The 1153433-nt window shown below is 34.8% G+C and overlaps 1 protein-coding gene, 2 long non-coding RNA genes, 1 other non-coding gene and 3 pseudogenes across 12 annotated transcripts; 1 reads left to right on the top strand and 6 right to left on the bottom strand.

Moving 5' to 3' along the window:
- Positions 1-226440: 226440 nt before the first annotated feature.
- On the bottom strand, positions 226441-783092 carry NCAM2 (neural cell adhesion molecule 2). 2 transcript variants are annotated; one of them, XM_077118759.1, is made up of 18 exons: positions 782774-783092; positions 484988-485062; positions 481351-481557; positions 478568-478711; positions 472512-472649; positions 426791-426908; positions 419942-420102; positions 417073-417218; positions 375470-375620; positions 348815-349002; positions 346019-346115; positions 315942-316115; positions 289314-289433; positions 286464-286585; positions 275394-275574; positions 247971-248175; positions 228307-228426; positions 226441-227342 (listed from the first exon to the last, which is right to left on the bottom strand). In XM_077118759.1, the coding sequence occupies exons 1-18, from the start codon at positions 782826-782828 to the stop codon at positions 227231-227233; spliced, it is 2514 nt and encodes an 837-aa protein (XP_076974874.1). In that variant the 5' UTR covers positions 782829-783092; the 3' UTR covers positions 226441-227230. The 2 variants fall into 2 exon arrangements, with proteins under 2 accessions (XP_076974874.1, XP_076974875.1); XM_077118760.1 differs by lacking the exons at positions 226441-227342; positions 228307-228426; positions 247971-248175 and adding an exon at positions 268288-268893.
- On the top strand, positions 227266-286658 carry LOC143648555 (uncharacterized). 5 transcript variants are annotated; one of them, XR_013158626.1, is made up of 11 exons: positions 227266-227382; positions 237362-237532; positions 240763-240929; positions 242001-242221; positions 242659-242773; positions 258073-258163; positions 279551-279675; positions 280619-280693; positions 282152-282213; positions 285710-285862; positions 286496-286658. It is a non-coding gene; the product is annotated as an uncharacterized LOC143648555 (long non-coding RNA). The 5 variants fall into 5 exon arrangements; XR_013158625.1 differs by lacking the exon at positions 279551-279675 and having other exon boundaries at positions 227269-227382; XR_013158627.1 differs by lacking the exon at positions 279551-279675 and having other exon boundaries at positions 227270-227382; positions 242001-242120.
- LOC143648005 (10 kDa heat shock protein, mitochondrial-like) lies at positions 247315-247732 on the bottom strand (annotated as a pseudogene).
- Positions 593265-593885, bottom strand: LOC143648004 (Fanconi anemia core complex-associated protein 24 pseudogene; annotated as a pseudogene).
- Positions 783093-849678: 66586 nt separating the features above from the next.
- Positions 849679-972526, bottom strand: LOC143648003 (uncharacterized). Of its 4 annotated transcripts, XR_013158307.1 has the most exons (5): positions 972212-972526; positions 934953-935037; positions 885253-885358; positions 885015-885123; positions 849679-849849 (listed from the first exon to the last, which is right to left on the bottom strand). It is a non-coding gene; the product is annotated as an uncharacterized LOC143648003 (long non-coding RNA). The 4 variants fall into 4 exon arrangements; XR_013158308.1 differs by lacking the exon at positions 849679-849849 and having other exon boundaries at positions 884859-885123; positions 972212-972525; XR_013158305.1 differs by lacking the exons at positions 849679-849849; positions 885015-885123; positions 885253-885358 and adding exons at positions 903983-904173; positions 929788-929881 and having other exon boundaries at positions 972212-972525.
- Positions 972527-1085773: 113247 nt separating this feature from the next.
- On the bottom strand, positions 1085774-1111663 carry LOC143647705 (ornithine aminotransferase, mitochondrial-like; annotated as a pseudogene).
- Positions 1111664-1118979: 7316 nt separating this feature from the next.
- On the bottom strand, positions 1118980-1119170 carry LOC143649015 (U2 spliceosomal RNA). Its single transcript, XR_013158897.1, has one exon. It is a non-coding gene; the product is annotated as a U2 spliceosomal RNA (small nuclear RNA).
- Positions 1119171-1153433: the final 34263 nt, after the last annotated feature.

The raw sequence follows: 1153433 nt of genomic DNA, 5'->3' as shown, positions 1-1153433 counted from the left end.
TATTTATTCCTTCTAGCCTCCTATGTTCTGCAGCAGCTAGATGGAAAAATCTGTGATGATAGTATGGTAATCGCTTGTTGAAGAGTGCTTTGAAGCAATTGCTTTTTCTTTCTCTGCTTTGTATATATGTTACATTATACATTTTTAAAAGTTTAAAAATGATATTAACAGATTTAAATAGAATATTATTTGCATCAGGCATTGGATTAAATATTTTATTTCTATTATCATATACTACTCATAACACTCCCTACAATGGGTGATATTACAAGTGTTCTTTTACAAATGAGAAAACCTAGGTTCAGAAATTTAAGACACATAGCTATCCTCACAAAAAAGTTCTTGACAATACTGGGATTCAGATCCAGGACTGTCTAACTTTGGATCCTTTAGTCCTAATTACTATACAAAATAACTATATCAATGTATTAAGATCCTCAGGCTTGACTTTTAAGTATTAAATAATAGTATGGATTTTACTTACTGTCAGAATTAAAAATAATATAATTTTGGCTAATATTTTTCTTCATTTGCAGAAATGTCTACAGCCTATGTTTTTCTACCTGCTATATTACTGCCAATAAAAAGTATAAATATGAATTAAATAGGTCAAGTTTTAATTCACCTTATATATTGTATTAGTTACAGTTCTCTAGAGAAACAGAACAGGTAATATTCATAAATATAAAATATATAAAAGTGTCTCACATAATCGTGGGAATAGAGAGTTCAAAATCTATTGGGCAGGCTGTGAAGCTCACGATTCCGATGGGGAGTCTAGACAAGCTCCACAGGACAGGCTCGTCAGCTGAAGCAGGAAGAGAGCCTGTCTCTTCTGAATCCTCCTTAAAAGGCTTCCAGTGGTTAGATTAAGCATCACTCATTAAAGAAGACACTCTCCTTGGCTGATTACAAATGGAATAAGCTGTGGGGATGTAGCTGACGTGATCATGACTTAATTCTATGAAATGTCCTCATAGCAAAAGACTGGCCAGCATTTGCCCAATCAGACAAACAGGTACCACCACTTGGCAAAGTTGACACATGAACCTGAACATGACATATATTTTTTCCTACTTTCAAATTAACGCTTTCCTAGCTGATTTTCATATTCTCTCTCTATTTTTTCTGTTTTATATGAAAAGTGACCAGAACGATCAAAGAGTTGATCATATTATTGATTTATTAATGTTTTCTCACATACATGCTAGCTGAGGGATAACCATAGAATAATTTAAATGTCCGTAAACAACAAGGAGCATTTAAATATGCATATATTAGATCCTAGTTAGAGAACTGAAGATACACTGTTTTGAAAGTATTAGAGAAATAAATCTTTTAAGATAGTTATATGCTTTGAAGACCTTTGAGTTTTTCAAGACAATGTAGATATTCACAGTAATATAGAATATTCTTAGTATGTACCATAAAGTTTTTGGGCATTTATTCTAAAGAAAATAACTGAGCCATATAAAAACTCAAAAAAAAAAAAAAAAAAAAGAAAAGAAAAGAAAAAAACAACAAACAAACCACTGCACATAAATTAGCATTTCTAAGAATTTGCATTCTTGTCACCTTTATTCCCCAAAGTTCTTTCTCATAAAAATACTTCATAATTTTGCTATCATTTATGAGAGTAAAAGCTGTTCAAATCTTGATTTTCCTTTAGGTCCTGTGTTCATGTGCACATATCGACCCCACAAGTAATACAGAGCATCAAATTTTGAACAGAACAAGAAATATGGTGTGATTCACACAGATAATGATCTAATAAATGCAAGTTCATGATAATGCAGGTATAGAACTGAATGAGTTTTACCACAAAATTATCTGATTTCTTACCATGTTAACTATTCATATGTGCATTATATCAAAGATATGCTGTGTTTTAGTTTCCTAGGCTACTTAAAGTAAACACCATGAAATGGGTCAGGTTTAAACAATGGGAACTTATTAACTTACAATTTTGAGGCTGAAAAAATGTCCAAATCAAGGTTCATGAAATCAGTGTCTTCTCCTGGAAGACTGGCTGCTGGAGTCCTTGATTCCTCTGCCACATTGCAGGGTAAAGTGGCATCTGCTGCTGGTCTCTGCCTCCTCTTCTGGTTTTGGTGCTTTCAGCATCTTACTTATGGGCTTTTTCTCTCTTGGAAAGAATTTCATTCTCTTAGAAATAACTGCAGTAAGAGGGTTACGGCCCATCCTGCAAGAGGTGGGCCTCATCCAAAGAGCCTACTTAAAATAGGTTTACATCAACTTGAACAGACTACAATTAAAAACATGATTTTCTGGGATACATATAACTTCAAAGCACCAAAGGCTGTTACAAGAAAAAAAAAAAGGAAATAGTTTATAAGAAATTGCTTATACGCTATAACATCACTAAGGGTTCCAAAATATTATTAATAAGAAAACACAGGTTAGCATTTTCTGCAATTGGAATTCTATAAATGTTCTTTATCAGTTCACCATCACAGAGCAAACATTTTCACTTATTTAGAAAAATGAATCCTAATGATTGCTCCAAACCTTTGGTCTTAAGGCTATTTCAGAATAACTAGTCAACTGAGCTTCCTTTATTTTCTTTCTTATGTCACAAATCCTATAAAAGGGCATATGATCACAGACTGTTTCTGAGCACAAAGTGTACCAAATTTCAGTTTTGATTTCTACTTCCACCTGCTAGAATTGCAGCAGAACATTAAATCAAAGTTTTGATATGCCTCAGAGAGATTCAGTACACCACAGTTAGGATTTTCTTTAATTTTACAAGAAAAGAGTGATTTAATACACTTGTGCGCCTTTTTCCTATTGAAAGCCTGGTTACACGATTTTGTTTAAAAGACCCATGGATTTATTTCTTTAGCCAAATTTTAAACAACTCAAGAAAAACTGTTCAAGTTATGTATTTTTAATTTTCATTGTCCATTCATGGCTTACTTCACTTGATGATTTTACTTTTTATTATCCTTTACAGAGCTCCATAAATACTTTGCAAGTACTATTTTCTATTCTTAGAAATAGTGGTTTTATTAATATATATTAAGATGACTATATTGATCATATTTTCTAATACGTTTTCATGAAAACTAATTTTAAATCATCCAGTATATAATTGGTGCAAGCTCAACCTAAACTGTGATTTAAAACTGTGTAGTGGACCAGTGGGGATGTACCACCAGAATTCTATTTAAAGGCTGAGGAAACTCCCAGGACAGAATTCAAATTAAAGAATAAAGAAGTCATACAGGATAAACGTGATCAAACTAAGCCTTTCTCATTGGAAGAAAAGGGTCATCAGAGCCTTCTTTAGCCACCTCGGGCAAATTTAACTAAATTCAGAGTTAATTCGCTAAAACTATTGTAAGATACTGAGACGGAAGCAGCAATACTTCAGGGTATTTAAAACCAGAATAAATAGTCTCCTCTGCCAAAAGAGAACTTAGATTTCTAATAAAATAAACACTAAGAAGCACCCTTTGGATGTAGTGCCCAGAGAGTTTATTTTTGACCATGGCATAAGCCCCAATATGTATAGAAAGTAAATGGAGACAACTCTCTGAAGATTTTTTTTTTTTTAATAGATTCCCCTTTTATTTATTTATTTATTTTTTTTACATGGGCAGGCACCGGGAATCGAACCCCGGTCCTCAGGCTTGGCAGGCAAGCATTCTTACCTGCTGAGCCACCGTGGCCTGCCCTCTGAAGATTTTTTTAATGAAACATGTGCAATTGTATCCACATGGATATGGAATGAGTGCACTGAATACAGAAAAGCTTTTGCTTTGTTTTGTTGAATGTGTGCCTATTTATTTAAACAATGGGAGAAAATGAAGCCATGTTATGCGAATTGAAAATGAAATAGTAGAAAAATAAAAACTGAAGATATTAGAAAAAAAGAATTTAGGTGACATGAGACAGATCTCAAAAAGGAAGAGGGATAAAATTTGTAGCAGATATTCTGGGTTTATCCTTTGTTAAGAGCATCTCCTTCTCCAATTGTGATAGCAGATAAAAAGAAACAGATGAGTGCAGATGCAGAAATCCTTTTAGAACTGGTGGTGAAAATCTGTGGTTGTTTCCATATTATGGCTTCAATTTCCTCTGTAAAATAAGAAATGAGAGCATTTGTCAGGTAAGGAAGAAAGCAGGGTTGAGATTCAGAATTTGATATCACAGTGAATGGGTGACAGATTGTATTTTCCAAAGACAGACACAACTCTATCTACCATCAGACATGCTCTTAGACATTGTGGCATTATCACGTTCCCATCACAAACCCAAGTCTGTATCTCAACTCTCCTTAATTTAAGCTAGCCCAGTGAAAATGACAAGGAAAATAAAATACGGCCACATTGACTCTGTGATGCTACCAGCCTTTCACTGGACATTCAGGTTTGATGCTTTCCTCTTGAAAGCCAGCTACTCTGAGACTATCATGTTATGCAGAGCTAAAGCCATGTGGAGAGTGCATGAGAAATGAGATGCCATAGACAGAGAGACAGGGAAGGAGCACTGAGGTACCAAACATTTGAGTAACAAAGCCATTTGAGGTGTCCAACACTCTCAAGATAACAAATGCCTCTATCCGCAGACACTGTTTCCCTGCCACACAAAGAAATAATCCTCAGCTAAAACAAGGCAACAACCATGAGAGAAAATAATCATGAATTATCTATTTAAACTACTAAGTTTGGGGTGGTTTGTTAGATAGCAAAAGATGACTGAGAAATAATGTTGAATCTGTTTGTTACCAAGGGTGCTAAAGTGATCTAAACAGAGAAATATATTAGAATATATGAGGCAGTGTTGAGTGCCTACATAAGGTGTTTAAGTTATTTTGGCCACTTAGATGTACAGCTGAGTATCCACCCAATTCTCATCATCAGCTAAGTATGAGCACTGAGTTGCAAGCAAATAGCTGGACTTAATCTGAAGTGAAAATGTAGTCAGGATAAAAAAAAAAAGATGTAGTCAGGATATTTACTAAAAAGTGAAAAACAGTTAAGAAAGTAAAGATTGTTGCAAAGAACTATTTAAATTATTTCACTCTAAAAGGAAGTTTTTTTTTTTTTACCATCTTTACTCAAACTGTTATGAGGTGCTCTGACGTCATCATTGTCATCTTCATCATCAGGATCATCACAATTCATCCTAAACTTTCCCTGTCATTGGTTCTAATCACATCCTCTCTACATCAAAATAATGAGTGGAAATCACGACACTTCTTTGGGATGATTTATATCATTTCTACTATCTCTCAAATGATTGGCATTAATTGTAGAACATCATTCTTGAGAGAATGTGTGCTTTTCAGCTGTCTGATTTGGCACTAAAGTTTCTCTTGATTCCTCCTCGAGTTGATGCTTTTAATTTAAAATCTAGAATATTGTATTCAATCTTGAAATAGCAGGTGGCTCACCTTTGCAACATTTTCCTCTAAATAAAATTGTTTTGTTTAATGTTTCATTTTTATAAGAACCAAGTCTTGTATGCTGTTGCTTAGATTATATCTGAAGATTTATTCTGGGAAGAAAATATTCAGAACAAGAAATAATGCCGAGCTTTTCTTTTTTTCTCCCCAAGACAGTCTTGAATGCATCAGATTGTTGATGATCTCAGGCAAGCAACTTCACAATGATATGTCACACATATGTCACACCCATATTTTCACCACTTTCCTGAACTGTGAATCACAGTTAAAATTGCCAAGAAAAAAGAACACTTTAAATTTTAAAGATTTTTTTTTCTGTTTTTCTGGCTGTCAGAGAGGAAGTGCTAGTTCTCTTGTATACCAATGGAAACAGAAATAGAATAAGAATCGTCTACGCTGATTATGCCAAGGGGAAAGGTGTGAGCAGCTGATATAAATGAAGTTGACGTGTGTTCTTCCTAGTTTTAGTTCTTCTTAGGAAAGGTATTTTCCTAAGAAAATGTAAGAGTCTACTAACAGTGATTCATTTTTGAATTCATTTAAAAATGAATTAAAAATTGAAAGGGGTATAAATATATTCCCTGTGTTCCTCAACAACGTACTGAGGTAACAACTTCATGGAAAAAAAAATGTAACACAGCCATCCAATGACTATCAAAAGGTAATTTAGTTGTTTATAGAATAATAAATAACTACTCATTAGACAATAAAGATATCACCCCTCTTTTTCTCTTTGGTAATGCAGTCTAATTACAACTCCCTAGTTCAGCCATTCTATTAAGTAATACAGTCATATCCAAGAAAGAATAAAATAGAAGGGAGACAATTTATCTTCTCTAGTAGTTTAGCCAATAACATTTATCCTTTCTAGTTTTATGACATGGTCCCCACAGATATTCAAAATTACTTTTATATACATATTTGGGGATTAGAGAAGGCCACAATTATATTTTCTTTCATTCTGTAAGTATCCTATTCAGTCATTTGGCATTGTGTGATATTTTTTCAGAAAACAAGGATTCCACACGTAATTACTGTGTGATTTCAATATTATCGTACATCCTGTATCCTGAAAAGCCTACATCCACAGAGAGAAAACGAGATCCATCTTTATGTGTATAAACTAAGAGGTGCCTACGATTGCACTCCTTTGTGTGCTAGGAAACTTAGTTTGAAAAACTTTAGACAGAGAGGTGAGCATGCACGCTAGTATTGGTGATATTCACGAAGGCAAATTTGACACCACACTGGCCAACACGCTTTCATTACGACTTTGGGTTATTTTCTACTGGTCATTGTTTCAGTTTGCTGAAGCCACAGGAATGCAATGTACCAGAAATGGCTTGGCTTTTACAAAGAGGATTTATTAGATACAAATTTACAGTTCTAAGTCCATGAAAATGTCCGAATTAAGGCATCAAGAGGAAGATATTTTCTCTCAGAAAAGGCTGCTGGCATCCAAGTTTCCTCTGTCATATTGGAAGGCACATGACAATGTCTGCTGGTCCTTCTCTCCAAAATGTTTCTGGGTGTTACTCTCTTGGCTTCTCTCGAGATGTTTACTTTCTAAGCTTTCTTCCTGCATGACTCTCTTGAAAGACTCCCCTTAAAGGCTTAAGACTCACCTTGAAAGGGCTGGGTCACATCTTCATGGAAACAACCTAAGCAGAAGATCCAACCCACAATAGGTCTACACCTACACGGGTGGATTAAAAGAACATAGGCTTTTTGGGGGTACATAACAGATTCAAACTAGCACAGTCGCTTTAGAAGTTCTATTTGATTAGTAAACTCTAACTGGTACATTTGGTTTATTGCTCAAGTAGAGGATCTCAAACTCAGATAGTTAAAAGCCAGTTTCATTTCTCACCTGCAATTATTTCCTACACCATAACCCAAAGAGAGTAGGGCTATATGAAGCTGTCACTGTGAATTCGTTACATTTTGTTCTCTTGTAACTTCAAATGATTTCACTATGACCTGTTACAATATTTTAGGATCCTGCTCTCTTCTATTCTTTATACAAGAGCATTTCCTCATTGTTGCATGAGCACAGTTGTATTAACTTGTTAAGCTGCCTGAATGCAATATGCCAGAAAAGGAATAATTTTTAAATTGGGAATTTAGTAAATTACAAGTTTACAGTTCTAAACTCATGGAAATGCCCAAACTAAAGCATCCAGGGAAAGATACCTTAATTCAAGAAAGGCCTATGGGTCTGAAATGCCTCTGTCAGCTTGGAAGTCACATGACTGGCATCTGCTGGCTCCTTGTTCATGGGTTCCATTGCTTTCAGCCTCTGTTCCTGTGGGGGTTCCTCACTTTGCTTCTCCAAGACTGGCTTTTATCTCTTGGCTTCCCTTCACTCCCTCCAGTTTCTGGATTGCTTAACACCTCATGGGTACATAGCAATGTCTGCCAGACTCCAAGCATCTCCAAACATCAGTGTCTATGCTCTGTGAAGCAACTTTTCTCCAAGTATCTACATTTGCTTTCTCTGCAGACTTTGACCATCTCCAAAATGTTTCCTCTTTTAAAGGATTCCAGTAAACTAATCAAGACCTACTTAGAATGAGTGGAGTCATATCTCCATCTAACCAAAAGGTCAAATCCCTAATTGGGCATGCCATGTCTCCATGGAGATAATCTAGTCAAAATTTCTGTCCTACAGTGTTGAATTAGGATTAAAGTAAATGGCTGCTCCTGCAAGATTGGATCAGGATTAAAGCACGGCTTTTATGAGTTATGTAAATAACTTCAAACCGGCACAAAGTCCATCTTGTGGCATAGTTGCTGTTCTAGTTTGCTAGCTGCCAGAATGCAATATACCAGAAACAGAGTAGCTTTTAAAAAGGGGAATTTAATGAGTTGCTAGTTTACAGTTCTAAGGCTGAGAAAATGTCCCAATTAAAGCAAGTCTATAGAAATGTCCAATCAAAGGCATCCAGGGAAAATACCTTTTCAATTCTAAGGCTGATGAAGTTCAGGGTTTCTTTCTCAAGTGAGAAGGCACATGGTGAACACAGTCAGGGTTCCTCTCTCATCTGGAAGGGCACATGGCAAGCATGGTGTCATCTGCTAGCTTCTTCTCCTGGCTCCCTGTTACATGAGGCTCTCCAGGAGGCATTTTCCTTCTTCATCTCCAAAGATCGCTGGCTGTGGACTCTCTGCTTCATGGTGCTGCAGCATACTCTGTTCTCTCTGAATCTCCTTCTTTCTCCAAAATGTTTCCTCTTTATAGGACTTCAGAAACTAATCAAGACCCACCCAAATGGGTGGAGACATGCCTCTACCTAATGCAGTTTAACAACCACTCTTGATTAAATCATATCTCCGGGGAGATGATCCAATTACAGTTTCAAACATACAGTACTGAATGGAATTTAAGAAACAGCTGCCTCTACAAAATGGGATTAGGATTAAAACATGGTTTTTTCTAGGGGACATGCATCCTTTCAAACCAGCACAGTTGCTAAAGTGTCAGGATCTTTTATCAGTGGTCTTTGCCTCCATTGAAGTGTAAGGCTGAGGTAAAGATCTGATGTTTTGAAAGAATTGGTTACATAGTAGCTCTGTCTTAAAGACTTCAGTTTTGTATGGAATTTGGTAAAATATTCTATGTCTCAGATTCATGTATCTCCATTAACCTAGTAGAAATGTTAATATCCTAGTGCTCTGCTGTTATTCAGAAACTAGGCCCAGTGCAACTTTCATTGAGCAGATAAAAAATGAAGCTAGCATTCAGACCCAGTCAAGACTTCATCCAATGTAGCCTCCATGTGTAGAGAAGTAAAAAATGAGAAAGAGTATAACAAAAAGTAAGATGAATTTTATCTTTTATGGGGAAAAGGAATAAAAATTTCTGGTTTAAAATGCAGCTAGATACATGAAATGATCCATGACTAAATAGGAAATGCTAAGCTTTTGTCAATTCAAGGAAATATTTTTAATATATTAATTATCCTTAGTAATAGCTTCTGAAAGTTCCTTTCTTTAGAATAATAAAAATTAATCTCCATGGCATTGTTTTTGCCTAAAACTATAAGTGTTGCTTATAGTCAAACTGGCTTTGAAATTTATGAGAATAAAATTTGCTGATTAACAAAGTCTTTATTTTAAATGAGGCAATAGTTCTGTCAGACAAAATTTACGGTATTTACCACAGAGTGAAAGTTTTTTCCCATGACTCAATGTGAAATATTTAAACATAACCTTGTAGCATTTGGATATTATAATTCTCTTAATGATACTCTAAAATGTATTAAACTTTTCTCAAAGTTGCAATTATGCATGATAACTGTCAATCATTCTATAATAATGTTTAACAAAAATAGTTTTTTTTATCATTCTACAATTTCTCAATCCAATAACAAAATTTTGTTGATCTACATTTTCCAGAGAATATACTATTTTGGAATTTGGGATTTATTATTTACCTCTCTATTGTGTATCCTGCTATCTGAATAAGTAATTTGCTGCTTGTTATTGATGATTTTCTTCATGGTACAGATGCCTTGCCCAGTTATAATCATCTGCATATATAAATCAATTATATTTCTAAGTTAGAACTAATTTTTAAGGTCCCCTAATAACATAATTTAACTTGCCTTCCTAGAATTATCTAGAAGAGCACTAACCAAATAGAAATATAATATAAGCAATATATGTAATTTTAAGCTTTCTAGAAATCATAGCAGGAAAGCAAAAAGGAAAGGAAAATTGATTTAGTAATATATTTTATGTGAACCAATATATTTAAATTATCATTTTGACATGTAATCATTATAAAATTATTAATGAGATATTCTGTTTTTATTCTGCAAATGACATTCAGTGTGCATTCAAACTGTTTTATATTTCAATTCAGACTAGCCATATTGCAAGTGCTCAATTTCACATGCGGCTAGTGGAACCCATATTGGACTAAAAAGCAGTTCAATTATTATTATTATTTTATTATTTTTTTACATGAGCAGGCACCAAGGAACAAACCTGGGTCCCTGGCATGGCAGGTGAGAATTCTGCCATTGAGCCACCATCATTCCAGTTAACTTTTATAACAGAAAAATTTGAAATAATTCAAAAATAGACAATAATATAATGGACCCAATATGTTCCTCATTGTGCTTCCAGAATCAGCAAGTCATGGCAGCATTTCATCCCTCTAGTCACTCTTCTACTTACATTTTATTTTGAAACAATTTCCAGATATAATAACTTTTCACCCAGACAGTAGCTAGCATGCATCTCTAAGCAATAGATGTTTTATTATCATACCTACTGTACCATTAATACACCAAAAGTATTCAAATATTGTCAACTGCTGTATTCAAATGTCCAATAATTTCTCAAATGTCCAGATATTTCTTAAATACCTCAATTTTTAATAGTATACTAAAAGATATTTCAAGTGGCTGATATATTTTTTAAGATTCTTTCTCTATACATGCTTTCTCTTTCTCTGGTTCCATCTCTCTCTCTCTTCCTCCCTTCTTTTTCTCACTTTCAATGTATTTTATTTATTCATTTTAAATATTTTTTATTGATTAAACAACACACAAACACAAACGTTCTTAACGTACAAACATTCCATACATCGTGTACAATCAATGGCCCACAATCTCATCACACAGTTAATATTCATCACCATAGTGATTTTTTAGAACATCTCCCTCACTCCAGAAAAAGAAATAAAAAGAAAAAACTCATATATACCATACCCCTTACACCTTCCTCTCATTAACCAGTAGCATTTCCTTCTACCCAATATATTTTAACCTTTCTTCTCCCTATTATTTGTTGTTTTTTTATCCATATTTTTTACTCATCTGCCCATACCCTAGATAAAGGGAGCCATCAGACACAAGGTTCTCATCATCACAAATATTGCCTCCCATTGTGTAGGCTGCCTTTTTACTTTCTTGAGGAAGTTCTTTGAAGTGCAAAAGTATTAAATTTTGAGGAGATTCTGTTTATCTATTTCTTTCTTCAATGCTCATGCCTTGTATGTAAGATATAGGGAATCACCTCGTATTACAAGTTTTATATTTCCCTACATTTTCTTTTGAAAGTTCTATGGTCTTATATCCACTTTGAGTTAATTTTTGTATAGGGTGTGAGATGCAGATCCTTTTTCATTTGTCTGCATATGGAATCCAGTTCTCCGGACACCAATTATTGAAGAGGCTGCTGTGTCCCAGGTGAATGGGCTTGACTGCTTTATCAAAGACTTGCTGTCCATAGATGAGAGGGTCTACATCTGAACACTCCATTTGATTCCATTGGTCAGTATATCTATCTTTATGCCAGTACCATGCTGTTTTGACCACCATAGCTTCATAAGATGCTTTAAAGTCAGGTAGTGTGAGACCTCTCATTTCATTTTTCTTTCTCAAGATATTTTTAGCTATTTGGGGTACCCTGTCCTTCCAAGTAAATTTGGTTATTTGTTTTTCTATTTCTGCAAAGTAAGGTTTTTGGATTCTAAGTGGTATTGCATTGAATCTATAAATCAATTTGGGTAGAACTGACATCTTAACTATATTTAATCTTCCAATCCATGAACACAGTATGCCCATCCATCTAATTAGGTCTTCCTTGATGTTTTTTAGCAATTTCTTATAGTTTTCTGTGTATAGGGCCTTTGTATCCTTGTTTAAATTTATTCTTAAATATTTTATTCTTTTGGTTGCTATTGTAAATGGGATTTTTCTCCCTTGATTTCCTTCTCAGATTGCTCATTACTATTGTATAGAATCATTACTGATTTTTATGTGTTGATCTTGTACACTACCATTTTGCTGTTTTCATTTAGTAGCTGTAGTAGCTTTGCTGTAGATTTTTTGGTATTTTTAACATATAGTATGATATCATCTGCAAACAGTGATAGTTTTACTTCTTCCTTTCCATGTGGATGCCTTTTGCTTCTTTTTCTTGCCTGCTTGCTCTGGCTAGAACTTCCAGCACAATAGTTGAATAATAATGGTGATAGTGGACATCCTTGTCTTGTTCCTGATCATAGGGATAAAGCTTTCAGTCTTTCCACATTGAAGACGATGTTAGCTGTGGGTTTTTCTTATATTTCCTGTATTATGTTGAGTAAGTTCTTTTCTGTTCCTATGCTTTGAATGAAAACACTTCAAAGAGTGTTTGAGCACTGCCTTTGGTGCATCCCATAAATTTTGATATGTTGTGTTTTCATTTTCATTTGCCTCAAGATATTTACTGATTTCTCATGCAATTTCTTCCTTGATCCACTGGTTGTTTAAGAGTGTATTGTTTAGCCTCCATCTATTGTGAATTTTCTGGCCCTCTACCTGTTATTGTTTCCAATTTCATTCCTTTATGATTCAGTAAGTGTTTTCTATTATTTTTAAATGTATTGAGACTTGCTTTGTGACCCAGCATATGGAGTACCCTAGAGAATGATCCATGAGCACTTGAGAAAAAGGTGTATCCTGCTGTTGTGGGGTGTAGTGTTCTGTAAATGTCTGTTAAGTGTAGTTCATTTATTGTATTGTTCAAATTCTCTGTATCTTTTTTAATCCTCTCTGTAGATTTCATATCCATTGATGAAAGCAGGGAATTGAAGTCCCCAACTATTATAGTAGAGGTGCCTATTTCTCCCTTCAGTTTTTTCAGTGTTTGTCTCATATATTTTGGAGCACTCTGGTTCAGTGCATAAATACTTATGATGGTCATGTCTTGTTGAAATGTTCCTTTTATTAATAGTGTCCTTCTTTGTCTCTTTCAATTGTTTTACATTTGAAGTCTAATTAGTGAAACATTAGTATAGCTACTCCTGCACTTTTGTGATTGTGGTTTACATGAAATACCTTTTCCCAACCTTTAACTTTCAGCCTATTGTTATCCTTGGGTCTAAAATAGGTCTTCTATAGACAACATATAGATGGGTCCTGTTTTTTAATCCATTCTGCCAGTCTATGTCTTTTGAATGGGTAGTTTAATCTATCAACATTTAATGTTATTATTGTAAAAGCAATACTTTCTTCTACCATTTTGCCTTTTGGATTTTATAGTTTTGTTTCTTTTTTTCTCTCTCTCTCTTTTTACCTTTACTGATACTGATACTCTTCATTTCTACACTCTTCCCTACACCTCTCTCTCCTGCCTTTTCCTATTTGCCTGTAGTGCTCCCTTTAATATTTCTTGCATAGCTGATCTCTTGGCCACAAATTCTTTCAGTGATTGTCTGAAAATGCTGTAATTTCCCCCTCATTTTTTAAGGGAAATTTTGCTGGTATAGAATTATTGGTTGGCTGTTTTCCTCTTTTAGAATCTGAAATATATCATACTACTGCCTTCTTATACTCCATGTTTTCTGCTGAGAAAACCACACACAGTCTTATTGGGCTTCCCTTGTATGTGATGGATTGCTTGTCTCTTGCTGCTTTCAAAATTCTGTCTTTGTCTTTGACATCTGACAGTCTAGTTAGTATGTGTCTTGGAGTATGCCTATTTGGATCTATTTTGTTTAGGGTATGTTGCACTTTTTGGATCAGTAATTTTATGTCTTTCATAAGAGATGGAAATTTTTCAGTTATTATTTCCTCCATTAATCTTTCTCCTTTTCCTTTCTCTTGTCTTCTGGGTCACCCACAACATGTACATTCATGTGTTTCCTCTTGTCATTTATTTCCTTGAGGCCTGCTCATATTTTTACATTCTTTTCCCTATATTTTCTTTTGCTTATCAGAGTTCAGATGTCCAGTCTTCCAGTTCACTAATTCTTTCTTCTGCCTCTTCAAATCTATAATTGTAGGTTTCCATTGTTTTTTTTTTTTTGTTTCCATTTCTTCTACTGTGCCTTTCATTCCCATAATTTCTGTAATTTGTTGTTTAAAACTTTTGATTTCTTATTTTTCTTCACCAAAAGCCTTCTTTATATCCTCCCTCAACCCATTGATTTGATTTTTGATGAGATTTTCCATGTCTTTTTGAACATCCTGAATTAGTTGTTTCAACAACTGTATCCCATTTGAATTGTTGATTTGTTCCTCTGACTGGGTGATATCTGATTTTCCAAGTGTGATTCATTATTAATTAGTTTATGCTGGAGGTTTTCACTTTTTCCTAGGATTTTCTTGCTGAATGGCTTTATTCTTTATCTGTTCTTTTGCATTCAACTGATTTTAGACCTCTAGCATAGGTTCTGTTTAACTGATTGGAAGTTTTCAATTCCTGTTTTTCTGTTTCTTGCCCTGCCTATATGGAGCACCCCACCCCGTTTTTTTTTTTTTTTTTGAAGAGGGTCTTCTCAGATATTTTAGACCCTAAACAGATTTTCCCAGACTGGACTGGCCTCCTCTCAGGAGGAATGAGTCACCTACATCAGATTTTCCTGAAGGTGAGACCCAGTAGGCTGACAGACTTTCTTATGATGCCTCTATACTCTGTGTTTTTCCTATCCTGCCTAGTATGTGGCACTTGTTTGCCAGCAGCTTCCCACCAGCATAAAGTGGTGTGGTACTTATGACTTCAATAGACTCTTCCTCCTGATGCAGGTTGAGACAGAGATAAAGTTGGGGGTTGGCATAAGCTGCTTCAGTTTTCCAGTTCCTGGGGTCTGAATTCCTTGAGGGAGGGGTTCCATTTGAGCTGGTACTCCCCTCCCCCCTTTTTCTTGGAGAAGGTACAGCCATTAGTGATTTAACTCCTTTCAACTGATTAGTTACTTTGTCTCTCAGACAAGTTTATTCCAACCTTGCCTGGGGGAGTAATGGAGACTGAGAAGACCTGCAGTTGTATCTAGTGAGCTGCTAAATAGTAGAGACAAAGCAGGAAAAAAAGCAAAAGAAAAGTTGGTATGTAGCTCTATGTATTTCCAGGTTCTCTGTGCCCCCTTTTTCTAGGGTCCAGCCCTTTTCAAACATTTTGTGCTGTCCAACTCAAAAAGCCTCTTTTTTCTTTTTTTTCCAACAACCCACCCCCTCTTTTCTGGGGCAAAAACTTCTAGTACCTTTATGTCATAGTCCAGATTTATCTGAATGGGGACCTATTTTTTTTTTTTTTTGAATGGGGGACCTATTTTCAATAGTTAGAATTTTAAAATTAATTCTGCAATTGGAGCTTGTCTGAGGTAAACCTTTCCTGCTACTAAAGTTTGTTTCCTTTCCCCTCAGGGAACCAGGCCACCATGCCTGTGGAGGAGGCAAATCAGCCTCCTGAGTTTGGGGTACTTACAGTTCTGTGTGGGATCACAGCTGATCCAGATTGTTCAGACTGGTGTATGCTGTGTGTGTGTGTGTGTGTGTGGTCACTGACATGGCCCCAGCAGTTGTTCTGTACTGTTCCTGGCTATTAACTAGCTGCTCTGGAGGATGAGCTAAATCCCACACCTCACTAAGCCACCATATTGCCCTCCTCCCCAATTTATTTTTTAATAAAACTACTTTTTTTTTGTTTAATTTGTGTTTTTTGTTGTTTGCTTGTTTTGGTGCCAAAATCTTGAACGAACCATTGCTTTGTTTTATTTTGTTTTTATTTTTCTTCTTGTAGTTTCCCTCAGTCAAGATTTTGCTGATTTTTTTCTCTGTGGAGTAATGAAACAGCTTTGTTTGTTTCATGTTTTCCCAATAAATAGGTCGATGGATCTAGATTCAGCTTACTCAGTTTGATTTTTTGGGAAAGACTATTTTAGGGGTACTGTTAATATTTTTTTTTCAATAGGAGAAACACATTTTCCACAAGAAACATATTGTCTTTCCTTTTTATGTTATGCTTTCAGCTGTTGATCAATGTTTACATCCATTAATTCATTGAGATAACAAAATGGCAATGTTCCATTTCAATTGTTCATTCTTCATGTAGTATCTGGAAATGTCCCATCATTTCCTGCTTAATTATGCAGTGGTATAGATCTTAGAAGAAAAACAGCATAAATACTTGCTTCTTTCTTTTAATTTGTCAACTTTCAACATAGTTATTCTTTCTACAAGCTTCCAAACAATGATTGGGGGGGGGGCATGGGTAAAGTTCCAGGAATCCAACCCAGGTGTCCTGCATGAAAGGCAGGCATTCCAGCTGCTGAACTACCCGTGCACCCACAATGAATTATTTTTAAAAATATAATTAACTTATGGGATAAATGTATCAGAGAGATTTATTTTTATGGTATGCTTGCTTCACTTTGGCCAGAAGGAGCCTGTTCAATTAGATTCCTATGATTTCTTAACATGAATTTAGCAGTCTTTGAGACCTTCTACACCTTTTGATAGATTAAGATGTCCCAGGCTCTTCCTATGTATAACTAGAATAAGCCATTTCTCCTGGCAACCTTGACTCATTTTGGTGAAAAATGTTTATTTCAAGTCTATGGTCTGGGCACCAGATGAGGTGTTTATTACTATGGAATTGGCCTTTGTTTCTTAGTTCTTTCAATAGAAAATTTTAGTAAATATTTTGCTGCTATTGATGCTTGTTTGCTGGCTTTCAAGACAAAATACATTGTGAATTTACCATGATGTTTTTAATTTAAAAGGCAGATTAAAGATTTATATTTGGTCTGTTCCATCTTATACATGTGTCTCCTTTATCAATGCTGAGAATCTCAGTTCTCTGTAGAATGGCTATGATAGAATTAAAATATTACATACTTACTTGATTTGTTTACTTTATTACACACGCAACCACTTCAAAATTTAATTACCAATACACTGCAAGCAATATGATTATTGAAAAAGTTTAAAAGTTTAATATCTTTTCAATACTTTTTCCCACATTATAAATTTATAGTCAAATTACTGTGTTTTAAAGTCATGTTGATTAATTCTCACCTATATGCATATGAGCAACTGTTTGCATATTTATATTCATTTGTTACAATTTATTTTATTTTTTGGTATTGTCTTAGTTAAGTTTAATAATTATATGAAATATTTTCATGGTTCTAAAGTGACATTTACAAAAGAAGGAATATTTTAAAAAGCTATTTTCATCTAAGAAATTCTTATTTCTTCCATTGTAAATAACATTTTTAAATGTCATTCTCATTCTTTCATGTTTTGTTTATTATAAGAAGATGTAATTATATTCTTCATGCTTCTTATATAAAATTATCATACTATAATGTTTCTTCTACCTTGCTTTTGTTTTAATTAATCCTGGAAATCACTTCATAATAATGTATAGACATGAAATGTTAAGATATTTAACAATGGAAACATTTTTAACAATTTAACTATTTTTTGTAGAATGAAGTGGTAAAAGACTGTCTTTAGTATTTTGCTTTGATATGGTAATCTTTCTGAATTGAGAACTTCATGGATACCTAACAAAATAAGATAAGAACTTTATTGCCTCTATATAAAGCAAAGGCTACATATGTCTTTTATATATTGTGCACTTTTTATTGGGATATATGTTGGAACTTGGCATAATCTTTCATGGTACTCCTGGAAGGGCAGGGGTATAGATCTGTGAGACTTAGTTGTCACTTAGAATTATAAAAATGGCCATTGGGTGTGCTTAATATTGGAAATTAGAGGATACTTTATAAAGTATTTTATTCTTCTGGGTTTGAGAATGCATCTTAGGCAATAAAACATACCCTCAGAAATATGTACGTATCTTCTATAACTATTGCATTCAATTAAATTATGCTTTTTAAAATAGTACTTATTAATATGCCTCATTCAATGGATGATAGATCTGAGAAGATTTTGCTTTAAGTAATGTAAACCAATTCAGAATTGCAGTTAAATTGTGGTTTTGAATTGCTCCAGTCATGGCTAATTACCAAAGAACTAGTTTTAAATCCTTTCCATTTGTCTTCTCTTCTAAATTTAGAAAAAGAGAAAAGATGTTGATGGCTTAGGTAGCATGTGATTTGCTCCAATCAGCGAATTTTTGTCAGGTGCTTATACTTACCCTCTCCGTCAAAAGTTTACATGTCTGAAATGCCTGAAAACAAACTTAGTAGGAATCATAATTGTTACTTTGCCTTGAATACACATCTGGAAATTTTCAATGTGTTTACTTTAACCATAAAAAGAATTTTACATTTTAAAATCATATATAGAATTTCTATAATAACTCATTATGAGATGATCCATAACAAAGATAGTCCGTAATATATATGCAATATATATGAGTTAAAAATAAGATATTCCGTCAACCAGATGACAGATTTTTAAACTAAACACTTAGAAAATTAATTCACTCTGAACTTTATCTTCTTCCATTCCAAATTTCAGTAGTCAGGGAGGTGAACAAAGACTTAGTTAAAAATAAAGGAAATTACCCAGCTGCTATGGTGCTTATCAGTAAAAGTATACCTGAGCAAAGGAAACTAAAATTTGGGAGAGGGAAACCTTCTGGAAGAGAAATTAACAGTGTAAGGAAAGTATATTTCCTTTTAATATAACAATAGTGATTATTAATGAATATATCATCTGATTACAGAATCATATATTTTATTAAGGAAGCTTTCTCTGCATGGCCTTAACATACTCAGATGATGTCCAAAGGATGCTCCAGATGATGATGATAAATATTGTTTTGGAAAATTGAGATCATTATTTCCATAAGTTTATATTGCCTCTGAGGCATGTCCAACTATAGCCAGTATAAATTACAAACTGGTTTTCAAGGTACTTGATTTTCAGGAATCAAATCAAAGAAATAAGGTAAAAGGCAGTTGGGAGCAAATTACAAAAGCAAAGCAGTGATTAGCTGGTACTGTGTGCATGAATTGGCAATTGTGTGTTGGGCAGAAACTCTGTATCCAACTGTACTGCAAAAAAAATAAATATTGTCATATTAAAATTCTTAAATTGTCTGTGACTATTTTCCTCCATTAGCATGGATAACTTAGAGCTGAATCTAATTTATTTCATTTTTATAGGCCCCATCAAATGAATAATTAAAGATTTTATGATATGGGTAGAAAAACATCTCAAGGCTTAAGGATAATCATGACAAAAGAAATCTTTTGAAATTGGGCAAAAAAGCATAAGTATCTTATTCCTTTCTGTTCCCTCCCCCATATTGCCCTTCTAACAATTAAGCTCCTTTTCATTCAGGTCTTGCAGATATTGAATCCTAAATATTGAAGGAACCACATTTCACTGAAAAACGCAACACTTTCATTTTGGGATTAAAGATTTATCTCCTAAGAGATGAGACTCTAATCTGAATTTCCCACTTGAGAATATTGCATTTTGTTATCTGTAAGCCCTATATATAAGTGAGGCTGATCGATTACTTCTTCCAAATTCAGGATGCTTAGAGAATCCTTAAAAAATGTTAATTTGATTTCTAAATATGGAGATTTGGATTCTGAATAGATGGACTGCTATTCTAAGGCTGAAATTTGTGTATTATTCAACCTAAAATTCCTCTCTCATATTCAAGTGGACCAACCCAGTCTTTCTTAGCTATTATTTCCAGATGTGTAGCAGGTGGTCATATTCCTGTTTATGGGAACTTTGACTCATGCAGAAAGCATGGGAACATTGACACTTGTTTTCATTTTATCTGCCCCAGATTTATCTACTGAAGTAAACTGGCATTGCATGGAGTTCACTGGTGACTCTGTTAACCTCTCTACACTGTCTTAATATTTCCAAGGTCTGGGGAAAGGTAATTCAAATAAAATTACCCCATAAAATCTATATTTGTCTAATACTTGATAAACCTGACTTGAAAATTACTGTTACTGTAGTACAGGAAGTTATTCTTATTTTCACACTACAATTAAGGAAACTCAATCCAAGAGAGGTTATAAATAATGCTCAAAAAGAAGGAGGTGCAAGGCAGAAGAAAGGGCTTTAATCTACAACATTTGGCCCCAATTCAGGGTTCTTTTTGTCTTAGGCTATTTGCACAAGAAGCAAGGGTCAAGTTTAATAAAACATGGACACCCTATAAGACATATGCATACTTGGTTCATCCCTTTTTTGTCTCCTAATATTGACATCCTAAGATTAACTGATGTCATTTTTGCCTTGCCTTTTTACATTCACTCCATAAAGCACTTCATCCTATCAATGATTTCAACATTGGTCTTTAAGTTCATTACTACCAAATCCGTACCTCAGTCCTGCCTTCTCATCTGTTTTTTTTTAATGCCATGTGTCCGCTCTCTCATATATCTCCTTACATATGTCCCCAAAGTATCTCAGAAATAGTCTTCATTCTTCTTTTCTCTCCACATCTTCTATAATGCCCAGTCATTCCACATTTTCCAACAAACCTCTGTGATTGATCCTTTTCCTGAACTTCACACCATTTGCTAGTTTCCTAGGTTATAGGAATTATTAAACTCTTCCAAGTCCCTGCCTAGCACCTCTATCACAATCACAAGGCTAGAACTTGAAGAAACATGTGAAACAGGAAGTAGACCTGTTATCACAGATTGGTATATTTATACACATGTTCAAAATAACATTAAAAATTAAATTGAATGAGGAAATCTGTATGTGCATGGGGGTGGGATATATAGGCTTTCTCTTTACTTTGTGTCATTTTTATACATACCTGAAACTGTTTATCTTTAAAAAACAAATAAATTGTATTTTTCACGCAAAATTTATGTAAAAAAATTCATAAAAAATTAACTTATACTGCCAAATTAAGAAAACATCTGTGAGTGCCTAACAGAACATCTTGCCAAAGCAAGTGTACTTCTTAAGAGGTCATTGTCTGGAATATATTATCTCTACATTTTCCAGATTCTGCAGATGGCTCCATCACATATGGATCTTCTTCAGCTGAGATATTAACTTCTAAGGACTCTTACAAAACAACTATATAAACCATGGGGAAAAAAAGGATTTTTTTCTGCTATAACATATTGCATTTCTGGTGTCTCGCCCATTTTCATCCCTCACTTGGGGTTTTATTATTTTAAATACAATCACTTCTTGTCATCATCACTGTCTTCCTCCTGTTTTGCAATCAGTCTTTCAATATCAGTTTTGAAACTCTTTTGTATCTCTATGTAACAGTTTGAAAGTATTATGTACCCTAGAAAAGCTATGTTTTAATCTTGATCTAATCTGGTAGGATCAACTATTTCTTTTAAACTTAATTCAACAATGTACATTGGAATCATTTGATTATATTATCTCCAGAGATGTGGTGTACCCAATTGTGGGAGTGAATTTAAGTAGATGGAGCTGTAACTCCATCCATTCCGGGTGGGTCTTGATTAGCTTACTGGAATCCTTTAAGAGAGGAAACATTTTGGAGAGAGCCAGAAATGACAGAAGCAACAGAGCCAACAGGGAGAAAGCTGACAGACACTTCAGAGCAGAGCTGACACAGATGTGGACACATGGAGAATCGAGACACGGATGTTTGGAGATGCCTGAAGCCCAGCATACGCTGCCAGGAGATGTTAAGCAAGCCAAAATCTGAAGAGAGTCAAGAAAAGACAAGTGATGAAAGTGAACCCTGGAGAAGCAAAGTGAGGAGTGTCCACAGGAGCAGAAACTGCAAGCACGGAGCCCAGGAGCAATGTACCAGCAAGGGACCAGCGTGACTTCCCAACTGACAGAGGTATTCCAGATGTATCAGCCTTTCTTGAATTAAGGTATCTGTCATGGTCAGCTTCATGTGTCAACTTGGCCAAGTGGTGGTACCTGTTTGTCTGGTTGGGCAAGTGCTGGCCTGTCTGCTGCAATGAGGACATCTCATAGAATTAGATCATGATCACGTCAGCTGCATCCACAGCTGATTCCATCTGTAATCAGCCAAGGGGAGTGTCTTCTGCAATGAGTGTTGCTCAGTCTAATCACTGGAAGCCTTTTAAGAAGGATTCAGAAGAGACAGAGGCTCTTCCTCCTTTGGCTGGCAAGCCTCTCCTGTGGAGTTCGTCCAGACCCTCCATTGGAATCGTCGCCTTTACAGCCTACCCTTCAGATTTTGGTCTATGTATTCCTGCAGTCATGTGAGACACTTTTATAAATATTATATTTGCAAGTGGTCCGTGTTGATTCTGTCTCTCTAGAGAACCCTAATAAACACATCTTGGTACCAGGAATGGTTCTTAAGAAACAGAATCTTAAAAATGGGCTTTTATGAATGGTTTTCTACTTTGTCTGGACTCAAAGGCATGAAGGACTCTGATTCCCATAATTAGAATGACACTCCCAATCCATGGAGTGAATTGGAAAAGAGATAGTCAAAATATCACCATTCGATTCTCCTAATGCTTCACTTATATGAAGCCAGGCTCTGGGGGATAATGTTTTTGACACCTTTACAGAGTTTTGTGGAAATAAAAAGTATAGAGATGCTGGCTGGTTGTTGTTAGATATACTGGCTACATTAAGGAGTGAAAGGGATAGGCTTAATGCTTCAAACAAGAAGCTTAAGTACTGTTTGACAGCTGTAGACATTTCTATGAGTATACTGAAGGAAAATCTTATTTCCTGTAGCTGTAGACTTGAGATCTCTGAAAATCAGACTCAGAATCTTATTGTTAGAGTAGCAAGTTTACAATATAAACTGAAATCTCATTGTTACATGGTGTCTGCCGTTAAATTAAGGGCATTAATTGGAAAGGAGTGGGACCCTGAAAAATGGGATGGTGACATATGGATTGATAATGATGGCGGGGGTGAAGTTGAAATGCTAGGTCATGCTGAGTCATCTCTAGATAACCCTGTAATAGTCCACCCAGGGGACATAGTTGCCCGACCTGCAGCCTACCTTGAGGAGTTGAACGCCCAACTGCCTCAGGAAGGGATTAGCCCTAGAGTGATTAATCCTGTTTCACCAGATGAAACTGCAAATGAAGGTCCTGAAGCAAATGGCTTAGCAGATGTTTCTAATTCTTTTCATGACCTACCCCCACCAGCCCTCATTTCTTCCAGACCTATAACTAGACTAAAATCCCAACAGGCTTCTAAAGGTGAGGTACAAAGTATAACACATGAGGAGGTACATTATACTCCAAAAGGATTGTGTGAGTTTTCCAATTTCTATAACAGAAATCAGGAGAATATGTGTGGCAATGGATTTTAAGGGTGTGAGATAATGGTGGGAGGAATATAAGGCTGGATCAAGCTGAATTTATTGATACAGGCCCACTCAGCAGATTCTGGATTCAATGTTATAGCTCGAAGGGTTAGAAAAGGTATTAAAAGTTTGCTTGAGTGGTTGGTTGAAATATGGATCAAAAGGTGGCCAACATAACCTGAGGTTAAAATGCCAGAACTTCCCTGGTACAATGTAGATGAGGGAATTCAGAGGCTTAGAGAGATTGGAATGTTAAGACAGGCTTTATCATGCAAAGCCTGATCTTACCCCACAGGAATGTCCGGAGGATGCACCTTTTACCAGAACAATGAGAAATAAATTTGTGAGACTAGCACCATCATCCCTGAAGAGTTCTGTGGTTGCACTTCTCTGTAGGTTAGATATTACTGTAGGAACTGCTGTCACTGAGATGGAATCCTTAAGCACAATGGGGATGTCAGGATCCCGGGTTGGCAGAAGCCAGGTGGCAGCACTCAATCACCAAAGACAGGGTAGACACAATTATTATAATAGACAGCAAACTCAAAACAGGCATCAAAATTATATGACTTGCAGAGATTTGTGGCATTGGCTAGTAAATCATAGGCTACCTAGAAATACAATAGAAGGGCAGTCTACTAGATTCTTGTTTGAGCTGTGTAAACAAAAGAGTTCAAGAGCAAGTAACAGAAGTCTAACTGGAATTACAAAAACACAGAGTCATGGCTTTTTAATCAGTTTCCAGACCTGAGACAGTTAACATACCTAGAACTCTTGAATGAAGGGAAGGCCAGGTCTCTTTTGGGGAGAACCCTGTTACACTGCCACAAATTTATACTGTTGATCTTCCTCCAAGTTTTCCCCAAGGAGACTGACGGCCTTTTTCCAGGGTAGCTGTGCATTGGGAAAAAGGAAATGATCAGATATTTTGGGGATTATTAGACACTGGTTCAGAAGTGACATTAATTCCAGGGGACACAAAACATCACTCTGTCCCACCAGTCAGAGTGTGGGCTTATTGAGGCAGGGTGATCAATGGAGTTTTAGCTCAGGTCTGTCTCACAGTGGGTACAATGGGCCCCCAGACCCATTCTGTAGTTATTTCCCTAGTTCCAGAAAGTATAATTGGTATTGACATACTGAGCAATTGGCAGAATCCCCACATTGGCTCTTTAACTCATGCGTTGAGGGCTATTATGGTGAGAAAGGCCAAGTGGAAGCCACTAGAACTGCTCCTACCTAGCAAAATAATAAATCAGAAGCAATACCGGATTCCTGGAGGGATTGCAGAGATTACTGCCACTCTTAAGGACTTGAAGTATGCAGGGGTGGTGATTCCTACCACATCCCCATTCACCCTCTTAGCTGGCCTGTGCAGAAAACATAAGTCTTGGAGGATGACAATGGATTACCATAAGCTCATCCAGGGGGTAACTCCAATTATCATTGCATGAGCAAAGTTGCTGCATCTGGCCCCTCCTACGACCAAAAAAGAAGCACATTGCCTAGTTGGTCTCTATGGATTTGGCGACAACATGTTCCTTATTTGAGTGTGCCTCTCTAAACTATTTATCGCATGATCAGAAAAGCTGCTAATTTTGAGTGGGGGCCTGAACAAGAGGAGGCTCAGTGATAGGTCCAGGCTTCTGTACAAGCTGCCTGGCCATTTGGACCATATGATCCAATTTTGCTGGAAGATTTCTATTTGTGGCAAATAGAAATGCTATCTGGAGCCTTTGGCAGGCCCCTATAGGAGAATCACAATGCAGACCCTTGGGATTTTGGAGCAAAGCCTTACCGTCTGTAGCAGATAACTACTCTCCTTTTGAGAAACAGCTTAGGGCATAATACTGGGCCTTAGTAGAGACTGAACACTTAACCATGGGCCACCAAGTTACCATGAGACCTGAGTTGCCTATCATGAGCTGCATGTTGTTTGACCCACCAAGCCATAAAGTTGGGAGTGGGCAGCAGCACTCTATTTTAAAATGGAAAAAGTATATACGAGATAGGGCCAGAACAGGTCCTGAAGCCACAAATAAAGTTACATGAAGAAGTGGCCCAAATGCCCATGGTCTCCACTCTTGTCACATTAGCTTCTCTTTCTGAGACCAGAGCTATGGCCTCATGGGGAGTTCCTTACAGTGAATTGACTGAGGAAGAGAAAACTTGGGCCTGGTTTACAGATGGTTCAACATGATATGCAGGTACCACCTGAAAATGGACAGCTGCAGCACTACAACCCCTTTCTGGGGTGTTCTTGAAGGACAGGGGTGAGGGGAAATCCTCCTAGTGTGCAGAACTTTGAGCAGTTCACCTGGTTGTTCATTTTGCTTGGAAGGAAACTGGCCAGAGGTGCATTTGTATACTGACTCATAGGCTGTTGCTAATGGCTTGGCTAAATGGTCAGGGATTTGGAAAGACCACAATTGGAAAATTGGTGACAAAGAGTTCTGGGGAAGCAGTATGTGGATAGACCTTTCCGAGTGGGCTAAAAACATGAACATATTTGTGTCCCATGTGAAATCACACCAGAGGGTGACTTCAGTAGAGGAAAGTTTTAATAATCAAGTGGATAAGATGACCTGTTCTGTGGATACCAGTCGGCCTCTTTCCAGAGTAACTCCTGTCATTGCCCAATGGGCTCATGAACAAAGTGGTCATGGTGGTAGGATGGAGGTTATGCATGGGATCAGAAATATGGACTTCCACTCACCAATGCTGACCTGGTTACAGCCACTGCTCAGTGCCCAATCTGCCAGCAGCAGAGACCAACACTCAGCCCCCAATATGGCACCATTCCCCAAGGTGACCAGCCAGCTACATGGTGGCAGGTTGATTATATTGGACCACTCCCTTCATGAAAGAGGCAGCGATTTTTTATAACTGGAATAGATACGTACTCTGGATATGGGTTTGCTTTCCCTGCATGCAATGCTTCTGCAAAAACATCATCCATGGGCTTACAGAATGCCTTATACATTGTCAAGGTATTCCACATAGTATTGCTTCTGATCAAGGAACACACTTCACAGCAAATGAAGTGCAGGAATGGACACATGCTCATGGAATTCTCTGGTCTTAGCATGTTCCCCATCATCCAGAAGCAGCTGGATTGATAGAATGGTGGAATGGCCTTTTGGACTCAATTATGGTGTCAACTAGGTGGCAATACCTTGAAAGGCTGGGGTAATGTTCTCCAGGAAGCTGTATGTGCTCTGAATCAGCATCTGCTGCATGGTGCTATTTCTCCCATAGCCAGGGTCCATGGGTCCAGGAACCAAAGCATGGAAATGGGAGTGGCACCACTCACTATTACCCCTAGTGATCCACTAGAAAAAATTTGCTTCCTGTCCATTCAACCCTGAGCTCTGCTGGTCTATAAGTTTTAGTTCCAAAAGGGCGAGTACTTCCACCAGGAGAAACAACAATGATCATTGAACTGGAATCTAAGACTGTCACTTGGCCACTTTGGGTTACTCATGCCCCTGGATCAACAAGCCAAGAGGAGGATTGCATTATTGTCTGGGGTGATTGACCCTATCAGGGGGAAATAGGACTGCAACTATATAATGGAGGTAAAGAAGAGTTTTCTTGGAATATAGGAGATCCCCTAGGGCATCTTTTAGTACTACCATGTCCTGTGATTAAAATCAATGGAAAACTGAAACAACCGAATTCAGGCAGGACTACCAATGGGTCTGAAACTTCAGGAATGAAGGTTTGGGTCACTCCACCAGGCAAAGAGCCACAGCCAGCTGAAGTGCTTGCTGAGGGTAAAGGGCACATGGACTGGGTAGTGGAAGAAGGTAGTGATAAATATGAACTATGACCTCATGATCAGTTACAGAAACGAGGTCTTTAATGGTGTTTTGTTCATGTTAAACAATTTAAGTTGTAAGGCATCAAGTTTAAGAATCAATATTACCCAAGGACTTGCACCCTATTCTGTAGAGAGTTACTGTGTTTCCAGTTATATGCAGGACAATTGAGTATTGTTAGGAGAAAGAAAAAAAAGCATGTTTTAATGTTTTTTTTTAGAAATGAGGTATGGTATAAGGTGATATATATAGCTGCCAAGTTGACAAGGGGTGGCCTGTCATGATCAGCTTCATGTATCAACTTGGTCAAGTGTTGGTACGTGTTTGGTTGGGCAAGTGCTGGCCTGTCTGTTGCAATGAGGACATTTCATAGAATTAGATCATGATCATGTAGGCTGCATCTACAGCTGATTCCATTTGTAATCAGCCAAGGGGACTGTCTTCTGCAATGAGTGATGCACAGTCTAATCACTGTAAGCCTTTTAAGGAGGACTCAGAAGAATCAGGTGCTCTTCCTGCTTCAGCCAGCAATCCTCTCCTACGGAATTTGTTCAGACCCTCCATTGGAATCGTTGGCTTCACAGCCTGCCTTACAGGTTTTGGACTCTGTGTTCCCACAGTCACAGTCACACAAAATATTTAAAAAAATTATATTTGCGAGTGTTCCCTGTTGATTCTGTTTCTCTAGAGAACCCTAATATGGTATCTTTTCCTGGATGTCACAGTTTGAAAATTTCCATAGGGTTACGATTGTAAACTTGTAACTTATTAAATTCCCCTTTATAAAGGCCATGCAGTTCTGGTATACTGATTTCTGGCAGCTTGCAAACTAACACACCCTATATTGTACAAATTTTTCTGAGCTTTTGTATCTCAGACTGAGTGAAAATTTCCTCAGTTTCATGCTATATCATCTATTTTACTTGTTATATTATTTTGCTAATTTTTGTTTCATTTTCCTTTCCTTCTTCCCCATATTTTCATTCTCTTAGTCATTTATTCTTTGCCTCCCATGATTCACAAATAAATGGCTATTCTTAGTATTGCGCAATCCTTTCAGGGGAAGCTGAAAAGTTAGTTAATGTCTTTTATTAATCACTCTATCTCTTATGGAGGCTAATACATAAACCATGTAGAAAATTATTCCTCTATAGACAACATTGGCAATAGCCTATTTTCTATGACATTGATATTAAACACACTCCTTTTTTCCATTGCTCTATTTTTCTTTTAGCAAAACATTGTGTAGAAAAGCAAAAACTGGATGTGGAGTCATAAAAACTGATTTTAATCCCAGTTCTGCCACTGAAAAGATCTGTGTCTACCCTTAGGCAAGTCATTTAAACTCTCTGGGCTTTAGTTTTTACAATCATAAAATAATAACATAGAGTTGGTAATATTTAATTTATTTTCCAGTTCTAAAACTTACTAAAATATCTTTTAACCATATATCACATTATCTCAAGACTACAATAAATCAGTCAAAAAACAGAAACACATCTCATACTACTGCTCTCTGTGTTAATTTCAGTTCATGGAAGAAGACAAAACTTTGCATAATCATTAAATGTTTGGATGATTGAAAATTTAAAGAAAATCTGCCCCTTTGCTGGTTCTATTTACTGTTTCTAAAATCTGAGAACTTGTGCATATCAATAGATTTAATAGCTTAATCGTTTGACAAATTATCAAGTTCAAAGTATTAAAATTTCTTATCATAATATTAGTTTGTATAAATTGAACAAGTATTTTGATAATATACTTACTAGTGTCTATTCTATCATCTTACACATAGTCTGTGCTCATTAAATAATTGAATGCTTAAAGAAAATCTGACAGTTTGCTATTCCTTGTACAGATTTTCTTTGGTTGTATTATTTTTCTTCAAATTATATTTTATCTGTATGAAGAATATAAATAGATTTTGCCTAAGCAGGTCAAAGGATTTGACTAATTAGGAATATCAGAATGTTAAAAATGTCTTATTATAGTAATAGTTTCTGGGAATGGTCACATTTGTCTGTATGGTTTTCTATTCTTTTTTTCCTCAACAAAACAAAGCAACAAAGCGTTTTTATTGAGCTATTTATAAAGTTAAGCTATTTTAAAGTTACTGAAGGACAAAATCAATATGTGACCTTCCTCATTCTATTTATGTTCATATTTTGCATAATTACTACCAATTTTTGAAAATGTATTAGATTTAAATATATTTTATAACTTTTAACCAGTCCCAACCTAGTAATTCTATTTAGTAAATTCAAATAGAAATAAAATCTTTAGGATTTAATTCAGTGAAAATGGTTTACAATCTATTTCCTGAGAAAGAGCCTGTGTCAGTTTGAAACAGTATATACCCTTAAAAAACCATATTTGGTACCACAGAAGTGGGATGCTACAGTATACAAATACCAAACATGTTGGAATGGCTTCTTAAATTAGATGAGGGGAAGATTCTGGAAGAATTGTGATATGCTTGATAGAACAGGCCTGAATTGCTTTGAACAGACTGTTGGTAGAAATGTGGACTCTAAAGATACCTCCGATGAGGCTTTAGATGTGAATGATGAATGTGGCATTGCTAACTGAAGAGAGGTAATCTTTGTTTTAAAGGGCAGAGAATTGGGCAAAACTGAGTCCTGGTATTAGATGTAAGGCAGATTTTGAAATTGATGAGCTTGTATATTTAACTAAGGAAATTTCCAAACTAAATGAGGAAAATGCAGTGTGGCTTCTCCTTGCTGCTTCTAGTAAAATGTGAGAGGAAAGAGATAAGCTGAGAATGAAATTCTTGGGTACAAAGAATCCAGAAATTGATTGTAGGGAAAGTTCTGAGCTCCAGAAAGTGAGACCCCAGAGAACAGTGTTCCAGACGAGGATTTAACCAAACGTGGAACCAGTCAGCCATTTCAGGATTGGAGGTGGAGTTATACAGAAAGGATTTACGGAAATACCTATTGTAAAATGGTTTTAACCCCTTTATTTGGCATGTGACATCAACACATGTTTTTAGAGATCTGTATAAATGGAACCACTGCCTGTCTAGACTAAAATGTACAGAACAGGGACAGATGGAAAAAATCCTTCAAAGGTGAAGCCAGGAAAGCCAAGATCCAGAATCAGGAAATCTCTGGCCAAAAGGGCAGAACCACCCACGCACATAGAAAGGTTGTATTTTCCCGGGAAGCAGAAGACAAGCCTTCCTCTTCAGTGCTCAAGAAGAACTTTGCCACCTCAAGCCTCAGAGATGGTAGAACACATTCCATGGAGTTTGGAGTGGAAGGGTTGGCCCCCACTCTACTGTTCTGAAGGGGTTGAGCATGTGCTTAGAGATGGCAAAGAGTCCAGGTTATGCCCAGATATTGAAGAGGGTGGAGCCAAGGATAAGGCGGTCTCCCCAATGCTTGAATATGTTAGAGCCCTCACCCTTAAATTTGAAAAGAGAAAGGCTGCTATGTAGACCCTTGGAGAATATAGGACTGTCATTTTCTCAAGCCCTGAGAAGCAAATGTCATTCTATAAATTACTCTCAGACTTTGAAATCTAATAGAGTGTGCCCTACAGGTTTTCAGAATTGTTTGGGTTCAGGGACCCCTGTTTCCCTTTCACTTTTTCTCTTTGGAAATTGGAATATTTATCCTATGACTGTCCTTCCTTTGTATATTGGAAGCAGATAACTTTTTCTGAGTTTTACAGGTCCAGAGGACAATTTTCCGTTAAGATAGACCTCTCCTGTAACTTATTTTGATGAGATGTCGTACTGTTTTTGACTTTGTATTTTACATGTATTGTTACTAAAATAGTTTAAGGCTTTGTGATATTGTAATGGAATGAATATACTTTGCATATGGAGGAAGTATGTCTTTTTTGGGGTCCAGAGGGTGGAATGTGCTTATTTAAAACTGTTATGTTCTCCAGAAATTTATACTTTTAATCCAATCTTGTGGATGGGACCTTTTAACTGGATTGTTTCCATGGAGATGTGACCCTGCCCATTCAAGGTGGGTCTTAATCCATTCGATGGAATAATCTAAGGAAGCTGACCAAGAACAGCCAGACTGAAATGCCTCAGGTGCTGAGTAAAGACTTACAGAAATAGCCAGACTTGGAAAGAGCCAAAGAAAGTTAAGAGACGAAATCCAGAGTTAGCCCCAGTGAAGCTAATGTGGGCCTGCAGATACCTAGAGAGAAAGCCACTGGAATCAGTAGTTGGAAGCAATGAGCCAAGGATTCAGACACCAGCTACAAGCCTTTCCACCTGACAGAGGTATCCCAGCTACTGGCTGTCTTTCCTCTGAGAAGGCATTCTCTTTTATTTTTTGCATGGACAGGCATCAGATATTGAACCCGGGTCTCAGGCACGGTAGGTGAGAACTCTGCCTGATGAACCACTGTGGCCTGCCCAGAGAAGGTATTCTCTTGATGGTGCCTAATTTGGACATTTTCATGGCCTTAGAATTGTGACTTGTAGCTTAGTAAATGCCCTTTATAAAAGACAATCCATTTCTGTGTATTGCATTCTAGCAGCATTAGCAAATCAAAACAGAACCTATTGAAATAAACCTGAATTTTAAATGAAGCTGTAACTTTTCCTGGTATGCTACCAGAGACCCAGGCATTCCTGTGAAAATGTCAATTCACCTAGGTTTTAATTGCTTTGCGGAGCAAAATTAAGGTTTTATCTGATTATATACATGTGAATCTTCTTCATTCATGTAATACATAAACCCAGCTACTCTGCCACCAAAGTATATGTTGAAAAAGTTAAAAATATAGCTCTCATTCATCTCTAGAATTAAAATACCAAATATTTATTTGAATTTTTGTTTATTTACTATGATAGTGAAGCTGCTTCCAAGAACACTGGAATTCCCTTTGCTTGTCATATTTTTGAGAGCTCTTTTTTACCTAATTCCCCCCAACACACACTTTTTGAATCTCTGGATTCAATAACTGGAAATGTGGAGTAATTTTGAATTGCACCCATAAGAATGGTATCTTAGAAGTGAGTCTGATAATTCCTTGTTTCTGGCTAGTAGTCAACCTTTCTTATTTATTCCATATCAAATTTTTATTAAACAACAAAATACACATTTCAAGCTTTTCTGAGCCTGTATTTTATTTCTTTAAAACCAGGCTCTGTTGGAGAATTTTAAGCATCACGAATTCCTTCAACACAAAATAGAATTCAGAAAACTCAAGATTTCAGCCTCTGTTGGAGTTACAATTCAGACTTTGCCAATCAAATGAACTCACAAGAGGCTTCAATTCAGAATGGACAAGTTGAAGAAAAGAAGCATATGTTCAGCTTTCAGAAATGGAAGCAGTTGTAAGATCGCGCTCCATTCTGTATCAGCTTCTGTGATTTTAGACATTCTCTGCAGAGCTTAGTGGGGGCATCAGGAGCTGCTTTTCCTAAGAGCTCATTCTGAACTTTGGGAAGCTTTGTTTCAAGCCTGGTTCTTCAATCCTCTCAGGAACTTCAAAGACAAGTAAAACTAAAACAAACAAACAATAAAGCATAATCTCCTTTTCAATTTAATAAATAAAAGTTACACTTGTTCCTTTAAAAAATTGATTAAAATGCCCTTGAAATGGTTAAACCAAAAGACCCTGTGATATAGTGTTCTAGTTTGCTAGTTAACAGAATGCAATAGACCAGAAATGGGATGGCTTTTTAAAAAAGGGGAATTTAATAATTTACAGTTTACAGTTCAAAGGCTGAGAAAATGTCCCAATTACAACAAGTCTATAGAAATGTCCAATCAAAGGCACCCAGAGAAAGATACCTTGGTTCAAGGAGGCTGATGAATTTCAGGGTTTGTCTCTCAAGTGAGAAGGCACATGGCAAACACGGTCAGTTTCTCTCTTGGATGGAAGGACACATGTTGAGCAAGACATCATTTGCTAACTTTCTCTCTTGGCTTCCTGTTTCATGAAGCTCCTCTGGGGGCATTTTTCTTCTTCATCTCCAAAGGTCCCTGGCTAGTGGGCTCTCTGCTTCTCGCGGCTATGTCATTCTTTTCTGGTTCTCTCTGAATCTCTTTCATTCTCCAAATGTTTCCTCCTTTATGGAACTCCAGAAACTTATCAAGACCCACCCAAATGGGTGGAGACACATCTCCCCTAATCCAGTTTAACAACCACTCTTGATTGGGAGATATCTCCAGGGAAATGATCTAATTACAGATTCAAAGGTATTATTCTGCCATTTTACGATATGGGATTTTGATTAGAACATGGCTTTCCTAGGGCCCTTACATCCTTTATACCAGCACATATAGCAAGCTTGTTTTTTATATCATCATTATACTCAGAGAAGTATCAGATTGAGGGGAAGCAGAGGCGATCACAAAAGAAAGACACCTAATTGACTGATTATGTATTAGTTACTAATTGTGGCCTAAAAAAAATAACTTCAAAATTCACTGTTAAAATAACACATATGTATCAAATCACAGTTTCAGTGAGTCAAAAAAATCCAGGCTTGATATCATTAGATCTTCTACTTTATACTTTCCCATGTGGTTACGGTTAGGTATAGGACCAGGTTTTTGATCTTAATCAAAGACTCAACTTGGAAAGAATCTGCTCACAGTGAGCTTGTTGCAGGATTCAGTTCCTTGTGGGGTGTTTGACTGAGGGCCTCAGTTCATTGCTGGGTGTCAGTCAAAAGGCACGCTACTTCCCTTACCCAGTTCCTTGCCACATGGGCCTCTTTCACATGGCAGTTTGTTTCATGAAAGGTATCAGTTAAGAAACCAATTGAGAGAGTTTCCTAGAAAGACAGCAATTACAATCTTTTCTAACTCAGTCTCAGAATTGACATCTCAATGTTGCCTTGCTCTGTTGGTTAGAAGCAAACTGTTCAGGGGGAAGAGATTCCACTAGGCCAGTAGTACCAGGAAGCACGGTTGATTGGGGGCTTCGTAGAAGCTGCCTAATACAATTAGACATTAACTAACCAACAAATGTTCTATTTTTATGCATGCTGCCCAAAAGACCTTAACAAAAAATCCAGATGTCAAAAGCGATAGACAGTATTAGCAGATAGCTGTAACAATTATATTTGTAGAAAGTATTAACATAGCATTAACTTGGGCGGAGACTTGAACTTCAACTATTTGTATGGATTGTGCAATTAAAAATTAAAAGCCTCAGAGCATTTATTGCATGGCAGAAAACTTTTAAAAAATCCTTCTTGTAGAGAGAAAAGATTGTGAAATGAAATTTGAGATACTTCAGAAGACATTTGTAGACGAACTTCTATAATTACTGTTTCATCACCGATACAAAGAAATTACTATTCAGTTGAGGACTGTTGTGAATAATAATGTGCTAGAAAATAGTTTTCATTGTAACAATGAGATCAAAAGAAAAAATTCCAAATAAGAATAAGGAAATATCATAGACTTGCAAAGTATTTTAATATATGGAAATTTATATAAATTTATATCTGCTCATTATTTGACTCAAACACATTATATTTTTAAATATTTATGCTAATTCTATGACATAAGAAAAATAGGTTTTGACTTCCAAAAAATAATCAAAATAGCTTGTTGATCAGCCAGATCTGAATTTATTACATTTCTGTAAAAGAGAGAACATCAAAACTGCAGTTATAGTATCGCCTGAGAAAAGAAAGGGTAGCGCCAAATTGGTAATAAGGTACATTTGTAGCAAGGATAAAAGTTAAAAAATGATAGAATGGAATAAAAGGATTGCTAGAAAGTTTTCTCATTCCTAGGAGAGAAAATAAACATTTGAGAGATCAATAAAAGGAGATTAGAATTCAACTCAATGAGAGATTTACTTAAGTAACCATTGCATTTAGAAGTATCCTTATGTGGGATTTCTGACGGTCCTTAGAAGAGCAAAGCCATTTCTGAGATGGGAATATTGAATCACAGTGAAGTGGGGTTTCAATTGGACCTTGGTGGAACATAAGGACTGTTGACTGTAGATTTTCAAAAGATCACCAGAAAACACTTGACCATTCAAGACTGAATTTATAACCCACTACCATAAGTTACTGTAAGGTACCAGCTTGTTAGTCTTACTAGTATCTGAAAACATTAAGGCCAGGGACAGACATTATAGGTTTTGGGTATCTGAGCTTGAGGAGTTTAATGTGGACCTCTCAAAGTAGAATATGATTGGAATGGATAAAGTTTATGATATAATTGTTTAGGGCCGTGGGCCACAGTTAGTATTTGAAATGAGTGCAAATAAAGTAACAAGAGTTTCAAAAATGAGTGATTTGCGAGTCAAACTATATATCATCCCAAAAAGGGGTTGTTGGCTAAGATAAGCAAACTACTGTCCTGAGAAGAGGGCTATATAAGTAGTTTATTATTCAGATAACATTGATTTCTGGTAAATTCTTCAAACAAGCAAAGAAATAATTTACTGTTTTATAGGATTGTTTTCCTGGACAAGAATTTCCTGGGAAAAGTACTAAAAATGTAAGCAGCCTTCATTTTTAGTCCTATAGTCATGCTGTGTGTCTGCAGGCACTGTCAGTTTTCAGTAGTAGTATTTTCCACACTTTTAACGTAAGAAAATTAAAATTTAAAGAGGTTTAATAAGCTCCTATTAAGGGCTCTAAAGTAAGATGAAAGGAAAACAGATGGGAAAAAAGAAGCATTAATTACTGTTAGCAGAAAGATCAGTCTCCAAGTGAGACTGTGCTAACCTTCTGGCTGTGAGCAGGCATCCTATGTATTACAGCCGTTTAGATTAGTTATAAGAAAAGGTACAGAAAAACAAGAATTTGAATTGATAGGGGAGGGTGGTGTGACAGAGATTAATGAACAATCCTCAGTTCTTAGTAGTAAATGTCTTAAGGGTAAACAAGTCAAGAGTAAATACATTCTGGGGTCTGTGTTTATCAATGAAATGTGTGGTTTAGGCTGGATGATTACAAATTTTTTGGAACAAATTTTGAAGCAAACATCTTAATTGTTTGTATAGTCCAAAACTACAAATCAGAAAGTGGCAGAATGCCTATTAGAATTCATTTAATTTCTTATTTAAAAATAGATGCTTTCAAGCATTCTGAAATACACGTTCAAGCTGTCCTATATATTGTATATTACATTTAGCAGTTCTAGATTTCTCATAGGTGTTTGTATTTCCTTGGTGAATGAATGCATCTGCTGTATTGTCTCGGCTTTATACATCGATGATTTGTCACTATTTAGTTTTTTTATCTATCTATTATGTACATGCGTGTGTATGTATGAAGGGGTAAATATCTTGCTTCTTATTTAATATCTTACAATATTAAAAGGCAGTGTGCTAGTTTGAAAGGATTATGTACCCTAGAAAAGACCAAATCTTGTGGATGCAACTGTTTTTTTTAATCCTTATTCAGTACTATAGGCTGGAAACTTGATTAGGTTATCTCCATGGAGATGTGACTCACCTAGTTGTGAGTATTAACCTTGCATTAAAGGGATATGTGACTCCACTCATTCCAGGTGGGTCTTGAGTAGTTTACTGGTATCCTTTAAGAGGAAGCAATTTGGAAAAAGTCCTTTTCAGAATGACAGGAGAGCAACAGAGCAGAATGACAAGAACCAGGAGAGCCCACACAGCCGGAGACTTTTGGAGATGAAAAAGAAAAACGTCCCTGGAGGAGCTTCATGAAACAAGAAGCCTAGAGAGAAAGCTTGCAGTCCGGTCGCTTTGTTTGCCATGTGCCTCTCCAGTTGAGAGAGAAACCTTAAACTTCATCAGCTTTTCTTGAGTGAAGGTAACCTCTTGTGGGTGCTTTAATTTGGATATTTTTATAGACTTGCTTTATTTGGAACATTTTTGCTGTCTTAGAACTGCAAACTTGCAACTTATTTAATTCCCCTTTTTAAAAGCCATTCCATTTCTGGTGTATCACATTCCAGCAGCTAGCAAACTAGAATAAGCAGTGTGACCACAGATGGATATTCTGATGCTATGCAATTATTTCCTATTTTCACTACCTTTTCTAACAAGTTAAAATCAGAGATTATTATTTTCTTCAAAAAGAACATCTAATCCAATTAACATTTAAAATGTTGGTGCTTATATTCATAAATTTGTGTACTATATACATGAATACAAATGAAGTACTACAAGATTCAAGGAACTGATTGACATAAGACTTTCATTTATTGGTTTATTTGTTCAATATATAACTATTGAACTTTTACTATGTTATGTACACAGTTATAAGTTCTGGGTAAATTGTGTTAAAAACAACAAAGTTCTGATTCTAGGACCTTTATATACACAAAATGTCAATGTTGTATTGTCAGAAAAACAATTGTAGAAAAATCATACATAAATATGCAAGGTATGGGGCAGTGCAGTGGTGGTTTAGTGGCAGAATTCTCACCTGCCATGCCAGAGACCTGGGTTTGAGTCCTGGAGCCTGCCCATGCCAAAAGAAGAAGAAAGAAAAAAATATGCAAGGTATGATTTAATATAAACAAATATATGTTTATACAGATATCTACATTATGTAAACATTATATATATATATATGTATACACACACACACATATATAACCTGGAAAATATCCCTTATATGAAAGCATTTGAAGTTGGGGAAGGTATTCATTTTATATTTTCTTTTGATTGTAGAATCTTTAGATTATTTGTAATTTTTTAATAAGCTTAAATTACTTCATAATTAAAAATAAAATTCAATGTTATCACTAAGCAAAGTTCTTAATTAGCAAGAACAGCCTGAAAAAAGTGTATTAGGAATAATCTAAAATAAATATCAGTAGATCCATATCTAATACCAAACCTAATGCAAACTAAGTTTTAATTACATCACCTTAAATAAGTTGATAAGACATTATTATTAGTAGTAGTAATAGTAGTAGTAGTAGTATTGGAAAAAGTCCTTTACTTCTCTCCAGCCTGGTTCCTCATAAGTAAATTGAAAGCATTTATTTTGCACCTTATAAACCATTCCTTCAAGTTCTAACATTCTCTGATTCTAAATAGTAAAAAGTCTTAATATCCAGAGTAAAATATAAAGAGTAGGAAGGATGACAAAATGATTGTGTAATATTTATTCATTAACATTTACATAAAAATACATGAATCCTCAGGTTTAGAAACATGCCATCAGAGTACATGGGTGGTTAAGTGGTAGAACGCTCAGCTTCCATGCTGGAGACTCAGGTTGGATTCCTGAACCATACACCCTCCCAAAAAAACACATGCCATTATTTTCTCCATGATTTTTATAAGTGTTGCTGTATTATGTCTGATAATTACAATTTACATGAAATATAGGGAATGAGACAATCTCTCAGATGAGGGATTGCTGGGAAAGTCATGGACATACTCAGCAGCCATCTCCCAACCCTGGCTTATGCTCTCTTTTGTTTTGTGTGCAGATGTTTCAATGTTTCCATGTTTTGGCCCAGGAGAGACATTAGGTCTAATGGAATGGCCTGACTATACCTTGAATACCAAACGGAGAATAATTACCTCCAGTCATTTTCAGGGAAGGATTCTGCACAAAGTTTGTTTGATAAATGCTTTTTTGCTCAGTGTTAGGACCCCTTCCCCACTGGGGTATGTATATATCCTACCCTTCTCTCAGACACAAAGCAGGGACTGTAGACCTGCCATCCACCAATGCCGACCCAAGCATTTGGCCTCCCAGGGGGAACAGCCATGATGAGATCTCTTTCCTACTCTTCTGGACCCTTCATGTTGTGTAAGTAACAAAGTGGTTATTTGCTGAGAGTCCTTGCTAGGCCTGAGTCGGTGTTTCCATGATGCACCAGGTAACAACCTGCTTCTCAAGGGTCCAACTTAAATTCTCAGTTTTTCTCAAACCAGGTCCTCAGAATACCAAAAGCAAGATCAGTAGGGGGAAGTTTATTAAACAAGTGGATCCTCAGGCTTCTCCCCAGATCTATTAAATTAGAAACTTTAAGTGTATCACGATAAATGTTATATATTAAATTATTCTGAGAGCTAATATTTTGAGAAAGACATGCAATTAGATTTAGGGGGAAAATGACAGCCAAAAAAGGATTACAAAATAGACGTAGCAGGTTAATTGCACAAGTCATCGTATCTGCTTATTTTATTTTTACCAAAATCACCAAGAAATATTCATTCTGTGTCTGGAATACCCCTGGTTCTAATTTAGGGAAGTATGAAATGATAACCTTAGAAAGGATTCAGCACTACCAATGTCAGTGAAGTTATGACAGTGATAGTATAGTAAAGTTACTGAGAGAAGATTTTTTTGGGAATAAAGAGCTACGTTTTCAAGAATAGTAGCAAACAAATGAAGAAACGGTAGCAGGGCAGTGTGTTCAAGCAATTAAATAGAAACCTAAGGAAACTTCATTAGTTACAATCACTCTCACAGCAACCTGATTAAAAACTTCCAAGCCGCTGCAAGTCTACTGCCCTTCTGGGTATTAACTCTGAGGAAAATGCCTGCCCCGTTGCAATTTGGGAAAAGTTGTTCTGGATAAAGAGTGTATCTCCATGTGCCCCACAGTGAACCTGATGAGTGACTAATCATCTCTTTAAACAAAATGGCTGAAGTACAATACAAAACTCAAATTTTATTATATTTTGTTCTGCAGCTCGTTTATATCCATTTCCAAGTATTCTACATCAATATATGCTTTTCTTTCTTTCTTTTTTGGTGGAGGTGCATGGGCTAGGAAACAGAACTATTCCCTATTAATAAACTATTTTAAGAGAGCAAAGTGAGTTAGGCAATAGTGTTTGGGGGGAGAAAATCTAAGGTAAATATTCCTCCTAGATTCTTTCATTGGAGCAAGATCATTGCAATTTTTTAGTAAGTCACTTTGCTATTTGTTTTACAGATGTTTTAGACATCCTGTAAAGTAGTGGCCTTAGTAGGGTCCCAAACATAATTGAAAATCTGATGAGCATTTTGAGTAGCTCTCAAAGTGCATGTGTACAGGAAATTTGCAAGTTTTCCAGAATCTTTTAGAATCTCACTCATGGATCCTAAATTTTTACTTTAAAGGATTTATGAAAATAATATAATAAATGTAACAAATAATCACTGATCTTATTAAAATTTAGCTTTTCAAATTGGCAAAGTTAAAGGTGCTTTGTGATATTTTAACTGTCAATCACACCAAAGATTTAGGTAGGTTGTTCTACATATTAGTCATTTAATTTTATCTGTCAAAATGGAAAATATGTGGGAAGTCACATGAAAGTTCAAGCAAATTTAAATGAATTAAAGGTTCAAATAAGTAGTTAGTGTCATTGGATAAAAGGTTATTTAGGACTAATTCTGACCACTCCATCTATTTTATAGTCTCCAGCCAAAGTTAGGAGGCTGTATATCATTGCCACACTTTTATAAAAGCTGACACGGCATTAGTATGCTGACTTTGAAACTAATTTTACAAGATATTTTGAATGTAACTAAGCATGAGACCTGAGATCTAAAGATATCCTGCTCTTCTTTAATTCAAAGGACAAATCACTGACAGGCTAAGTGCTGTAAATCTTTAACAGATGCTGTCATGAGTGCCTTCAAATGCCACTCAATGTTCCCAATGCTATAAGGAAAGAAAGATCAATTATGGTTAAACATAAAGGGACAGTGGCAAGAAAATCTAATTACAAATAATTGTAATGCAAATTGTAATTTCATAAAGTTAGTCAAAATGTGAGAAAAAATTAATTAATGGTAGCTGAGGAAGTCAATTATAAAGCCTAAAACTTTGAGAACAATATTAAAAATGAGAATAATACCCCAAACAAGAACAGAGGAGGTGGAGTTTAAAGACAGTTCTTCCTCAGGACAGGGGATATTAGCTGAAGGGCTGCATTTTCTGGGAAGTCTAGGAACACTCAGCTTTGGGGTGCCATCAGAGAAGATTTTGGTGCCCTTTCTGAATCCATCCCCAGGACACTTTGTAGCCAGTCTGTGCCCTCTTCATAGTTCCCGGGCTCTATGTTGGCTGGGAAAAGCTAACTTGAGAAAGTCTTCTCTGGGGTGACCCTCTGCCCATATTTTCCCCTCTAGATTAAAGAAGGGGAATGAGATAAAAAAGGAGTGCAAAACATTTAGAGGTAGATACTATAGACAACAGCTAGCCTGTTTCAAATACCTGGGAGAAAGAGATCTGTCACCAAGGAAGGAGAGAGAACAATCAAAGTCTTGCAATCAGGGGACCTCCAGAACAACTAATAAACCAAAGCCCAGGGTGAGGTACAGGTACAAAAAGACAGGGAAAACACTGCACACTGCATTTGCCTTGGGAAGACCTTCTTGATAGGGGGACTGAAGATCAAAAAAAAAAAAATCTCTGTCTCATCACCAGCTAGTTACAAAATCAAGAAACAGACATTCCAGAGAGTAAATCCCAGAGTTAACATTTTAAAGTATGAAGATATACAGTGTGCAACAAAAGAGAACAAGATAAACAGAGGAACAGGAAGTGATGGTCTATCCAAAGGAAAAGGAAAAAGATACAGCAAACACCAATAAAGAAGATGAGAAGGTAGATATACTGAAGAAAGTCCTTATAAAAATTATTTTTAAATGCTCAAAAAGGTGAAGGAAAAAACAGGGAAATTTAGTTAAGAGATGGAAATTTTTAAAAGGAATAAAATAGAACTATTGGAGTTGAAAACCACAGTAACTAAAATGAAAAACCTCAAAAGGGTTTCAAGAGCAGATTGGAGCTGGCAGGAGAAAGAATCAGTTGATTAGAAGACAAGACACTTGAAATGAGTCAGACTGGCATACAAAGGAAAAGAAATATTAAATGAGAAAGTCGCCTATAACAGCTATGGCACACTATCAAGTGTACCAATTATTCACATTTTGGGAATCCAAGAATTAGAAGAAGTAGAGAAGTGGCAGAAAGAGAAGTCAAAGAAGAATTACACAGAACTTCTTAAACTTAGCAAAAGATGTGCATATGCACATCCAGGAAGCTCAAAGAACACCAAACAGGATAAACAAATAAAAATGCACATCATCATATATTGATTACACTATAAAATGCAAAAAACAAGAAGAGAGTTCTGAAGGCTGCAAGAAAAAAGCAACATATTACATATAAGGGAGTCCCAATTAGACTGAATGTCAATCTTCCATAGGAGACCATGAAGGCAAAAAGGCAGTGGGTTGAAATACTTTAAGTGTTGAAGGAAAACAACTGCCAGCCAAGAATTTTACATTCAGCTAGACTTTTTGTTTTTTCAAAAAGGGGGAAATTAAGCCATTCTCAGATAAACAAAAGCTGAGGGAGTTCATCACCACTAGACCTGCTCCACAAGCAATAATAGAGGACGTTCTTCAACTGAAAAGAAAGGACACTAGACAGCAGTTCAAAGCAGCATAAAAACATAACATATTGTTGTAAACGCAATCATTTGGGGAATTATAAATGTCAATTTATTGTATTGTGTTGTTGGTGTGTATACTCCACTTCTTATTTTGTGCAGATGCTAAAATGTGAATGCAAAAACAAATAATAAATCTAGGTTTGTTGACATATGATGTACAAATATGTAAGTGGCAGCAATGCAAAAAGAAATGGTGTACATGCTATTGAAGTTCAGTTCATATCAACCCAAATACGATCATTATATATTTAGTAGTATCCTGGTGTTTGCCATGTAGCAACAACCAAAACAGATGAAAAATATATCCACATAGAAGTGAGAAGGCACTCAATATGATGCAGCACAAAAAAGCAACTAAACATAAAAGTAGGCATTAAGAGAAGTGAGGGACAAAAAAGTTACAAGACTTACAAAGCCTAAGTAACAAAATGGCAGAAGGAAGTCCAGTATTGTTGGTAGTTAATTTAAATACAAATGGATTAAATTCTGTCAAAAGGCAAAGATTGGCAAAATGGATAAATAGCATGACCAAAATATATTCAGTCTGCAAAAGACTCACATTAAACTTAAAGATACAAGTAGAATAAAGGTGAAAGGACAGGAAAAAATATACCATGTAAATAGTAACCAAAAGAAATGTGGAGTATCTGTACCAAAATTAGAAAAAATAGACTTTAAGTCAAAAACAGTTACAAGGAACAAAAATGTTTATTATACACTGATAAAGGGGAAAATTCAACAGGAAGATGTAACAATATAAACACCTATGCACATAACAGCAGAGCCCCAAAATATGTGAAGTGCAAATACTGATATGAAGGGAGAAATTGATGACTCTGCATTAATAGTATGTTATCATTAGGTTCATGTGTCAACTTGGTCCATTTGTCCGGTCTAGCAAGGACTGGCCTAAAGTGTTACTACAAAGACATTTTGTGGCTGGTTACAGAAACAGAAGACTGGTTTATTAAATCATTAGCACACTGATTACATCTATAGACTGTTATATCTGCAGTCAGTTAAGGGGAGTGCCTTTGCAAAGAGTGATGTTTAAGCTAATCAGTTGAAAGCTTTATAGGAGAAGTCAGGAGAGATAATTTCTCTCTGCTTCAGACAGCCAGTCTTTCCTGGAAAATTAATCAAAAAACTTCATTGAAGTTGCCAGCTACTGGCCTGCCCTATAGAATTTGGACTTGTGCATCCCCACAGTTGTGTGAGACACTTTTATAAAGTCTCATATTTATAGGTTCTATTTCCCTAGAGAACCCTGACTAATATATAGTAGGAGACTTTAACACCCCACTCTCAATAATAGATAGAATATATGAGAAGATCAATAATGATGTACAGGAATTGAGTGATACACTAAATGAACTAGACCTAACAGACATATATAGACTGTACCCCAACAAAAACAGAATACACATTCTTCTCAAATGCATATGGATCATTCTCCAGGATAGATTCTATGTTAGGTAACAAAACAAGTCTAAATACATTAAAACATATTAACATCATTCAATGTATATCCACTGACAGCAAAGGAATGAAGGTAGAAATAACTGAGGATTAAAATGGAAAATTCAAAAATATGTGGAAATTGAATAACATACTCCTAAAGAACCAATGGGTTTAAGAGGAAATCAGATGTAAAATTAGGAAATATCTTGAGACAAGTGAAAATGGCATTATAACAGAACAAAACTTATGGGATGCTGAAGGTAAATTTACAGTTTTAAATGCTTACATCAAAAGAGAAGTCTTCAAATGAGAGACCTAACCTCAAACTTGAAAGAATTATAAAAAGAAGAGCAACCTGAACCCAAGTGAGCATAAGGAAGGAAATAACAAAAATTAGAGTGGAAGTAAAAGAAACAGTAAACAAAGACATAAACAAAACAAAAGAGTAAACCAAATAAAAATTGATTCTTTGAAAAGCTCAATAAAATTGACAAACCTTTAGAACTATTGAAAAAGAAATAAAGAAAAAAGTTTTATTTACAAATAAAAAACAGAAATTAAAAAGGGGGACCTACTGATACCACTGAAATAAAAAGAACTACAAGAGGTTATTATGATAAATAGTATAATAACCTCTTATAGTCCTTTTTATTTCAGTGGTATATGAATAAACTAGATAACCCAGATGGACAAATTCTTAGAAACGTAGAAACTACCCACATTAACTCAAGAAGAAATAGAAAAATTCACAAACTGATTGCCAGGAAAGCGATAGATTGAAATGGTAATAAAGAATTTCCCAATAAAATTAAGCCCAGGACCAGTTGGCTTAACAGGGAAATTCTATCAAACAGTTTAAGAGGACTTAACTGCAACTCTGCACAAACTCTCCCAAAAAAATTGGAAGAGGAACAAACACTTCTTAACTCATTTCATAAGGCAAATCTCACCCTCAGACCAAAGCCAGATAAAGTTAACACCGGAAAAGAAAGATACGGAACAAAAATCTCTTATGAATATAGATGCAAAAATCCTCAACAAAATGCTAGAAAACTGTATACAAAAGCATATTAAAAGAATTATAAACCAAGACCTAGTGGAATTTATCTCTGATATGCAAGGTTAGTTCAACATAAGAAATCCATAAATGCAATACATCACATTAACAGAACGAAGAGAAGAAAACCCATAAATATCTCAGTTAATGCAAAAAAGAATCTGATTAAATATAGCACCATTTATTGATAAAATACTTCAAACTCTAGGAACACAAAGAAATTTCCTCATTATGATTGAAAACAAATCTGAAAAGCCCACAGCTACCATAATAGTCAATGGTGAAAGACTGAAAGCTGTCCCTTTAAGATCAGGAACAAAATAAGAATGTCTACTGAAACCACTGTTCAAAATTGTGCTGGAAGTTTTTGTCTAAACAGTTAGGAAAGAAAAGGAAATAAAAGGCATACAAACTGGAATGGAAGAAGTAAAACTTTCCCTATATGCAGATGATATGATCCTATATACATAAAATCCTGAAAATACTACAACAAAACTCCTAGAGCTAATAAATGAATTCAGCAAAGTGGCAGGGTGCAAGAACACTTGTACCCAAAGTTATCAACACCCAAAGATTAATACCCCAAAATTGGTGTATACTGTGTGTATTTCTATACACAAGCAATGAGCAATCAGAAGAGGAAATTAAAAAAAAAACCTCAAAATAGCAACTAAAAAATCAAATATCCAGGAATAAATCTAACCAAGGATATAAAGGATTTGTACACAGAAAACTACAAAAAATTTCTAAAAAAAATCAGAGAAGGCCTAAGTAAATGAATGTTCATTCTGTGTGCATGGACTGCATGACTAAAAATCTTTAAGATGGCATTCTATCCAAAACAATTTATGGAGTCAATCTAATCTCAATCTAAATTCCAACAAACTTCTTTGCAAAAATGTATAAACTCATTATCAAATTTAAATGGAAGATAAGTGGTCCTGAATAGGTAAAGGCACTTTGACAAAGAAGAATGAATTTGAAGGACTCATACTTGCTGAGCTTAAAACTTATTATACAGCCACATGCTGTGACTTTATAATAAACAACCTGGTAATGGTATAGGGACAGACACGTAGACAAATGAGCTAAAATTAAGAGTTCAGAAATCAGTCCTTACATTTATGGCCAACTGATTTGATAAGGTGGCAAAGACCCCTCGATTGGGAAAAAATGGTCTCTTTAACAAATAGTGCAGGGAAAACTGTATCTCCATTTGCAAAAAAGAAAAAAAAAAAAGGAGGAAACCTACATCACACCATATGTAAAAATCAGCTCAAAATGGATCAGACATTAATATAAGAGCTAGAACTATCAAACTCCTAGAGGAAAGCATAGAGTAGCATATTCAGGCCTCTGGATTAGGTAATGGTTTCTTTTACTTTATACCAAAAGCACAAGCCACAAAAGAAAGAATAGATAAATGGGACCTCATCAAAATTAAAAATTTTTGTTCCTGAAAGGACTTTATCATGAAAGTAAAATGACAACCTACGTTATGGCGGAAAATATTTAGAAATTGATAAAGGGTTAATACCCAGAATATATAAAGAAATCCTTCAACTTAACAACAAAAAGGTAAACAACCGAATTAAAAAAAAAAGAGCAAAGGACTTGAACAGACATCTCTTCAAAGGAGATATAAAAATGGCCAGAGCACAGTAATAGAAGCTTGACATTATTAGTCATCAGAGGAATGCAAATGAAACCACAGATACCATTTCACACCCATTAGAATGGCTTCTATTAAAACAACTAAACAGATAACAAAAAAAAAACAGGTGTTGGAGAGGATGCAGAGAAACAGGAACACTCATTCACTGCTGATGGCAGTGTAAGATGGTAAACCACTTACAGGACAGTTGGGCAGTTCCTCAGAAAGCTCAGTACAGAATGGCCATAAAACCCAGCAATCCCACTACTAGATATACACCTGAAAGAATTGAAAGTAGGGACTTGAACGGTATCTGCACACCAGTGTTCGCAATGGCATTATTTACAATTGCCAAGAGATGGCAAGTGTCCATCAACAAGTGAATGGATAAATGAAATGTTTTATATTCATAAAATGGAATATTTTTCAGCCATAGAAAGGAATGAAGTTCTGATTCATGCCACAACATGGATGAACCTTGAAGACATCACCTTGAGTGAAATAGGCCAGACACAAAAGGTGAAATATTGCATGAGCTCACTCATTTGAGACAAACAATATTCTTATAGAGTCTGAATCTAGAATATAGTTTACCAAGGGATAGGGTAAGAATTGGGAATGGGAAGTTAAGGCTTAAAATGTACAGGGTTCCTATTTAAAATGATGGAAATGTTTTAGTAATGTATAGGGGTGATGATAGCACAGCAGTGTGAAAACAATAGCACAGAGATATATATCTAAATATAATGAAAAGGGAAAATATTAGATTGTATTTATGGAAACAATATAAAATTTTTAAAATCCATGGAACTACACTACCCAAACAATGGACCAAAAATTAAATCAGGAACTTTAATTAATAGTACAATGTGCTATCATCAATTTTAACAAATAATCCACATCGATGCTAGGGATTAATTGTGTGGTGGTATATGGGAATCTGTATTTTTTGCATGATTATCCTGTAATCCCACAACTTCCCTAATGTAAATAAATGGAGTAATAATGTAAAATTATAAGGAAAATGTCAATAAATTTTATCTAAACCTAAATAAAGACATGTAATGAATAAAAATAAGAGTTGGATGAGCATCTACTATGTTGTCAGTACTTTATTCATCAAGTTTAATCATCTCTCAAATTTCACAAGGCTATGCTCCCATTTTTTTACTGCAGCCAAATTGATGTGCAGCAAAATCAAATAAGAGAGTAAGGCCAGAAGTGACATGGTCAAGATTCAAAGCCAGTCTCTCTGGCTCCAAGGCATTTGCATTTCTTTAATCAAATGGAGATTTGGTAATCATTCAATTATATCATCTATACTGCTAACTAAACAATTAATCTAATTGGAATGTATATATAGCTTTTGCTGCATCATAAGGTGTCCCTTTCCCTTAACAAATTGGTGGCTTAAACCATTTTCCTCCTTAATTCTGTTTCTAGGCCAGGTAGTTCATCTGGCTTGGGCTGGGGTGGTCTAGATTGGTCTCGCTGTCATGTTTGTAGCATCAGCTATGACACTGAGCCTCTCTCAGTATAGTCACTCTCTCATTCTCTATAAGGCTGGCCTGGGTTTGCTTACACAATGAAAATATGGCTACCAGTGATGAGAAAGAGCCAGTCCTGCTGGCTGAGCAATTTTCAAGCCTTGAGTTTCTTCACTTTTGCTAATACCCCACTCACCAAAGCAAGTCACGTAGCCAAACCTTGATGCAAAGGGTGAAATAGCCTCTACTTCTTGATGAGAAGTGCTGCAGAATATTGAAGACTTTTCTTTTTTGATCTACCATGGTTTTATTTATTTATTTTATCACCTGTATATATTGCCCCCAAAAAATAAATAAATGATTATCAACCAACCTTCTACTCTGCCTGAGTTGATTCAAATTTCACATTTGTTTAAGCTAGAAAAATTTGTTTAGTATCAGGAACATCATCATATTTCTTATAAGTTTGAATTTCATGATTTTAAATTAACTTGTAAGTATAATATGTCATTAACTACTCAAAATAATCATATGATAAAGCAGGGAAGGTAGAGAATTATTTTTCTCACTGAAAAGAAGTAAAACTATAATACATTAAGCTTTAATGACCTACCTAAAGTAACAGATTTTTTTTTTAGCAGGTCAGAGACTGAATTTGGGTTTGGGCTTTCTTCTTGTGCATTGAAATGATAACCAAAAAAGTCTTCTAAACATGTTGACCACAATTAGAATGTAAAAAAAAATGAGAAAAAAATGATTTTGCAATGAGTAATAACCAGACTTCTGTGTGATAATATGATATGGACTGACTTGAGGCCTGCCAAAAGAGCACTTCTGATAAAAACCCAGGAAGACACTACATGATGCCTGATGAATGCAGGTGACTGAAGGATGCACTGACAGAGAAGTAGATTGGTGAACAGTGGTGTATACTTATGAACAAAGGTTGTGCTGCTATGAAAAGGAACAAAGTCATGAGGCATGCAACGATGTGAACGAACATGTGGCACATTTGGTGAGACAAAATAAACTGAAACAAAATAACAGCAATGGTATGGTCACCTTTAGAAAATGCTTATCAGATAACAGGGGCCTAGACTGTAAGCTTTTAGTGCAGACATATGAAGTCCGGGATGGTGATTATTATTTCTGGATTTCGAGAAGCTGTTTTATATGTATATAACCTGATATTTAGAGATAAGAATGAAGCTGAACAAGTGGGGTTAAAGTAGTTCAGAACATAGGGGTAAGGAAGACAGTGCCTATATTTTACAACCACACATACTCTTTGAGACCATTGGAAGAAAGATTTATTTGGTATGGAACTGAAATTTTCTGTAGTGCATAATCTAATTCAACCTATCTGTATAGCTCATTTGAACAATTGAAACATAGGAGCACAGAATAAGAAAGAGGTCCTTTCATCTTGTATAGATTATTGTAATGCTTGGATACTGTATTAGTTAGGGCTCTCTAGAGAAACAGAATCAACAGGGAACACTTGCAAATATAAAATTTATGAAAGTGTCTCACGTGACCATAGGAACGCAGAGTCCAAAATCCACAGGCTGCGAAGCCGATGACTCCAATGGATGGCCTGGATGAACTCCACAGAGGCTCACCAGCCAAAGCAGAAATGGAACCTGTCTCCTCTGAGTCCTCCTTAAAAGGCTTCCTATGATTAGATTTAGCATCACTAATTGCAGAAGACACTCCCCTTTGGCTGATTACAAATGGAATCAGCTGTGGATGTAGCTGACGTGATCATGACCTAATCCTATGAAATGTCCTCATTGCAACAGACAGGCCAGTGCTTGCCCAATCAGATGAACAGGTACCACAACTTGGCCAAGTTGACACCTGTCCCTAACCATGACAGATACGCCCTATAGTAAATTAAGCAGATAATCAAAAAGTATTGGCAAAGTCCCCTGAGTGATGGGAGAAAGAATATGGAACTAGTAAACCTTACCATCAGGGAATCCCTTGATACTGTGTCAAACTTTAGGGACACCTAAATCAATAGGCCATGCCCTCGATCATGAGGCTTACTTTTGTGAAGCTTGTGTACGTAGCAGAGAAGCTTAGATTATGTATAGGTATGCCTAAGAGCTACTTCTGGAGAACCTCTTTGCTGCTCAGATGTGGCCTCAGTCTCTCTAAGCCTAACTCTGCAAGTGAAATCATTGCCTTCCCTCCTGTGTGGGACATAAATCCAGGGGTGAAAGTCTCCCTGGCAACATGGGAGATAATTCCCAGGGATGAATCCAGACCTGGCACCATGGGATCAACAATTCCATAATGACCAAGAGGGGGAAAAGAAGTGTAATTAATAAAGTATCAATGGTAGAGAGAGTTTAAATAGAGTCGAGAGGCTACTCTGGAGGTAATTCTTATGCAAGCTTCAATTAGAACTTGCTACCTATCATAACCTGCCAACCCCCAACCAGGATCATTCCAGCCAATCCTAAAGAGCATCTAGGGCAATATATAAAATTCCACAAAGGTTCCATGCATTAGAGCAACTTTCCAGAAACTTAAAATCTCCAGATGGGTCCCTGGTCCAGATAAGTCCTGAAACCTAGCCCAACCTCTCCAAAACATCAGATAGTCATCCCCCTACCCCACCCCATAGTAGTGACAGACCCTTCCAATATGAAAAATTTAGATTTTCCGTAGCCCAAACACCCCTAAAGATAGGGATGGAAAGATGGAAGGTGATGATGGAGTTATTCAGAGAAGATAGGATTTAACAAATGAATATGAATGCTGAATCACTAAATTAATATCTGTTTTAGTCTCCAATATTTTAGAGCAGCTAGAAGTAACCACCTAAAATTGTGAAATTGTAACCCAAGTTAAACTCTGAAGTATGTTCTACAACTAATTGTGGTGCTGTGCTTTGAAATTTATAGCTTTTTTGTATATATACTGTTTTTCACAAAAAAAGGAGGAAAAATGTCAATTATGATGTTAAAGAAATATTTAACCTTCTAGCCTCCTATATTCTGGAGCAGCTAGAAGGAAAAATATGAGAGGATTGTATGGTAGCCCATGACAAACTCTGGGATCAGTCCTTAACTACGTGTTGAAGAGTGCTTTGAAAACTATCACTTCTTTGTTTCTTTGCTTTATGTATATACTATACTATACAATAAAAAAGTTAAAAATCAGAAACAAAACAAAACAAAAAAGCAGGGAGAACACCACTTTGTTGAGCATCTGGTTGAGGCCAATTGGCAACTGGTCACTCTAACTCCAGCTTGAGTGTCTTTGCTGTGCTGTGAAGAAGTTTGCTGTCGCTCCTGCAACTGCACCATGACTAGACCTTCCTGCCAGCAGGAAGGCATCTCCTTGGAGGCAGTTAGAACTGACTCCCAAGACTAGCTGTTAAAGGTAATGTCTGCTTTGTTTTTCCTTCAGGCTGATGGTTTTTAAAGATTCTGGTATCCTGCACCTTTAAAAGTGTTGTGTGGTTGCCTTGTTATTGCACAGTGGTTGTATTGACAGCCTGTGTTAATCAAGCAAATAAATTCTCTGAGCATTCAAACTCTAGTTGTGTTGAATTTTTCTTCAAATGCTGAATTTACTTTTTATTTTGATCTGTTTTCAGTTTGACTACAGTTACAATAGTCAGCAGGAGCCCAGTACCCATGCAAATACCTTATTAAGACACTATGGCTGCAGCATTTGACTTAAATTCTAAATTATTTTAAAAAAAGAAAAACCTTATGGGTGTTGTCCTCAGCTCATGATGTGATGTTTGAGCCTGGGATTTCTAGATTCAATACCTTTTGTTTTTACTTCTTTAATCACCTATAACAGAAGATTGAAACAGTCTTCACTTATTCATTCAACAAATATCTATCAAGTTTCCACTACATGGTAGGCACTATTCCAAGTGTTGAGTGTACACTAGGTAGATCAAGTCCATGCTTACATTCAAATAAGATGGCACAGACTATAACTTCATAGTAAATTTAAAGAAAGTTCAATGGTAATAGTTTTGTAAAGAACACAAATGAAATGGCACAAAGAGAATATAAGAATGAGATGGAGGTGGCACTATTACTATTTTATGAGTTGTCATAAAACGCTTCTCTAGTAAGAACACATTTGAAAAGAAACAGGACCTCAATATGATGTGTGTGGAATTACATTCCATGAAGACGACAGTGCAGGTGCAAAGATTCTGAGGTAGGAAAAACTTCGGTATGTTTGAGCAAAAGCAGAGTGACCTTTGAAGCAACAAGGAAGTCACAAGAGAGAAGGCTGGTCTGCTTCTAAAATTTTGGGGCATGGAGCAAGAGCTCAGGAATCAAATGGGGCTCAGGAATCAATGTTATTTACATTGATAAATATATTTTCCTAACAAGCTAGAAGTCCACATTTGAATTTGGAATTTTTAGACTCACAGAAACTTGGTGACACAGAAAGAGCTATGTAGACAAGTTAGGATCTATTGTAATAATCCACATGAGATGATGGTAGTATAAGTCAGGGTTGTACTGATGAGTGGGAAGAAATGATCAGTTTACATATTGAAGGTAAAGCTGAAACTGCTGCCTATGAACCCACTATTATCCTAAAACACCCCCTCCCTCCTTAACTTGAGGAAGTTTCTATTTCCTTTTATTTATTTATTTATTTTTTGAGCTCCCACCTCCTCATATTTACTTATAAGAAGCCTGCTATACTGCAAGATAGTTTCTTCTTTTCATCTCCCTTGACAGCACCTGGTAAAGGATTCTGACCTGTTTCAGCCACAAGGGCATGTACAGTCAGGAGACATTTTGATCTAAAGTCACCATTGCCTAATTATAATGATTATAATTGTAAAAGTCACACTGCTCACGCTAAGTTACCATTTTGAACATATAATACATAAAGTAGCATGATTTGGGACTATACATTGCTCCACTTAAGTCTATCTCAATCCATGTCACCTCATTTTATCTTAAATCACTCCTTTAGACCCACAAATTGCATAAATATCTAAAAACTTTTCAGCTCAAGGAGACATATCTGATGCTTGCCTCCTGCCTCCTTGCTAGTCAGCCTCATATTAGAAATCTTTTCTCGAAATCCTGGTGACAGGACATTGACTTCAATGCACATTGGGCAACAAGTCCACTTGGGCAGATTCAGAGTAGATAAAGTTTGCCAAAAGATGTGATATGCAGCCTGAGACTAAAAAAGGAGTCATAAATCAATCCAAGATTTATGATATGAGCAATTGAAAGAATAAACTTGCTATTTATTGTGAGGGGAGATTCCACAACAGAAATAATTTGTGTTTGCTTTGACAGTGAAGAATTAGAAGGTTCTGAATTTGATAATATTTAGATGTCTATTAAGCATCTGCATGGATATCTTAGGTAGGTTTCTCGATACGGGAGACAGGAATTTAGGAGAAAGTGCAATGCTAGAGTTAAGAACTTGGAAGTGCTTAGTGAGCAGGGGGTGTTTAAAGCCAGGACATTTGTCTTGCAAGCAGGTGGGTAACTTGGTGGTCAGAGTCTCTGAAAGTTCTCAGAGTGTAAAGAGATTCTCCCAATGAAATAAGAAGCAAGGTCATTGTCAGTGACTGAGGATGCTGGAGGACTTTTGGGAAGTCTGAGAAAAGAGGAGAAAGTGTAAAATCAGTCAAGTGAGTGGGAAAGGAATGGAATAGGGAAATAAGAATTCCCTTATAGTGCTATATCTTATATCTAAAATAAATTCATCTCATTGAAAGCATAGGTTACATACCCACAATATTAGCTGTGTATCAGGCATATAATACTTACTACATATTTTGGAGGAGGTGGGAATTGAATCATATCCCCCACTAAAGACATGTTCAAGTCTTATCCCTCAGTCCTGTGGGTGTGAATCCGTCTGTAAATAGGATTTTGACAGTCCTGTCAAGATAAGACCAAATTGAATCACAGTGGGGCTTAATCCACTGGTACTTGAGTATTCCTAGGAGAGGAAATCTACACAAAGTCCCATGTGACTGCTTGGGCAGAGTAGAATGCAGAGTTGGAGACAAAAGGAGACAGATCACTATGTGATAACCACAAAGACTGGGCCACCATGAGAATGCTACAGACTTTAGAGGACATATGGCCTGCCAATATCTTCATTTTTACTTCTGGGATCCAAAGCTGTGAGGCAATAAATTCTTGTTTTTTTAAAGGCAACCAATTTATTGTTTTGTTATAGCAGCCCTGACAAACTAAGACAGCATTCATCGAATTAAAATAAATTAAAGTGAATGCTGCATGTTTTATTCCTGAACTAATATATGGCTTCTCATGTTTATCTATGATTTTGTTACAGAAAGAAAAGCATTTACATTTGCTTCTTTGCTTCACCTTTTCCTTCCCTGCTGGGATTTAAATTAGAAGCTCTGGTGTTTGAAAACATTGAGCTCCCTCTCTCCCTCTCGCCTTCTCATACACGATTTTCGTTAAAACTGTCACTGTCCATTCTCAGTGAGGGATTTATTTGTACCTTTAGAATAATGGAGGTTGTCTTTATTTGGATCATCTTTACTGACATAGGTGATTTTAGGAAAAAAATTCAGTGATTTATCAAGTTTATTTTCAGAGGCTCCTTCCTGCCACTGCAGAATTATCTCAACCCCTCCAGCCCCTTCCATCATTGTGCTTTCCCTTCCTTCTTTAAAATCTGCTTCCCCTCCAAGCCTACTTGAAATTTGAAATGTCTCTCTTCAATAGGTTATTCCAGTTGAGAGAAAGCAAAGTAAATAAATAGGAACATGAGAGCTCCTAGTGTTTTGTCCCCCCTCCCCCACCTCCCTGATATCACCTCAGGGGCTCATTGTGTCATAACAAAAGCCACTGATCAGCTTGCTTCAGAGTCAGAGTAGAGTAATTATCCTTTATGTGTACCCCTGTTGTTTTTTTTTCTGAGCACCCCCTGTGATGCTAGCTCATGACCACTGAATCAAATTGAATTTTAATTTCAAATGTCATACGGAAACTAATTTAATGTGGTAATTAAAATGGCTTACAGTTCTTTCATTTCCCACTTTTCAATAGAGATACCCTCTTTTGTTCTCCCTTTTACTGAGTATCCAATGCACTATATTGTACTTGGCAAAAAAGGACAATATTGAGAAGTATCAAATGCAATCCTTTTCCTGAGGACATTTACAGTATTAATGGGGAGACAAGAAATGTATGCATAAAACTTTTTAAAATGACTGTCAAATTTCAGTGCAATAAAGAAGTTCAGAGAATTACATTTTTGTGTAGATGGGTTCTGCTTAAATTGTGTCAGATAAATGGTGTCAGATGATGGAAATTCATTCAAGTGGAAAAGTCCTGAAGGCAGTTGAATATGCAGAACTGAAGTTCAGAGAATGGTGAGAGTTGGAGATAAAGATGAATTATTCTATTGCACATAAGGGGATGTGTTTGTATTAGCAGTGCATGTAAATGGAGAAAAACAAAGAATAAAGGACCGAGGTGGCTGAGTGCAAACTTTGTATCAAACTGTGGATTACATTCTGGCTCTAAATTTTTCACCTGTGCTCTATGGTGCACATAATTTATCTTCTCCGATACTCTACTCCCTTATTAAGTGGCATAATGAAATGTTAATACATTTACAGTGTATAAAATAAGTGAACGTTTTCAAGCTGTAAAACAAGTGTTGACTGCTGAACATTCTCAAAAGATCAACAGAATAATATATTGATCAAGTAAGAGTAGTTTATTGCTCCTACTGCAATAAAAGAATCTTGACAGAGTCTTTCCCATTTCTTAAAGGGGTAAGGTCAGAAGAGAATATTCATATGACTTTGGAGTCTGGGCTCAAGTGGATTATTGTAGCTCTTTCACAGAGTGAAACTAAAAGGTTCTAGACAAAAAAATGTGATAAAATAATTTTAGACTAACGGACATAGAGATAAATTAAACTGTTGCTCAATACACAAGTATTTGCCCAGATTAACAATACATTATCTGATGGTATCCTAGTTTGCCCAGATGTGCTAACTCTTTACCTAGAAAGAAATCATTTGCAAGAATTTCCTGAAAACAAAAGTAATTTTTTTTTTAATTAATTCACAGCCTTATTTTCATGGGTAAGAATTTCTGGAACAACTAGTTAAATCCTGCTGACACTGGCAATTTTATTTCTCAGTTCTCAGACTATACAGATGCAGGGAGTCTCAATTTAAACAGTTGCACAAAAGAGTTATTTAATGCAACTATTTTTCTATAAGAGATTTATATTGTAAGCCACCCATTCTGCCAAGGGTGGAAAAGTTATTCTTGAAATTTTGGATAAATTATACCGCTTTATGGATTTTTAAAACACAATCATCATAAACTTTCAGTTTAGTAATTCCTCATTGTATTTCTTTTTTGACAGTGACCATTTAGAAAAAGTAATAGATTTGATGGTGCACAATTGGTTTGTAAGAAAAGACAATAATGTTAGAGTGTCAGTTTGGCCATAGACTACAAAGATGGAAAGATTTGCTCTATTAAGCAAGTCGTTATGAGTTAGTTATATTATCTATAAAGCGGATTTAATAATAGTCCATGGCATATTGAATTATTGTTAGAATGTTGTCATAAATTAATATGGTCAAAATACATGCAGCAGTACTTGGTCCATAGAAATAATTTTATGAATGTCAGTTATCATAAAAAATAATAATAATTATTATTAGTAGTAACTTGTCCTGTGTGCCTTCCACTGATGTGTAGATTTATACCTTGACTTTGGGTTTGATCATTCATTCATATGAGTCTCTACTACCATTGACATTTATACCTACTCTTAAGTCATATAATTCATGCAATTTTCCATGATAACAATTCCCTCATTCAAACATGAAGCTTTAAATCTTTTTTCCCCTAGCTTTATTCTCTTTTTTCCACATAACCTGGGACGCTAAGAAACATGGTCCGACTACCTCAGATGCTCTCAGTCTCTGCTCCTCTCAGTCTTCATCTATTCATGCCATGAAAAATTTATATTGGAGATTTAAGAGAGACTCCCATCTACAGGGTTTCCAAATGTGACAAGACCAAGCCTTCTACTTTTCAGATACTTAAATTATGTGGCGTTTCTATCTGCCTCCTCCAATTTTAGAGCCAAACTTTATGCGCATGTTGTATTTACCATCTAGTGTACTTGAACCATTTGCTTTTCCTTAAACATCTTTGCCTCCTTAGGCCAGAGAGATTATTATTGTTATTTTTTTGTTCATTTTCAGAATTGTTTTAGATTTACAGAATTTTAGAAAAATTTCCAGGATGTTCTGAAGACAGTACAGAGGATTCCCATGTATATCACACCCAATTTCCTCTATTATTAACATCTTATATTAAAGTGCTGATTTCCATGGTCAATTAATATTGATACTTTAGTTAGATTCCCTTAGCTTTTACATAATATACTTTTCCAATTCCAGGGTTTCATCCAGATTACCAAATTGCATTTAATAGTCATATCTTCTTAGTTTCCTCTTGGATGCAAGAGTTTCTTAGACTCTCCTTGTTTTGCATGACCTTGGCAGTTTTGAGAATAATTATCATGAAATTTTGTAGAACATTTCTCACCTGGGATTCACTCATTTTTTTCCTTATGTTAAACTTAAATACTGTGTTTCGGGAAGTGAGTTTCCATTTAGATAGTATTAAATCCATGCTACACAATCAACATGACTTGTCAATGTTGATGAAAGACTAATGAATAGGATGAGATGGTGTTTGCCACTGTAAAGTTACTTTTATATCCACTTATTCCTAATGTATATTTTGGAAGTTACTATGCACAGCCTGCCCTTAAGAAGTGGGGATATGCCCCATCTCCTTTATGAAATAATATCTACATAAAAAATTTGGAATTCCTTTGCAAGGGAGACATATATTATTTCCCATTTATTTGTTCCATGATTTATTTATGTCAACATGTATTTTGGATATTTATTTCATGTTTTAGATTACAATTCAAAACTACTTTATTAAATTTTAGGTCATATTCTTCCAACTTTGGCCATTGAGACCTCTTTCAGTTGGCTCGCATTTTCCCTTGACATACCAACTCCATTGTCTTGTTTGTTTCTCATTCACTTCTTTAATTTTGAGAACTACAAAGATGCTTCAAATTTACCTTGTGGATTTCCTGCTCTGGTCCTAGAATCATCCATTTTCCAAGGATCCATGGTTTCTTTTAATGAAGAATGGTATTAGAAATCAAGATCTGCTTTCACAATGACTTATGATTCCAAAACAAGTGTTAAAGATTTTGCCTTTCCAAAATAGAAATTTTGTTTCCCAAAATCAAATCATAGATAATGTCTTCTTGGTTTCCAACTGCCTTTTGAAAATCACAAAGAGCTTGTTCTTTCACCTTGCAAAAAGAGAAGTGTTAAAAATAATTAGTTTCTTTTAGTATGCTATAAGTTGCATGAGAAGTGTGTCAAATTTAAAAAAGATGCTTAACCTTCTATTTTTATATTTTTGTGGGAAAAATTTATTAATATAATTATTTCAGGTATTACATAAAGCTCTAGAAATTTGTCAATGTCTTCACTGTTCATAATTTCCTGATACTCATTGCTTGATATTAGACCATAACAAAGTATAGGTTTATCAGTTGTAATTTATGTTTTAAAATATTACACACCACACACAACAAAATTTCTTTGTTGCATATATTTTGTAATAAACTCTCATCAAATCTTTCACCTTTGTAAGACAAAACCACAGTTATCTTAAATCTTTTGTCCCTACAGATATTTCTTTATTTTTCTCTAAAGCTTCCCTAAAAGTGATTGCAATCAGTTACAGGCCGGAGTGATTTGTCTTCAACAAAAAAGAAAATGTCTCAAAGACACATGGAAAGAACTATGCCAGGTACTCTTTAATATCATTCACTTTAGATATTGTTTAAATAACATTGAGCTATACCACTTAACTGCATCAGAATTTGCAGAATTCTAGTGGAGAAGCTGATAGATTCAGGAGACTGCTAACACAAGATCAAGCAAAAAAAGAAAAGAAGAATCATATAGAACTGAATGATCTAATGAAGGATGATTATGAAGTTTGTATAGAATATTACTGATGCTTTAATGTTCTGTTCTTGGAATATAAAAAGCCCTTTTTGCTTTCCCTTGAGCAGTCTATAACTTTTAATAATTCAGTAGACTATGCTAATATTGACAAAATGAAAGTTATTTTTTTCTCCTTGCCTGATCCCTCCAGAATTCAGAAATGCTTATTGAATATCCTTATTTTCATGGCAATATAATTATTGGCATAGCTCAATAAGATTCTGTCCTCCTCATTAACAGGAAATGATTAAAAACATTGGCTAAATAACCAAAGCTACTATTGGAATGTCGTATTTGAGAATGATATCTTTAATCAGATATAACCAGATGCTTTTAAGGAACTAAGGTAGACTTTATGGAGGCAATGCTTAAAAATTCCTCTTGGAAAAACCGATCTAGTACCTGGTTTACAGAGTTCCCAGCTTTACAGATGAGAAAGGAAGGTCACTTCCTGGCAGGTCCAGAAACTATGCAATGTTTGGGGGACATCAAGAAAAAGAAGAATTCAAACCAAATTTACAAGTGCTGCAGAAGAACTGGCTAGCTCTTGACTTGGCTTCCTGGTTTTAAAAGGTTTCTAAAAGTCCAGTCTAAGATTCCTTAAGGAAAACTGTCAGCAAAGCAAACTTATAAAGGCCTGTATGGTAAATTACCATTTTTGCTGCACCTATGTAAATAATAAGGCCAAATTTAATAATTCCAGCTTTATTTTATGATCAAGAATAATCTTTCTTTGAGATAATCTTCAGCCAAAAGGAGGGTGAATATAGAAGCAAATTTTGAATTTCAATAGAAAACTGTAGCACACACCTATGGAGTATCAGATTCTGTTCATTATCTTACACCTCTACACCTTGAAACTACACATAAGATTTTGCTAAATACCTTTCATTGAATTCGATCCTGTCATCTTGTAAATATTGTCACCCTTTACTTTTTAAATTATTCTTTCAGTTTTTTTCAATATCTGACTAAAACTTTCCAAAATACTGCTTTCAAATTTTCATCCTACCCTCCTGATTTGACATCACAGAAAGTTGAAATCTGTCAGCCCAGATCCTCATTGAGATTCTAGTTTCCTTGTCGCTGGCCTTTTTCCCAGGATCTAAAGAAATATTATGAGCTAATAATCTGTGACTTAATATACACCATGAAAAACTCACTGCCTCAGCAGACCATGCATGGGCTAGATTTTTCTCTGGACAAGCCACTTTCTGACTCACTAAAATGGCCACACACGCCCTTATATAAGAGCTAACCATGATTGCTGAAAACATCAACAAGACCATTTACATCTTAGCTTCAAAAATCTCAAGGAGCATTGCTTCATAACAAATAAGATTTTCATCCGCTGGGAAAAAAAGAAATCATTGTGAAATGTTTACCCTGTCTTCGCAGACAATAATCATTTGTCTGTTAAGCTTTACCCCTGTATCTTTGAACATTTTCATGTAGGTGGCTGGAGCCTATTTGAAATGGGCACCTAACATCTGTTTCTTCTTTGCAGAAAGCCCTTCCGTATCATTTGGACACTTTTTAGCAGTAGAATTGGCCAGAATACTTGTGCTGGGCGGTTGTACACACCACATCTCAATTAAACTAAGAAGTTATAGTCATTCATATTGCATTAAATATCTACTCATAAGTTTATGATTTATTTTTACCTTTTCTGAAAGATATCCAACATTAAGCCTTTGGTATATGTATATGTATTATTTATACATTGTAATGTGAAAATTTTATATCTTCTTCCTTTTAGGCTAACTGAACACTTTTTATTTACCTTATATGTAAATAACAATGAATGAGTACTTATTCATTGGTATTAAAACAGTTGATTTCCAAAAATTTATTTTCTGTAATGAAAGCAAAATATCATAAAAGTCATTATTTCCAGCTACCTATTACATAAATAGTCCCCTCAGTGGTCATATATTCTTATTTTCTATTCAAACTTTCCTAGTAATCTATATTCAAAGAGGCAAAAAATTTACATAACAGCTTCAATGTAGATTTTTTAGGAGAACATATACATGCACTCACACACAAACACACCTAAGGATTGTAAGGCAAAATAACTTGATATTTTTAAATGTATATTTAGCACGAAAATGACAAATACATTGATTTAACCACTTTCCATGTTTATATACTGGAATAAAATTCAGGAAAAAATTGCAAATCAGAATAACGTATATATCAGATTGACAAATTGAAGATATATAGTATAAACAAAGCAAACATAAAATTAAGCTCTGCAAGTATATGCTGAAATGATTTTTTCTTTTATCAATGAAAATAAACTAAATAAGACACAATTAGGAAGTCAAGTTGTCTTTGCAAAATTAAATAAATAAAACTTTGATTAGAGAAACTATAAGTACTTGAATTAATACACCAATCCCTTATTTCTATTTGAAAATATGTTAATTAACCTGCTTATTCAACTTCAATCATCAGGCCATCTGAGTACCAGGAAGAGACCTGAGTCACAGTAGGAATTATTTTGTATTTTAAACACAAAAAAATCCTTAAGGCAGAATATCCTCATCAAATTTTATGTTTCATATTAACTATTATCTTTTCAAACTTTATCTTCTATTTGTATATTTCATGTTCACTCTCTGAGAATGTGAAACGAGATTATAAATTGTATTTGTTTATGTCATAACTTTATTCACATATAAACATAATCATTTTGGCTAAAATGATTTTAGCTCAAAGAAATATGAATATCCTGTATTATTTTAACCAAGTATCTCTGTAGTGTCAAGTTAGATTGATTGAATCTTGTCTTTTTTTTTAAACTAATTCCAGAAATACTTTGACCTTCCTTTGTTAGGAGGATATTATTTATATCCAGATCAAGTGTTTATTTCACCTTAGAGAGAATCAAGTAAAGTTAACATCAATTGAACAAGATAGTCCACACTTGATGCCATGCTCTACATTTAGTAATTTTATATCAAGTTGGAATCCCCATACCTTTCCACAATATGTTCAATTGAACTGAAAATGTTTAATTTGTTCCTTGTGACTGACTTGGTCAAATCAATGTGAGACTGAATATAATATGAATAAATTGGACTTAGTTCCAATGTATTTACCTTAAAAGCAGAGCTGGTGAGAAGTTGAAATAAGGGATTAAAGAGTAACCCACGGTGATGTAGGCAAGGTTACACCTTATGTGTCATATCCTTGAAAAACGCCCTCTCTTTGAGTGCGGGTAGAACCTTGGACTTGCTTCTAGCCAATAGAATATGGAAAAGGTGGATAGTCACTGGTATACTAGCAGGCTTGAGACAGAGAGTATTCTATTAGCCTTAAAGAAGGAAGCTGCCATGTTGTGAGGAACTAGGAGAGTCAGACTGGCAAGAAACTGCAGGATCTCTCAGAACTAAGAGAAACTACCAGCTGACAGCAAGAAACTGTCACTCTCCCACAGTTGCAAGATGAATTTCCATCACCCATCACATGAGCCTGGAAGAGGATGGTAAACTCCAGAAAGGAATGCAGCCTTATTGACACTTGGATTGCAGCCTTGTGAGACCCTAAGCACAGATCCAGTTAGACTAAGGCTAACTGGTATTTCCTAATAAACAGAAAGTACTAGTTAATAGAAGCATGTTGTTTGAAGCCCCTACACTAGTGGTACATCTGTTACACAGCAATAGATAGCCAATATACCCATGCATGATTTGGTACATAAAAACTTTGTACATTGTTTAGCAATATCTTAGAACTAATTTGTTTTATATAGAAGAGAGTTTTTTGCAAAATGGGAATTTAAATGTTTCATTGCTTTTTTCTATATTATAAAAATACTTATTGTCAAGCAATCTATCAGCTTTAAAGATAGTGATAGAGTTCTAAATTAAAAGGAACATAACTCATTAATAAAAGTAAGTATAGCAATAAGCTAATTTACTTCATATAGTATTTCTACATTTTCTTTTAAAGTAATTTCATACAATATTTTAGTGGCTGTGCATGTAGCTCACAATCAAGTTTTGACTGTAAGTAAGTCCTCCACAGAAAAAATGAAAGAAGTATATTATCTTTAGTGAAAACCACATAACTAGCCCTTATACATAGAGAATGGAGTAGGGTTGGAGAATTAAGCACTGTAAACATTGGGAAGTGGTAATAGCTGAGGCTGGCATCTATAGTGAGTACTGCCCAACCAATAGCAGCCCCAAATAATTTTGACTGCTCTAAAATATATCCATTGAGTCATCCCCTACAATTAGAGGGGAGGACAGTGATAATGGGGTACACTACCTTAACACAGGGAAGCAAAACTTATCTCCATTCGATAGATAAATGAGATTGTAATCCAGGAAGTTTGGGTGGACCAAACTAAACTTTAGATTTTTCATAAAGTAATGTGATAACACCTATTAAAGTATGTGGTAGTTAGATTCAGTTGTCAACTTGGCCAGGTGAAGATACCTAGTTCTGTTGCTGTGGACTTGAGCCAATGGTACATGAACCTCATCTGTTGCTAATTACATCTGCAGTCAGCTAGGAGGTGTGCCTGTTGCAATGAATGATGTTTGATTTAATTGGCTGGTGCTTAAATGAGAGAGCGCAAGGTAGTACAGCCCAAGCAGCTCAGCATTCATCATCTCAGCATTCGCAGCTCAGCCCAGGCCTTTGGAGATGGAGAAAGAAATCACCCCGGGGAAAGTTGTTGGAACCCAGAGGCCTGGAGAAAAGGCCAGCAGGGACCATCCTGTGCCTTCCCATGTAAGCAAGAACCTCAGATGAAAGTTAGCTGCCTTTCCTCTGAAGAACTAACAAAATAAATCCCCTTTTATTAAAAGCCAATCTGGGGCAGGCCACAGTGGCAGGGTAGGCCGCGGTGGCTCAGCAGGCAAGAATGCTTGCCTGCCATGCCAGAGGACCTGAGTTCAATTCCCCGTGCCTGCCCATGTTAAAAAAAAAAAAAAATGCCAATCTGTCTCTGGTGTGTCGCATTCCAGCAGCTAGCAAACTAGAACAGATTCATTCAGGGTGGTGTGACACTGGCTCAGTAGGAGAATTCTTGCCTGTCGTGCTGGAGACCTGGGTTTGATTCATGCTGCCGGCCCATGCAAAAAAAAAAAAGATTCAGTTTATTTCTTGAAATAAATTCAGGAAGTTTACTTTCGTCCATCATTTATATATATTATACATTTTATCTAATTGTTTGCTTTCTTACTATAAAATCACATGCACTTTTAAAAATAAAAGACAAACAGCCTAAGAACATAGAAGAAAATGAAAGTAAGTAAGAGTCATGGTAAAGTTTGGTATCTTTTTGAGATATATATATATTTCAAACTGGAATTTGCGATATCTATTTTGTAAACTCAGTTCTTGTTTTTGAAATACCGCCAGCACATGGTAAAAATATGTATAATATTAAAGGTGAATCCATCCCCCTTTCTTAGGGATTATTAGGTCATATTGCATTTTTTTAGTCTTTGGAATGTTAATAAGTTGCACATTCTGATTCATATAAGCCTTTTTATTTTGATGTCGTTCTGTATTTTTTTTTTCCCAAAGAGAAGTTTGAAATTTGAAGTTGAGAAGTTCCTTTATTGATTCTGGGTGTAGAAGAAGTATTTGCTTTACTCTAAATTAATGTAGATCTTTTCCTGTTTCCTTATTTTTTTTATATTTTACTCTTAAGTAATTTAAATCATTGATCAATCTAGAATTTTAGTGTATGGATTGAGATTGTCAAAATTTACTGTGGCTGTTAATTCGCCTTGGTATATTTATTTTAATATACTCTTTCTCTAATTTTTTCTTAAATTCATAGATATTTAGGTCAACTTAAATGTTCTGTGTTGCAATGAATGCTATTATGTGACTTCATATAATTGTATTAATTTCTCTACCTTAAAAAGTTTTGATATGGTTTTTGAAAATTACTAGTGCTCATACATTCAAATGTGCCTGGCTAGTCTCAAATGGTTGTTTTTTTTAGAAATCATTCCATTCTACATATGCAATCAGTAATTCTTAACATCACCACATAGATGCATGATCATCATTTGCATCTATTTAGGAAAAGAACTAGCAAAACAACAGGAAAAGATATAGAATGTTAATATAGAGAAAAAATAAAAATAATAATAATAGTAAAAAAAAGACACAAACAAACAAACAAACAGACAAAAAAAAAACTATAGCTCAGATGCAACTTCATTCAGTGTTTTAACATGATTACTTTACAATTAGGTATTACTGAGCTGTCCATTTTTGAGTTTTTGTATCTAGTCCTGTTGCACAGTCTGTATCCCTTCAGTTCCAGTTACCCATTATCTTACCCTGTTTCTAAGTCCTGTTGGTCTCTGTTACCAATGACATATTCCAAGTTTATTCTCAAATGTCGGTTCACATCAGTGGGACCATACACTATTTGTCCTTTAGTTTTTGACTAGATTCACTCAGCATAATGTTCTCTAGGTCCATCCATGTTATTACATGCTTCATAAGTTTATTCTGTCTTAAAGCTGCATAATATTCCATCGTATGTATATACCACAGTTTGTTTAGCCACTCGTCTGTTGATGGACATTTGGGCTGTTTCCATCTCTTTGCAATTGTACATAACACTGCTATAAACATTGGTGTGCAAATGTCCGTTTGTGTCTTTGCCCTTAAGTCCTTTGAGTAGATACCTAGCAATGGTATTGCTGGGTCGTATGGCAATTCTATATTCAGTTTTTTGAGAAACCGCCAAACTGCCTTCCACAGTGGTTGCACCATTTGACATTCCCACCAACAGTGGATAAGTGTACCTCTTTCTCCGCATCCTCTCCAGCACTTGTCATTTTCTGTTTTGTTGATAATGGCCATTCTGGTGGGTGTGAGATGATATCTCATTGTGGTTTTGATTTGCATTTCTCTAATGGCCAGGGACATTGAGCATCTTTTCATGTGCCTTTTGGCCATGTGTATTTCCTCTTCTGAGAGGTGTCTGTTCAAGTCTTTTTCCCATTTTGTAATGGATTGGCTGTCTTTTTGTTGTTGAGTTGGACAATCTGTTTATAAATTCTGGATACTAGACCTTTATCTGATATGTCGTTTCCAAATATTGTCTCCCATTGTGTAGGCTGTCTTTCTACTTTCTTGATGAAGTTCTTTGATGCACAAAAGTGTTTAATTTTGAGGAGCTCTCATTTATTTATTTCTTTCTTCAGTGCTCTTGCTTTAGGTTTAAGGTCCATAAAACCGCCTCCAATTGTAAGTTTCATAAGATATCTCCCTACATTTTCCTCTAACTGTTTTATGGTCTTAGACCTAATGTTTAGATCTTTGATCCATTTTGAGTTAATTTTTGTATAGGGTGTGAGATACGGGTATTCTTTCATTCTTTTGCATATGGATATCCAGTTCTCTAGGCACCATTTATTGAAGAGACTGTTCTGTCCCTGGTGAGTTGGCTTGACTGCCTCATCAAAGATCAAATGTCCATAGATGAGAGGGTCTATATCTGAGCACTCTATTTGATTCCATTGGTCGATATATCTATCTTTATGCCAATACCATGCTGTTTTGACCACTGTGGCTTCATAATATGCCTTAAAGTCCAGCAGCGTGAGACCTCCAACTTCGTTTTTTTTCCCTCAAGATACTTTTAGCAATTCGGGGCACCCTGCCCTTCCAGATAAATTTGCTGATTGGTATTTCTATTTCTGAAAAATAAGTTGTTGGGATTTTGATTGGTATTGCATTGAATCTGTAAATCAATTTAGGTAGGATTGACATCTTAACTATATTTAGTCTTCCAATCCATGAACACAGTATGCCCTTCCATCTATTTAGGTCTTCTGTGATTTCTTTTAACAGTTTTTTGTAGCTTTCTTTGTATAGGTTTTTTGTCTCTTTAGTTAAATTTATTCCTAGGTATTTTATTCTTTTAGTTGCAATTGTAAATGGGATTCGTTTCTTGATTTCCCCCTCAGCTTGTTCATTACTAGTGTATAGAAATGCTACAGATTTTTGAATGTTGATCTTGTAACCTGCTACTTTGCTGTACTCATTTATTAGCTCTAGTAGTTTTGTTGTGGATTTTTCTGGGTTTTTGACGTATAGCATCATATTGTGTGCAAACAGTGATACTTTTACTTCTTCCTTTCCAATTTTGATGCCTTGTATTTCTTTTTCTTGTCTAATTGCTCTGGCTAGAACCTCCAACACGATGTTGAATAATAGCGGTGATAATGGACATCCTTGTCTTGTTCCTGATCTTAGGGGGAAAGTTTTCAATTTTTCTCCATTGAGGATGATATTAGCTGTGGGTTTTTCATATATTCCCTCTATCATTTTAAGGAAGTTCCCTTGTATTCCTATCTTTTGAAGTGTTTTCAACAGGAAAGGATGTTGAATCTTGTCAAATGCCTTCTCTGCATCAATTGAGATGATCATGTGATTTTTCTGCTTTGATTTGTTGATATGGTGTATTACATTAATTGATTTTCTTATGTTGAACCATCCTTGCATACCTGGGATGAATCCTACTTGATCATGATGTATAATTCTTTTAATGTGTTGTTGGATTCGATTTGCTAGAATTTTGTTGAGAAGTTTTGCATCTATATTCATTAGAGAAATTGGTCTGTAGTTTTCTTTTTTTGTAATATCTTTGCCTGGTTTTGGTATGAGGGTGATGTTGGCTTCATAGAATGAATTAGGTAGCTTTCCCTCCACTTCTATTTTTTTGAAGAATTTGAGGAGAGTTGGTACTAACTCTTTCTGGAATGTTTGATAAAATTCACATGTGAAGCCGTCTGGTCCTGAACTTTTTTTTTAGGAAGCTTTTGAATGACTAATTCAATTTCTTTACTTGTGATTGGTTTGTTGAGGTCATCTATGTCTTCTTGAGTCAAAGTTGGTTGTTCATGTCTTTCCAGGAACCTGTCCATTTCATCTAAATTGTTGTATTTATTAGCGTAAAGTTGTTCATAGTATCCTGTTATTGCCTCCTTTATTTCTGTGAGGTCAGTGGTTATGTCTCCTCTTCCATTTCTGACCTTATTTATTTGCATCCTCTCTCTTCTTCTTTTTGTCAATCTTGCTAAGGGCCCATCAATCTTATTGATTTTCTCATAGAACCAACTTCTGTTCTGATTGATTTTCTCTATTGTTTTCATGTTTTCAATTTCATTTAATTCTGCTCTAATCTTTGTTATTTCTTTCCTTTTGCTTGCTTTGGGGTTAGTTTGCTGTTCTTTCTCCAGTTCTTCCAAGTGGACAGTTAATTCCTGAGTTTTTGCCTTTTCTTCTTTTCTGATATAGGCATTTAGGGCAATAAATATCCCTCTTAGCACTGCCTTTACTGCGTCCCATAGGTTTTGATATGTTGTGTTTTCGTTTTCATTCGCCTCGAGGTATTTACTAATTTCTCTTGCAATTTCTTCTTTGACCCACTCGTTGTTTAAGAGTGTGTTGTTGAGCCTCCACATATTTGTGAATTTTCTGGCACTCTGCCTAATATTGATTTCCAACTTCATTCCTTTATGATCCGAGAAAGTGTTGTGTATGATTTCAATCTTTTTAAATTTGTTAAGACTTGCTTTGTGACCCAGCATATGGTCTATCTTTGAGAATGATCCATGAGCACTTGAGAAAAAGGTGTATCCTGCTGTTGTGGGGTGTAATGTCCTATAAATGTCTGTTAAGTCTAGCTCATTTGTAGTAATATTCAGACTCTATTTCTTTATTGATCCTCTGTCTAGATGTTCTGTCCATTGATGAGAGTGGTGAATTGAAGTCTCCAACTATTATGGTATATGTGTCTATTTCCCTTTTCAGTGTTTACAGTGTATTCCTCACGTATTTTGGGGCATTCTGGTTCGGTGCATAAATATTTATGATTGTTATGTCTTCTTGTTTAATTGTTCCTTTTATTAGTAGATAGTGTCCTTCTTTGTCTCTTTTAACTGCTTTACATTTGAAGTCTAATTTGTTGGATATTAGTATAGCTACTCCTGCTCTTTTCTGGTTGTTATTTGCATGAAATATCTTTTCCCAACCTTTCACTTTCAACCTATGTTTATCTTTGGGTCTAAGATGTGTTTCCTGTAGACAACATATAGAAGGATCCTGTTTTTTAATCCATTCTGCCAGTCTATGTCTTTTGATTGGGGAATTCAGTCCATTAACATTTAGTGTTATTACTGTTTGGATAATATTTTCCTCTACCATTTTGCCTTTTGTATTATATATATCATATCTGATTTTCCTTCTTTCTACACTCTTCTCCATACCTCTCTCTTCTGTCTTTTCATTTCTGACTCTAGTACTCCCTTTAGTATTTCTTGCAGAGCTGCTCTCTTGGTCACAAATTCTCTCAGTGACTTTTTGTCTGAGAACGTTTTAATTTCTCCCTCATTTTTGAAGGATAATTTTGCTGGATATATGAATCTTGGTTGGCAGTTTTTCTCTTTTAGTAATTTAAATATATCATCCCACTGTCTTCTAGCTTCCATGGTTTCTCCTGAGAAATCTACACATAGTCTTATTGGGTTTCCCTTGTATGTGATAGATTGTTTTTCTCTTGCTGCTTTCAAGATCCTCTCTTTCTCTTTGACCTCTGACATTCTAACTAGTAAGTGTCTTGGAGAATGCCTATTTGGGTCTAATCTCTTTGGGGTGCGCTGCACTTCTTGGATCTGTAATTTTAGGTCTTTCATAAGAGTTGGGAAATTTTCAGTGATAATTTCTTCCACTAGTTTTTCTCCTCCTTTTCCCTTCTGTTCTCCTTCTGGGACACCCACAACACGTATATTTGTGTGCTTCATATTGTCATTCAGTTCCCTGATCCCCTGTTCAAATTTTTCCATCCTTTTCCCTATAGTTTCTGTTTCTTTTTGGAATTCAGATGTTCCATCCTCCAATTCACTAATTCTAGCTTCTGTCTCTTTAAATGTACCATTGTAGGTATCTATTGTTTTTTCCATCTTTTCTACTTTGTCCTTCACTCCCATAAGTTCTGTGATTTGTTTTTTCAGTTTTTCTATTTCTTCTTTTTGTTAAGCCCATGTCTTCTTCATGTTCTCCCTCAATTTATCGATTTGGTTTTTGAAGAGCTTTTCCATTTCTGTTCGTATATTCAGCATTAGTTGTCTCAGCTCCTGTATCTCATTTGAACTATTGGTTTGTTCCTTTGACTGGGCCATATTTTCAATTTTCTGAGCATGATCTGTTATCTTCTGCTGGCGTCTGGGCATTTAATCAGATTTCCCTGGGTGTAAGACCCCACAGGTTGAAAGATTTTTCTGTGAAATCTCTGGGCTCTGTTTTTCTTACCCTGTCCAGTAGGTGGCGCTTGTGGCGCTCATCTGTCTGCGGGTCCCACCAGTAAAAGATGCTGTGGCTCCTTTAACTTTGGAAAACTCTCACTGAAGGGGGGGATCGCCCACTGAAGCGGCTTGGGGGAGTGCCAATCCGAATCTCCCAGCTGGCCCGGAGATCCACGCGCGGGGAGGGTCGCTGGCCTCCGCAGCTTGGGGGAGCGCCTGTCCAAATTTCCCAGCCGGCCCAGGGCACCAAGCATGGTGGGGGGCGCCAGCCGTTGCAGCTTGGCGCAGTGTCTCTCCACCATTCCCAGCCGGACCGGGAAGCCACGTGTTTGGAAGGGACCCTGGTCGCCGTTCTCTGCGGCTTGGGGATCTCCGATCCAATTCTCCCAGCTGGTCCGGGGGGCCGCGCGTGGAGGGGGCGCCAGTCGCGCGGCTTGAGGGCACCACCTGTCCAATTCTCCCAGCCGGCCTGGGAAGGAGGGAGGGAGGGACTCCGCCTGCCTGCCGCTCCAGCCCAGGGAAGCCCGCGCCCCTCGGCGATCTCACCAGAGCGGGTTCTCCCAGCCACTCAGCCGTTCCAGAATGGGGTACGCTGTCTTCTTGGTCTCTGTCATGCCTCCGGGAGCTGTTCTGTATCGTTTCCACTTCTCTAGTAGCTGTTCTGGAGGAGGAATTTCTTGAACTGCTTGGAAAGAACTGTTGCCATCAACAAATGTCACCAAAAATGTGATTTTCTCAGTTTGTAAGATCTCTTCTTTCTGACTGAGGTCACCAAATGCTGTGTGAAACTGTTTCAAATGCTTGTTTTTTAATACCAAGATCAACATCCAGTTTCCAAGGTAATTCCCATATTCTCTCTGCTGTCTTGGGCATGCACCACATGCACACATCTTATTTGAATTGTATTAAATTTCCACATTTATTATAAAAACTTTTTTATATTAGAGTGTCTGTCAGGAGCAAAGGAGAGCTGCTGTTTAATCCATTCCCTTTTCATATTCTATAGCATTTCAATATTTTCTTCAGCTCCTTTTTTTTTCCATTTGGTTTTCTAAGGGTATTTTGCTTATTTCTAAAAGTTTACGTTGTTATTGAAAACAGGCTATTTTTCTTCTTGCAATTTCTAATTGGTTGTGGTTTAGAAATAGGAGGACTATTGATTTTGATATATTAATTTTGCTACTGGATATCAGAATTACCTAATTCTTTCTAATTGTATTTTTAAAACATATTTGACAGTTAATTCCTTGTATATCCAAGGTTTACTAACTTCAAAAAGGTTAAAAGGTCTTTTTTTACCCTCATTTAAATTTTTTCTACTCTTTATTTAGTTTTCTTTTATAATAGCATTGTCTATACTTCCAGAAATATATGAACTCTAATGCTGTCAAAGAGGCATTGTGATTTTATTTCTTCTGTATTCCATTAAATACCACATTGACTTGTTTTATAATATTTAGGCATTGTTTAGGTGATTTATATAATAAATCATATTATGAGAGTTTCCAGAAAGCTTCAAAGTAATGAGCATATCTCTAGGATGTTGATTAGTAGATAAATCCATAAACATCTACTGAAAACTGAATGAATGGAAAATTGATGTTAATTTTTTTTCCAAAAGAATTTTGGTGGTTTATGTTATTTGGCTTATTACTATGGTGAGAATTTTCTAATTCTGGACCATGCTTACTGTTCTAAGTAGTTAGTCAACTTATATTTCTAGTTATTTTGTTTATGGATTCAGTTGGCTAACATTTTACTTTAAATTTTAGGTACTATATCCAGAAATGAAATTTATTGCCCTCATCAGATTACATACCAAGATAATTCTAATTAAAATAGTTTGGACATTTTTCTTTTCTCTATTTATTCTGCAGAACTTCAAATTCTTTGAAATTAATGGATATCTGAGGTTTGGCGTTTTTTACCTAAATATTTTTTGTGTTGTGTGAGGGGTGGGTTTAGGGGTGTTTGAGAATTTACTGATTTTTCTTCACAATGATTGTTCTAAAGCAAAAGCAAACTTTTTTGAAGCTGATTTTATATTATCTAAATTCATAAATTAAGATTTCATGGGGTTGAGCAATACATACATTTCTAATACTTTTTAAATTGTTTTGTATTTGCTCATTCTTCTTCCTCATTTCCAATGTTGTGTGCTCATTGTCTTCATTTGTCAGAACTGCTATGACAAATACCATCCATTGCGTTGGTTTAAATAACAGGAATTTTTTGGCTCACACTTTAGGGGCTTGAATTCCAAAATCAAGGTGTCAGCAAAGCAGTGTTTCCTCCTAGAATTGGCAGCATTCTCGTGCTGGTGTACCACAATCTTTTGGGTTCCTCAGCTTGTATCTCTGCCTCTGTCACATGGTTTCTCCTTCTGGCTATCAGTTCTCCTGCTCAGTTGTCTGAATTTCCTCTTTTGATGAGGTCTCCAGATAAAGGCCCCTCGTGACTCAGTTTGGCCACACTTCAAAGATCCTCTTCACAAATGATTCCACATCTTAACCAAGAGTATCATCTTCAAAGGTCCTATTTATAAATGGGTTCACACTCACAGGAACATGGAATAAGATTTGAACAAGAATTTTTGTGTGGTACATAATTCCATCCCCAATGCTCACTATAATAAGGTTAGTATTTTGTCTAATTTTTTTTTCAAAATTTCCAGCCTTTCAAATTATTAATTCTATCTGTATATAATAATAGAATTAATAATTATATGTTATACAAATATGTAGTTATATACTTATTTATTCTATTAATAATAGAATTATGAATACTGTATTCTATTTTTAATTATTTTACTTATTTATTTCTGTTAAGTAATTACTTTCTGCTTTATAATTTATTTACCCTCTCTTTTCTTTCAGAATTGATTTATGTTCTTCTGCTAACCTCTTGAGCATAGAATTAGCTCCTTCATTTTCATTGTTCTTGTAACAGTTGTGACTTATTAAATTCCTCCAGGTACTGGTTTAGTCTCAGATATACTTCCTAATTTTAGTTTCCTTCCTTTTATGTACAAATAATTTTGTATTTAGGTGGAATATTTTTATGTTCATTGGCAATTTACATTTGATCTTTTATTAATGATTCATTGTGTTGCATTCATATTTTTTTAATCAATCTGTATTATTTTTTTACCTAGTAAGAGCACTGATTCATTTTCTCTCTTATATGTTGAATATGTGTACTCTAATTACTGGATCTTAGTTTTGTTCTTTTTTATGTTTTCAAACTAATTATAACTTGTGGTTCATTAATAGTAGCTGTATTTTCTTAGGTTCATATAAATGGAAGGTATGGTTTTTAATGACAGGAATCAAACAAGCAAACTGAAAAGAAATATATATAATTATAGTCATATAATACTGAATGAACTCTTAGCATACTTTTAAAAATCACGAATATTTGCTGACCTTCTTACTTTAGAAAACATATATAAATTACTTCGAGTTCTCTGCTGGAAAGCAGCAGAAGCCAAAATTGAGTGCATTAAACAAGGAAAAAAATAGTCTTACATACATGGGCTGACTTGTAGTTATTACAAAAACGCTAAAAAAATGCCATATTTAGAACAGAAACTGAACCAACTCCAAGGATATGACTAACTGAGACAAATAGACAGTCAATTAGTGGTATCCCTCTTGGGATTAATCAATTTTACCTGGTAAAATACCTGTGTCATTCCATTCAAGACACAGGAGAGGGTAGGGAAACAACCCTTCCATCAGGACGCTGCCAAGTATGCTTGTGAGTGGATGGGAGATGCAGCATACAACAGATGTCCACTACATCTGCAAAGTCATTTTAATGATTTACCAGTATCTCACAATATAAATTACTTAATCCATCACTTAATACTTGACTTTGCTTTCTAATTTTTTATCATTTACAGCACCGTGATTATCATACTACTTGCCAAGGTTTTACAGACATCTTCAATGGGCTGCTTCAAAATCATGTAAAAATTTTTTAGCTAATTTCCCATCAGAAAGTTTGTGGGAATGTAAACTTGAACCATTACACTAAAGAATAGCTACTGCTAAACCTATGAGGCATTTATTTTGTTTTATTTCCTTGCCATTTTGTTTGCATTTTGTTTATCTCCAATTAGATAAAACATTTGTATATGCCTATTATCTATGAGTTGTTCATGTTTGTGTGTGAATTGCCCAGCTTAATCATAGTTCAGTTCTTCCATTAGAAGTTTTGGTTTTTGCCTTACTGATTTATAAGAGATCTTATATGTATTTTTGTTAACTCTTTGTCTCTCATATGTACTGAAATTATTTTAAGGAATCCCACATATATTTTAACATCACTTATATTTCATTATATAAAAGTTTTAGATTTATATATAGTAAAATTATCATCTTTGCTTTTATGATTTCTGCCTCTTTTTTCTTCTTTGTAAGGTTTCTGGCATGAAGTATTGTTTTCCTTAATTTTGTTGTTCATGGTTAATCAGCAGTTATACCTATATGATGTAATGATTACCCCTTCCTTATACTATTGTCACTCTTTTTTATTTTATCTTTTTTTTAGTGCATATATTTGGTTATAGTTACAACTTACCACACTGAGATGTCTGGGACAGCTCAGGTTTCACAACCTCCTTAGCATGGTACTTAAAACACAGCCATTCTCCCTTGGTTATTTAATTTTAATTTAAAATCAAATGTTCCAAGAAAAACCCTAGATTAACCATATCAATTTTTCTCCCAAGTTTTCTCCCCTAACTCAAAAAATACTTATTGAAGATCTACTATGAGCCAAACTATTCAATGGCAAAAGAAAACGTTCAGAAATTTGATAAATTTTTATCTTTTAGTGAGGGAAACCAATGTTTGTAGACAAGGAGACAAAACTCTAGCAGGTTGTAGTATTGTTCCCAGTTTTTGCTGCATTACCCCATTCTGATTTTTTACATCGAAGCCCATATGATGGACTTTCGCAAACTGTAACATGCCACTTCTGAGCAGACTCTGAGGAAGTGTTATTTCTGCCATTTCTCTTAACTTGTATACTTGTTTGTTAAATGCTGCCAGAATGCAATATGCCAGAAATAGAATGGCTTTTTAAAAAGGAATTAATTAAGTTACAAGTTTACAGTTCTAAGGCCATAGAAAAACCCACACTAAAGCATCAAGGAAGGATGATGTCTGTCATACGGGAAGGCATGTGGCTGGCATCTGCTGGTCCTTATTCCCAGTTCTGTTGCTTCCAGCTTCTGATGCCAGAGTTTCATCTCTAAGTGTCTGAGGACCTTCACACAGCTCCTCCAGGAAACGGTTCTGGGTTCTGGGTTCTGGCTTGCTTAGCATCTCATGGGAAAGCACATGGAAATGTCTGCAGGGCTCTGCATATCTAAACATCTGCTTATGGGAATATGCTCTTTTTGTCAGCACTTCAAGTATCTCCAAATGTCTGTGTTTCTTGTGGCTCTGAAGCAACTGTTCTCCAAGTGTCTCTGTTGGCTTTGAGCTTTCTCAAAAATGTTTTCTCTTTTGAAGGACTCTAGTAAACCAATGAAGACACACTTTGACTTGGTGGGGCCACATCTCCAGCTAATCAAAAAGCCACGTCCACAATTGGTCCTGCCTCATCTCCATGGAGGTGTTCTAATCACAAGGTCACACCCACAATTGGGCGTGTCAAGTTTCATGGAAACACGCTAATCACAGTTTCCATCCCACAATATTGAATTAGGATTAAAAAAAAAAAACTCGGCTGCCCCCACGAGATTGCATCAGGAAAAGGACATGACTTTTCTGGAGTACATGACAGCTTCAAATCAGCACACCTTCCTTCTGTCAGATGGGCGGGTCATGAATGGTGACTCATTCTTCAGCCTGGGTCCTAATAAAGAAGATGTAGGAAAGTGCTGCCAGCCAGCAAAGGACCTAAATTATGAGAAATAGTTGATACTGTTGTTACTCATTGAGATTTTGGAATTGTTTTAGCACAACATAACATAGCAGAAGCTGACTTGTTCAAGCCCCATGATATATTTCTTTCCTCATTTTATCATCATTGAAGGGGAGATTTGAGATCTGTTCATACTTGATACTTATCTACAGACAAGATCATCAAGTATTCACCATTACCTGGTTTTAGCCCATCTTTCTGGTGGTCAAATACTTTCCTCATAGTTACAGTTTAAGAGCAGTTTATACAGCTCATAGACAAATTTAAGTTTCTTATGCAATTTAAACTAAATCTTAAGCTCTGCAAGGTTAACTTTTTCCCATAATTTTCTGCCTAGTTATCTGAGCATGTAAACTAGACATGAGATTGTATTTTGCTTCTCACCATGGGGTTCTTAAATTTTCCTACAAAAACATTCTTTCCTTAGGTCTTCCTAGTCAAAATGGGTTTCAAACTTAGATAATAATGATAATAATAATAATAATAGATTCGTACAGTCTATGCCAAATTCAGACTGCACTTTTTTTTACAATTTTCCTTGAAACTTTTTTTTTTTGCTATAAAAACAGGGCTTCCTACTTTTTAAAAAGTGTCCATAGAATTAAAATTTTGTAGGATAAATATTAAGTAACAAGAACTTTCACTTTCTCCCTCTGATGTTTGTTATTATATATCCAAAGATAGACTAGAGCACAATTTTATTTTATTTTATTTTTTGTCATGGGCAGGCATCAGAAATCGAACCTGGGACTCAAGCATGGCAGGTGAGAACTCTACCTGTTGAGCCATAGTGGCTTGCCCTAGAGCACAAATTTAAAATGACAACTGCAGGTATTTATTTTGTAATGTTTAGTATGATAAAAACAACTATGCTTTGGATTGTGTCCCCATAAACCCTTATCTGAATATAGATATGCACAAAGGAAGTTCTGAAAAACTGCGTATCTATTACCCGCAGGTAAGATTCTAACAGGGTACTATTTGCAAGGCAATTGCATTTAGAAACTGATTTACAGACATGTAAAAGTACTTGAAGAACAACAGTCACAGACAAACTCCTTTGAATGGCATTTATTTTTAAAAATATGTAGTAATAGTCATTGTTGAAATAAAATAGACATTCTGACATGTATATGTTTGTGGAGTGTTCTGATAGAGTTTGGGCACAACTATGCAATGCCAAGTATCACAGAATGAAAGATTCTATTTTAAAAACATTTTTCTTAATATTTTAATGAGGAAATAATAGGCAGTGTTTTTAAAAATTTTTCCTCTAAAAGATCATTTTAAAATAGTAAAATTGGGAATTATTAACAAAACGTACTTCAAAGTATTGAAAAAATATATTAATCACAAATAAGAGAAAATTAATCCACTACAGAAGTTTATGCAAAACACAAGCATACCTCATTTTGTTGTGTATTGTTTATTGTGCCTCACAGATAATGCATTTTACAAATTGAAGATTTGCACCAAGCAACCCTGCACCAAGCAAGTGTATCAGCACCATTTCACCATCAGTATATTCTTGGTTCGTGTGTCTGTGTCACATTTTACTTAAGGTATGTTCATTGTTGTTTTAGACATAATGCTATTGCTTACTTAACAGACTACAATGCGTTGTAAATTTAACATTTTTACACATTGGGACACAAAACATTCATGTGACATGCTTGGTTGCAATATTCGCTTTACTGTGGTGGTCTCAAACCAAAAACACACAATATTTCTGAGGTATACCTGTATATTTTTCATACAGTTTTTGGTAAGGACATGAAGGTATGAGAAGGTATGATTTTGTCTCACAAATCACATTAATGCCACATATATCCTTAAAAGGCAATATTTCCTCTTATTTCTTTCTCTGGACCAATCTAATAGCTCTATTGTCCTAAAGCATGGGAAATTAATTATATAGGCCAAGGATTCAATGTAGTTCATGGCTGGCTTTGGCTTTTGTGATTTCAGTTCTAACAGCAGTGGCTTTGTTCAGTCTACCCTGGAGAGTGTCGATAGCAAAAATGGACTCTCTCTCTCTCTCTTTCTCTCTCGGGCCTTGATTGCATTGTCTTTTTCTTCTTTTGCTGTCAACTAGTACAACACATCAGTGGTTGAATCAGAGTGGAAACTACAAAGCAGGCTGTGAACCAGTTCTGGAATCAGAAGGCCTTGATTTATGCACCCACAACCCACAATTTTTACTAATAATGTGTCCTCCATTGAATGGAGGAAGGTAAAATGGAATGAGCATGAGCTTTAGAAGCCTTAGATCTGCGCTCAAACCACAGTCACATCCTTTGATTGCTGTATAAACTTGGCAGGTTACTTAATCTCCACAAAACTTGGTTAAGCATCAGCAACGTTTCCTGTGCATTAATGCTCTGCATTTTAACTAGAACAATATTTTAAAGCATCTAGCCCAAACACCTCCAAACACGTGAGGTGTTTCCCATTTCCCTTACTTTCTGCACCTCAGTTTAATCACTTATATGTAGCTCTTCTTCATGTCTCTAAGTTTGTATTACTGCACCTGACTGTCCCATTAGAGCCCCTGTTCAAATTCCGAATCTTTTCCCTTCAGTCACAAGTAGTAACTCTTGAATTCACATTTTCCAAAAAGTAGGCATTTGCGTTCCTGCCTGCCTCGCCCACTGTCTTCCCCCAATTACAGCTTACTACTCAGGTGACTGTACTTTCATTTTTATCCCAAGTTGGTAAGATTTAATTGTGAATTTAATAATTATGTATTTAATAGTTAGGTTGGCTAGAATTTGTCTGTGAAATGACCCTAAAAGACACACACCCACAGATCACATGCCCATGATTGCACTGTTAATGATTTTTAGAGCTGAGCAGAGGGTGGGTGAGGATTTTACTCGTTATGCTTTAGTTCCAATGTCATAGTGCCTGGGCCACTCATGGAAAATGTTGGCAATGCCAAGTTTAAGTTATGTCTCCACTTTGTATGCCCCACAAATATCCACAACTTTTTCTGGGTACTCGGACACTATCACTTCCATCCATGCCTGTTTTCACTAAGAGACATAGACCCTGAGCAACAATTGTCATCTAGGAATTTTATAGCTCTACTTCTGCAGTTTCTCTTCTTTTTTTTGGACTAATTACATCTATTTTCTTCATCAAATGTTCAGTCCTATTATATTAATTTTTTCTACCCTCATACTTGATTGGTCATTTGAGGAATGTAATTATTTTTCCAGGGATCTTTAAAAGCTTTGCTTCACACTCTTTAGCTTCCCATGTTACTGATGAAATACCTAACACCAATTTTATCATTGTCATTATTTGCAGTATCCTCCTTTTACTCTTTGGTTACTGTGAGAATCTTCATTTGGTCTTCAATAGTTGAACATTTTGTGATATTATGTTTTGATTAGATCTTTTTTCCTGTTAATATTTCGGACCATCAGTAATTCATTCTAATCAGAGGACATATGTCCTTCTTCAACAATAGAACTTATTCTACTAATTCTTGATATTTTACTGTCCTCCATTATCTAATTCTCTGTTTTGGAACTCCATTAAGTCTGGTATTGAATCTCTTTATTGATCCCTATGTCTATGATCTTTATTTCTTATTTCCCATCACTGTTGTTCTTTGTTCTGGATTTTAGATTTTCTTGGCTTTTTCTTCTAACTCTTCTATTATTGTTAGTTTGGTGATTTCAAAGAAGTCTTTTTGTTATTGTTCTTCAAATGCTTCATTTTTAATGACTTCCTATTTTTATTTCATGGATGCAATTACTCCTCCAACATTTCTCATGGTAGAATTAAGCTGCCATTTTCCCTTCTTTTACTAGAACAGTTGTAGGCTTACAGAAAAACTATGCGTGAAATGCAGAGACCCATATACCCCCCATTATTAACACCTTACATCAGTGTGCTACATTTGTTACAATTCATGAAAGAACGCTTTTTATAATTGTACTATTAACTATAGTCCATTGTTTATAATAGGGTTAATTGTTTGTGTTGTACAAACAATTACATTTAAATTTAAATGTATTTTTGAATTTTATTTTAGTAACATATATACAACCTAAACTTTCCCCTTTTAATGATATTCAAATAAATAACTCAGTACTCAATTGCACTCATATTGTTGTGCTTCTATCACCACCACCCATTACTAAAACTTCCCCATCAAACCAAATAGAAACTGCACAATTTAAGCATTAACTTCCCATTTCCTAACCCCTACCCCTACACTCCCTGGTAAACTTCTTCCTGCTCCTCTGTATGGAATTCAGTTGCCAACTTACATTTTAAGATAAGAATATAGAAGTTCTGATCATTAGAGTTGTTTTGTGGGTTGGACAGATGAATGGATAGAGAGTTAGTCAATTTTCTGAGCACCCCTATTTATTTCTTCTGGAAGATAGGTGGGAAATTAAGTAGAAGGAGATAATCTATTTACAGACTTCCATTAATTCCTATGTTTTTGCACAATTATGATTATTGCCATATTTCCTTTTAATTCATCAGAAATGTCTCCAAAATTTTATTTGCAATATTGTCTCACTCGTGCACCCATATCCTCCTGGTCCCTAACATATTTGGGCTATGTTTCATTTTCTCTGGGAAGACTGCCAACATTCTTCAACACTTTCTTAATTTTTCTCAATTGTTCAAAATCTCTCATGTTCTCATGGCCCCTATACCATACATCAGTTTCATAGCTCTGTTTTACTTATTCCTCTCCTATCATTTTAATAAATCTTAAGTGATAAGTGAATATTTTCAATACAACATTCTCAGCTACAACAAAATTCTAACTAAAGATCTAAGACTAAATTGAAAACTGGCTGAAATTTTATTTTATATACAGAATATCACAATTTGATACTGTGCAATGATTCTTAGTGAAAGATATGGTCCCATGTCAACTGCCTGGGGAGCTTCTCCAGTAGATATTTGCCGAGCTTCTCCTCTCTGCTTCTAGTCTGACATTTGTCAACAATCATATCACAATTTCCAGGGAGAACACCCTAAGCAAGTAATTAATTTGAGAATATGTTCTCCAGGAACTTCAAAAAACACTTCTAAAACTTGAAAATCACCGAAACCAAAGGTTCCTTTTATCATATGTTTTCCAGACAAATTGTACCTAAATATACATGAATTTAGCCTTCACTTGCTTTTCCCACAATTGTGCTTATTGGCACATTTTCAAAGTTCTAATATTGAAGCCAAATTGAAGAAACTGTGCTGAAAAGTTGGGCTTTTAATATTCTTGCTGTCTCACTTTAATAGTCCCCTAATCGGACACCTGTTGAGGAATAAGCCTACTTACTGCCTCTAGTCAAGAACCTTAAAACGCTAATATAATCGATCTTATACTTTGCTTCCTTTGATTATACTTTAAGAAATCTATATGAGTTACTACTTGTGATCATCTTACTATGTAAAGATAGTAATTTCCTTTTGGAAAAGTTTTAATTCTTTGTAAAAGAAAGTGTGTTATTAAAATAGAACGCCTCCTTGCACTTCTAGTTGGTGTTGCTATTTAAAATTTGATATTTACAAATCACTGTTTTATTTCAGAAATAATCAAAGAACACTTTTACTAACTCTCTAATATAAACACAGCTGGTGGAGAGTTTTCCTATTCACACCCATGGGAATTCACAAGATGGCAACTCATTGCTGCCATCTTACTGTTTCAGAAACACTGGAGATTATTCATGAGCTGAGATTTTGAAGACAAAGCAGTGATATGAAAACCTGAAGTCCAGGTTAAATTAAAATGCTAAAACTTGAATGATAAGCAAAATTGGAGGTCAAAAGTAAGAGAGAGAAGATTAAATTTATGAATAATAATAGGGAAAGATGTGAATGTAAAATACGGCCCAGGGATGCCAGGCTCTAGTCTTCTCTCACAGTATTTCAGTGCATGACATATGACCCTTTGATCTAATCATATGCTCATCCCCAACTCTGAATCTTTGCTCGTAACATTGCATCTTCCCATCTCTATTATAACCTCCTTTTATAAACTCGAATCTTCATTTTAATTCTCATTTTTTCTATAGAGCCTCCCTCAAGTATTCCAATATCCAATTAAATGTCTGTCCTATAATTCTTAAGTTTTCAAATTCTAATTCCTACTTTATTACATTAATATATCTTTTGCTACTATCCATTGAGTTCCCTACTTTTGATGAATTAGAATTTCCCCTAACCCAACACACACATACACACGTATTAAATACTTTCTGCATATGTTTCCCCTATAATATTGTAAAACAATAAAAGGGGAAAATTATTGGAACTATTGAAAAAATTTAAAAAAAAAACAAAAAACAATAAGACGAAAGTAAAGAGTGTGCCTTTTACTTCCCATCTAGGTGTCTTTAAAGGCAGCAGGTCTCCCAAATAGATCCTTATCCTTCCACTGCAACATGAGAAGGTTAACTTCACAAGGTGGCTGACAATTAGGCTAAATGCAACCACAAGGCCATCCCTATAGGTTGTGACAGATCCAAGAAGAAGCCAAAGATTCATGTGACATTGAAAGCCAGTATAGCTATCATTGTCAGTCATTATTATTTTTTTATTTTATTATTTGGCCAGACGCTATCTGTTCATTTTCTTATTGTGTCATTTCTATCAGCTATGTTCCTTTTTTTTTATTTGGATAAGACATTCAGAAAGGTTGCATAACTCTTCCATGTCCTGATAAATAGCAGTACCTATATTAGTTTCTTAAAAATGCTTTGAAAAGTTACAATTGTACACACAGGGTACAATTGCACAATGAAAAAAGTTAAGATATTTGAAGATATCATAGATTTATTAAAATTGAACATATGGTTTATATTTTTATATTAAAATTTACTTAAAAACATACTTATATAGTAAAGGAAAAACCCAAGATTTCTTGTGGTGGAAATATAAGAAAGTCCCAGAAGGCAGACCTTAAGGATCATAATTTACCATCTCTGTTGAATGGAACAGACTTGATTCAGAGGACATATAAACAAAACTGTCCTTCCTGGTTCTTTTCCATTTCTAATTTTGTGCAGAGCAGAAAATTACAGTTGAAGCAGAACTGTAGAAGTCATTTGTAACCAAAAGGAAGAATAAGGGTTTTGATAAAAAGTAAGGAAAGGGGGCCAGATGGTGGAATAGTGAGGAATGAAATTTAGCTCACCCTCCAGAGAAGCTAGTAAATAGCCAGAAATGGTACAGAACACCTTCTGGGGGAACACCAGTGACCAGACACACAGACTATACCAGTCTGGACCACCTAGAACAGCTGAGATCCCACACAGAACTCTAAGTCCCCAAGACATAGAAACCAGTGCCTCTTCCCCACAGGCATGGTAAGCTGCTTCTCTGAGGGGAAAGGAAATAGACTTTAGTAGTAACAAGGTCAAAGTCTAATCAAGTTCCAATTGCAGAATTAATTAACAAATTCTGATTACTGAAAACAGGCCACCAGCACAGATAAACATGGAATAAGCACTAAAGGAACTAGGAGTTTTTTTGCTCGGGGGTGGGGGGGTGATGGAAAAAAAAAACAAAATGGAAGCATTTTGAGTTGGACAGCACAAGATACTGGAAAAGGGCTGGACCCCAAGAAAAGAGGACATGTAGAGCATGAAAATATGCAGAGCCACATACAAACTCTAGTTCTTGATCGGCAAACCTGAGGAGTGGTTCTGGCCCTGAAAAGGCTTTTTTGTTTTCTTTAACTTCTTAAACAGCTCATTACCTAGAATTTCAAGCACACTCAGGCTCCAGTACTGCCCTACACAAGGGTAGAATTAAGGTATCTCTGAGAGACAAAGTAATTTGTCAGGTAAAAGGGATTAACTCCTAAAGGGTTTATCTTCCCCAAGAAAAGGGGCAGTGGCCAGCTCAAGTGGAACTCTTCCTTCAAGCGGTTGAAGGAAGACCCTTGATACTGGAAAACAGAAGCAATCAAAGACGATCTACTTCCTCACCTCTGTCTCAACCACACTTCTGGCAGGGAGAATCTGTGAAATTAAAGGCACCAAATCACTTTAAGCTAGTGGGAAGCCATGGGCAAACAAGCACTACAAGTTGGGCAGGATAGGAAAAGTACAGAATCTAGAGGCCTCATAGGATGGTCTGACATCCTGCTTGAACTTACCGTCAGGAAAAACTGTTGCGGGCTATTATCGCTACCTGAGATGGAGGGCTGTTCAGTCTAGAAAAATCTGACTGTGGTCTATGATATCTGAGGAGATCAACATCACAGAAAAAAAAAAAGGCTCCATATAGTCAGGGCAAGAAACAGAAAAAAAGAATAGAAAAATTATGATCATTTAAACAGAACCTATGCTAGAATTCTAGAATAAGTCTCATGAGTGTCAGAGAACAGGTAGAAAACAAAGCCTTCCAGCAAGAAAACCCTAGATAAAAGAGTGAAAACAAGCTCCAGAATGAACAAATTAAGGAAAATAGATTCCTAGATGCCAGGAGAAAATTCCTAGATGCTAGGAAAATCGAAGATATGGCCCAATCAAAGCAACAAACCAAAACTTTAAATGAGTTATAGGACTTGAAACAACCAATTAAAGATGTTTGAATACACATGCAAAATCTCATCAAAAGTCAAATCAGTGTGTTGAGGAAGGATATAAAGAAGATATTGGGCAAACATAAAGTGGAAGGTGGGTCTTGATGGTTTTACTTGAATCTTATAAAAGAAGAAGCACTTTGGAAAAAGCTAGAGAACAACAAATGAGAAAGCCACAAGATTCTGAAAGAGCAGAGAATGCTACAGAACCTTGAAGAGAGAGTCCACCAGCCACTGACTTTTGGAGATAAAGAAGGAAAACACCTCCTGGGGAGCTTCATGAGACAAGAAGCCAGAAGAGAAAGCTAACATGTGTCCTTCCAGTTGAGAGAGAAACCCTGGATATCATTGGTTTTCTTGAACTTAGTTATCTCCCTGGATGCCTTAGATTGGCCATCTCTATAGACTTGTTTTAACTGGAACTTTTTATTGGCCTTAGAACTGTAAACTAGCAACTTATTAAGCTAGAAGCCAATCTGTTTCTGGTATATCACATTCTGGAAGCTAGCAAACTAGAAGAGAGGAGAACAACTAATGGGTGATATAATCACTGAAAAGTTTCCATCTCTTATGAAAGACGTAAAATTATGGATTCAAGAAGTACAGCATACCCCAAACAGAATTGATGCAAATAGATATACACAAAGACATGTCCTAATCAGATTGTCAAAAGTCATAGACAAAGAATTTTGAAAGCAACAAGAGAAATGTGATCCAACACATAAAAGGGAAGCTCAGTAAGACAATGTGTGGACTTCTCAGCAGAAACTATGGAGGTGAGAAGACAGTGGTGTGAAATATTTAGGATACTGAAAGATAAAAACTGTCAAACAAGAATTCTGTTTTGCAAAACTGTCCTTCAAAAATGAGGGGAAGATTAAATATTTTCAGACAAACAATCACTGAGATAATTTGTAACTAAGAGATTGGTTCTATAAGAAATATTAAAAAGAGCACTATAGGCAAATAGAAAAAGGCAGGAGAGAGAGATCTGGAGAAGAGTGTAGAGATGAAGACAATTAGTAATGGTAAAAGTAGAAAAAAAAATGATATGACATTGTTGTAGTTTGCTAGCGGCTGGAATGCAACACACCAGAGATTGATTGGCTTTCAATAAAAGGGGATTTATTAGTTAAAGTATAGTCCTTCAGAGGAAAGACAGCTTTCAACTGAGGTTCTTTCTTATGTGGGAAGGCACAGGGTGATCTCTCTGCTGGTCTTCTCCACAGGTCTCTGGGTTCCAACAACTTTCCCCAGGGTGATTCCTTTCTGCATCTCCAAAGGCCTGGGCTGAGCTGCAAGGGCTGAAATGAGGTATGCTGAGCTTCTTGGGCTGTGCTACATTGAGCTCTCTCATTTAATCATCCAGCCAATTAAATCAAGCATCATGCATTGCAGCAGTCATGCCTCCTAGCTGACTGCAGACGTAATCAACAACAGATGAGGTTTTGGCTTATGTCCACAGCAATAGAACTAGGCAACTTCACCTAGCCAAGTTGACACCTGAATCTAACTACCACAGACATATAAAATCCAAAAGACAAAATGGTAGAAGAAGGTACTCCCTTCAAAGTAATAATATTAAACATAAATTGATTAAACTCCCCAATCAAAAAGCACAAACTGGCAGAATGAATAAAAAACAGGACCTGTCTATATGCTCCCTATAGGAGACTCACTTTTGACACAAAAATAAAATAGATTGAAAGTGAAAGGTTGGGAAAAGATATTTCATTCAAACAACAACCAGAAAAGAGCAGCGGTCATGTTCTAGTTTGCTAGCTGCAAGAATGCAACATACCAGAGATGGATCAGCTTTTAATAAAAGGGGATTTATTAGTTAAGGTATAGTCCTTCAGAGGAAAGACAGCTTTCAACTGAGGTTCTTTCTTATGTGGGAAGGCACAGGGTGATCTCTTTGCTGGTCTTCTCCACAGGTCTCTGGGTTCCAACAACTTTCCCCAGGGTGATTCCTTTCTGCATCTCCAAAGGCCTGGGCTGAGCTGCAAGGGCTGAAATGAGGTATGCTGAGCTTCTTGGGCTGTGCTACATTGAGCTCTCTCATTTAATCATCCAGCCAATTAAATCAAGCATCATGCATTGCAGCAGTCATGCCCCCTAGCTGACTGCAGACGTAATCAACAACAGATGAGGTTTTGGCTTATGTCCACAGCAATAGAACTAGGCAACTTCACCTAGCCAAGTTGACACCTGAATCTAACTACCACAGACATATAAAATCCAAAAGACAAAATGGTAGAAGAAGGTACTCCCTTCAAAGTAATAATATTAAACATAAATTGATTAAACTCCCCAATCAAAAAGCACAAACTGGCAGAATGAATAAAAAACAGGACCTGTCTATATGCTCCCTATAGGAGACTCACTTTTGACACAAAAATAAAATAGATTGAAAGTGAAAGGTTGGGAAAAGATATTTCATTCAAACAACAACCAGAAAAGAGCAGCGGTCATGTTCTAGTTTGCTAGCTGCAAGAATGCAACATACCAGAGATGGATCAGCTTTTAATAAAAGGGGATTTATTAGTTAAGGTATAGTCCTTCAGAGGAAAGACAGCTTTCAACTGAGGTTCTTTCTTATGTGGGAAGGCACAGGGTGATCTCTCTGCTGGTCTTCTCCACAGGTCTCTGGGTTCCAACAACTTTCCCCAGGGTGATTCCTTTCTGCATCTCCAAAGGCCTGGGATGAGCTGCAAGTGCTGAAATAATGTATGCTGAGCTGCTTGGGCTGTGCTGCATTGAGCTCTCTCATTTAAGCACCAGCCAATTAGATCAAACATCATTCATTGCAGAAGGCATGCATCCTAGCCAACTGCAGATGTAATCAGTGACAGATGAGCTTCACATGCCATTGGCTCATGTCCACAGCAATAGAACTAGGCACCTTCACCTGGCCAAGTTGACACCTGAACCTAACTACCACAGGTCACTATACAAATATAAAAAAAATTCAACTTCAAGTGTAAAACAATTAACAAAGATAAAGTAGGACAGTACTTATTAATAAAGGGAACAATTCAACAAGAAAACATATCATAAATATTTATGCACTAAGCCAGAGTGCTCCAAAATACATGAGGCAAACACTGACAACACTAAAAGGAGAAGTAGACACCTCTACCAGAATAGTTGGAGACTTCAGTTTCCTGCTCTCATCAATGGATAGAATATCTAAACAGAGGATCAATAAGGAAACAGAGATTTAGAATACTATGATAAATGAACTAGATTTAACAGACATTTACAAAGCATTATACCCCACAACAACAGAATATACACTTTTCTCAAGTGCTCATGGATCATTCTCAAGGATAGACCATATGTTGGATCACAAAGCAAGTCTCAATAAATTGAAAAAGTTTGAAATTATATAAAACACTTTCTCATCTCATAATGGAATGAAGTTTGAAATCAATAACAGGCAGAGAGCCTGAAAAAAAATTAAAATATGGAGGTTTTTAACATCACATTATTAAAGAACCAGTGGGTCAAGGAAGAAATTGCAAGAGAAATCAATAAATATCTCAAGGATATGTTGTGAAAATGCAGCAAGGACAATTCTCAGAGTGAAATTTATCAACTTAAATGCCTACATTAAATAGAAGAAAGAACAAAAATCAAGGAATTAACTGTTCACTTGGAAGTACTAGAGAAAGAACAGCAAACTAACCCCAAAGCAAACAAAAGTAAAAAAAAATTGCAAAGAGCTAAGCAGAGATAAATGAAATTTATAACATGAAACTTGAGAAAATCATCAAAACCAGAAGCTGGTTCCTTGAGAAAATCAATAAAATCGACAGACCCTTAGCTAGGCTGACAAAAAAGATAGAGGATGAAAATAAATAAAGTAAGTCAGAAATTTGAGAGGGGGCATAACCACTGACACTGAAGAAATAAAGGAGATAATGAGAGTTACTATGAGTAACTATATGCTAATAAGTCAGACAATGTAGAAAAAATGGACAATATCCTAGAAAGACATGAATATTCAATATTGACTCAAGAAGAAATCAATGACCTCAGCAAACCAATCAGAAGTAAAGAGAATGAATCATTTATCAAGAAGCTCCAAAAAAGAAAAGGGCAGAACCAGATGGCTTCACATGTGAATACATGTGAATTTGGTACCAATACTGCTCAAACTCTTAAAAAAATTGAAGAGGAGGGAAAGCTACCTAGCTTATTCTATGAAGCTAATATAATCCTAATACCAATGCCAGACAAGGATACTACAAGAAAAGAAAATTGCAGACCAATCTCTTTAATGAATATAGATGAAAAAAATCTCAATAAAATACTTGCAAATTGAGTTCAGCAGCACATTAAAAGTATTATACACCATGATCAAATGCAGTTTATTTCAGGAATGCAAGGCAGGTTCAACACAAGACAATCAGTTAATGTAATACACCATACCAAAAAAGCAAAGCAGAAAAACCACATTATCATCTCAATTGATGCAGAAAAGGCATTTAACAAAATTCAATATCCTTTCTTGATGAAAACCCTTTAAAGACAGGAATAGAATGGAACATTCTCAGCATGATAAAGGTAATAGATGAAAAACCTACAACTATCAGATTAACTAAAGATTGAAAGCTTTCCCTCTAAGATCAGGAAAAAGACAAGGACATCCATTGTCACCATTGTTATTCAACATTGTGCTGGAAGTTCTAGCTAGAGTAATTAGACAAGAAAAAGAAATAGAAGACATCCAAATTGGAAAGGAAGATGTAAAACTGTCATTGTTTGCAGATGAAATGATACTTATACATCGAAAATCCTGAAAAACTCTACAGCAAAGCTACTAGAGCTAATAAATGAGTACAACAAAATTCCAGGGCACAAGATCAATATCCCAAAATCAATAATGTTTCTATACACTAGTGGTGAGCAATCTGAGGAGGAAATCAAGGGAAAAAAATCCATTTACAATAGCAACTGTGCCTGTTTGAATCTGCGGTGGCCCCAGAAAAGCCATGTCATTTAATCCTCATTTACTATTGCTGGCTGGGACATTTTGATTGTTCCCATGAAGTTGTGTCCTACCCAATTGTGGGTGGTAGCTTTTGATCAGATAGCTTCCATGGAGATGTGACTCTACCCATTAATCCTTTAAAAGAGGGAACATTTTGGAGAGAGTCCCTTTTTTTGAGCCATGAGAAAACCACAGCAGAATGCAGCAGAACCAAAAGCAGTGACTTTTGGAGATGAAGGAGGAAAATGTTTCATGGATTAGAAGACTAAATATAGTTAAGATGTCAATTCTACTGTGATGGTTAGGTTCTGGTGTCAACTTGGCCAAATGATTATGTCCACTTGTCTGGTCAGAAAAGCACTGGCCTGACCATTGTTGCAAGGTTATTTTGTGACTGGTTGATAAACTTTAAGGCTGGTGTATTAAATCATCACTCAGTTTATTGCATCTGTGGCTAATTACATCTGCGACCAACTAAGGCCTGCCTCTTACAAGTAGATGATCTAAGCAGTTGAAGACATTTAAGGAAGAAGCAATACTTTTTCACTGCTTCTTCAGCCTGTGAGCCTCTCTTGTAGAGTTCATCTAGACCTTTTATCAGAGCTGCCAGCTTCACAACCGTCCCTAGGGATTTTGGAATCTTCCATTCCCATGGTTGTGCGAGACACATTTATAAACCTCATGTTTACAGATCTCTCTTGTTGGTTTTGTTTCTCTAGAGAATCCCAACACAGCTTGGTACCAGGAGTGGTTTTTGAGAAACAGAACTTTGAAAATGAGTTTTTATAATGGATTTTCTACCCTCACTAGACTGAGAGGCACTAATGACTGTTTACAATAATCAAGATGGCACTGGAAGTACATGGGGTGTGTTAGCAAAAGAGAAACTCAAAATATCACCATTAGATTCTGCTAATTTTACACTTACACAAGGCCAGGCCCTGGGTGATAATGTTTTTGACACCTTTATGCAGTTTCGTGAAATTAAGAGGTATAATGATTTTTCCTGGTTGTTGTGAGACATGCTGGATATAATGATGAGGGAAAGGGATGAGCAGAAGTCTTCAAATTTGAATCTTAAGCACTGTATGAATGATGCAAAAGTTCCCAAGAGTGCCTTGAAAAACCATCTTATTTCTTGTGGTCACAGATTGAGATCTCTGAAAACCAGACACGCAGGCTGATTGTGTGAATAGCAGATTTGCAACATAAAACAAAACCTCAACCTTACGTGGATTCTACTGTTAAAGTAAGGGCTTTGATTGGAAAGAATGGCATCCTGAAATGTGGGATGGTGATATATGGCTTAATAATGATGGTGATGGGGAGATAGGATCCCTGGAATCTGCTGTGCCTTCGCTAGATAGATGTGTAATGGACTGGCCTGAGGATATATCTTCCTGACCTCTTGTGTGCCATGAGGCAATAGCTTCTTGTCCTCCAGTCTCAGAGGAGTCTGCCATCCAACCTAAACCTAATGAGATCAACCATTCATTGCCTGAGATCCTGTAATTACCTCCCCTAGGAAAACTGCCCTCACTCTTTGGTCTGGAACAACTAATTCTTCTCACCAGATGATACTGCAGTGGAATTCCCCAAGGTAATTGGCTTGAAAGACATTTTAATTTTTTTTCATGACCCTCTGTCACCACCCCTCTTTTTATCAAGACCTATAACTAGACAAAAGTCCCAAAACGTCTCAAGTGTGAGGTATAAAGTGCGATTCATGAGAAGATACATTATATTCCATAGGAATTGCATGAGTTTTCCAATTTTTATAGACAGAAATCAGAGGAATATATGTGGAAATGGATATTAAGTGTGTGGAATAATGACAGAATATAAAGTTGGATAAAGCTGAATTTATTGATATGCACCCACTAAGCAGAAACTCTGCATTCAATGTTGTAGCTCAAGGTGTTAAAAAGGGCATTAATAGCGTGTTTGGATGGTTGTCTGAAAAATGGACCAAAATGTGGCTGACATTACTTGAGGTCAAAATGCCTCTATACTATACTGGTATAATGTAGATTAGGAGACCAGAGGTTTACAGCGATGAAAATGTTAGAGTGGATTTATCATGGAAGACATGCTCACATACCCCAGGAATGTCTGGCAGACACATCTTTAACCAGAAGCTTAAGGACTTGAAGCATGCAAGTGTGGTGATTCCCAACATATCCCCATTCAATTCTCTTATTTGGCCTATGCAGAAAACAGGTGGGACTTGGAGGATGACAGTGGATTATTGTAAACTTAGTGAGGTGATGACTCCAATTACAGTTGCTGTTTCAAATGTGATATCACGGCGTGAGAAAATCAACACATCATCTGGTGCCTGGTATGCAGCTATTGAACTGACAAATGTTTTTCTTTTTTTTTTTTTTTCTCTTCAATAGCTGCCAATAAGGACCATCAGAAACAATTTTCATTCAGCTGGCAAAGCCAGAAATATACCTTCACTGTCCTACTTCATGGGTATGTCAACTCATCAGAGGGTGACTTCAACAGAGGTTTTAATCATCAAGTGAATAAGATGACCTCCCTTGTGTATACAAGTCACCCTCTTTCTTCATCCACTCCTGCCATTTCTCAATGGGCACATGAAAAAAAAAAAGTGGACATGGTGGTAGGGATAGTGGTTATGCATAGGCTCAGCAAAATGGACTTCTACTCATCAAATCTGACCTGGCTATGGCCACTGATGAGTTCCCAGTCTGCCAGCAGCAGAGATCCACACTCAGTTCCTGATATGACACTATTTCCTGAGAGGATCAGCCTCCTACCTGGTGACAGGCTGAGTACATTGGACCACTTCCATCATGGAAGGGTCAATGATCTGTTCTAAATAGGATAGACTGGTACTCTGGATATAGGTTTGCATTCCTGGCATGCAATGCTTCTGCAAAAACTATAATATGTGGACTTACAGAATGCCTTATCCACCATCATGGTATTCCACACAGCATTGCTTCTGATCAAGAAAACCATTTCAGAGCAAATTGTGGGACTGGGCACATACTCATGGAATTCTCTGTTCTTACCATAATCCCCATATCCAGAGGCAGCTGGGTTGATAGAACAGTGGAATGGCCTTTTGAAAACACAATTATGGTGCCAACTAGGTGGCAATACCTTGCAAGACTGGGGCAGTGTTCTCCAGGAGGCTGTGTATGCTCTGAATCAGCATCCACTTTGTGGTTTTGTTTCTCCCATAGCCAGGATTGATGGGTCCAAGAATCAAAGGGTGAAAATGGGAGTGGCACTACTCACTATCACCTCTAGCAATTCACTAGGAAAAATTTTTGCTTCCTGTTCCTGAAAACTCAAGCTCTTCTGAGCAATGGGACTTAGTTCCAAAAGGAAGAATGCTCCTTCTAGGAGACACAACAAAAGTTTAAGAGTGAATTTTACCTAAGGTCTTGCACCCTATTCTGGAAAGCTGTAGTGCATTTCTGGTTGTATGCTAGACAGTTGAGTAATGTTAGGTGAAACATATGTCTGTTCCATTTGGAAAATAAGCATGTTTCAAAGTGATGTGTATAGCTGCTAAGTTGACAAGGGGTGCACTGTGATGGTTAGGTCAGCTAAATGATTATGCTCAGTTGTCTGGTCAGGCACACACTGGCCTGCCTATTGATGCAAGGATGTTTTGTGGCTGGTTGATAAACCAGAAGGATGGTGTATTAAGTCCTCAGTCAGTTGATTGCAGCCATGGTTGATTACATCTGTGCTCAACTAAGGCATGTCTCCCTACAAGAAGATAATCCAATCAATAGAAGGCTTTTACATAAGAAGAGTATTTCACTGATTCTTCAGCCAGGGAGCCTATCCTGTGGAGTTCATCTAGGTCCTTCACTGGAGCTGCCAGCTTCACATCCTGCCCTATGGATTTTGGACTCTTGCATTCCCATGGTTACACGAGATATCTTTATAAATCTTGTATTTACAGATCTCTCTTGTTAGTTCTGTTTTTCTAGAGAAGCTTGACTAACACATTTACCCAAATTGAGTAATAGTTTCAATGCAATGCCAACTAAAATCCCAATAACTTATTTTGCAGAAATAGAAAAACCAATAACCAAATGCATTTGGAAGGGCAAGGTGCCTCGAACAGCTAAAATTATCTTGAGAAAGAAAAATGAAGTAAAAGATCTCCCACTACCTGATTTAAAGCATATTATAAAGCAACGGTGGTCTAAACAGCATGGTACTGGCAGAAAGTTATATAGACCAACAGAATTGAATTGATGTTCAGAAATAGACCCTCTCATCTATGGATACTTGATCTTTGATAAAGTGGTCAAGTCAACCCACCTGCAACAGAGCAGCCTCTTCAATAAATGGTGTTTGGAGAACTGGATATCCATATGCAAAGGAATGAAAGAGGATCCATATGTCACAACTTGTACAAAGATTAATTCAAAATGGATCAAAGACCTAAACATTAGTATTAAGACCATTAAAATGTTAGAAGAAAATGTAAGTGACTATCTTATAGATCTTGTTATAAGAGGTGGTTTCCTAGACCTAACACCCAAAGCACAGCATTGAAAAAAGAGATAAATGGAAGCTCCTCAAAATTAAACACTTTTTCATATCAAAGAACTTTGTCAGGAAAGTAAAAAGGCAGGCTACACAATGGGAGACAATAATTGGAAACCTCACATCAGGTAAGAGTTTAGTGTCCATTATATATAAAGAGATTCTTCAACTCAATCACCAAAAGACAAACAGCTCAGTTAAAAAAAATGGACAAAAGACATGCACAGACACTTTTCAGAAGAAGAAATACAAAGGGCTAAAAGGCACATGAAAAGATGCTCAATTTTACTGGCTATGAGAAAAATGCAAATCAAAACCATGAGATATCATCTCACATTTACTAGAATGGTCATTATCAAAAAAAAAAAAGAAAGAAAGAAAGAAATAAAATGACAAGTGCTGGAGAGGATATGGGAAAAATCACCACAGGATTGTCCACTGTGGCGAGAATGTAAAATGGCACAACTGTCCTGGAAGGCAGTTTGGCGGTTCCTCAGGGAGATAAGTATAGAATTGCCAAATGATCCAAAAATCTCATTACTAAGTATATATTCATAGAAATTGAAAGTAAGGACACAAATGAACATCTGCACACCAGTGTTTATAGCAGCATTATTTACAATTTCCAACAGATGGAAACAGCACAAATGTCCATCAGCGGATGAGTGGCAAAACAAGATGTAGCATATACATACGATGGAATGTTATGCAGCTATAAGACAGAATAAAAGTCATGAAGCATTTAACAACACGATGGACCTTAAGAACATTATGTTGAGTTAAATTAGCCAGAAACAAAAGGACAAATTCTGTATGGACTTACAGATATGAACTAACATTAATGAGTGAACTTGGAGAATTTAAGTTAAGAACACAGGTTATCAAAAGATAGAAATAAGGTAGATATGGGGCAATTGGTGTTGAAGGAATACAGATTGTGCAACAAAACTGAATGTAAAAATTCAGATATGGATAGCACAATAATACCTGATTGTAGCATAATAATATAAGTACACTGAAAGAAGCTGAATGTGAGTATGGTTGAAGGCGAAGTGTTGGGGGCATATAGGAAACCAGAAGGAAAGATAGAAGATAAGGAGCAAGATGGTACAACTTAGGAATTCCTAGAGTGTACAATGGTGAGTAAATGTACAAATGTAAAAATGTTTTTGCGCTAGGAGAACAAATGAATGTCAACATTGCAAGGGGTTGAAAATGGATGGAATACAGGAAAGGGTATAATAAATGCAAGTTAGGCGCTATAATCGACAGTAACATTGTAATATGCTTCCACTGAATGTTATGCCAAAACTAAATGTCAACAAGTGGGGGGAATGAGGAGGGGTATGAATTCTAGGCAGAAGAAAAGAAAATGTCTTCATATAGATTATTGTGGCAAAGATATGTCTTATTCCGCTAGGTTGGATTGTATAATGCATGAATAAAATTGTTTAAAAATGAACATAGAGAAACAAGTGCCAGAGAAAATGTGGAGAGATATACCTGTTCACTGTTGGTGGGGAGGCTAAGAGGTGTAGCCCCTCTAGGGGGCAGTGTGGTGGTTCCACAGGAGGTTAGGGTAGGATTGGTATATGGTCTTGCAACCCAACGCTACCTATATACATGGAGGAACTGAGATGCAGACAGGAACGGACATTGCACACTGTTGTTTATGGTGATAGTGTTCACAATTTGCAGTGGGTGGAGGTGGCATAAGGGTAAAATGTCTTTTAGACAATTAACAAAGGCTTTATAAGGCACCTATGTTTAGAATTTTTTCACAGAAAAATTCATAACACCCTTTATTTAATTACATATATATTTAAGCCCAGCAATTTGAAAATTAGGAAGAAATCAAAATGAGTCTGTTCAGACGAAATTATAAACTCATAGTACTTCTCCCTTGCTGGTATAATCTGTAAATTCATAGCAACCGTGTTCTGCTCTGTAACCTTCCTCCTTTGAATCACTCATAGCAGTTAGTGTAGCAGAAAGGATTTTGTTGATCTTTATAGTGTAGTTCCCTGCTGCTCTCAGGTCCCGTTTAATTTCTTCACAGCACTGTTTGAAGTCAGCTTCTGACTTCGAGATTTGAAGAACAACCTTGAGGGATTCTGTTTACTTTGCAGGATATATGTCATGTTTAGTTTTCAGAGTCCTACAAGTTCAAGATGACAATGGAATTTAAAACAAAAGGTATTTAGGCCTTAAGTATGTCAGAAAAACAAAATCCTTCTTTTTCTTAATGACATCAAATATTTTTCAAAATAAGATTTTGTTATTTTTATTAGCTGGTGAGGCTTTGCGACATAGAATTTCTAGACCAAATTGAACTTATAGTTTATTCTCTTTTTTCAGAGGCAACTTACTGAAAAAAAGAAAAAAAACACTTTCCTTCTAAGTCAGTTCCACATAATTGGAGACAAGTGATGTATATAATTTGCCCTGCATAAGTAAAACTAAAAGTCAGCATGTTAAATCTTTTTAGTTCCAATTACTAGCAACATGGCTATTGCACTATTGAACTTAAGGTTTCTGGAATAAATTTAGATTTATACCTGTTATGCAATATTGTTTTTGAAATGTGAAATCTAACTCATTATTTTGCCAAAATGGGAGTTTGGTGATTGAGCATATATATGAACAATTTCTTGCTCTGGCTGAACTTCAACCTTCTGAGAACTGTGGTTTTGGATCATTTAGGGTGAGGATTTAGGCTAAAATTCATAATCATCCTAATATTTAACTTCTCCACAGAGCCATCTATCTCATCTGTGCACGAAGCACCCCTTAATTTCAAGGGATATTCAGTGTCCAGCAATCATATGGGTGTACAGAAAAGGATTACCTTGTACATAATGGCGTTCTGTACATAATGTAGCATTCTGATTTAAAATAACTTTTCTTTTTCCTTTTCAATAAGATCTTAAAATATTCATTAGCATGAAACAAATTTGAAAGGTGAGGTAAATTGATACATGCATATTTTATACGAAAGTTGATGAAACTATTTGGCATAAAAATCAGGTAATATCAACGTACTTGGATACATATTATTATCTATCAGTATACAGAAAGCATCTCTGTATAATAATATTTCCAATATCACATATTTATCTATTAACCATGAATGAGTAGGACAGTAAATTACGGTTCACGTTACAGGAATGGGTGCTGAAATCAAACAAATCTTGCTTTAATTCCTGGATTCATCATGTTTTGTTGTTGTTGTTGTTGTTGTTTTGTATGCTGTATGGCAGGGTCACATTTCATTCTTTTTCCATGTGAGTATCTCGTTATTGCAGCACCATTTGTTGAATTTTTGTTTGGTTGGGTTTTTTGGTTTGTTTGTCTGCTTGTGAATGGGCGAGGAATCGAACCTGCGTCTCCCACATAGCAGTCGAGAATTCTACTACTGTACTACCCTTGTACCCCCCAGATTCATCATGTTTCATATAACCTTTTAAGTACCTGGAAATTTAACTATTAAAGATGGAGCCAAAACATACCTTGCATAGGTCTTGTACTACACGGTAAGTTTTCAATATAACCTGTGTTTCTTTCCTGATAAAAATCAGTTGATAACCAACAATTTTTTATTGCCAGTAAAGCAGGTAAGATAATAATTAATTCAAAATCAGAGTCTTTTTGGGTATCTGGTCTTAAGTTACATATGCATACAAACTGACCCTGGGCATCAGAAGTCTTTCTTGTGTGTCTGGCTATGCATTAAATGTGACTATGTCCTGATCTTTGGGACCAGAAGTTCACATTAAAACAACCATAATATTTTATTATCAGATCACTTTTGAAATGGGGATGATGAACTAAGAGCAAGGTGCTTGCGAAAAAAATATTGGTAATCCTTTACTAGATAACCTTATCTCATAACTTATATAAAATATTATTACACAGAAAATTTCATTTTAAAGATTCTGAAGGATAATAAAATAACATATGTAAAATGAAAGTCCTTGTTAATAGAGTCTCTGCCCCAGATCATATGTCATGAGGGCAGGTCCATTGTTTATATCTTAGCTTTTAAAAGATTAAATATCACAATCATACAAATGCTGATTGTGTGATTGGCTGTCCTAGTTCAAAAACTAAATGAGAGATGTTTTTGATGAAGGGACTCTGACAGAAGGCTTTGCTGATTGTGCTTCCATGTTGATGAATTTCCACAGGGTCTGTCTCTCTTAGTCTTCTTTATCATTATCAGGGGTAGCACATGCATTAAAAATCTTACAAAAGCCTCATCCCTGCATCTGGGGCTCCTCTCAGATGCATGTAGAGTCCCAACCTTGAAGCCCTGATCATTCTACGGATCCACCAACTTTATCAGAAGTGGAGAAAATTTTATCTCTTAGTATATAAGAGAAGCTGTCTCAGACCCTAACTTAAATAAGCAGATGGACCTGGTAATGACTGACATTAAAAAATATATGTATAAAAGAATTGCCATGGCCTACTAATAAGCAAATTAAAGGGGGTAAGTCTGGTTCTTAAGGAATAAATGTGATTAAACATTTATTTTCTATTGTTACTTTGTTTTCAGAGGTATGCATTTTTTTTTTTTTGCCATTCATCATGGCTAATCAAAACTTTAAAAAGCATATTTAATTGAAACACCACAAAATTGAATTTGTGATGAAAGAGCTACTCCCTTGAACTCTGTATCCCTGCAGTAGCCAAGTTAGTAACAGGAAAGAAACTGTTGTCCTTAACAAAGAAAACTTGGGAAGGAAAAAGAAGCATGCTCACTGTTTCTGTTTGTTAATGCTGCTAGAATGTGATATACCAGAAATGGGTTGGTTTTTACAATAGGGATTTATTAGTTCACAAATATTCTGTTCAAAGTCTATGGAAAATGTCCCAGTTAAGGCATGGACAGGTCAATATCTTTTCTGAAGAAAGGCTGCTGGCATCCAGGGTTCCTCTGTCAAATAGCAAAGCACATGGCCAGCCTATTTTTGGTCCTTTGTTCCCAGGATTCAATAATTTCAACCCCTGGTTCCAGTGGCGTCCTCTCTGACCTCCTGTGGGTTCTCTCTTTGCATGCCTGAGGTTTTTCTTTTTTTTTCTCTTAACAGGGGCTTTTTTTTCTAAATTCTCTCTAAATGTCTTTGGGTGTTTATCTCTGTGCTCTGGGTTTTTTGTTTTGTTTTGTTTGTATTTTGTCCTCACAAAGGACTCCAGTAAAAGGATCACAACCCACCTTGAATTGGGTGGGCACATCTCAACTGAAACAGCCTAATCAAAAGGCCCCACCAACAAGTGTTTGCACCCACAAGAACGGATTAAAAGAACATGACTCTTTCTGAGGACATAACAGGTTCAAACCAGCACACTCACTTTAATTACATCTGCCATTTTACCCTTCACCCTTTCTATTTATCTCCTATTTGAATATCAGAGGATCTAAAAGAATAAACAGTATTGCTCTGTCAAGCACAGACCTCATATTCATCTATGTCAGGGCTTCAATCCTGGATTTATCTGTATCTTTCAAGTCTCAGTTTCTGCTTCTGTGAAATAGCAATAAAAAAGGCATGCCTCATGAGTTTTTGATGATTAACTAAATCATGTGGGTAAAGTCCTTAGCCCAAAGGATGGGACAAAAAAGTGCTGTGTACATTTTACTTATGTTAATTACTATTTCACAATACAAATGAAAATTAAAAAGTCAGTTATTGCTATTGCCACTGATATGGTAATTTTCTTTATGATATCATTTGAAGATTTTATGATAATTATATCATGATTTTTATAAACACTGCCTATGCAAAGCATCAGAATCTATTCTGCACATCAGTTAAGGAATTATTTTCCATTTTATTTTTAGGAGAGGTCTTGAACTTGTGGTGCTTCAGTTACTCCCTGCCTCTTTTGATGAACGATCCCCATTTGAATGGGGAACTACATAATATGGTTAATACTGCGGGCAGGTCACAGAACAAAGAGAATTTACCTCTTTCGAAAAGAGTTGGACTATGTGTATCTGTCTTTGCTTTATCAGTTCCATGCAACTATCACCTGATGTCAAAAATTGCAGCTGATGTTTAAAAATTATCCTAGATGAAAGGTAGATAGGTTGGGCAAGGTGAAAATCAAGAGCTAGTGAATACATTACAGTCAAAAAGAGTTTTTGGAGACTATTTCCAAGTATGTGTAACACACAATTTCTAAAATGAATAAAAGTTTGCAATAAGCTTTAAATAAGATGTTGAAAAGATGTAAGTGCAGTTACTTTAATCTTAATCAATGTAACTTGTGATGAGGTAATGAAGAGCAGGCAATCAGTCAGAACCCAATCTAGCCAAATGAAATCTCAAACAACAACAGAGGATATATATATATTTTTTGCTTTAGTTCGTGTTAGGAGAAATGGGCAATGTAAGTGCTATGCAGATTTAATGTGCTAATGAAATCAATTCATCCACTTTTAAATGATTAAGAAATTAAAATAAGGCACTGTACTGTACACAAAGAGATTGTGCCCCAAAAGAATATCCAGCCTTGATAACGAATAACCTTAACACATTTTAATTAAGATTTGAACTTCTTTTTTTTTTTTTTTAAGTACCCAATTGAGGCTCCACAATTTCTATTTAGGAAGTATCTTAGGAATGGAAACCTGGAAGGGGCAGCCAAGAGAACCATTGTGTAGCTCTCCACCCAGTTGGCAATTTTCTGTGCCTTAGATCATTGAGCCATCACCTGATTTTGGGTGGAAGCAAGCAAGTTTACAGGAGCACAGATAGTTTAAAGAAATTTATTTCCAAGTGTGCTGGTTTGAATCTATGTTGGACACCAGAAAGGCCATGTCCTTTTATCCTGATTCAATATTGTTGTCTGGGAGCATTTTGATTGTTCTGATGGAGATATGACCCACTCAATCATGAGTGGTAGCTTTTGATTAGATGGGTTCCAAGGAGATGTGTCTACATCCATTCAAGGTGGGATTGCTTACTGGAGCCCTTTAAAAGAGAACCATTTTGGAAAAAATGACAAAGCCACAAGAACCATGAAAACTCAGGCAGCCATAGACCATTGGAGTAAGAAAATGCCCCTAGGGAGCTTCATGAAACAAGAAGCCTGGAGAGAAAGCTAACAGACATCTCCATTCACCATATGCCTTTCCAATTCAGAGAGAAACCCTGAACTTCATCGGCCTTTCTTGAGTGAAGGTAACCTCTTGTTGGTGCCTTAATTTGGACATTTCTATAGACTTGCTTAATTTGGACATTTTCACTACTTTAGAACTGTAAACTTGCAACTTAATAAATTCCCCTTTTTAAAAGTGTTCTGTTTCTCATATACCACATTCTTCAGCTAGCAAATTAGAACACCAAGTAAAGAATTTCATCTTCTATGCAAAAGGCTTCCTAAATTTGGTCTGTCTGACTAAGAGCCTTTGATGGAGTTTCAGTTTCTAAACACTTTCCATCCTGTAATAAATCAGTTCAACTTTTAAAAGTAAAATATCTCTCACACATTACTTAACTTACAGTGGTAATGCCACAGGGTGTCATCTATCTCCAGAGTACTACCAAAGGCACCAATCAAAATATTGTTATTGGTTTGAGAGAGTGAAGAATTTTGGTAACAGGACAAGAAATAAATTTGAAACTCAAGTGGTTTTCAATTCTCAGTTTCCAACAAAACTAAAGGAAAACCTATTTGAACCGTCAAACTAATAGGTCATTTAAAAACAATTTTTGTTCAGTAATTAGTATGGGGCTTTTGGACACATCATGAAAGAACGTGAAAGAATCAAATGATATTGTTAGAGTAAAAAGCTTATTCCAAATTATCTATTTGTGTGAGCAAGGTATTTCAACACCCTTTAAAAACTTTTTTTATTGTACAATATAATGTATATTCAAAGAAAAGAAAGAAAAAAAGCAATAGTTTTCAAAGCACTCTTCAGCAAGTAGTTGTAGGACAGATCCCTGAGTTTGTTTTGAGCTATCATACCATCCTCTCAGATATTTCCTTCTAGCTACTGCAGAACATTGGAGGCTAGAAGGAATAAATATTATTTTATCATCAAAGCAGACTTTTTTCTTCTTTTTTTGTGAAAATCAACATATATACAAGAAGCAATAAATTTCAAAGCGTATCACAACAATTAGTTGTAGAAGAAATTTCAAACTTTGGTATGGGTTACAATTCCACAATTTTAGGTTGTTACTTCTAGCTGCTTTAAAATATTGGAGACTAAAAGAAATATCAATATAATGATTCAGCAATCATGCTCATTTGTTAAACCCTACTTTCCCTGTATAACTTCACCATCACCTTTGGTCTTTCTCCCACTCTTTATGTATGTTTGGGCTATGGCCATTCTAACATTTTCATGTTGGAAGGGGCTGTCAATAATATGGGGTAGGGAGATGGAATTAGCTGATATTCTGAGATGGAACAGCTAAAACTAGCCGAGGTTTAGGACTTATTTGGTCTCGAGACACATCTGGAGGTTGTAGGTTTCTGTAAAGTTATCTTAGTGCATGGAAACTTTGTAGAATCTTATATATTGCCCTAGGTGTTCTTTATGATTGGCTGGAATGGTTTTGGTTGGGGTTTGGCAAGTTATGACAGGTAACAAGGTCTAGTTAAAGCTTGCATAAGAGTGACCTCCAGAGTAGCCTCTTGACTCTGAACTCTCTGTCACTGATACCTTATTTGTTAAACTTCTTTTCCCCTTTTGGTCAGGTTCAGCATCCTTTTAAACATCTATAAATATCAACAACAACAATAAAAATATTAGAATTTCTGGTAAAATCTCATTTTGAGAATAAGCAATTCATTAATATATATTCATAAATTCATGAAACTATGTAATAAATCCATTGTCTTAATTAATTTGATACTATGATAGTTAATTTTATGTGTGTTAGCTTGGCTGGGTTACAATGTCCAGTCATTTGTTCAAACACTGACTAGTCATTACTGTGGAGGTATTTCTTAAATGAGATCAGCATATTCAATCAGTTGACCTTAAGTAAGGGGATTATCCTCCATAATATGGGTGGACCTCATCCAATCAGTTAAAAGTCTTCAATCAGAAAGAATTCTGCCTCAATACTATACCCTCCACTTCTTTCTTAGTTTCCAGCCTGAGGAATTTGGACTTAAACATTCAATATTACTCTCACCTGAATTTTCAGCTTCTGGCCTGCTTAGAAATTCAGACTTGCCAGCCCCCCCACAATCATATGAGCTAATTCCTTAAAATAAATTTCTTATTATATATACTTATATCTGTTGGTTCTGTTTCTCTTGAAAACACTCACTGACACAGATACAAATAATTATTGTAAAATAAAGTCTTATTCTAGAAGCGGCTTTTCACCATTAGAGAGAATGATGGACACAGAAAATAAATGAAGTCAATTAAAATCTTTCTATCTTAAAATACGTTGCTTTATGAAAAAAATTAAATTTGGGGAGTTGAATGAAATAGGCTCAAGAAGAAAAAAGAAATGTAAACTATTCTATTCTTTAATGATAACTTATTAAAGTATTTCTTTAGAGAAAATAATGGGCATCAAATTTTTATAGTATTTTTATACATTGGACTCATTTAAATGAGTGATATAACAGGCTTATGTGAGAATGCTAATATGAGACATTCTGGAAATTAAAACCTTTGCAATGATTAAAACTTCGAAAAAATATTATCATGGCCTGCTTAAAAGTGTACATGGTGTAAATAATTTATATAAACTCTTATGTAATTAAAACTTTTAATTAATAAGATAAATAAGCAAAGAAGTTTGAAAATCATTAGTATTAAATTAAATATTGTTTAAAATTATTTGGAGCTACAATTTTAAAGATAATGTACTGAGTGCCAGATATTTTGCATGGATTGCCTCAGTTAAACTCACAATAGTTCCATGATAGACCTCTACTCATCTCTGATATAGAGGTGGAGACACTAATATTGAGAATGGATAAGGAAATTTCCCATGATCCTAGATCTACTAAGTGGACGGATTGAGGTTCAAATCTAAGAAATCTGTCTCCATGGAATGGCTTCTTTTCCATTGCACTTTTGTGCCTTGATATTTGTCAGATTTCTGAGATCTGAGAGAGGGACATGAAAAAAAATCTACTAATCCTATTTGGAATGGTTTCCATCTGTTTCCCAGTAATATGTAATAGAATGGCTATACAAATAAAAGTCAGAGCTGGTCATCTTTCCATTATGCAGTTTAAAGAAAAGTTACATTCCAAAAAAAGTATGCACAATCATTTTGTACTGTGTTAATTAGGAAAATATCTTTCCTAAATATAAATATATAAATATAACTTATAACACATAAAAATATATATAAATGTAATATGGATATAAAATATATGATGCCCTTAGATTAAATATGTTTCTAGTCAGTAGGGACAATATTAAAAAAAAAAAAGATTTAGAGTAGGAAAACCAGTGAAACGTGGCATTTGAAAAAAATAAACTTTTTGTTAGTGTTTTTTTTCCTTCTATTTACTTAGATTTCTCTTAAGAAGAACATGCAAAAAAATTGGAAAGAAGAAGTATACATACCTACAAAGATTTTATTCTTAATGAAATATGTACAATTCTAAGATATTATTTACACAAATTTATTTTCCTAAAGATAAACACTAATACAATTAAATAAGTAAATTAGATTACTTAAATTTATGCCTAATCCTGTTAAGAAATGATAGTAGATTAAATGGGTTCACACAAATTTTAACAAGTTTGGGATATTGTAAATGGTCACAATATAAAAATAGAGGTAGCTGAAGCATCAAAATGGTTGTGATTTTCAGTTTCCAATTTAACAATGACTATGTCATTGAAATTAAGTTTGTTCTCATTTCATTTATTAATGTCAGATATCCAAACAATATTTTAAAGATATGGCTATTCAATGAGCTAATTTAGGCCAAGTCATTATTAAGGGTGACATGGCAATTTCTGAGCTTGGAAAACAAATTAAAAGCACAATTTCTAAATTTAGAGTCTGTTACTTCAGCTATCATCAGACACACAAAAAATGAAGAAATTAATAAACTTGGTTTGAATGTAACAGTTCATAGCCTCTTAAGGTCATTTCCAGATAATGGTGTTTGAATTGGTATGAAATTGTAGGCCAGTTAGTCTCTAAACTACATTTCTCCAATGCAATATATTCCTAGGAAGCACTCGATCACTGAAGAAGACAAAAAGAAACAAATTATTCTGTCAATATCTAATATATAGGTTATGTATATGGATGGTTTATACATATGTATACAAATATAGGTACGTGAATATATGTGTGTTTGAAACCAGAAGCTCAGAGAGGACGGTAGACATCACCATGTGCTTTCCCATGTGACAGAAAATCCAGACTCAATCAATCTTTCTTGAGTGAAGGTATCCTCTTATTGGTGCCTTGATTTGGACATTTTCATGCCCTTAGGAATGCAAGTAGCAACTTAATAAATCCCCTTTATAAAAGCCAACCCATTACTGGTATATTACGTTCTGGCAGCTTTAGCAAACTGAAACACCCTCTAAAGATTTTAACAACAAGAGGAGATAGAAAAGATGAAAAAGACCAAGGAGTATATAAGTATCAGTTGTGAAAATCTGGTTAAGATGAATAAGTTGATGAGAACCTCATGATCAAAACTGAAAAAATCAAGTAGGTGACTAAACTTTCAGGTTACTTTCTCTATCTTTTACTTTTTTCTAGTCTGACCTTTTTGATTTAGGTAAAATTTATGGATACCTCTGCATGTCTTTACATTGAGTAGAGGGACTTTAAGTTTCATCATATAAGAAAGAAAAGGCAATATAATGTATTGATGACTAAATAAAGATATTACAAGGCAAATAGAAGGTAGTAGCAATGAAATAGTTGGAAATTTACTGAATCATTTCTGTAGTATTGTGGTCAAGTAGTGTTAACACGGGTAAATAATTAACTGTTGTTCTCCTTTTCATTAATTGCACACACACAGACACAATGCATGCATGCCTGCTTCTGGAGCAAACAGTAAAACAATGAAAGTGATGCATAAGCATATTATAAAACAGGCTTCAGTAATTCCTGACATTTATATTCAAACTTTCATTCTAAATGATTGGTATGTGTTTTACATAATGTATGCATAGCAGGTGTTTCAACCTCCTAAAAGAAGCTCCACTGAGGTGAAAATAGAGTAATTGTTCAGCTTCAGTAATGGGGAAGAACTTTAAAAAAAAAAAAATTGCAACCAAAATAGAAATGAGAGAGACAAGGCAGTTTCAACCTCATCTTAATTCTTAATACTGGATCTGAGAGGTTAACTTTCAAAAGATTTAATCCTAATCACATTTTGTAAAGGCAACCAAAAAAGTAGACTCTGATCTGGTTTCATCCAAGCATATAAATATTTAACATTGAACATAAAAATTCCAGATGACTGACTAATTTATTAACTTATCATTCACATATTAGCCCATAGTTTATTTTGCAGAAGTTGTTATTCTCAGTGAGAAAAAAAATCAAAGCTTGGCATAATAATTTGAAATATTTAATTATAGTATATTTTAGATTAAGTGAAAGTATCCCATGAAAATTCCTGTTGAAATATGATAATAAACTGCATTCAGGATTATGAAGACATAGTCAATTAATAATATTGTATTTGGAAGTAACATTTAATACTTGATTATTAGCATTTAAAACTAAGAATTTGGGGGTGCAAGGGTAGTTCAGTGGTAGAATTCTCACCTGCCATGTGGGAAACCCGGGTTCAATTTCTGGCTCATGCACTTTCCAAACAAACAAATGAAAAAACAAGCAAACAAACAAAAATTCAACAAATAGTGCTGCAATAAGGGAATACTCACCTGGAAAAAGAAGGAAATGTGACCCCCACCTTACAGCATACAAAAAAGCCCTAAGAATTTAAAATTTTTCAAGTAAAAGTCATGTTACAAATTAAGATTTCAGTTAGTTATAAAAATTGAATTGATTTTCCCAAATGAGTAGCTCATTGTGGTAATTTGAAGCTGTATGTACTGTGAGAGAAACATGTTCTTCAATCCATCCATTCCTGTGGGTGTAAATCCATTGTAAGAAAGATCTTTTGATGAAGTTACCTCAGTTAATGTGTAGCCCACTTCAGATAGGATGGGTCTTAATCCTATTACTGGAGTCTCTTATAAGTGAAAGAAATTTTAGAAAGGAAAAGAAAAGGCCACAGAAGGAGCGATGAGAAGAAGAAATCAGTGAACCCAGGAAGAGAAATGAAAGACCAGGAAATGCCAACATGTGTCTTGTCATGTGACAAACTGAAGGTCAAGGGTCACTGTCAGCCAATTCCAGAATCCTTCAGTTTTCAGGGAAGAAAGACTTATTTTGATAATGTCTTGATCTGAACATTTTCCCAACCTCAATCTGTGAGTAAATTCATTCCCTTTGTTTAAGTCAAACCATTGCATGGTATTTGACTGAGCAGCATAGGAAACTAAAATACTTATAACCCTCATTAAAAGAGATAAAGAATATATTTTTTGTGGTTTATATAAAAGATATTGCTATAATTAATAATATCAAGAAACAGGAGAAGCAGTTTAAAGTAGATTAAAAAGATGCTTTGAAAATTATATAAACATTAATACTGCAAAGAAGAATAAAACACATCTTCATTTTAACATAAAATCTTGGTTTATTCACTCTTGTCTTCTAGTCCATTGAAGTGACCAAATAGAAATGAAAATAAAACAATTATCTTGAATATTAGGATAAAGATAAAATTTAGCTGAGAGCAATCCATTGATAAAATCTTTACTTGAAATTGTGGGTATTCATAATAATCTATATCCCAAGATTTTCAAATTAAACCAGCATCCATGGAGTTAATATGTAATTCTCTCTCCCTCCATGTCTGCAGCCCTTAATGATAAAGCTCCAATGGGTATGGCTAGCTAGAATATGTCTAATTGTCAAAATTACTTGCAAGACCTCAAAATAAAATACATACAAGTTTCAAGAAAATGAGTTCTCTATCACTTAATAAACACAAGAGAAACCATAGTTAGCCACTAACATAAGCTACATACCTATAAACTTTTCCTCTAGACAAAAGTTAAGTTAGGTATAAGTTTTTCTTATAAGGGGCAAAGAAGTTTTGAAAAGGAGTTTGGGGAAATATATGAAAGGATTATTCCTAAATTTGCAATTCTATCCCAAAGTAGGTTTATGGCTAAAATAAATGCCTATAATATCCAGTCTGGGCTGCCATCTATAGTTGACTGGCAATGGACCTATCTGGTTGAATGGGAGCATTAAGGAGACTGCTAAATACTTTGGAACCTGTGCCAGTTTGAAAGGATGTATGTACCCTAGAAAAGCCATATTTTAATCCTAATCACATTTTGTAAAGGCAGCCATTTCTTCCTATCCTTATCCAGTACTGTATGTTTGAAACTTTAATTCAATTTTCTCACTGGAGATGTGACTCAATCAAGAATCGTTGTCAGACTTGGTTAGATAGAGATGCGGTTCCGAGCATTTGGGTGGGTCTTGATTGGTTTACTGGAATCCCATAAAAAAGAAACATTTTGGAGAAAATGGGAGATTCAGAGAGAGCAGAGAAGAATGACAGAGCCATGAGAATGCCACAACAGAGAACAGCAAGAGAGAAAGCCACGAGAATCTGAGAGAGCAGAGAATGCTACAGCCCCATGAAGCAGAGAGTCCATCAGCCAGCAACTTTTGGAGATGAAGAAGGAAAATGCCTCCTGGGGAGCTGGAGACGAAGCTAGCAGATGACACTGCATTAGCCATGTGCTCTTTCAGCTAAGAGAGAAACTCTGACCGTGTTTGTCATGTGCCTTTCCACTTGAGAGAGAAACCCTGAATTTCAATGACCTTCTTGAATTAAGGTATCTTTCCCTGGATGCCTTAGATTGGACATTTCCATAGACTTGCTTTAATTGGGAAATTTCCATGGCCTAAAAACTGTTAATTTGCAACTTATTAAATCCCCCCTTTTAAAAGCCTTCCATTTCTGGTACATTGCATTCCGGCAGCTAGCAAACTAGAACAGAACTCATTATTCCTCAAGCTTTCATGTTTCAAAGTGCTAGCAGTTAAAGTTACAATATGTCAGAGTCATCTAGGGTAGATGTTTCTTAAGAACCAATGATGATTTACTTATCAAAACATCCGTGAATTTTGCAGTCTACAGATTTTAAGGAGATTCTTAAAGTATAGATATCATTCTAAAATCAGTTTTCAGGGGGATTTATGTATTCTTATAAATGACTAAAGCAACTCAGAAGTGTTACTAAAATCTTTTAACAGAAACTTGGGATTTAAAAATCATTTCTGATTTATTTATATGCCTTAATAAAAATTGAGGAAATGCAAGGTCTTCTGGAAAATGTGAATGGTAAATAGGAGAGACAAAAATGATTCCAGTGGAGGACAATACTAAATACCAAGTAGTGACTTATTAGCAAAGAAGATATGAGATATCAACTTCAGAGATACTGTTGTAGGAACAAAAAAAGACTAAAGTGAATAAGGAAAATTTGCCAATCATCAAGATAATTTGACCACATGTAGTTATCCTCTCTCCTACTTAAAACTTAAATATAGAAAAGAAGTTTAAAAGGAAAAGAAACAGAGCAAAAGTCAATGTATTTGAAGCCCAATGAGACTTCAACATGTTTCTGGAAAATCAGCAGATGGAGGTGGAAATGCTAACTAGTAGGAAATAGAAGGAATAATCTGAGTGAATTGGCCCCATCAAAGCACAGAAAGACATGGCACTTGGGGACAAAGAGGTAACTTGAAAACAGGCTTAAAGACAGGGAATTTGAAGAACAAGCAGTTAAAATTGAAAATAGAAGATGGAAGGCTTCAGAAAGGAGATCAGAAAGACATGTACAATAGTTAGGTTATTTGATGTATTTGAGTATCTGGAAAATCATATTTCTAAAAATAGTGAGATATTTGATAGAGCAGATGAGTAAAATATATTTGATTTAAAAAATTGTTTATCTTAACCCTATTGAGTCAAATAGGGTGAAAAATATTGGCATAGCCTAAGTATTTCTATTGTCAAAGTAAATACTGGCTCATAATCTGACCAAAAATCAAGATACAATTATATTTGAGAGGAAGTGGAAGCGGTCAATAAGGAGTTATCTTCAACTAATTTGACAGGAAGATAATAGCTAATGTCGAAAACAGAAAATTTAAAATAGAACGAATGAATATATTATCTCAAAATATAGACATAGTATATGAAGAAAGAGTTGAAAAAAATTGAAGTATTTTTTCATAGTGCTGAAGGTCTAGGTTTGAGAGAAGCAAAAGGGGAACACCAGAGGAAAGCTAATTTTCACTCTGAGACAGTAATGTTTAATTTGTAAAAAGTTCACCTGAATGTATTACTTTTGCCAAAATATGTATGAAAACAGTACCAACAACAATAAAAGAACATTAGGAATAGGATATGGAAAATGGTCTTTAAGCAGTATGACAGAAACCCATACTCTTGAAATTGATTTTGACATATCAGATTTTCTAAAGTTATTTAGGGAACCATATCATTGTCCTCCAGTATTTGTTACTTAACATCTTCTTTATAGGTTCTTTCATTGATTTCAATTTTGTTTTCCATTGTTTAAATATGGATATTGTCCTGGTTTGAAATGATTATGTACCCTAGAAAAGCCATGTTTTAATCCTGACAAACTTGTGGGTGCAACCTTTTCTTTTAATCCCTATTCAATAATGAAGATTGGAATCTTTTGATTAGGTTATCTCCACAGAGCTGTGATTCACCCAATTGTGAGTATCAACCTTGAATTAGAAGGGGATGTGAGTTCACCCATTCCAGGTGGATCATGATAAGTTTACTGAAATCCTTTAAAAGAGGAAACATTTTTGAGCGGGGAGGAGGGGAGCAACAGACAGAGTCAAGAGAACTATGATAGCCCACACAGCCAGAGACCTTTGGAGATGAAGAAGGTGTTTTCCTGGGGGAGCTTCATGAAACAAGAAGCCTGGAGAGAAAGCTAGCAGATTTGTCATGTGCCTTTCCAGTTGAGAGAGAAACCCTGAACTTCATTGCCTTTCTTGAGTGAAGGTAACCTCTAGTTGGTGTCTTAATTTGAACATTTTTATAGACCTGCTTTAATTGGGACATTTTCATGGCCTTAGAACTGTAAACTAGCAACTTAATAAATCCCCCCTTTTAAAAACCATTCCATTTCTGGTATATTGCATTCCTGCAGATAGCAAACTAAAACAGGTATCTATAAAGTCATCTACCAACTGTCAGCTTTGCAAAATTCTGTCTTATCCTTTTGTGAAATTGTTAAATCCATTTCCTTAGGTAAACCCTGTATACATTAGGCTTTAATTCCCACTACAGATTATTTTTCTTTCCTCTGCTTTTGGTCTGTCTTGAATATCTTCTTTCATCCTTCTCTCTTAAATGAGTCCTACAGAGTACTCAGCATTCTGCCCAAATCTTCCCAAGAATTTTTTTTTTTTTAACTACTGGTTCTTCATGAATTGAAACCCTTTGGCAGGTTCCAGTCACCCAATTCAAGCTGGCTAAAGAATAAAATATTTATCATTAACCTTGGAAAGTCCAACCATGGAAAAGCTTTTAATGCATGGTTGGATCCAAGAATACATCTCTGTTCTAGCTTGCTAGCTGCCAAAATGCAATATACCAGACATGGAATGGCTTTTAAAAGGAGAAATTAAATAAGCTGGAAGTTTACAGTTTTTAGGCCGTGGAAATGTCCAAATTAAAGCGAGTCTATAGAAATGTCCGATTTAAGGCATCCAGGTAAAGATACCTTGATTCAAGAAGATCAATGAAGTTCAGAGTTTCTCTCTCAGCTGGAAGGGCACATGGTGAAGATTGCTAGCTTTCTCTACCAGTTTCTTGTTTCTTGAAGCTCCCCCAGGGTTGATCTCCTTCTTCATTGGTTGATGGACTCTCTGCTTCTCATGGCTATGTCATTCTGAAGCTTTCTCCAAAATGCTTCTTCTTTTAAAGGATTCCAGTAAGACCAATGAAGACTCACCTGGAATGGGTAGAGATAATCAAATTTAATATGCACACTTGATTGAGCCATATCTCCATGGAGATAAGCTAATTAAAGTTTGAATGTATCGTACTGAATAGGGGTTAGAAGAAACCATTGCTCCCACAAGGTTGACTACATTAAAACATGTTTTTTTAAGGTACATAAACCTTTTCAAACTGGCACAATTTCTCTGCATCCCTCAATCCTACTCTTTAGTTTCAGCTTTATTCTCAGAATAGCTATTCCAAAAGAGTGGCAAAGATGATCATGATGAGTTCCATTTCTTCTTACCAGCCTACAACTGATACTGATCAAAACTGGGGGTTTCTCTGCCTGATGCACTCAAATGATAATTCCTGAGAAATCGGGATTTTAAAGAGAGAAAGAGTTTATTGCTTAGCATAAAGCAGGAGATCAGCTGGCCTTATCTGCCGAAAAATCTCCCTGAACTGAATTAACTCTGATAGTTTTATAGTATCCAAAGATGGGCAGGTTTTAGGATAATGAGCAGAATAACTCATTGATTGTAATTAGAGATTATCTAATTATTAATAGCATGCATGAATTGATTACATGTTTATTTACAGAAGGTAAGTAAGAAAGTGGAGGCCTTAATATGATGATGAGTGTGATTTCTAGTATTATAACTAGGTGTAGGTCACTTATAGGTTAAAGTTTAAGCTACTGCACATATAAGGTGGGCCAATTTTTGGTTAGAACAACCTTCAACTATAAGATATTTTAAGAATTGGGGTGGATTATTTTTGTGCTGATCCAAGGCCCTTCATTAATAACTGTTAGGGTCTGTTCTTTCTGATCATAAAACTCTGAAGTCAAAAAAATTGGAAAAGGGGTACAAGTGGGTCCTGTCACAAGATTTTCACAATCGTAAGATAACCATAGTTATATAATCATTATCAAAGATCAAGGCAGCTGGGCCACAGTTCAGTAATTTGAGGTACTTCCTTCTGGCTATCCTAATATATTTAGAAAGTAAGAAAAGCATCTATATAATGATTCTGTAATCATAAATATTTGTTAATTCATAACTCTCAGTTGCACAACCGTCCCAGATCTAGTTCCTTCAACATTGCTCAGAAGCAGATTTTCATTGGTTTAGCCAGGGATAACAATATGCTAATTACATGGACACGAGTCAAGTACACACTAGCGGATTTGGGATTGGTTTTACTCTAATAAATCACATGGTTTGAGGAGGGAAGGATACAACATCCTGCAGGAAACTGAGCTGATATAAAATAAATTTTCACCTCCTCCAGCCTCCTATGTTTTTCATCTATATTACCTGACATTTAACATTTACCTTATATTGCTATAGCTACAGTATCTCTTCCTGTGAGTGTTTATGAGTGCATATGCATTTTCTCATGTTATAGTTATTGTTTTACACTCAATAACTATATCCAGTGATCTGAATATAATAGGAATTCAATAAACAGTTGTTAATCATGCAGAATTATAGCGAAGAATGCCTAGTAATTAATCAGCATATCCTATACCAACTTGTTTGTGAAAGGCTAAGAAAGGGAGATGTTTTAATAAATATCACATCAGTCAGTATAAGGATCATTAGGAAGAAATGTTATGTACAGTAAAGTCTACCCTATTAGCTGTAGCTTTGTTCTCCTAAAGACCAAAAATTGATTTAGTTTGTCAAACTGGATATAAGCAGGAAGAAAATAATTCTGACCTTATGCAACAATAGAGCATGGTATTTGTGAAACCAAAAATTTTCAAGAAACACATCATCTAATAAACTGGAAATAGTGGTGGCATTTTATAGCTTAAATGTGAAATGAAAGGGCATTTCATTGACATTTGTGATGTTCTAAAAACAAAAGAAATTGCATTAAATACACTGCATTAAGTAGCCAACCACTCTTTCTATACATTGTTCATTATTCATGAAGTGTCTGGATGGGTCTCAGCTGGCTCAAACCCTTCCCTGACCAGCTCAACTCTACAACCTGCTCTGTGGCCTCCATTCACTCACTGGCATTCAAAGCAGCCACCTCAACCTTTATCTTGGCCTGGGACACCTCTGTGGCTTCTGAAGCTGGCTCCTAGGTAGCTCAGGGTTCTCTGGCTCTGCTTCCAGCTGAATCCTGAGCTACTTCTCATTGCAGTCCCTGCTGCACATGAATTGAGAGCAGAGTTTGATACAGGAGGCTCTAAACTTCTATGGCCTGTTCTCTCCCATTTAAATCTAAAGGATACGCCTGCAGGAAATGTATCAATAACCATGGAGGACACAGACTCAGAAGTCGTTCACTGTAAAATCAGTGCTTAAACTGAAAGACAATTGGAACAGTGTGGATAAGCACTTGCTAAAGGACAAGGAGACAGTGAGTTAGCAGAGCAGCTATCTATTAAGTGGTCTCAAAACATATGGTAGGTTGCAGTTCTTCTTTAAGCATAGTCTGGGGAACCCTGAATGTCCCAAGACCCTTTCAAGGTCTCTGAAAGGTCAAACCTTCCTATTTTCACAATTACATTAAAATGTTACTTGCCATTTTCACTTACATTCTCTCAGAATTGTACAATGTAGTTTTCCAGAGACTGTATGATATAACGTCATCTTTGAAGTTTAATAGAATGTCTGTTTGTGTGTGTGTTTTAAAAATTCCTCAGTTTAAATATATAATTCAGTAAACTCCATAGACATAAGGCACATAAACAGAAGCTCTTTGAATTCATCAATATAGGTGTACTTTGTTTTGCATAATCTTGAAAGGGCATGTGTTTCAGTTAATATGGTACCATGCAAAGGCAGCCTGAAATTTTTAAGAGTGTGTGGGAGTCCTTAGACAAAAGGTATAATGGAAAAAAGATTAGTCTAGGAGTCAGAAGACCTATTTCCAGTTCTGACTTTATGATCCTACAGATGTCATTTGAATGCTTACCCTTTATTTCCTAATGTAAAAAGGTACTAATGATTTCTTCTCATTCTACCCCACAGACTGATCATTGGTCCCTGCTGCTCATTAGGATCATAGGAAAGGAAAAAACTTTAATAACTGTAAATCTTAATCGTATACTATCACTGTGAAACAGCTATCATGTGGGTACTTATTAGTGAAAAGCATTCTTCTAAGAAAATGACATCTGCCAACTGACTTATGCTTTCAACTTCTTTATGAGATAGATGTTATTCACAATTTTTATTTGAGGAAATAGGCAGAAGTATAAAATGTGTTTCTGTTGCTGATTGAGGAAACAGATAATACATTTCCCCTACGTCTGCCCCTACCCTCCAAATGAACATAGAAAATGATATTTGGAGGACTTTCTGGTAATTGATTCAATATATTATAGTTGTAAAGTCTAATGGCCTTTTCCAGTATGTACTGCAAGACAATTGAATTCCATGCAGTCCATTCCTTACAGGAATTGGGAGGTGAAGGAAATCCTTCATACCACCCCCACAACCTCCACACCCACTCCAACTGTCTTCAATCCTAGATGGTTTGCCAGGGGCACTTCTGTTTTACACCTTTTCTCTTAGTATTTGTCTTGGATTTTTCACTTTTTATTTAATATTACTTATGGTTCGATAACATAAGCCACGAAGGTGTTGGTAGAATCTCCACTAGCTTTCACCAAGTTATTTAGTGATATATAAGGTGCATACACAGTGAACAGGCTTCAAGAATGGCTACATCTCTGCATAGTTAACAATAACGTATCATTTTTGCCAGCAGTTTCCTATGGTAGCATAAGTAGGGCCACCCTTTCAAGGTGGCAAACAATGCATCACTTATAAATTGAGGTTCACTGAAACATAAGTGGGTAGGAATAGTTAACACCTTTGATCTCTGGTGATGGAGGAAGAAGTATGCATTGCTGCTTCCCTAGCTAGGCAATTGATGAAGTACCTAGCTGTGTGGTGGCTCCTGCCCATGGATTGTGAGACACACCAAACTCTCAGGTCACCAATCAGTAAGGTTGGGAGAAACATGAGAAATTATAGGCTAGGTATTGGCATAACATATGAAGAAAGTAGAGTCTGGAACAATCTTTCCCTAGAGCATATAGGGACTAATTAAGACAATCTTTGCACAGCAATTTTCTCACTTGTTTGAGGATAAAAAAATCTGTATTTGGGCAGGCCACGGTGGCTCAGCAGGCAAGAATGCTCACCTGCCATGCCAGAGGACCCGGGTTCGATTCCCGGTGCCTGCCCATGTGAAAAAAAAAAATCTGTATTTATTGAGTTGTTTAGTAGTGCTAATTTTTAATTTTTCTAAAAACCTTAGCATTCCCTAGCTAGAAAACAAACAAAAATACCTGCAAAATTAAAGTTTAGTGAAAATTTGCATTCTGAATTCTCATGTTTCAAAAAATGCTGATGAATTTGTAATTTGCACAAAATATCTGTCAGTTTTCTATCCACCATAGGCAGGTAAAGATATCTTTGACCATACAAAAATAAGATGCAAATTTGCTGAAGTATCATCAACATATTTTCAAAGGTTAGTATGTATTGTGAAAAGATAAGCCTGAAAATGAATGATTACTACAGATCAACAATTTACATATTATTTTGTGAAACATGAATTTTTGTTTGAATTAAATACCTATTATTGTAAATAATTCCATTCATGTCCAATTCCAAATATTCTCAGACATGTATGAATAGTGAAGGTGGAGTTTCCATTTTTAATTTGGTAAATTTATATTCACTTCTGCAATGGTATACATTTGAGAAGACATAGTTTTTTATAACATAATTTAACAAAAAATAGAAAAGAATAGTAAGTAAAAACAAATAGTGCATCAAGCTTTGAACTGTAACTTATATTTGTCAAATAAAAGTACTTTAAACCAAGAAAAACAACATATTTGTGAAAATATTTGGGCTGAAATAGTTATACCTTTTTATAAAAAAAGGGGAAAATATGCTCCTTTTTTATAGAATTTGCTCTGAACTTGTCTATTGCATCAGCACCTATAGATGTAGTTTTTCTCAATTAGAAACATTGAACATTATGGAGAATAGAGGAGACATGTAACAATTTGCTTTTTGGGCGGGGGGGGGGGCACACACCAGGAATTGGACCCAAGTCTCCGACATGGCAGGTGAGAACTCTGTCTACTGAGCCACTCTGGCCCACCCTGTATCAATTTGCTTTTGTTGCCTAATAGTACCCATTCCTGTTTCCAAAATCATAGTCAGGACTCTCTAGAGGAAAAAGACTGACAGTCGCACATACACACATATGTGCTTTATTATAGGAATTGACTCATATGATCATTTGACCATAGAGATTGGCTAGTCCAAATTCCAAGAGCAGTCTGCAAGTTGGAAACTCAATAAGGGTGACAATGAATTCTCTAGGACAAGCTAGTTGGTTGAAGTCAGGGATAAAAATAATTCTTTCTGATTCCTGAAATAATCAGTTCTCACTTTAAGGCATCCAACAGATTGGATGAGAAGACCTCTCCATTGCTGAAGGCAATCTACTTTGCGAGTTATAAATGCAATCAGCCATAGGTGCCATCAACTGACAAATGATTTAAATCCATGAAATACCCTCACAGTAACAATCAGGCTAGTGTTTGCTTAACGAAACCACCGGCTCCTATAGCTTAACCAAGTGACACATGAAATTGACTTCCAAGTCCACCTTTTATTCAATTTTGTACCCATATACATCTCTTAAACTATACTTAACCTCTAAATAAAGGATAACATAGTCATATTTTTGCCGTACATAATTCATCTGTCCTATGTACAAGCAGATACCCTGTAACCTTGTCTAATATTTCATCTTAAACTTGATATCCTGTAACTTAAATGCAAGACCTTGTGTAATACTCAATCTTTAACTTGATATCTTGTAACTTAAATGCTTTGGCATAAAATTAATACAGCCTATATTATATGATGAGGGGATAAGAGAGGGAAAAAACCAAATGTATTAGCTTTATGTATTTATATAATCACATATATATAAAACATTTATCTATATATAAAAATAATCATAAAAAGCAAGGTTGAAATGTTTGTAATCATTACAGTCATTTCTACGACTAGACATATTATTGCAGCTCATATTTATAACAAACATCTTCAACTACCAATTGCATGTTGTCTTTACCCTCAGCAAGCACCTTAGCATGTTGTGCTTCTTTGCCTGGTGAGGTGATCCCAGCATTCATTCCTGAAGGTTCTGGGCCATTAGTAGGCCTAATTGCATTGTATTGTTGCACTTTTCCATTAACTTTAATCACAGGGCATGATAACACTAAGATACTGTTTTAGTTTCCTAGATGAGTGGTTTGGCTTAAACAACAGGAATTTATTGGCATATGGTTCTGAAGCTAGAAGGAGCCCAAAATCAAGGTGTCAACAAAGTAAAACTTTCCTCTGGAAGATTTTGGCATTCTGGGGCTACCTGTAGGCAGTTGTTGGTCCTTGGACTTTTTGTCATGTGGCAATGTACATGATGGCATCTTCTCCTTTCTCTTCCAGTCTCCATTCCCTCCAGTTCTGGCTGTTCCCTGTGGCTTCTTTCTCCTTCTCATTTTCACTCTGCTTATAAAGGATTCCAGTAATCCAGATTAAAATGCAACTTGGTTTGGTTGAGCCACACTTTAACTGAACTAATTTCTTGAAGAGGTCTTATTTATAATGGGTCCACACCCTCCAGAATGCTATTAAGACCAGGAACATGTCCATGCTGGTGTATCGTTCAATCCATCATAGATACCCTATGGTATCTCCTATATTCCAGGCACACTCTTCTTTACCTCCCTTGTGAGGATGCAGACATATTGAAAATCAGGATTATCCATCCAGTAGAGTAAATCTCTTCTTTGCCTGTTGATTCAAAGGCTGGAGAAAGTCAAAGAGACAGCACTTAATTGCTAAACGCAAGGTGGGTGTGGCTACTGCAATAAACAGGTCAAATCTGTAATCAAAATAGTTTGTGTTGCAGAAACCTGTGGCTTTAGCTAGTTGATCATGGGATGCCTAAAAGTGAAATAGATGGGAAATTGCAAAATTCTTACTTGATCTGTATAAATGAAAGAGTTCTAGGTCAAGGGTACAGCATACCAACTCTAGAATATAGATGTTTAAACAACAATTATTTTAATTAAACAGTTATTTTAATTAGCTTGAGGTTCAGCTAAACTCTTCTAGTCTTGCTTATAGGTTAACTTGTTAGTGGTAACAAGCTAAGGCTAGCAGTTGGCTTAGTGTCTGCTGGAGAAATGAGGATGATGGGCCCATGTGTCTCTCATCACTCAACAGGCTAGCTTGGGCTCATTCATATGATCTATATTCTAACTTTCCTCATACATGGTCAGTGTCTTCAGGAAGATTCCATTCTTCCTTCAGCAGTAGGAATGCAGAAGTGCCCAAAATCTGTGTTTCTTGAAAGATTCTTTGAAAAACACATATCCATGCTTCCCTACTGGCTCCACCCTACCCTACTTCCTCTCCTTTCTCTCAGCATCGATACCTTTATCTTCCTTGCTAACATCAAGAATGATGTCAAGATGCCTTTATCCCTGTCCATGTCAGTTTCTTCATGTAGCCCAGGTTTCCCAGTTCACCCTTCATTCAAAATCAGTTCTTTATATCACCTTAGAAGACATTATTTTCCAACCTTACACAAATTGTGACCTCATTTATGTACCCCCTAACTTAAGATGCCCAGTGTTCTAAAAATAGTTCTGGTTCTGACATAATTGAAACCTGGCTCTCCCTTTACAACAAGAATTCTACATCCTTCTCGAAGGTGTTTTAATTTCTCTTCCAAACATTTGTAGCAATGAACTTGAAGGTGGTTAAGTACGCTATTTTCTTCTCGTTGTTTCAGGTCCAGTCCATCTGTTAAAAAAAGGAAAAAAAAAATTAAGTTTCATGTCTTCAGACTATTCAATCCATCTCCCCATCCTTTTTACACTTATCTCCCTGCTCACCACTGTTTCCTTCAAGACAATTCCTGTCAAATTCTAGGTAATTTCAGTTACATTCCGTGATACTTCTAAGATCCCTTGCCATTCCGTGATACTTCCTGGACCTCCCCCCTTCAATGAACTTGATTTTGCACCCTCCATTCTCATGAACATGACCTTGATTTTATCATTACCTATAAATTCCAATTACATATAATCTGATTGCGAGCTCTCACTTATGCATTCCATCAACTTCCTTGCCCTTCTTTTGTTTTGCTGTGTTTTCTAAAGTATATCTTTGATGAAATCTAATCTTTTTGCTCTTTGTACTTGATGCCGTGAAGGTGAGGGGCTTGGGAAACTAGACTTGTTGACTAGTCTTGGGTTAAAATCTTGATTAATTTCTTCATGTAGGGCATAGGCACAAATATTTTCCTTAATTTCCTTAATACAATATCTGAGACAAGGATACATGTCTAGAAAACCTTTCTGAAGGCTTATGTTTTTATTTACTGATGGTCTTAACCTTTTTTGCAACAGCTTTCTTGAGATATAACTCGTATATCATACAATTCACGCATGCAAAGTGTATAATTCTATATTTAGTATATTCAGAGTTGTGCAACCTTGGCTACAATAAACTATATAACATTTTCATCATATCAAAAAGAAACCTCATATCTTTTTTTTTTTACTAATTAAAAAAAGAATTAACAAAACAACTAGAAATCATTCCAATCTACATGTACAATCAGTAATTCTTAATAACATCACATAGTTGCATATTCATCATTTCTTAGTACATTTGCATCGATTTAGAAAAAGAAATAAAAAGACAACAGAATAAGAATTAAAACAATAATAGAAAGAAAAAAAAAAACAAAAACAAAAACAAAAAACCTATACCTCACATGCAGCTTCATTCAGTGTTTAACATAGTTGCATTACAATTGGGTAGTATTGTGCTGTCCATTTCTGAGTTTTTATATCCAGTCCCGTTGTACAGTCTGTATCCCTTCAGCTCCAATTATCCCTTCTCTTTTTTTTTTTTAATTAACGGAAAAAAAGAAATTAACCCACCATTTAGAGATCATACCATTCTACATATGCAATCATTAATTCTTAACATCATCACATAGATGCATGATCATCATTTCTTAGTACATATGCATTGGTTTAGAAGAACTAGCAACATAACCGAAAAAGATATAGAATGTTAATATAGAGAAAAAAATAAAAGTAATAATAGTAAAATCAAAACAAAACAAAACAAAACAAAACAAAAACCTATAGCTCAGATGCAGCTTCATTCAGTGTTTTAACATGATTGCTTTACAATTAGGTATTATTGTGCTGTCCATTTTTGAGTTTTTGTATCTAGTCCTGTGACACTGTCTGTATCCCTTCAACTCCAACTGGCCATTATCTTACCCTGTTTCTACCTCCTGCTGGACTCTGTTATCAAGGACATATTCCAAATTTATTCTCGAATGTCTGTTCACATCAGTGGGACCATACAGTATTTGTCCTTTAGTTTTTGGCTAGACTCACTCAGCATAATGTTTTCTAGGTCCATCAATGTTATTACATGCTTCATAAGTTTATCCTGTCTTAAAGCTGCATAGTATTCCATTGTATGTATATACCACAGTTTGTTTAGCCACTCTTCTGTTGATAGAGATTTCGGCTGTTTCCATCTCTTTGCAATTGTAAATAACGCTGCTATAAACATTGGTGTGCAAATGTCCGTTTGTGTCTTTGCCCTTAAATCCTTTGAGTAGATTCCCAGCAATGGTATTGCTGGGTCGTATGGCAATTCTATATTCAGCTTTTTGAGGAACCGCCAAACTGCCTTCCACAGTGGTTGCACCCTTTGACATTCCCACCAACAGTGGATAAGTGTGCTTCTTTTTCCGCATCCTCTCCAGCACTTGTCATTTTCTGTTTTGTTGATAATGGCCATTCTGGTGGGTGTGAGATGATATCTCATTGTGGTTTTGATTTGCATTTCTCTAATGGCCAGGGACATTGAGCATCTCTTCATGTGCCTTTTGGCCATTTGTATTTCCTCTTCTGATAGGTGTCTGTTCAAGTCTTTTTCCCATTTTGTAATTGGGTTGGCTGTCTTTTTGTTGTTGAGATGAACAATCTCTTTATAAATTCTGGATACTAGACCTTTATCTGATATATCATTTCCAAATATTGTCTCCCATTGTGAAGGCTGTCTTTCTACTTTCTTGATGAAGTTCTTTGATGCACAAAAGTGTTTAATTTTGAGGAGTTCCCATTTATTTATTTCCTTCTTCAGTGCTCTTGCTTTAGGTTTAAGGTCCATAAAACCACCTCCAGTTGTAAGATCCATAAGATATCTCCCAACATTTTCCTCTAACTGTTTTATGGTCTTAGACCTAATGTTTAGATCTTTGATCCATTTTGAGTTAACTTTTGTATAGGGTGTGAGAGATGGGTCTTCTTTCATTCTTTTGCATATGGATATCCAGTTCTCTAGGCACCATTTATTGAAGAGACTGCTCTGTCCCAGGTGAGTTGGCTTGACTGCCTTATCAAAGATCAAATGTCCATAGATGAGAGGGTCTATATCTGAGCACTCTATTCGATTCCATTGGTCGATATATCTATCTTTATGCCAATACCATGCTGTTTTGACCACTGTGGCTTCATAATATGCCTTAAAGTCCGGCATTGCTAGACCTCCAGCTTCGTTTTTTTTCCTCAAGATGTTTTTAGCAATTCGGGGCACCCTGCCCTTCCAGATAAATTTGCTTATTGGTTTTTCTATTTCTGAAAAATAAGTTGTAGGGATTTTGATTGGTATTGCATTGAATCTGTAAATCAATTTAGGTAGGATTGACATCTTAACTATATTTAGTCTTCCAATCCATGAACACGGTATGCCCTTCCATCTATTTAGGTTTTCTGTGATTTCTTTTAGCAGTTTTTTGTAGTTTTCTTTATATAGGTTTTTTGTCTCTTTAGTTAAATTTATTCCTAGGTATTTTATTCTTTTAGTTGCAATTGTAAATGGGATTCGTTTCTTGATTTCCCCCTCAGCTTGTTCATTACTAGTGTATAGAAATGCTACAGATTTTTGAATGTTGATCTTGTAACCTGCTACTTTGCTGTACTCATTTATTAGCTCTAGTAGTTTTGTTGTGGATTTTTCCGGGTTTTCGACGTATAGTATCATATCGTCTGCAAACAGTGATAGTTTTACTTCTTCCTTTCCAATTTTGATGCGTTGTATTTCTTTTTCTTGTCTAATTGCTCTGGCTAGAACCTCCAACACGATGTTGAATAATAGTGGTGATAGTGGACATCCTTGTCTTGTTCCTGATCTTAGGGGGAAAGTTTTCAATTTTTCCCCATTGAGGATGATATTAGCTGTGGGTTTTTCATATATTCCCTCTATCATTTTAAGGAAGTTCCCTTGTATTCCTATCTTTTGAAGTGTTTTCAACAGGAAAGGATGTTGAATCTTGTCAAATGCCTTCTCTGCATCAATTGAGATGATCATGTGATTTTTCTGCTTTGATTTGTTGATATGGTGTATTACATTAATTGATTTTCTTATGTTGAACCATCCTTGCATACCTGGGATGAATCCTACTTGGTCATGATGTATAATTCTTTTAATGTGCTGTTGGATACGATTTGCTAGAAATTATTGAGGATTTTTGCATCTGTATTCATTAGAGAGATTGGTCTGTAGTTTTCTTTTTTTGTAATATCTTTGCCTGGTTTTGGTATGAGGGTGATGTTGGCTTCATAGAATGAATTAGGCAGTTTTCCCTCCACTTCGATTTTTTTGAAGAGTTTGAGGAGAATTGGTACTAATTCTTTCTGGAACGTTTGGTAGAATTCACATGTGAAGCCATCTGGTCCTGGACTTTTCTTTTTAGGAAGCTTTTGAATGACTAATTCAATTTCTTTACTTGTGATTGGTTTGTTGAGGTCATCTATGTCTTCTTGAGTCAAAGTTGGTTGTTCATGTCTTTCCAGGAACCCGTCCATTTCATCTAAATTGTTGTATTTATTAGCGTAAAGTTGTTCATAGTATCCTGTTATTACCTCCTTTATTTCTGTGAGGTCAGTAGTTATGTCTCCTCTTCCATTTCTGATCTTATTTATTTGCATCCTCTCTCTTCTTCTTTTTGTCAATCTTGATAGGGGCCCATCAATCTTATTGATTTTCTCATAGAACCAACTTCTGGTCTTATTGATTTTCTCTATTGTTTTCATGTTTTCAATTTCATTTAATTCTGCTCTAATCTTTGTTATTTCTTTCCTTTTGCTTGCTTTGGGGTTAGTTTGCTGTTCTTTCTCCAGTTCTTCCAAGTGGACAGTTAATTCCTGAGTTTTTGCCTTTTCTTCTTTTCTGATATAGGCATTTAGGGCAATAAATTTCCCTCTTAGCACTGCCTTTGCTGCATCCCATAAGTTTTGATATGTTGTGTTTTCATTTTCATTTGCCTCGAGGTATTTACTAATTTCTCTTGCAATTTCTTCTTTGACCCACTCGTTGTTTAAGAGTGTGTTGTTGAGCCTCCAGGTGTTTGTGAATTTTCTGGCATTCCGCCTATTTTTGATTTCCAACTTCATTCCTTTATGATCCGAGAAAGTGTTGTGTATGATTTCAATCTTTTTAAATTTGTTAAGACTTGCTTTGTGACCCAGCCTATGGTCTATCTTTGAGAATGATCCATGAGCACTTGAGAAAAAGGTGTATCCTGCTGTTGTGGGATGTAATGTCCTATAAATGTCTGTTAAGTCTAGCTCCTTTATAGTAATATTCAGATTCTCTATTTCTTTATTGATCCTCTGTCTAGATGTTCTGTCCATTGATGAGAGTGGGGAATTGAAGTCTCCAACTATTATGGTATTTGTGTCTATTTCCCTTTTCAGTGTTTGCAGTGTATTCCTCACGTATTTTGGGGAATTCTGGTTCGGTGCATAAATATTTATGATTGTTATGTCTTCTTGTTTAATTGTTCCTTTTATTAGTATATAGTGTCCTTCTTTGTCTCTTTTAACTGTTTTACATTTGAAGTCTAACGTGTTGGATATTAGTATAGCTACTCCTGCTCTTTTCTGGTTGTTATTTGCATGAAATATCTTTTCCCAACCTTTCACTTTCAACCTATGTTTATCTTTGGGTCTAAGATGTGTTTCCTGTAGACAGCATATAGAAGGATCCTGTTTTTTAATCCATTCTGCCAATCTATGTCTTTTGATTGGGGAATTCAGTCCATTAACATTTAGTGTTATTACTGTTTGGATAATATTTTCCTCTGCCATTTTGCCTTTTGTATTATATATATCATATCTGACTTTCCTTCTTTCTACACTCTTCTCCATACCTCTCTCTTCTGTCTTTTCGGTTCTGACTCTAGTGCTCCCTTTAGTATTTCTTGCAGAGCTGCTCTCTTGGTCACAAATTCTCTCAGTGACTTTTTGTCTGAGAATGTTTTAATTTCTCCCTCATTTTTGAAGGACAATTTTGCTGGATATAGGAGTCTTGGTTGGCAGTTTTTCTCTTTTAGTAATTTAAATATATCATCCCACTGTCTTCTAGCCTCCATGGTTTCTGCTGAGACATCTACACCTAGTCTTATTGGGTTTCCCTTGTATGTGATGGATTGTTTTTCTCTTGCTGCTTTCAAGATCCTCTCTTTCTCTTTGACCTCTGACATTCTAACTAGTAAGTGTCTTGGAGAACGCCTATTTGGGTCTAATCTCTTTGGGGTGCGCTGCACTTCTTGGATCTGTAATTTTAGGTCTTTCATAAGAGTTGGGAAATTTTCAGTGAAAATTTCTTCCATTAGTTTTTCTCCTCCTTTTCCCTTCTCTTCTCCTTCTGGGACACCCACAACACGTATATTTGTGCGGTTCATATTGTCCTTGAGTTCCCTGATACCCTGTTCAAATTTTTCCATTCTTTTCCCGATAGTTTCTGTTTGTTTTTGGAATTCAGATGTTCCATCCTCCAAATCACTAATTCTATCTTCTGTCTCTTTGAATCTATCATTGTAGGTATCCATTGTTTTTTCTATCTTTTCTACTTTGTCCTTCACTTCCATAAGTTCTGTGATTTGTTTTTTCAGTTTTTCTATTTCTTCTTTATGTTCAGCCCATGTCCTCTTCATGTCCTCCCTCAATTTATCGATTTCGTTTTTGAAGAGGTTTTCCATTTCTGTTCGTATATTTAGCATTAGTTGTCTCAGCTCCTGTATCTCATTTGAACTATTGGTTTGTTCCTTTGACTGGGCCATATTTTCAATTATTTGAGCGTGATCCATTATCTTCTGTTGGCATCTGTGCATTTAGACAGATTTCCCTGAGTATTGGATCCAAAAGTTTGGAAGATTTTTCTGTGAAATCTCTGGGTTCTGCTTTTCTTATCCTGCCCAGTAGGTGGCGCTCGTGGCACACGTTTGTCTGTGGGTCCCACCAGTAAAGGGTGCTGTGGGACCTTAAACTTTGGAAAACTCTCGCCGTCCGGGGGGTTCGCTAGTCGAAGCGGCTTGAGCCGGCCCGGGGTCCGAACGCAGGGAGGGTTGCTGGTCGCCGCAGCCCGGGAAAGAGCCCGTCCGAATTTCCTAGTCGGCCCTGGGCGGCAAGCGTGGTGGGAGGGTGCCAGCGGCAGTGGCCCGCCTGAGAGAGTGCACGTTCCCCGGGAGTCACGGGTTTGGAAGGGGCCTCCCCCACCCATCACCGTTCTCCCCGGCCTGGGGATTTCCGATCCAATTCTCTCAGTTGGTCCGGGGGGCTGCGTGTGGTGTGGGCGCCAGCCGCCTTGGTTTCAGGGGACCGCCTCTCCAATTCTCCCAGCTGGCCCGGGAAGGGGGAAGGGAGTGACTCCGGCCGCTTGCCGCCCCTCCCGGTGAGGCCCGTGCGCCTCGGCTGTCTCACCCGAGCTGCTTCTCTCAGCCAGCCAGCCGTTCCAGGATGGGGTACGCTGTCTTTTTTTATCTCTGTTGTGGCTTTGGGCGCTTTCTGTATCGTTTCTACTCCCCTAGTAGCTGTCCTGGAGAAGAAACTAAGATCCGCGCGTCTTACTAAGCCGCCATCTTCCAGGAAGAATGAAACCTCATATCTTTTTGCTATCATATCTTCTACCCCAAATTGATACAATTCAGAGTGGTGGGTTTTCTACCCAATGTACTCAAATGATTAATTTCCAAGACACTGAGAGAGTTTATTACTAAGCACAAAGCAAATCAGATGACCTATCAGCCTATAAATCTGTCTCCCTGCAGTGATTCCAATAATTATATAGTATCAACAGAGACAGATTTTAGGGTAAATGATTACAACAGCTAGAGATGAACAAGTTAGAGATGATCTATTATTGAGCATGCACAGATTGAATACACATTTCATAACAGAACATATATAAGAAAATAGAGGCCTTAATATGATGATGGGTATATTAGTTAGTGGTCTGAGGGAAACAGAGTCAATAGTAGAGAATGGTGAGTATGAGATTTATAAAATCTCATGCAACTGTGGGTATGCAAGAGTCCAGAATCTTTAGGACAGGCCATGAGCTGGAAGATCTGATGACAGTCCCCAGTGAACTCCCCAGGAGAGGCTAGCTGACCAGAAAGGAGAGAAAGATTCTCATCTCTGAACTCAGTTGACTAGACTGTGTCACTCATTGCATAAGACACTTACCTTGACTAATGGCAGATATAATTCAGCCTTAGATGCAATTAACATGCTGATGATTCAAGTTCACGAATTGTCCTCACAGCAACAGATAGGCCAGTGCTTGCTTGACCTGGCAACCAGGCACCATCACCTGACCAAATTGACACATGATCCTAACCATCAGAATGAGTGTGATTTTATTATTTTAATGAGTTATAGGTCACATATATGTCAAAGGTTAAGCTAGTGCATGTCAGGTGGGCCAATTTTGGCTAGATACAGCTTCATCTAGCAAAATAGTTTAGGAATTGGGAATTGGATTGGGTTAGTTCTGAGCCAATACAAGTTCTATCATTAATAAACATTAGAGGCTGTTTTTTTGTGATCACAAGACTTTAAAATTGAAAAGCAGGATTAGGAGGTACAAATGGAATGAGTCACAAGAGTTTTACAATCACAGGAAAAAGGTTATATCATTATAAAATAATCAAAGATCAAAGCAGCTGGGTTACAATTTAGTAATTTCAGGTGTTTTCCTCTGACTATTATAATATAGTAGAGAGTAAAAAGAAATATCTATGTAATAATTCAGTAATCATAATTATTTGTTAATTTCTAACTTCTCAGTTAAAAAAAAATCACTAAAATTCTGCAGTCCTAGGCAGCTACTAATCTACTTTCTATCTTTCACTATTTACCTATTGTGAATATCTCATCTAAGTGGAATAATGTAATATTGGTTTATTATTTTTTATTAATATATTTTTAGATACAATGACACTCCACAACTGGCCACCTCTTCCACCACCAATTTATGCTACCTGTTATACCACTGAAAGCATTTGTCTTTGGGTTTCCTTGGAGGAAAGACAAGATGCTTTATATTTATTTAAAGCTATGCAGTTATTTTTAATTCTATCCTGATCAGGGTATGTTACTTAACCTCTTTCTGCCTGAAATCTCTCTTCTCTGAAGAACAGTTAACAATTAGTAACAATTATAACTTACACAATAATTTCTATAGTTGTGTAATTAATAATATAATAAATTAATAACGAATACTATATAATGATAAATTATATAATAATTACATAACAATATATATATTCAGAGTATAAGTTATTTAACCTCTTTCTGTCTCTAATTTCCCCTTTGGAGATTTATTGGTAATATATAACTCATATAATTTCCTATATCTAGTAAATGAAAGAAAAAGTGATACATAATGAACATACCACATAAAACCTGAAAGCTTCAAAAGAAAGTTTTTTTTCTCCAAATCTGTTTTCATCGGCATGAATTTTTAAGAGTCTTCATTAGATTGTTCTCTATTCAGGTAATAAAGGAAAATTCAAAGTGTCTATAAGGACATTATTTCTGAATTCTATTTCTTCCTGATATAGTATAATAAGTTGATTTTCTCTGTGAATGGCAAAAAAAAAAAAAAAAATTTGCTCATATTGGGAGGAAAAAAAAGATCCCATACTGACTTGGGTATTGTGGAAATGGTTATTGACCTGGGAATACTGAGCCATGGCTTTGTGTAACCCAGAAAAGAGATGTATGTGGACCACTCTGGGCACTACAATTGTTATACCTCAATTCCTACAGGTTCTCTGTGACACATCCTCTTTCATCCCCCATACATATGCAGGCATTTCAAAGAAAAGAGATGCTCTAAATTCAGGATATGCATTTGAAGAGTGTTTCAAGTACACATTTAAAACAAATAGGAGGAGATGATAGATGAGGCTAAATATACATTAGAAAAAAGACTGAAATATGCATTTTGTAAACAAAGACAGTCAACACAGTAGCATTTACATCTGAAAAGAGATTTTGATATTGTTATTTGAAAGGCAAGTACAGTATACCTTCAGAAAACCAAAAGGGCCATAAGGTTTGTCAGGGTGATAAAACAACATATTTTTAATTGAATTTTTAACATTTATAATTCATGACATAATGTTGTGTTGGTAGTGGAGTGAGTGGTTTTGTTATCATAGGGAACTTAGCCAAAAATTTGCTTTTTATTATTTGAATCTGAGGATATCATCAAGACAGCAGTAGGCCAAAATACAGAGAAAAACTGAGACTAAACAGTAAGGGATTCTTACTAACAAGTATAGATGAACACTGTTCACAAAAATTTAAAAATGTATATGTGTATATATATATATGTAGTTTATATATACAAACACACATATATGGATATATAAACATAAAAATTACATACAGGCAGAATGAGACTAATTGATTTTGCAGCTTTATAGAACAAATATATCTAAAATATTTGCCTTATGAATAAATAAATAATATAAAAACATATTTGTCTATTCATATTTATATACAATTGAAAATATGTTTGTAAACATTTCCTATATGTTTATATACAAATGCAAACTATATAAATAAAAATATACATATATGTGTATTTATAATGACTCCAGGAAACAATGTGTTTTCTGATTTTAAAATCTAATAATATTAATTTTGATACCAATCAAAAGCAGTGGATTATTTGCCTGATGCAATCAAATGCCCAATTCCTGAGACACCGGGGTTTCAAAGAGAGAAATAGTTTATTGGTAGGCACGAAAGCAGGAGATCAGGTGGCGTGCTGGCCCAAAGTTCTGTTTCCTGGAACTGCAGTAATTCTGATAGTTTTATAGTATCAAATGGTGGGCAGATTTTAGCATAATGAGCACAATGGCTCTAGATGATGCAATTAGAGGTAATCTAATTTTTGAGTATGCACTCTAGACGTTGTAATTAGAGGTAATCTAATTTTTGGACATGCTTAGTCATAGAACGCAGTAAGAAAATGGTGACTTAAATATAATTATTGGAGTGATTTTTAATATTATAAAGAGGTATAGGTGACTTATAGGAAGCTACTATGTATGTCTGGTGGGTCCGTTTTGGTTAGATCCAGGGTTGGTATCAAGTTGACTATGTCATTGGGATGGATTGGTTCTGGGCTGACCCAAGACCTTTCATTAATAAACATTAGGGGCTGTCTTTAGTGATCATGAGTTTAAAGTGTAACAAACATATAAAATGTGCACAAGTGAAGATCAGTCACAAGGTTTTTACAATCACAAGGGCAAAAGATAAAGGCTATAAAATCATTATCAGAGATCACGGCAACTGGATTATAGTTCAGAGACTTCAGGTATTTCCTTCAGTCTACTTTAATATACAAGAAAATATAAAGGGATTATATATAATGATTCAGTAATCATGATCATCCCTTAAATCCTAACTTCTTAGCTGCCATTCTGAAATTAATTTTAATATTCAGAGCCATCATCACAACACTGACAGTGTAGGAAATGAATTTACAAAAATTTTCCTAATAATTTTTAATGCTGCAAATTTTGTATAAAAATGTATATAGCAGTGGTTATAAAATTAAATGTAGTTGAATATCTCAAAATATCACCAAAAACAGGGCAGGCCACAGTGGCTTAGCAGGCAGAATTCTCGCCTGCCAAGCCGGAAACCTGGGTTCGATTTCCAGTGCCTGCCCATGTGGAAAAAAAAAAGAAAAATCACCAGAAAACATTTCTTAGAAAATTTATGGCTTACCTTCACATAGCACTTGCTATATGGCAAGTACTATTATAAATTATTTAAACATTAAGACATTTAGTCTTCACAACAATCATAGAATTAGAGCTCTAATATCAACCACATATGAAGAAACTGAAGATATAGAAAAAATAAGCAATTTGTCCAAGGTCACACAGCTAAGTAGAGCCAAGATTTGAACTCCATCAGAGAAAGACCAGAGTCCATGCCCTTACTCACTATACTAAAATGTTCTCATGAAAGGCAAGAAAAGAAACCAGCTTTTCTTACACATATTTGATAAAGTAAGCTGATGATAAAAATATTTCTGAAGAACGTTCTCAGTAACAACAAAATTTAAGGATAGTTATTTATTAAGCTTTGGGGAATTTTTTTCCTTGATAAAACTAAAATTTAGGAAAAATTACCATATATCTTTCCTGAACCAGAAACCTTAACTAAACTATGTAAGTTCGTCTCCATCTAAATTGTCTATGAAGTTGGCATCATCCTCTCATTACAAATGAGTAAAGTGAAACTAAGCAGTATGCAGTGCTTTGTCCATAAGCTCTGTATAAATGGCAGGTTGATGAATGTAACCCAGGTTGTTGCTTTTAAACTTTATTTCTGTCTCTTCGATAAACATTTAAGACCAAACTCTGCCCCCTGGTGGTCCTCATTTTAGTGTTGAATGTATGTGGAAATTTCTGTCTTCCCTATTTTTCTTTCAGATATTCAAATTAAGGTTACTGGCTCACCCTTCCATTTTAAGTGTCCAGATATTCTTTCATTTCCAATACTTATTTATTTAAAGAAAGAAAAGACAATTAAATATCAAACTTTAATATTAAACATATTGTGAGTATAACTCCAGAATGAATAGTTTGCTTTCAAAGGAAAAACGAATATTCTATCATTTTTAGAGCAAGATACTAACATTTATTGCCTCATTAAGTGTCAAAGAATATTTTATTAAATGCTTCTGTCAGGTACAATCTTCATGTGGAAGGAGATATTTCATTGGTCAATAATTGCTCCCACAATCAAAGATGCGGCACATCTCAAAATCTGGAAATGGAATTGTCTCCTGTCTGCATCTTCAAAATTCTAGAAATGGACTTTTAGAGAAACTGATGCAATCTGTATCACTTCTATAACTCAAAAAATCCCAGCCAATTGGCCTAGGTGTGCCTGAGGCAATCGGACACATCACCTTTTAAAATAGCAGTGGGTCTCCTGGGAAACAGATTTGAGGCATCATCAAAATGTCATATCTCTAGTTAGTAAATCATCAGCTGTGAAGTGTGTCCTTGAATCTACTTTAGATTCTTTTGAAGATGATTTTTTCCACATAAAAATGCATATCCAAACATTTGTATTCAAGTACAAATTTAATGAGCACAGGAAATGTTAAAATATGACTTTGATAGTCAAGCTGATAGACATATTGGAAAAGGATCATTATGGTCTGTGTTTTCCTAAAACTGTGAATTTAGAATATTAATCAGTGACAAGAATCAAAATTGCACACTTCTTGTCTCCTGTCCGCAAACAATAATGGGAGTTTCTAAGAGATCTGTGTGTTCCTTCTCTGTACCTTTTTCAATTTAAAAGTGCTTAACATGGCTTCAGCACATAAAAGTCATGACTTGTGTATATGTAATGAGATAGTGAGTCTACAGCTCAATTTGCATGCAGAAAGATATTTTCCAATATTCTAAGACTGTTCATCATGGAAGAGTTCATGGAGTGTCTGTCAATAGTATTTGGTCAGAGCCAATAAACTTAACTTTATTCCAATAAAGTAAAATAGGTCTACCTTCTATACCCAGTTCTAATCAAACATTTTATGCAACCGTGCTATGACGTCATAGCAATGGCCTGAAAGCTGAAATTAAGATATGTGTCACATTTCTTTAATGAATTCAAAACTGCCATGGCAATGTTTTAGAGTCTACATCACATAATTGTGTACTTTACAATCTGTTCTACTCTATATTCAGATGTAGAGATAAAGGTTACCTGAGATTTAACATTTAACACTCATTAGATTGTAAGATTTTGGAAAGTATGCAATGTTTTATGTTTTTATATTGAGCAAGTGAGAACAGTATAATTCATAAGCCCCATTCAATTAAGGTGTTTCTTTTGTCCTTTAGATGAAATATTTTGGTCCTGAATATTAATGAGCTTGCACAACCCACAGTTACTTAAATGGATCCAGTCATCATTATGGTGCTTACACTGTGTTTTGGGTGGAATAAGGGTCCTTTAATGTTGTCTCACTATTCCTCAACCACCCTCCCCATCTCTATTTTCAGGGGAAAACTGAGTTTCAAACCCTCTCAACCCACATTTAAACCAGAGCAGTCTACTATAAACAGTTCCAAAGGTAGAGCTTTTGCACAGCATTTAACTTGTAAGGGTAGAGGAGGTGGACTCATTTTAAAAGGTGATGTGTCTTATTGCCTCAGGCACACCTGGACCAACTAGCTGGACTTTTTTGAGTTCTAGAAGGGATACAGATTGCACCTAAAAATAAAATGTCTTTTTTTTTTCTGTTGTTAAATAAAAGAGTTTGCAATGCAATTTTCTCAAGCAAAGTATGTAAACTGCTAATTCAGGGTATTAGAAATGTAGACGCGTTTACCTAATTGATTCATATGTGTCACCTCAGAATCCAAAACGTTTTTACTCGTTCCAAACCATCGAACCATAAGCAGTGCAAAACGAAAATGTGGGCCCCCCTGTTCAAAAATTATTAAGAATTTCAAGATGGTGACAGTGGAACATTTAAACCTTTGCAGAGCGCCCTTTTAAGCACGGGGTGCTGTACGACTGCACAGTATACAAAACGATAAACCCCACCCTGACCAAAAGAAGAAAGTCTGTGCATTGTTATTCTAAATTATAATTATTTGAGAATATTTAAATATATTTAAAAGTTCAAAATATTTCTTACATGGACGAATGGAAAAAGAGCCAGTCTTTAGTAAACAAATAAGATCAACCATTCAAGCATAATTCCTTCCTGAGAGCTGTGCCCCTAAAACTTTTGCGCAAATACATGAACCACATCACACATCTTGGAGTGCCAGCACAGCACTGTGTGGACAATAAACCTGAAGGAGAATGAAGTCATTTATCAGGTAGCTTTGGCAAATTGCCTCTTTGAAAGTCTTACTTCCTTAACTGCAGTAAATATCCATGTTTCCAATCTCTAGACCTGAAAAAGAGAGTTGTAGCACACGGGAGATGATTTCTTTGTTAAAAGTGAAGGGAATAGTAGATAGCTCTACCAGGAAAAAATTCCAGCCACTAATATAGTTAGGATGGCCACTACTTGTTCCACAAGGATCATTCTATACATGGAAAGCAATTGCATTGATAGGGACTTTAATTAAACTAAAGGTGTTTCTGCTTCAGTTGATGTCCTGCTGGAGAGATGATTACCACAGGAAGATTCTGACTGTATTTCATATCAAGGGAAAGAAATCTGCAGAGGTGTGTAAGAAAGCTCTTCCTTCTTTTCTGCCTAGATAGTTTCTATGCATTTATTTTTCTTTGTGCTTGTAATTAATATAGTAGTCATAATAAGTAAGAAAGTTCATATTCATATATACATAGTTTTAGGAATAAAATGAAAAATATAATATGTTTAATATAATAGTTTTTGTTTCTTAATTGGCTTTCTTTTTAAAATTGTTGGTGCTAATATCAAAGTGCAGTAATAAGCTGAGCTCAGATTATGAAAGTTTTGAAATCTAAATACATGCCAGCTTCTCTGAGAAATAGATATTCTCCTGGAAGTATTATGGAACATTACATTCAGTTAAACCAACAATTTCAGATGCTTCCTAAGTTTGAAGTATATACTTTTTTTAATTTTCAAGGAGATAAAAATTTATGAAATTCATGGTCTCTGACCACAAGGAGATCACATTTTATTGGGATAAGGAAGAATATATACAGTGACTATATGAGGGTTATACTGGCAAATGTAACCAATGTAATGCATTTCAGTATCGATATGTATGTAATAGCACTATAAATAAAGTGCTGTGCATGAGCACATATGGATGTAATAAATTATTTAATCATGAATAGAAGAATCAGAAGAGGTTTCACAGTGTCGGTGACCTTAGAGTTAGACGTTGCAAAGTAAATAGAATTTAGATAGAGAACGTGGGAAGCAAATTCTAGACATAGAGAATTATTGAGCAAAGGCATAGACACAAAGAAGTGTTTGAGATGTATGGAAAAAATATGTACAATGTCAAGTACCCAGTTAGTTTTGTAACAGGCATGTATGGTTTATTGCAATAATCCTCAATCACTTCTTTCTTAATTTCTCATTGTCATTATATGAATCATTCTGTGTGCAAAGACATAAAGAACTATAAAAAGGAAGAAAAAAAGTGACCTGTTCATAAAATGGATGGCCTTGTGATGAGCATATGAATCTCTAATTCACCTCATATTGCTTAAAGCTGAACCTCTTTATCTGATGCCCAAGGAGTAAAGGTCTTTTAACGTGAAGTACTTAGCTACAATGAAATTTTTAATTATTCATTAATCAAGCCATTTAAGATGTTTTAAAATATCTTCTTTGGCAGTTATATAGTTTCATAAATGCTTCCACTTTTATAAAGTCTTATTGTTTCCATTTATCCATTCTCTAGTGTCATTTTAAAACCATATAATGGGACCTCAGGAAGAATCACTTCAAAATTGGTTCTAGAAGTTCAAATAATACATTGCCTTTGAATAGATAGTTTTCAGGGGTTTTTTTTTTGCTTTTTTTTCTTTCTTCAGTTTGTTCTACTTAATTAAACTAACATGATCTATAAGACTTCCAAATAAGAATATTTGAAATGCTTACTGAAACTCCTGGACACCAATCAACCTCTAATTATTTAAGTGTGAGTTTTTAACTCAAACTATACACATCCTTATTAACATTCTCATGATTCAGCTTGATTGTGCTTTAATAATCCAAATTTTTTTTGTATTTGTTTATACTAAGTCATTATCTATAAAAAAAAATGCATTTCTTCCTAATTTTTTTTCTTTAAAAAGAGAGGTTAATTATGAATGAAATTTCCTGAAATGTAGGTTGGGCTATATCAACACTGATCGGATTTAGGATGGGCAGGAAAGGGAAAAATTCAGGATTTTACTTTGGGCAACACACTATATGAAGATATAGGTAATATAATTAAAGAAAACTGAAAGGGAGATGGAATTGAAGACACAGAGAATGAGGTTACATGGGCATGTTGACTCTAGTTTTGGAGTGAAAACAGAATGGAAATACTGAAAAAAAAGCAGTTGAATTGAATGCTTGTTGAATATTTTTAAAAGAGTTTATAAAAGTTAGTGAATGAACAAATGAATAACTGCAATGTTAGAGCTCAGAAAAAACTTCATAATCTGCATTATGAAGGACATGGTTGAAATTATGGGAATAGATCACTAGGCAAATCATGAAAAGGGAGATAAGAGAATTAAGAGATAGACATGAAAAATACCAACAAATTCTAGTTTGTGAAAGGAGTTAGCAATCAGTCCTGAGGAAGAGTAGCCAGGAAGAAAGAAGGGGAATCAAAGTAAAGGGATATTCAGAAACCACTGGATGTCAAATGAGATGATAATATAAACAAGGCCACTGACATAAGCCATTATAAGCTCTATGATTGATATCAGTCTGTCATGGTCAGGTTCATGTGTCAACTTGGCCAGGTGGTGGTGGCCGGTTGTCAGTTAGGCAAGTGCTGGACTGTATGTTGCTATGAAAACATTCCATGGACTTAAATCATGACCATGTTGGTGGCATCCACAGCAGATTGCATTTGCAATCAGTTAAGGGGAGTGTTTTCTGCAACGAGTAACAGTTAATCTAATCACCAGAGGGCTTTTAAGGAGGACTCAGAAGAGACAATCATGCTTTCTGCTTCAGCCAGGCAGCCTCTCCTGAGAGTTTGTTGAGGACCTCCATGCAAGGTTGGGATTTCAGTTTGCATTATATAGTTGCTACCCTAACAATGAGACTCTGAGTCTGATTTTCAGAGATCTCAAGTCTGCAGCTATAGGAAATAAGAGTTTCCTTCAGGGCACTCATAGAAACCTTTACATCTGTCAAAGGGTGCATAAGCTTCTCATTTGAAGACTTCAGCTCATTCCTTTCCCTCATCAATGTATATAGCATATCTAACAGCAACCAGCCAACATTTCTATACCTCCTAATTCCACAAAACTCTATAAAGGTGCCAAAAACATTATTCCCAGAGTTTGGCTTCATATAAGCGAAGCACTAGCAGAATTCAAAGGTGATATTTTGACTATCTCTTTTGCCAGCTCACCCCATGGATTGGCAGTGTCATTCTGATTACAAGAAACAGAGTCTTTAGTGCCTTTGAGTCCAGTCAGAGTAGAAAACCAATCATAAAAACACATTTTAAGATTCTGTTTCTTGAGAACCACTCCCGGTACCAAGCTGTATTAGCTAGAGCTCTCTAGAGATCTGGACATCAGACTCAAGGCAGGAGTCAAAATATGACTCACTGAGACTTGTGACATTGGCTAGAAGTACAATAGATAGGCAGTCTACTAAATTCTTGTTTGAGTTATATAAGCAGAAGAGTTCTACGTCAAGTGAGCAGAAGTGTGATTTGAATTACAAACAGAAAATCATGGCCTCTTACTCAATTTTTAGACTTGAAACAGTTTACAGACCCAGAGCTCCTTGAATGAGGGGGAGGCCAGGTCCCTTTCTGGGAGGATGCTGTTACACTGCCACAAATTTACAAATTGATACTGTTATTCTTCCTTCAAGCCTTCCCCAAGGAGATCTATGGCCTTTTATCAGGGTAACTGTGCATTGGGGAACACAAAATGATCGGATATTGTGGAGGTTATTAGACACTGGTTCAGAAGCGACATTAATTCCAGGGGACCCAAAACATCACTCTGCTCCACCAGTCAGAGTGCGGACTTACGGAGATCAGGTGATCAATAGAGTTTTAGCTCAGGTCCGTCTCACAGAGGGTCCAGTGGGTCCCCAGACCCATTCTGTAGTTGTTTTCCCAGTTCCAGAATGCATAATTAGAATAGACATATTGAACAACAGACAGAATCCCCACATTGGCTCTCTGACTTTGGAGTAAGGGCTGTTAGAGTTGGAAAGACTAAGTGGAAATGAGTAGAACTGCCCCTATTTAGCAAAATAGTAAATGTGAAGCAATACCAGATTCCTGAAGGGACTACAGAGATTAGTGCCACTCTTAAGAACTTGAAGGATGCAGGGGTGGTGATTGCCCCCATATCCCCATTCCACTCTTCTATTTGGCCTGCTACCAGGCCATAGTAGAGAGCAAATGCTTGGCCATGTGCCAGCAGGTTACCATGAGGCCTGAGTTGCCTATCATGAGCTGGGTATTGTCTGACCCCTCAACCCATAAAGTTGGATGTGAGCAGCAGCACTCCATCATAAAATGGAGATGGTATATATAAGATAGGGCCAGAGCTGGTCCTGAAGACACAGGTTAGTTACATGAGGAAGTGGCCCAAATGCCCATAGTCTGCACTCCTGTCACATTACTTTCTCCTCTCCAGACTGAAGCTATGGCCTCTTGGGAAGTGAATTGACTGAAGAAGATAAAACTCAGGCTTGGTTTACAGATAGTTCTGTAAAATATACAGGTACCAGCAGAAAGTGTAAAGCTGCAGTACTACAACCCCTTTCTGGGATGTCTCTGAAGGACAGTGGTGAGGAGAAATCTTCTCAGTGGGCAGAACTTTGAGCAGTGGACTTGAGTTGTTCATTTTGCCTGGAAGGAAAATTGGGCAGAGGTCTGTTTGTATACTGACTCATGCACTGTTGCTAATGGTTTGGCTGAATGGTCAGAGACTTGGAAAGAGCATGATTAGAAAATTGGTGACAGAGAGTTTTGGGGAAGAGGTATGTGGATAGACTTTCTGCTAAAAGTATTAAGATATTTGTGTCTCCTGTGAATGTGCACCAGAGGGTGACTTCAGCAGAGGAAAGTTTGAATAATTAAGTTGATAAGATGATGTGTTCTGTGGATACCAGTCAGCCTCTTTACCCAGCAACCCCTGTCATTACCCAATGGGCTCATGAACAAAGTGGTCATGGTGGTAGGGATGGAGGTTATGCATGGGCTCAGCAACATGGACTCCCACTCACCAAAGCTGACTCATTTAGCTGCAGCCACTGCTGAGTGCCCAATCTCGGCAGTACAGTCCCATGTTCAGCCCCTGATATGGTACCATTCCCTAGGTGATCAGCTGGCTACATGGTAGCAGGTTGCATGTAATGCTTCTATAAAAACTGCCATCTGTGGACTTACAGAATGCTTTATCCATCATCACGGTATTCCACACAGCATTGCTTCTGATGAAGGAACCCACTTCACAGTAAATGAAGTGGGAATGGGCACATGCTCATGGAATTTTCTGGTCTTACCATGTTCCCCATCATCCAGAGGCAGCTGAATTGATAGAACAGTGGAATGACCTTTTGAAAACTCATTTAGGTGCCACCTGAGTGACAATTTCTTGTATGGTTAGGGTTATGTTCTCCAGGAGGCTGAGTGTGCTCTGAATCAGCACAAACCACATGGTGCTGCTTCTCTCATATCCAGGACAAATAGGTCCAGAAACCAAGAGGTGAAAATGGGAGTGGCACCTCTCACTAGTACTCCTACTGATACACTAGGAAAATTTTTGCTTCCTATCCCTGCAACCTTGGGCTCTGCTAGTCTACAGGTTTTAGTTCCAAAAGGGGGAGGGCTTCCACCAGGAGAAACAACAATTATTCTGAACTGGAATCTAAGACTGTCACCTGGTCATTTTGGATTACTCGTGCCACTGGATCAACAAACCAGGAAGGGGATTACTCTTCTGCAATGAGTGACACTTAATCTAATCACTGGAGGGCTTTTAAGGAGGGCTCAGGAGAAGCAATCATGCTCCCTGCTTCAGCCAGCCAACCTCTCCTGAGAGTTCATAGAGGACCTTCATCCAAGCTGTCAGCGTGTGACCTGCCCTACAGACCTTGAACTCTACTTCCCCACAGTTATGTCAGACACTTTTATAAATTTTATATTTACAAATATCTCCTACTGATTCTGTTTCTCTAGCGAACGCTAGCTAATACACAGTCTTAGAAAATTTGAAGTAAAAATTAGATTATATTTTGTGGCATAAATAAGGAGCAAAAAATTGACATGCTAAGTAAAGCTATGTAATTGAACTTAAGTTTGGTCTAGTTATCTTCTGTCCCATCCTCAATCACCTTATCACTAGTCCAGCCTAACCCACTGATTCCAACCATTTGTTGTTCAGACCTTGGTTCAAACCTCAATGTTGGCTGGTAGTTTGAAAAGAGACATAGAGAATTTATAGTGCTATGTTTGAGTATATGTAGATAACCGGAACTTAATTTGAAATGACCTGACACCAATAACTGTGCATCCATAACTTATTAAGGGCTAAGGAGGGCCTGGAAGATTAAATATAAACAATCATGATTATATCCTATGACTGTGTTGTGAGAGTTGCCACAAAAGTTTTAGCTGAAATGTTTGAGTCTGTAAATTCAGATAGACACACCCAATTAAAGAAATTTACTGGAAAAATGTGCTGGGAAGAAATCTTACTCAGGTACTCAAATTTTCAATTTACTGTATGCAAGTTATATAGATCACTTTTAATCACCAAGTCTAAATTTCCTTATATTTGAGGCAGTGATAATGGTACCTTCCCTACCTACCTTACACAATTGCTAAAAAGAAAAAAAAGTGGCATAATTTCCGCAGGTTCAGAACTTTTCTGGGATATGGGGAGTATGTTAATTCCATGTATGTGTTCCAGGAACACCTGACTTATCATAAAAATTCACTAAAATGCAAGATAAATGAACTTTCATATCACAATTTTACAAACTCAATTTTTAGGCCAAATAAAACGGTAAGACAAAGCTGGATAAAAGTCTCTCTTCCACAACTTGTTTCTGTTAAAATGTGAGCGCTCCCTCAAAGTAGAGTAGGGGTTATTCATGCAACTCTGTTAAAAACTGGAAAAAAATCAATAATCTCTCTGAATCCATTGGGTAGATATTCCTTATTTCTGCTGAAAAGAAGTTCACCAACTCTAATTATATTCTGTTAGAAAAAATAAAAGCATAGGAGTGTGTAAATGTGCTTTTCTTTTGTTTTTAACATCTTTCAGAGTAGTTTCAGGTATAGAAAATACTACTCAGGTGTTGATCTTCAGATTTATAAATTAATTTTAACTAAATTTACAAACACAGGCATGTAGTTCATTCCCAAAAGTTTAAGTTCAATGTAAAAATATTATGTTTATTTATAATCCTGACACATTTTAACCTTTTGACCACCTTCATATTCGTAATTGATTTTCTTCACAATGGAAATGCAATTCTTGATATAAACACAAATAATTGTTGTATAAAATAGTGGCAAATCATCCTAATTGAAAAAAATTCAATTTTTTTTTTTTTTTTACATGGGCAGGCACCGGGAATCGAACCCGGGTCCTCTGGCATGGCAGGTAAGCATTCTTGCCTGCTGAGCCACCGTGGCCTGCCCAAATTCAAATATTTTAATGCAACTTTTTTTTATATGCTGTATGGTGAGGTCACATTTCACTATTTTTCCATGCGAGTATCCTATAAATGAGCACCATTTATTGACTTTTGTTTGTTTGTTTTGTTTGTTGTTTTTTTATTGGGGGGGGAGTGCATGGACTGGGAATTGAACCCTGGTCTCCCGCATGGCAGCCGAGCATTCTACCCTTGCACCACCTTTAATGTAATTTTTAAGAGTTAATACATGCCCATATAGGAATTGTAAGGTATCACATGCTAACATATAATTTTTAAAGATAATAATTAATAAACTAAGAAGTTATTGGTGTTTAAAATTTTGCATTGACGTAAGTTGCTCAGAAATTATTTAAACAAATTTTGATGATTAAGAAAATTAATTTCAATTTAAAAAAAACATGTTTTTGAGAAAATCACTTAGAGCTGAAAGTAGTACCTAAAATGTTACGAAGATATTGCCATAAAATAGAATGGACATAATTGACTAAAAAGTGCGTTTTAAAAATTTTAAATGACATGCTCAAGTATATTATAAAATGGCTTTAAAACAAGCAAATTAAGCACATTTATACCCTCTTTCAATTAAGTGCACCATTACATGAAATCACTCATATATTGTGAGTATAATATTTTGATCAATTCATTGTTTTGATAAATTTATTCTCAGTCAAATTCCTTTGTGCAAATTTAATTTCCACCTGTTATGGGTTGCAGTATGTGCCCCCCCAAAATATGTTCAACTCCTGAACCTGCAAATGTAACTTTATTTGGAAATAATGTCTTTGAAGATACTTAAGATAAGGTCAAACTGGATTAAGGTAGACTCTAATCCAGTATGTCCAGTGTTTTCATAAGAAGGAGAATGGAACTATAGATAAGGACACAAGTTAGAATACATTGTGAATTTGGAGATAAGAAAGAAAGGCGTGTAGAGATGGGGGCAGAGATGAATCTATAAGAAAGGGAGCATCAAGGATGCCTCTTCCAGAAGCTAAAAGAGGCAAGGAGATATTCTCCCCTACAGGTTTCAGATGGAGTATCACCTTTTAGATACTTTGATTTCAGAACACCAGCTTCCATCATTGTGAAACAGTAAATTTTTGCTATCCTCTGCTTTGTGGAACATTTTTTTAATGACAGTGCTAGCAAATTAAAAAAAAAATGTCTTTGAAATGGGAAGTAGGGGGCTGTACTGACACATACCTAAAAACGTGGGAGTGGCTTTGTAATTGGGTAAGAATAGAAGCTAGAAAACTGTTGAGGCATTTGATAGGAAAAGTTGAGGTTGTCTTCAGGAGACTATTGTTAGAAATACGGAGATTAAACGTTCTTCTGTTGTGAGATCCATATAAGGAAATGACATTGAGGAGAGTGATCTTTCAAACGTGGCAGAAAACTTGGTAGAATTGTGTTTTTATGTAGATGGAAAGCAGAACTTGTAAGTTCTGGATTTTAGCTGAGGTGAATTCCAAGCAATTTATGGAAGGTTCAGCCTGGTTCTCCTTACTACTTAAAATGAAATGTGAGTAGGAGAGGAGAGAGATAAATTGAGGAATGAAATTCTAAGCAAAAAGGAACCCACTCTTGATAATTTGGAAATTTCTCAGTCTATCCTGGTAGCATACTCTAGAGACAGGGCCAAAAGTGGGGCTGGACAAACATTTACTAAAGAGATTAGTCATGTGACTTATGGATCCAAACATCTATCTCAGAAGAAGTCCATAAAAGAGAGTTGGTTATCCAGGAAAGATCTGTGGAGGACCCCAGGAGCTGAGAGAGACACTTTAAAACCAAGGCAGAGGGGCCAGCAGATGTCGCCATGTACCTTCCCTTGTAACATAGGAATCCAGAAGCTTCCTTCCTTAGAGAAGGTATTGGTACCGTAATCTGGACATTTCCTCAGTCTTAGAATTGTAACTTGTATTTTAATAAATCTCTTATATAAAAGCTGATGTATTTCCAGTATATTGCATTCTGATAGCTTTAGCAAACTGGAACAGGCCTTAAAATCTAATGGAATTTGCTTTGCTGGGTTTCAGACTTGCTTGGGACCCATAAAAACCTTTTTCCTTCCATTTCATTCCTTTAGAATGGGAATGTCTATTCTATGTTCACCATTGCATTTTGGAAGAAGATATCTTGCTTTTTAGGTTTCACAGGTCCACAGATGGAGAGGAATTTCCCCTAGGATGGACAATAATTGATTCTGGAGTTGCTTAAGACTTTTGGAATACTGGGATGGGGTAAATGTATTTTACATGTGGGAAGGGCATGATATTTGGGCGACTAGAGATTGGACTGCTATAGAGTAATTGCTCCCACCCCAAAGACATGAGCAAATCCTAATACTTGGTTCTGTGGATTTGACTTTATTTGGAAATAGGGCCTTTTGAAGATGTTATTCATTAAGATGAAGCCAAACTGAACTAGTCTGGTCCCTAATCCAATATATCTAATGTCCTTTAAGAGGGAGATAATTGGACTCAACAGACATAGAAGAGGATGCCATGGGACAACTGAGGCAGAGATTAAAGCCCAAAGATGGTTGTCAAATCACCAGAAGCTAAGAAGAAGCAAGGAAGGTTATCCCCTATAGACTTCCTTTTTCCAGTCTCTAGACCCTTGAGATAAATTACTATTGTTTTAAACCATCTAGTGTGTGATACTGTGTCCCAGCAGCTCTGAAAAACAGCAACATCAGCAATTCTTTGATAACCAAAGAGTGCAGAGGAGGCTAGATGTATTATCAGCTGGCAGTGATAAAGGTGGTTGGAGATAAAGTATTTCATAACTCAGAGCCTCTACTTCTTAGTAGAGTTGCCTCTAGTTGTATTTGATGTGTAGGACTAAGAGTGGCATAAAAGCTTTATGAGGTCTAAAAATATTTAAAACCGCTTTCATAGATGTTAGAACAGAACAGAAGCAAAAGGAAATGGTAGGATTTATTAAATAGGGGTTTGAAATCATAATTTTGTCCACGGCATATTTATACAATATTGTTTACATTTTTTTATGATTCTTCAATCTAAACCCATGACTCAAATGACACCGTTTATGACTCTCTTCTTCCTTCTCTCCTACTCCGGAGGTTTTGATCGTAGGTTTAATGAATACATCTACTTTGTGCCAATTCGAAGGAAACCTGTTGCTTTTCTGCTATTAATTTCTAGGTCTAGGTTTTGTTTCAAGCCCATGCTGACTTCCCTTCCCTTCCCTTCCCTCTCTTCCCATAGTTCCCTCCCCTTCCTTCCTTTCCTCTTTTCTTCCTTTCCTCTTTCCTCTCCTCTCCTTTTCCTCTTCCTCCTTTCTCTCTCCTATTGCTTTTCTGTCCAATCTCCAAAGACAATGAAGAGAAGGATTTAACCTGTTCATCTTTCTACTTGGCTTTAAAAATAAAAGTTTATATTGCAAAGCTTGATAGCAAAATAGAATACAGATAACAAGCAAACTTGGGAAAGTTATAAGTATAGAGCTCTTGGAAGTTATAGAGATTATTATAGATGTTCCCCAGCATAGAGTATTATAAACTGCAAATATCCTTTTGAGATGGCACCTATTCTGTTGACTCTTGTCTTTTCTCTGAGAGTGATGGTCACTGTGTTATTTTGCCCTTGATCCCACCCTCTTTTTGTACATATGCTTGCCCCTCACAGTCTTGCCTTCACTTTCACACTGGAGAGAAAAACAGCCGCCTTTTTTTTTTCAATGAGTACTTTGCGTCACTAAATTATCTTAAGGATTCCAATTCATGATGACTTAGGGCCTAATTAGTTGTTTCTATGTGGTAAGAAGTAACTTTCTACTATTTCCTCAAAACAATCGTCATTTAAGAGTTCCTTAGTAATTAAGGTTATTCATTTCTACATGTTTCTACCCTCCCAGAGTTTCGTGTATTTATTTCCCAAAATTTACCAAGAAGCAATTTGTGCCAAGCAATGTGTGTAATAAATGCTTAGTGTTAGAACTAAATGCTCTTTCCAGGCAACTGTGGCCCCACTTAAAGTGCTGAAAGTGAAGATTACCAAAATTTGTAATTTTAGACTCCTATTTTTAACTTCTATGTTAAAAAGAGTATGGCTTCATTTAGTATTATTGCTTTATAAATGTTTTTGAACTACTTATTCACTGAAATTAAATTGTTATTTACATTTGAACCAAGAATATAGGTTGTTATTTTATTCATTAAGAAAGTTCATTTTGAGATAAAGGGAAAACCATGAACCAATTTCTCAACAACTCTCTCTGTCTTTTTGCACAAATCTCAGTGGAGACTCAAAAATAACTTCACAATCAGCTGATGACTTGATTTAGAGAATTATGAAGCATAAAAAGATAGCCAAACTGGGATAATAAGATTAGGAAAACTCAACCTTCGAAACAACCAGAAGAATGTTAGATAAAATTTTTCAGGAAACATAAACCGGCAAAAAAGATTACTAGCATTATTTCTCTGGATTTTTTAGCAATGTCTTGTGGACGTTCAAGAGTTATCTGATTTATGGGTATTTTCACTTTTGATTGTTTATTGACAAGACTATTTTACAACTCTGTAGGGGCAAAAGTTAAATTGTTGAAAACTCATAGTAATGATATGATCCTTATCCATAGCAATGCAAATTATTTTTGTCTTGTTGAGATACAACTGATTACAGGCCTGCAGAAAATATAATCCCAATGTTGTATTTCATTTCTTTATTAGCTCTTGAATAATGTGGCCTCTTTCAGCAAATTCATTTCAACATTCCTGATTGTTTACATGTGTGTCTGTTTTCCACATTCTCCTTTGAATTGGCTTTCTTATCTCATTGGTCTCCTCATTCATTAATAAGTTAAAATGTTTGACATATGCTCATTTCATATTTGTAATTTAAACATACTTCTAACTTTTTAAAATTGTAATTTAGTAGGACTAAGTCACAAACAAGTCACAGCTAAGAGAAGTGGGAGGGGGGAATTAGCTCCCTTTTGTTACCATGGCTCATTGATCAGGATGAGCCTTCACTTAGGGACAGTAAGAGTCTGGTGTCCAGGTCATTCATTAAAACCCAATGGTCCTTTATAAGCTTCAGCTGTTTATTATCAGATATAATGAAATAGAGAATCCAATTCTGATCTCTCTTAGGCAACTTTTGCTTTCAATGGAAATGTTCCCTTTTACATCTCTAAAAAAAATCCATCTGAAGTAAAGATTCATATTGAAAATTTAAAACTGTCTTCTTCTTAAGATACAAAAATTTTTCAAATTAGAAACTTTGTGTGTCCTTATATGTCAACAATTAAATGTATTTTGCCCATACTTCTTATTTTGTCTTTTGCAAAACAATAGAGCTAGATAAGGCTAAATTTATTTTCCTCCTGTTTATAATTACTACCGATATTATCTTCTTTGTATTCTGAAAGTGTACCTTTGAAGTTCAAAAATCAGAGTTGATTTTGTTCAGTTCTTGATAAATTTTTTGAGTACTTGATATATTGAATGATTCATTTTCTGTATAATTAGTTTCCCACAATCATCAAAATGTTTCTTAACCTTTTACAACACAGTATAAAGTGTTTTTTGTTATGCTCCATGTTCTACTGAATTAGATTCATTTTTAACAGACTCTTAGAATTTATCATTTCCTGAAACAGTGACATTCAGAAATTGATAATAGTAAATACATAGAAGTATGTATTATTAGAACTGAAAAATAAGCACAAAATATGAATGAAAAACATATTGGCTTCCCTGGAAATTTTATTAATCCAAAACAATTGAACAATGTAACCACTCAATTTTATTTACTTCAGCTAAAGTACTGAAGAACCAAGATCGAAATTAAGAATATAGAAAAGCATGGGCCTTCAAATACACATGGATTGTTTAAATAGTGAAGAAAATGCCTTCATTGAGAGAGATTCAGTAATAATAGGTTGTTAAAATATATTAGTCATTCATTCATTTATTCAACAAACATGCAATTAGTAAGCCAATACATTTCCACATGCATTTATTTAGTTGAAGAATAGATATTGCTTGTAGCACTTTAGCATTTCTCAGATATGTATTCAATTTAATAGCCTTTCAAAATAATTATAATTATAAAGGATTAAATAATTTCAAAATAATTATAAAGGATTAAGTTCTCAATGATATGAACAATAATGATAACAACAATAGTAATGAAAATTTATTTTATAACAAGATGGAATTGAATGTAGGGGTTATAAGAAATAGGATTTTAGAGACCATGAATAATAGGCTTAGTAACTAGATCAGGACTCCTTTTGTTGATATACAAATCACCAGTGAAGATGTGAGTTAAGCCTGCAACATACTGTTAAATTATCACATGCATTTGAATTGAGCTGGGACAAAAATCTTTATGTTGACCCTGTAATTTCCACAAAATTCTATATTGTCTGCCAGTTCTAGTTACCTTTCTGGAGATAATGACACTTCTGTGTCTTTCATGAACTCGAGGCTACTTTAAAACACGTGCTGAAATCGCCCAGGGGCCATAGCTTCACGATTGAGTTAGGAGCCGAATTACCCAGAATAGCTCTTCCCACTGGCTTCCCACTCAGATGTATGCTCTGTCCAGGCTCTGCCCAGGCTCTACATATTTTATTATGCACAAAAAAAATGGGGAGGGGAGTGAATTATCTTTTCCATCTGTTTAAAATTACAATAATAATATCAGGAATATGAATTAGGTCTAAGGATAAATTCCTAGGACAGGACAACAAGGTATTAGCCTTAACATCCAAGTCATGGATTTTTTTCTAAATTTTTGTACTCCTGCAATTTTCTGTGGTGTTGCCATTGCAGGCCCCTCACCTGTAATTCTGAAATCTAGAAAGCTCTGAAACCTAGAATATTTTTCATAACTCAATTAGAAGTGAATCTTATCCAACTGACAGGATTTTTATTTTCCCTATCTCTTACATATGTATATATCTGTTTATTTCTGTTTATTTTGCTTCATGTTAATATGTTTTTATTATGAAATATTAACCCAGGACCTACCAATGCATGCTACAAAATATATTGTATATGCATTCAAATTACTTTACAATGTCTGGAGAATTCTATATTCCAAAACATGTCTGGCCCTAAAAATTTTGACTAATACCTGATGGAACTATTTTGGTCTATCTGGAACTTTTATCTTCACAGTTGCTTTAGATAACTCTCCATCATCCTGTATCTCTTTTTTCTCTGATTATTCTCTTCGTATTCCCCTAATAGCACCCTCTTCTGAGTCAGTCAGCTCTTTTTTTTTTTTTTTAATCTGTCCTCCTTCCCCTGTATATATTAGCTTTGCTGCGTAATAATATACACTCAATGACTTAAACAGTGGTCATTTTTTAATTTGCATTATTTTTATCCTGTCAAACTTTTATGTATGTTTAAAAGCAATGGAAAATGTTTCAAGCATTCAACCTGTGCTGGTTTGAAGCTGTTAGGTACTCCAGAAAAGCCATGTTTTTAATCCTTATCCAATCTTGTCAAGGCAGACCTATTGTTTACCCTTTGATTCGGTGGTTTCCATGAAGATGTGACACACCCAGTTGTGGGTGTGACCTTCTGATTATATGGAGATATAACTCCACCCATTCAAGGTGTGTCTTAATCAGTTTACTGGAGTCCTTTAAAGAGCTGATAGAGACACAGACATTTGGAGATGCATGGATTTTTGACACAGATGCCTGGAGAGCTGTTAGAAACCAAAGCCCAGCAGATGTCGCCATGTGCCTTCCCATGAGATGCTAAGCAAGCCAGAACCTGGAGAAAGCCAATACAGAGAAACTACATGAGGGCACCCAGATTCTTGGAGTGGAAGCTATCGGAATTAGAAGCACAAAACAACAAACCATGAACAAGAACCTCAGACTCCAGCCCCATGTCTTCCCAGCTGACAAATTCTGGACACCCATCTGGCCTTGCTTCAAAGTCAAGGTATCTTTCTCTGGATGCCTTGGTTTGAATATTTTTATGGCCTTAGAGCTATAAACTTGTAACTTAATAAATCCTCTATAAAAGCCAACCCATTTCTGATATATTACATTCCGGCAGCATTTGTAAACTAAAACACTACCTTTATATTATCTTAAAATATTATTCCACAAATATTCTAACCAGCGAACTTCAATATAAAATACAGTCATCTCAAGAATATACAAAATATTTTCAGGGATGTAAATACACACAGATAGTTTTGTAAGACTCAATTCCTAGGTCCTGGATATATGTAATATTTCCCTTTAATTTTTTTATATTTTATATTTTTTAAAATCACTTATTATCATTCACACATCTTCAAGTCAGCTAATTATTCAGCAGACAAACCTTGACTGTTCTCCGTTTCTCACTGCTGCTTTGAGGATTGTCTGGGATAGTGCAAATTGAAGTCACAGCAGATGGGGCAATTAAGTTCCCAAGTCCCTCATTGTACTATTTTCCTCCTGCAACTAGCAGGTTAACCAGGTCATGCTCTTTACATCATGACTCAGACATGCAAAAATGCAAGCCACTTGAGACCTCTTGAGGCCAAGGCTCAGAATGTGTGCACTGTCACTTCTGCCCTTATGCCTATTTTGCTTTAGCCAAAGCAAAGCCCAAATTCAAGGTGAAGGGAAATTGAAAGGAGGGGAAAAGAATCATCCATTTTTCACAACTACCAAATGAGAAAAAAAAATCTGTACTAATTTTCTACCCTATCTTTATTCTCCGGGAAAACGAAGATTTCATTTAAAGGTAGGGATGTGGAAGAAGTAGGGTTAGGGAGGAGAAGAGATTAAGAATAAAGGAAGCAAATGATTGCTTCTAATAGACATTTTTCTGCTATATTTTCTGCTATAATGTTTTCTTTCTTCTATCATTATAGCTTTTTGACTATGGGGAGAATCAAAGTGGCTTGTATGGCCAGTTATGATGGAAATATGAGCACTGAAAAAACTAGAAGATAAGGAAAAACTGAAAATTACCTACTATATTTCACTATTACTACCCTTCAATTTTGGAAATAAAGAAATCATAAAATAAGTTTTTACCACCTAAAATGAATACTTCACAATATGACCCTTGCATGGGTTATTCCCAAGATTACACACTGGAAATGTATTGTTTATTAAAATCCTTCCAAGCGGGAAACAAGTATTGATCATGCTCTGAGAGTCAACTCTGTATTTTATACACTAAATTGCTGTGAGGAAATAGGATTTGAACACATGGAAAATATTCCTCTATTTTTATTGTGCCATTTAAAATTCTCTCTATTCCCATTTAACTGCTCCATTTAAAAATTCCCTTAATTTCATATGTATTTAAAATATTTTATTTTCACAAGTGCTACCTAACAATTAGAACATTTTTACAGGTCTGTGAAGTGCAATAATATATTTGGAAATACAAAGTAATAAAGACTTCACATTATAATAATTTAGAAGCTGCAGTTAACAAAGGTCTTTGATGCAGGAAAAAAACTGGCATAGATTTCAAGTGATAGAAAAATTTCTAACTCAGGTTTTGAAAAGTAAACTTTACATCTCAATTTGCTGGGTTTCAGACTTAATATTTCTCTAGGTGGAATTCCTTAAACCATCAGTGTATTGGTTTCTTAAATGCTGCCAGAATGCAGTATACCAGAACTGGAATGGCTTTTATAATGAGAATTTAATAAGTTACAAGTTTACAGTTCTAAGAAGTAAAAGTGTCCAAATAAAGGCACTGTTCTAGTTTGCTAGCTGTTGGAATGCAATATATCAGAACTGGAATAGCTTTTAAAAAGGGGAAATTAATGAGTTGCTATTTTACAGTTCTAAGGCTGAGAAAGTGTCCCAATTAAAACAAGTCTATAGAAATGTCCAATCAACGGCATCCAGGGAAAGATAACTTAATTCAAGAAGGCCAATGAAGTTCAGGGTTTCTCTCTCAAGTGAGAAGGCACATGGCAATGCAGTCAGGGCTTCTCTCTTGGCTGGAAGGGCACATGGTGAACACAGAGTCATCTGCTAGCTTTCTCTCTTGGCTTCCTGTTTCATGAAGTTTCCCCGGGAGGTGTTTTCCTTTTTCATCTCCAGAGGTCACTGGTGGTGGACTCTGCTTCTCGTGGCTATGTCATTCTGCTCTGCTCACCCTAAATTGCCTTCATTCTCCAAAATGTTTCCTCTTTTATATGACTTCAGAAACTAATCAAGACCCACCCAAATGGTGGAGGCATGCCTCCAGCTAATCCAGCTTAACAATCAATCTTGATTAAGTCACATTTGCAGAGAGATGATTAAGTCACATTTGCAGAGAGATGATCTGATTACAGTTTAAAACCTACAATACTGAATAGGGATTAGAAGAAACAGCTGCCTTTACAAAATGGGATTAAGATTAAAACATGGCTTTTCTAGGGTGCATACATCATTTCAAACCAGCACAGGCACCAACGAGAGGTTACCTTCACTCAAGAAAGGCTGATGGGTCTAGGACACCTCTGTTAGCTGAGAAGTCATGTGCTGGCATCTGCTGGCCCCTTGCTCTTGGGTTTCATTGCTTTCAGCCTCTGTTCTTGTGTGGGATCCTCACTTTGCTTCTCCAGGGCTGGCTTTCATCTCTTGGCTTCCCTTGACTCTCTTAAGTTTCTGGCTTCCTTAAAATCTTATGGTGATGTCTGCTGGGCTCCAAGCATCTCCAAACATCTGTGTCTCTACTCTCTGAAGCAACTGTTCTCCACTTGTCTACATCTGCTCTCTCTGTTGGCTCTATCATTTCTGACTCTCTCTGAAATGTTTCCCTTTTAAAGGATTCCAGTAAACTAATCAAGATCCACTTGGAATGGGTGGAGTCACATCTCTATCTAATCAAAAGGTCATACCCACAACTGGCTTTGTCACATCTCTGGGGAGACAATCTAATCATAAGATTCCAACCTACAGTATTGAATTAGAATGAAAAGAAATGGCTGCTCCCACAAAATTGGATCAGGATTAAAACATGGCTTCTCTGGAGTACATAACACTCTCAAACTGGCACAATCAATTTCGGGCATCTGTTGAAAGTGCAGGTACATAGGTTCTTCTCCAAACTACTCTGAAGTTCTAATGGTAGGGATGGGGGCTGTGCATTTTCTTGAGCACTCTGTTGCTTCTTAGGTGTATGAAGCTAGAGAAATTGTGGCAGCTTCACAATGTACAATGTTTCTGTTTAATTTTGCAAATTTGATGGCTGAAATCAATGACACTGGCTTTCAAAAGGAAATAAACACTGATTAAATCAAGGAAAGAATACGCAATGATTAGTATATTTATGAAAATATTCTTCCTCCAAATATATTTATAGTTGTAAGAGGAACAAAGTAAGATGAAAATTAAGTAACCAACTCTACCATCATAACAACTTACAGCTGTGTCTCCAAAAGTTGTCAGTCATTCAGGAGTAATTCGGTTATGCTGACAACAATTAGTCCTGGTCTGGCAAAATATGAAGATATTCAGAACTGTGTAAGGAACAAATCCTCTTTTTTATCTGGATGTTTTATTATAATTTATAGATCGAACCATCTCTATAGCAATCAAAGGGGGAGAAAACTGACTGATTTTGTATAAAGAAATTGTCACTTCTGAAGGTTGCATTTTTTCTTTTTATGGAAACTTATAATTTTTATTCAGGGCAGCATCAGGTGTTCAACTCTCTGATTTGAAACAGTGGGTAAGATTAAAATTTGGTTAGGTAATAGTGCTGATGCTCTTTCCATTTAGGAAACATAGATTAGTCACTTTCACAATAATGGCAGCATGATTAAGAATAATTCATATGAAGAAAATTTTAAGAAAATGTGTCAAACTTACAGAATAGACTTGCAGGCAACTGTAAATGGTGGTTTCTGCTCTGTTGTTAATCACAGTGAATCATGACCATCAATTCTCTGTTTTCACCATCCTGTCAGAGGAAAATCAAGCAGAAAGCCTTTTATTTGTAATTGCCCTTTTCTTTTCCACTTCAGACAGCAGCAACTGCTATCAGAAAATCTTTGGAAGTTGCCAGATGTGATATCAAAATTTATTAGGAATCCTTTTTTGTTCAATTTTCTCATGGTATTGCAATGTGTGAGTATATGCGTGTGTCTGTGAGTGCCTTTCTATTAGAAATGGCATTTATCTTTATTACTGTCAAATACTCTATATAAAATTAAAAGCAGTGTGCTGATTTGAAGCTGTTGTATACCCCAGAGAAGCCATGTTCTTTAATCTCATTCAATATTAGTGGGTGGGAGTATGTTTCCATGGAGATGTGCCACAACAATTGTGAATAGGGCCTTTTGATTAGGTGGTTTCCATGGAGATGTGTCTCCACCAATTCATGGTGGGTCACTTACTAGAGTCCTTTAAGAGGGAACCATTTTGGAAGAAACAACAGACCTGACAGAGCCAACACAAGACTCAGATGTTTGGAAATGCAGGGGCCAGCAGATGTCGAAATGTGTCTTCTCATGAGATGATAAGCAAGCTGGAACCTGGGGAGAGACAAGGCAAGTCAAGAGATAAAACCCAGCCCTGGAGAAGCCAAGTGAAGAACCCCACAGGAAACAGAGGCTAAAAGCAATGGAACCCAGGAGCGAGGGACTAGCAGATGCAAGCCACATGCCTTCTCAGCTGAGAGAGATGTTCCAGATGGCATCAGCCTTTCTTGAGTGAAGGTAACCTCTTGTGGTGCTTTAATATGGACATTTTCATAGCCTTAGAACTGTAAACTTGCAACTTAATAAATTCCCTTTTTAGAAGCCATTCCATTTCTGGTATATTGTATTCCAGCAGCTTTAGCAAACCAAAACAAGGAGTATGAATCATTTTCAAATGATGGATATGTGATCAACATTTATTCTTTTATCACTCATTAGCTTCCCATTCCCATTTGCTCACATCCTTCTCTCAAGCCTGACCATACTGGAATTCAAGAACAAGATGTGATTGACAGTGAGCTGCAAAAACAAATGCAAAGGAACTCATGGAGTTTGTTTAAAGTTCCAGTACAGCTATGATCATTCAGAAAGGACACAGTGACTTAGAAATTTAGTTTCACTTATATTTTTCTTATTCTACAGAAATGCAATGTAGGAAATAGTGAGGAAAGTTAATTTAAAATGCAGCTATTTTAAAAAAAATTTTTCAAATACCTTCTTCCATTTTGTCTAATTTAATTTTTGTTTAAAGACATCAGAATTCACTCCAATACTTTTATTTGGCTTCCAAGGAGTATTAACAATGAAAAATACATGAAAATTTAGGTAAGTGTTAGGATGAAACAAAAGGTGATTACTTAAAGAAAACTGCAATCTAAAATTCATATCTTCACAGATGCACAATGATAAGAGAGGAAAGGATAATTATTGCCAAGCTTTGGTTCTTCTAGCCATGCTAACTGGGATATGGAGGTAGAGATTTGTGTGTCTCTTTTTTGTGAATACAAGTTTAGGGCAGATTCCTAGACTTTCTAAATTATTTTCTTTAGGATCAAGAGTGGCATTTACAGGATTATAGGCCAGAATATGTGATTCTAAGAAATTTTTAAAATTTCTTATGTTTTGCCTTTTTATCATGTCAATTATTTTTATAACTTCCTATTTTCCCATGGTTATTAACAGAATTAATCCAAGTCAAATCATAGGCTTGCTTTAATGGCAGGAACCAGAGACTGGAAGTCTTGAACCTAACTGAGCACTGAGAACAGCAGTCCTTGAGGGGAGACTCAGAGATCTACTGCAAAGAAAAAGTCAATTTACAGGCAGCGTGTTTGAGCTCAAGACAGGCTTTTTTCCTGAAAGTCCTCTATGAAGTATTTGCACTTGTGAGAGATGAATTTCACATCCTAGGTCTCAGACCCTATTCCTATTTAGAAAACAAATGATGGAAGAATTTTATAGCATAGAAAGTTTTGAAGGACAGAAAGAGAGAGCGGGAGGGAAGAAATGGGAGGGATGGAACAGAGAGAGGGAAGGAAGGAGAAAATAAGCAAAGAGAGAAAGAAGGAGGGGAGGAAAAAACCAAGGAAGAAAACAGGAACAAATAAAAGAAGAAAAGAAAGAATGGATGAAGTGGCCAATGTCATAATTACTGATAAATTACTCATGGCATTGCGACATTTTGGGAATCAGGAATTGCAAACTTCTTGCCCTGAGAGTAAGCCCCATACTTTTACATAACTCAATTTTCTCGGTTTAAAATGAGGCAGACTAGAATACTGCCACCATTTTTTGAATTTTAACATTCTATATGATATTTCCATCTTAGTTCCAACTCCGCCCATACACAGCTAACTAGCTTTGGAAGAGGGATGCCAGTTTCTACCTCTGTAATAATAACTTAAGTTATTATTTCTTAAGCTTGGCAGAATGTCACAATCACTTGAGGTCCTTGATACTATAAGATATCTGAATCAATAGGCAATGAATAGGATCATTGTACTGGGAATCAGGCAGGCTATGTAACCTCAAAATTCTCCTTGTGTAAGTATCTTGATCCCATATACCTACATCAGAATTTTTTGGAAGAGATGCCTATTTCAAAAATGTGTTCATGCTGTTCACCAACATCTATAAATCTCAATCTCTTGAAGTAATACCAGACTTTATATCTTTGATAAGTGTAACGAGAATCCTAAAGTAGTTATGAATGGAAACTATTGGGTGAGATGTGTCCCTAGGCGTAATCACCGAAAAGCATTTTCAAAATACTTACAGAGTAACATTTTGGAGAGGCATTGTTCTTTAGTAAATAAGGGCGAAGCTCTCAGAGATGAATAAGCATTCTCAATGGTTGACCTGGGATAACAATAGATGGTTATTATTTGTCCCCTTTTTCTTTCCTAATATTCACAGAAGACACATTTAAGAAGGATGGAAGAAAATAATGCCCCAGATTAAGTAGTATCATGTGGTCATTATTGCCATCTCGCATATTGCCATACACAGCTAACTAGCTTTGGAAGAGGAATGCCAGTTTCTACCTCTGTAATAATGACTTAAGTTATTAGTTCTCAAGCTTGGCAGAATGTCACAATCACTTGAGGTCCTTGATACTACAAGATATCTGAATCAATAGGCGATGAGTAGGATAAGGTTTTACTTATGGAATATGGTAGGATTGCACTTTCCCTTGAAGTTAAGTAGGACTGTGTGATTTGCTTTAGACAATGACATGTGGTACGTGTGTTTTGTTCTAGGCTAAAGTTTTAGAAGTCAATATTCCTTTTAATTTTGACCAGAAACAAGGTTACCAAGCCATGTGTAATACTTGCTGTTGGGTATAATGACTGAATGTCTCTAAAGTAGCAATTTTCTTTTATAAGTTCAGAATTCTTGGCACGCCTATCTCTAGTACAATGCCTTACGATTTTGCACCATCATATGCATATACATATATTTTTGGCAAATTTAATTACATGAGGTAGGAAAAATACACGAATTTACTCATACAGTTGCAGGTATTTATATAGTGCCACCAGCTCTGCATACCTCTGTTCCATGAATAATTGGCCAGAGTGAATATGAGACAGAATATGTAAATTTCCTATTTTCTCAGTCATTTATTTACCCATTCATTCAACAAATATTAAGTGCCATATATTCTAGCTACTTGGATCATTGCTGAACCACATAAAGATGCATTGCCTCACAGAGCTTAAATGCTAGTAGAGAGATACACACAATAACTATTAGATCCAATAAATAAGTAAATTATGTAGCATGCTAAAATTGACAAGTGCTATTGAAAGAGCAAAAGTAGAGTAGGATGAGGGAATTAGTAGCACAGTAAAGTGTTAGGGGGGCAAGTTATGTCATTAAGTTCAGTGGTTGGGTATATTCCCTTGAGAAAGTGCAATTTTACCAAAAACATGAAGTGAGGGAATTAACTAAGCATATGTCTTTGGAAATAGTGTTGCAAGCAAAATGAGTATAGTGAACAAATGCCCCAAGTTATTTTCTTGCATTCGTGGATCAGTAGATTAGTTTAAGTTCAGAGAATTAACATAGGTCTCATTGCCACTGCATGAAATTTATTTCTTAATCTATTTGTAATAAGGATTGACTGCAAGCTTTTGAACAGAAAAGTGACATGATACGACTTAAATATTTGAGGAACTGAAGGCAGTTTTCAAAATGAAGTAGATTGTGCAAGGGAAGAGCAGAAACAGAAAGACTATTTAGGAGGCAATTGCAGTAATAGGGCGAGTGATTGTGATGGCTCAGACGAGGGTGGTAACAATGAAAGGAGCCTCATTTTCTTTCTTCTGTTTCTTAGAAGAACAAAAAAGAAAAGATCAGAGCAAAAAATAACAATCACCTATTGCAAAATAGAAATCCAGACTTTTTAATAAAAATAGTTTCACATAAATTTTTAATATAAAATTTATAAATATTTATATATTTACAAACTATATAAATTTTATATATTTTATATAAATACTTTTTATAAAAATAAAGCTTTTTTATAAAAAGATTTCTGAGCAAGCCTACAGAGAAAAATAGAACTCCTGTGAACCCATTGAACAAGGACAGACCCCTCCATCCTTCCTAGAATAACCACTTTTCCACTTATAAATGTGTCTATAAATTTACGTAGAGTTGCTTGGTCTAATTTTAATTTTATATCAATGGTTTCTCTTTCTGTCTCTTTCAACTATCCATCCATCTACTCGTTTATCTACCTATATATCCATCCTACTATATCGTTTCATCAGCATTTTAATTTTTAAGATTTATGCATCGGTAATGTAGCTTTAATTCCTTTGTTTTAATTACAATTTAACTGAATTGAACGAAATGAATACAATTTATCCATTCGTATGAACACGGATATTCAGGATATCATTGGCAAATTCAAACACAGTCATACATATGTGGAATGCTTTAGCAATTTAGACATTTTAAAAATTTTAGCAAAAAATAAAATCTACCAAAACAAAGCATTAAGTAACAAGCCCTGCGAAATATCATTACAGTACAACAGAAATACAAATTGAGGCACCAACTTAGGACCAAGTTTGCCATAATTTGCAAAAGTGAGGATTTGTATACAATATGCCTGAGTAATTCCCTGTATATATTTCTAATGAACCTCTTGCAGATACACATATAGAGACACAGACAAGATTGTCCACTGTAGCTTGTTTGTTATACTGAAATATTAGAGAACTGTCCTAAATGTCCACTAACAGGGGTTAGATAACATTTACAATGAACTTGAAGTTGAAACTTCTTGGAATGTAAATAGTATATATCAAAAGGAGAAATATGGTGTAAGGAAAGGCTTAAAGCTAGGAAAATACCAGCATGTCCCGGAAAGAATCCACTTCTGTTAGAATGTGAGATTTGTAAGGGATAGTGTGTGTTATATATCTACATCAGCTGATTAGCATCAAATCATGGAAGGCTTTGCATAACATGGTAAGAAATATATGCTTTAATCTATGGGACAGTGGACAATCCAAACAACAATTCATAGAAAATCACGGACAATGAGAAAGCATATATTCAAGTCTTAAAGCAAGGAAAACTATAAAATAATACTAGTGAGAAAGTATATTTGTAATGTTGAGTCACATTAAGAGCGATGGGTATTATAAAGCTGGGAAGGGCATTAGCACTAAGTAACACCTAAATTATACTGCAAGTTTCATAAAGTGATCTACAAGAGAGATGAAATGAAAAAAAAACAAATAAAGAAGCATATGGGCAACATGGTTGACGAATAGATACAGTCACAAAGTGATGGTTAAAACCCTGGGGCTGCTGACAATCTGACTAGGCATTATTTCTGGTACCGTGAGCTTGTGTCCATGGCTTGATCATCACCTCCCTCTTAGAAAGGAATAAAGTATCTTAAATCAGAGACATCTGCTGAAATCAAATCCAGTAACAGAAAAGGCCTGCTGCAGCTCAGCTGTTCTTTGCACTATTATAATTAGAAAATAATATCTGATTTCATGGAAAATAATATCTGATTTCATGGAAAATCAACAAAACAAGGTCACCATTAAAGACCAAATGGAAAGCCCCAATAATGAGCGATTTCATGCACAATTGTTCTAGTCCATTCTTTTACTCAAATCAAGAACAAAAAGGGAGTAATCAGAGTGGTGGATATAGTTTTTATATTCTGAGGACCAAAATAGTTTAGATCTGACTGAAAATATTGTGCCAACAATAAACTTCACCACAACAATATTAAACATTGGAAAACATCTGCTAAGATATTCCCAAAACATTTTTAAACATTTTCATTGCCATTTGGCCAAATAAGTCTTTCTCTCGTTTGTTGTTTTTTGCAAACTAAATCAGGGGCAATATTCATATAATTGACAAATACATTCCCATATGCTTTCTAAAGAGCCTTGGCTCTTTAGGAGAATATAATGTGAACTAAAAAATATTAACCGTGATTTTAGAAGGCATGAAGCATTATCATGACTATCATTAAAAGCCTTTTATTAAGCTTCCATCTACACAGCTGCTCTCTTGTGAACTGTAGAACATGAATTAGCAGATAATATTCCTTTGGCAGCTGATATTTAACAACGCAAGAATAATAACCTCAAAAATAAACTAAAAAAAGAGACAACTCTTCTTGATGAAAAGATATGTGAAGGCAAGGAAAATAACCTTTACTGAAAGCCTTTATACAATGAATTTAATCTATTCCTCACCATCTTTCTATGAGTTTGGTATCACTGTACATTTTATGTCAAGATGGAGAAACTGTAGCTTGAAATCTTTAGAAATCATTAGCAAGATTGCTAGTGTAGGATTCAAATACAGATCTCTTTGAACCAAAGCTTTATATTTTATATCTTATGCTGGTTTGAAAGGATGTATGTCCTCTAGAAAAGCCATGTTTTAATTAAAATCCCAAATCATAAAGGTAGAATAATCCCTATTCAACACTGCATGCTTGAAAGTGTAATCAGATCATCTCCCTGGATGATGTGATTTAATCAAGAGTGGTTGTTAAACTGGATTAGGGATGACATGTCTCCATCCATTTAGGTGGGTCTTAATTGGTTTACTGGAGTCCTATAAAAGAGGAAACATTTTAGATAATGAGAGATTCAGAGAGAGCAGAGCAGAACGATATAGTCACGACAAGCAGAGTCCACCAGTCAGCGACCTTTGCAGATGAAGAAGGAAAATGCCTCCCGGGGAGCTTCATGAAGTAGGAAGCCAGGAGAAGAAGCTAGCAGATGATGCCATGTTTGCCATGTGCCCATCCAGATGGGAGAGGAACCCTGACCTGGTTCACCATGTGCCTTTCCAGATGAGAGACAAACTCTGACTCTGTTCAACATGTGCCCTTCCACTTGGGAGAGAAACTCTGAACTTCATCAGCCTTCTTAAACCAAGGTGTCATTCCCTGGATGCCTTTGACTGGACATTTCTATAGACTTGTTTTAATTGAGACATTTTCTTGGCCTTAGAACTATAAACTAGTGACTTATTAAATTCCCCTCTTTAAAAGCCATTCCATTTCTGGTATATAGCATTCTGGCAGCTAGCAAGCTAGAACACATCCATTTCAAACAATTTTAGTTTAGAGATGCTTGAAAATAGTTTTTCCTCTGAGTTCTTTGATCTTGAGACACCAGTCATTTAAATACCCCTTTTTACTTCTGGGAATTTGAACAGGCAGTTTCCCAGATTCATTCCATTCGTTTGCCCAACTTATGTTGCTTGGTGTTTCTTCCACATTCAGTTTCCTGGATAAAAATCCAGAAATCTTGTTTCTGTCTCAGTATATAGATAGAAGTATTTGGCATGCTCAAGCACCAACAAGTGACTTTAAGCACAGCAAATGATGTATGACTTACACTTTAAAAAATACTGCTCTTTCTAGGAGCCTCAATGATTCTCCAAGTCTGGCAAAAGATGCATGTCTTAATTTCGTAGGGCTGCTAAAACAAGGTACCGCAAACTTGATGACTTAAAAAAATAGAAATGTATTACCTTCTAGCTCTGTAGGCTAGAACTCTGCAATCAAGGTATTGTAGGGCCTGCCCATCTCTGAAGTCTGTAGGGAAGAATTTGTCCATGCACTCTTACAGCTTCTGGCAGTGGCATGTCAGCAATCTGTGGTATTCTTAGTGCCGGTCTCCATATAGCATTCTCCCCTCGGCCTATATGTGTCCAAATCCTCATCCAGTTTGGCCTCACCTTAACTAAGAACATGTTCAAAGACTCTATTTCCAAATAAGGTCATATTCACAGGATCTGGGTTTAGGACTTGGACATGTGTTTTGTGAAGACACATTTCAATCCACAATAATGTCCCTCTGATATTCTCACATGTCTTTCTCTGTTTCTTCATAACGCTATTTTTTTTACAATCATCTTCAAGAAACATGGCTACTGGAACACAGCTCTACATTTTCAGGCAGTTCCCTCCAGCCCCTCCATTACATCTTGACTCACAACGTGATATCTTTTTAATGCGTAAGAATAACTTTCAGGATAACCTCTTGACTCTGTTTGGAATCTTTCAGCCATTGACACTTAATTTTGTCTCATTTTGCTCTTCCCCCTTTTGGTCCAGAAGGTTTTCTCAGTCCCCTTGATGCTGAGTCCCACTTCATTCTAGGATTTCGGTCCCACGTTGCCAGGAAGGTCTGTACCTCTGGGGGTCATGTCCCATGTAGACTAGGGAGGGCGGTGTGCTTGCTTGCTGTGTTGGCTAGGGAGAGAGGTCACATCTGAGCAACAAAAGAGGTTCTCTTGGGGGTGGCTCTTAGACCTAATTTCAAGTAGGCTTGGCCTATCCTTTGTGAGTTAAGTTTCACATGAACAAAACCCCAACATTGGGGGCTCAGACTATTGCTTTGCTTGTACCAACTGCTTGTGAGAATATTAAGAATTCTCCATTTGGGGAAGTTGAATTTTCCCCCTTTCTCACCATCCCCCAAGGGGACTTTGCAAATACATTTTTACTCACTCCTCAAATCACTCTGGGATTTATTGGAGCATCACTCTGGACAAACATACAAAATCTTATGCCCTGCTCAAGGTTCCATGTACTTATGGTGTTCAGTTAAGCTGTCCACATAAGTTATATTAGGAACTGCAGTAATCAAATATAAAATGCAATAACACCATTATTGCAATTGTCTATTTACTACTCAACTTCCATGACTAGATTTAAATGTCCTCAATTGCAAATGATGCATATCGTTAGTCTTAGTTTACCCTACACCCGACTCAGCTCCTGGTATAAAGTAAAACCTGAATGTTTGTCTGAAAGACTGAGTGACTGAATTCATGATAAATGTCATTTATAAAGCTATTATAAAACTAGCAGTTGACAGTGAATGGTTTATTTTATCAGTCAGGTTCTAGGCTGCAAATAATCAAATATATTCTCATTGGCTGAAGCAGAAATATAATTAATTAAAAAGAAGAGAGATAGCATGTATAGCTATTTTGAGACCTAAAAAAACATGATTGAGGCTCAACTCTAGGAAAAACAGAAGGAATATCACCACTCTCCACCACAAAGTCTAATCAAAACCCCACTGATGTTGCCACTGCTATCACCCAGCAAGGAATGTGACTACACTGAAATCACTCTTGCCCCACACAGATGCTGTTTCTTACTCAAGGAGTTGACCTTCTTACTACTGCTGTTATCCTAAATAAGAAAGATTGACCAATACTTGCTCTGGCAAAAGGCTGGCTGGATGCAGAGTGTGTGTTTTTACTATTCACTTTCAAATCAAAAGTCTCACATCTTACTACGGGAATAGGCCACATGCCCACATCTGTCTGCAAGGAAGGCTACAAATTTGAGTTCTTTCTATGTCAAACTTTATATCAAATAACTTGAGTGTTTAACAAAATATAAAAGGGTTATCAACAGATGGTGGGCAGGTGACACATATCCACTAAACCTGTCAAGCATTTTTTTGCATCTATTATGTGTAAGACATTGTTCCAGGCTGGGATGGGATATGGGGAAGAAGGGAAATTGCCTTTAATCTAAAGAAGTTCTGATTCCATTCAGTTCATTAATTACATTGGTTTTAGTTCAGTCTTCATGGTGCTCAAATTTTAGAACATCTATATGTTATTGAACTGACACATTTGGATAATCATAAGAGAAAATAAATCCTCCAAAACTCTTTCATTAACTTTAGGAAATAAATTTGAGTGGCACATTGGTATATAAGGGTAAAGTTCTTTCTTGTCTCCTGATAGTATTCATAAAAAGGTGAAAATAAAAACTTGGGAAGACTGACAATAAAATTTTATTGCTAGAATGAACTTATTGGTATGGAAATGAAAGTCAAGTGAAAGTTATTTAAAATGAGGAAAAGTGGAATGCCAGCTCTTAAGGACAACGAAATGCCTAAAACCTGATGCACAGAGCATGTGAAACATTCTTAGAACATTTCCAAATGAAATTCAAAATGCTGCCCCAGCAATTATGCACAATTTCTTATGATATCCTTTATTTCACACACATTTTGATGAGTTATATATTAAATTATTATTGACTATATTCCTGAATTTTCAATTTTCATGAATTCATCCAGATAAGATGTTTCTTAGTTTATTGCTGAGTAGAATTCTTGATAAATCATTCTGTCACACTTTTTCTAGGACTCTGTAAATATCTAAAATAAAAAATAAACATTTAGAAATCTGAAACTCATGCTTACCATTTATGTTCTCTGAAATCCCACATGCAATCAATCTCGTTATATCATTCTACAACCAAAATAATTAAAAATTATTGTACTTCATCTCACCTTCAGTGGTTCCACAGTAGTACTAGCCAGTGAAATTTCTTCCCTATGCCTTGCCTGCAATTGCATTCCTACTTTGTTTCGTCCACTTCCTTTCTCCACACTTATCTCCACATAAATTGAATCATCATTCCTTAGCTTAAAATCTGTCTACATGGGTCTCATTCTTAAAGTACAAATAAGCTTCTTGCCTTGGTCTTCAAGCCTCTATGTGTCCTGGATCGTCCTTCCTTTCCCAAATTCACTGCTTGTCACTCTTGGATTTACTCACTACCTTCTAGCAGTCCCTCAGTGCTAAGTCCTCACCCAATCTCTCAACCTTTGCTCTTCAATATACTTGGCCTGCTCATCCTTCCAACATCTCTGGGTTAACACCCCACCCTCACGCTCTTTGTTTCCTCTCCAAGCACCTGGTTCTTTTCCACCATAGCATTTACTGAAGTTTCCAAATTTATGTGTATGTGTTTAATTGTTAAAAACCTGCATCTCCTATTGAAGTATAAGCTCCATGAAGCCAGGCAGAGGGTTAGTCTTGTTTACCACCATGTAGCAAAACCGAGCATAGAGCTTAGAAGATGACAAGTACACAACAAATATTGAATAAATGATGAACAAATTACTTTATATCATGAGTTTTAATAATAATAACTCTCTACTACATTTAGATAACTAGTAGGTAAAATCTCATGCAAGCTACTGAAAATCTGGTTCTGCAAATACCTTTATCTTCCTCATTTGAGAAACCTAGAGATGAATATCCCTAAGGATCTCTGCTTTAAAGTTTACCACAGTCATTAGCAATGATTTCCTTATTGTCCACAACATTGCTACCAATGGAAAACAGAGTTAGAAGTTCCCGTGATGGTCCTTGATGTCGTGAAGTAAAACCAAGGGTCAAATAAGTAACTGGGTATTCAATGGTAGAAGGAAAAAAGAGAGGGGGTAATAAAAAGATTCTTAGTTTTTTAATAAGTCAGGTAAAATCAAATTAGTTTTGTTCAGAAAATGTCATTGATTTTTATGTACCAATTTGGTTCAAGTTCTAATTCTTTACTTTAGGAACTTTTAATACATGAATTCTTTGTGATTCTACTGACTATATTAAAAAAATAAGTAATAATTCCCACTGGAGCTACTTCTCTGGATTGCTGACCTCATTAAAAAATAACATTTGATTTTACACACTTTAAAGTGCTTTGCAAACACATTATGCTAATTAGGTCTGTGTGGATGTGATTCAGTTCTGAGTTTCTATAGGATGGTAACAACTTTAATGTACAATGTACTTAAATTATAAGTGCTTTATGGCTAACAGCTAGGAAACGTAAGGATACACACATTTTCATTTTTAAAAGAGTAACTTTGTAAAATAATGAAATCCTTACAGGTTTGTAAAAGAGATAAATAGGTCAATTCATTGATTTTGCTGTTGAATTATTCCACAGACAGAAGCTGAGAGCAATGGTCACATTCTGCGTGGCATGCTCTATTTCACAACGTAATTCCCAGCTTTCCACTTCTACTGAGAGTTATGCAGTCTGTTTTTATTAAAACCATGGCATATTTTGTTTTTCCACTTTAGTTTGCCCAGGGAGTCTGTCTCTGAGACCAAGTCATTTGTGCTGCATGCCCCTTGAGAAACACCACTATTAATTGCAACAAAAATGTTTGAATAGAAAATGTCACTGAATCTCTCAGGATATTCCAAGCCTCTGCAGCTATGAGAAAATATAAAGCAAGTCATCACTGCATTATCTGGATGAGCTAAGGACACAAGAAGAATCCTAAATTGTACCCACATATACAAATAACCTGAATTCATCATTTAATAGCATGTGTTATGTATCTATTATGTGTCAGGGATTTAACCTAGTTATGAGATTATAAATATAAGCAAGATATGTCCCTTGTCCCTGTGGGATATATGCCCTAAAGATATATGCCCTCAATTGTGTCAGAGAATTATGTGGCAAATCAAGGAATGCAGTGTGTCTTTGGCACACCAGTGGGAATAATTCTGTTTTAGGGAATTAGGACATATGAACTAGTAGTTATTGATATGAAACTAACCATTCCAAAATGTAGTGCCTTAAAATAGCAAAATTTATGAAGCTTTTGAGTTCATAGGAGAGCTAATATATGGCTTTGCTCATGTATCTGTGGATTTGTGAAAATCAGATTGAGTTCTGATTTTCTAGGGCTTTAGCTGAGATGATTGGGGAGAGTTAATCCTGGTTCATGTGTCACTCAATTTAGAGCATGCTAATCCAGGCTTCTCTACATTGCAGGCACAAGGGACAAAGAAGGCATGCAAAAATGTGAAACAACTTCTGAGACCTAGATACAGATCTGGCATGATGTCACTTCTACAACATTATGTTAGTGAAAGCAAGTTTCAGGTCTAGACTAGATTCAAACGATGGTGAAAAAGACGCTGTTTCTTGATGAGAAGAGCTGTTATGTTGCAAAGGGTTTGGAAGCAGGGAAGAAAATATTTATGGCCATGTTCCAAATACTAGACTGTAATAGATGATAAAGGAATATGATTTTGACCTGTATCTTAAAGTTTGTCAAGAAATTTGAAGAGACAGGAGCAATGCTTGATAATACCAAGAATGGGGATGATTACAGATGTAATGTGTATATTTTATAGATTTCATTCTCAAATTAACTCATCCCCTTATTTGTTTATTTGCATGGGGAATCAAACCCAGGTCTCTGGCATGGCAGGCAAGAATTCAGCCTGCTGAACCACTGTGGCCCGCCCACTTCCCCTTAATTTTACAGCTAAGGAAATTGAGATTTAGAGAAAGATAAAGTTTCTCAAAAGAAACTATACAGCTAGTGAATGATGGAGCAGTGAATTAACTTAAGTTTGACTCCAAAGGCTATTTTGGTTTTGTTGCATCCTCAGTTTACAAGCAACAGAACATTAAGTTCTATCGAAGTTTAGTATGGTCCAGTTTGTTTGTTTTGAACCTTCTGGGAATGCTTTCCAACTTCCTTCTTCTTTGTTTTTTAACCATTAAACTATTTGTTATTCATGTATTATTTATGTGTTTATTTTATGTTTTAATGTTTAAACATGACATATATATATATTTTATATTTAAGAATGTTTATTACTTTGAATCATTTTAATTTTTCTTTTTTCCTAAAAGAAACTGTGAATAGTTCATGCACTGTATAAATTAGGGCCTCCATCCTTAGTTGCAGATTGTACCATATCTACTCTGAGACAAGGGCATGTGACCTAAATTGGACAAAACAGGCTGAAAGTAAGAACTTTGGGAACTTGTCTGTTGAGAAGGGACAATTAAATAGTAGGTAAAATTGAGAGAGGTATCCATTTTGTGACCTGAAAGGGAACCTAACACAGATAATTGTTCGCTTATGATGAATAAAGAAATGAAAATAATCTGATCCTTGATGATATCATTAAGCAATTGATCTTACTTCCATTCACTTTTATTTGGAATTTTCAGTTATAAGAATAATGCTTTAAAAATGCTTAGGACAGTTGTTTTTTTAATTGTTGTTGTTTATTTTTTGCTATTTGCAGTGAAAGTAAATTTCTGCTGTGCCAGTTTGAAAGGATGTATGCACCCTAGAAAAGCCGTGTTTTGAGCCTAATCCCATTTTATAAAGGCAGCCGTTTCTTCTAATCCCTACTTAATAACGTATGTTGGAAACTTTAATTAGATTATCTCTGTGGAGATGTGACTCACTCAAGAGCGGATGTTAAATTGGATTAGGTGGAGACATGTCTCACACATTCTAGGTGGGTCTTGATTACTTTACTGGAATACTATAAAAGAGAAAACATTTTGGAGAAAGCTGGAGATTCATAGAGAGCAGAGCAGAATGACATAGCCACGGGAATCAGAGTCCACTAGCCAGCAACCTTTGGAGATGAAGAAGCAAAATGCCTCCGGGGGAGCTTCATGAAACAGGAAGCCAGGAGAGAAAGCTAGCAGATGATGCCATGTTTGCCATGTGCCTTTCCAGATGAAACAGAAACCCTGACTGTGTTCGCCATCTGCCTTTCCACTTGAGAGAGAAACCCTGGACTTCATCGGCCTTCTTGAAGCAAGGTATCTTTCCCTGGGTGACTTAGATTAGACATCTCTATAGACTTGTTTTAATTGGGGCATTTTCTCAGCCTTAGAACTATCACTTATTAAATTCCCCTTTTTAACCACCATTCCATTTCTGGAATATTGCGTTCTGGCAGCTAGCAAACTAGAACATCAACTGATTTAGATTTTTATAATGTTCACTGTGCCATCTCAAACCCACCACATCCATTACTACAAACCCTCCTCTTTTGGTTCTTACTTTATTCCTGTTTGAAAAACTTCCTGTAGACTCTATTACTAAATGCTGTTCATCTGGGGTCACTGATTTTTGTTCATCTTTTTCAAGACTTTAATAATCCACCCAAGCTTTTCCTAGAAATTAATCTACTTACATATCCTAGATTTGATGATTTTTTAAGACACAGTGTGAGGTTCACTATGTCTATAGAGTTAGCATAAGTGGGGTGGTTAGAAAATTTGGATGGGATACTGGGGGAGATTATGTGTGTATAAAAAATTCAAGCTAAGTTGTGAAGGGCCTTGCTTAATATTCTAAGGAGTATTGACTTCTTTCTGGAGGACTTTGGAAACATGACCATATCATTTGAATAAAGAGAGGAAATACGATTTACAATGGAATAAAATGTATGACCTTTGGAAAAATCAGAAATAAAGAAATGTTATGGCATTGAAGAATCATCGGTTTTGTTTTAAACAAATAACTAGAGATGTTGATAGATACCAACTAGAAGTTGAGGATATAGCAGTGTGAGATAAGATGCTTAGGAAGAAAAGTATGAAAGTGAACATGGAAATAAAAGGAAGGGTTAGATAAGTATTTATAATGAATTTCTTGAAACTTGAAAGAACTAGATGAAAATGAAGATATATATCTATATCTATAAATTAATTTTCATGTCTCAAAAGCTGTTATATCAATTCAAAACTTTCCTAGTATTTGTAGTCACATGTAAGATAACAGCAAAAATTACATTATGGGTTTATGCACTTTAAAACGTATTTATCATAAATTGATATTTAAATGAAAGTTCTCCCTGTCATGCCAAAATAATCTCATTAACTGCCTATATTATGTTTCATATATTTGTTTTCTAAATTGTTTACCAAACTACATATTCAATTGCATAAACTTAACAAAGCCACAATTTAATGCTGTAATTTTTCTAAATCCATTTAATCTGCTGCCACGATGCTGACACCATATAATAATTACTCAATATATATTCAATAAATATTCTTATATTAAATGCTTCAAAAGATTGTACTGTCTGTTATTAATAAATGAAAAATATTTTTGCTAAAATTAACATGCATAAAATTATTTCAAGATCACAGAATGTAAATGAATATAATTTTAAAGATTATCACTCATTTTAATTTATATTCATAAAGCAGGTAAGATATTGTTAGGATTTTAATAGGTAATATGATAATTGAAAAAATTAATATTTTATAGTTTAAATGCCCTAGAATTCCATGATTTTTAAAATTTAATGCTATAGGAATATATTAAAACACACTTGGTTTTAACAATAAATAAAGTGATCTGAAAAAAAATGAAAGAATAGACTCCTTGAAATTCAGGATTACAGTGCATAACTAACTCTTCTAATGCATCCAAATGTCAGTGTGGTTTACAAATTTGTTTTGACAAAAACTTATCTAGAATTCTCTACTTTAATTAAACTTGTATGAATTGATAGAGCATATTCCAGCCTACTACATCATTTTAAGAAATAAAACTTTCACTTTGGGACAAAGAAAATAATTAAAAACTGGAAGAATTGATTACAAGTAACTTAAGAAAGGGAAGTATGTTTCAGTGGGAAGAGGAAAAATTAAACAACAAGCATGATCAGCATAAATCAGTGTTTGAATACAGGACTAGCAGAAGAGAACTTCCATAAGACTCATTGAACAAAAAACGACTATAATTCACAATCACTTAGTAATCAATGGTTATTAAATAATTGTTTCTTTTGCATCTTCTATTCCTTTCCATGGACCTATTCTCAGTAGATTTATTGTCTAATTTAAGGGGCAGATGCATTTCACTTTTTTACATAATAAGTAACCCTGAATGAAAAATAAAATCGTAGTTTAATATTAAATAGGACCAGGTATAGGTGACTGTTTTCAGTTTGCTAAGTGCTGCCAGAATGCAGTATACTGGAAATGGATTGGCTATATATCAGAAATGAATTGACTTTTACAAAGAGGATTTATTAGATTACAAAATGTATAGCTCTAAGGCCATGATAAATCCAAATTAAGGCATTGAAGAGAGATACATTCACTCAAGAAAGGCCAATCACTTCTGGGGTTTCTCTATCACATGGGAAGGCACATGTGCCTTCTCTCCTGGGTTGGTTTCCAAAATGGCTCTCTCAGCTTCTGTGCATCCTGGCTTCTTCCTTCTTCTCCTGGGGCATTTTGTTTCTTCAAGCACCTGTGAGACTTCTTTCAGGTTCTCTTGGGAAAGCTCTGGATTTCATCTCTTACCTTAGCATCTCCTGAGGCATTTTAGGTCTGTTTCCAAGTATCTGTGTGCTTTCTCCAAAATGTCTTCCTCTTAAAGGACGCCAGCAAAAGGATTAAGACCCACCCTAAGTGGGTCGGGTCACATCTCTATGGAAACCACTCAACAATAGGTGTGCCCCTACAAGCTTGGATTAAAAGAACATGGCTCTTCTGGGGTATATAATAGTTTTAAATGAACACAGTGACACACATGTACCATCAGAAAGTGAAGTATGTAAAAGTAAATTTGGAGTTATCACAAATTAAATTAATGAAAATAATAAAATAGCTTTGATTTATTAAAATAATTACGTAATAGAATCAACATAATTAGTTGAGAAAACTGAAAGTGACCTCCTCACTGATCCATAAACCAAGAACTCTTGCATGAGCTTACAAAATATTTTAAAATATAAATAGACATAATTTTTGTGCATATTTATATCTGATGAAAATGGCATAATAAAAGGGCAGAGGTAAATTTAGGAATGAGATAAAAAAAGGAAACTTTAATAGCTTAATCGGATGCTCTTTAAAATTAAGCTTGTTATTAATGTGTGACACAACTTTATTTCAATTTACATTGTATGTACAGAAAACACACATTTAAATGTGACCTGTCCGACACTGGGCATTTAGTTTCAGAGGATGGTCGGGATCTAAACCAGCTTTTAGCTTTAAGTTGACAGAGTGTTTATGTCTTAGTTCCCTAGGCTTCTCAACCAACTACCACGAAAATTTTTTGCTTAAACAAACCAAAGCATCGTCAAGGCAAAGCTTTCTTCTGAAAGTCTGTGGCAATGTGAGGGTGGCTGCAAACAATCCTTGGTCCTTATCTTGTCACATGGGAAAGCACATGTTGGTGTCTCTTGGTCTCTTCCTTCTCTTCTTCATTTTAGAGATCATATTGACTGTTTTAGGACCTTTGCCTGTCCATATGAATTTTAGGATCAACTTGTTATAGGATAGCAAAGACACCTAGGATTTTTACGTGGATGTGTTGAATGATACATCAATTTGGAGTGTGTTTGCTATCTTAAAAATTTTGTTGTATGAGTTTGCCAGGCATTGCTCACATAAGTGCAGTTAAGAGAGAGTACGCACTGGAGCCTTGCTCCTGGAAAATTGTGGATGACTGTGGTGGGCCTTTATGATGGGTGCCATAAGCAGTGGTGTCTTTCAAGTTATCAAGGGCATTTGCAATTCTGGAGTGAGAGTAAACCCCAGATTATGAGGGAGTTTGACAGCCATAATAACCAGGGCTCCACAGTTGGGAGGTAGTTTTGCAGTTGGGGAGGTCTGTTTTCAATGATTGACAGCAGAATGGTTCAAGTCAGAAATCAGAGGGAAAGTAGATCCATGAAACACCATCATAAATGTTGCCTTAACAGGAGCCAAATCAGCAGCAAGAAATGAACCATGCCTTTATGCCTACATACTCAGGAATTATCACATTTCCTTTGGCTACAGATAGATAATTTAACTCAATTTTGGTTAGCAGACATACTTTGTATGTTAAATTTCTAGAGGCCTATTTTATGATCTAGTACATGGAGTACCATAGAGATGAATGTGAATTCTGTGTTTTTTGGTTGGATTCCTAGGTAGATAAATTTTAAGTTTAGTTTAATTATACTGTTTTTCATGTTTTTATATGCTTGTTAGTCTACTGCCTATTGTTCCAATCCACTGTTGAAAATGTGATATTGAAATCTCCAATTATTATTGTTGAATTTTCTATTGCTCTTTTCAGTTATGTCAGTTTTTTACTTCATGTACTTTGGGATTTTTAGTTAGGTGAACATATGTTTGTGATTGTTGTATCTTCCTGATGCATTGATCCCTTTAACATTACCCTTTCCTTCTTTGCCTCTACTAACACTTTTGTTCAAAGTTTTTGTTAATTTCATATTAATGTAGCCATTCCACTTATCTTTATGCTTGCTCTTTTTTAATAGTATGCTATTTTTCATTCTTTTACTTTCAAGGTTCTCATATGTTTGAATCTACAGTGTGACTTCTGTAGACAGCAAACAGTTGAATCATGTTTTGTCTTATTTCTCTATCCAGCCATACGTTCCCTTGCCTTTTGATTGGATTGTTTAATCCATTCACAATTAATGTTATTATAGAAAAAGTTTGCATTTTACTTTATGTTTTCTCCTTACCTCATGCCTTTTTTTCTTTTCTTTTTCATTATTTATTGGTCATGTGTGCTTTATTTCTCTCTCCTACCTTTCATGTTTTTTTTTGCAGCAAATGAATATTTTCTAGTATAATTTTTAATGGCTGTAATGATTTTGATTTTAATGGCTGTAATTGATTTCTTGGGGATGTGTAGATACATATTTTCGTCAAATTTGGAAAGTTTTACGTCATTATTTCTTTGAGTATTTTTTCTGCTCCTTTCTCTCTCATCTCATTACTTGTGTTTCATGTATGTTGATGTAATTAATGGTGCCTGCATTTTTCCAAGACACTCTACATATTTCTTTATTGTTTTCTCTATTGTTCTTCATTCTGTTTTTCAGATTGTTTAATCTCTATTGATTTGTCTTCAAGTTCACTGATTCCTCCTTTTAGCAGTAGAAGTCCATTTTTGAGCCTTTTTTTAAGAGGATTTCAATTTCATTTTAATGAGCTTTTCAACTACACTTAAAAATAAATTTATATTTCTTTATTGATATTCTCTATTCAGTTGAGTTCTTTAAACCTTGTTTCCTTTACTTTTTGAATGTATTTATAGTAGCTGATTTGAAGTGCTACTCTGTTAGTCCAATATTTGGGTCAACTCAAAGACAGTTTCTATTGACAGTCCTCTCCCCATCCTTGTACATGAGTCATAATTTCCTGTTTCTTTGCATTTTGTGTAATATTTTATTATTGAAAATTGAATATCTTAGTTAATATGTTGCAGGCAATCTGGATCCTAAACTTATTCTCTGAGGCTTGTTTTGACCCCAACAAGGCTCTTCCAAGCTGTCTCTTCCCTAGTTTTCGTATTAAAATTCTAGCTTATATACCACTTCTCTTATTGCCTCTAAAATCATGGAACCCTTGTCTCCCTCTTAATTTATCATCACCAAGATCCCTATTATTTTCAACAGTTTCCTTAACCATTGGATGAATCTTGGAATTGAACTTTCTCCTGGAGCATTTCATTGGACATAGCTAGAAATATATTATTTTAAATATAATTTAATTCTCTAAAGTCATCATTACAATCCAGTTAACATAGCACTATTCTACTTAAATTCTTTATTTTTTAATTGCATTTCCCTTTAGGGTCATTTGTTTTCCTTTTTCTCGCTCTTTATTTGTTTTGCTGCCACATCAAATTTATACCATTTGTATTCATTTATAAAGATGCCTATTTTCCAAACTATTACATGTGCTGGTTTTATAAGGCATACCAATGTATATCTCACTTTTCTGCATCTTTTTTTTTAAGCATTTTATTAAGATATAGTCACATATAATGCATCCAAAATGTACAATCTAAAGTCATTTTTATAATAGGTGTGGGAAAACAAAGGGCAGCACTTACTTTGGATCTGTTTATTAAGGAAGATCATTTATCATAATTTAGTGATTCAGAAACATTTGACTACTATCCAATATTATTCCAATGAAGAACTGAAAGAGGAGATTAGTCAATTACAGATTCAAGATCAGAATAGTAAATGAGTAAAGGTGGAAAAGTCTGTAATGACAATCATGTCCTTCTCACTATTTCTAAATAACAAAACTTTACATGAATTGAGACCCATGCAGGCCTCCTTAAAGGTTCTTGTCTTTGAAGCTTGACTTCCTCTGGCTTTAACAAATCCAAGGAAGAAGTAATGCAGTATAATACTTAGGGGTCTGAACTCTCATGTCAAACCTCCCAAAGTCAAATTCTGACTTTGCCACCTATTAACTGTGTGATATAGACAAACTAATTTTAAACTGTCTTCCAGAGTTTCCTTCTCTATGAAAGAGGGAAGATGATAATAGTTTCTATATCAGAGGACAGTTATGAGGATAAATAAGCTAATGTTTATAAATTTATAATATTAAAAAGTTAGTATTTATAAAATGCTTACAATACTTCCTGGCACAGATTGTTAGAAAAATCTAAAGAATCTGAATATTTCCTCCACAAAATGAGAGTTATTAAATCACAATTTTTTTCATGCTGAGTTTATAATCTTTTCCTGAAAAACATGACCAAGGCCATTTACAAATATTGCAAAAGAAAATGTGTGCAAAAAATACATGGATAAAGCTTTTGACACAATGTATGTATCAATCTTAAATATTTAAGAATTTTATGTAACAAGTAACATAATTTATGGTTTGTGAGAATAACACTTTAAAAATCAAACATGTCTGCTTTCCCTAAAAAATCATATAAAACATCACTTCACAGGAAGATTTAAAGTAATTCAATAACAGACTGTGAAAGTGACTGCCCTTTCGTCTACTTTTTGTTTATAATAAGAATCTGCCTTAATTGCTGTCCCTGATGGAAGTTGTAGCAGATGTGCTCCCAGTGATTCTTAAACCATATGAGGTTCCAGGAGCTTAATACCTGCTTCCATGGAAACTACCCTGGTGTGTCCTGATTTCAAATGTGTCCTTGTAGGCTGACACCTGGAAGCACCTGCTCAAAGAAACAGATTTCTTAGGACTTGAGCAACACAAAACAAGGAGAAAAGAGTTTCGTGTCAATCTTTCTTTGCCTTAAATATGCCAGTTAACATTTTCAATTCTCAGGAAATTATTTGAAATATCCTTGCTATTATGAAGAAAAGTGTTCATTCAAGTGTTTAGCAGCACTGCTAGTTTAAGAACATCTCTTCTGATATGTAAGAGGTGTGTTTGCCCATTGGTAAAAAAAAATCATCAACAGGTCATTTGTTCATTTATTTATGTATTTGAAAGGAGCTGATTTAATTTACTAACAAGATAAGAAATTATTAAGACATAGATGCTGATACCCAAAATCTAAAAATCTACTTGGAAAACAAACCCACACACACAAAAAGATTGTTCTAAGACAAACTGGAAGGTGCATTGAATACTATGTATAGAGGTCGTTATGCCAATATTTAGAATGCACACATTACTAAGCATGGGGAAGGACAGGTTACAGAGGACTCTTTACAGTAGATTAGGAGTCTAAGGAACAGAACAGTGAGAAGTTATAGCAAGTAAGGCATGGAAAATGGAAGCATGGTATCTGGATATATGCAAGATATGGCAAAGTTATGATATGTTACTTGGGGTTATGGAAACATAAAATGCAAATACGGATGTCACAAATGTACATGAAAATATAAATAAAATGGAGGGACAGATAATGTTTTCTTACATCTCTAAGACCATATATTCTAGGAGAAGGGAAGCCATTGAAAGATTTACAGCAAAGAAGCATGGTTGGTGTGGATTTTTAGATGGGGCTTTCTGGTAGCCATTTCTCAAATGGCTCTGACACAATAAGACTAAAGACAAAGAACATAAGGGAAGGAAGGGTGTCACTGAAGGAATCTAGGTGAGACGAGATGATAGCATAAATTAGCATAGTAAATAGAAGATTATAAAGGAGAAAATATTAAATATTGGCAAGAAACAATTTGAAGAATTGGTAAATGATTGACTACGTAGAAGAATCAACTATGTAATGTTCCTATAGGTCAGGATTGGACATGATGAGTTTGAGATGCCTCTGGGTCACCCAGGTAGAATGGTGAATAGGAAGTTTTGTTTCTGAGCTGGAAGTGTAGGCGAAATCACTGAGCTAGAGACATAGACTCACCTTATAGAAGCAATTACTAAATTCAAGCAATTCGGTCATCCAGCATAAATTAATAGACAAAAATAGCAGAAATATCCATGCAGATTGTCTTTATGGATGGAATCAGTAGAAATTTTTGTTGAAATAAACATGGAATCAGTGAGAGATCTGTGGCAACAGGAAAGGTTAGAGATGATTGGAGTTTATAAATAATACATACTAGATACATGAAATCTAAAAGTCTATCTTCCTCCTATCTTTAATGCACTTTACAGATGTGACCCATGTTAATAGTATTGATTTTTATTAATTCTGATAGAGAGTTTTATATTTATTCTTCTATTTTATAATGTGTAACCTTTAGTCACGATGCATTAACGTCTCGCTATAAGAGATGATGAAATTAGAAACAGTGTCTCAGTTTTGCATCTTTGTTTTCTCTCTGGCTTCAATTTTTTAATATTTAATTTTTAGTAAAAAAGCATTGTGATGGTTAGGTTCCTGTGTCAACTTGGACAGGTTGGTGCTCAGTTGTCTGGTTGCTAGCACTGACCTATTTGTTGCTGTAAGGACATTTCATGGATTAAATCATTAGCATGTTGGTTGCAGCCATGGCTGATTAGGAGATTTGAATTAAGGAGAATTCAAAAAAGAGAATTTCTCACTTCAGTTCAGTCACAGCCTCTCCTAAGGAGTTAGAGTGTCAATTAGGTAGCCTTACCTTGCAGGGCTGGGGTGATGTTCTCCAGGAGACTGTGTATGCTCTGATTCAGCATCCACTCTGTGGTGCTGTTTCTTCCATAGCCAGGATTAATGGGTCCAGGAATAAAGGTGTTAAAAATAGGAGTGGTACCACTCACTATTATCCCTAATGATCCACTAGGAAAAATTTGTGTGCTGTCCCTGCAATCTTGAACTCTGCTAGCCTAAAATTCTTAGTTCCAGAAGAAGGAGTGCATCTACCATGAGAGACACAACAATGATTCCATTGAGCTAGAAGCTAAGACTGCCACCTGATCACTGTGGGCTACTATTGCCCCTGGATCAACAGGCAAAGAATGTGATTACTCCACAGAAGAGGCTCACCTACTGAAGGAGGAAGAGTGACTGTCTGTTCTGAATTCTCCTTAAAAGCCTTCAGATGATTAGATTAAGCATCACTCATTGCAGAAGACACTCCTTTTAGCCAATTGCAACCATAATCAGCTGTGAATGCAGCCAGCATAATCATGATTTAAGCCCATGAAAGTCCTCACAACAATATAGAGGCCAGTGCTTGCCCGACTGGATGACCCAGCACCACCACCTGGCCAAGTTGACACATGAACCTAACCATCACAGTCCACCCCTTGTCAACTTGGCAACTGCACATATCACCTTAAACCATACTCAATCTCTAAATAGAAAACAATAGCAGACACATTTGTTTCCTTGCCTAACTATACTCAACTGTTCCACATTCAACCAGAAATGCATTAAATCTCCCCAGAACAGGATGCAAGTACTTGGGTAATATTCACTCTTAAATTTGATATCTTACAACTAAATACTATAACATTAACAAAACAGTATTATAGTTCTCATTTCTGTAACTGATCATGTGGTCATAGTTCCTATTTATCACTACCTTCTTCCACTACCCATTCTATGTTCCCTTTACCCTCAGCAAGTACTTCAGCTGGCCATGGTTCTTTGCCTCATGTGGTGGCACCGTTTACCTCACCTTTTGGGACCTATTGGGACTTTCGTCTAGTTACAGGTCTGGAAGAAATGAGGGGTGGTGGGGGTGCATCATGAGAAGAAATACAAGTATCTTCCAAGACAGTTGCTCCAGGGACTCATTTGTAGTCACATCTGTTGAAACATGATTAATCACTCTAGGGTTAATCCCTTCAGGTGGTGGTTGGGTGGCCAACTCCGCAGGGCAGGTTGGAGATGGGGCAGCTATAGCCACAAGGGCAGACTATTACAGGATTACCTAGAAAAGACTCAGCATGACCTAGGGTTTCAACCTCTCCACAACCATAATTATCAATCCATATATTGCCATTCCATATTTCAGGGTCCCACTCCTTTCCAATCAATGCCTTCACTTTAATGGCAGACACCATGCAAAACTGAGCTTTCAGTTTATGTTGTGAAGTTGCTACTCTAACAATAAGATTCTGAGACTAATTTTTGGAGATATCAAGTATGAGGCTACAGGAAATAAGAATTTCCTTTAGCACGCACATAGAAACATTTACATTTATCATACAGCCTGTGAACTTCTCATTTGAAAACTTCATCTCATCCCTTTCCCTCATTGATGTATAAGGCATATCTAATAACGACCAGTCTACATCTCTATACCTCCTATTTCCACAAAACTCTAAAAAAGGAGTAAAAAACATTATCCCCATGAGCCTGGCTTCATACAAGTGAAGCATTAGAAGAATCCAATTGTGACATTTTGATTATCTCTTTTTCCAGCACATCCATGAATTGGCAGTCATTCTGATTATGGGAAACAGAGTCCTTAGTGCCTTTGAGGTCAGTCAGAGTACAAAACCAATAATAAAAACCAATTTTTAATAATCCGTTTCTTAAGAACCACTTTGTACCAAGTATGCAGCTATTGATTTGCCAAATGCTTTTTCTCAATAGTGTTTAGTAAGGACCACCAGAAACAGTTTCTTTCAGCTGTCAAGGTCAGCAGTATACTTTTACTGTCCTACCTCAGGGGTATATCAACTCTTCAGTCCTATGTCATAATCTTTTCTACAGGGAACGTGATCCTTTCTCCCTCCCACAAGACATCACACTGGTCCATATGTTGATGGTTTATGTTGATTGGACCTAGTAAGCAAGAAGTAGCAACTACTCTAGACTTACTGGTAAGGCATTTGCATGTCAGAGGATGGGATATAAATCCAATAAAAATGCAAGGGGCTTTGCCCTCAGTGAAATTTCTAGGTGTCCAGTGATGTGGATCATGTCGAGATATTCCTTCTAAGGTGAAGGATAAGTTGCTGCATCTGGCTCCTCCTATGACCAAAAAATGAGGCACAATGCCTAGTTGGTTTCTTTGGATTTTGGTGACAACATTCCTCATTTGGGTGTGCTACTCCAGTCCATTCATTGAGTGACCAGAAAAGCTGCTCTGCCACTTGGACCATATGATCCAGCAGATCCAATGGTGCTGGAAGTGTTAGTGACAAATAGAGATGCTGTCTGGAGCCTTTGGCAGGCCCTCGTAGGAATTTACAGCAAAGCCTGATGCAGATAACTACTTTCCTTTTGAGAATGAGGAGAGAGCTGCAGAACCATGACAGAAGGATGAGAGAACCACAGAGTCCACCAGCCAGCAACCTTTGGAGATGAAGAAGGAAAATCCCTCCTGGGGAGCTTCATGAAGCAAGAGGCCTGGAGAGAAAGCTAACAGTTGCTGCCATGTTCGCCATGTGCCCTTCCAGCTGAGCGAGAAATGCTGAACATCACCAGCCCTTTTGAACCAAAGCATCTTTACCTGGGTGCCTTAGATTGGACATTTCTATAGACTCGTTTTAATTTGGACAATTTCACAGCCTTGGAACTGTAAACTTGTAACTTATTGAATTCCCCTTTTAAAAATCTGCTTCATTTCTGGTATATTGCATTCTAGCAGCTAGCAAACTAGAACAGGCTGCAACTACAAAATGGAGGCCAAAAGAGTTTTCTTAGACTACAGGAGATTCCCTATAGCATTTCTTGGTACTACCATGACTTGTGATTAGAGCCAATGAAAAACTGCAACAACTCTAACCAAGTAGGACTATCAAAGGCCAAGAAAATTCAGAAATGAAATTTGAATCACCTAAACTGGCAAAGAACCATGGCCACGTGAGGGGCTTGCTGAGGTTAAGGGAACATGGAATGGGTATTGGAAGAAGGTAGTGATAAATATGAACCATGACCACATGACCAGTTATAGAAATGAGGACTGTAATGGTATGAATATTTCTTCCTTGCTTTGTAATGAGTATATCTGTATTTTTACATGAAGCAAATATCTTTGTTTTCCTCTCTATTTTATCCCCTTTATGATATAATATAAGTTGTATTGCTCATGTTATAGTATGTAAATTATAGGATACTGAGGGACCTGTTGATTAGATGATTCCATGGAGATGTAACCCCCATCCACTCCAAGTGGATCTTAGTTTACTAGAGTCCTTAAAAGACCTCATGGAGAGAAAGAGAGAGCAGAGCTGATGCAGAAAGCAGACATCCAACACAGATGCTGAGATGCTTGGAGAGCTGACATAGAGAGTCACTGGCATCAAATGCTGAAAGTAGGGCAGTCTTAGGAGCACAAGTCTAGGAGTTGCCAGCCATATATCTTGCTATCTGACAGAGAAACCACAGATGTGATCAGCCTTTGTTGAGTGAAGGCATCCACTTGTTGTTGCCTTAATTCAGACATTTTCATGACCTTAGAACTGTAAATTTATAACCAAATAAATCCCCTTTGTAAGAGACAAAAAAAAAAAAAAAAAGATGAGGGCTTGGCTTATTCAATTGTCCCTGATGCTTAAGAGAAATCAGAAATTTCCCAAGTGGAAAAGTTTGATAGTTATATATTTTCCCCCTGTTTCTCAAGGGGAATTTGAGTTTTTTTAATTTTGTGTCCAAATACTTTGGAATATATCAGGATATTAAATTACCCTGTACAGAATAACAAGATCTCATTTCTTCTTCTCAGTTTCAAGTAATTCGGTTTTTAAATAAATTGATTAGACAGGTTAAAATAGTGTTCTACAGAAAATATAAATTTTGGACCAAATAAACATCTATTCCTTTTGTCACAGACAGAAATTGAGATTTTAAAATAAAGACAATATCATTTTTTACCCTGTATTCTTATTTACCTGAGTCCTAATCAAGTCCGTTTCATTCATTTCTCTAATTAAAGTCTGATCTCTTTTTCAGCTTCTTTAACAGTTGTTATACAGAGTAATGTTGATATTCATAACTGCAGAAGTCTAACTCTGAGTCTCAGATGTCACACAGATACTTAAAGTTCCAGGGAATTCCCAGTTTATACACAAAGAACACAGCATCTTAGAATTTAGAAGTAACAATTAAAGCTCAGTAAAGATGTGGCAGTATAAGAGCTTACAATCTAGGAAACATTACAATGAGCTTTATTGAACATTCTGTACTCCCTAATCATCAATTGCTCAATAACTGCTTGCTTTCTATCCTCTGATAACCTATGCTTCTTAATTCAATTCTGAGAGTTTGCTCATTGTAGTTCATTCATATTAGTGAGACCATACAATGTTTTCATTTTGTCTTTGATATGTTTCACTCAGCATAATGTCCTCAAGGTTCATTCACCTAATTACACACCTCATGATTTCATTCCTTCCTACAGCTGTTCAATATTACATTGTATACACCACAATTTGCCCATCCATTTATCAGTCACTGTACCTTAGGCCAGCTCCATCCATTGCAAATAGTGAATAATGCCACCATAAGCACCAATGTGTAAAAGTCTATTTATATCCCTGACCTCAAGTCTTCCAAGTATATACCAAATAATGAGGTTGCAGGGTCATATGGCAACCCTATACATAGCCTCCCATGGAATCACTACACTGCCTCCAGAGGGACTGCACCATTCTACTTCCCTAACAACAGTGAACATATATTTCTCTCACCACATCTTTTCCAGAACTTGTATCTTTCTGTTCATCTTTTAAAACAGTTTTATTCACAGACCATACAATTCTTCCTAAATGTACAATCAATGACTCCCAGCATAATCACATAGTTATGCATTCACCACTGTAATTTAGAGACCTTTTCCATTTCATCCACAGAGAAAGAAAAGGAGGAAAAAAAAAAGAAACAACACTAAAAAGAATCCCAACACTGTCCCTTGCATCCCCCTATTACTTACATTTGTTTTTTTTTATTTTTTGCATGGGAAGGCATTGGAAATTGAACCCAGGTCTCTGGCATAACAGGCGAGAATTCTGCCTGCTGAACCACCATGGCCCACCTGGTTTATTGCTTTTGTTACAATTAATTAAGGAATATTACAATGTTACTGTTAACCTTAGATCTTAGTTTGCATTAACTGAATTTCTTTCCCTATACCATCCCATTTTTAGTAACTTATAAGGATGACATTCATTTGTTCTCCCTCATCTAAAAACATTCTTTATATTTATATAATGAATCACCATTGTTTTCCACTCTAGGTTTCAGATCTTCTGTGATCTCTCTGGTGTCAAACATACCCCAGTCTTCCCCTTTCAACCATATTCACATTCAGCTTTCTTCATTAAACCTACAATATTGTGAAACCATAACACAATATTGTCCCATCCATCTCTGAATCTTTATAATTAATCCTGTTGAACAAGCTCTACTCCTTCATCATCAAACACCCAACCTTTACCCTTTTTTTATCTCCTGATAACCTGTGTTCTCAACTTTAACTCTCAGAGTTCGCTCATTGTAGTTTGTTCTAATGTGAGACCAGACAGGATTTATCCTTTTGTTTCTTGCATATTTCTGTCAACATGCCCTCAAGATTCATCCACATTGTTGCATGTGTCATGCCTTTATTTCATCTTAGAGCTGTGTAAAATTCCATTGTATGTATATACCACAGTTTGTTTATCCACTCACCCATTGATGGATATTTTGGTTGTTTGCATCACTTAATTTGCATCAATTAATTTGCAAATGTCCATTCATGTTGCTGCTTTCATTTCTTCTAAGTATATACCTAGTAATGGAATTGCTTGATCATATGGCAATTCTCTCCACAGCTTCCTGAGAAACCACAAAACTGCCTTCCAGTATGGCTGCACCATTCTATATTCCCAACAACATGAATAAGTGTAAATATTTCTCCACATCTTCTCTAACACTTGTGAGATTTTTTTTTGAGAATAGCCTTTCTAGTAAGTGTGAGATAATATCTCACTGTGATTTTATTTGCATTTCCCTAATAAGTAGTTAAGTTGAGCATCTTTTCATATGCTTTTGATCCATTTATATTTTCTCTTTAGAAAAGTGTCTATCCATGTCTTTTGCATATTTTTTCTATCTGTGTATTTTTAAAGTATATTTTTATTGAGAAATCTTCACACACTTACAGCCCATCGACAGTGCACAATCAATGGCTCACAATATCATCACATAGTTGTGTATTCATCATCATGAAATTTTTTGGATATTTTTCAAATTTTTAAATAATTTTTCTTTCTGTTTTTGAGTTGTATCTCTTTATATATTCTGGATATTAAACCCTCCTCTGCTATGTGTCTTCCAAATATTTTCTCCCATTGCATAGGCTACATTTTTACTATCCAAAGTCATTTGACATGTAAACATATTCAATTTTTAGGTAAACACATTTATCTATTTCTTTCATTGGTTGAACATTAGATGTAAGGTCTAGGAGACCACTACTGTTTCAGTTTGCTAAAGCTACTAGAAGGCAATATACCAGAAACAGATTGACTTTTACAAATAAATAAAAATTTATTAGGTTAAAAATTCACAGTTCTAAGGCCAAGAAAATGTCCAAATTAAGGTACCCAGGTAAAAATATCTTGACTTTGAAGACAAGGATTGCATCCAGTATTTCTATGTTACATGGGAAGGCACATGGGGATGTCTGTTATATTTCTTTCCCAGCTTCTGGTTTCAAACAACTCTCAGCTTCTGGCATCCCCTGTCACTGGGTGTTTTTGTTTGTTAAGATACTGGAATACAATATACTAGAAATGGAATGGCTTTTAAGAAGATAATTTAATGAGTTACAAGTTTACAGCTCTAAGGTCATAAATATGTCCTAACTGTGGCATCTAGGGATGCTCAAGGAAGGGTGATCTGGGAAGACATGTGGCTGGTGTCTGCAGATCCTTGTTCTTGTTTCCATTTCTTCCAGCTTTTGATGCCAAAGGTTACCTCTCTATATGTCTGTGAGCATTTGTGTAGCTGCTCTGGCACAAAACTCTGGGTATCATCTTTTAGCTTAGCCTCTGCTAGGGCCAGGGATTTCTTCTTTTCAGCTTCCAGTTATTTCTGAGAATACTTGCTTAGCACATGGGATATTTCTGTCTCAATCTCCAAGCATCTGCATCAGCTCTTCCAAATGTCTGTGTCTGCATCTGCATCTGAGGTTTCTTCAAAATGTTTCCCCTTTTAAAGAACTCTAGTAAACTAATCAAGACCCCACTGAATTGGCAGAGTCATATTTCCACTGAACCAAAAGATCACACCCACAATTGGGCATATCTCATCTCTATGGAGATAATCTAATAAAGTTTCTGTCCCACAATACTAAATCAGGATTTAGAGAAAAAACAACTGCTCTCACAAGACTGAATCAGGATTAAAGCATGGCTTTTCTGGAATACATAATAGCTTCAAACCAGCACAAAGGGAAAGGCACATGATGTTACTGTCCTTCTCTTTCAGCTTCTGGCTTCAAATAGCTCCCTCAGCTTCTGAAATTTCCTGGGGCCTCTGGCATTTCAACATCTCCAAATATCTGTGTCTTGTTTCAATTTGCTGTTCTGTGCCAGTTCTGAGTCTTTCTCTCTGCATAAGCTCCTTTAAAAACTCCAGTAAACTAATTAAGACTCATCTTGAATAGGTGGGAGTCACAACTCCATTGAAATAACTTAAAGTCCATGGCCACAGCAAGTTTGCATCCACAAGATTGTACTAAAAGAGCATGGCTTTTCTGGGGTACATAACAGTTTCAAAGCAACATATTCCTCCCTCTGAACCTCAAAAGTGTATGTTCTTTCCATACACAAAATATATTCATTCCACCACAATATCACAAAAGCTTTAAACCATTTCAGAAAAAAATATAAATAGAACACCAAGGCAAAAACAATGCAAATTTCTCATCAAAATCAGTTACAGGCATGACCTGTCCTAAAACAAAAATTGTACTCTTTCTGTGGACCTGTGAAAGATTTCATTTTTATAGGAGAAATTGAAAGGAATTTCAATTATTGGATCACCAGACCGCCAAAATTCCAAAAACCTGAAGGGCATACTCTATTATATTTCAAAGTCTGAGAGTCATTAATAGAATTATGTTTCATTCTCAGGGCTTGAGGAAGTAGCAGTCTCACGTTTCCCAAGGGTTTACACAATAGCCCTTCTCTCTCTAAACACTGGGTTGAGGAATACAACATTGGGAGGCATTGGGAAGACCACTTTGTTCTTGGCCCAATCATCTCCAAGCATCTGGGAAGCACCTGGACACACTCTACCATTTCCAACACACACATTCAGTCCTTTCATAACAGTGCAGTCATGGCCATGCTTCACCCTCCCAGAAGGTATCAAAACTCTTCCTGAACATGAAGAAAGAAGGCCCATCCTCTGCCTCCAGCTAAACTCACTCTTTCCACATGGATAGATGGTCTGCTCTCCTGGACTGAGATTTCTTGGCTCCAGATATTAACTTCCATGGTTCTGCCTTTGAAGTAATTTTTCCATTAATCTGTCATTGTGTGTCCCTTTTAGCCCTGATTGGCAGTGTCTCCATTTACTTAGACCTCTCAACTAACTTGGAGGTTTTTCATGCAACATACAGGGTTAACACCAACCAGACAATAGTACTTTCCACAAATGCTTTCTGGATAACTCCACCTCCAATCCTGGCTTTTTCTGAAATAACTGACTAGTTCTTTGTTTGGTTAAATTTACAGTAAGTCTCCACAGGATTGGATTGAAATAGTATGGCTTTTCTGGAGCACATAACAGTTTCATAACAGCACGACCTCCTACCACAAGATCTTTAGATATTTTCCTACATTTTCTTCTAAAAATTTTATGGTCTTGCTTCATCTTTAGGTATTTGATCCATTTTGAGTTAATTTTTCTACAAAGTGTGATTTAGGGGACATCTTTCATTCTTTTCTATGTGGATATCCATTTCTCCAGGAACTATTTGTTAATGAGGCTATTCTGTCCGAGTTGAGTTGACTGCCTCAACAAAAATCAATTGTCCATAGATGAGAGAGTACATTCCTGAACACTCAATTCCAATCCATTGGTCAGTATATCTATTTATATGTCATACCATGTTATTTTGGCCACTGGAGCTTTGTAATGTGCTTTAAAGTCAAGTAACATGAGACCTCCCACTTTATTTTTCTTTTTCAAGATAGTTTTAGCTATTCAGGACACACTGTCCTTCCAAATAGATTTGATTATTGGTTTTTCTGCTTATGCAAGGTAAGTTGTTGGGATTTTAATGGTTATTACATTAAATGTATAAATCAATTTGGGTAGAATTGACATCTTAACTACATTTAGTCTTCCAATCCATGAACCCAGTATGCCCTACCATTTATGTAAGTCTTCCTTGATTTCTTTTAACAGGGTTTTGTAGTTTTCTGTGTATAGGTCTTATACGTACTTGATTACATTCTTTCCTAAATATTTGATAATTTCGGTTGCTATTGTAAATGAATTTTTTTTTTATTTCCTCCTCCGATTGCTCTTTACTGTTTTATAGAAAGCTACTGATTGCTTGCATGTTGATCTTGTATCATGCAAATTTGCTGTATTCATTTATTAGATCTAGTAGCTTTGCTGTGGACTTGTTGAAATTTTACTACACATAGTATGATATCTGCAAACAGTGAAAAGTTTTACTTCTCCTTTTCCAATTTGAGTGTCTTTTTTTTTTTTTTTTAACATGGGCAGGCACCAGGAATCGAACCTGGGTCCTCGGGCATGGCAGGCAAGCACTCTTACCTGCTGAGCCACCATGGCACACCCTTGAGTGTCTTTTATTTCTTTTTCTTGCCTAATTACTTTAGCAAGAACTACCAACAATATTAAATCCAGTAGTGACAGTGGTTATCCTTGTCGTATTTCTTATCTTAGAGGGAACACTTTCAGTCTTTCCCCACAATGAACAATGGGGTTTCAGGATCATATAGCAAACCCACCCTTGGCCTCCTGTGGAACTACTGCACTCCAAGGGGCTGCACCGCTCATTTCCCTACCAACAATGAACAGGTACGTCTCTTTCTCCACATTATTTCTAGCCCTTCTTTCTCTGTGTTCATTTTTAAAGTTTAATTCACACATCATATAATCCATCCTAGTGTGTAGACATGCTTCTGCCACCATATTCTATCTGAAGACATTTTCTTTTCTTCCACAGAGAATCCATACCCCGTTGTCATTTGGTTTTGGCATAATGCCTTCACTACATGCTGTGGAAGCATATTGCAATGTTACTGTTGACTATACACCTTAGTTTGAGTTGATTGTACTTTTCCCACATATCATCTGTTTTCAACACCCTGAAATAATGACATTGATTTGTTCTCTCTCATGCTGCATACATTTTGATAAATTTTATTCTCATTTTCATTTGCCTTCATATACTTACTTTTTTCTCTTGCAATTTCTTCCTTGAACCCTTGGTTGTTTAACAGTGTGTACTTTATCCTCTGTATAGTTGTGAATTTTCCAGCCTTCCATCTGTTATTAATTTCCAACCCCATTCCCTTTTGTTCTGAGATATATTTTTGTATAATTTTAATCTTCTTAAATTTATAGAGACCTGCCTTGTGACTGAAAATGTGGTCTCTGTGGGTGAGTGATCTATGAGCACTCAAAAAAAATGTGTATCTTGTTGCTGTGGGTGCAATGTTCTGCACATGTTTAGTATAGTTCATTTATCATATTATTGAAGATCTGTGTTTATTGATCCTCTATCTAGATATTGTATCCACTGATGAGAGTGGTGCATTGATTTCTCCTACTATTATTATAGAGGTGTCCACTTTCAGTGTTGTCAGTGTTTCCCTCATATATTTTGGGGCACTCTGACTTAATGCCAGATTATATATATATATATATATATATATATATATATATATATAAATATATATATATATAAATACATATAAATATATATATATAATATATAAATATATATATTATTACTGTTATATCATTTTGATGAATTGTCCCTTGTAATAATAGATAGTGTCCTTCTTTATCTCTTTTATTTGTTTTACATTGGAATTCCAATTTGTCTGATATTCATACAGTTACCCACATTCTTTTCTGGTTGTTGTTTGCATCAAATATCTTTATCTAACCTTTCACTTTCAACCTATTATTTTCCTTGGATCTAAAATGAGTTCCTTGTAAACAGCATATAGATGGATCTTGCTTTTGTTTGTTTTTAATTCATTTTGTCTGTGTCTTTTGATTAGGAATTTTAATCCATTTTTCATTTAATATTATTACCCTAAAGGCAGTATTTTCATCAAATATTGGTGTTTTATGTGTAAGATTTTAGATGTGCTGTCCTCTAGTTTATTAATCCTTTCTTCTGCCTCTTTAAATCTGCTATTCTATATCTTCATTGTATTTTTCATCTCTTTTGTTGTGCTTTTTATTCCACTAAGTTCTGCCATTTGTTTTTACAAGGCTTTGATTTCTTCTATACAGTCACCCAGTGTCTTTTGTATATCCTTAATCTCTGTTGCCACATTTTCCTTCAACGTATTCAACTGATTTAGAAGTTTTGTTTGAATATTGTTAATTGTCTCAACTCCTGTATCTCATTTGAAATATTCGTTGTTTTTCTTTTTCTTTTGACTTGACCATGTCTTCATGCATCCTAGTATGGCTCATGAATTTTGCTGGTGTCTAGTCTTCTGATTTTCTTCTTTTGCCAAGGGTCTTCTTGTTGTTTGGCTTTGTGCTCTATCTGTTCTTTAACATTTGGTTAAACTTAGCCTAGAACTCTAGCATAGATTCTGTCTCACTGATCAGAATTCATCAGCTCTTATTTTTCATTCCCTGCCTACATGAAGTTTTTTAGAGATTGCCCTTTTTGTGTGTGTGCAGTTTTTCACCCCAAGGATAAAGCTCTCTGTTCCCTCTTCCTCCCCAGGAAATGTTGATCTGCTGTTTACTTTGTTTTGTTTGCCTATACAATTTTTAAAAAAATATTTTTATTGATAAAATAATATGTAAACACAAACATTATTAACAGACAAACATTCCATACGTGGTGTACAATTAATGGACACATACATTCTTAACAGGCAAATATTCCATATATGGTGTATGATCAATGGCTCACAATATTATTGCATAACTGTGTATTCATTACCATGATCTTTTTTAGAACATTTGCATCACTCCAGAAAAAGAAATAAAGAAAAAAAAAACACATACATACCATACCCCTTACCTCTCCCTCTAATTGACCACTAGGATTTCCATCTACCCTATTTATTTTACCAATTCTTCCCCTATTATTTGTTTATTTCTTATCCATATTTTTCACTCATCTTTCCATACCCTAGATAAAGGGAGCATCAGACACAAGGTTTTCTCAATCACACAGTCAAAATGTAAAAGCTATATCATTATATAATCATTTTTGAGAAACAAGGCTACAGGATCACAGCTCTACAGTTTCAGGTACTTCCCTTTAGCCACTCAAATACACCATAACTGAAAAGGGATATCTATATAATGCATGGGAATAACCTCCACGATAACCTCTCAACTCTGTTTGAAATCTCTCAGCCACTGACACTTTATTTTCTCTCATTTCTCTCTTCACCTATTTGGTCAAGAAGGATTTCTCAATCCCTTGATACGCTCATCCTGGGATTTCTATCCCATGTTGCCAGAGAGATTTACACCCCTGGGAGCCATGTCCCTACCACTCTAAGTGGTAGGGCAGTGGGTTCACTTGCCATGTTGGCTTAGAGAGAAAGGCCACAAGTTAAATTAGGAAATGCACTACCCAAAATATAAACTTTGCACCAAATGAACATCTCCCCCTTTAGCCTTACACAGAAGTTGAAGTTTTAAGGTATGGACAATATTCTTTACCCAGTCTTTTGATATACTTTAGTCCTATCCAGATCACCTTCGTTAATATTTCTACTCAATATCTGATCAATTTTTCAGCTTTTTAAACAGTTCCTATATGGGTTACTGCTAGCTTTCATAGCTTCAGAGCTCTAACACAAATATCTGAACTTTCTGGTAAAGACCATGCTATATACAAACAGCTCATTATCTTAGAATTTAGAATTAACAGTTACACTTCCTGAATATATGTGACTACCACTAAAGCTTGCAATCTAGGACCCTTTACCATAAACCCCAACCTGATAACCCATGTTCTCAACTTTAGTTCACCAAATTTTTATATTACAGTTAATCCATATGATTGAAACATGATAATATTTATCTTTTTGTTCGTGGCATTTCATTCAACACACAGCTCTTAGGTTGCATTCATATAGTTGCATACCTCACAATTTCACTCCCTCTTCAGGTGGCTCAGTAGTCCATTGTATATATATACCATAATTTCCTCTTCCATTCCTCATTGTACCCTTAGGCCACCTCCACTCACTGTGGATCAGGAATACTGCCACCATAAACACCAGTGTGCAAATGTCCATTGATGTCCTCACACTCAGTTCCTTTAGGAAGTATAACAATTAATTCTAAATTCTAAGATAATGAGCTGTTTGTATATAGCATGCTCTTTACCAGAAAGTTCAGATATCTGTGTTAGAGCTCTGAAGCAGTACTCCACATAGGAACTGTTTAAAAAGTTGAAAAAATGATCAGACATTGAGTAGAGATATTAATGAAGGTGAACTGGATAGGACTACGGTGTATCAAAAGCCCGGGTAAAGAATGTTGTCCACACCTTTCCTCATATGGCAAACCCACTTCTAGCCTTCTGTGGAACTATCACATTGCCCACCAAGGGGCTACAACTCATTATTTCCCTACTGACAATGAATAGGTAAATCTCTTTCTCTGTATTTTCTCTAGAACTTTTTCTCTCTAACCTTCTTTTTTTTGGCACGGGCAGGCACCAGGAATTGAACCTGGGTCTCCAGCATGGCAGGTGAGAATTTTGCCTGCTGAGCCACTGTGGTCCACCTTCTAACCATTTTAAATAGATTTATTTACACATCATACAATCCAGTGTAAGTATATAGACATACCTTTGCCACCATAGTCTATCAGAAGACATTTCTTTTTCTGCAAAGAATCCATACCCCTTTCCCAATCCCTCCACTTTTTGACATCTGTTTTGGCATAATGCCTTTGTTACATTCAGCGGAAGCATATTACAATGTTACTGTTAACTATAAACCCTAAATTACATTGATTACACTTTTTCCCATATGCCATCTATTTCCAATACCCTACAATACTGGCTTTCTTTTGTTCTTCCTCCTGCAGAAATATTTTTTACTTTGTACATTTAATCACCATCATTGTACACAGTAGGCATTCTTAAATTATACCATCTCAGTCTGTATCCTCTATCTTACTTTCTGATTTCAGATGTGCCCCCAGCCTTTCTCCCTCATCCATACTTACATTAAGCTTCTTTCAGTGTACTTACATTATTGTGCTATAATCAGGTAGCATTGTGCCATCCATATCTGATTTTCTATAATCTGCCTTGTTGCACAATCTGTATTCCTTCAGTATCCTTTGCCCAGTCTCTACTCTATTTCTATCTCCTAACAATTTGTATTCTTATTCTCCAAATTCACTCATTAATGTTAGTTCTTATCAGTGAGACCATACAGTATTTGTCTTTTGGTTTCTTATTAATTTCACTGTGCATAATGTCCTCAAGGTCCACCCATATTGTTACACGCTTCATGACTTATTTTGTCTTACAGATATTCCATCATATATATATATATATATATATATATATATATATATATATATATACAGAATATATATATATATATATACACACAGAATATTCCATCATATATATATATATGTGTGTGTGTGTGTATACCACAGGTTGTTTAGCCACTCATCCATTGATGGACATTTGGGCTGTTTTCATCTTTTAGCAATTATAAATAATTCTGCTATAAACATTGGTGTAAAAATGACCATTTGTGTCCTTGCTCCCCTGTCCTTTAAATAGATACCTAGTAATGGGATTCCTGGATTATATGGCAACTTTATACTTAGCTTTCTTAGGACCCACCTTCCACAACAGTTGTATCATTTTACATTCTCACCAACAGTGGATAAGTGTGCTTCTTCCTTCACATCCTCTCCAGTATTTGTTGTTTTCGGTTTTTTTGATAATGGCCATTCTTTCGGATTTGAGATGGTATCTCATTGTGGTTTCAATGTGCATTTCCCTATTAGCCAGTGATGTTGAACATCTTTTTATGTGCCTCTTAACCATCTGTATTTCCTCTTCTGAGAATTGTCTGTGCATGTCTTTTGCCCATTTTGTAATTGGGTTGTTTGTCTTTTTGTTGTTACGCTGAAGAATCTCTTTTTATATTCAGGATACTAAACCCTTATCTGATACATGATTTCCAAATATTGCCTCTCTTTGCATAGGCTGCCCTTTTGCTTTCTTGACAAAGTTCTTTGATGCACAAAAGTGCTTAATTTTTAGGAGTTCCTATTCATCTATTTCTTTTTTCAGTGCTCATGCTTTGAGTGTAAGATCTAAGAAACCACGTCCTATTACAACTCTCATAAGATATTTCCCTAGACTTTCTTCTAAAACCTCTATATGTTTTTACCACTCTTTTGTTACCTCTAACAACTTTAGCTGGAAGTTAGGTTGATTAGGATCAACCCCAATCAGATTTTCCCAGACAAGACAGGCCCATGACTCATGAAGAGAGTGTAATGAGTGTCATGTTTCCCTGGGGATGAGTCCCAGCAAGGTGCCAGTCTTTACTGTGAATCCTTCTAATTCTGTGCTTATTCCACTGTCCAGCAGACTGTTCTTTTCAGCTCTTTGCTGCCCCCTGGCATAATGTTTTGCCTTTAATTCTCAGCAGACCCTGTCCCTACTGGGGTTGTGGTTGAGACAGAAGTTGAAGCTGAAGGCAAATTTAATCTGTTTCTCTTTTCTAACTCCTGGGGTCTGAATTATCTAAAGTACAGTCACCACCTGAGCTGGGCCTTACCATCCTCCTAATTTTGTGGGGGGCTGCTCCTCAGCCTCTTTCCCTGCATGATGGAAAGTTTATTAGTCTCTCCAGAAGTCCCTCTCTCTCCCTTGTCAGAACTGTGTTTGAGACAAGCTGGTTTCTACTTTATGTAGGTTGAAACTCTTGTTCGTTTGAGACAAATTTGTCTCTGCTTTTCTAGGTTGAAGTTGTTCCTGATATCCCAGTCCCTTGGGTCTAAATTATATCTGCTACTTTTGTTGGACCTTGCCCACCCTTATCTTGTGGAAAATATGCCCTTTGTCTCTCAGATATTCCTTAGTTTCACCCTTGCCTGGGGCAGTGCTGAAAACTGAGAATGCCTGCTCCTTTCTTTAATAGGCTGCTAAAAAAGAAAAATGAAGGAGGAGGAGGAGAGAAGGAAAGAAAAGAAAAGAAAAAGAAAGAAAAGAGAAAAGAAGAGAAAAGAAATGCTTTTAGAGCTGCTCCCCAGTCCCCCCAGGATTAGCAATGAAGAGTCAGATTTGGTACTTGCCTCTATGTGCCCCTGCTCTTGGGGCATATTCCTTTTTCAGTATTCTGAGCTTAGTTAACTCCTAAAGCTTCTGCTTTTAAAATCAGCCCCACCTTCTCACTGCTGGGAAGACCTCCAAGTTTCTATTATTTTGTATTATAGTTTAATTGGTGTTCAGTCTTTGTATTTAGCAGTCTAAATTTGTTAAACAAATCTGCAATTGGAGCTTGGTTAAGTTCTTCCTTCCCTTTCACCTAGTAGAGAAGGCTTCTGTTTTCCACCAAGTAAATATGGATTTCTCACTATGAAATCAGCATTAAAATTGTCCTAGAATTTTGCACAGAAGTATTAAGTTCATATACACACTGTCTAGAACTAATGGTTTATGTTGCATTTTAAATTTGACCCTTTCGACTATGAAGAGTCTATGTTTCCATTGTCACTTTGCTTATTATTTTAGTATAGTATCTTGACAGTTGCTGGGGGCAGATACAAGATCTAGAACTGTCTTAATTAAATGTTAATCAGTAATTTTGTCTGGAAACTTATGTCAGAACAGACTGTTCTGAAAGACACACTTTGCTGAAATTGGGTGTTTCAATGCCATTCTTACAAAACCAGTGCCCATTCTGTTGTGAATTTGCTTATGCTCCTTGCTTTTGCAAACAGGATATTCAGGTTTAGAGAAGATAGTTTAACGTGAAGAGTTAAACACCTGGAAAAGAAAAAAAAATAGAGGTCCCTCAGGTTGTCATGACATCACAATAGTAGTGATTTTGCATTAGACATGCAAACATATACTAATAAGCTTTAGAATTAGTAACAAGAAAATTCTGTACATAATAGGTTTTGCAAGAATTTGAAATACAAGCAAATTCACATTAATGGTGATTGCTCATTCTCAGTGTTTCAGAAGCAAAGTTTATTACAATATGATGGGAAAATATATCTGAAATATTAATAAAATACATGCACATGCAGGGAAATGCACAAAATAAAGCGGTAGTGAGGAGGGCCAATTTTCTACTTAAAAGATTAAGTACTTTATTTTAAAATTACATTTGTTAAGTTTTATGAAATTCTTATTTTATATTATATGTTGGGAAAAGTGTGACTTGAAGACTTTACACTCAAAGGGATATAAAATTTATTAGGTGAGGGCATGGTGAAATCTTTGTCAAATAACTAGCAATACATTAAAATTTTTACAGGTTATTGTTTTCTCAAGTTTGAGTATTATAAGAACTATTAATTTGGGGATAGGAGAATTGGAACAGATAATTATTATTGGAAATGGGATTGTTAAAAATGGAATACTTCAATTATAAATTATCATTCTGCATTAGACTTGTTTATCTTTATGCTGCCTCAGTCTCAAGTTGTTTATGAATGAAAGAATGATGACTGAAATCATATAATACTAACATAAACTATATTGGAACATATTCATTTCCAGACCAGGATTGCAACAATACCATCTTAAGAACCACAATCAGAGACATGCAAATAGAAAAGGAAAAAAAAAACAAAAAGAAGTAGATGTGAGTGTGCACGTGCACACATGTAAGGGGATAGTGAATGAGGAGAGAATTGGCAGGTGGTAAAGTGAGGTATATATATCATAATGACTCCACAATCTGATACTGCATTCAAACACTGATCAGAAGACACTGCAACATCCTCCACAGTCAAACTAGTCACAGTTTCCACTGTGCCTGAAATAGTCATAGCATTGATCAGACATTCTTAGTCTCAATGACTAAGATCACCTACAATTTTTTGTCTTTCTAGTATATTCATATGAAGGAACACAACCAGTTTCCTAGTGAATCATTAAAAGGACACTCATCAAGCAACATCATTACATTGAATACTAATGTGAAACTTATTAGAAACAAAAATGCAATGTGACATTTTCTGATCAAAATAGTGAAAATAAGGTGTTTCCAAACTAATGCAAATAGAAAGGTCACATATCTTTTGAAATAAGAATGCATAATTTACATCCACCTGGGAGCAGCTGAAACTTGTCCCTTGCACTATAGAAACATCGTTTCATTCTAATATTTACTCGAGTATACATTATATGCTTAGTCTGTATTTAATTCTCCCCTAAATTGTCTAAACCATTCATGAAAACACTGTATGTTTCTATGTACCAGTGGTTTAGATGTATGGAAAAATTACTACTCAAAGAAAATAAAGAGAAGCTCATATTTGAACAATAAAATATTGAATTTTTGTTTTTAAATGGATGCATGCATTTAAACAGATAACCAAAAGGGGAACATTCGGTGTGAAAAGTGAACAAGGATTTAAATGACAGAGCTAACATTTATTGAGCATTTACTCTGAGCTAGATTCTGTGCTTTGTAATTTACACAAATTTACCCTATTTAATTCCCACAATAACAATATGAGATAAACTTTAATACTAATTATTAAGTATTAATAATTAGGAAAGTATGTAAGAGAATGAAGAAACTGGAAATTGGGAGTCTGATGTGTTCATGACCACACATCTAGTATATATAGAGCAAGAATCATTGCTTGTGCTCACTGCATCAAACTCTCCACCATATCTTGGAATTTGGTAAGATTTACCTTCTTTCCTGGCATTTTGTTGGGGACATGTGGCTCTCCTGGATTATGGAGTTAGAGGGAAAACAGCACGTGGCAGTTTTAGTGTGAGTCAGCTAGGAGTCCATGTGAGCTCTCCCCATCTTCCCTTTCATTGCTGCTACAGCCATTCAAACATGAGATGAGATGGTAGCAATCAAAGATAGAAGCAGCTACAATCTCTGAGTCATAGTAGGAACAGACTGCTGTGGAAATCCACCAAGTACATGGGATTTAGAATGAGAAAGATTTAACATTTTTTTTATGCCATTGGAATATCAGTGTATACTACTCAATTAAAGTCTAGTCTATCTTAACAAAAATATGAAATGGAAAAGAGTACAGTTTTCTCTTGTGTCCATAAAGTAGCAAAGAGAACGTTCATCTTACAGAGGGTATATTTTAAATGAAACATTATATAATGCACTGGACAATATGGTAACAGTTGCTTCCTGTGGCAATTAAAATGCAATTTATATAAAATTACAAAACTAAAATTCCAGTCTCTTAGTTTTATTTGTCACACAAGTGTTAAAAGAGTCACATGTGGCTAATTGCTGCAATTTTCGGCAGCTCAGAACCTTTCTAGCAGATATGTTCTGTTACACAATGTTGAGATGGAATATTACAAGGGGCTAATTTCCTCTTTTCTCTACATATTCCAACTGTTGGCAGTGACTTCAGTATCGAGTGGACATTGAAATAGATGGCTTCTTAAATTCTATTGAGTCATGAAAACCTGTGAGAAAAGCCTGTATACAATCTTAAAATCAATTATCTGGCAAAATGTTAGAGTGATAAGATCACGTTTTTTTTTCTCCAATTATGTCTTTGCCTTTATGAAAATATGACTATTATTAAAATTTTGAATATCCTTATATGATATCTACTTTTCCTGGAAAATGTTAGAATTTAGCCTCATGAGTAAAATAAATCTATTAATGTAATTTTTTTTTATTTTTGTGCACATACACACAAATTTGCACACTCCATTACTCTATCAAGATCCACGAGAAAAGAATTTCACTGCATGTATTAAAAAAAAAGACTATAGCCAGAGAACACATTTTTAGTTAGAAGAAAATCTCAGCTCTCAATAGATTTATTCCTTATTAGTGCTTCTAAATCTTCATGTGACTTTTTATCACGTGAAAGAAAAGTGGAGAATAAATTGAATATGTGCAAAAAGCAAACATAAAGGAGAGTGAGAAATTTTCTGTGACAATGCCAAATCTAACAAAGGGTTAGAGATATAATATTATGGAACCTTGAGAAGCTAATCTCAACAAAGATATTTTGATTTTTCCTTTTAAATTAACTCAATCTCTCCTAGTAACAAATTAAGAAATATGTTCTTAACACCTTAGAAATTTTCTAGAACAAATATTCTCAATGGTCTAGCTTTGACCCTATCCATCCCTGTAAGCAAGAATGGATTATTATGGAATTCATTTTTACTTGGTGAAACACCTGCATCTCTTTCCTCTTCTATTCATGCATATGAAAGTAGACAGGAAAAACAAGTGGCCCCCATACCACTGTTAGGAGCTTTTCTCCCATGATCAAATACACCTCTGGCATGTTCCATGGGAGTCTCTATTATAGACTCTGACCAGTGGCATACCAAGGTAGAGGGGCCATGGGAGAATTCAGTCCTGATGGGGAGGAATGTTTTACCACTGCTATGTCTGGAACTGCTGTTATAAAATGAAAATACAAAGCAGAAAAAAAAATTAGTTGGTTTTCTCATTGTTTTCATTCTCCACAGAAAATGCCTGTACCACAAGTAAATCACCCTCACCAACTGTTCTAGTCTGCTACCTGCCAGAATGCAATACACCAGAAACAGAAATGCTTTCAAAAAGGGAAATTTACTAAGTTGCTAGTTTACAGTTCTAAAGCAGAGAAAATGGCCCCATTAAAGCAAGTCTATAAAAATATCCAAATTAAGGCACCAATAAAAGGTTATCTTCACTCAAGCAAAGCCAATGTATTTCAGGGTTTCTCTCTTAGCTGGAAAGGCACATGGAGGACATGGTGACCACATCTGCTAACTGTGACTCTGGGCTTCTTGTTTCATGAATCTATCCTGGAGACACATTCCTTCTTCATCTCCAGAGGTCTCTGGATGGTAGACTCTCAGCCTCGTGGCTCCACTGTGGTTCTGCGGCTCTCTCCTCATTCTGAAGCTTTCTCCAAAATCTTCCTCTTTTAAAGGATTCCAGTAAACTAATCAAGACCCACCTTGAGTGGACGAAGTCATCTCGGTGGAGATAATCTGATAAATTTTCTAGCACACAGTACCAATAGGGTTTAAAGAAATGGCTGCTCCCACAAAATTGGATTAGGATTAAAACATGGCTTTTTGAGAGTACAGAAATCCTTTTGAACTAGCACACCAACTACCCCTATCTTGGTAGCCTCTAACCTCAGTAGCATGGGCCTGCTGGTGGTATGTGTCTGAGAATGTGCATGATCTAGTGGGGGAGAATATCAAATATTTACTTACCTGCAGCAAATACGAGATCCCATGGAAAACTGACAACTCTCTTTTATTAGTATAGGATTTCTTTTTCTCAAATTAGGTATTTTGGAAAAATCTCTTTCCATTTTTATCTGACTTTTGAATTAGTTGCAAATATCCTATGTGATCTTTTTTTCATTTACTCTGTATATTTAATACTTCCTATGTCCCTTATTTTGTGGCTTTGAATAACCCTAATATTCTTTAGGGCATAGTTGTTATAAACCAGCCTAGCAAAACTACAGATAAATTATTTTATGAGTCAGTGCCAATTAACTTTAAAGGATTGGATTTTCTAACTATAAGAAAAGTGGCTCATGGCAAGTTAAACTAAAATCATAAAATTTACCCTGAGTTTATTCAAAAGCAGTATGTTAGACAAAAGATGGATGTAAGAAAAAAATTAGTAAATAAAATCCACTTTCCAGCAGAATTTCTCCTTTCTGTGATTCAGAAAGGAGAAATTGTACTCAAACTCTGTTCTTTTTTCTATGAGATGAAATGTACTAGAGAAACCAAATGAGAGAAAATATATAACAATAATTTTATTTGAAGTGAAAAGGTCAGAGACAGGAAAGTTTAATTATTTTTCATTAAAATACTAGATATTGAATTGATTTACATTAGCAGTAATAACATCTTATATTGTTTTTAAACTTTCCCATTATATGACAGCTTTCCCATTATATCTAAACCATTTCTAATACAATACAGTACAACACAGTGCAGTAGTTCCCAATCCAATGTTCTAAACACAGTGAAAAATGCAGTCTAAATCTATAGATGTGTGATTGTACAGAATGATTGATTGATAGACTGGCTGAGTACAAGGAATTAACTCAGAGAATATCACATTGCACTCCTTGAACATGAGAAAGATAGGTGCAATAATTAGCCAAAACAAACAAACAAACAAAAAGCAACCAAATGGTGAACTAAATAAGCAAAAGTTCTCAATAAGCAACACTCTTCCCCATTTCAAACTTCAATTTCACTTTCTAATCCCTGTAAGCAATTTACAGTTTTATAAATCATGGCATGTTTATAAAAGGTAGAAATTTCAAAGCCTTCCCATGGACTTCAACTCAAAGGAGTTATAAACCAAATGGCTGACATAAACATCATTGGTTAATTGAGTGAAAAAAAAAAAAAAATTAAGTGCTGGGAAGTTACCAGAAACATAAACAGTAGCATTTGGAAGGATTTTGATCATTTTTACCTTAATGGTTTAATATAATATTGCAAGTGTTTGGTGTTTGTGCATTATGATGCACTGCATTTATTTAAGTATTGAAATAATGTCTTTTTTATCGAAATAATAAATATCTTAATAGATTAAAAGGAGCAACTGATCAGAAAACCATAATGATTAAGAAAATATAGGCATTGGAATCAACAGTGTTAGTGATAGAGATAGACTTTTGAATCCTAACTTTGCACATTATTACTGTGTGGTATTATTATATAATTTAACTTCACTGAATATTGACGTCAACATTTGTAAAGAGAAGATGACATGCATGTTTCAGAGAGTTCAATTGAATAATGAAAACAAAATGTGTCTTACATTTTCCCAAAGTGGTTCAACACATTTATGTTCTAGGATCTGCAAAGTTCTAGCAGATTTTTAGTGATGGGCATAAAATTGTTTCTTGATATCGGTAAAATCAATGTCAGTGACCACTAGATATAGACTTTAATAAGATCATGTGATTGCTTTGTATATAGTTACTGTTATGTATAGAGCCTATCTGTGACAAGTTCTTTAGCAGTAGAAAATAAGATATAATTGTTGGATTTGGAGGGTACATTATTGAGTTGACCAGTCCTTTAAAATAATGAAAAGTGGTTAAAATTAACCAATAGTTTTTTTTTTTTTTTAAGGAAAGAATTTAGGTGAAAGAAGAGAAAACAGTGAGATGGATGATATTTTACAAGTTTTCTACTTTTTAGGAAGCAAGTGAAGATGATGTAAAGGCAAGTAAATTTAAGTATTATAAAAGGTATTATAAAAATCATTCCCTGCAACTTTTATGTTGTTTGGCAAGACCATGCCCAAGAGACTATTGAGTCATGGTTTTCCTGGGTATAAAAAAATGATGTGATAAAAATGCTCCTAAAGAGCTGGTTAGGAAACTCAGGAAAATAAGGTTAAAAATTCTAATAACATGGCATACCATGTCATGTTCATATGCTAAATTTGTGGCATACTGACTAAATTGATAAAATACCATTATTGAGAGATGTTAAGTTCCATTGAGAGAATTGTCTTTGGGGGAAATATTCATATCCACAAATTAAATCTACCAGATTGAATGGCATGAAATGGGCTGGGCATTGATAGTTACCTGAACAAAGAAAGAGGAGAAGGAGGAGGAGAAGGAGCGGGAGCAGGAAGGAGAGTGGAAAGAGAGGAAGAGAAGTTGTGTCTTTAAGCATATAAAATATTTTCAGAGCAAGAATTCTTGTGTTTTAGATACATGTGTTACATTAATAGTTATTTGGAACTTACATTACCAATAATTTAAAAAGATGTATAATAGAAAAATAGTGAAGACATCTCAAATGGGGATACATTATATTCTGAATATTAGGATCAAGAAAATAAATGTAATGCAAAATTGCACTTTATTTTCAAATTCAACAACATTAGAGCTTCTATAAAACAACAGCATCCATCACATTAACATGATGGCAATTTAAATTTTATTGGCATTATGATTTTGTTTGTAATTAATTAATGCTCTGTTTAGTTTTAGAAGAGCCTTAAGCATAAGAAGTTTTTGTTTAGTTTTAATTTGTGCTTATGCAAATAACATTGTACAGAAAATATTAAATATATGATTTTCAAAATTTAGGTGTACAGAAAAATCATTTTCTAATAAACAACAATTGAAGCAACTCTACAAGATCATAATTAATCTTTAGAACACTGGAAAACTATGAAAAGTATGAAAAATCATACAATGCACAGCTCCTAAGTATACATATTTGTCAGATTTTAGTTAGGTAGGTGTGTTTTTTTGAAGCTTCATGTAACCTGGAAAAACATATTCTGAAATCTAAACCTTTTCCGTAGGTTTGAACCCATTTTAAGTAGGACCTTTTGATGTGGTTACTTCAGTTAAAGTGTGACCCTTCTCACTCAGAATGGTCTTAATATCTTCACTGGAACCCTTCAGAGACAGGATGAATACCGAGATATAGATACATAGATAGGTAGATAGATAGATAGATAGAGAGAGAGAGAGAGAGAGAGAGAGAGAGAGAGAGAGAGAGAGAATGCTTCAGAGGCAAGAAGCTGAAAGCAATGAAACCTGGAAGAGAAGGGAGTGACCAACAGATGCCACTGCATGCCTTACCATGTGGTAAAGGAGCCAAACATCTCCAGCAGCCCTTCTTCAGGCTGAAAGCATCACCTTGATGATGCCTCAATATGGTCATTTTGTTAGCCTCAAAACTGTAAGCTAATAGAGTTCCATTATTCAAGCTAAACCATTTCATGGTATTTTCTTTAAGCAGCATAGGAAATTGAAACACTGAATAAGATTTATCTCTCTTTCAGGGATGTTTTTCTCTCATCCTACATTTCTGTGGTATGTAGCCTTTTTTTTTTTTTTTTTTTTGTATGGGCAGTGTGCTGGTTTGAAAGGATGTATGTCCCCTAGAAAAACCATGTTTATACTAATCCCATTTTGTAAAGGTAGCTGTTTCTTCTAATCCCTATTCAGTCTTGTAAATTTGGAACTGTAATTAGATCTCCCTGGAGATGTGATTTAATCAAGAGTGATTGTTAAACTGGATTAGGTGATGACATGTCTCCACCCATTTGGGTGAGTCTTGATTATTTTCTGGAGTCCTATAAAAGAGGAAACATTTTGGAGAAAGAGGCGATTCAGAGAGAGCAGAGAATGCTGCAGCAGCATGAAGCAGAGAGTCCACAATCCGGCGACCCTTAGTGATGAAATAGGAAAACACCTCCCAGGGAACCTCATGAAACTGGAAACTGGGAGAGAAAGCTAGCAGATGATGCCATATTTGCATGTGCCCTTCCAGCTGAGAGAGAAGCCCTGACTGTGTTCGCCATGTGCCTTCTCACTTGAGAGAGGGACCCTAAACTTCATCAGCCTTCTTGAATCAAGGTGTCTTTCCCTGGATGCCTGTGATTGGACATTTCTATAGACCTTTTTAATTGGGACGTTTTCTTGGCCTTAGAATTGTAAACTAGCAACTTATTATCCCCTTTTTAAAAGCCATTCCATTTCTGCTATATTGCATTCCGGCAGCTAGCAAACTAGAACAGACAGGCACCAGGAATCAAACCTGGATTTCTAGCATGGCAGGAGAGAATTCTGCCACTGAGCCACCTAGCACTGCCCATATAGACCATTTTTATATCAAGGATTTCTAGAATCCCAAAATAAAGAATCTAGAGTCAAGTAAAACCAGAATAAAAGCATATTTATGCATTTGTAAGGATAAAATATACAAATGTTAACATTTATCTTTTGCATAATTAGAAAGGTCAAAGATGATATTGAATAACAGAAAAGTAAGATGCATTTATTTCCTACTCCAGATGTAAAAGGAGACAAGGGAAACAGTAGGATCTCTTTTATAGTTGAAATATGAAATACTCATTGTTGGGAGGGCTTCACATTGACATGAAAAAAAGAAGTTCCTGAGGGAGAGAAAAAAAACATTTGGGAAAAAGAGGACAAAAAACAGGAGATAAGTCAAGACATGCAAGGTAAGAAAAATTCAAGAATGGTCTATGGGAAGAAGGAAGTCATGGGGGCCAGAAGGGAAGGGGAAGATGCATTCATTCATCCATCTATCCATTCATTCATTCATATAGCACATCACACGCTCATTCATGTAGTAGGGGATAAAATGGTCACATTGCCGTCTAATGGAAAAAATCATCAACTAAATGTGCAAACATATGAATATGTAATTGATTTTTCTCAATAGATATGGAAACAGAAAAACAGGGGACAGTTACTATCTTGCCACTCTTGCTTTAAAGCAAGAAAAAAGATATAGAAAACTATCCTTTAAAGTTGCTCTGAGTTTATTCTGTAACCATATAAGGACAATAGTTTATTATTCTTTATACTTACCCCCTGAGATTGTCTTCTTCCTCATTATTTTTCTCTTTCAGTTTCATTTCAGTTTGGGGCAGAAACAAGTAGAGTAATCGAAATTAACTGTCTGTCACCTGATGATATTCCCTTGACTCCTTTTGAAATATTGCTTAATTTTAAAACTGAGCTTTATAAAATACAGCATAGAATGACTGCTTTCATCTTAAAGTGTTAAAGTCCACTGCAAATATAGTTTTTCTTTTTAAGTCATTCTCACTACTAATCCATGCCAACATTTATGAGAATCTTAATTGAGACCTTAAGTCTTAGTAATAATCTTAAGTAATAATTTAACTTTTATGGTCATGTTCTTTTCAAATTAAATATAACTTTATAGTTTAGTATTATTTTTGTAGAAATGCCATGTGATAAAAATGTTAAGTATGGTAAGAAGGAGTTCACTACTCTTCCTAGATCTTTGGTTTTCTTTCTTAATTTTTAAGAGCCATGATGGTACTCAACTTCAATTGTGTATTGACCACATTTGAAAATCTGATCAAATGATGGTTCTTCTGTTCTTTTGTGCATATAATGGATATACACAATATTTTGAATAATTTCTTAGGTTTGACAGATATCCTATAATCTAGAAAGAATTTGTTCCTTAGAATGATCTTGAAATCAGTTTTCATTCACTCAATCTTTAAGAAAAATTTCTAGTGAAAAACAAAATAATTGAACAAACAAATCAGAGAAACAAAACTATGCTACTTAAGATGAATAACAACACCTCTTTTTTTGTTCAGTTCTGTTTATTGAAGAATCAAAGCCAGATAAATTAAAGGCTTGTATGGACAGTAGGGAGTAGGGGGCAGTAGCTGAGTCAGGGAAAGGAGCACATAGAACCGAAAATCTGAGCTGGAGCATAAGGAATGGGGAAGAGAAGATGAACACTGTGGCCAGAAGGAACACCAGGCAAGGTCATGAGTGTGCCTGTGATGTAGACAATGGGAGTCTGGATTCCCACATGAATGAAACTTAGAGGGAATGGGACAGTGGATAGAGCCAAGGTTGGGAGGGTTGGTTTTAGAAGATTTGTAAGTATCAGACTGAGGAGTGTTGCACTAATCATGTCAACCACCATGAAATGGGCTGGATGGACAACACTATTGTCCTTGCCATGGAGCTGAATCTCTTCCAAATGAGCTCACTGCTGGCAATAGAGATAATGTACTTGGTTTTCTGTTGAGCACATCTGCAGGATAAACACTATAGAAAATATGAGAGTGAGAATTTACTTCTTCCCTAGAAGAAAAGAATGTCACTGGGTTTGACATTGATCTGGGTGTGTGACAGTGCAGAAACAATGAAGTATGGGAATACATAGGAATTTTGTTAATTGGTGACCTACCTAATAATCTATGATCATTATACATTGAAAATTTTATAATAGTAGCCAGAAAACAGCTACTTGATAGTTTTTTAAAACATTTCTTACTTATTTTAAAATTATAGTTCTGGAAAGGTTAAGAATTTAAACAGCATGATTATCTTTTAAACACTGATTCTGATATAATTTATGTAGTTGTGATAACATTTTTTATGGTTCACAATGGAAGCATATTCCCCATTAACCTCATTCCCATCTTAGAATGTCCTTTATTTAGAATACCATTTTAAATAGGGAAACCGTAATGACTCATCCATGTTCATAATAATTTGTGGTCATTATGGCATAGGTCACTCATAGCTTCTGTCATTATCAGAACATTAAATACCCTTCTAGGACTTCTCATTGTTATTTGCTTGACAGCCATTTATTATTTACAATTGTGAGTATCGCAGATGGCCCAGTTTTTTTCTGATCTTATTTAATATAGAGTGATGGTTAAATTTTCACATGGATATCTATCTGTAAATAAATAGATTATTGAAAAAGAGGTGTTCTATGTGGAGAGGGATTATCAATTGACCTCAGTCTACAACAAAATCTAGGCAGGCTAATTGTACCTGGAATTTTCAAATGTTAATGCAATACGGAAGGTATGGATAAGGATAACAAGTGAAATAAACATGATAACACATTGTAATTTTTGTATTACTTAAGAATTTTCACAATCATGTGATAGAGAAACTCAATCTCATTTAAGCCAGAGAATGTATTGACCTCTATAACTGAAAATTCTAGAGGAAGGAATGACTTCAGGCACACTCTATACTTTATTTTAGAGGTGCAAATAAAATCATGAACTCTGGTTTCTCTCCATCATTTGACTGTAGTGCTTATACTATTTCAGGCAGGACAATTCCATGTGGTTCCAAGATCTCTCTGTCTAGGGTTGGAGACTTTATCCACATTTAGTAGGAAAGGGTATTTGCTCTGACATTCCTTACCAAAATCCCAGTGAATCTCTTTGACTGGGATTGTATCTCAAGCCCAGCGCTAAACAAATCACAGTGTTCTATGTAATGTGAAAATAGATTGCTTTGCCCCTGCCTCAGGCAGTTCATTTATGCTAAAAGAGGAGAAAATAAAGAAAAGACTAGAGTTATGCTAGCTGGCTAAAGCAACAAGTTACCACAAGAATTGTAAAATAAAGTTTAAAAATGCCTTATTTAACTTGATGGATATCAATAATGGATAGCTTAATCATCAAAGTCAGCTAAAGTTAATATCTTTAAAACTCATAACATCGTTTATATATCACTTAAACCTTATAAAAGTACATTTATATTTTCACTGACCTTTTGATATAGGCTAGAGCAAACTATTAAAACATGGTATTCAAGATTGTGTCTCTGCCCTAAAATTCATCCATATATCATATTTTAGAATTTCAGTTCTGCTTTCTTTAAAGTAGAATATAATTTTTAAAATACTTTCAAAACAACCTGATGGGATGGGCCATGGTGACTCAGCAGGTAGAGTTCTCGCCTGCCATGCCGGAGATGCGGGTTCAATTCCCAGTGCCTTCCCACGTAAAAAAAAAAAAAAAACCTAATGGCACAATTCTTGCTTTTAATCATTTGCCTCCACTTTTATCTCTCCCACACTAATTTCAACATTGATTGTTTTAGAAACACACAGCATGCTATTCCAGGTTGTCTTTCTTAAAACATACCCAGAATACGTATTCTTTGATTCATTTTTGCTTCCTATAAAGTACAGTGAGGGGCTTCTAATACAGAAAGTCAAGTATAGACCTATTTCTCTTTGCCTTTCCCTGCTATGCCATACTAAGGACAACACACACCTTGGAAATAACACAGAAGTCACCGATAACAGAACTCTGGAAGGTGGTAAGAAGCAGGTAAAATTGTTACAGATGTTAGGACAGAGGAATAACATAGAAGCAAGATGTTTTGTGGTCTAATCCACTCTCACTCCAACAGAGAAAGGGAACACAGAGCCACTGTTTCCTGGCTTCCAGTCTAGCAATAGAAGCTTACCCAGGTAGGCATTTTCATCACTCAAATCAAGAGTCCCACAGGCAACGTTAGAGGAAGGGAAATCCCTCTGACTACACTGGAGAAACACTATACAAGTTTAGGCCAAAATGTGCATGCTAAACCTAAACAAGATGAGTACCTGCTAGCAGGAAATAAATACATTTACATAGACTCAAAGTTATCTTTGAGGGAATAAAACTTTGCTGGATTTCTCAATATTCTTATAAAAGATCATAGCTTCCTGAGACTCTTTACATCCCATAAGAATTAGATTTGTAGTTATTTATCTAGTTAAACATTCTCATATGAAAGGAGAGTAAAACTTTTATTTCTTTGAGATGGCCAAATGGTTGCAGCACTGCTGGGTTTCCGGTTTAAGCCACCAAATTCCCTAAATACTGGGCTATCTTCCTAGTTCTTTACATTTCAAGGAGGGGCTTGGAGATTTTTCCAGTTGTCATAGCTGAGCCATAGGTGAGCTGACTCCCATCACAGTAGTTATTCACATGCTAAATAGCTGAAATAAGGAGGAGAAACTTTCAGATGGAGGGGGAATATTCTTCCTCTTACAAGTAGGGAAAATAATTTTCCCTTCTTCCTCACCTGTGGCATGCCTACCCACTCCTTTAGGACAAATTTCCTTTCTCTTTCATTGTGTTGCCCTTGAGGTGGGAGTGAAGGGAGATGACCACTTATTTACTGAGATATTTAGTAAGAAATCTTTCTCTGATTCAGAACACCTCAAGTGCATTTTCAGGATAAAGTCAGTAAAGATATGTCCATCAAAACCCAATACTAACATAATAGACAAAATAAACAAAATACACTAAAAAGTCACTTATCATGACAAGAACCAAGAATAATAACCTGAATGAGAAAAGACAATCAACTGATTTCAATACAGAGATGACTCAGATATTGAAATTATCTGAAAAGGATTTGAAAGCAGCAATCATAAAAATGCTTCAACAATCAAGTACAAATGCTCTTAATACAAATGAGAAAAGAAAAAGGAAAAGAAAATTCCAGGAAAGAAAGAAAAGTCACAAAAAACAAATCACTGTTATAGAACTGATATATAGATTAAAAAATAAGCATTAAACTCACTGTGTCTACTCAATGGTTGAGTGGAGATGATAGAGAATAGAATCAATGAACTTGAAGACAGAGAAATAAAATTCCCTAAGTATGAGCAACAGAGGAAAAACAGGCCAAAAAATCAGGTTGTGTGTGGAACAGTAATAGTAGATCTCATATGTGTATCTTCAGAGTTCCAGAGGTAAAGAAAAGAGGGGGGATGAAAGAGTGTTTGAAGAAATAATGGCTCAAAGTTTTACAAATTTGGCAAAAGACACAAATGTAGAGATTCAAGAAGCTGAATGAATCACAATCATTAACAATCTAAAAAAAAACAGGCCAGAGATATCATTAAACTTTGGAAAACTAAAGGGATCTAAATGGAAGAGAAGATATATCCCAAAATGCTATAAATAAAGTAAAAGGTCAACTTCCAGGTACTTTCAAAGTAATCTGATTAAAATATTTTTCCTTATTCTGAACAATTCATACCCACGTTTATAGTTGTTTCTCCACATATTTTTAGCAAAAGATGCATAAACCTCAGAATTCCATGAAGGAGCAAATAAGGTTCATTGTTCATTCACATTTTTTCTTGGTGGTTTGATAAAAAAATTAGGCATAATTAAAGTATTCAGTGGCTCCAATGTTTTCTTTCCCTAATATCCAGTAGAGCTCTCAGCCAATGATTTCATACCTTTCTGTAAATCAACATTATTTTAAGAGTTTTTAATTGGATGGGGCCATTCCTCTTATCAGTTAAATCAGAATTTCTGGGGTTGAGTCTCAGGTGGTACGCAAGCATTATTACCTTAAATTTTTTCCAAGTGATTTTAATGTGAAGCCAACGTTGAGAACCAGTCCTGCCAGTCCTTGAAAACCATCCCTGGTGACCTTGTATGGAAGAATGGATATGCTGATTCAGTTCAGGAAAACTTGGAATTGGAGCAGTGCATGTGTGTAAATATGTAAGAAAAAAAATCCTTGAAAGGATCAAGAAAGCAAGTTATCATTTATTTTAAGAGCAGAACTTTTTTAAAATTTGCAGATTTTACTTCTTATAGCAATCTTTCCCCAAATGCAAATGACTGTTACCTCTGAGCCCTCAGATATTAACCTTGAATTTTAAGAGTTAATCTGTAGCATCAATATAAACCTTAAAAATAAACACCTAAAAAATCATAGTGAATCAGATGTGCTAGTTTTGGACAATGACTTCTTAAATTCTTCAATTTTTGTTTAGTTTTGTCATTTATACTTATGTTTAACAGTAACTGGTACTCATGCTGTATGTCCTTGATAGGAATCTGTTACATGCTGTTTATGATATTTTCCTTACATAGAGGTCTTTCCTTCCTTCTTTACTGCCTACCTATCTGCTCCTTCCTTCCTTCTTTTGCTTTCTTTCCTTTCCTTTCCCTCTTCCTTCCTTCCTTCCTTCTTTCTTTTCTCCCTCTCTCTCCATTTCTTTCTTTCTTTCTTTCCTCCCTCCTTCCCTTCCTTCTTTCCTTCCTTTCTTTCACTCGTTTTATTATTTCTTCATGAAGTGACAAAAAGAGTTCATTTTACTTTTTTCCCACCACCTTTGAGTTTTAACCTCCAGTTTCATAATAATCACTGTTAAATATAATTGTTTAGCTACAATGTATATTTATTTTAATGAAAATTTAATTTTATATCCAAAACACATTAAAATATCCCCAAAACCAAATCAAATATTCCATTTCATTTACAAAGAAATTCACTGATACCACATTAAATTCTCATGGGAAAGAAAAGGCTGTTTTTACAGTTTGTATAAGATAAATATGATAATGATGATGCTTTCATTTCTGTATAACTTATCTTTGGCCCAAGTAGAGGAAATTTTGAATTTAAATCAGGGTTTCATTTATTTTTAAAAATCAACTCAATCTTTAATGACATACATAATTTTCAATATTGTCATTTTTTGTCATATTTTGTAAATATAAAGTCTGCATAATTTATTTTTAAAAATTTCAAAATTTGTAATAAGGTTGTCTTTATTACTAATGCTAATGTATTATTAGAGAATATATGTATTTTAAAGAATATATTAGAAGAAATATTTTAATTGATCTGAATAATAAAATATTTATAAATATAACATATAGTTATATATATTATGTATAAAATATCTATAAAATTTATAATAAAATGAATCTTTTGTGGATGGAATATCAAGGGGGAAGAATTTAAAGACAAAATTATGCAAATATTTTGGAGTGATTTTCATAAATTATGTTCATTTGTTTGGATTTTACCATAAAGAGATAGTTAATAATGCTGGATGAATACAATTTTAATATTACCAAAGTAAAATGCATATTCTTTTTGAAGAAGGTGAGCTTGATTTTATCAATTGTTACGCAGCATGATTTTTACTATATTTTAATGCTAACCATAGGAATGTGAGTGGTATTTTAACAACTTTATTGAAGTATACTTGATAAACACTGTAACTTTTGAAATGTTTAAGTGCACAAGAGGACGAGTTTTGTCAAATGTGTACACATGTGAAAGTATCACAGCAGTCACAGTAATGAATTATCAGTCACTCCAAAAGTTTTCCTATACTAATTTGCAATCTCTGCCTCCTGTCCCACCCCATTATCCCCCATCTCTAGAAAACCATTGATCTTCTTTACTATTGATTAGTTTGCATTTTCTAGAGTTTTATATAAAAGAAATCACAAAATATGATATCTTTGTTATCTGGCTTTTTTTGCTCATCTAAGTAATCATGTGACTTACCAACAACCCACTCTGTCAATAATCCACTCATTTTACTGTTAGATAACGTAGTGAATATATTAATATCAGACAAAGTAGATTTCAGAGCAGAGAATATTACTAAGGAAAATATGATATTTGCAGGATAATTAAAGGACTAGTTAATGAAGGGGATAAAACAATCCTAAATACTTCCATAACTAATAATAATATTCAAAATAAAAGAAACAACACCTCGTAGAACAGGAAGGAGAAAAAGACAAATCCAAAATTACAATTGGAGATTTGAACACCACTCTCTGAGTAATTGGCAGAACTTGAAGGCAGAAAATGAGTATGGATAAAGAACACTTGAATAATATTATTAACATACCTGACATTAGCACACTCTACCCAACAGCGACAGAAAAAACATTTCTTTACGTGCAATATTTCCAGATAGATTCCAAGATAGATGACATTCAGGGCTATAAAATACTTCTCAGTATATCTAAAAGTATTCAAATTATACAAAGTGCATTCTTTGAACACAATTTGTGTATTCAGTCACCTGTTGATGCATACTTGAAAGTTGCAAATAGCACTCAATTTATAAATTATGGGATATTTTAGAATCCAGATGATTGGTAAAATGGCAACTTTGTAACCTCCATGAAACATGTGTTATAAATATGGGTATTTCAATCAATGATCTATGAACAACCTGTTGTTAGTAGAAGGAAATGACAAATTACAAATGAGGCCAGTTTCTCCTTTTAAAAATTACTGATTTTCTATTTAAAAATAATCAGTGTTTCATTGATTTTTTGGCTCAAGAATTAAGTGTAGGAGGTTCTTTACTAGCGAAAACAAAGTAACTTATTATCCAAAACAATTTTATTTGAGATAATGATTTTTCCCCTAAACTATAATAGAAAAACTTTAAAAAATGTTCAATAATATTGTTCCTCATAATTTTAGACTATACACATTATATTTCTTATACTTAAAATATAAATATATTTTTGAAATATATTTCTGATTCTAATAGTGTTGCTTTGTTACAATATTTAAAGTAAAATGCAGTGTGTAACTATAGATCTTGGTTTATTAAAACAGTTAGATCCAGAGATTATACATGTATTAATAGTGTACAAAAATAATTAATTGTTAGCAATCTATAATGATTTATAATCCTTTAATATTTGGTTCTTAATGGTGAAAAAATCTGACTAATAGTTGGGTAACCTGAATTTGATTCCTGCTTCTACCAGTATCCAGATATAAAACACCAAAACGTAAATTCATTTTTGTGCTTATCAGAATTTTAGCCATAAAAATAAGAAAAATGTACTATATGATATCTAATATCTATTCAAGGAAAATAATTTACTCTATTCTGTGGTTTCCTAAGTCTAGAACCTCTGTATATAGCTATTGCAATTTTAATATTTTGAGTCATGTCATTGCTTAGGTAGATATATTTTTATTGGTAGCTGCCAATGAATCACCTTCCTAGTGAAATCCTCTCCTACAGTGACTCAAGGTGACCATAAGATTTATAAGCTGTTGGCACTTTAACAAATGATACAAATAGAGGATTGACAAAGACATGACGCTGGGGCTTACACTTTTGAAAGCCAGTCACTGTATTCTGAATATGTTTGCACTGGACTCCAGAATGATGGAGAAAGACCCAGAGATGTGAGGCTTACCAGTATCTTTTGAGTTTTCACCCACATGCAACTGCATGAGAAGGGCAAGAAAAAAAAAATAAACAAACATCAAATTCAGCCAATGCACCCACAAAATCCGGAGATGAAAGAAAGTATGGTTATTTTAGTCAGTATGTTTGCAGTAGTTTGATACACAGATTTTGGTGGACAGAATAATGGTCCCCAAAGGATGTTCACATCCCAATCCCAGCAACCTGCAATACTCTCTTGCATGAAAAATTAAACCCAGTAAATGTGACTAAATTAACAATTGTGAGAAAGGGAGATCATCCTGTAATATATGGGTGGACCCAACATTATCACAAGGAGGCAGGAAATCTGAGTCAAAGATGTGATGACAGAGTGGAGATTGGACTAATACAGTTGTTGGTTTGCAGATGGAAGGGGGCCACGAGTCAGTGAATGTGAGTAGCCTGAGGATGTCTGGCAAGACAAGGAATTTTTTTTTCCTTCAAGCCTCCAGAATGAATGCAGTGCTGCCAGCACCTTGATTTTTTTTTTTTTTTTTATTAAGAAGGTTTTTATTATTATTATTATTTTTTACATGGGCAGGCACTGGGAATCAAACCCGGGTCCTCTGGCATGGCAGGCAAGCGTTCTTGCCTGCTGAGCCACCGTGGCCCGCCCAGCAGCACCTTGATTTTATCCCCGTGAAATGCATTGTGGATTTCTGACTTCTGGAGCTGTAAGATAATGAATTTGTTTTATTTTAAACAACTGATTATGTGGTAATTTGTTACAGCAGCAATAAGAGACTAATGCAGGTTTTGGTATTTTGTTATTTGGAAGAAGATTGATGATGTAACAAATACCTAAAAATGTGGAAATGGCCTTTGAATTGGGCTGTAAAGCAAGACTGGAAAGCAATATTAAGAGTAGGATAGAAAAAGCTTGATTGCCCTGAATAATTGTTAGGTGTCAAAAACTCTGCTAGTGGAACTCAGAAGGAAGTGAGCATGGTAGAGAAAACATATAGTGCCTTTGTGTATGCTTAAATATTCTTCAATAGAATATTGTTAAAAGTATAGAGATTAAAGACAGGCACTGATCACGAGGGCTCAGAAAGAAATGCAGAACCTATAATTGGAAACTGCAGGTAAGTGGATCTTTGTTATATAATGGCAGGAAGCCTAGTAGAATTGTGTTGTGAAGTTACATGCAAAGCAGAATTTGTAAAGCATGAAACTGGGCATATTAGGGAGGATTTGAAAGCCAAGTATTGAAGGTACACCCCAGTTTCTTCTTGCTGCTTATAGTAAAATATGAGAGGAAAGGTATAGATTTAAGTTAAAACTACTGTTAAACACAAAAAGGAAGCAAGCCCTAATGATTTGGAAAATCCTTAGCCTATCCAGAGCGCAAAAGATGCTAAAATTAGGAGATTTACCCTCAGAAGCGTCTGTTCTGGAGAGAAAGCCAAGGAAGGGTATAGCTGAACAGCATTTTGTCAGTGCCTCAGATTGATCGAAAGTTCACAATATTAAGTCAAACAAAGGGTTTTTGAAGAGATTGATTTCCTCAGGCATCTCAGAAACAGACCAAAAAAAGATGGGATCATCTATGAAAGACGTGTGGAGAACCTGCCAGTCTAATAGTATAAATCTCTGTGAAATACACAGGAGACTACAAAGTTCTTGAGAATTTTATACTAAAATCATTTCCAGGTCAGGTTGGACAAAAGGTTGAGAGAGGATGGAATGAAAGAAAGTTGTTGAATTCCTACAATTCTACAGATAGGAGACAGGATCATGAAAATTCCCAGCTGCAAATATGTGCTTCCATTCATGAAAGTGAATGATTACTCCTAGAGCATTGCTGTAAGCCCAGAGGGTAGAGCCATGAGTCTAGAAAGTATGGCCAAAAACTACTGATGATTATTTCCAGGCCTTAAAACCTGGGTGCACGGTGGTTCAGTGGTAGAATGTTCACCGTCCATGTGGGAGACCCAAGCTTGATTCCCAGATCATGCACCTCCCCAAGCAAACAAACAAAATTAATGTTGTTTGTCCAGCTGAATTTTGAAATTGCTTGAAACTTGTGACTCTGGACTTCTTTTGAATGAGCATGCCTATAATTTTTTTACTGTGCCTTTCCCATCACTGTATTTTAAAGCAATGACTTATTTTCTACCTATACAAATCCACAGGTAGAGAAGAATTTTGCACCAGGATGGATTCTAAGGAGAGCTTCATCCTAACCTAATTTAAGTAGAGTTACATGATGAGATTTAGGGCTTTCAAACTGATGAAATTTATGGGATTTTGAACTTGGATTGAAAATTTGAGGCCTTTGGGTTGGGGTGAATGTATTTTGCATGTGGGATGGATATATGAACCATTGGCAGATAAACAGCAGACTGTGGTAGACAGAAAATTCCCTCATCACCATGAATGCCCTTGTCTTAATCTCTAAAATTTGTGAATATGTTACCTTCCATGGCAATGAGATTTTGCAGAAGTGACTAGGTTAAGGATATTGAGAAAGGGAGATTTCCTTGGTTATCCTGGTGGTTCCAATGTAATAACAATTGTCAATACAGAGGAAAGAGTTAGGCAGGAGAATCAAAGAAGCAGAGGTATGAGTAATGGAATGAATCACTTTGCAAATGGAGAGGTACCTTGAGTGAAGAAACATAGGCAGCTTCCAGAAACCTCCAGCAGTGACACAGTTTTCCTGATAGTTTGATTTTTTAGCCCAGCAATACCCATATCAGAGTTTTTAACCTTCAGAATTGTAAGATAATTATATACATTTGTTTCAAATTAACTGACCTTGTGGTAATTCTTCACACCTGCAATAGGAAATGAATAGAAAGACACAGAAAAGTGAACTATCGATTGGTGACTCCATGTGAGCTACTGTTGTAACCAAAACTTAACATTTTTGTCATTGGCTTGAGACTAGGTGAGCGATGGAAGCCTGAATGGAGGTGAGGAGATTGCTAGTGGATGTGGCTAAAACAGTGAAGAAATTGTTATTTGTGACTGAAGACAAAGGGAACCATGTTTGTACAGGTAGAATAATAAGCTGAATTCTTCCCTGTGACAAATTGGAAAACAGAAAATTTACTTACTGAATTTTTTATTATGACTGAAATTATTTCCAGGCAGCATGTTGAAAGTGTTCTCTTTTTTTTCTTGCTCAGGTAGGATAAGGTGTTGTGAGAGGAAAATGTGAAGAGAAATATGCTCAATTTTCAAACAGAACTCAGAGAAATTATTTCTTACCCAGCATTTTTTTTCAAGCAGTCAAGTTTCTCAAAGCTATAAATGGCATAAGGAGTTAAAAATCAAGTCAAGTGTGCCCTTGTTTGCCCTGCAGAAATGGAAGGAAATGGATTGTAGGCCTTCTTAACCATACAAATGAGCTTCTGAGAATCTTAAGGCCATTATCCAATAGTGTGTTAGTTAGATTCAGTTTTCAACTTGGCCAGGTGAGGATACCTAGTCTTGTTGCTGCGGACATAAGCCAATGGTACGTGAACCTCATCTGTTGCTAATTACATCTGCAGTTGGCTAGGAGGCATGTCTGCTGCAATGAGTGACGTTTGACTTAATTGGGTGGTGCTTAAATGAGAGATCGCAATGTAGCAAAGCTAAGCAGCTCAGCATTCCTCATCTCAGCACTTGCAGCTCAGCCCAGGCCTTTGGAAATGCAGAAAGAAGTAACCCTGGGGAAAGTTGTCAGAACCCAGGGGCCTGGAGAGAAGACCAGCAGAGACCATCTTGTGCCTTCCACGTAAGAAAGAACCTCAGTTGGAAAGTTAGCTGCCTTTCCTCTGAAGAACCAACAAAATAAATCCCCTTTTATTAAAAGCCAGTCCATCTCTGGTGTGTTGCATTCCGGCAGCTAGCAAACCAGAACAAATAGTATCCCATTTTTCACTCCAGTATAGAGAGGCATGATCTTGAAGAGGTATAAAACTCACAACATTTTAAAGGGGTTGTATCAGCTTGAGCTTAAAGGAATGGAGACAGTTTAAATGAACATAAATTTCTAGGAACTAACGGTATCTGGACAGAAATTGGGAAAGAAATTTACTCAGCTACGATCATAGACCACTTCCAGCTGAAAAATAAGTATTACTCTAAAAGAGTTCTTAGGACCATGAGAGCAATGGATTTATGTATGCATTATTTTTTGGGGGGGGTGGGTAGTGCATGGTCTGTGTGTCGAACCCGGGTCTTCGGCATGAAAGGCAAAGATTCTACTACTGAACCACCCGTGCACCCTCTGAGAGCAATGGATTTAATAGCCACTCCCGGGGAGTAGACTCAGACCTTAATGAAGGAATATTTCCTACCCTGGAGGCAATTTTTGCCCGGCTGAATTTCAAAATTGTTATGAACTAGTAACTGTTCCTGTCTTTTTCCTACTCATTTTTTGAATGAGTGTCTATTGTTATCCTGTCCCTGTCTGACCATTGTTTGTAGGGTTATTTACATTATCTTTTTAGTAAACAGGCTTCCACACTGAAGAGCTTCACCAAGGTATAATACCTGAGGAGTATCAACTGCATCTGGAAATGATATTGTTGAATAAATTATCATATCTGAGCCTGATCTTAATAACCTCATCCCAAGGCTGAGAAAGTTTTGCATGTGGAAAAGATGTGAAACATTAGGGGACAAAAGGAAGACTGTGCTACACTGCAAGTCTGGTAGTGTTCTAGTCTACACCCCTTCTATCCACTTGCATACACACACTGACTTGATTTGAACAATGGGACCACACAAGTGTGAGACAAACAGGATTGAGAATCATTTACACCTTAGGGCTACTGCATTTGGAAGGCTCACCCTTAGAAGCCAGTAGGCATTTGAATGGGTTCAGCTATACCATATGAAGCAAGATAATTGTTAAGCTTAGACAAATAAGTACACTGGATCATGAAAAATAACATATTTTAGACTTTTTAAGTTACTACATTTTGGTTTGGTTTGTTATTCAGTGAATAGATAACTGAAACAGAACAGAGGAAATAATAAAATGAAAAGCATTCTTTCAGCTTTTTAAATGACTCAAATTTATCTTAATAAATAAATAATGAATTATGAAACTTTTGTGATTATTTATGATCTATGATAAAGAATACCACACAACTTAAACAACTTATAATCAGTATTATAATATGAATGCTATTTAGATGGTCATAGTTGCTATTTGTTGGTACTTGCTATGTGATGTGCAGTACATGAAAATCTTCATAAACATTATCTAAACGTTCTCAAGAATTATCTCTATAAGTTCTCAGATCAACTACTGGAGATGAGTATTTTCACTTTAGTAACAGTACTTTATTGATGAGTAAAGTAAAGAGGGAAGTTTTATATAAATTGCTCTTGTTCAGAGCTAAAAATAGGTGGTTGAATTGTAATGTGAACTCAAGTCTATTCTAATTCCAAGGTATAGATTCTTTTCTATTTCCCAGTATTACTTCAATGATCCACGTTCTATATCACCATTGCAACTTAATAGGAAATTCTTCCCCCAACATTTCTTAGATGAGTAAATGTATCTATTTGTTTCTGAGTTAGTAAAAATGCCATTTTTTAATGGTAATCTTTGCTGAGAGTGTTTTCATTAAAATTGGTAGGAGAGCCTCACATGATCAAACTTGGTGAGAAATCTTCTCCAAACACCAGTGAATAATCTTGATCATGTGTCTTACCTCCCCTTTACAGGGTTGGGGTTCTATTTGCAAATAATATAATGTTAAAATAAGATAGCTAATTTCTTCAAAGAAACTTGGATCTCCCCTCTTAGAAACCTCCATTTATTAAATGATTCTGCCAAGAGAATTTAGTTGCTCAATCTTCCGATATGATAGTATAAATATGTTTTGGATTGATTTAGGTAATCATTCTTTCTTCTATAGATCTCACCATTCTCAGGTTGGTTTCAGATATTGATGCCAGCTGTGACAGGTAAAAGGAAGATGAAATGATCTCTGTGGGAATGTGCAAATTGGAAATGTAGAAGATGTTAAAATGAAAAAAAAATTATCAAGCTTTCTCCCAATACTAAAATAACTACATACTAGAAATGACCTCATTTATAGCCTGCTGGATTAATTTTTTAAAAAATCAGAGTAAATTAAAATGCAATTGTGACTAAATTTGAGTTTATTCTATTTAGTTGCTTCCTCTTCCCTACTTCTATCTCCATCCAAAATTCTATCTATGGAAAAAAAGATAAGTTATCCAAGGAAAGCTGAAATACACAGATTATGCATTTTGCTATGGTGAGCAAATTTATGTCAAGGATAGGTACATATATACAAGCCCATTCACATAAAATAGTGAAGGTTATTTATATTTTATGGATATTCTCTGTATTGAAAATGCCATTAAAGAAAAAAAAACAGAAATTTAAAATACCTAGCATGAATGTTAGAAGTATAATCTATACCACAAGTAAAGAGCCTTTATATTAGGCAGCGGAATGCTTTTTTTTTTTTTTTTTTTGTAAAAAAGATAGGATAAATTCTCTAGAATATTGAAAGTTTTACCTTGTAAATTTTCCTCACAGGTCAGAGACTTAGCTTTGATCTCTCTCTCATGTCATATTTTGCACTTCATTATAACTGTCCTTTTACTAAATATGGGATACTGAGAAAACAAGCACAATATATATGTACCTTTTTCCCCCTTCAAAGCCAACTGCCAATGTAATTATTATCTTTCTCAATATGTGTAAGTACTTTGTGGAATTTGTAAAGCTTGTGTTGAAAATTGTCCCTTTGTAAAAATATGTCATTCATTAATTCTTCTTTAATTTTAACAAGATATACTTCACGTTGGTTTAAAAGAAATGAAACCATCTTGCAAAAGCATGTGGGGAATATTAACTTTTTCCCCATTGTAACTCCTGAAATTCTGCAAGAAAATAATCTATTGTATGATAAGAAATAAAATGCTAATAGGAAGTGAAGTTAATACAAACTTGAAACTTAAATATGTCTCCGGCCCAGGTGTTCTCAAATTTCAGTGTGAGTCAGAATCACCAGGAAGGCTGGGAACTACTGACCCCTCTCCCAAAGTCTTCTGCCTCAAATGGTCTATGTGGGGGCCCAGAAATTTATGGTTCTAACAAGTTTCCACTCGATAGCTGTGCTGCCACTCTGGAGACCAAATTTTGAGAACTGCAGTTCCAACCTTCTGATTATTCATTAAACTCTCTGACCTGCACACAAGGGTAGAAACAAAAAGACTTCTGACTCAGGATGAGGCAAGATGGCAGGAAGCATTCTCTTCTTTTTATGTGTAGAAATATGTTTGGAAATTCTTTTTGAATGGAAGATTTGTCAAGTCATAGGCTAACTCATCACAGAGATATTATTCAAAATAAACATAAAATGCAACACTTTATTAAAGCAAAAGTATCTTTACTATTAATATACAAATGGTGAAGAGTGACAATTTTGATATACTGTAAGCCATACTTTCAATGTCTCTCATAAATACAAAACTTCAACATTTGCAGTATAATTCTTTACAGTTTAGACATATATATACAGCATTTCATAGGGACATATTATATTGAAACAATAAGAAAACTTTGCGGTAACTAACTTAAGAATATAGAATTTGAGTGGTATATATATAAGTTAAAGAAAATAGAATATTATATGTTTTAATGCATACTGGACACAGCATAGAATCCACAAACCAAAAAAAGAAAATTAACCTTTACTTCTAAATAGTCACCTATTCCTAACAGGCTTTAGAGGCAAATGCTAAACCATGAACATTCCTTTAAGGGTTGTAACCAAATACATTTGCTCTTAACAGTACTGTTTAATTTATATTATGCATGTCATTCTCAAAAAAAAAAAAATCCTAATTGCAAAATTGAATTGTAGGTTCTATTTCTGTAAACTTTCTCCTCTGGATTTCATTGTTTTCTCCTGTTCTCTAATATTTATTCTTGGCCTTAATTATCATCTTAACAATGCTCTAGTCCCTGTCCATAACGTCATATACTCAGCTCCTACATGCATTCCCAATGTAGGACTTCAGTTTGCATTTCTGAATTCTTTCAGTCCTTTTTTCCTCTACTTTTCTATGCCTGGTTGCGATCTGAAATATTCCAACAGTCATCGCTTTGCTTATTTTCTTCCAAGGAAGGCTAAAACCAGTTATCAAAAGATAAGTTTAACTTCGGAAAATATTGAAGCAGCAATAATTAAATTGATACAAATGATTTTTATTCCATGATGAACATTGTGTTGGCTAAATCCTGAAAATTGTAAAAAACATAAAATAAAACAGATGACACCAAGTAATATATTTCAATTTCTGATAAAATAGTATAGCATTAATGGGCTGATTTTCTAACATTAAATGTACTATCAAATAAATATTTTAGCATAATATCTAATATAAATGTATTAACTTTTATATGAAGGAAAATTATCTATGAAGATAGTTTATGATGTTAAATGGCTGTATCTACATGAGTAAATGCAATTTTTTCTAAAAGAAAAGGAGTAAAGTGGGAAAATTTGTTTCTCTTCAGCAACTACTATGCCTTCACCCTTTTATAACTTTCCCATTTATAAGTATAATTGTTTTATTTTGGAACATAATTATAGCCTGTGAGTGGAATATTTCCCTGAATGATTTCCATTTTGCCTATGAGTAGAAAATTTGCCTGAATGATTTCCATTTTAGGATTGAAGTATTTTATTTCTGTGATCTCCCTCAGTTTATTTTTAGTGGTCAATACATCCATTGGTAATCTCAATGAGAAACTATGTAAAAGTACCTCAAAGAGCTAATAGGAAGATGAAAATCTCTTCTCTCAAAGATAAATAATATTAATAATCTCATTTAAAAAAATATTTTCAACCCCTGATAAAGTTTGTGGAATAAGCACTCTGGATATGATAATGGTAAAGAACTCCATGAGAGATTTAAATTGGGCATTTACATTATTATCCATAAAAAGAACATTGCAAATCTTATAAGTAACTAAAATATGTCATGCCAAAATTTCTTATAATAAGAGATGGAGATCATTCTTTCCACTACTTCAATTGTTTATATTTCCATCAGTGATTGGTTTGTCATCAGCAATGAAGGATGATTTATGATCCCGAATCAAATGTATACCAATAGCAGCAATGCGGATTCAGAGGACACCATGATAATTTATACTGTTTGAATGTTCATTGGTTGTCTTTGACTTACAACTGGTAAAATTTAATTTCAGCAATATATAGAATGTATTTATTGTCTAAAACAACAATATAGAAGAAATTAGGTATATTTCACTTCATGAGCATACATCAAAAGAATTATTCTGTCATGAGTGGAAATAAATTACATAGAATAATTTGCTATATTTAGATTTTTTGCATTGAAGATAAATTGGCTTTAATTGAGCTTACTCACTGAATGTAAATGAGATAGTATCATTCACATGTCACAGATATGAGCAAAGTCTATCAATAAGATTACAATTGTTTTTTTTTCTTTTACTAAAACAGTGCCTTGCTAATCCAAAGGCACAAATATATCTTAATTATTTAAAATAAGAAGCATAAAATAAAGGTATGATTATAAAGTTACAATTAGTTGTTGGCACTCAAATAAATAAACTGATTAATAAAACCCTTTTATTTGTATAAATATTTAATTCAAAGACTAAGATTAATGTGAAATTTTCAGGATCAAATAGTCTTTGAAAAATACTTTGATAGATATTAATATTAAAAGAAAATGAAGAAATGTTACATTGGCTTTCCATTAGTATCAAAAAATGGCAATATGTGTTACCCTGCAAAAAAGAATAAGCTTTAGAAATCACAATTCTTAATTAAATTCCTTTTGAAATTATTGCAAAATATGTGGAGTAATTAATTTGTGACAGTTTTAAAAACAAACCATGTTAAATGCTGCTATTATTGTTTCTTTTTCTATGTTGTGGTATATAGATTGTCATTGTCTAATTGCACATAACCTATCAGATCTTGGCTTCTTGGTTTAAAATAACATAGGGTGCAGATTATTTAAACAGTAGTTATGTTCAGTCAACTCTTCTGATATTTTATACTAACACGTAAGAGTACTTTCAGACAGCAAAAATAACATTTATACAGTTATATGTTATGTTTAGTCTAGAATAAGAATGAAAAATAAGAAACAGTTTATTTCATTTCTACTCATATTTTACAATTTACTACAAGCCATCTCTTATTAAGAAACGTATACAAATAGAATAATTTGGAGCATTCCATTGAAATGGTAAAATTAAAAAAAAAAGGCTTATCACAATATTGCCTTGCTTCTGCAAGGCATAGATTTCAAGGACAAGAGGTAAAGACCACTCAGACAATTTAAACAGTGCACTGGAAAGAGTCTGTCTGCAATGAGTTTCAGATCATCTAGTCATCTCAGATCATTACTCCATGAGTGGCAGCCACAAATTTAACAGTTTTATACTGTTAAGAAAAGTATTTAAGAAAGTTGCTTTTCATGGAAAGTCCAACAAAAAGAGAAGGAAATAGAACTTTGAAATTGAGAAAACACCAAAAATAACTTGTTCTTTATTATTCTTTCTGCTTTCGAAGTTTAGCACAACTATGACAACAGTAAACATGCTAAATCGCTTTCTCAGCTTTCCTAACTCATCATCATTAGTTTAAAACCACGTAGCCCTATCCAGGAAAAATTTGGCGTTCATGGCTATTGCTTCATGGACACTTTACTAAGCCCGTTTACACTTTTACAAACTCAAGTATTTTGACTAATTTTAGCACATTGATACAAAAGAAAAAAGAACAGTAACATGAAACAAAACAGTGATCAAACAACAGAATCTAACTAGCAACAGTCAAAATCTGTCAAGAGACCAGCTGAATAATCAAGTTAGTCAAAGTGACCTTAATGGTTTGTTTGTTTAGACGTAACTCATAGTCCTCTGTAGGCACGGGAATTCTTGTCTTTTACTTAGAATATACCAGAAAAGCAAGGAGCGTTTCCGACATTATAAGCCCCTGGCTTATGGCAGCAAGACACTATGGAGATTTAATGCTTTAACATACAGACGGGCACATTCTGTCCTGCTGAGAGCGAACAAAGTGAGGAATGTTCTAAATGAATTATCTCTCCTTGACCAACAGTTTCAACCCCTTTGTAAATGCAACTGCTCGTGACCTGCACTATTATTTCATTCAATATTCATCAAATTATCTCTATATAGAGACATCCCAAAGCAGCTTGCTCTGTACTGTTAAAATCTTCAATGTTCTCTTGGAACACAATCCTCAACCAGTCAAAATCTGAGCTATAATCCCACCTGAAACACTAAAGGTTATGAATGTGATGGGGCCTAAAGAAACCTTTGGTTCTCTAGGAGAAGAAATAGCCTAAAACCTGCTCCCAATTGGTATATATATATAAATACAAATACATTTGTTCACCTTACTTTTAAGTTAAAATCATGTTTCACTCTTTTACCTCTGGGAGCTTGCATAGCTTGGAAGTTCATTATTTTATTCTGGATTAGGCTCTAACAAGTGATATTAGAAAGTTTTGCTGAACAGTTAAGGAATTTCTTCAACCAAAAATTTTTATCAAAATCTCAAAATGACTTCTAGCTACAACATCCAGAATAAAAACGAATAAGTGGGAAATTCAGTAGTTTATCATTGGCATTTCTATAACATGTATGAACGTTAAATAATTTCTCTTTAATTTGATCAAAATAAAGATTTTAATTTCCATTTGGCCAATTACATTTAATGATTGACATATAACACTAGGAAAATAGCATTTTAAACAAGGATTATCTAAAATAATGGGCTAAAAATGTATCTGAGGATGTGATTTGAAATATTTGAACACTAGAGACTTGGTGTTTGATACTATTATTAAAAAATAAAAAATACTCACATATTTATAAAGATATCAAGATGACATATTAATCGTTCTTATTTCAATTTGCTTTATTTGAAGCTAAGGGCAGAAAACGCTATTATTTTCACTTGCATTATATTTAATTTTTGAGTAATCATTGTGAATGGATATGACATATATAAAGAAATAGAGATTTAGGGGTCCTCTTAAACTAGTTTCACACACAACTAATGTTATTTCAAATGGTTAACAATTTTGATCTGGCACTTCACTCTATCAAAAATCAACATTGAAATAGCACTGCAATTGTAATCATAACTTAAGAAAAGTTCTCCAAATTTTCTCTCAATTTTCGGTACCCACTAAGAATATTGGACTCCTTTAAGCCTTGGGTTCCCTGAAATAATCCTTGGTAAAAAATGTAACCATTATTAAGTGCCTTCATGTTAAATTGAAAAGCAACATCGATAATCTAATTGCCCAAGATAAGATTCAAGAACATGCCAGGCATTCTTTGTTTTGCTTTTTCATAAACTTATTTTTTGTAGAGGCTGTGGTATGAAATAAAGTTATTAAGAAATAGAGTACTTTTGCCATATAATGAATTGCAGTACCCAATCAAAGAATCAAATTAATATCCAAGAATTGGCACCAGTCAGGTCTCAATATTGAAATATATAACAAAATAAACAACAATAACAAAAGAAAATGGACTATGAATAAGAGTGTTTGATCATATGTATGTGTGCACAAGCTATTCCAAGCTAGAAGTTTCCCAAGAAATTAAGGTCAATGGAATAGTTTTGGTCATAGGGTCACTGCAATCCAAATGCTTTTGTTAGTGTAGTTCAAACCGTTGCAATCTTGTTATGCTTTGCTGTCATCTTCTTTCGATTGAATGATGTCATTAGAAACTTTAATTTCTATAGTTTCTGGATTTATGACTTCTTTCCCATTTTCTTCTTTTAAAGGTAATTTTCTGGAAGGAAATGGAAAAATAATATACATCATTTGCCAAGGTATTCTTACAGTATTCTTTAAGTAGTATCCCTTAACATCTAAAATATTCTTTTGTAAAAGAAAATATATTCTAATGGCTTGGGAATTTAGAGGACCTTAGAGTAAAAAGAAATGAGTTTGGTTAAAGCTATATCAAATTGATAGAAAATAATCTAAAGGACAATGAAATGATTTAACATCGTTATAATAAAAAATGTGATACAACGCTGAATGTTAAATGAGCCATATACATGGAGGTTTAAATGTACCAGATAATTCATTTTAGGTTAGCTTAGATTTGATAACCCATTGTTCATATAAAAATGTAATTATTTCCTGTTTAGGTCATTTGAAATCCAAATATTTTGCATGTAAACTCGATGATTTACCAGTACTCAACTTTATTTTTATTTTTAAGGCAATCCTTCCAAAATTGCTAACAATATTCTATTAAATATAATTTATAAGATGGGTGAATTAGCAATATTCTTGGCAGGTTTTATCTTCTTTTGACTTCAATGCAAATGGATATTTATGGACAGTCCCCCTTTTTCAGAATTATCACGTTTGGTTTATTTGGTCCCTCTTAATTGTTATTGCGTCTTTTCATTTTGTAAGTCACTTCTGAGCAGTTTTTGAGAATTTTTTAAGTGGTAATCTACACAGCAATGACGTTTTCACAAATCTCGCTACAATGGCAATAAATGCAAATTTCCACATTTTCTATAATTCTGATTTCAATGGTTTACCATTAAATCTTGTTCAAATAGTAGATTTTTTCTGACATTGAATCAGAGTTTTTATGTTAAATGTCTAAATAGAAAATGTGGTTTAGATATTCACATCTGTTCTATTAAAAAACGACATAAACTTTTGCAAAGTATGACGTGCTATCACTTTGCTAATAATTATCAAAAAATAATTATGTATTTCCAACCACATACTCAGGTTCTGTTAGTGGTGTGGTTTCATTTGGCTCATTTACTGGACTCCCATCTTCATGATTAGTAATTCTTTCATCCTCTGTTCTCATTTCCACTATTGGTTCTTTTGATCCATCCTTCCTAGAAAAATAAAGAAAAAAAAATCTTACCTATGTGTTGTAAAATAAATACCTTATAAAACCTAATTGTGAATATCCACTTAATCTCTCCTCTCGTCATGAAACCAACATGGTGGAATTAAGACTGCCATTAAGAATTATATTTTTTACTTAAATTCAACTCACCATATATTTTCATCAAACAAATATAGAAAGAAGAAATTCTATTTTGTCTAGATCTCTTTTTATCATCAAAATTGTGTTCATTATTTTGAAAAAGTAGTTCACGTTTTATAGCTAGAGTACCTTTCCTTTTGAAAATAAATGAAAAATATTTTGTTAAATAAAAATTATAGCAGTAGGTGTTTTTTTCTTATTAGCCATACAATTTTTTTAGACTTTAATCTTTAGAGAAGCTTTACGTTTACAGAAAAATTGTATTGAATGTACAGGGTATTCTCATATACCCTTTCACCTGCACACCGTTCCCCAATTACCAATTTGCATTTGTATTGTATATTTGCTAAACCTGATGAACCAATATTGATACAATTATTAACTAAAATTTGTATTTTATATTATGGTTTACACAATGTTGATAAATGCATAATGTCATGTATCCATTTTAAAGTACCTTAAAGAATAGCTTCATTGTGATAAAAATGTCCCGTACTCCACTTTTTCATCTCTCCCCACCACTTCCTCCCCCTTACAAACAATGATTTTTCTACTACTTCTATAATTCTGCTTTTTACAGAATGTTAGCTACTTAAATCACATGCTAGCTAACCTTTTCAGACTGGCTTCTTTCACTTGTCATTATAACTTTGGGTTCTTCCATTTATTTTCATGGCTTGGTAGTTCATTTCTTTTTCTTACTGAATAATATTCCATTGTACGCATATATCATATATCTATTCACTTGTTGAAGAGCATTTAAAAATATGAATAAAAGTCTTTTCTGAAATAATATATCATCATAAATATTGCCTCCATTTCAAAATTTGAAAGATCACATTTTACACACAAAATGTTTTATTGTTTGAAAATGTCACTACATATGTATATGAAAGAATATAACTGTAAAGTGATCCACTGACTTTTAACATATTTGCATGTTTTCAGGAAAACTGTTTAAATGAACTGACTCCTTGTAATATATACATGCATGGTATTTCATTTATAGGCTCATAGTCAAATGTAACCTTTACTGGATTTCTAAAATACATGAGAGTAATTTTAATAATTCTATAAATAATAAAAGAAGAAAGCTTATTGAAAATTTCCATACTTCAGAAAAGGAACAAAAATAAAGAATGAAAAGGGAGACTCCTGATAATGACTATTTATTTCCATTGTGGGGAATTTCTTGACCTTCCATCCATCTATATTGTAAGGAGAAAGGCTATCAGAAAGAGGGGTTTAGTGTGTGAAAAAGGTGTGTATTTCTGTGAAAAAGCTATACATATATGAATACATGCATATTTAGAAAGTATTTGGTGATAAAGTATGAAGTGATTTGGAATAGATGGACCCATGCAGATTACAAATAAAGCACACACATGCACAAGACAGGGAAAGGGGAATTCTACTACTTGGAGAGTTGCTGGAAGATGGAGTTTATGACTAAGCAGTGAATCCCACCCGTTGTTGATTTCCTCATTAATTGTTCCAACTGTGGAGACATATGAGACAAAGAAAGCAACTACGGGAATTGCTCCTTTGAATTTAATTTTGACCATCAAGAAATAAATGATTAATGATAAAAGAGTGATAAAATCTTGTTATAAAATGTTAAAATTATCTAAGTTAAAAAATAGTGAATGGAATCTCTAGATAAAATAAGATAGTCTTCAGGTATCTTCCCTCCACCACACACACAGACAGATTCAAAGAGCTGGATTATGCAAGGGAATAATAGGATGACAAAAGTTGATGCCACGTTTCTCCTAATTTCAAAGAAAATATTTTGAAGTGATACTCCTTTAGTAAAAAAAAAAAATGTTCCCATAGTCTTGGGATACTTCTAATAGTGTATAGATTTGCCAGATAAAATCAGTTAGTTACTCTAGGTAGAGATGTGCCCAAAGGGTTGAATTTTCCTTGGCAAGAAAGAGGATGACACTTATTATAAAGAATAATACAAAATTGATACTATATTTCTTCAAGTATGAGAGTATGTCTCAGGATTGTTAAGCAGCTGTAATTTATAAACATTTATTCATATAAGCAAACTATGCCAGTGAAAAAGAACCTTATTCAAATAACACCTTATTCAAAATTGTTCAGAATCAAAATCAGTTCTTAAAAAGCATGTAAACTAGAGAGCAAACAAAACAGAACAAAAAAAAGAACCTGACCAACCAACAAACAGTGGCCCAAACATTACACAAGCCTCCCCCACTAGATGCTGAGATTTGAATACAAAAATCCTAAGGGTGATAAAACATTTTTGTCGGAAGCAGATTTGGTATTGCTGCTCTTGTGTAAGTGTGCACAGACCTCACATGAGCATGTACCTAAATGTGAAGAATAGGTGTCAGGATAGAAATGATAGAAAATGGTAAGTCAACAATGAAAAAATCTTTTAACCTTAAAAAATAAATTATCCGTGAAAGCAAGCTCTATATAATAGCAAAGATGGCTGAAAAGCCTTGTACCAATGGGTTTAATTGTTATTTTTCTTTTTCATTTTGTCTGCTTGCTTGTTGTTATTCTTCAATTATTTCTTTAAAGAAATTCTGCTTTATACCAATGTTCTTGATAGCACAGAAGATGAAATCATTTTGGAAAATATGGGTACTGATGATTTTGAGCAGAAAAGTCATTAAGAAATTTGGGTTATAAATGTGAACAAAATTTTGGAAGATAGAGACAATATGTTTTTTCTGATATATATAAGACTGAAACACTTGTTTACAGAAATATAAATTGAACTTCTGAAATATTTAATATAGAACTGGGTGAGCAAAAATAGTGAATTAGAGAAATATGGGGATCATCCGTTTCAATAAACACTGAAAAACTTAAAATCTTTCAGCATCTACTTTATCAGAGCTCTCAAAAATAGTCGTAGCACCATAAGCCTGTTAGAAGAAAACAAGGTTAAATCTTACAATTATGGATTTGGTGATGGATAAGACACCAAAAGCATGAGCAACAAAAGAAAAGTAGATAAATTTGACTTTATCAGAATTAAACCTTTTGGGTGTCAAGGAACATTATCAAAAAAGTAAAAAAAAAATAAAAACAATCTATAAACTGAGGAAATATTTGGAAATTCTACATCTGCTGAGGATCTTAGTGTAAAATAGCAAGTTTGGCAAGGATGAGAAGAAATTGGAACCATTCCACATTGCAAGTGTTAATACAAACTGGTTCAGCCACAGTGGAAAAAGTATGGCAGTCCATCAAAAAGTAAAATATGGAATTACCATATGATCTAGCAATTCCACTCCTTAGTCTATACACAAAGAATTGAAAATACGTATTCAGACATACTTGTACATGAATGTTTATATAAATACTATGCATTGTAAGCGAAGAGTGGAAACAACCCTAGTAATGTTCATCAGTGGATGAATGGAAAGACAAAGTTTGGTGTAATAAACTGTGGAGTATTATTCAGCCATAAAAACGAAGAAGTACTTATGCATGCTGCAATGTGGAGGAATCTCTAAAATATTAAACTAAGTGAAAGAAGCCAGATACAATAAGTCCCATATCATATGTATCCATTTATCTAAAATATATGGATTATTCATAAATTGATGGAAACAGAAAGCAAATCGATAGTCGCCAAGGGCTGCGGGGAGAGCAGAATGGAGAGGAACTGTTTAGTGGGTATGGTTTTTCTTTTGGGGTGGTAAGAATGTCTTGAAACAAGAGAGAGGTGGTGGTTGCAGAAAATTGTGAATATACTCAATGCCACTGGATTGTTCAATTTCAAGGTTAATTTTGTGAATTTCACCTCAACTTTTAAAAATTAAAAAGGTACGAAAAGTTATTAGAAATAATAACTAAGTTATTAGTTATTATTATCTAACTTTTAATTTAATCTAAGTTATTAGAAGGGCCTGTTGGTACTTTTAAATGTAGATTTAGTCTGGGTATTTTTATAAAGTAGCAAATATGTCATATTGGAAAACATATTGGATTTGATGTAAGGGTTAGTATACTGCCATTATAGTAAAAATCAGTACAAAACTATGACAAAAGTAAAAGAAGATGCAGAGAGATGATAGAACTGGTGAATCTGGATTTTGTATGTTCCTTAGTGAAAGCAAACAACTGTAAATTGGAAAGGATGAAATAAACAACACTGAAATGAAAGGGAATGAAGAGAAAATGATGTTTATTATTAACATCTTCATTTTTCTTTCTAACGGTCTTTTAATTTTATTTTGCTCCCTTTTAAGCTTTTTAGCATATTCATATCATGGAGGATATTTCAAAAAGGTAGAGAGGGAAAAGCAAGCCTCTCCCATCCATTGTAGTAGTAGACTTCGTTATCTATCAGAGAGAAAAACACTGTTACAATTATTTTTTCTTCAGTAATTATGCATATATCAACACAAAGGTGTGCAAGTGCTGGATATAGTTATTTTTAGGACAAATGCAAACATAATATTCTGAGTATACTGCCTTTTCAATTGACACTAGGTTTTAGTCTAAGCCTCTATCAGAACATTTAGAGCTGCCTTTTCCTTTTACTTATTGCATATCACCTTATTGTATGTATGTAGCATTATAGATTTTATTACTTTCCTGCTGAACCATATTTAGGTGTTTCCAACCTTTTCTATTATAATAAATACTGTAATGACTACCAAATCTATATTTTACTTATACTTAAGTTACTATATGTGAAGTACAAATACAAACAATTTATGAGTTAAGTTTCCTGTCTTTTATAAATTATATCTAAGTTTCTTTGAAGTGCTTTTTGAACAAGTACCAATACTTTATGTGGAATTACAAAGTATGACTCAAGCATAATTTTGTCAAAATTGGCAGAAATATATTGAAAGATCGATATCAAAATACTAAAAATGTTTATGGATGAGAAGTCACATAGATTCAAGTTGGATGGAGGATTTTCATTTCTACTAATTTATTTGTTTGAGTTTTTAAGAAAATAAATGCATATATTCGTGGACTGTTTTTGTAATTAAATATTTAATTCTTAAAAGAAGTACTAAGGTCATTTTGATCTATATTAACGGAGAGAGACAGTTTCAATTTCCATCTCAAGGGCTATAAAGCTCCAAATGCATTCTCCTTTGTGGTCATTGGTAGGAGGTATTATTCCTTATTTAATGAACAAACACTCTGATAACAGAAGGATCTAAAGCCTTTAAAAAATCATGAAATAAATTTGGGAAGTGTTTAGTTCAGAAAATGGAGGAATAAAAGTATACTTTGCAGCTGTCTGAAAATATGAATGTGGTTATAAAATAAAAAATATTTTGACGCATTCTTTTTTTTAAATTCCAGAAGGTCAAATTAATATTAGATTTATGTGGAACATGAAGAAGAAATTACTTGCAAGGAATTTTGATTAAAAGGAAATAGGAGGGAATGCGAAACAGCAACCAAATTTAAAACATTTAAAGAGAAATTAAATGTTGGAAATTTTATGTTCATGTATCTGCATTTAGCTGGAGGTGAAATAAAGGCTTCACATTCCCTTTAAGTTTTTGGATTTTATGATTGTGCTTGAAGTTTCGGCCAACGTTTATAGCTAAAATTGAGGTACAGGTATTTATGTAATTTAAATTAAAGCAGCTGTTGGATCTTCCATAATGATGCTTCAGAAGGAATTAGTGAGTGAAAGAGAGATTGAATATCCAATAAGGCATCATTCATCTCATGTTTTTATGCTTCAGCTATGAGATTTTCTTTTCAAAAATCATAGACCAGCTGAAAGAATGATTCAAGTATCCCAATTAGATTCTTTTTAATAAACAATTATATCAAAATTGCATGCTTCTTTGGAATCTTCTATGCACTATATGTGCTTCAGGGTTTATAATAACTCATGGAGTATTTAATTTATACCTTTTCTGGAATATTTGAAATTAAATTTCTTATAGATTTAATTCTCTTTTCTTCACTTATCCCCAATGCTAATGATTCTTCTTCCTTCCTTCTTTCTTACTGATTATTCGGATGAGGTTTAACCAATAAAATAGGCACTTATTTTTTCAGATGATAAATGAGTGGTTCTTTTGTAGGCTGTGCTGAGTATTTCCAGACACATATAGGATAATGAACACATTTCCTCTAGAAGGTAATCTTATTTTATTATCCTTCTCTGTTGTTAGGGCTTTTCACTTCACTATCTTCATGTACTAAGTTTTATTACAGAGCTGATAGATAATGACAATTGTGTGGACATCAAGAAAGTTCCTCTGACCCCTAGTTCAACAAACTACAAAGAATAATAATAAAACTAAATCATTTTATTTTTTCCTATCAGTGTTATCCAGAAAATGCATATTTGAGAATTCATTCATTTTTTCCCTCAGTTCTTGGTTCAAGTCATGCTTCTTCATATTACAAGACTTTCACCCATTCTATTCTTTATGCTTGGATAGGCATTTTCCACACTGTCTCTTATGCGCACACACATACACACTCCCTTCAGCTAGTTTAATACCTATGTTTCCTTTATATGTTAGTTCTTTCATGACTCCCTCAGATCAGCTGGCTAGATAATAGTTTAAAAAAATTTTCTTTTGCATAACATTAACCAAAGAACTGTCACAAAAAAACAACTAAAAGATGTGCACTGCCAGAAGATCCATGATGACAGAAACAGAGTCAACTTTTCCTTGCAGTTGTATCTACAGGGATTAGGACAGTGCCTGGTATGTACATGCTCAATAAATATTTCTTGGTGTCGGTGAATGAATGGATAAAGATAAAGTAGAGCTTGGTAAATCTGGAACTCGTTGTCATTTTTTTTTTTTTTTTACATGGCAGGCACCAGGAATCGAACCCGGGTCCTTGGGCATGGCAGGCAAGCACTCTTACCTGCTGAGCCACCGTGGCCCGCTCTTGTTGTCATTTTTATGATAAGTTGTGAGAATGCTAGATAAATGTAACTTGATGAGTCAAGTAATGATGGAATATTCTAGGCTTGTGAACTAACTTCATCCTGTATTTGGATGATCTTAAGGGTTTTTTTTTTTCCTACAATATGCTGTTCTTAAAATAAGAGTGCTCTAAGTGCATAATTTACGAAAGCAGTAGTCCCAGAATTATTGGGATAATATTTAGAAGCTAGTGAAAATATAATTAATCTAATAAATGGTATCCTATTTATCATGGTTATTTCTATCTAGGGACCCATCTTCAAGTGGGTGAACTTTTTTCAATTTTTAAAATTCTTTTCCTGAGATGAAGGAAATTGTGGTCTAAAATGATATAATGGATAATGAATATGGAGTTTACCTTGTTGTTTTCATATTCCCAAGCCTTTAATGTTAATTAAATGTGACAATATGTATAAACAGAAGTACTGTTGGATTAAGTTAGCAGATACTAGAGAAAAAAATGGCAGAACTTTCATGGACCTTGTAGTTTTACACATGGTCACCCCCAACCCATCAGTTAGTCCAGACAGAAACAAAGTCATTTTGATTTCTCCCTTTCTCTCACTCCAAAGGCCAATCAATAAAAAGCAGTTCACTCTGTCTCTCATAGATATCTAAAACTAGGCAATTTTGCATGTCTGTGGTACTGCTGGTTTCGGATGAAAGGACCATCATTTTCAGTTATTATTATTTAAAAACTAAAATTTTTCATTAAAAAATTAAAGATTAATTTATTAATTTACTTAAACATGTTAAAATCACTAATATGAGCAAAGCCTTCCACTAGCCTTCTATTTCAAATATAATTCACAATCCCTACTGTGACTTAGGACTTTTTAATACTTTCACCTATAGATACTTCAACATACGATTTACCTGTTTCTCCCTGCTTCGCACAATTTACATTCATTTGTCCTTGAACATACCAAGCTTATTCCTTCCTTAGAGCCTTTGCATTAAATGTTAGGTTTGCTTAGAATGCTCTTCCCCATGATTATAACACAGCAGTTTGTGGTAGTTTGAAGCTATATTTACCCCAGAAGAACATGTTTTGAAATCTAAACCATTCCTGTGTGTGGATCCATCGTAAGTAGGACCTTTTGATGAGGTTACTTAAGTTAAGAAGTTGTGGTCCACTTCAGTCAGAAAAGGTCTTAGCTCAATTACTGGAGTCCTTTATAAGCATAGTGAAAATCAGACAGACAGAGTCACAGAAGAACATCCAGAAGTTGAAATCAATGGAATCTGGACTAGAAAGGAGAGACTGAAGACACCGCCATGTGACAATCTAAGAACCACAGATTGCTGCCAGCTAGTCCTAGAACACCATCTTCAGGTAGAAAGTATTACCTTCATGACACATTGATTTGAACTTTATTTTACCTTCAAACCTGTAGGCAAATAAATTCCCATTGCTTAAGCCAACCCATTTCATGGTATTTGCTTGAGCAATCAAGGTAACTAAAACAGCAGGTTACTTATCATTTATGCTTCACCTTAAACTTTACTTCCACTGAGAGGTTTTTAGTGGCCTATATAACCATTTATCATTCTGTGTTTTACATTTTTCTTAGCATTTATCACTATTGGACATTTTCATTCTTAGGTGATGTTATCTGTCTTCTATTAGAATGTGAGTTTCATATGAACAAAAACCTTATTTGTTTTGTTCCAAACTTTGTTCCTAGGTCCTAAAACAGTGCTCATTATCTGATATTTACTCTGTAACTATTTCCTCAGTGGATGAGCAGGAAAAAGGATATATAAAATTCAAAGTTGAAATATTACTTGAATTACAAAATACATTGTTTTCTCAATATATTTTATCTTTTGTCTCTTTTTAAAAAATGAAACTAGGTTGGTGATCTATTTATTTTGTTAACAAGACTGTAAAAACACAAGTTATTAGAAGATAGAATATATTCTGATGAAGAAAACAGAAGGCATTGCATCAAGAATTGATTCCATTCTGTGTACTATGGTCTATCATTAACATCTAATTTGAAATTTCCATTGGAGCTAAATTCGGTGGGTTCTTTACCATGTTCTGTATCCAACAAGTAGGAAGATGACATTTTAATTGAGAACAATTAAATATAATTTTGAAATAGAAGATGAATGCAACCTAATTTTGCATTATATGGAATGAAAATATCCTCACCAATAGTATCTATGGAAATTAATCATAGACAAATGGCCTAGAATGATTGAAATAGACCAGGCAGCAAGGCAGACCAGAGTCTCCTATATTCCTAGAAAATAACCGTCATTGGATGCCAGACAATGTAGGGGTTCTCTTGCTTACATTGCATGCATTTCTTTATTTAAACCATGCAATCTGTAAAGTAGAAATGTATATATCATTTTTATGTTATGAATACTTGAAAGTTAAAGAGGTAAATATGGCTTGTCTAAGGATTTTGAATCCTCTGGTTCTTGGATTTTCTTCCAAAGTCTCACACAAAAAAAATACTAAATATGGTGCTTCTCTACAGTGTGGCAAAATAATTGGAAATCAGAACACACACAGGGAAATCAGTACAAATCAGTCCATTAGTTTATGAAAAACAATATGAAACACTGACCTTACTCCTCCTCTATTTCATTGTACGATAGACAGAGAAGGAAGAAACAAGTGTTGTATTAAATGTGATAAAGAGACAAACTTTTCAGTGGATATTAATTTGAATAAAATCAAATATGATAATCAAATAACTGAGAATTTATTTAAAATGACTGAATTTAAAAAAAAATGTGGTAAATAAACTGGTAATTAGATCCAGTTGTCAACTTGGCCAGGTGAAGGCACCTAGTTCCGTTGCTGTGGACATGAGCCAATAGTAAATGAGCCTCATCTGTTGCTGATTACATCTGCAGTTGGCTAGGAGGCATGCTTGCTGCAATGAATGATGTTTGACTTAATTGGCTGGTGCTTAAATGAGAGAGCACAATGTGACACAGCCCAAGCAGCTCAGCATACCTTATCTCAGCACTCACAGCTCAGCCCAGGCCTTTGGAGATGCAGAAAGAAATCACCTCGGGGAAAGTTGTTGGAAGCCTGGAGAGAAGGCAGCAGAGATCACCCTGTGCCTTCCCATGTAAGAAAGAACCTGAGTTGAAAGTTAGCTGCCTTTCCTCTGAAGAACTAACAAAATAAATCCCCTTTTATTAAAAGCCAATCCATTTCTGGTGTGTTGCATTCCGGCAGCTAGCAAACTAGAACATAAACATATCAGAAAGAAAATTTGAAAAAAAGATCAAAGAATATCACATATTATATAAACTGAGAGTTACATAGAAAAGGCCAGATTTTAGCCAAGTTGATGATATGGGAAAGCATGATAGAGCTAGAAACTTTTGAACTGTACTTGTAGTGTAATCTAGTATAATTATGTAATTGATAAAGATGGATATAACACAGAAAGGAGAAAATTTGGGGGAAACAATTCTAAGTTAAAATTATGGGTGCTTTGAGTTTTATTTCCTGGCATTTTGTGTAGGAATGGATCCTGTATAGTTTGTTAAAACTGCCAGAATGCAATATTCAAGAAATGGAATGGCTTTTAAAAAGGAAGGTTATTATGTTGAAAATTTACAGATCTAAATGCCCAAATTGAGGCACCAACAAGAGGTTACCTTCACTCAAGAAAGGCATATGCCATCTGGAATACCTCTTTCAGCTTGGAAGATACGTGGTTAACATCCTCTAGTCCTTGTTCCTGGTTCTATTGCTTCCACCTTCTGATGCCAATGGTTTTCTCTCTAAGCATCTGTGGGCCTTCATTTAGCTCCTTTGGGACACAAGTATGGATTCTGGCTTGCTTAGCATCTCATGGCAAGGTACATGGCTACCTGTGCTGGGCTCTGTGTCTAAGCATCTGCTCTCTCTGTCCACACTCCAAGCATCTCCAAGCATCCGTGCTTCTGTCAGCTCTGAAGCAATTGTTCTCCAAGTGTCTGCATCTGCTCTCAGCTTACTCCACAATGTTCCTTTCTTAAAGTACTCCAGTAAACTAGTTAAGACCTACCCTGAATGGGCAGAGTCACATCTCTATCTAACCAAAAGTCTACATCTACTTTGGGTACGCCACATCTTCCTGGATATAATCTCATCAAAAGATCACACTCAAAACTGGGAGTGCCACATTTCCATGGGGACAATAAAATCAAAAGAGTTTTCACCTTACAATATTGAATCAAGATTAAAGGACATGGCTTCTCTGGGGTTCAGCATTTTAAAACCAGCACAAAACCCCAGCAGACATTTAAAAAATTACACCTGATACTTAGAAGAAAGATTAGGATCAGATATGTACATTTATTTGTCATTCATAAATATAGAGGAGAACTTTTAATTTACAAGATATAGTAGAAAACAAAAAAGAAAATAGAGGAGAGAACACTGGAAGAAAGATGATACCTTGGAAGTGGATGATAGAATTTCAACAAGGGCAATAGAATCAACAATCACAAATGTGCCAAGATGGTTTTGGAATATGAAATGTGAAATAAGACTATTAGATCTGATCAATAGAAATAGCTCAAGACTTAGAGTATTTTAATGAAAGCATAAGCCAGAAATGTAAGGGGTTAGTCAATGGCTAAAAAATATTGAAGATGAACATACATGTAGATGGGACTCAGTTTTAAAAATTGTAATGTACAATATCAGATTTGGGAGAAAAAGGAGGGGAAGAATGTTTATAAAATAAAATGAGGGCAATGCAATGATGGCTCAGTGGCATAATTCTTGCCTGCCATGCCAGAGACCCGGGTTCAATTCCACAAGCCAGCCAATGCAAAAAAAAAATGAAAATAAAAATAAAATGTGACCCTCTAGCACCTTGGAAAAAAAATTGAAAAATCAAGATCCTTGAGTTTTAGACCTTGAGAAATGAAAAGAATGTGGCCATTTAAAAAGGCTTAAAGACACTCCTCCTTATTTTTCTTTCTTTCTTTTTTTTTTTTTTTTTTTTCACATGGGCAAGCACCAGGAATCGAACCCGGGTCTCTGGCATGGCAGGTGAGAGAGTTCTGCCACTGAGCCACCATGGCTCTGCCCACTGTTCCTTATTTTGAAATAAGAATTAGTTGATGTTGGAATTTATTTTAAGAAAAGGAATTTCCATGTCTTTTTTAGAATTGGGAAAATCTTTGTTTTTTCCTTCTAATTGGGTTTAGCTAATTACTAAGCAGTGGTTGCTAACCTGCTCGATTTAGTTTTTCTTTAATTACTGTGAATCGTCTTCTTTTCTCAGCATTGTTGTGAAAAGTCTGTGCAAAGAAAGAAAGGCTTTCTTCTTGATTTCCCAGAGACTGAGGACCTTAGTCACCCTTTTCTGAGTAAAGCATGTTCCCCTACTAGAAGGCATACACAAAAGAGTACAAACTGCAGTTGTGGTTCTTTCAGGAGTTAATTCCAAGGGTAAATAATTCCAATGTTCCTCTTGTTTACTAAAACTCATGTTTCTGCCATTCCTAGTCTCATTCAGTGCAATACTTGTATCTTGGGTATAATTAAGCTTCTGGTTTCCTCAGACTGCTGAGACCTTACTGGCAACCATCAAATTACTGATCGAACAACGCACAATAAGAGTGAACTTATTTTAAATTTGAAAGGAAAGTTAAAGCTTATATACCCTCACTTTAATAAGTAAGAAAAAAAGAAACCCTCTATAATCAACATTGCCTCCTCAGTCATAAAAAGAAAATCCGGTAAGAGGAGTTTAAATTCCCAAACCCATCAGTTAATTACAGCTAATTCTGGTCACTACACAAGACTTCATATCCGTTTATGGTTGCATTGTTTACAGTGTCCAGTCAGTATTCAAGAGTTTATTTTAACCATGTGGATGTCCAGAATATACTGGTTTTGAACATGGTATTCCAGATAAAAAATTAAATGTCTTTTCTTTAATGAATTCCATTAGTCATTTAATTAAATTGCATGAGACTAGGAAAAAGTCAATCTTTTCAAGATTGGAATGTTTAAGTTAGAAAAGAAATCTTTTAAAGTCGGGAAAAGAGTTTGTTTGGGTTCTAGTAAATATCAAGATTGATTACATTTAAAATTTAGAAAATTTTATGATAATTTCAAAAGTTTTAATAATATATACATTAAAAGAATTTACTATAAAAAGAACATTCAACATAAATTATTTAGTTATAATAGCATTCTGATGAATAATTCTTATTTAAATAACGAATTTTGATGAAGTTTATTGTAAATGGTTACTGCACAAATCAAGGAGGCATCACTGACATTGGAGTCCCCATGAGTACATGAGTTGGCCCTATTTGGAGTTTCTCAGGGCACAGTCTGCATGGACATATGCAACAGCTTGATTACCCTGCACATGAATGGATGAGTTGCACTTTGAAATTTACTGTGTCAGTAAACCAGATCCTTTAATAAAGCAAAAATTATTGTCTTCTAAGTTGAAAGATTTTATACTGTAAAGATATCAGTTTTATTTTTCTCCTACTCAATCTACAGATCCATCCTATCTCAATCAAAATCTTAGAATTTTGCTTTTATTTGGGAATTGCAAGGTGATTTGTACGGAAAGGTGAAGATTCAAGAAGAGCCAAGGCAATCTTGGAGAAGAACAAGGACGTATGCTACTACTTAGTAATAACTACTGTTATAAAGTTATAATCATTGATAAAGTATGGTATCATTGAAAGGATAGAGAAAATGAATAATGCAACAGAACAGTGAGTACCTAATCAGACTATTTACGTATGATTATTTGCTAAGTGACACAAAAACACACTGCTGTAGAGGGAAGAAAGGATGATGTTTTTAATAAATGGCGCTACTTATTAAATACATTAAAAAAATACTATCTGAAAAAAAAATGTCTGGACCACTATCTCAGGAAACCCATAGATGAAGATATGAAAAATAAGCTTATATATAACTTTTAATGGGAAATACTGAAGAACATCTTAAATGACCTTGGTATAGGCAAAGGTTTCTAAAACAGGGAAAAAAGGAGAATATTAATAAATTAAATCAATAATTAGACTAATTAAAATGATACACCTCTGTCATCAAAAGACAACATTTCAGGAGTATAAATGTGGGTACAAAGTGATGTGATGTATATATGTATATATCTAACATATCATCTATCTCTTTTTCTCTCCAGCTATTTGTATCATCTATCTTTCTATCTATGATATGTATGATTTCTCTTGATAGTTATCTTGTGACCACAGGAATGTATTAAGAATACAGTGCATATAAAGAAAACTTACAAATCGGTAAGTAAAAGAAAAACAACTTAGTAGAAAAATGGTAAATATTTGAACAGAGACTTCAATTAAAGAGCATATACAAAGGTCAAAACAATACGAAAAAGTTCTCAACTTTACTGTTATTCAGAGAAATGCACATTTATAATACATCGAGGTACCAGTATATATCTAGCAGAATAATAACAATAAAAATATTGAAAATGCTTAGTGTTACCAATACTACGGATCAACCCAAACTCTCAAACACTTCTAGGTGGATTTAAACTGGTGCAATTATTTTAGTAAACTATTTGATGTTATATACAAAAAAAATGAATAATCCCCTACCTCCCATCAATTCCACTCATTTAATCTCAAAATAGAAATCTTGTACCAGAATGTTCACAGCAATACAAAACTAATAGCCCTCAACTAGAAGCTCCCTATAAATACCCACTAACAATGATCAGAGTAAATATTCTATGTCTACAAACAATAATACTGACAAATTTTACAAGCAGAATACAAGAAGAATTGAACCTTGTGGAAGTATATGTATTAAACAGTGATTAGAGTAAATATTCTATGTAATATACAATAATGTGGATGAATTTCACAAGCAAAATACTGAAAGAATTAAACTTTGCAGAAGTGCCTCAAGGATGTGCTCATTCATATACAGTACAAAAACAGATCATTCTAATCTACAGTGTTAGAGATCAGTGTGGGATTTTTAATAAAATTGGGACAGGAATGGAGTCACAAATGCTGGTGAAATATTGTGTCTTTATCTGGGTGCTGAACATAAGTATGTTCTGTTCACGAATAGTCATTAAGCTGTATACTTAGAAAATCTGTACTTTTTAAAAAACTTTTATACTTTTATAAGAATAAAAGAGTTTAAAAAGCAGCAGAAATATAGACATGTTTTAAAGTTTTAAATATGATGTCCATTCACGCCTGCATTTTAAAGGAAAAAAAAACTTAAAAGCAAAACCTTAAAAAAGTGCAATTATAAAATCAAATTTTAAGTGACAGAATGGAACAAAAGCATATTATGAGGCAAAGTAAAATGAAGCTATAAAAATATGACACAATCTATGTCTAATTATATACATAGAAAATGTACAGAAATTACTGAACAATAAAATGTATTGAATGCTGGGTATACAAAATGATATGAATGAAACTTAGAACATTATGTTGAGGGAAAGAAGCCAGGAACAAAAGACTACATGCTGCAAAAATCCATTTATGTACTCTATTACAGGCAAAAGTTACCTATGGTGAAAAAAAATCACCAGGAGTAAGTGCTTTGGGGAATACTGTGGATTGACTTAGGGCATGAGGGAAATTTCTGGGGTGCTGTTAAGGTTGTGAAACTTGATATATGGGTTTGGGTTACGCAGATATTTGTATTTCTCAAAGCTCACTACCTAAAGAAAACATAAACAGAATTTGATGTTTATAAAATGATAATCAGGTTTAACTGTTTAGGAGTTAAGTGTAATTACTTTTTTGAAATACCGGAAACTATTGTAGGTTGGCATATAAAGTGATGGATAACTATGTGACAATATGAAAATGTTAATTCTAGAACTCAAGTGGTTAGTAAATGGGTATTTGCTGTAAAATTCTTTCAAGTCTTTGTATGTTTGAAAATTTTCATATTGATATGTGGGGATAAGCATGAAAAAATCTTAAAACTAAAAATTAAAAAGGAGATAACCTAAACTGTTAGGAATGCTTATTTTTTATTTCAGAATTTAATGCACATATGTGTATGTGTGCATGCTTTTTTGTGCTTTCTGAATTTTTTGCATTGAGCCCATTGTCCTTTCAAAATTTGATAAAATTCTCCCTAAGGATAAGACAAAATACAAGAAAACAGATATCTCAAAACCTCTTAACTACTCTTGTACATATATTTCTGTATATGACAATGAAGGTTTCCAAAAAATTCAGCTCTGCATATTTTCTTGGTATTAATTTTCTGTTTAATTAAATGAGACTCCACGAAGAACTCCAAATTCTAATATGTGGTCATCTCATATTTTGATTAAAATTAATTATAATAAATTCAGAATCTGTAATAATACACTGAACAGCAGAGACATTTTCTATGCAAACAATTTTGAAACCTACATGTAGCCTCTTATTCTAGTATTAGACATAATTTTGTCATGATTTTAATTTAGATTACTGTGGATGCCCTCCTTTTTGTCCATATAAACTGAAAAATGGTAGGCAAAATAATGAATTAATATATTTGCATAATACATACATATTTAGCTATCACTAACATTTTTATGTTAGACATGACATTATTTTTAATGGAGGTTCCATTTCAAGGTTTATTTATTTTTTGGAGCCAAACATGTTTATTTCCTGCAGTGTTTTTTTCAGTCTTTAAATACTTACATACCAACTATAAAAATAATAGTCAATACTTAATGAATACATCAATGTAATACTCATAAGGACTCTATGGGGTGTGTGTGCTATTATTTTTCATATGAAGAATCAAAGCCAGAGAGATAGCAAAACTTGCCAAAATTATACAGCTAGCAAATCAACTTTAAGGGAAGGCTCCACTACACAGAGTTTCAGGATTTTTTTTTTAATTTCTTTTTTTTTTATTAAAGAAGTGTAGATTTACAGAACAACCACGCATAAAACACAGTTCCCATATACCACCCTATTATTCACATCTTGCATTAGTATGGTGCATTGGTTGCAATTGATAAAAGAATATTTTTATAAAAACCACTATAGCTATGGTTCACCTTAGGATTCACTGTGTTGTACAGTACCAGGGATTTCTTTTTTTTAAGTTTTATTCTAGTACCATATATACAATGCAAAATTTCTCTTTAACCATCGTGGAGACCCAGGGCCCAGGCTCCCCCTCTGTATTAAAAATAAGTTGTAGCTGCCTTTGTGATTGGGACAGAAGTTAATGGTCAAATGACTTCCTCAAGGAGAAAATAATATACAGATGGTATTGTAAAAAACTTATCTTGTAGAGCATTAAAACCCCTCTCCCCTGATAGGTTAATAACAAATCCCCAACCCCCTGTGTCATGAGACCCTGCTAGAACTCTGTTCTCATATCTTATAGAATGCCCTTGTCCTAAACCCTTATAAGCTACCCCTTGCACTCCCCGCATTTGCGAAGCTTGACTTCCATTTTCTAGATGTCTGCCACCAAGACAAATCTCCTGTTTGTAAATCCTAATACAATACAAGTCTGAGTTCATGGCTAGTGTGTTCTTTGGTCTTGGGGAAGTGCTGACCCGAGTCCTTCAAGATCTGAGTTGAAACAACCATATTCAAAATATATTTCAGTGCTATTAATTACATTTACAATATTGTGCTACTGTTTTCACCTTCTTATTCCATCACTTTTTTCTTTGGGATATATAATGAAATTAATTTTATATGGGATTGTAGTCTGGGATATGTTGTTGTGGGGGAAACTGTATGGAGGAATGCTGGGAAGAATGCAGCAGAATTGTTTGTAGTTCCTCAGTCATAGGAGACAGGTATTACAGTATCCCCAAGCACAGGAGACTTCTCTCCACTACTCATGGTCAAGATCGTTATTACAGGCCCATGATTCCACAGTCTGGAGAACCTAGTCTTCCCTCCAAGATGATTTACTTCTATTTCTAGTAGGTAAGTCTTTGATATTTAAATAAATTTTGAAGAGAGAGAATACATCCTAACATAGGTTGTGTAAAACATAATTTCTATGTTTAAAACCCTTTTATAAACTTTTCATATGGCCTCAATCACATTAGCTAAGCCTCAATTCTGACCATAATCAGATAACCAAGAATAGCAATAACTTGGCTAAGTTCCTTGTTCATATTATAATTGTATTATTCTTAACAGGTAATGCAGTAAAGAGGAAAAGTAAATGAGCAGCAAACATGTAAAATGTTCAAATTCTCTCATCAACAAATAAATTGAGAGTTATGAAATATTTTCCAACCAATTAAATTGGTAAAATTTAACAAGCTTGACAATGCCAGGGTGGCAAAGGTCATTAAATGAATTTTGGTGACAAAATAAAGTATTGCAACATATGTAGAAGACAATTTGGCATTATCCACCAAATTGACAAATAAAATGTAAATATCCTTGGAATTAATCATGGCTCCTGTATATACTTTCAGGAAGTTCTCCTTTGTTCTTTCTGCATTCTGTCCTGTAAGATGGTGGGTTGTATATTATTTCCAGTTATTCTCTGTCTTTACAATAAGATTACACATGCTCATTCACTGACATGTTTTACAGTGTCTCTTTCAGAGGGAAAGTAACTTCCCATCCCTTTGACACCTTGACAATGTGATTTGTTTTAGACAGAGGAATGTAAATGAGCAGGACACATGCCACAAGTAACAGAAGTTTAAAAGTCTAGGATTGGCTTCATCAATTCCTATTTTCCTTCTGCCAGGAGACAGAGACAGAAGTTGCTCCTTTGGTTTCAGTAATAATGGAAGATTTCAGAACTTCAATGGAATGGACAGATTCACCTGATGCCATTTCATTAGTGGTTTATTTCAGTCTACATACTTCTCAAGAATGTCACCATCTCTAAATAAGAAATACCCTTGTCATCAGGAGCCGTTTTCATTCTTCCATATTATGGGAGAAGAACATTCCAGCCTTCATAGTAACTGGTTGAATCTCTCCACCCATTCCTTTAGATCCTAATCCAAAAGCTATTACTCTTCCTTACAATATTTTTCCTTAAGATTTTTCTGGAAGCATAATGCTTCTTTTGGTTACAGTTTTGGCTGCACCCCTTTAAACCAAGACTTGGTCAAAGAGGGGAAGACACTTTCTTTTTTTTTTTTTTTATGTGGGCAGGCACCAGGAGTTGAACCCGGGTCCTCAGGCATGGCAGGCAAGCATTCTTACCTGCTGAGCCACCGTGGCCCACCTGAGAAGACACTTTCTAAATGCCTGTTCTGCCATGTCTCCAGCTCCCAGTATTCTCAAAGTTTTTTTTTTTAATAAATTGTTTGCAAGCCATTTGGCTCAGCAGAGTGTTGCATTTAAGGTAATATAGATGCATTAAAAAAGCGGGCAATGGAGTATCCAGTGCTTTATGCACAGTGCAACTCTGCTCAGGAAATAAAGACATCCAATAAAGCACTCAAACTTGACTGTAGCACTTTTTAAATGTATTGTGATATGAATGCCTGGTACTCACAGGTATGCAGCTTTTCCTTCTTCAAGTTCTTTACTTTTACCAGTGGAACCACTTTTCTTCCCACACATTCTTCTGGTGATGCACATCAATAACCCACATTGTCGAATAAAGAAGCAGCTGACGTCTGTTACCACAAGGATTAGCAAAAGTGCAGCTACTCCCAGGCCAATGACAGCTCCAAGCCCAAGACCATTAAAAAGTGTGTCTTAAAAATAAAGAAAATAGCTTTATTAAATTTTAAATTAGAAACATTGGAAGATTATTTTAAAAAATAAATCTTATCCAAGAAAAATTCAACTTAAGAGGCAAGAACAAATTAGCAGTCACAAGCGGTCTTCAATTTCACGATTGTTGGGACCCATTCCCTGATGTTCAAGCGATATTTCAAGTTGCTGACAACTTAACAATGATTTGAAATATTTTTTACAAACTTTCTTTTTAAAAAAGTCTAAGTAACTCTTCTTTCCACTATGCTTCATGATTTCCTGTGGGGAAGATAATATTCATTAGCATATCCCTGGTTGTACTTTATCAGATAGTCACAGCCATTAATAGATTATCACATTGTTAAAAGGAAATTGCAATAAAAACATCTTGCAAGGTGTTAAATAAATGTTCTATGTGGAATTTTTTAGTTTTAAGACTTAAACTAGAAGGTTGGCTACAAGCACTTTTCTAACAGAGAATGAATTTTAAAATATTTACCTATGAATTTTTTTTAAAACATCATTTTTTAATGAATGGTATATTTGTATTTTTTCAGCTAAATATTCTTACAAGTCATACCATATCTGAAATAAATTTTTACACAGGTATGGTTCTTATGACCCTACTGAGGTTGTATCAGGAGAAGATAGGACGAGAGGGGTTCCATTTTTCCTTGGCATTTGTTCCAGTGATGCAGAAAATCACAAAAGGCAAACAGAGAGTACCCATGAAAGAGATGACAGGGATTAGGATGGAATATGCAGTCTGACAAAAGTAGAAATGCCAATAGGAGTCAGTGATAATGAAAATTAGTCAAGGCTATGACTCTGGATATGAGGGTATACAATTATAGCAATATAGAAAGGAAAATAAGCATATTGGAGAGAAACTAGTTTAACCAGTTAATGTGCTACCTAGAGGAGAAAAAATAGTATAAAGAGAATTTTATACCACCATTCAAAATGATTCATCATACTTTAATGTTGACTTTGCTTAAATAAAATTTAAATTATAGCTATCCTTTTTAATGATAGAATACCTTTGTTACTCAGCATTATAATCGCATATTTAAATATTCATCTGATATGGAACACAAATGACAAGATACAGATAGATATATAAATCTGGTTTTTGATAAAATTACTCCTGAAAAAAATATGTAAAACATGTCCTAAGGTACATATTTAAAATTAGATCTGTCATTTGCCTCATCATTTGAAGAAAGTAACAATATAACTGATTTCCTCTTCAATCTACCACTACCACTGAATCCTTATTTTTTTCTCAGTGGGAGGCTTATGTCTACATTTATTTGCTTTTTTTCCCCAGAAAATAAGTAGGGTTTTATATTTCTTAAGATCCTCAGAACTTGGAGATAGGTTAATATACAACAACTTGCTTGTGATGTGGTGGCCTACTCACAGAGGCTCCGTGTGGCTCACCAGTGCTAGGACCTGGAGTGCAGCTTCTCCAAGATGCTGATGAACAGTTTCCTTAAACACTGACTAGACAAAGCTTGGAACTCACATGCCCAAGCAATGTACAATTTTGAGCATAATTATTTTCTTTCTAATAGAAATTAATAAGTAATAAAAACACAGGAGTGTTGGAGGTAAAAATTTTTCATGCCTGTAACAGAATCTCCTTTTGTAATGAACTGCAATATTTTACTAGGTTGGAGATAGTTTAGAAACACTGTTTAGCCAGTATCCAGAGAAATGACCAGTTTACATAAGAATTATTTTCATATCACTTAAACCTACTACTAGGAAATATCGAAGTAAGATAAGTATTTCACAGTCATGGCAATTTTGCATCAATTTTTTTAAATTGTACAATCACAATCAACAAACGAAAACTCAGATTCCAAATATTATTTATCAGTTTTCAAAGACTCATCCATATGCTGGATTTGGAAAAGAATTAATACTTCATGCTGTAAAAATGATAGGTCAAATAAACTAATACTCCTGTTAGCATTTAAAAATCATTTTAGACCATTTAGTTCAACTTTGTATTTTCAAATATAAATGATCATCATTTGAATCTATTATTAAAATAGAATTAAATAATTAATTAACCATGAATCATCTTTGATTATATAAAGGTAAAAAATATATATATTTTTAATTCATAGGTAATAGTTTTGGCCATGCTGCACATCTCAAGGCTTAGAGAAGAGAAATGAAATACTCCATGGCCACTTGGCTTTTATCTCTGTGGACGTATCGATTGGTTGAACCTTCTGTTCGAACTGGTCACTCCTGCCCTAATTCATTTAGCATGCTTTGGCATGCAGGCACAGTTCTAGGCAATAAATACAACAGATCAATGATAATAAATCCAGGTCATCGTGTAAATTCCCATTTACCATTTTTAAGTATGAAGAATCTCACTTCACATTTAAATGCATTGGCTCTGGAGTCAAAAAGTCTTGGTTGCATCATTTACTAATGGATGAGTCATTTAACTTCTCTAATCCCGAGATTCCTGATTATTAAAATGGGGAGAATTATGTAGCATAATTATAAACACAAATTTGGTCATGGGCTGCTGTGAAGACTAAATGTGATAACGGACCTAGCACCACTAGTATATTTTGCTGAGCATGTAGTAAAATAAATAATTATATGATATGTGTAAATTATGTCTTCTCATCAGCAATCTGAAAAGGGAGAAATATTGTTATTAAGCAATGATTATTCTCTTGAGAACACAGTCATTTTTAATGAGTTAGGTTTGGCTAGTTAGCTTTTAAGTGATAAATATTTTATTTGTGAACTTTTTAGCATTAAACCAGTATATTGATCTGCTTCATTTTCATGCTTTAGAAAAAGCTCTTAGAAAAATTATATATGCAAATCATCTTATGATGAAGGAATATGGTACTAAAAAATCTATTACTTCTTTTTTCTAGAGAAAAAATTATACATTTTTAGTTTAGATTAAAATTTCTGAAGGTTACAAAAGCTATTTTATGAAAAAAATATACTTCTCATTGCAGAGGCTAGGAGTGGACATCAAATAGGTTTATGTAAGATATATTTATCTTTTTGAAAATAGTATTTTCTGTTTTTTTAATTTCATCTTAAGTACGTATTTAAATGCTTATACTTTTATATATCCCATGAGGTTAAGTTATATAACTATGAAAATTACACCTTTTTTTTTTGCCACTAATTTACTCTGACCTGGAAAGTTTGCTTATGTGTACTTCGGATTTTTCATAACTGAAATTATAACCACATACAAAATTATATCACTGAGATTGGAAGATTAGAAATTATTTATTTTCTCAATAATATATAGAAAATTATTTCTTTATAAATTAATTATGGTTTAATTATTTTTAAATAAGCTGAGCATGTCATCATTTAAAAAATTTTATATTTATCTTTTTTAAAATCCTTCTAGAATCCTTACACATGTGCTTTTCAGTGTCATTGATATAACAACCCTAATATATATGAAAACAACATCAAATCTCTTTAATGGAAAAAAAAACTGATGTTCAGTGAGATTAGTAACCTGTTACACAGTCACTAATCCCTGACATTAGATTTTTATAAATAAAGCACTATTTAACTTCAGATTGTATATATTTCATACTTGTATTAGAGTCAACATTCTATACTGGATAGTCAGCAAATAATCAATTGATAGGAATGAAAGACAGTAAATATGTAAAAACGTGCCGTGTTTTTGAAGAAAATGTCAATATTCGTTTTTCCTATCATACTTAGTGAAATAGTAACTATTTAAATGAGATACAATTACATATTTAAAAAATCTAACCCATATTCTTATTTTAAGCCTCTTTTTTAGTTATCAGTTTGTATTGCTCATTTGAAAAATGTGCTTTTTTATTAAAATTTAATAAGAATAAATAATTTAGGAATCAAAAATTTTAACTTCTGTCTTCTGGAACATGATTTAAAGTTATAGAAAGGGAATATGAGAATCATTCTGCCTGAGTTTCTACAATCTGCTCCCCCTAGCTGCACCAACTCCTCATGTAATTTGGAATTTGGTTAATTAAGTTAATCTATTAGCACAGACCATTGTGCAACTATATTCTCATCATCATCAAAATATAACATGGAAACATTAAAATAAGCAAAACCGAGTTCAATTCAAATTTGTTATTTATATGTCCTTTCGTATTTCTGTTGTAGAAATCCTCTCACTAATAAATTACATTAATTTTCCGAGAACTTACTTACATTTGATAATACTAATTTTTTAAAAAACAGTGCACTAAACAAATTCATAAAACTAGCCTTGTTTTTGACTCATGAATAAACAGTTTAGTATTTATTTAATGCATAGAAATGACATAGTCTATACATGGATAAGTATGGTTTTCTCAAATAGATTTAGAACTAGTTTCAGAACTTAAAAGCAGTGATAAAATGGAGACAAATATTTAAAGAGTCCTAAGATAGGGATTGCTGTTCCCACAATATTTGCAGCTATTCTCATAAGACAAACTGCTGAAAGCAGTAAGCAAGCAGGTATGTTAAGTGTGTATAGGAAAACTAAAGTGCATTAAAACCTTTTTAGTGGGTGTTCATTATGATAGTTTCTACAATCAACTCCCCCACAATAGAGTAGTTCTACTTGTCTTCCGGTTTATGTTCTTCCTTCATCCTGCCTAGGGTGAGATACTTTCAAACGTCACTTGTCCAGTGGAAAATCTAGACTTAAATACATACATATGTGCATATGTATATGCCCTATGTAGAAAGAGATGAAGAGAAAAAATAAGATGAAAAAATTCAGAAACTTATTGAAATGCCCTCTGATGATGTTTAAATATGGTGAATGTTTGCTTGGCTTTGTAGGTAAAAATCAAGGGAAATGAACATATCCATTTAACCAGTAAATGCAGTTGAACAGCCTTATAAAGTAAATTTAAGTTCAGAATCCTTTAAAAAAATTCTATATAAAATAATCTCAGAAACTGAATCATTTAGAGTTAGGCCTGCAATTACATAAATTAGATTCCTTTGACAGAATATTATGAGAATAAAATAACTTTTCTTGAGAATTCCAAAAAATATTTTTAGAAAATATATTTTAGTAAAGGCACAAAAAAAACCTTTTTGTTTTGAGAGGCATGTGTATAATCAAGAGTCTCAAAAAAAATTTTATTTAGTTCAAACTACTTTTAGAAGTACTTATTATAAGGAGTCAAAATGTTGAAAATATAAAGTTCATTTAAAACAAAATAGATGTAACATCTTGGCAAAAGTTTTCTCATCAATATTTCAGGCAATGGAATTGGTGTCTAATTGCTCCCATTTTCTAATTCCAAGGAAATTTATTTTCTATGTTGGATTTCATGGTGATACTGCCTAAAATATTGCAAGTTGTAATTTGTGCAGTTTCGTAAAGCAATGGAAAAAAGCTAACATAAATAAAAAGATCACTTTTGTGATCTGGCGTGTTTGAATTTAATATATTTAAACTTTAAGGAAAATATGTCAAAAATGCCAATAGCTTAGTCAATTAGGCCTATTGATAGGCACATTGGCTATCGGGTGTGAAATAAGGTACAGCAGAAAGCTTTGTGCAGCTGGGTTTCATCAATGTCAAGATAGGCAGCGAATTTGGAATTGGACACCCGGATTATCTAAAGATTTTAGATAAAAAAGAACTAATAATCCATTTATGCTTCACATTCATTGACTGCTTACTAAATTAAAGGACTAGAGAAATTCCCTGATATGTACTACAACAGCATTATTCAAAATTAATATAAATCTTTAAGCTTATAATACATCTATTTAAAACCATATTTACTTATAAAGTATGAGTCACCAAAATGTAATTTAATTCCTTGGATTCCAAGGACACAACAAAGAAACAAAGGGTTAAGATTTTTGTCAACAAGGGCATACTGTTAATAGAAAGAGCTTTCAATAGTAATATGGTAATCTTCTTGTATTACAAAATGTACACTTTAAGGTAATACATGCTATGAAAGAAAAACACATTGTGCTACTTAAAAAAAACAGCTACCATCCCTAAGCATTTTATACAGTTGCTTATCATGTTATGTTAGACAAATATTTTTTCCTGATCACCAGTCAAAAACACACTTGTAGGGCAGACCACGGTGGCTCAGCAGGCAGAATTCTCATCTGCCATGCCAGAGACCCGGGTTCGATTCCCGGTGCCTGCCCATGCAGAAAATAAAAGGAAAAAAAAAAACACTTGAAAATGATTTTTAAAATTAGTATTTCATGGTAGATTCTATAGGATGCTTCCGAATTCATAATAGCAAAGCATAGTAGAAAGAGCCACTGTGTAGCAACAAGAATAGGGACTTAACAGGGTCAGTGAAATAATATTTTGTTTAAAAAGAAAGCAAAAAAGGTTTTAATATTTTTCACAACATTGGAAAAGGGTGGCAGATATTGAGAATAAGAAGTAATCACAATATTTTTCCTGTACAGACCCAACTGTGGTCTTTGCATTCCCTGACAGACTCACTTGTTTGGGGACCTTGCTTTGAAAGAAAATAATATTCTCTGCCCTATGAAGTTTTGTAGGGGGATGTTATATGCATTTACTATACTTTCTGTCCTCACAGGGAAGATTTCTTGTTAATCAGAACCTTAAACAAAATAGTTGAAACAATTTTAAATTTTTCTTTGGCCTTTTATAGCCTTCTCACATTTAAAATAAACCGGAAACTGGCAATTGATACATATTTATCGTCTTTACAAATTTTAGTTACTTAGAAAAGTAGAATTCAAAGCTTATATTTAAATTCAGATCATATAATTACAAATAGAAAAAAGAATAACAAAATTTTGTTTCATGGAAAGAACACAATTAGCTGTTAAAGAGGGAGAGGCTGAAATTACTGATGTTGGCAATATGATAACTATGGAACAATATTTCCAATTTTTAAAAATTTAATTTAATCTAAATTTTTTTTTCTTTTTGCATGGGCAGGCTCTGGGAACCAAACCCAGGTCTCCGGCATGGCAGGCAACAACACTGCCACTGAGTCTCCATTGCCTGCCTTATTTCCAATTTTTAATACCACATTCATCTCTTGTATCATGACAGTGTAGTTATGGTGCCCATGGTACCTCCCTGAGTTTAAGAATCCCTTTGCTTCTCATTTAACTCCCTTAATTTCTACAAATATTTGAATGTCTGACATTTCCAATGTCTAGTTCAATACCCCTTTAATTGTATTAATTGCCAAAAAAAGAAAAAAAGAAAAAGAAAGCCTTACAAGTTCATCAGCAGGGAAGATTCAAAATACCATTTGCCATTATACTGAGTCTTTTCAAAAAATAAAACAGCAATCCTAACCAACAACCACAATTGGATTTTATATTATTTTTCTCTTCTAGGCCACTTTTTAATTGCTTCCCCAAATATCCAGGTAAAACCGTGAACTCTCTCCAGATATATATATTCTTTTAAGTTATAAACAGATAATATTTTATACATTCAAATGTGCAATGCACATTAAGAAACATGCAAATTAAAGAAATTAAAATGTGATTAAAATAAATAGTAATTGAAACTTTTTAATCTCCCCAAGAGTTATGTTTGTATCTATTTTGTGGCCCCTGAATCACATTTGGAATAACTAAAAGATATTTATTCTCATTTGTCATCAATTTCATTACTGATAAAATGTGCATAATGAAATTCACGCATTTTAACTATTTTTTGAGAACCATGAATGAAAGTACTTTGGGAGCTTCAAAGCACTATACAAATATGTCTTTATTTTCTTTGTTATATGTATTACACAATAGTCACGTTGTTTATAGAAAATACTTGTTACTTATTTGTTTAGTAAAATTTTTAAAAAAATTAGATTTCCACTTTACTAATCACTAATTTTTGTGAACTATGATGCATGCCAACAATTGTCATTTGCACTCTGACATTTTAGAATTTTTTAAAAATAGTTTTGCTTCAATAAAACATCTTCATTAAGAACTAAATTTTAAGATTACCTGCATTCTTCCATTGTAGATATGAATTTCATTAATATTGATGACCAGAACTCAATCAAGTTTTAAATTTAAAATGATTTGTTTATATTAACCAGCTTATAATATAGTGACATTTCTTTTTGAACATTCCTTATTCCTAAAAGTCAATTTAAAATCTTTCTTGGCCTTTGTGAGATTTTGATGTTGTAATGAATCAAAGCAAGATAATTATCAATAATACTCTTACTGTCTCTCCCATGTGACACAGAATTTTTCTCAGTTTTAGGACAAAGATATATTGTTTTTGGCTCTCTCTTCTTCTATAATTCATTTTATTCCCCTTTAGTTCATCTTAGTTTTTTGTTGCCAATATCATTATATTAATTGTTGCTATTTTGTTCAATATTTTTAGACACATTCATCTTCACCGAGATAGAAAAGAGATTAAAACTTTCAAAATCATCTCTTTAAAATAAAGACTGTGCTTCTTTTGTGTCCTGACCTTTTTCTATCATGTCTTGGTTTCCTTTTTGACACCTTCTACTATTCATGAGAGACAAAAAGGCATTCTATCTTTCAGCTTCCTGACAAAATACACTCTTTAGAAATTTTAAAGTTCATCCAAGTTCATGCTATCTAGAAATAAAACTGCTCACTGAACTAACTGAATGAAAACTGTGTGGGTATAAGCTCATGCATTTTTTACTGAAAACTTCTTGAAAAGAAGAAAAGTACATAATGCTGAAAATATCTGCAATGGCTGTGAAAAGAGCATTGTTATCAGTGAAGAAAAAACTGCAAAAAGCTTTTTGCAGGGGATTCCATAAATGGAAATCTGTCTCGGAATATTCAAATTAAAAAATACTAAAAACATATTAAAATAAAAATTACATTATAATCATGAGGAACATATCTAAATTGTATGAAATTAACCAGTATACAAATGTATAGTGACCTGATTGAGGAATTTTGAATTTTTAGGCCAATGCAAAAGTAATGTACTCTCTTTTTAAATGAATATATATTGAGTGCATTGGGGCTCTTTATATATCTATAAATAAATTATAAAAATTCATGTTAAAATTATTATACTTACCAAAGTGGAAATGCATATTATATGATTTTTAACTTCTTTCTCCATTAATACTATTTGTAGCATCCAAATATTACTTTGGGAATTTGAAAACCACACGATCAATATTTGCTCAACTTCACCCACATACATGAATAAAGACAACTGTTAATTTGCATGCATCTTAAATCCTCAGACTATTTTGAATACTTTTGTAATAAAGTGATCATGTACTTTCTATGTACCCTTTTATGTGTATTCATCAAACAATCTTTATGTAGATATTTTATTGTTGTTAATACCAAAGTTTCTTTTCACATAACTCTCTTTTCTTGGGGTGAAAATTGTACTTTCCATCACCTATTCTTTGTTATTGTATCTCCTTTCTCCAGTAGTTTTGATTGTTCTGTTACATATATAACTTAAAAAATTGTTTGATGTAAAACTAAATAGCAATCATGTTTTTCCTTCATATTAGGATTCAAGATTGAGAGAAATTACAAGAGAGATAACATTTAGGAGGAAGAGACATAAAGAAACGGCACTGATAACACCAGGGTTTTTACGAAATATCGAATACGGGGCAAGAAAAATTAGCTAACTGGGAATGTTTGGTTTAGTCATGTGGAAGAAATTATTAACATGTAAACTATATTAATTGCATTTATACTTGTATAGCCTTATATCTGATGAGTGAGTCTTTTCCTTAATATGTTTATCAAGTCAAAATTATAAAATTATAAACTAAACAAACTAAATATCTTCTACCCTTGTGATATTATAAAATTGATACTTCTTTCCAGAAAAATATTTTGATTAAAATGTGTGGTTATCCTTTAATTTATTACAGTGTTGTTATTCAACTCTCCTAAGCAATTGTGATGATAAAATGTGAATAATGCAGAAGACTACTTCTGGGAGATCATAGCGTGTTGTTATGGGTGAGTCAGATGTATAATTTAGAAACTGAAATGCAGTGAAGTTGATTACTTTTCTAGTGATAAAAAATAATGCGACCTGAACAGATAGGAGGAAGACGCTGATAAACTGGTGGTTAGTAGGGGCTAAGGTGGGCATGACAGAGAAGGTAACATTTGAGATGATATCAAAGAATAAGAAGCTTTTAGGGGGTGCATGGGTAGTTCAGTGGTAAAATTCTTGTCTGTCTTTTGGGAGACCCGGCTTCAATTCCCCGCTGATGCACTCCCCCCCCCCCCCAAAAAAAAAAATCAACAAATGATATTGCGGTAATGGGATACTCATATGGAAAAAGAATGAAATGTTACCCCACCATACAGCATAAAGAAGGAGAAGGAGAAGGAGAAGCTTTTCATGTGGTGAAGGAGTGTATTTTAATCAGAATATGGAATCAGCAAAGGTGGAATCGTTAAAACTCTACGGCATATTCTGAAATTCGCATGTCTGGCTATTCGAGGTATGATATTGGAGGTGATTGGTGAAGACTGGTGTTGAATAAGTGATGGGAGAAGAGCTTAAAGAGGATGGATTCTGCAAATGAATATACAGACATAAATAAAAACAAAATGGGCAATACTTTTACAACAAAACAGAAGGAAAGAAGCTGCTAGGATGGCTCATAGCAAGCAATGGCGTTGTAGGCTACAGCAGTGGCAGAGAAGTGTGTGCTCAGTCTGCTTCCTCTGGCATTCCCTGACTTTTGCCATAGTTTTACATAGGCATGGCAACAGCCTGGTCCATGCTAGTATTGAAGAGGTGAAGGAATAGTTCCACTTGGCCTCTTACACATCATTACAGGTTGAATTAATATAAAATGTTGAATGCCCATTATTATATTTAAAAATAGATATAGAATAGGATGAATTAATACTATATACTTAAACAATTATGTGCAACTATTCTATAAAATTTTAAATGGGATGATATTTCAAGTATTCCATCACGTTTACTTTACTCTTTATATACCAATTACCCATAAAGTTTTAGTATCTACTTATACTATCTACACTGATATTTCAAGCCATTATTTATGTTGGAACTAAGACAACATTTTTTGCCACAAAATCCTCTTCAAAAACTGGAATGAAGAGCAAATAATATATTTTCTATAAATCATGATGATATACTCAAACTTTTACTTTTAAAGTTTTTTTTCTTAACTCACTATTTTTCCACATCCTGTTTAAATCTGGTGATGTGTACATTTTGCCTTGGTGGAGGTGTTTTATTTACTTCCCATAAGAAAATTAATGTTTTATTGGCTGATAAGAACGGGAGCTTCTTAGAGCGGAGTGAAAATGACCAAGACAGAAACTGGTCAGTGTTAAAGATTGGAATAATTCCCAATTTCAGTTCCTTGGTTCAACCATTAACTTCCAGTTTCATTTTTTATTTAAATGGTAAAATGCAATTCCCTGCACATAAGCCCAAACAGAAAAGAAATGATTTCATTAAAGACTATATTAAAAAAATGAAACACACCTATATAAAATTAAACGTCATTTGATATTTTATAACTCATAATTTGCTTATTGAAATTCAAGAAATTTATCTATTTTAAAATGAAGTTCTTATAAATGCATCAGACTTCTGAATTTCTAAACAAATAAGACAATAAAAGAAAAATGTGAATGAATATATTGATGATATGGATTATTATTTTCTATTATGGAAAACAATTTGAGCAAATACATTGTTTTGCAAAATAACCAGTTTTGAACATCTAGTTATAAACCTTAGATTTTTCAGTTTCTGTGTAAGAATTATACAAAAAATGAAAGTCATCTATATAAGTAAAACTACAAGTTAAAAAAAACTTGCATATAGAGAATATATAATTATATTATGATATAGACACTTGAATTGATTTTTGTTGTTTTTGATATCACTATACCCTGCATGGTAAAGGAAAACATATCTGGATCAAATGAGGATGTGTATACCAACTTATTTATGACCTTTAGCAACTAAAGAAAGAGAAAAATTACTCAGGTGTTACATTTTACAGTCTCTTGCCCTTGTTTGATAGAATCCATTAGTGAACCATATCAGACTCTGGTTTAGAGAAATGTTTCTCTCTACTTAAACATTTCCTTTATTCTTGGTCATTTGATAAAGCAATAAATCACAGGCTAGTAAATGAAAACTCTCATAGAAAGATTTTCTGTGTTTTCGACTAACCACCACTAACAAGCTGAATATTTTTCTTTTCATTTTCCAATAGACTCATGAAATTTTGCATTTAATCTAAGGGTTATAACTAGATGTTGAAAACTGGTTATTTTGCAAAACTTAATGTATTTGCTAAAATTGTTTTCCATAATAGAAAATAATAATCCATATCATCAATATATTCATTCACATTTTTCATTTATTGTCTTATTTTTTTAAATGAAATTTTGCATTTAATCCTCTGCGTAGCATGGAAGGTTGGTTTCAGCCTTGATAATATAGAAACAACAGCAATTGAAGCTTGTTCATGCCAAATGGGTTCTTCAAAACAACAATGTTAATTTGAAGAGACAGGTTTTATTTGATCCATATTAAGCAGAAAAAAAATGTTTATTTCTAAATATTCACCTAAAACATTTTCATATATTTGTTTATATTATTGAGATAAAAGGTAGAAAGGTGAGCATACAGCTACTACAAAAATTATGAGGGTTGAAGACTTTTATTTATGATTCTCAAAAATGTAAAGATGTTGAGGTAGAAATATGTACTTTAGTATTTAGTAGATAGTAATTAAAAATATTTTATATTAATAGAGTTGGACTATTCCTGACAATCTAAATGCATAGTTTAATGAAATTTTCAAATTTTATTTTCAAAAAATACATTTTCAAAAGATGTATAGAAACATTCACAAAAATGAGTAAAATTTAATCCATTTTTTAAATTGAAACTATAAACTTATTGTACATTATTTACATTGATAGTGGGAAAGCATTATATGTAAATATTAGAGTGAGTAATACTAAGTGACTTAATAGAAATGCTGTGATTACTGGAAGAAGCTGTAGGTTGGTTGGTCTATAAATGGCCTTTCCTCAGCCACATAATTTTCTCCACAGCCAGTCAAGAGGAAAGTAGCAGACCAAGCTTGAAAACATAGCTGAAATACCAGAATTTAAATTATCTTGGACTGAATAGATAAGACAAACAAGTGGGAAATCAAGAGACCAGGTTGCTTGACAAAGTCAATTATATAGTAACTAAGTGAGTTACTTGGCTCCTTTGATACTCAGTTTCTTGAAATGAGAAAATAAGGATATTTGACCAGAATACCTCCAGATTTCCTCTAGTTTCTTTTGGTTCTTCACAGTGCCTAATAGAATAGAATGATAAAAAGCATTATGCTGTGGCAAGAACTACAAAAGCGCCCAACAGTTCCAATACTTCCCATTTGATATAATTTCATTGTTGTCAAGAATGTTGTTGTCCAGTTATCACAGCATTTCTACTAAGTCACTTAGTATCACTCACTAATATTTATATATAATGCTTTCCCACTATCAATGTAAATAATGTACAAAAAAAAAGGGAGAGAAATTAGAAAGAAATAGTTGTCAAGAAGCTTCAGGAAAAAAACAAAAACAACCTCAAAGAAAAACAACTTATATCTTTCTCCCAAGGAGAAATATTAAACTTCTCCCACTATTGCATCATCCTAATGAAGTATAACAAAATAAAAACACTGTATGAAAATTTCATTTAGAAAAGCAGTATGCTTGGCATAGTAAATATACTAAGATATACCTTTTGGAGTGATCTGTTCTGGAGTGAGAAAGGAGATGAAGTATGTGCTAAAAAAATCCAATCCTGAAAGTGAACATTTCTTCTTTTGTAATTTCTACACTATTTCACTTTTATCTGGCAATGTAACACTTGATCATTAGTGTAAATGAGATATGCTACATTATTATGCCATAAATAGTTATTTTTCACTTTTAGAAACCTAATTGAATAATTTACAAATTACAGAACTATAATTTCAACCCGGGACCAGTGTGAAAACTAATAAACCAATATGGTGTTATAAACAGCAATCTAGTTTAAACTTTGTACTATGTAAATTATTCAAATTTCCTAGACCTCACTTTTCTCATCTAAAATATGGGCAACATGATATTTCGGAGGGATTTAAAGAGGCAGGAATGAAGTAATCAACATAAGACAATCAGTATAGTGTATGATGTCACAGGTGTTCAAAAAGAGTTGCTCTTGTTTTCATAATTACTATGATTCATAAATTTTTCAAACCGTCATTTATGTTTCATATCTTAACAGTAGATGCACAATGAGCCTTAATAATTTTCTGCAACTTTACTTTCATTGTAACTTAAACTGGAATAAAGTAGAGTACTTCAAGGACTAAAGGAATTGAACAAAAATTGCTTTAAGAATTTACATCTGCTTTTTTGAGCTTTTGTAAGCAATTGAGACTTCTCAACTCTCTTTACATTATTGAGATTAAATATGTTCATGTATTTTATTTAAATAAAATCAAGAACCTAAGTTTCTAAGAATACTCCAGAACTAGAAGAAATTTATTTTAGTAGCACTGTTTGGTATTGTTTAAAAATTATTTTCACAAAATCGTACTTGTTTTGAGTCTGCTGATGATGTATTAGTTATCCCAAAAGAGAAATCACTCAATGATTTTATATTTATTATCAGTTCCTAACTAGGTAAATAGTTTCTGTGATATTGAATTCAATCAAGTTAAAAATGAAAACACACAACAAGGACAAAAGTTTGGATCAGTAATAAAGAAAACACAAATAACAAAGCTGTTCCTCAGTTTTCTTTATTACAACAATGGAGACAAAGAGGTACAGAAAATAAAATGACATTAATATATCATGGAACACATGCATAGGATTACACAATTGGGAATTATATTATGGATATTATGTTGGGAATTTTAAATAAGAGATGATACTGAGGACAATACACTTATAATATGTACATTTTGTTTCAAGAAAAGAACTATGATGGAAACAAATGCAATTAAATGATCAGAAATAATCACTTTGGACAAATACAATTAAAATGTTTAGAAACAGTCACTTTAAGATAGACATGTTGTACATAAAATCAATGTAAGATGTGAAACAAAACTTTTCTTTCAAGAAATTCAAGAATTTGGTTGTTATTCAAAAGAGTCATTTTTAATTATTTGATTTTAGAAAAAAAAAAACGACTAGGTAGATACCTATTTCATACCGCCCGTTGAATGAAGATAAACCTGACAGAATTTTAAAAATGATGCTGTATGTTAATATTATGCAATCATTGCAATGCATAACTTCTTTTTTTATTATCTAAAATGGACTGATGAAGAATAACTGGATTTAACTTAAACACACACAAAAGAAAATTTGCAATACCTAGAGTTAATATAACAAACTTTTCATTGGTTCATATTTAAAGCAAAATTTAATCTTGCTTTGATGAACTTATCTTTAAAAATGAAATAACAGCTTCCCAAGAAATAATTTCAGTTGCAGTTCAGACCATTTCAGAGACACCAATAAAACTCTTAAAGACATAGTTTTGCATTCTCTGGAATTTCTTTTTCAGTTTTCCTGAATAATAATTAAAATTAATGTTATAGAATATATCACTCTATCTGTAACATTTAGGGATGGACATTTTGGCTTTGAAAATATTTAACAGCCATGGGGAGAGGGGAGCATCTATGTGTTTCATAACCGTAAATAAGCTAGCACAAAGGTATTTGGAAAACAGCATTGTTTTTAAACCTCATTTTTGTCATTTCAGAACTATTAAACTAGCTATAAAATTACTGAATCTTTTGCCTTCATAAAAAGTGGGATTGTGATTATGTACTTGTATAGTATTTGTGCAGATAAACATTTTTTAAAAGTGTGGTAAAATACTTTGTATTTTAAAGCTGAAACATTACTGAATTCTAGAATACTATTTAGATGGAAATTGGAAGAGAACATGTAAATAAGATGTTAGTAAGATTTATCATTTATTCAGAAAGTCCTAAAAAGTACTTTGGCAATATCTTCTGAATTGTGAGATTAATTATTAACTATTAATAATGATCAAATAATATATTTATTTTATTTATGACAGTGCTATCTGGCTTGGAATTGGATTTCTGACCAATTTATAATCCCAAAGATTATTTCTCAAATATTTGTATCTTTAATAATTTGAAAAACAGAAATTTAAGCTATCCATTCATTGGCGAAGGTTTTATGACATATTTCTATACCACAAATGCTGGGATTTTAAATTTTATCAAGTGATTAGCACAAAAAGAATATAAGAAATATGACCTATTTATTCATAGCCATAATTTGAGACAGAAGGAGAAAAAAGAAATAGGAAGAAGAGGAAAAGAAAGATGAGAGGAGAAGAGAGAAGGAGAAAAGAGGGAAATACAGAAAGGGGAGAGAAATTAGAAACAGATAATTGAAAGGAAAGAAGGAATAAAACAACATCCTCTCTCAGAACTGAAGAAGGAAGGAAGGGGGGGTAGGGAGAAAGGGAGAGAGGGAAGGAGGGAGGAGGGAGGAAGGAAAGACAGAAGCAAGGAAGGGAGGGAAAAACTCTACTTAACATGGACTTAGCCAAGTGTTGTTTAAAGGATATTACATTACGCTTTACAGACATAAAGCATAATAAATCACCTTTATCATCCTATGTCTTTATTCACTGAGTAGAATCATAATACATAAGGGATAAAATCTTTATAAACGACAGTATTTAATTTAGGTAGAATCATGACAGATTAGTTACTTAAAGCTCTTAATACTGCTAATAACAAAACCCAAAACAAATGAGCTGTACATTTTAAGATAACTTTACATGACTAGAAATAATTATTAATTAACTGCTAAAAACTAACAATACTATTATGCATAATTTTAGCTTACTTATTTTTCAAAACTAGACCCAAATGCACTTAATTATTATATCAGTGGCCTAAATATCATTCTTGAGTTGCTCAAATCATTTGCAATTAGAAAATTTTATTTCTTCCTCTTTAGAGTATATATGCTACATTAATGTTTAAGAATATTTTATGTATCTTTAAGAGCTCATCTAGGTCCAGTATTGCTTATTTCTTATACAATATGTTGTGCTGAATATAACTGAATAACCATAAAACTATCTGCACCTGGTTGAAGCAGCTTTGGATTTTCTCACATTTTAAATGTTTTAATCTTAAATTAAATAAAATAATTGGGCATTGTTATATAGAAAATTTTATAATTAAATTATAATGTCTTCCCAAGTGACACAGATTAAATAACCTTACGCGCTATTATGCAAACTTGCACCTCTAATTTTAATTAAAAAATAATTGCTAAATATATAAAGTTAAAATTATTTTAACAGTTATCTATGTAAGTATTTGTTGTATGTATAAATGATATTATACACACATAAAATGCTAATCCAACATCTAAAATATGTTCAAATAAAAGAAAAATTTTTATATTTTATGCTAAGGAAAAAGAAAGAGTACAAAAAGAGTAAGCCAGTAAAAATTTCAATCTTGTCCATGTCTACCAGTCAAAAATGCATCCATGTGTACTTACTTAATGCCCTTGGAAAGAATTTGAGTGTAGTGTTTATACAAGTATATTTAGTCCTGATGATTAATAATTATAGGGTAGATAAGATTAAAAAAATATCAAGTGACAAAAGACTCTTTCATTAAAATCAGAAATTTCATGAGAAAGAAATTTCTAATGTGCTCCTAAGCACATTCTTTTGACATAACCTAAGCATGGTATTTGTGACCCTTATATTCATCTGATAAATAATCCTAGACTTTGGATGGGAGAAAAAGACCAATGAGACTGAATGATAAAAACGAAAGAAAAACTAGGAAAAGGGTAGGAGGTGAAAAATTATTCAGTGTCTATAAAAATTAATCATGATACTCCACATGCAGATAATGGTGATCTTGCATAAGTAAATCAATTTGGCTTTGTAACTGGTATCACATGATAAAACAAAATTTTGAAAGAGATAAGATATGCACATCAATAGACATGACATGTTAATGGTAATATACAATGATTAACATAAAACTAAACTTAGCATACAAGTAAGCATTTATACATCTTCAGACAGAATTTTATTTTAAAATTCCTATTCTATAATTGGATGATAGTAGGGAGACACAAGATGAATTTTAATTTTTATGTCTTGTTTCCAATAACATTTATTTAGACCTATAGACAGATACTAATTAGACCAAGAAAGTACTGTCAGTTAGACTCTATGGTTCCATATAACAACAGTATATATATCTCAGGCAATAAATCATAACTCATCAACACAGATATTATTGTTTGTAAAAACCCAATGACATAATTTGCAATTTCTAAGATTAAATATAGTTTGATGCAATGATTGTATAAGCGTTTTATGCTTTACAATTTCTTATGAAAGAAGTCAAAGCACGAAGCATTGTTTAGGATCTCTGATAAATTTTTGAAGAATTTATATAAATCTCAAAGGTGAAAATTAGTGTTCATTCCAGTATAAGCATTTGGGCAAATGATAAATTGCTTTAATAATTTCAAGATTAAAAATTTGTTCCATTCTTAAATATTTAAAAGTCCAACTGAACTCCTTAAATGTATATGATTCTCATAAGATATAAAAATTCTACTTTTATTTTCTTTTCTGAGCTCCCCAAATTTCCTACTTAGGTACTGTGTAAATCATACTTTGAGCATTTTATCATTGATGATGCTTGAGTTATATAATGCAAAATATAAAAATAGATCAATTATTTCTTAGCTTATTAAAAACATATTCCATTTTCTATACAAGTGTATTTTGTGATGATGTATTAGGTCAAAACATTTTTTACACTACTTTCTCATGGAAATGTTTATCATTGATTTGAAAGATCCAATCAGGTTACAATGAATGAAAAATAAACATTCTCATGTGATGTTGGAATTATTTTCTTTCCCCAAATTTTCTATATATTAATAATCAATGTATTTTCTCTAAACTCAAACATCAACAAATATATTATGCAATTATAATTAGTTTTTTTGTAAACAGCATCACTGACTATGGCGGTTTAAACATTCTCTATGCTTGGGTAGATATCCATGCTGAGTGAATTGGAAAATCCCCTTGTCTCAGCATGGAAAAAAGGAAGACTGGAGGAGTGTGTTTATTTTCTGAAAGATCGTTTCTGCAGTCCACAAATATGTGGACAGATCAGGAGGAAGAGGGAACTGCAGTGGGTATCAAATAGTTGGGAAAGAAGAATGAAAGCAAACCAAGTACAAAGTGGAGACTAGCTCTTAAATGAAAGGATTCTGTAGATAATTCCTTAAGAAGAGAAAGAAAGAAAACTTTTGGTGCAACATAAGAAATAGCTTTCATAATTGAATTTCAGAGTCCAGAATTCAAAACTTGATTTACCAAGTAAGCGACTGTAGATTATTTGCATAAATATAAACCTGGCTGTTTCCTAATTTCCTTGAAAGATCAGTTAGAACCACTTGCTATGGTTTGGTTGTGAATGAAAAAGACCTTTTTCCACCTCAAAAATGAAATAAAGAAAGTCATTATTCATGCCATGCCCTCATTTCCAGCTTTCTTTGAAACTCAAACTCCAGCAATATCTCCTTTCCTCAATTTCATTCTGCTAGTAGCTAAAGTATTTACTTCCCTTTCTGGCCCTAACAGAAAAGGTGACTATTGTAGAGTGTTCAAGAAAATGCAACAAATATACGTTGTTAGAACATTAGGGCTTCATGTCAACTGAACACAAAATCTGAATCTAGTGAATGAGGTATAATTTTGTAAACATACTCCAATCTAATGTATTATTTGCTCTTGGAGAAATGCAGAGAGATACTTCTGCTTAATGGGGAAAAAAAAGGATCTATATTTTTAAAAATTGTTTACATTTAAATGAAGAAACTCCACTTTACTTTTAATCCTTATGACATTTAAGGTCAACAAAGGGAAAACAGGTAGCACAATAGGGATACACATCTAATGTAATGTAATACAATTTATCACTTTTATGTTTATCTATCTATAAATGGTAAACAAAATAAATTATTATAAATACTTGTAAAATTGGAAACTTACATAAAAAGAACATCATTTGAAAGGCAATGGAAACAATCCACAACTCTACATATTGAAATTACTATTTATACAATGTATAGCCCGGATGTTGAATTATATTTGCAAAATAATCAAATGAAAGTAGATGAAGCACATGCTATGTTCTGACTAAAAGTGACATGATATTAACAAGGACAATTTTAGAAATGAAGGGAAATTTTAGAATGAAATGAGTTATGTAAGGAAATGATAACTGGTGGAAACAATTCTGATTCAATTTCCTTCTATTAGTTTTTGACATTATCCACTTAAAAGATAGACAATTTGGGGAGGGGAAGATGGGTTAGTTGTTCATAGGTGAAGATACATGCATAATTAGTTCAACCTAGAAAACCTCTGATTATAATTTTAGAATAGTCTTGTAATTGCTAAAAATGCTAAATTTATAGGGCAAAAAGGAAATATCATATGACATAACAATGACATTAAAACATGCAAGACAAACTTATGGCTATAACGAAAGAAAACCCAGCAGCATTCAGCTGCCATGACTGGCTTCTGTTTTCACCTTTATTCGCTTCACAGCATTTATCTGCATGATGGAAATTGTTTTTGAAAATAGAATAGGAATAAAATAATTAATGAAAAAAGAGTAAAGTTACAAACATGACATGAAAGGAAAAGAAAAAAGTGACAGTAGGAAAGAAAAAAAGAGAGAAAATAATTAATGCAAGATTTACACAAAACCATTTCAATTATCTTAAAACAATTATTTTGATACAAGACAAATAGCTAAAATTTTGGATGAAATATTCCTAAACAGTTGCCACATTTTAAAAACATAGTAAGACACAATGTAAATAATGTCCATTTTACATTCTTCAGACATTAGTTCTGTCATTGATTATTTAAAGATGGACATTTTGATAATTCTTTAATGTTGATACAACTTAAAAGGAAATGTCATCGACCATTTCGAGGCGCTACTATAAATTCACAGTGCTATTTTAAATATAAGCTTGTTATATTATACAACATTTAGTGATGTTAATTTTTTTTTGCTACCCTAATTTCTCAAATCATATATTTAACAAATATAATTATATCTTTCAATAGTAAATGAACTGCACAGTAATATAAGTGAGAAGTACATGGTTACACAATGAAATTTGCAGTAAGAATAGGATTTAAGAGCATTAACCCAAGTGGCATCAGGGGCATTGAAGACCTATGTACCTCATTTAAAATAATTTTGAGACTAAGGGTTGTTAACACATTTCATATACATACATTTTCATTGTGTGCTAAACCTAGGAAATATTTTTGCAGATGTTGCATTAATATTTACATTTAATTGTGACTTCCAGATGATAGTTAAAATATAGTTCTCACCAATAAACTGAACTTCAATTACCCCATTGTTTTGGAATTACTCTAATTTATATTCTAAAAAGGAGAATAAATTTAAGCTTAATTTCTTATAGTATTTTCCATGTGCTTAAATGTTTTGTTTTATTGAGTTATTAAGTGAAACAGCATACCAGTGTGGTTTAGAACTAGAGAAAATTTTCATCAAAATAATTATGCTCTATAGTCCATTTGAAATACAGCTTAAAAGTTCATGAAAATACAAATTAACCAAAATACTTTATAGTACATTTTTTTGGTGGTGATTCATATCATTGCTTGGTTAGTTTTTTTAAATCTGAAAAACCCTTATGGGTAGATTAAATGTCTTATTGCAGAACACAGAACAATTTTAACATATGATGTTAAGATTCTAAAAATGGAATTGTTTGTCATCAGGTTGTACTGATACCTAAACATTAAAATTAGAAAAGCCATTAATTCATAGTAACCACAGAAGCAAAAGAAAAGCAATTACTAAAAGGATATTAAGATCTTTCTTTGGTTGAATAGTAACAATATCAAACATGTTGTAAGCCAAATTAAATGGTGAAAAATGCCTTGCCAAAAACAAATTTATTTCTAGGAGTTTTTTAAAATGATGGATTGTATCCAGCCCAGTAATCTGTAAGTTTAGCCATAAAAAATAAAATAAACAAAATAAATCAATGCAGGTTATTTTTTCAGCCTTCTTGTTCCAATGATGGTTTGTAATAATATCTCTAAGAATCAATTTGCAATTAAAAAAAATTCCTATTGTTCATAAGATAAAATGAGATCAAATTATGCTGAATGGATATTCAAAATGGGAATGTGGTAGCAATTTTACACACTCTATTTTTATGCATTTTAAAATACACATCCTTCAAAATAAGCTCACTTATTAACAGGTAAAAAAGAAGAATGTAATTACCAAATACCTTTGATAACAACTTATGGATAAATATAGTATCTGGCAAGATATAACACAGAAAATCCCTTATTAACAATAGAATATGTTATATGAATGAAAGGCGAATAAATTGTTAAAAATAGTGCTGCAGTACAACAAATAAAGCAGATTTAGTCTATTGTCTACAAAAAGTTAAAAATCTGCTAATACAAATAATTAGTGTTTTTCTTTAAATTTCAGAAGTCAATAAATCTTATTTGGATAGTGTAGACTACACACTATAAAATAAATTTTAAAAAATTAACTTTCAAGGTCTATATCTTTCTAACTTAAATAAAAAGATTCAAGATTTGCTATCTTATAGATAACTTATTTCAGGTGTGGGTTAGAATTTACAATATTTTTTAACGGACTAGGAAATTATATAATTATAAAGGTAGTTATGATTTAAGTATATGAAGAACATCATTTTTTTCCATATTTTGTACATATGTAATTTTAACTCTGTAGTGTTGTGGGCTTAAGGACCTTCACATTTGATATCATCCCAGCCTTTAAACTCATCTTAAGAATCCCTGTTTATGGAAATGGAACTATTCTTAAACTATAAACTATAATCAAACTAGTTGAAATCGAGATAAAAATCACATCTTTGATATGGCTTTCCATGAAGGCTTAGTAATTGGTGTATTCAATTACAGTAAATTAAACATTTTGTGCTTTTTTTAAAATTGTTTTAAATTTTTTGTTGTTTTAACAACAAAATTGGTCTGGGAATTGAACCCGGGTTTCCCCACATGGAAGACGACTATTCTACCACTGAACGACCAATGCACCCTGCACTTTTTTTTTTTTATGGATACAATAACAGCTCCCCCCTGCCCCACCCCATTCCAAATCCATTAATTTGGGCTTTTGACAGCCACCAAGGAAATTTTAGAGGAGAGGAGGATACATCCTATCCTCTGGAGGTGTTTTCCCAAACTGTTTCCTTATTCCCATTTCTATGTTAGACTTCTCCAGGATACTTAATGTTTTATCAGCTATGAAGCATACTTTGAAGTTTCTCATCATAAAAGTCCTTCTAGTGTGGCTTTTTTCCAACTCTGTTCACTTTCACAGTGATGCCTCATGAAAGAATTACATACCGTATGGAAGCTAAACTGTTCCATTTCACTAACAATCCTCAGACCACTCCTACCTAATTTCTCTGCCAGCAACTTCACCAAAATTGCACGTGAGAAGGTCACTTCCCCACTCTATCTGACATCTCTGCAGCAATTTGACACTACACACACTTTTCCTTCTTGAAATATGAACCTCCATTAACCTTCAAGAAACACACACTTGTGCTTTCTGTCTCTTTGGGGATGATTATGTGATTTACCTTCCAGAGTAATATTACTGAGTTTAAACTCAGTTTTTCAATTTTCTATTCAGTCACCCAAACAGTATTCCTAGAGCCATCTGTGTTGTGCCAGTTACCCTTTCAGGTACTGGGGAAACAGCAATGAGTATGGCAAATTATCACCTCTTCTTAGTGTTTATGCTCTCTCCTTTTCACTCAGGCTTTAAATACAATTTACCTGTTAATGTTAACAACTTCGTGATCCACATCATCAAGCCATGGCTCTCTTCTCATCTCCAAACCCATGAACCCAACTGACAATTTGGCATTTCAAACTTAACAAAAGTTAAACTGATTTTATATCTGATCCTTATTTTCCAAATCTTCTTTCGCTTACAAGATTGTTTATCTTGAGAAGCGACACCAACGATATCCTAGTTGTTCAGGCAAGAAAACTAAAACTAATCATTATGTACCAAGTCCAATCTGTTACCCAGGCAAGGTAAGTCTGCCTCTGCAATGCAGCTAGATCTTATTCATTATACTATTTTTCTATTGCTAACACCTGTCTTTAAGCATTCCTGACTCTCTGTCTCTTGCCCTTACCAACAAATCAGCAAGAACAGTGTGCCTAAAATGTCTGTGCATATACTTTCATGCTTATAATGACTTTTATTGTTTTAGTATTTGTTTTAAAAGTATATCCATGTTTTTTACCAGACCTTGGGTTACCTGGATCCCAATTCCTTCTCTATCTAGACTATCTCTGGTTTCATTATTACTGGTTCTATCCATCCCAGGCTTGCTTTCTCTAGTTCCTAAAGCAGATCAAACTCTTCCTTTTCTAGGGCTTATTTCATATAACTCCTTTTTTCCTGGAAGGTTTCTTCCCTACAAAGTTCCTTTAGAATTCCACTTGCTCAGAGAAAACTTCCTTAACTCTATCACTTTAAGTCCCTTTACCAAACCCACTCAGGGCATATCTTGTACCAATACATCTCTTTGTTGTAATTTTTTTTATGGTTAATCATATTTGTTTAATATCTTTCCCTCTCGGTAGATTGTGGACCCTTTGAGGAAAGTGATCAGTTTTACAATTTTCAAAGATGAATCCTCTGTGCTCATCTCAGTGTTTATCTCCTAGTAAGATTCTAATAAATATCTGAAGAATGAATGAATGAAGAGAATGAATTGTACATTGGAGAACCAGATGAAACTAACATTATAATTGAGGAAATCCATTCAAGTGAGGTTAAGTGAAAAAAGCAGAGCAAGGAATATAAACCAGAATTCTGTCCACTTTACTGCTAGGTCTTCCCTACAAACTGACTCTCAGAAATTGAAAAAAAAAATGCTTTTAGAGTAAATGCATCACAGCATAACTTGGCTATTGTTGTGATTTATCTATATTTTGTCTTGCTAATATTTTTATTATCAACAATTGCTTATAAAAGTAGCAGGGACGCATGTGAGGTATAGGTTTTTTTTTTTTTTTTCTTTCTATTAATGTTTTAATTCTTATTCTGTTGTCTTTTTATTTTTTTATTTCTTTTTCTAAATCGATGCAAATCTACTAAGAAATGATGAATATGCAATTATGTGATGTTATTAAGAATTACTGATTGTACATGTAGAATGGAATGATTTCTAATTGTTTTGTTAATTCTTTTTTTAATTAAAAAAAAAAAAAAGTAGCAGGGACTCTAAGGGTATAGTATTAAGTGACCTGCCTTGAAACCATTTTTTTTTTATATTTTGTTTTTATCCATAAACTGTTTTTCAAATTTTTTCTTTTACTTCAGAGCATATTCATTTTAATCTTAATTTAAAAACATTGGGTTCGTTTCCCAGTGCCTGCCAATGCAGAAAAAACAAAAACAAAACAAAACGTTATTTCCTCGAAATCTATTAACTAAATTAAAGATTTAGGAGGATGGAGTGTACACTGTCGCATAGCCTCTTTGGAGACCTTGACTCACTTTAAGAATCATATTTATTTTATTTTACTGATAATTGTATAAAGTAGAACTGCTGTAAACAAAATACATTATAATTGTAGAGACAGCAATTGATGTTTTAGATAAACAGAAGCAATGGACTCGATAACAGATTGAACCTATCTTCTTACTTAGGTGCCTCATGTCTCAAAACATGAGCTTGAACCATTTAACCTCTTCAAATCTAATCAGGAAAATGAGGACAACTGTTTTTCCTTTCCCAACATAAATATAAAAATAAGATATAGAATATAGAAGTATTTTGTAGCTAAAATCTGCCATTTTAATATAAAGTGTCCATACTATTTTTAGAACTTCCTATTACTAATTTTCAAATTATAGTTTGGTAGCATGCATTGATTACTATTAACAACACAAAGCCTTTTTAGCAACTAATTTTAAATCTTATAAAAGTGACCATTTTTAATGAAATGATTACTCCTAAACACAGATTTTAATTTTTAACCACTAGAGATGTAATAAAACAAAACTATGAAAATAAGTCTAATATCAATTTGAAATTACAAGAGGGTTACATAGTATGATTGAACTGACAAATTGTATTTCTTCTCCAATCTTAAAATATGGTGTATCATTACTTAGACTATAATATAACAGGGCTTAATAAACCATAATGTATATTAAATTCATTTATATGTATAAATTTACATTTTATACATATTTTTTAGTCAATATTTATGCATAACTTTACCAGTAAATATTAAAAGTTGTGATATTAAGAAAAATTAAATGTTAAAATATGACCAACATGAAAATTGAGTTAAATATAATTTTGAACCAGGAAAATTCTTACATCTTAACCTCTGTGGCATGTCACCAAAACATTTGTTAATATCCTTTCTGTGAACTATCATAATGCCATTAACATGTAATGATGTAAGCACTGTTACCAAATAAAGATATTGTGCTGTGAATACCAGTTGAGGTGCTCTGCCATGTTCTAAACCTTCTTGAAACTTAAACTATGGCTTTCTTTATGCAGTTACATTTCTGGCTGATTCTGCCACACAGAATGATTGATTTTATGTTCCCCAAATCAATTTGCTTGGTCAAATATGTATTTGCTCAGCATTATTTTTGGTCACATCCTCCCAGAAAAGGAGGACCAGCTTACTATGAATGAAAGAGAAGCTGTCTTCCTTGCAAAAATTTCTTCTGATCCCACAGAACATGTGCACACTGATTTTTATCAGCTGCATTCTTTCCCCACCTCCTCAAATGCTAAAGCTGTTGAAAAGTATTTACAAATTAACCTAAGCATGAAGCTCAGATAGATTGAGAGACTCTGAGTATGACAAGTCACAACAATGATGATTAGATCATAGAATTTGCATTTCAGTCCATAATATATTTTTCTAATATTATGGAAAGACTTGGAGGGATAATAAAAATATGATATATTTATTAATGCAAATAGTTTCGCTTACCTTTAATAATGTTGGGCTTCGGTGGCATGCTGAACTCATAGACTGTTGGTTCAGAATACCCCAATCTATTGGCAGCTGTTATTTGTACTTCATATCCCATGGTCCACTGTAGATGCTCCAAAATAATGTGGTCTTTATTTCCCTGCACTTTTTTCTCTAGCCACTGATCTTCTTTATCTTTCTGTAAAGGCGATAAAAATATATACTTTAGATATATCCAGACACTAAGAGTTGTTATTTTCAAAAAAGATAACTTCTCTTGGAATGGAATAAATGGTATAACTAGTACTATGAAAAGGCAATTTTCTCATGCACAGACATAAATGAAGTTGCCACATAAATGAAGTCACTATTCTTTTAAACAGTTTTTCTATTAAATTTGTAATACTCATATTAACTACAGTGGTGATTGTATAATTAGTCTGATAATTCAGCTCCATTACTTTTTCATTTCACATGTATCAGCCTGGTTGTTGGTCACTTTGTTGTTTATTAATAGCCACATGAACAGGATAAATGAGACTTGATACATAGAGAGAGCCTGAAATGTTTATTTAAATAATTGCTACAGATTATTGTTCAAGTATTGTTCAGGGGAAAAAGCCTGCGTACTATTTACAGATTTAAATTACTACTGGCATTTGTTTTATTACTGGGGTACTTTACGATTTACAATGAAACAACATTTAAGTAAAAATTATTACCTGCTAAACAAGTCATTAGCATAGGAAAATGTTACCCTATCCAACATTCCACACTTAAATCACATTTGTTCTTTTCCTAAATAAATGGTTTGGAGTGGGTGCAAGGGTATGCAATGCAAGTTCATTGGCAATTTTTTCCCCTGTCATGCAGGAAACTAGGATTTGAGTCCCTGCCCATGTACTTCAACAACCCACCCCCCAAAAATCAACAAATAGTGCTGCAATAATGGGATAGTCATATGGAAAAAGAATAAAATGTGACCCCCACCATACAGCATACAAAATAAATAAACAAACAAATGGATTAGACAATATGATGCTTGAATTATTTTTTATTTGTAAGAAAGCTATGCTTACTACAATTAATGCAGAAAATAAATTGATAGTTTTATGAGTTAAACTATCTGAAACAATATGACCATTCAGCAGCACCATATGGAAACCACGCAAAGACTGGTAAATTCTTTAATCTCCCTGCCTCTTTTCCATCCCCTGCATATCAGGCATGATGGTAGAAGCTGCCTCTGATGGCTATCATGATAAAACAATGAGGAAAATCTAGTAGATTGGGTATACTAAGACCAACGGCATCATGACCATGTATTAAGAGATAGCTGGGCGGGCCCTGGTGGCTCAGCAGGCAGAGCTCCCACTTGCCCTGCCGGAGACCCTGGTTCGATTCCTGGTGTTTGCTCATGCAAAAAAAAAAAAAAAAAAAAGGAGTGATAGCTATTTCCTTAATAAATATATGAAAATGGAATATTTTCTCTGGAATCAAGTATTTATGAGTCTGCTATGGCAATTTCGAATCTTACTTTCCTATAGGTACATTATAGGTATAAATAATTTGAAGCTTGACAATAGACAGAGACAGGTAAATAGAATAGATAGATAAGTAGGTTGATAGATAGATAGATATAGATAACGAAAGGAAGAAAGAGAAAAACAGAGGAAAGTTTTTATTTTATTTTATTTTTTATTATCAAACCGACACAACATACAATCATGAACATTCTTAACATACAAACATTCTGTGCATGTGTACAATCAATGGCTCACAATATCACATAGTAGTATATTCATCACCATGATCATTTTTTAGAATATCTGCATCACTCCAGAAAAAGAGATAAAAAGAAAAAAGAGAAAAGCACATATATGTCATACCCCTTACCCTCCCTCTCACTGACCACTAGTATTTCCATCTACTCAATATGTTTTAACCTTTGTTTCCCCAATTTTTTTCTATACCCCTTACCACTCCCTTTCATTGTTCACTAGTATTTCAATCCACTCGATTTATTTTAGTATTTGTTCCCCCTATTATGTATTTATTTTTAATCTATATTTTTTTACTCATCTGTCGATATCGTAGATAAAAGGAGCATCAGACACAGGTTTCACACTCACATAGTCACACTGTGAAAGCTGTATCATTATGCATTCATAGAAGAAAGTTTTTTTTTTAATTTTGACCTCAGATTTCAGTCCAATATCACTTTATTTTGAGCCAAAATTTCATGTTTCTTTGAATATAAAGAACAAAGGAATGCCATTACTGCAGGGTGCTGAAAATAGATGGTAATTAATATTTTAAAATTTCAACTTATGTGTGATATTAAAGCAAACAATGTTTATTTCGTACAAAATTTATATTTTGACTAGTGCATTTCCTAATATAACTTATGTAGATAGCTTAACTGAACATCGTCAGTACATGGAACCTTGAGTAGGACATGAGATTTTGCTGGTTTGTCCAGAGTGATGCCCTGATAAATCCCAGAGTGATTTGAACAGTGAATAAAAAAGCATTTGCAAAGTCCTCTTTGGGGAATGGTGAGAATGGGGGAAAACTCAACTTCAACTTCCCCAAGTTGAATTCTTGATATTCTCACAAGTAGTGTGGACAACCAAAGCTATAAGCTGAGCCCCCAGTCTTGGTATTTGTTCATATGAAACTTAACCCCACAAAGGATAGGTAGGTCAAGCCTACTTAAAAATAAAAAAAATAATAATAATAAAAAGAAATTAAAATATTTTCAGAATTTTGGCAACAATTCAGCTATTTTATAAAAGCAGACTGTGGATCTTAAATTAGTGAGTACATTGTATAGATGGTACTACAAACAGGAAGCATTCATCAGAAAGAAACAAGAAAATATGTTTTTGATAGCATACTGTTCTTTTGTTCTACTTAGTTATTCATTGGTGATGTGAAACTTTTCTTAAAAAGCAAATTAGTAGGTCTGTTATTTCCTCTAAAATTGAAGATATTAGCATCTGATAAAGCTATGATTTTGGGACAAGCACTTAAGGCAGCATTTTTTTTTTTTAAAAAAGCACTTGCTTTCTGAAACGTATAAACAGATCTGTCAGACTGGCCTATTGCCCAGGACTATTTATGGCAGTTACAAGATGTAGTGGAAAAGCCATAGGGAAAGTGGTAACAACTTGGCTAGACAGTGAAGTTAAATGGAGCTAGGCATGCTATTGCTATGTTGTTGTTTTTTTAACAATAGAAATGCATATTTTAAAATTATTAAATTGTACTTAGAAATAACAAACTGGGTCACATACCTCTTAGCCTTAAAAGTGTTCTCTCAAGCTTATTTTTTTAAAGGAATACAATAAAGTTTCCTTTTTGCACACTACTGTTTTTCAAGCTGCTTCTTTCTCTTGGGCTTATTATTTCCATGTTTAAAAACTGGCTCTACTGAGTACATTTGAATTTTCTGACGTTGACGATTAGATGAGTCTATCATGATTTTTCACTTTAATTTTATCAACTGTCTGGAACACAGTTGTGTATCTATTGCCAAGGAGAGCATTTCCAAATTATCATGTTTCCCCTAACATACCCTTTTTTCATTCACTCGTTCATCAAATTTTCATTCAGCCCCTGCTGGGAGCGGGGTGGAAGCTGTTCTAGTTGCTGTGAACACAATGGTAAACAACACGATGCAATACTCTCATCTTAGATTATATAAACTAGCTCAGAAGAAAGCCATGAGTTCTCTGAACAGCCAGAGGGTGCCAGGAAAGCATATAACAAGAAGACCTTATGGTGTTCGGCATTCAGGTGATGTCACCCTTACTGGAAATAATACCCCCCCAGGCTACTTCTCTTTTCATTTGTTATAGTTCAGTTAATAGAAGGAGAATGTGATTGCTTTAAGGAACTTTAGCTCAAAATAAACAATGACTGAAAACCCCAGAAAAATGCATAACCTTTGGGAAATATAAAAACAGACATTGTAGGCTAATTGTTTTAAACAAATTTAAAAATACTGCATAAGTGTTAATCAATAAAAAGAGGCTCAAAAATGCATTAAAAATAATTGCATATACACACATACTATAAATTTGCTACATATACAACAAATATACACAGAATAAAATGCATACAACCTATAATATTTATATGTTTCATATTGTTTATACACACATATACAGAAGGAGAGGATGAGGAATAGAGCAATCGAAGAGTTGGAAAGGAAAAAGTCTAAATACTGCCGCAAAGAGCTCTTTTTCTGTGGCCCAGATATTCAGTTTGTTCTAAGGATTCCAAAGAGCCTGAGGTAATGGTTATTTTTGTGACGATCCATTAAGGAATTGAGTTTTGCTTTGGATCCGAGTGGAGATGTGGGTGTACAGCCAGAGAATAAGCCAATAGCTGAGCTTTGGATTATTCTAGGGCAAAATTTAGTCTTCAGAGCTATGTATACATTGCATATAATTGAGGGAATCCTCCAAAAATACTATTTCTGGGAGTTGAGCTTTGAGTAAATATTGGACATTTAGGTGAAACTTCCTTACAATCACAGGATATGTAGATACTTTCTTCTGTATTAACATCATTTAACGCTTAATAATTGAAGTGCTTAAACCGATAAATTAAAAGCCTCTCCATCCATTTTATGTAGTTGGGCTGATAGCATAAGGAACCAAGACCAGGTCTAATGTATTCCCCAGGAATCAATTATATTTATCCTTCAACATTAGACAAGGAGGGTTTTTAATCCCCTAATTGCTATTCTTAGGGAATAGGAAAAAAATTAAAGTGGGTGTTACCAAATGCTCCCCTTGGACATCAAAATCTCAATTACGCATTTGTACAGTACCTAATTTAGGGGATTTAACTTCCTAGGGAATGATTTAAGATAATCTACTTACAAAATGTTCCCCTAGGTAACTTATGAGATGATTTTCTGAATAAGTCTATTATTAATAAGCCAATTAAACGCTGAAGGGCAGTCACACACACAAAACCATCATTTTACTTTGGAATACCTTCACTTAAAGCAAATCTTTTTATCAAAAAATAGATAGCAGGTCCACATGATGATTAAGGACACTCAATAGCAATTCTAAAATCATAATATCAGTAAATAGGGGGAAATGAGCTATTTCTATATTGTGAAGAGAGTGAAGAAAATGTACAGAGGTCTTGGTTTTCTTATTTGTAGAGAGTTCCTTGACAGTTTTTATTCTTACTGAGAAGTAGTCTACCTTTTTTTCCAGGTCACATGATTTAAGTCCATTATCATTTTACATGAAAATGAAAATTGGAAATTAAGTATAAAAGAAAGAAAGAAGGTGAGTCTATGATTTAAAATGTTGTGTTCCCATAGAAGGCAGTTCCGGGTTCCTGACGTTTAAGGTGCAGCTATTCACTACTTGTATGGCCTTACAGAAGGAATCAGAATTCTCTAAAGCTCAGTTTGCTTCTCTGAACATAAGGGAGCTGATTTACCAACCTTAATAATTCTTATATACATATAGGAGAGAAACAAGTCTTTACTGAGATTGGGAAATATGTAAGATTTGGATTTTATTCTTAGCAGCATTTTGGATTCTAATCTATTTTTTACCATTATCCTAAAAGCTTTAAATTGCCTTGGTCTTTCATTGTGCAGCTTGGCATAATTTTGTAAAGTGGGTCCACTTAACCCACCCCTGACTGCATTATTCATACTCTTCTTTAGAACAAAGTAACGTTATATTTCCTATTCATCACCCTGTGTGTTTCTCACACCCATAAAAATTTGCATTGTAAGGGTTTTGTTCCCCTCATATTCACTATCTCTCATATTTATTACTCTATTTATAGGACTATATATAATTGCATAATATGAACTAATTAATTTATTTGTTGTGCTTTCGTTCATTCAGCAAAATAGTCTACATTATGCTATTAACAAAAAGATGAATACACTTCATCTTCCCTCACCACAAAGAGAAAAGCTTAGTACTCTTTAATATCCATACCTGTTCCTTGTTTAACATAATTAAATCTGCACAACTAGGAAATAAATTCTGTCAATGACCACAATTCACATTTTCTTATTTATATCCTTTCCAATATTACTTTTTCCCTATAGTCATTGAGATATATAGCTTTTCAAACCCCAAATAATTTAAAGTCAAGTAAGTTTTAGAAATTTAAGCTATAAGCCCTGTGTTAGTTCCTGAAATATTTTCCTCACAGTTGATTCTAAACTCTCAATTTTCTTTAGTTCTTACTTATTTGATGTGTCAACACCGAGCCAAACCCATTGCTATCATCAAATTAGACAGAAATACTGAAGCCTTATGCAAGCATGTAAAAAAAAAAACCCTACTTATTTGACGTAAAATATTCTGTACTTATAAATTCTTGCATTTTTCCTTCCACAATATTACTTTAATTTGCTTGTTTTTATTCTTCAAATACATCATTTAATTGTACTAACTTCTTACTAAAGAAGTTAATTTTCATGAAAAGTCCATAGAGACATCTAATTCTCCTTTTATTACTCTAGTTCAGTGCTAATAAATTCTGTCTTCTTAAAGGGTGAGTGAATAGAGTCATGCACACTATTACAAGATAACACAGAATAATTATATTATGTATGGTTCATATTCCACAGGATATTATAAATCTCTATATTTTAATATGGCTTGTCTTGTCCTTTCCTTCATAATAAGGCTTAAATGTTAAATGCTCAGATTCAACGTCGATTAGAAACCATTACCCATATGAGTAATATATTATTTCAATTTTGTTTTTCCCAGAATGTAAAACAAAGAGCCCTGAACAGAGGGGAGTTGAAAGATGGGGCCAGAAAAGCAATCAGGTGAAAATAATAAGGGCGCTCTTTCTGAAGTCCTCTACGTTTTTTCCATAGAAGTTATACAATTTAAAAATTAATTGCATATGTATAAACCACTCCACAATTTATTCGGTTGAATTATACTCTTCTGTATAATTCCTGTAGCTTTGGAAATTAATAGATAAAATGGTTTAGAATCATACAAAGAGAACAGATGGTCAAGCACCTCTTTGAAATAATTATTTCAGTACAGATGCAATAAACATTTAGTTACCTAATCTCCGTAAAAATGCAAATTTTCAAACGTGAAGAAATAATCTCTTGAGAAAAAAACTGTTGAGAAAATGATTTCATCCTGATGAACTATTGTTTGGCCACAATAGTACACCATTTTTTTAAACCATGGGCTCTCCAACCAGAACTGTAAAGCATGATGTTGGCAGGATGTCAGAGGTAGAAAGGGGAGTGAGTAGAAAAAGAAGATTATGGAGAATACTTTCGTGTATTGGAGTTTAGAAAACTAACCATTAAATTGTACAGTGAAGAAAGAAAAGGCTCAGGAGAGCTGTGTTAGGAAGCATAGGAGCTGGGCAGTTGAAGGGAGAGGGGAGAGAGGCTGAGGGGTTGGTACATTCTCTACCGGCAGTTTCCTGTTCAGTCCCTATAGCCAGGGATGCTAATCATCCTGTAATAGGTGGTAGAGATCTGGATAATCGAATATTGAGACACCCATAAGACACTAGTGTGCCTGATTAGATGCATGATTAATGGCAGGTAGTCATTAAGATAATAAGACTGCAAAGTCTTACATTTTCTCTGACCCCCTCCCTCAAATTGAGTCATCCAAATTCTCTAAGATTCAGTTGACCCCAAAACGGTGAGAAAATATCAGTTTATGTTTGATTAATTATAAAAATTTAAAACATATTCTCCAAGATCCAGTAATGCCTTCTTTCCCTTATACTCCCATACAATACAAATGGCAATGAGGAATTAATTTTACAAATAATGGTTCTTGCCCTAAGTGCCTAAATTCCACTATTAAAACAGTGACCCCTGATAAAATGCCAGCTGCTCTGAGAAGAGTAACACCATTCTTGACTATCGGGCAATTATAGCTTTATTTATATAAATGCAACCAATGATTTCTATTAGGCTATTTAAAGGCAGATCTCCCGGGGGAGGGACTAAAATTTTTGTTGATTGGGAAGGTAAATATAAACACTGGGTAAATAGGAGGAAGCAATAAGGAACTGCTGCCACTTGGCTGAAGGGGAAAGAGAAGAAGGACAAAAATCATGAATTTAAAATGAAAACTCACTGAAGATAAAACTTGCTGGAATGTTTATCTAAGTCTGCAGCTCTCTTTTGAACGACACCATGTGTACCAAAGTATACCATGCATACTTTGCACTATACTATGTGCAAAGGTAAAATTTACTGATGATAACACTAGTTTCATATGCTTATTTATTCATATCCATGTGTCACATGCTACTACTTACTAAAGATTGATTTTAATGCAGATCTTAAGAAACAATAAAGTTAGAAGTTATTTTTAAGTGGTACTTTATAAGCTTTAAAATAAACACTCTATAAATAATCCTTGAGAGTCTAAAATGTTGTCATTACTAATTTGTCACTATAAATGCCTCTCAAGAGATGCAGTACTACTCTAGGGAACAATTTTGGTTTGAACAATGACTGGTGCCTCTACTTGTCGTATATTGAGTGGGAGCCAGGGATGCTAATCATCCTGTAATAGGTGGTAGAGATCTGGATAATCGAATATTGAGACACCCATAAGACACTAGTGTGCCTGATTAGATGCATGATTAATGGCAGGTAGTCATTAAGATAATAAAAATAATTAGATTAGCAATTTAGGGCAGACCCTATTGTTTAGCTGACCCAAATTTATATCTATAATAACCTGTCACTTAGGGAACATCATGATACATATTTCCATCTAAAGAGACATGTTTAATTCTGATTAATGGGGCTTTTAGGAAAGATTTACAGGCTTGCTGAAAAGAAGGCTGATTCAGTTTAAATAGTCCTTTCTCTTATCTCTACTCTTCATATTCTAAATGTGGATGAAAATCCACCATCTCAGGAGTACAAGACGGTCCATGTGAGAAATGCCAATATGTTAAGAATGAAAGAACTTAAAGAAAAATAATTTGGGCAGCTGATGGCACTACTAAACCACTAACTTAGCCCTTGATTGCTTAATTGAAAATGTGTTTATCATGAATGTTTGTTACCTGCAGTCCAAAAGTACTTTCTGCAGTCCAAAGGTATTTTCTAACAGATACATAATCCATTTTGATTTTTATGAGTAAAATATATGTAAACATCATTGATAACTTTGTAGATATAAGATATTAATGGCATTTTCATGAATGTATGTATAACATTACCTCTTGGATTTGTATTACATATTTTAATAAAGATAAATGCTATGGGAAGTCATGTTTTGATTATTTTCTGAATTTCATTTATGGATAACTGGGAAAAGAAACACAGCTGAAAAAAGTGATATTCTAAAATTTACATGTTTTGTTAATAAGCGTCACTAATGTACAAGAGATTAATACAAATATAATATGAAAAATAAATACTTGTTAGTAATTCAAATCAAGCCTTATGATTGAATTGAATATGACATTTGTGTTATTTCCCATACCAGCCCTTTAGAAATGAAATTTTGAGCTCATCTTTCAGCTCTAGGTAAAACTTATAAACTTATAAACTTATAAACAGAGAATATGTTAGCCATTTTATTTTGGTGTTCACCAAAGTATTTTATTGAGGCTCTATACAAACTTTTTACCTTTTACATATATTATTATTATTATTATGCTATAAATTCTTGCAATCTATATGCAAGATGAGTTACCTGTTCTAACCAATTTATTAATTGCGTTCTGGTATATGTTCTTTAGAAAGAACCTTTCTCCTTCCTCAAGTGCCTCTAGATGGGCAAATAAGAATGGCCAAGAAACCTGCCTTGGGTGGCATAGAACTATCAGTTTCTCTGAGAGACTAATAAGTTTCAGATCTATTGTAGGATAGAGACATGAAGATCCTGTAGGAGAGTAGCTAAGGAAACATACAGCTGTTCATAATTGTGAGCCTGAAACCTGGAAGTTAAAAGGGTCTTATAAAGGGGATATTAATCTTAAGTTTAAAAGAATGAACTGAGATCTCAAAGTAACTATTGAAGTATGATATACAACATCAAATTATCTCTACCACTTTTCAGAATATCAATGTTTGAATTTGGAACTATCACTATTATAATTTACAAAACTGTGGTTTTGTGGGGAAATATTTAACTTCATGTATATACTATTGAGGAGAGGCTATGTTAAATAAATCTGATAGCATTAAAAATGTTCAGTCCACACACATGTAAAATTGACACTGCATTATAGGGATGATTACACACTTTAGTATATAAATCTTACAACATTTAATAGAAAACTGCATTTTCTTTTTAAATATATTTTTACAGTAGACACATGTGCTCAGCGGTACTGCAGTAGTGTCATAAGTAAGGCCTCTGCATCCAAGTCAAGATGAAAGCAAAGAAGCAAAGTCCACAGGGCCACTCTTTTGCATCACTCTGCAAGCAGCTGACATTCTTCACCACTAACATATAGCAAAGGTATGCATCTTCTCTTGGTTGTGGAAAGTACCTTACTAACTAGTGCAAATTAAACAAGAAGAAAGTGATTCCTTTTTCCTCCTGTTCAGTGTGACCATTCTTTGTTAAATGTTAATAAAACAAGCTGATTATTAAAGTCATTTATTCTGAGGCATGAATTGCTAATAATCCTGCTAGAAAAGTACAACTGATAAGAGGGCTTAACCTGTTAATGTTAAGTTATTAATATTAATAACTTAATGTTAAGTTATTAACATAAGGGGAATGGGAGTCAAAAATGTCCACAAGATTTGTGAGAGAAACAGAAAAAATAGTATTTTTGATACTGAAAGGTTTCCAAGCTCTATTTCATACTTTGTAATCAAAAGATGAAAAGAAATGGGCTTATTTTGATGATTTCTGATTGGATTTTACCAAAAAAAAATGCAAGCATTTTACAATGTATAATGATGTAATTCAGCAATGAAAAATTGGCATTTGAATTCCTATGGCTATTATTTAATATGCATTTACTCCTGATGTATCCATGAATTCAATGCAAAAAAACCTTAATATGATTTGGAAACATCTAGTACAAAACGATAAAATAGTGGATACTTACACTTCTGTATTTCACAATATACTCCAAAATAGGAGCTCCACCATCATCCTGCTTGGTGATGCTGAGTTTAAAGCTTTTGCCACTGCTGGGCTGTCCATGGATTGACGGAGGACTTGGTTCACCTAAATATGCAACACAAGATCCTTGACATTTACAAACAGTACAGGTACCTACAGAAATTGCATTTCAATAAAAGAATACTGTTATCTCATCAAATGACTGATGTTCTCTCTGGATTTACTATTGCTCTTTGAAATTTGTGTGATATCATCTCAGTTCATCGTTTTCCCCATCCGAAAAAAATCAGCATCCATAAAACTAGAATATCATGGCAAAACTATGAAACCTCAGAACGAAATATACTGTTTATATCGATGTACAATGCTGTGAATATTGTACTGCATTACACAAGCACAAAACTTTAATTCTTTATTATTTATATAGTATGCAATCCAATTGATTTTATTGATAGATTACAAGTATGAAAGTAAACATAATACATCAAATTGCATAGGTTTTATAGCAACAAGGAACGATAATTGCTTAGCAATAGTTATCTGTTCCCATGAGCATATTTTTGACAGAATTTAGATTTTAATAAAGAAATTTGCAGAATTAAATTCTATAGACTTGTTCTCTAAGATCTTATTTTTGCCTTCTAGATTCATTAACATACTTGCCTTTAATGCTATTCTTCAAATAAAGATGGTCTAATAACAAAGATAGCATACTGAATAGAACAGGGATATACTGAAGTGCAAGAAATTTGCTTAGTAGCTTGGAATGAGAGATTCCCGGATGTGTGTCACTGAGGGCTTTGGCATGCCCTGGCATCCCTCTAGCTCTGTTTTCACCAATCTTTTTGGGCATGGAAATGCAATATGAAGGATATCACATAGAAGATGCTATAGTTTGCAAGGTTCCAGAAATCTGTAATACCCACTCTATTTAGAAGGGTGGCAAGCAGAAATCTAAGGAGAAGAGGGTGAAGAACACGGCATGTCTCCAAACCTTTATTTCTAAAACGGTATTTATTGCCTTAAGAGCAAGTGAATAGGTTGTTTGGGAGAGGCAGGTCATTAAAGAAAGATGACAATAAGGCATGTTGGCAGGCTAGTAGGGAATAAGTAACCCCTTATGAATAGCCATATAGAAACAAGAGTAAACAGCAGAATTGTAGAGTGAATGTTTGCCCATTAAAGTTGATAATGTAACATGCAGACATTATGGCATAATATGACATATATTTTAAAAAGAGTATAATAAATTATTAAAAGGATTTAGTAAGAGGTTATAGGGAAATCCAATATTATAAAATGAATTTTACTGTTAATGTGGTTTAGTATCACTTCTAAATCTGAATCTAGATTTACTTGCTGTACACGCATAATTTGCTTAATAACAATCTTATTGTTTTTGACAATGGTACTTTGAGATAACCATAAAGGAAAAAAAAATTCATTTCAGTAGCATTGCTTTTACATATCTATTTAAAATATTTATATATGTGTATATACTTAAACTTTACAACTATGTCATCTCATCTATTAAGGGAAGAGAAGCAAAATTTGAAATATTGAGAAAGGGGTATTTTAATATTGAAATACCTAGAGAGGGTTTTCATGAATGAATGAGGAAGTGTGCCTAAATGTAGGAGGGCATGAAATTGGAGTTAACTAAATTTATATTACAGACAACCTGTATAGATTCTGATTTGAAGTCATCTCTGGGAATTATCAGAATGAAAGGAATAGAGAGAAAATGCAACATTCTCTGGGTAAAGGAAAGAACATTACCAGGCTTTAATTCAGCCTGCTGGTGTAGAGGAGTTGTGAAGAAGGCAGGCAGACAAAGGGGTGTGTGGAGGGAAGTTGGCGAGGTGAAGAGGAGTGGTGTTGAAGATTTTAAGCAAAGAAGAAATAGCTCCATATTTAAATTTCTGTAAAATCACTTTAGCATCATTTTAGAAGATGGATTAAGAGAAGATAGAGTTACACCTAGTACTGTCATTCAGGATTGATTTGTAGTGTTTTTCATGAAAAATGAGGAACTGAAAAATATATTGACACTGTGAATGGAAAACAGGAGCACATCTGACAAGTTTTGGGAGAACAAACACAAGAATTGGTTAAAATGACAGTAAGATAATTTATTGTGGCCAGTTTGGTTGTCTTTAAATGTATATAGAATAGACAGGATTATGCACAGATTTTTTTTTTTTACATTTGTCTAGTGACACTCATTTAAGTTTTCTCTAATTTTTTATAATTCATTCCACATAAAGAAAGGAATGTCTTTATAAATTTAACTTCCTCAAGTAAACTAAATTGATGAACAATGTGCCAAAGCAAGATGGTTATAAAGGCTATCATAGTCACTATTCTCCTGCAGTCACTGTTGTAATGGATTAATTTAGTGGCTCCATTTTCTCATGATGTAGGGCTGTAATATTATTATGTAATAATTTGTAGAATAAAGGCAACAAGTTATGCCCCGTCAAAATAACAGAATATTGGGCATGTTACCTAGACATTTTTCTACTCTCTCACAGATTAAATTATAAACATTACAGACCAATTAATCACACTGAATAAGTAGGACAACATCAGATGAGGACAATTTCCTGAGAGAAATTTTTACTGCATGGCTTTCAGGGCACTTTTTCTTTTTTTCTTGTTCAAGAGCAAAGTTATTTTTATCAATGTGAGATGCCACTCTCTGCAGAAACCACTTTGAAAAAGGTATGTTCATTTCCCCAGAGTATGAAAACCTGTCCTGCATTTTAAATCACTTTTAAATTTACAAGTGAAGAGAATGGTAAGACAGAACACAACAGAGATGATTACTTACGAACTGGTAGTGTTTGGAAGATTTCTATCTTACTGTAGTCTCCTTGCCCTTTTCCATTAACAGCTGCAACCTTGATTTCATAAGTTGTATTTGGTTCCAGGTTGCTCAAAACAACCATTGCTACATGAAGAAGAAGAAAACAATATACCTAGATTTAATGCACTTAACAAGGACAAAAAAAAAAAATCAACTAATTACAACGTCGAGTGAATGATCTCATGAAAAACTTTTCATGAAATACCTGAAAAACTAGTAAATAAATATAAGAAGAGAATGATTTGTGAATAATCCTTTTCTTCAATTCAATTTTAGCTGAAGAAACACCAGGCACCAACTTTCTGAGAAGAGAATTATTAGTTTATTTTATAATACTTATACTCACAAAGCAGAAAGTAAAATATTTTTCACCTTTTTAATTCATAGTAAATAATAATTATCTAAATAAAACATCTTTCCACAAGTAGTTTCAGTCTATTCTGTACGAATGTTTTCTTTAGAATTTAGTGGAAATTCACTAAATAGAAACCGGCCTCCTTTACATGTCAAAGATGTGTTGCAGCTCATGTAGATCATTTATTATATATTCAAATAAAAATGAACTATTTTAATGCCAGCTTGAATGCCGTCATCTTTCTCCTTTTCTCTCTGAATTTATCTTAACTATTTATCACAATAGACCTGGATTCAACGTGACTTAAAGGTTGGAAAATAATCTGAAAAAGTACAGGGAAATGAGGATTATGGGAAACATCTCCTGCCTTATGTTAACCTCTGTGTAATTTGCCAGAGAACTTTGGATACAATTGCAATTTCAAAATATTATATGTTCACAAATTACTCTGTTAGAATTTACCACATCCGTTAGTCACCTCTATTTTAACTGCTTTTGCTAAACAAAGCAAAAACCTAACTACTAGAAATGACAATGCTTTTGATAAGCGATCAAAAGGAAATTATGTTTGGTTTTCATGGTAAACCAAGTCGCATGATAAATTAAACAGAGGTAGGTATAATCAATCATAAAATAAGTGTTAAATCACAGATAACAAGGATCCTATTTGCAGAGTTACCATTGTATATGAACCTTGACTAAAGGTGGTATCATCCAATAAAATTCCAGTTCAATTTATCAGTATACTATTTCCGAGAATTCATTGCATCTTCCATAAATTCACCAGAAAACTTTTTTCTCGCAACACAGTATGAATATACTTAATTTGTTTTGGCACTTCCTTTTGTTCCATTCTCCCTCCAGTATGCATTATCGTTACATTTGTTTAGCTGTTTTGTTTTAATTGTCATTATCCAATTGAAATTGAATTCCTTGTTAAACTCTAGAAAAGAGAAAAAGATTCTGAATATACCATGGAGCTCTTTTTTTCACCCAAAATGTAGTTTAAAAATAGATAAAATAGTTAACCCTGGATACATATTAATGACAAAAATATATTGTTGAAATATCATCCGACTTTACTGAATCCAGTGCAGATGTTCAAAAAGCAGCAGAAAAAATACACTACCACCTGGTAACATTGCCAATCAGTTTAATTCTTTACTTTGTTATTAAACCAAGCTTTCTTTTGAGAGTGTACATTCCTGTCAAAGCATCATGATGTCAGAGCTAAAGGAGATCAACTGGGAAAAGACTCATTGGCAGGAAAAGTAAACCGATTAGAAGTTGTCAGGATAAATGGGAAAACCAAGGCTTAAATTCGAGGATTTCCTATATCCTTGAACAACCTGAGAGCTTTTCCAGGTAGCTCAAAACCAGGTGATGACCTGGAGTCAATGAGTATAATACGTCAGTTGTAGGAAAAGTATATACAGTTAACAATGGAGGGAAGGTGAGTACACGTATGGAACTGGTCATGCAGACTGTAGAAGGAAGGAGGAAAATAGACCAAAAACCTTGTAGCTAAAACTCCAAAGTTAGAATTTTGCCATCCTTAAGAACTGATATGCCATCCTCATAGTCAGCATATCAGGGAATTTAGGAGTTAAAATTAGCATTTTTGATCAATTTAATAAATTAATACATGTAAAAAGTTAAAACCAAATTGAATTAGGTCTAGTAAAATGTGTTTATTTTTCACGTCTTATGGCCAGAATGCTTATGCCATGGGATAATCAATATGATGTCATGAAGCAGTTCAGGGTTGAATTACTCTCTTCTTTACTGCAGTGCAATATGATATGACTTGATGTGATCCTGGGTATATAGTGGTCTTGAACAGCAAAAGGTCTCACTGCAATAACCTTTGTAATAAGGTTCCATAGTGATTAATGTTTTAGACTCATGAAAGAAGTTCTGAGGTTTTGGATTTGGTTTTACTACTCAAGTATCCAACCAAGTATTATTGCAGAATCAGTCTCTCAACTTCTGAATAAATGCAATTATATTAAACACCAAAACTACTGATGTAAGTTTCACAGTTCCTATAGAAGAAGTCAGTCTGTTTTTGAGTTCTATAAAGGGTTTGGTACAATAACTCTTATTATGAAGCTTATTAACAATGTGTGTACATTGAATGGAATAGAAAGGACCCTATGAATTTGAACAAAACTAATGAAAAGGAAAAGGAAAAGATTCTGGGGAGGCAAAGCCTGGTACAGTAATTTGACTTGCCTTTCTGAAATGAGAGGATATATATATATTAAGTCAGCTATAATTTACTGGCATATTACCAAACATAGGGCTTTCAAACACCCAAGGTGAAGCCTGAAAGCAAACCAGTACTTGAAAAATGAAACTGTGCACTCTGTAATAGAGTTGGACCTCAAATTATGGTTAGTTAAAGGAAGATTTTCTTTCCCTAAATGTTTCCATACAATAGAACAATAGCACCACAAACTGAGGTGTGGGATGGCTCCTTTCCCTATACTTTAATAAAAATTTAAGCTGAAAAATTAGGTGCAAGTAGATCTAGATTACAAAGTAGCAAAAGTTCTCTAGGACAAATGGCATAAATGAAGGTATTTTATAGCTATATTCAGTCACCATGATTTGGAATCATAATGAAATTCTCTAGGAAATTTTTTTTAAAAATAAGATTTTTTTTCTTCAACATGTCAAGAGGGATAGGCCATTTAAAAAATCTGGTTTCTCTCATTAATGTAATGTTTCTGCTTGATTTAAATATAATTCAATTTCATAAATGACCTTTGGTCACATGGCTATCAAAACAAAGATTCAATAAAACATTGACGTACATTACAATGATGACATTTAAACTGACAAATGAAAATATGAACATCTTTGCTTTTTTTTTCAAGTATGGAAATAATACTAGAAATAAGAATTGAAATTCAATTTCCCTTTAAGAAAGGAATGAGACATTAACAAAGGGAAATTGAATAAAATTATGTTTTGTTCAGATAATGTATTGTAAATCTTTTCCCTCTGGCTGTCAAGAGAAGCAGAGATTACGAAATATTTATGACCCTTGGAGCAAAATAAATTATATGTTTGCCAAATAATTAGGCTGAGGAAAGTTCTGAAGTTCTAAAGTGAGTTTAAATTTAACCATGCTCTCATTATCATTAACCCTGGATCTCAAAGGAGTTTTCCTGCCACTCAAGATAAGTAGATAAGGACTCCCTAATGTAATGGGCTGTATCACTTCACTCACAGTGAAGTGTTCTTGTTGTCAAGAAGTGTTAGACATGTGAGATTCCTATGAGAAATCACAAAGCTTGGTGGAGGTAGAATAACTGATCATTTAAAATTAAACTTGTTGTTAATCTCACCAGGTAGACAGGAAAATATGATCAAGTACTTGAAGTTTCCAAACTAAATCTCAGCATTTACTCTCTTAACACTTAAAACAAGCCAGAAAACCTTTTTTGCTTTTTTTGAAAAAATTCTGATTTCCTTTCTGCAGCAGTCTGTAAAAGGTTTGAAAAATAATAAAAATGACTTTATTTGCTGAATTTATAATGTAGAACTTTTTCGTACTGGGATGCCAGTTTACACATAAAAGGATAACTTCACGGAAAATTCCATTATTAATGCCATGTACCCTTATAGTTTTAAAATAATTTTTATGTATGAACAATCTTAATTCAATTATATTTTCATTTACAGTTGAAAATTTAAATTTTATTTTTGTACAAATTATATTCTGTTCCAAGTTTATACTAGTTGCTTAAGAATACAATCATAGTATATATTCATATGGATATATACAATGATGAATAGTAGAAAGAAAAATGAAACAATCAAATGATAATGTGTTGTTTTGTGAGGCTTTTACTCAAAATAATATTTTGATGACAGTCTTTTAAGATCACAGAGTATCGCTTCCAAATTTTCATTAATTTTTTCTTTATGTTATTTTTTCATTATGAGTATGTCATGCATTGAAATAAACAAATGATGCAACAATTAAGACTATTAACTGGCATAAGATTTTATATAGGAAATGCATACTGTTCTTCGAAATTGATGGCCGTTTCTTGAAGTCTACTCCCTACATAAAACCTTGATTTAAGAAGCATAAATATTCCATTAAACATTTATTTGACTCATAAACAATTCACACATTTTTCATTTCAAACATAAGATGTGTTAGAATGAAAAAATATTCATCTTAGAAGAGTTCAATTGGTGCACTTTTTTCAGGACCCACAGTTTGTAAAATATGATAGAAATATAATTACCAAAAGTTTCTTACTATACTTTAAATCAACAGTCTCTTTTTTTTTTTAGAAAATACTCATGAAATCTCTTGATTAAAAAATAGCTCAAATTTATTTTTCACTCATAAAATTGCTCCTTCTCTAAGTTTCATACCCACTAATATCCTTTTTCTGATACAAGTTCTTCTTAGGGGAGGAAAGGGAGTGGGAAGGAAGCTTTGGTAATTAAATGATTTCCTGCCTCCTCCATGCTTATAGAAACTCCAAGTTTCATACTAGCTTTATAACCTTTTAATAACTTTTTCTATTCATCATTTCTCTTTCTGTTATTGATCATGCTTCCTATTTTGGTGTTTAACTTTTCTATTGTAAGGATCTTGTCAGCAGGACACATTCATGCATAGTTTCCAGCTTTCTCAAAGTCAATACGTTTTTTTAATGCAAAGCAAGAATCCAGTAATTTATGAATCACCATTCTTTACATATGTCAAAGTGTCACATCTAAAGAATGTGACCCAAAGAGGACTCTGCTACACCTTTATGACCTATTGAATTAGTCTTTGTTGCTGAACATTTACAGTTTATTTTGCTTTTTCAAGTAAAACTTTTTTGTTTATAGGGATAAATGCACTGCTGAAATTTTATCTGATGGCACTTCACTTTAGTCTTAGACTAACACAGTCTGGTTACATTCTTCATTCAAAATTAAGGAAATAGGGGCTCAGGCAGATCAACCAGCCAGTAAGTTTGACAGTCAGTAAGTGACAGTGCCTGATTTTGAACATGATTCTGCATTAAGTTAAAGTTATGTGTCATTGCATAGAACAGTGCTGGCTTATAAAGCAGAATACAAAAAATCTCATGTAAAATAAGGAATCTACAAAAAAAAGGATCCACAAAATCCTCAAACCATTGGAATATAAGGGAAATGCAAATTTATTCTCTCTTTACAAGAATGTTAGTTGTACATAAAAATTAAAATGATAAAGTTTCAAAAATAATATTATATATGCTTTTTAAATTTAGTTCAAACTATTAAAGGGTATAACCTCTTTCTCATAGTATCTTGCTTAATCATGCTTCTTTATACTTATTAGACTAAACAATGTAAATCCGTGCTGATGTCCTTCATGAAGTCCCAGAATTCTAAGATGGATAAAATGCAGTGTTTTTCTTAAGAAACTTAAGTTTCATGGGAGCACATTATAATCATAGTAAAAACGCACTGATGAGAGATTCAGAGCCAAGTCGGTTCAGACTATCCAATTAACAATGATTCTGATTCTAAGGTTCCCCATTGTCAAAGATGGATTTACCACCCACTTTCCCTTATTATGCAAAACTGACCAAACCATTTGTCATTTTTTTAACTATTAAACAACTTCATTTCATGTATTCTTTTCATGATTTTCAACCACATTTCCAAATAGTGAGGAATAAACTGTCCTTGCCCTTTTACTAGGTTCTTTTCTGCTATGCTTTGAATTATGTCATCCAGAAAGACCTGTTCAAGTCCTACTTTCTGGGTCTCATGAATGTGATCCTTTTTGGAAATAAGGATTTTGGAGATGTTACTAGTTAAGAAAAGAACAAACTGAATTAGGACGAACCGTTTTTCAATATGACCAGTGTCTTTATAAGAAGAGAAAATTCTTCTTGTTAATAGGAGGGATACAGGGAGGAAATGGTCATGTAACCAAGACAAAGGTGTCTTATGCCAGAAGCAAATTAGATTATGCCAGAAGCAAAGATCCTTATGGAATTTTAGCATCCACTGCTAGCACCCTACAGACAGCTGAGGAAACATGGCCTTGTTGAGACCTTGATTTTGGATTTCTAGCCAACAGAACTGTGAGACAAAAAGCTTCTGTTGTTTAAGACACCCAGTTTCAAGAACTTTGTTTCAGCAGCCCTAGGAAACTAAGACATATTCAATACACCAAATCACATAGGAAGTCCAGAGATACAGTCAGAATGTGAACAAGATTCAAAATCAATGCATCAAGTGCAATATTGGGCAGGTTGCTTTTTTTTTTTTAACATATTAAAAAATACCTGTTTCTCTAGTTCCAAGGAAGCCATGATATTATTTCTTTGGAAAACTTATAAAGGTAAGTAAAATTTCTCTTAAATAGTTTGTTCACTCCTATAATGAATCCAAATATCTAAATTACTTTTAATCCATTGTTCATTATTTTTAAATAAAATGCAGGACATAAAAGATTCTACTCTCTGTAGATATTTGGGAACAGTTATATACCTGTTGTCTTATTGTTCTGATTAACACTAATTTATTTAATTTTTAATCTCACTTTAAATGTTTCAAATAAATTCACATGCAGTCTTGCCAGGATTTTCACATCTCTAAAAAATTTGGCAAGAGATCTCTTATTAAAAATTTGGGCATTTTATGGAAATATTATATTACATATTATACTGTTATTTTGAAAGGTTATACAATATTTTGACAGAAATAATTTCAAAAAAATTTTTTTAGAGAATTTAAAGTTTGAGGCCAGTAATGTAATGACCAAACATCTACATGCATAATTCATTTTCTTATGAGTTCCTCATGTAAACTGTTAAATCACATTTTATATACATAAATCCACTAGAAGAGCTTTTAAAAAATGATATTGAAAAATATGAATCTTGATATTTTAAATGGAAAAAAATGACTATTTATATATTAAAATTTCAATGGGAATCAAGAACTGCAGATTTGAAAATATGAATATAATGAAATGATTACATTTCAGTATTTTCTGAATTGAGACAGTCTGCCTGAATTAAGCCCTCAAATAGAAAAAATAACATGAATTATTTTTAAAAATAAGGTCAATAGGTTCCTTTTAATCACATACTGATTCAGTTGAAGATTTGGTTGGAATCTTGGGAAAGAAGTCATGTGTTCTACTTTGTTTTGCAAATTTATAATGTTAGAAGTAAAAAAAATTATATTTTATGAGATTCACCTGTGTTTAGTAAAGCTTAATAAAATGCAAAGGAGAATAAATTACTAATCCTAATTGCCATCACTAGAACAATTTGTGATAATTTTCTCATATATCTAGAGAATGAAAATGCATATTAGGCCCATGAAAATGCAAATTGTGGTACTAACTACTTGCTTAATGACAAACGTAAGTGCAACCTGTTTCTTTTATAGAATTCCTTTTTTATATATTAAGAAATATGAATACTTGATATCTGCGACAGAAACTCAGAGCAGGTGTTTTTTCCATAAAGCCCTGAGGATTTTTTTTAAGAGGCTAGGTTTCAGATTATTGAATAAGTAAGCACATATAGTGAATTAGATCTTTTTTTTTTTTTTAACAGATTCATTGAGGCTGTTTTGAATATTTTGTAAATGGAGGATCACAGAAGTTAGCTTTAGTAAAATCACTACTTTAAGATAAGGACAAAGTCAGGGAGATTTTTTTTTTTTTTCATTTCAAAGTGTAATATATGTTTTCAAACTCTATTATAGAGGAGCTATATGAAAGGCAGTGTTCATATTTATTAGCTGCACCAATAAACAGGTTGGAATAATAATACCTTGAACAAATTAAATATCTCAAAGCCACCAGAATGAATTTCAAAGGCAACTGGAGTGAATATTTGATAAAACGTGGGACTCAAAAAGTCGACTGAACTAATTGATTAAGCCCAAATGGCAGAAAAGTTAAGAAAATAAAATCACACTAGGTACACATGCACACACATTTGCGTTAATAAGAAAGATAAAGACAGGGTTATTTTTTGTTATTGTACCCTGACTTTAAACAATACCTGGCGCTTTGTCACAAATTGTTTAATGAATGAAAAGTTAAGTCATTCTATAATTTTGTGATTAACCAAGAAAAAGTATGACTTCTGTGTGGGTGTTTGTGTGTGTGTGTTTTGAAAAGGGAAGATGGCTCGATTTTCATGAGTCAGAACACTAAATTTTCATGAAGTGTTGGCAGGAACCTCATGCATCGGAAGTCAAGTCATAACTTATCTTTAACATATTCTTCAAAATTTTAATAATCTTTGTGTGATCATTTCTTCACTTCATTCGGGGTTCTGCTTAAATGTTACCTCCTCAGAGAGTCCCACCTTGACCATTCTTTCTAAATTTGCTCCCCCATCCCACTCTCATCCTTAGTCACACTCTATCAGCTTGCTCTGCTTTAGCATTCTTCACATGTCATATAACTACTTGATTATTTGTTTTAAAATTTCTTCTTCTCTTACCAGAATGTAAACTCCAAGATGACAAAGACTTTACTGCCTCATTGACTACCATATCTCTAGCATCTGAACTCTATTCAACATGTAGCAGGTCCTCTTAAATTATTGGTTGAGTTAAATGAGTGAACATGGATTGTTATTTCAATGACGATGATCAATTACATGGTCATTTGCATTAGTCAGAATATACATATACATATGTGTGCATACATATATGTTCATTTCACATTGACAAACCATTGAGCAAAAATTCTGCCCAAAATCACAGTTTTAAAGGTTGAAGTCACTAACAAAGTACCTCCTAAGATAAAAGAAGGGAAATATATTAGTTAGCCAGGGGTGCTATAATAAAATATCACAAAACAGATGGCTTAAAATAGCAGAAATGTAAAGTCTTATAGTTCTAAAGGCTGGAAGTCTAAAGACAAGGGCCATGCTCCTTCTGAATGCTGTAGGGAAGAATCTGTTCCACGTTCTTCTGGCTTCTGGAGGTTTCTGCTAGATCTTGGTGTTCCTTGGCATGTACCATAAATCAATCTCTGCCTTCGCTGCTACATGTCCATCTTCCCTCTCTCTGTGTCTGTATGACTTCTCCCCTTTTCATATGGACACCAGTTATATTGTACTAAGGACCCGCCCTACTCTAGTATGAACTCATTTTAACTTGTCTAAATGCAATGGCCCTAATTCCAGGTCACATTCTAAAGTATTGGACATTAGACCTGGTGTGAGTTTGAATATGTTGTGTATCCCAGAAAAGCCAAATTCATTCATCCTTATACCATATTGCTGGGTAGGAGCTTTTCGATTGTTTCCATGGAGTTTTGACCCATCCAACAATGGGTAGTAACTTTTGATCAGATGGTTTCCATGGAGATACATCACCCATTCAAGATGGGGATACATCACCCATTCACATGCCAGAGACTTTTGGAGATGAAGAAGGAAAATGCTTCATCAAACAAGAAGCCAGGAGAGAAAGGTAGCAGAGTTCACTATTTGTCCTTCCAGCTCAGAGAGAAATCTTGAACTTCATTGTCCTTTCTTGAGTGAAGGTAAGCACTTATTGGTGCCTTAATTTGGACATTTTCATGGACTTAGAACTGTAAACTTGCAACTTAATAAATTCGCCTTTTTAAAAGCCATTCTGTTTCTGGTATATCGCATTCCAGCAGTTTTCAAATTAAGAAAGACTTCAACATATCTTTTCTAGAGGATAGAATTAAACCTGTAGCAAAGGTAATTCACTAAAATTGTTCACACAATGAATGCCAAGAAAGAGAGAAACCGGAACAAATACAGGTAGGACAAAGTGAGAAACTGGTCAAGGCAGACAGTTAGATACAGAGGATATGGTTTGAGTATTTATAAGGAATCCCTACCCTGGAAAGAAGGTCTCAGTCCTTGAGCCTCATATCCAAGGTTCTTGCTGCAAATTCTTATGTTGTGTCACAACATAACCAGTTGTGATGGTGAAGGTTTATTAGAAAGGCTTTCCATGTTGAAGCAGCTTCACAGAGCATACTCATTTTTTTGTGATATGAGAAATACTTAAACGATTCACTGTGATGTGTATGTTGCCAGACTGCACAAGAGTGGCCCACAACCAGAGAACTCCTTCTTTAGGTTTAGGAGAGTCAGCAGCAGTAGTGACATGTGTTACACAGTGGTTGAATGCAGTTTTATTTGGTCCGAATGGTGGAGGGAAGAAGTAAGAACAATTGAAATTCCTTCTTAGAGGAAAGGAAACTACTGTCTACAGCCATGCAAGAGTCAATTTCTAGTCATAAAATGAACAAAAAAAATGCTATGATGGAAATGTGGTTTTAAATTTGGTAGATGGAAAATGCTGTATTAATATTCAATAGAACTAGAGAACAGTTCATCTAGAGAACAGTAAAGTATATAACATTCATTTTCAGAAAAGCTTGTAGAATCTCTGGAAGATCTAAAGAAGGAAGAAAAAGGCTAACTTGATTAGAGGGTTTAATTGAATTTGGCCTGGAGACATGGTGATAATCAATGTTTGGAAATAGTTATTAACTATTTAATTTTATTCGAGTATAAGCAAACCTAGTAAAGAGATAAGCATTCATTCATCTCAAGTGATGTTTAAGATTCAAAGATCGAGATCACACTACAAAAAGGCTCTAAGGAAGGCAGTCAAGATAGAGACTCACAAATTATTTTATAGAACTTATGTTACAAGATGAGCAGCTCACAAAAAACACTAGTGTGAACCATTTTTACTATAGGGTTACAAAGGAGGGTAAGTGTATTCATACTTAATCAATTGAACACTCACATAAACATTCAAATTTAGATTGAGACTTGAAGATTGGTAAGAAGAGTAATATTAACTAGGGCATGGTCATAAGAAAGTAGAATGGCATGTCTGCCATGAGGAAGGGACAAGTCTGACTGAGCCAGGCATTTATGTAGAGGGATGATTTGAGATAGGATAGCAAAGAAAGGCATCAATCATTTTCAATTTGATTTGACTCTATTTCATTTATGAGAAAAATGGGAATATTTCCTACTTTTTTCTTTATGCACTCTTACAGATGATTTTTCACACAATCTTCAGTATGTGTATCCTATTTTAGATATCATTGTATAATAGTGTTTTCGACAGGGGTAGTGACAGACATCAAAACAGTGCTTTTAGTGTAAAAGGTTATCTGATATCAGCATACAGAAGGAACATTTGAGAGGGCAACCTTAGAAAATGTGATAACACTGTCACCAGGTTCCACATATGAAGTAATGGAGTGAGGACCCAGTGGTGGCAGTCTCTGAAACTGTTTCTGATCATACCAGTCTGCAATGATCTTTATTCCCCATAGAGAGATACGAAGAAAAGACGATGTTGAAACCTGCCCAATGTATGTAAGCATCTGGAGAGAAACTCTACCTCCATCTTTGAGCATGTCTATATAACACCAATACAGAAAGCAGTTAATGTTTATAACAAGAGATTTTAAAAACCAAAAGTCATATTGTGTTTAATGTTTAAAATAGGGAATAATGTTTGCCATGATTTCAGAATGTTTAGTTGTATGCAATTTAAATGTCTTCTAAAATTCCCTATAGTTAAATCTACTACTATCTAAACAGCCTTGATGGTCAGCCTACAGGGATTCTTCACTAGGCTCAAGAAGAATTTATAAGTCATATTCTTGCAAAAGATATAGTTTCACTGAATCTTAATGTGCCCAGAAGAATGTATGCCATCAGTGAGACAAACTGTTTTTTTTATTTTTATTTTTTTAATTCCTGAGAACTATGAATACTTTCATCCTTCCCTGCATTAAATTCCTATAAAACACTCATGGAAAATTCACAAATATCTTCCCCAAATAATTAATTTTGTTTCTTCAAATCACTTGTTTGTCTGATTCATAAAATTATGTATACATAGAAAAGTTGAGAATTTTTTTGAAAAATTAAAATGGCACATTTGCATAGAATTTCTCTTTATAATATAGTCAGAGAGCAGGCTGAGCACAGAATTATGTATGAATGTATGTCTTCATCTTAAGATATGTGAGGAAGTTTTTGGTAGACAAGTAATTTTATTTAAAACTGCCTTTTAGCTCAATTTTCCCCTTAGCTTAGCTCCCTGTATACTCTGATTTATATGAATCGTTTAAATTCATGAAGATTGCAATTAGATATAACATTCACATTTAGTTCTTCTTTTTTTTTTTTTTTTTTTTTTTATGGGCACAGAGAAAACAGTCCAAGATATGCTTGTTCTGAATTTTAACGTACTGGAAACTTTCCACTGCCTGCAGATTAGACCACATTTTCCCCAACAAAAATATGGAATTAGGCTGGAAATAATTTAATCAGGGAAACAGTCCTGGTAGAGAATTTTTTTTTGTGGAAAAAACATTGAAACTTATTGAAACTTTAAATCTTTAGTAGTTTAGAGCTAAAACTAAACAGCGATTACTTAAAATTGTTTCTAAAATAGTGAAATTGAAGAAAATGACAGAAGGAAACACAGCTTCACTCAGGCAATTGTAAAAAGAGTGAATCAAAGAGACACTGAGGGACAGTAACTTGAAGCACAGCCTGCAATGTTTATTTAGTAACTTTTAGTCCCTGGGAAACTGCAGGAAATCTGCAGGTCCTCTTCCAGAACCATCCCTGCACTAAAAAGAAAAGGGAGATCTCTCAAGGCTTTTAAACCCATCGCCTCACAGCTAGGAGCCAACGTGTAAAATACTATTTGTATTTTCAAAAACCATGCAGCATTTTGTAAAAAAGAAGTTCATTGAGAACTGGTAGGAATTATCAACCATGATGATAACAAAGAAGTAGAAATTATTTTAGGCTCGAGTCTTTGGGCCACATAAATAATTTATTAATTATTTGAAAAAGATGCCTGCTAATATACCATAAAACATAATACATTGTTAGCATATTTTTCAAGAAGAAAGTATACAAACACAAATAGAGAAGTTAAAATGGCCCACCTGTGTAGGAGTGTGAGTATGGGTGTGTTGAGAGACAGACAGTTACAGAGAAAGAGAGAGATAGTGCTAAATGCATTCTCCGTCATTTTGAGACATATTTAAAATAAAAAGATGTTAAGTAACAAAAAGTCATCTCAGTTATTGCCTTTATTACTTTTAATGGCACTATAACAGAAGGTAAAAAATTATCCCCTAATTTAGAAAAGTATAACTTATGTAACATTATTATATGGCAAAATAATTTCAAAGAAATATTCTTTTGGATTAATGCTAATTTCAGTTGAGTTATGATGCTTATTCTCATTGTTTCTGTTCTGTATTTTAAATAATCATTGCCCTTCTTTCAGATACTAAGAAAACCAAACTGTTACATGCTCAACAATGATTATGGATGAACTATTTATAGGAAATAACTTTTATAAAATGTTTCCAAAAGGAGCCCAAAACTGTGCATTTTCATTACAAAACTAATTAGCATTTTAATAGAAAGAAATTTGTCCTAATATATTGTTATATGCTTACTATATATGCAGGAGAACTACAGATACTTCTGCAGAAGTGTATTTCTTCAACTATCATGGAGCATTCAGGAAATGTTGAATAAACTGAAAATTGATTATATCATCAGTGGGTTTTTAACAATAAAGCTTTGAGGTAAATATCAAATACTGTACTTCACAACAAAATGTTGACTGCTTCAAATTATCTCGTGGATTTGCACAGGTATTTTTATGCAATAAAATACTGAATAACCAGGCTATGCCAGATCTTGTACTAGACTTTTGGGAACAAAGGCAGTAAGTGGAGATCCACTAGAAAAATAATTCAGTGGTGGGATTTTATATTCTATATTTCCTAAATGACAATCATCTCTTGGTTATGTAGACAGGATACAGACTGAGATTTGTTGTGAAAATTTATTAGGTTTACCTGAAGATGATGCAAATGGTGATTACTGATAAAACAGAAACACCTACAGAATTGGAAGAACCTGACGGTGAATTATGGTGAGCTGGAAAGAGAAGCATGTTCGACAATTTGATGTGGAGGACTATTGATTATGAAAATTTTCATTAATTTGTATATGAAGCACTTCCAATTCAAACCATGGAAATGTAAGTTTAATTATTAACCGTGAATTTTCATTTCTAGCTAAACATTATTTTAAACAAAAAGAGAAGTATAATTCATTTAAATATTTAAGTTTGCTTAATGCACATGGATTTTGCCTGCTGAGTAGAAATTCTGGTATCTTTAGGCAGTAGAGATTATTATAGGACAAAATTCTTTATGCTTGTATTCTGGTTGATTTAACAATTTTATTTTTAATTGGAGAATACATAATCAGGAAAACTGTTTTGAATATTAATTTATAATATATCTAGTCCATAGTTTAGTTGATGTTATGGTACCAGTGATGACATATTAGTTTGATAAATGTACCAAGCTTATGTAGACATTAGGGAAAGCTGGGTGAAAGGTAAAGGAACACTCTCTGCATTTCCTTTAAAGCTCTTCCGTAAATCTAAAATTATTTCTAACTAGAAAAAAAAATTATGGCATTTTAATGATATTTTAAAATGTCAAACAGGCAAAAATACTCAAACATGCATCTATGACCATTAGTTTGGCCCTGACTAAAACAGTTAGTACATAACTGGCAGAATGAGTATGACAGATTATATTATTCACTGCCTCAAAAAAAGTATTCTTAATATTAATCTACATTCCTGTGGCTTTGAATCCATTGTAAATGTGAGTTTTTGAGGATGTTATTTTTAATTAAGATGTGGCCAACTCAATCAAGGTGGGTCTTAATCTACATTAGTTGAGTCCTTTAAAAACAGAAGAAATTCACATGCAGTAAGTCAGAGAAAGTCACAGGAGAAGCCAGAACTGGGAAGAGATTGCAAACCAGAGGAGCAGACAAAAGGAGAGGGAGACACCTACGTGTCAGGATGCCAGCTAAGAACCTGAAGGACTGGGACAAGCTAGCACCATAGTGCTTCGCTTTGGGGAGAAAGTTCTCCCATGCAACGCTTCGATTTTGGACTTCTACCTTCCAAAACAATGAATGTACTTTGAAAATTATTACTTTTTTGCATATATGTTACATTTTACAATAAAAAAATATTTCAAAACAATAAGCCAACAAATTCCTGCTGTTATGCCAACCTTTTGTATGGTATTTGTCATATAAGCCTGGCCAAAGAAGACAGTGAATTTCAAATATTCCTTTGAGTTTATTTCTGTGTTTAACAGATTTTGGAAGTTTTCTTAGCTCCTTTTTATTTTTCATGGGTCAGGCCAATGATTGAGTACAGGAACCTACACACTTTCAATTTTTTAGTACACTTTATATATTCCCAACTTTTTGATAACATGCAGGTAGTTTTCACTTACACTGTATGACACGAGTATTTTTAAAAAGTTTCTATATTTGCTATTTCAGAAAACAGGAACATTATTCTTTTGAATGGTGACTATCCTTATTTATTTTAGAATTGCACCCAATACTTCAGTATTTCATCTACTAATCTACATTCCATTGCAATCTGGGTTTCTATTCAAAATGTGTTTACAGATGTACGAATATATCTTTTATAAATCCAAATCAATGCTTCAACACAATTTTGGAAAAACAATTAAAAATGAGAAAATGAATAATTATTCATGAGACTGAAAATGACCTCCTCTAACATAGCATTGATTTTTCCCCTCAAATTTTAATTAAAGCAAGAATTTTGCTAAAAGTAGGACTGAAAAAGAGTTTGGAATTGTTAACAATAATGAAACATGTGGTTAACATTAATTAAAGTGTTGATAAAATGCATAGTTTAATATTAAAATTATTATCTATGTATTAAAATGTACATGCATCAATTATACCTTGCAAAGCCACACTGAAGATTTAATGGAGCCATATGATGCAGCAACTGAAAAATCCAACTGTGTTGTTACTTTCAAACTGTAGCCAGTCTTTCTTTCTTTTAATTAGTGAAAATGGTAAGAAATTGAATAACTCAAAATTTACAGTGTGGGTTCCATTTAGAAAATTCTATTATTTTCAAATAAAAATTATCTTCCATATTTGCAGGATCAAAGATAAAGCTACTATAAGCTGAGCCTTGAATAAAGCAGACTAACAATTTTTGTTAAGATTTAAATAACTCCTATATACAATTGGAACTAATCAAGAATTTGCTAAATCAAAAGTTTATGGCATTTGTTTCATGAGAGAATTGTTTTATGCTCTTTTAAACATAAAAATATTTTCAAATATTAATTTTACATTTCTGTTTTGAACACTGAAAAAGAGTACTTGTTTTGCAAGATTTATATTCTTCATTAAGTGCCAAATTAGTTATATAGAACACATTTACAAGGTGTTAAATGATATTACAATGAATACATCATGTAGTCCCACAAATCAAATCTTTCTATACTTGTGTATCTCACACAAAATTAAATGTCACAATGACATTCTATATTAAGAGGCTTCAAGTTGCTGATTATCTGAATCATTTACAATTCATCATATTTTCAAAATCATTTTTATACCAAATCAGTTCCAATTAGATTTGTACCAAAGCTTTAAGGTTCAGTTGAGCACCGAAGGAGAATATAATAATAGGCCAGTCTTCAACTGCACCCTAAACTTAGGACCAGGTGCAGAGCAAGCAGGTGAAATTCAGTGAAAATTAATTAATGAGTTATTTAGAATCAGAATCTTCTAATAGGGACATTTTTATGCCAAAATTTATCCTGCTAAATGACACTGCAATCAGGCAAGAGCTGACATTTATTTCTGAGTAGTGACATAAGCAATTAGAAGTAGATGTGTGAATAATACATAGTGGGTTCCATATATTTAGGAAAAAGGAAAGGTATCTCAACATGAATTAAAATCATATAAATTATACTAATTCAGCATAACACAATTCATATGAATTGTACTAATTCAATATTAAGGGCAACATAATAGTAGTTGTGTATGTGTTTACAACTATATGCACTTGTCTTTTCATAGATATACCTAAATCTACCTTCACAATGGATATAACTGTGTTCACAGGGTTCCCTTCCACTTCAAGTACATGGTGAAAACAAGTCAAAACTTGTAAAATGAAAACAAAACAGAACTATTTCTTCACTATTTAAAAACATATTTGTAGGGCAGTGCGATGGCTGCTCAGCAGGCAAAATTCTTGCCTGCCATGCCAGAGACCTGGGTTTGATTCCTGGTGTCTGTCCATGCAATATATATATTGCATATATATATATACTTGTGCTTTAAAAAATTACTTCAGATTTTTAGCAATATGACCCCTAGATAGGCAGCAAACAAGCCTTCTTGAGGGGACCTGGAAATTACATGTATCTTTTAAAAAAATCTTTTCAAATGCACATATCTCACAAGCAGCTCCTGAAACATCGAAAGTGAAGTGGATGGAGATACCTGAAGCTTAAAATGCAGCCATGTAAGTGATTTTCTATTAGTTGTCCAGTTTTGCTGAAAGCATCACAGATACCTAGACAATTCAGCCTTTTTGCAAAGGTCTTTGACGTAGAAGATTGCGGGGGAAATGAAGATGCAAGAAGGGTTGTTGAAACAGACCGCAGGGAGGCAGAAGGCTCAAAGTTTAATGAAGGAAGTAAAAGGGTGGGCTTCAAAATATCAAGTGCGCATGCACACACACATACACAGAAGCACACACATACTGGCAGCTAAAACTTTTCTGCATTGGCACTGAAGCAAACACATTTGGGAATGGCGAGGAGTATTACTTCCTTGAAAATTAGTTACCACAGAAAGACAAGCTCTCATGCAGACACCCTGGGAGTACAGAAAATCCCAAATTGAGAAATAAACCTAGGTTGCTTTTTTATGCTGTAGGATGGATATGAGAAAGGAAAATAAACAGTATTCTGAAACCCAGACTTGGGTTTGGAAGGATGCAATTGAAACTCAGAACTTGTATGATTTTTAGTTATTAGATAAGTAATACCTGAGATCTCAATTTAAAATCACAAAATATTTTAGAAAGCAAGACACCATGAGTGAGAATCTGCTGGACCAAACAAACCAACCACCTAGCAAGCAAGCCAAATATTCAGAATTCAAACACCAAGAGAATCATAATGTGGACTATTCCAATTCAAAAATAAAATAACTAGGCTCAAAATACTTATAAATAAAAAGAAACAATTAAAATAATAGCAAGTCTTAAAAAGCCAAGCTAACTTGGAAAAAGACCCAAACAGAACTTCTAAAATTAAATTTGTGTTGTCAGATTAAAAATTTAAGGAAATGTTAAGCAGATGAAACACAAGTGAAGAAAGAATGAACTAGGAGATAAGGTGAAGAAATTATTCTAAAAGCAGAACAAACAGATAAATGAATGAAACAAAATAAAATTGTATATTAAGAGATTATGGTATTCTAAATTCTTGAAAAATAAGTTAGCATATATTTACTGGGATTTTCAAAATAAAGAAAACAGGGAATGGGAAGTATATATTCAAAAAAATAATGACATAAAATTATATAAAATTTTCCAGAACTGATGGAAGACATGGCTCTTCATATTTAGAAGTCACAGTGAATTCCAAGTAGAATACTTAATAGCAAATCCACACTAAGATATATAATTAAATCTCAAAATGCCAGGTCAAAGAAGATATCTAAAAAACAGCCAAAGAGAAAAAGAATAACTCAAAGAAATGACAGTTAACTGACAGCAGACTTCGAAACAATAATAATGCAAGCAAGAAGAAAGCAAAAAACTTTTCTGATTACTAATGGAAAGTAACTATCAAAACTGAATTGCAAAATTAACTAAAGTATAATTTGAAGATAAAGTTAAAATAAAGGAATTTTAAAAATAAATTCTTTGGGAATCTAAATGAAAGCTATAGACTACCTCTTCAGAAAAAATACATACAAATATGTACAAAATTGTATATAACTTGAGAGATTCTCTTGTTCCCTAATGCCTGCCCCTTGTTCCAAATGCCATCTAACCCTTCAGGCATCTGAAGTTCAGTCAACCAATCACATTTAGGGTAAAATGAAGAAACACACTAAACATGCATGCCTTGTTCTTATGTTTAAAAGTACAAACTTCCAAAATGTTTTGCAAACCATACCCTATACTTTCTTGTATTCTGCACATTACCTATTTGATTTCCTATACTGTTGACAGTATTTATTTTTTAAGTTTCATAGTTCATTATATAAATGTTCCTCCTTTCCTCATCACCCACCTTCCCTCCATCCTCCCTTCCTTTCTCCCTTTCTGCCTTATTTCCTTCTATCCTTCCTTTCCTCATTCTTCTTGTCTTCCCTTCCCTTTCTTTTTCTTCCTTTCTAATAAAAAACTTTCACATAACAGTGGTACTTCAACTTGCTAATTAACATTTAACTCAGTCAGGCAAATGACCCCATAAATCCTCTGTACAACTACTGCCAATGCCATGTAAAAAATATTGCAATAGGCACATGTACATATTATACATTGTTTGTATCTCTGTGTGTGTGTGTGTGTGTGTGTGTGTATATACAGTAACCTTTGTCCCACTCTTTCAACTCTTAACTGAATAGGAGTTCAACAATGCATACTAGTTAGTAGTATAACATTGGAATCAGACTCCCTGCTAGGCTTGAATTTTTAGTTCACCATTATTAATCTATACGATCTAGGGAGAAGTTGCTAAACTTTGTAGTTTCACTTTTCTGTTTATTAGTCTGATTTGCCTCAGTTTTTCCCTCCATAAAATAGAGGATAATGATGCTGCCAAAGTTTTCAATTTGTGATCAAGGCATTTTACCTCAGCAGGGAAGAACATGGCCATTTTAGAAAATTACCAACATGGCACATGAAATGGAGTGAATACATTTTTGATACTTTAAACAGATAAATTAATCGGTGATTCTTTTCTTCATTTCTGGTTTTTGAAGTAGCTCACAGATGACTTGGAAAATACTCATGAAAAAACTTTCAGGTGAAAAGGTAAAAATATATAAATATGTATTGATTATTTAATAGACTAAATCCTCTGCTATTGAAACACAATAATCACGCTAAGTAAATGAAGATGCTAAATTCTGAGGTCTGTATATACATATATTCATAACTGGACATACAATGTACAATTAATTATATCTACAATTCAAACTTCAATAAGATTTTAAGATTTGTACAATAAGATTGGCTATTTGGATTTTTACTTTAAAAATATGTACTAAAAGTGATATTTTGGTACAAATAGAGATTGCAGCTCAGATATCTCTTGCTTACTGCAGGGAGAGTAGTGAGCAGACAGCTTCAGCTGTCAATTCCTTTAAGGTCTGCTTCAGCTGCAGAGAGTAGCTTTCTCCACAGTTATGTCCTACCCAGAGAATCTTGCATCCTGGCGAATGAGGAAGCCAGAATATAAAGGACTGGCCACGTCAGGTCAGCAGATACTCTGTTGGGCAATATCATCTCTAGGGTTCTCTAACAGGTTGGCTAAAACTTTGTCAGGCCTCCATTTCACTTTCATTTCCCTCCTTAATCCTCTGCCCAGTTTTCCACTATAGGACAACTTGCAGCCCACACTCTACCTCTACTTATGCTTCTGGATAATAAAACCTATGGCAGTTGGATGCCAGAAGTAGGAAGGTCTGAAAAAAATACATGATAGGATGGAGCATATACTAGAGATCGCAGCACATAGGTTTTTGAGAGAGAGATAAAAAAGAGTAGTCCATTTACAAAGTGGTGCAGATTACCTTGCCAGCTTTGAACTAGGATAGGAACAGGAAAGCATGAGGTAGCAGTTCCAAGAAGACCTGCTACTTGGATCATATGATACAGTGAAACTTCATGCAGTTTGATATCAGGGGTAGGAAGAAATGTTACATAGAATTTGTGGGTAGCCTCAGTGGAAGAATTACAATAAAGTCCCATGAATAAGGCAATGCCACATGCATAGAAGCAAGGAAGAATTATGTATCTTTTCATAATAATTTCTAACATACTACTAAGCCCTTCTAAGAAAAGATGATTAAGAGACGTACACCTATATGGCAATGTAACAGGAACTTCACATTACTACTTGTTGCTGACTCACATGATGTCATGCCACCAAATAACAATCCATCAATTTGAAGTGGTACATCCAGGATAGACGCTATTCTTTCCAGAGTTCCTTAAACCAATGGCTGAGACTTCATGGAGTCTGTATTGCAGTTCAGCTACTCCATTTGCCCATCCTTGTTTCTCCTTTTCCTTTTCACAGGTCTTGATCCCAGAAAAACACCTTGAACCTCAGTATCCATTTAAAAGTTGCTTCTGTAGAATAATATGTGGTGTAATAGGCTATACATGGAGTCACATTTAAAAGACCCAAGTGAAAAGGTACTATAAAATAACCCTTTCCATATAGCACCTCTAACAAATTCTGCCATTCTCTCCACTCGATATATACATATATATATATATATATATATAATACTCTCTATATATTTATATATATTTATAAATATATATATAAATATATATATATTTATATATATATAATACTCTCTCTATATATTTATATATATATATATATAATACTCAGTTCTAGGATATCTGTGCCTGACATTTGATGTTCATGTAGTAAAGTAGCACTTTTTTATATTCCTGAATACTTAAATGGCTTATGCTTATAGGAATATGAAACACAGCATATTCATAGCTGTGTTTAAGCTAATATTGACAACAATGACCTAATTTTAGGAACATGTAAGATAGTTTTGACTTAAATTCTCTACCTCAAGTAGACATATATTCATTAGATCATATTTTCATTTCAAATACTATTTTAGCCTTATTCACATCCTTTCCTCCAGATACGCTTAGGTCCTTTTAACATTCTCCAGAATGACTCTCTTTCCCAGAACAACCTGCAAAGTACTTTCACAATCAACCCATCTTTAAAGTTGGGTTGATATATATATATATATATATATATATATATATATATATATATATCGAGTGGAGAGAATGGCAAAATTTGGTAGAGGTGCTATATGAGACCATCTAAAAAAATATATATATATATATATATAAATAAAAAATATATATATATATATTTTTTTTTTTTTGGCATGGGCAAGCACTGGGAATCGAATCCACTCAACATGATTTTGGCACATCAAAGACTGAGATGAACAGGCACACTAGTTCCACTCTGAGAACTTAACAGCCAGTTGAGAAGAGAGATCGCTGAGTTATAATATAAAATACAACTATAATGTAATGCAATATGATATAATGTGATAGTACATATCAATTTAAATATTAAAATATACAACAAAATATATTGTTAGAAATATGTTATTGCTTGCCAGTCACTCATTCTGGGGGTAGGAGATTTTTAGTGTTAGAGAACTTTAAAGATGGGTTGATTGTGAAAGTACTTTGCAGGTTGTTCTGGGAAAGAGAGTCATTCTGGAGAATGTTAAAAGGACCTAAGCGTATCTGGAGGAAAGGATGTGAATAAGGCTAAAATAGTATTTGAAATGAAAATATGATCTAATGAATATATGTCTACTTGAGGTAGAGAATTTAAGTCAAAACTATCTTACATGTTCCTAAAATTAGGTCATTGTTGTCAATATTAGCTTAAACACAGCTATGAATATGCTGTGTTTCATATTCCTATAAGCATAAGCCATTTAAGTATTCAGGAATATAAAAAAGTGCTACTTTACTACATGAACATCAAATGTCAGGCACAGATATCCTAGAATTATATTAGAATGAGATCTTTGAATGATATTCTAGAATGGAATTACCCAGCATGGTTCCCTGACTCTCCAATGTATTTAGGTTTTCCTCTTAGTCAGATATTTACATTCATGTCCATTATCCAAACATGGGACACACTAAAGGACCCTTAACACTTGGAAATAAGATAACAGTTCTATTTGAGAGGTAAGTCATAAATTCAGTATAAATAAATCAGATCACAAATGTGCACTAATCTCAAGAAGAAAGAATAGTACAAGACTAGCAGCACGAAGCTGAGTGGAAAATTGACTGAACACATTCTTGTTGTTTTGAAATGGTCAACTGGGATGGGAAAACTAACAAAAAGAAGAAGGAAACACCAAATACTAAACAGTTGTGAAGAGTCCTGACATCTCCTGCAGGACTGCATATGAACAGATATTGAATGGCCACAAATCTCCAACCCCTTTGCTCACTGCCCTTCAACTTCATATGAGCAGAAAGCTGGAGAGAGAAGACAATAATATCATTGGCATAGTGAGACTTTCACCTAAGATAGGGTGCAGGGACATGATACAAAGTCAGTAGGCTTCAGTAACATTCAAATGACCATGTGGAAGGCAGGTGAGGAGGCTTCTAAAGGAAAAGATTCCTATGAGAGAAACTGTATCTCCAATGAACCTCTGGTGTTCTTGCACCCTACCTCTGCATCCCGAGGGGAGTGTTTCAGCTTCCTTGGCTGCTCATGCAAATATCATGCAATGGTTGAGCTTAAACAATGGGAATTTATTGGCTCACTGTTTCCAGGCTGAGAGAACTTGCAAACCAATGCATCGTCCGGAGGATGCTTTCTTCCCCAAAACTGACGTTTTATGCCAGTGATCCTTGAAACAACTTGTCACAATGTAAGGCACACAGCAGCATCCCCTGGTCTCTTTTTCTTCCTGGTTCTGTTGTTCAGCTTCTTGCTTCCCGTGGCTTTCTTTTTCTGTCTGAAACTCATTCTGCTTATAAGGATTCCATTAAATGTATTAAGGCCCACCCTGATTGAGGTGGGTCACACCTTAACTGAGGTATCTTCTTCAAAAGGTCTTGCTCCCAATGGGTTCATAACACAGTAATGGATTAAGTTTAAGAACATGCTTTTTGTTAGGAGTACACGCAGTTTCAAACCAACAAAGGCAGGTACTTAGATGTCTGTCACATAGAGAGGATAGGTGGCTGAGACAACCCACAGATAACTTCAGCACCAGAAAAATAAGAGGGAGTTGTTTCCTTCCCACTTCCCGGGAGAACATTTAGGTTCATAACCCTCCAAGCTCCCCAGGATAAGTTTCATTTGCCACTGGGATCAAAGAAAATATAGGTGCTAAATTGGACTTCAGAAGCTTTAAACTGTGCAAGGCTGGACTAGAATATTTTATACTTGAAGATGAACAGAATCCTACAGCAGCTGCCAAACATGATATTAAATAACAGAAAAGGAGATTCAAAAATCCTGGGTGAAAGTAGTGACTGGAATACAAATATATTTGCACTATTTTAAATTCAGACTGTATATTAGTTTGGTTACATAATTATAACCTGATATAGAGTACTCATTAACACATGTATGAAAAAGGAATCAGCCACAGAAAGAAACAAAAGAATGGATGCAGATATTGATTTTCTTCATGTGAAACTGGGAAAACCCCAACCACAATACTTTGAGTATTCTGACTCCACTGGTGAGCTTCAGGCTGTGTCTGAGTCCATTACATTTCCTATTCATGTAACTTCCCTTGCTCTGATTCGAGACTCTTGTTTCTAATTCACATTTAGTTTCCTAAATAATAGATCTCCAGGTAAAGGATGTACTTATCATATAGATTCTGAATATCCTAATTGCTGGAACAATGTTTTCTCATTATAAATGAGTGTGTCTGCTTTGTTTCTATATGTCAGCCTTAACAGCACGGGAATCTGCTTCTGAGAGATGGATACACAGGTGATAAAGTCACATTTCTGAACTTAATTAGTTTGGTTAGATCAAGCCATTATTAATTCTTTAAAATGTTTCAACCTTGTAGGAATTCTTGGGAGAATTTCCTCCAGGGAGATGAAGGTGGAGGAGGGCATTACTATACGGCCTTAACATTTCTATGACAGACTTAACATTACTCTTCCTCATGTTTGCACTTGAACATCCATCTTGGGTATCCTACCGTGGTGGAAATAATTCAAGAGAGAAGCCACTTCCTCTTGTTTTCCCTCTCTTGGAAAATAACACACGATTTCTGCAACTAAGATAATGATTTATCTTTCTAGAGTCTCTGATCCCACCCATTCATTCTTTTGGGGCACTAGCTTTATAAATCCTCTCTCCCAAACAATATACTCTGTTAGTATGTGCTCAATGGACAAAACATCTGCAATCTCTCAACATTAGAAGGAATAATTTGAACACACCTATTTGGGCGCATTATTTGAAGTATGTGGTAAATGACTGGTGAATGGTTGATTAATATTTCTGGCATTTCGATAAAAAATCTGTAGTTTCTCGTAGTGAAAATACAATAAGCAGGCATCAATGCAGTTGAGAACATAATGATTTCATTTTTCTGTCTCATCTTCATTTACTAAAATTGGTCCCCTTCTTTCCTTCACAGGAGAGCCCATGCCTTTTACAGAGCCCTGACACCATAAGTGTGAGGGTAAAGGGAAGACCAGCAACAGAGGGAATATGGATCAAGAATTTCTCTATCATTTTACACTACCCTTCTTGATCACTTATGGTTCTCTGTCCTAATAGAGTACAACTCTGGTAATTTATTATTACTTCCTACTTTAGCTTGTTTTCCTTATAATGACTAAACAAACCACGTTTTCACAACATGATTCAATTCAGTACATATGAAAAGAAGTTCTGTAACATGCTTTAACCTCTCAGAATTAGGCAATTCTGCCTTTCAAAATGACATGGTTGGTATTAAAAATTGTATCTTTAAGACACAATTTTGAAGCACACTGTAATAGACAGATGTCTGCAGATCGCTTCTCATGGATACATTTATTGAACATCTACACTCCACAGTGTGAATCTAGTCAGCTAATTACGGAATAGTTATTATTTATGAATGGAAAATAAACACACATTTCAAAATATTCATCAACAAACCAAACATCATAAAATTCATCAAAATCCTAAAAACCAACTTTTTCCCCAGAATCAAATATTGTTAATTCTGTTAAACTTTACCATCTTTAAGTATGGAAAATTTCCGGCTCCTCATTAAAACCTCTGAGAGGTTAAAGCATGTTACAGAACTTCTTTTCATATGTGCTGAATATGAAAGAATAATTCTTAAAACATTCTTTAAACCTTCTTCTCACTTAATCCAAGACAGTGGAATCATCTGCAAATATCTTTCCAACTCTAACTCATGCAAAGAATGTAAGAAAAAAGCATAAAAAAGCCATATGGAAAATCAGCTTGGATTAATCAAGACATTCTGAAATTACCGACTCACTTTGAACTCCATGGGAGCGTACTATTTTCCAGGTTTCTGAGGTCACTTCTTTCACATCCACTTGATAATGGTGAATAGGCACACCTCCGTGGGAGTCCGGTTTGTTAAAAGAAACCTTGGCTGCAGTCTGTGACAGCTCTATGATCTTCACACCATTGGGACTGGAGGGGACATCTATGAAGGAATACACACAATAGAACTATAACTCAGCGAATGCAGATAGCCATTCTTTCCATTTATGATGCTCTGAGAATTAGGAATAAAGGAAAATTGCTGCCTAAAGTACTTAATATATTTGAATTGTAACACTTGCAGAAACCACTAAATGATCTTCTCAAATGGCAAGAAAGTATGCACAAGTCAATCTTTATCAGCACCGCAAATAAACAGTGAAATAGTCAATATCAAATTGCATTTACAGATGGAGTAATTTCACCACTCTCTTTTCTGTACAACTTAACCATTCCAATATTTTATTTGAGTACAAGGAAAACAAGCTCACGTGTGTGTGTGGTTATAATTAAAATGTAAGGGAAAAAATGAAGCTTTTATTGTATTATTAGCATAAAGAGTAATCTCTTCTGAGAATGTGAGGTTTTAATTTTATTTTGGCTCATTAAGAATTTGGTTTAAGTGTTAAATTTATTGCATATGTTATTATTTTCACTTAATAAAAGAGCAAACTACCTTCTCATTTTACTTTTTTGCTACTTAAAGTAATCCATTAGTTATATATTTTTTAATCCTTGTATTTTAAAGGTAACTATAAAAATTGTCTTGTGTATTGTATCACACTACTGGTAACTTTATTTCAAGCTCAATAAAGTATTCCAGGAAGAACTTGTATTTTATTTTCTTATATGCAATCTACTTTAAAAATAATGTGAAAATCAGAACAAAAAAAGAGGAGAAAAATATCTCAATGGGGAAATTAACCTCTATTCTAGAAACATCAAGATATAGAGGTAAGCTAAGCATTAAGACATTTTTTGATATCACAATAGAAATAATCTTAAATTTTGGGAAAAAGCCAAATATGGATATTTTCAGAGAGAAATTTAACAAAGTAAGAAAAAGCAGATACAATAGCTTTCCTATCTTTAGAATTAACTTTACAAAAACAAAAGGGAAAATAAATTTAATTAAACAAAATGAAGTAATGTACATCCCTGTTCTTGTGCCAAACATTTATACAAACTTCTCTAATACTTGTCAAAAGTCAATTGTGGGGTGGGCCATGGTGGCTCAACAGGCAGAGTTCTCGTCAGCCATGCCAGAGACCTGGGTTCGATTCCCGGTGCCGCCCATGCAAAAAAAAAAAACTATTGTGCCTCACTTATTAGAGTTTAAAAAGAGCACTATAATTGATATATCGACCAATGGAATCAAATAGAGTGCTCAGATACAGACCCTCTCATCTATGGACATTTGATCTTTGATAAGGCAGTCAAGCCAACTCACCTGGGACAGAACAGTCTCTTCAATAAATGGTGCCTAGAGAACTGGATATCCATATGCAAAAGAATGAAAGAGGACCCGTATCTCACACCCTATACAAAAGTTAACTCAAAATGAATCAAAGATCTAAACATTAGGTTTAAGAACATAAAACAGTTAGAGGAACATGTAGGGAGATATCTTATGAATCTTACAATTGGAGGCAGTTTTATGGACCTTAAACCTAAAGCAAGAGCACTGAAGAAAGAAAGAAATAAATGGGAGCTCCTCAAAATTAAACACTTTTGTGCATCAAAGAACTTCATCAAGAAAGTAGAAAGACAGCCTACACAATGGGAGACAATATTTGGAAACGACATATCAGATAAAGGTCTAGTATCCAGAATTTATAAAGAGATTGTTCAACTCAACAACAAAAAGACAGCCAACCCAATTACAAAATGGGAAAAAGACTTGAACAGACACCTCTCAGAAGAGGAAATACAAATGGCCAAAAGGCACATGAAGAGATGCTCAATGTCCCTGGCCATTAGAGAAATGCAAATTAAAACCACAGTGAGCTATCATCTCACACCCACCAGAATGGCCATTATCAACAAAACAAAAAATGACAAGTGCTGGAGAGGATGTGGAGAAAGAGGCACACTTATCCACTGTTGGTGGGAATGTCAAATGGCGCAACCACTGTGGAAGGCAGTTTGGCGGTTCCTCAAAAATCTGAATATAGAATTGCCATACGACCCAGCAATACCATTGCTAGGTATCTACTCAAAGGACTTAAGGGCAAAGACGCAAACAGACATTTGCACACCAATGTTTATAGCAGCATTATTTACAATTGCAAAGAGATGGAAACAGCCAAAATGTCCATCAACAGAAGAGTGGCTAAACAAACTGTGGTATATACATACGATGAAATATTTTGCAGCTTTAAGACAGGATAAACTTATGAAGCATGTAATAACATGGATGGACCTAGAGAACATTATGCTGAGTGAGTCTAGCCAAAAACTGAAGGACAAATACTGTATGGTCCCACTGACGTGAACAGACATTCAAGAATAAATTTGGAATATGTCATTGGTAACAGAGTCCAGCAGGAGGTAGAAACAGGGTAAGACAATGGGCAATTGGAGCTGAAGGGATACAGACTGTGCAACAGGACTAGATACAAAAACTCAAAAATGGACAGCACAATACTACCTAATTGTAATGTAATTATGTTAAAACACTGAATGAAGCTGCATCTGAGCTATAGTTTTTTTTTATTTTTTTTGTATTTTGTATTTTTATTTTTTTCTCTATATTATCATTTTATTTCTTTTTCTGTTGTCTTGCTATTTCTTTTTCTAAATCGATGCAAATGTACTAAGAAATGATGATCATACATCTATGTGATGATATTAACAATTACTGATTGCATATGTAGAATGGAATGATTTCTAAATGTTGTGTTAGTTAATTTTTTTTAATTAATAAAAAAAGAGCACTATAGATCATGTAAAACTATGTGTAATTAATGGTATTGGGCAAGCAAAAGGGAGACAGGCTTACAGCCTTTGGATGTGAATATTGTAAAAAAATACAATGGTGTATATTTCATCTCTAATGAGCATCTGTAAATTATTTAGAGATATTATGAAGTGCATCAGATTATGACTCTAAAGTTCAGAAATATATGTGCAGAATACCGATGCTTCCAAAATTTATAGTGCTATTAAAATCCTATCTAGAAATAAACATGTTAAGTTATCTAAATTATCTATATAAATTATTACACACGAACATTATAATAATTTTCACATTTCTTTAATCTCTATATTTAACTATGGCTCTTGTCATCTTTAAGGTTAATTCAAAGTTTGCACAGGAGTGGAAAAAATGTGGATTGCTCTTTAAGAAGCCTCTCAATCCTTTATCCCAGGTGATTATCTATTGTCCACTAGATCTAAGTTGGACTCACAGCAATTACAATCTTTAGTATGGGGACATATTTCAAAAAGGGAAAATGGTGTGAATATGGAGATGAGGGAAAGATGTTCTGCCTCTTGGGCTCCCATCTTTCGCTGATGGCACACACTTGATCTTTTTTGGGGGATGGAGGAGCTCAGTCTGTAAGTCACTGAAAAGTTATGTTTCACTTGCTAAGTTGTGTATGTAACCAACCTACAGATACATCGGAGACTTTTTTTCTTAGCACAAAGTTATCATCACCAAAATATGGCCCGGAGGTATTGCGTTTTTAACTATTTAGCCTAGTTTCAGATGTGCTGACTCCTCTCCTATTTTTCCCTTATTTTTATTTTGTTATTGCTATCTCTTTTTTTTTCTGTGACTTGATTATGCAAAGGCATAATTAGGACTTGCAGCTCTGGTCTCTTTCTAAAATTCTTCCCTTTTTTTACATTCTAATTTTATGCTATTTCCTACCCCACCCTCCTAACTGGATATTAAATTATGAGTTTCTTGAGTTGACACAAAATATTTTATACACATACATATGTATACATATATATTTACAAATATGTACATACATACTTGTATACATTTAACATTGAGCAAGCTTATTTTGGAACTTATTAGGTCCTCAAGAAACATTTGACGAATCAAATTTTTCAATAACTAAAAATAATAAAGACATTAATAACAGAGCATTTCCAAGTGAATAGTGTCTGATATGTCCATAATCAACATCTATAATTTTCTTCTCCGCTATCTCTCTCAATTGTCTTTTAATTATATGTATCCTTGACCCCTATATCTTGTAGGCATCACAATCAGTCACCAAATTATTTTCAGTACCCTAATTCTTGTATTAATCTCTTCCATCCTGTTCCCATTGTTAACTTTCAAACCCAGGCCTTATCTGTCTCTGTCTGCAATGCCATTAGTGGCTCTCAAGATCTTTTTCTATTGTTCCTTTCACCAAACTTCAATCTATATGGCTTGTAAATGCAAAATCAATCTTTCTGAAGCACTACTCTAATCACATCACTTCCTTGAGAAAAGCACTTGGAATTTCATCTTCTTTACAACATCAAGCCTGGGCTTTTCAGTCTGAATCTCAGCACCTAAACTTGCTGGGTGTATGTGAACAGAAACTCATCTATTTAAAAAAAACTACCAAGGGTGGTGCAATGGTGGCTCAGTGGCAGAATTTTCCCGTGCCAGGCCAGGATTCAATTCCTGGAGCCTGCCTATGGCAAAAAATAAAAGACTGTCAAACACAGTGCAACATTTCAAAGAGGCTTGCAAATGTTTTGTTCCACATACAGTATTCCCTTCATTGTTAGCATATTTTTCTAAACCACTTCCTGGCTCCCTATATACCAATAGTTGATGACTACCATCTATCACTCTGAAGGAAGGTAGGAAGGGAAGAATGGAACAATAATTGCACAAACAGAAATTTGTCTTACCTTTTACACTTTTAAGTTTGTTGTGAGTATTAAAAAAATCATGTAGAGAACTGGAACTGCAATATACTGATACTTAGTTTATATTAGTTATTAGTCATTGCAATTATTGCTATCCTTCCAGGAGACCCCTCTTCCTTCTATTTCATTTTTTGGATCTTAAACCATTAAGATTTTATTAAAATGGCAGGTAATGGATACAATATTAAAGTTCTGCTGAGAAAGGTATACTGTTAAGAAGTGCAAAGAGATAGTGCCAAAACTTAGGAGTCAAATAGGCACGCTCTCTGGAGCCATGTTTTGATGGTGGACAAATTAAATTTATGGGTATCAGTTTCCTCATAAGCAAAATAGTGGCAATAATATCGACCTTGAGGTTGCTTTGGGAGAATAAGTTGATGGATATAAAGCACTGGACATTCAGACGTAGTCTCACTTATCCTGTTCTTAAATGCTAGCAGGGAATAAATGATGCTCAAGAACATTTTGATATTGAGACATATACCTGAAGTCATAGCTCGATAAAAATTAAAATGTGAAAACTACTAAAAATCTTGCCTTGGTGATAATTTTACCTCACAAATATAGAGAAACCAATGGGAGGATTTGCTCTTTTAATTTTAATGCTGATACAATAAAACAATAAAACTAAATAAAGAAGAGCCAAAAGTTAAATGGAAGTACATGAGGTCTCCTGATAAAGAAAAAGGACTATAATCAGCTGTGTATATAGATATTAGGAATCAGATATAAAAAAAGCACACATGGGTGCACAGGTGGTTCAGTGGTAGAATGCTCACCTTCCATGCAGGAGACCGAAATGTGATTTCTGGACCATGTGCCCCCCGAAAAAAACAGAGCATGAAATATCAGCCCCCTCTCCCCTGCCTTTTTAACAACAACAAAAAAAGCATCTTAAGAACAAATATGGACTCTATAAAGCAAAATCCTGAAAGTATACTCCAAAGATCCTAGTGTGGAAGAAAAGGGAGGAGCTAATGAATACAATGTGACTTCAAAGGAGATCTTGGATGATTGGAACCTTTTTTTTTTTTTTTTAACATGGGCAGGCACCGGGAATTGAACCCAGGTCTCTGGCACAGCAGGCGAGAATTCTGCCTGCTGAGCCACCATGGCCCACCTTGGGAATGACTGAAATTTTAAAGAGACATTTTCTAAGTGAAGTTAAGACATTTTCTAAGTGAAGTGGAATGAAATAGTATTTCCCCAGGCTTCCAAATGAGCTGAGTCCAGGAAATGCTTATGTCACAGAAAAACAAAAAAGGCATCTGTGTTTTAGCTCTTCAGATGCTCTTCCTTGATTTCATCCTTAAATTCTAAGCATGATTAGAACTCAACACACAAATGAAAATAGAAGTGATCAGCTAAATCCCCTCATATTGGACCCTATCACCTCTGAATTAACCTATAAAGGAAAACTCTCCTCCTTCTCCAAGGCTAGACACTCCATTTCTGGTTGGTCTTTATTTCACTTATAGTCTTCTGCAGAATTGTGATTTAGCAGATAGTTCTGCTCTTAATTTTTCTTCTTTTCTGAATGTTCAATTCCTCTCTTCTCTGGTTTATTACCATGAATTCATAGGGAATGCCCAAATGACAAAATTTGTTCAGACCTACTATTTTCTCAAGCAACAAACTCTTCTTTGATTTCCTGTCACAGTGCTTGAACAGATTGCTCCTCCTTTTTGGCCCAACATCTTTACTTCTTATGAGAATTTGGTTTCCCAGAATTCTGGGCATTTGGAGACTAAGGTATTGTTGAGAGACAATTAACTCAGTTCTTTCCCCACAGACGAGGATATGGTGTTGCTAAGCTCAGATCAACAATCAGAAAGTTTTGATATTGTAAACTTTCCCTTAAATGGAAGCACATAACCATGTTTTTTTCAAGAATAGCACTTTAATCCCTATGCTAGATATTTCCCCTTAACACTAAACACCTGTTTCTCCCTCTAAGCCAGTCCACGTTAGCAGAAGGAATGGAACACTAAACTCTTCATTACTCAGACTCACTTGTTGTTGGGACCTTGGAGTGTCATGTAGGTACTTAGAATAAGATGAACCTACATATGGTTTAGAATGCTGACATCACAGAAAAAAATACACTTGATTCGTCATGTTTGAAATTTTCTTCCTAACTCTGAACATATGTTTTCAATTTAATTTCCTCTTAAATTGCAAGCGCATTGATTAAATTCAATGAGTCCAGAGTGTTAGCCTTGATTATCTCATTTTACATCCAAGATTCCCATGGAAATGTTCATTTACTCTCAAAGCTTCATCAGAAAGGACTCCCTCCAAATACACTCAAGTCTTCAGCCTCCTAATAAGTCATGCAAGCCCATATACCATTATTACTTATTGGGCATTTCAGCTATGCTGCATAAGCGAATCAAATATAACACACTGAATCTTTCATATATTCTACAAATGCATCTAAATCTACCTTGAACCATGCCATCTTCTATGTTCTGAGGTTTTTTAAAAAAAAAAGCCAGCAATCACTCCTCTTAGGGTGGTTCCAGTCTAGTTATATTTAAATAATTGCAATGTATAAAATATTGATTATAAATACTGTGGATAGAACTTGAACAGGGAAAGGAAACTGTTTGTGGGTATGGTGATGAAAATTGTAGCAATATAATTTTAACTTGAGTGACAGGAAAATCTTTGCTAACAATTGGTATTTGAGCAAAGACTAGAAGGAGAAGAAAATATCTTAAATGGAAACTCTGGAGAGAAAGCAGTACCTGCATAGATGAAATGTGCCAAGGAAGAGTGGATGGACAATAGGACAAAAGCAGTAAGATCGGGCTGGGGAGTGAGGATAGAAAATAGAGTTAAGAAAGAAATTTAATTGGTGGAGTGGATGGCAGACCTGGGGAAGCCTGACAGGTTTTTCTAATTACTTGGGCTTCATCTCTGAACAAAAAGGCTTTGAGCAAAAGTGAATTTTGCTGGGAGACTGCTTCTAAGTGGGAGAGTCCAACCATTGTATCTGTGGACTGGGAGTCGGGTTCTTAAACTGGCCCCTAGGTTGAGAGACACCCCCATCATGTGAAGTATAATGGCAGTCTACAAGCAACAGCTGCTAGGGTCTGCAACCTCTATGCTGCTACCGTCTCTGTTTTCACTCTTCCTTCCCTGACACCATGGAATACAGGAGATCAAACAGCTGGCATAAGATGGCTAAGGAAAGATTTTGGGAAAAAAAGGTAGAGAGCTGAACATAAGGGCTAGTATCCTTCTAAAATACCTGAGGAAGTTCTTAAGTTTCTTAGGTAAGACTCCCATACAATGGGACCCTATTCAATGCTGTTGCTTACCTATTCATTGGTGAGCAGCACCAGTGCCATTACCCTGGTCTTGCCCTGAAGGCTATGCCTGATGATCTTGGCTCTATCATGCTAGTGAAAACAAACCTCAGCCCCCATGAAGTCACACTCAAGAAGGTACACACTCAAGAAGGTGACAATTGTTTTTGAGTCTGGTCAGCGGGAACCACAAGTCTTCTGTGGAGGCAACTACAGATTTTCTTGTCACATACTTAAGGTCAAGCAGGTTCCCCAAAGGGAGCCTGAATTGGAAATTAAAGCTCAAAATTCTACTTGGTTAGAGATTTAAACCATATTTAAAGCTTTGGTTCAAAGGGACAAGGACCAAGGATGTGAGTGGTTGCTGATTGTATCCAGATAGTCACTCTCATCCCCCACAAAGAAGACAACTGCCATTTCCTTATTGACTTAAAAAAGAATCCATTCATGGAGAATATGAGAGCAAAGGCAGATGTCCACTGGCAAGTAATTAGTGACTCATAATTTTTCTTTAACAATTTTGAGATGATGCAATAGAGCATTTCTTTGAGCATTCAGAGAAAAGAGACTCAGAGTTTTGTCTACAGCCTGGAAGGCCCTTTGTAAAAGAGTCATGGAAAATGTTCTTGCAGTGAACCTCTTCCCCCCAGTTTACCAGACAGCCTTGCTTAACTCTATTTACAAGGCTCATACTATCCTGGAGACGATGGATGGGATAGACCTGTAGGCAGAATGTTAAGGACTCACAGCAGAATCACAAATCCTGACTTTTTAAATCCAGGCAGCAACCTTACATGGGCCTACACGGCCCCTCCTCTGGAGTGTATACATCTCCTCCTTCTGCATATTAAGTCCCCTACCCCCTAGGGAGCTGTGACTATTAGAATAATTTTTTATTGAACAGCTATCCCTACTGGTGGCATCATTTGCTCTTACTTTTCCCACTTTTAAGTATTGATGTTTTAAAATATGGCCAAGAATAAGATCGTCTTTGGCTCCCTTGGTGGACCATACCAAATGGATCCCTGTGGAACATCCCCTGCCAATCAAGGTGATAAAGGATGTTATATCCATTGAAATAAATTACAGTGAGACTGTGGCCTATAATCCAAGATATAATCGGAGAGGGAGTCATTATACTTGCCATCTCCCCATCAATATCCCTATTTGGCCAGTTCTTAAAACCTCTACAAATGAAGAGTGATTAACCATCAATTTACCGATTTAACGGGTAACTCCTGCCCATCAAAATTCCTATTCCTAACATCATCTCACTAATAAAATCCATAATCAGGAGATTGGGCAATAACTTTACTATGACTGATTTGGCCAACATGTTTTACTTAGTGCCAAAACCTAAAATTAGGATAAGTACATAAATAGGTAAATAAATAAATATTTACAAATCCTTTACCATTGTGGCCAAGGACCCAACAAATGATCTTCAAAGTCCACTTAACCTTGTCACTATATAGCTTACATCTGATTAAGGAGCAACACTAAAGAGTGCCTCCAAAAAGACCTAGCCGTACTTCCACATCATTTATAAAAAAAGACTAGGCAATGGTACGCCATTAAATATAAAGGCCATCAAACTCTGTAAAATTGTAAAATTTCTAGACATTATCTGGTCCTCTAGGGAAGACAGTATTCAGTTACCATCAAATACAAACTGACTTTAAACACTGAGACACCACAACATTGTTAGGATTATCTGTGTTCTGCAGGTAATACATTCCATGTCTCTCACTCTTATTACAACTCATATACAAAATTGCATGTACATCTACTGCTTTTTACTGGGGAAGGTCCCATCAATGCACCTTAGGATTGATACAACAGGTCATTTCCCAAACCATGCTTTTGTCCAATCAGGACTAAATTTTAGATTAGAAGCCATATCTACTTCTAAATACACCTCTTAGAGTCCTTGGACTAAGCATAGCAAATTTTGGCTGCTTACTGGGCTCTTACAAAAATGTAGGTGCTTTATTGGGCTACAACCTGTCTGCTGTGCACATGGATTCCCTAATGCCATGGATGAGAGAGAATCACCAGCAGGTAACTGGTACCCATAGGAGAAGGCTAAACCTGACAAAGAGGGCCTTTACATATTATAGAAGGATGTGGCTTCCTCCCAGCTCAGCCTTTGTCCAAGGATCTTGAGATGCTGGCAATGATGCCTCTTTTATCCCTTCCTCTAGTCAAGTGAGGAGCCTCTTGGGACCAACTGTTTGACAGGAAAAGGAAGTCAGTATTCCTTACCAATAGCAACATTATTGTTGTTTGTAGCACAGCTTATGGAGGGCCATGGCATATCACTTGGTCTCAAACACACCACCTACCCAAGATGGCTGTTTGTTTTCTGCCTAGTTGGCAGAGCTAGAAGTGGTCCAGTTCTCTCTCCAGGATGCTCTGAGCTGCTAGTTGCCCAATCTTCAAATCTTCACCGATTCTTGAACAATGGTCAAAGAGTGGCAGGGGTGTCAGGCCAATGAAAACAAAATAATTTTCTCATACAAGAAACACTCTTGTGGGAGCTCCACATTTGGAAATAGCTCATGGCCTCACCTAGTTTTACACATGCTCAACTCACCTCATCAGAGTCACTGTTCAATTACAATGCTAATAAACTACCTACAATTCCCTCCTATACAGCATATCTGGTGGGTACCTTGGGAGACTGTCCACTCAGGACGCCAAGCTTCTCCTCCCTACTGGTGATCTCGGTTCCTAACATCTCAGGGCTCAGTGGTTCTTCTGCCTCAGTGGAATAAGCTCATAGGGAGGGATTGTTCCTGGGCCAATCACTGGCCCAAATAGTTACTAAAGGTCATGATTTGTGCTCCAAAAACAAATACTGTCATCCCATAGACATCCTTATGTTCCACAGGGTGGAAATAAACTCTTTCTCTATTGCCATATTAATTGCATAGGACCACTTCCTGTCACTGTTGGAGCCAAGAAGAAATGGAGATTACCACTCCCAAGCCAAGCAATGGAACAGTCTATGTCATATTTAGTGGGTGGAGAGGGGAAAGCTATGTCTGGTGGATGCTAATCACATAAAAAATGATTACCTTTTACCCCGCCATGAAGATCCATTTCCCACACAAGGCACAACATCCAGGCTGACAAACAACACATATACCAAGCTGAGAGAGAAGGATTATACAATCTCAGCAAGTGAGAAAAAACACTAAGTCCTGCTGGCATGGTAAAGTAGAGCCCAGAAGCCAGTCCCTAATGACTAGCACAGTGTCAATTTTCATCCTGGCCCTGGGTTTGAGTATTTTTGCTTGCTGCATGGGTCATAGGTTTGCTTACTCACCCAAAAGGCTTTACCATGCAGGCTCAGCTATGCTCAAGCAGTATTCAGCTAATACTAAAAGCACACCCAGGGATGGGATAGAGGAGATTGCTGGCTATGCTCCTAAACCACCTGTGAGCAACATGCCACTGAATCATAACTGATGATGCAAGCCATCCACCCTGCATATCAAGTGGGTCCACTGGCACCAATGCATAAATAATTTTCTACCCAGGTGTAACCCAAATATATTCTCACATAGCAATGTTCTTACAAGTGTAATAAAATCAAATCTGCATGGTTAATTGCCTTATATCCCAACATACTATTCCAAGGAGGGGCTACAAAGCATTAACACACAATTGGCATGTAAGTATAGTCAAAATATACTTCTTATAGAGGGAAGTACTGGGGGGTACATGGAACACACAGCCAAAGCCTTTGATAGGTTCATATTAGAAGATCCCCAGAAAAGTCATGGAAATCTGTGACAACAACCATTTTATACAACCTGCAAAGATATCATGATGAGAGTTACTCAATGGTATTTTAAAATCACTTTGAACTCTGCCACCCATCTATTGGCCTGGTAAACACTGTATCTTTATAATACACAGCAAGGACAACCTTCCATCATGAAGAGGCCCACATGCTTGCCCTCAGTTCTTTGCCTAATCTCCAGTCCCTCTATATGCTGAAAAGGGTTACTACAATAACCAACACATTCACTAACTCACATGGTCTTAAATAACCACCTGGCCTTGGAGTACCTCTTGGTGTCATAGCTTCTGGGGTTTGTATATTAATTAATTCAAAACCAACTTACAAAAGATGGCTCAAGAGATTAGATGTTTTACAATATAAACAAGGTTTTTCAACGAATACCTCGGACCCTAAAAATAATCTTCATCCTCCTTGCTATTCCCTGATGAGTGGGAAATGGCTACACAAAGGCTTCTAGTTCTTGGTTTTACTGTTTACTGACATTTTTATACTAATCAATATCCTCAAGTGCCTTAAACTCTGGCTCGATAATGCTATGCCACTGGTAATACATATATCATCTGTCCAAAGCGCCATAATCCTCCAAATTAATGATGCTGAGGCTTCAAAGGATGTATTATTTTACTATCAAAATTTCTGTGTGCTCCCTCTGTATCCATCTTACTCTGGATGAGCTATTTGCCTCAGCACTGAACTTTGACATAGTTAATAAGTAGCTTTCCCATCTTGGGGCAAAAGCTCCCCTGGAGCCCAAACTCCCATCTGTAACCACTGCACACTTCACCCATACACCTCAACCAAAACCTACAGATGGTCCCAAATGATAAACTAACTATTTCCAGTGCCTTCTGTCACCCAGTTCTTTTCCCTTTTTGGACACATTTGCTTTAAACTAACCACTCTAGGACACTCATGGGAAATCTACTAACCTCTACCCTAGACCACAACAAAGGCACAAACCCACAGGCTCCTTGTGCTCCTCCCCATATGCGGGTTGAGCTGCCTGAGCGGACTGACTGCTTTCCATTCTCCGCTATAGCTCTCTTCTCTCTCTGGGTTCTGTGAGCAGCACTCAATCCTTTCTCATGCACTGTGGCCTCACTTTCCCATTGTGTCATACCTTCCCTCCACCTGGACCCAGATTTCAAGACTAACAACTAATTCAGAGCAGCTACCTTGGTAACTTCAGTTTTTTCCAAATGGTAGAGGTAAAAGCCTGATGGATAGTTTATGAAAAAATGGAAGGAAAGCAAGCAGGTAAAAAATAATTCTACCAATATAATTTTGCAGATTTTATTTATAAAGGTGGGGGGCATAAAATTATGCAGTAGCTGGAGGGGTTTACAAGGTCAAAATGATTATTTTTAAGTGAGAAACATTATAGTCTATTTTATTTATTAAGTGACTGCAATTATCTAATAAATAGTGGGTACATTATATTTTTGACTGTTGGAACAAATACCAGAAGAATTTATTGGCTCATTGATTCAGAAGCTAGAAGGTTAGCCTTTTCCTAAGGTCTGCCATTATATTTTTGGTGGCTGGTAATCTCTGTGGTTCCTTGACTTTTCTCTCACATGGTCATGTATGTGGTGGCACCTTCTTTCTCTTCCAGGTTCCATTGACTTCTAGCTTCTGGCTGCTCCCTGTAGCTTCTCTGTATGAAATTCAATTTCCTTTGTTTATAGGGATTACAGCTCTTTTAGATTAAGGCCCACCCTCACTCATTCAGTTTGGCCACTTGAGCTAATGACATCTTCAAAGGTCTTACTTACAAATGGAATAAAGATTGGGATCTGAACACGCCTTTTGTGAAGGACTTGATTCAATCCTCAGCAGTAGAAAAAATAAGTTTTGATAAAGGGAATAGTAGATAGCATAACTTGGTTGGTAACCTCAAGATGGAGGGAATAGAATCTAGTACACACCTGAAGACACTGGTCTCAGTTAGGGATGGACATCCTTCCACAGTAGTAGAAAAGAGGCTAGATTTTGTGCTTACTGCAAGGTTTGCAGCTTGATGTGGTAGTGGGAAGTGTCATGTTTGTTATGACAGCGTTTTTATTTATGACTGCATTTTTATTTTCTCAGTGAAAGAAAGTTCTCAACTGAGAATGAGAATGATGAAAAAAGTAGAAATGGTTTAGAAACGGGGAGAAGGCCTGAAATTGTCACCAAGGACAATGGAAGAGTGAATGGGATAGGATTGGCCAGGGTCTACTTGAGGGCAATGATATTTAAAATAAATTTGGTATAGCCAGTGTGATTATGTTTCCTCTAAGCATTTTAGGTTGGATGATTACTGGCATGTAATTGACTAAAGATTGGACTTAGTAAGGGTTGTGCTCTTTCCAGATAATTATGATGAATGGAGAGAGAAAATGGGGCATAGAAGTGATGAAAATGAATCATTGAATCTAAGCCGATATGGAAGTAAGGGTCAGAGAAAAAATTGTGGTATTGATGGATTTCAGGTTTAAACATTGTATCATTGAGTTGAAGGATTATAAAAATGTGGGGTGAGTGGTGTAAACAGAGTGAGTCTGAAAGACAGGAGTTGGTACTTATGACTGAATGTTTGAAACTAAGATTATTAAGCAGGTACAATATTGATAGTTCTGTGTTCTGGTAATTGGTGGTTGGTAAGTTATAGGTATGATTGCAGGAATGTTAACTGTGAAAGGATATATTAAAAAAATATTTAAAAAAATATTAAAAAAAATATATTAAAAAAATTATGCAAACCAGCTCCTGCTCTTTGATTGCTAGTCTTTGTTAAATGTTTTACTATCCATAATTAGCCTAGTTAGGAGACTTATGAAGCCAGATTCAACTTCCTCCACTCTATCATTCCATACATTTCACTGGTTCCAGAGCCTACCCATTACCATTATTCCTGCTAAATACCTTCAAAGTGTGACCTCCCCAATTCAGTCTACTAATGTTGCTATATATATGTGTGTGTGTGTATGTGTGTCTGCGTGTATGTATGTACATGTATATGCAGATCTTAATATCCTTTCTTGAAAGTTGCTGCTATATATAGATCAATATTCTGTCTGTCTGTATACAAGTAGCATAAGTAAAAAGTTGGCTGAAAATGAAAGACGTGATAATGATAGAATTCCTCATGAGATGGAGCTCACGAATTTTGTTTCTATATTCCTTTATGGCAGCAATTTCCTTTTTCTTTTCATTGATATCCACAAACCCAAAATGATCAGCAATACCTGTGCCATATATGTGTGTATATGTCTTTCATCCCTTTTTGGAATGATGGACATTACTTTAGGATGTTTGAGTTTACATTTCCACAGTTTGGGCTATTTGTAGAAACCCAATGGTAAATACCCAATGCCAAGTACTATGTTAAAATCTTTCTCTGCATTGTAACTGACATGTTTCTTCCAAAAGAAACTGATCATGTTGCTTTATTACTAAAATCCCAAATTTTTCCTTGCTATGTACCAGGCTGGATCATAAAACCAATCATACAGGAGAAACTTGGCACATATTAAGTTGAAGAAAATGTGCTTCCAAATGAACTAAATTTAACCTGCTTTCAGGCTTTATGGGACAGGGGTTTAGATAAAATATGGTTTGGGCACAAGTACAAGAAGATTGACTATAATACCCTATCTGCGGGGTTCTGTTAAATTGATCCAGGTTAGCCTGTAAGAAGTTCTCTGTTCTCAAAAATGAGCTTCTTAAGTTTATCTCTGACTTCGTTGAAATTTTAGATGGCCACTTCATGGTATTTATGAATTCAATCTATCTTGAAAAGAGAGATAAAACACTGCATTTGACAGGGTCTCAGGAGGTTAAAAGGTGAGCTAAAGTTAACAAGGAGATTTAATATGGATAGGTATAGAGGCCTGAACCGAGATTTAAAAAATTAATTGCAAAGCACAGTATGGGAGACTTCATTAGTAATTTGTGTGAAAAAGAAGTAGGACAGCCAGAAAAAGGAGAAAATAATTCAAATCAAATGAAGATTCATTTTGTATAATAGGATTATCATGTCCAGAATAAGTGGTGCCGTAGTCCCATTTTGCTATGCACTTGCCTATGATGTACAGAACGATGTATTATAACTTAGGAAATATCAACAAACAGGTTTCTATTCAAAGAAAAATGACTATGAAGCATGAACCATAATTTGGCGATAATTATAGATAACATTGTTGACCTCATGCTATGTGCCAGGTTCCTTCAAAGCACTGCATCACTTAATCCTCAGAACAGTCAGGTAGGGACTTGGAGAGGCTGCTTAGGAACCCTGCCTAGACACCCCCTTCAGGACTGATGCCCTAGTCCTCAGCTGACGGCTGTGTTTGTGCCAAGACCTCACAGCCTGACTGACTCCTCCTCGAGAACTGTCCAGGAGAAGGTGACATTATCAGAAAACTGTCAATTAGTAAAGCAAAATTGTGATCACCAGGTTAACATTTGAAATAAAAAATTTACAAAGTTAAGTATAACAACGGCATAATGAATTAAGAAAATTAAGACAAAATATGAATGAAATTATTTGATAATAGAATGCTTAATAGAGAAAAAGTCTTTTTAGAAATAATTCAGAAAAATTCTCATATTACTATAGAGTACCTTTAAAATAATGACTTCGTAGATACAGAAAACCATTGGTTTATGATTACATTTACTCTTAGGTGTACAACATTTTTAATTTGGTCCAAGATATGTATTTAAACTGAAAATGAATCTGTGCCCCCTACCTAAAAAGTACAGGGAAGTGCATTTAAATTTTTTGGTAAATTATTTAATTATATATACATGTATCATATTATATGTATATACAACATGTAATTGCATTTCTATTTGACATTTTAGTAAAAAAAGTTAATATAGTCTCTTTCTCCGCCGGCCCGCCGCAGCACCCGCGCCCCGCAGCAGCCGAGCCGCCCGCCATCCTTCTCCCCCCTCTTTCTCCGCCGGCCCGCCGCGCGGCGCCCGCGCCCCGCAGCAGCCGAGCCGCCCGCCATCCTTCTCCCCCCTCTTTCTCCGCCGGCCCGCCGCGCGGCGCCCGCGCCCCGCAGCAGCCGAGCCGCCCACCATCCTTCTCCCCCCTCTTTCTCCGCCGGCCCGCCACGTGGCACCCGCGCCCCGCAGCAGCTGAGCCGCCCGCCATCCTTCTCCCCCTTCCTCCCCCTCCTGCTCCGGCTGCTCTCCAACCACCACGGTGCCCTCTTCCCCCGCCTTCACCGTGCTCCTCCGCTACCAGCCTCGACAGCCTTGCCGCCCTCACCTTTCCTCCTCCAGAACAGCTACTGGGGGAGTGGAGATAATACAGAGCAGCTCCCGGAGCCACGAGGGAGATTAAAGGGACAGCGTACCCCATCCTGGAATGGCTGACTACCTGGGAGAACCAGCTCCGGTGAGATCACCAAGGGGCACGGGCTTTCCTGGGTGGGACGGCAAGCGACCGGAGTCCCTCCCTTCCACCTTCCTGGGCCAGCTGGTAGAACTGGACAGGCGGTCCCCTTAGGCCGCGGCGGCTGGTGCCCCCACCACACAAGGCCCCCCGGAACAACTGAGATAGTTGGGTCGGAAATCCCCAGACTGCGGAGAACAGTGACCGGGGGATCCCTTCCAAACACGTGACTCCCCCGTCGGCTGGGAACAGTGCACTCTCCCGGGCTGCGACAGCTGGCGCCCTCCCGCCACGCTTGGTGCCCCGGGCCGACTGGCTAATTTGGCCGGACGCTCTCCTGTGCTGCGATGGCCGGCGACCCTCCCCGCGTTTGGAACCCCGGGCCGGCTGGCATTCTTCCAAGACGCTTCGGCTGCCGAACCTCCCCTACGGCGAGAGTTTTCCAGAGTTGAGGGACCCACAGCAACTTTCGCTGGTGGAACCCACAGACAGGCGTGTGCCACGAGCGCCACCTACTGGGCAGGATAGGAAGAACAGAACCCAGAGATTGCACAGAAAAATCTTTCAACCTGTGGGGTCGAACACCCGGGGAAATCTGACTAAATGCCCAGACGCCAGCAGAAGATAACGGATCACGCTCAGAAAATTGAACATATGGCCCAGTCAAACGAAGAAACCAATAGTTCAAATGAGATACAGGAGCTGAAACAACTAATGCTGAATATACGAACAGAAATGGAAAACCTCTTCAAAAACGAAATCGATAAATTGAGGGAGGACATGAAGAAGACATGGGCTGAACATAAAGAAGAAATAGAAAAACTGAAAAAACAAATCACAGAACTTATGGAAGTGAAAGATAAAGTAGAAAAGATGGAAAAAACAATGGATACCTACAATGACAGATTTAAAGAAACAGAAGATAGAATTAGTGATTTGGAGGATGAAACATCTGAATTCCAAAAAGAAACAGAAACTATCCGGAAAAGAATGGAAAAATTTGAACAAGGTATCAGGGAATTCAAGGACAATGTGAACCGTACAAATATACGTGTAGTGGGTATCCCAGAAGGAGAAGAGAAGGGAAAAGGAGGAGAAAAACTAATGGAAGAAATTATCACTGAAAATTTCCCAACTCTTATGAAAGACCTAAAATTACAGATCCAAGAAGTGCAGCGCACCCCAAAGAGATTAGACACAAATAGGCGTTCCCCAAGACACTTACTAGTTAGAATGTCAGAGGTCAAAGAGAAAGAGAGGATCTTGAAGGCAGCAAGAGAAAAACAATCCATCACATACAAGGGAAACCCAATAAGACTATGTGTAGATTTCTCAGCAGAAACCATGGAAGCTAGAAGACAGTGGGATGATATATTTAAGTTACTAAAAGAGAAAAACTGCCAGCCAAGACTCCTATATCCAGCAAAATTGTCCTTCAAAAATGAGGGAGAAATTAAAACATTCTCAGACAAAAAGTCACTAAGAGAATTTGTGACCAAGAGACCAGCTCTGCAAGAAATACTAAAGGAAGCACTAGAGTCAGATACAAAAAGACAGAAGAGAGAGACATGGAGAAAAGTGTAGAAAGAAGGAAAGTCAGATATGATATATATAATACAAAAGGCAAAATGGTAGAGGAAAATATTATCCAAACAGTAATAACTCTAAATGTCAATGGACTGAATTCCCCAATTAAAAGACATAGACTGGCAGAATGGATTAAAGAACAGGATCCTTCCATATGCTGTCTACAGGAAACACATCTTAGACCCAAAGATAAATATAGGTTGAAAGTGAAAGGTTGGGAAAAGATATTTCATGCAAACAACAACCAGAAAAGAGCAGGAGTGGCTATACTAATATCCAACAAATTAGACTTCAAATGTAAAACAGTTAAAAGAGACAAAGAAGGACACTATATACTATTAAAAGGAACAATTAAGCAAGAAGACATAACAATCATAAATATTTACGCACCGAACCAGAATGCCCCAAAATACGTGAGGAATACACTGCAAACATTGAAGAGGGAAATAGACACATATACCATAATAGTTGGAGACTTCAATTCACCACTCTCATCAATGGACAGAACATCTACACAGAGGATCAATAAAGAAATAGAGAACCTGAATATTACTATAAATGAACTTGACTTAACAGACATTTATAGGACATTACATCCCACAACAGCAGGATACACCTTTTTTTCAAGTGCTCATGGATCATTCTCAAAGATAGACCATATGCTGGGTCACAAAGCAAGTCTTAACAAATTTAAAAACATTGAAATCATACACAACACTTTCTCGGATCATAAAGGAATGAAGTTGGAAATCAATAATAGGCAGAGTGCCAGAAAATTCATAAATACATGGAGGCTCAACAACACACTCTTAAACAACAAGTGGGTCAAAGAAGAAATTGCAAGAGAAATTAGTAAATACCTAGAGGCAAATGAAAATGAAGACACAACATATCAAAACTTATGGGACGCAGCAAAGGCAGTGTTAAGAGGGAAATTTATTGCCCTAAATGCCTTTATAAGAAAAGAAGAAAAGGCAAAAATGCAGGAACTAACTGTCCACTTGGAAGAACTGGAGAAAGAACAGCAAACTAATCCCAAAGCAAGCAAAAGGAAAGAAATAACAAAGATTAGAGCAGAAATAAATGAAATTGAAAACATGAAAACAATAGAGAAAATCAGTAAGACCAGAAGTTGGTTCTATGAGAAAATCAACAAGATTGATGGGCCCTTAGCAAGACTGACAAAAAGAAGAAGAGAGAGGATGCAAATAAATAAGATTAGAAATGAAAGAGGAGACATAACTACTGACCTCACAGAAATAAAGGAGGTAATAACAGGATACTATGAACAACTTTACGCTAATAAATACAACAATTTAGAAGAAATGGACAGGTTCTTGGAAAGACATGAACAACCAACTTTGACTCAAGAAGAAATAGATGACCTCAACAAACCAATCACAAGTAAAGAGATTGAATTAGTTATTCAAAAGCTCCCTAAAAAGAAAACTCCAGGACCAGACGGCTTCACATGTGAATTCTATCAAACATTCCAGAAAGAATTAGTACCTACTCTCCTCAAACTCTTCAACATAATCGAAGTGGAGGGAAAACTACCTAATTCATTCTATGAAGCCAACATCACCCTCATACCAAAACCAGGCAAAGATATTACAAAAAAAGAAAACAACAGACCAATCTCTCTAATGAATACAGATGCAAAAATCCTCAATAAAATTCTAGCAAATCGTATCCAACAACACATTAAAAGAATTATACATCATGATCAAGTAGGATTCATCCCAGGTATGCAAGGATGGTTCAACATAAGAAAATCAATTAATGTAATACACCATATCAACAAATCAAAGCAGAAAAATCACATGATCATCTCAATTGATGCAGAGAAGGCATTTGACAAGATTCAACATCCTTTCCTGCTGAAAACACTTCAAAAGATAGGAATACAAGCGAACTTCCTTAAAATGATAGAGGGAATATATGAAAAACCCACAGCTAATATCATCCTCAATGGGGAAAAATTGAAAACTTTCCCCCTAAGATCAGGAACAAGACAAGGATGTCCACTATCACCACTATTATTCAACATTGTGTTGGAAGTTCTAGCCAGAGCAATTAGGCAAGAAAAAGAAATACAAGGCATCAAAATTGGAAAGGAAGAAGTAAAACTATCACTGTTTGCAGACGATATGATACTATATGTAGAAAACCCAGAAAAATCCACAACAAAATTACTAGAGCTAATAAATGAGTACAGCAAAATAGCAGGCTACAAGATCAACATTCAAAAATCTGTAGCTTTTCTATACACTAGTAATGAACAAGCTGAGGCAGAAATCAAGAAACGAATCCCATTTACAATCGCAACTAAAAGAATAAAATACCTAGGAATAAATTTAACCAAAGAGACAAAAAACCTATATAAAGAAAACTACAAAAAACTGTTAAAAGAAATCACAGAAGACCTAAATAGATGGAAGGGCATACCGTGTTCATGGATTGGAAGACTAAATATAGTTAAGATGTCAATCCTACCTAAATTGATTTACAGATTCAATGCAATACCAATCAAAATCCCAACAACTTATTTTTCAGAAATAGAAAAACCAATAAGTAAATTTATCTGGAAGGGCAGGGTACCCCGAATTGCTAAAAACATCTTGAGGAAAAAAAACGAAGCTGGAGGTCTCGCGCTGCCTGACTTTAAGGCATATTATGAAGCCACAGTGGTCAAAACAGCATGGTATTGGCATAAAGATAGATATATCGACCAATGGAATCGAATAGAGTGCTCAGATATAGACCCTCTCATCTATGGACATTTGATCTTTGATAAGGCAGTCAAGCCAACTCACCTGGGACAGAACAGTCTCTTCAATAAATGGTGCCTAGAGAACTGGATATCCATATGCAAAAGAATGAAAGAAGACCCATCTCTCACACCCTATACAAAAATTAACTCAAAATGGATCAAAGATCTAAATATTAGGTCTAAGACCATAAAACAGTTAGAGGAAAATGTTGGGAGATATCTTATGGATCTTACAACTGGAGGCGGTTTTATGGACCTTAAACCTAAAGCAAGAACACTGAAGAAGGAAATAAATAAATGGGAGCTCCTCAAAATTAAACACTTTTGTGCATCAGAGAACTTCATCAAGAAAGTAGAAAGACAGCCTACACAATGGGAGACAATATTTGGAAACGACATATCAGATAAAGGTCTAGTATCCAGAATTTATAAAGAGATTATTCAACTCAACAACAAAAAGACAGCCAACCCAATTACAAAATGGGAAAAAGACTTAAACAGACACCTACCAGAAGAAGAAATACGGATGGCCAAGAGGCACATGAAGAGATGCTCAATGTCCCTGGCCATTAGAGAAATGCAAATCAAAACCACAATGAGATATCATCTCACACCCACCAGAATGGCCATTATCAACAAAACAGAAAATGACAAGTGCTGGAGAGGATGTGGATAAAGAGGCACACTTATCCACTGTTGGTGGGAATGTCAAAGGGTGCAACCACTGTGGAAGGCAGTTTGGTGGTTCCTCAAAAAGCTGAATATAGAATTGCCATACGACCCAGCAATACCATTGCTAGGTATCTACTCAAAGGACTTAAGGGCAAAGACACAAACGGACATTTGCACACCAATGTTTATAGCAGCGTTATTTACAATTGCAAAGAGATGGAAACAGCCAAAATCTCCATCAACAGAAGAGTGGCTAAACAAACTGTGGTATATACATACGATGGAATATTATGCAGCTTTAAGACAAGATAAACTTATGAACCATGTAATAACATGGATGGACCTAGAGAATATTATGCTGAGTGAATCCAGCCAAAAACTAAAGGACAAATACTGTATGGTCCCACTGATGTGAACGGACATTCGAGAATAAACTTGAAATATGTCATTGGTAACAGAGTTCAGCAGGAGTTAGAAACAGGGTAAGACAATGGGTAATTGAAGCTGAAGGGATACAGACTGTCCAACAGGACTAGATACAAAAACTCAAAAATGGACAGCACAATAATACCTAATTGTAAAGTAATCATGTTAAAATACTGAATGAAGCTGCATCTGAGCTATAGGGTTTTTTTTTGTTTTTGTTTGCTTGTTGGTTTGTTTGTTGTTGTTATTTTTTACTATTACTACTACTTTTATTTCTTTTCTTTATATTAACATTTTATATTTTTTTCTGTTGTCTTGCTAGTTCCTCTAAACCGATGCAAATGTACTAAGAAACAATGATCATGCATCTATGTGATGATGTTAAGAATTACTGAGTGCATATGTAGAATGGTATGATTTCTAAATGTTGTGTTAATTTCTTTTTTTTTTCTTTCCGTTAATAAAAAAAAAAAAAGTTAATATAGTAAAGTTGATTATCAAATTTATACCTGAAATATTTCATATTTCCCATCTAAATTATAGAAAATGCACTTAGTTCAATTTTGTGAATATGGGGAATGGGTTTCAGAGGACTGGGCCCATTCCTGCTTATGAACAGGAAGCCACAGTTTAATAGAACAACCTTCTTCAGGGATTTTCTGATTTAAGGAAAACACAATTAATTATATTTGATTAAAAATAAATAATTTAAGAAATTGATCAATTATTACTTTCCTTGAATTGGTTGTGAGAATTTAAAGAAGTGTAGTAAAAAGTGATACAGATCAGGTGTAGAAAACGGTCTGACACAAAAGGATGCTGCCCTTGGGCTCACTTTTTACTCAGAGAAGCATTTCGATTTATACAGTATTTCACCCTCTTAACTTTTTAAGTCATAATAACAGACATAGTAGTAAGAATAATAAACTAGGTCAATATATTTTGTTTCTTAATTTTCCAGCATCTCCTCCTTCTGTAAGTGATATATCATAAACTTCACTGGGCTATCTTGAGAATTAAATGATCTACGTAGAATGTGTGCACAGTATCTGGCCTAAAGGAAGCTAAATTTTCTAATACTCATTGCCCAGGTAATCTTGCTATAACTTTATCAAAGCGTTTTTTTTTTTCTTTACATCAGACATAAAGAGACAAAATGGAGGGCAGTGTATGGCAAGTTAACTGCCCAGTTCATGGGTATATGTCTTCTCTGTGTGCCTTATTTTCATACCCTGTTATTATTAGATTGTTGCTACCTAAGGGTCTCCATTCTTAAGAATGTGACTTATGAGATTTAAAAGAGATGTCTAAGTAAATTAATTGATATACTTTAGAATAAAAATGTAGACTTGCATATTTGGGAGCACTAGTAACCTGTGAAATGGATTAATATGCAAAACTATCCTTTTTAATATTGTAAACTTCTTTATAAGAGCACATACCAAATTATGAATTGCTCCCTAAAAAAAAGATGTAGATGATTTTAATCAGTAATACTACTGATTTTCACAAGATGCTTTGCTTTTCTAAAGCTGCTCCATATTATGTATACTTATTGTCCTTTAATTACTTTTTCCTCTTCATTTTAAAAGATTTCATATTTATAGGAAATTTACAACAATAGTACTCAGAACTTTCTTTTTCATCTAAACCATTTAGAGTAAATTGACATGATGCCAAATCTAGTGTGTATTTACTACAAGCAAAACATTCTTCTATATAAGATCTATACAACCATTAATTTACCAAATAATGCTCAGATGACATTTGAATTATACTGGTCATCTTAATAAGCTCTTTATTGAAGAAAAGATACAGTTCATAATAACTTGTGGGATTCATTTGTTATGTTTCTATAATATCTTTCGGTTTGAAAAATTTCCCAAAAACTGTTCCTTTGTTTTCATGGCTTTTACACTTTGAGGACTTAGTTACTTTGTAGAGGGTATCTCAATTTGGTTTGATTGTTGGCAGGATTATCACAGTAGTAATTCTATGTTTTTCTCATTGCCTCTTTCTGCTAGGACCTGAGTTTGATTTTTCTTTATTACCATTGATGTTGCTTTTGATCACTTGATTAAAGTAGTATCTGTAAGTTTCATTAAGTGCAACTTAATATTTTTACTTTTATGATTAATTCGTATTTTGGCGGTAAGTACTTTAAAACTACTTCAATTTTGTTTTTCAGATCAAACTTTTACACACTTGCTTTAGCAGCCACGGATGTTCCTTAACTGAATTAATTTTCACAATGATGGTTGGGAAAGTGCATTAGTGGATGTTTTCTATGTGCTGCCATCATTTTCTTTTTCTTCTTTTTTAAAAAGAAATTACTTACTTTCTGTTATAACAAGTTGCTTAAAGCCTATCTTATGCTTTGTCTGAGCCCTTGCATCAGCTATTTTTCCAAGTACTCTTTTAGTGGAGAATAGTATTTAGAAACCAAGATCTGGCTGCTAGGTCTGCTTGTTATTATTGGAGTGTTACAGTTCCAAAGTCATCTCCAGGGACAGAACTGCCTCAGAACTTGGTTTTTAAACACAATTTCCTGGATAAAGGAAGCTCCTTATAGAAATGGCCGACCATACTTATGGGCTCAGTGACTGCCTTCCAGCCATGGCTTAGCACCCAACTTTTTCCTTCTTGTTTGTTTGCATGCAGATGTTTCAATATGCTTCCATCTTGCAGCCTATGGAAGACATTAAAAAACAAACAAACAAACAAAAAAAACAGCTACCCAGAAATGGAATGCCATGACCATACCATATAGAAAAATTTGGAATAAGTAGCCCTAGCTGCTTCTCAGGAAAGGACGTCTGCACAAAGGTTATTTGATACAGGCTTTATGTTCAGAGGCAGGTCACCTTCCCCTGGGGTGTATAAAAGCCCAGTACTTAACCAGAAGAAGGTCCTTCATCCTTGATGAAGGGTGTGAGAAGCCACTATCCACTGACCCTGACCCAAGCAATTGGCCTCCCTGGGGGTCCGGCCATGATGGGATCTCCTTCCCTGTTCTTTGATTCTATAGTCTGTGTTAAGTTATAAGGTGGCCATTTGTTGAGAATTTCTATTGTGCCCAAGCCTGTGATATTACAATGCATAATATAGTACCTTGTTCACATACATACACACTCACAAGCATCTTTATTTATTTTCTCTTATATCTAGCTATTTACATACATCTTAAATGCTAATTCACTAGTAGGGAGTCATCCTAGTTTTGCCCTTTCCCTACCAATCTCTTCTCCAAGAGTGAGATAAAATTCTCTTATTATACCCTCCATACTTAATAATTTTTAATCAGTGATATTAATCACCTATCACTACCATTCCATTCATAAGATGACCCCTCTATACCTTGCTTAGCTTCCAATACTCCCCGCTGGACTGCATCTGTTGTCTTGGCATATGGACATCCTTCTCATGCTGTCTGGGCTCCCACATCCCACACTGGGCCACTGATGCCTACACTCCATTCTATTCATCCTTGTAGGGGTTTGAACCATGTCCCCTACAAAAGGAATATTCAGGTTCCAACCCCTTGTCCTGTGGGTATGAACCCATTTGTAAACAGGACCTTTGAAGATGTTAGTAGTTAAAGTGTGCAATCTGAAAGAGGGTGAGCCTTAATCCAATATGAACTCAAGTCCTTATAAACAAAGGGAAAGAATCCTCAGGGAGCAGCCCAAAGCTGGAAGTCACTGGAGTGTAGAAGAGAAAGAAAAAACACCATCACATATATGGCCATGTGGTGGTAAAGCCGAAGAACTGCAAAGACTGCTAGTTAGCCAGAAGATACTGACTCCAGGAAGAAGAAAGTGTTCTAGCATCTGAAATCATGAACCAATAAATTCTCATTGTCATGTCAACCCATTATATGGTCTTTGTGTTAGCTGTCAGGAAACTAAACAGTTTTTGCTAAACTGGGAGTGTGGTACTGCTAGGACAATGTGGAAATGTCTTTGGAATTGGGTGATGGGTAGGAGGTGGAAGAATTGTGAGGTGATTGTTAGAAAAGGCCTAGATTGCTTCAGGGAGATTATCAGTAGAAATGTGGTTATTAAAGGTACTTCCAATAAGGCCCTATAAATAAGTGATAAATGTGTTATTGGAAATTGAAAGAAAATTGATTTTTCTTGTAAAATGCCATAGAACTTGGTAAGAATTGTGTTCTGATGTCAGATTTGGAGTAGAAGTTGCAAGCAACGAACTTAGATATTTAGCAGAAGAGAATTCCAAGCTAAGTATGGAAGGTGCAGCCTGGCTTCTCCTTGAAGTTTATACTAAAAGGTGAGGAGAAAAAGATTAGCTTAGTACTAAATTAGTTAGAAAATTGATGGTTTGGAAAATTCTGACCCTATCTGGATGTGTTCTCTTAGTCTAGAGTCTGAAGTCTTTTTATCAGAGACCTCCCTGAGCTTTTAGTAAGTGAGTTCCCCAGAGGACAGGGCTCCATGTTAGGGTTCAACAGAACAACTCTCTGCTAAAGAGAGTGTAGTCGAATAGCTGAATATAGATCCAATCAGAATCTCAATGGAAGTCAGGATTGGAAATGCAGTTATCCAGGAAGGATCTGTGAACAATTCTGTCTGGTGGTTTGAACCCTCTGAAACTGCATGAAATCCACAGAGATTTTTGCAAATTTCGTATGAACATAAGTAATGCCTGAAAGGGAAAGAGAAGGAAGCAATGAAGGAAGGATGTCTTCAAGGTTAGAACCATGGAATCTGACGTCTAAACCAAAGAAATCTCGGGCCAAGAGAGTGGGCCACTTAAATGTGAAGAACCAGCAAGCCTGCCCCTGTATTTGAAGGAGACAGGACTTGTTCAGGGAGAATGTCACCACTCCAATGCATGGAGATGGTGAGGTCTGTGCCCTGGCATTGTGGAGAGGCAAGCCACCATCCTAATGCTCAGAGGCATTGGAGCCTATACCCCAGTGTCAGGAAAAGCCTGGCTGCTGCACAAATGTTTGGAAAGCATGGAGCTGATGCTCCATCAGGGCTGGAGAACAAAGAATCAAGCCACTGATGACTGTCAGACCTTAACATTTAATGAAGTCTGCCCTGCTGCATTTCAGGCTTATTTGGGACCCATGGCATTTTTTTTTTTCCTTTCAGTTTCTCCCTTCTGGAATGGCGATATCTATCCTATGCCTCACCCACCATTGTCTACTGGAAGAAGCTAACTTGCTTTCTAGGTCTTTCAGATCCTTAAGACAGGAATTCTGTTCTAGGATGGACTACACTCATAATGGATGTTGATGTGACTTTGTTCTTAGCACTCCTCTAAAATGGTTTCAGGCTTTGAAATGTTAATGTTGGAATGGATGTATTTTGCATGCAGGAGAAACATGTCTTTTGGGGATCCAGAGAGTGGACTGGAGCATGAGAGTGAATGGAATCATGCCCTCCACAAAAGATCCCAATCACTCATCTTGTAAGTGCTAAGTTATTTGTGAATAGTATCTTTGGAAATTGTTATTACTTAAGGTGAACCCAAACTGAATGAGAGTAGGCCTTAATCCAATATGTAAGTCCCTATATTCAAAGGAAACAGTGTACACAGCCAGAAGCCACAGGGAACAGCCTGAAGTTGGAAGTCAATGAAACCCGGAAGAGAAAAAAGAAGATGCTGCTATGTGCATTGCATTCAGACAGAAAAGCCAACGAACCCCCCAAATTACCAGCCAACCAGGAGATACTGACACCAGGAGGAAGTAAGCCTTTTACACTCTGAAATCATGAGTCAAAACACTTTAGTTGTTTCTGTTTTAGTTTTCCAGCTGCTAAAACAACCTTTCTCAGGCACTGACTTCCCATGCCTCTATGCCAAGTTGCTGCTATGCCCCCCGTTTTCACCCTCACACAGATATTATTGAATTACGCTGCCTCCCCCCAACACAGGTATTTGTCTTGCTCAATTGTGGCACTTAATTATCAAGGAGGAAAGGGAGAAAGGAACTCAAAAAGGAAGGAAAGTTGGCCAATTCAAATAAGTAAAAGGTCAACATCATTTGGAAAATGCTATTAAACATTCTAACATTTACTCCCAAAGGGCAGTAAATTAAAATACCAAAATTTCGAATGAAATTGTGTGTTATACATTCCATGTAAAATATAGAGGTTTCTTTCTCATCTTCCTAGTTTCTAAGATTTCCCTTCCTTCAGCCCTGCCTTCCTTCTTCTCTCCTATCTTAACTGCCCCTCATTTTAATTTCTTTTCTCCCTGTCTCCACCCTTAAATTTTTCCCACTTAATATTATCTCTCCCTTCTTTCTAGTATAGTAAAACTTGAATTAGAAAGTTACAGATTCCAAGATACATAATAATTTATATATTATGAGGTTAGTGAACTAGTTTTATATTTCCCATTTGGTCTTTAATGTATTTACATAGCAATAAAAATGAATATCTTTCATAAGTTTGTATAAAATTATTTATGTACAACCCTATTTAGAAAAAGTTTTAAATTTGTTCAATAAACTATTTATTTTATTAAAACATTATATTACAGCAACTTTCTGATATTTCCATGCCTTTTATTAGAAGACAATAAATCATATTTTGGCATGTGAATTATATAACCTTTAAAACTTTATATTTTCAGTTTCTTAATCAGCATTTTAAAATACAATGGCAAATTCCAAGCATGCATGTAACTAAAAATATATCGGAATGCCTTGCTAAAATTGAATTTTTTTCTCTACAAGCTTTTGTTTTTTTCTCTTATCTTTAAGCTTTAGGCATAGAACTTGAGGGTTTTTGTATATACATAGGAAATATTTTTCAACAAAAGATATGCAAGTCTAAATTTTATATTTTCTTTCAAAGAAAGCTTATTGTCTGCATTTAAGTCTAGAATTTTAGAATAGATTAATTCAATCCATTGATTATTTCAATATCTTTTTAAATTTTTGTCAGCATTCTTATTTTACTAGAACCATAATTTTATTTCCTAACATTTATGTTTTCCTACTTATTTCAGAAATATCTCACTTACAAGGTTGGGGAAATTAGAATCAGGATTCAAAATCAATCTTGGTTAATATATTCTTCATGTTCACGGTCTGTCAATAAAGATACATTCTCTCAAATAATAGCCTCTATTATGATTTATAATAATGTAAACGTTTTCCTAAAATAGTGAATTTTATGATATCATTTGATGTATTTAAAATACAAAACCATTAAGTTCTACTTACCAGCCAACGCTAGAATATATTCTTGAAATCTTGTTCCTATTCGGTTAGTGGCTGTGCAATTATATCGTCCAAAGTCATTATCGGATGTAGGTGCAATCTAAAATCATTATAATAATAAACATTTTATAATTCTACAACAACATCAAAGGAAATTTAAAATAGGTGCTTACCTATTTAAAGCTCACATCTTTAATCCATTTGCCCTATAACTCCTTGCCAATAATTACTTTTTTTATTTTATCAGGTTAACATAACTAAATAATATAAAGCCTTCTAAGATGTAATCTGAGAACCTATACTATCCATAGAGCTAGGTGAATCATGGGTGATCTATTAACTGTTTAAGTGGATAAATGTCACCATGTTGCTGTATCTATTGGAACGGCAGGATCATTAGATCCACATATAGGTAAGCATCATGAAGCAATAATACACAGTGTGAAATATATATTTTGTAATCACTCTAGACTTGAACTTGAAAACAGGAAGTTGTGCCAAAAGCATTTTTAGTTCTTCATGCTTTATGTTTTAGACTCAGAATATGCTAATTAAAGGTCAAGAAAGGCTCAAAAGAAGTCAGGTTTCTTATCCTCTCTTGACTTTAGTGAGTATAAAATATTAATGAAGGATGAGGGATCATTCCAATAAAAGTCTTCCCAGGAAAGCGTTTTGCAAGAAAATATTACCCTTGTGTAACAATCCCCGTAGACAGGCACTTTTTACTTGATATCTAATAACAGTATTGGGTCTCCATTTTTGCTCAATTTTTATCATTCTCTTTCAGTTTAGGTGGAATCTCAATCCTCACACATTTCAAGTCCATAATTAAGTTAACCTTTTGGGATTCTATTGCTGAACATTGGGGCCAACCCTGTAATTCTAACGCAAAAAAAAATTCTGGGGTATCAAACCAGAAAAGAGATTCGATGACAGTAATATATATAATTTTCAAAGCCAGTAGCTATTATTAAAGAGAAGTATGCTTACAACAAAAGATGCTATTAATTTCAACTCCATTTCAGAAGGGTAAAAATCATTTTGCGGTAATGAGAGGCTATTAACTAAATGTGCAATTTTGAGGTCCATTGAAGATGGTAATTCTGAAGTGTAAGAAAGCTGTGCCTGTCATTTACTTTCTAGTCAGCTGTCCATCTAGGAACAGATTGCAGATATAAGGATTAGAAGTTTTAACAGCTCTTATATCATGTATTCCAAAATGATTCAAATATTCATATTTCTTACATGTTAATTTAATAAACCAGGATAATTTAACTCTAAGGTATTTTTACTAGTCAAAAAGCAATTTGGCAGAGATAATTTCTTTATTCCATAGGCCTCTGAGGAAGTTATTTTGTATATTCCACAGAAAGTAATGTATTTACTGTGTGCAGACAATAAAGAAATAGAATGGTCATGGCAAAAAAAACAAACCATGATTAATGCACAGTTCATTAAGGTTAGCAAAATTACTTATTAATTACCTATTTTGTGACTATATTATAGAACCATAATTATTATTTTTTATTAAAGAGATTGTGGGTTAGAGAAGAATTATGCATAAAATATAGGCTTTTCATATATCACCCTATTATGAACACCTTACATTGGTGTGGTACATTTGTTACACTTGATGAAAACACGTTTTTATAATTAACCAATAGTTAGTTGACATATAGATTTAATAACCTGATTTAAATTGTAATTGATTTAGACAAAGTGGCTTACTATGGCACAATGATTCAAATATCTACGCATGTGACTGCTTGGATCCTTCTATATACTGAACAGTTTACAAAATCCAATTACCGGGGGGGGGGGATTTCATGCCACAAAGGAGAATATATGAAGTTAATGTAGTAGGATACGACAATTATTACAAAACTTGCATATCTTGCATTCATTTAAACTAAATTAGTGGGGGAAAGTAGAGGCTTTTCAATTGAAGAACATCTTGTGAGAAAGATTTTCAATTGTTTAAAACTACTCATAAATTGGACGTGTTGATGATCATTGCCAGAGACTTGTATAAACTTTGGCAATTAACACACACACACATATATACACATGCACATGCACACAGGCATATACACACGTGCAAATTTAAATAAATGAAATATATTCTATTCAAACGGTACTGAAAGTGCCAGATACTTGGCAGCATAAAAACAATAATCTCCAACTTCCATTGGAAAAAATTATATGAGTCACTGAAAAGTAAATATGACTTAGTTAAGAATTTACAGAACTATAAATACATAGCTAGCAGATTTCATTGATATATTCCAGTCTGAGGAGAATAGTTTAATACAGAATCAATGATTAATATCAAGACTGATACTGAAATTTTGGTCTTCAATAAATGCACATTACTAATTTCTTCTACCTATATTTTTTCCTGGCATAATTGCTTTTCCTTCTTTGCCATACACGCATATTTCTATATATGTGAATAGTGGCATTCATCCATAATGGACAATTATCCAAAGGCATAAAGTTTAACTTTATATGAATATGAAATATTTTATATGAAGTATTTTAATAGATTCTGAAGTAGTAGCTAATCACTAAAGTAACATAATGTATTGGTGAGTACATGAAGACTTACCTCTAATATCATCTTTTTTCCTGTACTATATGTGAATAGTGGCATTCATCCATAATGGACAATTATCCAAAGGCATAAAGTTTAACTTTATATGAATATGAAATATTTTATATGAAGTATTTTAATAGATTCTGAAGTAGTAGCTAATCACTAAAGTAACATAATGTATTGGTGAGTACATGAAGACTTACCTCTAATATCATCTTTTTTCCTGTACTATATGTTTTTAAGTTAGTGGTGTTTTTAGCTGGCAAGACTAATTTCTCTCTTCTCCAGTGAATTGATGCAGGTGGATTAGATTTCACATCACAGCTTATATTGATTGGATTTCCTTCCCAAGAATAATAAATGGTTTGGTTTGATATAAACTTGGGAGCATCTGCAAAGAAATACAATAAAACATTCATAGAATTTTATTTAAGAAAAATAATTATGTGGTATAAATATCAGCAATTTTTACTTGACTATAAAAAGAAGCCATAACAGTTCTGATTTCACATATTTAATATGAAATATCAAAATTCTTGTGAAAAAATGTCATTTGTATGTTTCTTCATATAATTTTAATATAATTAATATGAAAATTCAAAGTTGGCCAATTATTAAAATACAAATATTTAACAACAGAGTTAAATTTGTTCTTAATAATCTGTCAAAAGTATGTATGAAGTAAATTAATGGCTGTATATATACATAGAGAATCTGTTTCTCTACAAATCCCAGTACAAAGTGGAATTTTATGATAAAACCTAACAAAATTGGTGGATTTTATGTCATTTTAAAATCAGGTTATAGTCATAATAATTTCTTCCATAAAATATTTTGAAACAGCAGATATGAAGTATAAGTTGAAAAGGCTACATTAACAACCATTATTTTTATATTAAAATAACCAAATGTTTCCATTTTTATTAAACCAGATATATCCTAAAATAATCTATTATAATAATTTGAAAATTAATCAGTACATAAGACTGCATCAATTTTCAGACTCCTCCTCAAGACTTTTTTCATGATAATTAAGTGAAAACAAAGAAAATATATTGTGTAGCCTTATATGAATAACCTAATTGTGAAGATGCAGAAGTACAGGTTTTGTCTTGCCCCACCACAAAACTATTAGGTAAAATATCATTACCTCTTTGAATCACAATTTTATTACTGTATGATTATTTGAGAGGATGAAATGAATTTACTTCTGCAAATGAAAAATCCCATAATACTCAATATTCAATTAGTGATAGCTAAAAGTTTGCTGGTATACATAGTAATTATCATTGTTACTAATATCAACTACTTAGAACTTAATATTCTTTCATATATTTATCAATTCCAATCGTCTAAATTTTAAACTTCTTATTGTGCTACCCATAATTACTTAAAAATTACCGATGACTCATATGAGTACAAAAGTACTCATTTAAAAATCCCTTTTCTATGTATGCTTTATTGTACGCCTCTGCTGTCAATCTCACACAAACATATGAATATTTATTGAGTCTTTTCTAACGACATTGAGTGATCTTATATATTTTATGTAATTTATTATTTTTAATTACCTTGTAAGGAATGTTTTGTGATATTTGTCTTATGGAGGAAGTATAAAGTTGTTTAAGTACTAAGTTGTAGGACTGGAGCTTAATCTAGGGAGATTTTCAATGAAAGGTGATTATATTCCCATTACGCCCAGGAATAAAATGATAATGTCCAAAGCTAGCAATGTGTTGGTGATGTGGACCCTACAATACACTGCTGAGGGCATGTATTAGGTACCATTTGTCTGCAATTTGAAGGGTCTTACAAAGCTTTATAATCTTGTTTCGATAATCCAATTTTAATTAACTACACAGATAAAATAATAAAAATTAACAAAGGTTTATTGAAGACATTTTAATGCATTGTTATTTCAATTACAAAAACTCAAAAACAACTCACTGTACCACAACAGTATATATGGCTAAATAAATGGGAGTGTATACTTTCAGTTAGGGATGCTAAATATTATACAGACATGTTTGCCCATGATCTTTCCTCTGCTTAGAATTTCTCTGCCTTCCCTTCATGTGGATGTTTTCAAAACTAAATTCAGGCCACACTTCCTACACATAGTCTTCGGCATACTTAATTCTGGGTGGGATTCTCTATTTTGTGCTCCCACAGCACTCTATGTTCTTCCTCATTATTGTTATGATGACTTGGAAAGAGTTATTTGCTTTTTTTCCCCTAAACAATCGGCATCTTGTGAATTGGGATATGCCCCACAATTAATTTCCTGGTGTTTTATATAATGCATACATGTTTCTCAAAATGGTGCACTGAATTGACTGGAAGTTAAAGTTGAGTCTGAATAGAAAATACTTTCAAGGACAAAAGGAAAAAAGTATCATTTTCCAAGGGTCACATCATAGAAGGTATAAAATGCTGTGCAGAAAAATATATTTTGTTGATAAAAAAATAAATAATCAAAAAAAACACGAGTGGATGAGCAGTGAGAGAGGAATATAGCATAGGCACAACTGTGAAAGGCCCAACATTTGCTAAAATATATGAAAGAATAAGTACAGGCATGAAAGAATTTCCACCTTGATGCTGCTCTCTGTGCCTACGCTTTCTTCTCTGTATTCCATGCAAGTGGAAATTTCAGTTTTGACTATATGGTATAAAATTATGGAAACTTTTTTAAGGTATTAAGAGTTTCCAAAATCTTATTAAAATTCAAGTTCCACCAGGAAGAATAAAAATATTGTTCTACAAATAACAAAGAACAGAAATAATTTTATTGGGTGAATAAAATTTTATCTGATTACAGTAGAGAAGAAAAATCAGAGAACCTGAGCATGATTAGATGGAAATATGTCATTCACTGGAGTTAGAGTAACTGCACAGTATAGGGAGTGATATCCTTTCAGAAGGCATCTGGTACCAGTGAGAAACAGGGGAAGAGAACATATGTCCCCCCAAAATAAATTTAATGAAACCTTTCTATCTTTTGTTTTAAAAGATAAAGATAGAGACAGATTTGAAGCAAAAATAGTAGCGATAAAATCTTTAAGATTATTTCCTAAAATTTCTGTACATTAAAAATTTATGTCTGTTAAAAACACACACACACACACACACATTAATAAAGCAATTACACACACACACACACAAATTTCCCCTAACTAGAACTTCAGACAAAAGGAAATGAGAGATTTATAGCAAACTGTGGTCACCAAGTCATCATTGCAGGAAGAGGTTGTATTTATATTTATACTATTTCCCTATAGTGACTTAAACTTGCAGACTTTTGTGCACATGGCCTTTGTGACTTCTGCAGAACTGAACAGATCTCATAGCTTGTAGCTAGAAAGAAACTGGGGGTCTCTATCTTCATTCTGCAGTAGAGAAGATGTGGTAATTAGATTCAGTTGTCAGCTCGACCAGGTGAAGGTACCTCGTTCTATGGCTGTGGACAAGCGCCAATGATATATGAACCTCACCTGTTGCTCATTACATCTGCAGTCGGCTAGGAGGCATGCCTGCTGCAATGAATGATGTTTGATTTAATTGGCTGGTGCTTAAATGAGAGACTTAACATAGCACAGCTCAAGCAGTTCAGCATACCTCCTCTCAGCAGCTCAGCACAGGCCTTTGGAGATGCAGAAAGGAATCACCCCGGGGAGAGTTATCGGAACCCAGAGGCCTGGAGAGAAGGCCAGCAGAGATCACCCTGTGCCTTCCCACATAAGAAAGAAACTCAGTTGCAGTTAGCTGCCTTTCCTCTGAAGAACTAATGAAATAAATCCCCTTTTATTAAAAGCTAATCCATCTCTGGTGTGTTGCATTCCAGCAGCTAGCAAACTAGAACAGAAGATACTTGAGCACGTGGTAGCAGAACCAAGACCACACTTCAGGGTCCTTATGTTTATTTCATGAAACCACACTGCTTTACTAATTATACCATTAATAATTTTAGATAAACTTTCACAGAGTCATTTCTACAGATCATTAGCAATGTACTTCACACTGCAATGAATGCTCAAAATGATTACTGCCCTATTGTATTTAAGGCATAACAGATGTGTGGGATGTAGTTCAGAAGAATGTTGGCAAATGAGTGCATTTTTGTAAACTCAATCCCAGATTATTCCAATAAAATGAGATAATATCATCATCATCACCTCTCTTATTTCTATGCTAATATTTAAGTGGGGATATATTCTGGGTCATTTCAGTAATTGAATAAATAATGCCTGGCTAAAAACTGAATGAAATTAAACTTGCATAGGATAAAATAACAAGAACTGGAGAGAGAAAGATAAAAGCAGGAGAATAAAGTGTAGGAGAAAAAAGGAGCAGGTGGAAAAAGGAGAAAGAAGAGGAGGAGGAAGAAAATAGAAAAGAAGGAGAGAAAAAGAAGAAAGGGGGAGAGGGAGGAGAAGAAGAGAAATAAGGAGACAAACAAGAACAAGAACAAAAAGAACCAGAAGACAGCTAAACTGTAGTTTTGCTTGTTGCAGAATTTACATTTAACAGATATTTTCTGAGTGTCTCCTGTATCGCTGTAATTCTCTAATGAGTATTGGGGATTTAATGGTGAACAAGACAAGGTCCTTATATGTCCCCTTAAATTAGTTTATGTTATCATTTTAAGTAAATTGACACAACAGCTCATTTATGCTCTAATCAATTTCAGCATCGATATCTACATAAATTTAAAATAATAAACAATAAGTTTACTTAAGGCTGGGTATAGACAGATAAGTTGAGATAAACTGAGGCAACAGATAAATTGAAAAATTAATGTCAGAGTCAAAGACAATCCTCTATATTTCAGTTTTAGAAATTTAAAATTTCTTAATCTGTCCATTTAACAAGAAATGTAAAACTAGTGTACAAAATGTGATTGTTGTTTATGCACTAGATATGAATTCATTTTCCCACTTTCTAGCCCTCTTGTGATTAAGAAATTATTAACAAACTATCTCAGCTGAGAAACACTTGATCATAACAAATAAATGTTCACATGATATTTTATTTATTTATTTTTGTCTAAAAAATTACTGGAAAATATCTTTCAAAAAAAATGAATTTTGTTTCCAAGTGGGCATATTTTCTAGTGGCTTAAAACAGTTGATTTTTTAAAACAGTTTTTTAATTTCCTTTTTTTTTTAATTAGAGAAAGTGTGAGTTTAGGGGAGTTGTGGGTTAACAGAACAATTATGCATATATTACAGGATACCCACATAGCATCCTATTATTAATACCTTATATTGGTGTGGCACATTTGTGACAATAGAGGAAAGCAGATTTTATAATTGCACTATTTACTGTAGTCAAACTGTTAATAGGGTTCATTGTTTGTGTTGTGTAGTACCACGGTAACATTTTCCTTTTTAACCACACTCAGAAATATATCACAATGCTGTTAATGATGCTCACAATGTTGTTTTATCAACACCACTATCCATTATGAAAATATTTCCATTATTCCAAATAAGAACACTGTGTATTTTAAGCCTTAACTCCTTATTCCCTATTCCCACCCCATCTTATCAATATTCTAGATTCTGACTCCATGAGTTCGTTTATTCTATTTTATATCAGTGAAATAATATAACACTAGTCCTTTTGAGTCTGGTTTATTTCACTCAACATGATGCCTTGAAGGTTCATCTGACAGGTATTTCCCATGTAATATTCTTATTTTATTTTATTTTTTATTTTATTTTATTTTAAGTGTATGGTCTGGGAATCGAATAGGGGTTTCCTGCATGGAACGCGAGCATTCTACCACTAAAGAACCCATGCACCCCTTATGTAATTTTTACATCAGGAAAATTCATGGAATCTCCCAAACTGAGCTCAATATTCAACTTAGGCTATCTATTTTCAAATCACTGTTGAAACATTAATGGTTAAAAATATGTTTCATTGCTTTCCATCGTTGTCATTCTGAACATATGCTAGGCAATCACTATTTCGAGTATCCTATCTTTATATTTTGATTTGATAACCACAATTTATAGAAATTAACTGAATGCTTTTCTTATATATTTTCCTTGAGTATATTTGGCCTCTACTAAAAGAATATGCTGGAATATAATGAAAACTTAGGGGATGTTGTTACTAAAAATAACATGCATAGGGATAGCAAAATTTGCTAAACACAGCTGCAAAAAATAGCCTTCACATACTTTTAAGAATAACAAATATAAATCCTGGTATCTTTCACATTCTCTGCCTTTCTCAACAGTGAAATTCTATTTTTTACTTCTTTTTTTTTTTTGGTTCCCATAAACTTGTAAGCCATTGAAAAGCCTAATTATAAAAAAGAATACTTAAGCAGATATATATGTCTGCATGTATCTTTCTCTGCAGTGAATGTGCATATCTATCTCAGGGAAAAGTTCAAATTATCTGAGTTATTGATTCTGTTTGTTCAGTGACATTATTTGGAATTGTTGCACTTTATATCTTAAACAGTGGTCATTTTAAAAATCTAATTCCCAAATTTATCCCGTGTTCACATCAAAAAAGTAGGAAATCCTATTTCTTCTATGTATTTCACTCCTGCAATAACTTGTTTATGAATTAAGCATACTCTATAACACATTGTGAGGGACTTACTATTTGTTTTTGCCTTGGTTCTATTTGATTAATAGTTTAACTATTTACTAACTATCCATGCAATCCACCAAACATTCCAAAAAAGAGTTAAGGCAGTTTATCTGCTCTACTCCTACCATTGTTTGCCTGCAAAACAAAATATTAAAATCCTCAAAATCGTAACGTCTGAGTTGACTGCACACCTCTGATTCAAATTATTATCGAAGTTCAAATCTACTGACACGCGACATTGAATAAATGTTAGATGTAATTGTTTAGGTATAAAAGTTTCTCCACCTCAACTATTTGCTGACATCATATTGGAGCTTGAGGGAATGAAATTAAATCAGTTGTCTAAGCCCTTCGGTTAAAGATTCTGAATCAGCAGCACTGGGTTCATCACTGAATTTGAGTCCCATTTCTGCTAAGCAGCAATGACATGATTCCGAATTTTCTTTTTTTTTTTTCCTTTATAGAATTAATGACTTGAACTGGAACACAAATTTTCAGATTGGCTTATTTAACCTCTAGGAGTACTTCAAGACATAAAAGACATAAATGTTTGAAACAATTTAATATGACATATCTAGAGATAGAGATATTATATTTGTATTATTATATTATAACTAGCTTATTATATTATAAGGCAGAATTGGCTATTGTCATATAAACCTCAGAGGTAATGCTATTTCATGTGTATAAAACCCTCTGGTTGTTAGTTTACTACACACATACACAAACATTCATGTGCAATGTATGTAAAATAATGAAAATGAACTATCACTCCTCTTTAATATAATGTTAATAAGGCATAACCTTGATCACAGAGATTACATGAGAGAAAATAATGGAAGTTGCCTATGGTGGATGAAATACTTAGAAAGTAAATTACCTTTAGGGTTCTGAGTATTCTAGTTAATCATTATATGATCAATACAAATGTATGTATGACTGCATAGACTGTAAGATGCCATGTACAACAGAACATAGACTGTTACATTTCAAGCAGGACATAAAATGAAAACAGACTTTAAAAATCAAGGAACTATGTTCTGTTAGCTATTACCAAAATGAAAAGATCCCCAAAGAGAAATAATTTTTACTTAATTAAATGGCAGCTATACAGACAGATCTGGGCTAGAACATTGCAACATTTCTTATCTGACCTTGACTGAATCTCTGATTTTTACTTATCAGCATAAAAAGAAATAGCAAAATATTTTATTTCCTTAGAGATGAATCCAGGACAAATTTATGTCAGGCCAATCCTGGTCACATCAGTAAACACCAAAGCCTGCCCTGAGATATGTGTCCAAATTATACCTGTTCTGATAAATGTCCCCCACCTCTTCCTTTTTATAGCTTACTGCTGCAATTTAAAGCTGATCTTGCAACCACTTTTCTTCATTGGCCTCCTGTCACTGTATGTGACTCCTTGACTTGATTATTTGCTTAATACTAGTTTTTCACTTTCTCTTGTCATTTCCTCTCAAGGTCTGAAGTCTGTTTTTTTAAAAATTCAGATCATTGTTTATTTGTAGCCCATGCTTGTGACTTCAGCAAAATCTTACCACTTATTGAGTGCTGGCCTGAATTCCTGAAATCTGCCTGCTTGTGCGCAGATGAAGCTGAGTTCTAAGCACAGCACAAGTTGTGTGGGAACTGAAATATTAAAAATCTTTGACCTGATTTCTACTGTTGCCTACTTCATGAATAATAGAATCCGGCAACTCACTATACAAACTCACTATGAACTATATTTTTGGAATAAAATTAACAAGGCATTTTAGGAAGAGGATTTACAATCAATGAAAAATAAAAGTAAGCCTTTTATAATCATGTTGATTACATAATATCTATTGTCCTTATAAAACAGTAGTGGGCATATAACAAATCTCTCTTGCCCCCTCTACAAATCAATTATATACTGCAGTGAAATATTGCCATCTTGTCTAGTAATCGTATTTCATGGTGTACGATTTTCAAAACTTTCCATTTTCCCCCTTTAAGATTAGATCTGAAGGACAACAAATAACAGCAATGACAGTTTTAATTTGTAATTATCTATGTTAAAGACTTGGCCATTTTTTCCTCAACAATATAACAAAATGTATGTTAAAAAACTCATTCACTTCTCTCTGTTGCCACTATTAACCTCTCTCATCCAGGCCACCATCATTTCTTGACTATCTCTATTTTAAGATTGCTATCATTCTGCTTAAAGTCTTCTAGAGGTTCTCACTATACACAGTAAATTCCTATATTTACGCTGATTTATAAAATTTTACACAAGCGGGTCTATGCCTTTCACTATAACTTTGACACCATTTGAGTTCATTTTATCCTCAAACATTCTTAATCTTTTCCTGCTTTTGGCCCTTTACACTGACTGGCTCTTTCATCCATCTAATCATCTCTCAACATATTTCATTTTAAGGTAATTGTGTATATCCCATCTCTCTTATAAAACTGTAAGTTCCATAAGAGCAGGGAAATACTCACTACTCTGTCTTGCAGTGGAGTTTATATTTGACATTCAACCAATACTCAGTAAATAGTGTAAAATGGATGAATGAAAATGTATGTTATATATGTATTCCATATCATCAATCCATTTACAGAAGAGGTAAGATATGCTCATATTTGTCTTATTTTCTAAAGTCACAGAACTCTGTACTCCGATTCAGTGTTACTTCTCCTGCAATCCATTGTCTTTCATAGATTCTTATTGCCTATTTTTTTTAAGAAACCAGACTCCTAAATTAGTTAAGAATTAGCTGTATGCTGTTATTTTATATCCAAAATGCCTTGACTCCTTTTCTCAGTACTTTGAATTTTCTCATTTGATTTATACTGAAGAGAACTACCAAGGGAGTGAAAAATAATATATCCTTTGGCATATTTAGAGGATAATTCAATTAATGATTTCATTAATTGATTTCATAGATCCAGTTCTAGTGGATTTTCAGTCCTATGCAGAATCAGCTATGGCAATTTACTGGATTCAGCCCACGTGCCATGGGAATTCTAAAGGCTACATGGAGAACTAGATAAAATTTGTGCTTACTGCTAATTAGCTATAACACTAGGTGTGCATTTTCTGTATTAAGTTTGAATAGCCAAGTTATGCATAAATATCAGCATACTTCATGACTCCGGAATCATAAAAGTCATTTATATTAAAGTATATCTATATATGACACTAGATTTAACTCTAATTTGACTCTTATTAATGGCATAATTATTACTGATCATAAGAGTAGTTTGATTATAATTTAGGAGAATTATTCCTCTTTCTACATTATTTTTTTGTCCTAATATCTTTCCTATCCCAAATTAAACATACAAATATTAATAAAAACATTTTACTCTCTATGGTTACTTTTCCTTTATGGTGGTTTTATATAATAACCATTTCCATTTAAAAAGCTACAGTATATTAAAGACTATTATTACTATGCACAATTTCACATGAAAGTTTAGGAAACAACCTTAAATAAATCTTTCATAAAAATGTTTGAGTTATCAAAAAGGGAAGGAGTGATTGATCATATATATACAGCAGTGTTAAAACTGTTTAAAAATAACAGTGTTTTTTTCAGTATCTGATTTAACAGTAGCACATTCTGAATTCTATATAATTTATAGCTCATCGATGTCAGACAACTTTAAACTTAGCGATTACCATTAAAATTGGAAAATAAATCTTTATCAATTATAAGTGATTTTTAAATTTTTTCTCTAGTGTTTAATTTTATATCTAGATCATTAATTTTAGATATAGTAAAATAAAATATTTGGTTCATTTCTTAAACTTCCCAGGAATATCAAACTCTGATAACTTAAAAAAAATTAAAAATAAAAACGCAACACTTGTAGTATGATATCTTAAAATGCATGGTCATTCATTCTAGAATGTTACTTATTATATACCTAATGGATTGTCTGTTTCACAATAATGGTAAATAAGCAAAAAAAAATAACAACAATGCTCTTGGTTTTCTGCTTGCATAATAAAAAAATAATAACAGCAGAAATGTTGGAAATAATAATGGTGATGGTGGCTAACACATATTCGGTACTAAACGATGTGTCAGTCAGTATTCTAGGCATGGTACATAATTAACAAATTTAATTTTCATTACATTGCATTAGGAACTATTATCGCTACTTTATAAATATGCCGATTGAGGTCTAGAGCATTTGAGTGAATAGCCCAAGGCCATACAAGAGTAAATGGCTAAACTGGGATTCAAATTTGGAGTCTGTCATTTTCAAATGTCTTTCTGTGTTTCAAAATGTGAAGTCTTATGAACTGGTGATGCTGTTCATCAGAACTGACTGCAAGGAGCTTATAAATCAGGGCAAATAAGAAAAAATCATTTTATAAATTTATATGTATGTATGTATATATATTTAAATTTTGAGCTAAGCAATGAAGCTGAGAAACAGAGGTATCCAGAAATAATGTAATCCCCACTCTGCAGTTCATGGTAATTAAAGACCAGTACGGTCCCTTCAAATCTCTTGCAAATTTAAATACACTTATTTTTTAATACTCAGTGAAGTTCTTCAGTAGAGGTGTGCTTCTGCCAACAAAGTTTTAAAAATACTATCTTTTGCAAAAGAAAATTTTATAAAACACAGAAATATAACTTAATTGTAAGCAACTGAAAATATAGATAATCATTCATATTTCCTGTGACTTTATTGCTTTTAAATCACAGAATTCCAAGTTCCATTCTACAAATCCTCTAAAGATTTAAAGAGCAGGGCTTTCATTTGAGAGGCTGAAATGCAGGAAATTATGTAACTGCCCGGCCTTCCTATAAAGTCTTTTGAGTGAAAATTGGTAGCAAATTGTCACATTTTTGCAATTTTCAAATAACTGAAGTATTAAGTAACCTCAGGCCACAGTTTCCTTCTTCTTGAATACTGTTTGTTTGCATGCATTTTATGTCTTTAAAATGCATTTGATTAGAACTTTTTTTTAAATCAAGCAGGTTATAAACTATTATGAAAATTGTATCATTATACAGCATAGTAATTTGAGCGAGATGGAATAAAAAAGGAGATTCAAGTGATGATTAGAAATGAATCACATGTGAAACAGTTTTGGCACACTGTATCATTGTAGATGAAAACAACAAAAAAGTACATATTCTCCTAAAATAATAATTTATGACATAAGTCTCCTCTTTAGGACAGCAGTTTTTTAGAGCTAAAAATACATAATGATTCTATTACTCAGCATACTGCAAGAGTTTTATAAATCTTAGTTGAATGAATGACTATGGCATTAACTAAAAAGCACTTGATAGTATACTATTATGCCTAATATTACTATTATAAATAATTGGTTGGTTATAGCAATTGCAATTAGGAGTATATATAATCAAGTACACACTATAAAGCAATCTGATAGAAAATACCCATATATAGGAAAAGAAGCATTTCTTAATAGCCCAGAGTAAAAATAAATGCACTTCAAAAATAAATTTGCCTGTATTCAAATGAAATTACGACATTGATTTATTAGAAAATCGCCTAGAATTATTACATATCCATTACCAAAAACAAAGCACTTTAAAAATAAAATAAAACAGACTTAAAGGAGAAAATTTGATCAGGGTAAGAAAAAAAGGAAAAACAAAACACAGTTGTTCAATATTGAAGATTTGAAAGTGTTTACAACAAATGTAATCATTTTATGATGTCTGCAAAAATCACAGAAAATACAATAAGAACATCCTAATATATTTTTCAAGGTTTTAGAACAAACATATTCATAATTTTCTCCTTTTTTTTTTTTTTTTTTAACATGGGCAGGCTCCAGGAACTGAACCCGCATAATTTGCTCTTATAATATTAGAAGATAATTTAGCAGGCCCAAGAAATCTCAGGTATTGCCTAAACAAACAGGATTACGATACAATAACTAGCAAGTGTTATTTGAAACTCTGCTGAATATATTGAATATGAAGCATTAAGAGATACCAAGAGATGAAAATAATTATTTACGACATGAAACACTCTGATTAAGCCATCAGCTCCACCACACAGGCAGAAACTATTCGTCAATCTTCTCAGCAACACTACAGCAGGAAGAGGTCATTTTACTTTGGGTGAGCTTACAAATTTGAATAATTGGAACCTACGTGAATAAATGGAGTAAGTCAAATTAGTTGTATATATTTTTATAATGCATAGATACAGGTTCAACATTATCTGACTCTTAGGTTCTACTTTACAATACTATGATGACTTTATTTTTAAAGTGTTTTCTTTTTCATGTTTCCTCTGCTCACCTGGATAGTCTCTGTGACACCATTAATTATAAGGGCATTAGACTAGATGCAACTTTATAATTCTTTCTAAAAATTCTATGTAAGTAATTTCTGACTCCTTAGATATACTGTAATATTTGTGTGTGCTTTCTATCATTTGCTTCTTTGGAAAGCACTGTTAATAATCTATTTTTAGTGTTACACAAAAATGTTATTGAACTGAATAATTATAATTCAAGATTCCTAAGTGAAGATATCCAAACACTATTTACTTCTTTAATGTCTTTAAAGCAATTTATTGAAAATTATGTTTATTTTTCTTATTCAATATTTGATGATTTTTCAAGAAAGTCTGAAGGTTCATGGAGAAAATCTGAAATATGCATATTTTCACAAATGTAAGTATTATTTTAAAGCTAAGCAGTTTTAATTTACCATATACTTTTAGAAAAAAAGGATAATTTTACTTTATGGTTCATGAATGTAGCATTTGCCTGTGATTAATAATTTTCTCCTAGCATTTAGAACTGCATGTAATTCTTAAAAATGCAAAGTCAGCAAGTCATTTAATAAAAGTTCATGAAGTATTTTGAAATAAATAAATTACAATTTAATAATAGATACATTTTTTGGTTTACTATAATCCATTCCAATAAGATATGTCATTAATTTTTCTGAAAAAGGATGTTCACTGCTATTTATATAAATGTATATTGAAATTATGTCAAGCAGCAATTTTACTACTGAAATTATAGTAAATTTGGGATTCACTTGCTTTCTCTAACTTATCGCAATTATCTTCTTACTGGTACCTTGAGTCAATCTCTGTGCTCTTTTTAGTGTATTCTCAACATATCATCCAGGGTCATTCTCTTAAAATATACATGACAGTATTTTGCTCCTTGGCTCAAATCTCCCAGTGGCTTCCCATACTTCACAAAGCCCTCATTAAGATGTAAAGGTCTATTTCAGCAGTGTTCAATAGAAATGTAATATTAGCCACCTGTTCAATTTCAAATTTTGTAACAGTCATACTATAAATAAAATATACATGAATTTAAACATATATCTTATTCAACTCAATATGTACAAATTGTATTGTTCAATATTCAGCCAGTATAAAATGTCAACTTGACATTTGACATAGTTTCTTTGTTCTAAGACTTTAATAGGTTGTTCAGTAAATCTTAAATCAGATGCTAAACTCTTACTCGGGATGCTCCATCTGTATTTAATCTTCATACACTGTGCACACGATTAAATAGATTCACATATGAAAGTTATCCCAATAATGTTTAAAAGCTTTCCAGTATTTGAATTGAATATTTTTAAAATTTAAATTAATGAAAATAAGAAAAACTAAAAATTTCAGTTCCTAGCTGCAATAGCTACATTTCAAGTACTGCTTTGCCACATGTGACAAGTTAGCTACCATACTGGAGAATTCTACATGCTGTGGACTCTTGTAACTTCCGTAGCCTCACATTCCATTTCTTGTTCCTTTGCTCACTCAACTTTTGCTAAATTTACCTCGGTATTGCCTCTTAAATTCTCTAGGATTCTTCCCAACTGAAGAACTGGCACTTGGCATTACCTTTGCCTGCAATTCTCTCTCTCTACATTTTCAACAAGTTCTTTTCTAACTACACTAGCAGAAATTTCACCCACAGGCATCTGCTTCTAACTTCTCTTACGTTATTCAGCATACATTGCCTCTAAAAGCCTTCCCAGAAGAAGAGGGGTGCGTTTCCTCCCTTGACGACTTGTTTGGAAGGGACATGAGCAAATGCCTGAGATGCGCCTGTGCTATTGTTCTCTTGTGCGTCTGACATCCACACGAGGTGGTACAGATTGGATTATGACCCCAAGACTGATACGTTGCAGTCCTAATCCTCAGGACCTTAGTATTTGACCTTAGTTGTAAATAGTCATTCAAGATGGAATTAGGCAAGTTAAAATGAGTTCACACTGGAATAATATATTCCAAATGTAATATGACTGTGTCCTCTTAAAAAAGAGGAAACTGAAACACAGACAGACAGAAAGACAGAGGGGAGGGCCCCATAATGACTTGAGGCAGAGAATACCATGAATCGCAAGCAAACCGCTGTCAGAAAACAGGAGAGAGGCATGGGACAGATTGTTCTCTATAGACTTCAGAGGAAGCAGAGTCTGTCTAAAATCTTGATTTTGGATATCTCCAGAATTGTGAGACAGGAAGCTTTGGTTGTATTAAGCCGCCCTGTTTGCGACACTTCCTTACGACAGCCCCAGTAAACTGAAATAGGTGACTTCCTCTCTACAGTTAATGTTTCTATAGCCTTGTTCTAAGTGTTAATGTCGTTATAGCATGAGCCCCTTTCACAGCTTTAAACAGATCTACCTATTTAAGGCCAGCCTGGGTCAGTGAGTGCCAGTGGTGTATAATAATATTAATTGCATACTATTGCATGCCACCAAATATTTTTGGATGGTTTGTTATTCCTTGTCATTGCGGCATAGTTGATTGATACGGATATACTGCATATCATTGTATTATTTCACTTTATTTTTTCTTTCTTTCTCTATCTTCCTTTCTTCCCTTTTTCCTTCCTTCCCTTCTTTCTCTTCTCTCTTCTTTTTTCCCTTCCCTTTTTCCCCTTCTTTCCTTTCTTCCTTCCTTCTTTTCTTTTGCTTGATTCTTTCACTGTTTCACATATTATACATTATGCCACTTTATTTTGTCTGTTTTCTTTTCTGGAATGTAAGATCCATGAAGGCAAGTGTTTTTGTTCACTTTATTTGATGCTATAGACTCAGCACCGGGAAAAGTGCTTGATGTATAGTACATACTGTTGAATGAAAAATATTAAAATACTAACTTAGAATGCCAAGATTTATTAGAACAAAGGAATTTTATTCTAAAATTTTTTAAAAGGATAAAAAAATATATCCTTTTTACATCTCAGGAAATTGAAACCTGGAAAATTTAAATAACTTCACCAATATCTGAGGATTAGACACAGCAGGTTCATTAAAATATAAAGATAGCTGCTAATGTTATGACATTTACATATTATTTTAGTAATGTCAAGTATATTAGAAACATACTATATAGTTTAATCATCACATAATATAAGCAGATTTAAGTCAGTGAAGCAATAACAATAACACGTAGAGATATTATGAGAAACATGTCCTTTGTCTCTGCTTCATTGAAACTGGATAATAGAATGCAGGGGACTTGAGGTTTTATGGACATAGAAGTATGGCTAATTATCAAGTTGTTAGACTCATCTTTTTCAAGAATTAAGTACCTTATTATCTTTTGTTGGCCATGCTATTTGGGACTAAGGTGTGTAAAGACACACCTTAATCCAAGAAGGTAGATCTACTGGCATCACATCCTAGAGAGGAGAAGATGGCAGATGAGGCAATAAGCAGTCTGCACAAGATCTCGGGGAACTTCAGCATCTCCAAGATGACAAAACTCAGCTAAGTCAGTGAAGTGACATCAGAGGGCAGCATCACTGGAGCACCTCTGCGCTAGTTTCATCCTGATGTGGTCTTCTCTCTCAAGGCCTCAGAACTCACTGTGCTTGCGAGAAGTGAGATCAACCGGAGAAGGCTCTCTCTCCAGAAGAAGGGCAGAGGGTTTGGGGAAGTTGAAGGCATTTTTGGCCACTAGAGTTAAGCAAGTGCCAAGAGGCAATGATAATTCCAGTAGTTTCACAAAATGGCTGTTTTTGTTTAATCAATGATGCTTGATTGTTCATTTCTAAAGCGCATCCTCTTGTGTGTTGAATATTTCCGAAAATTCCTTAACAACTTTTCAAAATCTCTGAAGAACACTTTAACGACACAATTTTACCTGAATCAAATATCTGTCAGAGATAGACAAAGATGTCCAAAAACTTGAACAACTGATAGCATGATGTCCATGAGGAATATGATATTTCAACATTTTCCTAGGGGATTCAGTTAAAGTTTGAGGGAAAAAAAGCGCATCTGAACAATAAAAGATTTTTGCCATTCTCTTTTCACGTTCTGTTCTTATGTTCTGTATGAAAAGATATGCTTTAAATTTTTTCTCAGATGCCATCCTTGAAATTACCATACTGGATATAAAATCTAAATAGTTACTGGCATTAGAACTAATTTATTTCTGCAAATGAGATCTCTTCTTTAAAGTTTTAACAGTGTAATTGTACTATGATAAGTACAAAAGTCAAAGCCATAAGACAAGTTTTCAAAGCACAGATAGAAAATTTGTCCATCTATGAACAAGAAGTTTTTTTTTCTAATTTCTAAGTATTTAGTGATGTGATTTGCTTAAAATGTTAAACGATTTTTCACATCTTATCATCACATTCTATTCATGTACCAAAATGCACTATTAGAATCACTGTTATCTTGAAGGAATGTAAAACTTGAATCTTGTGATTAAAACAAACATTAATTATTTGGAATGCATGTTCATAGAGGAATAACATGAATCCATGTTATAATATCCCTAAACTTTAAAATGTGACTGGTATTATAACTACTTCTTTGCTCTCACAGAACATGCATTTACAATATTGCTATTACAAGAAATAAATGCAAGTGTAAAGAGCCAATGAGATAGGAAGCACAGATTAAAAAATTCAGTATTTTTTAACATGCATTGCTAGCATGTAACTGTTAAATTAATCACATAAAGTAATTACTTCTAATTAATAGTTAATATGTAATGACTACCTAGTCACAAAACTTAATGATATTCTAATTGTAATCAAATATGCAGTGCAATCGGTGCTTAATGCATTAAGCCATATCATATGCCTGTTATCTCCTTTGTTTTGTAAGTTAGAACTTTAGTTCAACTTGAGCTTCTTAGTAAAGGTAGCACTTTTGAAATGCTGAAAATGAACGGGCAGAATGCCAAGGAATCAGCTTAAACTGAAACACAAAAGACTTTTGAACTAAAAAAAAATTGGAAAAAAGCTTAATCTCCTAAGCACCTTAATTATGTTTGGCGCTATTTTAGTAAGGAAGTTGGTGTCAAATTTTAAATGGTTTGATTATTTTCCACTCACTCTTAGCAATATTATACTGTAGGTGCTTTGTTCAGTTGTTAAAGACTGTCTTTATATATATTTTTTTATGACTTTGTTTGTAAGCGTTATAATTTCCTTAGTCTCTATATTATTTTGATGTCAATGATACAGAAAAAGAAGTATTTGTAACATATAAATTTCATTTACATCAACAGTTTTATGGCATTATATAAAATGTACTAATAATTTAATTACTAAATGAATGTATATAAATAAAATTTCCCATTTTATTAAAATACCAAAAAATAAGCTTATTAGATGACTCTAGTACTTGTCATGGATATTAATTAGTAGTATCCAACCAAAATGTCTACTAAACTTCCTATTAGTAGAAGATAAGATTTTTTACAAATAATGGTAAACTTGATTTAAAATACTATGCCCCAAATTTTATAGTACAACTACAATAATTTAAAAGGAAGTTAATTAAAAGAAGAGGAACAGGTTAAACTTTAAACTAGATTCAAATTTACATATTCCAAATGATTAAGTAACATAATGCACAAAAATAGTACTAAGTGTAGACAAATGGCGAGTCTGTGGTATTATCTCTATTTTATAAGAATAAAATCTGGACTTTTGCAAGTAATGAAAGTAAGATTAATGATTGCGCTATTATTACATATAAATCCATCTTTATGCATATTTATTTAACTTATTGCACGTGAATTTTCCACCATTATATTCTTCCACTTTAAACATTATTTACATGATTTAATTTTCTAATAAATTACATTAAACACCCAGGAATTAATAATCTCATATGCATAAAATAAAAGAGGTTAAACAAATATGGCAGCAAATTAATAAAATTTGAAAGCTAAAATCTTGTTCTTAAATGCTGAAAAAGTGAGCTAGACTCCCAATACATTTAATATTATCTTGGAACTCACTAGAAAACTTAACCATGAAAAATAGGGAAATTCTGGTTATTTTATACAAAGGAATACTGCAAGCATCTGGATTGATCAAAGAGGAAAATAGGTTTCAAGAGATTTATAATTAATTTGTAAGGGGTGTTTAAAAAAAAATCATCACAGTGGACATGAGAAAAGGAGACTGCTTAAACGTAGCATATATTTGCTAGCGCCACAGGAGAAAACCCCTGTAGTTTGTTATTAAATATATAAATAGAATATATACATACACATATATGTTGTTATCTATCTATATATGTATCAAAGAAATGCTTGAAGAAAGTTTGAGAATGAGTTGAGTAATCTTTATGGAAAAAACTTCCTTTTACTTACACGAAATTCAACATGTATCAATAGAAATGACACTTTCTAGGGAAAGGAGACTCTTTAAAACCTTGAAATCTAATTCTAAACATCAACTATATCTATAAAATTAATCAATTTAAAATTATTTGCACATTTTAGCAGAAAACTCTACTTTCCAGGAGAAATAAGCTTTCGTCTATAGATAAAAATGTCAAGACATAGAATACTAATGAAAATAAATAAATAATAAATAAAATTGACTTTAAAAAGATTTATACAAAAGATGCAAAAGATGAAAGGGGAGGGAAAAAACTCAACTACTTTTTAAGATTTTGCAACTTAAATGATCTTTTAAACAGAGAAGTGATGTCTTTGAGAATATATGACTTAGAGATAAAAAATGTTTTTTAAAAAATGAAATTTGTAATGCAAATGGAAAGAAAGAAACAAACTAAAACATTGCTGAAAACGTAAACTAGACACCCATTTTTGGTTCCAGGAACTAGGCTAGGCAGAAATGTTCATGCCTTAAATTTCCATTAATAATAGATTATATAGTGAGTTCTGTTTTCATAATGGTAGTGTAAGATTGTTACGGTCAATTTCCCTACTGGTAATAATTAAACACTCTAGAAATAATAATAAAAAGTATAAACTGAAGATTTTGAAAAGTAAACAAAAGCAATAAGATTATAGAAGGGAATGAAAACTAGTTTCCCAGTTTTTTTGTTCTATTATTTTTTTTTAAGTCCTTATGGCTTTTTCTAGAGGGTAGACGCCCTTGTTGTGGTGCTTCAAAGAGACTCTGGCAGCAAAAATGTATCCATAAGGACAGGGGAATTAAGAAAAGAAGCCAGTTCAGGTGCAAGAGGGTGGGACACATCCCACATAGGAGTGAGAGAAGAGGATGTCATAAATCAGTGTATAAGCCGACATGTCTCTCCAACATTTGCATGCACAAAGGACAGACACAAACCAGCTTAGGAAAGGCTCTGAGACTTGAAATGAGACTTACATCATTGCACGAAAGTGACAATTTTGGGTCTAAATATTACTGGGATGACTACTTGCTTTAAAAAAAAAACAAAAAAATTTCTTCAGATGATAAATAAAGGATCTAGATTATGCATATAATGTTTACAATATCTAGAACACAATAAAAACTTTTTGACAATCAATGATCCAGAAGAAAGCGAAAAATTCTTAGGGAAAAGGACAATAAACAGATCAAAATTTCAAGATGACTCATATGTGTGGCATCTATCAGTGACAGATTTTAGAGCAGCTATTTTAACTATGTTCTATGAGGTACAGGAAAACAGAAATAAATCAATGAAAAAGTAGGAATTTTCAGCAGATAAACAGATAGCACATAAAAGAACAAAATTGAAATTTAAAAGAAAAAATAAAGAAAACAGGGAACAGAGCCTACGAAACCTGTGGGATACGATTAAGACTATCCTGCTATGCATTTTGGAAGCCCCCAAAGGACAAGAATGAGAGAAAGGTGAAGAAGTAATACTCAAAGAAATACTGGCAGAAAACTTCTGAAATGTAAAGAAAGACATGAATATGCACTATCAAGACACCCAATGAATCCAAAAAGGATAAGCATAAAAAGAACCATGCCCAGACATGTAGTAAACAAAATGTCAGCTATTAAAGGAGAGAATTCTAAAAGCTGCAAAGAAAAGGAATGCCATAGATTTCGTGCTCATTTTTTTCATCAGAAACCATGAAGAAGAAGGCAGTGCGATAAAATATTTAAAGTGCTGAAAGAAAACAACTGCCAGTCAAGAATTTTATATCCAGTGAGCTGCCTTTCAAAAATGAGGGAGAACTCCCACCAAAAAAAAATGAGGTAGAGATTAAAACACTCCCAGACATTCAAAAGTTCAGGGAGTTCATCAGAACTATACCTGCAAGAACAAATTGATCACCACTAGACATGCCAAAGAAAAATGCTAAAGGGAGTTCTTCAAACTGAAAGTAAAGGACACTAGGAGTGGCTTAAAGTGGCATCAATAAATAAAGACCCCTGACAAAGGCAACTATATAGGTAATTAAGAATTCTAGTACTACTGTATAGTATTTTTTGTTTGTAACTACACTTTCTACTTCTCACAACTTCTAAAATGCAAATACATAACAAAGATTTTATAAAATACAATACTTCTGTATTTTATACAAGTTATAAAAATATAGTTTATAAAAAAGAATGGGGGAATAGAAGGGTATAGGAAAAGTATATCTGTATGCTGATGAAGTCAAGTTGGGATCAAATCAAAGGTGATTTTTATAGATTTAATATGTTAAATATTAGCCCCATGTGAAACACAGCAAATGCATGAAAATATGCACAGAAGGAAATAAGAAATTATTCAAAATGGCATACTACAAAATGATATACAAGCAAATATGAAAGTAGGCATTAATAATGCATTAAAGGGCAAAAAGGTATAAGAATTTAAAAGACCAAATTGCAAAATGACAGTGATAAGTCCTGCATCATTGATAGTTACTATATATATAAAAGGATTGCAATCTTCATTCAAAAGGCAGGAACTGGAACAATGGATAAAAAGCATTGCCAAATTGTACTCTGTTTATAAAAGACTAGCCTTAAATTTAAAGACATAAGTAGGTCGAATAACAACAGTCAGTCAATATACGCCATGCAAATAGTAATCAAAAGAGATCTGTGGTAGTTATACTAATATCAGATAAAACCACTATGAGAGACAAAGAAGATCATTATATTCTGATAAAGAGATCAATTTAACAAAGGGAAATAACAATTAAAAATATAATAAATTATATATATTTTTAATATTAAAAAATAGATCGGAGGTCTTAGTAAATTTTGTTCATTTCTCACCTAATTGCTTCCACCCCCATCCAGAATAGTGTGGCCTCAAAACTTTAGAGAGCAGTGGAGTAAAAGCCCTGATAACCAGTGTTTATATTGGAGAAAAAGTGACACTGAATATTGTGACATCAAAGGATGAATGGAAAAACAAAATGCAGCATTACATACAATGGATTATTAGCCAAATGTTTTTTAAAAATGAAGTTCTTATACATGCTGTACTTACACATCTAATGGCAGAGCCCCAAAACATATGAAACCACACTACTGGACAGATTAGAAGGGAGAAATAGACAACTTCAATATACCATTCTGAATATTAAATAGAACAATTAGTCAGAAGGTCAATAAAGAAATAGAATGAGTAATACTTTAAATCAACTAGACCTGATAGAATTATAAAGAACACTTAACCTGACAGTAAACATTCTTTTTTAGTGCACATGGGTTGTTCTCCAGGATAGATCATATATTAACTCACAAAACAAGTCTTAATAAATTAAAAAGAAAACACTGAAATTGTAAAATTTACTCTCTCTGATCATAATGGAATTAGGATATAAATCAGTTAAAGAGTGAGAAATGGAAAATTCACAAATATTTAGATATTAAACAGTGTACTCTTAGACAATTAATGTGTTTTCAAAGACGATACAGTTTAAAAAGGAAATTGAGAGGTACCTTACTGTGAATGGAATGAAAAGTCCAATATATCAAAACTTACGGGATGCAGCAGAGGCTAGTTTCTTCAACAATTGGTGCTGAGAAAACTATATATCCATACATAAAAGAATGAAGGTGAACCTCTACCTCATATCACATACAAACTATAACTCAAAATGTATTAAAGACTTAAACACCAGAACCAAAAATGTAAAACTGCTTGACGAAAACAGGAAAGTATCATCAGACCCTTGCTTTAGGCAATGGTTTCTTAGAGTTTCTACCAAAAGCATAAGCAAAAAAAGCAAAAAGGTAGATAAGGAGACTTAATCAAAATTTAAAATTTGTGCATCAAGGACTTCATTAAGAAAGTAAAAATATAACATACAGAATGAAAACTACATATTAGATGAAAGTTTAAATCCAGAATATACATATTCTGCAACTCAACAACCAAAAGACAAACAGCACAATTAAGAAATGGGCCAGGGTGCATGGGTGGTTCACTTCACCTTTCATGCTAGAGACCTGGGTTCGATTCCCGGACCATGCACACACACACCCCCCCAAAAAAAGGGGCCAAAAACTTGAATAAACATTTGTCCAAAGATGATGTGCAAATGTCCAATAAGCATATAAAAAGATGTTTATCATTATTAACGGTGAAACAGTTTGGGGGTTCCTCAGAGAGTGAAGTATAGAATTACTGTATAGAATGACAGTCCCAATTCTAGATATAGAGCCAAAAATATTATTCTAGGGACTAAAATAGATATTTTAACACTGATTTTTCACAGCAGCATTATTCACAACTGCCAAACAATGCAAACAACTCAAGTATTTATCAAAAGCCGAAGGGATAAACAAAGTGTAATATATACATATAATAGATTATTATACAAACATTAAAAGGAAAGAATTTCCAGTACATGAAATAACAAACACTGAAGACATCACGTTGCATGAAATAAGCTGGACACAAAAGAATAATAGCATGATCATACAATAGTATGATCTCACTGGTATGAAATAATTAGAATAAAACAATTCACTGAGTTAGAAACTAGAATATAGGTTACTGGGGACAGGGGTAGGGTTAGGGAATGGAGAATTATTGTTTAATTGCTTTGATGGAAAAATTTTGGTAATGGAGGGTGGTGATGGAAGTACAGCGTTTGGCATGTAAGTAACTGACTCATATATTTGAATGTGGTTAAAGGGGGACATTTTATGTTGGATATGTGTTACTGGAATCAAATTATAAAAGAAACTATGGGACTGTACAACACAAAGAGTAAATTCTAATTTAAAGTATTGACTATTGTTATTAGTATTGTTTCATCAATTGTAATAAAGTTACATTAATGCAAAATATTATTAATTGGGAAAACTGCACATGTGAGGTGGGTTTATGAACCATCAAGTTCAGTTTAACAATATTTGGGAAAAAATAAAAAAATGTTTAATGAAAAATATATTTATTTTTGAACACTGATTTAATAGTAGGAAAAATATTTATTGTTTTTCAGATATATTTTTCCTAATCAGCCTCCAATGAACGTGGTACTCACAACATTCTTAGGGAATGTTCAGACAATTTTCAAAATATCCTTTTGCAAATCAAGACTTTTTATCCTGTATAAGTAAGAGATATAAAAGATATAATTTGATATTGAGCTTTAGTCTAACATTCAGTCTCAGAAAAATGAACAGGCTGAGCAAACCAATATTTAAAGCCCCAAAGCAAAGCAGAGGAATAAATCTATGACTTAAAATGTCTATTTTGTTAGCAATCTGTTATTAAAAGTAGAGTATTCTAAATGTTTTGTTTTGAACCATGTATTAAAATTATCATGTTATTAAGAAATCACAAGAATAAATAAATTAAACTGTGATATACAATCCTTTGTTTATTTTTACCATTATCACCAAAAAAAAAAAAAACATTTTTACCTAGGTGAAATCCATGGTAACTAAAAATCTTACCATTATATATTAGCATTACATATTATCTTGATGCTTTTCTCCATCTATCTTTTAAATCTGAACGCATATTGAGGTTTCATTTAAATCTCTTGTTAATCCTAGTGTGCCAATAAAGCAGAATCTATGTTTAATTCACTGCTGTGTTGAAGATCACTCAGCACAGAAACTGAAACTTAAGAATTAACGAAGAGACGGTAGGTTTGAGTAAGACTGGCATTTTAAATTCTTTCCAATGAGTTTTTAGAAAATAAGCACCTGGAAATTAGAGATAGTAGTTTAGGTTCTTACTTATTTCATACTGATACATGCATGCAGGTATGATTGGAAAGTAATTCAGAAGTTCTGGGGCATCTTGATCTTGATGAATATGTTTAAGGAAAGGCAATTTTAAATAGCTGAATATGGTGGGTGGGAGGGGCAAGAGTCTCTTTAACACCTTTATAAATAAGGAAATTTATTTATAAATCTCAGGGATCAGAGAGCTCAGGGCTGCATTGGTGCTGGTGTTAGGACAAGCATGTTAACCTCACATGTCCATGTAGGAGCCAATCTGTCTTTGAGCGTTTTGGCAATACCAAAAATGCACATTTCTCTTGATCTCCATTTTCTGTGTATTTCGATCAAAGATTTAGTGATAAGTCTATAATATCCCAAATAAGTTTAAAATTGCAAAATGCAAAAAAAGTATACTTCAATTGAGTAATGAATTACTTTAGGAAATTCGTTTCCTATCATATTTTAGGAGAATTTGAAACTTTCCCTTGGAAATGATGAAGGAGTTGCAGTATAAATCATATCTTGAACCCTTAAGGTTTTGTCTATTTAGGCCCAAAGTAAAGGAAAGAAAAAAAAAGTATCAGAAGGCAAATTTTGGTTTAAATATACAAATATAGAAATATAAACAAACTTGTTGAAAGTTTGAGAATTTGCTTACCATTTACTAAAGATGTTAATCTAAAAAACAAATACATATACAATAGTGGAAGAATAGCAGAACCAGTTTTAGAACAAAACATTTTAAACAAGGTAATCAACCTCACTCCTCTGTGTGTTCTGAATAATATCAGGGTACTTCTTTTTTTCCTGCTAATATGTGGAATGGTAATAAAATAGCTTTCTTGGAAGGTGCCTAACTTTAACAAATGAAATCAGTAACTTGTGAAAGAATCAAATGCCTTCTAATCTACAATATCTTTCATAATCTTTTTCTTAGAAATGTTCAATTTGTCCCTGCTTGTTTTCCTTCACAAATACAGTTTTATGTATGTACATGTGAAACAATGTGGATTTCTTGTCTGCTTTTGAAAAAAAATTTTGCTTTCTCAAAGCATTCTCAATAAGAAAATGCATCTTGTTTCAGTTGCAATCACATTCTCCAACAGAAATATGTTGATAAGAGTATCTTTCACATTACAAATTGGCAACTGTGTGCTTTAAAGATCAGAAAAACGCCAACATTTATTATTACTGAATATTTACTGAGGATGATTTAAATTTTCTTCCTTTTTATTAATGTTTCTACTAAATACTTATGTAGTTCATGCAGTGATCTAAGGTTGACTGTGAACGTTTCATTTACGTTAGCCCTAACACTTTCCAAAGCTCATGTAATTGTGACACCTTATTGGCATCATCTACTCTTCATGTGGAAGTTACCTCTTTGAGGCAATGAACACCATTTTAATGAAATGTAAATGGTGATGCATTTCACTGTATTGAAAATATCAGTTGGTATCTTATGAGTATATAACAATTCAAACTTGAATAAGAAATGAAAATGCTTACCACGTTTGAGACACAAGACCATAAATATTAAAAAGGAACAGGTAAAAGTTTAGGGAGAAATTGACTAATTACTGATAATTAATATAATTCAATTGAAATTATGTTTTGGATTAAATCATGCAAGAAAAGAGAAACAATTTTAAAGATAAGCAATATCAAGACCATTAAATATCTAGCACTGTGAAATGCTCTGCAGCATCCACTAGATGTCTCTAACAACTGACTTTGAATGGCTGCATCCATTCTTAAACCTTGCATCAAATACTGAGACATGAGTTGTATAGGCATTTTTATTTTCCTATAAAAATTCATATTTTTTAAGAAAAAAATGTTTCAATAAAGGTACAAAATAAAAAGAACTTACATTCAATATCAAGGTACATGCTCTTTTGGTGCCCTCCAATTCTACTTGCAGCTTCACAGTCATATCTCCCTGAATCTGACAACTTCACATCTTTTATATGCAGTGATGAGCTTCCATGCTGCCCTTTAACTTCGATACGGCCATCTGGGCTCTGTTTACATCGATTCAGGAAAAAGAAAGATTTTACACTTGTTTTGTAAAAAATCATGACCAAACATACGGCATTTATCTTGCATATAGTAAATGAAAATAAAGTCTTAACCTGCATTATAAAAATACTTAAAAAATTAATAGAGCTATATTTTTGTGAATTATTTAGCAGTTTTACCTCTTCATAATTCCGCTTACATGAAAAATGACATGTATTAACATGTAAACATGTATTATCAAGCTCTCATTTAATATTTTCTTAGCATTTTAGAAAGCTTGCATGTTCTTGGAAAGATTTTGGTAGCTTCCAACTACATTGCTTACAGACATAATAAAACAATGACTAGTCAATACTGGTTAAAATTTACAAATGAAAATAACATTTCTGCTGAACTTATTTCCTTATTTCACCATTTAAAGAAAACTATCTAAATGTATAACAAAGACTTAAAAAAGGCATTTATAGTTTTCAATTTTGCATGAATTCAACAACATTGCTTCTAAGCATAACCCTAATCATATGCATTATAGATAAGTGATTAAACTGTGGTCAACTTTATGTAAGCCACTTTAGGAAAGCCATGGAAATGATATGGAAATGATTAATTCCTTACTCTAGGAATACTGACTCAAGTAAAAAGTCATTGTTTATAATTCAATATTCTACAAATACATTTCAAATGTGAATTCTTATATTCAATATAATTAGCATACCTAGAATTGTTTTCTTAAAATCACATAAAGCCTTTTATAGCATACATAATAAACCAAAAAAAATAGTTGACACATTACATTTTACTTTGTACAATCAGACAATACAATGAACTTTTAACAGTTCATAATTCATTTGAAAACGTAACTTGACTACTAGTGAGTTGGTTCTCTTCAAACTTTCCGACTTGATTGCCACAGTAAAACCTTGCATATGCCATGCATGTATGGTGCAAAATGTGTTATTATTCGAGAAAAAAGTGCTTGTTAATTACTTTTCTATACGACATTCACAAAAATTTCAATACGTTTGTATTATTAGTATTGTTAAAACTTGTGTAATTATTGTTCTAGCTTGCTAGCTGCCAGAATGCAACACACCAGAGATGGATTGGCTTTTAATAAAAGGGGATTTATTTTATTAGTTCTTCAGAGGAAAGGAAGCTAACTTTCAACTAAGGTTCTCTCTTACATAGGAAGGCACAGGGTGATCTCTGCTGGCCTTCTCTCCAGGCCTTTGGGTTCCAACAACTTTCCCTAGGGTGTCTTCTTTCTGCATCTCCAAAGGCCTGGGCTGAGCTGTGAGTGCTGAGATGAGATATGCTGAGCTGCTTTGGCTGTGCTACATTGCACTCTCTCATTTAAGCATCAGCCAGTTAAGTCAAGCATCAGTCATTGCAACAGGCACGCCTCCTAACCGACTGCAGATGTAATCAGCAACAGATGAGGTTCACATACCATTGGCTCATGTCCACAGCAACAGAACTAGGTACCTTCAGCTGGCCAAGTTGACAACTAAATCTAACTACCACAATTATAAAATTGTGAATTATTAATATCAAAAATTATTTCACAACTTTTTAAAAATATGAAGGGGATTAGAATTCAATATGATTTATCTTTTGCTTTTTAATTTCATATAAGCAATTTAATTATTATGTAATTATACCTGGTTACTCAATTTATTGTATGTCAGAAAAATGGTATAAAAAACAAGACAAACATTTAGTTGAGTTGTATTTTGCAGTTAGGTTGGGATTTCTAGGCCAAAATATATATTCCCCATTCCTGCTAAAATAATAGTACGGAGAGGTTTTTCAAGAGGAAGGGTATTCTCTTCTCTAAATTTTTAATATTTTCAGCTGTCAAATTTATTACTTAATTGAGAGAAAAGAAGAAGAAAAACAGCAAAAATTCATAGAAGTGAAAATCAGAATGCTAAAACTCAAAAGCAAGATTACCAGTTGGTTAGGCACAGTAACTTCTTTTCTATAACTAAACAAATATTCTTTCTTCAATACTTTTTGCAATTCTATCTAGATTTTGACCCTATTGAACTGTCCTTCCTTCTTTATATACTGACTTCCCTTGTCTTTCATGACACCCCCAGACTCCTGATTTTTCTCCGAGAGTGGCTGCTCATTACTTTTTTCGGACTCCTCCATCCCTGGAGTCTGACGTGGTACACTCTCTTGAACTCTGTTCTCTTTTCATTCAATGCACTTTGCTCAATTTCATGCCCTCCCACACTGACAATCTGAAATCATTCTGTCTGCAGCGCAGATTTCTCTTTCCCTGGAGCTTTAGATCCAGATATGTTACTTCCAATGCATATTCACTTGATTCGTAGCTGAAACTCAGCCCATGCAGATCTGCACTCAGTCCCTTCTCCAATCTAATCAGCTTCTAGCCAGTGCTGTTTCTTTCCATAAATGATACTAATTCCTTTCCCTGTACAATGTTATACCCTGTCTTCAGTCATATAAATCAGTTTCCGAAACTCTCCCTTCCCCATCCTTCTTTTAATTCCTTTCTTCTATAAATGTTGAGAATTCTCTCTCAACATACCTACCATCATGCTCCACATTATCAATTTCAATTTTCAACAGCTGTATTTCTGCAGAACTATCTGCTGGCTGCCTCACCCATACACAGTCCTTGGCCATGACTGCTATTGACAGGCTTCTATGGATTGCAGAGAGAACAATCTTTCTTAGGCTGCGTGACCGAATAAGACTTCCTGAGTCTGCAAAAAGCCATTGACATTATGTTATTTCTTATGTTTTTCAAGCAAAAAATCATTCCAGCTGCAGAAATGTTTTCTTGTGCAGCTAAGAATAAGTATTTTTTTTTTTAAAGACAAATGTGTAATTCTCTTAACAACTCTCTGAAAGCTTTTCATCTCCCTGGCTCTATAATCATAAATAACATCATATTGTCTCAAAAATAATACCCCCATCCCTCAGCCTGATGTTCAAGGATGTCTGATTTAACATCATCTTTCTCTTCAAGTACACCTTCCAATTTGGATACCATCAATTCCAATTAATTTGAATTACCCTGTACTGTCATGAATAGCCTGTGCTACCCATAAAAATCTTTGCAGCAATGTCTCAAATATTTTTCTCTTTTTCTAGACCACATTTTCATGGAAGCATTCTGCCATATATCCTTTTATTTTTTGTCTAAATACATATTTATATTCAAATGATTCATTGATTATTGTAAATAAATAATTTCTTTTCCTCCCAACTCTAGACATTGTTAAGATTGTAATGCTTTTACTATATTCTTGGTGGAACTTCAGATTTCATCCTAGATGGTATTATAGTTTAATGAATATGAGAGAATATGTATGGTCCCTCATTTAAAAAGTACATGAATAGTACCTGACACTGACACAACAAATTATAGTATTTTTATAAAGCAAATTAAGTTATAGGAAAATGTATATGCTTTTTGGTAAAGAAAATGTAATCATTCAGCTACTACTATATGTTAAATCTAGAATTTAATTAATTTTATTGGAATGTGACAAGATGCCCTAATAAAAATGCAAAGAAGTCTAATTTTTTCATAAGGAAATATATCGTGCATTCACAATATCAAAAAGCAAAATTTAATGACATGATTGTCTTCTTTTGCAAGTATACAGGCTCTTTGTTATAACCTGTTACAAAATTATTTGGGTTTTTCCCTGTGGGGGTAAAAATCGAGTGTATACACATTTAGCGCTATTTAGTGAATATGTTGGTATTTAAAAGTTATTATCACTGCGTCTAAAATGATAAACAGAAATTCCATGAAAAAAGAGAAATTGAAAAAGTTTGTGATCCCCTTAGGAAAGTATAAATCATTTTCAGACTCAGTATTGGCTCTGCAATGGTATGGAATGCACATTGGACTAACTTACACAAAAGACCAAAGTTGGTCCTTCTTATACCTGACATTCTAAAAGGACATTTCTCACTTTGTGCTCCAAAAAAGCATTACTCAGATTTGAAAGAAAATTCATTTATATTTTGGCTTTGATTCAACACTTACTGAAGATTCATTTAAGACATCTGATATTTGATTGAGACAGGCTAATGGGCATATTAGCTATCTCTCTAGTATTCCATGTTCATCACTGCACTGAGTAAGATGATTAGAAAGAAAAGTGTCTGCATATTATTATTCCTATGCTTTGCAGAAATGTACTATCTGAAATTTGATTTAACGTTATATTCCTTTTCTTTTTAGAAGGTCACTTTAAGAACGGCTCATTTGAACAGTACTTCATGTTTTTCATGTAATGATTATTTGTAGAGTTAGTTTACTGTCTTTCCAAGAGTCCCTTAATGATTTCTCTTGAACTGTCCTGTATATCCTGTACGTTCCGTAAAAATCAACATAGGTCACTTCTGAGTTTAGTTGCAACATAAAGAATTATGTCTTTATAAAGAATTTGGCAATTTTAAATGATGAACAATTGAAATTATAACTTGCCACATTTGCATATATTTTTGTGAACTTACCTCCCTAAACATTTATGGTCAAATTTAGAATGTAAATATACTGCATAACACCTCTGAGGTTGGCAGGATCTGATATCTTTCTTCTCTACATTCGTGTCCTTGAAACTCTTCAGTCCTTGACCCTTTTAGTCACTTGAGGAGAGTTGAAGGACATGATGAGTCACCCCACACTGTTTTTTTTTTTGTTGTTGTTTTTTGTTTGTTTGTTTTTTTGGTGCACTTATTCTACAATAAACAGCCCAGACACTGTAGAAACAGGCATGAGTAAAACAAAATAGTTCCTACCCTTAAGGGATTAAATTTTAACAGAGAAGTAACATATTGGTTGAAAAATATCATATAAATGCACCTTGAAAAATACCACGTATGAACACCACAGTTTCATATTGGAGACTAATAAATGAGAGCGAGATAAGGACAGAAAGAGGTTCGCTGAGGAACCAAAGTAAGGATTGAGACCTGAAAATGGCAAAAGAGGAACATTCATGTAGAGATAATTCCAGGTAAAGGCCCCCAGATGCATATAAAAGAACTAAAAGATGCAAGGAAAGTGCAGCCAAAACTGAGTACCCAGCAGCTCTTCTGATATGGAAGAGGTAAAATGGATCTCATGCATGTCACAAGACAAAGGCAGAGACAGTCATGCACCCCTGAGTTATATATTCCCTTTTTCTTATTCCTGATGACCTTATATATTTACTGAATGCAAATTAAACTCCACCTCAAATTTTTAGATGTAGAGGCATGGCTTACCTGATAAATACATAGACAAAAAAGCAGACATTCCCCAAAGGTCTTCATTTACTCCAATTAACTTCTCGAGATTGTGTTACTATCATATTCACTTGCCAAATTTCTTTGGTCCCAGAAATAATTTTAAGCAGAGTGATTTTCTTCCTTCCTTATAAGATTCCTATATTTACTAACAGCATTTATTCTCTTGGCTCTGTGTTTGCTCCCAATTTCCTTACATTCTTCCTAGTTGTATTTCATGAACTGAGCTTTTCGTCAATTACCTTACCTACCACCAGTGTAATTAGATTTAATTAAGAGAAACTGCTTAACTTAGGTAGTCTCTTCACTAGACCCTAGCATGCTTTTCTTCTCTTCCCATAAAGTAGTCAATAATTCATTCAACACATAGGAATTGAATATAATAACAGCAAACACAAACAATAATTACACTTGCTACACACCATTCTAAGTGTTTTATATTTATTAATTCACTTAATTTCCTTAATAACATGCAAGGTTGGGACTATTATCATCTTCATTTTAAAGGTGGGAAAACTGAGGAGCAGAAACATTAAATAACTTGTTCAAGCCCCATAGCTTTTAGAGGACAGCAGGTGAGTGTTCACTGTCTCTGGTCCAGGAGTTCGTGTTCTTATTCAGTCTGCCATGTAGGTCAATGCCTGAATCACAACTATGTGCTTAAACTACAGATTGTACCTCAGCCAGTCAATAGGTACTATGCTGGGCTCTGGGGATGGAAAAATGCATAAGACAAGGAAGGTCCTTGGTATTGCGCTACATATAGCTTAGGAGAAAGAAGGAGAAAGTGCAATGTTGGATATATATTAAGACAGATAAAATTCGGGAGGAACAGTTAATACATTTTATGTAAGCCAGGAACAAATTCCTGTATTTTTGTATAAAGAGAGAGCTGAAAAGTAACTAATAAGCCAGATACAAAACCAGTTGCATAATTTGCAAGGCAGAGTATGAAATCAAACGCTGGGCTCTTGGTTCAAAAATTGTTAAGAATTTCAAAGCAGGGACAGCAGTACATTAAATCAAGTGCATATTGCTAGTGAGAATGTAAAATGATACAGCCACTTTGCAAATAAAAGTCTGGAAGTAAAATCTTTGGAAATAAAAGTCTCCCTCAAAAGGTTAAAATAGAGTTATGATATGACCTAGCAATTCTACTCCTAGGTATGTATCCAAGAGAAAAGAAAATGTATGCCCACACAAAAACACATAAATGTGTGTTCACAGATAGAAACATTAATTATAATAGCTCGACTATGGAAACAACCTGAATATTCATCAACTGAGAAGTGGATAACTAAAATCTGGTATGTTCAGACAATGTAATTTCATTCATCAATAAAAAGGAATGATATACTAATACAAGCTACAATGTGGATGAATCTTGAAAATATTAACTTAAGGCAAAGAGGCTAATAAAGGCATATTGAATGATTCTGTTCACATGAAATGTCCAAAAGAGTCAAATATAGGCAGACAACAAGTAGATTAGTGGTTTCCTAGGGCTTGGGGGAGTGAGAAGATTGGGGTGTAATGGCCAAAGGGTGCAGAGTTTCTATAGGACGAGTAATAAAAATGTTCTAAAAGTGACAGTAGTAATGGTTGCAGGTCTCTGTGACAGAAGCCCAGCAGCAATAAAATACTATTGATCAGGAAGAGGAAGGGAGATATATTATATCTCTCTAAGAAGGATTTATGAAAATAGCTATGAAGTGAGTGGTTGCATAAAACATACTTATCATTTAAAGCTGAATAGTCAAATGTGTCAATTAATTTATCAATACTTAACAGGCGCTAAGCTCTTTGTAACTTTTAACTCATTTAATTTGCATAGCAATCCTATGAAAACTACTCTTATTATACACCTTATACAGAGTGCAAAACTAAAAAACAGCGCAGTTAAGTAACTGTGAATATGCCAAAAACCTTTGTCTTTGTGAATATGTCAAAGATCTTTCATTGTACGTTTTAGTAGATAAATTGTATACGATGTGAATTATATCTCAACACAGCTAAAGACAAATAAAACCTAAGAGCAGGAGATTTATTCTCCTACCAGCAATTGAAAAGATACACAAAAACTTTAAGACAGAGAAGCAGGTGAAGGCATTTGTGATTGAAAAGATCATTCATGTTGGAGAGTAAAGAATAGATCAGAGAAGGGGAAGAAAATTCACTGGAAGACAGCAATAGCAGAGAAAGAGATATGCAGTTGGGTTCCAGAAATATATTGAGGTGAAATCAGCAGTGTTTATTGACTTATTGGATGCAATCTGGTGGGGAAAGAGAGGAGAAAAGGAGTACTTCCAGGTTTCTGTCACACATTCTTGGGTGTGAAAAATCATCTCATTAGTAGGTTGCAGGATGTACATAAAATTATATATACATATGCATATATTCATATTTTAATATAGCAACTACATGTATTATAATAACCTGCATATGCTGTACTCCATATGATAGAATCATACTTTCAAAACTAATATTTAAAATTTAAAAATTTTATCATAAAGCCAAAAGTAGAATAAATATTTCAGTGATTTTTTTTTTATTAAAAATAAATTAGACAGGTGGTTCAGTGGTAGAATGCTTGCCTTTCAGACAGGAGAACCCAGGTTTGATTCCTGGACCATGCACCCAAATAAATAAATACATAAATTAGACTTGGTGGGGTTCTAACTGACAATTACCAAATTGCTGGTTTTCAGAATGTGACCTGAACATTTTATATTACAGCCTGGGTATGTGGTCTACTTTAAGACAAAGCTGTATAACACACTATAAGACCAGCCTGTAGACCCGGACTGCATAAATTTAATCCTGGATCTGCCACTTATCTGTTCTGTGCACAGGATTAGTTACTTAACTGTACTGTTTTTTAGTTTTGCATTCTGTATAAGGTGTATAATAAGAGTAGTTTTCATAGGGTTGCTATGCAAATTAAATGAGTTAAAAGTTACAAAGAGCTTAGCACCTGTTAAGTATTTGATAAATTAATTGACACAAAACATTTGACTATTCAGCTTTAAATGATAAGTATATTTTATACAACCACTCACTTCATAGCTATTTTCATATATCCTTCTTAAAGAGATATAATATACCTCCCTTCCTCTTCTTGATCAGTAGTATTTTATTGCTGCTGGGCTTCTGTCACAATCACATAAACCACATGTCAATTATTTATACTAACTCTTTTGCATATGAATAATATTTAAGATACTTAACAGAGGACTAAACTATAACCAGGACAAAAAACAACTATGAAAAATAAAAATAAAAGCATTGTTGATCAATACTAAACATTTCACATATAAGTGATTATATCATTTAATAATGCAATTTATATAATAAACAATAAAAATTAATATAAAATCCTAGATATTGAATTTGTGTGTAATTGCTGCGACATTTTGTGGATGGCACAGATGTATTCTTGAGTCTTTTGTTGGACAGGATGACCTTCCATGCTTAAATCTCATAACTTTGGTGTCAAAGGCCAGTTTCGAGGGCCTTAATGAGAAATGAGCTCTGAGTTACCATTCAATGGTTTTAAACTTGGGATACTCAAATGATCAGGCATTGCATCCACCAAACTCATGAGCCAAAGCCATAAGAAGTAAACTGCCCCCCATGTCTATGATTTCACTATTACATCATCATTAGATATTACATCTGTAACTTGAAATCTAAGAAAGTAAATTTAGAATTAAGAAAGTGCATGCAGCATGATTTACTATAAGTTTGGCATTATTTTGGCTATTCTCAAAAATATTTATGATTTGTTTTTTTCTTTTTGCAATTTTAATTTAATTGAATGATAATAAAGCAAATTATTTGATATCAATGTTAAGAAATCCTGGCTATGTGTTCAAGCTGTAGGTATTGTGCTAGAGTAGAAAGCCAGGACTTTAGGTTATCGATCCATATAACATTTCATTATTTTCTCCAAGGTTAAGAAACCAGGAATAATAGGATGATCACAGCTAGATTTGAATTTCCAATTTTCTTCACTTTCCTTCAAATTGGAATGAAGAAGATTAAGACCACTTATTTAAAAATCAATAAGGGATAAAGAAGACAAGGAGAAACTCTGATCTAAAAATTACATCCTACCGAGGTAAAATTTAGTCTCAAATCATACAAGAATCAAGGATACTGACCCAATATCTGAAAGAATGAAGCAAATGATATTCTGAAATCTTTCCTCTTCAACATTTATTATAACACTTGGCCAGATGTATTGCAATGATTTATGCCACATAATTGGACTCGCCTTATGAACATTGATATCATGTGATTGAACTATATTGCTCTGGAAATAATACTGGTAGTCATTAAAAATTACTAACTGCATTGTTTTATGAACTTGATAAATACATAGGTAATCTGGTTCAACAATGTTTTAATCCAAGTTTTTTAAAGAAATTCCTGACATAAAGATCAAAATATCCTATTGGAAAATAGGTAGAGGACAATATTAAAAACTGTAAGAATTGGAATGGCAAAATAATGAAAATTGTTGAAGCTGGGCGATAGTTATATAAAGTTTCATTTTACTATTCTCTAGATTTTTTTCTCTGTGGTAGAATTACTTCTCACATTTTATCACGAAAATTTTCAAACACACACCCAAGATAGAAAGTGTTCCTATGGTCCGGATTGTGAATTGAGAGAACATGTGAAGCAGCTCAGAACCAAACTGAAACCTGAAGCATGCCCCTGCAGCCCACTTACTACTCATAATTTTTTGTATTGAAAGCCACTGAGATTTTAGAAGCAACACAAGTTTACTAGTGTGCAGTACCCAGTGATCATTGCTATTACCCACATTTGGTGACGACTGTATGAAATTATTCATGCCCAGAGCGAACAAGATGATACATATTGTTATTATTATCAGTGATATAGTTAATAACCAGATTCTAACACATGTGGAACTCTAGTTCAAATCAGAGACATATTACAGGTTTTTTCATTTAATCAGGAAGTACAATACCTAAAAGGAAGCAGCACAATAATGTTATATGTGGGTTGCTTTCAAAAGTAGCTTATGTACAGAATATATTCAAAACCCATTCTAAACCTTCTTTGACTGATACTTACTTAGGGCATGGAAAAGATACAAAAGTGCTCAAACAATATTTTAGTCTTTATTTTTCCTTACAGTGTTTCATTTGAATGGGTTTTATTGTTATGTCTTTGATTTCACTATTTTTTTCTTTTGAAGTGTCTAAGCTGCCTTAATACCATTCAATATATTTTTTAACCTTAGGCATGTTTTGTTCTATCTTTCAATCTCTAGAACTTTCATTTCATCTATTGGGAGGAAGAGGCTGATGAATTACAGTAAAGAACTGTAAATTGCTCTTTCCACTCTGAGGCTACTGGTGTCCCTTACCTACTCTTGCAACAGGCCACTTGTGGAGTGGGATCCTGTCACTACAAAGGACATAAATATTCTCTTCCCTAGGAACAAGTCTGTAATCAGCAAATCATTGATCATGGTCTTTGATTAGCGAATTCAGAAGGCGAGGGGCCTGGATTGGAGGGCAGTTATTGTTTCAACACACCCCTGAAAAAGGTAGCAGCGACCATTGCTTCAACCCTCCCTTGACTGTGGTGGAAGCAGTAGGGATTCAACAATGCAGCTCCTCCTCAGAGCTCTATGAGACACCGAATGGTAGCTCAACTTTGGGGAGCCATTGGGGAGTTGTTGGTATCCTTCCTGATCCCCTCCCCTGGGCCCTTTCAGGCTGGTCTGTGCCCTTTGTGGGTCTCTAGTCCTGTATTGGTGGGGAAAGACTGACTTGGGAAAATCCTCTTAGGTGCCATTTCCACTAGAATTTGTCTCAATGTGAAAATAGCTTGGGGCAATAAAAGAAAAAACTATAGTGACAAGGAGTCTGGGGCAAAGGCTTATAGGCTGGAAATACCTATAAGCAAACAGGACAAGACAGAGGCCCAGAATGACTGGGAAAATTTCACCAAACTTTTCTATCACTTTGGGCAGAACTAGCTGATAGGAGAGCTGAACTTCAAGGAAATCTCTGTCTTGTCACCATCTGGTTACAAAATCAAGAAAAAGATGGCTTAGGGAATAAAATACATTATTTTAAAATACACAGGGTTCAACAAAAAATTGCAAGCAAAAAAAAAACACAAGAAATGATACAAAAGAAGAGTAAAAAAATTTAGAATAACAGCAAATGAAGAGCACAAGAAGATAGATAGTTCAACAAAGCATTTAAAAATTATCTTAAAATGCTCAAAAAGATGAAAAAAAATTCAGAGAAAGGACTAAAGGATATTGGGGAAACAAGGAATAAGCAATATGAGCCTATGGGAAGAGTTAGAAATTTTGAAAAGGAACCAAACAGAATTATTGGAGTTGACGACCATGAGAACTGAAATGAAAAATGCCCAGAAGGTTTTCAAGAGTAGATCGGAGCTGCCAGAAGAAAGAATCAGTGAAGTTAAAGTCAAGAGACTTGAAATGAGACAGGCTGAGAAGCAGAAAGAAAAAGAAACATTAAAAGCAAAAATATTCTAAGCAACTATGGGACAACATCAAGCATCCAATATACACGTTATGAGAGTCCCAGAATGAGAAGAAAGAGAATAAGGGGCTGAAGGAATAGCGAACGAAATAATCACAGAGAACTTTCCAACTTAGCAAAATACATGGATAAAATAGCATGCACTTACGCATTTCCTATACTTTACTGGTTCCCCTTCTTTTCTTTCTTGTATTTTCTTCCACTGATAACTTTATACATTGTATGACTAAATCTATACATTATTTTCATTAATATTTGTGTATTTGCATTATAGGAAGTAAGCAAATGGGGTTACATGTCAAACAATATACTACAATAATACTGGCAGTTATAATTACCCAATGGTTTCCCTATACTGTAGGTCTTTATTTCTTTATGCTGCTTTGAAACACACTAGTGTTCTTTCCTTTCAGTCTAAAGAATTCCTTTTAGTATTGTGTACAGGGCAGGTCTAGAGGTGATTAACTCCCTCAGCGTCTGTTTATGTGAGAATGACTTAATTTCGCCCTCATTTTTGAAAGACAATGTCACTGGATATACAATTCTTGGCTGGCAGTGGATTTCTTTAAGCACTTTTTGTATTTCATTTCACTGCCTTCTGGTCTCCATGGCTTCTGATGAGAAATCAGCACTCAAACTTATTGTGACTCCCTTTTAGAGTTGAGCTTTTCCCTTGCAGGTTTCAAAATTCTCTCCTTGACCTTTGCCTTCAATAGTGTGATCAATATATGATAAGGTGTATTTTTCTTCTTTATCCTATCTCATGCTGTCTGAGTTCCTTTTATGTGAATATCCATGACTTTTGCTAAATTTGGAAAGATCCCTGTCATTATTTCATTACCTATTCCTTCAGCCCCTTATTCTCTTTGTGTTGATTCTTCTTTATTGCATCACGTAAGACCATATGTTGGGTCACAAAACAAGTCTCAATAAATTAAAAAACATTGAAGTTATATGATGCATATTCTCTACCACAATGGAATGAAACTAAAAATCAATAACAGAGTGAGAAATGGAGAATTCAAAACTATTTAGAAATTAAACAACATATTCTTAAATAACCTATGGGTTAAAGAGGGGATCAGAACTGAAATTAGGAAATATCGTGAGTTGAATGAAAGTGAAAGTACAACATAACAGAACTTATGGAATGCAATGAAGTAATGCTAAGAGAGAAATTTATAACTATAAATTCTTAAATTAAAAAAAGAAGGAGGACTTCAAGTCAGAGACCTAACCTCAATACTGAAGGAATGAGAAAAGGAAGAGGAGACTAAACCCAAATTTAGAATAAGGAAGCGAATAGAGATTAGAGCAGAGATAAATGGAATAGAGAGACTCAACAAAACCAAAAGTTGGTTCTCTGAAAAGATCAATAAAATTGGCAAACTTTTAGCTAGACTGATAAAGAGAAAGTTTACAAATAATGAAATGAGAAATGAAAAGAAAGCATTACTAACAATGCCACAGAGATAAAACTTCTATAAGATACTGTGAACAGTAGAATACCAATAAATTAGACAACCAAAATTAAATGGTGAAATTCTTAGAAACACACAGACAGCCTATATGGATTTAAGAAAAAATGGAAGATCTCAAAACCCAAATTCCAAGTAAAGAGATTGTATCAGTAATCAAAAATCTTCAAATGAAGAAAAGCCCAGGAACAGATGGCTTCACAAGGGGATTCTACCAAACATTCCCCAAAGTTTCATTCTATAAGACCCACATCACCCTCATACCAAAGCCAGATAAAGATACCATAAGAAAAGAAAATTACAGACCAATGTATTTTCTGACTATAGATGCAAAAATCATCAATAATGTATTAGCAAATGGGATCCAACAGCACATTCAAAATCTTATACACAATGATTAAGTGTATAAGATTTATCCCTGGTGTGGAAGTTTACAGCAACATAAGAAAATCAAATTAATGTAATACACCACATTAATGAATAAAGGAGAAAACATGATCATCTCAATTGATGCAGAAAAGGCATTTCATATAATGCAGCATCCTTTTTTGATAATGAAGCATTTAAGACTCTAGTAATAGAAGGGAACTTGCTCAACATGATAAAGGGCATCTATGAAAGTCTACAACTAATATCTGACTTTAATAGTGAAAGACTGAAAGCTTTTCCTTTAAGATCTGGAACAAGACAAGGATGCCCAATGTCATCACTGTTATGCAACACTGTACAAGATATTCTTGCCAGAGTAATTAGTCAAGAAAAAGAAATAAAGACCTCCAGATTGGAAAAGAAGAAATAAAACTTTCCTTATTTTCAGATGATATGATCCTAAATACAGAAAATCCTGAAATATTCCATACAAAGCTCCTAGAGCTAATGAATTCAGCAAAGTGGCAGCATACAAGATCAACACCTCAAAATCAGTAGTGTATCTATACACAAACAATGAACAATTGGAAGAGAAATCATGAAAAGACTCCATTCAAAAGAATGGAAACTAAATTCTTTTAGTTTCTTTTGAACTAAAAGTTCAAAAGAAACTAAAAGAATTAAATATCTAGGAAAAAATGTAACCAAGGATATAAAGTACTTGTACACAGAAATCTAGGAAACAAAGCCAAAATAATTTTTAGAAGACCAAAAGAAATGGAAAGACTTCCATTATCATGGATTAGAAGATTAAACAATGTTAAGCAGTGTTAAGATGCCAATATTACCCAAAATAATTTATAGATTCAATGCAATCCCAATTAAATTATCAGCAATGCCTCTTTGTAGAAATGGAAAGGCAATTCATCAAATTTATATGGAAGGGTAAGGGATCCTGAAAAGCTAAAGCCATCTTGAAAAAAAAGAATGAATTTATAGTCCTCATACTCCCAATCTTAAAACCTACTACAAAGCTGTAGTAATGAAAACAGCATAGTACCGTCACAAGTACCAACATATAAGTCAGTGAAATCAACTGGAGAGCTCAGAAATTAACCCCCACACCTTAAGCCAACTGATTTTCAATAAAGACCATGTAAGTGGCAAAGACCACATAATTGGGAAAGAACAATCTGTTCAAAAAATAGTTCTGGGAAAACTAGATCTCCACTTCCAAAAAAAAAATGTACAACCCTAATCTCATACTAATAAACTCAAAACAGGTTGAAGACCTTAATATAAGAGCTGGAACTACCAAACTGCTAGAAGAGAACCTAGGGAAGCATCTTCAGACCTTGTGTTAGGTAGTGGTTTCTTTGACTCTACACTCAAAGCACATACAACAAAAGAAAAAATAAATAATTGAGAATTCATCAAAACAGTAATAATAATAATTAAAAACAAAACTTTTGAACCTCAACACATTTTGTCATGATAGTCAAATAACAACTTACAAAACTGGGAAAAATATTTGGAAACCACATGTCCAATAAAGGTTTAATAATCAGACCATATAAAAAAATCCGTCAACTTAATAACCAAAAGACAAACAACCCAATTTAAAAATGAGCAAAAGACTTAGACATCTCTTCAAAGAAGATACACACATGGCCAGAAAGCACAAGAAAATATATTCAACATCATTAGCTAGCAAGAGATGCAAATCTAAACCACAATGAGAAGGCTCAAAGGAGAAATAGGAGTTATAACAGAGACGAAAGGATTTAACAAATGAGTATGACTGCTGAATCATTATACTGATGTTTTTTTAGTCTCCAGTGCCTTGGAGCAGCTAGAAGGAAAAATCTGAAATTGTGGAACTGCAACTAATACCAAACTTTGAATTTTGTTCTGTTCCATAACTACTTGTTAAATGTGCTCAGAAATGTATTGCTTTTTTGTATATATGCTATATTTCACAGTAAAAACATTTCAAAAAACCACAGTGAGATACGATTTCACACCCATTAGAATAGCTACTATTAAAAAAGGAAAATAGCCAGTGTTGAACAGGATACAGATTGGAACACTCATCCATGGCTGGTGGCAATATAAAATGGTTCAGCTACTATGGAAGACAGTTTGGTGGTTCTTCAGAAAGCTAAATTCAGAACTACCATATATGACCTGCCAATCCCACTACTAAGTATACACCCAAATGAATAGAGAGCAGGAATTCAAACAGTTATTTGCACACCAATGTTCATAGCAACATTATCAACAATTGCCAAAAGGTGGAAATACCTCATGTGTTCATCAACCGATGAATGGATTAATAAAATGTAGTATATACATGTAAAAGGAGTATGCCCTGATCTATGGAACGACATGGAACAATCTTGGAGACATCATATTAAGTGAAAAAAGCCAGACACAAAAGTATAAATATTGTATGCTTTCATTCATTAGAAACAATGAGAATAAGGAAATTCCTACAGTCGGAACATGGTTACTTGAGGATCTGGGGATAGAGATGGGAGGTTAAGGCTTAAAATGTACAGGCTCCTGTTGGGAATGAAGGTGACAGTGGTGGTAATACAATTGTTTGAACAATTAACACTGAATATTCTGAATATGATTAAAAGTAGAAATGTTAGATTGCATGTATGGTAGTAGAACTGTTTTTTTTTTAAGTACATGTACGCAAACATTGAATCCTACATTAAATAAAATGTGCTATCATCAAATTGTAACAAATGTTCTACACCAAAGCAAGATGTTGATGGTGGGGTGATATACAGAATTGTGTATTTTATGCACAATTATTCTGTAACCCACAAGTTCTCCAGTAAAAACACAAAACTAGATACGTTAATGTCCCTGTCTACCAATAATAGCATCTATGTCATTTATGGATCTGATTCTATTACTTCATTTCTTTTCCATTATTTTGGTCTTATTTACCTGCACCTGTGCATGCTGCCAATTTTTTTATTGGATGTCAAATATTAAAATGCATGTATTTAGTCCTGAATTTTTTGGTAGTCCTTTTAAAAAAAGTTCAGCTTTTCTCTTAGATGCTGTCAAATCACTGGTAAAAACAATTATTACTTTTATGTTTTTTTAAGGTTTCTGAGATGAGTCCAGAGCAGTCTTTAATTTAGGCATGCTTTTGTTATTTTACTAAAGCAATACTCCTAAGTATTCTAGTGGTTCTTTACTTGGTCCTAGATAGTTTCTTCATACATACACTAAGTACTCATCTTAAGACTGCAGAGGAAACTTTGCAGAATGCTCACAGATTTTGCCTCCTATTGCTTTGTTGTTGTTGTTGTGGCTGAAGATCGAAGTATACATTAAATTCCTCTTAATCTCTCATGGCTGGAAGCAGAATCTGTAGAGAGTGTTTTAAATTGTCACTAGTTCTACAGTTAATGTCAGAAAACACAACACATTTATCATCCAGGGACTACATGTGGCAGAGATGTAAGAATTCTTAAATTATTCAACAGAACACTATTAACAACATCATTTTTATCAGACTGATATGACAAAATGGGGAAAAACTGGCAATACACATGTAATATTTCTTATTTTTATCATATTATGCCAAATGCTTGTTTCAATATCCATCATTTGCTATATGAGAAGTTATGAATAACTAATGTGTGTGTGCTATAGCTGTTAGTACATGTGTTGATAGTCACATGCTGTAATAGCAGTACAGCAAATACATGCTTTTTTTTGAATACAGAGCTAAGTATGCTGAGGGCATCATTTGATTTATTCCAGTATTCTCAACTACACCTTAGGTGGCAGGTTCAGAGTGATTAAATAAATAAGACCATGTAGCTGTGCTCTGAGTTCTGCTCTGACTCTCTGGCTGTCTGACTTACATATAATTGATTAATATAATTTTCTAAAACAAAAGCAGACTGTATTTACTGGATATTGTCTGTCATAGAGAATTTGAAACAGAAACACCAGAAACAACTCACCAAACATTGAAATACCAATGCTAGAATTTCATAAAATCATTTTTCTTATTCAGACACAGAAACAACTTACATCAAGGAGACTGCTGAAAATTAAAGCTGTAGATAACGAATGGAAGATGAGTTCAATTGAGGTTTTTTTTTTTTTTTTTTTTGCTTGTGTTCCAGTTTTTGTTTTGGTGTAAATAAATAAACCCTCCATAGAGAAAAGTCAAATTAAATAAAGACTGCATGTATAAGTCAAACATTTACAATATTTAATGACTTAAAAGGGAAGGAAGTCTTAAGAGAAGATCTAATAGAAACTGTTAAAACAACAGCCATGCAGAGAAAAGTCAAATTAAATAAAGACTGCATGCATAAGTCAAACATTTACAATATTTAATGACTTAAAAGGGAAGGAAGTCTTAAGAGAAGATCTAATAGAAACTGTTAAAACAACAGCCATGCAGAGGAGGCCAACTTGTTTCCTCTAGCTTGATACATTCAACAGGAGGAGAGGCAGAAACGTTGCTGTCAGGGTTGGCTAGCTTGTTGAAGTGTTGTCTCCTGAATACCCCCAGGATGGGATAAGTGAATGAATGCTACAAAAGGAGAAGATACAGTGAAGGCTTTGCCAAAAACATCAAGAAAGTATATGACATCTTATATTACCATATTACATCCCTGTTTCTAAAAGAATTAAAGACAATCATAGTCCCCATGGTTTGTGATACATCTTTTTAGTGATGCAGTGATGCATATTAATCCCTAAATAATGGAAAACCATGATCATTGTTATTAAAGGAAGGCCTACTGAAAGGGTTTTTGAGAGGGTATTTTTATTTTTAAAAGTGTACTATTCAGATAGCAATATGCAATCTCATGGAGTGGACCAAAAAATGTTTTTGCTTTGTTAATTTCTTTATTTCGTTTCTTATTTGTAATTTAGGATGAGGAGGATAAAACTACAATAAACCAGCAACATTTTTCCCTCCTTGGAGAAAAGTGCGTAGCTTTTCTGTTTGTTAATTACTGCTTCTACACAAGTTGTATATAGGATCTAGCCCAATGATTACTTTATCTATCATTTGGCCCCAAGAGATGTTTCAATTTATAGATAAATAAATCATTACTCTATTAAGCAATCAAAGGATTTTAACAACTCATTCAAATTGTTTATCATTGTTTATGCTACTATTACCTTAGCATAATGCATACTCTTTTTTATTATTTTTCAATTCCAGCATAATCATAGTCCCTCTCCCCCACTCTGGACTGAATGCAAATGTCCATATAATAAATAAATCCTACTGCTTTTTAGAGAGCCTTAGCTTTATATTCTGTCATTTAATGTGGTCTTTGCCTCATTCTTAGTTTACCTAAAAATCCCAAAATTAAAGACATATTCATAGCCAATGTCTGTTAAAAATCAATGAAAAATAATTTTGTATCAGGAAGTCTTTCATACAGACTTCAGTTTACAAGTTCAAGGGCTCTCTCAGCAAACAAAAATAATTAGAGACTGAAGTACATCGAAATATGTGATAGTTTCTAAGGGCTGAAAGTTACAATATGCGATTAATGTTTTAGATTGAAAAAAAAAATGTCACTGAAAGCATGTAAAACCCAAAATGGATGGAGGAAGTGTGAAATTTAATTTGACCAAAATTAATTGATCTTTATAAAGGCTCAGTTTATAGGGTGCACACAGATTGTGCATTTGGCAGTTTTCTTATTAAAAGGGATAAAAACTGGACAATTCATCAGACAGTGCAACTTTGTCACTGGGCATGAGAATTATATTTAGTATGGTTAGTACATGGTTATTTTGAAAATACCGCCTTCTTACCTCTAGAATACCACTGCTAGAACTATTCTTTACCTTAATAAATATTCAGTAAATATTTATTAAGAACCTACTATGAGTCGAATTGTGTATAGGCATTGATGAACCAACAGTGAAAAATGACATAAAAATGTCTACTTTAAAAAGGTTTCATTCTAGATTTGGAGTAAATAGATTATTAAAATTTTCTTCATAGCAAGATAAGTGCTAAAACAAAAAATAAAGCAGGCAGGGAAGGGCAATGGGGGACTGGTGCATGCATGTGTGCATATGGGTTTGTATTTGATCAAATAGCTAAAGAACAGGAGGGAAAAAACCCTCTGAAATATATTAGGGAAGAAGTTTTGAAACCAGGGGAACAATAAGGAAAAGCAAAAGCCAGTGGAACTGGGATGGAATGAACAAGGTACAGAAAACTAAGCTATAAGGAAAGAGAAGAGGTCCTGGGGATTGGAAGGGCATCCTATCATAAAGAGTAAATGATATGAGAAGTAATTAAAGGCTTTTACACAGGAGAATGATAATATATTACCTGTTTCAAAAGGACCTATTATAATGAAAATAACAGGGCCAAGAGCAGATGCAAGGAGACTCATAAGAAGTATTGTAGGGGCGGGCCGCGGTGGCTCAGCGGGCAAGAGTGCTTCCCTGCCATGCCGGAGGACCCCGGTTCGATTCCCGGCCCCAGCCCATGTAAAAAACAAACAAACAAACAAAAAATAATAAAATAAAGCATGCCATTAAAAAAAAAAAAAAAAAAAAAAAAAAGAAGTACTGTAATACTCTGGGTAAAGATATCGGTGGCTTGGACCAGGACTGTAGCTGTAGGGTGTTGAGAAATGACTGAACTGTAAGTAGAGCCAACTGGATTTACTGAATGATTGAATGATGTATAATAGAGAAGAGTCAAAGATGATTTTAAGATTTTTAGCCTAAACAAAAGTCAGGAGATTGAGGTGATTAAGGGAGAAGGAGATGTACAGGTAAATTATAGTTTTAACTGGTTATGCTAGATTTAAGGTTTTTTCTATTCCTTTTAAAAAAGAAGTTATGCTTTAGGTTTAAGATCCATAAAACCACCACCAATTGTAAGTTTCATAAGATATCTCCCTAAAGAAGGAAATAAATAAATGGGAGTTCCTCAAAATTAAACACTTTTGTGCATCAAAGAACTTCATCAAGAAAGTAGAAAGACAGCCTACACAATGGGAGACAATATTTGGAAACGACATATCAGATAAAGGTCTAGTATCCAGAATTTATAAAGAGATTGTCCAACTCAACAACAAAAAGACAGCCAACCCAATTACAAAATGGGAAAAAGACTTGAACAGACACCTCTCAGAAGAGGAAATACAAATGGCCAAAAGGCACAGGAAGAGATGCTCAATGTCCCTGACCATTAGAGAAATGCAAATCAAAACCACAATGAGATATCATCTCACACCCACCAAAATGGCCATTATCAACAAAACAAAAAATGACAAGTGCTGGAGAGGATGTGGAGAAAGAGGCACACTTATCCACTGTTGGTGGGAATGTCAAATGGTGCAACCACTGTGGAAGGCAGTTTGGCGGTTCCTCAAAAAGCTGAATATAGAATTGCCATATGACCCAGCAATACCATTGCTAGGTATCTACTCAAAGGACTTAAGGGCAAAGACACAAACGGACATTTGCACACCAATGTTTATAGCAGCGTTATTTACAATTGCAAAGAGATGGAAACAGCCAAAATGTCCATCAACAGACGAGTGGCTAAACAAACTGTGGTATATACATACGATGGAATATTATGCAGCTTTAAGACAGAATAAACTTATGAAGCATGTAATAACATGGATGGACCTAGAGAACATTATGCTGAGTGAGTCTAGCCAAAAACTAAAGGACAAATACTGTATGGTCCCACTGATGTGAACCGACATTTGAGAATAAACTTGGAATATGTCATTGGTAACAGAGTCCAGCAAGAGTTAGAAACAGGGTAAGATAATGGGTAATTGGAGCTGAATGGATACAGACTGTGCAACAGAACTAGATACAAAAACTCAAAAATGGACAGCACAATAATACCTAATTGTAAAGTAATCATGTTAAAACACTGAATGAAGCTGCATCTGAGCTATAGGTTTTTTTTTTTTTTTTTGTCAGTTTGTTTGTCTTTTTTTTTCTTTTTACTATTATTATTTTTATTTTTTCTCTATATTAACATTCTATATCTTTTTCTGTTGTTTTGCTAGTTCTTTTCCTAAATCTATGCAAATGTACTAAGAAATGATGATCGTGCATCTATGTGATGATGTTAAGAATTACTGATTGCATATGTAGAATGGAATGATTTCTAAATGTTTTGTTAATTTTTTTTTCTTTAATTAATAAAAAAAAGCAGTTATGTTGAGATATATTCAAATACCATACAATCCATTCAAAGTGTACCATCAATGCCTTTTACTATATTCACAGAGTTGTGAATTGAGCATTCATCACCACAATCAGTTTTACCATTTTCATTTCTCCAAAAAGAAAAATCCCATACCCGTTAGCAGTCACCTTTTACTCCCTCTCTCCTTTCCCAGATTTATATAGTCACTAATTTGTTTTGTCTCTATAGATTTATTTATATATACATTTTATACAAGTCGAATGATACAATAGGTAGTAACTTGTTTCTGGCTTCATGTACTTAGCATAGTTTCTTTTTTTTATTAGAGAAGGTGTAGGTTTACAGAAAAGTTGTGTAAAAATTACAGTGTTCTCATATAAACCACTAATGTTGATGCACTGCTTTAGTATGGAACCTTTGTACAATTGATGAAAGAACATTAAAATAGAACTATTATCTATAGTCTCTAGTTCACATTAGATATTTTCCCATATATCACCCTATTATTCACACCTTGCATCAGTGTCATAAATTTGTTATAAATGATGAAAGAATGTTCTTATACTATGAACCCCAGACCATCTTCCACTATGGGGTTCACTGTTTTATTTAGTCTGATGTTTTATATTCTAGTTTTCATTCTAGTAGCATATACAAAACCTCCCCTTTCAACCACATTCACATACGTAATACAGAACTGCTAATTACACTCACAATAGCCTGCTTCCATCCATTTCCAAACCTTGGTAATTAACCTAACAAGGAATTCTGTGCAAATTAGTTATCATCTCCCTACTCTCTATACCTAATCTGTCCCTTAGTAATCTATGTTTTAGATTCTAACTATATGTTTGCTTAATATAATTAGTTCATATCAATGAGATCATATAGCAATTGTCCTTTTGTGTCTGGCTTATTTTATTCAGCAAAATATCCTCAAGGTTCACCCATGTTGTCACATGCATCAGGACTTCATTCATTTTTACAGCTGAATAATATTCCATCATATGTATATACCACATTTTGTTTATCTATTCATCAGTTGATGAACATTTGGGTGGCTTCCATCATTTGGCAATTGTGAATAATGCTTCTATGAACTATGGTATGCACATATCTGTTCGAGTCCTTGCTTTCAATTCTTCAGGGTATATAGCTAGTAACAGAATTGCTGGGTCATACGGTAATTCTATATTACGTTTTCTACAAATGTGCCAAACTGTCTTCCACAGCAGCTGCACAGTTTTACATTCCCACAAACAATGAATGAGCGCCCCTATTTCTCTATATCCTCTCCATTGGCTGTATTATTCTGTTTTTTTTTTTTAATGCAGCCATTCAAGTGAGTATAAAATGTCATCTCATTGTGGTTTTATTGGTATTTCCCTAACAGTGAGTGATGTTGAGCATCTTCCCATGTGCTTTTTAGCCATTTGTATACTCTCTTTAGACAAATGTCTATTCAAGTTTTTTGCCATATTTTTCATTGGATGTTTGTCTTTTTATTGTTGATTTGTAGGATTTCTTTACATATTTTGGATATTGAAACCATTTTGAATATGTGATTTCTAAATATTTTCTCCCATTAAGTATGATGGCTTTTTTTTTCACTTTCATGACAAAGTCCTTTGATTCACAAAAAGTTTTAAATTTTGTTAGGTCATCCCATTTATATATATTTTTTTCTGTCATTGCTAAGAAACCATTGCCTAACACAAGAACCTGAAGATACTTCCCTACATTTACTTCTAGGAATTTTATATTCCTGGCTCTTATAAGTAGGCCTTTAATAAAAATATAAGCCCAAAGCTAGTTGGGGCTCCCTACCTTTCCAAATAAATTTGAAAATTGACTTTCTCATTTCTTAAAAGTAGGCTGTTGCAATTTTGATCTGGATTGTGTTGAGTCTATACATTATTTTGGATAGAATTGACATTTTAAGGATATTTAGTGTTCCAATCCATGAACACAGAATATTTTTCCAATTATTTAAGTCTGCTTTGATTTTTTTTAGCAAAGCTTTGTAGTTTCCTGGGTACAGATCTTTTGCATTCTCTGTTAAACTTATTCTTTGATATTTCATTCTTTTAGCTGCTATTGTGAATGGAATTTGTTTTCATTATTTCATTCTCAGCTTGTTCATTACTAATGAAAGCATTTCGTTGATAGATGCACTACTGATTTATGCATCTTGACTTGTACCCTGTCACTTTGCTGAATTTGTTTACTTACTCTAATAGCTTTGTTGTAGATTGTTTTGAACTTTCTCTATAAGGTCACGTCACCTGCAAATCTGGAAAGTTGTATTCTTCCTTTCCAATTTGGATGCCTTTTATTTCCTTTCCCTGCACAATTGCTCTAGCTAGAACTCCTGGTACAATATTGAATAATAGCAGTGACAGTGGGCATCTTGTCTTATTACAGATCATAGAGTGAAAGCTTTGAGTCTTTCAAAAGTGAGTATGATGTTAGCTGTGCATTTTTCATAGATTCCCTTTATCATGTTGAGCAAGTTTCCTTTTATTCTTATCTTTCAAAGTGCTTTATCAGGAAAAATTCTGTATTTTGTTAAGTGCCTTTTCTGCATCAATTGTGATAGCCATGCAGTTTCTTCCCTTTATTTTGCTTATGTGGTATATAACATTAATTGATTTTCTTATGTTGAACCTTCCTTGCAAATTTGGTATAAAACCCATTTGATCCTGGTATATAATTATTTTGATGTATTGTTGGATTCAATTTACAAATATTTTGTTTAGAACATTTGCATGTATATTCATAGGAGACATTGCTCTGTAATTTTCTTTCCTTGGAGTCTCTTTATCTGGCTTTGGTATTGTGATGATATTGGCTTCATAGAATGAATTAGGTAGGTCTCCCTCCTCTTCAATTTTTTGAAAGAATTTGAAAAGCACTTGTACAAACTCTTGAAATGCTTGGTAGACTTCACCTTTGAAGACATCTAATCTTGGGCTTTTCATTTTGGGGAGGGCTTTGGTGGCTGATTCAATCTTATTACTTATAATTGGTTTGTTGATGTCTTCTATTTCTTCGATACTTATAGGTTGTTTGTACATTTCTAGGAATTTGCTCATTGCTTCTAGGCTTTTTTGGCACTATTTGTTTATAGTATAATCATGATTCTTTTTATTTCTGTGTGGTCAGTAGTAGTGTTCACACTCACATTTCTGATTTATTTGTGTCTTCTCTCTCTTTTTCTTTGTCAGTCTAGATAAGGGTTGTTATTTTCTTTTCAAAGAAACAACTTTTGGTCTTGTTAATTTTTTCTATTGTTTTTTACTCTCAACTTCATTTATTTCTGTTCTAATCTTTGTTCTTTCTTTCTTTCTGCTTGCTTTGGGCTTAGGTTGCTGTTCTTATTTCAATTCCTCTGGGTGTACAGTGTTTTTTTTTTTTTAATTTGAGTCTTCTTTTTTAATGTAAGTGTTCAATGTTATAAATTTTCCTTTCAGAGCTGTCTGTGGTGTATTGCTTAAGTTTTCATATGTTATATTCTTATTTTTATTCATCTCAAGATATTTACTGATGTCTCTTGCAATTTCTTCTTTGACCCACTGATTGTTTAAAAGAGTTTTTTTTAACTTCCATACACTTTGGATTTTCCACTTCTCTTTCAGTTTTTGATTTACAGTTTCATTCCATTATGATTAAAAATATTTTGTATGATTTGAATCTTTTTTAAATTATTGAGACTTGTTTTCTGTACCAACATATGGTCTATCCTGGAGAATGATCCATGTGTGCTTGAGAAGTGCATATACTTGAGAAGAATGTATATTATCATTGTTTTGGGATGCAAAGTTCTGTATATGTCTGTTAGGTATAGTTTCTCTTTCCTTTTTGATCTTCTGTCACATGTACTACCAATTGATGAGAGTGGTGTATTGAAGTCTCCAAGTTGTATTTTAGAGGCGTCTATTTCTACCTTCAATTATTTATTTCTTTTTAATGCAATTTCATTGAGAATATTCACACATGATACAAACTTTCAGTTCCTCAGTTTTGCCAGAGTTTGCTTCATGTATTTTGGGGCACCGTGGTTAGGTGCATAAATATTTCTGATTGCTATTTCTTCTTGGTGGATTTCACCTTTTATTAATATGTGGTGTCCTTATTTGTCTCTTAGAATGACTTTTGACTTAAAGTCTATTTTGTCTCATATTTGTATAGCTACCCCAGTTCTTTTTTTTTACCATTTAAGGGAATATTTTTCTCTACCCTTTCGCTTTCAACCAATTTTCATCTTTGGGCTTAAGGTGACTCTCCCCTAAACCAGGTAGAGCTCAAGCATGTTTTTTTTTTTTTTTTAATCCATTCTGCAATCCTGCTTCTTTTGATTGAAGTGTTTAAACCATTAACATTTAGTGTTAGTACTGAGAAAGCAGGACTTATTTCACCCATCTTGTCCTCTGTTTTTTATATAGCATATCTTTTCTTTTCATCTCTTTTCCTTTATTGATGCCTCCTTTTCTGAGTAGTCAGTCTTTTTCTACGTGTTCAACTGATCCCCTTTTCATTTCTGTTTCCACATATTTCTACTTTATTTGTGATTATCCTGGAGTTTATATTATACCACCTACATCTATAACCTACTAATTTGAAAGATACCAACTTAGCTTCAATTGTAAACATGTTTTTTGTTCCCAATCCCTCTATTTCCCTCTTTATGTTGTTTATACCCCACTTTAAAGAACTATGCCTTTTGCTTGTTCCATTGTATTCTGATTCTTATAAGAATTAAAGAGTAGAGTTGTATATTGAACATGCAGTATTGTTGGGTTTTGCATTTACCCTTTTAATGAGCCTCACTCATGATATTCATTTCTTCACACTACTCAAAGCCACTTTCTCCTGTCTTTTTTTTCAACCTGCAGAACTCCCTTTAGTAATTCTTGTAGCCCAATTCCTTTGTTAATGAACTATCTGTTTTGGTTTATTTGTGAATAATTTAAACTCTCCCCCATTTTTGAAGGGCAGCTTTCCCAGATAAAGAATTTTTTCCTGGCAGTTTTTCTCTTTCAGCCTTAAATACATCACATTCTGCCTTCTCACCTCCATGGTTTCTGATGATAAATTGGAACTTAGTCCTATTGAGGATCCCTTGTATGTGACAAATTGCTATTGTGGCTTTCAGAATTCTCTCTTTATCTTTGACATTTGGCATTCTGATTAGTACATGTCTCAGAGTAAGTGTATTAGGATTTATTTTGTTTGGAGTATGTTGCACTTCTTGGACATGTATATTTATTCTTTCATACAAGTTGGGAAATTTGGGGACATTATTTACTCAGATATGCCTTCTGTCCTCTTTCCCTTCTTTCCTCCTTTTAGGATATCCATGACGCTAATATGTGCATGCTTTGTGCTGTCCTCAAATCTCCAAGGCCCTTCTAATATTTTTTATGTTATTTTCTCTATTTGTTCTTCTGATTATATGGTATTAATTGTTCTGTCTTCCACTTCCCTGAATCTTACTTCTGTCTGTTCAAATCAGGTGGTGTGTACCTGTAGTATATTTTTACTCTCTACAATTCTGTCTTTCAGCCCACAATTTTTGATAAATTTCTTTTTATACTTTCAAGTTCTTTATGCGCACCCACTGCTAATATCCTTATCTGTTTATGCATATTTTCATTTGTCTCCTTGAACTGATTAAGGAGATTTCTTTGAACATCTTTGATTAGTTTTTCCAGATTCTGAGTCTCCTCAGAAGTTTTACTTTGCTACCTTGACTGAGCCACTTCTTTCTGTCTCTTGGTATTGCTTGTAATTTTATGTTGACTTCTAGGCATATGGTTGTCATGATGAGTTTACTTTGCAGGTATGTTTCACCTTCTTGTCTAGGATTTTTTTATTGATTGGCTTTCTTTTAAGGTTCTTGTTTGATACTTAGCCTGATTTATTCTAGGCTTTTAGAACACCCATGTTTAACTGTTCAGATTTTCTCAGGACTTCTTCATTGAATTCTTGCTTTGGATATGTGGTGCAATTGTTAAGACTACACTCTTTGTGTAATTGGTTCATATCCAAGTGAGAGCTTCTGTTCTTCTATTTCTTCTCCAGGAATTTTGATCTGTTTGTTTTCATGCAGATTTTTCTCCCCAGATTCTATGACTTGTTTAAATTCCCTTCCTCACTGAATAGGTTCAGTACTCCACACTGAATTAGTTTAGTACCCTATTTTCCTTGTAGTTTTCAATTCTGGGACTGTTCTATCTTACAGCAGTTCAGTTTAATCCTTTGCTGTTTTTTGTTTGTTTGTTTGTTTGTTTTCTATATGGCTTTTCTTTCTAGTTTCTTCCCCATTTGGGGAATCCTGCCTAGAAGAATCAGATGGGGTCAATTCAGAAAGGTGGGTCACTTCAGAAAAGTCCATTTTGCCTACAGGTGGTCCAGCCAACTGAAACTGGATTGAGAGCACAGCAGTTCTTGTTAGAATTTCTGTCATGGTCACTCTCCCAGCACACCATGCTTGGATATACATGGAGTTCTAACTCGCTGCTGGGAGTCACTTTAAAGTCTCTTCCCCTAATGGGAGGGACCCAGGCCATGTTGCCACTGTGCAACTCCCAAGCCACAAAGGACAGAATGAGGGCGAGGGATGGGAATGAACTGGTGATCTGGGAAGAAATTTTTCTACCTGGTATTTTTATGTTTCTTTGATGTAGCATTTGTGAAGTCTTTCTCCAGTCTCTACCATCTTCCAGAGCTCTAAGCACATGGGTTTTATCCTTTCAATTGCTAAACCTCCGGGGAGGATTTTTAGGGGCTGTCTTATGTCACCATGTTGATGACATCTCTCCGTGAGTTTGTGTTTGTTCAAATAGCAACAGTGGAATTTTCCACATCATATAATCTTTGACTGCGGGAGCAGAAATGTCCCTCACTACTTCGGCTCAGATAGCCACATTAATAGCTATCAGAATTAAAACAGCCTGGGTCACGACAGCCTACACCACGTGGCATCATGTCTGGAGCTTGAGATTTTTATTTAATATTCAAATAAAGATGTCTGGTGGTCAGGTGGATGCAGAAGAAAGGGTTTAAGTGGAGAGGTCCGTAATTGAAATTTGGAGTTTACATAATTCAGTTGGTAATCAAAGCTATGAAGCTACTAAAGGAGCAAGCATAGTTAGACAAGAAAATTCCAAGAATGAACCTTGAGCTAGGGCCCTGTATTATTAAGAGTTCAGTTGGAAAAGGGGAAAAAAATCAACAAAGGAATTTGACAGGACAGGAAGGATCAGTATGTTAGGAGAAAAACCAGGAGAAGGCATTGGATATCACATGGAAAACATGCTTTAAGCAGAAGAGATTGTTTCAGCTGGGTCAGTCAGTGGTACTGCTAGGCAGAACAAAGTAAGGACTGTAATTTATCATTAAATGTAAGAAAGTGAAGGTCAGTAGTAATCTTGCAAGAGAGTTTCAGGGGAGTGTTATGGTCAAAGACAGAGTATATGCAAGAACAGATTGGAGGCAGAAAATTGGAGCAAGCAAGTTTAAACAAGGTTTTCAAGAACAGAAGAGAGAAATCAGTTAGCATTTGGAATCTGTGTGGCATTGATCTATCAATCAATAGACCTGTATATTTATGCACTCACATGGCTATGTTTATATGTATGCTGTAGAAATAAATATTTTGATATATCCATTAAATAGAAAATATAATATTTTTGCATGTTCATGGGAATGATAAATTGGTAGGAGGAAAAGTTGGGAATAGAGAAATGAATGACTGGATTGCTATCCATGATACACAAGAGCAGATGATATCTAGTGCACTTTAAATGTCAGATCTTTAATTCATGGTAACATGAGGAAAAATATTATATATGTTCAACTATATATATGTGCAGATATAGTAGTGCAAATTTTGTTAATGTTTTCTTTTGATTGTTTATGTTTCCTTAATAAACATGAGAAACAGGATCATCAGCTGAGATCTTTGTGGGGAGAGGAGGTTTGGAAAATTGAGAAAAGAAGAAAATATAGGAAATATTTATCTAAAATTGGTACAACAGACTGGTCCTGAGAAATGATGATGAGTGCCAGGTATCACTAAAAGGGCACTTCATGGCTCACTATTTTAAGAAAAGTCAATTCAGAATGCTTGTGGGTCTTTCTTTGGCTAAATTTAGCTGTGCTAGTAGATGTGTGGAATAGGCATGGCGCTTAATTCAACCATTACTGTTGTTTGCCATGAAATTCCACGAAGCAAAGGAAGATTGAAAAGTACATATGAGGCAGTGAGTACAATAGTATACAATAAAAATTATTTGGGGAATAAAAGGAAGTAAGCAAGTGGAGTGATAAGGGCAATGAAAAGATGGTATGATCCATGAATGTGAGAGTTACATTGTGCCTACATATTTGACCGTGTACAAAATGCATATTTGTTCACAAAAGAAGACACACTTTTAAATATATATCCAAAAGTTATCTGGCACCCAAAGATAAGATGTAGAAAGTAAGATAAGATTTTCTGTGGATCACAAATAGCAGCACTGATGTTACCCCAAGGGACAGAGCAAGGCAACACAGCATCATAACCCAGAAAGATTCTCACCTGAAAGTTGCTTTCCTTTTCCTTAACAAACATGACAAGCTATTGAATACATGGGTTTTCTGAGTTATAACTGAAGTCATTTGTTTAATATGTTTAATTAAATTTGTTATCTCCTAATTCATGAATCAAACAAAAGAGGCATTGTAATACTTTTTTCAAGGTTGTTTTAATTATATTGTATTTAGTTTGATTCTCTTATCCATCGTATAACTAATATTCTTCTATACACTTGATTTATTAAATATTTAAGCTTCACAATGGAATTCGTGATATATATTGTTTTGTGCAATTTTTTCATTAGAATGTTTACTGAAATATTTTCAAAGAAATACAGCATTTACCTATGTATCCATTCAGTGTTTTCACGTGTGTATGTGTATGTGTACATATAAACACAGTTTAAATGTACTAAACTCATGTCCCTATCAGTGTATATAAATCCATTCAAATTTTTTTCTTCTTGTTGTGTGAGTTTAATCAACACTATCACTAAAATGCTACATATATAGTTCAAAGGTGCATTTACCATAAAATTAGTTGTTTTTGTTTTTCTTCAAAAAACACAGGTCTCTTTATATTTCTAATAGCTTTATAACAGAATCTTTTTCAGGATTTTATATTATTTCATGGGCAGAAATAATTATCAACTTAATTTATGACATAGCACATGGTATTTACAAGAAGAAAATACTGTGTTTTCTACTACAAAGCCATATTAAAATCATTTTCAATACATAAATGATAAACATTTTTCTCAAAACAGCTTTAGTAAAATTGTGAGCCACTATCACATCATTTTACAAACTGATGGGATTTTTTAAAACAGAAATTCTTATAATACTTTTAAAAATAAATGCTTATTTATAATTTTTTTCAAAAAATAATATGGCTATCATTTTTAAATATTGTATAGAATTCTCTCTAAAATAGTTTTTATGTGGTCATATTCAACATATGACTAAACTCTTGAAGAAACTTTACTCAAGCTGCGGGGTTAAAAAAATATCAGAAAGTTGTAAATGATTGCAAACCCGCCTCTCAGCAAGCTCAGAAGCATCAAGAAAGATTTCACCACACCTAATTATATTATACCACCTACATCAGATGAGGAATAGAAGTATCCATTTTGCTTATTGCCCAGCAGGGACTTGTAATATTGCTCTCAGAGCACTACTATGAAAAAAAATGCATTAGATAGACCTTTAAAATGTCATTCAAATACAAAATCCTTCAGAAAAGCTCATTATCTCTGGAAAGAATAAAACATACAGGCATTAAAACCTACGGGTTCCAGTATTTGGTATGCTTTTTGGCATTCTTTCTGTAATCAGAAATTGACTTTTTTCATCATTTTAAAATGATATTAGCTTATCTTACTAATTTAGTTACATAGAAAACTAAATAGAAGAAAGAAATTGGAAACATGCTGTTTCACTATTATAAGCTATTAGAAAATCATGATCTTTTGAAAAATTAGTAAATATGTGGATTTCATAAGGACTTAAAATCAGCATAAAAACAGTATTTTAAAACATATGATTATCTACTGTTACATTAAAGAGATTTATAGAAAAAGGAAATATTAGAGCCTGAGGGGGATTTATTTTATAAATGAAGATATTGTTCTCAGAAAATTATGAGACAGCCAAAATCACATAGCAGGTAAACAGCAAATCCAGGATTTGAAACAATAAGTCAGTATTACAATTGCCCCATACTACTGTTTCATTAAGCTCTATTTTCTATGAACTGGGAATGCCAAAGCTATGCTTAGGAAGTCATAGTTTATACACATTAATTCACTTTATATGTCTTATTTGAGGTGTATCTGGATTGGGTATCAAAATCATATTAACTTTTCTCTATAGTAAAGAAACATTTTGCATTTGTGTATGTGAATGTGTGTTTGCATTTGTGTGTGTGTGTATGTGTGTGTGGGGGGGGAGGTTGAAAATATAGCCGTCTAGTCAGATTTAATGGATCAGAAATCCTGGGAGTAAGTCTCAATCAGATATATTGAGCTGTAAATGTTCATACAGCTCCTCATGTGATTCTGATATATAGTCTGGGTTAAGAATCACTGCCCTTAAATATGAATCAAAGTTTTAATTTCATCACAAGATAGAATATTAGGCTGACAAAGACTAATAGAAATATTTTCATGCAACTTCAATCAAAGTGAAAGGACTTGCTTTTAGGCACTGATAATTTTCCAGATTATACCAGAGAAATTAAAAAGAATGGACATTCTCTCATTTGGGATTTCACAGGTTCCATTACGTACAATCATTCACTGTGATACAATCGATGACGATTTGTAACTTCCAGTCCTCGGACACATTACAACCCAATGTAAGAATAAGATTGGCCTGGTTCAACTGAACATATTATTGTCTTTAAAACATTGAACAAACATATCTGTACTGTTCTTTCAATTACTTCCTAAAACACTTAAATTTTAAAATGTTCTCTTCCTCTCCTTGGCTTTTTTTATTTGTTTAATGATCAGTCTTAGAATTGGTTCCTGAGAATGGCACGTTCCCTCATAGAATGCACTTACAGAGTTGGCGAAGAGTTGCAAATAGCATACCTTAGAAAAGTAATAAAAATCCAGCTGTAAAACTTTGCCTGGAAATATAAAAATTTACAAATATGCAAAAATACCTATATATTGTCCTTTGTTCTCAAAGACAATGCTATAAATATGTTATCATACTCTAGTTTTTCATTTCATTGGAGCTTTTTAAAAAGCAAATAGTTGAAACGTAACAGCTTGTCTTTTAAAATTAATAATCGTGGATTTATTGGTATCATTCTCGTGACTTTTGTCTCAAAAGGAATTCAAATATTTTAAACTATACCCTATAATATAAAGATGTTTTCATTTATATCATTCCATATTTTAAGGCATTTTATAGTTTAATTGTTTATTATTGTTATTGCTATTTTGTAAATCAGAACCTGAGCAATTTTTTTCAGCCTGGAGCAAAGTTGGAATGATTATTCTGATGATAGCAGACAGTTTCCAACATGCACCAGGGTTCAGAGGCTTGTCAGAAAAACAAGTTGTATAGCATTTGTCACAGGGCAAAGATATATGCCAAAGCAGTGTGTGTGGCCTTGTGAAAGTCCACTTCCATATTTAAAATCAACGTTTTGAATGTGAAGATGCAATTTAAAATGGTATTGCATTTAAAAATGGAATTTTCATAAAAAAATTCTTATGACATTAAATGTGCTTGATATAACAACAAAAAAATTGTCATGCTTTTGTTGTTCAGTGCTGCATTTCACATGTCTACAACAATTCTTGCAAACGTAGCAGCTTTCCAAATATGTTTGTTGAAAATTGTTAAATGAATTTGGGCAAGTGATGAAGGAAATGTTAATCACATTAATTTCAATCACTTAAACAATTATTTCATTGCTTACATTTTGTTAAATTTATCTTTCAAGGAGTTGTATTTCCATAAAACAAGCTGCAAGTTGGAAACTCAGATGATGGTTTCTGATGAAATTCCCTGGAGAAATGGGCTGGCTGAAATAGAGGTGGAAATCTTTCCTTCTGACCCCTGGAATGATCAATTCTCTTTTAAAGTCTTCAACTGTTTGGACGTGACTTCTCTCATTGTTGAAGGCAATCTTCTTAGTTGATTGGAGATGTAATCAGCCATAGATGCAATCAATTTACTGATGATTTAAGTTCACAAAGTATCCTCACACTAACAATTAGGCCAGTGTTGCTTCACCAAACAACTGGACACCATTGTCTGGCCAAGTTGACACATGAACTTAACCATCAGAAAGGTTTTTTATTTAGTTTTTTATTTTTTTATTTTAGTAGCCAGGCTTTGAGATGATTTATGCTTAGATGACAGGACTAGCACTGAACATTGTACACTTAGAAAAAAGGAAATGAAAAACAGTTTTCGAGGTTGATACTCTTTATTTATTCAGTACACTGGTCTCATTTTAAGAGACTGTTTGGTTTTAGGGGTTTATTTAGTTAAAATTAGGATCTTTTAAAATGGTTTGTGAACTGCGTATCCACTAGTAAATTGAAGGCTTTTTATTTAATAGTAGTTAAAATTAGGATCTTTTAAAATGGAGAATGAGTTTTGTCCTAAACGAAATATCTTTAAATGTGCTCCATTCTCCAAAATGTCATAGCTAAACTTTATAATGTGCTCATTCAAAATATGTTTGATGCAAAAATAGTGTTTCTGAAAGCAGATTCTGTATACTACTGAAGAGTCCCCCAGTCAGTTTAGATTTTACATTGAAAAGCAATATTTAACTTGTATTTATATTAAGTGTATTTAAAAATAAAACTGGCATATACTTCATATCTTTTCATTTCACTGATATAGTTGGTGAGGATAAGAATTTGTGAAATACATAATTTAATGTAGAGAAAACATAATGTTTAACAGTACCATTAGCACATTAATGTAGAAAATACATGAATCCGGTGGTAAAACAAGTTCAGTTTGAGAAATGATGCTTAAAGAAAATTATAATGTATCTTTGCACATTTAAAATATTTCTCATTCAGTATGAAGTGGGGTTCATTTCTAGTTGAAGTATGCATATGTAGTTTTTTCCTACAGAGGTAAAAAACGGGGACCGGGAGGAAATACAACTGAGAGATAGGGAGGAAAAAGAAGAAAATGATTTATTGATAGGACAAGTATAACACAAATAAATATTATAGCTGATCTAAAAGTAGGTAAATGGCATGTGAAATTCCTCCATCAGAGAACATTATAAAGAGTTTACAATTATTGTTAAGTAAAAGAAATGTGGCTGCCTATTTTGGTGTTGCTGGAAAAAATCTCTTTTCCAAGAAGTACTAGGGGATTTCTAAAGGGTGAATAATAAAAGTGGAGGTTTTCCAAATAAAAGGGACCTACCCTTCAAAAGTTGCAGTGTCAGAAACAATTGTAAATAAGCTGGTTTCAGTTCAATCAAGTCTAGGAAAATATACTGTAATAACCAATCTCTGATCATTCCCCACTTTGTAAGACCTCCTTTAAAATAAGAAACCAAAATGTAAAGCAATTATTGCATTTTTGCCTTTGGAAATCCCCTATTGTCTCTATAACTTAATGACACTTGCTAATTCTATTGCTTTTGAGACACTTCTGTTTGAGCTCTCTCTGTTCAAGCAGTTTCTCTTTCAACAAACCCATTATATTGATAATTATTGGTGATTCAGATTTCTTTGATATTATTATATGAAATATTCTATTCAGATACACAGATTTGTTCATTGTTTTGTTTAACATTTTTTACGAATTCTAGAGGCAAAAATCACTTCCTCAGTAGATCTTTTTATTTCTATTTAATACTACAAATGACATTTCTAGAAAGATGTTCAAAAGAAGTCAGTTTTATTGTACGGATATGAACATTTTGAACAATTTCTGAAGAACAAAGCATTCTTAAGCGACCTTATTTTGTAGAGTGTAAAGTTTTATTTTCATCTAGCTATATACATTAATGTTTTGTTCAGGCACTTCTTAGACTGTGAAGAGCTTACTCCAAATTAATATGTATTGCTATGCAATTTGGGAAGTATGAAAGCACTCAAAGTGAGGCAATGGATGATTCACTTCCTACAGAGGTAAAAAACGGGGACCGGGAGGAAATACAACTGAGAGATAGGGAGGAAAAAGAAGAAAATGAACTAAGAAATCCTTGACATTTTGAATTCTACTATTTGTGTTTCACAGGAAGAGATGCTAAACATCATCACTAAAGAGTGACCAGAGAATTTATTCTCATCCAGGATGAGAAACAAGCGCCGAACTATACTTCCCTGCAAAGTTGAAGATTGGAACCTGTTGAGGATTGAATCATGTCCTCATGAGGGGCATTTTCAGGTCACAAAACCTTGGTCCTATGGGTGTGAACCCATTTGTAAATACATCCTTTGAAAATGTTATTAGTTAAGGTGTGCCCAAAATGAATGAGTGTGGCCCTTAATCCAATGTGGCTGAAATTCTTATAAACAAAGGAAACTGGACAGACCAAGAAAAACCACAGACAGAAGCCAGAAGCTGGAGGTCAAAAGAACACAGAAGATAAATAAGAAAATGCCAGTATGTATATTGCCATGTGATGGAAAAGGCAAGTGAACCCAAGGATGGCAGGAAGCCAGTCTGAGAATGCCAGTTTTCAGGAGAGCATCGCTTTCCTGAAACCTTAATTTTGGACTTAGCCCAGCCTCAAAAGTGAGCCAATAAAATTGAGTTGCTTAAGCTATCCCATCATATGGTATTTATTTTACAGCTAGAAAAAGAAAACACTAAACATGATGGTTAAGATGAGACCTTAATGCAGACTCCTGAAGTGATCAACTTCCAATGGAAATGCGCTATATATGACAAGATCTGGAATTTATTGTATATATACAACTTCATATCTGAGCCACTGCGTTAATTGGCTGAAAGTTGCTTTATATTAAACTACTCACGTAGCTATGGCAAGGGAGCACATTCCATGACAACTTAAGGAAGAATATTCTATTGTTCTTATGGATGATACTCTTTTATATATGACCATGCTCACAGAATTCTTTATCAGGTCCCTTTTGAGGAAGCAGAAATTGACACAATGTTATCATGATCATTTGCTCATTTATAAAATAATTTAAGTGCAGTGGAATAATAGGTATAATATTGGATATGACTGGATAACTCCAAATACAAGAGAAAATAACACATTAAGTTGTTCGATTTGTGTTTTGATTATTGTTATGCACCTCTCATATCATTTAAAGAATATTTTTTCAGGTGGAACTTACTTTTACCCTGATATATGTACACAGAGATTGAAATCAGACATCAGAATTAACTTGGCAATGGTCATATCAAAATTGATGAACAGAAGTAAACTAGTTTATGTGACACTTTCCATGACTCTACATGGTAATTCACTAATACTTGTGACTTCATAAATAATAAAATGTATTGGTCAATAAGAAAGATAATAAGGATATGATCTAAAAACACTTCTGTTCAAACTTAGATGACAGGTGTTAACATTAAGTGGAAATATTTAGTGAATGTATTATATGCCAGCGATTAGGTTAAAACACTTTAGACACATACACTCATGTATTCCTCAAATCATCCTTCTGAAAGAAGCATTTTTTTATTAAAGAAATGCTTTTAATGTAAGAAGTAATTAGATTGCTCAGTATGCACATGGCAATTCACAACTTTTTATTATGTTACTGATTTATATTTGGGGGCAACATGGTAGGTTCTACCTTGGGCTTTGTTGCATATATATTATTATGTAACATTTTAATTATTACCTTAAACTCTGTTGCATATATATTAATTATTATACAACATATTAATTTCTATAATTAATTATATAACATCTATTAAATAGAAGAGTCAGGAGTTTCTATCTTTTTATACATATGAGCACCTTAAAAGATTCCAAAGTAAGGTCTTAAGTTTTCAATTTGATGAACTTTTGTATAAACCTACTACCACAATCATATTTCACTGGAAATACCAATAATATTCAATTAATCCTATGATATACTGCATAGAAATTTTGAACAGATACAAGTTAGTGAAAGTGTGAAATTCCCATAAAATCATAATGGAGAACAAAATATAGCCTGAAATAACACTGGACATCAGATACATATTTCTAAAGCAAGTGGATAAATTGTTTATTTATATCTTACAATGCTTCTGAAATTTATCTGAAGAATTTTTAAAGTTACATATATTACTTTAACTGTGTGTAACATGTTTTCAAAAGGATTATAGATAAAATACTCATGATCTTGAAAGATCTCCATGTTTAAGCAATATATATGTGTTTTGTATGTTTATGTATATATATATATGTAAAATATAAGGCATATATTATATATATATGTAGCTTCTGAAGGATATTATCATATTGTGCCAGAATATTTTGTGGTATATTAAAATGCATTGCTTAATTTTGCACACAAAGCAAAAAGGTAATGAGTAGGATATAAGAAATTTCATATGAAAGGTCAAGACATTTTCTCTCAATACCGTTTGCATGAAATTAACATGATTCTATCACTAACTGAAGTTGGCCTAATTTGTAGCATAAAATTGTACCTAAGATTAAGATAGCAATTAGGAGCACTGAGTTACCGGTAAATTACTATCAATCAAAAGTTTAGCCCATATTTCTTGAAGATGACCTCCACAATTATTAATTTACTCTCTGAAGTGAATTCCTTTTTATAATGAGAACTGTGTTAAGATTTTGGATTCTTAGCAAAAGAACAGGTTTGCAGACATTTTTGTTAGCATTCATTATAAAAAGTAGTATTTATGAAATATTTGGTATACGCATGATGGGAAGTTTTGTTTTTTGTTTATTTTATATTGTGTTTCCCAAGCCACTAGCTTATGTCAAGTATCCTACTAAAAGCATCTTTTTCTGTTGAAATAATTGGTTGTTCAATTTCATCTCGATTTACAATTAGAGAATTATTTTTCAAAGTATGGCCTGCAGACCGCCTATATCTCACCAATTGTGAAGTTTATTATATATGCACTCCTAAGCCTTGTGACAGACATAAGGAATCAACCTCAAAGTAGAAGTCTAAAATCTGAATCTTAACAGACTCTCCAAGTGATTCAAATGGCTAATCCAATTTCATGCTACTTTTCCGGACAAGAGTGAGATTGTCTTAACATACTTTGCAATAATTAGTGCTCAATCAAACCCTAAGAACAGACTTCATGGAGCCTATTAGAAACCAGAATTTACTCAGAAATAAGAGAAACAAGGCAAACTGAGGTTTGAAATTCTGTACCATGACAAAGGAAAAGTAGATTTATCCAGTCTTTACAATATGCTAATCACTTTGATAAGCACTTTAAATAATGTATTATTCAACATCCTTAAAATAATAGACGAAGTAAGTAAAATATATACTACACATATTTTAAAGGTAAAAAAAAACTGATGTTAAAATAGTTGAACTAATGCTATTAGCGCTGAAGTTTCATAAATGGCAAAGCTATGATTCAAAGTTCAGATTAATTTCCCTTTCTCATGCAATTTCTGAACTTCAGTTGTTGAAGGAATTAGGAATGCCAGGCGAAAAAAGGCTTATTGGTGTCAAGAAAATGAGAAGGATCTTAAAATATTTGGGGAGAACTGTCACGAGAAAAAGCTATTAGTCTTATTTTCTTTTTCCACAGGGTAAAAGTTGTACAACAAAGCGTATTTTGGTTTCTATGACATTTTCTTTTGTAAAAAACAAGGCCAGAGGCAAAATAAAATGCATTTTTTTTTTTAGCAAATTGAAACCAGATGATTATTTTTCATAGCTACTATAGAAGAAATTTCTATATGTGTGTGGAGTGGTCTGGGGAGTACAGACTATACTATTCTAGTTTTTCTAGTCCTCTAGTTATTTGTTAATTTTTCATTGATAGGATAACTGAAGATAATCTATATCTTATTTTCTACTTTATGCACAAGGGAATATCTATGCAAATGAAGAAAAAGAAATATCTTGGAGAAGAAAACTTTTAAGATTGTATAGCAGACAGGTAAATAATTAGAAAGCATAGAGTTAGGAATATAAAGGTACCATTAATAAGGGCTTAAGCGCATAGAAATAAGTGCTCTAGAGTAATCTAATTAATGGAAATGTATTCATTGAAATATGAAAATAATTTCCCTCAGTATTATCTAATTGCATTTTTAAAAATGTATTACAACTGTGCAATAGTAACCGTATGGTTTTCTGTTAAGTAAATATAAAAACAAACTCTGAAATGTTGCTCTGAGATGCCAAAAGACTATAATTGCCATTCACATGTTGTAGAATTCATTTTCAACTTGAATGTACAAAACAACAATATCAAAATAGTATGACTATTACCAAAATAGATATGTCTCAAAAATGACACTAAGAGGAGAAAATGGGGCAAGGCAGGGTGATGCATATGGGAATACATTCAATAAAAATACAAATCTATGTACAGAGAGACTTTTTTTACCTTATGGGATTAGAATGCTGTTAAAAGTATAACATGAATAATTGGAGGAAAAAAATGTATTTTGCATATAGTTTACTTGAATAAACTGACCTCAAATTTTTCTGCTATCAATGTTGGTAAGTTAAAGATACTCTAGCATGCACATGCATTTTAGAAATCACTGACCTTTGCAAAAATCAGATTTAAATTAATGAAAGACGTTTAAAGTAGGCTGTTCTTTAACACTGAGTAGAGAAAAGCAATCTAAATTTTAACCTTACAGTCTTTGCACATGTAATTGCCAATTCCACCATGTCAACATATTCACTAACTTTTCCCTTTCAGCTTCATTTTTGTTTATACTTGGAGTTATATAGCAGTAATTATGAAAATTGCTCACAGCACACCTTGTTTTAACTATAATGACAATCCATGGGGTGGAGTGAAACATATGGTAATGCTTAATTAATTTCTAATGACTCAAATGCATTTTGGTGAAATTTACACAGGAGGAACATTTGCCAAAATGTCGTATTTTGTTGTGTTTGTCCTTATTCCTCATTATTAGGTCTACATTATGTAAAGGTAGAAACCTAATCTTCTACTACAGAAGGATAGTTCTAGAGAGTAAAGAATTGCGATGACAGATGGATTTTTGTTAATCTGAATTACTTTCATTTGCACAGCCTGGGGGTGGGCTGGTCAAAATTGCGATAACATATTTTATCGTCCCAGTGCATACCTAAAGTCCACTTTAAAAATACTATGCCTTGACTTTTCCTCCTCTGAAGTTATGTTTAGGCTGACCTTGTGGCAGAGTTACCTTTTTAACATTAAACCATTTATTTAATTCCTACAAATTATTTGGTAGGTTGGAGTCCTGTGTGAAATTTAACAGTCGTCAAAACACTGGAAATGTTAACGTTTTTGGAGATCATCATATAAATTAAGATTCTGTTACCTTATCGCCTTCAGAAAACATGATGCCATCCAAGGCTCTTTTCCAAGTGATTTCTGGAATGGGCTCCCCTTCTGCTTCACATAGGAGTGTGACTTGTCCATTCTCGTGCGTAGTCTCATTTCTAAGTTGCATTATGTGAGGCTGTACTGTAAAGAATATATACGTTACTCACTCTGTAATGGAAAATATTCAGATTTAAAGCCATGGTATTTAATGACTACTTTTGTATACATTCTAGCAACTTGCTCTGCTTTTTAAGGATGCTTCAAGAGCTGCAATCCACAGTGAAAACACTTTTTTAAAATAATGCTTATCTATTATTATTATAAAAATAATTTGAAATTGCTTACAAACCAGCATACAAATCATGATTCTTTTAAAAATGTAAAAGTTACCTTCGTATTTTTACCTCTTTTAAAGGCAAAAATTAGGTTAAAAAATATGTATTGCATCCGCTTATTTAATGACTAACTCTTAAATCTTGAAAACAACTTAAGTTTACATATATTATCCCGGGTGATTTATTTTGACTTCAGTTTATCGTAAAAATTAGACAATTCAAATAATTCTTATTATAATTATGACTTCTATAAAAATAAAATTCTATTTACTGATTTAAACTGTCTTAATACTAGAAATTAAGACCCTCCACAAATTTACACAAGACCACAGAAGTAATTATTTTAATTAAAATGCTATCACTTGCTATGTCAATACAAATAACAGTTACTTTTTAATGCAAATAATCATGGACTATAAAAAGACACTATTAATCTCAAATAATAAAATTCTTAGTATTAGAAATGTGACATACGGATATTTTTAACAATGCAATGGTGACTACATTGCTTTAAATGGATGCAATTATATTTTTATTGTATATACTTGCTTTTTTCTTAAAAGCAACACAAATTTGTTCAGGGTTATTATACAAAAGTAATGGTTAGCACAGTGATGTATAATAATAGTGCAATCATTGTTCCCTATTTGAATTTCTGAAAATATAAGGGGCAGTTTTTCTCTTTGTAATCAATTATTGCCACCCTGATTAAAATCAAATTGACATTATTTCATATGAGCCCATTGAAGTTGGGTTATATGTCTTTCATTTTTCTTCTCAGCACTTAATACTGCATAGTATGTTTTGTGTAGTCAAGATATAGTTGATTAAATGGGCCATATTTAAATCAGATATACTAGGTTCTGGCTTGTAAATCCATTATCAATTTATTAAGGCATCTATATAGTTTTTATTTTTCTTCTCAACCTAATATAATAAGGTTCAAAGTACTACATTTTAAATTGCCATAATATTTTTGAAAATGAAATCTACCTCCAACACTATGAACCCACAAAATAAATTGGAAAATAAACCCTACCAAATTTTGTACTTTAAATCAAGAAGGTTATCAATCAGATAGAATATCTTAACAAAGATACCATGATTTGGAGAAACTACAAACCCACCTATGTTACAGGTATAAACCTAAAACATATCCAACATCTTTTTCTACAAAATAAATTCAAAATGTAAATCACCCATTTTTTTTTAATTTCCTCATACATTACCATTTCTAGTAATTTTTTCTAATGAGTCTTACTTATTTAGTATTATGCTTTTTAAAAATTACTTTTGAAACTATTTATATAATAATTTTATACTATTTTAAGTAGGGATTACTGTTGGAACAAGTTAGGCAGTTCTATAATTTCTAGTAGTTTTGTTTCTCTTCCCTTTATGCGGAAAACTCTTCCCCAGATTTTTAACTTTGCTGACTTCTTCTCACAGTTAAAGATTTTTTTTGAACATCATCTAAACAACACTCCCTTGAGTAACATTCCAATACCATGTTGTCCTCCATACTCAACCCTAACCGACATCAACTTTCACTTCCTTATTAGACAACATATTTTCTAATTTTTGAAATTTTAACATATACTCATATCACTGTTTATTGTCTGCTAGAATATAAGTGTTATAAAAATCTTCCTGTTCAGATAATGCATCCATCGTGGCAGCCATAAAATCAACCAGCTGATGGTAACCCCACTCAAGTATTAGCCTTTATCTCTGGTCTGGATGTAATGCCTACACAGCTGCCAGCCACAACACCTGGTCCTTCTCATTCTTACAGAGTCCTCACTCTTTCCTTCCCCTCTTCTTTTCCATGAAAGCATTTTGATAATAATGTTTTCAAAAATGGAAGAAATGTAGTCAATCCTAGTATTGATTATAATATTTAGTGTTATGCTTTCTAAAGAGAATAAGCATACTATAAGGTACCACCAGCAATTGTTTTTTATTCTTACAAACATATGGAAGGCAAGTCAATAATTAAAAACAACTACAGCAACAAATTATCAATTCTGTACTCTCTATAAGTCCCTGTGCCAGCCCCCCCGCCCCCGAAGACTATTAATGGGCACTTCCTTTGAATAAAATAAAATGGGCATATTAGATTATAATTGCAGGCCAGGATTTCCTACTTACAACCTTATAGATATATGTATATATATATTTTTTATTTTTGGTATGTAGAGTAAGTAAAACTGATCCCAACATGTGTCACTTAAACATTTATGAAGATCAGTCCTCATACACATAATAGATTCCAATATGTGCAATTTAAAGAAATTTTCTCCCAGGCTCCATTATGTGTCAGTCAGTATCTTAAAAGATTTTACATGTGTAATTCCATGTAATTCTAAAATAATTCTATCTGGGAGCTGCTATTTAAAAACATATTTTAGAAATGAGGAAATAGATTTAGCTGTGGAAAGCTAAATACTCGTATAAATGGGAGAGTAGAATTTGACTCAGGCTTTTCTGTAGACATCACAGTTCTAATCACTATGCTATAATACTTACCAAAGACTTGGAGGAATGCCTGCTTCTCATCTTCTCCTGCTTTATTTGTGGCTTTGCAGACATAAGGGCCACCATCACTATTAATAATGTTCCTGACAGTGAGTTCTATATTGCTTCCTTTCAATATGTACTTTTCATTTTCTTCAATGAGCTTGCCATTCCTAAAGAAGAAAAAAGAGGTTGATCACAAATCTGACATCATAATTCAGGAGAAAAATCACATTCACATTTCTTATCCACATGCTTCAAGCATTTTAGGTCTACTACCATTGGTGAACAAGGAGATATTCAATGAAAAGCTTATTTTTAGTGGCCCAGTGAAAACTCAGTGCATAAACATTAAAACTGCATTGGAAAATTATTTTGATTGTAGAGACAAGAGTGACATTTTAGCTATGCTGAAATCTTGACACTAACCTTAGGCAAAGAAACACATCATCTAAATTTGTACGTTTATTATTAGTAAAAATAAATTTTGTCTCCTAATTAAATGCCATATATACTTTAAATGCTGTTGGTATATTTTTATAAAACATACTTGTTTACTAGATTATTAGGATAAGTTTGAACAAATATCTATGGAAACTATTTTCTATTTCCTATAAATAAGTGTTAAGGTACAAAAAAATGTACCATCAAAGTAACATATGCCAGTTTGAAAGTGCTGTGTATCCCTGAAAAGCCATATCCTTTAATCCTGAATCAATATTGCAGATGGAAACCCTTCTGATTAGATTGTCTCCATGGAGATGCGTTATGCCCAATTGGGGGTGTGGCCTTTTGGCTGGATGGAGATGTGGCTCTGCCCATTCAAGGTGGGTCTTGATTAGCTAACAGGAGGGAACCATTTTAGAAAAAGCTTCAGAGCTGACACACACAGAAACATCTCAAGAAACAGAAAAAAAAAAAAAAAAAAAAAAAAAAAAGAGGCCCAGGGAAGCTGTTTTTGAAACAAAAGCCAGGAGAGAAAGTTAGCAGACACCACCATGTGCCTTCCCAGCTAACAGAGAAACTCCTGATCTTGAGTCAAGTATCTTTCTCTGGTTGTTTTCTTTTGGACATTTTAATAGCCTTAGAACTGCAAAGTTGTGACTTAATAATTACCTTTATAGAAGCCTACCTATTGGGTACATGGGTGATTCAGTTATGGAATGCTTACTTTCCATGCAGGGGACCCAGTTTGATTCCTGGAAAATGTACCCGCCCCCCCCCCAAAAAAAAAGCCAACATATTCCTGTTATATTTCATTTCTGGAAGCATTAACAAACTAAAACAGAGCATAAAAGAGTAGGATGAAAGAGTGATGTGAAAATACAGTTAATAGATAAATTATGCTGAATATGACATTTCCTTGTTGTGGAGAAGAAACTATTTTATTTTTATAAATTCCCTTTTAGACACAAATCATTTTCAAGACTTTTTGCATTCTTTCTGGGCTAAAGTTGGCTTTATCCTTTTCAAATTACAGTCTTTGTAGTCCTCTAAAACACTGGCCTTCAAACTTCTTTTTATTATAATATACAGTGAAAAGTACTGCAAATACATTAAGATCTGAAATTCTACAATTCACCCTGATATGTGTGAATTATAGCGTAAGAAGATTTCTTATAGTGTAAGAAGATTTTGTTCTTCTCCCTTCCTCTTCCTCTTCTTCTGTTTCAATTCTTTACTTACTTCTTCTATAATTATATTAAGAGTTTGGATGATTGAATCTATTTTAAGACTCATTACTGTAAAAAAACATAAAGGGATCTGTTGTTGTTGGGAGGAGCTGTGTTTAATTGCCCAGGAAGTTTATTTTAAATAAAATGATCTACAAAATTATTATAAAAAATAATTCCTTGGATGAAACAGAACATATCTCTGATATACTGAAAAATATGCAGGGAATTCTGCTTTCCTGAAAGCTCAGGCACATATCCTAATAGAATCCTGTCTTTCTGAGACCTCAGATCATCTGTTTCTTTTCAAAAACAGATGATTTTTTTTCCAGTGACATCTCTAAATATATCTTTAAGCATGTGAAAATTTCAAAAGAGCAGTGGAGCAATGTAGAGTTAAGATTTACAAGATAATAATAGTAAATGATTAGATAGTCCCCTAATATTTTTTAAATATGTATCTTTCTTATTTTAAGCAACACAATCTTCTTAATAACTATATAAGAATGACATTTCAGCCTTCTCATGTACAATTTAATGCATAGGGCTACCACTGCAATTAGTGTTGCAATATCATTTTAATCTATTCAACAGAAAGCATTTATTTCAAAATAACAACAACAGCAGTAATAGTAATGATCCACCAATGGTTTCAGCAATTTATAGTTTACAAAACTTTTCCCCTATATTATTCACTTGATTGCATAGTCATGATTAGTCCATATTCATAGATCAGAAATCACAAGTATGATTAAATTACAAGTATGATAAAATTATAAGTGTGATTCCCCCACCCCTCTATTCACAGAGGAAAGCGCTTAGGTTTGCACTTAGGCTCACAAATATGAGTGGCAAGGTAACTGAGTTCTAATGTATTTTCTAATAAAGAGTGTTATCTCCCTACTTCGTGTGAAATACTGTGTTAAATATTTTAAAAGTAGTAAATTAGTAAGACATGACTATCATGAAAAATTCCTAATCTGGTTTAAAGAAATAAAGGGTGATTTTGATAATTTATTCATATTTTTTGGATATTTGGGAGGGGGCAAAGCCCAATATCATAGGAAATATAAGAAAGGAAGATAATTGTTGGGTGGAATAATCTGGGCAAATTTCATAGAGGCAGGGAGATCCCTGATTTGTACTTTGAATTTGATGGGTAGATCTTGAAGGGATTTAGAGAAAATTGGTGTGTAAAGTTTTTATTCTCCTCAAATGTCAAATTGAAAATATCCTTAAAGAATAATGACAAAGGTAATATTTCTTAATACACCTCTGCCAACAAACCTTTCAGAGACAAGACTCTCATCGCAATTTGCAGTCAATTTCTCTGGCACGTCCTATTATGAAAAAGACTCAAGGGATTCTGATAGCCTCCGAAGAGCCCCTCCTGTGAAACACAAATGTCTTATTTAATTGCCATTTTTCCAGGCACAAGAAAATAGGAGGCAGGGGTAGGGAATTAATGGAGATGATAAAGAAGAGAGAGAAATCCATTTCCAGTTCAAGATGGAAACAGGGACATATTTATCTTTCAACTTTAAACAACTAAACTGCAAAATATATGAAAGCACAATTTTCCAAACTTTTTCAACAGGTAGCATATGAGAGTGGCCCCTGAGATCTGCCAGAGCCTACTATCTGAAGAGAGTTTCCAGCCTGGAACTCAGGGAGAGAAGCCCAAAGATAGGTGAGCATTTTTATCTCTGAGTTGAAGAGACAGATTTAGGAGCTGGGGGCGGGGGGGCAAGATGGCTAGAATGCATAGGTCAGATAATGCTAGAGGGGGAGCTACCCAAAAGAGAATTATAGATATCTGCAAAGGGTTGTCATCAAATCTTCAATAGAGTACTGATCAAATGAGTGTGTACAGGTAAAGCTTTCCCAGGCTAGGGAAAGAACCTTCACAAAAGATCAAGCACAACTATCCTAAAGGGTTACAAATGTCAAGAAATAATTTGCCTTCCAATGATCAAGAGGCAGAAGACCTCCTACAATGTAGGCATCAGGTCAAATCCTAAAGGGAATTGCCTCTGGAATGGAGCCAAGTTAGCTCTAGACTTAAGGTTGTCCTGATTAGTAGATTTGTGGATTGAAACAAAGTTCTCTCTGGTCTTAGCTTCTTGCTGAACAACTACCTTTAACAATTCTTACATGGTGCTGATATGACAATATTAAATATACATGAAACAAAACAATTAAGGCTGAAAACAGAAATAGACAATTTTATAAATGGAAGGAGAATTATAATTAGAAAATCAGTAAGGTTAAGGAAGACCTGAACAAGCTAATGTAATGTACTCTAATGTAATCTATTCTAATTGATGTTTAGTGAGCATGCCTCTCAAAACCAGCAGAATGCACATCCTTTTCAAGCGCTCACAAGATATTTTTGGATAAAGAGAGTAAAGCAAGACTCAATAAATTTAATCAAATTGATATAATAGTTTTCTTTGAGGACTATGGAAATAAATTAGAAATCAAGAGCAGAACTATATATATATGAATTATATCCAAATATTTGGAAACAGAAGAGTTGTAGATAACCCATGAATCAAAAAAAAACAAAGTGAAATTTTTAAAAAAGTTTTGCTGAACAAAATGAACATATGGCTAGTAGTAACTACCTACAAAATTATGTTTACATTAGAGAAGAAGAAATGAATAAAATCACTGACATAAGTACCTACCTGAAGCACCTAAAAACAGAAGAGATTAAACAGAAAGTAAGCAGCAGAAAGACAATAATAAACACCAGAGCAGAATTCAGTGGAATAGAAAACAGAAAAACAAAAGGTAAAACGATTGAAGCCAAAAACCCAAGACAAACTACATTTTGTCCAGATCAATCAGGACAAAAAACGTGGCACAGATAATCAGTATCAGGATTGGAGAAGAAACATAGGTAATACACAAATTAAAAGAATAACACAGGAATATCAACTCTAAGTCAATAATATGACAACTTAAATGAAGTAGACAAATTTCTGGAATGGCATAAATTACCAAAGGTCACTAAAGAAAAAGAGATTATCTAAATAACCCTATACCTATGAAAGAAAATAATTTGTAATTAAAAAATTTCACACGAGAAGAATTCAGTCACTAAATTGGTAGACTGGAGAATTCTTCCGAACATGTATAAAAGAAATAATGAGCCTCCTATATAGATTCTCTCAACATGCTGGCCACCTTCTATGAAGCCAGCATTGCCCTGAACCCAACCAGTCAAATATGAGAAAATGACAAAATAATTTCTTTGACAACAATGAATGCAACAATTCTTAAATTATTAGCATGCTGATTCTAGCAATACATAAAAAAGGAGAATATACTATGATCAAGTGCAGTTTACCCAAGGAATACAAGGTTATTTTATCATTTGTAAATCAATGCAATTCCCCAAATTCATGGGCTAAAAAAGAAAATCCATATGATATTCTCAAAAATGAAGAAGCATTTCACTGGTAATGAAGAACAAGGTGTAAGGAATTAATTGCTACTTTTACTCTGTCTTTGATTTCTATGTCACCAAGTGCCCTGACTTTCTTTTATGAAAATTTCTTATTATTCCGCTATTTTTGATCCTCATCTCTACCAGCTCCAGCCATACAGCTTAGAGAAATTATTTCTATACTTAGGCTGGACCTTTTCCTCTGGGCTGTGGCCCTACAATTTCTTAATATGTGTAGGATGCTTTTTACAAAGATATATTTATATCTACATATCAATATGTCAAAATAAAAAATGTTCCATGTAATATCAGTTTTATCACGTATCTATTTATACCAAGGGCTATTTATGATTTAAATAAATATCTATTTTATCCTACTCAAGGTAGAAAACTAATGTCATCTGAAGTTATGGAGATGAAAAATTATAAAATCAAATTATTCCTCATATTACACTCTGAATCTGGTTGGTTCTAGCCTGTACCATAATTACATTTCCATTTAAATACAAGAAAAGTATTTTGAACAAATGTAAAATTTTAAGGAATTGATTCCAGAAAATGAACCAATTAGAATGAGATTCTTGTACAACATTTATTCATTGAAATGGCTGATCAAAGAGCTTTACTATGCTGCAATTAAATCTTATAATAACTAGGAATGTGAACTTGTAAATTAGGGATCTCAGATAAATAATCATTATCTAAGGTAAGTATGTTAACGTTTTTTGTGTGTAATTCCATTACAAAATAATAATATGATTTCACTAAGAAATTAATGCTTGCAAAGAACACCTACAAAACACCTTTTCTGAAGAAATGTCTTAATCATTACAACTTGTTCTATCAAATGGGAAAAGGTCTGAGATGTGAAAATAATATAATAAATGCTTAGAAAATAATGAAGAATAAGTGTTGGATTTCAATCATCATCATCATATGATCTTTATTTAGGACCCTTTTACCTGTTTGCATGTATTTTGACCAATTTTTAATTGCAATTATTTTTGCAGTATCTCTTTTGTGAATTGCAGCAGTGATTGCATAAATATTTATAGCTAATGTTTGTGTAGTAAACTGCATTAAAACTATAAAGAGTGTCCATTGTTAAACTTGTATTGACTGCCGCATTAGTAGCATATTTTGATATGTTTGACTTTGATTGAAATCAAATCATATCTAAAAAATCTAAAAACAGGGTATGTCAAAGTGAACTGTCAAACTATGTATTTAGAAAAAGGATTTTGTTCATTTGAGAAGATAAACTTTTTAAAGCAGTATATTAAATTGATAGAAATTTAACTCTATATAAGAATCTATTTTCCTGCAATAATAGGGTCATTAGTAAAATTTACAATTAATAAATGATCAATAATATAATTGTGTGATGGTGTTCATATGTGGTAGTGGTACCATTAACACGAGGACTTCTATTCAAAGACACTCATTGTAATAATAATAAAAGGGTTGAATCAGTCACAGGGCTCCTTGGTCCCAGTTCGACCAAAAATACACTTTTGTAGACAGAATGACCAGGGATAGCTTGCAGTGAAAATCATACTTTTGACCTCTTTAGCAACTTAATCTAACCAACTAAACTGATAGCAAAAATACCAACATTTTTAATGAAATTCAAAAACAATCCATTGCTTCTTGTATAAATGATAACATGCCAGAATATTATTCCATTAGCTTGACTGTGAACAGAAGGCCGAGGGATGTGAGCTCATATCATACCTGTACCAGCTGATGGTGGGTTCAGGAGATCCGGTGGCCCTACAGGATAATCTTATCTCTTCTCCTCTCTCTGCAGTGGCATTAAAGGATTTCTGAGGCATTGCAATGGCTGGCGGCACTGAAGGAAAGAGGAGCACAGATTAAATAGAGATATAAAACATTTTCACCATTGCCACTGAAGAATTTTACCACTGCTTTTTCTATGCTATGCTTTAAGACATGACAGTTTCTGCACTTATCTCAATGGGACTGATTTGCTTTCATAGTACAATGACTTTGAGGTTCATTGATCTGTCTTTTAAGGTACAATAATTAATTTTCCATAATTCTATTTTACTGTTGTTTTTTACTAGACTAAAAATAAATTAAACATTATAGCATATATATATATATTTTAAATATGTCTCACAAAAATACAGAAAATATCATCCTGACACATCAATACTAAAATCTACTTTGAGCATAAATGGATTTCCTATTTTGGTTCTCATTGGTTCACGTAATTCCACAAGCAATCATTCACAGCTTCAAGACAGGGCTTTCAAATTAGATGTCAAACCATAATGTTCTTTCTGATTAACTACACTTAATTTCTTCACATAACTATAGAACGTTTTATGAAGAGAAAATGCTTAAGCCATAGAGAGTATGAAAATAGATTTTCACGAACAATTCAATTTTAAAATTAAGCCTCCTCAATTTCTGATTAATTACATTCAAAAACTGTATATGCTGCACATTTTGAACATGCTGAAATTGTTACTGAAATGCACTGTTTGCAATAAACAAATCAGTACCATCCACAAGAGAAGATACATTTCAAAATAACACACAAATTATGATTGAATGCACACTTCTGTGATTTTAAATTGATTATTATAAAATAATATTCCTGAAATTAATTATATTAATAGATTTGTTTTTATGTATCCTCAACATCAAGACAGACAAGCATTTAGAAGTGTGATTTTAATTAAACATCTCTACAATAGCATTCAGTTCAGCAATGATACTTTATTATGTCTATGGGTGGTAGGGATAAGAACTGATAGGTATCCTTGCAATTAACCACAATGAATCAAATTTCTCGCTTTATGAATTGAGATCTAAGAGGCATGATATGACATGCTGTCTTCAAAATAACATCATAATTACTAGCATTAAAATAAAATGATTTTTTCAGAGATTAATTCTGCATTCTAAGCAGCTTTCCATTTGCCTTTATCCCATTTCTCTTCTCTTATAATTATAGAAAATAAGTTCTTAATCAAAATGTATTTTTACTTTGCCATTTATTATTGTTAAATGTAGTTGCAGGACTACTGCAGCTATTTCTTATTGTCACAATAAATATTTTTAAGCCATTAGAGAATTATCATGAAAATGAACACATTCTCTCCATAGTAAAATATGTGTGCAAGTGGAAACACTTCAAAATTGAGAAGCATGTGCTTCAGTTGTTGTCCTGCTACTAGTACTAACTCCAGAACCTAGTTACACCTTGCCAAAATGTCCTTGTTTATAAAATGAGTCATCTATTCTAGATGATCTCAAAAGTTTGGACTTAAATCTTAATGTTTATATGTTCACTCTACTATGTGTTGACTCTATGATTTCTTGCTTATGATTAGGCTAGCAGGCTAGCAGAATGCAGAACAATGTTAATTTTGCATGGTTATACAGCAATTTGAAGAGCAATTACAGAACTGTTCTGAATAAAAATGGTATCAAACCTGAGTTTTCGCTACTTTAAATGCTAAGATATTCAGTGAGCTTGTTAGCCACTGTTTTAGACTACAGGACCCATGTTTAAGTACATTATTTGATCAGTTCTGAATTCCCTCTTGAGCTATTTTGAATAAATCTAAAATAGATTACAAATATATTTCATCCAATGTCTTATTATCTCACACAATCCCACAGCTGCTCTAATTTTTAAAAATATTTTTTTCACATTTGACTATATCTGAGGCATTTAATTTTAATATCCTTATTAAGGTTTATATTCTACATATGTCAAACAGCCACAGTTTTCTAATAGGTTTCTAGTTTAATTTTTTATCAGCAGGGAACATGGAAGTATATAGGGAATTAGTTTTAAAGCTTCCCATTTAGCTGGAAGCATGGATACACCTTCAAGTTACACTTAAAATCATTGATTGCTCAGGCCCCAAAGACAACAGTAATTTGAGAGTTTGATTTCCCTTTCCTCAACAATGGCATCCAGCAATTCCCTGTCTTTTGAGTTCTACATGCAGTCTTCCTCAACCTACTTCTCAAATGTTTCATGGAAGGTGAAGAAAGTGGTCCTAAGCATAGAAGACCTATTCATTTCAAAGCTTGTATGGTGCAGATTAATCATCATTCCATAAATCCAAGTTATTCAGGCTGAGGATAATTAACCTCTTCTACCACATTCAGGCAGGCTACTCTTTTGTAATTTATTTCCTGTTCAGTTCTAGCCTAAATATAAAATATCACAGGAATTTACACTTGGAACCTCTATCTAGCAGAGGATCACTACATTTAAATGTCACAAAATTTTTATCTGTCCTTGATTTCACTCTTAATACTGTGGGGCATTTAGAAAAATCACATGACCTCTCTTAGTCCATGACCAAGAGAATGTACCAGATGCACACATAAATAGCCTGTTTCCTAAAAATTCTGTTATTTCAGTGTATATGGAAAGCCAATTCGTTTCTTTCCTCCGGTCTTTACCTCCATTATTTCTTTAACATATGGTTCTTTCTACTGCTTATACACATATCAAAGACATAGCAAATGAAAGAGAAAACTAGATAACTACATTTGCAAACCTGATTCATATTACTCAGGGATGCTAGAAAATTGTTCATTCTTCCATTTAATTAAAGACTCCTCTTTTGATAAAGAAGAGAGTACCCTCAATTTGCAAGATATCTTTAACAATTTTTCATATGCCTAATTGATTATATCAAGTAGTAGAATGATTGATATTTTACCATTTTGTAAATTCTCCCTATGCAAGAAGATACACAAATTAGGTTGAATGCCTTATCAGTGTGGTTTTGATTATGGGATTGTTACTGTTCAATGGCTATAATCAAGCATCAATGAAATCATATATACACTGATTCTTATTTATTTGTTTTCATTTTGTTTTGCTATTTGTGATAGTTTCAAAAGCTGTGAAATCATCTGATACCTACCCATTTTCATTAATATTAGTTCTGCTTATTTGCAGTAGTATTTCATTTCCTATTTAGGGGGATGATTAAAGTTCTATTTGGTTGAAATGAGATTTTTTTTTGGAATTCAAAAGAGATAAAACAACAAATGCAACCTATTAAATCAGTACAGACAGAAAGAAAAGCTAATTTCTTTTTGAAAGAAAGTCTAATTCACTGGTTGCAAAAAATTAAATGTATATAGTTAGTTCCTGTCTAGTAAATATAGTTTACTATTTTTCAGTCTTGAGTGAAAACATATTTCTGCCTTATTAGAGAATTTAGTTAATATTTTCTTAGATAATTAATTGAGAATCAGTCACAAACTGGTGGGATTTTCTCACATATTTGATTTGAATTTGTGAATACAATAAGAAAGTTATGTAACCGCAATAATCTGTTTAGCGCTGATTATAATTTATCTGAGGGAAAATAACAATAGATGTATTTGATAACATAATTCTATAGGATAGTAAGTATTAAATCAACCCATATCATTTATTAGAAACAACAATAACAACACATCATCAACAACAAAAAAATTCATTTAAAGGAGAAGTGTCTGTTAAAATTTCATATTATTATTATTAGTGAATACTAACATGAAATAATTAATACATTTTGGCAAATAATGTTACTTTCAGTGGACAAATAAATACAAGAAAAATGAGAAAATGTGAACCAATGTTTTATTGTATTTTTATCATTATGATTTTCTACATTTTCCAAATTTTGGCCCCCCAAAATACTTTTACATATTTCTTAAATTGGATTTTTATAAAAATAGATCATATTCATAGGTTCAAAAATAAAATGAAATGAATAAAATTAGTATTCTTGACCTCACCCATTTACTTATAAACCACTTTTATTAATTGCACTTTTATGCAAATAGTAACATTCAATTTTATTTTCCTTCTTCCCTTTTGAAAAATCATTATCTTATGTACTTTGATTCCTTACCCTAATTATTAATACATATAAGAAATACCTCTATAAGAATATAAAGAGAACTTTGCCAATCTTTTTGCAATAGCACAGTATTCCACTATTTCAATACAATACAGTTTAAGTGTTACTTATATATGGTCAAATCTTTATCTATTATAGTCTCTATCTATTACAATCAATGCTGCATTTAATCATCCAGAAATAAGACTGGTATGTCAAAGGAGAAAGTATCTTATTATTTTCTCTTGAAAAAAATAAACCAGACATTTTACAATGACCTTGAGAGAGATTATACGAGTTTCTATACCAACAATTATTTTTAAAATATACATATACTAAATAACAAAATGAAATAAAACTTTATATTTTAGTAAAGCTAATTTATAGTTGAACATCTACAATCATTTAACACAAACATTAAATGCTTATTAAAGAAAATACAAATGAAATTTATAGTTGGAGACTAGAAAACACTACTTTAACTTTCTTTTTTTTTTTTACCCATAATTAAACAAAAAGCTAGCGTTAATATGAAAGATTTTTCAATGGCAAATTTCACCACAAGCATGGCCCTTGCTTTTTATTTTTTCTTTCCAGAGCATATTCTATTATTAACAATAGGCTATAGTAGAAGTTCTCAGTGTTTGTTTTAAGGTCTTCTTAAGTAACGAGGGCCCTTTCAGGGGTTATCTAAAGTCCTCCCTTTTCCAATCCCATATCTGTATGATGTCAGGTTTTCTCCTGCAAAACGTTAGTTACTGGATTTTGCTAATGAAGAAAAAGTCTAACAATCTCCCTATCCAAAACAGTCTTTTCTAAGTTTCAGTAGTGGGCATTGGCATAGTTTGAGAGAACTTCAAAGGAAGTCCCCAAACTAAGGCTCAAGTATGAAAGATAACTCTCAGCAGAAATAGTGGCATTAATGGTGTAGTGTTAAAGCTGAAGTCACTGACAGAGGATTGCTTCTTTAATAAGAGGAGCTGAGATTCCAAGAGCACAAGGCAAACTCCCCTTGATTTTTAAAAAAATCAGTCCTCTAGCTAGGTGGGGCACAGTTGTGGGATGTATGTAGGAGAGAGAGGTCAATAAAACCACAGATTCCTGGCCAGAGGCCTGAAGCATGGAGAAATAAGACAGTGTAAGGGAAATCATGGACTAGGATGATTTTGGAAATGTAAACACATAGTGTTAATTTTGAAATTTTGAGCTGAATTCTTATCTATATACATTTGGATACTATTGAAAAAAGTATCAAAGTCTTAAGAATTGAATTAAGAGACAGACCCCAAAATGTCATCAGTACATGCACAATACAGATCTGAAAAACACTGCTTTTGAAAGTGGACTGCTTTTAAAACCAAAACACACAGATGACTGGTCAAAATATATAGCCTGAGTTCAATCAATTTAATTGTCTGCTAGGAGAAAGATATTGATATTCTTTATTGGATTGACATAAAACTTAGAATCCCATAATGTAATATTAAAAAGATACAAGAAATAACTAAAAATTACCCAGCATGTTAAAGAATCAGGAAAATCTCATATCAGTGTAAAATGCTGATGGAATGTTGACACAGATGCTACTGAAGAAATATTTTTAAAGTAAGTATTATAAACATGCTCCAAGGAGTGATAATATTTTTTAAATAAATGACAAACTGAAACCTCTCTGTAAAAGTGTAAAAGATATAAATAAGAATTACAAAGAAATATTAGGACTAAAAGTATAATAAAAAACATGAACTCACTGTATATACTTAATGAATAAGACAGAGAAAGGCACTACTAAGCATGAAGTTAGATAAATAGATGTTCAAAAACAATGCAAAATAAAAGGAAAAATCACAAAAGAAAAGAGATGCCTCAGGAACTTTTGAGAAAACACCAAAATATCATCAAAATCGAAGAAACAGGGCAATGTAAAAACATGTTGTGCTGGTTTGAAAGGAAGTATGCCTCCTAGAAAAGCCATGTTTTAATCAAAATCCCATTTCATAAAGGTAGAATAATCCCTATTCAATACTGAATGTTTGAAACTGTAATCAGATCATCTCCCTGGATGATGTGATTTAGTCAAGAGTGGTTGTTAAACTGGATTAGGTGACAACATGTCTCCACCCATTTGGGTGGGTCTTGATTGGTTTATTGGAGTCCTATAAAAGAGGAAACATTTTGGAGAAAGAAAGAGTTTCAGAGAGAGCAAAGAATGCTGCAGCACCACGAAGCACAGAGTCCATCAGCCAGAGACCTTTGGAGATGAAGAAGGAAAACGCCTGCTGAGAGCTTCATGAAACTGGAAGCCAGAAGCAGGATGCTAGCAGATGACGCCATGTTTGCCCTGTGCCCTTCCAGATGAGAGAGGAACCCTGACCATATTCACCACATGCCTTTCCAGATGAGAGAGAAACTCTGACTGTGTTCGCCATGTGCCTTCTCACTTGAGAGAGAAACCCTGAACTTCATCGGCCTTCTTGAACCAAGATATCTCTCCCTGGATACCACAGATTGGACATTTCTATAGACTTGTTTTAATTGGGACATTTTCTTGGCTTTAGAACTGTAAACTAGTAACTCATTAAATTCCCCCTTTTAAAAGCCATTCGTTTCTGGTATATTGCATTCCGGCAGCTAGCAAACTAGCACATGTATATACAAGTATATGTATATATATAATATATGTAAGTACACAGAACATGAATGTCTGAAAACTTTACAAATTGGTAAGAGACATCAAAGTATATTAAATGCCAGATGTGATCCTTAATGCCAAATATATTAAACCCAAAAAGTTCAGTCAGGCACAACATAATAAAACTTATAAAAACTTAGACAAAGAAAAAAATCTCATATAAGCAAAAACTCGAAATTATAGCTTATAGAAGAACAATGATTGAAATCACCCTGCATTTCTCATCAAAAGCCATGGAGAAAAAATGGAAGTGAAAGGATAATTTAAAAACGTCAAAAGAACAGAATATCAATACTAAGTTCTACTTTCAGAAAAAAGTTATTCTGAAATGATAAGATAAAGACACACAAAGACAAAAGAAACTAATAAAATTTTTGCCAGTATATCTTATCTAAAAGCCTGGCTAAAGGAAATTTTTCAAACAAAAGGGAAATGTTATCTGAAGGAAAATTTGAATATTAGGAATGATGAAAGAGCAACAGAAATGATAAATATATGTATAAATACATTGGAATATTCTTCTCTTGGATACTTTAAAATGTTTTTAATGATTGTAATAAAGTTTAACACTAATCTGGTTTTTGATGAATGCAGATATAATAAAAAGATAACTAATAGAGAGAGAGGAGAAGGATGCAAGGATCTATATGGTGCTATAGTTTCTACATTACAAATAAAATGAGATACTATTATTCCAAGTTAAATATAAATTAAAGTTAACTATAAATTCTAAATTATATATAAATAACAATAATTAGAGTTGAAGTTTTCAACTACGCCATTAAAAGGGAGGGTGGTGGAAAAAGAGATTTAAATCACAAGATCAAATTACCCACCAAAATTACTATGCAAAAACAGTAAAAAGCAACAGATAAAATAAAATAGGATACTACATAATATTTACATACCTGGGAACACAGCAGGAAAAAGAAAATAGAAGAATGAAAAACAGAAAACAAACTAAAATTAACACAAAGCAGAATCAGCAGATTTAAATTAACAATGAAAGTTCCAAAGACAAAAATAAAAAGACAGAAAATGGACAAAAAAATAGACTTACTACATGTTGTGTATAAGAAACTCACTTCAAAAATAGCAATAGAGATAAATTGTAAGTCAAAAAATGGGAGGTTCCATTTGGCAAAATGGCAATGTAAAATGATTCAGGGTGCCATTGCCCACAGAATCTTTGAATAACTAGCAAAAATTGGCAGCTTCATTCTCCTCAAAAGCCAGAAAACAGTTTACAGTTATAGTGTTCTAGCATTTGGGCAAGTGCTGAATCATAAAATGCAGTCTTATACAGAGTAGAAGTTTGCGAAATGGATTGTGGAAAGATGGCAAAGTTGGAAGCTCCAGGAATCAGTCCATCTATCAAAAAACAAACAAACAAAGTAGTCTGAACCAACTACTTTGAAATTCCAGTGTCTAGTGGAATATGTGCAGAATCAAGGGAGGAGTGGAAGGAAGAGGATGGCAAATTCCAATCAATACTGGTAAGTTTCACCCATTCCACAGCAGCTGCATTCCCCCCAGCCCCAGCTTCATGCCAGGCAATGGTGAGGACTGAAGCTTGTGCTCCTGACTTAGCTTGCTGGTGCTAGGGTGGGTCATAAAGACCCAGGGGTGTTTGGTTTGATTGTAGATTTCTACACGTGATCAGCTACTTCCGATCACTGGAGTCCAGCTCTGAGGGATGCCATTTTTCTAAACCTCCTTGGGCAAAAGTGGCAGAGGAAACCTAGAGACAGCAACCTTCCTCAAAAGTACAGAAAACTGTTAAATGGTTTCATTAACCAGGCAAGTACTCAATAAAGAAAACACACCTATAAAAACCTTAGAAGGGGTGGGCCATGGTGGCTTAGCAGGCAGAGTTCTCCCCTGCCATGCTGGAGACCCAGGTTCGATTCCAGGTGCCTGGCTGCCCATGCAAAAAAACAAAACAAAACAAAACAAAAAAACATAGAAGAAGGTCCTGGAACCATTGTTGGCCCCTCACCAAACCCTCAACAATGCAGGATGGAGCCAGCTTATTTTCCAATCTGGATATATTGTCCTGTTCTTGAAGGAGCAGAGTGACCCTTGTGTGCATATCGGGGTACATGAATGAGAGACTAAGTTGGGAAATGTGTCTCAGGCTCATCTTCCTGTCAACTGAAAATGGGGAATTCCTATGTCTTCTAGTAGCATAAGCCCAGGAACATATGCAAGTCTCACAGTTCTCGGTCCATGAAGACTCACACAAGATAGACAGGATAACCTTAAAGAGAACCACACCTAGATCTGTAGTAATCAAACTTCAATGCCAACGACAGGGAGAAAATTTGAGAACTGCAAGAGAAAAGTAACAAGTTATGGATGCAGGAATCCCAATAAGACAAGGTGCTGATTTCTCATCAGGAACCATGAATGCAAGAAGACAGTAGGTTGAAACATATCAAGTGCTGAAATATCAAACAAGAGTTTTATATAAAGCAAGACTTGTTTTAAAAAAAAAGGAAGAGATAAAGACATTTTCAAATAAACAAAAACCGAGGGAGTTATTTACCAGATTGGCCCTACAAACAATGCTAAAGGGAGTTCTTTCAACAGACAGGAAAGGACACTAAACAGTGGATAAATACAAAATGATTTTCAATAAAGATAATTTATGAATAATTATAAACACCAGTACTGTTGCATTGCATTTTTTATTATTTAATTCCAATACTTACTTTTTTATAAGTTACAAAATGTATAAAAAGTAATGATAAATCATTTTGACTTATACTATACAAAGATAGAACTGGAAGAACTACAAAAAAAGGTCAAGGTTAGGTGGGATACAGAAATGGTATAATTTGTTACTGTTTTAAGATGTTGAAATTTAACCCCAATGTAAGCACAATGAAAACACACAAAAAATATATTCAGAAATAAATGAGAACAGAATCAATTTGGTACAATACAAAAAAATACATAAATATGGAAATAAGCACAAACAGAAAAATTAAGGGTAAAAATAACTATGAGACTTACAAAGACAAAATAGCAGGCACTGCACAAATTCCTAGAAACACACAAACTACCTACACTGAATCAAGAAGAAATAGTTTCAACAAACCAATAACTAGTAAAGAAATTTAATCAGCATTAAAAATCCTACAACAAATAAAAACCCAGGAACAGATGAATTCACAGTAGAATTCTAGCAAACATTCCAAGAAATTACCACCAATCCTGATCAAGTACTCGCACAAAATAAAGTGAATGAACACTCCCTAACTCATTTTATGAGTTCAAAAACACCCTCATACGAAAGCCAAACAAAGACATCAAATTGAAAGATAGCTGCTTATGAATAAAGATGCAAAAATCCTCAACAGAATACTGACAAGTCAAATCCAACACCATATCAGAAGAATTATACACCATGATCAAATGAGAAATATCCCAGATGTGCAAGGTGGTATCAAATTAGGAAAATCAATAAATGATATAACACATTGACAGAACAAAGGAAAAAAATATATATACATGATCATCTCAACTGGTTTGGAAAAGGGATTTGATAAAATTCAGCATGCTTCATGATTTAATAACTTACAATAGTAAAAATAGAAGGCAGCTGCCTCACCATCATATGGGACATCTACAAAAAGCCCACACTACTTTGTTCATAATGGTGAAAGACTGAAGGCTTTCCCTCTAGTACCAGAAACAGCACAAAGATGCACACTGCCATCACTGTCATTCAACACTGTACTGGAAGTTCTAGCTAAAACAATTAGTCAAGAGAAAGAAATAAAAGGCATCTAAATTGCAGAGAAAAAGTGAAACTTTCCATATTTACTACTGACATGATCCTTTATATGGAAAATCCTGAAAAATTTACTAAAAAACTACCGGAATTAACAAATGAGTTCAGCAAAATGACGGGATACAGGATTAATACACAAAAATCAGTACAGATACACCTGTACTGAACAATCTGAAGAACAAATCAAGAGAAAAAATCCATTTCCAATAACAACTAAAAGATTAAAAATTAGGATACATGTAGCCAAAGGTGTAAAGGATTGTACACAGATAAAGAAAACATTGCTAAAAGAAGCCTAAAAACCTACATAAATGGAAGGATATTCATGTTCATGGATTGGAAAACTAAATATTGTTAAGATGTCAATTCTATCTACGAAAAGTGTTTTACAGGCTCAGCACAATCCCAGTCAAAATCCCAACAGCCTTCTTCACTGAAAGGGATAAGCCAATCATCAAATTTATATGGATGGGAGGGGCCAAGATGGTGGCTTAGTAATGTGCGCATTTTAGTTCGTCCTCCAGAACAACTACTAAATAACCAGAAACAGTACAGAACAGCTCCCGGAGCCATGATAGTGACCAGACACACAGCGTACACCAGTCTGGACCAGTTGGACCGGCTGCGAGTCTCTGGAACCGTGATTTCCCCAAGCCGTGGTGCCCGGCGCCCCTCCCCAAGAGGCGGGTTCCCAGAGGGAAAGGAAAGAGACTCTTACAGTAGCAGGGACTGAGTCCAACCAAACACCAATTGTAGCATTAATAAACAAATTCTGACTAATAAAAATAGGCCCCCAGCTCAGGCGAAACTGGTCAAGGCGGAGGTCGCCTACTGGGCTAACTGAAAAAGAGGAAAGGGGATGAAACAGAGGTTTTTGTGGCTGTTTCTACGGAGGCTTGGCTGCCTCTGGATTGAGCGGCGGGATTACACAGGCAGCAACTGCCCCAGGCATACGCAGAAACAGACTGCTTTCAGGGCTGTCTCCCACAAAAGCCTTCGCCAGGGGAGAGGTGAAACGCAACTCAGGTGGAATCCCTCTCTCAAGGAATTCAGACCCCAGGGCTTGGTTATGTGAAGCCATTAAAACCAGCCTACAACCTTTCCTCTGTCTTCACCACGCCCCCAGCAGGGAGAGCCTTCCAAAGTTAAAGGAGCCACAACATCTTTTGCTGGTGGGACCTGCAGGCAGACAAGTGCCGCATACTGGGCAGGATAGGAAAAACAGAGCCCAGAGACTTCACAGGAAAGTCTTTAAACCTGCTGGGTCTCACACTCAGGGAAAACTAACACAGGTGACTCCTTTCCCACAAAAGGAGGCCAGTTTAGTCTGGGAAAATCCGGCTGGAGTCTGTAATACCTATGTAGACCCTCCTAAGGGTGGGGAGGGAAAAGGCACCTTACAAGCAGGACAACAAACAAGAAAATGAGAACTGAAAAATTATCCTCTGTTAAACAAAACTTAAGCTAGAGGCCCATAAAAAGCTGAACTGAAGGTCAAAGGACAGATAGAACACAAACTCATCAAGCAAGAAAACCCTAGGTAAGATAAGTGAAAGCAATCTCCAGAATAAACTAATTAAGGTAATTAAATGTCCAGACACAAGCAAAAAATAACAAATCACACCAGGAAAATTGAAGTTATGGCCCAGCCAAAGGAACAAACCAATAGTTCAAATGAGATACAGGAGCTGAAACAACTAATTCTGAATATACAAACAGAAATGGAAAACATCATCAAAAGCCAAATCAATGAATTGAACGAGGACATGAAGGAGACAAGGAATGAACAAAAAGAAGAAATGGAAAGTCTGAAAAAACAAATCACAGAACTTATGGGAATGAAAGATACAGTAGAAGAGATGAAAAAAACAATGGGAACCTACAATGGTAGATTTCAAGAGACACAGGTTAGAATTAGTGAACTGGAGGATGGAATATCTGAAATCCAAAAAGAAACAGAAACTATAGGGAAAAGAATGGAAAAATATGAGCAAGGGCTCAGGGAATTGAATGATAATATGAAGCGCACAAATATATGTGTTGTGGGTGTCCCAGAAGGAGAAGAGAAGGGAAAAGGAGGAGAAAAACTAATGGAAGAAATTATCACTGAAAATTTCCCAATTCTTATGAAAGACCTAAAATTACAGATCCAAGAAGTGCAGCACACCCCAAAGAGAACAGATACAAATAGGTGTTCTCCAAGACACTTACTAGTCAGAATGTCAGAGGTCAAAGAGAAAGAGAGGATCTTGAAAGCAGCAAGAGAAAAGCAATCCATCACATACAAGGGAAACCCAATAAGACTATGTGTAGATTTCTCAGCAGAAACCATGGAGGCAAGAAGACAGTGGGATGATATATTTAAATTATTAAAAGAGAAAAACTGCCAACCAAGAATTCTATATCCAGCGAAATTGTCCTTCAAAAATGAGGGAGAAATTAAAACATTCTCAGACAAAAAAGTCACTGAGAGAATTTGTGACTAGGAGACCAGCTTTGCAAGAAATACTAAAGGGAGCACTAGAGACAGATACGTAAAGACAGAAGAGAGAGGTGTGGAGAAGAGTGTAGAAAGAAGGAAAATTAGATATGATATATACAATACAAAAGGCAAAATGATAGAGGAAAATACTACCAAAACAGTAATAACACTAAATGTTAATGGACTGAACTCCCCAATCAAAAGACATAGATTGGCAGAATGGATTAAAGAACAGGATCCTTCTATACGCTGTCTACAGGAAACACATCTTAGACCCAAAGATAAACATAGGTTGAAAGTGAAAGGTTGGGAAAAGATATTTCATGCAAATAACAACCAGAAAAGAGCAGGAGTAGCTATACTAATATCCAACAAATTAGACTTCAAATGTAAAACAGTTAAAAGAGACAAAGAAGGATACTATCTACTAATAAAAGGAACAATTCAACAAGAAGACATAACAATCATAAATATTTACGCACCGAATCAGAATACCCCAAAATACGTGAGGAATACACTGCAAACACTGAAAAGGGAAATAGACACATCTACCATAATAGCTGGAGACTTCAATTCCCCACTCTCATCAATGGACAGAACATCTAGACAGAGGATCAACAAAGAAACAGAGAATTTGAGGATTACAATAAATGAGCTAGACTTAACAGACATTTATAGGACACTACACCCCACAACAGCAGGATACACCTTTTTCTCAAGTGCTCATGGATCATTATCAAAGATAGACCATATGCTGGGTCACAAAGCAAGTCTCAGCAAATTTAAAAAGATTGAAATTATACACAACACTTCCTCAGATCATAAAGGAATGAAGTTGGAAATCAATAACAGGCAGAGTGCCAGAAAATTCACAAATACGTGGAGGCTCAAAAACACACTCTTAAACAACCAGTGGGTCAAGGAAGAAATTACAAGAGAAATCAGTAAATATCTTGAGGCGAATGAAAATGAAAACACAACATATCAAAACTTATGGGATGCAGCAAAGGCAGTGCTAAGAGGGAAATTTATTGCCCTAAATGCCTATATCAAAAAAAGAAGAAAGTACAAAAATTTGGGAATTAACTGTCCACTTGGAAGAACTGGAGAAAGAACAGCAAACTAACCCCAAAGCAAGCAAAAGGAAAGAAATAACAAAGATTGGAGCAGAAATAAATGAAATTGAGAAAATGAAAACAATAGAGAAAATCAATAAGTTGGTTCTATGAGAAAATCAATAAGATTGATGGGCCCTTAGCAAGATTGACAAAAAGAAGAAGAGAGAGGAGGCAAATAAATAAGATCAGGAATGGAAGAAGAGACATAATCACTGACCTCACAGAAATAAAGGAGATAATAACAGGATACTATGAACAACTTTATGCCAATAAATTCGTCAATGTAGATGAAATGGACAAGTTCCTAGAAAGGCATGAACAACAAACTTTGACTGAAGAAGAAATAGATGACCTCAACAAACCAATCACAAGTAAAGAAATTGAATCAGTCATTCAAAAGCTTCCCAAAAAGAAAAGTCTAAGACCAGACGACTTCACATGTGAATTCTACCAAATATTCCAGAAAGAATTAGTACCAACTCTCCTCAAACTCTTCAAAAAAATTGAAGTGGAGGGAAAGCTACCTAATTCATTCTATGAAGCCAACATCACCCTCATACAAAACCAGGCAAAGATATTACAAAAAAAGAAAACTACAGACCAATCTCTCTAATGAATATAGATGCAAAAATCCTCAACAAAATTCTAGCAAATCGAATCCAGCAACACATTAAAAGATTTATACATCATGACAAAGTAGGATTCATCCCAGGTATGCAAGGATGGTTCAACATAAGAAAATCAATTAATGTAATACACCATATCAAAAAATCAAAGCAGAAAAATCACATGATCATCTCAATTGATGCAGAGAAGGCATTTGACAAGATTCAACATCCATTCCTGTTGAAAACACTTCAAAGTATAGGAATACAAGGGAACTTCCTTAAAATGATAAAGGTAATTTATGAAAAACCCACAGCTAATATCATCCTCAATGGGGAAAAATTGAAAACTTTCCCCCTAAGATCAGGAACAAGACAAGGATGTCCACTATAACCACTGTTATTCAACATCGTGTTGGAAGTTCTAGCCAGAGCAATTAGACAAGAAAAAGAAATACAAGGCATCAAAATTGGAAAGGAAGAAGTAAAACTATCACTGTTTGCAGATGATATGATACTATACGTTGAAAACCCTGACAAATCCACAGCAAAACTACTAGAGCTAATAAATGAATACAGCAAAGTAGCAGGTTAAAAGATCAACATTCAAAAATCTGTAGTGTTTCTATACACTAGCAATGAACAAGCTGAGGGGGAAATCAAGAAACGAATTACATTTACAATTGCAACTAAAAGAATAAAATACTTAGGAATAAATTTAACTAAAGAGACAAAAGACCTATACAAAGAAAACTACAAGAAATTGTTAAAAGAAATCACAGAAGACCTAAATAGATGGAAAGGTATGTCATGTTAATGGATTGGAAGAATAAATATAGTTACGATGTCAATTCTACCTAAATTGATTTACAGATTTAACACAATACCAATCAAAATCTCAACAACTTACGTTTTAGAAAAAGAAAAACCAATAAGCAAATTTATCTGGAAGGGCAGGATGCCTCGAATTGCTAAAAGTATCTTGAGGAAAAAAAACGAAGCTGGAGGTCTCAGGCTGCCTGACTTTAAGGCATATTATGAAGCCACAGTGGTCAAAACAGCATGGTACTGGCATAAAGATAGACATATTGACCAATGGAATCGAATAGAGTGCTCAGGTATAGACCCTCTCAGCTATGGACATTTGATCTTTGATAAGGCATTCAAGCCAACTCACCTGGGACAGAACAGTTTCTTCAATAAATGGTGCCTAGAGAACTGGATATCCATATGCAAAAGAATGAAAGAGGACCCCTATCTCACACCCTATACAAAAGTTAACTCAAAGTGAATCAAAGATCTAAACATTAGGTCTAAGACCATAAAACAGTTAGAGGAAAATGTAGGGAGATATCTTATGAATCTGATCATTGGAGGTGGGTTTATGGACCTTACACCTAAAGCAAGAGCACAGAATAAATAAATAAATAAATGGGAGCTCCTCAAAATTAAACACTTTTGTGCATCAAAGAACATCATCAAGAAAGCAAAAAGACAGCCTACACAATGGGAGACAATATTTGGAAATGACATATCAGATAAAGGTCTAGTATCCAGAATTTATAAAGAGATTGTTCAACTCAACAACAAAAAGACAGCCAATCCAATTACAAATTGGGAAAAAGACTTGAACAGACACTTCCCAGAAGAGAAATACAAATGGCCAAAGGCACATGAAGAGATGCTCAATGTCCCTGGCCATTAGAGAAATGCAAATCAAAACCACAATGAGATATCATCTCACACCCACCAGAATGGCCATTATCAACAAAACAGAAAATGACAAGTGCTGGAGAGGATGTGGAGAAAGAGGCACACTTATTCACTGTTGGTGGGAATGTCAAATGCTGCAACCACTGTGGAAGGTAGTTTGGCGGTTCCTCAAAATTCTGAATATAGAATTGCCATATGACCCAGAAATACCATTGCTAGGTATCTACTCAGGGGACTTAAGGGCAAAGACACAAATGAACATTTGCACACCAATGTTTATAGCAGCATTATTTACAATTGCAAGGAGATGGAAACAGCCAAAATGTCCATCAACAAATGAGTGGCTAAACAAACTGTGGTATATACATACGATGGAACATTATGCAGCTCTAAGACAGAATAAACTTATGAAGTATGTAACAACATGGATGGACCTAGAGAACATTATGCTGAGTGAGACTAGCCAAAAACTAAAGGACAAATACTGTATGGCCTCACTGATATGAACCAACATTAGTGAATAAACTTGGAATATGTCCTTGGTAACAGAGACCATCAGGAGATAGAAATAGGGTAAGATAGTGGGTAATTGGAGCTGAAGGGATAGAGACTGTGCAACAGGACTGGATCAAAAAATCAGAAATGGACAGCACAATACTACCTATCTGTAATGTATTATGTTAAAACACTGAATGAAGCTGCATGTGAGAATGATAGAGGGAGGAGGGCTAGGGACATAAATGAAATCAGAAAGAAAGATAGATGTTAAAGATCGAGATGGTATAATCGAGGAATGCCTAGATTGTATAATAATAGTGAAATGTACAATGTACAAATTTTAAAAATGTTTTGGCATGAGGAAGAACAAAGGAATGTCAATGCTGCAGGGTGCTGAAAATAGATGATAGTTAATATTTTAAAATGTCACATTATGTGTGAGACTAAAGCAAAAAAAATGTTTGTTACAAAATTTAGATTTTGACTAGAGCATTTCCTAATATAACTCATGTAGATAGTTTGATTGAATGTCATAAGTACTTGGAATCTCAGGTAGCACATGAGATTTTTTTCTTTTTTTTTTTACATGGGCAGGCCCCGAGAATTGAACCCAGGTCCTCGGGCATGGGAGGCAAGCACTCTTACCTGCTGAGCCACCGTGGCCCACCCTTCACACATGAGATTTTGTTAGTTTGTCCAGAGTGATCCCCCAGTGAATCCCAGAATGATTTGATCAGTGACTGGAAAAGTATTTGCAAGCCCCCTTCAGGGAATGGTGAGAGTGGGGAGAAATTCAACATCCCCAAGTTGAATTCTTGATAATCTCACAAGCAGTTTGGACAACCAAAGCTATAGGCTGAGCTCCCAGTCTTGGGGTTTGTTCACATGAAACTTAACCCCACAAAGGATGGGTCAAGCCTACTTAAAATTTAGGCCTAAGTGTCACCCCCAAGAGAGCCTCTTTTGTTGCTCAGATGTGGCCTCTCTCTCCAGCCAATATGATGAGCAGTCTCACCACCCTCCCCCTCTCTGCGTGGGACATGACTCCCAGGGGTGTGGACCTTCCTGGCAATGTGGAACAAAGATCCTGGAATGAGCTGAGACTCAGCATCAAAGGACTGAGAAAAACCCTAGAATGAGCTGAGAATTAACATCAAGGGACTGAGAGAACCTTCTGACCAAAAGGGGGAAGAGTAAAATGAGACAAAGTGTCAATGGCTGAGAGATTCCAAACAGAGTCGAGAGGTTATCCGAGAGGTTATTCTTCCGCATTAAATAGATATCACCTTGTTGTTCAAGATGTAGTGGAGAGGCTGGAGGGAATTGCCTGAAAATGTAGTGCTGTGTTCCAGTAGCCATGTTTCTTGATAATGATTGAACAATGATATAGCTTTCACAATGAGACTCTGTGAATGTGAAAAACTTATGTCTGATGCTTCTTTTAGCTACTATATCAACAGAAGAGTAGAACATATGGAATAAAAATAAATAATAGGGGGAACAAATATTAAAATAAATTCAGTTTGAAATAGTGGTAAATGAAAGCGAGGGGTAAGAGGTATGGTATGTATAGTTTTTTTTTTTCTCTATTATCATTTTATTTCTTTTTCTGTTGTCTTTTTATTTCTTTTTCTAAATTGATGCAAATGTACTAAGAAATGATGAATATGCAACTATGTGATGATATTAAGAATTACTGATTGTATATGTAGGATGGAATGATATTTAAATGTTTTGTTTGTTAATTTTTTTAATTAATAAAAAAGTTTAAAAAAATCATATGGATGGGTAAGGATCCTTGAAAAGCTAAATTATCTTGAATACGAAGAAAGCTATACAACACATGCTTCTTAAAACTTATTATGTAGACACAGTAAATCAAAAGATATAATATTGTCAAAAGACAGACATAGAGACCAATGAAATCAAATTGAGAGTTCAGAATTAACACTCATATTTATGGCAGACTGATATCTTATAAAGGTGTCAAGTCCACTCAATTAGGAAATAATAGTCTCTAATAAATGATGATTGAAGAACTGGATGTCCTCATGCAATAGAATGAAAATGTACCCCCTACTCTGACCACATACAAAAATCAACTAAAATGTATCAGAAACTTAAACATAAGAACCAGAACTATAAAACTCCTAGAAGAAAATCTAGGGAGCGTCTTCAACATCTTGTGTAAGACAATAGTTTCTTAGATCTCACACCATCAGCACAAACAACAAAAGAAAAAACAAAACCAAACAGATAAATGGGCCCTGATCAAAATTAAAAACTTTTGTGCATTAGAGTACTTTATCATGAAAGTAAAAGGACAAACTACTCAATGGGACAAAACATTTGAAAAATCACCCACCTGGTAAAGGCTTACCAGCCAGAATATGTAAATAAATCTTAAATATCAACGATAAAAACAGACAGCCCAATTAAAATCTGGACAAAAGGTATGAATAGACATTGCTCAAAAGACAATATAAAAATGGCCAAAAGCACATAAAAACATGCTCAGTATGATTTACTATTAAGGGAATGCAAATCAATACCACATTGAGTTACCCATTCACATCTTCTAAAATGTCTACTATGAAAAAAAAAAAAAAACAGAAAATTACAAGTACTGGAGAGGATGTGGAATGTCGTGAAATAGGAACACTCACTCATTGTTTTATGTAAAGTATGTGCAGCCTCTATGGAAGACAGTTTAGTGGTTGCTTAGAAAGTTAAATATAGAATCATCTTTGTACCTGACAGTCTCACTTCTAAATACATATTCCCAAGGAATTGAAAGCTGGTACTCAAACACATATCTGTAGATAGATGTTCATAGCGGCATTATTGCCAAAAGATGGAAGCAACCCAAGTGCCAATCAACCAAAGAATGGACAAGTAAAATTTGGAATCTGCACAAAATGTAATATTCATCCCGAAAGTAAAAAGTTCTGATACTTGTGAGAGCATGGGAACATCCTGAGGAAATGCTATTGGGTGAAATAAGCCCGACACAAAATGAAAATTATTGTATTTCTACAATAATCTCATTGATATGAAATAATTAGAATAAGCAAATTCATAGAATCAGGAATTAGAATGCAGATTATTCCTTACCACCAAAGAACGCATACTGCTTACCACCAATCAAGAGGTAATGCTCAATCGGCACAGAGTTTCTGTTTGGGGTGAAGGTAAAGTTTTGGTAATGGATGGTGGTGATAATGACATAGCATTATGAATATAATTAGTGACACCATATTATTTATTTCAATGTGCTCAAAAAGGAAAATTTGGGATTGTATATATTTTACTGGAAGCATTTATTTATATATTTATTTCTTGAATATTAAATGGAATAATATGAAATATTTATTTAAATGTTCTACACAGAAGTGTTATGTACACATTTCCATTATTATTATTAGTTTTGGTCGTATAAATGTAATGCATGAATATCAAAGGTGGAATTGATCATTGGTAGAAATCCAAAAGTTAAGGGTAATTTTTCCAACTTTTCAGTTTTTTTCTTTTAATCAAAGGCAAACCCATGATAATATGTAGTTATGTTCCATAAATCAGGATGATAATAAGGCACTGATTTCACCAAAAATATAAAGGCAAATACTGAATATAAAGGACTTTCACCTGAAGCAATGTGATGTTGCAAAACCAGAGCAAAACACTATAATCTACGGTGAGCCCAAACAGGGTGAAGTCTCACATCAAGATGACAATTTCTGTAAACAATAACTAAAATAAACATTCTACTGTTTTTTATTAATTAAAAAAATTAACAAAACATTTAGAAATCATTCCATTCTACATGTACAATCAGTAATTCTTAATATCATCACATAGTTGCATATTCATCATTTCTTAGTACATTTGCATTGATTTAGAAAAAGAAATAAAAAGACAACAGAATAAGAATTAAAACGATAATAGAGAGAAAAAAAAAAAAACCTATACCTCACATGCAGCTTCATTCAATGTTTTAACATAATTGCATTCCAATTAGGTAGTATTGTGCTGTCCATTTCTGAGTTTTTATATCCAGTCCCGTTGCACAGTCTGTATCCCTTCAGCTCCAATTACCCCTTCTCTTTTTTTATTTTTTTAATTAATGGAAAAAAAGAAATTAACCCAACATTTAGAAATCATACCATTCTACATATGCAATCAGTAATTCTTAACATCATCACATAGATGCATGATCATCGTTTCTTAGTACATTTGCATCGGTTTAGAAGAACTAGCAATGCAACCGAAAAAGATATAGAATGTTAATATAGAGAAAAAAATAAAAGTAATAATAGTAAAAACAAAACAAAACAAAACAAAACAAAAACCTATAGCTCAGATGCAGCTTCATTCAGTGTTTTAACATGATTACTTTACAATTAGGTATTATTGTGCTGTCCATTTTTGAGTTTTTGTATCTAGTCCTGTTGCACAGTCTGTATCCCTTCAGCTCCAATTGCCCATTGTCTTACCCTGTTTCTACCTCCTGCTGGATTCTGTTACCAATGACATATTCCAAATTTATTCTTGAATGTCCGTTCACATCAGTGGGACCATACAGTATTTGTCCTTTAGTTTTTGGCTAGACTCACTCAGCATAATGTTCTCTAGGTCCATCCATGTTATTACATGGTTCATAAGTTCATCCTGTCTTAAAGCTGCATAATATTCCATCGTATGTGTATATACCACAGTTTGTTTAGCCACTCTTCTGTTGATGGAGATTTTGGCTGTTTCCATCTCTTTGCAATTGTAAATAACGCTGCTATAAACATTGGTGTGCAAATGTCCGTTTGTGTCTTTGCCCTTAAGTCCTTTGAGTAGATTCCCAGCAATGGTATTGCTGGGTCGTATGGCAATTCTATATTCAGCTTTTTGAGAAACTGCCAAACTGCCTTCCACAGTGGTTGCACCATTTGACATTCCCACCAACAGTGGATAAGTGTGCTTCTTTCTCCACATCCTCTCCAGCACTTGTCATTTTCTGTTTTGTTGATAATGGCCATTCTGGTGGGTGTGAGATGATATCTCATTGTGGCTTTGATTTGCATTTCTCTAATGGCCAGGGACATTGAGCATCTCTTCATGTGCCTTTTGGCCATTTGTATTTCCTCTTCTGAGAGGTGTCTGTTCAAGTCTTTTTCCCATTTTGAAATTGGGTTGGCTGTGTTTTTGTTGTTGAGTTGAACAATCTCTTTATAAATTCTGGATACTAGACCTTTATCTGATATGTCATTTCCAAATATTGTCTCCCATTGTGTAGGCTGTCTTTTTGCTTTCTTGATGATGTTCTTTGATGCACAAAAGTGTTTAATTTTGAGGAGCTCCCATTTATTTATTTCCTTCTTCAGTGTTCTTGCTTTAGGTTTAAGGTCCATAAAACCGCCTCCAGTTGTAAGATCCATAAGATATCTCCCAACATTTTCCTCTAACTGTTTTATGGTCTTAGACCTAATGTTTAGATCTTTGATTCATTTTGAGTTAACTTTTGTATAGGGTGTGAGACATGGGTCTTCTCTCATTCTTTTGCATATGGATATCCAGTTCTCTAGGCACCAGTCTCTGAAGAGACTGTTTGGTCCCAGGTGAGTTCGCTTGTATGCCTTATCAAAGATCAAATATCCATAGATGAGAGGGTCTATATCTGAGCACTCTATTTGATTCCATTGGTCGATATATCTATCTTTATGCCAATACCATGCTGTTTTGACCACTGTGGCTTCATAATATGCCTTAAAGTCAGGCAGCGCGAGACCTCCAGCCTCGTTTTTTTTTCCTCAAGATGTTTTTAGCAATTCGGGGCACCCTGCCCTTCCAGATAAATTTGCTTATTGGTTTTTCTATTTCTGAAAAATAAGTTGTTGGGATTTTGATTGGTATTGCATTGAATTTGTAAATCAATTTAGGTAGGATTGACATCTTAACTATATTTAGTCTTCCAATCCATGAACACGGTATACCCTTCCATCTATTTAGGTCTTCTGTGATTTCTTTTAGCAGTTTTTTGTAGTTTTCTTTATATAGGTTTTTTGTCTCTTTAGTTAAATTTATTCCTAGGTATTTTATTCTTTTAGTTGCAATTGTAAATGGGATTCGTTTCTTGATTTCCCCCTCAGCTTGTTCATTACTAGTGTATAGAAATGCTACAGATTTTTGAATGTTGATCTTGTAACCTGCTACTTTGCTGTACTCATTTATTAGCTCTAGTAGTTTTGTTGTGGATTTTTCCGGGTTTTCGATGTATAGTATCATATCGTCTGCAAACAGTGATAGTTTTACTTCTTCCTTTCCAATTTTGATGCCTTGTATTTCTTTTTCTTGTCTAATTGCTCTGGCTAGAACCTCCAACACAATGTTGAATAATAGTGGTGAGAGTGGACATCCTTGTCTTGTTCCTGATCTTAGGGGTAAAGATTTCAATTTTTCCCCATTGAGGATGATAGTAGCTGTGGGTTTTTCATATATTCCCTTTATCATTTTAAGGAAGTTCCCTTGTATTCCTATCTTTTGAATTGCTTTCAACATGAAAGGATGTTGAATCTTGTCAAATGCCTTCTCTGCATCAATTGAGATGACCATGTGATTTTTCTGCTTTGATTTGTTGATATGGTGCATTACATTAATTGATTTTCTTATGTTGAACCATCCTTGCATACCTGGGATGAATCCTAATTGGTCATGATGTACAATTCTTTTAATGTGTTGTTGGATACGATTTGCTAGAAGTTTATTGAGGATTTTTGCATCTATATTCATTAGAGAGATTGGTCTGCAGTTTTCTTTTTTTGTAATATCTTTGCCTGGTTTTGGTATGAGGGTGATGTTGGCTTCATAGAATGAGTTAGGTGGTTTTCCCTCCACTTCGATTTTTTTGAAGAGTTTGAGGAGAGTTGGTACTAATTCTTTCTGGAATGTTTGGTAGAATTCACATGTGAAGCCATCTGGTCCTGGACTTTTCTTTTTAGGAAGATTTTGAATGACTAATTCAATTTCTTTACTTGTGATTGGTTTGTTGAGGTCACCTATGTCTTCTTGAGTCAAAGTTGGTTGTTCATGTCTTTCCAGGAACCTGTCCATTTCATCTAAATTGTTGTATTTATTAGCGTAAAGTTGTTCATAGTATCCTGTTATTACCGCCTTTATTTCTGTGAGGTCAGTAGTTATGTCTCCTCTTCCATTTCTGATTTTATTTATTTGCATCCTTTCTCTTCTTCTTTTTGTCAATCTTGATAGGGGCCCATCAATCTTATTGATTTTCTCATAGAACCAACTTCTGCTCTTATTGATTTTCTCTATTGTTTTCATGTTTTCAATTCATTCATTTCTGCTCTGATCTTTGTTATTTCTTTCCTTTTGCTTGCTTTGGGATTCGTTTGCTGTTCTTTCTCCAGTTCTTCCAAGTGAACAGTTAATTCCGGCATTTTTGCTTTTTCTTCTTTTCTGATATAGGCATTTAGGGCAATAAATTTCCTTCTTAGCACTGTCTTTGCTGCATCCCATAAGTTTTGATATGTTGTGTTTTCATTTTCATTCGCCTCGAGGTATTTACTAATTTCTCTTGCAATTTCTTCTTTGACCCACTCATTGTTTAAGAGTGTGTTGTTGAGCCTCCAGGTATTTGTGAATTTTCTGGCACTCCGCCTATTATTGATTTCCAACTTCATTCCTTTATGATCCGAGAAAGTGTTGTGTATGATTTCAAACTTTTTAAATTTGTTAAGACTTGCTTTGTGACCCAGCATATGGTCAATCTTTGAGAATGATTCATGAGCACTTGAGAAACGGTGTATACTGCTGTTGTGGGATGTAATGCCCTATAAATGTCTGTTAAGTCTAGCTCATTTATAGTAATATTCAGAGTCTCTATATTTTTATTAATCCTCTGTCTAGATGTTCTGTCCATTGATGAGAGTGGGGAATTGAAGTCTCCAACTATTATGGTATTTGTGTCTATTTCCCTTTTCAGTGTTTGCAGTGTATTCCTCACGTATTTTGGGGCATTCTGGTTCGGTGCATAAATATTTATGATTGTGATGTCTTCTTGTTTAATTGTTCCTTTTATTAGTATATAGTGTCCTTCTTTGTCTCTTTTAACTGTTTTACATTTGAAGTCTAACTTGTTGGATATTAGTATAGCCATTCCTGCTCTTTTCTGGTTGTTATTTGCATGAAATATCTTTTCCCAACCTTTCAGTTTCAACCTATGTTTATCTTTGGGTCTAAGATGTGTTTCCTGTAGACAGCATATAGAAGTGTCCTGTTTTTTAATCCATTCTGCCAGTCTATGTCTTTTGATTGGGGAATTCAGTCCATTAACATTTAGTGTTATTACTGTTTGGATAATATTTTCCTCTACCATTTTGCCTTTTGTATTATATATATCATATCTGACTTTCCTTCTTTCTACACTCTTCTCCATACCTCTCTCTTCTGTCTTTTTGTATCTGACTCTAGTGCTCCCTTTAGTATTTCTTGCAGAGCTGGTTTCTTGGTCACAAATTCTCTCAGTGACTTTTTTGTTTGAGAATGTTTTAATTTCTCCCTCATTTTTGAAGGACAATTTTGCTGGATATAGGAGTCTTGGTTGGCAAATTTCTCTTTTAGTAATTTAAATATATCATCCCACTGTCTTCTAGCCTCCATGGTTTCTGCTGAGAAATCTACACATAGTCTTATTGGGTTTCCCTTGTATGTGATGGATTGTTTTTCTCTTGCTGCTTTCAAGATCCTCTCTTTCTCTTTGACCTCTGACATTCTAACTAGTAAGTGTCTTGGAGAACGCCTATTTGGGTCTAATTTCTTTGGGGTGTGCTGCACTTCTTGGATCTGTAATTTCAGGTCTTTCATAAGAGTTGGGAAATTTTCAGTGATAATTTCTTCCATTAGTTTTTCTCCTCCTTTTCCCTTCTCTTCTCCTTCTGGGACACCCACAACACGTATATTTGTGCGCTTCATATTGTCCTTGAGTTCCCTGATACCCTGTTCAAATTTTTCCATTCTTTCCCCGATAGTTTCTGTTTGCTTTTGGAATTCAGATGTTCCATCCTCCAAATCACTAATTCTATCTTCTGTCTCTTTGAATCTATCATTGTAGGTATTCATTGTTTTTCCATCTTTTCTACTTTGTCCTTCACTTCCATAAGTTCTGTGATTTGTTTTTTCAGTTTTTCTATTTCTTCTTTATGTTCAGCCCATGTCTTCTTCATGTCCTCCCTCAATTTATCGATTTCATTTTTGAAGAGGTTTTCCATTTCTGTTCGTATATTCAGCATTAGTTGTCTCAGCTCCTGTATCTCATTTGAACTATTGGTTTGTTCCTTTGACTGGGCCATATTTTCAATTTTTTGAGCGTGATCCGTTATCTTCTGCTGGCGTCTGCGCATTTAGACAGATTTCCCTGGTTATTGGATCCAAAACTTTGGAAGATTTTTCTGTGAAATCTCTGGGTTCTGTTTTTCTTATCCTGCCCAGTAGGTGGCGCTCGTGGCACACGTTTGTCTGCGGGTCCCACCAGTAAATGGTGCTGTGGGTCCTTTAACTTTGGAAAACTCTCGCCGTCCAGGAAGTTCGCTAGCCGAAGCGGCTTGGAAGAGTGCCAGCTGGCCCGGGGTCCGAACACGGGGAGGGTCGCTGGCCGCCGCAGCCCGGGATAGCGCCCGTCCGAATTTCCTAGTTGGCCTGGGGCGCCAAGCGTGGCAGGAGGGCGCCAGCCGCAGTGGCCCGTCCGGGAGAGTGCACCGTTCCCTGGGAGTCACAGGTTTGGAAGGGCCCTCCCCCCCACCCCATCACCATTCTCCGTGGCCTGGGGATTTCCGATCCAATTCTCTCAGTTGGTCCGGGGGGCCGCGCGTGGTGTGGGCGCCACCCGCCACGGTTTGAGGGGACCGCCTGTCCAATTCTCCCAGCTGGCCCAGGAAGGGGGAAGGGAGTGACTCCGGCCGCTTGCCGCCCCGCCCGGTGAAGCCCGCGCCCCTCGGCGATCTCACCAGACCGGGTTCTCTCAGCCAGCCAGCAGTTCCAGGATGGGGTATGCTGTCTTTTTTATCTCTGTCTTGGCTTTGGGGGCTGTTCTGTATCGTTTCTACTCCCCTAGTAGCTGTTCTGGAGGAGAAACTAAGATCTGCGCATCTTACTAAGCCGCCATCTTCTCCGGAAGTCAACATCCTACTTTTAATAGATCAAAACCAGGGTATCCATTCAGGAGACTGAATATTATTATGAATGAATAATTATATTAAAATACATACAGACTCCAATTTCTATATATTCTTATGTGGCCACTGTTTTAAGAAAAGCACATTTTAAAATGCTTGGTATAGTAGGAATTTCAGAATCTTTTCCCAATTGCATGTGTGTAAATTAATTGTATTGTTTCTGTGAGCACCAATCAGATACATTTATCCTAGTTCTCATGGCTCAGTGATAGTAGTAACAGGGCCGAGTGAAATCAAATACTAAATAATGCTGTGTTAACCTCCTTGACATCAAAATATCACCTGTAGTAAAAGAGACTATTTCTTAAGTGAACTCAGACTCACTATCAAAAGTTATATGTTTGTTTCATTGACTACATATTGATACAGTAATTCATATTTCTAATGTATATACATTTAACTATGCCTTATAGTGATAGAGACTGTTAATTTTCTCCCCAAATTTCAATTCTCCACCAGCAACGTGGTCAGTTATAATTTTCCATTTCCTATTTATTTATTTTTTAACTTTTTAATTGTATAATATAACATACATACAAAGAAATAAAAAAGCAGATGCCAGATTTCTCATGCTATTCTACATCAGTTGTAGGTATAATTGACTGTAAATGACATTCTTCAATTGAGATTTTCTGCATCTTCAGCTACATATCTCCGAAATTTAGCAGGCAAGAGCTGCACAGTTATTTTTTAAATGTCATAAATAAAGTTAGTCAAGGAATAGGATACCAAAAATTCCAATCTGCTACATTGTGACCATTCTAAGGTGGTCACTACGTATTATGCAATATTACCCTCAAATCCATGTTTTCTTTGTACATTGTTCCAAGACGTTGTACCCAAATCTGGTATGTTGACCCTGTGGGTTAGGACTAGTAAGATTGAGTCTTCTCCAATGGATATAAAGAGATCTATTGGGATCCTTGAGAAAGTATTAGAAGCTCTGTTTTTTTACAATCTTTCAATGTCTTATAAAGTTATATGTTTGTTTCATTGACTACATATTGATACAGTAATTCATATTTCTAATGTATATACATTTAACTATGCCTTATAGTGATAGAGACTGTTAATTTTCTCCCCAAATTTCAATTCTCCACCAGCAACGTGGTCAGTTATAATTTTCCATTTCCTATTTATTTATTTTTTAACTTTTTAATTGTATAATATAACATACATACAAAGAAATAAAAAAGCAGTAGTTTTCAAAGCACTCTAGAAATATTTATTTAAAAAATTTAGGAGTGTAGAATACAAGTAGTGAACCCTAACACAAAATATGAACTCTAGTTAATAGTGTAAGTATAATAATATAGAATCTTCAATTGTAATACATTTTCCACACTTTATTAATAATAGGGGAAATTGCGTGTTAAAAGGATATGTATAGAAATTTGTGTTTTCTGTATGATTTGTCTGTATAACTACAGCCTCTGTATTAAAAATTAATTTAGGGCGGGCCACGGTGGCTCAGCAGGCAAGAACGCTTGCCTGCCATGCCAGAGGACCCGGGTTCGATTCTCAGTGCCTGCCCATGTAAAAAAAAAAAAAAATTAATTTAGTAAAAGTAAAAGTATAGAAAACTACATACCATACATATACTAACAAAGAAATGTGTAGTAGCTTAATTAATATCAGAGAAAGCAGATTTCAGAACAAATAAAATTACAAAAGATAAGATGGAACATTACCTAATGATAAAAGTTCCAATTCACAAAGAAGACAAGATAGTTCTACATGTTTATTAACCACTCAGGAGTGCTTCAAAGCAAACGAAGCAAAAACTGACATTACTGAAAGAACTAGATTGATTAACAAATTTTCTCTCTGACTTCATGCTTCATACATTGGATAGGGAATAGCAAATTAACCAAAAGCATGCAGAAAGAAGGAAATAATATAAATAAGATCAGATATCAATAGAAATAAAAACTAGAGAAAATCAATGAAGCTGTTGAAAGTTTTTTTTAAATCTCAATACAATTAATCTACAGCAAGAATCACAAAGATAAAAGGAGAGAGGACACAGATTACCAATGTCAAGAACAATCAAAGGGATTTCAAGTACAGATTCTACAGACTCTATAAAGATAAAAGAGACTACTCTATGCACATAAATTCACCAGGTTTCAAGAGATGGACCACTTCCATGAAAACCAAGCACCAAAAATAACATTCAAGGTGAAATTAATTGAGTAGTCTTATAACTATTCAAGAAATATCATATATAGTTAAAATCTTGAAAAATAAAATTCTAGGTAAAGATGATTGCTCTGGTGAATTCTACCAAACATTTAAAAAAGAAATAATACCATATCTGCACGATCTCTTCCAGAAAACAACAGAGGAAGGGAAACTTCTTAACTCATTTTATGAGTCCAGTACTATACTGATAATTTAACTAAAGAGTATTAGAAAACGACAGAATGATAACGCCCATCAGAATACGCATAGATATCTACATCAAAATATTAGGGAATGAAATCCAGCAATATATAAAATGAATAATAATACAACAATAGCAAGTGGAGTTCAGCCCATGAATGTATGTACAGTAGAGCATTGACAAATTTATTAGTTAAATTCATATTATTAACAGTATAAAGAAAAATATGAATTGATACTGAAAAAGCATTTGGCTAAATTCAACATCTATTCAGGATAAAACTCATAGCAAAATAGGAATAGAAGGATATATCTTTTTCCTGCAAAAGATATCTGTCAAAAACTTACAGCTAACATCAGACATAAAGAAAAAGAATAAATGCTTTGTAAGACTGGAAGCTAGTTCCCACTCAACAATTCTATCATCCTGGAATTCTAACACGGTAGTAGGACACAAAAAATAAATAGAAGGCATAAAATTGGAAAATAGTAAATGGAATTGTTTCAATTAGTAGATATATTTTGTCTACATTGAAAATCCCAACGAATCTCTCAAAATATGACTAGAACTAATAAATGAGTACAACGTGGTCACAGGACATAAGGAAAACACACAAAACTGATTATATTTCTATGTACATACTAGCAATGAACAACTGGAAATCAAAATATTAAAAATCAATTCACTCAACGTAGCTTGAAAATGTAACACTTAGGTATGAATAAAAATACAGAATCTGAACACTGAGAATATTAAAATGCTAAAATAAATCATTAAAATGGTAAAATAAATCAAAGAAAACCTAAATAGAGAGAAATGTATTCATATACTATTAGACTCAACATGCAAAAATACATCAACTTTCTTAACTTGATTTAAAGACTACCCAATTTTTAAATTTTTTTGAATGGGCAGGCACCAGGAATTGAACCCGGGTCTCTGGCATGGTAGATGAGAACTCTGCCTGCCTAGCCACCATGACCCAGGCTACCCAATTTTAATGAAAACTCCAGCACAATTTTTTTTTTTTTAAGACAGGCTGATTCTATAATTTGAACGAAGGCAAATGTAATAGATTTGCCAACATACTTATGTAAAAGAAGTTGTAGGGATCATATTATCTCATTTTGAGGCTTATTACAAAGCCACAGTAATTATAATAGTGTGATAATGGTGAAGGGATAAACACATAAAACAAAGGAACAGAGTAAAAATCCAGAAATAAACTCACACAGTATTTCTGAAGTTTTCTTACAAATTGCAAGTGCAATTTTATGGAGAAGAAGTTTCTAACAATGATGTTGAAATAATTCAGTATCTACACCCAAATATATGAACTTGAACACAGACTTCATTCCATACAGAAATTGAATTCTGCATGGATCATAGACCTAAATTTAAAGCATAAAACACTTTAAGGGGAAAATATAGGCAATAATCTCTATGGCTCTGGATTGGGTGAAGAGGTCTTAGACGTGAGACCCAAAACTGTGATACACACCAAAAAGCTTGATAATTTGGACTTCATTCAAATTAAAATATTTTACTCTCTATATGACACTGCTAAAAGAATGAAATATCAAGTCCCAGACTGGAAAAAAAAAATATGTGAAATCATGTAACTGAAATCTGAGGCAGGCTATCTACCTACAATCTAAATTCAACAATATGAAAAATTAACGCATCTATAAAATGAGTCAAAGATCTTAACAAACATTTCACCAAAGAGAATGTAGAGAAGGAAAAATAAGCCTGTGAAAAGATATTCCTTATTGTTACCATTTTGGAAATGCAAATTAAAACCACAACAGGATACCATGATACACCAACTATAATGTCTAAAACCAAAGTAAATAAACCAAACCAATAAAAAAAACCTGACAATACCAAGTGCTGGTGAAGATGAAAAAACAACTTGATCTTATGTTACTGATAAGTATACAAATTGTATAGCCAATGTGAAAAACGGTTTAGCAGTTTCTTATAAATTAAAAATATACTTACAATATGATCCTACATTTCCTAGGTATTTACTCTAGCTAAATAAAACTTACGCACATACCATAGATGGTACAAAAACGTTTATAACAGTTATATTTATAATTTTCACAAACCGGATAAACACAAAATTTGGATATTCCTGAAGGTATTATCCTGAGTGAATTAAGCTTATCTAAAAATTTTTCATACATGAGCATTCAATTTATATGTCATTTGTGGAAATAAAACTATAGTGACAGAGAATGATGTGGTGGTTTGCAAGGGTTAGGAGTTGTTGGAGAGTGTGACTACAAAGGAAAAACAGACAGAGTTTTACAGTGATAGAATAATTCTGCATACTGAATGAATATAAAATTAATTATACCCATAGACTCATGTAACCATCATAGTCATAGAACTGTGCACTAAAAACAAGAAATCAACTTTATTTGCTAATTTAAAAACACTCAAACTTGAAATAAAATACCTTGTGAAACATTTTGCTAACATATAAGACAGTCAATGTGCTGATGCACTGAAATATCCTATGTCCCCTAAATTCTTCCTAATTATTCCAAAACAGGAAAAAAATTATATTCTCCATCTTTAAAAGTCTTGACTCACCATCGAGGAGTCCCTCTTTATACTTCCAATCATCAGATTCTTTCTCTCAAGTCATTGCTCTTATATATACAATGTATTTTGGATATACCTTTACTTCATACTACTTTCCTTATTTCACATGAACTTTAGATTCCACAGTTCTATATTTTTCATGTTTCTGAGACATCTAGATTGCCTGTCAAATTTCATTTCATTACCTTACTTACTAAGTATAGAAGACATAAATACATATCCTGCCATTAATAGTCCAGTATTAAATCTGGAGTATATTTAAATAAATAAGGAAATTAAAGCAAAATTCATTGCAAAATAAAATGTGTAAATAAAATAGGCAGAAATTGAAATTTATAGATATAGATATAATCAATTGCAAATTACTTTGAAGTCAATATAAAATGGAAGACTAAAATATTTTGAAGTCAGGATTTAGCTAAATCTGAGAAACACCATATTTAAAGTAAAGCATATTGTTATGATCTATTATTCATATCCTTAAATTACTGTGTAAAGTTTCCTTTACTGCACTAAAATATATATTGATGTGTCAAACTTCTAGCCAGGATGCAGAAACTGGAAACCAATTTATTGTACCTGTGCCTGTTTGAAATTATCATGTACCCCCAGAAAAGCCATGTTCTCTTAGTTCTAATCCAATCTTGAAGGGACCGAAATATTATTGTCCAGGGTTCAACCTTTTGATTAGGTTGTTTCCATTGAGATGTGGCACACCCAAATGTAGATGTGACATGTGACCTTTTGATTAGATGGAGGTGTGACCCCTCCCATTTAAGGTGGGTCTTGATTAGTTTACTGGAGTCCTTAAAAGAGCTTACACAGATGCAGGCATTTGTAGACCCAGAAAGAAAATGCCTGGGTGTTAAGCAAGGACTCACAGAAATAGAACCTGAATAGAAGAAATCTCCTGGCTTGGGAAAGGCTAAACTAAGAGATGAAACCCAGAGTTTTGCCCCAGGGAAGCTAAGTGAAGGGCCCATGGATGCTTAGAGAGGAAGCCACTGGAATCAGAAGCTGGAAGCAACAAAACTGGGAATAAGGACCAGCAGATACCAGGCACATGACTTCCCAAGTGACAGGTGCCAGTCTTTCTTCAGAGTCAAGGTATTTCTCTGGATGCCTTAGTTTGCACATTTTTAAGGGTGCAGAACTATAAACTTCTAACTTAATAAATCCCCTTTATAAAAGCCATTCCATTTCTGGTATATCGCATCCCAGCAGCATTAGCAAACTAAAACGCTACCTGAAACAACTAAAAAATCAGGCATATTTAATTAACAGCCGTATTCATTCAGAACATGGCCTGTCAGCCAACAAAAGTCAACAGAGAATCCTGAAATAAAGGCAAAAATAAGATGATTCTTACTACTGCCTCAGTTTACTGCTTGTAGGGACTTTCTAAACTGAAGAATCAGGAGGGGGCAGCTGTTTGTGCCCAGCTGGAATCTGAAGGTCTCCCTCTATTGGAGCGTAGAGTTGTTGTCTGGGCATCAACCGTAGCTCGAGTTCACAGGCCAGGAAAGGACAGAAGTGCACAGTGAGGACTTCCTGAGATATGCACTGGGTCTTGCGTAGTGATAAGAGCATGCATGAAAGGAAACTTAACTGATGCAAAGAACTACTCAAAAGTATTAGAAGGTACAATTCCAAAAACTCACATAGGAATGGCTCCTATTATCACCTGCTAGGGTGAAAGATCTCATTATTTATGGGGCACCAAATAAAGTATTTGGAAAGGATTAAGCTCAGGAAGAGACAAAATAAGTCCTGGACAAAAGTCTGTTCTGATCTCATCTAACTAAGCTTAAATCTGAGACCAAAAGGGATTAAACTATTTCCAAGAAGCTAATCTGCATTTCAAGAAAAAGATTTAAATCATTAAAAGGAATACAAAAATATTCAGCACATAAGGTAAAATTCACACTATCCGGCATCCAGTAAAAATTACTAATCCTGCACAGAAGCAGAAAATAGACTTAGGAAGAGAAAATACAATCAACTGAAATTAACCCAGTTATGACAGTTAATAGCAGTTATGACTGAATTCTTCACATTCCCCAAGCTACTGGACAGTTTGGACATGTTAATGACAGGCATAGAAAATGTTTTAAAAATTCAAATTTCTGCCAATTAAAATTACAAAACCTGAGAGGAAAGTGTACTCACTAGGGCTAACGCAGGTTAAATACTGATAAAGAAATGATTAGTGAACTTTAACATATAAACGAGAGATTATCCAAAAGAGAGGCTATCCATATTTAGAGATATTTTAAACTATCTCTAAAAATACTTAGAGATAGTGAACCAAAAACTCTGGGGTGCTGTGATGAAAGTTCAGGTCAAATCGTATATGTGAAATTGGAGTATCAAAGATAGTAGGGGAGGGCAGTCCATGGTGGCTCAGCAGGCAAGAATGCTCGCCTGCCACGCCAGAGGACCCAGGTTCAATTCCCGGTGCCTGCCCATGCAAAAAAAAAAAAAAGATAGTAGGGGATAAGAAGCAATATTTGAACACTTAATGGCTAAAAAAATTCCAAATTGACAAAATTGTAATGCACAGCTCCAGGACAGTCACCAAAACCCAAGTACAAGGATAATGAAGAAAACTACACCAAGGTTCATAATATCCAAATTACTTAAGAGAGGTGAAAATCTTAAGAGAGATTGAAAATCAGGGCTGGGGATGGCAGGAGGGAAAAAGGGAAAATTATGCCCAAAGGAGCAAAATAAGGATGAAAGCAGATGTTCATCAGAAACAATGAAGATCTAGGCCACAGATAATGGTTCAGAAGCATTAAAGGAATAGAAAAAAAGATGAAACTAAACACCGTCAATTTAGAATTCCATAGCAGTGAAAATTTATTTTAAAAAAGTTGAAATAAAGACATTCTCAGGCTCAAAATAGGTGCAATGAGTTATCACAAGTTGACCTGTATTAAAAGCAGTCATTCAGGGCTATGGAAACTGACATGAGATAGAAATATGAATATATACAAAGCAATAAAGAACAGCAGAAATATTAATTATGTGGAGAAATATATAGTACTTTTTGTTTCTTATTATTGAATTAACATCAAGAGATGATTGGCAATTAAAAGCAAAAGAAAAACAAAAGGCAGAATAATGGCTTCCCAAAACACCAATGCCTTAACCCCTAACATCCACATTATGTTATGTAACATGGTAAAAGGACTGTGCAGATGAAATTAAAGTTACAGAACTTAAAGAGGAAATTGTCTTAGATTATCCAGGTGAGATAAATCACATGAGTCCTCAAAAGAAAAAAAAAATACTCTTCAGCTGGAAGAATAAAAGCACAGGAAAGGGGAACAAGTTAGAGAGATTTCAATACATGAAAGATTTGAAGCACTGTTGTTGAGTCTAAGATGTAGGGGCCAACAGGTAAGGTCCAGAAAGTGACCTCTCAGAGCAAAGAGGGGATCCTGGTTGATATCCAGCGAGAAAATGGGGACGTTGGTGATACAGGAGCAATGGCTGCTTTCTGTCAACAACCTGAATGATCTTGGAAAAAATTCTGACCAAAAGCCTCCAGAAAGGAACACACCCTACCAACACCTTGATTTTAGCTTTGGGATACTGCAAGAAGATGTCAGCTGAGCTCTCTAGGATTTCTGATATAGAGAAACCATGAAATATAACTTGTTTCTGGTTTTAAGCAACAAAATCTGGGGCAATTAGATACCACAGAGGGAAAAATAATTCAGGATTTATAACTTATGTAGAAGTAAAATATATGGTGACAATAGCACAATGACTGGCAGGTAACAAGAGTAAGCACATGCATGAAGTAGTATAATGTCACTTGAACGAAGACAGTGAAAACTGACTGCTTAAATAACAACAATGAATTCTTGTTCATGAGCCAAGAAAGGAAATAATTGACTCATTAAAAAATTCAATAAATCTAAAGAAGGCAAAATTAAAAGAAAGGGGAACAAAGAACTGATAAGACAAATAGAAAAGAAATAGCAAGATAATAGTTTTAAATGAAATCAAATCGATAATACTTTTAATGGAAGCTGTATAAACAGTCCAACAAAAAGGCAGAGTTTGCCAGAATGGATTTTAAAAAGTAACTACATACTGCTTACAAGAAACTAATTTTGAATATAAAGAAATGCTTAAGTTAAAATTAAAAGAATGGGGAAAATATACCATGTAAACAGCCAATCAAAAGAAAATTGGGGGTGCACAGGTAGCTCTGCAGTAGAATTCCTGCCCACCATGCAGATGACCCAGGTTTGACTCCTGGTCCACGCATTCCACAAGAACAACAATAACAAAAAAGGGTGGTTATGTTGACATCAAAGTAGATTTCAGAACAGAGAATATTACCAGGAACAAACAGAGTAATTGTCTAATGATAAAGAAATCAACTCATCAAGAGGATAGAAAAATCCTGAACTTTTACGCACATAACAAAAAAATCAAAATTCATGGAACACAACCTGATAGAACTGCCAGGAGAAATGGAAAAAATCCACAATATTATTCAGATATTTAATCAGCCCCCTCTCAATGACTGATAGAGAATGTAAGCAGAGGATTATAAAGGATAGAGAAGACATGAAGAACATTAACAATCTTACCTAATTGACAATTACCAAAACTCCAACGAACATTAGCGGACACACATTCTTTGCAAGTGCACAGGGAAAATGCATCAAGATAGACCATAACCTAGGACATAAAATAACTCTCAATGCATTTCTAAAGATCCAAATATTTTCAAAAAGCATGTCCTCTGACCACAATAAAATCAAATTAGATTAAAGACAGAAAATATTTGGCAATCCTCATGCATTTGGAAGCTAAATAACAAAATTCTAAATATCCCATGGGTCAGAAAAGAAATTAAATGGAAAAAAAACTATTTTGAACTGAATAGCAGTATGGTCACAATATGTTAAAAATTATAGACTAGAGATAACCAGTACATACAGCTAATTCTCTAGCACTAAATGCATCTGTTAAGAACAGAAGAGAGGTTTTCAATCAATATTTTCAACTTTAGCCTTAAGAAAATAGGGAGATAAGATCAGATTGAACCCATGCAGAAAATGCAAAAAAGAGAAAATAATTACAATAGACAATAACCAATAAAATAGAAAAAAAGAAAATAAACAGAAAATCAATTAAACCAAAGGTCCTTCCTTGAAAGACCAGTATAGCTGATAAACCTCAAGTAAGACTGATTAGGAGAAAGAGGGACAGAGACAGAGAGAGACTGAGACAGGGAGAGCAAACACAAATTACCAACCCCAAGAATGAGAAACCCAACATGACCACAGATTCTAAAGACATGAACAGAAAAATAAGGCAATAAGGAATATCAAGAACAACTTTATGTCAATAAATTGGTCAACTTTGGACAAATACAAACTACCAAATTTTATCTAGAAGAAATAGATAACCTGATAGCTCTTTATTTATTCAAAATTGAAATAATAGCTCATTTTTTTCACAAGACCAAATTAGTTTTGTTGATTAATCCTATCAAACATTTAATGAAGAAATCATTAAAATGAAGCACAAACTCTCACAGTAAATAAAAGAGGAGGGAACTCTTCCCAATTGATCCTATGAAGTCAGTACTACCTTGATACTAAAATCAGACAAATGTATTGCAAGAGAAGAAAACTGCCGAACAACATCTCTTATGAAAATAGATACAACATTCTTCATAAATTTTTAGAAAATCAATTATAACAATATGTAAAAGAATAGCACATCACGGCTAAGAGAGCTTATTCCAGAAATACAAGGTTGGTTTGATTTAACATTAGAAAATTAAAAATTGTAATTCATCATATTAACAGACTGAAAATACAGCCACATTACCATCTTGGTAGATTCATAAATACAGCATCTGGCACAATGTAAAATCCATTCTAGATAAAATCTCTTAGCAATTCAGCAAAAGAGTACTTTCCCAAGGTGATAAAAAAATCTCTGAAGGAACTACAGCTAATAACCCTTAATAGTGAGATAATGTTTTTCCCACAAAAATATGGAACAAGGAAATGGTAACAACTCATATCCATCCTATTAAAAACTGTACCAGAGGTTCTAGCCAGTGCGACAAAGAAAAAACAACAACATTAGAAGGAAAAGGAAGTGGCAAAACTGTCTTTATTCATAGATGACATGATCATTTATATGAAAATCCTATGGAATCGGCAAAATAAACCACTATAATTGATAAATGAATTTGGTAACATTTCTGAATATGAGATCAACATACAAAAGTATATTAAAAGAGAGCGTGTGTGTGTTTGTGTGTATATATATATATATATATATATACACAAACACACACATACATATATATATACGTCAAAGCATACCAACTTCTACATTTTAAGTTACAATTTACTGCATGCTAATTACATTCCAATAAAGGCATTAAAAATATATGCAATGTACCTGGAAATGGGACTGTGAATTGATGGTACAGTAGGGGAATGTGCTCATGATAATGAGCATATTAGTAAAATAATTAGGATTATTTAACCCAATTTTTAAAAGCTGAACACTTAATTACAGGTCAAATAAATATCATTTGTGATTGCAAAACTCCCATTTTTGTATAAATAATCAAAAACTGAAAAAATCATTCCAAAAACTATTTATTGCCTTCCATATGCAAACTTCTAAAGTATTCCTTGGCTAGTAAAACATAGCCCTGTGTTCTTGAAGCATTAGTGGTCTAGTATGGACAACATTTCACCCTTAAATTGATAATATCATGTCAATGCTGAAGGTACACTGATAGAGAAATTATATAGATTCTGTTGATTTAATGAAGAAACTCTATCTTTATTTTTGTGGATTCCTGGATATGTGTTTTTTTTTTGTTTTGACCCTTTGGCCAGAATTAGGACAGTGGAATTCAACATGGATCTCAAACTCTCCTCGTGACCTCCAAGATCCGTTTTTTACTGATGATTTACAATTGGTCTAACTAATTTTGGTTTAAAAAGCCAAACTTGATTATTTAAAGGGTCCCCACAGAGAACTTCTCTGAGATTCCTCACTTGGTTCACGGTGGTTTAAGTCAGAAACACATCATCATCCTGTATACACATAGATTCCTTGGGACTCTTTCTCTAGAGCTTGCTTCTCAAAATCATCATACCCACTTGCATTTTCTTTCTCTTGCAGCATCACATCCTTTGCTTTTAAATAAAAACCTTATATGAATATTCTTGTAGAGTCCGGTGAGTTCTTTCAGATATCCAAACTGTGAATAACTTTGCAGCCATTAACTTAGTCCTATGAGAACTCACGGGGAAATTTATGTAACAAGACAGGTGAAATTAAGAATAGCTTTGTAGAAAATGATGCTTTGATGTCAAATGGAAATCAGCCCAACAAACATAATTAGAAAATGATGTCTTAGACACAGATTACAAACTCTTCCATCTTCTGAAAACTACGTGCACCTGTATAAAGAGGAAAAACCAGCTATACTGAAAAGATGATTTAGTATAGGAAATTATTTTTACTGACAATTGAAAGCTTACTTAATTTGCAGCTAACTTAAATTGAATGTTCCCTCCTTGATAATTATTGTCTTTGATATAAATATATATGGTATGGATCCCTGTTTTTTTATTAAATGCTATAGGTTATAGGATACAAAAAAAATAAGGCACATATATTGGATATTAGAAACTTGCAGTGGGAATATAATCCTGACTGTTCCATAAGTTATGCTTTAGGGTAGCACATTTTGAAGAACAGATCTCATAAATGGTTCTCCAAAATAATCTGGACATCGGCAGTGCAGTGGTATATAGTTCTTGCCTGCCATGCCAGAGACCTGGTTTCGATTTCCAGGCTTGCCCACTCCCCCCACCCCCAAATAATAATCAGGACATCAGTTTTCCTAAAAGTCATTTATCTCTACAATGTCAGAAGTATCTTGAATGTCCTTTCACCTTACTGACTGATTCTATGAAATGTTAAAAGTTGACATTATTTAGTAACATGTTGTCCCTTATACCTTTCTTGAAGTATTTTTCTTACAAAATGTAGGATTCATTTGTGTACTCAATGACCAAATGCTTGAGAAAAATGCAGAGGTCAACCTACACGACTAGCGAAAGACCTCCATCTGGTGATAAGTGAGTTCACCTTAGGGATCTGATTCCAATCATAAGAAAATTCTGCCTTCTCTTCTAATCAGGCATTGAGAAGGAATACTTTGAGTGAATGCATGCTTTTGCATAGGCTTCGGAATATGACATTATTCCATGCTAAGTGAACTGAGAAAATCCTGGCTAAATGGAAACAGACTTTGGAGAAAAGATTAGGAACTATATTAAACATTCACATCACTTATATGAAGGAGAAAGACATAGCAAGATTTTCCTAGATCTTTGTAGTTGGTCAATATAAGTAGATAGGTGATAGATAGATAGATAGATAGATAGATAGATAGATAGATAGATAGATAGATAGATAGATAGATAGATAGATGATAGATGGATAAAAATAGAAAAATTCAAAGTAGTGGTTAAAAATATGGAGAATTAAGGAGAAAAAAATCTTTCTTCCTTTTATTTCAAGGCTGCCAATATTTGAAATTTAACGGGATCAGGTGTTAAATATATACATATATATGCACTGTGATTAAAAAATATAAAACTATGGTTTTGATGAATGCTTATTTATTGAGACTTGGTACAAGTGACTAATTTCCTGGTAATTTTTCCTCATTAAATTGACTTAAAATACCCGTATGGTTGATTTAATTGTATTATTGGTATACAAGAACACTTCACTGTACTTATGCTTTTATATGTGTTTTACACTATGTAAAACTGTATAAAGCGTAAATGGAAAAATTCTGACATCATGTATCATAAAAAGAAAAGTTTATTTCTCTTCATTTTCTTAACTTTAAGAAAATACTAGAAATAGGTAGGGATAAAGATCACTGTCTGAGGATCACTGCAGTAACACAGTGCACTATATATTCAATACCCATTGCAAAAATCTCTCTGGACATTATTATCCACTGTTGGCTTTAATGCTCAAAAGAAGACTATAGGCACAATTGCTTTAAAAGCATCTTACAAGGTACTTTTCATCCACTCTAAATTGTTCTTGCTTCCATTACACCAAGTTTAACCAGTAGGTAGCAGATCATTTCTTCAAAAATTATAAAAGATTCCAAAAAATAAAGTATCATTATACCTTAAAAGAACACTTTATAAAAATAACCCTTTGCTAGCAATATTTTAAATTTAAAAATTTATTGGCAGGCCTTTCATCTAAATGAACATTGTCTGAACATCTTGAGGATAGCCTTTTATTTAACTAAAGGCTGAGGTTCTTATGATAGGTGCATGGCCATGATTAAGGTAAGAGATATTATTTCAAACCTCTTAAGAAATGTGTCCAAAATTTGTGTACAAGAGGGCAAACAGGTGCATGTGTGTATGCATACATGTGTTTTATATAATTATCTAGTAAAAAGAGCTCAGGAATTTAAAGAAAAGATGGCCAGTCAATTTAGCAATTATCTCTGCTGATCTTTTGGAAGATTTTGTCTCATGTGAGAGCCAATCAGAGTACGATAGGAAAGAATAGTTCGAGAAAGGGAAAGCTTAGACACATTGGAAACCCTATCTGAAGGCCCAATAAAGAGAATACATAAGTACATATATAAAAATAAGGGAAATTTGACAAATATCAGAAAATACATCAGTGTTTGCTAGAAGAAAAGGAAATTCAGGAGAATGGAAATAGAATTTGGAAGATATTTGGCAAGATTTATCAGAAACTATCAAGTAGACCTACCTATGAATTTATCTATATCCTCACTAATTTTTTAGACATTTCCTCCAGGCTCAGCATATACGATATCTCTCATTATATTCTAGGTGACTCTTCCTTAATGATGTCCTAAAATCTAGTCACCTCTTTTAGTTCTAAACTCTATTTTGTAACATATACCACTTAACAGATGATTTCAAAAACTTAAGGTAAAAGCTGTTGTCATCATGTATGTACCCTCATTCTTCCATGAATGTGCACGTACATTCTTTCCATAAGTCACGGCAATCTGAGTTTCACGCAGCCTACTCAAGTGATATTATTCACTCAAATGTCTCCAGCAACTGGCAAAGTCAGCAAATGTATTTCAGTTCACCTTTTGCATCTGATTCCCTGGAGGCCCAGAAAGAAGTCTTGAAATTGTCCCTGATTTCTCTTGCTTCTGCAATATATGCAATATGATGACTTTGCTTCAAACACTGTCTTATTAAATACTTCACTCGTCTCCTTGTCTTTTAGTATGGTCCTAATTATCTCTTCCTTGAACTTAGCAATCTCCTGCCTCCATCCTCAGTAGCAGTTTATTCTGGTCCCACAGAAAAAGTACAGGTTTTTAATGGAGTAGCCCCCTTATCTACAAATGACTGATTTCTGGCTGTATCTCCACCTAATTCCTTAAATAACAGACTGATCCCATGATCAATACACGCAATATATAATATTTCTGTTATAGTTATTGTAATTGTCTGCACATCACACAATTTGTTAGTTTTGTGGATACTATTCTATCTGCCTGTTTCATCTCTCCATAATCTACTAAATAACTCATGATTTAGTAGACTATTCCTCAGTTGACATGCATTAGATGCCTCTTCTTATTATAAAATAGTCTGTGACTCTCTATAAAACTTCACTTATCATATGCTTATGTATTCAGCTGCTCCATAAACAATAAAGGACTATAGTAACTTGATTAAATTTTTGAGATAAAACCGTAAGTACCTTGAGGGAAATGATGCTGTCGTAGATCTATTAGTGCTCCTAGAGCTAACATACCGTGAAACATAGCTGGCATTTCTCAGATACCTGTTGAATAAATGTGTGAATCCAGTATAATAAAGTCATATTGAAACTACAGTCAACAATCTCCAGAATCTAAGTTTTCAATAAAGTGATGAAAAATTCATCATAACTTATTATTGTCAGGGAAATGCTGGAGAATAAGATGACAGAGGGAAACTTAGGGAGATAATTCCAAGTCTGACAGTGCTTCAATTGCTTATATATGTGAGAGAAAATCACTGGCATTGCATTTGCCAGCTTTTCTGCGGCAACAACTTTACTCCTGCTATGAGTCTAGAGCTGCAGATAAGCCATGACACCTCTACTTGTTTTCATCATGGTACTCAGGATAAAGGAGAAGTCTATATTTGGGTCTTGCTATCTTTATGTCAGAAAGAAAGAGCAAGAGATCCAGTGGAGGCTTGCAGTGTTCCTGATGCTTGATTTCAGCTGCAGTGTGTATTATGGTTGCTTGTATGCCACTGGCCTGAGAAAGTCAATGAGCAAAAGACTGGAGAAGTATAATCGTCTCACTGCAAGCAATGCAAGGCATGTAAAAAAAGATGAGGGTGGATAACACTCATGAAGATACAACTGAGAAACCTAGCAAGGTTATATTTAACGGATGGCTAAAACAAAGGGGACTATGAATTGGTAGGTGGAAATGTGGGTGAAACCTTTGCAAAAAGCAAGCAAAACTGGTAAGAGCTGAGGTTCTTATAGAGCCAAGATTTCACAAGGCTGCAATGCATGTAAAGAAATATTTGACTGGAGCATCTAGTCAGGACATCAGTATACTGCAAGGGAAGGAGACACTAAAAGAGGTGCATTATAAAGGGAAAGCCAGTAAGGAAAAAAAAAAATGAGTAGCAAAGAAAGAACCCTTTGCATATGGTTTGTAGAGAAGGCCACAAAACTAGAATCACATTTTGAAACTGAAGTTAGAGAAGGGAATGTGGGTAAGAGTAGTGCTTTTATTTTGTTATTATCTTAGCAGTATTACACTTTTCACTGAAACATCTTCAAGGAGTTTTTGGAAGAGAAAAATAAAGGGAAACTTAGAGGGAGAGACCAAGCTTTAAAAGGAGTCAGTAAGCAGGGCAAAGTCAGTAAGACTGGAGCAGAGTGATTTTTCTGGCTGAAGTAAAGACAAAATGTGATAGATAATGATACCTCCCTGGTTGTATTAGTTAATGTGCCCCTTTGACTAGGTCTAATCCCATTACATTGTCACTAATCTCAAGTAATTACAGACTCAAAGGATGAGGGAAAAAAGAAATTATATTGATTCAATATTTCCTATGTCTTTTAGCATGACATTTGCAGTTAAATTACCTTTGCTTCAAGGAAGGACCAAGTAACCTTATTAGATCTAAATGAAACTTCCAGTGTTTTCCAGTCACTTCAAATTGCTGGGAGGGAGGAAGAATTTTGGGTCAAAAGAGGTAGAAGGAAATGAAAATTTAAAAGGAAGAATTTGGGTGAAGAGATGGAGAAGACAATGATTTATTCTGCCCTGTTTCTGCCTTACCTCCTAAGAAACTCTGGGCTGACTCTTTAATTAAATAATTTATCTATTCTAAAAATAGCAAATCATATTTTGCTTATAGACTCTTGTGTTTATTATAATTTCTACATCATTATTTTATAGCTGAAGAGAAAAAAAAATAAAAGTGCATTGTGTAGGGGTACTACAAGTATTTCCATAAGGCTGAAGCATAGTATGTCCATGACAGAGTGATTATGTAAGGTGCTGAGTCATAAAAAGAGACCGTATGTAATGAAAAGTTGTTCAATTTTGTCCTGAAGAATTTTAAGGTTAAAAAAGTTTGGTGCAGAGAAAGGTGGCTTTGTGAGCATGACTGCAGGGAAGCTAAGTTATAGCAATCCAAGAAAAAAAAAAAAAAGACGGGCAGGGCAGCATTTGCATGGAAGACGTGTTGATAAAGAACATAGCCTGTATTTGAAATAGCTGAAGAGATACCGTTAACATGTCTTGATAACAAATTAGATTACTGACATGGAGGAATCCAGATACTTTAACATTTTATTAATAAATTTAATATTGAATGCCCTCTTAGCACAGGCAAGGCATCTAGTAAGAGAAGCAAGTTTGGAGGAAAGCTTTTGAGTACAGAGATCATCATGCTCTCATAAACATCATCACCAATGTCCTTTAGTACTTGAAAAGGGAACAATATGAATTCAATTATTAAATTTGAGAAAGCAACAAATAACATCAAGTAGAATAACTTGAGAAAAATGAATTCATGTAATTTAAAAGTCAAATCTGGTAGGATATTTTACTTCATTCAATATTCTTTCAATCCCTACAAAACTTTAAAAATTGTAAGAGTAACAGTGTTAAGTAAGCCCCAGCTCCTGTCTGAGGTTGTAATGCAACAAAACGAGATGGGAAGATTTCTGCCTGGTGTAGAAGAGGTTTATTGGGGAAGACTTGAGTGTTGAGAAATTTACAGTATTCTTTGTATAAACATATTGTAAAATGCAGCAGTAAGATATGTACAAAGTATTTAATACTTACCATTAACAATAACAACGATATCTCGAAAGTCAATTTCTCCCCTAGCTTCCACTCTTCCTTCACACCTGTATATACCTTCATCACTTTTATTGATGTTGAGAATCTGCAGATTATTGTTTGCTAACATAGCGAACCGATCTGGAAAATAAGTGAAGGGGAGGAAATGATATCAGTAATTGAAGGTAGAGTCCAGTGTGCTCTAAATTGCTAAGAGTTTAAATATGACATTTGTCTGACACTATTAAAATTTTCATCAACAAACACATTCAAATTTAAAAGTAAAATGTAATTTCATAACTTCATTTTTTTCAACCCACACTGCCTTGTTCCACCTTTTCTCTAAAATATATATGAGACGTTATTTCCACATAAAGTGGTTAAGTTATTATGTTCCCCTTGGTACTTTGAATGCAGAAATGATACACAAAAGAACAATGCAGAAAGATTAGATATTGCAGACATGAAAACGTTTTGACTGCAAATATGTAAAAACTTGGGTACAGAGAAAGGTTAGAAAATTTATTAAACATCCTTCCCCCACACAGTAATTAAACTAATAATTTTGCATGCCCCAAGGAGGCAGCTAAGTGATGTAATAATATTCAAGTCACACAAAAGACATATAAAGTGCTTATATCTTGAAATTTATTTGGACATTTTTTTTTGGCTAAATGCAAGATAATTCGTTTTAGGAATGAAAAGATTTTACTTCATTAAATTTCCTTCACGATTCCATTGTGCGTGTGCACATGCATACATATCCAAATAAGCTATTATAAAGCACTACTCTCTGACTGCTTAAAATAAGCTGGCTAGCCTAGAAGCCTTCATCCTGACATTATTTTCCACAGTGTCCAGCATCAGTTTATCATCATCCCAATTCTGATGCATTAGTAAGGGTTTTCCCTTCTTATCAATTCAAGAATGTTCTCACATCAGGAATGATGAAACCTATTTAGGTAATATCTTGAATTTCATTAATTAATACGCCCATAGATATCATTTAACACCACCTACTTGCTATTTACTGTATTTGGGATATATTGCTGAAAAGACACAGCCTCCCCTCTTTCAAGCCTTTTGATACAATAGAAATGCCATTGTATTAAAGTGCCTAGCCACTGTGATATCTAGAGTTTCAGAGGTTAGCTTTTGGCCTAATGCAGTGTTTACTGCTCTCCTCCTCTTATTTGCTCTCTTGACAAAGAGTCTAGGGCAATCCTGGAAGCCTGGACCACTGATTACATGGTACAGAATCCCACTTCTACTCCTGTTGTCAATTGGAGTTTGCATGCATGAGAAATAAACTGCAATGGATTTAAGTCATTCTGATTCGGGGTCTATCTGCTTGAACAGTTCCTTGATACAAGGGGAGAGGTATGGGCTATAAATACAAACAAAATCATGACCAAAGATGGTCATTGAAACATGCAAACAGGCAAGTAAGTTCTAGTTTTTTTGAGAGAGATACCTAATAAAGAAGTAGAAATGTGATTAAATCAGAGGATACACCAGAAAGAAAATATTAATTACAATTTAATTTATATAATTTAAAAATTTTCCATATGTTTGTAAGTTCTTTTGATTGACCCCAAGAAGAGAGACAACATAGATTATGCAGATGACTTCCCCTGATAAATTAAAGCACACATATGGATTTTTTTCACTAAAGAAATACATTTTTGAAATATAACTTACAAAAAGTTCTTCAGTAAATCAGCACTCCTAAATATTAATACAATTTCAAAGCCAATTAAAAGATACCTTAGTCAATGCCTGTGGCTGTGAATTAGAATGAGAATCAGCAGTAAATTTAAAGATTAGAGAGTGATTATCAAATCATACTTGAATCAATGAAATATTGTATTATCTAGTTTAATAAAATATGTTTCTTCCTTTAAAAGTACAATGTTCTATAATGCTGTATTTCATTTCAATTAAGAAAAATAGTTAAGGAAGCATGATTTTAATGAAGAAGGTAATACTTGATATAAAAAGGAAAGGAAGGAATTAGAACTCATGAGATATATATTTTTAACTAGAATATATCAGTGTTTCTTCTAATTATAGAATTTCAGTTGCAAGGGCCCGTTTCAACGACTTAGTTCTACTGTCTGTGAGAAAACTGTTGAACTTTGCAAAATATTAATTAACTGCTAAATCTAAATACATGTAATGTGCATATATATTTATATTTAGGTATAAATAATAAATTTATAAAAGCAATTATAAGTAAAAATTATAAAAGCAACTTTTTTCCACACAGAAAACAAACCATATTAAAACTGCATACCAAATACTAAATGTATGTGGAAAGTCCACGTACTGATGTCAGCAAACTATCAAATTCAAGCACATCATTAATGCATGTTTTCCAGAAAACGTTTGAAGAAGTCACTTTAATAATTTGTGCTATAATTAGCAATATTACAGAGTTTCCATTTCTCTGTTATACAATAATCCACATCTTAATTATTTTGGTGAGAAAAATAAATGAAATCAGATTTCATTTCACTATACCCAATAAAATGTGTTTTATGCTTCTTTAAGCAAGTTATTTCCTAAATCCTCTTTCTTTTCATTTTACACTCACTCAATGGTTGGTCTCATCTACTCTTATTGCTTTAATGTCATTCCATTTTTGATGACACAATTTTTTTCAGACAGGATCATTCTATTGAGCCCCAGAGTCACCTATTTAACAATCTATCTGATATATCTACTTAAAAAGTTTAAGTACTTCAATCTCAGCATGTCTAAAATTTAGACACTACCTCCATCTGAAATCTCTCAGCTGGCATTTTCTAATTTAGTGAATGCCTTTCCATGGAATTAGTTGCTCAAGACAGATTCTATAAGTCGTCCTTTAATGGTCCATCTCTCTACTGAGGAAGATTGTCCCTAACACACCAACCACTTTTCCCTCTGTCATTACTTTTCCCTATCACTTTTCCCTCTGTCATTACTTAGTCTAAGTAATTATTTCATCAGAATTAGAATTATTTCATTAGAATCATAACTGTTCTCATTGCCTGGAGATGATATATCAGATTATTTCCCTCCCTTAAGTAGAACCCATCAGTGGCTTCCCCTTTGTCTTGACTCAGTCTTCCCCTCCAGTTTCCTGTCTTATTAGTCCCATATTAACAATTCTAGTCACATTTATCAAATAGATGGTGTATTAAAGTTAAACATATACTATGATTTATAGATATCATGTTCTAGTAATCCTGAACACATTTCCATGGGTGGGATGTTCTATTTTGGGCTATGGTACAGATATCCTCTTATCCTGAAATGCACGCAACATTCTTCTCTGACTAATCCCTATTTATATTTAAATGTATCTTTTTCCTCTCCCCTGCCCTAATTAGATTGGGTATTATCATTTTCTGGACTTCCCACTTTCCTTACCATAGTCCTTAAATATTTTGTGTTCGCTGCTTTACCTATTTGCCTTTCACTCTACTAGTAAAACTATTGGTATTTTGATTATTAGTATTACACTAGTCATATTAATGGGTGAAATGCTCATCTCTGAATTGCCAGTATCTCGCACAGCAGCTGGAAGATCCTGTGTTCAATAACTACCGAATGAATCATTTTTACTAGAAGTAGGTTACTTTAAAATCTATAGTACAAGATGATTTTATATATGCTTTTTGATGCAAGAAGGATCCTTCAAATGGTTATGATCAAAGAACAGAGGAAGTTTAAAAGGTAGTTAAAGGTTGAGTGAGCATCTGCAAATAGTGTAACCCTCCATTAGTATGATATTACAAGTAGACTATTCAGTTTTTATAACAAATGCTTGGATTTTATAGTGTATGGATCTCCTTTCAATGAAGAGCATGGAAATATTCCACTTCAATTATGCTCTAAGAATTTTCATTTTGAAACATCTACTACACAGCTGCTACCAAAAGCATAGATAAGAAGATGTAAATTCTAAACTGTCATTTTTTTTTTTCATCCGGACTCTCTAAACTACACTGTAGCAAATTATAGCAACAGAAAGATACCTGGATCCACTGTTTTATTCTAAATCCCCATGCATGTTATTTTCATAGTTATACGTCTAATCTTATTCAATCAGCTTTTAAAAAGGGATCATATAAGATGCGGTCATTTGAGAAACATTATCGCTTCTAACGACTATAAATGTGCAAACAATGATAATAAACTATGTGATAACTTCCTCTAATATTACAGAATTAGAAACATTTACCTTTCCTTACATTTCACTTTCATCCTTTATGTGCTATGATAAAGGTAAAATATTTCTCTTTCTGTTTTGCCTGCTAAACAAGTCAGTGTTACGTTTCATGTTCAGTTCCCATCACTTCCCCCATTTTTGGATTTTATGGTTCAATGTCTTACCTGAATGCATATCATTTTGTATAACTGATTACAAAGTTTTAAAAATTAAATGGGAAATAATGAAAAAAATAAATATGAGAAATGACATGTATTAACTACCTATTACATAGCCAAATACATTATTTATCACTGAACAAATATTAATCTATGCCTAATGTCTTATTTAAAACTGGCAACTACTCTTTAAAGTGGATATAATTTACCATGGTTTACAGAATTAGGTACTGAGCATTAGAAAACACATTCAAAGCTTCAGGGCCAAGAAGAGGATTGGAGGTAAAATGAATTCTAGCTTTACATCATCCCTGCCTTATATGTTGGGAACAAAATGTGTAAGCTGTAACATAAGCTTAAACACACCTTCAGCACTACACTTGACCATGAATCTTTGCTTTGAGGCTTTTGTTTTATCTGTCATTTAAAAAAAAAAAGCTATTTCTAAACCTAATAATTAAGGAATACATTAAGCTAAATGTATATTAGAAGCCTAAGCTTGGGTAATCTTGAAATGTTTAATCATTGTCACTTAACTACGATAAAAAGATTGACTTTTACTTATATTTGAAGGAGACTAAAAGCTGAAAATACGTGGCACAATTATCCATGCAATTTGTTAATAAAATCTAAATCAGTTAAGTTAAAGAAGAAATGATGTGTTCTTTTTGATTAGCTTATTGTAAGAGAAAAAAGAATATTAGTCAATAACTGTCAAGCACTGAATATGCTGACTCTAGAAAAGTTCTTTAAAAATTAAAAAAAAACTATTGAACATGATTATGATAAATTGTACAAATTTAAAAAACAACTACTAATTCTGTACTTTTTCTTTTATGCTGTGGAAGTTTCAGATCTTAGAAACACAAAACAGAATCATCTAAGATGGAAAGTATTCAAAAACATTAAATTATTTTGTACCTCTCCAAAACACAGGTGCATTGAAAAATGTCCTGAATTGAAAATGCTCCCAATGCACAATGGTAAAGTAGCATAATGTAGGCAAATTTTGCTTTCAATTTCAGATGTCATACTATTCTGGAACTTGAGTTCACTTTGAATGAAATCATGAAGACAATTTGGATAAATGCACTCTTCTGTCTATTATCCATACACAACTTACAATAATATTTAGAACATATAGGTGACCTTGAAAGCACAGCCCCAGAATAATAAACAGGACTCATATTTATGTTATTTTAAGTTTCCATATAGTCAGACCATGAGATCATGGTTGAATTATAAATACATAGAATGTGAATGTATCGGGATTGATCCCTTCATTTATTTAGAATCCTTGCACTGTTTGGAACATATTAATCTTACCTTTAGTCTAGACCAGGGTTTAATAAACTTTTACTGTAAAGTACCCTATAGCAAATACTTTAGGATTTGCAAACCAAACCATCTATGCCACAGCTTTTTAACTCTGCACAAAGCAGCCTTTAACAATATGAGATGATTGGGCACAACACTTTACAAAACACAGCACACCAGCTGGATTTGACTCTCAGGCTATAGATTGCCAATCCCTGGTCTTGATCTTTAAGATTCTCAGAATAGTTATTTTACCTTTATGGAAAAAAAATTGAATTTATGTTTTCATCCAGGTAGACAAACTCTTTTTTAAAAATTGCAGTCTTAGTAGAACGTATAACTTAGAGAGTTACCAAAATACTAACTGTCGGAAATAGTGGAGACTTCCTCATTATGATACAACCAGCTGACAACAGGAGCAGGTGAGCTGCTAACTCGACAAACCACTTCTGCATCCTCTCCTTGTTTGAATTCTTGAGGAGATACAACTTCTCTGAAAGTCAGTTTTTCTGTTTCAAGAAAGAAAAAATGAATCATAAAAAATATTATTGCCTATTCCTCCCTCTAATGGATTCCATTCCCTGTTTTTATTTGTTATAATAAAAGAATAATGTAAACAAAGATTTCCTTAAAATAGTTTAAACCAGATCATCTCAATGCTCTCGTCAATAATTTCCCATATCAGTGAGAATAAAATCCAAAGCCCTTTCAATGTTCTACTAGGTCATATATGAACTGGACTCCACTCCATCACTGATCCCAATTTCCATCTCTCTTCCTAGTCACTCCAGGCAAACTGTCTCTTTCTACTTTCTTGGACACTCCAGGCTGGTTCAGACCTTGGGCATTTATACTCTTTAAATAGCCTTACAATTTCTGCCAAACTGTAATTTCATCAGAAAACTTCCTGATCTCCTCATATAAAATAGCAATGCCTTCACATGCTTCAACTTTCTCAATCACCCTTCTCCACTTATTTTCTTGGGTATAGAATGTCATAGAATGCCTACTATGAGAATTTTTCATGAAGGTAAAGTGTTTTTCTTGGGAAAATATTCTTTATCTTTTTAACATTGTAAAAAAAAAACACTAGGATTACTTCCTTTGACATTATTTTAAATAACATAAAATCATTCTATACACTATGCCTATGAATTAACCATTTCAATCTATGTTTTACCATTTGTGAAATACATGTTCTGGGGTCACATGAATAAGAATACATCTTTTTTCAAAGAGTTTAGAAACCAGTAGGGAGAAAAGTCTAAATCAGGAAAAATAGGGGTAATGATGGCAAGTTGTTTGATCATCAAACAAGAGGATCTCTTGTGGGAATATTCTTCTTTCTTTCTTTTTTCTTAATCCTGTTTTTAGAATTAAAAAATATATATGGACAATGCCATTCCTGGGTATCTACTCAAAAGACTTAAGGGCAAAGACACAAATGGACATTTGCACACCAATGTTTATAGCAGCATTATTTACAGTTGCAAAGAGATGGAAACGGCCAAAATGTCCATCAGCAGATGAGTGGCTGAACGGTCTGTGGCATGTACATACGATGGAATATTATGCAGCTTTAAGACAGAATAAACTTATGAAGCATGTAATAACATAGATGGACCTAGGGAACATTATGCTGAGTGAGTCTAGCCAAAAACTAAAGGACAAATACTGTATGGTCCCACTGATGTGAACCGACATTCGAGAATAAACTTGGAATATGTCATTGGTAACAGAGACCAGCAGGAGTTAGAAACAGGGTAAGATAATGGGTAATTGGAGCTGAAGGGATACAGACTGTGCAACAGGACTAGATACAAAAACTCAAAAACGGACAGCACAATAATACCTAATTGTAATGTAATTATGTTAAAACACTGAATGAAGCTGCATCTGAGCTATAGTTTTTTGTTTGTTTGTTTGTTTGTTTGTGTCTTTTTCATTATTATTTTTTTCTGTATATTAACATTCTATATCTTTTTCTGTTGTTTTGCTAGTTCTTTTCCTAAATCGATGCAAATGTACTAAGAAATGATGATCATGCATCTATGTGATGATGTTAAGAATTACTGATTGCATATGTAGAATGGAATGATTTCTAAATGTTGTGTTAATTTCTTTTTTTCTTTAATTAATAAAAAAATAAAAAATAAAAATAAATAATAAAAAAATATATATGGAGATGACAGTGTATGAGCAAGTATTGTAAATGTGCTTAGAAGTTTTCACTGGTAGAAATACTACCTACCACATATTGATTGTAAGGCATTGCTCTGAGTGCTTTGTGTAATATTAATTAATTTAGTCCTCAAAACAACTCCATGAGATAGGTAATTTCATTTCACACATTTTATAGATGAGGTAAATGAAGACAGGAAGTTTAAGCAATTTTCTCATGATATCACAAAACTAAGTGGTAGAATCTGATTTCAAACTCAAAAGTGAGTCGAGATTCACAAGCAGTGTTCCTAAAGTGGTCAATGATTCCTAAAGGTAAAAATGGTGAAATGAAGTTAGGAAACAATCGATCTCAAGTCATAAAATAAAGTGTAAATGTGGGAAACCTTGGAAATGAAAATATCTTTTGGAGAAGTAGCCCTGATAGATGTCACTTTCCTCTAGATAAGCATTATTCTTTCTTTCTTTCTGTCCACTTCTCTTCAGTGACATTTCCCCAATTCTCATTTTCAGTGCTATCAACATATGCATTATTCTTTCTTTCTGTCCACTTCTCTTCAGTGACATTTCCCCAATTCTCATTTTCAGTGCTATCAACATATGCAATTTCGTTTGGTCTAACTATGACCTTTGAATGAGAGGGGAAAAGTAGCTCTAGCAAATTTCATACACTAAATAGACAACTATTTCCTGTTTATTCGACAGTCTTAATTGCATAAGATATTGAAAACATTTCCAGTTATATTTTTATATCAAATGATTTTGTTTCATCTATGTTTATAATCATGTATTTCCTATAATATCTTCAAGATGCTCGATGGTAAACTACAGATAAACTGATAAAGGTCCTAGAACAGTTTAGTTCTCATTGAATGGTAGTTTACATAATTAAATAAATTTTATTTTGGTTGAATTTTCATAAGAAACCAAATTTTAATAAACTAAAACTTATAAATACAGGACTTACGGTAAATTTCCAGAACGACTGTAGCTTCTTGGGTCTGTCCTTTGGCATCTGTTGCTTGACAACGATATATCCCTGCATCTTCTATATTTGCGTTGTATATGGTTAATCGTGATCTAACACCTTCCTTTTGCACCACTACCCTCTGTGTCGAAATTATCTTCTCTCCTTGAGGATTAAACCAATCTATACTCTCAGGTTCACCAATTGCTGTAAAGAGCCATGGCAAAGAACTATTTCAAAACATGTTTCAAGTATTTGTTCTGTCATTGACATTTATGATTATGAAACAAACTTTCACAACTTAGAAACAAATGTAAATAAGAAGAAGACTGGAAATCTTAATCTTACAAAATTGTAAGTAAACACAAATGTTAGCACACATGTTCATTCTTACTTAGCCAACATTGGGGATTCAATCCTGTTTGAGTAAATGAAACCCAAAAGTTCCAAAGCATACTTCTTGCATGGTATTAAACCTATAATAGTTGAGTGAATCTTTTTCTTAAAAATCTATGAATTATTACAATACTTACATAGTGAAATCACATGGATCACATAATAAGACATAAATACTACTTGATAGAAAAATCTGAACAGAAAGTCTGTTACTAACATGTATACTGGCTTAATTCTCTTTGCTAGGGTGAGGTCAGGTAGTAGCATTTTTTTTTTCCTTTGATAAAACACAGACTCACAAAAATGGAAATATTTTGCCAAAATGTTTTGGCCTTTGATGACCCTTAAGATTGAATTAATTTCCCAAGTTGTCAAAATTGTACAGATAAGACCAATAAACAATTAAACAATGGAAACCCATTCCTCCCATTTTTCAGCTGAAATGAATGGTTTTGTCATTTTAATTGAAAATCATTAACTAATCATATGATAATTAGAATTCATTGCAATGATATTATACTGCATGGTAATTACAACAAAATCATTGCAAGATAAACATTTATTTGAGTTTTCCAATTCAGAATTTAGGTTATCATCCTCTTTGTAAATGGAGAAGCTTCCTATGTTTATACCAAAAGAATGTATTTCACCTAATTGGTTGAAGCTTAATGGTGGAAGCAGAACATGATGAACTCAAAACTATTTGGTAAAATACATAAAATTAAGCAACAAGTGCAGGACCTCTTTGAAGAAAATAGTTTCTTCTCATTTTTGTCAAGAGGTGGTTTTAGAAACAAATGCTCCTTTTTTTATAATAAATTAAACATGCTTGAGCAAAAAGTATGAACATTTAGTCAAATTGTAAATGAGTAATAGTTACATTTTCTTCGGTTTTTTTGAGTAGAGCTATAAAACCATAGATTTTGTAGATTAATGCACTTTTCTTGGAAGAAGGGATGAGTTGTTTCTTTTATTTCTCCCTCCATAGAGAAATTACAAATGATAGTTCAAAAGAGAATAGCTTAAATTTGAGCAATACAAAATGTTATAAAGTATCTAAAAAAAGGACATTCAGAGAACTATCTCATTATCATACAGTTCCTTAATGCACAGAGTAGTAATAATTCTCTTTTTCCTTTCATCTCTATTAAATAATTTCAAATGAAATATTCCATATTATTTTATTGATAAGACTGGACTATTGGATCGATTATTAATAAATATCATTACATATTTTATTTTCTAAAAGACAGCTATAAAAATTCATATATGTTATTGTAACACATTGTTACTTAGCTCTAGGTTATGACTACCTTCAGTTTAGATTTAAGAAATTTGTTTTACTGAGTTTTAAATTTCTGTGCTTTAGGGTACCTGGAAATTTTAGATTCACATCTACATATTTATCATTCTGTATTTACTGGAGAAAACACATGCAAACATGATTTGCATAGGTTTTATATATTCATATATTATATATATATATATATATATATATATATATATTTATATATTTTGGCATGGGTAGGCTCTGGGAATCAAACATGGGTCTCCGGCATGGCAGGCAAAACCTATGCCACTGAGCGACCATTGCATCACCTAGATATTTATTTTTAGATGCTTGTTTTAGCTAACATAAACAAAGACACATATGTGAGAATAGTATAGGTCTTCACTATACATTTTTATAAAAAAAGAGAAAAAAAATTAATTATTTGGTCCTTTTATTAAGAACAAAACAGAGTACAACTGAATAATGTTAATACTTTTAGTTTATATCTTACTTGAATTAAGTAACACATACAAAACCAATTACATTATACAACTTATATCATAGTGATATTCAAATACACAAAAAGAATATAATTTCATTTTATTTTAAAAAACAATTTTAAACAGTTTTATTGTTCTGTGATTATGAGATCCAATTGAGCTAGATATATATGTATGTGTGTGGCTGTATATTTATATAAAATATGAATTTAATGAAATTTAGAAACACTATCAAGTGACCTATTATCTTGTGCTGGAGCTGCTGCGAACAGTATAGATGATGTTGAACCAATCTCTCCCTTATTCTTTGCTTTTCCTTTTAGTAATATATGAAAATATTTATCAATGGACCCATCAATTTAGATCTCTAAGAAAGCAAATGTATGAAAATAATGGGCTTTATAAAAGATTATTTTATCACAAGATGTGATAAAAACACATATATGCATATAGTTGTATATATATATATATAACATAATTGTGTATACTATTAATATACTTTTAAAATATGTTATTATAGTGGTGACTTTCTTTATTGGTGGGACTTTCTATTTTAATTAATTTTAACATTATATAAAAACCATGTCATTCACAAGGCAACTTATAAAATGCGCTTCATTTCAGCAATGTCTATTTTAATTTTGATTTGCTCTCATATAATCAGTGATAACAAAACATCTAAAATATTCCCCTCAGCATGTTTGGCTCTAAGTGAATATTTATTTTTTAAAACTCTGGGTAGGAAGGCTTGTATGCATAAAATGAATATGATGAATATAAATAGAAGTAGAATGTATTTATTTGTGAATTATGCAATATGTTGAATTTGAATTTTCTACTTGAGTATTTATGGATTATGTGAAAGAATTCTGCATGTATCTGATTAAACTGAATGAGGCCTACATAATTTTCCATAGGTATCTTGATATATGATACTTTTAATTAAGTCAGGAAAATTGGGCAAAAGTTTTCCTGATTAAATAACTGACTAATTAAAAGAATGAATATTAACTTTTCAAAGGGGTGGATTTGATTTTCTATGCTCTAAAACTTTCATTCAGGTGTAGCTATGAAGCTGTGTTCCATATCTAATTTATTCATTGCATATTTATAAAATGCTTCAGTTATTATCTTTACATTTATCCTAACATTTCAGTTCAGACAGAAAAGATATTTAAATTTATTCTGATGATATTTACATTATATTTGATAATATGTTATTTTCAAAATAAATAATCTAGTTTGGAAGTCAAAATTAATGACTGAATGAACAGAAATGAAATTTACGGTTTTTAATATTCAAAATGCAATTATTAATACTTTTTCAATCATTATAAACCTAATGATAATATAAGATGTTATTTTCGAAAACTAAGCATTCAACTACTTTAAACTTTAGACAACATATTTTATAAGTAATTAAAGAATAAAGGAAATGATCTAAAATTTTTTATCAAAATACACATACCTGTACATGTGAAGAATTTAGATTCGCCCACACTGAGCTCTACTTTGCTAAGTGAAATTGTCACTTGAAGAAGAGCTGAAAAACAAGATAAACATTTGAGTAACAATTAATTGTGATTTCAAACTTGAATTTTTCAAATTCTAAGACCTTAATACATGTTGTGTAAACCATATTATGTAAACCGCAGATTTTTATTCCAAATTTTTATTACCTAAAACAAAACAGAGTTTTAGAAAATACAGTCCAACCACATTATATCCATCACATTAAAATGCATTTCACAATCATACAAAATATAGCACTTGTTCAAGTTGATAAGTTGAAATTCTTTAGTTAACTAATTGAGCAATTCATACTCAGATAAACATTCCACGTTTACAGGTTAAGTCTTATATATGTTAACTGATTGGGCAATAACTAAGGAAAACATTTGCTAAACATTTGTAAATTTGCTTGAAAGAGTAAAACCTACACTACATTCACAACAATAAAAATACGAATAACTATATTTTGACATTTCCATAAATGGAGACACGCACTAGAAAAGAAGTCAGCATGGCGTAAGGAAAGTGAGTGAATATAATTTTTATAAGACAGAAAATTGAAAGGCTAAGACTATGACAATGGGAATTTGGAGATGCTCAATATTTTAAATACACTTGTCAGTAAATTTGAAATAAAACTGCGGAATAGCCTGGGATTTTAGAACATAATTAAAATTATGTTGTAATATAAATTTGTAGGCACATTTCTAACACTATGATGGACAATATACTCTGACCACTCCCTTAACACCAGTCTCACCATCTCTTACTCCCAGAAATGCATAACTGAGCTTTCAGTAAAGCAGAAAGCCTGGAAGGAAAAAAAAAAAAAGGTGGGGAGGTGGGAATCTGTGAATAGAGTACAAGCCTGCATTGGGCATTTGTCAATCATAGTAACAAAAAAGTTTGTTTAAGGAAGCACAGGCTGCACAGACATGAGATCCAAATTTCTACAAAACAAAAGACTACAGGAGAACATCCTATAACAGTGGCTCTAGAATTTGATTCACCATCAGTGTAACAAGGGTATAGAATAAATCCAACTCATGTCAAAGGCAGACGACAAGGAAACTGGTATCTCCTGGCCTAGATTTTGGAAAAAATGTTTCTCCTTAGATATATTAACCACTGTTCTGTCTTATCTTCACTTTAAAATTTTAATTATAAATATATGCTCTTTGGGAAAAGCCAAATTGAGAGATTAAACAAACAAAAAAAAGTCTCATATACAGTTTTTAGCTAAGTGGCAGAAACAAGCATTAGTCCTCTTCAGAAGGCCTATGTCATCATTTCAGGCTGCCCAAGATTTTACTAAATGAAGCTATGTTTCACATAAACTCTCATTCTGACCTTATAAAGTATTTGGTGAAATAAGGCACTATAAGCAAGAGATAGCTGAAAGAATAGATAAGAGAAAAAACTATGTAATTTCAAATCCTGGAGGTTGTAGACTAAGAAGGTATCATAAGTATGTCCAAAATGTCTAAGGAAAGAAAATATGAAGTAAAAAAAAAAAAAAAAAAAAAGTGGGAAAGGAACAAAATATTTATCAGGAAAGACCAGTTAAATATCTTACTTAAATTCTTTAAAATATGTGTCCTTAATTTCATATTCCCCATTTTCTACTAAAAAAAATCCTTTTCATTTTTTTCAGGAAACATTTCTGGGAAACCTAACCTGAGCTACATGAATTTATCCTAATTGTGTTTATTTTATCAATATTCACATAAAACCTGGAATATTGTAGGTGTTCAACAAGTGTAGAATTAAACCTGTCTTTTCAGGAAGAAACAGATAAAGATGAGCATAAGAAGGCAGAAAGAATTAAAAACGAGGCGAACGAAGGGACAAGAGGGTATCTACAAACTATAAACAATGCTTATTCCATAAGGAGAGGAACAGAATAATGTTTCTGTTCAAATGAAAAGACTTTTCATTTTAAGAAGTTACTAATTCCCTTAGCAAATTTAGTTTAAGTAGAACAGGGTCAACAGAAGAAGTTTTTAGAAGCACTAGAGGAATTTGAGATTATCCTTATAATAAATTTAAATCTGAAGAGATAAAGGTGTTACAGGAATGCAAATTTTTGAGCAAGGGCAAAGAGATTTCGAAACCTGAAAAAGCTTAAACATGCCTGTAGATAAAAGGGAAGGAGGCAGAAAAAAGCCTATAAATTTGAAAGAAAAAGAAAATTATAATTCCATTCATTATTCTGTTCCCCTCCTTTATGACATCATCCTATTTCCTGGCATTAACATCCTTTTTTTGTCTTTGTTCTTCAATCTGGTCTTTGCCAAGATTTATTCTGAAATCTTCAACCCTCTGCTAAAATTCTGTTGAATAGCATACTTTAACTTCAAACTTTCTAGGTGCATAATGACTCTGTTTCCCTTCCCCCAAAATCTTTCTATCTTTTGGTTCCCATCATTCAATTTTGAAATCTTGGCAACATAAACTCTGAAATATATCTTGTATCCATTCTTGTTTATTCTGAATGTTGTTTCCTTAATGCATGCATCATTAATTTTAATCAGAGATATTTCATCAGCCTCCAGATTTCTTTTTCTGAATGTGATCTCCTTAATCTGTCTTCCCTCCAACGTGTTTCTCTGGCTGTTACAAGCAAAAATGTCTAAAACTATCTTTAACTTCACACTCCTACTCAGAATTTTTCAGACTAGGTTTTCTGTGCCCAGTTAATCAATTCTTATACTACACAATTATACACTTTAATTGAAAGAACACTTATCTTTTCAAGCTTATTTCCATTTAATTTGCTCCAATGTTTCTGCAGCTATAGACAATTAGCACTAATTACCCCCCTGCCCCACTGACTCAAGCTTTATCATCCCTGTGCATTTGCTCTGTTTCCCTTGCACTCATCTCCCTTTTGCACATCTCCACATGGATGACCGCATTTTACCTTCAAAGCAAAATCAAAATGTCAATAACCTTATAAAACATTCTCAGGTTTATTTGTTTAAACAAATAAATATCTTTGATCAGTGGACATTTTCATTAAACAATGGAAACTTTCATCACTGATTATTCTATTCATTTCTCTTCCTTATTTGAATATAATTTCCTAGAAGCCAGGGCTCTCATTAACTTCACATTTGTTTCCCCTAAACTGATAAAATACGACTAGATGCAGAATAATGGATGAACACTTACCACAAATTAATTGTATACTAGGCACAGAAAATTGACACTACCAATAATATACAATTCTGGAATCGCTCCATAACCTTAAATTGAATTTGGGGATATCTGAGAGTTTGAGCAAAGTCTGTCAATTATTACTTAAATAATTTCCACTTTTGACAATTGGGGTAAATATGCTTTTATAAGGAAGAGTTTACTAAAAAGACAGAACTTAAAAGATGCAGACAATTTAAAAGTCAAATGCATTCCTGGACAATTTTATAATGATTTGCTGATGGGTGTAATAAAAAATATATTTTCATTATATAAAATTAAATTGAGCATGGAATTAACTAGTTAATCTATATTAAAATACTTAGTTAACTTATCATTCAGTACAAACTATCAATTAATTAATCAATCATTTTGTTGGCTGGACACAATGTTATATTTTAGAGGTTTAAAAAATTATGTTGAAAACATAAAAAATCTCCACATTAATATCATTGCCAATGGCCAGAATTGCTGTAAATGACCTCTAAAAATATATTAGAAGTATATTTTAAGAAAGCCTGAAAAACCAAAATTTAAAGCCCGTGACTAACCATTTGTTCAGTAAGTTAACAACAGAGTTTTGGGTGATTGGTCTTGACCTGTAGCTGCCTACAATTGTCCTGTTTTGAACTCAAATATCAGAAGAAAACTAAATAGTTTTCTAATGCCAAAAAGTTATGATTGGATAGGATAATAAAGGTATAGTATATCTAATACCCTATCTATTTAACCATTCCTTCATCTCAGGCTTTTCAAATTAGGCACAAAAATAATTAGATATTAGTATGGGCATTTATTTTAATTAAGAAAAAAATATTAGGCATTCCTAATTTAAAAATTTATGTTTGACCTTGAGATTTGAAAATGAAATGACATTCACTGATGCCAAAAATCTCATTTTGATGTTTTACTCCTCTTAAGTATTTGGAATGAATATAATACCTATGAAGAAAAGCTTTGATGGATGTAATGTTAAAAAGATTCATTGCATATAATGAGTGTTAACGACTCAATGTCCATCTTCCTTATAAATCAGGCAACACATTTTTTAGAGTTGTGGTCGAACAGTCATAAACACTAGTATATACCTTTGCAAGGAGTTCTTACTTAAGTTAAGAAAATGTTTTAAACTTACAGATTCAAAAGCAAAGCCAAAATAAATTTGTCTTCTGCAAACAATTCTAAAAGCAAAGCATGTACCACCAATTTAAAAGTTAGTTGAATGAATTAAAACATTTCCTAAGATCAGTAACCTTTTTTTACTTTATTCAGTATGCAATCACTCTTCTAGATGGTATGGCATGCCCATATATTAAGCCACAGTCCCTAACTTCAAGGGATTTACAAATTATTTGGCAGGAAAAAATCTCAGAAAAAGATAAGTAATACAACAAAGTGGTATGTATCAATTATGACCAAAGGAGACTTATGATTAAGGATGTTTCACAAAGGGCAATACAAACTTGAGAAGACCAAAGAGCTTGGATAGCTTGGAATAAAAGAAAGGGGAGGACATTTTAGGCCAGGTAGGTTAAAATGCTCAAGATTTATTCAAGGGATGATAAATACTTAAATACAGATGAGATTAAACTGGTGCAGAATAGTGATGGGATAATAGCACTGGAGACTAGTTAGAAAATATCTCTGGAGGATCTCAAAAGCTATGGTTAAATATCTGGACTTTAAATTGTGCCTTACTTATTTATAAAAAGAAACTGACATGATAAAATTGGTATTCAGTAAAGATTCCTCAGGAGGTAGGATGACAGAAAAAATTGAATTAAGGGGAAGAAGCACTTATGGTATGTTGTAATGAACTGCTGTATTGGTTGATAAAAAAGGTAAAAATGGATGTAACAAAAAAAATCAAAATGAGTTATACCTGCGGTCAATTACAGCATTACGGATCAAAGGAAAATATCAAAGATGTTAAGATTTTCTACTTCTCTGACGCACATGTCATACATATAAGAAACAATTTAGGGAGGAGGAGTTAATGCAAGGGAAAATATGAAGCCGTAATTTATTTCATAAATGAAATTATTTTCCAGAATGGAACATAGACAACATTATAACAAAGATAATTGCTATCCTGACAAAGCTGCAATTAGAACTTATAGTTTAAGTAAGCATACAAATCAAATAACAGATATTCAAAAGGGACTTCCCTAATTTACAGGAATATAAATATAATGAATTCATTGGCATTTCGAAGTTCCATCAGGGAACCAAGAGCCCTGTGCAACTTGATACAATATTTAACAGTGGCATCTAATATGGCCAATTTATCACCTGCAGAGATTAAAAATAATAAAATAAACTGACAACTTAGTCTTTTGTTTGCCTGACACAAAGAAACATTGGATTTCTTCAGAATTCCAAAAGTTATGCAGAGATAACCAAGGCATTGATTTATCTTGATACAATTACTCCTAACATTTTCCAAGCAAGACCTTTACATGTTGACTTACATAGAGGGAGTCTAAGGCACTTATCTACTAATTATAGCCACTCCCAAAGAGTCTTAGTCATAAAAGGTCCTTATAAATTATTGATTTTCTTAAAGGAGCATGATTTTATAAATTTTTTATTGAAAACATATCTTAAAACTTTTATTACCTGCAAAATAACTATATATATAATTTATTTAAATTTTCACTATGATTTCATTATTGAATTTTCATTTTACAATATTACAACAGCTTAAGCAGGTTACTGGATTTTGGAAATTGTCACAATATCCAAAAACTAAGAACATTAAGAACTTTGCAGGGTATTTAAGGGAGAAACTCTCTATCTTCAACATTTTAGGAAAACAGAACTTAGTAAATGTTTTAACAAACAATTTATATATGTACTTAACCTAGTTATGACAAGGACACAAAGTCAAACTTTTTAATGTAAATCCCCTTCAACTCCACATTTTGTATCTGTCACAAACTTTCCCAGCCTTACCATCTTAGGTTAGAAAGCTAAGTGTCTTTCCTCCTTTCTGAGATTTAATTTTCCTAGTTAAACTCCATAAGCCCAGCCAGGTGCAAGGTCACCTGGATCTTTTTAAGAGCAACTTGTCTGCATCTTTAATGCCTTTTTCCTAATTGGTTCTTTTCTGCCATTCTATAAACGCTGCCTAATTGCTACCATAATAGCTAGCTAGCTAGCTAGAGATAGACAGATAGATGAAAAGAAGAAAGAAAGAAAAAGAAAGGAAGGATGGAAAGAAGAAAATGAAAGGAAGGAATAAAAAAGAAAAGAACAAAGAACAAACAAAGCAAACCAAAATAAATCATATGAAAAGAAAAAAAATACCCTTTTCTCTGCCTCTCTCTCAAGTTATTATGGTACAGTATTATTTTCCAAATATATATATATATATATATATATACACGAATTCTCCAGGTCCCAATCATTCTTTACTCAATTACAATCTACTTCTGTTCTCACCGTTCTACTAATCAATTTGATGTTCATAAGGTCAAAATGGCTTTCCAGTTCTGAAATCCTATAACAACTTTTCAGCATTCATGTAAATAAAGGTTTTGATACTGCCGACTACTTTGTTCTTTAATCTTTCCATTCATTTACTGCTTCATCTTTATCTATCTGTCATTAATAACACATATAGTTATTAATAGCTAGGAAAGAGAATGGCGGGAATGTGTAAGCTGAGATTTGGGTCTCTTAGCAATCTCTTTTTTTGCTTTCTCTTCTTGGGAGTTCTAGAAACCTTCGATCTCAAAAATGATATATGGTATTTACTATGTGCTGGGCATAACTCCAAGAAGTTTAACTACAATAAATAGTTTAGTCCTCAAAAATCCTGTGAAGTAGGTGTTATCATTTTTCCTGGTTTAGAGACAAAAAGGAAGAGGCAAAGGATGATATCATGATTTTCCAAAGGCCACTTAGGCCTTCAGTGTGGTGAAGCAAATTTTGTTCCTCCCATTTGTCCAAGCGTTTGTCTGTACTTCAAACCCGAGCTGTTAGTTTCCAATGTCTTTCTGTGCTTCACTATATGCGACTCACGTATAACACGGGGCCTGTATTATCTGGCTCATTGTAGGCGTTCAGATTTCAGCGTGTGTTCTGTTTGGACTTGGTTTTAATCCCATCCCTAGAAATTCTGATTCGATATATCCAGTGGGGCCTTGGACCACCTTTTTTTAAAAGCTGCCAGGAACTCTCTCTTGCTTCTCAAAAAGCGGCTCCCAGTCTGAACCCGTGGCCTCAAATAGGAGCTTCTTAGTAATACCAAGAAGGCCAGGTCTCTCTCTAGCCTGACTGAAGCAGAATGTATAATTTCACAAGATCCCCAGTAGATCTAAGGCCACAATAATAAAGTGGGATTAGCACTGAGTTTAAATGTGTCAGCAGCTTTGTTTGTTTTCTTTTTTTTTATTGCTCTATTCCTTTTTGTGTTACTTTCCTTATTCAATGGAGCACTTCTTTTCCCCAAATAAGAATATGATATCACTTTTTGCACAGCCACTTATATTTGTCCTGCAGACGATGAACCATTCTCTTGCATTATCATCTACTATGCTGTAGGACTTTCTTTAGAATCCTTACACAGTGCACTGAAACATGTTTATAAGAATTTTATGAATTTCATTAAGTAGAAAAGATTTATAAATATGTTACCTTAAAGGTGATCTCTATTCCCCTTATCCAAGCTCACTAGTGCTGTTTAATTTTAAATTAATCTAAAACTGAAGAAGATTAAGCTTCATAAAATGTTCAAGCAGCAATTAAAATGTGTTCACTGTGGTTCACACACCTGTTTTTTATACTCTTCCAAAATAGTGACTACTTATACTTTATACATGTTAGCCTCTTCCACTTAGCACAGGGTTTGGGAGACGGTCCATACTAAATTATTTGTAAACAAATGAGGTGATACTATAGTAAAGCAATGCAAAACCAAATAAAATGAAAACAAAAGCAAGCTAAAATTTTTCTTATTCATACTCTTATGAATTCTTATTCATATTTTCCATAAATCTTTTTGTTGGCTTTAAGCTTTACTTTACATTTGGGCTATAATAATTTTTAAAAGTTGAATCCAATAAAATCAACTTTAAAGTATTTTCATTATAGGTAGACTAATATATTTTAGATAGATGATGTGTTACTAAACATATAATCAATTGCCTAAATTAAATTAGTTACATACTTGTGGCATTTGATTAAAAAGTATCTACAGGTATGCGGTTTTTGAGTCAGTCACATACACAGACATGGATTTTTCATGTGTACATAAAATGTATAAAAATGTCACCCAAAAGAATGGTAATTCACAATTTAATGGATGTCAAAAGAAGTCAAGCAGATGAAAAAAAGGGCAAGCAAGGGTAAAAAAAAATAAATAAAGGTGAGAAGGTCCACAAGGGAAAGTCAGGAAATGCTGAGTTTGGTCAGATGATGACGATCAGACAACATAATCTGTGATCACCAAGCTCCCATCAGTCATTGAAACAGCACCATGCAAAAATTAATTGACTGTATATTCTGAATCTATATTTCAAACATTTAAAATCTTGGATTATCAATAAATTACAGTGAATGCATCAAACTAAAAAGGAAATAATTCATAATTGAAGTGCATACTGATTTAAATACACATTTCTTGTTTTTAATACAGACAAATATTTTTGTAAAATACATTATACACAATTAAAAACATGCAATATGTTTAAGACATATAGCAATTGCAACTCCAAACATATTTTATTGCCCAGAAGTACCTAGAAAATGGTTTATTACCATAAGTAAAATCATTACATTTGGTACTTTGACATATAAAACAGGAAGCAAAATGACCATCTGCTTTTTTCCTTTTCTTTAGTTTTAAAGCTTATTGTTTCTCTTATATCACTTTATGTAAATAAGAGTTGAACATATCCCTTTATGTCAATTGGCTGGGGAATGTCTGAATGATGAGTGAGGCAATCTGTACTTTACTAGGTAATGAGGCCCTCAGTCCATTAGAAGACCAAGAATACTCACTCATCACTTATTTTGAGTGTGACATTTAATTAAAACTAAAATATTATGAACAGGCTACTAAACCCAAGTTCTACATCCAATCCAAGTTTATTTCAAAAGGCACCACTTAGATATGTAAGTTATTAGTTGCCTTGCTGAAGCCAGCATAAAACATCATGTAAAATTCTGAATTACTGCTAATACCATGTGATTATAAATTAAATTATGGGGAGAATGTTAGCATTTGGCCAAGTTCCTAAGTTTCTAGATGCCTATGTAAGTGCTTCATCTGCCACAACTGTGTGGAGTTTTCTTCCAGATTAAGGTCAGTTTAAACGTTATTTATAAGGCTGACACATCAGAAAGTAAACTGACTAAAAGTTCAGTAACCACTTTTCACCTTTTTATCTACTATGGGTAGTATCACAGTTCCAGCTATTCAAACTTAACAATGCTTACCAGCACTCCTTGAAATACACTGGCATAAAATGCGAAGCACAGCAAAGTATTGCAAATGTTACCGTGAAGTAGTTCAGAAAGAAGGAAAACTCCCTCCTCAGCTTTAGAAATGAACATACCTTGAATTAGTAAATGCTAAAATGAGCTCAAACAAGGGACCAGTAAAAGATATCTTAATGTTAGAGTATATTAATTGCCGGTGTTCAGAAAATTGAAAAATCCTTATGTTCCCCAAATGTGAGATCTATATATTATAGAGTCCAGAATACTTTTATAAGAACAACTTCTTTAATGTATACAATTTTGAAAGAATAGTGTAAGGCATATGCCATATGGTATTAAGGTTTTCAGTGACAAAAGATACTCAGTAGTACAGTTTACTAGATTAAAGTTTCCAATTATAGTTCAAAGACATATCCAATTATTTACTTATTGATAAATTATTTCATTCAATAACCATAGGAAAAATATTTCACCAGATGGGAAATTTTCTTCTATTCATGAAAGGAACAATTTACATGTTTAAAGGTGTAAACAGCTATTCTGTCTCTTAAAGGTCCAAGTCAATTATAGGGGAACTTGTAATGTAGCCTGGGGTACACATTTAATGCCAAGATAAAGCACTACAGAAAGAAAATACATTTTACTAAGGGTTTATTGCAGTGCATCCATAGTAATACAGAAGGAAAGCCAGAGAAATTTAAAAAGGGAAAATTAGTTTGTTTATATAAATAGATAGAATTCTTTTTTTCAGTGAAAGCATTTTAGTTATCTCTGGATTGCAGAGTTTTATAGTCTGAAAGTGCCTACAGGATCTCTAGTCTAGTCTAGCAATCTCAGTTTATACAGGAGGAAATGGTCCATTTGGTTTTCTCTTTTTGAAGATCCAGGATAGGATTGATGCAGATCTGTATCTTGACTACTAATCCCAAGCCTGAGCTAACTCTGAATCTCCAAAATAGTATAATTTACTGATACTGTTCAATAATTTGGATGAAGGAACATATCTGGTGTCTCCTCAGAATGGAAGAACGGTTGACCAGTGGAGAATCCTTCCACAAAGGAAAGAAGATAGCCTACCTCTTTTCCCAGGAGCAGAGTGAAACAAAGGAGACATGGGAACTGTCAAGAGATTGTCAAGACTTTAAAGCTTGGGCCAATGTAACAGAGTCGGGTTTTCCATAAGTTGAGAGGAAAGCTGAAGACAAAGATAAATCAGACCTCACAACTTTGTGTGACTGTGTGTATGTGTGTGTGTGTGTTTGTGTACGTGAGAGAGACAGAGAGAGAGAAAGAGAGAATGGTAAGACCACTCCATAGATGATGAGGCAGCAAAGAAAAATTTCTATGTGGTACATTTAGTACAACAGAGAACCAGAGCTTATTTTATTGAGCTGAGTTTGAGTCCTGTGTGGTGTGAGAAGTTATGCTGTCCCAGAAACCCATACACACCTCACATAGCATACACTAGCAAGGTCGCTGAGCTTGCTAGTATGGATTCTCTGGTGAGAGGTAAGTTACTGTTCTTGAGCCACAGAGCAATCAGGAGTAGGATGGAAAATGCAGTTAAACTCTGAGAAGTCAATGGCACCAACAGGAACTGTGGTAGAAGGAACTGTGGTAGAACTGAGGCAGCATGGAAGGGACCTTGGGATCTTACCAAGCTGTGGGCAAAAATCATATATATATGATTACATGAGCAAGATTTCCATCTCCTTCATAGGCACAGATGTTATCTTGGGAAAATGGTATAAAGACTGAGAGATCACCAAAAAGATACCAAATTAGTGGAAAGAGACTGTGTAGACTGGAATAAACCAAGGATTTGCCTTTGGTACTGTATGAAGAATTTCTTGGCTAGTATGGTATCCAGTTGCTTGGTTCAAGTACTGGCCTGATTGTTACTGTGAGGGTATTTCATAAATGACATTTGTATCTATGATCAGTTGATTGCATCTACTGACAACAAAGGACATTGTCCTCCAAAATATGGAAGCTTCCTTATCCAATAAGTTAGAGGTCTTAAAAGTCAGAAATAAAGATTTCAGAGGGCAGAATAAATTCCATCTAAACTTCAGTATTGGCTCTTGCTGAAATTTCTAATCATACAGCTTCTCCCAGGAAATTCGGGCTAAGGATTTCAGCATCCCCTTTTTCAGAGTTTCCAGCTTTTCAGCCCCAAACCCTAGCTAATTCAGGTTATGTTTTTTTTTTTTTCTTGTATGTTGTATGGCGGGATCATATTTCATTCATTTTCCATGTGAGTATCCCATTACTGAAGCACCATTTGTTAGTTTTGGTTTGTTTGTTTGGGCACCGCATGGGCCAGAAATCGAATCTGGATCTCCCACATGGCAGGCGAGAATTCTACCACTGAACTACCCTCGGACTCCGCAGGTATGTTTTTATATATTATTTGGGTATATACAATATACTCACATTTATATAATAGTATATTTTTATATGTGTGAGAATTAGGCGTAAAGCGTTTTAAACAATGTTTTATAAAGAGCAAATACCTAATATGTTAACTATTGTAATTGCAGCCCCTGTTCTTATTTTAGTTCTAGAAGTGCTCACAGAAACAAATACATTGGTTGTGTCTGTGTATGCGTTTAACAAAAAGAAAAATGCTACATATGGCACACCGACTTAACACTGTCAATCAAAATTATATAAACTAAGAAAATTATTTAATTGATTCAAATTTAAATGATAGTATTTAAGCAAAATATTTTGCTCCTATACAATAATGTTGTTTGACATGCTAAAGAACCCCACTTATTTAGCTAGTAGGTACAACAGAATGTAAAATTTTTGACGTGCGTAAGTAATAAAAAAAATTACATGGTTCACTTACATGCTACTTCTATTACCTTGGTGAGGAGTAGGAAATGGAGGAAAGAATCTGATATTTTATCACTTTGAAAAAGTCATGCTCTAGATTAAACTTTTAGTCTATTCAAATATGGGAGTCTCTTCAACAATCAAGAGTTTATGAAAGTTCACTGTGTTTGCAAAAATCTATTAGCAGTTCATCACCCAAATTTATACCATTCTGGTTCAATAACTGACATCTAATGGAAGAAAACATACTGATTTCATCCTCAGTAACATTTATGGTATTCTAGTTATTTGAAATGCTATTTTTACTTACTCCTTCCTAGCCTACCATAAATAAGGCTACATTATATACATTTTTCCAAGTTCTGTTTTGAAGATGGTTCTTGTAGGGATAGCTTAAAGAGACAATAACCTGAGTGTTTCTTATCTCTGGAGATGGTCATACCTAAGGATCATGTTTGAGGGCATACTTTTCAATAACGAAGCTGATTTGAACACCATAATTTCATGGAAACTTAAATAGGGAATGAAATCTTGCCATTTTGTACAAGTTAGTATGCTGCCTGCCACAAATCATCCCAGAGTAACCTGGGCAGAAGATTAAAATGTATTTGCAAAGTCCCCTTGAGGGTTTGGGGAAAAAGGTGGAAATATTACACTTCTCCACCTGGGGAAGACCTGATATTCTCACAGGCACTGGGGATTGCCAAGTTGATGGGCCAGACCCTCAGTCTTGGGGCTTGCCCTTATAAACTTATTCTTCCAAAGAAGAAGCCGAGTCCAAAATGTTCTTGAAGAATCTAATATACTACTTATGTTAACTATCGCCAGGTAATAGAGTAAGGGTATGCATGTTGGAATGACATGTGTCTCTCTCTAAAAGAGATATTCCAAACCATTCTTGCCACAAATAGATAATATATCTCCTGGGGCAATGTAAACTCACTGGAGGTGATCCATTCATTCTAACCACTCTACAACAAACATTTCATGAATGTTTATCCTGCCTTAGAAGTTTCCTACTTCCACTAAAGCTGTTTACTTCACATGTGGACTAACAACTTGAGATATAAAACTTGCTGCATAGTAGAATAGGGCCAATTTAGCAATGAATGTGGTAAGAAGGTTATGGTGTCAACTGATCACCAGGCCAATTTATAACCCAGCTAGCAGATAAAAAGTCAAGCCACAAATAGTAGTTTCTATTATAGGAAAATGGCTTAGATTTTTGAGGTAAGATTATCAGGATTAGGAGCTCAGGGATGAGATAGCCTGGCTTTGCCAATTCATAGCTGTGTGGTATGTTGAATTATATACCTCAACACCATATGGTTTTAATCTTAATCTGCATTACTCTCAGTATAAATTCATTGTAAGTAGAACCTTTTGAAATTGTTATTTTTAGTTGGTGTTTGGTCAACTAAAGCAGTGCGGACCTTATCCCTGGTTATTGGAGGTTCTCAAAAGAGAAGAAACCAGAAACCAGGAACATAGAAACCCACAGGAAGGAGCCAGAAGCAAGAAGGAGCCAGAGGCAAGAAGGAGCCAGAAGCAAGAGGACTCTCATAAAGGAAAGAACAGATATTGCCATGTGATAGGAAGCAAGAGAAGCAGGCCAAGGAATCCCAAGGATTTTTGTACCCAGCCCAAAACTCTACCAGCCCTGGAAGGAAGCAAGCCATCTAGTTTCTGAAACTCCAAGACAATAAATTCCCATTTGTTTATGCCAACCCATTTTGTGGTATTTGTCATAGCACCTAGAAACCACTAAGATGAGCTGTGCAACAGCTGTCAAGTTTCTTGCAGTTTCAGATTCATCACCTGATAAGTGGTAGTTTAACAGCACTTATATCATACATTCTTTCTGAGTATTAGAAGGAATTAGAAGGAGCAACCCAGAGTTCTGATACTCCAATCAGGATTGGAGAGAAGAGAAACACACCCAAGAACACGGGAAGCATATAATCAAAACACAATAAAGTACAAAAAAATAAAAAGGAGGAAAGGGAGGAATGTTGGATGGGAGGAAGGAGGTGACAGTAAGAAGAGTGGGAAAGAGTGAAAAAGGAAGATAAGTTTGGAGGCTAGACAGAAAAATAATTTCATTATTATTTCAGATGATTTTAGACACTGATTTATCCAGTGTAATTTCTCAAGTGTTTCAGAATATTTTGTGTTTCTGGATGTAGAAAAGATTTCATTTTTGTAATTGCTTGATATAAAATTACGTGATCACCTAAAGCATTAAGCAACTCTGTTTAGGCTACTCTTCTTTTGTTTTATTTTTATTTATTTTTGAAAGGCTTTCCTGAAAAAATACATTGTACTTTGGCATCATAGAAAAGACTTTGTTTAGAAAAAATAAATATTTGGATAGCTTGTAAACCAAAGGTAGTCAGATGTGTAATAGAAAAAACTACCTTGTTTATTTTAAAGAATCACGCACTAGTTTAGTCTATCTCTGCACTTAATAATAATGAGCAATTATAAGCATGTAATGTTAGTATTGCTACACAGAAATTTTAATTGTTGAAGAGTTTTTTATGACAAAAATAAAGCCAGACAAAAAAAGGAATTTATTGAATAGTCACTCAATACATATCTAAGATAATTCCCACATTATCTGGGATGAAATATAATATACTTAATAACATACAATTAAGTGAAAGTTTGGAGTTTAAATTTTCTATCAGCATTTATGACTGCTACCTTATGAATCCATACTGGTCAGTAGAAATATGCTCTTTGGCCCACACCACGACTTAAAAAAGTATTTAAATCCTTCTGATAAGCCATTGACACTCAGATTTGCGTGGGTCTCTACCACTCCTCCTCACCAATGCATGTTACCTGCCCAGTTTCTGGGTATGTATTAGACTTGGGTAACCATCTACTGCATTATATTTGCAATATGCATTCTTGCTTCTTTTTATTTTTTAGACAAAATATGTTACGAAGAAAAAGGCTGATCATAATTTCTATATATTTAAAAAGATCACTATCTCCAACAAATGCAAACTTGGAAGCTCATAGCACACACAGTGACATTTTGTGAGATGTCAACAGGAAATCAGTCCTATTTGCTACAGAGTAATCGGAGTGAAGGTCATAAATAAAGCAAGCAGTATGCATTGGGCAAGATCAAAGGGCTTGTACTGAATTTGATGCATGTATAATTTTTCCTAGCATCCATTTAGAATTTTGGTGGCTCCAAGTGTAGTTTCTCTTATAAGCTTTGTCTTGCCCAATTAGCTTCTAATGGTGCTTGAAATTCCCACTTGAAATACCTTATGTTGACCTGTCCATTTTAATCAAGTTAAATACTACCTGGGAGGAAGATATATTAGCTATCACTTAGGCACAAATTAGTCTATCTGAACCTATTACCACACACTGTCTGCCAGCACAAAAGGGGTGCATAGGGCAATGGGTCTCAAAATCACTCAAACACCAGGCGACAGAGAGGTGTGGTACATTTGATGGAACATTATACAATACTGACCCATTACTCTTAAACCCATTAAATATATTTGATGTGCTAAATCAGAGGTCATTTTAGACTACAGTCTAATCCAGGAGGAGAAATCAAAGATTTAAATAATTCAACAAAAGAAAATGTTCGATTATGAACATTGCATCTATTTAAAATTTTAATAACGCTTGTATTATCTATACGAAACTTCTGGTTTCTTATAGGAATATTGTACTCTCACCCTAAAGAACAGTCAAAAGTGATGTGAATGTTTAAGGAGATGTTGATGGGGAGCTAGAAGAAAATATGCAATTTTCTTCATCCTAAAAAGCCATGCATGGTAAGGCAGGTCATCATCTTAGTAAACATTTAGTAGAAAAAAAAGAATTTACTATTTTACTGTATGTACACATTGGCTGTAAGACACTTCTGAATTTCAGATATATTAAAACATGTTTAACATATAACTGAAGATGTCAGTTTCTAAGGAGGAAGTGCAATAATTTGCCCTGGTGGGGTAAGGAGCGAGGTAGGGTGGGTGGGTTGTGCCTCAATACCTGGGGGATTGAAGCGCCTCTGAACCATAGATCTTCAAAGGAATTAATCTTCAGAGCAGGCATTGTATGAAGTATATTAACTCATATTATATGCATCAATAATTGTATTAGCTACATGATACTCTTGGGAGAATCGAGAAAACAATTACACAAATCATTTTCTATAGATCTTAATTCTCTGGAATTAGGTAGGGGGCTACTGAAGAAAAGATGGGAGGATGCGTCCCAGATATAGGCAAAATATACCTTCTATTATCAGTTTGATTTGTATTTTATCATTATTGTTAATATTATCTTTATTTTTTTTATTTCATCATCAGAAAAGGAAAGGGAGCTGGGAGAGCAGTGCAAAATAAAGATTTCTCAAAAATTATCATTATCTGACCTTTAAAATAGTCCTCTAACTAATACAGTTAACAAACCCTGCAGACACCTGGACATTTATTTTGTTATCTCAAAATTCTTTCTCAAGTAAAATAATAAATGCTACTATTTTAGATGAAGTACACGTTTATTATGTCTTATGTTTCTAATTTGAGAGTAAAGCACTCTAGCAAATGAAGAAAGCCATGAATCACAGTGGACTCTCTAACATGACAGCTCATCCTGTGAGTTAATCAACATTTAGAAGAAGAGCACTGAGTGATTTATAAAGGAAAAAGTAAGGTCACTCAATTGTTTAAAGAAAATCAAAATGAAAGACCTTAAATGTTGAAAGGATATTGACAATTAACTCATTAAATGAACAGAAAACAAAACAAACCAGCTTTGTGATCATAATAGAGAACACCATTATACAACTGGATGGTCTGTAAGATTGCTGTTTTACGAAATGTAGAAGACAAAATCAGAGAAGAACCAAGCATATGGACTAATAGGGTAATTGGCCTCTCTCTTCCTGAAGAGCTGTACCTATAACATGGAAATAGCACTGCCTGTCTTCACCTCAGGGAACTTCATATGCATGAACATATATGTATTTATATATGGATAAACTAATTTTTATTCAATTGACTTGACTACATTTCCAAGATTATATGTATTTATATTTTTATTTGGAGGAAGAATTATATATGTTTAAAGGAAAATAAATTCACACATATGAACTTAAAAAAAGTCTCAAGAAAAATACATGCACTCACAGACATAAATGTCTTTTCTCCCTATTGTTCACCCTTATGTCTATCTCTGACCCCAGCTACAGGAATTTAATGTCAACTGAAGTTCTTACACTAAACATAAAAGAGAGAGAGAGGACAGAGGGAGGGAGGGTGAGAGGGAGGAACAAATACACAATCATGAGCAGTAGCAGAATAAATTTCTCCTCAGGGTTAATAGAAATAATTTTCACATTCTATGACATCATCATAAAGAATATGCACTGTACAGTGAAAGCAAGTAGGTGTGAATAGAAACAAATGTGCATTTTTCATACTTTTATACTTTAATACCATAATTATATAGCAATACGAATAGAATAAGCACTGGCTACAATAAATAATATGATTATATGGTGACTCATTTCATTCAACACACAGTTCCTCAGGGGAGAAAAATAATTCATCATAAATTACAGGGTAGTTACATTTCACTTTCACAGTAATTATTTTAGGAATACCTCGATCGATTTTCATTCATCAAAAGCATAATAAGTGAAATGCAGATGTTCCAAAACAAAATGGATTTTAAACTTTCAAATTAAACCCAAAGATACATTACAAATTTGTACTAGTCTTTAATAGATTTATCTAAAATTGCCCTTTAAACAGAATCTCCCTGTTTATTAATTTTTTTTAACAAGTTGAACTCTGCTATAGAGACAGTGCAATGGAAAGAGGGGTCAGATTTTCACACACTAGACACATACTAGCTATGTGGTCTTAGAATTCTTAGTATCCCCGACTGTAAGTAAAGTTTATATCTGTTGAACTCCCCAAACTTGGATGCTCCGTGGTCACATCCCAGCCCTTGCCTAACCCACTCTTTGTGTGCAGATGTTTCAATCTGTTCCCATTTCACAGACCTGGAAAGACAGTAAGGCTAGTGAATGGCCTTACCGTACCTTAAACCCAAAACCAGGAACAAGCAGCCCCAGATGCTTATCATGGCAGCCACTCTATACAAAGTTTGTTTGCTATGTGCTTTTTTGCTCAGTGGCAGAGTCCCCTAACCTGGGGTATAGATACCCACTCTGGGACAGTGCAGGCTCTCCCTACCCTGACTTGAGTAGTCATTCTCCCCAGGAGACAGGTCATGAAGGGATGTCTCTCCTGGCTCTTTTAGATGTTATGTGCACTGTAAACAGTAAAGTGGTCATTTGCTGAAAGTTTCTGTTATGCCTGAGTCTGTGTTCCCACAACACACCATGCAACAATTCACTCCACAATTTCTGCTTTCTATTCTATGAATTTCTAATGCACATTTTGATATCTAAATTAGTGGCAATAATAAAGTCTATAACAGGCTTGAATTTAGTGTGGAAATTAAAATAGAGGTAGAAGACAATTTAATCACACAAATTCTAACATTAGGGAATACACTGAAATTATTTAAATGGATAACATTAAATAAATAGATAATGCCATTCAATCTATAAGCTACAAGCTATTAGAAATGCTTATAGCATAGCTATAAGCTACTAAAAATGCTTGAAATATCAACCAATATTTGATAGTTTGGCATTTTTTTAAAAAATTATGAAATTAAAAAAATTTGAACCAAATATTCAGAATAAGAAATTTGCATCAGACTAATAATTTTTCACTGATTCAGTTTGATTCTTTTCATTAATTGTTCCTATTCATAGAATGTAGAATGTGTAGTAAATATGAAATAGGTGAGAAAAAGCTTGTAGATTCATGGAAAATTGGTTATTTAAAAAGAAAAAATATCTTAAAAATGAATTAGTAGCACTAATATACATAATTTATTTATGTATTTGTAGACATACTTCTTTAACAACATCTCTCTACATCCAAAGTAATCTCATTCTTTTTTTTTTTTTCTTCTATATATCTAAAAGATATAGAAGACTCTCTCTGATCTATCATCCTTCTTGTTTTTCAGACCAACTCTCCTATCTACTGCTGGATGTCAAATGACCTCAAACTTAGTGGCTTAAAATGATAAATGTTAATCTCCCAGTTTCTATGGCTCAGGAATGCAGGAGTGGGCTGGCCAGGTGGTTCTGGCCAGGGCCGTTCATGTATCTGTATTCAGTATAGAGCTGGCTGACTCACCTACAAGATCGCTTTCTCCAGAGCTGTTGACAGGAAATCTCAGATTTTTTCTGCATGAGCTCCTCCACAGGCTGCTTGAGTGTCCTCATGATATGGCCATGGACTTCCCCCAAAGTGAGGGATCCAAGACAGCAAGTGAGGAGGAAAGCACTGTGTCCTTGACTGCCTGTCTCCAAAGTAGCACAATGTCATTTCTGCTCTACTATATTTGTTAGAAATTTGTCATTAAGTACAATCTACTCTAAAGGGGAAGGGTTTAGGCTCCATATTTTGAAAAGAGAGGTAGCAAAAGATTTGTGGATGTATTCTAAAGCCACCACATCTACCAACCTACCGAATCCTATCTTCCATACCATCTATCTACCTACGACCCATCTTTTCTCCTGTCATTCACGTATCACCTACCGTCCACCTAGCCCCCATATTCTTATCACTCATTTACCATCTACCTAATTTCCTCTTTCTCTGTCTTTCTGATGGGAGAAAAAGAGAAAGGAAGAATGTAACTGAAATTTTCACAGCAAAAGTATCCAAGAAATAAAAGTATAAAATAAGCAAGTAAATGATGGGTTCTGATATTTGAAAAATGATTGTTTTGAGGAATAGCACAATAGAACTTTTAGGTACACATTTAAAGTGGTAACCTATGGTAATTTGAGTTCAAGGACAAAGATGTGTTATCTCACATAATCATGCCTGGTCCTGATAACCCTACTGAAGGGATGGCACATCTGGACAGTTGAGCCCTCTACCATTACATGTCTGGAAGATGAGTTGACTTCTCATGTGCATCCAATAACAGGGAAAAGACTGACTGTTTATGACAATGGAAAAAAAAGGAAACAACCATTCTGGATTATGTGATGATTCGATATCTCTTTGGGAATTAAAGTACTGGTGTTATTCTAGCTCTGGTTAAAAGGAGCCTTCCTTCTGATGCACTTCAACTTACAAATCTGACAACAGTGAATTTCCTGACTTCAAAAATTGAAGGCCCCTCCAGAACGAAATGTCACCTGACTGAGCAGAGGTTCACAATTTTAGCTGCACGGTAGGATTCACAGCACGGCAAGGGGGTGGAAGGATGGGAAGATGAAGGGCGTTAAACTGTCCGGGCCCCAACCCTAATCTCAAAGGATTTTTATTTAATTGATTTGTGTAGGGATCATACATTGTACCTTTTTTTAAAAAGTAAAACTCTAGATGATTCTGAAGTGCATCCAAGTTAACAACTACTGATGTAAAGAGAAACTGCCTGGGGACTCAAATCAGAATCCAGCCAGACTCAGCTTCACAAAGAAAACTGGAAATAGGAATGCCTACACTTCTGTTTCTTTGAGCTCATAGTGTGCACCTTCTAGCAACTTTAGTATTCAATTTCAAAAATTAGTTTCTTCCCTTTTCTCTTACTCAAGTAAAATCTGTATACCTTCAGCAGTAAATGTAATTGGCTACAAATACCAAAAACAAATTCATGACACTTAGAATGGAACAATAATAACATTCTCACATTTTTACTAAAATATTCTACATTTGGCTACAGTGTCAATCACTGTAAGTAGTTCCTGAAACTACTTGTTACCTGAAACAATTTAACACTCCCTATAAATCAGGGCTTATAATTATTTAATTCTGTAAGAGAAGTTTAATAAGACAAATAGGTTTAGAAATTACAGTCTGCTAATGTTTTTCATTTTAGTACACTTAGCATGTACAATAAATTGCAAAAAAATACAGCTAAATGTTAAAAATTCCAGGATTGTATAAAAATTCTATAAAAACAAAGTTAAATATTATAAATATTATAAAATATTATAAATTCTAGGATAATAATTTAAGATTAATTTCAAAATGATTTTATTTTTCCTCATTCATTATACGAAGTTCCTCTGAATGTCTGGAGAACTACCCGAATTGTGCAACAATCCAATTCATCATATCATGTTATCAGACTATCAGGTTCTTTTTGGCTTTTAATCATTCTTCATTAAATCCCTGTTCTCACTGACGTATAATAATTTATATGTGATAGCTACAGAAGATATACAGAAATAATAAATATGAAGCAAGGAAAGAAGAATTTAATTTTAGATTATACATTGTCCACTTAAATACAATGATGGTATTTTAACATATCAAATGGTTATAGCAATAGTTAATCTAACATGGTGAGTATTATAAGCAATATTGGGAGCAAACATTGAAGAGAATGGCCACTTGCTACTTAAGATCTAGGAACCTCTCCCAGAGGTGAGATCCTCTTCTTGAATGAAGGGATGGCTGATTTCAAAGGTTTCCACCAAACAGTTGAATCAAAGTGAAGGAAGCATTATGACCCTTTACAGTTAGTCATCAAGGTGTCTTCTCTGAAAGTTTTAGCAATACTACATTTGGATGAAGAGAGTTGGAGAGTTCATTATCTAGGATGCATGAGGAAAGAAGCGGCCTAGCATGTGTGGTAGTCTATATGTGACCTTCCTGGAAAGTATAATTTTGCTTTACAGTTAAGTATTTGTTTGTCTGCAATATGTTTGTTACTGACTACATGCGCTTTTAGAGTGTTTTCTGTTTAGATAGTTCTAGAGACTAATGCAGTTCTAGATATTAAGATTGTGAGTGACACCAAGGGAGAAAGACCACTATTGGGAAGGGATAACTTGGGAAGAATTAAAGAAGAAATGGCCTCGGATGGGCTAGATGTGGTGGAACTGGATATATAAGAGTGTGCATGCAACATATTCAATCCCACCTCTGATCTCAGGATTAGAGGAAATGGGGTAAGTATGGTGAGGGACCATACTAGTAGGAACAGTGTGAGCACAGATAAGAAAGGTGATACAGAGAGGGAAGAAGGCCACGTGAAAATGGAGGTAGATACTGGAATAACAGGGCTACAAACCGAGGAAAACCAAAGATTTCCAAGAACCACCAGAAGCTAGGAAGAGGCAAGAAAGAGTCTTCTCTACAGCTTGATTGTTAATTAGATCACCTTTAAAGCTTCTAAATGACCTTGGGTACCATCCCAGAACAACTAAATCTGAAAATTGACATTAGTCTTATATGCACCCAGGAATTAGAAACATTATCATTGTTTCCCATGCTTTATTTATTTGCAAAAGAACATCTATTTCCACTTTCCTTGAATAAGATCCATCCCTGGTTCTGTATCTTCATGTCACTACACTTCCAGATCCATGTGTGTGTTTGGCCTTTCTAGTGGATGGGCTCTGTGGTATAAATGTGCCAATCATTTATATTATAACCTTTTGCAGTCTGTGAGTACTTGCCAATAGCATAGATTTCTTGTCAGAAACATGGCCTCAAGTAGTGACTATTGATAGTACTGCGTGATTGTACCACTGTCCCCACCAAAGTCAGGACCAGGTGTGAGTACCAAAGGCAAAGTCAAATGTAATAGGGTAATAGGGTAAGCAGTTTCATTGGCTTCCTTTAAAAATTCCTTAAAATAAAATAAATCCTTATCAACTGGTTAGCCTGAGCATGTCTGTAATTCTCATACTCATAAAAGTCAAATACAACAGTAAACACTTCTCAATCAGCAATGATGGGAACTCTTCGACAATTTGTCTTCAAGGTATAACACTTTCTCAGATGGCTTGGAACATACATATATATACTAAATTAATTCTACCTCTAGTTTTGAGATTTTTTTCTCTTTATTAATAGATTAGACAGGTTCTTTGGTTCTTAAAATCTTGGAAGTATCTGATCTATGGGCTGTCAATTTGTTCGTCAGGAATTCCTATATTATCCCTCAATTACCTCTACAAAACACTAATTTTGTACCACAATTATTTCAATTATCATATTTATATTATTAAGAATAAAATTGGATTTTATTCCTTGAAATAAGAACATCTAAAACCCACTAAGGACAGTTATCTTTATCTATAATTCTCTTTATTCTTTGCTCCAGTTATGCTCATGTCTACTGGATGGGCACTCTGTACTCCCTCACCACATATTTCATTTCCTCCTGGGTGATTGAGCAGCCTCATTTCTTACTTAACCATTAATAAATTAAAATTTCTTAAATGTGAATTTAATTAATATTACTTAGTTATTAATGTATTAAATATTAAGATGTTAGTAAATATTTACAATATATTTCATATATAATATTTACATTCCTACCACCCAATAATGTTCCAGGAACATAATGGTTGCTCAACAATTGTATTTAATAACAATCTAATTTCTATAGTCTTTCGTGATACCAATTATTTTTATAATTTCTGAACTTTATTTGACAACATAATTCTTCAAGCTTTCCACCTAAACTTCTAACGGGAACTTATTTTTATAATTGGCAGAGTTTTTTCTTCCTCCTTGCACCTATATCACCAATTAGTGTGGGAGCTATCCAATAATGAAAACAGTTTTAGAAATTCAGAGGACAGAAGTTTAATGATCACAGGCACAATATTTTTTAAGCAAACAATAATCAGCAATGCATTTAGAAGTGTACCCATTTTTATATCAATAATAGATTATGTTGAAAATAAATAAAAACCTTGGTTTCAGTTCCTTAAATTACCTGAAATAAACCCTTTACAACCTGGCAACCTGGCAAGTGCTTTGCATGAATATAGTTGGAAAAATTTCCCAGACAGCTTATCGTTAGAACACTCTCTGCCATCTGCCCTTATGTAGTACGGTAAATCACACGCAATTCGGACTGAATAAATCTATGTTACAGCTTGAACTCCATTACATGTACTGGGTGAGCAAGGCCAAATTAAACAGCATATCTCAGTTTTAATCCCATAATTTATGAAATATGGAAAATATGGAATTATGTTATATACTTACTAAGAGAACTTAAAAGTTTAATAAAGAGGACCAGCCTATATGAACTGTAAAAACACGATACATCATTTTAAATGATGTAGACAATGCCTTTTCTGGTAAGAAAGCCATCAGTAATTTCCTATTTTCTTAACATCAGAAGAAATTATTTCCAAAAGAAAAAAATATTTTTTTTAAAAAGCCATTTTTATTACTGCTGTAATTGTGATATCGTAACAGTCCTATTAGCTATTAATCCAAGTGGCAGTTAAGACCTCCAAAACGTCTGGAAAAAAAAAAAAAACAACATTTCTGCTTTTGCACATATGCCACTAGTGGATATAGTTTAAAATGCATAAATGGCAAAAAAAAATTGGGGGCGCTTGACATAGCCCCATTTAAAACACTTTCAATTTTAAACTTTTTGTTGCCACTTGTCAATAGAAGAAGTTTACAACATTAAAAATATATATTTAGCCCGAATGCCACTTTTTGTAAAAGAAATGGTAAGTGATAGTGTGTGTGTATGTATATGTGTGTGTGTGTGAGAGAGTGAGAGAGAGAGAGACAGAAATGGGGAACAGAAATATTTAAAATTAGTTGATAATTATTAGCAATTTGGATAGCAGTTTGAAAGAGAATAAAAAGACATGAGATTGTCCAATATAATTAGCTTTTAAACTATATATAGGATTCAGTGTATCTATGACTATACTATTCAAAATGCCATTTCCCTAGGTATATTTAAACAAAATTGCATCTATTCTATTTGTAAGAATAGCTTCATTTAAAGTCTACAAAGTCTTGCACATATCGACATTTGGAGATATAAGAATGGTTCATGAGATAATATGTTTCTGCATCGGGGGAAAGAAAGCACCATTTGGAGGAGCAGTCTCTACATTTTACTCCCAATTCACCACTATCTTTGCGACCATGAATGCACCACTTAAAGATTATAAAGAAGAGTTTAATAATTAGATTGTAAATATCATCCCTTCATATTAAATGCTAAAAAAAGAAAGCTTTTTATTTTACTAATACCACTTTAACACTTAACATTCAAAACTTTGAGCCACCATCAAAAAAAATCTAGCAATGTCTTTAAAAGGAGATCATTTTTATGAATACTTGGCAGGCGCGAAGATTCTTATACTATATATAGATAATTGATAACAGACTGTTTGCCTGGTGTTTCCTGCATCAACCATATTTTTTCTTCTTAAATTTTTCTGCTCCATCTGTCTCCTTGGATGAGCATCACCTAAAGATGCTTGCAGTGGCGCATACTCTCTCCTTTTCTGCATAGAAACACTTTATATTATTTAGAATGGGTTGCAAATGCCTCAGGGAAAATTTCCTCCCCATTTCTTTTAGCATTGAGCTTGCTCAACATCTTATCTTACAGCTTCTATAAATGTTTAATTTAAATAAAAAGCATTATATAAGCAAAGCTAAAGGCAATGAGGGGGCTCTATGTATTTCTCTCTTTTGTATTATGTCAACCTTCTGGTTCCTTGCACAATAAATGCAGACAACATCATTGAATATTTTCATATGAAGAAAACTGGGAATCTAATTTCATTTAGTCCAACTGTATCTGGAGATTACAAATGCCTCCATTATTTACTGTGATGACTCATGGAAAGGAATTGCTCAAAGATTATACCACACGATTGAAGCTTCTTACAGTATTTTAATACATATTTGAGGAGCTGCCACTTTGCAACCTCAAAAAATTGAGATAAACAACTCTTTGAACTTCCGTTGATTATGTCAGGGGAAAATGGTCACCTTATTACAACTCTTTACAAGAAAAAATATCACCATCAAGTTTGCTACTAAAACGACTAAAGATTCAATTTTTACATGTTTTCCATTCATGTTTTAATACAAGCCTAAGTTAACAAACAGCAAAGTTAAGAGGAGAAAAAAAAAAAAAAAGGAAAGCCCACATTTTATTTTATTACTTGCTAAACCATATTTTTAAATTTTAATTTACAACGCAAAACTGAAATGGTCATGAGTATAAATGTTTCCATAATTTTAGTTTGATCTGCTTTCTCTTTTCATATATAATTACATATTTGGTCTATTCCTGCAGTCTTTACATTCAAAACATATTTTCTATTCCATAATTAAAAAGGTCAACTATTGCTGATTACAGGAAACAGTTGCAGAAAACTTTCCCTCAAAAGATGTAATGACACTTTAAAAATGTGAAAACCACAGTGGCAATAGGAACTGATCCTTCGGGGCTCTCTACAGGATTAAGCACTCTACTAAATGGGATTCCTGACTAATGAAAGGATTATGAAATTAGGTAGTCATGCCCATTATAGCTGTATTCTTTTTGTTCATTCTCCTGAAAATACAAACCATATGCTTCCAGGAATAGGATTAAATATCAATCAGTGATTAATGAGCTGAAAGGCAAAATCACCAGGAATGGAAATAGAAATAATGAATTGAATTCTGAGGCTAAGAAGTTTGGCCCTTAAGGAAAAATAACAAAAAGAAAAGAAATGAAGGAAAACAGAAAGAAACACTGAAAACAGACAAATGAGACAGAATTGGCTATTTAAGGCTAGGGTTCTAGCCTAAACTTCTAACTCTGCCAAAGTGCCTGGGCTAAAGATCCTGTGTGTGTGTGTGTGTGTGTGTGTGTGTGTGTGTGTGTGTGTGTGTGTGGTGGTGGTGTTTGCTTTTTAATGATTATATAGGTAATATGGAAAACATGAAGGCCCTAAATTTCATTTGTAAAATGTATACATATGCACTGATCTCTTTGTATACTGCTGGAAACTGAGTGTTTGCTGCTGCTATGTAAGTTTAATAGGTTATCTTGCATGCCATGGAAAACAACAATTCTGATTAAGGAGTTTTATTAATGCTATGGTGTCATAAACTTAAATCCAAGGCCCTCAAGTTTAACAAATTATATTTTGAAAGTGCCCATAAAAGTAGGAAACAATTGTCTCCCAATAGTTTGTATCAATAAATATTTTATCAAAGCACTGTACTCAACCTTTTAATAGTTATATTCAGGTTTATAAATGAAGATAAAATTATTAAGTATAAATATAAGGATATAATATAAATCATTTTGAAAGCAATTTTCTTTCATGCAAGAAAATCAACACTTCTACCTCTTATGGTTGTATCTAGTGTTCAAATACTTAAAACCTCCCACAAAAGTTTTTTAAAAAGACCAGGTTTGAAAGCATAGGAAATCATTTTAATTTTACATTTCATTGGGCCTATTTAGTTAACTACCTATCTTGCATATCTATTATCTAGCTAAACCTTCATTTTTCAGATTTTACATATTTAATGATTTTATTGAGCTTAGATAGCATGAAAAAGAGAACCTGTGAAGTAGCCCAATGAGTAAGCATATCTTTTTGAAATACTAAACATCCTTAAAAAGAATTTAATTTATCTCATTTTGCTTACAAAAGGATATTGGAAAAGCATTATGTAACAAAATTCTATTTGTTATTTATCAGAAGATAGTTATGTTTAAAGCAGGTAGTGTTTATGTGGCTTAATTTGCATGAATTTGGTAAACTACAGTTTCGTTGAACATTAATTGCATGTACCAAGATACAAATCCTTTTCATACTTGCAAAGAGGCATGGATAGCTGCAAAAAGTATGAAATCTCCAAATACGAGAATGAGCACATCTTCTATTTAATTTACTCATTAACTGAAAAATACATATTAATAGCTATAATAACAATGAATTCTCCACAGTGGAGAACTGGATGACAATTCTTGCTTTCCAAGGCGTGTAATTAAGAAGAGAAGATAATAAACATCCTTGAATCCTTGAAAAACTTTGATCAATAACCAAAGAGAGAGATGTTCACATGTGAGGTTTCAAGATATGGGAGAGTTATTATTATTATTATTTTTTTATTATTATTATTCATTTTGTTTGATGGTCAAGAAAGTTTCATGGAGTACAGAATTTTAGATTACAAATACAATGAAAAAATAGACTCAATAAGAGTCAAGATAAAGGAACCATCAGGGCAATTATATTCATGGAACCTCTATGTGTGACCATAGGAATGGTGATAGGTTCTTGACTTCAATCAATAATCCATTAATCCAGTAAATACAGATTCTATGCCTATTATGTACCAAGACCTAATTAAGTAATGAGAAGGAAAGAATGGGTAGAAAGAGCAAATTTCCTGGCCTCTGAAGTTTATTGTCTAATAAGGTAGACAAGTAAATAGTTAATCAAGGAAATAACTGCAAGTTTAATAATAACTATACTGATAATTCTAATAACAATAATATATACAGTTAAGTAATAACATAATTTATAATTAGGACTATAAATTATAACAAGGATAATTGATCTAGTTCAATGAGATAAAAGATTGAGGATTTTTTTTTTTTTTTTTTGCGTGTGGGCAGCCTCCAGGAATCAAACCCAGTCTCCAGTTCAGAAGGCACAAATTCTGCCACTGAGCCACCATTGCAGTGCCTGAGAAAGGTTTTTAAGTGTCACTGATCTTTGAGCTGAGATTTCAATGTAGAGTTGGAATTAACTGTGCAGATAGCAGGGGTTGGGGGGATGGGAGGGATGGATTCTCTCCTGAGTTTAGGATGAAGTTTCACTGATAGCCAGGCAGACCTCTATGCTTTTTACTTAGGTAAGTCAAATTATTTCATTCATTATGTAAATGAGTCTTATTTGAGTTATCTGTTACATATAATACTAAGATTTTAAATTGATTTGGGAGTTCACTCACACCATTTGCACTCTCTAATTTTAGTTATTTCTGAATAATTTCATGATTAATGAACTGAATTTAATCAAATTAATAGTAACAACAGAGTGAGCTAGGTCCAACTACTGATGTATTTAAATTTTTCAATGCTGATCAAGGTCATTTACACATAAAATATAACTAGTAATGTTGATATTGTTCAATCAGAGAAGAAATAAATAAAACTATATATTTAATGTTCTTGCAAAGCTCTTGAAATGTTTCAATCAAAACTACTACTTACTTCCCAAATGTTAAAATATAAAATATGGAAATATGGAAACATATTTCATTAGGTTCTTATAATAAAGTTGAATAAGTACAAAGGCAAAAAGATAAAGCTATTTCTATCTTTTTGTTTACCAAGTATAATAATAATACACTTCACATTAAATCTCCTCTTTGTGCCTGTATCCCTGCCATAAGATTATCTAAGAATAAGGTGTATGAAAAATTGCATTGTATGTCTTATATTGACTTGTGAGACAGATATTTGGAAATTTTGTAAAAACTCTGTTGTTACAATGATTCATTTTTAAAATTGGAAAATATTATAGAGGACATCATGCCATTATTAAAGTGGACACTATAAAAGTAAAAAATGGAGCAAAAATACCATTAGCTGAAATTTACTTATTACTAAATATCTGCTTAAATTGGAAAAGATTCTACTGAGCAATTTATTCATCATTCATTTATATATTTTCAGGACAGTAACAGCTGTAATGACCTGTGGTCAGGCATTTCCTGTAAGGTAATGACTACATGGGTCAAGGTTCTTTCACTCTGCTTAAAAGCTCTACTACTGCAGACGCTCATTAACTACCAGGGAATACCCGGGCTAAGAGGTTATTATCGCTGGGGAAAAAGTGCACATATGGTTCACGCCATGGATAATGTGCAAATGAGAAATGTCATCACTGAATAAAGTTATTATAAAACTGAAAATCAGTATCATATTTTCATGGGTTATTTTAAAGCAGAAAAATGTTTTATTAGGAATGACTCAGTGCTTCAAACACTCTAAGAAAAATCTTTGACTCAAATCCTAAGTTAATGTAGTTCACATACATATATCCATTTTAAATGAATATTAGATATAGTTTTTTACATGTAGTTTTCAATGATACCAGCTCCAAATTCAGTGCTTCTATTATGTGCTCACATAGTGTCCTGTAATTTTTATATCATTGCATGTGTCTGTCCTTTTTTATTGTTTGTCTTCTTGTTAGAACTTTAAGTTTCAGGAGGGCAGGTGTGATATTTTGCTCTTGCACTGATTGTGGTATATCCAGGGCCCAGTGCAGTTTTGATATAAAAGATTTTTAAGAGATGGATGGGCACATTAATGCAGGAATCCCTATTATACTCTCTACTCAAGCAGTTATTGCTAATTTCCCAATATTAATAAATTTTAGACCAATATAAATAAAACTTTAAGAGTATTTTAAAATATACCCACCTTTCTTTACTTAGAGTGCATGACAATTGCACTTTTATAATTAGCATAAAAGTATGTTCTAATGTGAAATGATGAAGAAAGTATAATACTTTAAAATATTAAACCTACCTCTCAATTTAATCACAATAATTTATTTTTCAATGTGTATGTGAAAATTATGACTCTATACAAGCTATAAATACAGTATATACTTATTTATGAATCGACTTTACCTTATAGAGAAATTATAATTTAATTTTAGTAAGTCAGCTATTTATACTGATAATGATATTAAGTATGATCACCAGATTTAACTTCCATTACTAAATTAAAAAAAAAATTGCTGTGAAGTTATTTTATACACTGATTAAATCTATAATCAGTTGACTTTCAAATGAAGGAGATTACCTTGACAATGTGGGTAGGACTCATCCAGTCAGTTGAAGGCCTTAACAGCAAAAATTCTGGTTTCAAGAAAAATAAGAAATTGTGTCTCAAAACTACAAACTTCAATTACTGCTGGATTTCCAACCTGCTGGCCTCTCCTTTGGATTTCAGAGTTGCCAGACCCCAAAACTTCATGAGCAATTCCATAAGAAAAAAAAAAAAAAAAAAACCTTAAATGTCTATGTAAGTCCATATAAGTACTTTGTCTTAGTTTGCCAGAGCTGTTATGACTAATACACCACAATGGGTCAGCTTAAACAACAGGCATATATTGTCTCAGGGTTTTGAAAGCTAGAAGTCCAAAATCAAGTAGTTGTCAAAGCCATGCATACTCCCAGGGTCTGTAGCATTCTGTCTTGGCAGTCCTCCATCAAATGGTCAACTCTCGCTCCTATAGGAATTTTTCTAACTTCTGGCTGCTTCTGATTTCCACATTCCACTGACTGACTCTTTGAATTTTATTAGACCTCCACATATGGAGTAAGGCTCACCCTAATTCATTTATTCACATGCTGCCCAATAATAACCTCTGCAAAAAGTTCTATTTACAAATGGGCCACTCCTAAGAGGAATGTAGATTAAGATTTGAACATGTTTTTTATGGGGTATATGAATTAATCCTCAAAATATGTGTGTATATATAAAGATTGTGGCACTGAGAGCATTTCTAAAGGAAATAAATCTTAAGAATGGGTTTTTTAAATTGGTTCTAAATATTGGGAATTAGTTCTCTAATCTGATTACTTTAAGGTCACTAATAATTCTTTTTCCAGTGGTGTGATGTGACAATAGAGACACACAAAATACTGCCATTGGGTATTCCTAATCAAATACTTATAAATGGCAAAGGTTATGGGTGACCCTGTATTTGCTACGTTACAACATCTGATTCAAACTAATGACTATAATGAGATTAGATGGTTGCTCCTAACTGAGCTGGAGAAAATGGAGAACAGTAAGAGCTTAGGGCTTCAAACTCCCAGCTCAAGTGCTGCATAAATGACCTCAAAGTTTCTATGCCTGCCTTAAAAGAAACCCTTAACTCCCATAGCCACATAGCTAAGATTTCTCAAGCCAAAACCCAGAGTCTCATTATGCCAGTGACTGAATTACAATGCAAACTGAATTACAAAATTTGTAAGATGTCTATTGTTCAAGTGAAGACATTGATTAGAAAGATGGGATGCTGAAAATTTGAATTGGGACATATGGGCAGTTCTTGATTAATCTGGGAACACTGAACCCTAAATTAAATCAAACCTTCTTTTTCAGTAAAAGTAAGTCTTCCTACTCCTATCTAAAGATAGCAGTCCTACATTGTCTAAAACCTTCCAATAGCCTGTCTTGAGGTATTTGCCTTACTACACACTGCTAATTATCCTCAGGATACAAGCCCATTACTCTTCTTTGCTTCTAGATCAATAACTAGTCTCAAGTTCCAGTTTTCCCTGAAAATTGAGATACAAATATTATCCATGAAGAGATACATGCACTTCATAAGAATTTCATGGTTTTTCCAATTCATATAGACAGATTTCTGGGTAATATATGTGGGAAAGAACTATAAGGGTGTTGATAATGGTGGAAGGAACATAAAGTTGTAGCGGTTGAATTTATTGAGTTGGGTCCACTATGAGATTGATTTTGGAATCAAGTCATAGCTCAAGGGGCTCTAACAGTTTGTATAGTTGATGACTGAAACATGGACGAAAAGGTAGCTGCATTAGTTTGTAAGCTGCCAGAACACAACATATCAGAACTGGAATGGCTTTTAAAAAGGGGAATTTAATAAGTTAGAAGTTTACAATTCTAAGCCTTTGGAAATGTCTATATTAAGGGGTTCAGAAAAAGGTAACTTAATTCAAGAAAAGCCAATGGGTCTGGAACACCTCTGTCAGCTGGGAAGGCACACTGGTCTCTTGCTTGTCCCTTGCTCCTAGGCTCCATTGCTTTCAGCCTCTGTTCCTGGGGCATTCCTCACTTAGTTTCTCTGAGGCTGGCTTTCATCTCTCAGTTTCCCTCAGCTCTCTCCAGGTTCCAGCTTGTTTAACATCTCATGGCGGCATCTGCTGGGATCCAAGCATCTCTAAACAATCATGTCTCTGTTCTCCACGTGTCAGCATCTGTGTCAGCTCTGCTCTGGAGTTTCCATTGGCTCTTTGTCTGCTCGCTTTCTTTCAGGTGTCATTTCTGGCCCTCTCCAAAACATTTCCTCTTTTAATAGATTCCAGTAAACTAATCAAGACCCATCTGAAATTGAGTCACATCGCCATCTAATCAATGGTCAGACCCACAATTGGATGCATCACATCTCTGTGGAGATAATCTAATCAAAAGTTTCCAGAGAATCTGTTGCCTCCACAAGACTGAATCAGGATTAAAACATATTTTTTTCTGGAGTACATAATATTTTCAAACCAGTGCAATGGCCTACAATAAATGAAGCTGAAATTATAGATACACATTGATATGCTTTAGAAGAAGGTACCAAAAGTCTTAGAGAGACTGGAATATTGGAATGGATCTATCACAGAAGACCTGCTCCTCCACACCAAGATGGTTCAAAGTGCACATCTTTCACCAAGACTGTGAGATGTAAATTTATAGGTAGAGGCTCAGAATCCTTAAAGAGCTCTGTGGGTCATTCTATGAAGGTCTGAAATTAATGTTGGAACTGTTGCCACTGAACTGGGATCCTCAAATGCAATGGGATACTTCAGTGCTGGCATGGTTGGGTGCAAGTGGTGACATAATTTCCAAAGGCAAATCAATTTCCATTACTGTAATGGATAGCATGGTCAAAGCAGTAATTGGAACACTCTGGCTCACAGAGATCTATAGCATTGGCTAGTTGATTGTGACAACTCTAGAAGAAAGAAAGATGAGCAGTCTACTAAATTCTTACTTGATGTGTGTAAGTAGAAAAGTTCTAAGTCAAGTGAACAGAAATCTAATTTAAATCACCAAAACAGAGAATCATGCCCCCCCAATCAAGACTCAGACTTGAGCCAGAAACCCTTGAATAAAAGAGAGGTTGGGTTCCCTTGAACCAAGCTTCTCCAAATCTTTCTCACAAGCTTTTTCAAAGTGACCTACAGATTTTTACCAGGGAAACTATGCACTGGGTAAAAGGTAATAATCAGTATGTTATAGATTTTGGACTCTTGACTTTGAACACATACTAATTCCAGGTGACCTAAATATCATTGTGTTTCACCTGTGAGATTACGGGTTTATGGAGGTCAGGTGCTCAATGGAGTTTTAACGAAGCACCATCTTGAATGGATCCAGTGGGTTCCTAAATCCAATCTGTGGTTATTTCCCTAGTTCCATAATACATAATTGAAACAGATGCAGCTAACAACTGGTATAATAGTCACACTGGATCTCTGACCTGTGGAGTTAGGACTAATATGGTGGCAAAGCCCAAGTATACGTCACTACAACTGCTTCTATCTAGAAAAAATAGTAAACCAAAAGCAATAATGCATTCTTTGTTCTTGTTTTGTTTTGTTTTTGCATAGGCAGACACCCGAAATCAAACCCAGGTATCCACCATGGCAGGCAAGAAATCTGCCACTTAGCCACCATTGGACCACCTGATAATGCATTCTTGAAGGACTGAACATATTAGCACCAATATCAGGGACCTGAAGGATACAGAGGTAGGTGATCCCACCATACATAAGACAATCCAGTAACACAAACTTAACAGTGATGACTTCAATAGTCAATTGTAGTTATTGTGTCAAATGTGGTTTAATTGCTTGAACAAATCAACATTTCCTGTAGTACCTGGTATCTAGCTACCGAACTAGCAAATCCTTATTTTTCTCAGTACCTATTAGAACAGAACAACAGAAACAGTCCACTTTCAGCTGGCACTGACAGCAATACAACTTCACTGTCATACATCAGGGAGATATATAAACTCACCTGCCCCATATCACAATCTGCTCTGCAGAGATCTCAAGTGCCTTTTCCCTCCACAAGACATCACAATACTCCATTGCATCAATGATATTATTGGACACAATGAGAAAGAATAGCAACTATTCTAGACTTATAGGTAAGATATTAATTTTTCAGAGGGTGGGAAATAACTCCCATGAAAATTCAGTGGCCTTCTACCTCAGTGAAATTTCTAGCAGTTCAGTGATATCTGGGATGTTGAAATAGCCTTTCTAAGGTGAAGGATCAGTTGTTGCATCTGTCTTCTTCACCCTACAACCAAAAAAATGTGTCAACTCTTGTGGACTCTTTTGGACTTTGGAGGAGACATTTCTTATTTAGGTGTACTGGTATGGCCCAGTTACTGAGTGACCCAGAAAGCTGCTAGTGTTGAGTGGAGATCACAACAAAAGATCAGAATCCGCAACAGTCCAGTTGCTGTACAAACTGTTTTTCCACTTGGGCCATATGACAAATGACCCAAGAGATCCAATGATGCTTGAAAGGTCAGTGGCAGTTAGAGATGTTATTTAGAACATTTATCAGTTCCCTCTGTGAATCATAATTCAGACACGTAGAATTTTTGAGTAAAACCCTGACATCTTGCAGATGACTATTCTTTTGAGAAAGTTTTTAGCTTACTACTGGGTCTTATTAGAGACTGATGCTTAATCATGGGCCACAAAGTTCCCATGAGACCTGAACTTCCTTTCATGAACTGAGGGTTGTCTGATCTACCAAGTCATAAATCTGGCATCACACAGCAACACTCCATCATCAAATGGAAGTAGAATATACAATACTGAACTCAAATATGCCCTGAAGGCACGAGCAAGTAACATGTAGAAATGGCCCATATGCCCATGCTTCCAATTCCTGCTTCATTACCTTCTCTCTCCTGGCTGAACCTCAGACCTCCCTGTGAGTTCCCTATGATCAATCGACTGAGGAAGAGGAAATTTCCACCTGGTTTACAGATAGCTCTGTGTGATATGCAAACACCATTCAGAAGCAGACAGCTGAAGCATTAAAGGCCATTTCTGAAACATTCCTGTATGACAGTGGTGAAGGGAAATCTTTCCAGTGGGTAGAAATTTGAGCAGTGCACCTGGTTATTCATTTCACTTGGGAGGAGAAATGCTTTGATGTGCATCTGTTTATTAATCCATGGACTATGTTCAATGGTCTGTCTGCACGGTCAGGGAATTGGAAGAAACAAAACTGAAAAACTAGTGATAAGGAGCTTTGAGACAGGTATGCGGATGGACCTCTCTGAACAGGCAAAAATATGTGAAGATGTTTATATATCATGTGAGTGCTCATCAAAGGGAGCCCTCTGCAGAGGAAGATTTTAATATCAAGGGGATGGAATGACTTGTTTGTGGATACCAGTTAGCCTCTTTTCCCAGTCAATTCTCTCATTACCTACTGGGCTCACAACAAAAGTGGTCATGATGGCAGAGATGGAGCCAAGAAACATGGACTTCCACCAGCATGGCCAACTTGGTATATTCATTGCTAACTGCCTAATCTGCCAGCATCAGGGACCAACACTGAGACCCTGATATCACTCCATTCCTCATAATGATCATTCAGATATCTAGTGGCAGATTAATTATACTGGAGCATTTCCATTATGGAAGGAAATTTTTATTTTATTACTGGAATATACCCTGACTCTCAATATAAATTTGCCTTCCATGCCTGTAATGCTTCTGTCAAACCCAATTTCTATGGATTTATAAAACACTTTATCCACCATCACGATATACCACACAACATTGATTCTAATCAAGATCTCACCTTATAATGAAAGAAGATCAGCAATAGGTTCATGCTCATGGAATTCAATGGTATTACCATGTCTCCCCATCATCCTGAAACAGCTGATTTAACTGAATTATGGAATGGTCTTTTGAAGATTCAATTACAGTGCCAGTAATGTGGTAATATCTTCTTTTTTTACATGGGCAGGCACCGGGAATCGAACCCGGGTCCTCGGGCATGGCAGGCAAGCACTCTTACCTGCTGAGCCACCGTGGCCCGCCCATGTGGTAATATCTTGAAAGGCTGGGAAAACGTTCTCAAGGAGATGTATATGCTGTTAGTCAACGTACAATGTCCCATAGCCAGGACTCATAGGTACAGGAATAAGGGATTGAAATGAGTGGCAACACTACTCTAGTGTTACTGAGGCAAACTGTTAGCTGCCTGTCCCCATGAGTTTATGCTCTGCTTTTCTAGAGGTCTTAGTTTCAATGGGAGGAATGCCTCCATCAAGAGACATGGCAATGATTCAATTGAAATGGAAGTTAAGACTGCCACTGGGCCACTTCTTCATGCTTCTAAATCATAGGCAAAAAACGTTACTGTAGTGGCTTGGGGAATTGCTCCTGAATATCAAGGGAAAACTGGACTGCTGTTACACAGCGGAGATAAGGAAGAGTATATGTGGCATATAGAGCTCCCTTAGGGTGTCTCTTAGTACTACCACTCCCTGTAGTTAAAGTCAATAGGTGACTATAACAACCCAATTCAGACAGGACTACTAAAATTCCAAACACTTTAAGAATGAAAGTTTGGGTCATCCCACCAGGTAAAACCCATAGTCAGGTTATGCACTTGCTGAGGTTGAAGAGAATATGGAATTGATAGTGAAAGGTAATAATAAATGAGCTATAACCCCGTGAACAGTTGCAGGAATGTGGATTATAATTAATTGTTATATTCTCCTCTTATTCTGTTATGAACATGATTGTGCATGTGCATATGCAATCTTTATTTTCCTCACTCTTATTTTTTATCATATAAGATGCATTAGCTTTACATTATTTTTATCATATAAGATGTACTAGCTTTACATCATTCTATTTAAGTTTCAAGATATCAAGGAGAAGAGTGAAATTCACCCAAGGAGTTTGCAGTCTCTTCTGCAGAAAAGATTAGTTCATTTTCTAGTTTTATGTAAGATTTTAAGCAGAAATCTTACAATTGTCTTTAATCAATAAATTGTCTTTATTTGAAACATAAGTATGATTTAAGGTGATATTTATGGATGCCAAATTAACGACGATAGGTTGATTTTATGTTTGAACATGACTGGCCTATCATGCCCAGCATAGGTGTATAAAGGTATTTCCGTGATGTGATTAACATCCACAATCACTTGACTCTAAGTAAAAGAAACCCCATCCAGAATATTGGTAGACCTCATGGAACCAGTTGAACGCTGAAGTTTCCCAGGAAGGAAGAGATTTTTACCCAAAATTGTGATGCCAACTATTGCCATGATTACAGGCTGCCACCCTGCACTACAAATTTTAGACTTGCCAGCCCCCCATAATCATGTAAACCAATTCCATAAAATGAATCTCTCTCTCTCTCTCTCTCTTTCATCTATGTATCTATCAAATTTATCACCTCTGTTGGTTTGTTGGCTCCATTACTTTGGAGAATCTGGCTGTTATATTCCATTCGCAGAAGATAAACCACTCTTTGACACTAAAATCATGACTGCTATAAAATGGCAACTCAAGCAATATTCAAATGTAGTTTTAAAATTTAGGCACAAAGATAATTATTTACTGATTTATCTCACAAGGGATACAAGAATATTTAGTTCAAAGATTTTATAATGAGGGCTGCTAATATTGCTAATATTAACCCAATATGCTAATATAGTTATCATTTTTAAATCTTGAATCTCATTTTGTTTTCTCCTGCTAACTGATATGCAGTCTACATACATTTTAAGTTTAGAATTTTTCAACAATTAGTACATATAATTTGAATAAAATATAAATTTCAAATATGGGTGACTGGTTTACATTTAAGTAATGCCCATATTATCTGGAGGACAGGAATCTAGTGTTCTCAACCATCTGAAAGAATCTTATGCATCTCTCTATGAATCATATATTGTCATAGAGTCTACACTCCATCAAAAGTTAAACAGGATGTTAAGACTTAAAATTATCTTAAAACTTATGCACATATTAAAGGTAAGGTGGATGTGAATAAGAGTAGTCTTGAGTTAGAAGCCAAATAGGTGAGCTCACTGAGAAATTCTAAAGGGAGAATATAATTTCATTAAATATACAAAATTCATTTCATAATGGCAATGCATCAACAGGAAGAGCTAGGTAGAGAATCATTATTATTATCTTTAGTGTATGCTGTTTATGCAGCCAATAAACATACAAATTCATTTAAATATTTATGTAAAATGTTAATTACAAACTCTTCAAATAAGAATTGACTTAAAGAGATAAGCCTCAGTTCTTTGAAAAACTTAGCCTAATGTTTTATCCCCAAGTGGATGACAAAACTGGTTCAATAGTGTAAAATCTTTTTGCTTGGAAATGGTAATAACTACATAATATGAAAAAAGAATACCTGTCTATGATTGTCCCTTCATAAAGAGAAAATACTCTATTAGATTTACTACAATGGGTACATTTTTAAAGTTTTAGATACAAAATAATATGTTAAACACACTTTCTCCTTATTATGGGGTCTTTAATATTTTCTATCAGTGCTTAAACCATTATAAATTATCCATGAAACCTAGTGAACTTGACACAGTTCTTATCCATTAATTGTCCATAATAGTGTGCATTCAGGCTCTAGTATAAAATTGTAGTTATAAGAACTCTAGTCTTTCAGTACTTATATTTAATTTTATAGTCTTTAACTTTCTCCAAAAGCGCATATTTCATACTGTTTTCCTAGGAAGTAGATGATAATGATACATATATTCCTGTAAGTTTTTGTCAGAACTTTGCCTATTAAATTATGAAAGGGAGAACTGTCATATAAATTCTACAGTAGTTCAATTTATTAGGCAATATTTTGGATGTTCCATGCATATCTCTATTTTATGAAAAGTGCTTTTCAATTTACTGCTCCCTTATCTACTAAATCAGCTCAATAGCTGCAAAATTTAGGCACTCAGATACGTTGGGCATTGTATTTTTAAATTTTTCTTAGTGCAAATCAATAACCACTTATAAGTTTTTAGCAATGATTAATTTTCAATCACTAGTTTTACCATCATTCTTAATTGCTTGGCAATTTGGTGAGGTGGTTAAATTTTTAGCATTCACCACACATTGGAGTAATGTCTTCAAAATATTCTGTAACTGCATAACTTATTATTTGATCATTATCATATCTCTTGCTATTCTAAAACCATGGACACGATATTGGTAAATTATGCCCTGTCCATCACTCTAAACCTTCACCAGTATTGTCAGAAGTATTGACACTGGACAGAACCTCAGTATATTGTATGAAACATTTATCTGCTTAAATTATAAATCTCAAAGCAAAATTTACATGAAGGCTGTGTTTTTCTAATTTTTTATTCTAACATTACCTAGGAACATTTTGGAGAGTAACATGATTCAATTTTGACAAAATTCTTTAAAATAGATTACGGATGGCTAAGAACCTTATTAGCAGCAACATAATTTATGATGGATAAATGCAGTCAGAGTGTATATTTTTCATCATGATGGGGTGAGAGTAGAAATAGAAGTGAGAGAGGAAAAGAAGTAATATTATGGGATAGCATGTATTCTTTTAGACTCAAAGGACATTTTGATAAGTAGAGAGTGCTTTAAGATCTTTAGGTCCCAGGATCTCATTTCACAATTCAGTAAAATCACATAATGGATACAAATTACAATATTTTGGGTAGAGGTATAGAGTTGTCAATCTTCGTGTTTTTAAGAAAGGACATTAAAATCTAGCAAACATAAGACTATCATATTCCACCCATAATGTTAGGAAAAAAATGGAGACATTTGTAAAAAAATTTAAAGTAGTATATAGACAACAAAATGAAAGATATTTCTTTCAACTGATTAATTCTACCTTATTATAAAAGAAAAATACTACCTTTTCTTTATTATTTTGCTTTTCGCAAAATGGCATTTGATGACAACAAATACAACCCAATCACACAAATTTGTAAACTCCTTAGATTGAGACCTTGAAAAAATTACTTAAAATCTACTAGCGGGAAGATGGCGGCTTAGTAAGACGCGCGAATCTTAGTTTCTTCTCCAGGACACCTACTAGGGGAGTAGAAACGATACAGAAAGCGCCCAAAGCCACAACAGAGATAAAAAAGACAGCGTACCCCATCCTGGAACGGCTGGCTGGCTGAGAGAAGCAGCTCGGGTGAGATCGCCGAGGCGCGCGGGCCTTACCGGGCGGGGTGGCAAAGTTACTCCCTTCCCCCTTCCCGGGCCGGCTGGGAGAATTGGAGAGGCGGTCCCCTGAAACCAAGGCGACTGGCGCCCACACCACGCGCAGCCCCTGGACCAACTGAGAGAATTGGATCGGAAACCCCCAGGCCGCGGAGAACGGTGACGGGTGGGGGAGGCCCCTTCCAAACCCGTGACTCCCGGGGAACGTGCACTCTCTCGGGCGGGCCGCTGCCGCTGGCGCCCTCCCGCCACGCTTGTTGCCCAGGGCCGACTAGGAAATTCGGACGGGCTCTTTCCCTGGCTGCGGCGACCAGCAACCCTACCTGCGTTCGGACACCGTCCCTGCGTTCGGACCCCGGGCCGGCTCAAGCCGGTTCGGCTAGCGAACCCCCAGGACGGCGAGAGTTTTCCAAAGTTAAAGGTCCCACAGCACCTTTTACTGGTAGGACCCGCAGACAAACGTGTGCCACGAGCGCCACCTACTGGGAAGGATAAGAAAAACAGAACCCAGAGATTTCACAGAAAAATATTACAACCTTGCTGGGTCCAACACCAAGAGAAATCTGAATAAATGCCCAGACGCCAGCAGCAGAAGATAACTGTCCACGCTCAAAAGATTGAGAATATGGCTCAGTCAAAGGAACAAACCAATAGCTCAAATGAGACACAAGAGCTGAGACAACTAATGCTGAATATACGAACAGAAATGGAAAACCTCTTCAAAAATGAAATCGATAAATTGAGGGAGGACATGAAGAGGACATGGGCTGAACATAAAGAAGAAATAGAAAAACTGAAAAAACAAATCGCAGAACTTATGGAAGTGAAGGATAAAGTAGCAAACATAGAAAAAATAATGGATAGCTACAATGATAGATTTAAAGAGACAGAAGATAGAATTAGTGAATTGGAGGATGGAACATCTGAATTCCAAAAAGAAACAGAAACTATAGGGAAAAGAATGGAAAAATTTGAACAGGGTATCAGGGAACTCAAGGACAATATGAACCGCACAAATATACGTGTTGTGGGTGTCCCAGAAGGAGAAGAGAAGGGAAAAGGAGGAGAAAAACTAATGGAAGAAATTATCACTGAAAATTTCCCAACTCTTATGAAAGACCTAAAATTACAGATCCAAGAAGTGCAGCGCACCCCAAAGAGATTAGACCCAAATAGGCGTTCTCCAAGACACTTACTAGTTAGAATGTCAGAGGTCAAAGAGAAAGAGAATATCTTGAAAGCAGCAAGAGAAAAACAATCCATTACATACAAGGGAAACCCAATAAGACTTTGTGTAGATTTCTCAGCAGAAACCATGGAAGCTAGAAGACAGTGGGATGATATATTTAAAATACTAAAAGAGAAAAACTGCCAACCAAGACTCCTATATCCAGCAAAATTATCCTTCAAAAATGAGGGAGAAATTAAAACATCCTCAGACAAAAAGTCACTGAAAGAATTTGTGACCAAGAGACCAGCTCTGCAAGAAATACTAAAGGGAGCACTAGAGTCAGATACAAAAAGACAGAAGAGAGAGATATGGAAAAGAGTGTAGAAAGAAGGAAAATCAGATATGATATATATAATACAAAAGGCAAAATGTTGGAGGAAAATATTATGAAAACAGTAATAACACTAAATGTCAATGGACTGAATTCCCCAATCAAAAGACATAGATTGGCAGAATGGATTAAAAAACAGGATCCTTCGATATGTTGTCTACAGGAAACACATCTTAGACCCAAAGATAAACATAGGTTGAAAGTGAAGGTTGGGAAAAGATATTTCATGCAAATAACAACCAGAAAAGAGCAGGAGTGGCTATACTAATATCCAACAAATTAGACTTCAAATGTAAAACAGTTAAAAGAGACAAAGAAGGACACTATATACTAATAAAAGGAACAATTAAACAAGAAGACATAACAATCATAAATATTTACGCACCGAATCAGAATGCCCCAAAATACGTGAGGAATATACTGCAAACACTGAAAAGGGAAATAGACTCATATACCATAATAGTTGGAGACTTCAACTCACCACTCTCATCAAGGGACAGAACATCTAGACAGAGGATCAACAAAGAAATAGAGAATCTGAATATTACTATAAATGAACTAGACTTAATAGACATTTATAGGACATTACATCCCACAACAGCAGGATACACCTTTTTCTCAAGTGCTCATGGATCATTCTCAAAGATAGACCATATGCTGGGTCACAAAGCAAGTCTTAACAAATTTAAAAAGATTGAAATCTTACACAACACTTTCTCGGACCATAAAGGAATGATGTTGGAAATCAATAATAGGCAGAGTGCCAGAAAATTCACAAATACGTGGAGGCTCAACAACACACTCCTAAACAACGACTGGGTCAAAGAAGAAATTGCAAGAGAAATTAGCAAATACCTCGAGGCAAATGAAAATGAAAACACAACATATCAAAACTTATGGGACGCAGCAAAGGCAGTGCTAAGAGGGAAATTTATTGCTCTAAATGCCTATATCAGAAAAGAAGAAAAGGCAAAAATTCAGGAATTAACTATCCATTTGGAAGAACTGGAGAAAGAACAGCAAGCTAACCCCAAAGCAAGCAAAAGGAAAGAAATAACAAAGATTAGAGCACAAATAAATGAAATTGAAAACATGAAAACAATAGAGAAAATCAATAAGGCCAGAAGTTGGTTCTATGAGAAAATCAATAAGATTGATGGGCCCCTAGCAAGATTGACAAAAAGAAGAAGAGAGAGGATGCAAATAAATAAGATTAGAAATGGAAGAGGAGACATAACTACTGACCTCACAGAAATAAAGGAGGTAATAACAGGATACTATGAACAACTTTACGCTAATAAATACAACAATTTAGAGGAAATGGACGGGTTCCTGGAAAGACATGAACAACCAACTTTGACTCAAGAAGACATAGATGACCTCAACAAACCAATCACAAGTAAAGAAATTGAATTAGTCATTCAAAAGCTTCCTAAAAAGAAAAGTCCAGGACCAGATGGCTTCACATGTGAATTCTACCAAACGTTCCAGAAAGAATTAGTACCAATTCTCTTCAAACTCTTCAAAAAAATCGAAGTGGAGGGAAAACTACCTAATTCATTCTATGAAGCCAACATCACCCTCATACCAAAACCAGGCAAAGATATTACAAAAAAAGAAAACTACAGACCAATCTCTCTAATGAATACAGATGCAAAAATCCTCAATAAAATTCTAGCAAATCGTATCCAACAACACATTAAAAGAATTATACATCATGACCAAGTAGGATTCATCCCAGGTATGCAAGGATGGTTCAACATAAGAAAATCAATTAATGTAATACACCATATCAACAAATCAAAGCAGAAAAATCACATGATCATCTCAATTGATGCAGAGAAGGCATTCGACAAGATTCAACATACTTTCCTGTTGAAAACACTTCAAAAGATAGGAATACAAGGGAACTTCCTTAAAATGATAGAGGGAATATATGAAAAACCCACAGCTAATATCATCCTCAATGGGGAAAAATTGAAAACTTTCCCCCTAAGATCAGGAACAAGACAAGGATGTCCACTATCACCACTATTATTCAACATTGTGTTGGAGGTTCTAGCCAGAGCAATTAGACAAGAAAAAGAAATACAAGGCATCAAAATTGGAAAGGAAGAAGTAAAACTATCACTGTTTGCAGACGATATGATACTATACGTCGAAAACCCGGAAAAATCCACAACAAAACTACTAGAGCTAATAAATGAGTACAGCAAAGTAGCAGGTTACAAGATCAACATTCAAAAATCTGTAGCATTTCTATACACTAGTAATGAACAAGCTGAGGGGGAAATCAAGAAACGAATCCCATTTACAATTGCTACTAAAAGAATAAAATACCTAAAAATTTAACTAAAGAGACAAAAAACCTATATAAAGAAAACTACAAAAAACTGCTAAAAGAAATCACAGAAGACCTAAATAGATGGAAGGGCATACCGTGTTCATGGATTGGAAGACTAAATATAGTTAAGATGTCAATCCTACCTAAATTGATTTACAGATTCAATGCAATACCAATCAAAATCCCAACAACTTATTTTTCAGAAATAGAAAAACCAATAAGCAAATTTATCTGGAAGGGCAGGGTGCCCCGAATTGCTAAAAACATCTTGAGGAAAAAAAACGAAGCTGGAGTTCTCGCGCTGCCTGACTTTAAGGCATATTATGAAGCCACAGTGGTCAAAACAGCATGGTATTGGCATAAAGATAGATATATCGACCAATGGAATCGAATAGAGTGCTCAGATATAGACCCTCTCATCTATGGACATTTGATCTTTGATAAGGCAGTCAAGCCAACTCACCTGGGACAGAGCAGTCTCTTCAATAAATGGTGCCTAGAGAACTGGCTATCCATATGCAAAAGAATGAAGGAAGACCCATCTCTCACACCCTATACAAAAGTTAACTCAAAATGGATCAAAGATCTAAACATTAGGTCTAAGACCATAAAACAGTTAGAGGAAAATGTTGGGAGATATCTTATGGATCTTACAACTGGAGGCGGTTTTATGGACCTTAAACCTAAAGCAAGAGCACTGAAGAAGGAAATAAATAAATGGGAACTCCTCAAAATTAAACACTTTTGTGCATCACAGAACTTCATCAAGAAAGTAGAAAGACAGCCTTCACAATGGGAGACAATATTTGGAAATGATATATCAGATAAAGGTCTAGTATCCAGAATTTATAAAGAGATTGTTCATCTCAACAACAAAAAGACAGCCAACCCAATTACAAAATGGGAAAAAGACTTGAACAGACACCTCTCAGAAGAGGAAATACGGATGGCCAAGAGGCACATGAAGAGATGCTCAATGTCCCTGGCCATTAGAGAAATGCAAATCAAAACCACAATGAGATATCATCTCACACCCACCAGAATGGCCATTATCAACAAAACAGAAAATGACAAGTGCTGGAGAGGATGCGGAGAAAGAGGCACACTTATCCACTGTTGGTGGGAATGTCAAAGGGTGCAACCACTGTGGAAGGCAGTTTGGCGGTTCCTCAAAAAGCTGAATATAGAATTGCCATACGACCCAGCAATACCATTGCTAGGTATCTACTCAAAGGACTTAAGGGCAAAGACACAAACGCACATTTGCACACCAATGTTTATAGCAGCATTATTTACAATTGCAAAGAGATGGAAACAGCCAAAATCTCCATCAACAGAAGAGTGGCTAAACAAACTGTGGTATATACATACGATGGAATATTATGCAGCTTTAAGACAAGATAAACTTATGAACCATGTAATAACATGGATGGACCTAGAGAATATTATGCTGAGTGAATCCAGCCAAAAACTAAAGGACAAATACAGTATGGTCCCACGGATGTGAACGGACATTCGAGAATAAACTTGAAATATGTCATTGGTAACAGAGTTCAGCAGGAGTTAGAAACAGGGTAAGACAATGGGTAATTGAAGCTGAAGGGATACAGACTGTGCAACAGGACTAGATACAAAAACTCAAAAATGGACAGCACAATAATACCTAATTGTAAAGTAATCATGTTAAAACACTGAATGAAGCTGCATCTGAGCTATAGGTTTTTGTTTTGTTTTGTTTTGTTTTGTTTTGATTTTACTATTATTACTTTTATTTTTTTCTCTATATTAACAATCTATTTCTTTTTCGGTTATGTTGCTAGTTCTTCTAAACCAATGCAAATGTACTAAGAAATGATGATCATGCATCTAGGTGATGATGTTAAGAATTAATGATTGCATGTGTAGAATGGTATGATCTCTAAATGTTGGGTTAATTTCTTTTTTTCCGTTAATTAAAAAAAAAAAAAAAAAAGAGAAGGGATAATTGGAGATGAAGGGATACAGACTGTACAACGGGACTGGATATAAAAACTCAGAAATGGACAGCACAATACTACCCAATTGTAATGCAATTATGTTAAAACACTGAATGAAGCTGCATGTGAGGTATAGGTTTTTTGTTTTTGTTTTTTTTTTGTTTTTTTTTCTTTCTATTATTGTTTTAATTCTTATTCTGTTGTCTTTTTATTTCTTTTTCTAAATCGATGCAAATGTACTAAGAAATGATGAATATGCAACTATGTGATGTTATTAAGAATTACTGATTGTACATGTAGATTGGAATGATTTCTAATTCTTTTGTTAATTCTTTTTTTAATTAATAAAAAAAAAATCTCTGGGCCTCAGATTACATATTGACAAATAAAGATATTAATAATTGTCTCATAGGTGTGTGCATCTTTCTAATAAATCTATATACCTAATAATTTTAGAATAGACCCTGGCACATAATATATGCTCGATAATATTAGCTATATCATTATGATTGCTGTTTTACAGGATTTCATACAATCTCCAAAAACCAACCAAGTGATAATTCAGATAAGCTTAATAATAAGAACCTATAGACCCATCTGAGATGGCACGTTTAATTCTTGGAGCACTAAACATCCTTCTCACTTCCATATTCCCCATTCCAAGAGCAATGCCTGAAATAAAATATTCAGCAAATATTTGTTGAACTAATTAGGGGACAGATTCATATACAGAATGAATGAATGTATTCAAATGCAAAATTAATGACAATGAGATAAGAACTTTCTCTGAAGATAGATTATCAGAGTGTAAATGCCTGATCTGCAACTTTCTAGGTATGTGAACTTGAACAAGTTATTTGACTTCCTTGAGCCTCTGTTTTCTCATATGCAAGAACTGTATTATAAGGCTTTATGAAGATTAAATGAATTTATGCATGCAAACTACTTAGAAATACCCATAGGACAGAATATACAATAAAAAATGTATATTATTATTATTATAATACCTAAGAAGTCACCAAGAAATTAAGCCTTTAGTAGAAATCTAGCATAATCATATTTTATTGTATATTGTTATTTCATATTTTATTATTTGTTGTCCATGCCATTTCAGGGAAAAATTTAGACATGGACATAGTCAGCAGTTTATTTGGAAAATATATCTATAATTTTATTCTTATTAAGACTTATACTAAACAACCAAGTAAATCAAACATAGGTTCTTATTACGTAAAAATGTTAAGCAATTTGAAAATGAGGCAAAGGGTTTTATTTATTTATTTTAATTCATGAGATAATTTAGAATCCTGTCTCATACTACACCAACTTCTCTAAATAAATCCAATGCTTTTAGTGGGCAGCAAGAGGCAGGAAATATGACCAAACAAGTAAACATCCACCATTATTATTAACCCAAGCCATTTCACAAGAACATACAAATACTCTGAAGTGCACAAATGATTTAAAGCATATTTTAAGGTTCAAAATACACAAAAATCACTTCAAACTCTCTTTATGATGAGTAAAATTACTTGCTCTAAGTTTAAAAAATAATAACAAAATACTTAAGATATATTAAAGAAAATGATAAAAACCTATAACACACAACTAAGGCACATTAATAAGATATAATATTTTGCCAAATTTTTACTTGATTCTTCCTTCTAAAAAGACAAAAAAATAAAGCATTACAGGTTCAGAGGATATTTAACCCTCATCTCTTCTATTTTTTTTTTTTTTCCTGTCTGGGCAAACACTCTAAGGTGGTTCTCATGAACAATAATGATGGTTCTCATGAACAATGAGAACTGATGGTTCTCATGAACAATAATGAATTTACAAATACAATATAAACACAATCCACATTATATACTGTATGTCTAAAAAATTTTAATGAATTGTATATTATTTTAAATACACTTTCAGAATTTTAGTCCTTACTCAATATTAGGTTTCAAAATTTTTATACAGCATGATTCATGAATAGGTAGTTCATTTCTTTTCACTGGTGTGTATTACTGCACTGAGGGAATAAAACAATTTATTTTATAACTAAAGAATGCTCAAATTTGATTCCACTTTTCTGCTATTACAAACAGGCAATTACACACAATGAATACTTACACTTTCTAAAGTTACTGCAGATTATTCTGGGCTCCCTGTGTTTTTATTGTTTAAGTGATCTATCCAGACAGGTTGACTTAGATAATGTGCTACAGAAAATTTAGGTTCTGGACAAAATAAATATTTCCTCTTTTAGTCTCAGAGTAGATGAGGTTCTAAAATAAAGACAATGTCTTTCTTATTCCTGTATTCTGAATCATCTTATTTTGAATTAGTCCAGAACAAGAATGAGGGCATTTAATTCTGTTTAGCTTAATGTAATGCCTGGATACATCTCAGAGTATATTAAGCAGATAATCAAAAAGTATTGCTGAAATCCCTTAAGAGATGGGAGAAAAAACATGGAACTATTAAACTTTACCATCAAGGAAACCTCTGATACTGTATAAAACATTAGGGCGCCCCAAATCAATAGCTCAAGCCCTTGATTTGTGAGGCAGGCTCGCCCTTGTGAAGCTTATGCATATATGTGGTGGAGAAACTTAGTCTACCTATAACTATGTCTAAGCGTTACTTCTGGAGGATCTCTTCTGTTGCTCAGATTTGGCCTCTCTCTTTCTAAGCCCAACTCTGCAATGGAAATCGTTGTCCTCTCTGCTATGCGGGACATGGCATCCAGGGGTGAAGGTCTCCCTGGTGGTGTGGAAGATGACTCCCAGAGATGAGTCTGGCCCTGGCACTGTGGGATCAGCAGCGCCATCCTGACCAAAAGAGGGAAAAGAAGTGCAACAAACAAAGGATCAGTGGCTCCAAAAGGCTACTCTGGAGGTTACTGATGCAAGCTTCAGTTAGGAATTGCTACCTATCATAACTTGCCAAACCCAACCAAAACCATTCCCTTCAATCTTAAAGAATACCTAGGGCACTGTATAAGGTTCTATAAAGGTACCATGCATTAGTGTAACTTTCCAGAAACCTACAACCTCTAGATGGGTCCCTGAACCAGGTAAGTCCTGAAATGTAGAGGGCCAGTCTCTCCAGAACATCACCTAGTTCCATCCCCTATCCCATATTATCGACAGCACTTCCAACATGAAAAATTCAGAATGGGCATAGCCCAAATACACCTAAAGAGTGGGAGAAAAATCAAAGATGACGGTGGAGTTATGCAGAGAAGGTAGGGTTTAACAAATGAGTATGATTCCTTAATTATTATATTGATATTTCTTTTAGTCTCCAGTATCTCAGAGCAGCTAGAAGTAAAAACCTAAAATGGTGGAATTGTAACCCAGACAAAATAATGAAGTCTGTTCTACAACTAATTATTACACTGTGCTTTGAAATTTACTGCCTTTTATTATATATGTTACTTTTCACAAAATAGAAACAAATATTTATTTCTTCTAGCCTCCAGTGTTTTGGAACAGCTAGAAGGAAAAATCTGAACTAGCAGAATGGTAGCACATCAACTGAAATCTGTTCTGTATCTACTTATTGAAATGTACTTTGAAAATCATAGTTTTTTTTTTTCTTTTCCTTGCATGTATGTTATATTTAACAATAAAATACATTTTAAAATATTTACTGCAGATTAGATATCAACTATCGAAATTCTGATGTTTTGAGAATGTGTCTTCAGTTTCCTAGATTTTGTCAAATTGTCTCTGAAGGGGTTGTATGAATTTATACTCCAATGAGTTATGAATATACATGAATGTATACTCCAATTAGCCATGTATTATAAGTCCTGTTTCCTCATCACCCTAGGCATTTCATGCTATTAGAATTTTTTCCCATCTCACAGTATGAAATGGTTTAAAAATGGTCATGTTTAAAATTTAAATTTATCCATACACTAGGGATACAATAATTGGGCATTCAGTTTTTCTTTTTTTCCATGAATTACTTGTTGATCTTTGGCAATTTTCTATACAATTGTTTCTCCTTTTGTTTGATCTATAGCTTTTATATATTTTTATATCATTACTTCTTAGTGGCATGAATTATGTTTTCCTCTCCCTGTAATTCATTCATTTTTACGTATTGATTTTATAGTTTCTCTAATCTCACAGAAAATGTTAAACAATGAAATCAAATTTTTAAAAAATTACAAAAAATTAAAAATTGTGTACTATTTTTCCATTTATCTTTCCTTTATCTAAATATTATAACAATTCATCTATAATGCTCTGTTTTATAATTTTGCTATTCACATAAAGTCTTTAATTCACTAGGCATTTTTCTTTTTTTTGTTTTTTTTGCATAGAATCATATTTATAAATCCATGTTAAAAAGAATATTAAGTATAGACCAGCGGTAGAATTCTCGCCTGCCATTCAGGAGACCTGGGTTCAATTCTTGGTCCATGCACTTCCCAAAAAACAAACAAGCAAAAACCAAACAAACAAATGAAAAAATTCAACAAATGGTGCTGCAATAATGGGATATGCACATGGAAAAATAATGAAATGTGACCCTGCCATACAGCATACAAAAAAAAGTGAATATTAAGTATAAAGAAACAATTTAAGATACATTCATATACCACACAATTTATCCAAGTTGTACAAACAATGGCTTTTAGTATAATCACAGAGTTTTGCATTCATCACCACAATCAATTTTAGAACATATTCATTATTCCAAAAAGAAAATGCCCATACACCTCAGCAGACACTTTTCAATCCTTCTATACTTCCCCTACCCTACATAACCTCTGATCTAATTCTGTCTCTATAGACTTATTTATATTTAAAGAATATTAAAATATAAAAACTATAGCCCATAGTTTGCACTAGGTGCATTTTTCCCCACATACTCCCTATTATTAACACTTTATAATAAAAGTTGGGGACCTGGCTTTTATATTTAAGTCTTTGATCATTTTGAATTAATTTTTGCATGAAGTGTGAGGTAGGGGTCCTCTTTCATTCTTTTAGATATGCATATCCAGTTCTCCCAGCACAATTTTGAAGGCACTATTCTTCCCCAGTTGGGTGGACTTGGCAGCATTGTCAAATACCAGCTGGCTATAGATGTGCAGATCCATTTCTGCCCTCTCAATTCTATTCTATGTTCAACATAGCTATCTTTATGCAGGTACTATGGTGCTTTGACCACAGTAGTTTTGCAATGTGCTTTAAAGTCAGGACACGTGAGTCCCGCAACTTTGTTTTTGCTTCTAATGTGCATAATGAAGCCGTGATATAACTGTGTCACTTAGAGAACCAATTTTTGTAGCAGTATTAACTGAATTATTTCCTCACAATTTAGAATGCTGTACTGAATCAATAATGCTTTTAATTAATCATAACACCTGGCAAAGTCCCCAACTTTGTTTTCTTTTCCAAAATAATCTTCCTTTTATTGGAGTTTTACATTTTCAAATTAACTTTAGATTCATACGTTCATTTTCACTGAAAAACTTTGCTGGGGTGTTGTTTGCAATTGCACTGAATTTATAAATTATCTATGAGACAATTTGTCATTATAGCACCTTTCTATCAATGAACATATCTCTCCATTATTTAGATCTTTAACATGCTAATTATGTTGAATACATTTCTATAAAGCACTTGCTAATTATTTTTGTAGACATCTTGTATTTAACCTTTTAAATGGTGTCTGTTGATTTAAAGACAATTTTCTCTTAATTTCCTTTCTTTTTCTTTTTTCTTTTTTCTTTTTTTTTTGCGTTAGTTCAATGGTAGCTATGATTTCTGTATGTGAAGTGCATAGCCACTGGTCTAGCTGAAATATTTATATATCACCAATTATACTGTCTGCAATCAATAACATTTTTTAATTTCCTTTCTAGTCCTTTTAACTTTTGTTTACTTTTCTTTACTTATTATGCCAACCAATACATCTAATAGAATGTTCATTACAAACATTTTTGGCAGGAATTTTGTCTTACTTCTTAAAGAGAATATGATTTGTTTATCCATTATATTTCCTATATGCTACTGATAAATACACTTTATTGGATTAATAAATCTGATCAATTTAACTAACACTCCAATTTTTTGTAGTACTGTGTATAAGATGAGAGGATACTCATAGAACCTCTTCTAATTGGCTCATCTCTGTATGTACAGGGTATATGAATGCACATTTTGTGGTTCCTGAGTGGTCTGTATTCACAGGCAGCAACTAACATTCAAGATAAATTACAAATTTAAATTTGTAAAGAAAGAAAAGAAATGGTGCAACTTTCAAGAGAAGAAATTACACTAAGAATTGTCCCATCCTTCCAGCTGGTGAATCCCTGCACCAAGGTCCAAAGTTGGGGAGAAAAGCAAGTACTGGACGATATCTTCCTCTGGCCTCCTTGGACAAGTGATTGGTTAAGAGAAAAACTTGTACCAGTAGAGGCTATGCAGAGAGTTCCTTCAGATACTGGTAGGCTTATGTGATGGTGATATTATTCAACAGTATTCTAATATTTGGGAGTTAAAAGAAAAATACCATAGAATAGTTTACTCCAGGTGGAAACTTTCAAGATTTTTTTTTTTTTAATAGCATCAGTATAAGTGAAAGGTGTTCGGAAAACTAAGTTAATGTGAAAATGTCCAAGCTTATCTAACAAAATGGTACAATTCAGCTACCAGACTATAAGAGCTCTGTTTATAAAGTGATTCAACTATACTTCTGCAGACTTCCAAATGCTCTACTGTTTATTATTATTGGATGATAATCTTGATCACTTCTTTTAAATTTCAGACTGTCCTTTATATTCATAAATAATAGTCACAGGTAACAGACCCAAATGATCTACGTGAATTCACTTTAGCAGGGCATTTCACCATTTTGCCATCCCTACCGGTAGGTGATGCTTTATGCATCTCTATTTCAAGTATTTACACTGTACATACTGTGGCATTAGGTCTAGAAAAACTGCCTGTGCTGATTTCTCACATCACCTTCTCTTCTGATCTTTGCAATTGGAGTTACATCAGAACTTTACTCAAAATTAAGTTTGGGGCAATGTATATTAATATGTGTTATAGAAAGTTCTGTTTCTAAGTTTCTTTTTGCAGGGACTCTTCTGAAAGCTCACCTAAAGTTATTTCAGGTGTTAAACTAAGGATGATAGTAGATAACTACCCCTTTTAATTATTTAATGTAATGATCGCATTTAAAATCAATTTTAGAAACTTGTATATGTTTTGATGTTTGAAAATTCAATTCAATTTTTATTTTCTGTACATTTTATTTTGTAACTTTAATTTTAGATAGCATTTAAGATAAGGAGAGAAGAATTAAACAAAATATGACATGATAGGGGAATTTAAATAAGTTTTAATATCTAGTATGCATGTTAAAATTATGCACACATATTCTGACACCCTTAACTTTAACTAAATTATAGAGTTGACTAATGCACTGGGATAAAAAGGGCTGACTAAGATTTTAGCTAACAATGTGAACTTAAGTAAGTATAAACTTTATATGTGAATTTCTTCACTTGCAAAATAAGCAATGCGTACTGGATAGTTCCAAAGTCCTTTCTACAATTTGTAAATTGATTTATTCTGTGGGGAAAAGGAGTCTTTTCATAGATGTATTCTAGATAAACGAAAATAGATTTATGCTTATATTTCTATTGTAGTTGATAATATATTATTATTTTTACTAAATTATATCATACAAGGGAATTTTCTATTTTAAAATTTTTGACAAATGATTTTTGGATATTTAATTGATGTAAGTTCCATATATAAGGATTAAAGTTATTAATTTTCCAACATGCTTCTCAAGATAATAAATAGTACATGTCCAGGTTCAGTCTTTGCCTGCTAATCATACATTAAAAATAAATTTTTTTCCAAATGCTGACTCTGTGTAAATGTTAATCTCTTTATTCTATTTTTCTTTTCTATTTAATAAAAAATTTTAAGATAGGATGAGGATGTTAACTCTAAAAACATATTTAGCATATGTTTATGTGTTCATTCAATGATGATACGTATTTTTACTAAAAATTAATTATTTAAAACAACTCCTTGGTAATGCACATTTATTTGAGAATAGGATCTATAAATGAAAGAACAGTAACTAAATATTTGTTTGTATTCTACCTTAATTATCTTAAAATGTCCTAAACATCTAGGATACAACTAAGACATTTTAAGGACTATTGAAACCCAGGAACAAATGAGACAAAAGGTAAGGTCCAGTCACAGTAAATAAGATTGCTTTTCCATTTTGGAGAAATTCATTTCCTTTTCACAGAAGACTACAAAAGTGAAAAATCCTCAAATCTTAAAGAATTTGCAGTATTTGATAACACCCATGGGGGGAGAACCATGACTTTCTGTGCAGACTCTGAAATTGCTGCACATTTGTGTGGCTGTATTGAAAATTCTCAGTGCCCAGTGACTTCATAAAGAAAAACAGCAAAGGAGGCCTACTGTGTTAATAAATTCAGTGAGCAGTGAACCCCTCACCGATACAATGCATGCAATAGCATTCAAGTGGTCCCTTTCTCCTTTGAATGGGCTTTACATCACATCTCTCCAGTTGTGTTTGAGATGTGATGTTTGCAAATGCTTTTTTCCACTTTATTTTCTGGTTCTCGATCATTGTATTCATCTCAGGCATGTTACTTTATTTTGTTTACACTGTTCTTAGTTTGGCAGAATTTTGTGATAAAGCATTGGTTTTTGAATTTCATTTATATAACTGAAATATATATTAATATATTCATTAATATATCACATGCTGGTGAGACTTTTCTGAAGGAGCTTTCAAAACAAGACTATTTCTACAATACGGTCAAAATTTGCCACATATCATACAACATTGGACAGATTATGAATTGGTGTTTTATATTATTCAGTTTTGTGTATTCCTAGTGGCACTGCATAGCTCATAAAAGCCTAACACTGTTTTTTCTAGGCTGACGCACACTGATCTAAAGATATGTATGTATGTTCAATTTGAAAGAAAGAAGGGTAATACTTTCTTTCCCAGTTCTTTACCATTTTCTCTATATGCCAATAAATGATGAGTTTTGCGCACAGCTGAGAAAAGAGATATGCTCTTTTGGAGATTATAACTGAATGATCATAATAAAAGAAGCACAGTACCCATCATGCCTACTGGTTCTCAAGGATGTGTGCTGAAGACCAAAAAAAAAAAAAAAAAAAAAACACAAAAATCAGAAATTTAAGAGATATTTTTAAATTACTAAGTACCATGGCCCTATCTTTACTGCCTGATTGTTTTTATAAGTTTAGAAATTTGTCAGTTAAATTTTATCATCATTTATAAAGTCAAAATTCATGCATTCAGATATATGTATATATACGTTTGAAAATAATGTGACTTTTATCCAAGAAAGCTTTGTGAATAATATGGGGTTAATGACACAAATGATCAGGCACATGGTGTGTGTGATATAAGAAAAGGAAGATTAGGATAAATATTCTAGGAAAGTTATAAATGTAGTACGTAAACTTGTAGAAATAGCATGGGGACATACAATTCTATTTAGAAGGATTTCTAATAAAGTTAGCTATGGGGCAACATTTGATTTAGTCCTTGAAGAATGGGCTGGATTTCAGGAAGAATAGACTAATTTTAAAACTACAGAATACAAGAAAATCAGGAATCTGCATAAAATATTTTGGTAAGTAACAAATAATTCAGTTTCTCTGCAGAAGAAATGCATATGGTGCTAAACCAGACTATAATTTACAGAAAGAATTTCAAGTAATTTGAATATCCAGATCAATAATTTTTAGAGTTTCAGATGGCAATGGAGAGCCACTAACCATTTCAGAATTGGTGCGCTTGGTAAAATGTATGCGTTAGGAGGAATGTGTGGGGAATAGTAGAAAAGTTTTAGAAAATGGAAGAAACAGAAGAGATTAATCCACTGGTCAATTAAGTAGTGACGAAAGAGATATACTAGAGCCTGAGAACAAAATAATTATGGGTAATCAAAAGTAGCAAAATAATATTGAGAAACATGAATGTGGATGAAATTTACAATAGAAAAAATTTATGTAGAGGTATAAAAGGATTCATTGAAAACTTTAGGAATCCCATAAAATTTGCAGTCACAATTCCAAACATAAATAAGAGTGAGGTAAACAATAATTTTGAAGTGCGATGTGAACTATATTAGTTGCTTCAAAAATGTCACCCGCTTAGTTGTCACAACATCTCTGCAATATAGGTGTTATTATTACTCTCTGATGAGGAAATAAGGTTCAGACGTATGTAATTTGTACAAGATTATAGGACTGTAATCCATGATTGTGTCATACCATATTCCAATTTCTCCTTTACCACGAAATGCTATATGTTGATGAGAAAATCAGGAAGATAGACGAACCAAGGGAGTATAGGACTGCATAATTAAAAATAAATAAATAAAATGTTAGAAATATTGCCTAATGGCTTTTTTAGGATAAAAATTCATAAAATATATTTGCTGATCTTTTAGATATTGACCACATTTGAATGAATAGGTAGTAGAAGCAAATGCCACTTTGCAGAGGAATAGACAGCTTTCAAATGAAAAATCAAGTATTGTGGATGCTGCAAAAAGGCCTTTATATTCAGCCCTGAATTTGAGTTCTGACTTTATTTAAAGAGCTTGATATTGTAAATTGTGGGTTTACAGAACAATTACCCATAAGATACAGGATTCACATATACCACCCTATTTGCACATACACTGTTCCATATCCCTCAATACCTCCCACCTTTGTTTAACTTGTTACACATTATCTTCACACATTTTCCAAAACTGTAGATTTATCATTACTCTGTATGCATTTGCCTTTTAGCACCTGTAAGAAGTAAGCAATGGCATTACATAACAAAGAATATAATACTATTGTACAGCATTTGTAATCATCAAAATGGTTACCCTAACAGAGGGCTTTAGTTCTTCAAGCTGCTTTGAACCCCTCTCTAGTGTCCTTTCCTTTCAGTCAGAAGAACTCCCATTAGCATTGCCAGTAGGGTAGGTCTGGTTGTGATGAACAACCTGCTTTTGGTTATCTGGAAATGTCTTAACCTCTCTCCCTCATTTTTTGGAAGAAAGTCTCTTTGGATGTAAAATTCTTGGTTGGCCGTTGTTCTCTTTCAGCACTTGAATTAATCTAAACCCTGCCTTCTTGCCTCCATGGTTGCTGATGAGAAATTGATTTTTTGTTTGTTTGTTTACACTGTTCTTAGTTTGGCAGTATTTTGTGATAAAGCATTGGTTTCTGAATTTCACTTATATAACTGAAATATATATTAACGCATTCATTAATACATCACATGCTGGTAAGACTCTTTTCTGAAGGAGCTTTCAAAACAAGACTATTTCTACAATACTGTCAAAATTTCCCATAAATCATACAACATTGGACAGAATATTAATTGATGTCTTATATTATCTGATTTTGTAAATTCTTAGCGGCATGGCATAACTCACAAAAGCCTAACACTGGGTTTTCCTAGGCTTGTAAAAAGCGATTTTATAAAGCTTAACAGTAGCTAATTTTTCCTGCTTAATTTCGCTATTTACATATATTTTAGCTTCTGAAATATCCAGCAAAAGCATTTGTGTCATTTTATATTCATGGCTATGCATTTGGTGTGAGTTAAGAATTATAAAGAAAAGAATTATGGGCCCCATCAGGTTGAAAATAAACAATCCGAGACTTTCCCAGGGCGGTTATCTGTTTCTCACCCTTCCTCCCCATGACTCCTTGCGCCTAAATCACTTGTTGTAAAACTGCAGCTATCTGCAATAGCCACTCCCATGACTCATGCTCAAGAAATGCTCGCTGTGAAACTGTTAAAAGTGCTTGTTGTAAAACTGCTCTTATCTGCTTTTTGCAAAACAGCACCTGTGACCCATGCTCGACCCCCACCCCCCCCATCTTACCCCTTTTAAAAAACTTTTACAAGCTCAAGCGGGGCTCTCTGTTCCTGCGTGTTCAGTGAGCCCCACACATGTGTGGAAAATAAACCCCTTGCGTGTTGCATGAGAGAACGTCTCTTGGAGTCCTCCTTTGCATGGCAAAATTCTCAAATTCTTACATTTGGAGGTTCCACCGAGACCGGCTCTTCGTAGGGGAGGCTCCAACAGCCTTCTCTCTCGGGGTATGTGAGGCCTTTTTGTCTGAGGTGCGATCGCTTAGTCTGTCAGACTGGCAGTGACTGTCGGAGAGTCGCGTGAGCACTCCCCGACTGCAACCGGCAGACGTGTCCAGGGGTTGCAGGTCACTCTCCCGAGGGATGCCTCGGGATTGGGGGACCTCCGGGGACGCCTGGAGGCTTCCTACAGGGCCGACTCTGATTCTGTTTCCCTTCTGATGGGGGAAACTCGATCACAGTCATCAGGCCAGTCTGAGCTGTGTCTCTGAAACCGTGTAAACGTGGTGTGCTGACTCTGTGTGTGTCTGTCTGTATTTGTGTGTTGTGTAAACGTGTTGTGCCGGCTCTGTGTGTGTCTGTCTGTATTTGTGTGTTGGGAATTGTTTTTGTTTTAACAAAGATGGGTCAGGGAGTGTCGACTCCACTTTCTCTGACCTTAAGACACTGGTCTGAGGTCAGGGAAAGAGGTCAGAATCTATCTTTTATTGTAAAGAAAGGCAAATGGCAGACCTTCTGCTCGGCCGAGTGGCCCTCTTTTAACGTGGAATGGCCTCAGGAAGGAGCTTTTCATCTACCCTTGATTCAGGCCGTCAAGTCAGTCATCTTCCGCCCTGACCCATATGGCCACCCGGACCAGCAGCCCTACATCATGGTTTGGCAGGACCTGTGTGAAAATCCACCTCCATGGGTAAAGCCGTTTCTCACTCCTCTTGGTCAACATGACTCTCCCTCTGTACTTCCAATCAAGGTGCCGGGTCCTTCTCAAGCTCCGAAACTCTATCCTTCCTTACCTCCTGCAGTCCTACCGGAATCCCAATCAGATCTATTCCTCTTCGACGCAGGTCCTTCTTCCCCTCCTCCTTACCCTTCAGCTCTGGTACAGGACCCCCCTTCTCTTAGCTCACCTTCTCCCTCCTCTAGTTCCCTCTCTCCACCCTCTTCCATTCCCTCTCCGCAGGTTCACCAACAGACGATCCCAGATGAACCAGGACCGGCACACAGTACACGAAGCAGACGAGCACTAAGCCCATCTGATGTAGCAGTCACTCTCCCCCTCAGACCGTACAGGCCTCCAGTGGATGATGGACACGGGGGAGAAATGCCCGCTCTACAATACTGGCCCTTTTCCTCCTCTGACTTATATAACTGGAAAAATAATAACCCTCCTTTTTCTGAGGCTCCCACTAGGCTGACTGGATTGGTGGAGTCCCTTATGTTCTCTCACCAGCCCACTTGGGATGATTGTCAACAACTCCTGGGGACTCTCTTCACCACGGAGGAGCGAGATCGGATCCTACTGGAAGCCAGGAAGCAAGTTCCTGGACAAGACGGGAGACCCACCCAACTCCAGCATATCATCGATGATCGGTTCCCGCTGCGCCGCCCTAATTGGGACCCAAACACCTCTGAAGGTAGGGAGCATCTGTCCATCTATCGCCAGACTCTAGTAGCGGGTCTCCGAGCAGCCGCACGCCGGCCCACCAATTTGGCCAAGGTAAGAGAGGTTATTCAGGGAGTGGACGAATCGCCCTCAGTCTTTTTAGAAAAACTAATGGAAGCATACCGTAGGTATACTCCCTTTGACCCTCAATCAGAGGATCAAAGAGCCTCAGTGGCCATGGCCTTTATCGGCCAATCAGCTCCAGACATTAGACGCAAGCTGCAGCACTTAGACGAGTTGCAGGACCTAGCCTTGTGAGATTTAGTCAAAGAAGCTGAAAAAGTGTTTTATAAGAGAGAAACAGAAGAGGAAAAAGAACAAAGGAATGAGAGAAAGAAAGAGGAAAAAGAGTTGGTGAGAGAGAAAAGGAGAACGAAAGAATTAACAAAGATCCTGGCCACAGTAGTTGAAAGAAACACTGAAGGTAGAGGACAAGCTGGAGAAAATCCCTTGGGTCGGCGTTATCATACCCCTCTTAGTCCAAACCAGTGCGCCTACTGCAAAGAAACTGGGCACTGGGCCAAAAGCTGTCCGAAAAAACGGAGGGGTACTAGGCCCCCAAATTGGCAACAACCGGCCACGTTGGCTCTAGAAAGTGAAGACTAGGGGAGTCAGGGCTCGGCACCCCTCCCCAAGCTCAGGGTAAAATTTAATGTGGAGGGGGTACCAATTAATTTTGAAGTCGACACAGGAGCAGTAGTGTCGGCCCTCCAAGAACCTATAGGCCCGCTCTCTACAAAAAGGTCCTTGGTGCGGGGAGCAAATGGCAGTCGCTACCGCACCTGGACTACTAAAAGAACCATGGACCTGGGGAAGGGGAGGGTTCAACACTCCTTCCTAGTCATTCCTGAGTGCCCTGCCCCGCTTATGGGAAGAGATTTGTTAACTAAACTAAGGGCGAGAATCACCTTCAATCCTAAGGGGCCAAAGGTGGAATTTTTAAACCCGCTAGTAAGCCAACCTGTAATAACTGCCCTCACCTTGCCAGTCGAAGAAGAATATCAGCTGTATGTAAAATCAGAACAGCTCCACAGTTCTATTCCTCAGGCCTGGCTTGAAGAATTCCCTAATTCCTGGGCAGAAGTTGCTGGGTTAGGGTTGGCAGTCAATCAGCCCCCAGTAGTGGTGACCCTAAAGCCCACCGCCTCTCCAATTTGAGTAAAATAATACTACTTAAGCAAGGAAGCCCAGGAAGGAATCAAGCCCCATATAGAGAAATTCCTTGGCGTGGGAGTACTTAAGCCCTGTCAATCAGCCTGGAACACTCCCTTATTGCCGGTCAAAAAGCCAGGGATTAGAGACTATAGACCGGTGCAAGACTTACGGGAAGTAAATAGCAGAGTGCAGGATATACATCCTACAGTGCCAAATCCCTATAACCTGCTTAGCACTCTCCATCCTGAAAAGACTTGGTATACTGTGCTTGATCTAAAAGATGCTTTCTTCTGCCTGCCCTTGCATAAGGACAGTCAACCCTTGTTTGCTTTCGAGTGGGTCGATCCTGAGACGGGATCCTCGAACCAACTGACTTGGACACGCTTGCCCCAGGGGTTCAAAAACTCCCCCACCATTTTTGACGAAGCTCTTCATAAAGACTTAAGCTCCTTCAGAATTCAGCATCCCAGAGTCACCTTACTACAATATGTGGACGACTTACTGTTGGCAGCAGACACCAAGGAGGACTGTGAGTATGGAACCCGAAAACTGTTAAGTGAGCTAGCCGCACTGGGGTATTGAGCCTTGGCCAAAAAGGCCCAAATCTGTAAAAGGGAAGTAATCTTCCTGGGATATACTCTTAAGAATGGAAAGCGATGGCTCACCGAGGCTAGAAAGAAAACTGTAACACAGATACCCCCGCCCACAACCTGAAAGCAGCTACGAGAGTTCTTAGGGACAGCGGGATTCTGCCGGTTGTGGGTCCCAGGGTTTGCAGCCCTTGCTGCCCCATTATACCCCTTGCTCAAAGGGAGCACTGATTTCCAGTGGGGAATAGAACAGCAAGAAGCCTTCGACAGCATTAAGAAAGCGCTCCTGTAAGCTCCAGCTTTAACCCTCCCAGACGTGAATAAACCTTTCATGCTCTACATAGAAGAAAGGAGAGGTGTGGCTAGAGGGGTCCTAACACAGGCTTTAGGCCCCTGGAAAAGACCGGTGGCCTATCTGTCCAAGCGATTAGATTCAGTTGCCAGCGGATGGCCACGCTGTCTCAAGGCCATCGCAGCAGCTGCCCTCCTGGCAAAAGACGCAGACAAACTCACTCTAGGACAGAAGCTGACCATAATAGCCCCTCACGCCCTGGAGAGCATAATCCGCCAGCCTCCAGATAGATGGATGTCAAATGCCAGAATTACTCACTATCAGAGCATCCTCCTAGACAAAGACAGGGTGACTTTTGGGGCCCCGTCAGCTTTAAACCTGGCTACCCTGCTCCTGGACGAGACCGCGGGACCTGTGCTGCACACTTGCCAAGAGATATTAGCTGAAGAAACCGGAATCCGCAGAGACTTAAAAGACCAACCATTACCTAACTCGGAGGTAACCTGGTTTTCGGACGGAAGCAGCTTTCTCCAACACGGTAAGAGGTGAGCGGGAGCGGCGGTAGTCAGTGGGACAAAAGTTATTTGGTCTTCTAGCCTCCTGGAGGGAACATCTGCCCAAAAGGCTGAACTAATTGCCCTCACAAAAGCTCTAGAATTAGCAAAAGAAAAGCGAGCGACTATCTATACAGATAGCCGTTATGCCTTTGCTACTGCCCACGTACATGGGGCAATTTACCAACAAAGAGGGCTATTAACCTCAGCTGGTAAAGAAATCAAACACAAAGAAGAAATTCTTAAACTCCTGGCAGCAGTCATGCTTCCCAAAGAACTGGCCATTGTCCACTGTGCTAGCCACCAAAGGAGCTCGGACCCAATAACCATGGGTAATAAGCGAGCAGATGAAGAAGCAAAAGCGGCAGCAGCAGTAAGGGACCCTGTAAACTTGGTCCTAGTAACCAAAGAAAACCAGCAACCTCCTGAAACACTATCTGAGGTTACACCCCAAGGAGAATCAGAAGCCCTAGCTTACATACAGCAGGTCCATCAGCTCACTCACCTGGGGACAGGGAAACTACAGCAGCTCCTGCAAGACCAGAGGGAATTGTACCCTCTGGCAGCCTCAAAAAGGAAACAACTGGCAGATCGCGTAGCCAGAGAATGTCAGGCATGTCAAATTGTGAACGCCTACCCCACAAAAACTCCTAACGGAAAAAGACTAAGGGGAACTCGACCTGGGCAGTTCTGGGAAGTCGACTTTACTGAAATTAAACCTGCAAAGTATGGACTTAAATACTTACTAGTTTTTGTAGACACCTTTTCAGGATGGGTTGAAGCCTACCCAACTAAGAGAGAAACGGCCCAGGTCGTAGTCAAAAAGATTATGGAAGAAATTTTTCCCCGGTTCGGTCTACCAAAGGTAATAGGGTCAGATAACGGACCCGCATTTGTAGCCCAGGTAAGTCAGGGTGTGGCCAGGATATTGGGGATTGATTGGAAATTGCATTGCGCATACAGACCCCAAAGCTCAGGACAGGTAGAAAGAATGAACAGGACAATTAAAGAGACCCTAACCAAATTAGCTATAGAGACTGGCTTGAAAGATTGGACCATGCTCCTGCCTTATGCCCTGTTCAGAGCCAGGAATACACCCTCTGCTCTCTTGTGTAATCTAACCCCTTATGAAATCTTATATGGGGCGCCACCTCCAGTCAAGGACATGTCCTCCATTCTAGAGATTAATAGTTCCCTTCATACCCCCTTGCTTGACAGGCTGCGAGCCTCGGAAAAAGCCCAGCGGTTCCTGTGGCGGCAGCTCTCCACCTCCTACCAGCCAGGAGACAACAGAACTCCGCATCAATATCAGGTGGGAGACTTTGTCTACGTCCGCCGCCACCAGGTACAGACTCTTGAACCTCGCTGGAAAGGACCGTATCAAGTACTCTTGACCACCCCCACCGCAGTCAAGGTCGATGGCATCGCATCCTGGATCCATGCGTCTCATCTCAAACCTGCGCCTTCGCCCTCTGAGTCCCAGTGGAAACTGGAAAGGACTGACAATCCTCTCAAGCTGCGGGTTCATAGGGTTACTACTTCTTCTCCTCCCTCCCCCAGGGGAACCCAATTCCAACCCGCATAAGCCTTGGAAATGGACAATATCCAGATGGGAAAATGGGAAGACTATAAAAACTTGGGAGGGAGCAGGGGGGCCTTTGTTCCTGGTACCCCCTTGTAAAGTTACCACTCTGGGGGACGAACCCTGTTGTGACCTGACCCCCATTTATCTATGCCCTGCATCCAATCCGGGTAGAAATTATTGTAACAGCCTAGGACATTATTATTGTGCCTACTGGGGCTGTGAAACCTTAGCAACAAAATGGACAACCTCAGGCGACCCCTTTCTCAAAATAGGATTCCAATGGAACTGTACTAACCGCGGAGGCTGTGGGTCTGAAAGGTGGCTCAGGGAGCATCTCAGGGCCCACGCCACAGGTGCTAGTCTTAAAACAGATTACTCATACAACCCTTGTGATAAAATTTGGCTTAATATCACTAACCCTTCAGACGATAGTTGGATAACTGGAAAGACCTGGGGAACCAGATTCTACGAAGCCGGCACAGACAGGGGGGGGCTGATGTTCATTAAGAAGGAAGAGATTCCCCAAAAAGCTATCCGGATAGGCCCCAACCCTGTTCTGACTATGAAAAACTCAGGGCCTCGTACAGAACCTGCGCCCTCACGAAGGCCTAGCCATACTCCCCGGAACCCCACGAGGTCCATAATTCCCACTTCTCCACCCCTTTTGACTCTCCACAATCCAGGAACTCCCGGTAACCGATTATACAACCTAATTCTAGGAGCCTTTTCTGCCCTCAATCACTCCCGAGCTAATCTCACTCAGTAATGCTGGCTTTGCCTGTCGGCTTCGCCGCCCTATTATGAAGGAATAGCTATAAATAAGTCATATACCATCCTCGCTAATGCCACGTCTTGCGACTGGGACAGCGACCATAAACTCACCTTGTCTGAAGTTACGGGACAAGGAACTTGTATAGGTAACCCTCCTCCCCACGTTAAAATCTTATGTGCCACCATTAACCAAACCCAAGATAATAATAAATTCCTCCAACCTCCCCCAGGTTTAAAGTGGGCATGTGACACCGGAATTACCCCTTGTGTATCTACAAAGGTTTTTAACAACTCTGTCAACTATTGTGTATTAGTTTCTATATACCCCCGAATTCTCTATCATTCAGAGACAGAATTAGAAACTACACTAATAAGCCAAATCAGATACAAAAGAGAACCAATCTCAATAACTCTAGCAGTCCTTATGAGGGTAACTGTCGCTGCCGGTATAGGCACAGGGACTGCTGCCATTGTACATAGCAATCAACAAACCAGTCAATTACAGGCCGCGATAGATCAAGACTTAAAAGAAATAGAAAGATCTGTCTCAGCCCTTCAGAACTCTCTAACCTCCCTTTCAGAAGTAGTTCTGCAGAATAGGCGGGGACTTGACTTACTTTTCCTTAAAGAGGGGGGACTATGTGCAGCTTTAAAAGAACAGTGCTGTTTCTATGCGGATCACTCTGGTTTGTCCATGACAAAACTCAGAGAGCGCCTTCGTGAAAGACAAAAAGAATGAGAGGCACAACAGGGGTGGTTTGAATCTTGGTTTACTAAGTCCCCCTGGTTGACAACGCTATTATCTGCTCTCGCTGGGCCCTTAACTGTGTTACTTTTAATAATAACTATAGGACCATGTATTCTAAATAAAATTATACAGTTTTTACAGGGGCAGATTGGAAATGTCAAACTAATGCTCATCAGACAACAGTACTCAGTGTTAAATAATCCAGAAAATCTCTAAGATTAGAGATATATACGAAAAGGAGTGGGGAATGTAAAAAGGGATTTTATAAAGCTTAACAGTAGCTAATTTTTCCTGCTTAATTTCGCTATTTACATATATTTTAACTTCTGAAATATCCAGCAAAAGCATTTGTGTCATTTTATATTCATGGCTATGCATTTGGTGTGAGTTAAGAATTATAAAGAAAAGAATTATGGGCCCCATCAGGTTGAAAATAAACAATCCGAGACTTTCCCAGGGCGGTTATCTGTTTCTCGCCCTTCCCCCCCATGACTCCTTGCGCCTAAATCACTTGTTGTAAAACTGCAGCTATCTGCAATAGCCACTCCCATGACTCATGCTCAAGAAATGCTCGCTGTGAAACTGTTAAAAGTGCTTGTTGTAAAACTGCTCTTATCTGCTTTTTGCAAAACAGCACCTGTGACCCATGCTCGACCCCCACCCCCCCTCATCTTACCCCTTTTAAAAAACTTTTACAAGCTCAAGCGGGGGGCTCTCTGTTCCTGCGTGTTCAGCGAGCCCCACACATGTGTGGAAAATAAACAAACCCCTTGCGTGTTGCATGAGAGAACGTCTCTTGGAGTCCTCCTTTGCATGGCAAAATTCTCAAATTCTTACAGGCTGACACATACTGATCTAAAGATATGTATGCCCAACTCGTTGCTTTCTCTTGCAGCTTTCAAAACTGTCTCCTTGTCCATTGCTTTCATGGTTTGATTAATATGTAGTAGTGTATATTATTCTGCAAGTTGATTTTGTTTAGTGTTGTCTTGGCTTCTTGGATGTGTGCATTTATGTCTTTTGCTAAGTTTGGGAAGTTTTCTATTATTATTTCTTTAAATATTTCTTCTGCCCCTTCCTGTCTTTCTCCTCCTGGGAGTAGAAATGCATATACTGCAATATACTGGTATATATACCAGTAATGCAATGCATATACTGGTACACTTGGTGGTTACCAGAGGTCTATTAGGCTATTTTGGCTTTTTATAATTCTTTTTTCTCTCTGTTCTTCAGCCTGACTTATTTAAATTATTTTGTCTTTAATTTGTTGATTCTTCTGTCACTTCTAATCTGTTGAATTCTCCTGTAACTTTTCAGTTCAGTTATTGTGGTCTCCATCTCCTAAAGTTCTTTTTGTTCATTTCTTTTTATACATTCCTATCTGTATATTGAGATTTTCCTATTGTTCATTCATTATTTCCCTGAGATCCTTTAGTTCTTTCTCTTATATTTCTTCATCTTTTTGAGCAAATTGAGAAACTTTACTTTCTAAGTCTTTATCTAGCACATCTAAAGTATGATCTTTGGTGTTATCTGGGTTTTTAACGTCTTCCCTTGGATGAACCATCACATCCTTATTGTTTGTCTTTTAATCATTTGTTTCACACTGTACATTTTAATATTTTACAAAGTTAACTCTAGGAGTCATTTCCTGAGATTTCTGTTTCTTGAACTTGAAACCAGTTGGTGATAAGACAGAAATTTTCTTGAGAGCCAGCCCTCCTATCAGGAACATCTGCTCAAGCAAATGCAAAGCACAGGTTCCCCCCAGCTTTGCTTGCTGGACTTTTGCTTGCTACTGGCTTAGTAGGCCCTTGTTTACAGGACTTTGAATGCCAAGTCTATTTCCCAGGAGAAAGACCTTCCAGTTCCTGGGTACTCTACTGTCAGACATAAAGCAGTTAAGCCTTGCCCCAGACCGCCTGCCTAAATGGCTTCCTACACTGTTTTCATAGCCCCAAGCTGCTTTAGTCTACATGGCAATTTATGGGGACACAGGGGGAATGCTGAAGAGGAGTTTCCCAAATCAGTCTTTTCCAGTGGAACAAAGCCAGAGACTCACAAATAGAGCACAAACTGACTCCAACATGTCCTGGAGAGGGGATGAAGGAGAGGCAAGGAAGAGCTCCAGGAACTTGCTCCATGGTTCCCCAATGCTGCATTTTCTTAACGTGCTCAGCAAATGCTGCCCTTCCACTGTCCTCTGCAGCGCTGAGGAAGTGCAGTGTTTTTAAGTCTCCTGTGTGGCTCTTGTCCAGGGTGGTTGAAACTACAGCCATCCTCAAGGCTTGGCCAACTGAGATCGGAAGTTGCTAATCACTGATTTGCTGTGTCCACCCAGATCTTGAAGAAGTAAATATTTATGTCCTCTTCTGACATCAGCATCCTTTTACCAGAGGTAAAACCCCCTATTGCCTACCACGAGACTGGGGATTTAGCACCCATGGGCTCAGGTAGCCATCCAGGAGAGAGCAACTTATGGTCTTTCCTGTAATTTATCAGCCTCCTCCTCCCACTCTTCATTGAATTCTCTATAGTGTTCTGCTAGACACTGGAGTTTTGAAATAGTTGATTCAGACAGTTCCTACCTGTTTAATAGTTGTTTTGGTGGAGGGCATGATTTTCGAGAGTTTTTACTCCATCATCTTCCCACAATCCTTTCATTAGCATCTGAGAACATCAGTTACTTTATAAATAATGGAGAGAATGATGTCAACTTCATCAAAGTTTTTAAGAACGTTAAGTGAGCTAGTGTAAGTAAATTAATCAGTACAGGTGATTACGCAATGGATACTTTTATATTCCAGGAAATAAGGCCTATTCTTTCAAACAGTGGCCTTCTGAGAAAAGAAAGATGTTTAAAAAAATGTATGTGTGCCTGTATTTATTTATGCTTCATTAACAATCCAATACAAATATGTTATTTATATATCTATTAGTGTAGCGAGCCCTGATTGAATATTTATCATATGCTAAGAATTATACAGTAGCGACCTTTAATCCTCATGGCAACCTTATGAAAAATATGCTATTTCCTCTATTTTATAGATTAGCCTTCTTAAATCTCTCTCAAACTGACTGAGACCTCACAATTAGTGACTGTCAGGATTTAAATCCACGTTTGCCAGTCTCTTCTTTTCTTTTTGCTTTCTCAACACTGCGGCAATGAGAATATAGCTCAATCAATGGAAAAGAGCTTATTGCTAAATGCTGACAGGTTGCACTCAAAGGGAGAGAAAAGAGATATTTAAAGTGTCTATAAATCTAAAAGCTGAATACTTCTGTTTTTCATATTGATACACAAATGCATGCAATTATGACTGAATGTGTATGATATGAAGTTTCCTTTAAAAAATTGTGAAGCTGTTACATTTTTAAAACCTTGCACTTCATTTTCACTTTAGAGAAATAGCTATGGGAGGTAGAGGTAAAAGTTGCATGTTAAGAAAGTGTTACAATGATAGTAGGAAGCAGCTCTTTGAAGGAACTGAGATGAATAAATGTTTTAAATTGAGTAGAACTAATTGAATAACATGAACTATCCACTTTTGCATTAGTTTTCTGTTTGATGCAGCTACAAATTACTTCAACACAAATATACTCTCTTATAGTTCTGTGGGCCAGAAGTCTGACACAGGTGTCATTGAGGTGCAATCAAGGTGGTGTAGAACCATATTCCTCTCTCAAGTCCTTATTTTTGTCATTCCCATCTTCTAGAAGATTTTTTTCTTCATCTTCAAAGAAGCAACATTTCATCTCCATGTACCTTTCTTCCATTATCACATCCTTCTCTGAGTCTTTTAAAGACCATTTTTATTACATCTTGATATGTTTAGACCAGTTGATTAGGAACTTTCTTTGGTCTCTGCAACCTTAATCCCCCTGTGTCATGTAATATAACATATTCACAGGTTCTAGGGATTAGTATTGTTTTGCCTACCACAACCTTCCTGTTGCATGATGAAACAGTTGACACCTGCTTTCTCTTAGAAAAGCAGAAGTGGAAGATTGTGTGATCTCTAAGGTCATGGTTTATCTTGATCCCAGGAACTACCAGAAGAAAGTTTCACAAACAAAATCTAGAGATCATCTAAAAGCTCTTAATTCAGAAGCTATTGTGAAAAAAATTCTCTTGCTGCAGTTACTAATTGCAAATAGGCAATTTTTTCTTATGAGCTATTCATGCAAATTTTGTGTGTAATTAGTAAGGATTATGGTAGTATCATAAGAAAGGAAATTCTTACCATGTTGACATTGGCAAATCACTTAAAATTCGGGGGTCTTTGTGAATATTGTAACTGTAACTTGTATCTTAATACCAGGATCTCCAAGGGTTCCCCTGTCCCAAGCTCTAGATGTTTACAGCATAAAGTACCCAAAACAACTTTTTCTCATAACGCTATAGTCTCATTTGCCTTATATGTCATGTGTCTATTGCTTCCAAATGTTTTCATTACTCTTGGCTGCTAACATCATGTTGGGGTATGTCTGGGTGAGGAAAGCAAAAGACAGAGAGCTAACAGAAGCAACACACAATAATTCACAGTTTAGTCCACTGTTTTATGAAAATTTCCTTAATGAACCTCTGGAATAAATTTATTTTCAAAACTATACTAAACATTGAAGGTAGTATTGGGATAATTACTTGACATCCTCTTACAGGGAAATTAAATAGGCTCGTGAATGAAATATCACATCTGAGCCAGCCTAACCTCCAGACACAGATTAAGCCACACATTTGGTTGATTTCTGTCCTATTTCTAACCTCTGAATATACTTTCTAAATGTAGATCTGCAATATAAATTTCTAAGCAGAAATGAACTTGAATTCCAAGAGGGGTTTCTGAAAAGCGTGTTGGTTGCAAAATGGTAATATGAAAAATAATTCTATTATTTTTATTTCAATATATGTTTGATAGAATCTGGGGACTGAGATTTCTGTGCACTGGACTGTGTGGGCAGCTCTTGGCTGAGCATATTGGTCATGATTTCATGCTCAAGTAGAACCTAGCCAAGAGAATATTTTAAATGAATGTGTGTAATGTATTTGTTTTCTATTCATGCATAATAAATTACAAAATGCATAATAAATTACAAAAAGCTTAGTGATTTACATGACACCCGTTTATTATCTCATAGTTTCGGTGGGTCTGAAGTCCAGACACAACATAAAATAGCTTGTTCTCTACACACAACCAAAATCAAGCTGCCGGAGGGCTGTTTTCCTTTGGAAGATTCTAAATCTGTTGTCAGGCTCATTCAAGGTGTTGGCAGAATTCAGTTCTTTGCATTGTAGGACTGAGGCTCCATTTTCTCTCTGGCTTTTGGCTTGGGATTATCGTCATCTTCTAGGGACCACCTGAATTCCCTGACTTGAAGCCTTCTTCTTCCATCTCATTGTCATCAAAGGCAGTTGAATACTTCTACAGCTTTAGTATCTCTGACCTTTCCTTCTGACTCATCTCTCCTCTGCCTCCTTCTGAGAAGTATCCCTCTGTCACTTCCATTTTCCTCTTCTTATTTTAAAGATTCATGTGAATCTTTAAAATAAGATTTTATTTTAAAAATAAAATTTTTTTAAATTTTATTTTTACCAGGTTAATTTAGCATAATTTTCCCATTTTGGGTCAGCTAATGAATAATTTAAATCCATCTGCAAGGCATGTTCACAGCAGTACCTAGATTAGTGTTGGATTAAATAATCAAAGGGCAAGAATCTTTGGGGATCATTTCAAAAAGTCTTCTTATCACATCTAGAAACTACATTTCAGATTTTCTTTCCTTAGAAACTTCCAATTTTGGAATAAAGATTAAATCAGTAAGAAATCAAACTATATATACAAATGTTGATTAATTATCAGTAGCATACAACTCAATAAGGAATTCTTACTTCTTTGGCAAAGGCCAAATAGTTTCTTGCTGCATTTCTGTTTTCAGAATTGAACAACACAAAATTTACCATAGTGCTTATTTTCTCCAAATGAGCTCTCTCAATTACTGGCATGTTATCTTATGATTGTGACTGGATGGAAAATCCAGTTTTCTCCACACCTTTAACTCTTATCTATCTGTATTGGCATCCTCTAACAACAGAAGTTGGGTTTTTACTTGGAAGAAATCTCTGAGCACCCTCATCATTTTCCCCTTTGCTGTGTACAAATGACACTCTACAGCCTCAATTGTCACACTGGTTTAACTTAAACTTCTAAGTTTAAGTTAACAGCTTAATTTCTATGGGGATTTCTGCCTGGCAAAGACCATTTTTTGTTTTGTTTTCAGATAGCACACTTTAGCCAAGGGTCCTTACATTCCTGCTCCCATCACCAGACCCTTGCCAAAGATCGTGGAATTTCTCTTTAATCTAGTATGGTATATGTAGTGCTATAATTATGCTACCCAAGCTCTTACTGACAGCTATCACTAAATACCCATATGCACTTGAGATCTTTATGATTCACTTTAGAGGACAATATCTGAAAATCACTTTCTACCATAAGGTCCATTTGCTACTGCAGTCCCAAACTAAATTCTAAGTGTTGGTTTTATTTTCCATGCTTCTGTGAATGAATTGCACTTACATTAAGAAATGTAGGAAGTGAAGCTCATAGTGCTACATAGGTGTTTATTGTGCTTTCTATTTGTTTTTGTGTAGCTTTCTAATTTTTGAGAATTACAGTCTTTCCAAGTAAAGTATTTTTAAAAACAATCTTGTGAGGTTCAGATTGTTGAGTAAGTATTGCCTTTACTTGGACTTTTGCATTCCTGAGTAGTGTCAGTTTTGATAACAGCCTCGTTAAACTCTAATCCATAGACAAGTGCTGTGATCAGACAGATAAACTATAGAGAAGGAATTGGGCATGTGTACTCAGCCCCAGAATAAGCAGCAAAGGCACTGTGTTGTTTTCCCCAATCAAAGCAAGCCTATAATTTGAAATAGACAAATTCAATGCAAAAAACAAGTGTTAGGAAATCAGACCTTGGCTATATACCTTGGTCATGTCTTCAAACTCAGCTTTGGTGGTAATAAAGTCAAATATGGGTTCCATCTGTCCAACCCTATGTCTATTTCTCAGTTGGTTTGTGACTCACAATGGAAGGAAGAAAAATAACATGATTAATTTTGATCCCACAAAACCCAGCAGCTTATTTTATCTGTTCTTATTTTTTTTATCTATACCCTACTGTCCCACACACACATACTCCATTTCTTTAGTTTGTGCTTTTACTTTGTTATTTTTATGTCCTAGAAGTTACAGACACCTGGTGCCTAATAAAGTGTCTGGCTTTTTGATTACCTGATAGCTTTTTTGTTCTAGAAAATTCCTGGCAAATAGTCAACACCCACCAAATATTTTTCAGCTATCTCTGCTAAAATTTCAAGTTAAAGATTATCTTGTTCTAGTAGGCCTAAGACCCAAAGTGTACAGAGCCTGTTTCATTTTTGAAAGAATGATTTTATCTCATCTCATCATTAAATTCAGCTCTGTCTTTGCCAAATTGCTTAAATGTCTTCCCATCCAAACAGGAAGATACAGGGAAAATAGATAAAACATTATATCATAGTGACTTTCTTTTTTTCTCATGTAAATAATATTTAACTAAAAAATAAAAACAATTAATATACAATTTGTTTCTCTTTTGAAGAGCTTCAACAAATGCAGGAAATTTTTCTCATGCATTTACTAAAGCAACATTTAAGAAAACTGTCTTTTTAAATGACTTGTCCCTGTTAAAAATGATTCTAAGGTGTATCTTCAAACACTTCCCAGCAGTGTTGCTGCTCTAATGTTAGCAAATCTCAAGAGCTCTGTTTTGTATAACAATATCAAAATAATTTTGTACTGAAAATTTTTGAAAAAAGAACGTATTACTCTTTCAAGATAAATTAACACATACACATATAGACAATATTATGCATATAACTTCACAAGATTCATGCAACTTCTTTTAATGTATATCCTTAATATCTGAGATGAATTCCACATAAGTTTCCAAAACTATACATCTTTTGATTCTCACAGCTTTTGTTCTTCCTTTTATTTGGCTTTAATAAGGCTTTACACATTATAAATATAATAATCAGTAAAAGCACAGTACTGTCTTCTTGCTGTCAAAGATTCTATTCCTAAATTTCAAAATATTTCAGAAGACTTCTTAAAATACCATATTTCCAAAATTATTATGCCATTCCTTTTTTCAAGAGTTTATTTTAGGGCTGCTTAAAGTTAAAATTAATTATACCAGAGTTGATATCATTATTATATGTATATAATCATTAATTATATCAGCATTCCTAGTAAGCCAAATCTAATTGTACATTTCCTTTTTCTCAAATATATTTACTTTGTTTGAATCAGGTATGCATTTGTTGATCTTGTTTAATGTTCATTTCCAAATATATTTCACTGTGTAAAAGTTGATTGCAAGTATTTCTTCCTTCCATATAATGCCTTGTGCTAAAGAGCATATCCTGTATCTTATCATGAAGTAATACCTCCTAGGAGTTTTTAAGGACTTGAAGGCTATTATTTCCATTGGGGAGAAGAAACTCAATTCTTAAAGCATTGTACTTAGATAGCCAATGTTATGGCTTACATATTAAATCTGTGACATTACTCATATTGACATTTCACTAAGCTTTGAATAATTTAACAAGTACTTCACAAAAGTTAGATATCATGAAATGAAGTTTTTAAAAGAAATTACTAAACATGTTTCCAGAGTGGTACCATCTATGTCTCCATGTAAAATGTACAGTTGATTCAGTTTCTCTACATCTTCGTATTTGGTGAAAAGCATTGGTACTCAGGGCTGAAAAAGAATTGATGAGGCTCTGTTCTCAGGGGCTTATAATCTAGTCTGGCCAGCATCTTTCAGACAGTAGTTGGCAGCATGTTTGTTCTATGCAAGTTATGGAGCAAAAGAAGTCCGTCTGCATTGAGAGAAGAGGACCATGAAAGAAGCATTGCATACTGGAGATTAAATCATGGCCTCCATAAAAGCTGTGTTGAGTTTCCAATGCCTGGTCCTGATGGTGTGAACCAATTTGTAAATAGATCCGTTGAGGATGTTATTAGTTAAGGTGTCCTCAAATTGAATGAAGGTGGGTCTTAGTCCTATAAAGCTGAAGTTCTCATACCCAAAGGAAATGTGACACAGAAAGGGAAGCCACAGGAGGCAGAAAGAAGCTGGGATTCAACAGAACTGGAAAAGAAAGGGAAAAATACCAACATGATATGTGTTGCCTTGTGACAGGAAAGCCAAGGATACCCAAAGATTGCTGGCAAGACAGAAAATACCAAACCCAGAGAAACAAACCATCCAGCCTTGAAACTGTGAATGTTGTTAAGCAAACTTGTAGTATTTATTTTAGCAGCTGGGAAACTAAAACATGCCATGAGAAGCATAGACTTCAGCATACAGGAAACAAAGCAGTCTCCATTATTGGACCCAGCCATTCTTAAAAACAACATTTACCCCTGCTCTTCTTGCAATATGGATTCCATAAGACATTTTGCTAAATTTTTCTCCCTTAGTCTACCCAGTTCTGTTACTAAAGTAAAACATGCAAATCACCCTTACTAACATACACGGTGGTAAATGGTGTAACTGTGGTATATGGGACCTAAATTAAAGCCATTTTCCAAAATACATTAAGGATCCCAAAGACTCTGGAGTCAGAATAAATTGAATTGAACTTAAGTCCTGACTCTTAATGCACTTAAACTAGCTGTGGCAATTTTAAGTATGAAATGAAGTTTGCTACCAAGGAATTTACTACAATGCCCAGTGAACATGATAGTGCCTTTTTTCTACTAACAAAAATAGTTTGCAGGTGGTGCAACAGTGGCTCAGTGGCAGAATTCTCACCTGCCATGCCAGAGATCCAGGTTCAATTCCCAGAGCCTGCCCATGTCCCACACCCCCAAAAAAATAGTTTCCAAAAAATCAGACCTGTCATTATTACACAAGGAGTTTTCATGCATTTTGGATAAAACTCCCCACTAACTATAATTCTATATTTAGGAGAAGATGGTGTGGCTATTGAAGCTGATCCAAATTGAAGGAATAATTTATTATACATAGTTAAGATATATTTAGTACAAATTTTAATATTAAGATTTTTTAGTGACACCTGGAAGGAGGAAGGGAAAGAACTGCTGGTTTCAGTTACTGATATTAGTAATTCATTGTATGTGTGTGTCGGGAGGGGAAAAGGTATTTAAAAATCCCTGTATTGGGGAAAAATTGACCTATAGAAAGTTCCTTAGCATGGGGAAAAATTGACCTATAGAAAGCTCCTTAGCATCCACATATTTTCAGTAGCTCAATCCCGGTGGTGGTTTCTACCTATTCCCCTCCCCTCCCCCCCCCCCCCCCCCCCCCCCCAGTTCTTCCCTTTCTCTCCTCTACCCCAACACCGCTAATAACTAATCAAAAGATCCCTTTCAACTATAAAGCTTATTCTCCCTGAGGAGAATTGTGGTAAATAAGATGTTCTCCACCTCATTGCTTTTCAGTGACATTTTGACACTCATTATAGATTGTGGCCCTCGGCAACTATCCAATTGACCTATTCCATAATCCGTTTCTAGTTACACTTTTTGAATATAGAACACTTCATTCTGTTCCAGCCAGCAAAGACACCCCGTATGGTGCATTAATAGAGGCAAACATGTCATCATGAATCCAAGTTGACTATTTATAGAACTCTTTAAATAACTTTAGAAGGAAATGAATCTCTTGTCTAGCTCATTTATTCTCCTTCAGTTTTAAAATATTTACACTTCTTGAATGGTTCTTGCAATAAATCAATCATTGAGTGCCCTGATGCTCTTAAATAATTCACTATTTTCAAAAGTGCTAAATAAATTAATTTCTCAGCTTGCGGCATTTAGTTGATTAGAACTTTTTCAAGTGACGACAATAAAATGATAGCAGAACTGAGAATTATCATTATTTGTAAATAAACACTGCATTTTTCCTTTTTACATGCTTCCAAATTACTGCCTAATTTAACTGCAATAAATACAAAAATGGCAAGGTTCAGCAATTGATAAAAATTCTTATCAAAATAGCCCATTGGACTAGTAAAATTTCTCAGTATAAAATGTGTTTGGGTGAGATAAAGGAAAAACATGAATTACATGTTGAAGTATGATCTTCCAAAGCATTTCCACTCTTTCACCACAGAATTATTTTGTATGTCCAGAAATAAGATGCATGATAGTGACATGAGCTCTTGAAATTGTAACTGAATATTAGCCAGCACTCTGAACCCCAGACTACTCCTCAAATATTGTTGAGAAATTCCCCAGAATTCTGTGCTTTGAATAGATTCCTCAGGATCATCTTCTCCGATTGTCCCTTGGAAGTAAAAACAAAACAACATGACGAGCACTGTTTTTTAGAGCATAGCAAGTTGTGCCATTCTTCACAACAGCAGGTTGTGCCTTCATCCTGTGGTGAACGGAAACCATTAAGCCTTTGTCTATTTCATCTCAGATATGGAGCATGCCCTTTTTTACCATAGTCCAAGGCAAGGAATCAGAGTTTCTATGTCATAAGTCTAGTGCAAAATGGAATGTCAATACAGGAACCTCTGCAATGACCCAGACTCCTGTAGATGGATTCATTTCCATGACTGGTTGCAAGACCTGCTGTTCCCCCAGCCTGCCTCATGTGGTCAGACTCTATCACCATCCTTCAAAACTTAAGCTGAACCCATTCTCAACTCCAGAAATGGGAGTCAATTCCTCAGCATAGGGTCCATGGACTATTCCTCCTCATTTCACATTTTCAAATTCATTTCTTAACAGGATGATGACAGTGGAGATGTCATCATGGAAATGGTGACAAAAAAGAAATTGTATGGAAGTTCAACAGCAGTATACTTCCTAAAGTTAGGATTATTTTTACACTAAACCACAATATAGGTGAGAATTTCGAGTGCCAAACCAGGTTGGGTAAAGCTATATTTAAAGAAAAACGAGAAAAGACCTTGTTCAATCACATCTTATTAAGGATAAAGATCTTAAAATATAATCACAACCAGGTTTTCTTTATTAAAGACAAAATATAGAAAAAAGAACATGTTTAAAATTTCAGTAGATAATTTAACATGGAGTATAAAAACTTACTGAACTTGAGATGAAATGACATGAGAAAACTTGCCTGGAAATTTTAAGAACTGGATACTCACTTATCTTTTTGCATTTATCATTGACAAAGCAGGTACAAGGGAGAGAATAATCAAGACTATCGCACCGTAAAATCTCTTTTATAATAATCCCACATAGGTAGTGCCACTTTTTAAAGTGTTAATTATTTTATAATCAGAGTCTGATGCATCATCAAATCTATGCATTGAACAGAGAGCTGGCACACATATAAATTTTACAATAAAGAAGCCAAAATAAAATGATGCTAAGCATTTTACTCAAGGTCATCCTAGCATTTTAAAAGATGGATTAGAAATAAGATTATCGTATTTAGTATATGTCTTCCCACCCAGGATCTTAATAGTACGAAGTCGTCTAATTGGTATTAACATTACTAAAAAGAGATTAGTATTTTACACAAGGTCATCCTAATATTTAAAATATGGACTAGAAATAAAATTATAGTATTTAGTGTATATCTTCCCATCCAGGATCTTAATAGTACAAAGTCAAATTCGTATTAATATTACAACAGAGACGTCAAGTTCATCCTCCCCTGCAGTCTACTACAGATTGCATTTTATTAGTCTGAAGACATTTAAATATTTTAAAGTGATAATTAAAATGTTCATTTAATATGTGCTATTTTATTCATTTTCAATTTATTCAAGGTCACATGCAATTGTCCAGGATTTCATTCAACACATTAAACATTGTTCTACTCCAATTTATACCATGGAAATATTTATGGCATGGTATATTTTCAGTATAACTTGGAAAATTCTATATTGCAACTAATTGTAATTTCCTTCAAAAGGATTATGACCTAACTCAGCCATTTCCATTAATTTGGTTACTCAAGTTCATAGTCACAAAACTTAAGACTGTATTAAACAGAATTATTTCATAATTCATATGCTTAGTTTTGCTAAAAGTGTTTAACTTGGAAAAATTGATAATCCTACCTTTCTTAAAGAACATATTATATAGCACAACTAACATAATTTACTATAGCGTTTGCTGTAATTCTTCTTGACAAGGCATATGCAAAAGAAGAAACTAAAACATTTGTATGTCTTTGATTAAATGCAGTCTACTTTCCATTGTAGCAAGTTAGTAGTTAATTCTATCCAGAACCATTTTCTACACACAATCTTCTCTTTGGAATAGGTACCTGGATAAACTTATGGAATCCGCAGCTCAGGTGTACACTTGAACATCGAAGTTGTTTACAAACCCACTTTGACTTTATTTATTTCCTGCTCTTTATAACCAGATTTTTATTCAGTTCCCTGTGGGCAAACCCAATGACACTCTAGTTCAAATAACCCGGCTCTGTTTTGCTTCCCTGTGCTAGAGTCCCAGCATTGACTGGCATGACTAAGGCAACAGAACAGCTTCAATTCTCTTCAATGACTACACTTACAATATCAACCCTTGTCCTGGTGTCTGGTCATTGGGAAACTTGGCAACGATAGAAACAAATAAATAGTATCTGGAATAGACAACTCTCAGCTTCTTGGCTGCCCGAACTCACTCTTAAATACATTCCTCCCACTTTTGGAATTAAAGCACATATTTGTTGAAGCTTTAGTCAACTAATAAGGCAATTTGGGCTTTGTTTTGATTTTTTTATGCTCTATGGCAAGATCATATTTCATCATTTTTCCATGTGAGTGTCCCATTATTGTAGCACCATTTGTTGAATTTGTTTTGTTTGGTTTTGTTTGTTTGTTTATTTTCCGGGAAGTGCGTGGACTGGGAATCAAACCCTAGTTTCCTGTATGGCAGGTGAGAATTCTACCACTGAACTAATAACAGTGTTGTGATTCACACATGCTACATGCTACATGTAGTCAAACAAATGTGACTATGATCTATACGGGGGCTTGCTAAATTCCCCCTATTTTATATTAATATTCAATAGTGTTATTGTCTATGCTTTCTTTCAGTTTTCTACAGTGATGTTAAAATTTTGAGCAATGTCCATAAATATGATTTTGGTTAAATTAGATATTGATAAATACCTTGCCTATTTTAAAGAAAGAGATTATGGTTATCTCATCCACATGCAATTTATCCCCTCATTTAATATCTCTAGTGATCTGAATACATTGTAAATATTATAATTACCAAACCAAGCTGTAAGCTATATTATTCTATTGGATTCTACTGAATGAATTAGTACTTTCATAATAATTTAATAATCATTTCAAAAATAATTACAATGTGTCCAATGCATGTACTGAAAAACTAAGTCACAATTGTAAGATAACCGGGATTCCAATTGTGACAAAATTTACAATGTTATTAAGCATGCTGTTTTATGTTGCAGATCATAACTTTAACTTTCTGTTGTGAAAATGTATCCTATCAAGGTTTAGTGATGAGGTTAATATTCCATGAGTATGTATGGATTTGATATGGAATTGAATGCATATACTAATTAAAACATTTTAAAAATGAAGCATCATTGTATCCATATATTCCTCTAAACACATCTCATTCATTTAAACAATAGTTGTTAAACTTCTGCTATGTTCTATAAAGCATGTTAACTATTTTAGGACTTATAGCATTGGATAAGTTGCTAAAAGTACTATAAGAAAATGAAGTTTTTAGAAATTCCTTTTGTGGACATAAATATAGACAAATTATAAGGATGATTAGACTTCACATTTTCTATTTTAAATGAAAAAAATATCGATTTTTATAACTGATTATTAGCCAAAAATTTAGTTATTGAAAATTTCTTAAACTACGAAGAAGATTAAAATGAGGTAACTTATATAGAAAGTAATAAATCTTGACAAGCTTAATGCACATCTGAATGACTTGAGAACTTATAAGAATTTATAGGTCCAGGCCATATTCCAGCGGATCCTGATTCAGTCAGTCTGCCCAGACACTAATGTGAATTAAAATATAATTTGAAGGATTCACAGTTCTCACATACACTCAGTTGTGAAACACTTAATAGAATTTTATGGGAAAATTGTGATAAACAATCTGCAAGGTATATACAAAAAATGAACTGTTCTTGTTTATTGATATTGAAATGTTAAATGTTTGTATTGGCAGGTAAAATATTTTAATATTCAGATTATTATTGGAAGATTACGTGAACAGGAAATGGATAAATTTCATCAGTCTTTGGTATGTGTGCATTAGATAAACATACCCAAAATATAAAAAATACATATATACAATTTTTGCAGAAACGTCCATCAAATACTTGCATATATACCATTATAGAGAATGATGTTGGCACCAAGAAGAAGAAAAATAGGAACTTTAAGCAAAGGCGTAATGGAAGGATGGAATGTGGAAATAACTATTATCAGAGGGTAAGTTTCATGTTACTGTAGAAAACCATAGTCATGAGAAATTGTAATTTTTGCCGTGTATAATACTCTGAAAAGCATATAGGACATTTTATTATCAGATGGCTGTATGCAATGATATTTATAAACTGGCAACAGTTCAATTTTCTAAGATTTTTAGTATATATTAGACAGCAGGAGTATCACCAATCCAATAAAGGTTATTTTAAATGAAATGGGACAGTTTTATTTTAGCATATGCAAATATCATGGCAGAATCTAAGGGCTCTGTATTAGCCTGAGTAGAAATATTTAATGCTCCTGTCAGAATTGTTGAATAGGAGTCAGATCTGAATTCCAATTTGGCCTTATTTTCATATTTAAAAATATTTATGGTTTTGGAAATGTTAATTTTGAGAAATATAATAAACACGGGCTTCCAAAGGAATCCATTTGTCCTGGTTTACTTATATAAATTAGACAGCACAAATCTGTATTGTAAGTGTTTACTATCAAGTATGACAAAGCTACTAGAAATTTCAAAACTAAAATATGGTCACTAGGCATAATTTCAGCAATAAATTTCTTAGACACCATAAATATTCACTATATGTTTTTTATTGCCTGGCATGGCTCTCTATGAATGACTGTCATGCCTAGGAATTGGTAGCAGTAGATGTCAAAATCAGAGCCATTGAACTGTAATTCAATAGCCTTGATTCTTGAAAAAGATGATTGGATAACTATAGAGCTTTAAAGTTGTAACGGTGTGATTGTGAAACCTTGTGACCAACATTCTCTTTATTCAGTGTATGGACAGATGTATGAGAAAAATAAGACAGAAAATGAAGAAATAATGGGGGGATGGGGAGGTATGGGATATGTTGAATATTCTTTTTCCCTTTAATTTTTACTCTTTTTGAGTAATGAAAATGTTCAAAAATTAATTGCGATGACAAATGCACAGCTATACGATGATACTATGAATCGCCAAATTACAATTTGGATGATTACATGGACTGTGAATATATAATATATCTCAATGAAATTGCATTATATCAGAGCTATAATTTAGAAATTTTTAAGAACTAAAGAGAAAATGGTAGGATGGCTTTGGGAGGACCATTCTGACTCAATGAGAATACAACTGTCAAAACTGATGATGAGGGATCTGCAGTAGCCAGAGGTCAAAGGAAATAAGTATGTGAAAAGAGGCTTGATACTCAATAGACACTTGCTGAAGGAATCCCTGGTGTTGAATAGAATGTCAAATATTCTGCTACGAAATCAATTCCAAAACTAAAAACACACACAAAACTAATTCGTATAGGTAAATTAATTTCAAATTAGCATAGGCCAAAGGAAGAATTCATATGGAAATCACATATAAAATAAATGCCTAGTGAACTTAATTGCTAAATAAACTCACACAGTAATAAACCAACTGACTTTGAACAATAATAAGAAAAAATGAAACTAATTCCATAAATCTACACATTTTCAAAAGCAATCAGAAAGACCCTTAAATCCTGTTTCAAATACTGAGAAACAATTCAAAATAATGAGTCCAAGCAACAGTCTATTATTGCAAATAATAAGCTCTGTATCAACCATACAACTCTGTGCCCATCTCAGGCCTTTTGCAGCAAAACAGTATTTCTTACAGATTTTTATTATTTCATCCATCAAATATTAATTGAGCCTCTACATTATGCTATGAAACGGGTTAGACTCTGAAGATTCAGGAATGAATAATGTAGAATTTTTATCCCCAAGGTTATCAGACTAGTGTTTAGAGCAATTCTAAGCTTACTTATCCTAAAGTCATTACTGTACATATGAAGTGATACCTCAAAAGATCTTTGAACAGGAAAAATAAATAACACAGAATCCACGTTCGAAAAGTTTGTTCAGTTAACTATGAGCCCTCAGAAGCTATATGTCCTTTTCTCGAGAATAGAGGCTGTTCAGATTTCCTAGGCAAAATATATATGACCAAGTGACTAATATGCAGGCTTAGAGTTGGTTAGTAATAACAGAGAAACAGAAACAATAAAAATTATAGCTAAAAGAACCAACTGATTTAAAAGGCAAATTTCGCTCATACAAGAGACCGTAAACTTTAAAAAAATAATTTGCAAAGGACTCAGCAGTCTAGTGACTGTTTGGAATTTTTATTTGAAATCTATAAAAATTAAATAGATAGAAATCTAAAGAAAATCAATTATATTTAGTTATATCAATGAATAATTTGGCAGTCTTTGACTCCACGTTAAAGGTTCTACACTTCAGTAGCTTCTTTATATGGCGGCAAACAACTGGTGGACATAATTAAATGTTGATCATAGAAACAAACTTAAACAATATTCAATATACAATGATAAAGAAGGTGAGGAAATACATACTTTAGAGAGTCATCTCTTCAAAATGGACACTTTTTTTTTTATTTCAAGATACTGCGTAAATGGAAAAGCCATTAATTTGGGAGATTTCACTCATGCAGATAAAAGTTTGAGAATTTAGTTATTTTTCAAAGTACTTAAAACAATGTAATTGCTTTTGAAAGTATATAAATGATTCATAGATGTTCTCTTTACATTCAAAGCAAGTGATTTTAAATATTTTAACTTATCCATAGTAGTTTCCATTTTTTGAGCATTATGTACTTTTCTAAGTGCTTTGCATTGCTTAATCCATATAATAATCATAACCACACTATAAGGATCATAAAATCATTTCACCTGATTTACATATTAATAAATTGAGGCAGAGTTTTGTAACTCAAAATCACAAAATTGGCAAGTGGCCCTGCATGAATTTCAACCCAGACAATCTGGCTCCATAGCTGAGCTCTTGGCTACTTCTCCCTCATTAAAACTACTATGTTGTACTATTTTCCCTTTCAAAGAAGATTCCATAAGACATGTGGCTCGCAATCCTGATGTACATTAGACTCAAAGGAAACTTTTAAACAGTATTGATGTGTTGGCTCCAGTTGAGATTCCCATTCGTAAACTTAAGCATGCATTAGGATCACCTGCCAAATTTTTTTAAAGCACAGATTTCTGTGACTCACACAAATTTTCTGATTCAGTAAGTCCAAGGTGGGATTGGATTATTTGGATTTCTAACAAGTTCCCAGTGATGATGCTGAAGCTGCTGACCCAGAGTTCATACCTGAGTATTACTCTCCTAGACCAATGGGATCAGAAAACCTGAGGTTGATTTCTTTGTTTCTAAATTTGCTAAGACAAATATCACACAATGCATTGACTTGAGCTATGGAAACTTACTGTCTCATGGTTCTGGGGGCTGAAAGGCTTACTTCCTCCAGAGCAAACCCAGGGTTTCTTGACTTTCCTGTCCCATGGCCATATCTTCTTTTTTGTCTTCTGGGTTCAATTGATCTGCAGCTTCCTGCTACCCCATGAGGCTTTCTCATTATTTATGAATTTCTTCTGTCTATAAAAGACCCCCAAAATCTGGACGGACACAACCTCATGCAGTCAGTACACATCCTAACAAAAACAGCTTGAGGAGACCCTATTTACAATGGGTTCACACCCACAGGAATGCAAATTAATATTAAGAACATGTCTAAATTTGGGGTTCAGAACTGAAGTCACTACAGTCAGATATCCTTAAACAAGGGATTTAAACATGCATCTAGTGTTCTGAAACACTGATGACACTTTCTATTTAATTGTGTTACAGGACAAAGGCCGTGGATCATTTTGCCCAGAGCACTCAATAACCAATTCCTGAGACAGGGGATTCCAAAGAGAGAAAGAATTTATTACTAGGCACGTAATAGTAGAGCAGGTGGCCTAGCAGTGCAAAATCTGTCTCCCCAAGTTTAGGGGGTTCAAGGTTTTTAAGAATTTTAATAAGAGGAGATGAGGTAATTTTGAATAGCAAATTAAAACAGAAAAGGAGACAGTGTTATCATTATCATTTCAATACAGAACATAAGTTGAAAGGAGGGGAGGCAAGTTAGCACTTCAGTTCTAAAGGTGGGAGCCAAAAGGAAGGGAGACAAGTTATCTTTCAATAGAAGAATCTAGATGATACAATTTACAAATATCTGGAGCTGAAGCTAGTTAACGGCAGACTTCAAATTCTTCATTAGCATTAGAGCATTTTCCCTACAAGCAAATGACCTGATAAAGGGAGTAACAGCTCGTAGAATCACAAAGGCACAAGATAAGGGCTTTTACAATAATTTCAGGTATCAGGGCAGCTGAATTATAGTTTAGGAATTTCAGGTATTCCACTCTGTCTACTCCAATATCCCAGAAAGCACAAAGTAATATGATTCTGTAATCAAAATCATCCTTTAAAACCTGATTTCTCGTTTACAACTGCACATGGAGGGAAAGATTAAAATAATGTTTTAAGCAATTGGGGTAAACTACACTGTAAACCCAGGGTAAGGATCACATATACATTTAGTGGATATTTAAAATGCCTGAGTGTCTTAGCTTCTCTCCTTTTCATTTCTTCTAGATAATGTTTTTCTTTACATTAAATCACCAGATAAGAAAAAAACCATACACATACCCATTTTATAAGATTGATTATATTACCCCAAAGATACAACCAAAATTCAAATTCATTAGAAGACTTTTTTAAGAATAATACATTTTGAGTCTGATCACTAATTGTGTGATTGTCCCCTGATAAAGAGAGCACAGAATGATGGAAAGTTAAACAACAAATATATTGTTTTAAAAATGTAATATGCATTTTCTATGTGTCTGATGCAGAGTGACCAGAAAGTTCTACAGTTTTATGAACCGTACCTGACATTTTAATATAACTTTTCTGTACCTCTTTAAACTGGTGGAGGTGGTGGTGGAGGAATAGCTACAAAAACTACTAAAGAAAGGCAATGAAGATTTCAATTTTCTTACTGGTATGGTACTTATTCGGAATTCTCAGAACTCACTCCTGAGTATTTATCTACTACATGAGTCCTGCGAATTCTGAGAATTGAGTGTTTCCTGGTATGAACTAGGTGTTGACAGAAATGCAAATCCATTTCACTGTTATCCAAATAAAGCACCCCTTTTCAAAGTGCGTTATCTATATTTCTTTCCAGACCACCATTTACTCACCATTAAGCCAGAATTTCAATGGGATAATTATTGGATCTTTCAGATGAATTAGCCCAGTCTCTATTTTGCATTGGTTTGTTATTCTTTCTTCTCTCTCTTTAGGTCTATCTCTTTGTGGATACAAATAATTGAGACCTATTCAAGCTTGGAACCTCTCAAATTTTGAGGGTTGTTTTAATGTAATGGTAAAGTAATATATTGTGTTAATATGTACACCCCACAATAATAAACAATTAAATCATCCTAAAGATATAGTCTTTTGTTCAGTGGCATTTACTGCCATGCATAAGCCACTGTGTAAATGCTATGTAGTATTCAAAGGTCCAGACTCTAACTGTGAACTATTTAATCTAAAAGGAGACATAAGATAGGATATAAATAGCTCATATATATAGAACTTTTATGAGAGTGTTAGACAATTATAAAACAAGAAATAAAAGCTTGTTTTATAAAGCTTTCATAATCTATTTACCTGAAATCTTATACTTCATCCTAATACACTGAAAATAATGTCTATGTAGTGGTATGCATATTTCTTGTATGAACATTGGTCTTATTTTATTAGTTTTTTTGTATCCAATTGAGTAAGGCCACCCACAGTTGGGTAGGTCAATACCCTCAACGAGGCCACTGTTCTCAGGGTTAGTCTTATTCAGAGGAAGTGGATATATACTTGGAAATGGAGGCAAGGCTTAGACAATAGGTGTAAGAGATGCTGCTTCTCTTCATATCTCTCTTTTTTGTTTGGATAAAAATTCTAAATATATTTTAATTTTCCTTGGTGGTAGATAGAGGAATATGCATATCAATACATGAAGATTATTTTCAGCATGGTATAATGAAGTATAAGATATCAGAAAATTTGTATCAAGTATCTGTAATGTGTCAAGCCCTGTCATGTGCACTGGGGTATATTGTATATAACATAAAAAAGAACCCAACCAAGTTTATAGTTTCACCGTTTTGGAGCCTTAAAGAACACAATTCCACTATTCAGCTCCCCTATCCTTAAACCAGTACTTATCATTAAAAGAACTTGAAAGGAAAGTGAATCTTGAAGACAAAAGTCAGAGTGGTAGGATTTCTTTTTTCTCCATCAGTTGCCTTTGAGGACCAACATTTGATTTTATTAAGTGATCCAGCAGATTATTTCACAACTTCCAAAGCATTTTAATTCATCTTCCTATAAGATCATTCCTATTTAAAGCAAGAGAGTGTCAATTCAATGCTTCTTTATGATATAGTTTTCATTTCAGTAAAATACATTCTGGCCAACTTGAAAGAAAACATTCTTATTCATTGTATCCTGCATGGTAATTTCAGATCAAAGTAAAATGAAAAGAGAAATTTATACTAACTTTGTTTTAAAATTCAAATGGATAGAATAAAGGCAATTATATTAAATATTGCAAGGGTACAGACTTGCAAAGGGAAATATATATTTACAAAACAAAAGGAAAAAATCTAAGCAGATTATTTTGGGTTAGATGTGAAGCAATGGAAAAATACCTTGAAAACATAAACATATTCAAGAATAAAGCAATCAGAGACAAAGCTATATATAAAGGCAAATTTTAGTTTCCCACTTCTATCAATGCTGTCAAAATCTTAACTTCTCTTTTAACAGACTGGGATGTTTCAGAAAAGAGTAAGAAACATACATAGTATTTGGAAATGTTCTTTGAAATAATAGAGAATTAATTCTTAGCAAGAGCCATGTCTTCAGTTTTCTATTTTAATCTAAGTACACATTCTAAGAAATATGTTTTTGAAAATGAAAGTAAAAGACTTCTTGTTTTAAAACACTCAAATTTAGATGAAAACTTTCAGGAGCTTTATAACTAACAAAGTATTTTCAAATACATTAACTCACATGATCCTCACAAGGATGACTATAACCAGATAAAATGGGCAGAATTAATATTACCATAATTTTAAAAGGAGAAGACTAAGAAATTAGGAGTATCAGTTATGTGCCTAATCATGTTTAGTTACTGGAGGCAACCTTCAAAACTAATCTTTTATAACAGATGTGCCATGCTTTCCATGTAGCTGTGCCTGGTATTTTAGTTCCATGTTAACTTATTGTTTTAGTTCCCCAGCTAAAACAGAAACCATAGATTGGATTGGCTTAAACAAGGGGAATTCACTGGCTTAAAGTTTTGAAACTAGGAGAAGTCCAAAATCAAGGCAATAACAAGGATATGCTTTCAACCTGAAGACTATGGAGTTTTCTGGGGTTGGCTGAGGCAATACTTAGTCTTCCACTCTTCCATCACATGGCAAAATATAGGACAGCATTTTCTCCTTTCTCTTTCTGGTTCTGTTGACTTTCAGCTTCTGGTTGATTGCCATGGCTTTCTCTCTTTCTCTCTGTCTGAATTTCATTCAGTTTGTAAACGACTCCAGTAATTCAGAGTCAAGTCCAACCTGACTAAGTTGAGCTGCATCTTAACGGAAGTAAAACCTTGACGAGAACCCACTAGAATGGGAACCAAGATGAAGAAACTGTCCAAACTGGGGTACATAATTCAGCTCACCACACTGACTACAAGATATATATTTTTCTCTTATTGTCTTTCTAGCAAATTCCTCCACTTCATCTATTGTGAGTTTCTTATAACCCAGTCATTTCCATACTGCCAAATCTTTAGCCATGAAGTTAGAAGGAAGTCAGCAAAACTTATCTCCTATGCAAAACAATGCAGAAAATCATTTACATCAGACCTTGTATAATCACATATTTTTAGATAGAAAATATAACATTTTTTTCTGCTATCAGCAATTTTTTAAAAATTAATTTGGCTGTTTTAGAGAGGGCTTGTTCTCTCAGTTCTTTGCCTCCAGCATACTACCACCACCTTATTACTTCATATTTAGACTGATTCATTCATCCAGCTACCCTCTAGGATCCTGTAGCATTTGATCTAGTGATCTCTCAGCCTAAATGTAAAATCTGTATGAGCTCCATTCATCTTATGTTAGTTTGGACTCTCTAGCATGAAGAATCTAAGACCACATCTGGTGATCAGGAGTGAACCCCTTGAAGGGGGGAAGCAGGACTGAGAAGGCAGGATTGGTCAGTGGGAAAAATTCAGCTGTGTTGCAGAATGAAGGCCCAACACATTCAGCAAATTTCTTGAGGAGCTCTGGAAAAAAAAAAAAAATGGCCCATTGGAGTTATGTGCATTTGGATGGAGTCAGTCAGGTCTTTTATACTTATCCCACCTCCCCAGATCTCATATGAATCAGTCTTTGGAGATAAGTTGCCCTGGGAAGGCATGACGTTGGGTTAAGTGAATGTCCCCAGCTGAGGCAATACTTAAAGGTTGTACTGCTGAAAACTCTCTCCAGACAAAATTCCTAGAAGCAGGAACAGCAAATCCATCCTTGTGGGAGGAGAAGTTGGGGGACAGGGGAATCTGTCCAAATCCACCGCACCATTTGACCTTACTAATGCCAAAGAAGGTTTTGGTTGGAATTTAGATCAACTCAGTTCACACACACAAAAAAACCACACTCGGAGTCAGATTCAGTTGACTGGGAGTGTGATATATATTTTTAGAAACCATTCTATTTCAATAATTTAAACTTGACTATTAATCAACCCTATCTAAATTTATAACAGTCACTCTATTCCCACGATAAGTACATAAGGTCAAGTTTGGATCATACAATTTTATTTCACATTCAGTCAATTCCTTCCTAGGTTTGTCATTTCTGAAGGGATAAAATTGGGTAAATTTTACTGGAGTCAAACTAACATTTCATCCTCACACTTTGAATTCATATTACAGCTACAGCAATAATATCTACAACAATGTACACACTGTCAAACACATGTTGAACAGTTATTTGATCAACACATAACAAAATAATTTTTAGTCCATATCTTTTTTATCAATTCATATGAAACAGAAAATGTTTCCCAGATTTTTTTCTTTACTTCTATAAAAATCTAGTGCTTGCTAATGGTGGTGTATTAATGTCAATCTCATGCCCTTAGGATGATTTCCTACAGACAGAATACTATGTCAAAATTGAAGCAAAGATTTAGTGATTTTGAAAAGAAATGTAGTCACCTAATTCTTCTGCTTTTCCTTTGTCTCTGTTTTTTTACTGAATATTTTATGTTCTAATGCATGTGCTTCTGTATAGATCTTTTAGAACAAGGCAAATAACAAAAGTTTTTTCTGTACAAAAATTATATGCAAAGGCATAAACATGGCAGACTTTTTAATACAGACTTATTTTCTTTCCTTTATTCTATAATGTAAGGTACAAAGTTGAGTGCTATGCTTCCTATAACTTAACAGTTTTCCACATTCACCCACATTTATTTCCTTCTGTTACTATTAGCTTTCTTGCTGAAATATAACAATAAAAGCTAACTGATGTCTGCTGAATTTTTCCATTCCTTTATTGCCTCAAAGTTGCTATAAAACTTATTCCCTCACCCTAAACATGTAATATTACTTCTACCCATTTCGTTATCATCATATATGCTTTGAGCCTCAGTTTTCCTATTTTCAAAATGGACTCAACTCTAGTTAATTGTTTAAATTCTAAAATATTGAGATCTGTTTTATATAAACTTGCATTTCTTATTCTAGTTCATAAATACTCCATATGTAGTTACCTGTAAGATAAACTACCATTAGAGGACTCTGTAGAAACACCAGCATGTGAGGGTGTATATAGGAGAATACTAGTTTTTCTATTCACTAGTTAAATTACTTTGAACAAGTTGAACTCTGGGTCACTTTTTCATCTCAGCTTTCTCATCATTAAGATGAGAGCTATAACTAACTATTATGAAGATTAAATGAACTAATAGTATAAAAACTAAAAATCCTGGCATATAATCAGAACTCTGCAACTCTGATTATAAAAGATGCCATATACATTCACACACACACACACACACACACACACACACACACACACACCCATACCTAAAATTTCTTATAGAGCATTGTATTCTGCAAAGTTCATCTGATAAAAATTAGAGAAATTATCTGCAACATGATAGAGTAAAATATGTATAAAATGTATGCCAATTACAAGATGGTTTTAATAAAAAAGAAATTAGAGCTATTCACTAAGGAAATTATGCAATAGAAAAATATCTCAGGCTATAAAATTAAATGAGTGATGTTTTACTTACATTTTCTTTCTCTTTGTCTTATTTGTTTGATTGTGTTTAGAAAACTGCAGTCTTTTCATATGAAAGTGAAATATGCAACACACACAACCTATAATTCAGTACAAAATGATCGTTAAGATAAAGATGTTTTAGATTCAATACCAAGATTTAATTATAGTATCTGCATTTCACTCTGAATGTGTAATAAAATTCATGAATTATAGGATATTGAGAACTACTACATAGACTTTTGATATTAACTTCTGTGAAAATGGAAAGACACCTATTTATCTTCTCCACTTATTTTCAGCTGTTCTTTGAAGTTTCTCTGTTTTAATTGTCATGACCACATTTTTTCCCCAGGATAGATTGTTCTCCACTTACTCTTTCTGCCAGAAATGAGTAAAAATTTTTAGACATTCTACCCCTAAGCAAGGCTCAAGCAGGACAAACTTTACAGGAACTTTTATTAAATCTTAAGGAAAAAATAAGCTAATCTAATATCCATATTTTAAATCTAAACTCCATTCATTCATTCAACTGAAATTTCAGTGTTCTTTATGAGCCCAGGCAACCCTGACATAAAAGACACAGAAATATTCTTGTTAGCAGAGACTGAATAAAAGAGAGAGCTGGAGAGAGAATTAACATTTTAGTTAACTTGCATAGTAAAAAAAGAAACAGCTGTCTTTTAAAGTCAAAATCTGTATAATTCAAAGTTAAACATTTTAAATAGAAAAACGGTTTTGAAGAAGAAATAGAATTAATATATTGTTCATAAATATATACAACAATTATGGCATCTTTCTTAGGCTATGTACTTTGTCTAAATCTGTCACTCTATATTATTAGTTTCACAACTAATACATATACATACATACATACACAAACCTTAAGGCTAGTGATCCAGTCCATGAAATTTTTTTCCCTTTCAAGTCTTTTCTCTTCAGTAATCATATTTGTATCAGTATTGCTAATCTCAATCTCATGCTCTGGAACTATCTCCTACCCTCTCAAGTGATTCTCACCTGCAGAAAGACAGCCTTCCATGGGTCTTTCTCTGTAGCATGCTTACACACTTGAACATCTTCTGTCTTCATCATGCTCCAGTAATCATCTGAATTCACTACATCTTTTTTCAACCAAACTTTCTATAAGGAATGACTATACATACTCTCTCTACTTTCTTTTTCCCATGCGCTCCTAAATCCTCTTCCATATGCTTTCTAACCCATTCTTGGAATAAACAGACTCTTGTCAATGTTCCCAAGAATCGCCATGTTTCTATATCATGCATGACCCTTTAGTGGCATTTTATGGACTTTGCCACCACCTTCTCCAAACAGTCTCCATTATTCTTTGTTTTAGAACACTAGCATGATTGTCAATCCATATTACTTGATTCCATTTCTCATTCTCCTTATATTCTTTTCTCCTCCTCAGTCTTTAAAGATCAACCCTCCTCTCAATTTCATCCAGCTGATCTATTCCGTGACCTCCACATGTTGAAAAGTCACAAACATAAGTTATTTTCTGTTTCCCACATTAGTTGTAAACACCATGAAGACAGCATCTTTGTACATGATATTTGCATTTGGTTTTTGCCCGCTTACAAAATTTATAATATAGAATGAATTAATTACATAAAATTGAAAAGTGACTGAAAACAAATAAATCACAGTCTCTTATACAGGTGTACCTAAAGTACCTCTGATGCTCAGAGCTTCAAAAACCCTACCAAAGCCAAAGAAATTAGGTAACTCTTAAAACCCATATCCTTACACAGTTTAATAAGTAAAGTAAGAGCATTATAGTAAGGATTTAAGTACAAATAGAAGGATTGATTCAAAATGAAGCATACAGATTTTTCTTAAGGAAAACAACTGATCTATTTAAATGTATAATTATGAACATTTTAGTTGTTTCTGAAAATATGCCCACACACTTGAATATGGAAAGGTCACGACAAGAATTTGAGAACATTAAGAAAAGAAGTCAAAGAAATCCATCATTGAGCTTATAGCCTGTAATCAGAACATCATTACAAGGCAAATGAGCATAATTTGTCATTTTGAAAATACTCAGGTTGAGAATCAGGTCATTTCAAATACCAATTTCCACAGGGCAAATAGGTCATGCAGTCCACCTGTTCTGTTTATTTTTCCCAAATAACATTCAAAGCAGCTGACTCTCTATAAACCATCACTCATTGCTAAAGGGACTTCTTGATGTTTCCCCCTCACACGGCCTCCGTTTATAAGTAGTTTTTCCTTTTCTTTCTCTCTTTTCTTTCTTTCTTTCTCTCTTTCTTTTTTTTAATTTACAGTGAGAATTACTCGGCAAAGGCTTTTTAGACGGCAGTTTGACAGTATCTCATTAATATGAAAATATGTAAATATGTGTGACCTTTGAGCTTGCCAGAATTCTCATTTATGATAATTATAAAGGCAATAATTAATAACTTTCAGACTTCATATATGCTGCAAATTATTTAACTCATTCTTTCATTGCAAATGCCCCAGCAGGTAGATACTACTCTCATACCCATTGTACAGGTGATAAAACTGAGGCACCAAAAGATTACATCAGTTTTCCGAGGTTATACAAATGGTAAATGGTAGAGTTGAAACTCCATCCCAGGCAAGCTTTTTCTAGAATCTGTACTATTTTCTGCTTGACACTGTTCCCAAAACACACAAACATAAGTTATATACAAGGATTTGCAGTGAAGCTCAGTCTGTATTGTCCAGTAAAGAGGGACAAGGGGGGGTTGGAGAGAGTGGAATGGATAGAATATTTTAAAACTATAATGTGGAGTACTGAAATGTCAATGTTTTTTAATGCAGTGGCTTTAAAAAAGACTGAGATGAAACTCTTTCCCAGACAAATTATTAGAAAATAGTATCACAATGAGGAAAAATAGTGGTTAATTTGATTTTATAAAAATTTTAACTGTATACAAATATATTTATGTGCAAACATATATGTTTCGTAAAGATATATGGAATTGTAAAGGTACACATCAGTTAATGGGCACTATTCAGAGGGATAACAATTTAGACTTGTAGATTTAGAGTAGTAATTCTTCACCTTACTTGATGATCAGTCTTATAATATACTCTGTAAAGTGCATTTTTCCTATGTAACTTGAAAGTTCAGAAAACATCTGAACATCATTTATTATGAATTATTTTCAGAAAGTACATTTCAACTGTTTCCTAAATTTACACATTATAGAAAATATTTTATATTTAACCATTGCCAAAATTATTCTGTTGGATATTTTTGTTATAATATGTGGATATTGGCCAGATTATAAGATTCAATACATGAAGAACTAAAGTGAGGAAACTGATGAATGAAACTGAACTCAGTAAGAAGCAGGCCATAAAGATATATAATATAAAACAGCAGTTTAGATTATAGACTCAATCCTGCTCCCAAATACATTGTTCACATAGATGGTAAATTCTTACATAAAATCGGACAATGAAGAAGCAGCACTTAAAGTTTAATTATAAATGCAAATTTATTTTTTCTCCCATTGTCTCATTCCTTTTTTTTTTTTTAATTGAGTAAAGTTCTTTCTTATTTCTAGATTAAACCTTGGGGGTTAGGGTTCGCTGGGTAGAGTAGAGAAAGAAAGCAATTAAAATCTTCTCATTTGATTGGCAATGTCCCAAAATATCCCTGGGGATTTCTGGAATTGGGATAATAGTTAAAGCTAACTTATTCGTTAACAGTGCACTTTTGAAAGTATTTGGAGATCTTTCCTCATGTGGGGATAAATCATTCAACCTTTCACTGCACTGGCACTTAGAAATCGAATGGTCTGTCTTCCACTTCTGACTAGTCAGCTGTCCTCACACAACTGGAAAGCATCTAAATCAACATCACTCCTTCCCAATGCCTTTCTCTTGTATGAAGCCTAACTGGTCAATGTAAACACAAATGTATCCACCTCTTTGATCAAATCAAAGAATGACCATAATTTAGCTGCTCCTCTCCTCTCTTCCTTCACCAATGTAACCAGCTCACCCACATCTTTTCTCATAGCACATTCAGGGTCTAGGTAGATGCCATTTTACTATGTCCTCGAACTGCAGGGGACAGATATCAATATTTTTACGTGCCCTCATTAAAAGATGAACGGAGAAGACAGAAGTACTGACCCAAATCCTTGCCTTTGCATCAGAATGGAACAAATTCCCAGCAAAGGCTTTTCCATTGAAATTTACCTCAAATCTCAGCCCCCAAACTCCAAACTCCGTTGCCTGTATATCCTTGTAGTGGGTAAGGATTCCAGGAGTATTCCAAGAGTATTTAAGTTTATGATAACTGTTTTGAAAGTGTAAATCTTATTTAACTTTGGATCGTAATACCCTTAAAATCTTGGGGACTCAATCATATCTTACAATTTTAATATCCAGCTACCCATCCTCGGCACTCTAGCTCACAAAAGTCTAATTCTTTTCTACAAATAAAGGAATCTTATGTTTTCAGCCATTATTGACTTCAAGATCTCTCTTTAAGAAATGGCCCATTTCTTATTTTATTCCCATATTTTATCATATATTTAAATATGCTTTAAAAATATTATTTGCTGCTAAAATAATGACCAGTTGAAATCTGTGAGAGCTGAGTGGCATTAAAAGCTCTTGTTGGGCTTCAGAAAACATGATTTCTGTCCACTCTCTGTAGGATTAAAGGCAAGCCCTAGAAACTTGATGAATTTTAATATCTCATGTGTAAAATGGAAGAGCAAGACTAGATAATTGCTATAGTGTTATTGTTTCTAACAATGTATAATGTAAAATGCACATGTATTTTCCTGAATGCTAAGGATCCCCAGAGATGTCTCCTAAGATTCTGGGCTAATTTCCAACAAACTTGCCCTATTTTAATCAGCTCTGCTTTTATGCTTTGTGTATGATGCCGTCCCACATAAAATTGCACTTCAAAGAAGGTTCTATAGTTTAAAGCTGTTTTTAATTGTTAAGGCCTTGACTCAGAAAATATCAAATACATCTAGCTCTTTATATGCTTTTGCTTTTTTCATATACAGATCCATTTACACCTCTTGCCACTTTTTTTGTGATTCACAGAACCCAGCTTGGCCCTTTCCTGCAATTCACTGGCATTATTTATTTTGTCATTGGCAATACACACAATTGTGAACATTTGCTTCATGACTTGAAAATTCAAGGGCCCTTGCGAAATAATTTATCAAGCACTCATTTTAATCCAGAGTGTGACTGATTGTTAATTTTAGTCAGAATTATATACTTTTTTTTTGACAAGAGTTTCCTTATAATCACAATGAAATGAGAATACTGTTCTTTATTTTAATTTATTTTAGAGGCTAGGCTAAATCATGAGCTTTTTTCTAATAGGTACAAAGGTAATTTTTTATATGTGATAGGGTAAAAGAGTAGAAAAAAGTCTAGCATCTTCTCAGATAAAGGCATTTGCAAAATTCTCATGATACACTTGTTGAAGTTTACATGTATACTGTTTTGTTTGGATGGAAATAGGAAAAATGAATTATACTCATTATTAAAATAATGTTTGATATATTAGTAGTATTAAATATCATGTTCTTAGGGTTTTTTTTAATTTTATGAAGTTGATATTATTCCTGAAATTATATTTAATGTCATACCTGAATTTTAAACCTTAGAAAGCTATAGAAATTTTCATTATTCTAAATGAAATAAGTTATTAATATATTTTAAAATGTATTTATTAAGGAAATTCTATTGATAGCAATTATATTTAAAGTATACTATCATTGAACACATAGAATTATCTCCAAACTTCGTTCTCATTGCTTATTCTCTAAAACCCACAAGTATTTATTTTCTAAAAACAGATGTACCAGCCAATATTTGAAGAGTTATTTCCTTCAAAATTTTGTTTTTATTTCATTTTCAGTTTAGTGCTCAATTTCCCAGTTCTTTATTGCTTTTTTCTTTATAAGAAATCTGCTCATACTACTTCAAAATTAGGATGTGGATATCTCATTAAAGAAAGGAGGGGGAGGGGTTACTTAAATCACTTGTAAGAAGGTTGTGTAATGTTGACATCACTTCATTTTAACCCTGTAAAGTTCTCTGAATATACAGAGATATCCTCCATTTTTTTGCAAATTGTTAATAAAACAATAAAAATTATCACATACTTAAAGTTCTGATGAAGTTCTCTAAAATATATTTCAATAAAATATGCAGTCTGGAGGTTCAGAAATATTATCTTCTTGACTTTGCTGATGTAATTTTCCCTATAGATTTCAAATCTCAAGACAACTTAATGTGTTATCTTACTAATATGCTAATCCACCAGTGAATTGGTTTTAATGAATACCCATGGCACAACAATTATGTAAAGTCGTATGTTGTAATCCCAAGAAGGGAATACAGTTTTAATAACTAGAACCACTTGTGTCATGACCTTCTATTCCAAGGTTTATATTAGGCTCAAAATCATTCTTTCTTTTAATTAAAGAGAAGCCCACTTTTAAGATTAGGACTGTAAACAGTCATCTCATCTGCATTTTTTGTTTCTGGGCAGGCATTTTCCAGAAAATCATATTTCTTTCTTCCTTTTGCTTTCAACTTTTTTTAGGGGTTACACTAAATCATGAGCCTTTTTCCTAATCATATAAAATTATTTTTTTAAATATATAAAGGGGTAAAATAGCCAAATTTAAAATAGAGCTGCTATGCTGATGAAGCAAGATTAATGCCCAAGTAATAAATCTATCCACATTATAACCATATACTGATAAACGGATATTCAAAAATCTTACAATAAACTTCATTGAAGTTTACATGTGTTGTTGTTTTTTATGGATGGGAAATAGGAAAAAAATGAATTATATCCATTATTAAAATAATTGTTGATACACAGCAATATTAAACAGTAAGAACAGCATGGTCTTAGGTCATCCTACATTTTATGAAGTTGTAGTTATTCCAGAAGTTATAAATTTAATTACATGCCACAAAATAGAGATTTTTTTAAATATTTTTCTTCTGATGTGATTTAATTGGGCTAATTTCAAATATAAATTGGAGACCACTTTTTAAAAACTAACACATTCTGTAAATTCCTGGTCAAGTCTTAGAACCGTTTATAATTAGATTAGAGCGTAGGCAAATATATATATATATATATATATAAAGACACAGATTCTGGCCTTAAACAGTAAAACCTTAGTGACCTTTGGGAAATCATTCAAATCATCTGAGTCATTTATGTTGCCTTTTAATGGGACTGATAATATTTTCTTTTGCCTAATCCTTAAAGCCTCTCCAAAACAGTTCATTTAGAAAAGAAAAAAAAAAAAAAAGGTGAACAAACCAAAAACTGTAAACTGTAATTAGTAAGCTCATGGAAAGCAAATTTACTCTTCGCATAATTGTCTTTAAGGAGTATATTATTGCGGATTTTTATAAATATTTACTCTAACACCCCCAAACACACAAGAACACACTGCATGATAAAATATTAACTACATCTGATAAAAATTGCCCTCATTTTCATACCCCTTCTTCCCCTATTTTACTTAGTTCATCAACCTGATGTGCTCCATGGGATAATGTTAAGGAACACTTATTGAAATGCTGTTCATAAACATTTGCTAATAAACCAAAAATAAGATATCAGTACATTAAAAACTGTGATGGGGGGGCCAAGATGGCGGCTTAGTAATGTGCACGCGTTTTTAGTTTGTCCTCCAGAGCAACTATTAAATAACCAGAAACAGTACAGAACAGCTCCTGGAGCCATGACAGTGACTGGACACACAGTGTACCCCAGTCTGGACCAGCTGGATCGGCTGCGAGTCTGGAACAGTGAGTTCCCCAAGCCGCATGCAGTTCCCCAAGCCATGGCGGCTGGCGCCCGGTGCCCTTCCCCCACAGGCAGCTTCCTGGAGGGAAAGGAAAGAGACTCTAACAGTAGCAGGGACTGAGTCCAACCAAACACCAATTGTGGCATGAATAAACAAATTCTGACTAATAAAAATAGGCCCCCAGCTCAGGCGAAACTGGTCAAGGCAGACGTCGCCTATTAGGCTAACCAAAAAAGAGGAAAGGGGAAGAAACGGTGCCTTCTGAGGCTGTTTCTACGAAGGCTTGGTTGCCTCTGGATTCAGCGGTGGGATTACACAGACTGCAACTGCCCCAAATGCAGAAACAGGCTGCTTTCAGGGCTGTCTCCCACCTGACCCTTCCCCACTGGAGGGGTGAAATGCAACTCAGGTGGAATCCCTCTCTCAAGGAATTCAGACCCCAGGGCTTGGCAATTTGAAGCCAATAAAACCAGACTACAACCTTTGCTCTGTCTCCACCATGCCTCCAGCAGGGAGAGCCTTCCAAAGTTAAAGGAGGCACAATATCTTTTGCTGGTGGGACCTGCAGACAGACAAGCGCCACATACTGGACAAGATAAGAAAAACAGAACCCAGAGACTTCACAGGAAAGTATTTCAACCAGCTGGGTCTCACACTCAGGGAAAACTGATGCAGGTGATTCCTTCACCCCCCACCCCCAAAGGAGGCCAGCTTAGTCTGGGAAAACCCTGCTAGAGTCTGTAATACCTATGTAGACCCTCCTAAGGGTGGGGAGGGAAAAGGCACCTAACAAGCAGGACAAGAAACAAGAAAACAAGAACTTAAAAATACCCACTGTTAAACAAAACTTAAGCTAGAGGCCCAGAAAAAGCTGAACTGAAGGTCAAAGAACAGATAGACAACAAACTCATCTTGCAAGAAAACCCTAGGTAAGATAAGTGAAAGCAATCTCCAGAATAAACTAATTAAGGTAATTAAATGTCCAGACACCTGCAAAAAATAACAAATCACACCAGGAAAATTGAAGATATGGCCCAGTCAAAGGAACAAACCAATAGTTCAAATGAGATACAGGAGCTGAGACAACTAATTCTGAATATACGAACAGAAATGGAAAACCTCTTCAAAAACCAAATCAATCAATTGAGGGAGGACATGAAGAAGGCAAGGAATGAACAAAAAGAAGAAATGGAAAGTCTGAGAAAACAAAGCACAGAACTTATGGGAATGAAAGATACAGTAGAAGAGATGAAAAAACAACGGAAACCTACAATGGTAGATTTCAAGAGACAGAGGTTAGAATTAGTGAACTGGAGGATGGAACATCTGAAATCCAAAAAGAAACAGAAACTATAGGGAAAAGAATGGAAAAATATGAGCAGGGGTTCAGGGAATTGAATGATAATATGAAGTGCACAAATATATGTGTTGTGGGTGTCCCAGAAGTAGAAGAGAAGGGAAAAGGAGGAGAAAAACTAATGGAAGAAATTATCACTGAAAATTTCCCAACTCTTATGAAAGACCTAAAATTACAGATCCAAGAAGTGCAGCACACCCCAAAGAGAATAGATTCAAATAGACGTTCTCCAAGACACTTACTAGTCAGAATGTCAGAGGTCAAAAAGAAAGAGAGGATCTTGAAAGCAGCAAGAGAAAAGCAATCCATCACATACAAGGGAAACCCAATAAGACTATGTGTAGAATTCTCAGCAGAAACCATGGAGGCAAGAAGACAGTGGGATGATGTATTTAAATTACTAAAAGAGAAAAACTGCCAACCAAGAATTCTATATCCAGAAAAATTGTCCTTCAAAAATGAGGGAGAAATTAAAACATTTTCAGACAAAAAGTCACTGAGAGAATTTGTGACCAAGAGACCAGCTCTGCAAGAAATACTAAAGGGAGCACTAGAGACAGATATGAAAAGACGGAAGAGAGAGGTGTGGAGAAGAGTGAAGAAAGTAGGAAAATTAGATATGATATATAAAATACAAAAGGCAAAATGGTAGAGGAAAGTACTACCCAAAAAGTAATAACACTAAATGTTAAAGGACTGAACTCCCCAATCAAAAGACATAGACTGGCAGAATGGATTAAAGAACAGGATCCTTCCATATGCTGTCTACAGGAAACACATCTTAGACACAAAGATAAATATAGGTTGAAAGTGAAAGGTTGGGAAAAGATATTTCATGCAAATAACAACCAGAAAAGAGCAGAAGTAGCTATACTAATATCCAACAAATTAGACTTCAAATGTAAAACAGTTAAAAGAGACAAAGAAGGATACTATCTACTAATAAAAGGAACAATTCAACAAGAAGACATAGCAATCATAAATATTTATGCACTGAACCAGAATGCCCCAAAATACGTGAGGCATACACTGCAAATACTGAAAAGGGAAATAGACACATTTACCGTAATAGTTGGAGACTTCAATTCCCCACTCTCATCAATGGACAGAACATCTAGACAGAGGATCAATAAAGAAACAGAGAATTTGAATATTACAATAAATGAGCTAGACTTAACAGACATTTATAGGACATTGCACCCCACAACAGCAGGATACACCTTTTTCTCAAGTGCTCATGGATCATTCTCAAAGATAGGCCATATGCTGGGTCACAAAGCAAGTCTCAACAAATTTAAAAAGATTGAAATCATACACAACACTTTCTCAGATCATAAAGGAATGAAGTTGGAAATCAATAATAGGCAGAGTGCCAGAAAATTCACAAATACGTGGAGGCTCAACAACACACTCTTAAACAACCAGTGGGGCAAGGAAGAAATTACAAGAGAAATTAGTAAATATCTCGAGGCGAATGAAAATGAAAACACAACATATCAAAACCTATGGGATGCAGCAAAGGCAGTGCTAAGAGGGAAATTTATTGCTCTAAATGCCTATATCAAAAAAGAAGAAAGGGCAAAAATTTGGCCCTTAACTGTCCACTTGGAAGAACTGGAGAAAGAATAGCAAACTAATCCCAAAGAAAGCAAAAGGAAAGAAATAACAAAGATTAGAGCAGAAATAAATGAAATTGAGAACATGAAAACAATAGAGAAAAATCAATAAGACCAGAAGTTGGTTCTACGAAAAAATCAATAAGATTGATGGGCCCTTAGCAAGACTGACAAAAAGAAGAAGAGAGAGGACACTAATAAATAAGATCAGAAATGGAAGAGGAGACATAATCACTGACCTCACAGAAATAAAGGAGGTAATAACAGGATACTATGAACAACTTTATGCTAATAAATACAATAATGTAGATGAAATGGACAAGTTCCTAGAAAGACATGAACAACCAACCTTGACTCAAGAAGAAATAGATGACCTCAACAAACCAATCACAAGTAAAGAAATTGAATCAGTCATTCAAAAGCTTCCCAAAAAGAAAAGTCCAGGATCAGACAGCTTCACATGTGAATTCTACCAAACATTCCAGAAAGAATTAGTACCAACTCTGCTCAAACTCTTCAAAAAAATTGAAGTGGAGGAAAAGCTACCTAACTCATTCTATGAAGCCAACATCACCCTCATACCAAAACCAGGCAAAGATATTACAAAAAAAGAAAACTACAGACCAATCTCTCTAATGAATATAGATGCAAAAATCCTCAACAAACTTCTAGCAAATCGAATCCAGCAACACATTAAAAGATTTATGCATCATGACCAAGTAGGATTCATCCCAGGTATGCAAGGATGGTTCAACATAAGAAAATCAATTAATGTAATACACCATAGCAACAAATCAAAGCAGAAAATCACATGATCATCTCAATTGATGCAGAGAAGGCATTTGACAAGATTCAACATCCTTTCCCATTGAAAATGCTTCAAAGCATAGGAATACAAGGGAACTTCCTTCAAATGATAAAGGGAATATATGAAAAACCCACAGCTAATATCATCCTCAATGGGGAAAAATTGAAAACTTTCCCCCTAAGATCAGGAACGAGACAAGGATGTCCACTATCACCACTGTTATTCAACATCGTGTTGGAAGTTCTAGCCAGAGCAATTAGACAAGAAAAAGAAATACAACGCATCAAAATTGGAAAGGAAGAAGTAAAACTATCACTGTTTGCAGATGATATGATACTATACATCGAAAACCTGCAAAATCCACAGTAAAACTACTAGAGCTAATAAACGAGTACAGCAAAGTAGCAGGTTACAAGATCTACATTCAAAAATCTGTAGTGTTTCTATACACTAGCAATGAACAAGCTGAGGGGGAAATCAAGAAACGAATCCCATTTACAATTGCAACTAAAAGAATAAAATACTTAGGAATAGATTTAACTAAAGAGACAAAAGACCTATACAAAGAAAACTACAAAAAACTGTTAAAAGAAATCACAGAAGACCTAAATAGATGGAAGGGCATACCGTGTTCATGGACCGGAAGACTAAATATAGTTAAGATGTAAATTCTACCTCAACTGATTTACAGATTCAATGCAATACCAATCAAAATCCCAATAACTCACTTTTCAGAAATAGAAAAACCAATAAGCAAATTTATCTGGAAGGGCAGTGTGCCCCGAATGGCTAAAAGTATCTTGAGGAAAAAAAATGAAGCTGGAGGTCTCACGCTGCCAGATGTTAAGGTATATTATGAAGCCACAGTGGTCAAAACAGCATGCTACTGGCATAAAGATAGATATATTGACCAATGGAATCGAATAGAGTGCTCAGATATAGACCCTCTCATCTATTGACATTTGATCTTTGATAAGGCAGTCAAGCCAACTCACCTGGGACAGAACAGTCTCTTCAATAAATGGTGCCTAGAGAACTGGATATCCATATGCAAAAGAATGAAAGAGGATCCGTATCTCACACCCTATACAAAAGTTAACTCAAAATGGATCAAAGATTAAAACATTAGGTCTAAGACCACAAAACAGTTAGAGGAAAATGTAGGGAGATATCTTATTAATCTTATCATTGGAGGTGGGTTTATGGACCTTACACCTAAAGCAAGAGCACAGAAGAAATAAATAAATAAATGGGAGCTCCTCAAAATTAAACACTTTTGTGCATCAAAGAACTTCATCAAGAAATTAGAAAGACAGCCTACACAATGGGAGACAATATTTGGATATGACATATCAGATAAAGGTCTAGTATCCAGAATTTATAAAGAGATTGTTCAACTCAACAACAAAAAGACAGCCATCCAATTACAAAATGGGAAAAAGACTTGAACAGACACTTCTCAGAAGAGGAAATACAAATGGCCAAAAGGCACATGAAGAGATGCTCAATGTCCCTGGCCATTAGAGAAATGCAAATCAAAACCACAATGAGATATCATCTCACACCCACCAGAATGGCCATTATCAACAAAACAGAAAATGACAAGTGCTGGAGAGGATGTGGAGAAAGAGGCACACTTATTCACTGTTGGTGGGAGTGTCAAATGGTGCAACCACTGTGGAAGGCAGTTTGGCAGTTCCTCAAAAATCTGAATATAGAATTGCCATATGACCCAGCAATACCATTGCTAGGTATCTACTCAGGGGACTTAAGGGCAAAGACACAAATGGACATTTGCACACCAATGTTTATAGCAGCATTATTTACAATTGCAAGGAGATGGAAACAGCCAAAATGTCCATCAACAGATGAGTGGCTAAACAAACTGTGGTATATACATACGATGAAATATTATGCAGCTCTAAGACAGAATAAACTTATGAAGTATGTAACAACATGGATGGACCTAGAGAACATTATGCTGAGTGAGACTAGCCAAAAACTAAAGGACAAATACTGTATGACCTCAATGATATGAACCAACTAGTGAATAAACTTGGAATGTGTCCTTGGTAACAGAGACCATCAGGAGATAGAAATAGGGTAAGACAGTGGGTAATTGGAGCTGAAGGGATATGGACTGTGCAACAGGACTGGATACAAAACTCAGAAAAGGACAGCACAATACTACCTAATTGTAATGTAATTATGTTAAAACACTGAATGAAACCGCATGTGAGAATGATAGAGGTAGGAGGGGTGGGGACATAAATGAAATCAGAAAGAAAGATGTTAAAGATCGAGATGGTATAATCTAGAAATGCCTAGAGTGTATAATAATAGTGAAATGTACAATGTACAAATTTTAAAAATGTTTTTGCATGAGGAAGAACAAAGGATTGTCAGTATTGCAGGGTGCTGAAAATAGATGATAACTAATACTTTAAAATTTCATATTACGTGTAAGACTAAAGCAAAAAATGTTTATTTGTTGCAAAATTTAGATTTTGACTAGAGCATTTCCTAATATAACTCATGTAGATAGTTTGATTGAATGTCATAAGTACTTGGAATCTCAGGTAGCACATGAGAATTTGTTGGTTTGTCCAGAGTGATCCCCCGATGATTCCCAGAATGATTTGATCTATGACTGAAAAAGCATTTGCAAGCCCCCTTCAGGGAATGGTGAGAGTGGGGAGAAATTCAACTTCCCCAAGTTGAATTCTTGATATTCTCACAAGCAGTGTGGACAACCAAAGCTATAGGCTGAGCCCCCAGTCTTGGGGTTTGTTCACATGAAGCTTAACCCCACAAAGGTTAGGTCAAGCCTACTTAAAATTTAGGCCTAAGAGTCACCCCCAAGAGAGCCTCTTTTGTTGCTCAGATGTGGCCTCTCTCTCCAGCCAATATGATGAGAAGTCTCATCACCCTCCCCCTCTCTGCGTGGGACATGACTCCCAGGGGTGTGGACCTTCCTGGCAACGTGGGACAAAGATCCTGGAATGAGCTGAGACTCAGCATCAAAGGACTGAGAAAAACCCTAGAATGAGCTGAGAATTAACATCAAGAGACTGAGAGAACCTTCTCGACCAAAAGAGGGAAGAGTAAAGTGAGGCAAAGTGTCAATGGCTGAGAGATTCCAAACAGAGTCGAGAGGTTATCCTGGAGGTTATTCTTACGCATTAAGTAGATATCACCTTGTTGTTCAAGATGTAGTGGAGAGGCTGGAGGGAATTGCCTGAAAATGTAGTGCTGTGCTCCAGTAGCCATGTTTCTTCATGATGATTGAACAATGATATAGCTCTCACAATGAGACTCTGTGAATGTGAAAACCCTTATGTCTGATGCTCCTTTTAGCTACTATATCAACAGAAGAGCAGAACATATGGAATAAAAATAAATAATAGGGGGAACAAATGTTAAAATAAATTCAGTTTGAAATAGTGGTAAATGAAAGCAAGGGGTAAGGGGTATGGTACCTATAGTTTTTTTTTTTTTCTCTATTATCATTTTATTTCTTTTTCTGTTGTCTTTTTATTTCTTTTTCTAAATTGATGCAAATTTACTAAGAAATGATGAAAATGCAACTACGTGATGATATTAAGAATTACTGATTATATATGTAGAATGGAATGATTTCTAAATGTTTTTTTGTTAATTTTTTTAATTAACAAAATTAATAACTGTGACTATTAGAAACAAAGTTCTTATAGTAAATGAGTTCTTCCTAAAGTACACATGTAGAGAAAATTTTCAGGAGTAAGAGCTAAAAGATACTCCATTATTTAACAATATATGTATTGAATACAAAATCTAAGATCATCTTGTAAAACATCTAAACAGCAAAGGGGTGGATGACAAATAGGATGAATTAAAGACAGTAAGAGAAGTATTGGTTGAACTCATGTGTCCCTGCATCATAATGACTTGTAACACTATCACCAAAACTTTCATGCATATTTCAAATGAATAGGTGCATTTTGAATGCACATTTTAAATTTTAAAATGTCATTTAAATTAGTAAGTAATTTATGCATGCACACATACATACAAACACACACACACACACACACACACACACAGACTTTCCTAAGACTGTTATGCTACTAGATATGGATAAAGTTAGCACAGAATCCACTGTGTATGTGAAATAGTAGAAACAGCTGAAATGCCAGAAAAGACTTTGAAATCAGGTTTCTGATCCTTTAATATGTGGTCTAAAGGAGAAAAGCCTGTAAATGTCATAGGAATAGCTGTTACCTGGACTGTGTAAAGAACACATGAATTTGCTGTGCTGTTGTTTGTCCAATTACCTGTTCTAGTTCTTGCATGGAAGCATTACTTAGTTGTTGGAGACTTGGGAATTTGTGAAGCAGAAGGGGAAGATTTCCAACTCCTGGTATCCATTGCACTATTTGAAGGAGCGAAGGCTCAGACAGCAGGGTCTGTTTCTTCCAGAGAAAGGGTTCTTACTGTGCTCCTTGGTTTGTTCCTGGACCGATGGGATAACCAGGCAGGATGCTTCCATCTGGCTGACCACAGGAAACAACACCATCCCAAGGTTCAGGATAGTAAACTGTACTCCTGGGAAATATTGTTCGCTCAACTGCGTTAAACTAGTACATTCCCATTTCTAATTGGGATAAGCCTTTTTCTGTAGCCATTTCCTGCCACTACTAAATCAGCATCTGTGACATAAGTAATGTAGGATCTGTTAGATAAATTAAAATCTACTGGTGTCAAGTCATCCTCAAAAACGAGCTTAAATTCCCCTTGTATCTTCTGCCCCCAGCTGCAACCTGCACCTTTCTCTTGACCACGGTGTACCCCACAGGCACATATATGGGGCCCATGCCAACTGGGGGGCCCCTTTCCATTGGTGGCCTCGATCTCGGTGGCGCAGACCTGTAGGTTCACTCTCTTGTCTCTCTTACAGTCACTATCACAGCACCCTGTTTCCCCACCCAACCTCAGTCCTTGATCACCACTATCTTGTCTTCTAAAATAATATACTACTTTGGCTGCATTTTTGCTATATAATGATAGAATTGTATATTATGTGCTTTTCTGGTCCAATTTCTTTTCCTCCACATTATATACATGATGTTCATAAAACTCACCCATTTGGCTTTGGTAGATATGGCTAAATAATTTTCCAAAGCACTTGTGCTGGCAAAATTTTAAAACTAAAAAATACACACCGACAATTATTGTCTGAAAGGTTTATTCAATATAAAGGATAAAGGTAGTTTTTGACATGCAAAGTAGAAACAGTTCTACAAGGAAGATAGCAATGTCAAGGGTCATTGACATTAAGGATTAAGTGGTTGAGTACCCGAATAGCAAATGAGTCATGACCAAGTGGCACACAAGTTTGAAGGCTACAACATAAGCGTTAGGTAATCAAAAGTAACAAAGCATAGAACCAAAGCACATTTCGAGCATATTAGAGGGAAATGTCTTTTAGTTTCTTATAGATTTATATATAAAACCCCAAGGAAAAAATTCCATTGATGAATCTCTGTATGTTTATGTGTACATGAGATTTTGGCATTTATTTCATTGCTATTCAGGATGAAGCAGTCATTTTAACTTTCTTTGTGGTAATATCAGATTTCTGGAAAGTGCACTGCTAGTTTGAATATGTACCTTACTTTCTTTTTACTAAGAGTATTTTGTCATTTGTCCTTGTAGACTAAATCAGTGTTGACTCCCTTATCATCTTTGAAAAATGTATCTGCAAGGGTTTTCCATTTACAGTTATCCTTCCACTTCAAATCATAAACTTCTGTTGTAAAAACAGGCTACAGAAATGTTAAAATGACAATATTTGGGGAATGTTTTCTACAATAATACATTTCATTTTCTCTTCCTAGTAAATGCTTAAGCTTTTCAACATTGATTCATTTTATTAGAAGTTTCTTGGAAACAGGGACACTTTCTTTAAGGAATAATACTCCAGTTATTTACTAGAATGAAAATTTGATAATAAATCAGGTCACAGGCACACTGTGTCATTTCAATATTAACTCTTCCTCTCCACCCCCAATATGCAGCAATTTCCCAAGTTTGATTTGCTATTGAGCACTGGTTAGTTCTCAAGAATGGTTGTGTATTAGAATCATCTGGGCAGCCTTAACAACAAGGCCCATGCCCAGGCCACATTCAGGACCAAATAAATCTTCATCTGTATAGGGAGTTCATGCTTCAGTATTTTAAAATCCTTTTGGGGTGATTCGAAGAAGCAGTCCATTTTCAGAACCACTGCATGAGGCTTTTAATGTATTAAAATATGTCCCACAGTTAAAGCAGACATTGTTCAAGTGCTTTTTGAAGTTAGGATAATAAGAATCACTTTATTTTATTTCATTTTTAACAAATCCCAACTTTAAAGTGTTCCCTTGACCTATGAAGTCATTAGCATTTCCATGTTCTAGCAGTAACTGATCCATGATTTTAATTCTTTTCTCCAAAAATTCTCTAATCTTAACTGTCAGTTTAGGCAGCAATATGATCTCAACAAACTAAGCTACCTCTCCTAAAATCATATTAAAGAAAATAAAGGCTGTGTAATATTATAAACCTCCAGAAGATGTAAAAATGCCCAAGCATATTCCAACTGTAATATTTATGGGAACATATATAATGGATAGTGAATATTTCCTCTCTCATATTTTACAATCTAGCTGATAAACCTTCAGGTTAAGTTCGGTTATGGCAATGAAATTTAGTTATCAACCCTCAGTTCTGCATCTCTATGTCCACCAACTACTACATCATTAAAATGAAAATATTGGTGTATGAAATGGGTGAAATTTTCTTTGTTGTTGCTTCCAACTTACTCTCATCAGAGTAAACTGGACATTTACACCTAAGTATTCTTGGTTATTAAAAGTTACTAAATTCTTTTAAATAAAGCAAATTGACGATATAATTCATTTTGAAACAGACACTATCAGGCTCATCTACATTCCAACCATGCTGAATTTTTTAAAAAATAAACCCCTATGCTCTCACACTTTGAGATTTCTAAGATTTCTCTTACGTGTCATACCCAATTAATTTATGCAGTGATCAGTATCTGTTTAATACCTTCTCGTGCTAAGCACTGCCATGCCAGGTTAGAGAATACAACAGTGAAATGACAAACAAGGTCTCTCTTTTACTGTTTCAACTCATTTCCTCATCACCCAAAGCTGGATTGGATGGTTCTGCCAATGTGTTCCAAGTCATCCCTTAACTACCGCTTCCATAGAATTCACTACACAGTAAAGATGGTTATTTACTCTGTTACTCATAGTTATTTGGAAGTCAGCATACCACTAGGATTAAGAGGTAGGATTCTGAAGTCAAAGCACAAGCATTTCAATCCTGGCTTCATAATTTATCAGCTGTATGGCCCAGGAAAGTTATTTAACTTTGCTCCTCTTGAGTTCCCTCTTATGTAAAATGGAACTAATAAATTAATGCCTGCCTCATAAGGTTGTATTATGGGCTGCAGAAGATAATTTATATAAAGTACTTAGCGCCTTACCTAAAATATAGTAACTCCTCAGAACTGCTCTCAATTATTATATTCCTTTTTCTACCACCAAATGTGTCATGGAAAATATGTACAGTTAGTGGGGGCTGAATTAATTATCAACTGTGTTAAATTACTTAATACAAACATCATAAAATTAGTTTATAGTAATTTGATATTAATTATCTTACTTTTCCTAGATAGTCTCTTGTATCCCCCAAAACAGCAAATGTTCCATAGGACATTCTGAGCAAGTGCCCAAAAGCATTTGGACAAAGCATGCATGCATCTTAAAAGGAATAATATTTTCCAGCATTTCAAAATGTTAAATGGTACCCTTCATCAAAATCATAACTAAAGTATATTTTTATAAAGATATTGGCTTCACAAGACATTTAGGTATATGATAGCAATTCCATGTGACGTAACATTCTAAATTGCACTTCTGAAATAAAATTGGATTGGTGAAGATGGCTAATACAAATGTTATCAAAGTCAATTTAACTAGAACAGAACAATAATGAATATGATAAAAAAAGACACATGACAAAATTTATAGATGTTATTCAGAGCCATGGAGCACATTAATAACTGGCACAATGGTGATGAATTAAAAATGATCTCTTACAATCCAAGACCATAGTATAACTAGAGGAATTTATGTCATCAGAAAATAGATACTCTGGGCTTACTTTGGAAAGAGCTATCATACCCTATCTTAATAAAGTATTACAACATTTTTATACATTTCTCTGAGATTTCATGTTAAATATATTTACTTCTTACATTTAGTGAGATATGTCAAATGCAAAACGTTATTTATTACTTAATGCAGCTGGTCAGCTTCACCTTTTTTACAAGGTTGCTAATAGTCCTCTACAGCTAAACTATTTAGAGAGATATTTCTCAACGCCAGTTATAGTACATTTTAAAAATATTTTCTTAGTGTTAATGCTGAGTTATTTCATCAATCATGACCCTCTCATAATTTCATCATATTAAGTGGTCACTATGCATTAGTCAGTAATCTAGGTGGTAGGGATACAGCGACGAACAATATTAAAATAAATTTTGTAGTCAAAGAGCTTATATCTAATAGGGAAAGACAAAAAACAGACTAAATTAGAACAGCAGTAAGAAATATTGAGGGCTTGAGAGGTCATCACAGAGAGGGTGACATGCCCTTAAAGACCTAAGGGAGGGGTGAAGAAGAAATGTCATGCAGGTATTTAGACGAAAGCACTTTGATTGATATTACAGGAATTGTAAAAGCCCTAATCTAGCAATGGACCTACTGGCAAGTGGTTCTCCTATAAAGGGTGATTCAGGGATGGGACGGTGGTACCTTCCACAGGTGGCTGCAGCCTTCAACAAATGGCTTCCAGAGAGAATCCATTGGAAGGAAAACAAATACAGAGGACTGTGAAGGGATGTTTTAATAGTTTAAACCCAGAAGTAATGCACCTCACTTCTATTCACACTCTACTATCTGGACCTCAGCCATATGGCCAGCTGCACCCAGCTGCAGAGGGGACTGAGAAAGATAATCTTGCTCTGTCCCCAAGGAGAACAAGAATGGGGTAGAATAAACAGATATTGGTTTCTGAAAGATGTAGGTTTTATTAAATTAGCCATTGCCCATAATATAGCTTTTTAAGTATTTCTTCCTTTTCAAATAAAGGTTAAATGACAGTTTGTGGTATATTTCATCACTGAGGTAAAATCCTATAAATGCTAAAAGCCAAGATACGGTCTCAGCATATGTTCTTTCATTAATGCACTGGGGAACCACTGAACACTGCATAATTCACTCTAGTTTTTATTTCTTCAAATTCTCAGCAATATTATCTATGTTTATTCCAGTAGTACTCGACGATAAGAGATGGATTGTGGTTTGATACACGATACATCGTCTGTGTGGGAAGTGACCTTTACTGTGATAGGAATAGAAAACAGTCTTCTATTGTATGGCTTGGTATTTTTTGCAAAGAAGAAGAGGTATCAAGAGGATTTTAAACCTTAATCTTCAAGTGAAGCGAAATGTATAGTATACTACATAATAATAAACACCAATGAAAAGAATAGAGCTTTGCCTTTATGTTTTGGATGCTTGTTTTTAAATGTTTCACTATGTGAGACTATAATGTCTCACATCCTCATTAGTGCTAGGTATACGAATGGCACAGATACACTTAAGACAAGACTAACGGTCTGGTATTCATATGCCACAGAAAATTGTTCAAAATTTTTGGCTAAGACAGTCAAAAGACTTTGTAAGAAAAGACTTTTTTTATCTCTATTAGAATATTACCTTTGTTCTCATTGAAAATGCAGCAAAGTGCTCTCACCAAGAGAAGTTTGAGGTTGATAAGCAGCGTTAGCTTATATCTGCATTTTAGTTTTGTCTTCTGTTAGTGGTTTCTTACAGAAATTTTAAAGTCATGTGTGTTTTATTTTATTTTGTTTTGAGAATAAGTTACTTAAAACTAGATCACAAAACTAATTATCATAAGCCTATTAACACAGCCATACAAACTTTGGTAAGTCATAGTATGCTGAAGCCAGGCTTATGAATGAGATTGTCACTATCAAACTCTCATTAATTTGGACTATTACTCTGTCCTCAGAAAGACTTCTATTCTATCAGCCATACAGGTATGATGGGACAGTAAGTGTCAATCAAAAAACTAAATATTAGTAAAATTTAATGTTCCCCTTTAGCTATTTTTTTAAACTGAAATTTTAATACTTTCTGCATAAGCTCAAATCATTTTTTCTCCCCTCTAGGTCAAGAGAACTCCTCTCTGGGAAGTGTTCTATAGAATAAGCTCTGAATCCCCTTAACATGTCATGTTTGTCATGGCTCTCCAGAGAAGCAGAACTGACAGGATATATATGTAAATATTAAGAAATTTATTATAGGAATTCACTCATGCTACCTTGAAGACTGGCAAGTCTGAATTCCTTAAGGTAGGCTGCAAGTTGGAAATGTGATGAAGGTGACAGTGAATTCCCCAAGAGATGCCAGCTGGCTGAAGCGGAGCAATAATTCTTTCTGACTGCTGAAATCCTTAGTTCTTGCTTTAAAGTCTCCAACTGATTGGATGAGGATGCTCCCCCAGTTGCTTAAGGTAGTCTCACTTGTTGAATATAGATGCAATCCATCACAGATGCTATCAAGTGACTAATAATTTAAATTCACCTATGAAACACCATCCAGTGATTGTGTAACCAAAAACCTGAACACCAAAACGTACCCAAGTTAAGACAGGTACTTACCTATCACACTTGGAATTTAAGAGTTTTCCTACTCTGATCTCAACCCATCTTTCTAGTTTTGGCCTTCTCACAGAAATCACGCTGCCTATATATGAGGCTCTGCTGTATCATATAACACTAGGCTATGCTCATCCTACTTCCAGACCATGAGACATTGAACTTTCAATGAACAATTCAATTGACAATTCCTCTGGACAGCCTGTTGGTTTACCTGCAGGTTCGTGTTCTTATAAATCCCCCGAGCACGTCAACTGAATTGTTCGTATACCATCTCTAAGAAAGCGTCCCATATTTCTGGGGCTGATTGCACAAATGGAAGATCTTTAGTACAAAGCAGATACAATGATAATCTATGGGAACCTTAGCATAATTATGTTGAAAATATAGCCAGGTGTTGATTTATTGTAACTAAAGCAATCCTGCCATAGGCGGAATGAAATTTACTTAGTATTTGATATGTTTGCTCATTTAGAGATCATTGAAAGTAAATTATGATGCAAGGTCTAAGTAGAGATGTCACATGAAGAATTCTGCTTAACTTACACACTGAAATTCCTTTTTCACTAGGAGAATGAGCAACTGAGGCCCTGGCAAAGTTATATGCAGAGGCCATTAATTAAGAACGTCATGCTAAGTAATGCAAAAGATAAAGGATTATTTTAATGTCTTCTTAAGATGTGAGCCATTAAGCATAGGCAGCATATAGTCAGAAAAAGCATCATGCTATTTTGTATTCATTAATATTCACTAAATTTTTGCCTAACTCCATTATGCAAAATGGAATTCTCTGACTACCTCTAGGAACACACACAAACCCACACTCAGATACACACATATGCTAACAGTATAATTTGCATGTCATAAAACATATAATTGTAAAATGAATAATTATATAGCTTGATGAATTTTATCAAATGTGTACACACTGCCAACAGCACACACCAATCAAAATATGAAATAGCTATTTCTTGGTCAGGTCAATTTTCCTATCCGAGGACAGCGACAATTCTGATTTCTATATTAGATTAATTTCACTGATTATTGAAGTTGATATAAATGGATCTTCCATATATACTCTCTTGCTTTTGGCTGTTTTCATGCGATAACATGCATTTTCTGTTTCTGCCCTGCTGTTTGTATATTCCACAATATATTCTGAAATCACTTTGTTTATCCATTCTCTCTTGGATTGTGTGGTGGTTGGAGCTGTAGGTGCCCCAGAAAAACTTAATCCATTTCTGTGGGTATGAACATACTAGTAGGACCTCTTGATCAGGTTACTTCAGTTAAGGTGTGGCCCTAACCAATCAGGATGAATCTAAATCCTATTATTTGAGACATTTATAAGTGGAAGATAATTCAGACCAGGAGAGAGAAAGTCACAAAGGGAACAGGCAGAAGTTGAGATCAACGATACCTGGACAAGCAGGGAGAAGCCAGGAGAGCCCACCGTGTGCACTGCCATGTGACAGAGAAGCTAAAGACCAAAGATCACTGGCAGCCAGCACCAGAATGCCACCAGAATGCCACAGGAGAAAATGTTGCCTTGAGGATGGCTTAATTTGGACTTTTCTTCTAGCTTCAAGGTTGTGAGCTAATAAATTCCCAGTGTTCAAGTCAACCCATTGCTTGGTATTTGTTTGAGCAGCCAAGGAATACTAAACAGGTTGTTTCCAGATGCTTATGCTGAATGATGTTCCTATAAATGTTTTTTTTTTTTTTGCATGTGCAGGCACCAGGAATCGAACCTGGGTCTTCGACATGGCAGGCGAGAACTCTTCCTGCAAAGCCACTGTGGCCTGCCCTGCTATAAATGTTTTTGTACAAGTCTTTCTGTATACAAATGTGTTCAGTTCTCCGGGGTAAATGCCTAGGGATGGAACTGCAAGACCATGCAGCATGTGTACATTTAACTTTGAGAGAAACTGTCAAACATTTTTCCTAAGCTGTTGTGCCATTTTTGACTAGCAAGCAAGGTATCAGAGTTCCAATTTATGGCATCCTTACTAACATTTGGTATTGCTACCCTTATAAATAAAGTATATAATTTCATTGTAGTTCTAATTTAAATTTCCCTGATGACTAATGATGTTCATTATCTTTCCTTTGCTTATTGACCATTCATGTATCTTTCTTTGTGAAACATTTGTTCAAATATTTTACCCATTTAAAAGAAAAAGGCTTTATTTATTTGTATTTTGATACATTCAGAGTTCAAGTCCTATGTGAGATATAGCTATTAAGAATGGTTTCTCAGTCTGCAGCTTGCCATTTTACTTTCTAATGGTGATTTTAGTGAGCAGAATTTCATAACATTTTATTATTTCCAATTCATCACTTCTCTGTATTTTTAAATTTTCTCTCATATTTAGTATTTTTGTCTTGCTTAGTAAAGCATTGTCAAACTTAAGTGCATGAGGATACTTTCTATTTAATTTTTTATTTCCTTCTATAAGCTTTGCAATTTTAGCTCTCCCATTAAAATATTTTATTCATCTGAACTTAGTTTTCTGTTCAATATGGAGTAAGGGTCAACTTCAATTAGCTTTTCCATAGGGATATCCAGTTGTTCCAGCATCTTGTATTTAAATCTTTCTTCTGACATTGAAATGGTTTGCCCTGTTTATCAAAAGTCAATTGAACGTCTAAGAGTGAGTTTATTTTTGGATATTCTCTTTTGTTTCATTGATTTACCTGTCCATACTTATTACAATACCATATTATGCTATTATATGTACTGTGTAGCATGTCTTTAATGCAGTAATATTAAGTTTAAAAACTTTTTCTTTTTTCTATTTTGAGATTGTTTAATTATTACATGTCCTCTGCATTTCTACATACATTTTAGAAACAGATTTTCAATTTTTACAAAATGTCATCCTGGGATTTGAGTTGGGTTGATATTGTATCCGTAGATCAAATAGGCAACATGAAGCTATTGAGTGTTCCAAACCATTAATATATCTTTATTTATTTAGCTATTCTTTAAAATTTTTCATAATGTTTTTAACCTAAATGTAGACATCATAGACATCATTTGTCAAAATTTGTGTTTTTAAAAGCTATTTCATTTTTCCCAATTGTTTGTTGCAGATGTCTTGAAATTATATAGTTTGTGACTATGATGAGTTCATTCATAAGTACTACTAATTTCATCATAAGTTCATGTAGTTTGTGAATTTTTATAAAACCTTTCTACCTACAAGATCATACCATAAGTAAAGTGTTTCAGTTTGTTAAAGCTGCTGGAATGCAATATACCAGAAATGGATTGGCTTTTAGAAGGGGGATTTATTAGGCTACAAATTTACAGCTCTAAGGCCATGAAAACGTACAAATTGAAGCATCAACAAGAGAATGATGACTCAAGAAAGCCAAAGCCTGGGGTTTCTCTATTACATGGGAAGGCACATGGGGATGTTTGCAGGCCTTTCTCTTCTGGGTTTACTTCAAAATGACTCTCTCAGCATCTCCTGGGACATTCTGGCTCCAAGCTTCTGTTCTGTGTCAGCATGCCAAGCATCTGTGCTTCCTCCAAAATGTCTCCATCTTAAAGGACTCCAGTAGGTGGATCAAGACAAGCTTGAATAGGTAGGGGTTACATTTCCAGGAGAAACAAACTAAGCAAAGGACCCAACTGCAATTGGCCTGCCTCCAAAAGATTGGATCAAAAGAATATGGCTTTTCTGAGGTACGTAACAGTTTTAAATCAGCATATAAGGACTATTTTACTTTGTTTCAATTTCTCATGCTATTTATTTCCTTTCCTGGCATTATTTCATTGCATACAATTTTGCACAATAGAAGGAATAGAAGAGAATTAGGAGAGCAGAATTTGTGCTTTATTTTCACCCATCATTGTTGATATCAATTCTTTCTCCAGCCTCATCATGTCTAATTTTTCCTTTTGTTCTCTTTCTTCCAGTCACACAGCTTTGGTCAGTTTTCTAGGTAAAAGTGCAGATAACTCTGAATTTGAACAATCCCTTCACTGGGGAATATTGTCCTATAATTTCTCCAAAATTTATTTGTCTATACCCTGCTATCATGCCATGTAACTCTTTTCTCCAAAATGCATTACTGCTGCATTTTGGTTTCATTGGTTCATTATTTAAATAATCTTTTGTCACTCAATATACTACATTCTCAATAAAGCAGAAACCATTGTTCTTTTTAAGACATCTTACAGTATCCTCTTAGCACAGTGCCTGTCATACAATAGGCACTCATTCTATGTCATTTAATAAATGCGAGTATTGAATGAATTCAATCAATAAATTCACATGACCTAATAAGAATATGAAGCTGGAAAAAAGTTCAATAATTTAAAAGACACGGATGTTCATTTTGGTTACTATTATAGAGATTGCAATCTTTTTAAAGAAATAAAAAGTAGCAGAGCATTTTAAATGCTCTGCAGGTGTGAGCACCAGACTTATTACCACGTACATTGTGATTCTTATGGATTTTCATTTTTAACCAAAGTAGAAAATCAGATGAAGTATCAGTTATGTGTCAGCCTGAAGAGACATATAGAAATAGAGCACAGGATTATGCAATTGTGTCTAGAAAGAAATTTTCATGTAATAGAATGCAGACATCTGTGTACTGTCACCCTTCTTCTCCAGAATAATGGTATGGAAGGTCATGGGTTCTGCTCATTTGTGTTTATATCTTCTCTCTCCTTAGCCTTGATCATTCTTGATTCAGTAATAAACTAAAGCAAGAACAGTTTCTATTTCATTCTAAGTTTTATTTCATGGCAATTTTCAAAATCAAATAAGTTTGTGGTCTGAGCTAAATGAGTGGATTCCAGCTCTCACCGTTTTGGAAATATTTGCAAACAGAGAGAGAAATGGCATAAAGTTTATAACAAATAGGATAATTGGCAGGAAAACCAAAATGTGTTTCAGAAGCCAAGGAAACTAAGGTTGGAAAACTAAATGGAATTAGAGATACAGTTATATTTCTTAGCAATTTTAATAAAGATTACATGAATGTGAGTAAATACGAGTTCATGAAAAAGTAGAGATCATATTCTGTATTGATTTAATGCATCTTATTTTCATCATCACTTACAACGGTGATCTTGGTCTTAATTTAATCCATTTATTACAATCCCACTTTTCTTCAACTAAAAAGTTACTGATTAATTAAGAAATACATACAATGAATTAATCATGATACTTTCAATATGCTATCAGTCTAAATCAACTTCGATTAATATTACTTAAATAAAATTCATATCTATACATGTTTATGTATAGATATAATTTCAAACGTGGAGCTGTTTGTCATTTGCACTCAGGGTTAACTTAACAGGCACCCTCAATGTTCACAGAAATAATTCCTGATTTAACTCGTCAGAGTTTTATCTGTATTTATACATATTCTTTAATGGATATAATTATGTATTCCTTACATAATTACATATGTCCTGTAGTAAATGCAAATGTGTATGTTCTAAAATATTAAACACATGCTATTTTCTACCAGAAGTCTTCTTGATCATCATGGCAATAAACTTTGCTCCTTTATATATTTCCCAATACCTTCTACAGTCTAGGAGTTCCATAAATTATCTTCCGAATAAATCATTTAAATGTAGCTACTAAATATTATGCCACTATTCTAATATAAACTCAAAAAGAAATAACAGGCAATAAATACACTTTGAATCATAATATCCCATGAATAACTTTAGAGTGGTGTCTTTGTACATATTACTAACAATATTACATGGCTTAAAATAAGAACTTTTTACTTATCTGACACAAATGAGGGAAAGGAATAAATGTTTTTGTTTGTTTATCCTCACATCACTGAAATATGAGATTAACAGACCAATCAGCAGAGAGATCACTGAAGTTCAGTGGGTTTATTTCCTTAGTATACTCACTGGCCATCATTAAAGGCTGCAAGGAAGGAGTGCCAGGGTTCATTTTCCACATGCCTAACAAGACTGTTTAGAAAAGAGAGCACCAGATGTTCATTTCCTCTTATGATTTTGTTACGACTGAACTCCCAAAAAGTTTCTTATAAATCATTAAATGCTACATTTCTCTATATAAATTTAACTTATAAAGAATCAATAAAGTGATTTAAGATTAATTCTAATTAACACATGGCCATCGGCTAAATCAGCAGACTCATAAATGGAGATTTTAAAGAAGAAATACATATTATATTCATTGCAACACACAAAAAAGCACTCAAAATGGTTTAGATGAGTGTGTTAACAATATTGTAGTAAGTTACATACCTATGTGTCAATATTACTTACTCCCCCTACTCATACTAAATAAACCTTGTAAGATGAGAGCGGATTAGGTCTGTACATGCGTAAAATGTTGAGGTTATGTACTACAAAGTGGCTATTCTGTGAAGAGACACATTCAACTACTACTATGTACAGAATAAACTGTATATTTATATCGCATAAAAGACAATTAAAAAAACAACATGAAATTAGAACTCAAATCGATCATTTTTTTTACTTCCATTAGCGTAGTCCCTTATTTCAATAAAACTCAACACTAAGGAAAAATATCTAGGGAAAATTATGTAAAATGGAATTTGCATCTTTACAAAATTCAAGCAAGTGATTTTCTAAGGTGGAACTGTATGAGGCAGTTGGGTTTGAGAATATAGCTAACTTTCAGCAAAACTGAAGTTGTAGTACCCATCAACACAGGAGGACATGAAAATGAAAATTGTCATTTTCACACACTTGACATTATTGCAGAATTTCAGAAGATTCTCTTAACATTCATGCCCCTTCCCTCAAAAGGCATACTATTCCTAAGAAATCTCACATTGAAAACTATGTGATGAAGATATATTTGTTCCTGAGTTTCTTACTGCTTCACTATCGTTTTAGGGTTGAAAACAGCTTGTATGAATTTCTTACATGACCTTCTTCCTGTTTCCTGGGATGATGCCATCCTATCTTGCATAGCTGTGTTTATGATAGTGTTATAGATTCTTTGTTACACACAATAAAAATACAAATATTTTGGAAAAAGGCAAAGAATTAATGAATGAATCAATGATTGAAAAGAACTCATCTATTAACCACTCAAATATCTACTAGAAGATTTTCAGCATGACAGGCAATTAACATTTCTTCAATAAATAAACAGTGTTATTTTATCTTTCTTTGACTATGAGCTTGTCACACAACCTCTATCAACAAATTAAATATTACAGAAATCACACTATATAATTTCTGGGTCCAGGTCTGAGTTCGACAGCTTTTGCTGTCACTCATTGGAACATCCCATATTGGAATCTGCTGCCATTCTATGAGGAAGCCCAAGTAGTCATGAGTAAAAAACAGGGTGGAGGACAAAGTCCTTGCCCAAAAGTTCCAATAGATCTCTCAGATGTCAGTGGCACCAATAGCCACACATGCTAACGAGGACATTCTAAGACTTCCAGGCATCCATGGTGTCTGAGTTTGCAACAAAGGGCAACTCCCAACCAACCAACAGAACTGTAAAAATAAATTGTTTTCATTCCAAGCAAAGACATTTTGGCTGTTTTGCTGCACATCATTAAATAAATGAAACAATAGGTGATACTTCCTCTATGGTAGACACTCCACAGCTTCCTGTAGATACGTCTAGCACTCAAGTTTAAATGGAGTCAATTTGTAATGTTCTACATCTGCATGTGCAAAATTAACTGCAAAACAATTACATATTCCTCCTGAAAATGACATGTATAAATAACCAGAGATATTTATTTCTAAGCTAAGACATTTCCTACTTTGAATAAAACAGTCCAGATACACAGTAATAAACTGAAAATAAAAGGATGGCTTTTGACAAATGTCACACATAAAAGAAGGCAACAGCTGTTGGCTTTAATTATAGTTAACACCAATAGCATGTTGGGAAGATGTCATTTTAGAATTGACTGGAATTTCTGAATAGCATTTTCATGTTAAAAAAAAAAAAAAAAAAACAGTTTCTTAAAGCACGAAGTCCGTAAGGAAAAGAAAAGGGGAAACTGGATCTAAAATTCAGTCTGTCTGAGGTAAATATGATTTCACCCCACCTTCAAAAATATAATTTGAGAAAAATATAAAACGAGCTATCAGAAAAATGTAATAATCCAATCATCAATTGTCAGTGTGCTGTCAAAGTAGCCACATAAAACTGGCAAGCCAAAGTTATTAGTGATTGCTTCTGTTTAAGACATAACAGCTCTTAAATTAATAAGACAGAAGGCATTTAACACTTTAATTTCATGAACATAGTGTGTAAGAGCACAGAGACAGCTTTGAAAAGCACAGGTGATTACCTGGTCCTGAGTGAGGCCATCGGGTATAAAAAAATATTCAAATTTTTAGTCCCTCACCTCTGAATCTTCACTCCCCAGTTCTAGAAACGTTGATAAGTACTTAGAAGGCAGACTTACTTTTGTGGCAAATTTTCACTCTACTCTATGCAAATATCTAACACTGATAAGTAATCAAAATTTGTGTCTGAGATCCATGCATAAGAAATTGATAAGGACACCAGTTAATTCTTTTTTTAAGAAGACTTAAAATATATTTTTTTAAAACATTTTATTGGGAGATGGCAATTCAGGAGCGCAGTTGACCTGTGAGAACCTTCTGCATCACATAGGGAAGGAAGGCATCCTTGCAGAGACTGGAGAACTGAGAGGCAGAGGACTGGGGCCTGCTGTGGGGGCGTGGAGCCCACAGGAGTGCACACTAGGGGAGACAGGGTTTAGGCAGTAAGCCAAGCCACGTTCCTTGAATGCACTACCCTTGAATGCACAGGCAGCCTGTGACACGTGACTCACCACACACCCCATCACCTGAACCCCGTCGCCCGCCCCCATTCCCCATGCTCGTGGCGTCCCAGCTCCCACAACCCCCACCCCAAGTGCAGCCCAAATCACCTTTCCTGCACCCCTCCCGAGCACTGCCTCCCCCTCCCTGCTTCCTGTAGGCTGCTGCCAGCACATAAAGGCAGCAGGCACATACCTCCAAACTATACCCATAACACAGCCTCACCCCAACACCCTGAGCTCTGTGCATCAGTTTATGGCACTCCTAGACTCCTGCTTGCACTCAGCCCCGGTCCCATCCCTTAGCTATGGAAACATTAGTTTAGAGCACTCCTAAACTCACATATGCTCACGGTCCTCAGTCATGCTTCCTAGCTCAGAGAAAGCTCTGACCTGCATAGACAGGTCACATCTGCCCCCAGCCCGTGAAGGTATAACAACCCACGGCCATAGGCCTGTGAATGTACACAACGGGCCTCGCGCTCTAGACCAGTGCAAACCAGGGTCATGCTCCCTTGACCTGTACACTGCTCAGCTCTATCTTCCCTGGCCACTGGGTGCCCATGCTCACAGGCACCAGCATAACATCTCCAACCTGCACCCACACCTGTGCTGCAAAGCATTACCATACTGTTGTGCCCTGCCCTGTACCCTCTATCCTGCTACACATCCACCGAGCAAATACAAGGCTTTAGACCATTGAAGGAAATCAATTCCCAAAGTAAGTCAATCAAGATATTTACATGCAATGAAAGCAACAGAAGATCCCTAAGCATATCACAATGCAGACAGATATAGCCTACCTAATGACCAAACTAAAACACCAGAGGAGACACAGATATTGAAACAACTAATAAAAATGTCTATATAACTCTACTTTATAAAATAAGTGGGTTGGCTAATGACATAAAGGAGATCAAGAAGAGAGTAGAAGAGTATAAAGAAGAATTTAAAAGAATAAATAGAAAAATAGCAGATATCACAGAGATTAAAGACTCTGTTAAACAAATAAAAAACATTCTAGAGACACACACAGATGATTTGAAGAGACTGAAGAATGGATAAGTGATATGGACAACAAGATAAATGATTTTGAACACTCAAAACCGCAAATGGCAAAAAAAGATGGAAAATTTTGAATTGGATCTCAGGGAAATGATAGACAACAAAAAGAGCACAAATAAAAGAATCAATGGTGTCCCAGCAGGAGGAGAGAAGAGTAAAGGGCTAAGAAGAATGGTTGGTGGTATAATGGGGGGAAACTTCCCAACTTTTATAAAGGAGATAAATATCCAAGTCAAAGAAGCCTAACAAATTCCAAACAGATAAATCCAAATAGGTCCTTCCCAAGACACATATTAATCAGTCTCTCAAATGTTGAAGAGACACAGAAAGTTCTGAAAGTGGCAGGAAGAAAGCAATCTACTACATACAAGGAAAACCACAAAAGATTGGGTTCAGACTACTCAACTCACACCATGGAGGTGAGAAGGCAAGGGTATGATATATTTAAGATCCTGAAAGAGAAAGACTTTCAGCCAAGAATTCTGTACCCAGCCAAACCGTCCATCAAAACTGAGGGAGAGCTTGAAATTGTCACAAACAAACACATTCTGAAAGAATTTGTCAACAAGAGAACAGCCGTACAAGAAATATTAAAGGGAGTTTTGCCAGTTGAAAAACAAAAGAAAGGGAGAGGGAGGTCTGGAGGAGGGCACAGAATTGAAGAGTATCAGTAACGGTAACTTAGAGGATAAAAAAAGAGAAATAAAAATAATACATATTTCTGAAAAAATAAATTAAAAAAGATAAGATGGTGGATTCAAGAAACACCTTTTCAGAAATAATTTTGAATGTTAACAGACTAAACTTACCAATTAAAAGATACTGATTGGCAAAATGGATTAAGAAATAAAACCCAGCTATATGTTGCTTATCAGACACTCATCTCAGACACAAGTATACAAATGGAACTGAAAGTGAAAGGATGGAAAAAGATTTTCCATGTAAGTTGTAACCAAAAGAAAGCAGGAGTAGCTATACTAATATTGGACAAAATAGACTTTAAATGTAAAGACATCATAAGAGAAAAAGAAGGACATTATATATTAATTAAAGGAAAAATTCACCAAGAAAATACAACAGTCATAAATGTATAAATTCCCAATCAAGGAGCTCAAAGTACAGAGGCAGACATTGGCAAAACAGAAAGGAGCAACAGCTCTTTCAACAATAATAGTAGGGGACTTCAATATATCACTCTCTTCTATAGACAGAACAACCTGACAGAAGATCAACAAGGAAACAGACAAGCTAAACAACTTGATAAATGAATTAGGCCTAACAGACATGTATGTCATTGCACCCCAAAACACAAGGATACACATTATTCTCTAGTACTCATGGAACATTTTCCAGGATAGATCATATGCTGGGGCACAAAACAGATCTTTATTAATTTAAAAACACTGAAATAATTCAAAGCATCACAATGGAATGAAGCTGGATATCAATAACCACCAAAGTATGAGATCACTCACAAATATATGGAGGTTATGTAGCATTATCTTAAACAATCAGTGGGTTAAAGAAGAAACATATGCCAGAGAAATCAGTAGTTATCTGGAGACAAATGAAAAAAAAAAAAATCTTAGCATGTGTCTTAGGGAAGGCTTAATTTTTATGAACTTACTTGATGGGCCAAAGGCTGTGTTGAGAGAGAAATTTATTGCCCTAAATGGCTACATTAAAAATAAGAAAGAGCAAAAAATGAGGCTTTAACCATTCACCAGGAGGAATTTGAGAAAGAACAGCAAATTAACCCCAAAGCAAATGGAAGAAGAGAAATAACAAAGATTGAAGCAGAGCTTAATGAATGGGAGAACAAAAGAACAAAAGAAAGAATCAATAAAACCAAAAGTTTGTTCTCTGACAAAATCAATAAAATTGATGGGCCACTAGCAAAGTTGACAGAGAAAAAAAGAGAGAGGATGCAAATACACAAAACCAGAAATGAGAAGGGTGCATTATCACAGACCCTGAAGAAGAAAAGAAATCATAAGAAAATACTATGAACAAGTATATGTCAACAAACTAGAAAACTTAGATGAAATGCACAAATTCTTGGAAAAACCCAAACAAGCTGCACTGACTCAGGAAGAAATAGAAGATCTCAACAAACCAATGCCTAGTAAAGAGTTTCAATCAGTCATCAAAAATCTTCCTACAAAGAAAAGCCTAGGGCCAGATGGCTTCACAGGGCAATTTTATCAAATATTACAAAAAAAACTATATACCAATCCTGTTTAAACTTTTCAAAAAAAAATAGAGGGAGAAGGAACTCTACCTAACTAATTTTTTTATGAAGCAAATATCATTTTAATACCAAAACTGGGTAAAGATGCAATAAGAAAGGAAAACTACAGGCTAATCTCCCTAATGAATGCAGATGCAAAAATTCTCACAAAATATTAGCAAATCGAATCCAACAACACATTAAAAGAATTATATACCATGATCAAGTGGGGTTTATATCAGGAAGGCAAGGATGGTTCAACACAAGAAAATCAATTAATGTAATAAAGCACATTAACAAATCAAAAGGGAAAAATCACATGATCATCTCGATTGATGCTGAAAAAGCTTTCAACAAAATTCAACATCCTTTTCTGATAAAGCACTCAAAAAATAGGAATCAAACATAACTACCTCAATATGATAAAGAGAGTATATGAAAAACAGATAGCCAGCATCATACTCAATGGAGAGAGAATGAAAACATCCCCCTAAGATCAGGAATGAGACAAGGATGTCCACTGTCACCCTTATTATTTAACACTGTGCTGGAAGTTCTAGATACAGCAATCAAACAAGACAAAGAAATAAAAGGCATCCAAACTGGAAAGGAAGAAGTAAAACTTTCATTAATTGCAGATGACATGACACTATACTTGAAAGATCCTGAGAAATCTATAGAAAAGTTACTTAAGTAAATAAACAAATTCAGCAAGGTGGCAGGATATAAAATTAATGTGCAAAAATCTTTAATGTTTCTATACACAAGCAATGACCTAACTGAGGTGTCAGTTAAGGAAAAAAATTCCATTCAAAATAGCAATTAAAAGAATTAAACTTAGGAGTGAACTTAACTAGGGACTTAAAGGACTTGTACACAGAAAACTACATAATTTTGTTAAAAGAAATCAAAGATGATTTAAATAGGTGGAAATAGATTCCCTGCTCATGGACAAGAAGGTTAAATGTAGTTACAATGTCAACTCTACCCAAATTGATCTACAATTCCACACAGTATCAATCAAAAATTCCAACAACTTACTTTAAGACTTGGAAAAGCTAGTTACCAAATTCATCTGGAAGGGAAAGAGACCCTGAATAGCTAAAAGCACCATAAAGAAGGAGAACGAAGTGTGGGGATTAACAATCCTTGACTTTAAAAATTATTATAAAGCCACAGTGGTCAAAACAGCAGGGTACTGCACAAAGATAGAGGGATTGAACAATGGATTCGAATTGAGGCTGAAGAAATAGACCACCAAATCTATGGTCAACCGGTTTCTGACGGGGTCCCCAAATCTCCAAACTGGGACAAAAACGTCTTTTCAATAAATGGGCATGGAAGAACTGGATATCAATAGACAAAAGAATGAAAGAAAACTGCTATCTTACACCCTATACAAAAATTACCTCAAAGTGGATCAAACAACTAAATATAAGAACTAGTAACATAAAGCTTCTAGAAGAATATATAGGGAAACATCATCAAGACCTAGTAATAGGAAATATTTGGAAATCACATATTGGACAAATATTTGGAAATCACATATTGGACAATGGTTTGATATCCTGTATACACGAAGAAATCATACAACTCAAAACAACAAAAGAACAAAAAACCCAATTATAAAATGGGCTAAAGATATGAAAAAGCATTTTTCTGAAGAGCAAATGCAGATGGCTCAAAAGCACATAAGAGATATTCATTTTCATTGGCTATAAGGGAAATGCAGATCAAGACTACAATGAGATACCTATAAGAATGGCTGCTATTAAACAAACAGGAAACTAAATGTTGGAGAGGATGTGGAGAAATTGGGACACTTAAGCACTGCTGGTGGGAATGTATAATGGTTCAGCCACTGTGGAACACTGTTTAGTGGTTCATTAGAAAACTAAGTATTGAGTTGCCCTATGACCCAGCAATAGCACTACTTGTTATAAACACAGAAGAGCTGAAAGCAATGACACAAACAGACATTTGCACACTGATGTTCATAGCAGTATTATTCACAATCACCAAAAGATGGAAACAAGCCAAATGCCCATCAACAGACTAGTGGATTAACAAAATGTGGTATATACATACAATAGAATATTATGCAGCAGTAAAAAGAAATGACTTCCTGAAACACATGACAAGATGGATGAGCCTTGAAGAAGTAATGCTGAGTGAACTAAACCAGACACAAAAGGATAGTTACTGTATGATTTCAATATTATGAGCATGAAAAAAGGTAAAATCAGAGGCATATAATACAGAATACAGGGAACGTAGATATACATAGAAGCTAGAGATGGGTGAACGGTTAATTATTGAGGTTGAACTCCAATATAAGGGAATAGATAGAATGAAGGTGGTTCTCTAGTGGGTCTATAAGTAATATTGCCATGTTGAAGATGAACAAGATTGAAAGGGGTTGTATAGACCTACATGCCCCACTGATTAACACTAGCAATTTAAATTAGTTCTTGCAAGAACTACTTCAAAGGTATGATTTGAGTACAAAGAGGGTTAAGTCTAAGGGAGAAACTGTTTTTGCATGCTACAGGCTATGTTTCAAAGGAAACCATCAGCACTACCTCAGCAACAGCAGGGGTAAATAATGCGGGGAGGGACAAGAGTTAAGAGGAGGTTTAGATTTCCTATTTGGCAAGGGTGTGTTTATTGGTTTTTCTTTCTCTTGGGAACAACAAAATTATCTAAAATTGAGAGTGTTGATGGACTGTGGGATTTGGGCACTATACATGATCCCTGATGAATTCACGTGGCTGAAGGATGCACTGACTGAGAAGTAGACTGCACAACGATGGACAACTTATGAATTAAAGTTGTGCCACTACAAAAAAAGGACTGAAGTCATGAGGCAAACAATGATGTGAATGAATGTGTGGGACATTTGGTGAGGTAAAATAAGACAGAAAAAAAAATATATATATATAGTTTTCTATATGATATATGATATATATATAGTTTTATATATGATATATGAGATATATATATATATCAATAACCCGATATTTAGAGATAATAATGAAGCAGATCAGGTTGTGGTTAAAGTAATTCAGAACTTAGGGGTAAGGAAGACAGTGTCTATATTTTAGAACCACACATGCTCTTTGTGACAAAAGGAAGAAAAATGTATTGGTCTGTAACTGAAATTTTCTGTAGGACATAACCTAACTCAACTTACCTGTATAGCTCATTTGAACAATTGAAACACTGGGAGCCCAGAATAAGAAAGAGGTCCTTTAATCCTATATACCCTAATGTAATGCCTGGAAACATCCTTGAGTTTAATAAACAGATAATTAAAAAATATTGGCAAAGGTAGCTCAGTGGTAGAATTCTCGCCTGCTATGCTGTGTTCGATTCCCAGTCCATGCATTTCCCAAAAAACAAACAAACACACAAAAATTCAACAAAATGGTGCTGGGATACCCACATGAAAAAATAATGAAATGTGGCCCTGCCATACAACATATAAAAACAAATAATAATAATAATAATAATAAGCATTGGAAAAGTCCCTTGAGGGATGAGAGAAAAAATACGGAACTATTAAACTTTACCATCAAGAAATCCCCTGATACTATGTCAACCTTTAGGGACACCCAAATCAATCAGCCATGCCCTTGATTTTGAGGCTTACTCTTGTGAAGCATATGTAGGTAGCAGAGAAGTATAGCCTACCTATAGGTATGCCTTAGTGTTATTTCTGGAGGACCTCTTTTGTTGCTCAAATGGGGTCTCACTCTCTCTATGCCCAATTCTACAAGTGAAATCTTTGCCCTCGCCCCTACATGGAACATGACATCCAGGGGTGAACATCTCCTTGGCAACATGGGAGATGACTCCCAGGGATGATTCCAGCCCTGGCACCATGGGATTGACAATTCCATCCTTACCAAAAAGGGGAAAAGAAGTGTAACTAATAAAGTATCAGTGGGAGAGTTCAAATAGAGTCGAGAGGCTACTCTGGAGGTGGCTCTTACACAAGCTTCAATTAGATGTTGCTACCTGTCATAACCTGTCAACCCCCAATTAGGACCATTTCAGCCAAAGAACACCTAGGGCAGTATATAAGATTCCACCAGGGTTCTGTTCACTAGAGTAACTTTCCAGAAACCTACAACGTCCAGATGGGTCCCTGGACCAGATAAATCCTGAAACCTGGAGGGTCCAATCTCTCCAGAACATTAGATTGTTCCATCTCCCTACCCCGTATAAGTGACAGATCCTTTCAACATGTATAAATTAGAATGGCCATAGCCAAAACACCCATAAAGAGAGGGATGGAAAGATCAAGGTGATGGTTGAGTTATACAGAGAAGATGGAATTTAATAAATGAATGTGATTGCTGAATCATTAAATTGACATCTCTTTTAATTGTGGAATTGTAACCCATGTCAAACTCTGAAATATGTCCTACAACTAACTCTGGTGCTGTGCTTTGAAATTTATTGCTTTTTTGTATATATTCTATTTTTCACAAAAAAGAAAGAAATAAAAAAGTCAATTGTGGTGACAAAAAATATATATTTAAGCCTTCTAGCCTCCTATATTCTGGAGCAGCTAGAAGGAAAAATCTGAGAAGATCATATGGTACCCTATGACAAACTCTGGGATCTGTCCTGGAACTACTTGTTGAACTATGCTTTGAAAATTATTCCTTTTTTCATTTCTTTAATTATTTTAAGCGATTTTTATTGCTGAAAAATAACAACATAAGCCGAGGATGATAGCTTAAGCTAACTTTTTAAAATATCATTAAGTATAAAATATGTAATACATAGAGAAAACACCATAAAGCAGTGCATCGGACCCCTAGGTATGCATCACAAGCAACAGATCTCTGCCTGCCCCCCTCATTCTCTCTCCCTTCTCTCTCTCTCCACTTTTCTCCTGCCTCCTCCTCATAAAAAGCAAAATCAGGTGTACAAACAAAATTCAATATTTTAATTGTTCTATCAAAAATGAAAATAAATATGAACTAACTAACCCAGTTTACCTGTTTTGGTGAGGAAATTTACGGGAGATGTTTGTGCATCATAGAAAAGAAAACAGTAATTAATATCATGAGGCAAAAGTGCCTAGGTCATTGTTAAACAAAAGACAGGAAGAAAGAGGTAAAGAGAAAATGAGAAGAAGACACATGAATATGTTACCATTGCATTATTTCTTTAAAAAATAAGTTTTCCTAAAAATCAAAATCATATATATTTCCCTTTTACTTTATTGATTTTAAGTATATATTTAATATGTGCCAAGCAATTCTGATAGAAGAAGAAATTGAAATACAAATAGCATCCCAGTTCATTTATTACTAAGTTTCTGTTGTCACTTGTTTGAAATAGCAAACATTTCAATATTACTAATTAATAAGGATTTCTAAAATTATTTAATATTCCTATGAAGGATATCATAGTAAATTTCTAGACATTATGTAATGTCATTTAGAAACATCATCAATAAATTTGGGTTTTTGAGTCAGAACAATAAGATAGTTAAAAACTTTGAGGAAATATGCAATTGAATAATTGAACAGAGTTATAAAAGATAAAAAGAAAACACAAATAGGGCTTATCACTGATTTATCTGTAGGAATTATATCACTAACACAAAATTAGTATATTTCAGTTGAATAACATACGTACCAAACTTGGTTAAGAAAAATACAAAAATGATTTGATTTAATAAATTTTGTTCCACAGCTTTCCCTCTCTTAGTAGATGCACTGCTATCTCCTCCCATCCAAAATACTAAACCATTCCTTGTTCTTACTTCCCATAGTCCCAGCAGCTAAACCCTCATCAAGTCCAGCCTGCCTTTACCACTCCTTCCAGAACACTTTCAAATATCTCCACTTCTTGCCATCTTTAATGCTACCAACTTAGTTTTCAAGTCTACCATTATCATCTACCTGGGTTCCTGCATTACACATGAACATATTTCCTGGTTCGTACTCTTGCTCTTCTTCAATCTATTCTTTATATGTTAACCTGGCTCATGTTCTAAAAATATAAACCTGAGGAGTCAGGCATTTAGCCAAAATTATATGTGTAATTTTCAACCTGGACATACAAAGAGTTTAGCAGGCTGGGTGGATCTGGGGTGGAGAGCAGCCTTTCCCTCACACAGGGGTTCACAGCCAGGGCATCGGGGTCTCTGGAGGCATTGGTAGAGGTCAGTCAGGTTCTCTGGCATGGCATGCTCTTAACCTTACCTTCACTTCCAACCAGATGCCTTCCTTGGGTGACTCTGCTGAGACCTCCTTATGGAAGCAGGGAGAACTTGAAGATGCTTTTCTCCATCCTACCTTTTCCCCCACCTCCCCACTACTCACTCCAGTCCTGGAGATTCATAAGACTGTGGAAGTCTTTTGTTTGGGGATCCCTTGGCTATGAGAAGTAGTCCCACATCTGCACTGATTCATCCACCTGATCCTTCCGGTGGCGCCACTGTTCCATGGGAGACATCGGAACAGGAAGGGGCTGGCGTTTTTTCTTGGTTAACCTTTTGTTTTTACCAAGCAGTGAGTGATTAAAGGCTTCACTTCATTTCCTTTGGGGCTTGATTGTTATTGATTCAGCTATCTTAGACATCTGGCAGCTTTCTTTGATCAGGTCAGTTCTTGACAAAAGCAAACTGTTTTTTCTACGCTAAGCCAATAGTTTTTCAATAGGAATTTTTAAAATTATATAGAATATCAAATTTCTTACTATGACTTTCAAGGTCCTATATGATTTGTCTATAGACTGTTTACTATATTCCAGAAAGTCTTCTTTATATTCTATATCAAGTCCTTTCTTAATGGAGGCCTTTCTTTACAAAAATCCCCACTTCCTGCAAAGCACTTATCTCAGCTTTTGCACAATTTAGCATAGCTCTTTCTTAATCTTCAGGCCTCAGCTCAGACTTTATACTCTCAGCTAGTATTCCCCTGGTCTGTCTATTTAAAAAATCCCTCTTCTCTCTTACATTGCTCTTCCATTTATTTCATAATATGTTTCTCAATTTATAGTTACATTGTTCATTCATTTTGCTAGCTATTTTTCTCACTGCCTAGCTCCTAGTTGAATTCCTTGTATAGAGTAGGCACTCAATAAATAATTGTTGAATGAACTGAAGCAGAAAATGAAATTCATGCTTATTGCCTTCCACAACTACAGCGTCTGGTAGGAAGTTCATAATCTTTTAAGCAGCGCTAGCTGTGTGAGAGAAATAATATCCATTCTGGTCTTCCCCTAGATGTCTCTGTGTAGGCTTGCCAGATACAATCCAGACACGGTTGAATTTCAGATAAACAAATGGATAATATTTTAGTATAAGGATGTTCCAAATATTGCACATGGGATACTTATCTTATGAAATAATTTTTTATCTGAAATTCAAATTTAAGTGGGTATCCTATATTTTTATTTGTTAAATCTGGCAACCCTATTTACAGAATATTTTTAATACATTTTAAAGCTCTTAAGGAAAAGCTTTATGTATGCTTCTAATTTTCAAAATTGCATGCTGATTTTAGGTCCGGTGATTTTTAAAGCCTTTGGATGTACTATGCCATTCATCAGCCACAAGGACTCCTTAAAAATTGAGTTTGAATATGACCTTCAACATACTCTGCTCAGTGTTTATCAGAAGTCTGGTTGATAAAATGACATACATGACTGATAGTTTGAAGTGTAGCTGGGCCATTTATTCCTCTAAGCACCCAAATTATTATTCCAAGGATGAAGAAAGACCACCAGGGGATTAAAATATCTTCTTCAAATGTTGAAGCCTCTCATGAAAGAGCATTCATTGCATGGCATTTTGGAGTTATGCTCTTGGCTTACTCTAAAGAAATCTAAATAAGCAACTAAATAAACCCAAGTTAGCAGGTTTCATGGGGATATTCTTAAACCCATTCTCTCCTGCATCTCTCAATGTTCACTAAGTGAAGGACTATATTATTTCAGATCTCAATGCCATTGTATACTTTTAACTAGATACAATACTTACTGTCATTTTTACAAATGAACAAAAGTTGTATTAATATGTCTCTTATCACATTGTGCTACTCCGAAATATAATTCTGAAATATAATACTATATATATATATCTTCATTACATTATCTGCCACTTAATTTCATTGAACTTTGCTTCATTTGTTGCCAATGTAAACAAAATAATAGCAATTTAGAGCAAATAATTGCCTTCTCAGATGTATCCTAGATCAAAAGAGAAATGGTCATGTAGGCTACTGAATACAAGCAAAAATGCCATACTTTGGTAATGCATTTATATGGCTTTTGAATACCCTCTGTGCTCTAGGCACTGTGTTCCCTTGATTGTTTTCATTACTACGTACGCTCATATTCCCTTACAAGAAATTGAGATGAAGAAACATTTTACACTGCAGCCACTATTGTTGAGTCTCATAAACAATATTAAAGTTAAACAATGAAGGCAGCAGAGGATAAAATAGTAGAGCGAATTAATGACATATTTTTTTCATCATTCATTTAGTCTGTGGTTTCAACTTTATAAAGTATGCATTTGTAAAATTATCTAACTTGTGAGATATATATGAAAATAAGTTTCAAATGGCTGTACATTTTAAGGAAAATCTCAGCCAATACTATAGTTGATGCAATTTATAAGTCTTCAATTTTCAGTTAGATAAATATTTTAAATGTCATAAATTCATACGCTAAATTATTAATGAATTGCATTCTGCACTGGATGAAATTAATGGTGTCATTTAGTAAGGAAAAGGAGATGCTTTACCCACTTAAATGTTGGAATACTTTTAAACCAATGCACTTGTTTCTCCTATATAATTATGCCAAACTTCAGAAATGGTAACAAAGTGATTATATGTTTGTATATGACTACAAATGTGTAATATACAATGCACATGTGAAGTACATAATAAGAATGAATTAATTTAATGTGTGTTTTTACAAAGGAATTCTTAAAAATTTTCCTGAAGATATAAATTAGGTCACATAAAAATGATATAGATGTGTCTAAATATATAAGTGATTTTCTCCAAATGCTATGCTATTTTTAATAAGTGTGGTATTGATGGGGAAAGATTTTTTTTTTAATTTTTGCCTGAGGCAGTCACATGTGGAATTCTATTATTTTTTCCTTCTAATTTACTAAACTGATGACTATGTCACTATTCTGTCAGACAACAATTAGAAACAAACACAAGTTTGCTTAAATAGGGCACTACATTGGAAAAAACTCATTTACATTTGGTAAAACAAACAAAAAATAATAATAAAAACATGGAAATGTCACTGTAGTGGTTTAGAGCTGTCTGTACTATAGAAAAATAGGTACTTAAACTTAATCTATTCTTGTGGGTATGAACCCATTTGTAAGTAGGAACTTTTGATGTTGTCCTAGCCAATCAAGATAGGTGTTAATCCTATAAGGAGTCATTTCTAAGTGGAATGAAATTCAGACAGAGGGAGAAAAAGCCATGGAAAGCAAGAAGTTGAAAGTCAACAGAACTCAGAGGAGAAGGGAATAGCTATGAGAGGTGAGCTGTGATTGCCTTATGACAGAGAAGCCAAGGAACAACGGATCATAGGCAGCCAGCCCAAGAATTCAGGAAGAAAGCATTACCTTGATGATGCCTTGATTTGGAAGTTTTCCTAGCCTCAAAACCATAAGCTAATGCATTCCTATTGTTTAAATGAACTTACTGCATGTCATTTGCATGTTCAGCCAAGGAAACTAAATCAAATTTTGGAACCACGAGAGTGAGGAGCTGTTATTGCAAATACCAGAAATGTGGAAATAGCTTTGGAATTGGTGTTTCAGTTTAATAAAGCTGCTGAAATGCAATACCCCAGAAATGGGTTGGCTGTTACAAATGGATATTCAGTAACTTATAATTTACAATTCCTTACAACTGAAAATGTCCAACTAAAGGCATCAGCAGGATAATACCTGGACTCTGAAGACAAGCTGCTGGCATCTGGGCATCTCTGTGACGTGGGAAGGCTTCTTGCTAGAGTCTGCTGGTCCTTCACTCTTCCAGGTTTCATTGCTTTCAGATTCTGATTCCAGTGGGTCCTCTCTGAGACTCTGTGGGTCCTCTCCCAGCTTCTCTGGGGCTTTTCTCTATGAGCCTTTCTTAAAATCATCTCTTAGCTTCTCTGAGGGCCTCTCTGAACTCTCTGGGCTTCTTCTGTGTGTCCTTTATCCCTTGATAAAGGACTTCAGTAAGTGGATTAAGACCCATCTTAAATGGGGTGAGTCACATCTCAATTGAAACAGCCTAACCAGAAAGTTCCACCCACAATAGGTCTGCACTCACATGAATGGAGAAAAAGAACATGGTCTTTTCTGAGGTACATAACTTCAAACTAACACAACAGACTAATGGGATGGAGGCTGGAATTAGTTGTGAACTGCTTGACAGAAAAAGCCTAGATTACTTCGGAGAAACCATCGATAGAAATATAGATGCTAAAGGTACCTCTGATGAGCCCTTAGGAGGAGGTGATGAATGTGTTATTGGAGAGTGGAGGAAAGACCATCTTTGTTTTAAGAGGCAGAAATCTTAGCAAAATCGAGCGCTGATATTGGATGGAAGAAAGAACTTGAAAACAATGAACTTGTATATTTAGCTGAGGAGATTTCCAAACTAGATGTGGAAGGTGCAATATAGTTTCTCCTTGCAGCTTAAAGTGAAATGCGAGTATATAGGGATAAGATGAGAGATTAACTCTTAAACACAAATAAATCTGAAATCGATTGTTTGGAAAGCTCTGTTGTATCCACATAGTGTGCTCTGAGACAAGGGTCAGAGATGATTTTATTGGAGACTTCCCTGACCTTCTGGAAAGCGAGTCCCCAACAAATAAGGTTCTATGTATGGGTTTAACTGAACATGAAATCAGTCAGACCTTTCATTGGAAGACAGGATTGCAAATGTAGTTATGCCAAAAGGAGCTATAGAAAGTCCTATTTTCTGATCATCTGATAATTTTCTGATAATCTATCTGAAGCCCTGTAAACTACACCCAAAGCCGGCTAAGTTTTAGTGAAATTTGTATGAACCAAACCACTGCCAGCCTGGACCGAAAGGAACAGAGAAAGGATGAACTGAAGGAAGAATGACTTCAAGGGCAGTACCATGGAAGCTGAGGTCTGGACTGAAGAGATCTCTCCTAGGCCAAGAGAGTAGGTCACCCATGTTTGTGAAAAGGGCATGCTCTTCTTCCCTGTGCTTAGAATGGGCAGTTCACCTACCCAAGTATTTGAAGGGGAGAAACCTTCGACCCCAATGTTCAGGCAGAAGGCTGCCAACTCAGTGTTCAGAAAGAAAGTGACCTATGCCCCAGAGTTTGTGGAGAGGCCGTCCTGATACACGGAGAGGCTGTGGCCTTCACCCAGTGCTTAGGGAGAGTGCAGCTGCCACACAACTGGAAAAGGTGGAGCTGCTTGTCCATCAGGCCTGGAGAACAAAACATGCACACACACATGACTCTCAGACCTTAATATTTAATGGAGCTTGCCTTGATGGGTTTCAGAATTGTTTGGGACCTGTGACCTCTGTTTTCCTTCCCATTTCTCCATTCTGGACTCAAAATGCTTATCCTATGACTATGCCTCCTTTGTATATTGGAAGCAGATAACTTGTACTCTATGTTTTACAGGTTCACAGAAAGAGGGGAAATATGCCCCAGGATAAACCATACCCATAATTGATTTTGATAAGACTTTGCACTAAATGTTGTTTCTCAAATGATTTAAGACTTTGGGGAGGTTGTAATATAATAAATATATTTTGCATATATATGTAACATGTCTTTTGGGGGTCTAGAGGGTGGAGTGTGTTGATTTGGAGCTGCATTTCCCCCAGAAATCATGTTCTTAAACTTAATCCATTCCTATGGGTGTAAATTCATTGTAAGAAGAACTTTTCTGAGGTTACTTCAGTTAATGCATGGCCCAAACCAATTAGGTTGGGTATTAAACCTATTACTGGAGTCTTTATAAGCTGAATGAAATTTAGACAGACAGAGAGAGGAAGGAAGCAAGAAGCTGAAGGTCACGGGAATTGGTCAGAGAAGGTACAGTCCAGGAAAGACCACCATGTGTGCTGCCCTGCAACAGAGGAGCCTAGGACGAAGGATCACAGGCATTCATCCCCAGAATGTCAGTTTTTGGGGAGAAAGCATCACCTTTATTAGGAATTTTTCTTAGTTTCAAAATGATGAGCTAATAAATTTCCATTGTTGAAGCTAACATATTGTATAGTATTTGCTTGAGCAGCCAAGAAAACTAAAACAGCCACATTCTGAATATGTTATACTAATTATTAAGGTTACTTTATAAAGTAAAATTTATATATATATATATATATAAATAAAATTTATAAAAATACATATAAATAGAAATTTATTGATTTCCTTACCATGACTAGGCTTTTGTAAAAATATGACAAACAGAAGTTGTTGCCATTTGGAAATATAAATAGTATATTAACTACGTACTAGAGTAATTAGTACAATTGCTTCCATTTACTCCAGAGCTAAAAAAAAATCCACTTATTTAATATTGACCTTCCTATTCACCCACATTAGTACACTGCAGCAAAATAATTGTTTCGTGCATTTTAATTCAATCCACTTGGTTCTACTCCCCTGAAGCTATGGAAAAATATTTATGAGATTTTCCATGCTTTGTTTTTATTTATTTTTTTGCTAATCAGTCTTCTCAGGTGACTGCTGACCTAGAAAATTATAAAATGAAATATTTTCTTCAGAAATCACTGCTACTGCTATTCCCAGTAATTAGCAGTCAAGAGCGGTGGGCCCAAGGTGCGAGAGAGTATGGGCAAATAGCTCTAAGGCACATACTAGGTGCAAGAAAACTTCCATTTAACACCTGACTGAAACATTTTCTATCCTTGTGATCTTAAGCAATTTACTTTGCTTCTAGACACCTCACAGTTTTCTCAATGGCAAAAAAGTTAAAAAAAAAAAAAAAAACCAACACAAACAACAAAAACAGACTCCACCAAATAGAGATCATTATAGGATTAAGTAAGATTATTCATGCACTGCACACATGGAATGTTCATTAAAGTGCACTTGGTATTATTATTTTCTTGTAAATGCATTTGTCTCATCTTTTACTAGGCATTGTAATACAGGCATTTGTAATCTGAACAAGTTCCTTAAGAAAGTATGCTACAATTCTTTCTCTTTCCCCAAGTTTAGAATCAGTGTAAATCTTAAAGTATCCCATGATCGTTCCCAAGTGTGATTTTCTCATCCAATGTTTAATGCATGGTAATTAATCACATCAGTGGCTGAAAGTGTCACATTATAAATGCATTACCACACCCTGGTCTAATTGACCATGTAATCTCTTGCAATATCAAATTTTAAAGCTGAAATTTGTGTTCAAGTACCCTTAAAATGAAAGGCAAGGATATACAACTCATGTTGTAAGGTTTTTAAGGACAATATATTCTAAATGTGGTGCATTTCTTTTAAATTATTCAAATTATTTTTAAAAACTCAGTTATCTGTATTTAAGTCCTATCTCCAATGGGTTATGACTTTTCTCTTTTTCCAAATCTGTATCTAATTACTATTGAAAATTTTTGGTGATCTGATGATAGACCATAACAGGTTTCAAGAGAACAGTAAAAAAGGGAATGTCACTGATATATTTGCTAAAATGGACAAGCCTTTCTGGAAAATAGAAAAGAACATTCCCTTTTAAGGGAATTCCCACCCAACTCCCTTTCCCCTAAATTTCTCAACCCGGGAAAAAACAAATAAACTTGAAAACACTTTCTATAGAGCTTACCCACATAGGTAGAAGAGAAAGAGACAGAGAAATAGAAACAATGAGACTAGGAACATCAGTTAGAGATGATACAACAGGTAGAGCAGGATACTTAACAGGTTATGGCAAACGGCATAAATATCATTACACAGGTATCAACACAACTTGCCAAAATGGAACTCAGGTTTGGAACTTCACAATTGACCAGAGAGATGGTTTTCTACAAAATAAACCTTTTAGGAAGAAAGGGAGAATGAGGAGGGATAAACAATGGCTCGGACATCTATGAAGCATGAGGAAAAGCATGTTGTAGCATTTTGGACAATGACACAGAATGGCATTTCTGACATTGTTTGGATGAAGTCAACTAGAACGATTACCAGATGAGATGATTGATGTGTTTATGAAACACATCACAAAAAGAAGCAAGTTGGATTTAGGATGAGAGGATCAAATTATCTGGAGAAGTAATGGTTGTCTTTGTCCAAGTGCCGCCTTTCCAATGAGGGTACATAGCCCTCCCCAGCTTCATCTCCCAATCTCTCTTACTCTGCTTTATTTTTCCAACATTGCTTACACTTATACTATATAATTTGCTTATTTATTGCATTTATTGCCTGTCTTTCCAACAAAAAGTAAGCTTCAGGAGGAAGGAGATTTTTATTTCTGCTTTTTACTGATTTATCCTCAGACCTTAAATCCAATCTTTCTCATGTGCTCTAGATTTCACCTCCAAATATATCTAAAGTTTCTCTCTTCTAGTGCTGGTAGCCATCATGTTTACCAAGAATACTGCAAGCTACTTTGATGTATCTTCTCTTCCTCTCCTACCATAATTCAGAATTTTCCAGGAAGATTCATTTTGAAAAGTAAACATGATCATGCCATTCTATAATTCCTTACCCTGGTTTATAAAGCCCTGCATAATCTGGCCCTACTTGTCTCTCTTCAATTCCCTCTCTCACCATTTCCCTGCCATGCTCATGTCTGACTACATTATATCCTCATTTAGCCTTCCATTTCCTTGAATATTCTAGACGTTCCCCTGTCTCAAAGACTTCACCCACGTTACTCCATCCTCTAGGGTGCTCTCTTTGGTAAAATGGGCAAGGCTTTCTGGAAAATAGAAAAGAACATTCACTTCTTTGTATAGTTAATTCCCTTTCAATCGTTAGACTTCAGTTTAGATATCACATCCTCAAAGAGGTCTTCTTTAACCATCATTTTAGAAGTTGTCTCGTTGGAATTGGAGAAGGCTGTTAAACTCATGTCCAAGTTTCTGTAACCGTGAATTGGGGATGCAAAATAATAGGTACCATTCCTGCAAAGGACCTACTCAGGAGGAGTGGGTTGCTCATATCCTCTGCCTTCCAAAAAAAAGGTCATTTTTCCGGACTGGCTCTTGATCAATTCTTGGGAGATAAGCTCTGAGGCCTTGGAATATCTGTTCTATGAAGAATGTTATTGTATACCTGAGGTCTTGAGCCACAAGGATACTGGATTGATCAGGTAATTTATGCTAACAATATGTTTTATGGTGAATGCCTGGTTTCACTCTGGGAAGGGGCTCGAGTCTGAGGTTATGCTTCAGTAGGTACATGCCTAAGTGACTGGCAACCCCCCCTCCAAATAAAATCCCTGGGAACCAATGCTTGAGTGAGCTTTCCTGGTTGGCAACACTTCATATGTGTTGTCACACACTAGTACTGGGAGAAGTATTCCCTGTGCATTCCCCCATGTGCTTTTGCCCTTTGCTGATTTTTCTCTGTATCTTTTTTCCTGACTATGACTGCTTTTCTGAGTCTTCTGAGTCCTTCCAGTGAATTTGATATCTGAGGGGTCTTGCGAACATCTGACATACTACTTAACAATGTTATTATGAAGACTGATGGGTGAAGAATTGTTAAAGCAGTGCCTGGTATGTGATGAGAACTTGATAATTGTACTGTAATTCTTGTTTCTCAAGTCCTTATCTGTTTCCTTCAGAGAGCTTATCAGGATTGCTATCATAATGTTTATTCATCTGTGACTTGTCTTCTCATTAAAATGCAAGCCCCACAAAGGCAGTGATTTTGTCTGATTTTTCTTTTTTTTTGATTCCTAATAATTAGCAAAGTGCCAGACATGGAGTAATCTTTCAATTGTTATGTCCTCAAGAATAAATTTGGAAATTTTATGAATAAGTATAGGTATGAATTACAGGAAGATAAATTGTGATAATTTAACTTGGGAAATAGCTCCCAAAGTGTATCAGAATAGTTTTATTTAAATATTTGACACTTAAATGCAAAAGTCCTCCGTTGGTTTTACAAGATCCCCAAAAATAGAACTAGGACAAGTAACAAAAAGTTATGAAGATACAGATTTTGGTTTAATTTAATAAAGTACTTGGTAACTGTGGTCTAACCAAAAATGGCACAGGTAGGGTTTCCCCTCACTAGAGATGCTTGGGCAGTATCTCTACTTTTTTGGGGGAGATATTGTAAAGAGAATTCAATAATTCTATGTGGTTAGAATGAATGGCTTTTAAGCTTCCATTCAAATCTCAGATTTAATTTCAATAGGCCCAACTAGTATAGTTTTCCATAAAAGTATTTGTAAATATTTATATTTTAATATTTTTCTTTCAATAATTCTGCCTTCAATTTCAAATAAAAATACCAAAGAAAACTCCATCATAAAAAAATAAATGGAAAAAAAACGATAAATGGAGCCCAAAACTTTTTAACAGTGTAAACTACTGAACTGTCAAAATAGTAAAGCTGAGCTTTCCTAGGCAAGGACTATCATTGATGCTAGCTACAGTCATCCACTTCTGATTGTATTTGGTGCCATCTGGTGGCTAGTTTAGACTTAAATATAAATGGGGACTTTTCTGGGTCCTGGGGTGTTTTCTAAGACTTTTAGGATACCCGATGTGATTTCAGGACCCTCACTGTTAGTTTTCAATCATTGCATTGGTTCACTGCACTGGAACAGGAGAAAACTGAGGTCATCAAGACCCAAGCCTGTACCCCTGAAATGATTAAAATCTAGAACACAACATTTTGGGGGCAGAATGTCAGGTTCATCTCCATCTTACCACTTACTCGAGATGAACTCTTTATAAATACCTAAATTTGTTTGGCCTCAATTTGCTTACCTGTAAAATAGGAGTTAAAATATAATTTTTTCAATGAGGTTTTGTAATGATTAAAAAAAAACAGTTATAATTTCTTAGAAGAGTACTTGAGTCAGTAAACCCTGTTGGTGATGCTATAGAAAGCTACTCTAAAAAAACAGTAAACATATTAACATCCATTGCAGATATGCTGTATCAAGAAACATATGCATAACAGAGAAAAATAGAGGATAACAGATGCTCTGAATTATAATAACAAACAATATCCTAAGCAAAAATATATATATATATATATTTGAGGATGCTGGATTTGTGGAATATCTATTGGAATATCTATCTATATATACTCTCTATACACACAAACACACACTGTTATATATTTCTACAAAATTATGTTTGTGAGAGAAATAAATTACACCTGTAAAAATATCACAATTTGAAACAAAATAACTTCAAGTAGGAAGAGTGCTGACAAATAAAAGACATTTAGCATAGTAAAGATGCAAGTGAGGGTGAAAGCAAGAAGACTGTGTTCTTAACAATGATAAAGCTTAATTTTCCTTTCTATCTTCCTGGATCTTTCCGGAGCCTCCTCTCTTTCAGTAAGTTGCTTTTGAAGTACTTCAATCATGCTCTCTTCTACAGGTAATCACTGACCTCTTTTTTGGCTGTCACCACTCAAAGTAATGCATTTATCTTTATTTTTTACTGGAGTGTAAGCTTCTTCAAGGGAATTGCTGAATTTGTTTTTTTAGGCTGTATCCCTGACATCATTAATTCAATGTCATATATCAAGGACAGAAAAACATGATTATATGAATTTCTCTTTTCATGTCAACGTTACTATTTAGGAAAAGAGATGAAAGAACATGCTAATTGAGCACTTTATTATTTTAAGCACAAGAACTGAGTAAGCAATCGGGCCTTCCCTTTTTATCTATTCATAAAGACAGTTTAATCTCCTCACAGGAACTGCCAAATTTCCTCCACGTGACAAACTTCAACTACTTGTTCACAATATTTTTGACGGTTTAAACGTCAGCCTGGTTTCTTCACCAATAAAGGATATATTTCAGATTGGTGTTGACGCTGCTAACGTTAAAAATAAAGATTACTTGCTTCTTAGGGTTTCAGGTAATCCGACATAATATTTTTTTATGGCCCTTTGTCTGTATCAAAGACATGCCAATCATTACCAAGAACTTTCTTCTCCTTTTTCTTGCTGGTAATCATTTAAGTACATGTGTCAACTGTAGGACTGGATTACAGTGTACACAATATGAAGTTTTGCATTTTTTTCACTAAGTGTAAAGAAAGAGAAAGAGGACATTTCTTTTTTCGTATAGCATTTCAGCTAATGTAAATATAGTCCAATCCCTTTAATAGCATATAGGGTAGGTAATTGTGATATTTTATGCTAGCAATTTGCCACATTATTATTTAAACATATTTCTAAGTACAACTGTTCATGAAAATTTACGACCTAGTGAATGAGGTATTTTTCAGACTCATAACCTCTTCCATTCTTATATTTCATAGGAAGAACACTTTTCTTAACCTACATATGACATTGTCATTCACTCTGTAAAATGGTTCTGAACTCACCTACTAGAATTTTCTGTATGGAATTTTATTTTAAATATGGTACAGATGAATTCTTGCATGGGGTGGTGAGTCATACTCTTAATTTATTCCTGCAATTGCACATGAGGTAATGGGATTTTCTAAAAAGTTGTATAAGTGCATCAGGATACGTAAATGCAAACATTGTAATAAGTATCTCTAACAATATAGTCAGATGTTATGTGAGATATACAATAAGACCCTAGTCATAGAATCTCTCCTGCCACAATCCTCACGATTACTGTGAGATATAATACAGAGACCAAATGAGAAAGAGGTGAGAATTCAAACATTTTTACTCCTTTACAATCCATAGTGAACTAACTTATTTAAAAATTATCTACACTGTTCCCCACTACATACTCCTAATCCTCATAGATTTGAATTCAAATTTGATAGCAATGGCAGTGAAGCATTTAAAAATATATATTCTAAATATATGTATGCATAGCTAATTTAAAGTGTTATAAAACCTATAAATACATGTATACCATTCCTAAAGGAAAATAAGATTCTTGTGCACCAAAGCTGTTTAACTCAGTAAAAACTCCTCAAACAGATGTCAAACAGCTATAAAATTTAAAAGAATTGAAAAATGACTTTTTCTAAGTAGAAAACTAATTCAATAAGGCACATCACTGGACAAAGAATGATTTTGTTGAAATTTCTGGGTAGTCACACACACCCAGAATTTTGCTCAATTTGCACTACTGCAAAATTTCTGTTCTTTTGATTTCCCCTTGGCCTAAATACATCAATTAATTACTGAATGCATTTCCAGCTTTTTAAAATTAATCTATTGCCTTTATTTATATTTGTGGGCCTACCATTCAGCAATTCTCAGTTTTGAGAAAGCCACAGTGGGCTATCACTTGAAATTACCATTTTACTGATCATCTAGCTGTAAATTTAATAGAGGTAATCCTAACTCCCAATAAGTTAAAACTGGGTACATAGTAAGTGCTTGATTCATGTTTGTGGAGCAAATGAGTGATAGATAGACAGACAGACAGATAGACAGGTAACTAAATGGATAAATACAGATAGACAGATAGGTAGATTTAGATAGAAAGAATGCAGCAAATGCCTTACAGACATATTATTCCTCCATGTGCTTTTCCTCTGTGTTAAGGTTATTGATACCTTTGTTCTTATAAAATCAACTGCAAATTAAATTCTTACATAATAATGTTGATTTCAATGAACTGGTCATTCCTTGTATAAGCTATTTCATAGGAAAATTTCTTTCTAAGCTTTATAATAGAGGTGCACAAGACAACAACAAAAAATTCAAGTATAGTTCGACAGTCCAATATTCCAAATAAGTATTTCAGGGACCTCTTTATTTGAGTGTGAAGTGATCTTATTCATCTGTGGCCACAATTCTTGGACCCAATAATCAAAACTGAGCTGAAAATCTTTCTAGTATTCTCCAAGGATAAGACAGATACAACAAATATCAAGACTAAACAATTAAAGGAATAACTTAAGCAAAATGTCACTACAAATCAAGACAAAAATCAATGATCTCGAAGTATTTTAACATGCTTCATTTCACAGCGTATGCTCAATCCAGAAATTTCTTATAATAAAGTCATATTGTTATGTGACCTTCAAAATTTTTAGGATTCCAAATAAAGTTCCCTAAGCCAATATTCTCTTGTAAATCTGTTTTGGTTTGCTAAAGCTGCCAAAATACAGTATACCAGACATAGGTTGGCTTTTACAACGGGAAGAACATAAAATTTACAGTTCTTAGGCCATGAAATGTCCAATTAAAGGCATCAACAGGACAACACCCAGACTCTGAAGACAGGCTGCAGGCTCTGGGACCCCCTGTCACATGGCAAGGCACACTGCTGGTCTTGCGCTCCTATGTTTGGGTTTTGTTGTTTTCAGCTTCTGGCTTCAGTGACTCCCTCTCTCAGCTTCTCTGGTTCTCTTCTCTGTGAGTTTCCCTTAATTTCATCTCTCAGCTTCTCTGTGTGTTTTATCTCTTATAAAGGACTACAGTAAGGAATCAAGAACCACCTTAAATAGGGTGGGTCACACCTCAATTGAAATAACCTAATCAAAAGATCCCACCTGCAACAGGTCTGTACCCACGGAATGAATTAAAAGAATATGATACTTTCTGCAGTACATACAGCTCCAAACTACCACAATACCCAATACTAATAATATGGAATTCAAATTTAAAGATTAAAAAAAAAGTGAAGACGTGATTGCAAGGATGAGATTTACCATTTTATTAAAATGAAGTTGTCATATATCCCTAAAATTGTATTCAACCATCTTTACATAGTATTGAGAATTTTATGAAAAAATATGAGAATTTTAGCAAACATTGTAAGATTTTAGAATTTTTTGCTTTGTAAAGAAATACAGTATTTTTTAAAGAAAATAACCAGTATCATATTTAGTTGTTGTGTGACAACAATAACAACATCAAAAATAAACTAAATTTGTTAAAATTATTCCCTGGGATTTGTCCATGCTTTTCTGAAAAGCTATCTTATGCTATGAAAAATTATTTTTTATCAAATTGTATATAATTGAACTACATAAATAAGTACTATCATACAGTAAGTTACTGCTTTGTCTATATTTAATTCAAACTTGCATTCACTATTTTTTCTTTTTATCATGACTCAAAATTATTTACATTGTAAAAATTAAATAAAATATAAAAACCTTTACTCTTCCATTAAAATTATGCTATGTATATGTGGTAGTTAGGTTCAGGTGTAAACTTGGCCAGGTGATGCTGCCTAGATCTGGTGCTGTAGACTTGAACTATTAGCACATGAAATTCTTCCATAGCTGATTACATCTGCAGTCGGCTAAGGGGATTGCCTTCCATAATGAGTGATTTTAACTTAATTAGCTGAGGTTTAAGAAGGAGGGGTCAGAAGAGAGCTCAATACAGCACAGCTCAAGCAGTTCAGCTACTTCATCTCAGCACTCACAGCTCAACCCAGTTTGGAGATGCAGAAAGGAATCATCCCAGGGAAATTTGTTGGAACCCAGAAGCCAGGAGAGAAAGCCAGCAGACAGTGCTCTGTCCCTGTATGAGAGAGAACCAACTGCCTTTCCTCTGAAGAACTACAAGTTTTTAACTAAATAAATCCCCTTTTATTAAAAGTCAATCCATCTCTGATATGTTGCATTCTGGAAGCTTAGGCAGACAAGAACAGTATATATTTGGAGGACTTGTGAATGAAAAATGAATTCAGTATTTTAATTTGGGTCTATGAAGTCACAATTCATGTGGGAATAGGATAAGAGTAAATCGTTTCTTCTCAGTTGCTCCTTACTTCATTAATAATGAATAACTACCTTTAAAGAGATTTTTCTTTCCCAGTATATATCACTCATCTGTTTCCAATTTGGAGCTCAAAAATCATACGTATAAATATATAGATATGCATATGCATATCTATATATTACATGTGTTTGTTCGATATGAAACAACATCAGTAGGTTTTGAATTCTAATTATATATAAACACAAGTGAAGAAAACCTAATTTACATTCAGCACATACCATGTTCCATGCATTTTGTTCAGTGTTCTAAATGAATTATTATATTTAGTTCAACAAGGTAAGTATATTTGTTTCCTAAGGCTGCTGTAACAAATTACAATAAACTTAGTGGCATAAACACAGATACTTATTTTTTCAGTTATTGAGGATAGAAACCCCTGTACACTTTAGAAAAAAAAAAAATCTTCCTTGACACTTTCAATTTCTGGTGGCTGGCAGTATTCCTTGGCTTCTTTGACTTGTGGCCACCCTCTGCCCTCCACCTTCGCATTACCTTCTTCTCTGTATCTACTAGATACCTGTTTGCCTCTTTTTTAAAACATTTTCTATTGTGGAATATAACATACACACAAAAACACAATAAATTTCAAAGTACATTTTAACAAGTAGTTATAGAAGAGATTTCAAAGTTTGGTATGGGTTAGCGTTCCACGATTTCAGGTTTTTTTCTTCTACCTGCCCCAAGACACTGGAGTCTAAAAAATATATGTATATCTATATGTTTTAGTTTGCTAGTTGAATCAGAATCTTCCCCTTATCCATTTAAAAAGCTGTTTCAACATGTTTGGTATTTGCAAACCGCAGCAGCAACACCCTACTCCTCAGTGTACCAAAATCTGTTCTAGTTCGCTAGTTGTTGGAATGCAATATACCAGAAACAGAATGGCTTTTAAAAAGGGGAATTTAATGAGTTGCTACTTAGCAGTTCTAAGGCTGAGAAAATGTCCCAATTAAAGCAAGTCTATAGCAATAGCCAATCAAAGGCATACATCCAGGGGAAGATACCTTGGTTCAAGAAGGCCGATGAAGTTCAGGGTTTCTCTCTCAAGTGAGAAGGCACGTGGCGAACACAGGGCTTCTCTCTAACCTGGAAGGGCACATGGTGAACATGGCCTCATCTGCTAGCTTTCTCTCCTGGCTTCCAGTTTCATGAGGCTCCCCGGGAGGCACTTTCCTTCTTCATCTCCAAAGGTCTCTGGCTTGTGGGCTCTCTGCTTCATGGTACTGCAACATTCTCTGCTCTCTCTGAATCTCCATTCTCCAAAATATTTCCTCTTTTATAGGACTCCAGAAACTAATCAAGACCCACCCAAATGGATGGAAACATATCGTCTTCTAATTCAGTTTAACAACCACTCTTGATTTAATCACATCTCCAGGGAGATGATCTGATTACAGTTTCAAACATACAGAATTGAATAGGGATTACTCTGCCTTTACGAAATGGAATTTAGATTAAAACATGGCTTTTCTAGGGGACATACCTCCTTTCAAACCAGCACACCATATAATGATTCAGAGTTTTATTCATTTGGTAAATCCTAACTTCTCTGTTATAACTCCTCCTTCTTCTTTAATCCTTCTCCCAATCTGTATGAATATTTGGATTATGCCCATTCTAAATTTTTCATGTTGAAAAGGGGGGTCAACAATATGGGATAGGGGGATGGAACTAATTGATGATCTTAAAGAGGCTGGCACCTCTGGGTTTCAGGATTTATCTGTCCTAAGAACCATCTGAAAATTTTAGGTTTGTGAAAAGGAAACTTAGCACCTGCAACTTTTGCAGACTATCAGAGCCCTGAGTGTTCTTTAGGGTTAACAGGAATGATGTTGGTTGGGGTTTGGCAAACACTGTCTGCCTCATTCTTATAAGGATATTTGTCATTGGATTTAGGGCCCACCCTGATAATCCAGGAATAGCTTATCACAAAATTATTAATTTAACTACATCTGCAAAGATTCATTTTTTCCAAATAAATTAACATCCGCAGGTTCTAGGGATTGGGACACAGCATATATTTTTCTGGCTCATCATTCTACAGAGTGTTGTGTTTCTACATATGGCTAGCACAATTGGCAGATAAATGATGCTCAGAAAGTATTTGAGCAAATGTATATGAAAAACTGAGGTTAAATTTCCCAAGATCACATGGCAAATAAATTTTGGACATGAGATTCAAACCCCAGATTCATCCAAATCCAGAGTCTAGAATGTTTTATTTAAATGGCTTCTTTCTATGAAGTGCAAGTATCCTCTTTATCTGAGAGAATGAGGGGCACATGGAGGCTCTACATTCTTGCAGTTGAAGAAAGAATTGCTTAGAAGGATGTTCAATGTGTCTAGGGAACACAAGAACAAATAAAAATAAACAAAAGTACTAAGACTTTACCATTTTGCCTAGAGTGGTTCCTTCTAAACTTCACCTGTTCTGGTACAAATAGAAATTGAGTACAGAAATATTTCTGTCTTGCACCTACAAGTACAGACATCTGTTCTTTGCATGTTTTATGAGCATACTTTTTTTTTAAATGTAGATTTTTCCATATGTAGTCATTTGAAGCTGTATGTGTCCCAGAAAAACACGTTCTTAAATCTTATCCTTTCCTATGGGTGCAAACCCATTGTAAGCAGAATCTTTTGATGATGCGATTTCAGTTAAGGTGTGACCTACCTCATTCAGAACGGATCTTAATCCTATTACTGGAGTCCTTTAAGTGCAATGAAATTTCAGGCAGAGAGAAAGAAAGCAAGAAGTTGAAAGCAACAAAATCTGGAAGAGAAGAAAGACCAACAGATGCTACCATATGTGTTTTGTCATATGGCAGAGGAGCCAAGGATCACCAGGAACTGGTTTTTGGAAAGGAAGCATCACCTTGATGATGCATCAATTTGGACATTTTCATGGCCACACAATTATAAAATTGTAAGCAGATAAATTCCCATTCTTTAAGCTGAAACCATTTTGTGGTATCTGCTTTGAACATACCAGGACATGAAAACATCATATAAAGTTCATATTCTCGCTCTAGAGATTTTATAACAGGGATCACATTATAAAGCACATGATTCTTCCCCTTCATTGACCCAATAATGTATAAATATGTTGATATATTATTACTTTCTAAAAGTTTAAATATAGAATAGCTTTATAATCATAAACCTGGTATCTACAATTACACCTACTATCCTTTGTGAAATTACAAAAACATGATTTTCACCAATTTCCGGAATTAATATAACCTATAATGTTGCATGTAAAATGTATTTAAGATGGAAAGATAAAGTGGAGCAGCCAGAGAAGAATGTTTATTGGTATATCATAGGACATTACAATGCATACACATCTCTACTCAATGTGGAAGCTAATTTTAGCTCAGTTTCAAGTGATGAATTACTCTTCCTGCCAAAATTCAGGGCAAGATGCAATTCCTTTCTAGGAATGCAGAAGAGAATAACACATCGGTTGAATGAGAGATAAAGCCATAAGTCCACAGATGAATAAAGACATTCGGGAATAAGAAATATGTGGTACGCATGCTACAGAGACTATTAGAGCAAATGGGTTAAAATATACAGGACGATGTGAATCCTTTTGCTTTGAGTTGAAAAATTCAAGAAATGCAAGAAAGTGAACATTTCTATCAATAATAATTTGGGTTTTGATATGAGGATGAGAGATCAGGCCTCTATAGGAGATGACGAAGATGTAACTTGGATAATGAATCGAGTGACTTTAAATCTCTTGGCTTTAAGAAAAGGCAGGTAATCTTCTTAGCCAATACTGGATACCCAGTGTGTATGTTAGAGAAACATTGCAACTGCATAATAATCATAGTTTTCTGCACAGTTTTAATTGCAGTTTACAGGTGATATTTCTAATCCCTTAATATAAATTCATTTGTTCTCAACTCATCCTTTTATCACTTCCAGAAAAATTCAATTAAAAAAATCCATCTAGATGATAAAAAGTATATTTATACTGTATCTATAGTCATATTAACAATTATGTATATATATTTTTATCTCTATACACCTAAATCTGATTTCCATAGTTATCACTTTGTTGTTTATTATAGGTCAACCAAAAAGAAAAACTAGCATTCACTTTATTGGATCATCAAAAGATTATTTTTCCTAATTAGTTATAATTACAATTACATTGCCATATATAGTCCATATACCCAGGCTAAATATGTAGAGCAAACATTTATTGTGAAATGGCTGAATGCCAAAATATCACTGTTCTTACCAAATATATGACAATCTAATGAAAGTTAGTTGGGTGTATCCAGAATAAATTTTCTTCTTTGGAATTCAAACACTACTAATGTGGATTTTACCATATGTTTGTTTGTTTATATTACTTTAAGAAAAATAAAAATGCTTCATTATTTATAACAAGAGACTTAACCACTACAGAAAAGCATATAAGGGTAGCAAGGTTTTTTGTTTGTTTGTTTCATTCTGGTGTGTGGGTGCCTGAAAGGATTAATGGAGTTTGAATATGAGTTGAGGTGGTCTCTGATCATTTTTCCAGAAAATGAGTCAGGGGAAGGAAACAGAAAGTACTGATTACCATAAGCTCATTAACAAGGACTTAACCAAAGCAAGAAAGTCCTTCTTTACAGATGAAAATGAAGGTTTTATGAAAATGGTTCAACATGTCATATTAAACTAGACTAATAATGGATTAAATGTTTTGGAACTTGAATAGAGTTGTTTTTCCCAAAGTTTTTCTTAGCATTTCACATATCTTCAGTTGGATGAAAAATGTTTTGGAAGTCATTCTTATGACAATGAAATGTTCCCATGTGTGTTAGGGATATAAACTGATTTAATTTGGAAAGAACAGGGTCTTTCAGATGACATTTTATAAATAAGTACATTGTGCATCTCTTAGTATGATGGCCTTCCTTTTACTAATAAAATTATATTATAGAAGTTCTTTTACATAAAACTCAGGCAGAAAAAAAGTCTTTCCATATAGAACCTCACACATACAATTTCCCTCTTGCTTTAATGGAGTAACTTCATTACAAGTGGTGAAAAAACATTAGGATAACTAAACACTGTAGTCCATAGTTAACATTAGGGTTCACCGTTTGCGTTGTTCAGTCCTATGTTGTTGGTTGTGGTGTTTAATTTTTATTCTAGTAACCTATAGAAAACCTAGAATTTTCCTTTTTAACGACAGTCAAATACATAATTCAGTGGCGTTAATTGCATTCACAATATCACCCAAAATACAAACTCTGCACCAATTAAGCATTAACTGTCCATTCCCTACACTCATGCTGGCTCATGTAACCTGCATTCTAGTTTCTCCACATTTGAATTTGCTTGTTCTGATTATTTCATATCAATGAGATCATATAATATTTGTCCTTTTGTGACTGGTTTATTCCACTCACTATAATTTCTTCAAGTTTCATTCATGCTGCTGCCTGTATTAGAACTTTATTCTCCATATTTTTGCTGAATAATATTCCATTTTATGTGTATACCACAAGGGAGTGGTACTCAGGCTCCCCTGAATCCCTGACTTATGTGCTCCACACTCTCTAATGCTTGGGGTGGCAAAACTCCTTCTAAGCATTGAAGTGGAAGGCTTGCCCTGGGGCAAACTCATCCTCTCCACATATATGCTATGTAGTTTCTGTCAGCTCTGAGGCTTCTGTCATTTCTGTAGACTCTGCTGTTTCTGACTTTCTCCAAAATGTTTCCCCTTTTAAAGGATTCCAGTAGACTTATCAAGATCCGCCTGGAATGAGTGAAGTCACATGCCCACGTAACCACGAGGTCAAACCCACGAATAGGTGCATCACATCTTCTCAGAGATAATCTAATCAAGTGTCCAACCTGCAGCACTGAATAGGGATTAAAAGAAATGGTGACCTGCACAAAATTGGATTAGGATTAACACGTGGCTTTTCTGGGGTACATAATGCTTTCAAACCAGCACAGTTTGAGATTGCACTGAATCTGAAAATCACTTTAGGTAGAACTGACATCTTAACAATATTTAGTCTTCCAATCCATGATCAGAAAATGTCCTTCCACTTATTCAGGACTCCTTTGATCTCTTAGCAATATTTTATAGTTTTTCACATATAAATCTTTTACATCCTTGGTTACATTTATTCCTGATCATTGATCCTTTTAGTTGTTATTGTAAATGGAATTTTTTTCTTGATTTCATCTTCAGATTGATCTGTACTACTGTATAGAATCATGGCTGATTTTTGCACATTGATCTACCATCCTACCAATTTGCTGAATTTGTTTATCAGATCAACTAGATTGTTATCAACTTTTTCAAGATTTTATCTGTTTAGGATCTTGTCATCTACAAGTAGAGAAAGTTTTAGTTCTTACATTACAATTTGATGCTTTTTATTTCTTTTTCTTGCCAAATTGCTCTGGCTAGAATTTCTAGTACAATGTTGAAAACAGTGGTGACAGTGGACATCCTTTGTTTTTTTTTGTTCTTAGATGGAAGGCCTCCATCTGATTTTCATATCAGTGTGATGTTGCCCTCATGGGATGAGTTAGAAAATTTTCCTCAATTTTTTGGAAGAATTTGAACAGTGTTGATACTAATTCTTCTTACAATGTTTGCTAAAATTTTCTAGTGAATTCATATGGTCCTAAGTTTTCTTTTTTGGGAGGTTTTTGGTTACTAATTTATAATCATTATTTGTTATTGGTCCATTGATAACTTCTGTTTCTTCTTGGGTAGTGTAGGTGGTTTGTTTCTGGAAATTTGTTCTTTTCACCCAGGTTATCTAAGTTACTGGCATTCAATGGTTCATATTATAGTCATATAGTCCTTTTTATTTTGTGGGATCAGCAGTAATACCCCTGTCTCATTTATGATTTTACTTATTTGTGTCCTCTTTCTTTTTTTTTTTTTGTCTGTCTAGCTAATAGTTTATTGATTTTATTGATCTTTTCAAAAAACGTACTTCTGATTTTATTGATTCCCCCTATGTTTTCTTATTATTATTGTTATTATTAATCTCAATTTCATTTATCTGCACACTAGTCTTTCTTTTTGCCTTTCTCTTCCTCACTTTTGAGTTTAGTTTGCTCTTCTTTTCTAGATCCTACAGTTTGAGGCTAGGTCTCTGATACAAGATCTTTCTTCTTTTTTATTGAAATCATTTGAAGTAATAAATTTCCTTCTCAGCACTATCTCTGCTGCATCCTATTAATTGAGTATGTTTCATTTTCATTTTGATTCACATGAAAATATTTTCTCATTTTCCTTTTGATGTCTTCTTTGGCACACTGGCTGTTAAAAAGTGCATATTTAGATTTCCACATATTTATGAATTTTCCAGTTCTCTCCCTGTTATTGATTTCTAGCTTCATTTCTTTTGGCCAAAGAAAATACATTCTATTACTTCAACATTTTTAAATTCATTGTAATTTTTTGTATGACCTAACATATACATATATTGCATTGGCAGGCACCGGGAATTGAAGCCGGGTCTCCAGAATGGCAGGCAAGAACTCTGCCTGCTGAGCCAAAGTGACCCACTGAACCTAACATATGTTTTAGCCTATTGAATAGTAGATGTGTAATAGAGAAGATGTGTATTCTCCTGCTGTTGGGTGAAGTGTACCTATATATGTCTGTTAGGTCTACTCAGTTTATAATTTCATTAAAGTCCTATTTCCTAATTGATCCTCTGTACAGATGTCCTATCCTTTATTGAAAGTGGCACATTAAAGTCTCCTACTGTTAATGTTAAGCCATCTATCTATTCCTTCAAATATCTATGTATATTTGCTTCATTTACTTTGGAATTCTGCCATTTTCCTCATATCCCTTAGTTATTTCTTTGTGTTTTCCTTTATGTTCTTGAGCATGTAGAGAATTATTTTTTTAATGTCTTTGGTAAAATTTGGTCTTTTTCATTGATGTTTTTTTTTTAGATTTTTATCTTATTCCTTAGGAGAGGTCAGCATTTTCTGTTTCTCTGTTTGCTTTGTAATCTTTTATGGCATATTTTAAAGTATTTAGTTCTGGGATTCCATTCCCTAGCAGTCTATTCCCTAGGTCTATATGCAGCTAGTAAAATGACAGGGATTTTCCTGAGTGCCAAGAGCTAAAAAAAAAATAACTATCTGATGCAAAACCAGCTGTCAGAGTCTTTGCAAAGTGACTTTCTTTAGGCTGGTGCTGTCCTTCAGAGTTCATCCCTCCCATCCAGAGGATCCACCCTGGCCAGATGTGAAGTGCAGGTCCTCCTCTCCTTTTCTGATTCTCGGTCATTTCCTGGGCTTGTACTTGCTTTTGGCCTTAGAAATTCCTCCATTTACAGGAATTCAAGTGCCCCCTCTACTCCTCATGAAACAGATTTTCTACCCTTCTGAAGTGCTCTGCTGTATGACTTAAAACAGGCAATCCTTTGCCCCAGGCTTCTTTGACTAAATTGTTTCTTACATTGCTTTAGCTGTTTACAAGCTGCTTTATGCCAGCAGGGCAAGTACTGGAGGGCAAGGCAGAGTCGGTTTACAGTCCTGGCTACCACTGGACAGTGTCGACTCACATAAAGGCACCACATAAAGGCACCCAGGGATTACTTTGCTCTCTAGAAAAGTGACAGGGACCCACAATCCTATGGGAGGCTGGCTTCACATAGCATCAGGGAGGAAGTGAGCTGGAGGAAGGGCTAGCAAAGCTGCCTGGAACTTCTACCATTTCTTAAAGCTGCCTTTTCTTTATTTGACACTCATCCAACTATGTAGTCCTATAATTATTTTACAGAGTTCTAAGGAAGAAGGCTCTTACTGTTTTTTTTTTTTTCTTTTTCTAGTCATTCACATATTCTGTTGGGGAATGGCACCCTGGAGCGTCTTACATAATCGTCTTTTTCAACCAGAAGCAGTGGGTATCTTTTTTTTTTTTTTTGTAAGAGAATCACTATGCCGTCCTTAGACCTAATTCACAATAAATACTTCGTTTCTTAATCTTATATAATATCCCATCCATATTCAAGTTCCTTGAGTGTTACAAAATTACATCATAAAATTGGTTTGTTCAACTCATAAGTAAACATGTATGTAACACATTGGTTGTCAAAGCTCCTAAGCCTGTTTTTTATTCAATAATGTGATGGTAAATTGTATGTGTTAACTTGTCTGGGTTATGGTATCTCCTTGTTTTTTCAAATAAGCATTGGCCTGATTGTTAATGTGAAGGTATTTCACAGATTGCTTTGCATTTATAGTCAGTTGATTTCATCTATAGCTGATTGCATCTACAGGGAACAAAGGATATAATCCTCAGCAATTGAGGTGTATCTCCTCATCCATTCAGTTGGAGGTTTTAAAAGAGAGAACTGAGGATTTCAGAAGTCAGAAAGAAGAATTTTTGCCTCTACTTCAGTCAACCAGACTCTCCCAGGGAATTCAGCTTCACCTTCACTGGAATTTTCAATCTGCAGCCTGTCCTAGAGAATTTGGACCTACTAATCTCCATGGTTACATCAGCCAATTTCATCAGTTCTGTTTCTATGGAGAGCCCTGACTAAAACAAAGGACAATCATATTATTTCTTGATTTTCTTCATATAATTAACAAGCTAGATAAAATGTATCATTTGATCTTTAGTAGGTGCCACATTAATTTGCCGAATTGCTTCTAACTCATTCTTCTGTCCTCTATGGTTTTTGTAGATTCTACGTTCAAGTACTTCCAACTTTATATGCTAAAACTGAGATTATCATTTCCCAAAATCATTTTACTCCTCATGCATTCTCTTCTTGGTTAAAAGCATGACATGCATTCAGGCAAGCAAAATAAAAATGAGCAGCTGTCAAATTAATACTGCCTTCTCTACCTTTATACTGCCATTAGAATTATGTGAATCCATCAATCTCTTTTGAATACACTTTTGATGGACTGAACGCAGTATTTCAATCATCACTGTTTCATATGCAATGCTTTCATATTTTGCTCCAAGTTTATTTCCATTCAAACATTCCCTTCTATGTTCTCAAACTTTTGTGCTTTTTTTACATATGGTTCCCTATGTATACTGCGGCTTCCTCCCATTCAAAACTACTTACACTCAGTAATGTCTTCTAAAGGCCATTATGTCTTTCCCCCAAACTTGGAATTGACCTCTTCCTTATCCAAATTCAAATATTATTATTATTTATAAGGTTAAAAAATTAAACTTCTCTATTATAATAATTTTTGCATATTTTACAGTAATACATTTAGGAAAGTCAATGAGAAAAGAAACCTGATGTAGTATAGAAAAGGCTTGGATGGAGAGAACACAGATACTGTGGCAGGAAATAAGGAGGGCTACTGAACACAAAGACCATGAAGCACTTCCTGGAACAAAAATGGCATTTATATTGAATCTGAGAGAACAAGCCAAAATGATAAGCAAATTGTGCTCCAGATGGAAGGAATAAGGTTTTGTAAAGATTTCCAATGGGGAAGATATTTACAAAAAGGGAAAGAGATAGTTGATCTCACACTGCTGGTCATGAAGTTATGATTGTTTCAGAAATGTTTTCTTATATAAACAACTAAAATAGTGGAAAAAAAATGAAAAGTACTTTCAGAATTTGACAGCAGCCAGTGCAGAGCTTTGTTCACTGAAAGAATTTAGATAAGACCTAAAATCATTCCAACGTTCTTTCTGGACACATTTAATAGGCAATGGCATAGTGGGGTACACCACAAAGAGCACAATCTTTTCTATGGCATATGGAAATAGAAAGTCAAACTCAGAGACATTAAAGTGGCTAAAATCTGTGAAACAAACAGTGGAGATAAGGAGGTTACACAGAGAAAGAGCTCCAAAAATCTGCACATGGGTCCTTTTAAATCTTTTGCTGAATACTAACCTATCCTTTTACAGGGAAAAAGCAGTTAGTTACTAAGGAGCTGTTTGGTGACTTAAGAGTTATGTACCTCAGAAAAATATGTTCTTATACTGAATTCATTCCTGTGGTGGTAAACACATTGTAAATAGGACCTTTTGATGAAGTTACTTCAGTTAAGGTATGGCTCAACTGAATTAGGATGGGTCTTAATCCTGTGTTGAGACCCTTTTTTAAGCAGAATGAATTTTAGACACACAGAGAGAGGAAACCGCAGGAGGAAGCTGGAAGTGACTGGAACCCAAAGAAGCGAGGAGAGGCTGCCAAGTGAAAACCATAGAAAACATAAATCAAATGGAACTTTAAACCTTTAAATAGGGTATCTGAACTTAAATATTCACTGGGTAGGCTTAACAGTGATTAGAACGACTACACAAAGAAAGATTATGCAGTGAATTGAATACAGTAATAGAAATATCAAAACTGAATCACATAGCGAAAAATAAAATTAAGGAACAAATCATCAGTGGCTTGTGGGCAATATTGAGCACCCCAACAAAGCTCAACAAACTCAAGTAGGAGACACATTAAGAAAACCACATCAAAGTACATCATTACAAAATTTTTGAAAATCAATGAGAAAGATAAAATTTTAAGAGCAACAACAAAAAATGTCATGTTGTGTGCTTGATTTTTGTTGTAAAAAATAACAAATGTCATAAAATATTACAAAAAATGAAATATTTATGCAAACTTTTAACAAAATATATGAAAAGAATGCACACTTAGAAGTACAAAAAAAAATCCTGAAAGAAATTAAAGGAGGTCTAAATAAATTAAGAGATAGTCTATTATCTTGGATTGACTCAATATTACTAGGATGTTAATTTTCTCCAAATTGATAGATAGCTCAATGCAAATCTAATAAAATTCCAAGCAGGCATTTTTAGGGAGAAATCACCAAGCTGATTCTAAACATATATGAAAAGCAAAGGCCTAAAGATAGCCAAAACAATTTTGGAAAGTGGCCATAGTTGGATGCCATACAATACCTGATTTCAAGATTTATACAAATATTGTAAATACTAATTTATACATACAGATTTAGAATCACATTTTTTATTTCTACTGCAAGAATTATTCACAGATTAGTAAATAAATTTAAGTCAACCTCTATGCAAAGATCAGAATATTGATTGACTGAACATCCTGGGAAATCTAAGGGAAATTCTCAACAATATTAATAACAATGACAATCGGAGCACTAGTAAATACTTCTTAATGCAATTACTAAAAAACATTGTCAAGAAGAAAATTTAATTCCCAGGATTCTCTTCTACTTTTAAAGAGGGTAAAGGAAAGTTATAAAATAAGATGTCTTTTCAGAAAGACTATCTAATCAAACAGGGGTCTATCTACTAAAGGTAATACTAATTGAAAGGCTTCTGTCTCCCAGTGGCAGCTCTTGTATAATCTGCCTTCGTGCCAAACTATCAGTGCTTGTTTCACAGAATATAAAATAGATGGGATCTTAATTTCTCTGATCTGAACATGGAAGCATGAACCTACCAAGTAATTTCAGCCCATATGGAATACTTATGTCACAGAAGATAAATATCTGCTCAGAAATCAGACTAAAATTTGTCAGAAAGAAAACTTACCCTTTATAACATCCCATAATCAGTGTAAAAAAGAAAAAAATGCAAACCAAAACAAAACTCTTGGATATAAGCTAAAGGCTTAGTAAGACTGTGATGATACCTATGGAAATAGCTAATCTTCCTGAATACACCTGCATGAAATATAATATTAAAAAATATTTCATTCCATAGACAACCATGAATATTTAATCATATTCTAATATGATACAGATTTTAACTTTTTATAACAGCACACAGTGATAGAAATTATTCAATTCATATTCTCATTTTATTCATTATTGTGAACACTGTAGAAAATGTGCTTCTCTATGCAAAATTTTAAGGTCAGGAACTGCTATTTAAAGATATTGTAATCTTTGTTGTCCACATGCCAACTTCTCTGACATGTCTTGCTGATCCTCTCTACATCCCTCTTCCCTCAGGCAAATTTAATCGCACTATTCGCCACGTGACCAAGTACCTAAGTACGCTGGTATTGTCAAATGTATCACAGGCTTCCTGAATCATTGCCTATCTCTCCTACTAGACTGTGAAATCCCTGAGTTACAAAATAACAATCTCATTTATTCTTCTTTTTATCTTCAGTGTCTCAAATAGTGTCATGCATTATGGAAATCGTAAACCTTTCTTGATAAGTCTTTAATTTATATATTCTCTTTTGCGGGCTATGTATATAACTACCTGTATTTCCCTCTTGCAATCATCCTTTACCAACTTCTATTTTAGCTTCATCTTATTTGTAGCATATAGCTTTATAAATTACCCTAACCTTTTAGAGAATGCCAAATAAATAAAACTTATTTTTCTTAACAAAGGCATTATACATATGTTCTTCTGTCATGAGTATCTAAAGGTCTTCATTCATATTTAATTCAGCATAAAATATACTTCATAGTCAGATGAAAGGACAACAAAAAAAAACTTTATGGAGTTTATTTTCATCATATATAAATTCAAATCAGTTATTAATTTACACTCCATTTCAAAATTAATTGTTCTATATAAAAATAATTGATCTAGATGGTGAAAAAGAAAAATTTAAATGGTTCACCTGAAGGGAGACATGATAAAGATTCAAAAACAAGTAAGCACATTTTTGAAGAAGTTTTTTGTTGTTTTTCTTGTTAAATTGAATGAATTCATTGTAAAAATAATTTTTAATTCATATTAGCATGAGCTTCAATGATTTTCCATTCTAAGGTTGTCTGTTTTTTTCATATTTGCTGGCCATGATTTATTCAGCTTTTATTTATTTATATATTATTTATTTGTATTCAGCTTTAAAAAACAAACTAACAGTATAATAAAAAATAAGATAGATTTTAGTTAAATAAAATAGATGAGATAAATTTCTAATGGCTGTGATGTCACATGCTACCTTTAACCTAATTTTATTCAGGCTTATCAAAGGTTTTCTTGTTTTTCAATTAAAAAAATTTGAAAAACTTTTGGCATTATGATCATAATTTAAAAAGCATATTTCCCAAACTGTATTGATTATCAACTTGAATTCTGCACTACAAACCCATTCTTGTAGAGATTAATAACACTTGAAGAATATTCATATTACTGGCAATAAAGTTTTTCATTCCTCAGTGATCACTCTTTCTCTCAACTTATAATTTATTGATTTGCTTTTCACATGCTGATCCATGACTTCTCAAAGAAAATTTACACTAATCTGAGTGCTTTCTACTAATGTTTCAATATATCCTACATACTATGAGTATAAGGGGATGATGCATGGTGTTGCGTTGGGCATTTAGAAGCAGGGATGTTTGCTTCAAGTTAGGGAGATTGCCCTTGAGTTTTTTTTTTTTTTTTTTTTTTTTTTTTTTGCATGGGCAGGCACTGGGAATCAAACTTGGGTCTCTGGCATGGCAGGCAAGAAATCTGCCACTGAGCCACCACCATACTACTGCCCTTGAGTTTTATCATTATAAAGCAAAAGGAATTCAAACATGTGTCATGAGTGGAAACTTAAATTGCAAAGTGTATATATATATATGTATATATATATATACACACACACTACAGATTTGGATTGAATGGAATTAATTAAATTAGACCAATTTGGTAAAAACTGACACCTTAACATCATTAAGTCTTCTGATCCAAGAGCATGTGGTATAATTTTATGGTATTGGGTCTCACTTGATTTCTCTCGACAACATTCTTTGGTTTCCATGTACACATCTTGAAGTTATCATTAAATATTTAATTTTTATGCTATATTAAGTGGATTTTTAAAAACATTTGATTTTCCTCTGTGCAATTCCAGCATGTAGAAAAGCAACTGACTTTGGGATACTGACAAAATCATCATAAAAAGACATAAAGGTAGACACACAGAGCAGGAGCCATATCCTTGAATAGAAAAACATCATCATAAATACATGAGTTCTGACACCAAACCAAAGAAATCAGTCTTTTTTTTTTCCTGGAGAATGAGAATATGATTGAATATTTCATTGGAAGGCATAAATGGGTGCAAATAATTACTATACAAGAAAATTCTGAAGAAAAGCTTTTAAAGACTCTACAATTAAAACACTTTTGGCTGGGGTATGTAAATAGATGAAGAAAAAAACGAAATAAAAAGATGGCAATTCAAATCAGTGAGGAAGTAAATGGACTTGCAAGTGAACGGTTTTAGAATAAATGGTGAGCCATATGGATAAAATAAAATATTGGCTCCATTCATTGTATCATGCATCAGGATAATTTCCAAATGATTAGAAATTTAAAAGTAAAAGGTAAAATTACACACATATTAGAAGAAAATGTAATTGCCTTTTCTATAACATGGGAGAGGGAAAACATTTTAAACTATGAATCATAAGGAAACTGTTACATAAATTTGATTACATTGATTACACTTGCATGAAAAAGGCATCATAAATAAAAGTAAAAAAGATAAATGTCAAATTGAGAAAAATATTTGCAACTTAAAAATCTCAAAAAATAAGTTTCTTTAATAAAGAGCTTCAAAAATTAGAGAAAATTTTCAACAAACCTATAAAAATGATCCAGAGAAATATGCATAATTCATAGTGGAAGAAATTGAAATGTTCCAGAAACTGAGATGTCAGGTTCTCATGTTTTATTGGCAAAAATCCAAAAATTCAGCAACATATTCTGCTGACTAAAGGGTGGCTAATTATGAATCTTCTTATGTAGTTGGTTGGATGACAAAATGATAAAATCACTATGAAAAGGAACTTAGAAATACGTAACAAAACTACACAATAATTTGCCCTTTGACCTAGCAACATAACGTCCAAAAATATATACAAAATGTACACTGGCAAACATATTTATTAAAAAATAGAAAGTATGCATGCTGTTGGGTAATTACGGTGCTATATGTGATAGAGGAGGGGAGAAAAACAAGATAAGTAACAGCCGAAATTCCCATCAATGAACATGTGATTTAATAACTATACTATAGCTATAAAGTCAAAAATGTAAAAAAAGGAATGTGACATATCACTATATATTAATGTAAATGATCCATTGTTTTAGTTTCTTAAATGCTGCCAAAAATACTATATACCAGAACTGGAATAGCTTTTATAAAGGAAATTTAATAAGTTACTTATAGTTTTATAAAGGGAATTTATTAAGTTACTTTACTTACTTATAGTTCTAAGCCTACGGAGATGTCCAAACTAAGTTATCCAGGGAAGGATACCTTAATTTAAGAAAGGCTGATAAGTTTGGAACACCTCCGTCAGCTGGAAGTCATGTGGCTGGCATCTTCTGGTTCCCTGCTTCTGGGATCCCTTGCTTTCAGCCTCTATTCCTGTGGGGGTTCCTCACTTTGCTTCTCTGGAGCTAGCTTTCATCTCTTGGCTTCCCTTGGCTCTCCCCAGGTAATGGGCTGCTTAACATCTCATAGCAGCAACAGCTGGGATACAAGCATCTCCAAATATCTGTATCTCTGTTCTCCAAGTGTCAGCATCTGTGTCAGCTCTGCTCTGAAGTTTCCATCGGCTCTGTCATATCCATTGACTCTGAGGCTTCTGTCATTTCTAACTCCCTCGAAAATGGTTCCTCTTTTAAAGGATTCCAATAAACTAATCAAGACCCACCTTGAATGGATGGATTTGCATCTCCATCTAATCAAAGGGTCACGCCTACAATTGGTCGTGTCACATCTCTGTGGAGATAGTCTGATCAAAAGTTTTGCCTTATAATATTGAATTACGATTAAAAGGATCAGCTGCCTCCCCAAGATGGTATCAGGATTACAACACGGCTTTTCAGGGGTACATAACAGATTCAAACTGGCACATCCATGTATATTACAAATGACAAATTCAAGTTGAGAAAATTAGGCATAATATGCATAGTAAATAAATATGTACACTCAAATAGACACACACAATAGCTGCAATCCATATGTCACACACAAATACACACAGTGTGTGTACATATTTAGGGCAAACATCCATTTTTACTGACTGAGAATTTGAGGAATACTTTGGAAGAAACAGAAAATGAAGCTACAGTTCTTTTAAAATAGTCTATTTTTGTATATTTGGTCTTTGAAACCATGCAAAATATTTTTCATGATTACAATAAAAAATAAATAAAATAAAAAGATGAAAAAATGAACCTAAATATATATCTAGTTACTAAATACATATATGCAATGTGCACACACATACACACACACAAACGAACTATTCCAAATGATTTAAAACATATGAATTTGACTATATATTCATAGCAAGATATATTCTAAGGGCAGAAATCGCTATCCGAAAATATTAAACTGTTTACAGTAATAAAATTGTTGCTTGTTGTTTGGTGATGCTGAGTCTGTGGGGTAAAGTACATTGTGAAGTACACTGTGGGAGAAAGTGAATGCCAAGGTATTTCAGTGACTTTCAATGTTGTTGAAAGGCACGAGAAAGGAGATAAACCTGTAAGATTGAGGAGATTATTAAAAAATCTTTAAAAGCTGAATTCTTAAAGGCTGAATTTGATTTGGAACACTCATTATGAACTCTTGATGTATTTTATCTCTATCTATCTATCTATCTATCTATCTATCTATCTATCTATCTATCTATCTATCATCTATCTATCTATCTACTTACCTGCCTATCTGTCTATCACTATGTATCTTGGCCCTTCCTCTGAAACAAGTATCAAACCAACAGTAATGAGCACAGCTAGCACCCAGATTATGGTGGCCAGATACCATTTCCACTAAAGTTATCAAGTCACTTTAAAATAATATCTGTTGCCTGTACTACGATAGGAGATCTACAGGTTAAGCCTCGAACCTCTTCTTACTTAAGATAGCATGGAAGCTAATAAAGACTATTGAGGCTGTGTCAAAATGACTTAGCTAAATTGAAGAGGTTCCCAGATGTCAAAGTTGAGACAATCTGAGCAAGAATGGGGGAATAACTTGAGTGGGTGGAAATCTATCAGATGCATTTATAGCTAGGAGTTAATAATTATGATTTAAAAATCTACTAATTGCTCATTGATGAAGGTATTAGGGAAGAAAAACTTTATTTTGAAAAAAAATCATAATTAAATGGAAAGAATTAAGCATTTATAATGCCTTTTCTGACACCACTCAGAAACCAACCATATAGTTGATTGAGAGGATACTTCTCTTTATAAAAGTATCTGGTAATAAATGAGGAAAGAGTGCTACAATTAAAACAGCACCATTTTAAAATACTCAATAATTAATAGATCTAGCCACAGTTCATCAGTAGCTGCTAATATAATTAAAGAAGACACCATAAAAGATGTGTCTCCTAATGTTAGAACAATTTACAAGAAAGTTATAGGAGCATATTCAACTATATTACCTCATTGTTATGTCTATATCCATATAGCCGCTATACAAAATTTCTAGCAATAAAACTTGAAAAACATCTTTACCTAAGTGTTATACATTTTGAAATTATATGTTATGTTCTTCAAGATTTTTAGGATCATAACAGATTCTAAATTTCAAAAATGTGTAAAACTGGGGATATATTTGCTGTTTAAGATTCAATTTCTCCCTATGGAAAGAATCTTTGCCCCCTCTACAAACAAGAGTGCATTCTGAAAGTTATATAGGTCTACAAAATAAGGAGGACGGTAAATCAGGGTAAGATTAAGAAAGCAGTTTCTCTGTTCTTGCAGTTCAATACCAACCTTCTATCCTGACCTCACTTCAATATGCAGGGTTTTTATCGATGAATTAATTTGCCATATTAAGCTCCATTAGGAATCTTCTATAAAAAGTAATCTGAATTCAGGAATTGTAACAGAAAATATTGAAAATAGGTGACGTGATTTTTCTAGAACTTAGATGATGGACTTAAAATAGACAGAAAAAATAGTAAATTATAACATAAACTCTTCCTTAGCACCTCTGACTAAAATAACAGTTGTAAATCAGTGTACGTGATTTTGGATCCTGGTGACTCCACCAAATGAAAGCAGGGCATGAGATTTAGACTTAATGAAGTCTGTCAATCTCGCGTGATACTTTATATTTTTAAAATTATGATACACCTTGTTCATCAACATCAGTAAGGCAATTTCTTGAAACCCCAAAGAAAATAGTACTAATAGTGGAATGGATAATAATTTTATTGTCACAAGTAATCATTTATTGGAGGTATATATCATGGGATGTATTTCCTATGCCTAGAGGCTCCAATGTAAGTTTACAGATGTTCCAGAAAATATTACTGAGTAAAAACATTTTAGCTTCAATGACAAAAGTATTCAAGAATTTGTCTTCATTTTTTCTTTATATCTCATTAAACTGTATTTATATGTCCAGTACATTTTATTCTCCAAGATTTGTTCCTTAAACTTTTTAATCAATGACTTCTGAAATTAATATAGAGCAATGATATTGTAGTAATTATAAGATTTAAAATAAATTTCAATATTGCTTTGCTCACCTTCTAAATAGTAACTTAGTCTTTAAATAGAAACTATGGATAAAACTTAGAGACTGTCATCATTGTGTTACATCCTAAATTTTTGGCAATGCTACCTTCTATAGTGAGTAAATTACACCATTGCTCATGATGAAAATTTTCTTATCTTAGAAGTTACCAGTATATTTCCAAACAGTAAATCTTTATAACATAAGAACTTGCAACTAATTTTGTATTTATTTTATATTTATTTAGGTTAGATGAGTATATATTTTAAATTAACCACCTCAGCAAACTGAGTTTAATCATCAAAGGACTTTAATATTTTTCACACATCATATACATCATATACACTATATACATATATATGAATATATATGTTACTAGCAAGTATTTGCAAAATTTATATTATGGACTTCTATTCTGTACACATATTTTCAAACAATCTCCTAATTTCTTTGGCATCTAGAAATACAAATGTAAGAATTTTTAAATCTTATGTTTGTTCTGAATAAGAATGAGTATTCTTATTTATTCTGAATATTTATTCTATATCTTATATAAACAAACCAAAAATCAAATAAAATATATAGAGATTTTTGCAACTTGATCTTTCAATGTGTTGTTTACATTAACGTTCTCTTTGAATGTGTTGCTTACATTTATTCTCTTCTAGTATTGAATAAGGAAAACCAAATGGGTGAGAGGAGTTTATGAAAAAAACATGCTAAATCTTCAGGAACAGGTTCCAAGCAGTGGTGATATTAACATATTTAACTATCCTTTATAATTAAACTACCCTAGCATGAACAAAATGATAAATAACTGAGTCAAGAAATTCCTACAATGACCATTTTGGTTATACAGGGGTATTTTATCTCATCTCAGTTAGAAATCACAACGTCAAATAAATGGCCTGTCATACATTGAAATATGAAGAATATTTTTAGCATCAAAATGTATAGTTATAAAATTGTGCTTAATTATAAGGGATATTTTTCAATGCAATCAAAATAAACATAACCCACTTATTTAATATAAATATGCCACTGTTAAGGACAACTACCTATCTCATTTATAATAATATTGATGGAGATTGGAGAGACGATATTAGGTAAAAAAAAAAAAAGTACAGCCTCTTTTCTCCTGTAGTTCACAATCTGGTTGGGGAGACAGCCAATCAATCCATTAATTTTTTCCTCTGAGATAGTAGACACATATCAGTCTGTTACAGGTGGCTATGACAAACACCATTCAATCAGTTGAGTTAAATTTATTTGTTCATGGTTTCAGATGCTAGAATGCTTGCTTTCTTGGGATGAGGAGCATTCTGGCTAGTGAACAAATCCATGGGTTCCTTGGCTTTCCCATCACACTGTGGTGTCCTCTCCTTTCTCTTCTATGTTCTCTTGACTTCTAGATCCTTAGTCCTACCTGGGCCTTTCTCTTCTGTGTTCAGTTTCCTTTGCTTACGAAGACTTAAGCCCTATTGGGTTAGGGCCCACCTTCACTCGGTTTGGATACACCTTAACTAATAATAACATCTTTAAAAGTCTTATTTACAAATGCGTTCCTACCCACAGGACCAGGGTTTAGGACTAGAATGTGCCTTTTGTGGGGAATGTGATTCAATCCCCAATAGACACTAACTGTATGATATGTCTTAAGATTTGAGAATTGTGATTATCATTTTATCTTCAATTTACAGATAATGAACACGGTGCTTAAATGGAGAGTCAAGCACATCTGTCTTTCTCTAATGATCCCTTGTTTTCAAGCACAACAAGGTTTAATAAGTGCTGCAATGGTGATTTTCCAAGAGAATATGAGAAAATGGGAATGCCGGAATCTATTCAAGGCATGCTAGTGGGAGAAACCTTGTCACATTTTTGGTAAAAAATTAATGAAAAAGTTTGTGATTGTTCATTCTCAGGGTACATGAAAAGCAGCTATTTCCTAGATAAATAAGTTGTTAGTATGAGGCAGAACTTGCTAGGGGAGCAGAGCTTAGAAGGGGGATAAAAGACATGTTTCTTGGTTCTGCAGATACAGTCTTAGAGGAGAAGCAAATAAGCTGGTGTCTGAAGTTGAGTTTAAAGAAACACTGTTATAAGTGATCTTGCCAACTATGCCAAGACTTAATCAAGAGTGTTACATCCCTCCCAACCCTACTGACACCCGAGATCCATTAAAGGAAAGAGAGAAGTTATTACACAGAGTGCTGAGAAGAACATAAGCAATGAAAAAAAAGAAATAAATGTGTTTAACAGCTATCCTCTAGGTTTAGAAGCCGCTAAAAGGAACGACCTCTTACTACGTCAACATTTTGGTAACTCTTATTGAATACCGCACAATTATTCTCATGTTACAATATTTCATAGGCATTTGAAAATACTAAAGCTTCAAAATAGTGTACTAAATCATGAAATGTCACAATATACAAATATATGCCTCTTTTAGAAGTTCTAAGTTGTATACAATTTTTTTAGATTAGATGATTATTATGTGATACTCTGGCATTAGCAGGAATTTTTTAACATAGTATCTGTAGTGTATTGTTTTTCTATCTTTTAAATTTTGCAATACAAGTAGTATGCATTAGTCACATTTTAGAATTTATTCACAGAAATTGCTAACTTGTTAATGGCATCTTTCTAATATTGTTATCTGTTTAATTATGTTCTTTTTATGCTATGACTATGTATTTCAGGATTCTTAGTTAATAATGATACTAATTATAGCTATATTTTAGGAAAGTAAATTTTCAATATGCAAGGATGTAGGAAAAAATGACAATGCTATACGGAATATAGAGATAAAGAGGTAAACCATCATTGCCCACATCACTCGCACACTCACACTTTTTCAAGATGCCCAATTAGCACCGCACAGAATACTCAGAAAAGAAACACAGGAGCGAAGACTGAAGAAAAAAAAATTACCCTTTCAGCTACCAATAAATCCTCATATAAAAGAAAAGTTAGATTTTTCTTAGCTTTCGCCAACATATTTTAGAAATTGATATAATGTACAAAAGTACTGAGTCTTCAGATACTACTTTTAAAGCTGATGTTAAGTGACGTGTAAAACCACTGAAGGTCACAAAGAAAATGCTATTTAGTGAGGATGATAACATTTTGCCACATTGCCCTAAGTGCTGCATATCTCCTGAAAATAACTATTGATAGATTATCAGGTACAACTAACGATTATGAGGAAGTAGTAAAGGGCCTGGGTAATTTCGATTCCAATCTTATTTAAGCAGTCCACCGATCACAGAACTATGTAAATACGTTATGATGTCGAGACTCTCAAACTCCTTCTAAATTAAATGTCTCAATATTTTTTAATCTCTAGAAAATGTTACGTTAAAAAGTGATATAGGGTGGGGCCCCAGTGACTCAGCAGGCAGAGTTCTTCCCTGCCATGCCAGAGATGTGGGTTCAATTCCTGGTACCTGCCAATGCAAAAAAAAAAAAAAAGATATATGTGGATGATTATGTTGAACTATCGTGTATTTCTATAAATTACGACTTAAAATTTTCACAACAGGGAAAATTATTTAAGAACATTAAGAAAATACAAAATTTTCCAATGTAATATTTTTGACACAGATGCAATCAGTAATGACTCTCACAGGTATAAAAATGCCTTAGCCTAGGTAGTGCTGTAATAGAAAGGAAATTAATAGAACTGAAGGGGAAATCACTAACCAAATGTTGCATAAAATTGAATCTACAATTAAATTTCATATTATCACCAAAGTCCAAACAGCTCAATGTCAAAAGATGGAATTAAAATTAACATAAAAGAACATTATAATGGTACAGAAACATACATGCAAAATACTTATTTCATGAAATGGCATTTATCACTATTTGTTCTTGTTGATGACAGTGATTCAGATGCTTTTACACACTATGCTTTTATAATCACCACTCTTATCTTTAAACAAATGAAGAAATGCATTACTTTGTACCTATGGACAAAGAAAACTTCATTTGAGCAATGGATGTTTACATTGCTGTCATGGATGGAATAGTGTCTTTCCAAAATCTACAAACATGTGGGCCCCCAGAAAGTGACCTTATTTGGAAATAGAGTCTTTGCAGATGTAAATACGTAAGGATTGAGATAAAATAATACTGGATTAAGGTGACCCAAAATCCAAAAACAGTGTGCTGGTTTGAATCTGTGGTGGACCCCAGAAAAGCCATGTCCTTTAATCCTCATTCAATATTGCTGGGTGGGAGCATTTAGATTGTTCCCATGGAGATGTTACTCACCCAGTTGTGGGAGGTAACTTTTGATTAGATGATTTCCATGGTGATGTGTCTCCACCCATTGAAGGTGGAGTTGCTTACTGGAATCTTTAAAAGAGGAAACATTTTGGAGAGAACCCCCTTTGTAGAGCCACGAGAAAGCCAGCAGATGCCACCATGTTTGCCATGTGTCCTCCCAGCTGAGAGAGAAATGTTGAACATCATCGGCCTTCTTGAACCACGGTATCTTTCCCTGGATGCCTTAAATTGGACATTTCTATAGACTTGTTTTAATTGGGACATTTTCTCAGCTTTAGAACTGTAAACTAGCAACTTACTAAATTCCTCTTTTTTAAAGCCATTCAGTTTCTGGTATATTGCTTTCAGGCAGCTAGCAAACTAGAACAAGGACACATGGACACAAGGCAATCTGAAGATAGAGGCAGAGACTGAAGTGGTATGTCATAAGCCAAGGAATATGAAAGATTTCTGGAAATCACCAAAAGTTAGGAGAAAAGAATGGGATGACTTCTCGCTCAAAGCCTCCAGAAAGTATCAAACCTGTTGACACCTTGATTTCAAACTTCTGGCCTCCTGAAGTGTGAGATAATAAACTTCTGCCTTTTAAAGCCATTAAGCTTGCAGTAATTTGTTATGGGAACCCTAGGAAACTAATAAATTTGCCTTCCTTTGCTAGAAGTTAGTGCCTTTAATAGTAAGAAGGATTTCACTGTAATTCTCCTTTTGCAGAAAGGAAATGGTAAAGACAGAAGAGGAGCAGAGGCAAGTCTGAAGATGAGAATGACACATTTAGATAAGCCATTATCTGATTTCTATCTTATATCCTGTTATTACTCTGGTTTTCTATAATGCGATCCACCAATTATTTCTAGATCCTTCTGGACATATGGTAGGATTCCATTCCTCTCTGCCCTTAGAGTTAGATGTGGATATATGATGTTCTCTAGCTATTAACCTACAAATCACAGTGGCCTATGTTCTAAGAAAAGCTTAAGGGCCAGTGAGGATTCTGGACTCCCTTTATTTTCCTCTGCCGCAACAACCAACATACAAAGTTTGTATGTGACTAACAATATTCCAGAAAGAGTCTGCTTCAACAGCCTGGATGCCAATATAAAGTCAAGTAATAGCCCAGCCAACCCATAATGGGCATGTAGCAAGACCAATAAACATTAATTCATAAGCCACTGACATTTGCTGATATGTGTAACAGCAGCATGATCTAGTCCATTACATTGGAAATTGGTGCCTTGAAGTTGACATAACATAATAACAACAAAAATATTTGGCACTGAGTTAGGGATTATTTGGTGCATAGCAAGCAGATTCTTAAGTGAGACTGGAAAGACCATATCCACAATATATGCCATGAAATATTTGGCACAAGGGTCACCTGTAATAAGTTGAAAGATGATATTATGTATCTAATGAACTTGGCACCCTAGAGGAAAGTGTTCAAAAAAAAGGCACACATTGCTTCCTATTGCTTGAAGTTGGCCAGATTTCACAAGAAAGAGACAAGATTAGAAAACAACTAGCAAATTAGCAGTCAGAAATAAAAAAGAATAGAGTCTAGGCATTTTAAGAACTTGCATGGTTAGAAGAAGTAACTGTGTATCTAGACCAAGCAAAATACGAAACTGAGAAGGATTTTGACTAACAAAGGTCAATTAAAACTCAGACTTGCAATACACATGGAATCAAGGGTATGACTATCACATCCACTGTGAAATCTCCAATGGACTGAAGTGTTTCGGTGTAAAGAACCTGAGCATATATTTGATGCCCAATAAATCCTTCTTACTGGAAAAAATGTCCTAAGGAAAAGGAACTAAAAGTGGTTCTCTCACTAAAGCACAATAGATTCAACATGCTCAAAATTAAATTGACAGAAAACATGAATGGAGGAAAGAAAACCAATAGAAATATAGTAAATCTAAGAACAGTATTTCATCTGCTTTTAGTGCATGAAAAAGGCTGAAATAAAAAATGATAAAAAGGCTATTAAACTTTAGAATGATTTTACTGTTAAAAAATCATTATCCAGGATAAGTGAGCTGGTGAATGATCAAGATTCAAACGATGCTTCTGCTTCATACCTTAAACAGACAACACATTGTCTGGCAAAGCTTCCCCACACCTTTGAAGGGTCTCTTTTCCTACTGCCTATGATCTCCAGATACAATTAAGAAGCACATGGACAGGAAATTTCACCTCCTAGATCCTCAGAGCACCATGAGAGATGAGCAAATCCTAGGAAGCACATGCCGGGCCTAATCAAGGAATATTTTCCCCCTTTAAAGTGTGGAACATTTGTGACATCTGCCCGGGATTGTTTCAGAATTAATGTGTACCAGTAAATTCTTCGAATCTCAAATTCTTCCCTTTATGGCGGATCGTTTTCCCTCCAGTTATTCTGACCCTTTATTGCCACTGAATGTTGGGGAAAGATATGGGGCTAAGATCTTTTGAATTCTCAAGTCTCTGGATCAGGGAGACTGACATCTGATATAACAAAACAAAGACCGTGAATTGTGCAGTGTGGAGGAAATACTGCTTGTCGCCGCAGTATCTTGGTTGTGAAGCATTATGTCATGACTGAAGGGGTCTTATAGTTTGGCTCTATTGGGGGTGGGCTGAGTTTGTTTTGTAGGCAGGTATTTCCTAACTTATACTGCTGTTGCTAGACTGATAGTGCAGTTCACCATATATCTCCATGTCTTCCCCCTCACAGTATGTGTTGTGATTGCACTTCACTGCCTCCTTGAACACAGGTACGTACATGTGACTTGCTCTGACAAATAAATTAGGAGTGAAAATGAACTGTATCATTTCTCAGCAGAAACTTTAAGGGACAGTACAGTTCATCTCATTCACTCATACCCTTTCCTAGGGAAATTGTCAATATTCTATACACAGCTGCTGCTTCAAATTAAGTGTTTGAGTGAAGACCTTGTTAAATAGACCAGTGATGGATGTGCACTGTGACAGAAAAATAAACCTGCATCATCTAAACTCAAGGACTTTGCAGATTGTTACCCCAGAAGCATATTCTAATCAATGCTGACCAATTTCATCATTATCATTATCATTATTATAATTTATTGTTCTTTTATCTTGTCATTTAATTTATGCTTATTAATATACCACTCTCTAAAGGTTTTACATTGTAAATTAAATCAATGGAGTATCATACCACAATTAAAATTTAAAATCCAGCGTTATAGACAAAAAGATGGATAGTTCTTATAAATATAACTTGAGCAAAGACAGCAAGATGCAATATAAATATAGAAGGCGATTCTATTAATATTAAGTTCAAAAACAGGTGTGAATATATTTTTTAAGGATATATGTAAAAGTGGAATAAAGATCACAGAGGTCATTACAAGAAGTCAGGGTGGTGGCAATCTCCAGCTGTTATACACTGGAAGGTGCACATGAGAATTTCTGGAGTAGTACTGGAAGTGTTCTCTTCTTTCCTTGTGCATTGCTTATGTGGGTGTGCATTTTCTTACAAATTTACTATGCTGTAAATTTATGCTTTATGTAATTATCTCTATTTGTATTATATACCATAATAAAATGTTCCCATAATATAAATTGATATTTGTCTGCACATACAACATAAAAACAAAATCTATATTTTCTTTGGAGTATAAAGAAACCTACTTTAAAGTCTCTAGTTAGGTACACGGAATTTAGTAGTAAGTTACGGTAATAGGTTATAAGGACTATGTTAAAATCTGAAATTAGAATAGTCGGGAACTTTTCTCCCATCTGATATGTGCACATTCATCAGTGAATGCAAACTGTTAGAGAAATATAGATATAGCTTCTGTGTAGACAGATTAATAGCCCCCTACAATGTCCAGGCCTAACACCTGGAATTTGTAAATACGTTGCCTTACATGACAAAAGGAACATTGCAAATGTTAGTTAAGAAGGGGATGGGAATAGTATCCTGGATTATCTGGGTAGGTCCCCTGTAATTACAGAATCCTTATAAGGATAAGAGGGGGACAAGAGTCAGAGGAGATATGACAAGATGAGGTCAGAGTCAGCGAGATACTTGAAGATGCTCTGCTGCTTGCTTTTGAAGATGGAGGAAGGGGTCACAAGTCAAGAAAGGCAGGCAGCTTCTAGAAGCTAGAAAAAAGCAAGGAAACTGATTCTTTCCAATGCCCATCAGAGACATCCATGGAGACACTGATTTTGACCCAGTAAGGTTCATTTCAGATTTATGACTCCAGATTTATAATATAATGGGCATGTGTCGTTTTAGGTTATGAAATTTGTGGTGATTTCTTAGAAAATCAACAGGAAACTATTATGCCTATTTACCTACAGTAGGCTGAATTACATACCCCAACAAACACATCCTCTTAATCTCAATCCATGTCCATTTGGGTCAACTGAAAATAGGACCTCTTAAAGATATTACTTTTAGTTAGGGGGTGGTCACCTGAATGAGGGTGGCCTAGATCCAGATTACTGAAGGCCTTATAAAGATAGCTGAGGAGTCACAAAAGCAAAAAAGGGGAGGATATTATCATGTTGCACAAGGCAGAAATACAATCCAGGGAACTCAAAGGTTCTCCAGCAACCAGCACTACATTGCTACAGTCTTAAAGGAGAAAGCAAGTCTTGCTGATATCTTGATTTTGGACTTCTTTTAGCTTCAACACAACAAGCCTGTAAATTTTCATTGTTTAAGCCATCCCCTTGTGTGGCATTTGTGATAGCAGCTACGAAAACTAAGACAGTTTTTGATACTGGAAAAATGGGACACTGCTATTTACAATTATCTAAAAACGTGAAAGTAGTTTTGGAAATGGTTAAGGGGTAGAGGCTGGAAAAATGTTGAGGGGCTTGATAGAAAAAGACCAGATTGCTTTGAAAAGACTATTGGTAGAAATATGGATGGTTAAAGGTACTTCTAGTGTGGTCTTACAAGGAAATGATAAATGTGTTAAAAGAAATTGCCACCTTGATTTAAAGCAGCAAAGAACTTGGGAAAGCGAGTTTTGATGTTGGATGGAAGGTCAAATGTGTATGCCCTCAACTTAGATATTTAGCCGAAGAGATTTCAAGCTAAGTGTGAAAGATGTGTCCTGTTTCCTCCTTGCTGGTTATAGTATAATGTGAGAGGAAAGGGATAAATTGAGAACTTAACTGTTAACATACAGGAACCCAGCAACTGATGAGTTGGACAATTTTCATCTATTCAAATAACCTGCTCTGAGACTGGGGACAGAAGCAGCTCTATTGGGGCTATATCTGAGTTCCCAGGAGATGCATGGGCTGGCTACGTGTTTTTGCTAAAGAGATGTGGTTAAAAATGGATCCAGTCACAATGGAAGCCAGGACTCAAAATGTATTTGTCTATGAAGTATCTGTGGAAAATCCTTTTGTCTGAAGGTCTGGACAACCTTGAACTGCATGAAAAAATGACAAAGATTTTAGAAATTTATATGAGTGGTACCACTGCCAGTCTGGACTGAAAAGGGCAGTGAAGGGAAAAACCTAAAGAAAATGACATAAAAGGAAAGAACCACGGACGCAGTGGTCTGAACTGAAGAGAGCCCCCTAGGCTAAGAGAAAGGGCTCCCTCCTGCCTGTGGAAAAGGTGGACCCACCACTGCACTTGGAGAAGACAGCTTTTGCTCTTGTTTGCTGAGAGTTGGTTGCCACCCCAATGTGCAGGGAGAATAAGGTCTACATCCCAGGTTTTGGGTACAGCAAGTCCACTACTCCAGTGCTCTGAGAAGGTAGAGCCTGTGCCTCAGGATTTAAGGAAAGCATGGCCACTGCTCCATGTTTGGAAAGGGTAAGGATGCAAATCCCTCAGATCTGGAATCACCAATCCTCAGATGATTCTTAGATCTTGAAATCTAATGGAGTTTCCTTGGAGTTTTTTGGACTTGCTTTGGATCTGTTGCTCCTGTTTCCCTTCTAATTTACCCCATCTGATATGGGAATATCTATCCAATGCTCATCTACACTATTTCATTTGCAGGCAGATAACAGAGAGGAATCAAATGTCGCAGAACAAACATCTGATTTTGATGAGACAAGCTGTTATTGAAACAACTTAAGGCTTTTGGGATATTGGTATAGGTGAATGTACTTTGCTTGTGAGAAGAGCATGTTATTTTTGGAGTCCAGAGGGCAGATGGGATAGGTTGAATTATGTACCCCAACAAATACATGCTCTTTATTTTAATCCATGTCCCTGTGGGTATGGAGCCATTGTAAATAGGACCTCTTACAGATGTCATAATTATTAAGGTGTGTCCCAACTGAATGAGGGTTGGTCTTCAACCAGATGACTGGAGACATTGTGAGGAGATCCAGGAAGTCACTGAAGTGAGAAAGGATATTGTCATGTGACAGGAGGCAGAAATGCAAGCCAAGTAACCCCAAGGATTGCTGACTTCCAGACCAGAATGATACAGTCTTCAGGGACAAAGCAAGCCTTGCTGCATCTTGATTTTGAACTTATTTTAGCCTCTAAACCATGATCCAATAAATACCCATTCTTTAAGCCAACCCATTGTGTGGCATTTGTGATGGTAGCTCTGACAAACTAAAACATCATCCATGTACATAAATGCATACTTTATATTATTCACATCTATGTGTGCAGAATCTTGAAGAGTACCTTGGATACAACTGAGATTCAATATATATTGAAAAATAAATGAATGAAGGATAAGAAATGAAATGGCTATCAAGGTAAGAGAGAAAGGGAAAAATGTGTGACGTTACTGGAGGATATATTGCTTATTTAATCACACAATTATATTTAAACAGTGATCTTAATATATCACTTTTATTATTATAAGTTAAAGGTTTTGAATAAAGTTTAAACACAAAGTTAAATAGACATTTATAAGTTCTAATGACATGACATTTTCAAATGAAAATTTCAAACTTATTAAAATAAACTGTCTAATACTATTTTTCTGATGCATCTATGTTTTGCATATAGATATCTGGATTACAAAGGCAAGCAAAAATATCTAAAGAATTTCATGGTACACTGGCTTGTGTTTTTACCTCTATCAAGAGCAACCATTTTATACATGAAGCATGTAGCTCAGCTAAATAAACATCATTGATTTTGCATGGCCAATATATGCAAACATGAATGAAAGTATATTGCTGGTTTATATCTCTGGATATGTCGCTTGCTATACATAACATACTACTAAAAGCAGCTTCATAAATTGGTTTTAATTTAATAAGTTCATATTTAAAAAATATAATAATTTTATCTTTTAAATAGATCATAAGTTAAGGCATAGAATAACCAAATAAAATTAAATACTTCCTCAAATATGGATATTATTTGATGGCAATCATGTTTTTAAAAGTGAAACTATTAATATAATCACATTAACACATCTCTCTGACTATCCCCTGCAGGTTATCAATAGACAATTGAGATTAGCTACAATATATGTTTCATTTAATGACATTATGTCAAGGCTTTCTTCGTAATGAAAATATTTTAAGAACTAAAATTTCACAGTCATTTAAATAAGAGTTGGGACATTGATCCACAGAAAGTGATACATTATTTAAATTATTTCAAGGTTACCAATATTGATTTAAAATCCATTAAGATAAGATGGTATTCCACTAAATATTTTAATATTAATAGTTATCTTTACAAAATCCCTTTGAAAATATTTCCCTTAGATGGACCAAATAATTTCTGCATTAGTTACAAAGCATGGAGTTATAAAATGCTATATGATGGCTGTATTCAGAGTTTTAATAATGTGAATATTACAAGATTTATGATAGGAATTGGCACAAATGACATAGGGATTGGCAACTCTTAATTCCATAGGGCAAGACACAAGTTGAGGATTCAGAAAGTTTTGATGAATTCTCCATGAGAATCTTATTGGCTGAAGTAGAGATAGAAATTTGTCTTTCTGACTGCTGTATCAGTTCTCTCTTAAAGGTTTTTAACAGATTGGATAAGACTTCTCTCATTGCTGAAGGAAATCTCTTTTGTTGATTCTAGATATAATCAGCCATAGAGGTTATTGACTGACTAATGAATTAAAAACTTGAAATACCCTCACAGTAACAAACAGGCCAGTGCTTGCTTGACCAAACCAGAAATTGTAACCTAGCTAAGGTGACATATGAATGTAAACATCACAATGGCAGATTATAATGTTATCACTAATCCAATTGTAATCAATTATCCAAAAATTATATAATGAACAATCCCAAAGACATTTCATAAAAGATTCTCTTATCTAAACTACATCTGGAACATATTAACCTTGCTGTATGTTTCTTTTTTTTAGTTTTACCTATTTCTTTCCTTTCTGATTCTTCCTTATTTAAAATTTTAGAAGTCTGTAACATAACAATATAATACTTTTTAAACAATTCAGAATAAAAAAAGAAAGTCATATCTACCACAGCAGAATCTTTCCACCAAGGACATTGGTTACACTTTTCTGCTTAAAAGAAACAAATTTCTTTTAAGTAATAACTTATATATAGAATCGCTTCTTCTTGTAAAATGACTGTGTTTTTTTAAGTCCAAAACCCACATTCCAGTTACCCACATTACAGTTCTAAAGAAGTTCAAAGTAGCTTCTTGCAAAAATATTCAGATTCTTCACAATGTGATTTTCTCTGTTTAAGATCTTTTACATTGAGCTTTCTAATGCCTACAGAATTTAAGGCAACAAAATAGATGGACAAGCTGCACCATGATCACAATTTTCTCTCATTTAACCTAATTAAATAATAAAAAAAGATGTTTGATGAGGAATGGTGTATGTAGTAACTGAACAAATTTTTATTCTACTGATTTTCAAAGAATTGCAAAAATTATGATAATATAAAGACTAATGTGCAATAAATTTGCCATAAATATTCATGTCAGTTCATATATGTTTTTAAATTAGTATTCCCACAAAATTAATGATGGCTTTCTAATAAACACGCTACATACAATTTTAAAATTGTTATTTATTGTGCTAATTCTAATGATCAACTTGGGGCATTTGGTACACTTGTTTTAAAAACAATTCATTCCTACCCACTGTACTTTTATGGATATTTATTTTTACCTTGGTCTTCCTATGTATTTTCTATTCATTGTTTTTAATCTAAAGATTTTCTTTAGATTTCTTACATAATTTCTTATTTAGTTTTGATTTTGTGCAGCAATAATTCTCATTTACCATCTCAAAAGTAGATTTAATTTAACTGTTGATCTTTTCAATATTATGTTATGCCAAGTCATTTTTATCTCAACACATGCTTTTTAACTCAGATTCTTTCCCTGCCTTATAAAATTCAGCTTATATTTCATTCCAAATGAAACCAAATGATTTATACAAAGGATCTATGAGACAATATCTGACACTATATTTCTTCTGTTTCTACAAGATCTTTAATATTCCAAACAATTTATACAGTAGTATAAAATTATTCCATCTTACTTTTCCTTCATCCTTTATTTTACATTTGCAGTAATTCTTAACTAAGAAGAGATCTTGACCTTTCTCAGTACATTTTGTTTCAAGAGTTCCCCACATCAGACATGCTGTCTGTCTGTTTGTTTTTTGACAAAGATCCCAAGTTGGATGCTGAGTAGGAGGCCAGGGCATATATCTACTTCAAGTCTGAAATAAGGAGAGATTATATCTTACTCTTGCAGCCTCTTCTTTAAAACAGAAGGAAAATATTATTTCTGCACAAATCTTATTCACTTGTGGTATTTCTGCTCTGACCATCAAAGAACAGCCACAAACAAGTAAACCCAATAATAGCCATAGTTCATGACTTGCAGTGTATTTTCTGTCAGATTCTACCTTCCTGGAAGCTCACATCCTAGGTGTAAAATCTAATAGTTTGACTTTTCTACTTTCCTCTTTGCCAGAGAGGTTGGCAAATTGACCATGCTGGTCAACACAAAATGTAGGGCTCTGCAGTGAGGTGGGTACCCACCCAGGTTTCTGGTTGTTACTAACCTTCTGTGTAACCCAGTGAAGGTCAGACAGTTTAGACAGATAAATACAGGTATATATACATATGTCTATTTAAGTACAAGTTTAATAAATGTAATTAATTGTTTCTACTTGCAAATGTTTCATTTGTCATTTATTTGATGATATCTGTTTCCTGATATTTATTCTGTAAGTATTTTTTGAAGTAATCTTTTTTACCCTTGCTTAATTTATTATTATATGATAAATAAGAGCTATTTGCAAAATTACTTATAAATGCAACAAAATTATGCAAATATAATATCATTGATACTTTTATACCAATAATGGCCGATTCTTGTTCTTCTAATAATGGAAAAAATATATAATTAAACACCATAGTAAAGATTAATAGGGTGCACAGGTAGTTCAGTAGTAGAATGCTTACCTGCTATGCAGGAGACCTGAGTTCAATTTCTGGACCATGCATCAAATTCCCCCAAAAAAGATGCATAAACATTCATTTTTTAAAAGTTCTAATGATGGAAGCAATTAAATGAATAAAATTTAGAGGCACGTTTCACATGTTCTTTCTATCATGCTTTAAAGATTTTCTTTGAACTTACCAAAAATGACGATTCTGCTTTAAAATACACGTCACAACCAGTTTTCTGTGAGAGGAACTAAATCTGCAATCAAGGGTGTAACATTGTCAAGGGAGACATGCTAAGCATTTCTTTGGAGAAAACTACATGGTAAGCCCCACACTAAAGTGTCCAGGCAACCACTGACCTGAAACTTCTAAGTCTGATATTCAAAAGATATGTGCAGTAAACATTATACAGAATTTCCACCAAACAGATGCAATAAATGTAAATAAACTAAAGAACACAGATAATAAAGAAATGTAGTAAAATAATTAGAAAGTACTAATTTGCATTTCTAGTCTTTGCTTTTAATATGATGTATTAACTGGCATTTTATATGTAAAAATAAAAATAAATAAATAAATAAAAACGTGTATTTTATACAACTTAATTTTAATAATGAGTATATCTAATAACCAGCTAACAAAATTCTTGAAGATTTAGTAATTGCTTCTTGGAAATTGGTATGAGCAGGTTCCAATACAACACTCTCCTCTAATATTTCCAAGGAGGAAAAAAGAAAAACTTGCACCTCAAATATTATAAATTTTATGATTTTTTTCTGAAGGTAAAAATAGTGACACTATGACTCAATAGGCCATTCATAAAAGAAGCAGAAGCAAACTTTTATTCTTAGTTGTATTAGGATGGCAAAAGCACTGTAGTGGGAACTCACGTAACTGAAAGAATGATGTCATGCCCTAAGGATAGGAACAAGGGAGAAGAAAAAATGTACTTAAATTTATATGGTGTTACATAAGGTTTTTTTTTACTATTTCTTAGGCTTGGTTCATGGTTCAAAAATAGAAGGCAATGTGTTTTGCTTCAGCTTCAAAATTTCCTTCAGCATAACTTTTTACACTGATTCTATCTCTCCAACATTTCCCCCTTTCCATTTGTTGTCAGTTCAATTAACAAAAATTCCTCCAAAACCATTGGTCATTTACTATTTTAGAAACCTATATCACTACTGAAATGTCTAAAGCATTCTGGGTGACTGAATATTGCCACTTGGAATTGCTTTCTTTACATACCAGACAAAATCCAGGTTGTCTGATCACTGAATATATTTGGATCCTAGTAGGTAGTGTCAAACTTTAGATAGTATATTAAATGTCATATAATTTTGCAATAATGATTAAGAGACATTATAGAAAACAGCAAAAGTCTGGGCCAAATGTCAAGGGCTGCCCCCATGCTGAGTAAGCTTTGAAATGGCTCCTACATTTACCAACGATATGTTCAATCAGCTTGAAAATAATTAGAGAGCAATCAGGAGTGGATTTTAGGCGCAATCTCTTCCTTTTCGATGCCTTCACATTATCCATAAAATGGGTTCAATTAGATAATCGATAAATGCCAAAGAAGAGTGAGACCACATGAAAGGGAACAAATAGGTCCAGCTAAAGCCCAGCTACACCAGCCGCTTCCAGTCCACCAACCTACTACATAGAGCAAGCTCAGCCCAGGTTAATGGGAGATTAGCTAAAATCAGAACCACCCAGCAAACTCATATACTCATGAGAAATAATAAAATTTTTTGTTTAATGTCAGTAACTATTGAGATAGATTTCTGCACAGTCTTATCTTGGCAATTCAGAACTAATATAAGGAGAAAGAATGCATTAAGGGAGAAAGTAATAAAAGCATTCTTTCTTCTGCCCATTTCTATAAGGCCTCTAGATTATGTGTTTTATGAAACTCAGGATTTATATAGTAACTGGGTCTTTTTGTCAGATTGAATCATGTGTCATTCTATGTAATCTCTTTACTAGATTATATTACGAAATCAAATTAGTGAACTACACGATGCAGCATCATGCAATAATTTATTACCAAATTATGCACGGATGAACATGAACAAAATTTCTATGGCTCAAAAGCTGACTCTAGTTTTTTTTCCTAACTTAAAAGCATTTGCTGCTTCTGCAACCTTACTCCATGGTTTTTAAGCATAATCAGACCTTGATTGCTAACAGTAAGTCCCTTTAGTTTCCACTTAAAACACAACTAGGACAAATTCTTAGCAGAAGGCAATACTCACTGTCTCACATTTCAGTTTTTCTTGGAAACAGGTAGAACAGCTCTTTCAGATTCAGCTCAATAAATTGTTATTTTCACTTTAACCCTCCCCATCACTATTTGTGAAGGAATGTGAACGTGGAGCCCATAGCTGTGGCACTGGCTTCCCAAATGATCATATACTTGATCATAATAGAGTTAACAGATCCATTGGTGAACCACTAGGAATGAATCTGGGAGGCATGACTGAAAGCTCAGCCTATGTATAGTCTTTTCCATCAGCAGTCCAAATACTTCAGTGAACAAACTGTAATCTGTGATAAACCCTTTCTGTTTAAACTATCTAAAATTGATTCCCTAATCTTCAGCTAACAACTCTGAACTGAAAAGAAGGATCATGATTATTTTATATGTTCAGGTATGTCTAGACACATATTAGTTGCTTAATAAATATAGTGGAATAGACTCTCATAACTTTACCATTCAAATTAAAGCCCAATCACCTAATTCTAATTATTCATTTTTTTTTTTTTACTTTTTACATGCATCTATATGTAAAATGATAACACAAAAATAAGTTCTTCCATGATTAGATGTCAAAACATTAACTGGGAAGGTTCTAGTACTATTTTAAATAAAATTAAAAGAATAATTCTTAATGGTGAAAATAAAGACAAAAAGGAGGAGTCAGAGAAGGTGAAGATTCTGTGATGTTCATTATGTTAATCAGGAGCCGATGAAGTTAATTGTCATTGTCAGAGTGCAATCAGTCATAACACCATGAAAAGAAACTTTTGTGATATTTGAGAGAAACTTCCACAATATTAAAACCCGATAATATACATATTGGTGATAAACAATATCAGTAAACTACAGAGAAATCCAACAGGGATATAAAGATAAACTCACTAAAGCCCTTTAAGTTATAAAACTAAACATTGATTAATTTTGACTTTTAGCACTGTCATTGCCTTTACAAATACCAAAGACCTTTCCCCTTTAATGCTAAACCAAGCTGGACTTTTTCCTGCCCTGACAAGCACAAACTCCTTTTTATTGCAGGGTTTCTGCATAACATACTCCAACTGCCAGTAACACTACCCTAACCGCCACAGACTCTTACCTCATCCTTCAATTATTAGCTTAAAATAATGCCATTAGATATATTTTAAAAAAGGAGTGGATAATACATAGAACTATTTCAATAATCTTTCATCAATTGTGACAAAGATAACTACTGTTAAAATTACAATTATTAAAAAGTTCTATTATCAATAGTGACAAATATTCTACACCAGTGCAAAGTGTTGCAGGTGGGGTGGTGTGCAGGATAGTATATTTAATGCACGATTATTTTGTAAATTCACAACTTCTGTAACAACAGTAACAACACAAATCATGTCCTTTGGGAAATACGGACACACACACACACACACACACACAAACCACACTTAATGACTACAGAAATTTGTTTTCCATCACAAAATTAGTGTTTCATCTTCTTCATTGAAAATCACTTGCATTGTAATGACATAAGAGCCAACAATAAAATAAGAAATTTGAATGCCATTCTTTTCGTTCCCAACTCTCCTTTTCAAATAAAATGCTGAGAACTCTTGAATATTTCTGTGTCCTTATCCTTGCAAGTTAGTGATGTAAGCCCTTAATTCCAACAAACTTGCATATGTTTGGTAAATATATTAACATACCCCTTAACAAACTAATGAAACCTAAGAAAGTAGCTATCTTCTTCTATAGCATATGAGAAACAAGTTTAACAGGTAAAACCTTCTAAGGAAATAAGGGAGCAGATAAAAGCACTGTCAAAAAAAAAAAAAAAAAAAACGATGGAGCCTCAATATAATCATCTCTACTAACTGGGCAACAAGTCAAACAGTGAGGTAATGGAGAAGAATGAGTGCTTGGGGACTAAAGCAGGTTAAGGTTACAATGGGATTTTGAAAAAAATTAAAGTAGAAGGACTATAGTTGAACAAACAATAGAGTTCATTTTAACATTCAACCTTCATTGTTTTGAGATTCAGAATTATGTGGAATAAATATAACGTAAAGAACATTTGGAATTATTTGTTTTTTAAACTTCAGATGCAATTTTAATAAGATATTTACAGATTTTTTTATTTTCTATAAACATATCTTCTTAAGGCTTCTTATGAACTTGCTATATTTTCTTTATTCCTTTATTAAATAAGAGAATAACAAAATAAAACAGCAATTTTAGGAATCGTCTGGTTAGTTTTTATACCTTTTTTGCCATATTATAAAATCTGAATGATTCTAGCAATAACGAAAATATATTAGCTGCAGAGCAATTATTGCTTAATATGCAACTTAAGGCCATGAAACAATAGTACAGCTCTTTTAAAATCAAATATCTAATGGAACAGCAAAAAAATCTTCATTAAAACACTAATTTCTTCATATTGATGGGAACACAGAATAGCTGTATGACTATCATAACTGCCAGACATTTGAGCTTCTAGTCAGCTAATTTAAGAAACAAGATATGAAATTAGTACCCTGGGGCCAGAAACAAGCACTTAGAATTGCGATGTGACATTAATTAAAGTAAGGAAAGTACTATAATATTGCTGTGAAGTAACCATTATGCTAAGAAGAATATATAAAAAGAGAATTAGGACTGAGAAAAAATGCCCAATTATCTTGATTCTGAATGAAGTTCAAATGCAATATCATGATCTCCCAAATGAAAAATTAAAGTTGAACTTTTGTGAAATAATTCACAGTAGGCTTAAAATAAAACAAAAAAAGAAAGAAGCAAAACCCATAAACAATGAAAGGCAAAAACAAAAAGAGGAGGATGTATAAGTGGTACCTTTATATTAGTGTTCACTAGTCCAAAAAGCTAGGAATGGACATAATTAGGAGCCATACATCAAACATAATTTTGTTTTTGACAAGGCAGTTATAGAGTACCATTGGGTAGTCTTAAATTTTTATATTGGAAAATGGGGATTGTATGGAAGAGACCAAGTGCACTAACATAAGAGTCATTAATCACACAATATAAAGGAGGATATTTGTTGGGAGTGCAGGTAGAGAAGGGAATATAAATTGGTGGAAATACTGAAGGGAGAGAGAGAAGGGAAGTATGAGGATGGGTTGTAAGAAGGGGAAAAAAAGAAGAAAGGTAGAAAAGGAGAGAAGAGGGAGATGAAGAAGAGAAGAAGGGTTACTACAATTAGCACGGCTGCTGATCAGTTCAGATTACCTATAGAAAATGAATATGGAGCATAATTCCTATTGATTTTTCTCCATCTACTAGGTCTCTTGTTCCTTCCTCTTAGTTTCTCTGAATTAGTTAAGCTTCCCAGGTCCATTTCAGATCATTTTTCCTTCAGGAAAATCTCAGGGAGAGAGGATGGCACCTCCTATCCATGCACCACTGAGGTACTTGTTCTTCAACTCATTCTCATATTTAATCATATTCTACCTCATTCATATAGAATGTTTGTAATAGATAAGTTCCTAAAACACAATAGGAATGTGATTAAACCCCTACCCTTTTTTCCTTGCTGATGAAGTGATCCAATGAGCCAGTGAAGGTATTGAGCAAGTCAACAGAAGGGGAAGCATTCTCATATTGAAAAACATCCAAGTTACACAGTCTCATCACAAACGCCTATTCTTTATTTGTTGCTGAAAGTCTTGGTAGGCACTTTAACAGGGAAAAATTGGAATTTTCTTCCAATTTAACATACACTGAGAGGAAATCTTTTAATTAAGATTCATTTCTATTTCCATCAGTATCATTAAAAGTCATGAATATCAGGCAACTTAGCTTTATCCATCCATTCATTAGTTCATTCATTAAAAAGAAATGAATTAAGTTCTTAGCATTTGCCTAATACTGAGCCACGTCCTAGTTTAAGTTGGCCATCAAAAGGGACTTCCCTGTCTTCATGGAACTTGGAGTCACATGAGGGAGACCACCACTAAACACGGAGACACACATACACATCCAACGTGGAATCTCAAATTGTGATGCTTGCTTTGAAAGAAAAGACCAGCTTCATTAATCCTCAGCAAGACTTCACAGGTTCAGTAAAATGATGAAACAGCAGAGAACGCAGTACCAAAAAAACAGTATCAGTGACTTTTTTGTTTTTCTTCAGAGACCACTCGTCTTGCAATTTTAACTATTTCTGATTCATTTTTCATTCACGTATTCAAGTCAGTGAGTGAACAAATATATTTAAACACTGACTTTGTTACACAGATCAAGCAAGATAATACATAAGATAGTGAATGTAACTGATATGAAGGTGAAAGTCATCAAAATCAATGCCTAAATGATAGGAAAATGAAGTCAGAGAGACCTGAGGTGTTTGTAAAATCCAGGAAGTCTTCCTTGAAGGCATGATCTTAGACAACCTCGTAAAGAATAAGGTCAAATTAACCAGACTAATAGGAGAGGAAGATAATTAACCAGACTAATCTGAGAGGAAGAAGTGTGCCAAGTGGTAGGTCAATATTGATTTGAAAGGTCTTCGCACCGAAAGGAAGGGAATGAAATACAGTTTGTCTAAACAACTTCATCTGTCCCATCTAGCGGATGTGTATTTTAAATATATTCTTAACTCTCAATAAATTGTAAGATAATGAAGGGCCCATTCATTTTGCGGGTCCATTTCAGATCATTTTTCCTTCAGGGACATCTCAGGGAGAGAGGATGACACCTCCCATCCCTGCACCTGTTTTGCTTTGTATTTATCTTATATCCTCTCCTGCAGGGCCTATTAAGGTGCTAGAATACAATACTGCACTTGTCAAAGTGGTGATCTCCCCAAATGCTTCATCCAAGACACACTGCAATCTGCTTCACTGAGTATGGTTCACCTTTGACCAATGAGATATCGCTATGCTGGAAACAATCAATAAAGAATTATTTGATAGTAAATAATAAATGCAAGAAAACGGTGTCTTCTCTTTCCCTGGACATTACTGTGCATGAATATGAAGCCTGGAAGTGCTTCTTGCATACCTCGTATGGCCTAATGGAGGAGCAAACCAACAAACAGAGGAGGACAAAGAGAATCCCAGAGAAGTTGGGGTTGGAAACCTCTCCTCCAGCCTAATCTATAGCTTATACTTATCCAGGAAAAATACACTGCAGTATGTTTTAATCCAATTTGAACTGGTGATATCATCCCTTTCATGAAAAATACTGCAAGTTACTTTTTTGGAATACCTCCATGGTTCTGAATTTATAATTAAATTTCATGCAGGATAAAACCTATGACAGTTGGGATGATTTTTAGAATCACAAGTTCTTAAAACATGAATGCACTTAAAGTAGAGCATAGAAGTATGTAAAGTAATTGCTGGTAAAGAGAAGTGTAGGAAAGGTTTTAAGAGATTCTAAAAGCAGAACAGAAACATTTCAGGCAGGGACATTCTGTGAGCATATCCACAGATGCTGATAATGAGACTTAGTTATCTGTCAAAACAGCAGTTTTAACTTCTGACCTGGCCATTAGGACCAAATGGATCTAATATTCTGAGAGCCAAGTTGAGATTCAATGCAGTTAGGGATTAAGTTGGAAGTAGAATTGAAAACAAACATGGAGTTTTTAATGTTTTCATTTCAGTTAACTAGTTCGTATAGAACTTGCAACTTGAGCACCCATTTTACGGTAATTAAAAATATGAATTCTAAAGGTGACTGGGCATTCAGGGCTGGGGCTGAAACTGAAGTGCAGTACCACAACAGACGAACTAGGAAATTTCTAATACAATTCACTTTTCATGCTAATTAAATGCAGTAGTGGACTTCTTCCTAAGCAACTGTAAATTGACCTGGTGGACTCATTAGTTGGACTTTCTGTGATTTTTTTCACACTTTTTCTGCAGGGAAATTTTGTCTTCAAAGACAATTAATTGGCAACATGAGTAAATCTAGTATTAAAAAAAAAAAATGTAAGGTTGCATGAGTTGAAGGGGAGGAAGCTCTCCAGGAAGCCCTGAACTCAGTTTGGTCTGCCATTTGGTCTCTCACCCTTGTCCAAGGAAGACACAGCTCATGGACTCAGTGCAACAACTTTAGACAGCTACTGTTTAGTCACCTTGGCATCAGCAAATTAGCCGGACTTCCATCTCCTGCCATACTTTCTAAATTTAAGAAATGGCATTTGGCAAAAAGGACATTCTACCCTTGTTACCAACTTGTTCCTATGACAGAACATTGCCATCGACCATTGTAAACTAAGGGTTATATCCCAGGAGATCCATTAGTACAGGAGTACACTGCACGCCCAATCTTAAAATCACATTCATACAAAGCCAAATGCAATTTACAAATGACATTTTTAAATGCATCATAGGAAAAATGAAATATTGCTTATTAGTTCACATCAAAACTTAAAGAATAGGTTTCTGTATAGAAATAAATTCTTTTTTAATAAAACTGTGAAAACAATAGGATAACAGATGTTATTATGTTGCTTCCAATACGTATACAAGTGGATAGGCTCAAGGGAATATTACACCCTCTTCTCTCAAAACCTTTGGATCTTGGGGAGTTAAGTGTAACCTAAAAAGTTATTCAAAATGTTTCTTATTTTTCTAACAAAATTTCCAGAAAACAATTGGGATATTTTTGGCTAATAGGTATTCATAATCCATATAATAAGCTATATATTACAGAGGCATAGATTAAAAGAGAGAGTACAAGGAAGGGAAAACAGGTCAAAGCAAAATTAGCCAACTTGCTTAATTAATAATAAATCAATGGTAAGTCAGATAGTGATATGCAACTTTAAGACGTCTTAATCCTAAAATAGAGTAATTAGTATGAAGTCAAAGTCATATAACCAAAAGTAAAGGCTAGCAAGCATTATTATTGTCAGTCATAAAAACCAGCATTAATTTTTAGATATGTGAAAGCCTACAAAAGAAAAAAGAGGCATTAATTTAAGTCCCAGAATCTTAGACTAGTAACTTGAGAAAATATTTCACTTTAAATATTCATAATGCTTAATGGTTCCCACTATTTGAGATCAAGCAATTGAAAGCACAAATTTTATCACTGACAAGTAATAGTGTGAGTTGTTTATTTGAAATGACAGGTCTCACTTTGAGCATTTTTGAAAAAATACCTGCTAAATACCCAAATCTGAAAACCATAATTTGTCTGTCAACCTTTCAAGTAAATATAACATTCTATATAAAAAAGCAGCTAGTGTAGCTCACAACTCAAATAAACCACATTTGCTTTTTCCTTGGTATAATTATAGTACTTTTATTTGCAGTAGAACTATTTTATATGGAGTTTCAATTCTGTCACACTGAATATTGAAACAATGTGTAATCAAGGGTTAAGATTGAACAATATTAATATATTTAACTTCTTCTTGAAGAACATGGTTAAATAAAACTGGCATTATTTCTGTGATTGCATGACAAGGAAAAATAAAATGATTACTTGAACAATTCCATGTCACTGACCTTGGCTACGGGCCAGCAGTTTTGTCTCCTATTGCTTTAATATCAACATATTGGTTTGGGGAAAATTGCTGGTCTAGGTCTCAAACTTGTAAAGCTCTGATACCTATAATATAAGGGTGCCTTAGGCTAACTCTTGGAAAAGCCAAGCCTTGTAGAAAAACTGACCATGTGAATGAAAGCAACACATAGAATAGATTCCATTCTTTATAAATCCTACGGATTCTAGATTTAAGTAGTTTAAGGAGGCCTCATGATATACTTTTATTTTACTAATACCTCTTATTGATTCAAGAGTGAAAAGATGAATCCTGCGTAGAATATAGTCCATTCTTTATAAATCCAATGAACTCTAGATTTAAGCAGTTTCAGGAGGCCTCATGATATATTTTTATTTTATTAATACCTCTTATTGATTCAAGAGTGAAAAAGATGAATCCTGTGCAGTTTGATCAATTGCACTGGTCAATCTCCTATAATAATCTGCTTTCGGACATTTTTTATGATGTTCACTGTTCTTTCAGTTATCTCATATGGTTCAACTTTATTTTAAAAAAGTATATCAATACTGTTGCTAGAAGTCATAATAGAAACAGATAAGTAAGAGGGAAAAAATGAGATGGATGGAACCAGGCCATCGTGTATTGGCTTAATAAGAATTTACTGGCTCACAGTTTCAGAGACTAGAAGGCTTGCATTCTCCAAGGGTCAGTACCTTCTGGCTGGCTGGCAATCTTTGGGGTTCCTTGGCTTTTCCATCATATAATGCATACAGTAGTGTCTTCTTTCTCTTCAAAATTCTCTTGACTTCCAATTTCTGTGTACTCCCCCTGGCTTCTCCCTTCGCTGATTTTCATCTGCTTATAAAGGACTCTGATAATCCTCATTAAGCCCACCCTGATTCAACTGGGCCACAGCTTAACTGAACTGACATCATCACAATGTGTCCACACCCTGCAGAATATGGAATCAAGACCAGGAAGGTGTACAAAGGGAGGTATACAATTCAATCCACCACATGATCTTTAAAAAAACTGGTACATCTTTTTCAAGCTGCTTCCTTATTCTCCACAGACTGATTAAATATTTTTAAAGACAAAATACAGAATTAGAGCAGAACATAAGAAAAAATAGTGCAATATATTTTAGGAATAAAAAGGAATGACAGAGAGAGAGATAACAGTAGCAACATTCACAGCAATGAATCACTACAGAATATTATGCTTTTAAAAAATGAAAAAAACAAAAGTATCTTCATATTCAAAAGCTATAGTATTTAGTTTTAGCAAAGAACATAAAGAGGAAATTAAATTTTTGCATAAAAGAAAATCTTGATAAATAAATTGGTAGTGGAATGCCTATATAAAATTAAATTTACGCAACTAATCAAATATTAATAAAAATAGGCTTTAATGTAATTATCATGTGATTCACTAAAAGAACAGATCATTAATTCACACAAGTGATTTTATAGCCAATGATTATAAAACTTTAAATTCAAAGGCCAATGAGAGGCCAGAGGACCTCACAGTCAATATGAGCTCCCAATCTCTTCAAAGGGTAGTCCACACTTTACTCAGGTCTCAAACATCCTCTCTGTTATGGGTTGAATTGCATACCCTCCTCCCCAAAAAACGACAAGTTCAGGTCTTAACCCTCAGTCCTGTGAATGTGATCTTATTTGGAAATAGAATCTTTGAAGATGTTATTAGTTAAGATGGAGACAAACTCGATAAGGGCATGCCCTGATCTAATATTGCAGAGTCTCTATAAGGAAGAAAGGATTGGACACAGACAGATACTGGGAGAGTGCTTTGTGACAACTCACACAGAGTTTAAAGCCCAAGGTTTGCCTGCAGTCCATGAGAAGGTAGCAAGTGGGAAGGAAGATTCTCTCTACAGATTTTGGACTTCAAAACTCCCAAACTGTGAAACAATATATTTTTTGTTGTTTTAAGCTATCCAGTTTCTGGAACTTTGTTATGGCAGCCCAAGGAAGTTATGACACTCTCCCACTTCCTAAGCAGATAAATTTGTTTTCTCCTTTTGTTGGAAAGAAGAAACAGCAAAAATAAGAAGAAAACATTGAACTTCCCATTCTACCAATCTATCAAGCTTCTTGTTTCTCTAACTATCTACTTTGCCTTCCCTCTTCTTTCAATGAATGGGTTATTCTTGTTCCAGTTCTGGAGACAACCGCTGCAAAGTATGAACGTAATCCCATCTGTGCTTTTTTACTAACGGAGAGTTTTTCAGCAAGTCTTCCCTCTCTACTGGTTCTTCCCTATCACCATAAAAATATACCACTGTTTTTCCCACCTTGAAATGAAACCTCACTTGACTTCATCACCTATCTTTAATGAATTAAGGATTTATACTTAAAAAGAACAGTAGTATACAAAGTGTGAAGTAAAATAGAATAATTAAAACTTGTTCAAATACAGTTACTGCAGTTTATTATTTAATTCAGGTTTCAAGTTCTAATGTATCTTTGGAGAAAGACTCATTAGAATGGGAAAAGTGATGGGTTTTGTAATTTCCTTTTTCAGATAAAGGCAGCATAATTTTTTGTTTGAAACACATTCCGTATTCTAGAATTAATGATGTTACCTTTTAAACAAAGGATATTGAAAAACATAATAAACATCGTTGCTGAAATATAACATTTGCATAAAGATTTTCTTTTTATATAGTACTTTGATGTATTCTTTTATGCAAGTATTGTCATTTACCACACACTAAATCCAGGCATTATTTTTCTCTAACATTACATTTTTTATTATCTCACCAATTCCATGATTACTATCTGTCATTAGCAGAATAAGATGTGGCTACTATTCTAAGGGACTAAGTTTGCTCTAACTGGTACAGTCAGCATCAACTCATTTTTTCCCTGCCCACAAGGACCATGTCTAATGGGAGTTTTGGGGAGTGAAAAACATGCAGTTGCAAACACATGTCTTCATAAAATCTAAGAATAGACTGCTTAAAACAAAAAAGAATTCACAGAAGACATTTCCTGGAACTTTTATCACAAGATTCAGACTCGTAATATTCATATGTTTTCATCTGATATACCATGGAGATTAGAAAACAAATTTTTCTTTATATACTTGAATTACAATAATTATTTTGCATGTGCTATTTCATACTTAATTTGAATTACAGACAGGAATATAAACCCCATATCTACTTTACATTAAAAGACTGGCAGTTATGTTTAATATTCTTCTCCTTGAATATCAGATGAGTTGTTACTACATGCAAATACTGTGTTAACAATTGGGGAACATGAAGATGAATAAGATACTGTTCCAGTCCTCAAAAAGTTAAAAATAACGAAAGAGAAAAAATGCTATCATAAGGCAACAGTTTGACTATATATTTATAAAAGCGAGACCAGGTTTAACAAATATTTACAAAGCTCAGCACATTGTCAAAATCTAGAAATGACTAGAAATGTCCTTATACCAATTGTACACAGTGTTCACGACAAATCACACACCAAAAAATCCATCTACTATAGAATTTTCAAATTGCAGCCCACTCTTATAATTGATAATTCAATTCACCTTAAAATCCATGTTTTACATGGAAGCCTTGTCTACACAAGATAAAATTGAGATACTTAAATTCATAGTCAGAAACTTTCAATTAGCATATTCATTTTGACAGCTATTTGGATAGAAGCCTGACAGTTTCAGTGTAACTTCAAAGTTGAAATTGCCATCCATGCCCAAATGTATTCTTGATTGCTGTTTTTCAACTTTTAAAACAGAAATTAAATTGTGAAGGAAATTCAGTTTTCTGAAAATCTGGTCTCATTCTACAGAATTCTTGGATGACACCTAAAGTCTAGTACACAGTACATTTTAATAGCTGTTTATTGAAAAAATCAGGAGTTTATAAAGACAATCATTTAAAAAATATTTGACTATGATGGCATTGAACAATTTTTTTCCAACGTATGCAAATTTTTTCATATTATATCCAAAGCCAGATAAACAAATTGAAATTATAGGATTTAAGTAATCAAACTTATGGTCATGCATAGATTGAGGCTGCTTGTACTTTAGAGAAAATATATTTCTGCTCAACATGTGCAATTTAGGGACTCTAATTTCTACAGTACACACTGGGAACATTTAAATATTTATTAAAATGTTAATTATAGAACAATTAGATTATATCCAAGTGGTATGCTACAAATAAACTTCAAAGGGGCCAGAACTAAAGAAGAAAAAGATAAAAATCTTATACTAAATATATTTTAAACCAAAGCAAAATCATCGAGGTTGAAACAATATCATGACAAGTTGTATCTTATTGTTTAACATTTTCTCTAAAAGGCTTTATATCCAGAATTACCATGGTAAAACTCCTTCAAACTGTAGCTCTCCCTTAAACACTTACATGTATCTTAAAAGTTTAGGCATTTATTTTAAATGCATGTGTTACTGTTATTTTAAAATGTCACTTTTAAATAGAGTGAAATGGTACAATTATACGCAAATAAAAAAATAAAAGTAGAATGTATTACACCTGAGATAGGTACAAAGACCAGGGGACATTGCAGATTGGGAAACTGGGGTGAAAAGACACATTTCAGAAAAATTGCCTTTCCCTGTTTAATAATGAAACCAAATAGGACATTTTGGAAGCTGTGTGAATAAATATACTTGCATGAAAATGTCTGATTTTTGAAGACATTTTTTCATTATGATTCGTGGAGTTAAGGAAATAACTTCACTACTTACTAAATTTGGAATGCTAGGCATGATATTGAGTCCCATGTCTTATTTATAAAGTAGAAGCCATTAAAAAAAACTACCTCAAATTATAATGAGGATCAAATTAAACAATGAGTATGACACACAAAAAGAATAATAATTGCGTAAGTAGCACGCTATTATTTATGGCTGTTATTGCCAGATGTTTTAAGCCTTTCAATAAACTAACCAAGATAGATTAGTATCAAATAATTATGGAAAGCAGAGTTTTCTTACTGATTTTAGATTTTATCCTTGGTCTTTTTAAAGTAGCAAACTATAATGCAGTATTTTATCAGATAAGATTTTTTTCTTAATGTTATATTAAACCGTCTAAAAACCAAAATTCAAGCATGTATAATTTGAGAATTACCTTATATCTAACCCAATTATTTTGTACAGAATGACAGAAAAAGAAGAATAATTTCAGTAATTTCTATGAAACATCTGGGAATGATCCCTGATTTACTTGAAAACCTGGGGATTTGACATCTGTAATAAATCTCTACCTTTATATCAATTTAGACTCATATCAACAATGAATAAGAATGACTAGTTTTCCAGTCTTGACAATGAAGGGTTTTGTCATCCTTTTTTCAATCTTTGCCAATTGTCATTATTATTGACATTTTTTGTCAATATAAAATTACTTGATTTGTTTATTTGAGAAGCTGTAAGTTTACAAAAAAAATCATGCATGAAACACAAACTTCTCATATACCATTCTAGTATAAACACCTTTCATTATTGACATTTTTTGTCAATAATGAGACTAAGTATCTTTTCAAACATATTTTTGTCATTTGTATATCCATTATCCACTTGCTTTTAACTTTTCTATTGATTTTATACATACTTTTATTTTAAGTTTTTTTCCTGTCTTTAGCATGTATTGCCAGCTTTATCTCCAAGTATATCCCAAACTTGTCCTTTTTTCTGTTTAACCTATATCTCACTCACACCTGACAGCCTGATGAATTCTTATATCCTGAAAACTACGATGTACTTAAAAGCCAATTAATTTTATTTAAAACAAAATCAAAGGGGAAATTTTAGGTTATATATATATATATATATATATATATATATATATATATATATACCAGAATAATAATTTTTAAAAAATAGGGATGTGCAAAACAATGAACACTGTTATAAATGATGGACTATAGTTAATAGTACAATTCCAAAATTGTTCTTTCATGAAATGAAACAAATGTACCACACTAATGAAAGGTGTTTATACTAAAATGGTATATGAGAAGTTTGTGTTTCATGCATGATATTTTTTGTAAACCTACAACTTCTCAAATAAACAAATCAAGTAATTTTATATGTGTGCTGGTTTGAAAGGATGGCTGTCCCCTAGAAAATCCATGTTTTAATCAAAATCCATTTCATAAAGGCAGAATAATTCCTATTCAATACTGTATGTTTGGATCTGTAATTAGATCATCTCCCTGAGATGTAAACCAATCAAAAGTGGTTGTTAAACTGGATTAGGTGATGACATGTCTCCGCCCATTTGGGTGGGTCTTGAGAAGTTTCTGGAGTCCTATAAAAGAGGAAACATTTTAGAGAATGAGGGAGATTCAGAGAGTGCAGAGCAGAATGACATAGCCACAAGAAGCAGAGTCCACCAGCCAGCGATCCTTGGAGATGAAGAAGGAAAATGTCTCCCGGGGAGCCAGGAGAAGAAGCTAGCAGATGATGCCGCGTTCGTCATGTGCCCTTCCCGATGAGAGAGGAACCTTGACTGTTTTCACCATGTGCCTTTCCAGATGAGAGAGAAATTCTGAAGGTGTTCACCATGTGCCTTCTCACTTCCAGAGGAGAGAGAAACCCTGAACTTCATCAGCCTTCTTGAACCAAGGTATCTTTCCCTGGATGCCTTTAATTGGACATTTCTATAGACTTGTAATTGGGACATTTTCTTGGCCTTAGAACTGTCAACTAGCAACTTATTAAGTTCCCCTTTTTAAAAGCCATTCTTTTTCTGGTATATTGCATTCTGGCAGCTAGCACACTTGAACAATATGTATCTTTCATAACCTCAAATTACTTTCATTAACTTAAACAAAATCCAAACCCTATCACGGCCATATATAGCACTTCATTTCCAACTCCTCTCCTCTGTATATTCATTATCTATTGCTGAAAAATAAAATACCCCAATATATTGGTACAAAAACAACAAACATTTATTATTTCATACTGTTTCTAAGGGTCAAGGATCTGGGAGAAGCTTAGCTGAGTAGTTCTTGCTCATTGTCTCTACTGAAGTTGCACAAGCTGCATTTCAGTGCTGCAATCTCTGAAGGCTAATTTGTGGCTGGAGGATCCACTTCAAACTCATGTGGCTGGGGAAGTTCAAACTCTTCACATGGGAGCCTCTCCCATGACCTCTCCCACTCCCCCCAGAGAGTGATCAGAGAGAAAATGTGACTAAGATAGAAGTCACAGCATCTGTTATAACTTCATCTCAGAAGTGACATTACATCAGTTCTGCTACATTCTATTGTCCACACAGTGCAGTCTTGACACAAGATCTCTGAAGGCCGAGATCATCAAGGGCACTCTTGGCGGCTGATTACCACACAGTGTCAACTACTCCAGCCACAGAACCTTCTTTTTCTTTCTTACATATTCCAAGCTCATTTCCTTCTTAAGAACTTTACATTAGCTGTTCTCTTTGCATGGAAAAATTTATCCCAGAATACAACATAGATGACTCCACTGTATCACTCAGTTCTCAATTCAAATGTAAATTCCTTGGGGGTAAAAAAAAACACCTTATTTTTGATTATTTATTAACTTTCTCATTTTCACTTTTTCACTAGTTATATGTTCCATGAGAGCAAAGAATATCTGCCCTGTTCACCACCATATGTAAAAAAAAGTGCTTGGCAAGTTTTAAATATCTATATATAAGTATCTATGTAGTAAGTTATCTATCTATTGAGAATAAAAAAAAAGATGATAGAAAAACCTTTTTAGGTAACTTGTAGGGAAAATATTTTTCCTAGATTTATTTTTTCATTTTCTTTATTTTGCATTTTGATATGCAGATAAGCATAATACACTAATGCACTAATAGATATCTTTGTATATATTAGATTAGAGTTACTTCTTGAAAAAAACTTAAGTATCTATGGGAAGGAAAGTGAGGATGGAAGATATTTTCCCAAATCTTAAGCTAGTATCTCATAAAAAGTCTTTCCTAAACCCTTCTAAGGTAAGCGTAATATGTATATTTTACACATGAGGAAACTGAGATTCATAGATGTTAACTTCTCCAAAGTGAAAGAAATAATTTAAAAAAAATAATTTTTGACCTAACGTTTGTGTTCCTGAGCATCAAAGACATTGTCCTTTGTTGTACTCCAGTGTGCCAAGCACAGGTAAACATACTAGAAATTCCACAAGCATGTTTATTTCCTGAGATGCTATTTTTCATTCTCAGAGAAATTATTTCATGGATTTTCTTTTTCATCCTTAAGACAGACATGTTTTATTTTTTCTTTTTTATTTCTTTTTTGGAGTGATAGAAATGTTCTAAAAATGATTATGGTGATAAATACACAACTATGTGATGATACTGTGAGCCATTGACTGTGTACTATGATGGACTGCACTGTGTAAAGATTTCTCAATAAAAACATTTTTTAAAAAGATTAGGGTGTTTCTGTGCACTACTCATTGATCATTAACACATGTGAATAAAATTGCTAACATCAACATCACATCCCATGACAGGAAATAATAACATGTCTATGTTCCATAGCATTATATCAGTATAAAATAGTTTTATATTTCTAAAAACAATATTTCATTACACTGCTCTTAGCACACCAAAGAGAACATAATCAGCAAATTGAACATGTTAGACACCTGAAAAGTATAGAAGCATCATGGAATTTTCTCTTGAGGACAATTTTAGAGTCAAATTCTTAATTTCATGGATAGAAATTGGCTATTTCACATATAGTTAATTAATTTTTACGTTTTATATATTTAACATGTATTTCTCCAGTGTGTTTATACACTTCTCCTAATTAGTTGCTATTATACTGTCTTATTAATTATTCAGTTTGTGCTTACTGAATTTGTATTTTTTTTCCATGTTTGGTGACCATTCTTTTCAAATAAGCAGGCTTTTGTTAGTTTCTTGAGTTTAACTGCAGTTCCACACAGATCGAGTAATGGAAAGCATCCAGAATTGGGATTTGTACCTTTTTTAATTTGAAACAAATATCTAATCAGAAAAACTGTATAAATATTTCTTAGCCTAATTTTTAAAATAAGGTGAGATTTCAGGGAATACTCCCTTGGAAGATTTTATACCCTAATAAGAACTGTTTTGTAAAACTTGGACTCTCTACAGCTACTGAGTTTTTGAGTTTCCTAGGAGACTGCAAACTAGCATTACTTTCTCAAAAACGATGAAAGCTCTCTTTAGTCTCAGTCTATGCCTTGTTGCTTTCAAGAATGAATCCTTTGATAAAAAGACTAGACAAGAATGCTTGAATTAAATGACGGGATTTAAAACTCTTTATGGTTGGTAAAATTACGAAAGTATAATGAGATATTAGGGCATATTGCATAAATATATCTGAGTATTTTAAAGTTTTGCCTTAACACCTTTCAAAAAATAAAAACATAATACTGATTTTCTTTCTTTCCCCTCTTGCTTTCTTTTTACTCTCTCTTTTCCTTCTTCCTCCCTCTCATTTTTTCTTCTCTCTCTCCTTCTTCCCTCTTCCTCTCTCTCTAAATAAATTACAACACCAAAGGCCGATGATTCATAAAAAAGACCTTTTCAAACTCTTTCATAGTATATTAATATTTCCCATTGGACTTTTATAATTCAGTGAAGTTTGTTTGGCATCATCATGATAGAAAAGTGTCATATATGGATATCTCATTTCAAGTATTTTCACCTTTTTCCCCTTGAAAACTTATCACAGTGCTTTTGATACTCAAAAACTATTTCTGAATTTCATTATTTTATTTACTTTTTTTGCACAGGCAGGCGCCAGGAAATGAACCCAGGTCTCTGGCATGGCAGGTGAGTGAATTTCATTAATTTTGATCATAGATTTTTAAATTTACATTTGAGAGTTTTTAATTAAGTGCCAAGGAATCTTATTAAATGTCCAATTCACCTCTCTCTAACATGCTTAAAGCTTACTTTACTACCAAGGAACATAAATAAAAAGATACACCATATATGAAATACCATCTGACCAGCATTAGCTTTGGAAGCATTAAGAAATTAAATAAAATTGTCAAGTTCTCACAATCTTTTTTTTTTTGTTTCTGGAGCAGGGGTTGGTGAAATCGAACCCAGGTCTCTTGCATGTAAGGCGTGCATTCTACCACTGATGCACCCATGCACCCTCTCACAATCTTTTAAATTAAAGATTTCAGGTAAGTAAATATCTCAAAACATTTATATCAATTGTATCATTACATTATTATAGAATTATAATTTTTAAAGTAAAAAGCAGCTTACAAACAGTGACTCAAAATCCAAGTAAATATTGTGTCAGTCAGAATAGTTTAGGCTCTGTTGCAGTTACCTACAACACCAAAGTACCATGTTCTGCTACAAGGATTGGTTTGGCTCTTGCTTCATCTTCACTGAATGTCAGCATGGGAGCTCTCTCATTGTGGTCCCTCAGGAGAAACCTGAACCATGGAGCCTTCATCTCTCCTCGTGTCATCACAATCACCAGAACAGTCCCAAGGGCTTCAGCTCAAAACTGGCACGTGACACTAATGCTCAAGTTTCTTTAACCAAAGTATGTGACATGCCATGCTGCATTCTATAGGCAAGTAAGAACAATTGTAGCACTTTCTCAAGAAGGTGAGTGTTGTAATTGCTTGGTAGGAACCAATAATAAACATTATAGCTATGTTTTCTTATGACAGTCTTTTTTTGAAGTCACAAAATAAAAAACGGTTTGCTAGAGTTAATGGTTTACAATTTATTTCCTTATTTCATTCATTTAATTTTTGTTCATGAGCCTAAATGCACTCTTCATTTTCTTTTACTTTTGTTCTTCTGATTATCTCAAATTCAGAAGAGAAAACACTTCTGGATTTTTGAAATAAGTTTAAATTTAAATACACTGCATATCAGTAGTAATTAGTTAATCACAGATAACTTGCTTCTATCTATCCAACAACTGCGCAATACTGTCTTGTTCTACCAAATCAGAATTATCTATGTGAAACAAAAGAAAGCTTTAACGTTACAATGATAGTCTATAATGAAAATGTAGAAAACTAACAATTATTTAGTGTTTGCTAGGTGTCAAGAATTCTCCTACATGCTTCACATATCTTAACCTGTTTAATTCTTGCAACATTACAAAGTAGATGATGTCATCATCATCATTTTACACTTGAGGCTGGAGAGGTTCAGTGACTCGCCCAAAGTGAAACAACTAGTATATGGTAAAGTAGATAGTCACATCTGGGAAATCTGATTCTGAAGTGAGAAAACCATTTCATTGTATTGACTCTACCCTCTTTCTTCTGAGAGAATACAGGTTTCAGTATATGTGGAAGTGTGCACTGCTTATGCCTCCAAAAACACAGGGGAGTGAAAGTGTATTTTCTCTTGCATCATTAGGTGTGATTATGTGTTTGTTATGTTTTTCCGTACATATTCTCCATGTTCAGTCAACACATATTTATCATGCATTATATGTACAGTGTATTTGCATTGTTTGCCTTTACATACAATAATTTAAGAAAAGCTAACAAACAGGCATTATTTATAATTTATCTGCATAATTCCAAGGCTAAAATAAGGCAATAGGGGAAAACACTTCTTAAAGAGTAATAACTATAAACTCATATAAGTTAACTTTATAATGTCTCACAAAACAACATAGTACGATGCATTTCCTACACTGTCCTCACATCATGTCATTTAGATAATATCAAGGTATACTACTGGAGATATTTAGGGCATAGTCAATAAGTCAATATAATAGATCAAATTGAGAAATGTAAAAATGTCTATTACTAAATTTATCCTGTTTTGTAAAATTACATTCTGCCTGATAACATAAAACTTAATACTGTGAAGCGCAGGTAAACCCAGTTACTTCCAGTTTCCAGCATTCATATTACAATTTTTATTTCTCTCTATTTCTACATGGTATCATGACTTTGGTGTAGCACCTTGATCTTTAGGCTTTGTCTTTCCTTGCTGGCATCCACTGGGAGTTGCCAAGTCTTAGCTCCTGGGGAGTCAATGACATTTATTTTTATGCTTTTATTATTATTTTTATTAGAGAAGTTATGGGTTTATTGAACAACCACACATAAAATACAGAATTACCATATACCTCCCCAACACCATCACTTGTATTGGTGAGGAAAATTTGTTATAGTAGATGATTGTACATTTTGTAATTCTACTTTTTATCAGTAGTTACATTTGTTACAATTGATGAAAGATTAAGTAGTACTATTAACTACTGTCTACAGTTTACATAGGGGTATTTTCCCCGTATTCCCAGACTATTATTATTACTATTTTCCATACAGATAAAGGGGGTGTTAGTTCCAAGGTTTTTATAATCACACAGTCACAAGATGAAAGCCATATAATTATATAATTACTATCAAAGATCAAGGCTATAGGATTGCAGTTCAACAATCTCAGTTATTTTCTTCTGGCTATTCTACCACACTAGGAACTAAAAAGAAATATCTTTATAATGAGCCAGCAGCCATAATCATTTATTAAATTCTAACTTCTCAGTTACAACTCCTCCTTCTCATTTGATCATTCTCTCAATCTTCAGGGATACCTGGGCCATTCTTACTTCTTCATGCTGAAAAGGGGTGTCAACATTATGGGATAAAGAATGAAACTGGTTGATGTTCTTAGAGAGCCTGATACATCTGGGCTTCAGGGCTTATCTGGCATAGGGGCCGTCTGGAGACTTTAAGTTTCTGAAAAAATAAAATTAATAGGTGAAACTTTTATAGAGTCTTATATAGAACCCACATTATTCTTTAGGATTTACAGGAATACTGTTGGATGGGGCTTGGCATACTGCAGCAATTTGATGGCTGAAGCTTGCACATGAGTAACCTCCAGAACGACCTGTCAACTCTATTTGAAATCTCTTAGCCATTGAAACTTTATTTGGTTTCATTTCTCTTCCCTCTTATGCTCAAGAAGGTATCGTCAATACCATGACCCCAGGGCCAGGCTCATCCCTGGCAGAATAACATTTATTTTTGTTAGCACCTACTGACATGCCTTCAGATCCATTATGGTTTCTGGTATTCAGTAAAAAATTCTACAAGCTCTTGATCTCTCTTTATATTATCTCACAAATATTTTATATTTTATATCTCATTATATTATCTTACAAATACAGATTCCGTTGGGGCTTGCGTTTTGTTATTCAAAAGTAAGAGCACACAAACAGGACTAGATACAAAAACTCAAAAATGGACAGTACAATACTACTTAATTGTAATGTAATTATGTTAAAACACTGAATGAAGCTGCATCTGAGCTATAGTTTTTTTGTTTGTTTGTTTTATATATATTTTTTGTATTTTGTATTTTTATTTTTTCTCTATATTATCATTTTATTTCTTTTTCTGTTGTCTTGCTATTTCTTTTTCTAAATCGATGCAAATGTACTAAGAAATGATGATCACACATCTATGTGATGATATTAAGAATTACTGATTGCATATGTAGAATGGAATGATTTCTAAATGTTGTGTTAGTTATTTTTTTTAATTAATAAAAAAAAAAAAATCCAGAGGTTCACACAGTCAATGTGGTAGCCAGGCTCCAAAATATACCCCATGATTCTTGACTCTTGGTATTAATGCACTTGTGTGGTCCTTTCTCACATTGAGTAGTGTGGGTAATTTGACCTATAAAACCAACATTATTGCAGAAATGACAGTGTGATTTCTTAAGCTAGATAATAAAAGTGATTGCAGTTTCAAAAAAAAAATTAAGAAGTAAGAGCACACAAACATTCCCTCTCTAAAAAAAGTGGCCTTGTAAATAAAATATATTCGATTTTGAAACTGTGATCAAACATAAATTATAAAAATTCTATTCAAAAATTGAAAGCAAGCAATTTCATATTGCATTCTTTGAATTTAGCCATATTGCCTTAACCTGAGGCAAACTCTTTTGTTAGTTTTGAAAGGCCGAAAGGTTAAAAGAAATGAATAAAAGGATGAAAGAAAGAAAGCAAGGAAAGAAGAATGACTAAAAATTAAAATAGTATACTAATAAACAATCAAAGTATTGCTTAAGTCCTTCACCTGTGATAGTCACTAGAAGACACACTGTGCTAGAAGAAATGGCAAGACAATGCCAAGGCAAAGGAGGCAAGTTTAATAGATGACTAAATAGAATTAAAAATATATATAAGGTTAAAAATAGTTGGCAAGACAATCAAAGGCATCACGACTAAGCTAAGTAGGTAGTGGAGAAAGAAAGGCGATGAAGTGTAGCGTTAACATTTTAAATGTAATCCTGAAACTGTCAACACACTATGTATTTAAGTTTTAAGCTCATAGAGAAGCAAAATATAGGATGTGCCCCCAGGCACGTACAGACACCAATTACACTATACATTAATCACTATTGCCTGTGTTCTCTCATCTATCACCCCAAACTTGGAGCATCACGCACCATATATCTTAAAGAATGTACTCCAAAAGGATGTAGTAAATAACTGAGTTAAAGGACTAATGAAGTTCTTCAGACACCTGTTACATATTACTCAAGATGATTAACCTTCTTTGTCTCTAACGGGTATAAAAGCCACAAGAAAAATCTACAAGGAGGCAGATTTGGGAATTTACCCTGCCCTCCTGCTGGTGAAAATAAACCCTCCTTTTCCTCCACAGCCCATTTGGTATGTCTGTGCATTAAGCCTTGCTTAGTGATGAACCCTGCTTTAGGGTGTGGGTGGGCCATCTTAAAAGGAAGGTAGGTGAGACAAATTGGGGTAGCTGTTCCAAACATCTGGTTCACAGAATCATGGGAAACAGCTGCACTGCCTATACTGCTGCCAGCACTTGAAAATCATCTAAGGAGAGCAATTCACAGTCATTTTTTAGAGCCCATATCATTGCTCTTACATTGTACCATTTATGATGTTTGTCCAAGCTAGATGATCGAAAAGCAATGAACAATAAAAGCAACATGTAGATATGTCAATGCCTCTCAAGACACCATCATCCACATTGCTATGTTCTAGAATTGCATGTGATTATTGATTCTTGGCTTTGAATGTCTTTCTCACACACTTTGTTTAATTTTGTTTTGTTTCTCCTATATACTTCTTTGGATAATATCTAACATATTGTCTGAAAGACAGTTGTTCATTAATAGCTATCCATTGACACGGAAGTGAATAAATTAATTCATGAATAGTCACATCATTTGGGTCTGCTTTCTCCATCTTTATATTCTTTGCTTTCTGTAAGCACTTTCACCCAAATTCACTCCATAACTCTTCCTGTGTCTGGCTACTCCAGGCAGGAAATTTCCCCATAAGCTTCCAATCCTCTACTAAGTTAATGCCCAAAATGAGTTCATTTTACACCTCTGTCTGAGTAGGACATTAAATTTTTAAAAAGGATAAAACAAAACAAAAAAAGATGCTATTTCAATATTGATGTGTACTTGCAGAGAAAGGTGTTTTCTGTGGTCCATCTTTCCATCCCAGCAATGTACACTAATAAGTATTTAAAGAAAGTTATGAATCACATTCTTTCACATTTCAGTGCACATCATAAAAACCACTTTGTTTTCAAAATTAAATGTAATTAATTGCAAAGCCCAAGCCCATGATCCTAAATTTCCCTATCTGTAAAATGGGGGTAAAAATGCCCCCCTAATAGAGCTAATGTGAACATTAAATATGATAATATATGGAAATGCCTAGCACATTATCTGATGTATAGAAATACACTCAAAAACGATGTGTGCTCTTTCTGTTCTGGTATTTATTTGGGTATTTATAATACAGATAAGAATAATGGTGCTGGTTCTATAAAAAGCATAAAATGCATCAAATTATTAAATCTGTCCTACTGTGAAGATAAACACAGAGCTAATAAGCAATGACAGCTGAAAAGTACAGTGACAAAGACTATTAGAACTATGAAATTATTTATCTTAAAAAACTGGTATTTATCCCAATAGTAACAACACACATCTTCATAAATATTGTCTTTACAATTCTAAACATTTAACTTCAAGGGCGAGCCATGGTGGCTCAGCAGGCAGAGTTCTCACCTGCCATGTCAGAGACCCGGGTTCAATTCCTGGTGCCTGCCCATGCGAAAAAAAAAAAAAAAACTATTGAAGATGAAACTACAGCGGCCAAGGTTAACATCTGCTAGCGAATTATGCTCATGAAATGTATTTAGGGGTCGTGGCAAAAGAACACCTGGTGGGGAATAATTTGATTAATTGCAGTCCACATGACTTCATGGGAGGTCATGCTTAACAAACCTTTTACGATTCTTTGAAGTTCTTACTGCCAAAATACAAACACATTCAATTGGCAAAGAATAGCTAGACTTCAGGAAAACTTTCCATTATATTAGGTTCTATCATCTAATATTAATAGATACATCAAATACCCATTTAATGGGAAGTAAGGCGTCAGGATAGAAGAGTGTCTTTAGAAGAAAAGGCAATAACCTTTCAGACTCAAAATATTTCAAACTGAAAGTCAGTGCTGGGATTAAAAACTGTTTTTAAGCCTCATGTTCTTATTAACCATAGTGAAAAACTAGCATGGGTAACTATGAAAGAATAAATTTTTACGACTGGAGTACAAGCCTTAAAGTTGAGAAAAATTTAAGGATGGAGAAATACTAGGAGGAAGCCTGCGTAAAACAGTGAGGAAGAGCTATTTTGGAGTATGATTATTCAGTTGTAGGAATAATGCACATTTAAAAGCACAAGGAAGAGAAACTAATATTCGGCCCATCCCTTACACTGAAGAATGCAAAATGATATTACAAATACATAAAAGAATTGTTTGGTTTCTCAAGCTATCTACACAACTGAGAAGTACTAGTGTTAAGCAGAAATTAATATAATTAATTATTTACAACATAAGTTTAGCTCATTTAATTTACATTTAGAAATAATTATCCATATTCCTAGCTGTAGTTCAGAAACTGCATCTGAAAGAAATCCACCGTTGAATCAACCAGCAGTGGATTATTGAACACCTACAATATGCTTGGTACTGCTATTGAATAACAGACTTGCATACTTAATTTAAAACCTGATTATTATCTATAAAATTGCATTGATACTTACATAAATTAATATTATACAAAATGCAAAAATTAAATTATTTTTATATTAGATAATAAAAGGGTTTAATCATTTCATAGTTAGCTGAACACAAAGCTCCCGTAATCTGACTAAAACATCAGGGTAAAAAACAACCTTTGACAAACAAAGTGACAATTTAAACACATACACATATGCACATAATGGGTAAGAGTAGCTACTTGTAGACGTAAAAGGAACAGCGATATAGTTTGTAAACATGTTCTCAATGAGATATAAATATGTTGGTGATGAAACAGAGCTGTGTTTCAATTGTCTGTCAACTGTCTTGTGTGCATACTTAGAAAAACATCCCTTGATTAGGCTGATGTAAAGTAAGTGCAAGCTGACCCAATTAACAGTAATATGTCTGGAAAGAATAAATTGTGTTGGTTATAAGGAAAAAAATACAAAAACAAAGTTGAAGAGAAAGAATGTTTATAGCATTCTACATTGATCATGATTGAACAAAGTAACCAATATACAGTGCCAGGCAAATATTTCAGTGTTTAACACTTATTATTAACTGATTTCAATCTAACTTAACACCATGTTCTAGAAACTGTGATTTCCCCCATGTGGTAGTCAGGGAAACTGAGGAACAAAGAGAAAGAGGTTTTGTACCCAGCTTATGGTCACACTTGGCAACACATATAGAACATGAACCACTTTTGCAATTTTAAGGTTTCTAGTAGCCACACTGAAAAAGTAAAAAGAAACAGGTAAAATTCATTTTATAATTTATTTATTTAAATCTACATCTCCAAATAGTATGATTTTAACATGTGATTAGTACCATAAATTAGATTTTACATTCTCTTTTTCATAATCATAGCACATTGAATTGTGTGCCTCCGTTTGGACAAGTTCTTGGTCTTGCTCCATATTCTGGAGAGTGTGGACTCGCTGTAAATAAAAATCTCTTCAAGAAGTTAAGGTGCAGCCCCACTGAATCAGGTTTGAGTTTATTTAGAATTACTGGAGTCCTCTAAAGGCAGAGTAAAGTTACGGGAACAGAGAAGCCAGGAAAGGCTGCCCAGTGCATTGCCATGTGACATTAAAGTCAAGGACCAAGATCAGTGGTATCCAACCTCAACATGCCCAGAATGCCACGATCTTTGGGAAGAAAGCATTGCCTTGCAGACACTTTGACTTTGGCCTTCCAGCCTCAAAACTGAGGGTCAATAAATACCCATTGATTAAGGCTACCCATTGCATGACATTTATTTTAGCAGGTTAGAAACTAAGATAGCAGTCTTCAAAATCCAATATATATTTTAACCATACAACTTAATCTAGATTAGCTACAAGTGCTCAATAGTCCACATTGCTCTGTAATATGTGCTTTTAAAAACATTAGGCAAACTGTCTCTCATGGGGCCCCAGTCAACGAACGTGGAGCCTCTAACCACTGCTTCTGGTTCAAGTCCACCAAGTCTCCAATGCTGAGGCTCCTACCTGGGAAAGACATGCTCTAAGTCACCATGACAATTTTCATTCAATTCACAATTTTCTTCTGATCATCAAAAAACCTGTATTTTGCTTCTCAAATGCTTTCCTGCTATTTTGATTAGAATGGACCAACCTCAGAAGGTCTGGTCAACAATGCGTGTTCTAGCATAACTGGGTTTCCACATCCACAAAATTGTAAGCTTTCTCTTCTTGGCATGCCTGAAATAGATATTTTTCTGTTTCCTTAACCAATACTTAGTATTTGTAAGTTAGTGCAATGTTATCTCCAAAACTGTGAGATAATAAATCCCTACTGTTGGAGCCAAACAGCCTATGTATCTGTCTAATCACCCTGAAAAACTAAGACACTGGACATCTACCTAGTTCATTCGCATACAGCAAAGTCATGGTTGTGATGTCTCTTTCTCTCTTACTGAACAGCTCACTTGGGATTTAACAGAAATGGACTATGAGAAAAGGAATGGATTAAAAATATATAAATGTTCAATATACAAACTCACAGTGATACAAATCAAGGGTAACTGAAGTTACAGAAGAAATAGCTGACCATAGGAATGTTGATTGCCACCTTTTAACAGGCCCCAGATAAGAAGACAAAGGAACTTGGTTAAGGTAGATTTATTGGCATAAATTAGCAAAATAATTGTGATGAAAAGGATATCACAGAGATCAGCAAAAAACTCCACATTAAGGGAACTCAGAGATTTTTCACAACATTGAATGAACAAAGGATAAAAAGCTGGAAAGTGATCCGTCATGGAATAAGATGTGAAAATTTGGCAAGGCATAGAAAAGATGCTCACTTGCGATATTAATCTAAACTATACAAAAAGAAAAAGGCGAACATTGTTCAAACTACCTTTGATAAGTATTTTACGAAGGAGGAAACTATTCTAATTCTCAATATATCTAATGTTTTGAACGGCAGTGTGCTAAATAAATATTATCTTCACTATTTTTTCATTTCCCTATATATTTCTCCCCAAGTTTTTAATGTTTTGTCAAAGCATTTTAAATGTCACAGATCAATCATAATTTTCCATTGATTATTAAAATCATATTTTCAGCTTACACTGTCTTTTTCATGACCCAAAGCTCTGCCTGTGTGCACTTTAAAAGATCATTATCTTTGATTCAGTGAAAATGTAAAAAGAAATTCACATTAAGCACTTGTGGATTTAATTAAAACATTTAAAGGCAACATCATATCTATTCTGTATGACATAAAAGAAAATTGGAACAACCTGATAAGCACCCATGCTAATAAGAATCTGTGTCATTATTATCTGAGGGCATTAATTAAAATTAGCAGCAATAGTTAAGGAGTTTTTGGTAAGACAAAGACATAATGTAAGGGGAAATGAAGAAGAATCTCCATGGATGCTCCCAAAAGATAATTAAGGTCTTTTCTGTTTCTTATAAACAGGTATTCTGCTCTTATTCCGTTTGATATATACTTGCCTCATTAGTCTCTTCTCTCATGTCTTACAGCCAATTCATTTTAAATAGCACATCTGTGAATTAATGATAAGAAAGTGTAACAGTCAACAGCCAGTATGTAATGTCTCAACTACATGTCAGGTACTGGATTAGATTAGCAATATAAAGAAAAGTTAAATATAATCATAACTCTGAAAAATTCTATTGGAAAACTGATAATTGTGAGAAATCTAAAAAAAAAAAAAAGAAAAAAATTAGCTGGATGATTCTCTAAAATATGTAATACTTAAATATTTAACATTTTCTGATTTACTATTTTTCTTTATAATGTTCATATTCCTTCACTTATTTATATTTTCAGGTATGCAATAGCATTATTCTTTATAGAAAGAGATATATTCTAAAAGCTTCTTGTCAGGTTTCGTCCTTTAATGAACTTACTCATTTAGATTTTCTTGTTTATATTTTCTTCCATACTCAGTTTTGGACATGCACTTCTCTTCTATACTTTTCTTAATATTTTTTCCCTTCTCTCTATGTTAAAATTAACTGTGTACTAACATAGATATATTGATCTAAGAAGTGATTTAAAACACTTTAAAAATATTTTATGCACTTAACATAAGTCATCAGTTATACGGGTGCTTGAATTATGTTACAAACAACTTTTTTATTTTTCTTTTTTTTTTTTTTTAACATGGGCAGGCACCAGGAATCAAACCCGGGTCCTCTGGCATGGCAGGCAAGCATTCTTGCCTGCTGAGCCACCGTGGCCTGCCCACAAACAACTTTTTGTGTGTGTGTATGTGTGTGTATGTTTATTTTTGTTACTGTGACTAAGAATTCATTCATGTGATATGCACCAAAAATGTATCCAGGAAAGAAAAGATTAAGCTGAAGTACGCATGTTTTGAAGCAATTAATTTTCTGAAATATATTCTTTCACAATTAAGTTGCACTCTCATTTTAGAACTGGTATAGACTTTGCTGTTGAAAACAAAAACATAAATAACTTGAATTGACTGTGCTTCTCATTGCAAGAAATATTTTAAGATATTGAAAGAAATATTGCAAGAAAACAGTATTTCTACTGGGAAAGTGATAATATTTAACTAATTGACTGTTAATAAATCCACACAGAGTATGCTAACAAACTATTTTCATTTTAATGGTGAATATCAATGTTCAGAGGAACTGAAAACTCTTTCAGAAGTCAACAATATGTCTCGGATATGGACCAGTATTCTTCATTATTTCCTGATTGTGATTATTGTTCCTATGGAAATATTGCCAATTAGAAATGTTTAAGCTGAACTTTCTTAAATCTTTATAGCTAATTGGTCTAGAAACATGACCCAGGTATATCTACACATACATTTTCAAATAATATCATACATAAAATCCTTGTAGAAAACTATTCTACAATATTTATGATTTGTTAGGATTCAGTACAAAATGCAAGATTCGTTCATTCTAAGAACATATTTAGAAACTTTGAAATAAATTCTATTCATAAACCACAATAAATAATTTTTCATCTGAACAAATCTCCAATTCTTAAAATATACTTGTGTTACTAAAGAATAATTTATCTAGAAGAGTTATATTTTATGTCTGAGCATTTCCTAACTTTTTATACAACCAAAAATGCCCTAGGATTAGAATTGTTTAGAGAGCATGTTTTCATCTCATCTCATGAGGGCTTCTTTAGGGCATATCATTTCCAAGTTTTCCTTGTACATATTTTGGGAAACTATCTGGTTGAGGATTAATTCCTTTGTTGTTTGTATGCCTCGAAAATAATTCAATTTCTCTATTACTTAATTTCAAATATATGACTGTGTATATAAATTTAACAATGAACATATGAATTTCATTTTTACCCATCATTAAATTTCAATTTTCAAGTTGTGATGATTGTATTTTTAATATTCAATATACACACCCATTCACAGTCCTAGAGATCAAGTGGCAGAATGAGGCGCTGGACCTCCTCTCAAAGAGTTGACGAGGATAGAAGAAAATATAAGCATTAATCAGGTAACAAAATAAATGCAAATTTGCAACTTTGCTGAGAGATATAAAGGAAAAGTACAGAATGCCACCACAGTTTTAAAGAGGCATTTGAATTTGACTTTTTTCAGAGAAGTTAAAAAATGTTTCCTTAAGGAAATTATACTTTAGATGAGATATAAAGCAAAATAAGATGGTAAGAATATCACTGACTCTGGTAGCATAAATGCTTGATGCACAAAGGACTGAAATTAAGCCACCAATTAGGAGCCCAGAGAATGACAGCAATCACAGGAAAGATGCCACTGGGTTGGAGGCAGAGATGAGGTAATTGTAGAAGCCAGACAATTAAGAAATTATCACTATACAAAGATTTACAATTCATGTCAAGACTAGTAAGCCATTAATTTATTTTTAAAACAGCATAAAAATGGTATAATATCTGCACTTCAGATAAGAATGCCTTTCTGAAAGAGGGACAATAATAGAAGTAGAGAACTATGAGGTCCCCAAAACACACATGGTATCTCGTATGTTAAAAGGTCCAAATGACATGTTATGACATACATATAACAACTAATTGGCACGGGCTACCATGGTAGTTGCGGTGACAGAGAAAAGTGGATGATATGCAAAGATAATTTCATTTGAATAATTTATTAATGACTTGCGTGTGGGGTGAGTGAAAGAATGGGAGATGCCAAGGATAATGTCTGTTTGGACAATAGTTAAAAGGAAATACTATTCATAGACATAAAATATTGTTATATGGGAAGTTTGGGGATTAGGTATTATAACTACCAGACTCAGAGAGAGCATCAAATTAACAACCATGACTGGAGTCACAGGATGGGCACAAATCTAGCTAAGTAGCACTGCCCTTGGACTGACCCAGCCCTTAGAGGACCCCATGCTTCAAGGTGTCACCCATGAAATTTTCAGTTTCTACTGAATGTCCTGGACTGGCCAAGGATAGCAGTGTTCTTCAGATGGAGAAACATGTTTAGATGATTCTTCCCATCTTGGCAATGTCTTCCAGCCTGTAAGAAGAACTAATCAGATGCTCTGAAGAGTTCCAAAACTTGCACCTATAGAGCCTTCTGGGGGCCTAGTGGTGTGGCAGATTCCAGGATGTGATGTAGTGAGCAGATCACTCCCATTTGCCAACGTGAGATTTGTTTTACAGATGTCATATGACATTGGGTCACCAGAATTGTGCTGACTCATTGATTTTGGGAGAATCATATTATTTTATGGCACTGCAAAATATTTACCTGGACCTCCCTGTTTCCTGACCCCTACACAGTCTCAGTGGCAGTCTTGTAGCCAAGACAACTGAGATATTTTATGATCCAGTAAAAGGTCAATAAATGGGTTCCAAAGCAATGTCAAAGGGGTAAGATCATTGAGAAAAGTGTTTGACTGCTAGACTAGAAGGAAGGAGACATATATTTTGTCAGAATATTAAAAAAAATTACTTCCAAGGTCATGGCTAGGACTAAACAAGACCTATATAAGAAAATATGATGGAGTGTGATAGTTTGAGACTGAGGTAGAGAACACAACTTGATCATATAGGTGTCCTTTCAACTTGCTTGCAGACTCCTCCCATACCAAGAGAGAGTTCTGAAAAGGGCAGCCTTCTGTGAAAGTAATGGAATCACTTCTTATGAGCCTCAACATGATGGCTCACTAGTTGATTAAGCTAGGGTATCTCATTGAAAATATGTTGGCATTTTTGTTTCATTATCCATAGTAATAGATTTCTAGTATCTTTTCAGCTTAATATTTTATCCATAGTAAAAGATTTCTAGCATCTTTTTAGCTTAATATTTTAACTGTCCATATTCTGACTTTTTTCCTGCCTCCTCAGTACCTTAAGATGTGAGCTCAGGAGAGCCCACCCTAATATATTAACTGGTTAGAAGATGCATTAATAGAACTCCTGCTGAAAAATTAAAGAATGAATCTAGTTTCACTTCAAGCAAGAATTACTGGCTAAAGTAGCCAATATCATGAGGAGGCAGGAGTGAAGTTTAGGATTAATTGGGCAGGGGCTTGGATGCTTTTAGTTAGGTGGCAGATTTTGCCTTTCAATGAAGGCCTAGAGGCCATGCCAATCAAAATCCCACCCCATAAGCTCTTCTTACAATGGTTATTCACAGTGTTCAACCTAGAGGTGATGTCTCTACTCCTTACTCTTCAACTCGCTTTGGCTTATGCAAGTGTCTTGGCCAACAGAATATGGAAGAAGTGATTTTCCCATTTTCTTCTGATGTTAGACCATAGAAGCATGGTTCTGCTTATCTAACTACCTATCTCTCTCTCAAATGATCATGATTTAACATAACATCGCTCTTAGTATTCTGAGAATAGTCACATATTTGTATGACTTCTACTAGCATCAAAGCAGGTGGTACTATGAGTTGCCATTATTTAAAAAATAAAAAGTATATGTGCTAATGGATATTTCTACAAAAATGAAAGGATAATATAACTAAATTATTGGTACAGTAAATTCTAGCTTAGCCTTAAATTTTAATAAAGAAGATTAAATAAATATTTAAAATTATTTTTATATCCAAAATGAAATTGTATTCAAATGAACTTATAGTAAGAAATATCTCCTATCATTGATATGGATTAAATCATATTTTAGAATTTTTCTCCCTTTAAGGCTTCATGTTCTACCACAATGGAATCATTTGACAATGTTCTATCTGGTATATTTCACTTAACTCTTAATCAAGAGTTTTCCTAACTAATCACCTATTCTTTTTCATAGAGGGAATAAACGAAGAAATTGTTTTCATCGCAGGCAACTTTCTCACATAATGCTGAAAATTCAGTGCAAGGACTTACCCATTGTATACACAAATATATATGCCTAACATAAATTCATTCATTCATTCCTACATCCATTACCAAACATTATATTGAATACTTATTTTGTTAGCCACTCTTTAAGCCCAGAAAAGATAGCTGCCTAAAACCAATACCTTAATTAATTGAAAGCCCATAAGTGGACATTAGCTTCAAGGAACTCCCTATGCACATTGTCAGAGTGTATTTTTAAAAAAAGGAAAAAATTAAATAACAGTCTTTTATTTTAAAGCCATTCTTTTGTGAACACTGACACCTAATTTCAGGATGAACCACATTCTATATTTTAAGATATTCTGTCTAGAGTGACCTATTCGAGTGTCAGATAATTATGAAGCTAACTAGTACAAAGTGTAACATCCAGCTTCAAATCTCTCTCTTAGAATAACTGAGAGTACCCAGAATGACATTTATTATATTTGATATAATGTAATGTCTCAAGAAGTAGTTGTATAAGATAATGTGCACTCTTCTTCTGATTTGGGAAAAAAATGTTTCCTAAGAATAGGTGTGTTTATTCATAAAATTGTGTAAAATTTACTATTTTATTCTAAGTCGCTTTTGGTTCAAACCAAGTAATAAAGAACAGGTCAACTGCTCAGTTTATAATTGACTTGGTTCTTAATAGTTAGCATTCATAATTTAAAAGACTTTTATAAAAAAAGATTTCATATGTACCCCTGATTTAAGGTATTATGTTTTAGGTACCTTTGGAAATAAAATAGCATAGTGGTGAAACTGCCAGGAAGTGGCAGAGGAGTAACTCACTTCTATATAGTGTACCTGAATACCTATAGGATAAAACAAACTCTAATCTTAAGTTAAAGTAAGATCATATACTTACATAATAAAATAATCTTCAACTGTGTACTACTAATACACTCTAGATAAGTTATTGGGACCACAATTTTAAAAGAATGGTGTTATCTGTTCTTGTAGCACCTACTACGGACCAAATTTTGTACTTAAATTAGAAATACATCGTGAAAAAAACCCAAAAGACCAATAGTTCCTTCTTCGATAGAACTGACATTGCAGTGGTGAGAAACAGGAAATAAACAACTTAGAATATCATGGATGATGGTAAACGCTCTGGAGAAAGACTTTTGAGGAGAGGACTGTTGGCGTATCAGGGCTAGGGATTTGCAATATTCAGTAGGTCCTCAGGGAAGACCCCAATGTAAAAATGACATTGGAGAAATAAACTGAAGTATGCAAGAGAGGAAGCCACGCTCATCTCTGGGAAGAGAGCACTGAGACAGAGTTTGCCTAGGAGGATCGAATACAAAGCTCACCAGGGAGACTTCATATGGATTAGGAAGGGAGGAACTGGAAGGAGATGATTCCAAAAACTTAGAGAATGCTGGCTTTTATTCCTGAGTAAAAAAGAAGGCATCAAAGATTCAACTTAGGCTTTAAAAGGACATTCTAGCTGCTCTAAGGCTAAAATACAAGGGATTGAGTGGGAAAAGGGATCAGCATTATAACTACAATAAACTGTTATCTATTAAAAGTGAAATAAGGCTTAGCATGTCTACCAATGACAATACTTTCTTTTTACTATTTGCTTAGATATTTAGATGTCATTATTTCCTGAAAATACAAAAATAAGGCCGTCCATGCTTACCCTTTGCCATTAAATGTTTTAGAATGGAGTTTCCAAACCGGTGATCCCCAGACCTAATGAAATTTTCGCTGTTTTATTGGCACCACAGTATGCAAAAGAAATTTAATTCAGTAAATACTGAATTAGATATTTTTTTCTAAAATAAAGAACTCTCACATTAAGATTCCACATATCTTGAATGTTAAAAAAAAATCAGATCTGACAGTACTTGATAGGAGGAAGCATAGAAAAGACAGAAGAGAGAGAGAGAGGAAAACAATCTGTAAAGCAGTGCTTCCCAACCTTTAATATACATGCACAGCACTTGGGCATTTTGAGGAAGGCAGATTTGTATTTTGCAGTTCTAGGGTGGGAACTAAAATTCTGCATTTACAACAAGCTACCAGTTCTGCTGATGTTGTAGATTCTTGAACCAAATTTCTGAGTAGAGAGGTGCTAGAGATTAAAAGAAGTGATCCCATCAGCACACACACACATATACCCATGTTCTTGCAACCCTATCCGTTTGTTGTTGTGGTTGCTTCCTTTATGTCTGTGTTTTTTTTTGAGTTTGTATTCCCTACTTTAGATTGTGGTCTCTTGGATAAAAGAAGTCAATAGGGTGGTCATTTTTAAACCAGGATTTTTAATGCAACAGGGTATATGCTTATGAACTCAGAAGAAATAATAATAATGCTTTATCTCTTAAATATATTTTAAGGTTTAAAAAGTTGGAGTTGTCATTGCAGAATAATTGGAACAATTTTTCAGTATTTTCACTTGACTTTTAGAAATGCAATGCTGGTGGCCTCAATACACTTTGTAAAAAGGAGTGATAAAATCTCAAAGGAGTAAGAATTGGAGTCCATCACTGAACAGTTTAAACATAGAGAAAAAAGGAAGAGAAAGCGGAGAACAGTTATCTTGAATATCATGAACATCCATATTCCAATCCCAGTTTCAGACATAAAGTCATTCTGACACAGGCATTTTAGTTTCAGTTGGAAATGGATGTTCAGAGAAATATCCAGTCTTGTTGCATCAATATACATAGTGAAAGAAGCTCAGGGAAATAACAGAAAGAAAAGTGGTTTTTAATGTGATTCTTTATTGTAGGTTTTGATTGCCACTAATAGCCAGCAGATGGGATAGATACATTAGGGATAGAAAAAGCTAGCAGAAATCTTCTGGCCAAAATAAACAATTTTACTATAAATTGCATCATAGCTTTGAGAATAGCAACATTCTTAAGGGAGAAAGTATTCAGAAAACAAAATTTTTAAAAGGCAACTCTCTTTTTTAACAGTAATTGTTCCACAAAACTTCTATTTGTGTAAATTTTAAATTATATTTTCAAATAAAGATTCTATCTTCTTGCAAAGCACAACTAGTTCTAAAATCCTTGTGCTGAGTGCAAGGTTCTAAATGCATAGTGTCTGCTAAAAGCACAATGAAACAAAAACAAAAACCACATGAAGAATTTCCACAATACTGCTAAATAACTATTTGTGAACCTATGATCCCCGAAGCTCAAAGAATACTATCAGAGAATGTCTTTAGTTGCGACTACGTGTGCCTCCATAAACAGTTTTGACAAACTGTGTGAATGAATGTTAAAATCCACAAACTTCCAAAGTTGATCCTGAAGAAAAAATAATAATAATTAAAAAAATGAACCTCTTGTATGCAAGAAATATGACATTTTTCAGTATGGAATATAATTAATCATGGTGATAGTTATATATGATTTAATTTTCGTCCCCCGGGTGAAACTTTGAGGTAGCAAAGATGGCACTCTGATTTTAATTCTTTCTCAAAAAATATAAAACTTCCTACACAGAATTTTTTTCCTTGAAAATATATAGTCCACAATGCAATTACATATAACATAAACACAGTACTTTAAGATTTCATTGTTTGATATCATTGACTATTTACCAAGTATATCAAATAATTTTGTATGACTAGAAGTATGACCTAACTTAATACCTAATATTCTGGTTTTGTATTATTTAAATTTTTATTAGCACTTTCTTGGCTAGAAAAGGATAAATTGTGACTACTAAAGTTATCCAACTATTGTACTTTCTTTCTTTTTTTTTTTTTTTTTTTAAAGTTAGAGAGTGAAAGTCCTCCTCTGGGGGACCTGGGAAGGGGCATATGGGGATTTCTATGTTCTTTTTTTTTTTACATGGGCAGGCACCAGGAATCAAACCTGGGTCCTCTGGCATGGCAGGTAAGCATTCTTGCCTGCTGAGCCACCGTGGCCCGCCCATGTACTTTCTTAATATATATAATATGCAATCATATTTAATATTTGAAATCTGTTAATTTTAGACAAATTGAAAGTCTGTTATTATTATTCAATCTGGTATCACATTCTTGCTATATGCAATCATAGTTCCATGTTATTTTATAGAATTTCAACATATAAAACCATGAAGATAGAAGATATAAATTTCAACAAAAATCTCGAGAGTTTACACTATCTGAAGGTGATGTTCAGAGGTGATGTTCATGTCTAATGACGTGACTTATTTCTGATATTTTACTTCAATTAGTTAGAACAATTCCCTCCATGATCACACAATCATTGATCACAAGCAAGATCAGATTTGCCAAAAATAACGCTAAAGCAGACCATCACCTTCTCCGGCCTTCCAAAGATCAAAAAACCAAAGGCAAAGTCAAACAAAAGATTCTCCTTTGAATTTCAAGGCCAGGATTTAAATTGGGTGGGTCCTTAATACCTCATGCAGTCATCTCACAATTTCCTCTCTCACCTATTCCCAGTCCTGTCTGGCCTCCTCAGATTGCAGCATCTCTCAGAGTCCCAACAGGAAATAAATGGAACATTCAAATTAACACAAAGCCAGGATGGTTTATGTACAAAGGGAGTAATTACAAAGTTGTGGGAGATGTATAGGAGAATCATTAGAGAAAATTTAGAGAGATGAGCAATAGAAGTGAAGAGGTTGTTGGAACCCAGAAGGAGAGAGAATTGTGGGAGTAGGCTACTTTGAGGAGACCTGCCTCAAGAAGGGAGTTAGGGGAATTAATATTCTGACGTTTTACTATCCTTCAATTTCTTGAGAGAGTCAATCTCAATAGGCTGAAGTACAACTCTGTTTCCTGGGAAAATATCAGGGTGTAGAAGATTGGAGAGGGGGTAAGGAGTGTAAATGGAGGAAACCAAATGAACCTTCGGAAGAACGCAGAAACTGTGTTTTGTTTCTTTTCACAACCTGCCATTTCCTTTCTAATGTTAGTGATTACCTGAAAAAAATCTTTGGGAAAAAAATAAGCATAATTAAAATCTTAGAAATAACTTAATATCTCATGTAATTTTTGTCACATTTCTGGAAAGATAATGTTACAACATTAGATTGTGTCCACAAAATGGTAAATATTATCCAAAGGATGGACTGACTTTTGTATTTGAAAAAAAAAAATAGATAATAATATTTCAGTTTGAGAAATAAAGTCAGTAGGATATAAATCTGCTGAATGAAATTGAAACAATTAAGATGAGGGAGAAATATGTGTTTGTGTGTGTGTGTGTGTGTGTGTGTGTGTGTGTGTGCGTGCGTGTTAACACAAATAAAATTGTGTCTTTATTCATACATTCTGATTAAATTAATTGTTCACTTTATTTAGCACTCACGTACTAAACACTACACCCATACATCTTGTTTTTGAAAATACTGAAGTGGTTAATTTTATTTCTGACACTATAACATTTGCTACACTGAAGCATTTCTCTTTGATGATCTTGACCTTGCAGCAGCTTAAAAATCAGCACTATGCATCCTAAGTATTGTGCTATTTACAAATGATGCTGGTGTAGGAAAACGATATAAACCTGACCTATCCACGTAAGACATAACATATAGTTTATATAGCTGTGTATTTTAGGCATGTGTGCAGTTCTGCCAGTTAAACATTAACTTAGAAGTATAATGTAAAATGCATAACTTCCTATATTTCCTGTTTCATGAATACACCCTCCTAATCTGCAAACTGAACCGTTGTATCAAAGAATGAAACAGGACTCAGCAAAATTTCTTTCCTTGTTTTCCCTCTGTATCACCAAAACCATCTACTATTTTGCTTTGAGATTCTTTTATAAGTTTTTGTCATGCAAATCTTCCTCTGACATTTTAACAACAGCAATACTACATGCTACTTCAACTTCTATACCTTTATATATGTTTTATCTTATTTACATTAAATACATTGATAGAATACAAAGAACATTCTATGGCATTTTTAAAATGTGCCTTCACATCTTACACTCAGGTCAGATGAGAAAACCTCCAATGTATTCCTATAAGATTACTCTACAAATTAAATATTAAAACCCTCATAATAATTTATTTTATTCTAGGCACATTAAATTGAATCTGAAGGGTTTAGATAGTTTCCATAAACTTCACGATAAAATAATTCCCCACATATATTTCTGTAACACACTGTATATGAAAAGTAACAGATTTGCTCCCAAATTGAAAGCAATGAGATGACATTAACTTTTAAGCAAAAGGGTATTAACAACTAGAAACTAAGCTTTATTCATTGTATCAGGAGTCTTTTTATCTGTCTTCAAATGCCTACAATCCATTATAGAAATAAGACCACACTCATACCTGTATTCTGCATCACTTGACCCCGTCCCCGGAGCTGTGACAGTTGGGCTATTAGTGAAAATTTAGAGAGAAAGAGAATTCATCCACTAGTTGTCTAGAAGACTATGTTATAAAACCAGTTGTAAGTGAGAGAAGTGAGGAAAATGGACATGAGATAGAACCTGGCTTGGAACTGGCATGAGAAGCCAATATATGCTTGGGAATTCAGCCAGTGGAGAGAAAACCAGAGCAGATGTGCAGAGGGAGAAATTCCATGAAAAAAGGGACAGAGAGGAGAGAGTGCCCAGTTCTGAAAGTGCTCAGATAGTAAGATCTTCACTATGACCCAGGGTCTGAGCAAATGTATGTTTCCATTTCATTCACTCCATTCCTTATAAATAAGAGACACTGGGCTAGGACAAGCATAGTAGTTAATAAAATAATAACAATAATAAGTGTTTGGGGGCTGGCTTTAACCTAACAAAGTATACTTCTAGTACAGATATAAAATTTTAGGTTTTCAGAATTCTATGCCAATGGAAGAACTTTAACCCGTGATCAAAGATAATAACTGAAGAGTAGTTGAGAAGGTAGAAGAGTGCATAAGTTAACCTGGTATCTGTAAAATCACACCAGTGCAATAACCATCTCTTCTTGCTCGACATAAAAATATTTTATTTACATGAGTTATGCTTATCAAGTACAAGAAGCTACTATTTACTATAAGCCTAAAGTATAAAGCACTGCAGCAATTTTTATAGTAGTTAAAATTATTCATACTATTAGAAAAATATTTATTAAGTGTCTACTATATTTTCTATACCATGAAAGATAATAGAAATGCCAGAGTTTCCTGCCCTCATAGCAAAGAGAATAATAGTCCAAAAAAGGCAGTCCCTTATTCAATTATTTGTATGGCATGCAAACATGATAGAAAATTATTGTTTTTAATATTATTATTAATATTTTACTAATTAAAAAAATATTTTTAATTGGAAGGAAATCTAGATGGAAAAATATACGCTTTAATCAGATTAATTCTAACAATAATTTGCATAAATAAAGCAAAAATTTCTTAAAAATTAAATGCTAATCTTCTATGTCCTAGGACATATACTAACTTTGGCAAAATGAGATATTCAGTAATATCTCTTCGTATTGAGAAGTACTGGAAAAGGTATGAATCCCTTTACTTTTCAGCATGGTAAAGTGGTAACAAACTAAGCAGAGTTGAGGGACTGGAGAAAGTATTGCAAAAATAACTTCACTTCTGTTTGTTTCATTTCTTGATCTATAAAATTATATTGCTATAAAATAATCTATCGGCTATCTTCCAATTCTATTATTTTTTTGTTTTCATTTCAACCATCATAGCCATCTTCAGATAAAACATTTTAAAAGTATAGATAAAAGAAGATGGCTTCCTAAAGAAATGAGAAAAAGAAACCAATATACACCTAAAGAAAGAAAAGAAAGAACCAAAGAGTGGCAATCAACAAAAATTAAATTTAAAAGATAGGAAAAACTCAATAAAATAAATGCTTATCCTTCAAAAAACTCAACAAAATTGTTAAAACTCTAGCAAATGACAAAAACTAAGAAAAAAGAAGACACAATAATATCAGATATGAAATAAGGGCTATGACTACAGAGTCTGTTGCCATTAAAAGAGTAATAAGTGAATACTATGAAAAAGTTTGCATCCATATATTTGATAACTCAGAATAAATGGAACAGTTCTTTGAAAACCATGTTGATGGTATTATTCATATGTCAACATGGATAGGCTACAGTCTCTGATTATTCATCAAACACTAATGTAGGTGTGACCAGGAAAGTGTTTTGTAGATGTGATTAATGTCCATCATCTGTTGACTTTTCATATTAAAAGAAATTTTCCTAGATAATCTGGACGTGTCAGATTCAATCAGTTGGAAGGCTTTATTAGCAAAGCTGATGCTTCCCTGACAAAGAAGAAATTCTATTTATGGACTGCAGCTTCATCAGGTGCCCAAGAGCTACAGCATATCCATTTCAATGATCTACCCTGTGGCTTTCAGATTCATCTAGCCAGCCCCACAACCCTTAGCCAAATCTTTGCAACAAGTCTCTTCATATATATATATATATTTCATATATATATATGAAACAACAAGTCTCTTCATATATAAATATAAATTTATATATATATAAATATATGAATATATTTATATATATGAATACATATATATAATTTATATATACATAAATTATATTCAAATTATATTCAATTATATATATAGTTATATATATACATAAAATTATATTAAAACAAACACCCGCACACAAATAGCAGCCTTACTTGTTAAAGTTAAAATTTAAAATCCTCCTGGCTGTCACACAACAGGTGAATGGTTAAACAAATTGTGGTACCATCACAGCATGGAATATTACTGAGAAATAAAAAGGAACAAAGTATTGACACATGCAAGACCTTGAATGAAACTCCAGGAAATTATGCTGAATTTGAAAAAGAAAATATTGCATGCTGCATTATTCAATTTAGTTAACATTTTGAAATGACAACATTTTAGTAGTAGAGGGAAAATTAGTGGTTGTGGGGTTTAGGAACAAGGGAGGGGCAGTAGGGATGTGGGGATGGCTATAAAAGGACATCTTATCTTGACTGTGGTGGCTGATAGGGGAACCTAGAAAGGTGATAAAATTGTACAGAACATACCACCACCATCACCATCACCACCAGTACCTCTGTGCATTAATACATACACATAAACTGAGGGAAAGCCAAATAAGAGAGACGCAATTAATCAATGTGAATATTCAGATAGTGATATTATACTATTAGTTTACAAAATATCACCATTGGAGGAAACTAGGCGAAGTGTACAAAGAATTTAACTGTCTCATTTCTTACAATTGCATGTGAATCTAAAATGAGTTCAATAATAATTTCAATTAAATAAAAAGATGACTTTTAGAGTCAAACTGGAGTCTTGATTCCTAACTGTGCCTTATATCATGAGGAAATTATTTCAATTATCTGAAACTCACTTTTCTCCCTGGTGAAATGAAGATAAGTGTCACATAACAAAGGTGCTAGTTGATTCATTTACTCATTCACTCATTCATTCAAACATCAGGCATGTACTGAGTATCTCTTTGATTCCAGATACCATGTTAAGAGGCTGGGAATACAATGTTACTACAATTACTATTATTGCTACAATGGATACTGCTACTGTATTTATAACTATTACTGATGATACTACTACTAATTATAATAAAGATTCTTGTCCCCAAGGAATGCACAAGCCAGTAGGAGAGCCAAGTTAAGAGATGTTATGTTTAACAAATGCCATGGTAAAAAGAAAAGGCTGCAAAGGATCAAAGGTGAGGCATCTTTACTCAGACTTTCAGATGTAGGAGATAGAAAGATTTCTGGACCACATCATGTTTTAATTTCCTAGGCTGCTCAAGCAAATGCCATGAAAGGGTTCAGCTTGAACAGTGGGATTTTATTTGCTTATGGATTTGAGGTCAGGAAAGTGTTCAAATCAATGCTATGCTTTCTCCCTGAAAACTGTGAGATTCTAGGGCGTGATCCTTGGCTCCTCTGTCACATGGCAAGGCACATTGCAGTGTCTCTCGGTCTTTTCCTTCACTTCTGGGTTCCGTTTCAGCTTCTTGCTTCCTGTGACTTTCCCTCTCTTTCTGTCTGAATTTCACTCACTTATAAGTGACACCAGTAATAGGATTAAGACTCATCCTGATTGAGGTGAGTAACATCTGAACTGAAGTAGCCTCACCAAAAGGTCCTACTTAGAATGGGTTCACACCCACAAGAATGGATTAAATTTAAGAACATGTTTTTTCTCGGTATATATACCATTACTACCATATCATGATTAATCTTAACCTTGAAAGCCGCACAGAATCCAGAAGTGGATATGTCTTTCAGGCAACGGAAGCATAAAAGTGTAGTCTCAGAACCTTAAGAGAGATAGTAAATCTGTGAAAATCTAGGTATTAATCACATCTGACACATAGAATAAGGGGGGAAAAAATGCAGTTTTACAACAATGAAACTTTTGACTTAGCCTGACCTTAACAAATCCCTCTAGTAAAGCTTTCACTTGACACCAGAGTCATATAAGAAACCAGAAGAACCCTCTGCAGTTCTTGGCAAATACAGAGTAGTTTAACTTTTATTACTAGTAGTATCATTAGATGTAGGAGTGGCAGTGGTAATAATAGCAGTATTACCAGTAATGCTCAATAACATCAGAAGAGATATGTAAATAAAACCTAATTTATTGAACTTGCTACTTTTCAAACTAAAGTTGATTAATTATCATGGTAGCAGAATTAGATATTCTGTGAAACAGAAGACTTAAAGTTTCATATGATAAATCGAACTTTTAAAAATTACTGAGCAATTATCTGACACAAGAGCAGCTTAAATCCCTATGATTGTTGGTCTTTATTACACTCAACAAGCCTTTTTATTTTTGAGCTTTTACTTATATGTCCATGAACACAATGGCAGTAAGAAGATTGAAATTTTCTAAAGCAACTCTAAAATAATTCAAACATGAATAAATGTCAAGGGTATGGATAAATGTTCTATAATGCTGTTAGCAACTCTGACTTGGAAGTCTGAAATTGCATCAAAAAAAGTAAAATTTTAATGGTTTCTTGAAGATAAGTATTATTTTACCAGGCAAGGGCAACAAGAGAGAGTTGCTCTAAGCACAAGAAGGAAAACAGGTGAAACTGGAAATGGGATGTTTTATTTGGGGGTCTGTTAGTTGTACTGGGTGTCTGAAAAAAATGTGACAGGCACAGTGTGACCAATTGGTGAAACCTGTGTGATAATCTAAGGGATAGCATCTTAAATCCTTACGGATGGGAAACCACCACTATTTTAGAGTACAGATGACAGACTAAATGGATAAACGGTAAAAATAAAGGTAATGTAAAAAATCAAAATGCTGTAAAAGTATATGGAGAGAGAAATGCTAATGGCCTGAATGAGTAGAGAATTCACTGACAGGAAAAACAAGGCAAAAGAAATTCTACCAAAGTAAAATTGATGAGCTTTTCCTCATCAATATCTACAATATTTGAAAAAATCCTCATCTTAGTAAAACTGATAGCATAGGTATTTTGATTTCATTAGTCTTTTTTTCCTCTTCAAATGCAAATTTCTTGAGATCAGAGATGCTGTGTTTTATCTTTAAAAATTTCCAAATTCTGTTGCAGTTCTCACTCATATCAGTGACTTGCTCTTTGTCTACTGAATGAATGAAATTTGCTATTAATAATGGAAAATCTTCTCTAAGATGCAAAAGTAACTCCAAGCAACATCTTTATATGCAATCAGATCCAAAATAGATACCTCTTTTATACATCTGCATTAATTCTACATCCAAAGGAAAATCGCTAATGAACAGCAAGTTATTTGTGAAGTTTAGACTCTTCATATCCTTTGACTACATTTAGAGAAAGTAGGATGACAAATCAATTAATAGTATCAACTAATTAAGCTATTTAATAATAATACTTATTGCATGATTAAAACATATATACACAAACAGTCAAATATATGGTATACACAAGCACTCAAATGCACAGATACACTAGATTTTACCCTAATATAAGCAGTTGGGTCTAGAACTAATGATGAGATTTCGACATTTTAGTTTAAAATATTTTATGTAAGATTTCTTTTAGAATAAGCCCCAGAAAATGAAATCTAATTAAAAGCAAGAAATTCATTATATATGGAAATATAATTACTAAAGTAATTTATTAAAATACTAAAAGCTTCTATTTTTATGGCAAAATTGATCAAAATTAAATATGCTTCCCATACAAATGAGATAACTTCTTTTATATATCATAATGTAATATGAATTAGAACTTTACTGACTGCAATCATAATACCACTATAAGAGAACTCTGCTACTGTTCCAGTTAACTTAAAACCAAAATTTGAATTGTAATATTCTTTAAAAGAAGTAGCTACAAAATACACTTTTACACCTCACTGACACTTTATTTTAAAGAAGCAGGTAGGACCTGGCCTGGAAAAGTCTCATGACATTTTTTCCCCTAATTCAAGTGAATGAATAAAATCTCATACCATAAAAATAACATACCACAAATAGTACAATTTACTTTAAATAATAGTAAAAGTATACTGCAAAACTAAAGAAAATTTTGCAGTGGAGTTGGTGGAAGTTATTTCTTCAAATTCATCTTGACATTTTCAGCTACTGCTTCTTTATTTGTTAGACTTATTTTTATTAATTACTTTTAAAAGAAAGAGGATTTTTATTCTGTATTTCTCTTCAGATTTTACTTATAAAACTTGCATTGTAAACAGGAAGGCAAGGGTGTTGGGCGACTTTTTCAGGCATATAAAATTGTCTTAATATGGACATTATCATTTACAAAATATTATACTCTGAGCCTCATTAACCTGAAATTGGCAAACAGATGTCTATTGTTTATATCTTTGTACAACGAATAGTAGATGATGTTTTCTCAATAATTCTTCAATTATCTTTCAAAGTCAATTGAGGGTCCACCCTATTAAGGGGGGAAAATCAAACCTAAAGTCTACAATATAAGGCAGCATGAATTCTTTTAGGGTTAGATCTTCTTTAATAAATTATTTTTCCCGCATAGAGTAGTGTGAATATATTAGGAAGAAGTAAAATACTAAATCAATTGAATTCACACGCAATCTATACCAACTGTCAGTTACAAAGCACCATATTAGTCACACATTTTTGTGACACATTTTTGTGTGACTAATAGCTAATCTTTGCTAGCCACTTCACCTAAAATATCACATCATAAAGTTTTCTTGAAGGTGCTATTCCCCCTTTTTCATAAACGAAAAAACTCAAACTAAGAGAAAGTGAATAACTTGCTCAAGATCACAGATCAAGGGAGAAAATGTTTCCAACTTTCCTTTTTTTTTTGACCTCTCTACTCTTAGACATACTTCCATCTCTCTTATAAGCAATCTCTGATAATAGTGAAAAAAAATCATCCTCACCTATTTCTGCAAGGTTGCAGTCACCTCTCACTCTATTTTGATGCACTCGTTCTGCAAAAGCGAGGCCACCTTCCATTCGATGACCATCACTAGACTGACAAAAGAGGAAAATTGAGAAAGGGGTCGTGCACCTGAATGTCTTATCGGATTCTGCCCATTTTGCACCATGAACACGGTGAGTTCGAGCAGAATTACATTGCTTTTCAGTAGGCATGAAAAAAAAAAGCAATTAGGATCCTGTGTAGTTTTATGTCTTCAAATAGTTGTGAGAACTTTCAAACTCTTTTTTTGTGAATCTTAAGTAATACTGAAGAACAGGGAGTTTATTTTAGAATCAATAGTCTTTGGAAAGTAAGGGAACTGCGATCAAAGTAGACTGCTCCAGTTTTAAAACGAATGATGATTAGAGGAGAAACAAAGGAAGGAAGAGGGAATTACATCTCTCAAACTTTACTGACAGGGCTTGAAAAGATCTTTAAAAGAAAAAACTAAACAAAGCAATATGCACACAAAAGAAAATAGTAAAAAAAAAAAACAAATTAAATGGCTCTAATTATCTAACAAATCTTTGCAAATATAAGCCTGAAATAATTATCTACCAAAGCATTCAAAGGGATCAGAACAGACACTAAAGACATCCTTTTTGTTTAAGTTTATTTTTTAGTTAATTATAAGGGCCCAAGTTTCATTATGTGATGCATTTAATGCATAGTCAGCTTAAACAAATCTCATAAAAGTACTATAGATGATTGTTTCAGTTCATTTCCCTTGTAATACAAATTATACTTTGATATAACTCCTTCTGGAAATGATGGTTTTCATGACCATATTCTTAAACTAAATAACATCATAAACAATGTTTTTTTTTCCTTAAACTTTCTTTTTAGAGAAGGTTTTCATTTTTAAAAACTTAACATTTCTCTCATTTTATATTACTGCATTGAATTATGTCCAAATGGGATTTAAAGTGAAGTAAACATATATTTAAAAGGTGTCTTTAGGACGAAGCAGAGATTCACCTGAACATTGTGCTGAAGATCTGTGGAATTACTCTGTGGGTCTCTGAATTTCCACATTGTCCTTAAACCTCTGATTTCACAGGTTGAACCAAATCTATCATACTCACCATTGATTATCAATTAACAGAACCTACCCTTGAATCAGATCTCACTTTTGTTACCTTTTGCCAGTATGGTCGCTACAAAATTAGTGTGTCTCCTGGAATGTGAAATACTCATATGACCCTTGCAGAGTGACTATATCTATTATTTGGTATTATCAGGTACTGGGCCCATCAATATACATCTTGCTTTTATTTACCTCAACAAACATTTGTAGATTAAACCCTCAGTTATTATTTGGAGTCTATTTCAGTAAATCATGACTATGTCCCCAGTACTGGCACTAAGGTTTGACATATACAAGGCAGAGAGAGGCTCTGTTTGCAGTAGGCAAAAAGAGAACTCTCTTACCTATGCATAATATTCGCATATATACCAGTTATCACCATTGTCAACATACACATGCCTCTAGGAGATTCCCTGTGTCAAGTCTTTCAAAAACTACTTCTAATCTGATTTTATTGATACCATTGGGGTAAGGGAGAAAGGCACAAAAAATAAGGGTCAGCTGAACTGCACCTAGAGATGGTTCCAGGCTGTCCATATACACATATGCTACTGACCTCCTTTTCTCACCAGGCAATTAGGACATCACTCTTCCATGATGTTTGCAAGGCTTCAGTAAATATTTATTGAACTTGTTCTCCAAATAAAAGCTTTAAATTTTTCCATAAAAGTTTTCTACTGACATGCATGTACCCAGCCCCTGTCCATCCCGGAATACAGGTATAAGAGTGTGGTTCTTAGGACTGGGTTTATTTTCCATTGGTCTTCTCATTACTTCCAAAAGTTCCTTCTTTATCTGGCTAACCCCTAAAGAAGTGAACGGCAATACATGAACTGTGAAAATGAAATTCCCAATACTCAGGGCAAGAAATTAAGAATGTAGAGATTAAACTCTGAATACATTAAATTTTTGCCAAAGAGGACGGTATACAGTGGAGGATTTGGGAACTAATGTTGGAAGCTATAGGGGAAGTTCTTAATCTACAGAACATTAGATACAGGCTAATAAAGTTCAATCAAAATCCCTCAGTGATAAAACAAAATACATTTGATGCAAATGCCCTGAGGCAGGGAAGAGCACAGTGTATCCAAGGAACTATATAAAGATCAGTGTATGTGGACTGTAGCAAGACAAGGCTAGAGAAAAGGACAGGTGACAAGGACCTACGCTCTTTATCTGTTCCACCTCTTTCATGTCATTCTCTTCCTCCTCCTATACTGACATTAAGAAAAAGAAGAAGATTTAGTTTTTGGCTAGACTCACTCAGCATAATGTTCTCTAGGTCCATCCATGTTATTACATGCTTCATAAGTTTATTCTGTCTTAAAGCTGTATAATATTCCATCGTATGTATATACCACAGTTTGTTTAGCCACTCTTCTGTTGATGGAGATTTTGGCTGTTTCCATCTCTTTGCAATTGTAAATAATGCTGCTATAAACATTGGTGTGCAAATGTCCGTTTGTGTCTTTGCCCTTAAGTCCTTTGAGTAGATTCCCAGCAATGGTATTGCTGGGTCGTATGGCAATTCTATATTCAGCTTTTTGAGGAACCGCCAAACTGCCTTCCACAGTGGTTGCACCATTTGACATTCCCACCAACAGTGGATAAGTGTGCTTACTGTATGGTCCCACTGATGTGAACCGACATTCGAGAATAAACTTGGAATATGTCATTGGTAACAGAGTCCAGCAGGAGTTAGAGACAGGGTAAGATAATGGGTAATTGGACCTGAAGGGATACAGACTGTACAACAGGACTAGATACAAAAACTCAAAAATGGACAGCACAATAATACCTAATTGTAAAGTAATCATGTTAAAACACTGAATGAAACTGCATCTGAGCTATAGGTTTTTTTTTTTTTTACTATTATTATTACTTTTATTTTTTTCTCTATATTAACATTCTATATCTTTTTCTGTTGTGTTGCTAGTTCTTCTAAACCGATGCAAATGTACTAAGAAACGATGATCATGCATCTATGTGATGATGTTAAGAATTACTGATTGCATATGTAGAATGGTATGATTTCTAAATGTTGGGTTAATTTCTTTTTTTCCGTTAATTAATAAAAAAAAAAGAAAGAAAAAGAAGAGAAGAAAAAAATCTTTGTTTAACGTTGCTTTCATAATTGCTAATAAACTGGAAAAAAATCTTTTAAATGTCAAATATTTAGAATGTCAAACCACGAAACCTCACAAATGAATATTCATTACTTTCTTCAAATTAGTTCAGATTTATTATTTCAATTTCATGGAATACATACATATTTTACAAATACATACATAGACATTTACATCCATATACATATATCTTCATCTTTGCAAATCTGTATTTAGTCTTCTTTGAACCACATGCAAGTGTAGGCTTTTATTATATGAGCAATTTCATTACAATATAACCACCCTTGTCAAATATATACCATTAGTGCTTATCGACTTATTTTTTGATAACAGAAAATATCTTGAGGCACCCAGTATTTACACACCCACTGTTCCTTTGCAATGCATTACTATGTGAAATAAGCCAATGTGGGTTGTATGGTTTCTGGTATTCCCATTTATATTTATCAGATTAGGCAATCTTTTTTCACTTTTGAAAATATAACAAATATTTGGTTAGTATACTATTTTATTCATTATGTAGCTTACACTTTGCAGTCAAAATGTTACTTTAATCATTTTGCATCAGAGTGGTTTGTATTTTGTCAACCTCCTCAACTTTTGAATAAACTGAAGGAAAATGGAACATTTAGAACTAAGTTGATATTGTAACTGGTGGCAGCAAAATCTTTTTGTTTGTAAATTTATAATGTAATCAATTCCATATCATATAGCTTCATAAACATTTCTAACGCACCTTCCACCCCAGCACTTATATAACATTGCAAATTTAAAGGTCAATTTTATCTTTCAAGTCACAAAATCAAATTGTTCTCTTAGTCATCTTGGCATCCATATTCTTTTTTGTTGCTCCTCCCACAATGCCTTCAATATTTTATTTTGAAAAATTCCAAATGCACAAAGAAGTTGAAATAGTTCAAGAGTCTTCAAAATTTCACTAATTTTTACTATTTTGATTCATGTGCTCTAAACTGATAGGATGATGGACAATTGACCTTGTAAATATTTATAAAGAGAAAGTAAAATATGTTTGTGTGCATCTGTATGATGTTGCACTGCAGTTGTGCATAATTCACCCATAAATACTTCAGCCTGCGTCTCCCAAAAACTAGGAGCATTTCCTCCTAGTTTTTTACTTATATAATATTACTTATATAACACATTGACAATTTAATAGGCATCCATTACTTTTATACAATTCAAATTTCCTAACTGTCCCCTGAAATACCCTTTTTGTAATTCTTCTTTGTTTATTTTGTTCTGATCCAGATTTCAAATATCACACATGGCATTTGGCTGACATTTTCTGTAGTTTATTTTCAACAAGAATGTCCCTCATTTGCAACTTTTTTTTTCTGTCATGACACTGACATTTTGAAGTATGAGGACAGTTGTTTCACAGACTAATCTTGTTTTGCAGATTATCCAACAACATGGATTTTTCTGGTTCTTTCCTTATGGTTAGATTCAGGCTAAACATTTTTGGCTAGATACTACATAGCTGAAGTGTACTTCCCTATTGCATTACAAGAGGAGGCACATAATGTCAGTTTGGTGATGGTATGTTGGATCACTTGAGTAAGGTGGGATCTACCTCTATTTAATAGACCTCTCCTTTTTATTTAAGAGATGCCCTTTATCTATCTAGAATATGGCTATTTTGTTTTGTATTACCTCATTCCTAATATTCCTTCCTTTCGTCTTATACAAGTGTTTCCTAAGGTTGATCTCCATGCATCTGATTTTCACCCATTCCTTCTTGAAGACCACGTTCTCTTTCCTGGATTTATACATCGCCTCTTTGTTGACAATGTTAAATTTCTATCTTTATCAGTGACTGATCACAAGCCTAGAGACTGTATTTGTAATGGACAGTCTTTCATTTCCTCTTTGTCAGTCTCATTTCAATTCATTATGTTTAAAGATGAATTGTCAAAACTGTATCTTAACACTTGGCTTCCTTACTTCTCCTTTAAATGATACTGTCACCCTTACAATTTCCAAAGCTTGAAACATCAGAGGCCGCTCTGATTTTCTAAGTGTTGCTCTTCAGCTTTAATAAATCACTAATTACTTTTCATTTTCGAAACAAAATATCTATTGGATACTATGGTCGGTTGAATGGTGGCCCTGAAGGTGGAGACCACATTAATTAGCATAAATTTCAAGACGCAAATAAAGCCTGGTTTTCAGTCAGCTGACTACCTACTATACATAACTGCATAACTTCTCCAAAATTCTTGCCACCACTTCATCATTCCCTTCCACTATGCAACCCCACTCACATATCGCTCCCGACTACTCTTCCTACAGTAGTAATCTGTAGTATCTATTTGTACATTCAAGTATATGACATTTTGGCAATTCTTTAAAAAGCCTTCTTTTGTTTCACTTAACAATTTACTTTTTATGTATTGCATCTTCATCTGGATTTTGTGAGAATTTAATATGTGCATGTAAGTGTGTGTGTGGCTGTGTTTGCATCTCTAATTCTTATATTTTAGTACAGGACATTGTCATATTTTTATTACTATTACTTGCCAGTAGTGTGGCTATTTTAAAAGACAATTCAAACTCAAAATTAGGGAATCTGGTACTGATGTAAACAGAGGTAAAAAAAATTCATGATAACTAGAATCCGAAGTATAACAGTAGGTAAAATAATTCTTATGCTTCAGCATTGGAAAACTATGTAGCAATCCCTGGGCTTACCTTCACTTAGAGGGAAAAATACCCATGGGTTTTAGGACTTTTCTTTTGCAAACTTTTATAACCAGGTCATTTATTTTCCTTTATGTTGTTTCAAATTTGATGTTCATAAGGATGTCCCTGGAGTTTGATTTATATAAATTGTCACATGAAATTGATAGGCATAAATAGCCTTATACCAGGTAAAGTTACCATTTACCTTGCACACTGTGATTTTTAATTTTCAAAAGATATTATTTATACTCTTTAATGCATACATGCACAAACACACTCAGGCACAGCTGCCTGTGTGTTTGGTTACAAACATACATATCCACACATTAACACACTAAAAAGCGGAGTTCTGCTCAGTGTATGTGAAGGCAATGGCAGGATAGTGTGTTTTAAAAGTACCAATAGAAAGTTGTAAAAGAACAGGATGCCTTAAAAGGGAAAGTGATAAACTCTGTCTTAGAGTGTCAGTGAATGGCCGGATGAGGTGTCTGTGTTTGGAGCTGAAGTTCCAAAGAGCGGAAAATTTTCCACTTAGACATGGAGAGATGCGACGAATAGAAAAAATAAAATACAATCTGAATTTTCTTCTTTTTGCACATTTTCCCTCTGCACCTAGAGAATTTATTTTACCACCTCTCACTTCCTTGTCATCAATACTACCAGCATCCTGGTATCTCCCTAATTCAATATTTTGTTTTCTACATTTCATTTCTACAATCCCCCAAAATATCATTGAATACAGGAATAAGTAGGGAAGTATGTAGGAAAGTAGACAGTTAGATAAAGTTATCACCAGATATTAGATCTTACCTATCATAGATATACCATCACACTTCACTAGTCAAGAATGAAGACATTCTCTTTGCTGTGGAAATGAGAATAACAGCTCTTTTTGGTTTCCAAAAATTATTCTGTGTAAATGTTAAATTAGAAAAATAAATAATGTAGATAGCTAAAACATTTTTTAATATCAAGAGTCCTTCTCTAACTTTCGAGGTTAAAAATATTTTATTAATCTATAATTTATATCCTCTCTGCTCCCAGAAAGTGATCTGGCACAGAAGACAATAAAAGACACATCACTGTTAATTAGGTATTAATAAATCACAGAAATTCCTTTTTGGACATGGTCTGGTGAATGTGACTGGTTTCAAGTTGAAATTTATACTAGGGAGCATAGCACCCAAGGCCTGACCTGAACTCTGCTGATTTTAAGTGTGTTTCTGAATATTCTTCAGGGTGATTCCAATTGCATTGCATTTTAATCATATGCAATCTGTTTAGAGTACATATCATCAGATGGAATCGGTTTGTAAAAGCCAGATAACATTGCATTCCTTTTGAATCATTCTTGGGAAGGTGATGCTAATATAGCACATTTTCCTATGGCAATATCATATTACTCTTACGTTTTATTTTGAGCAACAATTATACACAAGAAATAAAGGAAACAACAATGGTGAATGGTGAGAAAATGAAAATGTTTTAGAAATGCATAAATGCAAACTATTTCTAAAAATGAGTTATTAACCACTTTAAGGAGAATTACTATAATGTTCATCGCCCAGATAATGATACAAAAGGTAAGTGCAATGATATTGTCATAACTTTATTGCATTAAATGCAAAAGCAATGATCATTACAGGATGCTGTTCAGTTATTACTGTGGAAATAAATAATTATTTGACCATTATTTGCACATGTATTATCTTCCCAGGAGGATTATAGACCTTTATTTTTGTGAACTATACCCTACTCATCTTTACTTTCTCCCTTTAGAGCACAACACTGCACCGAGACAGCCAAATGACAAAAGCAACAAATCAATCTCTATGATATCAAGGTGGAAATTTCTCAAATATTCAAAACATTTTGAAAGACAGCTTTAAATCATAGCAAAGTCTATCCGATTTCTTTTATCTTTCTCCACATCTTAGGTTTTAGGATTAGTTCAAACCTTATATTTATCTATGGTAGAACTTAAATTGGATACCTAACCTCTATTATAACTGTTTTTAATTTTATAATTTTATGATAATAAATAATCACATTCTAATATGATAGCAATATATGCTGTTGTTTATAGGGTAGGTTCTAGTTGAAGCTGATAGTCAATTTTGAAAAAAAATGAGTACTTGCCTTATAAATGCAGTCATTTCTAGCGACATAGAAAAAAATGAAATAATTTTAAAAATCTAAAACATTTTTTGAGAACTTTGCTTGGATTTTTTTCTCACCACATTAATGTATGTATGTTGGGGAGAAGGTGTCTGAAAATGTGTAGTATATTTATAGAAACTTTCTTTATCCTGGAAATTTAAAGGAAGACAATATTTACATGATAACCCTCAAAAAAAAAAAAACTGAGATAAGTAAAGTATCTTTAAGAACAAGAAATCAACTTGTTTCCTTAAAAAAAATTTAGACAAAAGTTTTAGAATTTCTCCAGCCCAACGAGGCATATAAATTAATTAATTCACCAAGTTAAACTTAAATACTTCATGAAATGTCATTATCACAATTATATCCACCATTTTAAATTTCATATATTAAACTAATATACTACATATTAAACTATTGATTAAAGATAAATAACACTCATTCACTGTAACAATTCAAACAATTAAGAAATTTCAGAAACTAAATTACATTTCCTGACAGTTCCTCACTCTCTGTCCCAAGAACACATAATCCTAGCACCCTTTTATAACCAATATTAAAAAGTTTGTATGTTACATTCAATAATTCCTCTGATTATACCAATATGAATTCTAAAAATACACAAATCTATATACTGACTTTGTATTAAACTAGAGCTATACTATAATTTCCTCTAACTGGATTATTTATCTCATATATCATGACTATGTTCTAAGACTAATTCATATGTCTACTTCATTATTTCTTCATAATAACTTAATATTTTATAATTAATGTAAATAGGAAAATTATGTTCAATTTATACTAAGATGAACTTAGAGTAAGTTTCTGTAGAGTGTCCTGTAGAAAAGTATGATGTACAATGTATTGGAATGTTTGGGGTATCAATTCACGAAAAATAACAGCAAAGATTCAATTTTCCCCAATTTTTCCATTTTACTGAAATAAACTCAGTGAAATATTGGAAAATGCTAACTCTTATGTTAGTTTTCATCATTCCTGTGCAGATGAATACCCTGTTTTATATTATAAGACATTCTTCTTTGTCTATATGTGACATAAACATTCTGTACAATTTGTACTAATAATATCCACTTAGTTTTCATATTTTATATGCAAATATGGTACAAAGTTCCCCCTTCGAAATACACTGATGAGACTTTATTTTTTTCCATAAAATAATTGCTCAGTAACGTATTTTTAATATGTTATTCTCCCTCTCATAGCAGCTTTAAAAATATCGCTATAAGTTTTACATTTACATGCCTTGCTTAGTAAGATTTGATCATGTGTGATAACTTTGTTGAGCTGATTAATAAATATATCATCAAATATTTTACTAAGAAGTAGTTTAGGCAAACAGTTCCTTTCTACAAATTATACTGCAGGTATATATAAACCTACTTAACTAGATGCACTTTATTTTAGATATCCAATAGTAAGATAACATTAAGGTGACATCTTCAATAGGCTTGACATTTATAATATATTCTACAATTATGTAGTAGTTCTCTTTCATAGCTAAGAGCAAATAAGTGCTTTTAACAAAGTAGATTTGAATTTCCATTGAAACACTAGGAAAACTGAATTCAAATCACCTAAAAATGGGTGGGTACACTAAATTCTTGTCATAGCATTTTAGCTTGCATTTCATACATTTAGGATATAGCTTTAAATATGAGTGTACTTACAATGATTTAAATATATAATTATGATTCTAAAACCACATTAAATTCCATTGGTATCTTTAAGTAAAAGACTCAGAACAACAAAGAAGAGAAAATCCCAAAATACTCCACTTGAAAATTAATTTTACTACTTTATATGTATACAGAATTGTCCTTTACTTGATGGCATCAATAACCTGCCAAAAGGTCAAATATTGGTTTAAGGACACATTTTTATTTATGCTTACAGAAACCTGTAAGGCTAATAATGTTAGCAGAAACAACAACAGCAAAACAATGCCTTGGATTAAATGCCTTGAAAGTATATATATATATATATGATAATGGCAAGATAAGAAATTCATATTCTTGAATACCATATATTAATGACTCAAATCAGGTGTCATTTTGGTCTCCTAGTACACATGACAAATTAATGACTGAACCTGTTTGTGTGAGAAGTGTATTCTATTGCAAAACAATATCAGAGACTAAAATCTGATTATAACATAAAGGATTTATGGACTTTTAAAGAATATGATAAATCCAACCAGAAAACATTAACTTCTTTAATGCTTCAAATTCTGCCAGATTGCACAGAGAAAATCTCGTGAGGAAATAGCGTCCTTGTGTCCCTAATTTGAAATTCATCCACTGATAACTGGGACACTAAAACAAGGACACTCCCTACTCAGTAAATCTGGAGACAGGTCATAGAGGCATCTGTTCTCTATATACCTATTTAACGAGGTCATTTGGTACACATGCCATGCATTGGGGAGCGCTTAATTTTTATTAGGAACATTAATCTAGCTAAGAGTCAGTGAATTAAAATTATCTTGAAAATGAGATAGAACACTCCTTTGTCTAATTTGCTCTAATTTATTGACATAAAACTCATAGGTATAAACCATTTTGTAAGTGGCTGAGAATAAATATATTAGTTGAAGTACACAGTCCCATCAAAAGAGGCAAGTGCTTTTGTGACCTTGAACATTAATTAGACCTCAACAAATTTTAAGCCATGAATATTGAATTGTCTGGTAATAACTATCCTCAATGATTTGGGACTCTGGAAACCTTGCTGCATATTGTTTATAGGAATAACCTTTTATGTCATCATTTCTAATAACAAGAGATATTTACATGAGTAGGAACACTTTATAAAGATGGTTCACCTATTCAACAATGAGGAAAATGAAAACTGTTCATGCAGTTTATAATTTATGGTGTTTTAACTGTGGGATTGTTAATACAATTTTTATCACTGTTGTTTTCGATGACATTGGGGATTCACAGATCAGATACATAGAGAAGCATAAAAGCTTTAGTCCTTTAAGGTTAATGCTCATTTAATCCAATGGATAAAAGAAGGACCATATTTCCTGTGGCTTCAAGTTAATATTTGTATTAAAAACAAATCAAAGAACAGAAGTAATACTGGGCTATAATTTCTACAAGTTTTTATTACATGGAAGTGAGATTCTTAATCCTAGATTCTGAAAGCAGAGAAATCACACAGTCCAAAAAATTTTTATCAGATGTGAAAATAAAGCAATAGCCCCCCACTGCCCCTGGAACTACAAAAAGTTACAAGAAGTTACAGAGTGTTTCTGGAGATGAAAGAGGAAAGATTCTCAGTTTTATGTAACAAGACATACGATTTTATAACCAGAAACAGTTCAGGTGAATTTCTAGCAAAACAAGCAATCAAAATGACAGAAAAACGACACTTCGCTGAGGGTTCTTAACAATGAGTGGCACAGAGGCACTTGGTTCAACAGCAATTCCTTTAAAGAAGAGCATGGTCTGTCAGCAGTTAGAGGTGGGAGGAAAGATGCTTTGGGTAGAGAAAAAGAACATAAATAATATGAAATCTTGATGATATGTATGAACATATCAATAACAGAGAACAATGCAATTTTTAATAAAAACTGAATGCAAAACTTTGGAACATCCCATGAAAGTTCTAAATGAGCCCCTTTTAAGAAAGCCCAGATCTTTGTACTTCAAACCAGCACTGTGTTTCTGTTTCCTTTAATTATATTCCAAGTTTAGACTCAGTGCTCTGTATTGATTAAGGTTATGTACTTGTATTGATGCCATAATTCTCAGCATGTTCTTCAGGGACCTATGTAATCTCACCCCTGTCTACACCTACTTTCTCATTCAGTGCTGCAGTATCCTACAGTGGCTTACTCATTTTCTGAAATGTACGAAATTCCCCCAACTCCAGGCCTTCTCAAGTCCTATTTCTACTCCTGAGATTTGTGTTCCTCCAATTTTTTGCCAGAAATATCCTAGCATTCTTCAGGTCTCACCTGTATGTTAATTTCCTGGTCTCCAAACCCACTTAAATTCTCCTGTAATTATCTCTCATTATATTTTTTAATTCTTCTTTCTTCATCACTGCTATAAAAAAATGTTTATGCAAATATCCCACATCTATATTCAAAACAGAATCCCATTGATACAAATAACTTTTGCATTTTTTATTATTTACCCCCAAAACTTAGTCATGTGCCTCAAAATTAATGAATTCAAAAGAGATACAATGAATAATTGCAAGTATATATTAAAATGAACAATACCAGTAATGGATGCAATAAAAATCACTGATGCTAACTTACTAAACAAAATATTTTTTTGTACTTTTATTGTTTTACTATAACACACTTGTTAAGATGGGTGTACTATTGTCTGAGGAATTTGTTCTTTCCTTTGATATCTAAATTGATATGCGCCTCTTTAAACTTCCCAATTCTACATTTCACTATTTCCATGATGCTAAGACTGCAGACACAAGTAGTTCTCTGCTATGAGTGTCAAGTGTAAAGATTCAGCACTGATTCACAGAGGATTCAAATTTACTTACCTGTACAATAGAAATGGTTTACCCCGAAGCAAGTACAAGAAAATGGACTTATATTTTTTCACATGGGCAGGCACCGGGAATCAAACCCAGGTCTCCAGTACGCAGGCGAGAATTCTGCCACTGAGTCACCGTCGCACCGGCCAAAAATGGACTTTTGACTAAGTAAAAACCACCAAGGTAATTTGTTTTGTTTTAATGTGCATGTTCCTTTTTGGAGCTACTTCCTAGTGTAGATTCCATAATGATAGAATATAAGATTGACACTGCAAAGATAGGAGGGATGTAACTGCTTCATATTTTGAGATCCTTAAACAAACCTTGATACTTCTGTATACATATACATAATTTATGACCTTCTTTCTTGTCGTTTGACACAAAATACACATTTAAAGTACTGATACATTTATGAAGTTTTTTCTCAAATTATTATATCATTATCTTCAGCCTCAGATAAAGGGCCTCCTTTTCCTAACAAGCTACAATTGACCCATCGGTATAAAATTTAAAACATTAGATTTGTGTCTTTCAAAATACTTGCTTATCATTTGGTTTGAGATATCCAGCCACAGTCTGTTTCATTGTAAAGCATCACGTAACTTCACCGGTCATCAACCAGAATGTACAAAGCAAAGAATGACAGATGTTGCAAGTTAGTATTTTATGATGTATGGTTGTATCATTGTCAAAAAGTGTGGGTAAATGTTTCTCAACTAACAGACCCATGTTGTATACTTATTAAAAAAAGAAAAGCGAATACCACTTTACTGGGTAAATATCTATCCCAATAAAATACTTCTTAAAACAATTATGGATAAAAGTAATTACCATTTCCTCTTCTAACTTTATAATAAAATACAACCCATAGTCATAAGATTTGTCTATTACCTACCAGCCATATATGTCTGATATTGTATTCCATTATCTAATGATATTAGAATAATATATTTACAGAAAGTAGCCTATAATTTCCTTTCTCACCATCTTATTTTAACACTATTTCTTAGTCTTATTTAAAATAATAGAAATGAAAATTTTTTCATATATTCAATATATTTAAGGAATAAAAAGAGAAATAAATTTTAAATTTCATATTTAATACATATGTTGCCTGTGGATCATAATAAAATATATTATTTTTAAATGGATGTTGTAACTTAACATAAATTTATCTTTGGCTCCTAAGGTAAACAAACCAAACTTCCCTTAATATGTTAACTATATTTTTCTATTAAAATTAACATGGTGAGTTGTACAAAATTTTTGTTAAGTAAGAAAACACTAGATAGTATATTAACTATAATAAAATAACTACAATGATATAAAATATTAGATATAAAATAAATAAATATATCTGATTTTTGATCTTTAAAACAAAGGATCGAAAGAAAACTGCATTTTACAACAGATAATAATAACAACAACAATAATAAAAACAAGGATAAAAATAACTGTGGTTAATAATGACATACCACTAGATATCAAGCCAAGCTTCAGCAATAACCTGAAATAACACAGAAATTATATTGCCAGAAAAACAAAGGAACTGTTTAATATTCACTATGCCTTTAACTCTCTTTTAGAACACAAATAGCAAAGAAGCTGCAGCTTGTGTAGACTGGTACTATTCTGCAGAACTCTTCAGACTATTGGCTAATGCCCACAGCTTGCTCTTTTGCTGTGAATAGTTACTCTGACCCTACACATCTTTCCAAATCTTGTACTATATTTGTGCCCTTCCCACTACAGACTCATGTCTTAGAGAGAAAAAAAAAGTTGTCAGCTGAGAAGCACCTGCTCCACCCCCATCTACAAACTTAATTTTAGGCCCATCCTCGTTCGGCTTCTTCCCTTCTAGCTCAGCATTTTCTAGACAGAAGCGTATTGTCAAACGGTAATCCCTTTGACTTGGCTCTGGATGACTTACCCTCCATTCATGAACATCCTTCATCAATCAATTTCCCACTGGTTTATGACTCCCACTTCTACCCCTCTATAATCTCTACTGTTCAAGTTTCTCACATTAAAAATAAAGCAACAGGGGAAAATGGTGGAATAGGATACATCAAATTCAGCCTTCCTCCAAGGAGCAATTAGAGAAGGCACGGGAGGGCAACTGTGATGGGGATTCCAGAATGTTTGTGACTTCGGAGGGTCTTCTGCAACACATAGGGCCACCCTAGTTGCAAAAACTGAGGAACTGAGAAGCAGAGAACTGGAGAAATATCCAGCTGGTGCAAACAGCCTAAAGCGGAAGCCCAGAGACTTCAGGAGTGCCCGGATGTGGAGATAGGGACTAGGAAGTAAGCCAAGCCACGTTCCTTGAACATGCTACCTTCACCAGCACAGCCCCATGACCTGCGACTCATGCCAAACACCACACACATGAACCCCTTCGCCCAGCTTCACACCTCGTGCTCCCAGTGCCCCTGCCCTGCCAACCTCCCCACACCCACACTCCAAGGGCATTCTGACCCACCTCTCCTGAGCCCCTCCTGAGCACTACCTTGCCCTCCCTGCTCCCTGCAGGCTCACTAGCGCATAAAGGCTGTCAGCACTTACCTCCATACCCAGACTACACCCACTCCTAGACCACACGAGCCCTACCTCGCCCCCCATGAGTTCTGGGCACAGGTCCATCAGTTTACAGCACTCCTACACCCACACATGTGCACGGGCCCCAGTCACATCCCCAGATCTGGGAAAGTGTTGACCTGTGCAGCCCGGTCACAACTGTACCCAGCCCATGCAGGCATAAGGCTGAGCTGCTGCCATGGCTCTGCAGATGTAAACATAAGGGCCCCATCTCTAGACCAGCACACACCAGGGCCATGCCCCCCAGACCCATGCACAGCCACATAGATTCCCACTGCTGGGCGCCTGTGTTCACAGGCACCAATATAGCATCCCCAACCTGTGTGTGTATACCTGCACTGACAATGGAAGAGGATACAGAATTGAAGAGTACCAGTAAAGATAGCTTAAAGAATAAAAAGAGAAAGAGGAAAAAGAACATACAGATCTGAACAATAAAATCCAAAAGATGAGATGGTGGATTCAATAAACAGCTTTTCAGCAATAACTTTTTTGGTTTTGTTTTTTGTTTTTTGTTTGTTTTGCATGGGTTTCCAGGAATCAAACCCAGGTCTCCAGTTTGGCAGGTGAGAATTCTTGCCTCTGAGTTACCGCTGTACCGCCCTTCAGTAATAACTCTGAATGTTAACAGACTAAATTTACCAATTAAAAGATACAGATTGGCAGAATGGATTAAGAAATATAATCCAGTCATATGCTGCTTACAAAAGTGTCATCTTAGACACAAGGATACAAATAGATTGAGAGTGAAAGGATGGAAAAAGATTGTCCACATAAATTGGGATACAAATAGATTGAAAGTGAAAGGATGGAAAAAGATTTTCCATGTAAATTGTAACCAAAAGAAAGCAGAAGTAGTTATACTAATATTGACAAAATAGATTTAAATAAAAGACAACACAAGAGACAAAGAAGGACACTACATACTAATTAAAGGGATAATTCACCAAGATGAAATAACAATCATAAATGGTTACATTCCTAATCAAGGAGCTCCAAATTACATGAGAGACATTGGAAAAACTGAAGGCAGTAACAGATGTTTCAACAATAATAGTAAAAGACCTCAATACATAACTCTGCTCTATAGATAGAACAACCAGACAGAAGATCAACAAAGAAATAGAGAAGTTAAACAACTTGATAAGTGAATTAGACCTAACAGACATATATAGGTCATAGCACCCCAAAACACCAGGATATACATTCTTCTCTAGTACTCAGGGAACATTCTCCAGGGCAGATCATACGCTGGTGCAGAAAACGTCTTTATTAATTTAAAAACACTGAAATTATTCAAAGTATTTTCTCTGATCACAATGGAATGAAACTGGATCTCAATAACCACGAAAAAAATGAGAACATGTACAAATACATGAAGATTAAAAAACACACTCTTAAACAACCAGTGCGTCAAAGGAGAAATTGCTAGAGAAATCAGTAGCTATCTGGAGATGAATGAAAATGAGAATACAACATATTTGAACTTACAGGATGTGGCAAAGGCTGTGCTGACTGAAGAAATTTATTGCCCTAAATGCCTATATTAAAAAATAAGGAAGAGCAAAAACTGAGGACTTAATTGCCCACCTGGAGGAACTGGATAAAGAACAGCAAACTAAACCCGCAGTAAAGAGAAGAAGAGAAATAACATAAATTAAAGCAGAGTTAAGTGAATGGGAGAACAAAAAACAACAGAAAGAATCAATAAAATCAAAAGGTGGTTCTTTGAGAAAATCAATAAAATTGATGGGCCACTAGCAAGAATGACAAAGAAAAAAAGAGAGAGGATGCAAATAAATAAAATCAGAAATGAAATGGGGCATGTTACCACAGATCCTGAAGAAATAAAAGAAATCATAAGAGGACACTATGAACAACTATATGCCAACAAACTAGACAACTTAGATGAAATGGACAAATTCCTTAAAACACACAAACAAGCTACAGTAACTCAGGAAAAATAGAATATCTCAAGAAACCAATCACAAATAAAGAGATTCAGAATGGTACAATGGTGGCTCAGTGGCAGAATTCTCATCTGCCAATTCCCAGTGCCTGCCTATGTGAGAAAAAAATGGGCGGGGGGGTGGGGGGAAGGAAAGGAAAGAAGCAGATTCAATCAGTTATTAAAAGTCTTCCTACAAAGAAAAGCCCAGGGCCAGATGGCTTCACAGGGGAATTTTATCAAACATTCCAAGAACTATGCCAATCCTGCTCAAACTTTTCCAAAAAACTGAGGAAAAAGGAACTCTACCTAACTCATTTTATGAAGCTAATATCATTTTAATAGCAAAACCAGGTAAAGATGCAATAAGAAAGGAAAACTACAGGCCAATCTCCCTAATGAACATAGATATAAAAATTTTCAACAACGTGTTAGCAAATCAAATTCAACAGCACATTATCAGAATTATACACCACGACCAAGTGGGGTTTATACCAGGAATGCACAGATGGTTCAACACACACACAAAAAATCAATTAATGTAATACAGCATATTAACAAATTAAAACGGAAAAATCACATGATCATCTTGATTGATGCTAAAAAAGCATTTGACAAAATTCAACATCCTTTTCTGATAGAAACACTTTAAAAGATAGGAATCAAAGGCAACTTCTTCAATATGATGAAGGGCATATATGAAAAATCGATAGTCAGCATTGTACTCAATGGAGAGACCAAAAGATTTTCCCCTAAGATCAGGATGAGATAAGGACACTCACTGTCACTACTATTATTCAGCATTGTGCTAGAAGTTCTAGCTAGAGCAATCAGGTGGCAAAAAGAAATAAAAGGCATCAAATTGGAAAGGAAGTAAAATTTCAATATTTGCAGGTGACATGATATCGTACTTGGAAAATCCTGAGAAATCTACAGGAAAGTTGCTTGAGCTAATAAAGAAATTCAGCAGCGTGGCAGGATATAAAATTAATGTGCAAAAATCAGTTAACATTCCTATTCACAAGCAATAAATGACCTAACTGAGGAGTCAGTTAAGGAAAAAGTTCCATTCAAAACAGCAACTAAAAGGATCAAATACTTAGGAATGAACTTAACTAGGGACATGAAGGACTTGTACACAGAAAACCCCATAACATTGCTAAAAGAAATCAAAGAAGACCTAAATAGGTGGAATGACATTCCCTGCTCATTGATACGAAGGATAAATATAGTTAAGACATCAATTCTTCCCAAATTGATCTACAGATTCAAGGCAGTACCAATCAAAATTCCAACAACCTACTCTTAAGATTTGGAAAAGCTAATTACCAAAGTCATCTGGAAGGGAAAGAGATCCTGAACAGCTAAAAGCACCCTAAAAAAGAGGAATGATATTTAGAGATAAAAACGAAACTGATCAGTTCAGCATTAAAGTAATTCAGAACACGGGGTAATGAAGACACTGTCTATATTTTAGAACCACACATACTCTTTGAGACCAAAGGAAGAAAGGTTTATTTTGTCTGGAACCTAAATTTTCTGTAGCACATAATCTAAATGAATCTATTTGTATAGCTCATTTGAACAACTGAAGTGCAGGGAGCCAGAATAAGAAAAAAGGTCTTTTATCCTGCATAGCTGAATGTAATGCCTGGATACATCCTAGAATATATTAAGCAGGTAATCAAAAAGTACTGGCAAAGTCCCTTGAGGGATGGGAGAAACAATATGGAACTATTACATTTTACCAACAGGGAATTCCCTGATACTGTGTCAAATTTTGGGGAAAACCAAATCAATACGCCAAGCCCTTGATCTTGAGGCTCAGTGTTATGAAGCTTATGTAAGCAGTGGAGAAGCTTAGCCTACCTATAAGCATGCATAGGAGTTACTTCTGGAGGACCTCTTTTGTTGCTAAGATGTGGTCTCACTTTCTCTAAGCCCAACTCTGCAAGTGAAATTTTTTGATTCTTAACAATTACACATTTTACATAAATTTGTAAATATCTGGATAGAAAATTAAAATAAATTATTAACATATATCTTCTAATTCATACTCATGCAAAAGTGTATCAAAATCTAGTGGATTTAAACTAAGAAAATACAAAAATGATATTGTTATGTGTCTATAACATAAAACACATATCCCACTGAATTCTAGATTGTGTATTGGAATTGTTTGACTGCCAGTGACCATTTTCACCAACGGAGTGATAATTTTCTTTGTTTTTCATGGTGAATTGAAATGCATAAAATAATACTTTCCATCTGTGCATTTTACCCAACAAATCACATTAAATTTAGTAACAATGGAATAATACACTGTTATTGATGTAGGTATAATAGCCAGTCATTTAGAATATGTGAGACAGGCACAAAAACAACTCTCACCTTATCATAGTAGTTCAGGAAAGTGAATCCACCTTCACATAATAAATTATAATATGCTCAATTAATGGAGTTGAGCATTTAAACAAACTCACCACCAACTATTACTGTTCAGACATTACCTTTTAACTTCTAGAGTAGAATTTCCCAACCTTCTCACTATTTACATTTTGGCCTGGATAATTCCTAATTGATGTGGGGTGCTATGCATATAGAATATTTAGAACCTTTGTCTCTAACCTCTACATTGTACTAGTACACCAACCTCCACAATTTTGACAACCAAAAATGTCTCCAGACATTTACAAACATATCTGGAGGACAAAAGTGTCCACTGAAGATCCTACTTTAGAGAATAAACTAAGTAAAAATCAAGAAAGTCTGTTAATTTAAAATCAAAGACAATATTATGTAATACCATTATTATGTTATCAATAAAATGTGGCTTGTAACAATCATGCTATGTAAAGGATAAAATCTACTATCACAGTAGTAGGTTCTTATATTTTAAATATTAAAATGTTCTTATGTTAAAGTGCTCCATCAACAATCTGATCATTTAATCATTGTTCGTATTTAAAACACAATTGGCACGTACAACTCAGTAGCCACAAAGTCTGGACTAGTAACTTAACCAAAGTAATAGCCTCTGAAACACTGTATCTCTGCCTGCCCTGTTTCTTCTAATGTCCTTTCCATTAATGTCCCAGAATCTCTCACTTAGTTTCAAAATTTAGGTGTAAAGAGTCTCTTCTGGGTCAGGAATATAGTGTAAGTCTCTCTCTCTCTCTCTGGTTTGGACCTAGCATTCCCCTGGAATATATGTCTTCAAATATATGTCTCTTAATTTCAAGTAGTCTATATTGGATTAAAAAATAGACATGTAAACAATAGTTGTCTATTTAAGATCAAGGTGTGTTCACTTCAAGTTTTAAAAGAGTCAAAGTGCCATGGTAGATGAAATACTTAAAAAAAATGAAGTTACTTAAAAAGAATTAATGTCCATCTCACAGAAAATAAGACATAAATATATGCAATGGTTAATGAATATCACTGACATTAAACCCAATTCTGAGTGCCATGTTCTAAGCAACTATTGCAAACTGAAGGCCATGGGCAATTGTTCAAACAAGGAACTAGAAAGTCTGAAAACAGGGACATACCAATTAACATGGAAATAATTGTAGTTGGTAAGCTACACAGTAAGGGATGCAATAAAAAAGAAGCTATAGGCAAACACTGAAGAAAAAGACTACAAGAGAAAAAACTTATTTTTGCCTTGTTTCACATAGAAATATAAGACCTAATGGGCCAATGCAGTATGATAAAAAAATATATTCTGTATGAGCCTTAGATGTAAGGCTGCTTTCAAAAACTTGGTATAAGGCTGACAAAATATAAGTGTTCCAAAATCAATCTAAATCATAGCCTTGAAATAGCATACATTTGACTCTGTGGCCTATTATTCATTCTTCTTTTTATTTTCTTTAACTGTATCAACAAATGTCTGATAGTCTTTAATGTATATTAAAATAAAGTATACTTGTTTTATAAAAGAAATGTATTTAATGTGTTCCCAACATAATAAATGTGTATTTTTCAAAATCCGTGAGTAAATGAAATAAAATTACATACACATAGATATACACACACAGAGAGATCAGTTGGAGTGCGGTATTTCTGAACTTTAAATGAGTGAAAGGGGGAGACCACTGCTCTTTTCAAAATTTTACTTTCTTTTTCTCTTTTTCCTTTGGTTCTAAGTGTGGAAGCTACTTTTTTGTTTGTTTGTTTTTGAGGAAGACACTTTGGCGTTACTTTGGTAAATGAATTTGGTAAATTTTTACTAAGCATATGTAATCAATCTATCCACACTTCTTGGGCACTGATCACTGACACAGAGAGTTTGTGATGATGGTTCAGGCATTATGCTTAGCTGCATAAAAGTAATTTTAATTGGGAGCTGGAAATTCTTTGCAGAAATTTATATTATGTTTTTATATAAAATAAAGCTTCTAGCTCAGAAGTCAGAAGAATGAGATAAAGGATTTCTCGTATTGGGCTAAGGTTATCGTCTGAGCATGAAAAAGGGCAGGTTCTAAGGTAATGACTATTAAAGGACTCTCAGTGAAGGGATGATTCCTGAAGCCTTCAGGAGCAAGGTAATTAAAAATCAGTTGTAGCTATTTTGATGTTGCACTTGCCTTATGTTATTCAATCCTCAAGAAACTCTTAAAAATGACAACTTTAAATATGCTTCGGTTAGGTGTCAGAGTGACAGGTGCATGGAGAAGGTCCCAGGAATACCATATGTGACTGGGAAAAAATCAGGAGCAGAGGTCAGATGATAAACAAAAAGCAACAATGAGCAATGATTTGAAGGCCATGCTTTTTCAGGAGGGAATTACTTATACTTGCGGAGTACATAAAGGTAGGGCATTTTTCTTTAGTGTAGAAACCTTGAGAACAATAGGGTTACATATATACCTTTAAAATGGAATTGCCCTTATATGGGAAACCTCTTAAAATTAAGAATGATTTCAAGTAATGAAAGCAGAATATATAACTAACTGGTTTACCCCTTTACAGATAATTGCAACTCTCATTATATCTCAAAAGTTTCTTTGTGCTTGTTGCAATTGCTCTCTTTTTTCCTCCGATACAGATTCCTACCTCCATGCCACTATTCTTGAAGTCTTTATATTTTCATCACTGCTTACAAGGTGAAGTCTAAAGTGCCCACAAAGGTAGCATTTTAATTCATTCTAGTATTGTGCCTTTAAATATGGTTTTAGACACCCCGGGTCGCTTTCAATTTTACAACAGTTTAGCCTGATCAGCTTTCTTTGGGTATAGAAGTACAACAAAGAATCATTCCTTAAGAGCTTATTTAACAAAGGAATAAAATATAATAAAAATGTTAATAAAAAATACTTCATTTCAATCTGTTTTAAAGAGGCTATTTAATGCCAGAGAAGTAGATGGGGGAAAAGAGACAAAAGTAAGGATGACTACTAGTTTGGTTTCTTTACTGTTACATGATTCCAGTTCTAATTATGTAAAGTTATCCTTCTCAAATCTGCAGGCTGTCCTTAGACTATTCATGATGATATCCTCATCTATCTATTTCTTCTTAAATTCAAAAATATTAAATCAAAACTGCTCTGTGATTTTCTATGAACAACAACATTTTATATGAATTAAGTAATCATGAATAGTGCTAACCCATCTTTGCAAAAAGAATAAGCTTATGACTTCTAGAGAGCTGTGTGATGATTCTGCTTTGTCTTTAGGAGAAATTACAATAGGTCTTTTGTGATTAAAAAAAAAAAAAAACACATCTCATTTCACTTGCTCCCCACTGGCAATAATCCATTTATTTTAGTATCTCTCAGGAGGAATTTTTGCAACTTCATAAAGGAGCCAGATGAACAGGAAACATAATACTACAGACATAAACTAAAGTTACATCGTCAAAATATATTAAAGAAAAAAGGATATCAAATAATGTCAATGCTTTCATGAATTCAAATTTAAACATGCTTCTGCCACTTTTCCTCAAAACTTTACTCAACATTGTTGATCAGGTGTATACTACTTAAAAGTTTCATGAATAAACATGACTCCCTGTCTCAATGTTTAAATCTTAGAAATAAATCCCGTCAGCACTTTGTAGTTTCTAATATATCAATGATATAAATGAAGAGTGGATATTGTACCTAATTATTTCTGTTCTATCTGTAAGGACAGTGCTTGATTCCATGCAAATAAAAATGCTCAAGGCAGAATGTCTATCCTCAGAGAGGAAATGGTTTAGTGACTATAAATATACAGCTAAAAGGAAATAGTTTAAGAACAAATGTACTCTTTTATATTTTATTCAGCTTAATGGATTTCTAGTCCCATAGAAATGTGCAATACACACTTAGGAGTGTTTAAGTATAATAATGATGATAACAGCTAATGATTACTGGGCATGGAATATGCCAGGCATTGAATGTACGTGGATTTTCTCTTTTAATTCCCACATTAGGTCTATAAAGGAGTCTCTGTTATTATTTCCATTTTACCAATGAGGAAATTAAGTCTTAAGATGTGTAAATAACTGCTACTAATTGATGCCACTGAGCCTTCTCCTAATGTATTACCTCTACTTCCACTCCTGTAGTACTTTCCATTTTATTTCGGGGATGTGCTTTTATATTTATATATTACAAAGGACCTATTTGTCCTCCTGACCATTCACTACATGTCAAACAAAATAATGAGAATAAAATAAGAAGATGGTGGTCAAGCAGAACTGCTCTCAAAGTTGGGTTCCTCATAACTACCTTATTTCTAAAAAACAGTATCTTACCTTAAAATTGTCATTATTTTTAGCAAATAAAATGGCCATTGTAGTTTCCTGTTTATGACCTACTAGATAATGTCTTGCACTTGCTCAAGAAAAACGATAAAGTTATTTTTAAAGCATCCTTCTAAAGTGCCTAGTTGGCAAAAATCACACACGCACACACACACGTTATTTGAATGGCTCACAGGATAAATACATAGGCAACATGTAATGTTCTGGCAAATAATGCAGCTGACATTTAGGGGCTTCTCTATTTTAAACTTCTATCTCAGTTTATCCACAATATCAAGTATATACCAACAGGTATGGAATAACATACATGTATTTCTTTCTTGTATCTGATATTTTTATGCTTCATTTTCTTCTAAGGTGTTTGTAACATACATTTTGCCTATGAACCTCAAAATAAAAGAAAATTATCCCAACATTGAGTCTCAAGCAAAAAAAAAAAAAATTCTGCATTTAGGAAATTTTATTGTGAGGAAGTATTTAACTGTAGAGTTTTATGATGCAGAAATAATATCATGGATTCTTTCTTTAGGACTAGGAGAGAAGAATAAAAAGAGGTCAAAGGCTAATTCAAAATATCATACAATTCAAGTTTGATCATGTTTATGCCACAGCTCTCTTCAACACAAATATTCAGAATCTAAATTTAAAAGGTAAATTAATTAATTTTGACAAATTGTATTGTTCAAGTCAAATCTTCCTTTTTTTCTTCTACCAATTTAAAGAAGAGCTCATTATCATTTCTTTCGTAACTCAGTTTCTTGCTTTTTGAGTTAACACTATAGAGTAGCTAGCTAGAGACTTACCTGGAGCCATTACTGTCTCTCATATTTTGAACTTTAATGGCTATATTTATTTCTATTTATGCACATACTAGGAGGTGGAACCTTAAATTATGTCTTAATAATTAACTGTCTAGAAATTATTAACCAGCAAATTGTAAGGTTTTAATGCATATACATTCCATATGCATGTGAGTTAATATTAATACATAAGTGATTATCCATTTGTAGTACATTTTTTAGGTAATATCAAGTCCGTTATTATAACTCATGCCTCTAAATTTTATATTTAAATGATAAATTATTAAATCATTGAATAAAATTATTAAAATAATTTTTAAAAGGAAATCATATGTTTGAATATCTTCAATCTTATACATTATGCACAAAGTATACTCAACAATGAATATATATTTTTGCCTAGACTCTTCCTTTAAAATATATCCTAGTTGCCTTTGTAGGTATTCCTAAACAATTCAATATTCAGTTTTGACTGTTTAAAACATTATAAATGGTGCCTGCCCATGTAAAAATAAATAAATAAATAAAATAAAACCTTATATATGAAATCATATTGTGTTTTCTCTTGTCTTATTTTTTTTAATTAGCGAAGTTGTGGGTTTACAGAATAATCATGCAAAAAATACAGGATTTCCATATATCACCATACTATGTACATTTGTTACTTTGATGAAAAGACATTTTTATGTGCTACTATTAAGTACAGTCCACTTGGGGCTCACTGCGTTGTGCAGTTCCATGGATTTTACTGCCTGTTTTTTTATTTTAGGCTCTTAATATGAAACATTCTTTACAATCTATAATTCAGATTATGTGATAGGACAAAGTAGAAGAAAGATTATGCAGCTCCTAGTGGATGGGACAATATAATAATCTGTTGTTTATAATGTTTACTTCATCAAAATCTAAATTCCTAATTCTGAGGTCAAATTGGTGGAAATGTCAAGTGCTCCTCCATATTTTGCCTTGGAGTATGTAGTTGATGTTTCTAAGGATCATCCTCCCAATCAATGTGGAAATAAAACTTTAGATTCCAAATCATCAAAAAAACAGGGCCAAAAAACAGAATAGTTTACACATAAACTTATGGGAATAATTAAAGCTATTTTCAGATAAATGCTCAAAGAAATAAAACTTTTATTATTAAAAGAAGATAATAAACATATTCTATAGAAAAAGAGAAACAAAGTAAACCAAGAAAAAGTAGGAGAGGAATTAATATGCATAGAGGGTAAATTTAATGTAACAGAAAACAAAACACAGAAAAGGTAGAAAGGGTATGAATAAAAAGAAAAATGAGTTCCCCCCAAAATCATAGTTAAGAAAAATTCAGAGGAAAAAAATATATATAGCATTATAAATTACAAGGGTATATAAACACATATATGGAAAATTAGTGATTTTATAAGATAATACACAAATTAGTGGCAAGATATTTTAAATTTTTGAGAAAGTTATTTTTTATAATACATATTCTAAAAAGTTGACTTTCAGAATCTCAGAAAAACTAAATTGAGAAAATATTTTTAAAATGCAGGATATTTATCAAAGATAATTATTTAAAATTGCCTCCAGCACATTTACTTTGCAGTTGAGTTTCATCAAACTTCATAATGAGACAATTCTTTCATAATTTAAACAAGTACACAACAAGATGCTTTATTCACATAAGTGTACAGATACAAATTTTCAAAATGATATATTATTGGAATTATAAAAAACATGAATATGGAGAAAAAGTTACGAATCCTACTCTGCAATTACCAAAACTACAATGCAAACCCATTTGTCATTTTAACACTTAAATGTATAGCCATCAAAAAAAATTTACTCAGAAGCCAATTTGTAAATGCTAAATACAGATTGTTAATAAATTTTTGTTAATTCTGTAGAATTATAGCTAGCTGTCAGTCTCTTCACAATTGAATTTAATCAATTACAAAGTTTTGGCTGTTTCTGTTGTTGGCAATTTTTCAATGAAGGGGTTTGTCTGATATAAAGAAAAGAAATTATGTACACACCCTCAAGGGTGAATAAAGGTGAGCAATTATAAGGAGAATATTGAAGCAAAGAAAAAAATACACATACTAAAAAAAAAATTTTAATACTTGGATCTGACTGTCTGAAACTTAGGAACACTTTATTTTCTCTCAACTACTTAAGAGGCCAATTATTTTTTTGTTTTTCTTTTGTTTGCTAAGTGGTTTAACATTAGCTACATTTATTTTTAGTTTGGAGGAAAGGACTAAACAGGACACTACATAATCATTTATAGTCTAATTATAGTGGAAGTCCCAGCTGGAGCCTAAATTGGGTTCATTATAGGGTTTCTGACTTGTCTGCACTTGTCTGGTCAGCAGGATTATGGGTGAGCCGTCAGAGTTTCATTTGCCTAAGGGACAGAGATGCCTCATTATTCTAAGGGAGATTGAGTCTACAGGTCTGAGGGAAGAAGTGATTTTAAATGTATAAGGTTGTGTACAATTCCTCAGATATTTGTCCAGCCTAGGTCCTACTGAAGAGTTACATTCTAGGGAGAAAGATCTACAGGAGTACCCAGAGGAATATGGATAAAAACCTCTAAAAGACACAGAGGAAAAGGGCATCTATGTTTGAGTCTCCATTTACCCAAGTTACTAAGAACATGGCAAAAAAGGAATGATCTTCCTTGCCCCTTTGGAATCAAGCCTGAGATCAACAATAACAGGAGAACAGATCTTAGGAGTCTATTCCCTGAGCCACTATTTGTTTTACATCAGAGACCTTGGCCATGGAGAACCACAAAGGAAGAAACTAGTAATTTCTTGCAGTAACTGAGACAATGGCATACATGGACTTCTGTGAGACATTACAAAAGAATCCCAAAAAAATAGAAGACAGAAGATGGACGACAGAAGTTGTGAAATAGAAAATGAGGAAAAAGCTATAGAAATGCTACGCTGGCCCTTTCACACAATGTCTGTCATAAGCCTACTCTGGTGTCAGGCTCTGCTCTTGGTACAGAAGCTACAACATCAAGTTAAAACACCTTATATAACTAGTTTTATCCCTACTCTAATGTGGCCCAAGAAACCTAAGCTTTAAATAATTTAGATTATATACACTCAGTTCTTTTTATTTTGATCTTGAGGTCAATGTGATATCCATGTATTTAGTATCCTCTATTTACTCAAAGCCATAGACACTGAGTGATTATCCAGGGCTGGGTTTCCTGGAAACAGCCTCTGAGGTGGAGTTCAGCATGCAGGATGTTTATTAGAGAGTGCCCCTGGGATCAACACCTGTGAAAGGGAAGAGAAAGAAGTAGTACTGGGCAGAGGGAGAAGTCAAGCTTCCCAGTGACTCTCTCTGTTAATCCCATGGGGACCTCTGGAGATGAAATGGGATTTATGCCTTTTTTATGAGATGGTCAGCTGTATTTAGTATTTAGTATATACTCCAAAATGAGTTGACTTAAAGGTAATTTATTAATCCACTGTTTTGAGGTCAGAGAATGTCCAAATCAAGGTATCATCCAGGCAATGCTTTCTGCCCAAGACTGTGGTTTTCTGGGGTTGGATGCTGGTAATTCTTGGTCCATAACTTATCACGTGGCAAGGTACATGGCAGCCGGTCCTGGGCTCTTCCTTGTATTCTGGGTTCCTTTCAGCTTCTTTCTTCTTTGGCTTTCTCTTTCTGTCTGAATTTCTTATCTTATAAAGGGCTCCAGAAGTAGGTTGAAGACTCATCCTGGGTCATGCCTTAATTGAAGTCGCCTCATCTAAAGGCCCTACTTATGATGGGTTCATACCCACAGAAATGGATTAGATTTAACATTTCAGAACATGTATTTTATCTGGGGTACATGCAGCTTCAAACTACCACAGCAGGACTGGCCAAGACCTTTGGATTCCACTTCTCCTAGTCATTGTCTGAGCGCTGATCAGGTAAGAGTATGATGTAGTACGACCTTAGGCAAGAGACCTCCAATCCCAGAAGAGACTGACAACTAAAATCTGCTGCAGCTGGGAAAACAATCTGCTGCAGCTGGGACACATCTTTCGCTGAAGAGGATTCTACACAGAATGTCACAGTGGTCAGGACAGATCGATTACTCTGCCAGAAGAGAGGTATCTTGGTGAAAATAAGTCGGGATTTTCACAGTTATCAAACAAATATTTAAAAATTTCCTTAACAAACTCATTTTTGAGGTTGCTATCAAGTTCCCTACAACCTCAAGAAAAAAGATACCTGAATTAACTAAGAGAGCTAACATTTTTAGCACCTACATGTGCCAACCACTGATTTAGGTAAAACACAGGTATTAAATGATTTAATCATCACAACCACACTGGGATACAGACACTGCATTTATTTTCATTCCCAGATCAAGAGACTGAGGCACAGAGAAAGTAATACCCACAACACGAAAACATAGTCCATTCATCTTACTAGACCAGTGATAGGCTAGTGACAGGACCTGTGGTGAATGCTAAGATGAATAAGACAGTTTTTGAGATCTTCCATACTAGTAGGAAAAGCACAGACATTAACACATAATATCAAAGTGCTACGCTAAGTAGGATTGCATAACATAAACCTAGAACAACAAAAAAAAATCAAAAGAGTTCAAAGATGAACAAAGAAAGTTATGAATCAATGAATCATCTTTATTTTGGCCAAAAGATGGTATTAGAGCAACTAGGATTTTGTTAACATTCATAAATCCACCCTCCACACCCCAAGTAGTCATGTGATTACACACAATCTCCGATTTAACTCTTGTTAGAAGCTGGTCTGGGTAACAGTTGAACTACATACTTTTTAAAATGACAGTTTCTCCAGTGTGCCCTTCAGGAAATTGATGTCATTTTCTTTTCCATCTATAGGATAAATTTGGAGAGTTTATGAAATGCAAACTAAGCAGTAGGTCAAATTTTAAATGATTTGTGAGGAACAAAATCATTTTAGCATATTACAGTTCTCAGATGTAAATATATTACAATTTTGCAAATTCCAGTTATTTGATCAGTAACTTGATCTGTGATGCACTGCAATAGGATACCTGTGCCTTTACTAATCAAGGGTAATTAATCAGTTTGTCTTCAAATGCTCCAAACCTAATAATTATATCTCCACTTATATAGTATTGACACTTTTTAAAGTCCATTTTTAGGCATCATCTTACTTAATATCCACAACAATATTGAAAAGACACCCAGGACTTGATGTAATTCCTCAAAGAAACATCAAGAGCAAGAAATGACTATGACAGTTAGTAGCTAATTCCAATTCTCCTGCTCTTTCTGTTAAGCAATTCATAAGGGTCCATGACATCAGTTATGAATCCATTAAAAGAGTATCAAGCACATAATTAGAAGCCTAAGATAGTGTTATTTTATGGCCATAAAAGATTACATTAGAATTTTATCATTATAGGGCATTTAATCTGTAGAGGTTAGCTGCATCTACACATACATTAAAGATACAAAGTTCAATGAAGAAATAAAATATAAACCAAATACTGCTCAATTTCCTCAGCACCTATGAAGATAAATTATGGTATTTATTGTGATTAATACGACCCCCCTGCTTTCAAAATTTATTCCATATTTAGAAGGGGGGTGGCAACTAAAATTATTTGGTTTTATCAGTAGAAACAAAGTAAAATTCAGAGAAGGGCTGTGATTTTGCTTTGATAACAACTGTGGGGAGATAAAATAAAATTAAGACTAATCATTAAAAAAAAATAATTGTAGTGCTTAAGGACCCATAAATGGAAAAGATCGCCCCATATAAACCAGTAAAGGAATTTACTGAGGCAGAAGCCTAGCAACTTGTTTTTTTGCGAATTTTTGCTTAGGAGACCAAAATTTAGAGCGCCACATCATAAAATTAGGTTTAAATAATAGACCCTCAAGAAGAAAGAGGAAAAACACCGGCTTCAAATGGAAAAGACAATGAATCTTGGCAACTTCTCTTTATGATACAATATAATATAATATAATGCAAACTTACTTAATAGATATTTTCCAAATGTTTAGAGGTAAATATCTATGTAAAAATTTCTAATTATTTTTTCATTGCTTTGTGATTATGTTATGAGAGATTTAGGGAATATGGAAAATCATGGGTTGATAGAATTGAATGCAAGATTAAAGAAACCACGCATGTGTACAATTTGAAAAACAAAATACCACAAAATTTTACACCCCAGTAAATGAACAGTAAAACGGCCATTAGAAAAGTAATAAGATATAAAATAGGATAAGAAAAAAATACTGCACACATTTAATATTGCTACATTTATTTGATTCAACAACTATTAAAGCTATTTGTACATTAGTTTATCTCTTAAAATTGTATCAGTATTTTTCTCTGGAAATGTAATACAATTTTTCACATCATATTCAATTCTGTTATTAGAACATCCTTCAATAAAGTCCCATCAAATTTAATTCTTTTTAGCTTTTGTTTTGTTTGCTTCATGAACCTCCAGTCACTGTGAAATAAACAAGCAAAAAAACCTTTCTGTTCATTTCTGTTGCTCATTAAACATCTGCTCATTAGCCACCTCCTGGTTAATGAATACTTAGAATCTAAATGAAAACCCATTAGCAAAACTAGTTTTGTTCCAAGCATATTTTTCTATTTTAAAAATAATTACTATTTTAAAAATATGTATTTAGTAAAAATTCCCTTAATTATCACAAAGAAATAACTGAAGAATTACAAGTATTGTCTTAAATACCCTAGTAAAAATTGAAATTTCCTTGGGGCATTTTCAAGTGTAATCTTTATCATTGAAAGCAAACTTTAATGAAACTATTGAATTATTAATTGCATAGCATCTCTTATTTGCACAAACAAACCGATATCACATACCCCTTCCTGAGAAAAGATACAGTAAACTCTTTCATAAAGCATCTCTATATACTTGGGCAGATTCTCTTATCTCTAATAAGAGAAGTAAGTTAGTAAGGAAGTTGTCATATGCCTAGAAGCAACTGTTAACATTTTTTCTTGTAGGCATTTATTTAATAAGGGAATCACAAAGTTAAAGAAGAGAAATTGCACACTCTTTAGGGAAAAGCTTCACATAATTGTTAATTTTTCTTAGATATTCTATTTTTTTATTGGATTTTGCTCGATGATTTTCACTCATATGTTCTTCTTGTCAATGCAGCAGAAAAATAAAGCTCACTTTCTCAACTTTGGTTTATGTCACTGTGGACCATCTCATTAAACTGAAAAACATCAATAGGAAAAAAATTCCCATACTACAGCATATTTTAGTCACCTAGCTGAGAAATGATCTAAAAGAACTTTTGGTGCTTACAAGGCAACATTAAAAACCTAAACCAAGAGGGGTAACAAAACTGTCTAGAAAGGCTCATTCATATAATGCTAGGTTGGAATGTATCAATAAGGGTAAATGGAAAGGGGAAATCATTTATTTTAAAAGTTGCTTTAATGAGGTGCAATGGTGGCTCAGTGGCAGAATTCTCACCTGCCATGCCGGAGACCCAGGTTCGATTTCTGGAGCTTACCGATGCCGGACAAAAAAAAAAGTTGCTTTAAGTAAAATGAACTAGGATCAGGAGATATTGTTATGTATGAAATAGTAAATAGCATCTATTGAGATCTGGACTTTTTGGAGCACTTCACACATTTAGTCTTCACGCTCTTCTGAGAAGTTATGTACCAATACGAACATCCTTCTTTAACAAGCAAGAAAAACTGAGCCCCTGAGAAGTTAAAAATCTTCCCACAAATCAAACAACTAACTGATACCATCAAAATCTGGACCCTGGCAGTGTGGCTCCAGATGTTATAAATATTAAGCTATATCAGATACGTCAGAGGGAATGGTCTAGACAGAAGACAACAATTTTCCAGAAAGATAAGAAAAGAAGGGGGTTAGAGAGAATTTAGCATACGCAAAAGCTAAGAGATGTTTGTGAAGGAAAAAAGTATTAAATATAAAGTGCATGGCTGGACAGGTAAACTGGACCTAACTGAGATAAATTAATAAATCTAGATTAACAAATCTAGGGAGTGGAGTTCTTAGAAGGTAGGTCGGAAGAGGGAATGATGAGACTTATGTTTAGGAAGATTGTCCCACATGATGACATCTGTGATATATGTTATCATGCTAAATTTAAGGAAGTTGTGGGCTCAGATTATTATATCCCTTTTAAAAAGGCCAACTTTGGTTCAATTTTTGATGCATTCATATTGATAACAGAACTACTGATTCATGCATCGTGACTACTGTTTATTTTCTACCTAATATGAGGCAGGTACTTTACATTAATTTTATTCACATCAACTCACTTAATGGATGAGATAATTCCATTAAGGCTGAGTGTCACCACATCATTTTTACAGAAAAGGAACGTTCATATCCTGTGGTATTTCTACTATTCGAGCTCTGTCCATGTTTTACAGGCATACAACTTTTAACAGGAGATTGAAGTGGCATCCACAGTCAAGTGGAGTGGGCTTTCACTTTCCTAATATGGTCGTCAGCTGAAGTTTACAAATCTTAAAGTTAATCCTGAAATATCAATGTGGCAGTAAAGGGAGAGAAACCATCTATTACCCTTTTTGTTTCTTTTCAGGATCTACACTGTTCTTTTATTTCCTCTTTTTAGGATTTTCCACAGGCTTTAAAAGGAAAAGCAACTCCTAGCACAAATCTGCAACAAGATCATATTTTTAAACTGCTTAATAGCTGTGAAATTACCACCAGGAAATCTTGACTATAAAAAAAAATCTTTATTTCAGTAGATAAAATGCTGGGGTATTTTGCAGTGATTTTTCCCACTAATAAGTGTTTCTCTCACTCTGTCTCTCTCTGAATTAAAATATTTGACAAAATATATTCTTTCTGTTGGTAAGATAATAAATATAGCAATGTTCCCAAATACTTGATTTGTGGTGTCTCAGTAAAGCCTACATTGTAATAACCAACATTTGGGGGGGAGGTATTTTCATCTTCTCATGGATTTATATGCATTTCACCTCTTTGATTAAAACACAATTTGACAGCACCACCTAACAAAAAGGCAAATTACTAACATTTCAGCAATATTGTTTCTTCATGAATATTTTGTGCCTTTAAAACAAAAAGCACTTACTAGATGGCAGATGTTATGTAGTAAATTGGTACTATCCAATTTATATACATCGTCTAATTTAATTCTCAAAATTACTCTATGGGATAGATATTACTATAATCACACTCATTTTACAGACAGTTAGATAAATCATCACGAGTTCTACCCTGTGCTACAGGAATTCTATATTAGTTCAACTGATTTCAGAGCACTGCCTCTTAGCAACTGAGCCATATTCCCTATATAAACCCAATTACTATGTTTTTAATGTTGACTTGGACTCTGCAGATGGCATGAGGCAGGGAAGGGAATAATCAGTTCCTCTAAATCCTACTATGGCTTGCTATGGTGTGTTTATAATTCAGCTTTGTAAATAACCTAAAATTTGACACTTTAAAAAAAAATACCTCACGTTTCATTAGTCTAATGATACAAGACACATAAATGCCTAGGTAAATTATGTTTCTGGAGTTTGTTACAATAAAGTTCAATAATGATATTGACATTTGGATTTCAGGCATTTCGTTTTGCTTCTCTTGACTTCTTGTAAAGGTTAAGAAATTGAAGAGATAAAATGCTAATTTTTCTATAAGGAAAAAAGTTATATTGCCACTGAAATGTATTGATCAAGAACAGCTCTTGACAAAATAAGATCTACACAAAGCTTGCATTTCATTTATCTAGCCAGCCCAATTCTGCATTATTGCAGCAACCTTAGTCCATTTTAGATGCTTAAGACAAACTGTGTAAGTCTTGTGACTGGAAATGAAGGGTCTGAAAGAAATAATTCACATCTCATTTAATAGATGACAAAATTCCTTACTTATAGATAGCAAAATTCAAGCTCAGGAGTTTAATCTACGTGGTACAAGAATCTTTAAGATATTTTCTTATGAATGCTTGCATCTAAATTCAGAAAGATGGCTCTTACTCCCCTAATAAATTAATTTCTAAAAATATAAAATGTTCACCTCAGAAAGCAAGTGGAGACCGCAGCCTATTTTCTCATAGAACAGATTACTTTATGAAGAATCAGACTGAACAATTTCTAAGTGCATTCCAAATCTTAGATTCCTAATTCTGTTTGGAAGTATAATTCATGTTTTTTTGAGAGAAAATATGAAAACACATTTAAAACATTACACTATGCTTTAAGTCGATACAGTCATTCAATCTGTAACAAATCAATTACTCTGTCCAGATTTCCCCAAGGGCTCAGATGCTGATGTAACAGTTTTACAGAACTTTTCTACTTTATCAATGTAAGAGCCAAGTGATTCCATGAAGAAAGTCCTTCTAGATCTGAACAGTCACTTCCTCCCTCTCTTCAGGCTAAACTGTTAGTGTGAACATACACTCACACACACACACACACACACACACTACGTGATAAATTCTGGGGGCTTGTCCAGGATGAAAGCAAGGTAACAAACCTCCAGTGTGCTCTATCTACCTTCCCCTTCTTTGTGAAAAACTCAAAAAAAAGTTCACATATTTACAGCAACACCATTCTCTTTTACTCCAAAGATTACAGAATAAAATGTCTCACACAAGTTCAGCTATCACTCTGGGATACAATCCACTGGGATAAGGAAACTGGAAAACACTGGGATCAGGCAATCATTGTCTTAAAGAGACTCCTCAACTAACTTGTCTCTCGGTGCACTTGTACTATTTCCTCTAAAAAAATCATTCCCAAACAAATTACATAGAACAATGTATCCACTTTTTCTCTATAAACGACTAATCATAGAATTGTTTTATTTAAAACCACCTACTAACATAATTTATGAGTGCCATCATCTGTTTACATCACATCGTGGCTTCCCCAAGTGACTTTTTATTGTTCAACATGTTACAAAAGCCTCATCTTATTCCAGGCTCTAATCATTGGGCACTATTTGTACAGAGGAATGGCTTTGTTTTGTGATCTTCGTTGATTCTGTACTTCTCTTCTGTACATGTGAGCCTACCAGACAACTTCTTCAACAGATGCCCGTTTCTTGCTCTTTTTAACATAGATTTTTTTTTAGAGCAGTTTTAGTTTTATAGAAAAATGATACCTCTTTCTTCATTGTTATTGCTGTTGCTTTAATCAGGACAAGTTATATTTATCTTTCTGAGATTCTTATGGCAGACTATCGCACTACTTCTATGGTTGTACATCCATTGCTTTACTACTGTAAGGCAAGGTTACAGTAAGATTGGAATAGTAATATTTAAATTCAATCAGTGGCGCATTCATGAAAAGAGAGAGAGAGAGAGGGAAAGAGACACAGAGACATAAAAGAAACAGAGACAGGGAGAGATAAGTGAATATGATGGCGAGACACAAAACTGGCAAGGAGGAGTCAGCGGAGGAAGCCAGAGAGATGACCACACTTTCTCTAAGCCAATGCATCATGAGAACTCAATAATGAAACAGCCTCAGTTATTGTCAACTGGAAAATGAAGATTCAGATTCATTCTATTGCTGAAGATTCTATAGTTCCTCCCCCACCCTTTCTAAAATTCTATAACTCTATAAAGTGTACATGGCTGGAAGCTGCTAAGTTAGAAAGAGGAGTAAATAACTTTGAGGTATGACAGGAATTGCAATGGAAGACTGTAGAGAGAATTACGACGTGCTAGCTAAGGCTGCCCTTAACAGTAATAACTGGCAACGTGTATCCTCCTCATCTGTGTGAAATATCTGCAGCTACTCATCGCAGAGTCTCCTCTCTGGGAAGCTGTCAGAATAAAAAACACTTCTAGCTGTTGTGAAATATAATAACTCCAGTTAATATGCTTCCCTGATCTGACAAGTGCTGATTTATGATGTTAACCGTGGATTAGGTATCAACAAGCAATCCTAACATTTAATGCTGCACTTGAGAGTGAATCGCCTAAGTGACCCTCTGGCAACTTCAGTGATTTGCATACATCAAAGGCAGAAAGTTGCAGAACTGCTGGGGAGATATTACCATTTTAATTTTTAATGTATTCACACATAAACACTGAAATAATTATTAAAATGTTCAGTTAAAATATTCGTAAATATGAATATAGCCCTGCTTTTCCCCCTTAATTACATTATTTTTCTACAAGATTTGCTTTTTCTCACTGGAAAAGAGATCCCTTATGAATCTATTATTTTCAAAGAATAAGTTGACATGTATGCAACCGTTACAGCTACATTCTTTTCTTAATTCTCAAGTCTCAGAAATTCTAAAGGACAACTGAGGGAAATACCTTCTTTAAGGAGATTATTAACAGAATAAAGAAACCTCATAATTATAGTTCTTAGCTCCTCTGACCAAGAAATCTTTTTATGACACCTTATTTTTTGGAAAAGCGAATGGTCAGGCTAACATTCTAATATGGTAACTAATGAAAGACCCTTTTCCAATAGAAGAAGACATTCGGCCATGTCAGATTCTTCCTATGCTGAGCCATTCAAATTGGAATCTGGTGATCACAAACCTTGCTGTGCATTCAGTCTTTGTCAAAATGGGATTAGATCCGTCACCAAATTTCAGAAATGACAGCCAAATATCAGGATTTAGGTATTCTTAGCAAAAGAGAAACTTACAGTTATTTCTTTCTAAGAACAAAATATTTTAAAAATCTAATAGATCAAAATATGCATATTTTTATGTACAAAAATGCTAGCTGAAACAATATCTATAGACCTGTTTCTATCTTTTGGGGAAAAACAGCTGTATGAAAATAATTCTTACCATGTATAGTAGTCTGCTTCTTCCTGTCCAAGTATTTTCTCAATTAAAATCAATCCTTCCAGCTACTGAAAAGAATGCAGATTTAAATCACGCAAACTAGTAATTTAATAGCAGTAACTAAAAAACTCTCAAGAGAATGGGAGCAGAAGACACAAAATGGAAGCTGAAAATGATGACTAGAAAAGGTGAGATTGTCTCCAACATCTTTTCTTCCAATTTTTAATAATCCCCTAAATGGATAAAGCAAGTATAAGTAATTTAATAATATGTCCCAGGACAAAACAGCTTTATAATCTGCACTAATATATATTTAAAATGGACATTCTTACTTACAAATGAAGAAGTTTCTGCTCTGATGATTCCAACTTTCAAAAGTGTTTAAGACATATCAGAAAATTGAATCATTCTAAAGCTCTGTAGTTTCCAATTTTAATCATAAGTAAACATAAATACGAAATCAACGTGGTATATATGAAACAGGCAATTCAAACCAAGATGATTCTTCTCCACCACCCCACTTGTGGGATTGAATAGTTAACTTAAAAATTATGCTTTCATTTATGATAAACAAATAACCCTGACTATTAGTCTTAGGCTGCAAATTTTCAAATAAATACTTATCAAAATTCTTGTTGAATATGTAGTCTAACATAGAGCTTATATATACAATAAAAGCCTGGCATTCCTTGTTAAGTATTATACTGAACAGAAACAAATTCAAATGAATAATCCAATGTGTACTCCTTCATTTTGAACAGTTTAAATATCATCCATAAGACCATTTGTCTTCTTAGAAATCCTTAACTGGATAAAAAGCTTTTAATGGAACAATATACAACATAACATAAAAAACAAGGATTAATATTGATATGAAATTATATTTTATAACCAATATCATTCCATATGTTAGTATTTGAAAGATAGGTACATTTTTCTCATACTATGACCTTAGCTACACTTATTTATCAACTTATCTCCCTACATGCTTGAAAATGGTGCAGTATACATTATGAATCCTGCGTAATAAACAATAAACTATGTGATGTTAATGAAATTGTTACTACTGGAAATAGAAGAGAATTTTATCAAGGAGTGTGGATAAATTTCTAAATACATATTATGAAAAAAAACATTCAGATCACATAAATGTATTGACGAATTTGTTCCTACCTATCAACAACCCTTAATCTTCTTTACGAAATAAGGTATTAGCTGTGTCCCTGACTACTCTATTGTTTGGATACATTGGTACTTGGACACATTAGTGAAACAACAAATTTTTATAGTTTTATAATGTACTGTAATTATATTCCTTAAAAAACACTGAAAACTAATCCATATTTCAGAACTACAAAATGAAGAATGTAGCTAGGAAATAATGAGCGATTTATTTTGATTTGCTATAGTCAACACATATTTTTCTTTTCAAACTGAGGTAATGTAGACATGAGTATTACTTTGCAGATGGTGCTTATGGCAGTCACAACTTTTGCTGGTGCTAATGCACAGTCACCCCGTAATTTACAGGCTAATGCCAGTGGTTTTCTGGAAGAAGGAATCATAGAGTTTTATTACCCTACACGACAAGGAAAATCTCATGGCAAATTTAAAATATTGCCATTTTACATATTACCTTTAAGTAAATGTAACTTCTAATTTCATTTCTCTACTAAATAATAAATAAAAACATTTTAAATGTTGTAGTTTTATTGTCCTTTTCCATAATCACAGGCTACAATGTGCTGCCACCAGGTGGAGATCATTTCCTAAGGAAAAATTATCTAAAGGGTTATTTACAATGGAACCAGTTTTGTTAAAATAAATCCATTTTAAAAGATCAACCACAGCTGGATATTGTTCCTAACTTGATATATTTACCAGTGCATTGCTATCAAAGAGGGTGACCAACAATCTTTGTTAAGTTTAAATATCTAATCAACAATGAAAGATCTCTAAGCAAATTTTCCTTAATATTCCTCTACGAAGCATGCTCCGTGTTAAGATCTCTGTGTGAAGATTACAAACAAGGGGAGGGAGGGGGAAGCTACCTAGGCCACGAAAAGAGAGACAAGTCTATCAACTCATTTTCTAAAGAATATAAAACAATAAACCTGCACTTTACAATTAAATAAATGTATATGTGAGTGTCTGCTATAGACAACCTGCTGCTATTATAATGATAAAACACACTTTCTGAAATTTTTCTTGGTGGGGAAGGGTGAAGAGAGTGAAAAAGAAAAAAGGAAAATAAATTAATGTTAACAAATGTCAAGGTTAAGAAATGCTCAGTTAACTTAGCAAAGCTTTATTTCAGACTATTAAATAGAACTCCAGTTTGCTTGTCAAATCCAATGAGCATCCCCCACCTACTTGCACATTGAAGGATGTACATGAGAACACTGCAGTTTAGAGTTTTAGAGAGTGCAGAACTCCTCTACTAAAACTAAGATCATCTATGTCACCTCAACAGATGACAGTTTATTGCCAATTACTATATGACTCAAATGAACCCACGTAGGTAGTAAAATAAGAAGGCCATAGAGCTCTTTAAGCTCTGTTTTAGAACCAAATTGGCCCACCCAGCAAGCACTTTTGAATAAGGGTCCAGTGAACAAGGTGGCAACAAGCCTCTGTTGCTAATTAGTTGTGTGACTCTAGGGAATTTAATAAAGCTCTCCATGTCTCAGTTGATAGCCTTTTATTTATTAGGATTAGTAACCTGCTTAGTCTCTAAAATTATTCAGAAGATTATAAAATAACTCAATATCAAATGGCAAATTTGCGATTAAAAATGGTAGAAAAAACAGAGTAAAACTAACAACACACATTTGTTATCTGGCCTCAAGAGAGTTAATTATTTATAAAATAGCTTCAAAAGCATAAGCATTAGTACCTATAAGATTACTGAGGTTATTAAGAGGAAACACTGCTTGGAAAAAATTTCAAAAAGTGTGCTATCCAATCGAATTGTTTCTTAATGGCAGTGTTTTCTCAAATCACAGAAAATGAAACTTCGAAAAGGAAAGATTTTCTATCCACCTTACTTCTTTTTGTCATATATTTTAGATTGTGGAATTCAAATATATATTAATATATTTCAATTAAAAAATTGTATGTATTCCTACTCATAAGATTTGCACATATTTAAGCACCTACTCTATTTCTGGATTACCCAACTTTTAAAAAATGCTAGTTCCTGTGTTTAAATGGTGGTACCAGTTGTCTGACCAGTAAATTAATATTTAACCATCCCTTTTCCGAGTTCTTGAGGAACATTCGCCAATGCATCTCCTGCAACACTACTTATTCTAATGGGAAATATATTACCAAGAGTCAGTTAACTGACTGTAGCTGTGGGAGACAGAATTATGGTCTCCCCAAATATCCATGTCCTAATCTCTAGAACCTGTGGACATGTAACCTTACAGGGGAAAAGGGACTTGGCAGAGGTGACTAAATTAAGAATATTGAAATTGATATCCTGGACATCATTTCTAAAGAACAATCAGTGAACATCTTGGATTATTCAGATGCTCCCAGCACACTCATCATGGACAAAGGATGGCAAGAGAGTCAAAGAAGGAGATGTGAACGTGGAAGAAGAATTCATGTTTACCTCTTTATTTGCTGGCTACAAGGATGAAGGAAGGGGCCATGCAACAAGGAATTGCAGGCAGCCTCTAGGACGTGGAAAATACAAGGACACAGATTCTCTCCTACAAACCTCCAGAAGGAAAGAAGGAACATGGGCCTGCTAGCCCTTTAATTTCAGCCAGTGAGACTTCTAACCTCCATAACTGTAAAATAATAAACTTGCCTTATTTAAACCAATATGTTTGTAGTAATTTGTTACCATAGCAATAGTCAATTCATATAGCAGTGATCAGGAACATGTCCTTTGAAGTCAGGTTATCTTGACTAGAAACTTAGAAAAGTCACTTTCATCATTGGTGTAATGGGTTAGTGACAGTACTTACCTTACAGAGTTATGAGTAGGCTCAAGTGAGATAATTTATGTCTAATGCTTAATGCAATGTTTGTCCCACTATAAATACTTAAGAAAGATGATTATAGTTTCACAGACTTTTTTCCCAAATTTTCAATATCACTCCTCACCACTATCATCATGAAGATAGTATGACATGGGAGTGATAACTACAGACAGTCAGGGCTATGCAGAGTTATGGAACATGAATTTCCACAGTAGGTAGCCGTGCCTTTGAGTTTCAGATCATCACTTATCAGCTAACTAATCTTGGACAACTTTAGTTTAATATCTGAAATTAGATTTGCTCTTAGGGTTCATTCAGTGTCTAACAGTGTCTAGCACTGCTAGTGATACCCAACAAATGTGAATTCACATTTATTACATTTACACATTTATGTGTACATTTATACATTTCATTTATATAAATGAAGATATAAAAGACTATAGAAACTAAGTCAATGACGGATTTCAACCCAAGAATTCTGGTTTGAAACCAAGGATTATTTCTATTAAATCAGGTTTGACAAAAATATTAAACAGTTCTCTAAAGAATTAAGGCAAATCAAGGAATTAGCACCCTTAAATGTCCCTGACTTTTGTCTACAGCTGAAGAGCAGACGGTTATAAACAATGAGATATCCTGAATAATTAATATAATTTTTAATATACTTTATTCAAAGTACAATAATTTTACATGAAATATATTGAAGATCTAGTTTAAATCATGCGACAGTTTAAACAGTAAATATAATGCGAAACAAAGGTTTATTTTACAAAGACGATTATTTTTCAAATTCTAAAAGCTAAAAATCATTGTTAGATATGCACCACATACAAATATACGTTCTAAATTATTTTGCCCCAACGTTTGTTTCAAGCTAGCAACCTCAAAAGTTAATCGCAGACATAGATTTGGCTGGCATCCCAGCACAGAAAAAAGGATGTATGGATTAAAACTACTTTGCATTCTAGTCACAAACAGCACACTAGCAACATGACAACCAAGAATTTCAAATCAGAAAGAATCTATTGTTCCCCGAATTTCATTAAAGGCTCGTGATTAAGTCAAAGCACACCTTGACCACTGTCACAGATTTCATCTGAAAAGTTGAACAATTAAGGTTTGGAATACTGTAGGAAATCATATAGAGGAAAGAAATTATTCATATGTGTGTAAAAGTAAATCTCTGTAAAGAAGCGGTGTTTTCCTTTAAACAAAATCTGTGGATTTGTGTTTATGGATTTTGACATAACCTTTATTTAAGCCACGCTTTACTCATTACACTGTATTTCTAAGTCCACAGTTAAAGATAGCCAAAGAATAGCTGTTTTTTTAATTCAAATGAATACTCTCAGAAATTAGTTTCTTTCATACTGAATTCTAATTTTAAATGCAATTTTAAATATTCCATTGTTTTGAAAAATATGGATTATACATTCCTGATGGTAGTTTACATACTTTCCAAAATTTTATTATAACATTAACCACAAACAACCGTAATACAGACACACTCTCTCGTTTTGTTTCCCTATATACTCCAACAGAATGTTAAGTACTTTCAGGTAGACCCAAGTGAAAACACTGATTGTTATATAAAATATTAGCATACTATAGAGATACTTTACATTATAAATTATGTATTAAAAATAGAAGACAGGCAATGTTATGCAGAAACAATATATTGGTCTTGGATAATTCTGCATATTATATTTCACTGTCTCATTTTAATTCAGTTAAGGCAGTCTATGCTGCAGTTGTCTGTCCCTTATTACATGCAGGCTGCACACCAAAGTTTTCTGGCAATAACGATGAGATGTCGGGAAGATTAAGCACAACGACAATAACAAAGTGACTTCAAATATGACCAAAAACCATTTAGACTGAAAGTCTGTTTGTGAATGTGAATCATTGTGCTTGGTGTTCCTCTCAGAAGAAGTGGTCAGGCCTCATTAAAGAATCTGATAAATAAATATGCTTCACACAACATAAATTTTTGAATTGGATTATGATTTTAACATTATTTGTTCATTAACAAGATGATTAGAATTGGGAGATTTGCTTCATTTCTAATGAGAACCAAACAACAAATTCAGTACTCGTGAAAAAACGTCAAAAATGTCAAAATTGAAATGTAATCAACAAGCTAATGAGTACAAGAGATTAGAAAAGAACTTGCTCACTCATAAGATTTAATAAATTAATATATTTCAGAGAAAAATGCATCACAAGAAAATCATGTATTTCATACTCCTAGCTCACTTTGGTGCATTAAAATTTATCAAATCTTACCGAAGGATTTATTTTTAAGTTATTTTTAGGTTGTCTTTATTAGTATTAAATATATAAATTACTAAAAAAAAAAAAAAAGCAAAGAAATAGGCTTTCAAACCATGAAAAGACATGGAGGAACCTTAAATGCTTATTGTTAAGTGAAATATGTCAGTCTGAAAAGACTACACATTGCATAATTCCAATTATTTGGCATTCTGGAAAAGGCAAAACAGTCAAAATACCAATGGTTGCCAGGGGTTGGTGGATGGAGGGGAGAGAGGAGGGATGAATAGATGAAGCACAGGGTATTTTATGGTGATGAAATTATTCTGAATGATACTATAATTGAAGATTCATGACATTATCATTTGTTAAAGTCTATAGAATAATACAAGTCTGTGTGAAATTTAATGTAAACTATGGACTTAATAATAATGTAGCAATACTAATGTATTGCCAATTGAAACAAATATACCACACTAATGCAAGATGTTAACAATAGGTGAAACTGTGTGCAGGGAAGGAGAGCATATGGGAACTCTATTATCTGCTCAATTTTTTTGTAAATCTAAAACTTATAAAAACTAAATTATATTAATTTTTAAAAAGAAAAAACAAAAATGTATTGAAATACATAGGAACCCAACGCAGATGAGATACAATAGGTCCTCTAATTAATTACATGGAGATATACACAGTTTGTACAATGTGCCCATTCTAAACACCTGTAATGTTAATTCCACTGTGTGTTAAACTAGTAAAATTATTTTTATTCATAGTTCTTCCTTTGAGATAAAGCAATCTTGAAAGTAAACCACATTCTCATATTTTACCATTAAATAAATCATTCTAACTTGAAAGTAGACTAATCAAATAACATGATGAAATAATGTACCCAAATTATTTCATGTTTGCAAATTATTTCCATGTATGAGACTAGTTATATTTAGAATTTCTATTGGAGCATTCTGCTTAAGGGGAATCTCTGAAGGAAACAAAGTTCCTTGAGTTAAAAGACATTGTTTTATTCATCTTTATGAACTTAATATCATAGTGCTTATCATCATGACTGTCAACCAACTGATTCCCAAAAGATGCTGTAAATGAATGAATACTTAAATGAATTTATCTAGCAATGGGAAATATAAAGTAATCCTTACTCCAGACTGTCTGTAGATAACTAAGAAGTTAGAGCTCTAGAAAGAATATGAGAAATTTGTCATGGTAAAATTGGTATATATAGGAATAAATATAAGATTAAGAAACTTGTAAAAAATAAAATAAATAGATATTTTCTCTTCAAAATTTAATAGACGTGCCATAGCGGTAAATTGCATAGAAACAACCATGCAGTTCACACTAATTTCAGGAATTTCTTAAGCATTAGAAAAGTATGTGCTGACCAGAAAAGGAACTGAATTTGAACATTTCAAATACATTTTTCTAAGGAAAATCTTGAATGTCCTTGGCTATCAATAGATTTTCCATTCTGAACATCCCCTCTTAAACTATCTTCTTCCCAAACTTCCCCCTTTTCCAAACAAACCCTGGAAATCTCCACACAACTACTTTTCTGTTGGCATTTAGCACAATGTTAGAAAATGGTCGACCCAGTCCTTGCCTACTACCAATTACCGTGTCAACCCTCATTTAGCCCCAACACTTCAACTTCACTCAAGTATAAATCTGTTAGACACACACTTCTCAAATTCTCAACACTGTCATTAAACTTATTTTTTTTTTTGGCTGTAACCATTTCAATGACCCTAGATAGAACATGGCTTAGGTTATTCTCCATGGCTGGCTCCTGTTAACTTTCACAATTCGATTATAAAAAAAAAATTACCACCCTTGGAACCTTCTCAATTTTATCTTTACACTGGCTGCCTCCAAACCTTACATTTACTCAAAACTCTTCAGCCAAGTCTTAGCATATAGGTGGGAAAAAAAGGACTCAACTAGGATAAAAGTACACTGTTTTGTCATAACATAAATCCAGTTCCACTTTCACTCTTTGATACACAATAATCCATACCTTCAGAATACCCAGCTGTTTGGCGCTATCCTATAAACACTGTATTCTTTGCCCAGGAAGTGCTTCCATTATTTTACCTTAAAATATTCACCTGTTGTAAGAAATAAACATTTCCATAGTAAAATAAATTCCTGGGAAATAAAATATATTGACTTGACACACAAGTTACTTAAGGTATAATAAGAACTCTTATCTTTAATAGCAATATCTCAGCATTTTTATTTCAGTACTTAATAAGGCAGAAACTGAACCAATTAATCACAAAACATTAAAGAAACAGCAGCAGCACACTCAATATCTTGATAATGTCCTCTCTGATACGGACATTCCTGGGGAGATGGAATATCATTTTAAAATCATACCTATTTTAATTATCTCAGCTCTAGCCTAATTTTTGAATCACTTTTCTTTGGAATAAAAGACTATAATTGGTATTTGGATGAAATAATGAATAAGAACCTAGCACATTTTTAAAATGTTTTTAAAGCATGTGAAAACTTCGCCTAAAAAACTTTTTCTTTGAAAAAGTAATTTATCTTGTTTAGGGAGTTTTCTTTCCATTTGTAAAATAAGGTTATTGAATTAAAATAATTTGCAAGCCTTTCTTTTATAAGTATTTCAAACCCTTCTGCTTGTATTTTGTTTTAAACACAGGAAATCTTGGGAAACCCAAAATCTAGCCATTTTCTTTGTTCCAAGGAAGAATTCCATGAAGCAAGGTGTCTGCACCAAGCAATACCAAGATCAGAACGGAATTGATATGTTGTATGTGGCAAAACAAAACGGGTTGATTTTCTACTTCTTGTTGATTCAAAGACTCATTCTGGCTGTGTTGTTTCAATTGAATTCTCAGCACTTCATGCACACCCATATAATCAAATATCATTCGCAGGCTGATATCACATTTTGTCACTTATATAGAAATATAAAATATTCTTTCTATTCCAGCTTTGGGAATAAGTGTATTATTGTTGCTAGTAGATGGATAGTAAATCCCTGGTGAGAATGATCCAGGGCTCATACACTTTTTTTTTTTACCCATAGGGCTCAATTGCTGCCCAAAGAAAGGATTTGATAAATAGAAATAAGTGAAGGAAGTCAAAGCAAAAATCCCTTCCAAAGATACATTTGTGAACTTCTTGTATTATTCGGCACTTCAAATTATGCTTCAACATCTTGCTTTAATGCAATATATCATTTAAATTTCTCAAATATATAAACCAAGTAAGAATAAACTAAACAATACTGCTCATCTCTTTTTGACATACATATATATACATGTACATATATGAATAAGTGATATTTTAGATAAATACAATCTGCTATGCCTTAGGCGCTTTCAAAGGATGGTTATTACAATCAAAAAATTTCTGCATTCTTTCTAAATTAAAGTGAGTGATGAAGACTTACTACAATAAGCTTTTCAAAATCACCTACTTTGAAGAACCACACAATGAATTAATATGAATGTTCCAGCTGGATAACTCACATGGTTTCTTCAGTTGATGATAAAAATTATATGTCTTATCTTTCTCCCTTTTTTTCTCTTTTGTCAGTAGGCTCTGAATCAAACATAACTTTTAATAGAGTAATATAGCTAATTTAGATTTTTATGGCATTGTATTTCTTATTTCCCATGTTTTTAAGAGAATGGTTTTATATATATCTTTTACTATAAAATAGTATTTTTAAAATAGAGTAAATATTTAGGAGTATTTTACTTGAAATCACAGATATTTTAACTTTGCTCTAACTTTCATTATGTTCCCTTATTGTCATTTTATTTGATTATGTAAGGCATTTATAAAAATCACTTTAGAATTCCTAACCATTGTTCTGTTAAATTAATAATTCTTTAAACTCAAAAGAAATGATAGAGGTTTAAAATGTCATTAAAATGAAACATTAAAAAATCAACAACATATATTTCAGTAATTATCACTTTATAATATTGCCTGATAGTATATGAGTACAAACTGATGATTTAAAAGAAATAATGTGAAACAAAATAACTTGCAATTTTTAAAAGACTTTTTATAGTGCATTCTTTAGATCATATTTCCACTTGAAAAGGGATTATGTTTTTCATAACTGAGTTTGATTCTGCTGTTTATAACTAAGAATAAATAATATTAGAACTAGGCAAAATTGAACTTATTTAGATATGCAAGGTGTGCTAATAGCTAATCTAAGCATAAGTGCAAAGATAAGCTTCTGGGTCTTTGACTACATTCACTTGCTGTCTTCCCTGAAAATTTATAAGAAATATTACAGAGAAACAGACTATTATATTTCTTTCTTATTAAGTTGTCAATAAGCTAATGATTCAACACAAATAAAGAAAGAAAAATACAAGGGCTTCATTTTTGAAGGATATACAATTTTCAAGGAACTTGTAGACCCCATTGATTATTTAAATTTTTCATACACCAAACTGCTCTAATCAGAAGTATCTGTTTACCGTTAAAGACTTTAAAAGAGTAAATATCCCTCAACATTTATTATTACGTTTACACAGAACTGAACTCACAACCAGACATTATCTTTTTAAATTGAATTCCTGTTAAAACAAATTTCTTCTTCTATTCTAAACAAATAACAACAATAGAGTACCATTCCTATTTCCATAATCATTTGCCATCTACCATGTGCATCATATAACATAAAATATTTGTCTAGAATAAGCTTAGGATCTAGTTTAGAAGACATGATAGAATGAAATTAAAACACTTAATACAGGATTTTACGCAAAAACTTGTCAATGTGAGTATATTCTAGTTGGTAAGAGAGACAAAAATATGATTTGATATAAGAAAGTCTTCAAAAAAGAAATGGACCTTGAATTTGGCTTTGTAGGATAAGCTGAGGAAAGTGGAGGGAATTAAACATATTAGTATACGAAGGGTCTAACAAGGTGCCTCTAGAAAATTATTCTGAATATTGAGTGGGGGAGTAAATCAAATCAATCGTTTCAGTGTTTGCTAACATAAAAATCACTGTTCAATTTTCCCCTCACATTATAATGTTTACTTTTTTTTTTCCTTAAATGTCTACACATTGAGTTTTATCACTTTGCAGCAGTCTGAACCCTGGCTGTCTGTGACATTCAACTCAGTAAGCCAAGCCATCCATTGCTTAAACAGGACAGAAGATAGAGTCAAAATCCAAGCAGATAGACTTGAGAATCAAGAAGTGATTGTTCAGCTTTGTCTCCCATATTCCACTTTTAAACAGAGCATGGCAGAATGGATAGGCTTGAATGGGGGGACTTCAAAGGCAAAATCTAGGCACTTGATAGACAGGAATGTTTTCTTAATAAGTGATCTTTTATTTACCACTACATAGTGACTGAGAGCAAAGAGTTTATAAAGTGATCCGTAGACAAGGAAGAATTAACTTGCTGTAAAAATAGTTTTTCCTTTCCATAACAGAGAAAAACGCAACCACTTTTGGGAAGGACCAAAACAGGAGTTGCCAATTTTCTCTTAGAGAGTTACATTTTCCCTTTCTGTGTTGAAATTCTTGGTGGGAACCATGAGGCAGTTGCAGATAGCTTCCTCATTCTACCATCCTTGCTGCCATTATTTCTTTTGCTGTCACCATTGGAAGATGAGAACAGAATGGATTAGGACTTTGCTTCTCATCTGCACGCCTGGAATGAACATCAGGAGAATTACCCATAGCAAGTTACAAAGATGGTGAAATCTCGTTGGTTACAGAGGGCCTAAATTGCACACACAAGAATTCCTTATAATCTTCACTAGTTCTACCATGAGAAAGAGATTTTTAAAATGTTCTTATAATTATTTTATTAGTATAAAGATCTTTGGAAACTATAAATTGTCAGTGAACCAGCTAGGATCAGTAAAGCTCAAATCAGGAGCACAGTAGCACATGCTATGGGGGGAAAACACCTCCAGACAGTATCAGGTAGAACTGTCGAGCCTGTGAGCTTGACCAGAGCTAGTGGCAGTCTAGAGGGACCTAAACGGAGGCTTAGAGTGGCAACTACCATCCACTGATCATGTCGAAAAAAAAAGACCATAAGTCACACCAACAGCATGGGCACGGACACTGTCCAAACTCCAGAAGGAACCAAGTATTACACTTGAGTTGAGGATGGAGAAAAGCAAAAAGGATAAAAAGTTTTCACCTAAATCTAGACAATTTTCTGACCAGAGTGAGAAAAAGAAAGCCGGAAAGCCTTCATTTTAGAATGAAGGATAGCCTTGAGAAGGAAATTGAATTGCACATTGAATTCAGGGTATAGACAGTTCTGAATTGATCAAGCAGTAAAAACTGAGTAATTAGCTAAAATTATTTGTTTAAAAAGAAGTTACTTAATTCAAATGTACCTCATTTCCAATCAGGGGCTCCAGGATTCCCTGGTTCCCGGCATATAACTTCTCTGTCAGTCCTTGATGAGCACAATCGGAATTTAAGTATACACAAGGAAGATACATTTATTCTGAAGGAAGAACACCTCGGTTCCTCATTCTACGTTGGCTGTGAAGCTTGGCACAATGACAGCAATGAGAGCCTAAATACCACAAAGTTCCAGAACGCCAACCTTTTCAGCTGTGGTCTGCCTTTATCAAGGTATGAATTAGAAATTAGAAATTAATTAGAATTATAATTAATTAGAATTAGAAAACTAATTAGAATGTAGCCAATGGCAAAGTGATAACATCCCTTTCTAAAAGTAGCAACTACCTCAAAATAACTATTTCAAATTTTAGCAGAGCATTGTCTTTCATAGAGCTAAATTTCCTTTGAAACTCTTTAAAAAAAGCCTGGTTAATAAATTACCAAAATATATTTAAGTATTGGTTGGTTCCATAATAATGTTAACGATGATAGTTACTACTGAGTACTTTTTATTGACTAGCACTAACATTTTCACTTTAAAAATGAGAAAATAAAGGGAAACAGAGTGAGTCAATTGCTTGTGATTTTATATCAAGCAAGGAATTGAATGCCAAGCTGCTGGATTTTTGAATCTGTGCTATTAAGCATCACACAAAGTAAGACATGGAAGAATATCTTGAGGGGTGAATGTGTTTGCAAGCTCATAAACAAAAATAAGAAAAAGAAATAGCAGGGGTAAATTTGAGAATAAAGGGGATAAAAAAACATATTTATTTGGGAAAAGGCAGGGTTGACTGAAGATGGAAGAGTTGGAAATAAAACCTAAGGATTCAATCATTTCTGAAATATATTTGGGCCACAAAATTCAAATTTATTCACAGGAAACCACTATGAAATTGCTCATGGGAAAGAATTTCACCTCAGCACTAAGCAGCACCGGCCTCAATGTCTGGAACCGCCATGTGCTGGCACAAATCCATTTAGTATCCAACCATTCAGTAAGAATGCTTCAATGGACAGCCACGTGATGTGAATTCTGAACACCTGAGAAACAATTTTGACTGGTGTTGCCAAACCATAAGGAGTAAACAAGAGAATCAAAGAAATGTTTAAAAGGGGATCCTTTAAATAGCCAGTTACAGAAAAAGGAGAAGCTCCTCTCTAAATGTTTTTATTTCCATTAAATTAAAAAATGGCCAATGGTAAAGAAAATAGAAACTACCTAATTTGAACATTCTTACTTGACTGAAAATAAATAAACTCAGTTGTCTTTTAATACCTGCAAATAGGAGCAAACAGGAATTGATTTATATGACTGAATTTGTTTTCTGTCTTCAGAAAAACAGGTTATCTACTTCATAATCCTCAAAAAAGATGTACAAATCAGCAATTAAGTTTCAAGACAATTTGAATCGGTAATTTTATGAACCAATTCTTCTTGTGATATTACAGATATGTCAAATAATTTGTTCAGTAGCTTTTCAGCAGGAAATTTCGTAATTTGGTTGTGCAGTGCAGTGTAAAGGGGCGTATAACCCTTTTAGAAACTTAGCAGCCTTCTTCATTTCAATTACAAATTGGAGAAAACAAATTGAAGAATTCAAGTCTATGCAAGCTGTTCGATCAAAGCTCCTTAGCCAGAACCAAAGCAACCCCTGCTTCCAAATTCTGATTTTATCTATACTCAGGGAGTATGTTTTGATGGAAAACATCATCAATTATGAGTACTTGTGTGGGGGGAGCTAGTTAAAAAAATTAGATGGGAGAGATTTTCAACTACATTTTGTACAACAGAGACACAATAGATATTATTTTGGCGTCTTCAGAAATTAAATACTAGTGACTAATTAGTCTTCAGTTATACAGAGTGTAAATAATAAGTCTAATGTTTTAGCATGGAGTATGTTTTCTTCTTAGAAGTAAAAAGCAGCAAAGAAAAACTCATTTAAAATATTCACGACTCTTAGTACTAGCAAAAGTAGGGAAACAAATATTGTAAACATTTTGACACAGGACAGGATGATGGAATATTTTTCAAAGCTTTTATGCACATGTGTGTGCATGTATTTGAATTGAAATGTATTGTATGTATATATAAAATACATACATCTTTTTATATATTTGACCTTTTGGAAATAACACAATGTTGGTGAAGCATATGGCAAAGAAAAAAGAGAACCAGTAACAAATGGCTAGCCAAGAGAAACTGATTGCAAAACAGACACATAGTTTATAAAACTAAGTGTCTCAATCCCCTATTTTCCAGTGCACTGTCTTTTAGTTCACTGAGAAGTCTAAGGAAGAGACCATGCCATGGCAAAGAACTGTGCAGTTCACATCTTGGTCTGGGTATGCATTAGACTAGAACCCTGATCAGTGAGTCAGTGAAATATGATCATTAATCATATTTCAATATTTAATATACTTCAGCAGTCAATTTTCTATCAATATTCCTCTTTTATTTTTGGTTCCCTGGTCCTCATTTCCACTTTTTATCTAACGCATTTTCTTTCAGAAATCAAATTGTTTTTCTTCAGCTTCCCTAAACTAGAGAATGCTATCCTCCTGTCTAGTTTGGAAAATAAAACAAAAGCATTTTCCTCAAAAAAATCAGCTTATTTTATACTATAATTTTCTGAAGGACTAGTCAGGTTTATATCATTTAGTCTACTCCAATCAACACTTTATCACTAGTATATATGTTAACAGTGGCCAAACATTGTATCCTGAGGGGACCTCAAGAGTCAAATCTCAATTGTATTCAAATCCCTACTTGGTCACTTCTAGCTATGCAACCCCAGGCAAGTTATATTCCTACTCTGTGCCTTCATTTTTTCATTTATAAAATGTAGGGGAAAAATAAGGTGTACACAGAGATATTAAAGAAGATCAACTATTTAAGTTTTCTTAGGGGAGTAGTGGTAGAACACAGCTTGATCATAAAGGATATTACTTTCCTTATCTATCATTCTTAAACTTAACAATAGTTAAACTAAGTACAATTTTAATGGTTTCCACTTGTCTTGATATGGTAGGGAATAGACCGACTCTGGTGCCAGATAATCTAAGTTCAAATCCCAACTTGCCTGAGTACATTTGTGAATTTGGCAAATCATTTAACCTCTTCATAAGCTCTTCACTTTCCCATCTATATAAGAGAATCGATCTCATAAGATAGTTTGGAATATTAAATGAGATTTCACATGCAAGGCATGTAAAAATGACAACTTGTAATATTCAAGTGTTTGCTTTTAACATCGATTACATTCCTTGTCAACAAGGACTTTTTAAACATTCCTGTTACAGTCGCATCTGACTCCCTACCCAACACTTCTGACATTCCAAAGTCAGGACTACTGACTTTGACTGACCAGTCCTACCTACACTTCAAGGAACACTGAGCTCTCAGCACTGAGTTATTAGTTAGTCAAGGGAAATCATGGTGATGTCACTGTAGTCACCAGTAATTGGTTTAGAGATGTTCATTTGAAGCTACTGTAACCAATGTGAATTGAAGGAAGCGGGCTGGCACTTCCTTCAAAGTGGACTTTTTTTCCTCCCTGTTATTAAAACAGAACTAGGGAAAGAAATATGTATTTTTTCTTTATAACTTCAAATTCTATTGCATAAGAATGTGATACATGGTACTGCTGGAGCTAACTTTCTATCATGAAATCAAGGAAAAACAGCCGAAACCGTGAGTAAACATGAAAAGTAAATAGATCTTTGATGATGTTGGGCAGCTGATATAACGAAACCTCCAGATTGTCTCTCCCTGCTATAATAAAACCGTGCTTTTAAGCCATGTTGAATTTTTTCTTCTTTTCCTTGCCACAAAAAGCAAACTATTTAATTATGAACATATTCAGTAAGCCAACTACACACTGAATTATTAATAATTATAGTGTTTAAAAATAAGGGAGGCCATTAAAAATACAGCTTATATAAAATATTAATATTATATAGTCCTTAAACATTATACTAATCTAAAAAATAAAGCTGCTCCACCTTGCAGACCATCCCCAAACCCAAATCAGTATCTCTAAACTCTGCTGTTTCTCCATGCACATTAATCTACTAAAAGTTTTACTAACGTGGGAGTGCAAGGGTAGTTCAGTGATAGAATCATTGCCTGCCATACAGGAGATCCAGGTTCGATTCCCAGCCCATGCACCTCCTTAACAAACAAACAAACAAAATAAACAAGAATTCAACAAATGGTACTGTAATAAGGGGATACCCACATGGAAAAAGAATGAAATGTGACCCCTGCCAAACAGCATACAAAAAAAAAAAAGATTTAATAATGTACTAATTGGTAGTTACTCAGCTCAAGTTTGGACACTTAAAGAAATACCCGGAAAGAATGGTAAAACTCTGCAACTAGAGCTTCTACTAGTACTTTCTTTCTCCCTCCAGCAATTCCTTTCTACTTCAGTGGGCTGAGTTTTACTCGGTGAAATGAGGAGAGTTTTAGAACCAAATATTTCTGAATGCAAATTTCATGGCCTTCACTTATTAGATGTTACCTAAATTTTATGAAATTCAAGTCCTTGATCTATAAAATAATACTTAGGAGCTCCAATATAAGTTGTGAATATAAACCATGAGGTGATCCGAATGAAAGCATCCTGTGTGACTGACAGGTTTTCTTTATTCAACTAATTTGCCAAAGATTTATAAACAGACAAGGAAACAACGGAGGCCTGATTTGGCTGGCCTTTTATGCAGGTAACTACATCAGCCCTTAATAAGGTTCTTCAAGCATATGGCACCACCAGCCCACCTCCCCAATGTCTTTTAGATGATGAATTTTCCCCCTGGAAACAAAATGGTATTTGATTAAAATTTGATTTTTACCATTAATGCTTTCCATTCTCACTAGCATCAACTTCCTGCATGTATTTTCTGCTGAGGTTAGAATGTGTTTTAGAGGCATAATTAGCCCTGATAGACATTTTACACTTAAAACAGCTTCTCTTCATCCATCACATACCTACATTCGCATATATCACCTGCGATGTGAAGACTTTTAAATGAATTAAAAGGTATGGGGGTGAGAAGCAGCTAATCTAAGTGACAAGTGAAAGTTAACTAATAAGTAAGTCTCTTTCTCCCCAGAGTTAATATGTTGAATGCTTTGAATTTCCTAGCAAGAGATACATATATACTGTTTAAAAATAGTCAGTGTTCACCAAACTGCTTTTTTAATGCAGAACAGATGAATGAGTATATTTTTAATAAAATGTTTCCTTACAATAGAAACAGAATAAGGACTTGAAAGAAAGAATACATTAGTAACTTTGGGTCTTTCATAATTGCTTAGAATTATATACTGATGAGTATTATTTTTAATAACATGAGAACACTAAGTTTGAACACTTCATATCCATTTTGGATAGGAATGTGCAGGTTTTCAGTAAACCATGAAGGATGACATAATGTCATTTAATAACCTGTGTGGAGTTTTGTTTTTAAATTACAGACCAAATACCACACCCACAGAGGCAGAATGCATTAGCGTGGTGCATATAATGGGGATTTGAAATAAAATGACATGTAGATAACCAATTAAAGTGATTATAAATTATGTGAAAATGGAGGAGTGAAATGAAAGTAAAAAAAAAAATGCATGAATAGAAGTAACATCCTTAGCAAACTGCTTTTCAAATTTCAGGTGGCACCCACAATAATTGTGACATTAGCGGATAAATAGTAAGCCCACAAATCAAAAGGTGATAAAGACATTAACACAGAAAATGCATTATGTCTAACTATCTCAAGTGCCTTTATCAGTGATAAAGTTAGACCTTGGAAACATCATAAAATCAAGACAAAACACAGCTACCACATAAGAGAGAATTTTTTAGTATAAATTTCATTTCACTTAAAAAGATAATTCCAAATGAATGTGGGGGGAAAATACGGTAAAACAATGCTTCTATTACTTGTCTTTCTAACACATACATTTAGAATCAATTTCCAATAAGCATTGCTTGAATAATCAAAACTTTTAATTAACCAGAGGGGGGTACCATTATTGTGAGGACTTCCAATATTTTCTCTATTGATATATCAGACATTTACTATTGACAGTATGTGATCTGCTTAATTTCACTTTATCGACATTAAAGTATATTTCTCTTATTTATTCCTACAATTGAGCTTCTCTGAAACCCCAAATAACAAAGCCAGCTCTGGTGCCTATGTTATAAAAGGCTTCAAAAAGACAAATCTTTAGCAACATTTCCCCCAGCCTAATTTTCAGTGTAAGTGATAAACTCAGATTTAAGGTGGATTATCTAGCTCTTCTTCCCAAGTTAAGTAATCGCTATAATATTTTACCATTTTAGAGGCAATCATACATTTATCAAAGGCCTATTATATGTGCAGTAGTGTTATAAGCAAAATATTTGAAATAAATTCCCAAACCAAAAAATAGTATATCCCCAAATTGCAATTCATTATCCAAAGTCAAAGTAAATGCAGTTTTAAATAATCAGCCAATTTGTTTTACTCTTGTGGGGTAATATTTATATATTCTTTCTGCAAACATTTGCTTAGCATCTACTATATTCCAGGAACACACAAATGAATTTTTTCTGAATTCCATAACCAAGTACCTCAAATTCATGAAGACGCCAGCATGGAAAGATATCTTTGCTCTCATAGAGCTCACGAGGATGGCACAGCAGAGTTTAATAATAGTGGATATGCAGAATGTGTGGATATTATCACCTCTCCCTGGTTCCCTAGTGCCTCATCCAATGACTAGTATTTGTAAGCAAGTAAGATATATTTGTTGCAAGAATGAAAGATGGTTCGGTGATGGGATGCTTGAGCTCATTCTCGAGGAAAAAAAAAACATTTTTCAAGCAAAGGAAGGCAGGAAAAGCATGAAAGGCACAGCACACACAGGATGTAAACTGAGGAATTTCAGGAATGGTGCAAGAGTGAAAGACATTCAGAGTAATGAGCAATGAGGCTAAGAGAACAGAATTGTGGAAATGAATAAAAGGCAATTTATCAAGTTTTAAATCAGGAATACCCAAATCATTTAAATGAAAGGTCAGCAGCATGTGTCATGTAAGCATAGTCCAATGGTAACTTAGAAGAGCATAATGATATTAACCAGTTATGGTGCTGAGAAATTACTTTTTGAGACTATGAGTAAACTGTAGGTTTAAGAGCAAACATATTGGGGGTGCAAGGGTGATTCAGTGGTAGAATTCTCGTCTGTCATGTGGGAGACCCAGGTTTGATTCTTGGCCAGTGCAATTCCCAAAAAACAAACACACAAGCAAAACAAACAAACAAAAAACAAAAATTCAGCAAATGGTGCTGCAATTATGAGATACTCACATGGAAAAATAATGAAATGTGATCCCATCATCCAGTATACAAAAAAAAAAAAAAACAATAAGAGTAAACATATTTAGGTAAAATTAGTGACATCGTAACAGGAAAATTTATTGTATTTAGAATAAAAATACTTAAAACAGGTCCAGCCCTACCATTTTTTATAAGTGTTTCTTCTTGCACAAGTAATTTCACTTCTTTGAGTTTCATTTTCCTCTGTTCTATAACAGGAATAATATCTACATTTTAAGGATAATTGTAAGAATTAAAATTGGCAAATTGATGTAGATTATAAAAATACTTGTTCACTAAATGTCTCAGAGTATAAGATATTTGTATTTTAAAATGTTAAATTTTATAATATAACCATAACCCTTTGGCAATTCAAAAGATTTATCTACTGTAAAATACTATACAATCTGTAGATTAGGTAGGTAAAGCCAGCTATTCTGTGATAAAGGGTCTGCAAAATGGAGTGAATGGGGTTAAAAATGCACTTAACTTCAGTTGGTATTAGAAAGTATTAAGTGGTTTACCTAAGGAAATAAAATAAATAAATCACAAACATTTAAATATCATGAACAATTTATAGAGCAGTACTTTGACAAAGTATACGGCAAATACATTATATTTTAATATTCATAACATTTCTCTTACAGTTGACACTTGCAAAATTACTGCTAGGATGTAAAAATCCAACTGCTCTGCTCAGGCAATACTTTCACTACTTATTGTCAATAGACCATAAAAACAGAATAATTAAAAAAAAAATCCAAGGAACTACACTATACAGACAGTGAACCCTAAAGTTAAACCATGGATAATAGTTGATAGCAACAATTATAAATCTGTGCTATCATCAACTGTGCCAAATGTTCTACACCAGTTCAAGGTATTAACCATAGGGTGGTATATGGGAATCCTGTATATTATGCATGATTGTTCTATAAACCATAACTTCTCTAATAAAAAATTCATAATAATTGGAAAGGCTGACATAAAAACAAGTTGAAAATGGACAAGTTACAACAAGAGAAGAAAATGTTCCCAGGCCCTTTCATTAATACTTTGAACAAAGTACAGAGCTATTTAATTTTTTTAAAATTGGGACCTACTTTATTATATAAACATAGGCCTTAGCCATATTACATTGGCTTATTTTCCTAATAGTGACAGTTCTTCTGCAGTAATATCATATTTACATTCCTGAAAAACTCTGCTGTCTGCAAAACTGTGTAGTAAAACTATCACAGTTTTGGAAAAAAAGACAGGATTATGAGGCAGAACAACAAAAATCTACAGAAATTTGTAACCAAGCCCTAACAAACTCATAACAATCTTAATTAAAATACCACCACAATTAAATCTCTACTGGTATTTGCACCTAGCTTTTGCTTCTTCTTTCCAGATGGAAGGCTTGAAGGGCATTCATTTGAAAATGAAAACCACGATCCAGGTTTCAGCTTTTCAAAAACAGAAACAACAAATAAACAAATATCGCTTGACTTTCCAGCTTCTTTGTCTGCACTCTCAACTTTGCCAGATACATAAAACAGTGTAAAGCCAGACGGTTTCTGTATCTTCTAAATGAAACAATGCTTACATTAAAATAAAGCACTTGTTAATTTTTTTTCTATTTTTCTTAAAGTATTTATATACATATGGCTAAGGCTATCTCTCTAATTCTGAAAAAGCTTGCCCTTGATCACTTAAAAAACTAAGGAGCTGAGAAAAATCATACCCAGGTCAACACAATCTCTGCATTGTAATGCAGCATCCCCTATTTACCAGTCCTATATAAGGTAATATACATCAGAAAACATATACTGTAGCAAAAAAAAAAAGAATGAATTATAATGTATTTATATTTATTTCATGCTTTTTGCTATAACATGGGTATCAGCCTAAAGCACATACATTCGCTCTAGACAAATCAGACACTATCAATCTAAGCAATATTATCTACCAAATGTGATTTTATCAGGATTAAATGAGATAGTGACTGTGAAAATGCCCCCTGGCATACAACGGCACTCAAAATATTAGTTTCTTTCTCTTCCCTTGACCCAAACTTGACAAATTTTCAAAATCTATATATTCATTGTGAAAATTATTTGGGGGGGTGTTTTTAGTTTTGGTTTTTATTGTTTTCTCTAACTATGAAGAAAATAAAACTATGGGTAAAACAGAAAATTATCTAAATGAAAAATATCTAATAAAAAAATTGACTTACTAGCTTCTGAAAATTTACCCCAAATTCCAGGCATATATTACATTAATATTTTTGAGTACCACTGGTGATGGAAGAAGGAGGTAAAGCAGAAGTTAAATAAAAGCAGAGAAAGGAATCCGAGGAAATGACAAACATGACCAACAGATCAAATTTCCAACTTTTTGTTGTTGATATTTTTATCCAGATATCCCAGGGATACAACAGTCTTAACATAAAATTAAAAAATAACATAAAAACAACAATAAAAACTTGGCCTAAAATAGTTACTGTTTATGTGTCTCTATATCTATTAAAATACAGTCATTCTTTCTTTCAATTAGGCTTAAATTCCTAATGCTTCCTTCCTCTCCACGACCCAAAATGAATTTATTACTAAGCCCCATCAATTATTCCATAGAAATATATCTCATACCTCTCACTCCCTTTAAATTTCCCTCTAGTCCATCCTAAACATGGCTACTAGACTTAAAAACAAACAAATCTTTAAGTTATCTTCTTCTTCAAACAATAGCTCCCAAGATCTACTTCCAAAAAACTGTCAAACTCAGCTTAGCCTCAGTGTCTTTCTGCTCCATCCCCACTAGTATTTCCATAATTGAGTCCAATAAATCATCTCTCCAAACCCTTAACCCTATTAAATTAGATTATTTCTGTCCTTTGTTCATTTTTCTCCTTTCCTAGAAGTTGCGGACATTTTTTTTCCTCCCTGTATTATTTTCTCTATTTACTCCCACCATGTTGAAACCCTCTCTGCCTCAGGAAATACTAGCTTGGTGTCTTGGCTAAGGGGCTAGACTTTGGAAATGTCCTGAGCTCAGTTCCTTATTTGCTAGTTGAGCAACCTTAGAAAGTTACTCAAATTCCTCAAGTCTCATAGCACTCAAGTGTAAAAGGGGAGTAATAATAAGATAATAATTAAAGGATCTTTATATGAACTTAGTTAATATGTGAAAATTGCTTATAATAGAGCCTGGTGATTGGTAAACAGAACTATTTTTAGCTCTTTTCTAGGTACTGAAATCCTAAGGAGTTATTTAGACTACCTAATTTTTAATTAATCATATGATATGTTTTGTCATTTATGATCTCTCATATGCCTACTTGGCTTTTAAAATTTATATTTTATTGGTCTTCTCAACTATAAACCTTGAATGTTAAGCACCAACACAGAACCCCTTCAAAACACACACGCAAATTTTCAGGCAAATTGTGTTATGCATTCAAAAGTAGGCATTGAAGTAGCAGTCAGAAAATCTGGGTCCTTTTCTAATTCTACACAAACATTAACTGTAAATGAAATAGGTAAAAAAAATATATAATTCTTCTGTGTCTCAATTTCTTCATCTATAAAATAAATCTAATACCTTGGAGTCAAGATGATTGTAAGTTATAAGGCTGTTGATTGCATTTTGAGCCAGCATTCTCTACTTTTATATGGTTCTGGCATTCTATTCATTTTAGGGCTCATCAAGTGTTTGTTAATTGATTACAGGGCATATGGCACAGGATTTAAATATTGGTTATTTTGAGTTAAAATCATGTAAAACTAATTTTTTGAAATCTAAGCATCAGCTTGGTGTTCAGAGAACTGAATTAAGAGTTGGGAGACCTGAGCATCAATCATTAACCATCTTAATATTATATTGATCTTTGGTAAGTTATTCGTCTTAATTGTGTGCCCATCTTAAACCATGTATCCTGGTGTTGACCCAGAGAAAGGATTTCTGAAACCAAAAAGTCCCCCATTCCTCAATACCCTTTACTGCCATCTGCTGGAACACTTTGAAAACAAATATGAGTGTGCTATCACTATAACTATGAATACTGCCCCCTGGAGTTGTTCATCACACAACCTATGCAATCCATACAGCCATTCCTAGTAATGTTAAGTAATGATGTGTTTAGGACCCAGCAGGATATTGATTAAATATTTGATGAATGAGCAAATGATGATTGAGTCACCTTCAATAATAAATTAGATCATTTCGGGCCTCTCAGTATTTTTTTTTCTAATCTCTGAGCAGCTCATGAGAATTTTAAAAAATTGGCTAAATATCTTAACCCATGGATAGACTTATCTGTTGCATATGATAAAAGTATAAACAATGTCTAGCATTGTAAGGCCGACATTTTACAAAGTATCTACACACATCTATTGTCACAATTGCTCCTCTCAGCAGTGCAGCAAGGTCAACCAGTCAGTTATTTTTATATCAAATTTTCCAATAAGTAAATAATGGTTCCTATCCTAGAGGCTAAGTTGATTCTTCAAGATTAAGAGACCCTTAGTGCCAAGGCAGGAAAGTCAAACCTAGGTTTTTAAAATTCCAAATCCATGTGCACTTTCCTTTTCTGGGCTTGTTCTAATAAATTAAATGCATTCAAGAAATTTTTGATTAATTAACCTGAAGTTCTTCAAACACTCCTCTGATGGTTACTATGCTTATAAATACTCTCAATATTTCTCATCTCTCTTAATTCATTGGCTGCAGCTTTTTTTTTCATTTTGTCACAGTTTTCTATAACGTCATAATAATTTTTCATGTGTTGCTAATGTCATAAGTGAATATGTGAAACTAGGAAAGACACTGATAGCTCCTGGGGGACAGTCTTATTATTATGACAATTTCAAATATTTTAAAGGGTGCCATATAGTAGCACTTTTGTTTGCTGATAATCGAAGAGATTTTGGTTCCAAGAAGCACATGAATACTGCATTTAATAAAAGTATAAAAGCACTGGTTGCATCTTAAAGTGTTCCCATATTATGTAGTACACAAAATTAAAAGTAATTTACAAGAAAAAAGTAAAAAAGTAACTTACAATATTTTAAATAGGTCTATCCTCAGTATAACTGGAATAGTATAAAGGTCACAAGGAATTTGGAGCGTAGGTCAATAAAACTTGAAAAATAATGCTCTTATTTTTAGGAGAGAATAAAATTATTAAACTATTTTTGTTCAAATACCAAAACACAGAGGATTAGTATTGTTTGGTACCAAAAATAAAACAATTCAGACTAGCTCTTCCATTTATCAAGCACTTTTCTTCATGCTCTCAAAAGTTCACTGCTATGAGAGATGACCCTGAAAGAAGATAAATTAAAAATGATTTCCCAAATGTCAAAAGCCAGAGAAGCCAGCAAGACTAGTTCTAGGGCCTTCACATTGCTGAACCTGTCTCTACTTACAAGGAAACGGGCAAAAACAAATTATATCGTTAGGCTTGGTTACTAGCCTCAGTCTCCATAGCCCATTTCTTTTTCCCATCGCAAACTAATTCTATTTTTTTTTTTAAATAACACCCTTTTATTTACAAAATCATATGAAATTTGAATTTCTTCCTGTACTGAATGAGATTCTTTTGTTCCATTAATTGGTTGTCTTGTAGGACATTCCCTTTGGGAGAACATTAGGCCCCCATGTCATTGAAAAGATGCATCACAACCACCAACTTCACTCCTTGCTCTGTGGGCTCTAATCAGCATGAGAAATTAAAGGGAGAAAATGCTCAGCTTCACTCCTATGACATTAAGCAAGGAAGGAAATCCTCTGGGTTATTCATTGAAAATAAGGATATTAATCTGCATAGCCTATGCATAATTTGCAGAGTTTGTGCAAATGAACATACAGTTGACTCATTTGAAATCTTACGAAATGAAGCTGGCATCATAGAGTAGGGTAGAAACAGCCTAGGCAGAAGACAGTCTTGGGGGGGGGGGTTCCCTTGTTGACTTGAAACTAGGGGACTTCCACACATAGAGATATTTAGAAGCTACACTTCTCCAACGAACTATAAACTTACTACCACTTCACCAGAAAGAATAACTAAGCAGATGGTTGTTTTATCTAATTAACTGAGCAGTTCACCCTGCTTCCTCCCATGATTTTTTGGCAAAGGTAAGTGTTCTAGCTATGCTGGGTGGAACTGGATCATAAGAGAAGTGAATACCTCTGTTCCAATCTTACATTTTAGTCCAACATAAGTGAATGTCCAGCAATAGATGCTTATCAATTATACTCTGATACATTTTGAAAAGAAGAAATGTACTTTCAAAATCAAGAAAGCTTCAGAAAAGCAACCCACATGCACTGCAGTTTGGGAGTCTGAATTTGTAAAGAGCAAAACAGAAAATGCCCTGGGAATAAAAGACTCAAGCTATCACTTGAGGATTGTGATGATAGAACCTGTGAGCAAGGTTTGAACACCGAGGAAAAATAATGACAAAAGTTACAGAATTATAGCATCTCCCTTCTATTGGCAATTAAATTCAGACTTCACAATTAAATTCCAACCTCACTTCATCAGATATTGATCTTGCAGTGGAAATGAGAGGCTTTTAGAGAAGTATTTCTGCTACAATATAAAAGACTCTTGCTACAACAGAACAATAGGCTTGTGTTGAAAGTTAGAATCAGTCCTATTAGGCCTTGTTAGCTAATTACAGTATTGGCATCCACTTAAGTTAGTCAGTTTTTCTCTTCTGTCATTTTCTCTTTCTCAGCTGCTACAGTTCAAAACGTTTTGACTACTTAAAAGGGAATACATCATCGTTACCTTTCCACAGTCTAACTGCACACCACTTCCCAAAGCAATAGCTTCAATCATGCCTCATAAAACCCCCATGCAAGTATATTGTTGGAAACATAAATCAGCAAGCTGGGATTTTAGTATTTCTAAGGCAAGCCCAGGGATCCCTGACTGGCGGCTTTTCCATGCCCCCATTTACAAAACAATAAACAAAATTATGAGTTACATGAGACCCATTAAAAAAAAAAAAAAAGCATCTCTCAGTGGTGTGTCTGATCTTTTCTGCTGCATCCTTAATTAGAGAACAAAACACCAGCCTACAGAAATTGGACTACAGGATGGAGATTGCTGTTTCTAAGCACTCTGACTTCACGAGGACACAAGGCACAGAAATACTACATATACCTTTTCACAAAGGCTCAGACTCTCTGATATGCATCTATGACTCTCTGAGTGCCATGCATTATGAAAAGGTACTAGAGAGAAATCTTCCTTAGAGCGATGTTATCCTTCTCCCTGTTCCATTACAATGAATAGGGGCTTCCCTTCCGGCATGCTTCAGTCTCAGAGCCCCTCTTTAGAAGCACCTTACATTCAAAATTATAATGGGTTCTTGACAAATCAACTGAATCACAATTGCAAATATATGTTACATAAGTAGACACAGTATGTGTTTGTACTATTTTAAACCTTAATGATTGAAACAGTCTCAGATTTCCCTCTAATCCCCAAATTCCAATACACTTAACACCTGCAATGGTAAATTATCAGACTCCACAACTGAGACATTTCCCTTTTTCAAGCCAGTCACGATGTAATCATAAGTCCTCATAAACTTGCTTCTTATTATGTTCCCATCTTACGACACACTTTCTACACTTGGTTAATTGCTTGTATTCTAACGGCAATTTTCAGAGACTGGCTCTTAGTATTCAGAAACACTTGTCTCTATTATAAATGAACAGTTAAACACAATCAGCAGTTCTCCAAAAATTAAAGGAGCATATGTGTTGTGCCTACGTGTATGTTGAGCTTTGCTATATTAGCAATTAAATTAACTTATTGGGCTCAAGTTAGGTTAAGATGTACACATCTGCAATTTTGCTAAGACTGAAATATTACATGCCCTATGTTATTAAGGAAAAATAAACAGCACTTCCCCAAGACACTTTACAAACTAAAGCATTATTCCAGTGCTTGCCTTCTGATTTCTGAACATAAAATCTACATCAAATCTCATTTCATTGGCCACTAACACTATAGTTTTGGGGAGGAGAAGGGCAGAGAAAGGAAGGCTTCACATCCAAAATGTCAAGCCCTGCTGAAAAATGATAGGACTCAGTGAAGGTGGACAAGCAGAAACAACCATTTCTGAACTAAACAATGGAGTTCTTCCACCCCCTGCTGGAAGAAACAGACAGCACAGAAGTCGCTAAAAAATTCTTAGAATTGAAAATAGTGGGGATATTTTAACTTCTCTTACAATTATTTTTTTTCTCAAAGAATTCATGCTACACTAATAATATACTATTCTTTTCAATTGCCACATGTCACAAGCGACTGTTATTTTCTTTTCTTTTAAAGACTTCCACCAATGCATGCTTTAGCATTTTGTATCCCCAATTAAATGTCCAAACTTGTCTGGACAGTTGGATATGCTTCAATTTATTATAAAGATATTTTATCTGAATATATACCATCGAAACAAAACAAAGTAAAGTCATAGCTCTCTCTATATAGATCAACAGAGATTGCTTCCACAAAATTTTCTCTCAGGTTATTCTACTAGGGTATTCAAAAAAATAAAAGAGAGAGATAAAAGCTCCCACCATTTCTCCACAAGCCTTCAAAAAACCTTACAGGTGTAATTACAATCTGCTATTATAAAATTCTTCAATCTCGCTCTAGGAAGGGGGGAGATCAAAATGAATGACTGCAACACATCCCTAGTTTTATCCATTTGCTTTCTTACACACAACATCCATGGCCCCTCTCTTAGTTTCCAATAGAAATAAGCCATCACCGTTTACTTCACAGTCAGGAGCTGGGGTCTTAGGAGAAGGTGGGATTAAAAAAAAAGTCTCCAATAATTTCTTCCACACAAAAGAGAGATTTTGCAAACGACTTTAACGCTGATAGTTTCTTTTGCTTCTGTAAAACATCATCGTGCCCTTTTCTACTGCAACCTCAGACATTTAATGCCCACCAATACACTCATCCAATGTTTGATAATGAAAATCAGAGACAGCCAAGATCCCAGAAAAAGAGGCAGTTTGCCTCGACCTCCTGCTCACTGATGCCCAGCTCCAATTCTCTATTATCTCTTTTCTTATTTAAAGGATTCGGGGAAAACGATACAATTTTTACGGGCAGTCAAAAGAGAGGACGAATTTTAAAAATACCAATAATAATAGCAACAACAAATAACTATAACTTTAGTTCTTTCATTTAATTCTTCCGGTGCCTCTCTCCCTGCCTCCGTTGCTTGGTGGAAGGGGGAGGGAAAGTAAATGCAATAAAGCACCACACTCCTACCTTGCCCGCTACAGACAAGCAACCCGAGCAGGTAGAAGGAGAGGAGGAGGCTCATGTTCAGGACGTGACACTGGTGGACAGTTCCAAAGTTATTAAGTCCAGCCCTGGAGAGAGAACCTTCCGCTGCCACGGCCGCCTCTGCTAGAGCCGCCGCCGCTCCCGGGGTGCCCCAGCCGCCCGCAGCCCGCGCGCTCCTCCTCGCAAAGTGACTGCAAGCTCCGCTCCTTGCCGCACTATATCCAGGCAGCGGCGGCGGCGGCGGCGGCAGCAGCAGCAACGGCCGCCGCGGCGGCAGCAGAGCCGAGCGGGGAGGGAGGCGGGGGCGGGGGCGCGGGGAGGGGAGGGGAGGCGCGGCCCAGGCGTATCCCTCCGCGCCGCACGGCGGTTGCTGCTCCGTCAAGCGCGCGGCCCCGGGATTCGTCCGCAGCGGAGCTCTGGGAGGCAGGTTCGGTCCCCGGTGCTTCCCGCTAAAGGCGCCGCCGCTATTGGGCTAGCTCGAAGACGCCCGCGGACGGGGGCCTTACGCTTAGCCTGCCAGCCATCGGGCGCTGATGGAGGGGGCTCCGGGCTGAGGAGGGAGGGCAGCCCCGGGCTCCCGCACAGCCCCCGGCCAGTTCGTGGAAGCGGCCCACTTGAGCTGATGTTGCTGCTGCAGGCGGGGCCTTTCCCAGCGAGCTCGGCCTTAGCGGGAGCCGGGGCGGGAGGGGTGGGAGGTGGGAGGTGGGGGTGGGGGAGGTGGATTCTGCAGCTCTCATTCGGTCAAAGGGATTGGGGAGGGAAGGGATACTACGTCTCTTCCAGGCTCTCGTTCCTGCCCAAACCTTCAGCAGCCCCGCGTCTTCCGCGGCCGGCTAGTTCCCACGGTTCCCACGCTTCCCCCTGTGCAGCGGCAGAGGGGAGGCGATGTCCTCTAGCGTCCACACTGCACGTCGCTCCGGGCGTTGGAGGCTGGACGGCTTTAGAGATGTGCACAGTGTTTGAGAGCGGGTACCTTAAGGAAATGGGGCATGTGGGGAGGAGGCGAGATGTTGGAGGCGCTGCATTAGACTCGGCTGTGTGCGAGCCCGCCGCTTAGCTACGTCCTTAGGACGCTGTAAAGTCTTCCCTCGCCACACTCAGCGGGCCCTGCCCGAGGGCTCCAGCGCAGAGCGATGTCCACGTTCCACCGAGGGGTGCCTAGAAATGTTCAAAAATGAGTTGAGCGAGGATCGTTCACCGCGCCACACTCCACATACATACGCACACACGCACACACCTGTGTTTATGCGCACGTGTAAATTGTGATGGGGCGGTGGCAAGCACCCAGAACCAACTTCCCTCTCCTGAATGGTGGAGTTTATCTTTTTTTTCTGCTCCCTGGAACGATAGGAAAAGGTTCATCAGGGTGTCAAACCTGAGGCAAGAGCGGGCACAAGACACAGTTAAGGGCCCCGGGTCCTTTGTCAGTTTACAGGTCGGAGTGACCGGCTGGGAGATACAATAAACCCTTTTCTCATTGGCCACGTGGCTTCTGGCTGGTCAAAGGTGTGCAATGCTTCACTCCTAGACTCGGTTTCTTTTCAGCCAGGGAGGAAATGAGAGGAGTAGAGCCTGGAATCCAGCGTCTTCCTGGGGTTTTAATGCTGAAATGGAGGTCCCATTGCCTTCGGAAAGGGCAAAGGGTAAACCTGGCACAATCTAATACGGATAGGGGAGAAATTGTTTGCTGTCTTGGCCCCCTGGAAAGATAGTTTTATACCGAATGTTCATTTACTTGGCATCCTGGGACAAGGTTATTAGAAGAACAAAGAGGGCAGGGAGCAGCTATCTGAGCCCACGTCAGTGTTGAACTCCTCAAATCAATTACTTTCTTAGCACTTCACAGCTTGAGAAACTCCTTCTCTCTTGATTTTAGGGCAGATAATTTATTTAGGATGTTCATTTACCAAAACATTCTCCCTTTTACTAGGTTCTGGGTAACTGCAAGTCTACTTAATCAAGGTTAGGATCAGGTTTTTGCAGGAAAGGCTGGGAATAGCACTTTTGTAGGTATGAAAGATAAAAGACTTATTTAAACTGGTGCTTGATTTTTCTAGGGGCTCAACAAAATACCTATATCACACATACAATATCACAAAACAAGTAGAAAAAAAATTCTGCCTGTGTCTAATAGCCACTTCTCTACAAAGCCTGCAGTTTTTCAACCTGACATCAGAAATAGCCAGAGCATGAACACACACACACACACACACACACACACACACACACACACACACACACACACCTGGAAAACAGTCAAATGTACATCAGTGGGTTCTCCTTTCATCATTGGAAGTCAAATTGCATTTGTCCTAGACAAAAGATTGAAGAAAGCCAGGAAAGAACTCGGCTAGTGCCCTGTGGGTTAATTTAGACATTAATTCTTCTTTGGGCAGAGATGGGGGTGGAGAGAGGGTCCCTTGGGTATTAATGAAACTACTGACTAGAGGCATGTATCATAGGACTGGGAGCAAACTACTTTCTCTGTGCCTGTAGAAAAGCAGAATAAACAAAGTATTGGTACCCAGGAATGTATGAAGGAGATATACCTATGAATCCTCTCCTCAATCCCCTACTAGTTCTGTTGAGGAGATAAAATATAAATGTGAAATTTGATCATATAAATCAGGTTGTAAAAATTAGATAAGAAAAGTGGAAAACAACTACTATTGAAATATGTGAGGAAAGGGTAATTTCTGAATAGAGGATTAAGGGAGGGTTCCAGGAGCTTTGGAGACAGGAAAGAAATTAGATAAATAGAAATGTAGGTAGGACAGATAGGAGTGTAATCAAACCTTAGGGTGGCAGATACAGCAGGGGTGAGGAACAGAAGTCTAATATGATTAAAAAAAATAGAATGCAAAATATAAAGGTGGGATAGAGTTGGAAAAGGACTCTAGGACCATGTTTTGCTAAAAAAAATTTCCTGTTTATAACATTTCTATTTGTTATAGGCCAGACAAGCATGGTCAAGAGGAGACGGAAGGGATATATTCCCTCCTAGACTTGGGGCCTGATTGTGAGTCACAGGTCCACAGGAAAATTATGCATCAATGGTTGATGGAATTTATCTCTAGGAAGCCTACATTTATGCTGCTCCAAAGTCTGATTAGCAGCCCACAACTTGCCTCTTACCCAAAAGCAGAAATGCCTTTCCAGCTCCATGAGAAGCATAGCAATTTCCCATTAGAGTGAAGTGATGTACAGCCTGATATTTGCTTGGTCAATTCCTCTTCTTAATATATTGGTGGTATGAGAACAATGTGTAGAAAAATTGTCTTCCTCCCCACTCCAAAGTGCCAGCTTTTCACTGTGCAAGCATCCGGTACTCTCATCAAATGTACCACATCTATGAGCATGACTAAGCCATGTGCATGGTGCAGAATACAAAACATATAGAAATGCATTCCCCCTCCATATGTAACTCATAAAGTTTACATTTAAGGCAGTTCATCATCTTTTCTAGCTACCTGAGGAAGTGTTTCAGAGGCTTTGTTAGGGCTTTAGTTACTTCATTTATAAAAATAAGAGAAAGTTGAACACAGCTGGTAATCTATGCAAAGCTAAGTACTAGGAAATGCCAAAAAGGACTGAATGTATGGTTAAACGAAAGCAGATAAATTTGTTTTAAAAGAATCAATATGATTATGAAGGAGTAGCAGAGAGATGGAAAATAGTAGGGTGTATCATGTGTCTAAAGTCTCTTCCCAAAGATATTCTGTCTTTTACAGCTGCAGTCTGTTTTTCTTGGGAAAGCATGCAGATATGCAATCTACACGTGGAACCCAGGTGTGATGGTATGTTGTAGGCAGGATTTAAACATGATTTTATTTGTGTAATTCTAATGTCATTTTTGTTTAACTTCTTTATTGAAAGAATTCATGTATATTAAGATCATGCTATTAAGAAATGGGACATTCCACATGTTATTTATATTTTTAAAATGTCACCAATCATTATACATATTAATTTACTTGTCTGGAAAATTGCCTGTTTTGACCTTTTTTTATTACCACAATGGAAGATAAATATCTACTGTATTTATAGGCAGATAGCCTGAAACCTCTATAAATAGATGATCCTGAACCGCCTTCCCCTCTCCATTAATGCCACTTTTTCTAATGACCATGTCTTTGAAAATAATTCCGACTTTCTTGGTACAGCACACTTTAGATGTTTAACCAAGCCGTTTGTGAGTATATCACAGTAGCTAATTTACCAGGATAATTTAGATTTTTAACACCTTCCTTTGTAAGTTATTTGCTTTCTTAGCCGTTCTCTAAGGAATTCAGAAACAGAAGGGATAGATTTATCGGACTGAGACACCCTAATTGTCACAGAATCTTACTTTTTAATTTCTTTCAAGATACATGGGGTCATTTTCCTTCATGGCTACTTCGTGTTCCCTCTGGGCAAATAACTGCTCTCTTCACTCTGAAATGATGTAATAACCGCCTATAATTTGCCACTTGCCAGAAGAATATTTTCTTAACTCTGAGGGGATATTATATTTTTCTTCACCAACACATCACTGGCAAATATAATGACAGATAGAGCAGAAAATGTAAGGAACCTGTACACATTGACAAAGCAGTGATTGACATACCTTCAAGAATATACTCAGGACAAACTAAGACAGGAAAAAAAGAATCAAGCCGTGGCTAGCAATGAACCTATTTGGTATGACAAGAATCAAGATGTGAAGTGCAGGTTGCCCAAGTATTGATCACAACACTCAGAAATCATATTTTTGTCCATGGGTCATATTGACTAGCTATGTCTGCACAAATCCTATCACATGAAAGGCAGTTAGTATGCACTAGATGATGACAAATCCTTCATCTCCGGCCAGTGACCCAAACAAGAATAGGGTTGATAGGAAACAGAATGTTAAGCAAATGTATTTTTGTAGGACAATAAAATTGGCCATTCAGTTTGAAATGTTCTTATGGCAAAGGATCACTTGGTTAAAAATAAAATTTTGTAATCCTTAAAGGACTTATGTTTCTGATAATATTTTAACTTAGATGGTCAGTTCCCCAGTAATAGGGAAACTAATGGTTGCCATGGGATTACTTCTTACATAACCATAAACAATTATATTGTACTTAACAAGCAACCATTGTACTTTATTCAAATATATACATATTTAAATTTTAATGGGTATGCTTTATACAATCAAAAATGTTATATTTGACATTAAGATGTGATGATTCTCAGTCATTTTGAGGAAAATAGCATATTTCCTTTGCTAACATTCTTTACTCTTAGTCTTCATATGTAAATAAATGTGCATTTAATATGTTACTGGATCTGCTTCCTTCCCCGCACCAGGGAGCTCAACTCCTATGGACAAAATCAACCTGAAAATAGATAACTCTCTGGTTATTTTCTTTCTTAGCCATTCTTTAAGGAATTAGATAACCAGATCTGGTTATCTGGCAAAAAGTATAGAGAAATGAAACTAAATTGCTGTACATCTTTATTATAAATTAAAATTTAATATTCTAAAACTACTGCATGCTAATTTTTTTAAAGTTAGAAATGGTTATAACACTACCAGTCACATAGCCTATGCCTTGAATATTATGGCACCTTTTATTCCATTCTCTCGACATAGATGTATTTACATAGTTTAAGATAATATTATTTTTGCATCTTTTTACTTTATTTTCTATTGTATATTAAGGTTTAAATTTTGGGGTGGGTTGTGCATGGTTCAGGAATCGGACCTGTGTGTCCCACATAACAGGTGAGTGTTCTCCCACTGAAGCACCCGTACACCCAACCACCTGTGCATCCTAATATTTAATATTAACGTTAAATTTTGCACATTTAATAACCTTGGTTGATTAAAAGGATTACATCCTAAAATAGTTAACAATTATCCTTAATGCTTTAAATATAAAGCATAAAGCATTAAGACATTATATGCTTTTCTGTTATAATCATTGTTCTACTTTGCTAGCTGCCAGAATGCAACACACCAGAGACGGATTGGCTTTTAAATAAAAGGGGATTTATTTTGTTAGTTCTTCAGAGGAAAGGCAGGTGACTTTACACTGAGGTTCTTTCTTACGTGGGAATGCACAGGATGGTCTCTGCTGGCCTTCTCTCCAGGCTTCTGGGTTCCAACGTCTTTCCCCGGGGTGATTCCTTTCTGCATCTCCAAAGGCCTGGGCTGAGCTGCGAGTGCTGAGATGAGGTATGCTGAACTGCTTGAGCTGTTGGGCTCTCTCATTTAAGCACCAGCCAATTAAGTTAAACCTCATTCATTGCACAGCCATGCCTCCTAGCGGACTGCAGATGTAATTAGCAACAGATGAGGTTCACATACCATTGGCTCATGTCCGCAGCAACAAAACTAGGTGCCTTCACCTGGCCAAGTTGACAACTCAATCTACCATAATTGTTATTATGAATCACACTGCAATGTATCTTCACTTAATTTTGGACGTATTATGGATTATATGCTTAGACTACTAGACATTACATCACTCACCAAAAATGTATGACTCTTTGTAGGTACTAGATTAAAATTGCCTAAATTGTTTTCTAAAATATAGTATTTGACCTCTTCTTAGGAAAGTGTGAAACCACTTCATGCATATCAGCATTTACTGTTTATTTTTATTTTATATTTTGTGTCTGAAGTTCCTGAGAATTTCTATTCTATGATTTCTTCCTTCAACTATCTTCAGTTGGAATATCTAATTCTAGATACATTTATATCATCATAATTTCTACAGGAAAAATAAAATCTTAATAATGGAATATGTTTCAAATCTTTACAGATACTATTTTTTTTTTAATATGAGCAAAAAAAAACTGAAACCATCTCCTAACCTGATAATAGTAGTTTCTTCTCCATTTGAGCTTTTTTTGCAGGCTTACATAACCTAAGCCTGCACAGAAATGCAAACTGATATCCATAGATACCTCTGAGACCCCAGGAAATTCTTCCTCAGAACCACAGTTGAGTGAATTGAAAGAGGCATTGGAAACAAGTCCAAAGTGGGAGGTCCTTCAACAAGAAGGAAAATCCGGTGAAAGCCTGCCTTACATTTATGGGCAAATCTATGTCTACCCAAGCAAACCACACCAAAACCCACCTCCCATTCCCATAAAATCTCCCTTACCATCAACTTGAAAAGACAGATCTGAGTCTTGCCTTCTATCTACTTGCTATTCAACTCGCGATGAAACTTTTTCTTTTATCAAAATTCTGGGGTAGGCAACAGTGGCTCCTTGGCAAGAATTCTCGTTTGCCAAGCTGGAGATCCAGGTTCAATTACTGGAGACTACCCATGAAAAAAAAAAAAAATCTGATGTCATAGAATTGTTTCCTGTGCATGTCAGACTGCAAACCCTTGCTCAGTAATTAAACTATTAGGCTTGTAATCATATTTGTCAAATTTAAGATGCACTGAAAGACTGTTCCTTATGTCCCTTCAACTCTACTCCTCTTGGTCAAGATGCCAAAACCCCTGTCTTATGTATCGAACTTTTCAACATCTTATAGTAAAAGCAATAACTCCAGCTCATCAGAGTCAAAGTTCCCATTTCATTTCCACATGAAATTCACATAAATAAACAATAGTCTAAGAATCCTGACCCTTTTGCTACATGGGATATGTGAAAATGTCTAAGGAATGCTGGCATGTTCAACATACAAGGTATGGTATTTGTTTGTCATCACAGCCCTAACGTTTCTACTCCCTGGAGATTACTGCTTGCCATCCTAAGACTGGCTCCCCAAGAATGTATTCTTTCTGGATCACTTCACCTGAAGCTTGAACACCACACCTACCTCAGTTACTCAGAGCTCAAACACAGGTGTTGAATAAAGCCTAGTAAAGGTTTGGAAATACCAGTCATAAGACAAAAAAAAAGGGAAACTCAACAATGAATAAGAGATACTAGCTTTTCTGAAGTTTAGTGGCTGTATCTCCATCTCCTTAGGTAGAATCCCCTTAAAAGATTATCCTTGGGACCTTAGGCAATCATGAATTACCTCCCCAAAGAAGAGCTTCCCTACGTGATACTTCACAACTGGAGGCTTTTTGTCCCAGAGGAACATTTGGCAAAATCTGGAGATATTTTTTGTTTGTCACAAATAGTGGGATGGTGCTATTGAGATCTACAGATGCTGGTAAGCTTCCTACAAGACACAGGATAGCCCTCCAATAGTTATCCAATACCAAATGTCAGTTTGAGAAATTCTGTTCTAAACTGTCTTTATTGAGACTAGTGAGTCTAGGAGCAGCTCCCTCAATCCCTAGAAAGGGAGCAATTTGCTTCTATAAAACCAAAACACCCTGACCCATTTTCTTCTCAGAATATTTTTGGTGGTACAATTCCCTTCCTTAAGAGTGAAATTTGACCTCGCATACTGTGGTGTGATCTCTCATGGGCCCAGCAAAAGTACTAATTTTAGTGGGCAACTAATTTTCCAAATTTTATCAGTTTAAATTATACCATATTGGAGACCCTGAAAGCAAAATGCATGAGTTAGAGCCACCATAAGAGGGTCCCATACTCTTTATATAGAAAATATTTTCTTTAAGTATAAACCTAAGCAACTATGAGAACCTCAGATCTTTGCAGTCCTACTCACCTGACACAGTCCCTCAATCTCTTTATCAACAAATATTTGGGAATGAAGTGGCTTTGGAGCAAGGATGGAGAAGAAAAATCTTATGAACAAACCATAGTTTTAAAAACAAAACAGTCTAAATTCATTAAAATATTTTTTCCTAGATGACCCTACTCTTGACAATCAAACCTTCAATTTATAGGTCAAAATAATATTTTAACATTTAGGGTAGAAACAGCTACATATAGATTACTTTATTCAATCAAGGATATCCTGAAAAAATGGGTGAACATATGGCTTACATCTTTTATTGAAAATAATTCTGTAATGGAATCTCTCCAAGAAAGAAAACAGGTCTGATCCAAGCTCAAAAATGCAGAAATTGCGAACGGTCTCCCAAAATGGCTACTTTTTATATGGATCCAGACTCCAACCAAAAACCTGTTCAGGATACTAAAATAGTTGTATCTATTTATTTTATCCCAATTAGTTAATTGCTGAGGAAATGGTTCACAAAAAAAGAAAGTTCTTATTAAAATGGTATTTTATTGCTAAATAATATGAGTCCTGTTTTGAAACTTAATACTCTGCCACATACTAAATGAAACCTAGTATAATGTCGCTTATATCAAATTACAGCCAACCATGAAATTTTGGCAATATAGGCATCTTATTCTCTAAAAATATACCCAGGTAAACCTGAATGGGGGCATCCATGGCAATCATTGATCCATCTGTGGAAATCCTCCAGAATCACCTAAAGTCTCCTTGCTTTTCTTGGTTTCTCAACTCCATTTCTTGGTTTATTTATCGCCTTTCGGTATCTCAGATTTTTACAAGCCAGCTTTATACTGTCTTTTCCAGCTTCAGTTTGACCCCATCCCTTTCTTTCTTCTTTGTCTCGTCTTACGATACTTCACAATGGCCTCATGCTTACTACCATGAATTACTGCCTCATTCCTGGGCCCCATCACAGCATAGGGCCCATTTATTCCATTACCTCATCGCTGTTGCTATGATACCACTAATGAATAGCCATCAAGAACAGCCCACTAGGGTGGGCCACGGTGGCTCAGCAGGTAAGATTGCTTGCCTGCCATGCCCGAGGACCCGGGTTCGATTCTTGGTGCCTGCCCATGTTAAAAAAACAAACAGACAAACAAAAAAACCAGCCCCCTAGAAATGTGACCATATAAGTGCTCCCATTTAAGCAGCATCACTTGTGCTGAAGGGCTAAGGTCATTCTGAAGTAAATCAAAGAGTTATTAAATTCATCAGAGCTAAAGCAGCATTATCTATTTTTTTCTAGCAGTATTATCATAAAGCTCGTGAGGATCTCTTCTTTAACTTACCCCCGAAATAGAGCAGATGTATTGAAGAATCTCATGGTCTTGAGAAACTGGTGGTAATATTGGTTGCAGCATGGGGGTGGAGAATGCTGTCGGAAGGAACGAGGAATATGACAACTTCAGTGAAGCCTGATACTCACATCTAGTTTTTACTGCTCCCCTTATTAAAAGAATAATTATACCTAATGCACCTTGAAATTAGCAAATGGCAATATTAAAGTGGGGTCATGAAATGTAACTTTGAAATTCATTGTTCATACAAGAAAGAAAACCAATGTTCAGAAAATTTGACCTTTAAGTATATCTTCTTCAAATTTCAGGTTGTGTCTCAAGAAAGTAGCATGAGTAATTCCTAAATACAGTAAAATTAAATTTATTTAATATTAGAGAGGTCAAAGTGATGTCCAATTTAGTGTTTCTGCCTTATCACAACTTACTTGAATACATTATTTTGTAGATTTCCAAGAAGGCAAGTTTCATCTTTGAAATCAAAGGCCTTAAGGTTGTTTTAAATCTCTTATGCATGGATTTTCTTTTCCTAAGAATTAATATATATTGGTAGACTAAGCATTTTTCTCCCTGTACCACCTTCATTTGTATTCCATAGTCAAGTAGTCACAGGTGTAGCATGAGAGATTTTAGATATAACATATGAGTCTGACTCTCTATGAAAAAAAATGGCACAGAGAGAGATTACAAATGTAAAAAACTGACATGGAGAAAGATTAAATGAGCTGCCCGATTTCATAAAGCTCCCAGAGCAAAACTATGACTTGAATTCAGGTTAATGATGTTTCTGCTACAGAATGCTAAAAAATGGAAAAATGCAAGATCAATTTTCTAATCACTGCATAATATAATTCTATAATTTATTTCCTAAATGAAGTGTGAGATTATTTCTTGTTAAGACATTTTTTAAAAGTTAAATTCTATTCTAATTATTTCAGAAGGGCAGTTTTATTTATTGGTTCCCCTGATGGCGTTATTATATATTAATCGATTCCTATCTTCTTAATTCAGCTTTCATCTCTAATTACCAGAGTGACTGTAGCTACCAACGCCAAAAACTGATCTAAAAGTTCAAAACTGAGCCAAATCATCAAAGATTGACATTTAATTGGCTAAAAATTCCAAATAACTGGTTTCTATTTTTTCTAAATGTGTCTGATCAACAAAATTGGTACTCAATAAGTAACATATAATTGAATATAATCAACTCTCTACATATAATGCAGAAGAGAAAATTGAAGTTATGGTCAAGAATAATTCCATTAGGTAGTTCAGAAAACTTTATACTATCGGTACATCCATTATAGGATCCTGTTTTGTGTTTTATTTATAACATACAGCTTTGCTTTATTGATAGTAACTGCTTACTGGATCCTCATTGAAAGATCATGAAACTTTTAATTGCCCATAATTAAAATGACTAACCCCTTCTAATGATGGCTTTAATATAAGTAAAAAAAAAAAAAACACACAATTGGAGTAAAACATAATTATAGAAGGAAATAATCAATAACATAACTCCACATTGTTTTGTATAATATGTAATAGATGTGTCATCTAAAGGTACTATTCACAATCATCCGCAATCCAGCAATTTTATAAATCTTGAGTAACTAATATGTGCTAGGTACTGTTAAGCCTTTTATTCGTCACAGTAACTTTATGTGGGCATGATTTTCCCATTTCTTGGATGAGAACACTAGTGGACCGAAAGCTCCAGCAACTGGATCAGATCACAAAGCTGGGAAGCGTAAGTTCTGTGATTTAGATTTAGGCATCACTAACTGCAAAGGGTTCACTTTCATTCCATTAAAAACATACTTTTAATATAATGCATTGATAACCTAACTAAAAGCTCATCAGAAAACAAAGATATTTTAAAAAGGAAAATTGGAAAGATTTCAGCTTTCCTACATAGTTTACAGTTTTTATGTACTTTCTTTCCTAAATGAGAAAATCACCAATTAATTTATCAGATATTATAAGTGTTGTGTGGATAGCTTCTCATCAACAAAGTGCAAAATGTTAATCTGTTGATCTCTAATGGACAACAAGTTTAGAGACATTAATTATGATTCATACATTATTTATACATAGCCCACAAATTCTTCTGGGGAAATGTAAAATGTCAATTTTTGTTTTAATTCTTTACATATAGCCCTATGAAATCATCGCGATTCTCAAATGATAACTGACATAATGCATAATTTTAGAAACTATTATTTTATTGTTTGTCAAATGTTAGAATGAAAATACCTACAAATAAACAGCAGCAGTTTTATTTTTTTCTATTAAGTATTTGATAGCAATACATCTTTGTCTATGTAGAGATATGATTATTATCATGATGATTTGATTTATTATGCAGGCTGCATATACTTATCACCTATTAGTATCTTAGCATATGTTTAATTGCCCCTACAACGTAATATTTATAATTTGTTTAGTATATGGCACAGTAAGTTGTACACATGAAAAAAAATTACTGGCTCGATCCTTACCAAAAAAGGCACTCTTATGAACAACTTAAAAGCAGAAAAATGCTTAGAGGAATTTTTAAAAAATATTCTAATGGAGAAACAAAGGATGAAAAAGAACACTTATTTATACTTTTTTAAGTCTGAGTGTTTGTAGGAAATCGTCTTTTTGCAACATTTTGAGTAATTTTCTGAAGTGCTCATAAGCCAAATTACTGATCTTCACCAAGATGAATAATTATCCAAACAGAATGCTTCCCTGTGAATACTGCAAACACAATTAAAGAGGCACCAACATAAATTATGCTACAATGTACAACTAGGTGACTTATTTTTTCTCAATTGGTAAAGCAATCTTGAATATTGCCACAGAGCATATTACTGGTGCTATTTTAGTTCTAGCATTGTTAAGAAGCAGTTCCATGTGAGATAAATTGGTTTCGATAATAAACTGACAGAAGCTGTGGTGCTACATTGTATCACCTTAAGGCTTCCTTCACTCTCAGAGATGACCACTGTGTTTGGGAATGCTGTCAGTGTTTGTGTTGGTTTGATTTACCTGCCTAATTTGAATGGTAATTATGCCCAATGGGTGGGGAATGTGACTAACGCCGTGTTCCCACCGCACCTGCTGCACAGTTGGGTTTTCACTAAGTGTTGCATAATTGTCTACAGAAATCAATTTAATAATGGCAAAATGGACCTTTAAGCAGTGTAATTGTTATTTTTATCTCTGGGAATTATTGGGAAATAAACAAGCATTACAAAGAATGTGCCAAACTTGGAGTCAATCTGTCCTTTAACAAAGTTCTATATGTCTCGTGAGTTTATTTTCTATCTATAACAGACAAGAACAAAGCAATGAATTCTGCAGTGAATGAAGTATAAAAAAGAGGGAAAGAGCATGGTTTGATTGCCACACTGTTTTGGTATGTTCTCTGTAAAGGTTGGCATGGAGGCTCACAAAGCAGATGTAGCCTTCTGGACAATTCATGTGCCATATGCTGACTTCTTAAACGATCCAGCCAATGAAAGTACATAAAGAGTATTATCTTGGGATCATAGGATTCTATAGCTGCAAAGCCATTCAGCAGAAGTGAGCTAAGCCCTTAAGCTTCAAATTAAAGCTCAGAGATATGGTGACATGCCCAGAGTCGTGCATATATATTGAGTGGTGTCCTTTTCACTGTGCTGGCCCTTGTCTCACCAAAAGGTATAAAACATAGTTCTACCATTGACATAAGCTCTGAGCTGAAATTGATATGTCACATACAACATATAAAAAGTACAATTTTCTTTCTGTTCATAATTATATTTCATTAAGTAGGTGTGCTTTAGTCTTCATGGAAGCTCAAGCAAATATCAATGCAATTGTTCTACTTAAACAATGGGCACTTTTATTCTTATAGTTTTGAGACTAAAAAAAAGACTAAATCAGGGCATTTTCAAGGCAACTCTTTCTCTACAAAGACTGTGGCATTCTGAGGCTGGCTGCTGGTGATCCTTGCTTACTCTGTCATATGGCAAGGCATATGTGACATGTCCTCATCTCTCCCTTCTTTTTTGGGTATCGTTGGTGTTCAGCTTCTGGCTGCCTCATCTGCCTTCCTCTCATGCTGTATAAATTTCTTCCCACTTATAAGTGAACTCCAGCAATAGGATTATGATCCATCTTGATTGGGCTGGGCACTATTTTAATTGAAGTAACCTAATCAAAAGGTCCTACTTACAAAGGGTTCACACCCACAGGAATGGATTCGATTTAAGAACATGCTTATCTTGGATACATACCACTTCAATCCATCACATTCCACCTTCTGGACCTTAAAATTACATGTTATTTTTTTATTATCATTATTGTTATTTGCATGAGAAGGCTCTGGGAATTGAACCCAGGTCTCCAACATGGCAGCAAGAATTCTGCCACTGAGCCAGTCATACAGCCCAAGACATGTTATTTTTACATGAAAAATGCATTAATTCCATCTCAGTATCCCAAAAGTCTCAAGTCTTTTCATAAACAATGTTAATTCAGAGTCTCATAAACATTGGTTATGGGTAGGGTTGGCCCTGGGCACAGTTTCCTTCTGTCTCTGAACCTGTGAAACCTAGAGAACATGTTATCTGCTTCCAACATACAATGGAGGTACAGGCATAGGATAAGCATTTCCATCCCAAAAAGAGAAATTGGAAGGAAAACAAGGGTCACAGATCCCAAATAGTCCTGAAACCCAGTGGTGAAAACTCCATTAGTTTTCAAAATCTAAGAGTCATCTATGGGACGATATTTTGTCCTCCAGTCCTGATGGAATGGCTGCCTCATCAATTCCAAGTGCTTGCACAGTGGCAATTTTCTTCCCAAACACAGAGCTGAAAGGTTCACCCTCTCCAAGCATAGGGATGGTGGCCAGGCTCTCTGAATACTCCAGGGCACAGGGTCCATCCTATCCTAGAACTGGAGATGGTAGCACTCTTCCTGAATAATAAGGCATAAGACCCACCCAGTCCAAAAGCAAGAGCAGACTTCCCTTTCCACATACATGGGTGACCTGCTTTGCTGGCCTTAGCAGGTGCCTTTGGTTCGGACCAAGATGTCATGGTTCTAACCAGAAAATCGTTTTTCCTTCAAGTTTTCCCTTCTCTGTCTCTTTTAGTTGATTTGTCAGTGGTCCTATTCATACAAGTCTCACCAAAAAAACTTGTTGGCTTTGCATGTAGTTCACAAGTGTCCAAACCATCAGACGGAAGAACTGCCTATAGGTTATTCCCACATAACTGCATTTAAATTCTAATTTCCAGAAAATTGCTGACTGACTCCATGTTAAACCCTCACATGTAGTCCAGCTCTGGGTAAGCTCAGACTTTTCCAAATCTTTAAATTTTGGTTTCTCTGTACCCAGTTCAGTTCTCAGCTGATCTTTTTCCTCTCTCGTTTTACCCTAGGCTACAATGAGAAACCAGTCTGCAATTTCCCTACTTACTTGGAAATATCCTTATTTAAATATCTAAATATATTGCTTTCAAGTTCTGCCTTCCATCAGAACTGAATTTTGCCAAGTTCTCTGACACTTTAAAATGTGGATCTCAGGCAGGCCATGGAGGCTTAGCAGGCAGAATTCTTGCCTGCTATGCCAGAGACCGAGATTCAATTCCTGGTGTCTGCCCATGCAAAAACAAAACAAAACAAACAAACAATATATATATATATATATATATATATATATATATATATATATATATTGTATATATATCCATATATATATATATGGATCTTTTCTTCCAGTTTCCAATTACACATTTGCCATTTCCTTCTAAGGTCTCATCAGAAGTACCTTTAGTGTCCATATCTAGCAACAGTCTCTTCAAAGCAATTTAAGCTTTTTGTATCAAGTATCTCACAGTTCTTCCAGCCTCTTCTCATTTCCCAATTCCAAAGCCATTTCCACAGTTTTTTGTATTTGCAATAGCAGTATCCCATTATCCAGGTACCAAAATCTGCCTTAGTCAGTGTTCTCTAGGGAAATAGAACTGGCAGTTTACACACACACACACACACACACACGTAATGTATTATATATACATATTTATATGTTATATAGAGATAGATTTTTTAATAGGAATTGACTCATGCAACTGTGGGAATGGGTAAGTTCAAATTCCGTATGGCAGACCACAAGCTGGAAACTCCAAAGACAGTTTCGATGAATTCCCAAGGAGAAGTTGGCTGCCTGAAGTAGAGAGGTAAAGTTTCCCTTCTGACTGCCGAAGTCATCGCTTCTCCTTTTAAGGCCTTCAACTGAGCAGATGAGATTTCTTTCATTGTAGAAGGCAAGTTATACATGCTACATTGTAAATGCAATCAGCTATAGATGCTATTAAATTACTGATTATTTAAGTCCATGAAATATCCACATAGTAATGGTCTTGCCAGCACTTGCTTGACCACACTGGACACCCTAACCTGCCAAGTTGATACATGAACTTAATCATAATAAAGTGTAGGTTAAACATATACTATTATACCACTGTTAAGTTCAGAAATTAATGTACTGCTATTATTGGTCACTGGATTCAGCTTTATGTTAGGAAATCTCTTTTCTTATGATCAATGTATTTTTTTAACCATGATGCAAATGAAATAATATAATTTTAAAATTTTGGTTACAATACATTCTGAAAGTTATTCCTTATGTGTTCTTTGCTATGCATGAAAAAGTTATCCTGAAAAAATCTGTGCTGATTTCTAGACTACAGATATTTGCATAGTTATACATGCTTTAATATTGCATGGAGGAAAGATTATTAAATATATGACTTTTAAAGATTACATGGAAGAAAGGTTTTATCTACCTAGGAAAAAATGCATTATGGTTTACCATTCCTTTTCCTTGCACATCTTACTGAACCATTTCATATGCCCCTTTGTAAAAAGAAATAATTAGAATAATTCATAATGTCTATATTTTTCCCTCTGTACTATGTCCACATGCTGTAGATAAGCACGCCCTGCTCTAAATTGGAATGCCTGCACTTGATTAGTACCTGAGGATTTCTTAAACTTAACACTCCTTATTTTATTTTTTGCACTCTTTCTTTTCTTAAGTCAGAGAGAAAATCCACAACATGATTCATATTAAAATGTTTATTTCTACTTTGAAATGTGTTTATGTCTGATAAAAAGCAACATTTTTTGACTAAATAAAATAACATAATACAATACTTTAAACCAGAAATGAAAGGAAATATTCTCATGAAGACAAGAGGTAAAAATGTGACTAATGTTGTGTTTTAACTTCATAATTTTGTGCTTTCTTTGTCTGAGGAGCAAAGAAGAAGCACTATTGAATATAATTGACAAGGGCATGGTCCAACTCTTCACTTCCCATGAGCTCCTCTATGCCCAGCATGTGCTCTTACCCTACCAGTCAGTGAAACATGCTTTTTGCTTCTCATACCTGAGGATTAGAGTAGTACTTTTAGATAGATGTCTTCCACTCTTGTCTTTCCTTTGTTGCGATGACTGGTACTGACTTAGTATGGTAGCCAAGCGTGAAGGCAAACAATCCTGTCCTATCTTACTAGGATCATCTGCATGATGACTGGCTTTTCTTTTCTTACCTTTTCTTACCTGAGGACCTAGTTCCCTAACTTTCTTCTCCAGTTCAAACACATGCAAAACACGCATCCAGGCACATGGAATTGTTAATGGCAGCATCAGGTAGATTTCAAATGACTGGAACAACAATTTAGAATCCTAGCTTACTAAGCTGTATCTAACGGAATGGTTATATATATATATATATATATATATATATATATATATTCATTGCAAGCGTTCTTTTCTACTGTCAAATTTCTCAGTGTGTTCTCCCTGTCTTTCTCCCATCTCTTATGATGTCTTATCAGCTTGACTATTTCAAGTTTCTGTGTGGATGCTAAAAGGAGCTCCTCCATGTGCTCTTTCCCTGTAGAAAGGGAAGTGGTGACTGGAGTCATTGGAAGAGGGAGAATTAAAGTAGACATACAACTCTGGTTTGTCCTCCCCACTAGAGAGGTCTGGAAATTATTTTCTCACTGGTTTACCTAAAAAACAAACACCTCTTACTTAGGAAAACTCTCTCTCTGTCTGTCTGTCTATCTGTCTAAGGAAATACACTGCACTCTCAAAGGAGAAATAGATATTCCTCTTGTTTTTGTAAACAGGGCTCCTTAAAAGCAACAATAAATTATGATATTGTTTGCTAAGGAACTTTAAACTTCCGTCTTGGTTGGGCATATTTTAAGGATTGGCACAAGTTCAGGTACTGTTTTGTTTTGCTTTAGAGTCAAATTTTCCCAAATCTTAATCAAACGCTTTGTGGATTCTTTCAAATACACCAAATCACTTTTGCATATATTTTATTTCTTTAAGGAAGATTTCCTGCATTATCAATATGGCAAATAAATTGTCCATCTTGATGTGACATAATTATGAAATGTTAGTAGAAGGTATCTACTGATTAATATACATATATAACCATATGAATATATTTCTTATCTCCTCCAATTATTTTTCTGTGTATGTGTATGTTTGCAATTTAGTAGAAGGCATTCACTTTATATCTACCAGATATTTGGAAATAAGAAACTGTTTGAAAAATATAATTTTAACCTGGAATTTACTTATTTAAGTTTCTAAGAATCAACATATTGAATGATCTTGAAATCTAACCAGTGTGGTGTTTCACATCTGAAGAACGGAAGAGTAAAAAACAAATTTAAAGGGGTGCCAGGGTAGTTCAGTAGAAGAATTCTTGCCTGCCACGTGGAAGACCACGGTTTGATTCCCAGCCCAGGAGCTTCCCAAACGAACAAAGAAACCAACAAAACAAACAAACAAAATTCAACAAATGGTGCTGCAATAATGGGTCACTCACATGGAAAAAGAATGAAATATGACCCCATCATACAGCATACAAAAAAAAATTTAAAAAAAGAAAATCATTGAGGATAAGATATTTGCATATATGCAAAGGGAAAGTTGTGAACTTTTTTCTTCAAAATAAACATGTAAACAAAAACTAGACTGAAGATTTCTGCAAATTACTTTTCTTCTAGACAGTTTACTGAACTACATTTGTTTACAATACATTGTACCCTAATAATAAGTTGTGCCCTAATAATAAGATTCATATTATTTTACATTTTCATTTTTCTCATAAAAACATTTGTCTTACATCAATAGATTTATACATTTAGTTTAGCAATTATTTTTTCTTTTCTTTTTGTTTTCCAAAAATTCTTGACTTTAATCCATTGTTGATCTTGAAATTGAGAAAATCTTATTTTTTTCACTCTATTAAATAAAGAACATGTTTTTCCTACAAATAAAGGAAAATTTTAAACTTATTATAATATACAAATAGGACAATTAAATATTGTGCTACTTTGAAATGATGTATGGACCCTAGAAAAGCCATGTTTTAATTCTAATCCCATTCTGTAAAGGCAGCCATTTCTTCTAATCCTTATTCAGCACTGTATGTTTGAAACTGTAATCAGATCATCTCCCTGGACATGTGATTTAAATCACGAGTGGTTGTTAAACTGGATTAGGTGACAACATGTCTCCACCCATTCGGGTGGTTCTTGATTAGTTTCTGAAGTCCTATAAAAGAGGAAACATTTTGGAAAAAGAGCGTGATTCAGAGAGAGCCAGAGAAGAATGACATAACCACGAGAGTCCACAAGCCAGAGATCTTTGGGGATGAAGAAGGAAAATACCTCCCTGGGAGTTTCATGAAACAGGAAGCCAGGAGAGAAAGCTAGCAGATGATGCCTTGCTCACTATGTGCCCTTCCAGATGAGAGAGAAACCCTGAATATCATCGGCCTCCTTGAACCAAGGTATTGTTCCCTGGATGTCTTTGATTGGACAGTTCTATAGACTTGTTTTAATTGGACATTTTCTCGGCCTTAGAACTGTAAACTAGCAACTTATTAAATTCCCCTTTTTAAAGCCATTCTGCTTCTGGTATATTGCATTCCGGCAGCTAGCAAACTAGAACAAACATACATACACATATATATGTATATATATGTATATATATATATATATATATATATATATATAATAGCAGAAATAATACAAAAATCAGAAAAATAATTACAATCTATTTGCAAATTTGGTTCTAATCTGCTCAGCACATAAGAAAGAAAGTTAAATGTGCACGTTGTTTTTGTCATTATTACACAGGGCACAATATAAGGGATATTGATGGTGCCAACTTAACATATATATTTAGCGAAGTTAGTATTCTTAAATTCTTGCAAATTATGGCGCTCATGGAACAGGGTTCCAGAACAAAAGCTATTTCATTTAGACCCAGAGGCAAACGTTAGTAGATATTTTCTAATAAATGTCACATAAATTGCTGGGAAAGAATTCTTTTTGTTGGACATCTGTTTGTTAGAAGGAAAAAAGCCCAAATAGATTTCTCTGCTCTGTGCTTATAGAGAGTGATCTGTTTGTTGAAATAATTGAAAGACTGGTAAAGTTGCAAAGAAGTACTATTTTAGTTTATTCTCCTGAATTTAGATGGAATTTATTTTAAACTATCTAAGGTTTATTTGTCTAAACCAGTGGTAGAAATTGATCAATGAGTATATTTTGTACTCATTGTACTATAAATATAGAAATTCACCCCATCATATCTCAATAAAACACTAGGAAACTAAATTCTTGGCCCTAAATTTTGATCTCATGTCTAGGAAATTAATATCTGTGAACCAAAACAAAGAAAGAAGCAAACAAGATTTCTCTAATTACTGTAATATTCACAGGTTTCCTCTGGTTGTTGTTTTGGCTGAAGGCTAATAGGAAGTCTGGGTTTCTTAAATGATCTGTCATCACCCTTTCCCACCTTGCTGGCAGGATACACACCTGTTACTGAACTCTTTGATGTTGACAGGCTGTCACCATTGCCAACTGTTACCTTCCCGTTCTTGCCAGATCTTGAAATGTTCTCAATCTGTGCAGGTCCTGCATTTCTTTTCATATCTGCTCTCACCCAGTGGGAGTTCTCATTTGATCTGTCTTTCCAGCTTTTATTATACCAAAGGAGGTTAAGCCACTGCTCAAACCCCTATACTGACAAATGTGTTTGATTTTTTTCCAAACTATGTCTTTCTTCTGTTTTATTTTCTTACTTGAGAAATAAAGTGAATGTTTCATTCCTTCTTTCCATCACCATGTGATGAATTAGATATATTTTAAAGAACCATTAAGCAACTAATGCCATAGGCATGCAGAACATATTTTTAAAATTTATAGATAAATGAACCATTATTAACTACCTCTGTGGTAGTTTGACTTGCCTCTGGGTCAAGTAACCCAAATGTATTTCCTTGATTGCTTCATTATTAACCTTGTCATTGTCCAATTTTGTTTTCCTGGTTTTATTTTTAACTTTTCCATAAATTTACTTTCCACTGTGGGGTTGGATTAAATGTAGGCCTGATTTTGCAAAATGTACCTAGAGAATTATATTTACTCATTGTAAATTTGTATAATTTTGATGGCATGTTTTCAAAGCAATACTACATGGATGATAATCATATATGAAATAAGATCCCTGGTTAAATACACATATAACACAGAGAGATAATACATATGTATATGTATGAAGAGAGAAAATGTGAGAGACAGAGAAGGGAGGAGAGACTCAACAAAGTGCTCTTGACACTGACAATTATAGATGATCTATATGCATTTCTAGAAAATTAAATGTATAGGAGTATGCTTTATAGAAACAATGAAAGGAATAAAACTTCATATTCTTCTACATGACACTACAGAAATTAACAGAAATAAATATTGAGCAAAATGTATTTCTGTGCATAAGGCTTGTCATAGCAATGCCTGTTGAAATGCTCAGAACTAATTCCACAACATAAATGTAACAAAGCCAAGTTGATTTACAAGTACTCAGTCACACCAGTTTAATGAAGTAAGCAGGGTAAAAATATCAGGAAATTCATTGTCTTCCATACGATTATAAACTTTCAGCTCTCCTCTTTGTTACCCTATCTTAAATCACATAACATACTTAAGTAAGGTTTATAAAATAAGAATTAGGCAGGCAACAGTGGCTCAGTGGCAGAGTTCTCACCTGCCGTGCCCGAGACCTGGGTTGTTCAATTCCCGGTGCCTCTTACCATGTAAAAAAAAAAGAGAGAGAGAAGTAAAAACTTGTGAATTTTATCTAGCATTCTCTGCCTTTTTTTTTTTTTTTAATGTGCAAGTATTATTGTGGTTAAGCATGGTGAATTTTGGGGGGTAAATACTTTTTAATTAAAATATTTGAAATTATACTAAAGAGCTGAACTATCATATACAAATTTAAGCAGTGATTCTTTCAGTAGCAAACATTTTTCTATAGAGGTTACCGATGTGAATGGCGCAATTACTAAGGGCTGTGCCTAAACTGCATTGCCTTAACCTCATTTCCAGTAAACAACATTCTCTGGACAATAAAAGACTAAGTTAAGTGTGTTCATTTCCTTGTTTCAACTTAATTTAAAATTCATACTCACTTCTTCTGGAAGGCAATATAAACATGTAAGATAGTTTTGTTATTTTTTTGATAACATCTTTTATAGAAGTTAACGTTTAAAGCTTTGATCTTTTTTTTTTTCTATACCTTTTAGCAACCGCAAAAGTGACGAGGTAGGCACCAGGGGGCGCTCAAGGTACCTAACCTTTCCTTGGGAGATAAAATGACATCATCAGTCATCTTACTCTTAAGATTTAGGCTAATTTCAGAGAGCGCAGCATACCTAAGAAATGGAAGAACACAACAAAAAGCTTAAATGATTGAAATTTATAAACTGCAGCATACGTTTTCAACAATTAACACTTTAATTTCTTAAAGTACTTTGAATGTTTCTCATAGAATGCAAAGGTAGGTGCAATTTGTAAAACAACATGGAATTTTGAAAGAGAAAGTAAAATATCAGGGATAACATAGAATCCTTTATATTTTAATTTCAATGTGCTTGGGACACGAGTCCCATCCTTCTCTATCCACCCCCCAACTACATAAACATACTAGTTTGTAGTGTTCACAGTCTATCATTTTACTTTATTGTTCTACAAGTGATGAAACACTTCTCTGAGTCCCTTTTACATTCCATCCTCCTCACCACCCAGACCCCCTCAACCCTGAAGTTAATACATGTAAAAATAATACCTAAATAATAATAATACCTAATAAATAACAATATAATATATACATTTTATATAATAATAAATAGCATAATAATACCTTCAAATAAATAATAATAATGATAATACCTAAATTAATACATTTAAAAACAACATCTAAAAGCAAGGGGATTCATTTTATTTATTTATTTATTTATTTTTTTTTTTCACATGGGCAGGCACTGGGGAGTGAATCCAGGTCTCCGGCATCGCAGGCAAGAACTCTGCCACTGAGCCGCTGTTGCCCGCCCGCAATTCAGTTTTTATCTGGGTATTTAGTGATAACAGAATACAGACTCCAACATTTCACCCATTTAGTGAAAGAGGCGGTCTCTTTGAGACAAGTACAACAGAAAAGACGGTGAGAGCTCGTTTTGGGGTTGATGCTTGCTGGCTACCATCCATTCATCTGGAGTCTCAGCCTTTGAACAACAAATAAAATTTCTAAATTCCCTTTTATAGCTTTTCAAAAGTGCTCATGCATTTCTGGTTTTAAAATAATTTTAATGCCTTGCAATATGAAAACGATATGTATTTGCCATTAGTGTTTAATGCTCTTCATTTTTTTCTCCATTTTGGTATTTTCTGTCGGAACAAATGGATTGTGTGTTTCATAGTGGTGGAGGAAAAAAAATAACCCTGGCTCATTTGCCACTAATCCAGATATGAAACTCTCAGAACCTCTTTTTGAAATCATTATTCAGTATTCCTGAATAAGTTTTAATTACTGATGTTAAATCCTCATTTAAAAATAATTTTAGGGGGGTGCAACGGTGGCTCAGCAGCAGAATTCTCAAGTGTCATGCCAGAGACCGGGGTTCAATTTCTGGTGCCTGCCCATGCAAAAAAAAAAAAAAAAATTGCAAGTGATTTTTAAACAATATAATATTATATGAATACATTTTTCAAAAATCAATTTTTTCTACTTTTGTCCTAATTATAATACTTTTATAAAATTACAATGCTCTTACTCTTTTAATAAATTCATTTTAGCTTCTAGTTGCTCTGTCATTGATAAAATTTATGCTAATTACTAACAGCTTTCTTTTACTGTCACCAGTTTTTCCCAGGGGCAAGGTGAATTTCTGCCGATGTCCCCCTTCCTCAGAAGCACTGTCTTTTGTCACTACTGTAAGAGAACCTGCTATCAAGAAAAACTTAGATTTCAATTATTTCACTTAATAGTAGTTTAGATCTTTAGTTTCCCATTTAAGAATATTTTCATTTCTCTCGGTTCACAATTTAGAACTGTTTTGGTCATTATCAATTAGAAAAAGGAGATATTGGGGAGAATGGGATATTCTTTTGTATTTTAGTATTTTATTGTGAAAAATTCACCAACATACAGTCCAATCATATTATACAATCAATGACTCAAAATATCATCACATTATTGTATGTTCTGCACCATGATCATTTTTAAAACATCTGCATCACTCCATATAAAGAATAAAAATAAACAAACAAACAAAAAAACCCTCATACATCTCATACCCTTTTCCCCTCCCTCTCATTGTCCCAATTGACCCACAGTATTTCAATTTACCTAATATTTACCTTTGTCCCCCTATTATTTATTTATCTATCTTTTTTTTTTTAACTCGGCTGTCCATAGCCTGAATAAAAGAGCATATGATACTCCTGCCAGGGAGATTTATACCTCTGGGAGTCATGTTCCGTGTAGGAGGGATGCAGTGAGTTCACCTGCCAAGTTGGCTTAGAGACAGAGGTCATAAGTAAGCAACCAAAGAGGTTCTCTGGGGGTGACTCTTAGGCAAAATTATAAGTAGACTTAACTTCTCCTTTGCAGGTTTAAGTTTCATAGGGGCAAGCCGCAAGATCGAGAGCTTAGCCTATGGATTTGTTTGCCCTCACTGCCTGCCAGAATATCAGGAATTCCCCAGATGGGGAAGTTGAATATTTCCTCTTTTCTCCCCTGTCTGCCAAGGGGACTTGAAAATACTTTTATATTCTCTGCCTAAATTACTCGGGCCTACATCAAGGCATCACACTAACCTTTACAATCCTTCAAGATCTCACACCCTATTCAAGATTCCGTGCATTATGGTGTTCAAGTAAACTGACCACAAAGTTAAATTAGATGTGCTACCCAAAGTATAAATTTTGCACCAAATAAACATCTCTACCTTTGATCTCCACACAGAAATTGAAGTTTGAAAATATGGGCCATGTCATCCTTTGCCCAGTATTCTGATTTACATTAGTCCTATCGAAATCAGCTTCCTTCATATCTCTAGAAGAAGTCTAATCACTTTTCAGCTTTTTAAATAGTTGCTGAGGGGGGTCATGCTGACTTTCATAGCTTTAGTACTCTAACTCTGAGTCTCAGGTGTCATATAAATACCCATAGTTTCAGGGAACAACCAGGATATACACAAATAGCTCAGTACATCAGAATTTAGAAATATCAGTTACAACTTCTGAAAGCATGTAACTGGTGGAAAATCTAACAATATAGGGCTCTCTACAATGGGCCACAATCTAATAACCTATGCCCTCAGCTTCAATTCTCTGAGTTTGTTTATTTTAGTTAGTCAATATGAGTGAAGCATGATATTATTTGTCATTTTTTTTTTGCCATTTCATTCAACATACTGTCCGTAATGTGCAATCACCTAGTTGCATGTCTTACTTCATTCCTTCTTGCGGCCACTCAGTAGTCCATCGTAAGGAAACACCACAGTTCCCCTTTCTGTCCCTCTGTCTTAGGTCATCACCATCCATGGCAAATCACAAACACTCCCACCATAAACATCAGTGTGCAAATGTCCTTTCTTATCCCCACTCAGTTCCTCTAGGTATATAATTAGCAACAGGGTTGCAGGATCATATGACAACCCCACCCATAGCCTCCTGTAGAACCACCACCCGGTCCTCCAGAGGGAATGCACCTTTCAACTTCCCTATCAACAGTAAATAGGTCCATCTGTTTTTCCACATTTTCTTTAGCACTTGTTTCTCTCTGTTCATTTTTAACCAATTTTATGCAAACATTATACGATCCAACTTTCGCCACCATAACCTATATGAAGACATTTCCTTTTCTTCCATATAGAATCCATACCCCACCCACATGCCCCCTGCTTATTGACATTTAGTTTTGCACACAATGCCTCTGTTACACTTAGTGGAAGCATATTACAATGTTATTTATTGACTATAGATCCTAGTTTGCATTGATTGTAGCATTTCCTGTATACCATCCAATTCCAACCCCTTGCAATGTTGACATTCACTTGCTCTCTTTCATGCAAAACTGTTTTTAAACTTGGACATTTAATCATCCTCATTGTCCACTCTAAATCATTTTAGATTATTTTAGGAATTTGCATTCCTAAATTATACAGTCTCATTCTTTATCCTCTGTCTTTCTTTCTGGTTTCATACATACCCCAGCCACACTCACATTCAGCTTGTTTAGACAGTTGTCTGTTAATGGACATTTGGGCTGTTTCCAACTCTTGGCAATCGTAAATTATGCTGCTATAAACATTGCTGTGCAAATGTCAATTTGTGTACTTTCCTTCAGTTCCTCTGGATATACATGTAGTAATGGTGGATCATATAGCAATTCTATACTTAGCATCCCAAGGAATCAGCAAACTCCTTTCCAGAGTGGTTGTACCATTTTACATTTTCTTCAACAGTGGATAAGTGTACTTCTTTTTGTTTTGTATTTTTTTGTTGTTGTTGTTGTTGTTTGATAATGGCCATTCTAGTGGGTGTGAGATGATTTCTTATTGTGTTTTTGATTTGTATTTCCCTAATAGCCAGTGAAATTGAGCATCTTATCATGTGCCTTTTAGCCATTTGTATTTCCTCTTCTGAACAGTGTCTGTTCATGTCTTTTGCCCATTTTTAAATTGGGTTGTTTTTCTTTTTGTTGTTGAGTTGAATAATCTCTTTATATATTCTGGATGCTAAACTGTTATCTTATATCTGGTTTCCAAATATTGTCTCTAATTGCACAGCTGCATTTTTACTCTCCTGACAAAGTTCTATGGTTCATAAAAGTGTTTAATTTTGAGACGATTTCATTGATCTATTTCTTTTTTTAATGCTCATGCTTTGGATGTAAGGTCTAGGAAACCACATGTTATTACAAGATTTATAAGCTATTTCCCTACATTTTCTTCCAAAAGTTTTATGGTCTTAACTCTAATGTTCAGGCCTTTGATCCATTTTGAATTAATTTTTGTACAAGCAGTGAGATATGGATCTTCCTGTTCCATACGGATAGCCTGTTTTCCAAACACCAGTTGTTGAGAAAGCTACTCTGTACCGGGTAGGTAGGCTTGACTGCCTTATCAAAGATCAATTTTCCATAGATGAGAAGGTCTATTTCTGAATGCTCAATTTTTTTATTCCATTGGTCAGTTATATCTATCTTTATGCCAGTACCATGCTGTTTTGTCCGCAATAGCGTCATAATATGCTTTAAAGTCATGCAGTGTGAGACTTCCCACTTCATTTTTTCTTTCTCAAGATATGTTTAGCTATTTGGGACATCTTGCCTGTTCTAGTTTGCTAGATGTTAGAATGCAATATACCAGAAACAGAGCAGCTTTTAAAAGAGAGAATTTATTAAGTTGCAAGTTTACAGTTCTAAAGCTGAAACAATGTCCCAATTAAAGCAAGGTCATATAAATGTCCATTCTAAGGCATCTAGTGAAGGATATCTTGGTTCAAGAAGGCCAATGATATACAGGGTTTCTCTCTCAACAGGAAAGGCACATGGTGAACATGGTGCCTTCTGCTAGCTTTCGCTCCCGGCTTCTTATTTCATGAAGCTCTCCCACGGATGTTTTTCTTCTTCATTTCCAAAGGTCTTTGGCTGTGAAGGCGCTAGCTCTTTCCAAAACGGTTCTCTTTTAAAGGGCTCCAGTAAGCAAACCTACCTTGAATGGGTGGAGGCACACCTTTATGGAAATCATCTACTCTAAAGTTACCACCCACAATTGGGTGGGTCACTCCTCCATAGATAACTAAAAAAACTCCCACCCAGCAATACTGAATGAAGATTAAAGGATATGGCTTTTTTGGGGCCCACAAATTCAAACCAGCACACTGCTCTTCCAAATAAATTTGGTCATTGGTTTTTCAATTTCTGCAAAGTAAGTTGTCAGATTTCAATTGCTATTATATTGAATTTATAAATCAATTTAGGTAGAAATAACATCTTAGCTATATTGGGATGTTATTTCTTAACTGTGCATGTAAAGAAAAATAACAATAGCTGTTGGACTATCCATGTGAAATTTTAATCTGGATAAGTATTTTTCCATCCAGAAGGAGCAATACTTATTTTTTAAAAATGTACACTCTATATCAAGATATCTAGTATATGTAAATATTTTGCTTGCTGCTATCCAATGGAATCAATTTTAAAGTTCAGGAATAACTTCATATCTTTGACCAATTGATTTTTCTCAAGGGTGCCATGTATACTGAATAGGAAAGAATAATCTCTTCAAGTAAAGGTGCTGGGAAAATTGGATGCCTATATGTAAAAAAAAAAAAAAAAAAAAAAAAAAAAATGAAAGTGAAACTTTACTTTACACAATATACAAAATTTAACTCAAAATGGAACAAAGACCTAACTATAAGAAGCAAACTATAAAACTCTTAGTGGAAAATATAGAGAAGTATCTCAAAGACCTTGTGTTAAACAATGGTTTCTTAGACGTTAAATCAAAAACAAAAGACAAAAGAAAAAATAAAGTGGACTTCTCAAAATTAAAAACTTTTGTGGATCAAAGGACTTCATGATGAAAGTAAAAAGACAACTTAGAGAGAGTGAGAGAGAGATTATGTACCCCAGAAAATAGAAATCTTCTCAATCTTAATCTGCATTCCTGTGGATGTGAAAACCCTGTAAATAGGACCTCCTGAAGATTTTTTTTAAGGTGTAACCCTCCTGAATGATGATAGAGCATGATCTGAATTATTGAAGGCATTTTGAAGAGGAAGTTATGAAAGCCAGAGGTCAGTGGAAACCAGAAAGTAAGGAAAAAGGAAAGAACATTTTCACGTGACGGAGGCAGAGCATAAACCGAGGAACCTCAAGGTTTGCAGCGAGCTGGCAAACCAATACCAGAATGATACTGGGACAAAAGGCAATCTTCTAGCCTCTGAAACTATGAAACAATAAAATCCAGTTGTTTAAGCCAACCCATTGTGTCGTATTTGTCATAGCAGCTCTGACAAATGAAGATAAAGGAAAGAGAGAGAGGAGAGATGATAGGTCGAAAAGGGCATGATATTAAGATGGTATTGATAAACTAAAGAAGGGTAGTAGGGACTAGTCAGAAATGTTTTATACATGGCTCTACTTATATCTTTCCTTGTTGGCAAGATAACAGGAAGTAGATTTCTTTGTTGATTATTAGGAATATCAAATCCCTTAATATCCTGCAACGCACATTCTGTGTTAATTTAAATCTTAATGAGTTTCCATTTAGTGTATGTAACTAGAGTCCACTTACCTAGCTCCACCTTCTTATTTTCCTCACCCTTCACAACCCTCTGTGACTCATATGCAATAATTCTGCCAGGTTCATGGAGCGTCTCTCTTTATAATACTGAAGATTTTCTTAAAAAAGAAAAACAAATAGACACCATGCACTCTTCCCAATATATTCATAAGTATTTTTGATTACGTATTTGAGACTTAAATCTACATCCATAAAAATATCAAATTACTGCTTAAAAATAAAGTTATAGATTGTTTAATTTAAATATTTGCTGTATGAATATGTCCTTCAAGCACTGAAAGCATTGAAAATAAAGCTAATATGAAAAAGGTCATCTTCTTAAACAATAACTAGAAAAAAATCCTAAGTTCTTAGTGGGTATGCAATAAATGTAGAAGAACTACTGATAGCAGTTGCAATATATTGAAAACAATTATATTTCATCACCATAACTTGATACCAAGAAGCAGCAATAAAATGTTCAGCTTTCATTTTTTAAAATGTATTAGCTTCTTCTTGGGTTAACTGTTGTACAAAGTAGAAGAAAACATGAAAATAACTTTCAAAAGACTGTGAGCTGCCTTCATCAAGCATAAGGAAATGTCTCTACAGTTCAGACGTTATTTAGATCATTTCTATTTTTAAAATCCTGTTGAAAATTGTGTTTGTGCATTCTACCCATTTTTCAAAATATGCCACAAAATTCCTAGTGAAGACATGTTCCTTAGCCCTCACGACTTTCAGGTGGTATGTTCGCTACATACTGATTTAGAGACATGGCATTCAGTTATCCAATTCCTCATGCACAGGTTTTGTTTGGAAGTTTTCCTTTCATGCTCCCATACTCTTGATCACCCAGACAGAACAGGTGGCTGCCGTGGGCAGCAAAACATTAGGGGAAGTATGACTGTTTAGTGACTGCTGATTGTATGAGCTATGGCTGTTCATGAGGACTTGAGTTTTTGTGATTATGTTCAGAACTGAAATCCTAGAACTATTTATGTCTGGACAAATGGTGAGGGCCTGCTTTAAAAATAGATCTTTTTTTTTTTTTTTCACCTTGAAAAGTTTCGCCAGCTTCTTCCATGTGAAAAAAAAAATCTCATTTAGAAGCTGTTATTAACACTGAATTAGCTGAGGTTCTAGCACTGCAAAGTCATCATATAGAAACTAAAAGTAGTTTTTCTTTTTCTCACTTTCATTTCTTTTGTGTTTTATTAGGCTTCCCAGAAAACCTACATGAAATGGTTTGTCAAGAAATAGCTAATTCGTCTCTTCAATTGTTTCAGCAGAAAAGAATTCACTCCAAAATTCAGTTTTCAGTAAAATTTTGTTTAAAATCTGACAAGGTGCAGTGTAGATAGAAGATGAATAATCCAAAGTAATGAATAATAAAAAAAACTTTATTTCTTCAATTAATATTGCTTCACATTTGCAATTTAAAAACATGAACCTTGAGTAGTTTTTCTTTGCGTCTATACCTTACCAAATAGAGCTATTTTCAATGACTTTAAATTTTCTAAATATAATGAATTTTATACCACATTTTATATTTTAGAGGCAGGTACATGCATACACTTACTATCATAATCTTAAAATATTTTCCTACATCCAAACTTTCTTCAACCATTATATCTCAACTAAACCAACAAGAAAGCCTTAATCTCAGTATTTCTTAAAATGCTCCTGATGTCTCACTAGATAACTTCTCAAATTTAGAAAGAAAACATACATATGTATAAAAATAAAACTAAAGAGGATAATGGACAACCAAGAACAAAATATTCATAGCCAGGGGTACGTTTTAAAATGGCCTCTGAGTGAAAAAGTTTCTGGGTGGGGCTTCCGATAGAAAACAGGATTGCAAATTAAAAGACTCATAGGTTAATTTGTGGCTTTAAGATCCAAGTTGCAAAATTGTGAACAAAACTCTTGTGGGAAACACTACACATATTGGATGATATCTGTTCAACCTGCAGTATGGCATTGGGTACCAAACTTGCTCCCAGTAATATGTGTCTCTCTATCTTAGATCCTCCTCTGGTCACAAACTCTTGTAATCTCCAAGGTACCATGCCTGTGGGCTCTGCAGGAAAATCTACTACAGATTCATACCAGGTCATCATAGAGCTCAGAAATGCCATTAAAATTGATCAATGGTGGTATCCAAGGTCTATCTAGTATTTAGGAAACTGCACACACTAGATAATCTGTGTAATCACCTTTTTACTTCACTCCTTGGCCCTAAGCTTGGGGATCTTTCAGTGCATTAAAGACAGACCCTAAAGCAAATGTCCTATTGACAAAACCTGTATGACTCACTGACAACTGGGTTCTTACTCACTATCTTGTAAAAAGAATAGGTCAAGTTTGGCTTGGATCCACCTGTGATTTAGAGGTTCCCATGATCCATCACTGTCTTGGCATGAAGAATTTAGGATTTAAAAGCCCATCTTAAGGAAGCTAGATGTGAAGGGCTTTCAGAAATGTGTCAGTTCCCTATACCAAAGGGCTTAGTAACAATAGTAACTGACCAATCCTATCCATTACCTTTTGTTTTATTAAAAACATTTCTGCTCTTTATTCCCAAGTGTCTTTTTTAATCACAGTGTACAGTATACCTATGATCACCAAATAACTGTCGAAAAGCTTTTTGAATCTTAATTTTGTCAATCTTCATATCAACTATTCACCAAAGAGTAACAGCATACTATCAAGAGATTTTAAACACAGTACCCTTTGTCTGTCACAGGACTCTGAAATGTCAGCTTCTCCTTAAATCCCTGAAGCTTACGTGCTTTGGGAATCATCTAAGTAAATGAAATGGCACATAATTCAGAGAGCAAATCTTTTTTGTGTGTGTTTTAACTTTGTGTCACTTGTACTTTATGTGTATTACTTATTCATTTTTTTAACAAATCCTACGTGCAGCATTATCTTATCCCTGTTGTACATATGAAAAATCTGAGTTTTATAAATATTAAAGTCTTGCCCAAGATCAAACAGACATTAAATCATAGAATCAAGATTCTATAGACTATTTTTTTCATTACCATTCCATAGTATGTAACAGTAAAAGTAATAGGTTTTCATGGCAACTGGCTGTCCATATTAAACCCCCATTTGACTTAGAGTGAGATACAATAGTTTTAGATGCCAAGTGAATATCAATCAGTCAAGTGATAAAAATCCACATTGACAAGAAACTTTATTTTCACAATATAGAGTAGTTGAATTATATTTACACAGTCTATAGCTTTTCTTTTTTATTAATTAAAAAAAAATTAACTAACAACATTTAGAAATCATTCCATTCTACATATGCAATCAGTAATTCTTAATATCATCACATAAATGTATGATCATCGTTTCTTAGTACATTTGCATCGATTTAGAAAAAGAAATAGCAAGACAACAGAAAAAGAAATAAAATGATAATATAGACAAAAAATAAAAATACAAAATACAAAAAATATTAAAAAAACAAAAAAACTATAGCTCAGATTCAGCTTCATTCAGTGTTTTAACATAATTACATTACAATTAGGCAGTATTGTGCTGTCCATTTTTGAGTTTTTGTATCCAGTCCTGTTGCACAGTCTGTATCCCTTCAGCTCCAACTACCCATTATCTTACCCTATTTCTAACTCCTGATGGTCTCTGTTACGAATGACATATTCCAAGTTTATTCTCTAATGTTGGTTCACATCAGTGGGACCATACAGTATTTGTCCTTTAGTTTTTGGCTAGTCTCACTCAGCATAGTGTTCTCTAGGTCCATCCATGTTATTACATGCTTCATAAGTTTATTCTGTCTTAAAGCTGCATAATATTCCATCGTATGTATATACCACTGTTTGTTTAGCCACTCTTCTGTTGATGGACATTTTGGCTGTTTCCATCTCTTTGCAATTGTAAATAATGCTGCTATAAACCTTGGTGTGCAAATGTCCATTTGTGTCTTTGCCCTTAAGTCCTTTGAGTAGATACCTAGCAATGGTATGGCTGGGTCGTATGGCAATTCTATATTCAGCTTTTTGAGGAACCGCCAAACTGCCTTCCACAGTCGTTGCACCATTTGACATTCCCACCAACAGTGAATAAGTGTGCCTCTTTCTCCACATCCTCTCCAGCACTTGTCATTTTTTGTTTTGTTGATAATGGCCATTCTGGTGGGTGTGAGATGATATCTCATTGTGGTTTTCATTTGCATTTCTCTAATGGCCAGGGACATTGAGCATCTCTTCATGTGCCTTTTGGCCATTTGTATTTCCTCTTCTGAGAGGTATCTGTTCAAGTCTTTTTCCCATTTTGTAATTGGATTGGCTGTCTTTTTGTTGTTGAGTTGGACAATCTCTTTATAAATTCTGGATACTAGACCTTTATCTGATATGTCGTTTCCAAATATTGTCTCCCATTGTGTAAGCTGTCTTTCTACTTTCTTGATGAAGTTCTTTGATGCACAAAAGTGTTTAATTTTGAGGAACTCCCATTTATTTATTTATTTCTTCAGTGCTCTTGCTTTAGGTTTAAGGTCCATAAAACCACCTCCAATTGTAAGATTCATAAGATATCTCCCTACATTTTCCTCTAACTGTTTTATTGTCTTAGACCTAATGTTTAGATCTTTGATCCATTTTGAGTTAACTTTTGTATAGGGTGTGAGATATGGGTCCTCTTTCATTCTTTTGCATATGGATATCCAGTTCTCTAGGCACCATTTATTGAAGAGACTGTTCTGTCCCAGGTGAGTTGGCTTGACTGCCTTATCAAAGATCAAATGTCCATAGATGAGAGGGTCTATATCTGAGCACTCTATTCGATTCCATTGGTCGATATATCTATCTTTATGCCAGTACCATGCTGTTTTGACCACTGTGGCTTCATAATATTCCTTAAAGTCCAGCAGCGTGAGACCTCCATCTTCGTTTTTTTTCCTCAAGACACTTTTAGCAATTCGGGGCACCCTACCCTGCCAGATAAATTTGCTTATTGGTTTTTCTATTTCTGAAAAATAAGTTTCTGAGATTTTGATTTGTTTGTTTTTCAAAAAAAAAATGGTATAGCTTTTCTTTTTATACACAAAGGACATGTTGAATTTTTTTATGATAATGTGAATGTTTTTTGAATCAAATCAATTTTTCACAAATCCAAGATTTAAAATTAATGGGGAGTAACATCTATGCCATATTAAAGAAGTCAGCATGAGGCTCAATTGGATGCCATGTAAAAGTATCCTAACTACACAGAAAGAGAAATATTCCATATCCATAGCCACAGATTTGGAGTCTCCACTGACTTTCTTCTCGCCATAGTTCCCACTTCCTTTCCCAACACTCCCTACACTTTGAGTTACTCACTGTTCTTCTTGGGAATCTCGAACCCAGGTCTTCCCACAGTTCCTCAGTCCTCTTGTTTATAAAACATAGTGGCCAGTATAGTAGCTGGCTTCTGAAAAAGCTGCCAGGATTGAGCAAATTCTTAGCCACAGTTGATCATAATAGCAAGTTTTTATTTCTCCTACTGCAAACATCCCCTGCTGTCTGTGTGGTACAACCTCAGATTTGGCTCCTTTGGGTCATTCTTTGAAGAATTCTAGATGAGATTGCTTGTGACTAGAAGTGACCCGCCCATTGTCCCTAGCTGTCTCTGACTCCATCCAGATGCCATGGGAACAAAGAGGGCCAATTACTCATGCTCTACCTGTTACCCATTCGGCACACATTATGCCTTAGCATAACATTTAGGGAGTTCTACCCTTGGAAACATTGTCAATCTGACTTCTATTCTGTGAATGTAAAATTAACACATTAAAAAAATACAGGCTACTGCATCCAGGATTGGCCCTAAATCTTAGGATAAAATTTAGTTTATGATATATTAGCCATCGTTTTGATTAACACCAATATGCATGCAAGTAGAAGTTATTATTATAAAACATTTCTATTTCATTTATGAAATCTGTAGAAAGAACTTTTGAACTGCAGTGGAAAACTGTGTTTTCTACCGCACACACTTTAAAGTATCTGATTCTGTCTTTCACAGGCTTTCAGTTCAGTTACCTAATTTTAAAAGGGTAAATTGTAGGTAACTGATAGGCATTCAGATTCTGTCCTCTCTACTAAGGATTCAGTTAACTTTTCTCCTAGACCCTGTGGCAAAATCCACTTTGGCTCAATGTACATCTTCATTTCAATATTTCTTATTTATTTATTTATTTTGGGTGCATGGTCTGGGAATCAAACCCAGGTCTCCTGCATGGAAGGCAAGTTTTCTACCACTGAATCACCCGTGTACCCTCTACTTTATTTTTGTGTTCACTCAGATTGGTGTTATTCCCTTCCTGGACTCTTCATTAAACGATTATACACAAATGTTAACAAGTGCTCATTTGTATATATTTCTCTGAAAATTATTTTACATTTTCCTGAAAATTATTTTAACAAAACTGACTAAAGGTCTTCCTTATCTTTCTATCTTATAACCCATGTAAAAAGCATAGGTTTAAATGAGATAGTATGTGTGAAAATGTTCTACCTACCTTTAATCACCTTACAAACATACGATAGAGCTAAGTAAAATAAAAAATAAAGTGATACGATATATTCATTGTTGGAGAAATAGCTAGCATTTTCACTAGGAAGAGAATTTTCTCCTGTCACAGTGACTTCAGGCATAGAAATAACAGGAAATGCTGATCAGAGTTGAGAAAACAGCACTCAGAGAGTGATGAGTTGTTTAAAGAAAATCAGCCTGGATCACAGGAAGACAACCACACCTGACAAAACTGATAGCATTTTGCTTGATAAAATAATACAGTTGTCAGAGAAAATTGGGTCCATTTTCCTACAATACAAATCGTTCCTTAAATGGCCAGATAGAAAACTAAATCTACAAGGTCAACCATCATGGAGAGACGTGGAAGACAGCTGCTTAGATAAAGAACTGTCTTGAAGAACGAAGACAAATGATAACAAGGGATGAAAAACCTGAGTGGATAGTGTTGACAAGTAGCATGTTACAATGACCCACATTAGTTTCAATTGTAGAAAGTTAGACATTAGTGATGTGAAAGATAAATGAAATGATGATGAGAAAGATAAACATGATAACCAAATGTTCACACGAAAAAAACTTTGATTCTGCAGTCATAAATTAATTCAAGGATTTAAGATTATAAACCTTTCAAAGGTTTGGCAAAACTATGTTGGACAATGATTTCAACAGACTCGTTTTCTTAAACTATATTCATTGTAATGGCACTAAGACAATTAAGCCACTGGTGAAGAAAATAATAGAAAAGAAAATGTCAAATTTGGCAATGTTGTAACATATTAAAAATGAAAAACTGAAATATCTTGTGAGTGTAGTATGAATGCACCACACATAAAAGAGAATAATTTGTGCTCATTTTTTATCTTTTACTTTTTCACATAAACAAGAAAAGCTAAAAAAAAGTCATTATTTCAAATTTCAAATAAAAGCCCCCTATCCACGTTAGCAGATAAGTACGTATTAATAAAAAATAGCTCCAAAATCATCCTAAATGGCACAATGAACAGTCAAATTGAAATTACTGTGCAACCTCAGTGTGTGGGATTTCGTAGAGAAAATTTCTGAATATGAAAGTGCCTTTAGTTAGCTGATTATGGCACTATGCAAGCAATTTGATTATACAGCAGTAGACAATAGTTGGAGAGAAATGATAGAACTAGAAGAGAAAAATCTCTGATAAGAAGGAAGTGGGGTAAAGCAGGAAATAAATTAGAAAGAAATTACATAATCTTTTCAATTGGCTTACATTGCTTTTTTCTAAATAAAAATTCAACTATATGACGAATTATGAAAATATGTATGTGGTTCTGTACAGAAAATAAAATAGGAAAAAAGTAGTGGTTATATAGCCTGCTATATATATAAGGTTGATTTCATTAAATTTATTTTTGCTTTCCTCAAAATGAAGCAGAGAAAGAGTTTATTGTAGGTATGTCAACATTGTACTGATTGTTCTTCTAGGCATTTTTACATAAATTATTCCAATTTTTAGAAATTTTTATTGGAAACTTAGTTGTAAAACACATACTTGACTCCATCCAGACAAAGATAAATGGGGCCTATAATTTTTATATGCAATAATTTAATAATGATAATGCAGGTAAATGTCCCATTTTCTTCTCTTCTTTTTCTCCAGTCACACAAATGAGTAGAAATTTAAACAATTACAATTTTTAAAACTAAGTTGTTGTTTGTAAATATTAAAATTTTATCATCTGGGCGGGCCACGGTGGCTCAGCAGGCAAGAATGCTTGCCTGCCATGCCCAAGGACCCGGGTTCGATTTCCGGTGCCTGCCCATGTAAAAAAAAAAAAATAGAAAAAAAAATTTTATCATCTGATTGGAAATTGTATAATGTGCATTTGTTACCTTTTCATTCTAGCTAGATTAGCACTATCTAATAGAAATGTCCAATAGAAATTTCTGTGGTGATAGAAATTTTCTATAATCAGCACTATCCAATCCAGGAGCCACTAGCAACATGTAGCTATTGAGTTCTTAATTGTGGCTAGTGCAGCTGAAGAACTGTTTTTGACATTTAATTTGATTTTCAAAACTTCCAAAAGTTTAAATAGCCACAATTGGCTGCTGTACTGGACAGTGCAGATGTATAGAGATGAGAAAACTGCCCCAGAAAGTGATAAGATTCTTATCATCTATCTTCTCCAACATATTCTGGCTCCCCACAAAAATTCTCACATGCATATACATGTTAATTCCTTTAAAGGGACAAAGCATCTATAAAGAGCTGTCTTGAAAAATGCAAATACATCGGAAAGAAAAGATTTATTGATGAATTCATTCAACTCATTATTAGCTCCTTTAGTGAGACTTACAGCAAGCAGAAAAGAAATGGCAACTTGAGCTTAAAAGAATGTGGAAAATTCCATAAAGCAATGGCTACACCATCAAAGTTGCCAATATTACAGTATTTCCAAAGCCTGTCTGTATTCCTTCTACAGTTCAGTTCAACTGAAATTCATTGAGTTTTTCTAAACGATGTCATTATGCTTGGCTCAGATAGAATACAATTATGAATGGAAAAGGGCTGTTTTCTAGAGTGTATGTCCTGGGCAATGTGTTGTAATCACACTCAAGTTCCTTTTCTAAATCATTGTTAGTTGATAAATTTATTATCCCTTCAGTTTGGCAATAGAATATGCAAAGTATGTTGCTCAGAAAAGTCAGCACTACTTTCAAAATACTCATACAGCACCAAAAATCATGCATATATGGAACCATAATAACAATGCAAACTTAAATTTGTAGAGTATTTTGTGATTTGGAAAGAATTTTTATATATTTGGCTTTATTGAACACTCATGACATACCGAATCATATAAAGCGTTAACTCGCAAGAAAAATTCAGACTATTAATTGATAACTGACTAAGCAATTGCTTGAACCCAGATATGCTGATTTTAAAACTTCAATTCATTCCTCCTCACCAAAAATATAGTTCAGTCGGAAGTAATCTTACCATCGCTACACTAGAGGGCCTGTATTTGAATGATGTGAATTATTACACGGTGAGCTGAAAGACACTAAAATGCTCAGATTAAATGTGCTAGCGGAAAATAAACAGCAAATACTAATGGCTCAAATGGAAAATGCGCTTTTGAAATTATTGAACATTAACTTTATGGGTTGGCCTGGAGGTTCAACACATTTATAAGTCTCCGTAGACTTGCTTACAGGTGTTTCAAAACATAACATACAAATCTCCACACTTGTACTTTAGGGTTGGCTTGTTAAATGATTTACAGGTAGTGCATTTTATCCATAATAAATCATACGAATATTTGTATTAAAACTATTAGAGCAAATTGAAAGTCTAGAAACCAAATTCACCAGTTCATGGATTCAAGAAAAACCGCAACAATATAAAGGAAATCATAACTAGGACCAGAATTCAAAGAAATGGTAACTCTCTCTGCATCTATGCCCCTGCTTGACTTGCACAAATCATAGGAAATTGACTGCCCAGCAGCATTCTCCCCAAAATATTTTTAAGGCGATAATACTTAAGTCACTAGTCCATTATTTGAGTAAAAATAACCAAGAATGTGCTAACTGAAATAGCCAATGGGTGGCACCAATTTGAATGGTTTTACTTGCTTCAGACATCTCAGATCCCTTACTGTTGTAATGCTTACAGTGGAGAAGAATAACTTATATTTTCTAAACTTTTTAGATGCCAAACATGTTCTTGTTTTTTGTTGTTGTTGTCTCTGTTGCTGATTTCAATGAGGCCTTGCATAGGACTGCCGTCACGTGGAACGTATTTTGTGAAATGATTAACACAGCATCAATTACATCTGTGGTTTTTGGATTTGGGTCATTACGTGTGAGTACTAAAGGCAAAAATTGAACAATTTACTGGCTTTTACTGTTGTTATAATGAAGCAGAAAAAAAAACAGATATTAAGAAATCTATTATGGTTCTAAAATTAACTTTTTAAATGTTCATTTGAATGTGGCGTATAACTCACATTCCTTTGAAAATGATTTTCATGAACGTCTCTTAATTCTTCATTATCTGTCTGGATTTTTGCATACCTCCCTTACTCCCCACCATGATAGAATAAAGGAAACTGAATTTTTAAAATTCTGCTTATACCATTTTCCCACTTTTTTCAAAAATCATACTCCAGCAAAACTTATACTTACTTTTAGAGTGTTGTCTTAAAGGGTTAAGTGATGGCTTGCTACTGATAATCTTAAATTACCATATTTTCAATGAGCTGAAAGCCTGTCTGTTATTCCAGAACAACCCTAGAGGTTAAGTCTTTCAATGTGAAAACTTTTCCATAATTTTTTGGGGGGATTCATGGTGTGGGAAATGAATGTCCATAACTGAATGCCCATAAGTTTTAAGTTGTCATATCATATTTTATATAATTTATTATAACTTTCATGCCTTACAACATATATAAAAGGGAGGAGATATAAAAATTTTAGGTGCTTGAAATATGACCACGGAGTGATGGATGAATCTACCACTTATTAAGCATTATTTGTTTTTAGGCACCATGCTAGTTAATGCATACTATAACCCTCTGTCATTTCCATTCATAACAATTTTCTGGTTCCACAGATGAGAAAATAAAGGGCCATATTTTGTTCAGTAACTCTTATCTAATAATTTGGAGACTGGAGAGTCAAACAAGTCTGTCTGGATTCCATATACTTGAAATGCAGATTTTTTTCTACCACCCCAGAGAACAAGAAGAGAGTAATTAGAAGAGAAAGAGAGAGATTAATACATTGTTTGGATGAGTTTTACTAATCACAAAAGTGAATTCAGGGGATGGTGCGGTGAGACAGTGGCTCAATGGCAGAATTCTCACCTGCCAAGCCAGAGACCAGAGTTAGTGCCTGCCCATGCAAAAAAAAAAAAGAAAGAAAGAAAAAGAAAAAAAAGTAAATTCAGGGCTTTAATGATTAACACACATGTGATGGTGCTCAGAAATAGCACACAGATAGTATTTATCTAAGTCATAGTTATAAAAAAGTACTGAGTGATAAAATATATTATGCAATAAACCGAACAATATTCATCCTTCCTTGATTAGTCCCTCTGAAAGCAAATAAGCAAAGCAAGGCAGCGTGATTAGGCAAATGTTATAATTATGGACTATTAAAAGTCGTTTTTTTAAAAAAATACCAGTGTAATATCCCTAATAATAGCCTATTAGATATTTCTATCTTATTACTGTAGGATAAAGATAGTTTGGAAGATAAGAGAAAAAATCATGTTTCCTTAGACAAATCTGCATTCTAAAAATTAAACTCAACTTTCTTCTAAGAAACACTTGGAAACTTACAGAGGGACATTTTACCTCTTCATCTGTTATCGTGGAGAACAGAGTTCAAATCTGTTTCTTCTGTGTCACAAGTCTCTAAAAGATGAAGTAAAAGGAAATTCTATGTGTCACACATTTTTTAAGAGTTTAGGGAATCAGCTGGTTTTTCTTCATTCCAAAATAATAAAAAATAAATAATTCTATATATTATGCAAAAGACAAACTTATGCAGAATTTGATACAAATCCTACCTTGAGATTCCAGAGATTCACTGGAACAGGGAAAATTAGACAGGTGCTTTGAGAGACAACTGTTATTTTTCAGTTTCTCATTACTCTAGAGAAGATCAAGATTTTTTGCTCCAAGTTGAATGATTTTAGAAGAAACCAGGATAACTGATCTAGATAAGAAAATGGGACAATTAGTGAAATTGGGCCTGGTAATAATACAACATAATTCTACATAATTTTGATATTCAGCATCTCTGCTACTGAAAGATGTGATGGAAACAATTTCACTTGCTAATGTATGGACAGATCAAATATTTTTTCCATGAAAATAATCAACAAATTTGTAGTTCTAGATCAAACATCCGGGCAGAAACTTTTCTTCTTCCTGTCTTTGAAGGTAACATCTGTTAATAGTCATTAGTCTTGTTTTTTTTTTTTTTTTCATTTTTTTGCATGGACAGGCACTGGGAATCCAACCCAGGTCTCTGGCACGGCAGGTGAGATTTCTGCCACTGAGCCACTATCGCGTCGCCCTCATCTGTCCTGTTTTATACTGCACATGTATAGAACTGTATTGTGGTAGTAAGAATACAAATAAACTGGGGATGGGGTGAGTAAAAAATTCTTTACCAAGATATTACCTAGTCACTTTTATTTTTTAAAATCAGATCTCATGAGATATATTATTTGGTCATATCTGATGTTTTATGGATTTTAGTTGCCATTTTCATTAATAATAAATTAAACTTATAAGGGTTATGGAAAACTTGAACAATTCCTATAGCGAGCAAGTAAATCAAATCGTTGAAGCATGATAATTATTTTTAAAATAACTGGGTTTTTTTAGGTACTTTATTAAGAACTAAAAATATGCCTTATTATATTAATGCTTAACATATAACCAAGTTATGTTAAATGTTATGTTATATGTATATATATATTATGTTATATATACATATGTTATGTGACTCAAATATACTTTGACTTACAAACATAAAACGCAAAAATGTCATTTCAAAGCAAATTGAATTCTCTTCCACAATCAATGCAGTTTCAAGTCCACTATAAGAAATATTTTTGTTTTCCCATAGGAAGCCACTGTTAATTTGTAATATGATAAGATATAAGTACTTTATTAATTTGATTTTAGATGTCAGTTACATTTTATGTATCAAATCTTCAGGATAACTTACTAAAAGTTGAAAGTGCACACAAATTTTATTTATAAATAAGTTTTTTAAAAAATAATAAGTTAACTGAAAGTTTTAGGCAATTTTTCTGAAAGTTCATAGTGAGAACAATAGAGATAATTGTCACAGTGAGGAGAAAGAGCAGAGAGATAAACACCTGATGTAAATCCAGATATACTCAAGCTTTAAGCTAACATTTAAAATGTTTAACCTTTTGTTCCCAACTTGTTGGAAAAGTCAGCTTCAAATCTTGGTGTTGATTTTGTGAGATCCTAACCCTAGAACTCTAACAGTTTGTGGTCTCCAGCCACATTAAGATTTTGAAAGAAATGTTTGCATTTTATTAACTACAAAATAAATAGTCTTCAGAATATAAGGAGCTAGTTGTTACATTATAGCTACAAACATTTACTGCTACCACCATCACAACAACAGCTAATGAAGGAGGACCCCTTTGCTAATATTCTTGATTACAAAATTTTGGCATTTTCATTCCAGATAAATTCAAACATGCCCACACAAGTAATTTTAACAAATACATGATATTGCTGTTCAAGAAGGCATGTGCACTTAGAAATTTGCAAGAAATTTACCTCGTAAATATACGAATTATTTTAGGGAAATTTAGAAGAAACCGATTACTATCATATAACATTGGCTGAATCAGTAGAACTGGCAAAGTCTTCACTGAGCGAACCATATCCAATCCTTGCTAGGTGTTGAGAAGGGGAACTTAAATATGGACAGTTTAAAAATTGACTTAAGGAGCTCGGAATTTATAAAATAGAGAGACCAATTAAAATAAGAACTTTTAAATGTGTGATTTCTCTTGCTTAATCTTCTTTGCAGAGATGATTTTAAACTTCAGAAGTGAATTGGACATAAGCTAGGCTGGGATTTCAAAGTAACCCATTTTGTTCGGCTTAGTTTTTATTATTCTCTTGCCTTGGTGTTGCTGACATTTATCATGTGATCATTTTCTAGAAAAATAATTTTTTTTATTTCCCAGTTTATGGAGGAAGTCTAAAAGAAAATTTGACCTCTGATAATGCAGATCATTGATTTTGGACAATTGTTGTTAAATTCTGAGTTAAAGTACTTGTGAAGTGAAAAAATTTCTGGAAACAAAATCATATTAAAGCAAAATAATAAGAGTTAATATCAAATGGCTGGCTAATTTTCAGAAACAAATTTTCTTGTAGAAGTATGACTTACATCCATAGTAAATCAAGGGTGCAAGTTGTACTCTCCAGTTTCATCAATAAAATTTTTAATTGTATGAATAACTATTGTTTATAAAATAAATAATGAAAAAATATTAGTGCAAAAATGGAAGAAAATAGATATTGAGAAGAACACAAAGGTACAAGTAAAATAGAAAGCAAATGTTAGACAGGAGGATAAAAATGCCAAATATATCATTGATTAATCAATGGAATAAAAACTAAACGCATGGAATAAATTACAAGATCTTTCGTCTTGATTTAAAATATGCAAGTATAACTGCTTACAAAATATGTATACCAAGGGAAGGACACAGAAAATTTTAAGTAAAAGGGTAGAAAAAGATACACTATTAATCACTAATTATCCCCAATTAATCCCAGAGTAGTTTGGGAAGAAAATAAAAAAGTATTTGTAAAGTCCCCTTGAAGGACTAAGGGAAGATGTGGAAATATTGAACTTCCTCACCTGGGGAATTCCTGATATTCTCACAAGTGTTGGGGACTAACAATTTAATAGACCAAGCCCTTAGTCTTAGGGCTTGTCCTTGTGAAACCTATTCCTGCAAAAGGAGAAACTAAGCTTACTTATAATTATGCCTAAGACACTCCCAGACAACCTCTTTTGTTGCCCAGATGTGGCCCCTATCTCTAAGCCAACTCCAGGTGAGCTTACTGCTCTCCCGTCTACATGGAATATGACTCCCAGGGTTGTAAATCTCCCTAGAAAAGTGGGATATGACTCCAGGGATGAGGCAGGACCCGGCATCAAGGAATTGAGAAAGTTTTCTTGGCCTAAAGGGGGAAAAGAAATGAAACAAAATAGAGTTTCAGTGGCTGAGAGATTTCGAGCGGAGATGAGACAGCATTCTGTAGGTTATTCTTATGTATAATATAGATATTCCTTTTTAGTTTCTATTGTATTAGAATAGCTAGAAGGAATCTGTTGAACTGCAATCCAGTAGCCTTAGTTCTTGATGATGATTGTATAACTATATAGCTTTTACAGTGTGACCATGAGATTGTGAAAACCATGTGACTGACACTCCCTTTATCCAGTGTATGGACAGAAGAATAAGAAAATAAAGACACAAAAAAATTAATAAATAATAAGGGGAATAAGGAGTATGGGATGTTTTGAGTGTTCTTTTTTATTTTTAATTTTTGGATAAATGAAAATGTTCCAAAATTGATTTTGGTGATGATTGCACAGCTATATCATGATATTGTGAGCCATTAATTGCTTACTTTGGATGATTATGTAGTACATGAACATATCTCAATAAAATTGTATTAAAACCCTAATTAAAATATATCTTTGTGTAAATAGGATAAGATAAATAACAAGAAGTGGTTATTTCAGCTATGAACAATTTAATATTTGAAGATCAACCCCCATATTAACAAAAAAAGATAGGAAAATCATAACAATATTTTAATAGGCACAAAAACTAGGTATAAAAGAAAACTTAATTTTTTGAAGAGCACAAACATATGCACACACAGAAATTGACAAAAATACATACTGAGAAATTATTGAGCATACTTTTAAAATCAGGAATGAGACAAAAATGTCTGCTATCAACACTTCTCTTCATTAAATTACTGACATTTCTACTTGTACTATAAAACATGAAAAGGAAATAAAAAGTAATTAGAAAGAAAAATGTTAACATAGTGATTATTTAACAAATTTGCATGTGGAAATTCCAAACTTTGCAAATGATTATAATTAAAAAGATTTTATGAAGTTTACCTGATAGAAGGACACAGTACAAATTAAATAAACTAATTGTTTCCATCTACTGGCAACAAAAAAATTAACTACATAATTTTAAAAAATATTTACATTTACTATGTTCTTATAATGTATCAAATGTCCAAAAAAATGAAATATGTGCAAGCCATGTACAGTTAAATCCACAAAATATAATTAAGTAAAATTAAATTAGATTATCAAAAATAGACCAGAAAGTTCAATAATTTAAAGATATCTCTTTCCATAACTTAAAATATATATACAGTGATAGCGCTATTAATATTGCATCAGGTTTTGCATTTTGTGTGAGTTTTGTATTCATAAACAAGTTACTTCTATAACTTAGGGTGATACTGAGTTGGCAGAGCCATGTGGCAGCACTTAATTGCCAAAATTAAAGTAGGTGTGGCTACCATAATGGACAGGAGACTCAAAGCAGCAGGCAAAATACTCTGACTTGCAAAGCCCTATAGCATGGGGCACCTAGAAGTAAAATAGAGGGGCCGTCTATCAAATTTTCATCTGAGGTGTATAAGAGGAAGAGTTTCAGGCCAATTAAACAAAAATCTAACTTGAATTACAAAAATAGAGAGTTGAGCCTCTTTATCAATTCCTAGACTTGAGACAATTTATAGACCCAGAGACCCTTGAATGAAGAGAAGACCGGATCCCCTTAGGGAAGAACCTGGTTACACTGTTAAAATTTTATACTGTTAATCTTTCTCCCAGCCTTCCCCAGGGAGACCTATGACCCTTTACCATCATAACTGTCCACTGGGGAAAAGGAAATGGCCAAATATTTTAGGGATTATTAGACACTGGCTTAGAAGTGACATTAATTCCAGGAGATCCAAAATGTCACTCTGGTGCACCAGTCAGGATGGGGGCTTCTGAGTTAGTTGATGAATGGAATTTTAGCTCAGGTCCATATCACAGGGGGTCAAAAGGGTGCCAGACCCATCCTGTAGTTATTTTCCTCATTTCAGAATGCATAGTTAGAATAGACAAACAGAGCAACTGGCAGAATCCACACATTGGTTATCTGATTCATGGAGTGAGGGCTATAATGGTAGGAAAGGCCAAATGGAAGCCACTAGAATTGCCCCTACCTAGCGATATAGGGAATCAGAAGCAACACCAGATTCCTGGAAGGAGTGCAGAGATTAGTGCCACCCTAAAATCACTTGAAGGATGCAAAGGTGGTGATTTCCACTCCATCCCCATTCAGCTCTCTTACTTGGCCTGTGCAGAAAACAGATGGCTCTTGGAGGATGAAATTTGATTATCATAAACTTAACTTGGTGATGACTCCAATGGCTAATGTTTTTCCAGATGTGGTACCATTGCTTGAGCCAATCAACACATCCCCTGTTACACTATTAATGCAGCTATTAATCTGGTAAATGCTTTTTTCTCAAGCTGTTAGTAAGAACCACCAAAAGCAATTTGCTTTCAGCTGGTAAGGCCAGCAGTATACCTTGATTGTCCTACTTCAAGGTTATATCAACTCTCCAACTCTATGTCATAAACTTGTCCAGAGGGAACTTGATCATTTCTTCCTCCTACACAACATCACGCTGGTTTATTATATTGATGATATCATGTTGATTGGAACTAGTGAGCAAAAAGTAGCAATTACTCTAGATATTTGTGTGTCAGATGATCAGAGATAAATCCAACAAAAATACATGCACCTTCCATTTCAGTGAAATTTCTCAGTGTCCAGTGATTTGGGGCATGTTAAGATATTCCTTCTCAAGTGAAGGATAAGCTGTTTTGTCTGGTTCCTCCTATGACCAAAAAAGAGGCGTAACACCAAGTTGTCCTCTTTGGATCTTAGAGACAACATATTCCTCATTTTGGTGTGCTACTGCAGCCCATTCACTGAGTGACCAGAAAAATTGCTTGTTTTGAGTAGGGACTGAAACAAGAGGAGGCTTTGTGACATGTCCAAAATGCTCTCCAAGCTGATATGCCACTGGAACCATATGATTCAATAGATATAATGGTTACTGAAGTGACGGTGGCACATAGAGATGCAGTCTGGAGGCTTTGGCAGGCCCCAGTAAGAGATTCACAATGCAGGTCCTTAGAATTTTGGAGTAAAGCCTTGCTATCCTTTGCAGATAACTACTCTCAATTTGAGAAATAGTTTTTGGCCTGCTACTGGACCTTAGTAGAGACTAAAAGTTTAACCATGTGCCATCAAGTTTCCCAAGACCCAAGTTGCCTATCATGAGCCGGGTGTTGCTGAACCACTAAACCTTAAAGTTGGGCATGCACAGCAGCACACCATCATAAAATGGAAATGGTATATACAAGATAGGACTCAAGCAGGTCTTGAAGGCACAAATAAATTACATGAGGAAGTGGCCAAAATGCCCATGGTCCCTACTCCTGCCACATCACCTTCTCTCCCCAAGCCCAGAGCTATAGTCTCCTGGGGAGTCCCTTACATTTGGTTGGCTGAGGAAGAGAAAATCCAGGCCTGGTTTACAAATGTGGATACCACCCGAAAATGGACAGCTGCAGCACTGCAGCTCCTTTCTGGGATGTCCCAGAAGGACAGCAGTGAGGAGAAACTCTTCCAGTGGGTGAAACTTTGAGCAGGGCAGCTGGTTGTTCATTTTGTTTGGAAAGAGTACTGGCAGGAGGTGTGTTTGTATACTGATTCATCGGCTGTTGTAAATGAGCTGGCTGTATTGTAGGGACTTGGAAGGAGTATTATTGGAAAATTGGTGAAAGAGAGGACTGGGGAAGAATTATGTGGATACACATTTCTTAGTGGTCAAAAAACATGAAGATATTTGTGTCCCATGTAAATGCTCACCAGAGGGTGACTTCAACAGAGGGACATTTTAATAACCAAGTGGATAAGATGACCCATTCTGTGGATACTTGTCAACCTTTTTACCTAGCCACACCTGCCTTTGCATAGCTGCAGCTGCAGCAACATGGACTTCCACTCACCAAGACCAACCTGGCTACAGGCACTACTGAGTGCCCAATCTGCCAGCAGCAGAGATGAGTGTATATCTTATACACTTATACCTGAATATGGCACCATTCCCCAAGGTGATCAGGCTGCTATGTGGTGGCAGGTTGATTACATTGGACAACTTCCATCATGGAAGGGACAGCAGTTTGTTCTAACTGGAATAGACACACACTCTGGATATGGGTTTGCCTTCCCTGTACACAATGCTTTTGCCAAAACTATCATCCATGAACTTACAGAATGTCTTATCCACCATCATGGTATTCCCCACAGCCTTATTTTTTGATCAATGAACACACTTTACAGCAAATGAAGTGGGGATGGGCACATGGTCATGGAATTCTCTGACCCTACAATGTTACCCATCTTCCTGAAACAGGAGGATTGGTAAAATAGTGAATAGTCTTTTGAATATTCCATTATGCCATCAACTAGGTGGTAATACCATTCAGGGGTGGGGAATGTTCTCCAAGAGCTGTGTGTACTCTGAAACAGTGTCCTCTCTATGGTGCTGTTTCTCCCATAGCCAGGATTCATGGGTCCAGGAATCAAGTGGTAGAAATAAGAAGGACCTGACTCAATATTACCCATAAAGATCCACTAGGAAAATTTTTGCTTCTTGTCCCTACAGTCTTGAGCTCTGCTGTTCTAAAGATCTTAGCTCCAGAAGGAGGAGTGCTTTCACTAGGAAACACAACAACTATTTCATTTAGCTGGAAGTTAAGATTGCCACTTGGACAGTTTGGGCTTCTTATCCCTCTGAATCAACAGGCAAAGAAGGAGATTACTATCCTGGCTAGGGTGATTGATCCTGACTATCAAAGAGAAATAGGTCTGTAACTACACAATAAAGGTAAAACAGAGTTTGCCTGGCATACAGGCAAACAGATGTCTTTTAGTACTACCATGCCTTGTGATAAAAGCTCATGGATTGCAACAACCCAATCCAGACAGGAATACCAATGGCTAGAAACTTCAGGATTGAAGATGTGAGTCACCCCATCAGGCAAAGAACCATGGCCAACTGAGGTGCTTGCTCAGGGTAAAAGGAACATGGAATGGGTAGTAGAAGAAGGTAGTAATGAATATGAACTATGACCACATGAACAGTTACAGAAATGTGGACCGTAATATTATGAATATTTCTTCTGTTTTGCTATGTGTATGTTTGTATTTGTACATAAAGCAAATATCTTTGTTTTCTTCTCTATCTTATCCCCTAATCATATGATATAAATTGTATTGTTCATGTTGTAGTATTTAAGTTATAGGATAATAAAGTTTAAGAGTGAATATTACCCAAGCACTTGCACCTTTTTTGGAGAGATTTAGTGCATTTCCGGTTGGATGCAGGACAGTTTATTGTTAAGTGAAAAATATGTCTGTAAATGTTTTTTATTTAGAGATTAAACATGGTTTAAGGTGTTGCATATAGCTGCCAAGTTGAAAAGGGTTTACACAAGTTCATGTGTCAACTTGGCCAAGTGATGGCCCAGTTGTCTGGTCAAGCAAGAACTGGGCCTGTCTATTGCCTTGAGGACATTTTGTGGACTTAAATCATCAGCACATTGGTTGCATCATGACTGATTACGTCTACGGTCAGCTAAGGGGAATGTCTTCCTCAATGAGTGATGTTTAATCTACTCAGTTGAAGGCTTCAAAGGACAAGTCAGAAGACAGAATCTCTCCATTTCAGATAACCAGCCTGTCCTGGGGAATTCACTGAAAGCCTTCATCAGAATTGCCAACTCATGGCCTGCCATACAGAATTTGGACTCATGCATCCCCACAGTTGTGGGAGACACTTTTATGTGTCTCCTGTTGGTTCTGTTTCTCTAGAGAACTTTGACTAGAGAACTTTGAACTATGACCAGTAGTTCACATATAAAAAGTCATGTCAAAGAATGCTATTTTTAGTAACTCCAAAATGTAGACAATGAGAGAATAAAAATTTCCATCAATTTTTGAATGGATAATAACTGTGTACTCTTAAAATGAAATGCTATATAGCAGAAAGAGAGAATGAACTATTACTACACATAAGAAAAGAAATGAACTTTACATATAAGATTTTGAGTGAAGGAGCCTAAACAAAAATATTACAGTGTGTATGAGCAGGGGTCTTCCAAGGAAAAAGAAACAACTGGATCTCAGTGCATGTATGTGTGTATGTATATGTTTATGTAAATACTTGTGTACAGAGATCTATTATAATGATTGGCTCATGTGGTCATGGGGTTTAGTAAGTCCAAATTTGTAGGGCAGGCAGGAGGCTAGAAATTCTGATGAGGATGATACTGAATTCTTGACTTTAAATCCCTTAAGTTGGAAAGTCAGAACATAGTAGAGGAGGTTTTCTTGAGGCAGAGTTCCTTCTAATCTCTGGAACCCATCCTTGCCCTTAAGTCCTCCAACTGATTAGATGAAACCCACCCATATTACAGAACAACTCTTCTGTATTTAAGATCAACTGGTTATAGATGCCAATCCCTTTTATGAAACACTTTCATGGTAACAACTAAGCCAGTGTTTGACCAAGCAACTGAATACCATAACAGTATTCAGTTATGTTTTGTGAAACAAAACAAACCATCATGGATTACTATTACATAATGTACCAAAATAGGAAAAATTCCTCTATGCTGTGAATCAGGATAGTTACTATACTTTCTCCAGGTATAACTATTGGAACGGGGCATCGGGAGTATTCCTATAATGCTGTGATTGTGTTGTTTGATCTGGGTGTTTGTAATATGGGTATGGCACTAGTTTTCTATTGCTGTGTTACAAATTCACTCAAACTTGGTGGCTTAAAATAGCATACAAGTTCTGTGTCAAGAGCATTCAGTTTTTGTACCTTGTCTTAGCTGAATTCACTGTGTAGGGTCTAACAAGGCTGCAATCAAGGTGTCAGCTGCATTGTGTTCCTTGGGCTTAAGGTCCTCTTCCAAGATCCTGTGACTGTTGACAGAATTTTGTAATTCCTTGCAGATATGTCTGAGGTCTGCTCTCTTCCTGGCTGTCAACTTTCACAACCTATGTCACAATATAGTTATTTCTTTCCTTAAGGTCAGTAGGAGACTCTCTCTAATTCAAATCTCTCCCATCATGGAAAACCTAGACCCTTTTTAAATGACTCACCTGATTAGGTCAGTCCCACTCAGGATAACTTCCCTTTCAATTAAGACAAAGTCAGCTGATTAGGACCTTAGTCATATCACCTTTGCCTCATAACATAACCTAGTCTAGGGAGTGAATCCTACCATACTGGCAAGTCTGAGTCGCATTCAAATGGAGGAGATGACAAAGGGTATGCACACCAGAAGGGGGGAATTTGGAGCTAGCTTACATTGTGCCTCCAACAATTGTGATTACTTTGTGAAAATTCATCAAGCTGTATGTTTGTTCTATGTATAGTTCTTGTGTATGTTTTACAAAAAGAAAAACAAATTTAAAATTGGAAAGCAAACTAGTCAAACAAGACAGAAGTTGAAGAATAAAACATATGTTATAAGGTAACTCTGAGTACTATTCTCACAAAACAAAGCAAGAAATACTTAATACAAGAACTATTATAATGAGGACAATATGGAGAAAGGGATAATTAGGAAAGCAGCAGTTGTAAGGCAAATAATCTTTTAAAAATATTTTTATTGAGATATCTTCATGTACCATGCAGTGTATCCAAAGTATACACTTAATGGCTCACAATAGTGTCACATAATTGTGTATTCATCACCATGATTATTTTTAGAACATTTTAGAACATTTCAGAAAAATAAATAAAAAGAAAAATGAAAATAACCCTATAACCCATATCCCTTACCCCACCATCTCATTGACCACTAGTTTTGCAATTTACCTAATTTTTTCTTTACTTTTTATCCTCCTTTGTTATTTATTTTTTGTCCTTACATTTTTTTTACTCATGTATCCATACTCTGAATAATGGGAAAGTCAGCTACAAGGTTTTCACAATCACGTGGTCACATTGTTTAAGCTATATGTTATATAATTGTTTTCAAGAATCAAGGCCACTGGAATATAATTCAAAAGTTTCAGGTACTTCCCTCTAGCCACTCCAATACACCATAAACTAAAAAGGGATATCTATATATTACTTCATAAGAATAAACTCCAAAATATTCTGTTTGAAATCTCTCAGCCACTGAAATTTATTTAGTCTCATTTATCTCTTCCCCCTTTTGGTCAAGAAAGCTTTCTCAATGCCATGATGCCAGGTCCAAGCTCATCCCTGGAGTTCTGTCCCAGGTTGTCAGGGAGATTAACATCCCTGGGAATCATCTTCCATGTAATGGGGAGGGCAGTGAGTTCACCTGCTGAGTTGGCTTAAAGATAGTGGTCACATCTGAGCAACAAAAGAGGTTCTCTGGGGGTGACTCTTAGGCAAAATTATAGTAGGCTTAACTGGTCCTACTTAGAGAAGAAGGTACAAGCCCCAAGATTGAAAGTTTAGCTTATTGAATTGTTTTTCTCCAATGTTTGTGAGAATATCAGGAATTCCCAGATGGGAAAAGTTTAGTATTTCCTCCTTTCTCCCCAGCATTCCAAGGGAACTTTACAAATTCCTTTTTATTATCTGTCCAGATTACTCTGGGATTTAACAGGGCATCACACTCACCTGTACAAATCAACAAGATCTCACTCCCTATTCACAATTCCATGTAATTATGGTACTCAAATAAACCGACCATGCAAATTAAATTAGATAATGCACTACCTAAAATAAAAATTTTGCACGAATAAACATCTCTTCATTGGTCTCACACAGGAGTTGAAGTTTTAAAATATAGACCATATCACCTTTTACCAAGTATTCTAATTCCTCTTACTCCTACTCAAATCAGCTTTATTTATATCTCTAGTAGAAGTCTAATAAATATTTATTTATTTATTTATTTATATTCAGTCAAGGTGACTAAATTTTGAGGCCGTATTCTATTACATTCAGAATCATAATGCTTTCCTTTTTTAAAAATGATTAGCAACTCTAGTGTTTATAAAGTTAAAGTAAATTGTTGCACCTGCATCTGCTAAAATGTTGTATGCATACTTAGAGCAAATATTAATCACTGAATAGAGACCAAAAGTGTAGAGATATTCAAGAAGGCAAATTAAATGAATGGAATCAAATTCTTCAGAAAACCAGGTGTGAAGTAGTCTTTAGAAAAAAACATTTACTTTGGCCACAAAAATTCACTGATAACATTTGCAATGGCAGAGTCATGGGGTGGTGAAAGAAGCTAGAATTTAATAAATTCTAAAGTCTATGCTTTGAAAGGAAGACAAACATTTACATACTTAGGTACTCACAACTCAATTATTTACACAGTATAATAAAAAAACATGGAAAATCATCAACAATGCTAAGTAAGGCATTAAATCATGGTATGCTGTAAAATGGAATATTATACAGTAAATTTTTAAGAAATTATGTTTGCAAAAATATTGTAGCTGTTACAGAATGAGGTATAGTATATACAATCAATAGAATTAAGAATTTTAGTCATGAAAAGGATGATAAATTGATTAGTGGGTGAAAAATATTTCATTTTATAATTTCATTCCTTAAAAATTATTTTTAAATAATAGGTGAGTAATTTAAGGGAGAAATTAATACATCTGTATGAAATATTAAATTACAGACAACAGAAGATTTAGAATTCTTGAGAACTGAGAAGAGATAGAAAAAAATTATCTCAGAAAATAGATTAAAAAAACATTGTCAAGAATCAAACAAGACACTTTTAAGGTTTTCAGAACAGCAAAAGCAGGGGAAAGCTAAAACTGTCATTCAGCTATTGAAACTATGCCTATATAACATCTAGAAATGTGAAGTAGGGAAAATATGCCCCTCCCATTTATAGATACTCTTAACTTCAAAATGCTTTCATCAAAAAATGTGTGTTTTTCTTTTGCAGCAGTCAAATGAGGAAACTTCAGCAGTATTTTGTACACATAACTTTTTGGTTACATTTTCCAAGTTTGTAGAGGATCAATATACTCTCTGAAAGTTACTTTAACGTTATGCCTTATGTGTGGCCTACTTTGTAACAATTCGAGTCACTTTACAGAACAGTGACCATTGTCACTCTAATTTTCTACTTACAGTCCTTGCTTATAATAAGGTCACATTGCCACACATTCTGTAATATCCGTGACCTGTAAGCATGATGACTCCAATGCCCACGAAGGGATTTCTCACGATAGTTCAAAGGATGGCTTAAGAATTCCTTTGAAGACTCAAACAGTCATAGATTATTTTTAACTTTCCCTGAGGTTTATTTTATTCCCCATCCTCATGATGCCAGGAATTGAGTTTGAAATGAATCTGAATGTGAAAAATAAGTCATATTGACCTTTTGTTTAAATTATTAGTGATAAATAAGGGTTGAGTGGTAAATGTAGATTGAGTACGTGGATGAGAATGATGAATGATTTAGCTAATTAAAGAGTATATTAACAAATGTCTGGCCAATATCTCCACAGGAAATGGCTATAGCTTTGAATACTTTTGCATAAGTATTAAAAATAAGGAACTTCTATAAAATGCATTTAATGATGATCTATCAGGAAATAGAATTCAAATTGAAGCCAAAATAAACTGCTTCAGTTTTCTGTCTGCCAAAGCAAATAACATACAATGGTTTGGCTCAAACAAGGGAAATTTATTGACTTGCAGTTTTGAGGCTAACAGGAGCCTGATATCTGGGCATCATCAAAATGATGCTTTCTTCCAGAAGACTGTGGCATTTGGGGGTGGCTGCTGCTGATGTGTGGTCCTTGGCTTTTCTGTCAAATGTCAATGCACATGACAGCCTCTCTTGGCTTCTCAGTTCTGTTGACTTCCAACTTCTGGTTGCTCTCTCTGTGGCTTTCTCTCTCTGTGGCCTTCCTTATAAGGCCTTCAGTAATAGGATTAAGACCCATTCATATTCAGCTGGGCTATACCTTAATTGAAGTAACATCTTCAAAAGGTCCTACTTAAAATGGGTTCACAGTTACAGAAATTAAGTAAGTATAAGAAAATATATTTCTGGGGTATATAGTTCCTCGCTGTTACAATGGGCTATGTCAGCACAATCTTCAATGTTTCTTTTATTGCCAAAAATAAGGAAATAATAATGATTTTGATTTAGCTACTTTCTTATGCAGGAAGAAAAAATCCAAAGTGAAAACTAGATTTTTCTTTACCCATCACTTTGTAGATAAAATCAACTCAAGAATTAAATGGAATCGATGAAAGGGAAAAAGAGTGTTTCTTCCTTTAATCAGAATCACTTGATTGATTAAGGACTTGTAATAAGTTATGAACCTTTCAACTCTAGTTCACTAGTCTGAATGCATTAAGATCAGTTGTGACTAAAAGTTGCTGTAATTCAATGGATATTCAGTGAGAATGTCCATAAGAATTTGCTAGTGGTCTGACTACAAGTCCTGGAAGGCATGGGAAGCCTTCCCATGACAGTTTTTAAGTCATGCATCAGCCTTTAATAAATAGTCTTTTGATCTAAAGTTGTTCCACAAGAAACTATCTTTAGGATTTATTCACTAACACATCTTGTTACATGAATAAATACATCACTCTATGACTTGCCTTGATGTGAAAAGTATTTAAAAGTATTTTGATTGAAAAAAATGAATCCAATAACATGTGCCCAATGCATTATTAAAAGCAATTGATGGGGTGGTGTGATGGTGGCTCAGTGGCAGAGTTCTTGCCTGCCATACCAGAGACCTGGGTTCATATTTCCGGTGCCTGCCCATGTAAAAAATAATAATAATAATAAATAAATAGATGAACAAAAGCAATTGATGAATGTTTCCACCCTTTTTTACATATTCTAGGATTAAACAATAGATTACTGAGAAGTTTGCCCCCATTTATTCTACAATTAAAAGTAACAGGGCAAGCTAAGCATCTTCACATATCCATTTAACCTCTGCTTTCTATCTAAAAGTTGAACATTTATCAACCGCCACAGACCTGGCTCTCTGAATTGCCTAGAGTGAGCATCTGTATTCAAACATATGCTATGGATAACTACTAAGATATTTTAGCCAGTTTGGCTTAGCAGCTGTTCTGTAAAAGAGAGATGAGTAATTTAATAAGCAACTCTCCTTGACTCTGATACTTTTCCCTTAGCGGCGTATGCCAACCTCAGCCAGAAATGCAGCCTAAAAAGGGTTCACTGCTTGTGAAACATAAAGGCAGAGTAATGATTTATGCAGAGGACCATCTTCCAGGCATGACAAGCACTCGCTGTCCTATACAAGTCATCGCAGCTGTTTTAAAGAGAACAGATGGCTTTGCACACACCACTAACAAAGTAGGAATTCAGCATGAAACTTCACTACTTTTCTGAACACATCTTGATATAACCAAAAAATAAAAAGAACTTACCAAAATGCTACTTGCTGAAATGCAACAAGTATGAAGTTTGGTCCTGCTCTCAGAAAAACATAGCATCAGCTAAAAAATATTTTAAATAATATACAAGGGCATACTAAGATATTTGTGATCCTCTTAATTATACCAAATAGTCTCAAAATGCTTTAATTTATTTGAAAGACTGTAACTGCAAAGCTATTGATACAATTCAAAATTTTACATTAAATTATAGGATGCTCGATGTTGGTTCATTCATAAAATGGCTTAAAGCTTCAATATTTAATTAGCTACGTATACTTATTGTACATTTTAGAAAGTAAGAAAAGTAAAGAATGTACAACATCCTGACAAGTAATATTCTTCTATGTGTCATGTAATGATTTGCTCTGGCAGCTCACCAGCAATGTTCCAAAGATTGTGTTTCCATCATGATATGCCAGTCAATTTTTATCATGTTGTTGTCTTCCGTCATATTCTGCATATTTGTTCTTATAATATATTCCCAAATTTTGGGTTATCCATGTGACTATTATTCAGAAAACATACTTGTTTAGAGTTCCCAACTGTATCCTAGAAAAATTAATATCTATAACATAGCCAACTATGGACTAATTTGGGAAAGAATGCTGAGTATCCATTAGAACAATGAAAAAAATTACAATAAAAAATGTTGAGATTTCTATCTTACATTGCCAAAAGGCAGGTTGGACATTTTAGCTAGGCTTAAGTAAAACTATGCCATTTAGAACTATTAAGCCATACCATCAGGGAATCCCCTCATACTGTGTCAAACTTTAGGGACACCCAAATGAATAGGCTATGTCCTCGATCATGAGGCTTACTCTTGTGAAGCTTACATAGGTAGCGTTGAAGCTTAGACTACATATAAGTATGCCTAAGAGTTACTTCTAGAGGACCTCTGTTGTTGCTCAGATGTGGCCTCAGTCTCTCTAAGCTCAATTCTGCAAGTGAAATCATTGCCCTCCCCTTATGTGGGATATGATTTTCAGGGGTGAAAGTCTCCCTGGTGACGTGGGAGAGGACTCCCAAGGATGAATCCAGACCTGGCACCATAGGATCAACAATTACATCCAGATCAAATGGGGGAAAAGAAGTGCAATTAATAAAGTATCAGAGACAGAGAGAATTCAAATACAGTAGAGAGGCTACTCTGGAGGTTGCTGTTATACAAGCTTCAGGTAGACCTTGCTACCTATCAACCTTCCCACCCCCAACTAGGACCATTCCAGCCAATCTTAAAGAACACCTAGGGCAATTTATAAGATTCCACAAGGGTTCCAGGCACTAGAATAACTTGCCAGAAATCTACAACCTCCAGATGGGTCCGTAGTCCAAATAAGTCCTGAAACCTAGCCCAGCCTCTCCAGAACATCAGACAGTTCCATCTCCCTACCCCATATTAGTGACAGACCCTTCCAATATCAAAAATTTATAATTGTCGTAGCTCAAACTACTCCAGTGAGAGGTATGGAAAGATCAAAGGTAATGGTGGAGTTATATATAGAAGATAGAACTTAGCAAATGAATATGAATGCTGAGTCATTAAATTGTTATCTCTTTTAGTCTCCAGTATTTGAGAGCAGCTAGAAGTAAAAACTTAAAATTGTGAAATTGTAACTCAGACTTTGTTACCTAGTCTGAAATATTCTCTACAACTAATTGTGGTGCTGTGCTTGGAAATTTATAGCTTTTTTGTATATATGTTATTGTTCACAGAAAAAGATGAAAAAAAAGTCGATTGTAATGATAAAAAAGCATTTAAACCCTCTAGCATCCTATATTCTGGAGCAGCTACAAGGAAAAGTCTGAGAGGACTGTATGGTAGCTCATGACAAACTCTGGGATCTTTCCTGTAGCCACCTGTTGAAAAATGCTTTGAAAACTATTGCTTTTTTATTTCTTGGCTTTGTATATATGTTATACTACACAATAAAAAAGCTTAAAAACAAACAAACAAACAAAAAAACATGCCATTTAGCCAAACTGTAATATCTTCTGGCTCCTGGCTCCTCACAATGTGGTGCATAGAACATCAACAAAATCATCACTCAGGAACTCCTAAGAAATACATAGTTTCCGGACCCGAGCAAGACCTACGAAATCAGAATCTGCATTTTAGCAAGACAGTCGGGCAATTTGCATGCACCTTAAACTTTTGAACGCAGTACTCTAGCCCAAGAGTTTTCAATCTTGACTCTACATGAAAAGCATCTGAGGAGCTTTTAAAAAATAATGCCTGAAAAACCATTCCCCGCCCAATTCCATCAGTCTGTGATATACACAAAAATATACACATAAATAAATCTACACGTAAATAAACAATATAGATGAGATCCACAGTTCCTCTGGGAATACATTCTAGCATTTGTCATCTTATGTGTACATGTAGAACATGGCCAAAAATTACAATTATTGGCCATATCAATAAGTGTTTTTAATGCTAAGATGTCAAAAAACAAACAGCTTTGTTGACTATTTGAGGCATTGTTTGATTTGGGTCACGAGGCTTTTTTTATTGAACAAAGCATTCTGAAAAGCTCTCTTATTTTCTGTTTAACAATGAAAAGAAATACAATTTCAGATCTCTGAGCCACACATTAATCTGCATGCTATTGTTACTCCAGCCCATATCTTTATCGGTATATGAAAACATGTTTTGGTAAATCCTTAAAGCGTTTTTCCCTTTTTATTTGTTATTCTCTACTGAAAGTCACTACAGAGGAAACACATAGAAGCTGGCTTCATAGAGGCGGATAAGTGAACCAACCAGAAAAACAAAATAGAATAGAACAAAACAAAATCTCCTAAGCATCAAGCATTCAGAGAGGAACCCTGAAGTATATTTGAAATGTAAGAAATAACTGCTGATTTTAATGGCGAAACATTATGCAGATTCATAGCAATCTGAACTGTGCTTAATAAAAGAAAAAAAGGCCATCTGCTATAGAAACAATGCCATAGTCTTTGAGAGCCAACTAGAAATGTTCATGAGGAATTAAATAAATTATAAATTCATTAGTGGTTGGCATTCTGGGATACAAGTGCAGATAATATTATACTTCAAATTAGGCCAACTGCTACATATGAATTTCAGTATAAATATCCTATGCATGTTTGCATGCATATGTATTACATCTATGCATACCCAGACACACATAAACATATTAAGGCATATATCTTTTTAAATCTAGCATGTATATTTTTAAATGAAGCATTTTACTTGGATGTTGGGACATAATTTATATAATCCAAGCATTTGTTTGTAGATTAGCCATTAATGTGTGCATACTCATCTAAAGCACATTCTTTTCTCATTGAATCAGTGGCACATTTAACATAGTAACCACTTTAGGCAGATGTTGATGCTAGTTAGGACTCTTCCTGGATAAAGAAGAAAGTTGATTTGTAAGCCTCTTTGTACTACTAAAGTTGTCAGGAGTAGGGGATTCTGAGTCCCGACAACTGCAAGAGCACAGTCACCAGCTCTTCGATGAAATAATAGAGGCTCTTGCAACCTGTAGCCTTCACAGACCTGTTCTTCATTTCATACCGATACCACTATTGCATCAGTGCCTCTTCTCCATTCCTGGGTCCTAGGTAATATTTTGCAATGTAATTTTTGGTTGGAAATTATTGCTTTGTGCAGTATGAGCGTTCTCTTCTTGGAGATAAACTGAGGAAGTACACTCACATCTATGTAGGCTAGGTCAGAGAAATTGCTGACAAGGAAGAAAAATCCCTACTGCAACACAGGTCACGTAGGAACTCACAAAGCTCTCCAACACCAGCATTTATTTATTCCCTTGTCCAGAAGTGTTGATTTAGTAGAAGACCATACTTTCTCATGTATCATTAAATAGGTTGGAGTCACACGATGGAAAGATGATGGATACCGAACTTCCAAAGCCAGGAATTAAATGATATACTTGTGACAGAAGAGGCTTTTTAGATTTAAGTAGCCCTTAAATGAAAGACTAAGGTGCAGTTATCAAGTTCAAAGAGCTAGAAAGGACATGTGATTGACTGCATCTCCCACGTATAAAATTAAAGATTGTTTGAATTAAAACCTGACACTATTAAAATATAGAATTTTGTCAAAACTATGAATGAACGTATGACTTATTCAGAATTGTCGACACATCAGAATATGATGATGGTTATATTTTTTGTCATTTCAGTAAATCGTATGTCATTAGAGAAAATTTGTGAAAGACTCTAAACTCCTTGAAAGTTATATTATTTTAGGTCACGCTATGTCTAGATCTGGGCATTGTGTCTGGAGCAGAATAGGAACTCACTGAGCACTTACTAAATATTGAACCCTGAATGGTTAATTATCATTATTCTGTATTAGCATTGGAAAAGTTCTGCAAATAAAACCATTATGTTTATTTATCTTCTGGACTTTAAAAGAACAGAGAACTTACATTTTTAGAATTCCATAAAAGCTGCATAATTTAATTGTACAATGAGTGACAATATTATACTTGCACTAATCATAAATGATGCTGATTCTCAATTTACCCACCAAAAAGAGAACAGTGTAGTTCACAAACATTATTTAATGAACTGCCAAGCTGGCAGGCTCTCTTGACAACTTGAATTTTAATTGTCAATATTCTTCCAGGCAAATGCAAGCCTCTTCATATCAGTAACCATGGGTAAATCTGAACACTTTCAAAAAGGACACACAGGGGTAAGGAACGAGAACCAGGAAGTAAATCTGGAAGCCAGTATGAAGCAGAATAAACAGATAACTTGGAATAGCAGAACAATAGAGTATACAATATTTAGAAACAATTGTATTTATTTATTTTTGGTGATTTACTCTATTTTGACATACCCACCGATTAAAAAGAATAGCTGTAAAGAAAATGTATTATTTTAACTCTCATAATATTTATTATTATACATACATGTTGTTACAAAATATGGCTCTTGGCAAAAATGCGGCACATTTGTCAGAGTCAATTATTTTTTCAATCACATATACATTTCCATGGTAAAAAAAAAAAGTGTGGTAGTAAACCAAAACTAAACGCATTTTTGATATGAAAGCTTATTTCACATTCCTTCAAGAATGGTACTATTAGAATCTCAGGTGGCATCTAAATGCTTAGAACATTCTGAAGACAGCAGTAAATATGTTACACTCAGCTTTATCCTTGCCAATTCAAGTTTTTGGGTTTTAACATTACGAATAATAGAATATGAAATGTTCTAAATTTCAGGACAATAGTACCTAAAATCTGATGTCTCAGTTCTTGAATGCTGCATGTGTGTGTTCATGTGTGTGTGAGCATGTCTTTTGATGTCTGCCAGTGACTCCTTGGTAAACTGCTAGTGGTCTGGTCAATGAAGTGTACTATGCTATATTGCAAGATGCCCCTTTGCTACACTGATGGTTGGTTTGGTACTTTTGAAGAATATCTGCTTTGTGTTGCTAAGTTAGAGTCACCCTATCACACACACAGTTGAACCAGGAGACAGCCTTCATGTCATTTTCTGCTGTCAGTTTGTATTTACTCTTGAGAATCACACTACTGCACTTTGCCACTCTCTTTCCTACTTAACCTTGGAGAATATAGGGTAATCCTTTGTTAGAAGTTTGTTAGAAGTCTCCTCTATGGAGGAGAATTATTTAAAAAGCCATTATTCTTTGGTTTGTTCTGCAAATAGGTACAGGAAAATTTGTAGACATTAGGTACAGGTTTGTGCTATTTGTTTCCAGATGAGCAAATTGCTCTCTTTGGTTCTATAGCTGTTGATATTTAAAATTAGTGTTTTTAGATCTTGAATCTCCTGGCTCATCCAAAATATTTCATAAGCTTCTAATTCCCTTTTTTTTCCCTGCCATACACAAAGTCTGTTTTAACACATAAATATTAGATTGAGATCTGATAACTATCCTTTCACATTAACATGAATTTGTGTTTACTACCTGTGTTTTCTGTCTATGACCCAAGTTCCTAGACAAATGGTAAAATCATAAATGCTTGCAATATCATGTTTAAATTTACTTCTTCCATTCTGAGTTCCAACTAAGATGACACTGTTACAGTTTTCAGAGTCCAAAATAAGTAAATCAACATACATAGAATTTCAAAGGAAATTGCCAAGAATGCATTTCATGATTCTTCAACTACTTTCTCTAATTTAAATAAAAAATTAAAAATCAGAAGGATGAGTATTTTGAGCAGAATAATTTGGAAGAAGGCATTTTGTGAGTTCCATCCCCTTTCCCACGAGAGAAAAGGGAATCCCACCTTCATTTCAACTGTTAAAGGATAGGCAGCTTCTCCAGAGCATCCTTGACACCATCTGCAGTTGGGGTCGTTCTGTGGGCTGCTACTGGGGAGAGAGAAGAGAGTGCTAGTACCCTCCGACTGGCCTGATTCTCTAAAATGTGTTGGAACATGATAGTACCATGTAGAAGTAAGCATTCTGTTTTGTATTCTGTCCAGTAAAACTGCCTAGATGGGTGGGAGCGCTCAGTCGAAAGAAACAGAAGGTAACTGCTAGTTACCTAGAGCTAAGGAGTGTTTTGCAAGTTTTTAAAGATGTAGAGATGTCTCTACTCTAATTGACAGAATGGCAGGAAAGAGGGCATCAGTGGGAAATTTCAGAAGAAATATTTGCCAGATTCAGAGAAAGTGAAGACAGCTCATAATGGTATTCATCCAAATGAGATATTGCTTATGCTGTTAGCAATACCTGCCCACACTTGCACAACTCTGGAAGGCAGATTAACTGACTAATTACAATGTGTTTTTTTTTTTTGAGAGGGGAGGGGAAGGTTGAGTAAATGAAAGGTAGCTGAACCCAGAAAACTGCCCATGAAGTCTCTCTATGTCATTCAGAAGGCTCCAAACCTCAAACATACCCTGGTCTCAAAGGATGGGAAGATTTGATATCAAATCAGGTTTGTAGTATTGATTATCAACTGGGACAGGACTTTTGATTTTCTGATATTAGATGTATTATGCCACAGAGGAATCACATATGTGTCTGGTTCCTATGAAAGACAGAAAATCCATGGGACCTATCAGGGTTTCTATACAGAGATAAGGCAGATTATTCTCACCAAGTATTGTGTGAAGAGATGTGGAAATGTGGATACAAGTTAATTACCAATTTTAGAGCAGTGATTTTGAATAGTAACATATTGAAAAAGACTATGCAAGAAAATATCTGGATAATTATCATAATGTGCTGCTGTATCTTGACTTTATCCAATTTCTTAGCCTTCATAAGGGAATAATTTAATCAGTTATATCACTCCCTGAAAGCATATTGAGTGATTTCCCTCAAAGTCATCTTATTAGTAGACACTCCCAAAACATTGTTTTGAAAAAGAATAACAAACCATTAACTTTGGAATCAAATAGTCACAGCTCCAAGTGATGAAGAGCATAAATTTTAACATCTTAGAGTTCGCTTTCCAAAACTTAAACTCAAAATGAAGGAGAGAGAGAAAGAAGAAAGAAAATACTAGCTATTTCATAAGATATGTGGCAGATTGAATCATGTCCCCCACAAATACATACTCAAGTCCTGACCTCTGATCATGTGGGTGTGAACTCATTTGTAAATGAGTTTATAAACTGAGGCAGTCTGGGCATTACTCCCGCATGACAGAAGCCCTTACAAGCAAAGGAAGTTTGGACATGGAAGTAGAACCACAAGAGGGGACAGAGACAGCTCACCATGCGATGAAGACAGAGATTGACTGTCAACAGGTGCCTCCCAGAATGCTGGCGACTTCAGGAAAAGATATGACTTCCCAAAACTTTGATTTTGGGCTTGTAACCTCCAAAACTGTGAGCCAATAAATTCCTCTTGTTAAGCCAACCCATCTATGGTATTTGTCATAGAAGCCCTGAAAAGCTAAGACACGGTATTATCATGACAGTCAAATTAAGTCACATTTGTAAAATTCTCAAAATCAAAATGAGATTTATTTCTTCTTTATTCTCCTTTCACATAGAAACACACAATGTAGTTTCTTTCTTCCAATTTGAATGGAATAAATCACCTTCTGGTGCAGTTTAACATTTAGATAAGGAGTGGATCATCATTTATCCCTAATGCATGGAAAACAAGACCCTTTAACTGTATGTTCAGTTCACGTGATGAAAATTGGGCTATAACCATTTCACATATTGTGAATTTTAAAAGGGTGGCCATATAAAATTAAGATAGACTTAAAACAAAATTTAGTCTAAATTAATAATTTTAATCTGTTAAAATAAATGTAATTCTTGACTTGAAAAGTGTGATGCTCTGTACTACTGGCCATATGAACTTGGCTACTAAATTTAATACTGAGCCTTCCATGATAGTTATTTTTAGTTTTTCCTAGATCCTAAATATGTGTTCTTTCATTTCCTTTTTCCCTTAACAAAAAGAGCTGGGACAGAAATTCATCCCATTTTTTTTCCTTTTAATTATCTGCGAAGGAAACTAAAAAATAGCAAAAACCTTAAAAATCTACATTTAAAATATAACCTTTACTTATAAGCTCTAAAACCTCTATCTTAAAACATTGATAGGAAGCGGAATTCTGCTTAGAGCTCAGCTGAGTAACTTACTCTTGCTTAGAAAGTTATTAACTCAGACAATATAGTGTTCTTTTAATGTTGAAGATTTCATTGAGATCACCATGTCTCCTAGGAAGGCTGAAGCACATTAGAAATTTGGGTGGGTTTGAACATTGATTCTTGACACTGGCAGCTGAAGTCAGATTTTAATTTTTCTTATTTTGGTCTTTATAGAATATAATCCATAGCCCTATGGGGTTTGGATTTGGGAGGAGTTTTGCAGAGCCAAGATACCTCTTCTAAATCAAACACTGAGTTATTTCCAGTTGCTCCAATATGAAATTTAAAGAAATTCATTAAAGTGCACATGGGCTCAAGTTTCCTCAGTTTAAGAGAAGTAAGTTGCTCATCCAGTCATTTTAGAGTATATATTATGTTCTTATCATTTGGAGGTACAGGGGAAAGGCACAGAGAGCCCCAGGATACGTTTACAGGTAAAACACCATGGGAGTCTCCTGGGCAGAGACATCAGTGCTGTTGGCACTCAAGCTATGGGGTCAGAAGATGTCGATGAAATATTTTCTCACTCCCTCTTCCTTATTTAGCTCTTCATAGAATATCTTCTATGTGTCTATTGTTTAACAGACACTGAAAGAGGGGTAAGGGCTACCTTGTTGAATAAAGTAAAGCTTCTCCCTTTAGGGAAGTCTTAAAATAATGGTCTCCTGGCTTTGTTTCCCAGTCTGATGATGAGAGCCTCAGAATTCTCATCCCTAGATTAGTTGTTAGGATTAAGTTAGATGATGCATGTTTTCTATACTTCCAAGGACTCTATAAACATTTAGTGTTATTCTTTTAGTGTGGTAAGAGACCTTAATGATTCTCTGACTGATCAATGAATGAGGGTCCTGCCAATTCTCACCCACCATGCTTCAAACTTAAAATACTTTATTTGGTTATTAAAATATAAAAATAAGACTTGGTCCATTCGATTTAGCAGTTTCATAAATTGGATATAAAACCTTGGCATGAGGGTCAGGCATCTTGTATTGCTTCAGAGCCTTCATTATGAACATTGGTGACCAATGACTGCGTAGAACTGCAGAAATAGATGGCAAGAAAGCTGAGCCAAATTTGTGTTGATTCAGGTTCCTCCTAAAAAGAAACCACAAGCAAAAATTTTTGCTTACAATACTCTCTTTCTTATTACATGGGCTTCAAAAATTGAGAGGAAAAACCAGTTTCTCTATGTCTAATAACTAATGGACAATTTATAGCTTTGGATTCACTTATGTACACATACATATGTGACAAACTTAACATTCAATTTGTTCTCTGATAATCAGATGATTCATATAAAAAGCTACGTTGGTCAGATGGATGATGTACTATAACGAGCAACTTAAAAGTTCAATGGATTGGCATATTTTAAAGTTTTTTTCTCATCATATAATGTCCACTGTGGCTATTCTTGGGCAGGGAATTCTGGGCCACTCTTCTTCAAAGAATGAATTAGGGGATGGAAATCCCTCTATTTATTGCATCGTTGGCCTCCTTGGCTCTCACTGTTTTCCACTTCATCTTCAACATCTTGCCACCCAAATAAAGGAATGAAGTGGAAGAAAGTATATGATATTTTAGGTCCAGGCTTGAAAGTATAATACATCACTCCTGTACAAATTCCATTGTCCAGAATTGCCTCCTGACCAAACCTAGTTGATACAGGACTAAGGAAATGAAATCTTTTCCTATCCCCAGGAGCAAAATGAAATAGTCTAATGAAATTAAAGCACTGCTTCTACAATTACTACGACTTTATACAAATTTTTAGAAAAGTTCCTTCTATTTGTCTTTATCAAAGACAGGTATTTGATGAATGAAAACTTTGATATTGAGATATTCTCTAAATAAATATCTCACATTTCTTTACCACATATTATTTTTAAAATGTAATACAGGGAATAACTAGAATTTGTGATTATAAGATCTTGTTGTCAGATGTTAATTTTAGGCTTAAATAAATTAGGAAGTTCAGATTACTGAAAGTAAATTGCTACATATCTCTTTCACAATTTTAGTAGAGTACACAAGAAAATTAAATTCTCTGAATAATTTCCCACTTGCACTTAATCTTGGCGCAAGACTGGTTATACCAGAACTCAAGTGTTTTCATCTAACTAATATAACATGATTTTGTTTTACTGAAATTGAAAAATTCAACAGCAAAGAAAACCTTTTTCCTTTTCTTTTCAGCCATAACAGGTTTGAATGAACATAATTTTCAAGCTGTTTTTTGGTGACTTCTTCTCCTGACATGGTAAATAAAACACACTCAATTGTGAGTTAAGAAAAATTTCGTTGGATGAAATTTATTATACGGTAAACACACACAAATTTTCTCGAGTCATTTTTAAGCTGTTATAAGTCTCTATACCTGAAATCATCCAAGAAAAAGCAACATGACAAATTATCTAAAATTTCACATTTGTCTTACAGTTTCTTACTGATGAACTGTTGGACATGTGAAGAAGGGTTTTATATATTTGTGTTACGAGATAATTTGATCAAATTTGGGTTAGATAACCACTCTTATCTCAATATCAAAATTAGAGTAATATTTCTAGGTAGCATCATATTGTCCAACTTGGACTCTGCTTAAAATGTGCCACAGTAAACTCTATGCCAGGCTTTTTCTAAAAAAAATGTTCTCATGATAGACATTTATTTGGCTGAAGATGCATGAATGTTTAATAATTTTAAAAAATCGTCAACTATGTTTCATGTGCAATGGATACCTGGTTTGATAGTAGTATACTGTGATGAATAGTTGATTAAAAAATTTTGGCATAAATAGGTATGTATTTTCATTTGTATGCTTGGCTTTGTGCTGAATCACAGAAAATTCCTAATTTCTCTCCAATTATTATCTGTCTGTTAATCTAGTCAGTACATTGGAATATTTGTGTTATATTATAATACACATGTGCCTGAAAGAGAATGGAAAGATAACAATTAATTCCTAATCTTAGCAGAAATATTTTATATTATCCTCTAGAAGTATCTAGGAATAACTTCAAATATTAGTAGCTGTATCAGTGCAATAATTGTCCCTGTTCATTTTGATGTAATTTCAAACTTAAAAAGTTTCAAGAACAGTGTAAATTAGTCTCATACACTAACCTATACAAGTTTGCCAAATATTAGAATAATGTTCTTTACAGCAAAAAATATGATCCTACATCATTCATTATATTAATCACTATGTTTCTTAAGTTTTTTTTCAGTCTGAAATAATCCCTAAATCCTTTCTTGATCATCAGGATCTTAAATTTTCAAATAAGATAGGTCAATTATGTTGTAAAATGTTCCTTGACTTGAGTTTGTCTAACATTTCCTCTTGATTAGACTCAGCTACACATTTTTGACAGAAATATAACAGAAATGATGTTGTGTTCTTTTTATTGCTTATCAATCTACCACATTCCCAGGGTTATTAACTTTGGTCACTTGATTGAAGTTGAGTTCATCATCTTTCTCTATTGTAATGTTACTCTTCTTTTTTAAAATAAATAATAAATAAACGCTTCGGGTGGGGGAGTACTTTAAGACTATGTAAATACTACATTGTTCATTCAATTTTGCATACTAGTTTCATTATTCGTTGAGGCTCATTTTAATTATGACTATGATGATTACCAAATGAAGATTTTCTAATTCAATTAGTCCTTCTACACTGATTTGATATTCTATTTTAAGGAGAAGCTTTCCTCTTTCCATTTATAATTAATGTGCATATCAGTATTGATTCCTGTTTTATTCAAAAGAATGTAATATGTCATTATAATTGTGTATATTCCAAAACACATACTCTGGGGGTGAGTATAATGAGAAGTTGGTGGCAAATGGTGAATTGAGGCAGCAGTTTAGTATAGATTATGGTGAATTTTTGGAAACGAATATCTCTGTGATTGAATGAAACCTTAAAAAATTTTCATTTTGAAAAAATATTTCACAGTATTCTAGTTTCTCTGTTATACTATTGAACATTTCCTCTTCGTGGTATCCTAGGGTTGTCTTATTCTAACTATCTAAAGACACTCAAACTCAAGAATAAGACTCCACAGTCTGATTAAATAAGATTAAACTTCGTAAATTTCCTAAGGCAACACTGCTATAACTTCTATTTAACCTATGTCAGTAAAACTTTTTAAAAGATATCTGATAAATCTGTAGAGGCTTGTTCAAATATCAAATATTCCTTATCTGTCCCCATGGATATTCTAATAACAACTTTCCGCATTGTCCATGCCCACCACGCAAATTTTATAGAATTTCACATCTGAATACAACCATTTGCAAATATTTTAACCATGAAACAGATAATTACCCATAAACATATGAGACTTATATGCCTGAAAATAATTCGACTGAAAGACTGGTGTCTCTTTGACTTAACCAAATTCTAAATTTGTAGAACCTTTCTGGATTTACATTTTGATGAATCAAGAGATTATTACCAATAAATGATTACACCAAAATGAATTGCTGAGTATCCACAAAATGCATAAAATGTAACTTTTGCAGAAGAATATAAAATTAACCTTGGAAAATTCATCTAAGTGTTTTATTCTGCAATATTAATCATTTTGGAATTGAGTTTACTAAATCTTTTTTAGAGAGAATTTTATAAATACTTTTATATATTCTCAAGTTAAGTTTTAATACTTTGTTTGCTAGCTTGAAACTTTTGTGCAACCCATAAAATCCATGCTTTTAATACCATATTGCAGTGCAGACCTGTAATGGTTGGGATTTTTTGATTAGGTTTTCCATGGAGATGTGACTAACCCAACTGTGCATGTGACCTTTTTATTAGATTATTTCCATGGAGAATTGCTCCTGCCCATTCAAGGTGGCTGTTAATTCGTTTACTACAGTCCTTAAAAGAGCTTATAGAGAGAGAGCTCAGAGCTAATACGAAGAACAGTGAGATGAAACCAAGACACAGATAATTGGAGGTGCAGAAGGAAATGTCCAGGAGATAGCTGAAGTTGAGAGAACCACTTGAAGCCAGAAGCCAGGAGAGAAAGACAGCAGATGCCACCATGTGCCTTCCCATGTGACAGAAAACCCAGACTTGGTTGGTCTTTCTTGAGTGAAAGTATCCTCCTCCTGATGCCTTATTTTTGACATTTTTATGGATTTAGAACTGTAAATTTGCAACCTAATAAATGTCCTTCGCAAAAACCAACCCATTTGTGGTATATTGCATTCTGGCAGCATAGCAAACCAAAGCATTTAGCATCTTTGAATATAAGAGATTTTAGAGGATATTTTAAGTAAAAGAAATGAAGTCTGTTTAAAAAAACTGGAGAACTAAAACTTATTTCTAACATTGGACTTTAAAAATAGATACTGAAAAATAAGAATGAACTTGGAGGACTAACATTTTCTGAATTTAGAGCTTATCACAAAGCCACACTGGTCAAATCAGCATGGTACTGTCACAGGATTTTTGACAAGGCTATCAAGTCCCCTCAGTCGGGGAAGAACAGTCTCTTTAACAAAATGTTGCTGGGAGAACTAGTTATCCATGGGCAAAAGAATGAAGGAGGACCCCTATTTCAAACCATAAACAAAATATAATTAAAAATGGACCAAAGACCTAAATATCTGACCTAGGATAATAAAACTTCTAGAAGAAAATGTAGGGAAGCATCTCCAGGATTTTGTATTTGGCAGTGGTTTCTTACTTTACAACCAAATCACAAGTAACAAAAGAAAAAATAGATAAATTGGATCTCATCAAAATTAAAAACTTTTGTGAATCAAAGGCCTTCATCACGAAAGTGAAAAGACAACCTACTCAATGAGAGAAAATATTTGGAAACCACATATCCAAAAAGGGTTTAATATCCAGAAAATATTAAAAAAATATTACAATCAACAATGTAAAGGGAGAAAACCCAACTTTAAAATGGGCAAAAGACTTGAATGGGCAACTTCTCCAAAGAGGATATAGAAATGGCTAAAAGGCAAATGGAAACATGCTCAAAATTACCAGCTATTAGGGAAATGCAAATCAAAACCACAACGAGATACCATTTTATACCCGATAGAATGGATACTAATTTAAAAATTACAAGTATTGGAGAGGATGCAGAGAAATAGAAATACTCATTCACTGCTGGTGGGAAGATAAAATGGTGCAGCTGCTGTGGAAGATTGTTTGGCAGTTTCTCAGAAAGCAAGGAATAGAATTACCATATGACCCAGCAATCCCTCTGCTAGGATTATACCCAAAAGATTGAAAGCAGGGACTTGATCACATATTTGCACTATGATGTTCATAGCAGCATTATTCACAATTGAAAAAAGATGGAAACAACCCAAGCATCCGTCAACTGATGAATGGGTAGGCAAAATGTGGTATATGCATATAATGGAATATTTAGCTATAAAAATGAATGAAGTCTTGATACATGTGACAGTTTAGATGACCCTTGTAGATATTAATCTGAGCCAAATAAGCCAGACACACAAAAAATAAATATTGTATGATCTCACTGATTTAAACTAATTCGAATAAGCAAGCTTATAGAACTAGAATCTAGAATGCAAATTATTAGGGGCTGGTTTGGGATGGAAAATGGGAAATTAATGCTTCATTTGCACAGAATTTCAATTGATCTTAAAGTTTTGGAAATGGAGAGTGGTGACTGTAGCACATTATCATAGTGTAATTAACAGCACTGAATTATTTGTATGAAGGTTGAAAAGGGGGAAATTATATATATATATGTTACTAGTTGTATGTATGTTAATGGAATAAAAATAAAAAGCTTAAATAAAGGGCTGTATAACACAATGAACCCTACAATAAAGTTCAGTTGTATATCGTTAATAGTACAATTTTAAAATTCTGTCATCAATTGTAACATTTGCCACACTAATGCAAAATGACAACAATAGGGGGCTAGATGGAAATGCTTTATTTTTTTACATGATTTTTTCTGCAAGCCTAAAACTTCTCTAACTAAAAAAAAAATGGAATCTTGGATGGCTGTGATGGTAGCACAACATCGTAAATGCAATTAACAGCATTGAGATATATATCTGAATATGATTAAAAGAGGAAATGGTAGATTGTCTATGTTTTAACAGAATAAATTTTTTTTTAAATCATTGGAACTGTACTATGCAAACAGTGAAACCTAAATTGAACCATAACCTTAGTTAGTGGTACGATTATAAAGGTGTGCTGTCATCAATTGTAGTGGATGTTTCACAACAATGCAGGTGTTGGTGGTGAAGTCGTGTATGGGAATCCTGTATTTCATGCATGATTGTTTTATAAACCCACAACTTCTCTAATAAAGAAAAAGAAACCTTTCTTTAAAACATGGACATTAAATTGTTTGAAAAACTGTTTTATCATATTATTATGTATTTCATAATATAAAAATTGGATAGCAATGTTTGATCATGGTTCATTTTATTATTAGAGCAAACATTATTATTATTATTGGATATATTATAATTAAATTATAATCAAATTTTATTATTTGAAATATTTTTAATATTTGCATAAAATAGCTCCTTTTCTCTTTGTTAGATTGTTCAGAAGAGACAGGAAGCCTAGTAACATTGCCTATCTCAATGAATGTGGCCATGCTAGACATTCTTTCCTTTGCTCACTGCATAGAGTGTCTCTCTCTCACACACATAAACAGCTAGCAGTTTGGGAGAACTAAAGTCAACTTGAAAAGTTTGCAGAGCTGTGAGAAATAAGCAAACAATGATAAAACCCTTAACTTGTTCCCGAATAAATATAGTATTTCAAGAATTTATTTTTATCTCCTTCTTAAAAGTTATTTTTGAAAATGAATGAATGACTACTAAAATGTGAAATTATGGTGGTGAATGCCCACTTATATGACTTGGAAATGTAAATCAGGTTATTCTTTCATTACACATTTATATATTTCAGTGTAACCAACTAGAAAATATTCTTCATTGATTATAACCAGAGAAGGAAACAATCCAAACCTCAATCCAAAAGACTATTTCCTACATAAATTTATACCAAGATGATGTTTTACCTGTATTTCATGAATGGAATTGTTGCAAAGATAAATGCCACATTATTGTGTCATCATGTTATCATTTTATAATGTGCAAGTCTATGTTCTGGGTTAGACAAAATATAACACTTATTGATAGTGGGTACAGAGGAAGGTTTACAGAAACAAACACACACAACACATGCACACCATACACACATAACACAATATGCCAGTGTTTTAGTCATTTACACACTTTCATTATATAAAATAACTTAAATAGCATGCAATTTGCATATTATGTATTGTTTTTTCTTTATTTCTGACACTAAGATAATTACTACAATTAAATTCTGTTCTGTCATTAAGCTTAACTAATTGCATGTTGAAGAAAATTATCTGTATTATACATCATGGATTTCTTTTAGGTGTACTTCTTTTTATCAGGGGGACATTCCAATGAAAAAAAGGCCCTGTAAAACACTTTATGCATTCAAATTTAAATACAAAATTCATCCATATGTGAAAACCAAACCAATATTTACTGAGAAAAGAATGTGTTATAAATACTAAGAAGTTCAGAGAATTCATTTATGAAAATGAATCAGAGGTAAATCACACTGAAATTACCTCCAGGTTCTTTCAAATATGCCCTTGAAACAATGTATTCTGATGAAGTTTTTTTATTGTTTTTAACTTCAGCCAAACCCGGCTGACTCCCATATGATACAGATTTTGAATTCTTCTTCATCTTTGCTCTATAAGTAAGTCAGTAATGGGAAGTGAACTTGATCATATGACAAACACGTTTTCACAGCTGTCTGCCTATTAGTAATTAACACTTGCTTCTTATTATACAAAATACTGGGCTCACACATATACACGTTTATAAACTACTTCTTAGGTGAATAATAAATATAATGCTCCTAACATATTACATTCCAAATTATTATGGTTCCTACTAACACTGGGATATTTTATCAAAATTGTTATATTCATTCACATGAAATAGGAAGCAAAAAGCATAGCCTTGTAAAGTATCCCCTCAAATAAAACTAATTGCTTTTTGTAGAATGATACATTATTTCAAGGGTGAAGAAGAATGTTGATAAATAAAGTGCTTGATAATATTTTGGTGGCTTTTCTTTATTTTAATGAGGTAACACATTGAAATTCAAAGTTGAAAGAAAAAAAGGAATGTACCATGACAACTCTTCCTCGCATCTCTGTCTCCAGTTACTTACTTTTCCCACACCAACCACCAAACTGGTGCTATTATTATTATTTCTTTTTTTCTCAGAATAGTTTTATGTCCATGCAAGGATGGATGGATGATAGAAAGATAGAGACAAATATATTTAAACTTTTAAACAGAAAGAAGCATACTGTATATAGCGTTCTTCATGTTGCCATTTACTTTTTCCTTTTTTTAGTTTTGCATGGGCAGCACCGGGAAACGAACCTGGGTCTCCATCAGGGCAGGCTAGAGGTTATGGCTGTTGAGCCACCACAGCACCACACTGTTGCCATTTCCTTTTAGCTATAGCTTTTGGAGCTCATTTCTTTCAATTTTCTCTATCCTTTCATTCTTTTTTTTTCTGGGATTGAATATGACTAATCCTTAATTTACTACTATTTTGCCTTGAATTCTGTTGATTTGTTCATACATTATTTCAAACATGTATAAATATATTTAAATAATACATTCCATAGTGGGGTTTTGCTATATTAAACAGTGTGAGTGTTTGATATTTTTAAACACATTTGCCCACACAGAACTCGTGGCACTTTGCAATCAATCCCTCCAGCAGTGTATGGTAATGCCTCTTATGCCACATCCTGCCAAATAATGTGTATCCAATACATTATGCACATCTGATGGGTAGATGGAAATACTTCAACAAAATTTGACTTTGTTCATTTGCTTGTTAACTATCAGGAGACTCGATGTCTTTTCTTGCTTGTCAGAGCCACTTGTATCTGCTTTTCTGTGAACCATCCCTTCAGCCCTTTGCCTATTTTTTTTTGGGCTGGATCATCAAGTGTTTTATTTAACTTTAGAAACATTTTCTTCTTATTATTATTATTATCAGGATTTTAATTTTAATTGTATAATATAACATATATACAAAGCAAAGGAATAAAAAAAGAAATAGTTTTCAAAGCACTCTTATGTGGTTACAGTACATATCCTAGAGTTTGTCATGGGCTACCATACGATCCTCTCAGATTTTTCCTTCTAGATACTTCAGAATATCTAGACTAGAAGTCTTAAATAGTTTAGTTTTTCATCATCACAATCAACTTTTTTCCTTTTTTTTTGTGAACAATAACATATATACAAAAGAGCTATAAATTTCCAAGCACAGCACCACAATTAGTTGTAGAACATATTTCAGATTTTGACATGGGTTACAATCTCACAATTTTAGGTTTTTATTTCTAGCTGCTCTAAAATACTGGAGATGAAAAAAGATATCAATTTAATGATTCAGCATTTATATTCGTTTGTTAAATCCTATCTTCTATGTATAACTCCACCATCACCTTTAATCTTTCCATATCTCTCTTTAGGGGTGTTTGGGCTATGGCAATTCTAAATTTTTGATACTGGAAAGGTCTGTCACTAATACGAGATAGGTCATGGAAATGGTAGGGAGATGGAACTCTCTGATGTTCTGGAGAGGCTGGGCTAGGTTTCAGGACTTATCTAAACCAGGGACCCATCTGGAGGTTGGAGGTCTCTGGCAAGTTACCCTAGTGCCTGGAACCCTTGTGGAATCTTATAAATTGCCCTAGGTGTTCTTTAAGATTGGCTGGAATGGTCCTGGTTGGGGGTTGGCAGGTTGATAGTTAGCAAGATTTACCTGAAGCTTGCATAAGAGCAACCCCCAGAGTGGCCTGTCGACTCTATTTGAACTCTCTCTGCCACTACTACTTTATTAGCTACCCTTTGCCTATTTTATCTATTGGGTTATTGTTCTTTTCCTTTTTTAATAGTTCAATTGAAGTTTTTACAATTTTATCTGTTTCAATTATCTGTTGCAAATATTTTCCCCAGTTTGACAAATTGACTTTGCTTATGGTCATAAGTCTGCCATGTGAGAATTCCAGGTTCGATTTCTGGCCCATGCATTTCCCCAAAAAACAAACAAACAAGCAAGCACAAGTGAAAAACCAAGAAAAAATTCAACAAGTAGTGCTGCAATAATGGGATAATCACATGGAAACCGAATGAAATGTGACCCGCTGTACAGCATACAAAAAAAAAAATTGATTTGTACGTAAAGAAACAGTTGATGTTCTGTTTGACATGTTTTGATCATAGTTAGGAAGATATTTGTTCACTATGTAAATGTAAAAAATGTACCCAGGATTTCTTCTGTCACTTTTATGGATCCCTTTTCTACCTTTAAAGTTTTTCTTTCTTTGGAATTTATATAGAATCAAGCGTATTTTTACCCCAAGTAACTGTCCTTGCTTTATCAATCTACCTCCTGAACCTCAAATATATACTAATGTCTTATATGTATTTAGGTGCATTTCTGGACATTTCATTCCTTTCCATATACTTATCTGCTCACAGACTATTATCACAGTTTTCTAATCAGTTTTTAAGAATGATTTATTGTTATATTATTAATGTTAATTCTGTAAATATACATATTAAATTTTTTATCAAAATAAAATATACATTATTTTATTTGTCAAATATCAAACTATCTTGCATTCCTGAAGTAAAGAAAATCTTTCCTTGCCATAGTTTTTATTATTTTAGTATATTTTTGGTTTATGTTTGCTAATATTTGGCATTCTGCTTTTACATGTATAAATTAGATGGGTTTATAGTTATCCTTTGCTTCAGCATCTCTCTAGAGCTTGAGCATCAGTTCTAAGCAAGTTTCAGGAAAAAAAATGAAAAAAAAAACTTTTTTCTGGAACTTTTTGCATAGCAGTAGAAAGTTCTGTTTCTTAATATTTGAATTCATTTTTTTTGAGGTTTTTAAATATTTCTTTTTTCAATGAATGGTTGTTCTACTCAGTGGTTTATTTGAAATAGGAGCTTTTACACTAGAATGTTGATATTTAATTGTTTCATTCAAAATCTCAAATTTATTTTTACAGATTTGAGCGAAGTTGTTCCTAGGTTTCTTTAAATATCCAATGTATGTAGGTATTTTCCCATTATAATGTGTGTATTGTACATTCCTCCTTGTTTTTAGAATATCATAACTATTTTTTTATTTTAATGTTTCATGTACAGAATTAGCTCTGAGATTTAATTCATGTATATGCCATTATTTTAAGTTAAAATAAGTTAATTACTGGTAAGTTAATTTTTGGTACTTAAATTTTTTCTTCCTTCTCTTCTCTTTCTTTTATATGCTTTTTCTAATCTGTTTTATATTGTTTATTAAAATGTTAGGCTTATTAATATAAAAACTTAGAAATCCTTTTAGTTACCTTGCAGATGAAATCGCATTTTTATTTCCTTTTTAAAATGAATCATACACTTTATTTCAAAATGTAAACATCATTTAACATGTATACACATTAAAACAAATTTTGCAATTTTGTTAATCTTTTTCTTTTTGCACAGGACATCATTACAATATAGAATCTAAACCATGCAAAATAGAAACAAAATTTCATCTGAGCAAGCCAAGGCCGATTTGGGAAGTGTACAACTGGAAAACTTAAGTGCAGTGACCTGCCTGGAAAGGAAGAAGCGCCCTTTTTTATTAGAGAAGTGGTGTGTTCACAGAAATATCAGGTAAAAAATACAGAGTCCAAAAAAAATGGAGTCCACATATATCAGCTTATTATTAACACCTTACCTTGGTTTGGTACATTTCCTACAATTCATGAAAGAATATTTTTATAATTATACTATTATTTAAGACTCAAGAATTGTTGGAGGAAGAGCTGGCTGCCATTGTTGTTTTGTTTTGTTTTTTAAAAACTTTTCAGGGGCTGTGCAATGGTGGCTCAGTGGCAGAACTCTTGCCTGCCAGGCTGGAGACCTGGGTTCAATTCCCAGTGCCTGCCCATGCCAAAAAAAAAAAAAAAAACAAAAGAACAAAAGAAAGCTTTTTAGGTGTGGTGAGCTATTTGATTTTTTATACATATCTAGTTTTACTCCACTGAGAATGAAGAATGCTCCCAGCACTACTTTTTACTTTTGAAATTTATTTAAATTTTCATTTTTTTGAAAATATATCATCATTGTTTTAATGTTCAATGTACAAGTGAAAAGAACATCTACTTTTGGTTTTCAAGAAGTAAAATGCAGTATATTTGAATTAGGCCTAACATTATTCCTTAAGTATCCTATATCCTTTTTAAAAATTTTTATTTGCCATAGAAAGGCAGAGACTATTTTTTTTCCCAACCTCTGTAGCTATCCATTTTTTTTCTTGTGCTATTCTTTTTGTTGCTATAGGTGCAGAAGCTATATTTTTTGATGCATAGACATCTGTGTGATATTTCAATCTAACTGTTAAGTGCTTTGATAAATCCTTAGTTTTTAAAAGATGCATTGCTTTTTGGTTATTTGGAATAGCACCTTTCTCCCCCATACCCCCACCAAAAGTGGGTGTTATTACACTCACTATTTATTTCTTAGTAATAAACTGAAAGTTTAGTGATAGGTCATCGGGAATTTAATTTTCATTTCCTTGTCCAAAAGAAAGACTGACATACCATTTGATATATTAATTAACTATTTGGTTTTGCTACTTGTGATTTTATCCATATCATTTCCCCACATACATATTCTGTTGTATTTAATGTGTATTTATCAATTTCATCCATATCATTTTCCACATATGTATGTTGTTGTAGAGTAGATATATTAACTCTTTCTTAAAAATTTTGTATTGAGAAACCATCACACCCATACAGTCCACCAAGAGTACACAGTCACTGGCTCACAGTATCACCACACAGTCGAATATTCATCACCATGGCCATATTCACAACATTCGCATCACTCCAGAAAAAGAAATTTAAAAAAAGCTCATACACCCCATACCATTTACCCCTCCCTCTTATTGACCCCAGTATTGCAATCTACTCATTTTTTCTCCCCTTATCACCTCCCTATTATTTATTTATTTATTATCCTTATTTTTTACTCATTGGCCCATATATTGGATAAAAGGACCATTAGACAAAATACTTCACGAGTCACATTGTAAAAGCTATGTGGTTACAAATAGCTCAGTATCTCAGAATTTACAAATAACAGTTACTCCCAAATACATGTGACTGCTGTAAGAGCTTACAATCTAAGACCCTTTAAAATAATCCCCCATCTGAAACACACACTCCGGACATCAGTTGTCCAAGTCTGAAATTATAGATAGATCATATATGAGGCATGATAATATTTGTCTTTTAACTTTCTGCCATTTCATTTAACATACTGTCCTTAAGGTTCATTCACTTAGTTGCATGCCTCACAACTTCATTCCTTCTTGCAGCAACTCAGTAGTCCTTTGTTCATATACATCACAGTTCCCTCTTCCATCCCTCAATTTGTACCCTTAGGCCACCTCCGTCCATGGTGAATCATGAACACTACAGCCATAAACACCAGAGTGCAAATATTGATTCCTGTCCTCACTCTCAATTCCTCCAGGTATATGCCTAGCAACAGGGCTGCAGGATCATATGGCAACCCCACCCTTAGCCTCCTGTGGAACCACCACGCTGCCCTCTTGAGGAGTTGTACCTCTCAGCTTCTCTACGAACAGTGATTAGGTTCATCTCTTTTTCCACTGTTTCTCTCTGTCATTTGTTTAAAAGTTTTATTCACATATCATATGATCCAGTCTAAGTAAATAGCTAGGAATTTACCACCATAATCTGTATGAAGATATTTCCTTTTCTTCCACAAAGAATGCATGCTGCATCTGAATATACCCTACTTGTTGACATTTAATTTTGGCATACTGCCTTTGTTACATTCAGTGGCAGCATATTACGATGTTACTGTGGACTATGGAACCTAGCTTGCATTGAGTATACTTTTTCCTGTACACCACCCCATTTTCAACACCTTGCAATATTGACATTCATTTATTTCCCCTCATGCAAAATTTTTTTTATATTTATATGATTAATCACCATCGTTGTCCTCTCTAGTCATTCCTAAGTTATGCTATCTCAGTCTTTGCCTCTGTCTTTCCTTCTGGTGTCATATTTGTCCCAGCCCTTTTCCTTAACTGTACTCACATTCAGCTTCATTCAGTGTACTTATATTGTGCTACCATCATATATTATTATGCTATCCATTTCTGAATTTTTAAAATCCTGTTGCACATTCCGTATTCCTTCAGCACCAAATGCCCAATGTTAACCTATTTCTTTCTCCTGATAACTTGCGTTCTCAAGTTTAACTCTCAAAGGACACTCATTGTTATTTCATATTGGTGTGACCATGCAGTGTTTGTCCTTTTGTCTCTGGCTAATTTAACCCAGCATAATATCCTTGAAGTTCATGAATGTTGTTACATGTTTCATGATTTTATTTTGTCTGACAGGTGCATAATATTCCAACATATGTATATACCATACCTTGTTTACCCATTCATCCATTGATGAACATTTGGTCTGTTTCCATCTCTTGGCATAAATAATGCTGCTATAAACATAGATGTGCAAATGTCCATTTGTGTCCTTGCCTTCAGTTCCTCTGAATATACACCTCATAGTGGGATTGCTGGATCCTATGGCAATTCTATACTTAGCTTCCTGAGGAAATGCCAAACTGCTTTCCAGAACAGTTGCACCATTCTGCATTCCAGAACAGTTCACCAAGAGTAGATAAGTGTGCCTTTTTCTTTACAACCTTTCCAGCACTTGCCATTTTTGATTATTTTGATAATGACCATTCTAGTGGGTGTGAGATAATATTTTGTTGTTGTTTTGGTTTGCATTTCCCTAATATGCAGTGAAGTCTAGCATCCTTGTATACGCCTTTTAACCGTTCATATTTCCCCTTCTGAGGAGTGCCTGTTCATCACTTTTGGCCATTTTTAAAATTGGGTTGTCTTTTTGTTGTTGAGCTATAGAATCTCTTTCTATATATGCTAAATATTAAACTGTTATCTGATATATGGTTTCCAAATATTGTCTCTTATTCCACAGGCTGCCTTTTTATTTTCTTGACAAAGTTCTTTGATGCATAAAAATGTTTTATTTTGAGGAGATCCCATTTGTCTATTCCTTTTTTCATTACTTCTACTTTGGGTATAATGTCTAGGAAACCATCTCCTATCACAAGATTAATAATATATTTCCCTACATTTTTTTCTTAAAGGTTTATGATCTTAATTCTAATTTTTTAGGTCTTTGATCCATTTTTGAGTTAGTTTTTGCATAGGATGTGAGATATGGATTCTTTTTAATTCATTTGGAAATGGATATCCAGTTCTCCAAGCACCATTTGTTAAAAAAGCTGCTTTGTCACAGGTTGATTGGCTTGACTGCATTATCAAAGTACAACTGTCCATAGATGAGGGAGTCTATTTCAGAATGCTCAGTTTAATTCCATTGGTCAGGATATCTTTTTTCACCAGTATCTTGCTGTTTTCACCACTATATCATCATAATATGCTTTAAAGTCAGGTAGTGTGAGACCTCCCAATTCAAACATTAATTTAATTATATCACGAGGCACTCAAATTTATGTGTTATGGGTGTCCCAGAGGGAGAACAGAAGGAAGAAGAAGCAGAAAGATTAATGAAGGAACTAATCATAGAAAATTTCCCATTTTTTATGGAGGACATAAAATTATGGATCCAAGAAGTGCAGTGTACCCCAAATAGAATAGTTCCAAATAGACCTACTCCAAGATGTTTACTAATCAGATTGTCAAAAACAAAGAGAGAATTTAAAAACAGCAAGAGAAAAGCAATACATACATAAAAGGGAGGCTCTATAAGACTATGTGTAGATTTCTCAGCAGAAACCAGAGATGAGAAGGCAGTGATATGATATATTTAAGATTTCAAATGAGAAAAACTTCCAACCAAGAATTCTTTACTCAGCAAAACAATCCTTCAAAAACAAGGGAGAGATTAAAATATTTTATGACAGTTACTGAGAGAATGTGTGACTAAGAGATTGACTCTACAGGAAACATTAAAGGGAGCACTACAGGCAGATAGGAGAAGACAGTAGATAGAGGTCAGAAGAAGAGTGTAGAAATGAAGACAATCAGTAAAGGTAAAAAAAATGAAAAAAGTTAGAATTAGATATGCATATAAAATCCAACAGACAAAAATGGAGGAGAAAGTACTCCCTTTACAGTAATAACATTAAATGTTAATGGATTAAACTCCCCAATCAAATGACATAGGCTGGAAGAATGGATTCAAAACTGGGACTCACCTATATATTGTCTACAGGAGACTCACTTTAGACCCAAGTACAAAAATAGATTGAAAGCAAAAGATGTGAAAAAGATATTTCATGTGGACAAAAAACAGAAAAGAGCAGGGGTAGCAATATTAATATCTGATAAATTAGACTTCAAATATAAAACAGTTAAAAGAGACAAAGAAGAACACAATGCATTAATAAAAGGAACAATTCAACAAGAAGACATAACAATAATAACTATGCACCAAGCCAGACTGCTCCAAAAATACATGAGACAAACACTGGCAATGCTGAAGGGAGAAGTAAATACCTCCACCATAATAGTTGGAGACTTCAATCCCTGCTTTCATCAGTGGATAGAGCATATAGACAGAGGATGAATAAGGAAATAGAGATTTTGAATAATATGATAGATGAACTAAACTAAGATGAACTAAACTAAGAAGAACTTTTCAGACCACTACACCCCACAACAACAGGATATACATTTTTCTCAAGTGCTCACAAATCATTCTCAAGGTTAGACCATATGCTGAGTCACAAAGCAAGTCTTTATAAATTTAAAATGTTGAAATTATACAAAGCACTTTTTCAGATAATAATGGAATGAAGTTGGAAATCAAGAATAGGCAGAGGGCCAGAAAATTCACATATAGATGAAGGCTAAACAGTACACTCTTAAATAACCAGTGGCTCAAGGAAGAAATTATATGAGAAATCAGTAAATATTTCAAGGCAAATGAAAATGAAAACACAGCATATAAAAATTGACAGGATGCAAAAAAAAAAAAACAATAAAAGACAACAAAAAAAGTTATGGGGTGCAACAAAGTCAGTGATGAAAGCGAAATTTATTGCCTTAATTGCCTATATTAAATAAGAAGAAAGAGCAAAAATCAAGGAATTAACTGTTCACTTGAAAAAAACTAGAGAAAGAACAGAAAATTAACCTCAAAGCAAATCAAAGGAAAGAAATTAGAAACATCAGAGCAGAAATAAATTGAGGATATTACAACAATAGAGAAAATCAACAAAACCAGAAGATAGATCTTTGAGAAAATCAATAAAATTGATGCACCCTTAGCTAAGCTGGACAAAAAAAAAAAAGCAGAGTGAGGATGCAAATAAATAAAATCAGAAATGGAAGAGGGGACATAATCAGTGAACCTGCAGAAATAAAAGAGATAATGAGAGGAGACAATGATCAATTATATGATAGTAAACTAGACAACATAGAGGAAATGTGCAACTTCCATTGATTCTAGAAGAAATAGACAAACTCAGCAAACCAGTCACAAGCAAAGAGATTCAATCAGTCACCAAGAAGTTCTTAAAGAAAAAAAAGTCCAGGACCAGATGGTTTCACATATGAATTCTACCAAGAATTCAAGAAAGAATTAGTACCAATGCTGCCCAAACTGCTCAAAAAAATTGAAGAGGAGGTAATACTACCTAACTCTACCAAAATACCAAAGCCAGATAAAGAAAAGAAAAGAAAATTACAGATGAATCTCTAATGAATACAGATGCAAAAATCCTCAACAAAATGCTTATAAATCAAATCCAGCAGCACATTAAAAAAATTATACACCATGGCTAAATGAGATTTATTCCAGGTATACAAAGCTGGTTCAGCTCAAGAAAATCAATAAATGTAACAGACCATATCAATGAGTCAAAGCAGAAAAAACACATGACCATCTCGATTGATGCAAAAAATGCATTTGACAAAATTCAACTTCTTATCTTGATGAAAACACTTTAAAGGTTAGGAATAGAAGGGCATTTCATCAACATGATAAAGGGAATATATGAAAAGCCCACCACAAACATCATTCTGAATGAATGAATTATCAGGAAAAAGGCAAGGATCCCCACTGTCAACACTGTTATTCTACATTGTGCTGGAAGGTCTAGCCAGAGCAATTAGACAAGAAAAAGAAATAAAAGGAATCCAAATTGGAAAGGAAGAAGCAAAACTCTCACTCTTTACAGATGACATGATACTATATGTAAGAAATTCTGAAAAATGTACAGCAAAGCTACTAGAGCAAATAAAGGAGTACAGCATAGTGGCAGGGTAGAATATCAACACTGAAAACCAGTAGTGTTTCTACACACTAGTAATGAACAATCCGATGAGGAAATCAAGAAAAAAAATTCCACTTACAATAGCAACAAAAAGAATAAAATATTTAAGAATAAATTTAACTAAGGATACAAAAGACCTATACATCGAAAACTACAAGAAACTGCTTAAAGAAATAATGCAAGACTTAAATAAATGGAAGGGTATACAATGTTCATGTATTGGAAGGCTAAATATAGTTTAAGGTGCCAATTCTACCCAAATTGATTTATAGATTCAATGCAACACCTATTAAAATCCCAACAACTTTCTTTGCAGAAATGGAAAAGCCAAATTTATTGCCCAATGGGCTCATGAACAAAGTGGTCATGGTGGTAGGGATGGAGGTTATGCATGGGCATGGGCTCAGCAACATGGACTTCCACTCACCAAGGCTGACCTGGCTACAGCCACTTCTGAGGGCCCAATCTGCCAGCAGCAGAGATCCACACTCAACCCCCGATATGGCACCACACCCCAGGTTACCATCCGGCTACACGGTGGCAGGTTGATTACATTGAACCACTCCCTCCATGGAAGAGGCAGCAATTTGTTCTAACTGGAATAGATGCATACTCTAGATATGGGTTTGCTTTCCCTGCGTGCAATGCTTCTGCCACAACTACCATCCATGGGTTTACAGCATGCCTTAACCATCATCTTGGTATTCCACACAACATTTCTTCTGATCAAGGGACACACTTCACAGCAAATGAAGCACAGGGATGGGCACATACTTTTGGAATTCTGTGGTCTTACCATGTTCCCCGTCATCCAGAAGCAGCTGGATTGATATGGTGGAACGGCCTTTTGAAAACTCATTTACAGTGCCAACTAGGTAGCAAAACCTAGGGCTCTGGTAATGTTCTCCAGGAAGCTGTGTATGCTCTGAAGGAATGCCTGCTATATGGTGCTGTTTCTCCCATAGCCAGGATCCATGGGTCCAGGAACCAAGGGGTGGAAATGGGAGTGGCACCACTCACTATTACTCCTAGTGATCCACTTGGAAACTTTTTGCTTCCTGTCCCTGTGACCCTGAGCTCTGTTGGTCTACAGATTTTAGTTCCAAAATGGGTAGTGCTTCCACCAAGAGAAACAATGATTCCTTTGAAGTGGAATCTAAGACTTTCACCTGGTCACTTTGGGCCACTCATGCCCCTGGATCAACAAGCCAAGAAGGGAATTTCATTACTGGCTGGGGTGATTGATGCTGACTATCAGGGGGAAATAGGACTGCAACTACACAATGGAGGTAAAGAAGAGTTTTCCTGGAATATAGGAGATCCCCTAAGGTGTCTTTTAGTACTACCATGCCCTGTGATTAAAATCAATGGAAAACTGCCACAACCCAATCCAGGCAGGACTACCAATGGCTCTGAAACTTCAAGAATGGAGATTTGGGTCACCGCACCAGGCAAAGAACCACAGCCAGCTGAAGTGTTTGCTGAGGGTAAAGGGAACATGGAATGGGTAGTAGAAGATGGTGGTGATAAATATGAACTATGACCACATGATCAGTTACAGAAATAAGGAATGTAATGCTCTTTCATTCATGTCATACTATTTAAATTGTAACAAAATAAAGTTTAAGAATGAATATTACCCAAGGATTTGCACCCTATTCTGGAGAGATTTAATGTGGTTTCTGGTTATATGCAGGAGATTTGAGTATTGTTTGGTGAGAAAAAATGTATCTTTTTTTTGTTTTCTATTTAGAAGCTAGGTATGGTTTAAGGTGATGAGTATAGCTGCCAAGTTGACAAGGGGTGGACTGTCATGGTCAGGTTCATGTGTCAATTTGGACAGGTGGTGGTACCTCTTTGGCTGGGCCAGTGCTGGCCTGTCTGTTGCTATGAGAACATTTCATGGAATTAAATCCTGATCACGTTGGCTACATCCATAGCTGATTCCATTTGTAATCAGCCAAGGGGAGTGTCTTATTCAATAAGTGATGCTTAATCACTGGAAGCCTTTTAAGGTGGATTCAGAAGAGACATGCTCTTTCCTGCTTCCACCAGCAAGCCTCTCCTGTGGAATTCATCCAGACCCTCCATTGGAATCATGAGCTTCACAGACTGCCATACAGATTTTGGGCTCTACATTCCCATGGTTACATGAGACACTTTTATAAATTTTATATTTATGAATATTTCCTGTTGATTTTGTTTCTCTAGAGAGCCCTAACTAATACAAATGGTAATCTACTGGGTTGTTACTACAGGGCCTGACATACACATACTAGCGTTTTGAGGATGATGCTTATGCCTGGTTGGGCTACAGTACCCTTGGGGATGGTTGCAGAATAACTTCAAGGAGTCCTGACAACTTCCATCTATCAGGAATGGGTGGAAATGTGCTGGAAGATACAGGTAAGGCACTCAGATCAACAAGTGAAGTTATAACCCAGGCAAGGAGGAGACAGATTAGATGTCTTTAGAGGGAAAAGATAAATTACTGCAAATAGGGTGACAAATGTGTCTCTTATGGAAGGCGGCTGCACCACTACCCTATCAGAATTAATTACTTCTCTTCCCTTCTGTTTTCCAAAGATTTGACTAGGTGGAAACTGGGAAGGAAAATACCTCATCCAGCTAACCTGGGCCATGATAGCAGCAAAGATGACTGTAGACAGCTGAATTTACCATCTGGCCCTTCCCTTCCTCTTCACTCTTTACCAAGTCCAGGTTGGCACTTAAGGAGTTAGTTTCCCCTGCCTCACTCTAGAATTAACATCAGGACGTTCTTCATTTATGACCGGTGACAAAGAAAATGGCTACACTCTTCTTTTCCACATGACTGGACAACATGTCAGGACACAACAACTCCTGATGTAATGAAACTAGAAAATGCCTCAGTCATATTTCCAATTTATTTTCTCAGGCAAAGCATAATTTTCCTGGGGCAGTCCAAGGTTCTGAATTTGCCTCTTTTAGCAGCTTATTATTGTCCTGGTTGGGAGTAAGCACCAATAAACATAATATGTAATCTGTTGGTCATCTTGGCTGACATTGCTGAGTTTGTAGGATGAGCCCTTCATGCCCAGAAAAAACCATTAGACTCTCTAACAAAGTAGTGCTTAATAATTGCAATACCTTATACTTCTTTCTAGCCCAACAAGGAGACATATGTGGTATGGCTAATATCTTCTGCTATATGTGACTTAATACCTCATGGGAGGTGTAATAGCAGGTGATTAATATCCAGTGGCAAGCCCCATGGCTGTAAAGAGTACAAAAGATTCTATGTGGGACCTCATTAGGGGTCTCCAGGAGATAGAAGGGCATGGATATAACCATTATTTCAGAGAGGCCTGATCTTCCTGCTTGGAGTAATGGCATGTGTTAAGTCAAGCCTCCATAATGGGTGCTCCCATTGTTGAGAACCATGAGTTGGGAGTCCTGACCTGTCTCTGCATTCATGTCCAAAGTAGAAAGAGGGTGTATGTTATAGAAGCTAATGGGCATGAGTAGCTTAAGCCTGGCTGGGTTGTTAAGGATTCACTGCTAGGGAAGTCACAGACACACTTTGTGGCCATCTCCCAGCCCTCACCTATCCATGCCACCTTTTTTATTGTGGTCAAACGTTTCTGTTCTACAATCCAGGGAAGATGTTAGGCCTAATGAAAGGACTAACCATACCTTAAACCCGAGAGCATACAGCTTCAGCTGCTTATCAAGACTGAGAATCTCAATGGTGGGCCCCCCTCTCCCTGTGTGGTATAAATACCCTGTCCTTAGGCAGCACAGGTTTGTGTCTCCTCTTCAATGAAAATTGGGGTGTGTGGAGCTGCCATCCACTGACCCTGACCCCAGCAGTTGGTCTCCCCAGGAGACCAGCCAAAATGGAATCTTTCCCCTTACTCTTTTGGAGACTTTACACCGAGTAAGTAATAAAGCAGTTATTTGCTGAAGGTTTCTGTTATCCCTGAGCCTGTTCCCACAACCTATCATATAGCACCTTGGTCCACAGGGTTGTATTATTATATAAGCACTGTGTATTTTTTTCATTCTACATTAATTTGTTCTTTTATCCATTTTTAATTCTCAAAGCTAACACAAGTACTTAGAAAGGGCTGAGTGTACTAAGCACTGTTTTAAACAACTTTACATGTTTTTCCACATTTATTTGTTTTTTTATTTATTATTATTATTATTTTTTTATTTTTACATACCAATCTCCCTTCTTCTCCCCTTATCCATTCCCCCCCATAGTAGCCTCAAATTGGCTGTGTATTTCTGTGAATTATTACTTTTAGTTATCTTTCAAGTGACATCAAACCATTTTTGTCTTTATGCGTCTTGCTTATTTTACTGAGCATAATGTTTTTGAGGTCCTTCCATGTTGCAGCATATCTCATAACTTCACTTTTTCTTGCAGTCAAATAATATTTCATTGTGTTTATGTGGTATATTTTGTTTATCCATTCTTTCATTTGGTAGACACGGGTTTTTCCAGCTTTGGGCTATTGTGAATAATGCTGCTATAAGCATTGATGTGCAAGTATCCATTTATGACTATGTTTTCACTCCTTTTGGTACACACTTAGAAGTGGGATTAATAGGTCAAATAAGGAACTGCAATATTGCTTTCCACAGTGGCTGCACAATTTTACATTCCCACTAACAGTGCACTCAAGTTCCAATTTCTCTGCATCTTCTACAATCACTATCTCTTTTGTTTTTAACATAATAGCTATTTTGTTGGTGTAAAGTGGCATCTCATTGTGGTTTTAATTTGAATTTCCTTAATGACTAATGATGTTAAGCATGTTTTCAATTGTTTATTGGCTATTTGTATGTGTTCTTTGGAGAAATGTCTATTCAAATCTTTGGCCCATTTTTAAACTGAGTGGTTTGTCTTTTCATTGTTCGATTCTAAAAGTCCTTCATATATTCTGTATATTAAACTCTCATTTGATATATGGTTTGGAGCAGTTCTCCCCCGTTCAATAGGCTGACTTTTAACTTTCTTGATAATTTCCTCTGATGCATAAAAAATATTTTAATTTTGAAGAAATCAAATTTATCTATTGCTTCTTTTGTTACTCATGTGTTTTTATCATACCTAAGAATCCAATGCCAAATCTGAGATCATGAAGGTTTGCCCCTGTGTTATATTCTAAGTTATTTATGATTTTAGCTCTTGGTTTTAGATCCTTGATCCATTTTGAGTTGATTTTTGTATATGGTGTGAACTAGGCTTCAAATTTTTTCTTCTGCATGTCAATATCCAGTTTTTCCAACATCATTTCTTGAAAAGAGTATTCTTTTCCTACTGAATGTACATTTCACCCTTGTTAAAAACAAATTGGCCATATAGTGTGTGAGTCTGTTTCTGGATTTTTCAATTTTGTCCTACTGATCTATTTGTCTATATTTTGTGCCATTGGCACACTATTTTGATTACTGTCACTTTGTAAAACAGTTTGAATTGGAAAGTGCAAGTCCTCCGACTGTCTCCTTTTTCAAAATTGTTTGAGCTATTTGGTGCCACTTACAGTTATATATAAATTTGAGGTTTGTTTTTTAACATTTCTGCAAAAAAAAATGACTACAGGGATATAAGTTGCATCGGATTTTATATTTCTTTGCACAGTATTGATATATTAACAATATTTATGCTTCCAATCCATGAGCATGGAATGTGTTGCCATTTTTTATGTCTTCTTTAATTTCTTCCAGCAGCAATTTCTAGTTTCCAGTATACAAGTCTTTTTGAGCCTTAGTTAAATTTATTCTTAGACAGTTTATTCTTTTAGATGATATTATAATGAATTGTTTTCTAGATTTCCTATTTAGATTGTACACTGCAAAGTTTTAAACAACTTTGCATATTTTTCTCCATTTTGTGTATTTTGATATTGTACTATGCCACTTTGCTGAATTAATGCATTAGCTTTAAAAGCTTTCTAGTGAATTCCTTTGGTCTTTCTCTTTATATTATCATGTAATCTTCAAATAGAGATAATATTACTCCTTCCTTTCCAATTTTCATACATATTATTTCTTTTTCCTGCATAATTTCTCTGATAAGATTTCAGGTACAATATTGAATAGCATTGGTGAAAGTGAATAACCTTAAATTGTTCGTGATCTTAGGGGGGAAGCTTTAAGTCTTTCACAATTGAGTGCGATGTTTGTTGTCAGTTTTTTATAATGGTCTTTATCATTTTAAGAAATGTTTTCTGAGTGTTTTCACCGAGAAAGTGTGCTGAAAAATTTTAATAACTTTAATAACTGTTTATTATCTATTGATATAATTATGTGGTTGCCCATTTCCTTTTATTTATTTGCTAAAGCTGCTGGAATGCACTATACCAGAAATGGGTTGACTTTTTTCAAAGGGGATTTATTAAGTTACAAATTTATAGTTCTAAGACCATGAAAATGTGCCAGTTCTGCATCAGAAAGATGCAGAATTTATAGCTCTAAGAAAGCCTGCTGGCATGGGGGATTCCTTTATCAGCTGGGAAGGCATGTGACTGGTGTCTGCTGGTCATTGCTCCCTATTCTGTTGTTTTCAGCTTCTGATTCCAGTGGCTTTCTCTCTGCATCCTGTGCGTCTTCTCTTAGCATCTCTGGGTTGTTTCTCTCTCTGTGTGTCTGTGGGTCTTCTCTTAGCTTCTCTGGGGCAAACTGTGAATTTCATCTCTTAGCTTCCCTTGGCTCTGTCCAGGTTCTGACTTTTTCAATTTCTCTGGGCCTTGCTTTTGTTAGTATACATTTTCATTACTATAAATTTCCCTTTGAGCACTGCCTTCACTTCTTCCCATTAGTTTTGATATGTTGAAGTTGTTTACATTTGTCGCTAAGTGTTATCTAATTTCCCTCCTAATTTCTGTAACTCATTGGTTGCTTAAGAGTGTGCTTTTTAATTTCCATGTATTTGTAAATTTCCCAGTTTTTCTTCTTAGCTGATTTTTAGCTTCATTTTGTTGTGCTCATAGAAGCGATTTTTTTCTGGTTTCAATATTTTTAAGTTTACTTAGACTTCTCTTGTGTCCTAACATGTGATCTATCCCAGAGACTGATCTATATGCATGTGGAAATAATGTTTATTCCACTATTGTTGGGTGAAGTGTTCTATTTATGTTGATTTACAGCAGTTTTGTTCAGGTCCTTTCTTCTCTTATTGATCTTCTAGTCAGATTTTCTAACCAGCATTTAAATAGTATATTAAAATTTCAATTTTTATTATAGAACTGTTCATTTTTTTCCTTCAGTTCTGTGAATGTTTGCTTCATCTATTTTGGTGTTCTGTTATTAGGTGCACATATGTTTATAATTGTTATATCTTCTTGTTGAATTGATCCCTTTATTGATACTTATGTCTTTCTTTTCCTTATAACAGTTTTGACTTCAAGTTTGATGTTAATATTGGCATCCCTGTTCTCTTTTGATTAATATTTGTATGAAATATTTTTCCCATCCTCTCACTTTCAATCTACTTCTATCTATGGCTTAAGGTGAGTTTTTTCTAAATACCACATAGTTAGATCATGTTTATTTATCCATTCTGCTTTACAAGTTAAAAATGAAATAATACTGGCATTTATATTTAGCCATATATCCAGCATTGAGATAGTGTATAGTGTCCTTTCTTTTCAACATGGAGGACTCCCTTTAGCATTTCCTATAAGTGGTAATGAACTCTCTACATTTCTGTTTGTCCGGTTAAGTCTTATTTTCTCCTTCATTTTTGAAGTATACTCATTGCTGGGTATATTATTCTAAGGTAACAATTTTGTTTTCTTTTTCTTTTTTTTCTCAGCAATTTCAATATGTTCTTTATTGCCTTCTGGTCTCCATGATTTCTACTGAGAAATAAGACATTAATGTGACACATCACTTCCTTCTAGCTGTTTTAACATTCCTTCTTTAGCATTGGACAGTTTGATCACAAACTCTCTCAGTTTTGGTGTATTTGGTTTCATCCTTCTCGGCATTCATTGAGCATCTTAGAATTGTATGATGATATATTTCATCAGATTTGTAATGTTCTCTGCCATTATTTCTTTAAATATTTTTTTGGCCCTCTATCTCTCACTTTTCCTTCTGAGACTCCTGTGATGTATAAGTGAGTATATTTGCTGTTGTCCTGCAGATTCCTCAGGCTCTGTACCATTTTTTTTTCTTCACATTTTTCTTTCTGCTCCTGAACCTGAACAATTTCAGCTGTTTTGTCTTTAAGTTTGCATATCATTATTTCTGCCTCCTCCAATGTGTTCTGGAAACATTTATGGATTTTTTTTTATGTCAGTTATTGTATGGTTGAGTTCTGGAATTTCCATTGGTTCTTCTTTATAATTTATACTTCATTATCTAAATTCTCATTTTGTTCATATATTATTTTCCTGATTTCCTTTAGTTTTTGTCCATGCTTTCTTTAGTTCATTGATCCTATTTATGAGACTTGTTACAGAAAAAACACCACAAGAAAAAAATACAAAGAAAAAAATAGTGAATTTCATCTCCTTTCCAAGTCTTTTATTCTGTGCTGGTAAGAAGCAAAAAATTGCTGCCTGAAGCCAAAACGTAAGCCAGCATCTTTGCTCATCCCTCAGTGATCTGCTAGACTCAACAATATAATACAGAAAAAGAAAACAAAGAAATGAATCCAAACCAAAAAATAAGAAATCAAAAAAGTAAAAGAAAAGAGGTACAAGCCCTTGGTTATTTCTCTGTGGATGCTGGTAAAAAGCCAGACAATGCTTCTAAGAGAAACTTAGAATAGTGTTTGTGCTGGGCTCTCAAGGATCCACCAGACTAAATAACACAAGAAAGAAGAAACTCAATCAGTGAAAAATGCACTGGGTCTTTAATGAAGGTGTGAGACTAGAAGGCTGAAGAAAGGGCTGTGTGTTTGTTAGATTCAGTTGTCAACTTGGCCAGGTGAAGACACCTAGTTCTGTTGCTGTGGACATGAGCCAATGGTAGGTGAACCTCATCTGTTGCTGATTACATCTGCAGTCGGCTAGGAGGCATGCCTGCTGCAGTGAATGATGTTTGACTTAAATGGCTGGTGCTTAAATGAGAGAATGCAATGTAGCACAGCCTAGCAGCTCAGCATTCCTCATCTCAGCACTCGCAGCTCAGCCCAGGCCTTTGGAGATGCAGGAAGAAGTCACCCCGGGGAAAGTTGTTGGAACCCAGGGGCCTGGAGAGAAGACCAGCAGAGACCATCCTGTGCCTTCCACGTAAGAAAGATCCTCAGTGGAAAGTTAGCTGCCTTTCCTCTGACGAACTAACAAAATAAATCCCCTTTTATTAAAAGCCAATCCGTCTCTGGTGTGTTGCATTCTGGCAGCTAGCAAACTAAAACAGGCTGTAACCAAGACCTGAGTTTATTCTGATCCCTCAGGGATCTTCCAAACAGGAAATAACCTAATACAAAAGGAATGAAGGCAAAAAATAAGAGCCAAGAAAAATGCATGAGCTCTTTTGGTCCAGATGGATGCTTGTGGAAGGCTGGAAGCCCTGTTTCCCAGAGAGCTGAAACTGAGGCCAGTTTTCACACTGGTCCTTCAGGGACCCCTCCAGACTGACCTTGACCCGCAGCCCCAACTTTTAGAGGAAAACGCTTCCTATACCAGTTCTGGTCCCAGCAAGCAATGCCTGAAATCCTGGCCAGGTAACTATTTCTACTACTGCTAGCATAGGGCTGAGCAATGAGAACTTGCCACTGATTGGTACTTTTATTAGGTTAAATTTTATTTCTTTATTTCCTATTTTACTACAGAGTTTTTTTGTTTTGTTTGCTTTTTTGTTGTTGTTATTGCTGTTTAGAATGAATATTGAAATTCTGTGAAAGAATTTATTTTATTCTGGATTTGTTAATATAATTACATAGTTCTTCTTGGTAGGACTCACTCATAATCTTCTCTGTACAGTATTTTTTTTTTTTTTTTTTTTTTTTTTAAAGAGAGAGGGAGGAAGGGAAGGAAAGACAGAGAAGGAAGGAAGGATGGAAGAAAGGGAAACATCTTTAAACATTTTCTTGTTTTATTATATTTTGTTTGTTTGTTTGTTTTTTACATGGGCTGGGGCCGGGAATCGAACCGGGGTCCTCCGGCATGGCAGGCAAGCACTCTTGCCCGCTGAGCCACCGCGGCCCGCCCTCTGTACAGTATTTTTTAATTGAGATAAATTTAACTACAAACTCACCTTAATCCATACAGTAATCTTCAGGTTTCCTAATTATTTTAGAAATCAGTTTTGGTATGTTCTATTTTTCCAGAAATTTATCCATTTTATCCAAATTTTAAATAGTGTATAAATTTCTTCATCATGTCCTCTTCTTATACGTTTAATGCTTATAATATTTGAAGTTTTATCTCCTATTTCATTCCTAATATATTTTCTATTTGTGCCTTCTCATTGATTAATTTTACAAGTTATTTGTGATTTTAAGACCTCTTTACAATGATTTAACGTGTGGCTTTGTTGTCTCTCTTTTGCATGTTATTTGTATTTAAATATTTTACCTTATTTTCATTATTCTGCTCTCTTTCTATGAGTTTATTCTGCTCTATTTCTCTAAAAATAAATCTGAATGCTAGTTTATAAATGGTGAGCTATTCTTTTCTAATGTAAATTTTTATGCTACAAAATTTCCTCTTAGAAGAATTTTATTTTATAGAATTCCCAAACATTACTATTTCATTAATGTAGAGTTTTAAGAAAATCCCAGTTTTCTTTATGATTTTTTCTTTTATCAGTGAGTTTTTAGAAATTTCTTCTTATTGTTAAATGCATTTTTCTATCTATTCATCTGTTATTGATTTCTAGCCTAATTATATCATGGTCAGAGAATGAGATATGTATATTTATTTCTAAACCTTTGAAATTTGTCTAGACTTCTGATTTAGGACATGACCTTTACAAAAAAAATGAATAAAATTTGCTTGAGAAGAATATACACTCTCAAATTATTGGGTGCAATAATCTACATGCATTCAATAAATAATGCTTCCTAATTGTGCTGGTTTTATTATTCATGTTTTTATTAAATTTTCCATCTTCTTGATCATAGAGAAATTGTTTTATTCATGTTGACTTCCAAATTCTGTCAGAATTTAATTCATATGTGTGGCCTAGAAAAGACGTGTTTTAATTATAATCCAATCTCATGGGAGCAATCATTTATCTTAATTCCACAATATAAGTTGGATAGTCAATTAGATTATCTCTAAGGAAATGTGACTCACTCAATTGTGGGTATTAACCTTGGATTAGAGGGATATGTGACTCCACTCATTTCAGGCAGATCTTGATTAGTTTATTGGAATCCTTTAAAAGAGAAAGCATTTTGGAACGGGCTTGAGATTTCAGGAATGCAGAGTCATGACAGGGTGATGAGAATCATGAGAGCCCATGCAGCCAGAGACCTTTGGAGATGAAAAAGGAAAACACCCCTAGGGGGGCTTCATGAAACAAGATGCCAGGAGAGAAAGCTAACAGACTTTCCCTTCTTCGCCATATGCCTTTCCAGTTGAGAGAGAAACTTTGAACTTTATCAGCCTTTCTTGAGTGGAGGTAACCTCTTGTTGGCACCTTAATTTGGACATTTTTATAGACTTGCTTTAATTGGGACATTTTCATGGCCTTAGAATTGTAAACTTGCAATTTATTAAATTCCTGTTTTTAAAAGCCATTGTTTTTTGTACATTGCATTGCTTGCAGATGAGAATACAAAGTTTTGATGGTATGTGATCCTTTACACCGAAAGTTAGATTCTTTATCTCATTTTTGTAAACTTAATATGTTATTATCACTGTTTTTAGACTATTTTATAGTTAATTTTTCCCACAAAGTCAATGGTTTTGTAATATTAATTAAACCAAACCAGCTTTCTTTTTGTTATTATTTTGTTTGGCATGCACTTTTTATCCTTTGTGTTCCAATATTTCTCTTTCCATATATATAGTTTTCTTTTTTAGAGAAATTATGGGATTACAGATCAATCATACCCAAAATACAGGACTCATTATATTTTCATTATATCTTTAAATACAGCATATGGCTGAATTTTGTTTTCTTATTCAGAGTCACTATATATTAGGCTTTTAGTTAGAAATGTTATTCCATGTCATATAATTTCAATATTGACATGTGGATTATTTCTAACATCATGATTTCTAATACATATTTTCTCTGTCTCACATTCTTTCTCATTTTGCCATCTTTTTCTTCTCTATTTGTTTATTTTGGATTGATCGAGGATTCTTTCCTAATCACTGTATTTCCTCCTGTTTATGTCACTAACAAGTCAAATGAGTTTATATAATTACAAAAAGCCCAAATGATACAAGGAATTTACCGTTCCCTACCAAAGTAGATACTATTTTCTGAGTAGTTTTCTTACTGGATTTATTTTCTTTGCCTCTTCAGTGAGACTCAGAAGTAGCCAGTGGGGTAAATATGCAGTACGTGGGAGACACAGCATGCTATTATAATTTGTTTAGCAGGCAGTGATATTTCAGTATCTCTACCTCAATCTATCTGCTCAGCTGCAAATGCTGACACAGGTTCCAAATCCTCAGCTGCACAGGGCAGAAAGGAATCAACTACCCTAAATTTCCTCACTCCTCTAAGATACATTTGAAAGACAAACTCACCAAGAATGAGGTGAGAAGTTCAGGAATTCAGGCAAAGGCTTTATTTCAAGAAGAAACAGCATTGCCCAGGCAGTGCTCAGAGGAAGTAATGACGCCAGAGCGGTGGGGACGAGGTTTTCATGTCTTGGGTGTAGGGAGTTGGTGCAAAAAAACCTTGGCAGGGGCAGGTTAATGGTAAGTCTCTATTCTGCTACATGAAGTTGTTTCTAGGACAGGCTGACCATATGTGGTCACTGAAGGTGGTCCTAATGGGTATCGATTCTACATTGTTTTCAGGGTAGGCTAATCTGTTTTGTGATACAACATGGGAAACATAGAGCACTAGTCCTAATACTTGGAACCTAAATTCAAGAATTTATAGATATTGCTCTTCTTCAGTTTTTCAGTTTTCTACTTCGTTAATTTATACAATTTTATTGCATCAAATTATTGCCGCTCTACTACTGACTTTATTAGTTTCATGAGATAAATAGGAAGTTATCTCTTTTTTCTTTATTAATAAAAGCCTTTCAGAATATGGGTTTTCTTTTTGATATAGCCTTAGTTATATCTCTAATATTTTATTGATAATTGTCTCACTTTTGTAACTTTCCTATATTATTTGTGATTGTGATTTTTGCACAATGCTAATTTTGTTTGAATTATACATACAAATACTTAATATTTACTTAGGATTTCATCCGTCAGATTTCATAGTGGCTATATTTATTAAAGCATAAACTTGGAAAACCACTAAATTTCATATATTCTGGATTAGATTTTAAAAAATCATCTAAAATATTTATGAAATAGATTATTACTCATTAATTTAAAATGATAATATATATTCAAACTTAAAAATATGTTAGTGGCATCATATTTCATGATCAGTTTTATATAAACGTATTCCTCCAGGAATCAGTATGTGTTCTGATTGGCTGTGGCAATTCTTGGAGTTCTCTGGATTTCCAATCATCACGTGACAATCTCCTCTCCTTTCTCTCCTGGGTTCTGTTGACTTCTGACTCGTACTGCTGCATGGGACTTTCTCTTCATAAAGCCTCCAGTAATAGCAACAAGGTCTTGTTCAGTTGTGCCGTACCTTACCTAAAGATAACATCTTCAAAAGGTCTTATTTACAATGGGTTTTCAACTACAAGAATGGATTAAGCTTAAGAACATGTTGTTTTCTGGAGTACATAAATCAACCTATGCATACTATATATGCATATATTTTCACACATATAAATGTTACATATGTGTGTGTGTTCACGTGTATGTTTTTGTGTTTATTTATATGTATGTATATATAAATTTATAAATAAATTTAAATGGACCAAATTGAAATGCAGCAGCAGTTGAAACTGGAAATGGAGGATGCGACTGGAGAGCCAGCCATTGCACTTTCCAATCCTATAGTTGCCCCTGTGGCACCTCTAAAGAATTATCAAATCATGTGAAATGTGTCAAACTACTATTATATCAAGTATGTGTAGCTATAGGATAAATCTTTCCAGTATATTGACCCAATGACAACAATAAATAGAAATAGAAAGTTACTCTACTTAAACAATACAGGTATATTAGATTTTAGAGGACTACACACTATTATATTAACACTGTTTGCAAACTACTGTAATTCATTCCTGTTACTAGTGGCCTTCTCTAACCCAAGCTCTATAGAAATTTTATTGGGACTGCTGTGCTGCAGATCATTTGTTGAAAACTACAGGTTTGTGCAGCTGGAAGCCTAAAATAGCTCCAGCATCACCCACCTACATACATGCTTACAAATATTGTTACTACAGCCTAAAAGTAGGTAAAAATCCTAGAATACAATATCCAGACATTTATGAAAGAAAAAGTTTGTGGCAGTATTGGTATCTTTAGCAGAGCACTTTTAGCTGAATTTATTTATTAAATCAGAATATATGCAATAAACAATGCATATTAACAGATAACCATAGAGTATAAGCACACAGTGAAAATATGAAAGAAATGTACACATGCACACGGTTTTAACTAAGAGAAGTTTATGTATAGTTTTCCTTCAGAAACATGAATAGATTATATTTTTCAATGTAAATCTCCAACTTGCTGTCAAGTTGATTCCACAAGAAATATGGTTTTAATTGTTTTTATTTTTTCTGGCAAAAGTAGATAATTACATATTGCATTATTAATGGATATAGAATCCTTGAACTTATGTCTTATGAGAAAATTGGAAAGCATAAAAATGACAAATAACTTTCTTATATTGAATATTCCTCTTGCCATAAATTGAACTTAATTTGACACTTTTGGAATGTACTAATCCAATTCTATTTTCTGCTATACAGCAGCTTAATCTGAAAGGCATATGGGACATTCCAAAATTCATCAGCAATTTTTTTCCACTATTTTTTGTGTGCCTAGCACCATTCCTGACACATAATAGGCAAAAGGAAATTAAATGATAAATGTACAAGCACACAAATCCAATGTGTCTACAGTGTACATAACAATCATTTGGCATAACTGTATCTCAGATCCCAATGTAAGATGTATAAAATATTTATTAGTCTCTTCTCTTTTTTTCTTTCTTGTATATGTGCGTGGAGACCTACTTACACCTCTTAACATACACATTATACAAACATCATAAAAAAATAAATGTTTTGACTGCAGAACTTCAAGAACTATTATACCATCTAAATGCTTCCCTCCTTTAGACTCAAATATATTTTGGGTGTGTGGGGATGGGCAGAGAGGAATAGGGTGGGAGAACTGGAAAAACTGGTGTGGATTTCATTTCTAAATCATTGGACTCTTCTAGAATTCATTATACTTCATACTCATTTGATTCTTCAAATATATACTAATTTATGTTGCTATCTATATATTTTTTTATTAACCATATTTCTCCAGTTAGGAGGCAAAAATATAATTGCAAGAAAAGATACACCTTCTTACATTTAGTGGTTGTATAATTTTGATTACTTAAAAAACTTATAATAAAAGCAAATTCCTACCAAGTCAGAAGCAAGATAAAAAAATTGTCATCACACCTCATATAGCTTGTATACACCTCCCAGTAGGTGAATTACACTTAAAACTGTCCAACTCTTCTCTAGTCTTGTGTTGAAGAGTTGTTTTGAACTATTAAGTACACTTAGAGTTGTCTCACATCCCATGTCTAATATTTTATTCACCATTCTCAATCCAAAACTTTTGAAAACATTTTTTAAATAATTCTTTCATTTACAAAACGTGATCTGAAATGTCACAAAGCTTTATAGACATCTTTTTATGTTTTTAGTTCTCATTAGTGTTTTATGCATTTTATTTCATAAATCCTACTGTAGTATTAATTGTTATACCATATATACACTAATTTGTTCTAAAATATGAAAAATCTGAATTCTGAAACTCATTTGGCACTGAAAGTTTTGGATATGGGACTGAGAATCTGTACCATTTATTGAGTGCATACTTTAGGCCATGCCTTTTCAAAACTATACATATCCAAGAAATTTATTAAAAATAAAGCAAATAGGGATGTACAGGTAGTTCAGTGGTTAGAATTCCTGCCTTTCATGTGGAAGACCTGGGTTCGATTCCCGGACCATGCATCCCCCCCTCACAAAAATAATAATAAAGCAAGTAAGCCTGCAATACATATAACCAAAATAATTCCCAATGTGTTTATTCTAAACCTCTTGCATAGAAAAGTAAATGAATTGTTAAGTTTCAATAGCTGAATAAAAATTCTGACAATAAAAACTTTCCCTTAAATAATTTAGATTATCTGGGAATGGTTTCTGTAGAGGAAAGAAAATGTACAATGAAAAAATAATCCATATAATATTTCCTATATCCCATAAATGTTCTTGTATTGGTAATTCCATTTGAGGTTTGGCACAATTTAGTGATCTTTAGTGCAGCTAACACAAAATTTTATACACAGACTTGAAAATACAAGTTTAGGAAATAAATTTACATGCCATTTTAAAATTAAAGCCAAATTAGAAAACATTTAGAAGTGCATACAATAAAAATAATTTTATAATGCCTATTGGATAAATAAGTTTGGAAATTTTCCTTTCTCCATAGATAAAATATAAATGCTTAGATTCTTCTCATTTAATTATTGGCTCCAATTACCTTTAAATTACATTGTATTTGTCAACAATGATTTTTGTCAGTATATCCAAATCTTCAATATTTAGCTTCTCGGCGTTACCCTTTTCATTATTTGCAACATAAGTGACCCCTGAAATACAGATAGATAGAGAGAGAGAGAGAGAGAGAGAGAGAGAGAGATTGCAGTGTCTTTATATTTATTGAGTTAAAAATTATGATTGATTTCAAAAAAGCCAATTAGGGGACTTGTCCAGCGTACCTGTAGAAGCAATTTATTTCTGGCTCTTTCTGCTTGTCCTCCTTTAAACCATGTGGAGCAATATTAATAGAAAACAACAGCTGCATAAACAGCATTTTCAGCAAAACTGGAAGACAGAGAAGATTTTCAGAGTTGACGTTACTTATATGTCCCGACACATCAGTTAGAGCAGCAGAACCTTGAGGGAAGACATCCAGAAGTGGTGGCAAATACAGTGATGAGAACAAGAAGGGTAAGGGGGATTTAGCAGCAACAGATCTTAGGAAAATTTCCTAAAAACAAGTTTCCAGAAATAAAATACATTTCCCAAAGTGGGAACTTTTGTGAACAAAAGCTGAGATTAACCAGAACAGGAACACTAGACTAGATGATGTGAAAAGCTTGGAGATGGAAAATCCCAGAATGTTCCAGGAGATGTCAGGTAGGAATGGCCTATGCCTGGATGTCAGCAGCCAGAGAAGTCATGGGGTAACTGAAGGCTGGGCACAGAAGCCATCATCAAGCAAGTGAGGCATGAAGAGAGAGAGACAGAGAGAGAAAGAGATAGAGAGCGAGAGAGAGAGAAAGAGAGAACGAGAGAATGTGACTACATAGTGGCACCATAATTTATTGAAACAGTCCATTTGAGTGGCAACAGATAGGGAGTGAATTTGCAAATCCTGAAGTCTACCTGACCTCTACCAACCCTCACTTTTCCAAACATCCTAAAATAGCAGGGCAAGAGAAGTCCAACTAATTCAAAAAATTAGTTTTTAAAAATGGAACTTTCTCATAATCCATAAACATTGTGGAATGGGTCACACAGTATTGGGAATTGAATCCTGTAATCCCCAATTTAAATGCATTTCCTGTGGGTATGAGCCCATTTGTAAATAGTGTCTTTGAATATGTAAAGGGAAATCAAGGTGTGGATGTGAACCCATTGTAAATAGGCTATTCAAAGATCTTATTTACATGAGTCCAAATTAAGTCAGAGTGGGCCTTAACTGATAAAACTTGAATCAGTATAAGAAAAGGAAATTGGAATGCAGTCACTCAGTAGAAGCCGGATGGGGGTAAAAGTCAAAAGTCAGGAGAAGTCAGAGAAGCAGACCCAGAAAGGTCACTACTTGATGGAACATTGCCAGGACACTAAAGGTTCTGGGAGAAAACAAGTTCTGCCAATAACTTGATGTAGGACCCCTGCCTTCAAAACTATGAGACTTTATATTCCTATTAAAATCAATCCATTGTCCCATATTTGTAATAGCAGTCCTGGAAAACTAAGACACACAGCAAGAAGTCATATAATCATTATCTGTTCAGATCATAGCCATAAAGACTTGGTAGAGATGCAATTCGATTTAGACTTTTATGGCTATCTGAGCACATTGATGACAAGGTTTTTGAGGGGACAGATATTTTATATTCCACATTGCAAGTTTTCTTGAAGAAAGAGTGGGCATCTCCATTTTAGACTCCTTTAAATGGGGAATCTCAATTTAGACATCATTAACACCTTGGGCCCAATAACTAGAGGGGGATTCAGCTCTGGGTATTGGAGGAGGTTGAGCAGCACCTGTGGTTTTTACCCACTAGATGACAGGAGCACACTCTTGGTTAGGACACTCCAAAAAATGTTTCCAGATGTTGCAAATCGCCCTCTGGGGGCAGAGTCACCCCCAATGGTTTAAAACAAACCTAAAAATATCTATCAGTTTTTCAGGTTGAATTTCCCCTTCTATTTTCCAAAGGAGCTTAGTGAATTTTCATACAATGGTCTATAAAGCTACCATGACAAAGCATATTAGACAGATAAAGTAGTGATCCTATTTTATTGTTAGAATAACAAATTTCCCAATGCTATGAATGTGTTTATTCTTTATATTAAATTTAAATAGAGTCACTTTGAAAAAGATGTGTCTTGGAGCTGTGCCTTGGCATGTTAAGCTTGGATATTATTTCCATTGTCATTGTCATATCACAAATTGCACTGAGGTCAAAACATGCTCTTCATATACACCAAATTGGTTGGGGAAAGGTGACATTGTCTTTGGAGCTGAATATTTGTTCACTTCTAACATATATTCATATAATCATGTCTTCATAGGCTGTCTCTACTTAACAATACAACCATCTGAACATAGAAAAAAATCAAACAGCTACTTAAAAAATGATGCATAACTATTTTCTCTGATTGTCTTTTACTGCCTGCTTACACAGATTCCCTGTGTCTGTTATGTTTATGACTGTCTTTGCCATCAAAGAGTGAAGCAATCACACTGTTGTACTTGAATACTAGATAAAGGCTGAATTAACTGGTCATTTGGATGGGTTCGGTTCAATTGAATGACCTAGAAAATATGCTTACATATATTTTCAGTGAAGGGTGATTTGCATACATCTTTTATGAATAGAGAGTTAAGCTCCCTGTTTTTTTCTCTCTCTTTAATTAGCCTTTTTTAAACATCTTATTTTCTGTCATGCCAGATAAATTAATTCTGAAAACTGAATTTCAAAAAACTCAAAAGCAAACAAATTCACACTGGAAAATGTGGGTTGGAACAGGGCAGATGATTATGAATTTGTTATTTCTGCACATTATGCACTAATGGAAACTAGGAAAAGAAATAAGAAAGAATAATTGCTTGCACCATTGACTAGTAAGCAAAGCCTACTGAACTAACAAACTCAGTTTTTGGGAAACTCAGATTTCACTTTTAAACAATCAATTCCATTGAAAATCATTCTAATGTACTTTTAGATTGATTGCTTTATTAGTCATGTTTTTTCTTAAATGAAAAATGAAAAGTAAAAGGTGTAGTTAAAATAGCAATGAAAATATTTTTCTTTATTTTAACTTTAATTGCATGCCTCTTTGCACTATGGTATAATTATGTTGTTCCTTTTGGAGGCAACAATTGTTTACTAAACATGATTAGAGCTTTGCTTTTAAATGATATTCATATTCTGAGGAGAGTTTGGGTTAAGATTTAGTAAAAGCTTTTCTGATGGAAGATCATAGAGCTCTTTCTAAAAGAGGACTTCGTTAAGATCTTATAATTGTATAGCATGCAGAATTGTCTCTACTTTGAAATCTGGAATGAAAAAGGATTAGAGTATGCAAATATGAAAACCTCTAGCATACAGATATTTGAGTCACTCTTAAAAGTGAATTATTTCAGAAAAATATTGCAATCAAGACATAAAATATAATAGACAATCAATATGCAGAATGCCAGCAAAACATCATATAAACTATGCATCTTTCCTTGTTAAAGTCTTATGTGAGCTATGAATTATGCAAAATAACCAAGAGATCCTATTATAAAAGGTGATACATCTTCAAGATCCTAAGACATGAAAGACCATTTGTGCATTCCTCTCAAGGTTATTACAGAGTTATCAGAATTCCTCAGAGATTGAAAGTTTTAAATGGAAATACGATAGTGAGGATGTATTGCAAATTATATGCTGGTGGAGGAGAAATGCTGCAGAAAAAAATTGATGAAGTAATCAAAATTATTTATTTAGTAGGCCACTCATTTGTTCAAAAGCACAATTTATAAAGTGATAGCCTGACTGCAGCAGTGATGTCATTGGATAGAGCCTTTACTGTTTAAAAAATGATTCAATTAATATGCGCAACACATCACCCAATAAGAATTTATATTTACTCAGCTAGCTGAATTCAGTGTTTTTTAGACATTATTTAATGCTTTCAATTATGATTGTTGATTTATTGGTATGATTAACAATGACACTGCCATTCAAGTAAACTAAGAGAACTTGATTAACCGTGAGAAACCATAGAAGAGAAGGTTCAGATAATCTGTCATAAATTAGGTTATATATCTAAAAGTTAAGACAACTGCTCTGTTTTTATGGCACCCAAAATCCTGAATCAGACATAAAAGAGTCAGGTAATCAGTGGGTTGCCTTCTTTATATAACCCTCATGTTTGTTTATTATTTTTACCCTTAATAACAAGTATTTTGTCAAAACGAAGCCTAAAGAATTTCAGTCAGATGTGTCTGCAGAACCACTGGTCTACTTAACCAATAGCAATGACAAATGTCCTTGGGCACAATGAAACAATATAAATTTTACTCCACAAGATGTTGACCTCCAATAACATCATTCTGGTCTTCTTTCAAATGTTCTCTCTAAAAAAGCTCACACACACTCAAACATCATTTAAATTTAAATAAATTCAAGTACATAGAACTTATAAAATAAGGAATGAGAAACAAAGCATGACATTAAATGTGATGCTTCTATTACAAAACTTTTAATTGAATCAGTTTTGGAATAAATTCGGTGGGGGTTGGGAATAAATTTTAGGATATATTATGTATATCTTAATGCTTTAAATTAATATTGGAATTCTGCTCTTACCATACTCATTGTCATAGCCTAAGTTTAATAATTTCACTGAAAATGGTCAAAGAAGTAGACAAGGAAGGCTTTTATCCTGCCAATCTTCAACAATTCTGGAGCTTTTAACTAATGTTGAGAGTCAGCACAGCTTTTGGTTAAAGTATGAACTCTGAAGTTATAGCTAGTTGTGACAGGTACCTAGGGCTCTCTGTGCCTTATAGTTGTATTCTCTTTAAAATGGGGAGGATACAATAGTGCAAGAATGTAGGACTATTATGATGTGCGCGGTCCTTGTGCCTTCACTTTTTCTGCTCTATATCACAGAGGGATCTACTGCACACTGCTCTTTACAGTCTCCAGGTCTGCTGCAATATTTGCCAATAGAGAGCAATAGAGGAGACTGTGGGGTTAGAGAAAAAGAGAGGCCAAGGTATGTCTTTAGCCTCTCTCACTGCTTCTGGTGGCTTCTCCAGCAACGTATGTGTCTCCTTCTCCATGGTTGTACCTCTGGGTGGATGGCTGCAGCTCCACGGAGACAGTAGCTCTAGCTTCTGCAGGACAGGCCCTCTGTTTGAATTTCTCTTGGTTAATTTGGACCTGAGAGTCTGGCATTCCCTCTTCCTCCTAATTTTGTCTCCACCCAACAACTGATACATGCTTCTGCTGTTACTTTGGGATGCCTTACCTTGACTTTTAAAATTCTCAGCTCTTTTATCTGTACTTAATTCCCTGGATTGAATTTTTTTGAGTTTAAATACAGAGCTTAGTCTCTTTTCCTATGCAGGTGTACAGAACGGATACAGAAAGATTAGTGAATTAATGCTTGCAAAATCAGGAAAATGTGGTGCAGCAAGGACCACACATGCATTTAAGTACTCATTTCTTTAAAATTCTGTGAACATTCTTTAAACATGTTTTTAGGATTCACAAATAATTATATTAAAAAACAGCCGAAATCTTGCTCTACTCTAGCTCTTTGTTATTAGTTACCTTTTCAATAAATTATTGTTCCAAAAAAGTGAGGTTTTGAAGTATAACTTACGAATTTTATTGAATATGTAAAATTTTAATTTTTCTAAAAGTCAGAGAAGAAAGAGGTGCACAGGTTACTGGACCAAGTTTTAGCTTCAGTTGTGTCATTTCTGAAAATATGTCCTTCTTTTTATGTGGAATGAATTGGTTAATATGACTTTTTAAAATCAATTTATACTCTTAAAGTCTAGGACTAATTCTAGATTTTCACTTTTATAACTGTGCTATTCACTGTTTCCTCATCTTTAGTTTAGGGAGTGCTGGTTTGCAGATTAGATGAGAAAGTCATTTTTTCAGGCACACCCCTTTCCTGACTTTTCCCAATCAAGTTATTATTATAACTTGAATAAAATTAGGCTTCTTGGGAATAATCTCAATATGCCGTGATCCTAAAATGAGAATAAAACCTTACGCCAAAAAGCTTTAAGAAATGGCAAAGAGGGCATTATTTCACAAAACCACATTTAATTAATATCCACCTTTGATATTTCAGTTCACTAGTTCTCTGCAATCTGTCTGCTGCCCTACCCTCTACCCCTTCACAGAAAAAGTCATTCTCAAAATTGTGGCACCTAATCATTCTCTCTTCTTCCAGTTTTTTCTCTCAGTCCACTATCAGCCCAAATAAGGGTCCAGAATCATCGCATATAACATTGAGTATATATACCAACAAACAAACTGAAGAAACAAAGTGAACAAACATTTAAGTGAGCACAGGAAAGAAAGACGACCCATCTGTAGCTTATTTTAACCTACCATTGCCCAATATCTCTTTCACTTTATTGTAAAACTTTCTGAAGAGGTGATTAGTTTCAATGTTCCTATTTCTTTATCAATTATTCTAACCTCAACTCTTTGAATTTGGATATCTTCCCTCCTCAGTCTATTCTAAAAACTCTTGCCAGTGTTTCCAGTGACTTAGAAATGATATATATTTCAGTATCATTTTCTTTGACCTTTCTATAATATTAAGCATTCTTAGCTTCTGCCTTACTAATTCTTTTTAAGTAATGAGCTTGGATCACATTTTATCAGTCTTTTTGGAGATTCTTTCTTGCTGGTCTGAAAATCTGGTTTTCTGAAGAGTTCTATGCCTTTGTTTGCCCCCTTTGCACAGCTTCAGAAATAAGGCCTTATTGATGATAGTCCCCTGCCATCAATTCTGCCTATATGCAAAAGAATTGCAAAAACATATCTTTGAACCAGACCTTTCTCCCAAGTACCAGTATTTGTCTATATAAGTAACTGCACGTAAAATTCCCCCAGGGAAAACATCTGGCCAGATGTTAAATATGCTGAATGGAACCCATTTAATTCTTCCCAAACATGTTCTCATCTATGAATACTTCCACAACCCACAGGTTTTCTAAACCTGAAGTCATCTACCTCCGACACCCTCCCCATCCAGTTTTTGAGTTTTTATCCTTCTGGCCCCTAAAAACATCTAAAATTTCCTGTCCCTATTATGATTGTGGTTACCTTTTCTCATAGCCTCATGACGCTTTACTTAGGTGTTTGTAAATGCTCACCTGATCTCCTACCTGCCTATGTGGAGCACTCCACTATGGCCCAAACCATATTTTACAAAACTCTGGAATCATCATCCACAAATGCACCTATGATATGTTGCTCCCTAATTAAAATAATTCTAGTAGCTGTCTAATGACTACAGGATGACACTTAAGTTTTCACTGTGTGACTACAAGTTTGTCTGTGGCTCAGTTTTTACCCACAATTCTAGTCTTAGCTCATGATTCCATGCTTCAGATTCTGCTCTCTAGCCAGAACAGAGTTAGTTTGGATTTAAATAGTATAATCTCAGATCTCCATTCATTCAACAACTTTATTCCAGCTTTCCTTTCTGCCAGGTTTCCCTTAACACTTTTTCTTTGCTCTGGAAACTCCTGTCAGGTTTTTTTGCTTATTTGTGTGCTACGAGGCCCCTTTTAATTACACAATCAGTAGAAATTAAAAAGATGAAAAGAAGATAGAAGGATATTATCTACTACTGTAGAATAGATTGGCATACTTTACCCCTAAGTCAATCTTCTGCCTTCTTCAAAGTGTGGGAAGTTAAACCTCATTACCCAGACTACCTTGCAAATGGAATTATGGATAAGGTTGATGATTTGCCAATCAAATTCAATCCCACCATAGGTGAATTTGGAACCAGTTTAAGCAAAGGTAGAGTAGCAGCATGGCATGCAAACATGAGGCATATGTTTTGCAATGAATGATTTCTCATACAAGGTGAGTTTCTAGAACCAGATATTGAAGTGATGGCTCTTAATATCTGACTAGAGGTGACAATAATGCATTCTAGAAGCAACAGCAATAGCAGTGGCTTATTATTTCCCCAGTTTCCTGAGTGTGGCACAGAGGATCTATTCTCATCAAATTTCTCAGAGTCAAATAGATCTTAGAATGTGCAGCTCTGGGTTGACCAGTGATTATGTAAGCACTGCTCCCTATCTTAAACCCTGCATGTCACCCTAACTGATACTACTACAGGAGATTATGGAATCTCAGCCAAGAATACTCACAGGATAGCTTGATTATAACTAACCTTGAATATATATTTACCATGTTTTTTCAGTTTCAAAATACTATATTTATGTCTTCACAACATTCTTCATAAATGATTGTTCTTATTTTATAGATTAAAAAACTTGACATTCAAAAAAGTTAAGTAAATCTCCCAAAGTTAAACAAATACTATTTGTTTAATAATGAACTAAGCTTAGAAATGTGGGAACAAACAGATCCAGAAGATAAACTGATATACATTCTCTTCTAAGCTCTGCCTTGAAATCTACGTACATGTTCTCTTCTACATTGGAAAATTTACTGCAGTTTTTAATCTTGTGGGCTCTAAAATTTGATTTTTTTAGAACATTGTGGATTTATCCATTCCTTAGTGGTAGATATACATTAAACAACTGCACAGGACAGCCACACAGTATCAGAACTGAATCTACTAACACAAGAGAGGTACAGCTTCCATAGACATGGGAGTATTTATCTTGGCCTGACTAGTACTATTTTTGTCCTTTAGGAGAACTGTAGGGGAGTCACATCATAATTTAAGTTTGCTTGGGGTATGTTGAATAAAAATAAAAAGAATTTAAGAAATGTTAATGGTTTCCATCTTCATAAAATGGGATATAGTCTTGAATATGGGAGTGAATTATTGGGAGTTATTTAGCTTTAACTCCCTGAACAAATCTTAATGTTATGATTTACCTTAGCAGTAAAGCTAGAATAATTAAAAACAATTTGTTTAAGATTCCTTCTCCTTCAGATAGTTCTTTGACTAAAACTGTCAACATTTTCTTCTATAATCTCCTTATATCTTTATTTTTTTTCCATTGGTCAACCTCTCTTCTGAGTACTTCCTTCCTTCTTTATATATGATGCCTACATTCAGTAAGTACTTGTTTTTGTCTTCAAGTTTGAAACCATCTATCTCTCTGAATTTATCTCTCAAAAAGCAGTGTTGTTTCCCTTACCTCAAATTTCTTAGGGAAACCTGCAGTGTAACCTCCTTTAACTTGATAACAGGGACTTACCACCTGTATTCTAGTCTCATCCATTACATGCTTACCCAATTAGAGTGAAAGTTCCAGGACAGTAAAGACTGGGTCAAATTTATCTTTGTAACCTTATGTAGCACAATACAAGGCAAGTTCCAAAAAAGGCCAAAAATATTTTGTGAACAAAATAATATTTTTGAAAGAACTTTTCAAAATGCAAAATGTATGTTGAATAAGATATTAATCAGGTTCATTGATCAAATTATACCCTCAGGATTTAAGAATAATTCAAACTGTTTGCCAAAGAAATTTATTACAAAGTTTGTTTAGTTTTTATTCATTTTCATAGTTCTAGCTTCCAGAGACTCAATAAAGTAAAATATCATTTTGAGCTCTGAGATTAGAGGGGAAGAGTTAATATATATTGTTTCAGTATTTCACACTTAAAAATTGCTCCTAAAAATGTGAATACTTAATTGCCTTATATGCCATATCAAGAGATGAAGGACCTAAAGAAAAACATAAAATTAATTTGTAGTATCTCTACTGTGATAATGAATTATTTCTATTATTTTACCATAAATATGCCATTGCAATCTCATTAACAAATCCATCAAATTAGTGTCCAAGAAAAGTGCATGTACATGTCCAGAATAAATGATTGTCTTCAACAATAAGCATTAGTGCCAGATAAACATAAGGAGACACGGTTTTCAAAGATGCATTTGCAAGATGAGGGCCTCTAAAAAGAGTTTTTGGAAGACTAACTTAGTCTATCCAGCAAATATTTGTTGAGCATCTATCATGTACCCAGTATGCTAAGTTCTAGGCATGCAGAAATGAATTAAAAAACAAGCTGATCATAGTATTTATAGTAGGAAAATTAGATATGCAAAAAGAAAATTCCAAATATAGGTGGTAAGTATAATAATAAAAGTTTCAAAGATTTTAAGGGAGGAAAGAGCAGGACATATGCTTGCCATAGGACTGGAGTTTAGATAGTGTTAAGTGATTTGGAACACTTCCTGATTATGTTACCATCTGACCTAAATGTTAAAGAATGAAAAGTCCGAATCCAAAAGAATGAAAAAGACACAATCTTTTTCCAGGCCAAGGGACTTGCAAAGTTGCAGAAACAGGAAACTGCTTGTGGGTCTGGAGACTAAATATAGTTCACTAGTGTTGGAGTGTAAACTGTGAGGTGCAGACTTGTAAAAGATTAGATTCCTTTTAAAATCTAGAAAGCATGTGCATCATGGAAACTGTCTGTAAGAATTAAGAGTGGGTAGCAGCAGCTGCCCAAAATATAACGACAAATACAGTGGCCTGAACAAAAGATATGCATTGTATATGCTATTGCCTTATTATAAGTTGTTAAGCCATTTAGTAATATAGACATAAAATATAATTTATACCCTTTTAATTTGCTTACAATTAGTTACCTAATACAGACCCCCCTTCCACATTTAAATAATATTGAGTTTAATACAGCATGGGAGATGATACTTTATCTTGAAAAATGGAATCAGGGGTTCTTTGTGCATCGAGTATGACCCAGGCTTTCACTGGTGAGCTACACTTGCATTCCTTTTTAAAATAAAACATATCCTATTGAAGCTTGTCAAAACCATTTCTTCTAGCATCTGGGCTAACAGGTAGTCTGAAAACTTAGCAATGGAAAAATTAAAGGATCTTTCTAGCTCACTCTATTTGAAACAAATTTATCTTACATTGAATATTGCAATTGCCTCTGTAATTCATTTCTTCTCTTCCACTTTTGTGCACCTCACCCAAAAAATCCTTTCCCAAACTGCAGCCAAGTACTTTCAAAACACTAGTTTCATACTCCACTTCACATCAGAAAAACTTTAATGGATCTGCACTGCATTTAGGATTAAAAGTTAAATCTGTAACATGACCTACCAGACCCTGCAGGCCTCATCTTGTGCCCCCAGTATCCTCCTGCTCTCTCAAAATGAACCCCAACAACCTTGCTTATGTCTCCCACACCACAGAACCCTGGCATGAGAAGTTCTCTCTGCCTAAAATGTTATTCCTGACCTCCGCCCAAATTTCAGTATTCCCTTCACTGTGTTAACTAAATTGTACTCAACTTCCAGATCACAGCTAAATGGTCACGTCCTAGGGAGACTTCTCCTGACTGCTTTACTGGTACAATGATCATTGGACTGAATCTCACAGCACCCTCTTCTTTCAAGCCCTTATCATAATAGTAATTTTACAAGTTTATCATTATTATTATTAATTTACTGTTATTTGAAGGTTATTATTGAAGATACTAAGCTCCATGAGGGCAGAGAAGATCACTGTTTTCATTTGCCATTTCATTGCCTTGGTGATGTCTAACATATAACAGCTATAATAGAATGTTAAATTCAAACTTTCAGCTGAGGGATCAAAGTACAACATGTGCTGGATATTCAAAGCTGATAAGAGTTAAATGGCCCCCTTCCTCATATGTATGATGTAAAGTGTCTGAGATGGATATAATGAGGGATTTGAGGCATCTTTGAATCATTGTCCATTCTCTACCAAGAGAAGTGGTGATATGAAGGTGAGAATGTTTTCTCTATCTTCATGCTTAGTCAGAGGTTACTGGGTTACCCCTGGATCTTGTTATGCTCTTTCTACAGTTGGAGGGCACCCACAAACAGAGTCTGACACACAGTTGAGCAAAGTGGAGTCAGCAATGGTATCAGGAAACAGTGCTAACATTTGACAGTATTAACACAACTTTCTGACAGTGTACCAAAGAAGTGTGATTCCCAGAATCAGTTGTGGTGACCACCATGAGAAAATCAGCCAGACTACATTTATAAAGGAAATCTGCCCCAGAATAACATCTGCTAGTGTGAGAGGACTCCAGCAGTATGAGACTGTGGGCTGTTGTCCTCAGGGAACAGGAAACCCAGGGGCCTAGATCTGGAGTGGCTGGCTGAAATAAAAGTGAAGCCCACACCATGATGATTGCAGGTGGAGAAACCTAGCTGAGGACTCATGAATGCATCTGTGAAAGAATTAGCTTTCAACATTTACTTATCCAGAGAATGAAAATCAATCTTAAATAATGTGCCCATTTGAAAGGATTATGTGGCCTGGAAAAGCCATGTTTTAATCTTGATCCATCTTGTGGAGGTAGCCACTTTTTTTTATTCCTATTCAGCACTGTAGTTTGGAGACTTGATTATCTCCATGGAGATGTGACACACCCAATTGTGGGTATTAGACTTTGACAAGAGGTAGATGTGACTCCACCCATTCCAAGTGGGTCTTAATTACTTTACTGGAATCCTTTAAAAAAGGAAACATTTTGGAAAAAAGCTTCAGAGCCATAAGAACCAGGAGAGCCCATGCAGCCAGAGATTTTTGGAGATGAAGAAGGAACACATTCCTGGGGAGAGCTTCAGGAAACAAGAAGCCAGGAGAGAAAGCTAGGAGACATCACAATGTTTGCCACATGCCTTCCAGTTGAGAAGAGAAACCCTGAATGTTATTGGCCTTTTTGAACCAAGATATCTTTCCCTGGATGCCTTAGATTGGATGTTTCTATAGCTATGCTTTAATTTGGAATTCTTCACAGTCTTAGAACATTGTAACTTGCAACTTAATGAATTCCCCTTGTTATAATCTGTTCTGTTTCTGGTATAGCACAACTTGCAAGCTAGAATACATAGTACCAGCAAAGTAAAGTTTTTCTAATCCTCTTACGTTGTATCTTTCCAATCCCTTTGCTCCTGCTGAAGTGAGAACATGAGAAAGAGAAAAGGAGAGACATGAGTAATAATTAAAATTCAAAGGTTCGTAATTTTATCTCAAGGCAATGGGAAGCCCATTACAAGTCAATGTTTCTGGGAACAAAAGAAATCTTATGGTTGAATGATGCCTGCAGTGTTGATTAATATATTTTCAATTTCATTATAAAGTGATTGTTGGACTTTCTATCATTAAATATTGATCAGAAATGTCTTGGGGTCACTCTAGCTTTTCAAGTAGGAGTAAGGGGAAAACTATTCATATGGAGAAGGTTTAAAAGGATAAAAAAATAAAAAAATAAAGTCACTTTTAAAATTATATCACATGAGCACCACCAATTCAATGTTTTTTTGCTTCTTAAGTATGTAATGCACATTTGTGGAAAGAATGAGTGGCATTTTCACCTTGTCTTCTATTAATAAGTTGCATGGCCTCTGAAAATGACTGAAAAAAATTGGTGTCACATGTAAAAGTAAGAATTTTCCCTGGGTCCATAGCCCTTCATAGACTATTTCTAGCCCCAAATATCTACTATTCCTTATAAATTTTAATTTGCTTTCACATCACCTTCCAGAAATTTAGACTACCTTAATGTCTGCAAATAGTAACTATTTTGCATTTTAATATAGGAGATAATAAATGAATAGATATATACTTGACATTGTGGGTCTTAACATTTAGCTAATGATACAGAAAAAGTGAATTACATTTTATAAATGTAATGGTTAGAGCATAGAATCTAAGGATATCAGATAAGACATATTTAACTTCTTATAAAATAGGTCTTGGAGTTTATATGCATAATTTTAAACCAGAATAATGCTCAGGAGAAAAAAATGAAAGTCTTTCACATTGATTTTCCATATGTAAAATTTCAAAGTCCTAAATTTGAAATGAAAATAAACACATTATTTAAAGCTGAGAAGAAGCATTTTTAGCATCAAGAATCTGTATAATATTTTTGTTTTATATCATGGATTGCTTTGCTTGTATGGACAATTCTATTTGACTGCATGTTTTCTCAAATATCATTGAGGGCTTGCTCCAATATCCAGTTTAATCTCTAAGGACAAGAATTCTAACTATAAAGGAAGGTCAATGGTGTTAAATTTGTAATTTGTTGAATAGAGCAGCACTTTACAAATAATAAAGGAATTATAGAAACTTCATATCCTATATTTCTTTCAAAGAAAACAGAAATATTTGGCTCCTTTCCTGATGCTTCCAGTCTCATAATTTGAATAGTTTTATTTTTTGTAAATTCTTAACAAATTTTCATTAGTCACCTATAAGAGAGATATCATCATAAAGTGCTAATTACAGGAATAGAGGTAAGCTGTTAAATAGTTTTATATCATGGATAGCTTTTATAAAATAATATCTGTGAAGAAAGAGTCAAACAAGATTAAACTTTTAAAAATGTAACATAGTCACTATCTGGGAAAAATAATATGAGAACAGATTTTCAGTGGGAGGAAACAACCTGGTATATAATATTGCCAGAACGTACCTAATAGTTACAGACAGTGAATTAGACATTAGACATAATGTGAAAGTTGAAAAATCAGCAACAATACTTTAAGCACTCATGCTTTGAATTGATTCTCTAGTTATTTACTTTGAATCATGCAAATTTTTCAGTTCAATTTCACAAACTTATGTAGAGATAAGGGACTGAAGTTATAAATATCTTGTATATAAAACTGATAGTACATAGGCAAGTGAGCAAAATTAAGTACCTGAGCAAGCTGAGAAAAAAATGACATAGAAAAAAAAAATTCAGATTACCTGTGGTATTTTTATTAATAGTAAAACAAGAATTATAATTTTTATTAGTAGTAAAATTAAAAACATTCAAATTAAGTTAAAGACCTTTAAAATATTTACAATATTTCATAACATTTATTTTTAAGCATCAGACATAAATGAGAATAGATTTGTAAACAATTTAAGTCAATCATATGAGTCATAAATTTGTATACACCTGAAAATTTTGGCTTAAATATATTGAGTGAGAGTGTGTTTTCACTAGAAATTCCGAAGAATTTTAATGGATCAAAGTTTCAATTTAACAAGAATCAGAAGTATAAGTATAATGAGCTTTTGTAATAGACTCTGTGGGTAGAATAGGAAAAAAATAGAGATTAACTTTGAGAGTTTGCCAGGGTGACTATGATAAATACAGCACAGTGGGTTGGCTTAAACCACACTAATTTATTGTCTCATGATTTTGGAAGTCAGATGTCAAGCATCAAGTTTGTTGGCAGGGCTTGTTTTCTCCCAGAGTCTGCTGCATTCCAAAGCAATCCTCTGTCACATGGCAATCTCTTTCTCCTTTTGTTTACTTCTCTCCTTGTCTCTGATTCCTACCAACTTTTGGCTTTTTCTGAGTTTTGGCTTCTACTGAATGACGGGATTTGAATTTTCTTTGCTTATAACGACTCCAATCATACTGGATCAAAGCTCATTCTGATACAGTTTGGCCTCTATCTAAATAAGATCTTCGAAAATACCAAAAAGAACCATAAATTATACAGTGCACCTTCAGTTCTCTCTTCAATACATTTCAAATGGTATTGTACAATTATTTTGACATTAATCAAAATGTAATGCAAGATATATTTATGCTCCACTAGAGTCAGTGATCTCTTCAATGAAGTCATCTGCCAAGTATTAACATTAGCAAATAAGTAATATGGGTATGTATTGTGTGAGGAAATCTTGAATTTTTAGTGAGTTTTCATATAAACTGCCAACATCCATAATACATAGAAGGAATATATGACTAATTCAGTCAATGTGTTGACTCAATTACTGGGCATTCTTTAGATGAGAAGAGGAATTCTTAATGATGAAAATTTAATAATGCATACTATCTTATACACCACTACTACATTAAAGTTGTCAAAAGACTTTTAAAATATGTTTAAATTCACTACCACAACAACCCTTTCAAGTACACAGGAAAGAAAAATGATGCCCAAAGAAATTAAGATTCTCATATAATATCACAAAGCTAGACACTTTATTTTATTTGGCCTGACTAGACATTTCCTTTTCCAGTTAATGAAAATGAATTATACAGCATTAAAGATCTGTAATTTCCTTTCTAGAAAATAAGACAAAATGGAACAGACTTGCAAGATTGTTGTCTTCATTATTGCCCCCAGTAAATCTCACCTCCTGAGATTCAGGCTCTAATGAAATCCCTTCTGACATGGAATTAAACTGACTAGTATAACCAGTAGGATCTGGCTGAAATTACAGTGTCTCCAAATGTAGGTCATAAAAGAGATTTTGGCTTCTTCATTGTTCTATTGGATCACTCTCTTTAGGGGAAACCAGCTGCAATGTTATAAGTACATTCAATCACCCCTATGGGTAGGTCCATGTGGTAAGGAACTGAAGACTTCTGTCAACAGCCATACCAGTCCGCCAGCAATGGAAGTGAGCCCACTTTGAAAACAGGTCTGCCAGCCACAATCACGCCTTCAGATGACTGCACCCATAGCTGTAACCCAAGCAGCAACCTCATGAGAAATTCTGAACCATGCAACTAAGCTGCTCCCAGATTCTTCACCAACAGAAACTGTGTGAAATAATAAACATTTACTGTTTTAAGCCACTGCATTTGAGGATAAGTTTTGTTGTGATTTATATAACTATTACAACTATTAATTCACTTGGGTTTCCATAACAAATTATCACAAACTGGGTAGCTTAAAACAAATTTATTTTTTCAAAGTTCTGGAGTTTAGAAGACTGAAGTCAAGATGCCTGCAATGCTTAGTCCCTTTAAAAGCTCTAAGGAAGTATCTCCCTTTGTGCTTTCCCAGCTCCAGGTGTTTGCCAGCAATCCTTGGTATTTCGAGCTTGTAGCATATCACTTTAATGTTTGCCTTTATTCTGACCTGGCCATCTTCCTGCTGCATGTGTGTATGTCTCTGTGTGGCTTTCTTATAAGAACACCAGTTATTAGATGTAGGGCCCACCCTAACCCAGAATAACCAGATCTTAACATAACTAATTATGTCTACAAATAACCTATTTCTCAATAAATCACCATCACAGTTTGCCAAAGCTGCTATGACAAATGCCACACACTATTTGGCTTAAACTTGGAAGTTATTGGTTCACTGTGAAGCTAGAAATCCAAAATTGAAGTAGCAGTGGGCCATGCTTTCTCAGAAGTCTGTTGCATTCTGGTGGTGACTTGTTGGCAATGAAAGTCTGTCTGTTCCTTGCCAACTATCACATGATGCTTTGGTCTCCTTCTGTGCTTTTACTCCTCCTGTTCCTTCGTTCTTCTGTGCCTCTGACTACATTTCCCTTGCTTTTAAGAACTCCAGTCATATTGGATTAAGGCCCACCCTGCTTCAATTAGTCCACATTGTAATAGGATCTGTAAAGATCCTATTTACAAATGACTTCATAACCCACACACCAGGGGTTAGAACTTGGACATGTCTTTGTGGGGGCAAGATTCAACCTATGATGATCACATTCTTTGGTTCCATGTGAACATGGATTTTGGAGGGACAGCATTCAATCTCTGCCTCTGCTTCCCCAAATTCACATCTACACCCTATACAGAATGTATTCAGTCCATCTTAACATCCCACAAAAATCTTAAGCCATTCCAGCATCAACGATAAGTCACAAATCTTGTTAAATACCAACTGAAATGTTCAAAATCTCATCATATAAATCATCTAAATCAAATATGGATGAGACTCTATGTATAGTCATTCTAAGGCAAAATTCCTCTCCATCCATAGCCCCTGAAACTAGAAAGTAAGATATCTGCTTCAAAAATAAAATTGTGCAATGGGAATAGGCTAGACATGGAAGGAATAAAGAGACTATTACCTAAAGCAAGTTCACAATCCATCAGGGCTCATTTCTTTAGGGTTTAAGGCCTGAGAGTAATCCTCTGAGGCTTGATGCTCAGCTTTCTGGAGTGAGAAGGTGGCCCCTTCCTTTAGAAGCCAGAAGTGGCAGCCTTGTTTCCTGGCCCATGTCTTCAAGGTTTAAAGTAACAGTGAAGGCTCCACTGGCCTCTAAGTGGAGTCATTCTTCTCTTTTTGTCAAGGATTATATGTGTCCACAGCTGAATAGCTGTAATGGTCTGTTTCTTACCTATAGAATCCCAGTAGTCCAGTAGCATTCATTTATTTTACCCCATTCCTCTACTTTTCAGTCCAAGTTGGCAGTATTTTTAATGGTATGGCATTATAAAAACTTGAAGGTCTTCTGTATGTCAAGAAGATCCATGCCATTTGACCTGAGATTTTCCATTGACCATTCCCGAATAACTCCATCTCTATTCCTGGCATCTGCTGATACAGTTGATTGTATTCATGAGTCACATACTTCAGCATGTTATGTAATATGAATAGTATGATACTTTTCCAAATCATCAAGTTCTAGTTCTTTTTTGCTTAACAGTTTGTTCTTCAATTTACCTCCTTCCTCTCACATTTTATTGTCAGCAAGAAAGAGAACTAAGACTAATCTTCTCCACTTTGCTTGAAAGCCTCCTCAGCAAATATACAAGTTAATTGCTTACAAGTACTGCTTTCCACTGAGAACCAGAACCAAATTCAGTTAAATTCTCTGCCACTTTGTAATAAGGATTATCTTTCTTCCAGTGTACAATAACATGTTTCTCATTTCCTTCTGAACCCTCACCAGAACCACCTTTAATATTTATATTTCCACAAATGCTCTCTTCAGGGTAATGTGACCTTTATCTATAATGTACCTTAAAATTCTTCCAGTTTCTACTCATTACACAATTTCAAAGCCATTTGCATATTTTTTGGTGTTTGTTGAGGCAAAACCCCACTCTCAATATCAGCTAGATTTCTCCCCTGAGAAATGAAATCAATATATATATATATATATATATATATATATATATATATATATATATACATACATATATATACACACACATTGATAGTGCACACACACACAATAGATCAATAGATTGATAGATAATAGTTAGATGACACATAGATAGACAGACAGAGAGAGAGAGAGATTTATTTTAAAGAATTGGCTGACATATTTGAAAGGGATGGCGAGTCCACAATCCATTGGTCAGAAGAGCAGTCTAGAAACTCAGGTAGTACTTTATGCTGATGTCCTGCAGAATTTCTTCTTCTCTACAAAACCTCAGATTTTGCTTTAAGTCCTTCAACTGGTTGCACGAGGCCCACTATATCATTGAGAGAAATTTTCTTTAGTTAAAGATGATTATAGATGTCAGCCACATCGACCAAATATCTTCACAGAAATACTTAAATTAGGGTTTTATTAAATAACTATTATAACTGAGCCAAGTTGACATATCAAATTAATCATCACAGCAACTGTTAATCAAATTGGTAACTTAAATACTTAAAAATTTTACAAAATTGATATATTAATCTTTGCTTTTCTTCTTCATGATCACATTTCCACATACTTTTTAGATATTTAAGAAATTAAAAAAATACTTTTCAGATATTTTAAAAATAAAGCCTATCCATTCCACACAATGAGTAGTTTCATCAAGAGAATAATAAAGAATGAAAGCTGATAATGATTCCTTCCAGATTCTTGATATTTCCTCACTCAGAAATGAATTTTGATAGTTTACTATATGTGGGCAGAGAAAATAACATCAAATCAATTCCTTTATGAAGTTTATATTCTGGTGTGGAAAGATAGAAAATAAACAATGAAGTACAACAGGCTGCGGTAAGTGTTATAGAGAATAATAACTACATTGGTGAGAGAGTATAACTTAGAAGTGACATGGACTGATTTAGGAGAATTCCACTGCTAATAACATCAATAGGCACAGTTTAGGCAATTTGCTCTGTTGACAGGTCTATCAGTGGATGCTGGATATTGCAACCGCGGTGTCTGGAAATTCATGGAGCATCTCTGTCACAAATTCCAACATAACAGATTCAACATGGTTTCTGATTTTTCATGTCAAAATTTACAATAGAAAATATGGGACAGTTGCAGTCAACTGTTGAACTCAAAGTCATGGGTCAGTACTCTAGCAGTAAGGTGTTGTGACGGTCTGAAGCTGTAAGTACCTTAGAAAAGATCATGTTTGTAAAGCTAATCCATTTCTGTAGGTGCAAACCTATTGTAAAGGAGACCTTTTGATTACATTATTTCTGTTCAGAGTTGCTCCAATTGTTTGACTCCATAACCGGAGTGCTTTATTGAGTGGTAAAATTCAGAGAACCAAGCAGAGAAGCTGAGGGGGAAAGAAACATAGAAAACATGGAGAAATCAAAGAAACAGAGAGAAAGCCGTGGAAGCCATACGTTAGAAGTAACAAAATCCAGGAGAGAAGTGAGAGACCAGCAGATCTTGCCATGTGCCTTGAGGATCATCAGTAACTGGTCTTCAGGGAAATGCATCATCTGTTGATGCCTTGCTTCGGAGATTGTCATGACCTCAAAACTATACACTTGTAAGTTAATAAATTCCCATTGTAAAGCCAATGAATTTCTGGTAAATTGTACTTCATCAGCTTTAACAAACTAAAATAGGTTTTAAGCCTAAAACTGAAGAATCTGTGAGTTTTACCCTACTTGTAAGCTAACAAGCTAACCCGCCACAGAAAAATCAGTATCCATGCTAAATCCATTCTGTTATGTGTTGTGACAGTAGCTGATACACTAAATATATATCTATGGCAGGTTAATATAATACATATAACTCAGAAATGGTCAGAAATAAACAAAAAATATTTATTATTCTTCTGTAGGTTCCCTGTGCAACAGTTTCTACAAGTTGACAAGATGAGAATCAAACATTACCCTTGCATGCACTGGAGTGCATCGCAGGGCAGGAAACTAAAATTAGAATTCTGATCTTATGTGGGGTTACTGATGGCCTGGATACTTCCTCTCTAGAGAGGGAGAGAGAAGGGAACTTTATCTTTGCAAGCAAATATCACTGGGGGAAAAGGGAAAGTTATCTCTAGTTTTAACACCCTGGGACCTAAGTGAAAAATCCTCCAGAAAGGGGAAGGTGAAGAAGATTTTCTTATTCTGGAATGTTCCCATATACAAAAATTGGCTGTAAATACTTTTGATCAGAGGAGTCAAAATGTGCATGGATGTTAGAAATGTGTGGAGCTTTGTCTCCCAACACAAGGGAGCTTAAAAAAGTGAACATAAAGCATTTTCATATTTTTTTAGTGAGTATCTTTTCTTCAAAAGGTACAAAATTCTACAAGGGTAAGAGGGAAATCAGATGCTGGATAGAAAAAAAGTAGGAAAGTTAAATAACTGATCTTGAGGCTTGGTTGATTCATTGGCACAACAATGTGAAGATAAACTGAATTTCTTTCCATTTGTCTCCATTCTTTCATCTTTGATTAATTTCCTCCTCAAGCTATTAAAAATATAATGCCAACATAACTAGGAATCACATAACAAAATGGTAATATTAATAAGAACATTAATGGTAATAATAAACTTTAAAAAAATAGATGCAACACTATAATTTCCTGTGATTCTATTCTGTGAACAAAGAAACTCAATGAGGAAATTTTTTTCAAAAGCATTCCAACAGAATTTATTTCTTGTTCCATTAGCTAGCGTTGGCTAATATGCCCATTTCTGAACCTGCTGCTACTACAAGAGGTATGTCATTACCAGAATTCCTTTAAATTCATCAACTAAAGTAGGTATGAAATGACCACCAGAGGGGGCAAAGGGAGTGGGGACCAACTGATTTGGAGGCTCAAGAAACATCCTGGACTACCTGACTAGTAAATTAAGTAGGAACTTAATATTTGAAGGAATTGTGTTCTAGCTTGTTAGCTGTCGGAATGCAATATACCAAAAAAGGAATGGCTTTTTAAAAGGGGAATTTAATAAGTTACAAGTTTATAGTTCGGAGGTCATGAAAATGTCCCAATTAAAGCAAGTCTATAAAAATGTCCAAACCAAGGCACCATCAAGAGATTACCTTCACTCAAGAAAGGCCAATGAGTTGAGCATTTCTCTCTCAACTGGGAGGGCACATGGCAAGCATGATGACAGTCTGCTACTTTCTCTTCTGGCTTCTTGCTTCATGAAGTTTCCACAGAGGCCTTCTCCTTATCTCCAAGGGTCCCTCACTTTGGTTCTCTAATTATTCTGTCATGGTTCTGCTGCTCTCTCCTCATTCTCAAAAAGGCACTGTCTCTGAAATATCTCCTCTTTTATAGGATTCTAATCAAGACCCACTAAAATAGGTGGAGACACACCTCCATGTAATCAAGTTTAATACCCACAATTGATTGTCATATCTCCCAGGAGATAACCTAATCAAGTTCCAACCTATAGTGCCGAATAAGGATTAGTAGAAACCATTGCTTCAATCACAAAATTGATTAGGATTAAAATGTGGCTTTTCTAGGGTATGTAAATCCTTTCAAACCAGCACAGGTGAAAAATAGTTTTCCAGGATAAAAATGCAATGTAAGAAAAGTGGATTGGGGTTGATAAAGAGATATCCAGGAACAGAAAGGAGTTCAATTTATATGGAACATTGATTTCAAGAGTGTATTTTACAGAAATAAAACCCAAAAGAAAAAGAGGCTCAAATCATGAAAAACCCAGTACAAAATTGTTTAATTTTTCCTAAGGAATATATTTATATAATATGGCACTTAATAATTCTAGTACAATTGATTCTACAACTCCACACAATACATACCCTGCCCTATATTACTCTCACAATTTAGATCAGCTCCATTAAATGTATTCATATTTATTTCTTAGAAAGTCAATCTTCTGTCTCCTTAACTGAAAATAATTTTTGCTATTGTATACTACTTTAAAAGAGTAAAATTCAAGATGAGGCCAATGTTAATGGTAAATGAAGGAATGGCATATAGTAATCATGGCAAAACAGAAATGTTGAAAGGGATAGTAACTTAGTAGCTTTTCAGTGAATTTCAAACCTAAAAGTTTTACTACTTCTATAAACTCTGCCATGCTCACCTCCTCTTCCGCATGCTTTTAAGACTCTTAAGGAGAAAATATTTTTCATTTGTCAAACATTTTTTTTTTAATTTCTCAATTAATTTGTCCTATTTGAAGTCACATTGTATGGGTAAAGCAGGAAAAATAGCAGAGAAGAATTTTGAGAAAGAGTTATAACCCTGATTTTAGTAGACTACTCTGAATTTGAGGTCCTCTGATGCTTATTCTCATTAACGGTAGACATATGATCCCTTTATTTCAGATTATATGTTGTTCACTTTTTTCCCAGTTTAACGCAGGTTACTATATACCAAATATACTATAGTATATTTGATCTAATGAACATACTAAAAATGGGTAACATTTTTCAGAAGAAACTACCTGATTACAAATGAATAAGTGAATAAAAATTTAAGATACATATGGATAAATTATAATTTAATATCAGAATATGAATCATAGTTTGAAGTAAAAAATTTTTTTTCAGGAATTATGTGTGCACACATGAACTTTTTTACATTCTAAAGTAAGATACTATTTGTAATTTAATACATTAGATGATGAGGCATGTTTTATAATATGGTCCTCATTGAAGTTAAATATTACCTTATTTGATTAAACGTGGCTGTTACAAGTTTTCCAATCCCTTCAAAGCTTTCAACTGAGAATCATAACAGTGTAAATTTCATATTAAAGAGATATATGGAAAGAAATAAGCAGCTGTCATATCTTTAATATAGGAAATTATTGGTAGGAACCAAATCATCCTATTATAAACTAGAAGGAAATGCAGATCTCTCTTCTCACTGATCTCACTCTGATTTGGGGGTTTCCACAGAACTGTAGGCTGTGGACTTTGAGAGAGGAAAAATGATACAAACATATGAAAGAAAATTAGTTCTATGGCTTTAACAAATTCTACAGGTATAGAAGTTGTTGTTTTTAATTGGGAGTTAATTGAACCATTCTATAGTAAAGAATGGTTCAATTAATTCCCAAGGAGGAGAAACATAATTTGAATTTCTTTAATTTCAGGAAACTATCCTAGGTCAATAAAATCTATTCTAATTTTTTACTTTATGGTGGCTTGGCCTATTCATTCAAGTAAAAGAGAAGTATTCATGAAAGATAGCCCAAGAAGGAATAAAAGTGCTTTGGATTGCATAATACAGTACATATCTGACATGGGAAATGAAAATAAATCACTGTTACAATGTCAACCTCTTCTTGTTTCGTTCAACATCACTGATGAGGATTGGAAATAGAAAAGGAAAAGAGAGCACAGAAAACTCTAGAGAAATCATTTTAAAGCATCAGAATAAAAAACTTACAACTACGCAGTATTAAGAGAAAATTTATTCATATATTTCCCAAAAACTGAAGTTATTTTCCCATTCATAAACAGTATCAAATATCGTTAATGATAACTAAATTATTATATATATTTTTGGAAGTGAAAATGAAAGGTTTTGTTTTTGTCATTGAAAATTTTATACCTTTGATGATTTCACAATATAATCATCACTTCCATAATTTCCTCTTTTATACTGTATTTTTGTCTCTGAAACTAAAATTCCAAAAAAACTCTATGGCAGATGGGTGGTAAGACATAGCTGAGATCAGAAGGTTTGGAGTGCATTAATAACTGGTAATAGAAGCAATTTATTTGTTTTTTTTGTTGTTATGGTCTGAAGCTGAATGTACCGCAGAAAAAGCATGTTCTTAAATCTCATCCATTCCTGTGGCTGTGAAGCCATTGTAAGAAGGACATTTTGATGAGGCTACTTCAATTTTGTTCCACCTCCATCAAGACGGATCTTAATCCTATTATTGCAGTTCTTTATAAGCAGAATGACATTTAGACAGAGGGAGTGAAAGCCATTTGAAGCAAGAATCTGGGGGTCAACAGAACCGGAAAGAGAAAGGAGAGGGTACTGCATTGTCCTGTGACAGAGGAGCCAAGGACAAAGGATCACGGGCAGCTCACCCCAAAATGCCAGTCTTCAGGAAGAACTCATCGCCTTGATGATATCTTGATTTTTTTTTTCTCCTACTCTCAAAACCATGAGCTGATAAATTCCTATTGTTTAAATCAGGCCATTGTATGGTATTGGTTTGAGCAGCCAAAGGAAACTAAAACACTTGCCACACCTCTCATTTTCAATTTTTCATAGAAAGATGCTGAAAATATGTTATTCTTAAGGTGTAACCATATATATATACTCCCTGGTCCTAAAAGAACATAAAAAATTTGTTCAGCAGGACTTAGCTTATTCCAATATATCCACAGCAGAATAATTCATAGATGTATAGACGAATCACTGAAAAAAGATGTCATGAAAATTTTGAAAGCTTTGTATGTTTTATCTCCAATTTCTCTCCCTTGAGAAGTTCCATTCCTTTATTTTTAGCACATATGTTCTCATTTTGCACGGTATCAATTTGCATTTATTTGTAGACTGCTGTTCGTAAAGCAGTTCTTTATATTGTACAAATATGCATTTTATTGTTCTATCCCACAACTGGATCGAAATTTCCCTCTGGACAAGCACCTAAATGACTCTTTACATCCTTCAACTAGGATAAATGCTCAAAAAAATCGATTAGAGGGGTGCTAGGGTAGCTCAGATATAGAATTCTCGGCAGCTATGCAGGAGACCTGGGTTCAATTTCTGGTCCATGCACTTGCTCTCAAAAAAACAAACAAGCAAAACAAACAAACAAAAATTTAATAAATGGTGCTGTAATAACAGGATATTTACATGGAAAAATAATGAAATGTGACCCTGCCATACAGCATGCAAAAATAAAAAAGTCTATTAGAAACTGAAAACTTATTTCAAAACTTTTCTTTATTACCAAATGCATAATGAAATCATCATGAAAAGACTGGCTGACTGGACCATTCAAAAATGTTAACTTTTGTGCCTTGAACAATGATGAATGAGCAAAATCGAAAGGTAAATAAAAGTTGGGATAATATAAGCAGCATTGATGTTGTGCAAAATTTTAATCAATAATAAACAAATTAATACACATCAATAGCAAAAAATGAATATTCCAAATAAGCAAGAGTTACATACATGCAATCTGCAATGAGATAGAGATGATAAGTGATGGTGATGGTGATAGATAGATAGATAGATAGATAGATAGATAGATAGATAGATAGATAGATAGATACAGATAGAATATAAAATATATATTGACACCAATATAATAAGGAAAATACAATTTAAAGAAATCTAAAACACGTTTACCTCTTGAATAAGAGTAGAAAATAGGGATAATGATGCTAAATATTGATATGGTTGTAGAGGAATTGAGAATTCCCTTAGACCTCTGGGAGGCGTGCCAATTGTAAAATTTATGGCTATGATTTTCTTCATGTGAATCAAATATTTAAATACATATTCAACTTTTGGCTCCAAATTTTTCTAAGAATTTATCTTAAGAAAACATTGAGCATATTTAATAATATAAATTTGCAGAACATTAGAGTGGTTAAGTTCCTTTGGCCAGGTGATAATGCCCAGTTGTCTGGTCAAGCAAGAACTGGCCCAACCATTACTGTGAGTACTTTTCGTGCACTTAAATCATCAGTCAGTTGATTGCATCTATGGCTGATTACATCTATGATCAACTAATGGAATTGTCCAATCAATTTACTGGATTTAATCCAATCAGTGAAGACTTTTAAGGGAGAGGTGATGACTTCAGCAGTCAGAAAAGGGAACTTTCATCACTGCTTCAGCCAGCCAAATTCTCCTGGGGAAATTCATAGAAGACCAACTTTGGGGTTGCCAGTTTGTGACCTGCCCTGCGGGATTTAGACTCCTGCATCCCCACAGTTCTGTGAGACACTTTTATAAAATCTCATATTTATAGAGATCTCCTGTTGTTTCTGTTTCTCTAGAGAACTCTAATACAACCACTACATTTTTAATGCGAAGGATTTAATTTTTGGAGAATTAATAATAAGCATAAAGAGAGTATCTGTCCATGAATTGCTGGTTAGCACATTATATAAACCTATTGAAAATGATGAAATTGGATTTCACTTAAACATTATAGCAGAAATCACATTACAAATGGTTACTAATTTTCATTTTTTTCTATTTAAATAATTATTCCAAAATATTTATTTTACCAGTAAATGAGACCTTCCCTATAATTATCTGAAGGCAACCTAAATGAGATAGAAAAAATCTCCTAATTAGATTAAAGTATATAAAATCATTCATATTGTTTGTGGCTAATTCCATATTTTGTTTTAGAAAACTGTGCATGGGATTATTTTTCAAACTCAGCCAATATTGAAATTAGATAATACCAAATGCAGTGTATATTTTTTCTTGAAAGAGTAACTGATGATAATGTTTAAGGTAACAATTCAAAATTATATATTATTCCATATTAGTTGAAAGGATCACAGAAAGCTGGTCATTGATATAAAACTGGTACTTTGTGGGTTTTCAGCACAACAAAACAGAAGCAATTTTTCTTGCTGGTAATTAATCAGCAGCTGCCCTAAGAATATAGGAATAGCATAAACAGGTTCCTAAATTGCTTTTAGTGGATTAGAGAAAATGGTTTTAACTGCACATTGTGTTTATTGTTGTTAGTCTTTGTGTAGAATATTTTCAAAATGTTTTTCTACATAGACATCTGCTTTCTTTGCTTGTGATTATAATTGTAATGGAAAGAAGCTAGACAGAGGTATGCAATTTGTTTGTTTATTCATCCACATGCAAAGATAATAATAAAAATAATCATAGTTTAAACTAGAACAATATAAAATCCCTTCAAAAAATTAAAGTGTCACAAAAGTAGCAGAATGACCATGGTCAATTCAATTGGGTATACTTTAGGGCATATTGGAGAACATCCCCATAAAATATTAATGGAGCATACAAATTTTAGAAAAAAAAATTGGTCATGATATTTCACTTATATATTTATGAAAATGGTGTATTTCAAAGCATTATTTGAAGAAAACCTACAGGTCTGATTTGTTTATGTGCAGTGGCCCCTATTCCTATCTCCTATCTCTGACTCTAAATTGTGATTTTCCACCTATAATTTTGAGTAGATTTATGAATATGATTTTTTTCAATTTTTGTTCTTCTAAAAGCAAGCTGCTAAAGTTTTCAACTGCAGTTGAAATATATTTTAAAGATAAATAGGAATTGTTCAAAAGCTGTGAATAATTTATTTCTGGAGTGAAAAAAATGAAAAAACAAAACACCTATCAGCTGTAGTTTTCTACAATGGTTCATATCAAGTCTCCAGAGACAGCCTGAAGTGGCTAGTCCAGCCAAAGATATAACTGCAGCACTCCTTAAGTCCCTAAACACATTGTGATAGCAACCTCAGTAGTAAAAAAAAACAAACAGAGGAGGGGTAGATTAGTAATAAAATTCACTGGAATCATTAATTAGGTGAAATAGTCAAGGAAAACAACATGCAGATTTAACATTGTAACCAGGATTTCATTTCTAAATGGTTATATGGTAATTCATCCTGGTTCTGTTAGTTCTACTTTATTTTTTTCAATGTGACCACATTTTATAAAATGAATCAACTTAAATTATTAATAAACTTGGTGGTTTAAAACGGCATGTTCTTAAAGTTAAGCATGTTCTTAAGCATTTTGTGAAGTTAATCTATTCCTGTGGGTGCAGACCCATTGTAAACAGGATCTGATAAGGTTATTTCAGTTAAAATGTGACCCATTTAATTCAGGATGGAATTTAATCTTCTTACTGGAATCTTTTATATAAACAGGCTGAATACAGATAGAGGGGGAAAAAAAGCCAGGGCAGCAAGAAGTTGAAAGTAAGAAAACCCTCAAGAGAAGGGAAAGACCAGCAGGTGCCTTTCCGGTCTTTATCTGTCTGAGGAGCGCAGGCAGAGGGTCTTAGGGAAAAAAGCATTATGTTGATGATGTCTTGATTTGGGCATTTTTTCCAAGCTAAAAGCTATAAGCTAATGAAGCCCCATTATTAAAAGTCAATCCATTATGTGGTATCTTCTTTCAACTACCTAGCAAACTAAAACAATCAGGAAAGGAACAGGGTGTCTTTATTTATTTATTAGTTTGCTTAAGATAATAATTTATAACCAAATAAGCTGCTTTTTAAGTACTGGCTGAGCTCACTTACAGTTATTTCCCATTTGGGCAGTATGTGAAGTATCTTATTTTACAGTTACTTGTTGCTGAGGTTTTGTTCTTTTTTTCTTTCACTCTTCTCCCAACCCATACAAACTTCCTCCCTTTCTTATTCCCTCCCTTACTTCTTCCCTCCTTCCCTCCCTCCTTCCCTCCCTTTCTTCCTTTCTTCCTTCCTTCCTTCCTCCTTCCTACTATGTAAGTAGGCAATAATGCTGCCATTCAGTATTCAGTGATTTTCACTTTGTTGGGAGAGATACTTTAAATAAAAATCAAATGATTAATATGACATTTGGCATCTATGTGCAAGAAATCATTTTTAAAGAAATGCTTTTGAACTTTTCATTAGATAAAATTATCTTATTATTCTGCTAGATGGCACAATCTCTTAGCATAGCTGGTCATTTATAGATGAAGAAGGGTGGTGAAAACCACCTTGAAGGAAAAAGAGATCCATAAAGAACAAAAACATAGTTTAATATATTCATTCAGTAATCAATTATTTCTTGAATTTCTAATCACATAATTTAAAAGCTAAAATGATTGTGTCCATCTAATAATTCAGCTCTCTCATGACATGAAATAAAAACCTGAACGAAAGAGGTCATGAGTCAAAGTCACAGATAGCTGATAGCAGAGCCTGGAATATATCTGCATTGGTTACTTCTTATTCTACTCTTTGAAATTAAACCAATCATATATATCTTAGCTTGGGTTCTCTCAGAAACAAAATCCAGACCAAAATCTACTTGTGAAGAGCAGAGAGCCATCAAGTAGGGAAGTATTATAGGGAAAGGAAAGAAGTAATTTTTGTCTGTTAGGCTAACTACCACAGTAACTAGAGCTCGATCACTGTGGGGATGCTTTCTGGGATAGGGTGCAAAATAAATGATCCAGTGTTTTCCCTCTTGAGATGTTATAGTGCTGGGATATTTATATATCAGGTTCCTAGATTCACTGTTTCAGGGCATTTTCTGTGTGGTGGTGGTGGAGTTCATTCCTCAGCATATCCAACCAAGAATATTACCAGACATTGCATTTTCTAAGGAGAATATCATTCCATTATAGATATGCAGATGCTTGTGGTTGGATGTCAGTTAGAGCACACAGGGAAGTGGAAGGGAATTGTTTCAGTGAACACCGAAACTATGTCCAAATCCATCTTTTATGCCACCCTTCTCCACTTGTGTCTCACGCTAGGTTCTCACCTTGCTGATGTTGCTGCTGCATCATGATGGTATATTAGTTAGGGTTCTCTAGAGAAGCAGAATCAACATGGAACACTTGCAAATATAAAATTTTATAAAAGTGTCTCATGTGACTGCAGGAACTCAGAGTTCAAAATCCACAGGGCAAGCTGTGAAGCCGACGATTCCAATCCAGGGTCTGGATGAACTTCACAGGAGAGGCTCACTGGCTGAAGCAGGAACAAGACCTGTCTCTTCTGAATCCTCCTTAAACGCCTTCCAGTAATTAGATTAAGCATCACTCATTGCAGAAGACACTCCCCTTTGGCCGATTACAAATGAAATCAGCTGTGGATACAGCTGACATGATCATGATTTAATTCTATAAAATGTCTTCACCACAACAAACAGGCCAGCACTTGCCCAACCAGACAAACAGGTACCACCACTTGACCAAGTTGACAGATGAACCTGACCATGACAGATGGCAAGGCAAAATTTCCAAAGGTGGGGGAGGGGACTTGCAAAAGGAGAAGTGGTAGGATGATCTATAGTCAAAGGTGCTGCAATTGGTATGGAGGCTACAAATAATCCTCATCATCTCCATCTTCTACCGTTTGGTCCAGTCCAGTTTACTCGCTTGGTGGGAACACAGTCTTTTACCCTCAAAGGTTTGAAATCCTAGTTACCATAGCCTTGTAACACTAACATTACTTATTACTGAAAACTGATGTCCCAAGGAGTGTCCAAAGAATCATCTCAGGTCCATTCCATACTCCTTCCTGCTCCTTCTTACAATAACCAAAGTCAATTACCCTGACCAAGATGGTACCATCTCTATCCTTGTTTGTTTATGCACAAATCACCAAGTAGCATCATTAAGTTTAGCTTTTGTAAAATCCTAAACAAGGGTTAGTTAATCTAGGGCAGGCTCTGAGCTTGGAGTTTGTGTTCAGGTCTGCTCTTCATGTGTACGTTTTGGGGTCCAGTCTATAAAGACTGAGCATGGTATGTACTAGAAACAAGATCAAGCCAGAACACGGAAGCCTATTAAAGGCCTCTGTTCTCATCAAATGTGCTCACATTCCATTGGCCAAAGCAAGTCTCAGGTTTAAACTCAACTTCATGGGGGTTGAGTAGAAAACTCACCCACAGTGGGGGTAACAGGGGAGTGAGTATTTGCTGAAAAAAAGAAATAATCCAAAGTATTCCAGAGCTTAGGGTTGTTAAGAAAATTAAATTAATTAATATTGTAAACACTTAAGAGAGCACCTGACCCATAACCCTCACTATATAAAAATTTGTTAAATGAAAATAAATAAACAGATTAAAAATCACAATCTTTCCAGTAATGTAAATCCCTAGTATTAATACAAAACGGTGACATTATAGCTGTGACTCTTTCAACAATCAGAAATAACTAATCCGATGACAGTTTTGATATAACTAAAAAAGGTAAACTTCATATGAATGTGATATGCATAAACTGTGATAGGAAGGAATTCTTTCAAGAATACCTAACGGCTTAATATATTTTTGTTAAATAAGGTTCTTCAGGCTAAAGTAATACTCTCAAGTTCGGCTTCCCTAAAAGACATGTTAGCTATAGAAAAATGTTAAGGAGATAAAAGCTTTGAATTTCCAGAATTAAAAAAAAAAGGCTATTGTCTACATGGAAGAGTTTTGACAAGAAAACTAATCAGAGGGTTAGATAGGCATTATCATGAAGGACAGTAATTTAAAAGTTACCATTTATGATTTTAGATAATACTCAAAGTTTATCTTTGGATTTCACAATTAATATTTTGAAAATAAGAAGAAGAAAATGAAGTTTCTACAATCTCCCCAAATCCTGTGCTCCTCCTATGATAACCACACATATTTAATGTATGTCTTTTAAATAGTAATGCATAAGACAAAGTTTTAAAAACCATTTATATAGTGCCTGTTATTCCTTCTGTGTACAGCTATGTTTAATATCTCATAAATAAACTAGCCATCTCTGAAACAACAGTCAAGTGACCTTGTGATGTACAGCCATCCATAGACTGTTCTATGAGTGTGCAATAGGAAGAGACAGTAGAAACCCTGAATGGAAAGATCTCATGTGTATACATGTGAAATAAAACTAAAACTGTTAATAAAATCAACACCCAAGGCTTATCGAATATCTGCTATTTGTCCTCATATAATCTAACCCTCCTGTTTGAATACTACACTCAGAAAATGACATTTGAAGCATACAAAACAGAAGAGAATCTCCTGACACAAAGAAGTTAATGGTGGGTTTTGTATCCTGTAGGTGCTGCTGTTAAACAGCGTGAATGGAACCGATGTTACTGTAGAGAAAATAGCACATCAACACTTCCATTTCAATGGAGCGTGAGGTAAGTAAATAAGTCTAAAATTTAATTAAGAATCAAGCAAGTAGGGATTCTAGTATGTATTATTACATTCTATGCTATCCCCCCAAATTCCCAGGTTTACTCATATGTTAATTAAAATAATGGACAAATTTATCAGTCAAATATCTTATTCTGTTGATAGAATTAGGATTTAATGCTCCACTTAGCTCTATTTTCCCACTTATACTGTTGCATCCACTGATAAAAGAATATATATCTATATATAACATAGATAAAAGAAATATATATATATATACACACATATACATACATACACACAAAGCTCTTAATCAAATGTGCTGTTTGTCTTCTATATATTAATGGGAAAATATGAAAGTTAATGACCTCTGCCTTTTCTAATTTTAAGATAGAAATAAAATAAATGGTTTATTTTAATTAGAAAACATCTAGATTCAGTCATACTCATGTATAAACTTTTCTCTCACACTTAGGATCGTTTAAACAAAATTCATGTTTTCCCCTCGACGTTACTGTGTCTATAAAATATTACTAGACATTATGTCACTTCAGTGTTTTAGCTTTTGATGATAATGGATTCCACTTTCTGCTCTACTTTGAAATTTGTTACAAGACTGACAAGGAGCACTAGGAATTGTGATATCATTGTGTGTAAAAGGAAATCACATAGACTGACTTCGAAATTAGCTGATAGGTGAAACACCATCTGCTGAATAGTTACCTTAAGTCACTAACCAATGGCTTTTTCAATGCAGAAAGGCCTCTATGGAGAATAAAATATGTGCAAATATTTACTATCTTTATTATAACATATGTCTGTACATATATATATATATATGTGTTTGCACCTATGTATATATGCATATTTGTATAACATGGGTGTATTATATATATGTGGATATATATGGCATGTATGGTATTTATGACATGTTCTATATAATATCATAAGTAATATAATATGTATCTAGAACTTTGAGTAGAGATCACAAATCCAAATGACTTCAGGAACATTTAAAAAATCACTGCACTTGCTAATGAAAAGCTTATATGTATTAAAATTGCCCGTGGGACTTCGTTTTGCATCTTTAATCATAGATGCATTTTAATCAAACTTGGTATAAGTGTAAATATTAAAATTCTACTTAACATGATAGATGCCAGAATCAAAATTTAGCATTATCTCAACAACCTGGAAACATGATTGAAACCAACAGCTATCATTTTGATAGGGATAAATGAAATGTGAAAATGCACAAGCTCCAACTGCTAAAAATTTTACACCATTTTAGAAGAGGACTATATTAAAAATAGTGCAATCATAGGAACTATCATTCTGGGCTGCATGGGATAATATATGTAAATTGCATTTAATTATAAATGCCATGTTTTAAGTAAGAGGAGGCAGACCCCAGTTATCAGGAGAGAAGCCATGTGGTGTAATGGCAGGAAGCACTGGCATGAGTTAGCTGACCTTTATCTTAGTCAAGTTGGCTGTAAAATATCAGTGAGATTTAAAATAATTCACCTATTTGTGCCTCACTCTTTATATGCCAAATAAGGAGTTCATAGTAAGAGTCTCTTCCCTAAATTCATTTTAAATTATGAGATACATCCATTTACTCATTCAATAGCTGTTTATTGAATTCCTACTACATGCCAAGAATTATTGCGTGTGCTAGAATTCAATAATGAAGTGGGCAGATAAGTTTCATTTTGTGGAAAGCTTATTTTTCAATGTATGAAGTTAGACAATGAATAAGTGATAACTAAAATCAATTCACCTTATTGTAAGTGCTGTAAAAGTCAGAAAGAGTGTGAGATAAAATTGAACATGGTTTAAGGATTGCTAGTTTGTTGAGCCCTATGAAATCACGGCATGAGAACAGTTACTGAGTTGCAGATGTTCAGCTTGAAAGAAAAATGTTAATATGAGAAATAATAGTACAATTCAAATGTTTGAGCAGACATCATTTTGCCAAAAGAGTCTAGTTTTGTCTGTCTCATAGGGTACAAACATTACTAGTAGGTGAAAGGTAACATGTACAGTTTTGGAATCTCCTGAGAATGAAAAATAAAAATGGACTGGGCTATTTTTCTATGATGAGTTCCCCGATGACAATTTGACAAGATAATATATTAGGAATTCCCACATTGAGTGAGACACCTTCTAGTCCTATAATTTAGTGTGACCCCATGACCACTAATAATATTGACTCTATAATTTAGAATGATATGTTAATGGCTCTGTAAAAAATAGAAAAATGATATCAAACCATAGAAATTTTCATTTCACTTTTGTAAAATTTCTACAAATGTTGTTTGTTTTATGTAAAGGTTTCAGTGTGTTTGTAAGCTATGCAACCTTTATAGCTCTATTTATCTGTTCAAGCAGATCTTTGGGAAGATAAGCAAGCTGATAGAAGAAGTGATTGGGGAAGTAGAGTGTCAACTATCTTATAATGAAGACATTATCAAAAGGAAATTTGAAAGTAGAGGGTGCCTGGAGAGTTAGCAGGCAGAGTGTCAAGAGTTTATTAGCATTGTGCTGAAACTGCTTCCTTTTTTCTGTATCTTTGCTTATTGTAGGATATCATGCATTTTTCCTCCAGAAATGTCAAAGTCAGGGGTTTAAGGGTGTGTTAGAGAATAGCATTGAGGAAAAAAAAACACATAATATTATCGGCTTTATCTTTATTTAAAGCTCATGCAAAATATAGGTTCATACAATCCAATAACACATTTTGTGTATTTGATTAGGAATCTTCAGAACAATTATTTCTTACACTAAATTTTGAACTCATTTCCAGGGCACTACATCTTATTTTTAACCAAGTCTGCTGAGTTTTAGTCTTGGTTCTACCTCTAATAGCCATAGAAGTCATTTCTTATGCTCTCATCAGCTCAACAGACCATCTATAAATGAATATAATATTTAAAATAGACTCAAAACACCATGTGGAAATTAATTCATTTTTACACGGTACACTGAGATATTTGCTTATTGCTTCATTTAAGAAAAAAATAAATCTCAGCCTAAGAATATCTTAATGGTATAATGTATTGTTCAAGAAAATTTAAGTGCCAGCTTTGTCCCAGTAATTTTTCAGAACTAAGTAGATATCTGAATTCGGGCCAGACATTTTAAACCCAAGGAACTCCAATATTCTTTGATGAGTAGTAATTAGAAGGAGACAGGCAATTGTTTACAAACAGTGTGTTGTAGCTGCTATGAGCAGTGAGATGCTCATCCTTAGTTTCTTAACGAAAGCTAGACTCAAGTATACATATGCACTGACACAGTATACACAAAGTAAAGAAAATGAATGATTGCTGTATTTTGTGTAGTCCAGTGGGAAAGCAGTAAAATGTACAGGATGGTAGCTGGCTCATAACCACAGCAGCTAGGTGGAGTTTAACTAGCATGGATTAATTTCAATGATGCAGGGGAGACTTATGAACAATAATTATCCCACCCCACTACTACTCTGGGATTCGGAAATTGATAATAGTATTGGACATCTTAATAGGGATTTTGTATTCTGCCCTCACATTCTTGCTTAAAGAATTGTATTTAAAGAATGAAAGATTTCACAGAAATTGCTTAATGGTTATTAAATTGAAAGAAAATACCAATTTGCAAAAGCACTATGTCAGTGCACTGCTGTTCATCCGTAATAAAAAGAGGGTACCAAGAGAACAAAGTGAAAAAAATGTTTAGAAAATAAATCATATAGGCCTAGTTTATGGCTAATGAAATGCATCCAGGTCAATTCAAGTGCAGAGTTAGTTTTGATCAATGAGTATCCATGTATTACCAAACTGAATCAAAGTTTAGAATAAATTAAATGTTTATGACATTCAATCATAAAAAGGATAACAAAGAAAAAAACATGGCTAGTTGAGAAGATACTGAATTTTGAATATGTTTGCTAAATTTAATAAAAAATATTAAGTAGCTTTAGATATATGGTCTTATACGTATGCATCTCATCATTTGTCTTTCTAGCTTGGAAATCCCAAATTGTACTTTCCTAGAAACACCTCAATAAAAAGGTATAGTAAATGCCTTTATTTATATATTTTTTGCATGGACAAGCACTGGGAATTGAACCCAGGTCTCCAGCATGGCAGGTGAAAAAACTCTGCCTGCTGAGCCACCATGACCTACCCTAGGAAATGCCTTCAGTTAAATCCAAAAAATTTGCATGTAATTTTTAAATGATAAAAGAAGATAGATAATGTGGAAGTGGAAGCCAGTACAAATCTAATTCCCCAATGTAATTTCCCATCCCACATCCATCTTTGTTTCCAATAAGGGCATTGATTAATCAAAGATCAATGAAAGAGTGACTAAAAAATCTGAGGAACTTCTGAAACACAAGAATTTAGTTCTTTGAAGACACCTTAAACAAACAGAGAATGGAAGCATAACTAGATTGCAACTATTCCAAAGGGAGCATAACTCTGATTTTTTTAATTGATGAGCTTATATGCTATTGATTAATCATTATTCAAAAATATTTATTGAAAGTTTGCATTTGTGGAATATATTCATAGACTAGACATGCATATATATAAAACAATAACATACAGTAAATAATGAATAAAGTAAATAAGTACATTATATAAAAATTAGGAAGTGATAAATGTTATGAAAAATAAATGTAGAGCACACTTACTTAAATTTATTTATACATAAATTTATTTAAAAGTAAATTAAGCACATTATAAATTCAAAATGCTAATATGTATGTTTCAATAAAAAGATGAAAGTTTTTAGGAAACTTAAAGGAAAAACTTTTAGGAAAAACTTGAAGAAGATGCAGCAATTTCCCCAAAGATAAGTAACTTGGAAGACCTTAATTTTGTGCATGCCTATTCAAGGAAGAAGAAAGAGGTTGATATGACTGGAGTAGAGTTAGAGTCGGTTATGGGAGTGAAGATAAAATGAATAGGGAACCTAAATGTTCATTGTGATGATTTTGGCTTTTTTGAGTAAAATATGTTTTGAGCACAATATGTTATTGTGACTCATGATTTAAAATGTCACTTGAGTGGCTGTATTGACAATAGTGTCTGGAAAGCAAAGGCAGTTGTCTGGGCACTTATTAAGATAAAATTTCAGTATGTGAGCAAGGGAAGATGGTAGCTTGGAGCAGGCTGAGTCAGTGCAGATTGTGTTAAATGATTAAATTCTGGCTATACATTGAAGGTAGAGATAGTGACATTTGCTGGAGGATGGCTATTGGGTATGAAATGGAAAGTGATAGTTATAAAATCTTCAAGCTTCTTTGCCTGAACAAGAGAGTTTCTCAGTTTGGAGAAATGGTGTTACCATCAAACGAGAGAGAGATGGCCTGGCTACAGTGGTAAGATTAGCAGGAGTGGAGGGGAATGTGAAGAAAAGCAGTAGCTCAGTTTTTTTCCTACTATAAACAATATATGTCACTCACCTTATGATAAATGAATGTTAAAATGATGTAGATACTAACTTCTGTATCTGCATCTTGCTCCTTTCACATCTTCTGATTAGCCCATGTAAATTTTTCTAGCGTTTTAAAGGAATATGTAAAATTCCTTTATATATACTACTTTACATATACCCTCTATATTTCACTTGGGTGTAGCATTTACACCCAAGGTATTCTCTTTGACTGGAATGCCCCTACAGCAATATTCCTACTGGTCTTCATAAACAAATGCAAACTCTTTTTGATGGGTCATGGAAGGCTATTTATGTTCTTAGTTCCTCTCATCCAACATAGGAAGCTCTATTATCACACCCCTATCATCATTATTGATAGTTATTCTTATAATTCCCCACTCTGTTTCACAGCTCCACTCTTTGCACATAGTGTTTCAGTTGTCTGGACTGCCCTACATCTCACCTCCCAATCTGGCATCTGACACATTAAAGTGCCCACATGCATGCACACATGAGCTCTGCTTTAGGTTGTTTTTCCCAGAAGCGGACATTGAGGAAAAAAATTTGAATGCAAGTGTTTATTTATGTCCCCAGAAACTAAGCCAATTCCTTAGTTATGTGATACAGTAGATGCTACATATCTTACAATCATTTACTAAGGAATAATAGCATATAATGTTAATTAAATATTACTTACAAAGGTTTGCTTGGTATGCTTGATTAAAGCTGTCATGTACCCCAGAAAAGCTATGTTCATCTAATCCAGCCTTTTGGGTGCAGATTTATTATGGGTAGCATCTTTTGAGTGGTTATTTCCATGGAGATGTGACCCACCCAGTAGTAAGTGGGACCTTTTGATTAGGTTGTTCCCATGGAGATGTGACCCTGTCCATTCAAGGTGAGTCTTAATCCTTTTCCTGTAGTCATCTATGAAGAGAATAAAAGGCAGAAAGCTTAGAGAGAGCTCAGAGGTGATGCAGAGAGCAGTGAGATGAAACCAAGACACAGATATTTGGAGATGCTAAGTTAAGAGAAACCAGTCTGCCCCAGAGAAGCTAAGTGAGGAACCACAGATACTTAGAGGGAAAGCCACTGGAAATAGGAGCTGAGGGAGCTGTTTGAAACCAGAAGCTGGGAGAGAAGTACAGAAAATGTTGCCATCTGCCTCCCCATGTGATAGAAGAAACCCTAGATGCCATCAGCCTTTCTTTTGGAGTCAAGGTATCTTTATCTGGATGTCTTAATTCAGGCATTTTCTTGGCCTTAGGACTGTAAATTTGTAACTTAATAAATTCCTTTTGAAAAAGCCAATTCATTTCTGGTATATTGCATTCCAGCTGCTTTAGCACACTGAAACACTTAGTATGCTGACATTATTAAAATAATTTTTACCTGCAATATCTTAATAAATCCAGGTGAAATAGATGTTTACCATTTGATTAAAACAAAACAAAAATGTAAACATTTTAGAAATTTCTGGTTTGGGGACTCTATTTAAGGAAACTGAAGTTGCTGGGCAAACTTGTAGAAGAACATATTTAGCATAGTCTTCACACTTTTCAGATTTCGGTTTTCAAAATCAAATGGTTCCCAGTTACTTGTAGGTCTAATTTATGTAACTGAGAAAATCATCTCAGTGTGACCTCAGTGGCTGCTCTCAATTTTTATTTTAACGATCGGTATTGTATTTTCTCAGTCCAGTATTCAAGTTGTAACATTCTCAAAATGTGCTCAGTAGTATTCTTATTCTGCACCTTGATTCCTACTAATCTTTTGTTTGGTTGAACACCAAATGATAGATGGTAATGGCTGAAGGAGACATCGACGATTATACAATTCAAGCATAGTTCACAGTTGAATCAACTGGTCCCCAGAGAGGATTAATGTTCCCAATGCTGACCAGGAGAGCAGGAGTGATATTCGAAATATTTAACAGCTTGTATAGCCATGTATCACCCAATCTAAATAGAGCACCAATTAATCAGAATGCACATTCGCCACTGAGCACAGAGACTAAATGTGGTCTTGTAGCAGAGGCAAGACCATATTTCTGCAGCTCATGATGTTGCTGATTATGCACCACTTCAATAGAGTTTTTGCTTACTCTCTTGCATATTATTGCATAATAAATAGAATTAATGCCTTTAAATGGAATGCTCATTAATTTATACTTATGTTCTTAGCCAGGGAAAAATCTGGGAGCAGAAACTTCCTGTTTGTATGTATAGGTTAGAAGTGATATAATGAAAAGCTTGGAAATATTCTTGTGGAATAATACTTGTTTTTTCAGAGTTAGTCTCAGTCTGGATCATTTCCAAACTGCACAGAATGTTCTGAACCAAATTTAATAAGTGCTTAAAGTAGAAATAAGAGCAAAAAATAAGAAACTCTGGTTTCTAAGACAGAAAAGTAAGTTACCAACACTTGATGGCTCAGGTATAATCAGTGGCATGGCATTTCAAAAAATTATGAAAGAATGAATAGCAGGGAAAAGAGTTGTCTTGTATTAATAATGGAAATTATATATAATTTCTGAATTATTCTTCACTTTATCTGCTTGAAATTTTCTCCTATGAAATGAACCTTGCTGTGTCCCCTATCTTGTAAAGATTAATTTCTCTAAACATTTTTCAGTATAAAAAGTATTGAAAGGAAAAATTAAATACATTACAGACTATTTTTTCAGTAATGCTATTAGAGTTTTAACCTGGAACTTAATGTGTAATTCTTTATTTTAATGTGCCAATATTATTTTTTGAAGAGATCATTTTCAAAGCTTTCATTGGAACATTAATTTTCATAGAGTTCTATATTATCACATTTGTTAGCAACAAATTCAGCCCTATGTAGCTTAGAAATAGCAATTGCTTTTGACTGGAAATAAGGGTGATTGTGTTTAGAAATCATTCCTGACTGATGATATGGTAATCCCAATTATAGATTCTTAATCCTGGGGCCCTGTTTTATAAATAGAAACTTATAATTTTTTAACTTAGATATTGAATCTAATTTGTTCCCACTTTTCTTTTAAGTTAATATGGCTCTGTCTATAGAATCTATTAAAAGAAATTATATTGTGAAGTTTATGTACTCTTTCAAATTTATACATGCACATTCTCACAAAGCATACACAGATAGCAGGCATACTCCATTTTTCGACTATTAAAAGTGAAACTATTAACTAGGAGCATACAAAAATATTTAAAGCATCTTAAGGAGAGAAGCCTTGAATTGACTGAAATAACTTCTTGTTTGTAATCTGTCTAGCTAGTTAGCATGTAGGCACTTTGAGATCAGAGAGTTCTGAAATCATTTTATACCACTTGGTTTCTCCTTTACAGGGCATAATGGCTTGACTATTGATGGGTTTTCAACAATGGTTCTTGGTTAGCAATATTGAGCATGTTTAGCAAGCATGACTTTTCTGTGAGAATTAGAGATGGCAAGTGCTAAATGCTCACACAGCAGTTGATATGAATTATGGTAGGAACTATTATTACTACTACCATTCTGTATTATAGACATCTTGTTACCGTTCCAACAAATGTAGAAAGTTGAGAAAACTCCTCAGTGAAAACATCTAAAAATTCTAAATATATTGTGTAATAGAGAACCATATTCAAAATGGTAGTGATTTTATAAACTTTTATTTCATTTAATGGTGTATACAGTGTATGAGTTTTGTACAAAATAGATCCTAGCCTTTTCAGAGAGGCATTGTACATTACTAAAAGATTCTTAGCATATTTATATTGTATTACTATGCATATTAAAGTGTAACCATGTAGAACAATAATCAGTACTATGAAGGCATTCCTATTTTTATTTCATTCCAGGCTGCTGGGAAATGCTTTTTATTTAATATTGTAGAGAAGTTAATACTGGATAATATACATAAATATGATCATCTGGGAATTACATTTAACTAGTAGTTGAATTTCACGTAATCAAACAGTTCAGTTTTGCAAACTACATGATTTCTTTAAGAATGCCACATGGAGAAATCCCTGACTGTTTCCTATCCAGCTCTTGTGGGGGCTGGGATATAAGATAGACATAAAAGTATTCAGGAAAAAAAATGTTCAGCTTGTTGTGCTTCCTTTGCTTTATTTTGGCCCCATCAATTTTTATTACTAAAGCTTTGTAAATTTAGTGCCCCGGGCATTTCTTATTTTTGCTTTTGTTTTGTTTTTATTTGTTTGTTTGCTAGTACAATTAAGGACGGTAATAAGAAGTAGACACGGGGAAATACACTTGGAATTAAGTAAGATCTCCTTTAATGAATTGCACATAAAATATGATTGGTGGGATGGATCTGCTCAAGGACTGTTGAGGAGTCAGCGTTTGAGAATGGTAGCATGTTGTCCACACCTGTAAATTACTAAGCAACCCTCACAAATTAATGTTTAAATTCACAAATACTCTTCAAAGTTGGTGGGGAAAATGAAAAACAAATGAATGATAAATGGAAACCCTGATAGAAGCATGGTAATAAGCTGTGTAAGGTGAGTTCCTGTAAATAAATGCAATGTTTAAAGAAGTGACATCAGAGAAAAACCTGGGAAAAGACAAAGAATTAGTAGCTCTTGGATAAACAGATATTTTGATGATTGCTGATGAACAGACTCAACTTTCTGAAGTTTTCAAATCAAATCAAATTTTGAAAATTTTACATTAAAAATAATTATATTTTGCTCTCTTTAGAATGTATTGTGTGGATATATATATACAAATAAAAATAGAAGGAGACATAGAAAATAGATTACATAGATAAGTATATAATAGATATAGATAGGCACACCAAGAAACAAACACACACAAACACATATGTTTGTATAGAGAAAGAGAAAGAGAGAGTGCACATTTTATTCAAGGTATCCATTCCAAAAGGAAAATTTCTTAGCCTTCATTTGTACCCTAAATTTCAGCTTTGAGTCAATTTATATTGCTGATCATGAAAGAATGGACTTTATAAGTGGGAATTTGAAATAATTTAATTATCCTGGTGTTATCTGAGTGCCACTATAGTTAATTCTCTCATGTATTGATAGCAAAGGAAACAGTGACATGACCTGCAGCTAACACATTTTAACTAACTCCTTCTATACTTTTGATATTTCATAATAGAGTTTGATACCTTGTTTTGCCTGATTCCCTTTCTGTATTCAATCTTGATTTATGTCACCATATTGAGGAAAAATGTTTTTTATTTAAGTTGTATTACTTCTTTATCTCTTCTTCCCCCAAAAGGCCATTGCATTTTTAGTTAACCCAGTTCCTATGTCTACTCAATGAGTATATCCCATTATACATAGGCTCTTCAACTAGATCCAATTTATTGTGTTTCAACAGGCTGAAAGCTTGAGAGATAGCCATAATATTGTCACTTTTGAAGTCTTTATTAGTGAATGTTTAAACCTATTGAAGTAAAACATAGTAAATATCAAAGGGTGACTAGCAATCATTTGAAAGCTGTTCAAATTAGTTGTAAACTTATGAATTTCAAGAAGTACATGCCATTTTGTCAGATTTTCTGCACCATAGATAGCAATCTAGCTTGCTGAGGACAGGGTCATACATATCTTATTATCATGCAGCTGGTACAAATGTAATTTGTTAAAAGAAAAGTTGGAGTTATGTGAATTTATGCTTTATAGACCAGGGCTTGATGGGGATTGCAATGAACTATTTTGCATTAGCTATGGAAGGTACATATTATGTGTATTTGAATTAAGATGTTTCACTCCATCTAAGTATTATTATATTATATTAGCCAACCACAACTCTGACATACCATTTCTTCATTCAGTCATTTCCCGTTACTTCCGGGATAGTATTTAAATTTCCAAGCAGGAGTTTAATGCTTAGAATACTTGATATTGCCCTGCTTTCCTTTTTAATCTTATTTCCAAATGTCCCCTTCATAGATCTTCTATTTCAGCCAATGCCATCCAAATTTCATTAGCAATTGCCTTGCTAATGGTGTTTAATTTTCTTGGTGAGGAAAAGTAAAGAGTAAGTAACCTATTGCACTGGTTTGCGGCAGTTGTGTACCCTAGAAAAGCCATGTTCTTTTTCTTAATCCAGTCTTGTGAGGGAAGACCTATTGTTCAGGATGGGCCATTTTGATTAGGTGCATTCCATGGAGATGTATCTCCACCTATTCAAGGTGGGTCTTAATCCACTTATTGGAGTCGTTTAAGAGGAAACTATTTTGGAAAAAGCTTCTGAACCAACACAGATAGAGATATTTGGAGATGCTGACAGAAAACAACTCAGGGAAAGCTGTTTGAAACCAGAAGCTAGAGGACCACCAGATGCCAGCCACCTTTCTTGAGTCAAGGTATCTTTATCTGGATGCCTTAGTTTGGTCATTTTTATGGCCTTAGAACTGTAAACTCATTACTTAATAAATCCCTTTTATAAAAGCCAACCCTTTCCTAGTATATTGCATTCCAGTAGCATTAGCAAACTAAAACACCCACTTACTAAATGCAACAGAAGAAATTTCAAATACTACCTTCTCTAAGACATTTTCCTTAACCCATTAAAGAGAGTAGAATTTCTTTTGCTTTAGTTATTCATTTTACTGCAATGACTTTGGGAATTTGGACTGTGGGGATTTAAATCACGCATGCATTAGGCAGCAGCTGTGAAACCCCAAACATGTTACTTACTCTCCATGAGTCAGTTTCTCCCTCATAAATCTGGATTGTGAAGATAAGACAGGTCTGCATGTTCCTTATCCATACTTATGAAATCCAAAATTCTCTGAAAAAAAAGTTCTTTGGTAACTCAAATGGCTGAAGAGTCAACCTAACCTAAGCCCTTTCAGAATCACAAACTGTCTTAAATTGATTTTAGAGTATTTATCATGCTTAGTGTAAATATTCATGTTTCACTGCCAAAATGCTAGTGCATTTGATTTACATTGCTGTGCAAACCCTCCTTGCACTTGTTTAAAAATACTTCTTTGCTTCATCAATAGTGGTGCGAAAACTAAATGTTTAGAAATCAATGTGCTCCCTTAACAATCAGCTTTAACTATCCTAGCCCAGTCTAACAGTAGAAAGCTAGCAGAGCACTTCTGATACATCCTCCACATTTTCCAAAATTTGTCCATTAAATTTAAAATGAATACCTAGTGTAGGTACTCACTATCTTGGTAAATATGCCCTACTAACAAACTTGCTGGAAATCAAATCTAATATAGCCCTAAGGGAATATAGCCTGTCATTTAAGAAGAAAATAAGCATATGAAATAGATGTTCTACATCAAAAAGGCTTTTCAACCAGAAGAAAAAAATCATAGGTGGAAGTAGGTATGTTAGAAGAAACATGAGGAAGATCCAGACTGGAATTAAGTTTAAAATAATCTCTTTCTCAAATCTGGACCATAAAGTTCTCTCTAATTCTGATTGAGCCCCACCCCTGCCTCAATACACACTTGTTAAGCCTTCCTTAATATTCTTTATCATATATTAAAAGCTTTTCTCTTTTTATTGTTCAAACCAGATGGAATTTATACTGAGCCCATCCAAGTTACCACACATCAGTCAACCTCTAAGTGGGCCAGTGGGAAAGCATAAATTGGTTCACAATTATCTGAGAATATATACGTAGCATAAGGCATTTTAAAAGCCTAGGGATGACTTGGTGGTTGTACATTTAGCCTCTTTATCCAAAGAGTTGAGGGCTTGTTCCATTAATAGAGAACCAGAGAAATCTAAACACAGGAACAGATGGAGTAGAAAAACTAAAATAAGGTAGAAAGAGCAAGGCCAATGTTTGGCCTGAGACCTCAAAATTAAAAGCATCCAGCATCACAGGCAAACTCCCATATTCTTATTAGAGGAAAATTACTTATCAGTAAAAAATATCTTATAGGATATTGTTGATTTTTAATAAACATCCGTTCTCTTCCTCCTTCAAAAAGAGTTCCTGATTTCATTTAGGTATCCTCTTTTCTTCAAATTGCACATATGCTCCAGCAAAACTGATCCCATCCCAAGTTTCAGGGGTTGACAGAATTGACTTTAGGTACATTAGCAATTTTGAGAGCAAAAGGGAGTACTATTTAATTATGACAGAAAAACTGATAAAAATGCCTTTGGGAAAACTGAGATGTATGGTCACCATCTGCCGTAAGAATTACTCTATGACCCAATTTGTGACAGTACATAGCAAGGGTATTGGCTGAGGGATTGAGGAAAGTCCTTCCTTTTCATCTTCTTTTGGACAGTATCTTCCCACATTATGGAAATAGTAATAGCTACAATTGGTTTTTTGCCCCCTCAAGAAGTGTGCATATGAAGAAAGTCCTAGGAAAACAGAGCTGGTGGTGTAGAAACAAATCAATCTTCAATCTCAAAATCATCCCAATGTATATATCTGCACCTCCAGGTATGGGATGATTTTCTTATGGTTTAAGCTAAATTGAGAAGGGTTTCTGTCACAGCCAGAAGCATTGTAATTGATTTGAATTGGCTTTGGAGAGCTGTGAAAAATGTTATTTTTCCATGTTCATTTGAAGAATTCTAGTTTTTCTATCTGAACCTCACTCTCTGTATTACTTTCTGCTCTTTTTTTTTTTTTTTTTTTTTTTTTTGGCCATTATTTTCATTCCTCATTGACTTGGCTCAGGGATCCCATTATGCAACTCAGTCTCCTCTACCTTTTGTGGGTTTTACAGCTTCCCCTGCTGGCCACGTTTACAAGCCTGTCTGCAAACTCAATAAGAGATTCCAGGCAATAGTCCTCTTTTTATAACCCCAATTATAAAAATTTTATTCTTATGTTTATTTTTACTGGGATCCTAAATGCGTTTAGTTAAGAATAATAAAAAAGTCTGAACACACAATTCAGAGACATAAGTATTCCTGGGAGATTTTGGAATTTAGAAGAAGGGACAATATGAGAATGACACAGATGATGCTGTAATTGGTGCTGTACTTAAGTACCAGTAAAGCAAAACAGCTTTCATCAGAAAAATTCAAAAAGATATTTTGTCAAGTTATTGAGTGTCAATTTAACTATTTCTAACCTGGCTTCATTTTCACAGATGTATCTAGGTCCATATCTATAACTTTATCTGTGCCTATATCTACACCATCTATATCTATTCACCTAATCTGTTGTATACCTATTGATCAATCTCTCAATCTGTACATATAGTGTATTCAATGTAACAGCTTATGTCTTCTTAAAGATTTCAATCCAACATTGACAATCCAAGCATATTATGAAATTAAAAATATTAAATTTAAAATATAATTCCAGAAAATAGGCTACTACTGGAATTGAGAAACTCTTAGAAAATGAAATATCTTTTCTCTAAGTATTAATTCAGAAAAGACCTAAGAATAGTTAGAAACCTAGTGTTTTACATACTGATTGCAATGCAATTGAATTGTAATATTAGGAATTCTAGTCATACTAACATTCATTAATTCTTTTCCAAGTAATTCTGAATAGAACCAGGTTAAGGAAAACAAAACACACAAAAAAAAAAAGAAAGAAAAATAGGGAAGATAAAAATTTTGCCATTCATCAGAGTAACAGAGTTCTTTACCTATCTCCCAACATCCATTATCCATTTCTTCCATTTAATAAATAAATCTCCTGCCTAGAGACAACAATCCAAAGACTGTATCTCACAATGTTCCCTACAGTTATGAACAGTCACATAAATTGGTTAAAGCCAATGAGGGGTGAGCTTAAATGATATGTTCCACTTCCAGGTCTTGGATTTTAAAAATTGCATGTGTGTCCATCAACTGATGAATGGATAAACAGAATGTGCTCTATAAACATGATGGAATATCATTCAGTAGTAAGAAGGAATGAAGCCCTAATGCATGACACTGTAGATGAACCTTGAGAACATTATGCTAGGTGAAATAAGTCAGACACAAAAGGACAGATGTTGTATGAACTCACTGATATGAACTAACTATAATATGTAAACTCATAAGCCTAAAATCTAGAATGTGAGTTACCAGGATATAGAATGAGGCTAGAGAATCTGGAGCAGTTGCTTAACATGTGCAGAATTTTTAACTAGTTTAAATTTAAACATTTGGAAATGGATAGAGGTGATGATAGCACGACAGTGTATGCATGAGTAATAGTGCTGAATGGTAGGTGAATGTGGTTGAAAGGGCAAGTTTTTGTTCATGCCTGTCACCAGAAGTAAATCTAGAGGTTAAAGCATGGGACCAGATGACACAGTGAATCTTGTGGTGGATGATGACTGTGTTAACAGTAAAAATATAAAAATATTCCTTCCTAAACTAAAACAAATATATAAAACTATTACAAGGAGTAAATGATAGAGTGGTATGTGGGGAAAATTTACCTATTGTAAACTATAAACTATAATTAGAGTAATATCTTAATATCCTTTCATCAGTAAAAAAAAATGTACCACACCAATACTAGGGGTCAATAATGGAGTGTGGGTGGAAAGAGAACGTGATGATACTGTGAGCCATTTATTGTATTCTTTGGATGGATTTCATGGTGTGTGGGTATATCTCAATAAAATTGCATTAAAAAACAAAATTTTCTAATCAACCAAAATATATCTATTATTTGTGAAGCTCTCCATTCTCTCTTTTTCTTGCTGTGGGCTGGGGTAAAAATACGGTTATATTCATCCTCAATGATGTGGAGGAGGCTTATGCTCCATCTCATGGTGGATCAGCAAAAAAGAAGGGATCTGAAACCTTGATTACCTTGGTAAAGCAGTGCTTATGCACCAGTTTTTGGAAACACTAGATTTTTTTTCTCCAAATTAGCTTTCACTCTACTTTATTTACTCAGTGAACGTATTGCCATTTTAGGGCAAATATCCAAATGTTTTTCAATAGCAAACATGCCATGCTTGTATCTGCATGCTTTAGTTTTCTGATAAGGTCAACATAAGATGCAAGGCATAGTCCTTTCTAGAAATATTAATTGTAAAATTTAAGTTCAGGACAAACTCATAAAACATCCAAACTTACATACACACACATGCACACACACACACACACAAAAAACTCCCACACCGGGCAGGCCACGGTGGCTCAGCAGGTAAGAGTGCTTGCCTGCCATGCTCGAGGACCTGGGTTCGATTCCTGGTGCCTGCCCATGTTAAAAAAACAAACAAACAAAAAAAACACATAAATAAATAGACAACAACAAGTAAACCTTAACTAGTTTCACTCACATTAGAAAATATCATTTCATTGAATATGCCTAATGGCCATTTCTCTTTAGAGATCATCAATAAGAAAAATTCAGTGATTTCATTCATTATAAGGTTTAAGATCTAATTTATGCATTTATTTTGAGGATAGACATCCAAAACCAAATCATTATAATGTTTTAAGAATCATTTAAGTTTCATGGAGCATCTGAAAATAAGTGTTTATTACAAATAAAAGTTTGCCACCCTCCAAATATGCTAGAGTGACTCTCCTAATCAGTCTCCCCATTTCCATATCCCCATGAAATTCATGTTAATAGTGTAGGTAACAACATTCTCTTTAAGTACTGATAGAGAACAATAATGCATGTAGGCTGAAACTTGATCAAGCTTCATTTTATAAAAACTTGAATCTCAATATCTGTGCTGAGTTATAAAAGCATTAAATTATAAGGGGAAATTTTTTCTGTTTCATTAATTTTACAGTGAATAGCAATTTTCCACACTTCTCATCCCACTGAACAAATCTGTTCATTAGCACAAAAATAAGAATTCATACAATTCTCATATAGATGAATATTCAATTTCTTGTGCATTCATGGTAACTTTTGACGTTCATTTAATGTTTTTAAAAATATGTTTCAACCATACCTTTCATTTCTTTTGTTGAGTGTAGTCCATTCACAGATAAAGTGTATGCTGGGTTCCTGACTTAAACACATGGGAAATGCCCAGCCTGGAAGAGTTCAAATGATGAGAGCTTATTTCACATGTGATTTATATATACTCAAAAATACATATGTATGCATATATGTGTATGTGCATACATTGATATTATATGTGTGCATGATACATATATGCATATATATATTTATATATGTTTGATTTGACACATATATTGCTTACTAATTGTATAGGCAATGCAACATTCATGGCAGCAAAAAAAAAAAATGACAATCCTAACATTACAGGCATCTTAAAATGTCAGTGAGTGATTGTGATTTAAAATAAGTAATCTTTAAGGAGCTATTAATTTTAAAGAGCTTTTAGTTTTTATTTTAATTCAATAAATACAAAAGGTGTATATAATATAGTGTGAGAACAGTTACTATTCAGGTATATAATGGCTGTAATAGAATCTCAAGTAAGAATGACTTAATCAGATCTGTTATCGGACAGAGTGGAAGAAGTAAATTTTTTTAAGTGAATAATTTTGACTTTGTCTTGAATTGCAAAGAGGAAACAGAGAACATACATCAAATATTTCTCATGTGAAAGAAAAAAGTTTTGTAAAGACAAGACAAAGAGCAGTGCTATATGTAAGTTGGTGTGCCTGAAGAGTAACGTGTAAATACAATAATGGTTATTCTGGAACCAGCTGACCCCTACTTCATCCCCCAGCATCTCTCAGTTTCCATTTCCACAAAAATAGTTGAGAATGCAAAAAAAAAAAAAAAACATACTGAAGATGATAGTTTCGTATTGAAACAAAACAAAACATGAACAAATTTTACTTTAAAATGAATGCTAAGTTGATGGTTGATAGGGTGGGAAGAATAAGATGAAGTTTTTCAAGAAAAGCTATTTTGTCTCCCATATTAATATTTTATTTGTTGCATTTTTCATGATCAAATAATCATGACAAGTATAGAAAGAGAAGAATTGCATACAATTTTTGTTGCAATTTTTCCCTCAAACACTTGTATTTTAAACCAGACACCCGATTTCTGTATCTGTTCACACTGAGACTTTTTGGAATCCACTGAGACCCATTCTACAAACTATAAATAAAATTTTCCATTTTAAATTGCAAAGTATTTTTCTTAAGTACTGTAATAGTTTTCCCCACGTCTCTTTTCCCATTCATGTTTTGCTTCCAAATTATGTTTTGCTTCCAAATTGCATTCCAGGGAATTGCCCCTTTACCCTATAAATTTTGTTGCACTTTAAATACAATTTAAGTTTGATAATATTTATAGATTGAATGTCATCTCACAGAGCACTATAACTAAATAAATAACTGGCAATTAATTTGCTCATATTTTTAAATAATGTCTTGCAATTCAACCAGCATGTAACAAATCAAGCTTCATTTTATAAAAACTTGAATCTCAATATCTGTGGTGAGTTTTAAAAGCATTAAATTATAAGGGGAAATTTTATTCCCTTTTAATGGCCTACATTACAAACAGGTATAGTGTATGCAGTTGCAGATGACTTTAATAGCTTTTGCCCATGATTTATTTTTTGCAAAGGATGAATTGCAGATTTTGCCTAATTTTTTTAAAAAAGTAAATATTTTGATAAGCCTAAAAATATTGAAAATGAAAGTCATAACAGTAATTTATCATTACTCCATTAAAGTGACAGCAGCCAATGCTATGCCTAAAAATAAAATAGTTTTGGGCCAAGTGTTAAAATAAGATTATATGTAGCGAGCAATTCTTGACCTTGAGGTAAAAACTTTCTTATTTTTCATTACTTATGTTATTATTGTTTTGGGGGTAGTGTTTTTCTCATGTAGACTAAAAAATTGAAATCTTAATGAGGTAGCATAGTCAAGTATCTTAGTTTGCCAGGACTGCTATAACAAGGTACCAGAGATTGACTGACTTAAACTACAGGAATTTATTGTCTCACAATTTGGGAGGCGAGAAGCCAAAAATCAATGTGCCAGTAGCCATGCTTTGGCTGAAGACGGGAGCTTTCTTGTGGTCACTTGCTAGCAATCCATAACTCAGTCTCTGCCTCTATCAAATGGCCATGTGTCTCTTCATGTCTCCTATTTAATCCTTCCCCTGTGTTCAGATTTCCTCTGCTTATAAGGACTCCAGTCATATTGGATTAAGGTCCTCCTTGATTCAGTTTAGCCTCTTCTTAGCAAGATCTTCAATGATCTTATTTACAATAGGTTCACATCCACAGGACTGGGAGTTGGGACATGAAGATGCCTTTGTAACAGTGCTGATTCAATCCACAGCATCAAGTTAAATCCATTCCAATGAGATTGGTCATGATTATTTTAAACATGCATTTTTGGAAGTTTAAAATACCATGCAAAATCATTAAATTGCTTTAAATTAAAAAAAAACAACCCTCAAGATGGTCTGGTTATGTGAGGTTATTCCTTTATAGTATGTATTTCTTAAATACAAATAAAAAAGTTATTAGGCTATTAGGTAAAATAAAATGACATGTTTTCTTGCAGAAGCCTAGGTACTTTCTACCACTTTTCTTTGACTTTTTTCCAACACTACTTCTGTTGAGAACAATGCTTGATTTTTGGTTGATTACCATGACTAGTAAGGGAAGGAATAACCTAGCTGTCCCTAAAGTCATAGTGCAGATTTAAGTCTTAATAACTTCAGAAATATAAATGGCATTCCTTTAAAATAATTGAAAGTTGATTTATTTAATTTTTGAACATTGATTTGATTTTTTGAATTTTGAATAATAAATTTCCATTTTTATTTTTTGGTTTTGGTCTCTCAGATTGAAGATGGTAACAATGAATAAAATATATAATATTTAAAAGCCTTGTATTTAAAAATTCTAAAATGATCTTACTTTCACATTCTGTAGACCTGAGTTTGGTTCCTAATTCTTGTACTATTTGTGAGAATTTGATGAAACTATCTGTTGCCTCCTATGAAAAAATTGAGCCAATAATTCTACCTTGCAAAATTTTTGTGGCAATTAATGAAAGTATATATTCAATTTCTACTATAAGGCCGAAAACTTGGTAAATGCTCCATAACTGTAGATATCATTGTTGTATATTATTCATTTATTTTATTTTTGTTTAAAACAAACTAGATGGCTAAGCCCAATCAAGGAGAAAATAGTAGCACTTAAGTGGAACCATATGAAACATATCTATAATGTTCACTTAATAATGCCATTCTAATTATGGACCACATTGTTTTTAAGCACAGCCTATTTTTTGGTCACTCACACAAAATGATACTGAGGCAATCAATTTAATTGTCATGGTATCCATCATTACAACTGAATATAGTACAGAAAGGTGATGGGGCCAAACATAACTGAATTTCAGCCTGAACTAATACTGTGCTATTATGTTATTATGGCTGTGTCCATGGACAAATTACTTAGTTCATAATCATCAATCCTCAAGTCCCTGATCCACAATATACAGATACTAGAGGTCTCCAGTTATGAAAGTTTTATTAGTGTGTTTTAGAAGAAACGGACTCAGTCACCCTAATCCACAGTCTGTGTGACATTCCAACCCCCTCTCAATTTTTCCACATATTTGAAATGTGTGGTGGTTTGAAGCTGTATGTAGCCCATTCCTATGGGTGTAAAGCCAAATAGGATCTTTTGATGAGACTACTTCAGGTAAAATATGATCTTAATCTTACTACTGATGTCCTTTATAAATGGAATGAGTATATAGAGGGAGCTAGAAAGCCTTGGAAGCAGAAGCTGAGAGCCATAAGAGAAGAGAGAGACCAGCAGACACCACCTCTGGAAGAGAAGCAGAGGGTTGCAGGCAGCTTTGGAAAGAAAGCAACACCTTGATGATGTTTTGATTTGGACATATTCTTTGCCTCAAACTGTATGCTAATAAATCCCCACTGTTTAAGCCAACCCATTTCAAGTTATCTGCTTCAAGCAGCCTAGCAAACTAAAACACAACACGAGGTACAGGGTAATTTTTTTTTTTTCTGTTCCAGGAAAATCTGTGTCTCTCACCACCAGAAAAACAGGTCTCAGAAAGCTTGGACCTTTTCTGCTTTGTTTGCTGTTGCAGTTTCAGTTCTTGATATACCATAAATCAATCATAGAATGTTTGTTGACTGATTTAATTAATGAATTCACTTCGACTGTATATCTAAATTCTTTAGTGTCTCTGCCTTTTAAAATAATAATGACCATTACTTTTTTCTTGATGGGGGGGGGTGTCTCACCCTCTAACAGGATAACTGGCAAAAGATATAAAATAACAAAAATTTTCCTTTTCTTCTGACACTAGAAAATGTGTAGAACAGAGTTTTATTTTCTTGCTGTGATGGTTTATGGCACCCCACCTCTTAGAACGCAGAACATCTTTTGGTCTTCAGAATGAAAAATCATGCACGTAGTTTCCTGGCTGCTATGATAAAATACCATGTAATGGCTGGCTTAACAATAACAATTTATTGGCTCACAGTTTTGGAGGTTAGAGGCTTGGTACTTCCCAAATCGGTAGCATTCTGGCTGCTGGAAATTCTTGGGTTCCTTGGCTTTCCCGTCAAATATCGGTGTTCTCTCCTTTCTCTTCCAGTCTTCTGCTACCTTCCAGCTTCCAGCTTCTCCCTCTGACTTTATCTCACTATTTCTGAAGTCTTCCACTATTAAAGAACTCCAGTAATCTGGATGAAGACCCAGTCTCAATCAACTCGGTGACCTCTAAATTTATTATATCTTTAAGAGGGTCTATTTACAATGGATTCAGAGCCACCAAGAACATGTCTAAATTTGGGGTATGTAACTCAAGTCAATATGAATATCTTTTAGCTTTGTTATGAAAAAAGTTGAGAATATTTATAAAACACAAAAGGACAGTGCCTGGTAACAAAATGAGTTCCATAAGCAGAAGGTTCTTTTCTGGTACGGCTTTCCATACAGCTATTAGTGATTTAGAGACACAGAACCTATGTGATTTGGGGGTTCATGAAATCAGCACTTATTTTATAGGTGAGAAAATTGAGACTTGGAGAGTTTAGTTAACTTTTCTATGGCCACACACTCAGTAAGAACTAGATAGACCTACGACTGAAATTAAAGCTTATATGTTCTGGAAATGCCAAATGGGTATGGAAATTTGTAAATGCTCACTTTTAAGTTGTTGCTTAACACATCAGGGATTGGTAACCATTAATGCAATGGCAGTGAACTACAATGAAAGAAACATGGATTGTTCAATAATTTCCTAGAGTCTTTTGGGGGGATATAGAATGCAGGGTCGCTTTTTAAAAAACCTGCTTGATGATATTATCAGTAAAGACTAAGTATCTCTTAACCCTATATATGTAGGAAGTTTCTCAACTTTGAAACTACCTGTTTTCTCCCCTTTTTCACTTCAGAGTCAAAGCTACTATTGGTGGAAAGAAGCATACTGCACGGAAAAGACTGAATTTGAGTTGAACAGTAATATAACTATTTTATTATGACCAATATCCATTTATAACGCTGTTTTAGTTTCCTGGGCTGCTAAGGTAAATACCATTAAATGGGTCAGGTTAAACAGTGAGAATTTATTAGCTCATGGTTTTGTGGCATAAAGGAAGTACAAATCAAGGCGTCATCAAGTCAACAGGTTCTTCTTGAAGGCTGGCATTCTGTGGACGGCTACCAGTGACCTTCTGTTACATGACAATGCACATGATGGCCTCTCCTGGTTTCTGTTATTTTCCAGATTCCATTGATGATCAGCTTCTGGCTGCTTCCTATCACTTTCTTCTCCCTCTGTCTGAATTTCATTCCACATATAAAGACCTCCAGTAATAGGATTAAGACCCATCCATGATTATGGGCCAAACCTTAACCTAAGTAACCTCACCAAAATGTCTTAGTTATCGTGGGTTCACACCCCCAGGAATGGATTAAGTTTAAGAACATGTTTTTCTGATGTACATACAGCTCCAAACCACCACAAATGGTTTCCACCACATTGGCACTATGACATTTTGGGTTGAATAACTCTTTGTTGCGGGGCGTTGCTCAAGGTACTGAAGAATTTTAGCAGCATCCCTGACCTCTTTGCACTAGATTCCAGTAACAAAAAATGTCTTCAGACTTTGCTAAATATACCCTTGGGGCAAAATTTCCTCTGGTTGTGAACAGTTGCTTTAGATGATGAATGAAGTCATAAATATTAGAGTGACTTTCAAGATTTGACATGCATTAGAATTTTTTAGCAAAAGTTGTTTAAAACACCTCTATCTGGCCCTCACATTGGGAGATTCTGATTGAGTTGATCTGCTGTGACTTAAGTCATTTACTTTTGTAGTAAATTCTCCACATAATTTAGGCACATAAAAAAGACTGAAAAACACCACCTCAGTGAATAGGGAACATATAGCTCTGGCATAAGAGAAACACAAAAAATAGTCTTTTAGCAGTAGTGTAACAGAATAAATCTATCTGGGTTGTTCTGGTTTATAAAGGACACATGGGCCAGGGAGATATTTGTGTTACCAAAGAAACTGAGTATCAATTGATGTATACATTAATGAGAGCCTAGGGAAAATAGAACTAGCTTCTCCACTCCCAGTGAGCCCATTACATACTGGATCCATGATTACAACATAGAATCTCTGTCTGGGAATGAGGGTTGGAATGGATCAGCCAAAATTTTACATTTCGGACTTTTATTCCCCTACAGTTGGCATAGTGGGCAAAAGCATGAGCTGTCAGTTCAGACTCTATTTTTCAGTTCAAGCTCCAGCACTCACTATCAGTATAACCTGGATAAGTTCCTTGATCTCTCTCTACACTTTAGTTTTCTCAACTGCAAAATGAGGACAATATTAGTTCTGACATATGGCAGACAGAATAACCGCCTTCCAAAGATGTTGAAATCCGAATCCCCAGAACATGTGAATGTTACCCTACATAGTAAAAGCTCATTTGACAATATCATTAAATTAAAGGTCTTTTCCTGGGGAGCTTATCCTGGCTCATTCAGGTGTGCCCAATGGATAAGCACAAGTGTCCTTATAAGTGGAAGGTAGAAGGATGTTTAACAGCTATTCCAAATTGATTATGTTGGATTTTAAATTTGGGTCCAGGTGGAGATCAAGTGCAAAATGGAAAACTGAGGCCATAATGCATGAGCAAAGATAGTTTGTTACTCACAGATGTGAGGTGGTGGTGGGGTGCCATGAGAGATCAATGGGAAGTATGATTGTCTCAATTGGCTCAACTGGCATTTAGGGGACACATAAGCAGGTCAAGATGAACAATGGGTTTTACTGCAGTCCAGAGTGGAAGTTAGTTGATTTTACCCACACAAGTCAAGGATTCAATTCGTTTAAAGTAAACGTGTATGTAAAAGGAAAGGGACTGAGAGTCTGAGGGTGGTGGGGCTAACTAGCTTAACATTTGAGACCAGCTTTGGGTGTTAAGTGTGCTGTGTGGATGTTATGGGTAGTAGACACAGATGTGGATTTGGGCACTGGGGGAGTTTATGCCTCTAGGTTGGAAAGCTGCTTATTACTTGGGCCAAAGGTCAGTGTTGAGGGAAGTGGCTTAGTCAAAATAAGGTAGATGCTGAGGCAGCACACACACAAATATCTTGATAGTTACATGAACTACAAAGGAGATGGTGATGTGGTGATGGATGGAAAGATTGGAGTGATATTGCCAAAACCAAGAAGGCTGGTTGTGTCTAGAAACTGAAGGAAGCAAGAAGTGGATACTCTTCTGGAGACTCCAGAAGGAACCAGTCTTGTTGATACCTTGATTCTAACCTTGCAACACTCATTTCAGGCTTCTGACCTATAAAACTTTAAGAGGATGAATTTGCCTTTTTTTTAAAACCATTAAGATTGTGGTAATTTGTTATAGCAGCAATAGGAAAGTAATGCATTATCTCATAGAATTTCTGCGAGAATTGAGTTAAAAAATGTAAAGCATTTAATAGAGTGCTTGTCATGAGAGAACTATCAATAAATGTTCACTTGCATTAGCAACAATATACTATATGCCTGTAAATCACTAATTTGTAAAAGAATCTATCATCCAAAGCTACAAGATTTAGTTTGCTACATATATTCTCACACTTTTTGCTTAAAAATAAGATTGACTATGGGACTTACTGGAAGATGGCAGGATAGGATAGATCAAATTCATCCCTGCCCCAAAGAACAGCAAAAGAAGTGTGGAAAAATGACCCAGACAGCAATTTCAGGGTATAAGTGACCTGATAGTGTCTTCTACACTACACAGGGAGGCTCTGGTGGCAAAAGCTGAGGACCTGAGACACAGAGATCTGAAGATCCTCCAACTAGTCCAAATAGCCTAACATGGCCCTTTCCAAATGGAGGCCCTCAGGGGTGCTGTATTAGTTAGGGTTCTCTAGAGAAACAGAACCAACAGGGAGCACTTGCAAATATAAACTTTATAAAAGTGTCTCATGTGACCGCAGGAATGCAGAATCCAAAATCCACAGGACAGGCTGTGAAGCCGAAGACTCTGATGGAGGGTCTGGATGAACTCCACAGGAGAGGCTCACCAGCCGAAGCAGGAATAGAACCTGTCTCCTCTGAATACTCCTTAAAAGGCTTCATGTGATTAGATTAAGAATCATTCATTGTAGAAGACACTCCCCTTTGGCTGATTACAAATGGAATCAGCTGTGGATGTGGCTGCCCTGATCATGATCTAATTCTATAAAATGTCCTTATTGCAACAGACAGGCCAGCACTTGCCCAATCAGATAAACAGGTACCACAACTTGGCCAAGTAGATACATGTCTCTGACCACGGCAGTCCATCCCTTGTCAACTTGGCAGATATATATATATATATGTATATATATCACCTTAAACCATACTTAATTTCCAAATGAAAACAATAAAACATGCATTTTTTTTTCTTTTACCTGAAAATACTCAATTGTCCTGCATATACTGGAAACACATTAAATCTCTCCAGAATAGGGTACAAATCCTTGGGCAACATTCATTCTTATCTTGATATCTTATAACTTAAATAGTATAACATGAACAAAACAGCATTACGGTCCTTGTTTCTGTAACTGAGCATGTGGTCGAAGTTCATATTTATCACTACCTTCTTCCACTACCCATTCCATATTCCCTTTACTCTCAGCAAGCACTTCAGCTGGCCATGATTCTCTGCCTGGTGAGGTGACCCAAACCTTCATTCCTGAAGTTTCAGAGCCATTAGTAGTCCTGCCCGGATTGTGTTGTTGCAGTTTTCCATTGATGTTAATCACAGGACATGGTAGTACTAAAAGACGCCCCAGGGGATTGCCTATATTCCAAGAAAACTCTTCTTTACCTCCATTATGGAGTTGCAGTCCTACTTCCTCCTGATAGTCAGGGTCAATTACCCCGGACAATAATGTAATCTCCTTCTTGGCTTGTTGGTAGCCAAAGTGACCAGGTAGCAGTCTTAACTTCCAGTTCAGTGAAAGCATTGTTGTTTCTCCTGGAGGAAGCACACCCCATTTTGGAACTAAAACCTGTAGATCAGCAGAGTTCAGGGTAGCAGGGACAGAAAGCAAACATTTTCCTAGTAGATCACTAGGGGAAATAATGAGTGGTACCACTCCCATTTCTACCCCTTGGTTCCTGGACCCATGGATCCTAGCTATGGGAGAAACAGCATCATACAGGAGATGCTGATTCAGAGCATATACAGCTTCCTGGAGAACATTACCCCAGCCTTTTAAGATATTGCCACCTAGTTGGCACCGTAATTGAGTTTTCAAAAGGCCATTCCACTGTTCTATCAATCCAGCTGCTTCTGGATGATGGGGAACATGGTAAGACCAGAGAATTCCATGAGCATGTGCCCATTCCCGCACTTCATTTGCTGTGAAGTGTGTTCCTTGATCTGAAGCAATGCTATGTGAAATACCATGACGATGGATAAGGCATTCTGTAAGCCCACAGATGGTAGTTTTGGCAGAAGCATTGCATGCAGGGAAAGCAAACCCATATCCAGAGTATGTGTCTATTCCAGTTAGAACAAATCGCTGCCCTTTCCATGAAGGGAGTGGTCCAATGTAATCAACCTTCCACCATGTAGCTGGCTGGTCACCTCGGGGAATGGTGCCATATTGGGAGCTGAGTGTGGGTCTCTGATGCGGGCAGATTGGACACTCAGCAGTGACTGTAGCCAGGTCAGCCTCAGTGAGTGGAAGTCCATGTTGCTGAGCCCATGCATAACCTCCATCCCTACCACCATGACCACTTTGTTCATGAGCCCATTGGGCAATGACAGGAGTTGCTGGGGAAAGAGGCTGACTGGTATCCACAGAACGGGTCATCTTATCCACTTGATTATTAAAACCTTCCTCTGCTGAAGTCACCCTCTGGTGTGCATTCACATGGGACACAAATATCTTCATGTTTTTAACCCACTCAGAAAGGTCTATTCACATACTTCTTCTCCAGATCTCTTTGTCACCAGTTTTCCAATTATGGTCATTCCAAGTCCCTGACCATCCAGTCAAGCCTTTAGCAACAGCCCATGAATCAATATACAAATGCACCTCTGGCCAGTTTTCCTTCCAGGCAAAATGAACAACCAGGTGCACTGCTTGAAGTTCTGCACACTGGGAGGATTTCCCCTCACCCTTGTCCTTCAAGGACACCCCAGAAAGGGGTTGCCATGCTGCAGCTGTCCACTTTCAGGTGGTTCCTGCATATCGTGCAGAACCATCTGTAAACCAGACCCAAGTTTTCTCTTCCTCAGTCAATTCACTGTAAGGAACTCCCCAAGAGGCCATAGCTCTGGTCTGGGAAAGAGAAGGTAATGTGGCAGAAGTGGAAAACATGGGCATTTGGGCCACTTCTTCATTTAACTTACTTGTGCCTTCAGGACCTGCTCTGGCTCTATCTCGTATATACCATTTCCATTTTACAACAGACTGCTGCTGTGCAAGCCCAAATTTATGGCTTGATGGGTCAGACAACACCCAGTACATGATAGGCAACTCAGTTCTCATGGTAACTTGGTGGCCCATGGTTAAGCGTTCATTCTCTACTAAGGCCCAGTAGCAGGCCAAAAGCTGTTTCTCAAAAGAAGAGTAGTTATCTGCAGCAGATGGTAAGGCTTTGCTCCAAAATCCTAAGGGTCTGCATTGTGATTCTCCTATAGGGGCCTGCCAAAGGCTCCAGAGAGCATCTCTATTTGCCACTGACACTTCCATCACCATTGAATCTGCTGGATCATACGGCCCAAGTGGCAGAGCAGCTTATACAGCAGCCTGGACCTGTCACAGAGCCTCCTCTTGTTCAGGTCCCCACTCAAAATTAGCAGCTTTTCTGGTCACTCGATAAATGGGCCAGAGTAGCACACCCAAATGAGGAATATGTTGTTGCCAAAATCCAAAAAGACCAACTAGGCAATGTGCCTCTTTTTTGGTTGTAGGAGGAGCCAGATGCAACAACTTATCCTTCACCTTAGAAGGGATATCTCAACATGCCACACACCACTGGACACCTAGACATTTCGCTGAGGTGGAAAGCCCTTGTATTTTTGCTGGATTTATCTCCCATCCTCTGACATACAAATACCTTACCAGTAAATCTAGAGTAGTGTTACTTCTTGCTCACTAGGTCCAATCAACATGATTTCATCGATATAATGGACCAGTGTGATGTCTTGTGGGAGGCAGAAATGATCAAGGTCTCTGTGGACAAGTTTATGACATAGAGCTGGAGAGTTGATACACACCTGAGGTAGGACAGTGAAAGAATACTGCTCACCTTGCCAGCTGAAAGCAAACTGTTTCTGGTGGTTCTTACTAACAGCTATAGAGAAAAAAAGCATTTGACAGATCAGTAGCTGCATGCCAGCTGCCAGGGGATGTATTGATTTGCTCAGTTATACCACATCTGGAACAGCAGATGCAATTGGAGTTACCACCTGGTTAAGCTTATGATAATCCACTGTCACCCTCCAAGAACCATCTGTTTTCTGCACAGGCCAAATAGGAGAGTTGAATGGGAATGTGGTGGGAATCACCACTCCTACAACCTTCAAGTCCTTAAGCGTGGCAGTAATCTCTGCAATCCCTCCAGGAATCTGGTATTGCTTCCGATTTACTATTTTGTTCAGTAGGGGCAGTTCTAGTGGCTTCCACTTGGCCTTTCCCACCATAATAGCCCTCACTGCATGAGTTAGAGAGCCAATGTGGGGATTCTCCAGTTTCTCAGTATGTCTATGCCAATTATACATTCCAGAACTGGGGAAATAACTAGAGAATGGGTCCAGGGGCCCACTGGACCCACTGTGAGATGGACCTGAGCTAAAACTCCATTGATCACCTGGCCTCCATAAGCCCCCACTCTGACTGTTGGTCCAGAGTGATGTGTTGGGTTCCCTGGAATTAATGTCACTTCTGAACCAGTGTCTAATAATCCCTGAAATATCTGATCATTTCCTTTTCCCCAGTGCATAGTTATCTTGGTAAAAGGCCGTTGGTCTCCTTGGGGAAGGCTTAGAGGAAGAGAGGAAGAGAGGAAGATTAACAGTATAAATTTGTGGCAGTGTAACAGGTTTCTCCCACAAAGATACCTGCCCTCCCCTTCATTCAAGGGGCTCTGGGTCTGTGAACTGTTTCAAGTCTGGAAATTGATTAAGGGGCCGTGACTCTGTGTTTTTGTAATTCAGGTTAGACTTCTCTTCAATCGACCTAGAACTGTTTTGTTTATACAGCTCAAACAAGAATTTAGTAGACTGCCCTTCTACTGTATTTCTAAGTACCCCATGATTTACTAGCCAATGTCACAAATCTCTGCATGTCATATAAATTTGACTCCTGCTTTGAGTTTCCTTTCTATTATAATAGCCACATCTACCCTGTCTTTGGCGATTAAGTGCTGCCACTTGGCTTCTGCCAACTCGGGATCTTGTCATCCCCATTGTGTTTAAGGACTACAGCTCAATGACAGCAGTTCCTACAGTAATATCTGATGTACAGAGAAGTGCAACCACAGAGCTCTTTAGGAATGATGGTGCTATTCTCACAAATTTATTTCTCACTGTTTTGGTAAAAGTGTGTTCTCTGGACATTCCTGGGGTATAAGAGCAGGCTTTGCATGATAAATACAATCTAACATTCCAATCTCTCTAAGTCTTTGGATCCCCTCATCTACATTATACCAGGGCAGTTCTGGTATTTTAACCTCAGGTAATGTTGGCCACCTTTTGATCCATGTTTCAACCAACCATCCAAACAAACTGTTAATACCTTTTCAAACCACTAGAGCTATAACATTGAATGCAGAATCCCTGCTTAGTGGGCTCACAATAAATTCAGCCTGATCCAGCCTTATATTCCTCCCACCATTATCCCACACTCTTAAAATCCATTGTCATACATATTCTCCTGATTTCTGTCTATATAAATTGGAAAACTCACACAGTTCTTTTGGAGTATAGCGTACCTCCTCATGTGTGATACTTTGTACCTCACCTTTAGGGGACTGTTGGGACTTTAGTCTAGTTATAGGTCTGGAAGAAATGAGGGGTGGTGGGGTGGTTCATGAAAAAAATCAGAAATATCTTCCAACCCATTTGCTTCAGGGCCTTCATTTGCAGTTTCATGTGGTGAAACAGGATCAATCACTCTAGGGCTAATCCCTTCAGGAGGAGGTTGGGTGGCCAACTCCTCAAGGCAGGCTGGAGGTGGGGAGGTTATGTCCTCAGGGCAAACTATTACAGGGTTATCTAGGGAAGACTCAATGTGATCTAGGGTTTCAACCTCACTCCTGACATCATTCTCAATCCATATGCCATCATCCCATTTTTCAGGGTCTGACTCCTTTCCAATCAATGCCCTCACTTTAACGACAGACACCATGCAAGATTGAGATTTCAGTTTACGTTACAAAGTTGCTACTCTAACAATAAGATTCTGAGTCTGGTTTTCAGAGATCTCAAGTCTACGCCTACAGGAAGTAAGATTTTCCTTCAGGATACTCATAGAAATGTCCACACCTTTCAGACAGCGCTTAAGCATCTTGTTTGAAGCCTTAACCCCTTCCTTTCACCCCTTAATGTAGTCAGTATATCTAACAACAACCATCTCTATACCTCTTATTTCTACAAAACTCTGTAAAGGTGTCAAAAACATTATCCCCCAGAGTCTGGCTTCGTACAAGCGAAGCATTAGGAGAATCAAATGATGATTTTTTGATTATCTCTTTTGCCAACTCACTCCGTGGATTGGGAGTGCCATTCTGATTATGGAAATCAGAGTCTTTAGTGTCTCAGAGTCCAGTCAGAGTAGAAAACCATTCCTAAAAACCCATTTTTAAGATTCTGTTTCTTAAGAACTACTCCTGGTTCCAAGATGTATTAGTTAGGGTTCTCTAGAGAAACAGAATCAACAGGGAACACTTGCAAATATAAACTTTATAAAAGTGTCTCACGTGACCACAGGAATGCAGAGTCCAAAATCCACAGGACAGGCTGTGAAGCCAAGGACTCCGATGGAGGGTCTGGATGAACTCCACTGGAGAGGCTCACCAGCTGAAGCAGGAATAGAACCTGTCTCCTCTGAATCCTCCTTAAAAGGCTTCATGTGATTAGATTAAGAATCACTCATTGTAGAAGACACTCCCCTTTGGCTGATTACAAATAGAATCAGCTATGGATGTGGCTGACATGATCATGATCTAATTCTATGAAATGTCCTTATTGCAACAGGCAGGCCAGCACTTGCGCAACCAGATAAACAGGTACCACAATTTGTCCAAGTTAACAATGTCCCTCACCATGATGGTGCACAGACAGGAAATGGGACTAGGAAGTAAGCCAAGCCATGTTCTTTGAACATGCTACACCCAGACACCCATTTGCACTGCCCCCACCCCCTGATCCATGACTCCCCCACCCCATGCACCTGAACCTGACACTCTACAATGCCCTCCCCCCCGCCATGTCCCACACACCCAACTTTACCTTCTGGCACTCCAAACACCCCCATCCTGACTGCCCCTCAACCTGCGCATCCCAGCCCCAACCCTTATCCTGTGCATGCACACATACCCACTCTGGTCATGCCCACCTCTCCCCCACAAGTGCTCAGTTTCTCCCCTGGCCCTCCCCAAACCAATCACCAGTGCTCAGCCCCTTGCCCCTGCACCTCATCTTCCCTTCCCTCCCTCTTACAGGCACTCACCTGTCATCTGTGTCACACTCACCCCTAGCCCACGCAATCTCACTACCTCTCCCTGCCCTAACCCTGAGATCTGCACATGCATGTTTCAGCATCCTCACACTCTGCCAGACCTATGCATGTGCATGCACACACCCACATCCTGCCTGCCCCAGCACCCATGTGTCCCCACCTCCCTGGACCCATATATATGCACACCCCAGCCCTGGCAACCAGCTTGGTGCAAGCACTCATCTGAATATATGGGCTACACCTGCCCCCAACCTACTAAGGCATGCAACCCATCCCCTCCCTGAGCTCTGTACACGTGTACACCAGAGCTCTGCTCCCCAGCCCAAGCATTTGCATACCAGTGTCCTGCCCATCCCAGCACCATCCATCCATGCACCAACCTCTCAACACCTGGCTCTCCCACCCCAGCCTCCTGCTGCCTCATAGCCTTGCCCTGCCTCCTGGCACAAGTGATCTGCTCCCATACCCAGCAGATGCTCACGTGAGCATCCATACCACATAGCCCCTGCTCTACACATGCATGCACCCCTGACCTAACCCTTACATCTGCATGCTTGCACCAGGGCTCAGCCTAGCCCACAGCATGCACAAATGCACACATGCACCCTGCCCCTGATCCATGCCCTGAAGTCCCTTAAAACTTCCCCCCACTCCTTCACATGTGCACACCTGCATCCTCGTCTCCCTGGGCCTCTTCCACCCATGCAAGGAAGAACCCATACCTCACCCTCACCTCACTGAGCTCTGCACCCCAAACCCCACACTCTGATACCCATGACTCCCACATTCCACATGCCCATCTGCATCCTGCCCACACACCAGCCTCTGCACAAGCACACATGTCCCCTGATCCACCTCCCACCATGTCCTACTCCTGTGTCTCCCATGCCACACTCTGCTCCTGAGTTCAAAGGCATGTCCAAGCTACAACCCACTACAGCAGTCCCCATCACCCATCCACAATACCATTCCCTACACCCCATGCCCCCATGCACCAGTGTAGTACCCCGCACCCATGCCTATGTCTTTGCCATAACCCATTACCATACTGTTGTGCCCCACCTCATGCCCTTCATCCTGCTCTACACCTATTCCATAGATACAAAACTTCAGACTACTGAAGGCAATCAACTTCCAAAGTAACCTTATCAAGATATTTACATGCTTCAAAGGCAACAGAAAACCACAAAGTATATGAAGATTTAGCCCAACCTAAAATGAACAAATTAAAACACTGGAGGAGACACAGACTTTGGAACAACTAATGAGTGCATATAACTCATAAATAAAATCAGTGGGTTGGCTAATGACATAAAGGGGATCAAAAAGACTTTAGAAGAGCATAAAGAAGAATTTGAAAGAATAAGTAGAAAAATAGCAGATATAACAGAGATTAAAGATGCTGTAGACCAAATCTTCAGCATACTGAAGATATACAACAGCAGATTTGAAGAGGCAGGAGAAAGAATAAGCAAACTAAAGGACAGGACAACTGATTTTGAACATGCAAAAGAACAAATAGCAAAAAAGATGAAATGATTTGAATTAGTTCTGAAGGGAATGATGGATAAAAACAAAGAATACAAATGTGAAGAATTGGTATCACAGAAGGAGAAGAGAAGAGTAAAGAGCTAAGAAGGTTAGTTAAAGATATAATGGGGAAAACCTTATAAAAGACATAAATATTCAAATCAAAGAAGCCCAACAAACCTCAAATAGAATAAATCCAAATAGACCTACCCCAAAAGAAAGGATTCCAGTAAAGTAATCAAGACCCTTCTGGATTGGGTGGAGTCACACCTCCTTCCAATGAAAGGTTAATACCCAAAAGTGGATGAGTCACATCTCTGTGGAAATAACCTAATTAAGACAAATGCTGAGAGAATTTTCCAACAAGAGATGAGATCTGTAAGAAATAATAAATGGAGTTCTGTCAGCTGAAAAAAAAAAAAAAAGACAGGAGAGGGAGGTCTGGAGGATGGTACAGAATTGAAGAGTACCAATAAGAATAACTTAAAGAGTGAGAAGAGAAAGAGGAAATGAATATATAGGTCTGACAAATAAAATCCAAAGAACATAATGTGTTGAACCACCCTTACATTCCTGGTATAAACTCCACTTGGTCATTGTATGTAATTCTTTCAATGTGTCATTGGGTTTTGCCGCTGATAGCTTCAGCCGGGCCGCGCGACCGGTACACTGGTTGGGTTTGGGGCGAGCTCGCAGGGAATTAACCTGGGTAAGCTGAAACCGGCGCTTTCCCCAGCCGGCGGTCGCGAGTAAAGTCTTCACTGAGGCCAGATGCGGGTTAAAGCTTTATTGATACACACTGGGATGGGCCACCCAGGAACCCGAGGAGTGAGACGTCTGGGGTCCGAAGACCCCGGGGCTCGGACGACCCAGAGCGGGGTAAGCATGGGGCTTAAGTACTCTCGGGGAGGGGTGGAGTCTTGGGCGCACACGTCAGGGGGAGACAGCCACTCACACAAGCTTAGCGGCAGTTGCTAGGCAGAAGGGTATGTTTCGGGGATAGGGAAGTATAGAGAATAACAGGAAGGCCTGTTGTTTTGTGGTGGGCTATGGAAATGGGCGGTCTACGACAAGAGGGGGAAGGGGGGAACAGTGAGCTAGGTTACAGATATGGGGGGCAGAGAGTGAACCTAGAGAGGGAGAGAAGGATTAAAAAATTCTAAGTATGGCTAGGCTCCAGTCCCTGAGAAATATGCCACAGGGTTTGATTTGCTAGTATTTTGTTGAGAATTTTTGCATCTATGTTCATTAATGAGATTGGCCTGTGTTTTTCTTTCTTATACCATCTTTAACTGTGGTGTATACATACAATGGAATACTGGATGGCAACAAGAAGGAATGAAGTCCTGAGGCATGCGACTAGGTGAATGAACCTTAATGACTATACATTGAATGAAATGTGAGGAACGAAAAGTCAACTGGTTTTGGTATTACAGTGATGTCAGCTTCATAAAACTAGTTAGAAAATGTTTCTTTTTCCTCAATTTTTTGGAAAAGTTTGAGCAAGATTGGTGTTAATTTAGGGTGGGGGGGTGTTTGATGAAATTCCCCTGTGAAGCCATCTGGTCTTGGGCTTTTCTTTTGTAGGAAGATTTTGATGAAGGATTGAATCCTTTTACTAGTGATTGGTTTTTGAGATCTTCTATTTCCTCTTGACTCAGTGTAGCTTGTCCATGTGTTTCTAGGAATTTGTCCATTTCATGTAAGTTGTCTAGTTTGTTGGCATATAGTTGTTCTAGGTATCCTCAAGATTTTTTTATTTTTTCAGGGTCCATGGTAATGACCCCCCCTCCTCATTTCTGATTTTGTTTTTTTGCATTCTTTCTCTTTTTGATTTGTCAGCTTTGCTAGTGGTCAATTGATTTTATTGATTTTCTCAAAAAGCCACCTTTTGGGTTTATTGATTCTTTCTATTGTTCTTTTCTTTGCCCATTCATTTAACATGCTTTAATTTTTGCTATTTCTCTTCTTTTATTTGCTTTGGGGTTAGTTTGTTGTTGTTTTGTCCCCCAGATGAACCCTTAAGTCCTCAATTTTTGTCCTTTCTTTTTTGAATAAGCATTTAAGGCAATCAGTTTCCCTCTCAGCACTACCTTTGCCATGTGCCATAAGTTCTTTTTTCCTCTTTTTAATATATGTGTGTGGTGTGTGTGTGTGTTTTAATATTTTTATTGAGAAATCATCACTCACATATAGTCCATACATGGTATATACTCAGTGGCTCACAATATGACCACATAGTTGTGTATTCATCACCATAATCATTTTTAGAACATTTGAGTCAATACAGAAAAATAAATAAAAAGTAAAAAAAAAAGAACTCATGCTTCCTGTACCCCTTACCCCACCCTCTCATTGAGAACTACTATTTCAATCTACCCAAATTATTTTACCTCTTATCACACTTATTATATATTTATTTTTATCCCTATTTTTTTTTTTACTCATCTGTCCATATCCTGGATAAAAGGAGCATCAGACACAAGATTTTCACAATCATACAGTTATACTGTAAAAGTTATACCATTATACAGTCTACCTCAATAATCAAAGCTACCGGAACATAGCTTAACAGTTTCAGGAATTTCCCTCCTGCCACTCTAATGCACTATAAGCTAAAATGGGATTTCTATATAATGTATAAGAATAACTTCTAGGATAACCTCATGACTCTGTTCAAAATCTCTCAGCCACTGAAATTTTATTTTGTCTCCTATCTCTCTGACCCCACTGTACAAAAAGGATTTCTCAATCCCATCATGCTCGATCTTGGCTCGGTCCAAGTTGTATCTCATGCTGCCAGGGAGATTTACACCCCTGGGAGTCGTCCAATATAGGGGGGAGGGTAGTGAGTTCACTTGCTGAGTTGGTTTAGAGAGAAAGGCCATCTGAGCAACAACAGAGGTTCTCTGGGAGTGACTTATAGGCATATTTATGAGCAAAATTAGCTTATCCTTTGCAGGAATAAGTTTCATAGGGGCAACCCCCAAGATCAAGGGCTCAGCCTATTGAATTGATTTACACATTGCTTGTGAGAAAATTAGGAATTCCCCAAATGGGGAAGTTGAATATTTCCTCCTTTCTCCTAAATCCCACAAGGGGACTTTGCAAATACTTTTTTATTTACTGCTCAAATTACTCTGCAAAATATCGGGGAATCACACTATCTTGGACAAACCAACAAGATCTCATGCCCTATTCAAGATTCCATGTACTTCTGGTATTCCACTAAACTGACAATACAAGTTGTTAGGTAATAAGCTACCCAAAATATAAATTTTGCACCAAAGAAACATCTCTCTCACTTTGGTTTCACTCAGAAGTTGAGGTTTTAAAATATGGACCATATCATCCTATACCATGTATTCTGATTAACCTTAGTCCTTTCCAGATCAGCTTTATTCATACCTCTAGTTGAAGTTTCATCCCTTTTTCAACATTTAAAACAGTTTCTGCATGGAGTAATACTGACTTTCATAACTTCAGAGCTCTAACTCTGATTCTCAGGTGTCACATAAATACCTAAAGTTTCTGGGAACTACCAGGTTATATACAAACAGCTCAATTTATCAGACTTTAGAAATAACAACAATAACCCCTGAATATATATGACTGCTGTAAAATCTTATAATCTGGTACCCTTTACAATAGACCACAGTCTGATAGTCCAGGCCTTTGACTTCAACCCACTGAGTTTGTGTATTGTTTGTCTACATCGCTAAGACTTGATAGTAGTTGACTTTTTGTTTCTCACATTTCATTCAACATACAATCATTAAGGTTCATTCACCTAGTCGCATGCCTCAGGACTTGGCCATCCAGTATTCCATTGTATGTATACACCACAGTTTCCCTTCCTTTATCCTGTCACCATACCCTTAGGCCACCTCCATCCATTGTGAATCATTAACACCAACACCATTAACACCAACACCATAAACACGAGCGTACAAACATCCATTTGTGTCCCCACACTCAGTTTCTTCAGGTATATACCTAGTCATGAGGTGGCAGGATCATATATATGGCAACCCAATCCCTTGCCTCCTTTGGGACAACCACACTGCCCTCCAGAGGAGCAGCACCTCTCAGTTTCCCTAACAGTAGTGAATAGGTACATCTCTTTCTTCACATTTTTTAACAGTTTTCTTCACACATCATACAATCCAACCTAAGTAAATAGACATGACTTCACTAACATAATCCATATGAAGACATTTCCTTTTTTTCCACAAAGAACTCATATCCCTCCCCCATGCCCCTGCTTGCTGACATTTAGTTTTGACATAATGCCTTTGTTACAGTCTTTGGAAACAGATTACAATGTTACTGTTGACTATAGACCCTAGATGCATTGATTGTATTTTTCCCTTTATATCATCTATTTTCAACACCTTGCAATGTTGGCTTTCATTTGTTCTCCATCATGCAAAAACAGTTTTATATTTGTACATTTAATCACCATCACTGTTCACTTTAGGCATTCTTAAATTATCATCTCAGTCTTTATCTATCTTTCCTTCTGGTTTCAAACCTGCTTCCAGCACTTCTCCCTCAGTCATATTCATGTTCACCTACATTCAACATATTTATATTAATGTGCTACAATCAAGTAGTATTGTGATATCCATTTCTGAATTTTTACAATGAATCCTGTTGAACAGTCTGTATTCCTTCAACAGCAAATACCTTATCTCTACCCTCTTTCTATCTCCTGATAAACTGTGTTCTTAACTTCAGCTCTTGAAATTCACTCATTAATGTTAGTTCATATTAGTGAGACCATACAGTATTTGTCCTCTTCTTTCTGGCTAATTTCACTCATAATAAGTTTCATCCTGAAGTTTCATCCACAGTGTTACATGCTTCATGACTCTATCCTGTCTTACAACTGCATAATATTCCACTGTATGTGTATTCCACAGCTTCTTTGGCCACTCATCCTTTATGGATATTTAGGCTGTGTTCTAGTTTGCTAGCTGCCAGAATGCAACATGCCAGAGACAGATTGGATTTTAATAAAAGGGGATTTATTTCATTAGTTCTTCAGAGGAAAGGCAGCTAACTTTCAACTGAGGTTCTTTCTTATGTGGGAAAACACAGGGTGATCTCTGCTGGCCTTCTCTCCAGGCCTCTGGGTTCCAACAACTTTCCCTGGAGTGATTACTTTCTGTATCTCCAAAGGCCTGGGCTGAATTGTGAGTGCTGAGATGAGGTATGCTGAGCTGCTCGGGCCATGCTACATCATGCTTTCTCATTTAAGCACCGGCCAATTAAGTCAAACATCATTCATTGCAAAGCAAGCACGCCTCCTAGCCAACTGCAGATGTAATCAGCAACAGATAAGGTTCACAGCAACAGAATTAGGTACCTTCACCTGGCCAAGTTGACAAATGAATCTAACTACCACAAGCTGTTTCCAACTCTTGGCAATTGTAAATAATGCTTCTCTAATCATCCATGTGAAAATGTCCATTTATGTCCTTGTCATCAGCACCTGTGACTTTATACCTATTAATGAGATTGCTGAATCACATTGCAATTCTGTACTTAGCTTCCTGAGGAACTGCCAAACTGCCTTTCAGAGCCATTGTAACTTTTTCCATTCCCACCAACAGTGGATAAGTGTGCCTCTTTCTCCACAATTTCTCCAGCACTTGTTATTCACTGTTTGTTTGTTTGTTTTATAATGGTCATTCTAGTGAGTGTGAGATGATATCTCATTGTGGTTTTGATTTTCATTTCCCTAATAGCCAGTGAAGTTCAGAATCTTTTCATGTGTCTTTTAACCATTTGTATTTCCTCTTCTGAGAAGTGTCTGTTCATGTCTTTCACTCATTTTTTAGTTGGGTTGTTTGTCTTTTTGTTATTGAGTTGAACAATATTTTTATATATTTCAGATACTAAACTCTTATCTGATACGTAGTTTCCAAATATTGTTTCCCAGTGCATAGGCTGCCTTGTATGTTCCTGACAAAGTTCTTTGATGCACAAAACTGTTTAATTTTGAAGAGATCCTATTTATCTGTTTCTTTTTTCATTGCTTGTGCTTTGGGTGTAATCCTTATATTTTCTTCTAAAATTTTTCTTCTGAAAGTTTTATGGTCTCATCTTTAATGTTTAGGTCTTTGATCCATTTTGAGTTAATTTTTGCATAGGGTATGAGCTATGGATCCTATTTCATTCTTTTGTAGAGGGATATCTAGTTCTCCAAACACATTTATTGGAGAAGCTGCTCTGTCCCAGGAGGGTTGCCTTAACCCCCTTATAAAAATCAATTGTCCATAGATGTGAGTGTCTTTATCTGACCACTCAATTCAATTCCATTGGTCAGTTTATCTATCTTTTTGTCAGTACCATACTTTTTTGACCACTATAGCTATGTAATATGCTTTAAAATCACGTAGTATGAGACCTTCCACTTCATTTTCTTAATATATTTTTAGCTATCCTGGCCAAATTTATTTATTTGGTTATTGCTTTTTCTATTTCTGCAATTGAATCTATAAATCACTTTGGGTAGAACTGACTTCTTAGCTATATTTAGTCTTCTAATTCATGTACACTGTATGCCTTCCATTTATTTAGGCGTTCCATAATTTCTTTTTAGCAGTTTCTTGTAGTTTTCTGTGCAGAGCTCTTTTGTATCCTCAGTTACAACATTACTGATTTTTGGATGTTGCTCTTGCACCCTGCCACTTTGCTGCACTCATTTATTAGCACTAGTAGTTTTTCTGTAGATTTTTGGGGATTTTCAATGTTTAGTACCATGTCATCTGCAAACAGTGACTGCTTTCTTCTTAATTTCCAATTTGGATACCTTTTATTTCTTTTTCTTATCTAATTGCTGTGGCTAGAACTTCTATCACAATATCATATACCAGTGGTAACAGTGGGCATCCTTGTTTTGTTCCTGATCTTAGAGAGAAAGCTTTCAGTCTTTCCCCACTGGCAATGATGTTAGCTCTGGGTTTTCATATATTCCCTTTACTATGTTGAGGAAATTCACTTCTATCTCTGTCCTTTTCATCAAGAAAGGATGTTGAACGTTGTCAATGCCTTTTCTGTATCAATCAAGATGATTATCTGCTTTTTCCTGCTTTGATTTGTTGATATGGTATATTACATTACTTGATTTTCATATGTTGAACCAGCCTTTCATACCTGGAATAAATCCTGCTTGGTCATGGTGTATAATTCTTTTAGTGTGGGACTGGATTCTATTTACGAGTATTTTGTTGAGGATTTTTGCATCTATATTCATTAAAGAGATTGGTCTCTAATTTTCTTTTCTTTTAGTATCTTTTTCTGGCTTGGCATTAGGGTAATGTTGGCTTCAATGAATGAGTTAGGTTGCTTTCCCTCTTCTTCAATTTTGTTTTGGAGAGTTTGAAGAGGTCTGGTACTAACTTTTTCTTGAATTCTTGGTAGAATTCATATTTGAAGCCATCTCTGCCTGTACTTTTCTTTTTGGGAAGCTTCAAGATGACTGATTCAATTACTTTACTTTGATTAGTTTGTTCAGAATCTATTTGTTCTCAAGTCAATGTTGGTTTTCAAGCCTTTCTAGGAAGTTATCCATTTCATCTAAATTGTCTAAATCATTAACGTATATTTGTTCAAAGTGTCATCTTAAATCCTTTATTTCTGCAGAATCAATAGTTATGTCCCCCTTCCCATTTCTCATTTGCTGGCTGGTGGACTCCACAAGCAAAAGAAAAAAAACAGATATATGGGAATTTCTCAAAATAAAATGCTTTTGTATCCCAAATTTCTGAAAAGCAAATGCAGATGGCAAAAAAGCACAGGATTTTCATTATTTCATTTTCATTAGCTATAAGGGAAATGCAGATCAAGACTACAATGAGATACAACCTCACACCTATAAGAATAGCTGATATTAAACAAACAGGAAGCTTCAAATATTGGACAGGATGTGGAGAAATTAGGACACTTATGCACTGTTGGTGGGAATGTGTAATGGTACATTCACTATGGGAGACAGTCTGGCAGTTCCTCAGAAAACTAAATATTGAGTTGCCCTATTACCTGGCAATACCACTACTCAGTATATACCCAAAAGAGCTGAAAGCAGTGACACAAGCTGGCATTTTTGCACTGATATTCATAGTGGCATTATTCACAATGACCAAAAGATGGAAACAATACAAGTGCCTAGCAACAGATGAGTATATTAACTCAACATGCTATGTATATGTGATGGAACATTATACAGCAGTATAACATCCTGAAGCGCATGATATCCTGAAGCACATGGCAAAGGTGGATGAGCCTTGAAGACATAATGCTGAGTGAAATAAGTCATACACAAAAGGACAGATACTGTATGATTCTACTTTTATGACCATAGTAAAGGAAAAGTCAGAGGCTTGTAATGCATAATGTAAGGAACCTAGAGATACATGGAAACTGGAGATTGGTGAATGGTTTCTAAAGGGGTTGAACTTAAATGTAAGGGAATAGATAGAAGTGAAGTTGGTTCACTGATGGGTCTATAAGCAATATTGCCATATTGAAGGTGAACATGATTGGAAGAGGTTGTATAGATCTATGTGTCCCACTGATTAACACTACAAATATACATAACTTCTTGAATGAACTATTTCAAAGGTATTAATCTTGGACAAAGAGTGTATAATTGGGGGCATTGGGGAAAAACTGCTATTGCATGCTATAGACTATGCTTAACAGGAAAACATCAACAGTACCGTGGCAATACCGGTGGTAAATAATGGAGGGAAGGGCAAGAATCAAAGGAAAGTTTGAGTTTTGTACCTGGTGAAAGTGTGTTTATTGGTTATTTTTCTCTTGGAAACAATGAAATTGTCTAAAATTGAGAGTGTTGATGAATTGCTGACTGTGAACTTTATACGTGATGCCCAATGGATGGATGTGGCTGACAGATACACTGAGAAATACATTGGTGAACAATGGTGTATAAATATGATCGAATAGTGTGTTGCCACAAAAAAGAATGAAGTTGTGAGGCATGCGATGTGGATGAATCTGTGGGACATTTTTGTGAGGCAAAGTAAGAGAGAAACAAAAGAACAAATATTGTATGGTCTCATTTAGAAAATAATTACAAGAAAATTGGGGCCTAGATTGTAAGTTGTTATAGCAGTCACATTTAGTCTGGATCAGTAATTGTTATTTCTGGATTTTGAGATCCTGTGTTACATAGTTATAATCTGGTATTTAGAGATAAGAATGAAGTCAATCTTAGGTTGGAATTAAGGTAATTCAGGATACAGGGGTAAGGAAGACATTGTTTGTATTTTAGAACTTCACCTACTCTATAAGACTAAAGGGAGAAAGGTTTATTTTGTCCAGGACTTCTGTAGCACATAATCTAACTCAACCTGTCTGGACAGATCATTTAAACAACCCAAACACAGGGATCCAAGAATAAGAATTGGGTCTGTAATCCTGTATAGTTTAATGTAATGCCTGGATATATCCCAGGGTATATTAAGCAGATAATCAAAAAGTATTGGCAAAGTCCCTTAAGGAATGGGAGAAAAAATATGAGGCTATTAAACTTTACCACCAGGGAAACTCATAATACTGTGCCAAACAATATGGACATCAAAATCAATAAGCCAACCCCTTGATCTCTAGGCTTGCTCTTTTTTTTTTAACTTCACATACAAACATAAAAACATGCTTGACATACAAACATTCCATACATGGTGTACTATCAGTGGCTCACAATATTATTACATAGTTGTGTATTCATCACCATGATCATTTTTTGAACATTTATATCACTCCAAGAAAAAGAAATAAAAAAGAAAAAACTCATACATACTATACCCCTTACCCCTCCCTCTCATTGGCCATTTGTATTTCAATCTACTCAGTTTATTTTAACCTCTGTTCCCCTATTATCTGTTTACTTTTTATCCATAGTTTTTACTCATCTGTCCATATCCTAGATAAAAGGAGCATCAGACACAAGGTTTTCCCAACCACACAGTCAGCTGGTAAAAGCTATATCTTTATGCGGTCATCTTCAAGAAACAAGCCTATTGGAACACAACTCTACAGTCAGGTACTTTCTTCTAACCACTCCAACACAGCATAAACTGAAAAAGGGATATCTATATACTAAGCAAGTAAGACCTCCACTATAACCTCTTAACTATGTTTGAAATCACTTAGCTACTAACACTTTATTTTGTCTCATTTCATATTTGTCTCTCTCTTCCTTCTTTTGATCTAGAAGTTTTTTTTCAATCCTTCGATGCCAGGTCCTGGCTCATCCCAGGATTTCTGTCTCACATTGCCAGGGAAATTTATTCCCCTGGGAGTCATATCCCACATGGGGGGGGGGGGCAGTATGTTCACTTGTATTGGCTTAAAGAGAGAGGCCACATCTGAGCAACAAAAGAAGTTCTCTGGAGATGACTCTTAGGTCTAATTTTAAGTAGGCTTAGCCTATCCTTTGCAGGGATAAGTTTCAAAGGGGTAATTTCTGAGATCGAGGTTTTGGCCTATTGATTTTGTTGTCCCCACTGTTTGTGAGAATATCAGAAATTCCCCAAATGGGGAAGTTGAATATTTCTCCTTTTCTCCCCATTCCCCCCAGGGAATTTTGCAAATACTTCTTTATTCACTGTCCAAATTACTCTGAGATTTATTGGGGCATCACACTAACCTGGACAAACCAACAAAATCTCATGCCCTATTCAAGATTCCCTGTACTTATGGTTTTCAATTAAACTGACCATACATGTTAAATTAGGAAATGCACTACCCAAAATATAAATTTTGCATCAAATAAATATCTCTCCCTTTAGTCTCACATAAAGTTGAAATTTTAAATATGGATGATATCATCCTTTACCCAGTCTTCTGATATACCTTAGTCCTAACCAGATCAGCTTCATCCATATCTCTACTTGATAATGCTTGCTCTTGTGAAGCTTATTTATGTAGTGGAGAAGCTTAGCCTACTTATATGTATGCCTAAGAGTTATTTCCAAATGATTTCTTTTGTTGCTCAGATGTGCCCTCTCTCTCTCTCTAAAACCAATGCTGCAGGTGAAATCATTACCCCTCCCCCACATGGGGTGAAAGTCACCCTGGCAATGTGGGTTATCACCCTCAGGTATGAGCCTGGCCCTGGCACCATGGGATCGAAAATGCCATCCTGACCAAAAGGGGAAAAGAAAAAGATAAGGTATAAGAAGATAAGATAAGAAGTAACAGATAAGTTATCATGGCTAAGAGAGTTCAAATAGAGATGAGAGGCTATTTTTACGGTTTGTGAACCCTAGTCAAAACCATTCCTGCCAACCCTAAAGAGCACCTATGGATTTACATGAGATTCTACAAAGGTTCCAGCACTAGGATTACTTTCCAGAAACCTACATTGCCATGCAATTTCTAGACCGGATAAATCCTTAAATACAGACAGGCCAGCCTCTCCAGAACATCAACTAGTTCCATCCCCCTATCCCATATTATTGACAGCCCTTTCCAACATGAAAAAGTTAGAATGGGCATAGCCCAAATATCCCTGAGTAGGAGAAAGATCAAAGGAGAAACAAAAGTTATAAGAGAGAAGATAGGCTTCTCAATAAGACTAAGTGCCAATTTCTCATCAGAAACCATGGAAGCAAGTGGCATGGTATATTTAACGTACTGTTTCAGTTTGCTAAAGCTGCTGAAATGCAATATACCAGAAATGGACTGGCTTTTTAACAATGGAGGCTTATTAGCTTACAAGTTGCAATCCTAAGGTCATAAAAACTTTGAAATTAAGGCATCAACAGGAGGATACCTTCTCTGAAGAAATACTGCTGGCATCTTGGACACTTCTGTCCCATGGGAAGGAATATGGCCGGTCTTTGCTGGTCCTTCTATCCTGGGTTTCGCTGCTTTCAGCTTCTAGCTTTAGTGGCTCTTTCAGATTCTGTGGATGCTCATTTGCTTCTCTGGGGCTTTCCTGTTTAAACCTTCTTGGTTTTTTCTGTCTCTTATCCTCTTATAAAGGACTCCAGTAAAAGGATTGAAACCCATCTTGATCCTCTGCAATGAGTGACATTTAATCTAATCAATTGACGGTTTTAAAGGAGAAGTAAAAAAAAAGAATCTCTCTCTCTCCGCTCTAGTCAGCCATTATCTCCTGGGGAATTCATCAAAGACCTTCATTGGATTTGCCAGCTCATGGCCTGGCCTGCAGAATTTGGACTTGTGCATCCCCACAGTTCCATGAGACACTTTTATAAAATTTCATATTTACAGATCTCTCCTGTTAGTTCTGTTTCCCTATAGAACCCTGGCAACTATAACTGGTTGATCTATAAGGTATGAATAATATTAAGAAAATGAGACTGAACTTCCACATAGTGAACTTGGACAAAAATCAGAAAATCCAACCAAAAGACTACCCAATAGCATGTATTTGTAATAGTACGAAAAAAGTGCTTTGCTGTTGCAAAATAAAACTTCTCCTTAAACTTGTTAATTAGGACATTTTAAAAATTAAACTATTGTATGAAAATTTTTAAAAAGACCCACCTTGAATGAGGTAGGTTACATCTCAATTGAAATAACCTAAGCAAAAGATCCCACCTACAACAGGTCAGCACCCACTGGATTAATGGATTAAAAGAGTTTAGCCTTTTCTGGGGTACATGACAGCTTTAAACCAGCAGGTAGTGAAAGAAAAAAACTGCCATTCAAGAAGTCTTTATCTGGCAAAACTGTCTTTTAAAAATAAGGAAGAGTTGAAGACATTCACATATAAACAGAAACTTAGAGAGTTAGTCACCCAAAGACCTATCCTACAAAAATTGATGAAAGGGGTTCTTCAGGTTGAAAGGAAAAGACAGGACTGCGAAGCTTGGAGCAGTGTGAAGGCATGAAGATCTTCAGTAAAGGTGACTAAATGGGTAAACGAAGAACCCAATAGAACTGTCTCCTCAATAGATAACTTTAATCTTTAATTCGTATGAATTAGAATACAATTGAATAAGAAATAATCCTGATAATCACAAAATATAAAGAAGTACGGTGGGACAAAAGTTACATAAAGAGGGGGAAATGTTCACACTAATAATGGACAATCCAAAGAGAAAATTTTAAAAATTCCATTTACAATAGCAACAAAAAGAATCAAATATCTAGGAATAAATTTAACCAAGGATGTGAAAAAGACCTGTACGTATGAAGCATTGCTGAAAGGAAACTGAAATAAATGGAAAGATATTTTGTGTTCATGCACTGGAAGACTAAATATTTTTAAAATGTCAATTCTATCCAAAGTGATTTACAGATTGAGCACAATCCTAATCAAAATTCCAAAAATCTCCTTTGCAGAAATGGAAAAGCCAATCATCAAATTCATAAGGAAAGGTAAAGGGCCTCAAATAGCTATAGCCACCTTGAAAAAAGAAGAACACAGTTGGAGGACTCACACTTTCCAATCTGAAAACTTATTACAAAGCCTCAATAATCAAAACAGCATGGTACTGGCACAAGTGCAAACATATAAACCAATGGAATAAAATTGAGAGCTCAGAAATCAACCTTCACATTTGTGGTCAAGTGATTTTATTAAATGTATTTTTATTGAGATATTTTCACACACCATACAATCCAAAGTATATAGTCACATATCACAATATCACATAGTTGTGTATTCATCACCATGATCATTTTCAGAACATTTGCATTACTCTAGAAAAAGAATTAAAAAGAAAAAGAAAAACTCCATACACCATGTACCTTTTACTCTTTCCTTTTATTGACCACTAGTATTGGCATCTACCCAATTATAAGACTTACAATAGAGCTAAGTTACTGCACGACAGTAACAAAATAAAACACTCAGAAGTAGATACATACAAACACGGGCAAGTGACTTTTTTTTCCAATCCAGTTAGTCAATCATTGTCAAAGATCAGGGCTATGGGATTACAGTTCAACAACTTTAGATATTTCCTTCTAGCTATTCTAAAACACAAGATCTAAAAGCAGAAATCTTTATAATGAGTCAATAGTCACAATCATTTGCTAAATCCAAATTTCTCAGTTAAACTTCCTTCCTCTCACTTGATTTTTCTCTCAATCTTCAGGGATATCTGAGCAAGGACCATTTTAACTTCATCATGAAAAAAAAAAAGAGAGAGAAGATAGGATTTAACAAATCAGTATGACTGTTGAGTGATTATACTGAAATTTCTTTTAGTCTCCAGTGTCTTGGAGCAGCTAGTAGCAAAATCCTAAAATTATGGAATTATAACCCATACTAAACTCTGAAATCTGTTCTACAACTAGTTGTTGAGATTTGCTTCAAATTTATGATTTTTTGTATATATATTATTTTCACAAGAAAGAAAAAAAGTTGATTGTGATGATAAATGCACAGTTGTATGATGAGATTGTATACTTTGGATGATTATATGGTATGTGAATATAAAATATATACATATCTCAATAAAATTGCATTAAATCTTTAAAAACCACAATTGTCTAGAAGTTATTTTTTAGAATATTTTGTTGTTCCAAATTTTATCATGCTTTGTCTTTCTAAAAGAGAGATAGCCATGTAACCAAATTACATGCACTATTAATAGACAACAAGTTGTATAACTTCCTGCCATCCTTTTCTTGCACATAGGGTGCTTCTTGAACTGTGAGAATGACACTATAATGTTTTCTAGCCCCAGAAAACAATACAGCTAATAAGTTTATATTATTTTACATTTTAAAAATTGCATCCATGATTTTATTTTCATCGTAACTATAGGTAGGCAAGGAATGTGCCTATTAGTAGTCCCATTTTACTGTTAAGATTAACATAAGAGAGTATTAAAGATTAGTTCATGTCACCTGCTTACTAAATAATGAAGAAAGGAATATAAATCAATCTTCTGCATTCAGCATTCAACATTTTAAATGCTTTTGCTATAACTGGTCAGATTTTTCAGAACAAAGAGGAGGTATAATTGGATTGAATGTCTGAATTTAATACAAAAGAACAGAGAGATGTTACAAAGATGGTACTTCAGTGGCACAATCATAATTTCTAACTTCACACCAATGGACAAGAGGAGGCTTCACAAATCACTTGGAAAACTTAATACTGCTTGAGATGAAAAGCTGTGCTGACCAACCATGCCCTCTTGCCTTATCTGTATTCTTAATGTGAAGAAATTCTGGTTATGTTTTTCTGGCGCCATTTATTTTGAGAGAGATAATTTGTCATCTCTGCTTCGTTCCAAGTCTCCATGATAATCCATTGTGTCTCTAGCAATAGATGGCCTTTCTAGAAAGGTTCTAGTTTAATTAGAACTCTAATATGGGCCTCCAAACAAGGGTGAAAACCTTATGAGGCTGTTTCACTTTAAAGGTAGCTCTGCACATAGCAGGCACCAAGGATGAAACACCTTATTTGCTTCATTTGAATCATTCCTAAATTATACCATGCTGATGATTTATGGTACTTAAATATTTTCTTAGATCAAGGGAAAATAAAGATTTCACTATGTTGTAAAATATGTATTATTTGCGATTTAAAAAGTGATTGAGCAGAGTTTTTAAAAAGCTTTTTATATAATGTAAAACTACTTAAAATTGAGAGAAAATATTCTTAATATTCCATAGGGATGACAGATTTAATATGCAACCTGACTTTTCAATAACTATGTCATGTCTGCTTCTGATAACCATCAAATAAAGTATGGCCCTTATTTAACCTTCTTATCATAACCATGGAAACATAAAAATGTCCACTACACCAGTAGATATACTGGTAGCTCACACCCTCACATATTTAAAGGAAACATCAAATGGAAATTTGATGTTCACTTTTTTTTGTGGTTCTTATCAGATTAATTATAGCAAAATACACAGAAGGATTTTGCATTTTTCAAGAGAACAATTAAATATTCATGGAGAGGTTTTTCTTCTTTTTTGAAGGATTTCTAAAATCACTGCCATGAAAATTTCACAGAATGAAAGACGTTGCTTTAACTAATTGAACATAGTCACCCACATCAAATAATGAACAATTCAGAATTTTCTCCCCTTTACTGCATCAAATCTCAACCATTCTCCAGTACTTTAATCACTCTTCTGAAAAGAAAATCCAGAAGCCTAGGTTCTGGATGCTAATGCCTGCTTGGGGAAATTCTACCATCAACTATTCCTTTTAGCACTTATATTTTCAATTATTACCCTAGACTAAAAGAAATGATCCTTTGGCCATACCTCTTTCTTAGAGAACCCACCACCAATATGATTTATAGAATTAAGAGTAAATTCAGAAATGGTATTGAGCACTGATTGAACCATATGAGTATCAGTAATCTTTCCTTCATTCTTATATTTTATTTAACACTTCATTCCTTTTTAAACTTTACTTGAAGGAGAAAAGAAAAAAATGTATCTATTTACTGAATTTTCTCTATATTTTTAGGTTCTTTTTGGAATGCTTCCAAAATTTTTTGAGCTTTTGACCTTTTAGAGCATGCATTGAAGTATCTTTCACCTGATACATGCATAGATTTTATAAATTCATCCACTATTAAGCCATTATTTGATTTAGAAATATAGCTTTGTTTTGTGAGAACTGAACTTTTCTCACTCTACTTTTTAGCACAGTGATTAAAATATGGACTCTGGGGCAAAATGTTTTGTTTATGTCCTTGCTCTGATGATGTATTAGCTACATGAGCAAGTTGCTTAGGATTTCAGAGGTAATATTTGTATCTCAGAGGTAATAGTTATACTTTATTGCAAAAATATTACACTTTAAAGCATACTGCAAATATAACTTATGATAGTGAATTTCATAAATTAATGTGACTAGGCAACATTATGTTGTCCTGTTATTTGGTCAAGGGACCACTGGTCTGATTGTTACTGAGAGTATTTCCTAGATGGATTTGCATTTATAATCAGTTGAAGCTTTTACAGATGGCTGATTACAGCTACAATCCACAAAAGAGATTGCCTTCAGCAATGTGGGGAATTTACTCTTTCAAGCAGTTGGAGGTCTTAAAGTCAGATTTGAGGATTTTAGAAGTCAGAAAGAAGAATTTCTACCTCTATTTCAGCCAGCTAACTTCCACTGGGTAATTCAATACCAGCATCTCAGTTTCTAGCTTTCTGCCTGCCCTATGGAATTTGGACTTGCCCGCCTCATGGTCATGTGAATAAATCCTATAATAAATCCCTTTTATGCCCACGTGTGCGAGATATTGTGTCCATTTCCCTAGGGAATCCTGACTACTCTATAACCATAATGAAGCAACTACTGGCTTAGGTAAAATTGGATGTGACACATCTGATTGTGGGTGTTAACCTTTGATTAGAGGGAGGTATAACTCCACCCATTCCAGGTGGGTCTTGATTAGTTTACTGAAATCCTTTAAAAGAGGAAACATTTGGAAAGTGTCAGAAGCAGCAGAAATGACAGAGCCCAGTTCTAACACAATTGCCCAGATGTTTGGAGATGCTTGGAGTCCAGCAGATGTCACCATGAGGTGTTAAGCAAGCAGAACCTAGAGAGAGCCAAGGGGAGCCAAAGAGATAAAAGACAGCCCTGGAGAAACAAAGTGAGGAACCCCCGCAGGAACAGAGGCTGAAAGCAACAGTGCCCAGGAACAAGGGACCAGCAGATCCAGCCATTTGACTTCCCAGCTGGCAGAGATGTTCCTGACCCATGGGCCTTTCTTGAGTGAAGGTAATCTCTTCTTGATGCCTTAATTTGGACACTGCCACTTCCTTAGAACTGTAAACTAGCAATTTATGTGAGTATACTCTTGTGAATATCTTGCTGTCACAGCACCATAAATTCCCTTTTTGTAAAAGCTGCTCCAGTTCTGTGTTCCGTTCCAGCAGCTAGCAAACCAACACAAGTCCAGATTTGTGTGTTAAATATTGAATGCTTCTATAATAAAGAAACAAGCAGATCTATTTCAATACAGATCTATAAAAATTACTGGTTACCCCCTTTTATATTAGAAATATCTTTATATTTAGGCATTTGTTGAGGAAGTATATACATAGGTATTTAACTGCTTCAATTATCACACTGATATATTTTCAATCAAAAGGATTATCCAAAAAATTTACATGTTTTTCACTAATCATCTAAAACATAGATCAAGGAAATATACTTTGGACTCTAGTATACAATATGTTGCAACAAATATTAATACCTTGAAGGATATTCAATAATTTGAGTATTTTAAATATTCTGGAAGCCCTGTTTAATAATTCTGGAAGCCCTACTTTCACATGGATGCACCAAAAATACATAAAAGTTAACAGGGAATCTGTAGTATTGCAGATGAATTTAGGTCTCTTTGTTTTGCTTTATTTTTTAACAACACTGACATAATATATATCTTTAGGGAAGGAGAGTTAGTTTTCTTCATTAATTGAATGATGAATCAAACTCAAAACTAGTGTTTTTAGAAAAGAACTATTTCTTAGAATTATAGATGTTTTGAATTGGAAGAAATTTTGTTAATTAGCAGATCTGTTCCTTAGTTCTATAGAAAGAAATGATAAAACCTAGAGAATTTGAGAGATTTTTCCAGATACAAACCCTGTTTTAAATCATGATTTGATTTCATCTCATTTTCTCATTTCTTAACCAATTTTACTCCAACATTCATGAATGTTCTTCCAACTTAAATAATTCATTTCCTCTAGAGAATACCACTTAATTTCTGCTGCTGGAGTACATTGCAGTTTATCCATTGTGAAAATGGATTTAAAAACTCTATCCTCATCGAAAGTATTTAATGAATGAAGCTTTCCAAGTCACTTTAACACGAGCAGTCTAAAACTGACATCAACCAGATTTACTGTAACAGAAAGAAGAGGAGGAAAGCCTCTAAAATTTAAAATGCTGCTCTTGTAGATTTCAAAAATGCTGTCTCTGCTGCCAAGAAATCTTAGATTTTGGATGATTTACCTTGAGAATGCTGAAGATCAATAGGAGGGTGGAAGGAGTAGAGGATGAGTGAAATATGGAGGAAAAACTCTGAAGAAAGCATAGTAGAAACCAAAAAGATCTGTAGTATTGGGGAAAAACAATGTACTGATCAGAGAAGCTTTAAACACTAAATGATGGAGAGAACTGTTGTTCGGGATTAAAAACAAAAACTTAGACAATCATAAAGTAAGGGAAACATTCACATATTTCCTTAACTGTAAACAAACAAACCATGAACTTTTTAGACAGTTTATGAGGTGAACATACCCCCTTTATGATAATAACCTGTTAGCATAGTGGCAACTAGTAAATAAGTAAACTGTTGTGCTCAGTGAATGGTAGATGACTACTTATGCTGTAGCACTGCACCTTCTCTATCCAGGCTATTAACATGTTTCTCAGAAGGACTATTTCAAAATAAGCTATGTTTTTAACAGAACACCCAAAGGTAAGCTCTCTTTCATCTTTTATAATGTATAAGATCTAACCTCCTCCTTAGAAATCTTTCCTGGCCCATAAATCTCATCACTTGATGTAAACATGATGTTTAATTTCAAATATGCCTTTATTTTGTCCTTTCTCTAGTTAGCAGCAAGACCTTCTTCATATTTAGCCCTACAGAATTTGGATCAAGATCATTATAGATAGTTCATTCAGTAGACTTATCCTCCACTCCCAGCCTCTAACTTTTGCTTGTAACTATAACTGCTATTAAAATATGAATTTTTAACATTATTGTTGTTCAGCAGCTCCCCAAATTTCAAGATATATTATCATTTTAAAAACTGTTTTAGATAGACAGTTATTTTCAAAGTTCAATTACCACAATTGCAATTACCTACAAATTGCAATTATCTAAAATTCATGTAGGATGAGCCCCAAGAATAATGTCTGAGAATTTTGAATAATTCTATGTCATGTACAGTACTATGTACCACATACAGCATGGACATAAAGCCTGGAAACATAATGAATATCACTTTATCTTGTATTGTAACATAGTTACAATATGTCCTTTGTTATGTGTTTCATCTATTCCAGACTTTAAGGCCCCCCAAATTCATTTATCTTATTGGGTACATCTGACATAGGAAAAATTTCCAAAAATCTTGCAGACTTCAAAACCATAATAATCTTAGAATTTGAAGGAAAAGTCTATAGCACAATCATCTTTCAAACGTGGGAATTCATTCTGGAAGGTTTCTGGCAAAAATTTATTCAGCTCCTGCCTGAATAAGTCCTGTGAAAAGGGGTTCAGGAATATTTAAGGCAGCCTAAATTGTTCAAAAGCTCAAATCACTAGAATCATTATCTTTGTACTAATATAAAATCTGCTTCTTTACAGGTATGCCCTCCATTTCACTTTGTTGAAGCTGCCAGAATGCAATATACCAGAAATGAATTGGTTTCTTTAAGGGGATTTATTAGTTTACAAATTTACAATTCCAAGGCCATGAAAATGTCCCAATTAAGGCATGAACAGGATGATACCTGGACTCTGAAGAAAGGCTGCCAGCATCTGGGACACCTCTGTCAGCTGGGAAGACAAGTGTCTGACGTCTTCTGGTCCTTTGTTCCTGCTTTTCATGGCTTGCAGCTTCTGAATCCAGTGGCTTCTCTCTGAGTGTGTGTGGGTGCTTCTTAGCTTCCCTGAGGCAAACTCTGGATCTTTTAGCCTAACATCCCCCAGGGCATTTTCTGTCTCCAAACATCTGTATATTTTCCAAAGGGTCTCCCTCTTATAAGAGTTCAGAAGGTGGATTACGACCCACCCTCAAGGGTGACGCCCATCTCCATGGAAATGACCTAATCAAAGGGTGCCACCCAACAATAGGTCTGCCCCGCGAGACTGGATTAAAAGAACCTGGCTTTTCTAAGACGCATAATGGTTTCCAACCAGCACACCCTCTGAAGGAATTGGGAATATCTGCTCCCTTTTGATTTGGCTGCCATTCAAAAGTGTGAAATACTGCCGTGTATTCTGCTTCAAGTACCATCCCGTTTTTGTATATCATGATTTACAAACTTAATATTTCTTGAAGGCATCCTGCCAAGAACTTATCATGTTATTCCTTTCCTTCTACTATAAATCTAGGGTATAGTTTCTTACAATATACCCATTTTTTTAGATGAAGAAATTGAGCTTGGAAAAATCAAGCAACATGGAAAGAAGCCAGCTTATAAATTCACATTTACTGACCTCAGACTCAATGATATTAAACACTGTGTAAGATCATCAGCTTCTGAAATTGACTAATCATTGAAGTGATAGGAATAAAATGAAATATTTATATGCTAAATAAATTTTTGGGTATACTGAACAGAATGTGCAAGTATAAAACCATTTCAGTTTACCCTGGACCACGATGTTCTCTTTGTGAGATTTGGTTTCTTTACTCTTGTCTTATATTTTAGTGAGTTTCATTAGAATTGAAACTAAGAATATAATGGTTAAATTTTAATTTTCCAATTGAGAACAATGTTGTGGTTTGATTGTCTGCTTAAATGTGTTGGAGATATTTTTAAATATAGTATCTGCCAGTATTTTGTGCATCTAGGAATTGAACATTCTTAAACTACTAATGGACTAATTGGTACACTTTTCTGTAGAACATTTGGCATTATATGATAATTTGATGAAATTTGGTTTACATCAGACTTGTGTTGCAGGTAATTAAGTACTTTGGCTCTCCCTTCTACTTCAAGTGCACAAAATGATCAAAAAAATATAAAAACAATAATATAGAAAGATATCCCTGGTCAGATTTAAAATCAAGATAAATATTTTCAGAGGCTAGGGAAAGGACCAAAATGCAAAGCTGTGAGTGGGTTAAAGCTGCACAATTGCTGAGCTTTGAGTTTAAAGAATGCAAGGGTAGTCAGAAGTAAGGTCGAAAAGGAATAGCCAAGAAGGAGACAAAAAGAAGTTTAGGTTCAAGGAAGAGCTACAAAAAGAACAACTGGCAACAACTCCATGTATTTAAATTAGATCCATTTGATAAGTAAAGTGTGACATGTCAAAGTTAAAAGCAGTAAAACAAAGCGACTCTCCACCCCTACACCACTGTATCTCCCTCCAGCCAGAAGAAAAACAAATAAACAAAAAAGAAGCTATTTACATCAGTTATAAACTCCCAAACTTTTCATTTAGTCTGCAATCAAATTTAAATTAGGAGCAACATATTGAGGGAGATTTTGTTTTTGTTTTAATTTAGAAGAAAAGGAAATAGAGGAAATACCATGTGAACTAATGAATGACCAAGTTTAAAATTCTGTCTGTAAGGTGTAAATTAACTTTTACCTCCTGACTTTGCACCACACAAAAATAATAAAGTAAAAAAGCATGTTTTTTAAACTAGGGCCTATTAAACTGTCGGCCATAGAACGTAAAAAGTTAAAGGTACAAATTGTCTTGGGGATAGAAATAATTTATATAAAAAAAGTTAAATCAGTGATTTCAATAGTGTGCTGGTATTTCCACTCTGTCCATTAATCCTTATGAAATTATTTACTCACATTTGCAATGAATGTGGAAATGTTTTAAGTCTAGCTCTTAAGTAATCTTCATAAACTTTAAGGAATGTTGAAATACTAACAGCTTCCATTCAACCAAGAGAACTCAAAGAAATGCAATGTTTAATTGAAAAGAATGCCCCTTGAAGCCAATATGTATTTTATTGAGAAATTAGATTTTATGAACAACAAAATAAAGAGATTTATTGTAAAAAAGACAAATTCTAATAAAGATGAATATGTTTGAAAAGAATAAGTAAATGAAATATTTTTCTATCATTGCAAGTAACATTTTAAGGACTTAATATGAGGCTAAATGACAAGCTAATTTGAATTGTAGAGAAAATGTGTTCTCAGTAAATATCAAAACTGTGCATTCCACACTTTATATTTTTTTCTTCCATTAACTTGCATATTTCAAGGTAGTTTGTCACATAATCAATGCTTCATGTCTCTGCATAACTTATGAGAAAGTAAAACAAATTAATAGGTGGTTAGGATAACCCATTAAACAATCACATTAACATTTCTTTTTAAGGTGTTATTTTATGATATGGATGTGAATATACTTTGAATAGTAATATAACTTTACAAGGTTTCTTATGGAAGGCAGAGGTGTCTAACCCCATTGCTCATTCCCTCTCTTCTAAAATTCCTTCTCCATTAGCTCATGTTTTTGACTTTACATTTTTTTGATAAATTATATGACTCTATTTCTGTCTTTTCTGGTTTTTTTTAGTTTTAAACTTTGATTTCCCAACATAAAAGATGAAAATTTAACTTGTTTTTACCTTGTTTGCCCATTACTTAATAGATGACCCCATTCTCTCAATTCATTTATATGATAATTTTACTTAGATCAATGTTTACATTATCAAAACAATGCAAAAGCTATCCATAGCCAGCTGTGCAGTAAATTATGATTTCTTTTCCTTTTCTCTAAGTCACTTTCTGTTTTCCGTTGTATTCCATGTTATCTTTTTTTGTTATTGTTTCAAACATATACTTTCTACCACATTCATTCATTCGACCCACATAATGAGAAATCTCACTGGAGAAAGTATGATTGCAATCTATTGGATGGCAGGCAAATTGGGTTGTCCTAGGCCAGAACTAGTTCCCAATTGCTGAGCAAGCAGAAAAACCCTCTCTGGAGTGCAAGTGGAGTGACCTGGTAGGCCCGCAACCACAGCTAAGACTGGCAAGTACCTTTCCAGTGTACAAGTGGGCAAAATACTAAGGCCTGGTAGGTAAGTATGAAACCAAGGTTCTTGGGTGCAGGTGACTGAGGCTAGTGGGACCAGAAGTACACCCAGACTGGTAAGCAAGAAACTTCATGGTACAGATGGCCAGGAAATTCAAGTCTGGACAGGCGAGGAGAAAACACCACTCTATAAGACAGGTGCGTGAGCCCAGGAAGTCAACCTCTGGGAATCACTGGGTTGCATTCACTAGCAGTCGACTAATGGGAATGCTGAAACTGACAGGGAAGCCATCCAGGTTGGTGCTGCTGAAACTTGACTGGGTGAATATTCCTGAATGTCCCCCTTAGAAGCCACTGGCAGCTGTGAGGTCAGAGAAAAATAGAAGCAAATGGAAGCACATGAGAACTAAGATGAGATGTCTTTTTTCCTCCCTAGTATCGCTCCAGTGTTCTCCACTGATAAAGTTTAACATTGTGCCTGCTGAAAAGATAAATATTTACAGGTTCAGCTTCAATCTCACAGGGCAGATCATGAAGTGTGGATTCGGAGGTGAAGGCAATGAATTAATAACTGTAGCACCTACTCTTGCAGATGGTACTTACACCCATTTTCTCAGTCCAGAGACCCTGTTTTCTGCATTCTAGAAAACAAAACAACAGATATTTGTTAGTATAGGAATGAAGAATCCACTGGGGAAGTTTCCTGCATTGAGTGCAAGAGGGAGAACTGGGGTTCAGTGTTTTATTATTTTTTTTTTTTAACAGGCTTTCCACATATTTTCATTGTTTTAGAATACTTGCAGCCACCAATCTTGCTTCATCCATTTGGGAGTCTTCATGTCAATTTGGTTTGTTCTCATCTTCCCATATTCCTGGCTGAGGATTCAGTTTTCTTAGATTTGCCAAGCAATAGATACTCAGGACCAGCTACATAATTTTTACCACCTGGTGAAAAATGAAAATAGGGGACCCATGTTTAAAAAGCATGAAGAATTTCAAGTCAGTGGCAGCAGAGCAGTAAATTAACCATATGGTCCTGAGCAAATGCGCTGGTCACATATCCATGAAGCAGGCCCAGCATTTACTCCTCCTCCATCTGTTTTCAAAGTTCAAAGTGTTCTTTCTACTGCCTTTCCTTTGAAATTTCTCTATTCTGTAAAATTATGCTTTAAAACGTATATCTCTAGAATCTCATTTTTCTTGGGAATTACTGTGCTGTCTCTACCTGAAACTTTGGCATTTACATATCTAATGTAATGGAAGGTTTGCTGTTCATCACTTCAAATGAACCGTCCAAGTTCTGACTTCATATATGGAGATATGAAAACATGAAATTTTAAGTTTCATATTTAAAAAGGGAAATATCAGTCATTCTCTATCAGCAAATTTTGATAATAGAGACTTCTTTTAATCATCTCCTGGTAGAAGTGTCCAATATCATGATCAAAAAAGAGAAAGTGGAATGTGAAGTTCTCTTTCTCCTTAATTTCACTCAAATCTTTCCTTCCTTACATTTTCTTCTCTTTCTATGTCTTCTTCTTTTTCTTCTCTTCCTTTTCTTTCTTTCTCTCATTAACTATTGAAACAAATTGTTAAATTTCAATGGCTTAAGGTGCAGAAATTATTTAGCATACAACATGTAAAGTGCATATTCTTCAATGGCAGTCAGGTACTCTCCATGTGGCATAGATGTTGGGTTACTTGCATATTTTTGGCTCCACCATCTTTAAAGCCTGGTTCCAAGGTGACCAGAGGAAAGAAAAAGCATAGAGGATAATTTAGGTATATATCACATCACATATTCTATTGACTCATGCTTAATCACACATTGCCCTCCATCTATAGGAGAAGTTGGGATATAGAGTCTACCTGGGTGCTCAGAATGAAGAGAAAATATGTTAGATTATTAGCTAGCAATCTTTTCCATGCCAGGGTAGTGTCTGTGTTCTTAGGTCTTATTTGATATCATACTAATTCCTGGCAACTACTCAATTATAAAGGATATATAATATCTCTCTCTAATATTTCTTGATTCAAGTATATGAAGTGTTATCTAGGTATGAAACAATCTTACCACCATTTCTCTCAAATATATTTAACATTAATTAACTCTCAGTAGAATTTTGACTCTTAAGTAAAGTTACAATAATTTAACAAGGTCAATTTTATATCAAACACTGCTTCTCATTACTATGATACATACTTTAAGGGAAAGCCCTGGGTTGAACTAGTAAAATAAACCGCAAGTATTATGCCATTTCTTCTGTTAGCTACTTACTCACCAAACTCATTAGTTTTTCAGAAAGAGAAATTTGAGCTGAGTATCCAGTCGCTACAGTTTTAATGAATGTTCATATAGCATAAAAGTTCAAGTGGTTAACATTAGTGGCAAAGCAAAGAAAGTAGTACTGTATAAGGAAGCTGAGGCATTAGTGCCTAGGAACCAACAAGTAAAAATGAAAACTTATGAGACAGAAAATTTAGATTCTCTGGAAATCACAACCCAATGATTTTGTATTTGGGCAAGAAGAGTGGTTTATCATAGCTACCATAGTAAAGAATAGAGAATCTGTTCATTTAGCCAGCTCTAACCAGTATGGTTGAATTTCTGCTCCTCTCTAAAGTAAGTGTTCTATAGTGCCCTTTAATGTTTTAGTTGGTCAATATTCCATCACTTACTGAGAACATGGAAGAGCTTACTAAAATTTAACTGAAAATCTGATTCAGGTTGACACGATGGCAGCAAAATAAGATTAGAGAATGGCACTTCTCAAAATCTGTATTATAATTTTTTCACAATATATTCTTCAGCTGCAGATACAAACATAAAGGTTCTAAATTTGAAGTTGAGTATTAAATTTTCAACAGGTTTCTTACCCTTGCTATGAGAGATATTGGAATAATGAAGTCATGAGAAATATATACTTAATATTTTTTCTCTTCTATGATATTGTCTTATAATCTTTCTTTCTTTTCCACCTGGAAACTTAAACATGATAGTTACACAATGATACAATCTCAAGTTGTAGTCTTTTTTGATGACTCTAGGGCTTGGTTCTCAGAAAGAATCCAGTCACTTAAACATTAGTAATGCTTTCAAGTACTTTTTGGCTTCACTTTGTTGATTATTCTACATGGTGTCTCTGTTTCTAATCTGACTCTTTTCCAGTGAAAATTGTGCCCATATCCCAAGCTGATTTTGAGAAACATCTCTTTATCTCTTTAATCACTTTTCACCAACTCGATAATCTCCGATGACCCTCTTTTGGCCCAGTTTATACATTGAAGGTCTTCATTATTTGGTGTCCTTCATCTATATAATTAGCAGTATCAGATTGGTCTCCTCAGTGATCCACAGGCACAACATAAACGTGCAGTCACACTTTTACTCATACTACTCTTAAAACAAGGAATGGCCTAATTATTCCTATAAAGCAAGATCAAATTCTTAAAGTTTCACAGGATCTCCTGAGATCTCAGCAGGCCACACTCTTCTCTTCACCCTCTGAGCTTGTGTTGTATTTAGGTTGCTCTCCAATGAGCTTTATGCTTTAGTATTGTTCTTAGAGAAATTATTACAAACACTTTGTTAAATTGCCAAATATCTTTTAATATTAAAAATTAAGACATGGAAAATATGATGTGGTAAGAAATCCATGCTATTTGCTGGAGATAATGTAAATTGATAAGACTTTCTACAGTGTAAATTTGACACTATCTATTTTGAGCTGAATAATATCCATAAGCCAATTAACTTCTGAAAATCCATCCTATTTTTCTGCCTGGCATTAAACACCTGAGACTCAAAACACTTGAATAAAGCTGGTTAAATGTATTTCCTCTTGTGTAACAAACACTTTATTTCCTCTGTATTTGATTTGCTTGTAAAACTCAATATAGAACAGATCAATGAAATGATTATAAAAATAGTCATGTATATGGACAGACAGTTCATGGAAAAATGTCTCAAAAAAAAAGTCTTTAAAAAAAAAGCTTAATCCAACCTTAATGAAATTACTGTCAAGTAAAATGGAAGCACAACACCATTTTTCTCAGTTATTAGGTTGGCAAATATCATGAAGTCTATTAAAATTCTGTGGGAGAAGAAATATGTAGAAAAACAAGCATATGTCATTTGTGGGAGTATGTAGACTTATTTGTGAAGTTAAAAATGGACATACTTTAGCCCCTATAAAGAAACATCAATAATAATAAGAATATTATAATAAAAAATTCACATCCTCTCTATATATCTATAAGAAAAAGGTTATGTTATGTGAACATGTGCCTTTTATGTCTGAAGGATTTTTTCAATTATAAGAGCATGCTAAGAGCATGCACAAGGAAATTCAGAACTGCTGGAGAACTAAGCTATACACAGCCTTCAATACTGATGGACTTGACAGAGCATTGATGAATAAATGCCATAGTTTCCCAGCCCATGAGTTGTAATAAGTCTAAGGAATGTTCTAAATTCTCTCCCAGATTTCCTCAGCAGGACGGATCTCTAGTCACCAATTGTGGTGAATTTCCTAAAATTGGACCTTCACTTGGATTCCCTCTTTTCCCTATGTCTCTTACGTCAATCCCTGCCTTGTTTTCAGATCCACTACAAAATAAACTATTTACACTCCCTCTGTCAAGTTCTGCTTCTTCTGGAATCCAAATTAAGACAAATAGCCATTGTAACATTGCCTGTTAAAGGAAAGAGTTTGGAGGAAATATTAAAATGCTTATTTATAAATATTTAATATTAACATTGAATGTTAAAGTTTTAGGTTTTCAATGGAATACTATGTTTCCTTTAAAATGAATTAGAAAGCTCTCTTTATACTGATAAATGATATCTAAGTTATGTTACTAAGTTTAAAAAAAGTATGTAAAATAAGTACTTAAGTATATGTTTCTATTAGCATATCATATCTTAGGTAAATTAGAAAGTGAAGTGGTAAGAAAAGTTATTTCTGATATTAGAACCTGTAAGCTGTGAAATATGGATGAAAGGGATCCAATATTTTACTATAGACCTTATGCTGGTTTGAAAGTAAAGTATACCTCAGAAAAGCCATGTTTTAATCCTGATCCAATGTTGTGAGTCAGCCATTTCTTCTAATCCTGATTCAACATTGCAGGGTGGAAGCTTTTGATTAGATTATCTCCGTGGAGATGAGACATGCCCAATTGTGGGTATAATCTTTTGATTACATCTCCACGGAGATGTGACTTGACCCATTCTAGCTGGGTCTTGATTAGATTGCTAGAGTATTTAAAAGAGGAAATATTTTAGAGAGAGTCAGAAATGACAGAAACCTCAGAGCTGATGGAAACTTCACAGCAGAGCTGACACAGATGTGGACACATGGAGAACAGAGGCACGGATGTGTGGAGATGCTTGGAGCCCAGTAGACATTGTCATGAGATGTTAAGCAAACCAGAACCCAGACAGAGCCAAGAGAAGCCAAGAGATGAAAGCCAGCCCTGGAGAATTAAGGTGAGGAATTTCCACAGGAACAGAGACTGAAAGCAATGGAGCCTAGTAGCAAGGGACTATCAGATGCCAGCCACGTGACTTCTCAGCTGACAGAGGTTTTTCTGACCCATCAACCTTTCTTGAGTGATGATCATCTCTTGTTGGTACCTTAATTTGGACATTTTCAAATTTTTCCTTAGAATTGTAAACTTGTAATTTATTAAATTCCCCTTTATAAAATCTGTTCCAGTTCTGGTGTATCACATTCTGGCAACTTGCAAACTAATACAGACCTTTTTGTGTCTTTTGATTTTTATTTCAAATGCATTTGTACTTATTTAAATACTGAATAAAATAATTTTGAAAAATAAGATAGATACTTTCTGTCTATGGAGTTATTGGTTGAATTTCACCTGTTTCTCACCTTGAGAAAACTGACCTTGATAGAAGAGTCTACCTTCTATCACAATATCCAATAGGCCTAGTTATCCCAGGCCTATTGTGCTAAAATGCTATTATTCCATACTAGTTCTTAATCTGAACTTCTGAATGTAAAAAGTATTTTATATACAGGGTGTTCTGCATGACTGAACATGGAAAACAAAACTTACTTTCTAATATGAGGAAACATATTGTGACTATTTCTGAAAACCGTGAGGGATTTTAAGATTTTTTTTTTCAGGAAAAAGGCATAAATTGAACAAAAATGAAGAATATTTAATGAGAGGCTAGAAAGATGAGATTGGGTTGTATATAATATGATCCTGAAATCTGTCTGCAAAAATGGGAGTTGGTATTTTCATGTCTTCTTTTCTTTTTATAACTATTGTGTTCATGTTTTCTAGTCAAGAAATAAAAAGAAAGATTGGTATAAGCAAAGAACCAAAGTATGAAAATGATTCTTGCCTGAATAATACAGATCTGTCATTTATTGCTTCCAAACTAAAACAACATTTGATTCTTCTCTGCAGAGCTCTTAATTTTTTCTTTTACCATAAGTTTCTGGATGCTATTCACATTGTTCAATGATTAAGTATTTTTCCAAAAGATAAAGGAAGCTTTACCATTTTGGTTAGTCTGGCAGAAGATGGGATCCCAGCCCATCAAGTAAGAAAAGCCTTGTCACTGTGAAGGGCTGTGAAATGTATTTGAAATAAAGTTTAATTGTAGTCAGCATTTCCTAGACCACTGATGTTAGCATCTCTTTCACTTGAAAAAGGTGACAAGACTATAAGATACTGAGAACCTGGCATGTGGTAACACACATTTTTAATGCAGGATTTCTCCATTCACTCTGCTTTAGTACAAAAGAAATAGTGACACTTGAGTGGAGGGATGTGAAGAACAACTATTATTTTTCAAGTAATGATCACAAATTAAACAAGAGACAAAATTATTTGAATTCCTTTTAGGCCTAATCTTACATTGATAAACTTATAAGATCTTACAAGATCTTTAGCCTTAATTCTCATAGAATAGGCTTATCTTTCTATTTTTATAGTTATATGTAGTTAATATCAGGCCTTCTTGCTTTGACCTGGTAGAAGAGATAATAAAAACTCTTTTATCTCTGTTGATTTGAGTGGGATAAATAGAAGTTAAAGCAATCAGTCAGGCATTCAGAGAATTCTTTTCTAAGAAAGAGTTGCAGAGCTGTACCACTAAAATGAAAACTAGTAGTTCCACATTTGACTGTTTTGGCTGAAGACACAATGCTGTGCCCTTTCGACCTGTTCTTGTTCAAAAGAAAACTCCACTTCTGAGAGGTCTGGCTTGATTTAGTTCAGCAATGTCTGTACCCTTAGAAAATCTGTAACATCCAAGAAAACAGATTCAATAGACAATTCAAAAGGGGGAAGTTGTTATAACTCCTCTTTAGGATACAACAGTATGCCTAAGTAGTAGGGAAGATTCAGTTCAAAGTACAAATGTCCCTTCTAATGTTACACAGAAAATTAACATAGTACATCATGAGAATACATAGCCTGAAATGATTTGTGCAGGGAATGAATATCTATACTGTAATAGACTCTCAGGAGATCTCCTTTACTAACATTACATAAAACAACAACAACACAAAGTAAAATAGGCACTAAAATGATGAAGAAAATCATCATTACTTGCAATACCTCTGTATTTTCAGTGTCAATTTCATAATATATAAGGGAAAAACCATAAGTGACGACTATCTCAAAAAAACAAAATCCATAAAATGACTGAGGATATTTGAGTTCTAACTGAATCATGTTTGATCTATGCCTCAATTTTTCAACCCAGACATTTCTTTTAATCATGTGCTACTGTGTTAAAATGCTATGGATTAAAAATTACTGAACATAAAAGTAAAAGCTTACTGTTTAATGGCAAGAAGGCAATAGAGTAAGAGCAATCCCAAATGTATGTATTTGTATGTGTGTGTGTGTGTGTTTGTGTGTCTGTGTCTATGTGTGTTCAAGTTGGCCAATTTTTAGGAAGGAGCTCCTTAAACTTTGTACAACAGCCTGTTTTTTCATAAAATTCAATCAGTCTCCAAAATGTTATTTCTCACTACAGATAGTACTTTTTCAAGAATTCATATTTTGCTGGACAATAGCACTATGTGAAATACATTTGTAAGAGCTGTTGTCCAGAAAAATATGAACTCTTGAAAAAAAGGTCTAAAGATAGACCTTTCCCTTAGCTGAGACCAATATGTAACTGAAAGCTAACAAATAATTTTATAATTATAGCTCTTTTGATGTAACCAGAAGCATACCTCATAAATTAATTGAACTATAATCCTGATGACTTTTAACCTCTTATGTAGCCACAGTAAATACTTACAACTGTTTTAACTCACTGAACTGTAACCCAGATACCTTGATGCCTTGATGTTGATGCTTTATTTTGTAACTGTATAGCTCATCATAATCTCACGACCCAGTACTTACTTATATTTTGTCTTATTTTGCACAGTAGATGTCTTGGGATCCTGCTTACCACCCCTTACTCGGCAATTTTATGACCATGCTTATTGCCCATTAATGTTTATTAAAGGAGAAACCTGAGTCGACCCACCCTAATTCCTGCTTTATTGTGCCAGACAAAGTCAGTTCCAATTAGAATTGGCCCACCTGACATGCATAGTAGCTTAAAGCTTTGCACTTAAGTAACTTATACTTCATTATAATACTAAAAATCATGCCCACCATAACATTAAACCTGTGTACATCCTAGGAGCAAGTACGTAAACTATCTGTGCATGTACAACAGACTATCATTGACTTCATTATCTGGAGCCATTGTACTCATTAGTGTAAGCCTGCCTGCCTCTGTTAGAATACTATAAAACTCAGAATTACTGCAGTTTGGAGCTGATCTGAGGTTTCTTGCCTCCTGTTCTCCTTGCATTGCACTTTGCAATAAAAGCTTTTTCTCTCTCTGAAACCCCTCTGTTTCCATTTGCTAAAGCTGCCAGAATGCAATATAGCAGAAATGGATTGGCTTTTATAAGGGGGATTTATTAAGTTACAAGTTACAATTCTAAGGCCATGAAAATGTCCAAATTAAGGCACCAACTAGAGGATTCCTTCTTGAAGGAAAGGCAGCTGACATCTGGGATTTCTCTGTCACCAGGAAAGGCACATGCGGTAGCTGCTGTCTTCCTCTCCTGGGCTAGTTTTGAAATGGCTTTCTCAGCATCTTTGGGCTCCTTCTGGCTTCTCCTGGGTGTTTTCTTTCTTCTTCTCTAAACTCTCTTAGCTCACTTAAAGGACCCCAGCAAGCTGATTAAGACCCATCTTGTATGGTGGGTCACATTTCCATGGAAACAACTAAAGGTCCAACCCAGCAATAGATGTGCTCTACAAGATGGGATTAAAAGAACTTGGGTTTTCTGGGGTACATAACTGCTTCAAACCAGCACACCCAGTGTCACAGTGTTGGTCATTGGGCTCATGGGATAGCACACCCACCCACATTTTCTCCAGTAACAATTATTCTATCACGCTATAGGGAAAAAAAATACAAAATCTACTATGTGACTTTGTCACTTTACTACATGTGTGATCTGGAGCAAACTATATCACTTTTCTGTATTTATTATCTTCATATATCAAACAGTTTTTAGTAAGGATTAAACAAGCATTAAATGAAATTTTTTAGGTAAAGTATTCAGAATAAGCCCTAGCATCCAGTAGGTGCTCAGCAGATATTAACTATTATTATTCCCACTATTATATTAGTTTCTGTGCTACAGCCATTGTTAGTTTGCTATTACTGTAATTACTATAATTATAAATAGCCTTTAATCACTACCTCCATGCATTGTAATTGTACAATGTTTTCCCCTCCTAACGGTCTTTGAGTTTTCTGAGGTAGGGTCCATGTTCTTGTTTATCCCTTTTGAGCACAATGATTAATGGAGAGGTCTGAAGACAGACTGTCCAGTTTTATTATTTAATCATATAATATTTTATTTATTGGAATATTTTGCTATGTACTTTCCTTGAGGTTTACTCACTAATATTTTATTCCTATTCTTTGGTAGGTTTCTGTTGGAGATATTTTATACTTACATTTGAACAAATTATATACAGAATTCATCAGGAAATATAATTGATTTACTGTAGGCTCAAAATCATGTTGTGCAGTGAAATAGTAAGTGCAGTAAATTGAGTTATTCTGAAGAAATAAATGCATTGGTCCAAGGACATAGTGTAGTAATAGGAAAATACTTCCATAGCACTTTAAAAATAAATTATAACTTAGTGTTATAATCATTTTACTGGCTGTGGAGGACACAGAGAGTAAAATAAATGAATGAATGAATGAATAAATAAGTAAATAAATACATAAATATTGCCAAAACCACATAAACAGGCATTGAAGTTTCTTTCTCTTCTTTCCGCAGGCAATTCTATGACATTGTCAGAGAGAACAGTCAAATGCTTCATCAGTATTAACATCAGAATAAAGTATGTTCTGTAGGTAGAGAGAGAGAAATAAATCTTAGCTGTAAGCCTCTTTTATAAACAGTGTAGAAAATACAGTGAGAGAAAGGGAATGATAGGTTGACTTGCTAAAAGGAAACATTAACCAAGTCTCTAATTTCAAAAACAATTGTAATACAGGTTACTTACACTCAATAATACTGTAGAGGGAAGGGTGGACACAGTAGTTTGCATTAAATAAAGAGATGAATTAACCAGTGCTACAGTCAGGACATTTTAATTGAATTGTATGTCCACTGTTACAGCTCTCATTTAATGAGTTTTCAAATGTCCAATGGGATGATTTCTGGACATTGATATAGTTATTAACTTTTAACTCTTTCCCAGCATTTTTTTATTGAATTTCTCAGTCTCAGTTTTTTAATATCAACAATTAATAAAGCATCAGAGTACTGCTAGAGTGAATTAGTCTTCTCCTAAAGAGGTAATAATTTTTCATGATTGTTGAAGAGACCACAGACAAGAAGTCACTCATCCTCTCATCGTACTTCCTGATTCAATGGCTACATGAGGCAGCTACATTAATATCACCATTTCTGTTCAAGGCCATTCATCTTAAATTGTCCTCCGAGAACAGCAGAGCATTCTTCACTAAAATAAAGGCATATCTAGCACTCCTCAGAAAGTATGATGACGGAAACATTTATGCTGACCACACATAACCCGATTTTTCCATATGAAGTGAGATTTTGAAGGCTGATGGCAGATAAAACTCCTGGAAACACATACCTAATTTCATGTTTTCCTTGACTTGGCAACATTGATATTTTGGGGGTTCCCTAAGACAACATGGCCAACTGATGGATTTAATAGAACATAAATTGCATCAAGGTAAAATTTTCACAAGCTTACATTCAGGTGAGTGTTATTATATTTAGTAAATACCAAAACCATTTTAGTAAGAGAAACAATCAGAAGAAGCAATTGTCAAGGTGAACAAATCCAGGCCTAGAATGTCTATGGAATGATGTGTATTGAAAGAACCGTGAGTCAATATTTGGTTGGCTACTTTGGAATCATGATGTTTAGGGCATGGGTTTACCCATTTGTCTTCTTTGAATCAAGGAGAAAAACAAAGAAGAGGGAGGGTTAATGATATTATTTTTCCATGCGATATTCACTTGGGTTAAAACTCTTTCCTTTCCCCAAACTAATGAACCCATGAAGGAGAGAGGTGACAATTGACTGAATAAAGCAATGCGGATTTCAAACAATGTGTGCTAATTGAAGAGATGGAGCATTTTATGCTAAAAGAAGATATCATTTGGTGAGTGTCATGGACAAAGTAGTTGCCTTTGAAATTTTGCGATGCAATTTAAAAAAATCAAAACTGGGTCAGTTTTAAGACTAGTTGATTTCAATCTGAGATGCAAGACACTGTCATTTTTTGGACTGATTTTATCTCTAAGAACACAAACAGACAGTAAATAATGTAGCTTTCACTGCATTGTGAAAACTCTGTAGGTGATGAAAAAGATCTTTAGCACTTTTCAAATAAACTGGGAAGCCTTATTTAGTTTCACAAGATCTAGAAAATATTTACTCAAATTTGATATTGACAAAACTATTAAGATTTAAATTGATGAAGCGTGATAGACCTTGACTTTGCTCTGTTTTGGTTTTCTTCCCCGCCCCTCTACAGTCTTGTAAGAATTCATAGTCATAAATTTCCTGAATTAATCACTCCTGAAGAGAGCTGAGTGTGTGAATATTGGGCAGAAGGTGTCCTTTTACACACATTCAGCATCTTCATTTACAAATGCATGCCACTTGTTAGTGTGAATGTGAAAAAAAAAATTAAGGTATTAATTTTGGTACACCTAAATAATTAACATGTGTTTCCAACTAAAAATAAATGTTTTGAAGTTCGAAACAATTTAGGTTCACTTGTGTTTCTGAACCGAGTGTCAATGAGATGAATTAATTAATTTAGAGTTGCTCCTTAAAAACATAATTCAATTGATTAGAAGACTACTCTTCTAGAGTTCATAATATGAAAAGACTTATTAGAAAATGATCACCTTGCTGAAGCACAGTGGGGAATTTCAAGCTTGGGGAGAAACAGATTGATTGTAGCAGTGCTGCATATGACACTAGACAAAAAAAAATTAGTGGTAGTTTTTGTTGTGGTTTTTATAAATTTAAGGTGCATTTCCATTTATGAAATGCAAGGAAGTCTTGTCCTGACAATTCTTAAAAAGGTCATTGCTTCCGTATTTCCGTATTTTTAAAATTAACAGCAAAAGTGACAATGTATGAATATGTTTGAACAGATCTCTTACTTCCTTGCATCTCATAAGCAAGCTTGCATTAATTCATGTGACCTATTATCCTCAGCATCTTTTTGTTTGTGGTTCTTACTTTCAGAAGAATTGGCATTAATTATAACAGAAGTAATTCAAAATGTCAGTTCAAAATTTTACAGCTTAAAACAGCTCATCCTTCAATAATTAAGTCAATAAAACTAACAATTTAAACAGTGATACTGTTTTTTAGGCTTTGTGGAGCCATTACAATTAGTAATTCATAATTAGTATTTTACTGATGTCCATGCACAACGTTGCAGAGTATCTTCAAAAAACTGTGATGATTGGTGGTAATTTGATAAACGTTCAGAACCATTGCATTAATTATGTGCCTCCCGATTACATCTGAAGTTAATGATTGCATGTGACTATTATAGGGATGAATTTAAAGGACAGCTCATGCTTAATTAAAAGACAGTTTTTCTCTTGTAATATTCTAATTATAACTTTCCTAGTTAAGTCCTATCTAAAACATTGAATTTGAGTACTTTTCTAAAATTGTAGAGATTAATTCAAAATAGCAATCAATGTAATTTCTGCAAAATAAAATGAATAAGAAAATTCTAAAGCATCTATTGGTCTGAATTAACACAGGAAAAAAATAAATCTATAGGTATGGTGACTAGAAAAGGCTTAAAAATTAACGTAAATGATTTTTCTAAGTTTGCCTCTGTTTTTCATATATAACCTTTTTAGAAGCTATGCCAAATTTGGCTTTGTTTGTTTGTTCATTTTTATTGATAAATTAAAAGAATTGAAATAAGAAAAATGCATACGCTCATAGATAAAAATCAGTCTTCTCTCAATTTAGATCATAAATTTATTTTTTACTTTATGGATGGAGTTGTGGGAGGGTCAGGAAAACATCTATTTGACTCCATTTAAACTCAAATTAGCAAAGCATATTTTGAATAGCCTTTATAATAGCCAATTAAATGGAAAGTAAATATATACATATTTTCAATTTAAATGAGAATGGAAATCTGAGATGTCTATAGAATTCAAAGAAAGTACCTCTTCAGAGTCCTTTCTGCAGGTTTCCAAAAACATGAATGTTGGTTAAGAAGTTTGGCTCACTAATGGCCACACAACACACTACTGCCTCTGCTCTTGCTTTTCCCTTCTGTTTCTTTATTCTACCCAAAACTTTGGGGTGCAAGGCCACTGACTAGACAAACTAACATTATGGTTGTGATAATATGGAGGGCATTTTTCATAGAAGTAGAGAAAGCTAAAGTAAGAAAGAAGAAGAGGGGAAGCAAGTGAGAGAGAAGAGGAAGCACAAAACAAAATAAATACACCCAGAATACTACTTCAAGAGAAGTTAAAAAATATTTTCTACCATACAAATGAAGCCAGAGTCATCACTTACTAATCAGAACTTAATAACATTTCCAGCTGTATTTTAACTTACATTGTGGTTTTTTGGACTGGGACTAACAGGATATGGATTCATAACCAGCTACTGTCAATATCTATGTATATGATCTTAAACAAGTTTCTGGATCAGCTGCAAAATTAAGAGTTTGTAATAGATAAGCAATAAAGGGCCTCACTAATTCCAAAATGCAATGACCTATTAAAAAATAACTATTGATCTTCCGGGAAGATGGTGGACTGGAATAGAGTTGAGTTCACTCTTGCTCCATGAAACATGATAGAAAACAGGGAGAAAATATCTGGGACTGCAGGTCCCTGGGTGTGAGTTGTCTAGGAAGGTCTTTGGGCAGTTTTGGCAGGGAGGAGGATCTGGGGAGAGCGAGTAGGTCAGGTGACTGGAATCCCCACCAGGTGGGCTATGGTGCACCTGGGAGGTGCAATTAGAGGGAACTGACTCTCCTCAGCTCCAGTCTGTGCAGCTGCTGGCTGAGGAAACCTCCCCACTGGGTCGCAATGGGCAGCATCAGCAGGAAGCCCAGAAGCCAGAGCTTGTCCACTGCAGGGCGGGCCTCGGGGTGGGGGCAGTGATCACCTGGTTGGGTATGGGAATAGCCAGCCCAGCAGTAGCAGTGTCTGGCAGGTCCACCAAGCCTGGCTGATCAGATGATCAGCTGATCCCCCACACTTGGCTCTCTGGTTCCCCAGCAGAGGCCTGCTAGCTGGCTGCCCCTGGCAGAGAAGCCCCCTTGCTGAGCACCAGGACCTCCAGGCCTCTGGCCAGGAGGGGCCAGGCTGAGGGAGAAGGAGACTCGAGCCTGCCATCAGCAGGCCAGACTCTGTAAGTGCAGGTAGGCTGCACCAGATAAGGAGGGGAGAGCTTGAGGGAGGAAGAGTCTTACATTTACCACCACCTGACTAGAAGGAGCTAGGAGTTCAGGTTGGGTCTCCTGCATGGTAGTCAGCCATTCTGCCACTGGAGTGCACCCTGGCCTACCTTACAATAGACACTTAAGTTGAACTGTATGCACTACATGAGATCCAGACCTTGATTTGGCAGAGAATAACCAACAAACAAAATGTGAAAGGAAACATTCAGCAAAAACTAAGTAAATACAAAACTTTAGAAGAGTGAAGGAAACCAACTTGCATAACAACCATATCAAGATAAACAAATGGCCAGAACACAAGAGAAAACACAAAGTACATGAACAGCCAAGCTGAAATGGCCCAGCCAAATGACCAAATCAAAATCCCAGAGGGGACACAGAATATGGAAAAACTACTTAAGGATATTTATAAAGAAATAGAGAATATCAGGAAGATGCTAGAAGAGCATAAAGAAGAATTTGGGAGGTTAAATAGAAAAATGTCAGATCTCACAGAAATGAAAGATAAAGTAGACCAAATAAAAAATATACTGGAGATACATGATAGCAGATTCAAAGAAGCAGAAGGAAGAATAAGTGACTAGAAGATAGATCAATAGAAATAAGATGCATGAAAGAACAAACGGCAAGTAAGATGGAAAAAATGCAACTGGATGTTATGGAAATGATGGACAACAAGAGGTGACAAAATATAAGAATCATTGATGTCCCAGAAGGAGAAGAGAAGAGCAAAGGGCTGGGAAAGGTAGATAAAGATATAATTGGAGAAAACTTCCCAGCCCTCTAAAAGATACAAATATGCACATTTATGAGGCCCAGAAAACTCTAAATAGAATAAATCTGAACAAGTCCACTCCAAGGCACATACTAATCACAGTGTCAGGTGTTGAAGAGAAAAAGAAAACCCTGAAAGTAGTAAGAGTAAAGCAATCTAATACATACAAGGGGAAACACATAGGATTGACTTCAGACTACTTAATAGGCACTATGGTAGCAAGAAGGCAGTGATATGATATTTTTAAAATCCTGAATGAGAAGGGCTTTCAACTAAGGATTCTTTTTCCGACAAGTTACCCTTCAAAATTGAGGGAGAGATTAAAATCCTCAAAGATAAAGATTGAGACAACTAGTCAACAAGAGATCAGTCCTACCAGAAGTACTAAAGGGAGCTGTGTCAGCTGATTAAAAAAACATAGGAGAGGGAGGTGTGCAGGAGAGCACAGAATTGAAGAATATAAGTAAAGGTAATGTAAAGGAAGAGAGAGAGAGACAAAAATAAGGCACAGAACTGACAAATAAAAACTACAGGACAAGATGTAGAATCAAGAACTGCTCTTACAGTAATTACTTTGAATCTTAATGGACTAAACTCACCAATTAAAAGATTGACAGACTGGATCAAGAAACATAATCCATCTATATGCTGTTTACAAGAGACACATCTTAAACTCAAGGACACATTTATCTTGAAAGTGAAACAATGGAAAAATATCTTTTATGCAAGCTGAAACTAAAAGAAAACAGGAGTAGCTATACTAATATCAGAGAAAATACACTTTAAATGTAAAGATGTCATAAGAGACAAAAAAAGACACTACAATTAATAAAAAGGGCAATTTACCAGCAAGAAATAACAATCATTAATGTGTATGCTCCCAATCAAGAAGCTCCGAAGTACATGAGACACATATTGGAAAAACTGAAGGGTGCTGTAGATGTATCAACAGTAATAGTGGGGGACTTCAATATACGACTCTCCACTATAGATAGAACAACTACAAAGAGAATCAACGAGGAAATAGAGATCCAAAACAATAAGATAAGTGAATTAGATCTAATAGACATATACAGATCATTACATCCCCAAACACCAGATGCATATTATTCTCTAAGGCACATGGACTGTTCTCCAGCATAGATCATATACTGGGACATTAACTGAGTCTTTACAAATTTAGTAAGATTGAAATCATCTAAAGCACTTTCTCTGATCACAACAGAATAAAGTTGGCAATTAATAATCACTGAAGAACTAGAGCTTGCACAAATACGTGGAGAACACACTCAAATAATCAGTGGGTCAAGGAAGAAGTAGCTACAGAAATCAGTAAACATCTGGAGACAAATGATAATGAGAATACGATATATCAAAACTTAAAAGTTTGCTGAGAGGGAAATTTATTACCCTAAATACCTATATTAAAAAACAAGAACAAACAAAACTTGAAGCTTTAACTGCTCATCTGGAGAATTTAGAAAAAGAACAACAAATTAACCCCAAAGCAAATAAGAGAAGAGAAATAATAAGCATAAATTAATATTTGAAGAGCAATAAAATGATAGAAAGAATCAACAAAACTAAAAGTTGATTCTTTGAGAAAATTAATAAAATTGGTGGTCACCTAGCTAGACTAACAAGAAGGAAAGAGAGAGGAAACAAATAAAATCAGAAATGAGAGGGGGCCTGCTACCAAAGATTGTGAAGAAATATAAAAAATCATAAGAGAATAATTATGAATAACTATTTACCAACCAACTAGATAACTTAGATGAAATGGACAAATTCCTAGAAAGACACAAATTACCTATACTAACTCAAAAGAAATAGAAGATCTCAACAAACCAATTACAAATAAAGACGTCCCATCAGTCATCAAAAGTCTTTCCACAAAAAAATGTTCGAAAAGGTGAAGAGACACCCAACACAAGGGGAGAAAATATTTGGGAATCACATATTGGATAAAAGCTTGGTATCCCATGTACATAAGGAAATTATGCAGCTCACCAACAAAAGAACAAGCAACTCAATTGTAAATTGTGCAGAGGAAATGAATAGGCACTCTTCTGAAGAGTAAATACAGATGTTTAAAAAGCATATGAAGAGCTGCTTATCTTCATTGGTTATAAGAGAAATGTAAATTAAGATGACAATGAGACATCACCTCACATCTACAAAAATGACTGCTATTAAACAAACAGGGAACTGTAAATGTTGGAGAGGATGTGGAGAAATTGGAACACATTCACTGTTGGTGGGAATGTAAATGGTTCAGCAGCTGCGGAAATCAGTTTGGTGATTCTTCAGAAAACTAAATATTGAGTTGCCCTATGGCCTGACAATACCATTTTTTGGTATATATACAGAAGAGTTGGGGGCAGTGACACAAACAGACATTTGCACACCAATGTTCATAGTAGCACTATTCACAATTGCCAGTAGATGGAAGCAATCCAGGTACCCATCAACAGATGAGTGTATAGACAAAATGTGCTGTATACATGCGATGAAATATTATGCAACATTTAGACAAAATGATGTCCTGAAACATGACAACCTGGATGAACCTTGAGGACATAATGTTGAGTGAAATAAGGCAGACACAAAAAGACAGGTACTATATGATTCCACTATTATGACTCTGATAAAGCTGCTAGTGTTTTGGAGAAACTGGAAGGAAAGATCTGAATTGAGGGCATGGTAGCCCAAGACAAACTGTGGGAACTGTTCTGTCACTGCTTGTTGAAGTGTGCTTCGAAAATTATTGCTTTTTTCTTTGTATATATATGTTATATTTTACAATTTAAAAAATGGTTTAAAAAACTATAGGCAGTTATAACAATATTAGATAAAATAAATTCCTGAAATAAAAAATTTGAAAATATTGAGCAACATAGCTCACTACTATAGCAAAGCTGATTTTGTAATAACTTTTTATTTGATATTTTGAGAATGCACACAGTTTTGATAGTCAATTAAATAGTATTTAAGATACTGTTTAATATTTGCAATTCAAGTAACTCTGATAATCTGTATTTATGGATTTTTTTCCTTCCTTACTTTAATTTTAAATTTGTTTATGAAACATAATGTACAAACAGGTATTACGATGAGTACTTAGATTTTTTTTTTTTTAGTATGCCTATGGATAAACTAAGATATCTATTTTAAGTTGTTAAGATTTCCATATGTTAATTGTAAAAATGTTTGTATCTTCATATTTATTTCTTGAAATAAGGGAAATATTTAGTAACATAGGTCATTACTTGAGCGATGCAGATATTTGTAAGAATGTTCTGCTTCATATTTTGAGAGCATTCACAGTTTTGACAGTTGGTCAAAGGGTATCTAAGTACTTAATACTTAGAATTTAAGAACTTTGCTATCTGAATATGTAGATTTTTTTCTTATTGCCTTAATATTATTGGTTTATGAAACTTACTGGGTAAACACAAGCTTTACAATAATTATATGGACACCTTATTTATATGGTTAAGCTAAGTAAGATATCCACAGTTGGTGGTTCTAAGTATATTGTTTGTTTTCTTAAATAAAAAATATGTAGAAGAATATGTAACTATTGATAAATATCAGGGTTTATGTTTAGAGTAACTTGCTATTCTTGCACTTAAAATCTTAATTAATAAATTTACCTCAAATGTTCATTGTTTAAAGCAAATAAACAAATAATAACAAATAAAATCTTAATAACTGAGTCATGGATTTTGGTGGCCTAATTCCAGCTATTTATATTTCTTAAAAAATTTAAAATAATTTATGTGTATTAAAATAATTCTCAGATTTATTTTTATTAAACTTAACATTGTTTGCATACATGGATGTTTTCAAATATTAACTATTTACATTGAGATATTTGATAATTAAATGTATTGTTTCAATATTTAAAATAATCCAAACATTTAAAGGAATACAAAGAAATATAGCACTTATGATTAAAAAATAACAATGTCTAGCATCCAATAAAAAATTATCAGGCATACAAAAATGCAGGGAAATATGACCATAATGAGGAAAAAAATCAGTGACTCAAAATAATCTGGAACTGATGCACTTGTTAAAATTAGCAGGCAAAATCATAGATATGTGGATCCTTTTAATCTTGGCATCTCTTCTTCTTTGTGGCCTAGAGAAAATGTAAACATTGTAAATGTACATGTATACAACAAATTTCATTGACATCAACTTTCCTGTATAGCAAAATTATAAGAGCACAGCCAATGGCTAACAAACTGTAAATAATAGTTAATAAATATGATTTCAATTGCAATGAATTTAGTTGTCACTGAATTAAATATATTACTTTGTATTTCCTCTGACCTAACTTTTTTAAGAGAATAATAACCTGACATTAAATACTTCCTTGTAGTCTTGATTACCGTATTTAAAATACAAATCTTAATATTGTTGCATTGATTGTATAAGGATTTTAATGAACATCTATTTAGAAAAAAAAATCTTTTTTCCTAAATATTTAAAAAATATTTTACAAATATGATGCAAGCATATTTGTTGTAACCCTGTTTCCAGGTTTTGAATACTTACCTTTTCTTTTAAAAAAATCTATTCCTATCAAATATTTATTACCCAGTGTATCCAAGTTTTAGATGGAAGTGGAGATGCATGTATGAGGAGATCTATTCCAGTGCTTATATTCTAAGGGAGCTTTTGTTGGAACACTCATATTCTTTTTTATTATTATTATTGCAGTTCCTATACTATGAATTAAAAGCATTTTAAAAATATAAGGTCATGAAGCAGAAAAATTTAGCTTGAGTCCCTTTGCTGAACTGGGTTGATAACATATTTGGCAACTTTATTTGGGATATTTTCTCGTCACTATAAATTATAAATTGTGCCTGGTTAATCTCACTTATTAATTCCTAGGGACTTTGCCCCTGCTGGTCACTAGAGATTATATAAAATAGCAAAATTGTTGGCCTGTGGGGAAATAGCACTCATGGTATATTCAAAAGAGAAGTATCACCATTTTAAATGATAATTAATCAGAGCTTGTTAGAATTTTTTTTTAAGAATTCACTGTGATGTCTCACACCTTTAAGTCAATAAACTTAACCAGTGTTTATTTATAGTATAAAGTATGCATAAGAATATACGGTACTTACTTCTTTAAAGATCATTATGAAAATACGTAAGAGTTTTAGAAACCTTCCTAAAAGGCAAATATTGTCTCTAGTTTAGGAACTTACATACATAAATATATGTTTATTTATAAATTAGAGATGAATTCTAATTATATTAAAAGAAAATGACAGACAGATAGTCAATAACCTTTCAGAAATAACGTATCCAACTTCTGAAGTGTGGGATTACTGATGTCTGAATTGTCCAACTTTATTCTTTGAAAAATTTGAAGAAACAAAGGAAAGAATAGAAGTGGAAAGGAGAGACCATCAGATGTTAGGAAATAGTTTGCTCCAGATTTTGACAATTAAAAATAAGTTATTAAAGCTTTAGTTATCTAAAAATCATAAGTGAATTAATTTGCATTCAAACAATCATAGTATTTCAGATCTGGAAGGAGACTCTGAGATTATCTTTTCAAACTTTCCCTTTACCGATAAGGACAAAAAATAAAACTGATTTAGAGGGGTTGAAGAGCTAGAAATAGGACTTAGTTTGTTTTTCTGTGTTGAAAGGGATTATTAGAGGCTTTTTGAGACTATAATATGTATGATTTTATTAATAACAGAGAGTTAACTTTTCCATTTTGGACCTTTATTTCCCTCTATTCTGTGAATTTATGCAGAAGAAATTTAGAATTCTGTGTATATCCCCAAAATAGAGTCTACCACCTCTAGCATATCAAAAATGCAGCCAAATCACATTTTCTTTAAGACCTCTCCAATAAGAATTTGAGCACAAATTCAACTTTTATAATTATAGAAGAGACATTAAAATATAAAATTAATATCTGTGTTTACCCCACAAGTTGTTATGCTATTTAAAAAAAGAAATATAGTTCTAAAATGTTTAGAACTACATTTGAATATGCTACAAAATGCTCGTTAAAATGAAAAGAAAATGAATGTATCAATTCATTCGTCAAAACAGCTTTGCACAGAGTGCCTATTGCATGGCTCATACAGTTTTATTTGTTGGCCATAGAACTGTTTATGAAAGACTATATACACAGTCTTATTAGTTTGTTAAAGCTGCCGGAAGTCAATGTACCAGAAATGGAATGGCTTTTAAAAAGGAAACTTTAATAGTTGCAAGTTTAAGTTTCTAAGGCCTTGAAAATGTCCAAATTAAGGCACCAACAAGTGGTTACCTTCACTGAAGAAACGCTGATGCCATCCAGAATACCTATATCAGCTGGGGAGGCATGTGGCTGGTATTCACTGGTCCTCAGTCCTGGTTCTATTGCTTCCCCAGCTTCTGACACCAGTGTTTTCCTCTTTAAGCATCTGTGGGCCTTCACTTAGCTCCTCCAGAATACAACTCTGGATTCTGGTTTGCGTAGCATCTCATGGGAAGGCATATGGTAATGTCTGTGGACTTTGTCCATGTGTAGGCATCTCCTCTCTCTGTCCCACTCTAGACATCTCCAAACATCCATGTCTCTGTCAGCTCTGAAACAACTGTTCTCCAAGCATCTGCATCTGCATTTCCAAATGTCTGTGTGTGCATCTGCATCTAAGATTTCTTCAAAATGTTACCCCTTTTAAAGTACTCTAGTAAACTAATCAAGACCCAACTTGAATGGGCAGAGTCACATCACCATCTAATTAAAAGGTCACCCCCACAATTGGGCATGTCACATCTCCATGGAAGTAATCTCATCTAAAGCTCATGCTCACAACTGGGAGTATCACATCTCTGTGGAGATAACCTAGTCAAAAGGATTTTCACCCTACAATATTGAATTGAAATTAAGGGACATGGCTTTTCTGGGGAACACACTTTCAAACCTGCGTAATAGTCTATAAAACTGGGTTCTTATTGCTCACTGATAATATGGATGATATAACAAGCTGTATCATTTAAAAATTGACCTCAAGAGACCAGTGACACCAAGCAAATGTGGTGTTCTCTGTCTGATGTGCACAATAGCCAATATATGACACTGGGGTTTTGAAGAGGGAATGAGTTTATTGCTAAGCTGGAAGCAGGAGATCATATGGCCTATGTGCCCATAAATCTGTCTCCCCCAGTCAAAGGAGTTTGGGTTTTTATGATTTCAAACAAGGGAGAATGGAGCTGTTAGCATTACAATAGTAAGGATATAAAAGTCTGAGGCTAGGCTATCATAACTATTACAATAGTAACTGAAAACAAGACTGATACTCCTTGAGTTTCAATAACTTCAGGTATTAACTTCTGCCTATTCTTAAATAGAGAAAGAAAAAAATCTATATAATGATTCAGTTATCACAATCAGTTATTAATTCTTTTTTTATTTTTAGTAGCTCAGTAACTTTTGAATAGATAGTACATGGACATTGTGCTGGTTTGAATCTGTGGTGGACACCAGAAATGCCATGTCCTTTAATCATCATTCAATATTGTGGACTGGGAGCATCTTGATAATCCATGGAAATGTGACCCACCCAATTGCGGGTGGTCCCTTTTTAGAGCTACAAGAAAGCCACAGCAGAGCTGAGTAGAGCCACCAGGCCAAGAGAACCACAGAGTCCACCAGCCTTTGGAGAGGAAGAAGGAGAATAACAGGAAGCTGGGAGAGAAAGCTAACAGCCTGTCATCACGGTCACCAAGTACCTTCCAACTGAGAAATGCTGAACCCCATCGGCCGTTCTTGATGAAGGTAACCTCTTCTTGGTGCCTTACTTTGGATGTTTTTATAAGCTTACTTTAATTGGAACATTTTCTTGGCCTTAGAAGTGTAAACTAGCAACTTATTAAACAGAAATCATAGAGAAATATATAAGATTTCATGAGGGTTCCATGCACTAGAGTAACTTTCCATAAACCTACGATGTCCAGATGGGTCCCTGGTCCAGATAAGTCTTGAAACATAGCCTACCCTCTCCAGAACATCAGATAGTTCCATATCCCTACCCAACTTTAGTGACAGATCCTTCCAATATGAAAAATTTAGAAGGGCCATATATTTTATGATAGTCACTATTTCTATAAAGGTTTTCCAATACGACAGGACTTCGGTCTTTAAAATGGAAATCACTTAATATGTGAAAAGTTGATATCACAGTACAATTATTCGCCCTCCTCTCATCTCCTGGTGGTCTGAGAAAAGCCTTTTATCTGTTGCAGGTTAAAAAACAAAACAAAACAAAAAAACAGAACTTTCCATAGTTACTGAAGACCTTCTTTTATGTTGGAAGTGTTCCAATCTAACCTAAGCCCCAAGACCAAAGAACACCTCTGGCACAGAGTTACCCATGAATTTAATTAGGGACTTGTGATCAGGAGAAGATTCTTCCAGATGGCAGCTAGTCAGGGAATGGAAGTCAATGTTCTGTGTAAAAGAGAGAGAGAAAGGAGTGCCATGGAAGCGGCTTACAAATGTTTAGGTCCACAGGGTGTGACAATGGAGTTTCAGCAGCATCTCATGAGATTTGTTTAGGGGAGGGAAGATTTTTTTTTAAAGCATTTTCATTGAGAAATCTTCACACACACACAGTCCATCCAAAGTATACAATCAATAGCTAACCATATTATCGCATAGCTGTGTATTCATCACCATGAACACTTTAGAACATTTTCGTTTTAGAATATTTTTGTCCAGAAAAAGAAATGAAAAGAAAAAAGAAGAAATTCATATATTCCATTCTCCTTATCCCTCCCTCTCACTGACCATTAATATTTCAATCTACCCAATATTTTTTGCCAGTTATCCCCCCACCCATCCCCATTATTTTCACAATCACATGGATACATTGTTAAAACTATATAGTTATACAATTGTTTTCAAGAATCTGGGTTACTGGAACATACCACAACAGTTTCAGGTACCGGGGATGAGAGTTTTAATGACAGTCTTTCTCCCCCGAGGGGATCTGTTGACCTTCCAGTGTCTGTCCTGGTCATGTAAGTGGCTGGGTGCATGATGGAGGATAGGATGGGAACAGGCCCTGGGTCCTCACAGAAGTTTTAAACCTTAGATAGAACTTTGTAAAGAAGGCTGAGATCTAAGTCTATCATACTGAAGAGCTGGAATATATTTTGCAGTTCAAAGTTATACATTCTAACCTGTGTCAAAGATACGATAATTTTTCAGGCGGTAGCCTCACATAGGAAGAAATTAGCAGAAACCATTTTGCTCGTGATTTAGGCTTATGTAAAAGACTGTAATGCTACAAATAGACTGAAAATGTTTAAAAGCATGCATTTGCCATGATGTTCATTAAAGGCCACAATATTAAGAAATTTTGTTAATAATATATTTGGAAATAGCACTTAAAAAGCAATGCCTGTATCTGTGTAATACAAAAATGTGTACACTCCATAACCTCTAAAATATTTTCTTATTACCCTATTTGCTGTTTGTAGGTAATTATAAGTGTTTTAAAGAGAAGTACAGCAGCATATTTGCTGTTGTATTCAAATAAAAATAAAAATCTATTTTTTTTTCATTTAAAGTGCTTGGGACACAGCCATAAGATAATCACTTAGACAAAAGCCAACAAAAACTATGAATTCGCTGAGTGCAAGTGGGCCCAATACCTCAAGTTGCTTAATTGTAGTCTGAAATAATGGGTGCAGGAAGCTTCCTCCAACTGCTTGCTCCCTAGAGGAAGGCTTATTATTCAGCCCTGTGATGTAAGTGGTTGTATCATCGCTGATGCCTGTGAAGATGCTGCCCACACAGAGTGGGAGCTTTGAAGTCTTAGTATTTCAGTCCTCAAGTTACCATGTGTCAGTTCCGAAAACACAAAGTAGAAAAAAGACAGCTGCTCAAGATTCTCCAGGAATAGCCTGAGTCAGTAGCAAATGAACAGGCATTCTGTTGGACATATTGATTCAGCTTGTAATTTTCCTGTTGCTTGTAAAAACCAGAATGTGCCGAGATCTTTCTTCTCTGTACAGTATAATATACCATTGATCTTTTCATAAAACGTATTTGTCAGGGAAGATCTGTCCACTTGAGCTTTTTCATGCAGCATTTGTTAGTTCAAAATGCAAAGCTTTATCAAGATATATTCATAGCTGTACTGAAGGGATGCATGAATTAAGGGAAAGCAATGTTCAGTAAATTATTCTTACCAAAATGTGTAGGGGGACTTAATGCATATCTGGCAGATACGAGTTGGAAATTGTGATTTGTAAGCCCAGGCTTTTAAAATAAGATTAATATACTTTTATCAGTTCATTACTTCACATGGAATTTTCACATGAAGGATTAGTTCTCTCACTACTTGACTCCTAAGTTCATCAGCATTGCTTAAATCTGCATTTATAAAAAAACGATTATTATTGGACAAGAAGTAGCAAGTGAAAACAATGCAAAAATAAACAATATGAAGAAACTCATTTTCATTCATTAAAAACAAAATGTTTACTTGGTGACTAATGTGTACTATATATTTGGGGTAGGGTTGGGATGGTGATGGAGTAGGAGTATAAAGATAGATAGAATGTGCCAGGTCTTGCAATAACTTAAGCTAAAAATTTAAATAAATATGAAATTTTTTAAAATGAGATTTAGACTGGAAAAGATTATAGGAAATGCAACAAGTATGTATGAGATTAAAATTACTATCCTAGTTAAGAGTTGTGAGGCCAGATAAAGATAAGATGTTCACTAAAAGTCTAGAAAGGATACAGGTAGTAATTGTAAACGAAAGGGAGTTGGAGAAGGCAGGAATTGGAGGGAATGTATTATTTCAGGTAGACGGAATACTGTACAAAAATATAGGACAATAAGAAGAGAAAAAACGTTTGGGAAGCCCTAATATATCAGGTTGTCCAGAAAGAAGGAGTCAAAAAGAATTTGGGGAAGTCAGTAGTTAAGTGGTAATGTTACAGTGATATGTGCAATCTCTATGTGATTCAGATAGAAGAGTTAGAAAGCAATAGTCATTCTAAAATGTGCTGGACCTTTTGTCTCCAACTGAAAATAATGTCTATCATTATTTGGATTGTGAGGCTTATTTTTGTTGTTCTTGTTTTGTAAAAAGATAAGATATATATTAAGCTTATAGCACCCAACATATAGTACTCCCTTTATTCTCAAAAGTGAGCTGGTTCACAAAGACTTTTATGATCATGCTCCCCATTGAACTATTGGGGATGCTTCCCTCCCTCAATAATCGCTTAACTTTTACTCTCTGCTGTACAGGAAATGCTGCTTGATTTTCCCAATACCTTACTTGTCTGTTCTGAGTCCCAACATTTACCAAATTCTTATGACTTCTTAGGTCACAGAGCCCATTCAATTTGACTTTCTCATGACTGAGGTCTGCCATTTGATATCACCAGTGCCCCATCTTTGATATTCAGATTGTGCACAGATTTCACTCACATTATTTTTGCTTCCTCCCTTTCTTTTGCTTTCCTTCCTGAAAGAGTCCAGCTTTTAAACACCTTTTCTTAACCTCTATTGATTTACTTATTCATTTTTCTATTATTATTTTCATTGCATGTTGTTTTGCTTTCATATAATGCAACACAATAAATTCAAATACTTTTATTTGCACAATAATTTCTTTACCTTGCTGCCATTATTCTAATCATCTCCCAGGCCTACTCTGTTCTCTCTCTTACCAGTATACGAGAGTTTCTGGTTGTGTTCTCTCTTTCTGCTTCTCCATGCTGTCATAGGCAAGTGAGAAGAGAAAAAAAATCTACAGTTCTTCACCCAATCCCACTACCCTTACCCACCAAAGAAACTTGAAAATATCCAGGAAATCCACCACTGAAATGACCGTGACTTTAGGAAGCACACTGAGACCGGTCTAACTCTGTCTTGACAAGGAACCACCTCCATGGACTAGGTTTGCAGTACCCTGGACAATCTGACACAAGTCTTTCTTCTTTTAGGCAAACTTTCCTTTCTTTATCATTCACAGTTAATTGCTAACTACTTTCTATAGTTAAAAAAAAGCAATTTTGGTTTATGTAATTATCTTGTTGTAGAAAATTGAGAGTATCCTTTTGATGTTCTCAGTTTCATTGAATTTTTTTCCTCATTTCGTTTTCTTTATTTTCGTGCAGCTGGTATGGGGAGAGTTAGGAATGAGAACCAGGACAGAGTGAGATGTCACAAAAGTAAAACAAAATGCTTATTGTTAGCATTAATAATTATAATTGATATCAGTCTTTTCTTCATCAGGAAAAGTTATGTTCAATATTCGGTATTCTTGATTATTATACTTAATGATTTGGTAACTGACAAGACTGGATTTGTAAAAGCTGCATTTCCTCCCTTCCTCAGTGTGCATTTGATGTCACAGCATGAGAAATTCTGGGGAGTAAACTCAGCTGGTGTTTAGCCACATCTCCCACTTCATGCTCCCTTTTCCTCTCTGTTATCCCTTCTCTCCCACCTCCTAGCTGTTTTCTAACCCAGGCTTCTCACCTTAGGGACCATATATTTCCTACCCATTACTCAAACAGACCAGTTGTAGTATCTATTCCTTTTAGGAATGAGACAGTAATTATATGGTTGTTATAGTTATGTCAGTAAATGATATTGGACAATAAAAGAAATTATGCTCTTTCCATTGACACTAGATCAATTAATTTTTGACAAAAAACCAGAAAATAGTAAATCAATGTATATATTACCAAAATATTTATAAGTAATTTTATTTGTTGTTTCAGCAGAGAAGAATTTGACGTTTAGTTTTTGCCTGATTTGAATCACGCCAAAGTTAAAGTGAGCGAGTCACTTAACATCACATCATTTTAATTTGTTAATCTGTGAGATAAGACCATTCCTTCTCATTTAGCTTTGGTAGGAGGGAAATATCAGTAGTTAGCACATGCCCATTTAATCTTATTTATGTATTTGCGAAGGACTGTATCAGTTTTTATCAAGGGGAAATTATTATTTTAAAGCTTAAAGAAACCATTAAGTTGAAGATGTAACTATTTTGCCTTGATACTAAGTTAAATAAATAAATATAGATTACCTTTAGTATGTACAAGTTTTGTAATTTGTTTTAGCATTAAAATTATTAGCTCTTAAATTCCAAAGCAACCTTAATATGACATGTCGGTTTTTAAAAGGAAAGATGGTAAAAAGAGATAATAAGAGCTTTCCTACCATCATACCTTAATTTTGGATTTGTCTTTTCTTCTTTATTCAGGTCGGTATAATTAAGTCAAAATCTCAGAGAATTTAAAATTGATGATATCTTCTTTCATTTAATTATATTCAATATCTTTGTAGTTCAACTAAAAAGGTAAGAAAGCCCATTGTCTAAGTTTTACAGACAATTTTAAGGAGCAATAACAAGATTGACAAAGTAAGAGATAGAAAAACTTATTTTTTTTTCAGAAGAGGTTTCTAAATATGTGATTAGGTTCTAAAGAAGTCGTAGAACTGGAGGAATTAGAAAAGTGAAATATTCTCCTACCTACACTATAGGTTATAGTTTGAGTGAGATTATGACTAAAGGCAAAATAAAAGACCTGGTGAATACAAACAGAATTTTCTAGCCCAATGGGTTTAAGATTTCTTTTGGCAGTGATGATAAAATTAGATATATAATTCATACCTCATTTTAAAATCCAACTGGAGAAGAAATTTGATTTTGTGATTTTTTGAATGCAGAAAGTGAGAAGAAATTTTTGTCCACTTCATGTTAATGCAGTGATTTTCTACTATATATTAGTCAAAAGAGTTTAAATTCCTATATACTTGTGAAGTAATGTGGGAAATGTTTCAAGTTTATTGAGCAGGATGGAGAAAAATAAGAAGTGCTCATAAGAAGAACAATTGTCTTCATTTAATTAAATATTTTGATAAACTATTTCAGTTGCAGATAATTAATACTCAGGATGTTCTCTGATGAAGTGGGAGTAGGACAAGTAGATTTTCAAGAAGAAATTTATGGAGCTGACTGTAAGTTAGCAAGGGAAGGAGGAGATCTAAAGAGGAAGAAAAGGGGACCAGAAGCATTTACAGTCCCAGAACCAGGGAAAGTGGGAGTTCTTCTTCAGCTCTCACCATGTCTTCTCCACTTCTTTGACATTTTCTAAGTCCCCATCGAGTGCCTGGGACTGTGCAGGGTCTGCAGTGGTCCTGGGACTATCCAGGGCCTGCAGTGGTCCTGGTGTGGCATCATGAGCCCTGAGATAGATCTGTATTAGCTTAAACCCTATTTCTTCCCTTCTTGATCTGTTCTCTCCCCTAGGTATGGTCAACCAGATGCCCAAACGAGCTCCAGGGCTTACCTTAATAAATTATCTAGAGCCCTGTGGATGGGCAAATTGTCAAAGTTTGGCATGGTAAATCAATTCCCCCCACTGTCCAGTGTTCTATTTCTTCCACAGGATCCCAAGATATTGGACTTCGTTGACTTGGGTGACTCTCAGAGAGCAGGACTTGAGCTACTAATGTTCAACCTCAAGCATCTTTGCTCTAGGGCACCCAAAGGTTGGAGTGGTGACAGGCAGCATCCTTTACCCCGTGCACTACCTCTGCTTGAACATGGGATGGTCACTCTTCTTCCACTGCAGGCTCCTGCCCACATGTCCACCAGGCTTCCAGAGGTAGCTGCACTTATATTCCCTTAGCCTTTCACACCATATTCCAATACTGAAGGTCCTAACACATGAGGATTTGAATAAGAGTCAGATAATGCTCCCTTTTCTTACCCTCCCCACTTTTGGCATTGTGTGAAAGGAAGGGATGTGATCAACATAGAAATAGGAATATAGTGATTATGACCTAAAGAGTTCAAAAACAGATGCACTACTTATATTTACTGCTGTAAACTTCAGAACAGTAAATTTAACATGATCCAAACAAATTATCATTCTCATCTTCCTGCATAATCTCAGTGAGACTTGTATTTATGGTCATCATCAGTGAGGCACAATGGCAAACTTTGAGGAAGTCGTTAAACACCAATATTCATGGGTGACACTGTGCATGATGCAGTGTCATGAGTAATGATGAAGCCAGCATTAAGTAAATTATTTTAGAGAACTGTAGAGGCAGCATCTTCATTGTTTCAATAAGAATCAGCTTCGGGGAGCCACAGGGATGCAAACAATAACAGTGTTCCCACCTTTAGCTCATTACCTTTTTCTTCTTGTGGTAGATATAAAATTATGCATTGTGATAGGCAGAATTCTAAGATAGGCTCTAGGAGCTTTGCTTTTGTATAATTCCCTTCTCAATGTGGAAGCTTTGAATTTGATAAGATAGTACTCCTGTGATTATTCTACATTATATGACAAAAAAGGAAATTTTCTTGGGTGGTTCTGACGTAAACATGAATTCTTGAAAAGCCTAACATGTTTTCTCTGGTTGACTACAGAATAGGAAGTCAGAAAGACATTGTTAACTGTCTTTGAAGCAAACAAACCTCCATATTGTTCACTGTGTATGGGTACATTTGGCAATGAACTTTGGGTGGCCTGTGGGAGCTGAGAGCAGTCCACAACCAAGTTTCCAGGAAAAGAGAGAGCTTAGTCCCCCATATGCAAGGAAATTAATTTTTCCATCATCAACTGAGCTTGGAAGATGACCCTGAACCCTAGATGAGAACCACAGTTCCTGCCCACACTTAAATTTCATTCAGTGAAACTCCCAGTGGAGAATCCAGTCATGTTTTACCCAGAACTATAGGGACTGAGAGCTAATAAATTTGTGTTGCTCTGCTAAGCTTGTAGCACTTTGTTACACTGCAGTGAAAAACTCGTTCAACTGACAATAAATTACATTAAAAGATAGCTCATGGAACAGACCTGGTTGAGATGGCACTGGGACACTGTGACAAATCTTCATGTGCACTCTTAAGATACAGCAAAAATATTCATGTGCTACTTCTCTACCCAGTAGCATAGATGTTCACCAATAAGTCACTCTACATCACATGGACCATGACTCTTAATAGATTTGAAAAACAAATTATTCATATAGACAGGGTTTCTGCAAAAATATTTGTCCAAAATCATGCATACTGTGGTAGGCTGAGTTATGTACCCCATCAAACACATGCCCTTAATTTTAATCTGTGTTCCTGTGGGTGTGAGCCCATTGTAAATAGGACTTTTTGAAGTTGCTATTTTTAGTGAAGGTGTGGTGAACCGAACAAAAGTGGGCCTTAATCCATATTACTGCAGCTTTATAAAAATAAGTCAGAAATCACAAATGCCCCAAAGGAAAAGACATTATGTGACAGGAAGCAGAGATACAAACCAAGGAGTCCCAAGAATCATTGACAGCCAGCAACAGAATGCCACATTTTTTTTTGGGAGAAAGAAAACCTTGCTGATGTCTATATTTTGGACTTCCTTTAGCTCCAAAATCATGAGCTAATATGTGTTTATTGCTTAAGATAACCCATTGTGTCATGTTTGTCATAGTCACCTGACAAAGTAAGAACACATAGCCTGAAGAGATCCCTATACTTTGCTTCTATATTTCTTATTCTATATGATAAACCTTTACATTGTTTAAGACACAGTTTAGGGTGAGTTACTTGCAACCCAAAGAATATTAAATGATACACCTGTCTTATTTAAATTGAAAGACCATATATGATTTAACTCTCAATTTTGCCATTTATATTCAATAAACAAGCAACTGTAATTTTTATTTTATTTTCAATTTTTTTGACCAACTGTAATTTGTTCTAATTTTTCTTTTTTGTAAGGTTGAGGATATAATGATTTTACCATTCATGGCTTTACTATGTTCTATAGGTGTTGCTATAGAATTGCAGACAAATATGACAACTGAATTATTTTTCATACAAGTCAAGAACTTGCAGGGATTCTGGTTCACTTTATGTCTCATCTGAGGCTCTTGAGAAAAACTGTTCAGCCAAAACTTTGCATTGTTATTTCTTAAAATCACCTAATAGTAGCATATATCATATATTTTGGGCATTATATTTCCATCAATTCCTAAAAACCATGAGGCTTAAAAAAGTTATGCCACTGTGGTTGTTTAGTGTGGTATGTACCCCAGGAAAACGTTCTTAAATTCCATCCATTCCTGTGGGTTTTAACTCATTGTAAATCGGACCTTTTGAAGAGGTTACCTCAGTTAAGGTGTGACCCACCTAAATTAGAATGGGTTTAATCCTATTACTGAAGTCCATTATAAATCCTTTATAAGGTGAATGAAACACAGATAAGAGAGAAGGCCACAGAAGAAGGATCCAGAAGCTGAACATCAACAGAATCTGAAAGGGAGGGGAGAGACCAAGAGATGCTACCATGCGCCTTTCCTTGTGCTACGCTAAAGACCAAGGATCATCAGCAGTCACTTCTAGAAACCACAGCTTTTGGGGAGAAAGTATTGCCTTGAGGATAACTTGATTTGGACTTTTTTTTACCTAACCTCAATACTGTGCACAGATAAATACTCATTGTTTAAGCCAAACCATTACATGTTTGGTATATGTTTGAGAAGCTAAGGAAACTGCAGCAGCCACTATCATCTATTAGTGTGTGAATGAACAACATCTAATCTTGAAAGAAAATCCATCTGATTCATTTGCATATTTAAAATCATTAATTTTTTTCTTTCAGGCATATAGGTTGTAAATAACAGTGAAAAACTTCTTTCAGAATCACAGTTATCATGGCTTGGCTTACTTTTTATTTTTGTTACAAGGAGTAGCGTAAACAGGTTTTATTTAATTAGTCAGATAAAATATGTTAATGGAGCACTAAACTCTGCCTGAAAATGCTCATGATTCTGCCTGAGGGCTGCTATTTACACTGTTCTAAAAATGAAATAAAATGACCCTCAAAGAATTGATTTTTCAGATGTGTATATCTATTTATATACAATATCACTAATTGTAGGCATTAATTACCACCTATTATCCTCAGGGAGCACTAAAACTTTTTCATAATATGGGTGACTAATGGAAATGTTCAGAATCATTGTGCATTTACATATGTTTATAATATAATGTACTATTCACTCATGTATATATAAAAGACAATGAAATAATATAAAGGGATCGAACCAAGACAAGGAAATTTGATTCAACATATTTTCACATGACCTCATATTAATGACAAACCAGTGTGCTATTCCTAAGTGCATTATTAAATTATATCAATAATTAATTGGTTAATGAATGAATGTGAATGAAAACATGCTTTGTGAGAGCAATATACTTGAAATCCGTATAATTCCCAGTAGTTTTATAAATCTTGTTTTAAGAATCTGTAATGCAGAGATTAAAAAATGAGGTTCAAATTCAGATTATTTGAGTTCTTGGTCTTGATGACTATAGATTAAAAAGGTGTAATCTTGGAATTACATCTGAAGGAAAATAAGCAATGTACTTCTGGCTGTCCATAGTTGATCAAGATATTCCTTTTTTATTTCTTAAAAAAAAGTTGACAAAAGTTTTAGTTGTATTTCAACTATGAAGTTTTCATCTTCCTGGATACTTTTCAGTTTTTCTTTATAACTTGTGCATTTTTAATATTTCATATTAATATTTTGCATTTCTACTGCTAAATAACAATACATGCAACACACTGAAACTCTTTAAATGCTAAAATGTCAATAGGCTACAGAATATAACTTTAAGTGTTTATTGTTGATATTTGAGAATTTTATTAATTTCTTGACACACTTTTTTTTTTCTTTTTTTTGCATGGGCAGGCACTGGGAATGGAACCCGGGTCTCTGGCATGGCAGGTAAGAACTCTGCCTGCTGAGCCATTGTGGCCCACTCCATACATTTTTAATAACAAAGTATACATAATGGAAAATTTTTGAATTCTGGTTTCAAAAAATGACCTCTTCAGTTCCAGGAAGATGGCAGAATAGGGTAAATCAAGTTCAGTCCTGCTCCAAGGAGAAGCTAGAGAAGGGATGGAAGGGCAACTGAGATGGTGATTCAGAGTGCAACTGACCTGGAAGAGTCTTCTGCACCACAGATGGGGCCCTGGTTGCAAAAGTTGAAGAACTGAGAAGCAGAGAACTGGAGCCTAATATGGAAGCCTGGAGCCCACAAGAGTCCACAGATGGGGAGATGGTGAGATGGGAACTAGGAAGTAAGTTAACATGCATTCCTTGAATGCGCTACCTTCAGCAGTGCAAACCCATGAACCATGACTCACCCTGCACCCCACACACCTGAACCTCATCACCTGCCCCCACTCTCTGCACTCCAAATACCCCTGCCTCCTCAAACCCCAGTGCACATATCCACCCTATACCCCATCCCAAGTATTGCTCAACCCACTTCTCCTGCACCCCTCCCAAGTACTACCTCCCCCTCTCTGCTCACTGCAGGCTTTCACCAGTGCATAAAGGCTGTGGGCACTAACCTCCATACCCAGGCTACACCTGTAGCCCAAATAGTCCCACAGCTCTGTGCATGGGAACATCAGTTTAAGCACTCCTAGACCCGTGCATGTGCATGGCCCCCAGTCATGCTCCTCAACTCTGGGAGCATCAGTTTTCAATACTCATAGACCTGTGCATGAGCACTGCCTCCAGTCATGACCCCCAGCTCTGCAAAAGTGCTGACCTGTGTAGCTGGGCCACATCCACCCTCAGACCTTGTAGGCATAATGTCAACCCTCTACCATAGCTCTCTGCATGTGCATAAAGGGCTCTGCACCATAGACCAGTACACACTAGGGTTACATCCCCCAGACTCATGCAACTGCACAGCTACATCCTCCCTGGCTGCTGGGCACTCACATTCACAGGCACCACTGTAGGATCCCCAACCTGTGCCGTTACCTGCACTGCAATGTATCACTGCACTGTTGTGGCCTGCCCCATGCAGAAGTTGTCTTTTTTTTTTGAGAAATTCAATAAAATTGATGGGCCACTAGCAGGACAGACAAAGGAAAAAAAAAAAAAAAGAGGATGCAAGTAAACAAAATCAGAAATGAGAGGAGGTATGTTACCACGGACCCTGAAGAAATAGAAGAAACCATGAGAGGATACTAGGAAAAACTATATGTCAACAAACTAGACAACTTAGATGAAATGGACAAATTCTTGGAAACACAAAATCAAGCTACACTGACTCAGGAAGAAATAGAAGAGCTCAACAAACCAATCACAAGTAAAGAGATTCCATCAGTCATCAAAAATCTTCCTACAAAGAAAAGCCCAGGGCCAGATGGCTTCACAAGGGAATTTTATCAAACATTCCAAAAAGAACTAACACTAATCCTGCTCAAACTTTTCAAAAAAAATTGAGGAAAAAAAATAACTCTACCTAAGTCATTTTATGAAGCTATCATTTTAATATCAAAACTGCATAAAGATGCTATAAAAAAGGAAAACTACAGGCCAATCTCCCTAATGAGCATACATGCAAAATTCTCAATAAAATATTAGCAAATGGAATCAAACATCACATTAAAAGAATTATACATCATGACCAAGTTGGGTTTATACTAGGAATCCAGGATGGTTCAACACAAGAAAATCAGTTAATGTATTACAGCACATTAACAAATCAAAAGGGAAAAATCACATGATCATCTTGTTTGATGTTGAAAAAACATTCGACAAAAACAGACAGCCTTTTCTGATAATAACATTCCAAAAGACAGGAATCAAAGGTAACTACCTCAATATGATAAAGGGAATACATGAAAAAACAATAGCCAGCATCGTATATCATACTCAGTGGAGGGAGACTGAAAACTTTCCCCCTAAGATCAGGAATAAGACAAGGATGCCCACTGTCACTACTATTACTCAATTCTGTGTGCTAGAAGTTCAAGCTAGAGTAATAAGGCAGGACAAAGAAATAAAAGGCATCCAAATCAGAAAGGAAGATGTAAACTTTCATTATTTTCAGATGACAAGATACTTACACAAGCAACAACAACAAAAAAGATAAATGGGAACTCTTCAAAAATCAAATGATTCTGCACCTCAAAAGACTTTGTCAAAAAAGTGAAGAGGCAGCCAACTCAATGGGAGAAAATATTTGAAAATCACATATCGGACAAAGGTTTGATATCCTGTATATGCAAATAAATCATACAACAAAAGACCAAACAACCCAATTATAATATGGGCTAAGGATATGAATAGGCATTTTTCTGAAGAGCAAATACAGATGGCTCAAAAACAGATGAAGCAATGTTCATTTTCCTTGGCTATATGGGATATGGGAAATGCAGATCAAGACTACAATGAGATTAAACCTCACAACTATAAAAATAACTGCTATTATACAAGCAGGAAACTATAAATGTTGGAGAGAATATGGAGAAATTGAGACACTTGTGTACTGTTAGTGGGAATATATAATGGTGTAGCCACTATGGAATTACTGTTTGGTGTTTTCTTAGAAAACTAAATATCAAATTGCCCTATGACTCAGCAATAAATATCCAGAAGCACTATTTCAAGGTACAATTCATGTACAAAGAGGGTTTAAGTCCAGGGTTCAGGAGGAAAACTGCTATTGCATGAAATGAGCTGTGTTGAAAGAGAAAGCATTGGCACTACTACAGCAACAGCAGAAGCAAGTAGTGGGGGGAGGGACAAGACTTAAGAGAAAGTTTAGATTTCCTATTTGGTGAGGGTTTATTTATTGGTTAACGTTCTTTTGGGAACAATTATATTATCTAAACTTGAGAATGTTGATGGACTGTGGACTTTGGGCACTATACATGATGCCTGATGAGATCAACAATTCCACCCTGACCAAAAGGGGGGAAAGGAGTATACCTGATAAAGTATCAGTGGCAGAGAGAGTTCAAGTGGTTGAGACTCTATCTGGAGATTGCTTTTATGCAAGCTTCAGTTAGACATTGCTACCTATCATAACCTGCCAACCCCCGATTAGGACCATTCCAGCCAATCCCAAAGAATACCTAGGGCAATATATAAGATTCCACAAGGGTTGCATACACTAGAGTAACTTTCCAGAAACTTACAACCTTCAGATGGGTCCCTGGACTAGATAAGTCCTGAAACCTAGAGGGCCAGCTTCTCCAGAACATCAGATAGTTCGATCTCCCTACCCCAAATTATTGACAGATCCTTCCGACATTAAAAAATTGGAATAGCCATTGTCCAAACACCCCTAAAGAGAGGGATAAAGAGAGCAAAGGTGATGGTGGAGCTATACAGAGAACATAGAATTTAATAAATGAATGTGATTGCTGAATCATTAAATTGATATATTTTATCATCTCCAGTATCTTAGAGCAGCTAGAAGCAAAAACCTAAAATTGTGGAATTGTAACCCATGCCAAACTTTGAAATATGTTCTATAACTGTGTGGCTGTGCTTTGAAATTTATTGCTTTTTTGTATACATATTATTTTTTTACAAAAAAGAAGAAAAAGCTGCTTGTGATGATAAAAAATATGTATGCCTTCTAGCCTTCTGTATTCTGGAATAGGTAGAAAGAAAAATCTGAGAGGATTGCACGGTAGCTCATGACAGACTCTGGAAGCTGTTTTATAACTCCTAGTTGAAGAGTGCTTTGAAGACTACAGTTTTTTCTTTCTTTGCTTTTTATATACGTTATATTATACAAAAAAAAGTTAAAAAAAAATAAAACCTCTTCATAGCACAAGTTTCTTTCAAAGCTATTTCTTCTTCATTTATTGTTAAGATATTGCAAATATATTAAAGTAGAAATAGCCTACATTGTATTTACCATACATCTGAGCTGTTTGTCGTTACCAAAAAATTCAGCAATTTGAAAAAATTTTCTCCTTCCTAAAAAAACATTACTCTTATTTACATTTGACACATCTTATAAATGCTCCATCAAAATTATGTTGCTTTAGATAAGTGACCACTGTTTTCTTTGCTAATCTATATTCTAAAAAATTAACATATGGTCATCAATATTTTATTAGCTTACTCTTGTGTTAATTGATTTGGTTGGGCATTTATCATCTCATCTGTGAAATGACTGGAGAATATTTCTACAGTTTCTAATTCTTAAACAATTTACATTAAATAATTTAAATTAATTTCTTAGTTCCAAAATGTACTTGTGGGGAATGTGAGGGTAGTTCAATGGTAGAATTCTTGCCTGCCATGCTGGAGACCCTGGTTTGATTCCCAGCCCATGTACTTCCCCAAAAGACAAACAAACAAATAAACCAACACAAATAAATAAACACAAATTCAACAAATGGTGCTGCAATAATGGGGTACTCACATGGAAAAATAATGAAATGTGAACCCACCATATAGCATGCATAAAAGACCCCACAAAAAACACCAACAAAAATATATTTATTTTGCTGTATCAAAAACTTCAACTTGTATTTCATTTTCTAAAAGTTTCCTGAAATTAAACCTAAATTATATATTATTAAAATTTCTTCAGTCATAGTCATCCTACAAGTGCTTTTCTCTGTCCTCAATAAATATGAAATGTCAGGTTTATTGGAAAATATTAACTTGGCTTCCATTATTGTTATGTGCTAAATACTCTACTAAGCAAAGGAGATTAATAAGGACCTAATCTTTCTGAGATGACAATGTAGTTAAAAACACATTTAAGCACAGAAGAAATAATAAAGAAACTAGAGGGCCCTATAGATTTTCCTCAGGAAATTCTTGGCTTTAATTTTCACTAACATTTTATAAACTAAGTGCTATTAGTTCATAATGAATGAGAGCAGTAACATCTTTAGAAAGAACTCTCTGACAGAGATTAGAAGTAACCTTTAAACATGGAAGTGTTTGAAAAAGAGCTGAGAATAATAAAAGGCATTCCACGCGGACAGAATGTATGATGGCACAGATGTGAAAATGCGCATGATGGAGTGTAGGAAAATGAATGTACTGCTGAAAGGTGTACAAATGCTGATTGTGACAAGACAGGTTGAAGCTTGAGCCAAGAGTTTTAGCCTGTAGGTTCTTTAATGAGAGTTCTGTTGAGGGATTAACTCTCCCACACCTTGAAATGCTCAACCTCTCCTACTACAGAGGTGCCTCTTGGTACATGGCAGTGACAAAATAATATTCAGCAAGGTTTTATTTGAGCACCAAATTAACACGAATGGAAAAATGTGATAATTAACAGATTCAATTATTTTAAAATCTTGACTGAGCTCATGATTCAACCTTCAATGTTATCAGAAAGTTTTCCAATTGAGTATCAAAAGTTTGTTTCATGTGTTTTCAAGGTGGAAACTTTAGTTAAGCAGACTTGTTCACTCTACACAGTGTAAAAAGTATCTCTCTATATAACTGACATGTCAACTTGTATGATTCCAAGTTCTCCAAGTTGCTGGTGAAACTTTTCCTTTACTATTTAAGTAAAATTGGCCTAAATCAACTTCTTTACAAGGTATACAAAGTAGAAAATAAAAAGTTTTTTTTTTTTCTATCCCTTCCATGTAGGTAGAAAAAAAGAATTTCTTTTCCAATTTCTCTAGAGATTCCTGGGCAAATGGAAGAAAGATTGGGTACATTTATTTATCTTAATGTCTTCAAGCTCTAAACTCCTGTTTCTGCTTTTCTATCTCTACTCTAGACTGTTTTCTTCTATATTTACTATCTATTTTTCACCTGATGTCACTTTCAACAATTCATCCTTCTCCATATTGTGTTAGTTCTGATACTCCACCACTTCTTAGGGGTCATGAACTCAAGACTCTGTGAGTACTAAACTTTACTGAACATTTCATGCAATAGAGGTGTTTTACAAGAGTTTGGCAAAGTAATGATCCAACAAAAGATTACATTTCTCAAATTTCCTGAAACAGTTCTGCCTCCAGAAAAATTTTCTTGGTCTTTTATTCAAACTCCAGCCTCTACCAAATAGTAGTAAAAATAATAGTAGTTGTGGTACTAATGTTAATATATTCAGTATTTATGGAGTATTAGAGTAGTGATAATAATAATACCAACAATTACTAAGCACTTTATCTATATTATTAGTTTTCATACAATCCCAATAATGAAAGTACTGCTTTATTTCTCACTTTGAAAAGATGGAAAGTGAAGTGCAAGAGATTAATTTGTCCAGAATCTCATAGCAGTGAAGCATGGAGTAGAAATTAGGAAGCAAATTCTTGATCATGTGATAGTATTGATTATGCCCATTATCATATTTCTGGGTGGGGTTGACCTAAGAGTGTTTTGAGGCCATAAGCGAATATTTTGGGGGGGGAATGCTATTTATATATAAACAATTTGATTTAAAAACATATTAAAAATGCATGGGTCCATATGAGGTAGAGTGATTTACTGATTATGATTTTAAATAGTGGGTAAGGAAGATGTATTTAAGCATCACATTGCTGTCCCATTCATGCACAAGAAGATTCTTAATAGTGCCCAACAACATCCCTTCTTATTTACAACCAAGGATCATCTCTTCATGTTCTTTATTTCCAAATATGCCATTGATCTCATTTCATATCTCTCACTATGAGAAAAATGTAGCATTATTGCTATTGCAGACAATGCTATGACTCTTCTCAGTGATTGAATTGAAGCAATATGGACCTTTATTTTAGTTTCCTCATTACTTAAATACCGTGCAATGAGTTGCACTAAACAATGGCAATTTATTGGCTCAATAAGTGATAATTTATTGCAGTAGGAGAAAGTCCAAATCAAAGTATCATGAAGGTTATGCTTTCTTCCTGGAGACTGATATTCTGGGGTTGGGTACTGATGATTATTGGTCTTGGGCTCCTTTGTCACATGGCAATGCACCCAGTGACCTCTCTTGGCCTCTTTTGGGTTCCATTGATTTTCAGCTTCTGGTTGCTTCCTCTGTGGCTTTGGTATTTCTATGATCTTCCCTGTAATCCCTTTAGAAATATGATTAAGACTCATCCTGATTCAGATGGTCCACACTTTTAACTCAGGTAAACTAGTCAAAAGGTCTTACTTTCAATGGACTCACGCACACAGAAATGGGTGAAGTTTAAGAACCTATTTTTCTAGAGCACATAGCTCCAAACCACCACAATGTTCTTGCCTCCACAGTTCTTTATTGTCATTTATTTAATGTTGACCTCACTGTTATTCATGGTTCTGTATCATCCATTGTGCCACTGAGGAATATCAGCTTCAAATGATGCCCCAGATATTGGAACTGTGCTTGGTTGATGATGATCACAAGTGCAGGTTTTACCCAGAGTGTGCAGGAAAATTTGAAGGGCAATTAGTTTTCTGGTCATGCTATAATTTCTGCTTGGAATGTAGGACACAGATTCACCTATATCTTCTCTTGGACTGTTTAGTTTATAAGCACCACATCCATAGATGGTAATCTCTCAGTTCTCATCTCACACTTACTTTCCGCATGCTACCATGGAGACGGTGAAACAGGGGCCAAATAAGAGAACGATGACAGAATTAGGAGAATCATCCCACTGACTCAAGTAAAGCCCATACTTCCAATAGCACAGCTTATGACCAAGCAGTGTTACCACATTGATCACAGTAAGAGAAAACACTGTGTGGAAAAGTTTATTGGGCTTGTCAAGCAACATATTATGAAAAGTCCTCAGAGAAAATAGGTGTGGCTAGCACCATTGGAATGCATCACAGGGGTCCCGGTTGCAGATGGGAGTGGGCTGACTGCCCTCAGAGACAGAGTAAAGAGGGTCTGCCACCACCCCAGCTACCCATGAATGCTGTAGTCAGAAGCAGCACACTGATTGGAACTCAGGTGGACAGGGACTGTCCAACAGCCAATATATGCAGTTTAAGCCAGTGTCAGTGGTGGACAATCAATCAGTAGTCCAGAGCCCTACCACCTTCCTGTATCCAACGAGAGTAAGAGTCACTCAAACTCCTGTAATGTCAGGGAAAGGCACTGTGAGTAGGAGATAGAATTCTCAACATGGTACCCAAAGGAGACTTACTGATTACTCTTTTTGTAATATTGGAGTTTTTGTTATAACTGAATATGCTACTATATTGCTAAATATAAATAAAAATAACACACAAAATAATGAAAACTTTGACCTAGAAGCAAACCCCTCAAAATTATATTTCATTATAAAAATATACTATATGTATTGCTTAATTGTAACAAGTAGATAATTTGATAAAATATAAATAGTATATCAACAAATGAATGAATGAATAGTGAATTGGTGCAGCAGGGCTCAAGTCAGTTTTAATTTTCCTACCGCAAATCACTTTGAAATAATTCACTCTGCATTCATTATTGTTTTTTCTAATGCTCACTGACAAAAGACAATACAGTAGTTAGTCTCTAAATTCTAAAGTAATTTCATGTGTACTCAACTATCTACCATATTCCATATATTTCAATATACATTGTAGTAATTATTTCATGCGATATAATTACCTTACTTTTATATTATAATTATCTTAATATTTATCACATTAAAATGTCATTTCTTTGTGTATAGAAAGATTTATTTCAATGAATGTTCTTGACTTTATACCAACCATCCTTTCACTTCTCTTCATTGTAGGTGAAGTAAATACAAGGATGAGAATAGCTATGATAATTGAGGACCTTCTTGACAATAAGAAAACTTTTACTTGGCTAGTATATATGTTAGCAGAGCTTTATTTTAATATGTTTTTTATTTTTAACATCCCACTCAGAAGTTACTTCTGCTGTCAAAGAGGCAACATCCATGCTTTCTATTTAAACAGAACATATGTCTTCTAAACTCATACCTCTATTTTTGGATGATATACAATTGGTGGAGTCTGCCCTAAACAAGATTTCTGTGTTCTTTGGAAGATTTCTTTATTAGTCAACTTTTGCCCACTAGGATTTTAGAGCAATGGCCAAAAAATGTTTCAAGAAGTTCCCTTATTTTAAATAAAGTAAATCTTCCACTGAAAGAAATATTTAAATATCTAGGGGGTTTGGGGAAAATGTGTATATCTTGATTATCTTTTAGGAAAATGGAACAGCACAGAGTTTGGCACATAGAAACCATATAGTGGCACTAAGTCATTGTCACAGAATGGCTAGAAAATAAAATGTTTACATCGTTTCTGCAAACTTTGAACTTTTTTGCTTCAAATATCTCTTTTTTAGCAAAAAAATATAAATAGTTATGGACATTTCATCTTTTCCCTCTTTTTCCTACCTTTCTTATTTCCTTTTTTCCTCCTTTTTTTCCTTACATCTTTCCTTCCTTCCCATTTTCCTTCTTTCCTTTTTTAAACAAAGGTTTTATGTCACTTTAAGACAATAATTCATCTCTGAAAAGCTGATAGGAAAAGAACATGGGTATGCTGAATTTAGGAGAGCTAGGAAATGGCCTCTGTAATCCTGAGACTTTGGTCTAGCATAAAAATTAAAACAGTTTTCCAATCGTTTTCATAGTAATCAAACATGATTTTTATATAATCTAAAACCAAGTGGACATAGCAAATTGGTAGAACCATAGGTAAATGAAAAGCATGCTCTTTAATTTAAAATGAAAATATTCAACAGCATCTGACTTTGATCATCCTAGGAAAATTAATAACTTCCTACTCAATACAATGTAGATGCACAACAAGTTTTCACATTATTCTCCTTTGCCCCAAACTCAAGTGTGAAACATGATTGTCTGTTCCAGTTCTTTTGCCTGCGATTGGACATATGCTATACCATTCTACATATTAGGTTGCTGGCATATGTTGCCTGCAGCTGCTGCACCCCTCTCATATCCATGAGTTTTGCTGGAAACACACTAGGAATGCCAGAGCAGAAAGATGAAATAAACTCAGGTTCTTGATGATACCATTAAGCCAGTGACTAATAGAAATGACATCCTTCCCTGAATCATTCTTGCTGCTAAACATAATAAATATCCTTATTATTTTGTCCATGCCTGAAATAATCCTCACTGATAAAATAGACATGAATGAGAATTAATATTTTGATTATCAAAACCATGCATGAATTGCTTATAAATTATTAAAGAATAAAACCAACTTTAAACAGTAAAATAGGGTGATTGATTTAGTATTTTTAAGTTATAATTTATGAATTCATATAGAAATGCATTAAGTATGGGTTATATGTTAAACTTATTTGAGGTACTGTAAATAACAAACTGTTGAAAAATAAACTGTATCTACCCCAAATTTAATCAAATAAAGTTCTAAAATTATAGTCAAGTGGTACTTGAACCATGAGTAAATTTGTTTGCAACATTGGTAGTACAAAGAAATTGTACATTTATTCTTTGCAGATGGATTCTTTTCATGCTGCTTTTACATGAAGCGGTTTGAATTGAGTATTCAGTCAATTTATTTTTCAGATAGTATCTATTTCCTTACCTGTAACTTGGGAAATCTACAAGTAGCTTTCGAAGAATAAAAATTCGAAAGCAAATAATCTCTCAGAGACTGTCCTGATAAATAAATGTATAAAAGAAAATAGATATGAAATCAGATTGAATCCACACAGTTGTCTTATTTTTCCAGTCTGCTATGACAAATTCCAGAAAACACATTGGTTTAAACAATGAGAATTTATTGGTTCAAGATTTTAAGACTGCTGATCATCAGTCAAGTCCTTGGCGTGCATCTCTGTTTCCTATCACTTGTCAATATCCTCTCCTTTCTGACTTCTGGGTTTTCTTTATAAGGCATAAAATAATGCTGGTTAATACCCACCCAGATTCAGTCTGTCACGCCTTTGAAAAGTCCTCTTTAAAAGGTCCTCTTCACAATGGTTTTACTCCAACAGAAACATGGATTAACATAAACAGCATATATTTGTCTGGACACAAAGCTCACCACAGTTGTCCAAGAAGTTACCAATTACATATAAAATTCAATGGTGGAGCTATTGTTACTTATGATTCCAGAGATCTGTTGGAGTCCTGAAATAACCAAGTGGTCTTGATCAGCTAAGCATTTCTTGAGGAACTCTTTAATTTACTCTTAGGTAAAACCAGATGATTAGAATACTAAAATTGACTGGCCTCCTGAAAACCTGTCTTTCACTGAGGAAAGTTATATGAAATGGTACTTAGAACTCACTAGAGTATTTTGAGGAGATGTTCTTGAGGGCATAAGCTCCTATGTCAAAAGGGGCTCCCTAGAAAGATTTTTTAAGGTATTAGTACCAACATGCTTTGGAAATATTGTGGGTTCAGTTCAAGACCACCAGAATCATAAAAAGATAAAAATAAAATGAGTTAAATGTTTTTTTTTATTTCCCAGTGCACATAAAAGTTATGCTTACACTATACTTTCTATTAAGTGTGCAAAAGCATTATGTCTAAAAAACTGTACATACCTTAATAAAAAAATATTTTATAGTTGAGAAATGCTAACCAGCATCTGAATTTTCAGTGAGTCATAATCTTTCTTTCTAAAATAGTTTTATTGAGAAATCATCACACACATACATTCCATACATGGTGTACAATCAATGGCTTGCAATATCATCACAGAGTTGTGTATTCATCACCACAATCATTTTTTAAAATATTTGTATCACTTCAGAAAATGAAACAAAAAGAAAATAGAAAAAAAAAAAAAACCTCATACATGCTATATACCTTACCTCTCTCTCATTAACCCCTAGTATTTCCATCCACCCAATTTACCTTACCCTTTGACCCCCCATTAGTTATTTATTTTTATCTATATATATTTTTTTACTAATCTGTCCATACCCTGGATGAAAGGAGCTTCAGGTACAATGTTTTCACAATCATACAGTCACACTGTAAATGTTCCATCTTTATATAATTGTTTTTAAGACTCAAGGTTACTAGAACACAGCTCTACAGTTTCAGGTACTTTCCACCACCCATGCTAATACACCATATACTAAAATGGGATATCTATATAATGTATAAAAATGACCTCCAGGAAAAAGTCTCAACTCTTCAGTCACTGAAGCTTATTTTGTTTCATTTCTCTCTTCACCATTTTGGTCGAGAAGGCTTTATCAATTCCTTGGTGCTGGGTCCCAGATCATCCTGGGATTTCTGTCTCATGTCACCAGGGAGATTTATACCCCTGGAAATCATGTCCCACGTAGGGCAGACGGCAGTGATTTCACCTGTCGCTTTGGCTTAGAAAGAGAGGCTACATCTAAGCTACGAAAGATGTTCCCTGCGGGTGACTCTGAGGCCTAATTTTAAGTAGGCTTAGCCTATCCTTTGCAGGAATAAATTTCATAGAAGCAAACCCTAAATCGGGGGCTCAGCCTATTGATTTGGCTGCCCCCACTGCTTGTGAAAATATCAGAAATTCTCGAACTGGGGAAGTTAGAGAAATGAAATATTTCCTCATTTCTCCCCATTCCCCCAAGAGGACTTTGCAAATGCTTCTCTACTCAATGTCCAAATTACTCTGGGATTTATCAGGACATCATACTAACCTGGAGAAACCAACAAAATTTCATTCCCTACTCAAGATTCCATGTATTTATGGTGTTCAACTAAACTGACCATACAAGTTAAATCAGTCAATGCACCACCCAAAATATAAATTTTGTATCCAATGAACATCTTTCACTTTAGTCTCACACAGAAATTGAAGTTTTTAAATATGGACCATATTATCCTTTACCTTGTATTCTGATATACCTTAGTCCTATCCACATCAGCTTCGTTCATATCTCCACTTAAAGTCTGATCATTATCTGAAGTTTTTCAACAGTTTCTATATGGAGTACTGCTGACTTTCATAGCTCCAGACTTTAACTCTGATTCTCAGGTGTCACATAAGTACCCAAAGTTTCTGAAAATGAACATGTTAAGTACAAAGATCTATGTATCTCAAGATATAGAATTAACAGTTACACTTCCTGAATATATGTGTCTTGTAAGAGTTTATAATCTAGGACCCTTTACAACAGGCACCAACTTGAAAACCCATGATCTCAACTTCAGTTCACCAAGTTTTTATATTGTAATTAGTCCATATGATTGAGGTATGGTAATACTTGTCTTTCTGTTCTTGACATTTCATTCAATAGACAGTCCTTAAGGTTTATTCACCTAGTTTCATGCCTCACAACTTCATTCATTCTTGCTCAGTAGTCCATTATATGTATATACCACAGTGCCCCATTCCATTCCTCAGTTATTGTATTCTTAGGCCAACTCCATTCATTGCAGATCAGGAACACTGCTGCCATAAACACCAGTGTGCAAATGTCCATTCATGTCCCCACACTCAATTTCTCCCAGGTGTATACTGTGGTACAGGGTTTCAGGATCATACGGCAAACCCATCGCTAGGCTCCTGTGGAAACATCACATTACTCTCCAAGGGTTGCACCTCTTATTTTCCCTACTAACAGTGAATAAGTACATCTCTTTCTCTTTATTTTCTTTAGCACTTGTTTCTCTCTGTTCATTATTACACAGTTTTATTCACACATCATACAACCCAACCTAAGTGCATGGACATGTCTTTGCCATCATACTCTCTCTGATGGCATTTCCTTTTCTTCCACAAATAATCCAAATCCCTTTCCCATTCCCCCCACTTGCTGACATTTAGTTTTGGCATAATGCCTTTGTTACATTCAGTAGAAACGTATTACAATGTTAATGTTGACTATAGAACCTAGCTTGCATTGATTTTACTTTTTCCCATATACCATCTATTTTCAACATTCGGCAATATTGACATTCATTTTTTCTCCCTCATGCAAAAATGTTTTTTCATTTGTACATTTAATCACTATCTTTGTCCACTCTAGGCATTCCTAAATTATACTGTCTCTGTCTTTGTCCTCTATCTTTCCTTCTACTTTCATATGTGTCCCCAGCCCTTTACTCATATTCAGCTTCATTCAGTGTAGTAATATTATTGTGCTACAATCAGGTAATATTGTGCTATCCATTACTGACTTGTTACAATCAGTCCTGTTGCACAATCTGTATTCCTTCAGCACCAATTGCTCAATCTCTAACCTATTTCTATTTCCTGATAACCTGTATTCTTAACTTCATTCCCCAAGTTCACTCGTTAACATTAATTCATATTAGGGAGACCATACAGTATTTTTCCTTTTGTTTCTGGCTAGTTCCACTCAGCATAATGTCTTCAAATTCCATTCACATTGTTACATGCATTATAACTTTATTCTGTCCTATAGCTGAGCAATAGTTCATCATATGTATGTACCACAGCTTGGTTACCCACTCATCTGTTGATGGACATTTGGGCTGTTTCCATTTCTTGACAATTATAAATAATATTTCTATAAACATTGGTGTGCAAATGTCCATTTGTCTCCTTGCTCTAATGTCCTCTAAGTACATCTTTAGCAGTGGCATTGCTGGATCATATAGTAATTCTATACTTAGCTTTATGAGGAACTGCTAAACTGCCTTCCAGAACTCTTGTAATAGTTCACATTCCCACAGATAATGGGTAAGTTTGCCTCTTGCTCCACATCCTCTCAGCACTTCATTTTCTGTTTTTTTTTTTTGTTTGTTTGTTTGTTAATGACCACTCTAGTTAGTGTCAGATGATATCTCATCATGGTCTCTGATGCCCCAAAACAATTGAAATACTAACATCAAAGATTATCACTCACAGATCACTGTAACCAATATAATAGCAATGAAAAAGTTTGAAATATCATGAGAGTTACCAAAATATAACACAGGGATATGAAGCAAGTACATGCTGTTGGAAAAATGGCATCAATAGACTTGCCTGATGCAAGACTGCCACAAACCTTCAATTTGTAAAAATCACAGTATCTTTGAAGTGCAATGAAACAAGGTATGACTATATTATGAAAAAAAGCACAACATACTTCCCTCAACTGAACGATTTAGTTAACCAAATTAAGAACCTCAAAATCAAACATGTCTACTTGTTATAATTAGTGGACAGAAAAGGGAGCTAAATCTGGAAAGCTTGTAGATTTAAAACATCCCTCAAGATAAAATGAAACTGCAACAGTACATCAGGCAGATTATCTGCCACATATTTATTTCTCTTTGATATCCTTTTGAGACCATTTCAAATGTGGATATCAAGTTCCATAAAATAGAGAAATATATTAGCTTATTGTATAAACCAGTATTGAAGTGTAAAAATTCAAATAAGATACTTCTAATCTCTTCAGCTGTAAGTGATAGGAATAAGAAAAATAGTTAAAAAGGACCAGTAGCTTATGTAACACAGATCCTAATGCTCTCGGAAGAATGCTTTTTTTCTTATAGACCAAAGCAAGAGCAGTGATTAGTTTAGGTTCAAGGAAATCGGAACATCTGTCACAACATCCCTATTACACGGCTAATCCCCCATGTCTGCAGCTAAAACTCATAGGCAAGCATTGGCACTTGAGTCTATTTTCTTTTTGCTGCCATCATGTCTCTTCTCTTTATTTGCTAATTAGTCTACTATCTAAGTTTCCACTTAATCCTCATAAAAATAATATTGCATACTTTGTAGAATATTTTTAGTGTTCCTCCTGCTCTTAGCACATTAATGTACTTAAAGAACATAATTTTCTGATTCAAAAAATAATTCTTGTATGATTTTAAAAAACTGTTCAGTATGAGAAAAATATTCTTATTAGATGTTTTTCTGCTATTATTAATGTATGTATATAGTTGGAATAATTAAAATGTAATTTAATTTTCCCTTTAAACCATCTTCCATTGAAGGCAGAATCATGAGGAAATCATCCAGAGCAGGCAGAATACTTGACCACTTTAGCAAGAGAATACACTTGAAATCAAGATCTACAGAATAAAGCTGATATACCGGGCAGTCCCAGCGGGTCTGTGAAAGAGATCGGCGGTCCCAGCGAGTGCCAGACAGGAGACTTCCTGGAAGATGGCGGCTTAGTAAGACGTGCGGATCTTAGTTTCTTCTCCAGGACAGCTACTAGGGGAGTAGAAACGATACAGAAAGCGCCCAAAGCCACAACAGAGATAAAAAAGACAGCGTACCCCATCCTGGAACGGCTGGCTGGCTGAGAGAAGCAGCTCGGGTGAGATCGCCGAGGCGCGCGGGCCTTACCGGGCGGGGTGGCAAGCGGCCGGAGTTACTCCCTTCCCTCTTCCCGGGCCGGCTGAGAGAATTGGAGAGGTGGTCCCCTGAAACCAAGGCGACTGGCGCCCACACTACGCGCAGCCCCCGGACCAACTGAGAGAATTGGATCGGAAACCCCCAGGTCGCGGAGAACGGTGACCCCATGACTCCCGGGGAACGTGCACTCTCTCGGGTGGGCCGCTGCCGCTGGCGCCCTCCCGCCACGCTTGTTGCCCAGGGCCGACTAGGAAATTCGGACGGGCTCTTTCCCTGGCTGGGGCGACCAGCAACCCTCCCTGCGTTCGGACCCCGGGCCGGCTCAAGCCGCTTCGGCTAGCGAACCCCCAGGACGGCGAGAGTTTTCCAAAGTTTAAGGTCCCACAGCACCTTTTACTGGTGGGACCCGCAGACAAACGTGTGCCACGAGCGCCACCTACTGGGCAGGATAAGAAAAACAGAACCCAGAGATTTCACAGAAAAATATTACAACCTTGCTGGGTCCAACACCAAGAGAAATCTGAATAAATGCCCAGACGCCAGCAGCAGAAGATAACTGTCCACGCTCAAAAGATTGAGAATATGGCTCAGTCAAAGGAACAAACCAATAGCTCAAATGAGACACAAGAGCTGAGACAACTAATGCTGAATATACGAACAGAAATGGAAAACCTCTTCAAAAATGAAATCGATAAATTGAGGGAGGACATGAAGAGGACATGGGCTGAACATAAAGAAGAAATAGAAAAACTGAAAAAACAAATCGCAGAACTTATGGAAGTGAAGGATAAAGTAGCAAACATAGAAAAAATAATGGATAGCTACAATGATAGATTTAAAGAGACAGAAGATAGAATTAGTGATTTGGAGGATGGAACATCTGAATTCCAAAAAGAAACAGAAACTATAGGGAAAAGAATGGAAAAATTTGAACAGGGTATCAGGGAACTCAAGGACAATATGAACCGCACAAATATACGTGTTGTGGGTGTCCCAGAAGGAGAAGAGAAGGGAAAAGGAGGAGAAAAACTAATGGAAGAAATTATCACTGAAAATTTCCCAACTCTTATGAAAGACCTAAAATTACAGATCCAAGAAGTGCAGCGCACCCCAAAGAGAGTAGACCCAAATAGGCGTTCTCCAAGACACTTACTAGTTAGAATGTCAGAGGTCAAAGAGAAAGAGAGGATCTTGAAAGCAGCAAGAGAAAAACAATCCATCACATACAAGGGAAACCCAATAAGACTTTGTGTAGATTTCTCAGCAGAAACCATGGAAGCTAGAAGACAGTGGGATGATATATTTAAAATACTAAAAGAGAAAAACTGCCAACCAAGACTCCTATATCCAGCAAAATTATCCTTCAAAAATGAGGGAGAAATTAAAACATTCTCAGACAAAAAGTCACTGAAAGAATTTGTGACCAAGAGACCAGCTCTGCAAGAAATACTAAAGGGAGCACTAGAGTCAGATACAAAAAGACAGAAGAGAGAGATATGGAAAAGAGTGTAGAAAGAAGGAAAATCAGATATGATATATATAATACAAAAGGCAAAATGTTAGAGGAAAATATTATCCAAACAGTAATAACACTAAATGTCAATGGACTGAATTCCCCAATCAAAAGACATAGATTGGCAGAATGGATTAAAAAACAGGATCCTTCTATATGCTGTCTACAGGAAACACATCTTAGACCCAAAGATAAACATAGGTTGAAAGTGAAAGGTTGGGAAAAGATATTTCATGCAAATAACAACCAGAAAAGAGCAGGAGTGGCTATACTAATATCCAACAAATTAGACTTCAAATGTAAAACAGTTAAAAGAGACAAAGAAGGACACTATATACTAATAAAAGGAACAATTAAACAAGAAGACATAACAATCATAAATATTTACGCACCGAATCAGAATGCCCCAAAATACGTGAGGAATATACTGCAAACACTGAAAAGGGAAATAGACTCATATACCATAATAGTTGGAGACTTCAACTCACCACTCTCATCAAGGGACAGAACATCTAGACAGAGGATCAACAAAGAAATAGAGAATCTGAATATTACTATAAATGAACTAGACTTAATAGACATTTATAGGACATTACATCCCACAACAGCAGGATATACCTTTTTCTCAAGTGCTCATGGATCATTCTCAAAGATAGACCATATGCTGGGTCACAAAGCAAGTCTTAACAAATTTAAAAAGATTGAAATCTTACACAACACTTTCTCGGACCATAAAGGAATGATGTTGGAAATCAATAATAGGCAGAGTGCCAGAAAATTCACAAATACGTGGAGGCTCAACAACACACTCCTAAACAACGACTGGGTCAAAGAAGAAATTGCAAGAGAAATTAGCAAATACCTCGAGGCGAATGAAAATGAAAACACAACATATCAAAACTTATGGGACGCAGCAAAGGCAGTGCTAAGAGGGAAATTTATTGCTCTAAATGCCTATATCAGAAAAGAAGAAAAGGCAAAAATTCAGGAATTAACTATCCATTTGGAAGAACTGGAGAAAGAACAGCAAGCTAACCCCAAAGCAAGCAAAAGGAAAGAAATAACAAAGATTAGAGCACAAATAAATGAAATTGAAAACATGAAAACAATAGAGAAAATCAATAAGGCCAGAAGTTGGTTCTATGAGAAAATCAATAAGATTGATGGGCCCTTAGCAAGATTGACAAAAAGAAGAAGAGAGAGGATGCAAATAAATAAGATCAGAAATGGAAGAGGAGACATAACTACTGACCTCACAGAAATAAAGGAGGTAATAACAGGATACTATGAACAACTTTACGCTAATAAATACAACAATTTAGAGGAAATGGACGGGTTCCTGGAAAGACATGAACAACCAACTTTGACTCAAGAAGACATAGATGACCTCAACAAACCAATCACAAGTAAAGAAATTGAATTAGTCATTCAAAAGCTTCCTAAAAAGAAAAGTCCAGGACCAGATGGCTTCACATGTGATTTCTACCAAACGTTCCAGAAAGAATTAGTACCAATTCTCTTCAAACTCTTCAAAAAAATCGAAGTGGAGGGAAAACTACCTAATTCATTCTATGAAGCCAACATCACCCTCATACCAAAACCAGGCAAAGATATTACAAAAAAAGAAAACTACAGACCAATCTCTCTAATGAATACAGATGCAAAAATCCTCAATAAAATTCTAGCAAATCGTATCCAACAACACATTAAAAGAATTATACATCATGACCAAGTAGGATTCATCCCAGGTATGCAAGGATGGTTCAACATAAGAAAATCAATTAATGTAATACACCATATCAACAAATCAAAGCAGAAAAATCACATGATCATCTCAATTGATGCAGAGAAGGCATTCAACAAGATTCAACATCCTTTCCTGTTGAAAACACTTCAAAAGATAGGAATACAAGGGAACTTCCTTAAAATGATAGAGGGAATATATGAAAAACCCACAGCTAATATCATCCTCAATGGGGAAAAATTGAAAACTTTCCCCCTAAGATCAGGAACAAGACAAGGATGTCCACTATCACCACTATTATTCAACATTGTGTTGGAGGTTCTAGCCAGAGCAATTAGACAAGAAAAAGAAATACAAGGCATCAAAATTGGAAAGGAAGAAGTAAAACTATCACTGTTTGCAGACGATATGATACTATACGTCGAAAACCCGGAAAGATCCACAACAAAACTACTAGAGCTAATAAATGAGTACAGCAAAGTAGCAGGTTACAAGATCAACATTCAAAAATCTGTAGCATTTCTATACACTAGTAATGAACAAGCTGAGGGGGAAATCAAGAAACGAATCCCATTTACAATTGCAACTAAAAGAATAAAATACCTAGGAATAAATTTAACTAAAGAGACAAAAAACCTATATAAAGAAAACTACAAAAAACTGCTAAAAGAAATCACAGAAGACCTAAATAGATGGAAGGGCATACCGTGTTCATGGATTGGAAGACTAAATATAGTTAAGATGTCAATCCTACCTAAATTGATTTACAGATTCAATGCAATACCAATCAAAATCCCAACAACTTATTTTTCGGAAATAGAAAAACCAATAAGCAAATTTATCTGGAAGGGCAGGGTGCCCCGAATTGCTAAAGGCATCTTGAGGAAAAAAAACGAAGCTGGAGGTCTCGCGCTGCCTGACTTTAAGGCATATTATGAAGCCACAGTGGTCAAAACAGCATGGTATTGGCATAAAGATAGATATATCGACCAATGGAATCGAATAGAGTGCTCAGATATAGACCCTCTCATCTATGGACATTTGATCTTTGATAAGGCAGTCAAGCCAACTCACCTGGGACAGAGCAGTCTCTTCAATAAATGGTGCCTAGAGAACTGGATATCCATATGCAAAAAAATGAAAGAAGACCCATCTCTCACACCCTATACAAAAGTTAACTCAAAATGGATCAAAGATCTAAACATTAGGTCTAAGACCATAAAACAGTTAGAGGAAAATGTTGGGAGATATCTTATGGATCTTACAACTGGAGGCGGTTTTATGGACCTTAAACCTAAAGCAAGAGCACTGAAGAAGGAAATAAATAAATGGGAACTCCTCAAAATTAAACACTTTTGTGCATCAAAGAACTTCATCAAGAAAGTAGAAAGACAGCCTTCACAATGGGAGACAATATTTGGAAATGATATATCAGATAAAGGTCTAGTATCCAGAATTTATAAAGAGATTGTTCATCTCAACAACAAAAAGACAGCCAACCCAATTACAAAATGGGAAAAAGACTTGAACAGACACCTCTCAAAAGAGGAAATACGGATGGCCAAGAGGCACATGAAGAGATGCTCAATGTCCCTGGCCATTAGAGAAATGCAAATCAAAACCACAATGAGATATCACCTCACACCCACCAGAATGGCCATTATCAACAAAACAGAAAATGACAAGTGCTGGAGAGGATGCGGAGAAAGAGGCACACTTATCCACTGTTGGTGGGAATGTCAAAGGGTGCAACCACTGTGGAAGGCAGTTTGGCGGTTCCTCAAAAAGCTGAATATAGAATTGCCATACGACCCAGCAATACCATTGCTAGGTATCTACTCAAAGGACTTAAGGGCAAAGACACAAACGGACATTTGCACACCAATGTTTATAGCAGCATTATTTTCAATTGCAAAGAGATGGAAACAGCCAAAATCTCCATCAACAGAAGAGTGGCTAAACAAACTGTGGTATATACATACGATGGAATATTATGCAGCTTTAAGACAAGATAAACTTATGAACCATGTAATAACATGGATGGACCTAGAGAATATTATGCTGAGTGAATCCAGCCAAAAACTAAAGGACAAATACTGTATGGTCCCACTGATGTGAACGGACATTCGAGAATAAACTTGAAATATGTCATTGGTAACAGAGTTCAGCAGGAGTTAGAAACAGGGTAAGACAATGGGTAATTGAAGCTGAAGGGATACAGACTGTGCAACAGGACTAGATACAAAAACTCAAAAATGGACAGCACAATAATACCTAATTGTAAAGTAATCATGTTAAAACACTGAATGAAGCTGCATCTGAGCTATAGGTTTTTGTTTTGTTTTGTTTTGTTTTGTTTTGATTTTACTATTATTACTTTTATTTTTTTCTCTATATTAACATTCTATATCTTTTTCGGTTATGTTGCTAGTTCTTCTAAACCAATGCAAATGTACTAAGAAATGATGATCATGCATCTATGTGATGATGTTAAGAATTAATGATTGCATGTGTAGAATGGTATGATCTCTAAATGTTGGGTTAATTTCTTTTTTTCCGTTAATTAAAAAAAAAAAAAAAAAGAGAAGGGATAATTGGAGATGAAGGGATACAGACTGTACAACGGGACTGGATATAAAAACTCAGAAATGGACAGCACAATACTACCCAATTGTAATGCAATTATGTTAAAACACTGAATGAAGCTGCATGTGAGGTATAGGTTTTTTGTTTTTGTTTTTTTTGGTTTTTTTTCTTTCTATTATTGTTTTAATTCTTATTCTGTTGTCTTTTTATTTCTTTTTCTAAATCGATGCAAATGTACTAAGAAATGATGAATATGCAACTATGTGATGTTATTAAGAATTACTGATTGTACATGTAGATTGGAATGATTTCTAATTGTTTTGTTAATTCTTTTTTTAATTAATAAAAAAAATAAAAAATAAAAAAATAAAAAAAAATTAAAAAAAAAAAAAAAAGCTGATATACCAAATTAATGAAAAAACAGTCTGAAAAACTCAGAGCACAAAACTCCAACCTGGAGCAAGCCTATACACCAGTTAGGCTATATAAATTCTACCCTTTAGTGAAAGAATAACATGACATGAGAGAAATAATCAGGCTCTGCCCCCCGCCCACTTCTTGTTTGAAGTTATAAAAATGAAAATAGAAGAAAATGGAGGAAAGGTAAGTGACCAGAATGGTTAGTTCTGTCTTTTATTTCTTGGTTTACTGTTAGACACATGGAAATAAGGAGAAAGGCAGAAAGGCTGCAGTGCCATAGCCTGACCCCAGAACTAGACAAAGAGTATAGCAGAGACTCAGGGGTTCTACAGCAAGGGTTAGCAAACTCAAGTCTGCAGGTCTGCTGTTTTTGTTTTTTTTTTAAATAAATAATGTTTTCTTGAAACCCAGTCATATCTATTTCATATCCATTTTCCTTTGTGATTTCCCTTTTCCTTTGTGATTTCATTTTTATGCTAAAGCATAATTTGATGTGTATCAAAAAAAAGATATCAACTAATATCAATTCTATGGCTTCAATTTTTGCAATCAGTTATATTAATCTCTCTGGAATTTTTACCATAGTGTGATTTGAGATTAAGGTTTACCTTAATTGTTTTCTGGTTAGTAAACCCTATTGTCACAACTTCTCTGTTATGTTTATTATGTAATCATTATCATATACTTCTATCTTAGCTTGGCTGCTCTATCAAATTGTCAATTCAGTCAGTTTTCAAAGAAAAAATCATTTTTACATTATTGTAACTTTGCATGAAATAATTTTATAACTTGCAAGACAGATTTCTTTTCCCCATTTTTCCACACTCGTTTTCATATCCCCTCTGTCCCAGTACTGTCCAACATACAATCTGAAGTACTTTGTTAAGTGTTTGCTTTCCTGATAATAGAGATGAGCAGACAGAGAACCACTTTCTGCATTCCTGGCTTGGACTTGGTCATATGAGTTTGTGTTGCTGAATCCTAAGAACAGAAAATCACATGAAGCTAATGCAGAATCCTGACACTATTAAAAAACTGGATTATTCAACCTGTCAGCCACCTACTCCAGAAATCTCTTAATACTAGAAAACTAAAGCCACTTTAAATCTTACATCCTGTGCCTAAGAAGATCTTAGCTGGCATATTCACTGATAGTAGTAAATTCAAAGAGTCTTTATTAAATAAGTTGTTGATTTGTTTCCTGATTCTTACCAAGCAAAGGCCAAAATTCTTAGGTGAACATTCATAGTTCTTCAGAATCTCCCCCCTATCTACTTTCAGGCTCCATGATATAACTGTGAAATTAGGATTTAAGGGATGATTTCAATTACTGAATCATTATATAGATATTCCTTTTTGCTTCCTGGTGTATTGGAGCAGACAGAGGGAAACACCTGAAATCTTTGAATTTAGCTGCCTTGATCTCTGATAATGTTTGTATAGCCTTTATCTTGTGCCCTTGTAATTGTAAAAACTTTGTGTTTAACCTTCACTTGTACACAATTGATCACAAAAGACAGCCCTTACTGTTCATTAATGAAGGGTCCTGGGTCATTCTAGAACTAACCTACCCTAAGTCCAAAGTTATCTTGATAACTGAGATGAGATCTAACCAAAATTGGCCAGCCTGACATGCACAGTATCTTAGACTTTAACCTAGTATTATCTCATTGTAATACTAAAATCACACCCATCATATTAAGGCTGCCATTTTCTTACATACATTCTGTGACTAAGCATGTCATCAATCTGTGCATGCTCAATAATTAGATCACTTCTAATTACATCATCTGTAGTCACTATGGTCTTTATCCTAAAACTTGCCCATCTTTTATTACTATAAAACTATCAGAATTACTGCAATTTTGGGAGACAGATTTTGGGTCAATAGACCATCTGATCTCTTCTTATGTGCCTAGTAATAAACTTTTTCTCTCTTTGAAACCCTGTGTCTCAGGAATTGGTCATTTGAGGGCATCAGGCAAAAAAATCCAGTGCCTTTGTCTGGTATCAAAACCAGATATTTATGAATGGATCTACATATTCAAGTTCACCTCCTCTCTTCAGATTATAGCTTTTTGTGCTATATAAATAATCAAGTATAATTGGAATATCCTTCATCCCCATCTCTTCCTATTGAAATTCTTTCTTTTCTTCTAGAACTGTCATTTTTTCCAATGGAATTATGAATATTATTTTTTTCATAACAACTGAGATAGTCAAGATATTTTACCTTGGATGCCAACATTTAGTTTATAATATTTAAATAATTTTTACCATGAAAACTGAAACCATTCATAGCCCATAACTTACTGTCTATATTAAGTTGATTTTACCATTCAGTTGCCTGCCATTAATATGAATTGAATATTTCAGGATATTTTATACAGGAAGATAAGGTTGCAATAATTTTATTGTTAATATTAGGAACTTCCCAAACATCCATTTATCTAATAGGTTAGTGTACTTGCCCTCATGAGCAAACAGCTTCTTTTCAGAGTATGCTCAGTTGAACAGACAAATCTTTACTCTTCGAGATTTGTCTCTTCAAACCCTCCCTTCACTATGCCCATTAATCCTAAATTATTATATCCCTTCACCCAGTCCCAACCAGGCCGTCTGCATTGGAAGACTCACCTTTAAAGAGATCCCTGAAAACTTTACAGTGTACTATCAATGATGTCTTCCTATTTAGACTGCACTAAAACTTTGTTTGGTAATGACATCTCCTATTGAAGTAAGAATACATTTGGCTTTGCTTTATCCACAAGTTATTTTGGTGACATTTTCAGGGTGCTGGCATAAAGACTTACTATTGTTTTTATAATTATTAATTATTGTGTTAATTATTAAATATTAAAATTGTCTCATATTCTCTACTAAATTATAAACTACTAGTATCCTCTACTAAATTATAAACTACTAAAGGGTAGAAAACATTTATTTTGTAAATTTATTTTTTCTTTTGTTCTTAGCCTAAGACCCTGTACTCACTTGATAATGAATATAGGAATTTTCTTTCATGGTCAAAACAGTGTCTTGCCAACATGCTGTGACGTGAATAGGGAAAGCTTAACTGGCTCTCCCTAACAGACAATTTTTAATTCTCATGGAGAGCACAACTTAATCAAAAATATAAATGTAATAATAATAATATCTCTCATTTAATGTTAACTGAGAAAAATGAAACAATCAATTACAAAATGCTGTCCATAAATTAGTATTATTTTATCATATCTGCAGTTAAGACATGCAAGTAGACTATTTTAGCAGACAGAATCTACCTAGATTTCCTTATGTGCTTTTTAAATGACTTCTTATTCCCTTCTAGTTCTGATTCTTATTTCTTTTTGATGGTTCTCCATTTTCTAACACAATAAGCTTTTTTCAGAAACACTGTTGAGATGTGTAAATCTTCATGCCCTCTGAAAATGACCTCCCCCCAAATATCTGCTTTTGGAGAGATTTATGTCCTTTTCATTCCTAATTAACCCCCTACCCAGGCATTGTATAGTTTCTCAATTGTCATAAAAGCCATAGATTTCTTCTTTTATTTAAGTATTACAGAGAGCAATGCCTCCTGCTGTGACTAGAGGCAAGCAAGATGCCAATACGAAGTTAACCATAACCTTTTTACCTTAGGCGGTAGTGACTAAGATCACAGATGAAATAACAATACTCAAAATGGTAATAAAAATTCTTTTCTAATTAGAAATAAAAAAGATGAGGTTTCTTATCTGATGTTTCCATTACAGGAAGCCAGCTAAAAATGCTGAAAAAATATTAGGGAGTTTATTTGACCTATGTATTGCAATCATCAAATATCTGCCAAGATAGACAATTAAAATGGGCTAGTAAAAAGTTTGCATTCAGTGAAAATATCATTCTTGAATGCAGTAAGACATTTGCATAATGGTAAAAAATTTAAAGAGAATTAATCACCTGTTTCTTGCTCATGTGCTAGACATTCTCCTGAGTCATGTCTGAGATCTTAATTTTTTTTTTAAATCTTGAATGTAGCAGCATTTCATTTCAGCCCAAAGCACCCTGTTTCCAACTTAAGTAACTATTATCAGATGAGTTAATGGTGCCTGCTATCTTTCCCAGATTTAAATAAATAAGAAGAAATTTGCTACCATAATTTCCTATCTTATAGGAAATAAATACACAAATTAATTAAGGCTAAAATTTAAACATTGAACTGTCTTCTGAGAGAGTGTAACAAGAATATCTGATCTTGTCTTGGATGTCAGAGAACGATTCATATAAAAAGTGAATTAGGCCCTAAAAGATGAAGATGGAGGAAACATTAGCCAGCAAAGGGTGGGGCAATAGTATTTCCACACATGGAGGCTTTGAAATGCTTGAGAATTTAGAGTAACTGAAAGAAGACCAATGGGTCTAGATGCCAAGCAATTGGATGTGTGGTGTGGAATACAAATGGAGCAATAAAGGTCTCTATAGTGTTTTAAAGTTACAAGAAAGGAAAAGACCTAACCAGTACTTGATAAGAACTGAAATATCTGACATTTGTTTTAATAACATTGCATTTGAATGATTTACAAACACCAAGGCACTAAGTGGTAGCAATGATACTTGGAGTTCCATATACTTCCTCCCAAAGAACATAAGAAAGGTGAAAGGAAAGAGGAATGAACAGTTATCAGGGAAATGAAGGGAAGAATTCTCTTAAGCATATATCTAGAAATATATATGCCTAGATATATGAAATATATCTAGAAATGTACTATTTTGAGCCAGGATTAGGCATTAGTTTGGAAAGGTCTCCTGAAAAGCTTTATGTCAATTTGCCTATTTTGTTATTTTGGGATATAAATCATAATAGCATTGTTAAGTCAATTAAACTAATGTGGTTATATTTTTAACTTTTGATCCAATCCAGTTAACTGCTCTTAAATTTATGTCTAGTACATAACAATGTAAAAGCTTTAAATGACACAATGTTAAATTAGTAAGATTGGTTTTCAAATGTGCCTTGCTCAGGCCAATCTCAAATTCATACTTGTGCAGAGAAAGAAAATACAAAGTGCTCATTTTTCTGTAAAGTAATATCCTAATCAAAGAAACTGATGTTACTCAATTGGAACTAAAAAAAAAATAACTTAGTTGAATCATTGGCTCACTGAATTTAGCCCTTGTCCAATAATTTAGAAAAATCTGTTTATGTTAAAATTTGTCTTTGTAAGAATAGATAGAATTAATTTTTTTAGAAGATGAGTTCAATTACCTAATGACTTAGGGAATTCATAGGTTAAAAAGAAAAAGAGAAATAAGCATACAATTCTCTATTCTGGACTACCTAGCATCTATCAAAGATCAAAAATCAACTATACTAAAAAAAATGCATTATTGCTCAGAAATGTCATCTTGAAATAAACTCTTGTCTCCAAACCTTTGGTGCTGATGACATTAACATTGGAAGAAATGTAAATGATGACCCTACCCTCTGGACCACAGTGTTTTAGGTCACAGAGTTCGAAAATATCCTTTCTTGGTAGTTGACAGTGCTATTCTTTTACTGAGTAAGCTGCTACTACTATAAGACTACTGTTATGATAGCTAATGTATGTTTGTATCTAGCAACAGAAATCTAGGTGAACTGAGATGAGAACTGTAAAGATACTTTCTGCTATTTATTATTCCTTTTCTTCATTTGGGTAAATACTGAGACCAGTTCCCAAGGCTCCAAGCTCAGAGATGATGAAAATCCAAATGATTTCACATTAAACAAAAATGTAAATATGTTGCAACAGATCTTAACGTAAAAATGAAAACCCTAGTAAGGTACTGCTTCTCTAGACTCTGTCTGTGACAATTAGCAGTACACTGAGAGGAAAGAACATCTTAGCAAATACCCAGCAAGTCTTAAGGCTACAGAACCTAGAAACAAATGACCACGATACAGAATGTCCCTAGACCATTCATAAAGCCCCAATGATGATGGCTCTTACAACTTCCCTAGAGTTTAGTACACGTCTCGTTGTTCTCCATCATTCAGTTTATGCTTTTATAAGCATTTTCTCTTTACTCTTTCTCCAACACACCAAATTTATTCCCAGTATTTTACCTTTGCAATTGTTCTCACCTTTGCTTCATTGCTTAGTTATCTAAGTCTCATCTGCTCTACAACATTTTCCAGGATTGTTCCTTCTTTACTACAAAAGGAAACATTCATTTTTTTGCTACATTAAATGACGTGTGTATGCTGGCTGAGGTAAGCTATAGGACACCTTGGGTTAATTGAACACTGCTGGACTAGTTTGATCTTGACTGGACACAAATTGGCTCCATTCATCATTTAGTTCCAAAACACAGTCTAAAGGTTTGAGCTCTACCTGGGATATATTGTTCTCATGTGAAGAGTTAGAAAGGAATTACACAGGAAAAACGTTACGATTTTCCTGGAACTGACATGTTGTCATGACTACTTACATTCCATTGGCTAAAACCAATCACTTACCCAGGGCTGACATTGGATCAAGAAAATCTTCTTCACTTTCTTGGATACATGGCGAATATCCTAGGGAGGGAGACAGCCTGTATCCAAACAATGATACCAATTGCCCCATTGTGTTCTTTATCACATATAATGGGCTTTCAGACTTCCTTAAAAATATGCTTAGTCCTTCACCCAAGAAGAATGACATAAAGGGTCTTCCAATCAAGGTGTAAGAGGCAAAGTCCAATATCTCATTTTCTAACTCAGGTCCAGAATCAGCTCTTTTTGATCTGGAAACACTTGAACTAATAATATATGCACATTCCTCATCCATATCCATTATTTTGTGATGAAACAAGGATAATGATAATAAATAAGTACACTTATTCAGATACAGAAAAAAGGAGTCAGAGTCTAGGTCCATAGCAATTATCCATTTGTGACAATATCAAATGTGCCCCACCCCTAAATGTAGTGAATGGTCTCTCCAATCCTTTACTCCTGTAACTTTCAGTCTACCTGTAGAGGCACTTCTTTTTTCTATTAGCATGTTTGGCCACATCAGTAGAACACATAGGAGAATATGTTTACCTCTGTAGCTGAGCAGCTTTCTCTGCTGTTTCCTGCTATCAGGAAATACAGGGCCTAAATTTTTTTTTGCCTTTAAGTAGTACTCTTTTTTAATCCAGTCTTGTGACAATTTTGGGGAAAAAAAACAAATTCCAAAATCTTGTTGCACGCATTTGGTCTCTCTTCCCTGATCGTAATGCAATGAGAGGTTTTAGCAAAGAATCTAATCATCAAACCTTTGATATGCACTTCCATTACCTAACGATGTACACTAAGAAAATCTCTGATTTGGTCTTTGCCAGGGTTTTATCTTAAATGGCCTTTGTAGCACATGCCATTTCTCCATTTTATGTTTTGCTGATTGGAGATGAGAGTATCTTTTAAACTGTCATGTACTGAATTATGTGATTTCTCTTTTTGTTCTTTTCATCTCAGAACTCTGATTTTTCTAAACCTAACTCTTTTCTGTAGTATCTAAACTAGCACAGCTAATACAAATAAACTGCTAGAGACATACACTTATTAGATACATCACCTAATTTTATGGCAAGTGACAGTTTTGCCATCTATTCTGAGTTGGGTGACATGGAGTGTCATGCTTCCAAACTTCATTAATGATTTTCACTTGCCATTTCACTTCACTTTCATTTAGCTTGCAATTCAGGCTAAAACCAGTGCCATTTATTTTAATTTTATTTTTCCTATGGCAGAACCCTTCTGTCATACTAATTTCTGTAGGACAGAATTTCTGTCCTCCTTTATGCAATAACAACAGACTTGAAGTATCAGCTGTTTATAAAAATATTTATATGAAGACTGCAAGGTGGCAGTGGCATTGCTCAGCTCTGCTCTCATGGCTTTTCATTTGGGAAAGAATGAAGGAGTCCTTAGCTGGGATATCCTGTTCTCTCCTAGCAGAGTACAGAAATAAAAAAGGGACTTAGCCACACCTTGCAATCATATTTGAAGTTTCTGTCCTGATGTAGTAAACATTGCATTCACTCACTTTCTCTTGATTAAAGCGTACCATGCGGTCAAGCTCTCTACCCCCAGAACATGGGTGAACATGCATAAACCTACTAGGATGTGGAACAAACAATTTGCACAATAATCCATTCTTTTACTCTTCCTTTCAATGATATTTCCTTGTTCTGAACTCTTTTATACACCTCTAAATTTTACACTTTTACACTATTAATTTTTGTTAGTAAATGTAAATGTTGGCTCTCCATATAGACTTAATTTCAATGACTAATTTCACTAACTCTGTATGTTCTGAAGACACAACACCTATTTTTTGATAGAGTATTTATCAACTATATCATTCTCAGATTATCCCTATTTGGGGATGAGTTGGAATCCCACTGCAAGGTTTCTGCTTATATGGGAAGTCCCAATGGTTCTCAAATATTGTGATTTCTAAAACATTATAATTACTATATTCTTTGTAGCTTCAGAGAAAGAGAGCTGAAATAGAAACTAATTCTTGCTTTATAAAAGTCCACATCGATATATTTCAAAAAAAAAAGAACAAACTTCAATTGAAAATGGTCTGTGTTTGTTTTATAAAATGCAAACCATTTTCAATAAATTCTTTGAAACTGTAAATAACCAGGGAAATATCTGGGAGAATTCAGGGAAAGAAAACATTGAAGTATTTTCTCTGTCCCAACAAACCTTACTCTCAATGTCAATATTTTGCATTCCTACCACTCACCACATTTAGTTTGGAGTTGCAGAAAACCTTTCTTCTGGAGAAAAGATTATTGGAGAGACTATGAGTCACAAAAGAATCTCCGAGCAGCACTAATGCGTCTGTGAATCTTCTAGAACTCTGGAAGCTCTGGGGCACAGGAAATTGGAGATGGTGCATAGATTATTCATTCCATATTCCAGCTCTATGTGTGTGTGAATTGGTTACACAAGATTTGTTATTATAATTGAGAATTTGTTTATTTGTTCAAAACAATAAGCAATTAGTGAGCACAAAAATATGTGTACGAAATTTGCTGTATTTTCATCATATATGGATAAAGAAGAGAATAGTTGATCTCAATGAATTCTTATTCTGGAAAAGAGGCTATATGGCACAAAACGTGAATGACAAAATAGGTTGTTAAATATAAATGAGAAGTAGTACAAAATAAATATATGACTGAAGAGATTTAGCTTAATGTTAACTAAGGAAGGACACAAAGGAAGGTTTACCTGAGGAATTCATTTCTAAGGCATATTTTGATAATGAAAAGTTCAATGGCAGAAAGAAGAAACAAAACAATAAAAAAAAGATATAGAATATTGTGGTAGATTCTGAAAATTATGATCAGTTTGAATTGCTGGAATATTGAAAATAGGGTGGGATATAGCAAAGATAAGTTTGGAAAGTGAAGAAGGAAATAGATCATGATGGGCCCAGAATCCCACATTATAGAAATTGAAATCAACCATATGGGAGGCTGTGATGCAGTCCTAAGTATAGCATTTCTCTGTTCTAAATGCAGATCTTTTCAGCAATGAAAAATGCTAACTATTGATAGAATTTTATCAAATCAAAGTTTGAGATTAAAGGTATTTCCAAGAGTGAAATGGCATATAATAATACAAGGATTTTTCATTGGTAATATATTTATATTAAAATGTGTGTATGATTAATGGTTAAAATGAAGTAAAGTGGTCCAAAATTGGACAAGAGTTGTTGGTAAAAATTTCCAGAGAATTCTTGAATTCATGAACTTGTTCCCCAAATCTTAAGAACATGCCATTATTTTTTAGGCAAAAATTTTCTCTTAATTCAGTTAGCTCCACTCAAATTTGAAGAACACATATAGGTAAGATGCTTTATAATTTACAGATAAATGAAGGGTTTTTCTCATTTAAATAAGTGAATCACTTTGAAAATTGTGCAGTGATTATCAGCAAAGGTCTCAGTAATTCTTGAGGTCATGATTTTATTGATCTCAGGGAAGTTCAACCATGGAAAATTGGTGCCAACTTATCTACCCACAGTATGATCTAATTTAAGGTTAAAAACATCCACTCTCTAAAAGAAAAAAATACCAATTTGCAGTGCAGTTTTCCTTCAGCAGTTCTAAGTTCATGGGGATTAATTAAATCTCTTGTTCCAGAAGAAAAATGTCAATTTGTTAACCAAAAGCTAAGCATTTTTATTTAATTGACAAACTAATCTAAGAAATCATTTCAATACAGTTTTCAGCAACTGTATATTAAAATAAATACAATATCTATGGTAATTTTCAAAATCTCCTTAAAATTGCTTTCAAAGAGTAGAGACATCAAGATATTCATTTCTTTTTAAATGTATTCTTTGCATATAACAGGGAACATGATTAAGAAACTCTTATCATTGACTTCTACAATAAACAATATAGCATTTGATTTGAACTTTCTTTTCTTGTTCATTTTAGATGCTCCACATGATCTATTTCTAAATATAGACCAAACGTTTTATATTTTTTTACTGAGAGGTGGTTAGGACCTACTGCATTAGATAAACTAGCTCAATAAGAAAAATATACTTACTAAAAATAGGAAGCAGATGGAAAGCAGTGGGAATGTTCATTGAATTTGTGCAATGGTTATCTAGGAAATATCCTCATGTTGAGCTTGGATATACAGAAAAGGATATCCAATGTTTCCTTACTGCCAATGAAACCCTCACTGACTATTGATTTTTTAATAGTAAATAAAAATAACTTGAAAACATTTGTTCTCTATAAGCCAAGATGATTGCTATTCAGTGTATTGTTCTTTTACTGTGAAGTTTTAGAAATGTTTCCTTGAGATTAACTCCTGTGTATTAATAAAACATATCCCCTTTTATATTATTGATAGGGAACACAATGAACTTTGGATGTAAGATAATATACCAAGCCTACCACACAATAACCATTGTATTACTTAATTCAGATTCTTATTTTTAGAGTTAACTTTTTAATTGGTCATGTGGAATATATAATAGATTATATTTATTGTATAAACATGTGGTAATTCAAATACAGGGCTAGCACTCAGGTTTATCTAATGGGTAGCTATTTCATTAAAGTAGAGATAGAGAAAATGATGCTTTTAAATATAGGAAACTAAAGAATATTATGTGATAAATTAAGTGATTTAAAATACTAGTTTTTTTAAGTTACCATTAATAAGCCAGAAACCAACTGCATCACTATCTCCTTAAATAGCTTTCTATTCTAATCCTTTAGTTGAATAGACCTATTTTTTAAAGATAATCACTGATTCAACAATTCTGCTAGGTAAAAAGCAAAGACAAATCTCATCAATATAACAAATCTTTAGCAATAGAATCATACAATTCCAGCAATTTCTCTATTCCAGTATCTAATTTTGTACATGCCCATTATTTATTTCACAGAAGTGAATATCAAGCTAAAATTTTTATTGGTTTCCTCATCCATATGGAAAACAAAATCAACTCTATTCAGTTCTCTTAGGAAACTAAGAGGCTACCCCATATGGGGAACTGGATGCATTTTAAGATTTTAGTGTCTCTGAATTTATTATTATTCGCTGACATAGTGCAAATAATTCAAACACATGTCAGTATTTCCTACAACTCCTTGTATTTCTTTGACTTCTTCAACACTTTTGATGGTGAAAGCAATGAGGATTAGATGGAGTCTATCGAGCCTGGGATTTCCTGTGCTAGCAACAACCCCTACTTCTTTCTGTGACCATCACAGTTTTGTAGATTATTCTAGTTTGCTAGCTGCCAGAATGTAATAAACCAGAAATGGAATGGCTTTTAAAAAGGGGAATTTAATAAGTTGCTAGTTTACTTCTAAGACTGAAGAAATGTCCCAACTAAAGAAGTCTATGACAATTCAAATTAAGGCACCAACAAGAGGTTACCTTCACTTAAGAAAGGCCAATGAAGTTCAGGGCTTCTCTCTCAAGAATCTTCATGAAAGTGACTTGATGAGGAAGCACAAAGTGGGAAGGCTCATGCTTCCTGATTTCAAAACTTGCTAAATCCTACAGTAATGGAAAGGTATTGACATATGGATAAATATAGAGAACAAAGAAATCCAATTGAGAATTCAGAAATAAGCGCTCATATCTATGGTCAATTGATTTTTGACAAGGGACTGTTCAATGAGGGAAAGAATAGCCTCTTTTCTTTAACTCAAGTGGCATGATCAACCAGTGGTGGATATGGGCTTTAGCAAAAATTGATTATAAACTCTGGATCTAACCATTATAATAGATTTACAGTGGATCTAATGATTATAAATCCTTCTTCTCACAACATATTAGAAAGAGTTTTAGCAGATCAGGTAAAATGCATTAGGAATAAGGGAGGTTAAATAGCTTCCTGAGGTACCAAAATTAATTGCTAAGCTGAATTCCACTTAGAAAAGAAGACTCAGATCTGAGCTTATGTGATAGTACACGTCCATGTGCTGAAACTACTACAGTAAAAAGGAAATATTTCACTCTATTATTTTTGATGGTAAGTTCATTATTATGATAATGCCAGTGACATTTGTAGTGGAATAACTGCTTTTGGATTTAGGTTTCTTTGTTTTACTCCAATTTTTGCCACATTGTGTCTTTTACATCAATTAATTGTTGTTTCTTCATTATAAAATAAAGGCATGTAATTCTAAACAGCCTCACTGAGATATAGTGAGAAGAGGATATCTGTATCAGAGCATGTGTAACAGGTTGCCTTTTCTGGGCTTTAGTTGAGTTTGAGGTATGATAGCTTGGCTGACCGATGAGACTAGAATGCCTTCCAAGAATTATCAAATGTATTTTTCATCAAATGATAACTCCTTAATTATAATCAAATTAAAAAATTAGATTATAATTAGATTTGTTCTTACCTTCTTGCCCATACTTAGAGAATTCTAGAGTTTCTTTGGGTGCAAAAGAGAGAAACTCAAAATTTCAAATGACAAAATGGTGGTGGGAGTGGAAGTACATAACATGCAGATTACATGAAAAGACAACATAATGCCTTAGAGAAAAAATATCCCTGTTAATGAGAAACAATCCTATTATGTTAGGTCAGCCTAACCAGAGGGCCTAAATGCTAGAATGAAGCAGTCAATTTGAACAGAATGTAAGGTTTTTTGTTAACCTATAATGTGCTCATCTGGGGCAACTTGGCATGAAGAGGACTGTGGTAAGAAAGAACTGTATCACCAGGAGCCAAGAAATTATGCTTTACAATCTCTTTTCTACAAGTGTCAGGCAAGGTAAATTGAGTATATTTTCCTATCTGCCAGAGATAAGTGCAACTTAGGGATACAGAAACAAGCAGAGATGATGAAGAGTTCAACGTGGTGACTACAAAAGGGAACAGATGCTCCAAAGTTGTCAGAGTTGAAGTACAGTTCAGTGTCTCTGAAGTATCTGCTCAGGGAAAGTACCATTCACATGGTAGACCATTGTAGGTGCATTTATGCAGAATAGAAGCCAATGCAGCCAAAAAGGCAAGGGTATGGCAAGGGAGCAATGAGTAAGAGATCTATAGGCTCACACACATTAATTCACATTTTTTTGTGAGATATTCCTTTCTTAGGGGATTCCTAGAATCACAAGGACATGAAAGGGCTAAAAATTTTTATTTTTTGTGGATGGTCCCTAGTGATCCAAGAAAATTGGAGGAAAACTGCTAAAGTGACTTTCCTGTGATTCTTAAACTACTGAGATTTAGGACACATTTGGTCATGCTAAATCAAATAAACTGACAAATATTGGTGACCAATAAGTATTAGTTATTTTCATGAGAATTCTATTACCTATTTTATGTAAGTGGGAAAATGATTTTAGTGTACAAAATTTTATTGTTGGAAGTTATTATATTGGACAGAGCCATTTATTGGGGGGATGAAAGTCAGAATTGAGTTTTAGGTGTTTAATGTAAGCTCTACTTTCCACTAAATGCCAGAGTTCCATTCAACTAACCAAACTAATTAAATCATCATGATGACTTTGTAAAGCCCTGATTACTTAGGTTTAGCCCAAATATGAAAAAAATTGACAACGTTCTACTTTCCTTTGTAGCAAATAAACTTGTCTTAGAAAGTGAATTAGAGAGTATTTGTGTCTATTGCAAGCTGTTTGTGTAAACCTTTCTACATTGTCAAAATAAATATTTTCTTGAAGAAAAGTGAAATAGAAAAGGACTCAAAAAATAAATTTGATGAATTAGCTCACTATTTTCCAGCAGAAAATTTCTGTTCTCTTAATATTTGGCAGTTTCTCATCTCAGTGGACTGTGCCTCTAGTTTTTATCAGTTACCTGAGGGGCACTTCTTTGCACATACTTTCAATTCTATGGACTCTTCTGGCAGACCTCCCTGTTACCTTTGGCTCTTTATGTCTGGATTCTATTAGTTGCTTTCAAGAGAACTGTTCAGAAACCATCTCTCAGAACCTCAGCATTAGACTGCTTTCAGAACATATTTTTGTGAAGTAGCTGAGGATCCCAAGATATCTGTTTTCAAAGCAAACAGCACTTTGCAAAGGAAGAAAACTCTAACTCACTCATGATAAGAATATTTTCTATAAATTTTATTTCTAATTCTTATTATTTTGCAAAATTCCTAAGAAGCGAAATTTAAGTCAGTAATTTCTATGTTATTAATCATTATTCATCAGCAGTATTTTAAAGATAACCTTACTTCTCTAGTATTATGAATGACTAGTATTTGAAAACTATACTTCTGTTAAGCAGTGTTCCTTAATTTGGTGTCTTTAGTCATTTGAGAGATTCACTAATAGACTTAAGGGATTCATGAAGTTGGATGGGAAAAAAAAGAAACATTGCATAATTTTTCCAACTGCCTCCAACTGAAATTTTGCACAATATTTTTCAATTATAAATGTGAATAACAAATAAGAGTACTATTAGCAAACTTTGTGATTAATAGAAGTCATATGATTTCCTATGCCATTACAGAATTGTGTCTGTGTTTGCATTTATACTCATTGCTAGCTTGCAATTGTATTAGACACCTGTCTGAGTTTGCCAAGACTGCCATGACAAATCCCACAAAATGGCTAATTCTAAACAACAAGCACTTATTGTCTCTTAGTTTCAGAGGCAAGAAGTCCAAAATCAAGGTATTAGCAAGACTAAGTTTTCTCCCTAAAGACTGTAGCATTTTGGTGCTGATTCGCTGTAATCCTGGGGGTACCTTGGCTTTCATGTCTGTCTCCTGTCGCATGGTGACATCTTCCTCTTTGTTTCTGTCTTCTGGTTTCTGTTGGCTTTGGCTTCTGGCTTCTTCCTGTGGCTTCCTCCAACTGTCTGCATCTGAATTTTCTCTCTTCATATGCCTCCAGTATATGGATTAAAATTCACTCAAATATGCTCAATTTGGCCACATCTTAACTAATAATTACATCTTCAAAAAGTCCTATATACAGATGGGTTCACACTCACAGGGACATGGATAAAGATTGGGAGCATGTCTTTGGAGGGTACCCCCAATTCAGTCCCCAAAAAGACACCCCTGCTAAAATGTATCAGTTAATGTAATTAGTACCGAGGCAATCATATTAGCATATTGCACAGCTCTTTTTATTATTATATAACTTCAACTTTATTTCAATATATATATATATTATTTTGTATGTTGTGTGCTGGTGGTCACAGTTCATTTTTTTTTTCATATGAGTATCCTGTTATTCTGTTATTGCAGCACCATTTGTTGAATTTTTTTTCTTTTTTCTTTAGGAGGTGGAGGGGTGGGAAGTGAACAGTCTGGGAATCAAACCCGGGTCTCCCACACGGCAGACAAGAGTATTCTTATATATTTTAATTTAAGAATTTTAATACATCATGTACCAAATGAATTATCCAATTGCCAAGAGTCTATGGTACCTATAAGGACACAGCTGATATATTTTTAGTGAAAAAATTCAGAAGTCTCAAGTTCTTGATATTTAAAAAAATTGCGATCGTAATAAAAATTTTCATTTACATAGTGCCTTTAATTATGAAAGATTTTTGATATATTATCTTTCAGTCGGCGAATATACACTGAGCATGTCACATGCCTTGTACTGTTTTCAATGATAAAACAATGGTATAAGCAAAATTGTCCCAAATAAACAGTCTTGATCATCTTTATATTTTAACATAAAAGGCAAATATGTTTTAGCAGAAAAGACAAAGATAAGGAAAATTTATGAATAGATACTATAATAATGTCAGGGTACACAATATTTGGTTTCAACATTCTTCATAAACCTGCAATAATTAAGACAGTGTGGTATTGATAAAAAGATTGTAACTTATTGGGACAGAATAGAAATTCTAGGAATAGATCCTTACACATATACACAATTAATTCTCAACAAAAGCACTTCAAAGGAGAAATAATAGTTCTTTCAGAGATGGTATTGGGAAAATTAGTTATCTATTTTCAAAAAAAGTCTTGCACAATATTTCATAAATAAACTCAAAAGGGATCTTAAACTATAAAATTTTTAGAGGAAACCATAGAATAAAATCTTTGTGAACTGCATGTTAGTGATATCTCATATGTTTATTTGCTTATTCCTAGACTAATGGAGTTGAGTATCTTTTAAATGTACTTATTTCCCACTCATATATCTCCTTTTACCAATTGTCTGTTCAAGTGTTCTGAATATTTTTTTTTCAGTTTTAAAAATTTATTTACTTTTTGGTAACAAGCCATATCAAACTGTTTAAATGCATAAAACATGCAACTACCTAACTTCAGTTTTTCTTAAAATGCAATGAATAATGGTATTTTTTTCTTTTCCAGTTTTTTCTTCCCAAAGTTTAGATTTTTGTATTAAAATGGTGAAGGACCCTTATAAAATGTTGAGACACATGATATTCCCTAATCTCTACCATGGGTTTACCACCTGCTATATAAAAAAATATAAATCATGGTTCATGTTCTCAAAAACCTCACAGTGAAGCTAGGAGTAAAAGTCGATCAAACACTCAAAACCAGAGTAACAACATAGTTCTTTGATAGTAAGATTAATATTTTTTAGTACTTTACCATCAGAGATAGGGAAGGATCTTACTTTTTTTTTTTTATTAATTAACAGAAAAAAAAAAGAAATTAACCCAACATTTAGAAATCATACCATTCTACATATGCAATCAGCAATTCTTAACATCATCACATAGATGCATGATCATCGTTTCTTAGTACATTTGCATTGGTTTAGAAGAACTAGCGACACACCAGACAAAGATATAGAATGTTAATATAGAGAAAAGAAATAAAAGTAATAATAATAGTAAAAAAACAAAAAACAAAAAGCAAAAAAACAAAAAACCAAAAATGAACAAACAAACAAAAACAAACAAACAAACAAACTAATAGATCACATTCTGACTTAATATTGAGTTTTCAAAACACTCCCTAAATTCTGGATGCATGAGACATTTATCCTGTAACACCATTTTATGTTCCTAACAGAGTCTTTCAAAGACTTAAGTATTATTTTTTATTATTTTTCAAGAATTTTGGCATAATCTAATTCATTGCCTTTTCTGTATAAAATTTAGCATCAGTTCATTGCATTCTAAAGACAAAAATAAAAATAATAAATGAAACCTCTTGTTAATTTTATTAGATTTGCACTGAATTTATTTGGGAAAAATTGTTTCTTAATAATTTTGGGTCTACCAGTCCACTAATCTGTAATATATATATATATCTTGTTTGATTTTTTTATCAATGTTTTATACTATAAGATTTTGAATAGATGTGGTAAGATGGAAGCATTCACCTTGTTCCTGTTCTTTTTCAGGAAAGAGTGATATATCATTATATATATACTGATAGCTTTATGGTTTTGGTAGATACTTTGGTTTTGGTATCATTGTACTCATGACCACCCCGCCCCCCCAAAAAATGAAAAGTTTTCCCTTTGCTTCTATTTTCTGGAAGAATTTATATATAATTGGTATTTTTCCCTTATAATTTAATAAAGTATTCCAATGAAACCATCCAGGCCTGGAGTTTTCTCTACTAGAAAGAATTTAGTTATTAACTCAATTTATGCAATAGATATAGGACTATTCAGCATCTCTATTTCTTCTTGAGTTAGCTTTGGTAATTTCTGTCATTTAGTGAAATTATCATTCAAATTAAATTTTCAAATTTGGGGGCAGAAATTTTTTCTGATAGTCTATTGTTATCCTTTTAATATCTTTATAATCTGTAGAAATAGTAATTCTTTCATTCCAGATATTGATAATATGCATATTCTGATTTTTGTTCTTGATCAGTTTGTCTAGATTATCAACTTTATTGATCTTTTCAAATAGCCAGCCTTTGCTTTCATTTTCTCTATGTTTTTATTTTATATCAACTTCATTGATTTCTTCTATTTCCTTTGTTATGTACCTCTTTCTTTTTGATTTGGGTTTAACTTACTCTTCCTTTTCATATTTCTTAAAATGGAAATTTAAGTCCCTCTATGAGCCCTCTTTTCTTTTCTAATATAAGCATTTAATGCTATAATATCTCCCTAAGTACTTATTTAGTTGTGCCTCATGAATTTGATATTTTGTGTTTTTGTTATCTTTCAAATAAAATAGTTTCTAATTCATCTTATAGCTTCCTTTAGACCCAGGTATTATGTAAGAATGAATTGCTTACCTTCTAAATAATCAGAGATTTTTCACATCTTTTTTGTGTTGATTTCTGGTTTAATTCTGCTGTGCCTAGAGAACTATTTGGTATGATTTCAACTATTAAAATTTCAAGTGTTGTTTTTTGTTGTTGTGTTGTTTTGGCTCATCTTGTTGAATGTGATCTGAGCAATTAAGAAGAATATATATTCAGATTTGGTTTGGAGAAGTATTGTGAAAATGTTAATTAGGTAAACTTTTTTAGAGTATTTTTCATGTCTTCTAAAGTCTCCCTGATTTTCTTGCAATTCTGTCAATTACAGAGAAAGGAGTTTTCAGAACCCAACTAAAATTGTACACTTTGCTCTTTTTATTTTCAATTCTGTCAGCCCATGTATTTTAAATATCTTTTATCAGTTATACATACACTAAAAGTTGTTCTATGTTCTTGGTGAACTGACCCCTTTATCTCAGCAATGATTACCACCCCTAATCATTGCTGAAAACATCCCTTGTTCTGAAGCCTAATTTGTCAGTTATTAATGTTGATTCTCTAGCTCACTTTTGATTAGGTTTGCATGGTATTTAAATATTTCTCCCAATATTTTATTCTATATATGTCTTTATATTTAAAGTGGTTCCTTTTTACAATCTGATCACCTGTATTTTAACTGTTGTGCTTGGATCATTTAATCTAATATAATTATTGATATGGTTGTATTTAAATATACCACTTTGATAATTTCTTTTAATTTGTTCTATCTGTTCTTTTCTCCTTCCCCTGACCTCTTTTCTTTGCTCCAAGATGCTTCTTGTTGTTCTATGGCAACTGCTAAGTAGAAACATAAAAAAAAAAAAATAAATCAGCAGAATATTGCCATAGTTCACACAAAGGTTGAGCATGTGCAAAGTTATCAAATTCAGGATATAATTTAAAGTATACATTGACAAGGTCTCCTGATAGATCAGTGTGACTTTTGAGATAAAGGGGAAAGGAAAATTCCCAGTTAAATATTCTAAACAATTGGTTAAATTGTGATGATGTTTGCTGAAGGAAGAAAACAGGTAAGAGCAAAGATTTCCCAGGGGCAAGGGAAAAGGGGTGAATAAATCTTTCATTTTTCTTTCATTTATTCATCAAATAATTCTTTCAACCTTACTTTATGTGAGATGCTAGGGACCCTCTAGATGAATAAGAAAGACAATCTTTATGCTTGAAGCATAAGAGCTTAGTAAAATAAACTAAATTTTATTTATTTAAATCAAAATACAGTTTTATAAATTATAAGACAGATCAGATTCATCACATTATGAGAAAATTCAGGAGGAACACCAATAATGTTTTATGCTAAATGTCTTCTTTATAAAGTATGAAGAATCTAACTGCAAACCTGAAGTTAAAAATGCTCACTCAGAATTTAAAATTAACAATGTGAATAAAAAATTAATAATAATGTTTCACTACTTTATTCTTTTTTTCTATTCTTCCTGATTGTCTGAGTTTTAAGTAGCTTATGGTTATCACACATGCCTCTTCTGAATCTGACCTCTTTTTACTTTCCTACTTCAATTCTCCAAAATTATTGCTCCTTTTCTTTTTCCTAAAGCTTTTAATATGTTTTTCCTCTGCCAGAAGTGGCTTCACTCCCGTATCCTCAATTCCAAGTACTATCTGGTGAAATTCTACCAAACTTTAAATAATCAACTCAGTTGTGTCATCACGGAAGCTTTTTTATGACACTCCAGAAAGAGTTTCACAGTGTCCTCTCTCCTGTCAGAGATTTTCTTATCCTTATTTTATAGACATTTGTCTTTGTATTTTGTCTATTCACTTGAGTATTTCTAATTTAGACTCTCAGTTGCTTTGTCCTTTTCACTTTTGAATCCATAACATTTTTGACCCATATTAGACGGTCTAGAAATATTTCTGAATTGAATGAATGCTGAATGAATAAATCTAGCTCTGAAAAAATATATGTACCTACATATATGTATATATATTTTTGTGTGTGCTGTAATGTAGGGGTCACACTTCATTCTTTTTCCATGTGACTATCCCGTTATTGCAACACCACTCAGTGATTTTTGTGTGCCTGTGTGTGGGGAAGTATATGGGCCAGGAATCGAGCCCAGGTCTTCTGCATGGTAAGAATTCTACCACTGAACTAATGAAACAAATATATTTTTGAACTGCCGGTTAGAGAGAACATATTGATTTCTAATCATTTCCTTATTCCTATGAATTAATTACCTTTGACTATGGCTAATCCTAGAGTGCCTAGAATGTAAAGGAACTACCAGGAAAATATTGACTTTGGCATGCTTGATATAATTAATATGGCTTTAACGGATTCCTAGAATGTCATCCCTGTGTGTGCATGTGAATATTGCCAAGAGTGGGTGTGAAAGGGTTGTCAGATAGGGGACGACATTTAGAAGGGAAGGAGAGAGAAAGCGGGCACATTAAAATAAGAATCTGAACTACTTGAGAGGACATGAATATGTCTTGGTGATTTTTATATTATCAGTGTGATACAGCAAATGGTCACAAGTAAATACTTGCTAAAGTTTATTTGATCTTTTAGTATATCCAAGCCAAAAAGTTTTGACCTCTCCCATGTCGAACTATAATTTTAAGCTTTTATTATATATTCCTTATATATCACTAGCATAAGAAATTATATAGAGAAGTGCAAGACATTTTTAGAGTAGTAATACCTTTATTAAATGTTTTATAGATACTCTGTTCAGCATTCTTAATACGATTTTCCACAGCTTTATTAGTTGGTCGAATGTAGGAAATGTGCCATCATCTTTTCATATCCCTAGTTCACAGTATCCAAGTAAAATTTGTTAAATATCTTCTCTTTTAAGCATGATTATGGAAAAAATCCCTTAAGCAGATTCCAAGGAAATTCAAATCCTTGAATGAAGATACACATGAACACACAAATATAGACACTGATGCAAAATGTTAGAACTAGTGTCAAGGATAAATTTTTTGCACAATGAAGAGATTTGAGGTTCAAATATAATTTCTTAGAACATTACCACAGTTTTTTTACAAGATTTAAATAATTGTCTAATCAAATTGAGACTGAGAGAGGAAAAAAAAAGCCTCCAGGCTCTTCATTTCTCACCTTCTTAATGCCAAGCTATAGTGGGAAATGTTTATATGAATTACTAGTCATCCCAGCATGATACCTTCTCAAAGAATTTTGATTTTTCCTTTGACCATTGATGCTTTGAGCTGATTTTTTTTGGTTGCATTAAAAAAAAAAGATGAAATCTAGAGATTGCAAAGCATTATCTTAAAGACTGAGCAATTGTTATTTTTATATGTGTGAATTTAAATTTATGAGCCAGATAGGGATATGAACACCTTCATCTCAGTGAAACAAAATATAAACTATACAAATCAGTATTAGTAAGTTATTTTATATTTATTCATGACCTAAGGTTTCCCTGTAAAATTTTCTTCCGTATGTGTCATTTCCTATGCTTAGAGAGAATGAGGTTTTCAGGGAATTTGCTTTGATTACTTGTGGATAAAATTCTGTGTGTGTGTGTGTGTTTGTGTGAATGTGCATGGCACTCTGACTCAGTTCCTAAGAATCCATTTTAAACAGGTTTTTGATTGATTAATCATTTCTATGTTTCACAAAATTTCAATGAACTCTCCCTCATAAACATAATGATTTACAATTCAATAGTAGGAGATTGATGGTCCTCTTCTTTCTGTGTGCCTGTTTCTGTTTCTCTCCCCACCCCTGCTGTGTGTGTGTGTGTTTCAGCCTGTACTACAATGGAACAGTTTTCAATGGCCAAATTAAAGAACAGCAAAATAACAATTAACTATGTAACTTAGGTAAGTATATTACAATTTCCTGCTTTGTTGAATTTTGTTTGTTGGATTTCTGGAATAGATAAAGGAGACTTAAACCTAGCAAGCATTAACTTTTTCAAGAAAATAAAAATGCTTCAGATGCACCTTATTTAAAGAGAAATGTTGACTCACTCTCAATATACGTGCTGGTTTATTTATGCTTCTTGTGCATTATTATTTTTTTAACTCTAGATTTTTCTTTTCATCATATAAACCTATATTTTAATAGAATTTGGATATCCATCTGATAGAAAAGCATGTGTAATAGAAGGATTGCATATGTAGTAATTTAAAATCATCATCAACAACAACAAAATCTTGCTCAGGGAAATGTGGTTTGCATAGGACATTAACCTTGTTCGAGGTGTTATATTGCATGGTAAATTTTATACCTTTGCTGAACTGAACTGCAATTGAAATACCATTTTCACGATTCTCAATTTTTCAAATTTATGCAGGTGCTGTACTGCATGAGAAAACCTGCGTTAAATATGCGAACTGGAATTGGCAAAGGAGGATGGCTGCTCTCCTGGCAACTTTAAATAAGTCATGTCACAAATTGCATGTAAGACTTATAAAATATTAACACTGGGAGACATTGAAACAAATCAGTATTGCTATTAACCTGGGAAAAGAGCTTCCAAATATATATCCCAGTGAAATAAAGCAAATACAGAAAAAGTTTTGGTTTTAAAAAGCAGGTTTATGAAATATTTTCTGAAAGTTTGATTATTACAATACAAGCATATTTGTCTGAGGGGTATCTGGAACAGAGGGGAAGAACCGGAAGCTTGCTCACTCTCAAGTAGCCCTTCGACTCTTTGCTTTTCTGTTACCATGGTCTGGCAAATTTTTAAATAAGGCATAAATTAAAAATAGAGAATGTGCAGATACCACACAGTATTATTATTTATTTATTAATTCGGGCTTGCTTCTTTTTCTTTTCTCAAGTATTGAAGCTTATGTTTGAATCCACTAATTAATGGGACTTCAAATGTGTTTATGATAATACAACTGTCTTTAGATAGTGGTACAGGTTAGAGTTTAAGGAAAATTTAGGAAATAAACCATACTGTAGCAATTAGTTGTTTTTATTTTTGCTTGTTTGTTTTGCATAATGAAAAGTATAAGTTATCAAGCAATGGTAGATGGCTATAAGCACAGTTTAATTTTATGTCTAGATCCATTTTATTTTCTTCTCTGATTGATAGAGAAAAGGGGAAAAGGAGTGATATAAGAAACTCTGCCTTAGGGACGACACCTGGAATACATACAAAAGAAGGAGAGAAGAGCCCAACAAGGACAAAAATAATAATAAAAAGAAGAGAAGGAGACAGAGAAACAGACAGAAAGAGAGAGAGAGACACTGTCACTCTTATCTCACCCAAATCAAGCTAGTTTGGTAACTATATTTTATAAAAACAGATTAAGTTTTTTTGCGTGGGCAGGCTCCGGGAATGGAACCCAGGTTTCTGGCGTGGCAGGCGAGAACTCTGCCTGCTGACCCACTGTGGCCCGCCCAAAAATAGATATTTATGTAGATAAATAGATATGAGAAGTGAGCAAAGTAATCTCATCGTATTTAAAACTGATTTAGTGGTAACCCGCTACAGGTTTAGTCCTATATATATCAGAAAATGAGATACAATCCTTTCTCTCAAGGAAAATAGACTCTAGCCATGAAGGTGAGTCATATATGTAAGCTAAAATTGAATAGATAGATTTTTGGAGATCTTGAATGCCAGGCCTAAAATTCTGAAATTGATTGTGAAAGCAAAGGAGAGCCACCAAAGTTTATAAACAGGATTTTGACCTCGATATAATACATTTTAGAAAATGACTCTACCAAATGTGTTGATCATTTTGTAATACATATTTTACAGAAATTTTCTAACATTTCTGATATCATCAGTCATTTCCTCTTTAAAATTCTCTTCTCTCTTACCCTTGGTGCCCAGGATTCTATGGATTGTCTACAATGCTCTCTAAATCTCTTTTCTTATTCATCTTTATGAGTTTACCTTTTGCTTGCAATGTTGATATTTTATAGGATTCTGCACTTAATTAAAAGCTCTCTTAATACAACTTGCTTTGTCTCAGAGATCATATAAGTTTCCCTGAATTTAAACACCAGCCAATTGCTGGTGACTCTCCACCAGGTTTCTCTCACATAAACTTCAGATTTAGACATTAAACTATGTATGTACATATTACATGGATATCATAAAAAGTTGTGTTCAATACTGAATTCTTCTCTCTTCAGATAGTGGGCATTTATTGCACTTTGGCTTCCCACCATAAGTTTGCCCTTTTTGAGTTTATGTAATTTTTCATTTGGGGAAATATCTCTCTTATATAAGTGCATTCTTGTCGGTCCAGGGGCTCTGCCCTTTAACCCAAAAGTCAAAGGATTCTTTGGAAATTAGAAAATGATGTTTCTGCTAGGTTCTTTCTTTACCATTCTATGCTATCTGAGGGTGAGCACATGACCAAAATCATGTCATAATACAAGGACTGAAACTAAAGTCCATTTACTTCAGTGGTGGCATCTTTTTTTTGCATGATTGAGTAGTTCTTACTGCTTAAGTTCCTTCGCTGTTTTTATCCTATTTTCATGGGTACCATTCCAAGTATAGCTTTGCTGACATCTTGTGTGAGTTATACATTGCTGCATAACAAATTACCTCAAAATGGAGCAACTAAAAACAACAAAGGCTTATTGTCTCTTACATTCTCAGAGGCTCAGGAATCTGGGAGTGGCTTAGCTGGTTGTCACAAACTCTAAATTTCTCATGGATTGTATTCAAGTCATTGTCTGAACTGCAATTACTCAGACCTCAACCAGGACAGGCAGATTCACTTTTAAGCTTACTCACACAGCTCCTGGCTGGCTGCAGAATATCTGTTTCCCAGGTCAACATGTAGACTTCTCCATAGGGCTTTTTCACAACATGACAACAGGTTTCTACCAGCATGAGTGGTTCTAGAGAGAGTCAGAGAGAGAATCCAAAGTGAAAAGCCACGGTCTTTTTATAACCTAATATCTGAAGTGCCATCTCATCACTTCTTATTCTTATTCTACTCATAAGAGATGAATCAATAAATCCAGCCCACATTCAAAAGGAGGAAGTTACACAAGGATATGAATTCCAACAGGAGATCACTGGGGAACAACGTAGAGGCTGGCCGTCATCCTTTCTAAAAAACATCATTTCTGGTTAAGATAGCCAGTGTTGCTTTCTTTTGCTTGTTGCCCTAGAATTCTAACTGATAAAGCATAAAAGTATTACTTGTATTTCTATATCTTTGTTCCACTATGATCTACCCAGGTAACCAAGATGCAAACCTTGTATTAATTTTTGCCATCTCTCGCTTCCTAACTTTCCACCTGGTGTATTCCTGTATTCCAATCCATCTCCTTCCTTCAGTTTCCAGAACCACTTTTGTAGAGAGCAGCCCCATGATGTGGAGTTTGCCCTCCTAATCACTTTAATCTTCTGTATGTAGAATTTATGCTTCCATTTCTACTTTAATTCCCTGTATGCCTTCCACTGTGCCAATTTTCTTTCTTTGTTCATGTGTTTTGCTCAGTCTGAAGCATCTTCTTAGCCCTACCCTATGTTATTGTCTTATGTCATCCTTTTTGACCCAGTTTAGTTGTCACTTCCTAGAAAATCACCTCTTATTTCCCAAGTCTGAGTAATGTATTTTCATTCTGAACTCACAGTGCTATGTGAATATTTTGCTATTGTACTTTTCACAGTTTATTATGTTGCTCTGATTCTGTTTCTCTTTTCCCCACAAGACCATGGATAGTAATTTCAGTTTCATGTTTATTTGGAATCTTTTTGTCTTGCCTGCCTTATATAAGATTCTCAAAATATACAAGAGATTATGCCATGTATAAAGTATGACTTCCAAGTGAGACAATGATCTAAACTTAACTTTCTCTTTCATTTAATATATATAACTTCCCTGACTGTCCACTTTTGTTCTTTTCCACCAAGAAATGATGTTCTTAATTGCAAATAAAATATAAGACACAAGGGAACCTATATTTTGCTGGCATAATTTCCATAAGGGCTAGCTTTCACTCTGAACTTTCTGAGTATTGATTTTATGTTTGCAACTTTTGCCTAAACATATTTTGCCTCTGAAAAAAACTTTCATATTAAAATATGAAAATCAAATTGAGTAAGAGATTTTATATTGGCCTATATCTTTATATTAAGTTGCATTTCTTGACTAATTTTTCTTCAAATTAAAAATCCTTTAATTTTTTTTATGTAATACCTTATTTTAAATTATAAAATAAAAAATAATCCCTGATAATTGTCTTACTAATAAATTGTTTGAACATCCTCTCTAGAAGTAAGACTGAAGCCCACAAATTGTTTAATTTCATATTCAAAATATTTATGCTAATATAATTGTTTCATTATGAAAGAAAATAACTTTTTAAAAGTTCACAAATGGAAATGGATTTTTCTCACCTGAAACACAAATAATTAAGAAATAATATATTAATTTAATTAATAAACATGCATCATTATCATAAATAAAGCTTATTTATGCTTAGTCTATATTTAATCAGATTTAAAAATTTGAATCTAACAGGAGAGTTCATACCATATAATTATCCATTTATTCATTTTCATTAAATATGAATTATTGGCTTTGAAATTTCATTTTTTTGATTATTTATGAAATAAATTTGGCCTTTCTAGTCCTTACTTATTGTCATCACTTGAATCATTTTCTATTTTTACTGGAGTCTGCAACATAAATATGGACAATGTATTTATTCTTAGAAGTTCCTATTTTACCTTTGAAAACTGATAATGTTATTCATCTGTGCTTCCAGATTTTTATTCTATTTGGCATATTCTTTTCAGAAGAAGAGTATATCATAAAAAATATATACTCTTAATGTAATGAGACTGCCTTTAATATCCATTTTAAAACACATAGAAATAAAATTCTTTAGATAGGTGAGTAACACAGGGTAATTTGTAGTTCACCAAAGCCCAGTAAATTAACTTTTTTTGCATACTAACTAATTTCCAGATACTCACGTTAATAGTCCTTTGTTAATCCATCTTCAATATCTTCCTGCTGTGATATTTGCTCATTGTCTAATTCCCAAAAGACTTAACTTTCTTCAGTACATTTATTCAAATTCTGATGCTAATGCAAAGTATGTAAAAACTGTATTGGGGATATTTTCCCCAATATAATATTTTTTAGAAAATAAGAAAAAATATTTTCTCACATAAATTTTATCCTTTCTGCATATGAAGCTCATTAAATTCTCTGAACAAAGACAAAAGACTTGTCTTTTGCTTAACGAAAATATTATAAGACAGATTTCCTGAAAATCACTAGATATATCAGAGCTTATTTTAATAAAGAACATTTCTCTACTATGCTTAAAACATTAAATATGTCATATAAGACACTTCTATCTATTTCCTGCCAACCTTTCTCTCTTCGCCTCCCTTCTTCTGTATGGTCCTTACAGTCCAACATTCTAAGCATTTAGGGTTTTTCAACATGCATTGCCCTTTTAGGGCTCCATATCTTTCGTTATCTGATCATGTTTACCCTAATATCTTATTCTCAACCTGCTTTTCCTCTCTTATGATCCAAGTTTTAATATTTTTGCAATGTGGTCTTGAAAGGCTTTTTCCAGTTTCCTTTGATTTGACAACAAAGATTTAAGACTAAGGAAAAAAGTGACACTAAATATTCTCGATTCTGAAAAAAAAAGGATAATATCAAAGTATTATAATAAAGTCACAAATGTTTCTGAAAACTTATTGAAAGATGGTCACAGTAGTGTTGTTACCTCAAAACCATCACACCAGCTTTCCATTCTCTTTCTCTGTGAATAAAATAGCTTGCAGAGAACAAATTAAAGAGTATCAAATTGCCTGGGAATTTCAGAGCTAATTCCTTTCCCATGTCCTAGACCAAGAAAGGAGCTAATCTCTTGAGACAAGAGATTCCTTATCTACGGAAATTGACAGACAGGCAAAACTGGAATCTTGATCCCGGGAGAGATGTTTGTTAATCTGTGGAATTAGCTTTGGAACCAGGTAGGTGAGAGTTTTGGAAGTGTTCCTGGGAGATCTTGCTATTTGTCTCCTAACTCTGGAGCAAATATGATCACAGAGCCTGGTGCTTGCTTCTTTGCTGGTGACACCTGAGAGTAAAATTCTGGTTAAAATCGCCTATGCCATCAGAATGAAAAGGGATGATAGTAGGCTTGAGAGGAGATTACCTACAAATCCTAAATTATTAACAGCCAAAGAGGAAAATGTAAATGACCTGCGTAGTCCTTATGAGCATTTTAGTTCAAGAAAATATTCAAGAATGCTTCTTTGTTGATTTATTGTTTATGTGAAATATTGGAAATATGCAACATTTAAAAAGTATATATATATATATATGTATATATATATGATTTTTTTGTATGCTGTGTGGCAGGGTCACATTTCATTATTTTTCCTTGTGAGTATCACATTATTGCAGTCCCATTTGCTGAATTTTTGGTTGGTTGTTTTTGGCTGTTTGTTTTTTTGGAAAGTGCATGGATTGAGAATCAAACCCAGATCTCCTACATGGCAGGTGAGAATCCTATCATTGAATTACCCTTGCACCCCTATTTAATGCATATTTTTAATGAATATATTCTTCGTATGTATTTTTCCTAGAATCTATCTAATAATGTATTCAGTTAATATATTCCAATTACATCATTAATGAATATATCCCAAATATACTCTTATACCCCAATAATATATTGATTGAATGCATTTATTGAATTTCATTGCACAACATATTTATTGGCTTTGATAATTATTATAGATATATTATTTGTATATTCTATTTGGATCTGAATGCAAAAACAGAGAACTAGGACAATGACTGAGTAGCAATAGCTAAAATGTTATAATGATGAAAAAGAAAAAAACAATTATTTTGGTTTCTTAAAGCTACCAGAATGAAACATACCTGAAAAGGAATGGCTTTTACGAAGGGAATTTATCAAGTTGCAAGTTTACAGTGCTAAGGCTGTGAAAATATTCAAAGTTAGGCACCAACCAGAGGTTACATTCACTTAAGGAAGGTCGATGCTGGAACACCTCTGTCAACTGGGAAGACAGGTGGCTAGCGTTTGCTGGGATCTTTGGCTTCTGGACACCTATCTCAGTTAGAAAGGCACATGGTGACATCTGCTAGCTTTCTCTTCTCATTTCGTAAGACTTTCCCCAGGGGCGTTTTCCTGCTGCGTCTCCAAAGGCCTCTGGCTCTGTTGGCACTGAGCTTTTTCCAAAATGGTTCCCTCTTAAAGGGTTCCAGTAAGTGACCCCACCTTCATTGGGTAGAGACACATCTCTATGGAAATAATCTAATCGAAGTGTACCACCCACAATTGGGAGGGACACATCTCTATGGAAACAAAAAGATACCATACAACAATATTGAATGAGGATTAAAAGGAATGGCTTTTCTGGGGTACATGACAGTTTCAAACCGGCACAACAACATTAGAAAGTGAGAGAGAAAATGTTTTCCTAGAACCAGATCACATATTTCCACTCTCCACTTGGAGTCTGGAGTTCCAATTCTCGTGAAAAGTTAGCTATGTGTTCTTACCTCTTCCACATTTGCAAGTTCTAGCTTTCACAATTTTGGGGTTGGTTCTTTCATCCATGCTGGGAAGAATTCTTAGTACATGAAAGTGAGCAGAAAGTCATGCTATCACCATGTACAGTTTGTTTGGGCTGCTGTAACAAATTACCAAAAACTTGGTCAGTTAACACAATGCACATATATTCTTTAAGAGCTTTGAAAACCAGACATCCAAAACCAAGGTGTCAGCAAGTCCATGCTCTCTCTAAAATTTCTAGAGAAGAATACTTTGTGGCCTTTTCCATATTCTATTGACCCCATGCATGCCTTGGTTTGTGGAAACGTAACACCATTCTCTGCCTCTGCCTTTGCAAAACCATCTTCTCTTTGTCTCTGGGTCCTCTCTGTTCTTATAAGGACACATCTTTGGATTTAGGGCACAGCCCAAATCTAGATGATCTCATCCCAATAACTCTAACTTAATTACATCTGCAAACACTCGTTTCCATACCAGGTCACATTCCAATGTAGTGGGAATTAGAGTTTGGGGACACTATTCAACCCACTATTCACCTAGGATATCATGAAAGAATCTGCCACACATAAGTAAAGGGAAATTTAGCATTATAGAGTTAAGGACAGTAAAAAGAGGAAAATCAAACCACTTTAGAAGTGCACATTACCTACTTGAAATTGTTCAATAAACATTAAGAATGTAGGTTGGGGCAACTTGTGTCATTTAGTAGAAAGAATCTGAACTTCAGAAAGTGACAGAAGTCAATAGTAATCTATTTCCTAGCTTCAGGACCTAGTCATATTATTTTCTTTCTGAAAATTTTAGTTATTGTATAAAATTGCACCATTAATACCATCTTAACAAAATATCTTTGGCTTGTGCTAGATACCCCACGTATTTTTTAGTAATTTTTCTCAGTACAATATCATTTTTTTTTCTTTATAAAGTTTAATGTGTTTTTGTTTATTATCTCAACTAGTGTCCTTATCATGCTTTATTATAGTTACTATTAATCATAACATTTTTTTCCAACTAATTTGCTATCTCTTTGGAGTGGACACAGCATTATAATTATCTTTGACTCCCTAGCACCCAGGCAGTTCCTAGTTTATACTAGCTTAGTTCAAATCTTCACATACTATTGTATGATTGCTAGGTTCTAGGCATTGGTGACACAAAAATCAAAAGGGAAAATGTCCCTTACAAAGCACAGAGAGTGGTGAAGAAGACAGACAAATAAAAAGAAAATTTCAATAAAATAGAAATATGCTTAGGGAGTAAGGTAACTTAGAAGAGAGGCTTGCTAAAGCATGCAGCAATAGGCCAATCTCAGCAGGCCACATGCATATTTCTTACAGAACTGATGCCACATACAATATTTGAATATGTATAGGAATTACACAGTTAAAAAAAGCAAATGGTTATTCTAGGACAGGGACAAGCAGACTCCTGTTAAAAGTCAGAAATAAATATTTTAGGCTTTGGTGTCATACAGTATCTGTCATGACTACTCAATTCTGCTTCTGTAATATGAAAGTGGGCATAGACAAACATAAGTGAATGGGTATGGCTGTGTTACAATATGTCTTTATTTACAAAAATAGGCAAAAGACTACCCCTGTTCTAGGCAGAGGAGTTGGCAGATAAGGATAGATAAATATGGTTTACAGAGGGATCTAGAATCAGTTGGCTATTAATTGTTTGTAAAGTATAAGTTTGGGAATAATGACAGTCAAAGTGAGTGGAATTTACAGAGGAAGGAATAGGATAGGATTTGTCACTCTAAGCAGTTTGAACCTTTGCCAGTAAATCAGGATGAGGAAAAAGGGTAAACTCTAGTAGTAATTACTGAAGCAGAATCATCTAGGAGTATTTTGAAATAAATACTTCTCACCCCGTATCACAAAATAAGAGGAGGATAGTGAGGTAGGTTGAGATTCAAGTGTTAAATTCTCCAGTCAAGCATTTCTATTTAAGAAACCGCACATTGTGTGCCAGGATGACAGTGAGGAATTTTCATCAGGGTAGTGTAGTCGTGTTTCCTTTTCAGATGTATCCTTCTTATAGCCTTATGGAGATATATTTAGTGGGGTCAAATGTAGAAAGAACAATTGTGAGATTATTGATCTCACAATAATAAAGATATTGAGATTGTTATAGAGTATTGAAGGTGAAGACAGTGAGGACAAGCAAAATATACAAATGTTTTGGAGATAAATTTTGCTGAGTTTGGTAATTAATAATTTGCTAGACTTGAGGGAGAATGAAAATAAAGCAGGGTCTCAGGACTTTAATTGGGGTTTATTATTGGATAGTCAAGAAGTAAAGAATTCAGGAATAGAGCAAATTGGGTATGTGTGAATGGGGAACTTAATGCCTCCATTGCTGAAAATGTATTTTTTATCAATTAGAGGAATAAAAACCAAGTTAATGACAATAAATTAACATTCCCCAATTAAAAAAATGTGATTGTTTACTGGTGGATTTGCATCCTTGGGTTTCCTCTGAACTTTTGTTCCTTTAGGTAAGAATTAAAATTGGTGATATGTTGTGCTCTTATGCCATTTGTCTTGTTTTTCAGAGACAATTACAGACTTCACTTGGGGAAATGTCAATATTGAGCTATCAGTCAATTCCCCTGCAAAGATACATGTTGTGACACTTCTAAGATATGACATTTTAGTATCACAGGTGAAAAAGAGGCAGAGAAAGAAAGAGAGAGCGAGAGAAATCGGGAGGACAAGTTAAGGGGGAATGAGTCAAAGAGATTTGAAAAAAGAACTCAATATTCCCATGTGGTTAATTTTCAGGGGCAGACATTTGACAGTGACTTTAATAAATCTTAAGGCTTTGTACATGTGTATTTTGACATATGTCTCTAGGTGGATACCACTAAAACATTTGGTTTCTTTCTTCATGGGCAGCACAGAACTATTCAGTGCTAAATATGACAAGAGTGATTGGTAGAGGATCTTTCAAAGGATTTAGAGCCATCACTGCTGGAAGAGTGAGAGGAAATTCCACTTACAAGATCCAAAGAAGAACAGAGTCCCCATTAAGATTGAGACTTGAACATCACTCAACAGTGTCTCCTATCTACTCTCATATATCACTTGATATTTATTGAACCCTGAAGCACAAAGTGGAATAAGTCAAGATTAAAGGTCTAACAACCTCTAATATCCTTTCAATAATGAATTTTCAGGGAGTTTAGCTAAGATTAAAATTCATATTAATTTTTTTCTTTGTAATTATTATTTTGGGGACATGCATATCATACATGTCTTAATATTTTACATATTACTTGGGACCACCATGTTTACATTGAAATTTTACTAAGCTTCTTAAAAACTAGATCTGGACCAGGAATAGCTCAAAAAAATCAGGGACTAGTGTTTGAGATCAGTATGGATAAACTTTTAATATTCCTCAACACTGGAAGCATATTGCTTACTATGTTATCATTGCTTTTAAATTTTTTAGGGTTTTGGAAATAGGACATTTATCACTTCCTCTTTCCCTTTAATATATTGGTCTTAAAGTTTAAAACATTATCCATAGTACTGAGTTCAATTGAATTACAATATTGTGCTCTATTAATTTTATATGTTTATTAACACTATAATTTTATTTAAAAAATGTTTGAAGTTACAAAATCACACAGGTTTATTTTTTTAACTTATTATTTAGGTGCATGTGTAGGTCAGTGGTTAGAATGTCTACTTTCCATGTGGGAGACCCGGGCTCAATTCCAGGACCATGTACCCAAAAAAAAAATTAAAAACTTGTTATTTGACAATTTAATAACTTGTTAGTTAGACTCAGGAAATAAGTCTAAATAGATTTAAAAATATAAATGTAGGGTGGCATAATCAAATACCAGAGAAGTAAAAAAAATATGAAATTAGATTATGCATATAATTAATATAGCTGGATTGTTTGGATTCAAGTTCCTGTTTCTGCCACATACAAGTTGTGAAATCCAGCCGGTTATTTTACCTCTCTCTGCCCCATTACATTCATCTATAAGATGAGTGACTGCCCATGGATTTAGTGTAGATTCAATGAGTTATTAAATATGAATCATTTAGAATAATGTGCAGTACAAATAAATAAATAAATAGCTATTTTCAACTATTAGTAATTAATATTCCATTCTTAAAATTAGTAAATTTGAGAGAAACCTATTTTCTACATTTCTTCCATTGTTTTTCATGACAAAGAAGTATAAGCTAGCCTAGAAATGTGACTAGAATATGCACAGATACTAAATTTCAAATTCTAATGCTCTAACATAGAAAACATTCTGTTTTGGAGACAAATTAACTTCGACTGTTTTCATGTAAACTTTCATGCAGTGATTGATGCTGCTATTCAAAATAAAATGAAGAGTTGACATTTCTCAGTTAATATAGTCTCTGATGTTTATACAGAATGAGATCTTTTTACTGTCTCTAGCTTTTCTTCTAGCTAAAGGTTTTCTAGATTTATAGTAATCTTTATATTAAAAGTATATGCTTAAATATCTAGATAAGTACTGAGCCACATAGATAACTTTCATTATGTCCATGCTTTGAAAATTCTGTCCTCAATTCAAGCTCAGTTTGTGTGTGTGTTTGATAGATATATAGACAGATAAATAACCTAATTATTCTTCAACACTCATGTATAAAACAACAGAAAATACCTGAAAATGCTTTTTGATTTTAAGACCAAGAAATAAACTTCAAATTGCCCAAATGAAGATGGGAACATTTTGTTCAAACACTGAGTTGCCTATGGCAACTGTAAGTTGCAGTTACTTTTAAAATTCTTCAGGTCAGGGAATATTGCTCTTGTTTACTGGATTCTCTCTTTATGTGCTGGTTTTAATTTCCTTGGTTCTTTGGGACATAACTCCAAAGAGTATGATGCCTTTTCTTCTCCCCTGGTGTTTAAGTGAACCTAAACAGAACACTCAGCTTATCATGCTTAGCAAAGATAAAGTTGGAACCATCAGTCTGTGCAAATTAGGGAATTACCTCTGCCTGTGGATGGGATTGGAGTGTATTACTCTGATATTATTTTTGGTCTGTCTCAGATACATCAACCACCCCACAGGAAGCTTTCATTTCTCTGTTGTCGACCAGAAGATGGGCTTTAACTCTTCTCAGTGGCTATGCCTTGTCATTACTACTTAGGAGTCATGAGGGGAAGGGATTCAGATATTGAGCCCTACAGGGTGAACTTTCCTGTAGGTCTTTTTCTGAAATCATTTGAATCATATTAGAAATAGCTGAAGAGAATTGTTAAGATGTTTTGTTTGTTTTTCTATTCCATTTTTTCCCCAAAGATTAAAAGGACTTGTCTAAAAAGGACTAATACCAGGGTAAGTCTTTTGTCATAACAGAGTACTGTCATAAAGGAGTACAATTCAGGAATTCTCTTAAGGAGTGGGCTAGATAGACATCTGGAGAATGAGGATGACAGATTTATAATAGAATAACAGCCTCAATATTTGTTGGCTCAGTTTCAATAAAGATCACATAGAATATTGCTAAATCACTAAAACACCTTTGCAATAACGTAAGTGCTTATAGCTAAGCACGAGCACAGTTGTCATTGAATTGGAGAGAAAGCATTTCTTTCATGTAGAAAAATTGGATGACTGTGGCTTTATAGATTTGAAATTAGCATTCATGGCAATACTAATTTAACAGTATATTTATTAATATATGGAAAGAAAAGAGTATAAATTGTATAAAAGTGAAAAACACAAGAAATGAGATAAATAATTGAAAAATAAATAAAAAATAAATGTAATCAAAGAGATTCATCTATTGAACAGGCAATACATGTATGCACAACAAATAAAGAAAAATTTTTGGTAACCATAATATTTATTTATCATTTTCATACTGGTTTAATTAGTGACAATGAAAATGGCAAGTGTTTTAGTTTGCTAATACTGTCGAAATGCAATATTGTAAGGGGCTATATTAAGTTACAAATTTATAGTACTTAAGGTCTTAAAAATGTCCAAACTAAGGAAAGATATCTTGAGAAAGATATGTTGACTCCACAGAAAGACTAATGTATATCACAAGGGAAGACACATGTTTGGGATCTGCTGGTTCTTGTTCCAGGTTCCATTGCTTCCACCTTCTGATTCCAGTGGCTTCGTCTCTAAGCATCTGTGGGCATTCATTTAGCTGATCTTGGGCAGAACTCTGAATTTCATCTCTTAGCTTAGCATCTCCTGGGGTCAGAGATTTCTCCTTGTCAGCTTCTGGCTATTTCTGAGAGTTCTTGCTTAACACCTGGGCATTTTCTGCCTTGATCTCCAAATATGTTTGTGTGTGTCAACTCTTTTAAGGACTCCGGTAAACTAATCATGACCCACCTTGAATGGGCAGAGTTACATTTTCATCTCATCAAAACATCACACCCACAATTGGGTGTGTCATATCTCCATGGAAACAACATAATGAATGGGTCCCATCCTACAATATTGGATCAAGATTAGAAGAACAAGGCTTTTCTGGGGTACATAACAGTTTCAAAGCAGCACAACAAGTGACAATAAAGCTAATGGGTAAACAGTTATAATAAAGCCTAAAAACAAAAACTATGTGCAAAGTGTATTTCTTTCTGCTTTTGTAATTTTCAATTGCAGCAATTTACACACTTAAGTAGCCATCTGTTTTCTTTAAGAAGAAAACATTCTCATTTGCTTTCTCATCTTGAAAACAGCTGTCAACTAGGAGGACAGAGTTGAAACTTATTGCTCACATAACATGAAACATGAGCAGACTTCCACTACTTCTTATGATTTGCCTCTCACAAACGTTGCTCTTTACAAATTTGTCTTCGTTTTGTCTTCTTGTTCATCACCCTTTTTCCCTGTTATGGTCTTTTTTTGCTTTTTTTTTTCAACTGATAAGAATAAAACTTCTGGATAACTCTTGTTATCATGATATTTCTCTCAACAAGTTATTCAATGCTGAATCATTGACTTAAAAAAAAACTTACTGCAATTTTTAACTTCTTAATGATGTATGATACATTGAAAATGCACAGCTTAATTATCACAAACTAAATATAGTCCTGGAACGAACATACAAATCAAGAATGCAGATATTATCACCATTTCAGAAGCTTACATTATAATCCCTTTGAGTCATTTCCTGCCTGCTCCAAAGAGAATCAGTATCCTGAATTCTAAAACCACAGGTTAATTTTCAGGTCACGGTATTGTTGTTGCTTTTGGTGTGTGTGTGTGTGTGTGTGTGTGTGTGTGTGTGTGTGTGCTTATGGATTTTACTTTTTTTACTTGTTTGTTTTTTGCTTCTCGAACTGTGTAATTCAGTTGTTTTTTATTCTTAGTCCTTGATCAGTTCACCCATGAATTTTTTTATTCTTAGTCTTTGATCAGTTCATCCATGAAATTTTTTAATTGAGTTTAAATTTGCATACAATGAAATGTATAAATTTAAGTAAATAATTTGATGAGTTTTGATAGATATACATTCCTGTGTAATCAACATCACAATCAAAAGAGTGTCACCCAAGAAAATTTTCTTTTATTCTCTTCTAGTCACTCCATGTACACCACAGGAAAAGAGTATTCTGTTTTTGTCACTTTAAATTTATTTTGCCTGATTTTAACATTTCATATAAACGAATCATAGATTATGTATGTTTTTATGCGTTTGTCTTCCTTTTCAATGAATATGCTATTTTGGAAATTCATCCATGTTGCTTTGTGACTCATTAATATTCTTTATTAACTGAGCTGCTGTATTAGTTAGGGTTCTCTAGAGAAACAGAATCAACAGGGAACACTTGCAAATATAAAATTCATGAAATTGTCTCACGTGACCGTAGGAACGCAGAGTCCAAAATCCACAGGGCAGGCTGCGAAGCTGACGACTCTGATGGATGGCCTGGATGAACTCCACAGGAGAGGCTCACCAGCCAAAGCAGGAATGCAACCTGTCTCCTCTGAGTCCTCCTTAAAAGGCTTCCCATGATTACATTTAGCATCACTAATTGCAGAAGACACTCCCTTTTGGCTGATTACAAATGGAATCAGCTGTGAATGTAGCTGACATGATCATGACCTAATCCTATGAAATGTCCTCATTGCAACAGACAGGCCAGCGCTTGCCCAATCAGATAAACAGGTACCACAACTTGGTCAAGTTGACACCTGTCCCTAACCATGACAGCTGCATACAACCATACAACTGTATGAATATTTTACAATTTGTTAGACAAGTTTCAATTAAAGGACGTCTTGATTTTTTTCCAGATTTGGACTTTATGGATATAAAGCTGTTATAAGCATTTTTGTGTCACTTTTTTTTGTGGACATATATTTTATTTCTCTTGGGAGTCAAACTGTCTAAGAGGGAAAGTATATATATGACTTTAAAAGAAACTTCTGAACTCTTTTCTGAAGTAGTTGTGCTATATTATAATCTTTTCTGTAATGTTAGAGTTCTGGTTGTTAAACTTTCCCACCGGCTTTTGATGTCATACTTTTTAAATATAGCCGCACTAATGTGTGTGTGTAGGAGTAGTAATAATTGTATCACATTATGCTTCTAATTTGCATTTACCTGCTGATTAATAGTTTTGAACATCTTTTAATATATATATATTGGTCCTTTGCATATGTGTAGTGCGAAGTCTCAAATCATTTGCCCATTTATTCTTGTTAGGTTGTGATCCTATAAGTCTTACAATTAAACTCTGTCTAAATTTTCATGAGGCCAGTACTGAAGCTACAAGAATTAAAGATTTAAATATCTGAGCATGTCATTTTCTTTCTGTAGGTGCTATTTTATACTCAAAATTAACCATCTCTCCCCATGTTCTCTATAATCAGAAGGACTGCTATAATGTCAAGTTTAATAGCTGTTTATTCCCTCCCGGCCCTCACTTCAGAAAGTACTTCATCATAGTCAATCACAGGATAATTTGATCAATCATGATACCATGGCATTCCATAAATAATTTGTATACCATTTCTTATTGATGAGAAATTCAGTACTGCTCTCAAGTCCAAGGACACAACAAAACCAATCTTCAAATACCTTATTAGGGGTTATGTCTCTTGATAGCAATTTTTATTGATCAGAGACAAATTAAGAAAGAGAACACACACAGTACCTTAAAAGGGCATTTATAGGAAGATTTGTTGATTAGGCATTGGAGAACTGAAAAGCCAAAAAAGAACTCAGGTATCAGACATGGTATAGCTATAGGAAGCATCAACTTGGGAAGGAGGTCGGATTATTGAAATTAAAAGGTTGAACTAAGTGCCTACAGATTTGGGATTTACACCTCCGAGGATGGGGCATATGACTTAGAATTCAGAGGAGAGCCTCTTCAGCATTAAGACGAGACTTCTGCGGAGGAGGAACTGGTAGGTAGGTACTATTATCTCTATAAGGACACTTGAGGCTGGTTCAGGGAGTGTATAAAACTGCAAACTGGAATCAGCTCTTTTACTAGAATCAACTGAAGCTGCCAAGGTAAAGAACAATTTTATGGTGAAGCTGAAAAAGCCAGGAAGTAAACTGGAGTTTTAACTCTTTCTTCACCATCCAGCCTTCCAGGAGCTAACAGAACAAAAACTAGTAAATTGAGGCTGGTTTGCAGAATTCCAGCCTTAGCATTACAAATCTGAACACAGAAAACTGATTTTACAGCAGAGACACAATAGTTTAATATCTGGCACAAACAAAAGAGGTGGTTATGAAGGATATTGTAATAATTAGCGCATGCTTAAGCAGAATGAGAATGGAAGAGAAAAAAAAGCAAAGTGGATTTAAGGAATACATAGTAATGGGTGACTTCAAAATAATTTTGTTAGTCTCAAATAAGAAGCTAGTTTAAGGGGGAAAAAGTTAAAAAGTCACTAAAGTAGCATTAGCTGAGTCAACTAATACGAGATTATGGAAGATTTTTTCTGCTTTCTACAAGGATAAACAGGATTAGAAAATAAAAGTAATTATGGACTTACCCATACTTTACTAATGAAGTGGAATGGACCCATGCGCAGAAAGATAAAGGTAAGCTTCATTTATTTTCACAACTCTGAAGTCTGACCCAGAAAACCTCTACTAAATGGAAAACCAGAAAGTTACCATTGTAATGCACAGGTGATACATTTTGAAGAGGTTATGGTACTCTTGCCTTTAGTTTTACAGCCATGTGAAGATTGCAATTCTAAGAAATCCAAGTGGTTTGGAGTCACACAGACTGAAAGTGGCAAGAAAGTATACAGTATCGCAACCTAGATGCATTTTCATTCAAAATAAGGCACTTTCAGCATGGTGGATATGAGACCATCCCTGCAAGGAGGGCATCTTCAACATTGGTTTGTCCTTTATTTTAGGTTGTCAGAAAACTAACCAAAGGTTTTAATGGCACTTCAGTACAGGAATCCTGTTTTCTACAAATGCGGTTGGCTTGTGGGATAAAGATAGTCCACGGCATTATATAAACCATCTTGTCAATTCTAGATGCACGAAAAGGATTTAACCAGTCCGTATGTGAAAATTGTGGCCAGATGAGGCACAGTCTCACATCTTCCGATTTAGTGAAAACAATAGGTCTAGAATGACTAGAATGATGACAACAATAACAAAAGAAAATAATGATAAAATACTCCTATGATATTTGCTGTCAGTGAAGTAAAGAAAGCAGTACCATGAAAATGTACCAGAAAAACTTATATAGGAGAACTACCTACTGCAGAAATCCAAAGAAAATTTTAGATTTTTTAAATAGAAAAAGTGGCCTTTATGGAAAAGAACAGAAAAAAGTAAGCTGAGAATGGACATCTTGCATTATTCTATGAACTTGTGGTTGTAGGGAATAGAAATCTACTTTAACCAAGATTAAGGAAGAATAAAAAGGAGGAGCTTATGAAATGATCCAGAGCTGTGCCAGGAAACTCGGGGGTAATCATCCGCAAAATTTCTATCTAGAAATTGGAATATCTTTGGGAATCTCATAGCATGCTCACTCCATCTTTCCTTTTGGTTTATGTCTTCACATCTGCTTTACTTTCCTTCTATTGAGCAGTTATCCATGCTATGCAAACCTGTTGATGTCCTGCTCAACAAAACTTGCAGCCCTTTTACTCTCCAGAGTTGTCCCCTAGCAAGGTAAAAATGGGCATGCCTCTGTATGTCCACCTCATGCAGTCCCTGGTGTGGGCTGTCCTGGGTGGGCTGAGACCTTTAGAGGGGCAGCTCTTAGCTGCTGAGGCACAGCCTGAAGGAGGTACAAGATAAAAGACTGTTGACTATGCTCCCCTGCAGCTGGGCCGCAAGTGCTTTCTTGAAGGGTGATCTGCATAGAGTATCTTTGTGTCTACCACAGGGGAGCCCCTGTGCCTCACGAAACTACATCTCTATATACATTCAGCCTCCATCAATCTATAGAGCTCTTTTTCCTCAAGGGAAACAGATGAGAGAGGTTAGTTGATGAAATACACCACCCAATCTTGTAGCTGTTTCTCAGGGCTCAAATGATTCTCATTGTCTCCTTCTCCATTAGTATTCTATAGCGTCCTTATTGTCAGCTATCACTTCTGCTGGCTTCAAGGTTACCTAAGTGACTCGACTAGATCCTCATCCTAGAGGGTTTAACCTCATAAGCATCATCCCTCCTCCAGACAGTCTGTTACATTTGTCTTTTTTAAATTATAGTTGTTTAAGGAAATACCAAGAGGTATCTAACTGGATTACTTGGTTCTACACACATTCTTCACTTCTCCATCAGTAACAACACCCTTACACTTTCCTGATGATCAGAGTCAATTAGCTCTGCAAAGATGGTGACTCCACCATCCAGACGTAGGCAACCTCTGGAAGCTGGAAAGGGCAAGAAAACAGCTCTCAGGACCTATTTTAGAGTCCTGACTTTCAGAACTGGGAGATAAAGAAAAAAATGTGTTGTTTTAAGTGACTAAATTTGTGGCTTAAGAAACTAATACAATGTGCTATTTTGAAAGTTGACTTTTGTGAGAGAAGTCATTGAGTGTTTTCTTTTTAAATTTAATGTAAGCTTTTGAGTTTGTTGGTTGTTATCAATATTTTGTCATTTCATTATTTTTGAAAATTCAATCATAAGTAGTATAATATTTTCACCTTTTTTTCCTTCAAACTCCAAATAAAGGATAACTTAATAATTTTGCCTAAAGAAAGAGGAACATATTATCTGTTTAGTACCTAAACTTATTTGTTTTTTTCATCTTCACAAGCAAAAATAATTAATCATGCACCATCAACATATTTTCATTTCTTTATAAATCATATGCATATGTGATTATGCAACTTATAATTATATTCATGAAATACTAATAAATATGCACATTTTAGAACATCAAAAATGAAATTTACATGGGAGAGACAACACATGTGAATGGAAGTTCTAATACTTTCTTTTAGGGTCTCACAGACAATTTTACAGAACCCCTGGGTTTTGCTCCCTGTATTACAAACTGCTACATTAGATAAGCAGTACAAATCCCTTTCTGCTATTTAATGAATCTCCCCTTTTTCTACTGTGAGGTTGTTTTGCTATTAATGACAAATATAGGACAGATTTAGTTAGATGCTAAGGGTTGTGATACTGAATAAGCAATGTGACTAATCCTCATTGTGTATTCCCAAACTGACTCTTAAGACTGCATTTTCATGTCTCCTGAGCACTATAGCTTATTAAAATTGTCTACTTCTGCAGTGTTTTAGTGAAAGTTATTAGGATGCAATGTATTTTCTTTCTCAACTTGCAAAGGTGATGAACTAAAATTATGCTATCATTTGGCTAATAGCATTAATTTATCTGTGTGAATATGTATTTTAAAAAATCACATACTATTATGGCAGGAAATAAGATTAGGTTTCTCACATTTTGAAAAATCAGATAATACGCATGCTGCAACTAAAAAGACATTTTGCTGCCTCTATTTTAATTTTAGTATGAAGATGCCAATCTCATGGTTTTTCATATAACATTGAAGTGTATAACAGTGCTTTTGTGTTTCTAAAAATCCCTGTATTTCTTCAAGATTTCTAGCCTCCAACACCTTAGATGACCTAACCCATCACTTCAAAAATTAACACTAACAGGAAAAGCAACCCACAGATATTGAGATAGCTCAAACTATCGGCCAACACTGAATCCATTAAGAACAAAATGACTTTAAAAGGACAATGGTGTTTTGAAATTTAAAGCAGCTACTAAAAGTTGTTATTTACAAGGGATACTAGTAGCTTAAAGCAGCTACTAAAAGTTGTTATTTACAAGGGATACTAGTAGCTTACCATAGCATGAGAGAATTTCTATCAAAAACATTGAGCTCAGTAAGAGAAGTAATAGGAAATCCTCATTAATGCTTCATTGCCTTCAGTCCTTGTTAATTTTTTTCTTTTTTAAACTTAAGACAAGTTATTTTTTTACCATGGAATTGAATTATGTCAATGGAATATGCAAGTTTTCTCTTGCATGTGATGAAAACAAATGCCAATAAATAATTTGTTTTGCACAGGATTCAGATGTACACTGGTTATCACAAATTATTATATCTGACCATCTTAGAAGGAGCAAGATTATCTGAAAATGACCCTGAGTCTTCACTTTGGGCTGCACAAACAAAAAGTTAAGATGTCCAGCATGGGCATGGCCCTACCATGGTGCATTAGTGACCCTGAACATATCCATTCACATAAAGTAATTGAGTCCTGCAGAATGCCTCCTGATCTTCCCTGAACAGGAGAGAATGGGAGGTTTGTGTAGAGCTACCTCAAGATGGCCTCCCAGTTGCTGCCTTTCTCCCCTGGGAGGCAGTCTTAAGAGAGTTTCTTATAAACTGAAGATGTCTAAAGAGACAGGGGGCTTTCTGCCCCTCTTTCTCTCAGGGTAGAGCTGCAGGCTTTACTCTGCTTAACTGCAGCCTAGAATTAACTGCTCCACTCAGGTTTTTCCACAATTCACACTTGACAGTAATTAGCCATTTTTGTTGCAGTCATATCCTTTTTGATGTTTAGGATAAGGACCTGGGGAGTCAGCACCTTTAGCTATTCTTCCTGTTATTATATATATCGAAAAATAAGCTGCCTGAATTGAAAAGTACATCATTGCATCTTTATACTGATGCAAAGTCAGGCTTGGGCTTTGGTCTTGCTTGCTGTTTACTTTACAGGACCATGGCCACCAGCCTTCATTCAATGGAACTTGCAGGGGGATTCAATTTTCATGATAACCTTATATTCAGACAACTTTCAAAAATAACTAGAAACCAATCTTGACTTTATGACAGTTGTGCTGGTTTGAAAATGTTGTGTCCCCCAGAAAAGCCATGTCCTTTAATCCTGTCCTTAAATAATTTGATTAGGTTGTTTCCATGGAGTTTGGCACACTCAATTGTGGGTGCGACATTTTGATTCAATTACTTCCATGGAGATGTGACGCATCCATTTGGGGGTGTGTTCTTTTGATTAGATGGAGATTGACCCCACCTGTGATAGTTAGGTTCAAGTGTCAACTTCACCAGGAAATGATGCACTATTTTTCTTTTGCTGTGGACTTAAATCATCAGCATGTGAAATTCGTTTATGGCTGATTACATCTGCAGTCGGCTAAGGGGAGTGACTTCCATAATGAGTGAAATTTAATTAATTAGCTGGAGGTTTAAAGAATAGAGGTCAGAAAAGAGCTCAGCAGCTCAGCATACTTCATCTCAAACCCAGTCATTTGGAGCATGCAGAAAGAAATCACTCCAGGAAAAGCCATTTAAACCCAGAAGCCAGGAAGGGAGTCCAGCAGATGGCCACTGCCATATTCATGTAATAACTACCATCTTCCTTATGCTCTTGAACTTCAGGAGCTATAAATAATTATACTGTAATAATCATTATAGTGTCAAGTTTGTAAAATTAGAGACAAACTCCATGGAGTCCTCAAGTTTCTGCACATTAGATGATCATTGTTCTGTATTATCATTTCAAGGATGTTTACCATGCGAGCAGATGGAAGATAGAGACAACATCTCCTTCTGGAGCAAAAGGTAGGTTTGTTTATGATCAAGTATAATAAACACAATGTCTCCATCCAGTATTGGCCCTTGGCAGGGTGCTGTTGGTCACATGTTGGATCTTCTATTTGGAAGCTACAATTTAAAATCGCCCCGCTTTGGGCCATGATACTGTTGATACAAATCATGACTGCTGATCTGGGTAACTAATTTAGATGCCCATAATAAGGGTACGATTTACAACAGAACCAACTGGAATTAACCTGCTAATCAAGTGTGAACCACTAAGCAGTTACTTTGCTTCTTGGATCCATCATCGTAGTGGACATGATAACACATCCATCATCATAGACAGGAAGCAAAATAAAGGTCTCTATGTTTCTGGTGCAGAGGCTATCACTGTGTAGCATACCTGGGACTCCTGAAACAAGTTGACTTTTGTCTAGTAGTGAGGGATGCTACATGGCATAATGTCCCCTCTTTGCAGAATGAATTTATCAGGCTTCTACAACTTATGGGACTACCAGTAATGCCTCATCACAATTGACACTTTTCCAAGTTAGAGAGTTGTTCAGTCTAATCCACTGACTCTAGCCACACTACTCTGAACCTTGAAAATTATATGTGGAATGCTTTCAATTTCCTTAGCCATTTGAAATCTGGTAAGTGTGGATTGTTATTACAAAATTCAGTTGACAATAACTGACTATCAAGGTATTTTATGCACCAGCTATGCTCTCAACCATCCACAGGCATGTAGTATTGTTCAGTACTAGGAAGCATCTTCAAAATTTGACACTCAAAACGTTAGGGTTCTACCACCCTTAGCTCTTCCTAATTCACAAACTTTAGTAAGGCTGTTTCATCACTGAGTATGGTTGCCACCAAAAAAGGATAATTCACTCTCAGTTGCTCCCTGAGTGATGATCAGGAGGAACAAGTTGGGATACATATATATATAAACACACACACACACACACACACACACACACACACACACAGTTCAAGTTTCTACCTTTGCCATCCCTGTGCATGCTGCTTCATTCTTTCCCCCCCGTCCATTGAGGACTGATTGGCATATGCTTTGTGTGACAATCAGATCAAAAGGGGGCCTAAAAGATTAAGATTTAATTCTGATTATTTACCTGGATTCTCATTTTGGTTTGGCATAATTCCAGATCATGCATATAATGGACATTTGGTTTAATATACTCGAATGGGCCAAAGTAGGGAATGCAGATGTCTAAGTTATATAAAAAGGTCCTTGTCCCTTTTACACTTTAACCTTCCAGACAACAGTAATGAATGTGATAAGAGAGAATAGAGAAAAGGTAAAGGTATAGCTAAAGAAATGGGCACACCAATTGTGTGGCTGGGAAGGGAGACTGACAACCTGGGTACCTTAGGAAGGAACACATCAGATGCTGAGAGGTATGGGAGAGAGAAGTACAATCGCAACCTTTTTCTTTCAGAATTTCCATTGGAGCTTTCTTCAAGGATGAAACAGCCTAGTGCAGCTCTCCCAAACCTTAGCAAAAATCTTTTTAACTGACTGATGCTTGTGCCATGCCCACCAGATGGCTCTGTCCATGAGTTGATTGTCATTCCCCTTAACCTTATTGAGAAGTCAATGAGCAACAGAAGGGAATGTCCCCTGTTTCTGCAATTCAAAAAATAACACCTGTTAACACAGGCATACTCTCATCTCCGTGCCCATCCCACAGCCATGGCTGAGTCTTTCTTAGGAAGAGGAATGCCACCTGGATGGTGGTATATGGACAGGCAGAACAGATTGGGTCCAATTCCCTCAGCAGACCCTGTGAAGACAAGGAATATATTCAAATATTCAAAGTAAACTGAGAAACATAGAGCCTACTTCCAGCTAAGAGTTAGCAATGGAAACCCTCTTAATTTATGTTCTCTTGCTAATATATGTCCCACTTACCGGGCCCCAATAACTCTAAACAATGTTCCTGGACTATACTTATTATATGCAAGCCAAACATTAACCTGCCTCCCTTATGAAATAATGGTGACCTGCTCAGTAAGGATGGTCAGAAGAGACCTCAAGTGTTTAAGGAAACATTACTTTGGCCCTGGAAAAAATTTAAATTAGCCCCATCTCACTGTCCTGTTATGGATGAGAAAAACATACTAAAATGCTTCTTTCCATTCTAAGCAGAGTTTGTGTAAACAGTAATATATCCTGCTGTACTGTATTAATTTCAGTTCATGTGGAACATTCAGTATGGAAGCTTAAGGAAAAAGGCACATGCCTTTTTAAGGTAAACCTTGATGGTTATTGGGATTCATCAATCTTGTTCAGACCAAGACATTGGGGCATGCTTGAAAGTTGAAGGCTGGTCTCATCCTGCTGCTTAGAATCCTGTTTGTAGTAGGCTGAGCTAAATTCTGAACCAGGCAGATTGAACAGATTTAATTCCAGTCACTGACTGTCAGACTAATCAGGTTGCTTATTGATGGAGAGGGATAATTATGGGGAAATTTTCCAGAAGCAAAGATGATAAAGAAATGAGGGGTAGATATTGTTAGAGAGCAATTCTCCATGGAGCTGTATTCCTGTAACTTGGTCTGGACTCTTTTTAAAGGTTGTTTATATAGATAACAACATTGGAAGATAAAAACAATGCCTCCCTGCAGCATATAGGACAGGTATGTCTACTCTCCAGTACAATAAAATTATGTCTGTGTATTGAGCAAAGGGAAGACATGCTTACTGCCCATTATAAAATAATTCTAAACTAGGGATTTCTCCCCTGTTACACAATTCACTTCATGTGTAAGCTTCATCTGGTTTTCTTGGCCTTTCCCTATGGGAATTGGAGCTCAAGGAACTTGTTTGAGAAAATACTGATATCCTAGCTACTGCTATTGCTGTGAGTAATAAAGTAATTTGTTCCTGACTCATGTCTTCTGCCAGCATCCATGAAACAGCGGCAGGCTAACTTGTTAGCTTGCAAAAAGGATGAGGGCTAAGCCCTTTCACAGTAATTGGCACTTCCAAAACCTTCTGCAAGTGTGGTTATTCCAGCCCAGGTTTGAAAAAAAAAGAAATGAAAAAAAAAAATCATCAAGAAAATATTTAAAAACTGAGATAGGTAATATCTAGTCATTACTTAGTATTATCTTGAATAGAAAATTGAAATAACTTTGCTTAAAATCCCCTATGAATGTGTCTGTCTTTGGTCTTTCTGATTCCTTCTCTGGCACTTTCATATAAAGAACCATTTAATTAATTTAGTGCAAGGCTAAAAAAGGAGTATCTTCTGTTCTTTGGGCAACAAGCCCATAAGAAGTTGAAAAAATAAACATTGTGAAATATAATACAATATAAGTAGTTGGGAGTCTATTCATTACAAGGATTCTGCGAGCTGGTGCATAGGTAAGAGAGTCCCAGATCTATCTTTAAAACAGATTACTCTCCTGATCTGCAGGTCCACAGGTACAGGGCTGGTATTCACCCTGGTGCAGTAGTATGGCAGTGAACATGTGAAATGCATGCTATATAATGCAGTTAACCTGCTACCTCATATCTCCTATGGTCCTTCTCTCTGGACTGGTGATTCTAGCTCTAATCCTGATCTGAAGGAACTTTCAAACATTCAGCAATTAAGGCCCCCAGCACTCGCTACTGTGAATGTCAGGACCCATACTAATTAGCCATTGCCTGTGTTGTAGCAGTTATTAAATACCTTGAATATCAATCATAGCTAGAAGATGAGAACCCCCACCCCCAAATCTGAATTCGTCGCTGAGTGTGGCTTAATGCACAAACACACAGAATGGGTTGTGGATGAATGGTTTATTTACATCAGCAGGAGGGCAAGGGAAGCTTCCCAGATCTGCCTGTGCAGAGTGATTTTTCATGTAGCTCTTAAACACCTTAGAGACAAAGAAAATTATTCATCTTGGTTAACATGCAACAGGGGTCTGGGGAACTTCATTAGTTCCTTATCTCAGTTATATACTACATCCTTTAGGATTTATATCCTCTCAGATACGTGGAACATGTGACAATAGATGACAAAACACACAAAAAATAGTGATTAATGTATAGTTTAACTGGTGCCTATTCATATCTGGGTGTGTACAGTACATACTGCTTTTCTGAGAGACTAAAACTCAAATACATAGCTTGCTTACAATCTTAAAATTTCATTTAAAATGATAAAACTAAAAATAGATTAATTATCCATTTGGTGTCATATTGAAATCTCAATTAATATATCCATCATCAACCTCCTTAACTTCCCTCCCAAACTCCTTCTTCCTCCCTTATGTTTTTCTGCCTCAGAGAGAGTTACCAGTCTGAATGCCCAAGAATTCTTTCATTCTTTCTCTCTCTTACCCTTACATCTAAATCTCTTCTGCTCTACTTGTTATCCCTGTGATAGACCTTCTCACTTCCCACTAATCCCCTTCATCACGTTCCTTCAATTCATCCATGCTCAAAACAGCTGCTGGAGTAATTTTACTAAAACATACTCTTACTAGATCACTTCCCAATTTAAAGTCTGTCAATAGCTTTAGTGCAATTTTTTTTCTCCTGTCTTTTAAGATCTGAACTCAGGTAACCTCATTTCTTACCAGTCTATTACTCACTTCTTTGTTCCAGCCATAGCAAGCTACCTGTTATTCTCTATAGGTGTCCCATTCTCTTAAAACTGCCTTCATTTGTGTAATGCTAGGTGGTTCACCAGGAAACAACCTCTCCAACTGTTTTACCAGGTAATTTCTACTCTATGTACAAAACTCAGCATATACACCCCCTTCAAGACGTATCTCTATGTGAACAAATGATGCCTCTTCTCAACTATATTATACCATTTTATATTTTATGTTTGTGGCTGATTTTTCTACCCCTTGTCTATGGACATTGTTTATGATACATTATAGGATTTCAATAAATGTTTGTTGAGTGAATACATTTATTTCTACCAAAATGCCTTAAATATTGAGTGGAAATGTGTCGAGTTTCAAAAGTACACACAATGAAGTTTTATTGTATATTTCAGGGTAAAAAGCACTCTGAAATCTTTAGTAACAAAAAGCAGTAATTCAAATTTTTAACATGTCAAAGAGAAATCATAGGCTGTGAAAAGAACACCAATCACAAACAGAAAGGAGTCCAAATTATGGAAAAAAACTGCAATAAATTATGGTAGAGTGAATCAAGTGCCCCGCAAAGACTTCTTCAAGTCCTACCCCTCTGGTCTTGGTGGGTGTGAACTTACTTGTATAGTAGATTATCGAAGAGCCTATTAAGACGAGGCCAAAATAAATCAGGATGGGACTTAATTCAATATAATGGGAGCTCTTAAAAGCAAAGGAAATTTGGACCTGAAAGTACAAGCCACAAGGGAACACAGAAAGAGATAGCTCACCATGTAACAGGGGCAGATATTGATTGCCAGCAAGCTACCATCAGGATGTTACAGGTTTCAGATAAGGTATGGTCTGTCAACATCTTGATTTTTGACTTCTAGCCTCTAAACTATAAACCAATAAATTCCTGTTGCTACCAACTAGTGATATGGCATTTGTCACAGGAGCCCTGGCAAGCGGCAACAAAAGGATGCCTGCACTACTAGAGACACATTTTCTCAGGTGCCATATCCAATCCCCAAAATTATATAAGACCCCAAAAAAGTAATGGATTTTTTTTTACATGAAAATGAATCTGATTTCCAAGGGCTTAACTTTTCTTACAATTAGATAATGGGAATTGCTTAAGTATTCTATAATCATGTTTTTTAACAATAAGAACATTAGAAAGAGGAAGACTGAATGAATAATTGTCCTAGAATGAATGAGCGTTTGCGTGCACCAGCAAATTGGTTAATGTTTTCTCTTAAATACTTAAAAATATATTTACTTTTATTCACAACTGGTTTTAAATGTATGTCAATGTTGAATTCAAATGGTTGAAATAAAACCATCCCTGGCCCCACCCATAGATGTTTTTTTTTTTCCCATGGTAGGTGAGAGTAAATTCTAATTACATATTTAAGTTTTAAGGCGCTATGTGAATGTGCATGTTCTCACAACATTTCTTAAAAGGGAATGGTTTCAAATTTTGAGTAGGTAAAGAAAAAGACACATACATGGATGGATGCTTTTAAAAGCTCATTTAGGTTTGGACTTATAGTGTATAAGTATATAATTTATGACAAGAACTACACAAATGTGGGGAGAGAGAGGTGTATAGGAACATAGTTTAGGTATGCTATTCAGGTTAAGTTGATATCAAAGCAAAGGAGATTCTTATAGATCTGGTATGTTTAAGGTAAGCCTCATGATAACTACAAGGAAAATATCAGAGAATATGCAGACTCACAGAGAGAGAAAGCAGAGCACAGTTTACCTGGGTGGGGTGGGCAGGAACAGTGAGGAGTTAGTGCAAAATGAGTGTATGATTATTCTTTGGGGTGAAAGGAAAATTGTGCAATGGATTGTGGTGAAATTACTGCAATATTGTGAATGTGATTAATTCCTCTGGTATGCCTATGAGGGATTGAGTCAGGAAAGTTATGTTGTATATATGTTTCCACAATTGAGAAAAAAAAAAGAAAGCAAAAGTAAATAGATGATGGTTCCTTTATCATGTGACAGTGCACATGGCGGCCTCTCCTGGGCTCTCCTTTTCTTCTGGTTTCATTGATTTTCAGCTTCTGGATGCTTCTTCTGAATATTCTTTCTGTGACCTTCCATATAAGGCTTTCAATAATAGGATTAAGACCCATCCTGGTCAGCACCTCATCTGAAGTATTCTCATCAAAAAGTCCTATTTAAAAGAATTCACACCTATAGGACTGGATTAAGTTTAAGAATCTGTTTTTCAGGGCGGGCCGCGGTGGCTCAGCGGGCAAAGTGCTTGCCTGCTATGCCGGAGGACCTCGGTTCGATTCCCGGCCCCAGCCCATGTAACAAAAACGGAGAAACAGAATACAAGAAAATGTTTAAAAATGTTTCCCTTTCTTCCTTCCTTCCTTCCTTCTCTCTGTCTTTCCTTTAAAAAAAAAAAAAAAAAAAAAGAATCTGTTTTTCTGGGGTACGTGGCTTCAACCTCCCCATAGCTTCTTATAGGAAATATACATGGAAGAATTGTGTTTTTGAGGTGTATGGTATATGCAAACTGCTCTCAAATGTTCAAAGGAGGATAGATATAGGTAGATAGAGAGATAAATAGATAGATAGGTAACAAATAGAATGATATGGCAAAAGTGGCAAAATATTCAAATTTGTTGAGCTGAGTATCTGAGGGAATGGGGGCATAGTGGAATTCTCTGTCATGGTGTTTGTATTATTATTTTTATTGTTATTATTTTACATTTTAAATATATGTTTTATTTTAAAGAAACATTCAAAATAAACATTTTAATAAATTATACTCAAACAAGACATAATTTGATCTGGCAAACATTAATTCTTAATTCCAAATGATGACATCTATAGAATATATCCTAGTATTGGTCAATATGAAGTTATATTTACTCCTAGTATTTTCACATGTGTTTACCACTAATCCTTCTTAAATCTCAATGATTATGAACATTCAACTTTAGAAGGTCAAGCAGATCTTCTATGTTCACACTTCAGAGATAATTCTTTTCAAATCAAAACCTTATACCAACAAGGAAGCTATAAAATGCATATAAACTTCACTGAAGTTGTGATTAAAAGGCTGTCTGTGCATAGATAGATGCATTTCACCTTAGAAAGTGCGTGCACGCACACGCACAAACCACAGTCAAATATAATCACCACTGCATTCTCTTAAAGTTCTATTGCACAGCAAACTGTAGGTTCATACATTTCTTCTATTATATATGAACTGAAATAAATATAATAAAAAATAAAAAGTCCTTGAAGACACACAGGAGTGGAATGCGCCTGCCTTATGACAGATGCTTATTAGGACATTGATCACCACCTGGCTCCAGCTGGCTCCCAGGTGCCACTGATCAGTCACTCAGAAAGACAAGATGGTTTTCTTAATGATTTCAGTGCGCTGCTGAACCTCTTCCTCTCTGATCACAAGTGGTGGTGCAAACCTGGTGATGTCACCATGGGTGGGCTTGGCCAGAAGTCCGTTATCTGGAAATTGCAGAGAAGCCTTCCAAGCATCATAATCTTTGGTTTCTCTAATAGCAATAGCATTTAATAATCCCTTACAGCAGTTACAATATCAGAAGACAGCTCCCTGAGCTCGTTTCTCAAGCTACTCCCCATTCTGTCTGCATTTTCAAGCTAGTTTTCTTCTGCCGTATCTTGAGGGCTGCAATGGCCACTCAGAAGGTCAGAGGATTACCACCATATGTCGAACCTGGCTCCCCTGGCAATTAATGGTGTGCATTATTTGTCATCACACAGCACCGTGAATACTGGGTAGAGTTCACCAGAAAGGGCCTTTCCAAGGAGGAACACATCAGGTCTAACATTTTCATGATCAACAGCCAGCCATGTGCCAGTTCTAGCCAATCCTGTCTGTATTTCATCAGCAATAAATAAAACCTGGTACCTGGTGCAGAGTTCTCAAACTCCGATTAAGTAACTTGGATCTGGAACAACTATACCTGCCTCACCCTGAATTGATATTATTATTTTTTGTAACTGTCCTGTATGTTTGAAATAATTTCAAAATAAAAAGTTTTAAGAAGTTCATTCAGGGAATCTCTTGGTAAGCAAACACATTGCTGGAAGATTATAAAAACTTTTGCTTTCTAGCTATGTTGGTGAATTATATGAAATTAAGGTGGAAAAATTCTGTATTCTAGTGAATTTATAAGCTTACCGCAGTGCTTTCTTCCAAAGATTAACTATAATGTTTTTCAAATGTGTTGTACTAGATATTTTCCATTCTTTTCTTCCCTGGCAGCTAAAGTTAGTGGAGTTAGGAAAGGAATTATTCTTTACCCATAGGTTCAAAAAGAGAAATCTTCTTCCATGTTCACCTTTCTGTCGTTATGCTTTTGTCAACTGTTTTTTTTCTATGTCTTTTAAACCATGACTTGGTTTCATCCATACTTCTTATCAGAAGAGAGAGCTACTGGTATTTCAAATACTGCTACTTGTTTTTTTATTTGTTTGTTTGTTTTGTTTTTCAGTTAAAGTACATCCCAGAATCTGTAGAACACCACAGAAATAAGCATTGATTTTCTTTAAGTTTCAAAGTATATGCTAACTCTGCTGTCTTATATGCCTCTCTGGATCTACAAAAACCAATAGCATCCACAAAAACAAATAGCATCCACATTGATTTCTTTCTCCCATCTTAAAATATAAGAGAAAAAATCATTTACTCTTCCCCAGACTCTGTGCCCCCTAGCCCCTCACTCCCTTCTGATGTACCCCTATCTTAGACATTTGAGATTAGACATTTCTAGAAACTAGCAATGTTTCTAGAAAGAATGATATCAGGACCTCTGATTCCACATAGCATAGAGGCTTAAGATCAAGTCATCTATCTCTCAGGCTACCTCTAAACTGGTGTTCTAGTTCCAGAAAACAATACTTAATAAAAAAAAACAGCCATCATTCCAGAAACTGTGTCTGAGTTCTTTCTACTGACAGAAAAAGTTTTCATTTATCATATGTGCTGGTTTGAAAATATTATGCATCCCAGAAAAGCCATGTTTTAATCCAGATTCCAGTCTTGTGGGAGCAGCCATTTCTTTTAATCCCAATTCAATACTGTAGGCTGGAAACTTGATTAGAGTATCTCCACAGAGATGTGGCATGCCCAATTGTGGGTTTTAACTTTTGATTAGATGGAGATGTGACTCTGCCCACTCCAGGTGGGTGTTGATTAGATTATAAGAGTATTTGAAGGGGAAACATTTTCCAGAAATGCCAGAAGCCTCAGAGCTGATAGAACCTACACAACAGAGCTGACACAGATATGGACACATGGAGAACAGAGACACAGATATTTGGGGATGTTTGAAGCCCAACTGATGTTGCCATAAGACGTTAAGCAAGCCGGAATCTGGAGAAAGTCAAGGGAAGACAACAGATGAAAACCAGCCCTGGAGAAGTCAAGTGAGGAACCCCAATAGGAAAAGAGGCTGAAAGCACAGAGTCCAGGAGCTACAGACGAGTGTACCTTTCCAACTGACAGAGGTTTTGCAGATCCATCAGCCATCTTTAATTAAGGTAACCTTCCCTGGATGACTTAGTTTGGACACTTTACTTCCTTAGAGCTGTAAACTTATAACTTATTAAACTCCTCTTCATAAATCTGCTCCAATTCTGGTATACTGTATTCTGCAAGTAACAAACTAGAACAGCATAGATTCTAGATTTTGAACACTGAACTCCTTGGCCACTTCATGCAACCCAAATGATGTGCATATGTGTTGCTCTTTGTGGGATGTTCTCCCTTGCTTCTCTGGAACTTGGGGAAGGGTGGAGGCCCTGTAGACAGTAGAACAGATGTGCCCATATTTTCCCTTAGGTCTGATTTCTATTGATATTCCTATCCCCGACACATTGTCACTGCCTAAGAGGATTATGTTATTCCCTAGTGTTTTTTTTTTTAATTAAAAAATTCAGATTTAACTTCAACTGATTGAAATTAAATAACCGCTTTGTCAGAATTATCTCCTGGTATATAATTTTACAAATTTGATGCATATTTTTTACACTTGCATCACCAATTGCTCCACAGCCTTTACCTGAGAGTGGCTTGTGATGCTTTCCATCCAATCAGTTCTGCAAACATTCTTAAGATTATAGAGCCTATATAGGGAAAGGTTTGCAAATATGTATATACGTTTGCTAGGCAGGAAAAATGTGGGGAAAGCTTCAGGAGGTAGGTTCTTATTCCAATATTGGAGCCTGTGAGATGCTGAGAAAATCCTAGTATTGATATTGTCACTTAGAATATTGTCAATTTCTAATCCTTTGAAGGAATTTTAAAATTTTCATTTAAAAATAATATTCAGTTTTAAAATATTGGCCAATTTTTAAAAAAATCTATAGGCCAAACAAAACATGTCTAAAGGCCACATTTACCCTTAGCTAACAGTATGCCATGTCTGATTTACTTGTCTCTCCATTTTTTGACTGAGTTGTATTTCCCAAACATAATCTGAGAATTCTTGGTGAGAAAATAATTTAAAATAAGGAAATCATTCATTTCTTTTTTAGGATAACTTGAAAAACAGAATAATTGAAATAGGCATTTTTTTTCAAAGTGTTGAAATCTGAAGATAGACTTTAAGAACCATCATGCCCTTTGTAACTTAAACATACACATTTATGGAACCCTTTAATATTAGATAGATGATATTATTTGTCTATGAAGGAAATATGCCTTCACCTGACACCATTTACTGGAAAAATGGTTTATTAAAAAAAGTCTCATAAGTTATTTTCAGAGTTTTCTCAAAAAGGCGGCTCAGATAAACTTGTACTAAAATGGATTACTGCTATTCATTTAAGGAATATATCAATAGGTAAAACAATGATCTCTCAACAAGCGCTTTTCAAAGTTGGATGAAAAAGAAAATCACCCTAGGTAATAACTGAAAGTTCATTTGTCTGGGACCCACCTGGAAGGACTCTGACTTCGGTGATCTGGAGTGCCTCTGCACAGGTGATAGGATAAACACTGAAAAGTCTGCAAGGACACAAAAGATCTGAACACCAAAATTGGCATACTTGATCTAATTGGTATACATCCTCCAGTGCATCCAACACATTTACCTTCCTTTCAAGTGCACATGGAAGGTTTACCAAAAGCAAGCACGTGGTGAACCGTAGAAAAACTACAACAAATTTTAAAATATGGCAACAACTCAAAGTGTGTTCTTTAGCTATGGAATTAAGATGAAAATTGGCAACAAAACTGTCACTAGAGAAAAAAAGGTCTTATGGCTGAAAATTAAGCAATACATTTACAATTAATCCAAAGTCAAAAAATGAAATCAACATAGAAATTAGAAAGGTATTGAATTGAATTTCTAAGATATGACAAACCAAGGGTTATGAAATGCAGTTAAAATAATTTTTCAAGGGATATTTGTAGCTTTGAATGACTATATTATAAAGAGGAAAAGATGAAAATCTATCATTTAAGTTTCCATTTCAAGAAGCAAGCTTAAAAAAGTAGAGAGGTATAATAAAGATTTGAACAGAAATAATGAAAAAAATGTGGAATAGAAAAGTCTAAAGTGTAACTTTGAAAAGATGAGTCAGTCTTGTAAATCCTTAATGAGATTGATCAAAGAAAAACACTAAGAAGACATAACAAAAATAAGAGTGGAAAGGGGGAATAAATACAAGCTCTCTATATATTAATGATAAAAGAACATTTTGAAAAACTTTAAGCAAACACATTTGATAATTTGGATGAAATTAACAAATTCCTCTAACTGAATACCAAGTTGAGATGACATATATCTCAGTAGGGATACATCTGTTAAAGAAATTGAATTAGTTATTAAAAAAAAAAGTTCCTACAAAGAAATCCCTGAACCAGATGGCTTTAATAAGGAATTCTTCCAAGTATTTACAGAAGAAATAACCCCAGTTTTGCACGAAATCTTCCAGAGAAAAGCAAAAAGAAGGTGATATTTCCTATTATGTTTATGAGGAAAGCATAATAACCGTTCTAAAACCAATCAAGGACATACAATACAGGGAAAAAATCATATTAAAAGTTCCCCAAAAAGAGAATTTGGCTAAAATCCAATATGCTTTCATGAAAAATCTTATAGTAAATAAGGACAAAAAATGAAAACTATTAAATGATAAGGAATATCTACAGAAAATGTATAGTGTATATATATTCAGTGAACACACACACACACACAAAAAAAAAACAAAACACAATAGAGCTTACTCCTGGCTAGCAGGAAGATGAGGATACTCACTATTGTTATTTTAACACTCGAGTGGAGAGCCTGAACATTGCAGTAAAACATGAATAAAAGGTCATAAAGAGCATTGGGTTTGAAAAGAAAGAAACAAACTGTTATTTTCCTGGAGATAATATGACCATTAAAATCTCTATAATATTTTCTTAAAGAATAGACTAAATAATTTAATTTAAAATTACCACTAGGTACAAATATTCATTATGAAAAATTAGTCCATTTTATATCTATCAGCAACAAAAATTGAACTTGGAAACTTAAGAAGTGGTACTATTTGCAAAGCAGTAACAACAAATACCTACAAATAACTCAAAAGAAGTTTTTCTAAGGTCTTCATGCTGAAATCTCTAAAATATTGAGAGAAATTAATGAAGAGCAAAATAAATGGACTAATACATAATGTTCATGGTTTGGAAGACTCAAAATCATAAAGAGGTCATTTCTCCCCAAATTTATCTATACAGTAGAAACACTGAACAAAGTATTAGCAGACGTACTTTCTACAGAAGTTTATAAGTAGATTATGAAATCATGAATTTGCAATATTCATGGGTTACAATATTCAATGAAAGAAAAGGCAAGGTAATCTTAAAACAGAAGAACAAAACTAGGAGAATTGCAGTACCAGATAACAGAGTCTAATATAAATCTACAGTAACTAAAACGGAGTGGCTTTGGTATAACCATAGAAAAACCAACATAGAACAAAACATAGCTTCCAGCAGCACACAAAACATACGATATCCTAATTTGTGGCATTGGCCACCTTTCAGTGAAGTTGGAAAACAATTTTCTTTCCAATACACACCAATTGGATATCCATGTATGGAAAATAAAATATCTTCACTCCTCTCTCATACTGTAACCCAAATTGAAATCTGAATGAATTACATATCTAATGTAAAAGAAAAATAATAAAGGCTTTAGAAGGTGTTTTAGTTTGCTAAGCTGATCAAGCAGATACCAGGAAAAGCGTTTATAAAGGATTCCAGTAAGAAGATTAAGACCCTTTCTGTTCGATGCCTTAACTCAAGTAAACTAATCAAAATTACAATAAAGCATTGGCTTTAACTATGGGAATTTATTAGCTTATAAACTTATTTTGAAGCTATGAAAATGTCTAAGTCAAGCAATTATCAAGACAGTGCTTTCTTCCTGAAGGCTGGTTGCGGGCATCCCTGCATGCAAGGCATATGGCAGCATCTGTTGATTTCTTTCTTCTCTTCCAAGTTGTGTTGCTTTCAGTTTCTTTTCTCTCTCCTGCATTCATCCCATTTATAAAGGATTCCAGTATGAAAATTAAGACCCTTCCTGTGTGATGCCTTAACTCAAGTAAACTAATCAAAATTACAATAGCTTTACCCCTAGGAATGGATTTAGCTTTAAAAACATAATTTTTTAGGTTACATAGAATTCCAAACCATCACACTCAGCCCTTTGGACCACAAATGGACATATTCTTTCGATATGTAAATACATTAACCCCATGACACTATACCAAAAGCCTTAAGTCATTTTAGTAACAATACTAAGTACAACGTCTCATCAAAACTGATTAAAGTTGTAGTCTGCTATCGTGCACAATTTCCCTCAGTCTATGAACCTGTGAAACCTATAGAACAAGTTATCTGCTACTAACATACAAAGAGGGACACTTGTAAGGTAAACATTCCAGTTCCCATAAGGAGAAATTGGAAGAAAAACAAAGGTCATGGGTCTCAAACATCTCTGAAATGCTGCAGGACATACTTCTTTTGATTTCAATGTCTGAGAGTCATCTATGGAATCATGTTTTGCCCTCCTATCCTCTTGAACCAGCTGCTCCAAGCTTTCCAAGCCCAGCAGCTATGCTTTCCCCAAACATTGAGGTGAATGTTCCAACATCCATAAGCATTGGCGTGATGGCCAGGCTCTTAGCAACACACTGGTCAAACATTGGAGTGGTGGCCAGACTCTCCACAATACTCTCTATAGATGAGAAAACAGGTGTGTTAATATTCTACACAAAAATTGGGTGGAAGGTCTGTGATCCCATGTTCCAGTTCTTACTCACCATTTCCCCATACATGGGTGGATCTGCTCACTTGGCTTAAGAAGATGTCTTTGGTCTAGAACTCAGCTTCCATGATTCTGCCTTTAAAATAATTTTTCCTTTAATCTGTCCCTTTTAGCCCAGGCTGGAAGTGGTTGCATTCGTACAAATCTCACAAAAAAATTGTGGGTTTTGTATATAGTACACAGGAGTCCAAACCATCAGACAAAAGAACTTTTCACAAATCCTTTTTTTGATATCTGCATTCCTGATCATGACTTTCACTGAAATGGCTCCATGTTCAGTCATAAGGAGCACTATTATCTGAAGGCCCAATCAGAAATCGAAGCCCAGAATTTTTTAAATTAACCATTTATTGCTTCTTTGTCCTGAGGTGTTCAGCTTTCAGCTTATCCTTTTCCTCTTGCATTTTACTTTAAACTGTAAGAAGTCAGGCTGCACTTGCCATGCTTAGTTTGAAAATCTTGTCAGCTATATATCCAAGCTCATCACTTTCAATTTCTGTCTTCAATCTAACATCAGGGATAAATTTTGCCAAGTCTCTGTCACTTTAAAGCAAAGATCACCCTTCTTCTAATTTGCAATATCACATTCATAATTTCTGACCAAAGCCTCATATAAAGTATCTTTAACATCCATATTTCTACCAACAGTCTCTTCAAAGCAATCTAGTTCTTATCTATCAAGCACATCAAAATTCTTCAAGACTCTACTTATTACCCAATTACAAAGCTTTTTAAAACATTTTTTTTTTGTATTTGCAATAGCAGTACTCCACTCTTCTGGAATCAAAATCTATTTTAGTTTGCTAAGATACTCAAGCAGGTACCATGAAATACATTGGCTTTAATGTACAGTTTTGAAGCCATGAAAATGTCCAAATGATGATATCATCAAGATGATGCATTCTTCCTGAAGACCGACTTCCAGTCAACTGCTCATCTCTCCCTTCTATTACAGGTTTCATTGCTTTCATTCTCTTCCTCCTATGGTTCTCTCTCTTCTGTATTCATCCCATTTACAAAAGACATCAGTAAGAAGATAAAGACCCATCCTGGGCCATGTCTTAACTAAAGTAATATCAAAAGTTTTTATTTACAATAGGTATATAACCACATGAATGGATTAACTTTAATAACGATTTTCTCAGCTACATACATTTTCAACCATCACAAAAGGAAATATAGAAGAACAATGTTCTGTCTTTGGAACAGTAATAATTTCATAAACAGGGTCCTGAACATGCAAAAAAACACAAATCAAACTAAACTAAATTTAAGAACTTCAGTTCATTAAAAGACATAATGTACAGTGTGAAAATCACCTACAGAGTGAAGAAGTATATATCCGATAAAGGTTTGATAGCCACAATATGCCAGCTTGAAGCTACTATTTACACTAGGAAAGATATGTCCTTTAATCCTCATTCAATATTTCTGGATGGAATCTCTTTTATTGTTTCCATGGAGATATGACCCACCCAATTGGGGGTGGTAACTTTTGATTAGTTGGAGTCCACACAGATGTGTGTCTACCCATTCAAGGTGGGGTTGTTATTGGAGCCATTTAAGAGGAAACAATTTTGGGAAAAGCTTTAGAGGCACCAGAGCCACCAGAACTCATGCAGCCAGAGACCTTTGGAGCTGAAGGAAAATGCCCCTGGGAAGCCTTATGAAATGAGAAGAGAAAGCTTGCTGATGTCACCATGTGCCCTCTCAGCTGAGAAAGAAATCCCCAACTTCATCAGCCTTTTCTTTGATTTTAGGTATCTTTCTTTGGACTCCTTAATTTGGGCATTTTCATGGTCTTAGAACTGAAAATTTGCAACTTAATAAATTCACTTTGTAAAAGCTCTTTTATTTCTGGTATATTGTATTCTGACAACTTTTGCAAACTAGAACACACAAGATATGGAGAAATCCTACAAATCAAAGAAACACATGTTGCCTTTTTAAAAAATGGACAAATGACTCATACACTTTGCCAAAGAGACTACAGTAGGCCAGTATTAGGGGTTGAATAGTGAATACCCAAAATTGATATGTTGAGGTCCCAGTCCCCAGGGCTTTAGAACGTGAGCTTATTTAGAAGCTCATTCTAAATTGAATTAGTTAAGTTAAAAAAATGTCATACTGGAGCATAATAGGCCCATAATGCAACATTGCTGCTGTCTTTAGAAGAAGAGGAAATTTGGGCACAGATATGGAGAGAAGATGTTCACATGACAGAGGCAGAGATTGAGTTATGCCACAAGCCAAAGGAGGCCATGGATTGTCATCAGGCCACTGCCAGAACCTACATACATTAGAAGATCCGTGCCCCTGCTGATCCCTTGATCTCAGACTTCTAGTTTCCAGAACTGTGAGATAATGGATGTTTGTTGTTTTAAGCATTCAGATTGTGGTAGTTTGTTACATCAACCATAGGAAATTATGATACCAATAAACATTAGAAATTTTGTTAAACTATATTCATCATTAGGGAAATGCAAATAAGTACACAATACGATTCTATGATATACTCACCATGTATGAAATGAAAATGAAAAAAAAAAAAGAGACACTATCAAGTATAGATGAAGATATGCAGCAAACAAAACTCAAATACATTGTTGGTAGAAGAGTAATTTGCCAAAGTCACTTTAGATAACTCTGTTGCAGTAAGATAGGTAGCTAGGTAGATAGATATATAGAAATAGAGATAGATTATATATGTATATAGATTATATATGTATATAATGTTCCACATGTTTAAAATAAATCACTTATAATGGGAAGGGGTGAATTTAAATGCAAACTTAAATAAGTGACTCCTATTGTTTCATTAAAATGGGATGGGAACAAAAATGAAAAGCAAACTGAAATAAGTGAGTAAAGTTGTTTTTTTAAAATAAATATTATATCCAAACTGACAAAGGGTAGGAAGAGAAAGAACTAACCAGAGTTCCTTATGAACAAAGTAATAAACTCTGTATTTCAGGCCTGGGAAGAATGCAGTAGGGAAGAATTTTAACTCTTTTTAGTAGATTTCTATATACATACACATATATAAGTGAACATGTATATACATGCACACACATACATATGTATATGTATACATACATAGTTTCATAGCTCCATTCAATGAAATGGCCAATAGATACTGTAGTAGTTTGAATTATGTTCCCCAGATAAAAACAAATCCTTAATATTAATCCATTCATGTGGGTATGAACACATTGTGAATAGGACTTTTTTAATATGTTATTTTTAGTTAAGGTGTGGCACAACTCTATGAACTTGGGCTTTAATCCTATTACTGGAGACTGTAAGAAGATATACCATAAGGAGCAGCAGAAGCTGGAGGTCAGTGGAACAAGAAAAGAAAGAATACATTACCATATAAATTATCATGTGTCAGAAAAGCCAAAGATCCAAGAATTGTTGAAAGTTAAACCTGGAACACCACATTGTTTAGGGAGAAGCCTTAGCTTACCTGTGGTAATTAGAATCTATTATGCACCCCAGAAAAAGCTGTTTTTTAAACCCCTTCCCATGGGTGTAGACCTCTTGTTTTGGGGTATATTATTTCAGCTGAGATGTTACCCATCCCATTCAAGGTGTGTCTTACTCTTTTTACTAAAGTTCTTTATGACAGGATAAAACACATCCAGAAGCAAAAAGATGAAACCCAGATTGCTCAGAGCATCTCCAAAGAAGCTGAACAAGCTCAAATCCACAGAAGCTGAAAGAGGAAGTCACTGAAGTCAAAAGCTGAAAGTAATGAAACCTGGGAGAGAAGGACCAGCACACGCCATCCATGGGCCTTTCCATGTGACAGAGGTGTCCCAGATACCAGTAACTTTTCTTCAGAGAAAGTGTTAACCTGTTAATGCCTTAAGGTGGACGTTTTCATGGCCTTAGAACTATAAATTTGTAATCTAATAATTTCCCATTGGAAAGCAAATTTATTTCTGGTATATTGCATTCTGGCAGCTTTAGCAAACTGAAACATTGCTGATGTCTTAATTTTGAACTTCTAGCCTTAAAACCATAAGTCAATAAATTAGTTGCTTAAGCCAATCCACTGTATAGAATTTATTTTAGCAGATGGGAAACTAAGGCTCTGTTTTAGATTGAATTACCTACCTCAGAAAAACCAAAGACAATGACAAAAATGAAACAACACCAAAAAAAAAAACCAGACATAATCTTAACCATTTCCTGTGTGCATGAACCCATGGTAAACAGGACCTTTTGAAGATGTCATTTTTAGTTAACTTGCTGCTAACTGAATCGCATTACTGGATGGGTCTTAATCTTATTATTGAAGGTTTTATAGAGAGAAAGACATAGGGAGGAACCAGAAGTTGGAAGTCAATAGAGCCTGGAAGAAAAAAGAGAGAACCTCACCATATGTTGGGAAAGCCAAGGGACCCAAGAATTTCCAGACAGTCAAAACACTGTGACCCTAAGAAGAAGCAAACTTTCTGGTCTCTGAAACTGTGAGCAATAAATCCCTGTGCTGCTAAGTCAACCTATTGTGTGGTATATGTCTTAGAAACCTGGAAACAAAGACAGACAGCCAGTAACATTGAGTTCAACTAGTGCCTAGATCTTGGTTTCTAGTACCATTTCCCACTAAAAGGACTAGGACCCTTCGGAGAAATGATTCTAGAGCTGGGACAGAGATTACATGATTCTAAAATATCATGCTATGTCAAAAAGTAAGAACTGCTCAAAAAGTCTTGGAAGCAGTCACAAGAAAGCTATTGAATGAAATTGTGCTGGCCATATCAGGGATATCCAAAATTCAAAATATTTAATTACAGTAAAAAATTATAAGTAATTGAAGTAACTGGAGATATATATAGAGATGGGTGTGTCCTTACTTATAGGGCAGCACCTAGTAAGTGGTAAAAGTGGAGGGCATGCTTTAGTTAGAAAATAATTCAGTGACTGCTGCGTTGAGGACTGCATTAGCCATGAATCATCAATTATTTGTTGCTAAATCTAGGGGGAAATGTTGAGGAGAAATAGAATATTTGTATTGTCTTATACTGTCTCACCACAGTCTGGTCATTATTACCAAGGTAAAAAGTTAGGAATTATACAATGAAGGAACTTTATAATGCTTTTTCAAGATCTTTAAAAATAGCGTCATCATGAGCTGCCAGATCTGGTATCATGAGAAGGAAAACAATCACTTAGGTAGTATTCTGGGCAAGAATGTATATCCTTAATCTAATAATAAGAAAACATCAGACAAACCCATCATGAGTACTGCCCTATCAATAAACAGAAGGGTAAGCCACATACTCTTCAAAAATACCAATGACAAAAATACCAATGAAAAATAATGGCTGCAGAATGCCTCCAGATTATAGGAGGCTAAAAATACATGATAGACAAATGCAAGACCTAGCCTCTGAAGGAATACATATTATTTGGTTAATTTAAAACATTGGAATATGAATGGAATGGATGTACGTTTTAAAAACACACCCTTAAGTATTTAGGGGTGAAGTATTATGGTATATAAAAACAAATGTAATGTTTTCCAGAAAATTAAATATACATATACGTTTATATTTGCATATATATGTTGATACACAGAGAAAGAGAATGATAAAACAAAGGGCTAAAATGTTAAGTATATTCTTAGGGTTCTTCATTTTTGCAACTTTGGTGTTAAAAATTATTTCCAAATGAAAAGATTTTTTAAAAGACTGTCACTGAATTACTCATAACAGCACTGCTCATAATAGCAGAAATTGGTAACTACAAAAATATTCACCTGCAATAGAATGGCAAAGAACTTGCAGTATGGTCACATAATGGAAAATTAAACAACAATAAGAAAAAACATTTGAAACTGAGTACCGCAATATAGAAGAATTTCTCAAACCATGTCACAATAGAAAGTTTGATGCAAGAGTATATACTGTATGATTCCATTTAATTTATGAGAAACTGAGAAAATTTAATCTGTGCTGATAGATTTCAGAATATTGATTTCTCTTGTGAGTTGCTTCTGGGTGCTTTTTATATTCTGTTTGCTGATTTGGATTGCTGGTTATTGGGTTATGACAGTTTGTGAAAATTTATTATGATGTACACTTATGAAATGTATACTTTTCTTTAGATACACTATAGGATATTAAAATTAAAAATTGAAAACAAAATTATCTGGGATGGAGCCCAGGGAAATGGTGCTTCTGTGCATGCACCATTCGCACTGCTTAAGACAGTGAGGCTGCCTAGGGTGACTGGAGCTGGGTGGGACTGATTACTTTTAGCAGCTTCAGCTTCTTCATTTAGCTTCTGTGTACCCTAAAGAGAACATTCTCCAGGTGTGAAAAAGGCCAAGAAATCTCACAAGATTAGCATTTTTTCAAATGTTTCTACAGTGTGTAACTGTTCCCTAAATCAGATTCCACTGTCGAATCATTTGTGGGATAGAGTATTCCTGTTGCAGTTTTCATTCACCTCACCGGAGTTCTGGGACAATTTTCTATATTCATCTAAGATGGTTGCAGAAAGTGAATTTAACAGTTTCCCAATTTCTACGTCCTTTTAAGTGGCAGCCAACATAAAATCTGCCTTGCCTTGAGGGCTTCTGTTTTACAACTATAACGTGAACTGGAGATTGAGACACCATCTTAGACCCATGCTACACTATTTATATTTGAATGGCTTTCTTCTCTTCCAATTGAATTAAATTTAACTTAAGTTATTATTAGCAAAATCTTTGGTTGGAAGGGAGCTCCTCTACAATCCTTGAATGTCTGGGGTTGAGGCTAAAAGAACCCAGTTCTAAGTGAGTTCCAACTACATGTTCTAATTCTTTCCTGCCTCTCTGAGTTTCATTCCTTGGCCTCTCTCTGCACTGTCTTATGCAAACAACATTTTCATATTATTACAAAGCTAAAACTCTTTTCAACTTATTATGCCAGATGGTCTCACACACAGCATATGTTTCCTTGGCAATTTCTATGCTGTCAAACTCTTCCTCTCAAGCCAGCAACCAATCAAGCACAGGTGATGTTACAGTTTTGGCTTTCGCCCCAGTTACCACATCAAGGATAGGCCCTGGAAGCTTACATAACTTGTCTGTGTTTCCCACGCTTCTAGAAATTTCATATGGTAATATTTCTTTCTTGTCTTTAATCTAACAGTTAAACATTTCATCTTTCAGCACCCATTTAGCAACTCCAACAAAAGTCCCTAGTGTTCTGTACCTGGTAGAATTCAGATAGGCTTTATGTAGAAAGTTAACTAAATAGGCCTAACTGCTGTCCTTAGGAAATCTTACTTTCAGAGTTAGTTCTTGGCTGGCATTTGGGAACTTATATTTTGAAAGTGCTTCTACCTTTCCCAGAACTCACTGTGCCTAAACTGTTTGAATATTAAATGTGGTTTGTACGGAACACCTGCTTTCATTCTGATAGTCTGGGATTTTGAAAATTGGTAGGCAGAGGCTGCCTGTGTGACCAGCCCCAAATAAACACCCTGGTTTCTGTGCTTCTAATGAGCTTCCTCCATAAGCAACATTTCACTACTCACTGCTAAAGGAATTTAGTACATATTTTCTGACTCCACTGGGAGACAACTCTTAGAAGCTTGCAGCTGATTTCCTCCTGAAATTCTCCAGGGACTGTTTCCCTTTCTTGAGTTTCCTTTGTAATTTTTCACTGTAAAAAACCATAGCTACAAGTGTGACTATATACTGACTACTGTGAGGGTTTCTACTAAATAAATGAACTGAAGCCAGAACTAGCCTTGGGGACTCCTAAGGCAGAATGTATAACTTGCTCTATCCTTTATGCCAGGGTTTCAGTCCTGAAACCTGGTGCTTCCTATACCAAGTTTATTGCTTTGGGTCCTTCGACCAAGTTCATGATATTTATTAAGAATTGCCTTCCCTTTGCGGTACGAAATTTATTCTCTTAAATGGTTATGTGTTGGATATTCCATACATAGAAACTAGTGCCTATGAGCTAGCCGACTCTGGATGTATCCTATAAAAGCTTGTATAATATAACCACATATAAGCAAAAGACTCACTCTTTTCCAATAACTCATTTTCAAAATATGACCCACCAATGAACAAATTTCTAGAGCTGAGATCACTGCCCTTCTCTAAAACATCACTTTCCTGAGTGGGTGTCTTCATATTTTATGCTTTGCCAATTAATTAAAACTTTAGTTGCCATGGTGTCCAGGTAATTGACTTAATTCTATAATGTGCTTTCATTCAAACTTACTTCTATGATATACACTGATTCAAGCCTAGATTTATCCTACTGCATTTCATTTAATTTCCCTATAAATTGGTAACAAATGATGTAAACTTAATGTTTAAAAGGAGGCAAAGTATAATCCAATATCACAAAAGTTTTAATTACATGACCAATTTCATCTCTCTCTCTCTCTCTCTGTTACTTTGTTTCTGTCTTTCTCTATCTTTCTGGCTTATACATAGTGCAACTAACTTTTAAAAATTTTCTTTGATACCATCAGTCTATATCTAAATTTAACTTAGATCCAAGGAATTTCCTTCTCTATAATCCTCTTCTCACTTTTGCCATTGTCTCAAACCTTTCTGCCCAATATTTGCAATAGGGTCCTGCTTCTTTGTCCTTTAGTCCTCTGATTCAAACTGTTTTTCATTTAGTTCTGTTATGTTTTTCCTCCATGGAACAGGAGGTTGGGCATGGAAGTATATTACATGCTTGCATGGGGGGAAAGAAAGCAAATCATATCATGAATACACAGAACCTAATCTTCATGAAACGCATTAAAAACCAACCCTCTACATGTGGCCTCTAGTTGCATCTCATAATCTGCATATGAATTTGCACTTTATATCTCTGATTGGGTCAAAAGTAGTTCAAACTTAACATGTCCCAAAGTGGAATTATGATTGTCCATTTTTTTTGTCAATATGGTCCTTACTCAGTGTACCTCTGTATTAGTTTGCTAAAGCTGACGAAAGCAATATACCAGAAATGGAATGGCTTTTATAAAGGAAACATTATAATTTTACAGTTCTAAGGCCAGAAAAATGTCTAAACTAAGGGATCCAGGAAAATATACCTTGATTCAAGAAAGGCTGATATCTGTCACATGGGAAAGTATGCGGCTGGCATCTGTTTGTCCTGGTTCCCAGTTCTGTTGCCTCCAGCTTCTGATGCCAGTGGTTTCTTCTCTAAGCATCTATAGGCCTGTACTTAGCCCCCTGGGACACAACTCTGGGTCTTGCTAAGCAAGATGTGTTGCTTAGTATCTCATGGGAAAGCACATGGCGACATGTGCTGGGCTCTCCATATGTCTAGGCATCTGCTCTCTCTGTCAACACTCCAAACATCCATGTCTCTGAAACAACTGTTCTCCAAGAGTTTGCATCTGAGCTTTCTTCAAAATATTTCCCATTTTGAAGGACTCTAATAAATTAATCAAGTCCTACCTTGAATGGGTAGAGTCACATCTTCATCTAACCAAAAGCTCACACCCACAATTGAGTGTATCATATCTCTAAGGATGTAATCTACCCAAAAGGTCACATCCCCAACTAGAAGTATCACCTTTCCATGGAGAGCATCTAATGAAAAGTCTTTCCACCATCCAATATTGAATCAGGATTAAAAGACACGGCTTTTGTGGGGTACACAACAATTCCAAATTCACACAATTTCCATCAAACCGTTTAAACAAGCTAGAAAGCAAGAATATTTCCTTCACAACTTATTCTCTCAGTCTCCTTAATAATCAATCTTTTACCAAGTTTTGTCAAATTTACTTGAGAATTTTATCTCAAGCTATTTTCTTCTCTCTCTTACTCTACAACCAATATCATTTCCACCTAGAAAATTGCACAAAGTCCTGAGGTCAAACTCCCAGTTTGGCCACTTTCTAGATAAGGGATTTGGGGCAAGATATTTGATTTCTGCATCCCCTCTTTTCACAATTACCAGTCACTGATTTTGGACCTAGTGGTTACTATCAATTCTTCGTCTCTCAAATTGGAATAAATAAGCTCCTAAATGATCATTTTCATCTGGTCTTTCCCTGTGTTCTAATTGCTAACTGCTGAAATGCAACATGCCAGAGATGGATTGGCTTTTAATAAAAGGGGATTAATTTCATTAGTTCTTCAGAGGAAAGGCAGCTAATTTTCATCTGAGGTTCTTTCTTAAGTGGGAAAGCTCAGAGTAATCTCTGCTGGCCTTCTCTCTAGGTCTCTGGATTCCAACAACTTTTCCCGGGGTGATTCCTTTCTGCATCGCCAAAGGCCTGGGCTGAGTTGTAAGTGCTGAGATAAGGTATGCCAAGCTGCTTGGGCTGTGCTATGTTGTGTTCTCTCATTTAAGCACCAGCCAATTAAGTCAAACATCATTCATTGCAGCAGGCACACCTCCTAGCCGACTGCACATATAATCAGCAACAGATGAGGTTCATGTACCATTGGCTCATGTCCACAGCAACAGAACTAGGTGCCTTCACCTGGCCAAGTTGACAACTGAATCTAACTACCACATGCCCACCCCTTGTCAACTTGGCAACTACATGCATCACCTTAAACAATATTAAAGTGAAAAAAGACATTCTCTTCTGGCTGTGGACCTGTGAATCTCAAAACAAGTTGTCTGGTGCCAATATGCAAAGGAGGGACAATCACAGGATCCATAGGCAAAAATTGGAAGGAAAATCTGCAGGGCAAACACCATTGGATTTCAAGGTCTGAAAGTCATTTATCCTTCAGCTTTAGAAAGTAGCAGTCCCACCCTTCCCAAGGACTATGCAGTGGCCTGCCTCTTCTTAAATCAACCTTGGGAAACATTGAGGGGACCACCTTTTTCTTGGCTCCACTCTCTCCAGGCACCAGGGCCACCCCTGGGTTCTCTGCCATTTCCAGGGCATATGCTCAAACTCTCCATATGGTAGCAGCTAGGCTCTCCCCAGTCCCCAAGGAGTGTGCTGTACCTTTTCCAAGGCCTGAGGCTGCACAAGTCTTCCACTGCAACCAGAAGGGAGACTCATCCTCTGCCCTCAGGGCAAACTCACACTTTCCATGTATACAGGTGGGTCCATATCAATAAATTCAGCCTCATTCAGCCTTATATTCTTCCCACCATTATCCCACACCCTTAAAATCCATTGCCCCACATATTCCTCTGATTTCTGTCTATATAAATTGGAAAACTCATGCAGTTCTTTTGGAGTATAACCTACCTCCTCATGTGTGATACTCTGTACTTCACCTTTTGGGGCCTGTTGGTACTTTAGTCTAGTTATAGGTCTGGAAGATATGAGGGGTGGTGGGGTTGGGTCATGAAAAGAATTAGAAATATCTTCCAAGCCATTTAGTTCAGGGTCTTCATTTGCAGTTTCATCTGGTGAAACAGGGTTAATCACTCTAGGGCTAATCCCTTCAGGAGGAGGTTGTGTGGCCAACTCCTCAAGGTAGGGCCACTTCCAAAATGTATAATTGGTATAGACATACTGAGCAACTGTCAGAATCCCCACATTGGCTCTCTAACTCATGCAGTGAGGGCTATTATGGTGGGAAAGGCCAAGTGGAAGCCACTAGAACTGCCCCTACTGAGCAAAATAGTAAATCAGAAGCAATACTGGATTCCTGGAGGGACTGCAGAGATTACTGCTACTTTTAAGGACTTGAAGGATATAGGGGTGGTGATTCCCACCACATCCCCATTCAACTCTCCTATTTGCCCTGTGCAGAAAACAGATGGGGCTTGGAGGATGACAGCGGATTATTGTAAGTGCAACCAGGTGGTTAACTCCAATTGTAGCTGCTGTTCCAGATGTGGTATAATTGCTTGAGCAAATCAATACATCCCCTGGTACCTGGTATGCAGCTAGTGATCTGGCAAATGCTTTTTTCTCAATAGCTATTAGTAAGGACCACTAGTAAGAAACAGTTTGCTTTCAGCTGGCAAGGTCAACAATATCCTTTCACTGTCCTACCTCAGGGGTATATCAACTCTCCAGCCCTATGTCATAATCTTGTCCACAGGGACCTTGATCATTTCTCCCTCCCACAAGACATCACTCTGGTCCATTATATTGTTGATGTCATGTTGATTGGGCCTAGTGAGCAAGAAGTAGCAACTACTCTAGACTTAATGGTAAGGCATTTGCATGTCAAAGGATAGGTGATACAGGGGCCTTCCACCTCAGTGAAATTTCTAGGTATCCAGTGGTGTGGGGTATGTCGAGATATCCCTTCTAAGGTGAAGGACAAGTTGCTGCATCTGGCCCCTCCTATGACCAAAAAAGAGGCACAACACCTAGTTGGTCTCTTTGGATTTTGGTGACAATGTATTCCTCATTTGGATGTGCTACTCTGGACCATTTATCAAGTGACCAGAAAAGCTGCCAATTTTGGTTGGGGACCTGAACAAGAGGAGGCTCTATGACAGGTCCAGGCTGCTGTACAAGCTGCTCTGGCATTTGGGCCATATGATCCAGCAGATCCAATGGGACTGGAAGTATCAGTGGCAAATAGAGATGCTGTGTGGAGCCTTTGGCAGGCTCCTATAGGAGAATCACAATGCAGACCCTGAGGATTTTGGAGCAAAGTCTTACCATCTGCTGCAGATAACTACTATCCTTTTGAGAAACAATTTTTGGCCTGCTACTGGGCCTTAGTAGAGACTGAATGCTTAACCATGGGCCACCAAGTTACCATGAGACCTGAATTGCCTATCATGAGCTGGGTGTTGTCTGACCCACCAAGCCATAAAGTTGGGCATGCACAGCAGCACTCTATTGTAAAATGGAAATGGTAAATATGAGATAGGGCAAGAGCAGGTCCTGAAGGCACAAGTAAGTTACATGAAGAAGTGGCCCAAATGCCCATGTTCTCCACTAGTGCCACATTACCTTCTCTTTCCCAGACCAGAGCTATAGCCTCTTGGTGAGTTCTTTACAATGAACTGACTGAGGAAGAGAAAATTTGGGCCTGGTTCGCAGATGGTTCAGCATGGTATGCAGGTACTACCCGAAAGTGGACAGTTGCAGCATGACAACCCCTTTCTGGGGTGTCCTTGAAGGACAGGGGTGAGGGTAAATCCTCCCAGTGGGCAGAACTTCGAGCAGTGCACTTGATTGTTCATTTTGCTTGGAAGGAGAACTGGCCAGATGTGCATTTGTATCCTGTTCAAGGGTTGTTGTTAATGGTTTGACTGGATGGTCAGGAACTTGGAAAGTCGAAAATTAGACAATTGTTGACAAAGAGGTCTGGGGAAGAGGTATGTGGATAGACCTTTCTGAGCGGGCTAAAAATATGAACATATTTTCATCCCATGTGAATGCACACCAGAGGGTGACTTCAGCAAAGGAACGTTTTAATAATCAAGTGGATAAGATGACCCGTTCTGTGGATACCAGTCAGCCTCTTTCCACAGCAACTCCTGTCATTGCCCAATGGGCTCATGAAAAAAGTGGTCATCGTGGTAGGGATAGAGGTTATGCATGGGCTCAGCGACATGGACTTCCACTCACCAAGGCTGACTTGGCTACAGCCACTGCTGAGTGCCCAATCTGCCAGCAGCAGAGACCCACACTAAGTCCTTGATATGGCACCATTCCTCAAGGTGACCAGCCAGCTACATGGTGGCATGTTGATTACACTGGACCACTCCCTTCATGGAAGGGGCAACAATTTGTTCTAACTGGAATAGACACATACTCTGGATATGGGTTTGCTTTCCCTGCATGCAATGTTTCTGCCAAAACTACCATCCGTGGGCTTAGAGAATTCCTTCCATTGTCTTGGTATTCCACATAGCGTTGTTTTTGATCAAAAGGAACACACTTCACAGCAAATGAAGTGCAGGAATGGGCACATGCTCATGGAATTCTCTGGTCTTACCATGTTCTGCATCATCCAGAAGCAGCTGGATTGATAGAATGATGGAATGGCCTTTTGAAAACTCAATTACGGTGCCAACTAGGTGGCAATAGCTTTTAAGGCTGAGTTAATGTTCTACAGGAAGCCGTATATGCTCTGAATCAGTGTCTGCTGTGTGGTGCTGTTTCTCTCATAGCCAGGATCCATGGGTCCAGGAACCAAGGAGTGAAAATGGGAGTGGTACCACTCACTATTACTCCTAGTGATCCACTAGGAAAATTTTGCTTCCTGTCCCTGTGACCCTGAGCTCTGCTGGTTTACACAGTTTTGTTCCAAAATGGGTAGTGCTACCACCAGGAGAAATAGCAATGATTCCATTGAACTGGAATCTAAGACTGCCACCTGGTCACTTTGGGCTACTTTATGCCACTGGATCAACAAGCCAAGAAGGGGATTACATTATTTTCTGGGATAATTGACCCTAACTATCAGGAAGAAGTAGGACTGGAACTCCATAATGGAGGTAAAAAGAGTTTTCTTGGAATATAGGAGATCCCCTGGGACTTCTTTTAGTACTACCATGCCCTGTGATTAAAATCAATGGAAAACTACAACAATACAATCCAGGCAGGACTACCAATGGCTCTGAAACTTCAGGAATGAAGGTTTGGGTCACCCCACCAGGCAAAGGACCATGGCCAGCTGAAGTGGCTTCTGAGGGTAAAGAGAACATGGAATGGGTAGTGGAAGAAGGTAGTGATAAATATGAACTTTGACCACATGATCAGTTACAGAAACGAGGACTGTAATGCTGTTTTGTTCATGTTATACTGTAAGTTGAAAGATGTCAAGTATAAGAATGAATACTACCCAAGGACTTACACCCAATTCTGGAGAGATTTAATGTGTTTCCAGTTATATGCAGGACAGTTGAGTGTTGTTAGGTGAAAGAAAAAAATGTGTGTTTCATTGTTTTTTTATTTAGAAATTACCTATGGTTTAAGGTGGTATGTATAGCTACCAAGTTGACAAGGGGTAGACTGTCATGGACAGCTTCATGTGTTAACTTGGCCAAGTAGTGGTACTTGCTTTTCTGGTTGGGCAAGTGCTGGCCTCTCTGTTGTGATGAGGACATTTCATAGAATTAAATCATGATCATGTCAGCTGCATCCACAGTTGATTCCATTTGTAATTAGCCAAAGGGGAGTGTCTTCTGCAATAAGTAATGCTTAATCTGATCACTGGAGGATTCAGAAGAGACAGGCTCTTCCTGCTTCGGCTGGCCACCTTCTCCTGTGGAGTTCGTCCAGACCCTCCATCGGAATTGTTGGCTTTACAGCCTGCCCTGCGGTTTTCAGTACTCTCTGTTCCTGTGGTCACGTGAGAGATTTTTATAGATTTTATATTTGCAAGTGTTCTCTGTTGATTCTGTTTCTCTAGAGAACCCTTACTAATACACCCTGTCAAATCCATTCTTCACATAGCACATCACAAACTATTCATTTGAAATACAAATCTGGTCACATCACCAACTTTCCAAAAATATTCTCCACCTTCTATTGACTTCACAACACAAGCCACATCCTTAAAATGACCCATAAGCCATGCAAGGTCAGACTCTGCATGCATTCCATTCCCACTGCTTTCTTGCTCTCTTGCTGTCTTTCAGCTATTCTAATCTTCTTTCAGTTCCTCACATACTCCATTTCTCTCAAGATATGATTTGTATGCAAAATAATCTATAAACTACAGTACCATTTCCCGACATCCTGTGGTTAAGCCTTTGTTCCTTTTTCGTTTCTCAGATCAGCCCTTGTCTCTGGCTTTCACAATTGCTATGACCAAGTGAATTCCTACTATTAATGCTCTATGACATTTCTCTCTCTTTTTTTGATAGTGGTAACTACAATTTGTAATTCTATATTTATTTTGTGTGACTGTCTCATATATCTGTCTTGCAGGCCTCCTTGGGGGAAAGGAAACCTCTCTGTTTATGCTGACCATTGAATTCTTAATACTGAACATTTATGGAACTCATAATTGGACCTACATAAACATTTGATGAAAAAGTGAATGAATAGACCAACCCATTGTATTATTAATCAAAATGGGCCAAATTTTCTCCTCAATTCCAAGTTTTTCTGAACAGTTCATTCTGTTATATGATATAACCTGGGATTTTCCAGGGACCCAGACACAGAGATGAGTATGGGTACCAGATTATGATACACTGCAAAGAGAAAGATTTGGGGGGGGGGGGGTTGAGGGAGAAAAGGAGAGAGAGAGGAGGAAGAGGAAAAAGAAAGAGGAGAGACACAGAGAGTGTGATACAGAGAGAGGAAGACAGATAGAGAGAGGAGAGAGAGATTGAATGAAGAAAAATACTCCCTAAACATTTTAATTTACATCACATTGAAAGTAATCTTAATTGTAGAAAAAAGAAGTTAGCTGGAATCTTTAGATTTAAAAGATAATTCCTGAAACTTAGAATAAACTTCCAAACAGTCATTTGTTAACTCCTCTTAACTAACTGGGAACAGTATGTATTTTAGTAGTAATTTTATTCTGATTTTCCATAGTCACTTTTTTTCTGAAGGAATAGTCAACTTGTTTTCTTCTTCTTAACAGAAAGTAAATACTACTTAATGTTATCAAAGTAATAAATTGAAAACTTAAGAACTCTTAGTTCAAATTATCTTTTTTGCATGTGATAATTGTCTTATCACTTGAAAATTTTCTATCCTACTTTTCATTATTTCCCCTTTATTCTACTAAGTCTTAACTCTAACTTTATACAAAAATGCTTGTCTCAGTCTCAACTGACCTCCCTTCCTTTATACCTTGTTCTAGTTTGCTAGCTGCTAGAATGCAATACACCAGTAATGGAATGGCTTTTAAAAGGGGGAATTTAATAAGTTTGCTAGTTTACAGTTCCAAGACTAAGAAAATGTTCCAATTAAACAAGTCTATAAAAATGTCCAAGCTAAGACATCCAGAGAATGATACCTTGGTTCCAGGAGGCTGATGACATTGTGCATTTTTCTCGCAACTAGGAAAGTATGCATGTGGCAAACATGGTGACAGTCTGCTAGCTTTCTCTCCTGGCTTCTTGTTTCATGAAGCTCTCCAGGAAGCATTTTCCTTCTTCATTTCCAAAGGCACTGACCAGTGGACTCTGTGATTCTCTTGTTCTTCTCTTGGGGTTTTGTGGCTCTCTCCTCATTCTCAAAGGGCAATCTCTCCAAAATGTTTCCTCTCTTATAGGATTTCAGTAAACTAATCAAGCCTCATGTAGAATGGGTGGAGACATGTCTCCACCTGATCAAGTTTAATATCCACAATTGATTGAGTCACATCTCTGTGGAGATAACCTAATGAAGTTTCCAATTTATAGTAATGAATAGGGATTAGAAGAAATGGTTGCTCACATGGATGGATCAGGATTAAAAGCGGGCTTTCCTAGGTTATATAATCCTTTCCAACTAGCACATACCCCCATCCATTTCACAATTAAATAAAAGCTGCTAAATTGTGAAAAGCTACTAATTTTTTTCTGTTTCTCTGCACCCTGTCTTTTTTTTTTTTTTTTTTTGGTCTAATGACTGAATTTGAAGAATTTATTCCCATGACTGAATTTGAACTTGTTTGTTAAAGAGGTGCACAATTATAGACTTGAGACTCTGAGGTGGCAAAAACATTAGCACAAGCAAACATATATATATATATATACGCACAGAGAGACCCACACACACATATATAATATACATATATTATATATATGATATAGTTATATATCATGGTATACAATTATATATATGTGTGTATGTGTGTGTGTGTGTGCACACACATTTTTTGTAAATAAAATAAGCACAGATTTAAATTGGGCCCTATCAGGAAGCCCTATGTCTACTTCAATCATTCATCATTTTAGAATTCAATAAGAATTTTGTATAGAGACAAATGAGAGAATGGGTTTGTTTTCTTTTGACTTATTAATGTTGCTTCCCTCATTGTTACTATTACTACTGCTAATAATTTTAAATTGTTATGTCCTTGACAGAAGAAATTGAACCTAAATTCTCTCCTTTTTGCCTGAATTGTGAAGAAAAAACTGTTTAAATATATCCATTTTTTAATTTCCTACAGCATTTTTAACTAATCCCTTTTAAAATGGATTTAGTCTTTCTCTGAGGTAAAACAAAATGCTAAAGTTTTGTATATTAGCTTAGCTTAGGCCCCAAAGCTAAGGACAATTGTAACAATTGGTAACATTCTGACAAGTTTCTAAAAACATTATTATTTCATGACTTGCTTAGCAGTGACCAAGACCAGATTGTGACTTTTGTTATCAGCCAATACATATGAGCAGAGAAGAGGTAGGTAGGAAAGAATGATATTTCTTTAAACTTAGCAATCACTATGGTTGTGCATTTCCCCTTTCCTTGAGTTCAGGCCATGGGTGTATGTCTCATGGAGGGGATTTGAATTGCAAGATTTGTGGATTCTGGGTATGTCCACGAGGAAGGAGGAAGCTAGATATTTGATGACTTATGCAGCTATACTGTTATTATGGGACAAGAGCAGTGCAAAGTGAGAAACATCTTTGGAAGACCAAAAGTATATTTCAAGACTCAGCCGGAGTATTTCCTGGATAAATCTGAACATGAAAGACTTGCTGGAGCTGCCTATGAAGATAGTAAAATCTCTTCTCTCGGTTGAAGTAAATGCCAGCTTTGTCTCCAAATTTTAGTCTGGCAAAAATGCAGGGTTGCTTTCCTGGGTTAAATAGACAAAATAGAAGGAAACTAACCAACACATTCTGTCAAAGGGAACCCAAGAGAAAAAGAATTGTGTATAGATGAGTGTTACTTATGGGAAATCACGAGGTGAGCTGGAGAATGTATTGACCTGAAGACCAAAATGACCCTTTTGGGGTAGAAAGAAGTATGAGAACTAAAGAATGAAAAGAGCCATCTGACACAGAGGGACAACAATAGCATTTAAGAATGGTTTCGGTCAAGTAAGATCTCTTGGTTTCCTTACCTTTTTCAATTCCTGCTCCTTTCTCCATGCAAGTTTGTCTAGCGTGGTAAATTTACTAGATATCTGTGGTATTGGAATGCAGTCTAATTCTTTTTGCTTTTCCCATGGAATCGAATAGAGTGATGATATGAACAAATGTTGTAGGTTCTCTGCTCGATGCACACCACAGCCAGTTTATGACACCAGGGTTTCAAAGAGAGAGCTTATTGTTACAGGTGAAGCAGGAGATCAGATGGCCTATGGGTCAAAAAAAATTGTCTCTCTGAGTCTAAGGATTTCAGGGTTTTTATGGATTCAAACAAGGGGGGATAGAGTTGTTATAATTACAATAGTAAGTATCCAGAGGGCTGAGACTAGGCTAGCATAAACATCATGATAGTTACTGTGAACAGGGCTAGGACTAGGCTTTAATAATCATTGTAATAATAAGTATACAGAAGTCTGCCACTGACAGGGTTTTTGACTGGGAGTGAGGAGAAGAGACCAAAACTCAATATGCAGACAGGCTGAAGCCTAAGATGGTGACAATACCGAGCAGGGGAAGTGGCACAGCTTATATAGGATGGTTGGTGGGAAGTAGGGAAAGGGAAGCAGTGGATTTTCTGTCTACTTTGGGAGTGGGAAGTTGGCAGGTTTCCATTGGTTTGTTTGGGAAGCAGGCGGGGCTAAGCTGGGAGTTGGCAGCTTATCATTGGAGAGGTCTAAAATTAAAATATGGCTGTAGTGATGCAGGGTTGCAACTGCTGGAGGGTGGATGTTGGGTAAGGGGAGCTTATGTTAAGATTACAGCTGCCAGAGAGCAAAAGGGTGTGGGCTGGGGCGGGTTTGGTGGGTTTCCTGGAAATCACGGGTGGGGAAGCTTCTTGGAATATTTACTAGGGGTTGGTCACATCGTGTGGTCTGTCTAACAGACACCAGGTTAGAATGACCACTATAATAGTAAGTATGAGCAACAGTGAGATTAATGTCTAATTAATTGTAGGTATTAATGTCTGCCTATTCTATAACATAGGAAGAAAAAAGTCCATATAGTGATTCAAGTAATCATAATCATTGTTAATCTCTAATTTCTTGGGAACAGTGATATATACTTAAAGTGGGCACTTTTTTCCCTACCACTTGTTACTACACATTTTTTTTTCCAGATTCTATATTCTGTTGTGATTATAGACAAGCCCACTGCCACAATGACTATGATTGAATTCTATGCTGTGAAAAGGATGTAGCCATGAGAAAAGTTTACTTTTATTCAAACAATATTTAAAACTTATCTTACTGACATTGCTGCTTATGTTATTTCTACAATGCTCTAACTGGAAAGTAGCTTTGCATGCAAAATAATCAAGAGCCATTAAAATATCTTGGAAATAATTAATGTAATTAATTCTCAGTACAAAGCAGTTTCATTATGTGCAACCCAACACATTAGTCAAAAGAGAGAAGATGGTAATTTTTATATCTTCATTAGAAGCAGAAATCTCAGACTGAAACAATTTCGTTCATAAAGGAGTAAGAGCAATGCTAAGCTGTTGTATGTGCACCTTCCGTTTTCCACATCTTTTCATCTCATGCAATTTTCTGAAACAATTGTTGTTCCTCTAAATATGTAAAAACAGAGCAGTTAGTATTTTTACCAAAACTTCATTTAAAGCCCCCCTCTTCTAACCACATCACTTGGTGTTACCTGAAGACACAAACAGCAACTCATTTAAGCCAATAGAAGAATCATCCAAGTAGATTACTTATCAACATTCTCTCAGCAAAACACACAAGGTCACTCAGTTGTTACAGGAGTGTTTAGAAATCCCAGTTTAGGGTGGGCCACGGTGGCTCAGCAGGCAAGAATGCTTGAGGACCCAGGTTTGCTTCCCAGTGCCTGCCCATGTGAAAAAAAAAAGGAGGAGAAATCTCAGTTTATCAAAATAAAGGCAAATTTCCCTGGAGTCAAGATATATTCCCCCAATAAGGAGGGATAGTTTGAAACCAGGAAATTTAGTCTGTCATGTAACACAGTCAGGAGAGGTGAAGCAACTTTAACATTTGCCTGACACTGTCAAAATATGAACGTTAAAACTTTCATTGATTGTGGTTTTTCTCAATAAATTTGTATTTAAAAGTAATTCACAGAGAGGTGAACGTCCTCATGTTTATACTGTTTCTCTGAGTCAGTCGGAAACAGAGTAAGAGTGAAACCTACCATCGGAAGGGTCCTCTTTCAGGGCGACAATATAGCATCGATCTGTTCACTCAGTTTTGAATTCACAGGTGAAGCAGATACATGTACGATCACCCGTGCACTGAGGAGTTTGCTTACAGGCCAAACCGTTTGCCACAGTCGACTGTTGGAGATTGGGAGGTAGCATGATCTCTTGTGAAGGGATTCCCAGCAATTTCACAATAAAGCAGAGAGCAGTGGCTTTTGACAAAATGGAGGTACACTTCTCTCTGGGGCTCCCTGGAGCTGAGCGTATCAGTGATCTTGGGGAAAATAGGATCTGACTTTTTGTCTATTGGTTATTTGTAGGTTATCTTGAGTGAAGACTGCAAGGATACTGTACTTTACACACTCAAACAATCTCTCTTAATCTCAAAACTGTGCAAATTAAGTGTAATTCTAAAGATAATTGTGAAAAATAGAAATTTCCTGGCATATAGAAAACAAGGGTTGTAAATATATATTTAATATTTTACAAAGACCTACATGCTATAATTTGTATCAAAAGATTGTTCCACCAGGTAAGAAGGGAACGGTAATGTGCTGTTGAATACCTAAATGGGAAATTTGAGTTCCTGGGGGTTGAAGTCATTAAAGTTCAATATACTCGAAGTCATACACTTAAAAAAAGGTAAAGTGAGATACATCTCACTTCTTAAATCTTCTATATAGTTATCCTCCCAGATACTGAGTTGGACAATTTATTTTCCCTATAAATTGTTTATAACAGATTTAATACTAACTGCTTTAATCCTTTCTAAAACTGTTCACATGCTGTCTTTGGATTTTAAAAGCACTTTTAATGTTCTTAAATAATACATAGTCAATTAAAATAATTATAAACTGTAGGTCATCAATAAGAAGAAAATAAAAGTCACCTGTAATCCCATTACTCAAAGATAATCACTGTTAAATTTCCTTTTTGTAATTACACAATCTAAAACGTATATAAGATCAATTATATATTAAAGATTAACCAATAATAAAAAGCTCTATGGTGGATTTGAGACTATAAAAAAACAGTATCATGAATATATTATAAAACTGTAAATTCTGTTCTGTATTTTTGCTTCTTTGGGTAATATTCTTTGTCAAATATTAATGTGTAATATAGAAAATATCCAGGGTAGGAAAGCATCAAATCAGTAAAATGTTTAAATTTACACAAGTAAATCATTATTTGAATAGTAATAATGATAAAAATTTGAAAATTGTTTTTTTCAGTAAAAAGTATCTTCTTTGAGTGGAAATGAGGGTATAAATTTTTATAAATGGCATTTATAAAATTTTTTCTCAATTGGTGCTTAAATGTCCAAATTAAAAATAACAGAATGCCATATGATTTGAAAAAGAACTTTTTCCAAAACATCTGGGAGATCTGCTTAGGTAAATAATTATTTCATAGTAATTAGGACACTATTATTAAGAAGCTAGGTATTTAAAAGGAATTGGTAACAGAAAGAATTGAGGAGCTTCACTAATTTTATACTTATTTTAGTAGCAATATACTGTTTAGAAGGTGAGAGTTATGCCATTTAATTCAAACTACTTCTGAGTCATTCACTCTGAGCCTGGAGGTATTATTTGATTACTTAGTCTGGGCTAAGAATTAAGTTTGCAAAGCATTATGTTGTTCAAAATGGCTTTCTCCTGGGTTTCTATTTTTCTTACACCAGGATTCTGAGTGAATTAAAAAAATGTCATACTTGCAAGGCCAGGTCAACAAGGAAGGAGCTCTATGGTGGATTTGAGACTATAAAAAAACAGTATCATGAATATATTATAAAATTGTAAATTCTGTTCTGTATTTTTGCTTCTTTGGGTAATATTCTTTGTCAAATATTAATGTATAATGTAGAAAATATCCATGATAGGAAAGCATCAAATCAGTAAAATGTTTAAATTTACACAAGTAAATCTTTATTCGAATAGTAATAATGATAAAAATTTGAAAATTGTGTTTTCAGTAACAAGTATCTTCTTTGAGAGGATGTTTCATGGTCGCCTCCTCATTCCACAGACAGGCTTTTTAGAGCCTGCATGCTCATGTGCATACATTGTATCTACATTCTAGAGGAGTAACATTGCCTTCCCTTTACCTTCTACTTTATGAAGGAAATTAAGAAACAGTCACATGAATAGGGAAAAGAAAAGGAGCTTGATATCAGGCAGGCTGGAATTTCAAAGTCTGCTATTGACAGAAGTTGTCTGGGAAGGGCAGCTGTGCAGCACCTGGAGAGCTTGAGGCACATGAAATATCACGCCCTCTCTTGTCAAAGAAAGGCAGCTACTCGTCCTGTGGGAAACTTAGATTGAGTGCTGCCTCTTCTGGTTGGGGAGACCTTCTAACTATCTCAGTAGGCTCATTGACTGGGCAATCCAGAGTAAACTCTCATGGTCATTTTTGGACAATTCTTTCATTTCACCACAAAATGACTCAAAGGAGGCATTTAAACAAAGCCAAGTTTGTCAGTGGAAAATAAGTCAGGAAATAGTCTCCTCTCTTTGAAGTATAGTTAGCGCAATTAGAGTCAGACTGTCCACCAAAGACTTGCTTTCCTAGAGAGGTTATGGACTGAATGAGGGTTTAAACTTTGATGCTGCTTCTATGCCTTGAGACAAGGAGTAAATATATTTTAACAGAGAGAGATATTTTGAAGAATATTTTTGTTTCAGAATGAAGGAATCAAAATGAAAAAAAATGTGAATTAATGTCAGAGCAAACTCAGTTAAAGGCTACCTAAGCTAGAAATAACAGGGGCTTACATTCTGGCTGAGTATTGAAGGGCCATGGCTGTACTGAATATTACCTCAAATGGAACCACAGTGAGAGGAGGATACATATAATGCAGTTTACATCTGGGTGGGTGATGTATGAGAAGCAGCTTGAGGCATCATTAGTTTGGGGAATCAGATTAATAATGATTCAGCCAGTCACCACACCTGGCTTCCAGAAGTAAATGAATGACTTTACCCATGACTTAACTCTTCTAAGAAGTTATGGTGAAAATTATTTAAAGTTGAGTGATTGAACTTGATAGATATCACCTGACTTGAGCCTTGCATACCTTGTTTATAAAATCATAATAATAGCACTTGCCCTAAGTTATAAGATTGTGGTGAGAATCCAGGATGGGATAACAGAAATGAATATATTTTGGAAAACATACACATTTATTGCCTTAATTATTATTAGATGACATTTTCATCTATTGTCAGACATTGAAGAATGTAAATGCACACAGTCCTATAAAACCTCAGGAAAAACTGTTTTGTAAATACTTTACAAATGTAAATTGATTTGGATGAAGCCAGTATATTAGAAATCACCCTTTTCCATATGGCCTCTTCTGTGGTGCATGATATCTTTGAATTGTACTTTCTATGAATTTAGAATTATCTTTTTGTTTTCAATTCCAATGTTCTTGATTCCATTCACACTTCATCATCACATCTTTTATATCCCTGTTCTAGTTTGCTAGCTGCCAGAATGTGATATAACAGAACTGAAATGGGCTTTAAAAAGGGGAACTTAATAAGTTGCAAGCTTATAGTTGTAAGGCCATGGAAACGCCCCAGTTAAAGCAAGTCTATAAAAATGTCGAAATTAAGGCACCAACAAGAGGTTATCTTCACTTAAGAAAGGCCGATGAAGTTCAGGTTTTCTCTCTCAACTGGAAGGCACATGGCAAACATGGTGATATCTGCCAGCTTCCTCTCCAGGCTTCTTGTGTCATGAAACTCCCATGGGGACGTTTTCCTCCTTCATCTCCAAAGATCTCTGGCTGCATCAGCTCATGTAGTTCTCATAGCTCTGTTACTCTCTCCAAAATGCTTCCTCTTTTAAAGAATTCCTGTAAACTAATCAAGACCCACCTGAAATCAGTGGAGTCACATCTCTGTGGATGTAATCTAATTAAGTTTCCAACTACAGTACTGAATAAGAATTAAAAGAAACATGGCTTTTCTAGGGTATATATCCTTTCAAACCAGCACAATCACCTAAAGTGAAATGGTCTTCACTAAAACAAAGATAGCAAATGATTTCTATTTCTACTCTGATTCTACTGGATCAGTAACAGTTATTCATTGAAAGACGGATGCTTTCAGTACGCTAATTATAGTCTGGTTGAGGGGCTTATCATGGATTCACTAGGGAAATGTTCTACCAAAGGTTTTATATTTGATTCAGGATAAGTAAACACAGGATTATTCAACTCATTCTAAGTACTGTATACCTATCATGTACCATTGTCTGTTCATCAAAGTGATCTTGGAAGCCATAGGTTAAAGGTATTTTCCATCAGCCCCACTGTGTGACCCAAAGTCTCAACCAGGATTCTTACATAAGAAGGAAATAAACTCTTTTTAAAGCTGTTCTGTTTTGGAGATCTGTTTGTTAGAGGAGCAAGAAAACCCTGTCTAGTACAATTATTCACAAAATATGAAAGAACATGGGGGTTGAAATATAGACAAGTAATTTGACATGCCTTCTATATTCTGGTGCTCTGTCTCTGATAGCAAAAAGATATCAGAGAAATATATAAGAATTGGGCTAAAAAAGTAATTTATTTGACTAAATCTATTTGAAATTTCTTTCTTTTCCCTGCAGAACATATGTTGAAAAATATTACAGGATAAATGAAATATGTCTACATAAAATTGTTAGAGGTGTTGGCTCTTTTGTCTCTTGCCCTTTTAATTTGGAGTTCTGTATATCTGGACATGCTATATGCTTGCACTGGGTTTAATATCTCTGATATTTGGATGCATTTTATACTTGACATTGTCTTAAAATCTCTGTCAATTGGGCATTAATCATGTAATAATTGTCACTGTCTATGCATTTTGGAAAAATGAGAGCTTCAAAATGTGTGGAATGGATGGTGGAGGAATAGAAGATAATCTAAAAGGCAAGATTAAAGTATTCTTTTATCCCCCAGGAATTACATGGTTTGGGGTAAAGGAGTTGGTGAATCAAACGTATTGAGCAATAATTCCAAAGTGGAGTTTTTATAATGTTGGTTTATGAGCTTATTAATATTCTCTTTTGGCCAGTTCTTAAATCCTTTTGAGAAATGCACCCAGAACTCTTTTTTTTATTTTTTATACGTTTATTATCCCCCCTGGGGTGGTGCATCATTCCTGGAAGTGCTGCAATACCACGTAGATGCGTGGAGTGGACGGAGCAAGCCCCTATTCCATCTGCCAACTCCAAAATTCCATTTAATATATTGTCCTCGGATAGAGGACATGTCAGATATTAAACTGATAAGAACAGATACTACAATTGATCTTAACCAAAAGGCTGAGAAGCGATACACCCAAAACTCTTAACTCAGAAGATGGTATTATCAACTGACGTGATAACACTGAAGAAACCTGATTAAGAGTTGGATTCTGAATATCAACAAGGTTTAGAATGCCTTAACTTATTAATTTCATTCATATTTTCCTTTTGTAGATGTGCAAATGTGTCTGATTTGTCTAAAAGAGCTCTAAAAGGTAAGAAAATATTGTGACATTTACATTGGCTGTTTTTTTCTCTTTTTTAGTGATCTTTCTTATTTTTGATGTAAAAAAGTAATAATGCATACCAAAGAATGGTGATTAAATGAATTAGCCCATGTAAAATAGTTTAACGTATGGCCTAACAAATAGAAAGGTTTCCATAAAAGATGTTATTTAATGTTAATAGAAAAAAATCTGTGACCATAGATCATAAATATGCAATAAAATAATCTGATGACATAAATTCTTCTAAATTATTTCCTGTATAATCTATATTTTCTTTCTTGATTTTTTTTTTACTTGTAATAAACCAAATTACATGTCTCAGTCCTAGGTAAGCATTTGAAAATGTTTAAAGATACATATATATTTTAAAGCAATCTGAGATAGAAAATGATGCAGTCTTCATCACCTAAAATAAAAGGGGGGTGAATAGGGAAAATTATAAGTTTGTTTATTGTATCTGCTGACAGAGTTCTGATTTGTTTTTTTTTTTTTTTAAATGACAGCCCTCCTGGACTAAGCATGAGTGGTAATAACCACTAGCTGTATCACTTTCCCCCTGAGATCCTATTAGTTTTTCTGTGTTTGACCTTCCCCTTTCTGGCTGTTTTATTGGCCAGTTCTTCTGGGAAACTTGGTGCATTTGTGAAGCAAAAGAAACACTAAAATATCCTCAAGTCCCGCAACTGTTTTGTTCAAAAGACAGTGCTTTGCTACCCCAGAAGTACCTATTTGCCATTATCCATCACAGACTTGTGAAAACAAGTCACATGCACGCCTGGTCCAGCTTGCAATGCAGACTGATTTCTATAGAAACTGGGATAGAAGGGAGGCAGAGAAGGCTTATTAAACTCATCTGGGATCCTATATAAATTTTATTCTGATGGAAGGGAACAGCCAGCTCTCTAGAATGACCCCATTTCCAGATTAATACATTTTTCTTCCCTTTAGATAATAGTAGCCATTATTTTAAAACTGATCAATTACATTCTATCTATGGACTTACATAATAAATCAGGTAAGCTTTCCAATTGAGGAAATGTGGATACTACTAAATATTCATTGGGAATGAATATAGCAGTATGTCTTTGTTAATGTGGTATTATGGGTTTACTTTTGTGACTTATTTAGCTAAATTCGATTGAACTTAATTGATTTAGCAAAGCTGGGCATAAAATATAGAGAAGTAGAGTGCTTGTGAGAGACTAAAGCAGTTATGAATTCATAAGTAGAGACAGATATAAGAATTATAAATAACATCCAGAATTTAGAGAATAAAACTTACAGAGATAAACATGGAAAAGAATGTGACTCTTTTGCCTCAATCAATTCTTTTATGTTTAAAAATATTTAATTGTGCATCTCAGCAACAGATTAACTTTGACCCCTCCCTCATATTTTGCTCTTAATTGTTTCATATGTGCTTAAAAGGCAAAGCTAATGTTTCATGATTCTGGAGGCGTAGGATTTCATCAGTATTGTTTAAGCATTTATTCTATTCTAAGGACCAGAGTTATTTAACACTCATTCATTCAAAAATTTTACTTTGAATGTGTTATCTGATAGCTGCCAATTAAATCTGATTAGATATAGGGAAAAAGAGAGAAAGGAAAACAGCTCCCTGTCCATTATTCTGACCTGAACAACCGAACCTATTATCTGAGATAAGAGACAGTGGAGAAGAAGCAAGTTTGAGGGGGTAGGAGGTAAGGAAAACTATTGTTTCTGCAGTTGGATACATGGGTGACAAGCTTGGGAAAATGATCTACCCTGGAGATAAATTTTGAAAGCATGTAGATTTGAACAGGCATATTCTGCCTTGGACGTATGTGAGTACAAAACTGATCCTGCTGGATTTTGTGTTTGTTTGTTTTGTTTTTTGAGTATTTTTTGTAGATGACAATTATTCGTGGTACTTCTTTGTCAGTCTTACTGAGGTATAATTTAGGCACAATAATAGTCACCCTCTTTAGGACAACAATTTTATGAATTTTGAAAAATGCATATAGATATAGTTGTGCAACCACCATGACAGTCGATATGTAGATGGTTTCTGTCACTCCAGGACATCTCTTTGTTCCTCCTTGTAGTCAGCTCCTCACCGCAACTCCAACCTCTGGCAATCAATGAATTTTTTAATGTCCCTGGAATTGTGTCTCTTGCAGAAAGTCACATAAATGCAATCTTACATTGTGTAACATTTTGAGAGTGAATTCTTTCACTCAGTGTAATGATTTTCAGATTCATTCATGGTATTGTACATATCTATATCTAATTCTTTTATTGTTGAGTAGTACTCCGTTGAATAGATGTATCATATATTGTTTATCCATGCACCATTTGATGGACATTGGGGCTGTTTCCAGTGTTGGTGATCATGAATAACACTGCATTAACATACAAATATGGGTTTATATGTGGATATATATTTTGGTTCTCTTGGGTAACTACCTAGGAAAGGTGAAGTCACTCATTCATGTCTTTCTTTCTTACTACTAATTTAACTTCCTTTAATTTATTCCACCCCATCCTACTATTGCCTCTAGTCATCACCCCAGCCCTTAGTAATACCCTGTCCCAGTTTTAACTTCTACCTCCCCAACTGATTCAAGCTGGACAAAACTAAAAAGTACTAGTTACTGCTATATGAACTTGCACAAAGCAACAATAATTTAACCTAAAGTAACCTAATGATGTATAGCCCCTCCCCCCTTGGCCCCCTAAAAAACCTCCACTCTCCTGTGAATAAGCTCACCATTTTCTTATCATGCGATGCATGAGCAAGCATGACCCCCTACCGTACATGCTCTACCTGGCCCTTCCTCTAACTTCATCTCAGACCACCCGTCTGTCACATCATTCCACCTCCCTTACCCATCCTCATTCTAGTCTGATAAAACCTTGCTTCTTCCCAGCTCAGCAACACAAATTTGAGCCTTGCCTCCTGTCTCTTTGCTAGGCTGCCTTGCAAGAAACTTTATTTCCTCAAAATCCTGGTGTCATAACACTGACTTCTATGCACATCGGACAATGAGCCCACTTCCTCAGCAACAAAGAGACTACTGGTCATATAATAAATATATGTTTAACTTTCTAAGAAACAGATAAACATTTCCCAGCCACTTTTATTGAATAAGGTGGTTGCAAGCCATTGGTTAATTTCCAGAGTACTGAGAAAGGTGATTTTGAGTTTTGGACAGAGTTTTTTGTTGTTGTTGTACCATTTCTGCATTATCACTGGTAATGTGTATGCATTCTTCCAGCTTTGAATTCTATCCAGCATGTAGTATTCTTGGTTTATTTTTCAATTAATTTTAATAGTTTCATATTGATATATCACTGGGATTTTAATTTGTAGCTCATTACTTCCATCGTGATTTTTTCATGTGATTATTTGTCATTAAGATATTTTCTTTAGTGAAGTATCTGTTCAAAAGCTTTTTCCCTTTTTTAAATTGGATTATTTATGTATTTTTTATTGGCAGGTTGTAATGATGCTTAACATGTCCTGGATACCCCATTCTCACATTTGTCATTTTATTTTCCTTTGTCTAGTGAAAAACAGAATTTTTAAACTTTGATGATGTCAAATATACCAATTTTTATTTCTAGTATGTGTTGGTTTTTGTTTTTCTTTTTTTTCAATTTAAGAAATCATTGTCTGAAACACAGTTACACTACCCTGCTTTTTGTTTCTGGCACATAAGCTTTGTTTTGTTTTTTAATGTAAGAAATCATTGTCGACACATTTACATTTATTGCTGTTGTTGATGCTCTGTGACTTCTTCTAAGAATTCATAATTTTATATTTTACATTTAGTTCATTTCTTTTGCGTCTTTTTTCCCCTTTATTAAAGAAGTTGTGGGTTTACAGAAGAATCATGCATAAAATACAATATTCCCATATACCACCATATTATTAAAGCCTTGTTTGGCTTGGAGCATGCTACAACTGACAGTAGCACATATTTTATAATTGTACAATTAACTATAGTCCCTGGTTTAAATTAAGGTTCAGTTTTTGTGTATATAGAGTGTCATGGTCAGGTTCATGTGTCATCTTGGCCAAGTGGTGGTACCTGTTTGTCTGATTGAGCAAGTGGTGGCCTGTCTGTTGCGATGAGGACGTTTCATAGAATTAAATCATGATCATGTCAGCTACATCTACAGCTGATTCCATTTGTAATCTGCCAAGAGGAGTGTCTTCTTTAATGAGTGATGCTTAATCTAATCACTGGAAGCCTTTTAAGGAGGATTCAGAAGAGACAGACTCTTCCCGTTTTGGCTGGCAAGTCTCTCCTGTGGAGTTCGTCCACACCCTCCATCAGAATCATCGGCTTCACAGCCTGCCCTGCGGATTTTGGACTCTGTGTTCCCATGGTCACATGAGACACTTTTATAAATTTTGTATTTGTGAGTGTTCCCTGTTGATTCTGTTTCTCTAGAGAACCCTAACTAATACATCTTGATACCAGGAGTGGTTCTTAAGAAACAGAATCTTAAAAATGGATTTTTATGAATGTTTTTCTACTCTGACTGGAGGCAGAGGCACTAAGGACTCTGATTCCCATAATCAGAATGACACTCCCAATGCATGGAATGAGTTGGCAAAAGAGATAGTCAAAATATCCCAATTCGATTCTCCTCATGCTTCACTTGAACGAAGCCAGGCTCTGGGGAATAATGTATTTGACACCTTTATAGGGTTTTGTAGAAATGAGAGGTATAGAGATGTTGGCTGGTTATTGTTGGATACACTGGCTACATTAAGGAGTGAAAGGGATGGGCTTAAGGTTCAAACAAGAAGCTTAAGTACTGTCTGACAGATGTAGACGTTTTTATGAGTATCCTGAAGGAAAATCTTATTTCCTATAGCCATAGACTTGAGATCTCAGAAAATCAGATGCAGGATCTTATTTTTAGAGTAGCTACTTTACAACATAAAATGAAATCTCAGTGTTGCATGGTGTCTACCGTTAAAGTGAGGGCATTGATTGGGAAGGAGTGGGACCCTGAAAAATGGGATGGTGACATATGGATTGATAATGACATCGGGGATGAAGTTGAAAGCCTAGGTCATGCTCAGTCTTCTCTAAATAACCCTGTAATATGTTGCTCTGAGGACATAACCACCCTACCTCCAGCCTGTCTTCAGGAGTTGGCCACCCAACCTCCTCCTGAAGGGATTAGCCCTAGAGTTATTAATCCTGTTTCACCAGATAAAACTGCAAATGAAGGCCCTGAAGCAAATGGCTTGGAAGATATTTGTAATTCTTTTCATGACCCACACCCACCACCCCTCATTTCTTCTAGACCTATACCTAGACTAAAGTCCCAACAGGCCCCTAAAGGTGAGGTACAAAGTATCACACATGAGGAGGTATGTTATACTCCAAAAGAACTGTGTGAGTTTTCCAATTTATATAGATAAATCAGGGGAATATGTGTGGTAATGGATTTTAAGGGTGTGGGATAATGGTGGGAGGAATATAAGACTGGGTCAGGCTGAATTTATTGATATGGGCCTACTAAGCAGAGATTCTTCATTTAATGTTATAGCTCGAGGGGTTAGAAAAGGTATTAACAGTTTATTTGGATGGTTGGTTGAAACATGGATCAAAAGGTGGCCAACAATACTGAGGTAGAAATGCCAGAACTGCCCTGCTATAATGTAGATGAGGGGATCCAGAAGCTTAGAGAGATTGGAATTTTAGAGTGGATTTATCATGGAAAGCCTGCTCTTATAACCCAGGAATGTCCAGAGGATGCACCTTTTACCAGAACAATGAGAAATAAATTTGTGAGGCTATCACCATCATCCCTGAAGAGCTCTGTGGTTGTGCTTCTCTGTAGGTCAGATATTACTGTAGGAACTGTTGTCACTGAGTTGGAATCTTTAAACACAATGGGGATGACTGGATCCCGAGTTGGCAGAAACCAAGTGGCAGCACTTAATCGCCAGAGACAGGGTAGATGTGGCTATTATAGTAGACAGCAAACTCAAAGCAGAGTCAAAATTATATGACTCACAGAGATTTGTGAGTTGGGTAGTAAATCATGGGATACCTATAAATACAATAGAAGGGAAGTCTACTAAATTCTTGTTTGAGCTGTATGAACAAAAGAGTTCTGGTCAAGTGAACAGAAGTCTAACCTGAGTTACAAAAACACAGAGTCACGGTACCTTAATCAATTTCCAGATGTGAAACAATTTACAGACCCAGAGCCCCTTGGATGAAGGGGAGGCCAGGTCCTTTTTGTGGAGAACCCAGCTGTGCTGCCACAAATTTATACTGTTAATCTTCCTCCAAGCCTTCCCCAAGGAGACTGACAGCCTTTTACCAGGGCAACTGTGCAGTGGATAAAAGGAATGATCAGATATTTCAGGGATTATTAGACACTGTTCAGAAGTGACATTAATTCCAGGGGACCTAAAATTTCACTCTGGTTCAACAGTCAGAGTGGGGGCTTATGGAAGCCAGATGATCAATGGAGTTCTAGCTCAGATCCATCTCACAGTGGGTCCAGTGGGCCCCTGGACACATTCTCTAGTTATTTCCCCAGTTCCAGAATGCATAATTGGTATAGACATACTGAATAAGTGGCAGAATCCCCACATTGGCTCTCTAACTCGTGAAGTGAGGGCTATTATGGTGGGAAAGGCCAAATGGAAGCCACTAGAACTGCCCCTACTGAGCAAAATAGTAAATCAGAAGCAATACTGAATTCCTGGAGGGATTGCAGAGATTACTACCACTCTTAAGGACTTGAAGGATGCAGAGGTGGTGATTCCTACCACTTGCCCATTCAGCTCTCCTATTTGGCCTGTGCAGAAAAGAGATGGGTCTTGGAGGAGGACAGTGGATTATCATAAGCTCAACCAGGTGGTAATTCCAATTGTAGCTGCTCTTCCAAATGTGGTATCATTGCTTGAGCTAATCAATACATCCCCTGGTACCTGGTATGCAATTAGTGATCTGGCAAATGCTTTTTTCTCGATAGCTATTAGTAAGGACCACCAAAAACAGTTTGCTTTCAGCTGGCAAGGTCAGCAATATACTTTCACTGTCCTACTTCAGGGGTATATCAACTCTCCAGCCCTATGTCATAATCTTGTCCACAGGGACGTTATTGTTTATCCCTCTCACAAGGCATCACACTGGTCCATTATATGGATGATATCATGTTGATTGGACCTAGTGAGCAAGAAGTAGCAACTACTCTAGACTTAATGGTAAGGCACTTGTGCGTCAGAGGATGGGTGATAAAGACAACAAAAATACAGGGGCCTTCCACCTCAGTGAAATTTCTAGGTGTCCGGTGGTTTGGGGCATGTTGAGATATCCCTTCTTAGGTGAAGGAGAAGTTGCTGCATCTGGCTCCTCCTACAACCAAAAAAGAGACACAATGCTTAGTTGGTCTCTTTGGATTTTGGCAACAACATATTCCTCATTTGTGTGTACTACTCCAGCCCATTTATTGAGTGACCAGAAAAGCTGATAATTTTGAGTGGGGACCTGAATAAGAGGAGGCTCTGTGACTGGTTCAGGCTTCTGTACAAGCTGCTCTGCCACTTGGGCCATATGATCCAGCAGATCCAATGGGGCTGGAAGTGTCAGTGGAAAATAGAGATGCTGTCTGGAGCCTTTGTTAGGCCCCTATGGGAGAATCACAATGCAGACCCTTAGGATTTGGAGCAAAGCCTTACCATCTGCTCAGATATCTACTATCCTTTCGAGAAACAGCTTTTTGGCCTGCTACTGGGCCTTAGTAGAGACTGAACGCTTAAACATGGGCCACCAAGTTGCCATGAGACCTGAGTTGCCTATCATGAGTTGAGTGTTGTCTGACCCACCAAGCCATAAAGTTGGGTGTTCACAGCAGCACTCTATTGTAAAATGGAAATGGTATATACGAGATAGAGCCAGAGCACGTCCTGAAGGCACAAGTAAGTTACATGAAGAAGTGGCCCAAATGCCCATAGTCTCCCTTCCTGCCATATTACCTTCTGTTTTTCAGACTAGAGCTATGGCCTTTTGGGGAGTTCTTTACAGTGAATTAACTGAGGAGGAGAAAACTAGGGCCTGCTTTACAGATGGTTCAGCATGATTTGCTGGTATGATCCAAAAGTGGACAGCTGCAGCACTATAACCTCTTTCTGGGGTGTCCTTGAAGGACAGAGGTGAGGGGAAATCCTCCCAGTGAGCAGAACTTCAAGCAGTGCACCGGTTGTTCATTTTGCTTAGAAGGAAAACTAGCCAGAGGTGTGTTTGTATACTGACTCATAGGCTGTTGTTAATGGTTTGGCTGGTTGGTCAGGGACTTGGAAGGACCATAATTGGAAAATTGGTGACAAAGAGGTCTGGGAAAGAAATATGTGGATAGACCTTTCTGAGCGGTCTAAAAATATGAACATATTTGTGTCCTATGTGAATGTGTACCAAAAGGTGACTTAAGCAGAGGAAGGTTTTAATAATCAAGTGGTTAAGATGACCTGCTCTGTGAGTACCATTCAGCCTCTTTCCCCAGCAACTCCTGTCACTGCTCAATGGGCTCATGAAAAAAGTGGTCATCGTGGTAGGGATGGAGGTTATGCATGGGCTCAGCAACATGGACTTCCACTCACCAAGGCTGACCTGGCTACAGTCACTGCTGAGTGCCCAATCTGCCAGAAGCAGAGACCCACATTCAGCCCCTGATATGGCACCATCCCCGAGGGAACCAGCCAGCTACATGGTGGCAGGTTGATTACATTAGACCTCTGCCTTCATGGAAGGGGCAGTGATTTGTTCTAACTGGAATAGACACATACTCTGGGTATGAGCTTGTTTGTGCTCCATGCAATGCTTCTGCCAAAACTACCATCTGTGGGCTTACAGAATGCCTTAGCCATCGTCATGGTATTCCACATAGTATTGCTTCTGATCAAGGAACACACTTCACAGCAAATAATGTGCGAGAATGGGCACATGTTCATGGAATTTTCTGGTCTTACCATGTTCCCTGTCATCCAGAAGCAGCTGAATTGATAGAATGGTGGAATGGCCTTTTGAAAAGTCAATTTGGTGCCAACGAGGTGGCAATACCTTGAAAGGCTGGGGTAATGTTCTCCAGGAAGCTGTATATGCTCTGAATCAGTGCCCACTGTATGGTGCTGTTTTTCCCATAGCCAGGATCCATGGGTCCAGGAACCAAGGGGTAGAAATGAGAGTGGTGCCGCTCACTATTACCCCTAGTGATCCACTAGGAAAATTTTTGCTTCCTGTCCCTGTGACCCTGAGCTCTGCTGGTCTACGGGTTTTAGTTAAAAATGGAAGTACTTCCTTCAGGAGAAACAACTATGATTACACTGAATTGGAAGTTAAGACTGCCACCTGGTCTCTTTGGGCTACTTATGCCACTGGATGAACAAGCCAAGAAGAGGATTACATTTTTGTCTGAGGTGATTGACCCTGACTATCAGGGGGAAGTAGGACTGGAACTCCATAATGGAGGTAAAAAGAGTTTTCTTGGAATATAGGAGATCCCCTAGGGCATCTTTTAGTACTACCATGCCCTGTGATTAAAATCAATGGAAAACTGCAACAACCCAATCCAGGCAGGACTACCAATGGCTCTGAAACTTCAGGAATGAAGGTTTGGGTCACTGCACCAGGCACAGAACCATGACCAGCTGAACTGTTTGCTGAGGGTAAAGGGAACATGGAATGGGTACTGTAAGTAGGGAGTGATAAATATGAACTTCAACCACATGATCAGTTATAGAAATGAGGACTGTAATGCTGTTTTGTTCATGTTATACTATTTAAGTTGTAAGATATCAAGTATAAGAATGAATGTTACCCAAGGATTTGCACCCTATTCTGGAGAGATTTAATGTGTTTCCAGTTATATGCAGGAAAGTTGAGTATTGTTAGGTAAAAGAAAAAATGTGTGTTTTATTGTTTTTTATTTAGGAATTACCTATGGTTTAAGGTGGTATATATAGCTGGCAAGTTCACAAAGGGGTGGACTGTCATGGTCAAGTTCATGTGTCAACTTGGCCAAGTGGTGGTACCTATTTGTCTGGTTGGGCAAGTGCTGACCTCTCTGTTGGGATGAAGACATTTCATAGAATTAAATCATGATCATGTCAGCACATCTACAGCTGATTCCATTTGTAATCAGCCAAAGGGGAATGTCTTCTGCAATGAGTAATGTTTAATCTGATCACTGGAAGCCTTTTAAGGAGGATTCAGAAGAGACAGGCTCTTCCTGTTTCGGCTGGTGAGCCTCTCCTGTGGAGTTCATCCAGACTCTCCATCAGAATCGTCGGCTTCACAGTCTGCCCTCCAGATTTTTGACTCTGCGTTCCCATGGTCACGTGAGACACTTTTATAAATTCTATGTTTGGGAGTGTTCCCTGTTGATTCTGTTTTTCTAGGGAACCCTAACTTATAAATACAGTTCCATGGAGTTTTTTTCAATTTTTATTCTGTTAGTACATGCAAAATAACATTTCTCCTTTTAGTCACATTCAGATATATATTTCAGTGTTATTAATTTCACTCACCATATTGTGCTTCTATGACCACCATCAATTACCAAAACATTCCATCATTCTGAATAGGAACATTCTATATTTTAAGCCTTAACTTCCCATTGTGTATTCCTGTTCCATCACCTGACAATCCGTACCCTTGATTCTGACTCTATGAGTTTGCTGATTTGAATTGTTTCAAATTAGTGAAATCATTCAATGATTGTTGTTTTGTTTCTGGCTTATTTCACTCAATGTGTTGTCCTCAAGTTTCATCTATGTTGTTCATGCATCAGGACTTCATTCCTTTTTTATGGTTGAATAATATTCCATTGCATGTATATACTACATATTGTTTATCCCTTCATCAGTTGATGGATACTTGGGTTGCTTCCATCTTTTGGCAACTGCAAATAATGCCACTATGAACATTGGTATGCAAATATTTGCTCAAGTCCCTACTTTCAATTCTTTTGTACATAAGTATTAGTGGCATTAATGGGTCAAATGGTATATCTTTCTGAGGAACCACCAAACTGTGTTCCACAATGGCTGTGACATTTTACACTGGCACCAGGAATGAATGAGTGTTCCTATTTCCAACACTTTTTTATCTTTTTTTTTCTTAATAGCAGCCATTCTAATGGATGTGAAATAGTATCTCATTTTAGTTTTGTTTTGCATTTCTCTGGTGGCTATTGATGTTGAGCACCTTTTTCATGTACTTTTTAACCATTTGTATATCTTCTTTAGAGCAATGTCTATTCACATCTGTTGCCCATTTTTAAAATGGGCTGTTTGTTGTTGTTGCTGTTGTTTAGTTGTTGGTAAGTAGAAAGATTTATTCATATATACTGGATATTAAACCTGTTTCAGATATGTGGTTTCCAAATAATTTCTCCAATTTTATAGATGTCATTACACTTTCACAATGAAGTCCTTTAGGCACAAATGTTTTTACTTTTGATGAGGTCCCATTCATCTGTTTTTTCTTTTGCTCCTTGTGTTTTGGGTGCAGAGTCTAAGAAAGCATTGATGAATACAAGCTCCTAAGATGCTACCCTATATTTTCTTCTGGAAGCGTTATAATCCTGGTTCTTCTATTTGATCTTTTGTCCATCCATTTTGGTTGTCTTCTACCTGATCATAAAGGTAACTCTTTCAGTCTTTCAACATTAAGTAGGACGTAGCTATGGGTTTTTCATATCTGTCCTTTATCTTGTTGAAGTGTTGAAGATTTTTCCCTCTCCCTAGTGTTCTAAATGCTTTTAATAAAGAAAGGTGCTGGATTTTGTCAAATGCCATTTCTGCATTAACTGAGAGGGTTATTTTCCTTCATTATGTTAATGTGGTATACCACTTTAATTAATTTTCTTATGCTGAACCAAACTTGCATACAAGGGATATATCTGTTTTGATTTGCTAAATTCTGCCAGAAAGCAATGCAACAGAAATGATTTGGCTCTTATAAAGGGAATTTAAGTTACAAGTTTACAGTTCTAAGTCCATAAAAATGTCCAAACTAAGGCATCCAGAGAAAGATACCCAACCCAAGAAAGGCCCACCTGGGAAGGTATGGCTTGTATCTGCTGGTCCTTTGGCAAACAGCTTCCCCAGGGTGTTTTCTTTCTGTATCTCCAAATGTCTCTGTATCAGCTCTGAAGTTTTTTCCAAAATGGTTCCTTTTTAAAGGCCTCCAGTAAGCCCCCCACCTTGAATGGGTAGAGACACATCCCCATGATAACCACCTAGCAAAAGTCCCATCCTTAATTGGGTGGGTCACAACTCCATGGAAACAACTTAATACAAAAAAATTCCTTTCAAACCAGCACATTTGGTGTGGCAAAACAAAAACAAAAACAACAACAACAACAACAACAACAAAAAACACCAGAAACAAAAGCTCCCTCAACAATATTGAATTAGGATTAAAGAATATAGCTTTTCTTTGGTAAACAACAGTTTCAAACCAGCACAATATCTCACTTGATCATGGTGCATCATTTGTTAATATGCTGTTGGATGCTATTTTCTAGTATTTTGTTGAATTTCTTTGCATCTATATTCATAAGAGACATTGGTCTGTAGTTTTCTTTCCTTGTGGTATCTTTATCTGTCTTAGGTATGGAGCTGATATTGGCCTTATAGAATGAATTAGGGAGTGTTCCCTACTCTTCAATTTTTTGGAAGAGTTTGAACAGAATTGAAGATAAGTCTTCTTGGAATGTTTGGTAGAATTCCCCTGTTAAGCCACCTGATCCTGGGTTATTCATTGTTGAGAGATTTTTTATTACTGATTCAATCTCCTTATTAGTAATCGGCTTGCTGAGAACTTCTATTTCTTCTTGAGTTAATATAGGTAGTTTATCTGTTTCTAAGAATTTGTCCATTCATCTAGGTTATCTAATTTATTGGTGTACAGTTGTTCATAGAATCTTCTAATAGTACTTTTTATTTCAGCACATTCAATAAAAATGTCCCCCTTTTCATTTCTGGTTTTGTTATTTGTATCCTCTCTCTTTTTCTTTTTCTCAGTATAGGTACAGATTTGTCAATTTAATTGACCTTTTCAAAGAACCAACTTTAATTCTGTTTGTTTATCTCTATTTTTGTTTGTTTTTAAATTTCATTTATCTCCACTCTAATCTTTCTTATCTCCTCCCTTCTGCTGACTTTATCTGTTCTTCTTTTCCTTTCTTCTAGTTTTGAGGTTATGTTCTCTGATTTGAAGTCTTTCTTCTTTTCTAATGTAAGGATATAGAGTTATAAATTTCCTTCTCAGCACTGCCTTTGTTGCATCCTATAAGTTTTAGTACATTCCATTTTCGTTTTCATTCACCTCAGGATATTGCCTAGTTTTGTTTGTGATTTTCCACATATTTGGGAATTTTCTATTTTTCTCTGTGATTTTGATATTCATTGTGGTCAGAGAATATATATTGTACAATTTCAGTATTTTCAAATTTACTGAGACTGATTTTGGTCTATTTGTGCTTTGTGGCCATTTAACCTTTATCTGTCTTATACCATTTTTTGTCCCTTAATTCTTCTGTTAATGTCTACGTTTATATTTATGTGATTTTTTTTAATTTTGTAACATATTGAGCATCTTCTTTTTTCTGAATAGACATATTTTTCATATTTTGTTTATTTGGTTCCCTTGTGGTTCAAGTTTAACATCCTAAGCATATAACAATCATATTGGCTTTGGTACCTCATATATTTTTCTTATGCCTGTCTGTTCTCCCATCACTTTTTTTATTTGTCATCATTTACATCTTTGTACATTATATCTCCAGAGTCATAGATTTATCATTACTTCTTTTGCATTTGCATTTTAGCACCTGTGGGAAGTTAGGAATGGAGTTATATTTCAAAAGTACACTACTGGCATCATAGTTACCCAAATTAGTCAGGTCCTTGTTTCTTATTGTTATTTTGAACTTCTGCCTTTCCATTCAGTCTGAATATCTCAGGTATAATTAGTGCTGATGAACTCTCTCAGCTTTTGTTTATCTCTCCCTCATTTTTTAAAATAAAGTGTCACTAGATATGAAATTCTTGTTTGGCAGAATTTTTTTCTTTCAGCACTTTTCTTAAAAAGTACTTTCTCAGTACTTTCTTGCTTCCATGGCTTCTGATGAGAAATTACATTTATCTCCTTGGAACTCCCTTGTGCAAAGCTTGTTGCTTTTCTGTTGCAGCTTTCAGAAATCTCTCCTTGTCCTTTGCATTTGATAGTACGATCAATATATCATGGGGTGTTTTTTTTTTTTTCCTCATTTTTATCCTGTTTAGTATTCTCTGGGCTCTTTGATGTGCATATTCACATTTTTGCTAAGTTTGGAAGTTTGGAAGTTTGCTGTTGTTATTTCTGTGAATATTCTCTTGAATATTCCTTCTGTCCCTTTTTCTCCTTCTTCCTTCTGGGACTCCCATTATGCATATATTAATGTACTTGGTCATGTTCCTGAGGTGCCTTAGGCTATTTTCACTTCTTATAATACTTTTTTTTTTTGTCTGTTCCTCAGCCTGACTCATTTCAAATGTCTTGTCTTTGAGTTCACTGATCCTTTATTCTACCGGCTTCAGTCTGTTCCTGAAACCCCCTTAATAAGCTTACATTTCAGTAATTGTGGTCTTCAACAGTAGTTCTGTTTGATTCTTTCTTTAAAATTTATTTCTCCTTACTATGGTTCTCATATGACTCTTTCATTGCTCTCCTGATATCCTTTAGCTTTTTTTCTTCATCTCCTTGAGAATTGTTATATATATATATATATATATATATATCTTTTTTTTTTTTTTTTGCATGGGCAGGCATTGGGAATCAAACCCGGGTTTCTGGCATGGTAGGTGAGATCTCTACCTTCTGAGCCACCTTGACCTACCCAAGATCATTTTATAAAGGCTTCATTCTGTATGTCCAAATTTTTGTCTTCTTTGTTGGTGTTTTCTAGGTTTTTATCCTCTTTCCTTTGCATGGGCCATCATTTCTGCCTTCTTTGTATTGTACTTTTTTTGATGCACACTGTCCATTTTAATACTTAAAAAAGCTAACTCTAGGATTTAGTCCCTAAGATATCTGTTTCTTGACTTTGCAACCATCTGGTGATAAGACAGAGACTTTCTTGCATTTTAGCCCTCCTATTAGGAACATCTGTCCAAGGTTAATTCAGTGTATGGTTTCCCTGCCTTTCTAGCCCTGGGTCCTGCCCTGGCGTTTTGCCTATTAGTTGTCTTGGATTCACATATTTACAGAAGTTTGGTTGTCCCCTCTGTTTCCCAGATGACAAGCCTACCTCTCCTAGGTGTTTGAAGTTGGCAAGCCTTCACTCCAGACTGTCTGCCTTTACAGTTTTTTACGCTCCTTTCATTGTCTCAAGCTTCTTTTGCCTAGTGAAAAAATTCTGTGAGGAAGGGGATTCAAGAGAGGAATTTTCTAGTCAGTCTTTCCCAGTGTAATGGAGACCCATGAAGGGGACACAGAACGGCTCCAAAGGCCCTGAGGAGGACACAAATGGTACCAGGCGCTTCTTCCACAGCTCCCCAGTGCTGAGCTGTCTAGGCCTGACAAGCAAATATAACCCTTTAAAGTATTGTTCCTTACAGTCCTGAAGAAATAGTATCTTTAAGCTTCCAGGTTGAAACAATGGTTGCATTGCCTTTGTCCAGAGGAGTTGAAACAATGGCTGCCCTTTTGGTCAGGTCCCTAGAGATCTGAAGTTGCTAATCAAAAGTTGTGATCAGTGATTGGCAGTGCCCACACCTGGTCTTGGGGATGAGGAGATTTTATGTCCCTTTCTATTAATTGTGAGCTGTTCTCCAACAAGAGGGGATATGGGTGTGTATAGCCACCTCTTGGAGAAAGCAATCAAACTTCTTTACCATAATTTACCTGCCTCTTCCTTCCACTCTTCCCTGGATGCTGTACAGTGTTCTTCTGACCTCTGGAGTTTAAATTACTCCAGAGTAGAAGGATTGAGTCCTGGAACTCCCTACTCTGCCATCTTTCCACAATCCCTCTTTAGTTTACTTTTTATATAATGCAAGATATGGCTGGAGATTCATTTTTTGTATGTGTATTTATGTATGTACAATTGATCCAGCAGCATTTGTTGGGAAAATTGTCCTTTTCCATTAAATGGCCTTAGCACCCATGCCAAAAATCAATTGACCAATAATGTATGGGTTTATTTCTTGGCTTTCAATTCATTTGATTGATTTACATTTCTATCCTTTTATCAGTACCATACTGTTTCAGTATTATAGTTTTGTAGTAAATTGTGAAGTCAACAAATGTGGGTCCTCCAACTTTGTTCTCCTATTTCAAGATCATTTTGGCTATTCAAAGACCTTTGCATTTCCATATGGATTTTAGGATTAGCATGCCCATTTTTGCAAAAAAAAAGGCATCTGGAATTTTAATAGGATATTAATTGAATTTGTAGATCAATCTGGGAGAAATTGAAATCTTAACCATAATATCTCCCAATTCATGAACTCTAGATGTCTTTCTAGTCTTATAGAAATTATTTTATTTTTTTCAACAATGTTGTTTTTCAACAATATATATATATATATATATATTGGCTAAACTTATTCTTAAGTATTTATTCTTTTGATGCTACTTAAATTGTTTTCTTGATTTCATTCTTAGATTTGTTCATTGCTATACATAGAAACCAAATGGACTGTACATATTGATCTCCCTTGCAACTTTATTGGAGTTATTTATGAGCTCTAAAAGATTTATTGTGAATTCATTAGCGATTTCTGTATATAAGATTATGACATCTGTAAATGGAGGTAGTTTTACTAGTTTCCTTTCAATCTAAATGCTTTTTATTTCATTTTCTTGACTAATTTGCCTTGTATAGAGCCTCCAGTTTAATGTTGAATAGAAATGATAAGAGTGGAAATACTTGTATTGTTAACAATCTTAAAGGGAAAGCTTTCAGTCTTTTGTTATTAATTATGATGTTAACTGTGGTTGTTCATAGATGCCCTTTATCAATTTGAGAACATTCCCTTCTGTTCTTAATATGTTGAGTGCTTTTATCATGAAAAAGCTATAAGATTTTTTTCAAATGCTTTATTTCTGTATTTATTCAGATGTTGTGTTTCCTTTTTGTCAATCTCAAAATAGTATCTAATTTCACTTCTTATTTCTTCACTGACTCATTGATTATTTAGGAATATGTTGTTTAATTTCAACATTATTTAAGAATTTTCTAAATTCTCTTGTTAATTTCTAGTTTAACTCCATCATGATTGAAAAACATATTTTGTATGGTTTCAATTGATTTGTAATTATTGAGGCTTATTTTATGGCTGACTATATGGTCTACTCTGGAGAATGTTACATCTAAACTCAAGGAAAATTTGTATGCTGCTGTTGTTGCCTGGAGGATTTTATATATATCTATTTGTAGTATTTTTTATATAGTGTTCTTCAAATCTTTTCTTTTTCTGGCTGATTATTTTAACTTCCTAGGGGTGTCATGACAAATGTCATAAACTGGGTTGCTGAAAATGAAATTTATTCTCTCACAGTTCTAAAGGTTGGAAATCTGAAATAAAGATTTTGGTAGGGCCATGTTCCTTCCAAAACCTCTAGGGGAGGTATCCTTCTCTGTGTCTCCCTGTTTCTGGTAGCCCAGGTTTTCCTTGCCTTGTGGAACCAAAACTCTATGACCTGACCCTATTTTTACATCTTCCCTCTGTGTTTGTGTCTCTGATAAAATTTCCCTCTTCTTATAAGGGCAGAAGTCACATTAGATTAGAGCCCACCTAGAACCCTATTTCCAAATCCGCAAAGACCCTATTTCCAAATAAGTTCACATTCATAAGTATGGCATCATAGGTGTTGAACATATCTTTTTGGGGACACAAACACACAACACTGAACTTCATTCTCTTTAGGGGCTTTATCAATTATTTAAAGTGAAGTATTGAGGTCTATAATCATTATTCTTGAATTTTCTATTAGTCTTCATTTCTTTCAATTTTTTTCATATATTTTATTAATAGGCTTGATGCAATTATGCAGGTCTTTGAGGATCTGTTCATTTGTCTCTAAGTTATTTAGACAAGATAATCTCATTTAAGTTATATTAATTTTTCATATTCTTATTCTGCCAGCTCAAATGTTGCTGTTCTTTTAAAAATATTTTTATTGAGATATCTTCATGCGCACACAATCCATAAAAGTATTCAATAAATGGCTCACAACATCATCACATAGTTGTGCATTTATCAGTAAGGTCATTTTTAGAACATTTGCATCCCTCCAGAAAAAGGAATTAAAAGAAAAAGTCAAATATGTTGTTGAGTCCCTTTACTGAACTTTTTACTTGTTATTGTAATTCCAAAATTTCTATTTAGTTTCTTTTTATAATTTCCAATGCTTTATTGAGATTTTCTATTTGGTGACTGTTTTAGTTTACCAGTGTAACCAGTGCTTTGCTGACACCAAGGCCAAGCCCCACTCCAGGCTTAGGGAATCAAGATGACAAAGAACTCAAGAATGAGAAAAGCAAGAAGCACTAAGCAGTAAAGTTTATTGAACGATTAGTACACACTAGATAAATTAACACAGTTGTACTCAAGAAAGAGACATGCCCTGAATGGCATGGATTTAGCTTGATATATCTAGAGATTTTGCTAGCACTGATTTCCATATGGATCTTTGAATGCCAGGTGCTTTAGTCTATAAAAGCTGTTGGAAAGCAATATACCAGAAATGATATGGGTTTTAAAAAGATAAAATGTATTAAGTTGCAAGTTTACACTTCTAAGACCATGAAAATGTGCAAACTAAGGCATCTGAGGAAAGATACCTTGACTCAAAAAAGGCTGCTGAGTCCAGAACACCTGTGTCAGCTGGAAAGGCACATGGTGACAACTGCTGGGGTCTCTGGTTTCTTGTTTCAAATGTCTTCCCCTGGGAAATTTTTTTTATTCATCTCCAGAGGTCTCTGGCTGTGTGAGCTCTTTTGACTCTGAGTTCTTTCCCACATTATTTCATCTTAAAGGGGCTCCAGTAAGCACCCACCTTAAATAGGTAGAAATACATCTTCATCTAATCAAAAGTTACTACCCATAATTGAATCGGTCACATCTAGTGGAAACAATAAAAAATATCCCACTCAACAACATTGAATGTTAAAGAACTCGTTTTTTTCTGGGGAAACCAACAAAGGTCTTGGGCACATAGTTTAACAATCTTTATGACCCCAGGCTTTCTGTTATTAACTAAGAGTCTGTTGGTTTTGGGGAGGTGGGGTTCAGTGCTTTAGGGAAAATTCTTGTTCTAGGGGGTTTGCAATTTTCCATTAACTCCTTTTGAAGCTGGATAAGGGCTAAGGGACCAGAGCCTTGATAACTTCTTCTATCCTGCCTCAATCCCCCCCTAAATTAATTAGACACCCTTAATCTTAAGGGGGGTGCTGAGGAGGGAAGGTTAGACTTCTGGAATTTCTTTCTTCCATTTGTAGGCAGTAGTCCCTGCCTACCAGGGTGTAAAACTCTTTCTTTATTCTATTAGGGGTTGAGATAAACTGAATCTGACCCAGAATAACTTGATATTCATGTGTGAGCATGAACTTAGTGTAGAATGCTTGTAGCTATTGGAAACAAATTTAACAAGCAGGTTAAATATACATAAGCCAAACTTTAGAATGAGAAGAAAAGTAAAGGACTTATATTAGCTTGCTAATGCTGCTGAAATGCAATATGCCAGAAATGGAACAGATTATCTGAAGAGAATTTATTAAGTTTAATATTAATTAAATACAAGTTTACTGTTCTAAGGCCATAAAAACATCCAAAATAAGGCATCCAAGGAAAGATACCTTGACTCAAGAAAGGCAGATGGGTCCAGAACATGTTTGTCAGCTGGGAAGATACATGGCTGGCATCTGCTGACCCTTTGGTTTCAAACAACTTCCCAGGGGCATTTTTTTTCTGCATCTCTAAACGTTTGGGTCTCATGTTGGCTCTGAAGCAACCATACTCCTAGCATCAGAATCTCAGGTTTCTCCAAAATATTACCCCTTTTAAAGAACTCTAGTAAACTAATCAAGACCCACCTTAAGTCAAATATCCATCTAATCAAAAGGCCACACTCACAATTGGGCATGTCACATCTCTATGGAGTAATCTCATCACAAAGTCACACCCACAGTTGAATGGGTCAATCTCCACGGAAGCAATCTAATCAAAGGTTTCCATCCTAAACAATAGGTCTGGCCCCACAAGTTTGGATGAGGATTAAAGCATGGCTTTTCTGGGGGTACATAATAGTAGTTTCAAAGTGGCACAGTGCCTCTAAAAGGAGGTACTGAGGAGCCAAGTGGTTAGATTAGGCAGATATGGAAAAGGATTCCAGTCACTTCCAGCATTGTTTTTAATTCAGGGGAATTGTTCCCCAAGGTCCCATAATGTTTTCTTGAATTTCACCTAAGTGGCTGACATAAAAGCAGCACTCTTCTTGTAGAAAGAATCAAGTTCCCCCATGGACTGCACTGAGTGCAATCGAAACTCACCTGTTTTGGAGTATTACCATTGCTAGAAACTCTCTTTGGGTCCAGAAGAGGCTGAGCATTCGTGTGGTAGATTCTGCACTATTTGTGAGCCCTAAGGAGAGATTGTGGTGGAATTCGTGGCTGGTGACAGGTCCTCCTACACTGAGTCCAGGAACTGTGAGCACGGTGCTCAGTAAAAGAGGAATTAGGAGAGGAAACACACATTTTCATCAGGAGAATAACATAAAGGAAGGGAAAGATACTGTGTCTGAGTCTTGCAAATAGGATAATTCTGGGCTAAGCATAGGCTAAAGAACAAGAACCAATCCAATTGGTGAGTAAAGTTAGGTAGATATTCCCACAGATAAAGAATAATCCTTTCTCAGCTTTGAGGGTGATGTAAAAGTATAGGGTAGTGAGATGCCTGCGGATTGATGTAATACAGCCTGTTGGTAACTCACCTGGTCCTGAGGTTACTCCACAGGTGTCTCTGCCTTTATATGCCTCCAGGGCATGAAGGGGTTTTTGGAAAGACTTATTCAAGTTGCAGTTATGGGTGAAAGATGGTGCCTCAGGGTGCCCATAGGAAATAATACCAGGTGGCTTTTTAGTTTACCATGTTATGTTAATGAAGTGGCCTGTCACTTGGGGGTCTACCTTACAGCACTCTTCTTGCTGAGTAGTAGTTTTTAGGAAATACTTGGGGTTTGTTTTGTTTTTGCAAAATTGGGTTTAGTCCCAACAGTTAACTAAGGATAGGTTTAAGAAAATTGCTGCTGCTCATCTAACTTATCAGTGAGAAAATAGTTGGTGTTGTTGCAGATATCAGGATCTTCTGCTCTAGGGATTCCTTGGGCTCAGTTTTTTGGGCATGTGGCTGCTACTCTGAGGTCCCAGGTTCATCCGTTTGAGTGGAGGTAAATTATGGATTTATACAAATTAGGTGGTATTTCTCCCAAGTATAGACCCTAGGTGGAGTCTGACTTGATGCAAAAAAGGGAAAGTGGTTTAGGAGGCTGTTTCAGTTTTTTAATGCTTCCAGAAATGCAATATACCAGAAATGGATTGCTTTTAAAGGAATTTATTAAGTTGCAAGTTTACAGTTCTAAGCCCATTAAAATGTCCCAACTAAGGCATCTTAAGAAAGACACCTTGACTCAAGAAATGTCATTCTGGGAAGGCATGTGGCTGATGTCTGCTGGTCCTTCGGCTTCAGTTTCAAATAGTTGCTAACGTTTTTTTCTTTTTGCGTTTCCAAAGGTCTCTGTGGCATCTCTGAAGCTGTTTATAAAATGGTTCCCTATTAAAGGACTCCAGAAAGCAACCTTGACTTGGTAGAGACATGCCTAATCAAGAGGTCCCATGCACAATTATATGGTCACATCTTCATGGAAACAATCAAAAACATTCCACCCAACAATATTATCAGTATTAAATAACATGGCTTTTCTGGGGTACATAGCAGCTTCAAACCAGCAGACCCCAAAACACATGTTCTTCCCAAGAAAAAATGCGTTCATTCCATTACAATATCATAAAGCCTTATACTACTTCAGTAATAATACAAATACAATACAAAGTCAAAACCAGCATAAAAATCTCATCAAAGTCAGTGACAAGTTTGGTCTGTCCTAATGAAAAATTTTCTTCTGGTTCTGGACCTGTAAACCTCAGAACAAGTTCTCTGATGCCAATATACAAAGAGGGGACTGTCATAGGATAGATGATGCCACTGCTATAGTGGGAGTTGGTCAGAAAATAGGAACCACCAGAACTCAAAAGTTCCAAAAACCTTTAGGGAAAACTCAATTAATTTCAAAGTCTGAAAGTCATTCATCCTCAGGACTTTAGAAGCAGCAGTCACCCCCCATCTAAGGGCCTATGCAGTGGCCCTTTCCTCTCCAAATGCTGGGGTGATGGTTGCAAACTTGGGGACATTGATGAGACAGTCTTTTTCTAAGATCTACCCTCTCCAAACATTAGCTCAGCACCCAAGTTCTTTGCCATCTCCAGGGCATATACTTTACCCTCTCAGAATAATCTGGTGGCAGCAATGCTCTTCCCAATCCCCAACGAATGAGTTCCATCCTCTCCAAGGCCTGGGGCACCAAAATTCTTCCTGAACATGGAGGTAAAGACATCCCCCCTGTCTTCAGGACAAACTCACCCTCTCCAATTGCATGGGTGGGCCCACTTTCCTGACCTGAGGTTTCTTGTTTCCAGATGTTCATGGTTCTGCCTTTGAAGTCATTTGTCCTTCAATTTTTCCCTTTTCTATCCCTTTTAGTTCAGACTAGCAGAAGTTCCACTTGTACAGATCCCACAACACTGTTTAGTTTTTCTATGCAGTATACTGGGGTCAAACCCATCAGACAAAAGGACTTCCACAAATCCTTTCTGGATAACACCATCTACAATCCTGGCTTGTCCTGTAATGGCTGACTGGTTTCATGTTTGTTTAAATCCTCATGGGGCACTATTCACTAGGGTCTCTTCTTCTGGAAGCCCAGAATTTGTTCCAGATCATCAATTTCTGTTTTCTTTGTTGTCACATTTTACTAACTAAGCTGCAAGGAGAAGCCAGGCTGCGTTTTTCACATTTATTTTGGGAATCTCTTCAGCTAAGTATCACAGCTCACCACTTTTAAATTCTAATTTCTATACAAAATCAGGGTATCTTTTGGCCAAATTCTGTGCACTTTAAAACAGGGATTGCCTTCCTGCCAGTTTGCAATAATGCATGCACCATTTCTGTCTAAGGCCTTATCAGAAGTATCTTTAGAGTCCACATTCCTACCAGCAAATTTGTTCAAAGCAATTCAGAACTTCTCTATCAAGCTCTTCACAACCTTTCCAGAATCTTCCCCTTATCCATTAAAAAGCTGTTCCAACATGTTTGGTATTTTCAAACTGCAGCATACCACTTCTTCAGTACCAAAATCAGTTTTAGTTTGCTACAGCTGCTGGAAATGTAACATACCGTGAAAAGATTGACTTTTATAAAGTGACTGTATTAAGATACAAGTTTACACTTCTAAGGCCATAAAAATGTCCAAACAAAGGCATCTAGAGAGAATGATACCTTGACTCAAGGAAGGTTGATGTGGAAAGGCATGTGGCTGATTTCTGCTGCTCCTTCAACGTCAAACTGCTTCCCTGGGGACTTTTTTTTTTCTGTATCTCCAAATGTCTGGGTTTCATGTTGGCTCTGAAGTTTTTTCAAAAATGATTCCCTCTTAAGGACTTCAGTAATACACTCACCCTTGAATGGGTGGAGTCACATATTCAGGGAAACCATATAATCAAAAGGTCTCACCCACAATTGAGTGGGTCACATCTCCATGGAAACAACTTAATAAACAACCCAACAAAATTGATACAGGATTAAATGACATGGTTTTTCTGGGGTACACAATGGTTTCCAACCAGCACAGGTGCCAACTCTCTAAATCATTTTGTGTGTGTGTGTGTGTGTGTGTGTGGTTGCTGCTTTGTTGTAGTTACTCTTGTTTATTCAGGGACTTTTCTGAGATAATTTGGAAGAGTCTGTATTCTTTGTGGTGTGTGATTGAAGTTCTTGTTTCATTAGCCTAGTGGGCAGCTAATGATTGGATAGAGATTTCCTCAAACATTTAAAAGCAAAAGGTTTGTTTTTTGCTGAATAGTTTCGTGTGTGTGTGTGTGTGTGTGTGTGTGTGTGTGTTTGTGTGTTGTTGGGGCAAGTTCAGTCAGTGTTGAGAGCTTTTGACTTGCTGAGGCTTTTTCTGAGCATGCACGCAGCCTTGAGCATGAATTTCGACTTCTCAGGAATATTTCAGAGCCCTTCAAAGCCTGTATATACATCTCATTTCCCAATCTTTCTTTTCAAGCTTTGGGTTAATATATTGTTTACCCCCAAAGTTGTCTAACAACTTGGTAGCTGAAAATAAAACATTATTTTGTAAACGATTTGACTAACAATACCCAGGAAGCCACTTTAGCACTGGGCCAATTCCAAGTCAGTGAAATAAGGTAAGTTTTTTGAGCTAGTCTTTCAGGGAGCTACCAGCAATGCTAAAACTAATAGTTGCAATTCTTTGCAAATGAGGCCTTCTTTGCGCCTTCTGGTATTGAGAATTCAAACTGTTATTTTCACTGCTACTTTTGAACTGGGTAGTAGTGGATTGGATGTGAGTAACTTACAATGCCACACAGACACTTGTTCTTACCAAGATAGTTGTTTCTCTTGAATAATTGCTTCCTACTTTGCTGCAAGCTCTTGTTCCTTTTCCAGAGTTCTGAGAAAGTTTATTTTGACAGTTTGGGGAAGGTTTTGTTGTTGTTGCTTTTACTGAGGGGCAAAAAATTTGTAGTTTCATACTGCTCCATTTTTGCTGATGTCACCCTTGTGTATGGCAGAAAGGGGCTTTGAGTAAATATAATCGGAAGTTGAGTTTTTCATTTGTATAGTGGCTGCTGCTGTCATTTTAATTGCAATATGATTATTTTCAATGCATCAGCTGTTTCAAAGTTTTCCCATAATGCCATTGAAGAGAAGGTTTTCAATATTTATATCAGTGAATAGAAGGTTTTCAAAATTCATTCTCCATCAGCCTCCCCTCTAGTGTGTATTTAAGGTGTCCTCGTAAGTTTTTGCCGTAGAGGTAAGGTAGTCTATGTCCATAAACTTTCTTTTTCATTTACTGATAGCTTATTATTGCTTGGTACTCAATGCTTGCTATGTTGGTGGTGGGGAATGAAGAAGTTTCTCTATGTTTATTTCCAGCCTCAGTTTAAGTCTTGTGTGCTTGGGCTTTGGGGTTTTTGATTTTTCTCAGCCTTAACCCTTTTTCTCCCTATGAGATCCACATCCTGCTATTTATATCTGGTGGTTCTTATGTGGAATGTTATTTTCTTTCCTCTTCCTAGCAAATCATGAATTCCAACAATATTGGCTGAGAAGTTTGGACTTAGAACTATTATTTATTCTTTTCTTGGGAGTAAAGATGTTTTCTTCTATGCTTGCAACATCAAAAGCAGGTCCTAACCTGTGCCTGGGGGACAACAGGATTTGCTCTATCTCTACCAGTGGACAAATCTTTTGTTCTGTATGAAATCTGTATCTGAATACTGAGAGGGAGATTTGTACCATTCCCACAGCTGAGTGATCCTTTCACAGGTCCCAATCTTTCTCATGAGCCAAGATATAAGTCCATTCTAACAAGTCTGCAAGCTACTATGGGCTTCTTTTGTGTCTGGGGCTTTTGGGAGTTATACTGCCAAATAGACAACTAGTGTTTTAGTTTGCTAATGCTGCCAGGATGCAATATACCAGATATGGGTCAGCTTTTATGAAGGAGATTTATTGAATTAAAAGTTTACCATTCTAAGGCCATAACAATGTCCAAACTGAGGCATCCAGAGGAAAGACCTTGACTCAGGAAAGGTGAATGGCGTCTGGAATACCTCTGTCAGCTGGGAATTCACACGGCTGGAGTCTACTGGACCTTTGGCTTTCAGTTTCGAACAGGTTCCCCAGGGGAATTTTCTTTTGGTGTCTCTAAATGTCTCTCTCTGTGTCAGCTCTCAGCTTTTTCCCAGATAATTCTCTTTTACAGGTCTCCAGTAAGCAGATTATGATTCACCTTGAATGAGCAGGGATGCATCTCCATGGAAACCACCTAAACAAAAGTCCCCACCCATACCTGGGGGTGAGATCTCCATGAAAACAATTGAATAAAAAAGATTCCACCCAAACAATAGGTTTGCCCCACAATATTGGATTAGGATAAAGAACATGATTTGTCTGGGGTACACAATAACCTCAAATAGCACAACCAGTATTCAGCAATTCATTAAATTTAAAATTTAAAATTTCCCCCTACCCATTTGCAAGGATGCTGTGACTTTCTCCTCTCTTTTGCTGGAGGAGACTCAGTGCTGGCATCTCATTTTCCTTGTGGGTTGGTTGGAGGTGGACTGTGTCTTCTTAACTACTTCCTTGCCCTGCAACCTCCAATCTCTGATGGACTGTAATTGTAATTATGCAGTGTTGATTTTTTTCAAATTGAGAATCATACGCTTTCCAAGCTTTCTACAGTCAAGGCAGAAATGGAACTCCATTATTTCTTTGCAATGCCCAAAATATAAAGGTTTGAGGGAGCCTACTGTTTTTCTAAAACAACCTAGTATTCAAGTAATTTCCTCATTTCCAGGTACTTTTGGAATCCCCTGGTAATGTTCACATATTTCACAAATTCGTTTTCAACTGTCCTTTCTCTTATTCTCTGGCTTTGTGCCCAGACAGCTGTTTTCTACTCTGTACCCAGAGCCGTGTTCTAAGATGTTTCCTTATGACCAACATTATTTGCACTGCTCTACTCTTGCACAATACTATCTTCGTAAACGTTGACATGCAAATTTTCCCTTAATTTTCTAAGCAACAAATAAGATTAAGTTTTTACATGGTGTTTTGAAAGTTTAGGAATAACAGATAAGCATCATAGAACTGTTAAATAATAAATGGCAGAAAATGGAACCATTCTCAGATTCCAAAGGCCAGGAAGCCAGGTCTGTTATCTGTATACCTCGGACAGCATTGATTTTGTATCCTGCACTATGTCTCAGGACTGCGTCATCTCATCCCAAAGGAAGTGCTCACAACAACCACTCTACAATTATGAATTCAGGTATTATTTCTGAAGTTCAAAGGAAGAAATGTTTTCGTTCATTCATATCAACCTCATTTCATATCATTTTTACCTATCATTCTACATAATGACAAATCTGACCACCTTCAAGTTGCTCAAAAGGTCAAGAGCTTCCCCATTCTCATGAACTTTGTGTGGTTTTCTCTTTTCCTGAAATGTTTTACTGCCTCTCTTATTCCTTCTTATCTTCAAACCTTAGATTACATATGTTTCTCCTGACAAGTCTTTTCAGATCATGTTCCTTTAATAAATCTAGTTTGTTATTTCACAGTCTTTATTTACAAATTCATTAAATATTTATTGTTTGTCTATTATTTTATTCTTTTAACCTGACTTAAGCTCCTTCAGGATAGGGGATTTATCTGTTTTGTGCCTGGCACAAGATGAATAATTAAGAAAATATATTTAATATAAAATAACTGACTACATAGATTAACACTGACCCCATCTGGGCCTGCTTAAGATTTGCCCAATTGCTTTCAAAATTATGAGGTCCTCCCCTGAGATAGACTGTGCCATCCAAGACCAAGTTTGTGCAGAGCAGTAGCTGGAGCTGCTACAAGACTGAAAAACACACCAGGTACAGAAGTAGGTGTAGATTTATTAGGACTTATGAACAGAAGAGATTCTCAAGCACGAGCAGTCTGGAAGGATAGCACTCCACAAGGGAGAGAAGAAAGGGGAGGGCAGTGTGTATATGATTTTAGAAGAAAGACATTCCATATAATATGAGGATATTGGACCTCTTGTATACTCATTAAAGGGCCTTAAGAGCTGAGGTTTCACTATGACTTCTGATAAAGAACACGATGCCATTAGTGCCATTTTATACACGTGATTATATTCTTCTCCCTCTGGGGAGACTGTTTATTTTCCAGACTTTGGTCAAAGTGGTCTTGCTACATGTTCAGAGTTTCAATCTCATTCAGGAGGGGGCTCAGGCCCTAGGGCTGCCACATAAACCTTTTTGAAACTCTATAGTGTAGGGAAGTTTTATATTATGAGGGGGTCCTGCTCTCTAGAAATGGCTTGATGGATTGAAGAGGACAGTATAAAGATTCTAGATACCTACACTTATAATAAGACTTTCTTCTCCCAGATATTTTGTCATAATTCTTAGAAGGTCCTGTCAAAATGTAACAGAGACCAATCCCAATTCAGAAGCTTTAAAGCAGTCTTTCTTTCTTTGCTTTTTTTTGGATTGTTGTTGTTTTAACATTGTTTAACATTTGTTTGTTTGTTTTTATTTTCTGTTTGCTTTTTTTATTTAGGGGAACATTTTCTTTAGTGAGGCAACTAATAGCATGTAGGTTAGACAAAGGTGTCTGATCTTGTCATCAGTCATGATTTTAAGAGTGCATGGGGGTTCCGTGGTAGAATGTTCACATGGATTTGATTCCCAGACCATGCACGCCCCCCCCAAAAAAAGCAAAAAACAAAAGAAATCGTGAGTTTTAATACTTATAACTTGTATAACTTTGAAAGATTAATTATTTCACCTATAAAATAAAAGTTAAACAAATAATATCTACCTCATTGTAATATGTATGGATTAAATGACACATAATCTATATTAGACACTGGGCCTGAAACATTCTAAAACAGTTGCAGGTTTGTTGTTGATATTGTAAATATTTTGACATGTACACATCTTAATCTTTCGCATGTTACTCTCTGGATACCTTGAAATATGGAGCTGTAAAATGTCATAAATATGTAAAAATTGGAAAACACAATTTGACCGTAGGTTGCTTCTATTACTTTTTACCTATAAGATTTGCCAGTTTGTTTTCCATTGGCATTGACTTAATGCCATTCTGTTTGTTTTTGCAGTAGTTTCTCATATGTATGAAATTTCTCATTAAATAGTCTTGAACAAATAGGCGTTGCATTCTTCCATAAGCCTGTTGTTATAAAATGTAATCTGGAAAGGAAAAAATAGGTTCTTTCCTCTGTACTACAGTTACCAAATTTCAACATGTAGACCTGAGTTCTTTCTGAGACCATCTGAACTGGAATAGCTCCGAAGCCACAAAACAAGTGACCTGCAAACTTGCTATTTTATAAACGATACACTAGGCAGTACCTTACAAATTTTCAATCAAACTCAAGGAGGAAAATCAAGCACAGTCTAATTTAAGAAACAGCACAAATTATTTTATTAATCTCTTTTCATAAATTTAGCAACAGCATTCATAGCAAATCATATAATGATTGAATTTAGAGGAATAACATATGTACGTAATGTCACAATGGTAATTTGAATATATGCCTAAAATTTTTCAGTTAAACATGCAAACTTAAATTTAGCCATGAGGAAGTTTAAACAGTGAGATCTACATTGACTATCAAAGGTTAGAAAGGGCTAGCAGAAGAAGCTTAGTGGAAATCACATAATAGTTGCCTAAAAATATGTTTATAACGTTTGGTTCCTTTTTAGAATATTTTAGAGGGATCAGTCCAGAAATTTAAGATATAAGGCAATATTATTAAGAACACTGTAAGACACTTTATTAAAACACTATATGGAAGCTGAAGCAAAGACTCTTTTGTAACAGGGATAATCTTTTTTTTTTGCATCATCTGCTTGCAGATCTGGTTTTCAGAAATTTAATTTCATAAAATTGGAGTGCAAATATGTTTTCATATCCCTGACAATTACTCCTTTAGCAGCTGAATTACTTAATAGAGGCAGAAGGTTCTTGTAAAGCAAAAACTGAACTTAAAAGGCACAATCAGTTTGAGTCTTTCTTCCACCAACTAGACAAGCGTGTCTTCGGGAAATTTATCAAAAACTTTTTATCCTTCATTTTATGTGTGTTTGTGTGCATGGTCTGGGAATTTATCATCCATTTTTTAAAACTATAGTTCAGACATGCTGAATTTATTTAAACAGTTACATAGCCTTTTTCTTGTTCTGTGTTATTGCAATTTTATTTGCAAAATGGAATTTTTTTTATGTCTTAAAGATGTATCAATTGCAAAAAACTACATAGGATTATATTATGCATTTAGCTAGAATAATCAGAAAACACATCATTATTTCCTTCTACAGGTTCTAAGGAGAACATGGTCATTAATTTTATTTTTCTATTGTTTGATATCATAGTATAATTATGGATTATAATATGAATTGGGTATCTCCCTATGTGGAAACCTGGAGAAAATATGTTCTTATATTCAAACTTACTCTCAATGACAAAGAACATTTCCTCTTCATTATCTGTGGCAGGTGAAAATTGCATCTTAAATTACTACAAACAGAAAGTCTAAAAATTGGAAATGGGAGAAATACTTACCATCCCAAATAATTCCTAGAAACCATTTTGGGGTAACATAAGGACAAATGGCATATCTCCATGGCTTTCTCTTCTTTTCAGGAGAGAAGCTATGATTCAAGAGCTACAAATTTACCACTCTGCAATCTAAAAAAAAGCCATCATTTTCAAAGAGAAGAGTTTTGAGTTTACAATCAGTATGCCAAGTCCAAATTCTGCCATATACTAATCATTTAACTATGTTCAAATTATTTTGATATTCTAAATCCCATTCTTGTATGAGTTATATTAGCACATTATTCAGTGCTTTCTGTGGTTCTCCTAACTGACATTCTAACACTTTAAATTCTTGGAGGGCTGTCTATAGCTGAGCCCTTTATTCATGTGTTGGAAATAAGAGTGTTTAGAAATATATGAAATGTCTCTATATTAATACACTTGATTTTTATATCACATTTTTAAATATAATTAAATTAAAGCAAATTTTGAGATATATTTTTCAGAGAAAAGAAGTCATAAGGACCAAACAAATAAATTATAAAATGCATAGATTTCATAGGACAATTAGCTACGTCATCGGTGAATTAAAAGATGTTTTGAATACTGGTAAAATAATTTCAATATCATCAAGACAAAAAGCACACCAGCAACCCAGACATTTTCTCCACGTACTTTACCAATGTTTATTGACACTATATAGGTCACAGTTAATCTATTTTACTATTAATATAAATTAATTTCCATTCTTTTGCTATCAACAGTAATGTGACTATTGATGTTTAAGTTAATGTTTTTGTGCACATTTCTAATGGACTTACTTGAAGGCATAAAATTACTGGGTCATGTGTTGTGCAAATTTTCAGATTTTATAGTTAATGCTAATGAACTTTCCAAAGTGGTTGTACTCAATTTAAACTCCCACTGGTAATTATGAAAGTTCCTGCTGCCACACACCTCAACAACACTCATTACTGTTAGGTGTTTTTAATTTCCAGATATTCTAGTATGTGTGTAGTGTCATTTCATATAGTTTCAACTTGATTTTCTCAGGAAACTAACAAAATTTTCTATGTATTCACATATTTATGTGATATTTGGATAGTCTCTTTGGTGTGATGCCTGTTCAAGGTTTTTGACCCTTTGTAGATTTGACATATGCATTTTTCTTATTGCAGAGGGAATTATTCTATATAATAGGGGTACAGTTTTTCTGATGGTTAAATATATGGTAAAATGTATTCTGTCTCTGTATGCCCTGCATTTCACATGTTAATCATAGCATCTGATGAATAAAATTTCCTAATTTAAATGTCTATAATTTATTTATGGCTGTGAAATAGTATCCTATTCCAAGTTCATGAGATGTTTTCCTTCAATCATCTGGTGGAAGCTTTGTGGTTTTATATTGCAGATTAAGATCTACCATCCATTTGGAATGAATTTTGCATATGTTGTGAGATTGGATTAATGTTCTATTTTTCTTTTATGCTGTCCCTTTATGTAAAATTAACTCCAGGTTATTTATTATATGTAGTGCCCTCTTTGTCATAATTAAAAGGTCCATATAAGGGCAGGTCTGCTTTTGAGCTATTCTATTCCATTGAATTATTTTACAATTCTTGTATTCAAACATGTTAATTAACCATGCTATTTTAATTAGTATAAATTTACATAAAGTCAAGACATCTCACAGTATGAGTTCTTCAATTTTGGTTGTACTCCTCCTTAGGTGTTTTCACATCAATTTTAGAATCAATTTGTAAAATTTACACCATGCACATGTGTGAGCACACACACACACATTACTGTGATTTTGTTTGGGCTCATAAGGAATTCATGCATAGATTTGGGTAGAAATGATATCTTAAAATACTGAGTATACCAATCCATGAACATAATATGCCAAATAACTTGGGACTTCTTTCACTGCTGTCAATTATTTTTAAAATATTTTTCTATAGAGAGGTTCTGCATATATCTTAGAATCATTTCTAGCATTTTGATGATTGTTGATATTATAAATATCAATGAAATGTTATTTCATTTTGTGACTTCTTGTTGATAAGTTGTGTATTAGTCTGTGTCATGGTCAGGTTCATGTGTCCACTTGACCAAGTGGTGGCACCTGTTTGTCTAATTGGGCAAGTGCTGGCCTGTCTTTTGCTATGAGGACATTTCATAGAATTAAGTCACGATCATGTCGACTACATCCACAGCTGATTCCATTTGTAATCAGCCAAGAGGAGTGTCTTCTTTAATGAGTGATGCTTAATCTAATCACTGGAAGCCTTTTAAGGAGGATTCAGAAGAGACAGGTTTTCTTCCTGCTTCAGCCGGCGAGCTTCTCCTGTGGAGTTAGTCCAGACCCTCCATCGGAATCGTCAGCTTTATAGCCTGCCCTATGGATTTTGAACTCTGCGTTTCCACCATTACATGAGACACTTTTATAAATTTTATATTCACGAATATTTTCTGTTGATTCTGTTTCTCTAGAGAACCCTAACTAAAAAACTTTGTACCAGAAGTGGTTCTTAAGAAACAGAATCTTAAAAATGGGTTTTTATAAATGGTTTTCTAGGGTGACTGTACTCAAAGGCACTAAGGACTCTGATTCCCATAATCAGAATGACATTGCCAATCCATAGAGTGAGTTGGCAAAAGAGATAGTCAAAATATAACCATTGGATTCTTCTAATGCTTCGTTTGTATGAAGCCAGACTTTGGGGGATAATGTTTTTGATAACTTTACTGAGTTTTGTGGAAATTGGAAGTATAGAGATGTTGGCTGGTTGTTGTTAGATGCACTGTATACATTAATGAGTGAAAGGGATGAGCGTAAGTCTTCAAATGATAAGCTTAAGCCCCATGTGACAGATGTAGATGTTTCTGTGAGTGTCCTGAAGAAAAATCTTATTTTCTGTAGCCATAGACTTGAGATCTGTGAAAATCAGAGTCAGAATCTTATTGTTAGAGTAGCAACTTTACAACGCAAATTGAAATCACAATCTTGGATTGTGTCTGCCATTAAAGTGAAGGCATTAATTGGAAAGGAATGGGACCTTGAAAAATGGGATGGTGACATATGGATGGATAATGATGTCGGTAGCGAGATTTAAACCCTAGGTCATGCTGAGCATTCTCTAGATAACCCTGTAATAGTCTGCCCTGAGGACATAACCACCCTACCTCCAGCTTGCCTTGAGGAGTTGGCCACCCAAACTCCACCTGAAGGGATTAGCCCTAGAGTGATTAATCCTGTTTCACAAATGAAACTGCAAATGAATGCACTGAAGCAAGCAGCTTGGAAGAGACTTTTAATTTTCTCATGACCAATCTTCACCACCCCTCATTTCTTCCAGACCTATACCTAGACTAAAATCCCAACAGGCCCCTAAAGTTGAGGTATAAAGTATGACACATGAGGAGGTACTCCAAAAGTACTGTGTGTTCCAATTTATATAAACAGGAGAATATGTGTGACAATAGATTTTAAGGATGTAGGATAATAGTGGGAGGAACATAAGGTTGGATCAGGCTGAATTTATTGATATGGGC

Source organism: Tamandua tetradactyla, chromosome 10 (assembly GCF_023851605.1).
Source record: "Tamandua tetradactyla isolate mTamTet1 chromosome 10, mTamTet1.pri, whole genome shotgun sequence".
Classification (NCBI taxonomy): Eukaryota; Metazoa; Chordata; class Mammalia; order Pilosa; family Myrmecophagidae; genus Tamandua; species Tamandua tetradactyla.
The sequence above is the reverse complement of the archived record's forward strand: the minus strand, read 5'-3'. Positions and strand labels throughout refer to the sequence as shown.

Excerpts from the sequence above, each read along its gene's own strand:
- NCAM2 (XM_077118759.1), bottom strand. The coding sequence starts at position 782,828 with ATGAGCCTCCTCCTCTCCTTCTACCTGCTCGGGTTGCTTGTCTGTAGC. Across the intron at positions 316,116-346,018 it reads ATATATTCTAGCGTTGGCTG|ATGTCCCCTCCAGTCCCAAT; the intron begins GTAAGTAGAACT and ends ATTCCTTCATAG. Across the intron at positions 228,427-247,970 it reads GAAGGAAAAGCTGCATACCT|GAAGGATGGATCAAAAGAAC; the intron begins GTGAGTACCAGG and ends TTATTTTTCTAG.